This window comes from Doryrhamphus excisus, chromosome 14, assembly GCF_030265055.1.
Source record: "Doryrhamphus excisus isolate RoL2022-K1 chromosome 14, RoL_Dexc_1.0, whole genome shotgun sequence".
Taxonomy (NCBI): Eukaryota; Metazoa; Chordata; class Actinopteri; order Syngnathiformes; family Syngnathidae; genus Doryrhamphus; species Doryrhamphus excisus.
This window is the reverse complement of record NC_080479.1, coordinates 19,026,812-20,051,108: the sequence shown is the minus strand read 5'-3', so window position 1 is coordinate 20,051,108 and position 1,024,297 is coordinate 19,026,812. Positions and strand designations below refer to the sequence as shown.

Below are 1,024,297 nucleotides of genomic sequence, written 5' to 3'. Positions count from 1 at the left end.
CCAACATGGCCGCCACCACGACAGATTGAAAACATCTTAAAGAGAAATGTATCTTTTCTATAAACTAAGGCGGTTGAAGAGTGTGTCTGCGCTAAATGAAAGGTGGCGCACTTGAAAGGACCGTCATGGCGTCTGGGCCCTTCATGGGCCTGTCGCTATGGAAACGTGCTAATATTTCCTTTGCCTGTTTGGCTCTATTATTCCTCGCCGAGTGCTAAGTTTACACGAAGAGATGGAAACCCTGCAGAGGACGGGACCACCCCAGAGGAAACTTCTCATCAACTTCATTTGCTTATTGTTTGTCACGCCGATACTTTTTTCTAACATCTTTCTTTTTTCTAACATTTTATACACTTTTCATTTGTTTGGTAAGGTGACTGTCAAATAATTTTTTTTATGCTGCTTTAGGGTCACAGTAAAGCTGGAGCCTATCCCACCTTAACGACTGTATTTCACTTGATTTGCTTTAAATTCTCTCCATCCATCTTCTTACGCTCATCTGATGTCTGACCACCACCCAGAGGTACAGCCCCTGATGGAAAATGCCGCCGAGTCACGTCAATCTAGACCAGGGGTGGGCAAACCTTTTGACTCGCGGGCCGCATTGATATAACAAAATTTCCGGGGGGGCAGACTATATATTTTACACGTAACAGTCCACCTGGTATTATTGTATCTGTAAAATTGTCATGCAATCTGCTATTATTATTTATTATTTTATATTTATATTTAAATATTTTAAAAATAATAAAATATTATAATAATTAAAATAAAATTTTAATAATTATTATTATATTATTATTATGTAAAATATGCAAATATAACAATATTATTATATATAATTAATATAATAATTATCATTAATATAATAAATATAATAATCATAATAGTAATAATAATATAATAATTATTATTTTAATTATTATTATTATGATGTGCTTGTGTCCCTTTTTTCAGGAGCACTTTGTAAACAACAGACCATGTCAAACAACGAAATTGATACAACCATCAAAAGGTTGGCTCAGGCCATGATGCCAGGTTGTATGTTGACTTTAAATGAAATACTTTGGAAAGATTGGGCGGGCCGTATTCAAACACTTGGCGGGCCGGATGTGGCCCCCGGGCCGTAGTTTGCCCACCCCTGATCTAGACCCACCCCCCCAGAACTTCTTCCAAGCTGACGCTGGCTAAAGCTAAAGGCTATATTTCATTTGATTGTTTGACATCCGTTTCATTTACATTCCACTTATTATTCCCGTCGCTAGCCTTATTAATCCGCTGCTGGGGCTGGCGGGGAAGCTGGAACCTATCCCAGGCTCGGCTGTATTTGACCTGAGCCTGGGAAGGGAAAAGGAGGCGGGAGTGGGAGGCGTGTATGAATATCACATCTTCCCAGGAGCGGCAGTGTGCCTGCCTGCTTCACATCCCATCTGACTAGCCTCCTGTCTTCTGTCAGGTAAGATGCTGGAACCTTTTTTAGTCTTTCCTGGAGACTTGAGATACTTGAAGAATAACGGCGGCCGCTGGCCACCTTAGTAGCGACGGAAGGTTTGCACATTCCAGTACGCAGTCATAGAAATAGTCTTACTGCCTAAGAGGTCTTTGGTCAACGTTTTGCTGTCCGCTCTTCTCCGTTGCCACGCTCATGCAACTCAACATATGAGCAAGGTTTCTCAGCACGATGCATGTCAGCATGTTAGGAACACGCTAGCAACTTTTAGCACTGAGACCAAGAAGCAAGAAAGCGACTTGTCCTGCTTTTTTTTGGCAAAAGCCGCGCCTCTGACTTTTATTGCCCTATTTATAGTCTGCGTTGTAGTCATCTAAAAGATAAACACATTTTGCACAAAGCAAAGCTCCTACAAACAGGACGTCCCACTCGGATGATATTTAATCCACGTCAGCGATGTGACAGGTGGAGGTTCTTCTTCTGAGTACTGTACGCGGTGTTTAAAGTAACGCACAAGGTACTTGATGTTGTTTAAAGAGTCACATCCTTCCGGCCAGCACATCAAGATTGATGAGCAGCGTGTTTAGATTTCCCAGAATTCCTCACTCTGGATTGTCTCCTGCTGACATTGACCTCCGAGGTCACTCCTCGGTCATGTGCTTTTTGACATGGCCACAATAAGTTGCGCTGTTCTACATTTAACCACTGGGGGCGCTATTGGGGTCTAACGGGTACAGTACTGTATACTGCATTACTGTATACTGTACGAGTATATAAGTCTATTGAGAGTACGGTAGATATAATTCAACATAAAGCAAAGATAAGAACTATGAAAATTCATAATAATGTGACTCACATTCTACAGTTTTCCTATGTTGTTTCCGTCATTTGCCATGATGATGAAGGTACCGAATGGATCTGCCGCTCCATTTGGCCTCTGACACCCCCGTGACCTCTGACCCTGCTAACTGCAGCGGGTGGGGGGCGCCCTACCTGCACAAGGTAGCTCACCTGGACATGCAGCTGTACCGCGACTTCTACGCCGTGTGGGTCTCCCTCATGGTGAGGCCACGCAGGAAACCCTGAAAAGTGCGTACCTTGCGTAACGATGTGACCTCACAGGCGTGCAACAGCGTGATGCTCGTGCTGGGCGTGCTCCTCAACAGCCTGGCCCTGTACGTCTTCTGCGGCCGCCCCCGCTCGCAGTCGGCGTCGGTGGTCTACACGGTGAATTTAGCCGTGGCCGACCTGCTGGTGGCGCTGTCGCTGCCCGCTCGCATCGCCCTGTACCACAGCGGCGGACGGTGCGAGGCCTGCGCTTACGTGCACGCCTTCAGCTACTTTGTCAACATGTACTGCAGCATCCTCCTCCTCACCAGGTGGGTGGCACCTCGCTCCATCTCTCCGTCCATCCTTCTTCACGCTCGTCTCCCGGCAGCATCTGCATCGACCGCTACCTGGCTGTGGTGCACGCCTCCAGCACGCGCCATCCGTGGCGGAGCGCAGGTGCGGCCAGGTGCGTCAGTGTGGTCGTCTGGACTCTGGCGGTGGTGGTCACCTACTCTTTCCAGGTCAGTGCACACACACACACACACACACACACACAATAAATTACAAGAAATGTTAACCCTGTTACAGACCATTGCACTAGAGCTGAACACCTCCTGCGCCCTCCTTCCTGCCCTCTTGTACCTCACCATCCTGGAGTTCCTCCTCCCGCTGCTGGCCGTGGTGGGCTTCACCCTGCGTGTGGCCTGCTTCCTCTCATCCGGCGGGGGTTTGATGGCCCACCAGCACAGACGAGGGAGAAGGGCGCGCGCCGTCAGGCTGCTCACCGCCGTCCTCCTCATCTTCACCGTCTGCTTCACGCCCTTCCACGTCCGCCAGGTGCTGGTGTACTCCGGCGTCCACACGGGAGCGGGGGGTCGCCCCGGCACGGGTGACGTGCTGGCTTACCACGTCACCGTGACGCTGAGCAGCCTGAACAGCTGCCTGGATCCGGTGGTTTACTGCCTGGTGACGGACAGCTTCAAGAGGGTGTGGAGAACCCGCAGGAGAGGAGGGGAGGCGGGGCTCAACAAGAGCACCGGCGCTGCGTTGGCGATAGCTCACAGGGTGGCCACGCTCACGCTGACCACAGCGCCCACGTCTGCCGCCGTCGTGGAGCAGAAACATGGACACCAGTGAGGGAAGGAGAAGATCATCCCGATCAAACACTTCCGAGCAGGGGCACCGCACTGGGGGATTCATTTGAAGACGTCCAAGTCGTGTCTTTTGGTGAAAGCCAGTGGTTTCGTGTGATTTCTGAGTTGATTTCAAATGTATGAAGGTTTCATAGTTGGTCATAAATACGTTAAAAATGTACAGTAAAAATGGTTAAAAAGCTTTTTAAAGCCAAAACATTAAAAGTGGGACAACTTCAAAAAGAATTGTTTCAGTGACAGCAAGAGTGAGTGCTCCTCTCGCTATTAGACAATCTTTCACGTGTTTCCTCTCTCAGTGAAGCAAATATCCACCGGGGTCACCAACCTTTGGGGAACTGAGAGTTACTTCTTGGGTCCTGAATGCTAATGCTAAGGGCTACCAGTTTGATTCACACTTCTCAAATAATTAATAATTCCCAATTTGACTTTAACTATATATTATTGTGAATAATTAATGATACTCATCTCCTGTAATGCAATGCCTATAAAGCTAGCAGTTAACAACATAACATCTACGCTATAAGCAGTACACCAAACACACTGAAATAGCATTCTAACAATAGCATGAATTAGTGGCAATGGCTAACTCAGCCCAGCAGTTAGCAACATAACATCTCAGCTAAAAGCAGTACACCAAACACTGAAATAGCATGCTAACAATGGCATGAATTAGTGGCAATGGCTAACTTAGCTCAGCAGTTAGCAAAATAACATCTCAGCTATAAGCAGTACACCAAACACACTGAAATAGCATGCTAACAATAGCATGAATTAGTGGCAATAGCTAACTTAGCTCAGCAGTTAGCAACATAGCATCTACGCTATAAGCAGTACACCAAACACACTGAAATAGCATGCTAACAATAGCCGTGCCTGAATTATTTGTTATTTATTTGAGGGACAGACAAGAGAGACAAAATGACGCATACCTCTAGGCCAGGGGTGTCCAAACTTTTTCAACCGAGGGTCACATGCTAAAAAAAAACAAAACTGTTGGCCACTTTGATATTTTCATGTTTTTAAATTAAAAAAATAAGAAATGTCAGCTTTTTCACTTTATATGTTGCCTTTTGTGTCTTTTGCTGAGTTTTGCCCCCAGAAATGCTTTTCCTACAGCATACAGAATAAAAAATGAACTCTTCAATAGTATTTAATGTAATCACACCCCCCCCCCCCCAAAAAAATACTCGTATTATGAAATTACCTTGAAGCTCTTGTGGTTGAACCATATTGCCAGACCCAAACGTTTAAGACAAATTAAGTTAAAAAAATAAGAAAATACTAACTTTTCATAACACAACATAAGACAAAACCAATTAGACAAAGCCAATTGACAAGCTAGCGCTACAGCTAGCTAACGAAGCAAACTACAACACGGGGCATGAAGACAAAAATCGTTAATTACGTAAGTGTGAACCGACGTTAAATACTACCAACCATCATATTTTTCAAAGATACGTTATTTCAGTAGTTTACTATCTATTGTCCAAGCCTCAATGAGCTGTTCTGCAGTTGCTACTAAACGGCTAGCATAAGGAGAGCTATGCATAGGAATCCCGCGATTGGTGGAACGTTTGCCTAAGCCCCGCCTTTTATGGTATTGTCCAATCACACTGTGGTGTTTTCTTCCGGGGTCCAGCGACCAGCAAAGACGCGTTGCAGTGGTGTGGGACTTTTCTACGGTAAAATAAAAAGATTAACGTTTCAAATGTTATTCGGGTAGCCTGCATGTTATTCAGTCATACAGAAAGTATACAGCAGCGTAAGCAGCACTAAATAGAGGGTGTTCGATCATCAGACTGCTGTCTTTGATGCTAACTTTAGCTGCTGGTGTGGCTAACAACAATGCGCCCCACTCGTGTGCAGGGCTAAACGCTGTTATTATTTCGCGCATAAATAGAATCAATTATGAGATTAGATATCTGAGCAGTTGAATGAGATCGTATCCACTAAACTTGCTGTCGTTGTCCACTCTATTGAATACAGCAGTAAGTTTACATCGTCTTCATTTGGGTGAGATTTAGGTTATTTACTGTGTTTGTTGACAGAAAGTGCTGGAAATGGAGGCGAACGGAAGTCACTCTCTAAGTGGAAAAGCAGCTGTAACTGAAGCTAACCTGAGTAAGTACAAAGACGTGGATATTCCACTACAGAAATGACCTCGGCCTAATCAAGCCAGTGTTTGTGTTTTTCAGGAGACGAGTATTACTGGAAGCTGACAGCAGACTTCATTGGTCCTCAGTCGGGGGAAGGATTGGATCTCGATAAAGAAGTTTGCAAAAATAGAATATTAATTCAAGTCGGGCTGATGAAGGAGGACAATAACTTCCCATGGATTGCCGTCATTGATTGGCTGAAGAGGATCTTCCCAGCTCACCGGTCGGCTGACTTCCGGCGGCTAATTGAAAGAGGCAGTTCAGCGAACTTGAGTTTGGAAGGTGAGGCCAGGCTGACATTTCTGGAATCGCACGTCAACTTTAACTTTGTCGGCCCCATATGCGACAGCATCGGAGTGGAACGGGAACATCTTTTGAAAATGAAAGACTTTTCCCAACAGGCCAAGTCTATCCAAGTGACGAACGGCTTGATTCTGGAGTTGAGCAACTTTGTGACGAGGGAGAGGATTTCGCCCATCAACTTGGTCACTTGGCTTAGAAACTTCAACCCAGAATTTTGTAAAGATGGGAAAATTGTGAAAGCGTATAAAGTCCTGAAGAGTAAGATCAAAAAGTTAAAAATGTCCTACGTTAATACAGAAACGAGAAGCCACAGGAAGAACGCCACCATGGAAAATCTTCTCCAGAGTCCATTTGAACTGGTGAAGTCGAGAAGCAGCACCTTTGAATTGATGGCAAAGAAACGCATGAAAAGAGACCCGCATTTTGACCAAGTCGCCGTCAAGGAGGAATCTGAAGACTATGAAATTCCTCTCGGTGAGGAGTCCGTGAAGATGGCTTCAGTCCAATTTGTCAGCAAAGGCGCGCCTCATTGTGATGCAAGCGAGGATGGCATGGACGTGTCCGACAGCAGAGCGGACTCTGAAGACGAAGAGTCGCCGTCACTGCTCGACGTGGCGCTGCTGTCTGTTCAAAAGCTGTCCAGTGTGTGTCGCGGCCAAACGGAAGACTGCAAAGGCATTTCATTGGAGCTGCTGAAAAACCAGTACACGCTGACATGCAAGGAGCATCCAGCCATGGAAGACTTTGAGAAAGCGCTCAACGCGGTCAGCGAGAATGTCGCCCTGGCCCCCCCGCTGCTGTTTTTGTACCACAACGCCCATTTCCTGGTGGATTTGCACAGCACCGTGGAGCGGCACGTCATGGCATTTGAGGACGAGATCACTCGCTCGACGGGGCAGAAACTGGGCCGCGACACCAACCCGCTCTTCAAGAACATGGTCAACTTGTCTGAGAGCGCCACGTCTCGCTACATCCACATGGCTCATGACCTCCTGAACCCCGACAGCGCAGACAAGCCCAACTACAGGAAGCACTGGGTGGCGTTCTGCCAGGAGAAGAGCAACCCATCCAGGATCGGCAGGTCGTCGGCGGGTCGCTTCAGCAGCTACTTTGAGGTAGCAGCCGGCCTCACTCACCATCACAAGGAGGTGGGAATCTTCTTCCTGGACATGCTGTCGCTCAACAACGACAAATGCCCAAATGTCATTCTGGAGAGCGCCGCCGCCGACGCCAGCGATTCTGTCATCCAGAGCATCGTGTGTGCGCTCGCCATTGTCTACTGCAAAATCGTTGGCCCTTACCTTCAGCTCCTGACTAGCGCGGGAGAGTACTGCCTCTTCAGCCAGTACCTGCTTTGCCTCTACCAAAAGTTCCTGGATTGGTCCAAAGAGCCGTCCACTCTGCTGGAGCCCGACCACGTCGCCAATGTTTTTCTGCAATTCCCCGAGCAAGAAAAAACCTTCTCCGGCGTCTATCAGTTCTGCGGCGAGTGGCAAACTAACAGGGACCTCATTCGGGTTTTCTTAAAGAGGGTCATAAAGGTGATTGCCGGCGTCACCGAGGAGCACCTGAAGCTCTTCCTGCCGGGTGGTACTTATGCCAACGTCCCTTCGACTGACGTAAACCGGAAGCTGGTGTTCTGCAAGTTCTCCACTCTGGTTGCCGAGTATCCCTTCAGCAACCTGAAAGGCCAGCGCAAAGACTCGTCGCACAAGCAGACGTCATCGTCGTCGGAGAGCTCGGCGGATGACAACTTGAGCTCAGCCGAGTCAGACAACTCTTTCTGCTGGCAAGCTAGGAAGCAAGTCGACCGTAGGGAAAAGCCTGGAAAAGCCCAAGTCAGACGCGCTTCCAATAAGGAAGTCTACCCGGAGAACATGGATCTGGATTACATCACCGCCAACGTTCAGTCGAACGGCGGGCCATGCAGGTCCCAGCAGGACGTGGACAAGATGCTGCTGCGCTTGAACGACAAATCCAAACTGGTGAAGCGGGAAGCCATCCGTTGCGAGATCGTCTATCAGAGAGAGGTCCTCAACAACACGGACCCCAACTTGAGGCGCGTGTTTCGCAACAGCACCGACATGGTACTCAAGCTGAAGCTGGCGCTCCCTCGCATCAAGCCGGGATACTCGCTTGTTTGGGCCCCGATAAAGTCCAAAATGCCTAAGCCCGTGCAGCAGAACATGCAAGGCGCTGCCGCTAGCGTTCCAAGTGACAGCAGCCAGCCCAACTTGAATGGCATCTAATACAGTGTGAGACGTAAATAATCAGATCATGTTATCTCTACGAGTGTTTATTTAGTGACTATAAACCTTTGTACATGCATTTTCATTTTTTAAAAAGCGAATAATTCCCTTATCTTTATTTTTGTACCCATTATGTGTTTATGCTTTTGATATGGCACACTTTCCTGACATGTATGTTTCATTTTATAATGCATGTGTAAATGATTTGATCATGTGACGGTTATCGCCCGACAACTGAATAATTATGAGAGCTACAAAGACCATTAAATCAATTCTGTATATCTATTCATTCATTTTCTATTGCTTATCCTCACGAGGGTCGTGGTATAGACAGACAACCATTCACACTCACATTCATACCTATGGACAATTTGGAGTGGCCAATTAACCTAGCATGTTTTTGGAATGGGGGAGGAAACCAGAGTACCCGGAGAAAAGCCACACATGCACGGGGAGAACATGCAAACATGGGTGGAATCGAACTCATTGGCCATTGGCCTGCGCGCTTACCACTCGGGCGTTTCTGTATATATTATATTATTTTTGCATATTTTTGTCTGTTTGGTTTGAGCCTCATAACACATCTGTTGAGTATTTAAGCAAAGCAAGTCAATATTTTGCTGGTAGAACTCCAAGGTCAACACTTCGCAAACAGAAGCCAAGTCATGAGTTCATGCTTATAAAAGCATTTAGTGGGAGAGGCAAGCATTTTTGGGTCACTGTGCCAAATGATAATGCATTGTATTTAGAGGAGACAGAATAAGGGGAAAACATATTTTACACAGTAAGGCAAAAAGGTGTCAAATTCAGTTGACGTCATGTGTCAGATGAACGATGTTTGTGACTTTTAAGATGAATGAGGTTTATTGTCTAAATGCCGCCCTCCTTAGTTGTCATCTTTTTATAAAACGAACGTACACATTTTAGCCAACTGTTGCTCTCCGATGGTGATGCCTTCACGGCTGCCTTGAAACGGTAACACCTATTTTTCATGTCACGTTGAGCACGATTACAATATAATATGTACGTAATGTATACTTCCAAATCAAATAACAGAAGTAAAATTAGCCTGATTGCGGAAGCGAAAGGAACAGCGACAACATAATTTGTATTTTGCTTATTACGAAGAGTACGTGAACGCACCACAAGGGGCGGGAACTCCAGTCAAGTGTCCACCATTGTTAATATTCCATCTAACGTGGAGGGACAAAAGTTCACCCGCCGTTACCTAAAAAAAAAGTGTCCCCATACACTTACTTCCGTCTTCTTTCTGTCCGGGTCTGCGGCGTCATGTCGGCAAGCTGGTGGAGCAGCGCGGCGGTGACCCACTGCCTCATGGCTCTCTTCGCTATGGGGTCCTGGATTTCCGTCAACAGTCTGTGGGTCGAGCTCCCAGTGATCGTTGGAGATATGCCCGAAGGTCAGTGGCGTCCTCTTCTTGTTTGTCCTTCGATCCTCCAGCTTTGCTTTTGTCACCTAAACGTATTGTTTAATTCTCAGTAAACATCGCTAGTTTCACCGGATCATGCTAAGCTAGCATAGTAGCTAGCTAGTGGGGCACACTAACCTCAATATTGGCATTCTCTTAACAATATATATTTAAATTGATGACAATTTAATGAGTGAAGTGTAGCGGCAACTTTTATTTTATAACAACTTTCAGATGTACAATACAGTATAATAATACAATAATACAGTATAATAATACAGTTAGTGTCCTACTAACAAACAGCATCTAACATGTTTTTCCCCTCTGAATTAAACTTAGCGATCACTATCTTGTGCAAACTCCCACCTCAAAGCATACACTGTATATGCAAGTTGTAAGCTATGGAAATTCCAATATCTCGTAATATTAAGATTTCTGCTTCTTCCTGTTCCGCAGGTTGGAACTTACCCGCCTACCTGTCAGTGCTGATAGCCTTCGGGAACCTGGGTCCAATTGCCGTAACCATCACCCATCACTGCGCCCCAGGCCGTCTAAACGAGCGCCTGGTCATCCACTCCATCCAGGCGTTGGCGGTGGTGGCGTCCGCCCTGCTGGCCATCTTCTGGGCACACAAGGTGGTGGTGGCCGGGGAGGAGAGGTCCGTGCCCTTCCTCATTTTCACCTTTGTGCTGTCTCTTGTCTGCTGCACGTCCAACGTCACCTTTTTGCCCTTCATGTTCCGCTACCCGCCGCAGTACATTCGGACCTTCTTCATCGGGCAGGGCTTGAGCGCCCTGTTCCCGTGCGTGGTGGCGCTGGGGCAGGGCGTCGGCAAGCTGGAGTGTCAGAGTGTCAACGGCACCACGGAGCCGCATTATCTCAAAGAGCGTTTCCCGGCGCAGAACTTCTTCTGGTTCTTGTTTGTCATGCTGTGCGTTTCAGCTTTGAGTTTTCTGGCGTTGACGCGGCGGTTGGTGGATGTGTCGCAACAGGACGCTCCTCCCCCTTGTCCTGACGCTGTGTCCACTCCGGTTAAGAGTGTGGACGAGACCCACCCCCTGAGCAACGGAGGATCACAAGTGTCCGAGGAGCACGTGCAGCTGCAGGAGTCAGCACCCGCACGGACATTTTGGACAATGCACAACATCTACTTGCTGGCGTTGCTCGCCATCTCCAACGCTCTCACCAACGGCATCCTGCCGTCCGTCCAGAGCTACACCTGCTTGCCGTATGGCACCATGACCTTTCACCTCTCTGTGGTTCTGGGGAACATTGCCAACCCTCTGGCCTGCTTCATCGCCATGTTTGTGATCCTGAGGTAAAACACTGAGCAGTCACAGGCTCACTGTTCAAAGTGTGCGCTGCGATCTAAGGTTTGGTCTCTGCTTTGTCTTCCAGGTCCTCAGCAGGGCTGGGTTGCTTGTCTTTGGCTGGTGTAGTCTTTGCTGCCTACCTCATGGCTTTGGCGGTCAGCAGTCCGTGTCCTCCACTAATGAACGCTGCTGGGAGTGCGTTGGTGGTGAGTAGTCTTCCGAACAAATCCTCTTCTCTCATAGAAAGAAATGCATGTGATCTGGCGGCACCTGGTGTTCAAGTGGCGTATAACAGTCGCTTGTGTCATGTTGTATTCAGGACTCTATGATCACATTCAACATTCATGGATTCTTTTTTTTCACAAGCTTATCCGGCTAAATGCCTACCTCACTCTTGGTGCAACCAAAGATAACACATTGTTTTTGATCGACAGTATTGTGAAAATAATTTAGGCAGCCTTATTAAGAGGTCTGATTTCAGAGTTTTCCAGGAAAGTATAAACGGAAAGCAGCAGACAACAACTTGTTCTATTTTGGCCATTTAGATGTTTTCATTGTACCATTGTAGGTTTTCATACAGTATGTAGCATGTACAATGCCATATTACAGTAGCTTTAGGCACAAACCAAGGGTAATTGCAAGATCTAGGCTAGAATAAGAAAATCCAGATTTCGGCTCTGGGAGTGAGAGGAAAGAAGCAAAACACACAACTGAAGCTGTGGCGGTACCATATATTATAATGTGCAACAAACATAGAATACAAACGAGAGGGACAGAAGAAAAGGGACGGCTGCAAAGCCTCCTACCGGCCCGACCACAGCAGGTGGATGCCAGCTCCTCAGGTAAGAATCTGGGCTTCAAGCTTTAGGCGGGTTGCCTTCATGCAGAGTTGCTAGCTCGCCATCTAAACCTGGCCTATATAAAATAGGACCAGCATAAATTCATCTATGTGCACACACAAGCATTCTAATCACTACATATATACATACATACATATTGAAGGTACTTATATATATATATACACACACACATATACATACATAGTATATGCATACATATATAATACAAGTCGTATCATAACTTCAATATTGTACAATAAATATTTGCCATATTATTCATTGTAATAATCAAAAGTAGCCTTAATCTTGCAAATCAAACAACAGTGTATAGCAGACAAAATTTAGCAGCAATCAACTTAAAGTGCGTTAAGTTCCTCAGTAAAATGGTAGCAACTATTCCACAAAAGATGTCTTTAAAATGCCTCAGACCACAATAAGTTCGAGATAATTCCATGGAACATTGAGAGAACAGACTGATATCAAAAAGCTACTAATAAAACGCCGCTAATGCTGTTAGCAAGGAGATAGTTTGTTAGCAAACAAACACTCACCAATTCCGTAGTTCTAGTCAACCATTGCTCCTTTCAATGCAGCGTCCCGCCGACGGACGGCCCCTATACTATATACTATACTCCGACCATGCATTTATTATTATGTTTACACTTTTACATTGTAAACTGTAACGACGACAACTTTGACAAACCGGCAGCAACTCTTCCCATGTGTGTCCATCACCGCTTCCGGTGTGTAATCACTTCCGGACTATATACACGGCTCTGATTGGTGGCGCACCGTCACGTGGCCGAGTGACGTAGCACCGCCCAGACATGGTTTACGCATGGTAAATGTATATATATTTGTATATATATATATATATTTGTATATATTTTTATATGACTAATATTACTATAATAACAGCCATAAAAATAAAACGTAGTTTTCCATCTGGATTACAAGTAAGTAAGACATGTATATTTTAGTACATGTGCTGATTTACACTGTTTTCTCCAAAAGGCTGTCCAATGAATACAAACCTGTCACGTGATTTGATACAGTATTTACAATCTGTTGTTACTCAATGGAACGTGTGTGTTCCCTCCAGGTGCTCTCCTGGATCATCTTCACAGGCCTCTTCTCCTACCTGAAGGTGGTGATTGGCACGTTGCTGCACGAGGTGGGTCACGCCGCCCTGTTGTGGTGTGGCATCTCCATCCAGGCGGGCTCCCTGGTGGGCGCGCTCACCATGTTCCCGCTGGTCAACATCTACAGTGTCTTCAAAAGCTCACAGGACTGCAAGAACATGTGCTCTTAACGAGATAAGAACTTTCATTTTTCTATACGACACACACAGACAGATCCCACAGGAGCATCAGCTGTTTATTGATGCATGTTCCACGCCGTCTTGGCCTCAGGAGTTCCACCAAACTGGACCGCTTGTCTGATAATGGCAGCATTGTGTTCCTTCACACTGACCGAGGGGCTGCAACGTGCAGTAAAACCACGAGAATGAACCTGGGCCGACGAGGTTGCTCACTGTGGGGCCATGTGACATTATTTACTCAGGGACATAGCGCTACAAGCTGCACTTATTAATTCATACATTCATACATTAATACATTTGGTGCACGTTTTACAGAAGAAATTGCCTTAACTTGAAGGAAACTTGCTTGCTAACATTATTAATAATTTGTCAACGCTGGTCTATTGTTTGCCTTAGATTACATGATGTATGTCACATCAGATGACTAATATTATAGATGTGCTTTTTTCACCTTTGTATTTATTTCAATGAATAAGGCATTTAGGTAGCGTTTTTGTATATTGAATAATAATGATACTTCATTCAAAGGGGACCTATTATGCATATTTTTCGGACCCTTGTATTGAGTTGCGGACTATAGATCAGCTACACACAATAACCCGCACAGAAAGAATTCTAGATCTTCCAGAATCTGCACCTACTCCAGCTGCATTTCCTTGGATTTCCATTAAGGTCTGTTTTTCATTTATTCCGCCCATGTCCTGTCTACCGGCACAGGCAGTCTTCTATGATTGGTTACATTCCCAAAGACTTCCCGACTAAAACCCCACTTTCTAATTTTAGGAGTTCGGAATAGGAGTTGATAAAAAATGAATAAACCCCTTTGGAGCGCTACTTGAAACGTGGTTACTGGTAGTTTTTTGCGGGACTACCTGTGTTTAAAGAACTGGGGCGGACCACTGACTTGCGGTGGGAAAAGGCTATTAGCAACAAAAATACAACTTACCTAATAAGTGTCCACACTGCGGCTGTACCTAATGAAGTGACTAATGGCTGTGTGTTAAGTTAAAAGGTCCTATACTCTCCATAAGACAAAAAACCCTAAGGCACAATACAACATGTGATGCCCCTCAACGTCTCCCACAGTGGGGGTCTGTTTTTAAGGATAGAGACTGAGACTAGCACGTGTCATGGCTGCCTGAGTGTGCACGTTCACACGCCCACTATCGGCAAGGAGGGTCTAATCCTGGACTTTGGGCTGCGGTCGCTCGCCACAGAACTCCAAAGACTCCATCCGAGACGAGAGCATGTGAGTATTCCTGGATGCCAGGTCTTACAAATGTGTCATTCATTGATGCTCAAATGATGATCGGGAATGTCATGAATGCTATTCTGGGATTTTTTATCACCTTTTCCTGGAGCAAATGCTGGCAAGGTTTTGCTAATATGATTGAATATTGTATAAACGTCTTGATGGTTTAAGGGCTGGGATTCTTGGAGAACGTTGGCGTATTGGTGTTCACGGTGCCGTGGAGTGAAATAGACTTTGTGGAGGATGTTGTCCGGAGTCCTGCTGATGAAGTCTGCAGGGAGGCAGGAATGTCCGAAGTCCACCGTGGCCGAGTTTGATCCCCTCAGTCCTGTAAAGCCTTTCTTGGTCAACAAACAAGCCACTCAGTCGGATGTTTTCCCAAATGACGTAACGGCGCCACATGAGGTCTTTGCCGCTTTCGTTGCATGTGCAGCCTGGTGTTTTTCACCTAAAAATGTCACGTGACCAGAACTGGAGAAAGAAATATTAACCATCTACAAAAGTTACGGTAACTCATTAATCCCTGACTGTCTTTTGTGTTGTTGTCTATCCACGGATGCACGGTGGAATTGCACGGTGGAATTGCACGGTGGAATTGCACAGTAGATCAGACAATAGTAGCAACTTTGTGGGTGCAGAGTTTGAGCTGAGGGAAGCTCCTGGTGCAGATGGATTGGGGAGAACTTACCTCCATTGCAGCAACGACAAAAGTGGACAAAGGACAAGAGAAGTTTTGTTCTTGTGGCCGACTCTACTGATCCTCGTGGATCCTGGTTGTTGGGGTAGATACATCAAACCCTCCGTAAGAGAGGTTCACCAGGTCTCCTCAACTGGAAGAGCATGAGGATGGACCTTGGAAGGCAACCACAGATCTCCAGGGAGATTGTCGAAACATCATTCCAGATCACGCCAGACCTGGTATTGTGGTCCTGTTGGTGGAGCTCACCAAACCATGGGAGGAGAACCCAGAAGCAGTCCAGGATCAGAAGCATGCCAAATATGGAGACCAAGCATCAGAGTGCATGGAAGCCATGATGGAAAAACCATGACTTGGCCCTGTTGAGGTTCGGTGTAGGAGCTTTGTTGGAGCCTCCACGGCTCGCCTCCTCCGTGATGTGGAGTGGAAAGGAGTGGTGCATCGGAAAGCCATCAAAGAACCGTCTGAGGAGGCAGAGAAAGGCAAGGAACCAGGAGTTAGATAACACCTAGGGCATCAGACAGGGGGCGGTCGAGAAAGATCTCTACCATCGCTCCACCACCAGGAGATGTACTGTGGTTAAAGGACCTCGGTTGCTATGGTTACTTGATGGGCCTTGGTGGCCATCAGCCAGGACAGGGTACCTAAGGGAGACACAGATGATCCGTAGCAGAGCCAGGGAAGCCATACAGTTTTCCAAGCGTTCCACTGTTGATGGTACCTGCTTACGTACCTGAGATAAGACTTCGGTTCTCCATCAGTATCCTTTGCTGAAAGTTGAAACTGTGACCCTTGTTCCTTCCAGAAAGAAACCTCCATCATGTCCGTCCTCACCCACCTGCTGGCGTGCCTGTTCGGCATGGGCTCCTGGGTGTCCATCAACGGCCTGTGGGTGGAGCTGCCCCTGATTGTCCCTCACATTCCAGAGGGATGGTACCTTCCGTCCTACCTTTCGGTTCTCATCCAGATGGCCAACGTGGGTCCGCTATTGGTCACTCTGATGCACCGCTTCCGTCCGGAAGCCCTCAACGAGGCGGCCGTCATCTACGTCATCATCGCCCTGGGCACCGTGGCCAGCCTCCTGCTGGGGTTCTTCTGGAAGGAAACGGTGGTAGTGGCGGGCGCTCCTCACAGTGTTCCTCTGCTGGTGCTCACCTTCTTCCTCGCCACCGTCGACTGCACCTCCTCCGTCACCTTCCTGCCCTTCATGATGCGACTCCAGCCTCAGTACCTCACCACCTACTACATCGGCGAGGGCGTGAGCGGCCTGCTGCCCGCCCTGGTCGCACTCGTCCAGGGTGTGGGCGTGGTCCACTGCGTCAACGGTACTCAGCTTCTGAACCAGACCCTCAACGCCACCGGCTCCTTTCCCACGCTTGAACTCCAGGCTGAGCACCAACCTGCCAACTTCTCAGCTGAGGTGTTCTTCTTCTTCCTGAGCTCCATGATGCTGGTGTGCCTGCTGGCCTTCGTCCTGCTGAACCATCACCCGGCGGTGGCGAGGGAGACACCCAAAGGCCAGTACACCAACGGGGTGAAGGAGAAGAAGTGGGTGGAGAAGAGGCCCATGATGGACCCCTACGCACCCTCAAGCCAGAAGTGCGGCAGCAGTTTCGGCACCGGGACCTACAGCAGGATCCAGGTGGTCTACATCTTTGTGATCCTGGCGTGGACCAACGCTCTCACCAACGTGGTGCTGCCCTCGGTGCAGTCGTACTCCTGCCTGCCATACGGGAACAACGTCTACCATTTGTCCGCCGCTTTGGCGGCCGTGTCCAACCCTCTGGCCTGCTTCATCGCCGTGTTCTTCCAGAGAAGGTTGGTGAGCACACAGTCCAAAACAGAACCTCTCAGATGCTGACGTACTGTAAACCTTGTCACCAGGTCCTTGTGGCTGATGGGGGCGTTCACCTTACTCGGCAGCGGTGTGGGGGCCTTTATAGTCAGCATGGCCGCCCTGAGTCCGTGTCCCCTGCTGGTGAACAACATCTCAGGTGGCGTCATCATGGTGAGTGGATGAACATCAGTAGACCGGATACAAGATGGCAGACTAAACCTTCCCCCGTCCGCAGGTGCTGGCGTGGATAGTCTTCATCCTTACGCTCTCCTACGTCAAGGTCATAATCGGCATGATCCTGCGAGACGAAGGTCACAGCGCCCTCGTGTGGTGTGGCGCCGTGGTGCAGCTGGGGTCGCTGCTGGGGGCGGTGACCATGTTCCCCCTGGTGAGCGTCTACGGCCTGTTCGCTTCGGGCGACCCGTGCAACACCGCGTGTCCCTGAAGGAGGCGGGCTAGCTGCTCATGCTAACATTGCTAACATGACCATTAGAATGTACACGTGGTTACAAATATTGCTAGGAAGGACTTATTGGTCCTAATTAGTGGCATCTTTTGTTTATGACATATGTAAATATCAAAATATTATAGTTGCATTACTCAAGCGTTTTTATTTACATGTTGTCTTTTTTATTATGATTTACTTCTCCATTTCAAACAATCGGGAACCGTGTCGGAATTATACACAATAAATGAATCTTGAGTGAAAAGTTACACAATTATTATTTTTGGAAATCTATCCAGTCCAGATCTAGAAAATATATATATAGTACACACATACTACATAGTGTATACTTTGTCATCTCATGGGAACATCTCAGCTACCAAAGGTGCTCATCAAGCTAATACAAGCTGCTAAATGCTAAACATCGTATGCGTATAATTACAGTTGTCCCTTGCTATATCGCAGTTCCATTATCGCTCGTATTATTATCTCGTATTATTATCTCGTATTATTATCTCGTATTATTATCTCGTATTATTATCGTAATGAGGCTAAACATATTCAAATGTAAGTGATGGGTAGTACTGGGGGGTCACTGGGCAGCGGCCATGACACAAACATTGACACATTAGCTTCCGTGACATTACCTTAACACTGCTTAACAATGTTAGCCTCCCATTCTGTGTGGAAGTGGTATCTTTTTGGCTTCCAGTTCGATCCCACCCTCGGCCATCTCTGTGTGGAGTTTGCATGTTCTCCCCGTGCATGTGTGGCTTTTCTCCGGGTACTCCGGTTTCCTCCCACATTCCAAAAACATGCTAGGTTAATTAGCCACTCCAAATTGTCCATAGGTATGAATGTGAGTGTGAATGGTTGTTTGTCTATATGTGCCCTGTGATTGGCTGGCCACCAGTCCAGGGTGGACCCCTGCCTCTTGCCCCAAAACAGCTGGGATAGGCTCCAGCATCCCTGCGACCCTCGTGAGGATACGGGGCCCTAAAAATGGTTAAAAAACATTTTTAGAAAGTCCTAAATCGGTTTTCGTAAATATTAAATTTCTGACCACTGAACCGTGGAAAGGAATTGAACACAGCGGGTGTTGAGCGTGATAAACGAGGGACAACTGTAAAGGGCGGCGTCCTGCTTTGCATGAAAGGCTGCTAGTCCTTGCAGGCCCATAAGAGGCTGCATCAGCACAACAGTTTCCACTCGTGAAACCGTTGAGCGGGTGTTTGTAGATCTAATCCGGAGTTGGAAGCGCAGACAGGAAGTTCACTTGAGGTGGGTGCACAGGTAGAGGGCGGGGTGGACGATGCTGGCCAATGACAGCAGGCCGATGCTGAAGGTCTTGATGAGGCAGATGTCCAGGTGTTGGTCATTGCTGAAGTGAGTGAGGACGCTTACCGGGATGTAGCAGAGGGCGGCCACCGTGCTGGTCGCTCGCACGGTGACGAGGGCGCGCCTCTTGGAGGGGTGCAGCGTCGCCTGGCCCGGTCCGGCCTTCTGCAGGGTCAGGGCGATCCTGGCGCTGCACCGCTGCACCACCACTAACATGAGGACCATCAGGCTGAAGGGGAAGATCTTCTGGACGACCTTGTTGAAGGTGGCGGACCACCCCCGCCCCAAGGTGACGAAGAGGGCGGAGGGCAGCGAGGTGAGCCACGCCACGGCGGCGCTCACCTCCCTGCAGCGGTACCGCCGGAGGTGGCGGAAGGAGTTGGGGTGCACCACGGCCACGTAGCGCTCCACGCAGACCAGGCACAGGAACATGGGCCCGCCCGTTTGCGCGTAGACCATCAGGAAGCGGAGCACGGCCTTCTGCGCCTGCGGCCACGCCACCATGACGCACAGGTGCACGGCGGACATGACGTACTGGCAGTTGTGGAAGAGCGCCAGGTTCAGGTTGAGCACGTCCACGTGGGCGCGCCTCGCCGTCAGGATCAACCACAGCAGGCACGCCACCAGCGGCTGGCCCGTCAGCACCGTCACCGCGTCCAACACGCCCAGCCACACCATCCGAGACGTCTGGAGGTCACAGGTCACGTTGCTGATGGACGGCATCGCCTCCTCCGCACCTGAAACGCTACACGGAGGAGAGCGCTCCTGTCATGTGAAGGATCTTTGGCAAGGCAGCGGGTACTTAAAAACATAGAGGATCTTTGACTAGTGCTTTTGGAGAAAATCTTTAAACGGCAGAGTGCTCCTGTCATATTATGGATCTTTGACTAGCAATTTTGCAGTAGCTCCTTTGACGAGGTCCTTGAAAAACAGCAGAGTGCTCCTCTTATTTGAGGATCTTTGACTTGAGGACTTTTGCAATCAGTCCCTTAAAAGCCACACACTGCTCCAGTAATATTTAGAGAATCTCTGACAAGCAGCAGGGTTCCTCTGTCACATAGATGATCTTTGACAAGGCAGCGGTCCTTAAAAACATAGAGGATCTTTGACTAGTGCTTTTGGAGAAAATCCTTAAACGGCAGAGTGCTCCTGTAATATTATGGATCTTTGACTAGCAATTTTGGAGTAGCTCCTTTGACGAGGTCCTTGAAAAACAGCAGAGTGCTCCTCTTATTTGAGGATCTTTGACTTGAGGACTTTTGCAATCAGTCCCTTAAAAGCCACACACTACTCCTGTAATATATAGAGAATCTCTGACCAGCAGCAGGGTTCCTCTGTCACGTAGATGATCTTTGACAAGGCAGCGGTCCTTAAAAACATAGAGGATCTTTGACTAGTGCTTTTGGAGAAAATCTTTAAACGGCAGAGTGCTCCTGTCATATTATGGATCTTTGACTAGCAATTTTGCAGTAGCTCCTTTGACGAGGTCCTTGAAAAACAGCAGAGTGCTCCTCTTATTTGAGGATCTTTGACTTGAGGACTTTTGCAATCAGTCCCTTAAAAGCCACACACTGCTCCAGTAATATTTAGAGAATCTCTGACAAGCAGCAGGGTTCCTCTGTCACGTAGATGATCTTTGGCAAGGCAGCGGTCCTTAAAAACATAGAGGATCTTTGACTAGTGCTTTTGGAGAAAATCTTTAAACGGCAGAGTGCTCCTGTCATATTATGGATCTTTGACTAGCAATTTTGCATTAGCTCCTTTGACGAGGTCCTTGAAAAACAGCAAAGTGCTCCTCTTATTTGAGGATCTTTGACTTGAGGACTTTTGCAATCAGTCCCTTAAAAGCCACACACTACTCCTGTAATGTATAGAGAATCTCTGACCAGCAGCAGGGTTCCTCTGTCACGTAGATGATCTTTGACAAGGCAGCGGTCCTTAAAAAGAGAAGGAAGCTCATACTGTAGAGGATCTTTGACAAGCATTTTTCGAACAATCCTTAAAAGCAGCGGGGAAGCAAAGTGTTTCTGTTATATACACGATCTTTGTATCTCAGGCAGGAGGTCCTCGAAAATAGAAAAGTACTCCTGTCATTTAGAGGATCATTGACAAGTTTTTTTTTTTTTTTTTAAATAGATCCTTAAACAGCAGAGCTCTCCTGTCATATTTAGCATCTTTGACTGGAATTTTTGTAGCAGATTGCTAGAAACAGCTTGCTGGTCCTTTTAAACAGCAGAGTGTTTAATAGTTATTTAGAAATACTTCGTTTCAGTACAAAGGTACACGCAGAGCCCAGCCATAGTAAACAGTAAAACAGTAAAGTATACATTATCGGTATATTATTGTGCCTTTTTGTTCCATGTGTGATGTCTTACCGGCTGTTTCCGCAGCTGCAGCAGATGAGCGAGATGAGCGAGATGACATCCTCATCTCATCATCCTCATTTCCCTAAAGTGGCCAAAACAGGTGCGAGGCAGCCGAGCACAAAACAAAACAACTTAAGAGATTTTCATAAGGTTGGCGATGGCGGTCAGACTGCTAGGCCGACATTTGGCCACTGGGTGTCGCTCTTGTACACAGAACAATCAGGCGTTATTTACACTGCTAATAATATACGAATGTTTTATTCAACTTGTAGATGTTATGGATTAATTTTGCATAATCCCGCATTCGTTTTTATGCTAATTTGTCTTTATCGTGTTGAAACTTGAATCAGCTCGTATGTTTGATCTTAAAAATGCAAATTGAAGTGGCTTGTGAGAGATCAGTAAATAAAGTCAATGTATTGTCCTGCATGGTACCTTGTACATTTCCCTAATGGACAAACGCGACAAAAACAATCAAATAAATACAAATATATTAAAAAAAAGTATCTAAATATATTTGTATATATCATATAAAAAGTTTTATTTGTTTTAAAAACTTGTCATGTCCACATAAAAATACAATTTTACAACCCAAGAACCTGTTTTGGTAATTTTCTGAGATTATATTAACAAGTGGATGCTTCTTTGGCTGAAAGGCATTAAAAGCCATAAATACAAATAAATGCTGTGTATACATCTGCAATTAGAGGCTGCATGATAAACACGGATACACAAGCACATGCAAGCGGAATAAATAAAAAGAAAACATAAGACAAGGAAACGCTGGAATGTTCCTACTTCCGTTGCCTTTGGCTAAATTTGAGATGATTTTTTTCCTGGAATAAAAGATGAATTAGGATCGTTTAGACCAGGGGTGGGCAAAGTTTTTGACTCGCGGGCCGCATTGATTTAACAAAACGGGGGGGCAGACTATATATTTTACACGTAACAGTCCACCTGGTATTATTGTATCTGTAAAATTGTCATGCAATCTGCTATTGTTATTTATTATTTTATATTTATATTTAAATATTTTATATTTAAATATTTTTATTTAAATATTTTATATTTAAATATTTTATATTTAAATATTTAAAAATTTATTATTATTATTATTATGCTTGTGTCCCTTTTTTCAGGAGCACTTTGTAAACAACAGACCACATCAAATAACAAAATTGATACAACCATCAAAAGGTTGGCTCAAGCCATGATGCCAGCTTGTATGTTGAGTTTAAATGAAATACTTTGGAAAGAACGGACGGGCCGTATTCAAACACTTGGCGGGCCAGATGTGGCCCCCGGGCCGTAGTTTGCCCACCCCTGGTTTAGACGCATACAAACACACAAACATAAAACAAACTGTACATTAAGTGCATGGAAGCATAAGAGGAATGGTTAGCTTGACTTTGAACATCAACATATGTGTGTTGGTATACTACACATACGTACACACATATGGTACTTTTCCTATGTGTGTTGGTATATGTACACATACGTACACACATATGGTATTTTTCCTATGTGTGTTGGTATACATACACATACGTACACACATATGGTACTTTTTCCTAACAAAAGCTATTTTAAAGCCATGTTTTGCTTGTAAAGTTTAGCAAAAGCTACCTAAACTCTCCTATCGGCTTGTGGTCCAAAAGGCACTTTTGGCAGACTGGTTGGTTTCTAAAGTGCAGCGTCAGGAGAAGCAATGCATGCTGGGTCCTCTGCTTTTTGGGCGGTGGCCTCGTTTGCCGTTCAGATAAAAATGTCAAATAAGACTGAAAAACAACAGAGGCCCCTGTTGGTCCCCGGTGACCACCTTTGTGTCATTAAAGTGTTACTTTTTGCTTCCTGTGTCCCGGCGTGGGGGGTGGAGCTACGCGTGGCTGTGGACGGAGATGCTGGACAGGTCGTTCCTGATGATCTCGTTGACTGGGAAGGGAAACAAACAAAGAAAGGAGTGTTAGAAAGAAGTGTTTTCATATTTGGAACACATCACAGAAACACACCACAGCCACTTCCTTCCGCAAAGGAGCGCTCACTTCCTGTCTGCGAATGCGTCTCGCAGTCGGAATTCCAGCAGCAAAGACTAAACCTTGTCGGAATAACAATGCCTTGAAAAAGCGTGTGGAATGGAAGTGCTGAGAGATGATGTCACGACTAATCCCATTTCCGGCCACCGGAGGGCGCCGCTGTACCATCTGACGCTGTCGCCAATGACGTCATCAGCCAGTACGACCCTGGAGGTCACAAAGGGAACTCTTTGGCCCGTTTTGTGTTTGTGTTGTCGGTCGCCATGGCCTACTTTTCACCGTGCCGCCACATTCGATGCCGAGGATCTAATTGAAAAAAAAAGCCAATGTATTGATTGGCGGGCGTGTTTTACAACGGGGCGCTAAAAATAGTCCCTCCATGACACCCCAGGCAGGAGGAGGGTGTTGATGGAATACTCCAAACGGGGTCGACGGTTGCTTTTGGTTGGGTTGTGATGACGGCCGAGTTGTGGAGGGTATCGAACGCTCTGGCTTCCTGTTTGGGGTTACAATCTCAGTGGCGGGGTACCGAAAGGGGCGGGGCTAGACACACAAAGTGGCTTGATTGGTCCAAGTCCAACCCCTACACGTGTACACACAATATATAGTACTACGCCGTATCTAGTGTACTGTACACTTGGTAGTACTACATGGTGTACACTTGATGGTACGATGCACAAGGTAGTACATGCTTGGGCATCCTACAGACTTGTATACTTGGTAGTATGCACTATATAGTACACTACATAATAGTATGAGTTCTTTGTAACGTACTGTATACTTGGTAGTACTATACACTACGTAGTGAACACTTGGCGTTACTACACATAGGTCATGTACACTTGGTAGTACTACATGGTGTACACTTGATGGTACGATGCACAAGGTAGTACATGCTTGGGCATCCTACAGACTTGTATACTTGGTAGTATGCACTATATAGTATTCTACATAATAGTATTAGTTATATGTAATGTACTGTATACTTGGTAGTATGCACTACATAGTACACTACATAATAGTATGAGTTATATGTAACGTACTGTATACTTGGTAGTATGCACTACATAGTACACTACATAATAGTATGAGTTATATGTAACGTACTGTATACTTGGTAGTATGCACTACATAGTACACTACATAATAGTATGAGTTATATGTAACGTACTGTATACTTGGTAGTATGCACTATATAGTACACTACATAATAGTATGAGTTCTTTGTAACGTACCGTATACTTGGTAGTATGCACTACATAGTACACTACATAATAGTATGAGTTATATGTAACGTACTGTATACTTGGTAGTATGCACTACATAGTACACTACATAATAGTATGAGTTATATGTAACGTACTGTATACTTGGTAGTATGCACTATATAGTACACTACATAATAGTATGAGTTCTTTGTAACGTACTGTATACTTGGTAGTATGCACTACATAGTACACTACATAATAGTATGAGTTCTTTGTAACGTACTGTATACTTGGTAGTACTATACACTACGTAGTGAACACTTGGCGTTACTACACATAGGTCATGTACACTTGGTAGTACTACATGGTGTACACTTGATGGTATTATGCACAAGGTAGTACATGCTTGGGCATCCTACAGACTTGTATACTTGGTAGTATGCACTATATAGTACACTACATAATAGTATGAGTTATATGTAACGTACTGTATACTTGGTAGTATGCACTACATAGTACACTACATAATAGTATGAGTTATATGTAACGTACTGTATACTTGGTAGTATGCACTACATAGTACACTACATAATAGTATGAGTTATATGTAACGTACTGTATACTTGGTAGTATGCACTACATAGTACACTACATAATAGTATGAGTTCTTTGTAACGTACTGTATACTTGGTAGTATGCACTACATAGTACACTACATAATAGTATGAGTTCTTTGTAACGTACTGTATACTTGGTAGTATGCACTATATAGTACACTACATAATAGTATGAGTTCTTTGTAACGTACTGTATACTTGGTAGTATGCACTACATAGTACACTACATAATAGTATGAGTTCTTTGTAACGTACTGTATACTTGGTAGTATGCACTACATAGTACACTACATAATAGTATGAGTTCTTTGTAACGTACTGTATACTTGGTAGTATGCACTACATAGTACACTACATAATAGTATGAGTTATATGTAACGTACTGTATACTTGGTAGTATGCACTACATAGTACACTACATAATAGTATGAGTTCTTTGTAACGTACTGTATACTTGGTAGTACTATACACTATGTAGTGAACACTTGGCATTACTACACATAGGTCATGTACACTTGGTAGTACTACATGGTGTACACTTGATGGTATTATGCACAAGGTAGTACATGCTTGGGCATCCTACAGACTTGTATACTTGGTAGTATGCACTATATAGTATTCTACATAATAGTATTAGTTATATGTAACGTACTGTATACTTGGTAGTATGCACTACATAGTACACTACATAATAGTATGAGTTATATGTAACGTACTGTATACTTGGTAGTATGCACTACATAGTACACTACATAATAGTATGAGTTCTTTGTAAAGTACTGTATACTTGGTAGTATGCACTACATAGTACACTACATAATAGTATGAGTTATATGTAACGTACTGTATACTTGGTAGTATGCACTACATAGTACACTACATAATAGTATGAGTTCTTTGTAACGTACTGTATACTTGGTAGTATGCACTACATAGTACACTACATAATAGTATGAGTTATATGTAACGTACTGTATACTTGGTAGTATGCACTACATAGTACACTACATAATAGTATGAGTTATATGTAACGTACTGTATACTTGGTAGTATGCACTACATAGTACACTACATAATAGTATGAGTTATATGTAACGTACTGTATACTTGGTAGTATGCACTACATAGTACACTACATAATAGTATGAGTTATATGTAACGTACTGTATACTTGGTAGTACTATACACTACGTAGTGAACACTTGGCATTACTACACATAGGTCATGTACACTTGGTAGTACTACGCACTAGGTAGTGTACACTTGGTAGTATGCATGCTAATAAACTAGGTTTAAACTAAGTGTAGACAACTAATGTAATTCTAATCCTGATCCTAATCCTGATCCTAATCCTGATCCTAATCCTGACTGTAAAGTGTCCGGAAGGGAAAGTCCTCCATGGTTTAGGATGAGGACCTGCTGGTCTTGGATATCAGGCTCCCAAACACGGATAAAAGGTCCACTGTGATGCCTTCACGGTGCCTGCGGACTCTGACATGAAGTCATCCAGGAACCGGCTTCCTGTCCCGTGGAGGTCCACCACAGCTGGCGGCGCCTGATACGGGGGCGGGCGGGGCAGCCAGGAAGCCCCAGACGGACGAGGAACTCCCAAACAATTAGTGGGCCTCGCAGAAAAAAAAAGGGAGGGAAAAGCAAGAAGTTCCAAAGATGACCGCTGTGAAGACCAGAGAGAATAAAGTCTGGTGGGGGCAGAGGAGAACCCCCCCGTCCCCCCTGCCCCCTTCCCCCCCCCCACCTCCAAAGTTTACTGCCACGTTCAACAAGTCCAGACCACAAGCCACGAGATGTTCTTGGCCGGGCTGTCAGGATCCTACTGGGTTCCTGCACACGTTCCTTCTCTACTTGAGCAGCTAGAAAAAAAGAAGCGGCTAAAACGTCAACATAGCAACCATCCACGCTTGGCCACCGTAGGAGAAATTGGACCCCCGCCCTACAAATATTGTGGCAGCACGAGGCACCGTCTGCTGAGCAGCCTGGACGGCCGCACGTCCAAGACTTCCTCTAGTACATACGTACTACGTACTGATATCACACTACTACTACTACTATAGTACTACTGCTCATTTTGAAGTCTACGTACTATTTAGTAACTTCAACTGTGTAGCAGTTTACTACAGCATTCTGGGAATACATTGTACTACGACACTACTACACACTACATAGTGTACACTTAGTAGTATGCATGTACTTGGTGGTACTCTTGGTAGTACAATGCACAACATGGTGCATACGTTTGCTAGTACTACATACTATGTTGTGTACACTTGTCAATACAATGCACTGGTAGTGTACTCTTGGTAGTACTAGCTAGTACGCAGTCAACATAGTAGACATGTGGTACCCTTGGTAGTACACAACGCATAGAACTATACAGTGCCTAAAGTACTGTAAACTTGGTAGTACTACGCACTGCATAGTGTACTACCTAGCGCACTAAGGAGTATACACTTGCAGACTTGGTAGTATGCATGTACTTGGTGGTACTCTTGGTAGTACAATGCACAACATACGTTTGCTAGTACTACATACTATGTTGTGTACACTTGGCAATACAATGCACTGGTAGTGTACTCTTGGTAGTACTAGCTAGTACGCAGTCAACATAGTACGTAGACATGTGGTACCCTTGGTAGTACACAACGCATAGAACTATACAGTGCCTAATGTACTGTAAACTTGGTAGTACTGCACTGCACTTTGTGGTACTACGCACTGCATAGTGTACTACCTAGCGCACTAAGGAGTATATACTTGCAGACTTGGTAGTATGCATGTACTTGGTGGTACTCTTGGTAGTACAATGCACAACATGGTGCATACGTTTGCTAGTACTACATACTATGCTGTGTACACTTGGCAATACAATGCACTGGTAGTGTACTCTTGGTAGTACTAGCTAGTACGCAGTCAACAAAGCACTGCACTTTGTAGTACTACACACTGCATAGTGTACTACCTAGCGCAATAAGGAGTATACACTTGCAGACTTGGTAGTATGCATGTACTTGGTGGTACTCTTGGTAGTACAATGCACAACATACATTTGCTAGTACTACATACTATGTTGTGTACACTTGGCAATACAATGCACCGGTAGTGTACTCTTGGTAGTACTAGCTAGTACGCAGTACACATAGTAGACATGTGGTACCCTTGGTAGTACACAACACATTGAACTACACGGTGCCTAATGTACTGTAAACTTGGTAGTACTGCACTGCACTTTGTGGTACTACGCACTGCATAGTGTACTACCTAGCGCACTAAGGAGTATACACTTGCAGACTTGGTAGTATGCATGTACTTGGTGGTACTCTTGGTAGTACAATGCACAACATGGTGCATACGTTTGCTAGTACTACATACTATGTTGTGTACACTTGGCAATACAATGCACTGGTAGTGTACTCTTGGTAGTACTAGCTAGTACGCAGTCAACAAAGCACTGCACTTTGTAGTACTACGCACTGCATAGTGTACTACCTAGCGCACTAAGGAGTATACACTTGCAGACTTGGTAGTATGCATGTACTTGGTGGCACTCTTGGTAGTACAATGCACAACATACGTTTGCTAGTACTACATACTATGTTGTGTACACTTGGCAATACAATGCACTGGTAGTGTACCCTTGGTAGTACTAGCTAGTACGCAGTCAACATAGTAGACATGTGGTACCCTTGGTAGTACACAACACATAGAACTATACAGTGCCTAATGTACTGTAAAGTTGGTAGTACTGCACTGCACTTTGTGGTACTACGCACTGCATAGTGTACTACCTAGCGCACTAAGGAGTATATACTTGCAGACTTGGTAGTATGCATGTACTTGGTGGTATTCTTGGTAGTACAATGCACAACATACGTTTGCTAGTACTACATACTATGTTGTGTACACTTGGCAATACAATGCACCGGTAGTGTACCCTTGGTAGTACTAGCTAGTACGCAGTCAACATAGTAGACATGTGGTACCCTTGGTAGTACACAACACATTGAACTACACAGTGCCTAATGTACTGTAAACTTGGTAGTACTGCACTGCACTTTGTGGTACTACGCACTGCATAGTGTACTACCTAGCGCACTAAGGAGTATACACTTGCAGACTTGGTAGTATGCATGTACTTGGTGGCACTCTTGGTAGTACAATGCACAACATACGTTTGCTAGTACTACATACTATGTTGTGTACACTTGGCAATACAATGCACTGGTAGTGTACTCTTGGTAGTACTAGCTAGTACGCAGTCAACATAGTAGACATGTGGTACCCTTGGTAGTACACAACACATTGAACTACATAGTGCCTAATGTACTGTAAACTCGGTAGTACTGCACTGCACTTTGTGGTACTATGCACTGCATAGTGTACTACCTAGCGCACTAAGGAGTATACACTTGCAGACTTGGTAGTATGCATGTACTTGGTGGTACTCTTGGTAGTACAATGACCAACATGGTGCATACGTTTGCTAGTACTACATACTATGCTGTGTACACTTGGCAATACAATGCACTGGTAGTGTACTCTTGGTAGTACTAGCTAGTACGCAGTCAACATAGTACGTAGACATGTGGTACCCTTGGTAGTACACAACGCATAGAACTATACAGTGCCTAATGTACTGTAAACTCGGTAGTACTGCACTGCACTTTGTGGTACTACGCACTGCATAGTGTACTACCTAGCGCACTAAGGAGTATACACTTGCAGACTTGGTAGTATGCATGTACTTGTACTGTAACAAAGAGCAAAAACAGAGCGCTAACAAGGCGATGGGTGGCTCCAACAAAAGGTCAAATTGCGTACTCGTCGGCGTTGAAGCGGAATAAGAAAGTTTTCTGTTTGAAATGTCGTCTGCCTTCTTTTAACGACAGAAAGGTTCCACCTGAGGGGGGGGGGGGGGGGGGGGGGGGGGCGCCGGGGGGAGCGGGGCCCGCCACGCTTTAATGACGTGAGAAGCCACATGAGTCCGCTTGGTAAAAACAAGCGTGGCCCCCAGGCCCCATTATGGTTACGGCCGGGCACTAAAAGCCGCCTGTGGCGACGGCGTAATTGCACCTCGCCGCACAGCGAGGAGACGCGAGCGTGAACGCCAGACGTCACAGGAAGTGGCGTAAGAACGGTCTCTGCGGTACCACAATGGGGACTTGTTCCTTGCAAGTCATGATGTAGTTTGGGGTGCCTGGCATCGGGGTGCCTTAACTAAAGGTGACGCTCAGAAGGGATTGTAGACTCTGTTGGGGCCCCAGGCCAAAAATCCAAGGGGGCCCCTTTGAGTAGCACAACCTCTGTAGAGGGGGGCACCTGGGCTGGGGTCTCAAGGTGGCAAGCAAGCCCCCCTAGTGGGACTAGATGAGGAACAAGGTTTGGGAGCGTCCCAGGAAAACCTACTCACCATCATCAAGGTACATCTGGTCCAGTTCCTGCGGTTCCTGCTTGATGCTGACGCCCAGCGCTGGGGGGCTGCCATCCTCCTGCAGCACCCTCTCCGCCGCCTTCCCCTGCTGCTGGGCGCCTGGGCTACCGCCACCCCCGCCGGGGCTCATGCAGTGGCTCGGGGAGAAAGGCGCCTCTGGTCCGGAAGCGGGCGTGGAGGGCGGCGTGGAGACGCTGGGCCGGTAGAGGCCGGGCGGCTGGAATCGACCGGGAGTTTCCTGAATGATGGAAACGTGGGGCATCGAGAAGGGCGGCGGCGGGGGCGGCGGCGGCGGCGACAGGTCGTGTAGTTTGGGGCTGCTGCTCGGGGACGAAGCTGAGGAGGGATTGGTCGGCAATCTCTGCTGCGTGAAAGCCCCGCCCACCACACAGGGTCTCAGCTCGGGGGTCACCGGAGGGGGGAAGTACGGCTTGGGCGGCAAAGAGTGGCCGGTCCCGCGTGGGGCGCCCACCAGGGGGCCGTCGTAGTCGTCCCGCGGCTCCGTTTTAATGGTTGGGACTGAAGTGGGAGAAGAAGAAGAAGAAGATGCAGCACGTGAGTCAGCATGTGAGGGTTGGCGTGTTGCTAGTCCAGCCAAACAAACATCATCAATGAGACGTTTTGTGTGAAGATGATGACTCATCCATGGCGGAGACGGAGAACAAACGCCTCCATTTTGTTTGGAAGTTCTCCTGACGCTGGATGAGTCCAAATAAAGGAGGAAGGGTTGCTACGTGTTTAAATAGGAGCTGTCAATCACCACTCCGGTTTATTTGAAGAAAATCTTTGATGCTCTTTCATCACTTTGACCTTGTACTTCAGTGAAATACTCGCAGTACTGTTAGAGTATATAGTGTATACACAAACACAATGCTGCTGTGTTGGAGTCCGCCCCCACGTGCCCGGCCCCCACAGCCCTCGTGGACAAACAGGTATGGAAAATAACTTTTTGGTCATTTTTTCTGCGGATGGAATAATAGTGTTGCTTTGTTCCTCCCGCGCAAAACCACCAGACGCTCCAGCAGCTGAAAAGATGTCTAATAAGTCTGTGGAAAAGTTCCCACTTAACAATGTTTAGCACATGAAACACCAAAGGCTTCGGAAACACGGGCAAAGACGGGAAGGACGTCTCAGGAGGAAGCGCCAAGTCAGGGAGATTCCCGTCTGTGTTGTCATGGCGAGCAGTGCCAGCCTCGGATGGGGGGGGGCACATTCCCCATCACAGCAAATGTGGAAAAATATGCAGTCGTTTTACTAGAATAAAGTCAACAGGCTGGAGCCTATCCCAGCTGTCTTGGGGGAGAGGCGGGGTCCACCCTGTACATCACCCTATGGACAATTTGGAGTGGCTAATTAACCTAGCATGTTTTTGGAATGGGGGAGGAAAGCGGAGTACCCGGAGAAAAGCCACACATGCATGGGTGTAATCGAACTTGGGTCTCCTAGCTGTGTGGCCTGCGTGGTAACCACTTGGCCTCCGCGCAGCCCTAAAGTCAACATATTAGGAGAAAAAAGTCTGAATTGTTGAAAAGAAAAACGATGTAATATTAAGAACAAAAGTAGCATCATACTAGCATAAAGTCAAATATTAAAAAAAGAAAAACAAAGGAGGATTAAAGTTGTGTATAAGAAGTAAAGGAGCAGATACACAACTGTCATTTTACAAGAATAATAATAAATAATAATTAATATTAAAAGACGAGTTGTCGTCTGAGGAGAAAAAAAAAAGTGACATTTTATGACAATAAGGTTGCAATATTATGAGAAAAAATATCATTTAATTCAGAAATATTAAACAAAAAATATTGTACTTTTTAAAAAGTTGTTTTTTCATGAGAAATAAACTAAATAAAATCAAGTTAAGGAGAAAGTTGTAATATTATGGGAATAACGTAATATACCGGAATAATGCCAGAAGAAAATTCACAAAAATGATTTGAAAAGAAAGGAAAATATATAGAATAACTACAGTAAAAATAGAGGGAAGTTCATACTAATAATCATCTTTTTGACCAAAAGTCCATGAAATTCCAGGTGGATGCAGAATCAGGATACAATATGAAAAATGATGGTTTAACCAAAGTCTATATTTTTATGTTGCATGAAGTGATGCACATATTTGACTGACTGCTGAGAGATCCACGCTACAATACGGAAGCACCTGACCCTTCCGTATATTTGGTAAAAAAAAACAACCACCAACTTTATGACGGGACAGGAAGTGAAGCGTTCACCTGCAGACGGCACGTAGGTGAAGCGTTGGTATTGGCTTCGTTTCCTCTTGCCGTTGCAGACATAAAAGTTGACGTGCACGGGCAAGGCCAGTCGCTGGTTTCGATAGGGCGGGACTTCCACCAGGAGCACGTTCTGGAAGGAAGACGGAAGAGTAGGAACAGCTTGAGTGTGCGTACACTCGGCGTACACAACGCCACGTACGCAGCAAGGCACACGGCTGATCAAATATTACAAGAAAAAACAAAGAAAGTCTATTTTGGATGAGGGATGCGGATGAGAGCAGTCATAAAACGGCCATAAAGAGGCATTATGAATGATTATTATTATTATAAGACATGTGGTGGGCTGTTAGCATAGTGAATAACAATAATAATAATAAGGTCAGCAAAATATCACAAATGGCTCTTTCATAGAACGGCAATAATAAAGCATATTATGCTAGCTTTATTATCAAACGAAAACGAAACGCAATTGAATGAGATCTAATACAAAACAGCTAATATTGTGGTGAAGCTGCATCTGTTCCTAATATTTTGCCCCCACTTGGTGTGCCTACTAATGAGCAGGTGACGAGGCGTGACAGGGTTGCTATCTAAAACGGTTTCCGGTGCCGCTGTCACCGGTCTGGCTTTAAGTTATGTTGTAAAGAAGTCCTCCTGGTCCTTACATGCTTTGAGGCGTCTCGGTCCACTTTGGCCTCCGTCTCCCATAAGTGATGTCCATCTGCAGAAGACAAACACCAAGTGAGACCGAGTGGAGAAGTGGAAGGAGCGCTGCTATCATCATCACTGATAGAGAAAGCAGCAGGAGACGTCACAGCGTCTGACCTTCATGAGCTCATGTCCTCCGAGAGAAATCTGATGCAACCACTTCTCTCACACACACACACACACACACACACACACACACACACACACACACACACACACACACACACTCAAGAAAGCCCTGAGTCATTCCAACGGGATGAGCGACATCTCGTGTGGAGGCCTTGACTTGGGAGGCGGCGTGGAATCCCGAGAGCAGCTGGCCAGCTCGTTAGCAAACGCAAACGTCTGGAAAGCGACGAGGTGGCCTCCTCCTTTTGCAGAGCCCCCCCCCCTTCCCTCCCCAACTTCTACTTTGTAAAGTCACTACATAGTGACCAGTCAAAGATCCTCTATACTGCTGGTTGGTGGTTACAATCTGCCGCAACGATTCTGTTCAAAGATCCTCTATGTGACAGGAGGGCTCTGCTGTTGTTAGGAATCTGTTGCAAACATGCTAGTCAAAGATTGCCTACATGACAGGAGTGCTCTGTAGTTTTTAAGGAGTTTATACTATTCAAAGATGTTTTATACGATAGGAGGGCTGTGCTGGTTTTAGAAATTTATAGTCAAAGATTGGTTGGTCAAAGATCCTCTATAATATTGAGGATAATAGAGAGGATCACTCCAGTCATAGTGTCTATACGACTGGACTGCTCTGTTGCATTTAAGGACCTAAAGCTCGTCAAAGATCTTCTATACGGACAGGAGGACTCTGCTGTTTCCTAATAGCTTAATGCTTAATACAAAGATCTTCTACAAGACAGGACTGTGTGGTTTTAGGAATCTGCTCCAAAATAGCGAGTCAAAGATCTGCTATACATTTGAATATCCTGAAAAATATTAGCTAAGGATCTTCTAGATCTTTAAGGACTTGGTGTCCTAGCGACAAGGACGCCTGAGGACGCGGTGACGGAAACATCTTAGCAGTTTCAACGGAATAAAGTTCCTTAAAGTTCTTCCAGTCGGACTTGGAGGAAAGAGGAAGATCTGGAGGAGACGGAGAAGACGGAGGAGGGGATGAAGCTCCGCCACTGACAGCTTCTATTAGACCCGCGAGGACGAGCCGTTCCCGTTTACTTTCCGACCGCGGCTGGCAGACGGAGAGCGGACTTCCAGCTGCTGCCGCTCTCCAGGAAAGATGACCTCACTTGTGGAGCATCTCACCCACCCCACCCCCCCACCAAGAGAAGGGAAAGGACAACACATCGTCTTTGTCGTTGTCTCATCCATACATGGTCTACGACTCATGCTGGAGTCCATCCCAGACCAGACCAGACTTCACTCTGGATGGGGGGGACCAAGATCCCGAGGAGGTCGTCCCAGGACAAGTCCATGAGAACCCAAAGTCTACTAGTTCCATGAAGTCCTGATGGAAGGTGGCGCCAATATTCCCATGGTTTGTCCAAATCTGCGTGGAATGATGGTGAGCAGGTAGCGGCTGTGACGGGAGGAACCGCCTCTGTGGATTTCATCTGGACCTCACTGCACAGTGCGGTTAACCAAGACATCAAAGACCAACCAATGAGAGTCCTTCGGCGTTCTCCCGCTGAGGCCTGAACCTCGCCTCTCAGCCTCTCAGCCTCTCGGCGGCACGTCGTTATTCACGTAATTGATAACCGCAAACTAAGTCCGGTAGCCGCAGAATGTTCTGGACTCCGATAGCAACATCTGGGCTGTGCTTGTTCTGACCCCCCCCCCCCCCCCGACCACACTTCCTCCCGTCCTCGCACAATACGCTCTCTAGCCCACCGTGTTGGAACACATCCAATATTATCCCGAGTTCAACACCCCCCCCCCCTTCCAACATAAACCCGCTGCCCTTCAACGCGGCTCACCTTGGAGCGGGTCCAGACTCGTACGGTGCCGTCAGCGAACGCACAATACCATAACATGTCACGCCACTTTCATAAAGGGAAGTCAAACGGCGCCTTGTGCCCCCCTAATTGGGCCGAGCCGGGTGGGTGGGTGCGTGGGGAAGGGGGGGGTGACGTACAGTAAACATAAACACATGGCTGCCTCACAGAGCACCCTTGTTGTGTCCCTGGCTTCCAAAGTCCCGTCAAGGACTCTAGAACCACTTTGATCCATAACGATACCCCCCACGCTAGTCACATGACATATATTACATGTGTGGCGCCCCCTGTGGGTGACGCTATGGCATCCCCACAGCTTTATCACCATTACACAAATACTCAATAACGTATGGACTAAGAGTTGCCAAGTCCCGGTGCGAAGAAGTCCAATTGGCCCAAACGGTTCTGAAAGTCTCGGTTTTAGAAAAGACGGTGCAGTTCACCCGAGTGGGGGTTCGGTGGATGTAGAGACTCCCGCCTACGGAGACGCTAGCGCCGCTGACGGAACCGTCACGGCCCGTGGTGCTCACCCACGCCTTTTGGCGTGTTGATGATCCTGTGGCGGTTCAGGTTTCACCTCGGCAGATGGAAGAAGTCCAACAGTTTTTCTTGTAGTGCCACTAGGGGGCATTAGAAACGACGTCTGGATTGGATTGAATGACATACACAATCCCAATCCTATAATCCAGCACCAGGCTCCTATTCTGCTGCTAATCCCGTTCCTTTGCTTGTTTAGCACAAACACGGCAGAACCCGACACCGCCGAAAAGCAGAGGATTTATTTCCCAAATGGAAATGGCGGCGCTTTATCGGGCTTCGGCATCAGAAGGGCAGGCTGGGGAAAACAGTCAGTCACTTTTGGATTACGGGACCGTATCTGCGGTGGATGTAGCCAAAATCCCTCGCCGCCGCCACCGCCGCCGTGTGACCCGATGTTATCTGACTTGTTTGTGACGAGACGTGCAGGTGTGGACGAGCAGGTGAAAGAATAGAAAACAAAGCAATTAAAAAAAAGTCAAAGTAAAAAGCTACTACCGTTAGCAGCTATGATGCTTGCGTAATAAAATGCTAACGCCTTTTAAAAATACGTGCAAGTGGGGAGCGCTTCCGGACTGTTTTTATCTTTCCCTGGGAGGGAAGGGGGGGGAGCAGGGATTTCCTCCTGTGTGACTCACAGGACACACACACACACACACACACACACACAGAGAAGAAATGCCCAAAAACAGCCGCCCTCTTCCAAGCGTCATTGAGTTTGTCAGCAGAGTGGTTGAGATTGTTGGCCTCTCATGCAGAAAACTAAACAATTGAATGATTTCTTGTTGGCATCCCTTCTAGGCGGGTGAAGCCATCCTGCCTCTGTGTGTGTGATTACAGGGGAAACTCTGACACACACGTGTAGGAAGTACAGGATGCACACACACACACATGCACCCATGCACACGTGTTTGTAGCTCTGTGGGGAACAACAACAACAACAACAACAACAACGACGACGATGCTGGTCGTCCACCACGTCTGGCTTTACGACTTTGTTGAAACAAGCATTAGCGTCAACATCCCTTCTGCTCATTAAGCCTTGACTTGCATACACACAGCAGGGACGGACATGTGGAGGGATGGAAAGGATGGAGAAGGGGGGGCGAGGGGGTGTCATTGTTTGCAGTGGAAGCCTGGCTTTCGGGCGTTTCCATGGCAGGACTGGCCAGGAATTCCAGTCCGGTGCCAAACTTTGGGGAAACCCTTCACACAAACATGAGACACCCACGCCTACGCTGGTCCTACGCTTGGTCCTAAAGACAGTCGTGTTCACTCAGGGTTGTGTTATGCTAATTATATTCATATCAAATACATACAACACACTTGATGAAGTCCAGTCTATACCAAAGTATGATCAATATGCCATCATAAAAGTGAAATGTAAGATAATGCATATTTCGTAGCGAAAAACAATGTCCTCCATACCGGACTCCATTAAGAAAGTAACTATTCTTCACCCTGGCAGCTTCCTGCTTCCCATGCAACCCTGTCACTCCCGTCCATCACCTGCCTGACGTCTCTCCTGGTCATCGGCCACTTTATTAGGCACATTTATTCGTCTAAATATTAGGAATTACCACCATAATATTAAATACAACACAGCAACACCCTATTTAGCTAGAATTAGACATACTCTATGCATATAATGAAGACTAAATAGACACTTTATTAGGTACACCAGCAATGCATTTTTATCATACAAATGTTCCTTTAGGGTATTTGTACAATACTTTGATTGAATGAATGGCAGGCTAGCATAAAACTTGTGAAGTCCAAAAATTGTGGGCTTTTTTTTTCAATAGTTCTAAATGTATGCATATTGATGAAAAAACTGACTATCTTTGGAGAAAAAAACTAATTTGTAAGAATTTTTGGACCTTTTTGCAGATTTTGGAATATGCAAATTTACCGTGCCTGGGAAGCTGAATGATGAATGTGCACCAAGAAAGCTGCTTATTGCTTATTACAAAGCTCCTGTATTACTGTATATACTCTATTTACTCTATGCATGCTGCTTGTCTTTCTTTTTTCCTGCAATATGATGTCATCATCTCATGATGTCATATTTTTGGCCTCATTTCATGCAGGTCAGACGTACCTAATAAAGTGTCTGGCTAAATGTATATTTATGGCTTTTCTTTTCTTACATAAAATAGTATAAAGTATAAAAAACACAAGCTCCTACTCTGGGGATGACCCCCTGCCCCCTCCCACCGGTGGAACAATGAAGAGGCTTCCCTTGTTTTAGGAAGAGAGGAGTCACCGGGCTGATGGCATAACACGTGTGTGCCCCCCCCCCCCCTCCCTCCCCAACCCTGAAGGTCACGTTTGCTCCACTGAGGCCAATCAAGCAAATTGCTGTTTGTAAACTACGCTGCCCCCTCCCTCCTTTAAAACCCAAATGTCTCCAAGTAAGAGGCGCACGCACACACACACACACACACACACACACACGCGGCACTGAAAGAGGCAATGGAAAGTTGTGCAAATGTAAATGTGCTGGGTTAAAAATACAGCACATTAATGTGCACCACATGTGGCACTCTGGCAGCAACCAGGATATTTTGACGGCGGGGGGAGGGCGGGGGCGGGGGAGGAAGAGTCCTGGGGTTTCTCCAACAACGCGGTGAGGGAGACACACACACACACACACACACACACACACCTCCCTCACCTTGAGCCTTCTCCACAAACACCACCTTGGAGTCGGCCTGGAAGTTGTGTCCGTCCAGCAGCATCCTTTCTCCTCCGGGGGCGGGGCTTGTGTCCAAACTCTGCGTGTCCACCAGCGGCAGCTCCTGAGCCGACCTCTGGGCTGCACGGCGAGGCAAGGAGGCAAGGAGGCAAGGAGGGAAGGGTTGGAGTTAGCAGTGGAGCAGGCACCCACTCCCCATGCAGACCCGAGCATCCAGACGCTAGCATCCTTCTTTTTTAGCCGTCTTTCCCTGAATTTGATGAATACTTGCTCCTAAATATTTACTTTAGGAATATTTGCCCTCCGTATGACTCCACTCCTCTCCTTCTACCTGCCTCGTCAGGCCTCATGTTGGCCTCCCATTCCCTGTTCCTGCCCACTTCACTGCCTGTGTGGATTATTTTCAGTCATTCTTTGACAAGATGGCGGCTGCCATGAATGAACGGCGCGTGTTGACTTATATTTTTAAAATTTGACTCAAGTGTATTAAGTTTTGTTGAGCGCCTGGTGTACTATGAAGTCCGTCCAATATTTAAACAAAAGGTTCTAATCCCGCTGAATTCCCCAATAGTGGCGTCACTCAGGCGCTAACAGCGCCTCTTTTTTGTCGCTTTAAGTGCTCGCCTTTCATTTCACGGCTTCACGTCAGCGCCAAGCCCTCGTCATGTCGACGACGCCTCCTCGGTGCACCCAAAGGTCGAAACGGGCCAGATTGTTTTATTGGGCCGAAGGCTAAGGAGTCGTACTCGCCCTTTTCCCCATAAATAGCCACTGGAGATAGAGATGATGTCATGACCTCCTTTGCTTCCCAGTTTGCTACCAAAACAGCACTTTTCCCTTTGGAACCGAAGGAGGTGATGCGTTCAAGGCCTTCAAGGAAGCACGTACTTACAGCACTCGATGGGGTTGGATGCGGCCTGCAGGGATACGGTCCTGCCGCCCGCCTGGTTGACGTGCACGCGGAACACCATGCGTACGCGCGTGTTCTTGCGTCCGATGTCCGTCTCGCCCTTCCGGAGCTCGATGTCGGAGTTCCGCAGCTTCAGGATGCCGGCGCAGTCGATTCTGAAGGACAAGCGTACGATGGAGTACATATTTGGAGGAGAGTAACGCTTAGCGTGTACCGCGGTACTCACATGGCGCGCATGTTGTTTTCGGGCAGGAGCGGGATCTCCAGCACTTTGGTGTTGTTGTGCAGGGCTTCCATGCTGGGCGTGGACACGGTCTTCCCGGTGATGCGGTGGACCTGGTAGAAGGCGTGAGGCCTCAGCAGGCGGTCGTCTGCCGTGCCGATGAAAAGCTGCAGGGTCAGCGGCTCGTTGTCCACGTAGCCGTGCAGCTGTGCGGGGAGGGGTCGGGGTGAAAGACACTTGGCGTGAATCTCCCACCAAGAAGAAAAACACGACTTTGCTTGTAAAAACAAAATGGAGTTGTCGGCAACAAAGGACGCATTTAGTGAGGAGCAGCGTTTCATCTCCTTTACGAGCCAGCAGGGAAACCACCAACGGCGTCGGCCCTGCTCTGACGAGACGCATCCCTGTTTGAGTCAAGCGGAGGTCAGCTGGGGGAGACGGGTGGGGGGGCGCTCGGGGTCAGAGAGCAGCCTAAATGGTGGCGATGCTGCTCTGATGGTTATCAGCCACAGCTTCCCAGGAGGAACGGTGGCGTAATGCTAACGCTGCTTCCGCTTCTGCTTCCAAAGTACTGCTCTATAGTTGACACAAGACAACACCCCCAAACCCCCCAGCGGCAACCTACGCGCCACCCACCCCGCTAAAGGTGACCATGGATCCACTTGGAGGTCTGATATGGAAACATATGTACTCTGGATGTATTATTTTCAGATAGCATATGACTAAAATGCCAGTTTGTGTCATTGCTCAATAAATGATGACAGTAATACATGTATTTATATATTTATTAAATACATTGTATTTTTATAATGAAATTGTATCATGATGAATCATTTAGCAACGGCGCTACCTAGCATTCATTTCATTTTTTCAATCTGGAAAAACAAATGCATTATGTTATATTATTTTATATATATTTATCTTATTTATATAAAATATTTATTTTATTTATATTAATATTTTTTGATTTTATTACTATATTATTTACATTTTAAAATACATAAGCAAACCAATAACTACTGAATAAAATAAATTCCATATTTTGCAATGTTATTTTAACGTCATTATGCATTTAGCAACGATACCATCTAGAAGTTTTTTCATGTTCAATATGTCCTTTTTTTGACGTTTGATGACATGTTTTTTTCAAATTATTTCATTTATTTTGATCATCATTATTTATTTATTTATTATTTTAATAACGTTTTGTGCAATCTGGAAACAAATATATTTGTAATTTTTATTTGTTTTCAATTTTATCATCATTTATTTATCAATAATGCTCTTTTCATGTAATCTATATTAAAAACATATATATTTAGACATGAATTTTGTTAATTTTATCCTCATAAACCCAATTGGATAGTAAATAAATACGTTTAAAGGGGACAAATTTAAAGAATTTTCAATCCATGTCAATTCAATCAATGGACAGCAGTATGGCTAGCTCCGCCCCTTTAGAGATCTAAGCACGGTATTGGTTATTAAGATCTGAAAATAATAAACCTACCAAAGAGAAAGGACATTTCCTGTCGGACCGACAATGTTGCATCGATGCGTATCGGTAATAAAGCGCTGACACGGCACACCAGTTCATCCTGCAGCCACAATCGTAATCCAATCAGTCAACGTCTGAAATAGATCTCATGTGAAAGACGGCAGGAAGCGGCTTCAAAAAAAGAAAGAAAAAAAGAATGCGTGCAGCTCAGCAGAGTCGGAGCGTGCCGTCTAATTAAGAGGCGCTGCGGCCGAGGGACAGCTGCTAGCGTTTCACTGACATACGAGCGGCACTCCGGGTTGGAGAACCCGCACGGACAACGCCAAGGACCATCCCGGGCGAGGTTGGAGAGGCCGCTCGGCTCACTGGGCTGGTGTATATTTGTGGAAGGAAACGTGCCGCTGCACGGCCATGTTGTTTATTGAACGGGCGGGCGAGCGGGCGCCGTGTGGAGGGAGGTGGCACGCCAGGTAAATCCGTCAGTTGGATCGATTTCTTATGATGCATTTCTGGCCTTCTGGTTTTGACCAGGTTTTGGTTGTCCTTTCAGGAGTTTGGGGGGTTTCCGGACCATAGCCGCCCCATCCATCACGGCCGAGGACCACGTGATGCAAACTGTGTTCTGCCGAGGCGATTAAACGACTGCTAGAACTTTGTGTTTGACATCAGCTTGCATTATCACCCGCAAGAGGAATGCCCAGACCGCCCGGCAGCTCAAGGCACCGAAGGGGAGGGATATGGGGGAAGGGGGGGAGGGGCTCCCTGTTCATTCCAAACACACACACACAGCGATTGGTCAAGGGGTGAATCAGACCAAAACAATCCATCCTGTCACGCATGATATTTGTTGCTATCCAATGTGATCACATGCACAAAAACTAAACGTCCAAAAGAAAAAAAGGACTCGTGACTCCGACAAGATGAACGTTTGGCTCTTCAAACTAGTAACGGCGCCCGTCTCGTGTATAAGATGGCAGGAAGTGCCTCAAAAAAGAAAGAAAATGTAGAATCTCCACGTACGTTACTTTGAAGATGACAGATGGACCAAAACATGTACAGGTACAGAACATCAGCGTTGGTGGCGATGACGTTAGCTTGGACAACGCTTTACCAAAACATACCAAATCTTTGATATGATATGACGTAACACGCAGCTCCAGACGTTCTTCACTTTTAAAAATGGAGGCCAGCAATCGAAACTTGACTGCTAAGCAAACTTTGTTTTGGATCCAAACTAATTCCAAGACTGGATGAAGGAAAAACTGGCAATACGGAGTTTTGCCAAAAATTTAGGGAAGTTGGTATCACGTGATGTTGATGTTTACGTTTTACAGGGCATGCCCCGTTGACTATTCTGTTCATGTAGACAAGAGATTGGAATATTCCCAATTTTTGTACGTTGGCTTCCATGAAGAGTGTTTAAAAAGTATGATGTGTAGATTGAAGACTGATGGGTGAAATGACTTTAAGGTTGGCTAAAGTAGCACGTTAGCTTAGGTGAGTCATGGCAAGGTAGATGAAGACGTGCGTACGATGCCGTTCCTTCCCACAAACTGTTGCATAGAATTATTCATGTTGGCGTTCTCGGGTCCGTGATGGCGTAAGGGCGGTTGGCGTACGCGGTTGCGGCGATGGCATCAACAAAAAAAAAAGAAGCTGTAGCCGCCCGGTTGGATGCCGGAGAAGGGAACCACAGCGGAGCGGTAGAAGGTTCCAGAATAAACTCTGCTGAGTCTGTGCAGGGTTTTGAGTCACAGTGTAGGTTTTGAGGGTGGGGGCGGGGGGGTCAGCGGTGGCGTGTCTACTGTGTAATCAAACGGGGGCCGCCTTGTTTGAGGCTCCCTCCAACATGGCCGCCACAGCCTGCCAGAAACGTGTGTGGTTTCGCCGCCGCCGCCTCCTCTGCAACGAGCGATGATGTCAGCCGCGCACACGGGAACTTTCCTAAACAAAGAGCAGTCTGTGCGCTCGGGGCGGGAACTGGCGGAAAAGGAGGGGAGGGGTGGCGTTTTGGGTTTTTGAAGAGAAGAACACACGCTCTTTCAGAACCTCCTGCCCTTAAATCATTAGCACCTCCTCGCTGGAAGGAGCCTGAAACTTCACCTCATCTTGCAAACGATTCGCTTGCCCTTAAAGAGCGGCGCTCGCACGCTGCTTCCTGTCGGGCCCCCCTGCTCATTGACACATTATAACGGGACTGTCTGGGAATGCCACGCATACAGCAGACGCCATCGTCGTTCATTCTGCAACTCTGGTCTTAAAGGAGACGCCACACGAACTCAACACAAATTATTAGATGATGTAATATATATAATATGTAATCCAGTCGTCCAAACCACTGCCACGACTACATGGCAGTCCTGCGGACCCCGTTTCCTGCTTCCCGAATTTAGCCATACCGCTCTCGCCATGTAAGAGGATTCTAGCAGTGATGTAATATTAGTAATAAATATTCTATTTATTTGAAAACATTTATATTGTTCATATCATTTGTACAAATAATATAATTGAGGTTACATAAGTAAACACATAGTTAAATATGATTAAACAATTTTATATTATTTATATAATAAAAAGTCATACACTGAACTGTGATGTTACATGATGCTGATCATTTTCCACAATAATAATAATAATTTTAAACAATATTTTTATAATTTATACAATATGAATATAATAATAATTGATATAAAGAACTGATGTTATGATGCTACATGATTTTCCTTGATAACAATGAAAACAGTAAAAACTAATAACAAATATACATTATGTAGCTGATCTGTTGATTCATTGATCATACTGTTTATAATTTATATAATCTGCAATAACCACTTCACTGCAATACTGTACATATTACTGCTATTATATATTGTCATATCCATACTGTTTATAATCTGTATAATCTACAATAGCCATATTATAGTCATTTCCATACCCTAGTCACTCCATTGCAATACTGTATATATTACTGTTATTATATATTGTCATACCCATACTGTTTATAATCTGTATAATCTACAATAGCCATATTATAGTCATTTATATCCCTGTACATATCCTCACTGTATTATAGTCATAGCCTGTTATAGTTTTATTTACATAGATCTGTCCATACTAATGTACTTATAAAAATTGCACTTCTGGTTGGATGCTAACTGCATTTTGTTGCCCTGTACAAGTGACATGAGCAATAACAATAAAGTTGAATCTAATCTAATCTAATCTAATTTGAAGTACCAATAGTAATACGTATGCCAGTCTCCTAATTAGCCTGACGAGAGCGTTCCGGGAGAAAAAGTGGTTGTAGTAAAAGTGCGTGATGCGTGACGGCGGGTGTCGCAGGTCCAGGGTCGGGTTCTACCGAGACGTCAGACGTTTTCATCTGGATGCTTTTGTTTATTCCTGGTCTGACTTCATCAGATTGAAGCAGCAGATGTCTTGGGAAGCCACGCCTCCCCACGCTCCCCTTCTCCCCCCTCGGACCACCACTGGTAAAGTGACTAAGCTCTTACTGGACCGCGCTACGTCGCCGAGGCTGGTTAAGTGGGGGTGGGTTGGGTTTGGGGGACGCAATGGAAAAAAAGCGTGAGTCACCCCCGTCTGGACAGGAAGCGAGCGGCCTGCCCGGGAGCGTCGTCCATTCACAAATGGGACATCTTTAAATAGCACGCCGCCTCATTCTCACACATGAGTGAAAAGGTAAAACGTGGAGGTGAGAACGGGGCCAGGCGGAGCCCCGCCCACCTTCATGGCTGTGTGAGGGTGGCATCACCTTACAACCTCGGCCAAGACAGGATCCGCTATTCCGAGCAGAAAATAAAAAAGGACTGCGAGGAGGAGTCGTGTCAGCACACCTCCAACGGTGTTAGCGCCGTCACGTTAGCATCATCACATGCTAGCAGCTTGCTAACGGCAATCAAGAGACGCACCTGAACAACGGGGTGTCCTCCCGCCAGAGCCTTCACTGCCCCTCTGCTGCCTTCGGTCTCGTAGTGGGCTCGGTGGTGGGACTTGGGCTGCACCTCGATCTGCAGGCTGTAGGGTCCCGAGCTGGACGGCAGCTGCCAGTCCAGGGCGGGCAGGGACGGGCTGACGGGATGCCAAGAAGGTTACGTGGTTAGGACAGATCTTGACATGACAGGAAGTGGAGAGGCGGGTCTCTACCTGACATACTGCTTGGGCTTGGACCAGGAGTACTGATGCTGGGGGACGTCCAGGAACCCTCCGCAGTAGGCCTCCTTCTTCAGGGGCGGGCGGGGGGAGGGGTGCTCGTCGGGAGAGAGAACCTCACCTCCAGGTTCCAGCTTGAGACTGACAGTGGGGCTGTGCTCCAGGCTGGTCCTGCGGGCCTTCATGGGGACCCCCTCCCCGAGGTCGCTCACCCCGTCTGTGCTCAGGGCGTTGATGGCCGCCAAGATGGCCGAATTGGTGTATTGGTTGGTGTTGGGCAGCCACGTCTCCTCTGTGACGCTGAGGCGGGGCGAGGTCTGAGGGGACACCCCGGGGGAGGGGTGGGGGGAATGCTGGTAGTGCTTGTGCGCCGCCCCGCCCCCGTTGAAGCTGTACTTCCTTTTAGCGCCACAAGGGGAGTTGGGCCTGGAGCTTCCCCGGCTGATGAAGGCGTCGTCTGTCACGCTCGTGCGGGGGGAGGTGGAAGGGGAGTGTCGCGGGGAGACGGCGGGACCGTAGCCATCGCCCGGCAGGGCCAGGGTGGAGCCCTTGGGGGACACCGACGGGGACTGCCAGGGGGAATTCTGCGGCGAGTTGTCGTAGTTGTACGAGAAACCCGACTCGTAGGACGACGCCTCGGAGTGGCAGCTGCGGGACGAGACGCTGCTGGCCGGACTCAAGCAGCTGGGGTCCCGGTACCCGTCGCCACTGGGCAGGGTCAGCGTCACGATGGAGTTGCCCCGCTTGGCCACGGGGACTCGGTCCTCCTCCACTTGGTCCTCGGGAAACTGACCGTAGGCCGTGATCTCGATGCGAGGACTCTCCAGGGTGGGGGCACCATTGGGGCGGACGCTGGAGGGGTAGTAGGTGGCGGGGGGCACGCTCATGTCGTTGTGAGCCTCAAAGCTGTGAGCCTCTGAGACGGAGATGATGGGGCTGGACTGGAGGCTGAGGTACTGGGGGGCGAGCAAGGGGGTCCCCAGCGGGAGGGAAAGGCTGACGTTGGGGGTGTAGCCGTACGCATCTGGAAGGCAAACACAGTCTTTAGTGATGTAACACAATGGTACGTTCCAGACATGATGAACCTGATGAAACATACAAGGTAAACATTGGGTATCGATCTAGCGTCCATATGGCACGTGACGCCAGTCACGTTGGTTCTTGAACGCACCATATGAGACTTCTTAGTAACATGTGTGCTGTTGAATCCACACCCCCCAGACCATACACCCACCATAAGGTTCTTAGGACCCAACCATGTCTGCCACCCATGCAGTAAAAGTTCCTTCTGGCTCCTAATAACAATCATCATCATCATAAATAATCATTTAAAAAAAAAGGAAAAGTCTGTCAGCCTGTGCGGTGAGGTCAGGCAGGCCCAAGAGTTGGACAGAAGGGGGTGGGGGGGGGGGGGGGGGGGGGGGGCGTGGAAGCAGACATGAGACTGCTGTAATTTGAAATAAAGCTGAGTGACATCAGTCACTCAGAAAAAATAAAAAGGCTTTTCATTGCAGGATGCTAAAAATAGGTTGGAAGCCTTCATCCCAGGTAGATTTTTATGGGGGGGGCGGGGGGGGGGGGTAACCAGGTTCAGGTGGAACCCTCAACACTTTGGTACCACTTCTTGTTTTACAGTGTGTGTCATCGGACTAAGTACTACCATTACTGTTTTAATTGCAACATCATATTTTGGTCTGCTCATCTAAAGAGTTTTTTTTTAAAAATATATATAATAATTTACTTCCTTAATTACAGATAAAGTTTGTAAACATAAAATATGACCAATTTAAAGTGCTCTCTTTTGGGGCTAAAGTTCAACCTAGCATGAAAGTTGTGTCCTGTTCATATATTTATAATATATTTACGCCAGATTGATTTTTTTTTTTTTTACAAACTAATAAACGTCAAAGTAAAAAAGTTATAAATGTCTAAACTCACCCTCCTCTGCAGATTTCATGATCTCCTTGTGAAGAAACCTTCAAAGTGTCGCCAGGGATGCAAAGTGTGTCGGTTCCTGATCCATAAAGTGCTGATTGGTTACTTCCGTGAGTGTCCGGAACCAAAAGCAACCGAGTCCAAATATCTGGGGAGGTGGGGGATCCAAAGATTATTGTTTTTGCGGGGGTATCCTCCCGGTTCCGCTGGGTCTCCGTCCGTGAAAGTGACGACGACTCTCCGGCTCTCACGGCGGCGGTCCGGGGCGCTTTTAAACCCGGGGATCACCTCCCCGAGTCCCGCCCCCTCCGGGCCGTGACGCAGCTGCACGTCCGCCCGCCTTGTGGAGCCAGTGGACCCGGGCAGGATTTTCCAGCGCACCGGGAGTCCAAATTACTGAAGGACACGGCAAGGAATCCTGGAGGCTCCACGGAGAGGAAAAAAATGCTTAAGAATGGAGGAAATAAAAAAAATGAAGGCAATTAAATCATTTTAATGACGTTTGTTTGGAGAGTACTGTAACTTCCTGACTGACGATTGAGCATGCGCATTAGCTACACAAGCACGCGCGTTTATGAAAGATTTCTGACTTTTGTTATTTATTATAACGAAAATTACAAATAACACATTTTTACAATAAATGTTGCATAATTGATGCGAAAATTGACAAAATTTGAAAATGTTTTAATTAATTGTAGTAATATAAATTAATTTAAATGATTAAAAAAATGCTGGTTGCTTGGCTTTGGCGGCTTTATAGACTTGTTTATTGTATAGTACTACTAGTAATATTAAAATAACACGGGCCTTCACAAATAAGCATATAAAATACATTAAAATAAATGTGTTAAATAAGTATAACAACTGTTAGCATAGTAAATAAGTCTAGTTTGAGGCTCTTTTTGTTTTAGTTGGTGCCTTAAACACGTTTTTGTTTCATGAGATGAAATAAATGTCCATAAAATTTCCACGAAGAGCCCCTTAGACATCAATACGAAGCTTTTTAATTTTTATTTTAAGCAAACACAAATAATGACTCCTCCACTTCCTGGTGGTAAGAGGTTAGTCAGCCTGCGGGCCAGCAAACACATCATTATAGAGGAGCTATATATATAAATAAAAATTAGATATATAAAAAATGAGATACCCCATCATTTGACGTGCTGCATGCTCATCTTGTGGAAGTCTGGGGAGGACTGAAGGTGGATTCATGATCAGATGACAGGAACGTGGTGGGATTTGCTACAAAATCCAATCTTCTGTCATTCACCATCCGGTGTCCTGCAATATTTTGGTAGTTCAAGCCGTTAATAACCTTCTATATACAATTTTTAACATTATTAGAGCACTGTGGCATGAAATAACAGCCCTATAGTCACTTTTACACGACTATTACCTAATTTAGTGGCCAGGAAGTGACATCCAGGGTGATTTTTTTTTTGTTTTTTAGCTTGGCGTGAGTTATGGCCGCAAGAGTAGCCTGATGTTGTGAGATGATTCAAACCTGCAATAAAAGCCTGTTGTTTGCATGTTTCACTAAACGTTAGAGTGACATCACTGACCCCTAGTGACCAGTGTAGAATACTATGCATCATCGCAACATTTTTGAAGGACTTAATTTGTGTTTTCTTCATTTTTACATTTTAAAGCTTAAAAATAGTTTGTTTAGTTCTAAAATATCCATAACATTTGCTTCGGTATGCATATGTTGTGATTAATAAAGGGGCGTATTCAAACTTAAAAGCATGAGCTATGATTTTATATATTTGAGAAAACTGTGGAGGTAGCTTAGCACGTGTTAGCTCATGGTCGTCCCAGGTTAAAATCTTTGTCTGGGCTAAAAATGCACGTCAGTTGTTAAAGAGAGGCCCTTTGGGTTTTTGACCTCATGGAAATCCCATTTCGGGGCTAGACGTGGGGGTCTTTACGGGGGCCAGAGCGTGTTGCGTAAGCGCAACATGTGCTGCAGTAAACACGTCTTCGTAAATAGCTCTGGCACTCTTTGGGATGGGGTGGTGGGGGTGGGGGTAAGGGGTGGTCATTTGGTCGCTATGGTAACGGCCACCACAGACCACAAGGGTGCTCAGAGACACAAAACAATGAACACATGAACTCACCACAACCAAAACTCACCGTCTGTGGACCGTGGACCGAGTGGGGGTGTGGTTCGGTTGGACTCTGGAACAGGACGGAACATTCAGGAGCGAAGAAGAAGCGGAGCAGAAGTTCTGCTGCTGAGTCATCACCTGCTTGTCTTGGCAGCCGGAAGACCTTCATGAATGTTCTGTGTGTTTTGGGGGAATTCACCAGCACAGCAACGATACCAATGGAGGCCGGGACCATGTCCTCAGAAGACCCCCTTCCGCCAAACTCATCCATTTTTGGTATTTCCGGACCGAAGGAAACCCAAAGGGCTGACTTTGGCAAGCACAGTGGTTTTCTTGGCTGCCACAAATAGATTTGGCGTACACGTTGGCCCTTGCTTATAAATAAACTCATTATAACGGGACGGTCTGGGAATTTAGCTCGTCATTCCGGCTCCGTACAGTAGATGGCATTGCAACTCTGCTTTTTAACACACCTCATCCACACCGGGGCTGTGGGGGAATAAGAAGACGTTGCAGGAAAGATCCGTCTTGCCATCTTTTCCATTTTGCATCTGGTGGGCACAGTCTAAAAATACAAATAACAAACATGGAAAAGTCTGCGGCAATTTTGCAAGAATAAATAAAAAAATATGAAAACAAAAAAAGTCACATCAATACATTTTGTGATTCATGACAAAATAAATTGAAACACCGTAGTTGGAAAAATCTAACAATAAATAATATTAGAAGAAATATTAAGTGAAAAAGAGAAAATATTCTGAAGACACTTGGTGTCATTTTAGTAACAGAAAAATGAAATATTAAAATCAAAATTTAAATATAAAAATATGTCATTAAAAAAGTTGTAATATGAGAAAACTCACTGGTTATTTTTGGAAATAAATAATATTGTTAATATTATCATGATATTGTGATTTCTTTAAATAAAAATAATTTCAGAAGAAAATGTTAATATTTGGAAAATTAAAAAAAAATGGGAAAAGCAGCGATACATTTACGAGAATTATGTAAGAATATTCAGAGAAATAGTTGTATTGTAACAAGAAAAAAAGTCGCAATTTTACGGAAAATAAACTCCCGTCATCTTCTGTGTATAAGTTGCTTAATAAGTTACTTTTTTGAAATATTTTGAAAATTAAAAAATTAACAGCAGAAATGCTGTTAATTAACAAGTTAAGTTGGGGGACAAAAATGTAGAATTTGGAAAATTAAAAAAAAATACCATAAATGGGACAAAAACAGCCGTACATTTGAGAATAAAGTCAAAATATTGACAAACGTATTCTTATGAGAAAAAAGTTGCAACTTTACAAAAAATAAATGTGTAATATTTTGAAGGAAAAGGTGTCATTTTGGCAGAGTTCAAGCACTAATTAAAATATATCTTGTTTTGTTGAGAGGCTGTAATTTTTGGGAAAAAAGTTTTAATAGTAGACAAATAAAGTCGTAATATTGCAAAATAAAAATGTACAAAAATTATTAAAAAAAATAATTTTTCACAATGTGGCTGAAAAAATGTGTTTGTTTTGTTTTCTCCCTTTTTGTCTGCAAACATTGCGGCCACCTCCAGTTGTTTGGAGGTCTCAGTGGGATTTTTATTTAGCTCGGCGGTAAGAGCGGTGCCAACCCCGCCCCAATCCCCGCGCTTTTCCTGCACTCAGACTTCCTGTCTCCCATCAATGTTCTCCTTTTTCTCTCGCGCTCTCTCTCGGCCGCTATGACGGAATCCCCTGTTTCCTGTTGTGAAGGCCGTTGCCGGGTGACGGCCACGGGAGGAGCGGGAGGGGCGGAGCGAGGGAGCGTTTGTAGTTTGCAGAGTGGCCGGGAGGCTCCCTTATTTATTTATTTTCTCCCTCTCTCCCTCCCTCCCTCCCTCCCTCCCACAGAGTCGGGCATGTAGTCGAGGCGGGACAGAGGCCTCAGTGTCCAGTGCTTGCAAGGTCCCTGAATAAATGAAGCCCTCAGCGAGGAGCAGCAGCGACCACAAGCAAATGGTTAGCAGAGACGCTGGTGCCGTGACTCATTCCCGGGAAGGCCACTAAAAATCACCATCTTGCCACATTTGGAAGTTTGGATTGCACACTTTGCTTAAAAATAAAAAACTCAGCGACCGTTCAACAAACTTGAATATCAGATGAAATACACGTCATAGTTGAAAAGGCTTTAAAGGGGACTATTAATATTATTATTATTATTATGCTCGTTTTCTGCCCTTTGTAATAAGTTGTGGACTACTATAGAGCAGCTACACACAATAACCCGCACAGAAAGCTTTCCAGATCTTCCAGAATCTGCACTTATTCAGCTGGATTTCTTCCTAACGTATTCCACCCACGGCCCGCCTCCAGGCACGCCCACTCTGCTGTGGTTGGTCACACTCCCAAGTGCTCGGGAGGACTTCCGGTGTTGTGCTAGCTGCCAAGCCAATGTTATATGAGTTGATAAACGCTATAGGAGGTGATAATAAACGACGATTTATCTTTTTCAAATGTGGGCTTTGAACATCCAGCAGTTTGTGTTGGATCCCCAATCCGATCCGATCCGGAAGTATTACACAATATTTTAACAAATCAAGCCAAGTTACAATTGTCATAAATTATGATTGTTTAACTGACATAAAATACATATTAATTACAAATTTGATGAGTTTAAAAATGTGTGAAATATAGTATATATAGATGTAATGTTTATTAAAAATGTCTAAAAATAATTACAATTGTATACAATTTATTTGAAAAATTACAATACAGTTAATCCCCCCAAAATTATTATATTTTATTTGTTTAAATAAAAAGAATTGTATTAGTATATTTGTAATACTACATACCTTTTTATTTAATATTATAAATTACATTTTCTCCACGGTAAACACATCTTCCACCACAATGGATTATAATTTACACTCACCTTTACTGCAAATGTTGATCTGAAATCGGTGTAGAATGTTGACGTCAAGCTAGCGGGAGGGTTCAGTGGGGTGGTGGACATTTTTGGTCATTTGCTGGTGGTGCCAGAAAGTAACCCCTGAAGATATGGAGATCTACGGTTTGTAGAAAACGTAGGTGGTAAGCAGCAGTACGGCCTGGGCCAAAAGCAGCCATTTGGGGAACATCATCAGCAGGAACTTGATCTTTCTTGGTGTATTTTTCTGCCTGCAGACGTGGAAGCTGCTGCTTAGTAACCAGATAGCATAATGGCATAATGGCAGGGCTCCCTTTTGGCCAAGGCAAAACAATAATAATATGAAGCGGGCAAACATCAACAGATGTTCTGTGCATGTGAAGATTGTGCAGCGTCGGTACGTTTTACCTCCCCAGTTGTGACCCGCAGGGTGAAGGAAGAAGATTCTTTGGGAATGTCGAGCGTCAATTGTTTTAGGAAACAAACTTCTTCTTTTCCTCCCTCCTCCTGCTGATGCGCTGCTACAAAGGCAACATATTTTCAGACACGTTAAAGCCATCGGACCATCACATTCATCACAGGGTGGCTCGCCCTCCACGCATCCACAAACTACTTCCTCCTCCTCTTCAGCAGAAATTGATAACACATTGCACGGGTGTCCCACGGCTGCTTTAGATTGCACGCTAAACACATCTTGTTTTGTTTTCAGTATACATTAAATGGTTCTCTGAAAGGCACATGGTGTAATTACTGCAGTTAGCTTCATGTCAAACACGCTCATGTGCTTTATTTTTCAATTTGATGGGGAAGTTCAGATTTAAAGGGCAACTTTGCAGCCAGTATGTGTGATATTATATTATAACTATTTAAAAAACATATTTAATCACTGTTGAACAGGCTCAAGCAGTCACAAGCAGTCAGTGTGTGTCTCCATCTAGTGGCCAAATAATGGCCCTGCAGCTCAGGTCAGATGTATATTTAGTATTTCATACAAATAATTTGTATTCATATGTGGTAAATCCATAATCAATCAGTTTAAAACTTTCAAGCAGTCAATTCTTCACAATCCTCGGGCGGGTATGCTGGAGCCTATCCCAGCATTATTTTTTATGTTGGCAGTTTGAGTATAGAAAACCTGGTTACCACTTTTTAAATATACCGTTTACCATCATTAAAGCCCTCTACACATGAAATAACACCCCTATAGCGACTGGAAAGTGGGAAGAGAACATGTAAACTCCACACAGAGATGGCCGAGTGGAGATTTGAACCCATCTCCTGACTGTGCAGCCATTTGCATGATTATACTTATAATTGTACTTATAAACTATAATGATAGTTTAAAGCAGTCAACTCTGATTCATCCAAAATGGCCAAATGATGACCTTGTAGACGATATAATAAAATAGATGCTTTTTAAAGTGTCATTTTAATGAACCATCATCCTATGATTATACTTATTTTTTTCAACCACTGTTAATAGTGTCAAGCAAATCTTTGTCTCCATCTAGTGGCCAAATGACGACCGTGCAGGTCAAATAATAGGATGCAGGCTAATTAAAGTGTCATTTCTTCCTTTTTATTTATTTATTGGTGAATGAAAAAGAATGTCATAAAATAGCAGCTACACGTTTTGAGATTGCAGTGCAGGACATAAAAAAAAGCACGTGAACAAGACACAGGAATGAACCTTTTGACAACATTTCCACCAACTTTTCAAAATTACGATGGCTTCATAATATAACGTACAGACAGATGAACCGTCTCACACTGTTACTTCCAAAAAAGACCTTCATCCCACTTTAGTCGTCTCCCTTGTCAAAACACCTTGTGGGAATCATAAAACTCATCCCCGACGCAGCATACACAGCAAAGACGTGTGATTGTTAAACAACCAATGAGATATGTGGTAATGAGGCACAACGCCAGCATGCTTACACTGAGCACATTCATACTGATTTAACTGTACTTCAAAAATACTAATGAAATGTCTCAAAGACCTGCCAGTGTCAGGGAGCGTAAAAAAAAGCTATAAAAGTATAAAAATGACACTTGGAGGTTTGAATTGAAGTACATACTCACCAACGTCATATTTTCATGTGCTTGATGTGTTCAAGTAACCTCAGAGATTGGAAAAAAAAGTGTCTGTTTGCTCCAGTGGTTCACTGACCTTCATCCACGTCGCCCTCACCGGGGTCAGCGGCGACCGGGCGAAGGTTAAAAAAGTGCGCAAAAGAAGCCCCGCCGTTGTCTCACCTCAGGAGGCCAGTTTGGAGTAGCTGGAGGGGGAGAACTTGCGCTTCAGGTACTTGATGATGTAGAGAGGCAGGCAGCTGACCAGCGTGATGCACGACACCTTCCACAGGAAAGGCCAGGTGGTGATGAAGGACAAGTCTGGGAATCACACACACACACAGCAACCATTATTATATTATTATCTGAAAAGGGTGCTTCTGCATTCTAGATGCAACACTTACTATGTACTAAGAATAACCTAATAAAGGAGCAACCGATACTTGGCTTTTGTCGCCACCTAGTGGACAGACGTAATTCTTCACAAATGGATTGAAGTGTTCCCTGCAAATCTCCATACATTTCATTAAAAAAATAAATAAGACACAACAATAAAATAACAACTTTATGTATTCATACGCAATATTATATATTCATTATTTAGATTTTTATTATTATAGTTTTAATTTTTGACAGTATTGTGTCTTTAATTTTTTTTTTTTTTACAATTTAAAATATATTTTGGAATATTTTACAACAGTACAATGAATTGTGCGTGGCGCGTCAAACCCTAAAGAATCACGTCTGCCGTGTGGGACTTACCATCGGTTGTGACAGGGATGTAGAGTTTGCAGCCTGCAACATTCATTCATTCATTTTTATATATGCTGGAGCCTATCCCAGCTGTATTCGGGCGAGAGGCAAAACACGCCATGAAAAATATCTGGCCGAGGCAGCGCGTTAAATGTCCTAGTGGACATATGTAGTATTGCGTATACATGCTAAATTACAGTATTTTTATATTTTTATCAAATTTGAATGATTTTTTTTTTACAAATTTTATTTTCCCCATTATAATCAACAATTTCTTTCATATTTAGCATGTATAAACATTTGTAAAAAAAATAATAAAATAAAAAAATAAAATAAAAATTAATAATTCTATTAATATTTAATAATTCTTTTTGAAATGATATTTTTTTCTATTGTAATACATGTGTTAAATTGTAAATATATACTCTAGTGCAGGGGTCAGCAACCCGCGGCTCCAGAGCCGCATGTGGCTCTTCAGCCTCTTTGTTGTGGCTCCCTTTGCAATGCTTGAATATTTTTTAACACCACAGTGGGGAAAAAGCATGTCTTTGTAATGAGTTTAAAAAAATCCAACTTTATGTGAGTCCATGAATGCATCCTGACTGAGTTCTGACTGGTGATTGGATGAGTACAAGGATGAGCAGACAGGATGCTATTCAGTTCTCTCTCACAGGTAAATATTAAGGAAAATACTTTATAAATACTTTTCATACTTTCCCAAAGCTATTTGACAATTCTAAAAAATAAATTAGAGATCATATAAAACAGCGGCATTGGAACTTCAGGTATCAGGTAAGTTTACAGTAATTTACACATATATTTATGTAAGTTTATATTTAATATAATACTAGCAAGAGTACTCCAACTTGTTTTTTTCTTATCTGAACTACTTTGATAGCCCCAAATTCCCTCCAATTTTGTTTTAAACATACTATGTTTTGCGGCTCCAGGCTATTTTTCTTTAGTGAGCAAGGGGGTGAAATGGCTCTTTTCATAATAAAGGTTGCCGACCCCTGCTCTAGTGTAACGATCCTAAATGTATGTATTTGGTATAGATCATGTTTCTGCACAGGAAAGCAACAAATAACAGAGGAAGTTGCACTGATAGAAACATGACAACATGCGTGACGCTACTAGGATGAAATGAATGAATTCCATGCAAACGTCCTCCATGACGCAGACATGATGAGATGGGTGGACAGACTGGGACAACCTACCAAGAAAAGCTCCAAAGGACACTCTGCCTATGCCTGCGAGCCACACACAAGCAAGAAGACAGCAGTGGTGTTAGGGCGTTAGACACACACACACACACACACATACACACATACATACACAGACACACTACTAGCGTACAGCCAAATACTGCATGCATCTCACCAAAGTACTCGTTGAGGAAAGCCAGGGAGGCCAGGTAGCAGCCCAGGCTGAAGAACTCGGCCAGCACCATGAGCCAGTGCCACGTGCGCACCGTCAGCGCCACCATCAGCAGCTCGGTCAGGATGAGCGCCGTGAACGAGATGGCCACCACGTGCACGAACTCCGACTCGAAAAGGACCAGCGCGCCGTACATGAGGATGCCCCCTGGTGGCATGAGTGGGGGTAACAAATCAGGTGGGAGGAAGACGGAGCATTGAACATGTATTATTATTATTATTATTATTATTATTATTATTATTATTATTATTATTATTATTATTACTATTATTATTACTATTATTATTATTATTATTATTATTATTATTATTATTCATTCATTTTCTACCGCTTATCCTCGCGGGGGGTCGCGGGGGTGCTGGAGCCTATCCCAGCTGTCTTGGGGCAAGAGGCGGGGCACGCCCTGGACTGGTGGCCAGCCAATCACAGGGCACATATAGACAAACAACCATTCACACTCACATTCATACCTATGGACAATTTGGAGTGGCTAATTAACCTAGCATGTTTTTGGAATGGGGGAGGAAACCCGAGTTTTTTTTTTTTTGACCATTTCAAATGCCAAAAATGGTCTTAGCTGTTAAAGATTCCTTTCCTGGATCCAGACGGTGATCCGGATCATCAGTTCTTCCATCTCCCATTTCCCACAATCCAGAAAAAAAGTTATTTTGACCACAAACAAACAGAAGAATATAGTTTATACTATGAAAAACAGGTGCTTTCAAGAATGTATCTGCAGTATTTCAGTAGTATTTCATCTAAACCAGGGGTGCTCATTAAGTCGATCGCAATCTACTGGTCGATCGCGGAGGTGGTACTGGTCGATCGCTGGTCGATCGCGGCGTGACATTAAAAAAATATCATCCCAGCATCAATGCCGTCACTTGATTGACATACAGGGCAGCCATTCAGATGACAACTGAATGTTGCCCTTCGGGCGACCAATCAAATCAAACGACGTCTCTAAGTGCAGCAGAACTTACGATGTCAGCCTATCATCCATCCCCGTTACTTGATTGACATACAGGACAACCAGTCAGATGACAACTGAATTTTGACCTTTAGGTCACCGCTCATGCGTAAACAACGATGCAAAGTGCTAAGCTAGTCGGCGAATTGCGTCAGATTTCAAGTTTATGGTCACTAAAATGAGTGAAGGAGCTGGACCAAGTAAAAAGGCAAAAACTGGACCAAGTAAAAAGGCAAAAAACATATCACTTCCATACGGATATGGAATATTATACGGATATTATGATACGGATATTATCCATGACTGATAAACATTTGGAAGTGTGCTTGAGGCTGGCCATCAGCAGCTACTGTCCGGACTATGCATCCCTGGCTGGTTCAATTCAGTGCAAGTCATCAAAGTAAACTCAGGTAATTACAAAAAATGTTCATAGTTAATTATGTGTGTTTTGCAATATTGGCTCATTTGGTTATGTAAGGTACATCAACATACATTGTACGTACAAATAATCCTCAATACATTTGAAAATAAATAGATGTTTTGCATTTTTGTAGTGGCTAGATCATTTTGACTCGCTCATTTTAAAAGTAGCTCGCATGCTGAAAAAGTGTGAGCACCCCTGGTCTAGACAATTTGCTGATATCATCACCTTTCCACGTAGTACATTCCAGCTGTGTAATAAACTGGCCTCTACTGATCCCAAATATTTTGAGCCTCTTTCCTCTCATATCATCTTCAAATCCCGCCTCCCTCCTCCCCATCACCGGCTACTGGCCTTTAATTAAAAAAAAAAAAGGAAGTCATGCCTGAGCAGAATGGCAGACCTTTCCCACTGGCGGCATGGCTTAGCGGTTCCAGAACTATCCCTTTACACGCATTGTAAGAGCGGATGGCGGCTGGAAACTTAAGACACTGAGAAACGGGCTGGACGAGGGCGGCAGGCGGGGGCAGCGATGTGACGTTAACAACTCAACTCCAACTGTTCATAGATGAATAGATGCAGTACCTACCTTGATAGATGCTGATCAAAACCCAAATCAGGAAGGTCTTGAAGGACAGCGAGCGTCCCTGAGGGGCGGGAAGGGCATCAGTGAAGAAAACAAATGACATGAAATAAAAGCGGCGTACCTTGGTGAGGTCTTTGTAGAGCTCCGGGTAGAGCAGCGCCATCTCAGGCTTGACGTCCTGATCCAGCACCAAGGAAAAGACGGGGAACATGGTGTAGATGGTGGCGTAACTGCACACAGAGCAGGGTCAGGAGGTCACGCACAAGTCTGCTGTAGCCGCACACGTGCTACCAGTGGGGAGAAGATAATTACCCGACCATGAGGAATCCCTGGTACAAGGGAACTGAGGCAAAGTAGAATACGGAGGAGAAGACGGCCTGAGGGATGGTGGAAGACGTGTCAAATTAAACCTTCATTACATTTTTTTAAAAATAATTTCAAAATCAAAAGACCTTCACCACATGGAACTGAGATGCATCCAAAGCAGATCATGTACCTGCATGGCCGAGATGATCATGCCTCGGTGCATGACAAACTGACCCAAGGCCGCCGAGCGCTTGTAGCTGTTCCTGCCGTGCACCATGAGGAGACGCCCGATGTGCTTGAACTGCGTGATCGAGAAGTCGGCCGCCAACGACGCCTGCTTCCCTTCCTGGCGGAGAACAAAGTCCGTTTCTTAGCACAACTTGGCCGTCGTGAGACGCTTAAAGACGGGAAGCACGAGTCACCTTTCCTTCTATTCCGATACCGCAATCTGCAGCCTGGATCATGCTGACGTCATTCCCACCATCACCTGTAGCACACAAAATAGATAGTACAGTCATCTTCACTCTAACACAGGGGTGGGCAAACTACGGCCCGGGGGCCACATCCGGCCCGCCAAGTGTTTGAATACGGCCCGTCCGTTCTTTCCAAAGTATTTCATTTAAACTCAACATACGAACTGGCATCATGGCTTGAGCCAACCTTTTGATGGTTTTATCAATTTTGTTATTTGATGTGGTCTGTTGTTTACAAAGTGCTCCTGAAAAAAGGGACACAAGCATAATGATGATAATAATAATAATAATAATAATAATAATAATAATAATAATAATAATAATAATAATAATAATAATAATAATAATAATAATAATAATAAATTTTAAAATATTTAAATAAAAATATTTAAATATAAAATATTTAAATAAAAATATTTAAATATAAAATATTTAAATATAAATATAAAATAATAAATAATAATAGCAGATTGCATGACACTTTTACAGATACAATAATACCAGGTGGACTGTTACGTGTAAAATATATAGTCTGCCCCCCCCCCCCCCCCGTTTTGTTAAATCAATGCGGCCCGCGAGTCAAAAAGTTTGCCCACCCCTGGTCTAACATGAAGATACTCATAAATCATGGTGTCTGATGGTTGAGTACGGCTAATTATCAGTCATAAAATATGCACTTAGAAGCATAAAAATGCAGTCAGTTACAAAATAAGTCGTAAAAGTTTGTATGATTGGTGTTGATATCTAATCAATATCGGTACAGTATTGGAAGTGAGCCCTAGAACAGGAAATAAATGCATTAATATACTCCATCCATATACCGTATCCCAGCAGGAAGACATTTTTATGTAATCCAGATGATGTTTCAAGGAATGCTGGGATTCCCCGTGGGAGCCCCCCGCCCACCTATGGCACAGGTCCTGTTGGCGGTGTGCTGCTGGAGAAGCGTGACAATCTGGGCCTTCTGGGTGGGTGAGCAGCGACAGCAAACCACGGCCGGGCACTGGCAGGCCAGCTCCACAAATTCGTGCTCGTAGTAGCGCAGGCACACCTGCAACGGGAACCTCTCCGCTTAGATGCACCGTTACCAGACATCACGCTGCGTTCAAGTACCTCCAGGGAGTCTCCAGAGATGACCAGGGCACAGTCGTGCTTCCTCCTGAAGGCGTTGAGCTCCAGATGGGCTTCGCCTCTGTTCGACACCTTCAACGAGAAGCGGAGAGAATCCTAGTTAGCGGATGATTCTTCTTATAACGGCACAGCGGGAGTCAAAGCACGTACCGGTCGGAAAACATGGATGTCTTGGTTCCGGGAGACCAAGTGTGAGCTTTTGGCGATACACGTTGCAGTTTCCAGCTTATCTCCAGTCAACATCCAGATCTGAACACACATAAACAACAACATTGTTGTCGTCATCTCCGTTGCGAGCGGTGAACCAGCATGACATCATCTCCTCGACCTTGATGCCAGCGTTCCTGAGCAGCTCCAGCGTGGGCCTGACGTCTGCCTGAAGCTGGTCCTCCACACCGGTGAGACAGAGGAGCTCCATTTCCCTCTCCAGGCTCTCCACCACGGCCGCCACCTTCAGGGCTCGGTCGTGGATGCTCAGCTTGGCCTGGTTGTAGCGGTTCTGCACACAGGAAGGAAGTGGTCCAATCCTGTTTGTCTATGTCTGTTTGACACGGTCTGAACAGTACATTAAGGATTTGTTCCTCTTCTTGAAACGTGTACCTCAAAGTCCTGATAGTGCTCCTCGGACAGCGACTTCTTGGCCACCACCAATGTTCTCAGACCTTCTCTGGCCATGTTGCCACACTGGAAGGAACCGAAGCACAAAGTTGATTCAATCAAGAGAGACAATTGAGACCAACAGCGAGATGAATCGATGCAGAACAAATAAATAAAAAAGGCTTCCGGACAGACGGCGCTTTATTTTTTTTTGATATGAGGCTGATTGGTTATTGACGAGGGCGACAGCGGGACATCATTAGCACCGTTGTTTGAGAATATGACATACTGTAATTACTTATCTGGGTCACTAATTAAATCAAAAGCCGCCTCCGGTGGTGAACGACTCAATAATGCCAATATAATTATGAACATGCGCGTACGAGACCCTTCGACCAGCCAACCCGAGTTGACGCGGCCCGTTGATCTCCTGATGAATGTCCTGATTAGTAGAGGTTATTGACGGGAGGAAAAACAACAACTCTTCAAAAATGGATGCTTTGTCATCAGGCTGCGGATGCTCCGCCTTTTTATCCATTCACTTGTCTGTTGCTGTACTCTACTGTATTGTTACTCGGGATGTAAATTTGTAGATTTGTGGTAGACTATTTGATATGTATCTACATACACGAGTCATGATATGATTAAAAAACACTATCTTTAAAAAAAATACCACCATTAAAATTCCATTCCAAATTTAACATTTTTTGGCCTTTTCTCAGAAAATATGAATGATAAAACCAAAGCCTTTCTGTCACACGTTTAGTGGTTGTGTGAAGACATTTATTGAAAAAATATTTCTCCGATAAATGTCTTCACATAATCAATAACCATGAGTGACAGAAAGGTTTTTTGTGTTATCGTTCATGTTTTCTGAGAAAAGGTTGTGTGAAGACATTTATTGAAAAAAAAATTCAAAAATTAAAAAAAAAAAACAACAAATTTTCTCCAATAAATGTCTTCACATAATCAGTAACCATGAGTGACAGAAAGGTTTTTGTGTTATCGTTCATATTTTCTGAGAAAAAGTTGTGTGAAGACATTTATTGAAAAAAATTTTCAAAAAATCTTCTCCAATAAATGTCTTCACACAATCAGTAACCATGAGTGACAGAAAGGTTTTTTGTGTTATCGTTCATATTTTCTGAGAAAAGGTTGTGTGAAGACATTTATTAAAAAAAAAAAATTCAAAAATTTTCAAAAAAAAACCAACAAATTTTCTCCAATAAATGTCTTCACATAATCAGTAACCATGAGTGACTGAAAGGTTTTTGTGTTATCGTTCATATTTTCTGAGAAAAAGTTGTGTCAAGACATTTATTGAAAAAAAAATTCAAAAATTTTCAAAAAAAACCCAACAAATTTTCTCCAATAAATGTCTTCACATAAACAGTAACCATGAGTGACAGAAAGGTTTTTGTGTTATCGTTCATATTTTCTGAGAAAAGGTTGTGTCAAGACATTTATTGAAAAAAAATTCAAAAATGTTCAAAAAATCAAAACATTTTCTCCAATAAATGTCTTCACATAAACAGTAACCATGAGTGACAGAAAGGTTTTTGTGTTATCGTTCATATTTTCTGAGAAAAAGTTGTGTCAAGACATTTATTGAAAAAAAATTTCAAAAAATCTTCTCCAATAAATGTCTTCACACAATCAGTAACCATGAGTGACAGAAAGTTTTTTGTGTTATCGTTCATATTTTCTGAGAAAAGGTTGTGTCAAGACATTTATTGAAAAAAAATTCAAAAATTTTCAAAAAAAAACAACAAATTTTCTCCAATAAATGTCTTCACATAAACAGTAACCATGAGTGTCAAAAAGGTTTTTGTGTTATCGTTCATATTTTCTGAGAAAAAGTTGTGTGAAGACATTTATTGAAAAAAAATTTCAAAAAATCTTCTCCAATAAATGTCTTCACATAATCAGTAACCATGAGTGACAGAAAGGTTTTTGTGTTATCGTTCATATTTTCTGAGAAAAAGTTGTGTCAAGACATTTATTGAAAAAAAAATTCAAAAATTTTCAAAAAAAACCCAACAAATTTTCTCCAATAAATGTCTTCACATAAACAGTAACCATGAGTGACAGAAAGGTTTTTGTGTTATCGTTCATATTTTCTGAGAAAAGGTTGTGTCAAGACATTTATTGAAAAAAAATTTCAAAAAATCTTCTCCAATAAATGTCTTCACACAATCAGTAACCATGAGTGACAGAAAGTTTTTTGTGTTATCGTTCATATTTTCTGAGAAAAGGTTGTGTCAAGACATTTATTGAAAAAAAATTCAAAAATTTTCAAAAAAAAACAACAAATTTTCTCCAATAAATGTCTTCACATAAACAGTAACCATGAGTGTCAAAAAGGTTTTTGTGTTATCGTTCATATTTTCTGAGAAAAAGTTGTGTGAAGACATTTATTGAAAAAAAATTTCAAAAAATCTTCTCCAATAAATGTCTTCACATAATCAGTAACCATGAGTGACAGAAAGTTTTTTTGTGTTATCGTTCATATTTTCTGAGAAAAGGTTGTGTGAGGACATTTATTGAAAAAAAAAATCAAAAATTTTCAAAAAAAAACCAACAAATTTTCTCCAATAAATGTCTTCACAGAAACAGTAACCATGAGTGACAGAAAGGTTTTTGTGTTATCGTTCATATTTTCTGAGAAAAAGTTGTGTCAAGACATTTATTGAAAAAAAATTTCAAAAAATCTTCTCCAATAAATGTCTTCACACAATCAGTAACCATGAGTGACAGAAAGGTTTTTTGTGTTATCGTTCATACTTTCTGAGAAAAGGTTGTGTGAAGACATTTATTGAAAAAAAAATTCAAAAATTTAAAAAAACAACAACAAATTTTCTCCAATAAATGTCTTCACATAAACAGTAACCATGAGTGACAGAAAGGTTTTTGTGTTATTGTTCATATTTTCTGAGAAAAAGTTGTGTCAAGACATTTATTGAAAAAAAATTTCAAAAAATCTTCTCCAATAAATGTCTTCACATAATCAGTAACCATGAGTGACAGAAAGTTTTTTTGTGTTATCGTTCATATTTTCTGAGAAAAAGTTGTGTCAAGACATTTATTGAAAAAAAAATTCAAAAATTTTCAAAAAAAACCAACAAATTTTCTCCAATAAATGTCTTCACATAAACAGTAACCATGAGTGACAGAAAGGTTTTTGTGTTATTGTTCATATTTTCTAAGAACAGGCAAAAAAAATCTAACATTGTCCCATCCCATGATTTTTTTTTCTTGGTCCCAAATGCAAAGGTCTTGTTCCGGTCTTAGTTTTACATAAGACACAATACATAATAAATAGATACTGTAAATGAGATGTCTATGATGTAGGTATGTTTTGCCAATGTGATTAAAACCTTTCCTGTTGACTAGCTAGCAAGCTGCTAATTCGAGTGTTGCTGATGCTATTTCGATGCATTCACGTCTGCTGAGCTACAAAGCATGCGTGACAATGGTTTCCCTGGCACTGATGACGGCCTGTCAACCGCTTTCTAGTCCTGCGATACCCGCCGATGTCTCGAGTTCTTATGGATCATTTCTGCCAATCTTTACCTCCTCTTCCAGCCAATCATTGTACTGGACGATGCTTGCCATGGCGACATCGGCACCCTTCATGTAGAAAGTGATGTCTCCCGTCGACTCCTCCTGCATCACAACCCAAGCAGTGAAAGCCAAACACGCGTGGCGTCGTGCAGGCCAGGACGTGCGTCTCCACTCACCCTGACGATGATGCCCATGCGTTTGCTCTCGGAGGTGAAGGGGAAAATCTGCAGGATGTGGAAGGACAGGATCTGTCCGGAGGGAGTCTTCAGCTGCAGGGAGGTCAGGTCTCTGTTCACCAGGGTCAGGCCGACGCTCTCCGTCCAACGCACCAGCGCCACCTGTGCGTGCGCACACATGTTGAGCGGACCACCACTGCAATACTTTTTTAAAAAATGCTTTGTGTGTCCTTTTTGATGCACACAAGAGAAAACGCTATGTGAGAGTTATGGGACGCGGCGCTCCTCTCTCTCATTCAGCGCCAAATAAGTGCTTTCCTGTCCACCACAGCCCCCCCCCCCCCCCCCCCTCGCCAGGAACTGCGGACCCCCGAGCGAGCGTTCAGCTGCACACGACTCAGCTCTCAATGGCTTCATTTTCAATTTTGCTCATCAAAGGTTGTTATTATACTCTGACCTACAAATTGGAACTTCCTGTTAATATCCCGTCATCCCCCCTCCTCAGAGCTCTGGGATGGTGGTGCTTCCTACATCTGCTCAACACGCATCTGTGACTCATTATCCGGCGGGTGGTTGCACACACAGCATCTGCAAGCATCCTACAAAAGTAGTTATTGCAACTAATCTGCCACAGCGATCTGCAGATAAGATAGCATCTTAAACGCTACGTCTGGCTGACACTCACAAATACTTCACATCACAGTTCAATACTGGAAATCAGACTTCAATTCAATGTATTTGTCTCTGATCGATAGCACGTACAGGTAAGTGTAAAAAGCCATTGTCTAACACGAGTCCCTTTAAGAGTAGGAGAACATTTCAATCACACTTTAAATTGTGTTAGTAGCAATGTTGTGTTCAAAGACTTCATGCAATTTGAGGTCAAATTCTATTTTTGGCAGTGCAATTTCCAGCATACTTAAATGTAAGAAATTGTACATTCTTTTTGTTCACGTTTTGTTCAGCAAAATACACAATTAAACTTTTATTGCAAATGTTGAGCTGAAATCAGAGGAAAATATCAATATCAAGTAATCAGGAGCATTTGCAGAAGTGTGTTAAAAACAGACGTTAGCATTCACGCATCAGGGGGAGGACAGAGTATCACTCGCTCGCGATGCTGCATTCAATGACCACAGGCACACAGAAAGAACAACAAGAGGAGAGCGACAGACACTCACAGGCGTCACCTCTCAGAGAAAATGAAATATTGATCAATCCTAGTGAGTCAATGGATGTGATGTGGTGGGTGGGGGGAGGGGGGGGGGTGTAAATAAATATATACATCAGTCGCCACAAATGGAGGGAGATTAATCCATCATCACCCATTGATTATCTGCATCCTGAAGGCTGAAAGTCTTTAGCGCTAACGTGCTAGCATGAAGATAATTGTTCTAACAAATCCTCGTCTAAGAATGCTGTCATTGGATATGCTGTAAGCGTGTTTGAATCCCTCCTTTAAAGCGGAGCTACGTATTCACAAAGAGTCATAAAGAGCAACCGGTACAAATCCAGCTGTGCCGATTCCGCCTTCGGGGACCATAAATTCCCAGAAAGCCAAAGCAGGCATTTAAATAGCTTAACCCCCAAAAGGGGGTCACAGCCTTTGACGGTCCCCTCCAAACTAGTGTTATTTAGAGGCCCCGTGTTTACCTCATCGGGGCTGGAGGCCTGATAGGTACGGTTGTCATCGCTGAAGTCCCGGTCGGCCTCAGCGGACTCGGTCTCGCCGTTGACGCCGCCGTAGGTTTCGTAGACGGGCGTGACGTTGTGGCAAAGGGCAATGGCCTTCACCGCTTCGTGAATGCGGCTGCTGACGCTCTTGCGGACTTTTGGACCCGCCGACTTCTGGGATGCCGTGGCGCCGCCGGTGCCACCACCGGATGAGGTACCCTGGCAGGAAGTCAACAAGGGGTTGTTTGATGGGGGGGGGGTTTGTCACTATATAAGTCAGTATCGTGATTGGAGGACACTAACCTGAGCGTAGGACTGGACTATGAGGCTCTGGATCTCATCCATAGTGTCCGTACCGTAGGACACGGTTCCAAGGTGCAGGCGCTTGAAGATCATCTCATTTTGTGTCAAGGTGCCTGCAGGACGCAAGGGCAGTTGATCCAACTATGACAATTTTGATAATGTTATTAAATACTCAATTTATAGTTTTTATTAGCTGTAAGCTAATGATGAATTTTTTTATTGGCCCCTGGCACGTTCTAAAAATATAACTTCAAAAACAAAACAATAAAAGCAGAAAAGTCATTTTATACGAATTATATGAGTTATTATTTATATGAATTTATATGAAAAATGCCAATTGCCAAGAGGAAGAACTGATAAATGGATAAAACAAAAGTGTGGGGGGGGGGCACATCCATGATGCATCACATGACCCTTCTCATTGACCGTAATCTCCCTGCCAATACAGACTGCGTGTCCTTTGTAATTAACAGACAAAACCAAAACAACGGCAGCCAAAACCAGGACAATGGCGGCTGTCTAATGGATGCTGCTGCCAGAACGTGCGCTCCCAGAATGGAGCGCCGCTCACGTGGGGGGGGGGGGGCCACGGGCTTTTAACCAATTCCCGATTGATTGCGCTTCATTCTATTAACCATCAACCTGATGAATTAGCACTAAAGCCTAATCCATTCCTACCTAGATCAGCGGCTCGAGACGAAGCGTCCTGGAGTTTATCACCCCGACACGTTATAAAGAGCGGCCGTGGTGGCGAATCGTCAAGAGCGCCACAGGCCTTCAATTGTACAAATCTTGCCTGTTTTGTCCGTCAGCAGATAGACCAGCCGGCCCAGTTCCTCGGGAATGGTGCTGGTCCTCACCACAGTGCCGGGAATGTTTTCATCCTTCATGATCATCCAGCCGTAGGCGGCCTTCCCCATGTCCAGATTGACACGCAAGCTGCGTCGGGGAAAAGCAGTCAAACTGGTGTGAAAGAAATCGCTTTCTTTGAGCACTGTGAGGTTGTTACCTTATAGGGATGATGTACGAGAAGAGCACCACAAATCGGAAGAGATTGCGGAACCACAGACCCACAAATCCGTGCAGGACTTCCATGACGATGGACAGAACCACTTGGGCCAAGAACAGGGCCTTGGTGAGTCGGTTCAGCTCCAGGTCCAGCAGGCCAACCTGTGCAAAGATGAAGTTGGGGAAAAAAAAGGGACTAAATAATACACACGGTACACGCAGGTGTGTCCAACATGCGGACCTGGGGCCATTTCAAGCCCATATTTCTCAACCGATTCAAACCAATCCAACATCAAAATGTCTTCAGGACGTCCCACTGACAATGAATAGGCACTTTATTAGGCATTTCTCTAAGATTCTACCTATTCCATAGGTTGACATTGCTTGATAATGGTTGCTGGTTCAATCCTCGATACCACTGTCATCATTCACAACTATTGGTAGTAATTCATTTTACATTGTAACATTGTATTTAGTCTGTGCGCGGTAGCACAGCTCAGGTCGTAGAGCATCGACCAACTTGATGGTTGCAGGTTCGATTCTCATTTGTTGAATCGATGAACGCATCGATTACAGCGGTTTCAACCTTCATGACATTTCAGTTCGGTGGGTTAGCATGTAGGCCACACAGTCTGGAGATGGGGAAGACCTGGGTTTGAATCTCGGATCTCGCATGTTAGGATCATTGGCGTCTAAATTGTCCATATGTACAGTGATATGGGCATTCCTGATCATTTTCAAGGTTTTCCTTTATATAGCACTGGTTGTTGGGGTGAGAAATTCCAGTTAAATATATCATATAGCAGACCAACACAGTGATAGATGAAAAGTGATATGAAAGTGTGCAGTAATTATTGAAACAATTAAAAGTTTGCACCAGCGTACCCGTGACCCTGGTGAGGATAAGTGGCATCAAAAACTGATGGATGGATAATACGTATATTGCAAGATGGATCATTCATTCATTCATTCATTTTCTACCGCTTTTCCTCACGAGGGTCGCGGGGGGTGCTGGAGCCTATCCCAGCTGTCTTCGGGCGAGAGGCGGGGTACACCCTGGACTGGTCGCCAGCCAATCACAGGGCACATATAGACAAACAACCATTCACACTCACATTCATACCTATGGACAATTTGGAGTGGCTAATTAACCTAGCATGTTTTTGGAATGTGGGAGGAAACCGGAATACCCGGAGAAAACCCACGCATGCACGGGGAGAACATGCAAACTCCACACAGAGATGCCCGAGGGTGGGATTGAACCCTGATCTCCTAGCTGTGAGGTCTGCGCGCTAACCCCTAGACCACCGTGCCGCCCCAAGATGGATCAATGTTACACTAAAAAACTAAAAGCCTGGGTATTGTTATTTGTGTCTTTTGTTGCTTTGTATTATACTGCATTGTTGATGCCAATAAAGCATATTGAAAAAAATATATATACACTTGACTGTATCAAAATGGCCTCCCAGCATCCTTCAGCAGCGTCCCTGGCGGGAAGAAAAGCTCGGACACGCCCGCCCTCCACACGAAGGCTGGTTGTGTTTTTAATACTGTGATTGGTAAAAACATACGGAACTCATCATGGCAAGAGAGCACTCTTTGTTATGATCCCATCTGTTCCCAAAATGTTCAAACACGGCCCGTGAAAGACGGCGCTAACTGCAGGCTTTTGTCATGCAAAGCGTGTGTACGACACAAACACTGTTATTGCTGCCATTTTTTTTTTTTTTTTTTTTACGACATTGAATACTTGAATGCGAGTAGAGGGGTCAAAGGGGTTCCCATATTGAGATGGCGCTCTGGAGAAAGAGGGACAAAAAAAAGGGGGGGGGCGGGTGTTGGTGGGGGGTGTCCCAAAGTTGTCTTTTATTTTTCAAGTGCATCTTGCAGCCAATGGAGCATGTGGGAAAAAGATGTCAAATAAAGGAGCGCCCTACCCCTTTCTGGCAGGCTGGCAGCACAGGCCCGTACACAGAGGGCTTTCATGTGACAAAAAACCAGCAGAACCAACACAACATCTCCCTCCGCTGAAGGAGCTGCTCTGAATAGGAGTGCGTGTCGGGGGGAGGTGGAAGGGGGCGCGAGAAGGTGAATTCCTCCACTTTTACTGAACCCCCACCAAAACCCATTCCCCCTGAGGACCGTCCCGACCCGGGAGACCAGTGTAACTGATTTATCGGTGGATGGTAAAACTCCCAGTAGCAGAGTACAGGCAGGGGAGCTGGGTGGGCGGGTACCGCGTCCTCCCCACCACCCGGAGCCCTGCTACATGCTTCATGCTTGAGCTATTAAGGAAAATAGGGGTGGGGGCTGGGGGGGTGGATTAAAATGAAGAAAAATTAAGACAGAGAGCGCCGTGCATGGCTGAGAAGCAAAGGATCTCCTTCAAATGGGAACAATGGGCAGGCTACGTGTTCCAGGCCTTGCTGGGGATCGGATGAAGTCATTATTCGCCCCGTCAAGGGGTGGCTGGGGGGCATGGTGCTCAATTACCTCAACCTAAAGATGTTATCAGTGAATAAAAGAGCAGATTTTACTTCATTCGTCCCCACGCCATTAAAAGCAAAATGGCTGTGTGGAGACTGGTTTCATGTGCAGGTGAAAGCTGATGTTCACGTCAAGTCCAGTGGGCCCACGCATTCTCAGCCTCACAAATTCATGGATTTTGTTCATCAAAAAAAATTATTTTTTTTTTTGTCAAGATTTTTTTTCTGCAGAAATGGAAAATGTAAATCTAATATATAACAAAATCTAAATAATATGCATAACAAGATGATCCAAGGTCAGTATTGCGTGTCAATACTGAAAAGCTGAAAGGCTTTGATCAGGTGCCAACTTTGAAATTTAGAATGAGCACACTCGCCGCTCGGAAACTGAAACTGGACTGAAACGCTGTGGAAATACGCTAAAACGTAGCATGAAAGTAAGAGTAAATCGGTAGTTTGAACTCAAAATGGGAATTGAACCAACCATCTCTAGGTCTGGATCCAGGCACTCTCAGTTGCACTATCCAACTTTTCCTAATTTGCCACAATTGGGGTAGCAGTAGGGTACAAGTCTAGAGCTACAGTGAGATATGCCTTTATTAGTCCCACAAGGGGGCATTTCAGTGCAGTATCCCATCATGCTTTGCTGCAGTGCTCTTGAAATAGTTCTTAGTATTATGTATTTAGTTTTTTTTTTTTGTCATTCTGTGTACGCAAATATGAATTTGCATAACGTCCCTCACCATTGGGTGCAAAGTGCGGGTTTGGATGATTTCAAGGAAATAACTAATCATGGCAAGCGATACTACCCACTCATTTTTTTGTGCTCATTGATCAGCAATGTTAATCATTTATACCCAATTCCCAAGGGGAATGTCGGAAAAGCAGCAAAGAAAACAGATGGATGGATTCCAGGATGTTATATTGCTAAAAAACCAAAAACCCCGGAGGACACAGGAGTGATGTCCCGCAATGACAGTTTGAGAGACGGGAGAGGAGAGAGAATTGATAAAGTTTATCGTCTTTTTGACAAACGACATTGTTCGCTGTCCATGTCCAGCCTGTCCGACCGTCACACACAAAGAGACGATCCCACGTCCGGTGGCCCTGTCATTGTCCCGCCTCCATTATATGAGGCCAAAACGCTCTTGTGCGACTTTAGCAGCACTCTATCGACTTCTGGGCCCAATCTCCGCTTGCCATATCGGCACTTCTGACACCATTTCCTTGAAATATTGAATTCCTCTCAGCGAGCCAGTCTTACACAAAACACCCGTTCATCCACAACAACACTTTTATGTCACGAGCGACACAGAGACGCCTGATGACGGGGAGGACCAGACTGTGAGGTAGCACCAATTGATAAGAGGAGCATCTAAATGTACTGGTGGCAGGCCGCCACAAAGAAACAAATGGGGAAGACTGGTCCAGGACGAGGGTGCGGCTGTGGTACCTTAGCACGCTTAACATCATAAACACCAGAGCCAACACCTCCGTTAGCCGAGCTGAGCTTTTATGTTGAATCACATTTCATATCATCTCCTCGATTGGAGGACAAAACACTCTGGATTAACTTCTCGCCAACAGTGTTATTTAAATCCTTCGTTAGGTAATTTCCCTTTTGGGTAATTAGCAAGCACGGCTGACACCCATCCACAAGTCCAGCTTTTATCCGGAAAGTCAAGGGTAAAAAAAAAAACTTGCAGAATGGATTGATGCAGGGAAGGAAAAGAGGCACGGAAGGGTGTCCAAAATACGGCTCTGGGGGCAGGAAGACGATATCACAACAAAGCTGATATGTAGTAAAAATGCTGCTCACATTGCAATATATTCTTAGTCTCAATATTTCAACTTGATGCATTTTTTACTCTTTGTATTATAAAACAGATGAATATATCTCATATACATTTTAGATCAGGGGTGGCAAACTTTTTGACTCGCGGGCCGCATTGATATAACAAAATTTCCGGGGGGGGGGGGGGGGGGGGGGGCAGACTATATATTTTACACGTAACAGTCCACCTGGTATTATTGTATCTGTAAAATTGTCATGCAATCTGCTATTATTATTTATTATTTTATATTTAAATATTTTAAAAATAATAAAATATTATAATAATTAAAATAAAATTAAAATAATAATTATTATATTATTATTATGTAAAATATACAAATATAACAATATTATTATATATAATTAATATAATAATTAGCATTACTATAATAAATATAATAATCATAATAGTTATAATAATAATATAATTATTATTATTTTAATTGTTATTATTATTATGTGCTTGTGTCTCTTTTTTCAGGAGCACTTTGTAAACAACAGACCATGTCAAACAACGAAATTGATACAACCATCAAAAGGTTGGCTCAGGCCATGATGCCAGGTTGTATGTTGACTTTAAATGAAATACTTTGGAAAGATTGGGCGGGCCGTATTCAAACACTTGGCGGGCCGGATGTGGCCCCCGGGCCGTAGTTTGCCCACCCCTGTTTTAGATTATATAATTTTGTCTTTATTCTCATAAAATAAATGCTTTTTTTCTATTTTTGATGTTGCTTTTGTTTAAGCTGTCTTTTTTAGTCACAGTACCAAAAAAAAACAACAACCACAAACTGAAAATGGCCCCTAGGCCTCACTTTGGACACCCTTGCTGTCCAGTAAATAAAACTTGAATTTGGGTCTGATTTGTGTTATATTGTTTTGTTGTATGGACACTCCAATAGAAGCACTTTAACCAAAACCTATGGCCCATTTGAGGTAGCGTTCCATGGAAAACTCCCCCAAGACAACAAGGAGTCAGGGGCTATGACGGGACAGATGACCAGCCCCTGGAGGTGGGGAGTCAAGCCTAGCAAACGCAAAGAAGTACATGGGCCTGTTTTTCTCATACCTTCCAGTAATGTAGACTGATTTTTGCACATTAAATAATGAAACAGTGAAGAATACCAGTGCACTAAGTCTTAACTCCCACAACTCCAATGGTTCCTGTAGAGTTCCCCAAAAGACAAGCAAAGGACTTCACCTTGTTCTTGGCATAGGATGTATTGAGTACACTCCTGGTCTCTTTGCCCGTGTAGATCACCACGCCGATCACGGTGCCTGCCAAAAAGACAGAAATGATGCTGCTCATTAGACTCCACCGCGTTCCTAACACGCACACACACGGCCAAGTAAGACGAAGAGCATGCGAGGAAACACAATAACGCCGAGAGGAGCGGCGGTAGCGTCGTGTTGTCAGTCAAGCCGAGCGTTTAATACCTTCGGAACCTGTGGGCGCCCGATCGATACGCCACCATCTTTATTTGCCAATTCATTAAGGTGGCCTTATAAGAAAAGGATTAATGGGTCATTCATAATAAATGAGTCTGAAGGACCTTCATGCAGAGCCTTAAAAAAGGGCACAAAAAAAGTTTCAAAGGTAAGATGAGCAACAATTCTCAGACTTGTGATTGATGTAAATTAGGGCTATCAAAAATAACGCGTAAACGGCGGAAACTAACTAACTATCAAATGTGATCTGATCTTTGTCAAAATCACACACATGAAAAAACAGTGTCTGCTTTAACTAAAACCACCCAAACATTTATAGGTTTTCATATTTTAACGAGGATAGCATGCAAACGATGACAGAAGGGGAAGAATAAGTAACTCAACCATCGCATTTAATATTTTGTGGCCCCCCTTTGGCAATAATAAATTTAACCAGACGCTTCCTCTAGCTCAGGGGTGGGCAAACTTTTTGACTCGCGGGCCGCATTGATATGACAAAATTTACGGGGGGGGGGCAGACTATATATTTTACACGTAACAGTCCACCTGGTATTATTGTATCTGTAAAATTGTCATGCAATCTGCTATTATTATTTTATATTTATATTTAAATATTTTAAAAATAATAAAATATTATAATAATTACATTCATTCATTCATTTTCTACCGCTTTTTCCTCACGAGGGTCGCGGGGGGTGCTGGAGCCTATCCCAGCTGTCTTCGGGCGAGAGGCGGGGTACACCCTGGACTGGTGGCCAGCCAATCACAGGGCACATATAGACAAACAACCATTCACACTCGCATTCATACCTATGGACAATTTGGAGTGGCCAATTAACCTAGCATGTTTTTGGAATGTGGGAGGAAACCGGAGTACCCGGAGAAAACCCACGCATGCACGGGGAGAACATGCAAACTCCACACAGAGATGGCCGAGGGCGGGGACCGAACCCTGGTCTCCTAGCTGTGAGGTCTGCGACTAACCACCAGACCGCCGTGCCGCCATAATAATTACAATAACATTAAAATAATAATATTATATTATTATTATGTAAAATATGCAAATATAACAATAATATTATATATAATTAATATAATAATTAGCATTAATATAATAATTATAATATTCATAATAGTTCTAATAATAATTATAATAATCTAATAATAATAATTATTATTATTATTATGTGCTTGTGTCTCTTTTTTCAGGAGCACTTTGTAAACAACAGACCATGTCAAAAAACGAAATTGATACAACCATCAAAAGGTAGGCTCAGGCCATGATGCCAGGTTGTATGTTGAGTTTAAATGAAATACTTTGGAAAGATTGGGCGGGCCGTATTCAAACACTTGGCGGGCCGGATGTGGCCCCCGGGCCGTAGTTTGCCCACCCCTGCTCTAGCTGCAGATCAGTGTGGCACATGGATCAGGACTACTAAACTGTATGCATCTCCTACGCGAACGTCTCTAGTCCCTTCATCCTGGGAACGCCACTACCTCATTGTCATTACCAAAACGCCACATGCGTGTAGATAACCGGGAAGATAAAGACAAGGGCGCCCCCTTTTCCAGTCACAGCGGGAGCGTGAAGTGTGCCACACGCTGATGCGGGCCACTCCAAGGTGAGCATGAAGAAGAAGCTCTAGTGAGAACAACAATGACGTAAGTGTTTGCTCTCCTGGTCAAGGTCAGGGCATTGTCGGCCAGGGTGGAGTGGGGTTGCGGCGAGGGGCCGCCGACACCACAAATCAATGGCGGGGGGGTGCGGGCCATCGCTGGGAGTGTCGCAAATGCTCTCGACTGACATGCTGGGACTTTACGCAGGGGGAGGATCATCTCAGCTGCGAGGAAGAACAAATACTATGGAAAGGCGAAGGCACTGACCGGAGGCCACCACGGTGCTGGCCCACAGAGTGTTTTCGATGCTCAGGCTCTCATGGACTTGAGGGTCTGCGTCTTCCTGTTGGGGGAGGGGGGAGAAAATGGCAACATCATGAATATTAGTACATCTTTTACAATGCTGATAAAGAGGATTATGATAATAATCATAATAAATATGAATATGCACAGATAGCGATGACCTCCACCACGATGTGTGGCGTGTAGCAATACTGTAGCTCTTTCATCCACACCATTTTAAATGAAGAGAAGGATAAAAGAAAGCATAGCAAGGTCACAACGGTGAGATTTCACAGATAAAATAAGGCAACCCTTGTGAGGGGGCTCCTGTTTCACGCCCCCCCCCCCCCCCTTAAATAAAGGCCAACGCAGGAAAACGCTTTGAGTCAGGAGCACAGGAGTCGAGTCTCCGGTTTCGGCTCAAATGGCCCCCCGCCTGATATAATAATTATGATACCCAAGCAGCCACATCCTGTCAATGCGTGCAAAGCGGTGAAGAGGTGCATGAAAAATAAATGGCAGGGGTGCGGAACGCTTGACCGCTCTGACATTGTCACGCCGCCGCCGTGTCTCCATAAAGTCTGTCTCCAGGAAGACAAAGAACACTCACTCATAAATAGGTAAGTTCATTTGCTGAGGGGGTCTGTGGGAACCCGTCTTTTTTCTCCCCCCCCCCTCGCTCCCTCCATCCCGCTCTGACTCAAAGCACACGATATGCAAAGGAAGGCGGCGGAGGATGAATGAGCGGAGGAAGTGCTCGCTCACTAAGCCTGGTGTGTGGCCAAGAGTGAAGACAGACCACAAAGCCTCCCTTTGTAGCGCAGCCTCTCCTCTCCGTGGGGGCTGTGCTAATCTGCTATTAATAAAAAAGCGGGAGCAACAAGTACGACAGGATGGACGGAGCTAGCGGGACCCGTGTGTGTGTGATGTAAGAGGCGTGAACACAAGCGCCCCCATTGTGGCCTCTTGTCAACACGGCGCAGCTGATCCTCCGTGTCAACAATCTGCGTGCTGAAGATTTATTCGAGCAGGAAATGAAACGTGTCAACAAGCCCACGTACCCGCGTGAAGTTGCCCTCAAAACTGTGGATGTCCAGCTGAGGTGCCTGGGCGTAGACGTACGCGCTGATGGAGAACAGGTCCTGAGGAGAGATGAAGATGTAGAAGGTTCATACCGCTGACCGGATTTAAGTCTCACAAGCACTTTGAAGATCAAAGCTCTTCCGGCATGTCGTCATCTTCGGACGTTTCAAGTTGTGACATTTGGTTATGGCATAATATTTATAATAGTCACACGATATTTGGACTTTATTCTTGCAATATTACAACTTTTCCCCAACCTCACTTTCCTAAATTTACACCTTTATTCACTGTTTTGTTTCTCTTATTACCACTTTTTTTAATAAAGACACAAATTATGTAATATTTTAACTCTATGCTACTAAAATGACATTATTTTTCCTCTTAAAATTATGACTTAAAAAAAAAATGTATTACAATTTTCAAAATGTTTCAACTTTCTTCCATCTATACGATCCTGACTTTATTTCTGTAATTTTAGAAATCCACAAATGTTTTCATTTTGTTTTGTTCCATGTTAGAATTTTTTGCTTTAATATTTTAATATTAGTTGATGCTACTAAAATGACATTTATTCTCTTCGTATTATTCTCATCAAATGATGAATTTTGTTAGATTATAGTTTGACTTTATTGTTGCAAACTTACTTAATGTAATTTAATTTCTCTTTTAAAACACATTAAAATACATAGAAATTAATCATTATATTACAGTGAACAGGATTTTATTACAATACTCTATTTCCACAGTTTTTGAATGGTTAATGCGATTTGTGCTACTTTTTCAACAGTCATTGAACGCACCGACGCACCGTTCTCCGATGGGGTGAAACATCCGTGTGTTTTATCTACGGGTTGATGCACATATGCTTTGTTTACCATCCAAATGAACGTGCTAGAAGACCCAATAATAAAGTTTGGGGCCTCTGAGCCAATTGGGATTGCTGGCGTACCCCGACTGCCGGAAGCCGCTGCGTGCAGACGACGGCCACTTTCAGCTTCCAGTCCGTCTCTCCGTCCAGCTGGTCGGTCCTGATGAAGCACGCTCCTGGAAGATCACAAGACGGAAGGCGTTACATGTGCCTCTCCTTTCCCCAGCGCGCACTAACAGAGAGGCCTTGTTGCCTTGCGTGGACGTATCCCTTCATGCTAATAAAAGGAGCGCTCATAAAACACACACGGGGCCGGACAGGCAGCGTGCATGGCGGTGACCCGCATGGATGGGAGGTGATATTACACGCGAAACTGATGGATGTCAGCCGGCATGTGACAGGGAGGCGAGAGGGCAGCCATAACGCGTCCCCGGGGGGGTTAAGGATGATGGAAAACATGAACACCAGCAGGATGATTCATGCTCCTCAGCAGTGGGAAAGACAAATATGTGCTTATGCGCGCACGTGTCCGAGGCATAAAGACGTCCGCAACTCCCCGTGGAGATTAATGGGGACGACGTCCTCAGCAACATTTTCCCCTCGGACGCCCCCCCCACTCCGCCCCTCGCAAATCTGACGCGACTCATTGATAAATTGGAATTTGCTTCATCCGTCACTCCAACAATGTGACATAAATCATATCCGCCCGCAGGCGAGGTAAGTCGCATTTCTCGCCCAAATGATCTTGACACAGTTTGTTAGGAAAGTTCACCAGGACAGCATTCCTTCCGTGTCCCTGCGTTTATCTTTGCCTTGCATCTGATGGAATGACAGATTTAACGCAGACGTCCGGGTCAAGACGTCTTTGCTCGCTCACCGGTTTTCTCAGACGTTCTCAGGAATATCATGTCCGCGGGAATCCTTTGGTTCTACAAAAATGGGAAATAACAGTTTTGGTCACAAAAGTCTGATGAGTAATTCGAGGACAAGTGCACTTTTGGGGGAATTCTGCCCATCATCCCCAATCCTGAGGACATATCTTTGTCTTTTCTGTGCATATACAGTAAACGGCCAAAACAAGGCTGCTAACTAATGCATGTATGGGACGCACCTATTCCGCTTCCAAAGCCCACTATTAAACAAGTTTTATATCCAGGAACATTCATGATAACATGTAATACTTACGATATTTGACCCTATATTTGGCCGCATTGATATAACAAAATTGCCGGGGGGGGGGGGGGGGGGCAGACTATATATTTTACACGTAACAGTCCACCTGGTATTATTGTATCTGCAAAATTGTCATGCAATCTGCTATTATTATTCATTATTTTATATTTAAATATTTTAAAAATAATAAAATATTATAATATTTTATTATTTTATTTAATATTTATTTATTTAATATTTTATTATTAAATATTATAATAATTAAAATTGACTGCTGAATGCCAAATAAGCCTTACTTACATTATTATTATTTATTTTAATTATTTGGGCAATTTACTGTTCACGCTGCACTTTACATTATGTTGTTCATATTTGGTGTCTATTCTATCTATTTATTCTCCACATTATTATTATTATTATTATTTGTTTTTACTTATCTTCTTTTGTGTCTGTTGTTATATGGGAGCCAGGCAACGACATTTTGTTGGCAATTTCACTGCTGTGTTTTTGTGCAATGACAATAAAGGGAGTCTATCTATTATTATGTAAAATATGCAAATATAACAATATTATTATATATAATTAATATAATAATTAGCATTAATATAATAAATATAATAATCATAATAGTTATAATAATAATATAATAATTATTATTTTAATTTTTATTATTATTATGTGCTTGTGTCTCTTTTTTCAGGAGCACTTTGTAAACAACAGACCATGTCAAACAACGAAATTGATACAACCATCAAAAGGTTGGCTCAGGCCATGATGCCAGGTTGTATGTTGACTTTAAATTAAATACTTTGGAAAGATTGGGCGGGCCGTATTCAAACACTTGGCGGGCCGGATGTGGCCCCCGGGCCGTAGTTTGCCCACCCCTGCCCTATATTGATCATTTTAAGCATTAGCGGAACTCTGGCTACGTTGATTTCTCATAACAACTTAGAAAGGAACGTGACGCCAAACTCAAAAACCAAAACTCTGATGGGCAAGACTCCAAAAGTGCAGTTTTTTCTTAAAACCAGAGGTCATCACATGATTGGCAAAGAGCTTTACCTTCTCCACAATAATCAGGTCCCCGACTTGGATGTCTGAGCTCTTCACCTGAATTTTACCTGCGGAAGCAAACAAGACAATGATTGATGAAAAAAAAAAAAAAAATCCAAACCCCGTCTTGACTTTTAAGATACCTCGTTAACGCCAGCTATTGATGTGTGCGGCTCGCCATCTGAAGATGACACGGGCTCTTAAAAGCGTCAACAGGTGAGAGATTGATTCCCTGCATCCCGATGACGCAAGCGCCTCCTGTTTTCATGTTTATCACCTCAATATCCCCCTGCTAAGTCTTACAGCGCTTGGGGGCCCCGTCTAAAAGGTGTGATGGCGGCGTGGCTGCACGGATATCACATGAGGGAATTGAGGGAGACCATCTTCGCTCACACCGTCTCAGAGAGGTAGAAATCGATGCAATTACGGCGAGAGCTACGACTTGTGTTACAAGAGCCGGTCCGGTGGACTTGAGGGGGGGGGGGGTTGAGCGGTCGTAATTGCACGAGGGAGGGCTCGATTATACTGGAGAGTATCCGTTATCATAATGTCAGCAAACAGTCGCCGCAAAGTGCCAACGATGGCGCGATCCATCACTCACCGCGCACCGTCAGCTTGCTGTAGAGCTGGGAGTTCATCTCTTTGTCCCGCTGGTGGCGCCGCACCTCGTCCACCGCCTCGCGCACCATGGTGACGGCCAGCACGAAGCTCTGAAAGCAACACCACACAGGGATGTTTGGGCTTTTCCCTTTCCACATCCAGAGCGGTGTTCCCCACAGGACTGCAATCTATCTGTGGCGTATGACTCAATAAAATACTCAGAAATGAGAGTTTAAAAAAACATGAAAACCAAAACAAATATGCTGCCAACTTTCCAATAGTAACTCTCGCTTTTGTGTCAGTCTCCAAATACTGTATCTCTAAACTAGTCGCTGACTTGACAAATAGTATTCTAGCGGACTCTGCTTACTGGCTAAATAGGGCTGCAACTAATGATTATTACTCCATTAATCTGATTTGTCATAAAGGTGAAATAGCCAATTATTTTATCAACTTCAGTGGTTTTTCTTTCCATCCTTGCAGGTTTTTTTTTTTACAAATATTTTAACTTTTTTCTTAAATATTCTTTGTCAAATTTCTTCTATCATTAGTCCCATTACATTTTGACTTTACTGCCTTAATATTAAAAGTTTTCCCCTCAACCTAGTTTTCCAAAAATTACAATTATTTTGTTTTTTGTTTCCTGTAATTATTAGATTTAAAAAATAACTAATTTTTCTTTCATATTTAATTCCAAGTTTGTCATTTTTTAAAATTTCCATTATTTCCCTTTTTCCATTTCTGCTGTTATTTTTTTCTGATGTTGTAACAATATAATTTTTTAAATTAATATCATTTTTTTAAAGTTAATTTTTTATAATTAAAAAAACAATCAAATACCAAATTGATCACAGATTCATTAATTAATTGTGGCAGCGCTACCGCTAAATATGGCAACAAAGTGGATATGTTGGCAACAATATCCCTCCTGCTACGTCTTCTTATTATCTGGCAGACCAGGTGCGTTATGGTGTATTTTTGACTTCTTTATGCCTAAATTGTCATGAATGTAGGGGAAACATGAGTATTTTTATGATTGCGGTTTTTGTTAGCAGTAGTGTAGAAGTACATACAGGGAACCAACATGCTGGTACACGTGGGACATCAATCTCAGCGCACCATCACGTTTGCGAGTATTTACCAGCGGCGCCCAGTAGGTGTACAAATATCCGATCTTCAGTGAGGGCACAAACTGGGAGCAGGAGACCACCAGGAAGTAGAGATTGAGAAAGAACTTGAACTGCTGGTAGAGCACCTGAGGAGGACAGAAGACACCGACTCAGCAAGAACACGCTATATACACAATGAAAGCTATGCTAGGTCTATTACAATTTTTGCTGGTTTTTTTTTTTTTTTGCAGAATATTGCAAACTTTCTTCCCCAGTAAACTTTGACATTTTTCTCTCATAATATTATGAATGCATTCCTATAATATTTTCACTTTATTCCCATAATATTATAACTTTCCCAAACCTAATTTTGTAAAACTGACAACTTTGCTTGTTTGGCATAATATAAGGATTTTTAAAAAAAGTTCCCCTTTAATATTTCAACTCTACGCTACTAGAGTAAAAACTTAGAATATGACTACAAAAAATATATATATTTTCTGTATTATTTTCTATTTTCTGTAATACTTAGACTCCTAAAATTACAGGGGAAAATACTTCCCCAAATATTTTATTTTGTATTATTTCTACAATACTTCTCTTCTTCTTTTTCTCATAATCATAATAATTACAACTTTATTTACATAATATTTTAACCTTAATTCCATAATTTTAAAACTTTTCCTCAACCTGTCTTAGTTTTTTTCATAACATTACCATTTTTAATATTTTAAATTTTTATTTCCTAGTAATATTACATTATTATTTTCCCTCATAGAGTACTATTTTTTTCCCCATTTGCTAGTTGAATGACATATTTAGAATGCGCCACAGACCAGTTGATAAAAAAACAGCAGCGGGCCACACGTTGGACACTACTGATCTAAGGTCAGGTTTTGAATAATGCTTTTAATAATGAGAGTCTTGCGTCAGGCCAGATCAATAGGCGACTAAGCAAGCGAGCGTCCACGCTTAATGAACCCCCTGACCTTTAGGTGGCGGCGGCGGAAGAACGCACACCGCTAAACTCAATTTGTGCGTATTTAATAATTCAAAGTGGAGGGGGGGACGAACGGGACATTTGTTCTCCATCGCCGGGAATATCTACGTCTCGAACAGACAGTTGACATTTTACGGCTTGGGGAGTGAGTGACCCCCCTAATTACGGCGACATTCGCTTTTCTAATAAGTTGCTCTGATCTTTAATGCCCCCTAACGTACGCACCCTTAGTGATAAGACACTTAGCACATCGGCTATGGCGAGGCTGACGGCAGGGTCGGGAAGTTGAGCAGGAAAAGAAAAATCCAAATAAAAAGCCAAACACACCCCCGGCACGAAGGTGAAGACGTTGTACTTCTGGTTGTGGATGGAATTCTTGGGGAACTTCTCTTCGCATTTCTCCGGGCAGCCCAGCCAGACGGTGCGGGCCTTCAGCTCCTTCTTCCGCCGACACATGCGGGCCACCAGCTCGCAGCAGCTGCGGGGACACAGGACACGTTAGTGGCTGGGAATGCATGCGGAAAAGTTTGGTTTTAGAATGGAAAAAGGAGAAATTGGGGGAGAAATGAGAGGCCAACAAACACGTGTTCCCCAAAGGACTGCAATCTATGTGTGGTGATGCTAATTTGCACAAGTGTTTTATTTGCATGGTCCCTGTGGGAGCAAAACACATGAAAAGCAAAACAAATGGACGTGTTGTTGTTGTTGCTTCTTGTGGGGCAACCGCTGCTGGTTGAGAGGAGCAATACTACACAGTATTTACAGTACAAGTCTATTTTTGGGACTTGGTCATTTTCTAAGTAGCTAGCAGGCTGGAAAAAGTGCAAGCACCCCTTTACTTGTTTATGTATTTAGTCTAATTTACAATTATACAATACCACATTTTTAAATCAATTCCTTAACTTTTTTGCCAAAATTTCGACCAGTTTGACTGAAAATTCATACCTGGATACTGGATAGTACAAGTGAAGTTTCCTAGATACCCGAGATGTATCAGCGACACATTAATTATTCATGTAAACAAACAATTAATGGCAGAACCATTCACATTATTTGAATAAAGAGCAACAAACACTTCATGTTGAATTAACAAAGGATGAATTAAATCATGTCTGTGATTAATTCTATGTTCTATGCATGTAAAGAATAATTTGGGGAAATTTCTATCTATATCTGCATAAGATTATCAGGTGAATTGATATCCTACATACCTTTTACAGAATCTAGTCCTGAAGCATCCAAAAAGGTATACGAACAAAACGCCGCTTACTATTGTAACGTTCAACAGGCATGACTAATCAACTTCAGCCAAATCAAGTGTTACATGTGTAGCGTTGTAGGTCTTTACATGACGCCTGTCGTGCTTGGATCCAAAGCTTTATTTCCTACTATGGATTCCAGAGATGATTGCCTTTGAAACAATGTTACATGGACATCTTGTGTGTCATCCGGAATGGCAACTTGCTGAACACAGATCCATGTAGTTGGATCACAGGAATAGAAATCGATGTAGGGGATCAATTGTTACACCTCTAATATGAAATATATGAATTAGCTGTTATAATAAATAATAATAATAATGATGACACAAACAATATTGCACTTGACTGAAACTTCAACTACAATGTGACTGTACTGTACTTGTACTGAAACGTGGCCAATAGTGTTATTTACACATCTCAAGGGCTCCTTTTGACAAACATTTCTAAATAAGCTCTTTTTCAGAGGGCAGGGGGGGGTGAAAGGGGGGGGTGAAAAGGTTAGCATTTGGCCAAGAGGAAATGTTCACGGCTCAATTTTGTCCGTGAAGCCCGGGAGGAGCTTCACGGACAAAAACAGGCTCTGTGGTAACATCTCAAGACACATTTGTCCTTGTTGAGCAGTCGCTGACCATCGATAATATGCGGGCTCGCTTGAAGGGGGGGGGGTTGTTCACTCCCTTCACCCCCCCACCACAACCAACAAGCTTGATTTATTACAGTGACGCAAACAAAAGTGAACAAAGTTTGACTTTGCATCCACCTGCTAATGATGACAGCGAGGCTTATCCAGAGCATGAAGTACAAACAGTGTGTGTGTGTGTGTGTGTGTGTGTGTGTGTGTGATACAGATGGCTAAAGTGGTACCTGGGGGGTGGGGGGCGGTGTATACTGTCATGGTGATCGACTTGGCTTTTCCACCTTTTAAGCAAGTTGGCAAAACAGAAAAAGTGCATAAATCAACTTGGGCGGTGACAACTTTGCCGTTGTTTGCGTTGGCGGCGGCGGCGGCGGCGGCGGCACGCTCTGCCTCGGCACCCAGCGCTGCGTTCCGCGTCCAGATTCATAATAGAGATTATTTGAGCAAATGAATGCTATTTAAATAGCGGGGCCATTTGAATAGTGGGGGCTTATTGGGAGTGAATTATTTGCCTTTTATAATCCCACGCAAAGCACACACAAAATTACTGGAAAGCATCAAACTGCTCAGCTGTGAAAAATCCAATTTGTTCATTAACGAGGGGGGGGGGGCGGGGAGGACACGGGAGGGGGCGATCGATATACCAAATGACAATACGAGAAAGGAAACAGTCTTTAAAACTCCTTATGCTTTTGTATCTCTGCATTGGCGGGGGGGGGGGGGGCCTTTGGGGGCCGTCATATGCATCGTTAGCTGGATGAAGCTCACCGTTGTGTTTAACCACTGATGATGCGCATCGGGCGGCGAGAGACAAAAAAAAACAACACACACACACGACCTTATTTTGCGCTTCACGCATAACTACCGACGTGTTGGAAACCCAACGTGATCCACGCATGCCACAGCGTAAGGTATACACCACGCCAATGCTCACGGCAGGCCGTCCAAGCTCACGCCGCCGGGGCATAAAGACAGAAGAAATATGAAACATGGAACGCTGCAAATCCCTCGCCACTTCACGCTTCAAATTTCAAAACTTCACGTTTTTTGAAATATACAGACCCAACTGCTAGAATATTAATTTTGCACGTTTGGATCTTAATGAGGTTTTAAGTAGAACAAACGCAAAAAGGGGGAGTGGGACAAAAAACATTTGGAACTTCAACTTCAAAAAGAATCAACTGATATTGGAGGGGGGGTCCATCATGATCCGGGATGCTTTTTCCATTCAGTGGAACACCAGAGCTTCAGGTGGTGCGGGGTCGTCAAATGGCGTACGGGCAACCCTCATTTTGGAGGGCCCTGGTCCGTGTGGTAACAGCTGGGTTCTTCACCAGGACAACGCCGCAGTTCATGATGCCGGCTTACCCAAAGGACTTCTTCTTCTCTTTTGGACCATCCCTCATGTTCCCCTGATTGACATCCCATAGAGAACATTTGTGGATGAATGGCAAGGGAACTTGATCAAAATGGCCATCACTTCCAGACAGTAGATGACCTTGGTGAAGCCATCTTCCACTTGGACCAATGTTCCCAGTAGCCTCCTGGAAACACTCGTGCCCAAAGCCATTTTAGAAGTGGTTAAGAAGAACGATGGAGACATTTTTGTTTTCTGCTTTGGGGAGTTTTTTTTTGCCATTTTTGGAGCGATAGTCTTCAACTTTTGATGTGCTGATAACAGTCCAGTCCAGTCCAGTTGGATAGGCTCCAGCACCCCCCCCCCCCGCGACCCTCGTGAGGATAAGCGGTAGAAAATGAATGAATGATTTATTTGCTTTATTATTGATTTGTTTATTTATTTTTTCATTTTATTTTGTGTAGAAAAATAAAAATTAAGATATTTGAGAACAATGGAATGTTTTATCAGAGCTTTTCTTGTGGAAAACCAAAACCAAAGCACTGAAAAAGTGTACAGTATATCAAAATTTGTTGTTTTTTTTAAAAACCTGATGCGGCCCAGCCTCTCCCAGACCCAAGCTCCAGTGGCCCCCCAGGTAAAGTGAGTTTGAGACCCCTGCTTTAAATAATGATTGCACACTTTCAGATGTTTGAGGTGTCACTAAAACAAAAAATATGGTCACTTCTCTGTAGGAAAATCTGATTTTCAGTCAAAATCAGGTGTTCATGCTGAAACCATCCAGACCCACATAGTCTCAATGTAGTCCTAAACCTCAATATTCTGTGGGTCTTCAAAGTTCAGCAAAAATGCCCCAAAACTCTGGCAGTTTAGAACTCTCGTCTCTGAAAATGGCTGGCAGTGAATTACTAAATAATTCAAAATCAATATCATTTGAAGTCTTTTTAACAGCATTTGATGCATAATTAGATAGTAATATATATTTAAATAGGCTAACTATTTTGCTGTCTAAACAGAAGCATAAAGATTGAATAGAATGTCCATTTAGTGTCAGACATTTACCTTCTACGTACCTCCAGGCTGCCAAATCAAGCAGGTGACGACGTGACCTCCACATGTCAATAAAAACCTTGTCCACAGCACAATACACACATTTGACATACCTGCAACACAACACTTTCCAACCCCCGAGGAGGAACCAGCCGAGGCCTCTGCTGTGTCTGTGGTTGACTCTGGCCCGGGGCAGCGTCTGGTAGTCGCTCTCGTCGTTCTCGAAGCCTTCCTCGGACATCATCAGAGGCATTTCATCCAGATTGGATGGTTCATCATCTAGCGAGAATCTGGAAGGAGAGACATCACTTTAGAGTATGCTCTTAATGAACGTGGAGTCATATATCCTCCTAAATGAATACAATATACAACAACAGTATTCTGTCTTTATGCATGATGTTTTATTCCATAAACAAACTTCCTCATCACATTTGTGTGGTTTACCTTTATGACATGTTTTCAGCTTTCGGACGTTGATGCGTGTTTGACCCTAACGGCCACCGTAGATTGAATCATTTCTACTAAACAAATGTTGTTTATTGGTAGATGGCCTGCTTTACTTCCTGTCCTTGGTTTATAATCGCATTCTTACCAAGTGTGACAAAATAAGCCCTGTGAAAGAAATAATAATAATAATAACAATAACGACGCTGGTTCATTTAGCTGCAATGTGTCTTTAAATGTTCACAGTTGACGGAACAGGAACAAGGTTGGCGGCGCAGAGCTTAAACGGGTGGTTGGGCTCTAAAGCAGACACAACTACGCTACGTTACGTTTCTTGTTTAAATAGAGGTGAGATTTGTGAGATTTGAGGTTTTTGTACCGCCTAGCTGCCTGTCACCTGTCAAAACACAATAACGGGAAGGAAGGAAGCGACGCTAGCAAAACAAGCTAACATTCGCGCGAACACAAACACCAACACAAGCAAACTTGGGCGAGAGGAGAAGAAAACGTTAACGTTCCAACACTATTTCGTCAACTCGAACGCAGAAACGATGACGAATTGTGTCCAAATACCTTGACTGTCTGCTGGCGTTGTAGTAAGGGTTTCTCCTCGAGCTCTTCCGCATCGGAGCTAATGGGATGCTGTCAGCCATCTTGGCTGGGAGGGCCACAAGATGACGTCACGCCGGCCAATCGCCCCGAGGAGATTAATGCTGCATTCCAGGAACTTGTAGTCAGAATCTGACGAAGCGGTCTTCATCGGTTTTGTGAACAGTTTTGATCTCTGCGGTGTTCTCCCTCGTTGACTCGATACTACATGTATTTTAACAATTGATTAAAAAGGTATATATTTTAAACATAACTAGTCTGGTACGTTTGGAGGCCAATCTTTTGTGGAATGCAGAAAAGTTCCGACAATCCACGAAGGCACCACGCAGAAATCATTCATATGCATAGTGTAAATACAAATACAGATATTCAATTGATTGTACTGCTCTACTTATTTTGATTGATCTAATTGTGATATTGTGACATTTCGTTTACTTTTATTCTTTTACATTTTATTCTTCTATTGTAAGTGTTGCACTTTGAGATCATTTATTTGATACAAAGTGCGTTAAAAATAAAATTTACTATTATTATTATTTATTACTTTTGCATTTATGAGCTCATGAAGTCCCTAAGACCTGGCATTTATTTATTTGCGTCGAAAAGTACCACCACCAATCAAATGTATTGTAATTATTAGTACGCATTGGTATTGCTCATATGAATGCCGGGATAGGAGCTTCAGTTGGAATGGATATAGAGTGCTGATTACAGCAGAATGTTTAATATCAAAACAGCATTCAAAACTGGCATCAACAGTCCATTTTTGCGTGGGAACGCATGATCCGGAGAGGTAGAGCTTTTGGCAATTGAGGTAGTCAGCCGAGCATTTTGTTCTCCATTTTATTCTGCCCCAGTGTTGCTAACAAAAGACAATTTTCCAGCAACAACACAGACAAACAGAGCAGCATATGTTGTGCTTTGCACCAGCTAGCAGCATTGGGCAGCTGTCCAGAGGATGGAGCGCAGACTTTTTGCATTATTGATTTGAACATTCAGTATGTTCCCTTCTTCCGAGCAGCCATCCCTCTCAGCCATGAGTGGATTCCCAGGTAATTATTCAACAAAAACAAGAAAACAAAGCAAATACAGCAAACTGTGAATCCCCTACTAGCGTCTCTCCATGAACAAATCAAATAAATCTATTTGTGTGTATATACATATCAGAAGAAACAAGATGTTTTCCAACAATATTTTAATGTCCATAATAGATTGCATCAGTTGATTCCAATTTCTTTACTGTCATCAATCAGCATAGAAAAGTGCCTGCCGTTTCCCAGCTCCATGCCGTTCTTGGCCAGACTCGTCATTGGACTGGCTGTGCCGTTCACTCTGTCTATGCCCGCAGTCATCTGGTGAAGCGTGGAGATGCCTCCATTCTGAATCACAGAGATCTCGTTGTTCTTCATGGCCAGGCTGTTGGTGATGGCGCTGGCGTAGCGGCTCCAAAAGCCCGCATCCACGTTCATGGCGCGGGAGGCCAGGTCCTTCTGGAACATTTCTCCCAACTTCATGGCATCGCCACCCAGGAGGGCGATGGGGTTGTCCACCGATAGCCGCCTGCCTCTCCTGGCCGGCGTGTTGTTCCACATGTGAGTTCCCATATGAACCTGCGAGGGGAGACGGGAGGTTACGGATGCGTTCTAGCTGCAAAGTTAGCGTCAGTTAGCGTCAGTTAGCGTTAGCTGACCTTCAGATTGCCCTTGGTGGTGAAGGCTCGGCCGCAGACGGAGCAGACGAATGGTTTCTCGCCGGTGTGCGTGCGCTCGTGGATCTGCAGGGCGCTGGCCGAGGAGAAGTTCTTGCCGCACACGTTGCAGTTGTGCTGCTTGGGTGCGCGGCGAGGAGGCGCGGCGCCGAGCAGCGAGGTTATTCCCGGGCTGGTGACGACAGACGGGTAGGGCGCTGAAAGGTGCACACCGAAGGACGGGTGCTGGCCGTCGCTGTGGCCGTTTACCTCCATCTTTATCGATCTGGATGACGTGCTGGTCAGGTTGGGAAGACCTTGAGAGAAGATGAACAGCACATTTACATTTACACCGCATGTCGGCACCAAAATAATAACAATTATTAATACATTAATAACATTTACCCATTGGTCTGGGTTGGATGGCTGAACAATACATGGTCTCTTCTTTCACGCACACTTTATTAGGTTGCGTTCCTCTCAGTTCCAAGGGTGCAGAAGCAGGTGACTCCAGATGTTCTTTCTTTACCGAGGCCACAAAAAGTTCTCCAGAGTCCGTCCTCTGCGGCGGCGATAGAGGCGGTGTTGCAGGGGGGCTGTTTGCACCCAGGTTCTCCAGGCCTTTCTCCGTCAAAGAGCATTTAATCTGCAGCTGAGCGTAGTCGCCGTAGCCGTTTGTGAGGGGTTTACTCCCAAAGAAGGTGCTGAGGTTCATCATTTGGTTCTCAGGAGCAGGTGAGGATTTCGGGGAACTCAGAAGCGCCACGTTTTCTACGTCACGTCCTTCCTCCGTGTCGTCACCCTCCATGGAAACGTCATCACCGAGGTCTTGGTCGTTGCTGCTGGGGCTGTCGAAGCTCCTGTCATTCATATCTCCAGCCATCTCCAGCTGGGCGGACTCCGGGGTCTGACCCACCACGTGCATGCGGATGTGCTGCTGAAGGACCACGGCGTTGGTGAACTTCTTCTGGCAGATGGGACAGGAATGCTGCACCTGGACAGGCGGGTTCTCCCGGTGAACCCCGACGTGGGTCTTCAGGTTGCCCTTGGTGGTGAAGGCCCTGCCGCACACCTTGCACTTGTAGGGCCTCTCGCCCGTGTGGATGCGGTAGTGCATCTTCAGCGCGCTCTGACAGCTGAGGATGCGGTGGCAGAGGCCGCACTGGTTAGGGTCCGTCATCTTTTTGTCGATGTTCTCCACAAGCTGCTGGAGCTTTGAGGTTTCCGAGGTTTGCATAGAGTCCATGGGGTCGCTGGATGAGAGGGAGACCTCTTCTGAGTTTAGTGGGAGGGGGGAGGGGGAGCTGGAGACGGGCGATGCCGATGCTGCAGGTTCAGGCGTGGTGGCTACGGATCGTATCGTGGTGCCGGTCGCCGGAGTGCTTCTGGGTTTCTGGGGACAAGTTTGGGGCAGGTGAACCATCTCTAGATTCGAACCTTCTATCTCATGGTTGGACAGCGGAGTCTCTAAAAGCGGAGACGTGTGAGCGTCCCGGCCTCTCTGGCTCGGCGACACGCATTCAGCAGCAGCAGGCTGGTACAGGGGCGGAACAGATGGCGCTACACCCCCCACGCCGGTTCCAGTGGAGGAGAGTGGAAGACCCACGGAGGCTGGCAGGGTTGCCATGGCAGCTTTGGTATCCAACCATGACGAGACAGGTTTTTCCGGGGGAACAGACATTCCGTAGGGAATCCCTGAGGTGGTTGGCACATTGTCCAGATACTCGGGCACCGGGTAAGGGTTCATCTGGACCTGAGGGTACTTCTCCTTGTGCCTCTGGAAGTGCACCTTCAAGTTCCCCTTGGTGGAGAAGCGGTTGCCGCAGATGTTGCATTTAAAGGGCCGCTCCCCGGTGTGGGAGCGCAGGTGGATCTGCAGGGCGCTGTCGCTGCCAAACACTTTGGCACAGAAGCGACATTTGTGCTTGAAGAACGGCTCCTCGGGGGCGGGCTTGCTTTCAAACAAGGACGGTTGTTTCCCCTTCCTGTGCTTCATCAGGGCGGCCAGAGGGTCGAGTGCGTTGGCCGTGGCGGCGATGCTGGCCAAGGGATTGGGGAAGATGACGCCGCTGGGGGGGCTCTGAGGCAGGAAGGGGAGGCCGGCGGGGGAGCCCAGGAGACTGCTCTGCCCCAGCGGTCCGGGACTGGGACAGCTGAGGGTCTGGCGGCTGCCAATGGCGCTGGCGTGTGAGCCGCTGTACGGAGGCATCAAGGCAGAGATGCTGCTGCAGGTGGAGATGGACGGAGTTGAATTTCCGGAGGAACATACGGGATCCCTGAAGGCCGACCGCTTGCATACAGTTTCTGAGGGGAGACTTTGGGACTTTTCCGGCACGAGACCAGCACCCTGGTCGCTGACGTTTGACGGCGTACTTCCTGTCAGCGGCAGGATGGGATTAGTCGAAGCGAGGGTGTTGGCTGCAGTGGGCCGGGGCGCCGAGACCGGATTTGACGCCCCCCGGCTGGGCTGCTTATTCATGGTGGCTACCTGGCTGCAGATCTGCTCGATGAGCTGGAGCTGATGGACCTGCTGTTGCTGCAGCGCCAGCAGGTGCTCCAGAATTACGGGGATGGCGGCCGAAGCGGACCTCCCGGCGGTGCCGTTGCTGCCGACCGCCTGGGAGAATTGGGCCACGGCCACCCTGGTGCTGTGAAGGATCTCCAGGGTCACATTGGTGTCGGGTATGCTGTAGGCGGCTGAAACCAGCGGGGTCCCGGTAGAGTCAGGCGGCGGAGGGCTGGACGGGATTGCGTATTTGTCTCGGGGGTGGTGTTCGACCTCCATGGCTTCATCCAGCCCTTCCTCCGCGTTGTCCAGGCTGTCGTTGTCGGTCACGGGTGTCTCGCCCAGGTCGAAGCCGGCGTCCACCGCGGACGAGTCACTGGACACCACGCTGGGGACGGGAGAGGGAGATTCCCCGCCACCGTGCGCCCCTTCGCCGTTTTTCATGATGAACACCGAGCAGTCCTCCACGCAGGACTTGTGGTGCTCCTTCAGCTCAGCCCAAGTGAAGAACTCGGCGCAGCATTTGTTGCAAACGTGCGTGTCGTCGCGGCGGGGGGAACCTCCAGTCCCGCTGGTGTCCTCTCTCTCCCCGCTTTGCACTGAGCCTGGGAAAGATTCACATTATGGAATGAGTTGGATTACCGTGCTCCTGAGCGGAGAAGCTCATTGTCTACCTCAAACTGGAAAAATGCAAATAACTGCCGCATTATGGACTCCTGGTGTCTTTGTATTGTTTGCGTCCGCAGAGCGCAGCTGCACGAGAGCTCACCTTGATTAAGCGACGCCACTTTGAAATGAAACAGGTCACTTTAAAGCCGAGCCGCAAAGCTGCACACAAGCTGCTCTCGGATGTTAATAATCAGCCGGGAAAATCAATAAGATTATCTGACCTCTCCATTGTGCATTCAGACGCATAATGCCATATGTTGCATTGATTTTTTTATTGCCTGTTTATTTAATTCAACCCCATGCAAAAAAAAAACAAAAAAAAAAACATTTGACTTTGCTTTAACAATCCTTCTCGGCATTGATTTGGATCTCATTTGGGAATTCAAAGTGATGGGATGTCAGTCATAGCACAGCTAAATATGTGATATTGTATTGGATCTGATCGGGATTGGCTCCATTAAGGAGCCAAGTTTAACTCCTCCTTGTGTCCGTTTGCGTGGCACCAATTTGGCTTTGGGAATGAAAGCGGTCCTATAAATATGTCGGTTTGTGCCACAAGGGTACTTTTCTCCGCTTTAACGTAAAAACCATGATGTCTGCCACCTGTCGCTACGCGCTAATGACTGTTTAGCTCACATACATGCTGGATTTCTACTTCAAAGTAAGAACATTGAAATGTGCTTTTAGAGCGGTATCCACAGGTGTGCCGTCTGTGCAGTCGTAAATTAGTGTGTGTGTGTGTGTGTGTGTGTGTGTGTGTACCAGTTGTTACCAACTATGAAGGCATTGCAGCTTTTTCCACTGAGATCCATGTACATTCAAATTGAAGCATGCTTTATTAAAGGTATGCTATAAGCCATAGGCGTCCAAAGAGCAGCCCTTTTCAAAATACAATTAAAAAAGAAAAATAATTTGAAAAAGCACCAACAGCAAAAAAAATTAAATTTGTAATTTTCAATTAAAAAAATGATTAAATATGAGGAGAATAAAGTCATATTATTAAGAGAAAAAATAGTATATGGTTGAAAAATTGAAGTAGAAAGTAATGTTATGAGAACCAAAAGTTATAATTATATAATAATTTTTTTTCTAATTTAAAAATAATAAAATCTCATAAATATTAGGAGAATTGAGAAGAAAGTTGAAATATTGGAAAAGAGGAAAAACAAGCAAAATAGTGTAAAAAAATTATTATTATTAATTATATGAGATGAGATGCATCTCATAAATATAAAAATATCACATTATATCTACCGTACATAGGTTGGTTAAGAAAAAATATATATATAAAAGTGACCACTCATCATTTTTCAGTATGCGGCCCTCCCTGGAAAGTTTGGACACCCCTGCTATAAGCTAATGGACACACCATCCGAATCTTAGCGTTGAGCTACAGGTCACAAAGCTAATTACTGGTACAGAATGGAAGCCCTTTAAGGCCACGCCCCTCTGATTGACTGGCTCAAGTCGACATAAGCGAAACTAGCCTTTCCTAGTTTTGTTTGTCGACATGGTTCCCTCTATTTGTGCTTATTTTTATTTCAAATCTTGTCTCTTGTTGTTTTGTTTAGCTTATTTTGCACTGAACAGGAAGTCACTATGTGTACATTTTGATGCCGGACATTGACAGCGGTAATGACAAAGTTGACAATCCTACAACACGTCAACATAAACGACTCCTTTGGGTGGACAAAAGAACAACGTGGATTTTTACCTGTAAGACGAACACAGTGGGAACACTCTTTCATCGTTAATTTGTTCCAAAAGATGTGACAAATGCAAACGGCAATTTCAACGGGCTGCAGGATGGAAATGAGCCCCCGAGCCGTACTTTGGACACCCCAGCAGGAGCCGATGCATCCTCGTGCAAAAACAACGTTTACACTGGCTGACAAACCTTCAAGACGCCTTTCAACTTCCGAGCTGACAATGGAAGCGTGCAATTAGCGGAGCGAGGGAAATCTATGTGAAAAGTAGGGCCTGTCAGAGGTAAATAATCAGCTCACCAAGTGGGTGGTCCGAACACGGACGGGAGGGAAAAAACCCGCCTTCACTTTGTACAATTTACTTCCAGAGAAAACAAAGGCGAGGTCATTTTTTATCCCCAGCTTTAAATATTTGTCCAAATATAATAGGACGTATGAATGTATCTGACAATTTCCAGCGCTATAATTCTCCCTATCCATAATAACAGGAGCAGACAGCAGATTTATGTCTCTTTCTGGCTCTGTGGTTCCAGGGTGGGTGGAGGAAAAAAAAGAAGAGGAGAGAGAAAACATCATCAGACTAAAAGCAAACAGACTCTCAGCCCGCCGTCGTTGCCTCTTCCAGTGACCTTTGGCCCTGGGGGGGGGGGGGGGGGTTGACATGTACTAATTGTATTATGATGCGGGACTGTGGAGCTCCTCTGTGGCACTTTTCACAAGAATACGGACCACAAGCTAGTACTTCGATACTTCCAGGAGATGACGCTTGTTTCATTAGAGCGTATTAAGATTTGCATGGAGCCCGCTTGCCTTTGCATCTTTTTTTTATGATTTATTTATTTGTCTTAATTGAATCCTCGCATGATGAAATGGTTCAAATAACGTGCGCTCGTCCGCAGGAGGGAATATAATTATTGGTGCCATGAGAAAGAACGACAAGAGGAAGATGTGGTGTATGATAACATAGGATACAGGCGGATCCGGTTGCACTGATATCATGATGTGATATGTTGAGCATCCTTGGACTCAAACTATTTGGATTTTTTTATGTTATTTGAAGAAATATTTATGCGCAGCGCGTCATTGAAGAAACTTTTTTCTTTACTTTAAAAATGTTTTTATATGACATTCTCCATGTACGTTTTTCACTACACTATTTTCATTTTAATTTTAGTGGCAAACCATTTATACATGATTATTAATTGCACTAAGATTGTGCAACTTGATGTTTTCCCACATAATAATATATTTTTATTCTTAAAAAGTAAATAACTCCTAAGACCAAGATGAAACCCGAGCAGGATGGAATTGTGTAACTCTCATTAAAAGGCTAAAAATGATAATAAAAAGTCCTATAACGTATCAAATCTCCAACTAAAAGTCATAAAACATATCAAAACAAACGCTGTTAACTTTTCCCAACAAACTTCCAAGCGGGTACACATACCGTCATCTCGGAGGAGGGGGAGGCCGCCGCGACGCTCCTCCTGGCCGGCCCCGAGGTGCTGCGGCTTGGCTTGCTTGCGCCGGGACATGTTGCTCTCTGGACGCCGCCGCCTGGCCCTCCGTCCTCGGTTAGCAGCGACTGGGAGCCTCCGGTGGGAGAGCACCGAATGAAATAAGCGCCACGGAGGAGCGAGGCTGGTGTGGATGCCCGGCGGTGCCGATTGCGCATGTCAGTGCGGTGATGATGATGCTGATGATGATGATGATGATGGAAGGAAGGGGGTGGGGGTCTGGTGCTTTTAGGACCCTCGGTGTCCTCTGCGGTGGGGATTGGCTGCAACAAGATATGGAAATGAGGGACGGGGTTCAATAATAATAATAACAGCGATGACTTCACTTCCGGTGGTGCTTTTACGCACAGCCCAAAGTGAGTAAAGAGAAGGCGAAACGAGACGTCCGGTGGTCCTCTCTGGCATGTCGTCCTTAAAGTTTTCAGGCTTGCGCTTTTCCAGACTCGGGTTACTTGCTGAAACATCAGGGTGCAAAAAAAGGCCGGATTTCCCAGCCGAACTTTGCGCAGTGAAGACACGCTGGATGAGTCCTGAAGCTGCTCCTCCTCCTCCGGTCCTTGACGGGATGTCCTCCCAGCCTCGGTGCGCCCGGAGGGTGTCCCACTCGGTCCATTTCATGTCACCTCCCACCACTAAATACTGGATCAGGAGGAAGTAAGGATGAAGAACATCGAATTGAAGTTTATTCCTTTGGAGCAACACATTGTTTGGTTATGTAATTGTTTAACAAAATAAAATATCTATACCATCATAACACATCCCAAATATCTTCCTATATCATGTGAATGCTGAGAATGTTCATAATAGTACTGTTATGGCATCAAAAATAATACTTATTGTACATGCTAGGAAATAAACATTATCACATGAATTATTTTTTTAAGTTATCAATTTTAAATAATAATTATTATTAATCATATACTGTATACTGCACAGTGGGTATGAAAGGTGTAGTTCCATTATCCAGTGCATATAACAAATAAAATAGCTACAAATGCTAAGAAATAAGCATTTGCATATGAAAAATATTATTTTTCAGGTTGGGGCAGAAAAATATTATTTTTCATATGCATATTTTATTTTTGCATTTTTATTTTTTATTCATATTTTATTATTTGCACCCCCCCCCCACAAACCTCGTGAGACTATATATTTTACACGTAACAGTCCACCTGGTATTATTGTATCTGTAAAATTGTCATGCAATCTGCTATTATTATTTATTATTTTATATTTATATTTAAATATTTTAAAAATAATAAAATATTATAATAATTAAAATAATAATAATTATATTATTATTATGTAAAATATGCAAATATAACAATATTATTATATACAATTAATATAATAATTAGCATTAATATAATAAATATAATAATCATAATAGTTATAATAATAATATAATAATTATTATTTTAATTTTTATTATTATTATGTGCTTGTGTCTCTTTTTTCAGGAGCACTTTGTAAACAACAGACCATGTCAAAAAACGAAATTGATACAACCATCAAAAGGTTGGCTCAGGCCATGATGCCAGGTTGTATGTTGAATTTAAATTAAATACTTTTGAAAGATTGGGCGGGCCGTATTCAAACACTTGGCGGGCCGGATGTGGCCCCCGGGCCGTAGTTTGCCCACCCCTGCTGTAGACTATTGTTGCATCAAATAAAAACATTTTTCCTAGCTCTTAAAGGGGACCTATTGTGCTTTTTTTAAATTTTCAATGTAATTAGTTCAATGTAATTAGAATGTTGTATTCTGGTGTTAAACTAAGCCAAAGTTTTAGATAAGGAGGTTTGTGTATTTGGAAGTCAGTTTAGGATGGCTCAAAACGCTCGCTTTCAGAAGGCGTGGTAAAACTGTACCTTTGTGATGTCACAGAGGGGCGGACTTCCTTATATGGGTGAGGCCGTAAGCCACATAAGCTCTCCCCCAAGAGCTCCTTCTCTGTTTAGTTGCTAGCAATAGCTCATAAGGGGTATTGCTAGGATCCAAAGTCCATGAAAAATGTACATGTTCTACTTTTATTGGTTTATTTTGTATTTTGGCCTTTAGCTACAAGACGATCATGAAGAGAAAGGCCAAGATATGAGGTGATCGCAGAAGATCATAGCACTTCCAATGCATCCAATGGCCTACCCCACACATAGCCACTAGAGGGAGCAAGTGTTGAAATCCCCTTTGGGGGGAGTGGATTGACGTTTTCCAATATTGGACACTTCCATGACAGCAGACCGTCCACTCGACACCAACAAAGCTGTAATCCTTCTTTTGTCCTCAAACTTGTAATCATGTTCTGTGAAAAGATGCACTTTGGGTGGCGGGGTCGGGGGGAGGGGGGGGCTGAATCAGCTGTTGATAATTGCAAGTACTCCACAACAAGCCGCTATTGATCGCCGTGTCGTCTTCCATCGCGCTGCCGTGGGGAGATAAGGCGGCCTCCCCTCCTGCCCCCGAACATCATCTCTAAGGAACTATCAGGTTGGGGCAGACTTATGATGAATGGCCGCGCCGGCGGGGGCCGCTTATCTGGACACTCCAGCGTCCTTGATTCCATATCGATTCTTGGTCATCGGCGCCGTCACCGCCACGCAAAATCTAACGAGCGGCGACTTGACCATGAGTTGGCGTGCACGTGAGAGGCAAAGAGCCCTTGAAGGAAAGGAGTGGACTTCTGCGTGCATCTGTTGGAGCGCCGCTTCAAAACGCATCTGAAGCCGCCATCGTTGTATACGTCAGGAAATGACCAAGTGGGAGAGTCTTCTAATCCAATTATTACCCTGGACATTGAAGAAACGGTGTACACCAGGGTGTTCAAGGGTTCTCCAGGGAGGGGCACGTCGTGAAAATGAAAGGATGCAACTTTGATATTTAGCAAAGCAACACATTTTTAGCAATTTTAGCAATGCTAAAAAGTTTTATACATATTAGTATCAGCTTCCTTTTTTCCCTCGGTTTTTGCTGTTGTTTTTTTTACATTTTCCAAATATTTAAACTTTTTGTTTTTTATGGAAACCCGTTTTTGTGACAATCCCAATAGTGGGAAAAATGATGAGGTAAAAACTCATAATAGTGTAGTACCATGTGACGAGGCCTCCGCTGAAGAAGACGACACTGGAGCCTTCGTCACATCGCCGTTTCTATCACAGCATCTGTTTTTTTATTTTAATCTCGTAATCATGACTTTCTTATCTCGAAATTCTGACTTTTTCATTTTCTTTTCGTACTATCCATCCATTTTCTACCGCTTATCCTCACGAAAGTTGCGGGGATGCTGGAGCCTATCCCAGCTGTACACCCTGGACTCCCTGGACGCCCAAGCGGAGATTCAAACCCATGTCTTCCCGATATTGGGACTGTGTAAAATTTAAATACTATGCTACTAAAATTATAAATAAATCAAATGAAAATAATAAATAATTATAATAATAAATAAAAATACATAAATAAATCAAATATTAAAAATAAATAAAAATGCTACTAAAAAACATCTGAAAAAAGGTCATCATTTTGAGGAGTTCTTTCTTTTTTTCTTTTAAAATGATGACCTTTTTTCAGATGTTTTTTTTTCAACCTTATTGTATAATAATTTTCATCTTGTATTAGTTTATTGCTATAATATTTAGACCAGGGGTGGGCAAACTTTTGGACTCGTGGGCCGCACTGAGTTAACAAAACTGTGCGGGGGGCCAGAATGTATATTTTTATAACACACACATTATTTTACACTTATAATTCTAACAGTCCACCTTGAATTATTTGTCTAATTTTATTTATTTATTATATATTTTGATTAATTATATTATATATATTAATTGTATTATATATATTATATTTAATATATGATATTATATTTTTATTATTTATTTAATTATTTTATTTACTTATTTGTATATATTATTTGTATGTATTTGTATAACAGTCCACCTAGAATTATTTGTCTAATTTTATTTATTATATTATATTATATTATATTATATTACATATTTAATCTACATATTATATATATATATATAATTTATTATATATATTATAATTATATTATTATTAATTACATTATGTATCAATTATTATATTTTTATACATTTATTATTTATTTTATTTATGTACTTTTTTGTATAATTCTATCTGTAAACGTGTCAGATTATTAGCTATATGTTTTAAATATGTTCCATATATCCCTTTTTTCCAGAGCACTTTAAACATCAAACCACATCAAACTTGAATTTTACATGAAAAATAATTTTTTATTATTTTTATTGTTATTTTTTTTACTGAAGAAGACATCCGACTTGCAAGTCATGTCGCCAGCATGTATGTTAAAAGTTAGAAAGCAACTGGCGGGCCGGATTCAAACGCTTAGTGGGCCACATGTGGCCCCCGGGCCGTAGTTTGCCCACCCTTGATTTAGACTTTATCCTCGCAATGTAGAGAGAACATGGCTTTTTTTGGCTGAAAGAAAGAACCATAAGAAGGTGATATCAGCAATGGACGGGTCCCAAACAGAAGGCCTGAGGGCGTGTCCACACATTTCAGGCGAGTGGAGTCCCGCTGTCCTTGTGATTTACTTTTCAATGAAACTCACTCAATCATAACAATTTGTAGCATCCCGTGCCCGTTTATAAAGATCCCAAAGAATGACATTCACTCAGCCTCTGTTTGCTCATATAATCACACAAAAGGTGGCTGTTTTGTGTGTGAAAATGATCATAAATCACCAGAAAGGATCAATACAGCAGGACCGGGCTGCGGCGGCCTGATAACACCATCAATACTGGCTATTTGAATTTGACTTAATACGCGACAGCCGGCCGCTAAACGCTCAAATCCACGGTGGCAGGGTTTGGAGTATTTTGACCACGTACCTGTTCAGGTGTATCAACCGGCTCATCCCGTCGGGATCCCAGACCAGATGGATCGCTCCTTTAGGAATGGTAGCTGGCCCTTCATCCCTCAAACACAAAGCAGACAGAAGAAGAATGAAAACGCCAACAAAGGACTGATTGACAGCAGCACCGTTAGCTTGGATTTAGCACAGTTGTGTAGCGTAGCCTCTCTTTCCATCTTAACGCGGCGTCTCGCTATTGATTTCTTTATTTCGCTTTACCTCTTAGGCTTTGATAGTGCGAGTGAATGGAGAACTTTGCTGTCCATCAAGGCCTCTGCGTGTAAACACATTATAACAGGACTGTAGCTTGTCAGTGTGCTTTTTTCTGACCTATGAATGTGCTTAGAATGTTGGATTCTCAATGAAAGCAATGAAAAACTCTCTGAACGCTCGCTTTTTTAGAGATTTTTCTACAGTGAGCAAGACTTCTTTATATGGGCGTGCCCGGGTACAAGCTGAATGGACCAATGACAGCGGAGTAGGTGTGCCCGGAGGCGGCCCGTGGGTGGAATAAATTAAAACAGGCTGCTTTGGAAATTCAAGCAAATGTAGCTGGAATAGGTGCCGACATTGGAAGATCTAGAAAGCTTTCTGTGTGGGTGATTGTGTGTAGCTGCTCTATCGGAGTCCGCAACTCAACACAAAGGGCCAGAAATGAGCACAATCGGTCCCTTTTAAATAGAATTCAGAGGCCTTTTAATAAAAAGGTAATAAGGAAAGGAAGGCTACTTCAAGGCTAGCTCAGACCTCAGCAGGAAGTTGCACATTCTTGTAAAATGTCTAAAAAGCCGCAAAAATTCCGGCAAACAAATAAAAGGTGTAAACGTGTCTGCATACAACGAAAAAGGATCCAGAGGTTGTTGTTTTTTTTTTTTCAGGATGAAATGTTGACCGTGTGTCTGAACCAGCCACTTCCTGTGAGTCACAGTCTGAATACCGCAGCAAATCACCGCTATTTATCATAGCACATATCAGGAACGCTTTCCCAGGCCTGCCCTCAGCTGGGAGACTTGCTCCCAAAAAATATCCGACCCACATTTTGTTGGTACTGGGTTGTAAGAATTTTTGTTGTGGCTGTTTTTTTTTTAGGTTCATGGCGTTTGATTTGTAGTTTGTATGTTTTGAGTGAAAAGTTTCCGTGTCGCACCTCATTGTGCCAAAGTACACATATTTCTTTCCCTTGTCTGATTATTTTGTGTCGTGTTTTGTGAATAAATGTAGTTATTTTGTCATCAACATCTTTTTTCCCTGTGTTGTTTTTGTTTCATAGAAGTAAACAACTGTTGAGACATTTAAGATGTCACTAGAACAAAAAATATGGACGTCAGTCACCGTTCTGCTTGAATTTTCTCTGTCATTTGGTCAAAATCGGAAATTAGCACAATAGGTCCCCTTTAACTTTAGAATAAGTAAGCATGCTAGCTTGCTATGCTAGTGGCAGCAGTCTTTTGTCCCTGCAGTGATCCCATAGTCTGTCATGTGATGTAAACAAAGAATAATGGCGTAAAAATGAGTAAGGTTGCTACGTCATTTGTACATGCTAAAAAACATATTTACTCATAAACCAAGTCATAAACAGGTTTTCTATGCTCTAGCTACAAAAATATTTTGTTTATTAATATTTAATCCTGAAATTCACTTATCACGGTGGTACCTGGCACCAATTAACCGTGATGAACGAGGGATTACTGTAGTGTGCGGAATTTATTTTGAGCGCACATGAATATAAGCCGGGCTGCACGGCGGACGAGTGGTTAGTGCGCAGACCTCACAGCTAGGAGACCCGAGTTCAATCCCACCCTCGGCCATCTCTGTGTGGAGTTTGCATGTTCTCCCCGTGCATGCGTGGGTTTTTAACGGGTACTCCGGTTTGCTCCCGCATTCCAAAAACATGCTAGGTTAATTGGCCACTCCAAATTGTCCATAGGTACGAATGTGAGTGTGAATGGTTGTTTGTCTATATGTGCCTCTCGCCCAAAGACCATGAAACGGCTGCCACCATCCAAGCAGTCCAAGCCGAAGCTGTCGAATTCTACACTTGATCAAACCTACTTAAGATTTGTCAGATCAAAACACAATCGACACTTAAAACACTTGAAAACGTGATATTAGCATCCACTTCACTACTTCCTGAACGTGCACCCTAAGCATCATGGGAAAAAATAAAAAGGCATTAATTATGGACAAAATGTATGTTATTTTCCGGTATCGGTTAAGGCACAGTTTCAAAAGTACCGCTTTGGCAGTGGTATCAGCCAATATGGAAATGATGCTGATGTCTGTGGGAAAGCTCCGCTTCATCCTTGCTATCAGAAGCCCAGCGTAAGCAGAGTATTCCCAACAGCAAAGCTGCAAGGACGGGACATCTGTGAGTTTTGAAACAAAGCTTTGCTTGTCAGCCTCCATCATTTGCGCTCATGGAAGCGGACACTTGACTTAAGAAACATGTTTTCTTCTTCTTCTTCTTCTTCGGCCACCACTGAAGCCGCATCCTGGTATAAATTTGCAATACAGGCCCGATTGTGCGGCGCGGACGCGAGACGCATACAAATAGAACCCCTTGTGAGACGTCCCCTTCCGTGCACGGCTGGCTGACTCATGTACAATAAATCAACAAAAGGCGGCTTGATCCCATCCGGGAAGCTGTTATTTTATCTTTTTACTGTATTTAATTGGACCCCCCCGCTCCCCCCCCTCCGTGCCCCCCTCCGGTAACGTTACACCACCTCTTTCAAACAACCAAGAGGAGATTGATAAGAATTTCTCTTCTCTTCCTGCTTTCTTAAAAGTTTGTCCCCGGCCCTCCCGCCGCCTTTCAGGGGCTAGCGGGTTTTGGCCGAGGGGAGACTAAAGTTACAAGTGTGTGGCATTTAGCGGAGCGCGGATGTAATTGGAGGCTGCGGGGGACGGATAAGGACAGGCTGGGAAAGAGGGAAGTTGGCAATGGTAGCGGGTCAGCGCCGCGCCTCCGAGCCGAACCCGCTGCACCAGGTGTCCACTTAATTCAAATGATACTATTATTCATAGACAGAGGAAGAGCATTGAAGCCGCCCCCGCCCCTCTTCTTCTCCGCCGCCCCCCCCCCTCTTGGGTGATTTGCAAGTGAATGCAGATATAATCCTGGAAATATAAGTCTCCATTAAGGCTATCCCTTTTAGCAAACAAGGACGCCATTGTGCGTCATGTTGTGTTTATAAATGGAAGTCTGGGGGGGGGAGCAAATAAAGAGCAACATTCAAGCATGGGGGGGGGCAGAGGGGTTTGTCACCTGACAGTCAAGAGCGTGTTTAACTTTGAGATTTCACGGTGGCCGCTGAAACTCATTTCTCTCCACTTAAAACAGTCATGGCATTGTTGACTTTGGTACGGTCATATAGATCTCATATATCACACACTTTCTCTGGATGCGCTTGTGACAACACAATATTCATCCAGGGCGGCCTCCATCGCCCATCGTTTCATTGACTCGCTTACGACCTTAAAAGGGGAACTGCACTTTTGGGGGAATTTTGCCCATCATTCACAATCCATACGTGAAACATTAAAATGTTTCTTTCCCTTTTATGTGCATTCTAGACCAGGGGTGCTCACACTTTTTCAGCATGCGAGCTACTTTTAAAATGACCGAGTCAAAATGATCTACCCACTACAAAAATGCAAAACATCTACTTATTTTCAAATGTATTGAGGATTATTTGTACGTACAATGTATGTTGATGTACCTTACATAACCAAATGAGCCAATATTGCAAAACACACATAATTAACTATTAACATTTTTTGTAATTACCTGAGTTTACTTTGATGACTTGCACTGAATTGAACCAGCCAGGGATGCATAGTCCGGACAGTAGCTGCTGATAGCCAGCCTCAAGCACACTTCCAAATGTTTATCAGTCATGGATAATATCCGTATCATAATATCCGTATAATATTCCATATCCGTATGGAAGTGATATGTTTTTTGCCTTTTTACTTGGTCCAGTTTTTGCCTTTTTACTTGGTCCAGCTCCTTCACTCATTTTAGTGACCATAAACTTTAGCGAGGGCTTAAAATCTAACGCAATTCGCCGACTAGCTTAGCACTTTGCATCGTTGTTTACGCATGAGCGGTGACCTAAAGGTCAAAATTCAGTTGTCATCTGACTGGTTGTCCTGTATGTCAATCAAGTAACGGGGATGGATGATAGGCTGACATCGTAAGTTCTGCTGCACTTAGAGACGTTGTTTGATTTGATTGGTCGCCCGAAGGGCAACATTCAGTTGTCATCTGAATGGCTGCCCTGTATGTCAATCAAGTGACGGCATTGATGCTGGGATGATATTTTTTTAATGTCACGCCGCGATCGACCAGCGATCGACCAGTACCACCTCCGCGATCGACCGGTAGATCGCGATTGACTTAATGAGCACCCCTGGTCTAGAGCAAGAAAACAATTTAAGATGAGCTAGCTAACCATGTATTATGATGCTAAAGCGCTCACAAAAAAACCCTTCAAATAACAGCAAGTGTTCCATTTACATAACAGAGCTACAGCGGTATTATGAGAGTTGCAGCTAACACAGACGGAAGAGTGACTAAACAAGACGCAGACTCAACAGGATGCTCTTTGCTGTCAGCATTTTTTACCTGAGGACCGGAGCACGCGTCTTGTGCTGGAAGATACAGCCATCCCAAGGAGAGCGGACATCAAGTGTTGTCGCTGTATATCTACGCTGCTGGGCTATGATGTCATATCAATGCACCTATAGAAAAGACGTTTTGGTAAAGTTTTAAATCAAAATACGGCAAGATACTGGAAGTATTATTATTCATTCATTCATTTTCTTCGGGCGAGAGGTGAGGTACACCGTGGACTGGTCGCCAGCCAATCACAGGTAATTATTATTAATCATCATCAATGTACTTGCTCTTGAATGATCACAGCATGTACGTATATCAAACTTTGCAATGTTTTGGAGGGTTTTTTTTAGAGGGCTTTTTAGTCGAAATAGGTGTGTCCCAATGATGTACATTGTAAGCTAGCTCATATTAACTCCTTTTCTGGTGTGTTCATGTTTCACATAAGTTGCCCTTTAAATATTAAAAACCCCTTTCATTACAGTGGATCCCCCGCACCTTTACAATTCACCATTCATGTCCAGTCGGCAGATTTTCTGTAATTTTTTTTTAATCATTACATATTTTTTTAACTTTTTAATTATTTTTTTATGTATTTTCTTTATATTTATCTCTCATTTTACTCACTCATCTCATTCAAGTAGTGATTTATAAATATTATAACAAATTATTACAATTATTAAAAATAAGTTTTTGTTGTTTTTATGACTTTTCATGGGATTTCTGTCTCAGCAAAACAATCTAATCTGTCAATCTAAAATGACTGCTTTTTAATTATTTTTTAAATGTATTTTCTTTATATTTATCTCTCATTTTACTCACTCATCTCATTCAAGTAGTGATTTATAAATATTATAAAAAATTATTGCAATTATTAAAAATAAGTTTTTGTTGTTTTTATGACTTTTCATGGGATTTATGTCTCAGCAAAACAATCTAATCTGTCAATCTAAAATGACTGCTCGTTCTTTTATTTTTCAGGTTATATTTTTAACTTTTCTTGTTTAGTTGCATTTTAAAAATGTGTCAAGGTCTGCCCCCGGTCCTCATGTCGGACACCCTTGGAGAGACAGCGAGACAGCGGACACTTAGAGTACTTAAAGCAGGTTTATCCAAATCTTTTAGTCTAAACACTAAATTACACAACACAACAATGAACAGGTATTAGCGTTTGCTCTATCACATTAAGTACAGAGCATCCTTTATATGCTGTCAAAAGTGTCAGAGTTGGAAAATGTAGTCCTCAAAGCTAGAAAAAAAATCATAGTCATAAGTCAACTGGTCTACGTTCCAAAAGAGCCGTTTGTGTATTAGGATGCTTCACTTCATAACCATCAACTTTGCTGGTGCTCAGGAATTCCTCTTGCAGTCTATCCTTTTCACTGGTAATTTTTTTTTTTCCGGACCTGGCCCCCAAATCCCACCCCCACACCCCCCGGAGGCTTGTCTGCCAGCCGAAGTTCCCATGAGCCGTCACAATACAGTGATGATGTATGAAATAAAACCTTTGTCCTCCCACACTGGCTAATTATTTGACAGATTGGAGCTCTGTTGTGTGTGGATACTCTGTGTTGGGAAGGGGTGGGGGTTCCCTCGGTCTGCCCCCCCATCTCAATAAAGAGGCCACTTGCAAAAAACTAAAAAAAATTTCCCTATCGCCTCCCTTTTTCTATTCTTTGTAAGAAGATTACATTTTTTCACCACATTTTGGAATGACAAACTGTGTTTTTTCTGGGGGGGGGGGGCCCCGGGTGCTCAAGAGGGGCGGGGGTAAAGGGGTAGAGTGGGGTTGGCGGTGCAGGACAGCAGTCAGTGGCGCCCTAAAAAGACTTTCTCAAGCAGAAATATTTAATCTTCTCAGGGAAAATAAAAGCGGAGCGAGAAAAAAAAAGCTGAGGACAAAAAGAAGCTAATCATCCACATGCCCCCTTCCCCCCCCACCACTGACTCCCTCCCACCCTATAGTAATCTGTACTTAAAAAAAAAAAAAAACAAAAGCGAGAGAAAAAAGATGATGTAAGATTGACGGAATAAATCTGCATGCATAATTATGAGCGGTTCCCACGTAATAAGACGACTTTTCTGCGTATGCTCCTGTTTCCTGCAGTCTAGGCGGGACGTATGACCGGGTCGTATGTACGGGGGTGCCCTACAGCACCGGCCAGTGACAAGATAATCCTCACATCCCAAGACGCAAGCGCTAACGAGGAAATTTTGAAAAGTTACACAAAATATTAGCTTATGATGCTGCTTCATAGAAACAACTTTATTCAGCATTTCCTGTGTATCCACACATGGGCGGCCCGCAACAGATACATTGGGACAGCCACAAATACATTTGGTGATACCTGTCCACCCTTATCCTTACTTGCCTGTGTGTACAGTATTTGCGCTTCTGCTGAGTCGGTCCAGTGCGGGCGGCCCCCCTCCCCGCCCGCCCATTGAAATGAATCTGTGGACGTTTTGTTTGCGCTAATGGCCGATGTGTCGGCTCGTATGTCTGTGTCACGCCACGGGCCAAGATGGCATCCCCAGCCAGGTCTTTGCATGCCGTAACCATGGGGTCGGAGCTGGAGAGGTGGGGCGGCTTGAAAATGAGACCCATTCTTTCATCCCTCGGCGCCCCAAACCCGCCCCCCTCCCCCGACTGGCATATGGCTGGCCATTGTCCTCGGCTGCTGAGCCAGAAGTGATGCAATTTGTTGGCATGTCCTGTCATTTCGCAAACTAGCCGTCCCATTGAGGCCTCCGGGAAACAACAGTGCCCAACACGGAAGGGCGGCCAAAAGCGGCGCTAGTGCTCCGACCCGCTGCCAAGCCAGCTCCGGGGGGAAGCGATACGCCGCCACGCGGAACCCACGGCTGATATTGACACATCACCATTTCACTTATGACTTGCGTGGCATTGCTACTGGTATTAAAAGCTTATTCGGGGCAAGTGTGGTATTGCCCCACCAGGCTGTACAGAAGACGCTGTGGTGGTCATAAATATTACCCGGGGCAAACCCGGGGTTTGTGAGAGACTGGGATTCAGGAGTGTGAATGGTTGTTTGTCTATATGTGCCCTGTGATTGGCTGGCCACCGGTCCAGGGTGGACCCCGCCTCTCGCCTGAAGACAGCTGGGATAGGACACGGGAGTACCCGGAGAAAAGCCACGCATCCATGGGGAGAACATGCAAACTCAACACAGAGATAGCTGAGCGTGGAATCGAACTCGGGTCTCCTTGCTGTGAGGCCTCCACACAGCCCAGATTGCAACATATAATTAGGACTTATTTATGAAGAATAAATGCATAATTATGAATGATTGTGGCAATCAATAATAATAAACATAATGTAAAATGATCAAATGAATAAAACCAAATGGATACTAAATAATAACTAGTATTTCCCTGGTAACCTATTCCATGTGTAAAGGAGTACTTCCATGACTAATTCAATAACGCTTTGGTCATCTGTCGACTAATTCAGTAGTGTTTGATGTCACACGTGATTGTGCGTGACCAATTCTGCGTAGCAACAAGTGGACACGCAAACATGACGGCGGCGGGCGCAGGAGAGCCGTGTCACTTTCACGTAAATAGCTTGAGCTCCGCCGTGTTTTTAGCGTCGCAGCCAAAGTCAACGATTAGCCTCCGAAATCCTCGGCGTGATCAGATCATCCACGCCAGGCTTGACCCCCCCTGTTTTTAATTAACTCCACTGGGCCTGGGGGGGGGGGCACCATCAAAGAGCACCAGCGCGGCTTTCAGCAACGCCCGATCCGTCCTCCCAGATCCCCGTCGTGTGCGCACTTTGCTCATAGTTGACCTCACCTTCTGTCAGGACGTCCCACGGAAACATGGCGCTCTTCTCGGCGCGTCTGGACAAAGAGGATTTGACAGTGGGGGGCGCTGCTGCGTCTGTCGAGTGTCTGATCTCCTATTTGGACCAAGAACAACATCTTTTTATTCTCAATTTATTCTCAAAGTCTGTATACTTTACGTATCCAATAGGACCTGATAAAGCTGCAATTAATGCAATTAATCTGCAATTAATCTGGGGGCCGGTGGCTCTACTTTTTAAAACCAAAAAAACTTTATTACAATAATATAGTCAAAAGCGTAACAAAAAAAACTGATATTAAAAAAAAGTAATATTACAACAAAAAATAATAATAATTTAAGTAGCATAAACGAAAAATCGTAAAAAAAAATTTGAAATCTTGTTCGTCGTAAGAGAAACAAACAGAACCAATTAGAAAAGTTAGAATGTTATTCGAAAAAAATTCTAAATATTATGGGAATAAAGTCATAGTTAAAATATACAGTAGAAATGTTGAAATAGCTACACATTAAAAAACAGCAGAAATATTCTTATTTTACAAGAATAAAGTCAAAATATTATACGAAAAAAATATGAGCAAAAAGCCAACTCATAATATTACTGTATTAATATTACTGTAGCATGAAAAACAATTAAAATACAATAAAACTAAGTTTTTGTAGCATATAGTCAAAATATTCAAGAAAAAATAAAAAAGAAAATTATTTTAAATGAGAAACTAAGTTGTAATTTGGGATATATGTTATAATGTTCATGTTATAATATTATGGGAATAAAGTCAAAATATCACAAGAACATTTACAAAGATGATTTAAGAAGATATTTGGGGGGGGGGGACAAAAATTGGAAAAAAAAAAGAGTGTGAGGGGTGAAAAGTGCAACAAGTGAAGTGCCATCCATCCGTCCATCCGTCCATCCGTCCATCCAACCATCCGTCCATCCATCCATCCAACCGTCCATCCATCCGTCCATCCAACCATCCGTCCATCCTTCCAACCAACCGTCCATCCATCCGTCCATCCAACCATCCGTCCATCCTTCCAACCAACCGTCCATCCATCCGTCCATCCAACCATCCGTCCATCCTTCCAACCAACCGTCCATCCATCCGTCCATCCAACCATCCGTCCATCCTTCCAACCAACCGTCCATCCATCTATCCATTATCTCTGCCACCTCACTAGGGTCGTGCTGGAGGCTATGGAGCATATCTACATGTGTTCTATCCATCCTTTTTCTATGTCGCTTGTTCTCACCAGGGTGGCAGGGGTATGCTGGAGCCTATCCCAGATGACTTTGGGCGAGAGGAGAGGTATACAACCAATGCGTTGCTGTACCAACTCCCATATTCAGTATGTGTACCCGGTTTGGACACCCCCGATGGGCAGTACGTCCAGTACACAGCATCTATTCTCCAGCGTGTAGCATCCACTCCCACGTCTGCCACTCAATTAGGAAATGTGCCGGAGTAGTGATGATGTCACCGGAGCTAGCGGCAGTTTGCAAATCACATCCGAGGCGTAAATCATCTCGCAGATGTCGGCCTCATTCGATTAACACGGCGTCCATATGCTTCCCGTGTAGTATATCAATCAGCGCCGCCGCGCCAGGCCCGGCCTCTGCGGGGGTGGCTTTTCTTGCGGCGCCCGGCCACGGCGTCACGCTAGCAGACATCCACTGTGGTGTTTTATGTGTTGCCCGGGTTTTTTTTTTTTTTTTTTTTTTTTTTGAGCCGTTTGGCCGCCATCTTTCTCCACGCGTTTATTTGCATGTTGCTGTTAAGTGACGAGGTTCACTTCAAATGCAACACGTCCCTCTCTGCATATCAAACACCCACCATGCTCGCGTCGCATCGCCGCTGTTACATTTGTCCATGAACGCGGCGGAGAAATGATGCAGAAATAATTAGATATGAGGGCGCCCTCATGATTACGCCGTCATAAATGTATTCCAGCGCGTTTCAAGTTCCCTCCATTGATTCTCCCCTCTCTCCCGTCCCTCTTAATAACATTTCTTTTATGTCGCTCCCGCATATCCGTCTCATTTACATCCAGTGCCATAAATGACACCACGCAACCTTTGATGTAGGTGAATAGCCATTTTACTCTTTTTAGCCTCCTGTGTACGAGCGGCAGCGGGATGAAGGTCGGGACGGGCACTTACAGCCACCAATTTAAGACTCATCGCTTGGCCTTATCTTTCCAAAAACACTCTTTTATGAGGTGTCACGTTTGTCTGTTCGAATTTTGCGTGAGGATAAAAAAATGAAGAAACTAACAGATCTTTTATATGTTTGAAAGTTATACAAACAGCTAAAAGAGGCAGCGAGAAGGTACTGGGAGACATCTATTCCACCTATAAAGCCTTCTGAAAACTCCAAAACATTCATATGAATGTCTTTCATTCATTTTGGGCGGGGTACACCCTGGACTGGTGGCCAGCCAATCACAGGGCACATATAGACAAACAACCATTCACACTCACATTCATACCTATGGATAATTTGGAGTGGCCAATTAACCTAGCATGTTTTTGGAATGTGGGAGGAAACCGGAGTAACCGGAGTAACCGGAGTAACCGGAGAAACATGCAAACTCCACACAGAGATGGCCCAAATGTGGAATTGAACTCGGATCTTGTAGCTGTGTGGCCTGCGCGCTATGTGCGTGATGATGCAACTCCACAATAGAAGAGAGCATGTTGGTGCGGTGCTAAGATGAAAAAATGGCTACAAGGTAGCAGCAGTGCATTTTATAAGAACTTGGCCTGCATGTCCATTCATCCTTTTTCTATGGGAGCGGGGTATACTTTGAGCGAGGAGGGGGGGGGGGGTACACCCTAGACTGGTGGCCAGCCAATGGCAGGGCACATATAGACATAAATACATATTTAGCCAAAATATAAAATATATAAACAACTATGCCACAACATAAAAAGGGTTGTTTTACATGAAAATAACAAAAATATTTCAAAATGTAACACCACGATCTATTTACAATTTGCAAATCTGTACCTAAACTCAACATGCATACGGGCATGTATTAAAATTTTGGGCATTGGGTTTGAAAAAAAAACGTAATACGTCTTCAGTAGCGAATTAGTCAATTAAGAACAAGGCAAAGGTGCGATTAATCACGATTCATTGAGATTAATCACTAGCTGGCTTTGGGTGGGAGGCGGGATTGACCCAAGACTGGTCGCCAGCCAATCGCAGTGCCTTGCAGTATTTATGTGATTGCAATATTTGTAATTTACAGTAATTTAATCGTGATTAATCACAGCGTAACTGTGTAATTAACTTTATGAAACGTTGTAATCACTTGACAGCACTAAAAATAACAAACAAAAATAAGCAACAGAAGAAAGATTTGTATTTGTAAACATATTTGTTTTGCTTTTTGTGTTTTTTTTGCTGCCTTTTTGCAGCGTCATGGCCGCTTACGTAAACATACCTGTTGCACTTCAAAACCTACCTGATTTCCTGCCATGTAGTGATGTTCCGTCGCTCCGTTTGTTGGTGCAGCCGCCATTCTCCCGTGCCGTGATGTGGCTGGTGTCTGGCCTTGAAGGGCGGCGTGCACGCCTCATTGCGTATGCAGTGTTGTCTGGCGGGTGCTTGAACATGCATTAACCTACAAAAGGTGGAAAGGTCTCATGTAAAGGCTGTGAATGCCGCTAAGAGCCCCCCCCGCCCCCCCACTCCCCTCTCGCCCACCCCGTTTAGGAGCGTCTCCACTTCATCCTAATGCAGCTTTTAGATGATGCTAATAGATCAGCGGCCGCCATCAGACAAGGTAATGGACCTTTGTCACAGCTTGCTGAGTACGGCCTGAGGCCGACGTGCGTCGCCAACACACACACGTCCGCACGCACGCCGCCCTAATTGCTAACGATTAGCCCTCTTAGCCCAAACGTGTAAATGGAAGAATAAATATGGCTCTTTAAATGTGGATTTTTACAAGTGAGCTGAGACAATCTCCACTAATCGTTATCAAACGCCACGATTTGTCGTTATTACTCTGCCACGCGTGGAAAAGCCGATAAAATAAAGCCGGGCGAGTGTGTGCTCATCGTCAGGGTTCGGGAGCCAACAGGCCAAAATGGACAAACAATGTCACAGTATTTGATATTATTGTGTGAATATATACATATATAGCTATATAATATAATTTTGGTTACACATGCAGTCTCTTTAGCATTGCTTTATTTGGGACATGTCTGAAAAGGAGTCGGAAAAAGCAGATCTTACTGAACCCACCAAATTCGCCAAATGCAAATATGCAACACTCATCTGTCCTGTGAGTGTCACTGTCAATATTGAAAAGAAATATAATATTTTTACATATTCTGTATATGTTTATATTAGATATTTTACAGTAAAAATGTACAGTAAACCTCGGATATATCGGACTCGGATATATCGGAAATTGGCTCACAACGGACAGATAAAAAAGAACCAATTTTTCTGTAATGCATTTCCAATAAAAATTCATTGCATATATCGGATTTTTTATAACGGATTTCGCCTATTTCGGACAAAATCTCCAGTCCCGTTCCAATGCATTTCCATGAAATTTCCCTGGCATATATCGGATGGCCGCACCGTGGCGCTCCGATTCACCGAATCGCGACAGGCCGCTATACGACGTCATTTGCAGCGTTTCCTGCACGTCCAGGTACATTGGAAACATAGTCAAGGAAGTGCCTTTTTATAACGGATAAAATCCCATTTACGCATGTACCGGATATAAATCCGATATATGCGTAAAACGGACATTTTCCGGTATACGCATATAACGGATTTCGCTTATATCGGACAAAACCAGTGGGAACAATTGAATCCGATATATCCCAGGTTTACTGTATTTCACAGAGCAAATGTGTTTAGCATGTAAGGGCATTTAGATCAACAATACTATCTGCCCCAATGGCTGGTCGGGACACACAAAAAAAATTCAAATATTATATACATTCCTCGCTACATTGTGGAAAAAAAAAGTGTTATACGTTTATCCTTAAATAAATGTACGGGAAACACGTTTCATTTTTCCACTCAGAGCCGTCATACCAGTTTATAAAGAAGTTCTTCTTAACGGTGTAGCATTTTTAAATGTTTAGAAGAATATTCCAGAATAACTGTGGTGTATTTGAGAGAGGTCAGAGTGCAATGACTGCTTTTATAGGACTAATGCCTCAAACAAAGCAAGAACGCATTTCATTGTACTCGTGTCGGGACGTCAACCGTGCACACAGCATCATCTGACAAACGGGACGGCGAGTACTTTGGTGAGTATGGGGGGGGGGGTGTTTAAAAAAAACTAATGATCAGTCCTCTATGTAAATGGCAATTAAAGGACACTAAGTGCTGCAGGCGCTGTCCTTGCGTTTCACACTTTTGATAGCAGCAGAGTGGCACGGGCCTCTCGCTCTCATTTGTCAAATTGAGGCAGGGAGCCACTCCACAGTCAATCAATTAAGTGTAATGGAAATGGTGATTGGGGTGATTAGTGCATTGGCCCAACCTACTGGGCACGTATGCTGGATACAACAGAACCATCCGCGACGCTACAGATCCCGCTGACAAACGACGGAGACTGTGGGCAAACTGCTGAGACGTTGCTCTGAAATGAGCGTCATTCGTTTTACTTGAGCTTAAGGAGGCGAGTCGGGTCTAATCGAAGGGGAGGAACTCGCGTGACCTTCCTGCCCCCGGGGAAGGATCACACGTGAGAGATGGAGCCCACAGCGGGGGTCATACGGGGAAACGCTGCCACCTAGTGATGGCTTGCATGTAGAGACACAAAAAGGAAAGGATCTCCGCTATTTGCATGAAACGTGATCAATATTATATAATTTAATTAATGTATTCTTGCCCTTTATTGCAAAAAAATGAGACTTTGATATCGGTCCCATTGACTACCATTAGAACTACATGATTTGTTATATATTACATTTTATGTATGGGACCAAAGGGTACAAAGTAAAAGTTTTAAAAAAATCTTAAATCAGTTCAAGGCCCTAAAATAACCTAAAAATATCCCAGACTGCATATAATTGTGTGATATACTGTAAATGCAGTATTCTTACATTTATTTGGTAACATTTGGAAAAACCTTACTTAACATTACTTAATTTGTTTAAATAAATATAACTTGGATATAATCAAGTTATAATTACTTTACATATTCACAGATGTTACATTTTACAGTAAGTCAAATTTACTTCACACTGGCAAGTAATTATTACATTAAATTCTACTTGGATGGTTTGCCTGCAAAAATATTACATAAGGTTTTTTTCATTTTAACCATCAATCAATCCATTTTCTATACGGCTTATCTTCACTGGGTTCGTGGGGGTATGCTGGAGCCTATCCCAGCAGTCTTGGGGCGAGAGGCGGGGTCCACCCTGGACTGGTGGCCAGCCAATCACAGGGCACATATAGACAAACAACCATTCACACTCACATTCATACCTATGGACAATTTGGAGTCGCCGATTTTGGAATGTGTGAGGAAAACCCGGAGAAAACCCCCACACGCACAGGGAAAACAAGCAAACTTGGGCATCTTCCCGATTTCCTGACTGTGTGGCCAACATGCTAACCACTCGTCCACCATGCGGCCTTTTCAAGTAGGGTTAAAGAAAGCATAAAACAAATTGCAAATGATGGAATATTGACAGAAAAAGTATCGTCATTGCTACGATCCTTGCTCCAAAGCAGCGCGCCTGAGCGATTAGTCGACAAGGAACAATCCGACCTACGAGCGGCCTTGGGCAATAATTTCAAATCAATAGCCTCTGATTCACTTGAGTCGAGGTAATGGCGTCGGTTAATCTGGCCGCAAACAACAGTTGATTTCATTTCCCCGTGCTGGCGACAGATCTCAGCTGTTATCTCCCGGAATCGAGTGGCAGTCGCTTAAACGAGCCAAACTCTCATTGCAGTGCTGCGTTTGAAACCACTGACCCCTCCCCTCTGGACAAAATGATAGAAACAATCTCACCAGTGGAGATTGACACTTCATTTCAAGGATCAATATTTACAATTTCCTTCTTTCAAGGAGAAGGGCTCCTGTGCTATCCACCTCCCAAATAAGCTGATCATATCTCTGCAGGCCTCGGAATGAGATTCCCTCCCAAAATGTGTGCTGCTCTTTTTACCCACACCCCCACGCCGACTCCCGCTCGGAAATCTGCCCACTGATGGCAGTAAATCTTTATCTGCTACGGGCCGAGCGGCAACAAAGGCCAACGCAGAGAACTCCAAGAGATAGCCGGGGCTCTGATGTGCGGGGACGCCGTGCAGCGGGGTCATTAATCAAAGAGGGTGACAGGCAGGTGGGACGCTGTGGACATCTTCAGCCCGGAGTCGGTCGAACGCCGGTGTTATGTGCCACAAGCCGGCCCTGGGTCATTAGTTTAATCCATGTCAATTATGTTAGCATTACAGGAAGCACCGCGGCCTCACAGTAAACATACAGCATAACACATAACCAAACATCACTTCCTCTGCGTTGAAACAGTAATATTTACTATTGTATACTGATTTATGGAGCCACCCCACGCAGACCAAACAGTAATGAAGTAACCTGCTGGCCCCTTTCACATGAGAACGACTGGGCTAGTAATCTATTGTTAAAGAGCTTTTAGAGTGATGGATGGAAGTGCCTGTGACCTTCACACGATCAATTCATATCTAATTAACCCCTGTTATTTATGCCACTTTCAATAAGGACTTTCCCAAGGGATGGATGAATACCTCAGCTGTCACACAGGGAAAAGAAAAATGGGAATTATTGTGATGAAGTCTTGAGATTTGATTTGTACAAGCCTGACCTCTATTGGTCAAAATACGTCACAACAGTTCTAACATTTTTAGCCTGTATAAAATAAAATAAAATAAAATAAAATGCACACTTAATCACAAACTGTATCACTAATTTGACGCACAATAGCAGCGCAGGTTTTTGTTGTATATGGTATTTACTATTTACCATATACTACAGCACGGATCTGAACCTCTTAGTACACACATGCCTCTATAAGAATAAATTACTTCAATTTAATAACATTATGAGTTTAGAAATAGTTCTAGAACTACCTTAGTGCCGCTGAAAACAAAGCCCACAAATGTCCGTCATATTTGTTTACGTTTGTTCGCCTGCGGGCGCCGGCTGATGACGTTTCTCGTTCCTATGCGCATGCGTGAAAGTGAGTACGACTAAATGCTTCACGAAAACAGAAATCGGGTGTTTATGAGCTATTACAACATCGTATTTGGTAAAAACAAAAAATCTACTGCAACGTGTCACAATATCAGTCACTAATCTTTGCTTATTGCAAACTTTCTCTTTCAACTTGATCAAAACTGAACTGTTTCGCGTCGATGTTCCTCAAAGCCACCTGTTGCTTGGAGGCCTCCATATTGTGCAATTCCGCATACCAACAGCAGGGGGAGGGAAAGATCACTATTTCAATAACTCATCTCCAAACGTGCAAAATGGAACATTTTTGCCTGACTTCAGCTGTGATCGATTGAATGCCCTGAGAATACAATGACCTGGACGAATGACAATATTCACAGGCATTTAGTAAGGGGCAAACGTGCATCATTCTCTAAATACTACAAACATACTGTAAATGTCACATACATATTTGGCTTTTGTTTTGGCCTCTGCAGCATTTTCAATTTGCTGATTTTTCCCTTTGGATCATTTCTGTGTTAGGAGTGTTGTTGTTTTTTTTATCTCAGTGGTCACCCCTTTGCAGGGAGAAGAAACCCATTAGCGCAAACAAAGGCTGCAGTAGATGAGGTGACAACCGCTGGAATGTGACGACTCCCAAGTGCTGAATGAAAACAAACGTCTTGGGAAGGAATGAAAGAAAGTGAAAGGAAAGAAAGAAGTTGCATTCCAGCCATTTGTACCTCGTCTGAGCTGCCAACCAGAAAGAACATTATACACACACACACACATTCAGCTGCATGCAGGACAGACATCATCATATTCTATTTGAATATATAAATACAATTATAAATACTAATACATATAATATCAATTTCTACAATATAGTATTTTCAAATGCAAATACTGTAATAACCAGTTCCAACAATTGACTTTGTATTTACATAAGGTACATAAAGTCCAGCATTAATCTAATATTTTTTTAATAATTCTTAATTAAAATTAATATTAATTAAAACGTTATTATTTGTCAGTATTGGTCAAATTTAATAACTATTATACTAATTATAATACTGTATAATATAAATAATAAAATAACAATAATAATAACTTATCTTGGTATGCAAATGTATAATACTATATCAAAATTGCATCTCAAATAAAAATAATATAAAAACAAATACAATGGAAAAACATATAAGGCTATTTTTTTCATCAAACTTAACACCACAGTATTATTATTTATAAAATGATCATTTTAAAACACAGTAATATTACCATGTTCCTATAATGCCAGTTCTGCATGTGTGTCATATATAATATATGATCAATAATTATAAATATTACAATAAAGATTTGTCACATTTTATCTGCGCTGCGTTGCGTTCAATCATGGTTTTGTCTCGTGTTTTTCCTGTGTTTTCTTGTGTTTTTTTCACGGTGCACATGAATGAGGATCAGCGATGCAAATGCGGACGAGCATCAGCTTTGACGTGCAAATACTCGTGAAGCGCTGAGATGGCTCATTGGAATGCGAGGTCTTCGTGCCAGCGTGTAGTAGTTGGCCCATACTATAAAACACAACATGGACACTTCGGGTTGCAACAGGCCGATTGAAACGCACACAACACACACCTGGTGGTTGTTTAGCAATCAGCTGACTTTGTTGAATGCATGGATTGACTGACAGACGCACGCTTGAGCTCACGTACGGGTATATTTGTCAATAAGTCGTCTTTGGCTGGTGAGTGTGTATTACGATGTAGAATTAGTGTTGCTGGACACAGCTTGACGCGTTATCTTGAGGTTATCGTACATAATACAACACACAAGACTTCCATTTAAAAACTGCCTTCTTAAATGACGCTAATGCCTACTTTTGCTTAACACTGTCGAAGGTATTTATTCAACAAATGTATTGTGCTCGTGTTTGTGTTGAGCTGCGTCACATTGAGAGGTCTTTCTAAAATGTGGGTTGCAGTATTTAGCAACATAATAAAGTTATCGTTAAATGAGTACCGCTCGTCTTAAAATGGCTTTTTTTTTTTAATGGGACTCTTGTATTGGATCTCAGTCATTTGCATTTTCTCACTAATTGTGCACTTCAAGTCCTGAAGTGGTCCAAAGTTTTGGGATGGATGCATTGACGAGCGCCACCTTTGCTAAACGACCCATTTGAGTATCAAAGGCTCCCCATTAACCCCCCTGCTTTTGTCCCAGCAGGTCTTCTACTATAAAGCTGGGCCTACCTGCTCGGGGTCCGCATCACTCCTGATCTTCCATCCAGCAGCATGCACACCACCCACGGCAAGGTCAGGGCTCAGCTCCCTCCGGCTGGCGACGTGTTCAGGAGGAGCACCACCTACTTGGCCAGGATCGCCGTCGTCCTGCAGGACGCGCCGGACAAAATGCTCACCTTCGCACAGGTAGATACATACCTTGTCTCTTAAGACGCATGTTTTCCACATGAAAAATCCATCTGATGTCTTCATTTTTGTCGTGTAGTTGATGGACAGGCTGGGGCCGCTCATCAAGGAAGACAGGAAGTCTATCAAGAACAACATCAGAGTGTGTTTGTCCACCAGCAAATGTTTTGTCAAGGTAAGTGGATGTACTGGTCGCGTTCATGTTACAAAGGGCGTCCAAACCTTTTCCACCAAGGACCACACGGCTAAAAATGAAAGGGAATATCCTGGAGTAGCGGGAAAAGTCAACTTTGCTCTTTGAACTTTTTCCCTCACATTTTAGCATTTTTTTTAAATTTCACAATTATAGTTATTTCCCCACAGTGTTTGCTTAACATTCCCACAGCCTATTTTTTATTTTATTTTCTTTTATGACTAACAGAATAAATTTAATTTCATCTCTATGCCACTAAAATTACAAATTTCTTCAGAATAAAAAATATTTTTATATTGACTTTTCACAAATTTTTTTTTTTTCTGCCTTACTCTTTACTTTAATTACTCATAACTCTTTTGGTAATTATTTCTTTATTTCAATGTTTTGACCTTATTCTTTTAACTATTCAACACATTTTTTTTACTTTGTCGTTTTTTGTACAAAAAAAATTTATCCTAGCTAAACAACATTTTTCCTCGTTATTTTCATTAATTGACAATTCTTTCATGATGTGTTGATATTCAGACTTAAGTGACTTATAACTGATTTTTACATTTTTTTAATATAAAAAAAATCAGCAGGCCGCACTTTGGACACCCCTGCATTAATGTAACAGAATATGTGCAGAGACCACTGACATCTTCAGAAGAATTAGTTGCACCACCTAGTGGGGGATGTTGGTTATTGCATTTGTACTGCCTCATTATCTTTTGCTCTTGGCTGTAGAGAACCCCCAAATGTGTCCTTCTGACCCACACCAATGTCTCCCGCCCTCAGATTCCACTGTTTGGTAACTCTGTGGTCAGCAAAAGAAACTTCTGGAAACTGGACCTGAGTCAGCTCACCCATAAAATGGTGCGCCGTCACTTCAAGGACCTCCTGGACTTCTTCCCCGAGTTGACCTCCAGGGGGGAGGATGCCCAGAATGTGGGCGTCCTTCCCTCCTCCTCCAAGGCCAGCTCCTGTGACTCGGTTCAGATACGATGTGAGGTCAAGTTCAGCGGTCCGTTCTCCATCGAGTCCCTCCTGAAACGAGACAGCCCCGCCCCCAGAGCCTCGCCACGGTGCGGCATGCCCGCACTCGCCCATGAGCATCATTCAACGCCGCGGCCCCAGAAGAGGCGCCCCAGCTGGGACACAGAGGAGCTCCTCTGCATGCACTTTTCCACCGCAAGGGGCGGCACGCACCCTGCGGACAGCGCCACCAAGTTCAGCAAGAGGGTGCGGACCGACCCCGCCTTCCCTGTGTACTCCAGACTAGGGGGCGGGGCTTACTTCAGCAGCAGTTACACCCCTTACATGACCTTCACCCACGATGCTCACCGTTTTTCTTTGTGACCTTTTTTTTAAAAAAACAAAAACTTTTCTACGTTTCATGTTGTGGGACAAAGAATCCACACAGGACCTCATCAATGTGTCTCGTGCGTCAAAAAGGATTTTTGTTGAAGGCTCAGGATGAAAACGGTCCTGCATTGTTTTTATTTATTCTTGCAGGTTGAACGCCCTTCCAATGTTGTCGTGTAGCAGCTTGATATATATTTTTATTACCGGCCTGCCTTCATATTCCAAATGAAACTTCAACTTTCTTCAACGTGTTTTTGTCTTTTTATCCCCTCATTCGCACGTAGAGAAGTACAGGATGTTAATTATTAACTTGGTTTAATCGCGGACGTGTTGATCACATCAGCTCCTGGAGGAACATTAACTCCATCTGACCCTTTTCTTTTTTTTTTTACCGAGTCAACTAAAGCTAGCGTCTCACATGGCTGAGACGAGAGATACACAGTAAAAAGTAAATATTCCACAATTTAAATACTTTAAATTAGCTGTAAGTCACAAACTTTATACTTTTTCAATTGTTTGCTTCTTTCGACTTTTTCCTAAGTTATTGAACACTTTTCTAAATGGTCTCGGACACGATGATTTAATTTTAGTTTTTGATATAACAAGGCATTAAAAGCTAAAGTCCAGAGAAGGAGCAGGAAGAAGCAAAAGCCTAGCGTATCCTGCCAAAAAGTATGTACATCATGCTTAATACATAAATACATGATATATAGTAACTACTTGATTAATACTGTATGTCCTCACATGACCACAATCATACTGTATTTCATTATTTCACCAACATTTTATTTAAATTTTGCTTTTTTTTAACATCAAAAATGTTAGGTTTTTGTGATAGTCATCTCAATCTTAAAATATTTTACATTTTACATATGAATATAAGATATTAAAAGTAAATCTTATAAAAACTTACTTAAAAAAAACGAACAGACGTCCACCAAGCCCCGTAGTTCCCCCTTATTGTGATTTACAGCATAAATATTCGTCCTACATTTATTTTATCCACATATGTAGATTCCTGGGCCATGAAAATATACATCGGAAGGGTTTGAATGACTTAAAGAATGCTAGCAATGCTAACATGCTAATGTTTGCATGCTAATACCGAGCACAATAGTGCTGAAATGGGAGTATAATTATGCTAGCATATGCTAGCAAGTGTCTGCTTGAGTTCATATTCATGAATATCACAAAAAAAGATAATGTTAGCATGCTAACACCAAGCATATTTTTTTGTTTGTGTCTTTCGGCTTTTTCCTGATTACAGAATCTCCACAGCTGATCTTTTTTTTTTTAACGTCTACATATGAAAATGACTTGAAATGCTACTATGCTAATGTTAGCATGCTGGCAATAATGTAATATAATTTAAAAAATGTGCTAAACTAATTTGGATAATGGCTTGTTTTTTATTTGTTTTTAGAATATATACATTTTACATTGCATGACTAATATCAACTTAATGTGGCGAATGATGATGCCTGACGGGCATTTTCAACCAACCAATCAGAAGCCTGAAGAAAGTCTGCATTTCCTGGGCCCGCAAAGGCCAACAAGGACATGGATACGGGTTCAAAAATCCCCCAAACCGACACGCAACACATCGATACACACCATCCAAGTCTGCACTCGGGCGTGCTTAACGCATTCCAAGCTATAACATCTCGTCCTGTGTGATTCTCAACAAGCACAAACCGGCTCTTTGCGTGTCGTTTATGAAAAGACATACCCGATGACTCCTTTCCTCGGGCCTGACGTCAGGTAGCATTCTTGCACCTGAGCGACCTTATCAAGGGGTCACGCCGCTTTTTTCACTCCCATGATAGCGCATGAGTCCTGTCGTCAAGGCAACCTGAGGCAGGTTGGCGTCAGGCCCGTGTGTGTGTGTGAGGACGGATTACCGCCACCAGCGCTGCTGGACGACCCAGATTGAGAGTCGCCCCGCCATATTTTTATCTGACAGATTACAGGCAGGATTTAAAAATACTTTTTTTTTTTATTTCTTCTCCCTAATTGATCTGCGTCCGTCCTCCGGACTTAACTGGGAGGAATCAGACTTTTAGAGTAATCTTAGCAGTTCTGATAGTGACACAAAGAATACGCTAGTGTTGATGAGATTATGCTTAATTTCTTTCATGGGATTAATTGACTAGATGTGCCTAGAAGCAACAAAATGCGCCATCGTAATAATATCATGTCTAAAAGAGTAGCGCAGGGGTGCTCACACTTTTTCAGCATGCGAGCTACTTTTAAAATGAGCGAGTCAAAATGATCTACCCACTACAAAAATGCAAAACATCTATTTATTTTCAAATGTATTGAGGATTATTTGTACGTACAATGTATGTTGATGTACCTTACATAACCAAATGAGCCAATATTGCAAAACACACATAATTAACTATGAACATTTTTTGTAATTACCTGAGTTTACTTTGATGACTTGCACTGAATTGAACCAGCCAGGGATGCATAGTCCGGACAGTAGCTGCTGATAGCCAGCCTCAAGCACACTTCCAAATGTTTATCAGTCATGGATAATATCCGTATCATAATATCCGTATAATATTCCATATCCGTATGGAAGTGATATGTTTTTTGCCTTTTTACTTGGTCCAGTTTTTGCCTTTTTACTTGGTCCAGCTCCTTCACTCATTTTAGTGACCATAAACTTTAGCGAGGGCTTAAAATCTCGCAATTCGCCGACTAGCTTAGCACTTTGCATCGTTGTTTACGCATGAGCGGTGACCTAAAGGTCAAAATTCAGTTGTCATCTGACTGGTTGTCCTGTATGTCAATCAAGTAACGGGGATGGATGATAGGCTGACATCGTAAGTTCTGCTGCACTTAGAGACGTCGTTTGATTTGATTGGTCGCCCGAAGGGCAACATTCAGTTGTCATCCGAATGGCTGCCCTGTATATCAATCAAGTGACCGCATTGATGCTGGGATGACATTTTTTTTAAGTCACGCCGCGATCGACCAGCGATCGACCAGTACCACCTCCGCGATCGACCGGTAGCTCGCGATCGACTTAATGAGCACCCCTGGAGTAGCGTATAACATTACTCACTTACTTTATTTGCTGTTCCGACCCTGTACAGTAGATGGCATCGTAACTCTTCTGCTTCTGAACACACCCCGTACGCACCCGGTCTGCCAGAAAATAAGAAGACGTAGCAGGAGTGATCAATGTTGCCAATGAAAAACTTTGGCTGACTGGCTGAGTTTTAGACGATGGACTAAAGTAGTATCCGAAGGATACTACCCTAGTAGGTCCTGTGTTGGAACCCAGCGCTAGCCTGGCTAAAACAGGCGGGTTACACTTTGAGCATCTTCTACATAAACACATCCTGTTTCTATGTTCATACACGCAAATGTTTCATTTCTGCTGCTGGATTATGGTGATCTCCTTTTAATGAATGCATCTGAACATGTTTTTTTTTTTTAAAAGCTGGACACCATCTACCACTCTGCTTTATGCTTTGGTGTTCACTCTTGTACGTTTGATGCCCTGACATGCAGACTTTCTGCATGTTTTTCAGGTTGTCTTTGATTTTGAACATGCATTCTTGGGCTCCTTCCATGTTCCCTCCGCTCTTACACGCATCAACACCAACAACAGCATACTGATACTGGTTGGTGGAATCAGAACAAGGTTGGGTGAAGATGTCATTCCAGTTTGCTGCACCCGCGAATGACCTCCAAAATGACTTGAAACTTATCTGGCACGGTTACTTTAGGAGAAGTACAATCGAGTTTCAAGAAACAAGACATAAATCAACTGAGTCAATTGATTACCAAGTGCTGTGATTGGCTGGCGACCAGTCCGGGGTGTGCCCCGCCTGTCACCCGAGGACAGCTGGGATGGGCTCCAGCACCTCCTGTGACCCTGGTGAGGATAAACGGTAGAAAATGAATGAATGAATGAATAATTACCAAGTGTACTACGGACGACTTCCACCCCAAGTTAGGTATCCACATTTGAAAGCTGCTGGATGCTGTCCATCCATGGTACTTCACCTGTAGCTACTGCCATCTTGCAGTCTCGTGTTAATAAAAAATATTTCTAAAAAATCAGGACATTGCCTACAGCCACATCTGCTAATGCTAATATTTTCTGAAGTGACACTAATTAGACATCTCGGTGGTTATTTACTTTTAATGAAATAGAAGTGTTAATTGGAGCATTTACGGTAATCTAATCCGTCGTCACGCAAATCAACAAACACGACCTCCCCGGCTGAGGTAACACTAGGTCTGTGTTTTTGTTTACACGTCGATCTGTGTGGTGGATTAACTCCTGTGTCTACTGATCGCACAAACTGGCTCAAACCCTAATCCCTCACAGCGACTCCATGCCGTCTCCTCTGCGTATGACCCACATAGCAGACGTTACTGGTGGTTATTATTTACAGTTAAAGCCTCCGGTACTTTGTGAAAATGAGAAAACATCCCACGGGTCACACGGAGGATCATATCTGTGTCCCCTTAGTGGTAGTCCCAATTTGTGCCGCTTGTTTACATGAAGTACATGTGATATAGAAAGAGTGTGACCTCCTAACAAAGATCCTCTGTGTCACCCTGGACAGGATTTTTAGACACTTTAACATGAAATGAAGATATATTTGTGCTCTTTGTAGTTCTGGAGTCGCTACTATTAAACATTATAGACAATATGTGAGGAATGTGGCTTATTAGCCCTTCATGTGGCCAAAACATTAGGTACACCTGTTTATCGATTGAGAGAGCCAACATGAAAAATGAGTCTTTACAATGCTAGCTGTCATAAAGGGTAGTAACAGAATAATATGTTGATGGTTGTTGTTGTTTTAGACTGTGGTGAATTGTATGATATGTTTCTAAAATGTTGAACATCGTTTAGTAGAGCAGACAAGCAGCGTTATAGTTAATAAACGTCATGCTCTAAAAATCTGTCCACAGGGTGGCGCTACCGTAACTTATGACAGCAATAACCTTTTTTCTAACGTATACAAACAACAACAAATGAGTACAGGTAACAATATTACATATATATATATATATAGTATAACACAGTCTTAGCAACACACCTTATGAGTGGACATGCTAACTTCCGGTAGACGCACGAGGCGACACGCGCGCCTCGTCACGTCGCTCACGTCTTCCTCGTCCGTGCCACGCCCACTAAGAAAGCCACGCCCACTAGTTAGCTGTGTCAACAAACATGTCATATAAATTTCTGTACGTAATTGTGCTATATTATTTATTTACCATATGTATTTGTGGTATATGAGAGCTTAGTTTAAATAGATAAAAATGTATAATAAATATAAAGACCATCAGGCGGGGTACACCATGGACTGGTCGCCAGCCAATGGCAGGGCTCGTACCGACAAGCTAGTCAATGACTACCAAACTCCATACTTGATGGCTTCATCACAAAATGAAATAAAACAACCAATGTAAGACATTAAAAATTGATTGCAACAAAATATATTTAATACAAATTACGAAATAAAATTTAATAAAATATGTTAATATTTAATTTAATTTAATTAGCTAAGACACGGCCGTTTTACTCTAGTATTATATTTAGTATTAAATAAAAATTACGAAATAAAATGTAATAAAATATGTTAATATTAAATTAAATTAAATTAAATTAAATTAAATTAAATTAAATTAAATTAAATTAAATTAAATTAAATTAAATTAAATTAAATTAAATTAGCTAAGGCACGGCCGTTTTACTCTGGTAATTGGTACGGGACAGTCATACAACTGCTGTCAAAGGTAACGTAGAGTATGTGATTTCCTCACATAAGGGAGGTATTGTCATTTTTAATGACATGCGTAATATGGATCAGTGACCTTTGATTTACAGCATTTACACAACATGCTTTTTTAGGAGCGTGTGTTAATTGTTTACGAATATGACAAAGTTAATAAAGAGAAAGTGTGATTATATTTTCTTCAATCATTAGCGCCCGATATCATCTCTGTTTCGCCAGAGTTAATCAGCTGCAATTTTTCCACATTTGTGAGTGAATGTGTGACAAAGTGTTGTGTCTCGCCTCTCTCCTTCCATAACATCCAGCTCTGACTGGATTGTTATGAGACGATTCGACTGTTGTTTTCACATTGACATGACATCATGTTTCAGCGTCAGCCATGTTATCGTGGTCTTCCTTCCGTGCGTCACAAGACATGGAGCGCTCCTGGAACAAATCCAGGAAGAGGCCCACGACCGGGGGTGTGATATCTCACTGTGTTTTTATACAAAAGACAAAGATAACAGTATCAACCACTTGTCACTTATCCAGGTTGTAGAAACAATAAATAGTAACGCCACAAAACGAGCTTATATGAAAGGTAAAAGCCCCTAGAGCAGGGGTGGGCAAACTTTTTGACTCGCATTGATATGACAAAATTTTCGGGGGGCAGACTATATATTTTACACGTAACAGTCCACCTGGTATTATTGTATCTGTAAAATTGTCATGCAATCTGCTATTATTATTTATTATTTTATATTTATATTTAAATATTTTAAAAATAATAAAATATTATAATAATTACAATAAAATTAAAATAATAATTATTATATTATTATTATGTAAAATATGCAAATATAACAATAATATTATATATAATTAATATAATAATTAGCATTAATATAATAATTATAATAATCATAATAGTTCTAATAATAATTATAATAATCTAATAGTAATAATAATAATAATTATTATTATTATTATGTGCTTGTGTCCCTTTTTTCAGGAGCACTTTGTAAACAACAGACCATGTCAAAAAACGAAATTGATACAACCATCAAAAGGTTGGCTCAGGCCATGATGCCAGGTTGTATGTTGACTTTAAATTAAATACTTTGGAAAGATTGGGCGGGCCGTATTCAAACACTTGGCGGGCCGGATGTGGCCCCCGGGCCGTAGTTTGCCCACCCCTGCCCTAGAGTATGCTTATTATAGCAAAATACAGTCTTGTATTATTCATTAAGTTTTACCATTTCATTGGGACAAAAAGGTCAGATTGTTCTTGGACAAAAGTTTTGTTGCATACCAAAATAATCAACTTTAGAATTTCGATTTTTGTCCTCTGAAAACACAAAGGGTAACTTGTGGTACTCGCCGAACATTTTGCAATGTTTGTCGCAGAATTTGTTGAGGAGGTCGCCAGAGGAGTAAACAAACAGGAGTTAACATACTTTATTGTTCATAGTTCATATTGTGTCTGAACTACCCAGCATGTCTTGTGGTCATTTGGAAATAACGGCTTAAAGTTACATGTTTTGTTTATCGCTTACATGAATCACCCACGTAGTCGTACTCGTTGATTTATGTGATACGGTAGCTTGCTGTGGATATGTTGTGTTTTCGTTTTGTTGCACCGTGAACAAGTACTATGTTGTTCTGCTTGATGACCGCCTGTCATCCAACTCAAATGACAGCAGTTGAGGTAACAAAATGCAGGAAGACCAGCCGGTCCTGTCTCTTGTGGAGAGACTTCCTTGACTGCAAGTATTTATACGTATTAAACATCAGCTGCTAAAGTGGAATGTGTATCTCGCTTTTTTATGTAAAGGAGGCCGCACGCTGGAGAAGTGGTTAGTATGTTGGCCACACAGTCAGGAGATCGGGTTCGATTATCAGCTTGGGGCATCTCTGTGTGGAGTTAGCATGTTCTCCCCGTGCATGCGTGGATTTTCTACGGGTACTCCGGTTTCCTTCCACATTCCAAAAACATGCTAGGTTAATTAGCCACAGGTATGAATATGAGTGTGAATGGTTGTTTGTCTATATGTGCCCTGTGATTGGCTGGCCACCAGTCCAGGGTGTACCCCGCCTCTTAGCTGGAACCTGCTAACAAAAGAAACCCGTATTTAGCTTTTCATGAGTTTCTATTTGTGGATATTTCCTGTGATAGCACTGATGTAGCATAAAGCGTGAGCAATGCGAGCTAAATGAGAATCCGTGAGTGACATATCAGTCAGTCATGAGCCTCGGATCTTTCTTGGAAGTCCTTCCCGACGTGACCGCCACTCATTTCACAGCCTAGGCCGCTATGCTATCATTGTCATATATAAAACCACAGCGTTAGATTCATCTTTGGCCAGCAGCACAAAGAACTATAAGCCTTCTCTCATTGGTTGATGAGCGTCGTATACGCGCCCGGAGAGCCCGCCATGCAAGTCACTCAGTAACAGTTTTATCTGGACAAAAAGGAGGGCAGTCTTATCGCAACTTAATGAGACAATCAATATCCAGGTCAGGCAGTGGAGGACATTGTCGCTACTCGCCGCCGTACGAGCAAAAGGGCCGTGATAACGTCAACATATGAAAGCCGCAACGCTTTACCCCCTCGTGTCTATTAGCTTTAGCCACACAAAACCTTCCTTGAATGCAACAAAAAGAAGTTTGAACATTCAACGCCGTGTGTGGTCTCTGTTTGAAGGGCGTACGGCGGCCGTGAACTTAGCATAGAAGCGCTCTTGAACCCCTTGACCTCAGGCAAGCAGAGAAAGGCAACAAAGCCATCGGAAACATGTTTGGCTAACGCCGCAGAAGGACTCCATAACCTGATAGCTAACGTGTTAGCTATAAACGGCAGCCAAAAGTAGTTTCTATGGTACCCATCACAAGTTAATTCGACAATTAAAGAAGCACTATTTTAGTGCTAGCCAAAGATCCTCTAAGTAGGAAGAGCACACCACTTTTTTCAAGACCTACTATAAATGTCCTAGTCAAAGATCCTCTATATGAAAGGAGCCCACTGCTGTTTTTGAGGACCTACTGCAAAAAAACACTAGTCAACAATCTCTTATATAATGGAAAAATGCTGGTTATGGGTACCTGTTGCATAAATGCCGGTCAAAGATCCTCTATATGAAAGGAGCCCACTGCTGTTTTTGAGAACCTACTGCAAAAAACAATAGTCAACAATCTCTTATATGATGGAAAAATGCTGTTTTTGGGTACCTGTTGCATAAATGCCGGTCAAAGATCCTCTATATGAGAGGAGCTCTCTGCTGTTTTTGAGGACCTACTGTAAAAAACACTAGTCAACAATCTCTTATATGATGGAAAAATGCTGTTTTTGGGAACCTGTTGCATAAATGCCGGACAAAGATCCTCTATATGAGAGGAGCTCTCTGCTGTTTTTGAGAACCCACTGCAAAAACACTAGTCAACAATCTCTTATATGATGGAAAAATGCTGTTTTTGGGTACCTGTTGCATAAATGCCGGTCAAAGATCCTCTATATGAGAGGAGTTCTCTGCTGTTTTTGAGAACCTACTGCAAAAAAAACACTAGTCAACAATCTCTTATATGATGGAAAAATGCTGTTTTTGGGTACCTGTTGCATAAATGCCGGTCAAAGATCTTCTATATGAGAGGAGCTCTCTGCTGTTTTTGAGAACCCACTGCAAAAACACTAGTCAACAATCTCTTATATGATGGAAAACTGCTGTTTTGGGGTACCTGTTGCATAAATGCCAGTCAAAGATCCTCTATTTGAGAGGAGCTCTCTGCTGTTTTTGAGGACCTACTGCAAAAAACACTAGTCAACAATCTCTTATATAATGGAAAAATGCCATTTTTGGGTACCTGTTGCATAAATGCCGGTCAAAGATCCTCTATATGAGAGGAGCTCTCTGCTGTTTTTGAGAACCCACTGCAAAAACACTAGTCAACAATCTCTTATATGATGGAAAAATGCTGTTTTTGGGTACCTGTTGCATAAATGCCGGTCAAAGATCCTCTATATGAGAGGAGCTCTCTGCTGTTTTTGAGGACCTACTGCAAAAAACACTAGTCAACAATCTCTTATATGATGGAAAACTGCTGTTTTTGGGTACCTGTTGCATAAATGCCGGTCAAAGATCCTCTATATGAGAAGAGCTCTCAGCTGTTTTTGAAGACTGACTGCAAAAACCAAAATCCCGTTTAAGCTGCTTGAAAAGCTGCTGTTTTTAGGTGTGTATCAATAATGCCAGTCAAAGATCCTCTATATGACAGGAGAGTTCTGCTGTTTTTGAGGCCTTACTGCAACAATGCTAACCAAGGATCCTCTTTATCAGAGGAGTACTGTTGTTCTATTGCAAAAATGATCATCAAAGATCCTTTATATGACAGGAGCGCTCTGCTGTTTTTGAAAAAAAAAAAAAAAACAACTAGCCAACGATCCCCGATATGGGTGCAAAACTGCTGTTTTTAGGTACCAGTTGCAAAATGCTAGTCACAGATCTTCTATGTGACAGGAGCGCTGTGCTGTTTTTGAGGACCTACTTTAAAAAACACTCACCAAAGATCTGCTATAAGACAGAAGCTCTCTGCTATATTTAAAGGTTTACTGCAAAATGCTAGCAGCGCCACCAGAGGGCGTTTTATTATGTTTTTTATGAGCAGCAAATTTGCATCATAGACTTTGTAGTTTAATTTTAGAGTTTCCTTAGCTTGTGTCTTGTCTACTTCTCATACGTAATGGCGGAGAAGAATAGTAGGAATTGGCAAAAAGCGGGCGGGGCAACAAATAGATCACCCAAATGGACGCTTACACACTAACATACATGTAAAACAATACTATTACATAATAATATTAAACGTGCAACACATGCCGCTAAGCCCATGTGCACACTTACCCGACAGGAAGTGATCCATTAGTAATTAGTTTGTATAAAGCAGTATTGTTTTGGTTGTTTACGGGGTTCTACTGTACACCATTGCTTCAAACCATTACCATTACCATTACCATTACCATTACCATTACCATTACCATTACCATTACCTCAACCATACCAACAGGCCTTGGGATTAGTAGTAGCATTTAAGATAGCCCAGGTCTCCTAGCCTCATTCCGTCCCGTTCAGACAAACAAAAGCGTAATCTCACCGGTGAAAGTCCGCCGGCGTTTATCAACTATTGAGACACTCACTGTGACCCACTTTGGCATGCACGCTGGCTTTTTTTTATGCAAGATAACGTGTTTTAAAAAAAAAGAAAAAACATGTTGGCTTGCTGTGGAAATTAGCATGCTTCTTGTGTCTGTCGCCTCCAATGCCACCATTGTGTTCCCATTGGAGGCCTCACAGTACAAAGCACAGTGCCGCTATTGTGGCCTCCGACACACACACACACACACACACACACACAAGAGTGCAAGAGTCAGTTAGTCGTCTGCAGGTGTGGAAAATTCCATGAGGAGGCGTGAAAGCGAGAAGCATCAGCGTGGAATCGCTAAAGAGCACACTTATGAAACGCCGGCATGAGGAATCTGGGAGAACACGGAGCGGCACGGAGAAACCAGGCGTGTCGGGAGAAAGCTTTGATGCCGACTATCAAGGAATCATCAAGTGCGGCCGTCCGACAGCATTCCACGGAACCACGGAGGCTCGTCTGCTAATGCAAACATCACGCCCAGAGCCACGGGGGCCTCACGCCGCACTTTCAGCCTCCAATTGATTTGGGACTGCGTGGGGCACATGACGCTGTCGGGGCCGTCAGGGCCGTCAGATCCGTACCGAGGCCTCCTAGGAAAAAAAGCCAAGGCAGCTCCTGGGTCGTAGATTACATCATATTCCTTCTGCATATTGCCTTCATACTTCTCAGGAATGATGCCTGGACTTCACGTGGGTAGCAATACAGGAAATGGAATCAGATCCCCCTGACATATATTTTTATGGAGCGTAGTTTGAATTAAATAGTTGGTGAAAAATATATATTTGTATGGATACATGATATATTATTAAAGAGATGGTTTGGATACTTCATAGATATGAAATGCACACTGAATGACTACAATAGTGCAAAACTCAACAAATGTGGGATATATTACATTTATTAGACCCCCAGAACTTTAATTATAGCTACATTAATTAATTATTATTAATTATAGCTTTTTAAAAAATATACATTATATGTTTTTGTTTAAAAAAATCAACTAAATAGTTGTTTTGCACACATTACAACCAAAAAAAGTTTGACTTTTTTCTGTTCAGGAATGCAAACAAATCACTACAACTTCACATCTCAGTAAAAAACATAATGTACTATCCCCCCCCCCCCCAGAAACTCATTGGTAACAATAATAATTATATTCTAGCAATATCAACTCAAAACATTTTACATATTAGTGTATTACAGAAACACACAAAAAAATATGAATCCATCCATTTTCTATGCCGCTTATCCTCACCAGGGTGGAAAACTCCACCCAGCTACTCTGCTGGACTAGGCTGGAGCCTATCCCAGTTTATATGGTGCTGAGTGTGTGCAGTAGAACTGTACTTCTAAGGACAAATGTTGGCGATTTCAATCAAAGACAATTTTTTTGTATTGAAAAATGATTGAACCATAACACAAACGAATCAAAGCCAACTCAAAGCCAACATTTGCATATAAACATAAATAAAAATGACCAAACAGATTTTGCATACTGGTGTATTTCAAAAACATAATGAGTAATTATAATTATATTTATGGGCGTAAAACCTTACATGATCGTTAATTAACCGATTATTTGGACCCTTTGTATTGAGTTGTGGACTCCTATAGAGCAGCGACACACAATAACCCGCACAGAAAGCTTTCTAGTTCTTCCAGAATCTGCACCTATTCCAGATTTATTTCCTTGGATTTGTGCTTCCCCAGCCCAAACGGTCTGTTTTAATTTATTCCACCCACGGCCCGCCTCCGGGAAGACCCACTCCACTGTGATTGGTCAGAGTCCCAAAGTGCTTCGAGCCCCATTTTCCTAATATAGTTGGTATAGGAGTTATAATATATGAATAAAGCGTTGGGGGAGCTAATTAGGAGCTACTGGCAGCTGGAGACCAAAGCACAAGGAAGTCTGCCCCCTCTGTGATGTCACAAAGGGGCAGTTTAACCACGCCCTTTCAAACCAAGCATTTTGAGCCATTCCAAAATATTTTCAGGGCTCACTTTCAAATACACAAACCTCATGATGTGAAACTTGGGCATGGCAACACCACAATACAACATTCTAACTACTTTTATAGGACAGAAAAGGGGCAAAAGCATCAATTTATCAATAAAAATGTAACTTGAAGACATTTTAATGTATTTTTTTAAGTTTAATTTTGTCACAGACTGAAGACTAAGGCGAGAATAAAGCATCAAATAAATATTTGAGGCTAACAAAGTCAATCAGTAAGGTCAGTTCAAAGAGTTGGTGTCATTTCCGACTTTGCCGATGGGGTCATGAACGCCACACCTCAATACTGCGGTGTCATTGGGTGAGATCTCTTTTGGGGAAGGAGTGGGGGGGTGAGGGGGGGTGTCACAGCTGCACTCTTAATGTACTTTTAGCGCTTAAAAGGACGCATCTGAGCATTCTTAAATGCGGCTTGGACTTTGTCGTCTTTTCTCGCAATGTTGCACGATCACTCCCGGAGCAGATGTTGCCCAATCGGGGGAAAGTGGGCGGGACCTCCCGCCCCCTTTCCTCCACCCCCCCCCCCCCCCATCGCCACCCCAGGCTTTATAAAATTCCCTCATACATCCGCCTCCACGTTGTAAACAAAACGGCAGCCGTCCTTGCGTGCAAAACTTCTATGATATTTAATAACTGAAAAGAAAAAATAGTAACTTTTGTTGTGGACTTGTTGCCGTCCTTATCACCGCGGGACAATCTGATTGTGTAATCTGCAGGTAAGAGCATTTTTACCACCTTAAACACCCTCCCATGTGACTAAGGAAGTGCTTACTTTGGGTCCCGACGTGTTTGGACGTGCACAGCAATCTTGCAAGATTGCAATATGCAAGGGGGGGGGGGGCAAAATAAAAGTTGTGCATGTTAGATGAATCTCAGGTGTTATTATTCATGTGTTAAGGTATGAAGAGGGGTTCCTAAGCTGTGGTGTGGGGGACATAGACGGGCTGCAAGGCCGTTTGGGTTTGTATTGGCCTGTGGAATTTATTGAATTTGGTTGAAAAAAATATTATAAAAATGATAGTGATGAATAAAAAAAATTCTAAAAATGCAAAATATTATTTTACTTTATTACAAATCGAATTGACTTTTGAAAATAATTTGATATTTTTGGTATAATAATAATTATTATGATATTAAAGCATGAAAAATATAATCTAAAAGCAGAAACAAAAAGTGTGAATAATTTTTTGTATAAATATACTCCAGATGAATACATATTCCTTCATGCGGTGAAGTAAATAAGGCATGTATAGCATTGAGTACGCAAACTACACTAACTATACATACAGCGTGTTCATCGGAATACAGTATGATTATGCTAAACAACAAAAGTTTGTATAGATTCATATTTTTTGTGCACTTTATCCGTTTAATATGATGCAATATTATGTATTTGTATGTATGTTTTAAGATCAACATAATGTCACATGACCCCATCCTTGCATAACATGTCCAATTCCCATACTTAGCATCATACTTGTGGTTTGCTGCATCCTGCTGGTGGCGGCGGTGCGTTCAGGGCCCTGTCATGGTTTACGGTATATTGTGATATGTTGAAATGTAGGTCTGTGCCAGCTTAGCCTGCTGATATTTCACAAGCGGGTGGGGTGGAGGGATGGGGGGGGGGGGGGGGGGGGGATTTGACCGATTACGCGAGTTCCAAAGATTAGGGAAGCAATCATTGTTTCTGCAGATGGATGCGCGTGGATTTAAAGTCGGGGTTAGGTTAGCCCGGCCCGGCCCGGCCTGGATTCCGTGCTATCATGTTAGCTTTCATTTCATCCAAAGCAACAGTTTTTGGGGCCCATTCCGACCCGGCTGTCCCCCCTCCCACCCGAACCCATCCCCGCCCTCCTTCTGTTTCCTCTCCATGATTGCATAACAAGTCGGACTCGTGCCAGCGCCGAGGAGAAAAGAGAAAAGAGAAAAGGCAGAAAGAGAAGCGCAAGCACAGTTGGACCGGTTTGACGCGCGTCTCTTGTTGCCAGAGACGCCAAACTGCCAGGACCAGCAACCAGCACCGACAGACCCCCCCCCCGTGGTGTCCCTCCCATCCTTCGTCAGCCTTTTGGAGTCCCAGGTTGACCCTCACCCCCGGTTAACACTGTACGCATCAAGCCCCGCCCAAATGGGGTCGGGGCGTCGCCGAAAAGCGTCCCCCTCCCCTCCTGTCTTCCCTCCCTCCCTCGCCTCATGACTGAGGAATCTCAACACGGGGGCTGCTTCTTCCTCCAACAAAGATCCTGCAGTGCTGAGAACCCCCCCCCCCCCCACCATTTCCAAAAAATGGACGTGTTGTTTGATACTCCTCGTTGTTGTCAGATCCGGATGAGTCCGGTCTGGCTGTGAAGCGTGCGCGTACGAGCGTACGAGTGTTGTGTTCAAGGCGTATCGTGGCTGAAAGTATTTACCACTTCCTGTGCAAGAAGCCTCGCTTCCAGAGTGTCAGGTTGTCGGACGTGAATGGTCTACAAACAATATTAGGGTAAAGGTCCAGGTTGGAGTCAGGGTTAGGCTAAGGTTAAGGGCGGGGCCTCGTTTCCACGACAAGTAGCTAGCGCGGATGTGTCAGTGAAGTAGCACACATCGTCCATGCAAACAACTAGCATGTGTGCGTACACGCAAGTAGGCGACGTTGTCGAAACAACAAGTGGTTCTGGACTCAGATATAGCAAAACTAGCAAACACGTTAAACACGCTAAAGTCGTTTACGCCGAGAATGGCAAAAACATCGTAGCATAAGTAGCAAAAGTATACAAGCAGCCAAACAATAAGCTAACTTGTAAGCTAACATCGTGATACAAAGTAGTTTTCCTCCTAATAAACAGCAAACGTGTTGATGATGCAACTACTAGCTAGCAACGGTAGCCAATCAGAGCGGAGCAAACATGTTGAGTCAGCGAGAAGAGGAAATTACCCACAAAGCCTTGCTGGTGCTAAGCGGGTTTGATGTTCCGTGACTTTTGGTCTTTTAGAGTCGATGTGTGAACACAACACACACACACACACACACACTATGTGATCAACATCCACCATGTTGTTTCCTTCTGCTAGCGCTAACGAGCTAACCATTTGTCCCAGCAGGCTGTGCAGACCACCGACATGGAGGACATCCAGGGTGCTGAATCCAAACATCTGCTGGTGGACAAGGAACTGCCCGTATGTCAGATTATGATGCAATCAGCTGACTAATGATAGCCTTGTTAGCGATGTTAGCGATGTTAGCCTACCAGTGGGCCTCTGGCTATATATTGGAGTACAGGGGTGGGCAAATATTTTGACTTGTGGACCCCATTGAGTTAACAAATTTTTACGGGGGGGGGGGGCAGAACATATATTTAACACAATATTTTATACTTAGAATTTTACTTGATTTATTTGTCTAATTTTATCTGTAAAAGTATTATGCTATCTCTTTACTATCACTTTAAATATCAAACTATGTCATTTCATTTGACAGTTTTGTTTATTTATTTATTTTTACTAAATAAGACACCCTACTTGTCATGTTGCCAGTTTGTTTGTTAAAAGTTGAAATACTTAGAAAGCAACTGGCGGGCCAGATTCAAACGCTTGGCGGGCCACATGTGGCCCCCGGGTCGTAATTTGCCCACCCCTGCTGTAGTACATGTAAAAAAAAAAATGCATGCCATAATAATGGAAATCACGCCCATTAAACCATCAAGGAAAATAAAAAATAGTGAAAATATATGAATAATGCATTCTATATGTATTTGTATTACATGAAAAATTAAAATAAAAATACAATATATGAACACATATCTAAAATTACAATATTAGATCATAGATAATATACATATAATATATATTAAAATGTTTAAAAACAAATATATAAGTAAAAATATCTATGAAAATAGACATAAATAGAAATAATGTAGCATACAATACAATAAAATAATATAATATGGTCAAATAATAAAGATCATAGCACTTCCCTCCCACCCACCTAATGCTCTGCTGACCACAGCCACCAGGGGGAATATTTATCTGCATGGTACCCAGGTGGGTGTGTTTTGGCTGCTATGATAGGCTGTGATGTTCAACATGTCATGATAGTCCTTGATTCTTTCCTTTCCATTAGCATTGTAGCTTAGCCTCTTTTGGTGTTCACATAAAATACATTATGTTTGTTTGATACAATTGTTGACCTTTTAGCTGCCTTAGCTTAGCATGCAGACGTGGTCCAGTCATTAAAATGATCCAAACGTCCCCACTGGTGTTGTCCAGCATCATTTAGGGGGACGCCGCCCGCCGGATATTGGATTAGTTGGCTAATTGTGTTGCTGTTGTTGTAATAATGGTGTGTGTGTGTGTGTGTGTGTGTGTGTGTGTGGGTGCGTTGCAGGGCCTGAGGGAGGCGGTGCTGCAGCTGGTTATCAAGGTAGGTCATAGGTCAGCGCTCGTTCACTTTTTGGACATTGATTAGCCAGCCTGACGCTACGTTCACCTCGCGTGGCCGAGCGACTTTTGTCACCCGACCCAGTTAATGGGCGGCCATGGCGGCTTTAGCGCCACCTGGTGGTGTCAAGCGGTCTCGTCGTCGCCGTCGACCTCATCTGTCAGCGTGACCGCCTCCGTCCGCCGTGATGTCATTAGGAGGGAAATCTAATCGGGGGTCGGCTAATTATGTCTGCCTGCTGCTGCTGCTGCGTGTCCTCCGGTGTCTGACAAAAGGAGTACGAGCCTCACGTGTTCCATCTGGTCATGTGACCATACCACAGAACACGGATATGCTTTAGAGTAGTCTGTGTGAAGCAGTGTGATACTACTAGCGACACACAACCGTTATTGTGTAAATATACCACGAGTATCAATATCATTGATACTTGCGCATGGTGCATGAGTGCTGCCTGTACTGGTGAGCAGCGGTTCACTGAGGGGAGAGTTGAATTCCCGTGACGGTGTGAAGCAGAGCACGATCTTGGCGCCATGGTGTCATGTTGGAATTCATCTTATCTCTTAATAAAGCAGCAGCACTCGTGCAGCGTGCTTGGGCAAGACTCAGTGATATTGCTAACATGATCCAAGTTTACTCTGTGTGGTATTATGGAATCGAACTCGGGTCTGCTAGCTGCGTGGCTTGCACGCTAACCACTCCTCAGCCATGCAGCCGTAGTAGCATGTTGTCCTCAGCCAAACATAAACACAGAGGGATTAACATGGCCGCCGCCGCCGCCTACGTGCGGGCAGGTGTGTGAGTGTGTGAGCGGCACGGGCGGGGCCGATGATGACACACACACACACACACACTTCCTGTGTGTACAGACTCCTCTTGGCGTGTTTCTCTGGGGCACACCCCGTTGCCGAGCAAGTCTAAAAAAAAAATGGAGAAGAACCTTTGCCACACATCGATAGCGACATGCCCGTCAAGCGCAAACACAAACACGACTTGTGGAATGTCGTCTCACGGGTGTAAAATCCAAACCTCCCCGTCTTTTTTTGACGCGTGATTGGCCGGTCCAAACATGGATGACGTCATCATTTTTTACCTGCAGTTTCCATAAAAGCTCAAATTCAGGAAACTAAACAGCTAGCCAACAAGCGTGGTAGTAGCTCCCTCTCAGGAAACCACTGCCCCCTAGTGTTTGGATAGAGAATTCATCCATAAGTTCATGTAGTTCACCATTTTAACGCAGGGGTGTCAAACCCGCTCACAATATATGAATGACAGGAATGACGCGGACTTCTCCAGCGCCGCCCCGCCACAGACCCTCATCCCGACACTCCAAGCTGATCCAATTTAGAGATCTCTCCATCTGGAATTAGCTTGTTTTGACCAGGCTGCAAGGCACCATGGGAGGTCTTGGGCTTAGGCTTAGAGCTATAAAGGCGCTCAGACGCGCTCCTCCTCCACCAGCAGCATCGACATCGGCAGCGTTGCGGACCCTCGCAGGTTTACGATACAGTTTTTTGGTACCCGGCCGCTACTGCAGTCATGGTTCTGGAGGATTCTGACGTGGAGATGATCGTGACGGAGATTGAAGTTGCTGTGAGTCTGTCGTCTCTTGGTCTAGATCAGGGGTGGGCAAACTTTTTGACTCGCGGGTGCCGCTTTGAGTTAACAAAATTGTAAATACGCACTATTTTACGCTTATAATTCTGACAGTCCGCATTGAATTATTATTAATATTAGTCTAATTTTATCTGTAAAAGTGTCATACTATCAGCTGTCACTATCAGACCACAGCAAATTACGAAATTTAATTTTACAGTTTTTTTTTTTTCTGAATCATACATCCGACTTGACTTATGTTGCCAGCTGTTGTATGTCAAAATTTGAAATAATTAGAAGCAGTTGATGTTTGCGAAATAATCACTAATAAATACAATAAATCACTATATTGACAGTTACTATGGTACCCATTATGTCATGGTATGGTCATATCACCTCGTACTTCGGTACGTGACAAACAAAAAAACAAACAAAAAAAAACCTTAAACCATATTAGGAAAGCAGGAAGTGATCAAATTATTATGTCATTGTAGGGTCATATCACCTCGTACTTCGGTACGTGGTACATTATTAAAAAAAAAAAAAAAAAAAAAACCTTAAACTGTATTATGGAAAGCAGGAAGTGATCAAATTATTATGTCATTGTAGGGTCACATCACCTCGTACTTCGGTACGAGGTACATTATTTAAAAAAAAACAAAAAAAACCTTAAACTGTATTATGGAAAGCAGGAAGTGAACAAATTATTATGTCATTGTAGGGTCACATCACCTCGTACTTCGGTACGAGGTACATTATTTAAAAAAAAAAACAAAAAAAAACCTTAAACTGTATTATGGAAAGCAGGAAGTGATCAAATTATTATGTCATTGTAGGGTCACATCACCTCGTACTTCGGGACGAGGTACATTATTTAAAAAAAAAAACAAAAAAAAAACCTTAAACTGTATTATGGAAAGCAGGAAGTGAACAAATGTAAGAGTTACTGATTGTAAAAGTACCAGATGGAGGGGTAGGATTTAATAAGCTTTGCTTCTTCCTACTCCTTTTGGACATGTGGAACTGGGAACTGATTATGTGATGCATTCAATTGTAATCTGATGCATGTTCAAATGAAATTAAACCATGACCATTACTATAGAAAGCAACTGGCGGGTCGGATTCAAACGCTTAGTGGGCCGCATGTGGCCCCCGGGCCGTAGTTTGCCCACCCCTGGTCTAGATTGACGCGGGTTACAGTCCTAATGGCCGACGTTTTAACGAGCAAGGAAGTGGAATTAACGGTTCGTTTCCACACCTGCTAATTGGCGCGGCTATTTATCGCCGTTAGTTGTGGCGACTTAAAAAACATGGACGTCCTGTTTGGTGTTTTCATGCGCAGGGAACGGGAAAATTAGCATGTCTGGAAAATCCGTACTGATGATTCTGGTTTTGCTTTGGTTAAGAGCGCTAGCTACAAATAGCAGATAAGCTACTCAAGCTAGGAGTTGGTTCTGTTTTTTTTTAAATTTTGACTTTATCATTTGGATTTCATTTTAAAAAATTGTCCATATTTCATTCATTTATTCATTTTCTACCACTATGCCATCTGTCTTGGGGCGGGGTACACCCTGGACTGGTCCCCAGCCAATCCCAGGGTACATATAGACAAACAACCATTCACACTCACATTCATACCTATGGACAATTTGGAGTGGCTAATTAACCTAGCATGCAAACTCCACACAGAGATGACCGAGGTTGGAATCGAACTCGGGTCCCCTAGCTGTGAGACCCGCGTGCCAACCACTGAAATGTATAAAAGTTTGCCGCTGGTGTCCCTGCAGGAGCACGATGTGGAGACGCCTTTTGGAAGACTCCACTGCACCATGAAGGGGGTCCCCAAGGGGGAGCGCCCCGTCATTCTCACCTTCCACGACATCGGACTGAACCGTAAGCCCCGCCCTCTTATTCCCTGTATTTGTCCTTTGTGGGACAATCATGGGGAGGCTAACACGCCCTCGCTTCCTCTTCGTCCTCTTCCTCCTCCTCCAGACAAAACGTGCTGGGACTCGCTCTTCAGCCATGAGGACATGGCCGAGATCCTGCATCACTTTGCCGTGTGTCACGTGGACGCCCTCGGGCAGCATGAGGGAGCCAACACCTTTTCCACTGGGTGAGCCGCACACACACACACACACACACACACACACACACACACACACACACACGTGTGTCTGTGACCTTTGACCTGGCAGCCAGATCAGTGTGGATGTTCGTTAAGGCGACCTGATTTGTTGTTTGTCCAAGTGGGACCTTCTGCATCACGGGACTACCTTAGCTAGTTGCTATCATTTGGCATTGTGTAATTATTAGTGCTCATTTAGGAATGGAATATTTTCATAATATTAACATAACAAAATGAGTAATTTAAATAAATAATAATGAACAATAGAGAATCATTTCAAATAGTAAATACATCACATTTTAAAATATAGAAAATAAATATCATTAAAAACAAAATAATTTTGGATTTCTAAAATGAAAATATTAATAGTATTATGAATATTGCTTTACATTTCAATGTATTAATTTATTTGTTTTTCTCATTAAATTAAATGTAATTAATTATGGCTTTACCTGCACAAAAATGTTTCAAGCACTCATTTAGAAATTGAATAATTAATTTTAATTAAATAAATACAAATGTCTTCATAAAATTTATATAGATTAATAGTAGTAATAATAATAATTAGGAATTCATTTCTAAATGAATAAAATGAAAAGTTACATTTAAAATGACTTAAATAAAATGAATACATAAATAAAATAATCAATACATTTAATAATTTCATGCTATTTAAACAATTTTAATCTGAATTTATGACATTTTATTAGATTTAAACTAATTTTAATTAAATAAATACAATAGGTCTTCATAAAATTAATATAGATTAATAGTAATAATAATAATAAGGAATTCATTTCTAAATGAATAAAATGAAAAGTTACATTTAAAATGACTTAAAATGAATACATAAATAAAATCAATACATTTAATAATTTCATGCTATTTAAACAATTTTAATCTGAATTTATGACATTTTATTAGATTTAAACTAATTTTAATTAAATAAATACAATATGTCTTCATAAAATAATATAGATTAATAGTAATAATATTAGGAATTTATTTCTAAATGAATAAAATGAAAAGTTACATTTAAAATGACTTAACTAAAATGAATACATAAATAAAATAATCAATACATTTAATAATTTCATGCTATTTAAACAATTTTAATCTGAATTTATGACATTTTATTAGATTTAAACTAATTTTAATTAAATAAATACAATAGGTCTTCATAAAATTAATATAGATTAATAGTAATAATAATAATTAGGAATTAATTTCTAAATGAATAAAATGAAAAGTTACATTTAAAATGACTTAAACAAAATAAATACATAAATAAAATAATACATTTACTAATTTCATGCCATTTAAACAATTTTAATCTGAATTTCTGACATTTTATCAGATGTAAACAAAAGCTTGTAATAATATTTATGATTGCATTACCCGAAGAAGAAGCTGTCATTAAGCGCTCATTTCCCGCCTCCCTCCCCAGATACGAGTACCCGTCCATGGACGAGCTCTCCGAGACGCTGGCGCTGGTCCTCAAGCATTTTGGGTAGGAGGAGGAGGAGGAGGAGCGGCCTGGTCTCCTTTGGAGGAACGTTGTTGTTCTAACAGCTCCCGTGTCTGTTTGTGTGCGGCAGGCTGAAGAGCGTTATTGGATTAGGAATGGGAGCCGGAGCCTTCATGCTGACCAAATTCGCTGTAAGCCAACCCCCGCCCCCCCCCTCCCTCCCTCCGTCAGTCAGGCTTAATAATCATTTACTTGCAATCAACGGAGGATTACCAACCAGGATTTTCCTACTTTTTTTTGACGATTTTAGTGACACGACTCCTTTTTCTTTTCCCCAACGCTGCGGGACCCCCCGCTAGGAATCATACAAATGGGGACAGGGAAAAGACGGCAAACAAAATGGGGAAAAAAGCACGCCGACAGAATTTGTGTGTGGTACATGAAGCAAAGAAAGGACAGGGAGAGTTGGCACGATTAATTAAGATTAATCCCCCCTCCCCCCCCCAAAAAAAACTTGACTACAAGGATTATTAGGCAATTTAGAAGCAATAAAATGGCTGTATTATTTTTTTTCACTATAGCGCCATCTGTTGGACTTGATGGGGCAGTGCCAGAGTTGCCCCCGGTGTCAACTGCTTTAATGAGGCTATAAATAGCACAAAGCTGTATGGTGATAATGAGAATGGAGACGATGCCCGACTGCCCTGTCCATAAAAATGTAACGTCATGTCATCGGGGTTGTGTGTTGTGTCCTAGCTTGATTTCCCGCAAATGGTGGAAGGTCTGGTGCTCATCAACATCAACCCCTGTGCCGAGGGCTGGATGGACTGGGCTGCCCACAAGGTATAACCCCCCCCCCCCCCATATATATAAATACACAGCACCAGTCACAAATTTGGAGCCACTTTTATCGACATTTTTGTGACAAAGCGTCCCCAAACTGTGATTCCAGCTCAGCGGTTTGACCCACGACCTTCCCGACCTGGTCATCAGCCACCTCTTTGGAAAGGTTGGTGTTTTGTTTTGGAAAACTAATGTTTTGTTTTAGCGCTAACCGTGCTAATTGTCGCGGCAGGAAGAGATCAACCACAACCAGGACATGGTGGCCACGTTCCGCCACCACGTCTTGAAGGACATGAACCACTTCAACCTGCAGCTCTTCATCAAGGCCTACGAGAGGTCGGCCCGGTGCCTTTGCAGGCCCTGGGAATTCTGGATATTCAATAAATTGCCTTTTCTGTGTCTTTAAAGTCGGAGGGACCTGGAAATCGAGCGGCCCGTGCCAGGAAGCAACAACAGAACCCTCAAGTACGTCAAACCGTTATTTTAAAAAAAATGTAGGCAGGTGGTATTTCACTTGGATATATTTAGTAAAAAAAATAAACCATAGAAAATCATTTCATTTTTTAATGCTTTACCATCGAAAGAAAAAATACATACTATTCATGTCACATTTTCCTCTTGTTGCTAGGCAGAATTTGTGGGGCAGAGAAAGGGTAGTGAGAGTCGTACTTTTCTAAACTTGTTTATAAATGTTACGCTACATTTTTAATTTCATCTGTCATTGAGTAAAAAAATAGAAACGGGGTTAAAAAAAATAATAAAAAATACAATAAAATTTAACTTAATTTAAAAAAATGTTATACTAGTCATGGCACATTTTCCTCTTGTTGCTAGGCAGAATTTGTGGGTTAGAGAAAGGGCGGGGCGAGTGTTACTTTTTAAAGTTGATGATAAATATTGTATTATGAATTGGTTTCAACTGTTGAACTTTGACACATTTTAAGTTTAATCTTTTATCCAAAATATATCCAAATATAAACAAGGATTAAAAAAAATGCACTCAAAAATATTTACTTTTAAAAAACCATAGAAAATAATTTGTATCTAATCAAATTTTTTTTTAATATTTCACCATATTTTTATTAAAAAAAAGAAAAAGAAAGAAACTAGCACCCCATATTATTAGGTAAGGATAACATTGTGAACCTTCACCTTTGACCCCAGGTGCCATTGCCTGCTGGTGGTCGGTGACACCTCTCCCGCCGTGGACGCCGTGGTGAGTGGTGCCGCTTTCACTGACAATAGGAAATGACAGAAGTGAGCATTGTGGTCTAATTGTGCCTAATGAAGCGTTTCTTTGGCGCCCCGGCAGGTGGAGTGCAACACCAAACTGGACCCCACAAAAGCCACGCTGCTCAAGGTGAGGCCTAAGCTCCTCCCCCCCCCTCCCCTCCCCCTCCTCCCCCTCCAGGTGGTTGTGTTGTCGTGATGGAAAGACAGGGTGACACATTAACCAGCGCCGCTGCGCAATCTGCCGCGTCTGACCTACTTAGGGGTCACGGGGCGGCGGTTAAGCGGGTGGTTCAGCATGGCGGGGCGTTCAATGGCGCGCGGTCGCACACATGAACAAGCGTCACTCTTGTTAATGCTCCTTTATTACCCTCTTTGAATCATTAACATGTCTTTCTACACTTTATCAAACTTTGTTTCCCCACAGATGGCCGACTGTGGGGGCATGCCCCAGATTGACCAGGTGAGTACAGGAAGAAGATGAATGACATTTTCAGCTACACTCAAAAGTTTGAAAACACTTTTACATCGTATTTTATGAAAACATGTCTTCAAACTTTTGACCGCGACTGTCGGTCGTGCTTTATCATGTCTGTCTGTTGGGGTTTGGCGACCTCCTGTGGCCGAGCGGGGTACTACGTGTCAGACGATGAAGGCAGTTATTTTTAGCTAGTCAAGTGTCAAACTTTTTTTTTGAAGCTATGAAAAACTTTATCTGTAAAGAAACAAAAGGTCTGCTTTGAGACGGCAGATTTTGCATGAACAAATTGGAGAAAAATGCAATTTTAATTGTGCATCTATTAGGAAAACTCAATTGAAAATTTATAATACGGATATTTCTTGAAAAGCAAATCAAAACATAAAATAACAATCAATTGAAATAATTTTTCATAAATTAAAGCACTTTCCTCGACAACAGCTTATTAATAACAGACTGTATATACATAATGTATTAAATACTAACACTAGATGATTGTTATTGTTATTTTTTTAAAGAAAAAAATACCTCCTTTGAGATAAAAGATCAGGAAAAAAATTACAGAAGATATTGATTGTATATTTCCATCTAAAATAAATTATATTCAAATAATTTTAAAGCAGATTTTTCACCAATAGTCATTTTCAAGACATGAATGTGTGTGATTTTGCACAATTTACGCACCGCTTTTATTATATTGACAGTTGTGTATGTTTATGTATAGTTAATATAGTAATATGTACAGTTAATATTTTTTTATAACAACCTTACTAGTGCTAGTATACATTTAATAACAATAATAGTAAATAGTAGAACAAAAGCCGCAAAGACAAACGGATTATATCAATAATTATATGAATAATCAATTGTAGCTATAATAAGTGTATCATGAATATTGAATATTCATGTATTTATTTTCTCCCGTGCAGCCAGCCAAGCTGACCGAGGCATTCAAATACTTCATTCAGGGAATGGGATACAGTGAGTACTGCTCTTTTCCCCCAAGTGCTTCTTTCTGCTGCCCCCTTGTGGCCATGTGGATACCATCACGCTCTCCTTCCACCAGTGCCCTCCGCCAGCATGACCCGCCTCGTGCGCTCCCGCACGGCCTCTGGCTCCAGCGTGACGTCATTCGACGGCCCCCGCTCGCGCTCCCACACCACCGAGGGCAGCCGCTCGCGCTCGCACACCAACGAGGGCAGCCGCTCGCGCTCGCACACGGCCGAGCACCAGCGAGGGCGCTCCCACACGGCCGGCTCCACGGACGGCGGCGTCGACCAGGCCGGCCCCAAGGTCCCCGAGGTGTCCTGCTAAGGCGGGTGCCCCCGAATCCCACCCCGCCCCCTTTTTTTGTCGGTGTGTGCTTCTGGCACGGATCCGATGTTTTTTTTTTTTTTTTGACTTTTTAAACTTGGATGAGGAGGCTTAAAGTACTCGGGTACACTCGGGGCTTGTGATGGTGTAGGTAGTGGCGACACAGCGACGCTAGGGGGCGACAGAGCGGCCCTTCCTTCCTCCCCGTCCCTTTTTTACCAACCCGGTGGCTTTGTCACATTTATCCCACTTTCGAGTGTTCTCTCGCTGTCAACATTTGTTTCTTTGACGTTCTGCGATAGATGCTGTCTAACATAAGGGACATTTTTATTTGTGTGTGCCGCCGATAAAGTTCCATTAGATGGTTCCATGGAAGCTGTGGTTGCCGGTGGACATTTTTCGGTTCTTTTCCAACATTTCAATGACTCTTTTAACGCTTTGTGACCAATCGTGGAAAAAAAACGCTCTCTAAACTTAAAAGCTTTATTAACGCCTCCAGACAAAACCATGTAAACTCTTTTTATATGATTTCCTTTTCTATGCAATCAAGCACAACGGAACAAAGCGGTGCCGTGGTTGTTGACTGCGTGAGTCGACGTCAACAGTCGCCAACAGTCGCCAACTATCGCCATTCTATTACCGCTATGACTAACACGAGGACGGCCGTGGTACTTCCTAGCTGACGTCCTCTCCTCTCTCCTCTCTCCTCTCTCCTTTCCCACTTGCACTACGGCCACGTTTGCCGACAACGCGGCTTTGTAAAGATGCTGGCATTCAAATGGCATAACGGTTTGTATTTATTAAGGAAAGAAAACATTAAAAAAAAATAACTTGTAACTCACCCACAGCTGGCTGTGTCGTCTTTTAAATACCTCCACAGGAAGGTGCCGTGTGACACACTTCCGCTTTTCATGTTTAAATTTACCACTCACACCGGACCACAGGGACCACGTGACCCCTGCCAACCAATCAGCAAAGAGAGCTACGAGAAGCAGGAAAAGAAATCGGCAACGATAGGCTAAAATAGCTAACACAATGAAATAAAAATACAACTGTAAAAATACATTTAAAAAATAAGTCATTTGAATGTAATTAATTAAATATCAATGCATGATTAATATTAAATAAAATTAATAAAACATAATGTTATATTTTATTATATTTTACAACATTTAATAAAAATATATGTTCCACTATAATCAACTACATTTTAAACAAAATTCTACAGTAAAGTAAAATATTACATTTTGATGTATTTAATGTCATTAATTTAAAATATCAATAGAATGATATTATTTAATTGATATTAAATACAAATATTGGAAAAATTGAAGTAATTAAAATGTTTACCAGCTCATAATCAGTTTTAATAAGTAAAATTGAAACAAAAATGATACAATATTCAAATGAAGAAGATGACATTTAGATATCTATGTTTTGTATTTAATGTCACAATGTAAAATTAATGTAAAAGATACTCCACTATAATCTAGTAGAAGCCCATTTTAAACACAAATGATCAAATATTTTGATATCATCTATTCTAGGTCACATTTTGGACATGAAAAATATAAACTATATTATGTATAAATAATAATTTCATTAATCAAAGTATTATATAATAAAAAAGCAAATAAAAATAAGAAAAAAAATGTAAAAGAACATTTTCATAAAAACAATTGAAAAGAATATTCCGCAAATGTATTGGTATCATAAATATATATTTAAAAAAAAACACTCTTAAGATACAGAAAAAAACAGTTTTTTAAATATATAGAATATATATTTTGGAGGGTTATTTCCAAGTCCTGTAAAGGGTAAAAAAAAAAGAGTAAGGACACTTAGCATTTAGTCTTGATAAGTCCACGTGGAACCGGCTAAAGAAAAAAGGTGCAGAAGAGGAAAGGACGCACGGAGTAGAAGAATGAGGTCAGGGGTCAGTTGACGACCTCCGGGTAGCCGTAGTAACTCTCCAGCTCGGCAAAGATGTCGTTGGGGTTCCTGCAGCTGAGGTTGCAGAAGCAGGCCTGCACCCACATCATCTTCCAGGTGAGGGCCGAGCCGTCGGGGCACAGGAAGTCCACGTCCACCGTCTTGGACTTGTAGGGGATGCAGCAGCGCTCGTCCGTGCACACGCCGCAGAACTTGGGCCGGTACCGCTTCCTGCTGGTGCAGCCCGAGATGGTCAGGTTGGACGGCTGCTCCTGGCGGTAGATGTTCAAGCACTTCTTGCCGGGCTGCACGGACACACCGCCGGTGCGTTTTTTTTATACCAGGCTTAACGACGGACGCGTTCCTGATGGGTCCTACCTTGATGTGCTTGACGATGTCCACCTCGCACGGCCTCAGGTTGCACAGCCGCGACTCCTTGACCGGCTCGCAGCGCTCGTTGGCGTTGGAGACCCTCAGCGACAGGCCGCGCCCGCACGTCTTGGAGCAGGGGCTCCACGAGGTGGTCTGGCTCACGCAGTTCTTGTGCCAGCCGCTCAGCTCAGCCGGGGCGGCTTTGGAGACAGAGAGGAGGGACGCATGACTCCATATAGATCAAGGTTGATTGAAAGGTTGAAAGGTTGATTTGATGTAATGTACTGTAATTTAAAGGAAAAGCGGTAGAAAATGATTTGATTTAATTTAATTTAATTTAATTTAATTTAATTTAATTTAATTTAATTTAATTTAATTTAATTTAATTTAATTTAATTTAATTTAATTTAATTTAATTTAATTTAATTTAATTTAATTTAATTTAATTTAATTTAAAAAAGTTTTCGGGGATAATATAAAATTGGAAAATTAATTTCATTAAAAAAACAATGAATAAAGTTGTCATTTCTGGAAAATTCTGTTGCAGAAAAATAACGAATAACAATATTGTTACCATATTAAAGTCAAAACATTATGAGAATAAAGTAATCGTTACAAATAGATCGTTGACTTGAAAAAACTTGAAAAGGTTGGTGGAAAACTACTGTCATGCTACGAGAATAAAGTCAAAATATTAGGAGAAAAAGTAGTATTCTAATGAGAAAAAAACATTTTTTTAAAAATACATTTTTACGTAGTTTAAAAATACAGTAAAAACAAATAAATATTGTTATGAGAAAATGAAGAACATTTAGAGGAAGAAAGCTGAAGTAGCGTCCTACCTTCCACGGCGTGCCTCGGCGCCGTCTTGCGCCCCCTCCTGGGCTCGTCGCAGATCCACTGCTCGCAGCACCGGCCGCGTACCTTGACCCGGCGCGGGCTCTGGCACCAGACGCGAGGGGGCCGGGACTCGGTGCAGAGCGGCACGCAGCCGATGGCGCCGTTGACGCAAACGCACTGGTACTTGCAGCTGGGCTGGAAGCTCTGGCCGTTGCGGTAGATGACGCCGTCGTGCTCGCAACCCGTGCCCACCATGTCTGGACGCGGGAGGGGAGGGGGGGGGGGGGAGGGGGGGTTAGTGTCAGCAGAAAACACCAAACTTCCCACAACATGAAATCATCCAGCTTGTACATCACTATGGGTGATATTGCTGCAGTTCACTTTTGAGCCACAGGAGGGTGCTCGTTCGCTTTCCATTATCCACATTCCCAAACGCTATAAATATGTTTTATTTTGATTTATTTATTTGAAAATGTTCACCTTATATCTTCAAAATGTATTTGCATGTATAAGCATTCAAATACATAGACGTATGCATCATCATCATCATCATATGACTGACACTTGTGGGCATGCAGACCTCCGCCAAGGCTAAAGAAATGTTGTTTATTTCGCCGGCTAGTTTGTTGGTGAACTGGCAGCCATGACACTTTGGTGTGAAACAGTTTGGTCACCGCCGCTCGAGGAATGTGGTCATTTTGTAAACACGCAGCAGCAACAACAGTTCTTTCCTTGGCGGAGGTCAGTCAAAGTGTGTGAAGGTCATTTTGGCGGAGCAACACTTACATGCACACACTCCTTTTTCGTACCTCGGCTTGTCCGAGCTGTAGTCGCAGTACAGGCCCTTGTGGTGGTCGCACGTGTCCGCCTCGTTGCACGCCTCGCCCACCTGCCGGGCGCAGGCCTTGCAGCAGTCGCAGCCGTCCGTCAGGAGGCTAACGCCCGGCGGGCAGGCGGGGGGCCGAGCGGGACACTGGCAGGGCCACTTGCAGTACTGGGTGCGGTTGTACGGCTCCACCGACGGGGGCGGGGCCGTGGAGGCCGGCGCCATGGCAGTGGAATTCTGGGAGATGGCCTGCGGAGAGGAAGCGGGGAAATATGAAGCGCGTCACCGCGTTTATGATGAATGATGATTATTAATTATCAGGTGTTCTTAGAATAATGAATGCTGAGAGACGCTGCTGTCTATTAAAACATTTTTTCATGTTAATGCATGACAGCAATGCATCACAGCATATCATAGCAATCCAAGCTCCACGAGTCAATGTGCTTGGAATGTCACGGTGCCAGGCCGGTTCCTTATGAGGCGTTAAGAATATGCCATCTGCTGTACAAGCTCCACCCACAGACAGTCCCGTTATAATGTGTTCAAAAAGACATGTTGTTGTTTTTGTCAGGAATTAAAATGACATAATATCCTAAATGATACATGAGAAGTAGAAAAAATGCCTTAAAGTAGTTTGGCGCAGCTGCTAATAAAACAAGGTGAGAAGCGGCGAAGAGCGTCATGTCCGTGCATGTCTGACCCGCGGCTTCCTGTCGCCCTGTGGTCACATCCCATGATGGATGTGCTCGGGCACGGCGCTCCGACGTCTCCTTGGGGCAGCGATAAAGAGCTAAACGTCTGACTTTTTTTAGTGCTGATTTTATTTTTGATATGACATTTTGCTTCTTGCTTATTATCACTGTTAGCCATTAGAGACGCAGTACAAAGGACGGCCACTTGGGGTCGCCAAAGATGACCTTAAAAGACAGTCAATCTGCCACAGCCTGCTGCTAATAATACAGCAGTCATAGTTTCCCATTATATACATAGTATTACACAGATTATTTGACATTTCCGAGTATAAGCTACTCCATGAATAGAAACGTCGTCCAACCTGTCGAATCCCGACTGCAGTGAGAATCCACAAGAGGAGCCAACTCATCCCTGGTGAGCAGCCTCACGTGCGACAAGTCATCTGCTCCTCACATCCTCCGCATCGTCCTCCGCCGCCTGGCTGCAGCATCTCAGTCTGAGGCGACGACCTGTTCAGAGTCCACGATGACGTGGGCCCGCAAGGACACGCCCCTTCTGCTCCACTTTCACCGTGGCAGCTCCTCCTCCTGTCAGGCTGGCCTGTCCCTGCTCCTCCCATCCTGGCTCGCCTCCTCCAGGACCTGAAAGTCCAGTTCAAAGCTTCTTCACAAAGGCCGCACGTGATGGCTTTGAAAACATTCTCTTGATTTAAACTTTAAACTAAAAGAAAAAAAAGACACATGTAAGCCATTTTGTCCTCTGCAATTAGCTAACATGGCGAGTGGCCGCTATGCTCCACAGGGAAAATGTGTTTTTGGTTCATTTTGGCTCGTTATAAGTCGGAATTTTGGCAATAAAATGCAGAATACGAGAAAATAAATGCTTCTGTGACATCATTTGAAGGTCATGATCCGACAGGTCCTTCCATCCTCTGAGAGAAAGATGAATAATTTCCCCAGCAATAGCGCTGCACACGTGGACAACAACAATAAATGATGTCACCCACATCCAAGTCGAGGCTGCTATTCCCCGACGTCTCAGTTCCGCTGTCTTTGGACCGCTCCGGTCTCACATCCGCCAGACTTCTGGATGGAATTATCCTCAATGCTAATAGGCTAACTCTGTGAATAAAGTTGTCCAAACACGGACGCACACGGAACAACCTTTAAGCCATCCACGCAAACCCGTATAGCATAAGAACTTATGCTAATGCTACATGCTAAGGTGCCAAATAATCCAGTACCTTTTACACTGAAGGAAATGAAGAATATGAGCAGACTATTTTGGTCTCTAAAACGGAAAATCCCCTCATTAAAGCCCCAAATTCAAAACTCTGTGACTCCGTGGGAATGTTTGCGCTTCAAAGTCGAGCGGAGTCGGGAACATTAAGGAACGGCCAGAGGAGCCTGCAAGGGTGCCACATTCAAGGAAAGACTTCAGAACGGGGGAACTATTGATTGTGACTATTAATACAGAGCGACCCACTTCCTTTTGGGGCAGTAATGATTGAGCCCTGTGAATTCTGCCTAGCGACAGTCAGGAAAAAGAATGTACGTAGCAGTTAGAAAAAAGACAAATCAGGCAGTAAAAAAAAAAAGTACCAGGGTGTTTTCTCGTCTAACGTCTTCCACATTTCCTGGCATTTTTGGCTTCATTGTCTGATTCTTGGGATTTTAGAGAAGACGTAAGCTCACGCGAGTCCTCTGTGCTTCAGCTGCCTCGCTTATTTGAACGTATGTGTAGACCGATCCGCTAATTATAGACACTTTATATAGCTGCGGTCGACAGCTCATGAACACACACACACACACACACACACACACAAACACACGCAAAAAGAAAAGCAGCTAGCAGTTCTGGCCAGAGAAAGAATGCTTCAGCCTGGCGTGAACCCCCACAGCAGCTCAACACTGGGTCAGCTATGCAATGGTCAAAGATGGGCCGGCTATGAACGAGTCGTTACTGAATCGGGACTCGCGGCTACTCGTCTCCGTTAACTTGTTCACGCACTCACCCCGGCTACTGCTAGCTGAAATGTATTAATAAAAATGTCTGACTTATGGGTTGACGAAGGCTCAAGTTTTAGTGACTCACGGGTGCTCGACAAAGACTCAAGTTTCCCTCACTCACAGGTTGAGAAAGATTCGAGTTTCACTGATTCCAGAGTATTCGAAGAGGATTGGAGTTTCACTGACTCATGGGTACTTGACAAAGACTCCAGTTACACCGACTCATGGGTTGACACAGACTCTGGTTTCACTGAGCTCAGTACAATTCAGTTCCACTGACTCACAGAGACAAAGACAATAGCATCACTGACTCGCGAGTATTCAACAAAGACTCAATTTACACTGACTCATCGGTGCTGAACAAAGAATCCAATTTCGCTAACTCACCCAAAGACTCACCCCAAAGACTGCAGCTTCACTGACTCACAATTGCTTGACAAAGATTCGAGTCTCACTGACTTACGTGAGCACAATGAAGGCTCACGGGCACTCCAAAAAGACTCAGGATTTGACAAAGACACAAGTTTGAGTGATTCACAAGTCCTTGACGTAGACGAGAGTTTCACCAACTCACGAGTATTCAATGAAGACTTGAGTTTCACTGACTTACGAGTATTCAACGAAGACTTGAGTTTCACTGACTTACGAGTATTCAATGAAGACTTGAATTTCACCAACTCACAAGTATTCAATGAAGACTTGAGTTTCACTGACTTATGAGTATTCAATGAAGACTCGAGTTTCACCACCTCACGAGTATTCAATGAAGACTCAAGTTTCACCAACTCACGAGTATTCAATGAAGACTCGAGTTTCACCAACTCACGAGTATTCAATGAAGACTCAAGTTTCACCAACTCACAAGTATTCAATGAAGACTTGAGTTTCACTGACTTACGAGTATTCAATGAAGACTTGAATTTCACCAACTCACAAGTGTTCAATGAAGACTCGAGTTTGAATGACTTATGAGTATTCAATGAAGACTCGAGTTTCACCACCTCACGAGTATTCAATGAAGACTCGAGTTTCACCACCTCACGAGTATTCAATGAAGACTCGAGTTTCACCACCTCACGAGTATTCAATGAAGACTCGAGTTTCACCGACTCACAGGTATTCAATGAAGACTCGAGTTTCACCGACTCACAGGTATTCAATGAAGACTCGAGTTTCACCGACTCACGAGTATTCAATGAAGACTCGAGTTTCACCGACTCACAGGTATTCAATGAAGACTCGAGTTTCACCGACTCACGAGTATTCAATGAAGACTCGAGTTTCACCGACTCACGAGTATTCAATGAAGACTCGAGTTTCATTGACTCACAGGTACTTGACAAAAACTGAACCAATATGTGTCAAATGAATGTTAGCATCCGTCATTTTCTGTCTAACTCCAAAAGCCTCATTTAAATCCTGGTATTTACATCTAAACGAAGAAGATTCCAATCCCTTAAAGCATGTCGATGCGTGAAGATGTCGCACCGGTGACGGGGGCCCACACATGCCTGTCTCCATATCTGATCAAGGACTCAGAGAGCAGGCTCGGTGCTTCTCGGCGTACTAAACAAACACCGACGTTCCTTCGAGCAGGAAACAAACACTTTCTCAGTCTGTCTGGGATATAAATGGCTGACTTTTTGAGGTCTTGATTGTGCGAGCTCCGCCTACTGTAGGAATGCTTTGTCTTTGGAGTGTTTATCTTGGCTGGCTCGCCGTCAACCCACGCCTACCACTTCTGGGGTCATCATGTGTGCTTTCTAGCGTGTTGCTTTAGATGGTCTCATAAATCACAGCAATTCATAGTTGGAAGACAGATAGGCCCCCTAGTGGCTGACAAGAGCGCTAGTCATTAGTGACTTCTCAAGATAATGCGACCGGAGATGAACACCAAAGGTCAATGGGAAGGTGAGAGTCGTAGTGAAGTTGGAAAGTGGATTTAGTCAACCCATGATGCCGTGAAACTAGTCTTAGTCAACCCATGAAACTAGTCTTTGTCAACCCATGATGCCGTGAATCTAGTCTTTGTCAACCCATGATGCAGTGAACTAGTCTTAGTCAACCCATGATGCAGTGAACTAGTCTTTGTCAACCCATGATGCAGTGAATCTAGTCTTTGTCAACCCATGATGCCGTGAAACTAGTCTTTGTCAACCCATGATGCAGTGAATCTAGTCTTTGTCAACCCATGATGCAGTGAAACTAGTCTTTGTCAACCCATGATGCCGTGAATCTAGTCTTTGTCAACCCATGAAACTAGTCTTTGTCAACCCATGATGCAGTGAATCTAGTCTTTGTCAACCCATGATGCAGTGAATCTAGTCTTTGTCAACCCATGATGCAATGGAACTAGTCTTTGTCAACCCATGAAACTAGTCTTAGTCAACCCATGATGCAGTGAATCTAGTCTTTGTCAACCCATGATGCCGTGAAACTAGTCTTAGTCAACCCATGATGCAGTGAAACTAGTCTTTGTCAACCCATGATGTCGTAAAACTAGTCTTAGTCAACCCATGATGCAGTGAAACTAGTCTTTGTCAACCCATGATGCAGTGAATCTAGTCTTAGTCAACCCATGATGCAGTGCAACTAGTCTTAGTCAACCCATAATGCCGTGAAATTAGTCTTTGTCAACCCATGAAACTAGTCTTTGTCAACCCATGATGCAATGGAACTAGTCTTTGTCAACCCATGAAACTAGTCTTTGTCAACCCATGATGCAATGGAACTAGTCTTTGTCAACCCATGAAACTAGTCTTTGTCAACCCATGATGCAATGGAACTAGTCTTTGTCAACCCATGAAACTAGTCTTTGTCAACCCATGATGCAATGGAACTAGTCTTTGTCAACCCATGAAACTAGTCTTTGTCAACCCATGATGCAATGGAACTAGTCTTTGTCAACCCATGAAACTAGTCTTTGTCAACCCATGATGCAATGGAACTAGTCTTTGTCAACCCATGAAACTAGTCTTAGTCAACCCATGATGCCGTGAAACTAGTCTTTGTCAGTGAAGGTCAAGCAAATACTTGTGAGTGAGTGCGTCTAAAGTCTTTGCCAGTCTGTGAGTCACTGAAACTGAGTCCTTGTCAACTGAATTTGACATAAACTGGGTTTGACGGTATTTCCTTTGCCGGGATTGGAAAGGGTCCGGCAGAATCCGGGTACAAATGAGGCAGTTCTGTGTTTGCAAACACAAAGAGTAGCTCTGCCTGGCTTGGGATGACAGAGTGGAGAAATGCTGGCATTCCAGTGCGGAATGCTCCCGAGAAGGAGTCAAAAGATCCTCGAGGAAGTGCCAGCGGGACAGCAGGGAATCTGACAAGCAGCCAGTGGAAACGGACGCCTGGAATGAAGCCTTCCCTTCATTACGTAACAGATGATTGGCTTCAGCGGACCTGCGGTAGGTGCATCACGGGGGTAAGCCGGGGACTACCGAGCCCTCGCTCTCTGATGGCTTTAACATCACTCCAGAATGACGCTTCTGTGGTGAGGATGAGATGTTATCAGATGTGGCTCTGAGGCTTTACTGGCTTCCAAAAGAGGCGTGGCGGACTCGCCCTGGTCTTCCACAGGTGCACAGTGAAAACGCACGTCGTGAAAATAGCTGGCTGGCGTGTAATGACCGGGTAATAGATGATGACACAGCGATAAATGCTCCATCCCCATCTGGATGGCTGAAGGGAGCTCATTATGGGCTTGGCAGGGGCCCGGTTGGCAAGGTAACCCGTCGTTACCCGGCCCGGGTTGTAAAGGCTGGCATTATCCCTGCCTTGAGGGATAAAACGCACAGGTGGGGCCTCGCATCGAGGAAGACTTTCACTCTTTGGCAACATGAGTGGACTCTACCGCACCATGTCTCATCTATCCTGCAATAACCTCAGCAGCTAGCGGCGGCATTACGGCGGCAACACCACGCCGTGTGCCGGGTGACGGCGGACGTGGTTCCTGATGTCATGCGCATGAGTAACGCTTTCCGTCGCAAAGCTGACAAAACCAGCCGTTTCCTTATTTTTCTACTGGACTTAATGCCTCACGTCTGCGATTTCAATTAACATTTTTTACGTAACGTATTTTGGACACATTTCTGGGATCTTCCATATAAAATGTATTTTTTGTTAATATTTTTGGATTTCTGGAACAAATAAACTGGATTTTCATAATTTATTTAAAATTTGCCTCAGTTTTCATACGTTGCGGTTTTCAATTGCCCTTTGAGAAGAAAATGAATGCTGAAAATCAATGTTCCATCAACTAAACACATTCAATATATTGATATAATTTATGGGAAAATTTGCTTTGTTCATTGCCCAACTTTTGTTGCAGTAAATTGTAGTCAAATACCTAATTGAACAACTTTTTTTCCGTCTGCCTTTCAAACTTTTGGGACAAATGAATGCCGGAAACCGAGGTACACTTAATTTCACATTATTTTTTCGCATTATTTCCTAGTTTCTATAATTATTCATTCATTCATTCATTTTCTACCGCTTTTCCTCACGAGGGTCGCGGGGGTGCTGGAGCCTATCCCAGCTGTCTTCGGGCGTAAGGCGGGGTACACCCTGGACTGGTCGCCAGCCAATCACAGGGCACATATAGACAAACAACCATTCACACTCACATTCATACCTATGGACAATTTGGAGTGGCTAATTAACCTAGCATGTTTTTGGAATGTGGGAGGAAACCGGAGTACCCGGAGAAAACCCACGCATGCATGGGGAGAACATGCAAACTCCACACAGAGATGGCTGAGGGTGGGATTGAACCCTGGTCTCCTAGCTGTGAGGTGGTCTACCCCTAGACCACCGTGCCGCCCGTTTCTATAATTATTCTCTATAAAATGTGATTTTGTTAATATTTTGGGTGTCTACAACAGATGTGTTACATTTGTATTATTTCCTATGGGGAAAAAATGTCTTCAATTTCCGTACGATTTGGTTTTCATTGACCACAAAACCCTAAAGATTCAAGGTTTCCAGGGTACTTGGCAGCAACAGGAACACCAAAGAGGTCACGACGAACAGCAGCAACATCCATGTAGCGTAACATATCATCAGCATACAACAAAAGCACGGCATGTCTCCGTCTTTTGTGGTTTTTCCAGATCCAGTGAGGTCAGGCTGACTTATCCGCAGTCCCAGTCAGCGGCACTAACGACTAGTTAGCACGTGCGGTGCGTAAGGGGCGAAAAAGAACATTTGGGGAGAAAAAACCAGCACATCAGACCTATGGGCTCCTAGAAAAAAAAGCTGGCACATCTTTCCAGTTGGTAATTTAGTAATTTTAGACGCAGGGTGTGGAAGTGCGCCACAGAGGGAAAGCATCTGCCGTTATGAACCGCTTCCAAACCTTTCACCTTCTTTAAAATTGGTCATGACTTCCCCAACGTGCACTATAACAACCAACATCAATCAAGTTCTGAAGGTTCTGTAAGCCACCGGGAAGCCCCTGACAGCTAAATATTAGCTTTGAAGGAGATTTAACATCTGCAAGCACCTGCTGGAGAGACAGCTGTTAGGAGCACTTTGTGGATGAAGATGTCTATCCCCTAAAGACGCAGATGAATAGTAAATCTGGAGCGCTATTCAAGCTGTCCACGGACTACTAGGAGTACAATGGTAGCCAGTAAAGGCATTTTGGAGAAAGAGGCCTAAAGTCCTGGGGAAGACACTTGCTGACGGTGATGAGTTTGTACCAGGAACATGTCACAGAGGATTATTACTGTTGACGTCTTGAGATGGTCCCTCACTTTCTTTTTATATCGAGGTTGGGAGGCATTTAATCATGAAGTCGCTCATGAAAAGATGAAGTAGTCCAGAGTTTAGAAATGGATTTGAAGGTTCAGGTTGTTTTCAAGAAGTATGTTTTCTTGAGCTGAGCCAAACGGCGGCGGCTGGTCCTCTTCCTCATTTTGCGACAGGAAGTGTGTTGTCAGTCCCATGCAGACTCTTGACAAGTCATTACTCTTCTAGACGTCAGACATGAAAACACCGCGGTCGGTTTTACATGTCCCAGGACTACTGATGTCAACGTGTTTGGCTTGTACATGGCGAATTAAGTGAGATCAGCGACGAGCGTTAACCAGCAATCCCGAGCGTGGTCCGCGTGGAGGATGGGCAACGTGATGCGAAGCATGGGCAGCCGCCACAAAGACCACACAAGAGACCCCGGCGGCCCCCAGGAAGGTGAGACCTCAAAGAGCAAAACTGGACGTCCCGTTTGATGCTAACAGATGTCAACTGTCTGGTGTCTAGGGGCAGAGGACAACGTGGCGGTAGTACTCGCCGACTATCCGCCTCCAGAAGTCAGCGAGCCTATCTTCAAGATGGGGGAGAAGCTCAGCATCATCTCGCAGTACGGCCATCTACGTATCTGAATCTTTGGTCATGCTCTTGAGCAGAGAACCGCAGAGGCAAATGATTGTTCTTCCCTTTTGGTTGGCGCTCAGGGACGCCTACTGGTGGAAGGTGGGTTCCCTCCAGACAGGGAAGGAGAGCTACATCCCCAATAGCCTCGTGGCCAAAGTGTACCACGGGTAGGTACCTCTACAAATCCACCTCGCACAAAAACGGAGTCCATGGCGACTGATTTAAGAACCGATCCATCAGCTGGCTGTTCGAGGGGGTGACGAGGTGTGATGCTGAGAAGCTGCTTCTTCTACCCGGCAACAGGGTGGGCTCCTTTCTGGTGCGGGAGAACGCCACAGAGAGAGGTGAGGAACGTGACCTGAACTTCTTATCCGTCTGACATCCTTTCATGACTCAGTAAAAGTCTGCAGTGACTAAGCGTGTGAAGACGTTCGCAGGACGGCCAACTTCTGCTTTCCTTTTTAAACCCGCCACAACTTCCTCTGAATAACTCCCCCATTGTAAGCTCCTATGACTCTGTCTTCAGGTAAGTACGTGCTCTCGGTCAAGCACAACGCCATCAAGCACTATCGCATCTCCAGGCTGGACAACAACTGGTACTACATCTCGCCTCACCTCACCTTCCAGTGCCTGGAGCACATGATCAACCACTACTCCGGTGAGGGACGTGGCTAACAGTAGAAATGTTTCTTATCAGTGGCTGACTGCGTTGTCTGGCACTGGGTCAAACAGGAAGTGTGCATTTTTCCATGCAGACCACACATACACCGACCTAAGTGGCGGGACTTATTTCCGTTGATGTTTTCTAAACTCGAGGGCCACTTTTGCTTCATTTTAAAGACACCGCGGACGGCATGTGCTGCGTCTTGACCTCTCCGTGTTTGTCCAACCCGACGACTCCACCAGCAGGCGAGCCGCCAGTCGTCATGAGGTGCCACTTTGACTGGAATAAAATAGACAGGCGAGCTGGAAACAAACACAACCACAGACACCGCCGTCTCTTTTGGAACACCGCTCATTATGTTTAACGTCTTCCCGACCAGGATGCAGCTGACCAGCGCGGGCGACCACCACAACAACATGGTGAGCTACGGCGTCAGGAATAGCATGGCCGACTACCTGTCCTTTTCCGGATATCACCAGGAAGCCCAACGCGTGAAGGGGGAAAACAGGAAGAGGAAGAGCAAATCTGTTTACACATTGCCCAAAAACGGCCTGGCCAACATTGACTATGATGACCTCTAGGGTCCGATGAAAAGACTTCTCCTACACTAGCTGCTGGTTTTACACTTTAGCCTAAAGCCTGGTTTAAGCCACCAGTGTACGTTAGCCAGGCTTGCTTTAGCCCAGGGGTGGGCAAACCTTTTGACTCGCGGGCCGCATTAATTTAACAAAATTGACGGGGGGGATTATGTAGTATTTTACACGTAACAGTCCATTTTTACACCTATATTTTTACACATATTTTACATGTAAAAGTGTCATGCAATCTACTATATGTGCACTTTGAAATCATTTATTTGATGTAAAGTGTGTTTCTCAATGTATTATTATTATTATTATTTTTTTTTTTATTAGAATTATTATTATTATTAGTTATAGTAATGTTATTATATTATTATTATTATTTTGTTATAATAATAATATGACTACCATTATTCTATTAATATTATTAACAACAATATTAATATAATAGTAGTATTATTATCATTATTTGTATTACTATTATTGTGCTTGTGCTCCTTTTTCCAGGAGTATTTTGTAATATTACTACCATTATTATATTAATATTATTAACAACAATATTAATATAATAGTAGTATTATTATCATTATTGACAACATTATTATTATTATTATTATTATTATTATTATTATTATTATTATTATTATTATTATTATTATTATTATGTGCTTGTGTCCCTTTTTACAGGAGCATTTTGTAACAGACCACATCAAATAACGAAATTGATAAAGCAGCTACCTCAACCATCAAAAAATTGGCCCAAGCCATGATGCCAGGTTGTATGTTGAGTTCAAATGAAATATTTGGAAAAAACAGGCGGGCCATATTGAAACACTTGGCGGGCCGGATGTGGCCCCCGGGCCGTAGTTTGCCCACTCCTGCTTCAGCCTCTCTGACCACGACCCAGCATCCTTCATCAACAACATTCATTCACTTTGATAGACCGGTGTGACTTACATCACATAGTAAGTCACCAAAGCTGCCCCATCAAGTACATACGTATAGTACATACTGTATGTTCTGTACTGTGCAGCTATTGCACCAAAACACAACTGTGTTGGTCTTATTGTACGTTATTTCAGATTCAGTGATGAAAATCCTTTGTCGGCTATTTCCAAGTGTTGAATTTTCCCTCTGATGGCTGGCCTAGAAATTCTTTTAAGATGACAAACGGAGCTGTAAATATTTATCACCGCTGCAGCAGAACAGAAGACGGTTAGGAACCAAATGCGTCTTTTGCACTTCCTATACACATTATGACCACAAAACTAAGTGGACACGTCCAAATAAAGACGCCTGACGAGTGGTCGAGTATGATAAGCTGAGTGTGGCTGAGAATGTAAACACGAACGGGGGGGGAGTGGAAAGATGAGTCATTAGCGTTCAAACCAGAGACATCTCTTCGTTTAAAATGTCTCCATCGCTCATGGATGTGACATTTCTGGGAGTGAAGGTTCACTTTCTGGTGGAAAAAATAAAATGAAAGAAGGAGACAAGCACAGGTATCTACTTGGATGGTCTAGGAGAGTTCAGACTTCCTGCAAGGCCTGTGAAACACTTTCATCGATAACAACTTCCTGCATCTGGCAGAATTGCATCACCACGATTAGTGGAAGAAGAATCGTGTGCAGACAAATCTATAATTAGCATAATTATTTTTGGATTATTTCCCACACGTAGTAAAGCAATAATTCTGTCTGTTTTGTGGTGTCTTTCAATTATTTTCCAGAGATGTGGACTCGAGTTAAATTTGATTGACTTTTGCGTCTAATTAACAACATCATCATTTATGTGTCCCTATTCCCAGTATCCAACTAACATGATCGTTATGTCATTTCTAGCAAGACAACATCTTTTCCCGTTTCATGTCCCTCGCTGACTGCAGCTATTGGCGTCCAATCAGCTTTAAGAACAAACAGCAAAGGTGTGACTTACATATAGCCACATATATAATACCGGAAGTGAGGGTTCCTATGGTCGGTCTACGTGCAAAAAAAAAGAGTTGTTAATGTTCCAGTCATAGACTGGTCCTTTGTCATGTCAAACTAACTCTATAAGCGCTTTATTCAGGTTGCAAGATAAACTTTTTACATCTTTGTGCATTATCCGTATGTCCAACGTGTGTTTTTTGTACGCTTTGTTGGTGTCATATTTGGGCAAAATGTAATTTTTTTTCATAAGTGGCACATGTGTGTTGTGCACCACACGTTTACCCCATATATGTAATTGTTGCGGCTAAAGCACGTTCCCATATTTCGTACATCGTCCATGAGATTTGGGGAAAGACAAAACTTTTGTATTTTTTGTCATTTTCTGTGCCGTCTTACTTTATATAAAAAAATAAAACAATTCAAAATGCATTCATAGAATTCTTAAAATGAATTTTTTTCTGGGAGAAACAAACATTTCAAAGCTTATGACTTGGGAATTGACTTGACTTGGCTCCAGACTTATGACTTCAGTTATGTCCTACAGGAAAAATGGATTTGATTTTCCTCAGACCTTTTGGAATGACCAATAAACACGAGGCACCACTGTACACGTGAAAAAGGAAGGGGTGAATATCCAGCATTTTTATCATATATCGCCATATATCCGAAAACTTTTATCTTTTACAATCTCATTAGTTAGCTAGCTAGCTGCGAGAGCAGACAAGCTCAGCGTTTTGTTCTCAATTAAAAGACCAAATAATGCCTGGGGGAGTGGGGGGGAGGAGGAGGGGGGGGCGCCACGCACGAGTGCACCGGTGAGCGTATGTATATGCCGAGTCAGCAGAAAGCTGTAGGCGCTTTTCCACTGTCGTGTGCTTTTTTCTACATGTTCAAACCCGGCGATGGCAGCACTCGTGTAGCTAAATGAGGTCACCGCCTCCACACATTGCTGCATGAATACGTCCCTTTGTAAAGGCAGCTGTGCTGCGTTATATACTGCATATGCTACTTTGTCCTTATCCTGCTCTGTGCTGATTGGACGCACTCAGACCACACACACATCACACATAAACACAAACACACACGTCGCTGTGAACATTTTCGGCACGTTTGACCACACCTGAGGCTGTGTTCTGTATTTTTAGAGCAATATAGAATCTATCGTAGAGTCAGGCGACTTGGGGAGTCCTCACCGCAACTACAGTAAATGTATGCCGTCATTTGTACTGTAAAGTACTTCAAAGTTCAAGAACAGCATTTCTCCTTCTTGACCAGGTTGGAGACCGCTAGTACGCTGTCCTCCGTGCCAATCATCACACGAGAAGCAAACAAAGGCTTCCAGAAGAGCAGAGCAGCAGAGACGCATCAAAACTAACAAGAAGCCAGAAAAAACCTAATCCGCATCCGCTCAGCACGCGTACTTATTTTGGACGTACGTGAGACAGACACAAACAACCAAGAAGGTCCTGTTGGGACGTATTAACATAACAATCAGGGCCACACACCGAAATGATAACACTCAGTAGTTTGTAGTCTATAATAAACAAGTTGCGGGATGAAAATGGCCGCACTGTAGTTGGTGCAGGTGTGTTGGTCTAATGTTGGTCTAAAGTTGGTGTAATGTTGGTCTAAAGTCGGTGTAATGTTGGTCTAAAGTTGGTCTAAGGTCGCTCTAAAATCGGTCTAATGTTGGTCTAAACTCAGTGTAATGTTGGTTGAAAGTTGGTCTAATGTTGGTTGAAAGTTGGTCTAATGTTGGTCTAGTGTTGGTCTAGTGTTGGTCTAGTGTTGGTCTAGTGTTGGTCTAGTGTGGGTCTAGTGTGGGTCTAGTGTGGGTCTAATGTTGGTCTAAACTCAGTGTAATGTTGGTTGAAAGTTGGTCTAATGTTGGTTGAAAGTTGGTCTAGTGTTGGTCTAGTGTGGGTCTAGTGTGGGTCTAGTGTTGGTCTAGTGTGGGTCTAGTGTTGGTCTAATGTTGGTCTAATGTTGGTCTAATGTTGGTCTAATGTTGGTCTAAACTCGGTGTAATGTTGGTTGAAAGTTGGTCTAATGTTGGTCTAATGTTGGTCTAAACTCAGTGTAATGTTGGTTGAAAGTTGGTCTAATGTTGGTCTAGTGTTGGTCTAGTGTTGGTCTAATGTTGGTCTAATGTTGGTCTAATGTTGGTCTAATGTTGGTCTAAACTCGGTCTAGTGTTGGTCTAGTGTTGGTCTAATGTTGGTCTAATGTTGGTCTAATGTTGGTCTAAACTCGGTCTAGTGTTGGTCTAGTGTTGGTCTAGTGTTGGTCTAGTGTTGGTCTAGTGTTGGTCTAATGTTGGTCGAAAGTTGGTCTAGTGTTGGTCGAAAGTTGGTCTAGTGTTGGTCTAGTGTTGGTCTAGTGTTGGTCTAGTGTTGGTCTAGTGTTGGTCTAATGTTGGTCGAAAGTTGGTCGAAAGTTGGTCTAGTGTTGGTCTAGTGTTGGTCTAGTGTTGGTCTAGTGTTGGTCTAGTGTTGGTCTAATGTTGGTCTAATGTTGGTCTAATGTTGGTCTAATGTTGGTCTAATGTTGGTCGAAAGTTGGTCGAAAGTTGGTCGAAAGTTGGTCTAGTGTTGGTCTAGTGTTGGTCTAGTGTTGGTCTAATGTTGGTCTAATGTTGGTCTAATGTTGGTCGAAAGTTGGTCGAAAGTTGGTCTAGTGTTGGTCTAGTGTTGGTCTAGTGTTGGTCTAGTGTTGGTCTAGTGTTGGTCTAATGTTGGTCTAATGTTGGTCTAGTGTTGGTCTAGTGTTGGTCTAATGTTGGTCTAATGTTAGTCTAATGTTAGTCTAATGTTAGTCTAATGTTAGTCTAATGTTGGTCTAATGTTGGTCTAATGTTAGTCTAATGTTAGTCTAATGTTAGTCTAATGTTGGTCTAATGTTAGTCTAATGTTAGTCTAATGTTAGCCTAATGTTGCGTCTCCTACTTTCCAGCCTCAGGGATGAGAGAAAAGGACAAAGCGGAGGAAATGAACAACAATTCTCTACACCGAGTTCTTCTAATCTCTTCACTTCCTCCCTCACAGCTGTCCAAACGTCTGACTTCCCCGCCACGATGGATGCAACTTCTCTTGTTTGCTTTTAGTCCACCGCACATTTTCAACTTTTGGATAATTAGAAACGATCACATGGTAGCACTCGTGTACACTTTTCTGCCCCAGTATATTTACTTTCCCCTCAGGGGTCATATGAAGCAAGACTTACAGGAAGTGTGTGTTCACCTGGTGTTCACCTCCATTTAGAAAGTAAAGGAAGTCCTCGCCCTGAATTTGAGGCAGACCGCTTCCTTCTGCGTCGATTAAAATAAAATATTTCTTGAAAATGCATGCAAATGATACTACTCTCAAGAGAGGTGCCCAAATACCATGAAAAAGAATTGTGCAATCATGCGGGCTTCCATTGGTCACGGACATTTCATTACATTTCCATGATGCACAATCATGCTAAATAAATACTGTACTGTAGAGGAGGGAGTCTGGGGGCAATACAAAGAGAGACAACAACAACAACAGCATATATAACTGTAATAACTGTTGTTACTGTTATAACTGTAATAACTACAGTACAGTAAACCTCGGATATATCGGACTCGGATATATCGGAAATTCGCTCACAACGGACAGATAAAAAAGAACCGATTTTTCTGTAATGCATTTCCAATAAAAATTCATTGCATATATCGGATTTTTTATAACGGATTTCGCCTATTTGGGACAAAATCTCCAGTCCCGTTCCAATGCATTTCCATGAAATTTCCCTGGCATATATCGGATGGCCGCATCGTGGCGCTCCGATTGGCCGAATGGTGACAGGCCGCTATACGACGTCATTTGCAGCGTTTGCAGCGTTGCCTGCGCGTCCAGGTACATTGGAAACATAGTCAAGGAAGTGCCTTTTTATAACGGATAAAATCCCATTTACGCATATACCGGATATAAATCCCATATATGCGTAAAACGGACATTTTCCGGTATACGCATATAACGGATTTGGCTTATATCGGACAAAACCAGTGGGAACAATTGAATCCGATATATCCGAGGTTTACTGTATAATCTTATTAGAAAATCACCATCACTGTAATAAAAGCTGTATATTGAACTGAACTTTACAATAATATAATTATATTATACATTTATTACATTATACATACTTATTATTATAGTACACACACAATAAGTATTATATCCTATTTTCAAATACTTCATATTTATGTTTTTTTTGGTGTTAAGTAATGTGACAAGATCCAGTAATGGGCTGTAATGTCGCTAATAAAGGAGCCATTTAGCACCTTATTAGCAAGTCCGACAGCATGAGGTCAGACTTATAAAAAAAACAAACATTTTCACGTGGAAAGTCTGGGAGGCGGGACGTTCTGGAAAGTCTCCAGTTGAGTTCCCGCCCAGCAGGTCTTCTTCCATTTCCACATCAGGTGCCATGTCATACGGCAAAGTGTTAAAGAAGCTGGCTGCTGACTTTGTGTTTATTTCTGTTTATGAAGCCTCCACGGTGCGCCACAGTTACATTTTTACCGCGGCCAAAGGAGCGGGAAAGGCTCCAAAGCCGTGCGGAAATGGAGCTTTAATGACGGCGCGGGATGCTGCCAAGGCGCCATGATGAAGCTGTGATGTGGATCTCTGAAATGCTGCCTATGCTGGAGCTCCCTACAGGGCTGCGATCTAGCTGTGGTGCTGGATATTTCAATGTGTTTTGTCTTGCGTCTAACTATCATTTATACATTTGGTGTGGCAGGCTGTAAGCTTTAAATACCTGTATAAAAACACACACTGCATCCTTCCTGGCCGGGTTCTTTCCACTGTTCTTGGCTTCCGTTCAAGCTTCCCTGGAGCGGACAGATGTGGAGGAATTCATCACCCAGGTCTTGAAGGTCTAGGATATGGAATATGAAAGACAGGCTAGGTGATGAACGAGGTGGATGACGTCAAGACAGGAAATAAGTTCACTTTTGAATATTCCGAGAACAAGAACAATGTTCAATATCCTGTTAGCTCCAAGTAGCTGCCGCTAACAAGTAATACACAAATCAGGAATAAAGCTAACAAGCGGCATTGTGCAAAACTTTGGAGGAGGTCACCGCTAAGTGCATGTAGCGCTTCATTAAGAAATGTGTCACCATCATAAAGACGATTTACGCCGACTCGTATGCTAGCACGCACTTTTCTCACAGCCGGAGGGATCAGCGACTCTGGCAGAGTCGGCAGACAAGCTTCCCAATGATTGATTACATCTCCTTTTGGCACGTCCATTAGACCTGAGTACATTCATAATAATAATAATAATAATAAGCGGAATGTTTTTAAAGCTCACAAGTCCAAAGCTAGCTCTCGCCCTTTGCAAAAAGCACATTGGACAAGTCCTGGTGTGCGCCTCGTGTTTTAGGACTTTATCACCGCATTCCAGGACATTTGATATGGGAGTTCTCCACAATTTCATCTGCAAATGTGGCACATGTTGCTATCAGGCCACACCGGTGCAGCTAATTATTATAACTTGGATTTTTTAGGCTTTCAAGTTAGTGGTTAGAGCGCCACCTGTACACATCAACCTGTAAATTCACTTTTTTTTAAACCCTAAAATAATGGGCAAATTCATTTTCAAAAATTCCAGTTTCAAAAGTTTGGAGACCCCGTCTCATGCAATAAACCAAAGTGCCTCCAAACCTTTGACTGGTGGATCACGATGCCATTCTCATACAACAACATGAGAAAGTGTCTCCAGGTTGCTGTTCTCATATATCAACATGAAAGTGTCGACAAAATGTTGATTTTAGACATCATCATGATGCGTTCAAGTTCAAAAGTCCAAAGTTTGGAGACACTTTCTCATACAATAACACAACAAAGTGTCTCTAAACTTTTGTCTGGCAGTGTGGTCCCAGTCAGACGTACGGGAAGCTGCCCAAGACTGTTCCCGATTAGCCAAAACAACAACAAAACTCTCACAGTATTTTTTCCTCAATTTGCCATTATTGTTGTCATTGCGCCTTTTCCAGGAAACAACTTTCTTCCACTAAGGAAGACACTTTCGCATACAATAACATGACTATGTGTCCCCAAACGTTTGAAGGGGGGGGTGCAGTCACAGTCAGACCTATATTAAGACTGGTCCCTATTAGCTAAAAAAAACCTTCTTGCTGTAGTTTTCCTCAATTTGCCATTGTTGTTATTGCGCCTTTTCCAGGAAACGACTTTCTTCAGGCTTCATCTTAGCTAAAATGACCGTTTAGGGCAGGGGTGGGCAAACTTTTTGACTCGCGGGCCGCATTGATGTAACAATGGGGGGGGCAGACTATATATTTTACACGTAACAGTCCACCTGGTATTATTGTATCTGTAAAATTGTCATGCAATCTGCTATTATTATTTATTATTTTATATTTATATTTAAATATTTTAAAAATAATAAAATATAATAATAATTAAAATAAAATTAAAATAATAATTATTATATTATTATTATAAAATAAAAATTATTATAAAATATTATTATTATTATTATATTATTATAAAATAAATAAAATATGCAAATATAACAATATTATTATATATAATTAATATAATAATTAGCATTAATATAATAAATATAATAATCATAATAGTTATAATAATAATATAATAATTATTGTTTTAATTTTTATTATTATTATGTGCTTGTGTCCCTTTTTTCAGGAGCACTTTGTAAACAACAGACCATGTCAAACAACGAAATTGATACAACCATCAAAAGGTTGGCTCAGGCCATGATGCCAGGTTGTATGTTGAGTTTAAATTAAATACTTTGGAAAGATTGGGCGGGCCGTATTCAAACACTTGGCGGGCCGGATGTGGCCCCCGGGCCGTAGTTTGCCCACCCCTGGTTTAGGGGGATCGAATGCCACCTGTAAAAGTGATTTTTACACTTTTAGAAATTTGGAAGTTATAATAACAGAATGTTATTTTATCGCAAAGTCCGCCTTTTCCAGGAATTGCTTTCTTCAGGCCTCCATTCATCGAAAATGGCCTTTGTTAGGCTACAGCGCCACTTGTTGACTTGGCATGCACGTGGCAATGTATGCAAACGGGTTAAACCATTCCTGCAGTCCGCCTTTTCCGGGAAATTGACTTGACAGCTGACTACAAAGGCTTTAAAGTTGATCATTAGAACCCCCCCCCCCACTTGACAGCATGCAAATGTGTTTTAAATGTATTTTTTAACAACCACTGAGGGAGGGGGGGGGGGTGTAAACGACAAACAGACCTTTTCCGTCACTTTGTTGTGCCTTCCCCATGACTCCCCAGGACTCTAGTGGACTACGACGAGCTAAGATGGCGAGCTGGATGAGCTCCGTGTCGAGCGGAGCGTGCCAAAGAGGAAGCTGGCTGTGGTGCTTGGAGCTGACGTGGAGGTGTGTGAGTGTGTGTGTGCACGTGTGTGTTCACAAGCAGTAGCTTGTGCAGCTGCAGACACTCCAGAGATGACGGCCCCGCCAGTGAACACCCCCCCACCCCGACATGGAGACCCTTAGGGAGTCGCTGGAGCGTTCCAACAATAAGTAGTAAAATGCAGGGAATGTACACAGACTGACAGATACAAATAGACAGCAGCAGACTGATAAACACATGCAGAACTTGCAGGAAAAAAAGCAAAAACAGGAAAACTCATGAGGTTGTTCCACAAATAACAATCTCCAGTAATGTGGGATCTTTTATGGGTTCCTGGTAAGTGTTTGGACCTTTTCCAGGTTGAAAAAGGAACAGCCATGTTGTAAAAGCTGTAAACGCCCTGTGGTAAGAGGACAATGACGGATAAAAACATATTCCTTTTTAGCGCTTATTCATATTTGTGTATGAATTACAATGTATCCTAAAATCCTCGCAGGGCTGTCTGTGTTCCTGCCGACTGTCCCTGTCCTTTTTTTGCTGGGCGGTGCAGAATTCTGCCTAGCAACAAGTGGCTAGTGTTAGATATTATTTTTACACCGACACATTCAGTGAATTTTCAGTCTAAAAGTTTCTGGAAGGACACACTCACATAGCAAGAGTTGCACAACACATACATATGACTGGGCCATGCTAGCGATAGGCTAAAATAATGAAATATTTTGCCGTTTTGATGTGAAAATATTTCCGTGTGGATAGCTACTTCATTTTCACTCTCTGTTACCCAAATTATTGCTCTTATGGATCATTGACTACTTTTTCCAATAGTAATTCACCAGGAAGAAAGGCTAAAGGTGCAGCCATGTTGTTGCTAGCTGTCATTCATTATTTTTTTGTTGTCATTGTTGCCGAAAGAGTGACTCAGATGACCATGCACTTTGATTAAAAAGTGTGCGGTTACATCAGCGTTACTCTTCTCAGGCTGATGCAAGTTTCCCCTTTTGGTTCTGATCTATCATCTGCAGCCTTCCCCAAGAGAGTCATGGAAAAAGTCAGCAAAATCGCTCCTGACAGCAAAACTTTCCGTCCCGGCGGTGGCGCGCAGACAAGCCGATACACGGAAAAGTCATTTTACACTCGCTCTCTCTTTGTCTTAATTATGGAGACTTAAGATGAAATCATCATTACTCAGCCTGTCTGGTGTGCCTGTGTGTGGGGGGGGGGGGGTATCCATAATCCTTAGACATGCTCCCTCCAAATTCTAGTTATGATTGCTATGTCATTGATGGGGGCCAAACATTGTGGGGGACAAACTTAGTTTTAATACATTTTAGCACTGAAGTTGTGGACATTTGGAGTTGTTATGGTTGTCATGGAGTTGTCTGGTTTTTGCTGCCACCTAGTGAACAACGTGAGCAACTGTTCGGTGTGGGGGTATTGAAAGTAAAAACGTTTACCTAAATGATCTCCGTTTTGTGGAACAAAACACTGCAACAACCACTTTTATGTCCTTTACGTCCATCTCTTTATATATATATATATATTATTATATCTCTTTTATCGCTTTATAGCGCTGTAAGGCAACAAACACGTTAGCACAGCTAGCTAGGAACAAATTATTACTTCCCAAATCATTTGTAACGACGCGTCAAACTTTATATATTATATTAAACTTCATGTGAAGTTTAACTATATTAATATGTGCTTACCTGCTCAGGTGGGGCAAAGATGACAACCCTTCCACAGATTCCACTTCCGTTTAGCTGTCGTTTGGCTTCCTGAGTCAAAACACAATGAACATGTTAACATGTTAACAACTTATATACATTTATTACGCGTATTATTTTTAAGACAACAGTATAACAGTACAGTACTTTAACAGTAAATAACAATATATTTGCTAATTGGGTGTAGCTAAGCATAACCGGAAACATTTGCCCACGCGCACATCACACGGCTTTCTGTTAAGGGCGGACCATTTTGTGTTACACCGTTTGTCGTCCGACAAGAAAAAGTACGTGTTTATCGAGACACCGGCTGTTCCGATAAAACTTTTAATGGACGTCGAGGGCCAGATTGATGCCGAAAGGACAGCACCTTCGGTGATTGATCGTTACTACACACGATGGTACAAAGCTGGTAAATATGCTTTCAACGAAACTGAAAAGAAATGCCGCTTCCGTTAGCCTAGCTTAGCCTAGCCTGTCATAAGCAAGAGCACGAGACCCCTGTTTAGGCAACTATAAGGAGAAGAAGAATAAATGAATGTTTTCCAAGTGCATTTATTTATTATATGTATTTTCTTATGTAGATATGAAGGGTAACCCGTGTGAGGATCACTGCATTCTTCAGCATTCAAACAGGTAAGACAGTAACAGACTGTGGGTTTGTATGCACGGTATTGATTATTAATATGACATGATTTAAGATGCATTAATACACTTTCTCTGTTTTAGGATATGTGTTATCACCTTAGCCGAGACTCACCCTCTCCTTCAGAAAGGGCGAACCATCAAGAAAATCAATTATCAAATCAGTAATGGCTGCAGCCGCTTGAACAACAAAGTGTCGGGCAAGTCCAAGCGGGTACTTTTCACACAAAATGTGCTGATTTATCCTCCACATGTTTCACCATTTTTTTGTCTACTCCAGGGAGGCCAGTTTCTTACAGAATTTGCCCCTTTGTGTCGTATCACGTGCACGGATGAAGCAGAGTTCACCATCTACAGGTGAGCACTCTGGAGCGCAAAGTGGCGGCGGTGTGCACGAGCGCTGCAGTTCATGAAGTGAACTTTGTGTCATCTTGGCAGCTGCATTCGGGGTCGTCTGCTGGAGGTCAACGAGAACATCCTAGAAACACCTGCTCTCTTGCAAGAAAAGGTAAACGGGACACATTTGAAACACGTCCCGTGTCACTAACTCTAACTTGCGTATGCGTGCACAGCCGTCCACGGACGGCTACATCGCCGTCATTCTGCCCAAATTCGAGGAGAGCAAGAGCATCACCGAGAGCCTGTTGAGCAGAGATGACTTCGAGAAGCTAGTCGCTGGAAGAGACGGCGCGGAAGCGACAGCAAAGGTCTCCTGACGAAGACTTTATTCAAACTTTTTGTGGTTTGTGGAAGTGATGCACTGTGCCTTCCGATTATTAGATGCACCTCTTCAATCGGGACACGAGCTAACGTGGTCCACTACAGGGAAAAAAAAGATAACTCCGCCTATATATTCATCATGGTGCTTGTGCTAAAATGCACTGCGTCACACGGTCAGCTGGTTCTAACACGAGGGTCATGTTAGAAAAGCATGATAATAAACATAAAAATATATTTTTAATGATACTATTTTTGCAATAGGCCTAATTATGTTGTTAGATTAGATTGTACATAGAGAAAAACTTTTATTTATAATTTTTCATTTGAAACTGAAAAATCATGGCTATTAGATATTGCACTTTCTAGTAATATGTTAAAAAACAAAGACACATTTAATAAAAAATATTGTTTATTCATCATGTCATTTTTTTTTTAATTATCTCCTTTTGTCAAAAGAATAGATGGTCCAAAAACTAGATCTATGATTTCTTCACATCTCTCCTACCTCTCACTACATTACCCAGCATCCTTAGCTGCTGTCACGTGTAAAAAGCATGTACCTCCTTGATAACTCAAGTACCCTCACACGCTCATCAGTATGTCGCACAATAATCTTTTCCAGTACACTCAACATGGTTTGATAATGCTCATAAATCATTCATTAATGACACCTTTAGTATGATAAAATATGCTTATTTGGCAAGTAAGTCTTTCTTTAGCCCCGATATAGTATGGCACATATTAAAGCAAACTGGGACAAACAGACGCAGAACAAGTGTACGAGTGTTAGCACACCGACATGGGGGTCCGGAACACAAGCTGGCATCATGCACGCACTCTTTTAGGGTTTAGCTCAGGGGTGGGCAAACTTTTTGATTCGTGGGCCGTGTTGAGTTAACAAAATTGTCCGGGGGGGGGGGGGGGGGGGGGGTGGCCAGAATATATATTTCACACACATTATTTTACGCTTATAATTCTAACAGTCCACATTTGAATTTTATAGTTATAAGTCAGTTATATGTTCTCAATTCCCTTTTTTTTCAGGAGCACTTTAAACATCAAACATCAACAATTTGCCAAATTGAATTTTACATAAAAAAAAAAAATTTACTGAATAAGACAACCGACTTGCAAGTCATGTTGCCAGCTTGTATGTTAAAGGAATAATACTGGCGGGCCGGATTCAAACGCTTGGCGGGCCGCATGTGGCCCCCGGGCCGCAGTTTGCCCACCCCCGGTTTAGCTGGTGTGCAGCAACATCTTCACCACATTGTACACAAAAGACACAAACCAACACCAAAGCATGGCAGACGCCACCAGGCGGCGCTCGGAGTCTCCATGAATCCACAACGCTCAGGTTGGAGGATTTTTTTTTTTTTTTGGCAGATTGTCGCCTCCCAGTGGACAGAGCTGGGCGCGCAGGTTAGAAGCTACCTGGAAGAGGTAGCCTGAAGGGTGGGGGGGGGGGAAGAGGAGCAGGCCCAAGCAGGCTGGTTCTTAGTTGCTCTCCAGCAGGTTGAGGCTGGCCATCTGCTGCTCGAAGGGTTTGACAGCAAAGTCGCCGTCGTTGTTGTTGTTGTTGAGGACGCGGTCGCCATCTTGGATGGGCGTGGAGGCATCCTGGCGGTCTCGCCAGTCCTGCGGCGAACCCAGACTGCTCCTCTCGGACTTGTACTGCACCAGGAAGACCAAGATGTCAACATTTCATCCGGGTTTTTGTACTCAGTTTTCACTCGTCCGAACGTTATTTTTACCTTCCTGTTGAGCTTGTTGCAGACAGGAAGGAGGTTGAGCACGTGTGTCAACACCCCTCTGGTTTTCTGAATGGATGAGTCCACCTGGAGGCGAAAAACAACATGGAAGTCTCCACAAAGACGCCGAGGCGTGGACGTTGTGCACGTGGGTGTGGTTACAGTACCTTCTGGAAGGTGGCGGTCTTGCCCTGCACGGGGGTCCTGGCCCCCGTTTGCAGTTGCTGACACAACAGCGCCAGTTTCTCCACCTCCGACATCACTGTCGACTTCTCCTCTCCAAGCAGCTGAGGAGGAGACCAAAAGATGTGGAATACACATTAAGGCCCGTCATGTGACCTTTTCCAGGGATGCTCGAAACCAGGATTTTTGGACTATTTGACACAAACATGAATTTCATTTGTTGAATGTTTTGGAGGTTTGGAGGTTGGTGGTCTCCCATGTTTTTCTTTTTTTGTGAAAAGCTCCTTTTACAAAATGTAAATAGCCAAGAGCTACTAAATGTGTGACTTATTGTTATTATATGTTATATGTTATTATATGTTGTTATATTATATGTTATTTTCATGGCTTATTTTACTTTATATTTTAGTTTTACAAGAAAAGGAACAATAAACTCACATTTTGTTTTTTTTCCTGACATTTTCCTCACCTTATTAACTGAAAACCTGAATGAAAAGCAAGCTTGGGGGAGTGTAATTACATGGGAAATAAACAGTCCAATAATTATTTTTTTGTTCAAGATTTTAAAATAAATATTTAATTAAATTAAATAATTAAACATTTAAATTCATTAAATTTAAATTAATTAAATTAAACATTTAATTAAATAAATTTAATTAATAAAATTAAATTTAAATAGGGTATTTTTTAAAATATTAGTTGTATTTCTTTACATATTTTATTATTGCACATTAAAAAAATAAAAAACATATTTTATATTATATTAATATTATATTTATTCATTCATTCATTTTCTGCCGCTTTTTCCTCACGAGGGTCGCGGGGGTGCTGGAGCCTATCCCAGCTGTCTTCGGGCGTAAGGCGGGATACACCCTAGACTGGTGGCCAGCCAATCACAGGGCACATATAGACAAACAACCATTCACACTCACATTCATACCTATGGACAATTTGGAGTGGCTAATTAACCTAGCATGTTTTTGGAATGTGGGAGGAAACCGGAGTACCCGGAGAAAACCCACGCATGCACGGGGAGAACATGCAAACTCCACACAGAGATGGCCGAGGGTGGAATTGAACCCTGGTCTCCTAGCTGTGAGGTCTGTGCGCTAACCCCTAGACCACCGTGCCGCCCATTATATTTATATTAATATTATATTTATTCATTCATTCATTTTCTGCCGCTTTTCCTCACGAGGGTCGAGGGGGTGCTGGAGCCTATCCCAGCTGTCTTTGGGCAGGAGGCGGGGTACACCCTGGACTGGTGGCCAGCCAATCACAGGGCACATATAGACAAACAACCATTCACACTCACATTCATACCTATGGACAATTTGGAGTGGCTAATTAACCTAGCATGTTTTTGGAGTGTGGGAATATTATATTTTATTCAATTTTATCTTTCAAAATCTTAATTAGACTTTTTAATTATTCATTGTAATAATCCCATCCCAGATGTTTGAAGACATTTGACTGTTTCTGAAGGTTTGGACCCAGCTACCATATCGATTGTGAGGATCAATGGCGGCCGGGAGCTCCAGTCCATCGAGCTCATCAATAACCAGCAGGTTTGATCGAAACCCAGACTAGTCACTCTGGACCTCAGCGACCTCTAACGTCTTGTGCTGGATCATTCCAAAATCAATAATGTTCCCGCTTTAGCAACCGCACACTTTCGTCAAAGCCAACAGGGTTCTTGCTTGACTTTTACGGCGTGACCCTGAAGGGGGCGCTGGTTAAGTCCTACAGTACCTGAGTGAAGAAGACTTGTAGGGAAGAACTGAGCTGGAGTCCTTCTTCTGACAGAACCTTAGGAAGGAAAACAAGCGAGTCAATCCAGCGTTTTCTCCCGCTTCTTGAACTCATCTCCGGTGGCGGAATCAATCCCGCCTGACATTTGCCGACTCGTGCAAATGACCGCACGCCATCATGCCGTGTTTAAACAGGCAGGAAGAACGGACACAGACGCACCTCGGCTTGATGGAAAAGATCGAGTGTCGTCTTCAGCAGACCCTCCCCTCTGGGAAATCAATCGATAGGGAAGAAAACACAGAACATGAGGAAAGGAAGGAAGGAAGGAAGGAAGGAAGGAAACGAGAGTCAACCCAGCAACAAAAACACCAGTGAAGGACGCGTGTGCAGACCTGGTGAACAGGTACATGTTGTAGGCCATGCTGGCCAGGCTCTGGCTCTGCCGGACCAAGTCGTGCTCTGGCTCCTCCCACTTGTCCACCTCGGCGTCCACGTCCGATGACAGCAGGCGGAGCTCCAGGCCCAGTTTGGCCATGCTGGTCTGCTCCTGCGCGGGCAAACGCAAAGCATTGACAAAACCTCACTCAAAACCTCACACACCTGGTCTGACAGAGAATAAGAAGAGGTAGCAGGAGGGATCAGTCACGCTAGTCACCCCTCGAGATAGCCTTCTTTTGTAAGTGACTCTATAGCGGTGCATATTAGTCCTGGTGTCGGTCAGGCTGAAGCGTTTTTGTGTCCTTGTTAAAATGCATCCATATTTTCCCAACACAGTTAGCTTCTTCTACTCCAACTATTTCCACAGTTTTTGAATGGTTAATGCGATTTGCCTGACTTTTTCAACCAAACTACGGTGGGGGTCAAGGGTCAAACGGGAGGAGTGCACGTTCAAAATGTGCCGCCGTTAAAGGGATCGTCCGTTAAAGCGCCACTAACGCGTTAACGTTGACAGCCAGGACGCATGGACGCTCACCTCCGCGTCCAACTTGACAGCCTTGGCGGTCTTCAGGTTAGCCGAGTGTTTCTGCGGGAAGGGAGGGGGGCGGGGGTGTCATGATCAGGTGACGTCAAAGGAGGCGTGTCATTGGCGGATACTCACCCCCGGTCGAGGAAGTGACAAATACGGTCTTTTGTCTCCTGGGAGCAGAAAAAGGACGGTAAGGTGTTAGAGTCCGTATGGACCAAGGGGGGGGGGGGTCCAAACATACTAAAGGAGGTTATGTTAACATGCTAGGACAGGGGTGGGCAAACTACGGCCCGGGGGCCACATGCGGCCCACTAAGCGTTTGAATCCGGCCCGCCAGTTGCTTTCTATAGTAATGGTAATGGTTTAATTTCATTTGAACATGCATCAGATTACAATTGAATGCATCACATAATCAGTTCCCAGTTCCACATGTCCAAAAGGAGTAGGAAGAAGCAAAGCTTATTAAATCCTACCCCTCCATCTGGTACTTTTACAATCAGTAACTCTTACATTTGTTCACTTCCTGCTTTCCATAATACAGTTTAAGGGTTTTTTTTGTTTTTTTTTTAAATAATGTACCTCGTACCGAAGTACGAGGTGATGTGATCCTACAATGACATAATAATTTGATCACTTCCTGCTTTCCATAATACAGTTTAAGGTTTTTTTTTGTTTTTTTTTTAATAATGTACCTCGTACCGAAGTACGAGGTGATGTGATCCTACAATGACATAATAATTTGATCACTTCCTGCTTTCCATAATACAGTTTAAGGTTTTTTTTTTGTTTTTTTTTTTAAATAATGTACCTCGTACCGAAGTACGAGGTGATGTGACCCTACAATGACATAATAATTTGTTCACTTCCTGCTTTCCTAATATGGTTTAAGGTTTTTTTTTGTTTGTTTTTTTTTTTTGTCACGTACCGAAGCACGAGGTGATATGACCATACCATGACATAATGGGTACCATAGTAACTGTCAATATAGTGATTTATTTTATTTATTAGTGATTATTTAGCAAACATCAACTGCTTCTAATTATTTCAAATTTTAACAATTTTAACAACAGCTGGCAACATAAGTCAAGTCGGATGTATGATTCAGAAAAAAAACAAAACTGTAAAATTAAATTTCGTAATTTGCTGTGGTCTGATAGTGACAGCTGATAGTATGATTTACAGATCAAATTAGACTAATATTAATAATAATTCAATGCGGACTGTCAGAATTATAAGCGTAAAATAGTGTGTATTAAATATATATTCTGCCCCCCCCCCGGGACAATTTTGTTAAATCAAAGTGGCCCGCGAGTCAAAAACACCCTGTGCTAGGAGGTTATTTATGTTCTAGCTAAGGTAAGCTATAGCTGCACTTTGCCCCCCCCCCCCACCTCGCTTGCCCTCGAAGACGTCGTCGATCTCACGGACGAGCAGCGCCATGTCGCTCAGCTGGGACTCCCACGCCTCGCAGAACACCTCCAGGTTCTCCTTGGCGATCTTGCTGGACGGGTGCAGCGCCAAAGTTTGGGCCGCCGAGATGATCTGAAACGTTAAATTATTTTATAGCTTTGTGTCCCGCTATTAATAAACCTCAACGTACAGACTTTATCCACGCGTACGCCCCACGGAGCTTTATTTTGAAAAGCAGCCGGGGTGAAGCTCCGTAAAGGATGGGCCTATTTAAAGATTTTATTTGTCGTCCGTGACAGACCAACCCATCACACTGAAGGAAGGCTAATGACGGTGCTAATTTGTCCCGCAGGAAATGAGGATATTCCCTGCCGTGTTATACGTGATAGCCAATTAGCCCCCCCACTCCCACCCCCCCGGTTCCTCCTCATGCCGCTACGTTATCCATTTCCTGAACCCTGACCTCGGGAGCGGAGTCATTACCGAAGGGTCTGATGCCAACCCTGCAGGACGGGAAGATTCTGCGGTGCAGGATAATTGCTGGACACGGAGGAAACATGTGTAGGAAGAGGACAAAGTGTCTTCTCACGGCAGACGGCCCCCACCCTCACCCCCACCCCCAAACCCACCAACATCCAACATGATACCAAACGGCTTTACCTGCGGTCCGATGACGTGGAAGGTCTCCTCCGCGTGCGTGCACGTTATCTCCAGCGGCTCGGTTCCGGACACGTGACACAGCAGACGGCAATTCTGCCAACAAAGCCAAAGATGAACAAACCCACCAGTTAGCAAACCCTGCAAAGTTAGCGCCACCTGCTGGTGTGGAGGATTATTGCAGCCATACAACAAATTCCACACCCACGAGTTGGTGAGTTACCCGAGAGTTAGTAACACTCCAGTGTTCCAGTCAGTACCCGGGACTCGGTGAAATTCAAGTCTTCATTGATCAACCATGAGTCAGTAAAACCTGAGTCTTCGTCTTTTCAAGAGTCCGTGAAACTCGAGTCTTCGTCTTTTCATGAGTCAGTGAAACTCGAGTCTTCGTCTTTTCATGAGTCCGTGAAACTCGAGTCTTCGTCTTTTCATGAGTCAGTGAAACTCGAGTCTTCGTCTTTTCATGAGTCAGTGAAACTCGAGTCTTCGTCTTTTCATGAGTCAGTGAAACTCGAGTCTTTGTCTTTTCATGAGTTAGTGAAACCCGAGTCTTCGTCTTTTCATGAGTTAGTGAAACCCGAGTCTTTGTCTTTTCATGAGTTAGTGAAACCCGAGTCTTCGTCTTTTCATGAGTCAGTCAAACTCGAGTCTTCGTCTTTTCATGAGTCAGTGAAACTCGAGTCTTCGTCTTTTCGTGAGTCAGTGAAACTCGAGTCTTTGTCTTTTCATGACTCAGTGAAACTCGAGTCTTCGTCTTTTCATGAGTCAGTGAAACTCGAGTCTTCGTCTTTTCACGAGTCAGTGAAACTCGAGTCTTCGTCTTTTCACGAGTCAGTGAAACTCGAGTCTTCGTCTTTTCATGAGTCAGTAAAACTCGAGTCTTCGTCTTTTCATGAGTCAGTAAAACTCGAGTATTTGTCTTTTCATGAGTCAGTAAAACTCGAGTCTTTGTCTTTTCATGAGTCAACGAAACTCGAGTCTTTGTCTTTTCATGAGTCAGCGAAACTCGAGTCTTTGTCTTTTCATGAGTCAGTGAAACCCGAGTCTTTGTGTTTTCACGAGTCAGTGAAACTCGAGTCTTCGTCTTTTCATGAGTCAGTAAAACTTGAGTCTTCGTCTTTTCACGAGTCAGTGAAACTCGAGTCTTTGTCTTTTCACGAGTCAGTGAAACTCAAGTCTTTGCCCTTTCATGAGTCTGTGAAACTCGAGTCTTTGTCTTTTCATGAGTCCGTGAAACTCGAGTCTTCGTCTTTTCATGAGTCCGTGAAACTCGAGTCTTCGTCTTTTCATGAGTCAGTGAAACTCGAGTCTTCGCCTTTTCATGAGTCAGTGAAACTCGAGTCTTCGTCTTTTCATGAGTCAGTGAAACTCGAGTCTTCGTCTTTTCATGAGTCAGTCAAACTCGAGTCTTCGTCTTTTCACGAGTCAGTGAAACTCGAGTCTTCGTCTTTTCACGAGTCAGTGAAACTCGAGTCTTCGTCTTTTCACGAGTCAGTGAAACTCGAGTCTTCGTCTTTTCATGAGTCAGTGAAACTCGAGTCTTCGTCTTTTCATGAGTCAGTGAAACTCGAGTCTTCGTCTTTTCATGAGTCCGTGAAACCCGAGTCTTCGTCTTTTCATGAGTCCGTGAAACCCGAGTATTTGTCTTTTCATGAGTCAGTGAAACCCGAGTCTTTGTCTTTTAATGAGTCCGTGAAACTCGAGTCTTCGTCTTTTCATGAGTCAGTGAAACTCGAGTCTTCCTCGAGCACCAGGTACACAGCACAACTCATCTCTGCGAGTTAGTAAAACTCAAGTACCCGTGGCACAGGTAAGTACCCGTGAGTCAGCAAAATTTGATTCTTCGACCCGTGAGTCAGTCTCTGTTAAGTATTTGTGCGTCAACCCGAGAGTCAGGAAAACTAGAGTCTTCCCTGAGTACTCAAGTCAGAGAAACTCGGGTCTACTGTATCACGAGTCAGTGAGACGTCTTCTTGTGAGTTAGTCAAATTTGAGTCTTCATCAAGTATCCGTCAGTCAGAAACACTTGAGTGTCAGTGCGAGTCAGTGACATTCGAATCTTTGTCTTGCAGCCGTAAGTCAGTGAAAATCGAGTCTTCCTCGAGCACCCGTGAGTCAGTATAACTAAAGTCGGTGTCACCCCATGAGTTAGTAAAACTCGATTCTTTGAGTTTTCCTCTAGCACCCACGAGTCAGCAAAATGTAATTGTTTGCCGACCTGTCAGTCTTTGTCAAGGATTCGTGCGTCATCAAAAGTCAAGTCTACTCAAGTCAGAGAAAGTCAGGTATTCACTGCATCACGAGTTAGTCAAACTTGAGTCTTTGTGATGCAGTGAAACCTGATTCTTCGTCGACGTATGAGTCAGTCAAATTCGAGTCTTAATTGAGTATCACTCGAGTATTCCTCCAGTACCAGCCATGAGTCGGCGAATCTTGAGTCTTCATCACTTTGTGAGTCAGTGGAACTCAAGTCTTTTCGACTCTTCTTCCAAACGAGTCTTCCTCAAGCAACCGTGAGTCTTCATCGAATATTCCGTCAATAAAAGTCAACTTTACATCAACGGGTGAGTCAGTAAAACGCAAGTCTTCCCTAAGTAGAGTTAGACTAAGAGTTAGTCGTTGCCCAGTTTCCCTTTTTAACTAGCAGGAGTGAGTCATTGAACGGGTAAACGGAGACAAGTACACGTGAACCCCAAAGGTCTGTTTTGAACGACCGGATCATGACTCGGCCATCTCTAACCTCCACCAGTTGCTCCTTCTGCTCGGTCAGCGTTCGGGAGTATTGCGCCACCACCTCCAGGTTTCCCTCGCCGCCGGCCGCCTTGAGCGCACGCAGCGGCGAATGCTCCGCATGGACCCTCAGCATGTCCGAGGTGCGGCTGACCGCCACCTTGTGGAGCTGCGGGTCAAAGGTCAAAGGCGGTCAGTCCCCTCCAACTTGCCCCGTGGAGTTCCCAAGTCGGCTCACCTCGCGTCTGAGGTCGTTGACGCTCTGGCACGACTTGGCGATGGCCACCTCCAAGTCGTCGGTGGCGTCTTTGGCGTGGACAGACTGCTGCGGGGACGACATCACGGATTTAATCATTACAACTTCAAACCTCGGTATTCCAATTCAAAGGCGAGCTGAGCCTCTGTTGTTTTTTTCGCATCTTTGATGAAACTAGTGACTTGAGTGACATGGAATTGAGCCCGTGCCGTACCGCTTGGGTCCAGGCGTGCAGCAGCTGCTGGGCGTCCTGGCGGGCCAGCTGGCACAGGCCCAGGATGGCCTGGCGCTGCTCGTGGCCCGTGTAGGCCGAGTCGGTGAAGTCCTCGGTGCGCTCCACCAGCGCCTCCAGCTGGCGGCCGACGCTGTCTGGCGGCGAGGCGTACAGGTTGTCCCGCAGGCACTCCACGCTGGACTGATGGGGGATTTATTCATCAGTCGTGAAGTCATATTTTATCATATGCAGAGTTATGTAGACTTTGGGAAAAAATGGCATCAAATCTAACACATTTCAATAAAATGAACAAAAATGGAAAACAACCAAGAAGAACATTGAGAGAATTTAGTTGTAGTTTTTGTTGTTTGGAAAATAAAAATAAATAAAAAATAAAATAAGAAATATTATTGGTTCACAACAAAAATATCATTTCACAACTAAAAAGGGAGAAAAAGTTTTTTTGTGAAAAGATACGTTTCAAGCATAACTTTCACTTTGACGCAAATGTAATGAAAGGAGTAGGAAGAAGCAAAGCTTATTAAATCCTACCCCTCCATCTGGTACTTTTACAATCACTAACTGTTACATTTGTTCACTTCCTGCTTTCCTAATATCATTTACGTATTTTTTGTTACTTAATTTTATAAATTTTTATTTTATTTTTAATTTTAAATTTTTCAAGCGCTTACAAAATGCACTTCCGCCACCTTGTGGCCGTTTTTAAAACTTCACCACACGTGATCTCTTCTGTTGTGCAGTTGTGTCATCACCTCTTTTTGTTTAAAAAAAATGGAAAAAATAAAGTAAAAGTAAAAATAAAGTAAAAGTAAAAATAAAGTAAAAATAAAGTAAAAGTAAAAATAAAGTAAAAGTAAAAATAAAAGTAAAAGTAAAAAAATAAAATTAAATAAAAGTAAAAGTAAAAGTAAAAAAATAAAATTAAATAAAAGTAAAAGTAAAAGTAAAAGTAATAAAATAAAATAAAATAAAATAAAATAAAATAAAATAAAATAAAATAAAATAAAATAAAATAAAATAAAATAAAATAAAATAAAATAAAATAAAATAAAATAAAATAAAATAAAATAAAATAAAATAAAATAAAATAAAACAAAACACTTCCTGAGTGACGGCTGGGTTTCCTCGGTACCAAAGTGGTCAGCTGACCTTTTCATCCCGGTCCTGACGGCCCTGCGTACCTTGTAGTCTTTGATGCCGTTGTAAATGCTGGCGGGGAGGCTCTTGTTCTCCCCGCAGCTCCGTGCCTCCGTGACGATCTCGATGACCTGCTCCAAGGCGCAGCGCATCCTCTGGAAAACGGCGTCTTTGTTGATCCTTGCCGACTCGCAGTCCGGGTGCCTCAGGCAAGTCTGCAGGTAAAAAAAACAACAACCCAAAAAAAATAAAAAACACATTCCCTGCTTTCAGTCCACAAATAAATCAAAGCTGATTGCAGGATGCGGTCTTTGGTTTATTTAAGCTTTGGTTCACCTTGGAGGCTGTGAGGAGCATCATGGTGCATTTCTCCAACACGGCCCGAGCTGCTGCCATCCTGGCTTTTTTCTTCTCGTCCTTCAGGTCCTACAACACACACACACACACACACACACACCAGATGGTGAAAAAGTGGCTTTCCTCCAACTTGTGTCAACTCTTGGAGATGTCCAAAGGCAGCCATGGGAAATATCTTTCATGCCGAATGAAGGGACACTAAAGGGAACCGTCCAGAAATAGCAGTCACTCTTCTAAACAGCATTCTTCATAAAAATAGAGCATCACAGCGTGGACAATATGCTCCCTTCCAAAATAAAAGCAAATGGGCAGCCATGTCACCATGTCATTATCCATCATTGGCTCCAAAGATAAAGGCTGCAGCTTCTCTAAAGAGGCTGAGATGATGCTTTGAAAGCCACCATTAGCCAAGTACAGAGTCCATTCGACTACAAAGCCAGGTACGCTTCCAAAAGAGGGGCGATCCGTGCCCCGCCCCTCCCCATCTTTCATTTTTCGTGATGGCTACTGGCAAAACACTTGAGCTACACACATTTGTGTACATTGTGTACATACATAATGTATAGCAGGGGTGCAAGTATTTCAGGATGCAAGTTACATGTCAACGATATACCTCTTACCACTATATAACATATATTACTATAATCTAACCAGTAAACTACTAATACTAATGATTAGTATTTCACCTTCAACTTCAAAGTTTACAGGTAGTCAAAGTACTTTAATAATAGTTTTATTGATTTTGTATTAAGTGTTAAAAGTAGTAACTTTCACTCAATGGTGAAGAAGATGACAATATAAAATTCTATGTAAAAGAAATGGATTATTAATGAGCTCTATTATTAGATATTAGGATAAGCGGCATAGAAAAAGGATCAGTAACACAAAGCTGAGATGTTTTGTTCAGATAGTTTAGCGTATATTGACCTACATTGGATATTGCTTGTAGTATCTTTCATGTATAATGTATCAAAGTGCCCCCCCCCCCTTCCCGATCCTTAAATTTTCATACATACTGCAAACAAAACAAAAGAAACCATAGCTTCTCCACACAAAAGGTCAAGTAGTCATTGGCCAAGTTCAGTCAGCATCACTCCAAGCTCATGCTTTGGACCCAAAACCACCCCCCCCCACCCCTTTCGGAATGCTACTCACGTTCTGTCTGTCTCCGGTGAGGTGAGCAAACTCCACCATCTCGTTGCCAAACTGGCTGAAAATCTGCACAAATTCCTGGAAGGTGCTGACGCGCTCCAGATGGTCCAGGGTCACCAGGACCTGCAGAGAGATGGGGGGCGTGGTTGTTGTGGGTGTGGGGGGGGGTCCTCATATAGTGTTGCACTTGGCATACAAATAATAGCACACCTGTGTGTGTGTGTGTGTGTGTGTGTGTGAGGTGTCAACTGAATTTTGAAGGATTTTCCAGATTAGGAAGTCCCCGATGCTGCTGTTGCCTAGCAACCGTCCACTCCGGCCTCATCCGGATATTCTGTATGAAATATAAGCGAAAACACCAGGCCGGCATCGCTGCTCAATGCCGCCTCTTAACTTGGAAATAGTTACACGCAAAGTTACTCTTCAAAGGTCCAATGTTGGAGTTGGGCCGCGACATTGACACTCCGTACCAATAGGGGGCAGCATGGTACCAGAAAGACGCCTCCATCTGCAGGAAACCTCTTCGCAGAGCAGATTTATTTCTTCTTTTGTGTACAATAACTAAACGATAACACCAATTATTTTATCATATATTTTATTTATTATATAAATATATTATATTTTAATAAGAATAATTATTGTATAATATAAAATATTAATATAAATATTATACCACAATTATTAAAATACAATATTTTATTCAGCATTTTTTATAACATATAATGCTAATTATTATTAGATATTTATTTGTTTCTTGTTCATATTAAATATATAAAAATATACTAACTTCATTATATATTTTTTTCATTTTAAATTGTAACACATAAATCAAATTTTCAAACATAATAATAATATAGCATCAATGCTCCAATTCAATTCAGTTTCCTGGAGTTGCCAGATGACCGCCAAATAACCGCCGGGGTCTCTTATTAGCACCGAGTCAAAAACATTAACAGCTGTGGCTGTAGGCAACTGCCTTTTGCCATCTTTAAAATGAAATCATGAATGAGTGGTTGGCATCCATCACCTCCACTTTCTCATGCACTCCAGCTCATTATTAATTTCAATATGAACCACAATTATTAAAATATAATATTTAATTCAGAATTATTCAGTATATATAATGCTAATTATTAGATATTTAAAAAATGTTTCCTTTTTATTCTAATTAAAAATATACTAACTTCATTATATATTTTTTTCATTTTAAATGAAACACATAAGTCCATTTTTCAAACGTAATAATAATAATATAGCATCAATGCTCCAATTCAATTCGGCACAGAGTTTCCTGGAGTTGCCAGATGACTGCCAAATAACCACCGGGGTCTCTTATTAGCACCGAGTCAAAAACATTAACAGCTGTGGCTGTAGGCAACTGCCTTTTGCAATCTTTAAAATGAAATCATGAATGAGTGGTTGGCATACATCACCTCCACTTTCTCATGCACTCCAGCTCATTATTAATTTCAATATGAACCACAATTATTAAAATATAATATTTAATTCAGAATTTTTATAATATATAATGCTAATTATTAGATATTTAAAAAATGTTACCTTTTTATTCGAATTAAAAATATACTAACTTCATTATATATTTTTTTCATTTTAAATGAAACACATAAGTCAATTTTTCAAACATAATAATAATATAGCATCAATGCTCCAATTCAATTCAGCACAGAGTTTCCTGGAGTTGCCAGATGACTGCCAAATAACCGCCGGGGTCTCTTATTAGCACCGAGTCAAAAACATTAACAGCTGTGGCTGTAGGCAACTGCCTTTTGCCATCTTTAAAATTAAATCATGAATGAGTGGTTTGCATCCATCACCTCCACTTTCTCATGCACTCCAGCTCATTATTAATTTCAATATGAACCACAATTATTAAAATATAATATTTAATTCAGAATTTTTATAATATATAATGCTAATTATTAGATATTTAAAAAATGTTACCTTTTTATTCGAATTAAAAATATACTAACTTCATTATATATTTTTTTTCATTTTAAATGAAACACATAAGTCAATTTTTCAAACATAATAATAATATAGCATCAATGCTCCAATTCAATTCGGCACAGAGTTTCCTGGAGTTGCCAGATGACTGCCAAATAACCGCCGGGGTCTCTTATTAGCACCGAGTCAAAAACAGCTGTGGCTGTAGGCAACTGCCTTTTGCAATCTTTAAAATGAAATCATGAATGAGTGGTTGGCATCCCTTACCTCCACTTTCTCATGCACTCCAGCTCATTATTAATTTCAATATGAACCACAATTATTAAAATATAATATTTAATTCAGAATTTTTATAATATATAATGCTAATTATTATTAGATATTTAAAAAATGTTTCCTTTTTATTCTAATTAAAAATATACTAACTTCATTATATATTTTTTTCATTTTAAATGAAACACATAAGTCCATTTTTCAAACGTAATAATAATAATATAGCATCAATGCTCCAATTCAATTCAGCACAGAGTTTCCTGGAGTTGCCAGATGACTGCCAAATAACCGCCGGGGTCTCTTATTAGCACCGAGTCAAAAACATTAACAGCTGTGGCTGTAGGCAACTGCCTTTTGCCACCTTTAAAATGAAATCATGAATGAGTGGTTGGCATCCATCACCTCCACTTTCTCATGCACTCTAGCTCATTATTAAAAAAAAAATAACTGTTTCCAAAATGTGTAAAAATGTTGCGCTACTTCGGTAAGAGTTAGCCCACCATATTTGAATGATTGCGGATGCTGCTTTCACTATTGTCCCATCTTTGGTGAAAGCCGCCATCATTGGCCAACGAGACCCGACACGGACAATGAGAGGGAATCCGCCATGTTTGATTTTGCCAAATTGCCCAGCTGTTCCATTCAGATCCAGAAGTCGAGGACTCTGATGGAAGTGTGGGAGAAGATCCAGTAAAAAAATACGATGTGCGTGTTGTTAAATAGTAGAATAAAGCACCGTTTGGTTTATAATCCGTTCACGTATGGAATAATCTCACCTCCTCCTTATGCTTTGGGGAAGGAATATAAGTGGAACATTTACAAAAATCAGTTTTTCAACAAGATGAATCTTCCAAATGACCGAGAGGGCCTTGAGCCAGTGTGCTGTCCTTACATTCCCCAAAATAAAAGCTGCAAATGAAGCATCTCTGAGGTGCCGCCTTGTTTTTTTTTTTGTGTGCGTGAAGCTGCACAGTCAGAGAGCGTGCTCGCTAACGCAGCAGCTTTTCTGCACACGCCACACAACACAAAGAGAACGAGGAGGTCGGAGGAAGGATGTAATCGCGTTTGCTGCTAATGGAGGACAGATGGACGTCCACCGTCGGGCCCAAACCAGGCTTCCCGGTGGTGATTAATCTGCGTCCGCCTCGCACTGGCTGTCTTACTCAATTGTCTTTGTGCGAGCTTATCTCGCTGTTGACGGGAAAGCCGCAGGTCACTTTTTTTTTTCAAATGAATCAGTTTTGGATTTTCAAGCAACTTGCAGCTCTGAAGTTGATCGTAAAACTAATATGCATGATTGAAATCATTACATTTTTTATGAAGACGATCATGTCTGTAATGGCGTTTTTAGGAGTGAAAATGTATCATTTGTTGCCTCTAAGTTGTACTATTTTATTGTGTTGTATTTTTTTGCATGTTTGTGGTTTCACCTTGTTTCGCGACGTGACGATCTGCTTGATGACGATGCGGTCGGCCAGCACCAAAACTTTGGTGACCGACGACAGGAGCAAACGGGCGGCCTTCACCATGCCCGTGCGGTCGCTGAATACCGTGATGCGGGCGTCCGTCGCCGTGGGAACGGCCGCGGCCGGTCCTACATCCGTCAGCTGGGCGATGGCGTCCCCTGTACGGACAAGGCGGGACATGCTGGATGAACATATTTCTACAAAAATACATTATACTTACAAATGAATATGTTTTGAGGCAAAATATACCATTATGTGTAGTAAAGAAAGCCTTCGCACATATTTAATACAGAAACAACTCAATAAATACATTTAAATAAATTCCTTGAAATTTTTATGTGTGAGATTATATATATATTTACATACATATAAGTCAACAAATATCAATATAAAGTAACATTCAAATTTAAAATATATATATTTTTTTACATTCAGTACACAGAATTTTTATGTATTTTAAAAAATATATATATTTAAGACATTTTAGCCGTTATAATGTATCATTTTGTTATGTGTAAATAAATAAACTTTGCATGCCTGGTGAGCTCTCAGAAGATGAAAACGCCTGGCCCTTTAAATCGAGTGTCTCTCTCTCTGTCTGTCCGCACTGTCCTGATTGGCTGTAGACCACTGTCAGTCAGTCTCCTTGGCACCGCCCTGTCATGTCTCCTTTGCCATCGCTAGCTTGCTAGCTTGAAGTCTTGGTATGTTTGCAAGTTTTTCCCGGACAAAACCCTCAATGTCGACAAAATGTTGAATCCCAAAGTCTCTAAAATACTTCTTGTGTCCGAACTCGTTCATCAATATAATTTAAAAAGGAAAGTTTGAACTTTTTTGGGGGTGTTTAAACAAGATGTGATGAAATGCTAATAACAAAAGGTATCAAGTGTATGGTGAGGGGTTTTGCACCCTAAAAACATATGGAATAATTGTTAAAAAAATAAATTACATTTTAAAAAGTTGGCTACTTCACAGATATTATTATTAATATCTGCAATAGATATTATTGGGGGCTATTTTGGGAACCTATCCTCCATGATAAACGAGGGAACGCTGTATACAATTTTAAGAAACAACAAAAACAATACATAAATTGAAATAAATCTGTCTAAAATACTTCAAACCATAATATACCATAACCACTAACATATGTTCATATTGGTAATGTGGTTATTTGTGCTAAAGGGGGTGTTTTCAATATGTGTATACAATATCACGCCGCATGCGACGCAATTTCTACTCAACAACGTGATAATGGCGCAAAGCGCTGATTTGTAAAGACAGCCAACACAGAGACAGGAAGTGGAGACGTGTGACTCATTCTCTCAAGGGGGGGGGGGGGGGGGTGGGGGGGGACTATGAGTCCCGGATAAAAACACATACAAGTTCGTTTCTCTGAGGTGATGAAGACACTTAAGTGGTTTACAAGAGGTGATGATCTTTCACGCATCTTTCCCACGTATTAAAGCGTTCCACAGGAAGGAGGAAGTGGGAAGCATGGATGTGTGTAGCGTGCAGGTGAAAAGTTACAAAGTTCCGCATGGAAGGAACATTTTAGTGTGCGCACACATTTACGCACACCAAATGTGAAAAGAGTCCACGGTGGTATATTTGTAAATAAATGATTCTTCCTCTTTGGTTTTTGTTGGTTGGAGTGGCGCTGAAGACCGCTAGCTTGTTTTGTTGACTTTGGAAAAACAGCAGGCTTCGCTACACACCTTAAAAAGGGGGACAATGCAAATTAACGTCTCCTACCCGCTCTCCGGGCCTCGAAGCAGGCGTGTCCCATCTCATCTTTCAGCTCTTGGTTCTCGGCGGCGATGGCCTCCCCGACGGCGACGAAGCGTCCCACGGCCACGCTGACCGCCTGGCCCACGCGGTGGATGGCCGCTAGGGTGCGCTCAGACTTTTTGGGCCGCTCCTTGTGGTTGATGAGCGTGGTGATCTTCAAAAAGAAGAAAAAGAATTAAAATTGTTCCGGTGGGGGTGGGAGTGGGGGGGTCCCACAGTGGTCTTATGTATTATGTATGCCGGCAGCCAATTATCTTCCATTAATTATTGATCCCTTCCCCTCCCGCCTGCTGTTGGTGTAATTATTTAGTGCAGGAAGCAGCAGGTGGTGATATCTTCATCCTCCCCACAGTTACGCATCTAACATGCAGTTCTGCCAATCACGGCATTGATCCCGCCCACCAGCTCTGACCAAAACAAGATAACAACCCCCCCCAAAGAGCTCACAACCAGTATTTTTTTTTTCTCCCCACTTCCAAGAGTTGTGAGAGCTTCCCGCCAGCCTCTTGTTGACGTCTGACTCATGCGCACGGAGCCAGGCGCTCCCGACGCCGGCTGTCGGGACACGGAGCAGGCGAGCGGCGGGAATACGAGCACGCTGACACGCCATTCACGTCACGACTCGCTGTTAGCGCCTTCGCGTTGCGCAACAGACCTCCTTCCCTGGCGTCTGCTGGAACGACTGAACACACTCGCTGGCCGCTTCATTAGGTACACCTGCACTGTCCAAACCTCCCTTTAACGGCATATTAATATTAATGGTCACCAGACGTACTTCATCTCCATATTATGATGTTTTTAGTTTCGCAAACAGTATTGATGTGTTGATCATTGTATTGATGACGTAACCTTCCAACATGCCTAAACGGACATGAGGTATGCGTGTGTCATGTTTGTGGACGCTGTAGGAGACAAAAAGTTATTTAAAAAAAAATAAAACAAATACTTGCTTTTCAAAAATTTAAATTTTAAATTTTTTTTTTTTAAGTTTTTTAAAAAATAACAGCAAAAATGGAATAAAGTCACAATATAAAGAAAAAAATGTAACAAAATGTAATTATCATAATTTCACAACAATAATGTAATATAATAAGGAACAATACAATAATTATAGTAGCATAAAGTGGAAATATTATGGAAAAGTCGTAATATTTTGACCAGCAAATAAAACAAAGCGGAACATTTTAGAAAAAGAGGTTGTGGGAAAAACGTAAAAATATAAAATTATATTTACCAGATGAAGATTTACAAAAATAAAGTTGAAATAGTTGGGGGGAAAAAAAAATCAGAAAAATGCAAAAAATAGAATTCAACAAGAAAATCGCAAAATCAGCAATAATTTAAGAAAAAATATTATGAAAAAAGTTGCCTTCTCGTGATAAAAAAAGCTGTAATTTTATTTTAATTTTAGAATGTTGGAATAGTGTGAATATTACAAGGAGTATATTCATAATTATTTTCAAAGAAAACAAAAATGTGTGGAAAATATGACAAAAAACTGCAAAAATGGGGAAAAACTGAGCAGAGTGAAATTAATATCAACAGTAGTCTTTGACGAAGCTTTATTTTAAGATGTGTAGCGAAGCCTACATTTATGGGGTCATGACCTTCCAAAAAGTGAGTGTTTGAGCACCTCTTCTCTCAAAAGTGAAGCAAACCAGCGAGGGAGTCATAAACGGACTCTGGGGACAAATTTGACTGAACATTGAACACGACTTTGGCACAGTGGGGGGCCTTGAACGTGACAATGTTAATGCCTTTAACGACGTTCATCGTTGCGGCCGTACTTTGCTGCACACACACCTAACGAGGACGTCCACGGCGAATAGGAAAGGTTTTCGGAATAAGAAGTTTTTCCACCGCAGTCCACTCATTTAAAAGTTTCTCCTCTCGGCAGACTTTTGCTGTGCTCGTCGGTGAAGCGGTTGCGCTGGTGCACAGCAGGAATGCCAATGAGCGCATCCCGCTAAGGAGCCTCCAGCCCAGAAACCTCCAGAACACACCATCGTGTCAAAACACAATGTGTCCAGCTTTCCTATTAACAATGCCGTTTGTCTAGCAGACCACGCATCCCCGGCCAATCCCTCCAATCCCGTCTCATTGTGCTTAGTCATTAGCATCTCAATGACGCCGCTGTGAAACAAAACAAAAATGGCACACTGACGTGCAATCGCATTTCTAAATGATGACATTTGTTATTCTGCATTTCCAGCTGCATCACTAACAGACGACATCCCAAACAACAGCGAGCCTCGCCCGCCATGGCGACGTGCCTCCGCTGCCCTTCTTCCGCCCCAAAATTGTCCCACATAATCAAAATCTCAAGAAAAGTGTGACTGATTTCTAGAATCATACCTGCCAATATTTACATTTGTAAACTAGGAAAAATATCCAGAAAATAAGGCAAAATTTGGGAAATTCTACTGCCTGCTAGCATAAAATGTGTCAAATTAAATTAAATAAATAATAATTTAATGGTAATTATTTATTTCATGACCAAGATATTTATTTAGCAAGAAATGCATATACTTCATGGCACGTTGTAACATTTATATTTATTTTTTATACAGTATATAAAATATTATGTCTATTATATTAGGCTGTTAAATAAGTTATTATTATTATTTGTTTTTATATTTATTTTATTATTTATTTTATATTCATTTTATTATTATTTTATACAATTATTTCATAATTTTTATATTTATTTATTTTATATTATTATTATATTTATATATATATATATACACACATACATAGACACACACACACATATATATATATATATACACACACACACACACACATATACATATATATATATACACACACACATATATATATATATATATACACACACACATATACATATATATATATATATATATATATATATATATATATACACACACACATATACATATATATATATATATACACACACACATATACACACAGACACATACTGTATATTTTGTCAATTGACCCTACTGCTTTTATTTTGAAGGCCCGATGTGGTACGCTGATGTTGCCCGGGTGTTGCTGAGCAGACTGGAAGCCGTGCTGCCTTGGTAGTAGCAGATAGGAATTCTTTTTCCCATTGTGACAATTGGAGCCAGGTATGTGAGGGGGAAGGATGAATATGAGCCAGTCAGCAGGATCCCAAGTCCAGGCCTCGGTAAGCTACTGTAAATCAGACGGGAACAAAAGCTGGAAACGTATGCCTCCCGCCTCCCATGGATACGGACGGGAGTACCACTGGAAGAACACGGAAGCTCCCAGGAATCTCCTCGCCCTAAAGTCATGTGACCACAGCCGGAACTCAAGAGCGATGGAACGGGCGTCTTTGTCCACCGCGTCGCCACAGGCTGGGAATGCGCTCGCAGGCGACGTGAGAGATCACAAAAGGAGGCCACACAGCGGACATCAACGCACATGTCAACATTTTAGTGGCGCTAGCTACCACTGTTAGCACGGGGAACGTGTTTACGTGATACCAACCCACAATATATTATTATTATATAATAATAATAATGTGATTTCATAAGAAATTTATATATTTCATGGCCTACTGGTAAATATATGTCCTGCTCCTCCTTGCAGATCCCAAGGTGTTCCCAGGCCATAGTCCAGCCAAGGTTTCCCCAAGACCTACTACCGGACTGTCGGACGTGACCTTAACGCCCCCCAGGGAGGCGTCCGGGAGCCCCCTCATCTGGCTCCTGGTTCTGCTCAGTGCTTCCAGCCACACGACTGACAAAAGTTATTTCGGCTGCCTGTGCCCACAATCTCGTCTTTTCGGTTACTACGCAAAGTTCACGATCGTAGGCGAGGGTAGGAACAAAGATCGTCCATGAAATTGTAGTTAAAAAAATTAAATATTTGCTTTAAAAAATAATTTTTGTAAAAAAAAAAAAAAGCAAAAAAACAAACAATCCAATAGTTTTGGATCATACTGTTTTGTAAAATTAACATTAGGTACAAAGTTGTAATTTTCTTTTTTTTCTTGTTAAAAATAGTATATTTCAGCCCATAAATTACTATTATTAATTGGTATCAACAGTTTTATTTTATTTTTATCACATTCCACATTTTTGCTCTATTTTTTTATTTATGTATTCTTGTAAGATTGTTGACATTTGTTTAAAAAGTTTTTTATAATTAAAATTTTCTCCAAAAATGCTTCTTTTTTTTTTTTAAATAGGGGGAAAAAATATTTTTCAATATAATATTAGTAATGTATTAGTAAAAATAAAAACATGGCGTAGATTTGTATTATTAATTATTAGTAACAACAGTATCAACAGTTTTATTTTATTTTTATCACATTCCACATTTTTGCTCTATTTTTTTATTTCTGTATACTTGTAAGATTGATATTTGTTTAAAAAGTTTTTTAGTAAAATAATTTTTGTCCAAAAATGCTTTTTTTTAAAAAAAAAAAAAAAGGGGAAAAAATATTTTTCACTAAAATATTAGTAATGTTTTAGTAAAAATAAAAACAGGGCATATATTTGTATTAATAATTATTAGTAATTAAAATGTCAGCAATTTGTCTTAACATTCTGCATTTTTACTCTATTTTTCACATTTTTGTTGGTTTTTTTTGTTTTATTTTATATTGGGGTGACAATAAAACGACGGCCGGGGCTGCACTTTGGACACCCCTGCATTAGGGGCGGCCCAAGCGTCAATTCCACTCCCGTGTGCATCGATGGCTTGGCGTTCCAGCCGCCAAACAAAGTGGCGAAATTGAGAGCTCCGTCTTTGGCTCGGCTCCTTTTTCACCACAACTGACCGATGCGGAATCGGCATCACTGTGGATGAACAAGACCCCGACGCACTTCAACTCCTCCGCTTGGGGCAGGATCTCATACCCGACCCGGAGATGGCTTTCCACTTTGCCCGGGCGAGAACCATTGACATTGACTACAATGCTATGCTCCTAAAATTAATGCAGATTTTTGTTAAATAATATTTTGAAATGCTGCTGCTCATTGAGAAGAGCTATTGATGCTTTCCAAAAGTCACCGACAACCATGATCCCTCCTGCTACATCTTCTTATTCTCAGCCAAACCAGGGTACGGTCATTCTTACCCTGCATTTTGTCCCCCCCAGCACACCTCGTACCACCCGTTGCAGCCTGCTATTTTAACACCATTCCCGAACCATAACTCCTCTAAAGTCAATATGCTCATAAAGCATCTGGTACGAACGCCGCAAAAGCAAATTTGGCACACGTGTGAGTGACGGGGCCTTGAAGGAGGCAGCACAGATGCTCGTAAAGACCGCAGACTCCAGTGAAAACAATTCGAGCACTCCGCATGCATACACAAGGCGGATAATACCGACTGATTGCGGCTGAGAGGCGGATGGCGGATGGGGGTGGTGGTGGTGTTGGGGGGGCGTTTTCAGGAAGCCACGAGCCAGTTGGGCGAGCTGACAGCAGCATCCAAAGACCAGGGATCTTTGGTGGTTTCTTCTGCTGTAACTGCTAGGATTAGTAAAACCGTACAGGTCATCAGTTCTCCTTGTAGACATGGTGGAAGCCAAGTATGCGTCCATGTTGGCCTCTGCTAACACATGACGGACAGCTGAATGTCTACAGACTCAGGTGTCAGGTAGAAGTGGTTGGAGTTGATGATCCCGGACCAGCAAGAGAATCTGGGACTGTTTTGTGGACATGTTGCTGAAGTCTGCAACGTTTCCAACGTTTCTTAGTGATATTGAAGAGACCGAATCGAAGCTATAAGTAACGATTTCTAAGCGTCCCGTGTAAGGAAGCGGTGGTCTGTGTAGCACTACACAGCGTGCATACAGGGACCTGGATGCAAATTACAATCACCAATATCTGGAGTTGCTAATAGCCTTTTCCCGCCGCTAGTCCGTGGCCTACCTGCGACCCGCAAAAAACTACCAGTAGCTCCTCGGGTTTATTCATTTTTTTATCAACTCCTATCCCAACAAAATTCGGGAAGTGGGGTTCGGAAGTCTTTGGGAGTGTGACCAATCACAGTGGCGTGTGCACACCCAAATCTGGAAGATCTAGAAAGCTTCCTGTGTAGCTGTTGGATGAATTTGCGAGAAAGCTGTTATTTTTTATTCATTCATTTTTATGTCATTTTCCTGTTTTGTCGTCTCCCATTTTGGGAACGCCGATGCCGTAATGACATCACAACACACACAGCCAGCATTCAACAGGGCACAATGCGTCTTTTCATGACTTCCTGCTTGCTCTGTGCATGGAAGATGGAAGACGGAAGATGGAAGGCGGAACGTGGGAGGCAAGAAAGAAGTCAAGGAAGCAGCAGCTCTGCCAAGAAGAGCAGATGTGCCCTGAAGGCAACGTCACCGACGGGTCACACTCCCTCCGGCTGTGTGGGCTGCTCACCTGACCCGCCTCGGACTACAAGACTGGACCGAGGGAGGGGGTCGACATCGCATAGCGAGGGGCCCTGAGGGGGACGCTCACCTGCTCTGACAGTTGGCTCTAACCTTCACTCCAGGGACGGAGGAGTGCAGAGTTAGCATCTTTGTTAGCATCCTCTGGTGCAAAACAGGAGCAACAGCAAAGAGCAGAGTCAAGATGAGGACACGCCATCTTGCAACTCTTCTACTCTTCAACCGCTGCACACCAAAGGCTGAAACTTTGTCAAAAAGCGCACCCCTGCTGTGTTGCATGTGCTATTATTTTTCGGACTAATAAATCACACGATGGCGCTCTTATTGAGCTTGTAAGTCACACTGACTTGAAATTTCTCTACAAAACTAATCCGGTCGCAAGTTTAGGACGTTTAGTCGGATCAGCACAGAATTTGATAAGCACCTTTAAGATCTCTCTAATTTGGATTTTACAAAGTATTTTGATCACAACCCACTTTTATATATTCCCAAATAATAATTTGTTGAAAAAGTATCAATTATATAGTTAAAAAAATGAAATATTTTTAAAAAAATAATTTTTGTAAAAAAAAAAAAAAGCAAAAAAACAAACAATCCAATAGTTTTGGATCGTACTGTTTTGTAAAATTAACATTAGGCACAAAGTTGTAATATTTTTTTATATTATTATTTATATAATATAATTATATATAATTATATATATATATAATATAATTATATAATTATATAATTATTTTTACTTTTTTTTCTTGTTAAAAATAGTATATTTCAGCCCATAAATTACTATTATTAATTGGTATCATCATTTTTATTTTATTTTTATCACATTCCACATTTTTGCTCTATTTTTTTATTTATGTATTCTTGTAAGATTGTTGACATTTGTTTAAAAAGTTTTTTATAATTAAAATTTTGTCCAAAAATGCTTCTTTTTTTTTTTTTAAATAGGGGGAAAAAATATTTTTCAATATAATATTAGTAATGTATTAGTAAAAATAAAAACATGCCGTAGATTTGTATTATTAATTATTAGTAATTAAATGTCAGCAATTTGTCTTAACATTCTGCATTTTTGCTCTATTTGTCACGTTTTTGTTGGGTGTTTTTGTTTTATTTTATTACAAAAAAAAACACCCCCGGGACTGCACTTTGGACACCCCTGCATTAGGGGCGGCCCAAGCGTCAATTCCACTCCCGTGTGCATCGATGGCTTGGCGTTCCAGCCGCCAAACAAAGTGGCGAGCAGCAGAACGGAGTGTAAAGCCAGCAGTCAGCAGTCAAGCCAATAAAATGCTGCTCATGGCTTCCCGGGGAGCGTTTACTGTCAAATAAACCCACGGAATATTCCCCCTCGTGGCCTCGTACGACAGCCTGGCATCGATCCTTGGAGCCGTGCCGCCGCCGCTTTCCAAGCTGAGAGGGGCGTGAAAGGCAGCTGGAGGTTTTTTTCCATGTTCCCGGGGAGGAAGAAATACGCCTCCCTCGTTCAAACGTGGGTCGAGACGTTGAGGTGGCATCTACTCCATCATCGCTAAAAGGACATCCATCACGTCCTAAGCGGGTCCAGCAGGTGTGTCCATAACCAGACCTTCCACATTCAATTTAGCTCCCCTTGTTGAGTCTGAATGGGACGTATGAGAGGATTTATTGTATACAATCCTAATCTGGATCAGCGCCGATTAGTACGCCTTCATCTGCCCATGGTGGAATTTTAGACCGGAGATGGATGCATTAGTCCGGGAAAAATTCTCCAAGATCTCGCTCAACAAACCAAAAAACGGCAAAGAAATCCTACCTTAGCTGGCAATGCTCAATGGTAAACAACACCCGTTTAATATGCAAATCTATCATCTTACTAGATCAGGGGTGGGCAAACTACGGCCCGGGGGCCACCTCCGGCCCGCCAAGTGTTTCAATATGGCCCGCCTGTTCTTTCCAAAGTATTTTATTGAAACTCAACATACAACCTGGCATCATGGCTTGGGCCAACTTTTTGATGGTTGAGGTAGCTGCTTTATCAATTTCGTTATTTGATGTGGTCTGTTGTTTACAAAATGCTCCTGGAAAAAAAAACACAAGCACAATAGTAAAAATAATAAGAATAATAACAATAATAATGTCGTTGTTAATAATAATAGTACTATTATTATATTAATATTGTTGTTAATAATATTAATATAATAATAGTAATAATATTATTATTATTAATATATAATAATATATTATATAATAATATAAATAATAATTATAATATATTATATTATATAATGATAATAACATTACTATAACTAATAATAATAACAATACTAATTATAATAAAAATAATAATAATAACAATAATAATAATACATTTAATTTCTAATACACTTCACATCAAATAAATGATTTCAAAGTTCACATATAGCAGATTGCATGACACTTTTACATGTAAAATATGTGTAAAAATATAGGTGTAAAAATTGACTGTTACGTGTAAAATACTATATACCACCCCCCCCCCCCCCCCCCCCCCCGCCCCCTTCCCGGCAATTTTGTTAAATCAATGCGGCCCGCGAGTCAAAAAGTTTGCCCACCCCTGTACTAGATGCACCATCTTTGGGACATTTTGGACATTTTGGTTTAAAAAGCACCTTCACCAGGCTTCACTACACATCTGAAAATGCCATCGGCCAGGTAGACAAGTGAGAGCTGTAAGTTTGATTGTTAAAATATGAGCGTAACATTTTAGCATGTTAGCATCACTTTATTAGTGTTGCATCCCGCTCCTTGGTCCATGTACTAGGAGTGCAGAGTTGCAGTGTAAATAAATGAAATGCTAAAGCGCTAACTCATTAAAGCTCCAAACATCATCCCACACTGAGACGACAAGAGGTTTTTATCAGCGAGCGTTACGTATGACCTCTCTTAAAAGAATGAAGGACCAGAACTTTATCCGTCCTCCTGATATACTGCTGGGGAAGGCCAGAGAGGAACCAGCAGCAGCTGATAAGGAACAAGCGATAAAGCAAAGGGATAAGCGGATGGATGGCTGCCATGGCGAGATAACAGCGGAGGAAAAAAAAAAAAAAGACGACATGACCAAGTTTTGAGGTGGACCGCCTTTCAAACCCTCTCAGGGGGAGGGAAAAAAAATGACAGCTGGTTTGGATCGGAAGCCAAACGTGAAACGACGGCCGCGTCAACTGCAATCTGAGGTTCAGCGAGACGGGAGAAGGCGAGCGAGGGAATCGATCTCGCCGCTGTAACACAAACCGTCACGCCGCGATGTCTGCTATGGTCGGTCGCCATCGTCACTTCTGGACCAACTCAGTATGTCAAATAACCCACGGATGGTCTAGAACCCATCCTGCTGTGCAATGACTGCCTGCCACAGGACTGCCATCTATCTGTGGCAGGCTGAATGGTGGGGAAATTGGAATTTGCATCATTGTTTTTGTCCCGTGTGCAAAAACAGTTTAAAAGTAACCACCCCCCACACCTCAAAAGCTAAAATGGCGACAGTAGAACAAAAGGCACAACGTCAAGGCGAGAAGTGAAGTATTTATCCTAATAACTAATAATAAATCTCAGCTTTGTCGTCCCTCGTTTGTACGAATTTACATGTTAAATTAATTGCCGCAATATAAGATGTTAATAAATTAAATACTTTTGTAATATTTTTAACTTTCTAAATACAATTTAACATTACTAGAGCACTGTAAACATGAAGTAACACCCCTATAGTCACCTTTACACCCCTACTATTCATTGTTTACAAAGAACTGCACAGCTATTTGACTACAGAGACTCAAGATTAGCCACTCGCCACTAGCTAGCAAGCAAATAGAAGCCAAAAATGTACCACTTCCACATGAAATGGGAGGACGGACATGCAATGGCTGACTTTATGCAATGTTAAAATAATGTCATGTAAGCTAATGTCTCTATTTTTGTATAATTGCTATCGAACGCCTAGTGAGCAGAATACTTCATATCATTTGCATTTTGATATATTTTGACTAATAAAAGAGGAATAAAATACACATTAAGCAAAGTAAATGTACTTATTACCTTCCCAATGTGATTTATAACATTATTAGAGCCCTACAGTCATGAGATAACACCCCTATAGTCACTTTTAAACTCCTATTAGCAGATATCAAAGACAAAATAAGACATAAAAATAATACCAAGTGGAGGTGGGCAGACAGGAAGTGATGTCGTTTTATCTTGGCATAGGTTACAACTGCAACAATAGCCTGGTAGGCCTGATGTTGGCATGATGTTGGTAACCAGGCTTGTTGGGAGATCATTCAAACCTACAATAAAAGCCTGTTGTTCCAAACATGACTGACACCTAGTGGCCAGAGTAGAAGACTACAAATCACTAGGTCTTTGAATGCATCTTCTGAATGCCTTATGCTTGTATGTTACTTGATATAGATCTTTATTTTCATGCGAGGCCAACATTTGCATATCTTTAGAGACCGTATTCAGCCACAAAACAGCATGATTTATGAATGAGTATATTTTGAAATATTAGATAATGTGAAGCCACAAAAAGGGGGGGGGGGGTGATACTGATTCTGCATAACAACCCGACTCGGCAGCAGAAGACAATAACAGGCTTGAGGACCAGAGTCATTTACTCCTAATCTAGGTCGGGATCTGAGATCTGAGACCATCTGATGGGGGACGGGGGGACGGGGACGGGGGGGGTCCACCCCCCCTCTCTTTCTCTTGCGATGCTGCAGTTAAATTTCCTGTGCGACCTCACAAGAAAGCAAAAGGCGACCCAGAGGCATGCTTCCTCCCTCCCTCCCTCCCTCCCTGCCGCCTTCTCACACTTTTGTTGAAAAGTTCTCCCGAAACTCGATAGGAAGGCAGCCAGTCGTCGAGCGTGGACTCGGGCTATTGACCAGCCTCTCGGTAACCTCGGTAGGCTGCCAAAAAGACTGATGAGTCGCCGTGGCCAATTTTAAGAAGCGGAACGCCGTATAAGGACATCGGGATTCATCATACGCTGGTTCCCACAGGACTGTCATCTATCTGTGGCGCTGAAATGACATAATCTCATGTTCCCATCCAAAAAAAAAAAACCCAATGTCAGTCAGCGTCTTGCTTGCCAACTCCGGAACATTCCATCCGTCATCAACACGGCTAATTACAAGTCCCGCTCAAATAATAGCCGACATTGTGCCAAAGCTGCACTATTCCTCCCACAGCTATAGAATGTTCCGCTAAAGAAAGGTCGCACGCCACGAGCGAGGACGCCATCGCCGCTCAACACAAAAGACGACGGCTTCGTGTTTGCGGGAAAGAAGACGTCGGGTTCGTTTCTGAGACGCCCCCGAGCGTAAATCAAACTCAATATTCCCTTTCCAACCCCCACCCCCTCCCTCTTCAACAAAAGATGGCAGGTGAGGACAGAAAAGACAAATCATCCCACCCCAAAAAGGAAGAAAAAAAGACGAGAATGTTTGACACTTGAGAGGAAAAGTTAATGCCGACATGAATTAATCATAACAAACATCAAAAGATCTGGAACGCTTTGTGTGGTTATTGTGTGTAGCTGCTCTATAGGAGTCCACAACTCAATATAAAGCATCATAGGTCCCCTTTAAATATCCGGGATCCATCTTTAGGACCTTCCAGCTGGTAAAATACGCCTGGAAAGGTCGAGCGGTGAACTGGATCTTTATTTGTAGCGCGTCCAGTCTTTTGAGGTATCCCGGCCGACCCCTCCCCGCCTGCTGTCGCCCAGAAATAGCGACAAGGGGGGGGGGGAGCTTCGCGCCACGTTACGATAAAGCAGCGTGCCTCTCGGTGACTTGTCAAGGTTGGACGACGTCGACCAACGGTGTCCTACTACCGAGGAGATAAATACGCCACATGTTCTTCCCCAGGCGGCAAAGATCGCAAGACTGACATGACTGGCGGCTTTGTCCTTCTACTGCACGGCGTCGCTGTTGATGTCGTCTCGCCGTCTCCGCTTGCGGCCGTCTGGGCTTTGTGCGCTTACCTGCAGCCTTTGGCTCCCGTTTCACGGCCCCGCATGGCTAATAAGTTGATCCGGGCACACCAGACTCTCTGGAGAGATTAAGATTCAAAGTGAGAGGCCTAAGCGCTGTGAAGATAGGCAGGGACTGCAGAATGCTAAAACGTGTGAGGGGGAACTGGAATGAGGAAACAAGGCGGCAAAGGAAGGACGGAAGGCATACAAACGTTCCGACTCCGACTCAACTACAGCCCTCACGTTCCACAAGGCGTTTTATTCCCGCTTGTCCGGCCACAACACGACAGGAACTACATGGCACTGTTTCCGTTTTGTCATTATTTCTTGGCGGGCCATTAGTATATTAATACCACCATGTGTGTACTCTTTATTAATATGTTGGTATTTAATACTAATTGACTCATTAATACTAATCTGAATGAAACTAAAGTGATTATTTATTTACATTTTTATTTTATCTGGTGTACCTTTTCAGGCCTTAAGGGCAAAAAGTTTTTTTTTTTACTATTTTTAAAAAGTAATGATCACCTCATTGACTCCTGTTAGAATTGAAGTTTTTGACAAAATGAGAAAAAAAATCATATTACATTTTTATTATGCGTGGCACCTTAAGCACAAAGTTTTACAAATTTAATACAGTAAACCTGGGATATATCGGATTCAATTGTTCCCACTGGTTTTGTCCGATATAAGCGAAATCCGTTATATGCGTATACCGGAAAATGTCCGTTTTACGTATATATGGGATTTATATCCGGTATATGCGTAAATGGGATTTTATCCGTTATAAAAAGGCACTTCCTTGACTATGTTTCCAATGTACCTGGACGCGCAGGCAACGCTGCAAACGCTGCAAATGACGTCGTATAGCGGCCTGTCACCATTCGGCCAATCGGAGCGCCACGATGCGGCCATCCGATATATGCCAGGGAAATTTCATGGAAATGCATTGGAACGGGACTGGAGATTTTGTCCGAAATAGGCGAAATCTGTTATAAAAAAATCCGATATATGCAATGAATTTTTATTGGAAATGCATTACAGAAAAATTGGTTCTTTTTTATCTGTCCGTTGTGAGCCAATTTCCGATATATCCCAGTCCGATATATCCGAGGTTTACTGTAGTTTGGAAACGTTAACGCTAGGTATAGACGTTCTATACGTTTCTATATTGCTGTGGGAAATCAATGCCCCAAGTACTTTGAAGTTCCTATAATATTTCGAATGGCCAAAGTATTGTAGTATTACATGTTAGCATGATTGTACCTGTGTATAAACTATAAAACCATGTTTTAACGGCAGTCTTTGTAGGCGGCATAGTTGGATCTATTTTTAGCTGTTTTTATATCTTTATCACGCACAGGAAATAGAAAGACAGACCAAATTGAGTGTAATGGGGGATGATGTGTTACATTACTACATTTTTAAAAACTCATATTAATACGTTTTTTAAGCTTTTTTATTTGCATTTTAAATCGGGACACAAATGTATTTTATTGTGGATTTCTACATTGAATTTCCCGAGGACTGAAATGGCACCATAAGGGGTTCAAAAAAGGGAGTAAGAGGCGGGGTAATAATCGGCATCAGCGAAAGATCACCAACGGGACGTTTAGGGATTGACCCGATGGTAACATCACAGCTAAACATGGCGGTCACGATGCCAGCACACCGCGGGAGTCACATGAGAGCAGCCTCGCGGTCATGTGCTCACCCTTCCTCCCGCGTTGGCTGCGCTCCTGTGTTGGCATTTGCGTCTGGGATCCCTCGGAACTGGGCTAAAGGCCCCCCGGGGGTGGGGGGGCTTGCATGTGGGAAGCAACAGACCACACTTTTATCATCCTGGATGGGAAAGTCTATGTGGAAATTTATGGAGGACCAAAACTGCCAAAATAATAAATAAATAAATAAATAAAAAAAAGTGAAAATAAAAACAAAAATGAAAAAAAAAAATAAAAAAATTAAATACAAAAAAATTAATATAAATGGAAATAAAAACAAAAATAAAAAAATATATACATAAATAAATAAATAAAAGCAAAAATAAAAAACAAGATTCAAAAATTAAAAATAAATACAAAAATAAATGTAGAAATAAATATATAAATAGAATTACATATCAATAAATAAAAAAAGCACTCTATAATATTTTTTTATTTTTGTTTTTATTTCCATTTATATTTATTTTTGTGTATTTAATTTTTTTTTTCATTTTTGTTTTTATTTTCACTTTTATTTATTTATTTATTATTTTGGCAGTTTTGGTCCTCCATAGAAATTAGCTGTCATTTGTGCTGGCAGACTTGATCGCTGATGAGCGCACGAAGCGAAGCCGCCAAAAAAGCTCTGAGTCGACACGTTTGCCCCCCCCCCCCCACCCCCACGCCCCCCCAACTGTACCGCGGCAGAGGAAGCCTCGGGTTTGCCTTGTAAGTGTTAATTACTTTCCTGGAGCGCCTCTGAACGACTCCCTTTTTGCAGATAATGAGTTCTTTTAAGGAGATGAGCGTTAACACGACGGAACAAAGCGAGCGTGAAGGACACGGAGGAAGAGGAAGAGGAAGAGGAAGAGGAAGAGGAAGAGGAGAATGCCAAACATTTTCGCATCTGCGCCGAGTCGGAGGTGTCAAAGTTGCAAAAGGCAGAGTTTACCGCGTTGTACCAAACTTACCCCCCCTTGTTTACTCTTTGGGGGTTTAGCACAATAAGACTCTTGGCCGAGGCAAAGTGTTGGTGATGATGTCATCGTCTCATTTGCATAATTGGTCATGGCTGGAGATTGGAGGTTTTCCAAAACCCTGACTCAGCATTTATGCGAGGATGGGGACAACTGAGCTTTTTGGTTTGTCTTCAAATGTTTTTAAAGTTCTGTAATCCAACCATTTTCTATGCCGCTTATCGTCACTAGTGTCCGGGGGGTGCTGGAGCCTATCCCAGCTGTCTTCGGGACTGGTGGTCAGCCAATCCCAGGGCACATATAGACAAACAAGCATTCCCACCCACATTCATACCTGTGGCCAATTAGGGTGGCCGAGGGTGGGATTGAACTCGGGTCTCCTAGCTGTGAGGTCTGCGCGCTAACCACTTGTACACCGTGCAGCCTTATTTTTAGTTATATTGTTACAGTAAACCTCGGATATATCGGACTGGGATATATCGGAAATTCGCTCACAACGGACAGATAAAAAAGAACCAATTTTTCTGTAATGCATTTCCAATAAAAATTCATTGCATATATCGGATTTTTTATAACGGGATTTCGCCTATTTCGGACAAAATCTCCAGTCCCGTTCCAATGCATTTCCATGAAATTTCCCTGGCATATATCGGATGGCCGCATCGTGGCGCTCCGATTGGCCGAATGGTGACAGGCCGCTATACGACGTCATTTGCAGCGTTTGCAGCGTTGCCTGCGCGTCCAGGTACATTGGAAACATAGTCAAGGAAGTGCCTTTTTATAACGGATAAAATCCCATTTACGCATATACCGGATATAAATCCCATATATGCGTAAAACGGACATTTTCCGGTATACGCATATAACGGATTTCGCTTATATCGGACAAAACCAGTGGGAACAATTGAATCCGATATATCCCAGGTTTACTGTATAAATAAAAACATATGTACTTTTTATGTAGCGTGACGCTGACAACTAGATAAGGCTAGTACCTAGCTGGTACTGGTGTCCATGCGCCAGTAACGTAATTCGATCGTCGTAACACTGTTAATAATAACGATGGTGCCGTGAGGATTACATTTTGGGACAAACTAACAGATGGGAGTAGGATCACATGCTACCTGACTGGCAGACTGCAGTACCTGAAACTACCCATACTCTACTACCCAGCTCTACCATGTAAAGAAGTAGGCCGATGACACGGCCATCATGGGATGTATCGGGAAGATGCATCATCTGGTGCGATGCAAACCACCTGCAACTTGACGCCACCAAGACAGAGTAATGGTGGACTTTTGGAGAAACAGGACACGCCCAGAACCGATTCGCATGAACAGTGGTTCACACCTACCGACACCTGGGAGTGCGTCTGGATCAGGGGTGGGCAAACTTTTTGACTCGCGGGCCGCATTGATTTAATAAAATTGATGGGGGGGGGGGGGGGGGGGGGGGGCAGACTATATACTAATTTACACGTGACAGTCCATTTGTACACGTATATTTTTACACATATTTTACACGTAAAAGTGTCATGTAGTCTGCTATATGTGCACTTTGAGATCATTTATTTGATGTAAAGTGCGTTATGAATTTATTATTATTATTATTATTACGACCAGTCCAGGGTGTACCCCGCCTCTCGCCCCAAGAAGCTGGGATAGGCTCAGCACCCCCACGACCCTCGCGAGGAAAAGGGGTAGAAAATGAATGAATGAATGAAATTATTATTATTATTATTATTATTATTATTATTATTATTATTATTACGACCAGTCCAGGGTGTACTCCGCCTCGCGCCCAAAGACAACTGGCATAGGCTCCAGCACCCCCCGCGACCCTTGTGAGGATAAGCGGTAAAAATGAATGAATTATTATTAGTAGTATTATTATTATTATTATTATTATTATTACGACCAGTCCAGGGTGTACCCCGCCTCTCGCCCCAAGACAACTGGAATAGGCTCCAGCACCCCCGCGACCCTCGTGAGGATAAGCGGTAGAAAATGAATGTATTATTATTATTATTTTAATTATTATTATTACGTGCTTGTGTCCCTTTTTTCAGGAGCATTTTGTAAACATCAGACCACATCAAATAACGAAATTGATAAAACAGCTACTTCGACCATCAAAAGGTTGGCTCAAGCCATGATGCCAGGTTGTACGTTGAGTTTCAATGAAATATTTTGGAAAGAACAGGCGGGCCATATTCAAACACTTGGCGGGCCGGATGTGGCCCCCGGGCCGTAGTTTGCCCACCCCTGGTCTGGATGATAAACCGGACTGGACTATCAACATAGATTCTCAGCATCAGGGCATAGGACACTCAGGGAGCTCCTTTGCATCATCATGGACAACCAACATCATCCCATGGAGAGCATCGTCCAGCTGGCAGATTACTATCACTGTCCTGCTCCATGTTTGCAGAGCTGCTGGAAATGTGATTTTCTCTTGGAGATCAATAAAGTATCTCCATCAAATCTCATATTCTTGTCGTATTTGGACACTTTTATATGAAATATCTCACATAAGGATTGAGGATGATGGACAACATTCCAAAAACAAGTGTAGTTTTCCTTTAAGGGGTACAAAGTAGAAGAGCCCTGACCTCAACCCTCACGAAAACCACGTGGAAAAGAAACAACCTCACAAAATGTTCGTTAGAATGAATGGGACACAAATTCCCCACGGACTCTGAAGGCAGCGGGCATCCTAAAGCGCCCTCAATCCCAGCCATCAGTCACTGATAAGAGCATTGTAGGAGTACAAAGTGGGCCGTCCCACCCTGCGAGGATCTTTGTCCCGGCAATACTGAGCGTCGTACGTGTGTTCTTTCGGAGGGGCCACCATCAACACCCACGCGGCCTCGCTCTTCGCTTGGCGTCTTCATCCGTCTGACGGGCCTTTTTGTCTTCATCCGCTTCCATTGAAGCCGGACTCAAATGGAAAGAAAGGAAGGAGCATCACGCTACATTAGGCACCGCATCCTCGCTGATAGAGATCACTTCCTGTGTGTCAACACCCAGGACACTCTTCACAATCTGATGGCTGGACGACACAAAGGGGAGACAGGCTGGGGTTTGGATGTGGTGTTTGGTTTGTGCTCGGTTCGCCGTGACTCAACGCTCTCCACTTGAGAGCTGGATCGTATTGACATCTATTCACTGGATGGGGATCAACCAGCAATGGTCAGGGTGACCACTTTTAGACCCGCGCCATGCCGCCATGCCGCCATGCACACAATAAGCATCGTGTTACATGTAATGTTAAATGTATAATTCATTTCCTCCAACAGGGGGCGACAAAATGTCAATTCATTTTCAATGGTAAAAATAGAAAAATATAGAATTTCTTTTAAATATGTCCTGCTGGTTAACATAATCATCCTAAATGAGCTGATAAAAGAAGCAAAATTTGAAAAATATCAGAATGTAAAAATGGAGATGGATTGTTGAAATGTATAAATGTTTAAATGTTCGATTACGCAAGGACTGACAATCAAACCAGCAACTCCTCCGGTATATTAGGGCTGTCAAATGATTAAAATGTTTAATCAGATTAATCACGTTTTTCAAATTAATTAATCATGATTAATCAATTAATTATTGCTGTTTTTTTCTGCTGTTGCTTTTTTAAATATAAGAATCATTTTACAAAAATATTGCAACTTTATACTTGTAAAGTTTCTCATAACGTTCAAATTTTACTTGATATTTTGACTTTATTCTCATAATATTACAACTTTTTCCCCAACCAAAATATAAATTTCATTCATTGTTTTGTTTGTTTGTCATATTATGATTATTTTATTTTATTATATTATTTAATTTGTCAGCTTTACGCTACTAAAATTACACTTTTAAATTATTAATTTACAACTTATTACAATTTATATATTTTTTTGCTGTGCCGTTTATCTTTTTTTATGTTTTGACTTTATTCTTGTAAAATCACTACAGTTTTTACTAATTTTGCTGTTGTTTTTTTGTTTTGTTTCTTTAGTTAAATTATATTTTTAGACTGTGCCGTGGACCAATAGGCCCCTGGGCTGCACTTTGGACACCCCTGTTGCCGACTAAGCAGGAACGTTTTAGTAATGGAAAATGGAAAATGACTTAGCACCAGTAGGGAGCCCCAAATAAATTGCCCATTCATTTTCAATGGAAAAAATATCACAGAAAATATGAAATTACAGATTACAAATTATGTGGGATTTATAGAAAGAATCCTGCTACATATGAATGTTGCTCAGTTCCAGTGTTGTGTACAGACCTGCCCTCTCAGTAGTCCACCTCGTTAAGCAGCCGGAAAGGCAGTAAATCACTTCATTGTACTTCTTTCCACCGATATCCACCTCGCTGCGGCGGCGAGCGCTACAATGAAAAAAAAACCTTTTCTTTTCCCACACTGCGGCTGTCTGAAACAAATCCCAAAGGAAACGCCACATCGAGTCAGCCACTCGATACTTGACAAGGATCCTTCACTATTATTAGCCCGCGCCGGCTCTGGGGGCCCCGTTCACACAGAGGACACGGAGAACCAACGCTTCATGTACGGAGGAGACCTTATCTCATTCACGAGGAGGACTAATTTACCAAAGCGGGTGCAGGTACCACTTGGGGTTGCATGCATGCATCCATAAAGCCAACATGAGCTGGTAAGAGAGTAGATGATGCCACTTTGAGGTTCACTGATGCATCCAGCAGAAGGTGAGAGAAGCTCTTCTCACCCTGAAGTTAGCCTCGTTGCAGCGCCTTGGAAGAGTCAATGGAAGCACAAGTGAGAGGGAGTCTTTTATCAGCACTTAAACAGGGAATCGATGGCAGCGAGGGAGAGGAACACATTGGTCAGGTGTGATGAGCTGCACGCCATCAAACGATGTTTACGTGTATTTAAAAGACGCCTTTCAGTAAGCTTATTTTTGTGCTAATGGAAAAATGATCAAAAACTGCAAACCAATTCATGACAACCATCCGCTTCAGGGGTACCCAAGGCATAATTTAGACATCTTAATCAGCAGTAATTATTCAATTAAATCTGTTTAAGCATGTATTTAGATCAATAATACTATCTGCCCCAATGGCTGGAGAGGACCTAAAAAAATAGAAACACATCAGGGCTCTACGTTAAAAACAAAAATGACTTGCCCATGGGGAATCCTTAAGGCAGGGGTGCTCATTAAGTCGATCGCGATCTACCGGTCGATCGCGGAGGTGGTACTGGTCGATCGCGGCGTGACATTAAAAAAATATCATCCCAGCATCAATGCCGTCACTTGATTGACATACAGGGCAGCCATTCAGATGACAACTGAATGTTGCCCTTCGGGCGACCAATCAAATCAAACAACGTCTCTAAGTGCAGCAGAACTTACGATGTCAGCCTATCATCCATCCCCGTTACTTGATTGACATACAGGACAACCAGTCAGATGACAACTGAATTTTGACCTTTAGGTCACCGCTCATGCGTAAACAACGATGCAAAGTGCTAAGCTAGTCGGCGAATTGCGTCAGATTTTAAGCCCTCGCTAAAGTTTATGGTCACTAAAATGAGTGAAGGAGCTGGACCAAGTAAAAAGGCAAAAACTGGACCAAGTAAAAAGGCAAAAAACATATCACTTCCATACGGATATGGAATATTATACGGATATTATGATACGGATATTATCCATGACTGATAAACATTTGGAAGTGTGCTTGAGGCTGGCTATCAGCAGCTACTGTCCGGACTATGCATCCCTGGCTGGTTCAATTCAGTGCAAGTCATCAAAGTAAACTCAGGTAATTACAAAAAATGTTAATAGTTAATTATGTGTGTTTTGCAATATTGGCTCATTTGGTTATGTAAGGTACATCAACATACATTGTACGTACAAATAATCCTCAATACATTTGAAAATAAATAGATGTTTTGCATTTTTGTAGTGGGTAGATCATTTTGACTCGGTCATTTTAAAAGTAGCTCGCATGCTGAAAAAGTGTGAGCACCCCTGAATTAGACCATGTTGGCAGGCACGCCATGTTTTCCTAGTAAAACGATCGCTGATTGGTTGATCGCCAACAAGAACGGGTGTGGGTAAAACGCGGATTGTGGATTACGGACCGCGGTCTAAATAAACGATTCTGATTGGTCCATTTCAAGATTTGCAAGGATTGGTTTGCAAATTACCAGCGGAATTACGCAGTCCGTGTTTTACCAACACTCAAAAACTCTTAGCAGTACGGCATGCTAAAGTACACTTGCCCGACGGGAATATCACTGATTGGATTTACTTGCCCCAATTTTGTTTTAACTTGCCCCGGGCCATCGGTACATCGTTATTGTCGAGCCCTGCACATAAACATAAATTTTCTATGCTCTAAGTACCAAAATATTGCTTTCATAAATAAGGAATCCTCCTTTGCGGGAAATCAGTCGTGACTGCAACCAGTTCACCGCAATGAACAACAAATTCCTGTCATGTTTTTAGCCTGTCAGCACATCATTCCACCAGCAAGAAGAAGAGTCATTTGGCATGGAATGTTTTGCATTTCCACTCTCACATCAACCATACTGTACATACGGGACGGAGATGTCAACACTACAGTCCCACAGAAACGGGAAAAACCAAAGCATTCAGGTCAGACCAAGGGTTTCGCCATCACAACATCAGGACCTGAAGTCAACTACCTAGATGTAAACATGGCGCTTGGCGCCGACCGACTGGGCCAATGAGCTGCGATACTGACACATGACGCCGACGCCGCCGCACATCCCTGTAGTTTCTGTTGACTCCGAGCAAACAATCTCACATTCCACACACACACACACACACACACACACACACACACACACACAGTGTGAATGCATAAGACAGATTGAGCATTTTTCCTTTCGGACATATTTGGAAACAGCAACAAGAAAGCAGGCGTTGCTCCTCTCAACGAGCAGCAGCTCCCTGCTGTGACCTCCCATGTAAAAGTCGTGATTGTCATACAGTAAACCTCGGATATATCAGACTCGGATATATCGGAAATTCGCTCACAACGGACAGATAAAAAAGAACCCATTTTTCTGTAATGCATTTCCAATAAAAATTCATTGCATATATCGGATTTTTTATAACGGATTTCGCCTATTTCAGACAAAATCTCCAGTCCCGTTCCAATGCATTTCCATGAAATTTCCCTGGCATATATCGGATGGCCGCATCGTTATGCTAATCTTGTTGATGTCACTGGCTATTGTCTTTCTCCTGGCTCCAGATTTAGGACAAATCTAAAAGTGAGTGACGTCAATAATACTAGCACAGCAGTGAATGAGATCTTAACCTCACTATTGGAAATAACGTAGGCCTGACGGGCGTAACAGGGCCTAGCTTAATTAACAATTTGTTATGCTCAGAGCCCAATAAAGTTCAATTCTCATTACCTTACGTCTCTTTTCATTGCCCAGTCCAGGTACATTGGAAACATAGTCAAGGAAGTGCCTTTTTATAACGGATAAAATCCCATTTAAGCAATATAGAAACGTATAGAACGTCTATACCTAGCGTTAACGTTTCCAAACTACAGTAAACCTCGGATATATCGGACTCTGATATATCGGAAATTCGCTCACAACGGACAGATAAAAAAGAACCGATTTTTCTGTAATGCATTTCCAATAAAAATTCATTGCATATATCGGATTTTTTATAACGGATTTCGCCTATTTCGGACAAAATCTCCAGTCCCGTTCCAATGCATTTCCATGAAATTTCCCTGGCATATATCGGATGGCCGCATCGTGGCGCTCCGATTGGCCGAATCGTGACAGGCCGCTACACGACGTCATTTGCAGCGTTGCCTGCGCGTCCAGGTACATTGGAAACATAGTCAAGGAAGTGCCTTTTTATAACGGATAAAATCCCATTTACGCATATACCGGATATAAATCCGATATATGCGTAAAACGGACATTTTCCGGTATACGCATATAACGGATTTCGCTTATATCGGACAAAACCAGTGGGAACAATTGAATCCGATATATCCAAGGTTTACTGTATTTGTATTTGTAAACATTTTCAAGAGTCATAATTTACCCCACCACAGATAGATTGCAATACTGTGGGGAAATATTGGTGATTATTCCAAGAAATAATGAAACAGGAATATGTTGAATGCATTTTGGAAACACAACACGACATAAGAGGATGATTTCCGTGCTTACTCTGCACTTCCGAAGCGAAAAGCGTCTAATTCTCCGAGCAAATTGCATCCTTTCAAATGTGGCAGTGAGCTTTTTTGTTTGGGTGTAAAAATATGCAATAACATAAACAAGCAGCCTGGCAGAACACAAACCCCTGGAAGCTTGACTGAGCTAACAAACTTGGACGGGAGGGCCCAATTATTGCAGAAAATCCCTGCACAAAAAAAAACAAAAAAAAAAAATCCTGGCTTATCCGTGCAGGAAAAACAAGCGATTTAATCACGAGGCTTAAGTGTCAGAAGCGTTTAAAACGATCCGATCAAAGTGTGCACCTTTACGCAAGACTTTAGCGTTCCAAAGCTGGAAGACCACCGTGCTTTCTCCTCGTGTTCCACCAGCTCCAGATTAGCTCTAATTGGCCTGCAGGCGGCCAGGTAGACACGCTGGAACGTTCTTTCTCTCCACGTGGAGGCTTATTGCATCACAGCTGGTGCCCGCCATTGGTATGGAGATGTGGTGATGGGGGGGGAGAAGGGGGGGGGAGTCAAGCACATTAGCCACTTCCTCGCCCGAGGCGACGCTCCATAAAGGCCTCCTCGGTGTTGTAAATGAGATGAAGTGAAAAGTGGTCATGTGGTTCAGGGGAAGCCAGACAGGAAGTGCAAAAGGGGAAATGGAAAGAATCAATAAAAGTAGTGAACATGCTTGAATAGAACAGCGATGGGCGTGTTCATAATTACACCGCAGTGGGAGTGAGGCCGATAACGAGGCTCGGGAATATCAACACGGGATAGCAAAGCCCCGACATGAGCAGCGGCGGCTTTTCTCATTTCCTCTCAGATAGACATCTAATCATACACAACAACAACAAGCTTCTTTACCCCCCGTTTCCACCTTCAGAGGGATACCTTTAAGAATGGTGGAAACTGCTTTCTTCATTGGTACCTGAACACAACAGCAGTACAACTTCAACACTATATATGTACTGTATGCATCTCCAACTCACACGTCTCTAGTACATTCATACCGGGAACCGTCAAGCGTCAAGGTTCCTCCTTACAAGACAGCGAGATGCATTCAGGGACATGCCGATCGTCACAAAAACGGCTTTATAATGCGTATGAATGAGGAAGATAACGCAAACACAGAGAGGATATTCATATTCATATATCACTCGCTTTGTAACTCTTCATTGGGATGTACTATTTGCTACATTTAATGTATGTATGCTGGAAAACAAATACATTGACATTAAATGATTGACATATTCAGTTCATTTGGAGCCGTTAATACATACAAATATATATCATTTTGAACTGTCATCTAGCTTTCTCTTCATTAAATACAGTAAAAATTTGCATATTTCACACGTAGCTGCCAATGGTGATGGTTAATTCATTTAAAAGCTGATTAATCTGATTACAAATTTTAATCTTTTGACAGCCTTTGACAACCCGATATCGAGAATTTGGGGTAAAAGTCTGTTTGTTCCAACAGTTTGGGCAGAAAATTCACATACTGAATTTGATATATGTATATATATACATACATACATATATACATACATATATACATACATATATATATACACACATACATACATATATACATACATATATACATATATATATACATATACATACATATATACATATATATATACACATACATATATATATACATACATATATACATACATATATACATACATATATACATACATATATATATACATATATACACATATATATACATATATACATACATATATACATACATATATATATATATACATATATACATATATATATATACACATATACATATACATATATACACATATACATATACATATATACACATATACATATACACATATACATACATATATATACATATATATATACATATATACATATATATATATATACACATATACATATACACATATACATATACACATATATATGCACATATATACACATATACATATACACATATATATGCACATATATACACATATATATACACACACATACATATACATATATATACACATATACATATATATACACATACATATATATACACATACATACATATACACATACATATACACATACATACATATGCACATATATATACACATATATATACACATATATATACACACACATACATATACATATATATACACATATATACATATACATATATATACACATACATATATATACACATACATACATATACATATACATACACACATATATATACATATACATACACACACATATATATATATATATATATAAATATACATATATATACATATATATATAGTCTAATAAAATACACTTGTGTCAAATTGTAAAGCAGGTGTATTTATTGGTAACAATCTGGCTAACTGTTCTAATGGGATGTCGGCCTCTGCACACGTTGCTACTAAATCTTCAACCAACTGTAACGCCTGTGCTTGTTATTACGACAGTTATTACGATGTTTTGTGTAGGCGGACATTATTTTGAAGTTCCGTGTTTGTGGCGAATGCGTACTCACGGCTAAGACTAGCTAGTACTACGTTCAACGTACTTCTCGTATTTTTTGCACGTCTTCATTGTAACATTGTAAAACGTTCCTTCCATCAAAGCCTTAAAACACTCAAGGAAAATAAATATACTCATTGAGGCCGAGTCACGCACACACAACCGCTTAGCGTGCTAAACTAAGCTAACCCCTGCTAGCTTCCAATCACGTTCTATAAGCAAACATTTAGCCAACTTTCACCGGCATTTATCGCCATTTCAACCTGTTTAAGTCGGGAGGTCCGTCGAGTAAATACTTCCCTTCTCCTCATGATGACCGCGTATGATTAATCTTAATTAATTAACCATTAATCAGCTGTGCTTGTTTACATGTATCAGTTATACCAGTAAAACAAATCATTGGAAGAATCCATCCCAGTGTACCGGTACATAAAATATCACCCAACACCGATCCCTCTTGCTGCTTCTTTTTATTCTCACGCATGTTAAGAAGCAGCGTTAGCCCCATATTAATGGGACTCACGAGGTCAAACAGGCAATTTATTTGAGGCGGGCTTCCACAAATAAATGACCGTATGGTAAGAACACACGGTAGGCGGGTCTAAAGTCTACTTCAATCTCCCGACAGCAGCAAAAGGATGTGATGACATCACGGCAGCAAAGCAGGCCTTGAGAAATATTGTTTCTTTTCACCGTTGCAGAGCTCTGTTGCTATGGGAACGTGCTGACAGAAGGGGGGGGGGGAGTTACGGAAGAAAAAAACCCAGACTGTCCTTGATGCCTACTTCTCAACAGTGAATAAAATATATGATTAGATTTTAAAAGAGGCCCCCTACAGGTGGGAGGTGATAATACATCTTTAAGTAAAGTTTACAGAGGCCAGAAGCAACAAGCATTTTTTTGTGGGGGGGGTTTTTATAGCTCAGCAGCTGCTATGATTTTACCAGCGGGTAAATAGGATTAAAATAAAAGCAGATTTAACGCCTGCCTCTGCATGAACGGCAAGAAATTAATCTTCTTATGTTATTTAGCTCACAGGTAACACCTCACCTGACTTGCACCTTTTTACACTTTTGACCTGCAAAATGAGACCTGCAAGGGGGGTCGGGGGGTGGGTGGAATCTCCCAGTAGAATGGGGGCAGGGGGGGGCATTCACACTGGTCCCCTTTGGCCTCCCCGTGGCCTCCAGCACAACAAGGCCTGATTAGCATTTACAAGGCCCATCATATATGACATGCAAAAAAACTGGGCTTCCCACAGAGTCATTTGGACCGCCACAAATAGATTTGGAAATGCTAAAGCTACTTACCATTAAGAGACGGCTTCAAACTTCGGACCGCCGAGTCGGATTCGGGATCCAATACATTTTAAAAAGATAAATCGCTACTATCAGGTTAGCGGCACAAACCGGAAGTGTTTCTATGCACACAGGGGTGTGACCAATCACAGTGGAGTGGGTGTACCTGGAGGCGGGACCGTTGACAACAGACCATTTACACGGGAACCAAGAAATCCTAAGAAATCCAGCTTGAATAGGTGTTGAATGGGAGCGTGTGGTTCCACCTCCGTACAGCAGATGGCGTCGTTGCTCTGCTTCTTTAATTTAGTCTTATTTTGTTGCCTCTTTATTTTTTACTATTTATCATATTTTTTTGCTCACTTTTATAGTCTCAATGAATGCTTGGCATTTGTTTTGACTGGTGCAAATGCTCGATTCCCTGCATTCACATTTTTTTTCCACATAACACCGTCACGCATTAGCATTTGGCTAAATACTGTGACATGTGATATCTTAAGTGTGAACGATGGACTCGCAGCATAATAACACACAATAATAATAATATTAATCAAACCGCATCTGTGCTTTTTGAATGCTAATGATTGCTTTTATTTTGTTTATACAACAAATGCTACTCTTGTAGCATCCCCGCTGCAACAGCGTCAGGCCAATAACGTCCATTTTGAAGAACGCACAGAAAAGACAAAGATGTGTTTGTTTCGCTTAGCGTTAAAGTTGGGTAAAATAAAAATAAAAAATAAAAAGCTTTTAACCCTAAGGCTTCAAAGCATGACGGTTCCACTTGTAAATGCTTGAATCTCAGGTTTGTGATGCATGATGGCCCATGTTAATGTGAAGGTTTGATTCCCAGCATTCCCCGCTGACAGTGTGTCAACACACAATACTTCAGGGTAAAACGCCGCTTCTACTACTACTACTACACACTGTATTTTGTATAGAAATACATAGAAGTACCAGTACTGTACTGATAATACTGACATTTATATGCTGGAATCTCAGCAGTTGTAAACAAATATGGAGGAACAGATGGAATGGGAATGTTTGACTCTCAGTATGCACCCATTCATTCATTCCTTCATTCATTCATTCATTCATTCATGGAGATATTCCCACCCTAAAGAGTGTGAGCAAACTTTTAGGAAACTTTTGTCGCCGACACCAACACAAAGAGGGGTATACACCCAATACATGTGTCGTAAAGGTGGGGGGTGTTGATAAAAGCACACCGTGTTATGTAATCTTCCAGGTTCTGCCCAACAACAGCCAAACTAGCAACAAAAGTGTGCGGGGGGCAGCGGGGGGCAGCGGGGGTCCTGCCATTCCCAAGCTAATAAGTACCAACATGTGCGGAAAGTGTGCTAAAGTCAAAGAAAACCGACTAAAGAAAAGAAGCGGACTCACCTGCGACACCAGCGGGATCAGCGTCTGCTCCACCGAGCGAGTTTTGATTTCCAGGCCGGAGTCGAAGTTGCCGTGGCCGCACGGAGGTGAAGCCATGCCCGCCGAGCAGCGCCTCTCCGCCCGGCCCGAGTTCAAGCGCGACGCCGCCGACTTCGACTTCGCCCTGGAGCTCCGAGCCCGGTGCCGATGGTGTACGGACGGGGAGGACTCCCTGCTTCACCTCGCCGAGGCTCCGCTTAGCTTTTAGCCACGCCGAGTTTTACGGCGCCCGCTCCTTCTTCGACCCGGCGTGGAAGTTGACTGGAGCTCGGCGAGGCGGAGACGACGAGTTTATAGACCGCCGACCGCGGCGCACCACCCTGGGCAGGCGCGTGCATGCTCATGCATGCGCACGCACCCTGCAAGTGAATGTGGAGGCTGGGTGGGTGCGCGCCATGTTTGTGCTGCCTGACCGCAATGTTGGAAACCTCGGCGAGGACTTCAACCGCAACACATCCGTGGTGGTTTTTGTCACAAGTCTTTACGTTCGTGTTTTTACTCACATTTCATTCATGAAATAATAATGAAATATACTTGGAAAATCTTCCAAATAGGACATCATAGGAACATATGACATGAATCCGTTCCAGGGTCAAGCTGCGGCCACCATAGAACTGCTATAAAAGCCTTCCTAAACAATGTCTAAAGTCACATTTTAACATGCTTAGCTTGCATACCAGTGTCAAAAGAAGTCGTAAAACTGTTACCGCTTACTGGTCTCCACGGTAGTACAAGTAGAAGTAGTAGACGTAGTACTGCAGAAAAAGTCAAATTAACTGTTATACAAGCTAAAACATAAGTGGTAAAAAACAGCAAAAGATTATTTAAACTGTTTAAATGAAGAAAAAAAAACGCAAAATCTAAAAAGTACAACCAGAAATAATTTTTTTACAAGCGTAAAAATAAGAGGTAAAACCAGGAATGTATTCTAAGTGCGCGTAAAAGTAATAAAACCCAGTGTAAACCCAGAAAATTCTTAAAAAGTCGTACATAGTTTCTCCTTGAAGATGATAAAAGTTTTTATCTATTTACAAGTGGGGCAAAAAGTGGTAAAAAATAATAGTTTTTTTAATTGTGAAAAAAAAATAGTAAAGCGTAAATGAAGTAGAGAATACTACTAATAATAAAGAAGTAGAGAAAAGTAAGTTAAATGATTGTTTTAACTGTCATGTAAGTGTAAAAAGAAGTAGTAAACCAAGAAAAAGACATCCGGCGAGGGTTCACATATCTGTCGTCTGTTCCAGAGTCAAACAGTGCCCATCATTAAGGCTCCTGCACGCCAACCACTCGTCCACTGTGCAGCCCTGTTTGCAGGTTGTGAAGAAATCAACATACTTTGGCTTTTTAGCCTGTTTTTTCTGCACGGTGATTGAATGGTTAGCATACAGGCTTCACAGCTAGGAGACCCGTGGTCGATTCCAACCTCGGCCATCTATTCAACATACGTTTGGGTCGGTCCCATGCTTCTTACCGCTATTTATTTCAAAGCCTACAGCCATGTTTTAGTACAACTGCTTGCTTACATGTATCACACACACACGCACACACACACACACACACACACACACACACACACACACACACACACACACTGTAAGGGCATGCAAGGCATTTGGCTGCTTTGGGTGTTTTTTGTGCCACTTTGATGAAGAGATAATAATCTGCATGTTTCTCCTTCATCGCCCCTCAGGCTCTCTTTGGAGCGTCACCGTGATAACAAGCTCATTGTGCCGCGCACACTCGTGCCCCCCCCCCCAACACACACACACACACACACACTATAGACCATTCCATTCTGCTGGCGCTTGATAAGTTGTAGAGGCGAATGGAGATAACAGAAGGAGATGCTTGTGAATGTTAGCTGGGAAATAGTTAGGTTATCTAAAAAAACACAAAAGAAGCGTGCACAGTGCTGCAGTGCCCCCCCCCCCCCCCCAGCCTACCCTTCCCTGCACATACCCCCCCCCCCCCCTGCTGTGAAACAGGCTTGTTTTGCTAAACAGTGTCTCATTTGTTCCGGAATATTCAATATTTACCCAAGTGCCTCTAATCTCTTTTAGGCACGTTGCATTTTTTGACAACTTGCCTGCAAACTTCTGCAAGCAGTGTGTGTGTGTATGTGTGTGCTTGTGTGTGTGTGTGTGTGTGTGTGTGTGTGAGAAAGGTACAAGGGCACCACTGTTTAAGCTACAGTAGAATAGCCCTCAATAGCGAAGGCCTCCGCCAAGGCTGACCTGTTACGAAAAGTGAATTGTGCTTGTTCAATTGCATTTTGGCTAGTTACACTTTGTGCAATCAGCAGCACGCTCTGACAATAACCAGGCAGTGCGTGGCAATAAATGTCCAATTAGCTTATGGTGGAAGAGCAAATCATGTTATTATGAACAAAAGAAGACACAATTAACCATATTAAAGCCCAATTAACTTGCTAACAAATGATGATTACGAGGATGGGGGCTGTACCATTTTGATAAACGGGGGAAATGTCAAAAAGAGAAAAATAAACTTTTAACAAAAGTGAACTTTTTTGGTAAAAAAGACCACATAATATTCCATAACAAATGTCAAATCAGGAGTTAAGTCTCATATTTTGGAAGATTTCCTTGCCATCTGATAGCGAGTATGCTACTTCCTGTGACCTGTTGAATAACGAGGGTCGTTATGTTCACAAGAAGTGGACTTTATCATTTTTTTCGAATGTCAAAAAGACAAAAAATACAAGTCAAAACAATTGGAAAGTGCCGTTTTATGGTGATTTTGTGGTGATCTGATAGTTAGCATGCTACTTCCCGGTTCCTGGATACTGACATAAGATGTTAAACTGGACTATACCACTTTCCCATGACGGTTTACATTTTAAAACCATTTTTTAAATGAAAAGTAAAAACTATTGTAAAGTCATATTTAGGGGTGATTTTTCTGGTGATCTGATCGTTAGCATGCTACTTCCTGGTTCCTGGAGAATGCTAGGAAGACACAGTAAGGACCATACCACTTTTCCATTGTCACAAAGATCATACCACAGTGGCTAAAACACACGTGCCACATTTTCGGGGAGTGGGGGATAGTTTCAGATCATCTGATAGTTAGCATGCTACTTCCTGGATATTGACATAATATGTTAAACTGGACTATACCACTTTCCCAAGACGGCTTACATTTTAAAACCACTTTTTAAAATCCTCTATGAAAAGTAAAAACTATTGTAAAGTCATATTTAGGGGTGATTTTTTCTGGTGATCTGATAGTTAGCATGCTACTTCCTGGTTCCTGGAGAATGCTAGGAAGACACAGTAAGGACCATACCACTTTTCCATTGTCACAAAGATCATACCACAGTGGCTAAAACACACGTGCCACGTTTTCGGGGAGTGGGGGATAGTTTCAGATCATCTGATAGTTAGCATGCTACTTCCTGGATATTGACATAATATGTTAAACTGGACTATACCACTTTCCCAAGACGGCTTACATTTTAAAACCATTTTTTAAAAATCCTCTATGAAAAGTAAAAACCATTGTAAAGTCATATTTAGGGGTGATTTTTCTGGTGATCTGATCGTTAGCATGCTACTTCCTGGTTCCTGGAGAATGCTAGGAAGACACAGTAAGGACCATACCACTTTTCCATTGTCACAAAGATCATACCACAGTGGCTAAAACACACGTGCCACATTTTCGGGGAGTGGGGGATAGTTTCAGATCATCTGATAGTTAGCATGCTACTTCCTGGATATTGACATAATATGTTAAACTGGACTATACCACCTACCCATGACGGCTTACATTTTAAAACCATTTTTTAAAAATCCTCTATGAAAAGTAAAAACCATTGTAAAGTCATATTTAGGGGTGATTTTTCTGGTGATCTGATCGTTAGCATGCTACTTCCTGGTTCCTGGAGAATGCTAGGAAGACACAGTAAGGACCATACCACTTTTCCATTGTCACAAAGATCATACCACAGTGGCTAAAACACACGTGCCACATTTTCGGGGAATGGGGGATAGTTTCAGATCATCTGATAGTTAGCATGCTACTTCCTGGATATTGACATAATATGTTAAACTGGACTATACCACTTTCCCAAGACGGCTTACATTTTAAAACCATTTTTTAAAAATCCTCTATGAAAAGTAAAAACCATTGTAAAGTCATATTTAGGGGTGATTTTTCTGGTGATCTGATCGTTAGCATGCTACTTCCTGGTTCCTGGAGAATGCTAGGAAGACACAGTAAGGACCATACCACTTTTCCATTGTCACAAAGATCATACCACAGTGGCTAAAACACACGTGCCACATTTTCGGGGAATGGGGGATAGTTTCAGATCATCTGATAGTTAGCATGCTACTTCCTGGATATTGACATAATATGTTAAACTGGACTATACCACTTACCCATGACCATTTTAAAACCATTTTTTAAATCCTCTATGAAAAGTAAAAACCATTGTAAAGTCATATTTAGGGGTGATTTTTTTCTGGTGATCTGATCGTTAGCATGCTACTTCCTGGTTCCTGGAGAATGCTAGGAACACACAGTAAGGACCATACCACTTTTCCATTGTCACAAAGATCATACCACAGTGGCTAAAACACACGTGCCACATTTTCGGGGAATGGGGGATAGTTTCAGATCATCTGATAGTTAGCATGCTACTTCCTGGATATTGACATAATATGTTAAACTGGACTATACCACTTTCCCAAGACGGCTTACATTTTAAAACCATTTTTTAAAAATCCTCTATGAAAAGTAAAAACCATTGTAAAGTCATATTTAGGGGTGATTTTTCTGGTGATCTGATCGTTAGCATGCTACTTCCTGGTTCCTGGAGAATGCTAGGAAGACACAGTAAGGACCATACCACTTTTCCATTGTCACAAAGATCATACCACAGTGGCTAAAACACACGTGCCACATTTTGGGGATGTGGGGGATAGTTTCAGATCATCTGATAGTTAGCATGCTACTTCCTGGATATTGACATAATATGTTAAACTGGACTATACCACTTTCCCATGACGGCTTACATTTTAAAACCATTTTTTAAAAACCTCTATGAAAAGTAAAAACTATTGTAAAGTCATATTTAGGGGTGATTTTCCTGGTGATCTGATCGTTAGCATGCTACTTCCTGGTTCCTGGAGAATGCTAGGAAGACACAGTAAGGACCATACCACTTTTCCATTGTCACAAAGATCATACCACAGTGGCTAAAACACACGTGCCACATTTTCGGGGAATGGGGGATAGTTTCAGATCATCTGATAGTTAGCATGCTACTTCCTGGATATTGACATAATATGTTAAACTGGACTATACCACTTTCCCAAGACGGCTTACATTTTAAAACCATTTTTTAAAAACCCTCTATGAAAAGTAAAAACTATTGTAAAGTCATATTTAGGGGTGATTTTTTCTGGTGATCTGATAGTTAGCATGCTACTTCCTGGTTCCTGGAGAATGCTAGGAAGACACAGTAAGGACCATACCACTTTTCCATTGTCACAAAGATCATACCACAGTGGCTAAAACACACGTGCCACATTTTCGGGGAATGGGGGATAGTTTCAGATCATCTGATAGTTAGCATGCTACTTCCTGGATATTGACATAATATGTTAAACTGGACTATACCACTTTCCCAAGACGGCTTACATTTTAAAACCAATTTTTAAAATCCTCTATGAAAAGTAAAAACCATTGTAAAGTCATATTTAGGGGTGATTTTTTTCTGGTGATCTGATCGTTAGCATGCTACTTCCTGGTTCCTGGAGAATGCTAGGAAGACACAGTAAGGACCATACCACTTTTCCATTGTCACAAAGATCATACTATTCTCCAAAGTGGTGAAAACACACGTGCCACATTTTGGGGGAGTGGGGGATAGTTTCTGATCATCTGATAGTTAGCATGCTACTTCCTGGAGAATGCCTTGAGACATTAGAAACACAAGAACAATATTGTATCACTTTTCCATTCTGACTTAAATGTTAAAAAAAACATAAAAATCCTCTAAGAAATGTGGAAGCAAGCATGTTTTCTGCGTATCTGACAGCGAGCATGCTACTTCCTGGTTCATGCAGAATGATGTGAGATGTTCGAAATGCGTGCTCGGGAATGTTCTATACCTTTTCATTTAGATTAGGTTACATTTACGCGACAAAAACGTAGCAAAAAGTGGACATGATCAAAGCAACTCCTGTTGCTGAAACGACTCAAATGTAATACGCATGCCAGGCCACTAGGAGGTGCTGTGACTTACATGTAAGCTTGGCCATCGTTTCAGTTTGAACGATTCTGGCTCAGATTCTGCGTTACAATACCGATTCCTAAATAATTTCGATTGCGATGCATGTTTCTGTCTGCCTCAATGTTGGTGTAAGCTATTTTTTATTAATATTTGTTATCAATATGTTACACAAGTTGCATTGAGCTGGATGATCTTTTTTATGAAGTTAAACCAAACTTTTTGGCTTCTTCTTCGTTGGTGTTGGCGGCTATTTTGTCTGGTCGACTAAGTGGACATCGAAACTAGGAATCGAAATAAAAACATTTGGGCAATGTGAATCCCAACCCTACTTATACTGTATGTGATGCGTTCATGAAGACTTCGGTAAATATTATGACTCCATTAGATGAAGTGTTTTCTACCAGCTCACAGTCAGCACTCGTGCCCTCCAAAAAGCACTCATTTGCAGTTGGAACGTCTCATGGAGATCGGTTGTGTAATCCATTAAAAAAAAAAAACCAAAAACTGGTCCTCACAAGGTAGCAAAGGGAGCAAATGGCGTGTCGTCCCTAAGCGCTTCTCGCTTTTTGCAGGCTCTTTTGGGAAGTGCTGACTTTCACCCCCGCCTGTCCGCGTCAGTCCTTCGGGCAGATTGCGGGACAGCAACTGCTGAGCGCAGAAGACAAGGCTGTGATTCTTTTTTTTTTCTTTTTTTTAATTTCACCGGCACGTAGCGACATGTAAATTGAGCTCACGTCGACGGTTGAAACTGGGATTAGACAGGGAGGGTTGCCAGGGAAACGCACACCTTGCATCTCCCCGGCTTTAATAATTCCAGCATGAAACGCCGTGTTTCACATCCTATGCAAGAATATTTCATATCTTGGCTATCTTGTGTTTTGTTGCTGCTGGGGAAAAGCGGATTTGAACACTTGAGGCTTACCCGGTCCTGACAGGCACCTTCACGTGAACTTTACCTGGCTAACGTCAAACTGGCAACATCTCGTTCATGCACTTGTTTTTTTGGGGGTTTCTGTGTGCTTTTATTTTGGGTATTTAACTCATTTATTGTTTTGTTTTTGATCCGGCGGCGTTTATGCGATGGCAGCACGTGTTTTGTGGTATTTGGCTTTGGATGATTGCTGACTTTGGAGCGTTTAGACATGGCCGCGCGGTAGCCGCCGCAGCCAAATGTACAAACAACGAGCATGGCTAATGAGGAGCGGGTCATCTGTCTGCCAAGCAGTCGCCCTCGGGCAGCAGCAGGCTAATTGAACGACTCCGACACAAACACACGCAAAACAAAAGCAACAAAAGACGGCTCTTACATCATCACATTAGCCGCTTGCTTTTCATTATCTTTATGTGTGCATACGCAGTATAGTAAAACTACATGCAACAACTACATTCACTTCAAACTAAATGATATTATTTAATTTAAATTAGGGGGGTCCGATATCGATATTGTCCATCTCTGAATTTCTGATACAGATACCAGCCAACACCGACGTGTGTAACATGACATACCTCCTGTGTTGGAATGAACACATATGTCTTATATAGCATTTTAAAAATGATCGGGAAAAAAGCCGATACTGATATCAACTGATATCACATTCTTATGCTGATATCGTGGCAATAATTATCGTACAGTAAACCTCGGATATATCGGATTCAATTGTTCCCACTGGTTTTGTCCGATATAAGCGAAATCCGTTATATGCGTATACCGGGAAATGTCCGTTTTACGCATATATGGGATTTATATCCGGTATATGCGTAAATGGGATTTTATCCGTTATAAAAAGGCACTTCCTTGACTATGTTTCCAATGTACCTGGACGCGCAGGCAACGCTGCAAACGCTGCAAATGACGTCGTATAGCGGCCTGTCACCATTCGGTGAATCGGAGCGCCACGATGCGGCCATCCGATATATGCCAGGGAAATTTCATGGAAATGCATTGGAACGGGACTGGAGATTTTGTCCGAAATAGGCGAAATCCGTTATAAAAAATCCGATATATGCAATGAATTTTTATTGGAAATGCATTACAGAAAAATCGGTTCTTTTTTATCTGTCCGTTGTGAGCCAATTTCCGATATATCCGAGTCCGATATATCCGAGGTTTACTGTATATCTCTAAATTAAATCCTTCTATTCATCTTCTACCACTTATCGGAGATCGGGTCGCAGGGAAGCCCAGACATCCCTTTTCCCCAGCTACTCAGTCCAGCGCCTTCTGACGGATCCCGAGGCGTTCCCAGGCCAGTTGAGAGGGAAAGGGAGAATGCGAGCCCGGCTATCCTACAGAAAAACCTGAATTTCGGCCGCTTGTACTCGTAATCTTGTCCTTTCCGTCTCTACCTAAAGCCAAAAGTGAGGGTAGGAATGTAGATTGACACACCCGGAAACAGCACTCCACCCTTTTCCGGGCGGGAACCATGGACTTGGCCTTAGAGGTGATGATTCTCACCCTGGCCACTTCACGTTTGGCTGGGAAATTACTATTGTTTCACCCTGGACTGGTGGCCAGCCAATCACAGGGCACATATAGACAAACAACCATTCACACTCACATTCATACCGATGGACAATTTGGCGTTTTACACGGACACTTTACCTCAAGAGGTCGCCAAATGCATCATAGAGAGCGTCTTTCATGCTGACAGCTGTTTGGCGGCCATCCTCCCAACTCCAGGGCCACTCGTGCACGTGAGATCCCGCCTTACTCTGCCAGTTCCGTCCCGGCTGAGCCACGAGGGGGCGGACCCCCGACTGAGACGGCGGCAATCTATACACCCCGTGACGGCGTGTTGTCTTTGTCACGTGAACACAAGTCAACACAGATACAACCCTTCCTCGTCCTGCTCTCCATCGATTCCTCCACCCGCATCCCTCCACTCCTGTCCTTGTTGTCATCCTCCATCCTTCAGCTTAAGGCTTCCATGCACTCCATCTTCTCCTTGATCGCATCAAACGCTCGCCTGGCGAACACTTTGTGACAAAAGTGTCGCCTCAACACTTTGAAAAGACCCGGCGGCTTTATTTTGGAACAAGCTCAGCTGCCTGACTGGAAGATAGCTCAGCTGTGACCAATTATTCCCAGTCAACACTTGGAGAGGACTTAAAGGGAGTGTGACATGTCGATAGGAGGGGTTATCTTGTCTGGTGATGCAAACAAATATGACATTTAAATAAGTGGCATGCACATTTTTATTCCACCTGGCTCAGACGAGTTCTTAACGCGGTCTATGCTACTCAGGGGCTTTTAAAATGAGCCAAGTGGGGCATTATTGTTGGTTTTAAAAAAATGAAATTTCATAAATCTGTGCAGTGGCAAGAGCAAAAGAGCTTTAAGGTCTTTAGCTCCCCCGAAAAACCCCAAACCGTTGCTGCCATACTCCATTTTAGATACATAATTGTTATATCTGAAAAAATAAACACTTTTCATATTCATATTGCTGGCCAAATTCCCTTTTGGTTACATCGTTTAGGGGTGGTATACAAATGAAAGCAGGGATAGTTTAAAAACACACCAACCTCATGGTATCACACTTATTATTATGTACAACAAACATTTAAACATATTCATACGTATAAAAAGCTTTGAAAGTAGGATATGGCCCCTTTAAAGAAACCTGAAATTTACAGTATAGTAACAATGCTACACTTTTAATTGCTTTATCTTTTGTGAATGTATTTTGCCCCCTACTGGACATCTTTCCATGTTGCACCCCAGTGAAAGAAATTTAAACTAATTTAGATTAGGTTTAGATTACTACTATTACTAATGTTATTGCCAGTAATATTACTACACGATTATTAACAGTATTCCCAGTATTATTGGTAGTCTCGTGACTTGAACAGCAAGCTAAAAGGTGCGGAACGTTTGTTCTCCAACGAGTGTTTTACTACGATCGCCATCACTGTGACTCCATTTCAAGCTGTCGAGATGGCGGCGCACATAATCCAAACATGCCATGTCGCCTGCTCCGCTAACAGGACCCCTAATGTTGTTTCTTGGAGCCGCGGTGGGACCATCGCTTTCGGGACGTGCAACTCGGTGGCTTTGTACGACCCCCAGGTAGGGAATAATGGGATTTTTCATCGCTTTTTTTTGTCTTTTTCCACATCTCAATTACGTTTGGGGTAAACATTTTGTAGCTACGACAACAGACACGGGTCAGTTCCTTGAAACTGGCGTTTAATACATGAGCTTTTTTTCTCATACGTGTCACTAAATGACCCCGTCATATCAAACATATGCAAATTAAACTTAATATCGTGAAAGACTAATTAACAACTTGGAAAAATATACCTCGTTGGCTGCTGGTAGTAAAAAGAGGTCCTTAAAGTCATGGAAATCCACGTGACTGTTAGCTTCCCACTTAGACTGTACTACTTCCTCCTTGGTCCTTCAATTAATGCTGCCACTTAGCAGCACAAAACAACAATCTTTAGTTCCGCCGTGGCAACAACGAAAACATACACAATAAATTAACTTATTTGTCAGCTCGTTATAATAATGTGCAATCTTTTAACCCGTTTTTAAGCTTCAATTAAATACTTTATTAACTAAATTCATGAACTCATTTAAGAATTATGCTTAGTCGATTTCTGTAACTTACACGTTTTACCATGCTAAATGGATTATTTCTGTTTTTGTCGTAGGAAAGGAGGGTTGTTTGCATGCTGAATGGACACACACATCGAGTAAATGCAGTCCAGTGGGTCCATAGAGAGAATTCCGGTGAGTATGGTATTTATTTGGCATTTGGCATATATTTGGCAGCAGGATGTGGCGGTTAACGAGTAATACCGCAGCCTCCCACCAGGGGGCACTCATGCACCGCTGTTGTAGACCTCACCGCAAGATAAGATTGAGCCCATTAGAAATGTAACATATTCTATTGCGATTCAAACCGCAGCTCCTGAGAGCCACTTGGTCTCGGGAGGCTCAGACGGCCGTCTCCTCATCTGGGCGGCTAAAAATGGAAAGGTAAGGGTCTCTCGGGTCGCCGTTTCTTTGCCCTTAAGAGTTACTACTAAAGCCAAACTGTGCAGTTTGTGCAGCTGGTGGAATGTAAAGGCCACACGGGTCCAATTTGCGCCGTGGATGCGCTCTACACGCATGCGGACGCGCGCATCCTGGTGGTGTCGGCGGCATCAGACTCCACTGTCAGACTGTGGCGCTGCAGTGATGCCGAGCAGGGTATGAGATCCAGTGCCTTGCCGTATGTGTACACACTGTTCTGAAATGACACATTTTCAAGTGTAATGTTATTTCGGTGTCTTTCCTCCAGCTGAGTGCCTCCACACGCTGTCATTTGGCAGTGGCTTCGTGATGGATGTCTCCCTGGCCCTGCTGCCAGGCACCAAAGGTACTTTCCTCCATTGACGCTCATTATTTTTCCCTACTTGTCATCCATATCAACGTGCACCTGCACGACACGCCGGAGGGCCCTTGCACATTCCTCACAAGTCTTTTGTCGAGTGGGGGGGGGAGAACATGCGCCGCCTGCTGCAAGTCAAACTTCTTCCTCTCCCGCTCTGTCTCCTGCAGTTCCTGTGCTGGCCTGCGGGGGCGACGACTCCCGGGTTCACCTGTACGTGCAGTCCCGCGATCAGGTAAGCCGACTCGTTCATGCCGTAAAGCTCATAAACTGCATAGCAACGTTTTGATTTTTCCCACTGAAGCTGAGAAGAGTCATGACGCTACAAGGACACGAGGACTGGGTTCGAGGTGTCGCCTGGACGTCCGTAGGTGAGATTTTGACTCGTTTGTGTGAGTTTTACGCTCCAGACCGTTACAAACGCTGTGCGTTTGGGGTCAGCGCGCCCAAACAAACATTACATTCACGTGGTGACCACATCATAAAGACCTCCTCGCTCCATCTCGTGGCGGCAGTGAGGTGTTGCCAGTGTCAGTTTCCCCCCCCCCACCCCGTTGTTCGTCACATGTGGCCATCGCTCACGCTCGGAGACAGCGGCGCGTGTTTTTTGCTAACCACCGTCTGGAGTGTATTTATTACTGCAGTAACCAGGCAGCGTGTCACGTCCAAGTGTGAGCTCCTCGGTGGTTCCCATGCATTTATTTATTTGTGGCGGGCCACAACACTGCTGTTCATTTCGCTTTTACACAACATATGTGTCTCTCGTGCATCCCGGTGGGATACATTGTGGTCATCTACGAGCAAACGTGCGTCTGCGGCGGGTGCAGGTGGTGAGCTGCTGTTGGCCAGCTGCTCGCAGGACTGTCTCATCCGAGTGTGGCGGCTGTGCGCCAAGTCCGGGAAGGATGCCCGAACCTCCACCGAGGAGGAGGAGGACGAGGAGGAGGAGGATGCCGACAGCGTCATCAAAATGAAAGAGGACATTTTCCAAGTGGAGGATGAGGAGGAGAGAGGCGAGTGCAGAGCATCGTGATTAAGGCAAAGATGGCGGCGCTTTACTTTTGTCAACGTGTCCCCCGCCTCTGCTAACAGATGTGCCCTCCGTCTTCGCCGTGTCTCTGGAGACGGTCCTGGCAGGCCACGAGAACCGCGTCTACGGAGTCCACTGGCAGCCTCCATCTTACGCGGGTAACCCACGTTTGAATATGCAGCCGCTCGCTTACGAGACATGGACAACATCGAAACCTAATGAACGTGGACTTTGTCTTTTTGTCTCCCCCTGCAGGTGGCAAACTGCAACAGCCTCTCAGGCTTCTCTCAGCCTCCATGGACAAAACCATGATCGTCTGGGCTCCCGAGGAGGGGTCCGGGGTGTGGGTGGAGCAGGTGAGTCCATGCAGACACACGCCGGCTCTCCCTTTAGCGCCGTCCATGCGGCCGTGGAGGCACGCTCAGGTCGGCCTCCTCCATCATTCACTCACACTTATTAACAAACACATAAGGCCCAGGATGGGTCTGCCCCCCCCCACTGTCTTCCTCTCCAACGTCACCAGCCTTCCCCTCCTCCCGCCACCTCGTCTCTCCCAGCTCCCGACATCTGCTGCTGTGCCAGAACGGGGGGCTAAATTTAACACAAGCGTGGATGGCGACCAAAGTCTAGCTGTCCTCCCTGGCCGCCTGCCCCCACAGCATTAGCATTTTGATGCCAGTCTCACCCACAAGTGTCAAGGTGGACCTCATGCGAGACGGCTCAATTAAAACTTAGCTCAGCGTTTTTTTTTTTTTGTTGCATTTCTGCGCAAAATGAATTGAGAACTCAAACTCTGGTGGACATGAAGTTAGGCGAGGAACCACCCAGAACATAAACCCCCACACGGCAATGCGCTCGCTTGGAAGTTGAGGAGGAAATAGTAGACCAGGGGTGCTCACACTTTTTCAGCATGCGAGCTACTTTTAAAATGAGCGAGTCAAAATGATCTACCCACTACAAAAATGCAAAACATCTATTTATTTTCAAATGTATTGAGGATTATTTGTACGTACAATGTATGTTGATGTACCTTACATAACCAAATGAGCCAATATTGCAAAACACACATAATTAACTATTAACATTTTTTGTAATTACCTGAGTTTACTTTGATGACTTGCACTGAATTGAACCAGCCAGGGATGCATAGTCCGGACAGTAGCTGCTGATAGCCAGCCTCAAGCACACTTCCAAATGTTTATCAGTCATGGATAATATCCGTATCATAATATCCGTATAATATTCCATATCCGTATGGAAGTGATATGTTTTTTGCCTTTTTACTTGGTCCAGTTTTTGCCTTTTTACTTGGTCCAGCTCCTTCACTCATTTTAGTGACCATAAACTTTAGCGAGGGCTTAAAATCTAACGCAATTCGCCGACTAGCTTAGCACTTTGCATCGTTGTTTACGCATGAGCGGTGACCTAAAGGTCAAAATTCAGTTGTCATCTGACTGGTTGTCCTGTATGTCAATCAAGTAACGGGGATGGATGATAGGCTGACATCGTAAGTTCTGCTGCACTTAGAGACGTTGTTTGATTTGATTGGTCGCCCGAAGGGCAACATTCAGTTGTCATCTGAATGGCTGCCCTGTATGTCAATCAAGTGACGGCATTGATGCTGGGATGATATTTTTTTTAAGTCACGCCGCGATTGACCAGCGATCGACCGGTAGATCGCGATCGACTTAATGAGCACCCCTGTAGTAGAGGCTAGTTCAGAAGAGTTGACGGACCAAAAACTGTTGTTGGTCAGTCGCTACCGGAGACGAGCTAGAACACCGCTATCTGTATCTCTTCATCCATACCCGTAGTGGGTGGGGCATAAACCAGGAGACGATAACACATGACTGGATCAGAAGTTGCAATATTAATTATTCATCTTTCCTCTCTGTTTACTGCGTACGTGTGTGAGTGATCTGTAAGACGTCTGTGTGAGGTTGGTGATTCATGCCAACATCCAGCGACGGCAAAACGGGCAAATCATCCGTCAGCCTTTTTTTAGACGCAAACTGAAACGGAGGCGAGATGAGGAAGACCTAAGAAAGCGGAGGAGGCGGTGCACGACGCCACACAAGACATTTTTAAACTTGCCGGTTTCACCGCGTACGCGAACGAGGCACCGCTCGGCTTCTTGGGGGGGGCGGAGCAGGAAGAGCAAATAGACGATTACCGATCATGAAGAGATATACACGTTTTTTGTTCGTACATTATGGATTATATGTGCATTCATGACGAAGACGAGCTACATTAAAAAATAAACGCGCTTCTCGTATTTCTGTCACTCACGTGACCTCCACGTGGTCACCGGGCACTCAAACCTTCCTTACATCAAAGCCGTAAAATACAACCTGGTGGAAGTACACCTACGGAGCGAACACGCAACCACACAAGCTAACCCTGTTAGCTTCCACGCGGTTGTGGGTAAACACAGACCGCTGTTCCTTCAGATGCGCCCACAGTTCATTCACCTTCCATCTTCTCTGCTGTCATATTTTTCGGCCTGAAGGTCATATTCTGTCAACACACCACCGTAATGGACAACGCGGGTAAAAAAAACACAAGCTTGCTAAAAGCAATTACTATCGCCTAGCGCCATCCAGTGGTCGTAATTAGAACAGCAGCTAATTGTATCAAAAATTCAGCTTATTTTTATGCTTTACAACAGGGGTCGGGAACCTTTTTGGCTACAAGAGCCATGAAGACCAGATATTTTAAAATGTGTATCTGTGAGAGCCATATACATTTTTTTAAACATTGAATGCAATAAAATGTGTGCATTTTTATGTAAGACCAACAGTTTTAGATATAATGGGCTCTAATTACGTAGACCAGGAACACCACCCCACGCCAAGGGGGTGTGGCCAGCACACTTTCGTGAGCAGTGCAGTGTCTAATAATAAATCAAATACTTGCTGCCATTAATGCAACTTCTGCTGCTGCATGGTTTTGCACCGTACTCCGTATATTTAATTCTTTTGGCCATCTTTGCCAGAAGGCTTGGTTCTGCAGCTTTAGCTAGGCGACTATTTGACTAAAGGAGGAAAGTTTACATTTACATGTTTTTTTGACATCTTAATGACCGAGGTAGACTACCGCATTACCCAGTAATAATCGAGTTTTGGTGTTTGACCTGGAAAATATCATCAGGAAAGATGGATATGGTCGACCGTATTGCAGTAGAAAATAGATGGCCGGATTAAAATGCATAAGAAAGTTTTGATTTTTAATATTTTTAACAGTGATTTCTGTGATGTTTACTTTAAAATGTTAGCAAAAATACATTTTTATTGTGGTAAATGCTTGAGAGCCAGATACAGTCATCAAAAGAGCCCTACCTGGCTCCCGAGCCATAGGTTCCCTACCTCTGCTTTACAAAATCAAAATTTGTGGTCCTGATCTGGCCCGCGGGCCGCATGTTTGACACCCCCTGCTCTGTAGTCACCGGTACTTCGCGTCTAAGGCATGAAATCACCGCCGCCAAGCGCGGTAGCGATGGATGGGGGTCGACGGCGCTACGACAATTAGCCAACCCTCCCTCGCCATCGTGCTGAAGAGGAAGTTGTGCTTATTTTTTGTTTGTCCAATTAAACGTGAGTAGTAAGCCGCCGTGGCATCACACGAGGCCTTTCTGTCATTGTTAAGGCTCGCTGTCCTAATTTTCTGGCGAGCGGGTGGGTGGGTGGAACGCCGTTTCCTCTCTCGTGTTTGTGTTTCACGGCTACGGCAATCGCACCATGGGACACATTTCTCTGGCTTCCTCTTCTTCACTTTTAACGGGGCGGCAGTTGACCTTCCCGCAGGAGGGAGGTTGTGGTATCTGCAATCTCATCAATCTGGTTTGACTGATATTAGTATTGTTTATTAGGTTAATGAAGGACGGTGAGTTGGGGGGTGCGGGGGGGGGGGGGGGGGCGATAACATCTTTGTTTTTCTTACCACTGCTATCTGATATTTGGTAAATAGGGTTTTGTCTACTGGTGTGTCGTTGGCTATTTGGAATCGGTATGCAATTAGAAAATGGGCAGACAGAGTGTGGACTCCTATGCTACACATGCTAACTTTCTAGATCAGGGGTCGGCAACCTTTACTATCAAAAGAGCCATTTTACCCCCTCGCTCACTGAAGAAAAATAGAATGGAGCCGTGAAACATAATTTAACAGCAGAATATAGGGGCTGCATAGCGGTCGAGTGGTTAGCGCGCAGACCTCACAGCTAGGAGACCCGAGTTCAATCCCACCCTCGGCTATCTCTGTGTGGAGTTTGCATGTTCTCCCCGTGCAAGAAATGTGTAGCAACATGCTCACATCCAGAGCAAATTGCGAGTCTCCCAAGATTTTGATTGACTGCCAGATTTGAAGGGAATTTTGGGGTATCAAAGTAGTTCAGAGGAGAAAAAGCGGAGTTGATCAAGTACTCTTGCTAGTATACGGTCTCACAGAAAGTCCCATTTTTTTCAAAAGTAATTACAAAGATGCATATTTTCCTCATTTGGGTGTTAAAACAAATATTTGAGCATTGCAAAGGGAGCCACAACAAAGAGGCTGAAGAGCCACATGCGGCTCTGGAGCCGTAGGTTGCTGACCCCTGTTCTAGATCTTCCAGAATCTGCACCTATTCCAGCTATATTTCCAAGACGCTCCGTGTTAATTTATGACACCAGGGCCCGCCTTTGGGCAAACCCGCTGCACTGTGATTGGTCCCACTCCCAAGCGCTCCCGACGACTTCTGGACTATTGCCGAATCCCACATTCTAATTTAGTCGGACAATCTTGACACATGGGTAGTTGAAATACGGTCATGACAGGTTTGTCTGTGGGACTTCCCGCGTTTAGCAAACACTTGGGCAGATCCACCCACTGTGCTAGCTTACACCGGCTATTGCTGTACCGTACCCGAGCTCACACTCGCCGACACGGAAGGGTTTCAAAGTTTTTTTCGCCAACTTGGCAGATGTTTTTCGCTTGATGTCAAGGCGTATTTAGTTGGTTCGTGTTTGTGACGACACGCCGCTATCAATGAGCGGTCCTCACGTTGACGTTGCGCTTCGAGTGTTTCATTCCCACTATCAATTTCAGCGAGATATTCGGCATTTAACTGTGGATTCTGTTGTTATTGGCCAATTTGGTTAACGCAGAAATGATAGTTCCCTGCATTGGCGATGACGTCACTTTGTTTTGTTAAACACGTCCAATAATTCCCGTCAGTGTTTAAAAATTCACTAGAAAAATGATGACGGATAATTAGGTGAGATTTTCCAGAAATATGATGGGGAAGTAAGGCGACATTTTTTTTTGGAAAAATGAGCGAAAATAGGATACATTTTCCAGACAATGAAGGATTGTTTGTGGTAAACTTTGACAGGAGGGCGGACGTTTCTTGGGGCAAACAGTGTTGTCGGGTACGAATCCAACCATTCCAAGTGTACCAGCTCATTTGTTCGTGTATTTTAGGGCTATCTGACTGAATGCAGAAGAATAGTTCTTTAGAGTCTGAACCGGTGTGACTGAAACACAGGACCACAGGTGCTTTTCTGTGAAAATATATATTGTAAATGGGGGGGGGTAAGGTGAACAAAATGACAAACAAAAGCAAATATTCACAAAACAGAGGATCACAGCAATCTTTGTCAAGTAGCTGGTGTAACACTTTGATGAGTCTCTGGTGTAACGGTGGATTGAGGAACTCCACCGTGGAGGAATGCTCCTCATCCTCATCCTTTAGCCCCCTCCACCCTTTAGCCCACTACCCACTGAGAGTCAAAAGGAAAGACAGTCCTACCCGTTCGCTGCCACTTCTGAAGGCTTCCTTGTTTGGTTCCGAACCAAAGCCGTCTATAAAAAAAACCTGACCTGTACAGGCCAGAAACAGGCGTCAACATGTCAGTCAAGATCTACAAAATGTACCGGTAAACATTCCAAACAATTACATTTCAAATTTCATATTCCATACACATGTAGCGTCCGCAGACGTGGCTGGTAAAAGGAAAAGCTTACCGCAACGTTGCTTTCTTTAGGTTTGATTTCAAAAAAAGGGGTTGTGAGCATGGCGCTTGTTGATAGGGTACCCTTGCGGCAACCACAGCCAATCAGGAGGGGGCCTCACGTCAGCTGACCAAGTCATATGACCGCTCCTCATTAGAGGGTCGTGGCACGACGTGGGTGACATCACCGAGTGAGATGCTGGGCTGGTGGCGGTGCTTCGGTGAATTGCTTCTTAATTAGATTCATCTCATCAATGACATTTCTGCACCTTCGCCTACCCCGCCCAACCCCATCCTTGGCACGATGCACGATTAGCGCCCGAAGCCACGGCACCGCCGCCGCCGCCGCAACGTGTTATTCCCACAAAAGGTGGTCGACGGAGAGGAAAATGATTTTCCAGGCGTTTGAAGTTTAGTCAGGTGTGGGCCATCTTTCTGCTCCTCCGTGTGGGCTTCTTTTTAAAGCCATAGTGCGTCACACGCGCACACACACACGCCTCAAACGAGAGCCAAACGCTTTGAACCGACTGCTAGCTCATCTACACCGCGAGCTTAACCTCGCGCACACACACATGCACGCACACGGCGTGCATCAAAGACGTGCCAGCGAATTGAACTGGAATTAGCATTTTGTGTCTTTACAAGCAAAGGACGATGAAAGGCCTCGTCAGCGCTCTTCCTGGGTGTCCCCCCCCCCCCATCTCCCTCCCCACGCTTGAAAAAGAGGCCTTCAAGATTTTCAGCGGCGTTAAGCGATCCCGCCACTGTCCCGATGAGGACTCATGCCGATCAGATTGATTGGTTAACCTTGTCAGCGTCTTACTAACGAGACGTAATTAACATCTGGGGGAAGATGGGGACACACACACAAAAAATCCAAATCACCCCCCCCCCCCCCTTCCACCCTCCAAAGAATAATATACAACTTCCTGCTTGGTTCTTCCTGGCGCCGCCCACCATCCCATGTCCGTGTTGTTCTCCTCCTCGTAAACAAGACGTATGACACAGTTTGGCCCCCGTTGTTTTTGCCCCCCCCCCACCCCCGTGTGATTTACAGCCAGCCGCTATGTGCCGAACGTTAAAATCAATCTGCTTAATGTTGCGTCTCCCTCCAGGCCCCGCCTTGCACGCCCCCGACACGACCGCCGGAGAAGCGCCGCCATGGCAGTCATTAGTTTTTCCTGGAAGTCCTTCTTTTTTTTCCGCTTCATTTCCTGTCCATCGCTTGACTTTTAGATGGGGGCTTGTTTACATTAGTGGCGCCCCCTGTGGGTTTGGGTTTTATTAGCGGTTCAGAAGCGCTCTTGGACGTACGGACAGTTGGTTGCTAAGTCAGTAAGGTTTTGCTCACGTTAGCATTAAATTAGAGAATTTTTCCAGAAAATGGAAAAAAATCCACCCCCCCATATCTGAAAATGTAATAATTTTCAGGGACAGTAAGGGGAAAGAAGACACATTTTTCAGGAAAATGTGGGGACATTTTTTTTTTTAAGGGCCAGAAAACAAGGGAAATTTGTCAGAAAAAAATTGGCAAAATAAGAGAAAAATTTCCCAGGAAAAAAATTAAGGGAAAATTAAAAGGAAAATTCCCCCCCATTTAAAAAAAAAAAAAAAAAAAAAAAAATGGCAAAATGTTGGAAATTATTCAGAAAAAAATAGGGAAAATTAGGGAATGTCCTCCCTAAATGAGGGAAAAATAAGGAATACGAAGGAGGAAGTAAGGGTAGTTTTAGTTTAGTTTTCAGAGAAATCAAACAAAATAAGTTTCTTTTCCCCCCAAAATAAAAATAAAAAGTAAAATGTGTGAAATTTGGTGACGTTTATCAGATCAAATTTGGGCCACGGAGTAGGAGAGCACGTTTTGACACATTTCCGCCCAAATGATGTTTAAAAAATGAGGACATTTTTGGACGTAGAACGTCCGACTTGGATCACTTGCACCTCAACAAGATGCCGCCGCCGCGCGTCTTATCTTTGTGGACGTGAAATTGAGCTTTTATCTCCTTTCCTTGGCAGCCTGGCGTGTTCATAAGCTAATTAAAGATGGAGGAGATAACGCTGGTCCGTGGGCGGCGGGCCAAAGTTGCAAAGCGTAAATAGATCTGGCCTTGCGGGTGCAATTCACCTTAAGCGGCGATGTGCGAAACACCGACTGGTTTGTCCCTCAGGTACGCGTCGGCGAGGTGGGTGGCAACACTTTGGGCTTTTACGGTTGCCAGATGAGTCCGGACGGGTCCATGATCCTGGCTCATGCCTTCCATGGAGCGCTCCACCTCTGGTGCAGGGACCAGCAGGAACATGTGAGTACGCCAGACCATGAGTGTGTTCTATTGGGTTACCATGGTAACAGCAGCACACGAGATAAGGAATCCTTACAATGTTTTCCAGGGGGAGTGGAGGCCTGGCATCGTCCTGTCAGGTCACTTTGATGCGGTCCAGGACCTGAGCTGGGACCCCGAGGGGGAATTCCTCCTCAGCGTGGGCTCAGACCAGACCACCAGACTCTTCACTCGCTGGAGGAGGAAGGACAGCAAGACGGTAAGGAAGCAACGAGCAAAGAACGTGTGAGGAACATCTCCCATGAGATCTCACCAACTTCACACCGGCCCCCCCTGCAGGCCACCTGGCACGAGATCTCTCGTCCGCAGATCCACGGCTACGACATGCAGTGCCTGGCCATGGTCGGGAGGTTCCAGTTTGTGTCCGGCGCCGACGAGAAGGTCCTGCGGGTCTTCCAGGCGCCGCGGAACTTTGTGGAAAACTTTGCTAACATCTCCGGGAACTCCAAGGAGAAGCTGCTTGCATCGAGTGTGAGCCTGGGGGGGGCGGGGTGGTAGTCACATGACACGGTGTCAGTACACTGTTTTGAATGTTCTATGTTCACGTCAGAACTGTGCGGGTCTGCCTGAAGGGGCCAGCACCCCTGCTCTGGGTTTGTCCAACAAGGCGGTCTTTCAAGGTACAGAAGCTCTCGACTTTCAATCTTTCTTGTCACATTTGACGTGAATTCGCTTCTTAAAACGTCAGGTGACCTCGCGTCCAGGACCCAAGGAGACCAGGAGCGGATCAGCAGCGTCTCCGACCAATACCAGGAGTCCTACTTCCATCCCGTCAACATGACCGGTAGGTAAACATCACGCTTGAAACTACTGGAGCTGGTCTCTTTCCGTGTATTTGGTCGGCTCCTTATATGGTAGGGGGGTGGGGCTAAGTAAATGGCATGTGGACATGCAGGAGGCGGAGCTAAAAGGTCCTACATCAGGGGTGGGCAAACTTTTTGACTCGCGGGCCGCATTGATATAACAAAATTTCCGGGGGGGGGGGGCAGACTATATATTTTACACGTAACAGTCCACCTGGTATTATTGTATCTGTAAAATTGTCATGCAATCTGCTATTATTATTTATTATTTTATATTTATATTTAAATATTTAAAAAAAAATAATAAAATATTATAATAATTAAAATAAAATTAAAATAATAATTATTTTATTATTATGTTTAATATGCAAATATAACAATATTATTATATATAATTCATATAATAATTAGCTTTAATATAATAAATATAATAATCATAATAGTTATAATAATAATATAATAATAATTATTTTAATTTTTATTATTATTATGTGCCTGTGTCCCTTTTGAGTTGAGTTTAAATTAAATACTTTTGAAAGATTGGGCGGGCCGTATTCAAACACTTGGCGGGCCGGATGTGGCCCCCGGGCCGTAGTTTGCCCACCTCTGTCCTACATGATTCTATTGTACAGCGAGGACACAAACATTAGCATGCTGTAGCTATGTGATGCTAACATACTATTACCGATATGCAGAGCCTCCACCGGAAGACCACCTGCTCCAGAACACACTCTGGCCCGAGGTCCAGAAGCTGTGAGTATCCACGGAAACGTGATACTAATTTTATTGCCGTCAATGTGAACGTTTCAATTCAGGTTTCGATGCGCTTAAAAAAAAAAGCATAGCGGCGAAAGAACTCGAGGATGTCGTTACTGCTACACGGCCACAGATACATCCCGGTCCTGTCAAAACACCGCAGCGACTAGTACTGCTACTAGTAGTACTGCTATGTGTAGTAGCGGTGTAGCAGCTTTGCATCGGGCCACCTGGCGCTGCGCATTTAGCAACAACCTCCATGCGCCAAAAAAAAAAAAAAAACACACGGCAAATGTTTGTCTTTTAAGTAACGTTCTCTGAGGCCACATCAAAATGAATCAGGACTCTTTTTTTTTTTGTTTTTTTTTTCTTTCTCTCTCCCCCTTTTTAAAGGTTTCCAATGCGGCAAGATGGAATTGTTTGTTTGCTTTGGGCCCCGAGGCTTAATTGCTTGTGAAAATGATGCTCTTGCTTCCTTTTCATCATCCCACTTCCTGCCACTCTGCACACACACACACACACACACACACACACACACACACACATAATACGCGGAATATATTGCCTCCATTTTGGAGCCAATGTTAATTGTGTTTACAAGCCATTTTGCCGTAAACATGACATATTTGGACTCCAAAACTGCATCGAAAAAGGAGTTGATGTTACCTTAATAATGGCGTCCTTTTACCCTCATCGGTACCGCCTTCTTCTCCTCGTCCTCCAGGTACGGCCACGGCTTCGAGATGTTCTGCCTGGCGTCCGACAGCGCCAGGACGGTGGTGGCGTCGGCGTGCAAGGTGAGCCACGGAGCGAGCTTCCAGCGCGGCGATAAATCTCATCTCCCCGGTCTCCGTCTCGCAGGCGTCCAAGGCGGAGCACGCGTCCGTGCTGCTGTGGAGCGCCGCCACCTGGCGTCGGCTGCAGGCGCTGCCGTGCCACGCCCTCACCGTCACACAGATGTCCTTCTCCCCGGACTCGCGCTTCCTGCTCGCCGTCTCCAGAGACCGCACCTGGTCGCTGTGGCGGCGGGACCCCGCCTCCTCCGCGGGTGAGACGCCGTCACCGTGCGACCGCTACGCCCGCCGTGCTCGTTTTCACCGCCGCCATCTTTGTTCTCGTGCAGAGTTTTCCCTGCACGCCCACACCACCAAGGACACGGCCGTGCACACACGCATCATCTGGTCATGTGACTGGACTCACGACAGTCGCTACTTTGTCACGTCCAGTCGGGACAAGAAGGTGACGCCAGTTTGGCCTGCTAGTACTAGTAGTACTCGTAGTATTCATGTGTATGTATTTGTACAGGTGATAGTATGGGGACCGTGTACCACCGACCGCTCTGGGGATTCTCCTCACATGACGCCGTGTTCCTCCATCTTGGATGTGGGCGACTCCGCCACCGCCGTCGCTTTCTGCCCTCAACGCTGCTCCCATGACAGGTACTCTTTTTTTTTTTTTACAGTACTACACACAATACTACTACGACTACTTGTAGTACTACTAGTACTTTTGCTTCTGTGTCAGCAGCTGCTATTACCACCAACACGACTACTACTTCTAGCTACTACAGTATGGTAATACTACTATATCTACAAAAGCAACTACTAGTACTACTATAGCTTCAAAAGCAACTACTAGTACTACTATATCTACAAAAGCAACTACTAGTACTACTATAGCTTCAAAAGCAACTACTAGTACTACTATATCTACAAAAGCAACTACTAGTACTACTATAGCTTCAAAAGCAACTACTAGTACTACTATAGCTTCAAAAGCAACTACTAGTACTACTATATCTACAAAAGCAACTACTAGTACTACTATAGCTTCAAAAGCAACTACTAGTACTACTATATCTACAAAAGCAACTACTAGTACTACTATAGCTTCAAAAGCAACTACTAGTACTACTATATCTACAAAAGCAACTACTAGTACTACTATAGCTTCAAAAGCAACTACTAGTACTACTATATCTACAAAAGCAACTACTAGTACTACTATAGCTTCAAAAGCAACTACTAGTACTACTATATCTACAAAAGCAACTACTAGTACTACTATAGCTTCAAAAGCAACTACTAGTACTACTATATCTACAAAAGCAACTACTAGTACTACTATAGCTTCAAAAGCAACTACTAGTACTACTATATCTACAAAAGCAACTACTAGTACTACTATATCTACAAAAGCAACTACTAGTACTACTATATCTACAAAAGCAACTACTAGTACTACTATAGCTTCAAAAGTAACTACTAGTACAACTACTAATACTTCTGTGTGTAACTGTGATTGCTACTGCTATCACTACTAGTACTACATATGGTATACTACTACTGTTGCTATCCATTATTATCTTTTTTATTTACTATCAAATACTACTACTATGCCTACTCTAACAACTACAAATTCTAGTAGTACAACTGCTACTGCCACTTTTAGTGTGTCTCGTACTACTACTACAGCTAATCCCAATCGTACTACCAAAATGATACTGAATATATCTAATAGCACTACTACATCAATTACAACTAATAGTGGTAATACTTCCATCTGGTCCTGCAGTTATGATTGTGAGTACTACCACTGCTAATTCAGTCTTTCATTACGAGTACAACTACTGCTAATTGTAGTACTGCTGCTATCGTTGCTACCATTTGAACTGCTAATACAACTTGTACTGCCACCAGTACTACTTTTCTGCCTGTACTTTTTCCCAGCGTGTGGTTGTCATGTACTACACCAAATGCAGTAATAATGGGAATAGTTGTGATTCCTCTCTTGGTTGATGGTTTGGTTCCGTAGGTTGATGGTGGCAGTGGGTGTGGAGAGTGGGAAGGTACTCTTGTACGGGTGGACGCCTGGCGGACCGGCTGACGGGGGGCAGGACTGGATCCGCCTGGGAGAAACCGACGCATCGTATCCTTCTGGGAAGCTGCCGTGTTTACCTCAGGCCCCCTATTTGTACTTCCAACATGTAGTATGGATGTACAGTAGTAGTAGTAGTAGTAGTACTAGTAGTAGTGGACTTGACCTTGACCACATGGCGTCCGACAGACAAAGTCACACTCTGGCCGTCAAGAGGCTGCGATGGAGGCCGATAGCGGAGGACGAGGAGGCGACGTCCTGCGTCCAGCTGGCCAGCGCCGGCGCCGACCACGCCGTAAAGATCTTCAGCATCAAGGAAGACGCCCTCTAGCGCCACCTGCTGTCATCATCTAAAGGTGCAATCATGTCTTTTTTTTTTTAATTATGAGGACAATAAAGGACAAGTTTTCTATGGACTATCTTGTCCTGTCCTCCGCTGCTCAACTTTGTCTATGAAACTTGGGTGCGTTCATGAAACGCTGGGAAATTACAGCCTTTCTGCTGAAGGACGTTCTGCGGGAGTAGATCCACTGGCGCTTTGGCGGTTAATGTACGAGCGGGAGAGACTAACGGCTAACTGCCGCTCGTAACTCTTCGCTAAGCACGTCGGGGGAAGGGGGGGGGGGAGGGTGGGGACGGGGGCGCGCCTGACCACCTCCAGCTTTTGGGACGTTTGGACCGTATGTCAAAGAGATTTCCCGAGCAGGAGCGTAAAGCCATTATAAGGAATGGCCGCCATTTTTAAAAGTGGAGTGATGGTCCTCGCCTTCCGTCAACACGGTCGTGACCATCAGCATGCTAATGCTGTTGCTGTTGGGGGAGGGGGGCGGGGGGGGGGGCGTCCTTGGGCGGCGGTCTTGATGAGATGGGCTCAACGGGCGCTGAGGAAGGATTAGAAGACGTCTGAGAGGTCTTGGAGAGGCAGCGTTTTAATCTTTAATATGAAATCAGAGGAGAGTGTGTCCTGTTAGCACGCCCTACTCGGGCCTCCTGCTTGGTCACTTCATTAGGTACACTAGCCCAATTTCTATGACATTATATACAAAAATATAGTTCTCCAACACTGGTATTTGTGCTAGTACTTATCTGCTTGAAATATACTATCAAAACATTGGAGGCACTTGATGCAGTTGTATATTTTTGTCATTCAAGAGCATGACAAAGTGTCTAAGTACTAAGTATGTACCGTTCTCTAATACTAGCATGTTCTGGTATTTTATTTAAAAAAATATCCAGCCAAAAGTTTGGAGACACTTTGTCATTCAAGAGCATGTGAAAGTGTCTTTAAACTTTTGGCTGGATATTTTTTAAATAAAATACCAGAACTAAGTATGTACCGTTCTCTAGTACTGGCATATTTTAATATTTTATTTAAAAAATGTTTCAAAAGTTTGGAGACACTTTGTCATTCAAGAGCATGAGAAAGTGTCTCTAAACTTTTGACCGGTGTAAGTATGTACCGTTGTCTAGTACTGGCATATTTTTGTCAAAAGTTTGTAGACATGCTGTCATTCAAGAGCATGAGAAAGTGTCTCTAAACTTTTGACTGGACTAAGTACTAAGTATGTACCGTTCTCTAGTACTGGCATATTTTAATATTTTATTTAAAAAATATCCAGTCAAAAGTTTGGAGACACTTTGTCATTCAAGAGTGTCTCAAGTGTCTCTAAACTTTTGACTGGACGAAGTATGCACCGTTCTCTAGTACTGGCATATTTTTGTCAAAAGTTTGGAGACACGTTGTCATTCAAGAGCATGAGAAAGTGTCTAAGTACTAAGTATGTATCGTTCTCTAATACTAGCATGTTCTTGTATTTTATTAAAAAAATATCCAGGCAAAAGTTTGGAGACACTTTGTCATTCAAGAGCATGAGAAAGTGTCTCTAAACTTTCGACTGGACTAAGTACTGTATGTACCGTTCTTTGGTACTAGCATGTCGTCGTATTTTGTTTATATCCAGTCAAAAGTTTGGAGACACTTTCTCATGCTTTTGAATGACAACGTGCCTTCAATCTTTTGACTGGATATTTTTTAAACAAAATAAGATATATTTAGACAATATAAACTAAGTACGAAGTATGTACCGTTCTCTAGTACTAGCATGTTTTTGTCAAAAGTTTGGAGACACTTTGTCATTCAAGAGCATGAGAAAGTGTCTCTAAACTTTTGACTGGTCTAAGTACTAAGTATGTACCGTTCTCTAGTACTAGCATGTTTTTGTCAAAAGTTTGAAGACACATTGCCATTCGGGAGCATGGGAAAGTGTCTCTATACTTTTGACTGGAGCAAGTACTGTATGTGCCGTTCTCTAGTACAAGCATGTTTTTGTATTTTGTTTAAAAAATATCCAGTCAAAAGTGACTGGACTAAGTATGTACGTTCTCTAGTACTGGCATATTTTTTTATATCTTATTTAAAAATATATACAGTCAAAAGTTTGGAGACAGTTTGTCATTCAAGAGCATGAGAAAGTGTCTCTAAACTTTTGACTGGTCAAAGTACTAAGTATGTACCGTTCTCTGGTACTGGCATATTTTAATATTTAGTACTCTAGTACTAGCATGTTCTGGTATTTTATTTAAAAAATATCCAGCCAAAAGTTTGGAGACACTTTGTCATTCAAGAGCATGTGAAAGTGTCTCTATACTTTTGACTGGAGTAAGTACAGTATGTACCGTTCTCTAGTACTAGCATGTTTTTGGTATTGTCTGACAAAATATCCTGTCAAAAGTTTGCGGACACTTACTCATACTACTGGATGAGAAGGTGTCCTCAAACTTTTGACTGGATAAAAGTTTGGGGACACTTACTCATGCTATTGGATGAGAAGGTGTCCTCAAACTTTTGACAGGAGCAAATAATATGTTTTTGTACATTTTTAAGACGGGGAAATAAGCACCTCGTTGCTTTTCCATCAAACAAAATTCAATCGGATATTTTCCGGCTGGTTCACAGAATTGAAAAAAAAAAAAAAAGTGTCGTCTGAGAGCGTCTCACTTTCAGTCTCACTTTATTCAACGATGATGTGAAAAGTAAAGGCTGTCCAGGACATTCAGACAAGAAAAAGAATTAGGTTGTTGTTTTATTCCCCTCCCAAATCCCAGCAGGTAACAACTAATGGCTCCCAGAAAGACGCCGAGGTCATGTGATAGTTTATACAACGTCTCCACGGCTATACCTCATCATCTGTACATAACATCGTTACAGATACTGTAAAATTAATCGAGAATTAAAAAACCTCCAAGTATCCGTTTTTGTGTGAAATAAACATTAAAAAAAAGCATGAGAATGTTACTTAAAGATCTTTGACATATACATTTATATATATATCTATATATATTTATATTTATCTATATACTGCAGTTGACTCTTTCTGTGACCAGAAAACAAGTTATTGCCCCTCAGCTTGCATTTTGGTTTGTTGGACGTAAAAAGAGTGAAGCACAATCAAAGTGACGCTCGACTTGGCTGGAAAGTGGTTCGTTCCAAGGCTTAGAAAAAGAAAACCGTTCGTGCTTTTCCTCGATGACGCCAACTTTTATGAGCCCTTGACCCGCCCGTTTGCACCACTTGGGAAAGAAAAAGTCCAAAGAAAAACCAAATCACATTTTTCTTCTTCAGTGATCGGAGATAACGGAAAAGGGGATTGATCGTTTGCTTCTGCCTCAGTCTTAGTGTGTTACTTTGAGGTACAGCGGAACAGAAATAAATTTAAAAAAAAAATCAGGGTTTCCCAAAAATGATGGCCCCCAAATGTGTGCACATTTATTGACATCAGAAATATTGGCTACATTTTTTTTTCGTCTGAATTTCTGGAACTAAAAAACAAAAACCAGAGGAAGCATCCCAATCATCAATCAGGCACACGTAGTACTCTTTTGGCAAAATACTACTACAACGACCACAGTGAAACCTCGGTTTTCGTTCGCACCGACATATCGATTGTACTTTTCACAGTTTTTCATGACAATTTTCATTGGACTTTCGGCAAAGCCAAGAACATTCCCGCCTCGATGCGTTATGGCAGGGGTCGGGAACCTTTTTGGCTAAGAGAGCCATGAAGACCAGATATTTTAAAATGTGTATCTGTGAGAGCCATATACATTTTTTTAAACATTGAATGCAATAAAATGTGTGCATTTTTATGTAAGACCAACAGTTTTAGATATAATGGGCTCTAATTACGTAGACCAGGCACACTACCCCACGCCAATGGGGTGTGGCCAGCACACTTTCGTGAGCAGCGCAGTGTCTAATAATAAATCTAATACTTGCTGCCATTAATACAACTTCTGCTGCTGCATGGTTTTGAACCGTATTCAGTACACGTATTTCATTCTTTTGGCCATCTTTGCCAGAAGGCTTGGTTCTGCAGCTTTAGCTAGGTGACTATTTGACTAAAGGAGGAAAGTTTATATTTACATGTTGACATCTCAATGACCGAGGTAGACTACCGCATTATCCAGTAATAATCATGTTTTGGTGTTTGACCTGGAAAATATCATCAGGAAAGATAGATATGGTCGGCCGTATTGCAGTAGAAAATAGATGGACGAATTAAAATGCATAAGAAAGTTGTTGATTTTGAATATTATTTTTAACAATCATTTCTGTGATGTTTACTTTAAAATGTTAGCAAAAATACATTTTTATTGTGGTAAGAAATGCTTGAGAGCCAGATAGTGTCATCAAAAGAGCCCTACCTGGCTCCCGAGCCATAGGTTCCCTACCTCTGCGTTATAGCGTTATAGGACAGGCAAATCTCGTTTTTTTTGCCATACACTTTGTTTTGGTTAAACTACTTGTAGTAGTAGTAGTAGTAACAAAGTACTTGTAGTAGTCTGTAGTCCTGCCTATCATCTCACAAGAAAACATCTGAAAGTCTTCAAAAGGGTAAAAGTTATGTTCAATGTGCAGTTATACTTTCATCGTTTAGAAATGGTAGTCAATGTTTTGTGTCGGGGGGGGGTTCTGTAACAAATTAATTATATTTTCATAATTGGGAACAGATTACAAAAACGTGAGGTTTCACTGTGTTTGATTCTATGAAACAAATATTTGCCACTCCAGCCATTCCCGTCGACGGGAGATGTCAAACATCAACGCCAAGCCGTTCGGACGCACTCATCTTAAGGATCGAACTTGGCCAGAAAAGTTTGGGAAACCCTTTTGTGGACGCAGAGCGCAGGTGCAAAAACCCGCAAATACGCGTGAATGACACATTTGATTCCATGCCCCCCCCCCCCCGAAAAGGACCAAACTTATAAAAACAGCAACTTGTACACGATCACAATGAATGCCACCATAGAAAAATGGGAACGTCCCGCTCGGGTCGGACCGGTGCTAGCTTGTGTGGTTCTGCTGTGGTTTTGCGGCCCCCCGGGTGCTCCTGTGTGGGGTGGGCGGTGCCTAGCGGGGGCGGGGGCGGGGGGGGGGGGGGGGGGGGGGGGTCTGAGCTCTGAGCTCTCTCAGGAAGTGGCTCCGTTCAGCTGCTCCCTTTGGGTCCAGTTCCTCAGCTGTGACTTAGCGGTCCGGTTTCGTCCCACGCCGTCCCGTGCGTTGCGACGTCGGGCGTTTAAAGAAAAAGCCAAAAACGGGAATACGGGAATGTCGAGATGAGTGTTTGTGCCACGACGACAGGCACCAGCGCCTTTTACAAAAACTAAAAACCAAGACACCGATGGTGAAAAACAACAAACTCTTCATCCTCGTCCTCCTCAGTCTCTGCTGCTGCGTGAGGACAACAAAAAAAAAAAAAAACAACATTGCGTGTTGGGGCCGGCGTTGCGTTTCCATAGCAACGGGGGCTCGGTGTGGCGTGACGTCCAGTACAACCGACCAGTGTGGTGGAAGGGGGGGGGGGGGGGACGCTGCGTGTGCTTTAATGATCAATCCGAGAACCTCGCCACTTGTGGAAATTCAGGTCAAGTGCGGCTGTGGTCGACCTACATCCTTTCCGTCACCACTCTGGGATCAATATGATCAGTCCCGCCACGCCATGTTTGTGTACTTTGTGTGTATTTCTTGGCATACGCACACACACACACACACACACACACATAGTGAGGACGAGCGGCGGTGCAAAGTTAGCATCGTGGAAAAAAACAGAAATGGCCGCCACGTGCATTTGGAACGCTCCTACGTCGGTTAGCATCTTCGGCAAAGACGTGTGCTTTCATGGAACCTCGCCCCCCCCCCGCCCCCCCCCAAACAAACGGTCCACATCACATCCCGTACGACGCCAACGCCACGCCGACGTCCAGATGATATTTACATGTCTCACGTGCGGACGAATGGAAACGAAAAAAAAAAAAAGATACGACGACTGCAGGAGCGGCTAAGGCTTCATTGCTGCGGTGTTGTTGGATGCACACGTGCCTTGGCGGAGGTCGGCGCCGCCGAGCCAATCCGGGCTCCCCCCCAAAATCCCCCCTCCCCCCCACGCCTCCCTCCGCCGTGTCCTCCGTGTCGCTGATGCTGTCAGTCCGTCTCGGCGTAGAAAAAGCGACCGTGGAGGTCTCCGTCACGTGTGTGTTATCCAGGGAGCGGTGGGGGCGTGGTCGAGAGGGGCTCTGGGGGGGGGGAGGCGGGGCTCGTGACGCTCACAGGCCCGACACCATGACCCGGTAGGAGGGGGGCATGTGTCTGTGCCGCGGGCTGGAGCCGGGGCTGTCGTTGGGGCTGGTGCAGCTGGCGTCCACCCCCCCTATGGAGGGCAGGTAGGCGTGGTGCAGGATGGGCAGCTGCAGCGACAGGCGGCGCTGGATGCTGGGGGGGGGGGGACACAAAATATTATTATATTATTCTTATTCAATTATTAGCATTAAACACATAACATGTCTACTTTTTTATTGGAATATTATTTTACATTCATTATTCTGCTCATAGTTGGTTTTTTGTAGTATTATATAGTCATATGCTGGAGCCTATCCCAGCAGTCAATAATTACCAGTCATTTTAAATGACTATATTCATTATTCATTTTTTTATTATCCTCATTGGGTTGGTGGGCGTATGCTGGAGCCTATCCCAGCAGCCAATAATTACCAGTCATTTTAAATTACTATATTCATTATTCATATTTTTTTATTATCCTCACTGGGGTGGTGGGTGTATGCTGGAGCCTATCCCAGCAGTCAATTACCAGTAATTTTACATTACTATATTTATTATTTATATATTTTTTTATTATCCTCATTGGGGTGGTGGGTGTATGCTGGAGCCTACCCCAGCAGTCAATAATTACCAGTCATTTTAAATTACTATATTCATATTTTTTTATTATCCTCATTGGGGTGGTGGGCCTATGCTGGAGCCTACCCCAGCAGTCAATAATTACCAGTCATTTTAAATGACTATATTCATTATTCTTTTTTTAAATTATCATCATTGGGGTGGTGGGTGTATGCTGGAGCCTACCCCAGCAGTCAATAATTACCAGTCATTTTAAATTACTATATTCATATTTTTTATTATCCTCATTGGGGTGGTGGGTGTATGCTGGAGCCTATCCCAGCAGTCAATAATTACCAGTCATTTTAAATGACTATATTCATATTTTTTTATTATCCTCATTGGGGTGGTGGGCGTATGCTGGAGCCTATCCCAGCAGTCAATAATTACCAGTCATTTTAAATTTCTATATTCATTATTCATATTTGTTTTGTATTATCCTTGTTGGGGGGGGTGGGCGTATGCTGGAGCCTACCCCAGCAGTCAATAATTACCAGTCATTTTTAATTACAATGTGACAACTTTATTCTTGAAATATTCCTATTTATTTATTCTCATAAAATGACACTTTTTATTGTATTTTATTAATTCTTTTAATATTACATGATCCCTTACTCATTGTAATATTACTACTTTATTCAAATATTTTGACTTTATTCTTTGTTATGATATGTTAAACGCTAAAATATTTTAATATTTTTTCCACGCAAAAATTGACTATAATAAAAAAATGATGAGCTTATTCTCATAATTAATAAAGTCCTGTCAATCAAAGTGTTTGTCAAATGAGTGTGTCGATGTCGCGTCGTTCCCCCTGAAGGTTGCCGGCCACAGTTTGTTTTTGTGCGCTGTTGCGATGAAACATTCATGGGCGTCGGGAATAGCCAGCGTTCCTTCTGTTGGTTCCACATCTCCTCTTACGTAAGCTCCTCCTCATCTCGCCATCCTTCCCCGCCGTCACCCGGCCGTCTACCTGCCCGCCGCTCGCTCTCTTCGCCATCCAACTTGATCCAAAGCTCGTAAATGATGCATGATGACCCCCCCAATCCCCCCCCCCCCATCCACTTAGACAAAGTTCCTCAGCTTTGCTTGCTCATGAATAATAAGCGAACGCAGCGTTCCCGTGCGTGTCGCCTCCTTGTGACAACGCATCTATCACACCTCCAACATGGCGGCCGAGCACAAGCGTGGGCGAGAGATACGCAGGCTTCTGGTCGCCGTAGCAACCGCCCTGCAAATGCATGCCGGTGGCGGAGGTGTTTGTGACGTGAAGATGGCAAAACAAGGAGAGAGAACTCACTGCTCAGGAGAGTTGATGTCCTCCAGGGGACCCCGGGTTATCCGGGACGGGTCCATGGAGCCCCACTGGCCCTGAGGCTTCTGCTCCAGGTGGTTCTTCAGGAGGCTCCTGTCAGCGTCTGCGGGGGGGGGGGGGCATACAGTCAGTCTCCAACGGGACATTTTTTATCTTATTGGTATTCCTACTTTATTTTGGGATATTCTTGGAAAACATTCTTCTGGTTGATGATTAAAAAAAAAGTAATATTATTACTTTCTCATAAAAAAGTAATTTTCTGGGTAATATTACTACCCTATTTTTAAAAGATTTTAACTTCCACCTCACAAAATATTTATTTTTTCATTTTTTTTCAATTTTCATTAACACATTATTTTTGTCTTCTGGTAATATGACTCATAGAATAATCATTTTTAAATTGTCGCATTACTACATTATTGTTAAAATATTGCAATTTGAATCTTAAAATAAAAAAAAATATTTCTCATAAAATCTATACATTTTAAAATGTATTTTTTGTAATATTATGGCATTCTGCTAAAATGGTGAAACTACACCTTAAAGTAATAATTAATATGAATATATTTTATTCTTGAAATATTTTCGCTTCATTCACATAAAATAACATTTTAAAGTTGTACTACATTTTTCTAGAAATATTTCAGGTTAGGTTTCATAAAATAAAACAGTTTTTATTTTATTTTATTTCACACAAAAATGATGCACTAAATTATTTGTAAAAATTTGCAATTATATTGTAAATATTAGTTGGGTAATAATGCTCACTATTTGTGGATAATGGCTCTCACTCTGGTTGGCTGGAGTCCCAAAGCTTTAGAAATGGCTTTATAGATCTCAATTGTGTTTAAATGGGGGCAATCACTTTTTCCACACATGGCCATGGAGGTTTGGATTGTTTTCGTCCCTTTAATAATCAAAAGTTTGATTTCAAAACTGCATTTTGTGTTCATTTGAGTTGTTATTTATTCATATTTCTTTGATGATCTGAAACATTTCATTGTGACAAACGTGCAAAAAAAGTACAAAATCAGAAAGGGGGCAAAGCCTTTTCCTACCACTCTATATTTTTGTTGTGTGTGGGTTGTTTTTTTTTAAACGCCCCCCCCCCCCGCAGTTTTCTCTCCAGCCGTCCTAGATTCCTCAGTCAGCACTCGCTGACCTGCTTCACTGATCACAGCTTCCTGCCTCCATTGAACCTCAAATATTTTAGAAGAAAAAGAAAAAAGGCTAACCTTGTAGTTCTCACAGCTAAAAGCAGAAATATATTTATACTCCTCATTAAGTATGCAGGAATACTGTGTTCTCATCCGCCATAACTTCCAAACAACAGAAAATGGGCACATTTCACACGCTAAAAACTTCACCTGTGTTGTCAACAAGGAATCTCACCATCAGTGCAGGAAGAGAATGGATATGAAAAGCTAAACAATTCCAAATAAAATACAAGAAAATAAACACATATAGTCATATAGTACATATAGTTAGTATAGTATAGTATAGTTAGAGAATAGTACCAGCAATCAACTAACACACATGTATTTTAAAGAATCTATAGGAATTTGAATTCAATAGAAGTTCAATTAATTAAACAGAAATGTGATTGAATAATAACTATTTAATCATTATGGCAATTATTAAATACAAATATATAATTAATAATAACTATAAATAATTAATTTGATGAACTAGTTAAAATGTGAAATATGTGGGATTTATTCATTTATTTTGTGAGGTTTTTTATGCCAAATAAACGACACAAATCTGCACTTTTATTTTAAAGAATGTGTATGGAATTTTAAATAAATATATGAATATAAATAAATATTAAATGTATTAAATATAATATATATATATATATAATTTCAGTTATTTAATCATCACAAATGTGATTAAATGATAATTATTAAAAATGTTACTATAAAAATGTAATTATTGTAATTATGAAAAAAATTAAATTATATAATTCATAGTAACTTGTATTAATGAATATTTTATGAATTTTATTAAATTATTTGAAATGTGAAATATATGTTATATATGCTAGCCTGTCACTAGCATTAGCATTAACATGCTAGGCTAATGCAGCAAAAAATAAATAAATAAAATACCTTTGCCGTCGGTGAAGTTGCGTATGCTGAGGATGTTGTTGGCGTCCGGGTAGTGGTTCTGTTTGATGTACGGCGTCTTCTCCGGCGTATCCTGCAGCTGCATGGTCACCTCCTCCAGCTCCTTGTCCAGCTTTCATGGTCCACAAAAACAGCAAAACACACATCCACCCGTTAGCACAAAAAAACTACTTCTAAAAACCTATAAATGGTAACTGTACTAGCAAAGAATGCTAGTATTTTGCAGTAGGTCCTCAAAAACATCGGAACGCTTCTTCCTGTCGTGTGGTCTATCACTGGCTAGCGGATTCCTAAAAACAGAACAGTGCTTGTGTCACATCAAAGATGTTTGACAAGCGCTTTTGCACTCCATTCTTCAAAACATCACATCACACCTCTTGCACTCCTGTCATATAGAGGATCTTTGACTGGCATTTTATCAATAGGTCCTTAATAGAAAATACAAAAAATATTAAACATCTTTGACTAGTCTTTGCAGCAGATTCCTAAAAACAGCAAAGAGCTTCTGTCACATTGGAAATCTTTGAGTAGCACTTTTTGCAATATGTTCTCAAAAACAGCAACTGGTGGACTAGTGTTTTTTCTAGAAGCTTCTAGAAGCTCCTCAAAAACAGCAGAACACTCCAATCTTAGCGTAAAATATCTTCGGCTAATGTTTTCATAGCAAATTACTGCAGAGTGATCCTCTCATGAGCACAGCACTGCTGTCAAATAGAGGATCTTTGTAGAGCATATCCTCAGCAAATTCCTAAAAACAGCAGACCGCTCTCCTTTCAATATCTTTGACTCGTCTTTGCAGAAGATTCCTAAAAATGGCAGAGTGCTTCTGTCATTTTGAAGATTTTGACGATGCCTTTGATGATGCTTCTCAAAAACATCTTTGGACTAATGTTTTTGGCAGTAGCTTCTAAAAAACAGTCCGGTCGTATCGTGGATATTTGACTAGCATTTTCTCAGCAGGTGGTCAAAAACAGCTAAACGTCTTTACAGTAGAGCGTTTCTGGCATTTGAATGAGCATTTTTGCAGTTCTCAAAAACAGCAAAGCACTAATGTATTAAACAATAACTTTGACTGGTAGTCTTGCATCAGGTTCTCAAAAACAGCCCAATCACAGAAAACATCTTTGAATCAGCAGATTCCTAAAAACAGCAGCATGCTCGTCACACAAAGCGTCTTTAATTAGCATTTCTGCAATGAGTCCTCAAAAACAGCAAAGTGCTCCTGCCAAATAGAAGATCTTTGACTAATGTTTTGATACTTGACTTCCTGGTTGGGTACCTCAGTGATCCTCATGCGGAGGCGGTGGTTGTCGGTCTGAAGGCCGTCCAGTCTGGAGGTGTTGGCCTGGTTGACGCTGGTGACGGAGGTGGAGGTCTTGGAGTCCTCCTTCTTCTGGTTCTGGGTGAACTTCAGCCTGCGGTTCTGCGTGGCGGCGTCCGGGTTGGTCCTCATGGTGATGAACTGCAAGAGGCGCTCATTAAACATCACACACACACACGGACTATCAGCCGCCGGGGAGGGGGCGTCGCCCACCTTGGGGACGAAAACCAAGCAGAGCGTGATGGTGCTGCAGAAGATGATGACCAGCGCCACGATGCAGAACTGAACGTTGGGCTGGTCCCGGGTGAGGAAGGAGACGGCGGCGCCGATGATGCACATGATGCCGACGTTGTAGACGCTCATGCCGATGTACTTGCTGTCGTTGAGGGCCGGGATGCTGACGTTGCGCGTCTCCCAGGCCAGGAAGCAACCGAACAACTGCGAGGGACAAGAACGCAGGCGGTGAGGCGCCGGACGCCAAGCCGGGACGTGACGGAATGTGGCGTTCCCGCACCATCAGCAGGCCCTTGTAGGCATAGACGATGCCCAGCCAGATGGTCATGTGGGTGTTCTCACAGTGCTCCAGGAAGGGACGGATGGCGAGGTCCCGGTCGTGGGGGTCCGCCTGGTGGAAAGGAGCAGACGGACGCCATTATAAGTCGTTATAAGTCGCTCTGGAGTATAAGTGGCAGGAACGGCCAACCTATGAAAAAAAGTGAGACTTATAGACTTAAAATCCGCTAATTAACCAAAAAGCTAATGAATAAACACGTTCAACATAAAGAGACGGACACAAGCAGCTTCAAGGGAGGAGTTTTTGGAATATTTTGGGAAAAGTGCTTGGACTTTGCTAAAAGCGGTGGCTGAGGTAGCGAAGGACCAAAGTGGGCCAGCGGTGGATGACACGCAGGTAAACGTAAAAGCGTGCAGCCCTTCTGAGAGAAAATAGTCAATAATTCATAGCAAGTGTTTTCATACACTTTGACGTCAAATACTTCAGAAAAAACTGAGCGTCGACAGGCGACAGAGGCGAGGAAACACCTCAAACAGACTTTGGACACCCGTGTTCCATACGTGGAGCCGTAAGAGCCATAAGAGCCGCACGCTGATGTCAGCGGCGGCGTTTATCCCAATAAGGCGGCAAATGGTTTGTTTGTAGAATCTGAGCGTCACATGGAGAATGGCCGCCAACAACAACAACAACAACAACAACAACAACAACAACAACAACGAGAACGAGAACGAGAACGAGAACGAGAACAACACAGGAGAGGAAAAAACCGATAAGACAAAATGACTTATAATGCTCATTAGCTGCACGGCCCTATCGCGGCATAGCAGCAGGCGGGAGGGGGGGGGGGGGGGGGTGCGGGGTGGAGGTGGTTGCCAGGCAACAGGGCGCGAGGTGGCAGGCGGCCCGTCCGCTGTCATTTCTCACGGCATTAGGCCAGTGACGGGAGTGCTTGGAGAAAAGAGAGAGAGTGAGTGAGGAGGTAGATGAGCCTGAGGAGGAGTGATGGAGGATGGAGGATGGAGGATGGAGGATGCAGGAGAGGATGGAGGATGCAGGATGGAGGATGCAGGATGCAGGAGAGGATGGAGGATGCAGGATGGAGGATGCAGGATGGAGGATGCAGGATGCAGGATGGAGGAGAGGATGGAGGATGCAGGATGGAGGAGAGGATGGAGGATGCAGGATGGAGGAGAGGATGGAGGATGAAGGATGCAGGATGGAGGATGCAGGATGGAGGAGAGGATGGAGGATACAGGATGGAGGATGCAGGATGCAGGAGAGGATGGAGGCGAGGATGCAGGATGCAGGAGAGGATGGAGGCGAGGATGGAGGATACAGGATGGAGGAGAGGATGGAGGATGCAGGAGAGGATGGAGGAGAGGGTGGAGGATGCAGGATGGAGGAGAGGATGGAGGATACAGGATGGAGGATGCAGGAGAGGATGGAGGATGGAGGCGAGGATGGAGGATACAGGATGGAGGATGCAGGAGAGGATGGAGGAGAGGATGGAGGATACAGGATGGAGGATGCAGGATGGAGGATACAGGATGGAGGATGCAGGATGGAGGATGCAGGATGGAGGATACAGGATGGAGGATACAGGATGGAGGATACAGGATGGAGGATACAGGATGGAGGATGCAGGATGCAGGAGAGGATGGAGGATACAGGATGGAGGAGAGGATGGAGGATGGAGGATAGAGGATGCTCCACACAGAGATGCCCAAGCGGAGAATCCAACCCAGGTCTGACTGTGTGGCCCACATGCTAACCACTCGTCCACCGTGCAGCCTTGAAACAATACATTACATTTCTAGTCAAATTCAAAATTTCGAGCAAAGAAAAAATGAAACAATAAAAACAATCAGCTGCAATATTTTTTTAAATAAATAATTAAACCATAAAAAAAATAAAAAACAGATAAAATAAAAATTGTAGCAAAATAAAATTGAATGAAATAAAAATAATTCCTAGTAAAGGAATAATAAAACTATAAAATTAAATTAAATCAAATAAAATCTAAATAAACCAAAAATTACAATAATCAAAATAAAATAAGAAAGTGACATTTAAGTGATTTTTTTTTAATGACAATTAATAAAAATATATATAATCAACTGAAATGAGGGGATCCCAACACCAAAAGGTGAAAAGCACGGGATCAGGATGCCGTGTCCCCCCCCCCCCCCCCAGGCCCACGCTGACCTACATGCCACGGAGGGGCCACGATGGCAGGGCATCAAGACGCCCCCACCCCCGCCCATCTCGCCATGTGGACTATCTCCCCGGTACAAAGTCCAGGAAAAAGAATCTGGCTATTATTAAGAGAAGAAGACAAGAAAGTAAAAAGAAAGTAAGACATAAAACTGGTGTGGAAGATGAAATATTATAATACGGCACCCTCGGTGCTCGCTAATCTTTCAATCTTTTATCATCATTAGATGGTACTTGTGCAGACTCCATCCCTCTCAAGACGCCCCCCCCCCCTCACCCCGCCCCCCCTTGGTCTCCCCTTTACTGCTAATGATGATAAAAGCATCTCTTTGCTTAAATGGGAATATTTTAATATCTCTTCCTGCTTTTTCTCCTTCCTTTACTTCCACACCAGGCCCTAATCCCATTTGAGGAGTAATCCCTCTAATAGTAGCGTGGCCCGACGACCTTGAACGCAACACATCTTCCACTATTTTCATCTGGGTTTTCTTTTCATTGAAGCTTTCTTCTGATGACAAAAATGGCGGCGTCCTGCTAAACAACCAGAAAAACAGACGAGTGGCTCATGGCTGTTTTTGTGTTGTGGTTTTAGGTCTGGTTTTCGGTCGGCATAGCTGGACGATTTTCAACATTTTACTTCGCAAATTACAGCTTAGGACCTTTCATAACAACCTCTTCATATCCATAATTTAGTCGCCCAACTCACTCAAGCAGCAAATGCTGGAAGATATTTGTCGCCCGCCACACATACATTCGGACCGCCACAGATACATTTGGCGCTACCTGTTTTTTTTTTTAATTCTCCCACAAATATACTTCAAGTGGCGGCACGGTGGTCTAGGGGTTAGCGCGCAGACCTCACAGCTAGGAGACCAGGGTTCAATCCCACCCTCGGGCATCTCTTTGCATGTTCTCCCCGTGCATGCGTGGGTTTTCTCCGGGTACTCCGGTTTCCTCCCACATTCCAAAAACATGCTAGGTTAATTAGCCACTCCAAATTGTCCATAGGTATGAATGTGAGTGTGAATGGTTGTTTGTCTATATGTGCCCTGTGATTGGCTGGCCACCAGTCCAGGGTGTACACCGCCTTACGCCTGAAGACAGCTGGGATAGGCTCCAGCACCCCCCCCCCCGCGACCCTCATGAGGAAAAAGCGGTAGAAAATGAATGAATGAATATACTTCAAGTATCTGTTGTGAAATACTGCAAGACAAGAATGAACGTCAGAAAAAAAAATAATAAAAAAAATGAACGCCAGGAAGTCAAGTCGAGAGTCATCAGGATGGAAAACGTTTGGGTGTGATAGCGTGTCAAAACCACAAGATACACACAAATGACACAAGCGCATGCAACTAGTGCTACAGCTAACATACAAGTTGCTAAGTCATGGGAAAACGTGGGAAAACTGCAAACTTAGGAATTCCGAGAAAATTGCAGCCTTACGGCCCGTCCGCAAAGACACTAAGCTAAATCACGAGAAGTACACACACACACACACACACACACACACACACACACGGTGGTAGCGCATCTCCCAGGGCTCCAGCAGGGAAGTGCCTTAACTGATTTATTAGGCGCTAAACGCATCATTAGCGTAAGCGGCTAACCCTGAACACCGGGCTCATTAGAATATGCAAATGAACCACGGCAGCCGGCTCCTCGCTCGCTCGCCGACTCGGGCTTTTGTTATTGCAGACTCCGACTGCTTTTATGGCCGCCGTTCGTTAGCGCGCGGCGACTCCCCGTCACCGCTTTCCCAATCGTGCCGCGCTCCCATCTGCGCGCCGCCACGCTCGGGTCCGCCGTAAACGCCCGAGGCCGCCGAGGCCACCGTCGGGTCGCTGAGATTTTTTGTTGTTGTTGTTTCTGTGGAAGTTCTTGTGGAGTTTTTGCGGGCTAGGTGGTATTTCTTGTGAGGCGGTAAATGCCACTGGAGTGGGAATACTGCTAATGACTTCTTAAAGCTGCTGTTGGGAGATGTTGACGGTTAAATTCCAGCAGAGAAACAAAACCTTCTGCTTTTGCGTTTGTTTCTACGTGTCTCCTGTACTTTGGTTTATTTGTGGTTCTGGATTATGTTGGGGCCTGATGGCAAAATCCACAGGTGGCCTTCAAACCCCGACCACACCACTACTGGAGATGTTCGATGCTTTTCAGCTCAGGGGGCCCCCAACTAGGCTGGGCCCCAGGCAGGTCCATGGTTAGGGGTCAAAGGTAAGGATTAGGGGTTAGAATTAGGGTTCAGTTTGTTTCTAGGTTGGATTTCAGGGCAGGGGTTTTAGGATTCAGGGTTGGGGGTGGTTGGCTTTGGGATTAATGGCTTCTTTAGAGATTTAGGGTTTTAGGGACTTAGGTTTCGGATGTTACTGCTGGGGACTGTAAATGTCGGGGATTAGAGTCTGGGGTAGATGACAATGTTTAGCATTGGGGTTCAGGGTTGCTTCCAAGGCTTGGGGAGACGGATTTTAGACGGGATTTAGTGGTTAGAATTAGGGATGGTTAGGGTCTTAGGGTAAGGTTTAAGAATGTATGGTTTGGAAGTTAGCGCTATGGTCTAAGTGTTAGCGATTAGAGCCAAGGGGTAAAGGCTAATGGTGTGATCAGGGTGTTTAGCATTGGGGTTTATGTTTTTTTTTTTTTAGGACTGGTCTAAAGGATTGGGGAGATGGCTTGGTTAAGGTCTTAGAATTAGAGATCGTTAGGATTGTAGGGTCTAGGTGTCGGGGACAGTGGTATTGTTGGGGTTTGGAGTCGCATTCTGGAATGGTTCGGATTTTAGGTGCTATGGTCTAAGTGTTATTCATTAGAGCCAAGGGGTAGAGGCTAATGGCGTAATGCTAATTGCGTGATCAGGGTGATTAGCATTGGAGTTTATTTTTTGGGGATTTTTTTTGGGATTTGGTCGTAGAATTGTTAGGATTGTAGGGTCTAGGTGTCGGGGACAGTGGTATTGTTGGGGTTTGGAGTGATTAGCCTTGGACTTCGCATTCTGGGATGGTTCGGATTTTAGGTGCTATGGTCTAAGTGTTATTGATTAGGGCCAAGGGGTAGAGGCTAATGGCGTGGTTAGGGTGTTTAGCATTGGGGAGAAGGCTTGGTTTAGGTCTTAGAATTAGAGTTTGTTTGGATTGTAGGGTCTAGGTGTAGGGGACAGTGGTATTGTTGGGGTTTAAGGGTTTAAGGATTGCGGTTGTTTAGAGGTTGGGGTTAGGGTCATGGGATAATCATGGTCAGACCATTTGTTTTTGGTTGGGTTTTACAGACATCAAACTGCTGTTTAAGGGCCCTCAGCCCGCCAGCCTCAGGGTTGTTTAGCGTCGGGGTTTAGAGGTCAAGGCTATTGGTTTTAGAGGGACGGGTTCTTGCCTGCTTAGAGACTTCCAAACCGACGGCAATAAAAGCGGACACGTTCAAGGATGGGTGAAGATGAGAGCAGGTGTTTCCTCGGAAGAGCAGCCCTGCCATCTGATTTTGCGGTAACATTTCCCGTGAATGTGCTCCAGCGCTCCGCTGAAGGGCGGAAGATGACTCCACTGATGACCTTGAATTCCATGCTCCCATTTGCCGCACTTCTTTTGCCTCTTTTATTCTCTTGGCTTTGCTCGGGTGATTATGGACATCAAATCCATCATTTCTTAAGGCTAACCATTTTAGCATTTTCCTTTTCCCGTCAGCTCTTCTCAAACAAATGTAGGCCACAAACATCCTGGTGGTGGTGATGGTGGTGGTCCCCCCCCCCCTTGCCTTTTTACACCTCCTGCCAGCGAGCAAGGCCGCGCTATTGTCGTTCCCGGGAAATTAGCGTAAACGATCCGGCATGTAAGCATTAATTGAATGCACATTGTCAAAACACACAACCAGAGCGTGTGAACATTAGCTTCCATGATTGAATTCCCTGCCTCGTGGAGACATTACGCTCCGCTGGAACTCATAACACGGAACGCACCCGCAATTCCGCACAATTGGAACCTTGACCAACAAAGACACATTCCCGGAAAACGACCAACTTCAGAAACCTCGTAATCAAAGAGACAATTCCATTCCAGGAGGGAAGTGCGTGTGAAATGATTGGGAAAAGAATGTCAACATTTGAAATTGGGATGTTCCAAATGAGTTCAATGAATTTGATGTTGGAATGTGATGAGAAATATGTCACGTTCAAAGACATTTCGTGTTATGGGAAATGGCAGCATTTTTGGAATATGTATCATTTGTTACCGCTGGTGTCAGGAATAATGATGGAATGATTCATCTGTGGATAAGTGTGGAATTTGATAATATGCTCCATTCAATCCAATGGAAATTTCTGTGGCAGAAAATGTGGAATTAACTGGAATTTGGGAACTGTTGACAAAAGACAGCCGGAATGAGTTGGATGTTGAAGGATAAGAACTGGAAGAAGTGCAACTAGACAAGATCAAGGAGAATTTGTCTAAGGGAAAATGTGGAAACATGGAATAAGTGGGAAAGTCCTCCATTATTCAATCCAATGGGGATTTGGGGCTGGAAAAAGTGGAATTTCAGTGAGTGTCAATAAGAGACAAATAGCTTGAATAGTTGAATGTTTTGACGATGAAATAGTTTGAATGGCTCGGGAATGGAATGCCAAGCATTGGAATGCTTTAAAGGAATACAATAATCCAATGAAATGGTTGTGGTGCTGGAAGTTGACAAATTCAGAACTACATGGAAATGTTCTCTATTCACTGGAATTTTTTTTTTGGTGGTGGTGGGGGGGGGGGGCATAAAATGTGAAATTCTGGGAAAAAAATCAAAAACAGCCCGAATGTCGTGAATGTGCTGTATGTTTTAATGTCAGAATATTTGGGGATTTTTGGACCGTAAAATGTGGAATTCTGGGAAAATTGTTTTGAATGATTGAGACGTGTAGGGGCAGGATTTGTCAAAATTGAAAGAATTTTTTTTTGGAAAATATGGGAAATCCGTATCCTGGCGTTGGAATGGAATGAATCATTTGAAAAAATGTGGAACTTTTTGCCTATGGGAATGTTCACATGGAAATGTGGAATTCTGGGAAAATTGGTTTGAATGGTTGAGACATGTAAGTGCAGGATTTGTCAAAATTGAAAGGAATTGCACCAAGGATTTTTGGGAAAACTTTTGGAATATGGGAAATCAGTATCCCGGATTTCAAGTTTGCACTGAATGGCGTTGGAATGGAATGAATCATCTGAAAAATGTGGAACTTTTTGCCTATGGGAATGTTCACATGGAAATGTGGAATTCTGGGAAAATTGGTTTGAATGGTTGAGACATGTAAGTGCAGGATTTGTCAAAATTGAAAGGAATTGCACCAAGGATTTTTGGGAAAACTTTTGGAATATGGGAAATCGGTATCCCGGATTTCAAGTTTGCACTGAATGGCGTTGGAATGGAATGAATCATTTGAAAAATGTGGAACTTTTTGCCTATGGGAATGTTCACATGGAAATGTGGAATTCTGGGAAAATTGGTTTGAATGGTTGAGACATGTAAGTGCAGGATTTGTCAAAATTGAAAGGAATTGCACCAAGGATTTTTGGGAAAACTTTTGGAATATGGGAAATCGGTATCCCGGATTTCAAGTTTGCACTGAATGGTGTTGGAATGGAATGAATCATTTGAAAAATGTGGAACTTTTTGCCTATGGGAATGTTCACATGGAAATGTGGAATTCTGGGAAAATTGGTTTGAATGGTTGAGACATGTAAGTGCAGGATTTGTCAAAATTGAAAGGAATTGCACCAAGGATTTTTGGGAAAACTTTTGGAATATGGGAAATCGGTATCCCGGATTTCAAGTTTGCACTGAATGGCGTTGGAATGGAATGAATCATTTGAAAAATGTGGAACTTTTTGCCTATGGGAATGTTCACATGGAAATGTGGAATTCTGGGAAAATTGGTTTGAATGGTTGAGACATGTAAGTGCAGGATTTGTCAAAATTGAAAGGAATTGCACCAAGGATTTTTGGGAAAACTTTTGGAATATGGGAAATCGGTATCCCGGATTTCAAGTTTGCACTGAATGGTGTTGGAATGGAATGAATCATTTGAAAAATGTGGAACTTTTTGCCTATGGGAATGTTCACATGGAAATGTGGAATTCTGGGAAAATTGGTTTGAATGGTTGAGACATGTAAGTGCAGGATTTGTCAAAATTGAAAGGAATTGCACCAAGGATTTTTGGGAAAACTTTTGGAATATGGGAAATCGGTATCCCGGATTTCAAGTTTGCACTGAATGGCGTTGGAATGGAATGAATCATTTGAAAAATGTAGAACTTTTTGCCTATGGGAATGTTCACATGGAAATGTGGAATTCCGGGAAAATTGGTTTGAATGGTTGAGACATGTAAGTGCAGGATTTGTCAAAATTGAAAGGAATTGCACCAAGGATTTTTGGGAAAACTTTTGGAATATGGGAAATCGGTATCCCGGATTTCAAGTTTGCACTGAATGGCGTTGGAATGGAATGAATCATTAGAAAAATGTGGAACTTTTTGCCTATGGGAATGTTCACATGGAAATGTGGAATTCTGGGAAAATTGGTTTGAATGGTTGAGACATGTAAGTGCAGGATTTGTCAAAATTGAAAGGAATTGCACCAAGGATTTTTGGGAAAACTTTTGGAATATGGGAAATCGGTATCCCGGATTTCAAGTTTGCACTGAATGGTGTTGGAATGGAATGAATCATTTGAAAAATGTGGAACTTTTTGCCTATGGGAATGTTCACATGGAAATGTGGAATTCCAGGAACATTGGTTTGAATAGTTGACAAATGTAGGTGCAGGATTTGTCAAAATTGAAAGGAATTGCACCAAGGATTTTTGGGAAAACTTTTGGAATATGGGAAATCGGTATCCCGGATTTCAAGTTTGCACTGAATGGCGTTGGAATGGAATGAATCATTTGAAAAATGTGGAACTTTTTGCCTATGGGAATGTTCACATGGAAATGTGGAATTCCGGGAAAATTGGTTTGAATGGTTGAGACATGTAAGTGCATGATTTGTCAAAATTTAAAGGAATTGCACCAAGGATTTTTGGGAAAACTTTTGGAATATGGGAAATCGGTATTCCGGATTTCAAGTTTGCACTGAATGGCGTTGGAATGGAATGAATCATTAGAAAAATGTGGAACTTTTTGCCTATGGGAATGTTCACATGGAAATGTGGAATTCTGGGAAAATTGGTTTGAATGGTTGAGACATGTAAGTGCAGGATTTGTCAAAATTGAAAGGAATTGCACCAAGGATTTTTGGGAAAACTTTTGGAATATGGGAAATCGGTATCCCGGATTTCAAGTTTGCACTGAATGGCGTTGGAATGGAATGAATCATTTGAAAAATGTGGAACTTTTTGCCTATGGGAATGTTCACATGGAAATGTGGAATTCTGGGAAAATTGGTTTGAATGGTTGAGACATGTAAGTGCAGGATTTGTCAAAATTGAAAGGATTTTTTTTGGAAAATATGGGAAATCCAAGTTTGCACTGAATGGCGTTGGAATGGAATGAATCATTTGAAAAATGTGGAACTTTTTGCCTATGGGAATGTTCACATGGAATTGCATAAAAACGGGCTTCCCCCTTCAGCAGTCACGCAATGATTTGATCATTTTAGTTTGTCCTCCATCTTTATTCTGGACCCACTTTGGACGGGCGTATGCTTCTCCGCGTTCCGTCCCATCATTGGTGCGTATAATAAAAAGTGCTGCCATCATCATATTTGATTCCCCATAAGGATTTGTAGTTCTCCAGCACCGCCTCCATGGCTGTCATTCCCCCTTAGTCGGTGCTGACAAACAGGGCGGTAATTGAGTCCTGCGAGGGCCCCTGGTTGCCATGAGTCTGCCCTGCGTGGCGGCCCCTTAATTGGCTGTGCTCACCAGCCAGCACCGTAACGCTCGCGTATCGCCGCCTCGGCTGCCCCGAGGGACCGCACGAGGTGTTATAGCTTCAACTCCATTGTTTTTTTTTTTTTTTTACAAGGGGACGCGGCTGCAAAATTCGCCCACCAGCTTGTGCGCACGTGTCGGGGGGGGCCAAGTGGTGACAAAGACGGTGGCGCGCCGAGGCCGAGGAGGAGAGGAGTTAGGTGATAGGAGCATCAGTGGCTGCCCCGGGGAGCTGACACAACGAGTCCGACACCGGTGGCTGAATATGACAGCCTTGCCAACACCTCGCAGCCGAGGCGTGGAGGACGCACACTTGCATGGCTGACTCACACACACACGCGCACACACACACACACACACCTCCCCGGGCCATCTCAGCACCTAGCTAATGTTGGGCGCTGACAAACCCGACACCTTATGCTGGACTACTGGCGAGCCGACCAGGAGAAACAATAAAGGTTTAACTCACGCTGATTACGGTCCAATGAAAGCCGCTTTACAGGAAGCCAGTAAAAGTCAGTATTTACTAGGGGGAGGATCCATTATGGCTGCAAGGGGCGTGGCTACAGAATGATGGATCTGTGCAACACATCTCTTTTCCAGCTTGGTACTCCCAACGCATTTTGGGAAGTGTTTCCATTGACAAATGTTCCGCTCTGCACTGTGATAACACAACATTGACTGGTTAAGGGTTAGCATAGCTTTGGGTTTTAGGACTAGGGTTTGGGGGTAAGGGTAGGTTAGGGTAGTCATGCACACAATCTTTGACTCGGAGCTGAATGTTCTTCCAAACAGTACTGAGGTCCTGTCATATAGAGGATCTTTGACTTGTGTAAGTAATGTTTTACCTCAAACATCCTGGACTAAGGTTTGGTTAGCATTGTCATTAGCATTGGGAATTTAAAGGGTCGAGAGCACAACACTTTATTGACTGGTTAAGGGTTAGCATAGCTTTGGGTTTTAGGACTAGGGTTTGGGGGTAAGGGTAGGTTAGGGTAGTCATGCACGCAATCTTTGATTCTGAGCTGAATGTTCTTCCAAACAGTAGCGAGGTCCTGTCATATAGAGGATCTTTGACTTGTGTAAGTAATGTTTTACCTCAAACATCCTGGACTAAGGTCTGGTTACAGTTAGGATGAGGTTTAAGGGTCATTAGCATTGGGAATTTCTAGGGTCGAGAGCACAACACTTTATTTAGCGTGGCTTTGGGTTTTAGGACTAGGGTTTTAGGGGTAAGGGTAGGTTAGGGTAGTCACGCACACAATCTTTGACTAGTTTTTGCCATAGGTCCTTAAAAGGTACACACAATCTTTGACTCTGAGCTGAATGTTCTTCCAAACAGTACTGAGGTCCTGTCATATAGAGGATCTTTGACTTGTGTAAGTAATGTTTTACCTCATACATCCTGGACTAGGGTCTGGTTACGGTTAGGATGAGGTTTAAGGGTCATTAGCATTGGGAATTTCCAGGGTCGAGAGCACAACACTTTATTGACTGGTTAAGGGTTAGCGTTGCTTTGGGTTTTAGGATTAGGGTTTTAGGGGTAAGGGTAAGTTAGGGTAGTCACGCACGCAATCTTTGACTAGTTTTTGCCATAGGTCCTTAAAAGGTACACACGATCTTTGACTCTGAGCTGAATGTTCTTCCAAACAGTAGCGAGGTCCTGTCATATAGAGGATCTTTGACTTGTGTAAGTAAACACAGTGCTAGTGTTTTACCTAAAACATCCTGGACTAGGGTCTGGTTACGGTTAGGATGAGGTCATTAGCATTGGGAATTTCCAGGGTCGAGGTACAAGGATTAGTCAAAACACTCCAGAATCACAGGCTTCGGATCAGGATTTAGTTTTCCCATCGGCTGAACCGCATCGTTCAAACGTGGCTCACGTCTACTGGTTTAAGATCTGTTAGCTACCAAAAACCTTGCTGATCGATTCCCTACGTCTTCAACTTCCTCTCACACATACAAACGTCTCAAGCTAACATCAGACGTGTTTTCTGGCACCATGATAAAACAAGATGGCCGTGGTCTGTGGCGGATTCTGCCGGATCGTTCAAAACCAAATACCGCTGACTCATCTGCAAAGTTACAGCACAAATTCTCTTCCAAAGGGGTTCATCATCACAATCCAGCGTATCAGCACTCTGGCACCGTGTCGGTCACTGATGCTGACCTTGCCTCTGCTCCGTAACGAGGGGAAGAGGTTTTCGATAAAGAACCTTTTAGGGGGGGAGATCAAAGCCAGGTAGGGAAAAAGCCTCATTATGGGTCCATTTGAGCCAGAATCTATGCTATGGACCGTGTACTCAGAGTTTAACTGCAGTCTATACGCGCACACGCATCTTCATCCTCGGCCGTTTGGGAGTCATCGCCATGCCGGACGCCGCCATTATGGGATGCGTTAGCAGAGCAAAACGTCGATCACGTAGTCCTTTGAGTCCACGAGCACGCTAGGCACTTAGAGGTCTTTAGTTTTGCTGTCTATATGTGTCCTGGGATTGGATGGACACCTCTCGCCTGAAGGCAGCTGGGATAGGCTCCAGCACCCCCGCGAGGATAAGCGGTAGAAAATGAATGAATGAATGGTTAATTTAAAAAAATATCCGAAAATAAGCCAGTGTGGATTATGTATATGCATCTTGTAGAAACGCCTTCTCCGGCCTGCTAGCCGCTAGTGCTAGCCGCTAGTGCTAGCCGCTAGTGCTAGCCGCTAGTGCTAGCCGCTAGTGCTAGCCGCTAGTGCTAGCCGCTAGTGCTAGCCGCTAGTGCTAGCCGCTAGTGCTAGCCGCTAGTGCTAGCCGCTAGTGCTAGCCGCTAGTGCTAGCCTTATGACCAGGCTAAAGGCTACATCGTGACTCCGATGTCGTCTGGTCCATGATCTTCCATTAGCTTAAACCTGGATGGTGTCATGCGTGGCTAATGGGAATTGGAGAGTTTTCCGGAGCTGAATCAAAATCCATGCTGAAATGAAATTGAAGGACGAGAAAACCCAAACAATTCCAAGGACAAATAGATTGTGTCCACTGTCCTTCATGATCGAATCAGACAAAACGGGAACGCCACGGATCAGGCCAAAGATGAGAAAGCAACGGAGTCATTCCCAGCCTGGATCTGCGATGTCGGCGACATATGGAGTTGGCAGCGCGACACAGGGATTATTATTAACGTCAGCTGGTCAGATGGTGTTTGTTTTCATGGGGGGGGGCTCAGCTGCTTGACTTTGGCCATCGGGCTCGTCAGCAGGTGCTGCCCTCCCTGGGCCACCGGACGCAATGGGAGGACAGTTGGCGTGGGACCACACGGGATTTTCATCTTGAGTGAATCGTCGGCGAACGCTTAATTGGAGTCGCAGATCCGGTGCACGGAGTCCTGAGATGAGACGAAGATTAAACTTGTGGTGCACCTCAAGGCTTACACCTGAAACCCTTTTTATTCTCTATGCTACAGAAATGAAAGCAATGCATTGTTTTTTCACTAAAGAGTCCTGTGTGAAATGCCCTTGACGAATGAAAATGCATTTCTTTTTGGGAATTTAGGGAATCAGGAACTCCAAGCACTTGTTCCCGATGGTGGCGTCGTTAGGAATTGGAAAAAAACGTGGCTTTGCTAGCAAGTAAACAGAGTAGAAGTGCTTGGGGGAGGGCTTGTCTGCTTACAAACACGCCCATATAAGGAAGTCCGCCCCTCTGTGACATCACAAAGGTGCAGTTTTACCTCGCCTTTTGAAACAGAGCGTTTTGAGCCACCCTAAAATTCTTTCAGGGCTAACTTCCAAATACATAAACCTCATGATCGGAAACTTTGGCATGGTTTAACACCGGAATACAACATTCTAATTACATTTATAGGTCCAAAAAGTGGAATAAGCATCATAGGTCCGCTTTAAGAAACCATAAAATATGTAACATGTTAGAAAACTAATTAACAAAAAAGTTGAAAAAATTTAAGAATTTCAGAAAATGTCATTATTGACAGGAATTAACAGTTTTTATATAAAAGTATATAAAAGTACCGTATTTTCCGGATTATAAGTCGCACTTTTTTTCATAGGTTGCCCGTTCCTGCAACTTATACTCCAGAGCGACTTATAATTTGATAAAACTGCTTATGTTACATGAACACTGGACATTTTTTTTGTTCATATATAACGAATAATTAATAATAATAAATAATAATAAGCATTGTGTTAGCATATCTTACACCTATTCAGCCTGTTGTCTATTATTTTATTGTTACAATTTGCCTTCCAAGATGATGTAATGTCTGTTTTGGTCAAGTAGTTTGGAAAATAAAATACCCGCAAAAATGCGACTTATACTCCAGTGCGACTTATGTATGTTTTTTTTTTTTTTTTTTGTCTAATTATGCATTTTTGGCCTTGTGCGACTTAAACTCCGGAGCGACTTATAGTCCAGAAAATACGGTATATCAAATATTACGTCTGCATAGGAATGTTGCTTTTCTGATATGTAGTATTAGTATATGTACGTATTAGTAGTATACGTTCCAAACCTTGAAAAAAGTATGAGCTGTTTTGGGGGGGGGGACAACCCCCGGGTCACCGCCTCTTATTTCTCTCCTTTAATAGACCAAATGAAGATGAGCTCCCTTTGCCTCTCCTCCTTCCTATCGACCCCCCCCATCCAATCAGGTTGTTTCGGCTACGTGAATCTCATTGCGGGGACGCGGCTGAGCTTGAAAGGATGGCGATATGTCTCGGCACGAGGTGGCCCAACGTGCGCCCGTATTTACTGTATTTACTGTATGTATCTCCAACGATCTTGTACGCGCGTAAAAACAGTAAATACCATGAATCAAGCTTCGGAATTGAGGCGTGCCGGCGGCGTATAAATCCTAGGCGAGCGAGAGCCAAAACATAAACACAGCTGTCACCTATTAGCGGATTTACGTCTGCACTTTATTCTCTTCAGAGAAGGAGCAAACATATGCAGCTGTATGGATGGGATTTACACACTCATGCTGCCAAACCCAAGCCCACATCCCACTGCAGACGCCCGTCAAGGTTATACACCCAACAGCATCCATATATATACATAAATATATATAAATATATATAAATATACATGCAGCACACGTCCTTCCCAGAGGACCGTAAAGGAATATTCACCTTAAAAAAGTCGACTTGTAAAGGTGACTATAGGGGTGTTATTTCATGTCTAGAGGGCTCTAATAATGTTCTATTACTTCTTATGCTCACTTTTTATGTTTACTATGTGGGGTACTACGAGTTTAAAGGTGACTATAGGGGTGCTATTTCATGTCTAGAGGGCTCTAATATATTATTTCTCATGCTCGCTCTCTTTTTATGTCTACTATGTGAGGTAATATGAGTTTAAAGGTGACTATAGGGGTGTTATTTCATGTCTAGAGGGCTCTAATAATGTTGTATTACTTCTTATGTTCACTTTTTATGTTTACTATGTGGGGTAGTACGAGTTTAAAGGTGACTATAGGGGTGCTATTTCATGTCTAGAGGGCTCTAATAATGTTGTATTACTTCTTATGTTCACTTTTTATGTTTACTATGTGGGGTAGTACGAGTTTAAAGGTGACTATAGGGGTGCTATTTCATGTCTAGAGGGCTCTAATATATTATTTCTCATGCTCGCTCTCTTTTTATGTCTACTATGTGAGGTAATATGAGTGTAAAGGTGACTATAGGGGTGCTATTTCATGTCTAGAGGGCTCTAATAATGTTGTATTACTTCTTATGTTCACTTTTTATGTTTACTATGTGGGGTAGTACGAGTTTAAAGGTGACTATAGGGGTGCTATTTCATGTCTAGAGGGCTCTAATATATTATTTCTCATGCTCGCTCTCTTTTTATGTCTACTATGTGAGGTAATACGAGTTTAAAGGTGACTATAGGGGTGCTATTTCATGTCCAGAGGGCTTTAGTAACATACTAATTCTCATGTTCTATTATGTTTACTATGCGAGGTAATACGAGTTTAAAGGTGACTATAGGGGTGCTATTTCATGTCTAGAGGGCTCTAATAATGTTGTGTTACTTCTTATGTTCACTTTCTATGTTTACTATGTGGGGTACTACGAGTTTAAAGGTGACTATAGGGGTGCTATTTCATGTCTAGAGGGCTCTAATGATATATTATTCCTCATGCTCTCTTTTTATGTCTACTATGTGAGGTAGTACGAGTTTAAAGGTGACTATAGGGGTGCTATTTCATGTCCAGAGGGCTTTAGTAATATACTAATTCTCATGTTCTATTATGTTTACTATGCGAGGTAATACGAGTTTACAGGTGACTATAGGGGTGTTATTTCATGTCTAGAGGGCTCTAATAATATTGTATTACTTCTTATGTTCACTTTTTACGTCTACTATGTGAGGTAATACGAGTTTAAAGGTGACTATAGGGGTGCTATTTCATGTCTAGAGGGCTCTAATAATACATTATTTCTCATGCTCTCTTTTTATGTCTACTATGTGGGGTAGTACGAGTTTAAAGGTGACTATAGGGGTGTTATTTCATGTCTAGAGGGCTCTAATAATGTTGTATTACTTCTTATGTTCTCTTTTTATGTTTACTATGTGGGGTAGTACGAGTTTAAAGGTGACTATAGGGGTGCTATTTCATGTCTAGAGGGCTCTAATATATTATTTCTCATGCCCGCTCTTTTTTTATGTCTACTATGTGAGGTAATATGAGTTTAAAGGTGACTATAGGGGTGTTATTTCATGTCTAGAGGGCTCTAATAATGTTGTATTACTTCTTATGTTCACTTTTTATGTCTACTATGTGAGGTAATATGAGTTTAAAGGTGACTATAGGGGTGTTATTTCATGTCTAGAGGGCTCTAATAATGTTCTATTACTTCTTATGTTCACTTTTTATGTTTACTATGTGGGGTACTACGAGTTTAAAGGTGACTATAGGGGTGCTATTTCATGTCTAGAGGGCTCTAATAATATATTATTTCTCATGCTCTCTTTTTATGTCTACTATGTGAGGTGATACGAGTGTAAAGCTGACTATAGGGGTGCTATTTCATGTCCAGAGGGCTTTAATAATATACTAATTCTCATGTTCTATTATGTTTACTATGCGAGGTAATACGAGTTTAAAGGTGACTATAGGGGTGCTATTTCATGTCCAGAGGGCTTTAATAATATACTAATTCTCATGTTCTATTATGTTTACTATGCGAGGTAATACGAGTTTAAAGGTGACTATAGGGGTGTTATTTCATGTCTAGAGGGCTCTAATAATATTGTATTACTTCTTATGTTCACTTTTTATGTCTACTATGTGGGGTAGTACGAGTTTAAAGGTGACTATAGGGGTGCTATTTCATGTCTAGAGGGCTCTAATAATATATTATTTCTCATGCTCTCTTTTTATGTCTACTATGTGAGGTGATACGAGTTTAAAGGTGACTATAGGGGTGCTATTTCATGTCCAGAGGGCTTTAATAATATACTACTTCTCATGTTCTCATTTTATGTCTACTATGTGAGGTAGAAGCTGACATCTGACTGCAGAGGCCCGTGAAGGTTATACACGGAAGCGCATCCATATATATATATATATATAAATATATATAAATATACATGCAGCACACGTCCTTCCCAGAGGGCCATAAAGTGCAGGACATCCAGTCCAGAAAGGAATATTCACCTTAAAAAGTCGACTTTCCACGTGCTGGGTGAAAAAGTTCCCCAGGAAATCCATAGATTTTTGCACCTGAAAGCTGCGGAGCAGAAGAAGTGGGAAAGAAAGCCTCCAGCTTTGGGAAGAAAAGCACCTTTTAGCCTGGAGTAGCATGCTATCTTCATGCTATCTTCACACAGACTCGGCTTTGTTTTCCCTCTCATGCTCCACTTCTTTTTAGTGGCTCCAAGGCCCGCCTTCACGCTTGTCACGCTTGCTACGGTTAAAAGCTACTCTGGTGCGTCGGCTCTGCTCGTGCAGATCCTTTGTCCGGGGCGGACGCCATCACGCTGACCGTGGCGCTCACCGAACCAGCCGGCGTCCATACGGTCATGCCTCGCCACCTTTATTGACATGCGATTAACCCGTGCACGTCCTGTTTGACCCTCGGCTCACACCGTAGTTTGGGATGCAGCGGTGGGCGTGGACCCCGAGTCCAAACGAATATTGACAGGAAATGGCGAACAAAAGGGTATGAATGGTAAGTGTGGCTTCAAAGTTATTATTATATACTGTGGTATTGTGGTGAGGTACGTACGTGGACACGGTGAACAATGGCGCCATTTTAATACGGTGGTAGCTGGGCATATGAGTCCAGATGTGTATCCAATCGTTTACACCATGAGACAAAGATTTACATCCCTGCTTATTATGAATAAAAATGTCTTCCTATCTTTGATTAATTATGAGTTAACTATGGGCATAATGCCATTAATCATGATAGAAATATTCTCACCGACTAACAACTTTCATTTAAACAAGCATCCAAAAGTACACTGGTTACTTGGTGTCCCTTGATGAGAAAATAGCCACAACAGGAAGTAGAAAAAAAATCAAGAAGGAAGTCTCCCAATGCTAGCATTATGTCTTAAATTGGGAAATGGGAGTTTAATGGTGACTATAGGGGTGCTATTTCATGTCTGGAGGGCTTTAATAATGTTGTATTACTTCTTATGTTCTCTTACTATGTCTACTATGTGAGGTAATACAAGTTTAAAGGTGACTATAGGGGTGTTATTTCATGTCTAGAGGGCTCTAATAATGTTGTATTACGTATGTTCACTTTTTATGTCTACATTGTGGGGTAGTACGAGTTTAAAGGTGACTATAGGGGTGTTATTTCATGTCTAGAGGGCTCTAATAATGTTGTATTACTTCTGATGCTCTCTTATTATACCTACTATGTGAGGTAATACGAGTGTAAAGGTAACTATAGGGGTGTTATTTCATGTTTAGAGGGCTCTAATCATACATCACTTCTCATGCTCTCTTTTTATGTCTACTATGTGAGGTAATACGAGTGTAAAGGTGACTATAGGGGTGTTATTTCATGTCTAGAGGTCTCTAATAATGTTGTATTACTTCTGATGCTCTCTTATTATATCTACTATGTGAGGTAATACGAGTGTAAAGGTAATTATAGGGGTGTTATTTCATGTTTAGAGGGCTCTAATCATACATCACTTCTCATGCTCTCTTTTTATGTCTACTATGTGAGGTGATACGAGTGTAAAGGTGACTATAGGGGTGTTATTTCATGTCTAGAGGTCTCTGATAATGTTGTATTACTTCTGATGCTCTCTTTTTATGTGTACTATGTGAGGTAATACAAGTTTAAAGGTGACTATAGGGGTGCTATTTCAGGTCTAGAGGGCTCTAATGTTAAAAAGTGTATGTACAAGGTCAATATTCCATTTGTAAATCAGGAATCACTTATCACGGTGGGGGTTTGGAAACAATTAATAGTGAAAAACTATACATTACATTACTATAGATGCATTCCATTGTATGGCAGAAATAATAAATAACGATACCTCCACGTGTCACAATAAAAGTCCGAAGCAGAGAAGCACATTGAAAGGATCAAACAACAATGGCGACATCACCAATGCAAACTAGTGGCGAACCGGAAGTAGCCAAATAAGTTGGCGTGAGAGCGGTAGCAAAGCGCACCAAAGTGCTACCAAAAGTGCTACCAAAAGTGCGGCGTGGGATTGTTGTGAAGGTGCAGCAGCAGAGTTGGCCGCAAAGCGAAGAACAGAAGCGTCCATTTGGCTTTGAGGCCCAGCAAAGTGAGAAGCTGGCACTCCAGCACGCAAGGCGGCTCGTCCAATGGCGGCACCTGACAGATGGCCGTCATGGAGCGATGCTGTCGCCGGGCGGAGTGACACGCGGTAAAGGAGCCTTTACCGCTCCACCAACTAACACCATATGAAGATATGACACACACCGGCATCGACGCTTATATCTCCTCATCTTCCTCCTCGCTGCTCACATTTCACACTCAGGGCGCCAGGGCGCCATGGCGCCGAACTTTTACAACCGCCATTAAATCAAATCAGGGTGGCGGTAAATAACTCTGACGTGTAAGTTGGCTGGTTTTGGTGTTTTGGTGTCAACATGAAGATGTCACATGTCAATATTCCTTTTCAGTAGCAGTCCTAAGTGATAATGATGTGCCAAACGGAGAATTTACAAGACGGGTGTCCAAAAGACTGCTTGTGTTGGCCCAAGCACGCATTTAAAATATGCTGTTAAAAACAACAGCAAAAATCAGCTCTTATGGCAAAGGTGTGACCTGAAATTTGTAAATTAACAAGAAAAATAGGATCATCATCACACCAGAACAAGGGTGTAATATTTGGAGGAAAAATAATACTAGCATGAAGGTGAAATATTACAGAAAAAAATGATTAGAAACAAAGAAAACACAGAATAAAATTAGGAAAATTAGGTTGCGTAAAAAGTTATAATGTTACAACAATAAAGTTCTAATATTATGGTAATAAAGTCACATTTACGAGAGGAAAATTAACAAGAAATTTGAAATGTTTGAAAAATAAAAAAAACAGCTGAAGTGGGAAAAAGCAGCTGTAATTTTACATAAATTAAGTCAAAATATTGAGAAAAAAAAGAATAAACAGAAACCTGTAATATTATTAACCAAAATACTGTCATTTTAGTAGCATATTAAAGAACATTTATTTATTTTTAGTATTTTTAATATTATGAGAAGTTTGGGTGAAAGATTATAATATTGTAACAATAGTCATAATATTAGAAAAAAAAACATTTACCACGATTAAAGAAACAGCATATTAAAACCTGCACACAATCACTTCCTGTTCAGTGCAAAATAAGCATCAAATGCATTTTCCCTCACAATATTATGACTTTATTCTCATAAAATTACTATTTATTTCCCCATAAAATGAAGTTTATTCTCTCAATATTATGACTTTATTCTCCTAATATTATTAATTACTATTAATTATTAATTGGGGGGGTCAAATGACATACCCACTCAAACGTCGTGCTTTTACACTTTGAGTCGGCTAGGCGGGAAATGACAGGAAGCCATTTCACAGTTTGGACGAGGATGAGGATGATGATGATGAGGAGGGTTTGAACAGAGGTGACATCGACACAAGCATCACCTTCCCTTCCCAACATCCCGAAGACACGGTGCAGGATGTCTTATGATGGGCGAGGAGACACACGGAGGGCCACGGCGAAGGAAGCCAAACACTCACATTAAAGTCTGAGCTCATTTTATCGCCTGTCAGTCAGAAAGCGGGCTAATATTTACGCAACGCAGACAATTCATTAAAGGAAAGCAGGTAACGCCAGAAGTTTATGTCGAGCAGCTCATGCCACGGTGGCGGTGGCGGCGGCGTGGGAGCGATGTCACCACGGTGTCAGCTCGGGTTTAATTATGCCACCTGGCGCTAATCAATGTCGCCGGCCGTGATGATAAGTCGCCGCGACATCCCTCGCTTGACGCTCCTCACGTCTCGTCATGGCGCTTCATCTCCCATCTCAGCCTTCCGTCGCCTGGCTAGCTTTTCCCTTCATCATCTTAGACACTTTGGTTGCTAATTAAAGGGGGTCTCGGGATGGACGGGGGCACAAACAATCGCAATATTTGGTTCCCGTGTGGACCAATTTGGACTCGGTTGTCATGTTCCTCAGGACACGCGGGCTTTTTTTGGTTGGGTGGTCGATTGTAGATGTTTCCGCTTTTCGTTTTGTTGCGTTTGTTTCCTGTTTGGAGCGAATGGGTCACCTTTTCTGTGTACCTCTTAGCCTTCAGTGTTATTGTTTTTTTGTTGTTTTTTTTTACCTCTTTCCGTGTTGTGATGTTTGTTTATTGCCGTGTAAAAACCTTATTTATCCTACCTGCCACCATTTCTTTGCATCCTAAGATTACGTTAAATCACAGCTCAATTTGATTTTTTAAATTAATTTCTTTAGTTTTTACTTTTTTTTAAAATGTAGGGTTATCTTTTATTATTTTTAATATGATTTTAAAATATTTTACATGCATTTTAGATTTATTTTACTGTATTTAGATGATGTTAAAATGATGTAAAAATAAAACAATTGTTTAAAAAAAATCATAATTTAAAATAAATTATGGATTTGATGACAAAACAGGATTATACATTATTTGGTTTCACTGCTAGAAGTGACCATAACTTACACATGGCCCACGGTCTAAACCAGTTTGACGCCCCTGCGTTATATTATATATCAAATATTGGCAGCCATTTTCCTTAGCTTTTCTGAGTCCAGCTCAGTAGGGAAGTCCAGACTTGCTAGTCACAGCTTGCAGTTCCAAGGCTTTCCCAAAAACAGCATGCCCGGAACACCTCACCAGGGAGGCATCCGGTAGGCATCTGGACTCGAACTTGCAATCAGTATAATTGGGTACTAAAATACTACATCCTACCACGTTTCGACACCCTTGGTTGAGGAACCAAAAGGGTGAAGAATAGCCGATTCAACAGGAACCCAGGAGATGAAAAACCAAATGCAGGATCTGAAGGTAAAACCTGGGTGACTCCATGTTTATCCTCCTAACAAACACTCCGTGTCCTTGCTTGGCATTCCGTGCTGCCTTTCATCCTCTCCGGTCTCAGGGGTCCCCCCCATCCTTCCACTGCCTGTCTTTGAGGCGTACGTGACTTGCGGTGTGCACCAGGACCAAGGTCTGGTTTAAACAAGTCCGCTTATTTGCTATTTGCAGCCTCAAATTGCTGACGCAGCGTTTTGCTGCTCTCATCTGGTCATCATGGACCAACCTTGGAGGTCTCCTACACTCACCTCCAGGCGGCAGCAGTACGTGTTTACGTTTGTGATGAAGTACATCTTCTAATCATAAAGATGTCCTAATGTCCTAAGTCCGGGATCCTTTCACCGGACTTCTCAAATTCCATCATTGTCGTCCTCCCCGGCAGAGACACGCTCCATCAGGGAGAAGACACATCCATCAGGGTTGGCTCCCTGATGCTCGGCCCGGAGGATTCCATTACGGCTCAGCAGCTGACTCACTCGCCTCGCTCGCTTCACACTAAATTACACCCACTTAGGTTCATTCTGGACTGGCGGGCCACCACGTGCACCGTGACTGGGACCTGAACTCACTGGAACTAGACCCTTAAACCTACAGTAACTGGGCCCTGAACTCACTAGAACTAGACCCTGAAACCTACAGTAACTGGGCCCTGAACTCACTGGAACTAGACACTAAAACCTGCAATAACTGGGCCCTGAACTTACTGGAACAAGACCCTTAAACCTACAGTAACTGGACCCCGAACTTACTGAACTAGACCCTAAAACCTACAGTAACTGGACCCCGAACTTACTGAACTAGACCCTAAAACCTGCAGTAACTGGACCCCTGAACTCACTGGAACAAGACCCTTAAACCTACAGTAACTGGACCTAAACTTAGTGGAACTAGACCCTAAAACCGACAGTAACTGGGCCCTGAACTTACTGGAACAAGACCCTTAAACCTACAGTAACTGGACCTAAACTTAGTAGAACTAGACCCTAAAACCTACAATAACTGGACCCTGAACTTAATGGAACAAGACTCTGAATCCTAGAGTAACTGGACCCTAAACTTAGTGGAACTAGACCCTTAAACCTACAGTAACTGGACCTAAACTTAGTGGAACTAGACCCTAAAACCTTCAGTAACTGGACCTAAACTTAGTGGAACTAGACCTTTAAACCTACAGTAACTGGACCTAAACTTAGTGGAACTAGACCCTAAAACCGACAGTAACTGGGCCCTGAACTTACTGGAACAAGACCCTTAAACCTACAGTAACTGGACCTAAACTTAGTAGAACTAGACCCTAAAACCTACAATAACTGGACCCTGAACTTAATGGAACAAGACTCTGAATCCTAGAGTAACTGGACCCTAAACTTAGTGGAACTAGACCCTTAAACCTACAGTAACTGGACCTAAACTTAGTGGAACTAGACCCTAAAACCTTCAGTAACTGGACCTAAACTTAGTGGAACTAGACCTTTAAACCTACAGTAACTGGACCTAAACTTAGTGGAACTAGACCCTTAAACCTACAGTAACTGGACCTAAACTTAGTGGAACTAGGCCCTTAAACCTACAGTAACTGGACCTAAACTTAGTGGAACTAGGCCCTAAAACCTACAGTAACTGGACCCTGAACTTAATGGAACTAGACTCTGAATCCTAGAGTAACTGGACCCTAAATTTACTGGAACTAGACCTTAAAACCTACAGTAACTGGACACTAAATTTACTGGCACTAGACCCTGAAACCTACAGTAACTGGACCCTGAACTTACTGGACCTAGACCTTGAAACCTACAGTAACTGGACCCTGAACTTAATGCAACTAGACCCTGAAACCTACAGTAACTGGACCCTAAACTTACTAGACCTAGACCCTTAAACCTGCAGTAACTGGACCCTGAACTTACTGGACGTAGACCCTGAAACCTACAGTAACTGGACCCTGAACTTACTGGAACTAGACCCTGAAACCTACAGTAACTGGACCCTGAACTTACTGGAACTACTAGACCCTGAAACCTACAGTAACTGGACCCTGAACTTACTGGACCTAGACCCTTAAACCTGCAGTAACTGGACCCTGAACTTACTGGACCTAGACCCTGAAACCTGCAGTAACTGGACCCTGAACTTACTGGACCTAGACCCTGAAACCTACAGTAACTGGACCCTGAACTTACTGGACCTAGACCCTGAAACCTACAGTAACTGGACCCAAAAGCTAGCTCCAAGAACACCCAAAATCCTGCTGGAAATTCCCCATTAAACCCTAAGGTACCTGGACTCTAAAACATACCACATGGTACCATCCCTGTATTGACACATAACTGGACCTGGACTCACACCTGGACCTGAACCTTAACTCTACACTGTATTGCAACTGGCCTTGAAACCTGGAAGGTATACCCTTACTGAAACTGCACCCTAATCCTGGAAAAAAACTGGACACTGTAAGCGGCCCATAAACCTTACTGAACCTGGATCTGAAACCTGTCCACAACCTTGTTTGAAGCCGAAACCCAGTTTTGAGGTGAGGCGGGTACCAAGCAAGAAAAGACAAAGAAAACCGCATCTGAACATGAAATCCCAGTCCTTAGAGTAGATGTTGCGTTTGAGTACCCGTGGAATAAAAACCAGCAGGACGTTCGGTTCGGGCCGCTGCGCCGTGCCTTTAGCGTACGGCGTGCATACAAGCCCGGGGCTGCAACCGCAGGGACTCCGCTTACTGCTTTTCATTTGGACCACTTCTAATTGGTCAATCAGCTGTTGCCTAGCAACAGCAGTCTGGGGGAGCAGCGAGAGAGGCGCAAAGAAAGAAAGAAAGAAAGAGGGGAGCAGCAGGAGGATGAGGAGGAGGAGACGTGAAGGTGAGGAAGGAGACGGGCTGTCGGCTAATCTGCGGTTTTTGTGACAAAAGGCGACGCAACAAAACGATGGAAACCGATGGAAACCGATGGAAACCGATGGAACGACTTGACGCCGCACGGCAGATGGACGGGGGCAACATGAAAGCGGGTCACCCCGGATCCACTTGAACAGGCTCGGCCGCTCTGAGCCACGTGTCCAATTTAGCCGCTGGAGTGTCAACAAACGGCAAGTGCACCTTTGGAGTCCTTGGAGTGCCCCCTCCCCCCCGTTCCCCCCCTCCCCCTCTCGTGATGCGCTGATAACGCCGCTGTCGGCTTAACACACAAAACAACACGGAAGCCTGTGTCCTCGATATCCTACCCCCCCCCCCCCCCACACACTAAATAAGATGACAGATCGCAACTTCGGGATAGGCGGGATAAGGAGCAGTAGCGGAATGGAAAAACCCAGACCAGGACTGTGTTGGAAACCGCATACTTACCGACTACTCATGCTAACGTTTTAGTATGCGGTGTGTCTACACTGGCAGTATCCGAGTAGTTTCCGGATTCATACTGCATTCGCCAAAAATGTTGAGTATGTATCATCAGCTGACTACTCATACCCAAATTACCCAGGATGCAATGCAACGTCAACACGAAAAAAAAAAAAAAAACGTTGGATAGGATGGACCAAACGGCGATGTCGAGCAGGATATATTACGAGTTAGTTGCCTTCTTGTTTTCAAAGTAAAAGCAGTGATTTATTACTATGTTTTTTTTTGTATGAGAAAAAAAATAAAAATAACCGAAAGTGCGTTGCTCACTTCGGCTAGCTTAAATTTTTGCCGAATTCGTCCGAACTAAATTGTAAACGGTTGGTATTTGGACAAATAAACGGCACACTCCGGATCTAAATGGCCACTTTCTCGCCTGATTAAAACATTTTTTTATTTTTTTTTAAATATTATATATATATATATAAAATATATATATAATATATATTTATATCTAAAATTAATAATATTTTTTAAATATAAAAAAATGTCAATAAAGTGATGTATTTAAAGAGTTTAGAGCTAAAGTCAAATTAGCTTCAGCCTGTCGATTTCAGCTCGGGTAGAAGTGCAATGCATTGTGGGTTATTATATAGTACGCTGTAGTGTAAACGCTTTGCATACTGTCAACTAAAAACTAGACCATTGCACCCCTGTTGCCTGTTTTCTTGGAACTATTTAAACTCTATAAGTTTAGTTTGCCTTAGCAGTACGTGCTAGCTTTTGTGTGGAAGCTAATCTTTTGTTTATTCAATTATTCATGCTATCTGCTGACATGTTTATCTGTCTCACCTGGATATGTATTCAAAAAAGCAGATATACTTGATCGGATCCAGCCTGTTTAGAGAAAAACAACTAAAAACCAATAAACATCAGACAAAACATACTGATATTCATTGAAGACTAAACCTGTGGCGGACCTCAAGGCTTTGATCTAAGCCTCCTTTCATTGTCGGTTCTATGGCCTTTTTTCACAGACAATGTGACCATTTCATCTTTCTGTTGTTAAGTTGAAGTGTACATTATTCCAACTGGTAAGCCTCAACCCAACAATAAAATAAATGCAGCAATTCCGCCATATAACAGTAATGACAGTACTTTTAGTTTCAGTAGTACGCATCATGTCGTCATGTTGGTCTAGCATACACCCATTAAAATGCAACACACCACACAAAATGTTTTCGACATTCCAGCAAAGTGAAAAAAAGTGAAAAAAGTGAGAAAATGCACAGCTTTATCAAGTGCCCCTCAAAATATATTGGAGTTTCTCAATTTTTTTTAACACTATTAAAAAATGTAAAAAACTATTTTAAAAAATTCTCATTGACAACATATACAAATACAATGTTTTTGGGTGTACGACAAGGCTGTGGAAAAAGTGCAAAGACTGAGCTTTCCTCCAAAGAAGCACAAAAAGAAGCCAGAAGGACGTAGCCGCGCTCATGAAAATCCAGGAAACCGACTCCCCTCACTTGACACGGCGCTCGTGGCGTGCGATAGGAATAATATCGGGCTACACAAAACCTGCTTTTGGCATAATCTTCTTAAAAGTCTCAGAGTCGCAGCAAAGAAGGTGGCTGCTTTTACGGAAGCTCCATTTGGAGCAGCTTGCGAGTTGAAACCGGGACAATTTTCCCTCTTAATTACACGTTTTCGCCGGAGAGGAGTCGGAATGGTAAAGGATGTTTGGAAGAGTCCATATTCTGCCTTACCTTAACTTTTATATTTCACCAAATGTATGATTTAGTCCTTAGTAGTCATTCATGAAATCAGAAGAAATATGTTTATGCTAAAAATTATATATAAAGTGGAGTCATCTGCTGTTTTAGGAACCTTCTGCAAAACAAGTCAGTCAAAGATCCTCTATATGCGGAGGTGCTGTGCTGTTTTTAGGAATCTGCTGCAAAATTCCTTGTCAAAGATCCACTACATTAAAAATCCTCTATGTGAACCATAAGAACCTTCTTTAAAAAATAAAATAAAAATAATAATAATAAAAAAACTGCTAGTCAGAGATCCTCTATATTACAGGAGCGCTCTGTTGTTCTTAGGAACAAGCTGTAAAATTTCTTGTCAAAGATCCACCACATCAAAAATCATGTATATACGAACCATAAGAACCTTCTTTAAAAAAAAAAAAAAAAAAACGCGAGTCAGAGATCCTCTATTTTACTAGAGCGCTCTGTTGTTTTTAGGATTCTGCTACAAAAAAGCCAGTCAAAGCTCCTCAATATGACAGCAACACTTTTGTTAAGGACCGACTGCAAAAAACACTCCACTAGTCAAAGATCCTCTATATGAGAAGGTGCAATATTCCGTTTTTAAGCACCTTCTGTAAAAAAAAAAAAACTAGTCAAATATTCTCTATATGCAGTTTTCAGAATCTGTTTCAAATAAACAAGTCAAAGATCCTCTATATGAGGGATGCTTAATTTCAGAGGAGAAATCTGCTGTTTTTAAGGACCTTCTGCAAAAAAAAATTCAAAACAAGATTCTCACATTTTTTGGAATGCGGTGCAAATATGCTAGTCAAAGATCATCTATATGGCCTTAGTGCTCTGCTATTTTTAACAACCGACTGCAAAAAGATCCTCCACATGACAGGAATGGGCTTCTGGAATGATCCCGTGTTCTTAAAATAAACTTGCCTTGCCTTTTTTTATGCGCCTACTTAAAAAAAAACGCAAGTCAAAGATCCTCTATAAGAATACAGTCTTGAATTTTTTAGCAATCTGCTGCAACAGTCTTCATTTTCAAGTTTGATGTCTTTCAAATTTGGCTACGGGGTCGCCACTTGAATCCCCCAACAGCAAAATGGGATAAAGGGGAATACAATGGCTAATCCGGGGTTTTCCGTGTGCGGTTACGTAACGCTGCTTCCTGTGGCTGGAAGACACGCAAAGCAACACAAGTCCACCTAGCATGACACACTATCCTCACAAAGACAACAAGCGGCCCTCGCTGGCCGAGGAAGAGCGTGTGAGGTCTTTGCACGCCCCCCCGGTCCCCCCCCAGGAGGTGGTCAATGAGAGAGGGCCGAGGTGGGTGGCGGTTATCCCTTAATGACCCAGTTTGCTTTGAAAAGGCATTGATCTGAGCCGCTGTGCTTTATGTCCGGGCTAACAAAGCATCCTCGTCTTTGGCCGCGCCTTTAATGCCGCACGCTCCCCTCGTTGGACGCAACCAGCCGCGGCGACGCTCTGCTCCGCCGCTGAGCGGGATCAATCTGATGCGCGCTGATTAAACCCTACCTGAATGCCAGATAAAAGGAAGGAAGCCGGGGCAGGGACGGGGGCGAGCGCTGGGGGCGAGCGCTGGGGGCGAGCGCTGGGGATCTTATCCATTTTTCAATGTTGCATCAATGTTTCATTTCACATCCAGGCGCCATTTTTGGAAAGCACGAGGAAAAGCACAATTCTTCACCTATCGTGGGAAGGTCGTCCTCGGTTTATGTCGTAAAACCGGGGGCAGAACCGGGGGGGGGGCAGAATATATTTTTTAATAACACACACTATTTTACGCTTATAATTCTAACAGTCCACCTTGAATTATTTGTCTAATTGTATTTATTTATTATATTTAATCTATATATTAATTATATTATATAATATATTTATTATCTTTATATTTTTATATATTCATTATTTATATATTTTATTTATTTGTATATACGTATTCTATTTGTATATATGTATATGCTTATAATTCTAACAGTCCACCTTGAATTATGTGTCTAATTGTATTTATTTATTATATTTAATATATATTAATTATATTATATAATATATTTATTATCTTTATATTTTTATATATTCATTATTTATATATTTTATTTATTTGTATATATTCTATTTGTATATATGTATATGCTTATAATTCTAACAGTCCACCTTGAATTATTTGTCTAATTGTATTTATTTATTATATTTAATATATATTAATTATATTATATAATATATTTATTATCTTTATATTTTTATATATATTCATTATTTATATATTTTATTTATTTGTATATATTCTATTTGTATATATGTATATGCTTATAATTTTAACAGTCCACCTTGAATTATTTGTCAAATTTTATTTATTATATTATATTTAATCTATATATATTATAATTATATGATTATTATTAATTATATTATATATATCAATGATATTATATTTAATATATTATATTATATATTTCTTTATTTACCTATTTGTATAATTTTATGTGTAAAAGTGTCAGACTATTAGATATATGTTTTAAATATGTTCCATATATCCTTTTTTGGAGCATTTTAAACTTCAGACCACATCAAACTACAAACTAATTTTACATTTTTATTTTTTTTATTTTTATTAATATTTTTTTCACTGAATAAGACATCCGACTTGAAAGTCATGTTGCCAGCATGTACGTATGTTAAAAGTTAGAAAGCAACTGGCGGGCCGGATTCAAACGCTTGGTGGGCCGCATGTGGCCCCCGGGCCGTAGTTTGCCCACCCCTGGCTTAGCCAAATGGTTAAGGGTCCTTCACAGACCCTGTTAGCACACTTACCGACTGATGACACCAAAAAAAAAAAAAAAGAAAGGGAAAGTGAAAATCAGTGGGGACACACCCACCAAAATGGCCGGCTCTTTTGGTCTCAAACGTTCCAACGTCACGCCCATCGTTGAGGGTTAAGATGATTTCCTGCTCATAAACGAGAGCGTGGTCATGGATTCGGTGCACTGTTACATTTTGACTTAGCCACAAATCAGCGTTTGCCCAAAAAAACCATAATCAAGTAAAAAAAATACCACAACACAGGTCTTCCTGTCCGGGACAAGATGGCGTCCATCTAATGTGCCTGAAGATGATGTCATCGTCTGTCGGAGTAATAAGAGTTCACCTTCAAAACGGGCACAAAGAAGCCCCGCCCCTCTCCTGACGCGCTCCCCTTTGGCTAATTGCATCCAGGTGGGGGCGGCGGCGGCGACGGGCGAATCTGGGCTCACATGCGTCAGTGAATGCGATACACGTGTCCCTGTGTGGAATCATCACCACCACCATCATCATCATCATCATCATCCTCCTCTTCTTCCTCCCGCATGCCTGTTGCCATGCCGAAGCGGGAGGGAGTCCTAACCTGCTATTTTTGTCTGGCGGATCAACAGTGCCGACGCTCGGCGCGTTACGGATGTCAGAAACCGTGGCCGTTGCCATGGCGATGCCACACTGCGATATTCTTTTGCGGCGGCCGCCCGCTGAAGCTCGCGCAAGGAATGCGAGGACGGAGGCGGGAGGGGCGAGGGAGCGAGGAGGAGACAGAAGGAAGGGTGGAGGTGAGGTGCTGCAGGATCCGGCGGAATGCTAATCGTCCCTTCTTGACGCTTCGTCCTTCATTACGCAAGAGACCACACGTCCGGCGGCGTAAACTCACTCACGGGCATCAGGTGCAACCGACGTTCCCGCACACGCTCGGTGCACGTGTGCGGCGCGTCCATTAAAAGAGACACGCGTGCAGCCAGACAACTCCATCAGCATTCCTGGGATGGTCCCGGAGCAGCCGGAGTCATGCCGGCTCTCCCCGAGAACAACATTTGCGGCGAAAGGAAGCAGGTTGAAAGGAGTAGGGGTCAAGGTCACAAGTCATCATCATCTACATACGGTAATTACGGCGCCGGCGTTGAAGTGCGCCCATAAAATAAGACCCAAGGGTGGCCCTTGGACTTTTCCGTACGTCTCTGGCGGCTCCTTCGCTCCCAGCCCACTCCTTCCCGCCTTTCAGAGCTTTTATTTCCGTTCCTCCAGGATGGACTGTCAGCCTCTTTACGGTTCCAACTTCCTGTTCACGCTAATGCGAGACGGAGGCTGGGGGAGGGGAACTGGCTTGATGTTGGGGGCGCTCTCATTTTTGTTGTTGTTTTGTGCAAACGCTTGCTCATTAAGCGGAACCTGCTGGTTTGGGAGCAGCGGGTCCACCGTCCCGCGTGACAACGTCCACACGCCAACACCACGTAAGGATCTTTATTATTCCCACAAGTCTTCCACAAAGCAGGAGTCCCCCCCCCCTACCAAGGTCAAACAATCCTCACTTGGATTCCTGATAAATTGGCCACCAAGAACCCCCCCCCCAGGGAAGAAACTGTATATTTCTACACCACTAATTGACAACAGAAATTAGCCGCACTTCCAACTTTACACAAGGAAGGTGTGGAGCCATGCTCCTTATTCCTCAAAGATAACCGAAGAACCGAAGAACTTTGCCGACGGAGCCAAGGAAAACTCTCCAAGGACGAGACCTAGATTTCTTGTAGCGCTAATTGACAACAGAACTTAGACATACTGTATTAGGTCTAGAACCACGCTTGTCATATGTCAAGGAAATCCACAATGTGAAAGCACTTTGGCAACTGAGGCAAGGAAAAACTCCCTCAAAGGGAAGAAACCTGCTTTTCTTTTGAGGTCAGTTCACAAGTTACCTAAAGACACAGATGGCGTAGGAAGGTCTAGAGCTCTTCTACGTCAAACATTACCAACTAACAAAAAACTTTGGCAACTGAGGCAAGGAAAAACTCCCTCAAAGGGAAGAAACCTGCATTTCTTTTGAGGTCAGTTCACAAGTTACCTAAAGATAAAGATGGCATAGGAAGGTCTAGAGCTCTTCTACGTCAAACATAACCAACTAACAAAAAACTTTGGCGACAGAGCCAAGGAAAAACCATCTAAGGAGGACTTGTGTAGGACTAATTCACAACAGAAGTTCTCTGAAGACACAGATGGAGCAGGTCTAGAACCACATTTCTCATATGTCAAAGAAAAGCAGAACGTGTAAGCAATTTGGTGACAGAGGCAAGGAAAAACTCCCTGGTACTACAATATGAACCTAGATTTTTTCTTTATTACTGATTCTGAACAGACGCCTTACAGATACACCAAAGAAAACCATGATATGCAGTCACTTTGGCAACAGAGGCAAGGAAAAACTAAGGAAAAAAACTCCCTCAAAGGACAAAAACCAAAATAGACATATTTCAGGAGCGCTAATCTACGGCAAGCGTTACCTCACGACACAGATGAAGCAGGTTTAGAACCCCACTCCTCATACATCAAAGAAGACCAGAACATGCAAGCGTTTTGGAGAGAGAGGAAAGGAAAAACTCCATCTAAAGAAGAAACCTCTTGTTAAAGCATGTAGTGCTACATGAATCAGTTCTAAAAACCATGGTCCTTAAACGTCAAAGAAAAACAACATTTGCTAGCACTTTGGCGATAGAGGCAAGGAAAAACTCCCTCTAATTAACAACAGCGGTTATGTCAACACACCCAGAACAAATAGTGCCACACTAAGGTCTAGATCAGGTCTAGAACCATCTATCATATATCAAAGAAAACCATAACATGCAAGCACTATGGTGACGGAGGCAAGGAAAAAACATCCAACAGAGCCAAGACTGTACTTCCATGTCAACTATCCAACGCGTACATCATTGCAAACAATATTTATCAACAACATCTTGCAGGTTTCAGTCACCAAGAAAAACCATCCCAACCAAACGTTGGCTGAAGAACTGCATGTGAAGGACCAACAATTAGCGCCTAGTGGACTGTTGTGTAAAACCTCCATGTCATGTGGCGCACAAAGACCACGAGAACCCGGGGATGCAGGCGAGGCGTGAGAGTGTTAGCCTAGCATCATACGATGGAAGAGCTAACATAGCTAAGGCAACCAATGGTGCCAATTACTCTTTGTCGTTCCGAGAGGGGGTTCAGAGAACACTACTTATCAGGGAATTTAGATCACCTGTCCAGAATTCCACCAGGGACACGTCGCTTCCCAAGTGGAGCCTCGGAACGCTACAACTTTGTCAGGTTTACAGCCCAGGAATGTAGGTCTAGAAGCCACAGGGGGGGGGGACGCGGACTCCCACGCTGCATGGTTAGCATATTCTACGCTATCTACGGAGTCTGAGCATGCATGGGCGGCATCGACTAATGAATATGTTAAGCCGGGTTCAGCTTGACCCGCAGGGCAGACTTAAAGATGTTAGCCACTCCCGTCACAAAGGAAATACATCTTTGTCTGCATTTGCACACACAAGCTAAGTATAGCGCTTAGCGGAGAACGTAAACAAGACACACTGGACGCACCGAAATAAACCTCCTGGTGGACTTATCTGTTTATCACATCACAAGATACCCATTTCACTCAAGGAAGGCGCGCTAGTCCAAACTAGCTTCCAGTTAGCGATCCCCTACAGGAATGTTGGCAACAATCAACAAAAATGAAGTAAGATGAAAAGAATATAAAAAGGTACCATTAGACGGGGCTTTTACTGTGGAGACCGTCCAATAGGCTCTCAGAGGTCGTTAGGGAACCCCGCTAATGTCCACCGTCTCATTTAAGCTCAACGGAAGCTTGTTAGCCAAACGAGCTGACCAAACAAAACTAAATCTGCTTACTCTGGAATGGGAAACAAACTAACGTTGTTAGTGCTACATTGTTAGCTACAATGCTAGCTGCAGGTTTTCTGGTTCATATAATAAACATTTCGGGTTTGTCTATTGTCAAAATTTACAGAATTACAGAAGGATTACAGAAGGGTAATTATTTAGCTAAAAAGTAATATTTTGGAAAATTAGGCTACGTAGCCTCTCCTCCTTCATATCACCGCAGGGAAATCCCATTGCTCGGTGTAGCAAAGGGGTGCTCGAAGCTAACAGCTGCTCACAATGGAGAAAGCGGCAAGCTACAAACGTAACAAGATGAGCATTCATAGCTGCACACTTGCTTAAGGGGTCGCTATGGCATGAAAACAACAAGGAAGTAATAAAAAAAAAACACAATAAAACACTAAAAACGCAGCAGGACACATGGAGTCTAATATCCATCATGCTTGGTTTTGATATCATGCTTCAACGAAATATCAATATTTTAAAAATATTGATATGTGGCCCAGACTCAATTCAGAGCGAGTGAATACATTGTACACTATTGTTCACCAAGCCCCGCCCACCTCTCTGGCACTCCTTCATAGCGGACTTTCATCTCCATGCCATACTTCACTCTGTTCCATTCGATTGCGGCAGAGTCGGCAATCCTTAGCATTACAACACTGAACCATGGTGAAGAACACTGAACTCATCACACAACAACTTAACACTCAACTCAAAAGGTAGCTAAGGTTAACAAGCTTGTCATGAGTTTCCTCCCCTAGCTTGTGATTGACTTCTGCCAAAGAAAGAGCTACCGTTCCCTCATGGACTCGTCAGCGACACAGTATTTAAGCCATGAGAAGTAGTTCATAGTACTAGTAATCGTACAGTAACTTTAATAGTAACTTTTTGGAATATTAGGCTCCTCTAGAGTTGTATGAGTTCATATTTCATAGCCAAATTTTGCTCATTGGAAACAGATGAGGTGGCTCGGGCACCTGGTCAGGATGGCCCCCTGGACGCCTCCCTGGGGAGGGGTTCAGGCCGAGTCCAACCAGTAAGAGGCCTTGGGGAAGACCCTGGACACGTTACAGAGACCAGGTCTCTCACTGGCTGGGGAACGCTTCAGGATCCGTGGGAAGGAACTGGATGAAGTAGGCTACCGTTCCTGCAACCCAACCACGGATGAGCGGAAGGAGATGGATGGATTTTCAGGATTACCGGCGCTAACGCCAGCATTCCCCGCTTTCTTGCTAACTTGTGCCGCCAAGGCAATGTCAGCTTTTTAGCACGGTGATCAAGTTCACTCCCATTCTGTGCTCCTCATACAAGGAGAACAAGGCCGTGTGCGTCTTTGCCAGCAGGCTAGCTTGCCAACGACTTGTATCCAAGCTGGCAAATGTCCGGCTGGGGGATCAGCGCAGGAAGTAGCTGTGGCTCACATCCTTACCCAAAAATAATCAACACAAAAAGGCAGATGGTACCGTGGCCTGAGGCAGACATTTTGTTTGCTCGTGCTCCAATTGCAGAGCGTTTTTTTTTTTTGTTGTTGTTGGTATTTTGTGAGTGGCTCATATCACGGCGGAGGCAGAAAACACGGACGCGAGGAAGCAACATGGCGACGCGCACCCACCTCCAGGCTGTATTCCTCCACGGTCCTCTTCAACGGGTCCACGATCTGCCAGCAAATGAGGATGCACAAGTCGATGAGCAGCATCCCGCCAACGATGATCAACAGCTTCTGGTCCTTTATGATCTGCATAAGGGGGGACATGAAGACGCTTTTATTAGCGTTACACCTACTCGTGTTTGCCGGGTTGCAACATTCCTCTTTATGGACCCCATCAAACGCCGGTTCTCTTCGCCATCCAATCAGCTGCAATTAAGAGCCGACGAGGACCGGCGTGATAGCGCGGCTTTAAACGACACCCACCGATGCTCCTCTTTTGTAGCGTGAACTTTGCAGGGATGAAAGCCGTGGATGTTTGTGATCTTTATTTATAACGCCGTTTGACGGGATGGAACCGCAGTTCAAAGGAAAGGTCAGGCGGCCCGGGGAGAAGGTGGGAACGGGGGGGGTTGGAACGCGCTAGTGGTGTTGGGAAAAGGTGGCTGCGACCTGCAGAGGGGAACCAACACCCATGGATGTCGGTGATGTATGTGTCTCCAACATACCTTGGACCTCACTTGAATGTCTTGAACATATCTTTGATTTTTGGAGTCTTGGACATAGCGTTCATCTTGGTTGAATGGTCTTCAACATAGTTATGACCTTGGTTTAGTTGTCGCTTTCATCGTAACCGAGATGTCTTGAAGATGCTTTAGTCTTGAACATATCATTGTTCTTGGGTAAATAGTTGTGAACATATTGTTGATCTGTGCTGAATAGACTTGGATATATCTTTATCCATCATAGTCTTGAACGTATCACTGATCTTCGTTAAATGGTCGTGAACATAATTTTGATTTTTGGAGTCTTGGACGTAGCGTTCATCTTGGTTGAATGGTCTTCAACATAGTTTTGACCTTGGTTTAGTTGTCTTCAACATCGCTTTCATCATAACCGGATGTCTTGAAGACGCTTTAGTCTTGAACATATCATTGTTCTTGGGTAAATAGTCATGAACATATCATTGATCTTGGGTAAATAGTCATGAACATATCATTGTTCTTGGGTAAATAGTCATGAACATATCATTGTTCTTGGGTAAATAGTCATGAACATATCATTGTTCTTGGGTAAATAGTCATGAACATATCATTGTTCTTGGGTAAATAGTCATGAACATATCATTGTTCTTGGGTAAATAGTCGTGAACATATCATTGATCTGTGCTGAATAGACTTGGATATATCTTTGATCATCGTAGTCTTGAACGTATCACTGATCTTAGTTAAATGGTCGTGAGCATAATATTGATCTGGGTTGAATAGTCTTGAATAGACTTTGATCATCATAGTCTTGAACATTGATCTTCCTTGAATGTCTTGAACCTTGATTTTTAGAGTCTTGGACATAGCATTCATCTTGGTTGAATGGTCTTCAACGTAGTTTTGACCTTGGTTTAGTTGTCTTCAACATCGCTTTCATCATAACCGGATGTCTTGAAGACGCTTTAGTCTTGAACATATCATTGTTCTTGGGTAAATAGTCGTGAACATATCATTGATCTGTGTTGAATAGACTTGGATATATCTTTGATCATCATAGTCTTGAACATATCTTTGATCATAATAGTCTTGAACGTATCACTGATCTTAGTTAAATGGTCATGAGAATAACATTGACCTCGGTTGAATCGACTTGAATAGACTTTGATCATCATAGTCTTGAACATTGATTTTCCTTGAACGTCTTGAACATGTCTAACATTAATAGTCTTGGACATAGCGTTCATCTTGGTTGAATGGTCTTCAACATAGTTTTGACCTTGGTTTAGTTGTCTTCAACATCGCTTTCATCGTAACCGGATGTCTTGAAGACGCTTTAGTCTTGAACATATCATTGTTCTTGGGTAAATAGTCGTGAACATATCATTGATCTGGGTTGAATACACTTGGATATATCTTTGATCATCGTAGTCTTGAACGTATCACTGATCTTAGTTAAATGGTCGTGAGCATAATATTGATCTGGGTTGAATAGTCTTGAATAGACTTTGATCATCATAGTCTTGAACATTGATTTTCCTTGAACGTCTTGAACATGTCTGACATTAACAGACTTGAACGTAGCATTGACCCGGGTTGAATAGTCTCGAAGATATCTTTCATCTGGGTTGATTGTTCGTGGAACATCTCAGTTCCAGATCTTGTGTGGGATTCCTCATCACATATGCGCCACTTTGTCTTGCCGTGTGGCGTGGCTGCCTCCATGGGCTCCTTGGCCTTCTTCCTCCTTCTGTCACTTCGCCCTAAATCCTTCCAACTCTTTGATCCCTCCCTCTCATCCTGGCAGGCCACCCACACACTCGCTCCCGAATGCAGCATGAGTGGGAGGCAGCGAGACACGCGGGAAGAAGGATGGAGGGATGAAGGTTGCTTCTATAAATACAAAAAGGCCAAGAAGCGCCACGACCGTCTGCATCATTTTTACGTAACTCGGCCAATCAAAGAAATTGGATCTGTTGCTGAGAAGCAGTCCAAGTGTTTCACTGAAGACAAGTAAGACAAGTGTCAAGTAATACCGCTACGGTACAGCGCGTGGACCAAAGTAGTGACACCTAGCGGGAAGGTCCCAAATGGACAAATGAGAGTATTATGATATAATGTGTATACAGAATTTGGATAAAACAGCCTGGTATTGTACTCCGATGAAATTGTCTCGCGATAAACAGAAGCAAGTAAAGTACCATATTTGGGTCCGTCACCCAGCTAACTCAACTAAAAGCGTATGATAGTGTTTCGCCATAACGGAATGTGATTATACCATAATGTAGAATATTGAATGTACTCCCATCAAAACCTAAAGCACTTTATATAACAAGGAACCTTATTTGGTTACCCCACCCAGCTAAATTAGCTAAAAACAATCATGAAATAATGGAAAAAAGTCATCACGTTTCCTAAAATATATTAATTAATTAATCATGCTGTTTCGTTGTTGAAATCGACCTACCATACCAGAAAAAATTGCATATTTAAGCAACTTTTTTTTTTCAAAACAAAGTATTTTCAAGCATAAAAATGGTTAAATGAAGAAAAATACAAATATAAGGTATTCAGAAGATGCGTTCAAAGACACTGTGATGATATGTAGTACTCTACACTGATCACTAGGTGCCAGTAATGTTACATTGCTGAGACAATAGCCACCACAGGAAGTACCGTCCAGAAGAGGAAGTAAAAAAAAGCTTTCCCGATGCTAACGTGTGAGTCTATATTATGTCTTATTTTATTTTTGTCCACTATATTGGGTAATAGGAGTGTCAAGGTGACTATAGGGGTGTTATTTTATGTCAAGAGGACTCTAATGTTAATAACCGTATTAAAGAGATATTAGTACGGGTTTGAATGATCTCACAACAGGCGCAATCGTCCCTAACACAACAAGCTGAAACTCAACTCTGAACCTCAGACGTCACTTCCTGTCTGCCTCGCGAGACACAAAGTATGAAAACCCGTTTACGACTGATGAGAAATCCCACATTGTGGAACTTCACTCATCTATTACTGTAAAAACTGTAAATGCAAATGACCTTCTTCTTCATCTTGACATTCTTGAAGATGGCGTGCACCCTCCAGGTCTTGGCAAACATGGCGCCGAACGCCGTGGTGTAGCCGACAATGAGGATCCATGTCCGCACCTGTCAGGGACGATAGGCGTTTAAAACGAGGTGAAAAAAAGAAAAGAAAAGAACAAAGTACCTCCGATGTTAGCATTTTTCTGAAGATTCAAAAATAGCGTCCTTAAAAATAAAATAACGCTGTGAGGACGTGTGACGCGGCGGGCAGGCCACCGAGCGCTGTCACGCTCTTCTTGAGAGTAATTCGTCCTAATGGGAAATAAAAATGGACGTCTCGCTCTGATTTGGCACAAAGGACGGCGCTGATGTGTTTTAAGAGTTTGCTAAAATAGCCTAGCGAGCCTAATATAGCTACGCCGTGTCTTCGCATGCAACAGCACGCGTACTTTATTTGACACCTGCACCGTCCTGCCGACTGGCGAGGAAACGTCCCGACAGAGACGCCAAAGCCTGCGTGCTTTCATCGCATTTTAAGCTCTTTATCATATGCTCATGTGTCCTCATTAACGCGTACAATATGCCTTGCCTCCTTTCTCATTACACCAAGTATTTTTAATGTATTCAAATGTGGCTTTAGATAACAGTAATGTGATCTATTTAAATAGGACCAGTAATGCCAAGGCCTCATGGAGCAAGGATTGCGTTTCGAAAATAAAGAAAAATACAAATAGAAATAAAAATTTATTATTTTGATTTAATAGAATAATTATTAAAAATTAGGTAAAAAATATTGTTGTGATATACTCCAATTTAACATTTTAAAGCACTTTATAGGACGAGGAAAAATATTTGGTCACAGTGTGGTCACCACATCATACGTAAGTAAAAAGCCCCCCCCCCCCAAAAAAGTCAAAATATATTTAAATAGATTTTAATAAATAAATAAGTCCAGTCGCCCGAAGACAGCTGGGATAGGCTCCAGCACCCCCGCGACCCTCGTGAGGAAAAGCGGTAGAAAATGAATGAATGAAATAAAATAGAATTTAAATAAATAAATAAATACATTGTTGCAATATACTCCAATTTAAAACTTTAAAGCACTTTAAAGGACGCGGAAAAATATTTGGTCACCATGTGGTCGCCACATCAACGTAAGTAAAAAGTAAAAAAAAAAAAAGTCAAAATATATTTAAATACATTTTAATGAATAAATAAAATAGAATTTAAATAAATAAATAAATACATTAATTGTTGTGATATACTCCAATTTAAAACTTTAAAGCACTTTAAAGGACGAGGAAAAATATTTGGTGACCATGTGGTCACCACATCATACGTAAGTAAAAAGTCCCCCCCCCCAAAAAAAAGTCAAAATATATTTAAATAAATTTTAATCAATAAATAAAGTAGAATTTAAATAAATAAATAAATAAATTGTTGTGATATACTCCAATTTAAAACTTTAAAGCACTTTATAGGACGAGGAAAAATATTTGGTCACCATGTGGTCACCACATCAACGTAAGTAAAAAGTAAAAAAAAAAAAAAAGTCTAAATATATTTAAATAAATTTTAATAAATAAATAAAATTTAAATAAATAAAATTTAAATAAATAAATAAATAAATAAATAAATAAATTGTTGCGATATACTCCAATTTAAAACTTTAAAGCACTTTAAAGGACGAGGAAAAATATTTGGTCACCATGTGGTCGCCACGTCAACGTAAGTAAAAAGTAAAAAAAAAAAAGTCTAAATATATTTAAATAAATTTTAATAAATGAATAAAATTTAAATAAATAAATAAATAAATTGTTCCGATATCCTCCAATTTAAAACTTTAAAGCACTTTAAAGGACGAGGAAAAATATTTGGTCACCATGTGGTCACCGCATCATACGTAAGTAAAAAGTCATAAAATGTGTTTAAATACATTTTAATAAATAAATAAATCTAATTCAAATAAATAAACCAATTCCAAAAACATGCTAGGTTAATTAGCCACTCCAAATTGTCCATAGGTATGAATGTGAGTGTGAATGGTTGTTTGTCTATATGAGCCCTGTGATTGGCTGGCCACCAGTCCAGGGTGTACCCTGCCTCTCGCCCCAAGACAGCTGGGATAGGCTCCAGCATCCCCCGCAAACCTCGTGAGGATAAGCGGTAGAAAATGAAAGAATGAATGAACATAAGGGCCCATATTTCCAGAATTGATCATTGATAAGTTCCCCAGCGGTTGCACCGTGAGTGGGGAGGCCAGTAATGTAATACCAGTACTTCTATTTGAATAGTACATGAGTACGCTAGTAGTCATGATGCCCAAAGTAGTGGCGCATGAAGGAACTGACCGTGCAGAGCGTCTCAAACTCCTTGTCGGACACAAAGCCTCCGTCCAGGCCAAAAAGGAAGATGGAGGCGTAGGAGAGCATCCCGCCCAAGATGATGAGGTTGTTCATGTACGGACTGGACATCTTGATCAGTCTGTGCGGAGAAGACCACAGCGTCAGCCCACCTCCGCGTCTTGGCGTTGAGCACTTCCTGTGTGGTTTACCTGTGGTTGCGGTTCTTGATGTTGAAGAAGAGGAAGGCCCCCGCCATGAGCATTCCCAGGATGGTGATGGTGGACAGGATGCTGTAAAGCGGAACGTTGATGTGCCGCCGCTGCTTTCGAACGATCGTGCGATCTTTGGGCGGCTCCACACCTGAAGAAAAAGAATATTTTTTATTTTTTTTTTGTGGAAAGTGTTATCGCCTCAAAAGGTGAATCAGGCGCTACAGCAGGCATCCGGCAATCCGAGACCCCGTTTCCTGTTTCCTGCTCACTGCCGCATCATCCAAGTCAAGTTATTGCGGTCAAATCCTGCACTTTCTTATCTCCAGATTTTATTTCTCTCCTCTCTCGCCAATCGATGGCAGCGGGAATCGCCTTACACATCTCTGTGTACCGTGGAAACACTTTGGACCGCCCCCCCCCCAGCTTGTGGATGTGGGGGCAACGCAGACAGGATGGAGGTAACGTGAGTAAGATGAGTTAAAAATAACCCATAAGTCATCACACGTGATACTGGATCCCAGTGGGGGACCGTAGTAAGTTTCTTTTAATAAAGTCCTCCATTTATGGGCTATGTTAGAAACCTGGGTGGCCTCCTGGATGGTGCAGTACCGCTGGAAACCAAGGGGGGCAGTATGTAGCGCATACCAGGGAAATAAAGTAAGCGGGTGGCAGTAAAACCGCAAAAACTGACTTTTTTAACCTTTAGAAAATTAATATTTTGACTTTATTGTGATTGCATGCATTTATGCTGTTTTTTAAATCAAACTATTTAAGCTTAGAAATATTATAAATATTCTTCTCATAATATTATGACTTTATTTCTATATAATGACTTGATAAAATGACATTTTTTTACTTTACTTTTTTGACATATTTGTTGTTCTTTTAAAATTTTCTTTTTTCTGAAAAAATATATATTTTTTTATTTTATTATTATTTTATTATTTCCTTCTTGTAATATTATGGCATTATTGCTGTAATATTAATATTTTTTTCCAGCTTAATTTTCCAAAAATGACAACTTTAATTTGGTTTTTTTTCTCATAATATTACATCTTGAAAACAACTTTAATATTTCAACTTTACGTAACTAAAATGGCATCATAATATTACTGGTAATATGACTTTTTTTAACCTTTAGAAAATGAATATTTTGACTTTATTCTGATTGCATGCATTTATGCTGTTTTTAAAATCAAACTATTTAAGCTTAGAAATATTATAAATATTCTTCTCATAATATTATGACGTTATTTCTATATAATGACTTGATAAAATGACATTTTTTTACTTTACTTTTTTTGACATATTTGTTGTTCTTTTAAAATTTTCTTTTTTCTGAAAAAATATATATTTTTTTATTTTATTATTATTTTATTATTTCCTTCTTGTAATATTATGGCATTATTGCTGTAATATTAATATTTTTTCCAGCCTAATTTTCCAAAAATGACAACTTTAATTTGTTTTTTTTTCTCATAATATTACATCTTGAAAACAACTTTAATATTTCAACTTTACGTAACTAAAATGGCATCATAATATTACTGGTAATATGACTTTTTTTAACCTTTAGAAAATGAATATTTTGACTTTATTCTGATTGCATGCATTTATGCTGTTTTTTTTAAATCAAACTATTTAAGCTTAGAAATATTATAAATATTCTTCTCATAATATTATGACTACTTCTATATAATGACTTCATTCCCATAATATTAAAAAAAAATTTACCAGCCTAATTTTCCAAAAATTACAACATATATTTTTTTGTTTTTCATAACATTCACTACTACTGCTACTACGACTACTAAAATTATGTTATTTTTGGAATCCATGGGGGGAGGGGGGGGCAGTATGTAGCAGATACCAGGAAAAAATAGTTTGTCACATTTCTAAAAAAAAAAAGTATGATGTATTTGTGGCGGTCCCCCGACCGCCATAGATACATTAGAGTCCTGTGGAGAAACGCTTTCCCCAGAATGAATGTGGTGTGGGTGGAGGAAGCTACTCTACCTCCTAAGCCATTTTCGCCCTCCATTTGTCACATTTATAAAAATAAAAAAAAAGTATGATGTAATTGTGACGGTCCCCCGACCGCCATAGATACATTGGAGTCCTGTGGAGAAACGCTTTCCCCAGAACTAATGTGGTGTGGGTGGAGGAAGCTACTCTACCTCCTAAGCCATTTTCGCCCTCCATTTGTCACATTTCTAAAAATAAAAAAAAAGTATGATGTATATGTGACGGTGCCCTGACCGCCATAGATACATTAGAGTCCTGTGGAGAAACGCTTTCCCCAGAATGAATGTGGTGTGGGTGGAGGAAGCTACTCTACCGCCTAAGCCACTTCCGCCCTCCATTTGTCACATTTCTAAAAATAAAAAAAAAGTATGATGTATTTGTGACGGTCCCCCGACCGCCATAGATACATTAGAGTCCTGTGGAGAAACGCTTTGCCCAGAACTAATGTGGTGTGGGTGGAGGAAGCTACTCTACCGCCTAAGCCACTTCCGCCCTCCATTTGTCACATTTCTAAAAATAAAAAAAAAGTATGATGTATTTGTGACGGTCCCCCGACCGCCATAGATACATTACAGTCCTGTGGAGAAAGGCATGGTTTACCTTGGAAGCGGATGGAGTTGTTGATGAGGTCCAGCACGTCGGCGATGGCGTTGTACTCCCCCACCTTGACTTCCTGGCCGTCTGTTGCCACAAGAACAAACATTCCCGATTCATACGTGATAAACTCTTACGGACAGTGGCCATTTTGAGTAAACAAAGAAGTTATTCGGATTCAAAAGCCTGGAGGTGAAGCGTGAAACCTTGGGCCCATTAGCAAGACGCCAACGTCTCCATAACGGAGATAATAAAGCACTTGCTACGCGTATCACTTAAGGAAGATGCCGCGCTCTAATATGTTTTTTAATATGGTTTTCCTCTTTTATACGGTTTCAATTATCCCTTTATTTCACCTGGAGGAGAGCAGACGGCCAATAAAGAGCAGCTATCGCTATCGCTAGCGCGGAGGAAGGCGAAAACAAGCAAAGACGATAAATGCTAAACGCAACTTCTCGGAGCATTTTCATCAATCGGGTCCCGCCGGAATCGCTACGACCTTGTCAGACGAACGTGAGCGCAGAAGGCGGGCGGAGGACGGGGGAGGGATGTAGATTACGTTTACAAGCAAAAAGGCTGCGGTTCCCTGTAGAAGCCAACGCCGGCGTTCATTAGACGCCTCCTGCATCTTCGCCCTTGACTTCCTCCATCCGTGCTCTCGTCGGAGGATCGCCTCGTTTGATCTTCGGAGATTGCCGAGCAGAGCCCGGCCAAACGTTCTCCGGTCTTGTAAAATGATATGTGCATACGCGATGAGGATTTATGTTTCAGCTCTCGCCAAATGAGGATCAATGAGCGCATTAGCCTCCGCCACGTGCTCGCGTCGGGAGGCGAGCAGCCCAGCGGATTGCGTAGCGCTCTTCCGCGTCATTCCCAAAGGGAACGCTGATTGGGGAATAAGACACATTTTACCGTGGACACCCGCACATTCGACAGTCGACTTTTACACCATGGAAATTTGCACATTTTTTTATCAAAATTGGTATTTTTTGAATGAAAAAAAATGTCATTCCCCATAAGTCAATAATCCGTCATACAAATGTGATAATACAGATAAAATGCTTATTATTAATATCAACTTTTAGCATTAATAAAATGACATTTTTTACTTTACTTTTTTGACATATTTGTTGTTCTTTTAAAATTTTCTTTTTTCTGAAAAAATATTTGCAAATGTCCTTCTTGTAATATTATGGCATTATTCCTGTAATATTAATAATTTTTTTCCAGCTTAATTTTCCAAAAATGACAACTTTAATTTGTTTTTTTTCTCATAATATTATATCTTGAAAACAACTTTAATATTTCAACTTTACGTAACTAAAATGGCATCATAATATTACTGGTAATATGACTTTTTTTTAACCTTTAGAAAATGAATATTTTGACTTTATTCTGATTGCATGCATTTATGCTGTTTTTTAAATCAAACTATTTAAGCTTAGAAATATTATAAATATTCTTCTCATAATATTATGACTTTATTTCTATATAATTTGACTTAATTCCCCATATAAAAAAATCCCCAGCCTAATTTTCCAAAAATTACAACATATTTCTTTTTGTTTTTCATAACATTCACTACTACTGCTATTATTACTACTAAAATCTTTATACATTTTGACTTTATTCATATAAAATTACCGCACATCTTTCCAGTTTTGCTGTTTTTAATCATGCAAAATTTCTAAAATAAAACAGGAATTAAGCGTCCATGTTTCATAAATACTTGATGAATTTTGTATAGGATTTGTGACGTTCCTGCAGCGTTCCTGCATCATTCAAACATTCAATGGCATCTTCACAAAGTCTTCCAGTACTTTGACAACGCGTCCCCAAATCCTTTAGCCCCCATTTTCCACTCCAGGCATGTGAGCCTTTTTTCTCCGAGCCTACTTGGTGCCGATTCAAGCCGGTTGTGCATAACAGCCCCCCCCCTGCACCCCCTCATTTAAGCAAGTTACTGTAAGTGTAAGTGGTTTTTACGCGGGTAGTTCCGATTACCACGTGTTGAGCCGCGATTATTTGAACGCTTGTTGGAGCGCTTTAAGGATTAGTTGCACGTTTTTTTCCAGGACACCCAGAGAAGATGTGCTCATATATATATAATAAAAAATATTTTTTCACCTTGAAACTGGTTGAATTTGATGGTGCCCATGCGCTCTCCATTGCGGAACATTACCTGGCCCTGGAAGAAAGACAATACGCCATCAAACACTCAACATGGTGCTCAAAACAAAGCACAAACAGCCATTTGGTTGCACAAGTCCAGGTGAGCCAACAGTGTCGCCAAGAGGCCAAATGTTGCAACAAAAGACCAACACAGGCCTGACTTTTCCCTCTGGATGATAACAATAACTATAACAATAATATTTCACCACATTATTTGTGTGTATTTGTGGCCTAGTAGTTAGCATGCTGACCGCATAATGTGATGCTGATATATTGATGTTATTTACACAGTAGATATCCATCCCAGCATACCTTGTGGGTTATACACTTGTATAAAATACCCATCCATCCACCCATCCATCCACCCATCCATCCGCTGATCCATGCATCCACCCATCCATCCATCTACCAATCCATCCACTGATCCACCCATCCATCCATCTACCAATCCATCCATCCACTGATCCATCATCCATCTACCAATCCATCCATCCACTGATCCATCCATCTATCCATCCATCCACCCATCCAATCGATCCATCCATCCACCCACCCATTCACCCGTCAGTCCGTCCGTCCATCTATTCATCCATCAATCCACCCACCCAACCCATCCATCCATCAATCCACCCACCCAACCCATCCATCCATCCATCCATCCACTCACCCAACCCATCCATCCATCCATCCACTCACCCAACCCATCCATCCATCCATCCATCCATCCACTCACCCAACCCATCCATCCATCCACCCAACCCACCCACCCATTCAGTCCGTCCATCCATCCACCCACCCACCCACCCACCCACCTGTCAGTCCGTCCATCCGTCCATCCATCCATCCATCCACCCAACCCATCCATCCACCTGTCAGTCCGTCCGTCCGTCCATCCATCCATCCATCCACCCACTCATCCACCCGTCAGTCCATCTGTCCATCCATCCATCAATCCATCCCCCCACCTACCCACTCACCCGTCAGTCCGTCCGTCCATTCATCCATCGATCCACCCACCCACCCAACCCATCCATCCATCCATCCACCCAACCCACCCACCCATCCATCCACCTGTCAGTCCGTCCATCCATCCACCCACCCGTCAGTCCGTCAATCCATCCATCCATCCATCCATCCACCAACCCCATCCATCCACCTGTCAGTCCGTCCGTCCATCCATCCGTCCACCCACTCATCCACCCGTCAGTCCATCTGTCCATCCATCCATCAATCCATCCATCCACTGATCCACCCACCCACCCAACCCATCCAATCCATCCATGACATGGTGTGTCCCTCATGTGCCTGGGTTGCACCGTGAGCGAGTGGTTTGTGATGCGTGAGTAAGGGTGTAAATATCAAGCTGATGAAGAAGTCCTCCTCCAGCACGTCGACTACCTTCTGTGCATCTCACACTGTAGCAGGCTGGAGGGCAAATCCTCATAAACCTAAATATGTAACATATATAAATATAAAGCCTAAATATGAACATGAGCATCATGAATGGTGGTGTAACGTTTGGTGAAAGACCAGAGACCACGGGGGAATCGAGTGGTCGGCCATCAAAAGTCTTTGATTGACGCTCCAAAGGGAACAAGATAAGCGCTTTTAAGCCGCGGCGCCGACAAAGAAGACAAAAGCAATTCAGCTTTGCGGAATTATCGTCACATGTCGTCCAATCAATTTGGCCTCTGCGTCTCTATCTCTCCTCCGCCGACTCCCTCCGTCACACAGTCACGCCATCGCCGACCCCGCATGACACCGCCTACCAGGAAGCCGTAAAACAAACATAAGGAAGTCATGAGTGGGAGGGGGGGCTTCACAGTAGCAAGCGCTGCATAGCACAACATGCTAACACAACGACATGTCTGTCCATTCACATACTAACATCACATGCAGAGGACACAATATACCAACATCAGCATCTGTCTGTCCATTCATAGAATGTAAACAAACATGTTAACCTCTACCAGTCCATTCACGTATTCACGTAATTCACATCTGTATGTCCACACACACACACTTAGATATACTGTATAATACAAATATCTGTCTGTCCATTCACATACTAACATCACATGCAGAGGACACAATATACCAACACCAGCATCTGTCTGTCCATTCATAGAATGTATACAAACATGTTAACCTCTACCAGTCCATTCACGTAATTCACATCTGTATGTCCACACACACACACTTAGATATACTGTATAATACAAATATCTGTCTGTCCATTCATAGAATGTAAACAAACATGTTAACCTCTACCAGTCCATTCACGTAATTCACATCTGTATGTCCACACACACACTTAGATATACTGGATAATAGAAATATCTGTCTGTCCATTCACACACACTTAACATGCAAATCCGTCTCTCCGGTCATGTTATGCAAAGGCTTGTTTGTCCATTCGCATACATTCATTCCATTCAAATAATGCAAACATTTCTGTCCACACACATACACGTCTGTCCATTCACACACACTAATTGTGTTTTTCGCATACACATAATATGAACATTTGTTGGTCCATTCACATACACACCAATTCCCCCGTACATTCACGTATACCCCACGCCAACATCTGTATGTCCATTCACACACTTAACCTGCACATCTGTCTGTCCACTCATGTAATGCAAAGGTTTGTCTGTCCATTCGTATACACATGACAGTCCATTCACATAATGCAAACATTTCTCTGTTCACACACATACAGTACATACAGTACACACAGTACACACAGTACGTAGAGTACATACAGTACATACAGGCCATAATGGTCAGTTACACATTTGTCTGTCCATTCATATGATGCAAATGTTTGTCCATTCACATACACGTCAACATGCGCTAGTCCATTCACATAATGCAAACATCTCTCTCTGTCCACTTAGACACATATAATAGAAATGTCTGCCTGTCCATTCGCATAGATGTCAACTGATGTCTGTCCATTCACATACACGCATTATGGAAACCTTTGTTGGTGAATTCACAGACACGTAATTTAAATGCCTGTCTGTCCATTTTTATACACACAATGTAAACACCGCACTGTTCTTTCACATACAGTACAGATGTAGTTTCATTGTGTTGGTCCATTCACACACACACATATGTATGACCATTTGCATACCACAAAAACCAGTCTATCCATTCACAAAATACATGTGGTGTAAACAGCAGTTGGTCTTTTTATGTACATGAACACAAAATGTAAATGTGTGTCACTCCATTCACGTAATGCAAACATCTCTCTGTCCAATCATATAACCATAAAGTGGAAACATCCGTCTGCTCGTTCACATGCACCTTAAATACACATTAAGTCTGTTTGCACAATATTCACTAAATGGGAGTCGGTCCTTTCACATAGTGTGTCCATTCACGTAATCACATGCAGTCATGTAAATGTCAATCATTATGCAGGCGCTCATTAAACGCTACTTCCAGGTAAAACATGGCGGAAGTTGACTCCATGACTCAGCAATCAAGTTCTGGCCACCCCTTACACCCACACCCCTCCACCCCCCTTCATATCATCTACAAGGGCAGCACACCCCCATTTGAGCCCCCATCTCCACCCCCCCAATCCCTTCATTGTGTAGACTGGCTGTGTCGGCATCAAACAGAAGCGCTGACTCATACTTTCCTAATTAGAAGCAAATGGAATTTCATTAACCTCCTTTTGAGGAAGATTCCAACGCTGGTTGGTGACTTGTCATTGCTGGCTGGTACACTGACCTGTACGTGTGTGTGTGTGTGTGTGTGTGTGTGTGGGTGTGTGTGCGTGTGTGTGTACCAGTGACAAAAAAACAGGAAGCAATCAGTGTGTGCGTGTGCGACGCCTGCGGAGGTGAGAAAACTGCCGGCCAGCAGAGATGGAGTCAAATGTCGAGCAGTGATCTGCAAGTGTGACCCCCTCTGGGCTTTTTTTGGGTTAGAGGTGGGCGACACACACACACACACACACACACACACACACAAACACACACACACACAAAGAGAACTATCTGGTGTTGCGCCTCAGGCTGCGGTAGCGGCACGATGACCACCGACCACAAAAAGACACCCGTGTCACAAGTAATCCCCACCCTTCCCGAGTCCTGCGGTTCTGGCACGGTGGAGAAGCGGGGGCGAGGGTGTCTCTCTAACCCGATCGATACCGCAGAGACCTCCATGATGGCGAACATGGCCAAAGATCCACCAAAAGGGGGCTCTCCGATGGGGGGGGTTATGTGATGTCGCTATATTCATATTGGAATGCTCAAGAAAAAGCATGACAGTTGTGTAACAGCAGCATAAAAGATGCATGCAGCACGGTGGTGCTTATGGGGGGGGGGGGGGGTTATGTTGCCTTCCGTGCGTGGGTGGAACGCTTGCATGCACGGAATGCTTATTTAATCTCATTTCACGCCGTCTTTTAAAAGAAGGCTGATAATTGCCCTTAAAATCTTTGAAGCCATGATCCACTTCATTATTTTTCTTGTACTTTTCTTGTACCCCCCCCCTCCCTCCGCTCAGCACCACAGAAAAATGGCTGTCGGTCCATTCACGCAAAATTCATCCATGCACATCACATAACTGTCTATGCATTCGCACACCAACATGATGTCATAAATACAGTTTGACCCTGGAACGGATCATTGCTACTGGAGTCTACAGTATAAGGTAGCAAAATGTTGAGGAAGGGATTTTGTCCGATTTCAAGGTGTGTTGTGGTGTGTTGTAACACAACGCCATTCCCGACGTGTCGCCGGGAATCAGGACTCGGCGTGGACTCACCGTGACGCCAAAGAAGTTGGTCTCGTTCATGACGTCCAGCACCATCTTGCCCACCTCGTGGTCATCCACCGTGAAGTTGTGGTAGAGGTTTTGGCGCTGCTTGACCCGCAGCAGATCCATGACCCGGGTCAGGGTCTTGGCAATGACCCAGATGCCGTCGTAGGCGAAGCCGTGGAATTTGCTGGGCTCCACGCCTTTCTGCCGAAGCTCCCGACTGTACTCCCTCTCGTACTCCTTTGGCGTCTGGAACGGGAGGCCATGATGCTACTTTTACTTGACTTTTTTTTACTTTGAAGCATTTGGGCCTTCGGGGACCCAGATTGTGTATTAATAGACGCTGAGACCGTTTCAAGTAAAAATACATCACACAAAGCGAGCCACAAAAGAAATCAAATGTTAGCCCAGACAGAAAAAACTGCCAAAATATTTCACGGTTCAAGTCGCCGTGCTCTTTGCGGTCTTGCGGCCGTAATTATATCCAGCGTAAATACCAACAGGAGTCAAAGTTGGAGCCAAAATATCAATATGACGCTTCACTGCCTTTCTTATTTACTGCGTCTTTGCTACTTTTGGGTTTTTTTAGGGGAGCTGCAGGGCAGCACGTTCCTAAAAACTGTGGAACAGAGCCTGGGTTCCCAAAGTGGGGGCTACGTACCCCCAGGGATACACCAATTATCAACCATTTTATCTATATTATTATATTATATCTATATTATCAACTAATTATTAACTATTTTAATTTTATTTTTCAACTATTAGATAATTGGTCAAAATGTATTTTAAATGTATTAATTTTATGTATTATTTTATTTAATTTTTTGCTGTATTCTTTTAATATTCTTTTATTTATTTTTATTATTATTACTTTTTTAAATAATTGTAATCATATTTTTTTTCACTAAAATTAATTTTTTTCTCTCTACATATATTAAAATATTGTTTTTGACATTTATATTTTATATTTTGATTTTATTATTAATAATGTTTTATTTATTTTAAAAATCTTTAACAAATTTTAAAAATGTATGTTTATTATAATGTAAATGTAAAATGTCTTATGTACTTGAAATGTATGTATTTATAATAAATAATAAATAATAAATAATAAATAATAAATAATAAATAATAAATAATAAATAATAAATAATAAATAATAAATAATAAATAATAAATAATAAATAATAAATAATAAATAATAAATACATAATTATTGTTATTATTAAAATTTTATTTTGTTCTAAATACATTTTATTTTAAATTAAAATAAATACATTTTCATATATAGAATTTTTTTCATGCATCAATCCCTGGTGGTTATTTTATTACTATTTATCGTACTGTAACTTACTGTACAGCAATTTAAGAGCCTGAACTAATGAAAAAAAATGTCAAAAACCGGCGTCGTCCACCAAGTTGGGACACGCTGCTCACCCTGCCCGAGATGCCCTTAATCTGGCGGGCGCTGAGGGGCTCAAAGTCCACGCTGATGTAGCCCTCCATGGCGGTGAGCAGCTTCTTGGTGGTGCAGTTGGTGGTGTTGGCCTGCTCCCACCAGTTGCCCTGGTACCAGCCAGGAATGATCCACTGGTATTTGCTGCCAAACATGTTCAGGTTGTACGCCTGAGGAGAACCAAGAACATCAACTTGCTCATTTGGAAGGGAAACCAACACGGACACGCCCCGGACCTTTACACATACTGTACTTGTGTGTACTTTCTATGTACTATCTACATACTTGAGTGCAGAGAGGACTTACACAGCAGAAGACTTTGGAGGCCAGGTTCTCATCAAACTGGCCGATGATGATTCGTACGTCATTGTCCTGAAGAACAGAAGAACCAAAGATGAAGATGAGCATCATCTTGTAGCGTTAGAACAACATTGCTGCTTCCAACAACAAATATGGAATATTATACGGAATGGGTCGGCCCAACCCGATCCAGGAATGACATCCAGGAAATCCAGGATTCCAGGAAAGAGTCCTTTAAAAAAAACAGCAAGGCACTTTTGCAGCTGGTCTTCAAAAACAGCAGAATGTTCCGTGACATATGGACGAGGACCAACTTAACTCCTGTCCTATGTCCTATGGAGGAGGATCTTTGACTGGCGGTTTTGCAGTAGGTTCTTAAAAACAGCAAACTGTTCCTGTCCTCTACGGGACAGTTGACTCGAGTTTTTGAAGTAAGTCCTTAAAAACCAGCAGAGTGGTCCCGTCATATAGGGGATCTTTGACTAACCTTTTTTGCAGCACATTCCTGTCACATAAAGGATCTTGGACTTGTGTTTTTGCATTCAGTCCTTAAAAAGAGCAGAGCACTGAAATAGAGGATCTTTGACTAGCGGCTAGTGTAGAGTATGTGTGCATGCTAGTGGCTAGTGTACAGTATGCGTTGCGTGCATGCTAACGGCTAGTGTACAGTATGCGTTGCGTGCATGCTAACGGCTAGTGTACAGTATGCGTTGCGTGCATGCTAACGGCTAGTGTACAGTATGCGTTGCGTGCATGCTAATGGCTAGTGTACAGTATGCGTTGCGTGCATGCTAGCGGCTAGTGTAGAGCAGGGGTTGGCAACCTTTACTATGAAAAGAGCCATTTCACCCACTTGCCCACTAAAGAAAAATAGCCTGGAGCCGCAAAATGTTGTATGTTTAAAACAACATTGGAGGGGAAAAAAAAAGACGAGTTGGAGTACTCTTGCTAGTACTGGAGATAAACTTTTGTTTTTAAATGAGCTCTAATTTATTTTTTAGAATCGTCAAATAACTCATTAATAATAATTAATAACTCAAATAACTCAAAGTATTACTCATTTCCCTTCATGTTAACCTGTCAGAGAGAACTGGATAGCATCCTGTCTGCTCATTCAGTCACCAGTCAGAACTCAGTCAGGATGCATTCATGGTCTCACACAAAGTTGGATTTTTGTAAACTCATAACAAAGACGTGCATTTTCACCACACGGGTGCTAAAAAATATTAAAGCATTGCAAAGGGAGCCGCAACAAAGAGGCTGGAGAGCCACATGCGGCTCTGGAGCCGCGGGTTGCTGACCCCTGGTGTAGAGTATGCGTGCATGCTAGCGGCTAGTGTAGAGTATGCGTGCATGCTAGCGGCTAGTATAGAGTACGCGTGCATGCTAGTGGCTAGTGTAGAGTATGTGTGGACGCTAGCAGCTAGTGTAGCGTATGCGTGCATGCTAGCGGCTAGTGTAGAGTATGCATGCATGCTAGCGTGCATGCTAGTGTAGAGTATGCATGCATGCTAGCGGCTAGTGTAGAGTATGTGTGCACGCTAGCGGCTAGTGTAGAGTATGCGTGCATGCTAGCGGCTAGTGTAGAGTATGCGTGCATGCTAGCGGCTAGTGTAGAGTATGCATGCATGCTAGCGGCTAGTGTAGAGTATGCGGGCATGCTAGCGGCTCGTGTAGCGTACGCGTGCATGCTAGCGGCTAGTGTAGCGTACGCATGCATGTGTAGGCTCTTCCCTGCAGGAAAGACACTTAACCCAGACGACTATGGCCAAAGAGCAAAAAGCCTGGGTGGAACAATGCGTGTCCACACCATGTGGTTCCAGGCAAGGACAGTGGAGCGTACCATTCATAAAAAAAATTCAAAAATCCTGTAATAATTTGGATTTGTGTGGTGCAGCAACAATAAAAACTAATGGGAATATAATATGGGACTATAGAGTAATGACAAATATGTAAGCCATTAGTGTATCCATTACCAACGACGGGGGCCACCGGAGGTCACTGTGCACCCCCCCCCCCACTCCCGCGGCTGACTCATGACTCATTAGCGCCTATCACGGAGAGCTGCTGTCCACAGCACAGTCAAATTGGAGGACAATTCCCATGAATTATTCATCCCAGGGGATTTATTTCGGACAGCGCTAACCGGTGGTCGTCATTTATTCAACAATGCCGAGCAGAGAGAGGGGATCCCCACGGGGCGGGGGCGGGGGGCGCGGGTACCGTCACACAATAACGCATCAATAGCGGCCTCACCTTCAGCTTCTTGACGTTGACGCACGGGTCGTTGGAGAAACTTTCCGTGTCGGCAATCTGGATGTCGGCTTTTTCCAGCTCGCTAGTCAGGTCATTCCTCACCTGGGACAAGAACAGGAAGGAGGGAAGTCCGGGCTGTTAGCTTAGCTTAGCTTAGCTTGACTAAATTGATTATTATTATGTTATTAACATCAGGGGTGAAAGAAGCAAAATTTGATTCTGCAAATGATTAGTTATTATTAATTATTAATATTTATTATTATTATTATTATTATTATTATTATTATTATTATTATTATTATTATTATTATTATTATTATTATTATTATTATTATTATTATTATTATTATTATTATTAATTATGAAAGTAAACTAATAATAGAGCAAAGTAATTGTAATACTTTAATACTTTAATAATCCAGTGTGACTGATGCTTGTGTTGTTCCTGCTTGGCTTGCCAATAAAGTTGATTGCAAAATATTAGAAGTGTGTGTGTATTGTGTGCTAGCTTACTGTAGCTAGCTTACTTGGTTCATCGCAATTAAAGCACATTAGCGGCGTCCATCAGCAAAAGAGACCTGCGTTATAAATAGAAACGGCGGCTAGCTAGCTCTAGCTTCTAGGTTTTCGGTCTCTCGGGGAACGCCATGCATCGCCCGTGCGTGCGTGCGCGCGTGCTACGCGTGTCACCGGCTGCATCTTTAACAAGCGTTGCGTAACGCCGAGCTGGCATGGCGGCTCACAGCACAGCAGATCAGTGGGAGAGTGACAGAGGAAGAGGATGACAAATAGAAATGTGGCGCCACGAGTTGTCAACAACACTGACAGAGGAATATTCATTATTCATATTCACGATTACCGTCGCCACAGGAAAGTTAGAGCATGTGCAAAGTTGCGCTGCGGTCCGCGTATCACATGCATTCAAAAGGCCGACCTTTACTTGAAGGTGGACAATATATTTATAATAAAATAATATATAATATATAATAAAAAAATAACATAAATAAAATAATATAATTTTATTAATATATAATATATAATAATAAAATAATATGTACAAAAAACAAATCCAGACAGGCATGTATTACATTGGCAAAGTAGGGGCCGCTCTTTTGGGTAGCAAAGGGGTCCCAATGAGTATTATGGGGCATTATGATACATGATTATTATCATTTTTACTTTACATTGTTTTACCTACTTACATTGAAAGCGAAAACATTGGTAATAGTTATTGTATCATCCTTGTAATCATACTTGTATATTCATAAATACATTTTATTATTAATTTTGTAATAAACAAAAATGTATTACATTAATTTAATATTATTTTATTATTATTTATTTTTATTTTATTATTTTTTATTTATTTTATATTTTATATTTATATTAATTTAATTATATTAGTATATTATATTATATTAAACTTAAGTTCACACATTAAGGTTGTAAAATAATTACATTAATCACTCATTAATAAATCATATAAACAATCTAATATCAATATCAATATAATATAAATAAATATATATAAATCATTAAAATATGAACATATTTAAATAAGTAAAAAAATTATAATTATTTTTAATAATACTATTGAAAATAATAAAACAGAATATAACTACTGTAGATAAAAAAGTAAAAAATAAAAATAAAAGTGTGGTAAAACCTTCTACATCAGTGATTCCCAAAGTGTGGGCCGCGGCCCCCTGGTAGGCCGTAGTGGTACTGCAGGTGGGCCATAAAAGGTCATTAAAAATATGATAAATTTTTGCAAATATTGTTTTTTATAAAGTAATTAAATTAATTTCAATTAATATAAATTATTTTTATTGTAAAATATTTATTGCACGACGAAAAAAAATAAAAAAAAATTAGATTTTCAAGTGGGTCCTGAGTTGGTAAAGTTTGGGAACCCCTGTTCTACATACTCCACGTTGGTAGGTGCTGCTGTTTTGGGTAGCAACAGCGTATACGCAAAGTACTACAGAATAAAAAACAAAAAAAGAGAAATATTATGAAAGAAAACAATGGCAGAACAACTTGTTGACACTTTTTACGCATATAAAACTGCTGTTTTGGGTAGCAAAAGGGAAAATGATAATAAATGATGATTTATAAACTGAGCTAATGACTTTGACTCTTCGGTAAAAAACAGCGTACTATATGTTGAATCCATTTTTCCAGCGTGAATGCTTTTCATCAGTGGTTCATCCCGCCATCCACTTCCAAGTCCCTAAAAGTGGAAGTCGCCTGCGAACTTGTCAGAGGATTGTGCAAATAACGAAGCAACGCTTGCATATTTGTACACGAGGATTAGAGGACAATCTGGTGGCAGGTTGACTGAATCGGGCCTTCCGTCCTAAGCCCCCTTCGCCGCTTTCAGGAGAGGCGCGATAAAGGGATTTGAGCTCCGCCAGACTCCTTCTACACCCTCTCACGTGGAGACAGATACACCTCCAACCTCAGCAGATTGCACAATACCTTCCTCAAAGTCATCTTTGCTCCACTCCTGTCTCTTTTTTTCCAAGCTGTGATGTCCGCGTTTGTAAACCCTCAAAACGAGCTTTAAGACGGCCTAGCTGACAGACAGGTGAGGCTAGTTAGCTGGGTTAGCAATAGTCATTAGCCAGACGTTAGCTACGAGATGTGGTCTTGCATGTTTTTTCGAGGCAAAAGGAGTCTCAGAGTCTCAAGGACAGTTTACAATAGAATTCAAACAGGAGGAGATCGCAAACGTGAGGAAAATATTCCATTCCTAACGCGAATGAAAACCGAGGGAGGCCACGTACCTCCGAGAACCTCTGCACGTCCTGAGTGAGCGTGCCCACGCGGCTCCAGTTGTAGTAGTTGAGAAACTTGACCACGGCCGGGTTGACGGCGTTGTCCGACGGGACCGTGCGGAAGAAGTTGGGGTACTTTTTCTTGTCGGCCAAGACGGGCGTGGTCGCCGCGAAGGACAGCTGGGAGGACAAAAGACAGAGAACATTAGTACGTCATTAGTAACAACGTGTACCGCTTATCTTCACGAGGGTTACGGGGGGTGCTGGAGCCTATCCCAGCCGTCTTGGGGCGAGAGGCGGGGTCAACCCTGGCCTGGACTGGTGACCAGCCAATCACAGTCAACCATTCCCACTCACATTCCTAACTATGGACAATTTGGAGTGGCAAGGAGGAGAACATGCAAACTCCACATAGAGATGCCAAGTGGAGAATCAAACCCAGGTCTTTCCAAGCTACTGCGTGGTCTACATGCTAACCACTTGTCCACTGTGCAGCCGACTCTCATTTATACTCATAATATTATGAATACGTTTTTTTTTCCACATTATTGTAGAATACAACTTTTTTCTTTTCATATTTTCCTTTCATTCTTTCTTTTTTCGTTTGATTTTCCAACTTTCTTCTTGTAAAATGTTGTGTAACATAACTTTTTCCGCAACCCAATTTTCCAAAAATTATAGATTCCTTTGTTATTTTCTCATAATATTATGACTTTTATTTATCATTTTGTTATTTTTCCTCTTCACTCATTCAATCCCAGAAAGCCGTCCTTTTCGCTAGCGGCCATTTTGGATGATTTTGAGTATTTTCAAGGCACAAAGAATACATATAAAACAAAGATTAGACTCTCATCTTTCATTAGAAAAAAAATCATCTCCCTTTTTCCATTTTTTTTAGTAATCAGCAGTAGAACACGTATGTAAGAAAACTGCTTTTAGTGAAAAGATACGTCACTTTGACACAAATGTAGCTATATATATTTAGCCAAAATATCTAAACAACTTTACCACAACAGAAACAACACAAAATTGTTGTTTTACAGCACATGAAAATAATAATTTATGTACAAATATAACACTTTATTTGTGTGCGTACGCGTGAATTGCAAATATTTCATATTTCCCTTCAATGCGCAACCTGATGCACGCTACGCTGCTCCATGCTTTTTGACTTCCTGGTTGCTGTGGCGCGCTTTTCCATGGGAAAGACGCAAATGGGGGCTCTTCTAAAACGCATTTCTGCCATCTTGTGGCCATTCATACATCTTACAACCACACCAAACATGAGCTCTTCAATTGTGTAATTACATCATCATCTCATTTTGAATGAATATTGTTGTAAAATAATTTTCTTCTTGTTAGATGACAACATGTCAAAGAGTAACCCTAAATCAACATCCGCGTGGAAGTGATGTTGACCTTTGCAGGGGGACCTGGCTGGTCCTCCTTTAACCGTGTTAGAATGCCAGGATTTATTTTAGGACTACAAGAAGGATGCTTGTGGAGCCAACGTAATTACTCCGCTTGCCAGCTGCCTGTTTGCACGTTTGGTGTATTTTAAGTACACCTCCACAAAAAGGAGTTCTTATTTCCGAGTTCTTTTTCCCTTCATCCCTCATGGAACGCTCCCTCCCTCCCGTGCACACTCGCAGCGATAGGTCACCAACATTCCCCGGAGCCGCAAACAGCTGTAATTAATTTCTGCACCGAGATTAAACTCGCAGTCGGCACACAATGGAACATCCATCTTGTAGCAGAACAAAAGCTAACAACGTTATTATTTTCATTTGCTTGGAATTATTTTTCCACAAACTAGCAGCCGTCTCTTGGAATGTTGGTTTTTTTCGATAGTTTAGGAAGACAGAAAGAGCGGTACCAAGAGTCCCGATACTTATGCACCTAGACGTGAATAAGAAGAGCAGTGAGGGTCCCCAACTGTCTGATGAAGTATTGACAGATTGACGGATTGACGGATTGATCCCGTGACTTTGCCTGCCAGAGAACACGCCATAAAGGGGCGTGTCACAGGTCAGGACGAGAAGGAGCCGTGATGTTTTATTTAAGAAACAGTCAAGTCCTTATCTAACGTTTGCCAGGCCAAAAATAGCCCCGTGTGATGCAAAAGTGGGCCGGCCCGGGCCGAGATGCGCATCACGGCATCTCGCAGGCAGCGCACGTACACGCCAGGCGCTAGCGGGGCGGCACGACTCCCGGCCCTCGTTCGCCGGAGGTAATTAAAACCGCTGGCCCTCCCCGCCTGGTCTCGCTGCAAGGTCACGGACGGGGGTGGGGACGAGGGGGGGATCCGGGCGGGATGGAAGAATAGATCTGACTTGGCCTGCTGGGACGTTCCGGTATTAGGGAGGCTTGAGGTGAATGCTGATGTCACCGCTGTGATGCTACCTCAGAAGATCAAGAAGATGAAAGACATGACACTTTGGTTTTGAGAAAGACAACTAGTTCCGTGTGTGGTGGAAGGATACGTAGGTGGAAGACTATGTGAGGAAAGACTCCTGGACTGGTGTTTCCATGAAAACAATTACCCACAATAACCGTCCTAAATGAATTCATAAATGAATGATGTGGCTTTGTGGTGGACTATGGCGTAGTATTAGTCTAAAAATATTGAAATACAAAGACATATGTAGTATTCTTGCCAGTACATGTCAGGAATTACCGATTACCGTCACGCTGCAGGCCATGCGAGAGTGAAAAGAAGTTCCCCTCCCTTTATGTGTGGAAGTGGTAATTTTGGGCCTCTTTGTTTTTCTCCTCAGGCGGCACAGCGGTCTGGTGGTTAGTGCGCAGACCTCACAGCTAGGAGACCAGGGTTCGGTCCCCGCCCTCGGCCATCTCTGTGTGGAGTTTGCATGTTCTCCCTGTGCATGCGTGGGTTTTCTCCGGGTACTTCCTCCCACATTCCAAAAACATGCTAGGTTAATTGGCCACTCCAAATTGTTCATAGGTATGAATGTGAGTGTGAATGGTTGTTTGTCTATATGTGCCCTGTGATTGGCTAGCGACCAGTCCAGGGTGTACCCCGCCTCTCGCCCGAAGACAGCTGGGATAGGCTCCAGCACCCCCCGCGACCCTCGTGAGGAAAAAGCGGTAGAAAATGAATGAATGAATGAATGAATGTTTTTCTCCTCCACACTGTTAAAAACCCCTTGTTACGCTTAGGGTAGAGTATAATAATAATAATAATAAAAATAAATAAATAAACTGGAGGCTAACTACTTAGCTCGTTAGCTTGCTAACGGTCAAAGCCGTGGCTGTCTCTTAATCCCGTAATCTGCGGCATTACAGTTGAGCAATGCGGTATAAGAAAGAATAAAAGGGTGTAAAGTTGACTGAAGGGGTGCTATTTTATGTCTGCAGAGCTCTAATAACGGCAAGGATTGTATTTAGAAAGTCAACAAGTGTCCTTAGCGCTAATTAAGACACGCAGACAAGACTGAAAAGCACGTGTGGGGCCAAGTAAGGAAGACGCAGGAGTCACAAGTCCAGTCACGCTGATCATCGATCGCACCTCGCGGGCGCCGTTTCCTCCTCGGATCCGCCGGGGCTAATTGTGCGGTGGGCCTTTGAATAATGAAGAAGACATCATGGATAATAAATGAAGAGACGCTAACGACGGCCATGTTTACTACGGCACACGTGTCACATCAGCCGCTCACCTGTGGAGGCTCGTACCGCGGCGGCGATAACGGAGCCGAACGACAATTCCTCTGCTGGCGTTTAACGCTTTTCCAATAAGCACTTAGAAGAACAAGCTATGAATATCGATAAGACCTTAAGTGGGGGAGGGGGGGGTCGATGCAGCGACAACAAACGTCTTTAAAAACAACTTTGCCGCTTCCTTCTTCTTCCGGGTTCAATGAAAAGCTGTCGGCACGCCTCGTCAATGAGACACAACGTGATGGAGGATGTCCGACGCCGGAACATCCATCAACAGCAGTGGGTCAAGATGGGGGGGGGGGGGTTTGGGGCGGTTCTGGAAGACCTTCTACATGGTTATGGAGAGCAAGATCCAAGAACGAAGACTTGCAAGATGAAAGAGCTTTAGGATGGAGAAGTAAGAATCCACAACACAAGCTGGTCCATCCATCCATCCATCCATCCATCCTGTTGGAGACCCACTGGAGGCTTAGCCGCCTTGATCAGGAAGCACAGAGGTGGTCCCGCCCGGGCTTTATGCAATATTCAGTACAGGCATTTGGTGCACGGTGGGAGCACCCGGTTGGGGGGGGGGGGGGGGGGGGGGGGTATGCATTCACGCTGAGTAGAGAAAGGTAGAATATCACATGGATGCAGTACACTGTACCTTGTTATGGGACAACTTGGATATAAGTACTTCATTAGATTACATTAGATTAGATTAGATTGAACTGGTACAGGGCAACAAAATGCAGTTAGCATCCAACCACAAATTTATAAATAGCTTATTAGTAAGTATATGAAGAAATAGAATAGAACTGTAAATGGACAGATATATGTACAAACTATAACAGGCTATGACTATGATACAGTGTGGATATATACAGAGATATAAATGACTATAGTATGGTTATTGCAGATTATAAACAGTATGCACAGTATGAATATTATTATTTATTATTATACGGGAGCCAGGCAATGACATTTCGTTGGCAATTTCACTGCTGTGTTATTGCAATGACAATACATGTCTATGTCTAAGATATAATAACAGTAATATGTACAGTAGTGCAATGAAGTGACTATGATACAGTGTGGATATATATATATATAGGGATATAAATGACTATAATAGGGCTATTGCAGATTATACAGATTATAAACAGTATGAACAGTATGGATGTGACAAGATATACAGTAAACCTCGGATATATCGGACTCGGATATATCGGAAATTCGCTCACAACGGACAGATAAAAAAGAAGCGATTTTTCTGTAATGCATTTCCAATAAAAATTCATTGCATATATCGGATTTTTTATAACGGATTTCGCCTATTTCGGACAAAATCTCCAGTCCCGTTCCAATGCATTTCCATGAAATTTCCCTGGCATATATCGGATGGCCGCATCGTGGCGCTCCCGATTCGCCGAATGGTGACAGGCCGCTATACGACGTCATTTGCAGCGTTTGCAGCGTTGCCTGCGCGTCCAGGTACATTGGAAACATAGTCAAGGAAGTGCCTTTTTATAACGGATAAAATCCCATTTACGCATATACCGGATATAAATCCCATATATGCGTAAAACGGACATTTTCCGGTATACGCATATAACGGATTTCGCTTATATCGGACAAAACCAGTGGGAACAATTGAATCCGATATATCCCAGGTTTACTGTAATAACAGTAATATGTACAGTAGCGCAATGAAGTGACTATGATACAGTGTGGATATATATATATATATATACAGGGATATAAATGACTATAGTATGGCTATTGCAGATTATGAACAGTATGAATGCGACAAGATATAATAACAGTAATATGTACAGTAGTGCAATGAAGTGACATTTTACGTGTAGTACTGCAAACTTATGGTTAGGGCATAGCAATGTATACTGTATACTATCACAGCCATTATTGTCTCAATATCTGGCAACACAAGTGACTCGCAAGGAATACATTCTAGCAAGCTGCACGAGTGCTGCAGGTACAAGTGAGCTGCGGTTTCACCATGTGGGGGGAAAATAGATTCCGACATGTTCCGTGACATTGTGGAGTAGAAACTGGGTCGCAGGGCAGTTTTACAACACGATAAGGCCCGGCAGCACTCATGCGCACTACCAGCATTGTGATGGAATCAAGCACTTAGGCGGCTAAATGTCTTCCTGGCTATTCTGCCGAGTCTGACGTGACACCTGCCCGGGACATAAATCGGAGTAGCAGAAGTGGTCAGATGCCGCCTCCCTCATCACTCCCGCTGGCGGACATCTTTATCGCGCTCGGCCGTTCTTTGCACGGCCATCTGTCAACGCGTCGGCCGCCTTTCAAGGACGGAGATGAAACCGGCACACACTGCAAGCCGTTTTTCCCATTTTTTTTTTTTATCATCGATCCAAGCGTGTGGCAGATGGAAGAAGGGAAGGATGTAAAGGGCGGTTGATGGGGGGGGGGCACGGCAAGAGTCACGTTGGGGCCCACGTCATGCCGTCGTCAGGCGTGACTGCTCCACATCCAACAGCAACCTGTGAAGTTCCAGCAGGAGGGATGACTGATGGCATCCTGTCACCTGGCCCGGTCGCCGTGCTATTTATAAATTCAGATTTGATAGCGCACCCCCCACCCCCCCCCCCCCCATCCTCTCGTTTGCTGATGCATGATTAATGAGCAGATGCTCAGCCAGGGAGGCCATTACCGTCTTCTTCGCTCCAGCTGTGTGCGGCACTCGTGCTCCTTTCGTCTATCGCATCGTATCACGAGACGGGAGTTTCTTTGCAGAGCATAAACACGTCGTCAAGGCCAACAAGCCCCGCCCCCTCCTGCTACTGCATTTCAATCTATAATGCAAACGCTAAAAGTCAATGGTTTTCTTACATTTTATTGTTTTTTTTGTGTATAACTTTATTGATGATAAGTACAAAAGGATCATAATATAGAAAGATATTAAAAAGATGTATCACTTCATTATTATTACATTATTATTTAGTGAAAAATGAAACATCGTACTAAAGTATGATGAAATCTTATTAATTATATTATGAAAGTTTCATAACTTAATAATATATTAAATAAATATATACAATAAATATATTACATTAAAAAAAGAAAATGATTATCATTGTAGTATATTCTTAAAACATGATTTGAATGTATTTACTGATTATTACTTTTGGGCAAAATAAAATGTTTGTAGCAAAATAAAAAATTCAAAATATTTTATATATTAGAAATTAAAGTATTACAAAAATAAATAAAAATATTTTATATTATTAAAAATAAATATTTCATTATTACTTTTGGGCTATTTAAAAGGGTTGAGATAGATAAAAATATTCTAAATTTAAGCCATTATTAAATACTAACTAGAATTCTCCCTATACAATATAAAAAATAAAATAAAATAATTACAATTTTATTTTGATTTCACAAAAATATTTCACAGTAAAAACACTTCTCTTTATTTTATTTTAAAATATTTTTTGCATCCAACGGTACGGTATGTTTGCCGAGTAGAGTTGGTGAAATGGCGCTCATCTTTTCCTACCACTCCCGTTTCAGAGCATGTTTCATCTTCTGGCCTGAAAATACTAAATATGCTAATGAGAGAAAATAACTGAGGGGTAAAAAAAAAAAAAAACAACCCCCCCCCTTCCCCTGAGGACCAACCGACATGTTTACTGACACTGTGAAACGCGTTAAAATATTCAACAGAGCTGCCGATATCTCATGCAGACTGCAGTTGTTGTTTTTTTGCAGTTTATGTTTGGGAAGTGCAGGGAATGACAAACGAATGGAATTCTTGTTTTGGGTGGGGAAACTTTTTCCGATGATTTTGTGGTTACGCGTAGAGTCCCCTCCCAATGGTGAGGACGCCAACCTGACTCTCCTTCCAAGTGTGGCTTGTTTGCGGTGGGAAGGCCGGCTCCGATTGCCTGAACATCCTTGCAAAAGCTCCCCTCCAGTCAATATGACTCACGGCACCCGACCCCGCCCCGCCCCGCCGAGCCCAGCCCCGCCCCGTCGTTCACAAAAAGAAGGAAGACAATATAACCTAATCCTGAAGATTTATGGCCCGCCTCTCCTCTCCTTTCTCTCCTCACTTCTCTCCATTAGACGCCTAATTTGATTTGTAGCGTCCTCACTTAGAGGCCGGGAGACGCATGCTTTCACATGCAGCCGCTGCATTATCATTCATAGCGCACCTGATGGGGGAAAACACCTTTGCTGTTCCCATCGTCTGACCTGTCTCAGGGTTGGATGGCACGCTGATGCAGGGTTATTACCGTATAATACATAATAATACATATATATATATATACGCAAAGACAGCTCTTATCCTGGTTAACATGACTTGACTGTGATGAGTGAATTCACGCAAAGTCATTCGGCATTTTTATGCCTGAAAATGCTTCATTTAGGCCAACAGCTATTTGTTAAAATATGCATTTTTATTATATTTTTTATCAACAACAGGCCATATTCAAGCACCAAATAGCAATCATTTAATTCATTCATTCATTTTCTACCGCTTTTCCTCACGAGGGTCGCGGGGGTTGCTGGAGCCTATCCCAGCTGTCTTCAGGCGTGAGGCGGGGTACACCCTGGACTGGTGGCCAGCCAATCACAGGGCACATATAGACAAACAACCATTCACACTCACATTCATACCTATGGACAATTTGGAGTGGCTAATTAACCTAGCATGTTTTTGGAATGTGGGAGGAAACCGGAGTACCCGGAGAAAACCCACGCATGCACGGGGAGAACATGCAAACTCCACACAGAAATGGCCGAGGGTGGAATCGAACCCTCGTCTCACAGCTGTGAGGTCTGCGCGCTAACCACTAGACCGCCGTACCGCCCCAATCATTTAATAACTGACATATTTTTAAAAAAACATGAAAAAGCTGCAAAATTCAAAGCACAAAGTGGCTCTGTTTATATTTTATAAATGTAAAATAATATTTCAATATTTTTGTATTAACTCATTTATATTATACATTTTGATATTTTTATATTTATTTAATAAAAGAGAACAATATATAAATAGAACAAAATAAAAACACACATAATATTATATTCCAACAAGAATAGTTTGAACAATTAAACATGACAGGCCACACAGATAGGAGACTCGGGTTCGATTCCCCGCTCGGCCATCTCTGTGTGGAGTTTGCATGTTCTACCCGTGTGTTTCCTCCCCCATTCCAAAAACATGCTAGGTTAATTAGCCACTCCAAATTGTCCATAGGTATGAATGAGAGTGTGAATGGTTGTTTGTCTATATGTGCCCTGTGATTGGCTGGCCACCCGTCCAGGGTGGAGCCCGTGTTTTGCCCCAAGACAGCTGGGATAGGCTCCAGCGTGCCGGTGATCCTAGTGAGAATAAGCGTCAGAAAATGGATGGATGGAATAAATGGATGGATAAAAGATCAATGAATAGACGTGGAATGATGTGGAGTCCAGATAGTTGTAATAGCCCCCCCCCCTCACAGAAAGACCCATTTATACACCGGCGCATCGTTCCTAATCAAATCATCAGATTGTCCACAGCTGGACTGACCAAGGTCTCCGCCGTCCAATGAAAGCCCACCACAGCCAAGTCTTCATTGGCCAGCATGTGATCCTCCATGGACTGGCTGGATTATTAGTGCCAGATTATTCCCCCTGAGTCATGTCTAGCGGCGGGCGCTCGGGCGGGAGATGGAAATGAGGTCAAAAGGGCATTGGCGCTCGCCTGAGGTTTTGTCTCTGAAACGAGACGTACGTAGTATTTTGCGAAAAACCACCAAAAACAGCAAGCGTCCGTCAAGCAGCACCAAGATGGCCGCATGCGGCGTTCAATGAAGGGCTGCATTATGTTTATTACACCCAGCAATTACATAATACGCTTTGGCACGACTATTGGAACCGCAGAGGCTTTATTTTTGGCGACAGGAAGAACACACGTCCACTTCTCCCACTGATCATTCCCACCTCTTTTGGAATGCTCCCGCTGGGAAGCTAACGTGTACATTTTCATCATTTTATTTCTTATTTTTATTATTGTATTGATGATTTGATGACCCCCTTTTGTAAAAACATGAAAGCATAGAATGAGACAGATTTGCATACATGCCCACAGTCCGGCCCCTGGGGGCCAATTTGGTCCCATTGACTTCCTTTATAACCAAATATCTTTTATGGACTGAAATCCTGTATACATGTTGTAACGCTTCTACCGTGAAAAAAATGATCAAACCTTCAAAATAAAAGGAAAACAGTTTTTTGATTATACAACATAGTTTCTGTATCCCGTGTTGTTGCGCTGAAAGGTTCGAGTACACAAGTCGCCAGGTGAGACACAGCAAAGGTCTTGGCAAAGACAACTTGAGCACACATATTTACTTTGCGCATTGATCGGGTTTTTGGGTTCAACTCCCACCCCGCCACTCTTCACCCCCCCGCCATGTTTGAACTCAGTGACTCGGTCTATTGATCGGTCAGACAGTGCAACCAAATGGATATTTAATTTGGAGCAAAGGGGGGTTTATTCTGCTCAGGTAGACTTTTGTTTTGGTATTTCTTTCTCTTTGTCAGACCCCTGGCACCACACACACAAACAGTCGGACTAATCAGTCTAATTGGGATAATTACGGAGGAGGTGGTGAAGACATGCAGACTTTGTTTAGAAAGACCAGTGTTGGGCTTTTCTTCCAGTTTTGTTGCAAGGGAGGGGGAGACCACCATGAGACCACCATGAGACCACGACACTGTCTATTTCAGACCAGCAGATTGTGTCACATGTTCAAAGATGGCACCGTCACCCTTTGTGGTCACGTGGAAGCATTTTAGAATGTCTAATTTCACTTTGCTTTTCACTTCTTTGAATAGTCCGCCACACGCCTGGGAGACATAATGGAGGGAAAAAAATCAATAAGAACGAACAAAAGTGACAATGTCCTTTAAATGCGAGGCGGCCAGGGTACGTATTGTACCGCTGCACGCACGTGACCAATTCTCTTTCATTTTGTGCAACGTCAATAATGGATGGGAGACAACCCGGTGACACAACACGTCATAACGTCATTGTTGTCATTTTAAGTGCCATAATTTGAAACGTTGCAGTTTGCAACACGTAACCCAAAACAGCGTAACACAAAAACGGCATATCTCAAAACGCTGTACCACCAAACGTTACGACACACAACTTCACAACATGAAACGCTGTAACACAAGACAGTGGAAAATGCAACTTGCCATAACTTGAAACACTGTAACTTGAAATAGCGTAACCCAAACACAAAAACGACATTTCCCTAAACGGCATAGACACAATATGTCATAACATGAAACAGTGTAAAATTCAACTTAATAATGCAAAATGTTGTAAGATAAAATGCCATAACTTGAAACACTGTCACTTGAAATTGCTTAACCTCAAACAGCATACAACAAAAACGGAGTTTCCCTAAACGACATAGACACGAAATGTCATAACAAGAAATGCCGTAACACAAAACAGAGCAAAATTCAACTTAATAATGCAAAATGTTGTAAGATAAAATGCCATAACTTGAAACACTGTAACTTGAAAGAGCGTAACACAAAACAGCGTTTCCTTAAACGGCATAGACACAATATGTCATAACATGAAACAGTATAAAATTCAATTTAATAATGCAAAATATTGTAAGCTAAAATGCCATAACTTGAAACACTGTAACTTGAAATAGTGTAACCCAAAACAGCACAACACAAAAAAAACTGCGTTTCCCTAAACGACATAGACATGAAATGTCATAACATGAAAGGCTGTAACACAAAACAGAGCAAAATTCAACTTAATAATGCAAAATGTTGTAAGATAAAATGCCATAACTTGAAACACTGTAACTTGAAATAGCGCAACACAAAAACGGCGTTTCCCTAAACAACATAGACATGAAATGTCACAACATGAAATGCTGTAACACAAAAGAGTGTAAAATGCAACTTGGTAATGGAAATGTAAGATAAAATTTGCAAGATAAAATGCCATAACTTGAATCACTGTAACTTGAAATAGCGTAACCCAAACACAAAAACGGCATTTCCCTAAACGGCATAGACACAATATGTCATAACATGAAACAGTGTAAAATTCAACTTAATAATGCAAAATGTTGGAAGCTGAAATGCCATAACTTGAAACACTGTAACTTGAAATAGTGTAACCCAAAACAGCACAACACAAAAAAATCTGCGTTTCCCTAAACGACAAAGACATGAAATGTCATAACATGAAAGGCTGTAACACAAAACAGAGCAAAATTCAACTTAATAATGCAAAATGTTGCAAGATAAAATGCCATAACTTGAAACACTGTAACTTGAAATAGTGTAACCCAAACACAAAAACGGCATTTCCCTAAACGGCATAGACACAATATGTCATAACATGAAACAGTGTCAAATTCAATTTAATAATGCAAAATGTTGTAAGCTAAAATGCCATAAGTTGAAACACTGTAACTTGAAATTGCTTAACCTAAAACAGCACAACACAAAAAAAACAGCGTTTCCCTAAACGACATAGACACGAAATGTCATAACAAGAAATGCTGTAACACAAAACATAGCAAAATTCAACTTAATAATGCAAAATGTTCTAAGATAAAATGCCATAACTTGAAACACTGTAACTTGAAATAGCGTAACACAAAACGGCGTTTCCCTAAACAACAGACATGAAATGTCACAACATGAAATGCTGCAACAAAAGAGTGTAAAATGCAACTTGGTAATGCAAATGTAAGATAAAATTTGCAAGATAAAATGCCATAACTTGAAACACTGTAACTTGAAATAGCGTAACCCAAACACAAAAACGACATTTCCCTAAACGGCATAGACACAATATGTCATAACATGAAACAGTGTAAAATTCAACTTAATAATGCAAACTGTTGTAAGATAAAATGCCATAACTTGAAACACTGTCACTTGAAATTGCTTAACCTCAAAAGGCATACAACAAAAACGGCGTTTCCCTAAACGACATAGACACGAAATGTCATAACAAGAAATGCTGTAACACAAAACAGAGCAAAATTCAACTTGATAATGCAAAATGTTGTAAGATAAAATGCCATAACTTGAAACACTGTAACTTGAAATAGCGTAACACAAAACGGCGTTTCCCTAAACAACATAGACATGAAATGTCACAACATGAAATGCTGCAACAAAAGAGTGTAAAATGCAACTTGGTAATGCAAATGTAAGATCAAATTTGCAAGATAAAATGCCATAACTTGAATCACTGTAACTTGAAATAGCGTAACCCAAACACAAAAACGGCATTTCCCTAAACGGCATAGACACAATATGTCATAACATGAAACAGTGTAAAATTCAACTTAATAATGCAAAATGTTGGAAGCTGAAATGCCATAACTTGAAACACTGTAACTTGAAATAGTGTAACCCAAAACAGCACAACACAAAAAAATCTGCGTTTCCCTAAACGACAAAGACATGAAATGTCATAACATGAAAGGCTGTAACACAAAACAGAGCAAAATTCAACTTAATAATGCAAAATGTTGCAAGATAAAATGCCATAACTTGAAACACTGTAACTTGAAATAGCGTAACACAAAACGGCGTTTCCCTAATTACAAATAATTACAAATTTCCCCACTGAGGGACGAATAAAGGCATATCTTAATCTTAATCTTAATCTTAAACAACATAGACATGAAATGTCACAACATGAAATGCTGCAACAAAAGAGTGTAAAATGCAACTTGGTAATGCAAATGTAAGACAAAATTTGCAAGCTAAAATGCCATAAGTTGAAACACTGTAACTTGAAATTGCTTAACCTAAAACAGCACAACACAAAAAAAACTGCGTTTCCCTAAACGACATAGACATGAAATGTCATAACATGAAAGGCTGTAACACAAAACAGAGCAAAATTCAACTTAATAATGCAAAATGTTGTAAGCTAACATGCCATAACTTGAAACACTGTAACTTGAAATAGCGTAACCCAAAACAGCACAACACAAACAAAAAATGCAAAATGTTGTAAGCTAAAACGCCATAACTTGAAACACTGCAACACAGAACAACATAATCCAACAATCAGCAAAATAATAGAATTGATTGGATGAGACGAGCAGCTTTTCTTAATCAGTGGTTCCCCAAGAGTTCCCCATGTTTCTCACCAACCTGGAAGTTATAATCAGTATCGGCCAATTTCGGTATCGTATCGGAATCGGCAGCATGAAACCTCCATGGGCAGCATTCCTCGTCATAACATGAAATACCGTAACACAAAACAGTGCAAGATGAAACACGATGCAGGACGTTGTAAGATGAAATGCCACATAGCAGCGTATATAAAAACGGCCTATCAGCCAAAAGGCCAGCGGTGGAAGTACGCAATGGTGTGTTTGGGCCTCGGCGCCGGATGCGCATCCCGAGTGCCTGCATGCCAAGCTAAAGAGAAGAACCTCCACGACGTGTTGTATCGCCAGCAGCGGAGGAGGACGGCGTCTTACTTTAAAGGCGCGTCTCACATTGAGAGTCCTTGGAGCCCGTGTTCCTGGAGATGAGTCGCTGATAGATATGCGGCGCTCCCGGCGTTTTAACACCCGAGTCACGTCTGCGCTGCGCCGTATGTAGCGCTATAATCACAGTACAGGGTGCGGGGGGGGGGGGGGGCGAGGGGAGGAGAGGAGCCGAGAAGGAGCGGTAATTGCAGGCAATAATTGTTTGGAGCGCCTCCTCCCGGCGTTGAAAGCGGGGTTGGAGAGGCGCGGACGGTTGGAGATGTTTAATGGGCCCGCACCTCCAGCCACGCTTCGGGGAGGGCTTCCATTCAAACTCCATCAGTCAGAACCTCCAAAGGATGTTCTCTGTGGGGGGTTTGCGGATGAAAAAGAAACCTTCTTACCGTGCATGCAAAGCACGGCCACCGTGATGTCATTAGCGTCGCGCAGACACCAAATATCAGCAGCCATCAATAACGTATGATTGAACATGTTCATTTGAAGGAGTACACTTTGACCCGGCCGCCATAAATCCACGTTTCCCTGGATCAGCGTGAGCCGCGACTCTCTGAAAAGCTTCATTCCCGCTCCCGATGAGCAAAAAGCCTGGGAAAAAAAAGAAGTACTTTTTAAAAACAAAGCAATTTGCATGGCAAAGAGGTGTTCTGACAAGCAGGGAGGCTGCAGAGTTGTTGCCCAGAGGACTGGATGCTTGTTGAGCACAAGTGGAGAGGAGTCTGCTCTTTTCTTCTCCTCGGAAGCTCGCCTCCGGGACCAGGAGGACTTGCACCGGGATGCATTTTATGAATTTCAAATAAAGCTACTAATCCGGTCGGACAGCGCAGGGAAGGCTGGGAGGAGGAGACGTCGCCGAGATGGAAGCTGAGAAAGACGCAGAGTGAGCTCTAATTCATAAACGCGTCGTCAAGGCGCATCGGGGGCCCATTGCATTGGTAGGGAGCGGCGCGTCTGCATGCTAAGTACTGCTTTGCTTCTGGTTAGCACACAAACTGCATCCGCGGGGAATACAGGCCTTGCATTTGGCTAACATTTCATTCCATCTTGTCCTACGAGAGCGGTGCTTCTCCGCGGGTTTGGCTGCGGGACCACCGGCATCCCCCCCAAATGACAAGCGGCCACCCAAATTGAGGACATTTTTCAACTCAAACTTAAATGTATCTCATGTATCAAATATGGTATACTGAAAGGGGTTGCTAACTTTGAAAATGAGGTGAAAATAATGGCGACTAATAATAATAATAATGGTGCATGGCCATATCTGGGATATGAGGGGTGCACGTGACAGCCACCCCCAAGGTAGCGTTGGTCACGTATCGCCGACATGTAACGACATACAGTAACTAGTTTATCCCTAATCTGAATAGTTCATCATCAGTTCACCACTTCAACAGCAAATCAGGAAGGGAGCTTCATGTCAGCTGACTGGAAGTGTCACGGCCACCCCTGACCTACATCATCATTTTGTCGTTTTATCTCATAATTTTTAAGTCCTAATTATGATTTTTTTTAAACTCATAATTATGACTTACATTTGGGATAACTTTTTCTTTCAGTGGCGGAAACGGACGTCCATAAATATCAATATAAAGTATCAGAAGAAATTTTTCACTAAGCTTTATTTTGAAAAAAAATTAAACCGGAATCGCCCGTCTGCGAAGAAGAAAGACAAACCAAATGTAGACAAACGTATTAAAGTTCATTAGTTCATTAATGCATTTCTTGTTCAAAGACCTTAATGTCGACATTATGATATGACTGACTGTAAATTTTTGAATATATTATATATAGTCCGCCTCTCGTGCAGCCCACCACCACAGTTTCAAAAAATTCCTTGACGAAACTCTGGACTGTTTACAACACAACATGAGCTCTTCTCCGGCAGATATCTGCAGCTGTGTGCCATTATTGTATGGCTGGGACCATTCAAGCTTTGTGCTGCTGTTGCTGTGTATCATTGATAGTAATACTGCTATACTAGCTTTTTAAAAGTACTATATCCATGTTTATTTTCAATAGTAATGTCCCTCAACAGGACGCCTCCTCGGCGGGCCAGTGAAGTTGTTCAAAGCATGAAGATGTTCTTGGCAGTGGAGAGCCCCGAGTGTGAGTTTTAGCGCCAGGCCGGGTGTAACACAAAGTCGATACTGCTGCAAAGTGGCGTCTCGGGGTGGCCGCTGCTGCACAGCTCAGATCAATGATCGGTGGCGGCAAAGGACAAATCTTTTAAATGTGTCAGCTCTAACATGCCATCAGAAAGAAGACCGAGTCCGTCTGAGACCTGCAGGTTCTTTCAAAACCCCTTGGGTCCAAAACGGCCCATGTTACCTTGTGATACATATAGTAGATCCAATAAATGATACATCCATAAAAATGTCTCCAAACCTTCCTGATAGCTTGATGTTGATGTTCTCCGATTATACATTAACATTTGCAATAAAAATGACAGTTGCAATGATTGGATGGATTCCTCACACTTATTAAATGTATTAAAAATATGAACTGTATAGCCGCTCACCGCTAATAAATGATAATGCAAGTCATCTGTCATCTGTGGAATGGGCAGACTATGCATTTCCCAGCATGCTTTGCTAAAGTTAAACATTTTTGATTGTCTTATGCCTTTTTAATGTCTTGTTTTGTACATAGAGGGTGAAATAGATAATATGTTTTCTGTTTACAGTTCAATTATTTTGACTTTTGGTTTGAATCTGGCACCTTTATTACGAATGCTTGTGAATTTCATGCTTTATTTAAATTAGAAATTTATACATTTGTTTATAATGAATATTCCGGAATATTTTATTCCAGAGAAATTGCTCACTTACTCAGATCACTCTAAGCACTTTATTCCAAATAATTCCTGATCAGGTCTATCCAGGGGCTCAGAAGATGAGGATCCGGGAGATCATTGAATCTTGGATCAGTATGGTTTTGGTCGCGGTCATGGAACTGTGGACCAACTTGGGTCCTTGAGTTTGCCCAACCAGTCTACGTGTATTTTGTGGACTTGGAGAAGGCATTGGGCCATGTTCCTCAAGGAACTCCGGGAATGTGGGGTACCGGTCTACGTATTTTCATCGAGCCGTGAACCGGTTCTTGGCCGGGAAAGGGTGAATGTGTTTTATTTTTCAGTTATGTTTTATGTTTTGTTTCTATAATGTGCCGTCCGTGGGCCCGTGAAAAATGCGATCCACATTCGGACATCCCTGGTTTACATTTGACAGGGATAGGGGGAGTGATAATACAAAGCATTCTTTCATTTTCTACTATGTGGCACTCGCTGAAAAAACTTTGGACACCCCAGATGTACTCAGGGAAATATACTATTCCAAACCCAGAATTCCTGGGCGGGATGACGTTTGGCTTCCTGAGAAAGCCGTGTTAGAATCTGATTGGTGTGTTTCTTTGTGGCTTCAAAGGCCTGCCGACACTCCATGTGGTTTTCTTAGTGTCTTAATGACGCCGCAGTAAATGTCAGGATTATTACCGGCAAGGTATTAAGGGAGGTAATGTGTGGTTTAGTAAGGCTGTGTGTGTGTGTGTGTGTGTGTGTGTGTGTGTGTGTGTGTGTGTGTGCGTGTGTGTGTGCGCACGGAGGTTGAAAGAGGAAGAAGAAAGTGCCAGCGGTTACTTTCAATTATGTCCTTATTCATATTTAATGCTGTTTGTTGGAGCTAAAGGTCGGCGGCGGTGTGTTTGTGAGCGCTTCCCAACATGGCGGCAGACATCCTGCTGGGGAGTCTGCACCATCTTTTTAAAAATGCACCCCCCCACCCATGCCACCCACCACCGGCACCCTCTTCCTGTTAACCTATCAAGTGGTAAATATCAGATAACTCATCAAATCCCGAGCGGCGCATCCGCAACGCTTCCATGGCCATCCCGGAGGAGGAATGTTGCATTCAGGACTGCCGGCTAATCATGGAAATTCCAGCTTATGGCTCATTTGGTGTTTCTTGGGATGATTTATTGCAGGGCAAAACCTACACCAAGACTTGTTTTAGTCATGAATGTGGAATTTCACCGGGAAGACTGCGTTAGGGAAAATAGGAAAATGGTCACTATTAAAACAATAAGGGTATTTATGATTGAAAATATCATATAAGATGACGATGCGTTTGTGTGTCTTATAGGGGGATGGGTGTTTGAGACTTTGTGTACATTGTATGCTTCAGGAACATTCCCACATTGATCCCGTTTTCACAGCCTGTTGATTTGTCCCACACCGAAAAAATATCCTGGAACACATGTGTGCTCCCTGCGAGCACGCTACCATTGGACTAAATATGAACTAGCTATTTTTATATCTTGTAGTCATACAGTTATGATTTAGTATCTGTTATCCGTATCCGTCAAGTATCCGTTATTCCGGTGAAGATGTAAGAGCTGTAAGTTTGTTTTTTCCGAGACAAGTCTGACCTAGCATGACGTGTGAGTGCCATGGTAGCACTTTAGCATCAAATAGCTATGCTAGTGTTGCATATGTTATATGTGATATATGGTTGATATATATTATGTTGGGAAAGAGCAGAGTTCGAGTATATATGTCACGGATAAATACAAAGCTAAAGTGATAAAGTGCTAACTAGCCAGAGCTCATTAGCATTAGAGCCACACACACACAAAACACTTTTAAACTGTCTTTTAAATTGTGGAAAATTGCTGGAAAATCCGGCAATATGGAACCTTTAAAGTGTTCATGTAAAGAATATTGTATGTATGTGTGTGTGCGTCGGGAAGGCTCAAGGACAACGTTCACTCTCTGCTAATGAGTTCGCCGTGCCGTTCTCGGTCGGCTTTGTCTCCCCCGTCGTCTCCCGGGTCCTCCTCCTCCCCGCTCAAGAACCACTAAAAGGTTTGAATTAAAATTTTAAGCAGAGCTGTGCGGCGTTGCCAGGACTTTCAAACATAAACCCTGAATGAGTCATATCGGGAGTCACGTCAGAAAAGCGCCGTTATTCCGGGAAAAGACAATCACGTCGTCGCTACGTGTGTAGCATCTCATTTTTCAGTGCGGAGAATGATTTTTTTTTTAAAGATCAGAGTGTCAAACATCGTTCTATAAGCGGCAGCTGCCATGTTAATTAATATGTCACTCCGACTGTAAATATGCAAGCTGCATACAAATATGATGCAACTCCAAAATAAACAGCATTCACACAAACGTCATGACGTCAACATTTATGAAACTCATTTCCTCCAAGCATATGAATGATAAAAATACGAGACTTTCTCATGCTGGCTTCTAACAATTAGAGCTCATTTTCTGCTATGAAGCCTGGAGGACATTTCAGAGCGTTTGTCGCCAAATAAAACCGCTGTGAAGTGAGCGAATACTCGTGTAACGCATGTCATGCGTGCACGTACGGACACGTGCGCGTATCCATCTGAACAATTGTTTGCCCGATTGAGTCGCAGGCTGAACGACACATCTGTTCAAAAGATCTCACCAACTGCCGTCTCGTTTTCAAATGTGCTTTCCCTCGACATCTCACATTTCTACCGCACCTTCGTGATACGAACGAGCGTCTCTCAACACTTGCCAAATCATCTAATCCATCTAAAAAATGGGAATTTTTCAATTCAATTCAATTCTGACTGCAACAATCTGGCATCATGTGAAGCATAACCCACAAAACTCCACTAGAAGACCCCACAAAACTAACAATTTGGGTACACCACAAAGACTCAGGTGTCACTGGCCACGTTTACATGAGTTTTTCTCTTTCCGAATGACTTTTCCGAAAACAATGGTATCCATGGAAATGAATATTCCAATCTCTTGTCCGCTATAATTCAACAGATTAGTCAACAGAGCATGCCCAGTAAAACGTAAACATCAACATCACGTGATACCGACTTTCCCGAGTTTTTCTTCCACTTGTTGGAATAACTCCGTATTGCCAGTTTTTCCTTTGTCCAGTCTTGGAATTGAGTTTGGATCCAAAACCAACTTTGCTTAGTATACAGTGCCGATTGCTGGCCCCCATTTTTAAAAGTGAAGAACGTCTGAAGCTGCGTGTTACGTCATATCTGAGCATGCGCTGAAAGAACTGAAACAGGAAAAGTACAAGAAAATTCAATCTTGCTAATATTTTATCATGTTTTATATAGATATATATTTTCTTTTTATGAATAAAGTATAAAAGGGTTTAGATTCTGTTCCACAGGTGGCGCTGATGCACACCAAAGCTGCTTGCCAACCGCCAATAAACAACAGAAGAAGAAAAACACCACGAAGAACAACAAGATACCTCAATCGGATTGGGAAAAGGAATATTCCACCCCTGGGAATCCCGTTATATGTTAATTTTTCTTTGGGAATGAGGTGTATACAAAGGTTCCATTCTTTCCGTTTGAGGAAATAAAGCGAATGCAATTGGAATATTTGGGTCCATGTATACATGGCTAATGACCACTTGGACTCAACATCAAGAGTGTTTCAATGAAGACTTGAGTTTCATCGACTCACGAGTTAATAAAAACTTGACTTTTAATGACACAAGTTGACGAAGACTTGAACAACTTTCTCACGCACTCCACATGATTATTAAAGTTAAAAAAATTTACCTTTATTATGAGTTTTCAATGATTTTGGTAATGATCTGCTTCCAATGCACAATAAGAAGCCTCTTTCTGCTATAATTAGCCTTTTAGGCCAAGGATTAGGCCGTTAAAGGAACCTCATTTCCATTCAGATATGCAGTTTGTGTACTTGGTAGTAAGATGATGTGTTTGTGGCGTAAAAAAAAAAAAAGCCCATAAGCCAACCTTTGAGGAGCAAAGCAGCGAGAAGAGTGGAAAGCACTTTGTAATGATGATATCTTTCTATTTCCTGCCTCTCAGTAGGTTTGTCATCATCTGGGTGCTTTGCTCTCCCTCTCCGGCTCCCTCTGAGGGGGAGTTGATGTTTCAGATATTAGCCACTGTGTCAGACAGTTAAACTGCTCTTAATCGATCCTCCAAGCTTCAGTCTTTCCAAGCGGCCGTGATGCTCCTAATGGCTCCTAATGGAGCCCCGGCGCTCCTCGGGAGTCCGGCCGCTCGACCTTCTTTTCGGATTTCCTTTCAAATGCCAGACGGGGAGAGGACTTTTGGGTCAACCAATGTATCAGAACTACTTACCTGGATAATGTAACATTACAGCTCAACGTGGGACGCAAACGTTAGCGACACTAGATAAGCAATGTCCGCTACAGTGCTAACAGTACACTCAAGTTGCTAGGTTAGCTTAGAGCTAACATGCATTTTAAGATGTGCAAGGAAGCCGACCTTTTTACAAAGCTGGTGGAAGTAGTAGTCTTATAGTACATCAATTATTCATGAGGTATTTGTAAGTAAAGCCTTATAATATGTCTTTATATCACAGTACAGTACATCAAAAATCTGACGTTCGTATATATGGGAGTAGTGGTGGGCAAAAACGTTTATTTCAGTGAACCGGATCATTCCGTTCAGTAAAAAAGATCCGTTCATTTCGTTCAATTGGTGGTTAGCCTGTGATCCCCCTGTGCGTAAACCCGGTTAGCCGTGTCGAGTCAGTCCGTTCACTAATGTACACGTCCGGGCTGTGTTAAATCGATTAATCTAGAATATAGTTTTTCGATGCATCGATTAATCCCTGAAAGTCTCTAATTAGTCCCTGAAAACCTAAACCACAAACACGTGCACAGGTTAATAAACATATATATTTCTAAATGATCTGCCCATATCAATAAAGTATAATAAAGTGAATAATACTAATAATAATAATAGAAATAAAACTAACTATAGCATATTGTGTATTTGAGGAGTGTGTGAGGAATGTGTAGTTACGTGGTGCGGTTTGGATGAAAGACGAGGTTAATCATTGCAAACAAGGAAATAAAAAAAAAAGTTGAAAACTTACAGCGTCTTCTCCCGGGTGCTTCCTCAACAGGTGCTTGTGCATCGCAGTCGTGCATTTGTGATATTCCATCTCAATTTTGCATAGGTCACAAAGCACCGCATCATTACCTTTTGGCGTGAAGTATTCCCATTGATTCCGAGTAGCGGTAACGGGTCAAAAGAACTAGTTATTTTTTGCGAAGTATTGAACCGCCCCATAAAATACCCGTTCAGTCCGCCGGCCGTTTTGTTCATGACCGACACAGCACTAGTGTCGAGTCCTCACAAGGAAAAAGAATGACTCGGTTGTCCCTCCTTTCCAGACGGGAGCAGAAACAGACATTTTTCTTCTTCTGGGTCTTCCGGCGGGTTTGCTTAACCTGCAACGTGGTGCCGCTGTGGGCCGTTATGTTCAACAAACGGCGCTAATGAGCTAATTAACATGTTGGCTGTCAAATGGCGGGCGTTTGACACGGTGAATAGGTACAGCGACTGTGCAGGATTCATGACCTCCCCCTAATAAATCTAATTAATACATTACAGCGTGTCATTTGGGGGCACTTTCTCAATGAAAACCATTTCCTCACCAAAGACGCCTACTAGAACTAAGTTGATGGCGTACGTGGTCTTTTTGGTGCATTTATTAATCTGAATAAAGCCTGAATAATCATTGTATTCATCATTAAATTAACAATAATACAGCATCAGTTTGCATAATTATAGAGTTTGATTCCACAACGTTGAACTTGTTCAATAAAACAAGGGTGCCCAAATTGAGGCACCTTCCTACTTTTGTTTACATTATGATTGCCCAAGTTCATTTCCCTTCTCATCTATCACCGTCTTGGTCTGCTATAGGATATATTTACCTGGAATCATTTAGAAAGGAACACCCGGAAAATTACCAGGGGTGCCCAAACTTTTTCATACCACTGTATTTTTTTTTGTATTTTATTTTTTATCAACATTTTCTTTTATTGATCAAATTATTATTAACATGATGGGATTGCCTCTCTGTAAATGTTGTAAATTCCGCATTATGACGTTTTGTGGTTCCCATATATTATTATTTTTAATTTTTTAATATTACGCGTTATGATGTTTTGTGGTTCCCATTTATTATTATTGTAAAAAAAAATTTATATTCCGCGTTATGATGTTTTGTGGTTCCCATATATTATTATTTTTTAAATTTTTAATATTCCGCGTTATGACGGTTTGTGGTTCCCATATAATATTATTATTTTTTTAAAAATTTAATATTCCGCGTTGACGTTTTGTGGTTCCCATATATTATTATTATATTTAAAAAAAATTTATATTCAGCGTTATGACGTTTTGTCGTTCCCATATATTATTTTTTTATTTTTATTTTTTTAATATTCCGCGTTATGACCTTTTTGTGGTTCCCATATTTATTTATTTATTTTTTATATTCCGTGTTATGACGTTTTGGGGTTCCCATATATTAAACGTTAATCATTTTGGTCAGCAAACATGAGACTCGTTCAAGGACTACTTCTTCATCACTTCATCATAGGTTTTGCGCTACATTATGTCTTCCAAGGGCCGCACGGTGGATGAGTGGGTGGGTGGGAATGGTTGTTTGTCTACATGTGCCCTGGGATTGGCCGGCCACCAGTCCAGGGTGGACCCCGCCTAGAAAACGAATGGATGGATATGTCTCCCAAGTACGCCAGTAGAATAAGAAACCAAAAACGGCAACAAAGAAGGAACCTTTCCCGGCCGCCATCCTGCCACTTCCTGTTCTGATGTGCAAATGATGAGCTTGTTAAGTCACTGCGGGAAATCCAGGCCCATTCAAGTCTCGTTAGCACGTGTGCTGAGCTAAATGTCCGCCCGTCTCTTCCACACCTTGTCTCGCATTTTAGCAACCCCCGGAGTGAGCGAGACAAAGCGAAAGCACGTCCACACGCGCGGTGCTCGCTCACGTTAGTGGAAGCGTCCAGAAGATGAAGAGACATCAGCGTAGCAGACAGGCTAATCATCTGGCAGGCCCGAAGCACGGAGAGCAGCTGGATAAATACATGCTAACCAAACAGCAGGAACAGAGAGCTAGGGCTCGTTTGTGCAATTAAAATAAACACTTGGCAGGAAAGTGAAAGCTTGTGTTTTCCACGGCCCACAGGGTCCCTTAGCTGGGCTTTCTTTCTGACAAACACCGCTTTTGTTTGCATCCACGCTAGCTGCCATCGCTACGTCCAACACCTACAATCCCCAGCAGCCTTCTGGACGTGAGAGGACATTGGACAAAGATCAGCAGGATGCTCCTGTTGTATTCAGGATCTTTGATGAATGCTTTTTGGCTGGAGATCCTTAAAAACAACAGAGTGCCGTGTCATATATGTCATATAGAGTCGTACCCTCGGTTGCTGTCACTGTCAGGGGACATTCACCCAAAATGAGTTTTTTTTTTTTTTGGCTGTAGGTCAGAATGCTTTTGTCATATAAAGGATCTTTGACTAGTGTTTTTTTTTGCTGTAGATCAGAATGCTTTTGTCTAATAGAGGATCTTTGACTAGTGAGTTTTTTGGCTGTAGGTCAGAATGCTTTTGTCATATAGAGGATCTTTGACTTGTGGGTTTTTTTGCTGTAGGTGAGAATGCTTTTGTCATATAAAGGATCTTTGACTAGTGTTTTTTTTGCTGTAGGTCAGAATGCTTTTGTCATATAAAGGATCTTTGACTAGTGTTTTTTTTTTGCTGTAGGTCAGAATGCTTTTGTCTAATAGAGGATCTTTGACTTGTGGGTTTTTTTGCTGTAGGTCAGAATGCTTTTGTCATATAAAGGATCTTTGACTAGCTTTTGTCTAATAGAGGATCTTTGACTAGTGGGTTTTTTGGCTGTAGGTCAGAATGCTTTTGTCATATAAAGGATCTTTGACTAGTGTTTTTTTTGCTGTAGATCAGAATGCTTTTGTCTAATAGAGGATCTTTGACTAGTGAGTTTTTTGGCTGTAGGTCAGAATGCTTTTGTCATATAGAGGATCTTTGACTTGTGGGTTTTTTTGCTGTAGGTGAGAATGCTTTTGTCATATAAAGGATCTTTGACTAGTGTTTTTTTGCTGTAGGTCAGAATGCTTTTGTCATATAAAGGATCTTTGACTAGTGTTTTTTTTTTGCTGTAGGTCAGAATGCTTTTGTCTAATAGAGGATCTTTGACTTGTGGGTTTTTTGTGCTGTAGGTCAGAATGCTTTTGTCATATAAAGGATCTTTGACTAGTGTTTTTTTTTTGCTGTAGGTCAGAATGCTTTTGTCTAATAGAGGATCTTTGACTAGTGAGTTTTTTGGCTGTAGGTCAGAATGCTTTTTGTCTAATAGAGGATCTTTGACTAGTGTTTTTTTGGCTGTAGGTCAGAATGCTTTTGTCTAATAGAGGATCTTTGACTTGTGGGGTTTTTTTGCTGTAGGTCAGAATGCTTTTGTCATATAAAGGATCTTTGACTAGTGTTTTTTTTTGCTGTAGGTCAGAATGCTTTTGTCTAATAGAGGATCTTTGACTAGTGAGTTTTTTGGCTGTAGGTCAGAATGCTTTTGTCGTATAGAGGATCTTTGACTAGTGTTTTTTTTTTTTGCTGTAGGTCAGAATGCTTTTGTCTAATAGAGGATCTTTGACTAGTGAGTTTTTTGGCTGTAGGTCAGAATGCTTTTGTCATATAGAGGATCTTTGACTAGTGAGTTTTTTGGCTGTAGGTCAGAATGCTTTTGTCATATAGAGGATCTTTGACTTGTGGGGTTTTTTTTGCTGTAGGTCAGAATGCTTTTGTCATATAAAGGATCTTTGACTAGTGTTTTTTTTGCTGTAGGTCAGAATGCTTTTGTCATATAAAGGATCTTTGACTAGTGTTTTTTTTTTGCTGTAGGTCAGAATGCTTTTGTCTAATAGAGGATCTTTGACTTGTGGGTTTTTTTGGTGTAGGTCAGAATGCTTTTGTCTAATAGAGGATCTTTGGCTAGTGGGTTTTTTTGGCTATAGGTCAAAATGCTTTTGTCATATAAAGGATCTTTGACGAGTGGGTTTTTTTGGCTGTAGGTCAGAATGCTTTTGTCTAATAGAGGATCTTTGACTAGTGGGTTTATTTTAGCTGTAGGTCAGAATGCTTTTGTCTAATAGAGGATCTTTGACGAGCGGGTTTTTTTGGCTGTAGGTCAGAATGCTTTGGTCATATAGAGGATCTTTGACAAGCATTTTTTGCTCTTTGACTGTTGATTTATGGCAAAATGGAATACACTACTTGGCTCCACCAGCATCATTGATTCTGTCTACTAGATAATAATGACACTAAATAATAATAATAATCAGTGCTTGTTTTAATGAGGTATACACATTTTCCCCCGTTGTATGTTGGTAAATTACTCGTTTGTCCGGCACTTAAAAAGGTTACCTTGGCATCTTTGTCATGTTTACATTCATTAAACACGCATGGATTCTTCGGGGCTAATAGACCTTTCTCCGTTCAAGCGGAAAGAGCGTTTGGCTTCAGACGTGCATGAATCGGAGGGTTGAAGTCAAACGTATGCAAGGAGAGAGCGTGGCTGGCGGCTGCAGCACACAATGGGGGTCATCACTGCCAACACAACACAACACACATCAGGGAAGTAAGCCAAACGGGGGGGAAATGTGCAAAATTACAACGTAGTCTACTCAAATGTCGTCGAAGGAAGCGGCATCTTGAAGAAACCTCAAAGGTAAATAGAGAATTTCAGTTAACAAGCACTTGTTGCCGGGCGGAATAGGAAGCGCCAATGGAAATCAGGCGATACATTTGAACGTATGAACTTCCATAAGAACTTTCTATTCAATTTCCAAAACTTTATCATCCCTGAGGAGCAATATAAATACACAAAGTTCTGCAATTTCAAAGTGAAAATGTAAAAAAATCATAACTGAAATATCTGGACAGAGGGGTCAGAGTTCAAAAGTCGGATTGCCTTTGCGTCCTGCAGCTAGGTTGGCATGTCGGGGTCATGTGGTCCTGTTAAGATGGGGTTCTAACAGGGTGTCCAATAGTTTTGGGGCAAACTCTGGTAAAGCTAAATAAAGATATCTGATCCTCAATGTGAACTTTTTTGTTCGCTCCAAACAAATTCAGCTTCCTCCAAAGGTGGCGTCTCTGGGGGCACCTCAGAGGACCTCAGAAGACCATCAGAGATGGTGGCCAAGTACCTACACTCCCCAGTGGCTGTTGTCGTATTAAATAGAAGAGTTTTTCCTCTGATCTGGGCGATGTAAGTAGCACACAAACAATGCAAATGTCAAAAAAAAAGTATTTCTACCTTTTCCCTTGGAAAAATCCGACAAGAGGCAGCACATTCATGGTAATTGCGGGCGGAAAGAGCAAGATACCCGATACGACGCCGGGCTCTTGAATTTTGCTATCTGCTCGCAGCACGGTCTTCTGCCCTTATCTTATCTTCAGCCAATAACCTTTGGAGCGTTTTGTGGTAAGATGGAGCATTTATTCCCTCGTTGATATCCCGCCGCATGCAGGAATGCTTAACAGGGAATACACAACTGGAGTAGAATTGCATCAAAAGTACTTTGTACTTCCTGTGTGTGGGTTCCTGCGGGACGGTCAGTGAGAACAAAGCCAAGATTAGCGCAGCGGCAATTAGACACCGACGGCTGAAGAGGTTAAAAGCATGAAAAGCATGAAGCCGCGAGCCGGGACCTTCCTGTCCCGCCCGTAATAACGTGACAAGACATTTAGCGACTCGTCGCTGAAGCGTGCAGCTACGATGTGATAGCTCACTCTGCGCCGTAATCGCGAGGCCCGCACACAAGCTGCGCTGTTGTTTTTTTGTGACATATACACACAAGCCCCGCCTCCTACCTGCACCAGGTTCCAGCCCCCCAGGGACTCGGCGATGATGGAGGTGACGGAGGGGCACACCCCGCCGAAGATCATCAGGTGTTTGGGGCCGTAGCAGATGGCGTCGAAGAAGGCTCTCAGGCCCTTGGCGTTGTCACACTGTGGAGGGACCAAAAGAGGGTTGAATTTCATGTCCTTCTTTTAATGACGGACAGGATGGAGGGATGAAGGAGGATGTCATGCAAAGTGGGAGCCAGAAGTACAAGCGTTTAACAAATAAAAGAAAAAATATTTATGATAATATACATAAAGAAGTTTTATCCATTTTGTCCCTTTTTAAATCGAAAATGATGTCGTGTGGTGATGTTTTTAGGGATGTAGACCAGGGACGTGGAAGATGCTGTTCCTTTAAGATGCTATTCATACCTTTTTATGACACTGTCATAAAAATCAGTACGAGAGGTCTCACTCGCTCACATTTTGTATTTGCTGAACATTTGTAGGCGAGTTAAAGAGCTAATATGCTAATAATACAAAAAAATAGTAACAGGAAAATATGCTTGCTCACTGTATTGTTTTAAATAATGACCCATAGTTCCAAAAATATTATCCTTTTACATAAAAATTGACATAATTATCATTGCAGTTGCGCATGAATGAATGGTTTACCACAAAGAGTTACCCCCTACTTATTATAGATTAAAAAAAAAACTTTTCTATCTGTGATTAAATGTGATTAATTGTGAGTTAACAATGGATGTGATAAATCGTGATCAAAAATGTTAATCAATTGACAGCCCTAATTTTTAAATCCACTAAAAAAAGCATGTACAAGTAAATACATGGGATGTCTGTTTCTCTGGGAAAATGTATGAATACAATAACCAATAATAAACATATATATATGTTAACATAATATGTGTAATAATTCCTTTTTTTCTATACATTGGGTTAATTTTATTGAGTGCAACAAAAAGGATGCTACTCAATATACGTAGCTTTTCTCTTCAAGTCCCCATTGTAATTATTGTATTTTCCAAAATGACTTTCTTCAGTCTCCTGGCTGTTGTTGTTGTTGTTGTTTCCCCCAACTTTCTTCTAGCTTTGTGTCTTACATTGGTGTCTAAACCTCCATTAGCGTGGATTTCATAGTTAAAATCCCGCATGTGCATGCCACACGGCGCTTTTGTCACCACCTACAAGCCATCCACTGCTGCAGAAGGCATGTCGCCATGGCGACCGGAGAGGGAGACACGGCAGTCAGAAAGGAAGTAGAGACGAAGCAGGCTAACTAGTTCTTCTGCACGCTTGGTAATGATCTTGCTATCAGGCTCTGCTATTATTGCCACTCCATTCAGGAGCTTTGCAGCTGATAGAATGGCAGGTGTGCGTGTGCGCGCGTGTGTGTGTGTGTGTGTGTGTGTGAGGGAGAGACCATCTCATCTAGAGAGTCATTTGACCTTGTTAGCCATCAGCCAGCAAACTGAATGAGATTTCCTCCAGAACAACAGCACAGTGAACCTCGGAGTCGCAAGATTGAAAAAAAAAAAATAATCCAATCGGATGAAGCGACGTGATGGACTTTATTAAGAAGGAGCAAGTGTTTTTTGCCGACGGAATACGGTTATCTACGTGGGCGACCTGGTGTTGCTTGCATCACAACCCTAATCTTCAATATTTACTGAGTCGGTCAAACTCTAGTCTTAAGTCGAGTACCCGTGAGTCAGTGACTCTGGAGTCTTTATTGAGCACCGATGAGTCAGTGAGACCCATGAGACTTTAATATTCGTTCGGTACCTGTAAATCAGTCAAACTCGAGTCTTCGTCGAGTACCCGCGAGTCAGTGACACTCGAGTCTTCATTGAGCACCGATGAGTCAGTGAGACCCATGAGACTTGAGTTTAGTATTCGTTCAGTACCTGAACTGTAGCAGAACTGTATGTACTTTATTGATTACAGTCCTATTCCAACTGACCGGTTAACTAGTATGCCGTAATGAGTCTGGTTTGTGAAATAAATGAATAAATAAATCAGCACAAATACAGGTCACTAGCTTGAAACAGCACAGGCTAATCTACGCAACACATACACTGTATTTGGCTACGGAAAGGGCGGCAACAGGTTAGCTAGCATGTAAAAGAGTTTAGCATAACAAACGCGGGCACCCGACACAATGGGCGATATTCGCCGCCTAATTAGCATATGAATAACGATCGCGAACAGCCGTTAAAAGCCGTTAACAGCCCATTAGCTTACCTTTCTCATGAACGCAGACAGGTAATGGCGTATGGAAAGGGGAACAAGCCCACTGACTGCTAGGCTGTGGTCTTACAGAGGACCCCTTAGCTGCCCAGCAATTTGCCTGGCACAAACACGACCACAGTCTGCCCTGAACAGTGCCTGCACCAAACATCCAGTCACAATGAGGGAATTTACAACACGTTGAGCACCTGTAAGTCAGTCAAACTCAAGTCTTCATTGAGTATCACTGAATCAGTCAAAATGGAGTCTTTGAGTACACATGAGCCAGAAGTATAAGTATAAGTATTTGGGTCTTTGCAGAGTTATTGGTGGAGCAGCTGTGAGTCACTAAAACTGGATTCATTCATGAAATGCCCACGAGTCACCTCAGGTAGGAAGGGGAAAGAAGAGTTGATTTGAGGCAACATATGAACGAACAGTTCAGTAAAAAAAAAAAAAAAACGTGCACTACTTATTACTACTATTCATGATTTCTGGGTGATGTTTTGCACATGGACCAGGTCTATAAGCATCCACGTTATTGCCCCACATCAACCGCCATCTGAAATCATTCCTGGCATTTAGAGGCCATTTGTAGAGGATCGATGGGATTAACGTACGCTTGTTTTACGCCTGGTCCGGTATCGGAATATCGGCGGGCCCTTTGGTTGATTACACAGCAGGGGAAAACGTAAACGGCTTCCTTACTGATTGATCCTTCCATGATGACATTATGTTGTGTTCTTGTGACAAACGGGACTCAATTTTCTGAAATGGGAGCTAACAGCTGACGGATAATGTACGTTTATGAAATATTGAAATAGTACTACTATAGTAGGTGTCTTTAAAGGTCAGCCACATAAAGAGTCTTTGTGTAAGAGACTAAATCGTACTTGTTTGTGTGATGGAGGCCTGGATGTATGGAGGACCAAAACTGCCAAAATAATAAATAAATAAATAAATAAAAGTGGAAATAAAAACAAAAATGAAAAAAAAAATCAAAAAATTAAATACTAAAAAATTAATATAAATGGAAATAAAAACAAAAATAAAAAAATATATACATGAATACATAAATAAAAGCAAAAATAAATACAAAAATAAAAAACAAGATTCAAAAATTAAAAATAAATACAAAAATAAATGTAGAAATAAATACAAAAATAAATATATAAATAGAATTACATATCAATAAATAAATAAAAGCACTCTGCTCTCATATGTATTTATTTCATGCTGCAGACAATGTCAGCTTGAAATGCAGAAGGAAAAACTATTCAAATGAGGGGGCGGTCCTAAGTGTGTCTTGGGTTGAAGTGTTCGCCTATTGGTTGATCGACATGTGAGTGCGAAAATCGACTAGGTATGCCTGCAAACGGCCACAGCAAGAGGAAGTATACAGGGAGAAAAGTATACATTTACCGGGACAATAATGGCGGGGTCCACCAGGAAGTCGGTGTCCGAGCTGGAGATTGCGGCCATATTTACCGCCATTGAGAGTGGTGTGGTGACTTCCTCTTGCTGTGGCCGTTTGCAGGCATACCTAGTCGATTTTCGCACTCACATGTCGATCAACCAATAGGCGAACACTTCAACCCAAGACACACTTAGGACCGCCCCCTCATTTGAATAGTTTTTCCTTCTGCATTTCAAGCTGACATTGTCTGCAGCATGAAATAAATACATATGAGAGCAGAGTGCTTTTATTTATTTATTGATATGTAATTCTATTTATATATTTATTTTTGTATTTATTTCTACATTTATTTTTGTATTTATTTTTAATTTTTTAATCTTGTTTTTTATTTTTGTATTTATTTTTGCTTTTATATTTTATATATTTATTTATTATTTTGGCAGTTTTGGTCCTCCATATGGATGGAGTCATGTGTACGCAAACATACACCTATCCCCGTGTGTGTGTGTGTGTGTGTGTGTGTGTGTGTGTGAGCCAATGAGAACGCCCGGCTGGAGCTAACCATGATGAAATGCCTTGTTAGCGCCACAAACAGAGGCAGCTGTACTTGTCCTCCATCTGATAGCAAATTACTGCACTCAAATGGCAACCTGAGCCCCGCCGTATACATACCAATACCGTACGCCGTGCATCTATACGTCCATATATACGTAGTATGCACACGGCAACCTGAGCCCAGACACACATACCAATACCGTACGCCGTGCATCTATACGTCCATATAGGGACCTGCGTTTATTCATGCAAAGACTGGCGGCGTAAGTCAGCCTTTCTCAAACTTCCCCGCAGCAGTAAAATGCAATTTCATCGATTTCTGAGCAGGCAGACGGTTTTTACATCACGTTTGTTGGAATAAATGAATGTCTGTTGTCACGTTTTTACACAATTTATGAATATTATATTTGATATGGAGCCAATATGGTGCATGCATATGCTACATATGTGACCTGTGCAATTTTTTTTGGTTCGGATTTTATTCATGATTTTAAATATTTAAAAATACATTCATTTTCTACCGCTTTTTCCTCACGAGGGTCGCGGGGGGTGCTGGAGCCTATCCCAGCTGTCTTCGGGCGAGAGGCGGGGTACACCCTGGACTGGTGGCCAGCCAATCACAGGGCACATATAGACAAACAACCATTCACACTCACATTCATACCTATGGACAATTTGGAGTCGCTAATTAACCTAGCATGTTTTTGGAATGTGGGAGGAAACCGGAGTACCCGGAGAAAACCCACGCATGCACGGGGAGAACATGCAAACTCCACACAGAGATGGCCGAGGGCGGGGACCGAACCCTGGTCTCCTAGCTGTGAGGTCTGCGCACTAACCACCAGACCGCCGTGCCGCTTTAAAAATACATATTATACTTATTCAATATTGAATCTTCATCTTTTGCTGGTAGCTGTCATGATGGTGGTGGTGGATGGCAAACGTGTGGTGGGTGGGGGGGACGGGGTGGGGGGCGGTTGACTGAATGTAAATCCATTCCGGTCTCCGTTTGATTCAAGCCGGAGCACTTGTACTTGAAAGTAAAGGCTGACTGTAGCCCCCCCAGCCCACCCCCGCCACCCCTGCCACCAGCGCTCATTGGGGTCATTAATCACTTTTCACTCATCCTGACTGAAGAAGAAGAAGAAGAAGAAGAAGAAGAAGAAGAAGAAGAAGAAGAAGAAGAAGAAGAAGAAGAAGAAGAAGAAGAAGAAGAGGTGCTTTCATAGCTGACAGGTCATTCACAGCAACATCCAAAGCCTTAAGTGTTACTTGGAGGGGTGGGGGAAGGAATGGGGGAGGGGGGGCAGTGGGGGCTTTCAATATATGCAGGAGACGCCTGCTAACATTTAAACAAGCGCCTCTGGAGGATGACAGGAGAGTCCACATTGATCCCGTGGATCAAGTCCGATTGTGATGGAGTGGACTTTTGTCCGCCTTTCTTCCCCTGTGATGTCTCACGTCTGCTCGCTAGCGACAACAACACAGGAAGTCAACTCGTAGTGCTGTCCTGCGAGAACGCTGATGCTCAGACTCGGAAAACCCACAGCTCTACACAGGACGCATGTATTTAAATATTTATTAATATACTAATTGTTATATATGATCATTATTGATTAGGATTGTAGGATAAGCGGCATAGAAAAAGCATGAATGGATGGATGTTATGATCTTGGTCTTGTCTTGTCTCTCTGTTTTTCTTCACAAACCAGGAAGTAGCCTGCTAGCTTATATAAACATAGCAATTTTTATTGAAACCTTTATTTTTGTCATTTGGAGTCATAACGGAAGTGTTCCCCCCACCCTATAATGTAAATGGTACAGTCCTATCCCTCTGTCTTTCTCCACAAACCAGGAAGTAGCCTACTAGCTTATATAAATGTAGCAATTTTTATTGAAACCTTTGTTTTTGTCATTTGGAGTCATAATGGAAGTGTTCCCCCCACCCTATAATGTAAATGGTACAGTCCTGTCTCTCTTGTCTTTCTCCACAAACCAGGAAGTAGCCTGCTAGCTTATATAAACGTAGCAATTTTTATTGAAACCTTTATTTTTGTCATTTGGAGTCATAACAGAAGTGTTCGCCCCACCCTATAATGTAAATGGTACAGTCCTGTCTCTCTGTCTTGCTCCACAAACCAGGAAGTAGCATGCTAGCTTTATAAATGTGGCAATTTTTTATTGAAACCTTTGTTTTTGTCATTTGGAGTCATAATGGAAGTGTTCCCCCACCCTATAATGTAAATGGTACAGTCCTAGCTCTCTGTCTTTCTCCACAAACCAGGAAGTAGACTGCTAGCTTATATAAATTTAGCCATTTTGTATTGAAACCTTTATTTTTGTAATTTGGAGTCATAACGGAAGTGTTCGCCCCACCCTATAATGTAAATGGTACAGTCCTATCCCTCTGTCTTTCTCCACAAACCAGGAAGTAGCATGCTAGCTTTATAAATGTGGCAATGTTTTATTGAAACCTTTGTTTTTGTCATTTGTAGTCATAATGGAAGTGTTCCCCCCACCCTTTAATGTAAATGGTACAGTCCTGTCCCTCTGTCTTTCTCCATAAACCAGGAAGTAGCTTGCTAGCTTATATAAACATAGCAATTTTTATTGAAACCTTTATTTTTGTCATTTGGAGTCATAACAGAAGTTTCCCCCCCTCCCTATAATGTAAATGGTACAGTCCTATCCCTCTGTCTTTCTCCACAAACCAGGAAGTAGTCTGCTAGCTTATATAAATTTAGCAATTTGTATTGAAACCTTTGTTTTTGTCATTTGGAGTCATAACTGAAGTGTTCCCCCTGCCTTATAATGTAAATGGTACAGTCCTGTCTCTCTTGTCTTTCTCCACAAACCAGGAAGTAGACTGCTAGCTTATATAAACGTAACAATCTTTATTGAAACCTTTGTTTTTGTCATTTGGAGTCATAACAGAAGTGTTCCCCCTGCCTTATAATGTAAATGGTACAGTCCTGTCTCTCTTGTCTTTCTCCACAAACCAGGAAGTAGACTGCTAGCTTATATAAACGTAACAATTTTTATTGAAACCTTTGTTTTTGTCATTTGGAGTCATAACAGAAGTGTTCCCCCTGCCTTATAATGTAAATGGTACAGTCCTGTCTCTCTGCCTTGCTCCACAAACCAGGAAGTAGACTGCTAGCTTATATAAACGTAACAATTTTTATTGAAACCTTTGTTTTTGTCATTTGGAGTCATAACAGAAGTGTTCCCCCTGCCTTATAATGTAAATGGTACAGTCCTATCCCTCTGTCTTTCTCCACAAACAAATAACATAACAAATAAATAAAAAACATTTGTAAATTATTTTTTGAGAAAATCCATCCTTGTGCCAGCGTTACGTTTTACAGACACTGTTCTGCCCCCCCCCACCAACCCCCTCCCCCCCACACTTTGACTTTGTTATTGTATTATATGGAAGGACGACTAGACTACTATCATCTGTACACGAGTCACGTTTGTACGTGTGTGTGTGTGTGTGTGTGTGTGTGTGTGTGTGTGTGTGTGTGACATTATCACCAGTCCTCTCCTCACCATTGGTTATCTCATAAGAGCCATTTAGAGATGGCGGGAGGGCGCATAGGGGGGTGCAATGGAGGGGGGGGCGGGGCAGGCGTATATTGGTGCTGACCTTTTGGCAGGACTGAAAGGACGTCTGTGATAAGTTGACATATTTCTCCAAATGTATGAAAAGGCTGGAGCCTTTCTTAAAAACACATCTTGTGGAAAATGACGTGTGTGCGAGTGCATGTGTGTGTGTGTGCGCGTGTGTGTGTGTGTGTGTGTGTGCGTGCGAGCCTGCAGCTGTGGGATTCTACTGTCCACACACATCAATCTTGTTAGAGTGCAACGTAGCCTCCCAGGAATCCCGGCCGGCGGTCAACATTCACATCTCTGACATCCACTCTGGAAACCTCTTTCTAGTTCTTTTCCTATTCTTCCCGGCCGTTCCATTGCTTTCTTTCCTGTTCTTCCTGGTTCTTCCTCTCTTGCAAATTCCGTTATATGATCCATAGTGTTGGAACTTTCATCTATGTATTCCTCTCTCTTTTAGTGCACAAAACAACGTCCACAAAGATGACGAGCGGGGCCATCTTTCAGTGACCTCCGACCCCAAAAATCGGGAAAAAAAAATCCCAAGAACTCCAAAGTCTTCCCAGAAGTCATGTGACAAGTAACCGCCTCACACGATGCTCGGCATTCAATTCAATAACGAGTTCCAGCATAATGGCGGAAAACGTGACAGCGGCGGCGACGGCGGCGGCAATCGAACAATGGCGTCTCCGACAAACAGCTGACGTGCCGATGCTGCGTTGCTATGGCGACCCAGGAGAAGCAGCGGAGGAAGAGGCGGGTGACGACTCATGCGGGAAGGAGCGAGTCCGTGCAAAGGAAAAGTCGTTTTGTGTCCAAGGCCGTGTCGTCAGGAAAATGGCTTTTTATTCACCAAGCGTGGAAGGGAGCGGGAGCGGGAACGGGAACGGGAACGGGAGCGGCCATTGTTTGCTTTGTGTGTTTAGTCTTTGACTAAAGTCTTTCCGGCAGAACAGACTTAAAGGCTTAAAAAAAGATGCAAAAGCAGAGAAAACGTGATGACTTCTTGGACACGTGTAAAAGAGAGAGAGGGAGATTTGGCACTCGGTGACACGGCCAGTCGTCAGAATTCCACAGCTCTCTAAGTAGGTCACGCCGCCTTTTTGTGTGCGTGTGTGTGTGTGTGTGTTCCTCTACGCGTCGCATCAAAAATGTATAAATCTCTGCAACATTCTCCCAGCTCCACAGAAGAAGCATCTTTATCACGGCTAATCCCATCAAAGGTGCTCGTGCTGCGATGCGCCAAAGGTGGCCAATCAGGACGTACGAGTCCACTCCAAAGGACAAGAAGGACATCGTTTATTATCTTACGTCTTATCTTATTATTTTTTTGGAGCTATTAGCTTATCCAGCAGGTGAAAATATCATATAATTTAACAAGACAACAACAACAAAAAGCAAAACAATAACAGCAAAAATTGAGTGAAATGTAGAGACAAAATATTAAGAAAAAATGTAGTACAAAGTTATAATTTAGCAAAAATAATGCAGCAATATTTTGAAAAAAAATAAAATAAATTTTAATACCATAAACTTGGAATAATAAGAAAAAATTGTTTTTTTTTGGAAGTTTTAAAAATTTCAACTGAAGTTGTCATTTTTGTAGAATAAGGTTGCAATGTTACAAGGATAGAAATATTATTATTACATAATTATATATATTATAATATAATATAATATAATATAATATAATATAATATAATAATAATAATAATAATAATAATAATAATAATAATAATAATATAATAATAATAATAATAATAATAATAATAATAATAATAATAATAATAATAATAATAATAATAATAATAATATAATAATATAATATAATAATAATTATAATATATAATATAATAATAATATAATAATATTATATAACTATAATATATTATAATATAGAAATATTCTGGAAATTAAGTCAGAATTACGAGAAGAAAATTTACAAGAAGGAAGTCCAAATAGTAAAAAAAAATTGAAAACTGAAAAACTATTTAAAAAAAACTAACTTAAAAAATATATATATATTAAAAAAAATAAAATAAAAACTGAAAAAGTCATTATGAGACATTATGAGGAAACATAATTAAAATTTCAAAGTCATAAAATTATGAGAAGCAAAAAAACATGGTTGTATTTTGTACTACATAATTGAGCCAATAATGGCCGTTTCCATCCAATAGCTTGTGGATGTGATTGGCCGTAGGTCCCGTATTGTCCTGTGAGAAAGAAAGTACAGTCCGGCGCCTTTAAGACGAGAACATCCGCAGCGTTGGTCGGGATCCAAGAGTTTGGACCCCGGCCTGACCCCGCTGGATCAAATCTAAGGAAGTGGCGGCGACCCGGGAGCGCTTCCTTAAATCAAGCCGGTGCTGATTCACGTATCGCCAGCGCCCCGACGCTGAGGGGAGGAAGGCCAAGTCTTTTCAAAGTCAAATGGAAGAAAAAGAGTTTAAGAGAAAAAGACTATTTGGTTTAGTTTTATGACAGAATGCTGGGATGAAATATTGATGAGGACGTTGCCGATAAAGTGTTTAGTATGGTGGTTGTCTGTAGAGAACCACAATGTATCCCACTGGGCATTCTCTAGGTCATGGGTTCTCAAATGGTCTTGACCTTGGAATCGTGTTCTAGTGGTCACTAAATTACAACCCACTTTTATTGTTCTTTTTATTTTATTCACACTTTTAAGTAATTTCATTTTTATGTATTTTTGCTTTTTGGTTTTTATTAATTTTGACTTTTTTTCCCAGTCATATTTTTCAGTCATTTATTATATTTTTTTCTTTTCTTTTACACTTATGTCATTGTTCTTTTTATGTACTTATATTATTTAATTTGTATTTATTTCTTTGATTTTTATGCTTTATTTATGCTTTTTTATTTTTTTTTACATTTTTATTTAAGTCTTTATGCATCTTTATTTCTTTACACTTTTAAGGCATTTTGGATTTTTATTTATTTGAATGACTTTTTCACATTTTTGATTAAATTTGTATTCATATTTATTAATATTATGCTTTAATGTAAGTTATTATTATTTTTTATCAATTTTTTCTTACACATGGAAGTCATTTTTATTTTTAGCATTTTTATCAAAGTCATTCTATTTTATATTTATGCCTTCATATGTTTATTTATATGTCTTATTTTTAAGTCAAGCCACGCAAAATGGATTTGTTTTTTTAAAAGATTCAGTTTTTAAAAAAATACGTGTGCCTTTTGGAGGCGCAGCATGGCGCAGCATGACGCAGCATGGCGCAGCATGACGCAGCATGGCGCAGCATGGCGCAGCATGACGCAGCATGACGCAGCATGACGCAGCATGGCGCAGCATGGCAGAGCTGACTGGTAAAATGGTAATTTGGTGGAGCGCACCACCGTGAGACAACATCTCCCCCCTGCCTTATTTTGGCGGGTATGACATCCAAGGACGGGAATCTTTTCCCTTTTGGATCTTCCAAAGTTATCCCGGCATCTCAGCCCAAGTGCTGAGCTAGCGCTAAACACAAGCTAGCGTGCGCTTCCCTTCCTTACCTTGGTTGTTCGCCGCCCGTGGCCAAGCGAGAGCCTCTCACGCGCCACACGCGTGGCACAAAAGGACCAACATGGGAATAACTGCACCTCGGGGGCCCAAACGTCCCCCTTCCTGTGCCGCGTGCGTGTCTCCTGCACTTGCATGCAAAGGCGGCGCGGAGAGGAAACACTCAAACACTCAAACAGGAAGCGGCGGCCCTGAGAAGAGGAGGTCCAAGGGTCGGCTCTCCGAGGACGCCTCGTTGAGGACAAATTGACAAAACAGAAGGCGGGGGGGCGGGACACGGCGTCTTGCCAGGACGGTCGCATCTCCCATCGCAGTGATGCTATTTTGGGGTCGGCCTCGGGCGGCCGTGTGATGAGACAAAGTGACGTGGCGTGTTAACGCAACGTAAACGTCGCTACTGGAGGAAAACGCCAACAAGGAGGGGGGGGGGGGGGGGGGTGTACTTCCTGTACACCTGTGTCCCGGCCGGCACCAGGCGGCGCTGATGAATAAAATAGTAGATGGAAGACTAACCACCTTCCCAGCAGGAACGTCACGCTATGACACCGAGAGGACACATATGCACATAGGCGGGGTGTCCTAACATTTTCTCTTTACGTACATTTAAAAAAAATGCATCTCAGCTTTGCCATCCATAGATGAAAAAGTGTATTATTACTAGTATTATTACTTATTTACTTATAATTATTACTTATTTCTTACTTATATCAACTTCACCTTTTTTTTCCAAATTTTTGTTTTTTTGTAATTTTAAAAAACTTCAACTTTCTTTTTAAAATAATTTTCACAAATTTTCTATTCATATTATGACTTTATTCGCATAATTTTTTTTGCTTTTTTTTGCTTCATTCCCATATTTTAATACTCTTTTTACCCACCCTAATTTTCCCAAAAAAATTAATTAATTGAACTTTTTTTTGTTCTCAAAAAAGTTTGACTATTTTTTCCTAACATTTTTTAATTACATTTTTTTTGTAATTTTAAAAATACTTCAGCTTTCTTTTTAAAATAATTTTCGCTAATTTTCTATTCATATTTATGACTTTATTTGCATAATGTTTTTGCTTCATTTCCATATTTTAATACTCTTTTTTCCCCACCTTTATTTTCCCAAAAAATTTCATTGTTTTTGTTTATCTCTCATAAAAGTTTGACTTTTTTTTTCTAACATTTTTTAATTACAATTTTTTTGTAATTTTAAAAATACTTCAACTTTCTTTTTTAAAATAATTTTCGCAAATTTTCTATTCATATTATGACTTTATTCGCATAATGTTTTTGCTTCATTTCCATATTTTAATACTCTTTTTTCCCCACCTTTATTTTCCAAAAAAATTCATTGTTTTTGTTTATGTCTCATAAAAGTTTGACTATTTTTTTTCCTAACATTTTTTAATTAAATTTTTTTTGTAATTTTAAAAATACTTCAACTTTCTTTTTAAAATAATTTTCGCAAATTTTCTATTCATATTTATGACTTTATTTGCATAATGTTTTTGCTTCATTCCCATATTTTAATACTCTTTTTTCCCCACCCTAATTTTCGAAAAAATGTCATTGTTTTTGTTTATGTCTCATAAAATTTGGACTATTTTTTTTCCTAACATTTTTTTAATTACAATTTTTTTTTGTAATTTTAAAAATACTTCAACTTTCTTTTTTAAATAATTTTCGCAAATTTTCTATTCATATTATGACTTTATTCGCATAATGTTTTTGCTTCATTTCCATATTTTAATACTCTTTTTTCCCCACCTTAATTTTCCAAAAAATTCATTGTTTTTGTTTATGTCTCATAAAAGTTTGACTATTTTTTTCCTAACATTTTTTTAATTACAATTTTTTTTGTAATTTTAAAAATACTTCAACTTTCTTTTTAAAATAATTTTCGCAAATTTTCTATTCATATTATGACTTTATTCGCATAATGTTTTTGCTTCATTTCCATATTTTAATACTCTTTTTTTCCCGACCCTAATTTTCCCAAAAATGTCATCATTTTTATTTATCTCTCATAAAAGTTAGAAATTTTTTTTAATTACAAATTTTTTTTGTAATTTTAAAAATACTTAAACTTTCTTTTTAAAATGTTTTTCACAAATTTTCTAAAATTTCCAATAAATATATTAAGACTTTATTCGCATTATGTCTCTCATAAAAGTTTGACTATTTTTTTTGTAACATTTTTTTAAATTACAAATTTGGTTTGTTTTATTTGTTTCTCAAAATATTCCGACTTTTAAGGGGAACCATTGTGTGCTATTTTTAGTTGCACCGTGAGCGAGGGAGGCGTTTGCTTTGATGACCTCCTGTCGGTTTGTCCAATCGGTATTTTTATGGCTGCCTCAACTGTTCGGTTTGTCCCGGAACGTAATCCCACCGCAACGCTAGCATGGCTATGTTAGCTGTTGCGCTAACATTACACCCAACAGTTATGTCGCTCATTTTAAGCTAGCCTGTTCACTGAAGAAAACCAAAACAAACTAACTTCCAGCTCCCATGTTTGTCATTGGCTGACAGTTGGCACAGCTGAATTTTAAGATGTGTAGAGAAGCCTACTTTTCTGTGGTTTTCTATAAGAATGGCGTTAAAAATTCCCTTTAGCATGAAAGGGAGCCTTGAACTAAGCAGTTTAAGCCGTTCCTGACAGGAAGCTAAGGAAATCTGCCACTTTTCTCGCCCCAAAATGCTAATTAGCTGTTATTAGCAGGATGTTGTTTTTGTCCTGGTAAAAGCCACAGCATGCTAGCGCCAGCGTTGCCTTCTAATGAGCGGCTTTCCTGCAACACAATCAGACCACAAGTCCTGGAAAAAGGGAAGTCGGGTACGGACAAAGACGGAATCAAGGAGCCCGGATTGGAAAGCGGCGGCGGGAGGAAGGAGGAAACAAGCAAGCAGAAAAGTTTCCCGAGCGCTACGACGGCGTGGGCGGCGAGGCAGAGCGTGGGTGTGCGTTCGCAAGAGAGAGAGAGGGGGGGGGGGGGGGGGGGCAGTGGATCATGAGTCGGGCTGTCCGCTCGCCTGGCGCGCAATACAGGCCTGTCAATCAACCGTCCGCTTACAGCGCGTTTCGTCATTGCGAGAAAACAAAGAGCGACTGATGAAATTTTCACGCACGCGGAAACCTTTTTTTTTTTTTTTTTTGCACATCTTCGCCGGTCGCCAAGGAAATGGGGATTTTCTGCATCCCGTTGCCATGGAAACAGAAACCTGTTGAGCCGAGCAGGTGAACGTGGAACATGAATGATGATTAGATATTAGCATGCGTACTTGTCATGTTACCATGCGTACTATAATTGTCACTATAAACTAAACAGGCTTTGCTACACATCTTAAAATAAAACATGATGCTGTTATAATATACTTATATTAATATATATATTACTGCAATAATATGCAGTATTTGTGTAATGTAATACAGGAAGGCGAGCGATTAGACTGCGAGTCAAGACCGCTACGCTCTTTCCATAGTAGCTCGTAGGCGAGCCGGGAGCCTAAAATTAGCAACTATTTCAGCTGTCTGGGAATGTTTGCTATGCTAACGACTTCCACCGCATTAGTAGTAGTGGTATTATTACACAGACAATCAGAGCAATAATACTCTCACTGTAATATTTGCTCCACTTTTTCCATCACATGGACAAGTCTAGCATGTTTACGTCATGACTTCAAGCTAATACCACTTAGTAATCATTTGTACAAAAATAAAAGCACACGTTGGAATGGAAGGATTGAAAAACGTGGCGCATAAAAGCCAACCCACGCATGTTTTAACATATATTTATACTGTATATTATGAAATGCAAAAGCATAATAAAGTCATAAATACAAAAGTAAAAAAAAACAATTTGCATGAATAAAAACATATTCAAATATATAAATATTATTTAAAAAATCAAAATTATGTATCAAATAATTTATAATAATAAAACATAAAAATTAATAATTAAGTATAATTAAACATAATAATTATAAAAATATAAATAATAAAATAAATATATAATAGATTAACCATATATTTATACTGTATATTATGAAATGTTAAAGATGCATAATAAAGTCATAAATACAAATGTAAAAAAATAACAATTTGCATGAATAAAAACATATTCAAATATATAAATATTATTTAAAAAATCAAAATTATGTATCAAATGATTTAAAATAATAAAAAATTAAAATTAATAATTAAGTATAATTAAATATAATAATTATAAAATATAAATAATAAAATAAATATATAATAGATTAACCATATATTTATACTGTATATTATGAAATGTTAAAGACGCATAATAAAGTCATAAATACAAATGTGAAAAAATAACAATTTGCATGAATAAAAACATATTCAAATATATAAATATTATTTAAAAAATCAAAATAATGTATCAAATAATTTATAATAATAAAACATAAAAAGTAATAATTCAGTATAATTAAATATAATAATTATAAATATATAAATAATAAAATAAATATATTATAGATTAACCATATATTTATACTGTATATTATGAAATGTTAAAGATGCATAATAAAGTAATAAATACAAATGTAAAAAAACAATTTGCATGAATAAAACCATATTCAAATATATAAATATTATTTAAAAAAATTAAAAATCAAAATGATGTATCAAATCATTTATAATAATAAAATATAAAAAATAATCATTAAGTATAATTAAATATAATAATTATAAATATATAAATAATAAAATAAATATATAATAGATTAACCATATATTTATACTGTATATTATGAAATGTTAAAGATGCATAATAAAGTAATAAATACAAATGTAAAAAAACAATGTGCATGAATAAAACCATATTCAAATATATAAATATTATTAAAAAAAATTAAAATCAAAATGATGTATCAAATAATTTATAATAATAAAATACAAACATTAATAATTAAGTATAATTAAGATAATAATTATAAATATATAATTAATAAAAATAAATATAAAAAATATAATAATTAATTAATTAATAATGAGATTATATATACAACATATGTATATAAATGTATATAAATTTACATAACATTTGTATTTATATATTGTTATTTATACTATGTATTATTATTATTATTTGTATTTACTGTTACTGTGTACTATTTTTTACTCTCTTTCCATCCATAAGGTACTGTATGCAAATTAGACAAGTCGCCCCCCCCCCCCCCCCACCACCACCACCCCCGCCACAAATAGAACGTAGTCCTGTGGGAACCACTGAAGACGTCCTTTCACTACAACGATGGATCTCCACACAAATAACGACAACTGTAAACAAAGTGGTGATGTACAAAGGGTTCAAGGCGGAGCTAAGTTGTGCTTGCAGAGAGAAAGAGAGAGAGAGAGAGAGAGAGAGAGAGAGGTCATCTTATTGGAGGCTCCCTCCGAGCCCCGCAGGTTGAACAACATCTCGCATTAGCCGCGCCGCAGCGACGGAGAGAAGAAAAACCCTCGCCTTGTCTCCATAATTCATGTTTGCATGCAGCACATCGCGAGCAGGGTGGGGGGGGTGGCGTGGCTGTGTGTGGGGGGGGGTCTTCTAAAACACACACACAGCTTGAAGAAGGAAGATGGTGGGGGTGGGGTGGGGGAATCAAACCACGGCGCTGCTGGCCCGATGCGTCCACATGACCTTATTTGATAGCGCACGTGAAAGCAAGAGCCCAATTAGACACGGGCGCCGCTTTGGGGGAGGAGGGGGGCTGGGCGGCAGCTGGTCAGCCCCCCCCCCCCCCCCCCCCCCGTTCCCATTACAGACTTTGTCAGCATTAAGGCCTCCTATACTGTATTTATCTATTTGTTTTATTCTTCGGATGCTATATTTACTCCACTACGCCGCTAGCGCTGCTGAGTGCACACGCTAACAAAAGAGTGGAACGCCACCAAACGCGTGCATGAACTCAATCCGGGAACTCGATGCAAGAAGCAATCGAGTTGAAATGACGCAGGGATATAAACAAGAGGCATTGTCTTAGTTTCGGGGGTTTTGGGACCCCCTACTAATGCAAAAAGAATATTTATTTGAACTCTAAAAGCACAAAGAAGTCCAACTCTACTCATACAAAAACCAATAGGCTTCTTGATTTGAGCTAGGATAGCATAGCTTGACTTTGTCAAGGTGGATACGGCTAGCGGCTAGCTGACACAACATATAGCATCTTGCAAGCATCTTCGCTCTGATATCCTTTTCCAAAAAAATCTATTAAAATCGCCAGAGCGGGAAAACCCCCCCCCAAAAAATCTGCACCTTTTCCCAGATTTGCACCAAATAATTTGCATAAATGCTGTATGGAAGAGATACAGTTTTTGTTTTTTTTATTACATATTTTTTGTTATTAAAATGACTTTATGTTACCTCATAATATCCCGAGTTTATTTTCTCTTGTTAGATTACAATTTTTTTCTCCTAATATTTTGACTTTATTGTCATAACATTACAGTTTTTTTTTCACATTTCTCCTGTTATTTTCATTTTCCAACTATTTTAATTTTCAATTTGGGATTATTTATTACTATTTATTATTTATTTATTTATTTAATAATTTATTTTATAATTTATTTTATAATTTATTTTATAATTTATTTTATTTATTTTATTATTTATTATTTATTTTATATTTATTATTTAAAAATTAATTCATTATAATGAAAAATGTTTAATTATAAAAAAATAATGTAATTATAAATGTAATATTATAAAATTATAAATATAAATTAAATATACATTTAATTATAAATAATGTATTACCTATAACTTTTCCCACAACATCATTTTGCAAAAATGACAACTTCATTCATTGTTTTCTTTGTTTCTCATAATATTGATGACACTTTCTTATTTTTTCCTTTAATATTTCATGTTCTTTTTCCTCATAATTTTATGCTCTTTTTGTAATATTGCCCCTTTTTTTGTTACATTTTTGTTTGACTTTTTTTTTTTACTTTATGTCTAAAATCACCCCCAGCCAATAATCAACTGTGTTCTGAGCCCCCCCCCCCCCCATCTCCAATCCATCAAGTCATCATTGTCATTGCCGTCGCCTGGCTGTGTTGGCTCTCGCTGCGGTTCTAAACCGCAACCCCGGCTGTGTTGGCTCTCGCTGCGGTTCTAAACCGCAACCCCTTAATCTGGCCAAGAGCGGAATCAGCAGATTAGATATCAGCTGACTGGCACTCAGACTTTAGCCAACAGTTTCATCTTCTGTTCACACAAAGTCACAAGCACATTAAAAACCTCTTTTTTTTACACGTCTATTTAGCAGAGGAGGTGGGCGGGGCATGGGACAAGGACACTTTATTAGGTACAGCCACACAACATGTGTTGAATATACTTACTAAAATAGCATATATGTATATATACACAAATATTATTATTTTTTAAATATTTTATTTTTCATTTAATTTTTATTTTTTTCCAAAAAAATATCCTGTCCATGTTTATAGAAATGTATCTTAAAAAATTTATATAAAATATCCATGTACATAATGAGCTAATAAGCAGGGGTGTTCAAAGTGTGGCCCCGGGCCAATTATGGGATGTACATCATTTTTTTGTTTTTTTTTTGTTAGCCTGTGGGTCATTGTAAAAAAACAACTTAAAGACAAGAAAAAATTATCAAAAAAGGATTAAAAAAACTGAAATGTTGATATTATGAACCCAAAACCACATTCAACAAATTGATGGAAAAAGTTGAGGACTCCGCTGACGGAGACTCCAGAGTGACAGTGTTCCTAATGAAGTGTCTGATGTGTGTGCAGTGTGTAGACATATTCCTGTTTTTTTTTTTTTTTTTTTTAAGAAGCATCCCGTTCCCGTCGTGGATGAATATCGTTTAAATTCCCGTTTCATGGAGAGACAAATATTCCCAGCGCCGATGTCTCTAACCTCCGTGATGAAACGGCTCAGGGGTTAATCAATCTGTTACACAACAATCAGGGCACATGACAACACCCTGTGCCCCCCCCCCCCCCAGTGGCTGGACCACTCCAGGACCTTGACGTGCTTCCTACAGAGCCACCCCATGGTTGCCCGGGGCGATGTGTTTGGGATCTGGATCTGGGATTTGTGGTTACCGGACAAAATCTCACCGCACATGGTCCCCTCTTGTCCTCTTAATATGGACACATCATCATGTCCCCTTGATGCCTAATAGTGGCGATGGCGTCCTTGGGATGCAACACCCCCCCCCCCAAAAAAAACCATCCTGAAAAGTTCGATTTTGGTCTTTGGTCTTTGATTTTGGATTTTGGTCACATGACATTCTCTCCATCCTCTTCTGGATCATCCAGATGCTCTCTAGCTAGCGTTAGACAGTCCTGGTCCTGATGGGGGGGGGGGGGGGGGGGGACATTTTGGGGTCTACAGGATTTGAAGCCATTACGACGTAGTCTGTTACAAATAGCGACCTTTGTTACTGTGGTCCCAGTTCTTGGTCCCCAGACCGCTTCCTTGTATGCAGTTCTGGCCTGATCTCTCACCGTTCTCAAGATCATTTGTACCCCACCAGACCAGATTTTGCTTGGACCCCCCCAGGTCCAAAAAAGTTGTCGGTATTTCTTCCAATTTCCCAAAATTTCTCCAATTTGTAGATTGGTTCATCCCGTCCTTGTACAGGTCTACAATGTTGTTCCTGGTGTCCTTAACAGCTCTCTGGTCTTGGTTCTGGTGGAGGTTGGGGTCTGACTGAAGGGTGTGTATGGGGGTCTTTCATAAAGATAAGTCCCACTATATATGTATATACTTTATATATATGACATATAATGTTAAAAAATGGTACGGTGGGCGTTCCACAGGGACCAGTTCCAAATAATTTCTCGATGCAGTTTTTCCGCATCGTTGCAACAAAATCAATCGTACCGCTGAAAGGTTGTGCGCTCATTTTTTTTTCCTGATCACCCCCCCCCCCCGGGCCTTCCAATAATAAAAAAAAAAAAGACTGATTTTTTTTGTGACAATCCAAGCGCTTGATAGCTTCCATGCTGACACCGGGTCACGTGTGATCGATCGGATCGCCGTCAATATGACTCAATCAAGAACGCAAAAGATTTACGATCCACGCCCAAGATGGAGATCAGACGTGCGGTTGTAAAGACGACATACATCCACTCATTTCCTGCTATGATAATAATAATAATAATTATATATAATAATGCTATAGAATGATGCCGGAGTGACAAAGTCGTCTTTTGTCTGCTACGTTTCTTTTCTCCTCACGTTTTTTTTTTTTTTTTTTTCCCCTCTCGCCTCCGCAGATTGCGGCCTGCAAAGCCTCCGCCATCTGTCACAGCTTATTCCGCGCAGCATCACAGCGCGGCGGACCGTTCCTTTCCAGACGCGGCTGACATTTACATTTGCCCTCTATCAAACACAAAAGAACGGTCGTGACCCCCCGTGCGTTCCCTCGCCGCCACCGCCGCCGCCGCCGCCGCCGCCATCATGGTGACACGCCACGCCCCGGAGCGGGAGACCGGCAAACACGTCTTCCAGACGTAACGTTGTGGATGCGCCACAGGAAAGGCCATTTTAACCCCAAAGTAGCCGTCTACACGTGACGGCTATAGCGATACGCTAGCACAAAAGGAAGATATTTAAAATATGTTTATACTAAACAATAAATTTTTTTCCTTTCTTAGCAAGACAATATTTTGTCAGCTTAATCATTTATTATCCAAAAAGTATGTTTATTATAAATTATTTTATGTCTGCTAATGCTGCATTCTTCAATTTTATTTGACGTAAGAGAGTGAATATGCATTAGGGGCACTGCCCCACCATATCCCTTTGTCTTTGTTTTTAATATATACACTTTCATAGAAGATTTGTAATCATGAAAAATGTGCTTATTATGTATAATTTGTATAATTTGTATAATTTGGCGTTTTTCTGTTTTCAATATATACACGCTCATATCGCCTAGCGGTGAGTCCGTAGCAGGAAAAATACTAATAAAAATGTTTGCAAGACAACTTTAGCGATTTTTCAGATGACGAAAAACTGTAACATCTTTGGAAAATTTTAAAGATTTGTAATCATGAAAAATGTGCTTATTATGCATTATTTGAATTTGTGGCATTATTTTTCTGTTTTCAATATATACACACTCATATCGCCTAGCGGTGAGTCCGTAGCAGGAAAAATACAAATAAAAATGTTTGCAAGACAACTTTAGCGATTTTTCAGATGACGAAAAACTGTAACATCTTTGGAAAATTTAAAAGATTTGTAATCATGAAAAATTTTATTATTATGTATTATTTGAATTTGTGGCATTATTTTTCTGTTTTCAATATATACACATTCACATAGCCTAGCGGTGAGTCCGTAGCAGGAAAAATACTAATAAAAATGTTTGCATGACAACTTTAGCAATTTTTCAGATGACGAAAGACTGTAACATTTTTGGAAATTTTTAAAGATTTGTAATCATGAAAAATTTGCTTATTATGTATTATTTGAATTTGTGGCATTATTTTTCTGTTTTCAATATATACACACTCATATCGCCTAGCGGTGAGTCCGTAGCAGGAAAAATACAAATAAAAATGTTTGCAAGACAACTTTAGCGATTTTTCAGATGACGAAAGACTAACATTTTTGGAAAATGTAAAAGATTTGTAATCATGAAAAATTTGCTTATTATGTATTATTTGAATTTGTGGCATTATTTTTCTGTTTTCAATATATACACATTCATATCGCCTAGCGGTGAGTCCGTAGCAGGAAAAATACAAATAAAAATGTTTGCAAGACAACTTTAGCGATTTTTCAGATGACGAAAGACTGAACATCTTCGGAAATTTTTAAAGATTTGTAATCATGAAAAATTTGCTTATTATGTATTATTTGAATTTGCGGGTTGAACAAGCAGGTCTATCAATCTACTAGCTTACAGAGCTAAAAATATTCAGCTGTAAATTTTTCAAAAAAAAAGTTATGATTTTTTTGTTAAATTTTGTGTGCAATTTTTGTAAAATCACAGTGGGGTAAGAAAACGTAGTACAAGACTTGCTTCCACTAAACCGTACATAAGAACGTAAGCAAATGACCAACCTGTAAAAAGTGTACATTTTAATACTAGCAAAATCAGGAACAAAGGTGGAAAAATGTGATACTAATAATTTTTTTTTTATTTTTATTAATGACATTGGAAAATAAAGACAAAGCTAAATCGGCCCGCTACTGATTAATGAGTACACACTAATACGGAGGCAAATAACATAAGTGAACAGAATAAAATGAAATAAAAGATTAAAAAAAGGTAACATTTGGCACACGGAGATGAGAGACTCACTTGTGAAAATGTAATTCCAGTCAGCGTTCCCACGGATCAATAGGATCTCCCCAGCGTGTGTGCGTGTGCATATGTGTGTGTTTGTGTGTGTTTGTGTGTGTGCGTCCACGGCTAATATTTATGCGGAGGGAGGCGTCCGGCATGAATTATTCTGATTCATATCGCGTATGTGAGACACTGTGATGTGCCGCTCTTTGATTGGGTAAAAAGACGAGTCCAGGCGGCACCAAGAGGAGGATGCTTGTGTTAGCATCGCGCACAAAAACACAATTACAACAACAACATGCAAGTTCTAACTTGCCGGAATCCCACAATAGACTTTATATTGAATACAGAGCTAGGATATGAATACAAAATCAATGTTCACATCGGAATGTTTACAGTCTTTTGTTCTGTTTTGTTCTAGAATCCAATTCCACGTTGAGATCTACGCTGCTAGCTCGCTAGTTTAAAATCATGAAAATAGTTTAGCATTTTCATCCTTTTGGTCACTGCTAGCTAGGTCAGGAATAAAAAAAAAATCTACAATCTGTTAGCTAGTTTAAAATCATACAAATCATTACCTATCTTAGCGTTTTCGTTACCAGTCGCAGTAGTACGATACAAGCAACCTATTGCTAAGCTAGAAATCTGCTAGCTAACTACTTTTGTCTCAGCCAAAAAAAAAACATTTTCCATGTTCAGTAGTTTTTTGGTGTGTTTTTCGTTACACTTTTCAACACATTTTTGTCACATGTTTAAGGTAAGAAGAATCCAAAAGATTATTAACATTTTAACTTTATGCTGCTAGCTTGCTAGTTTAAATAATGGAAAACATTTTCACCATGTCCGGTATGCAGTTTTTGACATTTTGGCTAGCAGTCACAGTAGTATGCTAGGAGTGGCTAAACAAACAGGAAAAAAAATAAGACAAATTCTCGGAGCTAACGTGGCTAGCTAGATAGTTTTTAAGTCTCCAACAAAAACAATTGTTGGAACATTTTTAACAGAAAAAAGTTATTTTCCTTGTTTGATTGACTGTTGTTGACAACATGATTCGCCACAAAGCTACTAAGGAGCTAGCTAGCTGGTTTAAAATCATGGAAATCATTTTCAACAAGTACGGTATGCATTTTTTGACATTTTGGCTAGCAGTCACAGTAGTATGCTAGGAGTGGCTAAACGAACAGGAAAAAAAAAAGACAAATTCTCGGAGCTACGTGGCTAGCTAGATAGTTTTAAAGTCTCCAACAACAAAAAATTGTTGGAACATTTTTAACAGGAAAAAAATATTTTCCTTGTTTGATTGACTGTTGTTGACAATATGATTAGCCACAAAGCTACTAAGGAGCTAGCTAGCTGGTTTAAAATCATGGAAATCATTTTCAACAAGTCTGGTATGCATTTTTTGACATTTTCGCTAGCAGTTACAGTAGTATGCTACCAGTATGCTACGAGTGGCTAAACGGAGGAGAAAAAAATATGACAAATTCACAAAGCTACATGGCTAGCTAGATAGTTTAGAAGTCTCCAACAAAAAAAAAAAAAAAGATTTTTGTTTTCTTTGCAACGTTTGTTGTTGGCATATTTTTTAACTGAAAAAAAGTTTATTTTAGTTTTTTTTAATTTTAGTTTTTTTAGTTTATTTAAGAAATACGTTTATTTTTTCTTGTTTGGTAGGCCTTTGGGATGTTTTTGTTGTCTACCAGTCACATTATTCCAGTATGATTCAGCACAAAGCTACGAGGGAGCTAGCTAGCTAAAAAAAAAAACATTAAAAAAAATCATTTAAAATCATGAAAATAATTGTCACCGAGTTCGATTAGCATTCTTGGTACTTCTGTTACCAGTTGCTAAGTGGGAAAAATAATCAGACAAATTGTACGTTTACATCTATTTTTGAAGTGAAACTCGGAATTCAAACTCGGAATTTTTGTTATTTGTGACATTAGGTATTATTTTCAATGTTTTTCCCAGTTCGATTTTTCAGCTTTTTCAGCATTTTTAGACGTGGAGTCTCCCTATTTATGTCCCTGGGGGGTGGGGGTGTCCCCTGTGGGTGGTCAGACTCGTGTTCCAAAGCCTGGCGTGGCCACCAGAACTGGACCGCTGGGTGTAAAGGTGGCTAAATGTAACGTTCCACATGGAAAGTGGCTCTCGGGTGCAATTAGCAGGGATTTATGGGCCTCATGCATAAATGTACAAGGTGTGCGCTGGCTTCCTAAACGCCATTAACATGTGTAATGAGGCGCCGGGCGGCCATGTTTGTGTGCCGGGGGGGGCCAAAAAGGTGTTGCCGTGTAAAAAGTCAACTTTGGAATTCATTTTATTGTTGTTTTTTCCACGCCCCACGAGAAGGGGAGGGGGGGTCCTGATGGCTTTAATGGCCTTGCTAATTGGTGTTAGCATACAAAAATAACAACGACGACGGCAAACCGGAGCAACTTTGAGTCAACAAAAGGCCGCTTTGGAATTCTGTCCCGTTAAAAAAAAAAAAAACAATCCTCATTTGCGTCGGCATCAAACTGCGGCTAAGTAGCGCCTTGGCGGAGGTACTAAACGCCGTAACAAGCTCGGAGGTAATGTCTTGCATCCGTCCAGATGGCCGCTGGAATTCTCCACCCTCACGCGGGATAATGAAATCTCCCTCGCTATCCGCCGGCGCTCCATTGAATTAACGTGATAGGCAGCCTACTTCCTCCTCGCCGCTGCCGCCGCTCGCCGTGTCGCCCGCTGGTTGGCGACATCAATCAGCGGCAAGCGCGGTCGTAAAAAGCTTGTGAACGGCCGATAAACATCACGGAGCAGCGAGCGGGAATGCCGCATGACATCACGGAAATAACATTCCCCCGTGCCGACTTCACGGCGCCATGGCTGCCGTTTCACCTCACAGGCAGACGCAAAGATGGCTGACGCTGGGCGTTGACGCGGCCCGATGCTGCTTTTGCATCTTCTCAGACTTCTGGAAAAGTTCCAGTATATGATGGGAGCGCTCTGCTGTTTTTGAGAACTTCATGCTAGTCAATGATAACGGGAGCACGCTGCTGTTTTTGAGGACCGACTAGTAAAATGGTGGTCAAAGATCCTCTATTTGCAGGAGCAATCTGCTGTTTTTGAGAACTTCATGCTAGTCAATGATCCTCGCTGTATGAATGGTGTTCTGCTGTTTTTGAGGATTTACTGCAAAAAAATGTTAGTCAAAGATCCTCTACATAGCAGAATTGCTCTGCTGTTTTTGAGAACTTCATGCTGGTCCTCGATATGCATGGGCACTGGACTGTTTTTGAGGACCTGTTGCAAAAAAAACGCCAGTCAAAGATCTTGCATATACATAACAGGAGCACGCTGCTGTTTTTGAGGACCGACTAATAAAATGGTGGTCAAAGATCCTCCATATGCAGAAGTAATCTGCTGTTTTTGAGGATTTACTGCAAAAAAATGTTAGTCAAAGATCCTCTACATAGCAGGAGTGCTCTGCTGTTTTTGAGAACTTACTGCTGGTCCTCGATATGCATGGGCACTGGGCTGTTTTTGAGGACCTGGTGCAAAAAAAACGCCAGTCAAAGATCTTGCATATACATAACAGGAGCACGCTGCTGTTTTTGAGGACCGACTAATAAAATGGTGGTCAAAGATCCTCGATATGCAGAAGTAATCTGCTGTTTTTGAGGATTTACTGCAAAAAATGTTAGTCAAAGATCCTCTACATAGTAGGAGTGCTCTGCTGTTTTTGAGGATTTACTGCAAAAAATGTTAGTCAAAGATCCTCTACATAGTAGGAGTGCTCTGCTGTTTTTGAAAACTTTCTGCTGGTCCTTGACATGCAGGGGCACTGGGCTGTTTTTGAGGACCTGGTGCAAAAAAAACGCTAGTCAAAGATCTTGCATATACTTCACAGGAGCACGCTGCTGTTTTTGAGGACCGACTAGTAAAACGGTGGTCAAAGATCCTCTATATGCAGGAGCAATCTGCTGTTTTTGAGAACTTAATGCTAGTCAATGATCCTCTCTATATGAAGGGTGTTCTGCTGTTTTTGAGGATTTATTGCAAAAAATGTTAGTCAAAGATCCTCTACTTAACAGGAGTGCTCTGCTGTTTTTGAAACCTTACTGCTGGTCCTCGATATGCAGGGGCTGTTTTTGAGGACCTTGTACAAAAAAACGACAGTCAAAGATCTTGCATATAACATTAGCGCAATGCTGTTTTTGAGGACCGACTGGTAAAATGGTGATCATCTGTACGACAGGAGGACTGCAGTTTTTGAGGACCAAGTGCAGAAACTCCACTCTTTATAAAAGGAACAATTTGCAGTTTTTGGGAACCTACTGTTAGTCAAAAGTCTGCCCTGCTGTTTTTAAGTACCTAGACCTAGTGCCAAAACGCCAGTCAAAGATCCTCTATATATAACAGGAGTGTTGTTTTTAGGGACCTACAGTACATCTTGTCAAAGATCCTGTTTTGAGTGAAGATGCCGCAAAAGACAAGAAGACTTTCTTCTCGGTCTTGGTCCCGCCATGCAGCGGGTGTGCGACCATGTGACCGTGTGACCATGTGACCGTGTGACCATGTGACCAGCCGCATGCCGGACCTTTTTCTTTGCCGCTGCCACTTGGCTGATTGCTGAGGCTCGTTAGCAGACGACAGTTGGCCAGGTCTATTGTGTGCTAACAGCGATAGCCACCAACACACACACACACACACACGCACACACACGCACACACACACACACATGTGCGTCACGACGATAAGAGATCATTGGCGACCAAGCTCCATCCACACTAATCTTTGCATGTCCTTACGCCCGCTTGTCCGTGTGGGATTATGACGTACCGACAAGGATGAAATTCCACTATTCCACTATTCCACTATTTCACTAACCTCGGGCTTAAACAGGAAGCCAAGTCACGGCCAGAGGAGGAAAACATGGCCACTGACTTCATGGAACCGTTTCAAACCCCGGCAGGACTTTTTAATAAGTCATAAAACTTGGACGTGTGTTGAGAAAAGCAAGTTTAAGGCAAGCGCGCCAAGGAAAAGGAAAGCATCAACACAGAAGTTAATACTTTGCTCCATTTGGCAGGTCAGACGTCCGTTCTACTTCACCACAGAGATGTTCTTCATACCTTCATGGATGTTATTCTCTACATCAGGAACAGAAAGTGGTGTTCCTAATTATTCCTAAGAAAAGAATGTGGAGATGTGATACACAAGCAGCTGCACAGCGCAAACCGAGACAATGTCCTCCGGGAGGAGCACAAGGGGAAAAAATAAGACACGTCCTCCTAGACCGCAGCCAGGTGCGACCATGATGATGATGATGATGATAAAGAGGAATAGAACACGCGACCGAGCAATCGGCATCATTGCTCTTCCGTGGCAACCCGCCACCGTCCGCAAGTCCCAGCTGCGCCCATGACAACAAACATGTCCGCCCTCTGGGAACCGGCGTCAAGTGCCAGCAGGCCTCTGGGGGCGGGATGGCGGGGGGGGGGGGGGGGGGGGGGGGGGGTGATGAAGCACATGTGTCATGAGTGATACGAGGTCACATTCCAAAATAAAAAAATAAACTCCAACTGTGCTAATAAGGAGGCTAGCTTTTAATGGTTAGCATGTTTTGGTTAGCATGGTTAGCATGGGGGGGTGATGAAGCACATGTGTCATGAGTGATACGAGGTCACATTCCAAAAAAAAAAAATAAACTCCAACTGCGCTAAAGAGGAGGCTAGGTTTTAATGGTTAGCATGTTTTGGTTAGCATGGTTAGCATGGGGAGGGTGATGAAGCACATGTGTCATGAGTGATACGAGGTCACATTCCAAAATAAAAAATAAAATCCAACTGTGCTAATAAGGAGGCTAGCTTTTAATGGTTAGCATGTTTTGGTTAGCATGGTTAGCATGGGGGGGGGGGTGATGAAGCACATGTGTCATGAGTGATACGAGGTCACATTCCAAAATAAAAAAATAAACTCCAACTGTGCTAATAAGGAGGCTAGCTTTTAATGGTTAGCATGTTTTGGTTAGCATGGTTAGCATGGGGGGGGGGGTGATGAAGCACATGTGTCATGAGTGATACGAGGTCACATTCCAAAATAAAAAAATAAACTCCAACTGTGCTAAAGAGGAGGCTAGCTTTTAATGGTTAGCATGTTTTGGTTAGCATGGTTAGCATGGGGGGGGGTGATGAAGCTCATGTGTCATGAGTGATACGAGGTCACATTCCAAAATAAAAAAATAAACTCCAACTGTGCTAAAGAGGAGGCTAGCTTTTAATGGTTAGCATGTTTTGGTTAGCATGGTTAGCATGGGGGGGGTGATGAAGCACATGTGTCATGAGTGATACGAGGTCACATTCCAAAATAAAAAATAAACTCCAACTGTGCTAATAAGGAGGCTAGCTTTTAATGGTTAGCATGTTTTGGTTAGCATGGTTAGCATGGGGGGGGGTGATGAAGCACATGTGTCATGAGTGATACGAGGTCACATTCCAAAATAAAAAATAAACTCCAACTGTGCTAATAAGGAGGCTAGCTTTTAATGGTTAGCATGTTTTGGTTAGCATGGTTAGCATGGGGGGGTGGGGGGGTGATGAAGCACATGTGTCATGAGTGATACGAGGTCACATTCCAAAATAAAAAAATAAACTCCAACTGTGCTAATAAGGAGGCTAGCTTTTAATGGTTAGCATGTTTTGGTTAGCATGGTTAGCATGGGGGGGGGTGATGAAGCACATGTGTCATGAGTGATACGAGGTCACATTCCAAAATAAAAAAATAAACTCCAACTGTGCTAATAAGGAGGCTAGCTTTTAATGGTTAGCATGTTTTGGTTAGCATGGTTAGCATGGGGGGGGTGATGAAGCACATGTGTCATGAGTGATACGAGGTCACATTCCAAAATAAAAAAATAAACTCCAACTGCGCTAATAAGGAGGCTAGCTTTTAATGGTTAGCATGTTTTGGTTAGCATGGTTAGCATGGGGGGGTGATGAAGCACATGTGTCATGAGTGATACGAGGTCACATTCCAAAATAAAAAAATAAACTCCAACTGCGCTAATAAGGAGGCTAGCTTTTAATGGTTAGCATGTTTTGGTTAGCATGGTTAGCATGGGGGGGGGTGATGAAGCACATGTGTCATGAGTGATACGAGGTCACATTCCAAAATAAAAAAATAAACTCCAACTGTGCTAATAAGGAGGCTAGCTTTTAATGGTTAGCATGTTTTGGTTAGCATGGTTAGCATGGGGGGGGGGTGATGAAGCTCATGTGTCATGAGTGATACGAGGTCACATTCCAAAATAAAAAAATAAACTCCAACTGCGCTAATAAGGAGGCTAGCTTTTAATGGTTAGCATGTTTTGGTTAGCATGGTTAGCATGGGGGGGGGGTGATGAAGCACATGTGTCATGAGTGATAGGAGGTCACATTTCAAAATAAAAAAATAAACTCCTACTGTGCTAATAAGGAGGCTAGCTTTTAATGGTTAGCATGTTTTGGTTAGCATGGTTAGCATGGGGGGGTGATGAAGCACATGTGTCATGAGTGATACGAGGTCACATTCCAAAATAAAAAAAATAAACTCCAACTGTGCTAATAAGGAGGCTAGCTTTTAATGGTTAGCATGTTATGGTTAGCATGGTTAGCATGGGGGGGGGGTGAAGCACATGTGTCATGAGTGATACGAGGTCACATTCCAAAATAAAAAAATAAACTCCAACTGCGCTAATAAGGAGGCTAGCTTTTAATGGTTAGCATGTTTTGGTTAGCATGGTTAGCATGGGGGGGGTGATGAAGCACATGTGTCATGAGTGATACGAGGTCACATTCCAAAATAAAAAAATAAACTCCAACTGTGCTAATAAGGCTAATAAGGGGGCTAGGTTTTAATGGTTAGCATGTTTTGGTTAGCATGGTTAGCATGGGGGGGTGATGAAGCACATGTATCATGAGTGATACGAGGTCACATTCCAAAATAAAAAATAAAATCCAACTGTGCTAATAAGGAGGCTAGCTTTTAATGGTTAGCATGTTTTGGTTAGCATGGTTAGCATGGGGGGGGGTGATGAAGCACATGTGTCATGAGTGATACGAGGTCACATTCCAAAATAAAAAAATAAACTCCAACTGTGCTAATAAGGAAGCTAGCTTTTAATGGTTAGCATGTTTTGGTTAGCATGGTTAGCATGGGGGGGTGATGAAGCACATGTGTCATGAGTGATACGAGGTCACATTCCAAAATAAAAAAATAAACTCCAACTGTGCTAATAAGGAGGCTAGCTTTTAATGGTTAGCATGTTTTGCTACGTTCCTAAAGAGTGACGTGTGCCTCTTCCATAAGTTCCGGATCTGCCAAAGTCACGGAATGTCGATGGAATCATGTCCAACTAAGAAGGAACGTCAGACAACAACAATTTTGAGCGGTGTCTTTGCTCTGTATTAAACATAAAATGCACAGTCCCATGGAGTTACCCTCCAATATAAAAGTTGTGATGTTTTTCTTTGGCTTCTTCGGTTTAGCAGAAGGTCGGCGAGTGTCGTCTTAGCGTTTTATGGCAGCTGTCAAAATAACGACCTTCCTTCCTTCCTTCCTTCCTTCCTTCCCAACCCCGCCACGCTTTTTACGCTTTGCCCTTTGTTAAGTCGCGACAGCTTTTATTGTGAAAGGTGATAAGGCCTCGAGGCAGGCCTTGGGAGTCTGGAAGAAGATGGATCGGTAAAGCTCGGCGACTCGTGGGTCATAACATTAGGTACGCCGTCTTTGTGAAATGGTGCTGACGCGGCATCACGCTGGGTGCTAGCATAACAGCATAGCATAACAAACAAGATGAATCATAAACATTCATTCATTTTCTAACGTTAACGTTTCTAACAAAAAATAGTCAAAGATCCTTTGGAGGAGCGACGGCAAAATACGAGTCAAAGATCCTCCATATGACAGGAGCACTATGCGGTTTTCGAGGACCAAGTGCAAAAATCACTTGTCACATGTGACAGGGCTCTATATATCGAGAGATGGACAACAGCAAGGTGACAAGGTGACAAGGTGACAAGGTGACAAGGTGACAAGGTGACAAGGTGACAAGAACTGTTCCCAATATGTGGTAGAACAAGGTAACAAGGTAACATGGTAACAAGGTAACAAGGTAACAAGAACTGTTCCCAACATGTGGTAGAACAAGGTAACAAGGTAACAAGGTAACAAGAACTGTTCCCAACATGTGGTAGAACAAGGTAACAAGGTAACAAGGTGACGAGAACTGTTCCCAACATGTGGTAGAACAAGGTAACAAGGTAACAAGGTAACAAGAACTGTTCCCAACATGTGGTAGAACAAGGTAACAAGGTAACAAGGTAACAAGGTAACAAGGTAACAAGAACTGTTCCCAACATGTGGTAGAACAAGGTAACAAGGTAACATGGTAACAAGGTAACAAGGTAACAAGGTAACAAGAACTGTTCCCAACATGTGGTAGAACAAGGTAACAAGGTAACAAGGTAACAAGAACTGTTCCCAACATGTGGTAGAACAAGGTAACAAGGTAACAAGGTAACAAGGTAACAAGAACTGTTCCCAACATGTGGTAGAACAAGGTAACAAGGTAACAAGGTAACAAGAACTGTTCCCAACATGTGGTAGAACAAGGTAACAAGGTAACAAGAACTGTTCCCAACATGTGGTAGAACAAGGTAACAAGGTAACAAGAACTGTTCCCAACATGTGGTAGAACAAGGTAACAAGGTAACAAGGTAACAAGAACTGTTCCCAACATGTGGTAGAACAAGGTAACAAGGTAACAAGAACTGTTCCCAACATGTGGTAGAACAAGGTAACAAGGTAACAAGAACTGTTCCCAACATGTGGTAGAACAAGGTAACAAGGTAACAAGGTAACAAGAACTGTTCCCAACATGTGGTAGAACAAGGTAACAAGGTAACAAGGTATCAAGAACTGTTCCCAACATGTGGTAGAACAAGGTAACAAGATAACATGGTAACATGGTAACATGGTAACATGGTAACAAGGTAACAAGGTAACAAGGTAACAAGGTAACAAGAACTGTTCCCAACATGTGGTAGAACAAGGTAACAAGGTAACAAGGTAACAAGGTAACAAGGTAACAAGGTAACAAGGTAACAAGGTAACAAGAACTGTTCCCAACATGTGGTAGAACAAGGTAACAAGGTAACAAGGTAACAAGGTAACAAGGTAACAAGGTAACAAGAACTGTTCCCAACATGTGGTAGAACAAGGTAACAAGGTAACAAGGTAACAAGGTAACAAGGTAACAAGGTAACAAGAACTGTTCCCAACATGTGGTAGAACAAGGTAACAAGGTAACAAGGTAACAAGGTAACAAGAACTGTTCCCAACATGTGGTAGAACAAGGTAACAAGGTAACAAGGTAACAAGGTAACAAGAACTGTTCCCAACATGTGGTAGAACAAGGTAACAAGGTAACAAGGTAACATGGTAACAAGGTAACAAGGTAACATGGTAACAAGGTAACAAGGTATCAAGAACTGTTCCCAACATGTGGTAGAACAAGGTAACAAGGTAACAAGGTAACATGGTAACAAGGTAACAAGGTAACATGGTAACAAGGTAACAAGGTAACAAGGTAACAAGGTAACAAGAACTGTTCCCAACATGTGGTAGAACAAGGTAACAAGGTAACAAGGTAACAAGGTAACAAGAACTGTTCCCAACATGTGGTAGAACAAGGTAACAAGGTAACAAGGTAACAAGGTAACAAGAACTGTTCCCAACATGTGGTAGAACAAGGTAACAAGGTAACAAGGTAACAAGGTAACAAGAACTGTTCCCAACATGTGGTAGAACAAGGTAACAAGGTAACAAGGTAACAAGGTAACAAGAACTGTTCCCAACATGTGGTAGAACAAGGTAACAAGGTAACAAGGTGACGAGAACTGTTCCCAACATGTGGTAGAACAAGGTAACAAGGTAACAAGGTAACAAGAACTGTTCCCAACATGTGGTAGAACAAGGTAACAAGGTAACAAGGTAACAAGGTAACAAGGTAACAAGAACTGTTCCCAACATGTGGTAGAACAAGGTAACAAGGTAACATGGTAACAAGGTAACAAGGTAACAAGGTAACAAGAACTGTTCCCAACATGTGGTAGAACAAGGTAACAAGGTAACAAGGTAACAAGAACTGTTCCCAACATGTGGTAGAACAAGGTAACAAGGTAACAAGGTAACAAGGTAACAAGAACTGTTCCCAACATGTGGTAGAACAAGGTAACAAGGTAACAAGGTAACAAGAACTGTTCCCAACATGTGGTAGAACAAGGTAACAAGGTAACAAGAACTGTTCCCAACATGTGGTAGAACAAGGTAACAAGGTAACAAGAACTGTTCCCAACATGTGGTAGAACAAGGTAACAAGGTAACAAGGTAACAAGAACTGTTCCCAACATGTGGTAGAACAAGGTAACAAGGTAACAAGAACTGTTCCCAACATGTGGTAGAACAAGGTAACAAGGTAACAAGAACTGTTCCCAACATGTGGTAGAACAAGGTAACAAGGTAACAAGGTAACAAGAACTGTTCCCAACATGTGGTAGAACAAGGTAACAAGGTAACAAGGTATCAAGAACTGTTCCCAACATGTGGTAGAACAAGGTAACAAGATAACATGGTAACATGGTAACATGGTAACATGGTAACAAGGTAACAAGGTAACAAGGTAACAAGGTAACAAGAACTGTTCCCAACATGTGGTAGAACAAGGTAACAAGGTAACAAGGTAACAAGGTAACAAGGTAACAAGGTAACAAGGTAACAAGGTAACAAGAACTGTTCCCAACATGTGGTAGAACAAGGTAACAAGGTAACAAGGTAACAAGGTAACAAGGTAACAAGGTAACAAGAACTGTTCCCAACATGTGGTAGAACAAGGTAACAAGGTAACAAGGTAACAAGGTAACAAGGTAACAAGGTAACAAGAACTGTTCCCAACATGTGGTAGAACAAGGTAACAAGGTAACAAGGTAACAAGGTAACAAGAACTGTTCCCAACATGTGGTAGAACAAGGTAACAAGGTAACAAGGTAACAAGGTAACAAGAACTGTTCCCAACATGTGGTAGAACAAGGTAACAAGGTAACAAGGTAACATGGTAACAAGGTAACAAGGTAACATGGTAACAAGGTAACAAGGTATCAAGAACTGTTCCCAACATGTGGTAGAACAAGGTAACAAGGTAACAAGGTAACATGGTAACAAGGTAACAAGGTAACATGGTAACAAGGTAACAAGGTAACAAGGTAACAAGGTAACAAGAACTGTTCCCAACATGTGGTAGAACAAGGTAACAAGGTAACAAGGTAACAAGGTAACAAGAACTGTTCCCAACATGTGGTAGAACAAGGTAACAAGGTAACAAGGTAACAAGGTAACAAGAACTGTTCCCAACATGTGGTAGAACAAGGTAACAAGGTAACAAGGTAACAAGGTAACAAGAACTGTTCCCAACATGTGGTAGAACAAGGTAACAAGGTAACAAGGTAACAAGGTAACAAGAACTGTTCCCAACATGTGGTAGAACAAGGTAACAAGGTAACAAGGTAACAAGGTAACAAGAACTGTTCCCAACATGTGGTAGAACAAGGTAACAAGGTAACAAGGTAACAAGGTAACAAGAACTGTTCCCAACATGTGGTAGAAAGATAGTCCAACCAAAGCGTATTGGACTGTGACAGGGTGGTCTTTGCTGGTGCGAGGCGAGGGCGAGGGTTCGGTGTTTTGGGGTGGACGAGGGTGGGAATGCTAAACAATGCTAATTTGTGCACAAAACAATCTGGCGCCAAACGTGAGCTAACTAGCGAGCACATGGTTCCCGACCCCAGGCGGTGCCGCCGGGCGGCCTGTCCGCCAACCTGCGCCATATGTGATCGTCACGTGAACGCTCTTATGCGCTCGCTTCCTGTTTGCCCACAGAGGACGCGGCGCCACGACGGCCGAGGGTCTCGGACGTTGCTTTTGGGATAAATGGCTCCACGTTAGGAATGAAGAGGCGTCTTCCTGCGGAAAGATGATAGCACCCTATTTCGGGACTTCCATCTCGTACTCACTCTCTCTCTCACCGCTCTCTCCGTTTGTCCCCTGAGATCCTTCTCATTCCACGAGAAGGGCCGCTGCACATTGATCCCCGCTATCAGTGCCGGGTCAGCGCTGGCGTTGAGCCACGCTCAGCACTTTCTTTCCACGCCGCCGTAGTCGCTCTCTCCGAAGAGCACTTTCTTGACATTTACACGATAGCCCACGTTTACGTACGTGTTCTTCCCTGGATGTGCCGTTCAGATTTGACACCCCCCCCCCTAATAAATACGCCCCTAACGCCCCTTTTTCATACGAGCCACCGCATGGACTACAACTTGTGGAAGCTAACTCTTCGCCTGCTGACGCGCCGCCAACAAAAGGCTGACAACGTGTCACAACAACGCCTACTCTGCTTCCTGGGATGCTGGTTGGATGGTCAACGTATGGGAGATACTGTACATCACATGGTGGCGCTGTCAATCAAGCTCTCACACGGCCCGAGCACACCTGGCAACGTTTGACTTTCAAAATAAGGGGGAAAAAACTAGAGAAATTGCACTGAAAAAAAAGAACATTTTGGGAAAAATAATGGAAAATATGTTGGGAAGAAAAACTGTAAAAGAGGGAAAATACTAAGGCAAACTTCCCAGAAAAATAACAACTGAAAACGTGATTAATTTTCCAGAAAAAGAAAAGAAAACAAGGGAAAATATTGACTAAACATTCCCAGAAAGTAAGGGAAAATTAAAGAAAAATATGGGAAACTTTCCAGGAAAATAAAGAAAGAATAAGGGAAATTAGCAAGGACAACAAGTTTCAGGAAAATTTGGGGCAATAAGAAAAATTGGGGGAAAAAATTGAACAAATAAAATTGGAGGACATTTTCCAGAAAAATAATAAAATATTAGAAAAAAATATTTAAAAAATGTAGTAAAATAAGGGAAAATTTAAGAAAATTTTGAAAATAAACTTTCCAGATAAAATAAGGGAAAATGTAAGAAAAATTTGAAAATAAACTTTCCAAATAAAATAAGGGAAAATTTAAGAAAATTTTGAAAATAAACTTTCCAGATAAAATAAGGGGAAAATTTAAGAAAAATTTGAAAATAAACTTTCCAGATAAAATAAGGGAAAATTTAAGAAAATTTTGAAAATAAACTTTCCAGATAAAATAAGGGAAAATTTAAGAAAATTTTGAAAATAAACTTTCCAGATAAAATAAGGGAAAATTTAAGAAAAATTTGAAAATAAACTTTCCAGATAATGTGGGAAATTAGGATAAAAATAAGGAAAAATCACCAACACCGACTCCTAAACATAGAAAAATAAATAAATAAAAATACAATAATTATTAATTAGTTCTTTTTTGTGGTGGTCTCAATTTACGACCCCAAAAATGTGGTCATTTTTAGTTACATTTTTTAATATTGCATTAGTTTGCCGGTCCATGATGCTAAAACATGGAGTGTACATATATGTATTATATATTACATATTACATATGGATGTGAACGTGAATTCCAAAGCTTGATTGACCACCGCCCACTGGGGCGCCACCAATGTCATCGACCGAGCAGAGCCGCCATCAATCTGGGTGATGACACATTTGCAAAATATTAAGATATTAAAATATTAAGACCGAATAACCAGCACATCTCTAGGGCAAAAACATATGGGATTTTGTTTTGTTTTGTTTTTTTACTTCAGGGGAAAATAAGGTACATTTTCCAGAAAATAAAAAAACATTTTGAGATTTTCTGGAAAAATAAGGGAAAATTTAGGGAAATAACGAAAATGGATAACAAGGGAAAAATCATAAAATATTAAGACCAAATAACCAGCACATCTATAGGGCAAAAAATTATGGGAATTTTTTTTTAACTTCAGGGGAAAATAAGGTACATTTTCCAGAAAATAAAAAAAACATTTTGAGATTTTCTGGAAAAATAAGGGAAAATTTAGGGAAATAATGAAAATGGATAACAAGGGAAAAATCATAAAATATTAAGACCAAATAACCAGCACATCTCTAGGGCAAAAAATTATGGGAATTTTTTTTTAACTTCAGGGGAAAATAAGGTACATTTTCCAGAAAATAAAAAAAACATTTTGAGATTTTCTGGAAAAATAAGGGAAAATTTAGGGAAATAACGAAAATGGATAACAAGGGAAAAATCATAAAATATTAAGACCAAATAACCAGCACATCTCTAGGGCAAAAAATTATGGGAATTTTTTTTTAACTTCAGGGGAAAATAAGGTACATTTTCCAGAAAATAAAAAAAACATTTTGAGATTTTCTGGAAAAATAAGGGAAAATTTAGGGAAATAACGAAAATGGATAACAAGGGAAAAATCATAAAATATTAAGACCAAATAACCAGCACATCTCTAGGGCAAAAAATTATGGGAATTTTTTTTTAACTTCAGGGGAAAATAAGGTACATTTTCCAGAAAATAAAAAAAACATTTTGAGATTTTCTGGAAAAATAAGGGAAAATTTAGGGAAATAACGAAAATGGATAACAAGGGAAAAATCATAAAATATTAAGACCAAATAACCAGCACATCTCTAGGGCAAAAAATTATGGGAATTTTTTTTACTTCAGGGGAAAATAAGGTACATTTTCCAGAAAATAAAAAAAACATTTTGAGATTTTCTGGAAAAATAAGGGAAAATTTAGGGAAATAACGAAAATGGATAACAAAGGAAAAATCATAAAATATTAAGACCAAATAACCAGCACATCTCTAGGGCAAAAAATTATGGGAATTTTTTTTTAACTTCAGGGGAAAATAAGGTACATTTTCCAGAAAATAAAAAAAACATTTTGAGATTTTCTGGAAAAATAAGGGAAAATTTTGGGAAATAACGAAAATGGATAACAAGGGAAAAATCATAAAATATTAAGACCAAATAACCAGCACATCTCTAGGGCAAAAAATTATGGGAATTTTTTTTTAACTTCAGGGGAAAATAAGGTACATTTTCCAGAAAATAAAAAAAACATTTTGAGATTTTCTGGAAAAATAAGGGAAAATTTAGGGAAATAATGAAAATGGATAACAAGTGAAAATCATAAACGGGGTGACCTTCTCCGTCTTTGCATATGCAAGCAGCGCGTGGAATCGAACCAGCAATCAAGCCCATACTTCGAGTGTCTTTGCCTGAGTGGCTTCTCTAAGATGGCAAAGTAGCATCTCCTCCAGCTCGCCCCGCGGTCTCTCTCCATCTCCATCTCCAGCAAAGCCTTGATCCTCTAAGCCTGCCCGGCTACAGTATCGGTCCTGGTCTACGCTAAAATCCACACTCACACATCAAGAGCCACGACGGAGGAGCCGTGGCGGCGGCTCCCATCCTGAGCGCTAAGCTAAGCCCTCAGTTGATTTTTTTTTAATCCACCACATTCCTCTCTTCTCTACCTGTTTTTTTATTTCAAAAAGCTAAAAAACATTATCAGTTTTTTGTCCACGCCTTGTCGGGAATTCAATGCCTTGTGGTCCGAGCCCACATCCTTCCAACCGCCTCAGAACGCCATCATCATCAATATCATCAGCAGCAGCAGCAGCAGCACCAGCGGGCCGCCCAGCACCGGGGGAAAGACCGGGCCCCCGCTCGCTCGACCCCGTGGCTTCACCAACAGGGGATAAAGGGATAAAGAGCCTCTGCTCTGGGACTGATTACTTACATCTGCCTGGCTAAATCCCAGCAGCCACACATGCACGCACACACGCACGTGCACACTCTTTCAACCAATGCACGGAAACACCACAACAGCCCCACGCATGCTAACACGCTAACTTAGCATACTAACACCTGAGCCCCGCTCCGGCTGCTGCTGGCTCGCTTGTTGTCCGTGTAAATATTCAATAAGCTTCATATTCAAATGCGCCGCTTGCCCCCGGTCTCCGCTGTTGACTTTTAGCGCTCCAAGCTGTGCCGGATGATTACCGCAAGCTTGGAAATATTCTCTCACGCCCCAGAGACGCCTTTGTTTCCCTTTTTTTTTTTATCATATTCGTTTTTACCGATGAAATAATAAGACGCTTTTCATACCATGGCAAACCTCGGAGATCGGACATCTGACTTCTACGTATGACGACATCGACTGTATTACTTGGAAAGCAAGAACGCCGCTCTCAGGTTGAAATATTAGGACTGTACTGCTGATACTGCATGTGGCAACTACTCATGCCAATATAACGTATTTACAGTATACATGGCTTTTCCTGGCTGATGCAGTAATATACAACAGGGCTGTTGGATAAATAAGATCATGTCACACAAATATGAAGGGAAATCAGGGACAATAACAAACATATATATATATATATATTTTTTTTTTTATTTTTTTTTTTTTATTTTTTTACTTCAGGGGAAAATAAGGTGCATTTTCCAGAATTTTTTTTTTTTTTAGATTTTCTGGAAAAATAAGGGAAAATTTAGGAAAATAATGAAAATGGATAACAAGAAAATACATTTTTTTTAGATTTTCTGGAAAAATAAGGGAAAATTTAGGAAAATAATGAAAATGGATAACAAGGGAAAATCATATAATATTAAGACAGAATAACCAGCACATCCCTAGGGCAAAAAAATATGGGATTTTTTTTTTTTTTTTTTACTTAAGTGGAAAATAAGGTACATTTTCCAGAAAATAAAAAAAAAACATTTTGAGATTTTCTGGAAAAATAAGGGAAAATTTAGGGAAATTAAGAAAATGGATAACAAGGGAAAATCATAAAATATTAAGACTGAATAACCAGCACATCCCTAGGGCAAAAAATTATGGGATTAAAAAATAATAATAATAACTTCAGGGGAAAATAAGGTACATTTTCCAGAAAATAAAAAAACATTTTGAGATTTTCTGGAAAACTAAGGGAAAATTTAGGGAAATTATGAAAATGGATAACAAGGGAAAACCATAAAATATTAAGACTGAATAACCAGCACATCCCTAGGGCAAAAAAAAATATTTAGAAAATTATTTTTTTGAAACATTTCTTGGACTTTCTAGGACTTCAGTAGGGAATCTTCACAATAATTTAGTTCTCAGAGCCCGCCACAAATACATTTGGACCGCCACAGATAGATTTGCGGTACCCGTTTGCCGTTGCTCACAAACACATGACCACCATCTTGTGCTTCCAACTCCGTACAATAGATGGCTACAGTAGATTAATATAGTGTTATATTACATGTACATAATCTTTAATATCAGCCAGTTACAAACTACAAACTATACTAATAACAATAATTAAAAAATAATTCATGAAGGACATTTTAAATAAAGGGCTGAGTTTTTGAAAATACGGTATTCGCTCTGGTCAAACTTTTGCGTCATGACCAGTCACGCAAACTTGACAATGTTTACCCGCAACACAAAATGACACCCATATTTTTCCCGCCACAAAGCATGCTGGGTAAACTGCCATGTTTGTCGCATTTTTTTTTTTTTTGCCGTGTTTCTGCTTGAGTGCCAAACGCATGGAGGAAGCAAACTAAGATGAGACATTGAACACACCGTAGACATTTTCATGTGTCAGCGTTGCTTTTGTGGGAAAGTAACCGCGACGGAAATACGCCTAACTTTTTGTGAGTAGTGCACACGGACACATAATCCACGTATAGAATTATGTAACAAATAAAAATGGTTGCTGCTGTGAGTCACCAAAACAACATACGTGTTTATGGCGGCTGTCGGCCATGTTTTTTGTTTACGTTGAACTGGATGGCTTTAAGTGACCAATAATTCCGACTTCCCAACCAGGTAGACACCCGCATCCGGGTGCAAAATCTTTGACGCATGCAGGGGCCAACTGCAGACTGCAGACAGACCCCCCCCAACCCCACCCCCCGTCCCCCAATTGTAAATGATTGCAGCACATCCCGTAGGTAGCATGCCCCTTGTAAGGGGGCCCTGCTGATTGGCGCTTTGTCTGCAATGCAAGCATCACCAGGTGAGTCGACGCCCCCCCCCCTGTGCCCCCCCCACAGGTAAAAACAGGAGCACATCCAACACACCAAGAAGAAGCGTGACCATGAGAATGAGATGATTACCAGCAGCGACATGACAGATGGATGGACGGATGGACGGATGGATGGAAGCCACAGTTGAGTCCAACTGGCGCCTTCCTCCTGCGTTGGCATGGCAACCGATGCAGTCTTTTTTTGCCCTGTTTTTTTTTTTTTTTTTTTGCCCGGCAAAAAGCGTAAAAGAAGACTCCGCACACATTGCCGGAGTCCAGCTAATATGTTGAAGTAAGTCGTTGCTAACGTCGGCTATCGGGTCATCAATAATCATTAGCAGCTGTGGAATGCCGGCCGTGGATTGTCCAAGGCAAGGCAAGTGAAACCACGCCATCTGCCGGCGCCGGAGGGGAACAGCAGCCGCGCGGCGCCAATGAAAGCGAGAGGAAGGTTCGGAAGCAATTAAGGTGAGCTCAGTAATAAGGAAGAATGGCGTGCGATGACGTCACGACAGGCAGAATTTCCAAACGTCTTACCTCGGTGTCGTAGATTTTGGTGATGAGGGAGAACGAGTACTTCCTGGACTCCCTCATGTGCTGGATGGCGAGCTGCACGGCGGGTTCGATTCCCTGGCTGATGCCGCTCATGAGCGCCGACTCGTTCATGGGCATGAGCACCATGATGGGCAGATTCTCTCCGTCCCGGGCGAACCAGCTGTTGTCCTGGCCGCGCTTGGTGCGGTCGTTGCACACCTTGGCCAGCGCCGGCGGCGGCAGCAGCGCGGCGCCCAGGAGCAGGCAGCCCGCCGCCAGGAGGAGCATCCCCCGGCCGCTGCGCTCCCTCCGGGCTGGGGCCATGCTACGAGGATCCCGCCGCCGTGTCACAGGCCGGGCATCGCCGACTCGATCCGGGGTGGTCCCGCTCCGGGATGCTTCGCCGAGCCCTCCCCGCCCCCGCCCGCCCCCAGCTGACAAGGAGAGGGAGCAGGCGCTAAAATCCGCAGCAGCCCCCGCAGTGGGGAGACGATGACAATTCGGAGGAAAAAAAAAAACAACAAAAAACTGCAGGAGTGAGTAGAATATTCCAATCCGAGCGATGCTTCACCTTTGAAACACTCACAGCGACCGAGTGTGCCCCCTTGCCCACCCCTCCCGAAAAAAGCCCAAGAAGAACAGGATCGATGATGATGATGATGGTGATGATGATGATGATGACTCTCCAGCAAGTAAATTCCCAGCCAAGAGTGCGCAAATCCTCGCTGATCAAAAAGCACGCAGCGCACCGGCAGCGAACGCAACACAACGCGAAGGGGCGCGAAGGTGGGGGTGGGGGGGCGGATGTCGAGGGAGTCAGCCCGCAGGAGGGATGCTCATCCTCGGATGGTGCGTCAGAGAGGCACCGCTGATGCTGCTGGTGGTGTTGGTGGTGCGCACGGGAGGAGAGTGGAGGATGGAGAGGAGGAGAGAGAGAGAGGGAGGATGCGGAGGAGGGGAGGAGAGATAGAGAGGGATGGATGGATGGAGGGAGGAGGGGGGGGTGAGGGAGGGAGGGGGGGGGGGCTGCACAGGCTTTTGCAGGGCAGACTCATGACAGCCAAGAGGGATTTAACTGGGCTTTTATGTTACACTCTAAGCACAGCACTCTTCATCACGCTGCATGTTGATATACAGTATACCCTGTACTGTAATACTACATCTACGGTGTACTCGCGGCCATCGACGCGGTAATCACACTTCAGGTGAGCCCAAAGTCAAATCGGTTTCAATACGTCAACACATTCAGCTCATGCGGTGGAAGTACGTAACCACAAACCAACCATATCCAACGCAGAAAAGTATTGCTTTAAGAATGTGTACTACTGTACAATACTACTACTGTGCAGTACTACTGCAGACTGCAGCCGACAAAGAGCTGTTGCTATTATTTTGGTTACTGTATCGTCAGCAGCGACACGGCCACCTCAGGGGACCAGAAAGTCAGACGTTCAAAACACACACAGTACTAAACTAAGGGACGCTGAACAACAACAACAACAACGACGTAGAACAACAATCTCCTTCATTAACAGAACTCTTAAATGACGCATGCAGGGGAGAATGACTTTAGTACATATGTGTGTTTTTGTTATTTTCTTACAATGTTGATCACTCATCATAAGAAACGTTTACCCAAAAGGAGACTGAGGGCAGTGGTGAGTGGGGATTGTGTACACCGCAGCATGCACGGCGAGCTCAAATGAGCCTGTGTGCTTACAGTGGTCACTTTGGCCACAGAATCTCATATGTCACAATGTTGGCGACAGTCAGCAGGCCAAGGGGAGACTGAGGGCAGCACAGTGGAGTATAACATTTCCGTGTCCAACGTCAATCTAAGAGCTACTAATTCCTAAAAGCCAATTTCAAATGTCATCAATCAGAAAACTAATTTTATCCAAGAGGAGACTGTGGAGTATAACACTCAAGCATGCAAAGTGAAATAATGTTATTGTGTGTGTTTGTCGATCACAAATTTGACTCTAAAGGAGGAGGGCAGCCAAGTGAAGACTGTGGAGTGTGTTACTACGGCACCCAGGGTATGCTAATGCTAACATGTGTGTTTTTGTCTCTTTATAGCATCAAATATTACAATTTCATTTTACTCATTTTATCCAGGAGGAGACTGAGAGCGACAAAGTGGAGACTGTGGAGTCAGATACGAAAGCATGCAGAATAAGCTGATGTTACGTGTGTTCACTGTATTTTCAAATGTTACAATGTCGATTTTTAGTCGGCAGAGTAATTTTATCCAAGACGAGACTGAGGGCGACAAAGTAGAGACTGTGGAGTCAGATACAAAAGCATGCAGAGTAAGCTGATGTTACGTGTGTTCACTGTATTTTCAAATGTTACAATGTCGATTTTTAGTTGGCAGACTAATTTTATCCAAGACGAGACTGAGGGCGACAAAGTGGCGACTGTGGAGTATAATACTGCAGCATTTAGGGTAAGCTAAAGCGAACATGTTTTTTTCACTTTGTAGCATCATATGTTATAATCATCAATCAGAGACCAATTTTAACCAAGAGGAGACTGAGGGCGACAAAGTGGAGACTGTGGAGTCAAATACAAAAGCAAGAGTCAGATACGAAAGCATGCAGAGTAAGCTGATGTTAACATGTGTTAACTGTATTTTCAAACGCTACAATGTCGATTTTTAGTCGGCAGACTCATTTTATCTAAGAGGAGACTGAGGGCGACAAAGTGGAGACTGTGGAGCTTAAGCTTAAGCGAACATGTTTTTCACTTTATAGCATCATACGTCAATCATCAATCAGGGACCAATTTTATCCAAGACGAGACTGAGGGCGACAAAGTGGAGACTGTGGAGTATAATACTGCAGCTTTTAGGGTAAGCTAAAGCGAACGTGTTTTTTTCACTTTGTAGCACCATATGTTATAACGTCAATCATCGATCAGGGACCAATTTTATCCAAGATGAGACTGAGGGCCACAAAGTGGAGACTGTGGAGTCAGGTACAAAAGCATGCTGATGTTAACATGTGTTAACTGTATTTTCAAATGCTACAATGTCGATTTTTAGTTGGCAGACTCATTTTATCCAAGACGAGACTGAGGGCAACAAAGTGGAGACTGTGGAGTATAATACTGCAGCATTTAGGGTAAGCTAAAGCGAACATGTTTTTTTCACTTTGTAGCATCATATGTTATAATCATCTATCGGAGACCAATTTTAACCAAGAGGAGACTGAGGGCAACAAAGTGGAGACTGTGGAGTCAGATACAAAAGCATGCAGAGTAAGCTGATGTTAATGTGTGCTAACTGTATTTTCAAATGCTACAATGTAGATGTTTTAGTCGGCAGACTCATTTTATCCAAGAGGAGACTAAGGGCGGCAATCCGGAGTCAAATACTGAAGCATGCTGACAATTTTTTGTTACAATGTCAATCACTGCTTAGGAGACAAATTCTACCCAAGGAGACTGTGGAGTGGAATAAAAACGTTTGCATTTGTGCTTCCTTGTGTCATTTTGTGTCCACAAACGTTAGAGTCAGTCGGGGGACCAATTCCATCCAAGCGGAGACTGTGGCCGAAAAGGAGCCGGTGGTACCCGATAGCGGAGTGGGTACCATGCCTGTCTTCCACCGTGTCCTAAAGAGAGGTAAACGAGGGTGTCATCAACGGTTGTGGAGCAAAATGTGTACATTTGGACCCACTTGAGCTCACATGGAGCTGAGGAGAGTCCATTAGCTGCACTTCCTGTAGGTCGGAGCCTGGCCGAGTGCTTTTCTATTCATGTGTGAGGGGATTAACTTCCCCCGCAGCCCCCGCGTGCGCCGATAAAAAAAAAATACAATACAATCGCGGTATAATTCACAGGATTGTTAACCAGGCGTGGGAAGAGAGAGAGAGTGGAAGGGTGGGAGCCGGTGGGCTGTGGGGGGTAATGTGAGGAAAGCTTTCCGAACGCTAACGGCACGTTAGGAACGTTTGACCCGGCGTGATGCAAGCAAGCGCGGGGTCCTAGCAAAAGCAGCTAATAGCACGTGTGGAGCTACAGGCTAACGGGCGCTAGCGTGGAGAGGAGCTTCACTCGAGTGCTGCTTGATGCTAAAAATGATGAAGTGATCATTGATCGCGCTGTCGAGTATCCCACCTGCCAGCCGCTTCCTTTTCCACACACACAGCGCTCCCATTTTCCCTCCCGCTCCGCCAAAATATGAAGCCTGTTTTTCCCAAACTCCAAGCACAGGATTCTGCTTGTTTACCGTTCCTGATCCGAATGGGATCTGGTCATTTCCAGGAAGGACTAGCCAAAGAGGAAATGAGATGAAGAATTAGGTCAAGTGTTTGTCGCCATCTGTTTCTTTCCTTCATGCTTGCGCTGAAAGATAAATGCATTGTTTGGCCACCGGGGGGCGCAAACAATCATACTGATACAATCATACAAGAAGACGTATTTTAGCTACGTTTCTTTCACTCAAAAGAAGCTCAATGAATGTGTTAAAATATAAATAACGTTTGCGGTGAGAGACGTTTCATCCCTGCTAACGGCATCCATCTTGTGCGCAGCTACTTTTTAACGAAGCTCAGCTAGGTCAGCTAGCTGCAAAGCAAAGGAGACACGTTAATAGCCAGGTTGAGATGACTCATTTTATGGGCCTGCAAAAGCAAAGCCCATCCTATTATTCATCGTTGTTAATATGGGCCTGACAGCTAAGAGCCCATTCTGCGCAGCAACCTTTATAAATGTGGTCGGAGAATAAGAACACGTAGCAGGAAGGGTCGGTATCGCTATATTTAGGGGGTAATCAGACACCTCGTCCATCAACTCATTCAAAATAAAATAAAATAAAATAAAATAAAATAAAATAAAATAAAATAAAATAAAATAAAATAAAATAAAATAAAATAAAATTAAATTAAATTACCATTTTTATTTAGCCTGTCTTGGTTTTTTTGGCCACATTTTTTGCTAATGCATCACGGTCTACTCAACAATTTGTGATTACATCATACCACCACCCTAATTAAATTAAATTAAATTAAAATTTTTATTTAGCTTGTCTTGTTTTTTTTGGCCACATTTTTTGCTAATGCGTCACGGTCTATTCAACAATTCGTGATTACGTCATACCACCCCCCCCAAATTAAATTAAATTAAATTAAATTAAATTAAATTAAATTAAATTAAATTAAATTAAATTAAATTAAATTAAATTAAATTAAATTAAATTAAATTAAATTAAATTAAATTAAATTAAATTAAATTAAAATACCATTTTTATTTAGCTTGTCTTGTTTTTTTTGGCCCCTTTTTTGCTAATGTGTCACGGTCTATTCAACAATTCGTGATTACGTCATACCACCACCCTCACCCTCATTAAATTAAATAAAATCAAATAAAATTAAATAAAATTAAATAAAATTAAAATACTATTTTTATTTAGCTTGTCTTGTATTTTTGGCCACTTTTTTGCTAATGCGTCACGGTCTATTCAACAATTCGTGATTACGTCATACCACCCCCCTAATTAAATTAAATTAAATTAAATTTTTTATTTAGCTTGTCTTGTTTTTTTTGGTCACATTTTTTGCTAATGCGTCATGGTCTATTCAACAATTTGTGATTACGTCATACCACCACCCTAATTAAATTAGATTAAATTAGATTAAATTAGATTAAATTAGATTAAATTAGATTAAATTAGATTAAATTAGATTAAATTAATGAATGAATGAAATTAAATTACCATTTTTATTTAGCTTGTCTTGTTTTTTTGGCCACATTTTTTGCTAATGCGTCACGGTCTATTCAACAATTCGTGATTACATCATACCACCACCCTCATTAAATTAAATTAAATAGCTTGTCTTGTTTTTTTGGCCACATTTTTTGCTAATGCATCACGGCCTATTCAACAATAAGTGATTACGTCATTCGTGATTACGTCACCCTCACACAATAGTCTAGATAGAAAGAATCATGAAAAAAACAATCTCGAGGTGTCATTTTTATGGTCTCCTCCATCGCGTCTCTCCGGCATGCTAAGGTTAGCGACATCGCCCGCCCGGTTGGTTGACCTTAACGGCTTCCTCGTTCCATCTGTCGCCACCCGTTAATCAGATCCAAATGGTTAAGCGCCGTGCCATTTAATTGCTAGGCCACTTAAGGATAAAGACAGGCGGGCAATCAAGGATGCCGTTATTCTCTTAATGGCCAACATATCCTTAGAAGACTCGGAATACCACAGCAAACCGGGAATGGGTCACATGACTGAAAGTCAGCCGAGGCCGCTTGTTAATAATAATCTCCTAATTCCACCAACAATCAACACAGCCACGTCTAACTTGATAAAATAACCGTTGCGGATGCTGGCGTGCGTTTGGCTGGGCGTCATGAATCATTCATGGACCCTTCAATCAGCGCCCCGCGTGATGCCGGCCCTCCCTTAACGAGATGTCGAGCCGATACATTAGCGCTAATGATGGACACGCTGCAAAAAAAAAAAAAAAAAAAAAAAACACGCAGATGTTTGCACTTGAGCAATCAGGGGTGGAACGCTGCAGGATGGGTAGATTCGACGCATGGCGGCCATTTTGGGCGCAGGGATACAAACATCACGATAAGCGACTTTTAAGCGTCTGAGAGTCAAAGACGGAAAAGTCGGACGGATGGATGTTTTTTTTTTACTCGATATATTGACATTGGCTCACTGTCCGAGTACGGCTAATACCGGCTAACCCGTGAGAAACACGACTGAATTTAAAAAAAAGATGGCGTCCGCCTCAATGGTAGCTTCCATTAAGGAAATGAGTTATTCTATTGTTTTTTATAAACTACAATTATTCTCAATCAATCAAAGTATTTTTGGGTGTCCATCATGGATTAATTGGATTGACATGATTTCCTACGGGGAAAAAAGTCTCAGTTTTCGTACGTTTCGGTTTTCCGTTCACCTTTTGGAAGGAATAAGAAAAAGTACTGCTGTACCTCAAAGTATCAAACATCACCAAACAACCCGTCTAAGCACTACACCGTGTCTCCGTCTCGTCTCCGCCACGCTTGTCCCGGCGGTTACAGTGGCAGATATTTAAATAATTGCTTCCAGAATCCGGAGTCACAGACCCGCGAATTCTATGCATACCAACAAGTCGGGGAGCGATTCCTTGGTGGCAGGAGAGAACGCATGTTTGATGAGCTCGGAAAACAAGGAAACACAGTACACTAGTTTTTGTTGTTTTTTTTTTGTACCTGTCAGAAGATGACGAATGACCTCGTTGACCTTTGGAAGGAAGTTAAGAAAGAATATGGAGCGCTGGTCAGCTTCCCGACATCTTCCGATATTTTCGTAAAGAAGTGATTGGAAGTAACGCCGCCTGGAAACACGAAAATATGATATTTATTTGGATAATTAGACTTCAATATTAGTACAGACCAGCTAGCATAGCGCGCAGACCTCACAGCTAAGACACACGGGTTCAATTCCACCCTCGGGCATCTCTGTGTGGAGTTTGCATGTTCTCCCCGTGCATGCGTGGGTTTTCTCCGGGTACTCCGGTTTCCTCCCACATTCCAAAAACATGCTAGGTTAATTAGCCACTCCAAATTGTCCATAGGTATGAATGTGAGTGTGAATGGTTGTTTGTCTATATGTGCCCTGTGATTGGCTGGCGACCAGTCCAGTGTGGACCCCGCCTTTCGCCCCAAGACAGCTGGGATAGGCTCCAGCACCCCTAACTATTGTCTAGAAAATGTCTTTTTTGGGTGTCTGGAACGGATTAATTTTTATTTACTAATTTCATTATTATTATTATTATTTAAGTATTATTTTTTACTTGCTTTTGTTAGAGTACGTTTTGGTTTATGTCAGACTTTCAGGAACGGATTAATGAAGTTAAAAACCAAGGCACAACTGAATACTGTATATACAGTAGTGTGAAGAATTCAAGAGTTCAAGAGCTAATATGCTAATCATAAAAAAATAGTAATACAAAAATATGCTGAGTGACTGTAAAAAAAATTATGTAATTATCGTTGTAGTTGCACATTGAATCGTTTACCTCAAAGAGATTTCACCCACTTATTTAATTATAGATTAAAAAAAAACGTATTTCTATCTGCGATTAAATGTGATTAATTGTGAGTTAACTTTGGACAAAAATGATGATTATCTGTGCAATGCAATTTCCTGTAAGTCTCTTATGGGCGCCGAGTTCATGTCCTACAGAAGCAAATAAATGCCAGGGTCTTAATTGCCACTGAGCCAATTAGCTGTTAGCTGCCAGTTGGCTGCTTAACGCTAACTTTGCTTTAAACAGCTGTGGCTGTGGGAAACCTCCAAACACGGCTGCATTTGAAGCATTGTTTGTTGTCCGAGCTCCAAAATTGTTGTTAAACCGGCATCCAACGTGAGACTATGCCCCCCCCCCCCCCCCGCCCCATCGGGATTCCAAGCCAAGCCGTAAGAACACGAAGCGCAAGCAGAAGGAAGACGGTTTGCCGTTCAGGTGAAGCGCCTGCAAACATTTGTTCTGTTTGATTAAACCCGACCGGGCGCTCGCTCGCCATTGTGTCGGCGTGGCGGAGCGGGGAAAGCGGTGCTGAAGGACGTCCTCCAGCTCGGTGGTAGATAATCTTGAAAGGGTGGTGGAGGGGGGGGCGACGGCTGGGGGGGGGGCTACGCTACATTTGTCGTGGTCAGAGGAGGTTATCAGCGCTCTTCTTATTCCGGGCGCAAATTAAATCAAGAGAGTGTAAAATAAAATAGGCCGGTGGCTTCAAAGGGAGCTGGGCGGTGGGAGGACCCCGGTTTTGATCGGGAAGGAGAACCAACAGCGTCTTACGTAACTACTCTACACTAAACGCTCCCGACGTCACGGCCCACGTGGCCGTGGGTTTGATACCACACACATTTCCTCTGCCTGGGACGGGAAGCTAGCGGGGAATTGATCATTTTTTTCCACTGGGGACTGAAAATGGAAAAAAGCGGCGTATAAGCGGGTCAACTACGATATCGATATATCATCAGAGTACAATTTTCCTTTGTAGAATTTTGCTACCAAACAAATAATTCTTATTTTGTCTCTCATAGACAAAAAAAAATACGGTGAAACTTTGGTTATTAATTTTTTTTGACAATTTTTTTTCCTGTTTTTTGTACACCGTATCATTGGGGAGAACTAACAAACCTGTTTGTCCACGTACTGTACCGTTTTTGCGGAAATAGTTCAGTATCTGGAATCGATTAATTAAATTGACTTTATTTTTTTATGGGACAGATTGCTTTGTTTTGTAAATTTTGGTTTGTGTATGATCAGACAGATTACCATAATTCCAGTGTAAGACGCATCGGTGTTTAAACCGCACCCACAAAATTTTGAGAAAAAAAAAAAAAATTTTACATACTCGTATTGGTACATGTTTGTATATTTTTAGTTATGCATGTTAAGGTTCACCTATGACGCTTTTTCCCACTTTTCCGACCTATAAATGTAGTTAGAATGTTGTATGCTGGTGGTAAACTAAGCCAAAGTTCCAGATTAAACCAGCACGCCCCCAGTCCCCAGCCCCCGGGCCCCCAACCAGGATATTTATTGTGCCCCATCCCCAGCCTCCCCACCTTGCAAATTTTGTAATAAGGAAAGCAATCCCGATGTTCCGCAGATTTAATAGCCCAACACGTCTTTCCACAGTTGAAGTGGAAAAGCGTCCACTGTTATTCCGGATTGGATTAATCCCACCTGACACGGGGTCCAATAGGAATATTCATTCATTCATTCATTCATTTTCTACCGCTTTTCCTCACGAGGGTCGCGGGGGTGCTGGAGCCTATCCCAGCTGTCTTCGGGCGAGAGGCGGGGTCCACACTGGACTGGTGGCCAGCCAATCACAGGGCACATATAGACAAACAACCATTCACACTCACATTCATACCTATGGACAATTTGGAGTGGCTAATTAACCTAGCATGTTTTTGGAATGTGGGAGGAAACCGGAGTACCCGGAGAAAACCCATGCATGCACGGGGAGAACATGCAAACTCCACACAGAGATGCCCGAGGGTGGGACCGAACCCTGGTCTCCTAGCTGTGAGGTCTGCGCGCTAACCCCTAGACCACCGTGCCGCCCCCAATAGGAATATGTTACCCACAAATATGCTGTTTTGAAAAGCAACCTAACCTCCGGTTCCGATAAGTCGGAAGTGACAATATGTCAACGTGTCAGCTCGGGCGTTTGCGTGTCAGATCGCGGTCTTGATAATTAGAGCCCGGGGAGGCGCCAGAGCGGGCCGGCATCGGCGGGCCGCGGTCACGCTATTGCACATTAGCCCCAAACTATTAATAACGACTGTCACTCTAATTAGCGGGTATGGATACGACACACACACACACACACACACACAAGTGATGGCAGCCGCTAGTCTGGACCCAAAAGACTTGTGATGTTGGAGACACGCCCCCACCCCCCCACCCCGGCGGCGGGAAAGACAGACCGGAGTGGAGGACAAAGACGGGAAAGACGATGAGATGAAGAAGAGCAACCTCGGTGGCGTCCCAGCTGCATGAATTATACACACGCCGTCTCCGACATTCCCGGCAAGACACAAAGAGGCGAGCGCGCCGACCGCCGGGACCGCCCCGCCCTAAAGATGGCCGCCTTGTGTGTCTGTACACACGCACACGGAGAAGTGCGGCGTATTTTCTTTCTTCCTTAACTCCATTTTCCTTCGTTTACTTTCCTTTTTTCTTTCTTCTATTTTTATTTTTTGTTTTTTCTCTTTTCTTGTTTTCTTTTTTCTACTATTTTCTTCCTTTTGTTTACATTTTTTTCCTCTTCCTGCCATTTCGATTCCCACTCGGATTAGCTTTTCCTCCTTCCTTTCCTTTTGTCCTCTCCTATCCCTTGGTTCCTTGGGAACTGTATAGTTCCCTTGTCTCCCAGGCTCCCTGAGCTATGTATATGATTAGATGGAGTATTAGGCTAAGTTGCAAAGCTAAGCTAAGGCTAAGCTAAGGTCTTGTAAATACGTATCTGATTGAGCTCCATTAGTTTGGTGTTAGCATCTTTTATTTTGGAGTTGGGACGACTGTTACCACGGCATGGGAATTTCCTTCAAGGCCAATAAAGGAAGGAAGGAAAGGAAGAAAGAAAGAAAAGAAAGAAGAAAGGAAGGAAGGAAGGAAGGTAGGAAGGAAGGAAGGAAGGAAGGAAGGAAGGAAGGAAGGAAAAAGGAAAGTAGAGGGGGAGGAAGGAAGAAAGGAAAAAGGAAAGTAGGGGGAAGGTAGGAAGGAAGGTAGGAGGGAAGAAAGGAAGGAAGGTAGGAGGGAAGAAAGGAAGGAAGGTAGGAGGGAAGAAAGGAAGGAAGGTAGGAGGGAAGAAAGGAAGGAAGGATGGAAGGGAGAAAGAAAGGAACGATGGAAGGGAGAAAGAAAGGAAGGTAGGTGGGGGAAGGAAGGAAGGAGGGAAGGAAGGAAGGAGGACAGGAAGGAAGGAAGGAAGGAAGGAAGGAAAAAGGAAAGTAGAGGGGAAGGAAGGAAGAAAGGAAAAGGGAAAGTAGGGGGAAGGAAGGAAGGAAGGGAGGAAGGTAGGAGGGACGAAAGGAAGGAAGGAAGGAAGGAGGAAAGTAGAGGGGAAGGAAGGAAGAAAGGAAAAAGGAAAGTAGGGGGAAGGCAGGAAGGAAGGTAGGAGGGAAGAAAGGAAGGAAGGTAGGAGAGAAGAAAGGAAGGAAGGATGGAAGGGAGAAAGAAATGAAGGTCGGTAGGGGGGAAGGAAGGAAGGAGGACAGGAAGGAAGGAAGGAAGGAAGGAAAAAGGAAAGTAGAGGGGAAGGAAGGAAGAAAGGAAAAGGGAAAGTAGGGGGAAGGAAGGAAGGAAGGTAGGAGGGAAGAAAGGAAGGAAGGATGGGAGAAAGAAAGGAAGGTAGGTAGGGGGGAAGGAAGGAAGGAGGAAAGGAAGGAAGGAGGAAAGGAAGGAAGGAAGAAAGGAAGGAAGGCTCCCTGAGCTAGTATGTATATGATTAGATAGAGTATTAGGCTAAGTTGCAAAGCTAAGCTAAGGCTAAGCTAAGGTCTTGTAAATACGTATCTGATTGAGCTCCATTGGTTTGGTGTTAGCATCTTTTATTTTGGAGTTGGGACGACTGTTACCACGGCACGGGAATTTCCTTCAAGGCCAATAAAGCATCTCCCATCTATGGACGGATAGACGGATGGTTTTATGGATGGGATGGTTCAGTCCACGGATTTTAAAACGGCGATCGGTTTTATTTTTCACTCCAGACTTTTGAGGTTCTCTCACGCTAATATTTTATGCGGAGCCTTGCTGGGTTTTTTTTAGCTTGTTGTGATGGCAGGTTTGAATAATTGAACGTAGCACGCGGCTGAGAAAGAAGGTGGAACAGCGCGGCGGTGGATGGCACGGCGGATGGCGAAATGAGTCGGTGGCTTAAACGGGATGGATGGCGAAGTTTCATCATCGCTAATATTTCAGGCACTCCAACGTGTCGCAATGAGACGTGTTGATTTGTCTTGTTTCTCCAATCCAACATGGCGCCCGCATGCTGATGCCGCCGCCACCGCCGCCTCGCCACATTCCTCACAGAACAGAACGGGAACATCCAAAAATATTTTTGCAGTCAAAGCCCCCCCCCCCAACAAATGAACAGCATGAAAGATAGATGAGGAAGTGAGGCACTGCATTCATATTTGATGGCCGGCCTTCGGACGCATGCCAACACGCCGCGTGTAAAGCCGCTAACAGGTGGCACCGCATGGGAAACTCTACTTTATTCATCTACTTCCTGCAGGATGAACGGGTCAGGGGGGGGCGGGGCCTGGAGAGGTAACGTTGGATCCGGCTGACCTGAGAACTTTACTCTCAGGCGGTGAAGATATGAAAAAATGCTAATTCTGGAATATGAAATATAGAAAATAATGAGCCTGAAGGAGCATCTGGGATGGCAGAAGGGGGTGTGTGTGTGTGTGTGCACGTGTGTGTGTGTGTGTGTGTGTGTGTGTGTGTGTGTGTGAGCCAGCTACTGTCTATCTGCAACTTTTGGCTTTTAAGAAAAGCTGGGGAAGATCATCCGAGTGCAAAAAGTGGAAAAGGAAGGAAAGGAGAGAAGGGAAGGAAACAGGAAAGGAAACTAGAAGGGGAAAAAGTGACAAAGAAATCAAGAAAAAAGGAAAAAAGAAAATACAGGGAAGGAGGAAAAGGTGAAAAAGGGACGAAAAAGGAGAGAAGGGAAACAACAAGAGAAGGACATTTAAAAAGTGGCAATGAAATGAAGGAAAGAAGGAAGGAGGAAAAGGTGAAAAGAAAATGAAGAGAAAGAGTAAATTAGAAGGAAGGGAGGAAACACAAAACAACATAAAAAGGGAAAGAATGTCCGACAGCACCAGGAACATCTTTCCTACTTTTACAAGGCCAAGGAAGGAAAGGCCAATGAGAAGAGGCAAGGCAAGCAAAGGGAGAAGGAAAGGAAGGAAGGAAAGGAAGGAAGGAAAGAAGGAAAGGCCAATGAGAAGAGGCGAGGCAGGCAAAGGGAGAAGGAAAGGAAGGAAGGAAGGAAGAAAAGGAAGGAAAGGAAGGAAGGAAGGAAGGAAGGAAGGAAAGGAAGGAAAAAAGGAAAGAAGGAAGGAAGGAGGAAATGGGGGAAGGAAATAAGGAAGGGGCAAGGAAGGAAGGAAAGAAGGAAGGAAGAGGGGAAGGAAGGGAGGAAGGAAGGGAGGAAGGAAGGAAAGACTGAGGGTAGGAGGGAAGAACGAAAGGAAGGAAGGAAGGAAGGAAGGACGGAAGGAGGAAATGGGGGAAGGAAATAAGGAAGGGGAAAGGAAGGAAGGAAAGACTGAAGGTAGGAGGGAAGAATGAAAGGAAGGAAGGAAGGAAGGAAGGTAGGAGGGAAGAAAGGAAGGAAGGATGGAAGGGAGAAAGGAAGGAAGGAAGAAAGGAAAGGAGAGAAGGAAGGAAGGTAGGAAGAAAGGAAGGAAGGATGGAAGGGTGAAAGGAAGAAAGGAAGAAAACAAAGAAGAAAGGAAAGAAGAAAAGGAAGGAACGAAGGAAGGAAGGTAGGGGGGAAGGAAGGAAGGAAAGAAAGAAGGAAGGTAGGGGGGAAGAAGGAAGGGATGGAAGGAAGGAAGGAAGGAAGGAGGAAGGGATGGAAGGAAGGAAGGAAGGAAGGAAAGAAAGAAAGAAAGAAAGAAAGAAAGAAAGAAAGAAAGAAAGAAAGAAAGAAAGAAAGAAAGAAAGAAAGAAAGAAAGAAAGAAAGAAAGAAAGAAAGAAAGAAAGAAAGAAAGAAAGAAAGAAAGAAAGAAAGGTAGGGGGTAAGAAGGGGGGATGGAAGGAAGGAAGGAAGGAAGGAAGGAAGGAAGGAAGGAAAAGGAAGAAAAAGTGGAAAAGCGGAAAGGAAAGGAAGAAAGGAATGAAGAGCAAGAAGAATGAAGAGGGTAGAAAAGGAAGGAAGGAAGGAAGGAAAGGAAGGAACCTGTAGTGGAGCATGCTTCCTTTTCTTAATGTATGTGTGTGTGTGTTGGGCTCCTGGTGCCCATGCCCCCCCCCTTGCCCCCCATCTACCATCAGATGAGTTGTTGTGGCTGTATCGATCCCCCCACTACACACACACACACACACACACACACACATACGCGTACACGTCCACACGTCCACGTAGAGGGGGTGTGTTGTGTGTTGATGAGGAGTCTCGGGGGCCAGTCCACCTGCCCCACCTGCCCCACCTGTCACTCACCACTCACCCCGCCTCCACTTCATAGATTTAGTGTCTTTGTTTAGGTGATAGTTTAAGACTTTAAGGAAAAGAAAATAAAAGAAGGTGCCAGCCTGTGCGTGGGGCCCCCAGGGAGGGGGTGATGAAGACGTGACGGCCAATTAGGAGGCAGCATCTCCTGCTGTCCATCATTGCCAAGAAGTCAGCCATTGGTTGATATTTCTACAGGAAGCGGCCATAAATAATAGATTTCCTTCCCGCCCCCCAGTCACGGACCAGCGTGCCCACCGGCCAATGGAGGGTCCCCCCCACGCGGGCGGGACTGGATTAGACCACTGATACCCACCTGGGTGGGGGGGTGGGTGAGTGGGGGGGCTGTGCAGCGTCAATTAGCACATCCTGGCCTCCCGCTTCTCCATGTTTTCCGGAGCTCCGCCACACTGAGCCTCGTGGATGGCAAAGGTCACCCGCACACGCCCACTGCTGCGGCACAGCACATTAACCTGCAAAGACACCACATGGTGGCGCTGTTATTCACGTCTCACACCGCACAACATTTGCATTGGACAGGAAGGGAAACTTTACAGGCAAATAAAGGAAAATTAGAAAATCAGAAAAATAGGGGAGAATGACAAATCGGAAATTTTCAGGAAAACAAATGAAAATACAAAAAATTTGAAAACATTTCAAGAAATATAAGGGAGAATTAGGGAAAAAAAAGTGACAAATTTCAATAAAAATAAATAGACATTTTGCAGAAAATATAAGAAGAATACTAGGGAGAATAATGACAAAATTTCAGAAATTTCAGAGAAAAACTGAAAAAAAACAATATTTTCCAAAAAGAAATTAAGGAAATTTAGAAAAAAATATATGGAATTTCATTCATTCATTCTGGGATAGGCTCTAGCACACCCGCAAGCCTAGAAAAACAAAATAAAAAAAGGAAGAAAAAAAAGAGGATATTTTTTCAAATATCAGAAAAGATAAGAAAAAATTCCAGAAATATAAAAAAATGAGACAAACTAGGAGAAATTTCCCCAAAAATATGAAATTCTGCTCTGCACCACCAGCAGCCCCCAACGCAGTTTTTAAATAAATGTATTATTCATGTATTATTTTTTGGGATACTTGTAATTCAGCATTTCAAATTTCCATAATAATAATTGTGAGAAATCAAATGAACAGCATCCATGTACTGCTGCTTAGAAGTCCCACAATATTTATTCTTTATTTTTTTATACTTCATGGTGATCATGGTGTTGAGATTTCACGCTTTATTAGGCGGTCTTTGAACACACCACAGTCAAAAGTGATACTACAGTAAACCTCGGATATATCGGATTCAATTGTTCCCACTGGTTTTGTCCGATATAAGCGAAATCCGTTATATGCGTATACCGGAAAATGTCCGTTTTACGCATATATGGGATTTATATCCGGTATATGCGTAAATGGGATTTTATCCGTTATAAAAAGGCACTTCCTTGACTATGTTTCCAATGTACCTGGACGCGCAGGCAACGCTGCAAACGCTGCAAATGACGTCGTATAGCGATAGCCTGTCACGATTCAGCGAATCGGAGCGCCACGATGCGGCCATCCGATATATGCCAGGGAAATTTCATGGAAATGCATTGGAACGGGACTGGAGATTTTGTCCGAAATAGGCGAAATCCGTTATAAAAAATCCGATATATGCAATGAATTTTTATTGGAAATGCATTACAGAAAAATCGCTTCTTTTTTATCTGTCCGTTGTGAGCCAATTTCCGATATATCCGAGGTTTACTGTACGTATATATAACAATATCAAGTCTCAAAGCTTGCAGTGGGGGGGGATAGGGACATACATATATATTGATATTTTTTTTTATCATTTTTTAAAATCATTTTTGCCATTTGCTGGAACATAATCTCTGCAGGATTTAGCAAAAATAAGTTATGGTAATAAAAGGCTGCATGTAAGGGTAAAAAAAAAATGTAAATACAGAAAGCCCATGATGATTATTTCCTGGCATGGCTTGATGGAAAGATTTCACCCTGTCGGCAGAAAGTGTAGGAGGTGGATAATCATATCATAATATCATAAACATATTCTATCAAGTCGGGGGGAAAGGATCAAGCTCAATGACTTCCATGATTAAAAGTGTGTTAGCGCCCTACATCAATCTCGCCTCCACTTCTAAGCGAGGCTATTTGCTGTTTTGTCAGTCTGACCGAGCGTATCATCATCACATCAGTAAAGATTTATGCACAAGAAGGAAATATTTGTTGTTTTTTTTTGTACCACACACACACACACACAAAAACAGCCATAGTGGTGCCTGTCTTAAAACAACATTAGCAGCATGACGCACGGCCGTCCTTTCCTTTCTGCATCACCAGATGGGATTAATAGAGCACACTCATTCACTTGCTGGATGGAAAAGCATTCAAATGTTCTCAGCACTATTTTCACTGTTAGCCTCTCTGGAGGAGGAGGAGGAGGAGGAGGAGGAGGAGGAAGGCCTCTGCGGAGTGATGAGGCGTTTAATTCACGCGCTCAAGACGAGCGTTTGACCTGCATGGCTACACGTAGACGACTCGGGCCTCTCAAGAGGGGACGCCATTCAATTTGATCACACGGCGTGAAAAAGCGGAGTCAAAGTCCTCAGCGCGGCGAGTCCAGGTGCAAAGTGGAGATCCACGCGGTCCAACCCGTTTATGCTAATGAGCCGTGTCGGTAATCCAAGAAGCGATGCCGTATCTCACATAGCATAGCAACGTAACGTAGCGGTGTCGTTTTCCCAGCTTAGCCTATTCGCCTAAAATCCCAACACGAACACATTTCTTTCCCTGGTCGGTGGATTCTAACGACAGAAAGCAAGCTAGTATGAGCTAGCTAACAATGCACGTCATCGGGACCTACCTACCGACAACAAATCCCTCTAAAAAAAGTATGTTGCCGTAATTTTGATGATTTAAAACATGACCAGAACTAGCAACAACACTTCCAATGTCCGCTCTCTTTTGGGATGGCTGTATCTTCCAGCACACGACGTTTGCTCCAGTCCTCAGGTCAAAAATGCTGACAGCAAAGTAGCATCTTTTGGATCTTCGGAGCTAAATTGAGAGCTAAGTATCTGCTAAGTCTGTTTCAGAATGAATAATTATAACTTTGTATAATTTCCACAAGGGTTGAATGATATGGACGTTAGCATATATCGGGATATTTTTAGAGTGTATCACCACATAATGATATTAAAATATATAACATTGCGTTAGGAAACCTCCCAGTTTGAAGTAGAATCCTTGCATCCAAAAGGAATATATACAACCTAGAGCCGGGGTCTCAAACATGCGGCCCGCGGGCCAAATGTGACCCTCAGGACGCTAGTTAGTGCGGCCGGCAATTTTGATATGGATGCTGTATGGTATCATGTACCCGGAAAAAAATATTACGTTTGATTAATGTTCATGTTCAAGGTTAAATAACTGTTAATAGTTATCCTCCCTATCCGTGTGGAAGTGGTAAGTTTTTGGCTATTTAAGTTGAAAGGAAATAACTTGAAGGCTACCGTTTAGGTGGCTAGCTCTCTAGTTTGCGAGTTAGCATGTGTCTCAAGACCCTGCAGTTGCGCAATATGTTGTAAATAAAAAAAAAAGAGTATAAATGTGACTATAGTCGTGTTTTGTCATGTCTACAGGGCTCTAATAATGCTTTGTTCATTTTAATCTGGAACAAATAATTATTATTAAATTATTATTTGCCGTTTTATTATTATTATTATATTTATTTATTACTGATTGATTTTCTTGATTAGTTTTTTCTTGATTTATTTTTCAGAAAATCGGAACCAAAGCACTGAAAAAGTTTGTATATTTTTCTGTTTTTAATAAATGCGTTTTTTTTTTGTTTTTTTTTGGAAAACCTGATGCAGCCCAGCCTTGCCCAGACCCTAGCTCCAGTGGCCCCCAGGTAAATTGAGTTTGAGACCCCTAACCTAGTATATCCTGTGGGGGGGGGGGGGGGGGCATTTAGCACGCAATGAAGCTATCAGACGAAGTGAAATGAATGGAATGGTGATAGCTTGGCGGTTGGGGCCTCATCGCTTGAGGAAGCTTTTTATCGGCAAGGAACACATTAAAGAAAATGAGGGGGGGGGGGGGTGGGATTGTGAGTCATTGACAATATGGTGGAAGCATAAACAAATCAATACGTAATATCAACTTGAGTTCGCCAAGGCGGTCCCGCGGGAAGAGATAACGTGCAGCAGGCGACGGCTAAACGTCGCTAGAAAAACGGCGTCTTATCCAAACGCCATGAGAGGCGTGGAAAACGCACGCGGCCTCGCATGTTTACTGCACCGTCTCAAGCCCCCCCTTGAAAGTGAAAGTGTGTCATCTAATGTATGCAGCCAACAGCTCCTGAGCTGTTCTGGGTATTGGGGATTACATAAACTAAAGCGACATGCGGTGGAGAAATGGCCCATCGCTGTGTGTGTATATGTGTGTGTATGTGTGTGTGTGTGTATGTGTGTGTGTGTGCGTCGCCCTGACAACTGAAGCCTGAGCATTTCCAAAGATTGAACCCATGGGGAGTCTTGTTTTGCATTATCATTAAAGACACATGTGTGCTATGGGAGACGAGCGCGGCGTGTTATGCCACCCCGCATCAAACGCCAGGCCTTTCGGCTTGGCGTACGGATAGCACAGCAGCACACGCCGCCGCCGCCGTCATCGTCGATGTGGAAACGCGTTGACAGAAGTTTGACTTTTTTTTTTATTTTTTATTTTTCTATGCTGGCTACTTTGCGTTTCACATGGATGCGCCCAAAAGATTGTGAGGGGGAGGAGCCAACCACACTACTACACGCTACTAGCATGCGTTGGAAACTGTACATACATGTCAACATTCATTCATTTTCTACCGCAGGGGTGCTGGAGCCTATCCCAGCTGTCTTCAAGCGCGAGGCGGGGTCCACCCTGGACTGGTGGCCAGCCAATCACAGGGCACATATAGACAAACAACCATTCACACTCACATTCATACCTATGAACATTCATTAATTCATTCATTTTCTACCGCTTTTCCTCACGAGGGTCGCGGGGGTTGCTGGAGCCTATCCCAGCTGTCTTGGCACGAGTGGCGGGGTTCACCCTGGACTGGTCGCCCACCAATCACAGGGCACATATAGACAAACAACCATTCACACTCACATTCATACCTATGGACATTCATTCATTTTCTACCGCTTTTCCTCACGAGGGTCGCGGGGGGTGCTGGAGCCTATCCCAGCTGTCTTCGGACGAGAGGCGGGGTCCACCCTGTACTGGTGGCCAGCCAATCACAGGGCACATATAGACAAACAACCATTCACACTCACATTCATACCTATGGACATTCATTCATTCAGTCATTCATTTTCTACCGCTTTTCCTCACGAGGGTCGTGGGGGTGCTGGAGCCTATCCCAGCTGTCTTCAGGCGAGAGGCGGGGTCCACCCTGGACTGGTGGCCAGCCAATCACAGGGCACATATATAGACAAACAACCATTCACACTCACATTCATACCTATGGACATTCATTCATTTTCTACCGCTTTTCCTCACGAGGGTCGCGGGGGGTGCTGGAGCCTATCCCAGCTGTCTTCAAGCGAGAGGCGGGGTCCACCCCGGACTGGTGGCCAGCCAATCCCAGGGCACATATAGACAAACAACCATTCACACTCACATTCATACCTATGGACAATTTGGAGTGGCTAATTAACCTAGCATGTTTTTGGAATGTGGGAGGAAACCGGAGTACCCGGAGAAAACCCACGCATACATGTCAACATTTGCGGCGAAAAATAGGAAATATGGGAATTTTAGGGACAGAAAAGAAATGCAAAAAAAACAACTCACCACTCATGGGAAGACTGGGGAAACATAATGGGAAACTCCATAGACACTTTCTGGAAACATCACTGAAATATTAGGGGGGAAAAGCATGGACATATGGAAAGATCACCGGAAGATTAGGGATCAGTAGCGGAACAAGCATAAGAACATTGCAGGAACAAGAACCAAGCATGGAAAATGGATAGATAAATAATAGGGAAGCACTTACGGAACATTGTAGAAATGTTGGAAATCACATGGAAGCATCATGAGAAGATTAGGGAAATGTTGTAGAAGCCCTTAGGGAAAACATGATGGGATATTAGGAAAACTGGATGAGAAGATTTGGGCTATTTTGTGGAAAAAAAGAGGAAAGCAGCATGGAAAATTCTGCAAAAAAATGGAGGAAACTAAATGGAACATTCTGGGAACTACCACCAAACGAACACCCAGCGGAATGTTTACAATTATTTGGGAAAAAGAATGGAAATAGTAGGAAGCAATCCTAAAAGGACTGAAAGTTGTCGAAGTACAGGAAAATAACGTAAAGACGTAACAAGAAGAACATCACAGAAACAACCTGGAAGTCCAACGGGGAAATCTTTTTAGGAACTTTAGGAGAAAACGAAGGGAAGGCAGCGTGGACCATCCTGCAAAACCTGGAATATCAGTGGAATATTGGGGGAAAGGTCACAGAAGCAACATAGGTTAAGGTACTTTACTTCATTCATTCATTTTCTACTGCTTATCCTCACGAGGGTCGCAGGGGTGCTGGAGCCTATCCCAGCTGTCTTGGATTGAGAAGCGGTGTACTGGTGGCCAGCCAATCACAGGTCACATATAGACAAACAACCATTCACACTCACATTCATACCTATGGACAATTACGAGTGGCTAATTAACCTAGCATGTTTTTGGAATGTGGGAGGAAACCGGAGTACCGGGACTAAAAACGACGATGCCTTCATGGCGCCGTCCTTGGAAGAGCGGGGACGGTGAACATTTTTAGAAAAAAAAAATAGACGGCCAACCATCTGCTATTGGAACACTCCAGAGACGGCGTCGGCCTTCTTTCACAGAGCTTCCCCGGCACCCGCGGCATAGCCTGTGGGCTCCGGTCCCACCAGGGACCAGAGCCCAGAATGTGTTCTGGTGGAGAGGCGACACGCACACTTCTGGGCCGCTGTTTACCAATCAGGAACCTCAACATTACGGCGGAGCCTGAGTTTTGGCCGAGGTTCCGTTCCGGCCCCACCTAAGCCATGAGTGATTGAGACACACGACATGCCCCCCCCCCCACCCCTTCAATGACCACAATCCAGGTTTAATCCCTGAATATGCATCACTTATTAAACACGTCAAGTATAAAATGTATACAGCAGCTTCTCACCATTCATGGATGATAATGGAAGATCATCAAGATTATAGTTTGGACACCAAAAAAAAAAAAAAAATTATACAATATTTTATGTAATAAAAACAGCGTTGCTCAATCATTTTTGCACTAATGCCTGCAAGTAAAACCATGATAATTATCTTTTGTGAATATTTTTATGTATCTGTTTTTGTTAGGAATGGAATATTTTCCCTCCCCGTTCAAAGAGATCCATTGGAGTTTGTTAAACCTTGGTTGACCACTAATGCCCCCCCCAGCGTTAGCATTGCAATTGCTAATATTGAGTTTGAACTGCAAACTGTCCTCGAGAGGTCCAGGACTCGTTTCACAGCAATATAATATAAATATAATATCATAAATATTATACAATAAAAGGAGCTGGACGGTTCCAACAGTTTTCTTACTTTTCGGTGTCCGTCAGACTTTTCAGAACAAACAAACAGACAAAAACCGAGGTTCCACTGTGTAAGTTTCACTTTTTCACTTCAGAACAATACTATGTGGCATTCAGTGTGCGGAGTCTCACTGCTTGAGAAAAAAAAGTAGTAGTCAGCAGTCATTGGTCAGTAGTCATTGGTCAATAGTCATTGGTCAATAGTCATTGGTCAGTAGTCAGCAGTCATTGGTCAGTAGTCAGCAGTCATTGGTCAGTAGTCATTGGTCAGTAGTCAGTAGTCATTGGTCAGTAGTCAGCAGTCATTGGTCAGTAGTCAGCAGTCATTGGTCAGTAGTCATTGGTCAGTAGTCAGCAGTCATTGGTCAGTAGTCATTGGTCAGTAGTCATTGGTCAGTAGTCATTGGTCAGTAGTCAGCAGTCATTGGTCAATAGTCATTGGTCAGTAGTCATTGGTCAGTAGTCAGCGGTCATTGGTCAGCAGTCATTGGTCAGCAGTCATTGGTCAGTAGTCATTGGTCATTGGTCAGTAGTCATTGGTCAGTACTCAGTAGTCATTGGTCAGTAGTCATTGGTCAATAGTCATTGGTCAATAGTCATTGGTCAGTAGTCATTGGTCAGTAGTCATTGGTCAGTAGTCATTGGTCAGTAGTCAGCGGTCATTGGTCAGCAGTCATTGGTCAGCAGTCATTGGTCAGCAGTCATTGGTCAGTAGTCATTGGTCAGCAGTCATTGGTCAGTAGTCAGCAGTCATTGGTCAGTAGTCAGCAGTCATTGGTCAGTAGTCAGCAGTCATTGGTCAGTAGTCATTGGTCAGTAGTCAGCAGTCATTGGTCAGTAGTCATTGGTCAGTAGTCATTGGTCAGTAGTCATTGGTCAGTAGTCAGCAGTCATTGGTCAATAGTCATTGGTCAGTAGTCATTGGTCAGTAGTCAGCGGTCATTGGTCAGCAGTCATTGGTCAGCAGTCATTGGTCAGCAGTCATTGGTCAGTAGTCATTGGTCATTGGTCAGTAGTCATTGGTCAGTAGTCATTGGTCAGTACTCAGTAGTCATTGGTCAGTAGTCATTGGTCAATAGTCATTGGTCAATAGTCATTGGTCAGTAGTCATTGGTCAGTAGTCATTGGTCAGTAGTCATTGGTCAGTAGTCAGCGGTCATTGGTCAGCGGTCATTGGTCAGCAGTCATTGGTCAGCAGTCATTGGTCAGTAGTCATTGGTCAGTAGTCATTGGTCAGTAGTCATTGGTCAGTAGTCAGCAGTCATTGGTCAGTAGTCAGCAGTCATTGGTCAGTAGTCAGTGTAGTATACAGACATTCAGATTTGTGGGCAGGTCTGTGTATAGTGTACATTTGACCTGTATATTCATATATTTACAAATTATTACCAAACTTATGGTGAATTAAGTGTGTTTTCTACTGACAAAACTGCCCCTTTTCATAGGAAAAAACTGTAAAAATAAATTTTAATAAATACAAAATCATTTGGCTAAAAATCTGGGACGCAAATGCTGAAATGCAAGTCTGTCTTCTCATGGATGTGAGTCAAGCGTTAGTTAAAAAAAAAAAAAAAGGACGACAAAAGGAAGAATAAAAAAAGTAAGCAAAAACACGGCTTGTGTTGGTAGAAGTTCAAAAAAGGTTTTGCAGATTTGTGTGGGAGGGGCGTAAGGCGAGTGCAAGACCAGTTTTCCCTTATTTTCCCAGCCTCTGCTGCTGACGCGGGATGATGAAAATTCCCCCCAGAGATTCCCACCTTCAAGCTTCCTTTCAGGAGGCGCATGGGCTCCCTCTGCAGGCGTGAGCGCAAACAGCCCACTGAGTGTTGGGTCCACATGGAGGCGTACATTCCGGTGCAGGATGCAGCGAGCGAGCAGAGGAGGCGTGTCTTCTTCATCGAAAAACCTCATAAGGCTGCAAAGCATCCCATAATAAGAAGAACTAAATCCCCATCCAGCTGAGTTGAAAAGGTGCCGGGGGGGGCAAAGACAACATGTACCGTTACGTTTGCTCCTGAAAGAACCACTTTTGGTGCGGGCTGTCCGAGCAGGCCTGCAGGGACGGGAACTTGTCCCCCGCTTCCACGCACTTCCGGCTGACGCTGTGGAACAGGCTGCCGTCCTGGAAGAAAAGCAGCCGCTCAGCACCAAAGTCCCAGGAAAACCGAGAGGCGTCAGCGTGTTTGGTTACGTGTCGAAGGAGGAACTTCTGGTGGGCGAGTGCAGGCCCGTGTTTCCCGCACGCTTGGACCGTCAGGTAGGTGCTGACGACGTCGCCTTCCACGCAGCCGGGGGGGACTCTGGTGTTGTATCGGATCTCCCCCTCCGTGGTGTATTCAAAGAACTGTTGTGGAGGACATCAACACAACATTTAGGTAGTATTAGGTAGTATTTCATCCCTGCATGGTTCGGTAGAAAGATATGAAGAGTTATGATTGTTATGTTAGGTTTATCGCATCAAAATTTTTATTTATTCAGTATTGTCTTATTTTACTGAAAAACCTTCAAATATGTCAAAGTTGAGCTTAGTGCCTACTGGGTGACGGCAATTGACTATTTCCTCATTTAAAGAAAATATTGTTATTATTTTATGTTTTAATTATGTTTTTTTAATTATATTTATCACATAATATATTTTGCAATTAAAAATATATTTTATAGTTTTTAGGTTTTATGTCTTACTTCTTCTAGTTTGTTTAAAAAACTGTTTTTAATTTATTTTTAATTTATTATTTTGTTTTTCATTTATTTTTTTATATCTATTTTATACTTTTTGTCTATATAATTTATATATTTATTTTACAATCAAAAATATTTGCATAATTATGATTGTTTTATTTCTTACAGCTCCTTTTGAAAAAAAACATATATACCAATTTATTGTTAGTTTTGATTTTCTTTTTTTTAAATATGGATTTATTATATACTTAGATCCTATTTTGTTCATTCTTTATTAATTTATATACAGTTCTTATATTTTATATTATATTTATATAATTTGTATAATTTAAAATAATTTATAATATATATAATATTTATATACTTTGTGAAATTATTTTTTATATTTTATATATATAATTTATTTGGATTATTTTTACGTATTATTTCTTCAATTTCATATTACATCTATGTATTATATCATATTATATAGTATATATATTTGATAAAAATATGTATTTATTTGATACTTTTATGTGTTCATGATTTGTCTATTTGATATAATTGGACAGGGAATTAGGAGTACTCTCTTAAAGCGACAGGACCAATCAGTGTTGCTACGGTGACAAGGTGGTAAACTCAGCCAACCAGCAGCAGACGGAATGCTTACTGGTATTCCCCCAGAGGGAGTTTGCCATTGAAGTACCTGGTTCTGACCCAAGCCGTGACACCCGTACATGATGACTCTCTCTCCAAAGCAGTTGTTTTCATCTGAAGGATTGTAGTCCAAACAGTAGCCGGCCTTGCCCCGGTTCTTCAGCTGTAAAAGGATGCAAAGGTCGGCTGTTGCTAGCTGGGCGGTGCAACAAGAAGGTCTGATCGGCGCTCACCATTCCAAAGAAGCCCGGCCGGTCCTCTGGGACGTGGAGCTCTGGGTAAACGTTGTCCAGGTACCACTTGAAGTTTTTACAGCCCAGCCTCTCTCGCAGCATCAGTCGCTCGCTCACATTGCCGAACGGCTCCTGGGAGCACAAGAGCACGGATGAGAAGTTTGGGATGGTTGCTTTATCACAGCAACCCTGTAACCCCCCAAGGAAGACACAGCGGCCAAACAATGGAGGCCAAAGGACACGCTGCTGAGACAACAGCACCACCTAGTGTTGGAAGGGAACTCTGCAGGACAACACCAAGATGGAAACTGGATCCCAGCTTTGACATATCGGTGAAGAAGACTTATTAATATCAAATAATAACTCAAAAGGTTTTTCTTACATAATATTTACAAACTTTACTGTTATAATATTGTGATTTTATTTGCATAACAGTTTGACTTCTTCCGCAACTTAATTTTCCAAAAACAACAACTTCATTTTGTTTAGTTTTATTACTTTATATTATTTCCAAAAATAAAATACTTTGTCATATGTCAACTAAAATGACATTTTTCTTTTTAATATTGCAAGAGTATTCTCATTTAAAATATTGTTTGACATTATTCTCATATTTTTTTCCCATTTCTGTTTTCTTTTTCCCTATTCCGATGATTTCAACAATATTTATTCTTGTGAATTTACATTTATATACAACTTTGTTTTCTATCTGTAAATATTTCATAGATATTATTAAGTATATTTTCAATATACTTCATGCCCCTATTTTTTTTCCCTCATATTATCACCTCACTGTCATTTTTTTCTGTAAATATTTTGACTTTATGCTCCAAAAATGAAAGCTTTTTACTCATTTGTGTAGTTTTTTTTTAATTTTGTCAACAATTTCAACTTTCTTGCAGTAAATTTTCTTCTTGTCATGACTTTATTCTCGTATCATAAAATAATAACTTTTTCTGAAACCTCATTTTCCAAAAATTATGACTTTTTTCATAAAAATATGAAGTTTTTTATTCATATTTCACTGTATTTCTTGTAAAAAGTGTTTATCTTAACATATTTATACGTATTTTTTTTTTTGTGTGAGGTGATGATGATGCAACTCCTCGTGTCTGATGCAGTTTTACGCCACATGGTGGCAGAAGTGAGTTTTATAAGAACCTGCATTGCTTCCATGGAAGTACATGCTGCACAGCAACCAGGAAGAAGAAAAGGCATCTCACTGTATTGTGCAATGGAGGTTACACATGAAGGTACATTTTTTTGCACACGCTTCCAGTGGAGTGGCGTGCATGTAGTGCATGTGAGAGAAGACGTCTACGTGTGCGTGAAACCTCGCTAAAGGGGGGGGCAAAAGAGGTCTGAGCCAAGAGGACACGGCTAAATGACGTGTGCTACGTCCATGCCGGTAATCCCAAGAACAATCCATCTTTGGCCCGGAGACTGAGGATGGCCTGGGATTAGGCTCCTGAAGACAATTAAGCGTTTAAGGTTACAGATGAGGTTCACCCCCCAGCAGGTTAAATATCGCCGACACGTGCTACAAGAGACGGGAAGACATGAGAGGTGCGAGATGAGCGCCACCTGATCCGAGGGCTTAATTACACAAGCACCCTGCCCCTCCCCTGACCCCGCCGAGGCAAGGTGGGTGACACCTGTTGGCACACGGAGCCGAGCGCCACCTCGGTTGTCCCCTGCTCATGTATCTCCAGCGTCGCCTCATCAGCGCAGCGCAGCAGGAGAAGCGAAGAAAAGAGCGGCGGGACACGTGTGCGGACTCACCGCTCTGGCGTGGGGGTTGCGGTGATAGTAGATACGTTTCTGGTCGTCCATCCACACCTCGGCGGCGCGCACGCTGTTGGCCAGGGCGTGGCTGCGCGGGTACGGAGCCTTCTTTGGGAACACGTGGCCCACGTGAGAGCACGGGTGGATCTCCAGGCTGCCGCCACACTGCCAGATCTGCAAAGCAGCGGTTAGCAAGCATGTCACCTAGCAGGACGGTAGAGTGCTACCGCTAACCAGTCACACCTGAATGTAAAAACATGCACGCTCCGATGAAGTGCGGCCCAGAGGCCATCATGCTAAAAACATAATTCCATAAGAAAACTGAAAAAAGAATGAAATAATCTGCAGTAATTTACAAGCCTGTAAAGTCCAAATATTACTAAAAAGAAGTTGTACTATAATGAGAAAAGGCAATTTTACGACAGTAAACTCATATTATGGAGAAAATAACATCATTTTAGTAGCATAAAGTTTAAATATTAAAGAAAAGAGACACTATTTTTTGAAGTTGCAATAATACGAGAACCAAAACAAGACGAGGAATAAAGTTATAATTTTTTGAAAATGTTCTAAAAATTCTAAATATTATGGGAATGCAGTCATAATTATGAGAAGAAAATTTGCAAGATGAAAGCTGAAATAGTTGGAAAATAAAAAAAAAAAACAACGGCAGCAATGACAAAACTTAGAAAAGTCAAAATATTAAGAGAAAAAAATGTCATAGTAAAAAAAAAAAAAGTCATAATTTTACTAGAATAAACTTAAACAGCATAAAGTCGAAATATTAAAGAAAAAAATACGTTTTTGAAATTGTAATGTGAGAAATAAAATAAAGGTGGTAGTTTGGGGGATATTAGGGCACTAATAACAAAAAATAAATAATAATAATAATAGTAAAAAAACAGCAGAAATTGAAAACAAAACAGCTGTAATTTTAAGTCAAAATATCAGAAGAAAAAAAAGCAGTATTCTAAGGAAAAGTTGCAATTTTCCGAGCATACTCGTAATATTATAAGAGAAAACAATATAATTTAATAGCATAATATTTGAAATATCAAAGAAAAAATGTTATGGTTTAAATGTTGTAATATGAGAAAAACTAAACAAAATAAAATTTAGGTAATTAGGTTAGGTGAAAAGTGAATTTACAATACAGTAATAAATCCAAATATGATGGAAATAATGTCACAATATTGCGAGAAGAAATTTTACACAGAAATAAAAAACTAGCTAACGAATGCTAGCTAGTATAGCAATGAGAAGCGGCGTGACGTACTTGTACTTAGTTGTCTTTTCTTACCCTGAAGGAGAACTCCAGGTTCTCTCCTCCCCACACCTCCATCCCCGTGTCGTACGTCCCCAAGTGGGTGAAAAACTTCTTATTGATGGCAAACAAACCTCCAGCCATGGTTGGAGACCTGAGAGGGGGGGGAAGAACTCTCTCAGGTGGGCTCCAGAACCACTTTGAATGGTCAGATATAAAGACGTACCTGATGACGTCAGTGGGCGAGCGCCGCCGTTTCTTCTCACGCTCCGGGATCTGGTGCCATGTGAAAACCAGCCGCCAGTCAAACCCCCCGAGCTGAGGATCGGCGGGGTTGCCCAAATACTTAAAGGTGTTCCAGTCGATGGAGTCGATGACGGGGCACACCACGGCCGACGGCTCCTCCTGGATCCTGCCGGCAGGTAAAAAGCACAAAACTTTACCTGGAGCCCAGGCCCGAGGCCAGGGAGCCCTCTCACCTTCGGAGGAGGGGCTCCAGCCAGCCATCGTGACACTCGCAGTGGCAGTCCAGGAAGGTCAGCACGTCGCCGGTGGTGACGGACGCCCCGAGGAGGCGGGCTCGCACCAAGCCCTCCCTTTTGGTGGCCCGGATCAGACGCACCTTCCGCAACCCTGACAGGTACTCCTCCAGAGGCGCCTTCAGGTGATCTGCAGTCAGGAAGAGGAGACCAATATTTACGCTCGTACTTTTGACGGAGGAGCAATCGCACGTTCTAGTCTGCTGTTTGACTTTGATTTCTCTGACTTTGTGGAATATTCATAGCCTTATTTGCTGTTTGGTGCAAGGTTGCCGCTGTCAATCATTTAATAGAGGAGCAATCGCATTTGTAAAAATGACACCTTTCTGGTTTGCTGTTTGACTGCAATTTATCTGACTGGAATATTTAAAGGCGGACGCGAAATGTGATTTGTGATTGGTTGCCACTGTCATTACTCACTTGTGAGGAGCAATCGCATTCATGAAATGACATGCTCTAGTCTGCTGTTTTATGGCAATTGGTGGAATATTTCAAAGCTTGTCTTAAGTTGTTTTATATGGAGGACCAAAACTGCCAAAATAATAAATAAATAAATAAATAAATAAAAGTGAAAAAAAAAAAAAAAAACAAATCAAAAAATTAAATACAAAAAAATTAATATAAATGGAAATAAAAACAAAAATAAAAAAATAATACATAAATACATAAATAAAAGCAAAAATAAATACAAAAATAAAAAGCAAGATTCAAAAATTAAAAATAAATAAAAAAATAAATGTAGAAATAAATACAAAAATAAATGAATTACATATCAATAAATAAATAAAAGCACTCTGCTCTCATATGTATTTATTTCATGCAGCAGACAATGTCAGCTTGAAATGCAGAAGGAAAAACTATTCAAATGAGGGGGCGGTCCTAAGTGTGTCTTGGGTTGAACTGTTCGCCTATTGGTTGATTGACATGTGAGTGCGAAAATCGACTAGATATGCCTGCACATGTGTTTCATATCACTCACATAGCAATGTAAGATTAATGCTGTGACGCTTGCACATTTGGTGTATATCATGATTAGAGAAAACAGAACGTGACAGAACATTCTCTCAGCAGATAGTTTTATCATACCATAGCTGCACGAGTCAGAAGTAGATGTGACCTCAAAGAGTGTGTGTGTGTGTGTGTGTGTGTGTGTGTGTGAGAGTGTCTCCGGAAGATCACATGCCAAGGAGGAGATACCCACACCTTATGGATAACATGTTGTACGAAAGAACCGGTTTCAACTTGTTTAGTTAAACCCCCCTCCCCTTAGTAGTTGAAATCTAGTGTAACTAGGGCATCCCTAACTGAATAAAATGCGAGGAGAAAGGTGACTGTCTCGGAGTTGGTTGGGAGGATTGTAACAGTGCAGTCTCCATCACTCTCCTTGCAAGTAAAAAGAAACTCACCTCTCTGTGTCTTCCTTTGTACAGGCAGTGTTTTTTTTTTTTTTTTTACAAGTGTTGGGGTTTAAACCTGACATTTACCATCTTATTTGGAGTCGTTCTGACAATACATGTTGTGCAAGGTTGCCACTACGAATTATTTGTGGGAGGAGCAATCGCATTAATGACATGACACGGTCTAGCTGTTTTAATAGAATTTATCTGACTTTCGGAAAAACATGTAACATTCCAAAACTTATTTGGAGTCGTTCTGTTTGGTTTGTTCAACATGGCCGCTGTCGTGACTTACTTGTGAGAGGAGCGATCGCATGAACGAATCAACAATTTCTCTGAATTTGTGGATTATTTACGAGCTTATTCAGAGTACGTCTGATCGTTTGCGTTGTGCATGGCGGCCACTGTCGTTGTGTACTTGTGAGAGAAGCGATTGCAGTACTTAAATGGTACTTTCTAACCTGCTATACTGTATTGCTGCAATTTCTCTGACTTTGTGAAATATTGAAAACTTTATTTTTATTGTTTTGTGTATGGCCGCCACTGTCGTTACTTACTTGTGAGGAGCAATCACATGAATTACAACTTGTTCTCGCCTTCTGATTTATTGCTCCGACTGTGGAATATTTGCAGGATTATTATGTTCTGATTGGTTTGTTGTTTTGCAAGGTTGCCATGGTGAATTACTTAAGAGGAACGATCACATGTTGCTGTTTTACGGGTTTTACGGCAATAGAGAACCGTCTGACTAGACGGTCGTGTGAGACCACAGTGAGAGTTTATGCGTTATTGAACACAACACACCTCTGTCGCTGTAGTCATCCACCAGGACCAGCTCCTTGAGAAGGATGTCCGGAGACGTCTCCAGGACGCTGTGGACCGTCCTCAGCAGCGTGGACCGGGCCTCGTTGTAGAACGCGATCACCACCGAGGTGGTGGGCAAGGACGTGTAGTCGTAATCCAGGTCTCTGCAGCTGCAACGAGGGATGATGGCGTGGGGCGTTTACTGTACAAGGTCAGATACGGCACACACAGTACCACAGGGTACCAAAGGGTACCACAGGGTACCATAGGATACCAAATGGTACCAAAGGGCACAATAGGATACCAAAGGGTACCACAGGATACCAAAGGGTACCCACCGGATACCAAAGGGTACCCACAGGATACCAAAGGGTACCCACAGGATACCACAGGGTACCAAATGGTACCAAAGAGCACAATAGGATAGTAAAGGGGTACCATAGGATACCAAAGGGTACCCACCGGATACCAAAGGGTACCCACCGGATACCAAAGGGTACCCACAGGATACCAAAGGGTACCCACAGGATACCAAAGGGTACCACAGGGTACCAAAGGGTACCACAGGGTACCACAGGATACCAAAGGGTACCCACAGGATACCAAAGGGTACCCACAGGATACCAAAGGGTACCCACGGGATACCAAAGGGTACCACAGGGTAACAAGGATACCAAAGGGTAACAAGGATACCAAAGGGTACCACAGGATACCAAAGGGTACCACAGGGTACCAAAGGGTACCACAGGGTACCCACAGGATACCAAAGGGTACCACAGGATACCAAAGGGTACCACAGGATACCAAAGGGTACCCACAGGATACCAAAGGGTACCACAGGATACCAAAGGGTACCACAGGATACCAAAGGGTACCCACAGGATACCAAAGGGTACCCACAGGATACCAAAGGGTACCCACAGGATACCATAGGATACCAAAGGGTACCCACAGGATACCATAGGATACCAAAGGGTACCCACAGGATACCAAAGGGTACCACAGGATACCAAAGGGTACCCACAGGATACCAAAGGGTACCCCAGGATACCAAAGGGTACCCCAGGATACCAAAGGGTACCACAGGATACCAAAGGGTACCCACAGGATACCAAAGGGTACCCACAGGATACCAAAGGGTACCCACAGGATACCAAAGGGTACCCACAGGATACCAAAGGGTACCCACAGGATACCAAAGGGTACCACAGGGTACCACAGGATACCAAAGGGTACCATAGGATACCAAAGGGTACCACAGGATACCAAAGGGTATCCACAGGATACCAAAGGGTACCACAGGATACCAAAGGGTACCACAGGATACCACTGGGTACCATAGGGTACCACAGGATACCAAAGGGCACCACAGCACCAGACCCCCCGGAGATGTTACTCACAGCGGGTTCCACCTCTCCGGCAGCCGGCGGTGCAGGGAGATCTTGTCGCTGACATAAATGTTGATCTGATACTTTGAGATGCTCTCCTGCTCCTTCAGCTTCTCCTCCCCATCCAGGTCCAGCTGGACGCCTGCGCCCAGCTCCCCGGGGGCGCCCACATCCAGGGGGGGCTTCTCGTAGACCGGCCTCTTCAGCGTCCGCGGGTCATCGAGATCCGCCTTCCGTCGCTGGGTGACGCTCGCCTCCGAGGAGAAATCCCAGAAGTAGAAGACACACGCCAGCACGGCGGCTCCGGCGAGCAGAAGCCTAAAAGTGGAGCGGGACCGTCGCCATCTGATCGCCATGACTTCTTCCTGGTTGTGTCCTCAGATGTGTGAACTTCCTGACTTGGCCAACTAACTTCCCGCTCGCCCGACGTCGAACATCTCACTGCGGCCCCGGCGGCGTCACACAACCAATGTAGGACACTCCCCTTCCTGTCCTGTCCTCCATTCGACCAGGACAAGTATAAATGGATTAACCAACGCAGATTAATCACTGACCGGGATTAGCTACCCGAGGCTTGCTATAGCTAGTCATCGACTCCAACCAGCTATGTCCTTCTTGGTCATATCTAACCTCGCAGCGCCTTTTGCTTTACTTTACAGCTAGACGAAGACGACCAGAGACGGAGAGGACACTTTGCCCGCCGTGAAATGTCACTATTAGTTTGTTAAACAAACTTTGGATCCGCTACGTAAAGTTTGGACAACACCGGTTCATGGAAATGGACTCGCAAGCTAGCGTCGAAGGACCCGGGGCCTAACTTCCGCTTTGATTTCAAAATAAGACAACAGGAAATGCTTTTTAAATCGCAATATTATGTGACACTTATTATTTGAGTTGTTTGGTGAATAAAGTCATCATTGAAAAGTTTGCGACAAGCTTAAATATTATGAGAAGAATGAACGCCATTTTAGCAGCATAAGATTTAACAATATCAAATAAGAAAAAAAAGTGGTAATTGAGAAAAATGAAACAAAAGGTTTTAATTGTTGGAAAATTAGGTTGGGGAAGTTATAATATGGGATAATATTAAAGAAACATATTTTTATAATATTAAGTCACAATATGAAAAAAAACAAAAGTGTATTTTTTGGAAAAGTAGGATAATAAGAGAATAAAGTAATTGAAATAGTTGGAGAAAAAAGTGCAAAAATGAAAATAAATTGAGGGGAAATGCTGTACTCTAATGAGAAAAAGTTGCAGTATAAAGTCGTCATATGTGGAAAAATGTCATTTTAAATATAATGTATAAATATTAAAGTAAGAAAAGTTATTTTTGGAAAAATAGATTGGGAAAAGGGTATACTGAATTATGGGAATAAAGTCAAAATACTATTATATATATATTTTTCTTTCTCGTTATATTCTAACAAGAAAAATGTACAAAAATGAAGTGGTGGGTGTTATGATGACAAATGTCATTTTAGTAGCGTAAAGCTGAAATATTAAGGAAAAACATGTTATTTTTAAAGTCGTAACACAAAATTAAGTTGTCATTTTTGGAAAATTAGGTTGGAGGACAAGTTCTAATATTACGGGAAATAAAGTCATAATTACGATAAGAAAATGTACAAACATTAAGCTAAAAAAAACAGAAGAAATGAAAAAAAAACGGTTGTAATTAAAAAAAAATAAATTCAAAATATTACTTTACTAAGAGTAAATCCAAAAATAATGCCATTTTAGTTGCATGAAGTTGAACTATAAATTGATTTTCTAAAAGCTGTAATATTATGGGAAACAAACAAGTCAAAGTTGGGTGAGAAAGTTCAAATATTACGGGAATAAAGTCATAATTACAGGAAAACTGTAAAAAGTTTGGATCCCCAGCATTTATAATACTGTAATACGTCATTCTGCCACTAGAGGGCGTCCATTTATTACCAAGACAGGAAGCAAAGTAACACCGCAGGCATCAGGGTTCCTGTATGTTGTGTGTAGTATTCAAATGCATATGGTACACCATCCAAAAGTCCACAGATAAATCTTTAATTCATTTTCTTTCTTCAAATCAAGTAATCCCTGCATTGCATCAGTAGTTTCCATTCGGCCTCGGAGTTCTCTAAAGGTGCGGTTAGGACAGTTAGTCGGACTAATGGCACTTAGAATAAAAGCGGTCTCGTTTTGGACGGGATTCCCGCAGCACGCTTCCGAAGCAGCTGCTTTGGGTGCAAAAGGCTGCAGAACTTCACCTTCCTTCTTGTTGGCATTACATGCCTGGCGACTGGAACAATGGGGAGTGCAACAGGACTTCACGGCAATACCGATTCCTTCCTGGGGAGGCGCCAACGAGTCAGTTTAGGACGTTTGCCTTCAAGGTCAAACCCTATGGAAGACCGTTCCCGCCACTGAAAGATGAAAATATCCCACAGAGAAAATATTGAAATGATGAGACAAAAAGTTACTAAATTTTGACTTATCTTATTTTGACTTTTTATATAATTTGAACTTTTTATATTATAGTTGTGATTTTATATGTCAATTTTGAATTTTATTTTATAATTAAAAAATTTTAAACTCACAATTACTACTTTTTCTCTCATAATTTTAAGTTTTTATCTCAGGATTATTCATATACATATTTATTAATATTTCCTATTTTTGACTTTTTAGCCTCTAATTTCAATTGACTGATAATTTTGTATTTTAACTCATAATTATGACTTGTGTCATAATTTTGCCTTTATTTCAATTTCAACTTTTTTCTGCATAATTTAAATTTTTTATCTAATAATTATGACTTTTTATGTTGTAATTTACTTTCTCATAATTTTGACTTTTTTTATCTCAAGGTCAACTTAATTGACATAATTGAGATTTTTTTTAACGTCATAATTATTACTTGTGTCATAATTTAGCCTTTTTATTTCAATTTCAACTTTTTTTCCTGCATAATTTAAATTTTTTATCTAATAATTATGACTTTTTATGTTGTAATTTACTTTCTCATAATTTTGACTTTTTTATCTCAAGGTCAACTTAATTAATTGACATAATTGAGATTTTTTTTAACGTCATAATTATAACTGTCACAATTTTGCCTTTTTATTTCAATTTCAACTTTTTTTCCTGCATAATTTAATTTTTTTATCTAATAATTATGACTTTTTATGTTGTAATTTACTTTCTCATAATTTTGACTTTTTTTATCTCAAGGTCAACTTAATTAATTGACATAATTGAGATTTTTTTTAACGTCATAATTATAACTGTCACAATTATAACTGTCACAATTTTGCCTTTTTATTTCTATTTCAACTTTTTTCTGCACAATTTAAATTTTTTATCTAATAATTATGACTTTTTATCTTGTAATTTACTTTCTCATAATTTTGACTTTTTTATCTCAAGGTCAACTTAATTAATTGACATAATTGAGATTTTTTTTAACGGCATAATTATAACTGTCACAATTTTGCCTTGTTATTTCTATTTCAACTTTTTTCTGCATAATTTAAATTTTTTATCTAATAATTATGACTTTTTATCTTGTAATTTACTTTCTCATTATTTTGACGTTTTTATCTCGAGGTCAACTTAATTAATTGACATAATTGAGATTTTTTTTAACGTCATAATTATAACTGTCACAATTTTGCCTTTTTATTTCTATTTCAACTTTTTTCTGCATAATTTAAATTTTTTATCTAATAATTATGACTTTTTATCTTGTAATTTACTTTCTCATAATTTTGACTTTTTTTATCTCAAGGTCAACTTAATTAATTGACATAATTGAGATTTTTTTTAACATCATAATTATAACTTTATGTCATAATTTTGACTTTTTATCTCCCAGTTGTGACTTTCCATTAGGATATTTGGGTTCTTTCAGTGGTAGAAGCAGGCTTTCATTCAAATGGAGCCGACAGGCTGCCCCCTGCTGGTTGGGAGTGTGACAACAAGACACGCCGAGTCTGTCCAACAGGCACTTCCTGGTTTTCCTGCACTGGGAATAAAAAGGTAAAAAGTGAGTCTTCCCCATCGTTCTGCGACCACGCGAGTCCTCGTCTTTCTAGGACAGCCACTTTTCGTTCGCTTGTGTCTTCCCAGTAAAGGCACAGAGGGAGGGGGGAAGGTGGGTAGAAGTGGGCCACAGAAGAAGACCACTAAAATGTCAAAAGGAGGTCTCTCACGGTCTACCACTCAAACTTCCAGTACTGGTGTTTATCTCGCGGGATGCAGCGCTTCATGTGGACGTCCGTGCGGCCCTCCGGCTTGCGGTAGGCGGTCACACACGTGTTAGACTGCGGGTGGTAGATGGTCTTATCCTGGGCGGAGGACAGACGAGGGGTTACGGTGATGACGACGATAAAAATGGGGGGAAAAAAAATGGACAACATGGCCGCCACTTACGTCCCTAAACTCCCAAATGATGCTGGCCGGCTTGACTTCGCCGTCACGAGGGCAGTGGCGCATCCCGATGGACGACTGTCCTTCCAGCACCTCCGCACACAGCTCCGTCACCGAGTTGAAGCGGATTTCCTTCTGGGACGTGTACTCGAAGTACTGCACAATCACGGACATATTCGGTTCATATTTTCTGAAGATATGCTCAAAAGTCGAGAAACTGGGAGACATTTGATTGCAATCAAACTGATTTCTCGGAGCATGTGAATACGATCAGGAATCTCACCTGGTTGCCTCCCTGGCCGTGACAACCAAACAGGGAAAGCTGGGCGCCGGTGGGACTGTGATCCGGAGCGTTGTAGTCCAAACATTCCGAGTTTATTCCCGAGCTGCGCACCTGGTGGGAAGGAGGAGCAGGATTTTACATTTTGGAAATTCCCAGCGTAATATTACGGGAATAACGTCAGAATTACTACAGGAAAATTCACAAAAAGAAATTTGAAAGAGTTGGAAAAAAAACAGCAGAAAATAGAAAAAAATGTCATAATAATGTGTAATTTAACAAGAATAAATCCAAATATCAAAATTAAAAAAGCAGCATTATAATGGGAAAACAAGTTTTTACGAGAAAAATCCAGTCAAAAATATTAAAGAAAAACAAATGAGAAACAAACAAAAAAAAAAGTTTATAAAATTAGGTTGTGAAAAAAGTTTTAAATGTACGAAAATTAAGTCAAAATATTATAAAAATAAAGTCAAAATTACAAGAAGAGAATTTACAAGAAGAAATTTGAAAGAGTTGGAAAAAAAACAACAAACAGCAGAAATAGAAAAAAATGTATGTAATTTAACAAGAATAAAGTCCAAATATCAAAATTAAAAAAGCAGCATTATAATGAGAAAACAAGTTTTTACGAGAAAAAAACTATGATGAGAAAAATCCAGTAAAAAATATTAAAGAAAAACAAATGAGAAACAAACCAAAAAAAAAAGTTAGTAAAATTAGGTTGTGGAAAAAGTTTTAAATGTACGAGAATAAAGTCAAAATATTATAAAAATAAAGTCAAAATTACAAGAAGAGAATTTACAAGAAGTTGAAATAGTTAATAATATTAGAAAAAATTATTCCAACAATATTTTACAATAATAAACACTAAATATGAGGCAAAATAATGTTATTTTTAGTAGCGTACAGTTGAAACGTTAAAAAAAGTCGCAATATTATAAAAAGTCAAAATTACAAGAAGAGAATTTACAAGAAGAAATTTGAAAGAGTTGGAAAAAAAACAACAAACAGCAGAAATAGAAAAAAAATGTCTGTAATTTAACAAGAATAAAGTCCAAATATCAAAATTTAAAATAGCAGCATTCTAATGAGAAAACAAGTTTTTACGAGAAAAAACTATGCTGAGAAAAATCCAGTCAAAAATATTAAAGAAAAACAAATGAGAAACAAACAAAAAAAAAAAGTTTGTAAAATTAGGTTGTGAAAAAAGTTTTAAATGTACGAGAATAAAGTCAAAATATTATAAAAATAAAGTCAAAATTACAAGAAGAGAATTTACAAGAAGAAATGTGAAAGAGTTGGAAAAAAAAACAACAAACAGCAGAAATAGAAAAAAAATGTCTGTAATTTAACAAGAATAAAGTCCAAATATCAAAATTAAAAAAGCAGCATTCTAATGAGAAAACAAGTTTTTACGAGAAAAAACTATGATGAGAAAAATCAAGTAAAAAATATTAAAGAAAAACAAATGAGAAACAAACCAAAAAAAAGTTTGTAAAATTAGGTTGTGAAAAAAGTTTAAAATGTACGAGAATAAAGTCAAAATATTATAAAAATAAAGTCAAAATTACAAGAAGAGAATTTACAAGAAGTTGAAATAGTTGGCTAATATTAGAAAAAAAAATGTATTAAACAATATTTACATTTTACAATAATAAACACTTAATATGAGGCAAAATAATGTCATTTTTAGTAGCGTGCAGTTGAAGCGTTAAAAAAAAGTCACAATAAAATCACAAATAAAATCAAAAGTATGTTCTAAAAAAATCCAATAATAACTATTACTATTACCAGGGCTGTCAAACGATTGAAATGTTTAATCGGATTAATCACTGTTTTCAAATTAATCAATCATGATTAATCACCTTGTCTGAAATATGCCCATTTTTACCATATTTTTATTAAAAGAAAGACAAATTATAGGGCAGGAATATGTATATTTGTATGTATTAACCAAAACATTGACCTAACACTGCTTTATTTAATTCTTGCCTGAAGTCAGCTGGGATAGGCTCCAGCATACCCCGCCGACCTAGTGAGGATACGCAGCACAGAAGATGGATCCTTTAATAGCCGATTATTGGAATCAGACAAGAACTGTTTTATCATTAGCAGTGAGGAGTTGCGTTCAAAATCACCGCGTCATTTAAGATGGATGAATTATGAATTATAAGTGCATTTATGGGACTCCCCAGCATCATTAAAAGCAGTAATGTGTGAAGAAGTTCCCTATGCCGGGGTCGTGCCTGTAGAGGTTCTAATTGAACGCTTAGCATGGCTAAAAATGCTGGAGCCGCCCCTCGGGTGCGCCTGGTTTTTCCGGTTTCCCCAACAATGAGGCGGCGAGGTGATGAGCAGAGGAGGCGTGAATCAAAGATAAGACACTCACGGCGCCGTGCCAGCCCTCCCTGTCCTCGGGAATGTGGAGGTCGGGGTAGATGTTGTTCAGGTACCAGTGGAACGTGTTGCATTTCAGCCTCTCCCTCAGCAGCAGACGCTCAGAAATGTTGCCGTACGTCTCCTGGGACAGGAGTGCATTGATTATTACTCATCATCATCATCATCATCATCATGGCTACCACACACACACACACACACAGTGATAGGATGTTGGCTGCAACAAACCAACACAGCCTAAGGAACATATCAGAACATCCATCTTCCTGGTGTACAAGCGAGAGCAAATATTGAAGCGCCGTGTTTGCAAAGGTGCGCCACTCCCACCTTTAGCTCATAAAATCTAACGCGCGCACTCCACGCTTGGAGTGGAACTTTTGATATTGGCGTTTGAGGATCCACGCCCTTCTTCTTTTGTGTACGCACTCCAGGCACCAGGAAGTCAAAAGTCGCAACAATACAGGAAACCATTTATTGTTATGCTAGCTCTTTGCTGGATTTGAAATAATATTGTATTAAATAAATTAAATCTATCAAATTTTGTTAAAAATAATATAAAAGTCAAATTTGACTGTATTAATATTGAATGTTAAAAATAATATAAAAGTCAAATTTGACTGTATTAATATTGAACTACAATATCAAAAATATGTTATATTTATATTAATTTTTATATTTTTTATATTATTTTTTTAATTCATACAAAATAAATAGAATATATTGTTTCCCATATTTTCCCACATATGTATTTTACATTATATTAAATAAATTAACATTTCCATTATTTTATTTATATTTTCATATATGCATATTAAATTTTTAATATATTTTAAATATATGTAGAGTATATTTTATTATTTATATGCAATTAATATTTAATGTATTATAATATATTATAATATATTATAATATATTATAATTATTATAATATATTATATAATATATATAATATATAATAATAATATATATAATATATATTATAATACTTAAATTATATTATAGAACATTAATTACTATTTCAATAATTAAAATATTTGATGTATTAGTATAAAAGACAATGTACCTGTATCTTAAATTATATTATAGAACATTAATTACTATTTCAATAATTAAAATATTTGAATATATATTAACATTCAGCTATATCAAATATATATTGACAATATATTTATATTAATATAAAATATACAATTACATAAAAGTATATTAATAGTATTATATATTTTACATTATATTACATATTATTATTATTATTCATATTTAGCAAAATAAAAAATATTTAAAAATACAAATATTGAATATATATTAACTAGGCAACTTCGCCTGTCTAGTGAGAGTCTGCTGGTTAAAAGTTTCATGTTGTGGAAAGTGTTGGCTCAGAGATAATGATGTGTTTTGCTGTCATGAAAGCATCATGTCTTTGTGTTTGTGTAATTAGAGTCATTAGGAGTCATTAGGAACTTTATACAGCGCTTGGCAAACCTCTTCCTCAAGTCACAGCAGGAGAACTAAAACCACATCCAGGTCAGCCAAATTCCCACCCAGTGTAAAATAATCCGTGCGAGGTCGCCAGGAGGTCACGCAGCTGTCCCCGGCGCTCACGCGCTTCGCTCGTGTTTTCATTCGCCTGGTATCGTACCTTCCTGGCGGCCGGGTTCCTGTGGTAGAAGTGCTGCTTGTACGAGTCCATCCACACCTCGGCCGCTCGCACCGTGTTCTGCAGGAAGTTGGGCCGGGCGTAAGGGGCCTTCTTGGGGAAGACGTGACCCACGTGGGAGCAAGGGTGGATCTCCAGGCTGCCGCCGCACTGCCACACCTTCCGCACAAACACACACACTTTTAGCGAGTAGATTAAGCCATTAGCGACAAATCTGGCAACTTTTTCTCAAGGAAGCTACAGTAAACCTCGGATATATCAGACTCGGATATATCGGAAATTCGCTCACAACGGACAGATAAAAAAGAACCGATTTTTCTGTAATGCATTTCCAATAAAAATTCATTGCATATATCGGATTTTTTATAACGGATTTCGCCTATTTCGGACAAAATCTCCAGTCCCGTTCCAATGCATTTCCATGAAATTTCCCTGGCATATATCGGATGGCCGCATCGTGGCGCTCCGATTCGCCGAATCGTGACAGGCTATCGCTATACGACGTCATTTGCAGCGTTTGCAGCGTTGCCTGCGCGTCCAGGTACATTGGAAACATAGTCAAGGAAGTGCCTTTTTATAACGGATAAAATCCCATTTACGCATATACCGGATATAAATCCCATATATGCGTAAAACGGACATTTTCCGGTATACGCATATAACGGATTTCGCTTATATCGGACAAAACCAGTGGGAACAATTGAATCCGATATATCCGAGGTTTACTGTACAATGAAAAGCATGCATCGCTCTTCTCAACGAGCAGCGGGTCCTGCTGTGGACGTCCCACAACCTAAAAGCAAAAGTTATTAGTTAATATTAGGAGAAAAACAACTAATAAAGTTGTTTTTTGGTCAAGGAAAAATTGTAAAGTCAAATCATCATGGGAATAAAGTCATCATGAGCAAAACTATTACAGCAATTACAGAAAAACTAGCTGCAATTTTAGGAAAATAAAGTCAAATTCATAGAAAAAACGTTTTCTACAAGAAACTATGAGAAATTCTAACAAGAAAAATGTTGCTATTACGACAAAAGTTGTCATAATTTTATGGAAAACAATATAATAATATGAATATTCAAGAAAAAAAGTTACTGACTAAAATTACGAAAGTTACTAGTTTCTACCTTTTCCATTCTTTAGTAGAACTAAACAGGTACACGTCCACAAAATATTGCTGTTTTCCACCAAAACAACTTTTGATGGAAAGATACATTCCAAGCATAACTACTATATTTCTTCAGCCAAAAAATCTAAACAACTACGCCACAACATTAACGATTCAACGCCACACGGTGGATGAGTGGTTAGCACGCAGGCCACACAGCTAGGAGACATCAGTCCAGAGAAAACCCACCCATGCACGGGGACAACGTGCAAACTCCACACAGAGATGTCAAGTGAGGAATCAAAACCAGGGTCTTCCTGATCTCCTGACTGTGTGACCACTCATCATGCTAACCCAGGGGTGGGCAAACTACAGCCCGGGGGCCACATCCGGCCCGCCAAGTGTTTGAATACGGCCCGGGACACAAGCATAATGATGATAATAATAATAATAATAATAAATTTTAAAATATTTAAATATAAAATATTTAAGACCAGGGTTCAATCCCACCCTCGGGCATCTCTGTGTGGAGTTTGCATGTTCTCCCCGTGCATGCGTGGGTTTTCTCCGGGTACTCCGGTTTCCTCCCACATTCCAAAAACATGCTAGGTTAATTAGCCACTCCAAATTGTCCATAGGTATGAATGTGAGTGTGAATGGTTGTTTGTCTATATGTGCCCTGTGATTGGCTGGCCACCAGTCCAGGGTGTACCCCGCCTCTTGCCCGTAGACAGCTGGGATAGGCTCCAGCACCCCCCGCGACCCTCGTGAGGAAAAAGCGGTAGAAAATGAATGAATGAATGAATAAAATATTTAAATAAAAATATTTAAATATAAAATATTTAAATATAAATATAAAATAATAAATAATAATAGCAGATTGCATGACACTTTTACAGATACAATAATACCAGGTGGACTGTTACGTGTAAAATATATAGTCTGCCCCCCCCCCCGTTTTGTTAAATCAATGCGGCCCGCGAGTCAAAAAGTTTGCCCACCCCTGTGCTAACCGCTCACCCACTGTGCGGCCCTTGCTCTATTGTGACATCACCTCTTTTTGCCTCTCCATCCATGCATTTATTTTCTATACTATCCCCTTGCACAAAACAAAACAAGCAATGAAACATCCAACTGTACCCTGCATTGTTAGAGTCGGCAACAGGAGACCAGGAATCCTGAACTTAATCATTAACTTTAAGACAAGAAGTACATGAAACTGAACCTTTGTACACAAGCTTGGGTATTTATGGCTTTAAGAGTGCAGGAAATGACTTTAAAAACATAACCAAAATTCATGTTGAATAGTAATCATAATGCAAATGATAATAGTGTACATATGAATAAAAGCACTACTATATACTCTAAGCATACATGTTGTTAACTAAGCAAATAGCTATTAGTGTAATATTTGCTTTCTCTGCTTTTCAGTGCGGCCTTAATCCTTCTTAGTCATGATTGACAAAATGCCGGAGGCCATAAAAAGTCAAGCGTTGAGCCGCCACCGCCGCCGCCATCGCCCACACCTCCGATTTAGGACGACTTTTTCACTGATTTTATCTTGCCAAATGTGTGCCAGGAAAGGCCAAGACAAACTCACCCGAAAGGAGAGCTCCAGGTTTTCTCCGCCCCACACCTCCATGCCCATGTCGTAGGTGCCCAGGTGAGTGAAGTAGGCCTTGCTGACCGCAAACAACCCGCCTGCCATAGTCGGGGACCTGAAAATATGATAGGGGACTAAATGTATTCATTTATTATTTCAAGATACAGAACAGTTTCAGTTTTCTGGCACAGTGGTACCTCGGTTAATGTGGAACGGATAGCGCTTTTTTTCAGTTAACATCCAAAATGTATGCTCAAATTTGGGATGGAATTGGTTCTCCCAAGAGGGGCTGGACTTTAATCCATTCTGGCATTGCTCTCAATCTACCGGTTCCTACCCTAACCTATGGTCATGAGCTTTGGGTAATGGCTGAAAGGACAAGATCACGGGTACAAGCTAACGAAATTAGGTTTTCGAAGGGTGGATGGGTGAGAAGAATTGGCCATCATTTTTTATTTTTTATAATTTTTTTTTTTTTAATTGTGGTGGAGAAATAAATTGAGGAGAAATAATTCTGGAAAAGATTAATTGGATTTACACTATTTTATTTTCTATGGGAAAACTTGCCTTGGTTAGAGTTTGTTTTGGTTTGAGTCAGATCTCCTGCAACAAATTGATGCTAACCAAGGTGCCACAGTATTATCATATTTATTATTGACACTGTGAATGCTACCAATGATTTATCTCAGGGCTGTCCAAAGTGAGGTCTAGGGCCAGTGGCGGACCACACACACAGCCCACATAGATTGGCTCATCGCTTACAGAAAATAAGAAAAAAAAAGTTTTTAAATACATGAGGCACGCCTAATAAAGAACAGGACGTGGTTACACAATACAGCATGAGAGAAAAGGAGCAGGAAGAAACAGAGCTTATTTAAAGCATTCAAGTCACCTGAGGGGGTCGATGCGCAACTTGCGCCTCTTGCGTTCCACCTCGGGGACAGCGTGCCACTGGAAGGTGAGCCTCCAGTCGAAGCCGCCGATCATGGGCTCGTCCGTCTGCATGTAGAACTCAAAGCTGTTCCAGTCGATGGTGTCGATGACGGGGCACACGATGGTGCTGGGGCTCTCGCCGATCCTTAAAAAGAAAATGGCCACCGTGGCGCCGTGACGTGGAAATCCCTGCTACCTGTCGTTTTAACGTACGCGACGCCTCACCTCTCCAGCAGGGGTTCGATCCAGCCGGGGACGCACTCGCAGTGACAATCCAGGAAGGTCAGCACGTCGCCTGTGGCGTAGGAGGCGCCGATGAGGCGAGCCCGGACCAGGCCCTCGCGCTTTTTGGTGCGGATGAGCCGGACGCGCTGCAGGTTACTGACGTATTCCGCCAGCTGAGATTTCAGGTAGACTGCAGGAAAAAAAAAAAAAAACGCCGTCGTTAGACATCAAAGCAACGCCATCGCTTGAACATACGCCACAACAGATCGTTTGAGATCAGCGACTTTTCTAGAGAAGAAACATCTGAATTTATCTGTATTATAAACATCAGTATTTTTTTGTGCCATTAAAAAAAATAATGATTATCTGATTCGAGTGACTACTTACATATGTATACTTATGTGACTTTTAAAAAACAAATGTAATACATTAGCCTACATTTCCAAATATACATTATGTTTTAATGTAGTGATTATGGGGTGTTGAGTATAGAATTTTTTTTAAATTCCATTTTGTAATAAAGCTGCCAGATAAGAAAATGTGAACAATGTGATGCTTATACATGTGATAGCTTACTTTTTATTTTCCATAAATATGTATTCATGTTGCCATTTTAGAATAAAATCTGAAAAACGTGAATACTTAAGTACTGTTTAATTTTTAATACATTTGCAACCATTTTTATTAAACATTGTATTTATGTTGTTACCATGTAGTGCAATTTTTATATTTGAGTTTATTTTATTCCAGTTTGGAATAAGGCGGTCACATAACATGCATGAAAGGGAAGTGTTGTGAATACTTATGTACATGTGTTTTTGTTTTTTTTTTTACTTTTTTATACATTTTCAAATAATTCTGGAAAAAAAAGATTCATTTTGTAATTTTAGGGTGTATTTTTGTTATTTATTAATAAACCAACTTCTACTTTTTTGTCAACCTTTGAACCCTGCGGCTTATAAGAAGATCAGATGGTGCGCTACCGCTAGCAATGAGCTCTAGCTTTTGGCGTGAGATAGCATCGCCGTCTACGGCTGGATAAACTACGTTTTTGTTGAACAACTTAGACACACAGAGTGTTCTGAAGACAGTCCATCGTTATTAAAATGACAAGAACACAGCAAGATTGCTAAGTGACACACAAAAAGTAGGTTAGCATGAAAGGTTAGCTCGCCTGTGTTCTAGCTAGCCACCGCCAGAGAGGCGCTGCAAATGGCCGAAAAAAAACATCAGCGATCACACACCCTGGTATAGACGGGCTTCGTATGTCACAAGATGTCATCAAACGGCAACCAGTACAACCAGTCCAGGTTGTACGCCGCGTCTCGCCCAATGCTGGTTAAGCTAGAAAATGGCTGTATGGCTAATTGTGGCTAATATGTTTGTAAATAATAGTTCTATAATAGTTCTGTGTTGACAGGTTTAGTGCTGAGCCTCAGGGCATCCTCTTGCTCTTCACCTTTTGTCGTTTGAACCAATTAGCATTTAGCCAAACACAAAGGACCTAATTATCTTGGAGCGAACGTCAACACGGAGCCATGGAAATAGAGACTGGGCGCATGCATGAGAAACTGCCAGATTTCTGAAAAACTGAAGCGTTTGAGAGCCACTTTACTTGGACCTTTGCGCTGCTCCCACCTCGGTCGCTGTAGTCATCGATGAGGATGATCTCCTTCAGCAGGATGGCAGGCGTGCTCTCCAGGACGCTGTGGATGGTCCTGAGCAAGGTGGACCAGGCCTCGTTGTAGAAGGCGATGACCACGGAGGTGGTGGGCAGGCGGCGGTAGTCGAACGTCTTGCTTCGGCATCTGAGGGCAAGCAGCGGGTGGCATGATGTAGCCGCGTGGAAAAACGGGCTTTTGGGACGTCTTAATCCAGGTGGCAGCCATTAGGCTCGGCCATAAAAACCAAGAAGGGAGACGATTTGGGGAGGGAGGAGGGGGGGAGAATGCCGCTCCGAAGAGCAACATACCACAGCAACGCTCGGGGAGAATGGCGAGTAAACAAAAACGTCGACTTGGAGAGAGACAAACTGCATCAAAGTAAGAAGCTGGGGGGACAAAAAGGAGGCCCGCATTGCTGCATTACGAAAGTACTGAGCAAAGCTGTACTATGTACAGTATATGCTATTTTTTACTTTGATTTTTTTTACTTAATTTTTTTTATGTCATAGGCTTTGTCCACATCTACAAAGACACAACGCAGCTCCCTCGGACCTTCTCTGTACTTCTCTATTAACATTCTTAAAGCAAATACTACATATGTAGTACTCTGTCTTGGCATGAAACCATACTGCTGCTCACAAATACTGACTTCTGCCCTACTTACTGTTCAAACTAAAGTACAAGTCATCATAGACTTCTACTTTCACCTTAGCATTCATTTCTCTGTACTGCTTACTCTCTTCAGTCCTCTCCATGTCCCATGTCTTCTTAGCTAACCTTTTTTGCTGTAATGTTTAAGTCGGATGCACTTCCTGACGCAACCCTCTGTATTTATCCGGGCTTGGGACCGGCAAAACAAGGCACTAGATCAGGGGTGGGCAAACTTTTTGACTCGCGGCGGGCCGCATTGATTTAACAAAACGGGGGGGCAGGGGGGGGCCTGGGGGGGCCAGACTATATATATAACAGTCCACCTGGTATTATTGTATCTGTAAAAGTGTCACACAATCTGCTATTATTATTTATTATTTTATATTTATATTTAAATATTTTATATTTAAATATTTTATATTTAAATATTTTTAATTTTATTATTAATTATTATTATTATTAATTATTATTATTATTATTATTATTATTATTATTATTATTATTCATTCATTTTCTACCGCTTTTTCCTCACGAGGGTCACGGGGGTGCTGGAGCCTATCCCAGCTGTCTTCGGGCGAGAGGCGGGGTACACCCTGGACTGGTCGCCAGCCAATCACAGGGCACATATAGACAAACAACCATTCACACTCACATTCATACCTATGGACAATTTGGAGTGGCTAATTAACCTAGCATGTTTTTGGAATGTGGGAGGAAACCGGAGTACCCGGAGAAAACCCACGCATGCACGGGGAGAACATGCAAACTCCACACAGAGATGGCCGAAGGTGGAATTGAACCCTGGTCTCCTAGCTGTGAGGTCATTGGCTCAAGCCATGATGCCAGTTCGTATGTTGAGTTTAAATGAAATACTTTGGAAAGAACGGACGGGCCGTATTCAAACACTTGGCGGGCCGGATGTGGCCCCCGGGCCGTAGTTTGCCCACCCCTGCACTAGATTGTACCCCGTTGAGGCTCCATTTGAAAAATGTAAGTTTAAAAAGGAGAAATAATAAAAGTCACTACCAAAAACTCACTCGGGCATTCTGTTGTCTTTGATGTGTCGATGGAGAGAGATCTTGTCGCTGACAAAAATGTTGATGGCGTAGCGCTCCACGCTGTCCTCCTCCTGCTTCTTTTCTTCCGGACTGAGGTTAAGGTGCGCCGCCCGGCCCCACTCCCCCGGGGCGTTGTCGTCGGCAGGCGGTTTAGCGTACAGCGGCCTGGATAACGACCGGTCGTCGTCGTCGGCGTCGTCATCGACTTTTTCGGGATGCTCCGCCGCCGCGCGACGCTCGTGGTCCAGGCTTGGTGCGCCGTGGTCGGGGGCCGCGGAGGGGGAGTGCGCCAGCAGGAGGTATCCCAGCCACAGCAGCCACAGCAGGAGGAAAGCCTTGGCGAGCACACCTAGCTTGCGTGAGCAGCGTCCCCTCATGGCGGCGAGGACACGGGACTGGACGACACAAACCATAACACACATTTCCCCATTTTTAGTTATTCCAAAATATTTCATGTTTTTTCTTAAATAATATAATATAATATATATATATATATATATATATATATATATATATATATATATATATTCCAAAATATTTCATGTTTTTCTTAAATTATATATATATATATATAAAATAATATAATAATATATATATTCCAAAATATTTCATGTTTTTTCTTAAATAATATAATTATATATATATATATATATATATATATATATATATATATATATATATATATTCCAAAATATTTCATGTTTTTTCTTAAATATATATATATATATATATTCCAAAATATTTCATGTTTTTCTTAAATAATATAATATATATTATATATATATTCCAAAATATTTCATGTTTTTTCTTAAATAATATAAAAATAATATATATTCCAAAATATTTCATGTTTTTTCTTAAATAATATAAAAATAATATATATATTCCTAAATATTTCATGTTTTTTCTTAAATAATATAAAAATAATATATATATTCCTAAATATTTCATGTTTTTTCTTAAATAATATAATATATATATATTATATATATAATCCAAAATATTTCATGTTTTTTCTTAAATAATATAAAAATAATATATATATTCTAAAATATTTCATGTTTTTTCTTAAATAATATATATATATATATATATATAAAATCCAAAATATTTCATGTTTTTCTTAAATAATACATTTTCTTTATGTATCTTTACATAATATATCTTTCTTTCTTTTTATTATTACCATAATACTTTTGTTCATATTACAACTTTGTTCTTGTAAAATGTCTACTTTTTTCTCATTACAATACAACTTTTTTCTTGTGATATTTTCGCTTTTTTCTTTCTTTTCCATAAACTGAATTTAGACAAAAGTCAAAGTCAAATATATGTGCAAAGTTTTATTAAAATGTAAACCATTTTTCTTGATCATTTCAACACCATGTCACCAAAATGACATTATTTTGCCTCACATTATAAGCTTATTCTCGCAAAACTGAGACTTATTTTTCGTTTTGTCTTAATATTTTCAATTTTTGCTGGTTTTTTTTTGTTGTTGTTAAATTGTATTTTTGGAATATGCTGCGGGCCGCACTCTGGACACCCCCGTTTTATACCATTTCTTGCAATTTGGAGCGTGGGCAGATTATTCACAGGAAACTCCTGTTTCCACAAGCGGCCACCGAGGAAGCGGCCTGCCTGGACGTGGGCCAGAGGGCTCAGAGTGTCCTGAGGTTACAAAACGGGAGACGGCGTGAGGACAAAACCCCCCTTTGACCGGGCCGTCCGTCACACCTTCCAAACGCTCTACATCCGATAGCTCGGAGCTGCTGGGAAGCGAGGACTTCATGTGCATCTTAAAGCGTGCCATCGCTTCTTGGCAAGATGCGGCAGAAAAGGCGAGGAACAACATTCTGCTTCACGAGCTTTTAATTAGTGGCGAGCAGTCCAAACACTTGAAAAGATGAGGCTCAGAAATGGATGCAGAAGCTTGGGGCTTTTATAGATCACAGAAAACACTCTTTGGGGGATATTCCAGCTAAAGTCAATATCATTCTCCCCTCTGCTGACACTCCAAATTACAGTCACGTGACTCTGCATATTTTTATATTTTTATTCTGCACGTGGTCGACGCGGTCACGAGTTAAAACATGTTCTAACTGTGCTGATAATCTCATCTCGTCTCAAAGCCATCTCATTTCCCTTACTTGGTCTAAGGCGGCCCGCATGCAGGTTGCTACAACAGGAAGTTACCCGGCATGCCTTGCAGGTTATAAATGAGTATAAAATGGTACCGTTTTACACATGTACTAGCGTGTAAGTCAGGAGTGTCCGAACTCTTTCCAGCGAAAGCCACATAGAAAAAAAATGAAAGGAGGCAAAGGCCTCTTGGTAAAGTTAGGTTATACTGTATATCAGGGGTGCTCATTAAGTCGATCGCGGAGGTGGTACTGGTCGATCGCTGGTCGATCGCGGCGTGACATTAAAAAAATATCATCCCAGCATCAATGCCGTCACTTGATTGACATACAGGGCAGCCATTCAGATGACAACTGAATGTTGCCCTTCGGGCGACCAATCAAATCAAACAACGTCTCTAAGTGCAGCAGAACTTACGATGTCAGCCTATCATCCATCCCCGTTACTTGATTGACATACAGGACAACCAGTCAGATGACAACTGAATTTTGACCTTTAGGTCACCGCTCATGCGTAAACAACGATGTAAAGTGCTAAGCTAGTCGGCGAATTGCGTTAGATTTTAAGCCCTCGCTAAAGTTTATGGTCACTAAAATGAGTGAAGGAGCTGGACCAAGTAAAAAGGCAAAAACTGGACCAAGTAAAAAGGCAAAAAACATATCACTTCCATACGGATATGGAATATTATACGGATATTATGATACAGATATTATCCATGACTGATAAACATTTGGAAGTGTGCTTGAGGCTGGCTATCAGCAGCTACTGTCCGGACTATGCATCCCTGGCTGGTTCAATTCAGTGCAAGTCATCAAAGTAAACTCAGGTAATTACAAAAAATGTTAATAGTTAATTATGTGTGTTTTGCAATATTGGCTCATTTGGTTATGTAAGGTACATCAACATACATTGTACGTACAAATAATCCTCAATACATTTGAATATAAATAGATGTTTTGCATTTTTGTAGTGGGTAGATCATTTTGACTCGCTCATTTTAAAAGTAGCTCGCATGCTGAAAAAGTGTGAGCACCCCTGATGTATATACTTGATATACATGAAAAGGCCTATTATCAGTATCAACTTCAGTCCCCCCCCCCCTCCCCTCCCATTTTTGGCATTGTGTCTTTGTAGATCTGGAGAAAGCCTATGACAGAGAGTTCAAGGTGGAGGTGGGACCGCATCAGGGATCAACTCTGAGCCCCTTCTTGTTTGCTATGGTGATGTACAGGCTGACAGATGAGCTTAGACAAGAACCTCCATGGACTATGATGTTTGCAGATGACATTGGGATTTGTAGTGAGAGCAAGGAACGGGCGGAGAAGACGCTAGAAGAGTGGAGGTTTGCCCTGGAAAGGAGAGGAGTGAAGATTAGCCGCAGCAAGATGAAGTATATGTGTGGGAATGAGAGAATGAGAGGGACCCGAGTGGAAGAGTGAGGTTACAGGGAGAAGAGATACAGAAGGTGGAGAATTTGAAGTACTTGGGGTCAAACAGTCCAGAACAATGGAGATTGTGAAAAGGAGGTGAAGAAGCGTGTGCAGGCAGGATGGAACGGGATGAATAGGCCACCTCCTCCAGCTCCACCGGGAGGACCCCAAGGTGTTCCCAGGCCAGTATGTCCCAGGTCTGCCCCGGAGCCTTCTCCCGGCTGGGCATGCCCAGAACACCTCATCAGGGAGGCTCCGGGATTATTATGTTTTCCTTCCCAGAATATCTTTACTCCAATAAAATTAGAACTTTTCCCCCAAATACCTAATTTTATTTTGTTTCTTATAACTGTATGCTATTAAAATGATAATAAATATTTTTTCTCAGAATATTTCAAGCTAATTCTCATAAACTTGCACATTTTTTCTTGCAATATTTTTACTTTATTCTTGTAAAATTACAGCTGTTTTTTCCATTTTTGTCTTGTTCTAGTTTTCTTCTTGTCATATTTTGACTTTGACATTTAAACTGTATGTTACTAAAATAAAGCTATTTTTCCACATAATATTACAACATTATTGCAGTAAAATTAAAACTTTTTTCTCTGAATATTTGGACATTATTCTTGTAAAAATACTGCTATTTTCAATTGTAATTGTAAAAAAAAAAAAAAAAAAAAAAGACAGGTACTACAGTATTGGTAGTACCCGGTTAGACCGGGTCCCAGGTGTGCCGACCAGATACCACACAGCTGACGTCATTATTGGTCCAGCTGGTCATTATTATGAAAACAATATTTCCACATCTTCAAATAACAACAAGACACAAGCTAAAGTTAGCTTAGCTTTAAGACTGGACGCTAGGGACCTTGTTGTCAACAGCATGCTGTGAAGTAAACAAAAGAGCCTTGTTCGTTCTCCGCTGTTTGTTAGCGAGATAGCGTGTCGTGTTCAATGACGTATGTTTTTCACAGTTTTAACTCGTCTGAAGTTGAACTGAGTCAAACCGAGGAGCCGAGCAGTGGAACTCTAGCACTCGGTGTGTAATAGTGCAGATTGTGGCCACCACAGGACTGGAGTGGAACTATATCAACATGGATGTCCTGGTTTACCAAACAAACAAGCTTGATGAACACGTTTAGGCCTTGTTGGACGTCGAGGCTCCGTTGTAGAGGGACAGTCCCGTTTCTTTTACCCCGTTTCTGTAAAGGATGTTTGTAACGACATGACGTACACACACACACATGTGGACCCAGTGTGGTATTTGCATGTTTGTTTCCAGCTTTAAAAAGACACGGCACATTTCCTCATTCATTCCTCCAATGTGTGTGTGTGTGTGTGTGTGTGTGTGTGTGTTGCTACACAGCAGTGCAAACATGCACAATAAAGACCCTGCATGCCAGCTTCACTCCCCAAAAGCTACGAGGGCCACTGGAAGTACAACAAAACAGAACCAGCTCATGTCCTGCAATGGCCTAAAGATGCTTAACACACACCAGCACACCTGTCTTCCGGGTTCATGCATTTTTAAATGCAGTTCAAGAGACTTGACACACTTGCTCGTTTGCATTACAGGTGATGATGACGTAGGACGTCTGTACAATTTTTTTTTTAAACCCGGCATCAAAATGGCTGCTGATGATAATGATGATGATGAACTGAAACACTAATTAAACGTGTAACCTCTCTGAAGAGTCTTTTCATAACACTACCAACGTTTTTATTGACTACGGCGCCCTGACACAGAAACTGTGGAGTTCAAATAAAGTTAATTCAAATGACAACCGGCGCGAAGCAGAGGGAACAACCCGTTTCGACAAAAGTTACCTACCTTAGCGAGAAGTTACATGTCTCTTTGCGTCTGCGGACGTAGCTGTTTGTCAGCACGACTGCGGTCGCCCTCGGCTGGAAGCAGTGGTGTGCAGATGTCAGCACAGACACATCCTCCACTCCTCTGCCCCGCTCCACGTTACTACTTGCTACATTTCCGGCGCAGCCTTTCGTAATAAAACCTTGGGCAAAATTAGCCGTGTCGTAAGTAAACAATTTTGTTGCTATATTGGCTGTTTTGATTATTGTAAGCTGGTTTATTTATTTACTTGGCTACCTTAACATTCATTTAAGCTCCAACGTATTACAACAACGTGCAAAAAATTCGACTTCCGGGTACACTTTTTTCGGTATTGTTAGCTTCCTGTCATGTTAGCTTGACGTAGCACTGTGACTTGCTAGCAATCAAAATGATAAAGTTTTGACTGCAAAATATCGATTATAGGTTTCTGCGCAGAATATCAAACTTGTGCAGGAGCTTAAGTGCAAACCTTAAAAAAATATTTGTGTGTTTTTATAGCATCTAAGTTGGGCAAAATGCCATCAATTGGTACTGGTATGCTATGCACAATATGATAATGACGTGTTGCAAAAATGATAAAGCGTTGAAAAAATTTCCTAAAACATTTGCTACTCGTAATTATGAGTATTTTAACTTTATTCTTATAATATTATAACCTTTCTCTTAATCAATTCTTTTCAACAGAACAAAATAGTACTTTTTCATATCTGACAGTTTGGACTGCTCACAGACGTCATCAGGTTGGTCACGTGATGCCGGAAGCCTGCGAGCAAGCAGTCCAAATATGAAATATGAAATATTCAGATATGAAAAAGTACTATTTTAGTTTATTAAAAAGAATTGTTTAAGAGTATAGAATTTAAAAGAAAAAAATACAGCTTCATTTTGTTTTTTCCTTCATGTTATGTCTTTAAAATAAACATGAAATATATTTGATATTTTAACTTCATGATACTAAAATGACACTATATTACTATATTACTATGTTCATTATATTACTATTTTGTTGTTGTAAAATTGCATTTTTTCAATTTTTTTGTTTGTTTCCAAAGACATTTTTTTCTTTAATATTTCAGCTCTAAGCAACTGCAATTTAATAATTTTTCTGATAATATTACTGTTTTATTTTTGTTAAACTGCAACTGTTTTTTCATTATAACATTAGAACATATTAAAGTGGCAAAGTTGCATGCTTTTTACCCTCGCTGGAAAAACCTTAGGGCACTCCTGTCCTATTGGGTGTAGACTTTGGCATGGATTTCATCGTGGTGACATCATTGTAGCCTTTTTTAGCTCAGGATATAAATTCCTCAATAGATCTCTTTTTTTTTTTAAGGAAGACTGAACGATGTCTTTGTGTGCTGCATGAATAAACAATGCACCACACACACACACACACACACCCCGTACACACACAAATGTGTGTTTGCCATTCTGTGCTCGGTTTGCAGAATCCAGGTCCTGCTCAAGCCGGACCACGTTGTTAGGCGGACACCTGCACTGGTTGGTGCCTTGCCAATGTCTTTCTCTCCACTTGGCCTCATTCTGTTCTGTGGAAGACGTTTCCCCGTGCAGTGCTAGAGACGGCCTCTTTGTACTTTGTCATGGCATTTAACACATTTACACTTGAATATTACTTTATAGTCCATCATTGGGGCATGTTGTTGAAAAGCTAGTGTGCCTTCGGATTGAGCAACAAGCTGGATAAACATTCCATTCAACATGAAAATGGCTTGTCCTTCCTTAGAAACCGATCCAGTGACCTATGATCCAATGTTCACACTGACCTGAAACCTGGGTGTGTTTTTAGCTCAGCGTTGTCGTCGTTTGAGGGTTGTGAGGAACATGAGTCACAAAAGTGGGCTTGGACCATCCAGTGGTGCTGTGTTCATGAAGGCATCATCATGTATGCATGTAGTCAAGTGTAATAGTGCATCATTTTACAGCTATTTCGACCATTTCACATTAAAAGCTGAGAGTGGAAGAGTCCAATGATGCTCATTTGGTCTAACATATTTATATTATTATTATTATTTATTATAATTATATAATATATATATTATATTATTATTATTATATTATTATTTTGTATTATTTTTATATAAAAAATATTTTAAGAGACCAAGATAGTTCTTTTTTATACCTGACAGATTCCACCGCTTGCTGGCAGTCTTCATCAGAGTGGTCATGCGAGCGTGTTTACATTGCTAGCATTCTAACATTAGCCATTTTTTTATAGCTAGTCACGTATATAAACTCATAGCACCATTATGTTACATGTTAAAATGCTAACATGAACATGCTAACATTAGCATAGTAGCGTTCTTAGCCATTTTTATATTTACACATACACATCAATATGATACCAGGTGTTAGCATGCTAATGGTAGCATGTTAATATTGCTAGCATGCTAACATTAGTATAGTCATAACTAGACTCTTATATAAACACAACTAAACACAACTATTAATAATAATAATAATAATTTTATTTTTTATTTTATTTTATTTGTTTATTTGTACATTTTATTTGTATAGCGCTTTTCAAAATAACAATGGAGTTGAATAAAGCAAGTAAACAGAGTAGAAGACACACCAAAATACAACACTCATTGGTTAATACACAGTTGAGTAAAAGCGGGGCGGGGCACTATTATTATTATGCTATGCTATTATTATGCTATTACTATTATGCTAGGTGTAGCCATTTTTATAAGTAGACTATATCCTAGGTGTTTTCTAGTCATTATTATTGCTAGGTTGTACTCACGATGTATGTACGACATGTTTACAGTTGGACTCACTACATTGAAAAAAGTAATTATACGAATATGTAATAGTAACATAAGTAAGCGTCATAATAACAATAAAGAACTAGATGTCTCTTGATATGATTACATTTTCAATTGGTCTAATTTGTTAAAAAAAAAAAGTCATTTTCAATTTTAGCTTTCACAAGTTCGATGTAAGTGGCCGAATAAATTTGTGATGTCACAAATATTTCTGATTGTCACAAAACACTTGCTTGTTGTCTTGATAAATAAATAAAAATAATAAATGAATAATAATAAATCAACTTCAATCTGTAGGGAATTGTGGGTAATTCGTAGATTTCAAACATCCCTACATGCTGATTGGTTGATTTCTAATCCATGTCCACATACTTGTATCCTGTAATTAGCCTTACAAACAACAACAAATCTTAAATCTGTACTTACCCACTTCCATAAATGAGGCGTGTCAACTTTTGACTGGAAATATAAAAGAGGTCATTGTTCTGTTATACAACGGCGCTCTCTGTTGTACAAAGAGTGGTAGTACACGTACAGACGATAAGAGTGGCCTTTCTTCACTTTCATTTTTTAACCCCTGCTACCACTACAGATACATTTGTTTGGACAAATATAATGATGATTTCAACAAATAGTTCCTTATTATTATTATTATTATGAAATGGGTGTACAACAATGAATAATAGGTGTGTGAAGGTGACTATAGGGCTGTTATTTCATGTGTACAGGACTCTAATGTTATTAGAAATTCATACAGGTTTTGTATTCACATTGAATCCTTTACCTCGTTAAATGAATTTACCACGTTGGGTCTGCAAGCAATGAACTACTAAGTATAGGAACAGAACAAGGTGCCTGATAATAGAAGAAAATGTCTTGCTGGGATGAACAATTAAGATTCATGGTTGTCCCTCTGAGGGTGATTGTTGCCATGGAGACTTCCTTCCAGAACAAAAACAGACATAACAAGATTGAAAGTGTTTATTGTGTATATATTACAATATATCACAGTTTGTGACACCCTGTGTCATCTTTATTTCTTGGTCTATTGTAACCCCTTAATATACCCCCCCCCCCCCCCCCACCCTTCTTCTGCCTTCTACCCCCCAACTCCAACCCCCCAGCCGCCCTTTTAGCTTCCTCTTCACCCACTCACTCTGTCAAATGTCTTATCATTGCAGAGTTGCTGAAAATGGCATCCATCTCCTCTGTCAAGTCCCCTTGGGGTGCTGCCGCGCTGCGTTCAGGGTCCTTCAGGTAAAGGTGAAATTAATCTCCTTCGCCTGTGAGCCACACGTCACCGTTTCTTCCGCCAAGATCATTTTAATGAAGAGACACGACTGTTAAAGACTGATCACCGCCCCGAACGTGGCAACCATTCATTATCGGCGTACAAGCAGCTTGTTATTTATAGACGGTTTTTCTTTCATTTCGGAAAAGAACAGCCTTTCTTCTTTTGCCACCTGCTTCCAATCACCAACAATCAACCTCTTTGTGTTTTAGGGAAAGAAGCGCTCTGGCTATAATTACAGCATGAATGGTATCCTCTCACAGTCTTGTTATAGCAGGGGGGTTCAAATGTATCCGAGTAAGGACAGCTGATGATTCCAGGAAAAAAATGCATGTCTGATAAATATCAGTACCGATAATTATCGGCCCAGTATCAGCATAAAAATTTGATATCGGTATGTCTTTTTTTTTTTTAAATGTATGTCTGATAAATATCAGTACCGATAATTATCGGCCCAATATCAGCATAAAAATTCAATATCAGTTGATATCGGTATGTCTTTTTTTAATGTATTTTTTAAATGCATGTCTGATAAATATCAGTACTGATAATTATCGGCCCAGTATCAGCATAAAAATTTGATATCGGTATGTCTTTTTTTTTTTTAAATGTATGTCTGATAAATATCAGTACCGATAATTATCGGCCCAATATCAGCATAAAAATTCAATATCAGTTGATATCGGTATGTCTTTTTTTAATGTATTTTTTAAATGCATGTCTGATAAATATCAGTACTGATAATTATCGGCCCAATATCAGCATAAAAATTCGATATCAGTTGATATCGGTATGTCTTTTTTTTTTTTTTAAATGCATGTCTGATAAATATCAGTACCGATAATTATCGGCCCAATATCAGCATAAAAATTCGATATCGGTTGATATTGGTATGTCTTTTTTTTGTTTGTTTTTTTAATGCATGTCTGATAAATATCAGTATCGATAATTATGGACCCAATATCAGCATAAAAATTCGATATCGGTTGATATCGGTATGTCTTTTTTTTTAAGTGGATGTCTGATAAATATCAGTACCGATAATTATCGACCCAATATCAGCATAAAAATTAGATATCAGTTGATATCGGTATGTCTTTTTTTTTTTAAATGGATGTCTGATAAATATCAGTATCGATAATTATCGGCCCAATATCAGCATAAAAATTCGATATCGGTTGATATCGGTATGTCTTTTTTTTTTAAATGCATGTCTGATAAATATCAGTACCGATAATTATCAGCCCAATATCAGCATAAAAATTCGATATCAGTTGATATCGGTATGTCTTTTTTTTTTTTAAATGCATGTCTGATAAATATCAGTACCGATAATTATCGGCCCAATATCAGCATAAAAATTCGATATCGGTTGATATCGGTATGTCTTTTTTTTTAAATGGATGTCTGATAAATATCAGTATCGATAATTATCGGCCCAATATCAGCATAAAAATTCGATATCAGTTGATATCGGTATGTCTTCTTTTTTAAATGGATGTCTGATAAATATCAGTATCGATCATTATCGGCCCAATATCAGCATAAAAATTCGATATCGGTTGATATCGGTATGTCTTTTTTTTTTAATGCATGTCTGATAAATATCAGTACCGATAATTATCAGCCCAATATCAGCATAAAAATTCGATATCAGTTGATATCGGTATGTCTTTTTTTTTTTTTATGCATGTCTGATAAATATCAGTACCGATAATTATCGGCCCAATATCAGCATAAAAATTCGATATCGGTTGATATTGGTATGTCTTTTTTTTGTTTGTTTTTTTAATGCATGTCTGATAAATATCAGTATCGATAATTATGGACCCAATATCAGCATAAAAATTCGATATCGGTTGATATCGGTATGTCTTTTTTTTTAAATGGATGTCTGATAAATATCAGTACCGATAATTATCGGCCCAATATCAGCATAAAAATTCGATATCAGTTGATAACGGTATGTCTTCTTTTTTAAATGGATGTCTGATAAATATCAGTACCGATAATTATCAGCCCAATATCAGCATAAAAATTCGATATCAGTTGATATCGGTATGTCTTTTTTTTTTATGCATGTCTGATAAATATCAGTACCGATAATTATCGGCCCAATATCAGCATAAAAATTTGATATCGGTTGATATCGGTATGTCTTTTTTTAAATGCATGTCTGATAAATATCAGTACCGATATTTTCGGCCCAATATCAGCATAAAAATGAGATATCGGTATCGGATTTTGCTGTATACAGCACATATGTGTTCATTCCACCACAGCAGACAAGTCATGTTACACATATCAGTATCGGTATGGGCTGATTGCGGTATCAGAAATTGAAAGTTGTATGATATCGGCATATTGGACATCCCTAATCTCAACCAATATTTAATAAATGACGATGGATTATTATTAGTCACAGGTATACTCAGGTATCAGTAATTTTATGAGACATGCCAAGGCCGAGATCGAGTGGGAAAAGAGGTTCCGCTGTCATTCCTTGTGGAATTTTTTCCTAAATGATATTTTTGGAAGGTGCGGCGGGATGCAAGTGGGCCCTGCGGCATACGTAAAACAGGACAGCATTTTACCTTGGTGTCTATTTCTGACTCCGCATGTCACCATCACGCCGCAGTCTTCAACCTGGCAGCTTGACATGCCCCCCCTCCCCGGTCTAATGCAAAGTGACATGGCACCTGCCGCCATCTTGGCTCCATTGTTCTCCTTCCTGTGCTTCACCAAACCGATACTGACCGTGAGACATTGGCGTTTAAACAAACAGCTTCCCTTCACGTCTGACGTGCACGGGGTCGCGTCCTATCGTCCCTTGGCTGTCGGAACGCATTCATACTCATTTGAGTTGAACCGAAGTCCGCGTTTTATCTCCGCTTTTAACTCAAACATCAGGATGTCTAACATCTTCATCCGTCATCCTGGCGGGGCCCGGCTCGCATTAGCATTTAGAGCGGCTCACGGCGTTACCTTGACCGGCGGCAGCACAACAACAACATTCCCTCCTGTGAAAACTACACTGATGAAAGGCCGATTGAAGACGGCGTGTACTTGTGGACAAATGTGAACTGCTATTGCAAAAGTCAAGTGGGGGCTACACCTTGTCAGTGCTTTCCGCAGGACTGTCATGTCTTCATCAAAGTCAACAAATATGGATGTTTACAACTACAAATGAACCTTCTCCAAGACTGAGGCGGCGGTGGCTGCTCATTTGCTGTTTGTGTTTTACTATCTCGACATAACACTTCCTGTATTCGGACACCATTGGTTACTTTCCAGCCACCCACGTGGCCACCCCCACAGATTGGGTACAATCTGGACAAACGTAGCTCTGTGGTGCAGAACATTTGGTCAGCCTAACTGCCGTTTCCGCTTGGACGCATTTCACTGCGGCACACAACTTTCCGTGGGACAGAAGCGTGGAGGAGCTGTCAATAAATACGCGTCTTGCATGAATTGCATGCGGTAGCTTAGTTTTCCATGATTACTTTCCTGCTTCATGAGTGCAGCATGAGTGGACAAGGTGCAAAACTCCTGAAACCGAGGAGTCTAGAGTTAAAACAGGAGTGGAGCTGAGTTTTGAAAAGTTAGCGCTAGGTTATAAATCATGCCTCGCACGTGTATTGTATCGAAGGTTGATGCAATAAGCTTAAAAGTTGGTCAACTTTGACATTCTGTATGCTGTTGTTGACGGAAGTAGCGTTAGCTTCTATGGGCTTCTAGTATGTTTAAAATAAGGCAAAATACTTTCAAGGGGAACTGCACTTTTTCTGGAAATTTCCATCATTCCCAATCCTTATGTGAAACATGAACACATATTTCTTTCCCCTTTCTGTGCATTTTCACTCAAGAAAACAAGTTAATATGAGCTAGCTAACAATGGGCGTCATGGGAAATACTTATTTTGATGCAAAATGTGATGCCCTGGCGGCACGGCGGTCTGGTGGTTAGTGCGCAGACCTCACAGCTAGGAGACCAGGGTTCGGTCTCCGCCCTCGGCCATCTCTGTGTGGAGTTTGCATGTTCTCCCCGTGCATGCGTGGGTTTTCTCCGGGTACTCCGGTTTCCTCCCACATCCCAAAAACATGCTAGGTTAATTAGCCACTCCAAATTGTCCATAGGTATGAATGCGAGTGTGAATGGTTGTTTGTCTATATGTGCCCTGTGATTGGCTGGCGACCAGTCCAGGGTGTACCCCGCCTCTCGCCCAAAGACAGCTGGGATAGGCTCCAGCACCCCCCGCGACCCTCGTGAGGAAAAAGCGGTAGAAAATGAATGAATGAATGAATGTGATGCCCTCACAAATTTTACATACACATTTACATACCGGACTTGTATATAAACCAAGCTACAGTGATATTGTTATTGTAGTCGCTAACATGAAAAACTATTTTTTCATGTTTTGTTTTTTTCACTACTAACACGACGCCTCACTAAGCCGGAAGAGTGGATACTCAGATCTCAATTTGGCTACAAAGACCCAACAAGATGCTGGTTTACCGTCAGCATTTTTGACCTGAGGACTGGAGCACACGTCGTGTGCTGGAAGATACGGCCATCCCAAGTGTTGTCGCTGCTGTTGTTATTGAAGGAACTAGCATAAGTATGCGTATCGGTGCGTCTATGGGAAAGAGGTTTGGGTAGTGTTTTTAATCATCCGATTTGGATGGACTAATTGCAAGATACTGCAACTCGTCCATGTTATCATCAGTGTACGTGTTAATACATGATCACAGCATGGATATCAAACCATGCAACGTTGGAAGAGGGTTTTTTTTTAGAGGGCTTCATACTCGTATAGGTGTATCGCAATGACAGCATTGTAAGCTAGCTGGAATTAACTCATTTTCTCCTGTCATGATGCACGGAAAAGGAAAAGGAATATGTGTTCATGTTTTATATAAGGATTGTGGAAGATGAAAAATTCCCACAAAAGTGCAGTTTTTCTTTAAGTTCACAAGACACAGAGCTAATATGTCCTCTGTGCTTTCTTTGGACAATTTATCACAAAAAAAAAAGACGGTTCTTTGTTGCATATGTCAAGTATGTCATTAATAGCAACATTTATTTGTCGTACCTGCATGGACTTTATTTGTGTGGATAGTCTCCCACTTCTACCCCTCAGTACTTCCCCTTGGTCATATCCAAACCCCTTAAAACCGAGGACCAAGGGGAGGAGACAAGATAATTCAACTGTTCATCATAAATGTTTCTTTAACCATAAAGTGAGGTGCCTAGTACATTTACACATGATTTCAATGTTACTGTATATACAGCATTGCCTTTCCTCACAACACATTTTTTTAAAACAAATAAATAAAAACAACACATTTTCCAAACTTACATTTATTGTCCAACAACATGACAGGAAAACAGCTTTCCGGATAATTCCCACGTCCAATCTTATTTACGTCAAAGGAGAAGCAACAGGAGGATCCTCTGTTGGTGGATCTGCACGTCATCCACTCACCATCCGACCGAAGTAGGATGCAAAGTGGCGGATCCACTGGCTGCAACACAAGACACGAGCAGGGACGGCAAGCAGGACCCATGTCCTGTGTTGCAGCCCCCGGTCCAGCCATGTGGATATCTAACCTTCAGCGGCGGCCTGCAGCAAGGAAGACAGACCAACAGATTAACGATTAAGTGCATGGAAACAAGGAAAAGAGATGGAAAAATCAAAGAAATCCCAGCAGAGACGAGCAGGAGGATCTAGACAACGTATGGATCCAAAGTTTCCCAGTGGAAGCACATTAATGATCCAAAGTATCCCAGTGGAAGAACATTAACGACGATGCTAATGATCACTTAAACGTGTGCCACCTCTGTGCTGGCGCCTGGTTCATCACTGGAGAACATTTCCTTTTTAAAGAAGTAGCCTGCTCAGATGGAGAGAAATAAGTTCCTTCGGCCCAAATTGCCTGGAGGCCGAGAAAGTTAATGACTGCTGGTCCCAGGAGGAAACATCCAAAAATGGAAGGCAGAAGGCTAATGTGTGCCAACGTGCATCCAGGGAGGAGATGACAAGCAAACTATCCCAAAGACATCTGCAAACATCCGTCATGTCCCCCGTGGTCTTACTGTGGAGCACGTGAAAGATCTGAGCTTCAGGAAAAACAACATTTTGGAGAATCCTTTGACATTCCTTCCTTATTTCCCATCTGGACTGAGGACATCAGAGGACACTTGAAAGAAAGGAGAAGGACACAGGAACCAGAGAAAAGAACTGATGGAAGAGCTGGGAGTGAAGGGGTGGGAGGGGGCAACATCTACTGAACATCTTTTAGGTTGTAAAGCAGAACACAAAACACATCATGTGGGATTTGGAGTAGGATGAAAGATTTCTGAAGGAGAATGTCCGGCCATCTTGTTGGTGACCTCAAGCTGAAAGCAGGACAATGATCCAAAACACACCATCAAGTCCACCTCGGAATGGCTGGTTCCTGATTTGGTAGTTTTTTTGCATATTTGTCACACTCATATGTTCAATTCCAACCAAAATGACCTCACGACCGCAGCCACGACTCATCCAAGAGGTCACAAAAGACCCCGCAACAACATCCAAAGAAGTGCAGGCCACACTTGCCTCAGTAAAGGTCAGTGTTCATGACCCTACCACCCTACCATAAGAAAAACACTGGGCAAAATACGGTGGTGGTAGTGTGGTGGTCTGAGACTGTTTTGCTGCTTGCTGTGATAAATGGAAGCATGAATTGTGCTGAAGGAGAATGTCCGGCCATCTTGTTGGTGACCTCAAGCTGAAAGCAGGACAATGATCCAAAACACACCATCAAGTCCACCTCGGAATGGCTGGTTCCTGATTTGGTAGTTTTTTTGCATATTTGTCACACTCAAATGTTCACACCCAACCAAAATGACCTCACGACCGCAGCCACGACTCATCCAAGAGGTCACAAAAGACCCCGCAACAACATCCAAAGAAGTGCCGGCCCCACTTGCCTCAGTAAAGGTCAGTGTTCATGACCCTACCACCCTACCATAAGAAAAACACTGGGCAAAATACGGTGGTGGTAGTGTGATGGTCTGGGGCTGTTTTGCTGCTTGCTGTGATAAATGGAAGCATGAATTGTGCTGAAGGAGAATGTCCGGCCATCTTGTTGGTGACCTCAAGCTGAAAGCAATGATCCAAAACACACCATCAAGTCCACCTCGGAATGGCTGGTTCCTGATTTGGTAGTTTTTTTGCATATTTGTCACACTCAAATGTTCACATCCAACCAAAATGACCTCACGACCGCAGCCACGACTCATCCAAGAGGTCACAAAAGACCCCGCAACAACATCCAAAGAAGTGCAGGCCCCACTTGCCTCAGTAAAGGTCAGTGTTCATGACCCTACCACCCTACCATAAAGAAAAACACTGGGCAAAATACGGTGGTGGTAGTGTGATGGTCTGGGGCTGTTTTGCTGCTTGCTGTGATAAATGGAAGCATGAATTGTACTGAAGGAGAATGTCCGGCCATCTTGTTGGTGACCTCAAGCTGAAAGCAGGACAATGATCCAAAACACACCATCAAGTCCACCTCGGAATGGCTGGTTCCTGATTTGGTAGTTTTTTTTGCATATTTGTCACACTCATATGTTCAATTCCAACCAAAATGACCTCACGACCGCAGCCACGACTCATCCAAGAGGTCACAAAAGACCCCGCAACAACATCCAAAGAAGTGCAGGCCCCACTTGCCTCAGTTAAGGTCAGTGTTCATGACCGTACCATAAGAAAGACACTGGGCAAAATACGGTGGTGGTAGTGTGATGGTCTGGGGCTGTTTTGCTGCTTGCTGTGATAAATGGAAGCATAAATTATACTGAAGGAGAATGTCCGGCCATCTTGTTGGTGACCTCAAGCTGAAAGCAGGACAATGATCCAAAACACACCATCAAGTCCACCTCTGAATGGCTTTAGACTTTGGAGTGGTCTAGTCCAAGTCCTTGGAAAAGCTGGAAAAGCCTCCAATGTGGCCGAATGAATGACAACAATTCCTCCACAGCTGGAAGAGACTCATTGCAAGTTAGCACAAACACTTGATTGCAGTTGTTGCAGTGTGGTGCTCTATACTTCAAATGTACATTTTAAGAACTAGAAAAGTATATTGTTCTTGAGAAACACAAAGTTCTCAGTATTAGTTCATGCATCTCAAGCAAAAATCCTCCCCAAAAGTGCAGTTTTCCTTTAAGGAGCCACAGTGGGAGTGGCTATGATTGCTGACTCTCCAGCAGGGTTCATTTGCACAGACGCATGGATTCCTCCCTTTGTTGTTCCCTTATTCCCTTAACCTTTTACTGCAAAGAAGACCCTAGCGCCTCTTTTGTGAGGGCTGCTGAATGAGCCTCTGTTCTCTGGTGCTCCGGATGGTGCCGTCAAACAAACCCGGCGTGATTATGCAAACTAATCCCAATCGGACACTGGGAAAAAAAAACTCATGTCCACGCATGATTCTGCTACTTGAATGCAACTGGAATTATTGACTCTCAGACAGTCAGCAACATCATCTCCATCCATCCATCCATCCATCCATCCATCCTGCATGCTATATATGACAATGCTGCAGTGACCTTGCCCTTGTTCTTTGTTCAGGTCATCCATCCATCCATCCATCCATCCATCCGCCGTGTGACAGGAAGACTAATGTGTGGATCACAAGGCCTCACAACAACAAATACGATTCAAACCAAACTCCTGAAGGCTGTAGGAAACTCGATTCCTTCACTGACTCAAATTCTTATGAGTCACTCACTGAAGTGACTCAGGGACTCGATTCACTCAGTGAAACTCAGCCGTCGTCAAGAACCCTTGAGTCGGTGAAACTCGAGCCTTTGTGAAGCGGTCGTAAATTGGTGAAAGCGGAGTCAGTGAAATTCGAGTCTTTGTAACTATGAGTCAGTGAGTAAGTGAAACTTGAGTCTTCATTGGTGAGTCAGTGAAACATGAAGCACCCATGAGTCGATTAACTCGAGTCTTTTGCGAGGACCCTCTGAATCAGTGAAACGCAAGTCTTCATTGAACACCCTTGAGTCGGTGAAAGTCGAGTCTTTGTGGAGCACCCGCAGGTCGATTAACTTGGCACCCTTTGAGTCAGTGAAACGTGAGTAGTCATCAAGACCCGTGAGTCAGTGAAACTCGAATCTTTGGAGAGAACCAATGAGTCAGTGAAAGTTGAGTCTTTGTAGCAATGAGTCAGTCAAACTCAAGTCTTTGTTGAGCACCTGTGAGTAAGTGAAACTTGAGTCTTCATTGGTGAGTCAGTGAAACATGAAGCACCCATGAGTCGATTAACTCGAGTCTTTTGCGAGGACCCTCTGAGTCATGAAAATCAAGTCTTCATTGAACACCCTTGAGTCGGTGAAAGTCGAGTCTTTGTGGAGCACCCGTAGGTCGATTAACTTGGCACCCTTTGAGTCAGTGAAACGTGAGTAGTCAATCAGTGAAACTCGAATCTTTGGAGAGAACCAATGAGTCAGTGAAATTCGAGTCGTTGTAGCTATGAGTCAGTCAAACTCAAGTCTTTGTTGAGCACTCGTGAGTAAGTGAAACTCGAGTCTTCATTGGTGAATCAGTGACACGAATCTTCGTGGAGCACCCATGAGTCGATTAACTCGAGTCTTTTTCGAGGACCCTCTGAGTCAGTGAAACGCAAGTCTTCATTGAACACCCTTGAGTCGGTGATAGTCAAGTCTTTGTGGAGCACCCATAGGTCGATTAACTTGGCACCCTTTGAGTCAGTGAAACGTGACTAGTCATCAAGCACCATGAGTCAGTGAAACTCGAATCTTTGGAGAGAACCAATGAGTCAGTCAAACTCAAGTCTTTGTTGAGCACCTGTGAGCGAGTGAAACTTGAGTCTTCATTGGTGAGTCAGTGAAACATGAAGTACCCATGTGTCAATTAACTTGAGTCTTTTGTGAGGACCCTCTGAGTCAGTGAAACGCAAGTCTTCATTGAACACCCTTGAGTCGGTGAAAGTCGAATCTTTGTGGAGCACCCGTAGGTCGATTAACTTGGCACCCTTTGAGTCAGTGAAACGTGAGTAGTCATCAAGTCCCGTGAATCAGTGAAACTCGAATCTTTGGAGAGAACCAATGAGTCTGTGAAATTCGAGTCTTTGTAGCTATGAGTCGGTCAAACTCAAGTCTTTGTTGATCACCTGTGAGTAAGTGAAACTCGAGTCTTCATTGGTGAGTCAGTGAAACGCGAATCTTCGTGGAGCACCCATGAGTCGATTAACTCGAGTCTTTTGCGAGGACCCTCTGAGTCATGAAAATCAAGTCTTCATTGAACACCCTTGAGTCGGTGAAAGTCGAGTCTTTGTGGAGCACCCGTAGGTCGATTAACTTGGCACCCTTTGAGTCAGTGAAACGTGAGTCGTCATCAAGTCCCGTGAATCAGTGAAACCCGAATCTTTGGAGAGAACCAATGAGTCAGTGAAATTCGAGTCGTTGTAGCTATGAGTCAGTCAAACTCAAGTCTTTGTTGAGCACCTGTGAGGAAGTGAAACTCAAGTCTTCATTGGTGAGTCAGTGAAACATGAAGCACCCATGGGTTGATTAACTTGAGTCTTTTGCGAGGACCCTCTGAGTCAGTGAAACGCAAGTCTTCATTGAACACCCTTGAGTCGGTGATAGTCAAGTCTTTGTGGAGCACCCGTAGGTCGATTAACTTGGCACCCTTTGAGTCAGTGAAACGTGAGTAGTCATCAAGCCCCGTGAATCAGTGAAACTCGAATCTTTGGAGAGAACCAATGAGTCAGTGAAAGTTGAGTCTTTGGAGCTATGAGTCAGTCAAACTCATGTCTTTGTTGATCACCCGTGAGTAAGTGAAACTTGAGTCTTCATTGGTGAGTCAGTGAAACGCGAATCTTTGTGGAGCACCCATGAGTCGATTAACTCGAGTCTTTTGCGAGGACCCTCTGAGTCAGTGAAATTTGAGTCTTTGCAGCAATGAGTCAGTCAAACACAAGTCTTTGTTGAGCACCTGTGAGTAAGTGAAACTCAAGTCTTCATTGGTGAATCAGTGACACGAATCTTCATGGAGCACCCATGAGTCGATTAACTTGAGTCTTTTGCGAGGACCCTCTGAATCAGTGAAACGCAAATCTTCATTGAACACCCTTGAGTCGGTGAAAGTCGAGTCTTTGTGGAGCACCCATAGGTCGATTAACTTGGCACCCTTTGAGTCAGTGAAACGTGAGTAGTCATCAAGTCCCGTGAATCAGTGAAACTCGAATCTTTGGAGAGAACCAATGAGTCAGTGAAAGTCGAGTCTTTGTAGCTATGAGTCAGTCAAACTCAAGTCTTTGTTGATCACCTGTGAGTAAGTGAAACTCGAGTCTTCATTGGTGAGTCAGTGAAACGCGAATCTTCGTGGAGCACCCATGAGTCGATTAACTTGAGTCTTTTGCGAGGACCCTCTGAATCAGTGAAACGCAAGTCTTCATTGAACACCCTTGAGTCGGTGAAAGTCGAGTCTTTGTGGAGCACCCGTAGGTCGATTAACTTGGCACCCTTTGAGTCAGTGAAACGTGAGTAGTCAATCAGTGAAACTCGAATCTTTGGAGAGAACCAATGAGTCAGTGAAATTCGAGTCGTTGTAGCAATGAGTCAGTCAAACACAAGTCTTTGTTGAGCACCTGTGAGTAAGTGAAACTCAAGTCTTCATTGGTGAATCAGTGACACGAATCTTCGTGGAGCACCCATGAGTCGATTAACTTGAGTCTTTTGCGAGGACCCTCTGAATCAGTGAAACGCAAGTCTTCATTGAACACCCTTGAGTCGGTGAAAGTCGAGTCTTTGTGGAGCACTCGTAGGTCGATTAACTTGGCACCCTTTGAGTCAGTGAAACGTGAGTAGTCAATCAGTGAAACTCGAATCTTTGGAGAGAACCAATGAGTCAGTGAAATTCGAGTCGTTGTAGCTATGAGTCAGTCAAACTCAAGTCTTTGTTGAGCACTCGTGAGTAAGTGAAACTCGAGTCTTCATTGGTGAATCAGTGACACGAATCTTCGTGGAGCACCCATGAGTCGATTAAATCGAGTCTTTTGCGAGGACCCTCTGAGTCAGTGAAACGCAAGTCTTCATTGAACACCCTTGAGTCGGTGAAAGTCGAGTCTTTGTGGAGCACTCGTAGGTCGATTAACTTGGCACCCTTTGAGTCAGTGAAACGTGAGTAGTCATCAAGCCCCATGAGTCAGTGAAACTCGAATCTTTGGAGAGAACCAATGAGTCAGTGAAATTCGAGTCTTTGTAGCTATGAGTCAGTCAAACTCAAGTCTTTGTTGAGCACCTGTGAGGAAGTGAAACTTGAGTCTTCATTGGTGAGTCAGTGAAACATGAAGCACCCATGAGTCGATTAACTTGAATCTTTTGCGAGGACCCTCTGAGTCATGAAACGTCTTCATTGAACACCCTTGAGTCGGTGAAAGTCGAGTCTTTGTGGAGCACCCATGGGTCGATTAACTTGGCACCCTTTGAGTCAGTGAAACGTGAGTAGTCATCAAGCCCCGTGAGTCGGTGAAACTCGAATCTTTGGAGAGAACCAATGAGTCAGTGAAATTCGAGTCTCTGTAGCTATGAGTCGGTCAAACTCAAGTCTTTGTTGAGCACCCGTGAGTAAGTGAAACTCGAGTCTTCATTGGTGAGTCAGTGAAACTCAAATCTTTGTGGAGCACCCATGCGTCGATTAACTCGAGTCTTTTGCGAGGACCCTCTGAGTCAGTGAAACGCAAGTCTTCATCGAACACCCTTGAGTCGGTGAAAGTCAAGCTATCTGAACCAAACATTTGTGTTATAAAGTAAACGTGGTGATAAAGTAAACAAGTGTCACGTATGTCATTAATATCACGTAGCCAAGGAACCCAAGAGGCACATACGACCTATTATGACCTTACTGCTTATTAGTCATGAATCCAAGTGGGTGATCACACTCGCTGCAGGAGCGAGCTAATGTTTGACATCATCATCATCATCATCACCACCATGCTGGAAGAGGACATTGCATCCCAAAACGTACAAACGCGGGGCACAATCAGGAACGTATATCCAAACCAAGCAAGGAGTCAGAGTTGCATTTTTGGGAAGAGTGCTGACAGGACATGATGGGATACGTGAGACTGGCATTCCCAGGGAATAAAAGTGCAGCATCAGCATTTTGATGCGGGGAATAAAGACATGCATTACCTCCTAATCTCATTGCTTTTTATTCCTGCAGCAGCTGCTCTGCCTGACAGACTGGCTGACTCGGCCTCGGCGGGAAATCGGGAGTTCATTTAAGTCCTCTGGTGGAAATCCGTTTATCCGTGGACTGCACACACACACACACACACGCGTGCTCGTACCGTCTTTAGCGTGGACGCCAGCAGCCAGCCTGACAGCGACTGATAAAGATTTGGTCTGCAATAAAGTGAGGAGCGGGGAGATGTGGCGGCCGTGGACTGGTTAGGCTCCGACCATACCGGTGGCCATGTAGACAATTCAGGAAATGGAGTTATCGCCACCCCCGTGTGAGTAATGGTCTCACCTTGGCCACCCCCATGAAAAATGCTAAACATAAGGGGGTCAAAATGGCAAACTGCAATCACAATATTTGAAATGCGTTATTAGATTGTGCAGGTGTGTCTAATAAAGTGGCCAGTGTGTGTCATGAATGAGGAATACATGCAATGATAAACACAATTAGATGCCTCATTAAATAGAGAAACTTAAATAGTCTTCATTTGACAACAAAATAAACTTCTTGTTATGATATTTCTCAATTTAAAATATAAAATAAAATATAAACTATAATAACGTACCATTCGGATGTAGATGTCCTGGAACCGGTCCTGGTCCTGATAGATCAAGACAAGGGTGCCATTGTCACAATCACACACACACACACACACACTCACACACCAAACTCCATTCTCAAATCAAGCGCTTCTTTTGCCAACTTCATCTCGTCGTTTCAGCTGAAAGTCACAGGAGCAGCGATCGTGGCCGCCTTGCTGGGCTTCATGCTCGCATCTCGGCGGGGTTCACCTTCCTCCTCCTCCAAAGTGCAGCCTCAAAATAGCCGATGACACATTTTTTTTTCTCTCTCTCTCCCTGCAGCACTTCGGCATGAATCCACCGGGAGTCTTGATTCTGTACCAGAGCGACATCTCGAGTTGTGACACAGTTCTTACAGACCATAATAATCATCATTATTGAGGATCTTTAATGCATGTCCATATTTTTCTTTTTAGACTTGAAAAAATGTAACAGTTTATAAAATGTATTAATTTAAACATTTACCAACATATATAGTACTTTTGAAACAATTTCTATGTGATTCCGTAAGTGCAACGTTATATATTTTAATTATTTAAAGTAATGAAAACAACTCTGACCGTGTATTATGTACGATAACGCTTCAAAGCACTCCGGACTCCGATTCCCATAACGCACTGCACTCTCATGACGTCATCAGCTCGCGACCGCGCATGTGCGTCACTTCATAGGTTGAGCTTGTTTCGCCATTAACAAGCGCCTAAAGTCGTGTGTTTGGGTCAATACGTCGCATATAGTGCTTGGTTACCTAAAAAGAAGACACAACACGGAAAGACTAGTCTGCGTGGAGAGGGAAAACCGACTTATCCAACAAAGAAATGTCGGATAAGTTTCGGCTCAACGCGTCGCTGATGTTTGAAGAAAGCTGCCCAGAGGCGTCACGATTTTTCCTGTAAGAAACTCTTAATCTTCCTATCTGTATCTACATCATCACATTTAACCGTTGTCGACTAGCATTGTGTGTAGCAATAAATTGATTTTACTTTTACATATAAAGGCACTGCATCAACTATGCGTGTTTATGGCGCTCCCGGGTGGTCATTTCTTGTATTGCAGCCTTAGTCTTGTTGCCATGGATCAGGGGGTCTGCAACGTTTAGTATCAAAAGAGCCATTAAACAGCTTATAATCTTAAAATTCAACCTGTTACGACAATAATAATAATAATAATTTGTTGTTATTTTTTATGTGGAGAATAGGGTGCTGTGATAATATTATGATAATTATTATTTGAGTGTTGTGTGAATGGTTGTTTGTCTCTATCTACCCTGTGATTGGCTGGCGACCAGTCCAGGGTGTACACAGCTGGGATAGACTCCAGCATACCTTGCGACCCTCGTGTTTAGCAACCCTCTATTAGCAACTCTACCATTGCTAGCAAAGAGGGCAGAGAGCTTATATGGCTTACAGCCACGTCCATATAAGGAAGTAGCATCTCTGTGTGACATCACAAAGGGGCAGTTATACCACACCCTCTGAAACCGAACATTCAGAGCCATCACAAACTTTTTTCAGAGCTAACTTCTAAATACGCACACCTCATTATGTGAAACTTTGGCATGGTTTAACACCGGAATACAACATTTTTACGACTTTTATTCATTCTAACATATTTTATGTTGTCCTGGTTTTGTGCCTTGTTTCCAGGATTTGTATGAAATGTTAGTGGGGGGGAATGTCCTTCAGACGTCTTATGGAACATAATGAAATCTGAGGTTTTGACCTAAATTATGTGTTAATAAGCTTTCACTTTCAAAATAAGTTTTCCCTTTCAAGGCCCGGAACACGCTTTTTGCCAAAACCACCATGTCAGTGTTTCCATGCCTGCTTGTTTACATTGCATTGCGTTCGTAATAGCAGTAGAATGTTCACTATGCTGCACATAGCAGGAAAGTCATTAGACTCATCGTCGGATAAGCCCGCCACATGACGGCGTGGTCTTCCAGTACTGTGCTGATAGCATCACCCGCACTCGGCCCGCATGCGTATCATCTGTGCCCATCACCGACTGCTAAACGTGCACTTAAAAGGACATGCATGACAAGTATGTTAATAAGCAGCGGATGTGGGGGGGTCGCCAAGGAAAACAGAATTCCCACAGATTGTGGCCTCAGTTGATTTCATAGGTGCCGCATTACCTCCACCAAGGTTGTTATTTGACTATTTTATTTACTGACAAATGTTATACACACACAATGTGGAAGTGTCCCACAGGGCCGCATCTAGAAAAGTGTTTTTCCCGGTCAAACTGTGGTGAACGACCCCGTTAATCCCTCCACCGATGATTAAATTGGCAGGGATCAAAGCGTGAGTGGGTCAGATTCGTGGAAAAACTTGTCACGAATCTTCCTCCATCCCGATCGAGTGTCGTCCGTCGTGTGTCTTCTCACCTTCGTGGCTGCCGAGCATCAACACAAAGCTAGCTAGCAGCGGCGGGCCGCCAGCGGGTCATCGCCAGATTAACTCCGACCTCCAAACAACATCCAGGCCTGGCTGCACGTGCGGTTTAAAAAAAAGCTCCGCGTTGATTCAAGGCCGAAGCTAATTTTAGCGGGACTTAGTGGGGGCTTAGATCGATGAGAGCACAATATGTCAATGCTGGCGCTCGGTAAGCAGGAGGCGCTCTCGCTGTCACAAAGACAGTTGAGATATTTTTGGGGAATTGCCACGTATTGTTTGGCAGGGACTCGTTTGGCTCACGTTCTTTTTTTTATTTCAGACGCTTGTATCCGGGATCTTTGTCATCCTGGACACACGGCTTTGATTTCTAGTCGGCTTTGTCGTTCTTATTAACAACATGGCTGACTGCCCTTCCACCAAACCATTCACTCGACTCTTCTTAAGAGCCTACTGAAAAAAAAAAAAAAAAAAGATAAACAAAGATTCTCTATGTGACAGGAGCGCTCTGCTGTTTTTAAGGACCTGCGACATCAACACTTGTCAAAGATCATTTACGTGGCAAGACTGCTCTGCTGCTTTCAAGAAGCCACTGTTTAGTCAAAGATCCTTTACGACAGGAGCGCTCTTCTACGTTACAAGAATCTTTTGCAAAGATCATCTATAATGCAAGAGTGCACTGACGTTTTTGAAGGCGCTACTGCGAATCACAAATCCTCCGTATGAGCTGCTCTCGTCAAAGATCTTCTATATGACAAGAGGCTTTTGTTGTTTTTAATTAAGTAGCGTTAGTCAAAGATCCTCTATCTGACAGGAGCACTTTGCTGTTTTTAAGCACCTACAGCAAAAATGCTACTTCAGGATTCTCCACATGACAGGTGGACTGTGCTGTTTTTGAGGATCTGCTGCCAGTCAAAGATTCTCTATGTGACAGGAGTGCTCTGCTGTTTTTAGGGAGCTACTGCTAGTCAAAGATATTTTATATAACGAGAGTGTTTTGCTGTTTACTCTTTTTAATCATGCAAATATGCCCTATCTGACGGGAGCGCTCTGCTGTTTTTAAGGATTTACCGCTGGTACAAGATCTTCTACCTTACAAGAACATTTTGCTGTTTTTAAAGTTGTCTGCCTTTTGTTGTTTTTATTTTTAATTAAGTAGTGTTAGTCAAAGATCCTCTCTCTGACAGGAGCACTTTACTGTTTTTAAAGACCTACAGAAAAAAATGCTAGTCAAATATTGTCAATCTGACAGGAGGGTTGTGCTGTTTTTAAGATGCTATACCACTAGTCAAAGATCTTCTATTCGACAGCAGTGCTTTGCTTTTCTTAAGGATCTATTGCTTGTCAGAGATCTTCTAAACGACAGGAGTGCTCTGCTGTTTTTGAGGATTTACTGTTATTCAGTCCTAATCTGACAAGAGCAATCATGCTGTTTTTAAGGACTTGCTGCTTGTCAAAGATTGTCTATCTGATATGAGCGCTGTTTTTGAGGATCTAGGGCTAGTCCAAGATCCTCTAAATGACAGGAGTGCTCTGCTGTTTTTGAGGATTTACTGTTATTCAGGACGAGACAAAGTCCTAATCTCACAAGAGCAATCGTGCTGTTTTTAAGGACTTGCTGCTCGTCAAAGATTGTCTATCTGATATGAGCGCAGTTTTTGAGGATCTACAGCTAGTCCAAGATCCTCTAAATGACAGGAGTGCTCTGCTGTTTTTGAGGATTTACTGTTATTCAGGACGAGACAAAGTCCTAATCTGACAAGAGCAATCATGCTGTTTTTAAGGACTTGCTGCTCGTCAAAGATTGTCTATCTGATATGAGCGCAGTTTTTGAGGATCTATGGCTAGTCCAAGATCCATTAAATGACAGGAGTGCTCTGCTGTTTTTGAGGATTTACTGTTATTCAGTCCTAATCTGACAAGAGCAATCGTGCTGTTTTTAAGGACTTGCTGCTCGTCAAAGATTGTCTATCTGATATGAGCGCTGTTTTTGAGGATCTACGGCTAGTCCAAGATCCATTAAATGACAGGAGTGCTCTGCTGTTTTTGAGGATTTACTGTTATTTAGTCCTAATCTGACAAGAGCAATCATGCTGTTTTTAAGGACTTGCTGCTCGTCAAAGATTGTCTATCTGATATGAGCGCTGTTTTTGAGGATCTACGGCTAGTCCAAGATCCTCTAAATGACAGGAGTGCTCTGCTGTTTTTGAGGATTTACTGTTATTCAGTCCTAATCTGACAAGAGCAATCATGCTGTTTTTAAGGACTTGCTGCTCGTCAAAGATTGACTATCTGATATGAGCGCAGTTTTTGAGGATCTACGGCCAGTCCAAGATCCTCGACGGGAGTGCTGTGCTGTTTTTAAGGATTTACCGCTAGTACAAGATCTTCTACCTTACAAGAACATTTTGCTGTTTTTAAAGTTGTCTGCCTTTTGTTGTTTTTATTTTTAATTAAGTAGTGTTAGTCAAAGATCCTTTCTCTGACAGGAGCACAGCAAAAATGCTAGTCAAATATTCATATCCACCTGACAGGAGGGTTGTGCTGTTTTTAAGATGCCATACCACTAGTCAAAGATCTTCTATTCGACAGCAGTGCTTTGCTGTTCTATTGCTAGTCAGAGATCTTCTAAATGACAGGAGTGCTCTGCTGTTTTTGAGGATTTACTGTTATTCGGGACGAGACAAAGTCCTAATCTGACAAGAGCAATCGTGCTGTTTTTAAGGACTTGCTGCTCGTCAAAGATTGTCTATCTGATATCTGAGGATCTACGGCTAGTCCAAGATCCTCTAAACGACAGGAGTGCTCTGCTGTTTTTGAGGATTTACTGTTATTCGGGACGAGACGAAGTCCTAATCTGACAAGAGCAATCGTGCTGTTTTTAAGGACTTGCTGCTCGTCAAAGATTGTCTATCTGATATCTGAGGATCTACGGCTAGTCCAAGATCCTCTAAACGACAGGAGTGCTCTGCTGTTTTTGAGGATTTACTGTTTTTCGGGACGAGACAAAGTCCTAATCTGACAAGAGCAATCGTGCTGTTCGTCAAAGATTGTCTATCTGATATCTGAGGATCTACGGCTAGTCCAAGATCCTCTAAACGACAGGAGGGCTGTGCTGTTTTTAAGGACCCACTGCATAAATCCTAGTCAAAGATTCTCTACATGACAAGCATCTGCTCCATAAAAAGTTGAATGTTTGTGATTCTAATCTTTTTCTTTCTTGTCCTTTTCTCCGCAGCCAGCAGTATTTCACACGCTTGGGTAAGCCAAACATGTTTGAATCCTGCTCGAAGAGAAAGCCAGTGTTGATATCATGAGTGTTGCCTGAAAGGGTGACATGTTGTTACTGTTTTAGCTTGGCGATGTCAGCCATCTTGGAATGCTATCATTTGTTGCACGGGAAAAGCTACGTCGTTGCGTCACATTTCCTGTCTCCTCAGCGCCAGAAAAGGACGCCGCGTTGGACAAAACCGCCGTGTGCGATCACTGCTACCAGTGGCGGCGGCCCGGCAACCACCGGGTGAGGCTGCGCCCCAAGAGGCGGCCATCTTTGAGGGTGCAGAGGGTCCTACGCAGGAGAGCCAGGGGGAAAACGCTCAGCCTGGCCCAAAGACATCTGCTCAACCGCTTCCAGAAGTCCACCTCGGTCCTGGTAAGTCCAAGTCATTCCGCTGTTGCTAACGGAATCCCACTGCCAGACTCGGGCCTGTCTCCTGGTGTCTCTTCCACACTTTGGACAGTCCAAACATTTCTCCCGTCGCTTGTTTGTCAACACAACTCTGAGTGTTTTTGTCACGTGACTTCCTCGTAAGACGATACCCCCCCAGTCACCTCCTCGTCGGGTATTTTTAGCCTCCTTGGCAGACCGCCCGCCCGCCACAGCATGTTTGGGGGGCCAGCGACACCCCGTCCACCTGTGCCGGACTGCTGCTTGTCTTCCACGTCGAAGACTATGCTAACACGACAGGGCTCTCGTCTCCTCTTAAACGACGAGATGCGGGGGCTCTTAAACGGCTCGACGACGGAATCCGCTGCTGGCGGCGCTTCAGACCTCGCAACAGTTACATCGTAGACGCCATCACCTGGCACTCGTGGCAGCGCTTGACGTCATAACGCAAATTAGAATCACAACCTGATGGCGTTTCTCAATTACAGTATACAGTAAACCTGGGATATATCGGATTCAATTGTTCCCACTGGTTTTGTCCGATATAAGCGAAATCCGTTATATGCGTATACCGGAAAATGTCCGTTTTACGCATATATGGGATTTATATCCGGTATATGCGTAAATGGGATTTTATCCGTTATAAAAAGGCACTTCCTTGACTATGTTTCCAATGTACCTGGACGCGCAGGCAACGCTGCAAACGCTGCAAATGACGTCGTATAGCGGCCTGTCACCATTCGGCCAATCGGAGCGCCACGATGCGGCCATCCGATATATGCCAGGGAAATTTCATGGAAATGCATTGGAACGGGACTGGAGATTTTGTCCGAAATAGGCGAAATCCGTTATAAAAAATCCGATATATGCAATGAATTTTTATTGGAAATGCATTACAGAAAAATCGGTTCTTTTTTATCTGTCCGTTGTGAGCGAATTTCCGATATATCCCAGTCCGATATATCCGAGGTTTACTTTAGCACATTTTATAAACACAGTTTCCAAAGTGCTGCACAGATAATAATCCAAAACTAAAAGATCATTTAAGAAATAAAATAGTAAAAAGATATTAAAATATTAAAAACAAGAAGCAAAGCAATAAAAGTATAAAAAATAAAACCAATTAAAATAAAAAAAACTAAAAGACACAGGACCATACGACTCACTCCCGAGTTAAAATCCAGAGAATAAAAGTGGCTTTTAAGTTGAGACTTAAAGCTTTCGATGTTGGGGGGCCTTTTTTACTTGGGAGGGGAGAGCGTTCCATAGCTTGGGGGGGCCAACCACAAAAAAGGCTCGGTCTCCCCTGGTCTTAAGTCTCGTCTTGGGCACCACAAGTTGGAGCTGGCCCTCGGACCTCAGTGACCGCGCTGGAGAGTAAATTTGGATATATTTGGGGGGGCCAGCCCATTCAACGCCTTAAAAACAAACAATAAAATCTTAAAATCAATCCTAAAGCGAACAGGCCACCAATGCAGGGAGGCCAGAATCGGGGTGACGTGCGCCCCCTTTTTTATACTCTTTTATATTCACGTAAATAAAAGCAAAAAACAGGAGTGTAGTCCACTACTTGGCCAGCAGAGGCGCTGCTGATTCACTCAAAACTGGTGTGCTGTTGTAAGAAGCTAGCTCCGCGCTATAGCGCAACTCCTCCCGCTTTGAAATAGGAGTTCAGAACGTTCAGACCATGCATGACTCCCCCCATTTTGATGTCGTTTATCTTTTCTCTGCAACGGTTGCGGGTGAGATGATCCTGTAATAGCTGTGCTCGTTAGCCGAGTCAGAAACCGTAAATGGAAGCCGCCGCCGCCGCCGCCGCCGCCGCCGCCGCCGCCGCCGCCTCCTCCTCCTCGCCGCCGTCCTTGAGAGCTGGATTTATTCTTCCCAGCAGAGTTGTTTGTCACAGGAGAGACTACTCTTGCGTGTTGTCATGCAAATGGATGTTTATCGAAGGAGGCGCACGGACGTGGTGCGCCGCACAGGCTCAAAGCCAAGCGGAATAATGAAAAATGATCGTTTTCCCGGATGAGCCATTTCTTTCCTTTAAGCGACGTGAGGTCAATTTATGCCACCGCTTCTTCTTGACCTCACTCGCCACCGCCCCGCCCCGCCATTTACTCATTTTCCACCCCCTTCCCTCGCCATCTCATTCCGTAACACTTCACCGCAGCTCACCGTTGAATTCATCTTTACGATGCCGGGGGATGTCAACTCTGATGCTTGATCTCGGCCACGCGGGAACAAGAAAAGCAGCAGCCAAGGCTTTCGGCACCTCGGCGGTGGCGACAGGAAGACGAGTTGGGGGAACGAGTTGGGGAACAGCAGCGGTGGCCTCCTGCCTGCCTGCGTGTGTGTTTTTAGATAAAGAATAAGCGCCGGCACTCGCGTGCCAGCTATTCCCGGCATGTTATCGCTGCCACAAGTTGGTGCCAGCTGGGTCAGTCCCAGATCCCCTCAGGGATTCGCTCGAAGCCGCAGAACGTGCCGCTACGCCTCAGCAACCCTGCTAATAAAAGTCGCTTGGCCCTGCGGCGTTTGGCCGGAGATTAAGATTAACCGGGTGGGCAAGCCCATTTACAGCGCGTCCCCACGCTGTAACTGAACCTGTCAATACGAGGCACAGTCGTGGAATTATTCCATGAGACGGCAGGACCGCACGGGAGCACCCATCCGGATCTTAATTGTATGCGTTCGTCAGCGTTTCCTTTAATAGGACCGCTGCAGTTTTTGTTTATTAGTGAGGAGGATGCTGATTGGGACAAGGCGGAACCATCGTTACCATAGAAACCATACGCCTTGTGCTGTTTTGCTATACATTTTGACCATATTACTTAGATGAATGGTCATCAAATGTGGAGCTGGGTACCGTACATGACCTTCATCGTGTCAAAATATTTGGTTTAAAAAATGGACCTGACTTTTTTGGTCTTTTTACAATCAAGCTACAGTAAACCTCGGATATATCGGACTCGGATATATCGGAAATTGGCTCACAACGGACAGATAAAAAAGAACCGATTTTTCTGTAATGCATTTCCAATAAAAATTCATTGCATATATCGGATTTTTTATAACGGATTTCGCCTATTTCGGACAAAATCTCCAGTCCCGTTCCAATGCATTTCCATGAAATTTCCCTGGCATATATCGGATGGCCGCATCGTGGCGCTCCGATTGGCCGAATGGTGACAGGCCGCTATACGACGTCATTTGCAGCGTTTGCAGCGTTGCCTGCGCGTCCAGGTACATTGGAAACATAGTCAAGGAAGTGCCTTTTTATAACGGATAAAATCCCATTTACGCATATACCGGATATAAATCCCATATATGCGTAAAACGGACATTTTCCGGTATACGCATATAACGGATTTCGCTTATATCGGACAAAACCAGTGGGAACAATTGAATCCGATATATCCGAGGTTTACTGTATTTCAAAAATAACACATTTTAGAACGGTTATTATAAAACTGTCTGATATTTTTGCCCGAGGTTTATCATACGGTACAGGCTCACACCGTGACACACGCTGTGTTCGAAACCGCATACTAACTACTACATACTTCCGTGCCCATACTATCCACACTCCATATTGTGTACCCAATCCATCAGACAGTATGCAAAGCGTACTACAGTAAACCTGGGATATATCGGATTCAATTGTTCCCACTGGTTTTGTCCGATATAAGCGAAATCAGTTATATGCGTATACCGGAAAATGTCCGCCACATTCATTACACGGACGCGCAATGCCATGGGGGAACTTTCTTTGATCCATGTTCACAGCCAAAGCTGAAGATTATAACATCTGCCAAATGCCTTCTTGTTGCTATTAGGGAGGTTTAGAAACCAAACGATAAACGTAAACGCAAATGATAATGACGTCACAGGCTATTGACAAGTCGGCAAGTTCCCATACATTTCAATTTTGAGAAATTTTTTTTTTTCGTTGTACATGCTCATGTACATGTCTGTAATTCATACAAAGATGTTATAATCTTCAGCTTTGGCTGTGAACATGGATCAAAGATGGATCAAAGGCCACGATGCGGCCATCCGATATATGCGAGGGAAATTGGAACGGGACTGGAGATTTTGTCCGAAATAGGCGAAATCCGTTATAAAAAATCCGATATATGCAATGAATTTTTATTGGAAATGCATTACAGAAAAATCGGTTCTTTTTTATCTGTCCGTTGTGAGCGAATTTCCGATATATCCGAGTCCGATATATCCGAGGTTTACTGTACATGATGACCCACAATGCATTGCGCTCCTACCCGAGCCGAAATCGACAGTCTGAAGCTGATTTCACTTTAGCTCTAAACTCTTTAAATACATCACTTTATTGAGATTTTTTTTAATCAGGCAAGAAATGGCCGTTCAGATCCCGAGTGTGCCATTTATTTGTCCAAATACCAACCGTTTACAATTTCGTTCCGACCAATTCTGCTAATTTGAAGCTAGCCGAATTAAGCAACACACTTCTGGTTATTTTCACAAAATAAAACACCCCCATACTTTTCTCATACAAAAAAAACATAGTAATAAATCACTGCTTTTACTTTGAAAACAAGAAGCCAACCAACTTGTACTATATCCTGCTTGACACCGCCGTTTGGACTGATATCGTCCCGGTGACGTCACGTCGCGTTGCATCCTGGGTAATTTGGGTATGAGTAGTAAGCTGACGATACATACTCAACATTTATGGCGAAGGCAGTATGTTTTTCGCATACTCCAAAATGGCATACTCAGCCTCAGACTTTGCTAAACCCTCATTGGCTAATCGCTAATCCGTCTCTCCAGCGCTGGCATTGCAATCGCTTGAGTCAACTCTTGTTTGAATTCCATTGTAAACTGTCCTCGAGACTCCTTGACTCATTTCACGGCTGTTAGCATAAAACAATCTGGATCTCTTCAGACATGGATTGGACATCGCTAAACCTTGCGTTGCAAATGTTATCTACTCCTGTTTCCGTTCAATTGTAAACTGTCCTTGAGACAACTGTTAGGATAGCACAGGGGTGGGCAAACTACGGCCCGGGGGCCACATCCGGCCCGCCAAGTGTTTGAATACGGCCCGCCCAATCTTTCCAAAGTATTTAATTTAAACTCAACATACAACCTGGCATCATGGCCTGAGCCAACCTTTTGATGGTTGTATCAATTTCGTTGTTTGACATGGTCTGTTGTTTACAAAGTGCTCCTGAAAAAAGGGACACAAGCACATAATAATAATAAAAATTAAAATAATAATTATTATATTATTATTATAACTATTATGATTATTATATTTATTATATTAATGCTAAGTATTATATTAATTATATATAATAATATTGTTATATTTGCATATTTTATGTAATAATAATATAATAATTATTAATTATTATTTAATTTTATTTTAATTATTATAATTAAAATAAATAAATAATTTTATTATTAAATTAATTTAAAAAATTTAATAATAAATTATATATTTTTTTAATTTAAAAATTATAATAAATAATTTAATTATTATAATATTTTATTATTTTTAAAATATTTAAATATAAATATAAAATAATAAATAATAATAGCATATTGCATGACAATTTTACAGATACAATAATACCAGGTGGACTGTTACGTGTAAAATATTAATAAATTTTGTTATATCAATGCGGCCCGCGTGTCAAAAAGTTTGCCCACCCCTGGGATAGCATCATCTGGGAGGACTTTTGCCCCTTAAAATGCATACATGCAGTTTTTTTGGTGGAATTTTATTTCTACAATGTTCTGCGCACTTCGGACACCCTTGACTTGCATATTTACGATTTGCAGATTTTTGTCCAAATATTTTTTTATCTCTTTGATAAAAATATATAAATATGTAATAATACAACAAAACGACCTTGGTGGATTCAAGTTTGAACACCGCCTGGCTGGCGGTGCAAGACCACATTTTGGTCAGACTCGTATCGATCCGAGCCGACTCTTCATAGGCTCGTATCGATGTTGGCTCTAGAATAACTCCCGCCACACTTTTGAAAACGACACCGAGAAGAAACGGCTCTGACATGCGCCTAATTCTGTCAGCCACGCTACTCGTGTTGCCCCCAACCACCACCGTCCCCTCATGGGTGGTATCGTGCTGCCAAGGTCGGCGAACCAACCCGGCCGCTGACGTCCTGCTGTTTTGAAGGTTGAAGGACAGGACGGGAGCGGATGCTATAAATAGGCGCACCAATTGATGCCTGTTTGTGTACGTGTGTCAATCTTGGCCCTTTGCAGATTCTTGACAATTGTCGGAACCAGCGTTGGCGCGTGTGTGACCTCGAGGCTGGCATGTGACACGGTGGCAGGAAGTGTTTAAAAGAACGAAACAAAAAAATAACAAGCTTACTTCCTCTTTGTACTGTACCGTGATCATTTTTTTATGTTGCTCTAAAACGAAAAAATAGTTGGCAACAGAGATCTGCAAGACTCAAGGTTCACTCACTCTCTCACGGGTTGACAAAAATTCAAGATTCACTGACTCACAGGTACGCAACGTAGATTCCAGTATCACTGACTCACTGGTTCTTGACGAAGACTCAAGTTTCACCGACTCATGGGTACTCGATGAAGAATTGAGTTTCACTCAATCGCGGGTGCTCCGCTGTGACTCAGTCAACCCAGATTTGAGTTTAACTCACTCACGGGTTGACAAAGACTCTAGTTTCACTTCCCCAAGATTTGAGTATCACTAATTCCCCGATGCTTGACAAAGACTCAAGTTTCACAGACTCATGGGTACTCGAAGACTTGAGTTTCACCCACTTGCCGGTGCTCCGCTATAACTCACTAGTACTCAACCAAGATTTGAGTTTAACTCGCTCACGGGTTGACAAAGACTCAAGTTTCACTTCCCCACAGATTGATTACTCACCAAGATTTTGAGTATCACTGACTCACTGGTTCTTGACGAAGACTCAAGTTTCACCGACTCATGGGTACTCGATGAAGAATCGAGTTTCACTCACTCACGGGTTGCCCGCTGTGACTCGCATCGTCAACACAGATTTGAGGTTAACTCGCTCACGGGTTGACAAAGACTCGAGTTTCACTTCCCCACAGATTGATGAAGACTCGAGTTTCACGGACGCACCCAGTGCTTAACGAAGACTCAAATTTCCCTCAGTCCTGGGTGACACGGGTTGACAAAAATTCAAGTTTCACTGACTCACAGGTACGCAACGTAGATTTGAGTCACTGACTCCCTGCTGCTTGACGAAGACTCAAGTTTCACCGACTCATGGGTACTCGATGAAGAATTGAGTTTCACTCACTCGCGGGTTGACAAAGACTCAAAATTCACTTCCCCACAGATTGATTACTCACCAAGATTTGAGTATCACTGACTCCCTGATGCTTGACGAAGACTCAAGTTTCACCGACTCATTGGTACTTGATGAAGAATTGAGTTTCACTCACTCACGGGTGCTCCGCTATGACTCAATCAACCCAGATTTGAGTTTAACTCGCTCACGGGTTGACAAAGACTCAAGCTTCACTTACTCACAGATTGATGAGGACTCGAGTTTCACTGAACGAAGACTCCAATTTCACTCAGTCATGGGTGACACGAGTTGACAAAAATTCAAGCCTCACTGACTCACAGGTACGCAACGTAGATTTGAGTCACTGACTCCCTGATGCTTGACGAAGACTCAGGTTTCACCGACTCATGGGTACTCGATGAAGAATTGAGTTTCACTCAATCGCGGGTGCTCCGCTATGACTCAGTCAACCCAGATTTGAGTTTAACTCACTCACGGGTTGACAAAGACTCAAGTTTCACTTCCCCACAGATTGATTACTCACCAAGATTTGAGTATCACTGACTCACTGGTTCTCGACGAAGACTCAAGTTTCACCGACTCATGGGTACTCGATGAAGATTTGAGTTTAACTCGCTCACGGGTTGACAAAGACTCAAGTTTCACTTCCCCACAGATTGATTAGTCACCAAGATTTGAGTATCACTGACTCACTGGTTCTTGACGAAGACTCAAGTTTCACCGACTCATGGGTACTCGATGAAGAATTGAGTTTCACTCACTCGCGGGTGCTCCGCTGTGACTCGCATCGTCAACACAGATTTGAGTTTAACTCGCTCACGGGTTGACAAAGACTCAAGCTTCACTTACTCACAGATTGATGAAGACTCGAGTTTCACGGACGCACCCAGTTCTTAACGAAGACTCAAATTTCCCTCAGTCCTGGGTGACAAAAATTCAAGCTTCACTGACTCACGGGTACGCAACGTAGATTTGAGTCACTGACTCCCTGCTGCTTGACGAAGACTCAAGTTTCACCGACTCATGGGTACTCGATGAAGAATTGCGTTTCACTCACTCGCGGGTTGACAAAGACTCAAAATTCACTTCCCCACAGATTGATTACTCACCAAGATTTGAGTATCACTGACTCCCTGATGCTTGACGAAGACTCAAGTTTCACCGACTCATTGGTACTCGATGAAGAATTGAGTTTCACTCACTCGCGGGTGCTCCGCTCTGACTCAGTCAACCCAGATTTGAGTTTAACTCACTCACGGGTTGATAAAGACCCAAGTTTCACTTCCCCACAGATTGATTACTCACCAAGATTTGAGTATCACTGACTCCCTGATGCTTGACGGAGACTCAAGTTTCACCGACTCATGGGTGCTCGAAGACTTGAGTTTCACCCACTTGCCGGTGCTCCGCTATGACTCAGTAGTACTCAACCAAGATTTGACTTTCACTGACTCACGGGTTGACAAAGACTCAAGCTTCACTGACTCACGGGTTGACAAAGACTCACTGACATGTGGTTACTCAACCAAGATGGAAGTTTCATTGACTCACGGGTTGACAAAGACTCACTGACATGTGGTTACTCAACCAAGATGGAAGTTTCATTGACTCACGGGTTGACAAAGACTCAGGTTTCACTAACTCATGTGTACTCATTGAAGACGTAATCGATTCTCAACAGTACTCAACAAAGACTTGAGTTTCACAGGCTCACAGGTCCTCTACTAAGTCCTACCAGTACCATTCGTGGATACCGAAGGCCCCCGTTTCACCGACTCACAGTTTGACAAAGATTTGAGTTTCACTGACTGACGGTTACTTGATGCCGGACTACGACTCCCAGGCATTTACTGACTCGGGTCGACAACGACTCAAGTTTCACTCACCGGTGCAACTTATAGCACACGTGCGAGTGTTGTGCATGCATTTTGTTTACCTTTGAGTACCCGATTCAATTCGGGCAGTGACTCATAAGAACTGGAGTCGGTCAAGGGAATTGAGTTTGCCCGTGAGGAAGGAGGTTTTTCCTTCATGACGACATATTAAAAAAAACGTTAAAAATGAGCTTTCTATGTAAAATGGAGCAGGCTTGTGATGGAGATGATATATTTTCATGATGTGACATCATCATTAAAAAGTCACTCCGCCATCACAGACATGAAAAATTCCCGTTGCAGACGTCAGTTGTGCTCACCAACAAGTGCAAGCTGATGTTTTTATTGATCCATGTGGTTTTCCAGTCAGGAAGTCGGGAGTAGGTTCTGGATGATTCCGGTTTGGGCTGACAGCAACCACACTGTAGCAGCGTTCCCCCCCGTCAGTGCCGGGAATGTCGCTAATAAATCGACCCCTGTGACAGCGCCCTGGTCGGTTTATCCTCCAGGCCACACCCCCACCACTCCCTCGTGCACAAGAGTGGGCCGGCGGCCGGGTCGTTATAAAGTGGGCCGCGTCGTGCGATGTAGTAAACACTTGTCACGGTAGGAGAAACCCAAACGCCGCAGACGCGCACCTGTCACCACCCTTGAAATGGCTACTTTCGTGTCGGTGAGTTGTTTTGGTTTCGTTCCACCTCGTCGTCTCTGTGGATGTCGTGTTTGCTGACCTCCGCCGGGGTGGTCTTCTCTGACCCCATTTGGCTCTTGAGCGTGTGGATTTAAAGTTTGCCGTTTTTGTTTCTGTGCTTTCCGAGAATAAAAGGCAACTTGTTAGCTGAGCGAGCAGACGGAAAGACGTGCTGCGGCTCATCCTGCTCCCCGGGGGTCAGTCAGCTCGTTACTGAGATTATGAGATTGCCTCCAAATGATCTCTGCTTTATGTGCCGATGGGAGTTAATTAAATAGCAGCATTTGCCAAATGCTGCAAATTAGCTTGTAATCCCTTTTTTTGGGGGGGGGGGCATGCGACAACTTTTCTTTCTACTCGCTGCAGTTTTTTTTTTTTTTGCTCGGCGAAGCTTTTATTTGCTGGGGGGTCATCTGATGTTATAGGAGGACACTTTGAACCGGTTTACGGTTGAATTCTCAGCACATTTATGGAATAGCATTGCAGTTGAGGTTCATAGGGTTCACCCGGAAAAGCTGGCAGACACCCCCCCCCCTCCCTTCCACATACACCCCCCACCCCCCTTTCCAGCCCCCTTACATTACAGCATCCATACCATGAATAGGTGTCACTGCCCGGCAACAAGGCTGAATTGAAATGTATCCCCCGTCAAGCTAGCTTCCTGTCTGTGAAAACTTTATCAACTCAAACAAGCCATGAGAGACGGGGAGCGGGCGGGCGGGGGTGGGAGGGTGGGGGGGTGGGGGGGGATTTTTTAATGTTTTGAAGAAACAGTTGCTCAGCTGTTAAAAAATGACTTTGTGCAGCATTCCTCAGCTTCCCACATGGCAGCTCAGATGTTTCAGATATTTGTGGTTCTGCATCACAGGAACCTCAGTAGAAGCCCCCCCCCCTTTTTTTTTGGGGTCTCTTGTAAATATCACAACAAAGTAGAAATGTAATATGAATCATCTGGAAGTGTTTGATTACCGTATATTTAGGCTTGAAACCTGGATTGTGCTTCTTTGTATTTAGCCGCTAGCTTCCTTCATCGCGATTGAACAATGGCAATTAAAGGGAGAAGGGGGGGGGCTTCAGTAAAAAAATGGTTGGTAAACATGACAAAGTGTCCCCAATCTGTGGTCTACCTCGATCTAGATGGCCACCTGCCACGCTTGCAATAAGACGTCCATACACAGAGGAATGAACCGAGAGTTCTTGTCCACTTGGGCCAAGACCCACGGCACGCCGGGGAGCGCCGGCAAACACAAGACCCCCCCCTCGGCCAACAGAGCGGCCGCCACCGCCGCCACCACGCCCAAGACCCCCGGCAAAGACAAGACCCCCAGCCGCACGCCCAGGTCAGTTAAATTCCATCCTACACACACCCAAGCAGGCGAGGTCCTCTTCTTCTCTGACCTCTTCTTTCTTTCGGCTAGGTCGTCCATGTCCTCCAGCACGCCTGGATCAGCCTCCTCCTCCTCCAAGACCCCTTCCAAAGCCAAGAACTGGGTGGTCCAGCGTCTCGGTAAGATCCTCATGCGGGAGGACAAGCCCAGCGGCAAGAAGGGGAGTTTGAAGGATTTTCTCTCCTCGCTTTGAGTCGCATCCTTTGCATACGCGAGTAAGAGTTTACACGCGGGAACCTACTTTTGGGTTGTTGAGCCAGCACGGGACGGGCTTCATTGTGCCCACCATCAACACAGCAACCTCAGGTTTGTCTTCTGGCGGCCTCCTCTCCCACTCAGCTTGTACGCCCTTACAGGGAATGTGCATGTGGAATAGTGGAGGTATTGTTGAGGATTTATCCCAACATGCTAATTATGTATTTTTATTTCTTTCTTGACTTTTTGGCAGAGTTTTTTTTAAAGTTAGCATTGCTTGATATTTTTGTTTCATCATGCAGGTACTATCTACTTATGTTTGTGAAGACATAACATGTAATTGTGTTGTGTATATTTTTATATATTTGACATACAATGTGGAAATAAGTGTCACTTTAATGTTCATTTTTTATTGTCATTGTAAATGATACATTTCCCAAATGACTATGTTATTGAAAGATATAGTGTATATGAAAAGTAATGGAATGCTAAGGGCATTCCTTGTTATAACAAGCATTTTTTCCTTAAAGTTAGCTTCTTTTTGTGGGTTTGGCCAGTATTATTGCATGAACATGTCAATGATGTCCAATGGAGATGTTTGTCATTTGTCTACCTTTCTTTTAAAAATGTATTTTTGGTAAACAATCCAAATATATGTGCTGCTTTTTCTTTTTCTTGTCTTTTCTTCCTTGATTGCACAGTGATGTATCAATACCTCCAGATTTCTACTTTATGACTCTGAAATAAAACCTCTTGTGATAGTGAAACTGTCGGTTGCTGTCACTCACTGTCTTAAAATGAATTCATAAGTATACGTGTCGCCGCCACGCAGTGATTCAGTGCACACGCCGCCATCTTGTGTAGCACAACTTGGCAGCTCAGCGTGCGCAGTGTATAGGCATATATAGGTAGTTTACAGCCGCACATTAGAGCCTTGTCGCGTCCAGAGTGTCAGAAACCATAAGTAAAAACGTGGAAAGTCGCAAACGAACAAAGTAGTGCTACACAAGATGGCGGACTCGCAGCGACAAAAACGTACGGCTCGTGAGTTTTCTACGTAATGTAGTTCTGTGGGTGAAACCAGACTAGACCTTCCTCAACACTTCCTGGTTGTGTCACGTGGTCTCATGTTTACCCTGATGCTAAACCAGATATATTAAACAATTGTAATATTCATAGCTCATTTATTTAGTTATAGTTTAAAACTGTTATATGTAGATGTTGTGTTGTTTACAACGTTTATTGTGGACGTCTTTTGTGTTGACATCATTGAGAAAAAGTATGCTCTTTGAAAAGGGTTAGTGGCATGGCAGTGGCGATCGTTGTTTCGTTTCCGCCCCAATCCTGCAGGGGGCGCTAAGCTCCCACCAAACAGCAGATCCTCGCCGGAAATCGAGTGTATCAACACCAACGCAGTGTTTGCTAGTTAGCATCACATTAGCCACAGTCGATACTCGCCTCAATGTGACACCGAATTAGCGTCTATCGAGTTTATTTTGTCATCGTCTAGTCTTTGACAACATGTCGGGAAGGAAGAGAGAGCGGACGAGCGACAGAAATGACAGCAAGCGGGAGCACAAAAGAAGCAAATCGAGCAAAGAAGATGACGAAAAGATCAGGAGCCAGATGAAGAAACTCAACCAACAAGTGCAAAATCTCAAACACGTCGAGACATTGTAAGTGTTTGTTTCAATAGCAAGAGTAATATGTAAATAACCTAACGTTGGAGCAGTATAAATATAATATATAACACACACGTCCTCTTTATTTAGCTATGAAAAACCTCCACCAGGATACATTAAGGTAAAGCCCCTTTCTTTTACTTTACCACATTTTCATGGCAAAATTAAAAAAAAAATTAAATAAAAGAAGCTGCTTTCACCGACCCGCCCCTAGGATGTGTGATTGACAGCTACATGTGCCGTTGCAGGAGCACGAGGAGAAGCCAGAGGACTGCATACCCGCCGAACCCGGAAATGAAGAGGCCCGCAGCTTCCTGGCCAACGCGCCAACTCGGGGCCTGTGGATGCCGCTGGGGAAGGAAGTGAAGGTGATGCAATGTAAGGCTGGTGGCACATCCTCACATCACATGACACCATAGCAATCACTGGAGGTCGTTTTGCTACAGCGGCGCCTCGGTTAACATCATTCACATGTTGCCGAAGGTCCAACTTAAACCAAAGCAAGAAAATAATATAAATCTAACTAATCCATTCCAGACACCCAAAAATGTTAAAGGGACCTATTATGCTTTTTCCACTTTTCTGAGCCATAAATGCAGTTCGAATGTTGTATTCCAAAGAAGTTTGTAGTATAGTACAGTATAGTACAGTAAAGACAGTACAGTTCATGGCCTTTCTCTTTTGTGTGGTCCATGTATTTTGTGTTGGCATCTGCGGCCTACAATCACATGCCAGTATCGCAAGAGTTTATCTTGTGCGTGTGATCTAGTATGGCGGCATAAACATAAACAGGATGTTTTGATATTTTGAACATTTTCAAAAAAACTTACACTTATCCCTTAACCAGGGCGGATGTTAACCAAAATACCACTGTATATTATTATTTTAATATATTTTTTACATTTATTAATTTTTTGGGGGGGGTTAAATAGAGTTAAATTGTATTTTTGAATTGTATTGTATTGTAATATTTTATTTTTTAATGATTTTATTTAGTCCTTATCAGCCTCAAAGCAGAGCACGTCAAAGGAAAGCGCTAACCACAGGTGTCAAGCTCGATGGCTAGTGGCCACATTCACCCGTGATATTGTTTTATGTGGCCAGCAAAAGCCTGGAAATAATGCACACCAGAAAACATTTATTGTTTTATTTTATTATTTGAATATATATTTTGAATTTATTATTGAGATACGGCCGACCATTTATGTGATAATTACTTTTTTATTAATTAATTTTACTATTTTATTTTTTTATAGCTGTTGAATTTTGCTGTTACTACATTTATTTTTTTTAATGTTATTCTATTTTAATTTTTTATTTATTTTTTTTTAACTTTTTTTACCGTACTTAAAAAATAAATGTATAATATATTAAGTACGGAATAAATGAATCCACATAAATTCCCAAGTCCATAGTATTTGGCCTTCGCCGACTCGTGTAGAGAAGTTGACGTTCACCGTGATGACTAATAACGTGTGTCAATGAAGGCGTTCTATTCAGTCTTCATTCATTTTCATGCCGCATACACGCAAACCGCGGGGGTGGGGGGGGTGGGTTGCGTTGTGGCTGCCCATAAATTGGCATTTATTGTGTTGAATGCGAGTATGACTCCATCTGCTTCCTCCCCCGAGACCATGTTTGTTTGTTTGTTTGCATGCAAAAGCCTCCTCACTTGAACTCAATGGATGTTCTTTACTATGCGTCAGTTAGACAATGGCACCTCCATTCCTAATACTGTATGTGGTGGGTTTTTTGTCAGTAAATGGCGTAGAATGACATTTCTTTAGATGTGTAGCGTTTTTTTTTTTTTTTTTTTGAAGTCAGGAGATAACAGACTGCCGAGAAGTGGTAGCGTCTCAGACTGTCCGGGAAAACAAACGTACAGCTGGCGTCTCATTGTTCTGCAAACTGTTGTCAAAGCGCAACAAATGTTGGCGATGACTCATAATATTCTCCTCCTCAGCAGAGCTGAGAAACTTTTAGCACTTTTGTTGTGTCAAAGCAAAAGGGCCTTACATCGGAGGCCATTTGTAAGGAGGGGGAAGCTTTTTGGGGAACATGGAGCCAAGAAGCCACGTCTCCTTGTCGTCAAATGCACTAGAAGTTCATTTGTATCCTCCATCCATTCATTCTTATTTTTCTTATAGTTTTAAAGGGATGGGGATGAATATCCAAAACTTCCCTTAGTGTTGCTCATGGGCCTGTAATCTATTCATGGCACCGGGGGGGTATGATATTTTAGAATATATGCTAAGAAGTTATATACAGTAAACCTCGGATATATCGGAAATTCGCTCACAACGGACATATAAAAAAAACCCAATTTTTCTGTAATGCATTTCCAATAAAAATTCATTGCATATATCGGATTTTTTATAACGGATTTCGCCTATTTCGGACAAAATCTCCAGTCCCGTTCCAATGCATTTCCATGAAATTTCCCTGGCATATATCGGATGGCCGCATCGTGGCGCTCCGATTCGCCGAATGGTGACAGGCCGCTATACGACGTCATTTGCAGCGTTTGCAGCGTTGCCTGCGCGTCCAGGTACATTGGAAACATAGTCAAGGAAGTGCCTTTTTATAACGGATAAAATCCCATTTACGCATATACCGGATATAAATCCCATATATGCGTAAAACGGACATTTTCCGGTATACGCATATAACGGATTTCGCTTATATCGGACAAAACCAGTGGGAACAATTGAATCCGATATATCCCAGGTTTACTGTATATTTCAAGAAAAAACTGCATCTGTCATGTTTGTGAAGAAGCATATCATTTGTTTTCCACATTTTTCCTATAAGTGTTCAACCTTCTTCTGAATTAATGTAAATTTTTTAGTAAAATTGAGTCTATTCCCATAATATTTATACTTTTTCCTAACCTGTTTTGTTTAGTTTTTTACACACAATGTTATGACTTTTAAAAAATATTTAATATTTCAACTCTGTGCTACAAAAATTGCATTATTTGTCTTTACAATATTACAAATGTATTCTCATATAATTGCAACTTTTTTCCCCTTCAATACAATACAATTTTATTCTCTATAATTATATTAGATTCTTGTAAATGTTAGCATAAGGATAACTTTACTCCCATAATATTTGTATTATTGTAACATACAGTGATGTGAAAAGGTTTGGGCACCAATCAATTAATTGCACCAATCAATAAAGGACTGATTGATCCACGGTCGCTCCCTTTTATGCAGGCTGGAGGTGCAAGCGTTACGGGCATCGCACAGGAGACCGAGAGTGTCCCTTTTTCATCAAAGGCAACCAGAAGCTGGAGCAGTTCCGTGTGGTGAGTAGAGCAGGAGGACGGACGGATGGATGGATGGATGGATGGATGGATGGAGGTCCTTAGAGGACATTTTCCATCAAACGGAAGAATGGAGATCTGCAGGAGTACTCAGCTCTCTGATTACCATAAAAGCAACTCTATCATTTTTTTTTCCTGCCCGGAAACATGCTGACGAGATGACAAAAAAAAGTGTTGTGTTCCAGGCAGCTTTCTCTCTTCATGGATTTCTTTGCTCTTTTTATTCCTCATCCTTATGGACGTCCTCTCCTGTCCTCTCCTGACCTCTCCTGTCCTCTCCTGACCTGTCTGCCTCCTCCTAGGCTCACGAAGACCCCATGTATGACCTCATCCGTGAAAACGAAAGGAACGAAAAAGAGAGCAGGTAAATATGACTTATTATTATTATTATTATTATATTAGTATCACTCCGGCGGCACGGTGGTCTAGGGGTTAGCGCACAGACCTCACAGCTAGGAGACCAGGGTTCAATCCCACCCTCGGGCATCTCTGTGTGGAGATGTTCTCCCCGTGCATGCGTGGGTTTTCTCCGGGTACTCCGGTTTCCTCCCACATTCCAAAAACATGCTAGGTTAATTAGCCACTCCAAATTGTCCATAGGTATGAATGTGAGTGTGAATGGTTGTTTGTCTATATGTGCCCTGTGATTGGCTGGCGACCAGTCCAGGGTGTACCCCAAGACAGCTGGGATAGGCTCCAGCACCCCCCGCGACCCTCGTGAGGAAAAGCGGTAGAAAATGAATGAATGAATGAATAGTATCACTCCGATTATGAAATGCATGTGTGGTTGCACTTGAGGTGGATTCAGCGTACGTTACGAGAAGGTCATGGAAAGGCCGGCCGCGGTTTTGAAGCCTTTGTTTGTTCAATGCGACGTTTTCTCTGAAAAGGAGCAGAAAGAGAGTCCATTCCGTCTCCTTTTGAAGTGGTAATTAACATAATATTTAATTCATAAAGCAATGTGCTTCAGGAAAAGGGATGTGCTATGTGCCACACCGTGTAATCCAAAGGCAATGCTGGAACCTCAAGATCAGGCTTAGGCAAACCCTTTCCAGTTGAGGGAACCTTCCCAGTGAGGGCCACATCGTCACAAGTGAAAGGATACGGATACATACGGAACAAAAAAAGCCTCACAGCTAGGGGACCCGAGTTCAATTCCACACTCGGGTATCTCTGTGTGGAGTTTGCATGTTCTCCCCATACATGTGTGGGTTTTCTCCGGGTTTCCAAAAACATGCTAGGTTAATTAGCCACTCCAAATTGTCCATAGGTATGAATGTGAGTGTGAATGGTTGTTTGTCTATATGTGCCCTGGGATTGGCTGGCCACCACCTCTCGCCCGAAGACAGCTGGGATAGGCTCCAGCACCCCCCACGACCCTGGTGAGGATAAGCGGTAGAAAATGAATGAACTTCAAAAATGGCATAAAATGTCAGATTTTCAATTTGGTGATTTTTGGAAAAAAACGTAAAGGTATGTCGTTTTTTTCATTTTTTTCAACTTGCTTTTAAAGCACTTTTCTGGTCAAAAAAACAGGGGAGACCTCACACACACTCAACAGGGGACCCAGAAGCATCCAAAAATGGCATAAAATGCCAGATTTTGAATGTGGTGATTTTTGACAAAAAAAAAGGGGTTAGTATGTCGTTTTTTTTTTCATTTTTTTCAACTTGTTTTTAAAGCACTTTTCTGTCAAAAATAAAAGTGGAAACCTCACACACGCTCAACAGGGGGCCCAGAAGCATCCAAAAATGGCATAAAATGCCAGATTTTCAATTTGGTGATTTTTCGAAAAAAACGTGAGGGGTTAGTATGTCGTTTTTTTTTTCATTTTTTTCAACTTGCTTTTAAAGCACTTTTCTGGTAAAAAAAAAAAAAAAAAAAAACAGGGGAGACCTCACACACACTCAACAGGGGACCCAGAAGCATCCAAAAATGGCATAAAATGCCAGATTTTGAATGTGGTGATTTTTGACAAAAAACGTAAGGGGTTAGTATGTCGTTTTTTTCATTTTTTTTCAACTTGTTTTTAAAGCACTTTTCTGTCAAAAATAAAAGTGGAAACCTCACACACGCTCAACAGGGGCCCCAGAAGCACCCAAAAATGGCGTAAAACGCCAGAGTTTGACCGCGTTGATTTTTGACAAAAAACGTAAGGGGTTAGTATGTCGTTTTTTTTTTTCATTTTTTCAACTTGCTAACTTGCATTGTTAAATGTTCTTTTTGTCATATTATGACTTTTTGGAAGCTTTGCTTGTGAGAAAGCGACGTCCACTTGATGTGCAAGTTCATCCGCCGTTGGGTTGTGTTGACTCCTGCTTTCTAACCACATTTTATTTCCCCCCAATGGGCCAAAAAACACGATGCGTGTGCGAGATCGCAGCCAATAAAACACATTCCAAGCCTCGCTATGTATTTCGTCTTCCACTTAGCGGTTAGAAACCCTCGTAAATCAGCACGCTGCAGCCAGCCAGCTTTGATGATACCAAAAGAACGTTAGGCTGAAGCTGCGTTCGTGCGCGGCCGGCTGCAGCGCCTCGCGGTCACAAGTAGCAGCTAGGACAAAGGAAGGATGTGTCGCTATTAGGCCTCATCGCAACCTCTAACTCTGCCCCCCTTTCACCCCCCCACCCTAAGGATCCAGCAGCTGCAGCAACTTCTTCAGGACCCCACCTCCTCCTCATCATCATCTGACTCCGACAGCTCCTCATCCTCTGAGCGCCGCGGCAAGAAGAGGAAGAAGAAGGACAAGAAGAAAAAGGACAAGAAGAAAAGTAAAAAGAAGAAGAAGCACAAGCACAAGTCCGGCAAACGCGGCGGCGACTCCTCCGACTCCGACTGACCGCACCCGCTCGTCACACACGACCTGACGGAGGCGCTCTGGCGCCGCCTCGCGCAGGTTTGATGATTCCGCTCCACAGAGAAAGAAACTCCGATGTTTCACACCGTCGCATGTCAGCAAATAGAACGTGTCATTCACACTATTTTGGTCTCCGCGGCCATCTTTGATTCCTGTGAAAACACTCACGACTGTAAAGCCGTGGAAGGAAAACCGCCGCCGCAGCGCTCGCCGTGGATTCCGCACCAGAGTAAACCCTCGCGACTTCGCAGCATACTTGGGATGCTTTGAGGTCGGGGTTATTTGCTGTGGAAAAGGCGGCTCGGTCAGTGAGGAATGTACGTGGATGTTTCTCGTGTTCTGAGAATAAAGACAACTTTTTCTCCCCCCCCCCAACATGTTTACCAACGATAAATATGTTTCTCATTAGAGCGGCAAGCGACTCTTTGGAATGATGCAATTTTCTGGATTATCCATCCGTTGCCAATCGCTAGTCCCGGTTAGCTCCGTTTGGTCAGGAGGGAACCGGTAACATTTCTTTCTCTGCTTCCCAGTTTGCGTACACCGCTAAACATTGCGATTAACAAACTAGCCCAGGGGTGGGCAAACTACGGCCCGGGGGCCACATCCGGCCCGCCAAGTGTTTGAATACGGCCCGCCCAATCTTTCCAAAGTATTTCATTTAAACTCAACATACAACCTGGCATCATGGCCTGAGCCAACCTTTTGATGGTTGTATCAATTTCGTTGTTTGACATGGTCTGTTGTTTACAAAGTGCTCCTGAAAAAAGAAACACAAGCACATAATAATAATTAAAATAATAATAATGACATTATTATTATAACTATTATGATTATTATATTTATTGTATTAATGCTAATTATTATATTAATTATATATAATAATATTGTTATATTTGCATATTCTACATAATAATATAATAATTATTTTAATTTTATTTTAATTATTATAATATTTTATTATTTTTAAAATATTATTAAATATTATATAATATTAAATATAATATTATTTAAATATAAATATAAAATAATAAATAATAATAGCAGATTGCATGACAATTTTACAGATACAATAATACCAGGTGGACTGTTACGTGTAAAATATATAGTCTGCCCCCACCCCCGGAAATTTTTTTTATATATACTATATATAGACTATATATTTTACACGTAACAGTCCACCTGGTATTATTGTATCTGTGAAATTGTCATGCAATCTGCTATTATTATTTTATATTTAAATATTTTAAAAATAATAAAATATTATAATAATTAAAATAAAATTAAAATAATAATTATTATATTATTATTATGTAAAATATGCAAATATAACAATATTATTATATCTAATTAATATAATAATTAGCATTAATATAATAAATATAATAATCATAATAGTTATAATAATAATATAATGATTATTATTTTAATTTTTATTATTATTATGCTTGTGTCGCTTTTTTCAGGAGCACTTAATAGTTTGCCCACCCCTGGACTAAAGGTATTAAAAAGGTAAAAAGAGGCAGCTAATTATTAGGCAGCTATTAAAACACAACAAAAACAAGGTCCAACAAGGTTTTATGGTTCTATATCCATCCTGTACCAATGCTACATTCATGATAGTAATAATGTAATATAGTATTTTGTCCTATTATGGTCATTTTACACGTTAATGGAACTTCAACATTCCAAAACAAAACCTGTTTTTAGCTGTTTTTGTATCTTTATAACACACAGAAAAGATCATGCAGATGGTAGAACTCTGCACAGAGTCGCGGCGGAGATTCCTGGGTTGGTTTCTTTGGCAATGTCGACGTCCCCCGAGCGGCCCCATGAATCTCCCCGATGAGATTGGTGCTGGGGAGGGAACTTTAGTGCATCCATGGAGGATTTTATTGGAGCTCTTTGTCTTCTCGGGTCGCATGCGGCGCCAAGACCGTATAGGTAGCATTTCATCTGTGAGAGTAGCGCACTTAATGCAGGACCCGTCAACGTGGTCTCTCTCCGTTCCCCTCTCTCTCTCGCTCTGAGATCTTGGCCAGGGGACGTGTGAGGATCGGAGCGAGCGGCAGAGCTAATAAAGCCTGCGTCCTGTTCCTTTGCAGCTGCGTTCTGCGCACACTGACTCCGCCTTTTCACACCACACTGTGCCGCTTTTAAATTCAAATGCGGGGCCGCATAGAAGGATTACTGTGAGCTCGCCTCCAGTCAGAAACATAGCAGCCATTTACGGCCGGAGAGAAGCACTTTATTAGCTTCCAACAGCCCGATCGCATGCAACCTCCCCCGCTGGGGGGGGGGATCATCCACGGCATCTGCTGTGTCACACTCCTGTTTTTACAGGAAATGTTAAATCAGGAAAACTACACTGCTCTTCATCTTACTTTTGAAGATATCGTTTTCACATTTTGCCCTTTCAAGTGTAAAAATAAGTGAATCATGTACAACTTTAGATGACTAGTGTTGTTGTTTCTCCAACTTTTATACTAGTACCATTGTGAGTGTGAATGGTTGTTTGTCTATATGTGCCCTGTGATTGGCTGGTCACCAGTCCAGGGTGGACCCCGCCTCTCAGCTGGGATAGGCTCCAGCACTCCCCCCCCCCCCCCCGCGACCCTCGTGATAATAAGCGGTAGAAAATGAATGAATGAATAAGATTAGAGCACTCCAGACATGAAATAACACCCCTATGGTCATCTTTACAATCCTTTCATTCAGTATAGTAGATATAATAAGACAAAATAAGATATGATATAAAATTAGAGCTCTCTAGACATAAAATAACACCCCTACAGTAGCATTTATACTCCTATTACCCAATATTGTTGACATAATAAGAGAAAATAAGACATAAGCCATAAAACTGCTGTTTTTTATTTATTTTTTAACATTATTAGATTCCTACGGATGCCGCACAGTGGCGTAGTGGTTACATGGTACTTCGACTTCCTCCCACATCCCCACAAAATATGCATATTAGGTTCATTGGAGGCTCTAATTGTCCATAGGTATGAATGTGAATGGTTGTTTGTCTATATGGGCTGGCCACCAGTCCGGGGTGTACCCCGTCTCTCCCCCAAAGTCAGCTGGGATAGGCTCCAGCATACCCTTAATGAGGATAAGCGGCAGACCTTTATGCTCCTATTACCCAATATAGTAGATGTAATAATAGAAAATACGACAAAGGAAAGGAGTGTATGACCTTGTCAATGCAGTGTTAGAGCCCTCTAAACATGAAATAACACCCCTATAGTCACATTTTTTCTCCATTCCATGATTTTTTTTCATTTTAGTCATTCAGAAATGTTGTATTACTCCTTATCTCAACTATACGTCAACATTCCATCCATCCATTTTCTATACTGCTTATCCCCACTAGGGTGGCGGGGGTATGCCGGACCCTATCTCAGCTGACTTGGGCTGCTCAAGTGGGGATTCCAACCCAGGTCTTCTCGATCTATCGACTGTGTGGCCAACATGATAACCACTCATTCACCGTGCGGCCATACTTTTTTTTAATGGTAATGGTTTAATTTCATTTGAACATGCATCAGATTCCAATTGAGTGCATCCCATAATCAGTTCCCAGTTCCACATGTCCGAAAGGAGTAGGAAGAAGCAAAGCTTATTAAATCCTACCCCTCCATCTGGTACTTTTACAATCAGTAACTGTTACATTTGTTCACTTCCTGCTTTCCTAATATAGTATAAGTTGTTTTTTAATTTTTAAATTTAATTTTTATTTATTTTTATTTGTACCCCGGTTTCCTCCCACATTCTAAAAACATGCTATGTTAATTGGTAATGGTTTAATTTCATTTGAACATAATCAATTCCCAGTTCCACATGTCCGAAAGGAGTAGGAAGAAGCAAAGCTTATTAAATCCTACCCCTCCATCTGGTACTTTTACAATCACTAACTGTTACATTTGTTCACTTCCTGCTTTCCATAATACAGTTTAAGGTTTTTTTTTTTGTTTTTTTTTTATTTTAAATAATGTACCTCGGAATTTGTAAATAAAAAAAAGTTTTAAATATATTTGAAATCACACTTTGGTATGACCCATCTAAAAAATGTGGAAATATTGTCCAAGTCACACCTTTTTTTTTGGGGGGGGGCAAATTTCAGCTGTAATTTTTGTAATGTTATTGTTCATTTTGTCAATGTTTTTCTGTCCACGTGGTAGCAGCAGAAATGCCACGTGACTGTTTCATCGCGTATTTGCTCATTGTTTGCTAACAACTCCTGTTACTTAATGAGTCATTTTAGCTTGGGGAACATATACAAAAAAAACGAAACAAAATGGCCTGAAATGTGCCAAATACACGTCTGTGTATTATCATATTTAGGCTCGGGTAAAAAAAAAACACGAAATGTACGTTAATTGTCAGCCTTTTAAGCACCACAATGCAGTGTTGTGTTCCAGCCTCGAGAGGAACCGCACAGCTGCCGGGGGTGTCATGACGGCGGCGGCCAGCAGGGGGCGGAAGAGACGAGGAAGCGGAAACATCAGCATTATCTTCCACATCACAACACACACACATTCACACAGACGGTGAAAGAGAGAGAGTGACACACACACACACAGACACACGCACACTGGGCGACACACAAACTCCGGCAGTTGGAGAAGTGTCCTCGCTGCAGCAGGTATGTCAAAGCATTCTTATCTTTTGTCTTCTTTTTGCAATCCAATTCCTGCCGCCAAACGTCGCGCATCGTTTGCTGTTCGCTATGTGTGTGTGTGTGTGTGTGTGTATGTGTGGCGCGTTGTGTGTTTTTTGCTTTGCGGATCTTGTCCTCCCCCCCCCACGCCCCCCCACATCGTGCTTTCTTTCCGCGTCTGTCGTGTGACTTTTCCGGCATTTCAAAGTGACATGCCTTCATTTTAGTGCGCACGTCCACGCCACGGTGCAAGTTGTGTGTATGTGTGTGTGTTTTTTTGCTGCAGTGTGCCCGCGTACGTGCGTGTGTTGACGCCTGCTTGCTGCCTGCTGTATTTCTGTGCATTTAGCTCTAATTCAGAGCACTAAAAGTTGGGGCCGTGAATGAAAAGGCGTCCCCACGCACACACACACACACACACACACACACACAGGTGTCTCCGATGGCAATCATCGTCCCTCCTTCCGGTTGTAACTCATCAAACATCTCAACAGAGACATAAACGTCACATTTTCCGTTTCCTCTCTTTAAAAACCTTTATAATAATCACATCATATTGAGCCTCATTCATATTTTGTTCGCACTTCCTGTACGTGAAACGTGGTGCTGTAATTCCCACGTCCTTAGAAAAGTCCTTAGTTGTTATGTTTTATGTCTTATTTATTTACCAGGATGTCTGATTTAGCGCTTCTTCTTTGCAAAAGATCTACCGTAAATTAAAATATGGTGTTTTTAAAATGTTTAAAATGTTAAAATCTGTATCTGTCCACATGGAAATGGGATTGGGAATGCCAAGTGCATGCCAAAGCACCAGGAGGCGCTGTCGTCGCTAACAGACAGGCCGTTTTAGCAAATTAGAAGCTTGAAGAATGTTGTTTCTTGGAAAGTACTCAAATTGAGTATTTGGTTAAAAAAATGTGTTCACAGGAAGTCAGTTTTAGCACTTCCTGTTGATTGTTTTGTAAAGCCGATGCTCAAATGTTTTAGTAAAATGTCAACAACCAACAACAATGACATTTACAGCCTGTCGTGTGCATGCCAAAGCACCAGGAGGCGCTGTCGCCACTAACAGACAGGCCGTTTTAGCGAATTAGAAGCTTGAAGAAAGTCGTTTCTTGGGAAAAAAAACTCAATTTGAGTATTTGGTTAAGAAAAATGTGTTCACCGGAAGTCAAGTTTTAGCACTTCCTGTTGATTGTTTTGAAAAGCTGATTCTCAAATGTTTTAGTAAAATGTCAACAACCAATAACAATGACATTTGCAGGCTGTCATGTGCATGCCAAAGCACCAGGAGGCGCTATGGCGTCTGACAGTAAGGTGGTTTTAGCCAATGAGAAGCAGGTAGAAAGCCATTTCCTGGAGAAAATGTTTTTTCGGAATGAAATTTCCTTAAAAAATCCATTTGCATGCCAAAGCAACAGGTGGCGCCGTAGCCCCTAAAGCTCGGTCTAGTTTAAGGGATCAGAGTGTGAAGGAAGTCACTTCCTGGAAAAGGTAGCAAAAAGGTTTTTTTTTACCAAGCCCCAAGAAATGGAATCAGGATTGTGTTTTTTGGACGCCGTCCTTCTCCGCTTCCTCAGAGACCAAGTCGGGGATTTGAACAAAATGTTTTCACTGCGGCGTCTCGCAGGGCACGCCTGGCGTCCGCTAAATAAGAGATGTAGGGTACGGCGTTAAAGCGGCGAGTCTCCCGTGTTGACGCTTCAGCAATAAACATCGTCCCATAAAGTGCGGCTTTTCGCCGGTAGCTGAGCGCTTCATCTGGACCGTGCCGGCGCAGTAATAACACCCCCCCCCCTTCGCCCCCCCCCTCATGGGAGCCATACATCAAAAGGGGATGCAGACGCTTTTTATAAGCTACAGTCCAGATAAATATTGCATTTGTCGCCCCTCCCAAGTTAATATTTCACTGGAAATGCTGCAGTATGCATGCCAGTCCACTAGGGGGCGATATCAAACAATGCCTTTTCATACCAATACTCCGTCTATGTATGAATTTAAAAAAAAATTATAATGTTATCTTTCACAAATAAAAACATGCTTTTGAGTCACTTTTGAGTGACAAAGATGCTAATGTTGTGTTTTCTCATTAGCTGGTACGCCCACCGTCACTACCCCCACCGCCCCCACTCCCACAAGCCTGCACCCCCACCTGGTGGGTCGGCATCCTCGCTCCGTTCTGGTTCCCAGACGGAAAAGACTCCAATGGAAATTGTTTTTTCCCCCTCCTGATGCAAACCCGGCCTGCTATCTGTCCATCTTAATGAACTCGCATTACCCCCCCCCCCCCAATCGCACCCCCCCAAGCTCACTTTCGAGTACCAACGTGTTTGGGGGGGTAGGGGGTGGGGTGTCGGCAGTTTGAGGTGACATTCATTTGCGGCAGGCAACGAGATGAAGGTGGTGTTGCGTAATCACTTGTGGTGGGGAGCGGGTGAGAACGCCCCCCTGCCCCCCACCCCGTCGCCCCGTCGCCCCGTCGCCCCGTCCCTGACGGCCGCCTGAGGCCGAACGGAATGTTTTGGTGCCAAAGCGAAAGCGAAGGTGTGGGCTGGTAATGACCTGCCATAACGCCGCTGATGCATGACGGACAAGGATGTTTAGACGTCACTGCGAGGGGGGGGGGGGCGGGGGGCGGTTAGCCTGAAGTGACCCCGGAAAATTGATACGTCTCGCTGCATTCCAGCTCTGGCATTATGGAATTTCTTCTCGCATGTTTGTGGTACTTGGCATCGCCCAGCTGAGAACTCGATGGTCTACTTGACCCGGGTCGCTTACCAAGTCCCACAGTAGAACCGGTTCTTCAACACTCCAGCTGTGGGAGCACGCAGGGAGGGAGGGGGGCGGGGCGGGGCGCAATATGTGCTTTCATGTCCCCAAAAGTCAGTTGTGTCGCATAACGACCAAGTGTCGCCGTTGGAGACGCCGTTTTCCTGCGCTACTAACGTTTTTTTTTTTTTACGAGCGAGGGGCAATTCGCGGTGGGCCGCCAATGACCTTTTGGACGATGTCACGTGACCACCCAAATTTCTTCAGCGTTATCCTAAACAAACAAACACCTCCAGCTTCTTCACGGTGGAACCTCGCTTAGCGTCCGCCCTGGTTAGCAGAGAAAATGTATGGCTAAATTTTTCCTGGTGATATCCCATAATACTTTGTCTTTATTATTGTATTTATGTAATACAATATATATTTTCCTTCATCGCCACTTTATGCTACTAAAAGTTGTCCTTATGATTTTATTCTTATAAAATTGTGAATTTTTTTTTTGTTTTCTTGTTAGAATACGGCTTGACTTTATTCTTAAAATTCTTATTTAATTTAATTTTATTAAATTTTATTTAATTTTATTTAATTTAATTTAATTTTAGTTTAATTTAATTTAATTTAATTTAATTTAATTTAATTTAATTTAATTTAATTTAATTTAATTTAATTTAATTTAATTTAATTTAATTTAATTTAATTTAATTTAATTTAATTTAATTTAATTTAATTTAATTTAATTTAATTTAATTTTAGTTTAGTTTAAGTTAGTTTAATTTAGTTTAGTTTAATTTAGTTTAATTTAGTTTAATTTAATTTAGTTTAATTTAGTTTAATTGTATTTTATTTTATTTTATTTTATTTTATTTTATTTTACATATTCTAAAATTACTGGTGTTTTTTTTTCAACTATTTAAAGTTTCTTTTGGTAAATTTTCTTCTTGTAATTATGACTTTATTCCCATAATATTTTGACCATATTCTGATAATATTATTGCTTTTTCCACAACCTAATTTTCCCAAAATGACAACTTTAATTTGTAAAATTACTTTTGATTTTTCAATGTTTGCTTTAAAAAAAATTTAATTTTTTTTTTAAATTTTCTTGGTAAATTATATTTTGAGAATTTGCAGCGGGCCAATTAAAGAACAGCCACGGGCCGCAATTGGCCCCCGCCGTCCACACTGTGGCCCCCCCTGATTCAGGCTCCATTCACCTCCGTAGAAGTCGTGATTGCTGACATGAGCGTTCCCGGAGACAGGATGTGGCAGCGAGACGCCACACAGGCACCATCTTCCTGTTTTGTTTTCTTGAATTCGATTATTTCGTTTTTTGCCTTTTTGATAACCAAATGGGCGGCACGGCGGTCTAGTGGTTAGTGCGCAGACCTCACAGCTAGGAGACCAGGGTTCAATTCCACCCTCGGCCATCTCTGTGTGGAGTTTGCATGTTCTCCCCGTGCATGCGTGGGTTTTCTCCGGGTACTCCGGTTTCCTCCCACATTCCAAAAACATGCTAGGTTAATTAGCCACTCCAAATTGTCCACAGGTATGAATGTGAGTGTGAATGGTTGTTTGTCTATATGTGCCCTGTGATTGGCTGGCCACCAGTCCAGGGTGTACCCCGCCTCTCGCCCGAAGACAGCTGGGATAGGCTCCAGCACCCCCGCGACCCTTGTGAGGAAAAAGCGGTAGAAAATGAATGAATGAATGATATCCAAATGCTGGCACCTGAAACTTTCTGTGGGAAATTGGGTAATTTTTGGGTAACTGAGGTGAGGAACATTATTGAATTAAAGGAATAACTGATGGCGTAACAGGAAGCATGGGGTTCCTGTGGTGTCTCGCTGCCACATTGTGTCTTCGGGAACGTTCATGTTAAGAATTCCATCTTCAGTGAAGGCAAACGTAACGTAAACGTTTTGGATTTGACTCATGGCGCTTTCGTGAAGCAAGTGTCCTCATCCCAGCCCGGCGTTTTCCATCAGCCACTAAGAGTCAAGGCTGTGTGGGAAAGGGGAGGAGGAGGAGGAGGGGGAGGAGTCAGCCAAGGTCGTCTTTATGGATCACTCGGCCTTTTCACCGTCGATAAATCCCAACAGAGGAGGCCATGTTCATAGGTCATAACCTTTTAAAGTCATGTTAGCTGCTGTCGTTTGTTCCGCCATAAAAGTTCTACCTGTTCGCCCTAGATGGGAATTTTTATTAATTTTGGTGAAAATCTATTCATTGATAGCTCAAAAAATATTTCAAGCGTACCTATAATGCTCTTTTTTGGGCCCTTTGTATTGAGTTGTGGACTCCTATAGAGCAGCTACGCACTTCCAGAATCTGCACCTATTCAGTTGTATTTCTGAGGATTTTTTAGTTCCCGCCAAAACGGTCGATTTTAATATATTCCAGGCACGCCCACTCTGCTGAGTGCACAGAAAGAGTTCCAGTTCCACTTCCATATAAGGAATTCCCCCTTCTGTGACATCACAAAGGGACAGTTTTACCACGCCTTCTGAAAACGAGCGTTTTGAGCCATCCCGAACTTCTTTCAGGGCTAAGTTCGAAATGCCCCAAACTTTGTTATGTGAAACTTTGGGATGGTTTAACACCGGAATACAACATTTTAACTACTTTTATAGTCATGTTAGCTGCTGTCGTTTGTTCCGCCATAAAAGTTCTACGTGTTCGCCCTAGATGGGGATTTTAATTAATTTTTGGTGAAAATCTATTCATTGATAGCTCAAAAATATTTCAAGCGGACCTATAATGCTAATTTTTGGGCCCTTTGTATTGAGTTGTGGACTCCTATAGAGCAGCTACGCACTTCCAGAATCTGCACCTATTCAGTTGTATTTCTGAGGATTTTTTAGTTCCCGCCTAAACAGTCGGTTTTAATATATTCCAGGCACGCCCACTCTGCTGAGTGTACACAAAGAGTTCCAGTTCCACTTCCATATAAGGAATTCCCCCCTCTGTGACATCACAAAGGGACAGTTTTACCACGCCTTCTGAAAACGAGCGTTTTGAGCCATCCCGAACTTCTTTCAGGGCAAAGTTCTAAATGCCCAAACCTCGTTATCCGAAACTTTGGGATGGTTTAACACCGGAATCCAACATTCCAACTACTTTTATAGGTCAGAAAAGTGGAAAAGCATCCCATTTAAAAAGGAAAAAGTACTTTGCTTATACCGTAAGCGGCCAAACTGATGTATCGTTGTACTGACCGAATTCTGTCTGTACCAAAATACATCAACCCTGCAGTATTTTGGTACCTAAAGGCATCTTTGTGACTGAGGAAGTGAAAGGGTTGGCTATAGCTGGGTCACATGTGACTCCCGGTTGCAGGCTGTACTCGTTCAAGCAGTTGGAAAAACAAGCTAGTGACCAAAATATATACTTCATCTGTACATTATTTAAAAAACAAAACAAAACACGTAGTTCAGGTTATTTATGTCAAAGAACACTGCAGTGTTCCAAAAAAAAACTTGAATGTTGTTTTGTCCCTCCTGCTACATCTTCTTTTTCTCTGACGCAGCAGGGGCGTGTGAGGTGTGTTCAGAAGCAGACTTAGGATGCCATCTACTGTACGGAGTCGGAAATACGAGCTCCATTCAGTCCCATTATAATGTGTTTATGAGCCAGTGCCAAATCTATGAATAATGAAAGCAAAGGAAAGAAAGCTACGAGTTGAAATATGGCCACCTTATGTCGGGCGACATCGACTCTCAACTTGTTTGTTCGTTGTCATGAAAACGTTGTTGTTGTTGTTTCATTGATCGTTCACATATACAATCCTTTCCTGTTCTCCATTGGCGCCGCCCGAGCGCATCTGCAAAGCACCTGGACCGCCTGAGTGGTCGCCTGAGAGGCCGCCGGGCGGCCACGGCCGATGCAGAGAAGGGGAGGCATTGTGGCTTTGGTGTTGCCTTCAGGGCGTGTTTGCTGTGTCTGTTGTGTTGTTGTCCGGAAGGAGGAAGTTTGCCGCCACCTTCTCCCCCCCCCCCCCCCCTTGTGTTTGAATTATTGCGTGTGCGGAATTTGCTGGTTGCGTGCCAGAAGCACAGGAAGTGCAGAGGGTAGTTTCACATCACAAAGAAACGCATCAGGAAGTGGAAATTCGGGGTGAAGGTTCTTACATACGCCTGTTAATGAAATCCCATACAAGATCAGCACCGAAAATGTATCATTTAACAAATTATACCTTTTGAAATATTTTAGTGGGATTACTTTGCTCCATTATGGGTTCAGGTTTTTAGACGTATCATCCGGGGTGATGCGGCGCAGAAATAAACATATTTTGACATGTCTATCTATACCTTTTACCTTTCTGACGGAGCCAATCACAACACACATTGTCTTTTAAAATGGCTGAATTTCTGATGGAGGTCTTGCATTGTGTTTACTTGATGAAACATCCAGTTTTAAAAATACAAAGCCTTGAACGCGACTTACACATCGTGTCATTAAGTGACGCCTCCTCGCCGAACCGCTTCCTGTCACCGCCTTGACTCACTTCCTGTCGTCAGGGAGACGTTAAGTGAAAGGCGGCGGGCTTTTTTTTCGATGCAAAGGCAGGCTGAGTGAAGCGTGCGTTTGACATCCTCGCCATGACATCACAAACGGCCGCCCTAAGGAATGTCTTCCTCTTTCCCGCAACCTTCCGTCACCCACCCACCCACCCCCCCTCCCATCCTTTAACTTCCTCTTTTCCTGTTCTGTGCGTACGCATCCCGGGAAGCCATAAAGAGGCTGAAATGAACTCCTTGGAGTCCATAAATAACCCTGAACGTTCACCGCAGCAGGAGCAGCAGGAGGCCGCACCCGCTCGTCAGCGGTGCCAGGGCGGAGGCCCCCAGGCGGAGGCCCCCAGCCGGGCCCCCGGCCGGCAGCCTCAGCGTGTGGTTTGTTTGCCCGTAAAGGTTTGGGAGGTTCCTGGGCGGGGCTTGTGTTAAACTGTCGGGGGGGGGGGGGGCGGTGGATGAATGAATAAATAATAGAGAAGCAGTCTAAAGTTGGGAGGCTGCGGCTTCAGCAAATTGATGGCTTTAGCCACAGGATGGGCGTGGCGGCGACTACAGCCATTACTGTTACTGTCTTGTCAAGAGAGATAGAAAGTGTGTATGATTATACATATTTCATTTAAAAAAATATATTTTTAAGGTAATTAATCTTGAATTTCATCGATTTCATTTTATTATTTAATCTGAAAATTAATTAATTGTAATTATTTATTATGAATGCAGATTTTAATGCTACATTTTATTTTTGTAGTAAACTTGAAGTAGTTAGCGGTGGCTAGTTAGCTTCATCTCCTAGCACTAGGGTTAAGGACTGTAGTGCCAGTTTTGTCCTCAAGGGGCAACAATTGGGTTGCCCCCCCCCCCAACAACAACAACAACAACCATCCACGACTAGATTGCAGGCCTGTGTGGAAACATTAGCAGCCAATCATTGTTGTGTAAAAAATCTGGCAACACAAAGGCAGTCGAGCATCTGCATGAGTGCATGAGTGCCGAAAGCTGCGGTTCATAAGGGTCAAAGATGCGGGCCGGAAGCTGTAAGTTGGCTCCTCTTGTTTTTCTCCAGTGACTACGCTAACCTAGCATGATGTTGCTGTCAAAATCCGAGTGTAATGTTAGCATTTTAGCATCACATAGCTTTGCTAGTGTTGCTAACATTTACCAAGCTGTGTTGGGCATGTGTGCCGTCACAAAAACGCCAGAGTGCTAACTAGAGTGCTAACTAGCTATAGATGCGGGAGCTGTAAGTTGGCTCCTCTTGTTTTTCTTCAGTGATTACGCTAACCTAGCATGATGTTGCTGTCAAAATCAGAGTGTAATGTTAGCATTTTAGCATCACATAGCTTTGCTAGTGTTGCTAACATTTACCAAGTTGTGTTGGGCACGTGTGCCGTCACAAAAACGCCAGAGTGCTAACTAAAGTGCTAACTAGCTATAGATGCGGGAGCTGTAAGTCGGCTCCTCTTGTTTTTCTTCAGTGATTACGCTAACCTAGCATGATGTTGCTGTCAAAATCCGAGTGTAATGTTAGCATTTTAGCATCACATAGCTTTGCTAGTGTTGCTAACATTTACCAAGCTGTGTTGGGCACGTGTGCCGTCACAAAAACGCCAGAGTGCTAACTAGCTATAGATGCGGGAGCTGTAAGTTGGCTCCTCTTGTTTTTCTTCAGTGACTACGCTAACCTAGCATGATGTTGCTGTCGAAATCTGAGTGTAATGTTAGCATTTTATCATCACATAGCTTTGCTAGTGTTGCTAACATTTACCAAGCTGTGTTGGGCACGTGTGCCGTCACAAAAACGCCAGAGTGCTAACTAAAGTGCTAACTAGCTATAGATGCGGGAGCTGTAAGTTGGCTCCTCTTGTTTTTCTTCAGTGATTACGCTAACCTAGCATGATATTGCTGTCAAAATCAGAGTGTAATGTTAGCATTTTAGCATCACATAGCTTTGCTAGTGTTGCTAACGTTTACCAAGCTGTGTTGGGCACGTGTGCCGTCACAAAAACGCCAGAGTGCTAACTAAAGTGCTAACTAGCTATAGACGCGGGAGCTGTAAGTTGGCTCCTCTTGTTTTTCTTCAGTGATTACGCTAACCTAGCATGATGTTGCTGTCAAAATCCGAGTGTAATGTTAGCATTTTAGCATCACATAGCTTTGCTAGTGTTGCTAACATTTACCAAGCTGTGTTGGGCATGTGTGCCGTCACAAAAACGCCACAGTGCTAACTAAAGTGCTAACTAGCTATAGATGCGGGAGCTGTAAGTTGGCTCCTCTTGTTTTTCTTCAGTGATTACGCTAACCTAGCATGATGTTGCTGTCAAAATATGAGTGTAATGTTAGCATTTTAGCATCACATAGCTTTGCTAGTGTTGCTAACGTTTACCAAGCTGTGTTGGGCATGTGTGCCGTCACAAAAACGCCAGAGTGCTAACTAGAGTGCTAACTAGCTATAGATGCGGGAGCTGTAAGTCGGCTCCTCTTGTTTTTCTTCAGTGATTATGCTAACCTAGCATGATGTCGCTGTCAAAATATGAGTGTAATGTTAGCATTTTAGCATCACATAGCTTTGCTAGTGTTGCTAACGTTTACCAAGCTGTGTTGGGCACGTGTGCCGTCACAAAAACACCAGAGTGCTAACTAAAGTGCTAACTAGCTATAGATGCGGGAGCTGTAAGTTGGCTCCTCTTGTTTTTCTTCAGTGATTACGCTAACCTAGCATGATGTTGCTGTCAAAATATGAGTGTAATGTTAGCATTTTAGCATCACATAGCTTTGCTAGTGTTGCTAACGTTTACCAAGCTGTGTTGGGCACGTGTGCCGGCACAAAAACGCCAGAGTGCTAACTAAAGTGCTAACTAGCTAAATATGCGGGAGCTGTAAGTTGGCTCCTCTTGTTTTTCTTCAGTGATTACGCTAACCTAGCATGATGTTGCTGTCAAAATCCGAGTGTAATGTTAGCATTTTAGCATCACATAGCTTTGCTAGTGTTGCTAACATTTACCAAGCTGTGTTGGGCATGTGTGCCGTCACAAAAACGCCAGAGTGCTAACTAAAGTGCTAACTAGCTATCGATGCGGGAGCTGTAAGTTGGCTCCTCTTGTTTTTCTTCAGTGATTACGCTAACCTAGCATGATGTTGCTGTCAAAATCTGAGTGTAATGTTAGCATTTTAGCATCACATAGCTTTGCTAGTGTTGCTAACGTTTACCAAGCTGTGTTGGGCATGTGTGTCGTCACAAAAACGCCAGAGTGCTAACTAAAGTGCTAACTAGCTATAAATGCGGGAGCTGTAAGTCGGCTCCTCTTGTTTTTCTTCAGTGATTACGCTAACCTAGCATGATGTTGCTGTCAAAATATGAGTGTAATGTTAGCATTTTAGCATCACATAGCTTTGCTAGTGTTGCTAACATTTACCAAGCTGTGTTGGGCACGTGTGCCGTCACAAAAACGCCAAAGTGCTAACTAAAGTGCTAACTAGCTATAGATGCGGGAGCTGTAAGTTGGCTCCTCTTGTTTTTCTTCAGTGATTACGCTAACCTAGCATGATGTTGCTGTCAAAATATGAGTGTAATGTTAGCATTTTAGCATCACATAGCTTTGCTAGTGTTGCTAACGTTTACCAAGCTGTGTTGGGCACGTGTGCCGGCACAAAAACGCCAGAGTGCTAACTAAAGTGCTAACTAGCTAAATATGCGGGAGCTGTAAGTTGGCTCCTCTTGTTTTTCTTCAGTGATTACGCTAACCTAGCATGATGTCGCTGTCAAAATATGAGTGTAATGTTAGCATTTTAGCATCACATAGCTTTGCTAGTGTTGCTAACATTTACCAAGCTGTGTTGGGCATGTGTGCCGTCACAAAAACGCCAGAGTGCTAACTAAAGTGCTAACTAGCTATAGATGCGGGAGCTGTAAGTTGGCTCCTCTTGTTTTTCTCCAGTGACTACGCTAACCTAGCATGATGTTGCTGTCAAAATCCGAGTGTAATGTTAGCATTTTAGCATCACATAGCTTTGCTAGTGTTGCTAACATTTACCAAGCTGTGTTGGGCATGTGTGCCGTCACAAAAACGCCAGAGTGCTAACTAAAGTGCTAACTAGCTATCGATGCGGGAGCTGTAAGTTGGCTCCTCTTGTTTTTCTTCAGTGATTACGCTAACCTAGCATGATGTTGCTGTCAAAATCTGAGTGTAATGTTAGCATTTTAGCATCACATAGCTTTGCTAGTGTTGCTAACGTTTACCAAGCTGTGTTGGGCATGTGTGTCGTCACAAAAACGCCAGAGTGCTAACTAAAGTGCTAACTAGCTATAAATGCGGGAGCTGTAAGTCGGCTCCTCTTGTTTTTCTTCAGTGATTACGCTAACCTAGCATGATGTTGCTGTCAAAATATGAGTGTAATGTTAGCATTTTAGCATCACATAGCTTTGCTAGTGTTGCTAACATTTACCAAGCTGTGTTGGGCACGTGTGCCGTCACAAAAACGCCAAAGTGCTAACTAAAGTGCTAACTAGCTATAGATGCGGGAGCTGTAAGTTGGCTCCTCTTGTTTTTCTTCAGTGATTACGCTAACCTAGCATGATGTTGCTGTCAAAATATGAGTGTAATGTTAGCATTTTAGCATCACATAGCTTTGCTAGTATTGCTAACATTTACCAAGCTGTGTTGGGCACGTGTGCCGTCACAAAAACGCCAGAGTGCTAACTAAAGTGCTAACTAGCTATAGATGCGGGAGCTGTAAGTTGGCTCCTCTTGTTTTTCTTCAGTGATTACGCTAACCTAGCATGATGTTGCTGTCAAAATCCGAGTGTAATGTTAGCATTTTAGCATCACATAGCTTTGCTAGTGTTGCTAACATTTACCAAGCTGTGTTGGGCATGTGTGCCGTCACAAAAACGCCAGAGTGCTAACTAAAGTGCTAACTAGCTATAGATGCGGGAGCTGTAAGTTGGCTCCTCTTGTTTTTCTTCAGTGATTACGCTAACCTAGCATGATATTGCTGTCAAAATCCGAGTGTAATGTTAGCATTTTAGCATCACATAGCTTTGCTAGTGTTGCTAACGTTTACCAAGCTGTGTTGGGCATGTGTGCCGTCACAAAAACACCAGAGTGCTAACTAAAGTGCTAACTAGCTATAGATGCGGGAGCTGTAAGTTGGCTCCTCTTGTTTTTCTTCAGTGATTACGCTAACCTAGCATGGTATTGCTATCAAAATCAGAGTGTAATGTTAGCATTTTAGCATCACATAGCTTTGCTAGTGTTGCTAACATTTACCAAGCTGTGTTGGGCACGTGTGCCGTCACAAAAACGCCAGAGTGCTAACTAAAGTGCTAACTAGCTATAGATGCGGGAGCTGTAAGTTGGCTCCTCTTGTTTTTCTTCAGTGATTACGCTAACCTAGCATGATGTCGCTGTCAAAATATGAGTGTAATGTTAGCACTTGTTGCACATTACACAGTGTTGCTAACGTTGACCAAGTTGTGGTGGGCACGTGTACTGTCACAAAAAGCGCTAACGAATGCTAACTAATGGAGAGAGGCGTAGCCAAACATAGCCCGGAATCTTCTCAAGGGACGACACGACTGGAAGTAAAATATAGATGGTTGTTTTTTTGGAGGGCGGGGGTCACCACGTATTCTAGAGTGGGCCACAAATGGCACAGGGGCATGCTTTGGACACCCCTGACAAACTCACCAAAGAGCTGACTTGTGACAGTCACGGTGGTATGATCTCTGAGGAGACGCCAACCTTTAACACGTACTGTTATGATGAAGGTAGGTATGATTGTGGTCTTGGGGGGGGGGTCCTGGGGGGGGGGTGCTAGCGTTGTTAATGAGCCGCTGTTGCAGGCGCTCCTGAGTGATGCTTTAATAAGACCAGTAATCGTCCACCCTCGTCAAGAGCGGCGCCGTAAAAGGCGCTTTATCACGGCGCTAAGTCACCAGAGAAACACTTGCCTTTTATTAAACCGTGTCCATTGTGTGCCATCACGGGGGCCTTTTATTGCTGCCAGCACCCTATTGTTCACTTAATGCCTTCTCTGAAGTCTTCCCACAAAGTTGCAAGTCGGACCATTGTCTTTTTGGGAATCATATCTTCACAATATCAATATAAGACGTTTTGCTTGATGTGGTTGATTTTTATGTCGAATTGTATGAGAAATTTCAAGTAAATCCCACTCACGGGGGGTTAAATAACGGCACCACCATGGCAGAGCTTTATTTTAAGATGTGCAGTGAAGCCTACATATTTTGAAGTAGTCACCTTCCGCCTCCGAAAGCACCAGTTAGCACGTTAGCATTTTATAACATCACACGTAATCGATGCCATACAGTATATCACATACAACAATGTAACATTAAGGAGCGGGACAGGAGGACATAAACATTAGCAGTGCTAGCATAGCTATTTGAGACTAGCTAACATAACACTAACATTACACTTACATTTGTCGGGTTAGCATAATGGCTAATGCGATCAAACTTCTGGGTACCTCGTTTGACGCATTGGTTGGCAGAGCTTTATTTTAAGATGTGCAGTGAAGCCTACATATTTTGAATTAGTCATCTTCCGCCTCCGACAGCACCAGTTAGCACGTTAGCATTTTATAACATCACACGTAATCGATGCCATACAGTATATCACATACAACGATGTAACATTAAGGAGCGGGGACAGGAGGACATAAACATTAGCATTGCTAGCATAGCTATTTAAGACTAGCGTGCTAACATTACACTCACATTTGCCGGGTTAGCATAACGGCTAATGCGATCAAACTTCTGGGTCCCTCGTTTGTTTGACGCATGGTTGGCAGAGCTTTATTTTAAGATGTGCAGTGAAGCCTACATATTTTGAAGTAGTCCGAAAAAGTTTGTCCGAAAAGTAACATCCCATGCAACACATCAGGGGTGCACGTTGTGACACATTGTCACCCCCCTTTTTATGTGCAGTACTTCAGGAGTAGTAGTCCTCATTTATTCCCGAAGAGCGGCGTTCCTTACTTTAGCATTTTCCGAGGTTCAAGCAGCCTTTGGTCGCCGCCGACTTCTTCCTCTGCGAGCGTCTGAGCCATTTAGTTCAAGTAGGACAAGTAAAAATAGCCACAAATCAATCCCAAACGTTCCCGGCCTCTTTGTGCATCTCGATGCGGGCGTGTACGAGTCAGCGGGGGCTTTTTTTTGTGGGGGTGTGGGGGGGTCTGCAGCGTTCCAAAGGAAAAGCTTGACCACAATGATTGACAGTCATTGGCACTCATTCCAAAAAAGGAAGTAGAAACATAGGAGTGCTGGTGGTCCCACTTCTGGGTCGTGACACACTTTGGAAGCTATTAAAGAGGCAGCAGCGGCAGATTGTGATGATGATGATGATGATGATGATGATGATGATGATGATGATATGACCTTTGAGTTATTACACGCTTCGGTGCTAATCCTCTGAGCTACGGAATTTAGCAAAGTGGAGAGCGTGTTTGCAGGAAGCTAAGTGAGCACGCTTCAAATGAAAGGTGTTTTTAATTTTAATATGGTCTATGTTTATCGTCACCAAATGGAATCGTTTACTTCACTTTGGAAAACGGCGAAAAAAACCTAGGCTTCGCTACACATCTTAAAATAAAGCTCTGCCAACCAATGCGTCAAACAAACGAGGGACCCAGAAGTTTAATCGCATTAGCCAACCCCATATGCTAACCCGGCAAATGCGAGCGTAATGTTAGCACGCTAATCTCAAATAGCTATGCTAGCAATGCTAATGTTTGTGTCCTCCCATCCCACTCCTTAATGTTACATTGTTGTATGTGATATACTGCGTGGCATCGATTACGTGTGATGTTACAAAATGCTAACATGCTAACTGGTGCTGTCGGAGGCGGAGGATGACTACTTCAAAATATGTAGGCTTCACTGCACATCTTAAAATAAAGCTCTGCCAACCATGCGTCAAACAAACGAGGGACCCAGAAGTTTGATCGCATTAGCCGTTATGCTAACCCGGCGAACGTGAGTGTAATGTTAGCACGCTAGTCTCAAATAGCTATGCTAGCAATGCTAATGTTTATGTCCTCCTGTCCCCGCTCCTTAATGTTACATTGTTGTATATGATATACTGTATGGCATCGATTAAATGCTAACGTGCTAACTGGTGCTGTCTGAGATGGAGGATGACTACTTCAAAATATGTAGGCTTCACTGCACATCTTAAAATAAAGCTCTGCCAACCATGCGTCAAACAAACGAGGGACCCAGAAGTTTGATCGCATTAGCAGTTATGCTAACCCGGCAAACATGAGTGTAATGTTAGCACGCTAATCTCAAATAGCTATGCTAGCAATGCTAATGTTTATGTCCTCCTGTCCCACTCCTTAATGTTACATTGTTGTATGTGATATACTGTGTGGCATCGATTACGTGCGATGTTACAAAATGCTAACGTGCTAACTAGTGCTGTCGGAGACAGAGGATGACTACTTCAAAATATGTAGGCTTCACTGCACATCTTAAAATAAAGCTCTGCCAACCAATGCGTCAAACGAGGGACCCAGAAGTTTGATCGCATTAGCCGTTAAGCTAACCCGGCAAACGTGAGTGTAATGTTAGCATGCTAGTCTCAAATAGCTATGCTAGCACTGCTAATGTTTGTGTCCTCCTGTCCCCGCTCCTTAATGTTACATTGTTGTATGTGATATACTGCGTGGCATCGATTACGTGTGATGTTATAAAATGCTAACGTGCTAACTGGTGCTGTCGGAGACGGAGGATGACTACCTCCTACTGCGACGTTAGCTATAGACGCGGGAGCTGTAAGTTGGCTCCTCTTGTTTTTCTTCAGTGATTACGCTAACCTAGCATGATGTTGCTGTCAAAATATGAGTGTAATGTTGGCACTTTAGCTTCACATAGCCTTGCTAGTGTTGCTAACGTTTACCAAGCTGTGTTGGGCACATGTGCCGGCACAAAAACGCCACAGTGCTAACTAGGTGACAGCTTTGTAAATTAAGCTCCGTTAAGTGTGCGACCGTAAGCTAAAGACGCGGGAGCTGTAAGTTGGATCCTCTTGTTTTTCTTCAGTGATTACGCTAACCTAGCATGATGTTGCTGTCAAAATATGAGTGTAATGTTAGCACTTTAGCATCACATAGCTTTGCTAGTGTTGCTAACGTTTACCAAGCTGTGTTGGGCATGTGTGCCTTCACAAAAACGCCAAAGTGCTAACTAAAGTGCTAACTAGCTATAGATGCGGGAGCTGTAAGTTTGCTCCTCTTGTTTTTCTTCAGTGATTACGCTAACCTAGCATGATGTTGCTGTCAAAATATGAGTGTAATGTTAGCACTTGTTGCACATTACACAGTGTTGCTAACGTTTACCAAGTTGTGTTGGGCACGTGTGCCGTCACAAAAATGCTAAAGTGCTAACTGGAGCACAGCTTTGTAAATTATGCTCTGTTAACTATGCGACCGTTAGCTAAAGATGCGTATAGAAGCTGTAAGTTGATACTCTTGTTTTTCTTCAGTGATTACGCTAACGTAGCATGATGTCGCTGTCAAAATATGAGTGTAATGTTAGCACTTTAGCATCACATAGCTTTGCTAGTGTTGCTAACGTTTACCAAGTTGTGTTGGGCACGTGTGCCGTCACAAAAACTAGATGACAGCTTTGTAAATTAAGCTCCGTTAACTGTGCGACAGTTAGCTAAAGACGTGGGAGCCGTAAGTTGTTTTTTTTTTTTTCCAGTGATTACGCTAACCTAGCATGATGTTGCTGTCAAAATATGAGTGTAATGTTAGCACTTGTTGCACATTACACAGTGTTGCTAACGTTTACCAAGTTGTATTGGGCACGTGTGCCGTCACAAAAACGCTATAGTGCTAACTAATGCTAACTAATGGAGAGAGGCGTGGCCAAACATAGCTCATTAGCATTAAAGCTACTTTTTAAGTGGCTAACATACACTGTTTGAGCCTGGTAGATAGGATAAAGGGGTTAGCGTTTGAACTCATTATAGCGCTTAGCTAAATTAGCATCTAGCTATGTGGCTATTTTTGTTGTTTTTAGTTCAGGTGTGATTTCTATGGTTACAGTAGCATCCCTAACGTTGACGTGTGGACCTTGTCCTAGAATGCTCCACATCTTTTTTTCCTCGCCCGGCTGTGTCTGCTTTCTGGGGGCTCGGCTAGCATCTGCAGTGGAAATTCCCTGACCCGGGATGCCCCCATCCTTCACGTCCCATTTAACCAGACGGAGCGCATGCCAGCCCAGCCGGACACTTCCGAGCACACGGTGATACATCTTACATACTTCTTCTAGTCTTATTCGACGCTTTTGGAGACCAAAAGAGAACGTATCGCTTCAAAAAGCTAATTGTGGCTAATTATGCATGGCAGGCCACCAGTCCAGGGTGTACCCCGCCTCTCCCCCAAAGTCAGCTGGGATAGGCTCCAGCATCCCCCCTGGGAGCCTATTTAACTGAAACTGCAGTGGCCCAAGTTCACCACCAGGTTCCATTAAACTCCAAACTCCACGATACCACCGTGCAGTTTACTCCTACTAACTCGTCATAACTCATTTAGAACACGACGCAACAACATGAAAATCAGGTCAAAACAGCAAAATATCATAAAAATGTTGTGTGCACGTGTGCTCATGCAGAAGGAGGTGCGTGCACGTCGGCGCGTGCTGGAGGGCTAGCCATTCCGTGCAACGCTAGTCCAACGCTAGCCTTTAAGCGACAGCGCTGTTCTAGCATGACGGTGCTTGCTTGCTTGCTTCTATTCTGGAACTCGCACGCCGCCTCGTCGGGACGGCGCCTCGCTCTTGACGTGACGGCGTCATTTCCCGTGCCACCGCCCGCTGCCACCTCCCAATTAGCACGTACGCGTCGTCACGGCGGCGTGCGAATCCCACAGTTGGGGATCATCCAGCTCAAGGTTTGGGAGATGTTGGATTTGCACAGATATCCGTGTCTTCTCTGTAACATGCCAGAGAATAAGAAGACGTAGCAGGAGGGATCAGGTACTGTCGCTATATTTAGAGTTTTCAGACCTTTGTGAAAGCATGTATTGCTCTTCTCAACAAGCAGCTGGTGGGGGGGGGGGGGGTTATAATGAATACATATACAGCTACATATATAGCTAAATATATGCTAATTAAAAGTAAGAAATACATGGAAAATAATTGTAAATAAATAACATTTTGGAAGGGTGAAATATCAGGCAAATAAATACTTACTTCAATCAAATACTAAATGTACATAAATTATATAAAAATTTTAAAAACTTAATTTAAAAAATTAAAAAAATAATAAATTAAATGTAAAAACTTAAATTAATAAAATGCTAAAATAAAATAATAAATAAAATAAAGTAAAATAAAAAATAAAATAAAAATCTATTCAGATAAAATTCAGATAAAAAAAATCATACAAAAAAATAAAAAAAAATAAAATAAATGATAATAATAAATAACCTTTTAATAATGCAAATAAAAATGTAAAAAATAAATGAAAAAATGTCAACGCTTTCTGTACTGTGTGCAGTGGTGATTGACGCAAATGGCGCTGACGGCAGATGCAGGGGGCCCCCTTGCCCCCCCAAGGGGGTTTGCAATGTGGTTGTTTCATAATTGCATCGTAAATGCCCATTGTTGTTGTTTTTTGTGCAGTACATGTATGAGCATTTGGGGCACCCCTAGTGGGGGCCCCCTAAAACCCGGGGGCCCCAGACACGCCCCGCCTCTGACTGTGTGTGAACTTGGTACACTACGCCTCCCGTCCCCGATGTGCCCACCAAAAAATATGATGACCAACTGTAGCGTATCCCTGCCGTGCTTTTCTTTCTTTTCCTGCCGTCTACTTTTAGTTTTTAGGAAGTTGGCTTCCTGTTTCCTGGGCTTCCGACGTCTGGAACAATCCAGGCACCATTTCATCGCTTGGGGTCATGTGATTCATTTTGGTTTTGAAATAGTTTTAAGAGCGTAAAGCAGGCTAGCTTAGAGGCGCTATCCTTATTGATTGTACTCTGCACTCGCACGCTTTGATGAGTTACCCAATGCCGAAAGTAGAGCGAGTCATTCTGACCTTTTTTTTTTTTTTTTTTCCCTCAATGAAGCCCTGCTTCGCTGCAGCACACGTGTGTGTGTGTGTGTGTGTGTGTGTTAAAGTTAGTTCACGCCATTGTCGGCACCCACTCGGAGTGATGGTGGGGGTGTGAAAGATGTTGTTCTGCCGGAGTAGTCGTGGCGGCTTTGTGATGGTGGGGCTGACTTTTTTTTTTTTTTCTTTTTTGTTGTGAATGAAAAACACACACACACAAATACACACAAATGTCCTCAACAAAGACAAATGTCCCCACAATAAAGGTGGGATGTGGAGGGCGGGGCCTCATTAGCGGAAAAAGACAAGAACAAACACACAAAGTTAGACAATGGAACTATAGACGTGTTACCATGACTTCCTCCTCCGCCCAACCATTCATCTCTGACTCAGTCACGTGACCTGGATGGATTTTTTTTTTTTGTCCCAGCCCCTCCCCTCATCACACACACACACACACACACACACACATTACAGACGGATCCTGTGAACTTCTTTTTTCGGGGCGGCGTGTTCCTTGAAGCGTGGCCTCGGAGGCTCCCGTCATTGTCGCTCACGATGATCAGTGAGTGGAAAGAGCTGATGAATGGGGGGGGGGGGGGGGGGGTGGACTAGATGGGTTGGGGGCTCCCTGCTGGGAAAACTTTAATTAGTTTCTTCCCCCTCCTCCCTGCAAAAATGAAACGTTTAACTTCCGGTGTTTCGTTTTCAGCATCCGTTCTAGAAAAATGGACCAGCAGAAATTTAGAATTCGAAGCAATTTAGTGGCTTCCTGTGAGTGTTTGGTGTTGAAGAAAATCTAGTTTGTTGGGTTCATTAATTTTTTTAAAGTTTCTCCATCATCCATAATCCGTATGTGAAACAGGAGCACAGTCTTTCCCTTTTCTGTATGTCTATAGAGAGAGAAACAGTTAGCATGAGAGCTACAAACACATCATGGGACACACCTATTTGGACTATTAAACAAATTCACTGTTTCAGAGACATTTCGTACCAAACGACCCACGGCAGGGAAAAAACCATGAGCCACCTGAAACAGCAGCATCGCATTTGAAAAGTGCAAACAGTTTGCCAGCAACGTCTGTGACATCACACTGGGCGCTCGGAGCATGTGCCCGAATACAGGACACCTACTGGTGTCTTCCCTCTTTTAAGAAAAGAAAGTGCAACTCAGCTTTGTCATAGAAGTGAAAGAAGCCATTAATAGTAACTTGACTCGGCTCTTCTTTACCCCTTTGTTCTGTTTTTTTTTTCCTTAAACCATCTTTGTACATTTTTACCAATATTATGACTTTATTCAAATAATATTATAACTTTTTTTCACCAACCAAATTTTACAGTCATGACAACTTTATTTTGTTTTTTTAAATAGTTTAAGAAATCTGAAATATTTATTTAATATTTAAACGCTTTGCTGCTAAAATGACTTATTGTTATTTATTATTACATTATTTTTTCTCTGAATATTTTGACTTTATTCTCATAAAATTATAACTTTTTTTCACCAACCAAATTTTACAGTCATGACAACTTTATTTTGTTTTTGAAATCTAAAATATTTATTTAATATTTAAACTCTATGCTGCTAAAATGACTTATTATTATTATTATTTATTATTACATTATTTTTTTCTCTGAATATTTTGACTTTATTCTCATAAAATTACAACTTTTTTTCATCAACCAAATTTTAGTCATGACGACTTTATTTTGTTTTTTAGATAAAGTTTAAGAAATCTAAAATATTTATTTAATATTTAAACTCTTTGCTGCTAAAATGACTTTTTATTATTTATTACATAATTTTTTCTCTGAATATTTTGACTTTATTCTCATAAAATTATAACTTTTTTTCACCAACCAAATTTTACAGTCATGACAACTTTATTTTGTTTAAATAGTTTAAGAAATCTAAAATGTGTATTTAATATTTAAACTCTATGCTGCTAAAATTACTTATTGTTATTATTGATTATTACATTATTTTTTCTCTGAATATTTTGACTTTATTCTCATAAAATTAGATCTGTTTTCTTTATTTTTATCACCTATTTTCACCTATTCAACTTTCTTTATTATTATTGATTTAATTCTTGTAAATTAGATTTTTTTTACTTAACCTAATTTTCCAAAAATTACATTTTTTTACATTAGTCATTATTAGTCAAATAATTACAATATTTAAAAAAACTAATAATAATTTTGACTTGATGGTACTAAATTACCTCTTTTTCTTGTTGGATCACTTTTCTCTTCATGTTTAGACTTCATTTTTGTAAAATACCTTTTTTTCTTTTATTTGTCTTGTTAAATGCTATTTTTGGACTGTGCCATGGGCTGTGTCTGGCCCCCGCGCCGCAGTTTGGCCCTCTCTGCTTCAAGGTGTCACATGCAACAGCGGGTTAAAGTTTCTATTATTCATAAGCTTTGCTTCTGCTGGTCCAGATGACACGGCCCCGCTTGCCAGACGGCTCCAGCAGGACCTCATTGACACCCCTGCCCCACCCCCACCTCCAGCATGACTCAAACACCCCCCCCCCACCTTTTAAATTATTACACTCATTGTTGCCCCTTGAGGACAAAGCTGGCACTACAGTCCTTAAAGGTCAGGATTTTTTAAGTAGCCCTAGGGGACCTGTAAGGATGGGCGGGTGGTGGGGGTCACCTTAACAGCCCTAATTAGGGGGTCAGGACCCAAGCAGGGAGGAACGAACCCCTGATGTTTATTGTCGTTTTCTCACCTCTTTCATTGATTTATGGAACGATGGCTGCCACTTTTGGCCGCAACCCAGAGACATTTATCTCGGAAACGCACGCATCGTTAGGCGGGAACGTGCGTGGCGGCGGGGATTTGCCCACAGGAGCTCACAGGGGGGGGGGCGGGCGCTAATGCAGGCTAATGTCGATCAATAAGTGTGGAGGTGTTGGGGCCGCGTTGCAATGGCGCTGTTAGCATGATGTGCCTGTGGTTAGCCTGTTTACACGCTAATAGGCGCTAATGCACATTAGCTAATGGATGACAAATTCATCAATGAGTTAACGGTATTGTTCCGGGAAGACTGAGGTAATGTCGTATTTATATTATATTATATTATATTATATTATATTATATTATATTATATATGCCATTATATTATATATTATATATGCCATTATATTATATATTATATATGCCATTATATATTATATACACCATTATATTATATTATATTATATATGCCATTATATTATATATTATATACACCATTATATTATATGATATTATATTGTATTATATACGCCATTATATTATATTATATATGCCATTATATTGTATTATATACGCCATTATATTATATTGTATTATATATGCCATTATATTATATATTATATACACCATTATATTATATTATATTATATTACATTATATTGTATTATATACGCCATTATATTATATTATATATGCCATTATATTATATTATATATGCCATTATATTATATTGTATTATATATGCCATTATATTATATTGTATTATATACGCCATTATATTATATTGTATTATATACGCCATTATATTATATTGTATTATATACGCCATTATATTATATACACCATTATATTATATATTATATACGCCATCATATTATGTTATATTATATACGCCATTATATTTTATTGTATTATATACGCCATTATATTATATTGTATTATATACGCCATTAGATTATATTGTATATTATATACGCCATTATATTATTTTATATTATATTATATAAATAAATTTACTATTTATATAATAATATTGACTTCACTCTTAACACTTTGAACCCCCCCCCCCCCCCCCATTGGCGACAGGGGGTGGGAGTGCATGCCCTTCAAGTCGTGTGAACCCCGTGAGGGTGCAAGGACCCATTTAGCCTGCTTGCAACTTTAATTTGTCATTATTCCTATTTTACTGTTCATAATCCGCCGTCGCTGATGCCGATAATGACCTCTAGTGGCTGGAGGCCATCACTGCATGAAGGATAAAAGCTGTAACGAGACACAGGCAGCATAACAGGGAAGGGTCTTCTAATTTTTTGTGCTCCCGGAAAGAGGAAATATTGTGTGCGCTTGTTTGTGGCGTACGTGCCAGATTGCGAGAAAAAGCATGTTTGACCTTGATAGGCCGCTTCAGACGGGGCGGAGGAGCCAAGGCGCTGAAGCTGGCACCATCGGATGCCGATGTAGCCTCCAGCCTGACTCACACACACACACACACACACACACACACACACATGTTGTCCCTAACAATACGGAGAAAAGGCTTCCAGGGTAAACACCTAATTGTTGCCTTGTTTTTGTGTTTCCTCTCTCCGCTGACCTTGACGCCACGCTTGCATAACGGGGGAGGACAATGTGTTATTTTTAAAATGTGTTGTGAGACGCGTGTGTTGGGTTTTAGTCGGGGGGGGGGGGGGGACACAAACATGTGTCATGGTCACCTTATGTAACACACCTGAAGTGCAGTACACACATAACACGCACAGTAGTGATTAATGGTGTGTGTGTGTGTGTGTGTGTGATGTCCCAGATTAGATTTAATGACTATAGTTATCATGAGCACATGCTTTATTGCTGCCTAATGTCTTTTTTTTTTTTTTTTTTTTCAAATTTAAGCTCCACTTTGGCCACTTAGGAAACAGGAAGTGTGTGTCATGCATTCTAATCACTGTCGTCTTGTCTTGTGCGGCGTCTTTGTTGCTGAAATTTTCCACAAAAGTCATGTTTTGAATTACCGTAGTAGAAAAACTCACAATTTGATTTCAATTTTAAAAGGGACCTATGATGCTTTTTCAACTTTTCTGACCTATAAAAGTAGTTAAAATGTTGTATTTTGGTGTTAAACCATGCCAAAGTTTCACATCATGAGGTTTGTGTATTTGGAAGTGAGTCCTGAAAAAAGTTTGGGATGACTAAAAACGCTCTGTTTCAGAAGGCGTGGTAAAACTGTACCTTTGTGACATCACAGAGAGGCGGATTTCCTTATATGGACGTGGCTGTACTCCAGCTAAACTCTCTGCCCTAACCCCAAGCTCTGCTCCTCTGTTTACTTGCTAGCAAAGCCACATTTGTTTCCAATTCCTAAAGACGCCCCCCATCATATAAATATCAAAATAATCAAAATATTTGATTAATTTGATTTAATTCTTGTAAAATTGTTTTTTTTTCCCGCAACCTAATTTTCCAAAAATGACATTTTTAGTGGTTGTTTTACAAAATTTTACACTGGACTGTTTTTGTGTGCCTGTGTTAGAAATACACTGTGATACTTTCAGTGTGATACTTGTACTTTTACTTGGCGTTTTTGCATTTGTGTACTTAACTAGTATTTCTGCCACAATGACACAGTAGTTCATTCCTATTGTGTTCAAGCACAACCTAGCAAGACTAGCGGCTTCCTGCTCAACTGATTTTACGCGCCTGTTGTTTTTTTTTTACACGCTAGTACTCCTGCAAAAAATGTGTAATGACCACATTAGACGTTACCAATGCTGTCGAAAAGCTAACGCTAAAATGATGAAGCTACTTAGCATTGAGAGACATCTTGAAGTAACGTCTTTTCTTGAGAAACTGTCCAGTCTTTACTTCCGGATCGAAAAAATTACATCACTGTTTATTATCAGCTCCTATAGAGTCGGGTTTTTCAGTTAGCGACACAAACCGGAATTCCTTTTCAGCCCGGAGGCGGGCTGTGGATGGAATTTTTTTTTTTTTTAAACAGACAGTTTTCCTGGGAAGTACGAAATTCAAAGAAATACACCGGAATAGGTGCAGATTCTGAAAGCAATACAAAGCTTTCTGCCTTGGTTATTGTGTGTAGCTGCTCTACAGGAGTCCACAACTCAATACAAAGGGCCGAAAAATAATAATAGCGTAATAGGTCCCCATTAAAGATTTCAAAATAAAACATTTTAGAGCTGTAAAACCATGATATGGTTATGGATATGGCGGTCCTGTTATCATTATTGATATCAGTGTAGCTAACTGCTAGCATGTCGTTTGTGATTGTTCCTGAATGGTTAGCGAAGTCCTGCAGGTTAGATGTTTGTAACCCAATCATGCATTAGCGTTGATGCTTTGTGGTCCAGGATGTGATGCAATGACGTGGAGATGTTAATCCAACGCAGACTTCCTGTTCTGCTCTGCTTGGCTCCCGTAGTAAGCGTCCCGCGTTATCTCCGTGGATGCTGGAGGACCAGCGCAGGTAGATGATCGGGTTGACATTGTGTTGCTGGGAGAGGAACGTGTTGAGGTTTCACAACTTCATCAGCGATTCACGCCGGGATAATAAGCGGCGACTTGGAATATTATTCTTCACGGAGCGAGATTGCTTTGGACGGCAGCATTGAATAATAGATGTTCCCTGGAGGTGTTCCAGAAGATCCTTCGCCGTCCGACAAGCGCTCGTGGAGGGTTGAATGAAAGCGTAAGGAAAGAGGAAGTCACCTGTACCGTTCTTCGTGAGCAGCGGCGACGGTGGCGTCTAATTTGCATATTTACTGGAGATGCTAAACAACAATGGAGGACATGCGAGTGGCGGGAAATGGGATTTTTGTTTTCCCCCCGGTGCTGTCTAGCTCCGCCCCCTTAAGGGCACCCCAACAGAAGGGTGCCAAAAAGTCTTATTTATTTTAATTTGCATAATTGGACCTGGACAGTCCCATCATAATGTGTTGCAAACAGGAAATGCCAAAAAAAAAACAGCACCCATTGCATCTGTGGCGGTCCAAATGTAACTGTGGCGGGCCGCCAGGAACGAAACTGGCGTGCTCGCTGGGCTCGCCCTCGGCAGGACTTGTGACTCACGACTGCAGAGTTTGTGTTTATGAGGCTTGGCCAAAGCGGCGCTTGACCTCACGCGGGGGGCGGAGCAAGCGTGCGCATGTGATGTGCACAGAATGGCCTTTGAGAGGCAAGAAGTGTGTGTGACCCCCCCCCCCATGGTCTATGGCGGGGCGCTTGTGGGACATATTTGACTTGTGAGCTCAGCGGCGCGGACGTCTGATGTCCGGCTTCCTCTTGTCTGCTGGCTTTCTATTTTGCCGCCTTTGACGGACTTGGTTCCTCTTTTCTTGACAAACACCTACTTCCCCCCCCCTCTTTGCCCCCGCCCTCTTTAGCCTCGGGCGAGGTGCAGCACAAAGCGTCTTCTTGTGAAGAGGACATCTTTATTTGCTAGCAGGTCGGGGGGAACAGCAGCACCGCTGAGGTGAGTTTCTGCTGGGAGGTGTGTGTGTGTGTGTGTGTGTGTGTGTCCGCACATGTGTGTGTGTGTGTGTGTGTGTGACACCTTGATGTGCACGTACTTGCAGACTAGAGGAGAAGAAATATGTTGAGAAAGATGGAACTTGGAAAGTTTCTTCCTGGTAACGTCAGCCTTGCTATAAATGTCCCACTTTGTGTTTGTGTAATGGTTGGACTCCGGGTTGCCAGATGTACTAGTTAGTGGAATATTTCTGCTCTGCGTCGCGTCTCGTTGGTGGTTGCAGTGGAGCTCCACGGCTCGCTGCTACTCCGACTGGCTACTCATGCTAGGTGTCGACAGGATATCCTGCTTGCGGCATTACAGCCCAGCCCAGAGCGGCCTTGTGACACTGCCTTCACCTACAACACATGCATCTATACCGCATGCATCTACACCGCATGCATCTATACCGCATGCATCTATACCGCATGCATCTATACCACATGCATCTACTACAACACATGCATCTATACCACATGCATCTATACCACATGCATCTATACCACATGCATCTATACCACATGCATCTATACCGCATGCATCTATACCGCATGCATCTACACCGCATGCATCTACACCACATGCATCTACTATACCGCATGCATCTACACCGCATGCATCTACACCACATGCATCTACTACACCGCATGCATCTATACCACATGCATCTATACCACATGCATCTATACCGCATGCATCTATACCACATGCATCTACTACAACACATGCATCTACACCACATGCATCTATACCACATGCATCTACACCGCATGCATCTACACCACATGCATCTACACCGCATGCATCTATACCGCATGCATCTATATCACATGCATCTATACCGCATGCATCTACACCGCATGCATCTACACCGCATGCATCTACACCGCATGCATCTATACCACATGCATCTACACCGCATGCATCGTGCATGTGTGGGTTTTCTCCGGGTACTCCGGTTTCCTCCCCCATTCCAAAAACATGCTAGGTTAAATGCAATTAATTAATTAACTAATTAATATTAATTAAAATTACATTTAATTTTAATATTTCAACGATTTGCTACTAAAATAAAATGATTGTTCCTCATGATATATAATTTATTCTCATATAACTGTGACTTTTTTCATAATATTTTGTGATAAATGTTCATCTTGTAATTATGACTTTATGCCATAATATTTATACTTTATTCCCTTAATATAATGTAACTTTTTACCCAACCTAATTTTTCAAAAATCATAACTTTATTTAATTTAGTTTGTTTCTCATAGTATTAGCACTTTAAAAAAAACAGACCTAAAAACATATTTTGTTTAATATTTGAACTCTATGCTACTATCAATGACATTATTTTTCCTCATGATATTACCAGTTTATCGTAAAAATGTGACATTTTCTCGACTTTTTTTTCTCATATTTTGACTTAATTCTTGTAACATTACAGCAGTTTTTTTCAAACTATTTCAAACTATTTCAACTTTCGTAAATGTTCTTCCCATAATTCTGACTTTATTCCCATAATATTGAAACTTTTTTCTCAATCTGATCGTCAAAAAATTACAACTTTATTTTGTTTCTCATAATATTATGACTTTAAAAAATACAGATGAAAAAATGCTACTAATTTTTTTTTTTAATAAATGTAATTATTCATTATATCATTATTTTTTCTTCTAATTATTCAGCATTATTAAAAGTTTATTCTCTGTAAAATTGCAACTTTTTTCTTATTGGAATATTTTTACTTATTTTGGTAATATGTTGTTTTTATTTTTGTACAGCTATTTTTCCCATTTTTGCTGCTGTTATTTTTTATGTCCAATTATTGCAACTTTTTTCTTCCTATAAATTCCTTATGAAATATTTAAAAAAAATATTATTAAATAATTTTTTTTTATATAAAATATTACTTTTTCTGCAACTGAATTTTTTTTGGTTTCTCAAATAGTATTGGCTCTTAAAAGGTACGACCTCAGGTATTTTTCTTTAAAGGGGGCCTACTATGTTCATTTTTCGACACCTTGTATTTCATATTCATGTTCACAAAAACATGCAGCTGACAGATGAAAATATTAATATATAAATATTTTTCTCTTGCTGGGAATCTCCAAATATAATAACTTCTGCCTGAGCTTGTTTCGTAAACAGAGCATCAGAGCTTGGGAAGCAGATGGCAGAGAGTTTATATGGCTTACAACCACGCCCATATAAGGAAGTCTGCCCCTCTGTGACATCACAAAGTGGGCGCTTTACCACGCCTTTTGAAAACGAGCGTTTTGAGCCGCCCCAAAAGTTTTTCAGGGCTCATTTCCAAATGCTCAAACCTCGTGATGTGAAACTTTGGCACGGTTTAACACCGGAATATAAAATTTTTACTACTTTTATAGGTCAGAAAAGTGTAAAAGCATCATAGGTCCCTTTTAATATTTCATATTTCTTCTACAAAAAAGACGGTGTAAAGGTGTTAAGAAGTTGTTGTTGTGAGACGGACAGCTCCACATGGTGATTGAGCGACGGGTAGGACACCATCCTCCGGCGCTTTGTGTCCGCGTGTGTTGTTTGTTGTGTTGGCTTGAAAGCGTCTTCCAGCGCCTCGCACTTCCTGCGCCTCGTCCGCACGCTGGAGCTTTTTGCCTTTTGTCTTCCTCTTTTCTTTTCGTCAGGCTTTTGTGCGTCGGTGCCCGCCTCTTCCTGTGGGCTGGCGGCATCGGCGGCACGTTCGGATTCTTCCTCTCGGGTGTTGGTGTGTGTTTTTGTGTGTGTTTTTGTGTGTATTGCTTTCATGTGTGCGTCCCCATCCCCAAGGGGTAACACGAGCATCTTGCGGCCGCGGCGTCTGTGGAGGCGCAACTTTTGTCCTCTTGCACTTTTGTCTACGCTCTCTTCTCTTGAAAGCCCCCCCCCCCCCCCCCCCCCCCCCCACACACACACACACACGTAGATCCTTTGTAGAAGCATCAGATGAAGAGCGGGTCCCCCTTTCTGTTTCAAAGGTTGTGTGTAATGTGGACACGCCCACCCAGGAGGACACGCCCATGGAGGCTGTGTATCCTCACCACAAAGCTCAGTCCATTTATGCTCTGTTTGGCCGTGGTCAAAGGTTCAATTTTCATATAGTCACTGATTCCCAACCAGGGGTACGTGTACCTCATGTGGTACATGAGCAAATTGCAGATGCTACATTGAAACATGTTTTTTCCAAGCTAAGTAAAACTTTTTTTTAACATTCATTTCCTATGAATCCATACAGACAGTCCAATGGAACATGCGTGTGTTCCAGCTTGTTTCCCCGGGGACACAATAACCTGTGACACAGCTTCGCTGTCTTACATTCTGCTTTTGGAGAATTATCAACATGTAAGAGTGGGCGGGGGGGGACTCATGGTACGATAAAAAGCCTCTGGGACAAAATAGGTTAGGAAACAACGGCATACATCATCGTATAGACCATCTTTGATTAACAGCACAGCACTCCTGTCGTATAAAAGATCTTTGACGAGAACCCTTGTAGTACAACTTTAAAAACAGTAGTGATCCTGACATATAAAGGATCTTTGGCTACCATTGTTTTTGCAGTAGGTCCTTAAAAACGACGCAGCATTCCTGTCTTATAGAAGATCTTCGACTAGAACCCTCGTCGTATGACTTTAAAAACAGTAGTACTCCTGATATAGAGGATCTTTGGCTACCATTGTTTTTGCAGTAGATCCTTAAAAAAACGGCGGAGCATTCCTGTCTTATAGAAGATCTTCGACTAGAACCCTTGTAGGACAATTTTAAAAAACAGCAGTGCTCATGACATATAAAGGATCTTTGGCTACCATTGTTTTTGCAGTAGATCCTTAAAAACAGCACAGCACTCCTGTCTTCGAGAAGATCTTCGACTAGAACCCTTGTAGTACAACTTTAAAACCAGTAGTGATCCTGACATATAAAGGATCTTTGGCTACCATTGTTTTTGCAGTAGGTCCTTAAAAACGGCGCAGTGCTCCTGGTATAGAGGATCTTTGACGGGCATTTTTGTTGGCCGTGCCTAAAAAGAGCGATGCACTCCTGTCATATCAAGTGTTTGTGAGGATCTTTTCAGTATTGTTTTTGCCGTAGGTCCTTAAACCATGCGCTCCTGTCACATAGAGGATCTTTGACTAGCGTTTTTGCAACAGATCCTTAAAAACAGCGGTGTGCTACTGTTACGTCGAGCATCTTTGACTTTTTTGTAGTATATTCCAAAAAGCAGCGCAGCACTCCTGTCACATAGAGGATCTTTGGCTTAGTGTTTTTTTTATACCAGTACTATTTATCCTTAAAAACAGCAAGACACTCCTGCCATACAGAGCAGTGGTTTCAAAGAGGCTAGCTCTCTTGTTGAATAGAGGATCTTTGACTAGGGTATTAGTGTTTTGGATGAGGTTCTTAAAAAGCGTGGTGTTCTCGTGTTGAATAGAGGATCTCTGATGAATATATTCGTGTTTTGGATGAGGTTCTTAAAAAGAGTGTAGCTCTCTTGTTGAATAGAGGATCTTTGACTAGGGTATTAGTGTTTTGGATGAGGTTCTTAAAAAGAGTGTAGCTCTCTTGTTGAATAGAGGATCTTTGACTAGGGTATTAGTGTTTTGGATGAGGTTCTTAAAAAGAGTGTAGCTCTCTTGTTGAATAGAGGATCTTTGACTAGGGTATTAGTGTTTTGGATGAGGTTCTTAAAAAGAGTGTAGCTCTCTTGTTGAATAGAGGATCTTTGACTAGGGTATTAGTGTTTTGGATGAGGTTCTTAAAAAGCGTGGTGTTCTCGTGTTGAATAGAGGATCTCTGATGAATATATTCGTGTTTTGGATGAGGTTCTTAAAAAGAGTGTAGCTCTCTTGTTGAATAGAGGATCTTTGACTAGTGCATTAGCGTTTTGGTTGAAGTTCTTAAAAGGAGTGTAGCTCTCTTGTTGAATAGAGGATCTCTGACTAGTGCATTAGTGTTTTAGATGAGGTTCTTAAAAAAGAGTGGAGCTCTCGTGTTGAATAGAGGATCTTTGCAGAGTGCTTTGGTGAAGTAGAAGTTTAATGTTAGTGTCATGCATTGATCGTTTATCCAATACAGAAGTCTAACAACCCCAGACCCCCCCCCCCCCCCACATATCAGGTCAACATCACCCCCCCGGGTATTGGCTCTCCCCATGGAGGACGTGACCCTCAAATTACACGTCATGAATTATTGAGGTGAAAAGGCGGAGCCTGACAAATCTCAGCTCTTCTTCTGCGTGACCTTCTTTGTCCTCCGAGCCCTGGAAGGCAGATCACATGTCCGGCCCGGGGATGGGGGTGTAACGTGAGCCCCCACCCACCATCGCTTTGTTGTGGCTGAAGATGGACGACTTATGACCACTATGTGCGTGATGAGGCGTCACATGACACGCAGACGAGAGGTTGAGGACGCAGTTTTTTTGGCAACTATGTTTATAAATCTATTTTCTATGCTGCTTATCCTCAAGAGGTTCGCGGGAGTGCTGGAGCCTATCCCAGCTGACTTGGGGCGAGAGGCGGGGTACACCCTGGACTGGTGGCCAGCCAATCCCAGGGCACACATAGACAAACAACCATTCACACTCACATTCATACCTATGGACAATTTGGAGTGGCTAATTAACCTAGCATGTTTTTGGAATGGGGGAGGAACGCAGATAAATATGTTTAATTAATCTAATTAATATTAATTTAAATATTATTTAATTATTATTATTATTTATATAATATTTCAATGATTTACTACTAAAATAAAATGATTGTTCCTCATGATATATAATTTATTCTTATATAACTTTTTTCATAATAATAATATAATAATTATATAATAATATAATAATAATATAATAATAAATATAATAATAAATAATTTTTTTCATTCTTTTTTCATAATAACACAGATACGTATGTTTGAAAAATGACAAAAGTGTTCACGCAAGAATATAGTCAATTTAGGTTAAAAGTGTAATTAGTAAAAGTAGTTTAATTAGTTGAAAAAATAAATAAAAGTCACAATTTCTATGGTTATTTTTATTTTGAAAGTGTTTTTATTATTATTATTATTGTTATTATTATTATTATTATTATTATTATTATTATTATTATTATTATTATTATTATTATTATTGTTATTATTATTGTTCAGCGTTAGGAATGTGACCCCCCCCCCAAATTATGCCAATTATTTTTTTCAAAAATTTGTATAAATGTTGATGGAGGCCAACATGAAAGAAGACGATGACGAGATGAAAAAAAACAGATGCTAGCTCCACTTTACGTAGCATGTTAGCATGTTAGCATGTTAGCATGTTTGTTTAGTCCGATTGCTGTGCTTTGACCGCTTCTATGGAGTGTGTAGATGACGAACACGAGTCACACACACACACACACACAAGCTGTGTGTTTTTCCGTCCTCCGTCGAAGGAAATATTCCTCAATGAGCACATGCGTGTGAAGAGGGAGGGGCCAGTGAGTCACTTTTTAGGGCGGAGGGGTGTTATGACTGGCGTGGAAGGCCTCGGAAAGAAAGATGCACCCGCGTCTGCTCGGCTATTGATGCAGCGGCTGCCATGGCGACGCCTCCATGCGATAAAGGTTGTGTGGATTATTATGGGGTGACTCACTCTTAACGCCGGGGCCACCGTGGCGTCGTACGCTATCTTTAAACGTGCTAACATCACACACAACAGAAAAAAAATCAATATTCCCAGGAATTAGCCGCATCCTCATGCATTTTTGATGGAGAATAAATATGTACCCAGACCAAGATGATCCGATTGTTCCAGACGGGCGAGGGAGGCTAAATTATTGATGTCCTCCCCAGTTTGGGGAATATCCCGACCACGTTGGTCCCTCCTCGCTCACATCACAGCGGCTGTTTATGAGGCGGGAAGCGTGCAAATGGAAAGTGCTTCACTAGAAAGATGAAGATTATACTTATTGTTATTATTATTACTTGTTATCTTTTGCTGCAAAACATTTGTCAGGGCTGAAACCTATCTGTGGTGGGGGTTTGCAGGGACGGGTGGATCTCATTTGCATAATTGTTCATGCTGCATGTGCATGCCATGTTTATGGCACAACGAAAGAGGAAAGTGAAATAAATTAGATAATACAATGTTTAGTATATTTTAAAAATATGTAAAATAATAATAATAATAATAATAATAATAATGTCACAACCCCCAAAACTATTTAGTCAACTTTAAGTTTAAACCGTAATGAATAAAATTTGTGTAATTATTTTTTCTTAAAGTTGTGACAATTTCTATGATTATTTTATTATTAACAAATATTTAAATTTTAGGCAGTTATGTGTGTCTACTAAAAAAACACAAAATGTAATATGGGAATAATGTGAATATGGCATATTTTTTTTTACAAATTTTACGAGTAAAATTAGTGATTAGTATTAAAAAAAAGTGACTGTATACCATTATTTGTAGTTTTTAAATATAATTTTTTTAATTTTTTTTTTAAACTTTAATGTCAGAACCCCTGAAAGTTATTTCGATATTTAATACAATATACAATATGTTATATACATATGTACACATAATAGGATTCACAGTTTCAAAGGAGTCCCCCCCCATCCGTGTCATTTTGGCAGTCATGTTTTGTAAATAAATATGTTTATTAAAAATATTGTAATAATTGAATTTAGTTGATTTTCAGTTCAAATTGTAATTAAAAACATTTGTGCACTTGTTATAAAAAATAATAAAGAGGTTACAATTTGTACGGTGATTTTTATTTTTAAAAAGTAGCTTTTTATTATTCAGCATTATGCATGTCAACCCCCCCCCCCAAAAAAAAAAAATGATTTTGATGTTTGGCATGGCAATTATGTTTAGAAATACATTTAAAAAAATACTAAATCAATCTATAAAAATTATAGTTATTAAAATTAGTGTCATGAATTGTAAAAAATGACCGTTTCTACAGTGATTTTTTTTTATTGTATTGTATTTTTTAAATCATTTTCATTGCTATGGTTCGCTATGAATGTCCCAAACCTTTTATGCCACAAGCAAAATGGACGCGCTTGTGAGTTCTTTCGGATGGGGAGGGGGCACACTAAGACCTAAATAAGATGCTAAATAAGTTGGTACCACTGATCCCTCCTGCTACATCTTATTCTTCTCTGATAGAGCAGGTTTGTATGAGGTGTGCTAAGAAGCAGAGTTACTATGCCCCCTAGTGTACAGAGGTGGAAGGACACGCTAGCAGTCTTATTGTAATGTGTATGAGGGATGGCAAATAATCAGTACTAATAATCATTGTGACGCGGTTAGCTAAGTCGTGCTAACATTTCCTGTCGGCTGAATAAGCGGCGGAATAAAAGCTCGTTTTTTAGCTAGTGGAGACGTTTCTTTCCCTCATTAGCATAAAGTGGTCCGCTCTTAAGGTCAAGAGTGAAGCAAATGTTGCTGCAGGCGGCTAAACTCTTCTTCTCCTCTCTCCTGCTCCCGGACAGATTTGGATGACCCCCCGCCCCCATCCAGCAGGAGAAGGAGACCTCGCCGCCCCCCTGGACCCGCAGCCATGCCGCCGCCCGCGGACATCGTGAAGGTGGCCATCGAGTGGCCGGGGGCCTTCCCTAAACTCATGGAGATAGACCAGGTAGGACACGGGGCCGTGGGGGGGGGGTTGGTGTGCGGGATGCGGATGCGGCTACGCCTCGTCTAGCGCCTCCAGGAAGTCCACATGTTGAACAGGAACGTCAGCAACAACATCGTGATGGGGGGGGCCTTTAATCAAGCAGCCCACAAAAGCATCACGAGGCAGGAAAGTCATGGTTAGGCTTCATTAGAGAACATTCTTTCATAAAACCCATCAATACTTCATATTCATATACTTCATAATACTTCATATTGTACATCACAACATACTGCATATACCATACCTCCCTCTGTGTTTACACAATATTCTCTTTCTTCATAGGCACATTTACCTTTTATTATCTTTATTATTTATTACCTTTATTTATCTTTTATTGTGATAGTCAACATCAATTATTAAATCATAAAGCAATTTAAATTTGACAGTGGGGGGGAACTAAACTCAATAAGATATTTTATATATATATATATATATATATATATATATATATATATACACACACACTAGGGCTGTCAAACGCATTAACGGCGGTAACTAATTTATGAGGTGATTAATTATGATTAATTAATTTGAAAACCGTGATTAATCTGATGAAAATTATATATATATAACATACATATATATATTTAATATGACATTTGTAAATGTGTTAGCTATAAAGTGATGCAACATTAAAGGAAATATTTTATATTTTAAAATTTTATTTTAAAAATCAATAAATATATTTTGATATTATTCTATTGAGGCTGTCAAACGCGTTAATGGCAGTAACTAATTATGAGGTGATTAATTATTTTGAAACCCGTGATTAATCTGATTAAAATTATATGTATAACATACGTATATATATAATATGACATAAAAACATTAAAGGAAATATTTAATATTTTAAAATTTTATTTTAAAAATATTTAAAAAAATCAATAAATATATTTTATTGATATTATTCTTTTGAGGCTATCAAACACGTTAACGGCGGTAACTAATTTATGAGGTGATTAATTATGACATTTGTAAATGTGGTAACTATAAAGTGATGCAACATTAAAGGAAATATTTTATATTTTAAACTTTTATTTTAAAAATCAATAAATATATTTTATTGATATTATTCTGTTGAATGTTAGAATTGTAAATATATGGCATTGAGTATACTCCTAATTCAACTATGAAATAAACTAACATGATACAAAATTACATTTTACAAATATTTTATGAACTATTTTTATTAAAATTTAAAATAATATAAATGTCCCATTTTGTCATAAGAAAGTCTGATTGCTGCCGTTTGTAGGAAGAATTTATTCACGATGACCAACAAGCAAATAATAATGTAATATGGTAATAAGCGGCGTGTGTGTTTTGGGATGTGGGGGGTGTGGGGGGGGATAACACGGCTACACTAACGCCGGTGCGACGTCACCATGGCGACGGGCGCCACGCTCGGCCTGGGCGGATGAACCTCTGCGGATGTTTTGCGTCTTCCTGCCTCAGAGGCGCCGGGATGCGGCAGCGCGCTCTCCGCCCTCATCATCATCATCATCATCATCATCATCACACAGCTGCTCTTGCGTTGTTCTCCTCTTCGTTTTGGCGTGTCGTCGTCAACACACACACACGCACACACACACACACACTCCTTATCAGCTTGGTCATACAAAAGGCCCGTGGTGGCGTATGGCGCTGTGAGTCATGTGATAAGGACTTGCCGCTTCTTCTTCAATGAGTGTGTGGATTTACTTCAACTGTGTGTGTGTGTGTGTGTGTGTGTGTGCTATTTGTATGTGTGTCATTGCTGCAGAAAAGATGATTGGTCAGCATCTTTGCGCGAGTCGTTATGTGGTCACCTGTGTTGTTGACAGGAGTGATGCAGATTCGCATCATATCAGGCCATTAGTGATTCATTTGAACGACTCTTTTTACTGACTACACAACAAACCTGGCTATGGAAATCTCCCTGGTGGAGGTAATACTATCTACATATCAGTATGTTCCACGTCAACAAGACTTATTTGGGGACCGGTTCAAGCACCCAAAGACCAGTATGTCATGGCTCCTGTCCCCCATCCTATTAAAGTGCTGCTGATGTTGCGTTTGGACACCGGAAGGTTTAACCTTTAACCTTTGATGTCCCACTTTGTTATCCCGCAGAAAAAACCTCTGTCGGCCATCATTAAGGAAGTGTGTGAAGGGTAAGTGTTTTTCATGCTACATGCTAAGCATCGCTTAGTCTACAGCTACATGCTACATCTAAGCTGTAGTGTAACGCTACATCGACATGCTACATCTAAGCTGTAGTGTAACGCTACATGTACATGCTACATCTAAGCTGTAGTGTAACGCTACATGTACATGCTAAGCATAGCTTACTCTACAGCTACTACATGCTAAGCATAGCTTACTCTACAGCTACTACATGCTAAGCATAGCTTACTTTACAGCTACTACATGCTAAGCATACATGCTACATCAAAAATGTAGTGTAACGCTACATCTAAGGTGTAGTGTAACGCTACATGTACATGCTAAGCATAGCTTACGCAACATCTACATGCTACATCTAAGGTGTAGTGTAACGCTACATGTACATGCTAAGCATAGCTTACTCTACAGCTACTACATGCTAAGCATAGCTTACTCTACAGCTACTACATGCTAAGCATAGCTTACTTTACAGCTACTACATGCTAAGCATACATGCTACATCAAAAATGTAGTGCAACGCTACATCTAAGGTGTAGTGTAACGCTACATGTACGTGCTAAGCATAGCTTACGCAACATCTACATGCTACATCTAAGGTGTAGTGTAACGCTACATGTACATGCTACATCTAAGGTGTAGTGTAACGCTACATGTACATGCTAAGCATAGCTTACGCAACATCTACATGCTACATCTAAGGTGTAGTGTAACGCTACATGTACATGCTAAGCATAGCTTACTCTACAGCTACTACATGCTAAGCATAGCTTACTCTACAGCTACTACATGCTAAGCATAGCTTACTTTACAGCTACTACATGCTAAGCATACATGCTACATCAAAAATGTAGTGCAACGCTACATCTAAGGTGTAGTGTAACGCTACATGTACGTGCTAAGCATAGCTTACGCAACATCTACATGCTACATCTAAGGTGTAGTGTAACGCTACATGTACATGCTACATCTAAGGTGTAGTGTAACGCTACATGTACATGCTAAGCATAGCTTACGCAACATCTACATGCTACATCTAAGGTGTAGTGTAACGCTACATGTACATGCTAAGCATAGCTTACTCTACAGCTACTACATGCTAAGCATAGCTTACTCTACAGCTACTACATGCTAAGCATAGCTTACTTTACAGCTACTACATGCTAAGCATACATGCTACATCAAAAATGTAGTGTAACGCTACATCTAAGGTGTAGTGTAACGCTACATGTACATGCTGAGCATAGCTTACGCAACATCTACATGCTACATCTAAGGTGTAGTGTAACGCTACATGTACATGCTAAGCATAGCTTACTCTACAGGTACATGCTACAGCTAAACTGTAGTGTAACGCTACATTGACATGCTACATCTAAGATGTTGTGTAACGCTACATCTATGTGCTACATCTAAGCTGCAGTGTAACGCTACATGCTACATCTAAACTGCAGTGTAACGCTACATGCTACATCTAAACTGCAGTGTAACGCTACATCGACATGCTACATCTAAGGTGTAGTGTAACGCTACATGTACATGCTAAGCATAGCTTACTCTACAGGTACATGCTACAGCTAAACTGTAGTGTAACGCTACATCGACATGCTACATCTAAGATGTTGTGTAACGCTCTATGTGCTACATCTAAGCTGCATTGTAACGCTACATGCTACATCTAAGCTGCATTGTAACGCTACATGCTACATCTAAACTGCAGTGTAACGCTACATGCTACATCTAAGCTGCAGTGTAACGCTACATGCTACAGCTAAACTGTAGTGTAACGCTACATCGATGTGCTACATCTAAGCTGCAGTGTAACGCTACATCTATGTGCTACATCTAAGCTGCAGTGTAACGCTACATGCTACATCTAAGCTGCAGTGTAACGCTACATCGACATGCTACATCTAAACTGTAGTGTAATGCTACATCTACATGCTACATCTAAGGTGTAGTGTAACACTACATCGACATGCTAAGCATAGCTTACGCTACATCTACATGCTACATGCTACAGCTAAGGTGTAGTGTAACGCTACATCGACATGCTACATCTAAGATGTTGTGTAACGCTACATGTACATGCTACATGCTACATCTAAGCTACATCCTCCTTTTCTTCACCTTTTCCCTCTTTTCTTGTTTCTTAACTTTCTTTTTCTTCTTCTCTTTCTTTGCTTTCTTCTTTCCTCCTTTTTCTTCTTCTGCTGTTTTTATTCTCTTTCTACTTGTCTGTCTTCTCCTTATACATTCTTTCTCGTCCTTCTCTTTCTGTTTCTCCTCTTCCTTATTCTTTTTCTCCTTCTTTCCTTTCCTGCCTCTCCATCATTCTCTTCCTCCACTTGCTCCTCTTCTCCTTCTGGTAGCCAAGATGTGGTATTTAGATCAACGTTTGCCGTGTAAACAAACCAACGTCACGTCCTGCTTGATGTTTTATGATGCTGTCATGTTCCTGTCAAGGTGGTCGTTGGGGAACCATGAAAACTTTGCTCTGCAGATTGCCGACGCCACCAATTTCTACATCACCGAGAAGGTTTGCGTCCATGGTTAAAGTTGCATAAAAGTCAGCTCTAGCGTATTAAATTCTTCATTGATATCTTCTATCTGCCTCAGAACCGCAACGACATCAAGAACGGCTCCATCCTGCGCTTGACCACCTCCCCCGTGAGTTAGTTCCCCGGGAGAAGAACACCATCAGTCACCTTTTCCTCCCTTTAATGCTCCCCCCCCCCCGTCCCCCCTCGTCCCCTCGCCCCCGTCCAGTACCAGACGGCGGTGCAGCTGCACGAGCGCATCCAGTCGTCCAGCATGGACGCTAAGCTGGAGGCTCTGAAGGACCTGGCCAGCGCCTCGCGGGACATCACCTTCGCCATGGAGTTCATCAACCTGGACGGCATCTCCTTGCTGACGCAGATGGTGGAGAGCGGCACGGAGTAAGTGCTTAGCAAGTGCTAGCAGAGCTCCGTGTGCTAGCGTCACACTTTAACGGTAACGTCACGCCAAGGAAAAAAAAATCATCAATTGGCGGGGCTGCATTTTAAGATGTGTAGCGAAGCCTGCTTTATGTCATTGTAGACATTATGGTTAAATAAGCTTCTAAAATTGCTCGAAACATCCAACTTGCTAACTATGTTAGCATAGCCATGTAAGCTAAAGTGCTAACGTTACATTTTAACAGCAACATTATGCTAGGTTAGCATCTTCGCTGAAGGAAAACAACACATCATGTCCGTAGCTGGCTGCGGGATGGTTGTCAAAGCTGCGTTTTAAGACGTGTAGTGAAGCCTGCTTTATGTCATTGTAGACATTATGGTTAAATAAGCTTCTAAAATTGCTGGAAACATCCAACTTGCTAACTATGTTAGCATAGCCATGTAAGCTAAAGTGCTAACGTTACATTTCAACAGCAACATTATGCTAGGCTAGCATCTTCGCTGAAGGAAAACAACACATCATGTCCGTAGCTGGCTGCGGGATGGTTGTCAAAGCTGCGTTTTAAGACGTGTAGCGAAGCCTGCTTTATGTCATTGTAGACATTATGGTTAAACAAGCTTCTAAAATTGCTCGAAACATCCAACTTGCTAACTATGTTAGCATAGCCATGTAAGCTTAAGTGCTAAGATGACATTTTAACAGCAACATTATGCTAGGTTAGCGTCTTCGCTGAAGGAAAACAACACATCATGTCCGTAGCTGGCTGCGGGATGGTTGTCAAAGCTGCGTTTTAAGACATGTAGCGAAGCCTGCTTTATGTCATTGTAGACATTATGGTTAAATAAGCTTCTAAAATTGCTCGAAACATCCAACTTGCTAACTATGTTAGCGTAGCCATGTAAGCTAAAGTGCTAACGTTACATTTCAACAGCAACATTATGCTAGGTTAGCATCTTCGCTGAAGGAAAACAACACATCATGTCCGTAGCTGGCTGCGGGATGGTTGTCAAAGCTGCGTTTTAAGACGTGTAGTGAAGCCTGCTTTATGTCATTGTAGACATTATGGTTAAATAAGCTTCTAAAATTGCTCGAAACATCCAACTTGCTAACTATGTTAGCATAGCCATGTAAGCTAAAGTGCTAACGTTACATTTTAACAGCAACATTATGCTAGGTTAGCATCTTCGCTGAAGGAAAACAACACAACATGTCCGTAGCTGGCTGCGGGATGGTTGTCAAAGCTGCGTTTTAAGACGTGTAGCGAAGCCTGCTTTATGTCATTGTAGACATTATGGTTAAATAAGCTTCTAAAATTGCTCGAAACATCCAACTTGCTAACTATGTTAGCATAGCCATGTAAGCTAAAGTGCTAACGTTACATTTTAACAGCAACATTATGCTAGGTTAGCATCTTCGCTGAAGGAAAACAACACATCATGTCCGTAGCTGGCTGCGGGATGGTTGTCAAAGCTGCGTTTTAAGACGTGTAGCGAAGCCTGCTTTATGTCATTGTAGACATTATGGTTAAATAAGCTTCTAAAATTGCTCGAAACATCCAACTTGCTAACTATGTTAGCATAGCCATGTAAGCTAAAGTGCTAACGTTACATTTTAACAGCAACATTATGCTAGGTTAGCATCTTCGCTGAAGGAAAACAACACATCATGTCCGTAGCTGGCTGCGGGATGGTTGTCAAAGCTGCGTTTTAAGACGTGTAGTGAAGCCTGCTTTATGTCATTGTAGACATTATGGTTAAATAAGCTTCTAAAATTGCTCGAAACATCCAACTTGCTAACTATGTTAGCATAGCCATGTAAGCTAAAGTGCTAACATGACATTTTAACAGCAACATTATGCTAGGTTAGCATCTTCGCTGAAGGAAAACAACACAACATGTCCGTAGCTGGCTGCGGGATGGTTGTCGAAGCTGCGTTTTAAGACGTGTAGCGAAGCCTGCTTTATGTCATTGTAGACATTATGGTTAAATAAGCTTCTAAAATTGCTCGAAACATCCAACTTGCTAACTACGTTAGCATAGCCATGTAAGCTAAAGTGCTAACGTTACATTTTAACAGCAACATTATGCTAGGTTAGCATCTTCGCTGAAGGAAAACAACACATCATGTCCGTAGCTGGCTGCGGGATGGTTGTCAAAGCTGCGTTTTAAGACGTGTAGCGAAGCCTGCTTTATGTCATTGTAGACATTATGGTTAAATAAGCTTCTAAAATTGCTCGAAACATCCAACTTGCTAACTATGTTAGCATAGCCATGTAAGCTTAAGTGCTAAGATGACATTTTAACAGCAACATTATGCTAGGTTAGCATCTTCGCTGAAGGAAAACAACACATCATGTCCGTAGCTGGCTGCGGGATGGTTGTCAAAGCTGCGTTTTAAGACGTGTAGCGAAGCCTGCTTTATGTCATTGTAGACATTATGGTTAAATAAGCTTCTAAAATTGCTCGAAACATCCAACTTGCTAACTATGTTAGCATAGCCATGTAAGCTAAAGTGCTAACATGACATTTTAACAGCAACATTATGCTAGGTTAGCATATTCGCTGAAGGAAAACAACACATCATGTCCGTAGCTGGCTGCGGGATGGTTGTCAAAGCTGCGTTTTAAGACGTGTAGTGAAGCCTGCTTTATGTCATTGTAGACATTATGGTTAAATAAGCTTCTAAAATTGCTCGAAACATCCAACTTGCTAACTATGTTAGCATAGCCATGTAAGCTAAAGTGCTAACGTTACATTTTAACAGCAACATTATGCTAGGTTAGCATCTTCGCTGAAGGAAAACAACACATCATGTCCGTAGCTGGCTGCGGGATGGTTGTCAAAGCTGCGTTTTAAGACGTGTAGCGAAGCCTGCTTTATGTCATTGTAGACATTATGGTTAAATAAGCTTCTAAAATTGCTCGAAACATCCAACTTGCTAACTATGTTAGCATAGCCATGTAAGCTTAAGTGCTAACATGACATTTTAACAGCAACATTATGCTAGGTTAGCATATTCGCTGAAGGAAAACAACACATCATGTCCGTAGCTGGCTGCGGGATGGTTGTCAAAGCTGCGTTTTAAGACGTGTAGTGAAGCCTGCTTTATGTCGTTGTAGACATTATGGTTAAATAAGCTTCTAAAATTGCTCGAAACATCCAACTTGCTAACTATGTTAGCATAGCCATGTAAGCTAAAGTGCTAACGTTACATTTTAACAGCAACATTATGCTAGGTTAGCATCTTCGCTGAAGGAAAACAACACATCATGTCCGTAGCTGGCTGCGGGATGGTTGTCAAAGCTGCGTTTTAAGACGTGTAGTGAAGCCTGGGGGCGGATCTAGGGACACATTGTAATGTGAGAACGTGGTTAAAACGTTGTTATTGCATCATGGGGGATTTTTTCTACAGCGCCGAGGAAGTGATGTGGGCAAAAGTATTGGGACACATACAGGAAGTGAAAGGGGAAGAAAATGAGGAGCTTGAACTGGTCCGTTTGAGGTCATCTCTTGTCTTTGCTGGGGTGTTCTTTCACACCGGTGGAATCGAACCGAGCCCTGAACCACTTTGCGAAGACTCGTGCCACGTGTCCCGGTACTTTTGTCCATTTGTGTTGAGACCGGAGTGGATTGAATGTGAACGCCAGGTCGTGCTGTATGAGGGTATGCTGGAGCCTATCCCAACTGAAGTGCTGTGTCTGCATGGAGGACCCCCCCCCCTCCCATCCTCCCCCAGTTATGATGTGAATTACTTTTAAATAGTTTTCATTGTAATTGAAATTGGACTTGTTTTGGATTAAATCCATGTTTATGTTTATGCAGTTTATGCTCCTCCCCCTCGCCTGCAGTGATGGCTGCCGGCCCCCACGCTCACCTTGATGTCCCACACAGGAAGTTAATGCTTCCTGTTGATATTCCGTGTAGTGGACTGTCGTGATTCCACACCGGGAGAGTGATCTTGTCCACAGATGTTGCCTAGTGTTTATTGCAGTAGTCAAAGGCAGACAGCGCCCTCTAGTGGTAGCATCCTGAACTAGCTTCCTAATTAAAAAGTGTGCAGGATATTTTGACCTGCAGTGGTCTCCTCCCCCCTCACAGCAGACCTGTTTGTAGATTGTGTTATAATTAAAAAATATATAATAATATAATTATTATTATAATATAATTCTAATAATTATTATAATAATAATTTAATTATAATAATATAATTTAAAAAAATATATATATTCATTTTGTTGTCTCACAATGACGCGTTTGACGCCAAAGTTTCTCAAATCTTTGCAGGCGCTATCAGAAACTCCAGAAGATAATGAAGCCCTGGTAAGACCCCCCCCCCCCCCAACCCCCACCTGCTCCACCTTCCATTCCTCCTCCTCCTCTGCTTTTCCAGGCCGGGTGGACGCTTCTCTGCTCTAATCTAATCTAATCTGATCTGATCTGCTGCGGTCTGCATGATTAAAGACCAGCAATGCCTCATGGGAAATCACACACATCAGATTTTTATTTTTATTTTTTTTTTTGCATGTGTTTTTTTGGAAATGTTTTCTATCCTTCATCCGCTCCATTTCACTCTTTAAGTCTGGACCGCCACAAATACATTTACTCACTGTTGGCCCTCGCTCGGAAACACATGATGACGGGAATGTCCTTGAACACATCTTGGGTATAACAAGTCATGCACACGCGTCATGGCTGATGATTTAGAGTTAGAGGATGACATCGTCTACATCAGGGGTGTCCAAAGTCCCGCCCAGGGGCCATTTGTGGTACGCTTGACTGTGTGTTGGGTTTTTTTTAATTGACCCGCAGCACATTCCAAATATATTATTTAATTAAAAAAAACTATATATGAAGAGAAAAAGTTATAATATTAGGAGAATAAAGTCAAAATATTAGGGCAGGAAATAGCTACAGAAATCTAATTTAATAAATGCAGAAATGTGGAAAAATAGCTGTCATTTTCTGAGAATTAAGACAAAATATTATGAGCATAAACTTTGAAAAATAAGGTCATTTTAGAAAAAATATTGTAGAGATTTTTTTGTTGTTGTAATATATGAAACAAAATTAAATTGTACATTCGCTGTGGCGACTCCGCAGTCAGGAAACAGTCGAAAGAAAACAAATAAACTTATTTAATAAGAATTTAGTTTAGGGAAAAATTTGTAATATTTGGGAATAAAGACACTACTATGGGAATAAAGTACTAAGATTTACTTCTTGATGTTTGAATGGAAGCACGCATAATCCGTGGATGGATTAAATCTTGGAGGTGGTGTTATTTCCTATCCGGGTGGGGGGCATTTTGCTCTTTTGGGTTCATCCTTCATTAAACCTCATCCTCCATCTTGGTTTTTATTCTGTCATTTTTGTTTTTCATGACTTTTTGTTGATCAGCTGCCAGGATGATGGACACTTAGCAGGAGGGGGCGGGGTGGGGGTGGGTTTGTTCTCCTGTGTGTCATTTAGCTGCATCTACCACATTGTGCCGCTGGTGAGGCTGCAACGTGCAATTTGGCATTGGACCGCTAGAGGTCGCCATTGTAAAGCTTATCAATGAGAAGGGAAGCTAGGCTTTAAAATGTCAACATTTAAAACATTTCAACTTCATATTTCACACTCAAATTAAATAATCGATATTTGTATTTTCATGAAACTCAAAATACGTAAATTGTCTGTATCAGGTTGACATATGAAATATGGAATATAATAATTATACACTCTTGGTCTTAACATGAAAACGTTAAGACCAGTTGAAATCTTAAGGAGGTTCTCAGTAGAAGCTCAAAATAGAAAAAGAATAAATGGGAGTGAGACACAAAAAAGCAATTTATTGCAAAGAAGCCTTCATTTTCTGATCAGAAATCTGAGCCTTTAAAAGGCAAAATGTTGGCCTAAATATGTATTGAATGTTTGTTTCTTTCGGTTTTTCATTGCGGATCTATTTTCGATCCGCATACCGATTTTTGGTTTGAATCTTTGGCTTTTCACTTTTCGTCTTTTTGTATTTTGAAGCCCTACTTAGAACCTCCTTAAGATCCAACGGTGCAGAAGGTACATTCTTGGCATCTTTCAACTGGTCTTGACTTTTTTGATTATGTAAATAATAACAGTAATTGTATTTGTATCATTACACAAATAATGATTTGTTATTGTATTATTTTGAATGTGCGGCTTGTTATTGTGGCTTCTTCCTCTGCATGACCTTTGATGACTTTGCTTCCCGCCGCCGTGTTCCCGTCTCTTCCTCCCGCTTCTCTCCAGCAAGCGTGGTTGCAACGCAGAGCTTCGGCCGGCCGCTCGCTCGCTCGCTCGTGCTCGTCTTCCGAAGTGTCATGGCTGCACAACCACAATTTTATGTGTCTGTGTTATGTTGTCTTGTAGTTTCGGCGACCTGCTCTCCTTCACGCTCACGGCCTTCGTGGAGCTGATGGACCACGGCATCGTCTCCTGGGATACTTTCTCCGTGGCCTTCATCAAGAAGGTCAGTTTTTGGCCGCTAAAAATGGCCGCAAGGAGCTGAAATGTGGCACTTGTGCTGTTACTTTTATGACTTACACCACATGGGGGCGCTGTGATTAAACCCCACTTGCAATTTCTCACAAAACGCAATTGGAACTTTAAGGTTTTTGGTCCAATTAAGGTCAAATTTGACCTTGAAATGACTGCCAAGCATGTGTGTGTCCAAAGGTTTTTCCGGGGTAACCCTCCCCCCATTTTTTTGTTATATTATGACTTTATTTCCATAACATTTTGACTTTATTGTCACTTTTTCACAACATAATTTTGCAAAAATCGGCACTTGATTTTGATTGTTTTTCACATAATTTTTTTCTGTAATATCTCAAGTCCATGCTATTATAATGTAATTTTTCCTCAATATTCAATTTATTCTCATAAATGTACAGCTTTTTGCGCGCTAGAATATTTTTTGTAACATTTTGACTTTATTCTGAAAATATTCTTTATTTTTTCAATTGCTGCTGTTTCTAAATTGTCCGCTTTTCCAATTGGAACTTGAGGGTTTTTGGTCTAATTAAGGTCAAATTTGACCTTGAAAGGACTGCCAAGCACGTGTGTGTCCAAAGGTTTTTCCAGGGTAACCCTCCCCCCATTTTTTTGTTATATTATGACTTTATTTCCATAACATTTTGACTTTATTGTCACTTTTTCACAACATAATTTTGCAAAAATCGCCACTTGATTTTGAATTTGTTTCTCACATTATTTTTTTCTGTAATATATCAAGTCTATGCTATTAAAATTTAATTTTTTTTTATTCTCATAAATGTACAGTTTTTTTGCTCGTTAGAATATTACTTTTTTTTGTAACATTTTGACTTTATTCTGAAAATATTCTTTATTTTTTCAATTGCTGCTGTTTCTAAATTTTCCGCTTTTCCAATTTTTCAAATTTCTTCTTGTAATATTATGGGGAGGGGAAATTGTTTGTTCAAAAGTCGTAGCATATTTTTTCCTTTACTATTTCAACCCTGCGCTACTAAAATGAATGAACTAAATACAAATTTTTAAATTAAATAAAGATTTTTCGACTATGGTTTTATGAGTTTATTCTCATAAAAATGCAGCTATTGTCCGTAATATGACTTCATTTCCATAACATAACTTTCCCCCAACCTAATTATTCAAAAATTACAACTTTATTTGTTATTTTGTTTAAATGTTCAATGACACGCTAACATTTCTTCATGGAGTTGTCGGTTTATTTTCACGGTAATGCTATAATATGATAACTTTATTGACAACCTAATGATGCCAAAATGACCTTTTTCATTGTTGATTATTTTAATTTCCATAAAAACTACAAAACTAATTTTCCACCTTCATGCTACATGACTAAAATGCTATCCCGTGCCGTGTGACAGATCGCCAGCTACGTGAAGTCGGCGATGGACACGGCGGTGCTGCAGCGCTCGCTGGCCATCCTGGAGTCCATGGTGCTCAACAGCCAGGACCTTTACCACAAGGTGGCGCAGGAGATCACCATAGGACAGCTCATACCGCATCTCCAGGGGTGAGTGGGGGGGGTGTAGGCTCGTACGGGTCGGTTTCTGACCTGTGTCCTTCACCAGGACGGACCAGGACATCCAGACGTACACCATCGCCGTCATCAACGCCCTCTTTCTCAAAGCCCCCGAGGAGAGGAGACAAGTGAGCAGAAACCCTTCCTTGTTTGTGCATCCTGTTTCCTTCCACCCACCCCCTCCTTCCTCGCTCACCTGCTTTAGCCTGCTGGTCACATGACACCCCCCACCACCGCCCCCCCCCTCCCTCCTTGCATCAGCACCACAGTCCATCTGTGCGCTTTAATAATGTATGAAGCCCCGCCCCCACTTCCTCCTTGCAGACACGCCATGCAGGAATGCCGCATTGGAATGACATCACACTCCCCCCTCCTTTAAAAAAAAAAAAACAAATAAATAAATAATCCCACATGACACTTGGTCCCCCCCATCAGCCTTAATTCTTCTTTCTTTTCTTTTCTTTTCTTTTCCTCCACCTTCACTCACCTTGTTTGTCTTTCTGACTTTGTTTCCTCACGCTACACACGACACGCTAGTTTGACCAGCACATGCCGGACATCCTAAATTGTCCCCTGACAGTAAGTGGACCCTCCCCCCCGAGCACCCTTGCTAGTCCGCCCGCACCCCCACACGTAGGGGCGACGACCTTTGCGTCCAAAGCAACACCGCCCCAACCAAGGCGCAATAATAAAATCCATTTTATTTGATGTTGTTATTCCTCCATCTTTCACTAAATCACCAAACAGACATTTTTAGGAAAATAATGCTGGAATATTTCAATAATAAAATTGCAATTTTACAAGAAAAGAATGTCATATGACCAGAATAAAATCATTTTTAAATCTTATTGAAAGAATAATCAAATCTTAATATTGCAGGAAGAAATAAAAAGTTTTTATTTTAATTATTTTAATTTTAATTTTATTTTATTTGTGATTGTACAATGACACGTTTTACCACATTAACATATTTAAATGTCATGTTACCATTAAAATATATATATAAAAAATAATAATAATGTTATAATAAAATAATAATAATAATAATAAAAAATAATAATAAATAAAATTTTAATAAAACAATTAAAAAAAATAAAATAACAATAGAAGTTCTAAAGTTTTTAATCAGAATCATGTTTCAATATTACATAAATAAAACCATAATAAAACAAGAATAATATTTGTATTCCTTTCTCAAGAAAAAGCCCTAAAGGGGACCTATTATGCTCATTTTTGCCCCTTTGTATTGCATTGTGGACTCCTATAGAGCAGCTACACACGAAAGCTACAACGGCACACAAAGCTTTCTAGATCTTCCAGAATCTGCACCTATTCAACTGTATTGGATTTCTTCATTCCTGCGAAAACGGTCCGTTTTAATGTATTCCACCCACGGCCCCGTCTCCGGGCACGCCCCCTCCGCTGTGGTTGGTGGCACTCCCGAGTGCATGTAAAGACGCTAGTTAGTTGATAAACGATGACTTATCTTTTTAAAATGCGGGATTTTAACATCCAGCCGTATGTGTTGGATCCTGAATCCGATCCGGAATTAGAGACTGGACCAGGGGTGGGCAAACTACGGCCCGGGGGCCACATCCGGCCCGCCAAGTGTTTGAATACGGCCCGCCCAATCTTTACAACCTGGCATCATGGCCTGAGCCAACCTTTTGATGGTTGTATCAATTTCGTTGTTTGACATGGTCTGTTGTTTACAAAGTGCTCCTGAAAAAAGAGACACAAGCATAATAATAATAAAAATTAAAATAATAATTATTAGATTATTATTATAACTATTATGATTATTATATTTATTATATTAATGCTAATTATTATATTAATTATATATAATAATATTGTTATATTTGCATATTTTACATAATAATAATATAATGATTATTATTTTAATTTTATTTTAATTATTATAATATTTTATTATTTTTAAAATATTTAAATATAAATCTAAAATAATAAATAATAATAGCAGATTGCATGACAATTTTACAGATACAATAATACCAGGTGGACTGTTACGTGTACAATATATAGTCTGCCCCCCCCCCCCCGGAAATTTTGTTATATCAATGCGGCCCGCGACGCTTTAGCATTTTAGCATTAGGTTTCCTACAACGTCTCTAATGTGACCACTAATTGTGACGGGAAATGGCGGTTAGCGACCCCGCTCCCTGTATGCACACTCTATAATGCTACACAGACAATCACTTTTCTGTTCACTAAGCACTCCAGTGTGAAATGCCCTTAACGGATTAAAATACACTCCTTATCCGGCTTACAGCCACACCCATATAAGGAAGTCTGTCTGTCTGTGACATCACAGAGGGAGCAGTTTTACCACGCCTTTTGAAACCGACGGTTTTGACGGTTTTGACATCTTTCAGGACTCGGTTCCAAATGTTTTGGAAAAGCATAATAGGTCCCCTGAGGGAACGTAAAAGTACTAATAATTGAATAAAGGTTAAATTTTAGGATAATATAATATTACATGAATAAAACTGTCATGCAATCACAATAAAAGTGAATATTAGGAAATGTGAAATGGTATGACGCAAACAAACAAATAGTAATGTATGTTTTTTTTTGTGTGTAAATTAAATTTTAATGCTAAATTCATTTTTTTTGTTTATAAAATTTTGAATTTTGTTTACATAAGATGTCCTTATTGGCACTTATTATTATGATTATTTCTATGCTTTGTTGGCATCCACAGTGGTTACTTTGAATCCCTTTTCCAGCGTGTTTTTGGCGTGACCATGGCGTGTTTGTGTGTGCAGGAGATGGCCCACATCTTGGCCCAGAAACAACTCCGCTCCATCATTCTCAGTGTAAGCTTGACTCCGCCCACTTTGTGCCTCTCCCAGCCGTACCTCCGCCAAGGAGTTAGCCGGCATGTTTATGGTACTTCACTGATGACCACCAAGCACCCCCCCCCCCCCATCTTCCTCATCCTCCATCTTGGCTGCAGAACGTGATCCGGAGCCCCACGCCCATCAACGACGAGATGGCCCACCAGCTGTACGTGCTGCAAGTGTTGACCTTTAACTTGCTGGAGGACCGCATGATGACCAAGATGGACCCCCAGGACCAGGTGGGTTCGGTGCGGCGGGGGTGCCCCCCCCATAAGAATGACCTATAAAGTTGTGTTCACAGGCTCAGCGGGACATCATCTTTGAGCTGAGGAGGATCGCCTTCGACGTGGAGTGCGAGCCCAACCACAGCGGCGGCACGGAGAAACGCAAGTCCATGTACACGCGCGACTACAAGAAGCTGGGCTTCATCGTAAGACGTCCTTCACGTCCTTCACGTCCTTCACGCCCGGCAAAAACTTTGCTTTTGGAAACGTTTTGCCTTCTTTCCTGACGCGCAGAACCACGTCAACCCGGCTGTGGATTTCACCCAGATTCCTCCTGGAATGTTGGCGCTGGACAACATGCTCTACTTCGCCAGGCACCACCAGGACGCCTACGTCAGGGTGAACATCTTTCTCTTCCAGATGAGAAGCATAGGAGTTAGTTTTGTCCCTGAAGAAGACGACTAACGTGTTTTTTTTGTTGTTGTTGTTGTCGTTTCTTTCCCAGATCGTTCTGGAGAACAGCAGCCGGGAAGACAAGCACGAGTGTCCGTTTGGCCGCAGCAGCATCGAACTCACAAAGATGCTCTGTGAGATCCTCAAAGTGGGCGAGCTGCGTAAGTCTGACACACACACACACACACACACACACACACACACACACACACGGCTAAGCTAACAAAGTGTAAAGCAGCTCTCGATGTTACTACCATGGAGAGCGTAAAGAAGGAAGGAGTGTGAATGGATGCGGCCTTTTTCATTTGTCTTTTTCCTGCTCGAAGCTGCAGACTTGACCCCTGCTGCTCTCCATGGGGCGGGGGGTGGGGGGGGGGTGTATGACGCCTTTCACAGTTCACTTTGTGTGTGTGTGTGTGTGTTAAGTAACGTGGCCTTTCGTGCATGTAGCTAGCTCAGGGGTGGGCAAACTTTTTGACTCGCGGGCCGCATTAATTTAACAAAATTGACGGGGGGGGGCGGAGATTATGTAGTATTTTACACGTAACAGTCCATTTTTACACCTATATTTTTACACATATTTTACATGTAAAAGTGTCATGCAATCTGCTATATGTGCACTTTGAAATCATTTCTTTGATGTAAAGTGTGTTTCTCAATGTATTATTATTATTATTATTATTGTTATTTTTATTAGAATTATTATTATTATTAGTTATAGTAATGTTATTATATTATTATTATTATTATTTTGTTATAATAATAATATTACTACCATTATTATATTAATATTATTAACAACAATATTAATATAATAGTAGTATTATTATCATTATTTATATTACTATTATTGTGCTTGTGCTCCTTTTTCGAGGAGTATTTTGTAATATTACTACCATTATTATATTAATATTATTAACAACGATATTAATATAATAGTAGTATTATTGTCATTATTGACAACATTATTATTATTATTATTATTATTACGTTTTTTCAAAAATCAACACCCTCAAACTTTGGCATTTTATGCCATTTTTGGGCTCTTCTGGGCCCCCTGTTGAGTGTGTGTGAGGTTTCCGCTGTTTTTTTGACCAGAAAAGTGCATTTTCAGCAAGTTGAAAAAATTGAAAAAAACGACATACTAACCCCTTACGTTTTTTTCAAAAATCACAAAATTTAAATCTGGCATTTTATGCCATTTTTGGGTGCTTGTGGGGCCCCCTGTTGAGTGTGTGTGAGGTTTCCGCAGTTTTTTTTTTTACCAGAAAAGTGCATTTTCAGCAAGTTGCGATGCGGTGCACTTCCACGTCGTCTCGTCGTATCGTTTTTATGAATATCGGGTACTCTGATCAGTCTATACGAGCCCTGTGATTGGCCGGAAACCAGCTCAAAGACGGCTGGGATAGGCTCCAGCACGCCCGCGACCCTCGTGAGGATAAGCAGTCGAAAATGAGTGAATAATGAAGGTACTCTGATCCCATCTTTTGGCCTTCATCATGACTGGAGACACGAAGATGCTTAAACATATCAGTGTTTCCCACAGGACTACAATCTATCTGTGGTGACGGTCTTATATATATATATAAACAGCTGGGATAGGCTCCAGCATATGTAGCACGCTATGTAGCATATGAAGTGTTGCGTCAAACCACGACAGGAACAACCTGAAAATGAAAAGCCCCAAATGAAGACTAGTTTTTCCGATTCCGAGGTTCGAGGTTGCCGACGTTTTGTTGACAGCAGATGTTTTGCTCAATTTGTCGGCCTGCACATCTCCGTCCGCATCCATTTCACGCCCGCCTCCGTCTTATTTAGTTCTTTCTATATTGAGTTATTTAGTATCCTCTCCTCCATCTGCTGATGGGCCACTCCTCGGTCTCCATCTGTGCTGGCAGGCTGGCAACCACGCCGGCTCCAAATTTGGATCCCATTGTTGCCTTTGTGCAGCGTGTCTGGCTTTGTGTGGTGAAACTTTGTCGGGAATCTTTCCCTGCTTCCGTGGTGACAAGATATGAGAAACAATCGGAGTCTGAAGTCATTGGCGGCTGAGAATAAAAGCTAATTAGCTGATGAGATGATGAGAGCAGATCTTCCCACGCTGCTTCGGCGGCATCAACCTAGTTTTCTCCTCCTCCTTGGATTACACCGGATTGACGCCATTAATGTGCAGACCAGGAAGCCGTTAGTTAAACTCCCTTCTTCAGGCTTCACTACACATCTTAAAATGAAGGCTGGGAGAAGAGTAGTAAGCACTTTCCTGAGGGATTCATAGCTTTTTGTTTGCAAATTTTACATATATACATATGTATACACATATACATATAAATACATACCTACATATATATGTATATATATATATATACACACATGTATATACATACATACATATGTACATACATATACACATATGTACGTTTTTTGTCAAAAATCACCACCCTCAAACTGTGTGAGGTTTCCCCTGTTTTTTTTCACCAGAATAGTGCATTTTTTTCCAAGTTGAAAATACTGAAAAAAAACACATACTAACCCCTTATGTTTTTTTCAAAAATCACAAAATTTTTAACTGGCATTTTATGCCGTTTTTGGGTCCTTCTGGGGCCCCTGTTGAGTGTGTGTCAGGTTTCCCCTGTTTTTTTCACCAGAAAAGTGCATTTTTTTTAAGTTGAAAAAACTGAAAAAAACGACATACTAACCCCTTACTTTTTTTTGTCAAAAATCACAAAATTTAAAAATGTCATTTTATGCCCTTTTTGGGCTCTTCTGGGCCCCCTGTTGAGTGTGTGTGAGGTTTCCGCTGTTTTTTTTTTTTTACCAGAATAGTGCATTTTCAGCAAGTTGAAAAAATTGAAAAAAACGACATACTAACCCCTTACGGTTTTTTCAAAAATCACAAAATTTAAATCTGGCATTTTATGCCATTTTTGGGCTCTTCTGGGCCCCCTGTTGAGTGTGTGTGAGGTTTCCGCTGTTTTTTTGACCAGAAAAGTGCATTTTCAGCAAGTTGAAAAAATTGAAAAAAACGACATACTAACCCCTTACGTTTTTTTCAAAAATCACAAAATTTAAGTCTGGCATTTTATGCCGTTTTTTGGTCCTTCTGGGCCCCCTGTTGAGTGTGTGTGAGGTGTCCCCTGTTTTTTTCACCAGAAAAGTGCATTTTTTTCAAGTTGAAAAAACTGAAAAAAACGACATACTAACCCCTTACGTTTTTTTCAAAAATCACAAAATTTAAAAATGCCATTTTATGCCATTTTTGGGCTCTTCTGGGCCCCCTGTTGAGTGTGTGTGAGGTTTCCGCTGTTTTTTTCACCAGAAAAGTGCATTTTCAGCAAGTTGAAAAAATTGAAAAAAACGACATACTAACCCCTTACGTTTTTTTCAAAAATCACAAAATTTAAGTCTGGCATTTTATGCCGTTTTTTGGTCCTTCTGGGGCCACTGTTGAGTGTGTGTGAGGTGTCCCCTGTTTTTTTCACCAGAAAAGTGCATTTTTTTCAAGTTGAAAAAACTGAAAAAAACGACATACTAACCCCTTACGTTTTTTTCAAAAATCACAAAATTTAAAAATGCCATTTTATGCCATTTTTGGGCTCTTCTGGGCCCCCTGTTGAGTGTGTGTGAGGTTTCCGCTGTTTTTTTTCACCAGAAAAGTGCATTTTCAGCAAGTTGAAAAAATTGAAAAAAACGACATACTAACCCCTTACGTTTTTTTCAAAAATCACAAAATTTAAATCTGGCATTTTATGCCATTTTTGGGCTCTTCTGGGCCCCCTGTTGAGTGTGTGTGAGGTTTCCGCTGTTTTTTTGACCAGAAAAGTGCATTTTCAGCAAGTTGAAAAAATTGAAAAAAAAACGACATACTAACCCCTTACGTTTTTTTCAAAAATCACAAAATTTAAATCTGGCATTTTATGCCATTTTTGGGTGCTTGTGGGGCACCTGATGACTGTGTGTGAGGTTTCCGCTGTTTTTTTCACCAGAAAAGTGCATTTTTTTCAAGTTGAAAAAACTGAAAAAAACGACATACTAACCCCTTACGTTTTTTTCAAAAATCACAAAATTAAAAAATGCCATTTTATGCCCTTTTTGGGCTCTTCTGGGCCCCCTGTTGAGTGTGTGTGAGGTTTCCCCTGTTTTTTTCACCAGAAAAGTGCATTTTTTTCAAGTTGAAAAAATTGAAAAAAACGACATACTAACCCCTTACGTTTTTTTCAAAAATCACAAAATTTTAATCTGGCATTTTATGCCATTTTTGGGCTCTTCTGGGCCCCCTGTTGAGTGTGTGTGAGGTTTCCCCTGTTTTTTTCACCAGAAAAGTGCATTTTCAGCAAGTTGAAAAAACTGAAAAAAACGACATACTAACCCCTTACGTTTTTTTCAAAAATCACAAAATTTATATCTGGCATTTTATGCCATTTTTGGGCTCTTCTGGGCCCCCTGTTGAGTGTGTGTGAGGTTTACGCTGTTTTTTTCACCAGAAAAGTGCATTTTTTTCAAGTTGAAAAAACTGAAAAAAACGACATACTAACCCCTTACGTTTTTTTCAAAAATCACAAAATTTAAAAATGCCATTTTATGCCCTTTTTGGGCTCTTCTGGGCCCCCTGTTGAGTGTGTGTGAGGTTTCCGCTGTTTTTTTGACCAGAAAAGTGCATTTTCAGCAAGTTGACAAAATTGAAAAAAACGACATACTAACCCCTTACGTTTTTTTCAAAAATCACAAAATTTAAAACTGGCATTTTATGCCCTTTTTGGGTGCTTCTGGGCCCCCTGTTGAGTGTGTGTGAGGTTCCCCCTGTTTTTTTCACCAGAAAAGTGCATTTTCAGCAAGTTGAAAAAATTGAAAAAAACGACATACTAACCCCTTACGTTTTTTTCAAAAATCACAAAATTAAAAAATGCCATTTTATGCCTTTTTTGGGCTCTTCTGGGCCCCCTGTTGAGTGTGTGTGAGGTTTCCGCTGTTTTTTTGACCAGAAAAGTGTATTTTCAGCAAGTTGAAAAAATTGAAAAAAACGACATACTAACCCCTTACGTTTTTTTCAAAAATCACAAAATTTTAATCTGGCTTTTTATGCCATTTTTGGGCTCTTCTGGGCCCCCTGTTGAGTGTGTGTGAGGTTCCCCCTGTTTTTTTCACCAGAAAAGTGCATTTTCAGCAAGTTGAAAAAATTGAAAAAAACGACATACTAACCCCTTACGTTTTTTTCAAAAATCACAAAATTTAAAAATGCCATTTTATGCCCTTTTTGGGCTCTTCTGGGCACCCTGTTGAGTGTGTGTGAGGTTTCCGCTGTTTTTTTCACCAGAAAAGTGCATTTTCAGCAAGTTGAAAAAATTGAAAAAAACGACATACTAACCCCTTACGTTTTTTTCAAAAATCACAAAATTTAAATCTGGCATTTTATGCCATTTTTGGGCTCTTCTGGGCCCCCTGTTGAGTGTGTGTGAGGTTTCCGCTGTTTTTTTGACCAGAAAAGTGCATTTTCAGCAAGTTGACAAAATTGAAAAAAAACGACATACTAACCCCTTACGTTTTTTTCAAAAATCACAAAATTTAAAACTGGCATTTTATGCCCTTTTTGGGCTCTTCTGGGCCCCCTGTTGAGTGTGTGTGAGGTTCCCCCTGTTTTTTTCACCAGAAAAGTGCATTTTCAGCAAGTTGAAAAAATTGAAAAAAACGACATACTAACCCCTTACGTTTTTTTCAAAAATCACAAAATTTAAAAATGCCATTTTATGCCTTTTTTGGGCTCTTCTGGGCCCCCTGTTGAGTGTGTGTGAGGTTCCCCCTGTTTTTTTCACCAGAAAAGTGCATTTTCAGCAAGTTGAAAAAATTGAAAAAAACGACATACTAACCCCTTACGTTTTTTTCAAAAATCACAAAATTTAAAAATGCCATTTTATGCCTTTTTTGGGCTCTTCTGGGCCCCCTGTTGAGTGTGTGTGAGGTTTCCGCTGTTTTTTTTTACCAGAAAAGTGCATTTTCAGCAAGTTGAAAAAATTGAAAAAAACGACATACTAACCCCTTACGTTTTTTTCAAAAATCACAAAATTTAAGTCTGGCATTTTATGCCGTTTTTTGGTCCTTCTGGGCCCCCTGTTGAGTGTGTGTGAGGTGTCCCCTGTTTTTTTCACCAGAAAAGTGCATTTTTTTCAAGTTGAAAAAACTGAAAAAAACGACATACTAACCCCTTACGTTTTTTTCAAAAATCACAAAATTTAAAAATGCCATTTTATGCCATTTTTGGGCTCTTCTGGGCCCCCTGTTGAGTGTGTGTGAGGTTTCCGCTGTTTTTTTCACCAGAAAAGTGCATTTTCAGCAAGTTGAAAAAATTGAAAAAAACGACATACTAACCCCTTACGTTTTTTTCAAAAATCACAAAATTTAAGTCTGGCATTTTATGCTGTTTTTTGGTCCTTCTGGGGCCACTGTTGAGTGTGTGTGAGGTGTCCCCTGTTTTTTTCACCAGAAAAGTGCATTTTTTTCAAGTTGAAAAAACTGAAAAAAACGACATACTAACCCCTTACGTTTTTTTCAAAAATCACAAAATTTAAAAATGCCATTTTATGCCATTTTTGGGCTCTTCTGGGCCCCCTGTTGAGTGTGTGTGAGGTTTCCGCTGTTTTTTTTCACCAGAAAAGTGCGTTTTCAGCAAGTTGAAAAAATTGAAAAAAACGACATACTAACCCCTTACGTTTTTTTCAAAAATCACAAAATTTAAATCTGGCATTTTATGCCATTTTTGGGCTCTTCTGGGCCCCCTGTTGAGTGTGTGTGAGGTTTCCGCTGTTTTTTTGACCAGAAAAGTGCATTTTCAGCAAGTTGAAAAAATTGAAAAAAAAACGACATACTAACCCCTTACGTTTTTTTCAAAAATCACAAAATTTAAATCTGGCATTTTATGCCATTTTTGGGTGCTTGTGGGGCACCTGATGACTGTGTGTGAGGTTTCCGCTGTTTTTTTCACCAGAAAAGTGCATTTTTTTCAAGTTGAAAAAACTGAAAAAAACGACATACTAACCCCTTACGTTTTTTTCAAAAATCACAAAATTAAAAAATGCCATTTTATGCCCTTTTTGGGCTCTTCTGGGCCCCCTGTTGAGTGTGTGTGAGGTTTCCGCTGTTTTTTTGACCAGAAAAGTGCATTTTCAGCAAGTTGAAAAAATTGAAAAAAACGACATACTAACCCCTTACGTTTTTTTCAAAAATCACAAAATTTAAAAATGCCATTTTATGCCCTTTTTGGGCTCTTCTGGGCCCCCTGTTGAGTGTGTGTGAGGTTTCCGCTGTTTTTTTGACCAGAAAAGTGCATTTTCAGCAAGTTGAAAAAAATGAAAAAAACGACATACTAACCCCTTACGTTTTTTTCAAAAATCACAAAATTTAAAAATGCTATTTTATGCCTTTTTTGGGCTCTTCTGGGCCCCCTGTTGAGTGTGTGTGAGGTTTCCGCTGTTTTTTTTTACCAGAAAAGTGCATTTTCAGCAAGTTGAAAAAATTGAAAAAAACGACATACTAACCCCTTACGTTTTTTTCAAAAATCACAAAATTTTAATCTGGCATTTTATGCCATTTTTGGGCTCTTCTGGGCCCCCTGTTGAGTGTGTGTGAGGTTCCCCCTGTTTTTTTGACCAGAAAAGTGCATTTTCAGCAAGTTGAAAAAATTGAAAAAAACGACATACTAACCCCTTACGTTTTTTTCAAAAATCACAAAATTTAAAAATGCCATTTTATGCCCTTTTTGGGCTCTTCTGGGCCCCCTGTTGAGTGTGTGTGAGGTTTCCGCTGTTTTTTTGACCAGAAAAGTGCATTTTCAGCAAGTTGAAAAAATTGAAAAAAAACGACATACTTACGTTTTTTTCAAAAATCACAAAATTTAAATCTGGCATTTTATGCCATTTTTGGGCTCTTCTGGGCCCCCTGTTGAGTGTGTGTGAGGTTTCCGCTGTTTTTTTCACCAGAAAAGTGCATTTTTTTCAAGTTGAAAAAACTGAAAAAAACGACATACTAACCCCTTACGTTTTTTTCAAAAATCACTAAATTTTAATCTGGCATTTTATGCCATTTTTGGGCTCTTCTGGGCCCCCTGTTGAGTGTGTGTGAGGTTCCCCCTGTTTTTTTGACCAGAAAAGTGCATTTTCAGCAAGTTGAAAAAATTGAAAAAAACGACATACTAACCCCTTACATTTTTTTCAAAAATCACAAAATTTAAAAATGCCATTTTATGCCCTTTTTGGGCTCTTCTGGGCCCCCTGTTGAGTGTGTGTGATGTTTCCGCTGTTTTTTTGACCAGAAAAGTGCATTTTCAGCAAGTTGAAAAAATTGAAAAAAACGACATACCCTTACGTTTTTTTCAAAAATCACAAAATTTAAAAATGCCATTTTATGCCCTTTTTGGGCTCTTCTGGGCCCCCTGTTGAGTGTGTGTGAGGTTTCCGCTGTTTTTTTGACCAGAAAAGTGCATTTTCAGCAAGTTGAAAAAATTGAAAAAAAACGACATAATTACGTTTTTTTCAAAAATCACAAAATTTAAATCTGGCATTTTATGCCATTTTTGGGCTCTTCTGGGCCCCCTGTTGAGTGTGTGTGAGGTTTCCGCTGTTTTTTTCACCAGAAAAGTGCATTTTTTTCAAGTTGAAAAAACTGAAAAAAACGACATACTAACCCCTTACGTTTTTTTCAAAAATCACTAAATTTTAATCTGGCATTTTATGCCATTTTTGGGCTCTTCTGGGCCCCCTGTTGAGTGTGTGTGAGGTTCCCCCTGTTTTTTTGACCAGAAAAGTGCATTTTCAGCAAGTTGAAAAAATTGAAAAAAACGACATACTAACCCCTTACATTTTTTTCAAAAATCACAAAATTTAAAAATGCCATTTTATGCCCTTTTTGGGCTCTTCTGGGCCCCCTGTTGAGTGTGTGTGATGTTTCCGCTGTTTTTTTGACCAGAAAAGTGCATTTTCAGCAAGTTGAAAAAATTGAAAAAAACGACATACCCTTACGTTTTTTTCAAAAATCACAAAATTTAAAAATGCCATTTTATGCCTTTTTTGGGCTCTTCTGGGCCCCCTGTTGAGTGTGTGTGAGGTTTCCGCTGTTTTTTTGACCAGAAAAGTGCATTTTCAGCAAGTTGAAAAAATGGAAAAAAACGACATACTAACCCCTTACGTTTTTTTCAAAAATCACAAAATTTAAAACTGGCATTTTATGGCCTTTTTTGGTGCTTCTGGGGCCCCTGTTGAGTGTGTGTGAGGTTTCCGCTGTTTTTTTTTTACCAGAAAAGTGCATTTTCAGCAAGTTGAAAAAATTGAAAAAAACGACATACTAACCCCTTACATTTTTTTCAAAAATCACAAAATTTAAAAATGCCATTTCATGCCCTTTTTGGGCTCTTCTGGGCCCCCTGTTGAGTGTGTGTGAGGTTCCCCCTGTTTTTTTCACCAGAAAAGTGCATTTTCAGCAAGTTGAAAAAATTGAAAAAAACGACATACTAACCCCTTACGTTTTTTTCAAAAATCACAAAATTTAAAAATGCCATTTTATGCCCTTTTTGGGCTCTTCTGGGCCCCCTGTTGAGTGTGTGTGAGGTTTCCGCTGTTTTTTTGACCAGAAAAGTGCATTTTCAGCAAGTTGAAAAAATTGAAAAAAAACGACATACTTACGTTTTTTTCAAAAATCACAAAATTTAAATCTGGCATTTTATGCCATTTTTGGGCTCTTCTGGGCCCCCTGTTGAGTGTGTGTGAGGTTTCCGCTGTTTTTTTCACCAGAAAAGTGCATTTTTTTCAAGTTGAAAAAACTGAAAAAAACGACATACTAACCCCTTACGTTTTTTTCAAAAATCACCAAATTTTAATCTGGCATTTTATGCCATTTTTGGGCTCTTCTGGGCCCCCTGTTGAGTGTGTGTGAGGTTCCCCCTGTTTTTTTGACCAGAAAAGTGCATTTTCAGCAAGTTGAAAAAATTGAAAAAAACGACATACTAACCCCTTACGTTTTTTTCAAAAATCACAAAATTTAAAAATGCCATTTTATGCCCTTTTTGGGCTCTTCTGGGCCCCCTGTTGAGTGTGTGATGTTTCCGCTGTTTTTTTGACCAGAAAAGTGCATTTTCAGCAAGTTGAAAAAATTGAAAAAAACGACATACCCTTACGTTTTTTTCAAAAATCACAAAATTTAAAAATGCCATTTTATGCCTTTTTTGGGCTCTTCTGGGCCCCCTGTTGAGTGTGTGTGAGGTTTCCGCTGTTTTTTCACCAGAAAAGTGCATTTTCAGCAAGTTGAAAAAATTGAAAAAAACGACATACTAACCCCTTACGTTTTTTTCAAAAATCACAAAATTTAAAAATGCCATTTTATGCCTTTTTTGGGCTCTTCTGGGCCCCCTGTTGAGTGTGTGTGAGGTTTCCGCTGTTTTTTTGACCAGAAAAGTGCATTTTCAGCAAGTTGAAAAAACTGAAAAAAACGACATACTAACCCCTTACGTTTTTTTCAAAAATCACAAAATTTAAAACTGGCATTTTATGCCATTTTTGGGCTCTTCTGGGCCCCCTGTTGAGTGTGTGTGAGGTTCCCCCTGTTTTTTTCACCAGAAAAGTGCATTTTCAGCAAGTTGAAAAAATTGAAAAAAACGACATACTAACCCCTTACGTTTTTTTCAAAAATCACAAAATTTAAAAATGCCATTTTATGCTCTTTTTGGGCTCTTCTGGGCCCCCTGTTGAGTGTGTGTGAGGTTTCCGCTGTTTTTTTGACCAGAAAAGTGCATTTTCAGCAAGTTGAAAAAATTGAAAAAAACGACATACTAACCCCTTACGTTTTTTTCAAAAATCACAAAATTTAAATCTGGCATTTTATGCCATTTTTGGGCTCTTCTGGGCCCCCTGTTGAGTGTGTGTGAGGTTTCCGCTGTTTTTTTCACCAGAAAAGTGCATTTTTTTCAAGTTGAAAAAATTGAAAAAAACGACATACTAACCCCTTACGTTTTTTTCAAAAATCACAAAATTTAAAAATGCCATTTTATGCCCTTTTTGGGCTCTTCTGGGCCCCCTGTTGAGTGTGTGTGAGGTTTCCGCTGTTTTTTTGACCAGAAAAGTGCATTTTCAGCAAGTTGAAAAAATTGAAAAAAAACGACATACTTACGTTTTTTTCAAAAATCACAAAATTTAAATCTGGCATTTTATGCCATTTTTGGGCTCTTCTGGGCCCCCTGTTGAGTGTGTGTGATGTTTCCGCTGTTTTTTTGACCAGAAAAGTGCATTTTCAGCAAGTTGAAAAAATTGAAAAAAACGACATACCCTTACGTTTTTTTCAAAAATCACAAAATTTAAAAATGCCATTTTATGCCTTTTTTGGGCTCTTCTGGGCCCCCTGTTGAGTGTGTGTGAGGTTTCCGCTGTTTTTTCACCAGAAAAGTGCATTTTCAGCAAGTTGAAAAAATTGAAAAAAACGACATACTAACCCCTTACGTTTTTTTCAAAAATCACAAAATTTAAAAATGCCATTTTATGCCTTTTTTGGGCTCTTCTGGGCCCCCTGTTGAGTGTGTGTGAGGTTTCCGCTGTTTTTTTGACCAGAAAAGTGCATTTTCAGCAAGTTGAAAAAACTGAAAAAAACGACATACTAACCCCTTACGTTTTTTTCAAAAATCACAAAATTTAAAACTGGCATTTTATGCCATTTTTGGGCTCTTCTGGGCCCCCTGTTGAGTGTGTGTGAGGTTCCCCCTGTTTTTTTCACCAGAAAAGTGCATTTTCAGCAAGTTGAAAAAATTGAAAAAAACGACATACTAACCCCTTACGTTTTTTTCAAAAATCACAAAATTTAAAACTAGCATTTTATGCCCTTTTTGGGTGCTTCTGGGCCCCCTGTTGAGTGTGTGTGAGGTTCCCCCTGTTTTTTTCACCAGAAAAGTGCATTTTCAGCAAGTTGAAAAAATTGAAAAAAACGACATACTAACCCCTTACGTTTTTTTCAAAAATCACAAAATTTAAAACTGGCATTTTATGCCCTTTTTTGGTGCTTCTGGGGCCCCTGTTGAGTGTGTGTGAGGTTTCCGCTGTTTTTTTCACCAGAAAAGTGCATTTTCAGCAAGTTGAAAAAATTGAAAAAAACGACATACTAACCCCTTACGTTTTTTTCAAAAATCACCAAATTTTAATCTGGCATTTTATGCCATTTTTGGGCTCTTCTGGGCCCCCTGTTGAGTGTGTGTGAGGTTTCCGCTGTTTTTTTGACCAGAAAAGTGCATTTTCAGCAAGTTGAAAAAATTGAAAAAAACGACATACTAACCCCTTACGTTTTTTTTCAAAAATCACAAAATTTAAAACTGGCATTTTATGCCCTTTTTGGGTGCTTCTGGGCCCCCTGTTGAGTGTGTGTGAGGTTCCCCCTGTTTTTTTCACCAGAAAAGTGCATTTTCAGCAAGTTGAAAAAATTGAAAAAAACGACATACTAACCCCTTACGTTTTTTTCAAAAATCACAAAATTTAAAAATGCCATTTTATGCCTTTTTTGGGCTCTTCTGGGCCCCCTGTTGAGTGTGTGTGAGGTTCCCCCTGTTTTTTTCACCAGAAAAGTGCATTTTCAGCAAGTTGAAAAAATTGAAAAAAACGACATACTAACCCCTTACGTTTTTTTCAAAAATCACAAAATTTAAAACTGGCATTTTATGCCCTTTTTGGGCTCTTCTGGGCCCCCTGTTGAGTGTGTGTGAGGTTTCCGCTGTTTTTTTTACCAGAAAAGTGCATTTTCAGCAAGTTGAAAAAATTGAAAAAAACGACATACTAACCCCTTACGTTTTTTTCAAAAATCACAAAATTTAAAACTGGCATTTTATGCCCTTTTTGGGCTCTTCTGGGCCCCCTGTTGAGTGTGTGTGAGGTTTCCGCTGTTTTTTTTACCAGAAAAGTGCATTTTCAGCAAGTTGAAAAAATTGAAAAAAACGACATACTAACCCCTTACGTTTTTTTCAAAAATCACAAAATTTAAAACTGGCATTTTATGCCCTTTTTGGGCTCTTCTGGGCCCCCTGTTGAGTGTGTGTGAGGTTTCCGCTGTTTTTTTTGACCAGAAAAGTGCATTTTCAGCAAGTTGACAAAATTGAAAAAAACGACATACTAACCCCTTACGTTTTTTTCAAAAATCACCAAATTTAAATCTGGCATTTTATGCCATTTTTGGGCTCTTCTGGGCCCCCTGTTGAGTGTGTGTGAGGTTTCCGCTGTTTTTTTCACCAGAAAAGTGCATTTTTTTCAAGTTGAAAAAACTGAAAAAAACGACATACTAACCCCTTACGTTTTTTTCAAAAATCACAAAATTTAAAAATGCCATTTTATGCCCTTTTTGGGCTCTTCTGGGCCCCCTGTTGAGTGTGTGTGAGGTTTCCGCTGTTTTTTTCACCAGAAAAGTGCATTTTCAGCTAGTTGAAAAAATTGAAAAAAACGACATACTAACCCCTTACGTTTTTTTCAAAAATCACAAAATTTAAAACTGGCATTTTATGCCCTTTTTGGGCTCTTCTGGGCCCCCTGTTGAGTGTGTGTGAGGTTTCCGCTGTTTTTTTCACCAGAAAAGTGCATTTTCAGCAAGTTGAAAAAATTGAAAAAAACGACATACTAACCCCTTACGTTTTTTTCAAAAATCACCAAATTTTAATCTGGCATTTTATGCCATTTTTGGGCTCTTCTGGGCCCCCTGTTGAGTGTGTGTGAGGTTTCCGCTGTTTTTTTGACCAGAAAAGTGCATTTTCAGCAAGTTGAAAAAATTGAAAAAAACGACATACTAACCCCTTACGTTTTTTTCAAAAATCACAAAATTTAAAACTGGCATTTTATGCCCTTTTTGGGTGCTTCTGGGCCCCCTGTTGAGTGTGTGTGAGGTTCCCCCTGTTTTTTTCACCAGAAAAGTGCATTTTCAGCAAGTTGAAAAAATTGAAAAAAACGACATACTAACCCCTTACGTTTTTTTCAAAAATCACAAAATTTAAAAATGCCATTTTATGCCCTTTTTGGGCTCTTCTGGGCCCCCTGTTGAGTGTGTGTGAGGTTCCCCCTGTTTTTTTCACCAGAAAAGTGCATTTTCAGCAAGTTGAAAAAATTGAAAAAAACGACATACTAACCCCCTTACGTTTTTTTCAAAAATCACAAAATTTAAAACTGGCATTTTATGCCCTTTTTGGGCTCTTCTGGGCCCCCTGTTGAGTGTGTGTGAGGTTTCCGCTGTTTTTTTTACCAGAAAAGTGCATTTTCAGCAAGTTGAAAAAATTGAAAAAAACGACATACTAACCCCTTACGTTTTTTTCAAAAATCACAAAATTTAAAACTGGCATTTTATGCCCTTTTTGGGCTCTTCTGGGCCCCCTGTTGAGTGTGTGTGAGGTTTCCGCTGTTTTTTTTACCAGAAAAGTGCATTTTCAGCAAGTTGAAAAAATTGAAAAAAACGACATACTAACCCCTTACGTTTTTTTCAAAAATCACAAAATTTAAAACTGGCATTTTATGCCCTTTTTGGGCTCTTCTGGGCCCCCTGTTGAGTGTGTGTGAGGTTCCCCCTGTTTTTTTCACCAGAAAAGTGCATTTTCAGCAAGTTGAAAAAATTGAAAAAAACGACATACTAACCCCTTACGTTTTTTTCAAAAATCACAAAATTTAAAACTGGCATTTTATGCCCTTTTTGGGCTCTTCTGGGCCCCCTGTTGAGTGTGTGTGAGGTTCCCCCTGTTTTTTTCACCAGAAAAGTGCATTTTCAGCAAGTTGAAAAAATTGAAAAAAACGACATACTAACCCCTTACGTTTTTTTCAAAAATCACAAAATTTAAAAATGCCATTTTATGCCCTTTTTGGGCTCTTCTGGGCCCCCTGTTGAGTGTGTGTGAGGTTTCCGCTGTTTTTTTTGACCAGAAAAGTGCATTTTCAGCAAGTTGACAAAATTGAAAAAAACGACATACTAACCCCTTACGTTTTTTTCAAAAATCACCAAATTTAAATCTGGCATTTTATGCCATTTTTGGGCTCTTCTGGGCCCCCTGTTGAGTGTGTGTGAGGTTTCCGCTGTTTTTTTCACCAGAAAAGTGCATTTTTTTCAAGTTGAAAAAACTGAAAAAAACGACATACTAACCCCTTACGTTTTTTTCAAAAATCACAAAATTTAAAAATGCCATTTTATGCCCTTTTTGGGCTCTTCTGGGCCCCCTGTTGAGTGTGTGTGAGGTTTCCGCTGTTTTTTTCACCAGAAAAGTGCATTTTCAGCTAGTTGAAAAAATTGAAAAAAACGACATACTAACCCCTTACGTTTTTTTCAAAAATCACAAAATTTAAAACTGGCATTTTATGCCCTTTTTGGGCTCTTCTGGGCCCCCTGTTGAGTGTGTGTGAGGTTTCCGCTGTTTTTTTCACCAGAAAAGTGCATTTTCAGCAAGTTGAAAAAATTGAAAAAAACGACATACTAACCCCTTACGTTTTTTTCAAAAATCACAAAGTTTAAAAATGCTATTTTATGCCTTTTTTGGGCTCTTCTGGGCCCCCTGTTGAGTGTGTGTGAGGTTTCCGCTGTTTTTTTGACCAGAAAAGTGCATTTTCAGCAAGTTGAAAAAATTGAAAAAAACGACATACTAACCCCTTACGTTTTTTTCAAAAATCACAAAATTTTAATCTGGCATTTTATGCCATTTTTGGGCTCTTCTGGGCCCCCTGTTGAGTGTGTGTGAGGTTTCCGCTGTTTTTTTCACCAGAAAAGTGCATTTTTTTCAAGTTGAAAAAACTGAAAAAAAAATGACATACTAACCCCTTACGTTTTTTTCAAAAATCACAAAATTTAAAACTGGCATTTTATGCCCTTTTTGGGTGCTTCTGGGCCCCCTGTTGAGTGTGTGTGAGGTTCCCCCTGTGTTTTTCACCAGAAAAGTGCATTTTCAGCAAGTTGAAAAAATTGAAAAAAACGACATACTAACCCCTTACGTTTTTTTCAAAAATCACAAAATTTAAAAATGCCATTTTATGCCCTTTTTGGGCTCTTCTGGGCCCCCTGTTGAGTGTGTGTGAGGTTTCCGCTGTTTTTTTGACCAGAAAAGTGCATTTTCAGCAAGTTGAAAAAACTGAAAAAAACGACATACTAACCCCTTACGTTTTTTTCAAAAATCACAAAATTTAAAACTGGCATTTTATGCCATTTTTGGGCTCTTCTGGGCCCCCTGTTGAGTGTGTGTGAGGTTTCCGCTGTTTTTTTGACCAGAAAAGTGCATTTTCAGCAAGTTGAAAAAATTGAAAAAAACGACATACTAACCCCTTACGTTTTTTTCAAAAATCACAAAATTTAAAAATGCCATTTTATGCCCTTTTTGGGCTCTTCTGGGCCCCCTGTTGAGTGTGTGTGAGGTTTCCGCTGTTTTTTTCACCAGAAAAGTGCATTTTCAGCAAGTTGAAAAAATTGAAAAAAACGACATACTAACCCCTTACGTTTTTTTCAAAAATCACAAAATTTAAAAATGCTATTTTATGCCTTTTTTGGGCTCTTCTGGGCCCCCTGTTGAGTGTGTGTGAGGTTTCCGCTGTTTTTTTGACCAGAAAAGTGCATTTTCAGCAAGTTGAAAAAATTGAAAAAAACGACATACTAACCCCTTACGTTTTTTTCAAAAATCACAAAATTTAAAAATGCCATTTTATGCCCTTTTTGGGTGCTTCTGGGCCCCCTGTTGAGTGTGTGTGAGGTTTCCGCTGTTTTTTTTTTACCAGAAAAGTGCATTTTCAGCAAGTTGACAAAATTGAAAAAAACGACATACTAACCCCTTACGTTTTTTTCAAAAATCACAAAATTTAAATCTGGCATTTTATGCCATTTTTGGGCTCTTCTGGGCCCCCTGTTGAGTGTGTGTGAGGTTTCCGCTGTTTTTTTCACCAGAAAAGTGCATTTTTTTCAAGTTGAAAAAATTGAAAAAAAACGACATACTAACCCCTTACGTTTTTTTCAAAAATCACAAAATTTAAAAATGCCATTTTATGCCATTTTTGGGCTCTTCTGGGCCCCCTGTTGAGTGTGTGTGAGGTTTCCGCTGTTTTTTTGACCAGAAAAGTGCATTTTCAGCAAGTTGAAAAAATTGAAAAAAACGACATACTAACCCCTTACGTTTTTTTCAAAAATCACAAAATTTAAATCTGGCATTTTATGCCATTTTTGGGCTCTTCTGGGCCCCCTGTTGAGTGTGTGTGAGGTTTCCGCTGTTTTTTTCACCAGAAAAGTGCATTTTCAGCAAGTTGAAAAAATTGAAAAAAACGACATACTAACCCCTTACGTTTTTTTCAAAAATCACAAAATTTTAATCTGGCATTTTATGCCATTTTTGGGCTCTTCTGGGCCCCCTGTTGAGTGTGTGTGAGGTTTCCGCTGTTTTTTTCACCAGAAAAGTGCATTTTTTTCAAGTTGAAAAAACTGAAAAAAATGACATACTAACCCCTTACGTTTTTTTCAAAAATCACAAAATTTAAAACTAGCATTTTATGCCCTTTTTGGGTGCTTCTGGGCCCCCTGTTGAGTGTGTGTGAGGTTCCCCCTGTTTTTTTCACCAGAAAAGTGCATTTTCAGCAAGTTGAAAAAATTGAAAAAAACGACATACTAACCCCTTACGTTTTTTTCAAAAATCACAAAATTTAAAAATGCCATTTTATGCCCTTTTTGGGCTCTTCTGGGCCCCCTGTTGAGTGTGTGTGAGGTTCCCCCTGTTTTTTTCACCAGAAAAGTGCATTTTCAGCAAGTTGAAAAAATTGAAAAAAACGACATACTAACCCCTTACGTTTTTTTCAAAAATCACAAAATTTAAAACTGGCATTTTATGCCCTTTTTTGGTGCTTCTGGGGCCCCTGTTGAGTGTGTGTGAGGTTTCCGCTGTTTTTTTCACCAGAAAAGTGCATTTTCAGCAAGTTGAAAAAATAAAAAAAAACGACATACTAACCCCTTACGTTTTTTTCAAAAATCACAAAATTTAAAACTGGCATTTTATGCCCTTTTTTGGTGCTTCTGGGGCCCCTGTTGAGTGTGTGTGAGGTTTCCGCTGTTTTTTTTGACCAGAAAAGTGCATTTTCAGCAAGTTGACAAAATTGAAAAAAACGACATACTAACCCCATACGTTTTTTTCAAAAATCACAAAATTTAAATCTGGCATTTTATGCCATTTTTGGGCTCTTCTGGGCCCCCTGTTGAGTGTGTGTGAGGTTTCCGCTGTTTTTTTCACCAGAAAAGTGCATTTTTTTCAAGTTGAAAAAATTGAAAAAAAACGACATACTAACCCCTTACGTTTTTTTCAAAAATCACAAAATTTAAAAATGCCATTTTATGCCCTTTTTGGGCTCTTCTGGGCCCCCTGTTGAGTGTGTGTGAGGTTTCCGCTGTTTTTTTCACCAGAAAAGTGCATTTTCAGCAAGTTGAAAAAATTGAAAAAAACGACATACTAACCCCTTACGTTTTTTTCAAAAATCACAAAATTTAAAAATGCTATTTTATGCCTTTTTTGGGCTCTTCTGGGCCCCCTGTTGAGTGTGTGTGAGGTTTCCGCTGTTTTTTTGACCAGAAAAGTGCATTTTCAGCAAGTTGAAAAAATTGAAAAAAACGACATACTAACCCCTTACGTTTTTTTCAAAAATCACAAAATTTAAAAATGCTATTTTATGCCTTTTTTGGGCTCTTCTGGGCCCCCTGTTGAGTGTGTGTGAGGTTTCCGCTGTTTTTTTGACCAGAAAAGTGCATTTTCAGCAAGTTGAAAAAATTGAAAAAAACGACATACTAACCCCTTACGTTTTTTTCAAAAATCACAAAATTTTAATCTGGCATTTTATGCCATTTTTGGGCTCTTCTGGGCCCCCTGTTGAGTGTGTGTGAGGTTTCCGCTGTTTTTTTCACCAGAAAAGTGCATTTTTTTCAAGTTGAAAAAACTGAAAAAAATGACATACTAACCCCTTACGTTTTTTTCAAAAATCACAAAATTTAAAACTGGCATTTTATGCCCTTTTTGGGTGCTTCTGGGCCCCCTGTTGAGTGTGTGTGAGGTTCCCCCTGTGTTTTTCACCAGAAAAGTGCATTTTCAGCAAGTTGAAAAAATTGAAAAAAACGACATACTAACCCCTTACGTTTTTTTCAAAAATCACTAAATTTAAAAATGCCATTTTATGCCCTTTTTGGGCTCTTCTGGGCCCCCTGTTGAGTGTGTGTGAGGTTTCCGCTGTTTTTTTGACCAGAAAAGTGCATTTTCAGCAAGTTGAAAAAACTGAAAAAAACGACATACTAACCCCTTACGTTTTTTTCAAAAATCACAAAATTTAAAACTGGCATTTTATGCCATTTTTGGGCTCTTCTGGGCCCCCTGTTGAGTGTGTGTGAGGTTTCCGCTGTTTTTTTGACCAGAAAAGTGCATTTTCAGCAAGTTGAAAAAATTGAAAAAAACGACATACTAACCCCTTACGTTTTTTTAAAAAATCACAAAATTTAAAAATGCCATTTTATGCCCTTTTTGGGCTCTTCTGGGCCCCCTGTTGAGTGTGTGTGAGGTTTCCGCTGTTTTTTTGACCAGAAAAGTGCATTTTCAGCAAGTTGAAAAAATTGAAAAAAACGACATACTAACCCCTTACGTTTTTTTCAAAAATCACAAAATTTTAATCTGGCATTTTATGCCATTTTTGGGCTCTTCTGGGCCCCCTGTTGAGTGTGTGTGAGGTTTCCGCTGTTTTTTTCACCAGAAAAGTGCATTTTTTTCAAGTTGAAAAAACTGAAAAAAATGACATACTAACCCCTTACGTTTTTTTCAAAAATCACAAAATTTAAAACTAGCATTTTATGCCCTTTTTGGGTGCTTCTGGGCCCCCTGTTGAGTGTGTGTGAGGTTCCCCCTGTTTTTTTCACCAGAAAAGTGCATTTTCAGCAAGTTGAAAAAATTGAAAAAAACGACATACTAACCCCTTACGTTTTTTTCAAAAATCACAAAATTTAAAAATGCCATTTTATGCCCTTTTTGGGCTCTTCTGGGCCCCCTGTTGAGTGTGTGTGAGGTTCCCCCTGTTTTTTTCACCAGAAAAGTGCATTTTCAGCAAGTTGAAAAAATTGAAAAAAACGACATACTAACCCCTTACGTTTTTTTCAAAAATCACAAAATTTAAAACTGGCATTTTATGCCCTTTTTTGGTGCTTCTGGGGCCCCTGTTGAGTGTGTGTGAGGTTTCCGCTGTTTTTTTCACCAGAAAAGTGCATTTTCAGCAAGTTGAAAAAATTAAAAAAAACGACATACTAACCCCTTACGTTTTTTTCAAAAATCACAAAATTTAAAACTGGCATTTTATGCCCTTTTTTGGTGCTTCTGGGGCCCCTGTTGAGTGTGTGTGAGGTTTCCGCTGTTTTTTTTACCAGAAAAGTGCATTTTCAGCAAGTTGAAAAAATTGAAAAAAACGACATACTAACCCCTTACGTTTTTTTCAAAAATCACAAAATTTAAAACTGGCATTTTATGCCCTTTTTTGGTGCTTCTGGGGCCCCTGTTGAGTGTGTGTGAGGTTTCCGCTGTTTTTTTTGACCGGAAAAGTGCATTTTCAGCAAGTTGAAAAAATTGAAAAAAACGACATACTAACCCCTTACGTTTTTTTCAAAAATCACAAAATTTAAAACTGGCATTTTATGCCATTTTTGGGCTCTTCTGGGCCCCCTGTTGAGTGTGTGTGAGGTTTCCGCTGTTTTTTTGACCAGAAAAGTGCATTTTCAGCAAGTTGAAAAAATTGAAAAAAACGACATACTAACCCCTTACGTTTTTTTCAAAAATCACAAAATTTAAAAATGCCATTTTATGCCCTTTTTGGGTGCTTCTGGGCCCCCTGTTGAGTGTGTGTGAGGTTTCCGCTGTTTTTTTTGACCAGAAAAGTGCATTTTCAGCAAGTTGACAAAATTGAAAAAAACGACATACTAACCCCTTACGTTTTTTTCAAAAATCACAAAATTTAAATCTGGCATTTTATGCCATTTTTGGGCTCTTCTGGGCCCCCTGTTGAGTGTGTGTGAGGTTTCCGCTGTTTTTTTCACCAGAAAAGTGCATTTTTTTCAAGTTGAAAAAATTGAAAAAAACGACATACTAACCCCTTACGTTTTTTTCAAAAATCACAAAATTTAAAAATGCCATTTTATGCCCTTTTTGGGCTCTTCTGGGCCCCCTGTTGAGTGTGTGTGAGGTTTCCGCTGTTTTTTTCACCAGAAAAGTGCATTTTCAGCAAGTTGAAAAAACTGAAAAAAACGACATACTAACCCCTTACGTTGAAAAAACCCTTACGTATACATATACATACATACATTCATATATACACACATACATATATAGATATATATACAGACATACCTATATCTACCATATATGTATATATATATATATTCATGTATACATACACATACATACAAAAATATACATACATACATATGTTCATACAAATTATACATATTTACATACATAGAATAGATAACAGATGTATACATATATAGATATACATATAAAAACATACATATATTCACATATACATACATATACACACACATATGTACATGTATGTATGCATACAAATATATATATATATGTATACATATATACATACATACATATAGACATATATATACAAACATATATATATATATACATACATACATATATATTATTCACTTGAGGGCTGCAGAGAGCCTCTCAAACATGGCCACACACACACACACACACACACAGGACTGTAAAATGGTGCTGACGTTGCTGGCTGGACACACACACACACACACAGACACACACACACACACACACAGACACACACTTTCCCCTGGTCACAGTTGGACATGAGGGTTCTACAATTAGAGCGAGGATGACATCTTTCACTGTGGATTCATCATGTGGCATCGCTGCAAGGTGACTCTGCACACACACACACACACACACACACACACACACCTAAACACACACACACACACACACACAGAGTGGACTTTGGCAGATGTCAGGGATGGCGCCGGGCCCACTAAAGTCACCCCCCCCCCCACGCCCCTGCAGGCCTCATTTGCATGGTGGCCAGCCCGACTAATGAGCTCCTCTGCTGACGTCACTTCAAGTCCTCGGGGGTGGGGGTTGTAGGGGGTAGCGGTCGGCGGAGAGTAACCAACCACCCACCCTCCCCCCCCACCCCCGTTCTGCCTGACACCAAAATAGACATGCTCTGACTTGCAGTCGGACGATGACAGCTCGCCTCCTGACCTCAGCAGGCCATCACGCACATCCCATCATCCCAGGAGAGGGGGCGTCCTTTTTGGTCGGGACAACGAGAATATACACCGCCTTTAGAGTGGTCTGTGTACAGCTTGAATACCAAAGATATGATTTTTTTTTCTCCAATTGGAAGGGAATTTCCATAAAAATAGACATTTTTATGGGCGCATCAGTTTACGTTAACGTGTCGCGCTTATGAAACTTGGCGCCAAAGACGGCAACGCGGGTGTGACGTAACGCTGCTCCACACGCAAAGCTTTTAAGAAGAGGATGAAACATCGAGCTGAATTAAAGCGCACGAGATGTGATGGTTTGTGACATTCGCCGCGTTATTACGCCGCCGCCGCCGCCTCGAAGCGGTGAGCCGATGACGGCGACATGACTTTGCACTCGGAGATCTTCCCAGGCGTAAACGTCGCAGCGGCACGGCGGCTTCCGTGGTGACATTTGGTCAGGAAAGCAAAACGTGTTTGTCGCTACGGTGAAGCAGGGCGCCGCGTCGCTTAGATGAGCCCAAAATATCGACAATGTAGGCCGACGTGAAGGTTTGTGATGAAATATTCATGCGTACACAACCTGCAAACAAGATGTCTGTTTGGATGGTTTGCATAAACCTTGCAAGTCAACTACTTGCTGCTTTCGGGGGTGGCTCCACGTCTCGCATTGTGCTCGTCTTTGGCTCCGCCCCCAAACGTGACACCTAAAACGCTGGAAGAAAGGCCAAACTTTTAGCTCAACAGTTGCACACAAAAACGTTCACGCTAACCATCATCCACGTCCATCTGCTTGTCCGCAGCCGGTGAAAACTGCCACGACTTCCACCCCATGTTCTTCACGCACGACCGCTCCTTCGAGGAGTTCTTCTGCATCTGCATCCAGCTCCTCAACAAGACCTGGAAGGAGATGAGGGCCACCAGCGAGGACTTCAACAAGGTACGTCTAACTCTGCTCGCCGCCGACACTCGTGGGGAAGAATTTATTTTAGCTTGAGGTTAGGCTAGCCTTGTCGGCGGTACGACTATGGCTGGGGTTAAGCTTATGACCTGGATACTAAAAATATATATCAGTGGAAATGAATAATAAAATAAATAAAAAAATTAATAAAATAAAAAAAAAATAATAATAAATAATAGGATGGAAAAATCATTACCACATATTTTAATATATGTAAAATATAAAATAGAGAATAAATAAATATATTTAATAAATAATATTAATAAAATGTATTTAATTATAAATATATTTATATAAATATATATGTAAAATATAGACATGGAAACTAAAAACATAGACTAAAACATGAATTCATCTAAATCAAATATAAATACAGTAAACCTGGGATATATCGGACTCGGATATATCGGAAATTGGCTCACAACGGACAGATAAAAAAGAAGCGATTTTTCTGTAATGCATTTCCAATAAAAATTCATTGCATATATCGGATTTTTTATAACGGATTTCGCCTATTTCGGACAAAATCTCCAGTCCCGTTCCAATGCATTTCCATGAAATTTCCCTGGCATATATCGGATGGCCGCATCGTGGCGCTCCGATTGGCCGAATGGTGACAGGCCGCTATACGACGTCATTTGCAGCGTTTGCAGCGTTGCCTGCGCGTCCAGGTACATTGGAAACATAGTCAAGGAAGTGCCTTTTTATAACGGATAAAATCCCATTTACGCATATACCGGATAGAAATCCCATATATGCGTAAAACGGACATTTTCCGGTATACGCATATAACGGATTTCGCTTATATCGGACAAAACCAGTGGGAACAATTGAATCCGATATATCCGAGGTTTACTGTATATATTTAGACTATATACAGTATAAGTAAAGATATAAGTCAAATATAAATATTAATTATATATAATATTACACATATAAAAATATAACACACATAAAATATATAGCCAAAAAATCCATATAAAAAAAATTCCAATATAAAGTATATCTTATAACAATTAAATTGCATCATTTGAGGGTTGGTTAAAAAAAAAAAAAGGCCAGCATTGTTAGTCCAGTGAACGGCATCACGTCACGTCTATGACATGAACGTCTCCGGGCCCCCCCAATATGGCCAGGCGTATGGGATGTTCCCAAGCCGCAAACCAAAAAATCAAATATGAACAAAAAATTCCAATATAAAGTATATGCTATAACAATGAAATTGCATCATTTGAGGGTCGGTTGGGAAAAAAAAGGCCAGCATTGTTAGTCCAGTGAACGGCATCACGTCACATCTATGACATGAATGGCTAGGCATATGGGGTGTTCCCAAGCCGCAATCAGACACCCGCATGAACGCCACAACACCACAGGAGCCGTAGACCATAGGCCGTGTCCGGGACCAGACAGAGGTCCAGGTTAGGCCTTCAAAATAAATTTTTAAAAAGTCAAAAAATACAGTTTCAAACTTTTTGTTGACTGTCAGTGTATAACATATAATATATATAAACTCTTATATTACCTTTACTTAGTTCAGGATACTAAGCCTTATCCTAAACCCGAGGCCTAGCCTTAACTCCAGCCCTAGTCCTAGTCCTAACCCTGCGACATAAAATAATAAATACTACATTAAATATGAAATGAAAAATGTGCAGACTTTAGCTTTAGCATGAAACGGCTGCTGTTGATTAGCATATTCGTCATCGTGTCGGTGATGTCACTCCTTCATCTTTCTGCGTACGTCAACTCAGACGGCCGGGATAGAAACCCGATGGGAATATGGAAATATGGAAATATGGAAATAATAACGAGATCATCATCATCATCATCATCATCATCATCATTAGCATGTGTGAGTGCGCCTCCTCCTTAAAGATGTCAGCTGTAAAGCTGCGTGTCGTCTACAGAGTGAAGCGTGTGTTTGTAAGCGAGGCGAGGCCGATGCTGCTCCCGGGGCAACCGTTTCCTCCTGTTGCCATAGCAACCATCAACCAATTACGGGCTCACCGGGCCTGCACGGCCGTCCGTGTCTTTGGTGCTTCTCGGTCGCATGCGTTGTTTTTTGCGTTTGCGCGAGCGTCTTTATCCGCCTCCATCTCCTCTGTTGGGGGGGGGGGGGGACACTGATGTAGTGACTGCCTCCACCCCTCCCCCCGCCGTCTACATCCACACACACACACACAGTGTCATCACGTGATCCACTCGCTGCATCACAATTGGCGTTGGTGACGGTGGCGTGCATCCAATCAGGACGTAAGCTAGCAGATCAACATAAGCGAGGCTGCCTGATGCTCTCAGACTCGCAGAGGGAGGGAGCAAGGAGGCACGGGAGGGAAGGGTGGAGGACGCTAGCAAGGAAGCGGAATACACACAAAGCGTCAAATCCCCAGGATTAAACGGCCGAGCGGGAAGAGGAGCGGCGTTTTTTTTTGCCAGGAGGGACGCCGTGGCTGACGCTAACGCTAGCTGTCAGCCACCATCATCTAGACGGCCATCTGCCTCCTCCTCCTCGTCCTCGTCGTCCCCCCCCCTCCCACCACCACCACCCGCCACCCCCTCCCGGTGTGTCCCGCTAGGATTCAGTGAGCGTGGAGCATCGCAGTACGCGTGCAAGCATGGAGGTGACATGTAAGTACTCCACATGCATGAGGAGGAAAACGAGGAGGAGGTGTTGAGTGAGTGGGTGGGTGGCGATGGTGGGGGGGGGGGGGGTCACCTAGCGGAGGACGACCCCCATCTTGATATATAATCTACTGGATTAGACTAACCCTCCCTTTTCCTGCATCCCTATGTGTGTGTGTGTGTGTGTGTGAGTGACGGGGGGGGGGGCTTTGTTATCAACGGGATTACGTTCCCACCTCTGGAAAATTCTGTGATGTTTGTCGTCACGGGGGGGGTGGACGGATGGTAAACATGGGATTAACGGCAGACTTTCCGCTTCACTGGTTAGAGTATGGAAGTGTGTGGGACTACTAGCATCCTCATTAGATGTGCAGACCTTCAACCTGGACACGCCCCTCCGGGAGTCACATGGCGCTCATCTTCTCTGGGAGTCCTGGAGTAAATAATCTGCATGGATCGTCTCTTATTCCTCTTTTATTCCCGCATGGCAAGGGGCGGGGTTGTGGGGTAGGGGTAGGATGGGGGCTCGGGGTTAGGGTCAGGGATAGGGGTTAAGGTTGGAGGGTCAGGGATAGGGGTTAAGGTCGGAGGGTCAGGGATAGGGGTTAAGGTCGGAGGGTCAGGGATAGGGGTTAAGGTTGGAGGGTCAGGGATAGGGGTTAAGGTTGGAGGTTAGGGGGTCAGGGATAGGGGTTAAGGTTGGAGGGTCAGGGATAGGGGTTAAGGTTGGAGGGTCAGGGATAGGGGTTAAGGTTGGAGGGTCAGGGATAGGGGTTAAGGTTGGAGGGTCAGGGATAGGGGTTAAGGTTGGAGGTTAGGGGGTCAGGGATAGGGGTTAGGATGATGGTATAGGGGTTAAGGTGAGGAAGAGATGTTAAGGTCAGGGGCTAGAAACAGGGCTAGGGGTTAGGTAGTGAGGGTTAGGGGCTAGGGGTTAGGTACTGAGGGATAGGGATAAGGGATGGCGAGTTGGGGTGAGGGCCAAAATTTTAGGGGTGAGGAATTAGGGGCTAACGTTAGGAAGTGAGGGTTAGGGTTGAAGAACAGGGGCTAAGGGTTAGGTGGTGAGGGATAGGGGGTTGGGGTGAGGGCCAAGGTTAGGTGGTGAGGGTTAGGGGTGAGAGATCGGGGTTGGGTTCGGGGCTAAGGTTAGGTAGTGGGGGATAGGGATGGTTGGTTGGGGCTAAGGTTAGGTAGCGAGTTCGGGGTGATGGATAGGAGTTAAGGGTTAGGTAGTAAGGTTTAGGGGTGGGTGATAGGGGCTAGGGATGGGGGTTAGTGTGAGGGCTAAGGGTTAGGGGTGAGGGATGGGGATTGGGGTGAGGACTAGGGGTTAGGGATGAGGAATAGGGGCTAGAAGAGGTAGGGAAAGAAGAAAATATGGCGACCGTCTTTTCCAGTTAGTGTACAAGATTTGGGATAGCACCCCACGAAGCGTGTACCTGCTTATGTCGACAACCCGTCCATCAAGTCCTGGGCGGCCGACGTCCACACGCACACGTCGTCCCCCTAGGATTGAAATAGAAACATCCATCAATGGAGGAAAAGCAACCAAGTACCCATCATCCATCGTCCATCGTCCATCATCACTGCCGTCTTTGTGCGGAGATGTACAACCTGGACACGCCCTCCACCCCCACCCCAACCCCGGGTATCACATGGCGGTGCTGTGTTTTATTTTTTGCCGAGGCAGACGTCCATGCTGCACCACCGTGTGCAATCGGGACCAGCCCCTCCCACTAATAAAACGCCACCCTCCTCCTCCTCCTCCTCTTTTTGTGATTTGATGAGCTCTCGTAGCGTCTTTGTTTGCGTCTCCTATTTTACCCTCTCCTCGTCCCTCCACCCCTTCTCCTCCGTTCCTCCTTTTCTTTGGCTTCAGACGGGATATTTATGTCGTCCCGCACGCCTCACCTCCCACTCTTTTTTTTTTTAATGTATTTTTTGGCAAGCTAGGATGCTCGGTGCATGCCTTGGGTTCTTACGGGATGCAACTGCTTTGGTCTCTTAAAGCGACGGTGTTCTTTTGTCAACATGTTTACCATCATCACATATCAAGGACTAACTAGTACGTAAAACACCGTAAAAGTAACATATTTCAGTCACTTGGTGGGGGGGGGTTACAATAGCATGTCGGGCAGCTTTTCACAAGGGAACAAGCTGAGTGTGTGTATACAGCTTTAATGCTAATGCACCGTTTGTCCACACCCACATGTGTAGCGAAGCCTGAGGAAGGACGTTTTTCAAGAGTGAGGAACACTTCATCAACACAAATGACGGTTTTAAACGTTCCAAACGTTTACGAGCATTGAGAGAAAGGAGCCCACCAAGCAGGCCAACGTCCTAAAAGTGAAGCTAGTGATGAAGTTGGCCGAGTTTAGCACTTTAGCTTTTAATCCCCGCAATGTGTCGCTGCTAAGAATGTGTGGGTTTATTATTATTATTATTATTATTTTTTTTTTTTACAGAGTGAGACCTCCTGGGGGCTTTTCAGATCTACATTTAGAAACGCTTCAAATCCTTTCTTTGCCATCGCCAGACGAGGCGAACCGCCGCGTTTTTTTTTTTTTTCTAAACTTGACAAATTAAGAGGCCGCTTTAAGAAGATTACGACCGCTCGCTCGCGTCGTCTTCCGATTTTCCGCCACTTAGTCCAGATTAGTAGCGACTCCAGAGGCTTTGGAAGGTCGGCTGGCGGATTTCACTTTGGGTTTTTCGGCACCGTCACGCCCCGGAAAAGACGATTTAAGGAGGAAGGTTAGGGAGGGGAGGTCATCTCGGAAGGAGGAAGGATGTCTAATCTAATGGTCGACACCGATGTCCAACGGAAGTAGGTCATCTGTTTGACTTTGTGACCCCGCCCCCCTCCGCCCCCCCCCCTTCCTGTGTTGCAGGTCATGCAGGTGGTGAGGGAGCAGATCATGCGAGCGCTCACTCTCAAGCCTAATTCCCTGGACCATTTCAAGAGTCGCCTGCAGAACCTGAGCTACACCGAGATCCTCAAGATACGCCAGTCGGAGAGAATGAATCAGGAGGACTTCCAGTCCCGCCCCATCCTGTGAGTCAGCCAATCAGCTTTTATAGCAAAACTAAAGCATACTCAAGACCATGGGCGCTCGTGAAGCGCGCGTCTCTTTTTATGTCTCCTATTCAATCATCTTTGAGCGTCCTTTTAATGGCGCCGCCGTCCCCCGCTTTGTCTTTGCAGGGAGAAACGTGTCAAAATAAAAAAGTGTTAGCGTCCTCGCAGAGTGACTGAGTGATCACGCTAATGGACAGCGTGGTCCGGTCCCGCCCCCGTTTTATGCAGTAGCTCACACCTGTCGTCAAAATCCAGTCCTTTGCTGTCTCATTTGCATAATTTATGCGCGCAGTTGCATTGAATGCAGCAGTGGCTCGTCATGCGTGTGCATGAATACTTCATACATGGAGGATGACGTTGTATGAGCTGGTGTGTTTTTTTCCTTCCTGCAGGGAGCTGAGGGAGAAGATCCAGCCAGAGATCATGGAGTTGATCAAACAACAGAGGCTCAACAGATTATGTGAAGGAACCTGCTTCCGCAAGATCAGCAGTCGCAGGAGGCAAGGTGGGACCCAAGTCCTCTTTGATGCTCGCCATGCTTTTATGATTTATGATGCTCGTCAATTGGAAGTCATTGGCTGGCTCAGAAGAAAGGAACTGGAGTCGTGCTAGACACTCGCTCAGCATTTTGGGACTACGTACAGTACAGTATGTTCTTGTTTTGGGACTACGTACAGTATGTTCTTGTTTTGGGACTACATACAGTACAGTGTGTACTTGTTTTGGGACTACGTACAGTACAGTATGTACTTGTTTTGGGACTACGTACAGTACAGTATGTACTTTGGGACTACGTACAGTACAGTATGTACTTGTTTTGGGACTACGTACAGTACAGTATGTACTTGTTTTGGGACTACATACAGTACAGTATGTACTTGTTTTGGGACTACATACAGTATGTACTTGTTTTGGGACTACGTACAGTACAGTATGTACTTGTTTTGGGACTACGTACAGTACAGTATGTACTTGTTTTGGGACTACGTACAGTACAGTATGTACTTGTTTTGGGGCAACGTACAGTACAGTATGTACTTGTTTTGGGGCTACATACAGTACAGTATGTACTTGTTTTGGGACTACGTACAGTACAGTATGTACTTTGGGACTACGTACAGTACAGTATGTACTTTGGGGCTACGTACAGTACAGTATGTACTTGTTTTGGGACTACATACAGTACAGTATGTACTTGTTTTGGGGCAACGTACAGTACAGTATGTACTTGTTTTGGGGCAACGTACAGTACAGTATGTACTTGTTTTGGGGCAACGTACAGTACAGTATGTACTTGTTTTGGGACTACATACAGTACAGTATGTACTTGTTTTGGGACTACGTACAGTACAGTATGTACTTGTTTTGGGGCAACGTACAGTACAGTATGTACTTGTTTTGGGGCAACGTACAGTACAGTATGTACTTGTTTTGGGGCTACATACAGTACAGTGTGTACTTGTTTTGGGACTACGTACAGTACAGTATGTACTTGTTTTGGGACTACGTACAGTACAGTATGTACTTGTTTTGGGGCAACGTATAGTACAGTATGTACTTGGATGTACAGCTCATGGCATACACCTCTACACCTGCAGCTGGGGAGAAATGTCGTCAGCTCCAGAAGGAGGCTGGGGAGGAAGGAGGAAGGAGGCCAGTCAAGGAGGAAAGTTGAGGAGGAAGGAGGCCAGCTCAGGCAGAAAGCTGAGGAGGAAGGAGAAGGCCAGCAAGGAGGAAAGATGAGGAGTAAGGAGGCGGCCAGCTCAGGTGAAAAGTTGAAGGAGGAGGAGGAGGAAGGTCAGCTCATGAGGAAAGTTGAGGAGGAAGGAGGTCAGCTAAGGAGGAAAGTTGAGGAGGAAGGAGGAATGTTGAGGAGGAAGGTCATCTATGGAGGAAAATTGAGGAAGGTCAGCTAATGAGGAAAGTTGAGGAGGAAGGAGGTCAGCTCGGGAGTAAAGTTGAGGAGCAAGGAGTTCGGCTAAGGAGGAATGTTGAGGAGGAAGGTCAGCTGAGGAGGAAGGAAATCAGATAAGGAGGAAGGAGGTCAGATGAGGAAAGTTGAGGAGGAAGGAGGTCGGCTAAGGAGTAAAGTTAAGGAGGAAGGAGGTCAGCTAAGGAGAAATGTCGAGGAGGAAGGAGTTCAGGTAAGGAGGAAGGAGGTCAGCTGAGGAGGAATGTTGAGGTGGAAGGTCATCTAAGGAGGAAAGTTGAGGAGGAAGGAGGTCAGCTCAGGAGTAAAGTTAAGGAGGAAGGAGGTCAGCTAAGGAGGAATGTCGAGGAGGAAGGTCAGCTAAGGAGGAAGGAGGTCAGCTAAGGAGTAAAGATGTGAGGTCATTGAGCGTGTTGATAAGGTATGTCTGTATGCACACTAGATGACACCCACCTCACCGCCTCCATGGCTCCACCAAAAGGCTCCTATTTTGCCAGAGGAGCACCAGCTCCAAGCATCCTTCTCCCTTGCCTCCAACCCGCCAACCAGACAAAGCAAACATTCGGCTTCAATCTGTCGCTACTGTCAGGTTTCCGTAGACCATCACGGCCCGTCTGCTCCTCCTGGTTCTCCTCCAGCTCGGCTTAGATGCCACCGTGACTCAGCGGCCGCTGACTTCCTGTTTAAATCCATCTTTATCTTCCCTCCCCCCCGCAGACAAGTTCTGGTACTGCCGGCTGTCTCCCAACCACAAAGTCCTGCACTACGGAGACCTGGAGGAGAGCCCCCAGGGGGAGGTGCCCCACGACTCCCTGCAGGACAAACGTAGGTGGAGCCTAAGATGGCTGCTTCTTCTTTCATTCATTTCAAATCTATGGTCTTTTAATGTTCGTTTGAAACCAATTAGATTCTCATTTCAATTCTAATTAGCCTTCTGAATGTTTACATGGCAGAGGAAGCTAGCATAGTTAGCATCATTCTAAACTCTGCCCATGAAACATCAACATAGGACTTTTAGTGTGAAGGGGCTTTTATTTTGGAAGGCAACTTTACTACAGCAGTAGTACACTCGTCCTTCATTCCTGGCGGTTAATGGCTTCCAGACCCGACCCCGATATAGGATGGAATGTTCATGAATATAATATAAAAAAATAACTAGTTATGACTTTCTAAATGTTTTTTTAACATTATTGAAGTCCTGTAGACATGAAATAACACCCCTATAGTCAATTACACGTCTATTATTATGCGTTGTTTACACCGCTTGCACTAGTATGTGACAGGGCCTCTAGATGTGAGCGAACCAGTTAGCCTCAAATGTTCTCCTTACCACAGGGAAGGGCAAACTACGGCCCGGGGGCCACATCCGGCCCGCCAAGTGTTTGAATACGGCCCGCCCAATCTTTCCAAAGTATTTAATTTAAACTCAACATACAACCTGGCATCATGGCCTGAGCCAACCTTTTGATGGTTGTATCAATTTCGTTGTTTGACATGGTCTGTTGTTTACAAAGTGCTCCTGAAAAAAGAGACACAAGCACATAATAATTATAATAATTATAATAATAATAATTATATTATTATTATAACTATTATAATTATTATATTTATTATATTAATGCTAATTATTATATTAATTATATATAATAATATTGTTATATTTGCATATTTTACATTATAATATAATAATTATTATTTTTATTTTAATTATTATAATATTTTATTATTTTTAAAATATTTAAATATAAATATAAAATAATAAATAATAATAGCAGATTGCATGACAATTTTACAGATACAATAATACCAGGTGGACTGTTACGTGTAAAATATATAGTCTGCCCCCCCCCGGAAATTTTGTTATATCAATGCGGCCCGCGAGTCAAAAAGTTTGCCCACCCCTGCCTTACCACTTCCACACGGAATGGGAGGAGAACCTTTTTTTCATGCTGTTTTTTCATGTCTGGTGTCTACGTGGATGCAGGGCAGGGTAGTGTATTAAGGGCTCATAAATGCTACCTAGTGGCCAGAATGCTACATATCGCTGGTATTTGTTTTGCCTAGCAGACCACAGTCCACCACCAAACAGCCGCCATTCATTCTGATGACTGTAACAACCGTGTTTATAAGTACCTAAGTGTATAAGTACCTAAGTGTATAAGTACCAAAGTGTATAAGTACCAAAGTGTATAAGTACCAAATGGGACGGTGTGTGATGGAAGGTAAAATACTGACCTGCTTTCCTCCCCAGTGCCGGTGGCGGACATCAAGGCTGTCATCACGGGCAAAGACTGTCCTCACATGAAGGAGAAGGGCGCCCTCAAGCAGAACAAGGTGCGTCAGTGCATGACATGATCTACCGTCGTCCCTCCTTTATCACCGTCGGCTGCCTCCAGACCCGACCGCGATGGGTGAATTCCCGTAAAGTAGGAAACACGATTCGAGCCCAGTAGACATGAAATAACACCCCTGTAGTCACTTACATCACACTGCGCCGGCTTTGGGATCACTGATGGGATATAACATGGCCGCCGCCAGCATGGCAAGCCACTGCGCTAACGAGTTAGCCACCCTAATTCACTTATTCTACTGTGAACTTAAAGTGTTTCAGATGGACTGGGGAAGAAAGACAAAGAAGATAAACTTACCACTTCCACATGGAATGAGAGGAGATAACATTAACAAGAGTAACATTACTGATGCCTAGTAACTTCCATCCATTTTCTATTCCGCTTATCCTCCCTTATCGGGCAGCTGGGGTATGCTGGAGCCTATCCCAGCTGTCTTTGGGCAACAGGCCCATATAACTTGACTCACATAGAGTAACTTTGAATATTTTTGGACTAATACTAGGCCATAGTCAACCATGACTGATGTTCCTGATGTTCTCTGATTGAGTCGCTAACGTTCAGCAGGATAAGACAAGTCCTAACATGTTCTTCCACCCCTCATGTCTTCTCCAGGAGGTGCTGGAGCTGGCCTTCTCCATCCTCTACGAGTCGGATGAATATTTAAACTTTATCGCTCCGGACAAGCATGAGGTAAGACGTCTAACGTCTTATTTAGGGCTGCACCAATCTGGCTCCATTACAGTCTCTTAGTACAATTTTCAATAAGTAATGTTCTAATCTGGTCCTGATCATGGATCCACGATGATGCCATTGAAGATGCGAGCGAGTGGCTAATCGAGTTTTATGTGCGTAGTACTGCGTGTGGACGGACGGTCTGAACGCCCTGCTGGGCAAGGAGATGACCAGCAACGACACCAAATCCGACATGGACACACTGCTCTCCATGGAGATGAAGCTCCGCCTCTTGGACCTGGAGAACATCCAGATCCCGGAGGCCCCGCCCCCCATTCCCAAAGAGCCTAGTAACTATGACTTTGTTTACGATTGTAACTAGGCCCCGCCCCCTCCAAATCACCTGTGCTGTTCTCACTGGACCCCCCCACCACCACCCCCCACACCCCCACAACTGGATCGAAACTGTCCAAGATGGTTTGATGAACTGTGATGCCACCAAACAATACAAGAGCTGGTTACCATGGCGACGACTAACCAGCACGCGATTCCTTCTTCCTCGTTCGCTTTCTTATGATTTGTCCTCAGGGCTTTCAGTGGAGGGAGGGGATGGGGGCGGCCATCTTTGTTCGGTCCTCACTGCTATTGCTATTTCCTGTCACATGACACACAAACACAGATTTTCACAGTATTTGTGGCAGCTAAATGTTACCCGTCACACGGCTGAAGTACTTTTTTCAACGTAAACTCCCCGACACGTGATTTTTTTTCCTGTCCGCTGACGACTGTTACCACTTTTTTGTCGTCCCGCCTGCCTTCCTTCCTTCCTTCCCTCTTTTTAACGACTGCTGTACTCGACATTCCTGAGCAATATTTCCTTTCTATCATGTGGCGATTCCTTTCGGATTGTGGAGCTGTTACAATGACGTGTTCTTCTCACGCAAAGGGAAGCTTTCCAATTTGAAAGTTGATGTATTTTAGTAATTTAAAAACAGATCACGGTTATTTCTAGTATCATTTTTTTTATATATCTATATACAGTATTTACACGCTGCCCCCGTCCCCCCCTTTGCCTTCCTATTTAAAACATGTTTTGTCTTTTTTGTTCTCCAAAGCCCCACAAAAACTGCTGTTTACATTAAAGGTTGAAAGACTAAACACGACGCGAGTCTTCTCTTCTTTCGGCAACATGACAGCAAACACGAAGGTACGCCATTTTTAGAATAAAAAATACTTTTATCTTTGATTTAAAATATCATCTAAATTGCACGGAGGTGAGAGTGAGAAATGTGAATTATACTGTAATTATGTTCCATCACCGCAGGCGTGTCGTCAGGCTAACGTCACACGTTGTCCAGGTCGGAATGTTTGTGCCGAAATTCCCACTCCCGAACCTCTGAAGGCCTCATACCTGGAAACATTTAGTTACACACACACACACACACACATGGACTTTAGTGTGTTGTTGTTGGCGTGTGTGTGTGTGTGTGTGTGTGTGCGGCGCCACTCACAGCCTTGTGTATCTGCTCCAGTCGTCTGTGCTCAGAGATGGCCTGGTGACGTCCAGGGCGGCGTGCAGGTGAGCGTGACACAGCAGGAAGCTCGTCCGTCCGGAGACCGACCGGTCCCGTGCTCGCACCCCCTGCGCACGTCGTGTCAGTGAATGCGGCACGTGGAGTGGAAAGAGTCATGGATGACTACACGGGCTTACCTCGGATCGGCGGTGGTTGATCTTGATGTGACGGACGTCCTCTTGGAGGCGCTGCAGACGCTCGTCGCTCAGCTCCTCCAAGCCGCCACGGAGGGAGGACATGACGAGGGGGGGCAGCGTGGGAGCGAGAGCGTGTGCAGGGCGGTCATAGGTCAGCGAGGCGGGTTGAGCAAGGCGCTGCCAGAGAAGGAAACTGATTTAGCATTACCACTCAAATGTTTAGTTTGTTAGCTTAGCATCCTGCAGGTGTGTGCCATGTCCACACATGCAGAAGTCGTCCTACTCACCCCGTCTGCCGGTGGTGGATTCCCACACTCCGAGTCAAAGGAGCTTCCAAAGTAGAGCCTCCACAGACCGCTGCCATGATGTTGGTGCTGCTTGGAAGGTTCTGGACTCTCTCTTCCGGCGTCCCCCTCGTCCGCCGGCTCCTCGGAGCTGCTGCTGTGGTTGGGGAACAGCATGGAAGACAGGCTCAGGTCGCACGGCAGCCCGTCCTGAGATGGACACCAGAGGAGGAATGTGTTAGACCGGATCTGACAGCATTACCTCCACCAAGGCAATGTTTGTCCAGTATAATCATTACATAACGATTAGCATCCAAAGTCACTCTTGTACTTATTACATAATGATAATAATTAACATGCAAAAGAGGCACAAAAGCGAATCAGGAGGGGGGGGGGCTTCATGTCAGCTGATGGAGATCATATGAAATCTACAAAGTGACGTTTCTGATGTAGGTAACACATCGATATGTCCATTCATACAATGTATTAGCATAGTTGTCACATTTTTAAAAAATCATTGTCAAGGTGTGTGGGCTGTTACGTTGTCTTACGTGTGTTGCGGCGTCCGCATCCAGGCTGCTGTTTAGCGCCTCCAGCTGGCCGTTGTACAGCAGCGCCTTCAGGTCGGCTCCGGTGAAGCCTTCCGTGCGGGCAGCCAGCGCCTCCATGTCCACGTCGGCAGCCATGGGGACTCCCGCGCTCAGAACCTTCAGGATGGCCAGCCGGTCCTCCTGGGGGTCGACAGCACCATCAAGACGACAACATTGACGGCCCTGCTATGAAATTGATCATACCTGTTGGGGCGGGGGGCAGTACAGCGACTTGTCCAGGCGTCCAGGTCGCAGCAGGGCCGGGTCGATGAGGTCCGGTCGACTGGTGGCAGCGAGGACATAAACGCCTTGAAAAATAAAAGCATTAGCACCCATGTGACCCGACATACAAAAGGTACACATGGAACACCTTTTAATCCCTCGGCGCCGTCCAGTTGGGTCAGCAGCTGATTGACGACGCGGTCCGTCACGCCCGTGCTGTCGTGACCCCTCCTGGGCGCCAGAGAGTCAAACTCGTCAAAGAAGAGGACGCAAGGTTTGGCGGCCTGAGCCCTGCGTGACAACATAAACACAAACGATGTGGGCACGCAGGGAGACCACCACAATGTATCCCCCAATTGGGGAATCCAACTTGGATATCATTTAGTGTCATTGCTCTACAACCCTAGTGTGGATACGCGACATAGACTGCACGCTAACCACTAGTCCACCGTGCAACATGCCAATTCCAAAAAGTGCTGATTCCAGGCTGCGCTCTGTGGTTAATTTGTGAGACAGCGCCCTCTTGGGGACTCATAGCTATTAGCACTCGGCGCCATCAAAGCAGTTAAGATTTACAATTTTAAAAAACTATGTCAAACCGCAAAGAGGCGGGGATCAACTTCACTCCAATCTCACCTCTGGAAGACATCTCGGACCCCTTGCTCACTTGCTCCGATGTACTTGCTCAGAAGTTCTGGTCCCTGACGGAGACCAAGACGTATTGCTTCATTCCAGTCTGAGGCTCTGCAGGTTCTCCACAGCCAAGCTCACCTTAATGGCGATGAAGTTCATGCCGCTGTCTTTGGCCACGGCTCGGGCCAGCAGGGTCTTCCCCGTGCCCGGAGCGCCGTAGAGCAGGATTCCCGAGCGATGGCGGATGGGAAGGTTGGCAAAAAGGATGGGATACTGCAGCAAAAAAACAAAAAAAAAATCAACAAGTGAGCGACTATGACCTCCTCCGAGGATGTGCATGTACTCAACCTTGGCAGGGAGCAGAATGGTGTCCATGAGCTGCTGTCGCACCTCCGTCAGCCCCCCCACCGCCTCCAGCCCGCCTCCACTCGGCGTATGGAGGTCCACCCCCCAGAGGGAAGGAGGGGTGAACCCCGTAAGAGCCTGCTCAAAGTCCTGCTGAGATACACACACACCTGGAAAAACACACACCCGAGTCAACTACTGCTTCATGACGACATTTATGATGTCGGTTACCGTGGTGATGGCGTCCCCCTCGAGCAGCGTTGGCGTGGATGGCTCTCTCCAGCAGCACCACCAGATCCTGGGGCACGTAACCCTCCGTCTGCTTGGCAACGGCCTCCAGGTCGAAGGCGGTAGAGCTCTGGGGACACTTTGTTTGGATCAGACGATGCAAGATGTCTGCTCTCTGAGCCTGCACACACACACGCGTGGAGGTGCGGCATTGAACCCGTGGTCTTCTTACGTGTGTCCAGGTGAGGGGTGTCTTTGTGTGTGTGTGATTGTGTAGATAGTAGGGGTGTCACACCGTCTCAAGGCTAAAACACGTTAAGGTTCCTGGTTGAGGAAACCTGCCTTGTGGGCAACAAGCCCGGGATGATAATAAAAACATCCGTCACACAATAAATGAAACTTTTTTTTCAGTTAGAGAGTGGCTGTGTTGGAAACCGCATACTAACTACTACATACTGCCATACCCATATTATCCACACTCTGTACTGCATTTACACTACAGCGTACTACATAACCCACAATGCATTGCCCTCCTCCCCGAGCCGAAATCGACAGACTGAAGCTAATTTCACTTTAGCTCTAAACTCTTTAAATACATCATTTTATTGAGATTTTTTTTAATTCCGCGAGAAAGCGGCCGTTTAGATCCCGATTGTGTCATTTATTTGTCCAAATACCAACGGTTTACAATTTAGCTACGACGAATTCAGCAAAATTTAAGCTAGCCGAAGTGAGCAACGTACTTTCGGTTATTTTTACTTTTTTCACACTTGTCCAAATACCAACCGTTTACAATTTCGTTACGACGAATTCGGCAAAAAAAAATTAAGCTAGCCGAAGTGAGCAAAGCACTCTCGGTTATTTTTACTTTTCTCATACTTGTCCAAATACCAACTGTTTACAATTTCGTTACGACGAATTCGGCAAAATTTAAGCTAGCCTAAGTGAGCAACGCACTTTCGGTTATTTTTACTTTTCTCACACTTGTCCAAATACCAACCGTTTACAATTTCGTTACGACGAATTCGGCAAAATTTAAGCTAGCCGAAGCGAGCAAAGCACTTTCGGTTATTTTTACTTTTCTCATACAAAAAAACCCCATAAATCGCTGCTTTTACTTTGAAAACAAGAAGCCAACCAACTCGTAATATATCTAGGTAATTTAATTCGCATCCTAGGTAATTTGGGTATGAGTAGTAAGGTGATGATACATACTCGGATACTCCAAAATGGCATACTGCATACTCAAAGAGTTAGTATGAGTAGTAGGTAAGTATGCGGTTTCCATCACAGCCAGTCTGTTTGTCTGGGTGGGTGGAGGCGGGGCCGCTAGCATACACACAGTGTGCACAACAATGTAGCCTTGTGAGGGGCAATGCAAGGTACCAGGATAGACATTAAAGACTTCTCATTGTACTTGTCTCACAAAGAAGGTTCAAATCCCGTGTATCGTCTTGTCTGGTGATTTGGACAGAAGGAAAGAAACTCGAACCAACCTGGTCAGGCGGTTGCACGTGTGTGAATCCCTGGAAGAAGTGTGCGCCTCGCACACAGGTGAGTGTGTTGTGTAAGGACTGCTGAGTCACGCTGGTGACGATCAAACAGATGAGACTGTTGCTGTCCACCAGCTGGTCCACGATGTCCACCAGGCCTGAAAACACCAAGACTGGCTCCGCCATCTTACACGATATTTAAGATTACGTATGAATGTGTGTGTGTTGTGTACTTTGTGCCACATGCAGGTGAAGCTGCGCCTCGGGCCCGTGCTCGTGCTCCGGCGAGGTGGGCGCCCGGGTCACGTGGTCCAAGTCATCCAGTAGGACCGCGGAGGGCTGCTTCCACTGCGCCTGCGTGAAAACGTCCTGCAGCGTCTGCCGCACCGTCTCCGCCCTTTTTCCTGAGAGAAAACACACGCGTTGTCTTGTCGCATTAAACCCGCCATGCAGCACAAGCGTGTCGTGTCGTGTCGTCTCGCCACCTTGCAACTTCTTGCACTCCAACACCTCCACGTGTGCGTCCAGCTCATCTGCTGCTCTCCTGCAGAGGGCCCTAGAGAGCACGCTCTTTCCACTGCCCTGGGGGAGACAACGCACACCTTGATGAGGTAACACTCACAAACATACAGTGGGGTGAAAAGGTTTGGGCACCCCTGGTAATGTTCCAGACGTTCCTTTCTAAATGACTGCTTGTTGGGATCAGCCATTCCAGGTAAATATAGGTAAAACAGTGATAGATGAGAAGGGAAATGAACTTTATAGGATTTACAGAAAGTCTGCAATCATTATGTAAACAAAAGTAGCCAGGTGCATAAATGTGGGCACCCTTGTTGTTTTATTGATTTGAATACCTTTAGAACTGATTATTGGATCACTAAATGTGTTTGGTAAGCTCATTGAGCCTTTCTGTAAATCGGACGTTCTACAACAGGGGTCTCAAACTCAATTTACTTGGGGGCCACTGGAGCTAGGGTCTGGGCAAGACTGGGCCGCATCAGGTTTTCCCAAAAAAAAAAAAAAACGCATTTATGAAAAACAGAAAAATGAATAAACTTTGCTTTGGTTTCGATTTTCTACAATAAAAGCTCTGATAAAACATTCCACTGTTGTCAAATATCTTAATTTTTATTTTTCTGCACAAAATAAGATGAAAAATAAATAAACAAATCAAGAATAAAGAAAATCAATCAATCAGTAATAAATAAATATAATAATAATAATAAAACGGCAAATAATAAAAACTTAAGAAACCACATATAAGCATATAAGCGTTATTAGAGCCCTGTAGACATGACAAAACACGACTATAGTCACATTTATACTCTTTTTATTTACAACATATTGCGCAACTGCAGTGTCTTGAGACACATGCTAACTCGCAAACTAGAGAGCTAGCGACCTAAACGGTAGCTTTCAAGTTATTTCCTTTCAACTTAAATAGCCAAAAACTTACCACTTCCACACGGATAGGGAGGATAACTATTAACAGTTATTTAACCTTTAACATGAACATTAATCAAACGTCATAATTTTTTCTGGGTACACGATACCATACAGCATCCATATCAAACTTGCGCGGGGCCGCACTAACATTAAACTTTCATATCAAGGCGGGGGCCTCAAACTAGTGTCCTGCGGGCCACATTTGGCCCGCGGGCCGCATGTTTGGGACCGCTGTTCTACAAGATGTTAGAATGTCTGCCGAGATCTCTTCGACAGCAACTCCTCCAAACAAATCCAACATGTCTGCCGTGGCACGTAGTGTTGCCACATCCTCCCACATTCCAAAAACATGCTAGGTTAATTAGCCACTCCAAATTGTCCATAGGTATGAATGTGAGTGTGAATGGTTGTTTGTCTATATGTGCCCTGTGATTGGCTGGCCACCAGTCCAGGGTGTACAAGCCTCTCGCCCCAAGACAGCTGGGATAGGCTCCAGCATACCCTAATGAGGAGAAGCGGCATAGAAAATGGATGGATGGATGGTTTGGAGCTGTAATAGTGATGAAGGTTGGACACTCCATTTATTCTTTTATTTTGAAATATTGTCTAACCGGGGCCCAATTCCGCTCATCGTGAGTACATTGAAAATGCAGCCTTAATCCATGTGATGGGTATCCGACCATCTCACTCACGGATGATCGCTATCGGAATTCTTAGGCTAATTTTTGATGCAAACCATGGAAAGAGCTCTTGGAATGGAAACGTTGCCACAACCTAGAACCGGTTACCGATGTCTCACCTTGGCGCCGGTGATGAGCAGCGCTCCTCCTCTGAGGCCCCGTCCCGTCACTCCCAGCTCTCGGGACAACGGCGAAGCTAGCAGACTGTGGGAGATGAACTCAAAGCTTCTCCTGCTCGCCTCGTCGACACCGCTGAAGAAGAACCAAAGCGTTGTTACGGTGATAAACTCTTCTATGGAGACTGGAGACTCACCCTAGTGAAGCTAATGAGGGAAGTTCTTGCTTTGCTGTGTCGGGTTCCGTGTTGGGAGACGATGTGACGGCAGGCTCTCTGACTACCTGAACGTGGAGAACAACACGTGAACGTCAAAGCATCTCAATAGCAGATCCAATTCAACTAACATGTATATGTGTCTTCTGCAAGACGGAAGGCGTGAGCAGAAAGAGCTGGTCCGGCAGGTCAGTCTCTGGTTCCGGGTCTGGTTTCAGGACCGTCACAGTAAACTCTAACTTGGCTGGAAGAAAGAGACGAGAAAGCGCATCCAGGCTTTTGTCCGCGTGGCGTATTCCTGAGATTATGTAGCCGTGACTCACCGTCGGCGGCGTGTAGGAGGACGGAGCCGGTGCGCGGCGTCAAACATGCCAAGGGTTGGTGACACTGAGTGTGCAGCCAGCTGAGGAAGGCTGCCTGGATCTCCTCCTCTTCCTCCTCCGCCTGTGGAGACATTATCAAAAATAACAAAAGGAAAGAATGTGACGGATACGTCGAATGGAACTCAATAGCGTAGACGTTTGAGGAACACGAATCTTAATAAAGCACATGTTGAGTCATGCACATGCATTGACAAATGAAGGAAGAAAAATATGAGTAAAAGTGGGGATGAAAATTCCTGAAAATAGAACTGCATGGATTCGTTGCCCTGTCATGCGCCACTGTGCCACCAGAGGGCAGTAGAGTGGACAAACACCATAATAATGCTGTAAAGTCCATACAGTCAGTTAGAATGAACTTCAGTCAGTCATTTTTTAAAAGACCCCATCAGTAGCGGCCATTTTGGAGGATTTGGACTGATTTTTCAAGGCACACAGAATATTGTGTTCTATGGCAATATGCAAATGGAACCTACCAAAAGAAAGATTTATTTATTGTTTATTTTCTTTATTTTATTAAATTCATTCATTCATTCATTTTCTACCGCTTTTCCTCACAAGGGTCGCGGGGGGTGCTGGAGCCTACCCCAGCTGTCTTTGGGCGTAAGGCGGGGTACACCCTAGACTGGTCGCCAGCCAATCACAGAGCACATATAGACAAACAACCATTCACACTCACATTCATACCTATGGACAATTTGGAGTGGCTAATTAACCTAGCATGTTTTTGGAATGTGGGAGGAAACCGGAGTACCCGGAGAAAACCCACGCATGCACGGGGAGAACATGCAAACTCCACACAGAGATGCCCGAGGGTGGGATTGAACCCTGGTCTCCTAGCTGTGAGGTCTGCGCGCTAACCCCTAGACCACCGTGCCGCCTATTTTATTAATTATTAATTAATTAATTTTATAATTATTTATTGTTATTTATTCTAAATTATTTAAATTATTTGTACAAATTACTGTTTACGCTGTACATTGTTCGTATTTGATGTCATGTATTTATTCTCCACATTATTATTTATTATTTGTTATTCATTATTACACGGGAGCCACGCAACGTCATTTCGTTGGCAATTTCACAATTTTATTTGTGCAATGACAATAAAGAAAGTCTATGTCTCTATGTCTATTTGACTCTCGTCTTTGCCTGTTCTTTAGTAACCGACAGTGGAACACAGGCAGGTTTCAGTAAAATATCAGTTCCTGACTAAAAAAGGGAGAAAAACAACTTTTTGTGAAAAGATTTTGCTGTTTTTTTTTGGCTTTTGTAATAGCCTGAAATATTTCATGAACTATACCACAACACAAAGAACACAAAAAAGCCTTGTTTCACATCAAATAACAATTTATATACCAATATAACACCATGAACTATTTATACTTTTCATATTTGGAACTAAACTACATATGTGTGTGTCCATGTGTTAAAATGTCTCTACAATACGTTACGCTCCTCCATGCTCTTCCACTTCCTCTTTTTACAAGATCCAAGCTCCTCATAAATGTCCTGGGGGCGTTATAATGGCTTAAAACTGCTCTAAAAGGTCCCCCTTTTTGTTTTGAGTTTGTTTGAATTAATGTTGACGTTTTGTTTAAAATAAATAAATTAAAAATAAATATTTGAGGACTGAAATTGGATTGAATTCATGTTGATGTTTTGTTTTTAAAAAAAATGTTAAAAAATAAGGTTAAAAAAATGCTCCTAAGGTGACATCTTTTAGTGTGCGGCTGCCTTATTTGCAACGTCGATATTCAGCCTAAATATATCAGGATATGAGTTTTGGCCCATATCGCCCAGCCCAGGGGTGGGCAAACTACGGCCCGGGGGCCACATCCGGCCCGCCAAGTGTTTGAATTACGGCCCGCCCAATCTTTCCAAAGTATTTCATTTCAACTCAACATACAACCTGGCATCATGGCCTGAGCCAACCTTTTGATGGTTGTATCAATTTCGTTGTTTGACATGGTCTGTTGTTTACAAAGTGCTCCTGAAAAAAGAGACACAAGCACATAATAATAATAAAAATTAAAATAATAATTATTATATTATTATTATAACTATTATGATTATTATATTAATGCTAATTATTATATTAATTATATATAATAATATTGTTATATTTGCATATTTTACATAATAATAATATAATAATTATTATGTTTATTTTATTTTAATTATTATAATATTTTATTATTTTTAAAATATTTAAATATAAATATAAAATAATTAATAATAATAGCAGATTGCATGACAATTTTACAGATACAATAATACCAGGTGGACTGTTACGTGTAAAATATATAGTCTGCCCCCCCCGGAAATTTTGTTATATCAATGCGGCCCGCGAGTCAAAAAGTTTGCCCACCCCTGGCCCAGCCCTACAATAAAAAAAAAAACAACTTGATGATTTTGGTGCCGCAATAAATTGTTTGTTGGCGCTAGGGGTGTACACACAGAGCGCTGCTAGTGAGTGCGGTGAGGAGGAACTAGCAAAGAGTATTCAAAGTGACACTGATTCCAAATCAGAAATATCGATGGCATTTCAGTGCAATTTTTGCCAAAAATAACCATCCCACCATCTAGTGACCAACACTTGTTCACTGAGACACATCCGAGTCTTGGAACTCACCAGTGGATTTACAGGCTGGAGGCGAATGGCGGACGCTACCTTCACTGTCGATCTCACGGGTTTGAGTCTTACAGTGGAGTGTGGCGAGATGTTCATCCTGGTGGTCATCGGCGGTGGAATCTGGCGCAGACAAACAGGAAACTAAGCATGATGATGACTTTCATGGGAAAAGCGCGGACGTCTCACCCAGACTCTGCCGCAGTGGAGCGTTCCCTCGCTGGGCCTTCTTTGCGCCCCTGCTAGCTCATCAACGTCATGGCAGATCAAACGAACCGCCGTCACTTCCTCTGATGTCACATCCTTGTCTCTGTCTGCTTTGTCCTTCTTCTCTGCGGCCAGCTTGGCTCGGTCCTTGGCCTCTTTGGGGGACGGGACTGTGGAGAGCAGACCGTACGTCACAGCAGGCGGACCTCCGCCGATGCCTGAATCTGATCTCCAAGGAAAGACGTGAAGCACGCCTGGCGCCATGTGACTCATGGCGCTGGGGGACAGAGGAGCCGTGCCGCATACTCTGTAGAGGGAGTCCTCGAGAAGGGCGGGGACATCCGGGACAGAAGGGATCTCCTTGATTGGGTCACATGTGCCCGTTGTCATGAAGCCAAACAGACTTTTAAGGTCAGCGATGCCACCCCACTGCAGACCTTGAGGCACGGAAGAGGACATGGTTTGGGGCGGGGGGTCTGACAGGCAGTTTGGAGGCTGAGAGGGACCCTCGGGGCGGCCGGCGTGGTTCTTTGGGGACACGATGAGCTCTGTGAAGGGCTCCAGGCGACCATAAGGCACAGACGGCGACAACAGCGCTGCAGAACGTCAGTAATGAAATAGTACCCACGTTTGAAGGTTCAATCTTCAAGAATGGTGGTTACAAACATCACACCTATCTGGATGAAGATGACCGTGTGGTTGTCCACCCACACGGGAAAAACAGCATCTTGGAATACGACTCTAATCTGATCCAAAAGCTGCTGCTCCAGCATGCCGCTGTGGAGCTCCTGCAGGAGTCGGACACAGAAAAAGAATCATAATCAATCATCATAGCCATGACTTCAGTATGTCAATGTATGACATACCAAGATCTCCCAGTCATCAGACGACAGAGGCTCCACAAAGACACGATGCACAGACGAGACCTGCTGACAAGGTCTCAAGAAGCCCTGAAGGACACAAAACACTGCCTGTTGAGTCTGGAGGGTCATCATTAGTCTGACAAGGCATCCAAAAGACAAAAGCCTTACTTCCTCTCCATCCCGCAGGCCCAGCTTCTCACCCAGATGCCTGCACACCTCCACACGCTGGCTGTCAAAGCTGGAGGACGAGCTTCGGTTGAGAGTCCAGCTGAGGAACACTGAAGGTCCATGACTGCGGGACAACTCCAAGGCTTGATTCTATGAAAACAGTAGCATCGTGTTACTTTTACGCTAAAGTGGAACCTAAAACGCTCTCAAACATTAAAACAGTCAACTGCGTTATAACATATATAACGCTTAAAGCAGGGGAAATGTTATGCTAACTTCAACTACTGTCAGCCGTGTAGCCACGACGGCTAGCCCTAGCCATCTTACCTCGTTCAGTGACAGGTGGGAAATTAACTTCGATGAAAGATGAAGGAAGCAGTTTTTTGTGTTGCTGAGCACAACCGTAACGGGTTGAATACCGTGACTGCTAAACATATCTCACTCACGTTGGATTTGTTCACGTTGATATTTTTGCTACATGTCCAAAATACTCGTAATCAATCGATGCGCTCTGGTAGCGATTTTGCTACACGGATGTGCAAGTCGTTAGTTTTTCAAAATAAGAACATAAATGTTTTAGGCTTCAATGAATGCGCCGTTGTCCAGACAGAGCTGGCCTTTATTTTGAAGTGTAAACAGCAGGGAAGTAGTTTCAAGAAACATGGCGGCAAAAGTAAACATTTTCAAAATAAGAAGATAAATGCTTAGGTTTCAATGAATGCGCCGTTGTCCCGATAGGGCTGGCCTTTATTTTGAAGTGTAAACAGCAAGGAAGTAGTTACAAGAAACATGGCGTCAAAAGTAAACAGTTGTTTGGCTGCTCCTACAAAGCAGGATTCCTCATTGTGTGAATGCACATGGAGAACATGTGTTAAATTAATTTCTTACTAAATTATGTGTATTGTGTAAAATACATGATTAATGTAAAATATACTTGATATCAAATGTTTAGGATTGAAATCGATTTATTCAACGATTCAATGAGCAGCTACGAAAATATATATCATTCAATAATATATTTTCAAATACAAAAACAACGACCCATCTCAATAGACAAGGGGAAATTTATATATTTTTACAATCAAACACAACATTAACAAATTGAAATGATTTTCACTGTGAATTTAGATTTTTTTACAATATTTTTTAATTTTTAGATATTTTATTACAGGCATACAAAGCAAAGCCATTCTATTATTCTTCACACTTATTGTTCTATTGTTGTGTATAGTTTGGACCATTTTGTGTAACCATGGCGACATAACGGGCCACTTGATGAGGAACCCCTTTGAGTCCATACTGTGTAGAACCTCCACACGTTACATCACTGGATAGGTCCATTGCGGTCATAAGCTAAGCCACGCCAAGCTAAAGCTCAACTCTGATCTCATTTCCTGTCCGCCCCACACTCAGCTCCCTTAGCATGGGGTGGTATTCCCTGCCTGAGGGCTCTAAACTGATTAACCGCCATAAATGTTAATTGATCCACTTCAGAAATGATTCTGTTCAAAATACTGCATTCTGCATGATGTTAGAAAAATATTTTTATTTACACATTTTTCAGTGGAACACAAAGAGCCGTGGATGATATGTATAATAAAAGATTTGAGGGGGTGGAAGTCATCTGCGGTCTGACTTATCCTGAAATACACGCTGTTCAAACGCTTCAACCCTCTGGGAAATTCGGGAGAGAGAAAAGTTGAGCTTTAATGTCAAGTTTGCCGATCACGTTGTCAACGTCAAGAGTGAGCGTGACGTTACCGTGGCGCTGGGCAGGCAGGTCCCAAAAGCCTCCAGCACGATGTTCAACTCTTTGACTGACTTTTCGTAGTCGTCAAAGGACAGCTTCTCGTCGTTGTCGTGGTCCTGTCGAGGGAAACGTCATTATAGCATCATCAAGGGTTCATCGATCCCCGTCCACATCTCACCATCCTCTTGAGTGTGATCTCCACCAGGTCTTTGATCCCATCGAACGGGTCCTCCTCCCCGTGGAGGCGCAGGCAGTTCCTCGTCATCAGCAGCATCTCCTCCCTGGAGATGTGCTCGTCGCCGCTCAGGTCGTACACCTGAAAGCAGTCTGCAACAACAGGAACCAGAAAGGCGGCGTCAGCGGGAGGGGTGATCGCTGCAAGATTTAGCTTTTAGCTAACTCACATTTCATTTTCTCATCCAAGGAGCCACGAAGGAACACGCAAAGGCCCTCCACCCACTCTTTGACGCTGACAAAGCCGTCGTTGTCTTTGTCAAACTTCCTGAAGACTGGAAAACACAGCGGGCAGGTTATCACCGCAATAATGGGGCAAAATATCATTTTTGTGGGAGAAAATGGCTTTTTACACTGAAATATTGTTTTTCGGAAATAACGTGTGGAAAGCAGTCCATTTGTGTCCATTTGCATAATAGAAAAGTGAGTCAAAACACATAAAAAGGGCAAAAAATGTTTAGAACTACAAGCAACATGGCCGCCTGTGGGTGCTTTTGAGATGGGGTGAGGCCCGCAGCGGCACCCGTTGCTCGCTGTGAGAGGAGAACGGCACATGCCCACATTATTTTGACATGTTTATGTCTTTGCTTCGTTGATGTTTTTTCCATCAAGCGATAGCATTTTGCACTTTATTCAGCGGTCCTTGAACACACCGCACACATAAGTGAAAGCTATACATTGATCCGTCATCGATGGCGGTTAATTGGTTCCAGCGCTGACCGTAGGATCCCTTATTCATAAATGTTATATATTTTCATAATTAGGGCAAAAAAAAACTTGTTCACTAAATATGGATTTTAACATTATTAGAGCCCTGTAGACATGAAATAACACCCCTAAAGTCACATTTACACTCCCATTAGCCAACATAGTGCTGGTGTGTTGCAATAAATGTGTCCCGGCTGGTCCGTGTTTGTCTCACTAGGAAATTACTGACACCTAGTGGCCAATGTAGAATACTACATTCATCATTTGAATGCAGCTTCTTAATGGCTTATACAGTCGTCCCTCGTTTACCCCAGTTAATTGCTTCCAGACTCGACCGCGATAAGTTCATTTCCATGAAGTAGGATTCAATATTAATAAATGACATTGTCATATTTAGTTTATGACCTTCTGAATGTTTTTTAATATTTATTATATATATGAAATAACACCACTACAATCCTATTAATATAGTAAACATAAGACAATAAGACAACTCAAACGACAGCTGCCATGTCACAAGACGCTGGCTAGCCTCCGCTTTATTTACTCTAAACTTAAGCCAACCACCCAAAAAAAACATACCACTTCCACACAGAATGGGAGGAGAGCTTTTTTCACTGTGTTATGTCTCCATGTGGAGGTTAATGGAAGTAATGTCTCATCACTAGCATTACTGATGCCGAGTGACCACATGAATACATGTCTTTCAGTATTTTTTGACAAATTATTTACTAAAAAGTGTTATATATATATATATATAAGTGTTATATACGCAATATGGCGAGTCCGCAAAATTCAAACCGTGATGTGTCAAGGGACGACTGTACATGTACATAATGTTCTCCAACGCTGACAAATCTTAAAAGATCCACTAAAAAGAAGACAAATGACTTCTATACCTTTCATCAATCCCGGGGGGGGGGCGGTGTCACGGGACGAGGCGAAACACGAGATTGGGTCTACGAGAATGAGAGGAAACGAGATTTTAACTTTACGCATTCCAACTTCAATAATAAAAAAATATATATATATTGTAACCCCCTAATTTCATTTCTACTACGTTACCCTCGTCTGTACTTATGCTAGCAGCCCCGCCTCCACCCACCGAGACAAAGACTGTATGACTGACAAAAGGGCTCACGCCGTTCGTGCCGCTGTTCTATGGAACAAACGCAACCACTACGGCGCTAAAATCAATACAGAGTGAACCCTCTTCCTGCGTGTTTGGCCGTGGGTATGAACGGGAATAAATGTTTGATGGTGGTCAGAGAGGCCGTAGGCGCAAACCGGCGGCCATGTTTCCATTAAACCACTCCAGGGCAGCTGTGCCCCCGGATGTACATAACCACCGCCAGTGTGTGACTGAGCAGTGAATGAATAATGGGTTCGCTTTTTGGTGCCTTGAGAAGTGCTTTATAAAAGCTAAGCTAAGCCAGCCCAGGCTTTGTGTCCACAAGATGTTTTTTTCTTAACCGGAAATCTTCTCCAGTTTTTAATCTCGCAAGATCTTGAGGCACCAATCGCATCTCATTGCATATGATTGTTAAATATAACCCCTAAGACCAATCTTTCGTGCTACATCTTCTTATTCTTTGGAGACCAGGTGCGTGTGAGACGTGTTAACAAGCAGAGTTCCACACACAGTCCCATTCTAACGTTTTCTGAGCACTTGCGTAATGTAGCTTTTTTTTTTTTTTCAAACACAAGTTCTGACTTAGGGGCGGCACGGCGGTCTAGTGGTTAGCGCGCAGACCTCACAGCTAGGAGACCAGGGTTCAATTCCACCCTCGGCCATCTCTGTGTGGAGTTTGCATGTTCTCCCCGTGCATGCGTGGGTTTTCTCCGGGTACTCCGGTTTCCTCCCACATTCCAAAAACATGCTAGGTTAATTAGCCACTCCAAATTGTCCATAGGTATGAATGTGAGTGTGAATGGTTGTTTGTCTATATGTGCCCTGTGATTGGCTGGCCACCAGTCCAGGGTGTACCCCGCCTCTCGCCCAAAGACAGCTGGGATAGGCTCCAGCACGCCCGCGACCCTCGTGAGGAAAAAGCGGTAGAAAATGAATGAATGAATGAAGTTCTGACTTACGTCACAGCACCGGAACCTGCATGCAGACCGAAGACCTGCTGTATGTCAAGTGCGCGTGTGTCAAGTTGGTGTTACCTCGTTCCATGAGGATGTCGTTGGTGAGTCCAAATTCGTTCTTCAGAATGGCCTTGAACTTTCGTTCTTCCAAGTTGTTGTCGCTTTTCCCGGAGCTCGTCGGCTGTCCCAGCAAATTGTAAAACTCCCGAATGAGGCACTCGACCTCTGTTTGATTGACTTGACACGACAGGAGGGGTTAGCACGACCACATGGCCACCGCGTGGCTCACCACACGGCGTAAGGTACTCACAGTGGTGCACATGTTTATAGATGGCCTTGGTGAGGTTTTGGATCAACCTCTTGGACATGTTTGGCCGTCTCTACAGGGGACGACCTGGATGGGCCAGACAGGCAGAGGGCAAGCGAGGTTGATGTGGAGTTGCCTTAGCAAGCACCTAGCAAACAAGTGTGAGCACTAAAGAAAAACACGTTATGCGGAATATTCATCTACCTGAGTGCGGCACTTCATCGTTTAGCCTTTACATCCATCATCCATATCCCGATCATCATCTAACAACTAACAGCCTTGTTACCGTGGTAACAACGGTGGGGAGGGGAAGCTCCCAACAAGCCTGTTAGTCTCTCCTCAGTCAGTTGTTTTTATTTTATTACAATTAATACTTAATGAATACAGTAAATGTGCTAATGCTAGCACGCTTTCACGGGCCAGCTATTATGTCGTAGGGAGTAAACAGTAAACAGGAAGTGCGGTCGCGTCTCGTGGTCGTCGTCGTCGTCTCGCACGTGCTGTGCCAACAGGGCTTTGATGACGTCACCACATACGTCTGATGCGCTCTGCCAATGAGCTTTGTCTAACGACCGACTTTTGAAGTTGTCTATCCGTCCGTGTTCCCGCCGTAGACACCTTGTTGCCGGAAGTGACCCCGAGAGCTCACTTCTGCGCATGGGCGTTACTGTCTACAGCAATGGCGTCAAACTAATGCTATGGAGGGCCGAGACACGACAGGTTTTCTTTCCTTCCGGTCAGATATTATATTGTTACATTGTGTCATTTAGATATTCACAACTATGTAGATAAAAACTTTTTACCGGCTCCATATTTACGCTGTATCAGGTCACAGTCAAATTAATAGTACTATTAGTTGTATTAGAAGTAACCACACCGCCATCTAGTGGCCTAGCGTGAATGCTACAGTAATGTTTTTTTTCCCTTGTTTTAGATTTTAGTACTGCATGGTGTTTAGCATCTAAAAAGGGAACTTTTAGTTAAATTCATTTATTATTATATTTGCCAAAGATAACAGTGGCATACAGTGCTAGTCAAAAGTTTGGAGACACTTTAGCATCCTGTTGAATGGAGAGAAAGAGAGCACCAAGTGTCTCTAAACTTTTGACCGGTAGCGTATGCATTGTCACCATTGCATTTGTATCGGGCATGACCGCTCTTCTGCATTCCCAGCTCATCTGACTAAATGTGTCTGTTTAGTATAATATTTCCACCGAGCAGCCAACCTAGAAAACAGGTTTGTTATTTAATTACATAAGAAGGAAAACAAGGTCACAGCCGTCGCGCGAGATAAAAACTAGCAGGTTCTCTAACAGAAAGGTGATCCATTCGTCGACAAAGTCTATTTGGAGGGGAATTGTTAGAAAAAAAGTGAGCTAATGTAACAAGTTTTTCAGTCCCGGTCAATTGGAGGAGCGTTGCGTGAGGTTGGTTCTGATGGGCAGTGTGGTTTCGACCCAGTGGTTTGGGTTTTTGATCATGGAGGACCACACGGACACCTCCTCCTCCGTGGAGTCCATCCAGCCGACAGCGTCGCCGTAGCTCTGACCTGCACGCGAGGATGGCTTAAGCATGCTTGTTTTTTTTTTTTTTCCACGCAGTGCGGCCGTTGACGGCATCTGACCTGTTCCGCAGCTGAGGCGGACCCCGCCTATCATGTGCAATTTGAAGCCCTCGCGCTGCCACACGGTCAGCTCGGCACAGGCCTCCTCCAGGTCGCTGGTCTGGAAGCCGTCGTAGACCATGGTGTGGTTGTACGTGGGGCTGACGGCGCGTTTCACCACCTGCGTCTTCTGGCCGCTCTGACAGCCGGCGTCTGGCAGGATGTAACTAAGAGGTGGAGGGGGGGGTTAAAGTGGAACGTGTAAGCGTGGCGCTTCCTGATATGAGGTGACGACACGCAAACACAAACCTTCTCACAAACGAGTCAATAGCGCCTCCTTTTTTAGACAGCAGGCCTTGGGCCTCCTGCAGCCAGATGTGGAGCTCTCCCGTGAGCGGCAGGCCACCTTCTCAACACACACAACGCAAAAAGATGTCAGCCTTGTGGTCTTCAAGTAGAATTCCACTTGCTTCCTACCCTCGAAGCCTTCTGGGATGAACTTGATGGAGAAGAGGAGGCTCCCGCGGCTGCTGATGCTCTCCGGCGGCACGTAAAACTGGCACAAGGAGACACGGGACAGACGGTTACGTAAAAAACCTTCGTTGAAATTCACAGCGTGTCCGCATCTCGACACCGAAGACGAGACGCCGCCTCCCCTGCCCGCCTTCAAGCGAGGCTGCAAAGGCCTGGACTCAAAGTGGCTTTAAATGATGGCAGGATATCACGGTAGTAGTGGGGCACACCTCACTAAATGGCTCATCGTTAAAGCAACGTTCATTTATTGAATTGACTATTCAATTATTGAAATCAATCATTTCAAATGTAATCAATCACTGCACATTTCAATTAAAATTGTAATTTAAAGTCATACATGAAAACAATGTTTATGCTGCTTCAAAGATCCTCGAAATGACAGGAGCAGCTTTTGTTGAAGCACAGTGCTCCTGTCATATATAGAAGATCTTTGACAAGCAGTAGGAGAGAGCACTACTGCCATATAGTGGATCTTTGACTGGCATTTGTGTTGCACTTGGTCCTTAAAAACAAAAACAGCAAAGCACTCCTTTCAATAAATCTTTGGCTAGCATGTTTTGCACAGATTAGATGCACAGATGCTAGCCAAAGATTTATTGAAAGGAGTGCTTTGCTGTTTTTGTTTTTAAGGACCAACTGCAAAACAAATAGTAGTGCTCTCCTACTGCTTGTCAAAGATCTTCTATATCTGACAGGAGCACTGTGTTTCAGCAAAACCACGACGACGCAGTATTGGACGGTGTGGGTGTACCTAACGAAGTGGCTACTAACTTGACTCCCGCCCACCCGCGGCTGCAGGTCCTGCCAGAGGGGCTGCGTGCAGGTCCAGTCCCAGAGGCCCAGCGCCACCTCCACCTGGCCCAGGAACACGTTCCTCCCCAGGGGCTCGGCGTGCCACACCGACAGGTTCAAGGTGCGGCTCTTCATCTCGTTGGCTCGCAACTTGTACTGATGAAGAACATGTCAGGATCAAAGGTTGTCATGGCGACGACGACACGGGCCGGCGTTTATAGTATCAGATGCGTTTTATGATGTATGCATAGGATGTTTACTGGGCGTGGGCGTGGCCACCCGTGGCCAGGGTGTGATTGGCTTCCCTTCCGCAGGCGAAACCCAACAAAAAACACATTTTACTGACCGTAAACTAAATAAAGTTTGGCCAGAACCGCTGTCTCACTTTGAGAATTTGCTCGAAGACGGGATTCTGCGTCTTCCTCTTCACCGCCGTCTTCCTCTTGCCGCGACTGGATATGTCGGGCAGCAGGTAGGACTTGACGTATCTGCCAAGCACACACACACACACACACACACACAGTCATGGAGGGTGTGATGGCGTGATGTCTCAGCGGCGCCCCCCCCCCCCCGGCATCCACTCACGGGTCAGAGCGGTTGTTGCCCACGCAGGAGATGTCCTCGCAGCGGTGCACCTTGACACGCAGCTCCTCCTTGTGGCCGTCGAACGCCAGCGAGAACTGCATACGGCCTTTGACCTCCACCGCCCCGAAGACCCCCGAGCTGAAGAGACTCATGCCGCTGCCCAGCTACGACACGCATAGTCCTGCGTCAGCGCCCAGTGCGCCCGCTGAGTCATCACAAGTGTGTGTGTGTGTGTGTGTGTACCGCGGCGCTGGAGTGAAAGTTGTTGCTTTTCAAAGACGACGGCTCCGAGTCGCTGAGGATGCTGCACAGCGACACAGACTCCCTCTTGTACCGCTGGTACGCGTCCTAAAAGGACACACGGGACACGCGGGGGTGCTTACAAGAACAGCAGCTCACATGGATTACCGTACACGTCACTCGAGACACACTAATGCTCATCTTCCACCCACACGGTCGACATGTTATTGTAGTCAGGACACACGCCTGATTTATAGGATTATGAATATTAATAATGAGTTTTAAGCATAGACAGACCTTGGTTGTCGGACTTTTCCTGATGGCCGCAGATTCAAAACTGGCTTGACTCCTGAAATCACACACATCAAATTATTCAACTATAATTCTTTTTTTTTAAATCTTTTTAAGTGAATTTGAATTGTTTAAAGTAGTGCGCTAATCGCCACATTATTGCCATATTAATCATGCATCCATTTTCTATACTGCGTATCCTCGCTAGGGTTGCGGGTATGCTGGAGCCTATCTCTGCTGACTTTGGGCAAGAGGCGGGGTACACCCTAGACTGGACAAATGTATATGTATGATCTATTTAATAACTACAGTAAACCTGGGATATATCGGATTCAATTGTTCCCACTGGTTTTGTCCGATATAAGCGAAATCCGTTATATGCGTACACCGGAAAATGTCCGTTTTACGCATATATGGGATTTATATCCGGTATATGCGTAAATGGGATTTTATCCGTTATAAAAAGGCACTTCCTTGACTATGTTTCCAATGTACCTGGACGCGCAGGCAACGCTGCAAACGCTGCAAATGACGTCGTATAGCGGCCTGTCACCATTCGGCCAATCGGAGCGCCACGATGCGGCCATCCGATATATGCCAGGGAAATTTCATGGAAATGCATTGGAACGGGACTGGAGATTTTGTCCGAAATAGGCGAAATCCGTTATAAAAAATCCGATATATGCAATGAATTTTTATTGGAAATGCATTACAGAAAAATTGGTTCTTTTTTATCTGTCCGTTGTGAGCCAATTTCCGATATATCCGAGTCCGATATATCTGAGGTTTACTGTATAATTGAATAACTCATCTATTATATTAACATATTTACTTATTATAGTATACATATTTTAGCAATATATGAAAAAAAATACTACGGCTGTCACAAGATTAAACATTTTTATCAGATTAATCAGCTTTTTAACTAATCATGTTTAATCACCGTTCACAACTATGTCTTAAATATGCCCATTTTTACTGTATTTAATGAATATAAAGATAAATGATATATATTAGTATGGAGAGCTCCGAATGAACTGACTAGCTAAAATACAATACAAGTACAATACAAGAATCCCACTTTCAATGGTGTTATGATGAGCAATAAGTGGTGTTGTGTTCACAGACATCACGTCATTTAAGGGAAATTTCATTTCCAGCATGCTTAAAGGTACATAGCATGCATGTTTTTGGCATGTGGGAGGAAAACACCGGAGTACCCGGAGAACATACTCATACTCATACTCATACTAATACAAACTCCACACAGAGATGCCCCGCGGGTGGAATCGAGCTCAGGTCTCTTAGCTGTGTGTACGACCTCTGACCCCAGGCGTGCTTGCTCTCGTGTGCATGTGTTAATTACACTAAAAATTTAACTGCTGTTAAGGCGACAGCCCTAATTTTTACAAGTAATTTTAATAGCGCTTGCAAGGATAATATTCATTTAGTTCATGATACAAATACACGTTAGTAGCAATACATAGGTTTCATTTTAAAATGTTAATATAATTAATATATCATAATTAGTGTCATTTTTTAAATCAAACATTTAATAGTGTTTTTCATGATAGAACTAAAAATAAAAGGATGTTTTTTGAGTTCTTAACTGACTCTGCGCTCTCCTCCGTCGACTCCTTCAGTCGACTCTTCCCTTCGAGGGAGGGGCTTTTTGACGGCTGCTCCTCCTCCTCCTGCTCCTCCCGTCTCCCGTTGAACAGGTTGGTAATCGGCACATCTGTTACCGTGGTGACAAAAAGCAACATGGTCAACATGGTCAGGCATGACCTCTTGGTTCTGTTACTACATCATCGTCGCCAAGACCGACCGCTGCATTTTGACGTCTTGCGGCGTATGGTGGCGTGGACGAGGTCCGAGCCGGACATGCGGCTGCGGTGGCGCCTGCTGGACGCCTCGCTGAACCACGCCCCCGATAGGGTGCGCAGGAGCGTGGGGTCGGTCCTGGTCTGCTGCAGCATCCTGTGAGGTGATGTTGACACAAGGCATGGTTAGCAAACACGACGAGGACGCCCGTGGAGGACGTCATCGAAAGGATACTACAGTACACCTTGACCGCTCTGAACCACTTCCAGTTCTAGTTCTAGTTCCACATTATGATGCGTTTATTAGAGAGGGTGAACAAGTGTGGCGGAAGGAAATGATCCGTTCAAAGAAAGACGAGAAGATACACAGGTGTTTCCTGTTACACGTAATATACATTCCAGCAAGCAGCATTTAATTGCCATCTACGCATGACGTTTTACATACATTCACCAGTCACAACATTAGGTACACCTGTCATGACGTCAAACCCACGATAATCACGCTCAGTCCTTCAGCGCTGCTCACTATCAAATAGAGCGCGCCGCTGTACCTAATTGCCGAGTCTACCCGAATGACCGCCAGCCACCTCTGACCTTATGCGTCCCTCGTCGCGGCGCCGCAGGTCCATGTCTCGCAGCAAGACCTGCAGGATGCTGGACTGCTCCTCCTCCGTCAGGTGGCTCAGGTCCAGGGAGCCCTGTGCCTGCACCTCCACATCGGCCTCCATCCCTGTGCCAGGAAAAAAACTATCCTTTAGCTTAGTCCCACAGCACCTGAAGGCAACATTTGCAACTGATTAAGAGTGAGTGGAACGACAACAACCTTTTTATACTCTCTTTATGTCAACAACGAGGCGTGAAAACACACGTAATACGCACGCCAAGCCAGAAGATGGCGATGTGGTGCAGTCATGTGACTCCATTTTGGATCCATACTGGCAACACCACCACTTTGGTCCTCCATTTTTTAGCATTTTTATGAAAAGTTTTTCAGAAATGTAGACTTTTAAAACACTTCTAACACACGCGGAAATAAAAAAAAAGGCCAAACCTTCAAAGCCACCGTCGTTTTGCCACAAATCCGTGAATGTCTGAGACCTCGTGAGTGGCAGAGACTCTCGAAATGAGCCGAAGGTGACTCAGCAACTTCTCTCATCATGGTGACTTCGTGTGAAATACTTTTAAAAGTCACATGCTGTCAGGTGAGTTATTATACTTCCTGTTAAAAAACACACCGAAGCTAACGTGTGTGTGTGTGAAGGGGGGAGGTTGCCCGAGGCAGGCTTGTAAGCTTCGAGTTAATTGGCGCATGCGCAGTGGCCAGCCGTTGAGTCGTCCAACAGGAAGTGAGCCACCATCTACCGGGCTGGCTAGACCCGACACCTGTTGATGCCACGCAAAAGTACACTAGCGGCGGATACCGACGTCGACTTTGCTCGTCTTTAATTCCCCGAACGAGCTAGTTTTACTTTCTTATTGATCGTGATAAGCAGAGAGCGCGTGAGACGGGACACCTGTCGCCATGTTTCTTTTAAAGCGACAGTCGCACGTTCAAGCGAAGACAACAAACACAACACAAAAGTAGCTTACTTTACCTTCTTAATCGGCAGTCTCCGTGGGCTACATGCGTGGGAAGTGGTGTGCAAAGTTGCCTTGGGTGTTTGTGTGTGCGTGTAAAGTGGTGCTGTGTACACTGACTGACCACGCCCTCTGCTGGCTGCCAGTGTGGGAGGGGGCGTGGCTTTGTGTGCTAGTAACTGTTGAGACTCGTTCAACGCAAGCACAAGCACACACTTGTCCAAGTTGTGGCGACTATCCTGTTGACAAACGCAACTTAAAAATCCCACAGCACCTGAAGGCACCATTTGCAACTGATTAAGAGTGAGTGGAATGACAACGACCTTTTTATACTCTTTTTTTTGTGTCAACAAATTTGGACCGCTGCCATCGCCGGCTCAGTTCTGTGTGGGGACATTCATGCTTTTTGGTTTTGGTCCAGACGGGAAGTAGCATGTCCCGCCAAATGTCCCCTAAAAGGCCTCAAACGGGGGCTTCTTTCTGACAGCATGAAACGGAACTGCAAAGCCTTTTAGGCTCCCCGGCATGATTCATCAACTTTGCTTAAATGTATTGTTTTTTCAATCATTTTCTGTACTGCTGTACTACATAGGTAAGAATGGGAATGGCTGTTTGTCTATATGTGTCCTGTGATTGGCTGGTGACCAGCCCAGAGTGTACCCCGAAGACATGTGGAATAAATTAAAACAGACAGTTTTCACAGGAACCACAAAATCAAAACAAAAATACAGCGGAATAGGTGCAGATTCTGAAAGAACTAGAAAGCTCTGTGTGCTGGTTATTGTGTGTAGCTGCTCTATAGGAGTCCACAACTCAAAAATGAGCATAATCGGTCCCCTTTAATAAAGGTTTTATGATGGCCACAGAACATATTAATAAATAGTTTGTCAATTTCATATTACTATATTTTAATTTATATTCATTTTATTTACAAAATTATTTTAATGTAATGATTATGAATAACAATTAAAATTTTTACGTGAAATATTTTTCCAAAATCCAAAGAATAGTACTGTAAATGTGGAGTATAATTGTGATTGGTCAGAGTGAACACAAATCCAAATAATTGTAATCTATGAATGTTATGATGGTATAATGGTGCAGCGTTAGCACACGCAAATCACAGCATTAAGTGATTGAATCCACATAATCAAATATAATAAATCAATCCATAAAAGACTCTAGACTGCTCACAAGTCATCACATCAGAAAAGTAGTGCAAAAATCTGGAATAAAAACACCAACACTTGCACCCGTTACACTATGTAGCATTTGGAGACTGGGGGCCTGGGAGTGGGGGGTAGGGGGTGGTGGAGACCAATCAGAAGAGGGCCGTGGCTTGTCGTCACAATTCCATGAGTCATTCCCGTGTGGCGTCCTTCATCCTCGTCCTTCGTTTCACTGAGGCTGCTCTCTGCACACACACACAACAATGGCATCATGGACTTCCTGGCTGCTCACCAAAGTGTACATTTGTCTTAACATGTCCTGCTAGGGTGGATAATGAAGTCCCAGCAGTTGTCACTGGACCTGCACAGTTACTGTACTGCCGCTAGAGGCCGCTGTTTGACGCAGCCGCACTCACATGGGGTCGTAGGTGCTCTGCTCCTTGGATTTGAGGAAGCGCATGGCGAAGACTCCGGCCGCCTGCAGACACAGCACGAGCACCACGCCCCCGATGAAGCTGGACATGTTGAACTTGGCCTGAGAGAGCCGCGGCGTGGCCTCGGCCTTCCCGCCATCGCCTAGAGGAGGAGGAGGAAGCCAGCGTTGTGGTTATCCGTATTCGCGGTTCCGTGGTGAGGCTTTAGGGAATTACTCAGCGCTTATGGGAATAGAAAGGTCTTGACGCAAGCAAGAGCATGACCGGGGGTGGGGGGTTGGGGGGGGCAGTGACGGCAATAAGATTTACCTGAGTCACCTCCTCCTTCAGCCACCTTCTCCACCACTGGAGGAATAAATCACACACACACATACACATATACAGTTAGTGCACAATGTGTGTGTATGAAAGTATATTCATGTGTCATGTTTGGAAGCAATGGAGGCAGACTGGGTGCACTACTTGGCTGCAACCAGCAGAGGCGCTGTTGATCCATCTATAATCTAATATATGTATAAATTTCATCCATCCATTTTCTATGCTTATCCTCATTAGGGTTGTAAGGGTGTGCTGGAGCCTATCCCAGCTGACTTCAAGCGTGAGGGGGGTACACCCTGGATTGGTCGCCATCCAATCACAGAGCTTTATGTATAAATTAAGATAGACAATATTAAACAAATTGTTATATTATTAAATATTAAACAAAAATATTAACAAAAACTAAAAAAAAATGATAAATTTGATAAATTGATTTAAAAAATGTCTCATGGGGGGCACTGAGATTTTTTTCCCCCCCAAAAAATTGTATGAAAAAGTAAAAAAAAATTTTTACACCCCCCCATATTATTTAATATTAAACAAAAATATTAACAAAAACTAAAAAAAAATATAAATTTGATAAATTGATTAAAAAAATGTCTCATGGGGGGCACTGAGATTTTTTTCCCCCAAAAAAAATTGTATGAAAAAGTAAAAACATTTTTTTACACCCCCCCATATTATTTAATATTAAACAAAAATATTAACAAAAACTAAAAAAAATTATAAATTTGATAAATTGATTAAAAAAATGTCTCATGGGGGGCACTGAGATTTTTTTCCCCCCCAAAAAATTGTATGAAAAAGTAAAAAAAAAAATTTACACCCCCCCCCATATTATTAAATATTAAACAAAAATATTAACAAAAACTAAAAAAAATGATAAATTTGATAAATTGATTTAAAAAAATGTCTCATGGGGGGCACTGAGATTTTTTCCCCCCCAAAAAATTGTATGAAAAAGTAAAAACATTTTTTTACATCCCCCCATATTATTAAATATTAAACAAAAATATTAACAAAAACTAAAAAAAAATGATAAATTTGATAAATTGATTAAAAAAATGTCTCATGGGGGGCACTGAGATTTTTTTCCCCCCAAAAAAATTGTATGAAAAAGTAAAAACATTTTTTACACCCCCCCCATATTATTAAATATTAAACAACAATATTAACAAAAACTAAAAAAAATGATAAATTTGATGAATTGATTAAAAAAAATGTCTCATGGGGGGCACTGAGATTTTTTTCCCCCCCCAAAAAATTGTATGAAAAAGTAAAAACATTTTTTTACACCCCCCCCATATTATTAAATATTAAACAAAAATATTAACAAAAACAAAAAAAAAGATAAATTTGATAAATTGATTAAAAAAATGTCTCATGGGGGGCACTGAGATTTTTTTCCCCCCAAAAAAATTGTATGAAAAAGTAAAAACATTTTTTACACCCCCCCATATTATTAAATATTAAACAACAATATTAACAAAAACTAAAAAAAATGATAAATTTGATGAATTGATTAAAAAAAATGTCTCATGGGGGGCACTGAGATTTTTTTTCCCCCCCAAAAAATTGTATGAAAAAGTAAAAACATTTTTTTACACCCCCCCATATTATTAAATATTAAACAAAAATATTAACAAAAACAAAAAAAAAAGATAAATTTGATAAATTGATTAAAAAAATGTCTCATGGGGGGCACTGAGATTTTTTTTCCCCCCAAAAAAATTGTATGAAAAAGTAAAAACATTTTTTACACCCCCCCCATATTATTAAATATTAAACAAAAATATTAACAAAAACTAAAAAAATATGTAAATTTGATAAATTGATTAAAAAAATGTCTCATGGGGGGCACTGAGATTTTTTTCCCCCAAAAAAAAATTGTATGAAAAAGTAAAAACATTTTTTTACACCCCCCCATATTATTAAATATTAAACAAAAATATTAACAAAAACTAAAAAAAAATGATAAATTTGATAAATTGATTAAAAAAATGTCTCATGGGGGGCACTGAGATTTTTTTCCCCCAAAAAAAATTGTATGAAAAAGTAAAAACATTCTTTACACCCCCCCATATTATTAAATATTAAACAACAATATTAACAAAAACTAAAAAAATTGATAAATTTGATAAATTGATTAAAAAAATGTCTCATGGGGGGCACTGAGATTTTTTTCCCCCAAAAAAAATTGTATGAAAAAGTAAAAACATTTTTTTACACCCCCACATATTATTAAATATTCAACAAAAATATTAACAAAAACTAAAAAAAATTATAAATTTGATAAATTGATTAAAAAAATGTCTCATGGGGGGCACTGAGATTTTTTTCCCCCCCAAAAAATTTTATAAAAAAGTAAAAACATTCTTTTACACCCCCTCAAAAATAGTAAAAAGTCTCAGTAGGGAAACCCTGGCCACCTCCAGCGTGTCCTAGGTCTGCCCCGGGGCCTTCTCCCGGCTGGGCATGCCCAGAACAGGGCAAACTAGTTCAATGGCAAATAAATCACATTAAGAGCAAAAAAAAAAAAAACATTTCAACAAAACAAACCCTCCTTGATCATCCATCTTACCGCTTATCCTCACTAGCATGGTGGTATGCTGGAGCCTATCCCAGCTGTCTTCGGGCGAGAGGCGGGGCATACCCCTGGACTGGTGGCCAGCCAATCACAGGGCACATATAGACAAACAACCATTCACACTCACATTCATACCTATGGACAATTTGTAGTCGCCAATTAACCCAGCATGTTTTTTGGAATGGGGGAGGAAACCCGGAGAAAACCCACGCATGGCGTAACCACTTGTCGCTAGGCAGAGTTCATCATTAGGCAAAGAGAGGGGTAAAAAAAAAAAAACAGGTCAGCCACGCCCACTATGCTAATGATTGATTAAAAAGGAGCCAATATCAGCATATACAGCAGATACATAATAGATGTAGAAACAGCCCCATCTGGTGGCGCAGCGTCATACCTGTACACAGCTCCGACACTCGGGTCCAGCTGCAGTTTCCGGCGCTGTCCGCAACATTGCCCTCGTCGTACACGCACGTGCCGGTGTCGTTACCTGACACGGGAACCACAACAATGAGTGTGTGTGTTTGTGTGTGTGTGTGTGTGTGTGTGTGTGTTCCTGGCATACTAAATAATTCACACGCTACACACAGCTCATGTTGCTGCATCCATATGTTGCTTGAATTAGTGTGTGTGTGTGTGTGTGTCACCATCAGGACAAAGCCTCCAGACGCAGCCGGTCAGGTTGAGCATGGAGTCCCCGACACACAGGTCACATGACTGGGCCTGAGAACAGTCTGGAAGCAACGTAACATGTTCTAAATGTTATACTCTATGTTGTAGAACATATAAGAAACGTCACCTGGTTGCGGGCGCACGCAGGGCACCACCACCAGGACCAGGACCAGCATCGTGGTGCAGAAGACTTTCATCAGCAGCGTCTTCATACTGGATCCTTGGACCGAAGCGGATCTTCTTCGAGAGCTTCACGTTGGAATCCCAAATGTCGTCGTCCTCCTCCTGGGTCGGTCCTCCTGGGTCGGTCCTCAAGGGCGGCAATGGGAGCTATGAGGCAGAGACGCAGAGCAAGAGGAGGCGTAACATGAGCCGCAGCCAAACTTGGTTACCTGGCAACCGTAAGGCCCACCTCGGGTCACCTGAAACACACACACATGATATAAACGCAATAGAAACATTTTATCATTAAATGAAATCACCTAAGGTGTATGGAGGGCCAAAACTGCCAAAATAATAAATAAATAAAAGTGAAAATTAAAAAAATAAAAAAAAATTAAATACAAAAAAATAAATATAAATGGAAATAAAAACAAAAATAAATACAAAAATAAAAAACAAAATTCAAAAATTACAAATAAATACAAAAATAAATGTAGAAATAAATACAAAAATAAATATATAAATAGAATTACATATCAATAGATTACAGATCAATAGATCCATAAAGGTGAACATGAAGGAGAAATAACATTGTTTTTATTTATGGAATTTGATACTATAAGTGTGGGATGGGGGGGGGGGGCATGTGTTGCTGCCCCAGGGTCATTGTCATGTGTAGGTACGGCCCTGCTGATGATGCACGCTATAGGAAGGTGGGCTTTATTCCGTGCGTGGATCTCGTGAGTCATTCAAGTGTTGTATTGCGTACAACGACACGACAAGGAATACCCCCCCTAACCCCCCCCCCCCCATAAAAAATAATATATAAAATGCTGCATCTTTCTAGGAATCACATCGAATATCCGTATCATGTGCACAGCAGAGAAAAACACTAAAGACACTCACCCGCCACTCCATGACGTAGCCAGGCGGACAGGAAGTGCCCTAATATGGTGCCGACAGGACGAGATTCCCCTCTCGGCCCCGCCTCCTTCTCCTGCTGCTGATGCTGATGATGTTGGCGCTGCACCCACGCACGCCATTAACAGCAGGGGGGGAAGCCTTCTCAGCTGTTGTCCCTGCTTCATGTGTGTGCTGGGGTGGGGGGGGGGGGGGGGCAAACAGGCATTAATAAATACATTCAATATTATCATATTCAATAACATGTCATGCATATTTCCTGACACTGTATTCATTGAAATGACTCATTTCAGACATTAATAATTTCTCCCACATTCCAATGTGCTCTCACGTTACCTCACCTGGGATAGGCTCCAGCATACCCCCCAACCCTAATAATAAGCGGCATAGAAAAAGAATGGATGGATGCATAATTAATAACATTTCATGAACATTAAAAGGGAAAAACATGCAAAAACGGTTCATGAACTGATCACGTGTCTTTCCTTTAGGGGGCAGCAAAAAAGGTTGCATAACCTCCACTATATGAAGTGAATGGATGAAGTATATGTAATAAATATATGTAATAAATAACACTTACAGTGGCCACTTACAGTACAAACACAACACGTTTTAAATTTAAATTATAGGCATATTACAAATGCTAATAATGTTTGTTATTGTGGTTGTATTGTAATAACTGTATGGTTGTTTATCATAATTTGTATGAATAAAATATGTTAAATAACACCTCCAAGCAATGAATGGAAGATTATATTCGTTGCTTTGGTGTACCTAATGAATTGACTTGAGGACCTACCCCCCCCCCCCCCTTATGAGTCATGGCTGCGTTTCAGCACTATAGACAGCACCACCAGGACTAACGACCCCCCCCCCCCCCCCCCCAACACCAGGAACCGACATCCTTACAGGAAATGTATGGATGTGTATAAAGCGTGCTTGCTCGCGCGCGCGTAATTACAAGAAACGAGCACGAGTCAACCGCAGTGGGTGTGGCCAAAAAAAGATGCCGCATTTTTCTGAATGAAATTACTCCACACACATCCCCCCCCCCACCCTCATCCTTTACCGCCTGCATCCTCGCCTCCTGATTGGTGGATCGCCCCTGCCCGTGACGTCAGACAAGCCCTCTTGTGGTCTCGGAAGGCGCGCTCCAGCATCGGTTCCGCCAGTTTGGACCTGCAGCGACGACGGCGAGGACGCCGAACCATAGGACGTCAGGACGTTAGGACTGGATGAAGGACGAGCGCTCGTCGTGGAACGTCCCGTTTTTTGGTTTCATCCGGTACCGAACCCCGGAGGCTGCACCCCTTTGGATCTTTAAGAGGAGGAACCAAAGAAAGACATTTAAGCATATTTTTTAAAAGGTAATTATTCATCAATATATTAATTATGTAATATGCTGCAATGGAGGTGTACAGTATTATACAACATGCACCCCCCCCCCCCGGTCTGAAATCAACAACCCGCGCGTGTCGCTGTCTGACTTTAAAATACTCCCATTCAAAACGACGTTGAGGATTTGCACGAAATAGTGCGCGCTTGAGCGCTTGCATAAGCGCCGGAGCTCGGTGGAATGCAGCAGCTGTGCGTGGTACGAGGTGTCCACAGTGGGCCTCCGTGGGCCGAACGTCTTGTCTGGACATTAGCGGGAGGGGGGCACTCCCCGGTTGTTGTTCTTTTAATGCTTTGGTGATGAAGAGCTAAGGTGTCAGCTTTATTTATGAAAGTCTGGAAATGGAGGAGGGGAGCGAGGAGACAAAAATATGCCATAATGCTTCAGCAATGTTTTGAAAAAGGGGGGTGTATCTATTTATCATTTTCAATATTGTTTGCTAAGTGCAGACCCCCACCCGAGAGAACCAAACGATCCTTATTATTATTTACATAAATCTTCACTACATCCATAAACCTCCTTGGTCTTCATCTACGCCAGCATCCTTCTACCAACATATTCACTATATCTCCTCTGGACCCAACCATCTCCAAGGCCTCTAACATGTAATGTCTCTATAATGGATTCATTCCTGATCCTATCCATCTTGGTCACTCCCAATGACATGATAAGATGGTGTATTATATATAAATGTTTATATTTTCCAGGCGTGTGTAACCGCTGAGCAGCCATGACGGCAAACAACTCTGACCTGCCCTGGGACGAGTCTTCGGGCGCGGCGGACCCCTTCTCGGGAGCCGAGCAGCCGGGCAACTCGCCTCGGCAGGACGCCCCGCCGCTGACGGCGTGGGGCGTGGCCCTATGCGTGTCAGGGACGCTCATCGCCGCCGAGAACGCCGTGGTGGTGACCACCATCCTGGCCACGCCGTCGCTACGGGCTCCCGTGTTCCTGCTGCTGGCCAGCCTGGGCTTGGCCGACCTGCTGGCGGGCGTGGCTCTCATCATGCACTTCCTCTTCCTGTTCTGCCTGGAGCCCAGCGACTGGTCCGAGCTGGTGACGTCGGGACTGCTGGTGACGTCGCTGACCGCCTCGCTGTGTAGTCTGATGGGCGTGGCGTTGGACCGCTACCTCTCATTAAGCCACGCCCTTACGTACGGCTCGGGTCAGTCCCGCCGCCGCGCCGCGCTCCTGTTGCTGCTGGTGTGGCTGGGGGCGTGCTTCATGGGGGCGGGCCCGGCCATGGGGTGGCACTGTCTGGACAAGCCCGATTCCTGCTCGGTGGCGCGACCGCTCACCCGGACGTACCTGTCGCTGCTGTGCGGGGGCTTCCTGGTGGTGGTCCTGGTGACTCTGCAGCTCTACGCCGGAATCTGCCGCGTAGCCCGGCGCCACGCCCACGCCATCGCCACCCAAAGGCACTTCCTGCCTTCCAACCAGTCATATGCAAGCAAGCACGGCAGCGGGCGGGGCTTCTCCCGGCTGGTGGTGGTGCTGAGCGTCTTTGTGGGCTGCTGGATGCCGTTCTCGCTGTGGGGGCTCCTGGGCGACGCCTCCAGCCCGCCGCTTTACACCTACGCCACGCTGGCGCCGGCCGCGGGGAGCTCCCTGCTCAACCCGATCCTCTACAGCCTGAGGAACAAAGACATTCGCAAGGTGCTGCTTCACGCCTGCTGCCCCCGCAGGCACCGCTCGCACGCCACGCACATGCACCACCCCGTGGACGTGTAGGCCGCCGTGACAACCGCACCATGCCAGGCGATGCCGTTTGTGCCAAGAAAAAGTAGCGCGTCCGCCTCCCCCCTCCCCCTCCCCCGTCCGACTCGGGAGTGTGAAATCTTTTCAATACTCCCCCACGCACACGCCGCACTTTTCCAAGACACGAGGTCCTACTTTATCATCAGAACGTTCTGGACTGTCCTGGCAGGCGGCCATCTTGGACTGTCATGTTTGTGCCTGCAACCATCAGCCCCCGCTGTAGCGCCACTGGATCCTGCGGAGTGAGAACAATCAGGAAGGGGGGGGGGGGCAGCTGCTGATGAAGAAGTGGATTAAGTGACATTCATGTGGTTTGGAAGCAACCATGTACTTGAAACAGAACATTCTGGAGTTACTATTTTGCACATGCTCTCCTTCAAGGCACTTTCAAGCGATTCCGACCGTCCGTTCGCGTTGCACAACCTTTTTCAGATGACTAAATATTTTATACCGATGAATAATAAATATGCTTTTTTTTTTTCCTACTCCATGATGTCAGCATTCTTCCCTCGGCTGCTTTTAGCGGGCTTGCAGTCTTTGCCTGTTGGAGGCCTTCTAATCCTGATCTAAAAAAGCCAGTTAGCATTAACGCTCTGACTGCAAGCCTTGTTAAGGGGGGGGCGTTCTTGGGTGTGAGGACAGAGATTGTGTAATAAATATAGAAGGTAGCCGCACTTGGTTTTGGGGGGGGAAACTTGCATAACACACGTCATTCATTCAATCATCTTCTACCGCTTTTTCCTCACAAGGGTCGCGGCCAATCACAGGGCACATATAGACAAACAAGCATTGTGTAACTGTGTAAATTAGCAAAGATTTACAGTCAGCCGCTGGGATGCTAACAAGGACGTTTTATGCTAAAAATTACAAAAAACTTTTTTTAATTACATTAAGAATGCACCATATTGTAGACTAACTGGAAAAAGTGCGCAAACTGAAGCAACATTTTCGACGTTAACCAAAAAAAAACACAGTGTGTTGAAACTAGCAGGATGCTAACAAGGATGTTTTATGCTAAAAATTACAAAAAACTTTTTTTTAATTACATTAAGAACGCACCATATTGTAGACTAACTGGAAAAAGTGCGCAAACTGAAGCAACATTTTCGACGTTAACCAAAAAAACACAGTGTGTTGAAATGAGTAGGATGCTAACAAGGACGTTTTATGCTAAAAATTATAAAAAACGTTTTTTTAATTACATTAAGAACGCACCATATTGTAGACTAACTGGAAAAAGTGCGCAAACTGAAGCAACATTTTCGACGTTAACCAAAAAAAAACGTGTTGAAACTAGTAGGATGCTAACAAGGACGTTTTAGGCTAAAAATTACAAAAAACATTTTTTTTAATTACATTAAGAACGCACCATATTGTAGACTAACTGGAAAAAGTGCGCAAACTGAAGCAACATTTTCGACGTTAACCCAAAAAAACACAGTGTGTTGAAACTAGCAGGATGCTAACAAGGACATTTTATGCTAAAAATTACAAAAAACATTTTTTTAATTACGTTAAGAATGCACCATATTGTAGACTAACTGGAAAAAGTGTGCAAACTGAAGCAACATTTTCGACGTTAACCAAAAAAAAACTGTGTTGAAACTAGTAGGATGCTAACAAGGATGTTTTATGCTAAAAATTACAAAAAACTTTTTAATTACGTTAAGAATGCACCATATTGTAGACTAACTGGAAAAAGTGCGCAAACTGAAGCAACATTTTCGACATTAACCAAAAAAACACAGTGTGTTGAAACTAGCAGGATGCTAACAAGGATGTTATATGCTAAAAATTACAAAAAAACATTTTTTAATTACATTAAGAACGCATCATATTGTAGACTAACTGGAAAAAGTGCGCAAACTGAAGCAACATTTTCGACGTTAACCAAAAAAACACAGTGTGTTGAAACTAGTAGGATGCTAACAAGGACGTTTTATGCAAAAAATTACAAAAAACTTTTTTTAATTACATTAAGAACGCATCATATTGTAGACTAACTGGAAAAAGTGCGCAAACTGAAGCAACATTTTCGACGTTAACCAAAAAAAACTGTGTTGAAACTAGTAGGATGCTAACAAGGAGGTTTTGTGCTAAAAAAAAAAAAAAAAGTTTTTTAATTACATTAAGAATTAAGGTAAAGGGAAAGCATGTTTTTGGAATGTGGGAGGAAACCGGAGTACCCGGAGAAAACCCACGCATGCACGGGGAGAACATGCAAACTCCACACAGAGATGGCCGAGGGTGGAATTGAACTCTGGTCTCCTAGCTGTGAGGTCTGCGCGCTAAACACTCGACCGCCATGCCGCCACACACATGGCAGTTACGTAGAAATAAAAAAAAACATGAATATTTTGGTAGTTAGAGCATAGAAAACCTGTATGTAAATATACGTATGCACACTTTAACATGATTAAAGCCCTCTACACATAAAATAACACCCCTACAGTGACATTTACACTCCAAATATTGTAGACATTAGAAATCTCTTTTCTTTCCAGATACCAATAACGTTCTGCTTCGCTCACATACTCTTCAATAGTCAGTATTTTACCGTTCATATTGTATATCACGCATCCTTTATTTATAAAAACTAAGATTCCACCTTGCTCCCCCCTGATCTAGAACCATGTCAAATGATTAGTCTTATTTTTTCCCCAATTTGATCTTTTATTGGATGAGGAACCTGACTCTCAGGTTTGTTATAAAGCCAAACAATATTATTGGTCATGCGGTGTAATAAAATAGTACAGTTTATTATTATTTTTAATGCCTTCAATAGCTATTTTCATAACCGTATTCCATTCCACGTGTTTGTTACAAAAGCTTTAAAAAAAAAAAAGAAAAAAAAAGAGCGGTACTAGTCTTGCTTAATTAGCGAGACTATCAATAAAATGTCGATTGGGACATCCCGACATCGAACATATGAGTTGTTTCAAATTTCCATGTTCCCTGTTTTCATTTATTCTGTGGCAGCCCACCGCAAATAGAATTGGTGCTCCCTGTTCCCACTTACTCATAAACACACGATACCGCACATGGACCACCAGGGAATAAGACGTTGCAGGAGGGATCGGTGTGAGCAGCTTCATTAGTAGTTCTAAGTTCTTGTTTTTTTTTTTTAACTCTCTTTCTGCCAATGTGGCATGGCGAGTAATGCCACTGCATCGTTATTACCCCCCCCCCCCAAATGCCACGGACAACACACAGCAACACATTCGGCAAATTTATTACATTTTAACCCAGATAAAATAAATTTGTTTTGAGTCTTTGGGACTTAAGCGTTCACACAAGAAACGAGAAGCTGTTTTCATACAAATAATCATAAAAAGAACTTTGGCAAAGCTTTCTGCGTGCACTTTTAGCATAACTTTGCAATTTAATTCATCTTGAAAAAAAGCCACTAAATAGGAAGCGCGTCACACGTAAATGACATACGTGTCTCCTCCTGCACGTCTGCGTTATGGTACCGCTGCAACTTCCTGTTTCTTTTGCACCGAATACGAACATGTTCCCATGCTGACGCACGCACAGACAATAACTACTTAAAGACGTTAGAGGCGTTAATTAGCGAGGATGTGTGGCACTTATTCCCGCTCAATCATCCGCTGCCAGAAGGCACTAAAGCAGATTCAATCTGGCACTCGGCAGCAGCGGAGGAACAGGAAGGAACGATGAGAGAAGATGTCGGCAGAGAGACATGTTACACGTGTGAACGGAGCACAAAGTTTGTGCAGCGTTGTTGTTAAATAGAAGAAAGGAAGGAATGATTGTGCTAACCTGAGTGCTTGCTAGTGATTGAAAGGCGAAAAGAGAAAAAAAAAGAAAAGGCGGCCATGATCATCATTCAGACCAGTCGTCGTCGTCGAACTCCGACGAGTCGTCCTCGCTGTCGCTGCACTCCACAGCGATGCGTCGCGACAGGATGGCAGCCACGTCATTGCCAAAGTGGTCGCTCTTCTCCTGCTCCCGCTGGGCCTCCACCTTGCGCAGGTTGAAGCCTGGAGGAAGAGAAGAAGAAGGCGTGGTCGGTATTGAAGCCTCGGCCAGGAAGTGAAGGCGACTTCCTGTCATACCTTGTCGGATGGCCTGCAGCAGGTCGCTGCGGGCGTCGCCGGCAGGGGCGGGCACTGGCTGCGGCTTGGGGGCGCTGGTCGCCATCGCAGCAGAGGGAAGAGAGGGAGCGGGGGCGTCAAAGGACGGCGGAGGCGGGCCGGGGGGTGGGGGCGGCGGCGGAGGGGGTGGAGGGCCGCCTCCGGCGGCCATGGGAGGCGGCGGCGGAGGGGACATGGAGGACATGTTGGGAGGGGGAGGCGGAGCAGGCGGAGAGAGATAGGCGCCGGAGGGTGGGGGAGGAGGAGGAGGGCTGTCAAATCCAGGGGGAGGCGGGGGGACCCCAAATCCGGAGGGCGGCGGGGGAGGAGGTGCTGGAGGGGGCGAGATGTGAGGGCGAGAGTTGGACTGGGGCGAGGCCGGCGGGGGAGCAGGAGGTGGGTGGTTGGGGCTCAGCACGCTGACCCGCTTGTGGGTGGCACCACCATAGTGGCCGTCGTTGTACCTGAACGCAACAAAACACGTTGGGACGCTTTACTCGCCCCGCCCCTTCCATCGTGAGCGCCGCTGTACTTACCCCATGTCTGGAGGCGGGGGAGGCAGGAAGTCGTCGGGGCCGGGCGGTGAGGAACCCGGGTCGTAAGCGTAGGAACCCGTGCTCAAGTCCAGGCCCTCCGAGGTGAAGCCGTCGCCAGAACAGATACTTCCATTCAGACCCTCAGAGGAGTTCCTTGAACGCAACACGTCAAGTGTCAATTACTTGTCTCTAGTAACTACAGCTCATATTATACATTATTTTTCATATTAAATCACATGATTATTACCCAATATTATATTAACCTTAGACATTACATGCAGTTATTAACATAAAAACAGTAAAATTGGGGAAAATGGAGCAAAATGTAGATGAAATGTAGATACTAATAATTAGTATTAGTATTAAATATTCCTAAAACACATTTTAGGAGCAGGGCAATAGTCAAACATTTAGTCAAAATTGCTAATTTCTTTTTTAAAAAGTCATTAAAATACATAGATATTAATAATTATATTACAGAAAATATTATTTTGAATGATTAATGCGAGTTGTGATTTTTCCTACTTTGTTCGACGGTCCTTGAACGCACCATCTCATGTTGTTCAATGCACAGACAGATGTGTTTCGAATATATATGGCTGTATTTTGATGTAGTTTACCGCTTTTTATTTCTTTTTTTTTTTCTCATATTTTGCTCCCAAATGCTGATACTACGTGAGAATGCATCGAGGTGAGATTTAACGACTTTATCGAGCGCTAACGTGCATATTTGTGGTACACAACCGCTCACAAAACGTGAGGGATCGATAATGGAATCGTGACATTACGAGGTGATGACCATATTTCACCAATTAATTCATTATATAATATAAATAACGCAAACCTGAACCTGATTTTATTGCATTTAATTTTATACAAATGTATATATTTATTTTACATACAATACTTTGCATTTTTATATTGACTTTTGCTCTACTTTTCCCATTTTGCAGTTTTTTTCTCCAATAATTTTTTTTTCTACAATGCGCAGCAGGCGAAGAAAAAAAAACAAGCCATATACTGCAAATGTTTTTTGTTTTTTTTAAACCTTCAACATGAAAACTGTAGCTGGCAACATGCCTTGTAGTGCTACTGTGGCACGCTGGTGCGCACAGGAAATGGTCAAATGCAATCTGTTGCCGCAAGGCATGCTGGGTAGTTTACTGTACTCTCTCCTCCAACATGTCGAGTTTGTTGGATTTTTTTTTTTTCTTGATCGAAAAAAAACATTGAGGAGGACGTCAGGCAAGTAAACAAGGAGAGACTTTCACAAAGAGATCCATTTGCCAAATGACTACCCAGCATGCCTTGCGGGCACAGTTTAAGTTATGTTTATGTTGTTTATTGTTGATTTATGCGATACTTGCTGTGTATGTGTTGTTTTATTTCGTTGCACTGTGAGTAAGTACAGTAAACCTCGGATATATCGGATTCAATTGTTCCCACTGGTTTTGTCCGATATAAGCGAAATCCGTTATATGCGTATACCGGAAAATGTCCGTTTTACGCATATATGGGATTTATATCCGGTATATGCGTAAATGGGATTTTATCCGTTATAAAAAGGCACTTCCTTGACTATGTTTCCAATGTACCTGGACGCGCAGGCAACGCTGCAAACGCTGCAAATGACGTCGTATAGCGGCCTGTCACCATTCGGCCAATCGGAGCGCCACGATGCGGCCATCCGATATATGCCAGGGAAATTTCATGGAAATGCATTGGAACGGGACTGGAGATTTTGTGCGAAATAGGCGAAATCCGTTATAAAAAATCCGATATATGCAATGAATTTTTATTGGAAATGCATTACAGAAAAATTGGTTCTTTTTTATCTGTCCGTTGTGAGCGAATTTCCGATATATCCGAGTCCGATATATCCGAGGTTTACTGTACTACTACTGTTTAGTTTAAAGTATATGTGAGTTGTTGGCATAGCGGAAGGTTTGTTATAAAAAAATATTATATTGACCCTGTCTAGAAAAGAATGGCTATTTTTAGATGCTATTTTTTAATGTGCATCTTGTTTGAAACTTTATATATAATATAATATAAAAGAAATCCTTATACTAAGTATTTATTTCGTATTTATTTGAATAAAACAACTTGACACTCACACTTGGCTTTCATTTTGTCTAAACTCCCTTTGTGGAAAAATATCAGGATGTATGTCTTATATCGATATTCCACCTAAATATCTCGATTCAAATTTACTCTAGTAATGTAGTACTGTAGTACTTTACTTTGTTCACTTTGTATTGACTTATTTCAGCAGCAAAATGCTAACGATAGGGCTAAAAAATGTACTTTCATGAGGTTTGTTATAAAAATAATATTATATTGACCCTGTCTAGAAAAGAATGGCCCACTTTATTGTAGAGGCTATTTTTAGATGCTATTTTTTTATGTGCATCTTGTTTGAAACTTAATATAATATAATGTGAGCAAATTTCCGATATATCCGAGTCCGATACATCCGAGGTTTACTGTAGTACAAGTCGTTCTGTTTGATGACCACCTAAATATAGAGGGCCCCTCTGACAACGTGTTTTTTTTAAGCCAATGTGGTTCGCAAGTCAAAAAGTTTTCCCACCCCCATCTGAGTGGGTTATTGTAGTGAACTCTTGAGAGTTCTCATGTGTTTCAGTTGGAAGAGGACATTTTAAAAATGTCGCTCCTCATTCATGTTGGTAGCGTATTCTAAAGTGCCAAAACCCCACAGGGTGTCATTTAGAAGCCATTTTGTTGCAATGGCAGCCCCCAAACAGGACGTTCCACAGATTGGCTGATAATAGAAGAAGTGGGGGGAGGAGTCCACAAAGAGGAAGTGAAGCGTTACTTAAGCCGTTTCCAAAATAAATAAATGCACTCGGGTTCTTCTCCGGCGCATCTCACCGTCTCATCAACTTACAGTTCATTCTTGGGGACCACAAACTCCTCGCCCATCTTGCGGCGTTCCCACTCCTCCTTCCTGGTCTTGATCTTGCGGGGGTTGAGGGTGCGCTGGTTCAGGTGGTCTTTCTTCTCCTTCTGCTCAAGACAAGTTTGACTTGGGGAATAAAAGACAAAAACACAAAAAACACGAGATGTTAACGAGCAGCTCGCGTGGACTCACTCTGTGTTTTCGTTTCTCCTTCATGATGTCCTTGGTGTCCTGCAGCATCTTCTCCTTCCACAGGTCAAAGAAGTAGGAAGGATTGGTGTAAATATTGAGGGCCTCTCTTCCATCCTCGCTGTGGACAAAGATGAATTAAGCAATAACTATATGAGATATACTTTATGTGTACTGCAAAGCGTGTAATGAGGTGATTGATAAGGCTGCTCGTCATCTTGGAAAAAGCTAAGCAGGTTCCTTGAAAGCTCTTGAGTGGCTTTTATGGCTGAACTCGGCCTTTAATAATTTAAAAGCACTTAGTATAATGCGTAGCTGAGCCACAGTCTCCAGGCTGCCAGGTCCTACCGGTATGGGCTGAGGAGGTTGAGCGGCGGCGGTGGGTTGCACGTGGCGTAGGTGTCCTGCACGGGCATGGGCAGCGACGGCCTGGTGAAGAGCTGCTGGTCCTGAATCAGGTTGCTGCGGAAAGCCTTGCGAGTGGTGATGGCCTGAAGAGAGACTGAGGGACAAAACGCACAACTTTTTTTTTTTTTTTCTTTCTCGGCTTGCGCCTGCGCTAATGACAGCGTAGCCTGCTCAGTGTTTGTGTCAAAATGGACGCCGCCGTAAGAACCATGTGATTTCTCCCAGCCAATCAGCTAAGACAGAAGGGCTGTACAGTGTGACTAAAGGGAGCACTCATGAAAGTACTTTTTTTTTTTTTTTTTTTTAGCCCTATAATTAGCATTTTGCTGCTGAAATAAGTCAATACAACGTGAACAAAGTAAAGTACTACAGTACTACATTACTAGAGTCAATTTGATTGGAGATATTTAGGTGGAATATGGATACAAGACATACATCCTGATATTTTTCCACAAAGGGAGTTTAGACAAAATGAAATCCAAGTTGTTTTATTAAAATAAATACTAAATAAATACTTAGCATAAGGATTTATATTATATTATATTAAGTTTCAAACAAGATGCACATTAAAAAATAGCATCTAAAAATAGCCTCTACAATAAAGTGGGCCATTCTTTTCTAGACAGGGTCAATATAATATTATTTTTATAACAAACCTCATGAAAGTACATTTTTTTTAGTCCTATCGTTAGCATTTTGCTGCTGAAATAAGTCAATACAAAGTGAACAAATAGTAAAGTACTACAGTACTACATTACTAGAGTAAATTTGATTGGAGATATTTAGGTGGAATATCGATATAAGACATACATCCTGATATTTTTCCACAAAGGGAGTTTAGACAAAATGAAATCCAAGTGTGAGTGTCAAGTTGTTTTATTCAAATAAATACGAAATAAATACTTAGCATAAGGATTTCTTTTATATTATATTAAGTTTCAAACAAGATGCACATTAAAAATAGCATCTAAAAATAGCCATTCTTTTCTAGACAGGGTCAATATAATATTTTTTTTATAACAAACCTTCCGCTATGCCAACAACTCACATATACTTTAAACTAAACAGTAGTAGTACAGTAAACCTCGGATATATCGGACTCGGATATATCGGAAATTCGCTCACAACGGACAGATAAAAAAGAAGCGATTTTTCTGTAATGCATTTCCAATAAAAATTCATTGCATATATCGGATTTTTTATAACGGATTTCGCCTATTTCGGACAAAATCTCCAGTCCCGTTCCAATGCATTTCCATGAAATTTCCCTGGCATATATCGGATGGCCGCATCGTGGCGCTCCGATTGGCCGAATGGTGACAGGCCGCTATACGACGTCATTTGCAGCGTTTGCAGCGTTGCCTGCGCGTCCAGGTACATTGGAAACATAGTCAAGGAAGTGCCTTTTTATAATGGATAAAATCCCATTTACGCATATACCGGATATAAATCCCATATATGCGTAAAACGGACATTTTCCGGTATACGCATATAACGGATTTCGCTTATATCGGACAAAACCAGTGGGAACAATTGAATCCGATATATCCCAGGTTTACTGTAGTAGTATGTAAATATTTTAGAAGACACAAGCATGTCCTTATTTAGTGTCAGGAATACCAACGTGTCAACGGCATCAGACTTAGCAGCTGTCAGTTTAACTTCCTTCTACATTTGTGGTAGATGTTGTGGTAAATGTTGTGACTTTGCCAGTCATTGGTTTTCAGCAGTTCTTTGTAGCGTTTTTTCCCCCACTTGGACAATATACAGTATTAGCAATGTGACTGGTTGCTTTTCCTTTCATGAGGAACGCAACAAGAGTGCGGCAGACGTTCCTCATATTGGGGTTTGTGCCAAGTTTTAAGGTGGTGAAAAGAATTTATTTCATGTTCTGGATTGGAAGTGCCTCCATATTACCAAATTATGCTTATTCCTTGCCCACTTCTTCCACCACAGACACGCTAACCTGTTAGCTTCCGCTATGACTGCGGGCATCTGCTCCGCCCCTCCTCACTCCTTTTTGTAGGCATGAGGGAGATACAGCTCAAATCCCGTCGATATTGATATCAACGATATGGTTAGTTTTGATATCGTGCTTAAAGCAAATGTTAAATTTTTTTTTTTTAAATATCGATATATGACCCAGCTCTACTAGCTTGCAGCTAAGAGAATTCAGCAGTACACCTGAGAATTTACTAAAAAGTAAAAACATTTTTTGACATCCCGCAAAAAATTGTTAAGTCTCAATAGGGAAACCCAGCTAGCTCGCTCAGCTATGAGATGGATACTGCAGTGACACCTAAAGCCATGCAGGAAAGTAAGGATCGAGCGATACGCTTAAACTAGTGAGGCTAAGCCAGGGGTGGGCAAACTACGGCCCGGGGGCCACATCCGGCCCGCCAAGTGTTTGAATACGGCCCGCCCAATCTTTCCAAAGTATTTAATTTAAACTCAACATACAACCTGGCATCATGGCCTGAGCCAACCTTTTGATGGTTGTATCAATTTCGTTGTTTGACATGGTCTGTTGTTTACAAAGTGCTCCTGAAAAAAGGGACACAAGCACATAATAATAATAAAAATTAAAAATAATAATTATTATATCATTATTATAACTATTATGATTATTATATTTATTATATTAATGCTAATTATTATATTATTTATATATAATATTGTTATATTTGCATATTTTACATAATAATAATATAATAATAATTATTTTTATTTTATTTTAATTATTATAATATTTTATTATTTTTAAAATATTTAAATATAAATATAAAATAATTAATAGTAGCAGATTGCATGACAATTTTACAGATACAATAATACCAGGTGGACTGTTACGCTGTTACGTTAAAATATATAGTCTGCCCCCCCCCCCCGGAAATTTTGTTATATCAATGCGAGTCAAAAAGTTTGCCCACCCCTGGGCTAAGCGGTATAGAAAATGGATGGATGGTTTACTTTAATTTGTATATTTTATGCTATTTTTTCCTGTTAATATTATGACTTTTCTCTCTAAATATGTCAGCTTTATACTTGAAATGACTGTTCTTTTCTTCCATTTCTAGTGTTTTTCTTTTTTGTTTTGTTTTCTTCTGGGCAAATATGAAAAATATGGACAATTTGGAGTGGCCAATTAACCTAGCATGTTTTTGGAATGTGGGAGGAAACCGGAGTACCCGGAGAAAACTCACACACGCACGGGGAGAACATGCAAACACCACACTGAGGTGGAATCGAACTCAGGTCTCCCAGCTGTGTGGCCTGACGTATAAAAATCCTCTACATCAACGGTGAGGTTTCATGTGAGATGTGATTCCTTCATACAATATAAAGACTCCATAATAACGGTGAAGAAGAGCTAAGGTGGTGAAGATCCTTACCCTCCTCTTCTTTGGGGTCCAGCTGCGTGACTTTGACCTGCAGGCGGTCCACTCTATCCCCCAGCGAATCCACCCTGGTGGCAAAGTCTTCCGCCTGTTCGAACAGCGCCATGAACACGTCGGACGCATTCTTGCCTGCAGGCACACAAAAACACCAGAGAAGAAGAAGAAGATGAGTTGCAGACAAGATAAAACTCGGGACAAGATGGCCGATAGACTCACTGAGGCTGCCCAGCTGACGGATGATGTTGGCCAAGCTGTTGTTGGTGACGCATTCCAGCTCGCTGCGGATGCTGGTGGGGATGGACTGGCGGCACACGTGGCGCGGTTCGATGTTCCTGGTGACCAGAGGCATGGCGGGGCTCGGACGGGGGCGGCAAGGGGGCCAAACCCAGCTAAGAAGAGGAAGTAGGAACCATTGGTGAGTGCTGATGTGTACGACTGTCACCTGGGAACAGTTGCATGTGATCGCTGGTCACATGGGTATAAATAAAGACCAGAACAGACCAGACAGACGAAAGGAGAAGCAAAACTCAAGTTTCCTCCCGTTTCTGCGGTAAAGCACATTTGAGCTCAAAATGATACAATGCATGGCACGTCTCTTCAACGTTCCAACTATAGCGGGATCACACTCCTCAGCCTCCCTGGAAAAGTCTATTCCAGGGTGCTGGAGAGAAGGGTACGACCATTGGTCCAACCTTGGATGGATGGATGGATGGATGGATGATACAATGCAACAAATCATCATAATTATGAGACTTGATCATCATCCCGACTCTGACAAATTCAACATGGTAACAAATTAGGGCAGGGGTCTCAAACTCAATTTACTTGGGGGCCACTGGAGGTAGGGTCTGGGTGAGACTGGGTCGCATCAGGTTTTCTCCCCAAAAAAACAACGCATTTATTAAAAACAAAAAATTTTTTAAAACTTCGCATAGGTTCCAATTTTCTACAAGAAAAGCTCTGGGAAAAAAAATTCCACTCTTCTCAAATATCTTACTTTTTATTTTTCTACACAAAATAAGATGAAAAATAAATAAATCAAGAATAAAGAAAATCAATCAATCTGTAATAAATAAATTATAATAAAATTATAATAAAGATAATAAAGATTAAAATGAACAAAGCATTATTAGAGCCCTGTAGACATGACAAAACACGACTATAGTCACATTTATACTCTTTTTTTTTATTTACAACATATTGCGCAACTGCAGGGTCTTGAGACGCATGCTAACTCGCAAACTAGCGAGCTAGCGACCTAAACGGTAGCCTTCAAGTTATTTCCTTTCAACTTAAATCGCCAAAAACTTACCACTTCCACACGGATAGGGAGGATAACTATTAACAGTTATTTAACCTTTAACATGAACATGAATCAAACGTAATTATTTTTTCTGGGTACATGATACCATACAGCATGCGTATCAAACTTGCGCGGGCCGCACTGACATTAAACTAGTGTCCGTGTGTTTGAGACCGCTGAATTAGGACCTTCCGTCACGCATGCTCATCTCCCCCCTGCTGGCTTTAAGTACACCCTGCAATGCTTCCTATTCCCCATTTTCGCTTGCCTAATTATAGCTTTGTCATGCCGGAGCCACAGTGAGTCGAGCTGCAGTCATCGTTTTACAGCAACTTCTTGAAACTTTTCCCACACATGACATAGATAATGTTTTCCGTAAATCGATTCATGAAACAGATTCAGGCTTATAAACACATTATCATGACGGCATCCTAAATATGCATTTTAACACACTTCATGCTGACAACTTCTTGACTTTGACACAATATTTTGCCAGCATTCAGATCTTCTATACAATCATCCCGTGTTTATCAAGGTTAATTGGTTCCAGACACGACAGCGATAAGTGAATTTCCGTGACATAGAATTATAGCCATGTAGACATGAAATATAGTCACTTTTACACTCCTATAATTCTTTGTTTACATCACATTGCACAGGCTGTGGGATCATAGGACATAACAGACACCGCTAGATTAGCAAGCTAGCGAGCTAACTAATTAGCCTCTCCAAATATATTTACTCTAAACTTAATAAAAGAGCTTCAAACTTAATAAAAGTGCTTCAAACTGAATGGGATGAAGAGCAAATAAGTAAAAAATGTACCACTTCCACACGGAATGAGAGGAGAGGTTTTTTTTTCCATGGCATGTTTGCTGGGCTCCGCAGGCTCGGGAGGCAATTTCCATGCGTCGTGAAAGGTAATGTCATGTCGCATAACTTGACTGATGCCTAGTGACCATAGGACTACATATAACTTGTCTTTCTGTATGTTTTGACTAATAATAGGCCACAGGCCATATTTTCTCGTCATAATTTTTGCTCACTTTTTGTCTTCCACTTATAAAACATGGTTTAATTATGCAAATTTGATTATCTGCTCTACCGACTTACTGCCACAGATAACATTGCAGTCCTGTGGGAAACACTGATATGATAACCATAAAAAAAAATAAACACATAGAAAGGCGTCAAAACTAATTCACAATATCAAAGCCCACACTGCACTCTTTCTGATATTATGGACAGAGAAATTAAAAATTTTCAGCCACTCATTGTCTAAAAACACAGCAGGTGTGTTCCACCATCTGCGTTAATGAGGACACAACTCCCCCCACGGAGTTTATAGGTTTCTGAAAAGGACACTTGTCACTACTGGGCACTTTTTGCACATTTTTTTAACAGTTTTGGTGGGAAAATTGCCATTTTTTCATAACCCCAGATAAATCAGGCCATATTTTGCGGTGGAAAGGGAATAAAATGAGCTAAGTTAACTGACAATAAGTTGTATAATGAGAAATAAGGAAATGAGGATGCTAGGTGGTGTTACTCCCCACGCGCTTTGATGTCTCTAGCCGCGCCCCTGCAATTCTTTCAAGTCACGGCGGCTAACAATGTTTGGTCACGGTAGTCAAAATAACAGACACTTTTCTTAAAATTAAAATTCTTGTGCCTTCAGTCAGCTCTGGAATGTCTTTTTATTCGTCTATTCGGCTAATAAACCACACTGAGTGACCAGCAACATGAAGTTAGCTAAAAACTAGCCAAAATGTAACTTGGCTTCTTGGCCTTGTCAGAGCAGGAAGTAACTTGTAAGCGACTCTTGTTTCGAACAAAACACCATTTTGACTCTTCTTCAATGTCAAAAACCAGCATGCAGTGGTCTCATGTGTGCTTACCGTCCAAAGTGGAACCAGACTCCCTCTTTTGCTGTCTTGTTTGTCCAACTTCCAAAGTTTTCCACTCGAAAACGTTGAACGGTGTGACGGGCAAACGCGGACGTAGCGCGGCCGAACACTGTCCCGAGTTTTCGAGCTCCCGATTGGCGGAGCGGACGAGCGTCTCTAAGCTAATTGGCCGCTGCGGCTGTCACATACAGTCTCCGAGTGCGGAAAGTGGGTTTCACTGGCGTAAATACCGCAACTCCACCCGGATTTGTGGCGGACATATGTGCGCCATTTGCGTAAGGGAGGACATTCCAGTGTGCACTTAGAGCGAGTTGGAACGCGTCCCAAGAATGACAGGCATTAGCTTTCTTTAGGATATGATCGACTAGGTCAAGTTGTATTTCACGTAAACTAGTCAAAGCCCATGTTTGGGCTCATGACGCGTTCAAGTGCATTTGTAGTTTAGGCATTTGTAGTTTAGCAGTTGTAAAAACAAATATAATACTACTAATAATTTAAAAATAGAGACTTTATTGAAGTTTTCACAGGCTTTTCTCACACCCAGCAATGAATATTTTCCTCGGTGCAGTTATGGAAAAGTCCATAAAAACATTTGGATGGTGGAGATTTAAAACTCCAATTACATTCAAGGAACAGAAGAACAGGTCTTCTTAAAGGTGCTCCCTACGGCGTTTATGGCACAGCTTGATTGACAGTTCGAGTATCGGATTTCCACGGGTATGTTCTAGAAGAGGCGGGTCTAAACTTTGTATCCCCTTGTTTCGTATGTGTCATTAAATGCAGCAGTATTGCAGCATATGGAAGTCCATTAAAGTAGCACATCCTATCATCGCCACTAGATGGTGCTGTGGTTACGCAAGACACCCTCCGACAAGCAATGGTCTGCCCCACAGGAATATCAACGCTCACTTCTGATTGGTCAAAGGCTGACGTCAGTGTCTCATGTTGACCCAGCTGAGGGTGTAGCAGCTGCGTGCGTCCCTCACACTCCGGTTCAAGACACTCCGACCCTCTCCCTCGGAGCTGTGAACCAGCCGGAGCCCCGAGTCCCGGAGTCCCTGCAGGACGCTGAACCAATAGCGGAGCACCTGCTCGTCGCTCCCGCCCACCTCAAAGCCGGCCCACTGGAGGTGCACCTTGGCCACCAGGTGATGGACGCGCTGCGAGGTGCCCAGTTCGATCCAGTTCTGGAAGACACGCCACTCGGCACTGAGCAGGTCGGCGTACAGGAAGTGGACCTGGAGGGGGATAGTGCAAAGTACTACCACAATATTTTCATGTATTGTTAAATTAATGTATACAGTGATGTGATCAAACAACCATTCACACTCACATTCATACCTATGGTATACATACCATCACACTACCACCACCGTATTTTACTGTTGCTATCATCATTTTTCCGAAATGTGGTCTCGGGGATCATGAAGATGTTTTCTGGCAAAATTGACATGAGCCTCGATGTTGTTTTTGTTCAGTAGTGGTTTTGGTCTTGGAACTCGAGACCTGCACTTCTATGGATGTTGTTGCGGGGCCTTTTGTGACCTCCAGGGGTCATTTTGATTGGCTGGCCACTACTGAGAAGGTTCACCATCGTTCCACGCTTTCACTATTTGTGGGTAATGACTCTCGCTGTGGTTTGCTGGAGTCCCAAAGCTTTAGCAATGGCTTTATAACCTTTTCCACACTGATAGATCTTAATTTATCTCAGTTGTCAGTTTTTCACAGAAGGCCATGTAGGTTTAGATTTTTTTTCTCTGTCAATAATAAAAGGTTTCATAAAAAAACGACATTTTGTGTTCAGTTATGACTAATATTAATATTAGTTTGAGGGTCTGAAACATTTAAAGGTGACAAACGAGTAAAACATTTTTTCACACCACTGTTTATAAACAAGTGTATATACCTAATGAGAGTTTTTTTTAAATAATAAAGTAAATGTAATTTATGCTTTCTTTAAAAAAAAAAGGAATTATTATATTTCCATTCTGACTTGATGACGCTATAAAGGAGCAGAGTGGCTAATTAGGGCCCCCTTGTGGCGACAGGGTGTAACTGAGCATCAGATTGCTGTCTTAAACGGTTGCCATGGCAGCTCCAGATGGCTGCAGAGCTCTGTTGCTATAGGAACATACAAGTACGAGAGCTCCGGGTTTATGATGGGGTGTATCGTTTCCGTCTAACGTGTGCGCCTTACGACGGGATGTCCCAAGGCCGCCATGATGTCCGCCAGCGTTCGCGACACGCTCGCCTTGTGCCCGCGCCTCCTCGCCGCTCGCCACTCCAGCCACATCCTGTGCTGAGTGGTCGTGGTCGTGCCGCCATCGCCGTGGCGACCGGCCAAACCGTTGCCACGGCGACCACCAGATGCTGCAGCGTTGCTCGGATCAAAGCTGTGGACTTGGCAGCCCAGCCCAGACACCGTCTTTAGAAAGTCGGCGTCTCCCGCGTCCATGCTGCGCGACAAACAGTCAATTATCTGTAACGTTGTTCATTCGGAGGCTCGCGCACACACACACACACACACACACACACACACACACACACACCTGAAAGAGTATGCAACGCACGGCATGTCTGCAGCAGGAAGCAGCCACTCCTCGGCACACAGCAGCCAAGGGTGAGGCGAGGCTGCAGGGGGGTGGGACGCCTGAACTTGACCCGGGGAGAGGACCCTGGAGCAGTTCAACTGGAGGTGACGGCACAAAAAGATAAGAATAATGACACGACGGGCCGCTGCCTCATTAAAACGGCCTTTTTGGCGTGAAGAATCACTTTGAAAGTGAAACATGACCTTTTTTTTTACCCTTCGTGGACACCCTGAAGCTTAGAGGTGGACGCTGCTGTTCAGCCTAACGAGATCCACAACAAGACCCGGATCGTTTTGCCTTCCTTAGATAATAAGGCTGAGTTTGTGGGTGTTTATTTAACAATATTTATATTATTCATTCATTCATTCATCGCGGGGGTGCTGGAGCCTATCCCAGCTGTCTTCGGGCGAGAGGCGGGGTACACCCTGGACTGGTCGCCAGCCAATCACAGGGCACATATAGACAAACAACCATTCACACTCACATTCATACCTATGGACAATTTGGAGTCGCTAATTAACCTAGCATGTTTTTGGAATGTGGGAGGAAAGCGGAGTACCCGGAGAAAACCCACGCATGCACGGGGAGAACATGCAAACTCCACACAGAGATGGCCGAGCGTGGAATTGAACCCTGGTCCTCCTAGCTGTGAGGTCTGTGCGCTAACCACTAGACCGCCGTGCCGCCCTATTTTTATTATTGTTATTGTAATTTGACCTTCTACATATGCAGTGGAGTTCCACCTTTAAAATACATGTATTTGTGTCGGCCCACCAGGGGTACATTTGGACCGCCACAAAGCAATTTGACGCTACCTGTACATGAACACATTATAACGGGACTGTCTGCAAATGCGGCTCATCTTTCCATCGAAGTAGAATAGATGGCATCGTAACTCTGCTTCCTAACACACCTCATATGCACCCGGTCGGCCAGAGAAGAAGAAGAAGACGGAGCAAGAGGGATCAGTGTTGGCAAATTTGTCGCTATATTTATATGTTTGTTTATATATTGATATTCTGACAGACAATTTGATTCGCATCTCGATAAATGGGCTAGCATATGATTAAAAAACAATGTAGTGTACCTTGATGATAAAAAATAATCGAAAAATAACCATTTGAGTCACCCACACAGAAGACGAAGGAGGAAGCCGATGTTTGAAGGCTAAAATGCTAAAGCTACTTATCATTGAGAGACGTCTTGACTGTCCAGTCTCTACTCCCGGATCGGATTCTGGACCCAACACATATGGCTGAATGTTTATCAACTCATATGAAGTTGGGTTAGCAGCTAGCGGCACAACAAGTTCTTTTAAGCAGTCGGGAGCGTGACCAACCACAGCAGAGTGGGCGTGCCTGGAGGCGGGCCATGGATGGAATACATTAAAACAAACCGTTTTCAAAGGAAGCACAAAATCCAAAGAAATACCGCTGGAATAGGTGCAGATTCTGGAAGAACTAGAAAGCTTTATTTGCGGGTTATGGTGTGTAGCTGCTCTATAGGGGTCCATAATACAAAGGGCCAAAAAAAAGACCCCTTTAATTATGACTACTGTGGAGTGTGTGGCATTTGATCACCATGGTAACTTCATACGGGCTTTATTTCATCGGCAAGAGCACAGCGCTATGAGCTAGCGCAGGGGTGGGCAAACTACGGCCCGGGGGCCACATCCGGCCCGCCAAGTGTTTGAATACGGCCCGCCCAATCTTCCCAAAGTATTTCATTTAAACTCAACATACAACCTGGCATCATGGCCTGAGCCAACCTTTTGATGGTTGTATCAATTTCGTTTTTTGACATGGTCTGTTGTTTACAAAGTGCTCCTGAAAAAAGGGACACAAGCACATAATAATAATAATAATTATTATTATTAGATTATTATTCATTCATTCATTCATTTTCTATTCCTCACGAGGGTCGCGGGGGGTGCTGGAGCCTATCCCAGCTGTCTTCGGGCGAGAGGCGGGGTACACCCTGGACTGGTGGCCAGCCAATCACAGGGCACATATAGACAAACAACCATTCACACTCACATTCATACCTATGGACAATTTGGAGTGGCTAATTAACCTAGCATGTTTTTGGAATGTGGGAGGAAACCGGAGTACCCGGAGAAAACCCACGCATGCACGGGGAGAACATGCAAACTCCACACAGAGATGGCCGAGGACCGAACCCTGGTCTCCTAGCTGTGAGGTCTGCGCACTAACCACCAGACCGCCGTGCCGCCTATTAGATTATTAGATTATTATAATAATTATTAGAACTATTATGATTATTATAATTATTATATTAATGCTAATCATTATATTAATTATATATAATATTAGTGTTATATTTGCATATTTTACATAATAATAATATAATAATTATTATTTTAATTTTATTTTAATTATTATAATATTTTATTATTTTTTAAATATTTAAATATAAATATAAAATAATAAATAATAATAGCAGATTGCATGACAATTTTACAGATACAATAAAACCAGGTGGACATGTAAAATATATAGTCCGTTTCAGCTAATTAGGTAGCAATAGCAGTTAATACGTCACACCAGGAGATGGCCGCCATTTTTAATGCTGAACTACATTTGTAGGCGTGGTTTTATGCAACGTGTAGGCTTTGCTAGACTCGCGGCAGCGAGTCCGCCGTCACAAACGTGGTGAGTTGTCAAAAAAAAAAAAAAAAAACCTGCCTGAGAATACAATGACCTGGATGAATGATAATATTCACAGCAATAATAAATAGATTGATGATTTATATTTATATCTATATCTTTAAAAATAGTAAAGTCAAAACTAAAAAGATGAAAAATAAAAACATTTTAGCTCACTAATCAGTCAGTAGCTAGCTAATGTAGCAGACGATACTGTGTAATGGAACAAGGAAGTGCGCGTTTCACTGACTTACTTGACTTACATTTACTGTGTTCCACTACAGGAAGTAGTGATTTTTTTTTTTTTTTTAAAAAAGGTAATTATATAAAACTGTCAATCTTCCAGTATTTTTCAAATGTGTCCCCAAACACCAGGCTGCGGGAAACTAACATAAATTTGTGAATAATTACATATAATTTTATGTAAATTATGTAAATTTTGAAAATATGGGCCATTATTTTATTCAAAGAAATAATGTGCAGTTAGAAACCCCAGTTTTTCTAAAAAAACAAACAAAAAAAAACTCACATTTTTTACACGTTTATGTCTTTTTCCTAAAGTGTTGACATCTTGCGCTTGTTTCGGCGGTCCTTGAACGCACCATAATTGATGTGTGCTGGTTCAAAATCAGAGTAGAATGTCAAAATGAAGCCAACTGGGGGGTTTGTAAAAGGAAGTAGGGTTGGTAGTATTGGCGTATTCGCTGGTAGTACTGTGATACTAAAGTGGCCCCATTATCTTTTCATTAAGTGTGGTTGACTAACCCTGGTTGAAAGTATTAAAAATAGTCATTTTAGGGCTTTTTTACGGGCACATCCATGATGGCTAAGTAAGGTTAGCAACAGCAACATCTGTGGATTGCAAACGCTCCGTCACCTCATACGTCAGAGTACTACTGTCTTTGCAAAGGTACATTTTGTTGCTAGTTAGCCCGGTTGGCAAGGTGACGTGTTCTGCATTCTACGAAGCACACCTGCGGTCTGGTGATATGCAGGACGATGCGGCTGAGCTCTGCAGAGAAAGACGGCTGGTCTTGGGCCCAAGGCTGCAGCTCCAACGTCCTGGGTCCATCCTGGCGACACACAAAGACCAAATATATTCAAACAACGGCGTGGTAGTGGATGTCAACATGCACAGGAATGATGGCATGGGTGGGGTGGGGGGGGGGGGGGTTCAGGTCATAGGCCATAGCCTGAGATAAGGCACGCTCGCTTGAGGCGGTTTTGTGATATACTATCCCAATTAAAGCCCCCCACACACACACACTGCGGGTATGTGGTTACCATAGCAACTCAAGAGAGTTAGGGGGGGGGGCATGGTTTACTGGAATGAGTCAGAGTTTAGCCTTGAACATAAAAAGAAGTTTGAGGAGGGAGGAAGGAGGCATGGCCGGGGGGGCTTTGCTAGAGTTTTGTGTTTATTATTTAAATACGTTCAAATTTACATTTTCATCAACTTTTCATGACAATTTCCTTAGTTTTAAAAAAAAATCCACTATTTTGAAATGTAAATGTGAGGAGTCATTGCTAAAAACATCATTTAATAGTACTACTACCCCCCCCCCCAATAAAATAAAAATAAAACTAATGTTGACTAATAACATTACACTAATAAGCATGTGTAATTCTATACAATGAAAATACCTGCAACACTTAATCACGTGTTCTCTCGCGATACTGCCACATACCTGCCGTGAATTCATCTCGTTCTCGTCCTCGTAAGCTCGCGTGACCTCCTCCTCCTGTGGTGACTCCTCCGCAGGAACCGGCGTCCGTTCCCCGCGAGAACTCCTGCCCGGCTCGATGCTCATGACGGACAAAGCCACCTCCACCGCGGGCTCCTCCCCGCCGCCCGTGGCGCCTCCGCCGGGCAGCCGCGGTGCGAACACGCCGATCTGCAGCGCGAGCAGCAGCAGCAGCAGCGGCGGGACCAGGAGCAGAGCCGCGTCGGGCCGGAGCAGCGCGCGGACCCGCCGCATGGCTCCCGTGTGGCATCCCCGCTGCTGCCTGTGAGGGCTGGCTCCGGGAGACCTCCCCTCTCTCGTCTCCCCTCCCCCGGACGGAGCAAACCCCCCTGGGGCGAAAGAGTGTGATGACGAGGCACATTCCTGGAGCGGCAGGGGCTGCGTTTTGATTTGTTTACGACACAATACTCCGTGTGTGACGTCATCATGAGCTTCTCAAATGGGGGTACTTGGAAAATACACAGTATTTGTACAGTGGGAAAAAATTATTATTATGTAAATATAAAATGTAATCTTAATGGCATGTTATGCTAAAAAACAACAACATTGTATGCTAGTTTTATGTTGCTATGCTTACCTTGCAAAGAAATGACCAACAAGTGCTTATTCTGGCTGGGTGAACTAATACTGTTAGCATGGAGATTAAAGGTCATATGATGAACAAAACTAGTCATGTGTCTTTAAAGCACTTACCTACAAATGTCGTCACGTACCCCGCCTCTCCCCCACAAAAACAGCTGGGATAGGCTCCAGCACACCGGCGACCCTAGTGAGTATAAGCGGTAGAAAACGGATGGACTGAATGTGGGTAATGAACTAAACTAAACTCAATGGCCTTTCCTGTACTGCGTTTAAAAAAAGTATGATGTTCTCTTGTTCCTAAGCAACTCAGGAGCCGCAGTCAGACACATTAATATTAAAAGATGGAGTCAGGCCTGCAGGGTGGGGGGCTGCTGCACTAATATTTGTTTTTTTTTTTTTTAGTTACACTTCCACAACTTGTTTTTTGTGAGAATATTGTAGTCCATTGCAGGACTTTATTAGTAGCTTGTATTTACATTGGGACTATTGTTACTGAATTTAAATGAGTCACATTTCTTTACAGTGATTATTGACATAATTGGCGACCTTCTGTAAATTATTTTCCAAGTCGGACTTAAAAGCACATGTCGCTCCGCTCAACGAACAGCGGGTGCTTCCGTGGGGCCCTCCGCCCATCTAACAGGCAGCTCTGTTTTCTTTGTGAAATAAATAATAGGACCCCAGAAGTGACAGAATAAAGTTCATTTGTATTTATAAACAAATTAGTTGTATTTTTCATGTTTTTCTTTGCCCATGATGGAAATGCGTCATAGGCCAATTATGCAAATTCAAAGCCACCCGCGGCGTCTATTTGGACTTTAAATGGACCAAATAAAAGGGCTCCGGTTTACGGTGGCAGGGGTTGCTAAAGTAGCGTCTTTCCACCGTGTGGCATTGTTGACAGCAGCCCACCCCCCACCCCCCCCACCCTGACTGCCATGTCACAGCAAACACACGTCCTCCAGCCGTGTCTGAGTCTGTTTAGTCAGCCTGTTGACAAACTGCACTGCACACAATATGCAGCCAGTCAACTCCTCCGTCTGTCGGGTCAAGAGAGCGGTGGTGTTTATTTCAAGCGTCCCTAGCAAATGACTGTGCGTCTTAAAGGATAAATAGGTGATCTTTGTGTTTTGGTCTTTACGTATGCACTCCCGTGGGTGATTCATACTAGCAGTGTAGTGTTCTCATCATTGCTGGGTTTGTAAAAACTGACCCCTTCTAGCATGTGGAAACCATCCAAATATGTATTTTGGGAAACAGAATTTACTAAGATAATCCATCATAATGGGTTAAAAAGTTCAGGAAACAACCAAAAATGTCGCCGCCAAGTATGGACATGTTCCAGTTTAAGCGAGCATCAAGAAGGACAATTTATACGAAAATTAAAGTTGCAACTGGAAAATTGGAATGCAAAAATACTTGCCACCTGGAAGAATGTCCAGCGGTACTCCACAGCGAAGGCGGGGTCCAAGGGTTTCAGCTGAAACTTGGTGACGGAGCTCAAACTTTGCCAAACTGCAGCGAAACGATGAAGGACACATACACAAATGTACAGTATTCATGCAGACTGGTTTGGCGTAAGAACGCAAATAGACATGTTAGAGGCGTTATTGTCATAGAATGTACAGGATCCATGCAGACTGGTTTTGTATAAGAACGCAAATAGACATGTTAGCGGCGTTATTGTCATAGAATGTACACTATTCATGCAGACTGGTTTTGTATAAAAACGCAAATAGACATGTTAGAGACGTTATTGTCATGGAATGTACAGTCTTCATGCAAACTGGTTAGGCATAAGAACACAAATAGACATGTTAGAGGCGTTATTGTTGTAGAATGTACAGTATTCATGCAGACTGGTTTTGTATAAGAACATAAATAGACATGCTAGAGGCGTTATTGTCATAGAATGTACAGTATTCATGCAGACTGGTTTTGTATAAGAACGCAAATAGACATGTTAGAGGCGTTATTGTCATGGAATGTACAGTATTCATGCAGACTGGTTTGGTGTAAGAACATAAATAGACATGTTAGAGGCGTTATTGTCATAGAACGTACAACATTCATGCAGACTGGTTTTGTATAAGAACGCAAATAGACATGTTAGAGGCGTTATTGTCATAGAATGTACAGTATTCATGCAGACTGGTTTGGCGTAAGAACATACGTAAATAGACATGTTAGAGGCGTTATTATCATAGAACGTACAGTATTCATGCAGACTGGTTTGGCGTAAGAACGCAAATAGACATGTTAGAGGCGTTATTGTCATGGAATGTGCAGTCTTCATGCAAACTGGTTAGGCATAAGAACACAAATAGACATGTTAGAGGCGTTATTGTCATGGAATGTGCAGTCTTCATGCAAACTGGTTAGGCATAAGAACACAAATAGACATGTTAGAGGCGTTATTGTCATAGAACGTACAGTATTCATGCAGACTGGTTTTGTATAAGAACATAAATAGACATGTTAGAGGCGTTATTGTCATACAACGTACAGTATTCATGCAGACTAGTTTGGCGTGAGAACGAAATAGACATGTTAGAGGCGTTACTGTCATACAATGTACAGTATTCATGCAGACTAGTTTGGCGTGAGAACGAAATAGACATGTTAGAGGCGTTATTGTCATAGAACGTACAGTATTCATGCAGACTGATTATGCCCACCGGAAGTGACGTAAAGTGCCTTTAGGTCACATGGTTGAAACCCAGTAATTGAGACTTCCTTCTCCCGATAGGCCTCTCTCTCCCTCCTTTGCAACACCCCTTTCAGCGTGCAAGACAGCTCCAGTGATGAACAACATCTTCTACTGTAAGTCCTTCATGTGACTTAAGGGTGCATTTAGGTAGAAGTTCCCACTCGGGAACTCGTCTTTCGACATCCTGTATGCTTCCTTACTGAGGATGACGATTGTTTGTTTTTTTTAAGTAGCTCCTACTCTGATTTCCTTTCCAACACCCCCCACCCCCACCCTCGTGCCCCCCTTCTCCTAAGCAGCCATCCACCCCCCTCCTCTCCCTGCCGAATTGTGTCCTCGCCTGAACTCTGGTTCTCAGTCCCAGACAGCCTGAGTGAAAAAGCCCAGCACGCTCGCTTGCTCATGCACACACATGCGCACGCACACACACACACATACACACATCATAATCCCTCGTCGTCGTCGTCGGAGGAGGAGAATTAAACTAGAGACGGCGTTACCAATGGCAAGAACAGAATGTGTATTTAAATATTTTGCACCTGGGATACATACATACATACGTACATACATACATACATACATACATGATATGTAACCGACAGATATACAACATTTTTGTTTTTTAAACTTCGCGTCACAAAGAAACCACCAAACGACAACGAGACCACAGAACAGAAAAAAAAAAAAAGAAGGGAGTGAAAGAGAATGAGCTCCACTCTTTTGACCCCACACACACACACACGCACGCACACACACACACACACACACTTTTGCAGTCACGCGAGCAACATTCTCCTCTTCAGCACTCTCACGTCTCTTTGGGGTCCTTTTGGTGGAGTTCCAACAGCAAAGAACACAGGATGTAGCGTCTGGGTGACATTTAGAGCCAAGTGGGTCTGGATCTGGAGTGGCACGTATGTACAGATGCTGGTGTCTCAAAAGCAGGATTGTAACTGGTCCACCCCCACCCCACCCCCCACCTTTCCAACAAGAGGAGGCTGCGGATTGCGTTGAAAAGAGACGTGCAGGTGAGCACAGCGGCAAGAGGAAAGACACAGGAAGAAGAAAAAAAAAAAAAAAGACGGAAATAAAGCGCGTCTGGACTGTTTTTACTGCAAGAGGGCCACACAGGACCAGAGTTGTTTTGGGTTGCATGTGTGTGTGTGTGTGTGGGGAGGGCTCTGCTGTGCGTGACTCAGCCCCCGCCCCACCCCACCCCGATTTAGAGTCCAACTTGCATGCGTGTTTTGTGTGTGTGTTAGGGTGCATGCTTGTGTGTGGCGTGTTGCATGTTGATTTTGATTGTCAATGCTGGAGAATTAAAGCTTTACTGTCCCAAGCCGGCAGCTAAATTCTCACCCTTCATTCCACAGTCTGGCACAAAAAAAAAAAAAAGTTGACCGTACAAAAGCGAGAAAAAGAATCGTTTGCAAATCTGTTAAAAGCTTGGATCGATCGCACCTGGAGGAAGAAGAAGCAGAAGGAGAAAGACAAAGAAGAAGCCAAGTGTAAGACACGCCGCAATGCAATTGACATGAGCTTAAATCAGCAATTATTTCTATGGACTTTTGAATGGAGGGAGATATGTTCACTGACTGTAGGGTTTTGTGCGGTAGACCCTTAAAAACAGCAGCAGGCTTCAGTCAACGAGAGGATCTTTACTTGTTTTTGCAGCGTGTGAACAGCATGCTGCAAAAACAGCAGCGGGCTCCTGTCTAATAGAAGATCTTTGACTGGTGTTTTTGCAGTAGATGCTTAAAAACAGCAGCAGTTCAGCGAGTGTTTCCGCTGTTTCAATCTTATTGATGTTTTGTAATCATAGTGAAGGACAAAGTCCAACACCCCCCTGCTGTTATCTTTGTGAAAACGTGACCCTTGGAAGAATTGCGTGGACAATGCAATGACATGAGCTTAAATCAGCAATTATTTCTATGGACTTTTGAATGTAGCCTGCCCAAGACTTGGGAGATATGTTCTCTGACTGTTTTGTGCGGTAGACACTTAAAAACAGCAGCAGGCTTCAGTCAAAGAGAGGGTCTTTACTTGTTTTTGCAGCATGCTGTTCACATGCTGCAAAAACAGCAGCAGGCTCCTGTCTAATAGAAGATCTTTGACTGGTGTTTTTGCAGTAGATCCTTAAAAACAGCAGCAGTCACATAAAGATCTTCGGTGAGTTTCAAATACTTTAAAAAAGCAGAGTGCTCATGCTCTCATCAAATAGAAGATCTTTGACTTTTGCTGTTTTTGCAAACAGCAGAGCGCTCCTGTCACATAGAAGATCTTCAGATATGAAATATTCATAATTTATTCATGCCTACTTGGTCAGGTGTAGGTTTTAAGACCTGTCAGAGTCTGGCATTGATGTTCTGTATTCATAGTGAAGGACATAGTCCAACACCCCCTGCTGTTATCTTTGTGAAAACGTGACCCTTGGAAGAATTGCGTGGACAATGCAATGACATGAGCTTAAATCAGCAATTATTTCTATGGACTTTTGAATGTAGCCTGCCCAAGACTTGGGAGATATGTTCTCTGACTGTTTTGTGCGGTAGACCCTTAAAAACAGCAGCAGGCTTCAGTCTTTACTTGTTTTTGCAGCATGCTGTTCACATGCTGTAAAAACAGTAGCGGGCTCCTGTCTAATAGAAGATCTTTGACTGGTGTGAAGATCTTTGCAGTAGATCCTTAAAAACAGCAGCAGTCACACAAAGATCTTCGGTGAGTTTCAAATACTTTAAAAAAGCAGAGTGCTCATGTTCGCATCAAATAGAAGATCTTTGACCTTTGGTGTTTTTGCAAACAGCAGAGCGCTCCTGTCACATAGAAGATCTTTAGCTAGTGTTTTTGCAGTAGATCCTTAAAAAAGCGCAGTGCTATTGTTGCCATCAAGTGACCATATGAAATATTCATAATTTATTCATGCCTACTTGGTGAGGTGTAGGTTTTAAGACCTGTCAGAGTCTGGCATTGATGTTTTGTATTAATAGTGAAGGACATAGTCCAACACCCCCTGCTGTTATCTTTGTGAAAACGTGACCTTTGGAGGAATTTGGTGGACTGGCTCTGCTTTATCAGGCGGCTGCATCATTGTTTAGCGTGAAGAAATGTCGTGACGGCGAGTGGGAGGTTCTGACCTGCTGTTACAGGCTGGTCACGCTAAAGCTGTCATCGTGGGCCGGGTCCAGAAGCTGGCACAGAACCCCTCCTGCTCCCTGAGACACCTGCGAGGGGTAGCGGTGTCCCATCCCTTGACAGGAGAGCTGGGACAGGGCGTAGCCGCCGGGCTGCTCATGTGGGGGCAAAGGGTCCAGGGTGGCTTTCGTGTACAAGGGCGGGGGCGTCAGGAGACCCTGGCGGGAGCCCGTGGCGATGGCGTGCATGGTGAGCTCCTGCTTGTGGACGGCGGCGGTACTGCAGTCATCGTAGAGCGAGTGCGCGGCGTGGGCGTGATGGGGCTGATTGTTGGCGTGGGCGGGGTTAGCGGGGTAGGATTTGGCGTGGGAGCTCAGGCTGACGTGAGCGTTGTGATGCTGCGGGTCGTGGGGGGACGGGTTCACGTGTGCGTTTGGGCTGGCTAGCAGATTCCCGTGGGTGTTTGCGTGCGGGCTCGTGTGCGGGTGGGTGGACGTACTCGGGCTGGGGCTGCTGCTGTGTGACGTTTGTCCGTACCAGTAGGGGGAGCCGCAGTAACTGGGGGAGTCGTACTGCGAGAACTGCGCCTCTTTGGGTGGGGGGCGATGCGAGGGACTCGCCGAGCTGCAATGGGGTGTTACCCGTGGTAGAGGGGAGCACGAGGGGGAGAAGGTTCTGGACGGTACAAGATGGTAGGACTGGGCTTTGGGGGGGTAAGGGGGGGACGAGACGCTGGGCGAGAGGGAGGAGGAGGACTCTCCAGGGTACAAGGCTGGATAGCGCTCCTCAGAGGACGGCGTGGAGGGGTGGGCCGAGTAAGGGGAGGGGTACTCGCAGGGGTCCTGGAGGTAGCTGGAAGGGGGTGCGGGGTTGGGGGTGGCCAAGGGGGAGAGGCTGCTACTGTCCCCGCTGTAATAGTCCAGCCCCTCCTGGAACAGCCCGGATCCCTCCAGACCCGGAGCCGCCCCTGCTGTAGCAGATTTTCCCCTGCCTTTGGATCCCGAAAGACGCTCTCTCTGACACCCGGACAGCCCGCCTCTGGCTCCTCTGGACCCTCGTCCCCGTCCTCCAGCCCCTCCACGCTTAGGTCCAGGAGTGGGTGTCGGAGAGGGACTGGACGGGGAATCTGAGTGTAAAACAGAACCCCCTTCTTTGTCTGATTGTTCGGTCCGTTTCCTGCGACCGCGGCCCGGCTTGCTTGTCCCCCCTCCCTGGAAGAGCACATTCTGGCTCCAGCTATAGGAGGGCCCGGAGGCGCTCTCATGCCAGTCTATCATCAGCTTCTCCAGGCTAGACAGGCTGGACGGACCGCCGTCTCCACTCATGGTCTCCATCTGTTTGAAGACTCCGCCCATGGAGGAAGGAGGACCGCTCCCAGCGGCCGCCGAGCCGGGATGCGAGGAGTCCGAGGAGGATTCGGATAGGCTCTCTGGGAAAGGGGGTCTCTTGGCCTTCTGGGGGGTGTAGTTGGAGATGTCCAAGATGTCCTTTGATTCATTGCAGCCATATTCACTGTAAGCGTGAGGACCAAAGTTGTCTGCTGACCAGCCGCTGCAACCTTGTCTGCAAAATACATGACGACATGTGATCAAATATAAAAAATAAAAACAAAGAAATATACGACGTGTTCCTTTAAGAACATATAAGACTGATGACGTTACAGCTGGGGTCTCAAACACGCGGCCCGTGGGCCAAATGTGGCCCGCAGGACACTGGTTTGAGGCCCCCGCGCAAGTTTGATACGGATGCCGTATGGTATCATGTACCCAGAAAAAATTATTACGTTTGATTCATGTTCATGTTAAAGGTTAAATAACTGTTAATAGTTCTCCTCCCTATGCGTGTGGAAGTGGTAAGTTTTTGGCTATTTAAGTTTAAAGGAAATAACTTGGAGGCTACCGTTTAGGTTGCTAGCTCTCTAGTTTGCGAGTTAGCATGTGTCTCAAGACCCTGCAGTTGCGCAATATGTTGTAAATAAAAAGAGTATAAATGTGACTATAGTCGTGTTTTGTCATGTCTACAGGGCTCTAATAATGCTTTGTTCATTTTAATATGAAAAAAATAATTTGTCTACCCACCAACGATATGTGGTTTCTTAGGTTTTTATTATTTGCCGTTTTATTATTATTATTATTGTATTTATTTATTACTGATTAATTGATTTTCTTTATTCCTGATTTCGTTATTTATTTTTCAGAAAATCGGAACCAAAGCACTGAAAAAGTTTGTATATTTTTCTGTTTTTAATAAATACGTTTTTTTTTTTTTTAAAAAAACCTGATGCGGCCCAGCCTTGCCCAGACCCTAGCTCCAGTGGCCCCCAGGTAAATTGAGTTTGAGACCCCTGTGTTACAGCATAGCTCAGGGGTGGGCAAACTTTTTGACTCGCGGGCCGCATTGATATGACAAAATTTACGGGGGGGGGGGGGGGGGGGGGGGGGGGGGGAGACTATATATTTTACACGTAACAGTCCACCTGGTATTATTGTATCTGTAAAATTGTCATGCAATCTGCTATTATTATTTATTATTTTATATTTATATTTAAATATTTTAAAAATAATAAAATATTATAATAATAAACATAAAATTAAAATAATAATATTATATAATTATATTATTATTATGTAAAATATGCAAATATAACAATAATATTATATATAATTAATATAATAATTAGCATTAATATAATAATTAGCATTAATATAATAATTATAATAATCATAATAGTTCTAATAATAATTATAATAATCTAATAATAATAATTATTATTATAATAATAATAATTATTATTATGTGCTTGTGTCCCTTTTTTCAGGAGCACTTTGTAAACAACAGACCATGTCAAACAACGAAATTGATACAACCATCAAAAGGTTGGCTCAGGCCATGATGCCAGGTTGTATGTTGAGTTTAAATGAAATACTTTGGAAAGATTGGGCGGGCCGTATTCAAACACTTGGCGGGCCGGATGTGGCCCCCGGGCCGTAGTTTGCCCACCCCTGGCATAGCTAGTCATTATTATTACCAATGGCGCTCACAGCCACAAGGGGGCATAGCTGCACGATGGCAGGGGTGCTAGGATATCCACTAGGGATGGAAGAGCATAAATGGCTGGTACTATTGCATCATGCAGTCTGTAGAGACGGTCTTCCGCCCACTTTCCTTCACACTGTGCGGGCGCGCCAAACCAAAACAATCATGTCTGCCACGTGTGTACTTGTCGTTTGTGAGTGTTATACATTTTATACCCTGCAAAACATGCCATAAAAAAATATCTGGCCGGGGCAGCGCATTATTTTTTGCCCCCCCCCATTAAAATTGTCCTCTGCACGAAACCCCGATCGGAGCATCCCAAACGTTCGGCATATAAGACGTACCTGTAGGTCCATTGATTGCAGTTGTACTGTTTGTAACATTCTGGCGAGGAGGAGGAGCCGAAGGGGCTGCCTTTGGCCACCGACATAAACCCCGCCCCCGGTGATGCGGGCCCCGCCGTGGCACTTCCGCCGTAGGCCTTCCTGGTTGCTGCCTGGTAGCCGGAGTAGCCCATCTGACCGCGGTCCTGGGCCACGGTTTTGCTGTAGGAAAAACTGCAGTCTGAGGACCTTTGGGGCCCGACGCAAGAAGAGGAGGCGTAGGCGGGCGAGTAGTGGCCGTAGTTGGCGGGATGGGGGGAGCTCGGAGAGTGGGAGAGAGACGGAGGGGTGGATTTGTGGTAGGTGGAGGGGGTCGGGGACGTTTGCGTCTGCCCGCCGTAGCCGTAAGAGGAACTGTGAGTCTGCACGGATCCATCCGCCGCAGAGCTTGTCCCGTTGGCTCCCCATTTAGGGATGGCGGGTGACCACCTTTGGCCCGGGGCCGGGCTGGATGGTTCGTAACCGGGGGCAGACGCAGCTTTGCGAGCGTTTGACTGCGAGATGTCCAAAAGTTCAGACGAGTCATCGGAATCCAACAGGGAGCGAAAATACCCAGCAAAGAGACCCTGTGAGTCCTCCCCAGGGGGTCCGACCCCTCTGCCCCCGCCCGAGCGGCCGTAGCCGCCTCTCCTTCCGACCTCACAGGAGGAGAAGCCCCCCCTTGTGGCTCCACAGAGCTGATAGCCTCTCAAAGCTTTGTCCCCCCAGCCCCCGGACCCATTGGGCCAGTCCTGTCCCATGCCGTCCCCCTCCCCTTTAAATGTGCCGTTTTTCCTCACTCGCCTCTTCCTGATTGTTTTCTCCCCCGCAGGCTCGGTTCCCACCACCCCACCTCCTCGACCGACACCCCCGACTCCCTTGCCCCTCTTCCTGGGTAGGCCGTGCTCAGAGAGGGGGCTGAGCTTGCGCTTCTTGCCGATGGATTCAAAGAAGTCACTGAAGGTGCTCTTATTGTGCTCGCTTCCACCGGCGCCCCCTGCTGCACCGCCACCCCTCCCGGTGCCCCCTCTGCCGCCCCGAGGCCGCCTAAAGCCAGTGAGCCGGTGCAGCAGCGTGGACAGTCCTGGGTTTTCCAAGGGGGTGTGGAAGCTCTCCGGCTCACTGGGTGTCCAGCAGCGAGGAGGGGAGCATCGCCCCGTGGTGGGGGGCTGGCGGTTCAAAAAGGCCAGTTTGGACAGAACGTCCCCGTACTCGGTCTTCACATCATTGGTGTCATTCACGTATGATGGATAGGGACAAGGGAGTTTAGTCCGCCGCTTCCTTCTGGGCTTCTTGATCTGGTCTCCGTTCCCGCAGGCACTGGGGGGCTCCCCCGCCGCCACCGGCATGGCCTGTTTGGGCGGGCGCCCCCGCCTGCGTTTCAGAATGACCGGCAGCTCTCCGGGGGGGAACATGACCATCACGCTCTTGCCGTTGTTCTTCATGCGGAGCAGCGCCGTGGGCTCCTTGGCCACGTCGGAACCGTCCACGTTCCCATCGTTGCTCTTCTCTGTTCCCGTAACGGTCTCCACGTTGGAAATCTTGTAGCTCTTTTGTCGCCGGCCGAGGCTGACGGGAATGCGAGCCACCTTGACGACGATTCTCCTCACCTGGGCAGCGGAGAACAGGATTTGTCATGAAGGCTGTTTTTGCAAAATATATATGAGTAAATACCACTTTCTTATATTTACTGGAGATGTCCCGATCAGCATCTGTTGGCTTCCGATCCAAGTTTTTAGAGTCTTTCCGATCTGGAAAAACCATCCTCTTTTTATATAAGAAGTTTCGGTCAGGGCGGCACGGTGGTCTAGGGGTTAGCGCACAGACCTCACAGCTAGGAGACCAGGGTTCAATCCCACCCTCGGGCATGCGTGGGTTTTCTCCGGGTACTCCGGTTTCCTCCCACATTCCAAAAACATGCTAGGTTAATTAGCCACTCCAAATTGTCCATAGGTATGAATGTGAGTGTGAATGGTTGTTTGTCTATATGTGCCCTGTGATTGGCTGGCCACCAGTCTAGGGTGTACCCCGCCTTATGCCCGAAGACAGCTGGGATAGGCTCCAGCACCCCCCAGCGACCCTCGTGAGGAAAAGCGGTAGAAAATGAATGAATGAATGAAGTTTTGGTTACAAACATGAACTTGTGAAATTCAATATGGTGATTGACATTCAAAATTACGCAACCAAAGTATTTCTGAATATACTTTTTGTTACATAGAATGACCGACAGTATTTTTTGGATTTTGTAGTCTGGGTCCTCATCCAATAAACGATCTGATAAAAGTCCATCCAATAAAACATCAAATTGGAAAAAATGGGCATGCTAAATACTTTAACGGTAGAACTAATGAGTACTCTAGATGTGATTTACAATATACCGTATTTTCTGGACTATAAGTCACTCCGGAGTATAAGTCACACAATGCCAAAAATGCATAATTAGGTAGAAAAAAACATACATAAGTCGCACTGGAGTATAAGTCGCATTTTTTGCAGGTAATTTATTTTCCAGACTATTTGACCAAAATCGACATTACGTCCTCTTGGAAGGCAAGTCAATCATTCATTCATTCATTCGGAAGTTGCTGGAGCCTATCCCAGCTGTCTTGGACTGGTTGCCAGCCAATCACAGGGCACATATAGACAAACAACCATTCACACTCACATTCATACCTATGGACAATTTGGAGTGGCTAATTAACCTAGCATGTTTTTGGAATGTGGGAGGAAACCGGAGTACCCGGAGAAACCCCACGGGTGCATGCACGGGGAGAACATGCAAACTCCACACAGAGATGGCCCAGGGTGGAATTGAACCCTGCCGTTCAATCTCCGAGCTGTGAGGTCCGCGCGCTGGAAGGCAAGTTGTAACAATAAAAGAATAGAGAACAGACTGAATAGGTGTAAGATATGCTAACACAATGCTTATTAGCAACACTTTTTTCATTTATAAGTCACTCTGGAGTATAAGTCGCAGGAACAGCTAACCTATGAAAAAAAAAAGTGTGACTTATAGTCCGGAAAATACGGTATTACTTTTTTTTTTCCAAACAAACTTTCTTCAACACAATAGCAATTTATTGACGGTCGATAGTACAAAGAACCAGCAGCTACTGTGGCGATTCCTGTACGAGCTCCCCGCACGATGACACAGTAATCCAGGCACAGTGACGAAGAACGACTGCTGAGAAGCTAAGGAGCCAAATATCCAACATCTAAAGTGAAACTAACGTTGCTACGGTACAGTACGGACATGTTGACTTTGGCGGTGAGCATGTTGGAGTGTGCCCCAGAGTTAGGAACGTATACGGCAGGGGTGCTCACACTTTTTCAGCATGCGAGCTACTTTTAAAATGACCGAGTCAAAATGATCTACCCACTACAAAAATGCAAAACATCTATTTATTTTCAAATGTATTGAGGATTATTTGTACGTACAATGTATGTTGATGTACCTTACATAACCAAATGAGCCAATATTGCAAAACACACATAATTAAATATTAACATTTTTTGTAATTACCTGAGTTTACTTTGATGACTTGCACTGAATTGAACCAGCCAGGGATGCATAGTCCGGACAGTAGCTGCTGATAGCCAGCCTCAAGCACACTTCCAAATGTTTATCAGTCATGGATAATATCCGTATCATAATATCCGTATAATATTCCATATCCGTATGGAAGTGATATGTTTTTTGCCTTTTTACTTGGTCCAGTTTTTGCCTTTTTACTTACCAGCTCCTTCACTCATTTTAGTGACCATAAACTTTAGCGAGGGCTTTAAAATCTCGCAATTCGCCGACTAGCTTAGCACTTTGCATCGTTGTTTACGCATGAGCGGTGACCTAAAGGTCAAAATTCAGTTGTCATCTGACTGGTTGTCCTGTATGTCAATCAAGTAACGGGGATGGATGATAGGCTGACATCGTAAGTTCTGCTGCACTTAGAGACGTTGTTTGATTTGATTGGTCGCCCGAAAGGCAACATTCAGTTGTCATCTGAATGGCTGCCCTGTATGTCAATCAAGTGACGGCATTGATGCTGGGATGATATTTTTTTAATGTCACGCCGCGATCGACCAGTACCACCTCCGCGATCGACCGGTAGCTCGCGATCGACTTAATGAGCACCCCTGGTATACGGCAACCGGATTACATGATACTATCCAATCTACAGTAAACCTTGGATATATCGGACTCGGATATATCGGAAATTCGCTCACAACGGACAGATAAAAAAGAACCGATTTTTCTGTAATGCATTTCCAATAAAAATTCATTGCATATATCGGATTTTTTATAATGGATTTCGCCTATTTCGGACAAAATCTCCAGTCCCGTTCCAATGCATTTCCATTAAATTTCCCTGGCATATATCGGATGGCCGCATCGTGGCGCTCCGATTGGCCGAATGGTGACAGGCCGCTATACGACGTCATTTGCAGCGTTTGCAGCGTTGCCTGCGCGTCCAGGTACATTGGAAACATAGTCAAGGAAGTGCCTTTTTATAACGGATAAAATCCCATTTACGCATATACCAGATATAAATCCCATATATGCGTAAAACTGACATTTTCCGGTATACACATATAACGGATTTCGCTTATATCGTACAAAACCAGTGGGAACAATTGAATCCGATATATCCGAGGTTTACTGTATAATCTAATCCATCCCGAAGATGGGATCAGGACATCCGTGATATTTCCACGTACATTTATTTGTGTGTACAGTGTGTTCGTAACTCACTCCGACAAAGCGTCCACACCTCCTGCCGCTGGGGGACAAAATCTGCACCGCAACGGGCTCCTTCTTCACGTGCGGCGGCGGGCTGGCCGCCACGATGGCCGACGGGAGATGAGCGGCGCCGCAGTGAGCGACCGCCTGCTGAGCTGCCGCCAGACGCCGTCTCATGACACTTTTAGGACCGGGTTTCTGGACTGACTTGGGCCCGGGCCTCGACCTAGATTTAGGTCCGGGTCTGTGTCCGAGTCTGGGTGCTGGTTTCGGTGCGGCTTTGGGGACGACTTTGGGGACAGTCAGAGCAAGAGGAACGTCTGGAGGGCAGACAGCTGCGGGGGGAGGAGCCTCCACAGATGGTTGTTCCTGTTTCGGCATCACCGCTTCCCCCTTCTCCTCCTTAACCCTCCAGATCTTCTCCTCTGATGCTTTTACGTCCTCCTCATCAACTCGCTCCTTATCCGCTCTCCTCTCCCCGTCCTCGAGGGTGCGGCGGAGGCGGGAGGACTTGCGCACGTGACAGGGGAAACGAGAACGTCCGGAGCTGCGGAGCGCGTATTTCCTCTCGGCCTCCACGAGAAGAGGCGTGGCGCCTGTGTTCTGGTTCAGACTTGCAGGAACCGGACAAATATTTGAGGGTATGTCCATTTCTGCAGCGAGGGTCCGCACCGCCACCTGATCGGTGGAAGCGGGATGATTGCCAAGCGCTAATGACAAAGGCTGGGCCCCGGCGGAACCCGAGCGTGCGGGTCCACACGAATCCAAAGCGGTGCGAGGAAGCGTCTGTGCGTCTACGCGCGTTTGCATGTTTACCGGCGCCTCTGCGCCAGTCGTTACCGGTCGGCCCACCCCTTCGCTGTAGATGGAGGCCGTTAGCCAGCGTGGGGGCTGAGGGGGGGCGTGAGGTCGGCGGTCACCGACGCCAGGTCATCGCGAGCGGGAGCCGGGAGCCCCGTGGTCCAGAGCTCAGGCCCTTTCGCCAACACAACCGTTTTCCTCGGCGGATGAGCAGTTAGGCGTGAAGACAGTAGGACAGCAGGGAACGGGTTCCTCCTTTCTCGCCCTCTAAAGCTTCTCAAGAAGATTCAAGAACCTAAAGATGCAAAGAAATCATCAGCCGGCGTTTGTCACCATATCCTCCCAACACCTTTCCATAAACATGTCAGGTGCGTGTGCAAAAGGACACGGCTAGATTTGTTGTCAGGTCGGTGGTAAAGGTTAATAAAACACCACCGCCGTGCCGTGCCACAGTACGGTACGCCGTGCATAAACATACCGCGGCATCCGTAACACACTCCATCTATTTTATGAAGTGCGCCACCCACACAGCAGCACCCCGGCTCAGCAATTAGACGACACTTACCATTCATGTCCCGTGCCGACCGCTCGCCGGTGACTCGGATTCGGAGTTAAGCCTCGCTCCGTCTGCCTGGCTGAGTTCTGCAGGGGATCGTTGGGTCATCAATACTGCAGTGGGCCGCTCGCACGCTTCTCTCGCCGCTCCCCACTCTGCTCCTCTTGTTGGCCATGCCAGCTGTGGCGGCACAGAACGGCGGTCGGGACGGAGGGCTGAGACAAGATGAAGTACACGGGGAAGATGCATTAGCGGCCATGTTTAACTAATTCTACAAGCTTCGAGTCATGTGGACCTCTCGGGCGGCTACTTTTTGAGGCATAGCGTTTGCATCGTGCCCTTACAGCGGCGGCAACCACCTGGAGGGGCAATTAATTCTGGGTTAATCAATATGCTGCTTAGACGGGCTGCGGCAAATGTTACAACATCAAGACAAATGAGGGAGGTGAAGTTTGGGAACCATTTGCCATTGAAATTCATCAGTGGGACAGGGTCAACTGATGTGATGCCTAGACGGGCTGCGGTGGAATGGCAAAGTAAGCATGAATGGAGCGAGGTAAAGTGTGGAGAACATTTGAGACTAAAATCTATCAAGACAATCTCAGCTTAACATTGAGGGCCAATTAATTCGGAGTCAACCGATTTCCTGCCTTGATGGGCTGCAGTGGAAGTTAAAAAGTAAGCACCAAAGAGGATTTTCTACCGCTTGCTGGAGCCTATCCCGGTTTCAGACAAAAATGTATCAACCAACAGTTACTTGAATTTCTTATACAGGGGTAATTAATTCAGGGTTAACCAATTTGCTGCCTAGACGGGCTGTGGTGGAAGTTAAAAGTAAACACAAAGTGGGGAGGTGAGGTTTGGGCACCATTTCAGACTGAAAGTTGTCCAAAAAAGTCACCGTAATTTTTTACAACGGGACAATTAATTCAGAATCAACCGATTTGCTGCCTAGACGGGCTGTGGTTGGAAGTTAAAAGTAAACACAAAGTGGGGAGGTGAGGTTTGGGCACCATTTCAGACTGAAAGTTGTCCAAAAAAAGTCACTGTAATTTTTTACAACAGGACAATTAATTCAGGATCAACCAATTTGCTGCCTAGACGGGCTGTGGTGGAAGTTAAAGTAAACACAAAGTGGGGAGGTGAGGTTTGGGCACCATTTCAGAATGAAAGTTGTCCAAAAAAGTCACCGTAATTTTTTACAACGGGACAATTAATTCAGGATCAATTGATTTGCTGCCTAGACGGGTTGTGGTGGAAGTTAAAAGTAAACAGAAAGTGGGGAGGTGAGGTTTGGGCACCATTTCAGACTGAAAGTTGTCCAAAAAAAGTCACTGTAATTTTTTTTATAACGGGACAATTAATTCAGGATCAACCGATTTGCTGCCTAGACGGGCTGTGGTGGAAGTTAAAAGTAAACACAAAGTGAGGGGGTTATGTTTGGGCACCATTTCAGACTGAATGTTGTCCAAAAAAAGTCACTGTAATTTTTTTTATAACGGGACAATTAATTCAGAATCAACCGATTTGCTGCCTAGACGGGCTGTGGTGAAAGTTAAAAGTAAACACAAAGTATGGAGGTGAGGTTTGGGCACCATTTTAGACTGAAAATTGTCCAATGAAGTCACTGTAATTTTTTATAATCGGAAAATTAATTCAGGATCCACCGATTTGCTGCCTAGACGGGCTGCGGTGGAAGTTACAAAGTAAGCATGAAAGGGGGCGGGGTCAAACTTGGGGACCATTTCAGGCACTTATAGACAGACAATTAAGTCAGGGTCCACTGATTTGTTGATTAGACGGGCTGCGGCGGCCGTTAGAAAATAAACAAAGGATGCAAGGTGATGTTTCAAGACGAGTTCAGATGATTTCCTTCATTAATGAAGATGTCCCTTATTTTTTTTTATGTGTCCTGTGATGACTCAAAGTGGGCTGGGATAGGCTCCAGCTGAAGCGCAACCCAAATGCGGGCAATAAATAGAATTTGAGGAAAATGCACTGCAAAGTCTCGCAGGGGCGTGCGTGTGTGACTAAATGCAGCCAGCAGGGGGAGGCAGAGAAGTGATGAGGAGTGAGGAGCAAAGAGGATGGAGACATGAAGGTGACAGGAGGAATTAGAAGAGGAAGAGGAGATGCTGTCGAAGTAGGGGGGGGTGGGGGTGATAGGAGCAGGAAGTCCTCTCACGATCCGCAATCCTCAATCCGCGCCACATGTGCGGCGCACACGCTCAAACACGAGCGCTCCCAAGTCCGGTACACAACACAACATATGGCTGTGATTAGTGGGGAAGGGAGGACGCAGCCCAGCCTGGATGAGGGGGGTGGGGGGTGGGGGGGTGTATGCGTGAGTGCGTTTTAAGAAAATATGAGGCGGAAAAAGGCAGCAGGAGGAGAGGAGGGGGGAAAGGGGGGGGGGGGGGGAGGAAGATGTGACACAGACGGGGAAGGGATGGGAAGCGGATAAGATGAGCTGAGGCACGTTTGCCACACAAAAGGGAGGGAAAAGTTCCAGAAGGAGTGGGATGACACAACTGGGACACACACACAAGCGTGGAGGTGAACACACACACACACACACACACACACACTTTCCTCCAATCCTCCCGCGCTCCTTCTTCTAATTAACAGCGTTCATTAATTAAGCATCCGTCTGACCGACGTGTGTGTGTGTGTGTCTGTGTGTGTGTGTGTGAGGGCGACAAACACATGCTTTAATTAAACACCGCCGCACGTGCGTGCACACACACACACGCACGCTGTGAGTGACACACGGCGACACACACACACACGCACACACGTGCAAATATGCCGCAACAGCTTCATCCTCCCACACACTCAGCGCCTCCATTTGCACATAAAGACAAACGCACAACAAGGACACACACACACGCAAACACCCCTCCATTGCTACACTGCATGTGTGTGTGTGTGTGTGTGTGTGTGTAGTCCAATGCTCCCGCTCTGATTCATTGTTTAAACAAACACTTTCGGCATCAATCAGCCACGTTTCCGATAAATTCATCCTTGCACGCGGCACCTCCGTGAACGTGAGCGTGCACCAGAGTTCCCAGTTTGGCCAGCCGCCCCAGTAGAAACAACCTTTAAGCAGCATATCTGCGCTCATCGACAGGATCTCGCCGCCACGAGGGCTGCCAGACTCACAGGCCTGCCAGTTGAGGAACCTGTGTGTGTGTGTGTGTGTGTGTGTGTGAGTGTGTGTCTTCATGGGTGTGTTTGTAAAAGCACTCACAGAGCACTAACGGGTGTGCAGTTGTTGCTAAGAGACAGGCAGCAGCAAGGAAACAGCACAGGGAGGTGTAGAGGAGGGGGACGCGGGTAAAGGGGGTGGGGGGGTTTGGAGGCAGCAAGGCGGGGGTAGATGATGATGGTGGTGGTGGTGGTGGGGGGGGGGGTCTTAGCAGATAAGAAGATGGGGGGGGGGGGAACAGCGCACCGAGAGTAGATGCGAGGTCAGTGGGGATGGGGAGGGAGGAGAGGGATGTGGGTCAGATGGGTCCGCGGAGACCGAGTAACGCCGACGCGGCTCTCATCAGCGACGCAACCTGCAGCTCCGACGCCCGCGGAGCGGCGAGAACGTTCTCCCTGACAGACACACGGAACGTAAAGAACAATAACAAGCGATTGTTGATTATGATGTGCCGTCTTTTCCGGAAATGACTTTTCATCCAAGTTTTGATTGGCTAACAAACTCATACGTATGATGTGTTATTGCGTTATTGTCATGTTTGCTTGGAAACCACGCCGGCCTTATTATAGGTACACATCAGGGGTATCCAAATAAAAGGATCGTTTGTGCTGCCGACTCCCGTACCATCATCCATGAGTGATCCCATGGATTAACTCTACTGTAACTTCCATGAATTTATGATGAGCAGGCCGCCTAACCAACAATTCCAAGGGCACCTGACAACTAGGTAATGATTAAAAAATAAACTTTTGGACAAATTGTTTTTTTTTTTGTGTTTGATGATGAAACAAGCACACATAAATAGTGGAGGAATTGGAGGACAAGACATCATTAGTATGGTGACAACAACAGGACAACATGACACTTGATGAAGTTAATACGTATAAAAATATGATTGTTTGTGAAGTAAAATGTCATTGTGGTAAAAAGTCACATTCGGAATCCGAAGAGCGGCAGCTAGGAGGATAGCGCTAGCAAGCAAAGCTGGAGGCGTGGCTAGGCGAAGCATGGAAAGAGCGACGCAAGGACATTTGAACAGCACTAGGTTTTGATAAGGGACTGGCATGGACCGATGTAGTCCAGGGGTGTCCAAACCTTCTCCATCGAGGGTCCCGCACTGAAAAATGAAAGGATGGGGAGGAGGGGCGGCCTTTTATATAATTTTTAAACCAACCCTTGTAGATATTTTTTCCAGAAAAAAAGCCTGCATTTCAAATTTATTTATTTATCATTTATAATAATAAATAATAAATGTATAATTGTAATATTATAACTTTTCCCCAACCTTACTTTCAACTTTTTCCTTTCATAATTTTCAACTTCATGATAATTTGTTTGCTTAACTGATGACTCTACTTTGATTTTTATTTTTGTAAAATTACTGATCTTTCTTTCCGTTTGTTGTTGTTGTGTTGTTTTTTTTTACATTTTCTTATTTTAAGAATTTTTAGAAGTTTTGCAGTCATTTTTTTTCATACATTCCTTCATTGTCCGCCACAAATACATTTGGACCTCCACAGATACATTTGACGCTAATTGTTAATAGTTGTCGCAACCCATTTTTACTGAAGTCATTTTTCTATTTTCTATTTTTTCATTTATTTTATTTCATTTTTTCTATATTTTAGGTCAAACCAAGCAAATGTATTTGTTGTTTAAAATAGCCTCTGTCAACTATTGAAACATTAATACACAAAATGACATGCCCAAAGTGCATTCTGGAGGATTTTTTTTAAGTTATCCATCCATTTTCTGTACCGTTTATCCTCACAAAGGGAACGTTATGATGTATTAAAATTAAACTTAATAAAAACATTGCGAAGAAAAAAAAGGACCACAACCTCAAATTCACTTAAAATTGAAAAAAAAAACAAGTTAGTTGTATTTGGCATATCTTCATGTAACTTTTGACTGGCTGTCCGTGCCCCCCCCCAGAAGGGGTCCTGACCCACCAGTTGAGAGCTGCTGCACTAGAGGGCACTGCGACTCTAAACATACCTCCATACACACACCACAACTGACATGGGGGGGGGGGGGGTATTTCCTTCTCTCTTCAAGCAGCTGTATCACCATGGTAACTTAGCGTAAACTCAATGTGAAATATTAATAATTAGACCGATGTTAGCAGAAGTATATGTCACAGTCGTCCTTGCGTGAGTACTCAGCTTGCTAGTCGTCTTATATTTAAACATTTGCTGAAGGCATAAGCACTCATTGAGGCATCAATCAACTGGAAGAAAACATGTTTTGATAAATGGAAAGACTAGTCGGGTATAGTTAGCATAAAAAAAATCAGATATATGATAATATATCAATAATATGACGACGACAAAGCTGAGAAGTGGACTTGACAAAGTTAGTTGGTACGTGATAAAGCATGTTCAACATCCATACATCCATTTTCCATGCCGCTTATCATTACTAGGTCTGCATATGTTGCAACATTGGCACCTTGTATGACTTTTGCATCATGGCCGATTATGCAAATTAGATGATGACATCATCTAAGGGCAAGGGGGCGGCACATGTCATCCATGATTAGGAAGGATTTGGATTCAGTCGAGGCAAGGTGGGGGTGCACTACTTGGCTACGACCAGCGGAGGTGCTAATGATTCACAGTCGCAACTCATTTGCTGGCATTGAAAGAGGAGTTCAGAACATTCCGGAAAAAAAAAGAATGCATTGATTGTGAATTTTCCGGATTGTCTATGGAGGGAATTTACTCTACTCACCCCCATGACCTCCATCCATCCATCCATCCATCACCATTGCCCCCTCCCTGCCCCGAGGGGGGTGTTATCTGAGGGTAGGGGTTTTGTGGACAGGTGGCTCTAAACGTAAAGAACCCCACCCACATTTGACCGACTGTGTTGTTGTGTGCGAGAAGCTAGAGTAGAACATGCTGCAGTTATTTTAAGACATGGAGGACTGGATCCCCCCCCCCCACCCCCCACCCACCGCTCACCCCCCACCCCCACTCACCCCCTCCTCATCTTCAACTCAGCCTGACATTGCTCTCTCTCCTGCAGGCTGCTTCCTGATGGTTGCCCCCCAGTTGGGAGGTGGGGGTGGGAGTGGGCTTGTCACATGACCACAAGCGACCGAGAGTGCATTCGTACACACAAAAACACTTAAGCCCCTCCCACTTTGGAGTTCAGGTACAGTATGTGCGTACAAATGTCAGGCAATGCGAGAGAGGGGGGGGGGGGTGGGAATGACGGGGAGGGGGTTTCAGCTCGCCGCTACCCTGACTTCCTGACTCCTTGTCCTCTCACGCGGTTGCCGTGGGAGACGCTGCCGCAGCGCCCGTTGCCAAGGAGACAGCCGCCGGCTGTGCCAGCAACAATGGCGGCCTCGTGAGCGCTCCGGCTGCAGGTGCTGTCACCTCATCAGCGACGCGCACACGCTTTAGCACTTCCATCTTACCTGCATCACACACACACACACACACACACACACACGTGCAGTACACCCCCCCCACACCCCCCACCCCTTCTCCCCGACAACTCTCTGTCTTCCTCTCTTATCTCCACCTCCTCCTCCTCCCCCCTCTGACAACCTCCTGCTTCTACTCTCTCTCTCTCGCTCTTCATCCCTGCCTCGCTCACCCTCTCAGGAAGTGTGTGTTCTCACTTATACGCACACACACACACACACACACACACACACACATTGTATGCAAACACCTCAACTGGATCCTCTGGTCCCTTGGGGGCACACACTTCCTCTGAGAAGTCTTGGGGGTGGGTAGGTGGGGTGCGGGCAAAGTACAGAATAAAAGAGGAAGAGGAGGGGAAAGGTAAAAAAAATAAAAAATAAAAAAAATAAAAAAAAAAACATCAAGAAGCCCCCACCCCAGCCAACCCCCCACCCCCCACCCCCCGGTGCTCTGATTATCTCTTCACATTGATAATGACAGGCTGGCGAGAGTGTGTAGTGTTTTAAACACACACATGTGCAATCACGCTAAAAACTCTGACGCACAAAACATTTCTGAAAAGACAATCAAGACACACAAGTCCTTGCCGAGTGTGTGTGTGTGTGTGTGTGCGAGTGTGTGTGTGTGTGTGTGTGAGGCAGACGCCGCGTTGTGTTGAGTGTGCGTCTGCGTGTTTTCCCCATCTCTCAGTCCTCTTTAATAATTGAGCCGATTCTGTCCAGCTTGTTATGGAGGTACACAGCAGCCTCACACTCTCTCCTTTCCTCCCACCATCTCATTCATCACCCCTTTCCCTCCCTCACTCCCTCCCTCCCTGCCTCGCCCCCTCCCTCCCTCCCTCCGGCGCCCCTGTTCTTTGACCTCTGCATCGCCTCTCGCGGTTGCCTCCGCCTCCTCCTCCTCCGAACACCGCTGTGCCCTCCATCATCCTCTCGCCTCCCTCCCTCCATCCTCTGGAGGTGGGAGGTCAAAGCTGCTTCTGCACTGTCGGACTGGTGGCAACAGCCTTGAACTACCGTATGAGTTTGGGTGCGATGGGGGGGGGGGGGCTCACCATAAGGTAGCAGAAACATGTGACGTCTACCGGCCAATCAGCAAAGGCCTGCCTGCTCGCTGTCGCTTCTAAACACATTATAACGGGACTTTCTGTCAATGTAGCAATGATGGCATCGTAACCCAACACACTCATACGCACCAGAGAAATCGAACATTGCAGCAAAAAGCATCAGTGCTGCCAACTTAGCCACTTTGTTATTACATTTAGGACGTATTCAGAACATGCTAGCTTCTGCTAAAGCACATCTAGCAACTTTTCTAGGCGTGCCGCTCCCATCTAAGAACACTTGTCTTCTTTGTGACATTAAAAACCGACAAAAAGAAGCGAGAGAAGAGAGTTTGTTTTCACTTCTTAGGAAATTTCTTTAGCTTTTCATGTTTTTTTGCTCACTTTTTGTGAATGTGCCTGCTGGCCAATCAGAAACACACAAGAATATAAAGCAAACAAAAGCATAAAAATGTCCGCCGTCTTGTGTTGAATGGAGTTCTCCCACAAATCCAAGTGGATCTGCTACCAAAATGTTGACCAAAATTTACCCCACACACAAAGACCTTTGTGCTTAAAGGGGACCTGTTAAGCTTTTTTCCACTTTTCTTAGCTATAAATGCAGTTTTTATGTTGTATTATCATGTTAAACCACAATAATGAGTTTGCACATTTGGGATGGCTCGGAACGCTGGGTTTCAGAGAGTTTTCCCTAAAACCGGCTCCCTGTGACATCACAGCGTGCCGGACTTCCTTATATGGGTGTTGTTCATTCATTCATTTTCTACCGCTTTTTCCTCACGAGGGTCGCGGGGGTGCTGGAGCCTATCCCAGCTGTCGTCGGGCGAGAGGCGGGGTACACCCTGGACTGGTGGCCAGCCAATCACAGGGCACATATAGACAAACAACCATTCACACTCACATTCATACCTATGGACAATTTGGAGTGGCTAATTAACCTAGCATGTTTTTGGAATGTGGGAGGAAACCGGAGTACCCGGAGAAAACCCACGCAAGCACGGGGAGAACATGCAAACTCCACACAGAGATGGCCGAGGGTGGGAATTGAACCCTGGTCTCCTAGCTGTGAGGTCTGTGCGCTAACCACTAGACCGCCGTGCCGTATATGGGTGTTGTGAAATATATTATACACAAAGTGTGACCAAAGTGGGCGTGGAATGGGTGGAATAAATTAAAACAGGCCAAATTGGAAAGCTTCCTGTGCGGGTTATTGTGTGTAGCTGCTCTATAGGAGTCCACAAATAGGTCCCCTGCAGAACAGTCAGTAAAAGGCAGCAAATGTCCATAGAAGTCTGCTTTGGGAGTCTTGAATGAAGGTCCTAAAGTGGGTCTGCGTGAACTTCAGCGCATCGCATGAATGACTCTTCAACAGGTTGCAGCATCCTGAGCATGACTCACAACCTTCCTACCACCCCCCCCCCCCCCCCCCACCACCACCACCACCGCAAACATTAAAAAAAAAAAACACCAAGTTAGTCAACTCCCCCATTGATGAATATTCTTGTCGGGTCTTCGTACGACGGAGAGAACGTCTGGCTGCAGCGACCACACGCTGATCGGATGAGAGAGAGGTGATTGGCTGATAGATCGGCGGGCTCTATCTTTCCTGACACTGCGACACACACACACACACATGCTGTGGCATCAGCCCACACGCCTGAAAACTGCAGTAAGGCTCAAACAAAAGCCACTTACACACACACACACACACACACACACACACTCAGAGAGAGCTTGGAGACATTGTGTTAGGTGCACTGACCCTGCCAATGAGGACAGGAGCAACATCAACGGAGCTACAAGGCCGTTGCTATGACAACTAGCCTTGTTCACACAGGTAGCAAGCACAATGGGCCTAAGCTGTTATATGTTCACATTCTCTCTGTCTCTCACACACACACACACACACACACACGCACACACACACAAGGACATTCTCTCAAGACTGACAAGACAGCGGCCGCATGCCAAACTGAGGCCATTTCCTTTTCATTCCAGCATTCAGAGAATTATTCATCACGTCCAAGTGGATGTGCCAATAGGAGATCTCACTCTTCCACGAGCAGCTGAGGGTGAGACAGAATGAGTGTGAGACACACACGCACACACACACACGCACGCACACACACAGACATACAGACAAGACAGACAGAGCATCAGTCTGCATACTAACGGAAGCTGCAGCACAGCCAGTGCATGTCTCAGAGGGTCCTTAAATAACAAACTGTCACTGGCCAGACACTGACATTGACTTCTACCCCCCCCTCTCCCCCTTCCACAAACACCCCCACCACTCGTAACCCCCCCCCAAACCCCCACCCCTCCTTAACCACAGACAAGAGCTGATAATCACCACCGAGAGCGTCAGCAGCAGCCCTGTTGCCTCTGCAAGATGTGCTGCTGTTGTGTTCTAACAGCTGGGGGGGCGGGGGGTGGGGGGGTTAGGAGGGAGGAGGGTGATGAAAACTCCTGGATGATGATGATGATGAGGATGATGATGGTGACTGTCTGCATGGAAAAAGCATTGATGTGTGCTGATGTTTGACCCTGCCTGTCAATCCATCCTTTGCTGAAGTTCCCAACTAAACTGAGCCCCCAATGGTGTTGGGGGGCTGGCTACACGCACGGCACAACACATGGCGTGCGTGCGTGCGTGTCTTCAGTCAGGCTGCAGAAAAAGCCCACATGACTCGGCAGCACTGGCATGCATTGTCGACCCCCCCTTTTTGGTTCATACAAAACACTGAAAATGTACATATTACGCACAAATATGAATGTTGTTGTGTACACACATGCAAGGAGGTGGAAGGGGGGGGGGGGGTACTCACTGACAACCGAGGGTCCGTGCAGCCAGCGCTGAGTTGGGGTCGCTGTCAGCGGCGGAGCACCGCTGCTCTCCGCTCAAGGGTCGATGAGGAGCCGCTGCCCGGACTGCTGCAGCCGGGGACGCGAGTCATAACGCGGTCCGCGCTGTCACTCTCCGCAGCTCGAGTGGTTCGCAAGAATAACCGGACAGAAATGGAGGAATGAGGAGAAAACGCTCGCTCTTAGTGCTCTTCCGCTCGGGAGAGGTGCTGACATGTTCCGCGGTGGATGACAAGCGAGGGATCCCCAGTGCGGGTCCGGGGGAAGAGTCGACCGAGCGCCCGCCGCACGCCTCTGCAGTTGCAGCCGCTGCTTGTCTGGAGCGCTCAAGTCTGCGCCGTGCCTGTTGTCACAAGCCATCCGGGCACCCGTAGCAGTACGGCTTCGCATTCCGGGAGTGGGATTTTGGGAGTTGTAGTTGTACGATGCTCACGCGCGATAGAGGCACATTTCTTGTTGTGTTCAAGCTACAATGTTAATATTAATGTCGGAAAACACACTAATAGTTAAAATATTGATAAACCTATGAAAAGTTGGCACGTCTAGACGACAGCATGTTTTCTTGCGTTTCAAAGTTTAGAGCCTTCCGCTAGCTAGCGAGGTTAACTAGCTAGTTAGCAGTCGCGGTAGATCGATATTAGCCTATGTTAGCCTATGTATATATGTGTGTGCGTGTGTGTATATATAAGTATAAACATATATAATATGTTTATATAATTAGTAATTAACCAGTAAAGGTAGGCTTCACTAAGTTATAAAGAACTTATCGCACATCCACCAATTCAGTTTCTTGCTAGTCTTCGAAAATATCGCGATGTTTGGATGATATCTTGGTTGACAACCGGTCACGTGAAGTGTTTCCCGGAAGTGTGTTCTGAATATTACAGATTTTACAGATATTACAGAACAAATTTGGCATATTTGTTAAACACGGCAACCTAGAATTTTTTTTTTAATATATAACAATTTTTCAGTATTTTTATCAAACCTTTAAATTATTCAACCAAAATATACAAAATATAATAATATAAGAACTGCCTTAAATGAGCGTTTTTAATCGATTGAAAGTCGACAAACAGTTTGATATAATTGTAAAATTGTAAATCATTTTAATTTAACCTTACCTGGTGCTGTAGCTATGTACATTGTATTATTTTATTCATTTTATGTTGTTAATATGTCATCTAATCGTCCTGGAATTTGAGGAATATATTAAATTAAAAAAAAATCTGTTTGTATATTCCATTTTTGAGTAAAAAACCAAAACCAAATATATCTGATCTTTATTACAACAACAGTGATAGGGGCATCTCAACAAAAAAAGGGGGTACAGTATTGTTAAAAAAAACAAAAAAAGGTATGTATGTATTTCCCTTTTCATGCATGACCTTTCACTTTCACTCCCCCCCCCTCCCAATGAATGAATAAATGCTGACTTTGCTATAAAAGTCTTTGTGATGCACATACATGGAACATGTTAAATAATAAAAAACCTCTAAAGAGATGACTCATATGAAATATAACGTAGAAGACATTCCTCACCATCTCTATGACTCAGTGAAGGTAAATATATATTTTTTTAAGTGGGGAGGGGGGGGGGTGTAATGTGGCCAAAAGACAGCTCCTTTCTACACGGCGTCACCTGACAGGACGTTGGACGCCGATGTCGATCTTTGCCGAGCTGACAAAGGTAAAGATGCGTTCAAGTCGACGTAGATCCCGGTGAATGCGGCAAATGTCGCCGAGGCGCACGCACGTGCACACACGAGCATCACGACGTTCACCTTTCTGTTTGGAAAGACGCTCCGAACCTGTTGCGTCTCGGTCGGCGAACAAAAGGGGACGACGGAACGGAAAGGGTGGGAGAGGAACACGTATGGCGACGGAGGAAGAAGAGGATAATGTGCCAACTCGTCTCCCTCCTCCCAAACCATCTACATCTTCTTTCAGTTCCTTGTTGTCATGGTTACAGAGTAAAGCAACATCACTGCAGGGCCCCCGATCAGCAGAGGTCCAAGTGCGCTTTTCATCCGGGCTGATCTGTCCCGAAAGACGCAGGCGGTGGCGACAGGAAACGATTAAGGCGACAATATAGAAGGTTGATTGTGTGTGTATGTGTGTACTTGTGTGTGTGGTCACAGGTTCTCTCCAGGCTGGTACTGCGGCTCGGTGGCGGTGAAGTAATCCTCCAAGAAGGACTGCAGGTACTCGAAGGTGTGCCTTTCGTCGGCCTCCCGCCTCCAGCACTGCAGCATGAGTTCATGGAGCGAGGCGGGGCAGCCCGGGGCGCAGGCCATCCGGTAGCCTCTCTCCACCTGCTCCAACACCTCGCGGTTGTTCATGCCTTCAAGGGATGGAGGGGCGATGAAGAAAGGGTGGAGGGGGGGGGGCAAATGGTGAAGCGATGCGTGTCGCATACAGAGAAAGCGCCGGTGGCGAGGATGAGCACAACATTAGGTACACCTGCACCGTTGAATCAGAGCAGCCTTTGCCGAGCTAATGAATGCCGCCTACTTTGGGTCGACGGCGACTTTGTGATGAGCCCATTTTCTACTAAAAAAAAACTTCTGTCGTGTTTCGTAACGCCGCATGATCGTTTTTTTTTTTCCCGCGCACATTCGGCATGCCGACAAGCAACTTATTTATTCATCGTGTTCATTTAAAAAGGCATCGTTTTTCAAAACTTGCCACATTACCATTCATGCATTTCCAAAAAGTTCACGCCCCCTGCGGCAACACTCACACCGAGAGACACGTTTCTAATATTTTGGTTGGCGTATTGAACTCTGCAGGGTGGAAACGCCCCCGAGTGTCATCAAATTCATCCGCTCTTCTTATTCAACTTTCTCACGGTCTCATAACGCCTCGTTTATAGCGATTCCCCTGATACAAGATTCAATGTTAAAACCTGCGTCTAAATAAAGTTTTTAACTTTGATAAAGCTCTGAAGATGGGAAATAACACCCCTATATTCACCTTTACATTCCGATTTTTCATTCTTTACATCTCATTGCAACTTTTATGCTGCAGGGACTTCAGACGGGCGCTAGGCAGTTAGCCGCAAGTTCAGTTTTTCTTAACTGAAGAACACAAAAACATACCACTTCCACACAGAACGGGAGGATAACTTTCTTTCACTGTATCCTGTGGGATACGTCATGGATGACCTCATGCAGTGTTAAGGTCATGTGAGCTGTCTACGTGTTTCGTTACTGCCACCTAGTGACCACAACGCGACACGTCGCTAATAATAGATCGTAGTCAAAGTAGTAAAGTTGTCATTTTTTAAAAATTAGGTTGCAAAAAAGTTAAAATATTATGGCAATAACGTCAATGCTTTGAGAAGACAACTTAAAAAGTTACTCAATAGTTGGATCGTTAAAAAAACAGTAGAAATTGAAAAATAATCAGCTGTACTTTTAGGAGAAAATATTAGTCAAAATGTGACAAGAAAATCAAAGAGAAGAGAATAAAAACAGAATAAAGTTGTAATATTATCAGAAACATTTTTCATTTTAGTTGAATTTGAGTTCAAATATTTATATTTGATACATATGTATATATAAGAAAATTTGTATTTTTTGAAAAGTTGTAACACCAGGAAAGGAAAAAAAACTGCTGTTTATGAGAATAAAGTCAAAATATTCTGACAAAAAATTAAATAAAATTAAAAAAAAATTTACAAGAATTATATCCTTTTGATAGTGAATGGAATCAAACATTAAAGGAAAAAAAATATTTTTTAATTTTTTTTAAAAAATATAAAAAATATTTTTTAATATTTTTTTATATTTTATATTTTTAATATTAAGAGAATAAAGTGGAATATGAATGGAATAAAGCCACATTAATAGAAACAAAGATTATTTAATTAAAAAAAAACTTGAAATATTTGGAAAATGATGGTGTCATAAAAATAATTGGAAAAAATATATATATATTTAGTATAATAATTATATACTGTATATCTAACTACATGCTGCTTTACAAAATATCAAAGTTGCCTCCTTTAATTTTTCGCCATGTGGTCCATGCTGAAAAAGCTTTGGACAAAAAAATGTGAAAAATTGTCTTAAATATGGATATTTTTGGCTGATATTAAACTGGATTATTATTAATATTATTATTTGATTATTATTAATCAATATATTTTTGAAAAACCGAGCATGTGAAGCCACAAGATTTGAAGTGGGATTACTGCAATGTCCTTATGTCCCCCCCTTCCCCCCCAAAATAGATGACGGTCCCGTGGGACCCGCTGCGTCCTGCGAGTGTTCCTTCAAAGTTAAAGCCCTGCGAGGCGCACTGACAACGTGAGAAGTGGGGGGGTGGGGGTGGTACCTGGGTACGGCACGCGTCCCTTGGTGATGAGCTCGGTGAGCAGGATGCCGAAGCTCCACACGTCCGACTTGATGGTGAAGCGTCCGTACAGCGCCGCTTCCGGAGCCGTCCACTTGATGGGGAACTTGGCCCCTGAAACCATGGCAACGTGGGGACGTTACATAATGCCGTAAATTAGGATGGCTCATGTGTAAAAAATATCAAATATATATATATACATAAGCACGGAGGCAAGGCAGAGGCGCACTTAATCATCACGCGCTTCCGCCGCGACGCCGCCGTGTCTTGGACCGCTCACACACACACGCACACACACGTACACGTGCACACGCACGCCGACTTAATATCACATCCTGTTACCTTGTCTGGCCGTGTACTCGTTGTCCTCAATGAGCCGCGCCAGGCCAAAGTCGGCGATCTTACACACCAGATTGTCTCCGACGAGGATGTTGGCCGCCCGCAGGTCACGGTGGATGTAATTCATCCTCTCGATGTACGCCATGCCGGCAGCGATCTGCACACGCACAAACTTGCGTCCTTTAAAGTCTTCTAAATGTGACGGCTTCGGGACATTTGGAGTTCTTTTATTTTGGAAGTACACCTGATTCATTTTCATAAGAAAAAATAAAACTGATCCAAAAAGAATAAAAGTATTTATTCTATATGTCTTATATTAATATGCTTAGTTAGAATGTTGGATTCTGGTGCAGATTCTGGAAGATCTAGAAAGCTGGGTTATTGTGTGTGGCTGCTCTATAGGAGTCCACAACTCAATACATTCATTCATTCATTCATTCATTCATTTTCTACTGCTTTTTCCTCACGAGGGTCGCGGGGGTGCTGGAGCCTATCCCAGCTGTCTTTGGACGAGAGGCGGGGTACACCCTGGACTGGTGGCCAGCCAATCACAGGGCACATATAGACAAACAACCATTCACACTCACATTCATACCTATGGACAATTTGGAGTGGCTAATTAACCTAGCATGTTTTTGGAATGTGGGAGGAAACCGGAGTACCCGGAGAAAACCCGAGGAGAAAAACAGAGATGGCCGAGGGTGGAATCGAACCCTGGTCCTCTTAGCTGTGAGGTCTGCACGCTAACCACTCCAACTCAATACAAAGGGTCCAAAATTAGCATAATAGGCCCCCTTTAAAAAATGCTAAAAATCCAGTGGGTGGAATGTAGACCTTTTGGTGCCGCCCCCCCCCGCCACCCCCCCTGACAGGAAGGTGCTTATCATGAGCCATGCTTTAGTCACCTGTGCCGCCATGTCCACAAGCTGGGGCAGCTTCAGGTTCTGGCCCTCCCCGTCTTTAAGGAAGTCCAGCAAACTTCCTGAGAAAGAAAAAAAAGACAATTCCTGATTCTTGGAATTCCCTGGATTCAATATCTCACCCTGTCACCCTGTTTTTGGTTTGGTGTTGAATCTTTAGCAGCCTCCTGCATGGATAAGAATCAGCCATAAATCCTAAGATGAATGGATTGCGGAGACATGCACCAGGTATTACAAGCTAGCAAGCGTTTGACAATCCATCTCTTAAACAACACCAGACTGGGCTGCCGACGAAACTGTTGTTCAATATAACAGTCCGATGCAAGGTCTCAACTCACAAAGAACACTAAAGTTATCACACAGCAACTTAACACTGAAAAGGTATAGCTATAAGAACTATACAAACATGTACACGTTGAAAATGAAAATGTTTTTATCATTGGAGCACAATCGGCATAGAAAATGGATGGATGAATGGTGGTGCAATGCTATCTCTGTCCAACAGGGGGAGCCACAGGAGCCCAGAGGGAGGCTGACATCATTGCAGCGCCCCCGCAAACCACCAACGAATACTTTGCTCATATGCAATACATTATGGGAAAACTTTTAAAGTTGTTTTCATTTTAAACTAGTATCGGTACATGTTATGTACATTTACCTTTTGCGTGTTAAGTTGCTGTGTGATGAGTTTTGGTGTTTGTTGTAAGATGACACCGTGAGTCAGACCGTTTTGAGTGGCACAGCATTTAAACGATTAGCAGTAGTTCTGAAGTTTAAAAAAAAAAAAAGATGTCACAATGTTAGAAGTTAGCCATAAGTTAGCCGCACCGCTGTGGGGGCCAAACATGTAGGGTTCAAAGTTCAAGAGAAATGTAGCTTATACATAGGGAATTTAATTTGAACTTTTGGGTGGTCTTATCTAGATCAGGGGTCTCAAACATGCGGCCAGCGGGCCAAATGTGGCCCGCAGGACACTAGTTTGAGGCCCCCGCCTTGATATGAAAGTTTAATGTTAGTTTGATATGGATGCTGTATGGTATCATGTACCCAGAAAAAATTATGACGTTTGATTCATGTTCATGTTAAAGGTTAAATAACTGTTAGTAGTTATCCTCCCTATCCGTGTGGAAGTGGTAAGTTTTTGGCTATTCAAGTTTAAAGGAAATAACTTGGAGGCTACCGTTTAGGTGGCTAGCTCTCTAGTTTGCGAGTTAGCATGTGTCTCAAGACCCTGCAGTTGCGCAATATGTTGTAAATAAAAAGAGTATAAATGTGACTATAGTCGTGTTTTGTCATGTCTACAGGGCTCTAATAATGCTTTGTTCATTTTAATATGAAAAAAATAATTTGTCTACCCACCAACTATATGTGGTTTCTTAAGTTTTTATTATTTGCTGTTTTATTATTATTATTATATTTATTTATTACTGATTGATTGATTTTCTTTATTCTTGATTTGTTTATTGTTCATGTTATTTTGTGCAGAAAAATAAAAATTAAGTTATTTGAGAACAGTGGAATGTTTTATCAGAGCTTTTATTGTAGAAAATCGGAACCAATGCACTGAAAAAGTTTGTATATTTTTCTGTTTTTAATAAATGCGTTTTTTTGTTTTTTTTTATGGAAAAACTGATGTGGCCCAGTCTCACCCAGACCCTAGCTCCAGTGGCCCATATTAATATTGTTGTTAATAATATTAATATAATAATAGTAATAATAATATTATTATTAAAAATAATAATAAACAATATTATTGTTATTATTATTAATATGTAATAATATATTATATAATAATATAAATAATAATTATAATATATTATATTATATAATGATAATAACATTACTATAACTAATAATAATAACAATAGTAATTCTAATAAAAATAATAATAATAACAATAATAATAATACATTTAATTTCTAATACACTTTACATCAAATAAATGATTTCAAAGTTCACATTTAGCAGATTGCATGACACTTTTACATGTAAAATATGTGTAAAAATATAGGTGTAAAAATGGACTGTTACGTGTAAAATACTATATACCGCCAGAAAGTAACAGTAGTAATTCATACATGAATATATATTCATAATACATATGTCAATGATGGCATATAAAAATGGCAAATAGAAAACACAGCCAACGCAAACCAACTTTCTTCTGAGAGTGTGGGGGAGGGGGGGGTACCTTGGCTCATGAACTCCGTGATGATGTAGATGGGCTCCTCGGACACGACGGCGTAGAGCTGCACCAGCTTGTCATGGCGGAGTCTCTTCATGATCTGAGCCTCCTCCAGGAAGGCCTCGGGGGACATGGTTCCGGGCTTCAGCGTCTTCACCGCAACCTTGGTGGTGCCGTTCCACATGCCTTCCACGTAGACAACGGATATTAGCACACGTGAACACACATAATACACACAATACATACTGCACCTATAGGTAGTACACAGTACATGCCTGCAGCCTTTAAAGCAGGATGTGTTCCATGCATACAAACATGAGATGAGCCAATGTATGTAAGCATGGCTACGGTGGAGCATGCACAAAAAAAAAAAAAAACATGGCGGTGATGTGTGGAAAGCATGCATGACATGAAACCAACACCTACTGCTCTACTCATCTGCAGCACCTGAGCTACTGGGCCGGCTTGGGGGGGGGGGGACAAACCAGACACACAAAGTCACACACAACAACTTCATTTTTCACTTTTTCATACATCTTATGTTCATTTTTTTTTTTTTTTTTTAAATAAGAAATCCAGTACAAGTCTGGCTTACGATGCGCTAATGATGGATCCGCTATAGAACGACCTGATCCACATCTTCAAGATCGCTAGAATCTACCTTTTGTACATTTGGATCCTAATGAGCTTTTAAGTAGAGCTACAATATGCAAAAAAAGAAGAAAGGTGGGGGGGGGGGGGGGGGGGGGGGGGGGCAAAAAGTCATTTACTGAAAACGTGAAATATGCCGTTTATCTGCTGATCAAAAGTTGAAGACCGTCGCTCCAAAAATGACAAAAAAGCCCCCAAAGCAGAAGACAAAAATGTCTCAGTAGGACTCAGTAATGAGGATCTCCACCGTTCTTGTTAACCACTTCAAAAATGGCTTGATGTACGTAGATGTTTCCAGGAGGCAATTGGGAACGTTGGTGGAGATGGCTTCACCAAGGGCGTCAACTGTCTGGAACCGATGGACATTTTTATAAAAAAGCAATCCATCCACAAATGTTCTCCATGGGATGTCAATCAGAAGAACATGAGGGATGGTCCAAAAGAAGTCCTTGGTCAAGCCAGCATCATGAAATGCGGCGTTGTCCTGGTAAAGAACCCAGAAGAACCCAGGACCATCGGTTATGAGGGATACCTGCCGCAAGCGACCGCCGTTTGACGACCCTGCACCACCTGAAACTCCATGTTCCACTGAATGAAAAAGCACCCCGGATCATGATGGACCCCCAGCCACTATTCCAGGTAGAAAACATCTCAGGTGGGATCTCCTTGTCGTGTCAGTAACGTTGGAAGCCATCTGGACCGCCAAGGTTACATTTTTTCCACCTTTCAATGTCCCGTGTTTGATGCCCCCTTCCAAAGTCTAAACGTGGCGTTGAAGGAGACCAGGTCTTTGAATTCCTTTGAAAGCCTTTTTTTCCAGCAGATGGAGTCTGATGGTTATTGTGCTGCAGTCGGCCCCAGTAAGGGTCTTCATTCGGGTCCAGGACCGCCCCCGTGTCTTGACGGACAGCCCATCGGCAGCTCCGCCATCCCAAGCTTCTTAGCTTTAGCCATCAGGAGGGCATGACCGTGTCAATGCCTGACAGAAAATGACAATTTGGGGCAGATTTTGGCTTTTTCTTGAACTTTTGTTCAAGTTTATTTATTTTTCCAAATTTTTTTTGTCACTCCTCTTCTCTTTTTTTCCATATTTTATCTCTACTTAAAACGTCATTAATGTGCTAAATACATATTCTAGTATTTATCAACTGGTCTTATGATTTGGATCAGATATTTTTTAAAAATTACAACACTAAAATTATACAAATACAGAACAATAAAACACAAAACACAGCTGATATAGCTTACGTTATATATTTTATATCATATTGTATAAAATGAATAAAACACAAATGTAGAATAATTTATTTTTAACTATATTTATTATATTCCAAAAAATAAATCTTTTAATACTTGGCGGGGAATACACTAACCCAATCCTCTCTAAATGTTATATTTGTTATATTTATAATATATTTATTATATAAAATAAATATGACTAGAGTATTTTTTTAATTGAACCCAAATTATGAAAATTTTGGAATTTTTTTGATACATTTTAATATACAGTATCACCACGTTTGCATTATATTTATTTTAAAAAAATTAAAAATGTCATTAATTAAGTGAATCTAATTGATGAAGGAATGATTTTGTTTAAAAAAAAACTACAAAAAACTACAAATGGAAGTATCCTAGCAACAGGCTCACCCATCCACACGTCCCCGAAGCAGCCCTGGCCCAGCTTCCTTTGCAGGGCCAGCATGGACCGGGGCACCTCCCAGGCGTCCCGCCCCAGGCCCAATGTGAGCGGGGTGGTGTTGCAGCAGGGCTTGGTCAGGTAGTAACACAGCCCGTCGTTAGTGTCTGACGGCGGGATGGATGGGATGGGGGGGGGGTGGGGGTGGAAAGACGGATGACACGTAAGAGGGCGGGCGGGCGGGTGAGGGGGTCAGAAAGAGGTGGGGTGAGATGATGGTACATGCACATGCAACAACAAAAAAACGGCGGGGGAGGGGGTCCAATCTGTACACCTGACAAAAGTACCGGGACACACCCTACATGGGGAGGGGTGTCCCAATACATATGTCCATATAATGTATATCACTCCCAGACCGTACCTTATTACCCAGGTTTGCACCCACACTGTGACCCTCAAGGACCCCCTCGCCCCCCCCACTACATCAACCCCCCCATAAGTCCTACCCATCCAGACTTCTCCAAACTGGCCGTTGCCCAGTTTCTTAATCAGCTGCAGGGATTCGCGAGGAATCTCCCACATGTCCTTGGTCTTCACCGATAAGTCGGCCAGCTTCGGCATGCCCCGCTTGCAGCTGCCAATCAAGCGGCAGCACAGCCCCGCGGCTCTCTCTGAGCGAGAGAGAGTGGGGGGGGGGGGGCGCAGGAGGGGGGCGGAAAAAACACACATAGGCAAGGGGGGATAAAAAAAAATAAAAACAGGAAATAAAAGCAGGTGATACATTCAAGGAAACGTGTAAATAAAAGAACACGTAACACATGACGAACACACTCCGAGCCTTGTGCTTGTAATACAAACACCATCCACCAGGGGGAGATATAACATTCCCAGTACAGCATATTGTGGACCAAAGTCCACAATGTGGAGACCAGAGGAGTCAAAGAAGGAGAAAGCCGGTGCTACCTGTGTAGTGCTCCACCAGCTGCTGCACCGTGTCAAACTGGGAGCGGGTGGTGATGTAGTAGCCCCCGTTGTCCAGTTTGCGGATCTTATAGTGCTTCACGTGGTCGCCCTTGTTGTCGTCCCAGTCCCGGATGGACAGCGAGTAAGCTCCTGTGGCGGGACACAACATTAGGTACACCTGTGTCAGTCGGGTATGAAGAATATGAAGGAACATTCGGGCTGTAGTCAAACACTTCAAATAGCACATTCGAAAATGAAGAAAAATGTAGCATTTTTACAATTTTTTTTAAATAAAAATTGTCAAATTATTTCTAAAACTTAACATTTAAATTACATTAAATAAAGTTCATTACAAAGTCAAGTCAACGTTAACGTGTTCAATTTCCTGTGTATCAGATACTCTGATGTCCGTGAGGACCAGGTAGGCCTTTAAATTAACCTCAAAATGATTCACACTAAACTCATCACACAGCAACTTGACACTCAAAAGTTAGCTAAGAACTATACAAGTACCAACACCAGTTTAAAATCTATTAATTATCTATTTTTTAAGCTATTTGAACCTATCTTGTACATTTCTTAGATAACCTTTTGAGCGTGTAGTTGCTGTGTGATGAATTCAGTGTTCCTTGTAAAATGAGAAAAACATGAAAATGGAAGTGAAAGTGAATTCATGACAATAAAAACGCTTTTTCATCTGCGTTGTGAATTTTAAAGCAGCGGAGTGTGTGTGTGTGTGTGTGTGTGTGTGTGTGTGTGGTCAGTCAACCTTTGGTGGTCTCGCTCTCTCGTATGAGGAAAGTTCCCCTCTGGTTTCCGTGGCCCAGAAGCTGTCTCTCTGCATCCTTCCTCCCCATCTTTCCAAAATACCACCTGTCACCATGGGAACGCAGCTCAGGTCAGACGGGGCGGACCAAACATGTAAGTGGTAGCCACGTACCGCACATACGTGTGTGTGTGTATGTGTGTGTGTACTCACTCCTCAGCCTGTATGGAGTCAACAGGAGCTACGTAGTTGGATGGGATGTAACCAGCGTTCCCAGTATCTAATGAGCGAGCCTCCCACCAGTCGCCCTCTCTTTAAAAAAAAACCAAAAAAAAAACACAGCATATATTTTTTAGTGCCAACCAATCCCTCATTGATTTTACATTGATGACCAAAATGACTCAATATCGCCCCTTCAGGCATAAACTGGCATTACAAGCAATGATTAATGGCTTTGATGACATATGTCAACAACGTGAGATTTCCTTGGCCGAAAACAAATACAGTAAATTGAAAAGGACATTTAAAAAAAAGTTTGTTATATTTTTAAAATTTTTTAAATAAATTTAATTTTAAAAATAATTTTAAAAAATTTAATTAAAATAAAAACAAACATCCAATAATCAAAATAGCCTTTTTTCAATATTAAATGACATGCTTGTAACGCCGTGTAGATATTTAAACATAAATTACTAATACATTTAATTAAAAAAATAATTTAAAAAAAATTAATTAAAATAAAAACAAACATCCAATAATCAAAATAGCCTTTTTTTCAATATTAAATGACATGCTTGTAACGCCGTGTAGATATTTAAACATAAATTACTAATAAATTTAATTTAAAAAATAATTTTAAAAAATGTAATTAAAATAAAAACAAACATCCAATAATCAAAATAGCCTTTTTTCAATATTAAATGACATGCTTGTAACGCCGTGTAGATATTTAAACATAAATTACTAATAAATTTAATTTAAAAAATAATTTTAAAAAATTTAATTAAAATAAAAACAAACATCCAATAATCAAAATAGCCTTTTTTCAATATTAAATGACATGCTTGTAACGCCGTGTAGATATTTAAACATAAATTACTAATAAATTTAATTTAAAAAATAATTTTAAAAAATGTAATTAAAATAAAAACAAACATACAATAATCAAAATAGCCTTTTTTCAATATTAAATGACATGCTTGTAACGCCGTGTAGATATTTAAACATAAATTACTAATAAATTTAATTTAAAAAATAATTTTAAAAAATTTAATTAAAATAAAAACAAACATACAATAATCAAAATAGCCTTTTTTCAATATTAAATGACATGCTACTAATTGATCAGACTGATATAGTGTAGATGGTGAAATACTATAACATGTAAATAACTACACAAAAGTACCATATGGTTATTTGCTGTAGTTTCAAGCACATTATCCTAAAAGTATTTAGTATTTTTTTAGTATTTTACATCAAACAAATGTAAATATTAGTCAATGACAACATAACTCAACACAAAATTCATTTTTAAATTAATTTTTTTATGATGAAGGGAGAAAAAAATCGCAATGCTACATGGCTAATGTGTCCCCTAAACTCGTTAGCAGCAACAACTGCAGTAGAATCAGCAGAATTTTTCCATTTTTCCAATTTCTTCCTGGTCCTGAAGCAGCAAAACAGCCCCAGACCGTCGCACTACCACCACCGTATTTTACTGTTGATATCGTCTTTTTCTGAAATACGGTCTCAGGGATCATCAAGATGTTTTCTGGCAAAATCGAGACGTGGTTTTGGTCTTGGAACCCTGCCATGCAGGCCGTTTTTGCCCAGTGTCTTTCTTATGGTGGAGTCATGAAAACTGGCCTTAAAGGGGACCTATTTTTGCTCATTTTTGGCCCTTTGTATTGAGTTATGGACTCCTATAGAGCAGCTACACACAATAACCAGCACAGAAAGCTTTCTAGTTCTGCACCTATTCGGCTGTATTTGGATTTCTGAAACTACCACAATACAACATTCTAACTACATTTAGAGGTAGAGTGAGGCAAGTGAGACCTGCACTTCTTTGGATGCTGCTGTGGGGTCTTTTGTGACCTCTTGGATGAGTTGTGGCTGCGCTCTTAGGGGTCATTTTGGTGGGCCGGACACTCCAGGAAAGGTTCAGTACTGTTTCAGGTTTTCAAAAATTTGTGGATAATGGCTCTCGCTGTGGTTTGCTGGAGTCCCAAAGCTTTTTAAATGGCTTTTTAACATTTTTCGGTCGGCCCTCTTTTGTTTAATAGTAACATGGTGCCGCTCTGCGACATCATTCGCAAAAATACGATGAGTTTTCACTGTTTATTATTATTTATTTATTATTATTTATTTATTATTATTAATATTAATCATTGGATGTCCTGGAACTTTTTACTTCTCAGATGTTGATGATTGCAAACTGCGTGTTTTGTTCAGTTGTGTTGTCATTGACTGATTGTTACGATGATGACATCATGATGACATCAGCGCTCACGTGTTGTTGATGATCTGGAACTTCTCCCCTTTCTGGAAGGTGAGGTCATCATCGGTGCGAGCGTCGTAGTCGTAGAGGGCGATGAAGAGCGTGACGCCGGCGCCTGGCCAGCATGCGGAGGAGGAAGGAGTTGTCATATTTTGAGTGAACTCACAGTTTGGAAAAGCGGTAAGTGGGAAAGTGACACACGCGTGTGATATGCGCTAAATCCAAGCTAGCATGCTTTGCCTCGGCGGGAGGTGGAGCCTACTTGTGATGCCGCCAGCCCACTGCTGCGCGTTGGAGTTGGGGAAGATGGCGCTGGACGAGAAGCCCTTGTTGAAGTCGGGGATGGCCTGCGTGGGGTCGGGACAGTAGCGGCCCTGCACCAAGCCCGTCGACGAGCCGCCGTCCACGTCGCCAGGGGACAGCTCGGAGGCGTTGCCGCCGGCGATGGCTAACGTGGCGGCTTCCAACTTGGCGGACTTCTTCTGCTTACAGCAAGCACACCCCATAATAAGCAGCCGGGAGACGGACGGCGTCTGCTGACGTGAAGGCAAGGAGGGGTAGAAAAAACAAAAACAATTTTTTTTTTTTTAGGTACAAGACTGTTGACTACTAACAGCGCTTAGCTTCTTCTTACACTTGTTGGGCTGTTAGAAATGTTTAAAATGTTATGCTAACAGCAGTTAGCCTCTTTGTACACTTGAATGCATGCTAGCAGACATTACATTACATTACATAACATACATTACATTACATTATATTACATACATTACGTCTTGACTGGCCATATTGGAAAAATAAAGCTGAAAATAAATCAATATAAATCATAAATAATATAAATAAATAAATCTGCCGTCATTTAACAAGGAAAATGATCATTTTATAGGAATAATCTCTAATGTTTATGAGGAAAAATTATATTTTAGAGCAAAAACTTGAAATACTAACCAAAATACTATATTTTTTCAAAAGTTGTAGTATTATGAAAAACAACAATGTTGTGATTTTTGAGAAAACGGGGTCAAAAAATTTAGTCAAAATATCACAAGGAAATAGTCATAATTTTAAAAAAATGTATACGAGGAAAAATAACATTTTACCAATAAATTATGGAAAATTATGTGATTAAAAATTTTACAGGAATAATCTTTAATGTTTATGATGAAGAATTATATTTTAGAGCATAAACTTGAAATACTAACCAAAAGACAATATTTAAAAAAAATGTAGTATTATGAAAAACAACAAAGTTGTGATTTTTGAGAAAACAAGGTCAAAAAATTTAGTCAAAATATCACAAGGAAATAGTCGTAATTTTACAAAAATGTATACGAGGAAAAATAACATTTTACCAATAAATTATGGAAAATTATGTGAATAAAAATTTTACAGGAATAATCTTTAATGTTTATGATGAAGAATTATATTTTAGAGCATAAACTTGAAATACTAACCAAAAGACAATATTTTTTCAAAATTTGTAGTATTATGAAAAACAACAAAGTTGTGATTTTTGAGAAAACAAGGTCAAAAAAATTTAGTCAAAATATCACAAGGAAATAGTCATAATTTTACAAAAATATATGCGAGGAAAAATAACATTTTACCAATAAATTATGGAAAATTATGTGTATAAAAAATTTACAGGAATAATCTTTAATGTTTATGATGAAAAATTATATTTTAGAGCAAAAAGTTGAAATACTAACCAAAATACTATATATTTTTCAAAAGTTGTAGTATTATGAAAAACAACAAAGTTGTGATTTTTGAGAAAACAAGGTCAAAATTTTTAGTCAAAATATCACAAGGAAATAGTCATAATTTTACAAAAATGTATACGAGGAAAAATAACATTTTACCAATAAATTATGGAAAATTATGTGAATAAAAATTTTACAGGAATAATCTTTAATGTTTATGATGAAAAATTATATTTTGGAGCATAAACTTGAAATACTAACCAAAAGACAATATTTTAAAAAAAATTGTAGTATCATGAAAAACAACAAAGTTGTGATTTTTGAGAAAACAAGGTCGAAAAAAATTTAGTCAAAATATCACAAGGAAATAGTCGTAATTTTACAAAAATGTATACGAGGAAAAATAACATTTTACCAATAAATTATGGAAAATTATGTGAATAAAATAAAGATATTACAGGAATAATTATAAAAAAAATATTTGTAAGAAGAAAGAAATATATGATTATTTTTGAGAAGCTAAGCTAACTCGTGACACCCCAGCCACTCATCTGGAACTACGTTCTTCATCAGCGGAATCAGACTTGGGTGATGTCATAGAACTTACTAAACAGTGAAAATGGCCACAGTTTGACCCTGGAACTGATCATTTTGTATTTCCATGACTTTCTGTGGGTTGAAAGTTTTCCGAATCAACTTCAGAGGTCGGACTGCATGAGAAAGATGTCAGGCGTCCCTAATAAAGTGTCCAGCGGACACCAGGACGCCAGCATCACTCGTATCGACATGACGTTGATCCGCCTCAGGAAGTCCTGCCGGTTTAGAGAAGTTGTCTACACCACAAGAGGAACACACCGGCCGCACCAACGACACCAAAATCAACGGCGGATCGGGAAGAAAGTTGCTCTCACCTGATGTCTTCCTCTGTCAGATCACCTGTCAATCACCATCGCCACTGCAGGCAGGGGAGGGGGGGGGAGGGGAGGGGAGGGGAAGAGAAAGAGGAAGAAGCGTGAGGAGATCAGAAAGAGACGTGCGAGGTTTGCCACTTCCTCTTTTGGCTTCGCAGTTTCGAGAAGGACGAGTGTGTCATCCTCTCTGGTCAATACCTCTGTGTGTGTGTGTGTGTGTGTGTGTGTGTGTGTGTGTGTGTGTGTGTGGTGAAACAAACAGCCGTGTGTCATCATTGCAAACTGACACACGTTAAAAGTCAGCGTGCAGCTCAACTTCAATGTGTGTCCAACTGTTTTCTTTTTTTTGGGGGGGGGGGTGTTTTGCGGTGGGGGTGCTATTCTGGGAATGATGCTCTTCATTAGGTACACCTGCACATCATGCAAGCCATCCACCCATCCAGGAACAGGCATTCATTTATTGTGCTTCTATTCAAGGCAATTTAAGAACATTTGTTTGTAAATGTCTGGAAAAAAGGCTGGAAATTTACCGAAGTTGTACATTTTTTATAGAAAAAAATTTGGCAATTTACAGAAAAAAAACATAAATTTATGAGAAAAAATATGAATAAAAAAAATGTTGTAAATGTAATATATTTCTGAGAAAATATGACGGAATTGTATGAAATGTGCAACATTTTTCTAGTAAATTTACAACATTATTTCATTACATTTAGCACTTTTTTCAAATTTGTTTTTTATTCAAGAAAAATTAAAAATGTACAAATAAAAAATGAAATACATTTATGAAAAAAATGAATTTAAGAGAATAAAGTAGTAAATGTATGAGAAAAAATTTGTAAATTCATTAGATTAAAATGCTAATTTATGAGATTTAAAAAAATGTAAATTATAAAAATAAAAAATAAATTCATAGGAATAAATTCATAAATTTATGAGAAAAAGAAGACGTACAAAAAAAAATTGTAATATTATCTTTGCCCAAGGCCAAAGGTCACATACAAGTGCCCCCCCCCCTGTTGGTTGTTACCACAAAATATTCAAATAATCTGGCATTTCAAGAAATTTTGTGTCGTAAATTTATGAGAAAAAATATGAATGAAATAAAATGTTGTAAAGGTAATATATTTCTGAGAAAAAGATGACAGAAATGTATAAAATGTACAACATTTTTCTAGTAAATTTACATCATTATTCCATTACATTTAGCACTTTTTTCACATTCGTTAACTATATTTTTAATTTTAAAATAAATCATTTACAAATAAAAAATGAAATACATTTATGAAAAAAAATAATTTAAGAGAATAAAGTAGTAAATGTATGAGAAAAATGTTGTAAATTCATTAGATTAAAATGCTAATTTATGAGATTTTTTTAAAAAAAATGTAAATTTACAAAAATAAATTCATAGGAATAAATTCATAAATTTACAAGGAAAAAAAAGACGTACGAAAAAAGTTGTAATATTATCTTTGCCCAAGGCCAAAGGTCACATACAAGTCGCCCCCCCCCCCCCCTCCTGTTGGTTGTTACCACAAAGTATTCAAATAATCTCACATTTCAAGAAGTTTCATGTCATAAATTTATGACAAAAAATATGAATGAATGCCCGTGGAGGGGGGGGTGAACGTTATAAGGCTCGACATCTGTTTTGCTGCCACGTTACAAATTGTTTTTTATTGCTAATGGCTCATGAACCTTTGACCCCCCCCCCCTCCATTCCCTCGTTTGCCACCACCACAAATAGATGGCAGCCCTGCACAATAACAAAGATGGCGGTGGATGTGCCCTCACGGAGGAACAAACGTGGCCACAACACACACTCCTTCGCTATCAGGTGGACCATCAGGGGGCCGACAGGAAGTTAGCCCTGCTAGAGCTTCCTGTCCACCCCTCTGATGCCAGCCAACCCCCGCCCCCTTTCCTGAAAACGGGACAGCGGCGTCCACACACACACACACGATACACACACATGATACAAAACAGCTGCAGTGCCACATCCAACACCCTTGCCCCCCCCACCCCCCCGCCTCTTTTTTTTTTGTTTGCCTGGGTGATGAAACTTCTGTAAAAAAATCCCCCCCCCCCCCACACACACATTCTATTTGTTCTAGAAGCCACACAAGCTTCCATGAAAGGCAACACAACTCACTATACAACACCCTCATTCATCAATAGTCGTCTGTTCCAGGGTCAAACTGTCACCTAAATGTGCAATGACCTGTCATGCAAGTGTAAAAAGAAGTAGAGCACAATAAAACCCGACATTGTGGAGCTCCGTGTGGCACGTTTGGTGCTCATCAACACAAATTACTAAAAGCTCCAATGGTAGCTTCCATCGTGTCAGCAAACATCTGAGCGACACACCCTTTTCCTGCACGGAGATAAGCTTCTCCCGGTGGGGAATTCTACCACACACACACACACACACATACACACACACACATCAGATGTGCGGTGTTGTGTACTTTCACACCAGCGAGATCCTCTCTTCTTCTTCTCCTCTTCCTCTTTTCTCTCCTTTTACTTTTCTGTTTTAGCCTCACTCGTTCTCACATTGACAGGAAGCCCCGACAGGATGCCGGGTGCGAGTGTTCAGGATGATAGGACAATGGGAAGCGGGCTGTCTCACACACACACACACACACAGGTATGGGGGGGGTGGGGGGTGGAATGGTGGGGGGGGGGGGGGGGGTAGTGAAGGAAAAGGAAAAGTCCTGTTTCCCCACGATGTCGTCATATCCTCCTGATTTGAAGACATTCCTGTCTGTGTTCAGCACTGGAATGCTGATAGCCTGTTGCTATGGTAACCACACACACACACACAGCACTACTAGTGTGTGTGTGTGTGTGTGTGTGTGTGTGTGTGTGTGACGCAGGTGTGCGGCATCCACCTGACATCTGATCAACCTCGATGGAGGTTCTGGCGATCGAGAACGTCGGCCCGTGAAGCCACCGAAAAAAAACAGCTGACCCCGCCTCCTTCCTTCCTTCCTGCCTAACTAGCACCCACAGGCTCAAGGCAGGAAGTGACCTCATCAAGAAACAGGAAGTGATGGGAGTCGGTTTTCCGCCTTTTAAGAGAAATTCCACGGAAACAAGCTATGATGGATGTATGGATGGAAGCCTTGAAGGCCCGATTGCGGCTCGGATGCGGGTCTAAACGGGTCGGCAATGCGGAGAAGGATGCACACGGCCAAACCTTTTCCTCATGCAGCTTCCTGTGGGTGGGGGGGTGGGGGGGGGGGGGTTCCCAGATGAATCCGTGGACTCTACTTCTACTTTGACCCTTCGACTCCGCTCCTTCAATAAAGTTTCGGAGTTGGTTCCCAACTTCACGGCTCAAGTGACTCAACACGCCCCCCCCCCACCCCACGCACTACGTCCCAGTGAAGTATGGGGGGGGGGGGGGGGGGGGGAGACATCTGGGACCTTCTAAGTCATTTGAGGAGCACAACACCACACAACAACACAACGCGGCAGAAAGAACACAATTAGTCCCAGATCCACAACAGTCTTATGCAAGAGATTCCTGATCTGGGAATCTTTCTGGGAAATCACTTAGCTACACACACACACACACACACACACATTAAATCCCAAAACAAGTGTTTGGAATGACAAGAACAAGAATGGGAACTCACCAGTGGAGGCCGTCTTGTGTGTGAGGTGTCACGGCTCCTGGGGGGGGTGAGGGAAGCCGGCTGCCACTTGCTCAGTCAGCTGCGCAACTTTTCGGCGTGAGCGCGCTCCTGGACCGGAAGTACACTTGGCCCACCCCTGAGGAAGGAAGACAGACGCGCGCGCTAAAGAAGCAGAGGGGAGGGGAAAAAATGGGGGAGGTAATAAGGAGAGATGGCGCCACCGCATTCCACTTTTGCGTAACAGTAAAGATTAAGTCCGGTCGGGTGGTGACGTCACTGTACGTGCACGGACTGTTTCTATGAAGTGAGAAAAAGTTTCATACCCGGCGGCGGTAACAGTCAAGACAGTCAACGCGCTACGCTTGTCTTTGTCGACATCTAGCGGCGTATTAGCGCATTGCATCAAAAAATCACCCACCAGACCACTTTTTTTTTTTTCGCCATTTTGTAAAGTTTTTCTTTATTGTATAGAAAAATACAAGCTTTTCCTTTTCAATCTCTTTCAGTCTCAGCCGTCAGTGTGCGGAGGACGCTGACGGCCGAGTGAGTAGTCGTACGATGGGCTAAAATAGCAACATTCCCCCCTGATGGAGGCCGGTTGATATGCCGAGCCTTCACATCCTCACGTGGACTTTCAGTGCAAAATAAGTAACACATTTTAAATAGAAGGACACTGGCGCTGGCAATTTTTTTTTTTAACACTGGAACAAAAAAGGATATGCAAACACGAGCATTGACTGCATATGCGGGGAAAGGTTATTCTCTAAGGGAGGGGGTGCCGTGGTTACAACGGCAACACCGCTGGCTCAGCATCCGCGACGTTCGATCCCGTCCCGTCATCTCATGTAGTGGGTGATGGCTCGCAGGGTGTACAGCAGTGCCGCCTGCATGCGAGCCTCCATCACGATGAGGCTGGCGTGGACCTGACGTAAAGACGCACATGACATCATCACCGCATACGTACTCGAGGTCACGGCCAATGGAGCTACTCTGTTTAGATGTTCTTTCTCGTGATATGATGACATCTAAACGGGGTTTCTTTGTGTTATGGAAATAAAAATATATTTCAACTTTATGCTACGAAAATGACACTTTTATTCATCATCGAGGTTATGACTTTTCTCTTCATATTTTGACTTGATTCTCGTAAAATTAAAGCAGTTTTCAAGTCCATGCTACTAAAATGACTCATTTTACAACTTTATTTTGTTTTGTTTGTGTCCCATAATACTACAACTTTTTTTTTCTAAAGTATTTTTCTTTCATATTTCAACTCTATGCTACTGAAATGACATTTTGTCCTCATAATATTACAATGTTATGACTTTTTTCTTAATATTTAGATTCAGTTTTCTTAAAATTACAGCTTTTATTTCATATTTTTCCCCATTTTCCAACTAGTACTTCTTGTACATATTTATTATTACTTTATTTAGAAGTTTATTAGTATAGTAAGTTTAAAGTAGTAGTAAAGTAGTAAGTTTAAAGTATATTAGTTCAGACTAATTTTCCAAAAAATTAAACTTTATTTTGCCAGGTTTCTCATATCAAAACTTAATTTTTCAACAAAAAACATACATTTTTTTTGTTTAGATGTCAACTTTATCCTACTAAAATGATGTCATTTTTACAAGTTTATTGGCGTGAAATTGTGACTTTTTTCTCTTAATATTTTGAATTTATTCTCATAAAATGACAGCTGTTTTTTTCCCAATTTTCTGCACATTTTTATACTTTATTCCAATAATAATGCTGCTTTTTTCCCCAAAATGACAACTTTCTTTTATTTCATTTGTGTCACACAATATTGCAAAAATTTTTTCAAAGTCTCTTTTGTATTTCAACTATATTTTGTCCTCAAAATATTATGTTATGACTTTTCTCTTAGTATTTAGATTCAGTTTTCTTAAAATTACAGCTTTTATTTCATATTTTTCCCCATTTTCCAACTACTACTTCTTGTACATATTTATTATTTTTACTTTATTTTGTTTTGTTTTCTCCCTGACTAATTTTCCAAAAAATTAAACTTTATTTTGCCAGGTTTCTCATATCAAAACTTAATTAATTTTTTTTACTTTATCCTGCTAAAATGATGTCATTTTTCTTATAACATTACAAGTTTTTTGGTGTCAAATTGTGACTTTTTTCTCTTAATATTTTGAATTTATTCTCATAAAAATCTCATAAAAATTTTTCCCAATTTTCTGCATATTTTATACTTTATTCCAATAATAATGCTGCTTTTTCCCCAACCTGATTGTCCCAAAATGACAACTTTCTTTTATTTCATTTGTGTCACACAATATTGCAAATTTTTTTCAAAGTCTCTTTTGTATTTCAACTATATTTTGTCCTCAAAATATTATGTTATGATTTTTCTCTTAGTATTTAGATTCAGTTTTCTTAAAATTAGCTTTTATTTCATATTTTTCCCCATTTTCCAACTACTACATCTTGTACATATTTATTATTATTATTAAATGTCATTTTTCCTTATAACATTACAAGTTTATTGGCGTGAAATTGTGACTTTTTTCTCTTAATATTTTGAATTTATTCTCATAAAATGACAGCTGTTTTTTTCCCCAATTTTCTGCACATTTTTATACTTTATTCCAATAATAATGCTGCTTTTTCCCCAACATGATTGTCCCAAAATGACAACTTTCTTTTATTTCATTTGTGCCACTTTTTTTCAAAGTCTCTTTTGTATTTCAACTATATTTTGTCCTCAAAATATCATGTTATGACTTTTCTCTTAATATTTAGATTCAGTTTTCTTAAAATTACAGCTTTTATTTCACATTTTTCCCCATTTTCCAACTACTACTTCTTGTACATATTTATTATTATTACTTTATTTTGAAGTTTCTCCCTGAATAATTTTCCAAAAATTTAAACTTTATTTTGCCGTGTGTTTCATATCAAAACTTATTTCATTTTTTTACTTTATCTTGCTAAAATTATGTCATTTTTCCTTGCAACAAGTTTATTGGCATCAAATCGTGACTTTTTTCTCTTAATATTTTGAATTTATTCTCATAAAATGACAACTGTTTTTTATACATTTCTGTCATCTTTTTCTCAGAAAGATATTACATTTACAACATTTTATTTCATTCATATTTTTTCTCATAAATTTACGACACGAAACTTCTTGAAATGTCAGATTATTTGAATACTTTGTGGTCACAATCAACGGGGGGGGGGGACTTGTATGTGACCTTTGGCCTTGGGCAATGATAATATTACAACTTTTTTGTACGTTTTTTTTTCTCATAAATTTATGAATTTATTCCTATGAATTTATTTTTTATTTTTATAATTTATTTTTTTTTAAATATTTTAATAAAAAATTAATTAATTAAAAAATTAATAAATTATTTTATTATTTAAATAATAATAATTTTCAATTAAATAAAAATAATTTAAATTTTTTTAATCTAATGAATTTACAACATTTTTCTCATACATTTACTACTTTATTCTCTTAAATTCATTTTTTCATAAATGTATTTCATTTTTTATTTGTAAATGATTTATTTTTTCTTGAATAAAAAATATAGTAAACAAATGAGAAAAAAGTGCTAAATGGAATGTTTCTCTAAACTTCTTCTCTTACGTATTTTGACCTTCTTCTTGACGCTAATGAACAACATCTACCCGAGGATGCGTGAGGATGCGTGAGGAAGCGTGAGGAAGCGTGAGGAAGCGTGTGCGTACCTTCTCGGAGTGTCGGAAGTGTCTCCAGAAGGCATGGTAGACGCGTGCGGTGATTTGCTCGGGGTAGCAGGCCATGGTCTTGACAAACATCTTCAAGGAGCGCTCCAGCAACACGTTCACGCTGCCGTAGTCGTAGTCGTCGTATCTGAGAGCGATACAGGACCGGGGGTTGGGTAAACGGTGGCGGCGGCAGGAGGTGCGTAAAGGGGCGGAGCTTGGCTGACCGTATGCCGTAGAGGCAGTGGATGTAGTTCCACAGGGCCTTCCTCAGAGTGTGAGTGTCCACGCCCTCGTGCATGGCCATCCTGTGGTAGGTCAGGTTGCTCACCACCTGTAAAACATCCACACCTTCATTACCAGGAGTGGGATTCCAACATGTATAGCTGAAGGATGCACGGTGACACCATCTGCACCAAGATCATGTTGGAGGTCTTTGGAGCTGGTCTTCCATTTCAACGCTATGTTCCTCAGAGTGGAACCTCTCTCGGCTAGCTTTTGTATCCTTCCCCTAGACCATGATGTTGAACCATCTTTGCTCTCAGGTCATGTGACTGTTGTTTTGAGGTTACCGTGGTGCTACTCTTCAGAGAAGATGCTAATTGAAATTGGCCCCCTTAAATACGCTTTCTCGTGATTGGCTTCACTTGTGTATTCAGGTCAAAGGTCAATGAGTTCACCAAACACATTTTGTCTTCCAATAATTAGCATAATAATTAGCATTCAAGGTTGTTTGTCTATATGTGCCTTGTGATTGGCTGGCCACCAGTCCAGGGTGTACCCCGCCTCTCGCCCGAAGACAGCTGGGATAGGCTCCAGCACCCCCGCGACCCTCGTGAGGAAAAGCGGTAGAAAATGAATGAATAATTAGCATAATAATTAGTATTGAAGGTTGTTTGTCTATATGTGCCCTGTGATTGGCTGGCCACCAGTTCAGGGTGTGTGTACCCCGCCTCTTGCCCGAAGACAGCTGGGATAGGCTCCAGCACCACCCACGAAAATGAATGAATGAATAATTAGCATAGTAATTAGTATTCAAGGTTGTTTGTCTATATGTGCCCTGTGATTGGCTGGCGACCGGTCCAGGGTGTACCCCGCCTCTCGCCCGAAGACAGCTGGGATAGGCTCCAGCACCCCCCGCGACCCTGAATTAGTATTCAAATCAATAAAACAAGGGTGCCCAAATTGAGGCACCAGCCTACTTTTGTTGACATAATGATTGCCCCATTTCTGTAAATCTTATAAACTTCATTTCCCATCAAAACTTGAAATACCTGGAATTTCTCGTCCAGGAGTTGTCCCATGTCGGGCAGCAGCCTGTTGACCAGCGAGTAGCCGTGGTCTTCCCAGGAATAGTCCTGTAAACGTCCATCACATCCACATGAAGCATCACAGGGAATTCTACAGCAAGTCCTCAGGAAGAATCACAGTACCTGAGCTCTCATGGTGGGCGGGGCTTGCTCTCCTTTGGGGGCAAAGTCCTCGTACCTGTACTCGGGGTCCTCCAGAAGATGCAGCAGCGGCTCCGGCGGCGCCCCTCGCACCGCCACTGCAGAGAAGGCGGTGTCAGGCGAGTGTGACGAGCACGAGCGTGAATGTGAGCGTACCTGTCGGGATGCTCTCGCTTCGTTCCCTCTCGAAGCGGGTCACCATCTCCTCCTGCGTGCACTCCTCTTCCTGTTGCTGCAGCTCCACCATCCTCTTCATGAGCACCTCCACCTCCATGGCGCCGTCCGCCAGCTGCAGAAAAGGCGACGCAAGCGGAGGTCATGTTGCCGCGTTTGCACGTGAAGCATCAAATTCGGCTGACCTCTTGTCGGCCGTCCTCGTGGGCGGGGCTGTGCGGGCTGCCAGTCGGGTGTCCCGGCGAAGGCGGATGGAAGGTGTGGCCCGAGTCGTGGTCCGGCTCCGGGTTGATTCCGCAGCTCCACACGAAGGAGCAGAGCGAGTGGGCGTGCGCCATGAGGATGACGGCGTGAATGAGCTCGGCCAGCGACCAGCGAAGCTCGGCGCCGGGATACACCAGATCCTGCGGGGCGCATGGTTAGCCTCGGAACAACTTCCGGAGCGTTCCGGAGCGTATTGAGGGAAAGCGGGCTTGCGGCGTCACCTGGATGTGCAGCTGGGTGATGAGCCAGGGTCTGTGCGCCAGCAGCTTGTTGAGGGGGTGCAGGCTGCGTAGTTTGGCGGGGGCGTGCTGCAGGCCGCTCAGCCAGCTCTCGTCTCCGCCGGCCTCCAGGAAGCTGGTGCTGTGCTGCTGCACCACGTAGGGGCAATGGTGCCGGGCTGCCGCCTGGGAGACACGGAATTAAAAACATCCCGTGATGCTAAAGTTCATGTACGTCCCGAGAGCAGGGGAGTCCATTTTTGGAGAACGAGTTTGTATTTAAAGACAATTTGTCAGCGGTTCTCAACTGGTGGGTCACAACCCAAATGTGTTGCAGTAACTTTCCAGGTGGGTCGCAGACAGGGAGTCAAAAATTCCATGACTATATGCGATATGGGGACTCGTTTGCTCTGCTTATAGGCACCCAATACCCTGACTTTACAAGTTCATGATGACATAAGAGGAAAAAGTGCCTTCCTCAGGCTTCTCTACACATCTTAAAATGCATTCTAGAGCAGTCACCTAAAGACCTGGGTGCTCCAAGTTGGATCATTTCTTCGGCAAATAAGCTCACCTGGCATGATGTTGATTTTAAAATGCGAGTGTAAAGTTAGCATCTTTAGCATCACATAGCTAAACTAGTGTTTGTGTCCTCCTGTCCTGCTCCTTCATGTTAATACGTTGTATGCCATATATGGAGATATAAACATTAACGATATTAACTGGTGACAAATCTAGCGACAGTGACGTCGTTGGGGAGTTTTCTAGCCCGGTGACGGCACTTATTGGTGTCCATTTTGTTAAGGCAGCGGCGGAACAAAATGGCTCTCGGTCTCTTTGCTGGGGTGTCCGAGGTTCCCCTCTTCTTTTTGTTGTTTTGTCTTATGTAAGATTCTGTGATTATATGAGTGGAAAAAAATCACTTATTGAATTGATAATAAGTGATGAAAATTGATTGAAAATTAATAAGCTTTGCTTCTTCCTGCTCCTTTTCAGACATGTGTGGCAATGAGGTGTTGTGTATGTATGTATGTATGTGTGTGTATGTATATGTATGAATATGTGTATGTATGCTGCATATATATATATATATGTGTGTGTATATGTAAGTATATATAAATAGATATTGTAAGTGTATTGTATTGTGTATATGTGAGATACATACACATATATATATATATATATATATATATATATATACATATATACATATATATACACATATATACATATATATACACACATATATACATATATATATATATACACACATATATACATATATATATATACACACATATATACATATATATATATATACATACATACACATGTATACATATATATATATACACACATGTATACATATATATATATATACACACATGTATACATATATATATATATACACACATGTATACATATATATATACACACATGTATACATATATATATACACACACATATATACATATATATATACACACATATATACATATATATATACATATATATATACACACACATATATACATATATATATACATATATATATACATATATATATATATGTACATACACACACATACATATATATATATATACACACACACTATATATAATATTAGTATGCATGTCTGAAATAAATTAAGAAGAAGAAGATCTCCGACATTAAATATTACTATTCCATTTTGATGGAATGGTGGACAACAAACCATGAATCCAGATTGTAATTTTAAAACCGTTTTACTCATTTTGTTTCTCCTAACCAGATGATGTTTTATGCGACAGTATTTTATAACATCACAGGCAAATAATATGCAAACTAGACAACGATACGGATCATCTAGCGACTTCTAGCTACTGTTCTGACTGAAAAGTTGTCAACAGCGCGTCGCAGGCAGACATGCTGCCGCCGTACACGGGACACTTCATATGCTAATCTCGTTAACTTTGCATAACAACACAGCCACAAGTGTTGCTCATGTTAATGTTAGAGATGTCCTAGCAATAGCAACGACATAAAGCATTATATTTCTCTCCATGCCGTGATAAAATCAACAATGTTGCTTTTTGCTACTTTGCTGCTTAAAGCGTTAAGTTGTGGTGAAAAATGCAATACGACGACAACGTTGACGGTGTTTCCTCACCATGACGGCGATGTAGTGCCTCCAGTGACGGGGTAAGGGGCCGTCCAGCTCCAGCAAGGCATGCTGGGTCCTCAGGAAGCAGCTGAGGTAGGCAGGATGCAGCGCCATCACCATGGTGACATGGTCCACACGGCCCAGGGAGAGGAAGGATTCGATCAGAATGTCCTGGTCAGGCCTTTCTTTCAGTATCTGAAAAATAAAATCCATGCGTAAATATTTATTTTATTACATTACATCTATTTCTAGAACGTTTTGATCAGCATTTTGCCGTTTTGTGCTTGAAAAGAAACATTAGCCACAGCATTCTCTTTTTCGCTGTGAGTCAACCGATGAAGCTCTCCCACTCCGTCCTTTCGACAGAATAAGCGTGAAATCAGCGTTTTCTGTCATCCGATGACGCAACTCGACACTCCTCCGCCGTGACGCAACGGGCGCCGCAATATTGCAGCTCCTCGTTAATCAGACACAATCAAACATGGACTGCATCCGGGTGTCTTTGGTGGAGAAGTGACTCACATGTTTGGCCGGAATGAAGGCGCTGGGACCGGAGGCCAGGGCGCGAGGAACTTCAAGGCCTTGCTCCTGGCGAGGGGGGAGGGGGCACAAAGATGAGAGGTTACCTTCAGGTGGTCATGAAGGTATGGTGCAATGGTGCAAGGAGTACATGTTTAGGAACTTTGGTTCACATTTTTTGACATTATGCTTAAAGTTTCAGTGAAATTTGCATGGATCAAAATAAAAAAGGAAGTATGGTGGACTCATTCGCTGATTTTTGGTCACAAAATATATATTATTTTTTCCAACAAAAAAAGAGATTTTTTTTCCCACAAGAAACGCATCTTATTTACCATAAAACAGTAATTTTTTAACACTGGTCAGAGTCAAAAATAATCCTGTACCGTAATGGACACAATAATATGGGCTCTACTGTACAAAATGTTTTAAAATGCACTGGAAGTGGTCTGAATTTTAACTTGTTGTATTATAAAATTGTATTGTCGTCTCCACTGTGGAAAATTTGCACCTTAAAAAGTCACAAAAAGCTACTAAAGCTTAAGAAATGTAACTGATGAAGTCGTCACTTGATGGTGTCCTGTGCTAAAATGGAATCTGCATCAATAAAAAGATGAAAACTGTTATCTGATGAAACCCCGGTAAGTTTTAAGAAACATTTAAAAAGTACATTATGTAGTAAATAAAAATTAAAAACTCACCGACATTGTCACAAGGCTGAAAATTAACAAGTAAACTGCTTGATAGTCCCAGAACGAAAACTTGTTTTTTCTGACTTATAACAAGAGGGGGGCGTGGCTGCAGCCGGAGTGGGCGTGCAAAGTAGCGAAAGGGGCCGTGTTTGCTTCCGGGGTGGGCGTGTCATAGTCCCAGAACGAAAACTTGTTTTTTCTGACTTATAACAAGAGGGGGGCGTGGCTGCTAACCGGAGTGGGCGTGCAAAGTAGCGAAAGGGGCAGTGTTTGCTTCCGGGGTGGGCGTGTCTCCCGTGGCTTGTTTGTGCACACCTCGGAGTCTTGCATCACCTATTCGCACTTCGATGTCTGATGAAATAAGCAGCAATGGTCTCCACCTGACCCCCCCCCCCCCCCCTCACACCGCGATCACTTTATCGATCAGCGTCACAGTCAAATATCGATCCAAACGTTGGCGATAACAAAAGTTGAGTAATAAGCCATACGATGCTTTATGAACATGAAGCCAGCTGTTGGACTCACCTGAGCAGCCCGCAGCAGCTCCGTGGCTCTCACTCGCACCTCCGCTAACGGACAGGACGACGAGAGCCGGAGCAGATGCAGGAGCGTTTCCTTGCCCAAGCGCGTCGACCCGGGCCGGTCCAGTCCTAGACACACCAGAACCCCCTGGCTCAGCTCCTCCAGAGCCGCTGCCCTCTCCTCCTCGTCCCTGCTGCACAGCCGCGCCAGGCTCTTCATGGTGGGGGCACCGCCGTCCGTCTCGTCGGACTCGCACCGGAGGCGGCGAGTGTTACCGGAGCGGGACACCGGGCCCGATGCGCCGTCACGGTCGGGCCGGCAGGTGAAGCCGGTTTCGGTATGGCTGGCCATCTCTTCTCTGCTCGGAGTTGCGCTCGTTAGCTAGCCGCCGTTAGCCTCACCGTTACGTAGTTTATCTTGACCCCCCCGGGCTTCGCTGGTGGAGGTGTCCGCTGCTCACGTCGGTTCACTGCGCAGCCATCGGTTCAGTAAATGATTAACACCCGCGGATAACGTTCGCTGAAGCCGGATATTCGCCTTCTCATCCCGGGCGAATTGACAGCAGCCTTAGCAAGCTGGCTAAAATAAGCTAGGCTAACCGCTGTTAGCACTGCTAACTTAGCAGATGCTCCAAACTTCTTTACCGGCTCCCCGGTGAAAAATGTGTCGGTCCGGTGAACTGAACCGGGGCAGACCACTTCGAATGTGACACACAAAGACGGGAGCGGGAACCGGGCCGACGAGGAGAGACTCACAAACAAAGTTGGAAGTCGCCGGTTTCACTCAGCTGTCGCTTTCAAGCCTGGGCTGTGACGTCACTGTGACGTAGGCTGACGTTGCTACATTCAAGGATTCATTGTGAGGAAAAAGCGGTAGAAAATGAATGAATGAATGAATGATTGTTAGCCTTATTAAAAAGTCAAGAACTCGTATGTGGAAAGTAAAAAAAATGGCATAGGTAGTACAATTATTATTTAATGATGCAACAACCTTTATGAATTGAAGTGCAAAAAAAAAAACACTTGAAAATAAAACAGCGATTTTAAAAGTACATAAACACAAAAAAACCCTGTTGTAACGTTCATTCATTTTGGGGTTACATTTAAAATATAAAATGTACAAATCAAAGTATGAAATAGGAATGTTTTTGAAAAAATGTCATGTTTTCATCGGTGACACTAAAGTAACATTTCTGCAGGTCCCTGGGGTCCTTCCAGACCACCAAGTATGCCTGTTTAAAAAAAAAAAAAGCATCACAACTTTTAATGTACTTCCTGAAACACCTTTATTTAGCAAAATAAACAAACACTCTTCTAGTTAGACCTGTCTTATATTCACTTTCGCGTTGGTGTGGAGGGAAGAAGGGCCGACAGACAAAGGAAGACTGGGACCACCTCTGGGCTTTATTTCCACTGTTTCCCTATGAGGGAAGACTTTTATTAACAAAAACGCACACGCCGGCTGTGGAGGGTGACAATCACACTCAAGTCTCCACGGCAACCGGCGCTTTGTTTCCCAGGAGGCTGAGGGTGAGCGAGGACAAACGGAGGAGGAGCGGGAGGTGGTCTTCGGGGGCTACAAACGGGTCAGCGTACACACGCGCAGGTTCCTCTTCATACAAGAAGTAAATGGCGTGTGTAGGCGAGTGCGTCTTTATCGAGGGAGTCCTCAGACGATTTTGTTCTCCAACAAAGCGATCCTCTTGGACATATTCTCTAGTGAGACACCAGTTAAGGCCAACGAGAGGCAAGAAGATAAGAAAAACCAAAAACGCAACCCGTCACCTTTTGTAAAGGATATTTTTCCTGGTCAGCGCCTGCAGGGCTTCTTCTACTTTCTTTTGGAACTTAACCAGGGAGTCGCACTCGCATGGGTCCTCCTCTGTGGGGACGGGGACACAATAAAAGGTGAGATTTGACAGCGTGAGTGTGTGTGTGTGTGTGTTAAATGGGGGCGTTTCACCTTGACAGATGTTAATTTGCAGCTTCTTGGCGATCTGTGTCATCGCTTTGAAGTCGGCGGTGTAGAAGTAGTGCTCCCCGGTGGGCTCCGAGGCGATCTCCTTCAGCTCGTCCTCCACGGCGTTGCCCACGCCCACGGCGTACATCTTGAAACCTGCGACACACGCGCACACACATCTTAAAAACCACACAGGAGCTCATCTGGAGCAAGCCCAAAGGGATTAATTGCATGTTCAGTGTTTCCCCACAGGACTGAAACCTATCTGTGGCAATGGGTTAGGTCAGGGGTGGGCAAACTTTTTGACTCGCGGGCCGCATTGATATGACAAAATTTACGAGGGGGGGGGGGGGGGGGCAGACTATATATTTTACACGTAACAGTCCACCTGGTATTATTGTATCTGTAAAATTGTCATGCAATCTGCTATTATTATTTATTACTTTATATTTATATTTAAATATTTTAAAAATAATAAAATATTATAATAATTAAAATAAAATTAAAATAATAATAATTATTATTATTATGTAAAATATGCAAATATAACAATAATATTATATATAATTAATATAATAATTTGCATTAATATAATAATTATAATAATCATAATAGTTCTAATAATAATTATAATAATCTAATAATAATAATAATTATTATTATTATTATGTGCTTGTGTCTCTTTTTTCAGGAGCACTTTGTAAACAACAGACCATGTCAAACAACGAAATTGATACAACCATCAAAAGGTTGGCTCAGGCCATGATGCCAGGTTGTATGTTGAGTTTAAATGAAATACTTTGGAAAGATTGGGCGGGCCGTATTCAAACACTTGGCGGGCCGGATGTGGCCCCCGGGCCGTAGTTTGCCCACCCCTGGGTTAGGATGTCAAGTAGATAGCGTCATTGGATAATTTGCATAAATGCGGGAGACAAAAAGTGAGCAAAAACATGACAATATGTTCATTCCTTTTCTACCGCTTATCCTCACGAGGGTCGCGGAGGTGCTGGAGCCTATCCCAGCTGTCTTCGGACCGTCTACATAAACTAGGTGCAACGAAATGAAATCACATCAATCGACTACTGCTACTGCATAGCCAATAACCAACAACTAAGTGCTAAAGATAACTTGGAGCTCTAACTGCTATTTACAAGCGCCCACAAGGTATGCTGGGTAGTCCCGGGGCGAATGATGAAAGATTGCATCTCAGTGTGTGAACGTCTCTTCTTGTTTACTTACCCGACGTCCTCCCAACGTGTTTTGCAATCAAGACAAAAATGCAACAAAGACGGCGAGAGGAGAGAGTACCACAAACTACCCAGCATGCCTTGCGGCTACAGATTGTATCTGACTTTTTCCTGTCCCGTGTGCCACAGTAGCACTGCAAGTCATGTTGCTAGCTAGGTTTTTGACGTTAAAGGTTTAAAATCAAATAAAAAGTCCAGCTGGGATAGGCTCCAGCATACCTGTGACCCCAGTGAGGATAAGCGTGCCATGATGGACGCATTAAGCCACAAGCTCACCCATCTCCTTGGCCTTCCTGGCGGCGTCCCCGATGTAGTCCTGGCTGCGGCCGTCCGTGAAGACGATTCCCACCTTGGAGACCCCAGGCCGGGCCCCGTGACCGATGCTGAAGCTCTTGTCGGTCAGGTAGCGGAGGGCTTGTCCCGTCATGGTCCCCCTCTCCATGTAGGCCATCTTCTTCACCGCCTCCTTCAGGTCCCGCTTGTTGTTGTGGCGGCCCAGAGGGAACTCCTGGGGTCACGAAAAGGGGGCGGAGAGACCATATTAAAGAGAGGAAGTTCTTTTTTTAATTTGGAAACCACACCAAACTTGGATGGATTAAAAAAAAAAAGTTATTAAATTTAAAATAAAATGTAATTAAATTTAATTAAAATAAAAAAATATTAATTATACAAAAAATATTTTAAAAATTAAAAAATGTAGAAAAACGTAATGACACATGACACATTTTTTTTGCAGTGTGTGAACATGTATTGGTTTCTAGCATCCTGATTGGCTAAGAGAGAGCCCATGCATTGTGTTCAGCGTCCTGATTGGCAATCTCCTCCGTGCCTTCCTGTGTCGTCCAGAATGCATTGGGCTTTCCAAATTGATATAAATGTTCCATCGCTAGCAGTGTGACTACTAAGTGCTCTATGTTTGCAAGTGTTATCAACACCCAAATGTCGACAAAACGTTCTGGGCCCTCACACCCAAACGGGGTTGGAGGAATAAGAAGAAGAAGAAAGAGGAGAAAAATACAATGATAGGAGCAATAGGTTTTAACAAGGATATAAAAATGCTACAGTACAGTGGAACGGCAAAGAGGTCAGCGGAATGAAATACACTTGAGTGACTTTATTTGTGTCCAACCTCTTAGGTTAATCATTAAAATTCTAATGAAGCTTTGGCCCGGAGACAAATGTGAGAAAATGTTAATAAAGTGAAAATAAAACGCATGGTGAGGATTTTTACAGCCTTAAAAAACATATTCATTCATTCATTTTCTATCGCTTTTCTTCACGAGGGTCGCTGGAGCCTATCCCAGCTGTCTTCGGGCGAGAGGCGGGGTCCACCCTGGACTGGTGGCCAGCCAATCACAGGGCACATATACGTAGACAAACAACCATTCACACTCACATTCATACCTATGGACAATTTGGAGTGGCTAATTAACCTAGCATGTTTTTGGAATGTGGGAGGAAACCGGAGTACCCGGAGAAAACCCACGCAAACTCCACACAGAGATGGCCGAGGGTGGAATTGAACCGTGGTATCTTAGCTGTGAGGTCTGCATGCTAACCACTCGTCCGCCATGCAGCCTTAAAACATATTATTATAAAACAAATAAGTTAACTACTTCATGTGTTTCACTTATTGCGGGCTAAACGAGGGAACGCAGTAATACCGTAGCTACACAGTACAGAGCTGCAGGTACCTGTCGGACCAAGCTGGAGTACTGGACCAGTCCAACGTGGGCTTTGGTGTCCGAAACGTCCAGTTTGTCGACGATCTGGTTGATCCACTTCTTGACCAGTTCGAAATTCTCCGGACGCACGCTCTTGGAGCCGTCAATCAGGAAGACCACGTCTGTGGCCGAGTTGCTGCAAGCTGGTCTCACACACACGCACACACACACACACACACACAGACGTTACCCTTGTGGTTCATGCGCCGTGCTCGGATCATCATACACTCACCACTGCAGCTGCGACCATCGTCCAGGAGGGTAAAGCCTTCTTTGCAGGCGCACTTGTACGATCCGGGGGAGCTGACGCATACCTGCTGGCAGTCATGATCCCCAGTGGCGCACAGGTCCGACACTGTGTGTTTGCGTGTGGAGTTTGAGTGCGCACGCACACAAGCACACAGAAGAGGAGGAGGAGGAGGAGGAGGAGGGGAATGGGGGTTAGGAGAAACATAACAACTATGTCAGTGTGAGAATGGGAAGCTTGGATTTTAATGATCCACTGTGACCCTGCTGCCAGTCATCATCAAGGGAGCTATAAAAAGATGCTTGAATCCAGTGGATCCTTAAAACGAACCGGCTGCTGTGCTAGTTCAGAGGTGTCCAACTTTCCAGTATGAAATTGGCTTTTTGCTCATTTTTTCCTATTTTTGCTGTTTTTTTTTACATTTTCCCAGAATTTCTACAATCTTTGTAAATTTTCTTAGCATAATAATTTTATTTATTAATTTAATTATTTATTAATTTATATCATAATTATTTATACGCATTATAATAATTAATTATAATTTAATTAATTCAAAAATAATTATTAAAATAATAATAATAGTATTAATATAATTATTAATACTATACTCCCATAATAATTTGACTTTCATTCATTCATTCATTTTCTACCGCTTTTCCTCACGAGGGTCGCGGGGGGTGCTGGAGCCTATCCCAGCTGTCTTCGGGCGTAAGGCGGGGTACACCCTAGACTGGTGGCCAGCCAATCACAGGGCACATATATGTAGACAAACAACCATTCACACTCACATTCATACCTATGGACAATTTGGAGATAATTTGACTTTATTTCGTCAATATTCAAACTTTTCCCCCCAACCAGTTTTCCAAAAATGGCCATTTTATCTTTATAAAAAAGTCTTTATCATATCACCACTTTTGGTTTTTAAATCATTCGCTACCAAGGACGTATTTATACGTTTTATTCAACGCAAACGTCTAATCCCAAATACATTTTTTTTGGTAATGATGCAAGTTCCCAATAGAAGAGATCATCTCTGGTGATCTAGGCATGGCTCTTTTCCGTGTTCCAGGTATGACAGCGCTCCATGGCAAGGAGGAAGTGGAAAAGCATGGAGGAGGGGTAGCGTGCAGAAGGTTATGCATCGAAGGGAAATTGAACACGTGCACAAGCACAGTTCGGATCCAAATGTGAAAATGTTAAATGATGTTGTGGCATGATATTACTGCATAATCTCTTTATTGCCATATGACTACAACTATACTACAACTTTGTAGTATTTTGTTTGTCATAATTTTACTACTTTTAATATTTCAACTGTGTGCTATTAAAAGCGACATTACAAAATGACTACTTTTACTTGCTAGATTCCATTTTTTTAATTTAATATTTAGACTTTTGACTAAAATACCTGCAATTTTTTATTAATATTTTTAGTTGCAGGCTAATAAAAAACCAGACTTGGGACACCCCTGTACTAGTTGGTCCTGAGACCAGAGCCAAAGGGATTATGAACTAGAGGCGGACCGCCCTTGCAGCGGTGAATTTCATTCCAAGATGTTGCTCCTGTCCCCCAAGCCCTCATGCACGCTTTAATTAGCCGTGAGCCGAAGTACTAAAGGGCAGAGAGTGAAGGAGCAACACATTGCAATGAGAATAATTAAGACTAAACACCTTACCCTGTAGTCAAGGTGGAGCAGCGTGAAGCTCCACAAAGAAAAGCGAGCTAACGATGATGACACCAGCGAGCAACCAAAAATCATCATCTTACCGCAGAAGGCCTCCTGGAACTTCTTGGTCAGCTTCTCGATGACGCTGTAGCTCTCCACGTAGTCCACGTGATCGTCCAGGGGCTCGCTGGCCATCTGCTTCAGCGTGCTCATGTCCACGCGGCCCACGCCGATGGCGAAGATCTCGATGCCGGCGTCCCGGGCGCGCTGGGCGACGTCCTTCACGTTGTCTTGGGGACGCCCGTCGGTCACGATGATGGCCACCTGCCATCGGACATCAATAGACAAGTCATTATGTAGATGATGCTTCCATAGGACCGCGATCTATCTGTGGTGGCGGGTAGTGGGGGAGGTAGAGTTCCTATAGAACTGATATACTTTCAAGTAGTAACGGGGGGGGGGGGGGGGGGTGACCTTGCTGATGTCAGGAGATTTGACCCTGGCGCCCTCGCTCTCGCTGAAAGCCACATTGAGAGCAAACTGGATGGCCAGGCCTGTCATGGTCCCCGTGGAGAGGGGCTCCACTTTGGTCACGGCCTTGATGAGCCCCGCCTTGGTGCGATGAGTCTTCAGAGACACCTGAGGACCAAAAGGAAACATAAAGAAAAAAACTGAGGGCAAACAAGGCTGGATGAACTGGGAATCGTACCTCGTTCTTGACCCGACTGGCGTAGTTGACCACGCCCACGCGGGTGGCGTTGGGCCCCACGTCCAGGCCCTCGATGACCTTGGCGAGGAAGACTTTGACCTGCTCAAACTCGGAGGGGCGGACACTGCGGCTGCTGTCCACGATGAACACCAGGTCTGTGGGGCGGGTCTTGCACAGACCCGCCGCTGCAGGTAGGGGGCGACATGGAGGCCACTTGTCATGTATGCACACCTTCATAGCCAGAATGAAGGTGATGGAGGATAGTGGGAGGAGCTACAGTGCTTACCGGAATGTCGGAATGTACTTCAATTTATTTAAACTATATTAGGGAATTTTTTTATTTATTTATTTTATTATTTTATATTATTATTTTATTTTATTCCTGACACTTCTCCGTATAATAGAATAAAATGACACAATATAATAGAACATAACAATACATGGTAATACAAATAAAATACATTTAATATAATCAAAATGTAAATCAGTACTGTATAATGCAATTTAAAAACAAATATAAAATACTAATAAAATAATACATTTAAAAATACAAATTAAAAAATTAATTTAAATTTTTTTAAATATGTAAAAAAATATGTAAATATAGAAAGTACTGTACAATAATATTTTTAAAAATCTTAAATTTAAAATGAAATACAAATTTAGAAATAAATATAATACAAATGTTTAAATACTGGTACTGTATAATGCAAATTAAAAAAAATACAAATTTAACAGTAAATTAACAAATATAAAAATAAATTTTATAAATACAAAACTATAACATTAAGTGTAAGACAGAACGGGATGATAGTGCTATTTCAATAATTTCAAACAATGCAAATATAAAGAAATTTAAACATTAAACCTGAAATACAGTGTAAACTACATAAAAATACATGCCAAAAATATGTCTTTTGTGTTTTTTTTTTTAAAGCAAAATATGCCTAGGTAAGTTCTTCCTTCCAAATGTAGACATTTGTGAAACACCAGCAATCTCCCTGCTCACCCTTCACCTCTGTCCCTCCCTCAGCTTTCAGCGGACGCTCCACTACACCACCGATCACACAACACAAGCCGCTCCATCTGCATCCGTCAGCAAGCACGCACTTTACACTTTCCACAGTCCGACCCTGGTAGACTCATCCTTCCTGCTACTCACCCATGGCGGCGGCCGTGCGGAGGTCGACGGTGGCCCGGGCGCCGGTGAGGCCGAGCATCAGCACCAGGATCAGCGGCGGCGTGAGCGTCATGGCGGCAGGGATGACGGCGGTCGAGCAGACTGAAGCCAGCAGAAGGAAGGGAGAGACCGTGCAGGACCGAGGGAGTTCCTGGCGAGGGGTGACGGCCGCGGAGTGAGACTGAGGGACTCTGAGCTGAGGTTATCAATGCAAGTGCTTCACACACTCTGCCCACCGACACCCCCGCCAACACACACACACACACACACACACACACACACACACACACACACACCCTCTTTAGTTAACAGTGTTTGTGCCTTCCAGAGGGAAATACCTGCCCTGGGAGGACCTAAATGGCGGTTAAGGAAAGACAAACACACCAAGGATGGACAGGTACGTGTGTGTGTGTGTGTGTGTGTGTGTGTGTGAGACGGTACAGTATGTGTGTGTCTGACTGGGGGTACAGGAGTGGCTGGGGTTTCGGTGCAGCACCAGCTCGGATTCGGCCAAATAAACACCAACATGAATTCCTCTTTTCTCTGCACGCTCCCAAACACACATTTTTGGACGGAAGTTGGAGGAGAGACGCGGCACAGACCGCCACTGTGTGCTGCCGCCAGCCTACACCTCGGTACGTGTGTGTGTGTGTGTATGTGTGTGTGTGTGTCTTTAAAGCTTCACTATATTGAAACATACACTCGCAGGCCACTTCATTAGGTACACTTGGAATACCTGATGGGCTGTTGAGTTTGAATGAGATGATACATGACTGCTAGTACTGTCGCCCCCTATTGGTAGTGCTTTATAAGACAGGCTAGCATGCGGTCCTGATCAAAATGTTAAGAGCAGCTTAACAGCGTTGTTGACATTGTATATGTTCAGTGGTACAGGAGCGATAGGAGTAGACTCCGGAGTATAAGTTGCAGGACCAGCCAAACCATGAAAAAAAGCGAGACCAGAAAATACGGGACATTTTGCACCGTTGGATCTTAAAGGGGGTCTAAATCAGGGGTGGGCAAACTACGGCCCGGGGGCCACATGCGGCCCACCAAACGTTTGAATCCGGCCCGCCAGTTGCTTTTAAGTATTTCAACTTTTAACATACCAGCTGGCAACATGACTTTCAAGTCGGATGTCTTATTCAGTAAAAAAAAATAAATAAATAAATTCTAGTTTGATGTAGTCTGATGTTTAAAGTGCTCCTGAAAAAAGGAAACAAGAACATATAGGTGATAGTATGACAATTAAAATTAGACAAATAATTCAAGGCGTAAAATTATTAAAAATTATTAAAAATGATTAAAAATGATTAAAAATGATTAAAAATTATTAAAAATTATTAAAAATGATTAAAAATTATTTAAAAAATTATTAAAAATTATTAAAAATTATTTAAAAAATATTAGAAATTATTAAAAATTATTTAAAAATATTAAAAATATTAAAAATATTTAAATATATTAAACATCATTAAAATTATTAAAATTATTAAAATTATAAGCGTAAAATCATGTGTGTTAAATATATGTTCTGGCCCCCCGCACAATTTTGTTAACTCAATGCGGCCCATGAGTCAAAAAGTTTGCCCACCCCTGGTCTAAATACAGCCTGAAAATTAAAAAATATAAAATATGGGAGTGAGACAAAAAGTTATTTTGAGGAAGCAATTTACTGCAAACTCGCATTAAATTGAAATATCATCAACTGATCAAACGCATATCGTTATTAAGGTCACGGGGGTATGCTGGAGCCTATCCCAGCTGACTTGGGGTGAGAGGCGGGGTCCACCCTGGACTGGTGGCCAGCCAATCACAGGGCACATATAGACAAACAACCATTCACACTCACATTCATACCTATGGACAATTTGGAGTGGCTAATTAACCTAGCATGTTTTTGGAATGTGGGAGGAAAACCGGAGTACCCGGAGAAAACCCACGCATACCCGAGTGGAGACTTCAACCCAGGTCTTCCCGATCTTCTGGCATTTAAACATTTAATAGAACCTAAAATAGTAATAGAACGTATTAAAAAGGAGCGAGTAATGAGTAGATATTTTTGTTAATGAGATTGAAGTTTGGCTGCACGGTGATTGAGTGGTTAGCGTGCAGACCTCACAGCTAGGAGACCGGGGTTCAATTCCACCCTCGGCCATCTCTGTGTGGAGTTTGCATGTTCTCCCCGTGCATGCGTGGGTTTTTCTCCAGCCTATTTCACTACAATGACAAAAAAATAAACAAAAAAGTGACAAAAAAAAATTAAATTATATTAGGAAAGCAGGAAGTGAACAAATGTAACAGTTACTGATTGTAAAAGTAGCAGATGGAGGGGTAGGATTTAATAAGCTTTGCTTCTTCCTACTCCTTTTGGACATGTGGAACTGGGAACTGATTATGGGATGCACTCAATTGTAATCTGATGCATGTTCAAATGAAATGAAACCATTACCATTACCAATTAACATAGCATGTTTTTATAATGTGGGAGGAAACCGGGGTAAAAAAAAAAAAAAAAAACTTATACTATATTAAGAAAGCAGGAAGTGAACAAATGTAACAGTTAGTGATTGTAAAAGTAGCAGATGGAGGGGTAGGATTTAATAAGCTTTGCTTCTTCCTACTCCTTTTGGACATGTGGAACTGGGAACTGATTATGGGATGCACTCAATTGTAATCTGATGCATGTTCAAATGAAATTAAACCATTACCATTACCAATTAACATAGCATGTTTTTATAATGTGGGAGGAAACCGGGGTAAAAATAAAAAAACAAACAAACAAAAAAAAAACTTATACTATATTAAGAAAGCAGGAAGTGAACAAATGTAACAGTTAGTGATTGTAAAAGTACCAGATGGAGGGGTAGGATTTAATAAGCTTTGCTTCTTCCTACTCATTTGGACATGTGGAACTGGGAACTGATTATGGGATGCACTCAATTGGAATCTGATGCATGTTCAAATGAAATTAAACCATTACCATTTTTTAGTATTTTGAAGCTCTATTTAGAACCTCCTCAAGATCCAACCGTGAAAAATGTAAATTCTAGTCTTAACATTTTGATGTGAAGTGTAACGTAATGGACGTCCTCAACATTTTATCACCATTAGCCAAATAATGACCCAATGTTTTCTATCAATCCTGCTCAAATGTTACGCATATGTGCCAGTCACTTCAAAGTGTGTAGCAAATTTTGTGGCGATTCAATAATAATAATAAAACACACCAAAGTGACCCACAGTGGCTGTTTTGGGGAGCTGTGTGAGAAATTCCAAGTCAAGCCAACTTATGGAGGTTAACAACAGCACCACCGTGTGGTGTAGTTGTCATCAAAGTAATAGCACGGGCAACACCCTTTTGTGTGCAACACTTCAGGAGTAAAAGAGTGTGTTTTCTTTCGACGGTACAGGTGTACCCAATAAAGTGAATTCCTCTCACACTTTTAACGTCACCTGGCAAAAACACTTTGTGGAAATATATAAAAAAAAAGAAGCTCAAATCTCACGAAATGTAGCGTTCTGGTCAGGTGGCAGGTTGGCAGTCATCAGTGGGGGGGGGTGTGGGGGGGGTCCCCTGAAGGCGTAAACACGGCAAAAACACTTTCATCAATACACATCTAACATGTCTCAATAGGGGTTACACACACATGAAACAGAGATCCCTCTTTTTACCTAAAAACATCCACCCCACCCAAGCATGCCCCCAACCCCCCCCACACACCCCTTCCTCACACACACACACAGCCCCAACAAGCCGCAATTGAGAATGCAAGACCGGGAGGTGGGGGCCTCTACAGTATAAGTGGACTGACTGATTTCCTACTCAAGTGAACATACAGTAAAAGCAACATTTGTGTGTGTGTGTGTGTGTGTGTGTGTGTGTGTTACCGACAGGCCCGACATGAAACATCCACGGAGGTGTTATTCCTGGAAAAGGTGTCATCTCAGCGACGACCCTGTTTGGCTCAGAAGGGAGACACAACATATGTTTGCACACGTACGTACGGCACATAAACACACACATAAAAGTTGTGTTATGTAACCTAAACAGTGCACACACACACACACACACACACACACACACGTGCAAAAGGATGAGCATTTCCATCAAACAACACATACACAAGCACGTGGAAGGCGCCCCGACGCAGGAAAAACACCTACACATTCATGTAGTAAAAGTGGGGCGGAAAAGGAAGAAAAACTTTTAATCACCGGCTGATTTCCCTCGGGAATAGCGACGGAATTATTCTTAGAGACACTCGCCAATTTGGCATTTTTTGTCCCTTTGAATAAATCTGCTTACTCTTCAATGAGACCGATGTGTGACCATTTCTTCATTGGAAAAAAAAAAAAAAAAAGGAGAATAGAATAATACTCTTCCCTAGCCAATTATTTAGCAAAATTGTCTGCCATGCCAGCATAAATTGCTATCTTTTGCTACTAAAATACATACTTTTAATTCCACTGTCGTTACAAGCTAAAAGTGAGTCCATTATTATTTTTTTTAACACCCAAGAAAATCTACTTTGTAGTGTATTTTTTTGTAGAAAATCCTACTGAAATGCTGGAGGATATACATTCTTTAAAGCAACCCCGCATACATATGGAGATGTTTTTTATATTTAAAAAACAGCTTAGATTTGTGTTATCGTTGACAATGTGTATTATTATGAATGATTTTTTTAAATTATACTTTTACAAATGCAATCATCCCTCATTTATGGCCTTTAATTGGTTCCAGATTCAACTGTGATAAGTCAAGTCACTATTAATAAACTGAACATTTTCATAGTTAGAGCATGGAAAACCCATCCAGGACTTTCCAAATGTAATCTAACACTATTAGAGCCCTGTAGACATGAAGTAACACCCCTATAGTCATGTTTACACTCCTGTTATTCTTTGTTTACACCATTGCTCAAACTAATGCGGAACTAATTACTGTATTCTAAACTTAAGAAGGGGTTTACAACTAAGTGGGGAAGGAGGAAGCCAAAAAGTTTGAGTCAATTATGCAACTTAGTTATGTCACCCCCCCCCCTTCCCAAAGCCAACACCACAGATGGATTACAGTCCTGTGGGAAACACTGATATGTCACCTAATAGAGTGCAGACCCCAGTGAAAAATAAATAAAATAACTATTTAAATGGGGCGGCACGGTGGTCTAGGGGTTAGCGCGCAGACCTCACAGCTAGGAGACCAGGGTTCAATCCCACCCTCGGGCATCTCTGTGTGGAGTTTGCATGTTTGCATGGGTACTCCGGTTTCTTCCCACATTCCAAAAACATGCTAGGTTAATTGGCGACTCCAAATTGTCCATAGGTATGAATGTGAGTGTGAATGGTTGTTTGTCTATATGTCTATATATATAGATATATGTCTATATGTGCCCTGTGATTGGCTGGCGACCAGTCCAGGGTGTCCCTGCCTCTCGCCCGAAGACAGCTGGGATAGGCTCCAGCAACCCTTGTGAGGAAAAGCGGTAGAAAATGAATGAATGAATGAACTAAATGTTGGCAGGCAGCTGCACAGTGGACAAGTGGTTAGCATGTGGTTACATGTCAAGACTGTCTGGAAGATCTGGGTTCGAATCGCTGTTATTGACAGGTGGGTTTTCAGTGGGAACTCCGGATTTCCCCCACATTCCAAAGACATGCATGTTAGGTTAATTGGTGACCCCGTTACCGCATAGTCGGCTGGGATAGGCTCCAGCATACAAAAAATGGATTTTGGCAGGCGATTATTATTATAATAGAGTGCACCATTTGTGATTCTGGAGTTTTAGCTTGTGACTAAATGTAAAAAAAAAATACTTTTGTCTAATCTAATCCTGCAACAACAATCTGGGCAACCTGACATGTTTGATGAGTAAAAGTAAAAAGCACGTCAACACCACTGGATTATATCGCCTCCTTCATAATCTAAATACAAAGATGTGGTTGAATTGTTGCTTAACCGAAAAAAACCAACAAATATGGAGAGTTTCCTGTAAGCAACCCCCCTTGGCCGCCCAGTGTCGCCACGTTCAGCATCCAGAGAACATCAAACATAATAATAGTGTACTGCCAGACGCGTAGTACATGCAAACAAGCCTGAAAAACCAACTCACACGGCATGCATGAAGACCACATGCTGAATGTTTTTTTTATCCCGTTATATAGTCTTCTCTTTGTATTTCTTTTCCATAAAAGCGCATCTGTGTTTTTTTTCCATTTGCAGCATACCGACTCCCACCACAAGTCTATTTGTCAGATATTTCTGGAAAACAAGACCCTCAGCTTTGTTCCACATTGGACATTATTACCTCCGATGGCGTGTATCAACAACACTGGCCTCTACAGTGCCAACGAGCTCCATCATTCCAGGTACTGTACATGTGTGTGTGTGTGTGTGTGTGTGTGTAGCGATGCTGCTTTAGGAAAAGCCTGTTTGACCACAACCATAAATATTGAAACAAGTTTCCCTTTCTTCAAATCTCAGAGTCAATATTGACATAGCGGGATCAGGCAGGCAGGACTGAAGCATCCCATGCACGCCACACACACACACACACACACACATGCATACATTCTATACACTCTCTGTTCACACCAGAGGAAGTCTCAGGACACTTAATTGCAGACTGCTCAGTGTCCAACCCAGCACACACATGGCGAGCAGCACATATGCACATTGACTTGACGATAAGTCTGTTAAGTCAAATCCGAGACTGGGCATGGTGTGAATAGCGCTCTCACACTCGTGTAAAAAAAAAAAAAAATAAATAAAAAAAAGAAAGAGAAGAAAAAAAAATGAAGTCGTGGAGTGTTTCTCCCGTGCTCCTCCTGCCAACAGCAACAGCCCGGCGAGCCAGTGAGCAGGAAGAAGGGAGCTTCATTAAAAGTGCAGCAAAGTTACATAACTGACAGTTCTCCACACATACACACGGTACCCGACAAACTCCATCATCCTACCCATCCATCCATCCATCCGTCTTCCCCTCCCATGGCAACATCATCTCACCTTCTCATCAAACATTATAATAACTTCAACAACAACAAAAAAATGTTTCCATTATAAAGTGAGCAAGAAAAAAAAAAAACGGGAACGCTTCAGTTCCCGAGCTCGGGGAACATGCCTGCAGGCTGAGCTCCAAACATTAGTATGCCACACACCTTATCAACTTTCACCACCGCTCATGTCAAACTGTCACTGAGCAAAGGAATAGCGCCCTCTAGCAGCTACAAGACAATATGTCACCATCCACACCCATCCAGACTACTGGGAACCAGCCCAAAACCTCCTAAATCCACCTGGTGGATTTAAACACAGGTAGGAAGAGAACAAAACGCATTTATTGCTGCCTTTCTGGATGTGGCCAAACCAAAAACACTCATATTATATAATATCTACTATTATAGGACGCCACACAGACACACACGGTCAAAAGTGTATAGGAGAGAAGTCACAGTGGAAGTGGCTGTGAACCTCCCGTGGGCTGTCATACTCCATTTTTTCACCAGAGGGCACCAGAGGGCTGCCGGGACTGGCGTGTGAGGGGGGCAGCATGGGCGCCACCTTCGTCGCCCCGCTGTCCACCCGGAGGCGGGAAGGCTGGAGGGTGGACACGGGCGGGAGGACGGTCGTGGTGCCTCCCACGTGGGTCAGCGCCTGCGAGGGCAAAGGGTCTGCACGTTGGAAGCACAGGGGCAGAAGGTTGGCAGAAGAAGACGGCGCTTGGAAGTCCCGGCCTGCGGCGGCGGCGAAGCCGGTCGAGGAGTAGGTCGCAGGACGCTGGAGGCACTGGTGCGCCGCGGGCTGGCCGTACACGTTAGCCCACGGGTAGGACTTGTAGGCCGCCATGCCACCTGGATGCAAATGTGCATATCAGACCATGTGACCAAATGAGTCACATGATAGCAAAGGAACATTCAAATTCACATTGAAATGAAATCTGCTGCACGTTGACTTATCTAAAGTACATCCAGTATTATTATACTGTAATAAAGTTACATGTACTCAGGCAAAACTGAAAATACCACTAAACATCGAGGGAACCCTCAACCGTGCTGGATCTTGCCTCAGTGTTGTAGTCGGGGGGGCCACAGTGACTACTCACCGTGCTGGCCGGCGGCCTGAAGCAGAATCTGTCCCCCACTTTGGGAGTGCACATAGGCTTGCCCCCCGGTAGCGTATGCAACCCCGCCTGTCGAGCTCCCTGCGGGGCCGAAAGCAAAGTAGGAAGTGGAGATGGAATCGGGAGGATTGGGGGTGAGGTAAGGGGAGGGGGTGAGGAAGGCGATGCCGGGTAAAGACGTCTGGGCTTGGTGCTGCTGCGGAGCCTGGCTGGGGGGGTAGGTGGTCTGGAGCTGGAAGGACAGAGAGTTGTTCTGCTGGCTCGGCAGGAGGAAGTCCAGCTTGTCCCCAAAGTCAAACCGAGAACTGAAGACAACACAGATGAACGACATGATTGATGGGAACACATACACATTATTTTGCAGTCCTGTTATTTTTATTTCAATAAATAAAATACAAATGTTATAGATTTTTTAAAAATTGTGTTGAAATACTTTGTTGTATTTACTATTATATTCATATTAATCTAATTTACTTTGTATTTATTATACATATATACTGCAGTGTTTGGTGGCCCGCCACAAATTAATTTGCACTGTCACAAAGACATTTGATCTGATGTACTCCTTCCTGATCCTATCCATCCTGGTCACTCCCAATGAGAACCTCAGCATCCTCATCTCCGCTACCGCCACTTCTGATTCCTGTCTTTTTCTCATTGGCACTGTCTCTAGACTAAACAATAATAAATATGATATATAAATATGATAAATAAAATCATAATATTACAAAACAAAAAAAATATTTTAAAGCTGAAATATTTGGAAGAGCACACACTTGAGCGCGTCTTGTTTGCAACAGAAATATTTTTTTTTTAAGTTTTTTTACTCACTTTTTGCAAATGTGTTGTGGTCAATTATGCAAATTCAAGCATTCCATCTTTACGATTCCACCTCCCCACCCCCTGTAACCCACCATCACCACGAATAGATCACAGTCCTGTGGGAAACACTGGACTAGGAGGAACACCTGTGGGTATGATGCTGTGCTATCATGTCAATGTATATTTCAACTGCTAAAACATTGTGTGCTAAATCACATTAAACGGAGCAGGTGTACCTAATGAAGCGGCCATCTTAATAATGACATGAGCATATTAGCATGTGACATAGTTGTCTAATGCGGTGCTCTGCATTGCGCCGACCTGCCGTCCGTCTGCACAGGGTGGCAGTCGCGGTGGGCCAAGGAGGTTCCACCCTTCACGACATCCACAAAGAGAGGTGGGGTGGGTGCCGGCGTGTTGAGGATGGAGCCGTAGGTGGCGGCGGCGGCGACGGCGAGGAGGGGGAGGCTGGCTCTCCTCAGTGGGGGAGGGCTGTACATGGGGCGGGGGTGGAACTCAGGCTGGTGATGGCCCCCGTCTCTGGCTCTGGGCTGACCTTGGAGATAAAAAGGCAAAGATTAAACATGGAGATTGAAGACATGCGCCCCCCCCCCCCCCCCTACACAGCCTGCACCACTATCATGACGCCACGTGCACCAAGATGGGCTTCGTCACTAAACACAGAAACTAATTAGACCTTTTTTTGCGCTTTATGGGAAAATTGCTATCTGATACTGCATTGGAGCTTAAGTATATTTTATAAAAACAGACACTAAGTACACACAATTTGACATCTGGGAAATATAGGAAACTACTACTCCAAAAGTAATAGCAGTATAATAATAATAATAATAATACATTTTATTTGTATAGCGCTTTTCAAGATACTCAAAGACACTTTACAAAAGAATGAAGTTGAATAGAGCAAGTAAACAGAATAAAAGACACACCAAAATACAACATTCATTGGTTAGTACACAGTTAAAAAAAGCGGGGCGGGGCACAGCAGTCGGATACAGAAGGTTAGACATTAAAAACAGATTTAAAGAGGTGGGTTTTGAGTTGTTTTTTGAAGGTGGGAAGGTCAGGGCAAACACGGAGTGAGTGGGGGCAGCGATGGAGAAGGCTCTGTCTCCCCAGGTTCGGAGCTTGGTCTTACAGGGGAGTGCCAGGAGGTTTGAGTCTGAGGAGCGAAGGGGACGCGGGGGATTATGTGGATGGAGGAGGTCTGTGAGATATGGGGGGGTCAGATCGTGGAGGGCTTTGTAGGTGATGAGAGGAATTTTGCAGTGAATGCGTTGGGGGACGGGAAGCCAGTGGAGGTTTTGGAGGACAGGGGTAATGTGTTCACGGGAGCGGGTGGAGGTGAGGAGGCGGGCAGTGGAGTTCTGAATATATTGTAGTTTGTTGAGGGTTTTGGATGGTGTACCGTAGAGAATACTGTTGCAGTAGTCCATTCTGGAGGTGATGAATGCATGGATCAGGGATTCAGCGGCAGAGAATGGAAGTGATGGACGGAGTCGGGCTATGTTCTTAAGATGAAAGAATGCAGTCCGGGTTAACTGTTTGATGTGGGGTTCAAATGAAAGGGTGGGGTCTAGGAGGATACCAAGGTTGCGGATGAGCGGGGATGGAGTGAGGGTGGCGCTGTCAAATTGAAGATGGAAATTATGGGTGGGCGCTGTGGTATGTCAAAATATTATTAGAATCAAACACTATAATATACTGCCACTTGTAGGGCACATGTAATTAGTAATTAGTGCACATGTCCACTAAATAGTCCAAACTCTAAGTCCAAACAGAAGGTCAGAACAGAACCTGGGCTGCTGATGGTGGCCAGCAGGGTGCTGTATGAGGGCACGGTGTGCGTGGACAGGGTGGGGAAGGCCGGCGCTGCAGGCTCGGCCGGCGGCCTCTTGGCACCAAAGTGAGTGGAGAAGGCGGGCTCTACCTTGCTGGAAAGCCTGTCGTCAGAGATGAAATCCTGTTGATTCCGTGCTCCGTCAGGAGAACAACAATCCGGAATGGACTCACCCGTTGGCTGCCATGTTAGGCAACACGGGCTGCATGTGAGGGCGGGCGGGGAACTCAGGCTGGTGATGGCCCCCGTCTCTGGCTCTGGGCTGACCTTGGAGATAAAAAGGCAGAGATTAAACATGGAGATTGAAGACATGCGCCCCCCCCCCTACACAGCCTGCACCACTATCATGACGCCACGTGCACCAAGATGGGCTTCGTCACTAAACACAGAAACTAATTAGACCTTTTTTTGCGCTTTATGGGAAAATTGCTATCTGATACTGCATTGGAGCTTAAGTATATTTTATAAAAACAGACAAGATATGACACTAAGTACACACAATTTGACATCTGGGAAATATAGGAAACTACTACTCCAAAAGTAATAGCAGTATGTCAAAATATTATTAGAATCAAACACTATAATATACTGCCACTTGTAGGGCACATGTAATTAGTAATCAGTGCACATGTCCACTAAATAGTCCAAACTCTAAGTCAGGGGTGGGCAAATTACGGCCCGGGGGCCACATCCGGCCCGCCAAGTGTTTGAATATGGCCCGCCTGTTCTTTCCAAAGTATTTCATTTAAAGTCAACATACAACCTGGCATCATGGCTTGATCAATTTCGTTATTTGATGTGGTCTGTTGTTTACAAATGCTCCTGAAAAAATGGACACAAGCACATAATAATAATAATAATAATAATAATAAACCAGTCCAGGGTGTACCCCGCCTCTCGCCCGAAGACAGCTGGGATAGGCTCCAGCACCCCTGTGACCCTTGTGAGGATAAGCGGTAGAAAATGAATGAATGCATATTAGTACATGTTTGTATATTTCTCAGTTATATCTTTTCAATCGACTCTAAATTGTCCATAGGTATGAATGTGAGTGTGAATGGTTGTTTGTCTATATGTGCCCTGTGATTGGCTGGCCACCAGTCCAGGGTGTACCCCGCCTCTCGCCCGAAGACAGCTGGGATAGGCTCCAGCACCCCCGCGACCCTCGTTAGGAAAAAGCGGTAGAAAATGAATGAATGAATATCTTTTCAATGTTAGGTTGCTGTGTGATGAGTTTAGTGTTATTTGTAAGATGACAACGTGAGTCAGAGTGTTATATATAATGACCTAGATAGGTAGAAAATGAATGAATGAATAATAATAATAATAATTTTAATTTATAACGCACTTTACATCAAATAAATTATCTAAAAGTGCACATATAGCAGATTGCATGACACTTTTACGGGTAAATTATGTGTAAAAATATACGTGTACAAATGGACTGTTACGTGTAAAATACTATATAGTCCGGCCCCCCCATCAATTTTGTTAAATCAATGCGGCCCGCGAGTCAAAAAGTTTGCCCACCCCTGCTCTAAGTCCAAACAGAAGGCCAGAACAGAACCTGGGCTGCTGATGGTGGCCAGCAGGGTGCTGTATGAGGGCACGGTGTGCGTGGACAGGGTGGGGAAGGCCGGCGCTGCAGGCTCCGCCGGCGGCCTCTTGGCACCAAAGTGAGTGGAGAAGGCGGGCTCTACCTTGCTGGAAAGCCTGTCGTCAGAAATGAAATCCTGTTGATTCCGTGCTCCGTCAGGAGAACAACAATCCGGAATGGACTCACCCGTTGGCTGCCATGTTAGGCAACATGGGCTGCATGTGAGGGCGGGCGGGGCTCCACCCAACCCTGCTCTGCTGTGGCTCGACTTTGCCCGCCACCAAGCGCTCCACTTTCCTCCACTTGGCCCTGCGGTTCTGAAACCAGACCTGCAGCACACACGGTAGCGCATCACGACTGAGAGGTTAACGGCACGGATGAGAGCTTCAAGGAAGGAAATGATGGCCCGTGACGACGCATACGGGAGAGGTGAAATGAGGAGGAGAGGCGGTCTCACCATAATCCTCTGAGGCGTGACGCCGACTGACGCAGCGATGACTTTCCTCTTCTCCGCGTCGGGATAGTGGTCCTCCTGGAACAAGGCCTCCAAGTGCTCCAGCTGGTCTGCAGACACACCATGGACTTCACTTTGAAGCTTTTTATTGAAAAACCAAGCAGTACATATTTCACTTCTTTGATATTTGGTTTGGTGGAGGAGTGGTTAGTGCGCAGGCCTCACAGCTAGGAGTTCAATTCCACCCTCGGCCATGAAGTATGAATGCGAGTGTGAATGGTTGTTTGTCTATATGTGCCCTGTGATTGGCTGGCCACCAGTCCAGGGTGGACCCCGCCTCTCGTCCGAAGACAGCTGGGATAGGCTCCAGCAGCCCCCACGACACTCGTGAGTAAAAGTGGTAGAAAATGAATGAATAATATTTGGTTTGGTGGAGGAGTGGTTGGTGCGCAGGCCTCACAGCTAGGAGTTCAATTCCACCCTCGGCCATATATGAATGTGAGTGTGAATGGTTGTTTGTCTATATGTGCCCTGTGATTGGCTGGCCACCAGTCCAGGGTGGACCCCGCCTCTCGCCCGAAGACAGCTGGGATAGGCTCCAGCATCCCCCGCGACTCTTGTGGGGACAAGCGGTAGAAAATGAATGAATGAATGAATAATATTTGGTTTGGTGGAGGAGTGGTTAGTGCGCAGGCCTCACAGCTAGGAGTTCAATTCCACCCTCGCCCATAGGTATGAATGTGAGTGTGAATGGTTGTTTGTCTATTCGTATGTGACCTGTGATTGGCTGGCCACCAGTCCAGGGTGTACCCCGCCTCTCGCCTGAATACAGCTGGGATAGGCTCCAGCAGCCCCCACGACACTCGTGAGGAAAAGCGACAGAAAATGAATGAATGAATGAATGAATAATATTTGGTTTGGTGGAGGAGTGGTTAGTGCGCAGGCCTCACAACTAGGAGTTCAATTCCACCCTCGGCCATAGGTATGAATGTGAGTGTGAATGGTTGTTTGTCTATTCGTATGTGACCTGTGATTGGCTGGCCACCAGTCCAGGGTGGACCCCGCCTCTCGCCTGAAGACAGCTGGGATAGGCTCCAGCATCCCCCGCGACTCTTGTGGGGAAAAGCGGTAGAAAATGAATGAATGAATGAATAATATTTGGTTTGGTGGAGGAGTGGTTAGTGCGCAGGCCTCACAGCTAGGAGTTCAATTCCACCCTTGGCCATAGGCATGAATGTGAGTGTGAATGGTTGTTTGTCTATTCGTATGTGACCTGTGATTGGCTGGCCACCAGTCCAGGGTGTACCCCGCCTCTCGCCCGAAGACAGCTGGGATAGGCTCCAGCACCCCCCGTGACCCTCGTGAGGATAAGCGGTAGAAAATGAATGAATAATATTTGGTTTGGTGGAGGAGTGGTTAGTGCGCAGGCCTCACAGCTAGGAGTTCAATTCCACCCTCGGCCATGAAGTATGAATGTGAGTGTGAATGGTTGTTTGTCTATTCGTATGTGACCTGTGATTGGCTGGCCACCAGTCCAGGGTGTACCCCGCCTCTCGCCTGAAGACAGCTGGGATAGGCTCCAGCAGCCCCCACGACACTCGTGAGGAAAAGTGGTAGAAAATGAATGAATGAATGAATAATATTTGGTTTGGTGGAGGAGTGGTTAGTGCGCAGGCCTCACAGCTAGGAGTTCAATTCCACCCTCGGCCATAGGTATGAATGTGAGTGTGAATGGTTGTTTGTCTATTCGTATGTGACCTGTGATTGGCTGGCCACCAGTCCAGGGTGTACCCCGCCTCTCGTCCGAAGACAGCTGGGATAGGCTCCAGCACCCCCCGTGACCCTCGTGAGGATAAGCGGTAGAAAATGAATGAATAATATTTGGTTTGGTGGAGGAGTGGTTAGTGCGCAGGCCTCACAGCTAGGAGTTCAATTCCACCCTCGGCCATGAAGTATGAATGTGAGTGTGAATGGTTGTTTGTCTATTCGTATGTGACCTGTGATTGGCTGGCCACCAGTCCAGGGTGGACCCCGCCTCTTGCCCGAAGACAGCTGGGATAGGCTCCAGCACCCGTCGTGCGGTAGAAAGCGGTAGAAAATGAATGAATGAATAATATTTGGTAGTTGTGGAATATACCAAACTATGTCTCATGGGTATGATCATTTATTTAAAATTGTAGATCATCGTTAATGACGCATGAACTGAAGTTCCGTTTAACGGCGGCAATTTTTCGGCCCCCACCGTAGTTTGATTGGCGCACGGTAACTCTGTAGCCACAAGCTGGATCAAATATTGATGGGAAATAGAGAAAGAAAAGAGTATTTAGATCGGTAAAGTTAGCTCTTGTAGCAAGTTGCGGAACCTACACCGCAATGGCAAAAGAACACTATTCTGATGGAAACACGTCACATGACTCACCGGTGTTGTAGAGTGTCCGTGTCTTCTTCTTGGGCGCCGGTGGCAGGAGGCCGGTGTCCACGCTCTCCAGTCCGGCCATCACAGGGAAGCTGAGGACGCGGCCTCGACCCCGGGCGCTGTAGCGGATGGAGCGGCGGGTGGTGACCTGGGTGATCTCCATCTGGTGCCATCACGTATAAACATCGATTAAATGTTAAATTCTGCTCCTGGTACTAATTCTAGCACTGTGATAAAGACAGATAATAAAGTCACCTCCAGTGGTTCCAGGCCCGGCTGAGACACAGTGTGTGTTAAGAAGGGACTGGGGGGCCTCTTGGTCCCGTGTTGAGAGGGCGGTGCGGGTTGTATGGGGACAGGGTTCTGTGAAGAGTACAGCATTGGGACCTGAGGGGGGCAGTACAGACCCGAGCCGCCGCAGCCCAGGTAGAGGGGCTCGGCGAGGTCACAGGTGCTCATGAGTCTAGCGGGTGGCTCCATCAGAGCCGAGCTCTCCTCCGAGCTCATCCTCATCAATTTCTGTTTTTTCTCCTCCTCATCTTCTTCAGTGGCGTCCTTACGGAGATTCCTGTTCCTCATTCGCTCACTTGGCTTCTTTCCTCGGTTCCTTCTGCTCTTCTTCGGCTCGGTTTTCTCCTCAGGGCTCCCTTCTTCTTGACCTTCTGGTTTACTGCACACCGGCACTGTTTTGTCAGCCATCTTGGCATCCTCCACCTGACTACCTTTAGGCCTCTCATCATCCTGCGGTGCTTTTTGCTCCTCGTCTTCCTTCTCTCTATGCGCCACATCCTCTTCTCCTTTCTCACTCCTCCTCTCCTGTGTGTCTTCCGTTTCCAGGTCCTCCAGCTCCTCACAAAGTAGGCTCGGACAGCCTGGAAAAACAAACAAAGCGGGAAAATTCTCCGGCTTGGTCTTGTCACAATGCTCATGTTATTGTACTCACTCACTCCCAGTGCAACAAAAAATTACATTTGCCACTTATAGTATACACAGACTATGCAGGTATCAAAATACCTAAGTATGAAAACACTCACACATGAAAACAATACGATTTTATACTCATTTATAACCCATAGGGTATGCTGGGTAGCGTCCCATAGGTGAAGCATGTATGTGGGCTTCCCTGTAGACCTCATCCTTAGCACTACTAGTATTATGCCGTACTTTAAGTCATTTCATGAGCTTTCTGGTTGAATTACTTCTTTCATGTCTGACTTGGTGACGCTATGGCACAATTATGAGTACTCATATGCTTTTTGTCAACACTTTAAGGAATTTTACAACCTCTCTACTTAGCTATTTAATGTCCCACTGACGATAATAATAATAATGTTCCATGTATTTATCGACTTTTTGCACAAACACTGAATAAAGTGAAGGGTCTTCAGTCGAGACAAACATGATAAAGAATAGCTAAAACTGAACTAATTACAGCAAGGTGACTTTAATGAACTAATTAGTGTCCCAGGTGTGCTGCTTGTTAATTAGCTAGCTGCGGCTAAAGCTAGCCAACATGTCCCCCAAACACAAGGTCAGCGGAGTTAATAAGAGTTTTTGGCTTCTTAAAAGGTCTCATTGGGGTTGTTCAGCCGCCAGGCCTCCACAGGGAAAGGATTATAAACTTTGAAAAAGTGGTTTCAGAGTGTAAAGAAAATGACGTACAGGGAGGCAGGAAGTTAGCTAGCCAATGGGCGTAAGACGCTGATGAACAACAATTAACTCCAAGGAGCCTTACCGAAATCGTGTTGTTCGTCCATGAGGTCGCCAATAAATCAATAAATGTACGAGCAAAGCCTCGCTTGTCCATCCAGCGAGGCTTTGCTCGTCAAAGCAGGAGATGGTAATGATTGATTGATTGATGAGTTCGGCCTGCTGCGTCGGAGACAGAGGCAGCCAATCAGGGAGCAGAACAAGCCCAAGTCATTAATCGCAATGCTGCCAAATTTGGTCATTGTGTTTTTTTCTTGTATTCTACCGGAAACTGTATTGATTAAACGTGTGACACATTGTATCTTAAAAGTAATACAAAAGCACACAATATCACGCCAGACCGTGTAGAATGTGAACCTAATGCAAAAAAATATTAAATGTGTCATTTTACTTTGTCTTGATTTCAACATTGATGTTAATTGTTACACAAACAGTATCTGGAATGTTAAAACAATGCAGAAAAGTGCAATGTAATGCGTCATTTTGCATTGGTTTGATTGCTACATTACCGCTAATTGTTACACAAACACGATAATGAGCCTATAAAACACATTTCATGTCACACTGATTTCTTAATGAGGTGTTAGGGTGCAGCAGGTCCACTCTCGGCCACCAGATGGCGCACTCAGGGAGCTGAACGGGGGCTTACACACAACACAACACCCCCCGCCCCCCGGCTTCCTGTTTGTGCTTGGCATCGGCGCACCTTTTGGCCTCCGTGACTGAGTTCCTTCTTCGTCGAGAAGAAGCTGTCTTTCCCACACCCACGCTGACACTTTATCTAATCATTTTCCTAAATACATTTTAATGTGATGACTCAAGAACGTGTTGCTGCGTCTCACTGGCGGCGCCCACCATTTTTGACAAGTGGAAACATGCTGCAAAGAAAGGAAGCCGCCAGAAGGGCCGGATGTAAAGCCCAAATTAACAGTATTCTGTCACGTGACGGCATTTATGCTGCTATAAATGCTTGTTATCTTGTAAACATGGCTGGAAATGAACTCGGATTGGTAATATTGACAAAAAAAAAAGCCATTAGACTTTTTTTCCCAGAAGCTACTCGGGTCCCATTATGATGTAAAATCAACAGGGTTCTTGCTTCAGCATCAAAATAATAATTACTTTCTTTTGTTGCATGTTTTGCCAGTCAAAAATGAAGTCCAGCCAAAATTTATGATGAATATGTTTCTCATATTACGACTAAAGAATAAAATATCTAAAAGGATATTTTGCCTCATCATATTGAGAGTTTATTCTTGTAAAATTACAGCTGTTTTTTTTTCAATTTTTGATATTTTTTTTGGTTGTTTTGATGACGATTTCAAAATTTTTTCTTGTAAATTTTCTTCTCATTATACAGCATTTTACAACTTTTACATAATGTAATAAATACAAGCTAATTTTCTAAAAATATTTAGAATTAAAAAATAACATTTTTCATAACTTTCATTCAACCCCGCCTCTCGCCTGAAGAAAGCTGGGATAGGCTCCAGCACCCTTTGCGACCCTCGTGAGGAAAAGTGGTAGAAAATGAATGAATGAAAGGAATTATCGATGATTTCAACTTTTTTCTTGTAAATTTTCTTCTCATTATATGACATTTTACAACTTTTATATAACTTTTTCAACAAGCTAATTTTCTAAGAAATATTTAGAATTAAAAAATAACATTTTTCATAACTTTCATTCAACCCCGCCTCTTGCTTGAAGACAGCTGGGATAGGCTCCAGCACCCCCTGCGACCCTTGTGAGGATAAACGGAAGAAAATGAATGAATAACATTCATTTTTTGCCGCTTATCCTCATGACGGTTCCTGGTGTGCTGGAGCCTATCCCAGCTATCTTCAGGCAAGAGGCGGGGTACACCCTGGGACTGGTGGCCAGCCAATCACAGGACACATAATAATAATAATAATACATTTTATTTAAAAGCGCCTTTCAGGACACCCAAGGTCGCTGTACAGGAGATAAAAAACAAAAAACATATACTAGACAAACAACCATTCACACTCACATTCATACCTATGGACAATTTGGAGTGGCTAATTAACCTAGCATGTATTTGGAATGTGGGAGGAAACCGGAGTACCCGGAGAAAACCCACGCATGCACGGGGAGAACATGCAAACTCCACACAGAGATAGCCGAGGGTGGAATCGAACTCGGGTGTGGCCTGCGCGCTAACCACTCGTCGACTGTGCTGCCCCTTTCATAACTTATGTCAACTTTATTCTACTAAAATGAAGTTTTTCTTTGTATTAGAGGGTATTTTTCTGTCTTAACACATTTTCTCATTTTTTTCCAATCATACAATATCATTTATAATATTGCAAATATATAAAGTGTTATATTCAATTAAGATAAGTTGAAAATAAAAAAAAATTTGCGGCACGGTGGTCGAGTGGTTAGCACACAGACCTCACAGCTAGGAGACCAGAGTTCAATTCCACCCTCGGCCATCTCTGTGTGGAGTTTGCGTGGATTTTCTCCGGGTACTCCGGTTTCCTCCCACATTCCAAAAACATGCTAGGTTAATTAGCCACTCCAAATTGTCCATAGGTATGAATGTGAGTGTGAATGGTTGTTTGTCTATATGTGCCCTGTGATTGGCTGGCGACCAGTCTAGGGTGTACCCCGCCTTACGCCCGAAGACAGCTGGGATAGGCTCCAGCCCCCCCCCCCCGTGACCCTTGTGAGGAAAAAGCGGTAGAAAATGAATGAATGAATAAAAAACGCGCCGTAAATGCCTCCAGTGCCGCACATTGGAAACCCTTCCCAAACGTACTTTTAAAAAGCGGTCGGGACGTAAAATAAGAACAGGCGGAAATCAGGATGAGCCAATCAGGTCTTTTTATTTGGAACAGAGCGGCAGATTAGTGACAGGGCGGTGACGTGGAGGATCCGCCTCCTCTCACTCACGCAGCCAATGACAGAAAACTCAGCCTTTAAAAAAATGCAAATGTATAAAAAACAGGAATGAGAACAGCAAACATACAAGTGGTGTCGTCCACACTCTCACACACACACACACACACACACACTTTTCCAGTCTTTTTTTTTTTTTTTTGGCTTACATTTACACTCCAGACAGTCACTTTAGAAAAAAGACAACATGTGTTAACCTCATTCCTGCCTGTGCGGAAGCGGCGTGTCCGTTTGGAAAGACAAATGTCGGCATGTCTATGTGTGTGTGTGTGTGTGTGTGTGTGTGTGTGAGAGAGACATTCAACTCTGAGTGTAACAGATTAGCCAGCTAGCTTTAGCTGTGCGAGAGTACAATCGAGGAGACGTCGCTCCCCGACACCTCAGGAGCTGCGTCGGATGCTCGACTGGCATTCAGAGTCGTGTGGACGTGGACTAGCGCACACTAAACACACACACACACACACATGTGGAAGAGGTGCGTTACCTGTCTGTGGAAGAGCGTGCTGGAGGAGGTAAACACACACTCCACCACCGCGCACACACTATAATACACACCCAGACTAGTATAGTTTTGAGTCCCATGCATGTTTTTGTAGTTCTACAGTACCGAGTATAAGAAGAGACGCTACTAGCCCAGTCGCACTGGTGTGGTTATTATTATTATTATTATTATAATTTTTTTTTTTTAAATACATACAAGCCCCGCCCCCGACGTTACTTAAAAGAAAAAATGTGAGGTCTTTGAAGTCCGTCCTCATGACGTCTCACGTTTGACAAAAGTCATGCAAAACATGAGCGTGGGACCAAAACCCATAATTAATAAGCTGATCCATGACAGTATTGCTGTGTCGTGTGTGTGTGTGTTTATGTGTGTGTTTTTGTGTGTGTTTGTGTGAGACGAGAGCACAGCCCCTCTATAAAGTGATGACAGATAAATTGAAAAAAAAAAAAAAAAAAAAGTCATGCGGATGATTAGTGATGGTAAGAAAAGAATACGCAGATATTTACATATAAAGTTTTTTTTTGAACAGCTAAATACACATCCTCTTGTTTATTTAAGTATTATAATTATTATTATTATTATTATTAGGCTCCAAAACATTGATATATTATGGATTATTAGCGTCCCCCGCTTCTCATTGTACAGCAGACAGGCAAGACCAGGCTTGCTCTGTTGCCACGGCGACCGTCTCCCGCTTGGCCGAGCACAGAGCGAGAGGTCACAGCCACCTGTGTGTGTTTGTGTGTGTTTGTGTGTGTGTGTGTTTTTACGCAGAAGGACGGAAAGGCACCTTTCCTCTGAACTTTGACCTCCAGCTCTGTGCATGTTTGTGAAGGGGGGGCGGGGGGCACGGTTAAAGCTGCCCCTCCCTCACCTCTCCTCTTAATTTTGGCTCCATAAAAACAAAAAGGGGACTTTTTTTTTTTTTTTTGTTCAAATGTGTGTTTTGATGTTTTTTTTCTTAGAAAATAATCATATCACATACAGAACAAGAGAATATTCATAACAACATTTACTTCCAAAAAAATGTGTATGTGTTGTTTTTTTTTTTTTTGGAGAGAATATTTCGTTTTTCTTGTATTTTTTTTTTGTCCCTTTTTTCCACTTTTATGAAAAGAAGTCCGCAGAAAGGCGCTCCGGAGGAGAGAGAGGGGAGGGTGACGGAGGTGTTTAAGGTGGGGTTGGGTGGTGGGGGTCGTGGGAGCGATGCCGAGGAAAAGGAAGAGGCAGCCGTGTGGCGGAGTATCTTCCCGGCTGGTCCGGCGGTTACGCGTAAAACTCCTCCTGCTTGTCGGGCTTCTGGTAGGTGACGGTGGCCTGCTTGGGTTCCTCCAGCGTGTAGCTGCCCTCGTCCTTCTTCTTCATCCGGTACACCAGCAGCATCACCAGGAAGGCGGCGAAGAGGGCGCCCACCACGCCGCCCACGATGACCGCTGATGGAACACAAGAAGAAAACACAGCGGATATTTTATTTTTTTTGCGCTCGTCTGGACGTGTCATGTGACCTCACACACACACACACAGAACTAAGGAGGTGCATGTGGGACTCGAACGTGTGCTTATCTAATAGCAAGAGAAAGTACACGAAACTAAAAAGAAGGGAGCCTTTGTCCGCTCGCTCAGCGTGTGGGAGGTGTTTGTTCCATCATGGCGTCCACCAGCCGGGCGTTCCGCAAACTTTTGAGCCTTTTTATGACTTCTCGCCACACTTCTTACACTTCCATAAAACTCACGTTGGTTTAGAACAGTGCTCCTCAAATAGTGGGGCGGGCCCCCGGTCGGGGGGGCGCCTGAGAGGCCATCATTCAAAAATCAATGAATCATATCATAATGCTACATTATGCTACTGTTTGTAACGCTAACGGCGTTAGCATAATTTTGGTTATTATGCCCCCAATGTGACAATAACAATAGAAACCAGTGAACCCAGTGAACCCAGTAACCAACCACGTGACTACCACACGCTGACACATGAGGAGAAAACTCCTAACACACAATCTAGTCAGGTCTAGTCCAGGTGTCTCTAATCTACTGCAGTCTAGTCTAAAGTCTGCTGCCTCCTGCTCTTTACCAATGACCAGGAAATCAGCAAAAACCAAGGCCAGCAGTCCACCAATCAGAACGGCTGGAGGAGAGACAAAGAGGTCAGACCGGTTCCTCTTTTTGGGATGCGAGGGAGGAATGGGAGGCGGTTGGGGGGGGGGGCAAAGATGGGACTCAGGAACCCTAGAAGAGCTTGAAACTTCTACAAAGCTACTTTTCCATTTGGGAACGATCTGCTTGGAATGTGGGCTCAACTATAAGCATTGCATGTGGCTCCGCCCCTTTGGTACCAGCCGACTTTTTTACCCTAAGATAGCTACACTGATCCCTCCTGCTACATGTTCTTATTCTCAAACCGACCAGGTACAAATGCTACTTGTACAAATGTATGGGAAACAGCGCTAATGAAAGTCGGTTCCGTACTGGTTTAGAGGACAGGGGGGGGGGGACTCAGGAGGAAGGTCATTAGAAGGTCAAACAGACTAACCTATCAAGACTTCTTTCCTCTCCAGGATGTTCTTCTGCGGCAGCTGGGCGGCCGAGCTTCCTCCGTCCACCGTGTTGCCCGTCAGATCCGGGTCCTCCGGCGCCAGGCCTCGGCCCAGGTCGTTGCGCTGGTCTTCGCGGATCTCAAAGTCCCCGCTCGGCCCCACGGCGGCCAGCTCGTTGTTGCCTTCCTCGGCGCGGGACTGAGAAGGGAAAGAGGAAGTTTACGTTACGCCACCGAGGAACAAGCGGCGTCTTTGTGCAACATAATGCTGAGTCATCAAAGTCAGCGCCACTCCGTGGAAAAGCCGAGCTCAGGTTTCGCTTCTGGTACCGTATATGACAAAAGTCCCTGTTCGGTTTTTTGATTGGCAAAATAAGTCTTTGTTCTATTAATGGAACATTCTTGTGGTGACAACAAACACGTCTCATCCCGCGCCAAGCCATTAAAGAAATCAATCAGGGTTTGATTCCAGTGCGTGCGTGCGTCTAGTTAGCGCTCACAGCAGCATCCATTGTGCAACAAAGCGCTAACAACTCCACCGCACGGATGAAAGTCACTTTTTAAACGCTACCGGAGACCCTCAGAAGAGCACGACGCCAAAACAAAAAGGTGCCACTGTGCACTTTTGGGCCACGGCGAGTGTGCACAGCTGCTTTGGGTAATGACAGAGACGACTCCGTCACATCAAACTATATATTTGAGGTCTGCCGGGACCGGCCCAGGCCCAGAAAAAACCCAGACTTGCTTGGCTGCTTGCAGGGAAAATATGCTTATGTATCCACTTTCACAGGGTTAGCCTGCTGACATATTTATTACCATGGAGGCAATCCAGATTCGGTCGTTTTTTAAAATTTTTATTATTGCTAAAACAGGAGGGTTTTAGCAAGCCACACCTCCTTTGCTGTCAATCACCTTATTAGTCTCATTGATAAAGAACTGCAGGTTAGCAGCAAGAGTGGAGACCTCAACCCGGATGGCTGTCTACACTGTTCCAAAATGCGATCTGGATATGATCCGGATTGGCTCGACTTCTGCCGCTTCATACATTTTTGGTTAAAAAATGAAATAAAAAATCGAATTTAACAAACGTATGATTTGCAAATGGGGCGGCACGGTGGTCTAGGGGTTAGCGCGCAGACCTCACAGCTAGGAGACCAGAGTTCAATCCCACCCTCGGGCATCTCTGTGTGGAGTTTGCATGTTCTCCCCGTGCATGCGTGGGTTTTCTCCGGGTACTCCGGTTTCCTCCCACATTCCAAAAACATGCTAGGTTAATTAGCCACTCCAAATTGTCCATAGGTATGAATGTGAGTGTGAATGGTTGTTTGTCTATATGTGCCCTGTGATTGGCTGGCGACCAGTCCAGGGTGTACCCCGCCTTACGCCCGAAGACGGCTGGGATAGGCTCCAGCACCCACCGCGACCCTCGTGAGGAAAAGCGGTAGAAAATGAATGAATGAATGAATGATTTGCAAATGTTTTTAGAACTCAAAAAGTATTTTTTTTAATGTAATCAAATCTTCATTCTAAAAAAAAAAACTACCGATTGTTCTTTAAAAAAGTCCTAAAATATTATATATTAGATGATTATTTTTTATTTATTATTGTAATTGTTAATCCTCAAAATAAAATGTAAAATTGTAACGATATAAAGTAGCTTCCTTAAGGAAAGTTGCGCAATAAGCTGCAGTAACATCAGACAACATCCTTGGGGGAGGTAATTACCAAACCACCAGACTGATGTCAAGTTGCGGCCTGAAATGAACATTCCGTTGTGGAGGAATGACTTTATTTGAGGCCTCGTCTGGGACTTTGCTCCAAGTTGTGTTTAGTGGCAACATGTTGTGGCTCCTGAGAATGTTGGACAACAACGTGTCATGAGAAGGCAACAAAAGGTATGAGAACTTAGGAGTATGCATAAGTATGCATAAAACACATGGCCGTGTAGGAGTACGCATCAGAGTGTATGAGTACGCATGAGAATGTGTGACTACCCATGATAACGTACGAGTATGCATGAGAATGTATGACTACGCATGATAACGTACAAGTACACATGAGAATGTATGACTACGCATGTAGCGGTTGCATACGCCTGTATGGGTGCGCATGAGAACACAAGAATATACGAGTATGCCAGAACATTTAACACTAGTACACATGAGAACTTATGAGTATGCATGAGAACATGTGTAAGCATTAGAATGCATGAGTAAGCCAGAGAATATATGTGTATGAATCAGAATGCCTGAGAATGTATGATAACATGTATGCAACATATAAGTATGAGAATGTATGAGTGAGCATGAGAACAAATGGTTCAGCACGAGAGCGCATGAGTATGCATGATAATGTATAATTAGGCATGAGAACATATGAGTTAGCATGAGAACATATAAGATAGTGTATGATTACGCATGAGACCGCATGAGACCCCATGAGACCGCATGATCATGTATGATTAGGCATGAGAACATTTGAGTACGCATGAGACCGCATGAGAACATATAAGACTGCAAGATAGTGTATGATTACGCATGAGACCGCATGAGACCGCATGAGTATGCATGATAATGTATGATCAGGCATGAGAACATTTGATGTACGCATGAGTATGCATGATAATGTATGATTACACATGAGAACATATGAGTAAGCATGAGTATGCATGATAATGTATAATTAGGCATGAGAACATTTGAGTACGCATGAGTATGCATGATAATGTATAATTAGGCATGAGAACATATGAGTTAGCATGAGACCGCATGAGAACATATAAGACTGCAAGATAGTGTATGATTACGCATGAGACCGCATGAGACCACATGAGTATGCATGATAATGTATGATCAGGCATGAGAACATTTGAGTACGCATGAGACCGCATGAGTATGCATGATAATGTATGATCAGGCATGAGAACATTTGAGTACGCATGAGACCGCATGAGTATGCATGATAATGTATAATTAGGCATGAGAACATATGAGTTAGCATGAGACCGCATGAGAACATATATAAGACTGCAAGATAGTGTATGATTACGCATGAGACCGCATGAGTATGCATGATCATGTATGATCATGTATGAGAACATTTGAGTACACATGAGACCACATGAGAACATATGAGACTGCAAGATAGTGTATGATTACGCATGAGACCGCATGAGTATGCACGATCATGTATGATTATGTATGATTAGGCATGAGAACATTTGAGTATGCATGAGACCGCAAGAGTATGCATGATAATGTATGATTACGCATGAGAACATACGAGTAAGCATGAGATCGCATGAGTATGTATGATCATGTATGATCATATATGATCATGTATGATTAGGCATACGATCATATAAGCATGAGTCCGCATGATAGTGTATGATTCCGCCTGAGACCACATGAGTATGCATGATAAGGTACGAGTACACATGAGAATGATGTCTGTGCGTTCACCTGTGTCGTCGTCGTCGTCTGCGGTGGGCGGGTGCTTTTCTGCGGCGGTGGCCTGCGAGTGGTCGTCACAGGAACGCGGGGCCTGAAGGGGAACCTGGTCTTGGTGGTGGTGCTGGTGGTGGCGAGGGTGGTGGTGGTGGGCGGGGCGGTCGTGGGCTCCGGCGTGGGCTCGGCGGTAGTGATGGGCGTGTCCTCCTCTGTGGTGGCTTCCACATCGGGGTAACGGGACGTGGGTTCAGGCGACAGGTAGACATCCTCTTCTTCTTCTTGGGTGGAGCTCGGGTCATCCGTGCCGGCAGAGGGCGCCGCGCTCTCCTCCGGGAATGTCGTCACAGCAGGAAGTGCGGGTGAGGATCTCGGCGCGGCGGTGGTTTGGGCGGTGGCGGCGGCCCGTATCCGCTCCAGCTCTCGCTCTCGTTCCCGCTCTCGTTGCCTCTCGCGCTCACGTTCTCGTTCCCGCTCCCGCTCTCTCTCACGCTCCCTCTCGCGTTCCCGCTCCATCTCCCGGACCCGCTCCCTCTCGCGTTCCCGCTCCCGTTCCCGCTCCAGCTGCTTCTCCCGCTCTTTCTCCAGCTCCAGCTCCTTCTCCCAGAAGGCACCACTCTCGCCGTCCGTCTCGGTAAGCAGGAGCGCGGTGGTAGCGGCGGAGGTGGCGGCGGCGGCAGACGTGGCGGGGGTTGCAACGGTGGTGATGAGGGCGGCGGACGTGGGGTCCGGGTCGGGGTCGGGGCTCGGCTCGGCCGCGGGTGCGGCAGAGGGGGCGGGGCTGGTGGCCTGCGTGGTGGACAGTGGGACGGGCTCCTCCGTGGTGAAGGACACGCCCCCTGCCGTGGGCCTCATGCTGATCTCAGGAACTGCGGAGAAGATTTGAAAGGAAAAGCTCAACAGGTGAAGCTTCATTTTCTCCTTCCATCACGCCACCTTTCATGCTACGCGCTTGAAAGACGAGCAAATTGAACGCGGGATCGCCGCGGCGTGAAGGAGCGGGAGAGGATATTACAATATGGACGCCAACAATGGAGCCCGCTGAAAACCAGACGCCGCCTTCGCACAGATCCGTATCGCCGTATGAGGCCAAACAATTTTCCACACGGCTGTTTTGGACTGCACGGCGGCGCTTCGGCTGCTCGCTGTAATTATCTTCACCGTGGGGGGGGGGGGGGGGGGGGGTTGGATGGGGGGGGGTTGTCATGTGTGTTTCTATTTCTAATTCTTAGCAAAGTTGGGAAAAAAGTGGAATGAAAATTTGTGGATTATTCCTGGTTTTTTGAAGTGTATTCCGATTCTTGTATAACCGGCCTGAATGTTTGGGAATGCTAAAAATATCAAACGGCATCGGAAAGGTATTTGGACTGCATCCGGAATATTCTTAGAGTATTCCAACAGCATTCCAAATATTCATTCATTCATTTTCTATCGCCTATCCCAGCTGTCTTGGGGCGAGAGGCGGGGTACAATCACCAGCCAATCACAGGGCACATATAGACAAACAACCATTCACACTCACATTCATACCTATGGAAAATTTGGAGTGGCTAATTAACCTAGCATGTTTTTGGAATGTGGGAGGAAACCGGAGTACCCGGAGAAAACCCATGCATGCACGGGGAGAACATGCAAACTCCACAAAGAAGTAGCTGAGGGTGGAATCGAACTCGGGTCTCCTAGCTGTGAGGTCTGCGCGCTAACCACTCGACCGCCGTGCCGCCTATCATTCCAAATATTCTGATATTATATATATATTATTAAAAATTCCGTCGAAGGTGGAATCCAGTGTTGTCATGACTGGAGTGCAATACTTGGCCGCAACCAGAGGAGGTGCTGTTGAGTTAATTTGTGATGTTGGCTATGCATTATTGGTCCCACTCATCTTGACACGCCCACATATATATTATATTATATTATATTATATTATATTATATTATATTATATTATATTATATTATATTATATTATATTATATTATATTATATTATATTATATTATATTATATTATTATATTATGGAATCCAGTGTTGTCATGACTGGAATGCAATACTTGGCCGCAACCAGAGAAGGTGCTGTTGAGTTAATTTGTGATGTTGGCTATACATTATTGGTCCCAATCATCTTGACACGCCCACATATATATTATATTATATTATATTATATTATATTATATTATATTATATTATATTATATTATATTATATTATATTATATTATATTATATTATATTATATTATATTATATTATATTATATTATATATTATATTATATATTATATTATGGAATCCAGTGTTGTCATGACTGGAGTGCAATACTTAGCCGCAACCAGAGGAGGTGCTGTTGAGTTAATTTGTGATGTTGGCTATACATTATTGGTCCCACTCATCTTGACACACCCACATATATATTATATTATAATATATTATTATATATTATTATATATATATATATATATATATATATATATATATATATATATATATATATATATATATATATATATATATATATATATATATATATATATATATAATAAAACAAATGCAGCCAGCTGCTGCTGAAACGTCCCTATGACGTGTTGCCTTTGTCACATGATTTCATATGCCAAGGAAAAAAGGAGCCAGGGTAAGCCCACCAGTCCCCGTCGGCGTGGACGGTGCAGAGGTCATGAAACCAAACCCGCCCACTGAAACGTCACCATTGACGCCCAATTGGCCCATTCTCACCACATCATACCGCCAAGGAAAAAAGGAGCCAAATTTATTACGACTTTTTCATTCCGGCATGTTGTTCAGTGTGGTGGGGGCTTTAACCAAGATGGCGACAGCACGACGAGAACATCAGGCCCAATTACGTCCATGTGATCTGGGCTAAGCGGCTAATTGCTAGGCACGCCACACAAACGCTAGCTAGGTAGGAGCGCCCTGCGTGCGTGTGATGCTCTAATCTGTGTGGACTCTAATCTGATTACAGTAAATAAGATCTTTGAGGAGGGGGTCGGGCTCCTTGTTTGCGAGGGCGTGTTTTTGTGTTTGCGGGTGTTTTCCATAAATCTTCATGGCAACCTGATTGATGCGACGAGTAGCGTGTTTACACTGAGTGTGTGTGTGTGTGTGTGTGTGTGAAGAGTGCTTGGCAATGGAGTGGGGGCTGAGGTCTTTGGGGTCAACAGATTGAAAGCCAGCAGCTGTTGGCTTTTTAAGAAACGCACACACACACACACACACACACATACACACACTTACATCCAGATCCGGATCCCGAGTAGAGGTCCTCGTCATCGTAGAAGTCGTCTCCCGTCGAGCCCTCGTCATCGACAGGCGACCATGTCTGTCCCTGCGAGAGAACATACAAGAGAAGGTCATCTTCACGGCGGACAAAGGCTTCCGCAGAGGAAGCATCATGGCGGACGCCACATCTGGCTCTCCAGGAGGCCGCCAAGGAGACGCGTGGCTAATGAGATGATCTAACGGCGGGATTTTGGCGCCGGGACATCAAAGTGCTTAAGAAAAAGAGAGAAAGAGAGGAGCTTCCGTTTAGTCGGAAACAAGTGAAGCTCAGTCAGGGAGGAGACGACGTTACCTTTTGAACTCGGGGGGTATTTGCAAATTTGTCGTGCCCCCCCCCGCTTCATTTTTTTCAATGAAATGTACGAAAACTTGTGCTGCTTTATTTCCCAACAATTTTCCTAACCATGTCCAAAGTGTGGCCCGGGGGCCTGAAGCTAAAGCAATATGTATAATAACACAAAGCTAAGTTTGTTCGGTTAGCTCAACTTCCCATACATTCATTCATTTATTCGTGGAGGCCCACCACTAATTCATTTGGACCGCAACAGATAAATTGCTATTCATCATTCCCGATCCTTACATGAAACATGAACACATATTCCTTTTTCTGTGCATTATAACACGAGAAAACGAGCTAATGGCGCTAAAGCTAAAAACATGAATTTGGACTGCCACAGTGCTAATGCTAACATGCCACGCTAGGCTGTTTATTGTTTTTTTTTATGATGGCTGCCTGTCCTTCACCATCCCCGGCGTCCACACAACTAATCATTCCCCCTTAATCTACTTCACATAACAGTCCCCGCCCCCCCGGGGGACGGGGGCGGGGGGGTGTCAAGCCCAGAGATTTAGTCTGTGACGGTTCAAGGTTCGTCCCTCAGCGTCGGGGGTCGTCTCGCTCAGCTTGACTCGTCTTCATTCATCAAGTTCTTTCCCGTGACCCCCCCCCCCCCCCGCCCCCACATGTCGGCCATGTTCCCACTTCAGCAATACCAGCTATACGGATAATGCATGGTATTTGGTATTTAACTATTTCAAAAGGCGCAGGATCATTTATCAGAAATGTAGGAGATGATAATGAAACTACTGCCATTGGCTGTGACAGCTGGGATAGGCTCCAGCGTACCTGCCACCCTCGTTTGGACAAGCCATATAGAAACTGCATGGATGGAAATAATGTACAAAAGAACCTCAGAAGGAATTGTTATTTTTTTATTATTATTGAAAAATATTATTATTATTATTATATATAATATCTCAAATAACATGTGTTAATTATTTTATTTCAAATATGTTTTTAATAATTATTTTAACTTCTTTTGCACAACACTGTTTGTACCATTCAACATTAAATAATGTATAGCTGACGTCACAAATTAACTCAACAGCACCTCCTCTGGTTGCGGCCAAGTATTGCACGCCAGTCCTGACAACACTGGATTCAACGTTCGACAGAATCCTTCAAGGGGACCTATGACGCGTTTTACCCTTTTCTGACCTATAAAAATAGTTATAATGTTGTATTCTGGTGTTAAATCATGCCAAAGTTTCACATAATGAGGTTTGTACATTTGGAAGTGAGCCTTGAAAGAAGTTTGGAACGGCTCTGAATGCTAGCTTTCAGAGAATTGTTTGGGACTTCCTTATGTGGGCGTGTCAAGATGAGTAGGACCAATGACAGCGGAGTGAGCGTGCTTAAAGGCGGGACAGAAGTCCATAGCTATAACCTATGACGCGTTTTCCCCTTTTCTGACCTATAAAAATAGTTATAATGTTGTATTCTGGTGTTAAATCATGCCAAAGTTTCACATAATGAGGTTTGTACATTTGGAAGTGAGCCTTGAAAGAAGTTTGGGATGGCTCTGAATGCTAGTTTTCAGAGAATTGTTTGGGACTTCCTTATGTGGGCGTGTCACGATGAGTAGGACCAATCACAGCGGAGTGGGCGTGCCTAAAGGCGGAACAGAAGTCCATAGCTCAATACAAAGGGGCAAAAATGATCATAATAGCTTTGATTGAACTAATAGGACCATTACTGTTAAAAATGTTCAAATTATACTTTATAAATGTAGAGTAGCATTATTATTTTATTATTATTATAGGTAGAGCCTGCAGTAAACAATTAAGTGGAATAAAGTGGAAAAGCGCATTATTGTTAATGATTTAGACAGGGTGCGGACGAGGATTAATGAAAGCGCTTTTTTTGTGATCCGTTGCAGAACTGTCACTTAAGATGGCCTCTATGCACAATGTATCTGTTGTGGAGCTCCATATACACTAATTGGTGCAATGTTCCGCTGCCAAATAGACAAGGAAAAGCCCCCCCCACCCCCACCAAAAGAAGGGCTGAGCTTTCCTGCAGGTGCTGGAAAAGCGCCCAATGGCACCACTTTATCTCCCTGGAAAATCTAAATCCCTTCCTGGGGGGTGTAGCCATGGTGCTGATGGGGGGGGGGGGGGGGGGTGCTAGCTAGTGTGATGCTAATTGTGCAAAGCATGAAACAGAAGCTCCTCCTACTCCGGCTCCAGACGCAGGAAACACGATGCCTTTAAAAGCCAATAAAGTCATAATGGAATCTGGAAACCTGAGCGCCGCCGGTCCATCACAACCCCCCCACCCCACCCCGCCACCCCCACTCCCCGGTCTGAGAGGCTGTGTGCACCTTGAGTTGCCCATGAGTTGGTGGGAAGAGGTGTGCCTGTGTGTGTGTGTGTGTGTGTGTGTGTGTGTGCCATCCATGGGTTTCACAATGAAGGCAGTTGCTATGGGCAACCTTTGCCTTTTGTAAAGAATCCCATCTTTTTGGGGGGGTCGGTGGGGGGAACCAACCAGACACACACATACACACACATACACACACACCAGAGCTTTATAACGCCTTGCAAAAGGTGTTATGTAACGTCATAAAAACAACCTAAAAAAACATCAACTCGCCCCACCGCCCATTTCCACATATATGTGCCCCCCCCCTCCCCCAACAGTGTCCCAATCCTCGCCCCACTTTCCTTTCATCTTGCTTATCTAGACTCAGCGTGACTTTCAAAACACACACTCAAATAAACACACACATCCCACCCCCCTCCCTCCCTCCTAGGCCCCTTTAGGCAAGTCCAGAAGTCACCCCCTGGGGGGCCCCCTTTTTTTTCACGCCCCCCCCACACACACACACAGTTAGCACTCATCTAAATCCAGGCCATACGGCGGCTGAGAGTCTCCCGTTTGTCTATTTTCAGACTTGGATTCAGACTGTGTTTAAATGTGCAGCATGTAAACACACACACACACATATATATACACACACAATGTACACAACATATGGTCCCACAATCAAGGTGGGACGTCAAGAGTGGTGCGACACAAAGAGAGGACCGAGACACACAGGGTGCGACGAGGTGAAAGGAGGTCATTGGAACGTTTTCTTTGTACGGAGCGGTCAAAATGTCCCCAGAAAGACGATAAAAGGTGGGATGTCGGTGGGATTTGTGGTGCCACACGGACATGCATACACACTGTATGTATGTGGATACACTAAAAGGCCTAAGAGATGTATGGATTGCTCAAAATGTCCAATGGCGTGCAAACCGGTGTCATCATATTCCTATGTAGTGGATTTATTTGAACCTATCTTATTACAGGAAGTAAATGATCATGCAAGCGTAAAAAGAAAACAAGCATCCGGTGCAGGAGTTGAACATTATTATGCTGGATTTTACCATCCTTATACATTTTAACATAAAGTTCCAGAATGTCTTTAAAAGACCCAACCTGATTAACTTCTCCTTAGTGACGACGAAGGACTGCGTGCGGCTTGGTGGCGCCGCTTTTGGCGGCACGTAACGATTCCACGGCACAGATTGCGTGGAGGAATACTCGGAACAATGGGAACATCCAAGGAACACTAAGATTGAAAGAAAAAAAAATGGCAGATTTGCACTCATCCTGCCAAGAAGAGAGGTTAAATGTGTAATCAGAACTACGCCAGAAGTTTGCTGATGGCCACAAAATGGCGGTGAAACTAGCTAAGACGTTGAAGCACGTATTAGCGGGGGTGTACAGTAGCTTTGTATGTAGACGTTAGCCCAGAGTTGCATAATACTGTATCATTTTTTTTTTTTTAAACTGATACTAACAATGTCCTGCTTCCTGGTGTGGCCCAGCAAGGTGTACTGTATTTGGGCGCATGCTCCGAGCAGCCGGTGTGACGCCATGGAGGTCTTGCACTGTTCAAACGGGTTGTAGCGGTGTGGCGTTTTCGGGTGGCTGATTTTTTTTGTGGTGCATTTGGTATAACTAGAACACAACATGGAGCATTTTTTGTAACGATGAGTTCTAAGTACGTATCGACCGATATCAGGGTAAAGGGACTGTATCTGTAACTGTGTCTTTAAAACAGTAGTACAGTAAACCTCGGATATATCGGACTCGGATATATCGGAAATTTGCTCACAACGGACAGATAAAAAAGAACCGATTTTTCTGTAATGCATTTCCAATAAAAATTCATTGCATATATCGGATTTTTTATAACGGATTTCGCCTATTTGGGACAAAATCTCCAGTCCCGTTCCAATGCATTTCCATGAAATTTCCCTGGCATATATCGGATGGCCGCATCGTGGCGCTCCGATTCGCCGAGTCGTGACAGGCCGCTATACGACGTCATTTGCAGCGTTTGCAGCGTTGCCTGCGCGTCCAGGTACATTGGAAACATAGTCAAGGAAGTGCCTTTTTATAACGGATAAAATCCCATTTACGCATATACCGGATATAAATCCCATATATGCGTAAAACGGACATTTTCCGGTATACGCATATAACGGATTTCGCTTATATCGGACAAAACCAGTGGGAACAATTGAATCCGATATATCCGAGGTTTACTGTATATTTACACTTCATCGATGGGATCCCGATATTGGTATCGGTATCGGTCTATTTCACTCTTGAATTATCAGAATCGGTATCAGTATCGTGAAATCCTGACGTTCTAACCAATGGGCTCCTTACGGTCCTGAAAGAAATGGACCCTAAAGGGCGGTGCCGCCCAAAGATAGGCACAAGAAGCCCAGACGTTCCAAAAGTAGCGTGGTGTGTTCAAGCATGTAGGATTTATGAGCTGATACTGTGGTGAGCGTGCAGTGTGCCACACAGCAGTGCGTCACTGCATCTAATTACAGTGTGTGTGTGTGTGTGTGTGTGTGTGTGTGCTGCAGTGACTATAATCACAGGTTTTGATTGTGGCATGCGTGTGTGTGTATGTGTTACGTGATGTGATGAGGGGGGGAGAGGGGGGGGGGGGTAACTGGGACCAGCAGCAGCGCTGCGTTTTGCTGAGCTATAAACAGCCTGCGCCGCATAGCTAACCGGCCGCAACGAGACGCCGTCGGCTCTCCCACAGCGATAACTGAAAGGGAGGTAAAGTGGCGGGGTGGAAGGGGGGGGGGGGTCTTCCGAATCATCTCTGCTGCCCTCGATTTTGCTCCCTTAAGGTCATCAAAATATTAGGTACAGCTGGTAGTGGTAGTGTGCTATAAACACAGTATTTGCATTTTGCATATGGAAGTGTGTGTGTGTGTGTGGGGGGGGGGTTCTGGAAAACTTGGGAAAATGAGCCGGAATTTCCACCCGCCACAAGAAAATGTTTCACAAGCATGTTATTTTACCGGAGAGCTTCTTTTAATTTGAAGGTCAACTTTACTTCCTGATCCACTTCCTGTTCCACAACGGACCAGAAGACGAGCTGCTATAAAATACAATCAAAAAAAGGAAGGGTTAACAGGTATGAAATAATACCGGCTTGATATTAAAAAAAATGTTCTTAACTCCTGTTGCCATGAATGAGCACAGTAAGGCTGTCTGGAGGTGTGAAACAGCGCCTCCGCTGGTTGCAGCCTAGTAGTGCATGCCATCATTACAGTACATTGCCTTAAATTACACTTTTTAGGCAATAAAAAAATACAAAAAAATACAATAACAAAATAATTTTTTTCAATTTCAAAAACCACAATCCAGCCGTTTCCCCCGCCGTTTCCACAAAAATGGTACGGTCCCGTCGTTTATGCTAACAGACGTGCTAGCAGCAGGGTGCTACGCTACAGTGACGCACAGGTGTGTCCTCTGGGAAGGTTGGAAATGTGATACCAGGCTGACGGAGCGACACATGCCGGCCTCCGCGCCACCCGTGACGCCCCCCCCCGTCTCATTTTACACAAAGCGGCGGGACACCTCGGTTGCAGCACGTTAGAAACCCAACCGGATCTGATTTGTGACTCATCCTCGCTCATTCAGAGAAAGAGAGAGAGAGAGAGAGAGAGAGAGAGAGAGCACAAAGGCAGATCGACAAAGACCACAACGCAGCAGGATAGAAGCGAACACGAGGTACGCAGGTACAGTACACATACAGTACACAGTAGTACACATACAGTACACAGTAGCCGCGCCTTTATGAAATATTAATAAATGTAACCTTCACTGTCACCAAACTGTCTGTGTAACTCTGCTTCTTAACACCTCATATCCACCTGCTCTGGCAGGAACACGTAGCAGGAGGGATCGGTGCTGCCAACTTAGCCGCTATCCAGTATTTAGCCAGTACCCCCCCCCCCCCCCATGTTCTTTTTTCTGCATCTCGCAACCCATGACGGTGGTGCATTCAAGGACTAACCACAAACATGAACACATATTTCTTTTCCTTTTCTGTACATGATAAGATGAGAAAATGAGTAAATATGAGCTAGCTAACAACGGACGTCATGGGAAATACCTAAAGTTGGATCTGCCATATAGATGTTATTGCAATATGCAAAAAAATAACATGCATCTCAGTTTTGCCATATGGATGAAAAGAGCGTTTATTAAAATCGACTTCACCACTTTTCTCCATTTTTGCTGTTTTTCTTTAATTTTCTAAATATTTCTACTTTCTTATTGAAAATAAATCTTTCTTTTACTATTATTTCATAATATTATGACTTTATTCCCATAATTATCCCCTAATTTTCCAGACAACTGTATTTTTTCTTTAATTTTCCAAACATTTCTATTTTCTTTATTGAAAATAAATCTCTTTTACTATTATTTCATAATATTATGACTTTATTCCCATAATTATCCCTTAATTTTCCAGACAATTGTATTTTTCTTTAATTTTCCAAATATTTCTACTTTATTGAAAATAAATCTTTTACTATTATTTCATAATATTATGACTTTATTCCTATAATTATCCCCAAATTTTCCAGACAATTGTATTTTTTCTTTAATTTTCCAAATATTTCTACTTTCTTTTTTGAAAACAAATCTTTCGTTTACTATTATTTTATAATACTATGACTTTATTCCCATAATTATCCCCTCATTTTCCCAGACAATTGTATTTTTTCTTTAATTTTCCAAACATTTCTACTTTCTTTATTGAAAATAAATCTCTTTTACTATTATTTCATAATATTATGACTTTATTCCCATAATTATCCACTAATTTTCCAGACAATTGTATTTTTCTTAAAAATTTGGAATTTGACCAGCCTAGTTGTGTTACTCATTTTTTTTTTTGCCTTATTCCCCTACACACACAATTTAGCTATGGCCACCCCCACCATGAATGATTTGAACACACACAGACACACACACACACACACACAGCAAAGAAAAAATGTCTAATTGTGTGTTTTTTTTATGTGCAACATGTAATGAGAGTGTTCCAGACAGTGGTGGCATCTCTAAAAGTGGGGGTGGAGTGTGTGTGTGTGGGGGGGGTGGGGGCTACATTTGAATAGCCGCACCATCTGTGAGCCTCATCGCTAAATGGAGGGACAGACTCAAGGGGGGGGGGTGGGGGGGTTTAAATACAATTAAGAACAGCGAGGTCACAGCGAGGTCCACTGGGTGGCCTTTTTATATCCGTAGTATGTGGCGCTGTTGCTTTAAGAGGTGGAGGGATGACCCCGCCCCCATTTGCAGACTAAAGGAAGTACAGCAGCGATGAAGTGAAGCATTGTGGTGAGCAGGTGAGCGGTTACCGTAGTAACTGTTTCACTATCTGGCTTGGGGGGGTCTGAGGTGATATGTGTCATATTTTAGGATGTGTAGCGAAGCCTGAGGAAGGAGCCAGTGTTTGAGGTGATGGACCTCATAAACGCCCCAAAACACATTAGTGTAAAAACACGTGTGTGTACCGTTCCTCATATTGCGAGGCCGGGGCGTCGCTCCGGAGGTTGAAGTTGAGCTAGCATATTTGCTACGTGCCCACGCCTCGTAAAGCGGCTGCTGATTCACGCCAGCTGCTGCGTCGGCTCTTCTACACGGCAGACGGAGGCGTTCAGGTATACGGGGGGCGGAGCCTCTAAGAGGAACCAGAGGGGTGACACAACAGCCGACGGTGCCGCTCCGCGCCCTTCCTCCTCCTCCTCCTCCTCCTCCTGCAGTAAATCCCCGAGCCAATCAGCGATGACCTCCACTCTCCCTCCATCTTTGGCTTTTATACGCTCCATCTCACTCCGACCTGCTAACTAGCCAGGCGGCTTGGACGGCGGCCAGGGTGTGTGTGTGTGTGTGTGTGTGTGTGTGTGTGAGTAGGTTAGCAGGTGATGGCCTCGTTAAGACACCTGCCACCTTCAGCAGAGATTAGCACAGATAGCCTTGCTGCAACACACACACACACACACACACACACACACCTAGACAGGATATTTGGTCCAGGGGTGTCCAAGGGTTTCCCAGTGAGGTCCTCATACTGAATGAAAATAAAAGGCTGCAACTTTGACTCTTATTTTGTAGAGCAACACATGCAGACATGCTAACAAGGTCTATGCCAGGGGTCAGCAACCCGCGGCTCCAGAGCCGCATGTGGCTCTCCAGCCTCTTTGTTGCGGCTCCCTTTGCAATGCTTGAATATTTTTTAGCACCCGTGTGGTGAAAATGCACGTCTTTGTTATGAGTTTACAAAAATCCAACTTTGTGTGAGACCATGAATGCATCCTGACTGAGTTCTGACTGGTGACTGAATGAGCAGACAGGATGCTATCCAGTTCTCTCTGACAGGTTAACATGAAGGGAAATGAGTATACTTTGAGTTATTTGAGTTATTAATTATTATTAATGAGTTATTTGACGATTCTAAAAAATAAATTAGAGCTCATTTAAAAACAAAAGTTTATCTCCAGTACTAGCAAGAGTACTCCAACTCGTCTTTTTTTTTCCCTCCAATGTTGTTTTAAACATACAACGTTTTGCGGCTCCAGGCTATTTTTCTTTAGTGGGCAAGTGGGTGAAATGGCTCTTTTCATAGTAAAGGTTGCCGACCCCTGGTCTATGCATTTGAATGCAGCTCAGCTTTGTCACACGGCAAATTAGTAATATCAATATTAGTTTTTTTTATTTCACCTTTCTTCCGTCTATAATACACAATAAAATTAAATGAGAATTTTTTTTTAAGTTTTAAAGACTTTTAAAGAAAAAATAATTTTTAAAAATGTAAGAAACTATCATAACAAAATAAAGATTTCTGGAAAATTAGGTTGCAAAATAAAGAGAATAAAGTCAAAATAATATGAGGAAAAAGTGGAAAATAAAAACAAAAAACAACAGAAATTAAAAAAAAAATATATAAAATTTTTTACATGTAAAGAAAAATATCACAAATTTATGAGATTACTTATAATAATAATAATAATGCTAGGAAGAAAAAAAATAAATATTAAAGAAAAAAAATACATTTTTAAAGTAACCAATATAAAGTTGTCATTTTGAAGAAGTCTAATTATGATGGGAATAAAGTCATAAAATTATGAGTCTAAAGTTGCAATATTACAATTTTTTTCTAAAAGATTACAAAGAAAATGGAAATATTTGGAAAATGACAAAAACAACAGCAAAAATGACAAAAAAATAAAAAATAAAACAAAGTGAAAAAATGAAAAAAATGAAAAAAAAAATTATGAAAAAAAATCTCAATTTTTTTTTGGAAAGCAGGAAGTGAACAAATGTAACAGTTACTGATTTTGGACATGAAGTGCTATATACGTATATCACTATATCGATGGTTACTATGGTACCCGTTATGTCATTGTATGGTCATATCACCTTGTACTTCAGTATGAGGTACATTATTAAAAAAAAAAACACACACAACCTTAAATTGTATTATGGAAAGCAGGAAGTGAACAAATGTAACAGTTACTGATTGTAAAAGTACCAGACGGAGGGGTAGGATTTAATAAGCTTTGCTTCTTCCTACTCCTTTCGGACATGTGGAACTGGGAACTGATTATGGGATGCACTCAATTGGAATCTGATGCATGTTCAAATGAAATTAAACCATTAGCATTAGCATTAGCATTACCATAATGGGGTTAAGTTAATAATAGTTTCCACCTGCATTGAAATGCATAGAAGTTGTTAGCACAGCGGAAGCCACAAATGAGCTTGTTCTCCAACTCCATATGCGTGTCCTCAAATGGATCATCTCCACCATCATCCATCCAGGTGTGAGCGCCAAGCCACGAGGAACGCATGCGAGCTGTGGTGGGGGGGGGGGGGGGGGGGGTGCAGGAACGGAGGCGGCGGGGGTTCACCAGAGTGTGTTTGCTCCAGGAAACCCGCTGTGCAGTTTTACACTCATTAGCGCTCTTAAAAAATACCGCACGTTTCCAGAGGTCCCGAGCAGAAGAAGGAATATTCATATACGGAATATGTAAATATATACTTCTCACACTACAAGGGGAGAGGAAGTGTTAACGCTTGAGACTCAACGTTGCGTGTTTGTTTTCCAGCTCTTCACGCCGGAGGCTTCCAATGAACGTAAACAAGCTACAGCGCCAGGAAACGAATGAGACATTATTTATCTGTCAATCAAACGCAGCCCCGTGTGTGTAGCGCCCGCTCTTAACGCCGACACACAGTCCAATTCCCCCAAAGTGACGAGCGCCCACCACATACATACGTGACGTCCCGCCACGGTGGCGGCGAGCAGGTGCACCAAAGGGGGGGGGGGATGATCACCACTCCGGAAACCAGCTGGAGGTTCCAATCTGCCTCATTTACGCTGCGGGAAACCGAGTCAGGCTGGAACACGCTAACGTCCACGACAACATTAGCGGCTGGGTGAAGACACACAAGCACCAGACTTGTTTGGCCTGAACAAAAGGCTTTTATTGCAGCGTGGAAGGATCTCACAACAGCCACAATAATCCGTAACACAATCTTAGCTGTCCTATTTTCATTATTATGTCGACTATAGTATTGTAAAGGTGACTATAGGGATGTTATTTTGTGTCTAGAGGGCTCTAATAATAATAACAAACCCCCATTGCTAACATGTGAGTCTATATTTTCTATTCTTATGTCTATATTGAGTAATGGGAGTGTACATGTGACTGACTATAGGGGTGTTATTCCGTGTCTCGAGGGCTTTAATCAAACTTTCCCAATGCTAACATGTGTGAGTTTGTCTTATTTATGTCTTCAATGTCATATTTTAAATAGCTTTTTAACTATTTTATATGTTGTGTAAGAGTGTAGAGGTGCCTATAGGGGTGTTATTTCCTGTCTGGAGGGCTCTAATAATGTTGACAACTGTAAAGAAAGGAACTCTCCCAATGCTAACAAGTGTGAGTCTACGTATAGTATATATCTTGTATGTCCTATTTCGTCTCATTGTGTCCACTATAGTGACTAATAGGAGTGTAGGGGTGACTATAGGGGTGTTATTTCCTGTCTAGAGGGCTCTAATAATGTTGAAAACTGTAAAGAAAGGAACTCTCCCAATATCTTGTATGTCCTATTTCGTCTCATTGTGTCCACTATACTGAGTAATATGAGTGAAAGGGTGACTATAGGGGTGTTATTTCCTGTCAAGAGGGCTCTAATAGTGTTGAAAACTGTAAAGAAAGGAACTCTCCCAATGCTAACAAGTGTGAGTCTATATAGTAGTATATCTTGTATGTCCTATTTCGGCTTATTGTGTCCACTATAGTGACTAATAGGAGTGTAGGGGTGACTATAGGGGTGCTATTTCCTGTCTGGAGGGCTCTAATAATGTTTAAAACTGTAAATAAAGGAATTTTCACAATGCTAACTAGTGTGAGTCTATATAGTACATCTTGTATGTCCTATTTCATCTCATTGTGTCCACTATAGTGACTAATAGGAGTGTAGGTGTGACTATAGGGGTGTTATTTCCTGTCTGGAGGGCTCTAATAATGTTGACAACTGTAAAGAAAGGAACTCTCCCAATGCTAACAAGTGTGAGTCTACGTATATCTATCTTGTATGTCCTATTTCGTCTCATTGTGTCCACTATAGTGACTAATAGGAGTGTAGGGGTGACTATAGGGGTGTTATTTCCTGTCTAGAGGGCTCTAATAATGTTGAAAACTGTTAAGAAAGGAACTCTCCCAATATCTTGTATGTCCTATTTCGTCTCATTGTGTCCACTATACTGAGTAATATGAGTGAAAGGGTGACTATAGGGGTGTTATTTCCTGTCAAGAGGGCTCTAATAGTGTTGAAAACTGTAAAGAAAGGAACTCTCCCAATGCTAACAAGTGTGAGTCTATATAGTAGTATATGTTGTATGTCCTATTTCGGCTTATTGTGTCCACTATAGTGACTAATAGGAGTGTAGGGGTGACTATAGGGGTGCTATTTCCTGTCTGGAGGGCTCTAATAATGTTTAAAACTGTAAATAAAGGAATTTTCACAATGCTAACTAGTGTGAGTCTATATAGTACATCTTGTATGTCCTATTTCATCTCATTGTGTCCACTATAGTGACTAATAGGAGTGTAGGTGTGACTATAGGGGTGTTATTTCCTGTCTAGAGGGCTCTAATAGTGTTGAAAACTGTAAAGAAAGGAACTCTCCCAATGCTAACAAGTGTGAGTCTATATAGTAGTATATTTTATGTGTCCTATTTTGTCTCATTGTGTCCACTATAGTGAGTAAAAGGAGTGTAGAGGTGACTATAGGGGTGTTATTTCCTGTCTAGAGGGCTCTAATAATGTTGAAAACTGTAAAGAAAGGAACTCTCCCAATGCTAACAAGTGTGAGTCTACGTATATTTATCTTGTATGTCCTATTCTGTCTTATTGTGTTCACTATAGTGACGAATAGGAGTGTAGAGGTGACTATAGGGGTGTTATTTCCTGTCTAGAGGGCTCTACGAATGTTGAAAACTGTAAAGAAAGGAACTTTCCCAATGCTAACAAGTGTGAGTCTATATAGTAGTATATCTTATGTGTCCTATTTCGTCTTATTGTGTCCACTATAATGACAAATAGGAGTGTAGGGGTGACTATAGGGGTGCTATTTCCTGTCTAGAGGGCTCTACGAATGTTGAAAACTGTAAAGAAAGGAACTCTCCCAATGCTAACAAGTGTGAGTGTACGTATATTTATCTTGTATGTCCTATTCTGTCTTATTGTGTTCACTATAGTGACGAATAGTAGTGTAGAGGTGACTATAGGGGTGTTATTTCCCATCTAGAGGGCTCTAATAATGTTTAAAACTGTAAATAAAGGAACTTTCACAATGCTAACAAGTGTGAGTCTATATAGTATGTCTTGTATGTCCTATTTCGTTTCATTGTGTCCACTGTATTGAGTAATAGGAGTGTAGAGGTGACTATAGGGGTGCTATTTCCTGTCTAGAGGGCTCTACGAATGTTGAAAACTGTAAAGAAAGGAACTCTCCCAATGCTAACAAGTGTGAGTCTATATAGTAGTATATTTTATGTGTCCTATTTCGTCTTATTGTGTCCACTATAGTGACAAATAGGAGTGTAGGGGTGACTATAGGGGTGTTATTTACTGTCTAGAGGGCTCTACGAATGTTGAAAACTGTAAAGAAAGGAACTCTCCCAATGCTAACAAGTGTGAGTGTACGTATATTTATCTTGTATGTCCTATTCTGTCTTATTGTGTTCACTATAGTGACGAATAGTAGTGTAGAGGTGACTATAGGGGTGTTATTTCCCATCTAGAGGGCTCTAATAATGTTTAAAACTGTAAATAAAGGAACTTTCACAATGCTTACAAGTGTGAGTCTATATAGTAGTATATCTTATGTGTCCTATTTTGTCTCATTGTGTCCTCTATAGTGAGTTATAGGAGTGTAGAGGTGACTATAGGGGTGCTATTTCCTGTCTGGAGGGCTCTAATAATGTTGAAAACTGTAAAGAAAGGAACTCTCCCAATATCTTGTATGTCCTATTTCGTCTTTGTGTCCACTATACTGAGTAATATGAGTGAAAGGGTGACTATAGGGGTGTTATTTCCTGTCAAGAGGGCTCTAATGGTGTTGAAAACTGTAAAGAAAGGAACTCTCCCAATGCTAACAAGTGTGAGTCTACATATATATATCTTCTATGTCCTATTTCGTCTCATTGTGTCCACTATAGTGAGTAATAGGAGTGTAGAGGTCACTATAGGGGTGTTATTTCCTGTCTAGAGGGCTCTACGAATGTTGAAAACTGTAAAGAAAGGAACTCTCCCAATGCTAACAAGTGTGAGTCTATATAGTAGTATATCTTATGTGTCCTATTTTGTCTCATTGTGTCCACTATAGTGAGTTATAGGAGTGTAGAGGTGACTATAGGGGTGCTATTTCCTGTCTGGAGGGCTCTAATAGTGTTGAAAACTGTAAAGAAAGGAACTCTCCCAATGCTAACAAGTGTGAGTCTATATAGTAGTATATCTTGTATGTCCTATTTTGTCTCATTGTGTCCACTATAGTGAGTTATAGGAGTGTAGAGGTGACTATAGGGGTGCTATTTCCTGTCTGGAGGGCTCTAATAATGTTGAAAACTGTAAAGAAAGGAACTCTCCCAATATCTTGTATGTCCTATTTCGTCTCATTGTGTCCACTATACTGAGTAATATGAGTGAAAGGGTGACTATAGGGGTGTTATTTCCTGTCAAGAGGGCTCTAATGGTGTTGAAAACTGTAAAGAAAGGAACTCTCCCAATATCTTGTATGTCCTATTTCGGCTTATTGTGTCCACTATAGTGACTAATAGGAGTGTAGGGGTGACTATAGGGGTGCTATTTCCTGTCTGGAGGGCTCTAATAATGTTTAAAACTGTAAATAAAGGAATTTTCACAATGCTAACTAGTGTGAGTCTATATAGTACATCTTGTATGTCCTATTTCGTCTTATTGTGTCCACTATAGTGACAAATAGGAGTGTAGGTGTGACTATAGGGGTGTTATTTCCTGTCTAGAGGGCTCTAATAATGTTGAAAACTATAAAGACAGGAACTCTCCCAATGCTAACAAGTGTGAGTTTATATAGTATATCTTGTATGTCCTATTTCGTCTCATTGAGTCCACTATAGTGACTAATAGGAGTGTAGAGGTGACTATAGGGGTGCTATTTCCTGTCTAGAGGGCTCTACGAATGTTGAAAACTGTAAAGAAAGGAACTCTCCCAATGCTAACAAGTGTGAGTCTATATAGTATATCTTGTATGCCCTATTTCGTCTTATTGTGTCCACTATAGTGACTAATATGAGTGAAAGGGTGACTATAGGGGTGTTATTTCCTGTCTAGAGGGCTCTACGAATGTTGAAAACTGTAAAGAAAGGAACTCTCCCAATGCTAACAAGTGTGAGTCTATATAGTAGTATATTTTATGTGTCCTATTTCGTCTTATTGTGTCCACTATAGTGACAAATAGGAGTGTAGGGGTGACTATAGGGGTGTTATTTACTGTCTAGAGGGCTCTACGAATGTTGAAAACTGTAAAGAAAGGAACTCTCCCAATGCTAACAAGTGTGAGTGTACGTATATTTATCTTGTATGTCCTATTCTGTCTTATTGTGTTCACTATAGTGACGAATAGTAGTGTAGAGGTGACTATAGGGGTGTTATTTCCCATCTAGAGGGCTCTAATAATGTTTAAAACTGTAAATAAAGGAACTTTCACAATGCTAACAAGTGTGAGTCTATATAGTATATCTTGTATGTCCTATTTCATCTCATTGTGTCCACTATAGTGAGTAATAGGAGTGTAGAGGTGACTATAGGGGTGCTATTTCCTGTCTAGAGGAGTGTTTTTCAACCTTTTTTGAGCCAAGGCACATTTTTTCACATATAAAAAATGTAAAAATCTTGCGGCACACAACTAACTAAGCTACGTGTTGTCATATGGACGAATATTCCATTGCTCTGCCAGTCTTTACACCACAGACACTTGACAAAGACATAATATTTGTCATTATATAATAATTATAATAATAATAAATCACTGGTCTAGAAGGTTGTAATAATGTTAGGCATATTTCCAAGGTGGTAACCAGCTTTCCTATTCTCCAACTGCCAACATATTCCATGTATGACAAGGAATCCTCGTCGGTGGAACATCAAGCAAAACCACGGTGGACAGGTTCCAGTGTAAAAACATCAAACGTTCTTTTCAGCCGTCAGGAAGTCGTGCTGCAAAGCTGCTATTTTATTCCTGGTAAACCTGGTAAACATTTGACAGACACCTGCTGCTTGTTCAATCCCAACGTGACAGCTTCTTATTCCCAGCGACGTCTCCTCGCGGCTGTCAGCGCCTTCCTGCGTTTGCTCTCCAGCTTTTGTTGGGAAACCTGGGTCGGCTAGCAGCTGCTTAGCATGCACGGCTAGCCCTTTTGACACGGAGAGTGGAGGATAATAAATAGACACCTGCATCGTGCCGCCAGCTGCGTTTATGGCGTTTATGGCGAGCGCTGCATGGAATTATTGCAATGATTTTTTCATGTGGACACTTCCTGTTTGAGGTTTGTCTCGCCAAAGATTCCCGTCTGAAGCGTTAGCTCGGTAGTTCTACGGTGGAGAGAAGGGTCGCTCACACACGCCTTTTGAAGTTGGGGCTTTTCATGGCATCATGAAGGGGAAAAAAAACTGCCTTCCCCGGGCTTCGCTACACATCTTAAAGTACATCTAACTCGCTTTTTTGCGCCGCTGTTGAGAAAAAAAACATATTAAAAAGGCTTGTGTTTGAGGTTGTGTCTTTTTGTGATGGAGCGATGGGGAAAATGGAATTCTCAGGCTTCGCTACGCATCTGAAAACGCATCTAAGTCCACTTTGAAGAGGAAACGCTCATTTTTTTGAAGGGGAAAACATGTCTTCCTCAGGCTTTGCTACACATCTTAAAAATACAAAAATTGAAGTTGTTCTCAAACACCGCCCTTTTGAAGCTTTTCACGGTGCCATGATGAGGGGAAAAAAATAGCTTCCCTGGGCTTCGCTACACATCTGAAAATACATCTCATTCATTTGTTTGCTCCACTTTTGAAAGATGTGTTCAAATGCTTGCTCGTACATTTTCATGGCATCATACAAAGACCCCCGTAGGCTTCACTACACATCTGAAAACACAGCCGACCCTTCCTTAGTCAGGCTTCGCTACACATCTGAAAACACATCCGACCTTCCTAAGTCAGGCTTTGCTACACATCTGAAAACACATCCAACAGGCTTCGCTACACATCTCCAAACACACCCGACCCTTCCTTGGTCAGGCTTTGCTACACATCTGAAAACACACACCAGACCCTTCCTTAGTCAGGCTTCGCTACACATCTGAAAACGCATCAGACCCTTCCTTAGTCAGGCTTCGCTACACATCTGAAAACACATCCAACAGGCTTCGCTACACATCTGAAAACACAGCCGACCCTTCTTTAGTCAGGCTTCGCTGCACATCTGAAAACACATCCGACCTTCCTAAGTCAGGCTTCGCTACACATCTGAAAACACATCCAACAGGCTTCGCTACACATCTCCAAACACATTCGACCCTTCTTTGGTCAGGCTTTGCTACACATCTGAAAACACATCCGCCCCTTCCTTAGTCAGGCTTCGCTACACATCTGAAAACACATCCGACCCCTCCTTAGTCAGGCTTCGCTACACATTTGAAAACACACATCAGACCCTTCCTTAGTCAGGCTTTGCTACACATCTGAAAACACATCCGACCTTCCTAAGTCAGGCTTCGCTACACATCTGAAAACACATTCAACAGGCTTCGCTACACATCTCAAAACACATCCGACCCTTCCTTGGTCAGGCTTCGCTACACATCTGAAAACGCATCCGACCCTTCCTTGGTCAGGCTTCGCTACACATCTGAAAACACACATCAGACCCTTCCTTAGTCAGGCTTCGCTACACATCTGAAAACACATCAGACCCTTCCTTAGTCAGGCTTCGCTACACATCTGAAAACACATCCGACCCTTCCTTGGTCAGGCTTCGCTACACATCTGTATACGTGAGTGGAACGTTTGCGCTGTTCCGCCTTCACGGACGTTAGCTCATTAGCTCGCAATGTCGGAGCAGACAGCTGCCGACGGACCCCCGCGGGGCCGGGTCACATGACAAGTCTAGTGACACATCAGCTGGCTAGGAAGTGTGTAATGGACTGAAGCTGCGAGACGGCCTCACACACACACACACACACACACACACACACACACACACACACACACACACACACACACACAAAGCACGGTAGATGACATAGCCAGTCATCCATTGGCTGGACATTGAGCTATGATGGGAGGGGGGGTGCAGGGGGGGTCACACACAGCCGTGGAGGCAAAAAGATATATATCTGTACTCGCCAGCTGTTACACTAATCTGACAATCCAGCAGGATTAAACACGCACACACACACACACACACACACACACACACACACACACACACAGGGAATCTAACGTTACACTACACAAAGCCACAAGCCTCCTCCATTTGCTTGTTGTCCTCACGAGTGCCATAGACAGATCCGTGTCCCCCCCCCCACCCAGCAGGCCTCCGTGCATGGAAGGTATTCCATTATAGATGACCTTATGAAACATGCATCTCCACGTGCACGTGGATTCTATCTCGGCATGGCACATTTGCCACCTTTATTGTCTCTGGGTGGGACGTTCCCACGGCTCCACGCAGGAAAAATGATACACGTACCTTCTCACAAATATGATCATCATACATTTATTTTTACTGGCCGCATGCTGGAGAAGTGGTTAGCATGGTAGCATGTTAGCTACACTCCAAAAACATGTTAGCTTCATTGTTTGGCTATATGAGCACTGTGATTGGCTGACAACCGGTCCAGGGAAAAAGTCATTAAAAAAAATGTACAAGAAAAAAGTGGAAAAAAAAACACAAAAAACAGCAGAAAATGAAAAAATTAATAAAATTTGTTACAAGAATAATTAAAAAAAACCTAGCAAATTTATGACATTACTTATAATAATAATAATAATGTTAGGAGGAAAAATACATTTTAAATATTAAAGAAAAAAATACATTCTAATATGAGCAAAAAGTAACCAATATAAAGTTGTCATTTTGAATAATATTAATATTATAATAATATTAATATTATAATTATATATGATTATTATATAAAATATTTAAAAAAATCTAAAAGATTACAAAGAAAATGGAAATATTTGGAAAATGACAAAAAACAACAGCAAAAATGACAAAAAATAAAAAGTGACAAAAAATAATAATAAATAAAAAAAACAATAACTAAATAAAAATGACCACTTCCACACCAAATAAGAAGAGTTTTTCCACTCGATCTCAACCATGTCATGTGGGCTAAGCTCTGCTGGATCCGTATCCAGTCTCCATGCAATATAAAAGGTCGGAATTCTGACTTTATCCCCAAACCAGTTTTCCAAAAATGACAACTTTATTTTGTTTTGTTTCTCATATTATTACAACTTTAAAAAATACTTTTTTTTTTCTATTCGTACTTCAGCTCTATGCTAATATGCTAATCGGTTTGTGCTCAACTGCTGTTCATTCAACATTATCAATTTATTCTGATAAATATATGACTTTACTCTCGTTAATTTAACACTTTATTCTCTGATATTACCACTTATATTACCACAATTTTATTCTAAATTTACAATTTTTTTTCTTAAAAATGTATGACTTTATTGTCAGAAATTTAAAACTCATTTTATCATAAGTTTACCACTTTTTTCTAGTATATTACAACTTTTTTCTTATAAATTATTGAAAAAAAATTGTTAAAAAGTTAAAGTTTATGACTTTTTTTCTGATAAATTTACGACTTTTGCTCTCAAAATGTTTTTGTGGTATTTTTGTTTACTAAAAGTTTTGTGTTTAGCGTGAACTTAGCGTTTATTGGTTGTGTTTAGGGCACCATGATTGTAGTCCGTGTCGGCGATCACCTCTCAGTTAAAGGGCCACTTCCTGGACTTCCTAAGCTCAAGTACCCGAAGTAGGAGTTTCCCACGATATCCGTGGATTCGCTGGCTTTACGTGATTTCATGTGAGAAAGTGTTTTTGGCGTTTGGTACGCTTGAGTTTTCAGACGTTGAACAAAATTGGAGTTTTCACGACTGAAATCGTCGACGTTATGTTTTTGTGGCGTAGGGAGTGGCACAGTATGTATTGATGCTGCAGTTAGCCATGTATGCTAGCTGGCTTGCGGGTCAATGACTGTGTGTGTGTTTGTGTGTGTGTGTGTGAGATTGCAGCCTGGCTCAATGGGCTCATCCCCGCCAGGGCCAGCAGGAGGGCGTGGCGCCCGTGGCGCCCGTGGCGCCCGTGGCTGCAACTTTTCTCCCGTTTCTAAGGAACTTTTCAAAGGGTGCTCAGAAATGCGCCCCCGCGGACCACGATGCCTTTGTGCGTTAGAAGGGGGGGTGGGGTGGTGGGGGGGTAAGAGAGCTGAAGGAGCGGCTAATCAATGGCTTCTTCTGAGCCCTAAATGGAACACGAGCACGCAAATAGACGGCGAGGACTGATGAGAGTCACATTGAGGCCTCGTGCATCAACGTGAATCACAAGGCGGTGTGTAATTACCACGTGTGTAATTAAGCTAATGACAGTCATGCGACAGTCTTTCGCGGGAGGAGAAAACAGGAAGTCTGGAAGAAGAAGAAGAAGAAGAAGAAGAAGTGGAAATGAAAGTGGAGGCTCCAAGAAGGACCGTCTGACCTCGTTGCGGTCTCGCCGACCGGCAGCCTGCCCTCGTCGATATGATGACATTACCGTTTCACGCAAATTACAGGATGTTTTGGTTTGTGCGGCGACCGTGATCTGTCAACACTAGCCCCGCCCCTTCAGGAACCCCATCGCCGCTCCTCGCTTGTTTATTAAAACTGCAGAAAACATGTAAAAAATCGACAGTAATTTTCCAAGAATAACGTAAAAATTGTTTAACAAGAAAAATATGTTTATAATGAGAATGACATCATGACATTATAAGGAAAAAATGAATGAATGACAGGAAAGTTGGGTTGGGAAAAGTATGGGAATAAAGTAGGGATAACCCATATTGGCTTTTTTGACGAAAACCTAAAATCGATATTGTCTAACTTTCAATTTCTGATATGGATATGTGTAACATGACATATCTTCTGTGGAGGAATGGACACATATGATGTATACAGCATTTTTTTTTAATATCGCTTTTCATGATCAGGAAAATATCAGATTTTTATCCCGATATCGGTCATGATGATGATCACACATCCCGAGAATAAATCATTTATTCTGACAGGAAAAATCGGAAATAAAAAAACAGCTATCATTTCAGAATTAAGAGAAATTATTGAAATCATAAAAATCGCAATTTTACAAGAATAAACTGTATATTATCTATGGAATATTGTAATTGTATTATATGTAATACATTATGTAATGTGGTATGTAAAAATTATGTAAAATGTTTATTTAAATATTTGTCATATATGACAAAAATCTAAATAAAATTAAAATTTTATTTACATTTAAATTAAAAAAATATATTTTTTTTAAAATAATAAATTTAAATAATTTTAAAATAATTTAAAATTTTAAATAAACATTTTTTAGAAAAAAAAATAAAATTTCTGTCATATTACTATATAGTATGTAATAATATATATTATATATAGTATATATATTATATATAGTATGTATAATATATATTACATACTATATAGTATGTAATATGGCAAAAAATTGACAAAATGACAAAATATGACAAAAAACTATTAAATTTTTTTTTAATCATTTTTTTTCTAAAGAAACGTTTATTGTTATTAAAATATTTTATTAAAAAATGTTTATTTAAATTACATACTATATAGTATGTAATATGACAAAAATGTAAATAAAATTGTATTTTTAGATTTTTGGTAATATTATAATAATTATTATTATATTATATATTATAAACTATAATAAAATAAAAGATGTATTTTTTGGAAAATGAGGTTATGTAAAAAAAAAAGTATATTATGGGAATACAGGAAAGAACCATTTAAGAAGACTCATTTTTAATTTACTATTTTGTAAGATTTAATGAGAAAGTTGAAAAGAAAAAAAAGGGGAAAAAAGAATAAAGTCAAAATATAAAATTTTTTCAAGTTCATAATCCAAAGAGGAAATAATAGCAATTTTATGAGAATAAAAAATTTAATTTTGGTAGCATAGAGTTGAAATATTGAAGAAAAACATGCCTGGTGCGTTATCTCCAATTTTCCGTATCGACGCGCACGGACGACTTCCTGCATGCTTTCCACTTGGCCTCCCTCTTCCCAGATATGCCGAAGGCCCACTAAAGAATCCAAGAGTACTCGGCTGACGACAGGAAGTGGGGAGCGTACAAAGATGACTTTCCCGGCAGGTGCTGATGAATTTGTCGCTCCCGGCGACAGCGACGGCGGCGGCGTGAGCGAGCTAGCGAACGCGCGGACAGGATAACGTATGGGTTATGATAGCATCTTGCTCCCGCCTCGGCGCTCCGGCGTAATCCCGTCCAGGTTGTTCCGCGGGTTCAATCCGTCTCAGCCGTCCTAAGCTCTTTACGAGCCGGCGCTAACCACGCCGCCGTTGCTCCAGCTCGTCCGTTTCCTTTTCATTTTATGCCTTAACCCCCCCCGCCCCCCCGCCCCCGGCGTCAGCTCCTTTATGCTCACTTTCATTGGCGTTCCTCGCCGGTTCTCCCGAGGAGTCGGGTGGCTTTTCCTCCTTTGCGTATAGACGAGTCCCGCGCCCCCCCCCCAATCTCCCAATCTGCTTCTCCTCGGCGGGGCCGCAACCTCCTGCTTTCATATCGACAATTGCCTCTGACCTCAATCCCCTTTTATTCGCTTCAAATCTGCTCTCGCTCCGTCTCCGCCGCAAATGTAATCGCTCGCCGCGCACCTTGGCGCCTCCGACCGGCGATGGCCAAGCGGTGACTGAATCGCTCATGGAACCTCCACTTGACGCCAGGTGACACGTGAAGCTAAACAGCTGCTATTAAATGATACCGAGACGGAGACACGCAGCGTGAACATCCTCCAGGGACCTCCGACGCCGCAGACGTTCTACCACTTAGACCACACACCATCCACCCATCCGGGTCCGCGTACGGCGGCCGAGGTGTACCTGCGCCACAGTCTGAAATCCTAGTCTTGGCCGTAAAACGGACGTCTTGGTCAAGCACCTGTGGGTCGGTAAACTGCAGCGTTGGTCGAACACCAAAGAGTCAGTGAAACGAGTCTTTGCCAAACACTGATGAGTCGGTGAAACTCGAGGTTGTGCAGAGTACCCGTGAGTCATTGATACGTCAGTCTTCACTGAGCACCCGTGTGTGTGTAAAACTGAAGTCTTGGTCAAGTACCTGTGAGTCAGTGAAATGAGTCTTCGCCGAGCACCCGTGAGTCAGTGAAATGAGTCTTCGCCAAGCACCCATGAGTCATTGAAATGAGTCTTTGCCAAGCACCCAGGAGTCAGTGAAACTTGATTTTTGGTCAAACGTCAGTGAGTGAGACTCGATTCTCTGACGAGCACTCATGAGTCGGTGAAATGAGTCTTCTCTGAGCACCCATGAGTCAGTGAAACCTGATTTCTGGTTGAGCATCAGTGAGAGAGACTCGATTCTCTGACGAGCACTCGCGAGTCTGGAAAACGGACGTCTTTGTCGAGCACCCATGAGTCAGTGAAACTTGATTTCTGGTTGAGCATCAGTGAGTGAGACTCGATTCTCTGACGAGCACCTGTGAGTCTATAAAATCCGAGTGTTGGTCAAGTACCCATGAGTCAGTGAAACTCTATTGTTCAGTGAGTCAGTGAAGCTGGCATATTTGAGGGAAGGGGTCCATCCGTTATGACGTTACGTCCATACAAACGCAGTCAGGCAAACAGTTGCATAATGAACGACTATTCTACTCTAATGTAGCTAAAAAAGTGTCCATGTACGAAGGACTCGTTCATGAATTGCACATCTCCTCGGCCCACGTCACTAAAGAAAAAGACGGCTAAGGTAAAAAGGAAAGAAGGTGTTGAGCTTCCTAAGCAGCCGTGACAAAGCGACCCTAAGAAGCAATAATTAAGACCACCAAGACGCAAACAACTGTGATTCCTTAATTATCGTCATTAGTTTCCGCCCCTGCTAATTGTCGCCGCTAATAAATACGCCGCCATTGCACAGCCAATCAGTCACTGATTAAAAAGGAGGAACGAAGACGAGATGATCCAAAAAAAAAAAACGACTTTTGCTGGCGGCAGGTGAGCTCATATGCAAAGTCTTCATCGGTCCTTCGTCTTGCCTCATGCCCCCCCCCACGTACAATAGACACGCATGCTAGGCTAGGTGTCCGTCAGCCTTTGGGGCGGGCTGAGATTACAGCTAATCCACCACTGTTGGAATGAAAGATTGGCCAATCAATCACCAGCCACAAAAGGACGCGGGGGGTGGAGGGGGGGCGGGGGCTGCTGCAAACGCACAGAAATGTTGCAGCAGCCTGTCACCCCCCCCCCACACACACACACACACACAGCTCATTAGCTCGTTCACACTGCAGACGTCTTTGAAAAGGCCTTTCAAGAAGGAGAGTTCAAAGGTTGATTGTGAGAGAGACAGAGAGTGTGCACGTACACACACACACACACGTACACACACGTACACACACACACACATTAATTGGATCAATGGTCCTCCCTGGTGGCTGGCCAATCATTGAGAGGACGTGAGTAACATGTGGGAAGCCTGCTTTTACCAACTTCCTGTTTGTCAAGCAAGCAGCCAGCGCTGCCGTGGCGCCACACACCAGTCAATGGATGTACACATGAATGGATGGATGGATGTACACATGAATGGATGGATGGATGTACACATGAATGAATGGATGGATGTACACATGAATGAATGGATGGATGTACACATGAATGAATGGATGGATGTACACATGAATGGATGGATGGATGTACACATGAATGGATGGATGTACACATGAATGAATGGATGGATGTACACATGAATGAATGGATGGATGTACACATGAATGAATGGATGGATGTACACATGAATGGATGGATGTACACATGAATGAATGGATGGATGTACACATGAATGAATGGATGGATGTACACATGAATGGATGGATGGATGTACACATGAATGAATGGATGGATGTACACATGAATGGATGGATGGATGGACGAATGGATGAATGGATGGACACATGAATGGATGGATGGATGGACGAATGGATGAATGGATGTACACATGAATGGATGGATGGATGTACACATGAATGGATGGATGGATGGACGAATGGATGGCTGGATGTACCCATGAATGGATGGATGGATGGATGTACACATGAATGGATGGATGGATGGATGTAAACATGAACGGATGGATGGATGGATGGACGGATGGATGAATGGATGGATGTACACATGAACGGATGGATGTACACATGAATGAATGGATGGATGTACACATGAATGGATGGATGTACACATGAATGGATGGATGTACACATGAATGAATGGATGGATGTACACATGAATGGATGGATGGATGGATGTACACATGAATGGATGGATGTACACATGAATGGATGGATGGATGGATGTACACATGAATGGATGGATGTACACATGAATGAATGGATGGATGTACACATGAATGAATGGATGGATGTACACATGAATGGATGGATGTACACATGAATGGATGGATGGATGTACACATGAATGGCTGGATGTACACATGAATGGATGGATGTACACATGAATGGATGGATGGATGTACACATGAATGGATGGAGGGATGGATGATCATAGAACGATGCCTGGATGGAAATGACAGATGAACAGAGAGGATGGATGCTGGATGAATGAAAATACAGATGGATGATGGATGCAGGAATACATGGAAAAGTAAAAAAGATGGATGGATGCAGAGATAGGACACAGATGATGGATGGATGCAAGAAGAGGACAGATGGATGATGGATGGATGCAGATCCATAGAGTAACACGGATGTGAGGGGAGTATAGAGGATGGATGCAAAGGTTGGATGCATAGTCGTGGATGCATGATGCTGGATGGATGAAAGGAAAGGATGGAGAGATGGAGGATAGGACAGATGGATGATGGATGGATGCAGCTCCATAGAGATATATGGATGGATGGGAGGGAGGTATGGATGGATAATGGATGTATGATGCTGGATGGATGAAAGGAAAGGATGGAGAGATGGATAGGACAGATGGATGATGGATGGATGCAGATCCATAGAGATATATGGATGGATGGGAGGGAAGTATGGATGGATAATGGATGTATGAAAGGAAATTACTGAGGATTGGATGGATGGGATAACTTGGATACGGGCAGAATGGATGGATAATGTTTGGATGGAAGTATAGGCTGGATGAATGGCTGGATAATGAATAGATAGATGGATGGATGGATGGATAGAAGGGATGAATAGCGGGATAATGGATGGATGGAAGGATAAGATGGATGACTAGATGGAAGGACAAGACAGATAAATAGTTGGATGGGTGGATGGATACATGGTAGGACGGATGAATAGAAGATAAGATGGATGAATAGGATGGATGAATAGCTGATAATGGAAGGATGGAAGGATAAAATGGATGACTAGATGGAAGGATAAGACAGATGAATAGATGGATGGATGAATAGCTGGATAATGGATGGAAGGAAGGAAGGAAGGATAAGATGGATGGATTGATGGATGGAAGTATAGGACAGATGAATAGATGGATAATGGATGGATGGAAGGATGGATGGCATGGATGACTAGCTGGATAATGAATAGACGGATGGATGAAAGGATGGATGGAGAGATGCAGGGAGAGGATGGTTGGATGCAGGGAGATGTTAGAGCAGTGAGATGGTGACCTGGTTCACTCCTCCGTCTGCTAAATAATTCACACACACACACACACACGCGCACACACACACACACACACACACACACACACACACACACACAGCGTCTGTGCTTAAGTCACGTTTGGCGTGTAAAAAAAGAACACACCTGTACAAGAAAGCCTATCAGTCAGGAAGGAAGTGTACACACGGACTTCCTGTGTCCGTTCCGTCACCCCCCCCCCCCCCGACCCACAGTAGTGGCCACCCACACAGACAGGAAATACACAACCCTAACTACACACGTCCTGTATTGGTGTGGATGATGTCATTAATATCATCACAATTTCATCACTGGCTAAAGATAAAAGACTTCCTGTGTCCGAGCCAAAATGTCACGGCTCTTCCTGAATGTGTGTGTGCCCCCCCCGTCCCCGTCCCCCCCCAGGTACATGGTGTCTGTAACCCTGCTAAGACACAAAGCCAATAAAGACGACCTGCGAGGTGGCGGCCAACCTTCCAGCAGTCCTGACCTCGCCCGTCCGCCCCTTCGTTAACCTAATTATGCAGGTTAAAGCGGGAAAGCCCCAGAGGGGAGGAAGGAAGGGAGGGAGGGAGGGAGTGGGGGGAGTGGGGGGGGGCACTTTGAAGAGCAGCGTGGACACGCTGGTGGAGGTTTTAGATACACACACAAAGATTGGTGGGGAGGAAGGAAGCACTCCTTTTTGGCCTTTTATTTATAGCGCGCACACACACACACACTCACGTACACACACACACACACACACACACACTCATACACACACACACACACACACACTCACACACACACACACACGAGGTGTGTTTTTGTGTTGGACCAGATGGACAGGAGGCGAGGAGAAAGCGAGCGAGAGCGAGGGGAAGAAGGAGGGGATCCAGAGGAGCGGGGCGATAAGGCGGCGTCAACGGCGGCGATGGAGGCAGCCATGCTGGTTGTCATGGCGATGGCAGCGAGGAGAGCAGGTATAGAGGCCGCTCCCCCGGGAAGGAGCGGTGGAAGCCTCCCTCCCTCCATCCCTCCCCCATTCTTCCTCCTCTCCCGTCGTCTTTCCCCCCTTTCTTCCGTCCTCTCCTCGCCGTCCATCATGGCCGACCTCGCCATTAACTTAACCCCTTTTCCATCCTTACCTTCCTCAGCTCATTATCTCCTGCATCCTTTTTTCCACCCTCCCTCCCTCTCTTCTTTTCTTTTCTTCCACTGCCTCCATTTTCAACCCCCCCCCCCCCCCCCCCCCACGGAGAACGTGTGTGTGTGTGCGTAGTGCTTCCCAATTACTGCAGGGGGAGCCTGTGTGTGTTTAGGATCTGCTCAAGCTGCATTTCTCCACCAGTCTTGACCCACCTAAAAGAACATCCCCCCCCTTCGCCCCCCCAAGCGTTCTCCGTCTCCCTCTGACTCATGGTGTGGATTGAATGAAGTATTTAAGTGTGGCACGCCTAGCCGCGTGTCTTTGGGATCATGGGATAATAACCTAATGACCACCTTTGATGTGCGGCGTCACGGACGAGCCGGCGTGCCCGCACGGGCCATCACGGGCCATCATCATGACAGGGAGTGGGAAACCCCTGAGGGGGGAGGGGGAGGGGGGGGGGGGGGGCAGGGGGGCATTCCAGCGGTTTCAAAACTTTGCCGATGTTGTGACAGGCAGAGCAGCAACAAAAACAGAAACAGAAGAGTCAAATATTATAGTAGTACTAGTCAAATATTACATAGTAGTAGTAGTAGTCAAATATTATTTAATACTACTAGTCAAATATTACGTAGTAGTAGTCAAATATTATATAGTAGTAGTACTAGTCAAATATTATATAGTAGTAGTACTAGTCAAATATTACATAGTAGTAGTACTAGTCAAATATTATATAGTAGTAGTACTAGTCAAATATTACATAGTAGTAGTACTAGTCAAATATTATATAGTAGTACTAGTCAAATATTATATAGTAGTAGTAGTCAAATATTACATAGTAGTAGTAGTCAAATATTACATAGTAGTAGTAGTCAAATATTATATAGTAGTAGTAGTCAAATATTACATAGTAGTAGTAGTCAAATATTACATAGTAGTAGTAGTCAAATATTATATAGTAGTAGTAGTCAAATATTACATAGTAGTAGTAGTCAAATATTAGCCAAAAGCTGGAGATGGATCTTATTGGTCCAGGCCAGATCAAAGGCAAGCCTATGAAATATGATATCAACCATATTTATACATATAGAGGCACCAACACCACATGATATCAACCGTATTTCTACGAATAGATACCAATACCACACGATATCAACCATATTTATGCGTATAGACATCAACACCACATGATATCCACCGTATTTCTACGGATAGATACCAATACCACACGATATCAACCGTATTTCTACATATAGATACCAATAATACATGATATCAACCGTATTTATACGTATAGACATTAACACCACACGATATCAACCGTATTTCTACGAATAGATACCAATACTACATGATATCAACCATATTTATGCGTATAGACATCAACACCACACAATATCAACTGTATTTCTACGTATAGATACCAATACCACACGATATCAACCGTATTTCTGCATATAGACACCAATAGCACATGATATCAATCGTATTTATACATATAGATACCAATACTACACAATATCAACCGTATTTCTACGTATAGTCACCAACACCACATGATATCAACTGTATGTATGCGTATACGTACATACCTATACCACATGATATCAACCGTATTTATACGTATAGACATCAACAGCACATGATATCAACCGTATTTCTGCATATAGACATCAACACCACACGATATCAACCGTATTTCTATGTATAGATACCAATACCACATGATATCAACCATATTTATGCATATAGACACCATTAGCACATGATATCAACCGTATTTATGCGTATAGACATTAACACCACATGATATCAACCGTATTTATGCATATAGACACCAACAGCACATGATATCAACCGTATTTCTATGTATAGATACCAATACCACATGATATCAACCGTATTTATACGTATAGACATCAACACCACACTATATCAACTGTATTTCTACATATAGATACCAATACCACACGATATCAACCGTATTTCTACGTATAGATACCAATACTACATAATATCAACCGTATTTCTACGTATAGACATCAACGCCACATGATATCAACTGTATTTCTACGTATAGACACCAATAGCACATGATATCAACTGTATTTCTACGTATAGACACCAATACCGCATGATATCAACCGTATTTCTACGTATAGACATCAACACCACATGATATCAACCGTATTTATACGTATATACATCAACAACACACGATATCAACTGTATTTCTGCGTATAGACATCAACACCACACAATATCAACCGTATTTCTACGTATAGATACCAATACTACATAATATCAACCGTATTTCTAAGTATAGACACCAATACCACATGATATCAACTTTATTTCTGCGTATAGACACCAACAGCACATGATATCAACCATATTTATACGTATAGACATCAACACCACACGATATCGACTGTATACATGTGTATAAATACCTATACCACATGACATCAAATACCTACACCATAGGATATCAACAGTATATACTATATAAATACCTATACCACATGATATCAGCAGCATATACTGTATAAATATCTCTACCATAGGATATGAAGGGTATTTATGAGTCATCTCCTTGGCCTGGGGTGTCCAGGGTGAGGATTCCTGGAGTTTGACCTCCATCAGTGGACAATGTTTGAAGGTCCATTGCTTGAAGGTCCATCAGTGTTGATGTTCCCGGGCATGACGTGTACCCCCCCCCCCCGTTCCTCACCATAGCGTCCCTATTCCTCATCCCCAGCACACATAAATGATATTATGGTCAACATTTTGGAGGCCAAATGGTGTCAGGAAGTAAAGCATAATAAATAATGCAAGTGCAGTCTTTCAGACGCTTAGCGATATCGCCGTATCGCCGTATCGCCACAGCGTGAATGACTGGCTGGAATGTATTTTCATCTCCACCGGTTCAACCTTCAAGTGTTCCTCTCAAATGTAAACAAGAAAAAACATGGCCGCCGAGCATGATAAGCTGGTATCCGTTTGGCGTCTTCGTTAGCCTTGATAGCTTTAACTCAACTTGTTAGGAAATGGACTTCATTAGACCAGCGGTCAAAGATCCTTTATGTATAACCACAAAAACACCAGACAAAGATCCTCTATTTGACAGAATTGCTTTTAAAACACCGGCTGTCAAAGATCCTTTATATACAACCACAAAAACACCAGCCAAAGATCCTCTATTTGACAGAATTGCTTTTAAAACACCGGCTGTCAAAGATCCTTTATGTACAACCGCAAGCGCTCTGCCATTTTTGGGGGAACTACTGGAAAACTGCAACAAAACAAAAAAACATGCCAAAGATCCTCTATATTCTATATACAGGGACGCTGTTTTTAAGAACATACTTCAAAAACTCGAGACAAAGATCCTCTCTATGACAGAAGCACTCTGGTGTTTTTAAAGACTGACTGCAAAAACAGGTAGTCAAAGATCCTTTACACAACCAGGAGCACTCTGCTCTGTTTTAGGAACATACTGCAAAAAAAACACAAGCCAAAGATCCTTTATATGACAGAAGTGTTTTTAGAAGACAAGCTGTCAAAGATCCTTTATATTCAACCACAAGTGGTCTACCATTTTTTTGTGGAACTGCACACTGCAAAAACAAACAAACAAACAAACAAAAAATAAACAAAAAACTCAAGTCAAAGATCCTTTACACAACTAGGAGCACTCTGCTCTTTTTAGGAACATACTGCAAAAAAAAACACAAGACAAAGATCCTCTATATGACAGAAGTGTTTTTAGAAGACAAGCTGTCAAAGATCCTTTATACTGAAACACAAGTGGTCTACCATTTTTGTGGAACTACACACTGCAAAAAAACAAACAAACAAAAAAAAACTCAAGTCAAAGATCCTTTACACAATCAGGAGCACTCTGCTGTTTTTAGGAACATACTGCAAAAAACACACAAGCCAAAGATCCTCTATATGACAGAAGCATTTTTAAAAGATCCTTTATATTCAACCACAAGTGGTCTACCATTTTTTTGTGGAACTACACACACACAAAAAACAAACAAACAAAAAATAAACAAAAACTCAAGTCAAAGATCCTTTATATGACAGATGCACTCTGCTGTTTTTAAAGACTGAAAAAAAGAATGAAACGATTGAGGATGACAGAAAAGATGATCTTGGATTACGATCGTCGCATAATTGGCCAGGACGGGTGGACTTGAGCTCATTTATCTGTAGCGGTCCAAATGTAATGGTGGCGGGCCGCCACCAATGAATGAATGAATGAGAAACTCAATAATGAGAGTCATTCCCGGGGGAAGGATCTATGATCGGTCGTGATGAAAAGCTGAAATATGAAATAAATATTCCGCCAAACTCGTGATGAGTAACAGGAAATTCCCTCTCGGTCGCCGCCAAGGTCGTGAGAAGTAAAAAAAAAAAGTGTGAGACATTGATGACTTAATGTTGAAAGCCGTCATTATTCCCCTTCTTCATCCACGCTGACCTCAGGATATGAACTTTCATTTCCTCCCTGCACAGGAAGTTGACCCCCACCCATGTCTTCACACACACACCTGAAATACCGACGCCGCTTTCCCCCCGGGGTGTTTTTTACCTGCTAGCTACTGTGTGTATATATGTGTGCGATGGAGGGGGGGGGGTTTGTCCTCCAGGCCCCACTTCCTGCGTCAAATTGCCTCCCCGCATTCCACACTCCCCCCCCCCCCATCCGCCTCCTTCCTCAAGCTGCTCGGGATCTTTGCTGCTCCTTCTCGCTTTCTTGGCCTCTCTATGGGGGGCTTTGTCTGCCCTCCGAGGGGGCACACAACACAGATTCCATCTCGCGCCATCCGCGGGAACGCAACGCCTCCACGAATCGCCAAGAACACGATCTTGGCATGGGTGGGGAGACCCCCCCCCACGACACACACACACACACAGATGGACAATCAGTGCTCTCATGAAGGATGACACACACACACACAAACATGGCTATCCTTGGAACACAACAGATGTCTGTGGGAAAATGGTCGCCCGGATATGATATCAGAAGTTGGGATAGCAGGAAGTTGCCGCAAATACATCACACACACACACACACACACACACACACAATGCATGTGTTGTAAACACTTGAACACCTGCAACACACACCTGTCTCCATCTGCACCCCGGAAGACAGATTAGTTCAACTCAAGGCCAAAGCAAACGCTCACCAACTGACCCGCTAATGATCCCCGCGTGCGGCAACAGCGGACGACCCGTGACAAAACCTTTTAGCACTTCCACGGAGGTTGAACGCCAAAAACAGCACAAATTCCAACCCCTCCCCACTTTTTTTTATATTTCACGCTGTAGTACGCATCTTTCTGTTTGAACAATTCATTTCTATTCAGTAGAGCTAGCTAGTGTAGCTCATGCTAACGTGGCTAACATCAAAATGAACAGCTATTGGCGCTAACCGGAAGTGCTAAATTCAACAAACCTACAAAAAACCAACAAATAAGTGCTTAACTTCTTTGTGTTGTTTTTAATTTACGGTACTTTAAAGGATACTTAAGTAAAAGTATACTTCTACTTCCACTTCTGGTTAAAATACTGTACATGTTCACTTCATCAAATTCATTTCTATTCAGTAGAGCTAGCTAGTGTAGCTCATGCTAACGTGGCTAACATCAAAATGAACAGCTATGAGCGCTAACCGGAAGTGCTAAATTCAACAAACCTACAAAAAAACAACAAATAAGTGCTTAACTTCTTTGTGTTGTTTTTAATTTACGGTACTTTAAAGGATACTTAAGTAAAAGTATACTTCTACTTCCACTTCTGGTTAAAATACTGTACATGTTCACTTCATCAAATTCATTTCTATTCAGTAGAGCTAGCTAGTGTAGCTCATGCTAACGTGGCTAACATCAAAATAAACTGCTATTGGCGCTAACCGGAAGTGCTAAATTCAACAAACCTACAAAAAAACAACAAATAAGTGCTTAACTTCTTTGTGTTGTTTTTAATTTACGGTACTTTAAAGGATACTTAAGTAAAAGTATACTTCTACTTCCACTTCTGGTTAAAATACTGTACATGTTCACTTCATCAAATTCATTTCTATTCAGTAGAGCTAGCTAGTGTAGCTCATGCTAACGTGGCTAACATCAAAATAAACTGCTATTGGCGCTAACAGGAAGTGCTAAATTCAACAACGCTCAAAAACCAACAAATAAGTGCTTAACTTCTTTGTGTTGTTTTTAAATTTACGGTACTTTAAAGGATACTTAAGTAAAAGTATACTTCTACTTCCACTTCTGGTTAAAATACTGTACATGTTCACTTCATCAAATTCATTTCTATTCAGTAGAGCTAGCTAGTGTAGCTCATGCTAACGTGGCTAACATCAAAATGAACAGCTATGAGCGCTAACCGGAAGTGCTAAATTCAACAAACCTACAAAAAAACAACAAATAAGTGCTTAACTTCTTTGTGTTGTTTTTAATTTACGGTACTTTAAAGGATACTTAAGTAAAAGTATACTTCTACTTCCACTTCTGGTTAAAATACTGTACATGTTCACTTCATCAAATCATTTCTATTCAGTAGAGCTAGCTAGTGTAGCTCATGCTAACGTGGCTAACATCAAAATGAACAGCTATTGGCGCTAACCGGAAGTGCTAAATTCAACAAACCTACAAAAAAAACAACAAATAAGTGCTTAACTTCTTTGTGTTGTTTTTAAATTTACGGTACTTTAAAGGATACTTAAGTAAAAGTATACTTCTACTTCCACTTGTGGTTAAAATACTGTACATGTTCACTTCATCAAATTCATTTCTATTCAGTAGAGCTAGCTAGTGTAGCTCATGCTAACGTGGCTAACATCAAAATGAACAGCTGTTGGCGCTAACAGGAAGTGCTAAATTCAACAAACCTACAAAAAAAACAACAAATAAGTGCTTAACTTCTTTGTGTTGCTTTTAATTTACGGTACTTTAAAGGATACTTAAGTAAAAGTATACTTCTACTTCCACTTCTGGTTAAAATACTGTACATGTTCACTTCATCAAATTCATTTCTATTCAGTAGAGCTAGCTAGTGTAGCTCATGCTAACGTGGCTAACATCAAAATAAACTGCTATTGGCGCTAACAGGAAGTGCTAAATTCAACAACGCTCAAAAACCAACCAATAAGTGCTTAACTTCTTTGTGTTGTTTTTAATTTACGGTACTTTAAAGGATACTTAAGTAAAAGTATACTTCTACTTCCACTTCTGGTTAAAATACTGTACACTTGACAGTATGACAGATGTTCATCAAACTTTCATCATGGCCACAATTTCACCCAGCAGAACAGATTATTCCATAACTATTGTTCCCAAAATTGAAAGTGGGGGGATATCAGTGATGATTAAAACACAGGAAATAAAAATAGCTAAACGAGTGATGCACTAACGCTATGTTTAGACAGACACGTTCAGAACTCCATTTGAATTTTGTCTATTTTTGGTCATCGGCCTCCCATTCTCTCAATGGCTCACTCGTCCCTCCCCCCCAGCCTTCCTCCGCCTTCCTCTTCATCACCATAGGACGAATGTGGCTTCATCGGTAACGGAAGACGTGGGCGTGTTTTGATGGCGCTGGTGGGGGGGTGCGGGATGGGGGGGTTCAACTCGGAGTGGCTCCAGAGAGGAGGTGTGTGCATGATGGTGGTGATGGCGATGGCGGTGTCGGGGGTTGTTTCGCGTCTCCCGATGACATCATCCGTCCGTGCACGAGCCGCATTTAACTTGCACACTCTTCCACGCGTGGATGGAACGAGGCTGTGCCACCCGAACCCACCCATCTATCTATCTATCTGTCCACCCGCCAAGGCGCACTGCTGCACACACACACACACACACACACACACACACAAGCGTGTGAAAAAGCGGGTCCGGGGTTCGAGCCCCGCCACCACCCCACCGAATTAACAGCAGGATGCGAGCCGGTGACACAGACACCACAAACCACTGCAGCACACAAAAGGACCGTCATCAAGCTCAATTAGAGATTAGCCGCTAATTACCCACGCACGCGCCCCAACGTACGGAGGCACAAAGGCTAAAAATGCGCGTGCGTGAGAAGGGGGGGGGGGGGGGCAAACAGGTCTGATATGTAGGTCGAGTGCAGGATCTCCACAGCATTATCAATGATAGTTGGCGCACACACACAAGCACACGCACACACACACACAAAGAGATCCAACTCACCGCGGCGACGTGAGCGAGCAGCGCGGCCAGCAGCGCCAACAGCCCGGGTAGCCTCATGCTCGGTGGGGGTGCCACAGCCTCCGGTCCCGGTGCTGCTGCTGCCTACACGCGGTTCGAGCTGCGGGTGCTGGTGCCGGCGGTACAGGTCGCTCCGGGCGGCGAGGCGGTCCGGGTCCAAAACTTTACACGGATCCGGCGACCATACGGCGGTTTTAGAATCCTTCCCCCCCCCACCGGTCCGGGAAAAGAGGTGCTGTTTCTGCTGGTGCTTCTTCGGTCCTCCTCGCTGCCTTCGTCTTCCTGATAGATTTACTAGCGGGACACGCCAGTCTGTCTCCTCCCCCTCTCCGGTAAGGGCAGGATGTTCCGTATGGAGACGCTGCCTGGGAGTCTGGCGGCGGGAGGAGGGGTCGGCTGTGGGGGGGAGGAGAGATAGGGGGTTCCGCGGAAGAGGATTGCCCCCTGCAGCTCGTCGGTGGAAGACTTTTTTTTTTTTTTTAAGCGGGGGGTGGGTTGGATATATACACCTTAGCCTCTCGAGGGTCCACCCTCACCCTCACTCCGCCCCCACCCCTTCCCCCCACGACCCGTCCCGGTCAGGTGTGGCGAGCTCACGTGTCCATGTGCCGACTTGAACGGTCTCCTAGCAACCAGGTGGGTCACAGTTTCACACGCGAGGCAAAAACATTGAATTATGGTGCTTTTTTTATATTTCAATGTTACACTCGTGACTTTTTTTCCACAATATTAACACATTTTATCTTTTTCTCACTTTTTTTCTCTTTTTCTCTTTACCTTCATAACTTTATTTGAATATTTTGACTTTATTCTTGATTATTCGTGAATTATTGTTACAAGAAAGTCCAAATATTATAGAAGTAAAGTCATAATTACGAGAAGAAAATGTAAAAAAATTTTTTTTTTAAATGAAATATTTGGGCAAAAAAGCAGAAATGTAAAAGAAAAATAGATAGAAAAAAATAGAAAAAAATGTATTTCAATCAGAAAAAAAGGTTGCAATTTTACACAAATAAACTTGGAATAAGAGGGATGAAGTGTCATTTTAGTAGAGTTAAAATAAAGGAAACAAAAGTAAATTTTCATTTTTAGAAAATTGCAGAAAAAGTTGTTACATGAATAAAGCCATAATTACAAGAAGAAAATTTAAGTTGAAAGTTTGAAAAAAAAAACATAAGAAAAAACTGCAGTTATTTTACAAGTGAAAACACTGAGAAAATAATTACCATAAAACGAGGAAAAAAGTCACAAAAAAATGAGGGAAAATAATAATGTAATTTTAGGAGCATGGAGTTGAAATATTAAAGAAATAAAATAAAGGTGTGATTTTTGTAAAATACAGAAATAAAGTCACATGATGGGGAAAAAGTCATATTACAAAAAATTTACAAAAATTTAGAAGTCAAAAGTGAAATTGGTTGTTTTTCACCTGATCAAAAGTTCAAGACCACAGGCTAAAAAAGCCGAAAAAGAAAGGAATTCAAAGACCTGGTCTCCTTCAACGCCACAAAACTGGCCGTTTAGACTTTGGTAGGGAGCATCAAACACGGGACATTGAAAGGTGGAAAAATGTTTGATTCTACGAGGATGAAAAAAATGTAACCTTGGCGGTCCAGATGGCTTCCAATGTTACTGACATGACAAGGAGATCCCACCTGGCACAGTGAAGGGGAGGGGGGGTCCATCATGATCCAGGGTGCTTTTTCATTCAATGGAACGTGGAGTTTCAGGTGGTGCGGGGTCGTCAAACGGCGGTCGGTTGCAGCGGGCATGATGCTGGCTTGACCAAGGACTACTTCTTCTCTTTTGGACCATCCTGATTGACATCCCATGGAGAACATTTGAGGATGGATGACAAGGCAAGTTTTATAAAAATGGCCGCCGGTTCCAGACAGTTGATGCCCCTTTTGATCAGCAGATAAACGGCCTATTTCACTTGTATTGTTTTCAATGAATGACTCGTTCAAAGTGCTTTTTGCCCCCCCCCCCATCCCCCTTCTACCTTTTGCATATTAAAAGCTCACCAGGTGTGTATGTATTACCTATACTTAAAGCATGTAAAGAACTGCAATTAATTGCAATTAATTAACTGCATGTTAATACTATGTCACTTCTTAGCTCGTCTTTAAATACATCAAAGTGTCTTAAGTTGTATCTTTTCATTTTTCACTCTGTGGACCTGGCTGGAAAAAACGTTTTGCACACCCCCGGCCTCGCTGATTAGTCAATTAACCCAAAGAACAAGCTTGTGATTAATCAACTAAAGCAGCCTTAATAAAACCTGAATGAGTGATGAACTACTAAGAAGCGGCGAGATGATGCTAATTCAAATCAAGTCATGACGAGTTTTACTCACTGATTCAGCTTGAATTGTCGCCCCCCCCCGAATCTCCCACCCCTGCAGTATTGGTGTTTGCTCAGACGGCTGGAACCACAATGGCGGCGTCCGGTGCTCATAATCTTCTTGTCGCTCTGCAAAGAGAAACTTGCGTGCGACACAAAAAAAAAAAAAAAACAACACACACAGGACAGTGTTTTAAATTTTCAAAGTTTTTTTTTTTGTTTGTTTGTTGTTTTTGTTTGGTTTCAAAATAAAGATCACACAATTGTTTAGAGACAATCTACAACAGGAGTTACAAAAAATAGTTGCCCAGGCAATAAGCATACACAGGTTCTGTTAACTATACACATATGGTTACAAGGTGTGCTCGTAGTAAATATACACAAGGCTGCTCCAAATGTACACCGCGCCAGTGGCGGGATGCCTCTCACCCCCGAAAACAAATACATGAACAGTATGATACAGCACTTACAGCACTAGCGAAATGGCCGAAAAAACACAAGAACCCCCCCGCCCCACACACGTCTGTACAATTCACCCCCGTCGTCTGAAGCGTCACGGCAAAGTCAGCAAAAAACTTTTTTTTTTTGTTTCTTTTTTTTTTTTAAACACATGTGAGCACTTTCCACGAGGTGAAGCGTTCCTATAAAAAGATCTTTTAAAAAAAAAAAAAAAGGTGAAGAAAAGAAGACGGAAGCAACAGAAGTCAGTGGGAGGGGTTTAAGTTAAGCAGTGACACGATAAAAGCAAGCGTGGCCAACGTTTGTACAATATACTACGCCGCGGGCCGCGGACCGAGGTCAACCCCCCCCCCCCAAAAAAAAAAAAAAAAAAAAAGTCGATATTACAATTTACAATATACAACAACCAATAAGGTGAGAACATACACTGAAATGCACAGGGTGGCGGCGACGGTGGGTGGGTGGGTGTGGGGGGGTTGGGGTTAGGGGGTTCTAACTTTTTTTTTTTTTTTCCTTCTCCAGAATGAGCGCTTTTTCTTTTTTTTTTTTTTTCTCGTCATATACCAAAAAAGGGGTGGTAAAGCACTTTTACATTACAAGGGTTTACAAATGTACAAGTATACACAAGTATGTGGTCACTACTAGGATACAGTATAGATACAGAGTCAACATCAAAAAACCGGAAAAAACTACAAAGTTTTATATATATATTTATATATATATATGTATATATATATTTATGTATGTATGTATATGTATATGCAAAAGGTCTACACCAAGTATACACGTTATATTTATAGAAGCAAGACCAGAAAAGGAATCTCCCATGCTAAATGATCTGGAGGCTGGTTAGCGCTTGGCATGTGTGTTTTCCTCTACCATTCGCAAAAAATTAAATTATTATAGTGGTAAATAGGGAGGGGGGGGGGGGGCAGGGAGGGGGGTACGAGGACAGAGTGTGCAGCAGTAAAAGAAATTAAAAAAAAAAAAAAAAAAAAAAAAGGAAAGAAGGGGTGAAGCAGTAAGTGGAAGAGGTCTCACTACTCCTACCCCGAGAGTTCAGCAGGGCCGGCTTGGGTGGTGGGCGAGGGGGGGTAACGGGGGGGGGGGGGAGGTGTCTGAGGAACATTTCAACTCAAAGGCCGCCTCGAAACAGGCTCCTCCCAAAGTGTTGTCATGGAAACAGGGACAGGAGAAAGATTCCGGGTACGTCGGGCACCGTTCCTTCATGGGTCAGGGCTGCTTTACATGATGCCGTTGGGGGGGCCGCACAGGGGGCCCAGGTCCACGCCGTTCTTCATGTAGTACTTCTCCAGCTTGGCCAGGATGTGTTTGCCGTACGTGTACTTCCTCAGCGTGGAGATGTGGGGTCGGATCTGCCGAGGCACACAACACCCTCACATCAATCCACTAAAGAGCCTTCATCTGTCTGCAATAAACCATCTTTGTCTGCGTCAAAATAGGCACACTTCAGCCAATCGGGAGCAAGAGGAAAAATGCGTAATAAAGTCCGAGCCTACCTTAAAATGAGCCAGTGATATCATTTCTCTTTTTTTAATGTTCTCTGGCCTTATTTACATATCACTGAGCCCCTGCGTGGTTGCCTTGGAAACCCCTGACACCATTGCCCCTTAAGTGGATCTACAGCCTCTTGACTAGCAGCTAAATAAGACATTTTGTTTAACTTTCCATTTGACATCGAGGTCAGCGCTCCCGATATCGATGTTGCAGGCGATACGGTGATCAATAGAATCGGATATCAGCGCAAACCCTACGGTACTCGTGCTGTAGTTCTACTGCGATCTGCGGGCATTTCGGATGCTGCAGATTTGTTTTGATGGTTATGTGATGTGCAATGGGGGGGGGTTAGTCGTGCTAAACTTCCCCGGTTGTGTGCCCCCCACCCCCCCACGGCGGAGTTTGCACTGAGCTGCCGACTCGGAGGTCAGCTAGCACGCCGTTGTATAATCACGTGGACTCCAGTCTTGAATGGACTGCTTGTGTTGGTGTGTTGATATCAAACGTTTGACATGATCCAGGACTCATCGTCATGTCCATGCTGATATCGAATCAAGATCCGATATCGATATCAATACACCCCTACCGCTAAGTACTCTTGGGGAAATAAGCTAGCTAGAAATGTTAGTCTTGTGGGTTCTTGCAGGCTCTTCTCAACAAGCAGACTGTGCTGACCAATCAAGTGCGAGTACGTCGACGTGTGTGTAACACAACACAACACACACACACACACACACACACACACACAAACACACCTTGTGCATGACGATCTTGCGCTGGGTGGGCTCCGCCACGTCGATCATCTTCTGCACCACGTAGTTAGCGTACTGGTCCTTCATCATGGTGTATAAGGCACTGTGGGGGCCCTCCGTCAGGCTGCACACCTCGTCGATCAGCACCGCCCGCTCGGCGCGCGACGCATGCGTCACACACTTTTCCACCACATTGCTGTGGGGTTGGGGGGGGTACAAGACACTCCTATTACTCAATATCGTAGACACAAGAGACTTTTTATTTGTTGTTTTTGTTACATCTTAAAGCTGCGTGCACACCGGACACAATTGATGCTATTTTGCCCCGCCCATACACGAGCGATCTCGCCTGTTTGGCTTTTTCTCTCTCATCATCCATGACTGACATCGCCGCACTCCAACATTGCATCAGCAGCGACGCTACCGGCTGATGACGCTAGTCCCAAGATAAAGCAGCTCATCAAACGTGTGCTTAAAGTTACTGAACCGACTACGATGCTAACGTGCTAATTGGGTAAAATTATGAAGTTAATGATCATGTTCAAGGTTAAATAACTTAATACTGTTCATTTGAATTTGAAAATAAAATATTTCTATGCCCACCAACTATATGTGGTTTCTTACGACTTTCTTTTTTGCTGTTTTATTATTATTATTTTATTATTTTTCATTTATTACTTTACCGATTGTCTTTATTCTTGATTTGTTTATTTATTTTTTCCATCTTATTTTGTGTAGAAAAATCAAACGAGTACGATGCTAATGTGCTAATTGGGTAAAATTATGAAGTTAATGATCATGTTAAAGGTTAAATAACTTAATACTGTTCATTTGAATTTGAAAAAAATATATTTCTATGCCCACCAACTATATGTGGTTTCTTACGACTTTCTTTTTTGCTGTTTTATTATTATTATTTTATTATTATTTTTGATTGGTTACTGATTGATTTTCTTTGTTCTTGATTTGTTTATTTATTTTTTCCATCTTATTTTGTGTAGAAAAATCAAACGAGTACGATGCTAACGTTCTAATTGGGTAAAATTATGAAGTTAATGTTCGTGTTAAAAGGTTAAATAACTTAATACTGTTCATTTGAATTTGAAAAAAAAAAATCTCTACCCACCAACTATATGTGGTTTCTTACGTTTTTCTTATTTGCTGTTTTATTATTATTTTAGATTTATTACTGATTGATTTTTTTTTGTTCTTGATTTGTTTATTTTTTCCATCTTATTTTGTATAGAAAAATAAAACGAGTACAACGCTAACATTCTAATTGGGTAAAATTATGAAGTTAATGATCACGTTAAAGGTTAAATAACTTAATACTGTTCATTTGAATTTGAAAATAAAATATTTCTATGCCCACCAACTATATGTGGTTTCTTACGACTTTCTTTTTTGCTGTTTTATTATTATTATTTTATTATTTTTCATTTATTACTTTACCGATTTTCTTTATTCTTGATTTGTTTATTTATTTTTTCCATCTTATTTTGTGTAGAAAAATCAAACGAGTACGACGCTAACGTGCTAATTGGGTAAAATTATGAAGTTAATGATCATGTTAAAGGTTAAATAACTTAATACTGTTCATTTGAATTTGAAAAAAATATATATTTCTATGCCCACCAACTATATGTGGTTTCTTACGACTTTCTTTTTTGCTGTTTTATTATTATTATTTTATTATTATTTTTGATTATTACTGATTGTTATTGATTATTACTGATTGATTTTCTTTGTTCTTGATTTGTTTATTTATTTTTTCCATCTTATTTTGTGTAGAAAAATAAAACGAGTACGACGCTAACGTTCTAATTGGGTAAAATTATGAAGTTATTGATCATGTTAAAGGTTAAATAACTTAATACTGTTCATTTGAATTTGAAAAAAATATATTTCTATACCCACCAACTAGTATATGTGGTTTCTTACGATTTTCTTATTTGCCGTTTTATTAATATATTTTTTATTATTATTTTTGATTTATTACTGATTAATTTTCTTTATTCTTGATTTGTTTATTTTTTTTCCCCATCTTATTTTGTGTAGAAAAAAAAAAAAAAAGATATTTGAGAACAATGGAATGTTTTATCAGAGCTTTTCTTGTGGAAAACCGGAACAAACCGGAACCAAAACACTGCAAACGTGGAAGGTATAGCAGAAGCAAAAGCATTCAAGACAGGTTATTTTTATTTTTTTATAAATAAATAAATATTTATATATTATATTTATATATAAATAGTTTTGGTTTTTTTTTTTTTTCAACCTGATGCGGCCCAGCCTCACCCAGACCCTAGCTCCAGTGGCCCCCAAATAAATTGAGTTTGAGACCCCTGTTATAGAACTTCCTGCTTTGGCTACTGTCATGAATGTGACATTACTGACACCTGGTGACCAGTGTAGAACACTACATGTCATCACGTCTTTGAATCAGTCTTCTGAATGCCTTAGTATTTGGATTTGACTTCATTTGTTCATTGTCATGCTGAGAAGTGCTTGAGGCCAAAAGCCTTTAGACCAGTTCTAAGTAGACCTTCAAAATGCAAACCAAAAATACCCCCACCCCCACCGCAATTTATGGAAAACAAGCATTATATCAAATTTAAGTTTAAGACCCTGGAAGCCACCTAAATCCATACCTGGCGAACTTGTGTTGGCTGAGTCCCAGCACGTTTCCTCTGATCTCCGCCACGATCTTGCTCTTATCCTCAGCCCGCCCGTGCTCCAACACGTGCTGGATCACATAGTTGCCATACTGGTCCTGTGCACGCACGGCGACATGGACATAAGTTGGGCGGACATCTTTACGCAAGCGTGGTGCACTTGTACCTGCACGAGCTGCTCCGTGTGCTGGTGGAGCTCCTCCAGGATGGGCAGCGTCTGTTCGGGAAGGCAGTGCTCCAGGATGCGCTGGATGACTCTGCAGCCGTACGGGTGGGTGGAGAGGGCAAACACCTGCCAGACGTGGAACACGCTTACACACGTGCTAGCTAAAACAATGGCGTTTCCGATACGGTTTCCAGCAGGGGGAAATGGAAGGATGCAAGTACCCAGATATTCGGAAAATAATATTCAGAAGTCATTTACTACCAAAGATGTATTTATATATTCAACATGAACGCTCGCTCCCAAAGAGGTGATGATGCAACTGTACAATAAAAGATCATGTTAGTGCAGTTGTAATCCCTAAAAACGGCCACCAGGAGGCAGAAGTGTATGGTATAGGACAGGGGTGGGCAAACTTTTTGACTCGCGGGCCGCATTGATATAACAATGCCGGGGGGGCATAATTATAATAATAATAATAATAATAATAATAATAATTATTATTATTATTATTATTATTATTATAATAATAATTATTGTTATAATAATAATAATAATTGTTATAATAATAATAATAATAATTGTTATAATAATAATAATTATTATTATTATTATTATTGTTATAATAATAATAATAATAATTATTATTATTATTATTATTATTATAATAATAATAATAATTATTGTTATAATAATAATAATAATTGTTATAATAATAATAATAATAATAATAATAATAATTATTATTATTATTATTATAACAATAATAATAATAATTATTATTATTATTATTATTATTATTATTATTATTATAATAATAATAATAATTATTATTATTATTATTATGATAATTATTATTATTATTATTATTATTATAATATTTATTATAATAATAATAATTATTATAATGATTATTATTAGATTATTATAATAATTATTAGAACTATTATGGTTATTATAATTATTATAATAATAATAATTATTATTATTATAATTATTATAATATTTATTATAATAATAATAATTATTATAATGATTATTATTAGATTATTATAATTATTATTAGAACTATTATGGTTATTATAATTATTATATTAATGCTAATTATTATATTAATTATATATAATATTATTGTTATATTTGCATATTTTACAAAATAATAATATAATTATTATTTTAATTTTATTGTAATTATAATATTTTATTATTTTTAAAATATTTAAATATAAATATAAAATAATAAATAATAGATTGCATGACAATTTTACAGATACAATAATACCAGGTGGACTGTTACGTGTAAAATATATAGTCTGCCCCCCCCCCCCCCTCCCCCGTAAATTTTGTCATATCAATGCGGCCCGCGAGTCAAAAAGTTTGCCCACCCCTGGTCTAGGAGTCTCTAGGACAGTTTACAATTGAATTGGAAACACTCTGGTAGATAAGCAGGTTGGCCTTACTTTGTCTGGGAACAGAGTGGAAAATGTTCCATTCCTAACAACAGTAACATTACTGACACCGAGTGACCAGTGTAGAATATTACAAGGTATTTAAACGCATCTTCTATTTTGCCATCTGTATGCTTGAAAATGCTCCATTTAGGCAAAAATTTAAATTTAAATATTTAAATAAATAAAATTTAAATATGAAGGTTTTAAAAACAGTACACCAATTTATTAATTAATATATGAATTACTCGTGACAAGAGATCGGAAGTGGCGAGGGAGAACTCCCAAGTGAGACTTTTCCCCAAAACGAGGAAACGTCCTCTCGTGGAGCTGTGAGCAAACAGAATGTTCTCCTTCTAAAAAGGTGCGGCCACAAAGCAGGCCAGCTTATTTTGTTGGGTTCATCACAGGAACACTTTATGGAACGCGGCGGCCCCGCCCGCTGCCACAGGGAAGGTGAAAACAAATTCCTGGCGCGCTCGGCGCTACGCAAACAAACCCCAGACGCGCACTTGCACAACATGTGGGCAGACGTGCGAAGGAAGGCGGGGGGGGGGGGGGGGGGGGGGGGGCGTTTATCCGCACGGAGGCGCGAGCATAACACGCAGAATGTGTCTTTTAACACGTTATGCTAATGAAACATTTAGCAAGTGAATAGGAGATGGCGGGAGCCGGCGGGCTAGGGTTTCTGTTGCCATGGTGACAAGAGCACATCCCCATGCAGATGGTGGTGAACATCTGCCGTGACGCTTTGTAGCGTACAGGCAGACAAAAAAAAACAAAAAAAAAACAAGTAGGCCTTTGACATGAAGCGGACACATGTGAAAGTGAAAGTGAAAGTACCTGTCCCTTGAAGGCGTCTATGATGAAGTGTAGCGCGTGCGGCTGCACACACTCGATACACTTCTGCACCACATGGTTGCCGTTCTGGTCCTTCACGCACTTCAGCACATGGCCGTCCAGCTCGCGCACCATCTCGCTCTGCGGGCGGAGAAAGCGGAAGGAGGGGTCGGGGGGGGACAAGTCATCGTTTGTGAGAAATCAAATAGCGCCTCAAAGCATTATCCACAGCGTCCATTTTTTCACCGGGGGCTCGGCATGGCCAACAAATAACGCCGCTCGCTCAACAGTTGCCTTGGAGGAGAAGCTATTGAGCTCCATTAGGGAAAAGATGGATGCCACGCGCACGCTTCAGCCCTGTCTTCGCCCCGAAATCTCATCACTCACTCGAAGGAAACAGCATCCTGATGTTGATGTTTGTAAACAGACTCATGGTCAATATCCGCTAAAACCGCAAAAACACACTCAAAACACGACTAGAAGAGCCCCCCCCCCCCTGTTGGTATACAGTATTTCTCTTAGAAAATACATTTGATAATTTGAATACTTTTTATCAGGGGTGCTCATTAAGTCGATCGCGAGCTACCGGTCGATCGCGGAGGTGGTACTGGTCGATCGCGGCGTGACATTAAAAAAATATCATCCCAGCATCAATGCCGTCACTTGATTGATATACAGGGCAGCCATTCAGATGACAACTGAATGTTGCCCTTCGGGCGACCAATCAAATCAAACAACGTCTCTAAGTGCAGCAGAACTTACGATGTCAGCCTATCATCCATCCCCGTTACTTGATTGACATACAGGACAACCAGTCAGATGACAACTGAATTTTGACCTTTAGGTCACCGCTCATGCGTAAACAACGATGCAAAGTGCTAAGCTAGTCGGCGAATTGCGTCAGATTTTAAGCCCTCGCTAAAGTTTATGGTCACTAAAATGAGTGAAGGAGCTGGACCAAGTAAAAAGGCAAAAACTGGACCAAGTAAAAAGGCAAAAAATATATCACTTCCATACGGATATGGAATATTATACGGATATTATGATACGGATATTATTCATAACTGATAAACATTTGGAAGTGTGCTTGAGGCTGGCTATCAGCAGCTACTGTCCGGACTATGCATCCCTGGCTGGTTCAATTCAGTGCAAGTCATCAAAGTAAACTCAGGTAATTACAAAAAATGTTCATAGTTAATTATGTGTGTTTTGCAATATTGGCTCATTTGGTTATGTAAGGTACATCAACATACATTGTACGTACAAATAATCCTCAATACATTTGAAAATAAATAGATGTTTTGCATTTTTGTAGTGGGTAGATCATTTTGACTCGGCCATTTTAAAAGTAGCTCGCATGCTGAAAAAGTGTGAGCACCCCTGCTTTTTATGGATAGCACACATGAACATGAACATCGGCGAGTCCGGGAAGCATCCAGTTATTGAAGGCGTCCCTGAGGACGCCGCCGCAGCTCCATCAACAATTACGCCTTTAGAAAGATAATTATGTTGTTTCCATACACAATATGTTCATGATTGTGGTTTACGGTTCTAAGACGTGCTGCATCATGTCGAGCATCACAACTGGCAAAGCATACAGTAGCCGTGGAGAACTGTCTCATGTTCATCTCATTCTCATTTTCATCTTGGATTGTCTTATTCAACTTGCAAACATACAACTATTACATTCATTCATTTTCTACCGCTTTTTCCTCACAAGGGTCGCAGGGGGTGCTGGAGCCTATCCCAGCTGTCTTTGGGCGAGAGGCGGGGTACACCCTGGACTGGTGGCCAGCCAATCCCAGGGCACATACGTATAGACAAACAACCATTCACACTCACATTCATACCTATGGACAATTTGGAGTGGCTAATTAACCTAGCATGTTTTTGGAATGTGGGAGGAAACCGGAGAACCCGGAGAAAACCCACGCATGCACGGGGAGAACACGCAAACTCCACTCCACTGGAATTGAACCCTGGTCTCCTAGCTGTGAGGTCTGCGTGCTAACCACTCCAGCGCCGTGACGCGACAAATAACCATTCACACATTATTAATAAATCATACAAAATAATTTTAGATTTGTTTTCATATACTGTATTTCCGGACTATAAGTCACACTTTTTTTCATAGGTTGGCTGTTCCTGCGACGTATACTCCAGAGCGACTTATAAATGAAAAAACTGAACACCTTTTGTGTTCATGATTATTTTTTGTGTAGCGGAATAAGCATTGTGTTAGCATATCTTACACCTATTCAGCCTGTTCTCTATTATTTTATTATTGTTAGAACTTGCCTTCCAAGAGGACGTAACGTCTATTTCGGTCAAGTAGTTTGGAAAATAAATTATCCACAAAAATGCCACTTATACTCCAGTGCGACTTATGTATGTTTTTTTTATACCTAATTATGCATTTTTGGCCTTGTGCGACTTATAGTCCAGAAAATATGGTATATATAATACATTTAACAAGGAAGATTATTCGCTACCGAAGACGTATTTATACTTATATTTTATTATTTTTATATTTGTTCCAACCCAAACACCCGATCCCTAAGAAATATTTCTACGTCTTTTACATTTTTTTTGCACAACAGGGAAAAAAAGAGGTGATGATGCAACTGAACAATAGAAGGGATCATGTTTGGTGCAGGTTTAGGCTTTGTGTTGGTTATGTTGTGGTGTAGTTGTTGAGATATTTTGGATAAATATCCAAAAATAATAAAATATCCAAAATATATTTTGGATAAATATACAAAATATGGCTGAATTTGTGTCACTTATGCTTGAAACTTAACTTTTCACAAAAGCAGTTTCTCCCTTTTTGATTGAGTTTCTTTTCTTTTTTTTAAATCACGTAATATGATTAAAAAATATATTCAATAAGTTCCAAATTTTAATAACTACATCAAAGTTTAAAAAATCTAATAAATAAATAACAAAAACATAAGAATTTAACTGTCAAATTTAACAGTTCAATTAGCAAGAAAAATGATTAGCTTCACAAAATCTAAATGTATAAAATGTGTAATAAACTAGTAAAAACTAATATTTCTAATAATAAAAATGTGGATTTGACAACAAAAAATAACTTTAGTCAAACTTGACGATACATTGTGCAAAAGCGCAAGCAAACATTGTTGCACTTATTCATGCCCCATGTGGGCCGAGGGGGCGTCGGCGTACTCACAATGACCTGCTGATCCGAGGGGATGAACTCCAGCGCCTTCTGAATGACCCTGCAGCCGTACATCTGCAAGGCCAGGGAGAGCACGTGGCCTCGGATCCTCTCGGCCAGCGCCAGCTTCTGGTCCAGACTACCAAACTTGAAAATGACAACAATATAAAAAAAAAATCAACTCTCATCCTCCTTTTTCCACATACGCAAGACCCACAAAGTACACAACCACACTCGCACACCTCAAAAAACTTCTGGATGACGTAATTGCCAAAGACGTCCACCATGAGCTGGTAGGCCGCCTGCAGGATTTCACTGAAGACAAGCTGGCGCTCGGCCGGACTGGCTCGCTCCAACTTCAACTGGATAAACCTGCACAGGAGACACACACACACACACACACACACACACACACACACACACTGGGTTGGCACGGTTTGATCTTGGACTACACAGGCTGCTGTTGGCCTTCAAATCCATTCCGCTTCAAATTAAGACCAAAAGAGCGTTACAGCCAGAGCTTTTTATCCCGTAGGGGACGGAAAAAAACAAAAAGACAGCTGAGAGATGCATAAAGGCATGAATTTGGGCAAATGTATTGGGACACTACATGGATAAAGCCATCCAGTAGGAGACACCCGACTCACGAGATGAAACGATATACAAGATTGGGGCCCACGACAAGGAACCGATATGAAGTTTTAACATTAATTTGGAAAAAAAAGCACAATAAAAATACGTCTGAACAAACAAATGTATTTAATAAACACACAAAACAGTTAAGGTGTGTTAAGAAATGTTTACTGTCCCCCAAATTGACGTCGTCATATATGATTGTTGACATTTTTTGGGACCAAATTAATCCCTGTTATGATAATATGCAATTGTTTTGTGTGCTTGTCTTGTCTATTTACTCGACATGGCTGCTGTGCCACACTTTGGACACCCATTAGTGTTTTCGGGTGTATCCAAGCTCCGCCTTCTTGGCTCTACTGGTCAGAGGCCGGGTTGCGTTGTGGACGACTTTTTACAGCTGTCACACACGCATTGTACGGCGATACAGAGATGGATTGCCTGATCTGAGGATACGCCATTTTTTTATTGATCGCTTGTATTTAATCGGCTAATACAGTAAACCTCGGATATATCGGAAATTCGCTCACAACGGACAGATAAAAAAAGAAACGATTTTTCTGTAATGCATTTCCAATAAAAATTCATTGCATATATCGGATTTTTTATAACGGATTTCGCCTATTTCGGACAAAATCTCCAGTCCCGTTCCAATGCATTTCCATGAAATTTCCCTGGCATATATCGGATGGCCGCATCGTTATGCTAATCTTGTTGATGTCACTGGCTATTGTCTTTCTCCTGGCTCCAGATTTAGGACAAATATAAAAGTGAGTGACGTCAATAATACTAGCACAGCAGCGAATGAGATCTTAACCTCACTATTGGAAATAACGTAGGCCTGACGGGCGTAACGGGGCCTAGCCTAATTAACAATTTGTTATGCTCAGAGTCCAATAAAGTTCAATTCTCATTACCTTACGTCTCTTTTCATTGCCCAGTCCAGGTACATTGGAAACATAGTCAAGGAAGTGCCTTTTTATAACGGATAAAATCCCATTTACGCATATACCGGATATAAATCCCATATATGCGTAAAACGGACATTTTCCGGTATACGCATATAACGGATTTCGCTTATATCGGATAAAACCAGTGGGAACAATTGAATCAGATATATCTGAGGTTTGCTGTAAATGCATCGCACAAATAAACTCTGAACTGCGCACTCTTACTTGCTAAATACCGAGTTGATGCTAAGCCAAATGCAACGTGTGTCAATAGAAGCACTCGGTGATTACGGGTGGAAACAAGTCCAAACATCCACGTCGGTAGGTGAGGAACATCTTCAAGTAAAATGGATTACTACAGCTTCTGCTTGGACATCAACAAGTGACAAGCCGCTATTTTACTCTGATGAAAAAAAAAACACCCACACGTCCCGCGCTGACGCTGGCAACACCAAGGCAGGTTGGATTGCAAGGTGCACGTAAAACACTTCCATATCGCCATGCCATGGTTCCTATTCCCGTACTGTAAATCCGATCATGTTTTCATCCACCAAGGTGTACCTGCTGCCATGTTGGTCCTGGCTGAACTCCATGATGTGCCCGGCGATGTCCCGCAGCTGCAGGTTGGGGTAGCGGTTGTTCCTGAAGTCCTCCAGCAGGCGGCTACGGCCCGAAGGCATCACGTCCGATATGCCGTAGCGTAGCCGCGAAGACGGGAATAGCTGGCTGCTGGGCGAAAAGAGGGAGGAGCCCGAGCTGGCGGCGCTACGGTACTTTGCCTCGGCTCCCGGGGCGGCGGAGATGAAGCGTCCGCTGCCATTGGTCAAGCCTCCTGGGGGGGGGATAACAGAGTAAAAAAATATTAAATTTAACTTGACAACAATAGCTGGAAAATGTGCAATACCACAGAGAAACAGGTGATGGCAGCACTTGCCCAAATTAAACCAACCTCATCCTAAATGTGATTGAATGACAGGGATCACGGGTCCTTCACTTACCCAGATTGAGGTTGGATGAGGAGCTGTGATTGGACAGCGAGGGTGGGGGCGTGAGGGAATGAGAGGGGCCCTGGTTGGGAAGGGGCATGCCCACGGGGCCCGGAGAGGGACTGAAGCCCAGGGTGCCGTTGTAGAAGCCTCCGTGTCCGATGGGGGTGAGGCTGGAGGGTGTGCGTTTGTACAGCTCGTTGTTGCCTGTCAAGGAGTCCCGCCTGGAGCCGCTGCCTCCACTCGAGTTTGCCACTAGAGGGAGACAATGACAAGTAGAGGATATCAGTAGCTACTCACACATGGCCATGCCCACTTCAATGTTTTCCTTCATGCTATAAGGCCAGCGTCATGTCTACCTGCAGTACCGAAGCCTCCCAACGTGGCCCCCAGTGTGGCGCCGAGAGAGGAGGAAGCAGGCTGGCTGAAGCCCAAGGAAGCGGAACCGGGGCCGGGCTGGCCAGAACCTTGTGAGAAGAGAGAGGAGCTCTGGGAGGACGAGCTGAGGGAGGACGACCCGTAGAAGGAGCTCCCGCCCAGAGCGCCGCCGGGACCGCCCTGCTGCTGCGGTTGCTGGGACGTGATGGCACGGAACGGGCCGTTGGCCCCGCCGCCCAGGCCGCCGTTGGCGCCACCCGCTGACGCCGCTGCTGCAGCAACTAAAATGAAAGTGTCAAAGTACGCCATGGACGTCTACTTGCAGGTGGAAAAGAAAGTGAACGTGTACCAACCAGCTTGTGCTGCTGAAGGAGATATGATGACGGATGCAGGGGCCATGAGGCGGACGGGTCCACTGCGGGCTCCCGTGTTGACGACCAGGGCGCCTGTCTGGTCATAGTAGGCTGCAGGAGCCAGAACCGGATAACCTGAGAGGGAAGGACAATAACTACTGTGACCAAACCAGTGAACGCTGTGGCCAAACCTTTTTCGAGGGGCGAGGGGGGGCACATGATGGAAAATAAAAGGATGCCACTTTGATATTTTGTAATGAAACACATGCAGATATGCTAAGAAACGATATAAATATATATAAAAAATAATAATAATTATAATAATTTTGTTGTTTGTTTATATATAAACAAACAACAAAATTAAAAACATTTTGTTGAAAAAACAAACATTTTGTTGTTTGTTTGTGTATATATATATATATATATATACACAAACAAACAACAAAATTACAAAACATTATTTTTTTCTTTTATATATATATATATATAAACAAACTTTTTTATATATATATATATAAAAGAAAAAATGTTTTTATTAATAAAGAAAAACATTTTTTTCTGTAATGCTAAATGCTGTAATGTTAAAAGAAACAAACAAAATAAAAAACATTATTTTTTCTTTCATATAAATAAAATAAAAAATAATGTTTTTTATTAATAAATAAAAAACATTTTTTTCTGTAATGCTAAATGCTGTAATGTTAAAAGAAACAAACAAAATAAAAAACATTTTTCTTTCATATAAATAAAATTAAAAAAAATATTTTTATAAATTGTTTTTTATTAATAAATAAAAAACATTTTTTTCTTTTATTTATATATATAAAAAAGAAATAAATTATGTTTTTTTATTTTGTTTGTTTCTTTTAACATTACAGCATACATATACATATACATATATATATATATATATTTTAAAGAAGATATGTAAACTCTATGCTACGAAAATATTATTTTTCCTCATAATGTCAAATTTATTGTAAAGCTGCTACTTATTTCTCGTTAAAATAGGACATTTCTCTAAAAAAAAGAAAACTTTTTTTCTGAATTCTGCCCATCATCCATAATCCACAACACGTGTCTTTTCTCCGCATTCTAAAGATACAAAAACAGATAAAAAGAGGTAGATAAGGTAGATGCATAAAATGGAACACAACTATTCCTCCTGTAAAGCCTTCTGAAAAAACCTCCAAACCCAACCAACAATGCTCCATTTCTTCTTCTTCTTTCTTTTTTTTTTTTTTTTTTTTTTTTTTTTTTTAAAAACATACTCACCAGGCACTCCTGCTGCAAGTCCCTGCCCGAAGGCCAGGGCGGAGTTGACCGCAGCTGCCGCAACCAGCTGGTCATTCTGCTGCCCTTGCTGCCCCTGGCTGGGGGTGAGAGGTCGCTGGTTGCCTCCTGCACGCATCACCTGGTATGATATGTGATGATTGGCGTTATTATACAAGCGTCTCGTGATCAATGATAAACTGAGACCGCCGCTAACACGAACCTGCTGTTGGTTCTGCTGACCCTGACCCGCTGCCTGCTGATTGGCTGAGTTGTTGGCTGCAGCTGCCTGCTGCTGGAACAGATTGGCTGGGTAGACCCCCCAGGGGGTTACGCCGTAGTACTGAGGAGGCATCACTGCCGGCCCTACACACACACACACACATGAAAAACAATTGGTGAGACGCTGTAGTTTGTTTTCGTGCATCAAGTGACCACAAGGGTCTCACCGAGGGTTGCAGCCGCCGCTAGTCCAGCAGCGTACGGGTCCGTACCAGGCGGGGCGGCGCTGATGATGTACGGATTGGGCACAAATGCTGGGGCCAGACCTGATGAGCCGAAAACAGGTGAATTTTGCGCTATATAAACAGGAAATCTAGTTTTAATGCAATACATCTATGCTACATCTACGCTACATCTATACGTGCACAAAGAGACGGGCGCCTACCGATGTGCGGCTGCTGCGCCGCTGCCAAAGCGTACTGTTGCTGCTGGGCGGCGGTGAGCTGCTGCACCGCTAGAGCGTTGTTTCTCTGGAATAGCTGCCCGTGGCGAGCGAAGGGGCGTATTACGTTAGCACTTTTATTAGCTCTCGTGGATGTACATAAATGGGCTACGGCGCTGGAACGCACCTGCTGCTGGTTGGTGTAATCAAAGAGGCCCACTGTGGGCGCGGAGTCCATGGGCATCTGGGAGTTGTAGTCGAACTGAAGGGGCTCCATCACCGACTCCATGGGGTCCATGGCGACCCCGCCTTGATCCACACCAGAGAAGTCCTCGGGAGGCTTGGGGCCCCCGCCGCCTCCTAGAGGTGTCAGTCCATCTACTCCGACACCGCCGGGACCCCCAAGGAGGTCCCCCTCCGGGCCCTGGGGTGGCATGTTGCCTGGAGGGCGGCTACGAGAGAACGTAGGAAATTCGTTTTTTTTTTTTCGGAAACGTGCAGATCTTACGTCGGCGAGGTTTACCCAAACTCTTTGACATCCACATCGAGGCCGTTCTGCACTGGCAGCCCGTTGGGGTTGATGACATCATTGATGACGTCGGCATCGCTCTCTGTCAGCTCTTTCAACTTCTCCCCCTCAAATGTCGCTTTTGGCTTCTCCCGCTTCTCCTCCTCCACCTCGCCATCCCGCTGTCCCTGTACCATGAGAAGGAAAACACGTCCACATGACATGACATCCACACGCGGATGGCCACCTCAGACAGGAAGTTGCACGCGAGAGAGCCTCACATAAGGTCCTTTCCGAAGGCAGGAGTCCAGTTTGTCTGCCGGCGACGAGGACAGGACGTACTCCACCATGCTCACGCCGAGACCGCCGCTCTCGGACCGCGGGGACATGACGGAGCCCACCCCGACTTCGCCGCCGCCGTGGAAGCCCTGTCCTGGCCGACGGGACACCATGATCGGCTGCGACACAGAGTGATCTGCGGCAAGAAAGGACAGTTAAAGAAGATTTGTGGTGGCCTGCCACTATTAGACTGAAGGATTTATTTTATTTTTGGAGATCTGGTAGGATCTGTCCACCCTTGACGGCATCATAACGCTGCAGAGCCAGAAGCATTTCAGCTTGCATGAAGAAGCGGTCCTTTCATTTGTAAACAATAGCCAACAACTAGCTTGACGGCATTCTTTGTCGCAATAACAACCAACACGTTCCGAACAGTAACAGACAAATACAATTAAAGAGAACGCTGGAATAAACCAACAACAAACTGCAAAAATCTGCAGAAATTTTACAAATATAAAGTCAAAATATTGAGAGAAAAAGAGCTGCAATCTAGAGACAAAAAGGCTATAATCTTACAAGAATAGTCTGATTATTATGAGGAAAAATGGCGTGATTTTAGTAGCATAAAGCTTAAATATTCAAGAAAAAATACTTTTATGACAAACATGTTATAATATTTGAAAAATTAGGTTGGGATATGGGAATAAGGTCAAAATATTATGACAATAAAGTCATATTACAAAAACTAAATTTACAATAAGATGAAATAGTTGGAAAAAAAGAGCAGGTAAAAATATGAGAAAAAAAGTCACTAAAAGAAAAAAACTATTTCAATTTTATGAAAATAAACAATTTTTGAAATATAAAAAATGTTTTAAGTCGAAAAAATTGAAACAAATTATTAAATATTAATATTTAAAATAATTTTAAATATTAAATATTAATATTTAAAATATTTTTTGAACTATTAAATATTTTGAATATGTTTGAACTATTTAAATATTAATATTTAAAATAATTTTAAATATTTAATATTAATATTTAAAATAATTTAAAATATTTAAATTTAAAATTTATGGGAATAAAGATTATCTAAGAAGAAAGTTGAAATATTTGGAAAGTTAAAAAGTAAGCAAAGACCCAAGTTCATGCAAAGCCACTTCCACCAACATCACAAAGCTGAGATGGAGTTTATTCTAGTAATATAACTTCTTAGCATATCTACAAAATATCAAAGTTGCATCCCATCACTCATCACAATGTGGCCCTCGCTGGAAAAACCGGGAAACAACAGAAATGCTCATGTTCCTGTGTTAAACAGGGATCACAAACACGACACAACGCCACATTTCCAGAGTTGAATGGACATGGAGATGACGGAGCACTCCGGTCATGCCACCAGAAAGGCCTGACATTTCCAAAACGGCACATTAAACGACACGCCGGAAACCTCAAATACCATCGGGAAAACCATCGGGATGATCTCACGTTGACATCAGGCTTTTCTTGCCACATCTATAAATAAGACTTTCTTGTTTGTGGAGTTTTGAAAAGGCTCCTTTGAGACCACGTTATCACACGCTGACAGTACCTGAAGCCCCCCACGCGCTGTCCCTCCACTGGTCCAAGAAGATCCCCTTTGGCCCGTCCTTCCCGGAGTCGTCCGTCTCCCAGAACTTCTTCCCCGTGAGGAGCTGCTGCAGGGACACAGACGGCACAACCGGCGGAAAAGGTCACATCTGATACGGATGATATGGAGGTGACAGGACCATCGCTAAACGCTTTTTGATGGTATCACAAAGCTTTTATTCTTCTGCCTGGCGCCGTATGTGTGTCGAGCACCGCTGGGATAAGCACGCACGCTGATTTCAGACATTTCTTTAAAAGCGCTTTGACCCTTAACGACATGCAAAACAAGAGGACGCGTCTCCTCTTAGCGGTCGAGAGAGGCCAAAATAAAAAAGGGCACAATTAGAGACAAGGCCAAAAGCAGCTCGTTAGTTTTCAAGGGGGAACACGTCATTAGCTCCTCGCATTGCAACTCACAGGCCACAACTTTAGGCTCAATTTGTGATACCGGAGCTCATTACATTGTTTGGGTGGGTTGGGTTTTGTTTTGCTCACACAATCACAAGACTTGGCAGGTTTCTGCAGCTCTTTAGTGCAACATTAAAACATGTCCAAAATAAAAAAAAATATGAGCAGCATAGACAGTGTAGAAAAAAAGCCAAAACCAAAAGTATCAACACTGCTCAGCCATCCAATTTGACGGGAACATTGCTGCTGTTAATGAGAGTTAAAGACACATCATAAGACACATCTGCTGTTTTTAGGAATCTACTGGAAAAACACTAGCCCAATGGAACACCGCCTTTTACCGCCTTTCTGCATCACAACACAACTCTGCCGTTTTTAAAAATCTGCTGGGAAAAACGCTAGTCAGCGATCCTCCATGACTGTTTTTTTACAAAGGGCCAAATAAAAACCCTGCTGTTTTTAGGAATCTGTTGGAAAAACACTAGTCAGCTATCCTCGATGACCGGAAAATTGCCGTTTTTAAAAGGACCTCCAAAATAATGCCAACCACATATGAACAGGAGAACCCTGCTGTTTTTAGGAATATGTTGGAAAAACACTAGTCAGCTATCCTCGATGACCGGAAAATTGCTGTTTTTAAAAGGACCTCCAAAATAATGCCAACCACATATGAACAGGAGAACCCTGCTGTTTTTAGGAATATGTTGGAAAAACACTAGTCAGCTATCCTCAATGACAGGAATGTTGCCATTTTTAAAAAGGGCCTCCAAAAATAATGCTAGCCATATATGAACAGGAGAACCCTGCTGTTTTTAGGAATCTGTTGGAAAAACAGTAGTCAGCCATCCTCAATGACAGGAACATTGCTGTTTTTAAGGATGTACTAAATCCTCTATTGCTGGGGAACTCTTTAGGAATATGTTGGAAAAACATGAGTCAGCGATCCTCCATGACAGGAACGTTGCAGTTTTTAAAAAGGGCCTCCAAAAATAATGCTAGCCATATATGAACAGGAGAACCCTGCTGTTTTTAGGAATCTACTAAACCCTCTATTGCTGGGGAACTCTTTAGGAATACTTTGAAAAAACAGTAGTCGGCAATCCTCCATGACAGGAACATTGCTGTTTTTAAGGATGTACTAAATCTTCTATTGCTGGGAACTCTTTAGGAATATGATGGAAAAACACTAGTCAGCTATCCTCGATGACAGGAACGTTGCCTTTTTTAAAAAGGACCTCCAAAATAATTCTAGCCACATATGAACAGGAGAACTCTGCTGTTTTTAGGAACCTGTTGGAAAAACACTAGTCAGCAATCCTCTATGACAGGAACATTGCTGTTTTTAAGGATCTACTAAACCCTCTATTACTGGGAACTCTTTAGGAATATGTTGGAAAAACACTAGTCAACAATCCTCTGACAGGAACATTGCTGTTTTTAAGGATCTACTCAATCCTCTATTGCTGGGAACTCTTTAGGAATATGTTGGAAAAACACTAGTCTGCGATCCTCGATGACATGAACGTTGCCGTTTTTAAAAAATCTGCTGGGAAAAACGCTAGTCAGCGATCCTCCATGACTGTTTTTTTACAAAGGGCCAAATAAAAACCCTGCTGTTTTTAGGAATCTGTTGGAAAAACACTAGTCAGCTATCCTCGATGACCGGAAAATTGCTGTTTTTAAAAGGACCTCCAAAATAATGCTAACCACATATGAACAGGAGAACTGTTTTTAGGAATCTGTTGGAAAAACAGTAGTCAGCAATCCTCCATGACAGGAACATTGCTGTTTTTAAGGACCTACTAAACCCTCTATTGCTGGGGAACTCTTTAGGAATACTTTGAAAAAACATTAGTCAGCAATCCTCTATGACAGGAACATTGCTGTTTTTAAGGATCTACTAAATCCTCTATTGCTGGGAACTCTTTAGGAATATGTTGGAAAAACACTTGTCTGCGATCCTCGATGACAGGTACGTTGCCGTTTTTTTTTTTTTTTTTTAAATATAACTAACCACATATGAACAGGAGAACTCTGCTGTTTTTAGGAATCTGTTGGAAAAACACGAATCAGCAATCCTCTATGACAGGAACGTTGCTGTGTTTAAGGACTAAATCATGCTAACCAAAGATCCTGTGTATGACAGTAGGGTTTGTGTTTTTAGGAATCTGACGTAAAAAATAAAAAATAAAGTTTGCTGCTCCCAAGTTTGAACTTATGGGCCGGTCAGATTTGGTACTCGGGCCACCAGTTCAACAGCACTGCTTTCCATTTTCCACTTAGCAAACCAGTCCGTTTTATTTCCTTGGAAATCCTGTTCGTCAAGTGGGTGGCTGAGCCACTGTGTGTGTGTGTGTGTGTGTGTGTGTGTGTGTGTGTGTGTGTGTGTGAGAGTGTGTGTGTGTGTGCTGCCAGGGCCTCCATTAAAACCAATTGACATTTAACAGGATTTTCAAGTGAAGCGCTGACATTGGGGGTAATCAAAGCTGGTCACAACCCTAATCTAAATGTACGCTGTCTCACCTCCCCCATGGCACGTCCCTCCAGGGCCAGGGCCTGGAAGTCATGGTTCAGCTCGTCCATTGACCGCACCTGAAGGCAACGACAAGTTAGTACGTCTTACGCTCATCAGTGCCACTAAAAACAGTTTTTTAAAAGGGAAACAAACATGTCCATTTTGTGGAAAAGCTGTGTAATACTTTCCTTGTGGAGATTTGTGTGTGACTTTCTGCTCCCAAACTGCAGGGGGCAGTGTATGGAAGACACACGTGTACCACGGTACTCAACTAGAGCGGAGGAAGTTTTCCATTTTTTACTCGACTTCCAACATGACAACATTTGCGCGTCTACTTTTCGAAGAACAGGAATTGTTTTGTATTTATTTGCTGCTGCGACAGAAAAGGAAGAGAAGGCGGTCCACTTGTTCTTTGAATAGGAAGAGCGCTGCAATGGCAGCTCGTCATTCTTCCCACCGCAGGGACTTGAACCCTGGCAGCTGACAAAAGGCATGTGGAACACGGCAAAATAAAAGGAAAATCAAATAACTTGACTTAAAACACTCGTTTCAGTGTTTCTATACTGTGGGTCTCACGAAAGCGTCCGCGCGGTGGACGCACAGCTAGGAGACCCGAGTTCAATTCCACCCTCGGACTCCAGGGACTGCGGTTTCCTCCCACATTCCAAAAACATGCTAGCTTAATTGCCGACTCCAAATTGCCCATAGGTACGAATGTGAGTGTGAATGGTTGTTTGTCTATATGTGCCCTGGGATTGGCTGGCCACCAGTCCAGGGTGGACCCCGCCTCTCGTCCAAAAAAAAAGCTGGGATAGGCTCCAGCACTGAAGTTGGACTACCTGTTTGCACTGGCTTGTGTTAAATGGCGCTTCAAGGAACCATGTTAGCATTTACCATGTTAGCGCCTGATGACGCAGCATCAGGCGCAACTGGGAGTTCGGTATCTTGCCCAAGGACACTTTGACGTGATGGATCGAACCAGCAACCTTTAGGCTTTTTTTATGACTACTCAGCCCACCTGAAATATCCTTTCTTGTCATGTATTTCTCCATGTAAACGTGTTCTTAGCACACCTGGCTGTCGTGGATGTTGTCTCCGGTGGGCCAGCGATGTTTTCCGGGCTGCTCGCCGTGCTGCCGCTGGAAGAAGTAGTCGACCATGGCGTCATCCTGGGAACGTCCGGCACCTGCTACACCCTGAGACAGATGGAGGATGGTTCGTAGCTGTGGAGAGAACGTGACCTTCTGGGAGATGCCGTAATTAAGGCTCTACCTGCTGGCTGGGGGGTGTGGAATGGGGGGTCTGCCCGGTGGGAGGGGCGTGTCCTCCGCTGCTCAGCACCACAGGCATGATGGGGGGTGTGGTTCTATGGTGGGGGCTGAAGGAATCCTGCCAGAGCACTGCTTTCCTCTTCAACACACACTGCTCATTCCACCACAGCCTGCACACGAGAAATAAAGCATCGGGACCGTTTTATTACTCCGGTTAAGTACAGTCCGACCCCCCCGGATTGCTTTACTCACATCCACATAAGCAATTGTCGACAAAAGCCAAAATAGTCCTGATAATGGCCGATAATAAAGGATGGCAGCATTTTTTTTAGCTTCTTTAGTTTTTTGTTTTTTACTTTTTCGATGGTTAACAAGCTAATAAAGTAAATATGGCGGCGCTTTTTAAATTTAAACTACACACCCGACTTTTCACCGCGTTTCGGACGGGCTACGGCGAGACTTCTTTCAACCAATCAGGTAAGCACAACAATACATGACGTGTATTGGTTGGATCTTAAGCCAACCTCGGCGCAACAAACAAATCATACCTTATCCTAGGAATAGGGTGGCCAATTAAAACCTAGTAACGTACTGCTGTGTACTTTACTACACATAGTCGTTTTAAAAAGGAGGAGTTGGGAGGAGGAGGAGGAGAAAAGGTGTAAAGTCCATTCTTCTGCAGCAGGTGGCGGCCATATTGACAATGAATGAGCACAAATCACTGAAAAGTCTGAAAAAGAAGCTTCTTACGGCCAAACGATTCGTGATATTGACACCACAAGATGACCGTGAGTGGGCCAAGGGTCGGGGCTTCGCATACATCTGCTCGTTTTGCAAATCGGTAGAGAACTGACCGCAAGAGAACGAGTCGAAAACATAGAAAATTGAAGAGTTGGTGAAAAAAAGACAGCACCTTTAACATGGGAGTCAATGGGAGAATTTTTAGGCTTTTGTCGCTTCTAGGGGCCCACAGAAGGCAATCCGTACATTTCTCAGACATAAAAGTGACATTTTTGGCAAGGGGGCGAAGATTCCTACGTTTTCACCAAAATAAATCAAGCTAGCTAAAACGGTGTAGCCATGAGGAGGAGTTGTTTGCAAAAATAAAGTTATTTTTCAGTCTCTGATGCTCTGGTGCTAGAGTGAGAGACTAGGTGGATTTTGGCCCTGCGCACACCTTCTTCTGACGAAGATAGAGCCAAAACTAAATATCCAACGAAAAACAAATTAGCCACAAAGAAAGTTGAGAAGTTTGTCAAAAAAATGAGCCTTTAATGAAGTTTCCATGTGACCGTATGGCTGAGCTACAAGGCTGTGAAAAGTCTGTAAACACTCATTTTTCTCTGGCATGTACTGTTCTAAAAATAGATTTGGGTGTACCTAATCTAGAGGCCCATTTTTTAACATTTTTGTTAATAGCATCGCCATCGTTACACAAATCTTTCCAAAGAATAAATAGCGACCAAGTCCCGAGCGTCACAATTCCGGCGGTGTAACATGTTTTAGGGGTCCTTCCTGCGGTTTTGGCTGCATTAAGTATGAAAAAATGGGAGGATTAAGATATAATAATATTAATAGCTAAATATTTTCTGGGAGAAATAATGGTCTGCTTGGCACTGCAGAGCCCCCATTGACTGCTGTCAGTGGGGCCCTGCATTGCAATGCATGCCCATAAAATTAGCTTAACATTGACTGCTGCTTGGCCGCTGTCAGTGGGGGCCTGCATTGCAATGCATGCCCATAAAAATAGTGAAACATTGACTGCTGCTTGGCTGCTGTCAGTGGGTGCCTGCATTGCAATGCATGCCCATAAAATTAGCTTAACATTGACTGCTGCTTGGCCGCTGTCAGTGGGGCCCTGCATTGCAATGCATGCCCATAAAATTAGCTTAACATTGACTGCTGCTTGGCCGCTGTCAGTGGGTGCCTGCATTGCAATGCATGCCCATAAAATTAGCTAAACACTGACTGCTGCTTGGCCGCTGTCAGTGGGGGCCTGCATTGCAGTGCATGCCCATAATAAATACAGAGCAGGTTACGTCCAATTTGTAGTGCAATAATACATAATAAGGTAATAAGTTCAGTCTTATTTGTATTCTTATTTCTGTCTACTGGTAAATTCCGACAAATCAAACTTTGCTTGGTTCATTCTTACCTCAAACAACATTTAAATCTAATTTTGAAAATAATACCAGCTATAAAAAGTTATCAGGTATTGTTTGGAGAAGCAGGAAGTTATCAGTATTGGCATACTGTATTGGCAGTACTGGCTACAACACAAGCTGGTCGTTTGTTGAACTTCATTTTGCTCAATGACTACATGACTCGCCAATTGTGCACTTTGTTGTGATAATTTGGACAATATATGGTATATTACTAAGTTATAAGTATTGTTTTATTGAAGCATTTAAATGGCTAAACACCTGACATTTTGCTTTTCTTTGTTGTATATATATGGGTACCTGACAAAAGCATCAGATTACTGTCAGGGCCGCCAGAGAGGTTTGACAGAAACAAACCGGTCCGGGGGCTCAAAAAAAAGGCTGCTTGGGTGGTGAGCAGGTAAATATTTAATATGCATGGGTCAATCTGTGACCCACCTGATTCCACAGTAAGCTTTAATATACCAACAAAAATCACTAGTTTTACATTAGTGTCTCTATACAAACATAAAATGCTGAGCCATATTGTTTCATTAGCTTTAGCAAAAAGTCATGTTAGCCATTTTTGGGTGCAAACACACCCCCCTTTTAACAAAGACGAGGCCTGTCTGTCTGATTGTGGTACCAACACAATAAAGAAGCAGACATTGTTTAGCAGTCAGGTAAGACAAATACCCGGAAATCTACAACACAGCCACCGACATGACGCGCAGGCGGTTTGTTATGCTTCCAACACCCGGAAACGAGCGCTCGTCGCCGGGCAAAACATCACCGACAACCGAGATCGACACTGACGGGTGTCACAATGCACGAATTAGCCGGGGGATGAGGTAAGATGCCCCGGTAGTGAACCCTCTCGCTCTCCATGGCAGACATGACACAACAAAACCCAAGACAGACTGCGCACCCGTAGTGACAATTGTTTATCGGATGTCCGTGGAACATCGCACTATGGCCGGGTTTGTCAGGCGGACGCTTCCCTGGGTGTCTAGCAACAATAACACGGCCTCCTGACTCCACCACACCGCCCGGTGAACCGGTGAGCAAACATGGTCGCCACAAACAGTGTTTTGTAACAGCGACAGCCGTGTTTTAACAACGCCGTGTTACTGTCAAGCCGGGAGGAGGCTCACTCTGCCCGTACGTCGAGCCCGCAGCCCCCCGCAAGTATTCGGGTGCTAACAAAGGCCCCTGAGCTGTCTGGAGCGGAAGACTGACACAACGAGAGGAAGGGGGGGCAGGCTATATAGCTCGGGAAGCGAGTCGGCTCAGTCTGACAAAAACACACCGCTTTAGCCCGGATCATGGCCGCCATAGCCACAATATCCGCACCCGGAGGTGGCTAAGAAGCACTCGGAGGTGTCCCCGCCGGTACGCGGGTCTTACTCACCGGCGGAGAGGGTGGATGGTCGCGGATTTCGGCCCCAGCTTCTCTCTGACACCCCAGGATTTCACTCCGACAACATGGCGGCTTGATGGAAGAGTCGGCGCGAGCGCTGCATGATGGGAAGCATGGTGGTTCATTGCGCCAAGCCGGGAGGAGGAGGAGGAGGAGGAGGGGGGCGGAGGCCCGAGCCCGCTCCTTTGTTATGCTGCGTGTTGCGTTTAAGGACCCCCATTCACACTATTTGTCAATGGAGGTGTGCATACAAGTGAGAACACCGTTAATTTGCACTCCATACTTAAAAAAAACATAAAGCTAATTTAAATAAACTGATAATCGGGACAGCGCGTGCTTTGTCTCCATGGCAACTTGCTATTGCCACACCCCCTCAAAAAAAAAAAAAAAAAGAAAAACAGCCCAAAACAAAACAGAACCTTGCCTCCAGCCAGTTGGATCTGGGCCGGTTTCCCTGGGGGGTCCAGACCGGACGAGGAAGCGCGATAGCCAAGCGTGTGGGGATGACGTAATGCAGACTGTCGCCATGGCAACAGAGTAGCCTACTTACCACACACACACACACATAAGAAAAGTTTATAAACACTAGCAAGGCTTATTGACAATTACTTACTATATATGTGGTTATTAATCTGATGTCATTTTATTTTTATTTTATTCTTATTCCGCCTCACTACTCCAGGTACAGTAGTAGTTGTTCTGGAATGGTTTTCATACAATATATACATGTTGTGTACAATAAAGTCATCCACGGTAACTAATATGGTTGTGTCTTTTCAACTCATGCAGTCATGTCCAAAGGTCTACATGGGGGCTGTTATTTTTTAAAATAAATTACACAATAAAAAAAATATCAACTATAATTGGTTATGAAAAAAAACCTTGAGGCATTGTTATAATAAAAATAACGGATTACATTTTATATTGTGCTTTTTTAGGCAGTCAAAACGCTTCACAACATGAACCCTTTATTCATTCCCTCCATCGTCACACACTGGTGGTGTTCTACATCCGTAGCTACAGCTGCGCAGGGACACAACGGCAGTTATAAAAGCTTGTTATTTAATGTTTATGTTTATGTTTACCTAGTGTATGTGTACACAAAATGGGTGAAGAATTTCCAAAGCCTCATTTGTCATGTAGAAAGTGTGTTTTTATTATTTCAAACTGTACCTTACACCCCAAAAGGAGGTGCCGGCCTCATACCTGCCCCCCCCCCTCCCGAACTCCCGCTCTCACACGATGTATGATGTTTGGTACGTGAGAGAAGACTCAACAAGAGACACAGGTATGAAGAAAAGAACAAAAACTGACCCCTAATGCAACCCCCCCCCTTCTCTTTGTTCCTAAATCAGTCATTGGCAGGTTATTTACATGCACAGTATCCCCAATGCCCCCCCCTCCCTACCCGCCCCCACCCCGTAGACACACTAATGCTTGATCCCAAAGCCATCTGCATCCTTGAACACTCAAGTTGAGTTTCCCTCCTGTGATTCCATGTTCCTTCATTGTCATTCAGTAACACAAATACCTTTCCATCCAAACAGGAAATGGAGGAAATAGGAGTCCAAAACGAGCTCAATCACTCCCAATAAAAGTGAAGCATCCGTCGGGACATTAGGGGGAGATGGCTTTGGGAGCAGGGATCTGAAGACTGCTCTAGTTCTGACATCACATTTCTAAAATGACAACGAGTCGTGCCTTTTTGTTTCGTGTTTTGTTCTGGGTTGTTGTTGTTGTTGTTGTTGTTTTTTTTTAAATCATGTGACCCACCCACGCCCCCCTTCCACAATAACAAGAGTGCTGCAAGGTGGTGCACCGGCGGCGGTTGGTCCTGTGACAGTCACGCACAAATACTGTATGACACACACACACACACACGTTTGTGTAGCTGGTAGTTACGTAAAGAAGTGGTGATTTGACAAGAGGTGTGTGTGTGTGTGTGTGTGTGCTCCGTCCCGCCCCCTTCCCTATGTCGCCATCCCAAAACCTGCCACCCGACACGCTGGTTCATCCCTGAGCTCAGTACATTCCTTTCAGGGATGTTAATCTTCCTCAGGCTTACTGTCTATCTCACATACACACACACACACACACACAAGTCCATCCTCAGAGTCCAATCAGGGTGACCATCTCCGTCCATCCACAGTGGCACTGTCAGGGTGTGGCCTGAAGGGGGCGCAAGCATCCATTAACCAGCCCTGGAGCACAGGAAACAATGAATTAGTACTAAAAGTGGACATAAAATGAGCATAAAGATGCGGTAACTCACGTGTAAAGAGGCTGAAGCTGCAGATGAGAGGACTTCTGAGGAGGTTGGTACCCGTAAGAGTCAAACCCGCCGATGAAATCGACTTCAAAAAAAAAAAAAAAAAAAAAAAAGAAGACGGGTTGATTATTTCATTTTTTGACATGCCGTGAAATGTCGACACGGCTGTCGTGAGCTTTGAATAATACAGGCAACTCTGCTTAGTATGTACAATAATAGCCATCACTGAAGCGCACACACAGGCTGTCACTTCCTGTGGCGTGACGCACACACACACACACACACACACACACACACACACACAGATGGCAGCCACAAGCTGACAGACAGGGATTCCCATAACTATAACACACTCCAACAATCAAGAGGGAATCCTCTCAATTAAAACCAACATTGCAGACACTCAGCCATGCGAACCAGGACACGCGAGGACAAAAAACACTCACAGCTGTCCTCGTCGTCCTGGAAGACTTTGCTGACGTAGCAGGCGTACACGAAGCCAAAGAGCTGGTACACAAAAAAATACAAAATAAGAGTTAGACTCCACATTCATATTTTGGAATAAAATGCATATAGACAACCATTAATACCTATGGACAATTTGGAGTGGCTAATTAACCTAGCATGTTTTTGGAATGTGGGAGGAAAGCGGAGTACCCGGAAAAAACCCACGCATGCACGGGGAGAACATGCAAACTCCACACAGAGATGGCCGAGTGGATATTCAAACTAGTTCAAGTTTATTCTAATAAAATTGTGACTTTTCCCAATAGAATGTGACTTTTTCTTTATATTTTGACTTTATTCTCGTCAAACGACAGCTGTCTTTTCATTGATGCTAATATTTTTGACTTGTGTCTTTATTCCAAAATTATTTGTCTTCATTTTTGCAACCACATTATCAACTTTAATTGTTTTATTTGTTTTTGATGATTTCTAAAAAAAAATAACAACATTCTTTAATATTTAAACTTTAGAATACTACTACTAATTGATGTAATGTTTCCTCATAATATGACAGCATTATTCTTATAAAATTATGACTTTTCTTGTTAGATTCCAACTTTTCTCTTTGTATTTTGACTTAAAATTACTTTCTGACAATATTTACCCCGTGCCCAAATATTTTAATTTTCTTCAACATTTTTTTGTTGGGTTTTCACTCCGTCCTGTTACCCTAACACATAAGCCCATCTGAAAAATGTGAAATATTAATATTAATGGTAAAGGTTTAATTTCATTTGAACATGCATCAGATTCCAATTGAGTGCATCCCATAATCAGTTCCCAGTTCCACATGTCCAAAAGGAGTAGGAAGAAGCAAAGCTTATTAAATCCTACCCCTCCATCTGGTACTTTTACAATCACTAACTGTTACATTTGTTCACTTCCTGCTTTCCATAATACAGTTTAAGTTTTTTTTTGACAGTTAGATCGATTAATAGTAGCAAAGGGAGGCCAAAATAAGTTCAAATCATATATTTGAACTTCGGCATAGTCCTGTTATTTTTAAAAAATTCTTTGAAAAATTATTTTTTTTTTGATGAGTCACTGTAATGTGCTTAGTGTCAAATGCGCTAATGCACTAAGCATAATTGACATGTGGCTACATTTCATGTAACTATTTTGCTAACTAACTTTTTGCAGTTGTTTGTTTACATTTCTTGTTTCGTGGTATTTTTACAATTTGCCGCAGCCGCACTTTGGACACCCCCCCCCTTCGGTGTAACGTGCGGTGTATACGTACGGCCAGCAGGATCTGAACGGCCGAACTCAGCACCTCCATATACTGGTAGTCCAGGAGACACCCGGACACGGTGATGACGTGGTGGTCGTCGGGCGCCATGTGCGAGTCCAGCACGGGTGTCACGAGGCACCCGGGGCCGTGCTCCATCCACCACGAACGATGAAGGGATGTGTTGAACGTCATGAGAAAATCCCTGTCCTGGTGTGACGCACAAACACAAATATCATCTTAGAAATCAAAGCATGTCCGCACATGTTCGATATTCAAAACGTACATTTTCTTTTATGCGCTTTGCATCCAATGTGCCTTTTAGATTCGTTGACATACACTAATTGCTCCAATTAACGCCTCTATTGGGCCTCCCCTTTAGTCATCGGGTGTGTGGTCTACAAAAGCAAGTAACCAGCGGCGTCGCTAATTAGCGCTAGGTCTGAAACATTAACAGCTGTGGCTGTAGGCAACCTGCTAACTCCACAATATCATCAAAGGATCTCTCTAATTTGGCCATGTAGGAATGCTGGTGGAAAACAAGTAAGATGTTTGGATTAGCCTGCTGCTGTGTTTAATGTAACTGTTAGGAACAGATGACGTGTCCACCAGGTGGCGTACGTGGTGCATGACGGCCATGATGGCTTCCCTCTTTGCCACTTGTGCCGGTGGGAGGGACGGGGGCGTGGGTGCGCCGCGCTGTGCATGACTGCGCTGCTCACGAAAATTGCAGTGTGCGCTCGGGTCTACATGAGCGGTTAGCTCCTTAGGACTACTACAACATTGGTTCTATTGCGGATGTGTTGTAAATACAGTAAACCTCGGATATATCGGATTCAATTGTTCCCACTGGTTTTGTCCGATATAAGCGAAATCCGTTATATGCGTATACCGGAAAATGTCCGTTTTACGCATATATGGGATTTATATCCGGTATATGCGTAAATGGGATTTTATCCGTTATAAAAAGGCACTTCCTTGACTATGTTTCCAATGTACCTGGACGCGCAGGCAACGCTGCAAACGACGTCGTATAGCGGCCTGTCACGATTCGGCCAATCGGAGCGCCACGATGCGGCCATCCGATATATGCGAGGGAAATTTCATGGAAATGCATTGGAACGGGACTGGAGATTTTGTCCGAAATAGGCGAAATCCGTTATAAAAAATTCCAATATATGCAATGAATTTTTATTGGAAATGCATTACAGAAAAATTGGTTCTTTTTTATCTGTCCGTTGTGAGCGAATTTCCGATATATCCGAGTCCGATATATCCGAGGTTTACTGTATACTTTGTCATAAGTGACCATGCGGTCAAAGAGTTTCCTTTCCACTTTCTCATGCACTCCCGGTTATTAAAATAAAATAATTAGCTTGTTGTATAGCATGACTTTGAAAATAATCCCTCCAATCATTGCCTTATTGCATTTCATCCTCGTCTATGCAGGCTCTAATTTAAGCTAACCATGGATACACAAAAGTCATGAATATCAATTAGACATGAGCGCATTTTTTTCCAGAAAAAAAAACATAAATTTCAGACCACTAAAAAAAGGTTCCTCGGTTTGTTTACTTGTTAAACATTGCACTTGCACCTATTTGTTTAGTTTTACTCGACTCGGTTTTATTTTAACTAAGTCTCTTGTTGCTAAAATGTAAAAAAAAAAAAAGACCCAAAATCTAGGCTATGTTTTTCTTTCGTACAAAAGAGGGCAAAACGTCTCTTTCGACAGTAAAGGTTGCCGACCCCCGGGTTAGGGGTTATAGCGCCACCTTTGGCAAGCACTTACACGGCTGGGGAGATTGAATAATGTTGTTTTGCGAAATACAAAGCCCTCCTTTGTTCCAGTTCTGCTGTGGATGAATAGCGTACTCGTCTTCTCAATAGAATGTCAGTAAATTATGGAAATGGCGGCGCTTAGTAACGTAACAGACCGCACTTCATTTCTAGAAACGATACACATCATCACAGCGTCCTCCGGTATTGGCTTCAAATATACGTTAGGACCCCCTCGGACAGATCTTCACTACTTGAGCTTGTCACAATGTGATGTAACGTGGGTGCAAAACCACCATGCAAGTCAGCGCCTTGCTCCATTCTGGTCTAGTGGGGGAACTTTCAAAAGGAACAAAAAAAAACAGGCTTTGCGGTGGTCTCGAAAACAGCCAGCGTGCACATTAAAAAATCCCCCAAAAAGACGAGGGATGTGCCTTCAGGGATGCCAAGAGAGTTGAAGGGGGTGGGACACTTTGCGGCTGGTGGAACGGTCCAGCACTCTCAACCAGCCCACAGACCACCGAGGAGGGGAGGGAGTAGTGAGGAAGCTGCCGGCGTTCCGTGTTCTTATTTTTCCCCCTCCCCCTGTTGTCTCCGGAGATCTCAAAGCAATACTCTTATTTTCCAATCCAAGAGAGAGAGAGATCTGATTCTGTCACCAACTTCCTTTGCGTACACTTAACGTCTTTAAAAGAACAAGGAAGACGCAGAACGCTTGAAACGACCACAATGTCCATAATTGCAAATTAAAAGTGCTTTCTTGTGCTGTTATTTAACGCCATTGATGAAGTCTTCCTCAGAAATATGGATGCAAATATTCAGCCAAAGTCCCTCATTGGCCACAATACTACATTTTCTATGCCGCTTATCCTCACTAGGGTCATAGCTGGAGCCTATCCCAGCTGTCTTCGGGCGAGAGGCGGCGGCGTCCAATCACAGGGCACATACAAACCTATACTAATATCTCTTTTTACACTTCACTGTATCATACTGATGTTTTTAATAATGCTTAATATGGATTTATCCGGCGGCACGGTGGTCTAGGGGTTAGCGCGCAGACCTCACAGCTAGGAGACCAGGGTTCAATTCCACCCTCGGGCATCTCTGTGTGGAGTTTGCATGTTCTCCCCGTGCATGCGTGGGTTTTCTCCGGGTACTCCGGTTTCCTCCCACATTCCAAAAACATGCTAGGTTAATTAGCCACTCCAAATTGTCCATAGGTATGAATGTGAGTGTGAATGGTTGTTTGTCTATATGTGCCCTGTGATTGGCTGGCCACCAGTCCAGGGTGTACCCCGCCTTACGCCCGAAGACAGCTGGGATAGGCTCCGGCACCCCCCGCCACCCTCGTGAGGAAAAGCGGTAGAAAATGAATGAATGAATGAATGGATTTATCCGCCATTTTGGCAGTTTTCCATCAAAAACATTCATTCATTTTCTACCGCTTTTTCCACACGAGGGTCGCGGGGGGTGCTGGAGCCTATCCCAGCTGTCTTTGTGCGAGAGGCGGGGTACACCCTGGACCCTGGACTGGTCGCCAGCCAATCACATGGCACATATATAGACAAACAACCATTCACACTCACATTCATACCTATGGACAATTTGGAGTGGCTAATTAACCTAGCATGTTTTTGGAATGTGGGAGGAAAGCGGAGTACCCGGAAAAGAAAACCCACGCATGCACGGGGAGAACATGCAAACTCCACACAGAGATGCCCGAGGGTGTGATTGGACGCTGGTCTCGTAGCTGTGAGGTCTGTGCGCTAACCACTAGACCGCCGTGCAGCCCCCATCAAAAACATGTGATCAGCATATGATAATAAATACTTGTGGCGGCAAACCCTGCCCGTGTGCCATGTCATGTAGGGTTGCCAACACCCGTATTGAGTCGACAAGGGACGCATTTTGCCCCGTATTGCCCCGTATTGCCCCAAGAATCAAAACCCGTGTTTGAAACCTCTAAGGCTTCCGTTTGACAGCTTGACACAAACTACACCTCCCTTATCATACCAACTGCCATTCCACGTTCCGTCCATCATTGTTTACACACTTTGCCTAGCTGTTACTTGTGGCAGCTAGCTAGCTAGCTAGCGTCATCCATCAAGCTACCCGTCTTTGGATTCCATATGCGCCTTACCACAATGCACGCAATACCATGGTGACATTTGGTTTTAAAAACAAACAAGCAATGCTTTTAGTGTGTAGCTCGTTTTTGCCCCACATTCATGGGGTATGTACTAACTTTTTCAAATGTCACTGAACATTTTTTCTCTGTTGTTGTCATGATGCTAATGAAAAAGTCTTGTCCTCCAACTACTATTTGTGTATGTTTAATGAACATAAACGCATCGTGTGTCCAGGTTTAGGACGGAGATACCATCACAAGGGTTCTCCTAGCTCGCCAGCTCATTTGGAGTCGCTCACCAAATTAAGGGTCAAAGAATATTTGCTTTGACTCTTAGTAGTTTTTTTTTTAATTACAAGAATATAATTCAGACTTTGTGGTTTTATATAATGACAAATTAGCACAAATTAGCATAAGGACCATGGCCACACTGTTTGAGTGGAGATGTGCGTTGATGAATGTTGGACACTCCATTTATTATCTTTTAACTTAAACAGGACATATTTCTATTTAATGAAGATATTTATTTGTATCGGGGCAGCACGGCGGTCGAGTGGTTAGCGCGCAGACCTCACAGCTAGGAGACCAGGGTTCAAGTCCACCCTCGGCCATCTCTGTGTGGAGTTTGCATGTTCTCCCCGTGCATGCGTGGGTTTTCTCCGGGTACTCCGGTTTCCTCCCACATTCCAAAAACATGCTAGGTTAATTAGCCACTCCAAATTGTCCATAGGTATGAATGTGAGTGTGAATGGTTGTTTGTCTATATGTGCCCTGGGATTGGCTGGCCACCAGTCCAGGGTGTACCCCGCCTCTCGCCCGAAGACAGCTGGGATAGGCTCCAGCACCCCCCGCGACCCTCGTGAGGAAAAGCGGTAGAAAATGAATGAATGAATGAATTTATGGATGGCTTTTACACTGCCTGAACATCACAACAACGTCTTTATTATACGTACGTGTGTCAATAAACAGAAATAACGATAAGAAAGAAACGATAAGCGGGTATTCTTAGCATTTACTTTGTAACTCAAAAGTAGAATTGCGTGACTTCAACTTGGTGTCTTTGAACGCAACACAGTTAAAAGTCTACTATCAAACAAAACTAGCGACACGCCATCTTTTAGCTTGACTACAATTTCATTCATTTGTAGCTCATTCATTCATTCATTCATTTTCTACCGCTTTTTCCTCACGAGGGTCGCGGGGGGTGCTGGAGCCTATCCCAGCTGTCTTCGGGCGAGAGGCGGGGTACACCCTGGACTGGTGGCCAGCCAATCACAGGGCACATATAGACAAACAACCATTCACACTCACATTCATACCTATGGACAATTTGGAGTGGCTAATTAACCTAGCATGTTTTTGGAATGTGGGAGGAAACCGGAGTACCCGGAGAAAACCCACGCATGCACGGGGAGAACATGCAAACTCCACACAGAGATGGCCGAGGGCGGGGACCGAACCCTGGTCTCCTAGCTGTGAGGTCTGCGCGCTAACCACCAGACCGCCGTGCCTCATTTGTAGCTGTTAATACATAATTCATAGTTATTACATGTCTTCCAATAAAACAGCCATATTTCAGACATAGATTAATTCATTTGAAAACTGTAATTAATCTGCTTTAACAACGTACCCATTTGACAGCCCTAATTAGAACCAAGATTAAAGGCTTTACTAATTACTCGACATGCTAGCATGACAGAATATTCCACAGTGTTGACGCAACACTGGAGCTTACCTGAGACAGGTTGCCCACCTCCAGGTAAAAGCAGATGATGAAGGAGTTCCAGCCCACCCACAGCACCAGCCACACCGCGTACTGCACACACACACACACACGGCACGATGCATTCAATGCTCCTCAGGAATGGGAAAACTATCGACATTTGGAACTTTTGTACTCACAAAGATGAGGTATCGGAAGCGGAACTGCACCGTGCCAAACATGCCCAGGATGACGGCCATGATGTGCAGGAAGTTGGCCAGGATGGGCGCCCACTGGTAGCCCAGGAAGTCAAACACCTGTCTCTGCAGGGCGGCCACCTGCACGGAGGGGTTGGGGGGGGGGGGGGTGAAGAGGTAAGAACCTGAATGTGGATGTGGACACACGAGGACAGTGACAGGGACACACACACACATAGGTCCCATGCATACGGGCCTGCTGCAGCTGTTGCCATGGTAACTGTCTGGCGCACTATCCAGCCCCGTTAGAGGAAAAAGAAAAAAAAGAGGCGCCCCCAAACTAATGAGGATGTATGCTCTGAACCCCAGTGGTGCACAACAACTCATCAGAGTGGCAAACAATGGCCTCCACACACACACACACACACACACACACACAAAAACACACACACACACACAGGATCGCATTACACACTTATTACATTTGAAGTCCAAAAGCTATTTATAGACACGGCTAAGTTTAACTCCAGAATGGACACCAGATGGTGAGCGAGGGCCTCCTTCTACTTCTTCTTCTTCTTCTTCTCCTGCCACCCCTCATTCAAAACACGACACCCCTCTTCTCGGTCCCACCACACACACACACACACACACACACACAGCTGCAACTCAAAGCTTTGACTGTACTAGCCAAAAAAATGTCGGATTAATCACACTGCACTAATTATACCTCCAAGCTACACACACACACACACACACACACACACACACACAGTATTGTTCATTTATCAGTGTGATATCTTTATCTGAAACAGTTTATCAGATGTTATTTTACTGTTGGTTATGAATATATTTATCATCAGGCATCTGCAACTAGACCTCCACATCCATCAAAAGAGCCTGAAAGGGTAACGTGTGTGTGTTGTCGTCATCAAGGTGTCTTCACTAAAGTGCAGAGAGGCGCTGGCGTTCACTCACCAGCTGCAAGGAGCATATGACCAGCAGCGTGCATCTTCCGTCGCACTTCCCCATCTTGGAGGGCTCGGGACGCGGCTTGGCGCCACGCAGGCTCCGGGGGAAGGACGGGTCCCCGGTTAGATCCAGACTTGCCTGGCCGTGTCAGCTCACACCATTCCCGGGTGAGGAGACCTCCTTCTCCTCCTCCTGTGAAGCTGCTCTGAAGCTTCTCTTAGAGTTGGTGACCCATTTTTTTTAACTGAGGAAATGATTTGTCTTCCAGGAGGGATGGGGGGGGTGGAGGACGGCTGGGATCCACTTCTGCGGTCACACCACCACGGACAACCGGATCACCTCGGCCACACCTTCTGGAGGGGCTACAGGGAGGGGGGGGAGGGCGCGCACACACACACACAAAGACACAAAGAGAGGCGGAAAACTGTCATGATGGGCCCCCGGCTGCGGTAAGAAATGAGCATCATATGATACCGGATCACACGGCGGGGCCGAGGCGGGCAGAAGGCGGCCGAGCCCGCAGTGCTGCTTCACCGCCGGCCGACACAAAGCAGCTCGTTGTGACTCACCGCCTTCAAGCAGCCGAACAACGAGAAGAAGAAGACGGAGCTCCTCCATGCGCCACCTCCCTGCTCGGTCGCATCCACCCGCTCGCAGCCGAGAGGAACCGGCTAGATCCGTTTAGAGGTTCCGGGGTCCGGTGTGGAAGAAAACGGGGGGCCCCCTCGCCTCGCCTCGCCGTCTTTTGTCAACAATCGGTGCCGGGGCGTGAGAAGGAGGAGCCGAAGGAGGGAGGGGGGGAGCGGCGGGGGGGTTGGTGGGCTGGCCGAGGCGACCCCCCACCCCCTCGAGGTGGAGCTGCAGGGGAGAAGGAAGAACATCATCATCGTCATCGTCGTCACGCAAACACAGCAGCGTGGATGGTTGCTGGCCCCCACAATAGCGCACCCATGGCCGGCGGACATCCGCGTCTCCCCGGCCTCTCATCACCCAGGAGATCCGCTTCATCGACCACCAACACGGGGGAAATCCCTGCCGATGCACCGGTGTCCTCGCAGACCATCACCGAAGGATACGGGACATTTACAGGCGACTATTCAGCGGGAGGGGGGGGGCATGAAAGAACACGGGTGGGGGGGGGGGGGGTGTTATTATATTATATCTTATATCTTATTATATCTTAGAGATTTTAATTATTATATCTCTAAGAAGTTTATATATTTCAGATAGTGATGTGAGGATCGATACTGAAGTATTGTTGCTTCCGATACCAGCTCTGAAATCGATACTCAAATCAGATATCGATACTTTTGATACTTTTGCCAGTTGAAACGATGTCAATTCAATAAATAATTTATAATTATTTATATCGGGATGCTCCAATCAGGGTTTCATGCTGCCGATTCTGATCATACATGAGTGATATCGGCCGATACCGATCACGTGTATTAATTGTACGTTTTTCAACATATTTATGATGACTACCGGTTCGCCATAAGACAATTCCAAAGGGCCCTGGCACATAGGTAATTATTAAAAAGTAAAGTTTTTGTTTTTTGTACTATTTGACACAAACCTGAACTTATTTTCATGCATGATTTGTATGATTTCATACAAATAAGACATAAATTGTTGACTAAAATTGACTTTTTAGTTCAGGATAACAAAATGAACAAAATAAAATAATCCAAATAAATCAATGAACTTGCTATAGCGTTTACCCTCACAAGGGTTAAAAATCATTTAGAGGCACCACTTCACCTAATAAGCATGTTTTGGGGACTGTCTAGCCAACATGCTAACCACTCGTCCACCGTGCGGCCCAATACAAATAAATAGAAATACCTTCTGTTTAAAGGGCACCTGTGATGCTTATTCCACTTTTCTGACCTATAAAAGTAGTTAGAATGTTGGATTCCGGTGCCAAAATTTCACATCATGAGGTTTGTGCATTTGGAAGTGAACCATAAAAGAAGTTTGGGATGGTTCAAAATGCAAAACGATGCAAACAAGCACTATATTGAGACATATAAATATAAAAATTTATGAAAAACGGAGGCGGGCCGTGCGTGGAAGAAATTAAAACTGCTAAAACGTTTGGCTGAATGCACAAATCCAAGGAAATCCAGCTGGAATAGGTGCAGATTCTGAACGATCTAGAAAGTTTTCTGTGCAGGTTATTGTGTGTAGCTGCTCTATGAGACCACAACTCAATACAAAGGGTAAAAAAATGAGCAAATAGTCCCCTTTAAGAAGAAAAAAAGCAACAGAAATCGTGTAAAGTTCACATGAATACATTTTAGCACCTGTATGAGTTTTTTCTTGAAATACAGTTGTGTTAAATAAAAATATTTAGCAAGTTTGCCATTTCATCTTGTTTATCATCACAGGAGTTGTAAATTAGACAAATGTACCTTAAATCTCAACAATATTTTTTGTAATATATGAACAAATATCCTTTCTGTGACTTATTCGCCTCGTTAGTACTAAGTAAAAGACCCTTTGGCAATAATAATGTCCTTCAGACATGACATAAGTTTCTTGCAGCGATCTACAGGAATCATCGCCCAATGCTAACAAGCAAAAGTGGACACTTATAGCTTCATACTTGCTCATTTGAACTTTATTACCAACTTCTGCCGGTGGTACAATCAATACAATGCACTAGCCCAGCTCCATTTCCGTATTGTGTCACACCTAAAACGTCCCCAGTGCAACATGTGCCAACTCGAAATATTGACATCACAGTATCCTATTGTACCAAAGTTTAGCTACAAACGTTAGCTTTCATAATAACAAAGCATACAACTTGTTTAGTTATGATGTAGGTAATTTACCATATAGTTATGGTGCAAAAGCAGTGCTTGGAAATGTTACTCACAGGTTCCACAGGAAGATGGCAACCATCGCGTCGTTTTTAAATCCTCGTTCTTGAAGATGTCGCCACCGTTCAAACGTAACTCCAATACTCTGGTGGTTTTACTTCTTGTGTTGTCTAGCAGTCTTTCTCGAATGGGCTGAAAGTTCACAGCCATGACACCTGTCAACTTGTTGCTTTTATTCTTCTGTTGCTTTCATGGCGGCTTGCAGCCATTACTGCAGCCAAGGAGCACAACGCCACCTGCTGTATCGGAGTATGCATAACAGGCTTTATAACCTACTTTACATTAGATAAAATCTAACAAAACCCTAGATTTTAATATGTTATAATAGCGTGTGTTCTATTGTTCATGGAACAAAGATGCAATGTATGATAATATATGGTAATTTATGGATATGTATTGGAATAATATGGCACCGTTACTACAACTACAACTATTAGTAGTACTGTTATTGAATGTATAATGACCTCATGTCGCCTTTTTAAAGTGAGATCGGGACATGAAAATAACAATTTAGGTAAGTATCACATTGACAAAAACATTTCATGTGCAGTTGTTTTCTCAAAGAATACAAAATTTTATTTAAAAAAAAAAAAAACAATTGGACTAACATCCTGAGGTTCTGATGCACGTGATTGCAAACATACTCTTAAACTCCGCCCACTTCCTACACATTCTCTCTCTCTCACACACAGACACACACTGCCTACTGGATTTCCCCCATGTAGAGTCGTTTATCACTGCCGCCCGACAGAACTGTGGATACAAAGATGGCAGACGATTAGACCATGTAGGATATGAAAACCCTTAATGTGGACCACCTCATCAAGTCCTGGTCCACCGTGTTCTTATTAGGATTAAAAAGTACCCGTGAAAAGTGAGACCCACATGTGCTGCGGACATAAACATATTTGTTTTGCCTTTCAGCATTTTTGATCACTTTTTGTCTCCCGCAGCGTCCGTAAAATAATAATAATGATAATGACATGACGTAATACACCACCACGCATACATTGCTGTCCTGTGGAAATCACTGAGCGGATAGTTTCATTCATTCATTCATTCATTCATTTTCTACCGCTTTTCCTCACGAGGGTCGCGGGGGTGCTGGAGCCTATCCCAGCTGTCTTCGGGCGTAAGGCGGGGTACACCCTGGACTGGTCGCCAGCCAATCGCAGGGCACATATAGACAAACAACCATTCACACTCACATTCATACCTATGGACAATTTGGAGTGGCTAATTAACCTAGCATGTTTTTGGAATGTGGGAGGAAACCGGAGTACCCGGAGAAAACCCACGCATGCACGGGGAGAACATGCAAACTCCACACAGAGATGCCCGAGGGTGGGATTGAACCCTGGTCTCCTAGCTGTGAGGGCGGATAGTTTCAGTTAAAGTTAAATTAAAGTTTGCCAACTCACCGACGGGTTCCTCCGGATGAAAGACGACCTCGTTCACAGAGCCGGCGTGGCCTGGCAGCTTGTACAAGATCCTGCGTGATGTCGTGTCCCAAATGTAGACAAACCTGAAAACAAAGACATGAGGAAAGTGGGACCCCCAAATCCCTACCCAGCTTGAGTGTGTGTGTGTGTGTGTGTGTGCTTTCCTCACCTGTCTGCTGAGCCTGCTGCTATTTTGCTCCCATCAGTGGACCAGGAGCATCTCATCAGGTTCTGAAAGACCAAATAACCAGTGGATTCAGCCTACATAAACACCATCTTTACACACAAAAACAATTAACTACAATACAAGATAAAACAAAACTAACAAAAATTAATTAGCATTATTATCAATTTCAAGGCAGAATGGGTTAAAATATGTTAATGCCTGATCACAGCATGGATATCAAACCATGGAACGTTGTTTACAAATTTCCCCACTGAGGGACGAATAAAGGCATATCTTACAACTATTTTTTTCATAGTCGAAATAGCATTGTAAGCTAGCTGAAATTGACTAGTTTTCTCACGTTATAATGCACAGAAAAAGGCAAGAAATGTGTGTTCATGTTTCACATAAGGATTGGGAATGATGGGCAAAATTCCCCAAAAAGTGCAGTTCCCCTTTAAAGTGAATGTTTGTTTACAAGTCAGCTCAGGGAAATTAATACAGGCTGCTAACGTCACGGGTGGAAGGAAAAAAAAAGAAAAAAGGAACGCTTGATTTGCTCACCCGCACTCATTGGAGCCTTTTTTTCTTTTTAATGATTGTTATCAGAGCTATTTTTTTAATGTTATCGGATTAATCATTATGACAGCATAATATTGATGATATTGGCACCATAATGATCATTGTCACGTACTAAGGTAAGATAAGATAAGCTTTGATTCGTCCCTCAGTGGGGAAATTTGCATTGCACAGCAGCAAGAGTACAGAATCAGTTAAGCAGTACAAAATACACAATATAAAAAATAAACAATATAAACAATCAAAGTATTAACAAATTAGCAATTTTAGAGTTATATACAATACAGTTTGCAAGATAATATGAAATATATGGCCAGTCTATACACTATGAGATCTTGCTAGTGAGTTATTATGAGGCATTATAAAAATACTGCACTTTGAACTTAATATACTGCACTTAGAGCTTAATATTGCACAGTGAACGGAGTACTAAATACCTTTTCAAAATTGTGTACGTTGCCTTGGAAAATCTTCACGCATCTTTCCTTGGGCGCGAACGGTCGGACGTCCCAAATACGCACTTAAAGCAACAACACACAAAACGTAAAAAAAAAAAAAGGGCACAGAAGACACAGAAATGTGCTTTTTCTTCTACGCTCAAAAAAGAACTCTACCAGTGTTGTCCATGGAGTTGGAGAGCAGGTACGAGCCCTCCGAGCTGAGACTGAGCCCGGTCACGGAGTCGCCGTGTCCGTGCATGTTGTAGATCAGCTTGTTCTGCCTCAGGTCCCATACCTGCACCGCACAACACGCATTACACTATACGCTATACATTTTTTATTACTCTTAATTTCTATATTAATAGACCGTGTGATGCACAAACTATGACATCTATGCAAACATGGGCATTATATTTATTGCTGCATCATTCCGCTCTATGGTCTATAATCATGAGGTATGCGCGTGGATCTTACCTTGATGTCATTGTCGATGCCTCCGGACAGAATCTGATCGCTCGTGTCGTTGAAGGTGACGGCCAGCACCTGGTACGTGTTCTGGAAGGTGTGAATGGCTCCCTTCTTGCGCACGTCCCACAACTGCCGCAATAGCAGCAACAACAACAACAACAGCCGAGTCAGTCAATCAGGAACAACTTTTGCCTTGAATGTCAACCCGTAAGACGCAAGAAGCGCTACACCAATCTTTCACCTTGACCGTCCCGTCGTCGCTGCCCGTGCACACCAGCTGGGGTCCTCGGCGGGCCGGGTAGCAGGTATTGACGAAGGAGGTGTGGCCCTTCAGGCGTTTGACCCGCTCGCCCGTCTCGCTGTCCCACACTCCGACTGTCTTGTCTGTGCTTGCCGAGAACAGCAAGCTGAGGAAAAAATCACACAGTATTTCTCTGTCAAAATATTCAAATATAACCAAGGAACATGGGAAAAAATTAACTTAAAACTTTTTTTTTGGTACCTTCCATCCGTGTTGTAGTGCAGCTCCATCACTGCTCCACTGTGGCCCTTCAGCGTAGCAAAGTTCTCACACTCACCATACACGTTCCACATCACTACGGCACAGGAAAAAAAAAACACGTTTTACAATATTTACGGTCATTTTTGGGTTTTTAAGGATTACGCTTACATATGAGCCTGTCAAATCCTGAGGAGGCCAGCGTGGATCCGTTGGGGTGAAACTTGCAGCAGTAGACCTCACCCTCATGGCCGGACATCAGCATGATGGGGGCCTGAAGGCTGGACGTCCTGGGGGGACCCTGAAGGAGACAATTTGCAGAGGTGTATTTCCTATTTGTTTAACATCAACCGTACTACAGTGTAATGTACTAACAGGCTCTCACCACAATGGCTGCATTGCGTTTAATATAAATAAACTCACATAAATTAAATATTTAAGATTTACCAGGTAATATACTTCAAGTGAATAAAGTCACTACTCCATACATACCGCGGCCATGAGCTGCTGAGACTGGGCCGCCGCCACCAGCTCCGTCCGGGGTCGCTTCACTTCGAGTGGCACCACCGCCATGTCCGCCACTCTCTTCTTGGGTTCAATCATGTCTGGTTATTCGACAAAGCTCCCAAAATGGCACAATGGTGACGTTTTAATTCAAAAAAGAATGTTAAGCCGCCTCACAGTGAGCAGCATCGAGCGGTAAGGTATCGGTGAAGAATAAAGGGACTACTTCCGTTTCCTGTGCGTTCTGATTGGTGAGGAATGATCTCGGCTATGGTGATTGGTTGCTTGGCGTGTTGTTGCAAATTGTGACCCGGAAGCGGAATTGAAACCATCTGTATTGTGTCTGATTGGCCGAAGATTTCAAGCGCGTTCGATGATTGGCTACGAGGCCTGTCGTGAGACTGTTTTTTTTTGTTTTTTTGTCGCGAGACTGCTTTGCACCGGAAATGAAAGCGAAGCTAGCGGACAACGTAAGTGTGGTTTCTTGTCTTTGAATAATGCGACCATTGTCTGAAATATATGTGCATACTTTGCAACATTTTAACCGCAATTAATGCACGTACTATCATTTTTTGCTGGTATTGTACTGGGTTACGATCAAATTAGCCAGTCCGGAGACGGCTTCATTTGTGTTTACGTTAGCCTTGCCGTTAATATAAATACTTCATTGACGTTATTTACACTTTCTGGACCTTCAGATTGAAGATAAAATGTCCGGCAACGATGGGCCAGCACCGGAGCCGTCTGGACTGGACGGTCTGCCGCCACTTTACAGCATTTCCAAGGGAGAAGTGGTGTCAGTGCAGACTTATGGAGCTTTTGTCCGCCTGCCAGGATATAAGAAGGAAGGTAAGATGCATGCAGCATTAAATACACTATTTTATTTTCCGTAAAAGGTAAGAAATTAGTGGTGCAGAGGTGCAGGAAATGTTTGTTTGTGTTGTTTGCGTGCAGGTTTGGTGCATGTCAGTGAAATGTCGGCCACGCGTGTGGAGAGCGCCTCGGAGATTGTGGACGTGGGAGAAAAGGTGTGGATTAAAGTCATCGGTAGAGAGGTAACGACTCACACACACGCAAAGAAACAAGGCTTTATGTCATCAGTGATGTCACGCCAAGATTATTGCTTGTAGATTCAAGGAGACAAGATCAAGCTATCCTTCTCCATGAAAGCTGTCAATCAGGGCACGGGGCGGGACTTGGACCCCAACAACGTCATGGCAGAGTATGTCCTTTGTTTTCCTGTCAGTCTTTGCGATGTGTTTGTAACATCTTCTTGTAACATCCAGGCAGGAAGCCAGGCGGCGAAGGCAATTCCGAGACCACACGGGCAACAGGATCACCCTGGAGGCGGTGCTAAACACCACGTGCACCAAGTGTGGTTGCAAAGGTACAAACGACACACAAAAAAAAAAAAAAACACATTTTAGCTGCTCCTTCATTGTGCCGTCACTCGTTGTAGGTCATTTTACAAAGGACTGCTACTCTGCACCGGGATTGCAGTACTCACTAGTGCCGGAAGAGGGCGACGAGGAGCCACGACAACAACAACAACAACAACTAACACCCACAGCTGCACCCAGAAAGGACAAAGACAGGAAGAAGAAGAAAAAGAAGGTTAATGTGCATTCAATATGATGATGATGTCATGTTTGATGTGTGTTGAAACTGCTGTTTGACTTCCCTCAGGAGAAGAAAACGAAGAAGAAGAGGAAGCGGGAGAGGAAGGCATCGGATAGCGACGACGGCAGCAGCAGCAGCGACGGCGGCGAGTGCAAACCCAAACGGCGATGCCGTGAGCACACCCGGGAGCGGGAGGAGAAGCAGCAGAAGAAGAAACACAAGAAGCACAAATCTCACAAACACAGCTGAGAGGTCAGAACTGTTTTTTTCATTTTTTTTTTTTTTTTTTAAACCAAGATCTGCCCCCCACCCCCCCCCCAAAAAAAAACACGTCCTCCATTTTGTCTCTGACATGACCTTCAGCTGCACATGTGACGTAAACACCTTCTGCCTCCCTGCTTTCATTAAATCATCAGACAGGAAGTAGTAAAGACACAAACAGGAAGTCTAGTGCGACAAATCGGTGTAACAGGAACCCGATACCCCAGGTGACTTGTTTGTCTTCACGCGCGCACACACACACACACACACACGTGCACACCACACACACACACTTCCTCCATGTTAACGGTTACGGCCATTAAAATATTTTTGAATCAAAAAGGTTTTTTTTGGCCTTTTTCTCCTGCGTCATGCATGCGTATATTATATCCAGATGTGAGCTGTGGTCCACCTAAATATTATTATTTTTTGTGGGCTGGAAAAAGCGTCTGGATGCATAATCAAACTTAAAATTGATTAAATGTTTTGTGCATCTATGCCAGGGGTGTCCAAAGTGTGCCCGGGGACGGGGGTGGAGGAGTGGTGTTCACGGCCCTGCCACATTCTAAACTTATAATAATAAGATAACTTATAAAAAAACAAAAATGGAAATATCAGCAGTAATTTTACCAAAATAATGTTTACATTTAGACAAAAAAAAGATGTAATTGAATGTGTTAAAAGTTGTAATTTGAGAAATTACATTAATTTAATGAAATGAAATTTAAAGAATTTTTTTTAAGAATAATAATTTTAGAAAAATTAGGCTGTGGTTAAAGTAGTAATGTTACAATAATAAAGTCAAAATGTTATGGCAATAAAGTCAAAAAGTTGGAAAATAATCTAAAAAAGCATCAGCAGAAATGGGAAAAATCAGCTGATAAAAGTAAACAAAGTTGTAGTTTTTGGAAAATTATGTTGGGGGAAAAGTCCAAAAATTCTGTGTATGATATTACCAAAAGAAAATTGAATATTATTGAAGATGAAAGTTTAAAAACAGCAAAAATGTATTTCTTTGCAAAATACTCAAGTAGCAAAATTGCGTCCTTTTGATTTTTCAGGATGTGTCCTGCTGGGACAACTTTGGACAGCCCCGGTCCACACTGGCTATGTGTTCTTTAGCAGAGTTAGCTTAGCATGGAGCAAGGAACTCAGCCAGGAAGTGGATTCCCTGAACGTCCATGAGGAATGTGTGGAAAAGACAAATGTCTCTCTTGGTTTTTTTGGGAATGCGGCGTTTGGAATGACGGCAGGAGAAGGTCTGCATGCTTTCCACGGATGGATGTGCACGTGTTTTTCTCTTCCGAGTTGCTGCGGGTGAGGATGGACATGTGATAAGTTGTTTGCAAACATGTACGATATACCCCGGTCATCAATAAAACCTTTCTTCCATGGCCGTGCCGCCACTTTCACTTCCGCTATTTCCTATTTGTGTGGCAACGCAAAGCTTGAAGCATGACATCACGCGCATTTACGTTTTTACGGAAGTAAAAGTTTGCCGCGCTGTGTGCTCCCTTTAAAGGGGATTAGCCGATTAGGCTCGTTTTTCAGCCTTTTCTATTGAGTTGTGGACTCCTATAGAGCAGCTACACACAATAACCAGCACAGAAAGTGTTGTAGAGCTTCCAGAATCTGCACCTTTTCAGGATTAGCCACGTAAACGCAGAAGCAGAGTTTGGGGGAGGGCAGAGAGCGTGTGTTGCTTACAGCCACGCCCTTGCTAAAATGCTAAAATTCCTGTTCTTGAGAATCTTGGGACTGTCCAGTTTCTACTTCCGGATCAAATTCGGGATCCAATACATATCACTGTTTATTATCTACTCCTATAAAGTTGGACCGGAAGTCTTTCTAAGCACAAGTCTGACCAACCACAGCCGAGTGGGCGTGGCTTAAGGCGGGGCAGGGGTGGAATAAATTAAAACAGTTTACAGGAATCACAAAATCCAAAGAAATCAACTAAATAGGTGCAGATTCTGGAAGAACTAGAAAGATTTCTATGCCGGTTATTGCGTGTAGCTGCTCTATAGGAGTCCAATACAAAGTACCCAAACAAGGGGAATAACAGGTCCCCTTTAAGATGTTGATGAGTGCCAAGTGAACTTAGGTTGTCTGTGGATTATCTGGGTAAAAAGGCGAAGCGGTGGGTTAAAAATAAACGCACAATAGCCCGCCCGCCACCCTCACGTCCAGTTGGCAGCTGAAGGGAATGATCGAGATGCGGAGACTAGAGTGCAGGAACACCTGGAAACTTTCCCTTCACCTAGCCAACCCACACACACCCCCACACACACACACACAGGGCTATATATATTGTGTATATCTTGGCTTGTGTTAACTAGTGTGTGACAGTGACGCCTGTGTGTTATTTTTGTCGCCTGCGTCCCAAACTTGAAATTCCGTTCTCCACGCTCGTCTTTGGGTGACAAGGACGCGCCAAAATACACTCAGAAGTTTTCTCCACAATCCTTTTATTCAATTCCATAAAGGACATTTTGGGAACCCAACAGCAACAACAAAAAAAAACAATTCATTGGAATTTACTCAGTGTTTTTTGTTTTTTTTTTACAGTAGAGGTGTGGGGCATGGGGGTGGGGGGGTCCACAGGTAAGCTAATACTGCCTCCTCCAGTATGAAGGGAACTTGATGGCTTGGGGTGTTTTTATTCACGCCGCCCTCTCGTAGGAGCGCGTGCAAACCACGTCGCCCAACGTCAGCGTCTGTTTGAAAAGCAAACCAATCAAATAGACGTCCCTGAGGGGTGGGGCGAGGGTAAGGGGTGGCGGTCACTCACCAGCGTGAGAGCGTTCTCGTTGACCTCTCGGACCAGGCTGGTCTCTTTGCCGTCCCACCGCTGTATGTGCACCATCTTGCCCCCGTCGATGGTGACGATGGACTGCAGGGAGGAAGAGTCCAGAAGGAATTGGTTGGTTCCGGAATAAACCATAGAACATCTCCGACTCCTCCATAGTGGCATGGAGATGAGGCCGGGACTTTTGCATAACGTACATAACCTTTATACTGACTTTGATACCCCGTGACCTTTGTGAGGATAAGCAGCATAGAAAATGGATGGATAGCTATAGCATTGATATGTCCTTATACGGCTAGCTATAGCATTGTAATGTCCTTACACGGCTAGCTATAGCATTGTAATGTCCTTACACGACTAGCTATAGCATTGTAATGTCCTTACACGGCTAGCTATAGCATTGTAATGTCCTTACACGGCTAGCTATAGCATTGTAATGTCCTTACACGGCTAGCTATAGCATTGATATGTCCTTATATGGCTAGCTATAGCATTGTAATGTCCTTACACGGCTAGCTATAGCATTGATATGTCCTTAACACTGATAGCTATAGCATTGTAATGTCCTTATATGGCTAGCTATAGCATTGTAATGTCCTTACACGGCTAGCTATAGCATTGTAATGTCCTTACACGGCTAGCTATAGCATTGTATTGTCCTTACACGGATAGCTATAGCATTGTATTGTACCTACATGGCTAGCTATAGCGTTGTATCATCCTTACATGGCTAGCTATAGCGTTGTACTGTCCTTACACGGCTAGCTATAGCATTGTACTGTCCTTACACGGATAGCTATAGCATTGTTATCGTCCTTACATGGCTAGCTATAGCATTGTATCATCCTTACACGTATAACTATAGCAATGTATCATCCTTACACGGATAGCTATAGCATTGTATCGTCCTTACACGGCTAGCTATAGCATGGTTATCGTCCTTACACGGCTAGCTATAGCATTGTATCATCCTTACACGTATAACTATAGCAATGTATCATCCTTACACGGATAGCTATAGCATTGTATCGTCCTTACATGGCTAGCTATAGCATTGCATGGATAGCTATAGCATTGTATTGTCCTTACACGGATAGCTATAGCATTGTATTGTACCTACACGGCTAGCTATAGCATTGTATTGTACCTACACGGCTAGCTATAGCATTGCATGGATAGCTATAGCATTGTACTGTCCTTACATGGATAGCTATAGCATAGTAGCATCCTTACATGGATAGCTATAGCATAGTAGCATCCTTACATGGATAGCTATAGCATAGTAGCATCCTTACATGGATAGCTATAGCATAGTAGCATCCTTACATGGATAGCTATAGCATTGTAGCATCCTTACATGGCTAGCTATAGCATTGTAGCATCCTTACATGGATAGCTATAGCATATAGCTATAGCAAACCGTGCTTGTAGGCACTCCATGTTGTCGTGTTTATTGTATTCCTCCGGTACCAACATATCCCAATAGCGGTACCAGCCATTACAAGTACCAATCACTTGAAGAAACAAGGCAGTTTTGATCATCCCCGTGTACTGTCAAGTACCGGTGGCGGGTCGTTACCAGCGCCGAAGCGCAAACAAAGACGTTGATTATCCGCCGTGCCGGTGTTGTCGTCATGATGTTGTCGGGTTATTACGTGAGCGTATTTATGTTCCCTGTGATTGGCTGGCCACCAGTTGGGATAGGCTTCTGTACGCCTAAATATGCTAAATATGCTAAATATGCTAAATATGGCTACATGGTCGTCCTAAACGTCTTCCCTGTAAGGATTATGGAGGCCACTGTGCTCTTAGGAGCCTTGAGTGCCACAGAAATTATTTTCCCGCAGAAAACTTTCTAGATCTTCCAGAATCTGCACCTATTCCAGCTGGATTTCCTTGGAACGCATTGTTTTACTTTGGTCCTCAGGTAAAAATGCTGACGGCAAACCAACATCTTGTTGATGAAATTGAGAGCTAGGTATCCGCTCGAGCAGACGAGCAGCTAGCAAGGCGTCATGTTAGCCCGCCAGATAAATATAATATTTTGGTGTTAGCTGTTACAATAATAATAATATGGCTTATTGTAGCTTGGCTAATATACAAGTCACTTATGTAAATTGTAAATTGCCAACATTGTTGCCATTTTTATTAGTTTTTTTTTTGTTTGTGAGGGCTTTAGCGTGAAAATATGTACCTCCCATGACAGCAGTTGTTAGTTAGCTTATATTAACTAGTTTTCTCACACTAGAATGCACAGAAAAGGGAAATAAATATGTTTCATATTAGGATGAAACAACAATGTTGAGACCATCCACAGGCCGTGATGCGTTTAAGTGCATTTTGCTGTCAAAGGGTGGTGGGGGGGCGGGGGTGGTCGTGGTCGTGACCTCACCTTGACCTTCCTGTCGTCGGCGGTGGTTTCGTCAAACTCCTGGCCCAGCTTGAAGGTGAGCTCGGTGTTCTTGATGGTGCTCTGCGTCTTCACCGTCACCGTGTCTCCTTCCACGGAGATGATGGTGGTGGGCTTGGTCAGGTTGCCCACCTTGCGGGTGGCGAAGCCGACGCCTGCGGGGGGAAAAAAAACGGCAAGGTGAGCGTTTCATGAGCCGTTCAGATGTCCTTCATGACACCAAAGTCAACAAAAGTCAACTGGCAACTTGTCTATTTGTACTGGCATGGTTTGCCCGCACCTGAACGCACCACGAGGGCTTTACTTGACTGACTTAGCCCAACCTGCCGTTCTTTGTGTTTCAAATGGCTCATTGATCAGAGGACCTGGGAAAAAAGGGTGAAAGGTTGCCTGTTGCTATGGCGACCAGAGGTCAACGGCCATTAATCTTCTTTCTCAACCCCCGCTGCCCCCCCCCCAATGTATACACACAACCTGAAAAAAAGTTTAGTGTTACTTTGCACCTGCCCCCATCTCACACACATTTTAATCTATATTTATGTTAGTTGATATTATTAAAAATACAATGAAATAATAAAAATAATGTAATTGCATGTTTTTTTCTATTAATATTAAAATGCTTTAAAATAAATGTAATACTTTATTGAAGATTAATAGTATAGAAATATAAAGTATCCATTGAATTGGATAGTTGCATTAGTTTATATTGATGGGAATATTAAACAAATCATGTCTTGAGATGATTTGCATATTATTTGTATTAGTTTGCATTTATTGTAATAAACATACAATTCTTATGTGTATTAGTTTATATATATATATTTTTTTTTAATGTTAGACATGACAATTAAATACAATACAATTCTTTAAATTGAAAAAAATATTAAATTTCTAAAATAAAAAAAAATAATAAAATAAATAAATTTAATAATAATAATTTTAAAAATATATTAAAGAATATTTGGTATTCTATTATTTTTACACCAATGAAATATTGTGTGTTATTAACAATATTAATATGAAATATCTGTCCCAAGTGGCTGGGTGTTGATGCCTCCATTTTAAAATGCAAGCCCCCCCCCCCCCCTCCCATGTGACCAACAATGGACGGCTTTCAAATGCAAGTGTGTGTCTGTGTGTTGACCACTGTTGTGAGTTTGCCTCACAGTGGGGTGGATTCCATCCACTGGAGGAGAAGGAGAGGCCTCGGGGAGGGCGCCCGGGCCCCTCCCAGCCCCAGCCGCCCTGCTCTTGAGACCATGTGGTCGCTCCCTCTCCATGCTCCTCTTTTCCACCCTTACTCCTCGCCGCTCTCCATCTTGGAGTCTCCGTTATTTTGTCCCGTTTATCCATACAAACACACACTTGTGCAGAACACCTCCTCACACACACACACACACACAATGCATCATCACTTGCACACACACACACACACACACACACACACACACAATAATAATGGAAGACTCACCCAGAATCTTCATGTACTCGTCAAAGTTCTCGCTGGATTTGAGGTTCCAGGTGCCAACGAAAGCCTCGGCCATGTCTGCAGTGGAGCAGCAGCAAAGAGAAGGAGAAGGAGAAGGAGAAGAAGAAGGAGAGTGAGGGTGTGTGTGTGAGTGCAAGAGGAGAAGAAGGGGGGAGGAGAGTCAAACCAGTCAGCAGCACCAAAAGCTGAGCTGCCGTCCTACTGGCTGATTTTATACCGGCTGTTTCTTACGTCATCAGCCTGTGCACAAAGAGGAGGAGGAGGAGGAGGAAGAGGAGTGGGGCGTCTGCTCGCTCATAGATGTTCTTTGAGTCATGTCATTAAAAAAAAAACAAATGCAAACGATGCAAGCTGGAAAAAATGGAAAAGTGTAAAAAGTAGTAGTGAAGTACTAATACATATGTACATATGGAGCACTATTTGGCTTTACTTCAGTTTTTATAGTCAATGGATATTATTATTTGCCATAATTTAAGGTTTTCTTCTTATGCCAATATGGAGTGGCCGGACCGGAGCAGGAGGGGATAGAAAAGAAAACAGATTTATTATATAATGGAATTTTTTTATGGATTAAAAGTTTGTAATATAATCAATTACATTTGTTTTTTTAATATAGTAGGAATGTTTTTATTTTATGGATTAAAATATGTAATAAAAAAGATTCAACACTTTCATTTATTTTATTATAAAGTAGGATTTTTTTGAAAATTTATATATATATATATATATATATATATATATATATATATATATTTAAATTGTCTTATTTTCTTTATTGGACTGTAGAAAATTAACATTATGGATTAGAAATATTACATTTTAAATTCTATAGAATTCTATTTTTAAATTCTTTTTTTAATATACAAAAGGAACTTTGTTATGGATAATAATAATAGATTTTTATTATATAGTAGTAAATCTAAACTTGTAGTTTGTATACTTGTATTGTTATCTTAGTTTTCTTCTATAAATATGATATTGCATAGATTTTATTTATTTTATTATAAACCTATTATAAACATACATTTAAATTGTCTTATTTTCTTTATTCTACTGTAAAAAATTAACATTACGGATTAGAAATATGACATTTTGACTTTTTAAAATTCTATTTTATTATACAAAAAGGAAATTAAACTTTATATTATGGATAATATTAATAATAATAATAAAACTGGATTTTATTGTATAGTAGAAAATTAAAACTTGTAGATAAAAATATAAAATAGATATTTAATATAGGTTTGTGTCAATCTGATTTGTTAAAGAAAGAGTTGTCTTCATTTTTGTCATAGTTTGTATTTATTGTATTGTTATGTTAGTTTTTCTTCTATAAATATGATATTGCATAGATTTTCTTTGTAAGCATTTGACTTGTAATGACCTCTATAGGAGCACATAAAAGGCGGGGCACACCCACGGTCGTAAGATGTCATGTGACCAGCCTGCCTCCGGTCTAACCGGATACACGCTGAACCAACGCCAAAAAGGTTCAATGCCCTCCACAAGCAAGACACCGTGTGTGTGTGTGTGTGTGTGTGTGTGTGTGTGTGTGTATACATTCCTCCATAATAAATGATGAGCTAGCATACGGCTAGCGTGGGCCTGTTCACTCCTGAATGGTAGCCATCATTTTAACCCTGGGGGTCTCCTAAAAAACCTGTCATAAAAATGGAACACCAGGTTTTTCCCCACTTTCACGACATGAAATATTTACTTCAAAGCTTCGTTTTTCCACTGGGAAAACCCACGGTGCACAATATTTTACAAAAATAAGGTGGAATATTTAGGCCGGACATTTCTCCTTCAGCACAATTCATGCTTCTATTTATCACAGCAAGTCTTTCAGGTCCTGAAGCAGCAAAACAGCCCCAGACCGTCACACTACCACCACCGTATTTTACTGTTGATATCGTCTTTTTCTGAAATTCGATCTCGGGGATAATCAAGATGTTTTCTGGCAAAATTGAGACGAGCCTTAATGTTGTTTTTGGTCTTCGAATAGGCCGTTTTTACCCAGTGTCTTTCTTATGGTGGGGTCATGAACAATGGCCTTAACTGGGGCAAGTGGATGTTGTTGTGGGGTCTTTTGTGACCTCTTGGATGAGTCGTGGCTGCCATATTTGTTTTTTTTCTGCCTTAATAATAATAAGTTTCATTCAAAAACTGCATTTTGTGTCGAGTTGTGTTGACATTGATTACCATTTTGATTTGGTTGATGATCTGACGTGTCACATGTTAAAAAAATAAGAAATCAGGAAGGGGGCAAACTTTTGTAAGTCTTTGAAAGGCGTGAACTGGCGTGACTTGGATAACACAAACACATAAGTGTATATAACAGACAATAAAGCAGGGGTCTCAAACTCGCGGCCCGCGGGCAAAATGCGGCCCACGGGACGCGAGTTTGGAGGCCCCCACCTTGATATGAAAGCTTAACCGCGTGAGTTTGAATTTGTCAATTGACGCGATTTTGCAAGCTACGACGCTGCGCCCAGATGTCACAATGCTAATTTGCTAATTGGGTAAAATGGTTAAGTTTCATGAATGTTCATGTTAAAGGTTAAATAAGAGTAATTTAGTTAGTAATTAGTAGTTAGTTTAGTTAGTTATTTAGTTAGTTAATTTGACTCTGGAAAAAAATAATTTCTCTACCAACCAACTATTTGTGCTTTCTTATGTTTTTCTTATTTTCTGTTTTATTATTATTTTATTTATTTATTTATTACTGATTATTTATTTTCGTTATTTTGATTTATTTATTTTTTCATCATTTTATCGAGTTTTTATTTTTATGTTTTCATATTATTATGTTTATTATTATTATGTTTAATGTTTTTAATAAATGAATGAATAAAAAATATATAAATGTATAATATAAATAAAAAATAATATAAAAATAAATTAAAAAAAACATTTTTTTAAACCTTATGCGGCCCAGCCTCACCCAGACCTTTGCTCCAGTGGCCCCCAGGTAAATTGAGTTTGTGACCCCTGCAATAAAGTAACCATACTTTTTGTATACACACACACACACACACACACACACACACTATCAAAACAAAAATGATGATTTATTTAAAACTGGACTCAATAGGACCAAATGGGTCCCTAAAGAGTGAAGACACATGCAAATTTTGCACGTTGCAAAAGAGTTTTTCAAGAATATTTTCTTAGAAAAAACGATGACTAAAAGCAAATCCTGGCCAAGTATTGCGCAATCAGCTATGTAGCCAACATGCAGAAGAGCACACAGAAAAGCCAAATTGTGCTAAAGATAACGTGGTGTTTGCATGTCTGCAGATGGGACATTGTGCAACTTTAAAACACCCCCCCCTCCTAAAAAAAAAAAAAGGAAGAGGTTCTCTCAGGACAAAAAGCGCTCTGTCAGACCACCTGACACACCCTGTCCCGCCGCCCTTGTCCCACAGCGACACAGCCCACCCTCCCCGCTCAGACCACGCTAACATGTGTTGGACATAAACAGCTGCGAGAACACACGCGGGAGGGGGGGGGGGAGGCAGCGAGGTGAAAGGTCAACACCTTCAAACGGAGGCCGCGAGAACGTCACTTGTAGCCGTGTCAAACGTGTACATGTGTTATGCAATCATGGGATATAAGCCAGGGGACTTTTATCGGTCATAGCTTCGCATTCGTTTAGCTTTTATTTGAAAAAAAAAAAAAAAAACACAAAACGCAAAGAAACTGCGTCCATTAAATGTTGGCGCAGAGCGGCCAAGTGTTCATAGTCGTAAAGGTGAGGAATGCTGATGTAGCTTCCAGCTCTTTTCACGTGCGTCTGTTCACATTACGAGCACACCGGCTGGTGTTAAAATGGTTCCTTTGTCTTAAAGTCATGCATCCATTCAGTCGTTCATTCATTTATTTAGTGTCCTTCCTGCGTGGTGACTCCTACGTGACACCCTCACAGATTGAACGTGTAAAAAATAAATGACAATATATTCATAAAGTTGTATTTTCCCCTTGAATAACTGTACAGTTTCTATTTTCCAAGACAAACGTAAATGTACTAATAACTAGTTTCAAATCACAAAGCGTCAATTTACCCTTTATTAAAATACCGTCTTCTGCCAAAGGGGGCGATAATGTGTCACAGAGCACTCAGGTCCTACCTCATGTGCGTCACGTGAGCACGAATAAGTAGCCAAAGCGGAAGCTAAGCGGTTTACTGGGATTCTGCGTTTATTTAATAGCCAACAAAGCTGTAATATCAATATTCAAGTCATATCCGCATTTGGATACTTTGTCACAATTGCAATTTGCGATAAAACGCTTACTTATTCGTCCATAAAGTCTTTTGAGCGAGAAAAAAAGACCGCTGAAACAGTTCTTTGGTACACTTCCCCCCTCTGCTGGACAAACAGAAGCTCTGCAACTGTCTAAACTCGGTGTTAAAATGTGTACGAGTTTGATATTTCGGCTGCAAAAATTTAATTATTCAAATACATTCGAAACAATAGCCATACATAGGATCATTCACAATACATAAACAGACTCAAAAGCTCAAAATGAGAGATTAAGTTATGTCTGAATGGTAATAAAGAACAGGATATAGATCCGGGAGGTCGGCTTCTGTCTTGCTAATCCAATATTAGCAGTTTCCCAGGAGACAGAACCATGGGGGCGAGCTTAATAAAGGACTTTAATAAAGGTGTTTCATTCTGAGCAGTTGAAAATGATACACTGGTGTTAGGGGCCAAGCTACACTTCCGGTGGTGGGTTCAAAATAAAAGTTCGCGTAAAATAATCGCTTCGTAAAGGCGATGTATAAAACCACAAAAGTCGAAACTAGATCCTCGTTGAACACACAAACCAAATCGATTGGTACGAAACGTCATTATTGCGACCTGAAAGCGAAACTCTTCTCTGTTACTTTACTTTGAAAATAATTGAACCACACTTCAACAGCCGCCATTTTAACTTGATAAATAACTATGGCAACCATCATACGCCGGCTAGTGTGTGTGTGTGTGTGTGTGTGTGATGTTATTCAAGGACACGTTGAGCTAGAAAGCAGCCACTTGTTCCCACATTAAACTTTTTAAAAAAAAAAACGCAATAAAACAAAAAGTCTCACTTGTTCCGGTATTGGCGTTGTGAACAAAGATGGCTCCCCCTCAGAAGGCTCGGTTGGGATGCGAAGTGGCGAGGAAATGGAAAGCAACAGGTGAGTCCGACATCTGATTCACTTCTGGAAAAAGAAGATGAAAACACTTAAAAGATGAATAGCACAACTAAACAATTACAGCTGAATATTAATAACAATTGCTTACACTTGTTAGCTCATACATGGACAAGACTATTAAACAAGTACAAATGTGTCTGTAGTGTTTTTGTTTATTGGGGGTTCTGCATCCAGAATAAGCATTTGGATGGACAGAAGTCTTTTGTCCGAGTTCCAGAAAGTGAAACATGTGCCTCATTAATCATGCAGTCTCCACTGAGCCTTATCCAGGTCAAGAAGCTTTTATTGACGTGTGTGAGTGAGTTGCAAGGCCTAAGGAAACCTAAATAATTCATCCGTCAAGACTCTCAAATGACACTTGCACTCCGTGCGATGGAAACCTTTCCAAATCTGAGCTAGCGTTACGAATGTGTTATATATTTGTTGTTGCTTCAGCTGCACCCGGCACCGCCTACAAGCGTGCCGGCGTGGCGCCCGCACCGCCCTGGCCCGGACACCCCCGCCGCATGGGGCAGATTTGGAGGGCCGAGTGTCCTCCCCGTTCGCTTCCTCACCTGCCTGTCTTCCACGGCCGCCACGCGGAGGAGAGCGCCGAGCGTCCCCACCTGGTCACCATCATACGGCCCGGTCAGAGTGCATTGCGGAAGGTGAGGTTGTGACCGAATAGGCCCATAAGAATCCTAGCATCAAGTCTTAGTCGTGTATTGGAAGCGTCTTTGTCTTGACTGTTTGTTTGACTTTTGCTGTTTTGTGTGTCTGTAGCTTTAATGCTAATGAGCTGTGTTTGCCCATGCTAGCTTAATCTATTACACGGAAGGACAAAAACCAGACAGGAAGTAAATCGAAAACCACAAAGTGTGATTTCTGCCCAGGTCAGCGTGCTTTTGAACCGGAGGGGCGTGGTCTCTTTCGAGCAGCTGCTATTGGACATCTCCGAGGCGCTGGGCTTCCCTCGCTGGCACAGATCTCGAGTGACACGACTCTTCACCACCTTCGCCTGGGAGGTCAGGTCACTTTTGCGGCCGATGCAGCTGCTGATGCTAATGCTAACGCTAATGCTAACAAAGCGTCCATTGGCTTCAGGTGAAGAGCATTAGCGACTTCTTCCGTGGCGATGCGGCCTTCCTGGCGCTGGGCAAAGCTCGACCGGAGCTGAGCAGCCTGCAGGAAGCGCTGGAGGAGCTGTTCCCTGAGAATTCCCGTTACCAAGCCGAGGCGCTGCTGGTCTGGGAGAAGAAACTCCGACCGGCGTTGGATAAAGCCGTTAAAGCGGACAGCGGGTACAGCGAGGGGATGAACCGGAACAAGAACCGTGGTCCAGATGCAAGAGACACGGCTCCGTTTGGGAATGGAGACACGGAGAAGTTAAAGATGGCTGCTTCCAGGAAAGCCGCTCACCTGCCCAACCATCTACAGAGGCTGCGTGTGAGGGGCGGGTTCTGCGAGGCACCGCCACCTCTCATTGGTCGATTCAAGCAGGAACTGGAGCGCGAGAACGGAGACAAACACTTCACTTCTCTGTGTGAGGGCTGCTTATCAAGAAGACCCGAACGTCCCAGTCCGGAATGGGTGGACCCGCTTTCGGGAAGGGTCCCTCTTCCTCCAGTGTCCAGGAAGCAAAGAGGACGTTCACCACAGACACAGGAAGTGAGGTGGAGTCCTCCACCTCCAGGACTAGAAAAAGCCTCGGGTCCTCCCTCAGAGGGCAGCGAGGTCTCCCAGGCGGACATCGAGCGCCTGTACGACATCGGTTGCCAGGTCGGGGACGGCAACTTCGCCGTGGTGCACGAGTGCCGCCGCCGCATCGACGGGCAGACTTTGGCCGTGAAGATCGTGGAGCGCTCGCGGCTGGTGGGCCGAGAGCACATGCTCCAGAACGAACTGTGCCTGCTGGGCAGCCTGCGCCACCCCCGCATCGTGCGGCTGCTGGCCCACCATCACACGCCGGCCCGCACCTACCTGGTCATGGAGCTGGCCGGCGGCGGTGACCTCTTTGAGACCATCAGCCAGCGAGGGAGCTTCCCTGAGGCCGAGGCCGGACTGATGGTGTCGGACGTGAGCGAGGCGCTCAAGTACATCCACCGTAGGAGCGTCGTGCACCGGGACCTCAAACCAGAGAACCTGCTGGTGAGTCACTAAAGCTTCCTTTTTAGCCAGGAGTTTTTCGAAGTCTAACATCCGTTGTTGTGCTGCGAGTCTTCCCCCTGAGGACTCTAAGTGGGTTTCGAATAGAGGATAAGGGAATCTTAAAGAACCAAATTATAGATCCTGACAACAATACCTAATACAGACGTCCGGGATTATCTGCAGTCCCTGTATGCCTACAAGTAAGCGGGTCTTATTACAGCGCAGCTGCAAAAAAGCACCCTAGGAGTCATCTAACAGTCGGGGGGAACTAGTTTTCGATGTCTGATTGTTTGTACTCACCGCCAGCTTTCCACCCCAGTGTTGCCTTTCAACAACAAGCTAACAAGCTAACCGGACCGTCTCCCTTACAGGTTGTCCACGCCGCCGCCGGCATCACCAGACTCAAGCTGGCAGACTTTGGTCTCGCCATGATCGTGACCGAGCCCGTCTTCACCATATGTGGGACGCCGACTTACGTCGCGCCAGAGATTCTCTCGGAGACAGGTTAGCCCTAACAGAACAGCCCGAGAAAGAACTGAATGGGATGATGACACCCTGACCCCCCCACCCCCGCCCCCGACAGGTTACGGTGTCGAGGTGGACATGTGGGCTCTCGGCGTCATCCTCTACATTCTCTTGTGCGGCTTCGCCCCGTTTCGAAGTCGAGATCGGGACCAAGAGGAGCTGTTTCAGATCATCAAACAAGCGCAGCTCCACTTCCTGTCCCCGTATTGGGACACCGTTTCACCAGGTGAGAACACACGTCAGGTGACACAAACTGACAGCGTTTTAATCCTTCTCACACACGCCGCAGAAGCCAAAGATCTCGTCTCCGGACTTCTCCAGTCTGACCCCGCAGCCAGGATGACCGCTGAGCAGAGCCTGCAGCACCCTTGGCTGAGGGCCATGGCGTCGTGTTGCCAGCAGAGGGCGCTACGCTGCAAAGATGACAGGAGCCCAGACTGTCCAGAAGAAGAATGCAGCCGACACACCAAAGCAGCACACAAGAGTCCACGGGACTATCTGACACGGCACCCAACAGAGACCCAGTCACCTGGGAGGCAGGCTTCTCAGGCCGGTGCTGTCCACGCCCACTGCAGCGACCACCCGCCAATCAAAAAAAACAATCAGCCCAACGACAGGTAATGCAGGGTTTGGTCCACATTCATCTTCTGGAACTTTCACGTTCTTGTTACCATTGATACTCAGTCAAATACTGCATGCATGTCATCCCTACACACACACTGTAGATACTGTATAGTAGTACTGTATAGTATTTAGGCCGAGTAGAGCTTATTTAATCCTACTCCTTCTGTGTTTTTTTAACAATAAAATAGTATGTGTATTTGTGGGATTGTCACTGAGAATGTATGAAAGGTGACAGGGGTCCTACCGCCCAGCGTGTCCTGCCCCCCCCACAGCCAGGACGAGTCCCCATCTCCAGAGAGCCGGTCCCCCATGACAGTGGATCCACACCTTACTCTTCCGCTCTGCATGTCAAATGAAAAAATATACAGTGGTGTGAAAAGAGTTTGATACCCAGCCCCCGAGAGGACATAGACCAGGGGTCTCAAAGTCAATTTACCTGGGGGCCACTGGAGCTAGGGTCTGGGCGAGGCTGGGCCGCATCAGGTTTTACAAAAAAAAACAAAAAAAAAACGCATTTATTAAAAACAGAAAAATGAATAAACTTTGCTTTGGTTCCGATTTTCTACAAGAAAAGCTCTGATAAAACATTCCACAAATAAACAAATCAAGAATAAAGAAAATCAATCAATCAGTAATAAATAAATATAATAATAATAATAAAACGCCAAATAATAAAAACTTAAGAAACCACATATAGTTGGTGGGTAGACAAATTATTTTTTTCAGATTAAAATTACCAAAGCATTATTAGAGCCCTGTAGACATGACAAAACACGACTATAGTCACATTTATACTCTTTTTATTTACAACATATTGCGCAACTGCAGGGTCTTGAGACACATGCTAACTCGCAAACTAGAGAGCTAGCGATCTAAACGGTAGCCTCCAAGTTATTTCCTTTAAACTTAAAAAGCCAAAAAATTACCACTTCCACACGGATAGGGAGGATAACTACTAACAGTTATTTAACCTTTAACATGAACATTAATCAAACGTAATAATTTTTTCTGGGTTCATGATACCATACAGCATCCATATCAAACTAACATTAAACTTTCATATCAAGGCGGGGGGCCTCAAACTAGTGTCCTGCGGGCCACATTTGGCACCCCTGGTGCCACAACACAACTTCCTGGTCAGTCCAAGTAAGGAAGAGTCCAGTGTGTGTGGTTCCTGTCCCTCCTTATTCCAGACAGCTGAGATCTTTTCCTGTCCCCCCTCCACATTCCCCTGCTAACTGCTAATATTTATAATGAAGCATTCTTTTGTTCACTCACCTTCAAGTAGTACTTGAATCATGGACCCCCCCCCCCCAAAAAAAAGAAAACTGCACCCCCAATGCACAAATGACATATGTTCAGAGTGTTTGTACTCACCACAGACATGTTGTCATTAAAAAGGTCCGTCGTGCGTCCACGCAGCCCAACGACGTGCAAAAAAACCAAGGGGCGGCGTCCTTTGATGTACGGCTTTAAAATCGGTCACCTGACACATTTTGGTCACCTTTCAAGCGCTCTGCCTCGTAGGTAGGCAGTGCGCATGCGCCCTGGACAACTCTTTAAATACCCCAAGTCATCTGGCACAACAAAACATTCCGCTGTCAGCTCTCAGCTGTAAATGTCCATCCCGGCGGAAGCAATACGGCTCTTATACATTTGTATACTTTGATATAGTTTGTGAAAAGAACATTTTTTTAGCCGTAAAGGCCGAGAGTTGTGGAGTAAAAAAAAAAAAAAAAGAATCGAGCAGGTCGAGCTCGGGGGGGAGAAAAACAAAGATGGTGGAAGTGTAGCCACAGAGACGAGTTCCAACACAAACCGCCTCCAACATCTCCGGACAACCGGCTACCTGAGCAAATACGGGAGACGGACAGCCGAGCCGAGGAGAACCGGGCCGCCGGTGCGCACCTGGTACCGAGCGCTGTCACGGCGACTAACGGCGTCGAGAAGCCGAGACAGCTGAGAGTTGTTTTTGTTCCCACTGGAGCTCTCTTGTTTGTCAGCTAGCTAGCTAGCTAACCTGCTAAGCTCTGTAAGTCCACAAAACTGCTTGTTTTTCCGGCATAAACTGTCGCTACTTGCTTATCTAACATCGCGTTCACTAAAGTAATTGCGTCCATCTTTAATCGTAATAATAATAATAGTAGTAGTAATAATAATAATAAACAGGGGAGCTAGCATCCCTGTTAGCGTTTGCGCAAGTGTTAGCTAAATAGCTGTCAGCTGACAGTTAGCCTGGCGGCTAGCGACCTAGCACCCAAGCTAACGTGACAAAATATCCCGGAAAGTTCTAGACCACCGCCGCCATGTCCGCCATGGACGACGGGGACGTGGGCGTCGCACCCGCGCCCGGCTCCTCCTCGGCCGGCCTGGGTATCGGCATCGGTGCCGGGGGGGCGGCGGCGGAGGCGGCGGCCGAGGCCATGCAGGAGGAGGTTGGGACGCGGCGACAGGCGGACGGGCCCGACGCCGACTCGGAAGAGCCGCCCAAGAAGAGGTCCAAAGTCCCCGAGGGGGAGTCCGGCAAGCTGGAGGAGAGACTGTACTCTGTGCTGTGCTGCACCGTGTGCCTAGACTTGCCCAAGGCGTCAGTGTACCAGGTAAATGTACCACAAACATGGCCGCTCCCCCTCCGTTACCCCCCCCAAAACACACCTGTTACATTCTGCACTGAAGGCCCCTCGCCCGCAATGTGCCCCCACTCAAAAAACCCCCAAAACAATCAGGTACCAACCTGTTGCTGCATGTATTTGTAGTGATGAGCAGCAGGCCTCGGAGTGAAGCCACACCCAGATGCTCCTGTGCGGCCATCTTAACTGGACTTCCCTTATACCCAATACCACTACCAGTTGGCCCAGTTGACCTGGCATAATGGAACGGCCCGTGACTAGCTTGTACCAATCCCTCTCCCACACCATGCACATGCATCATGGCCAATTATGCAAATTAGACCACATGATCCGGCCCCACCCACAATTCATAGCCACAAATAGATTGTAGTCCTAGTCATATTTGTTCATAGTCTCTCTCTCTGAGGGCAACTTTGACACCCAAATGAACCCAAAAATCCTCATTTTGATGTCATGAGTGATGATGTCATCATCACATAGACACCCTGCCTGCACACGTTCATTAATAACCACGTGTTCAAGCACAAGCATGACCAATAACACAATAGCCACACTTTTTAACCTTACAATTAAAATATTGTCATTTATAATAATTCTATTATAAAAACTGTACACATCACAGCCTAAATTTGTGTCAAACCAGATTTGATTCTGATTTCATAATGATGATTTGTATGTTTCATTTTCAATCAAAATAATTATATTTGATTGACATACAGACAACATTAAATCATAAGATCATCATAAATCATAACAATTAGCTATACAAGTCATACAAATTATTTCATTGTAGACATGATTGAATTTTAAAAAAAAAATATATATATATATGAATAAATAATTCATAAATTAAAAGAAAATTTAAAAACATACTGTTTTTTCTTAGTGTACCAACGGGCACCTGATGTGCGCCGGCTGCTTCATCCACCTGCTGGCTGACTCTCGGCTGAAGGAGGAGCAGGCCACGTGTCCAAACTGCAGGTAGGCGACACCCGGTGGCACCCGCTGGCACCCCGGTACTGACGAAGCGTGCTTTTGCCCCATCAGGTGCGAGATCAGCAAGAACCTTTGCTGCAGGAACCTGGCCGTGGAGAAGGCGGTGAGCGAGCTGCCCACAGAGTGCACCTTCTGCCTTAAACAATTCCCTCGATCCAGCCTGGAGAGACACCAGAAAGAAGAGTGCCAGGACAGGTCAGACACACACCTATACGGTATAAACACGACACACTACGTAGTATATAAACACACCATAACAACATGGAGCTTCAACCAAAAACAATCTTCCAACAGAATCTTCTTCATCTGACCCCTTAATTAACTCATTAACTAATAAAACACATGCAATATGTTTGTGCTTGTCAAAGATCATCTATTTAACAAGTGCACTGTTTGTAGGAATTTGCCGCACAGCCACAAGTCAAAGATCCTCTGAATGACAGGAAAACGAGTCAAAGATCCTCTATATAAACAGGAGGGCTGTGCTGTTTTTAATGAACCACTGCGAAAACGCTTGTCAAAGACCTTTTAGATAACAGGAACAACGCAGGTCAAAGATAATCTATGTGACAGGATGCTCTGCTGTTTTGAAGGAGCTACTGCTAGTCAAAGATCTTCTACATGACAGGAGTACGCCGCTGTTTTTGAGACCAAAAATCCTTTACATGGCAGGAATGCAAGTCAAAGATCCTTTACGTAACGAGTGTGCCAAAGTTTTTAGGATTTTTCTTTTAAGTCCAAGATCTTTGATGCTTTTGAGGACCGACTGCCAATGCGGCATCAAAGATCCTCTATATAGCAGCAGAACTGTGCTGGGAAACCAATACTAGTCCAGGATTCCTTAGATGAGAAACAATGCTAGGCAAAGATCTTCTATATGACAGGAGCTCTCTGTTGTTTTTATGGACCAATGTCCAAAAAAAAAAAAAACGCTAGTCAAAGATCCTCTATATCAGTGCTCCTACAAAAAGGCAAAAATCCTTTACATGGCTGGATTGTGAGTCAAAGATCCTTTACATAACGAGTGTGCCAAAGTTTTTAGGTTTTTTTTTTTAGAAAGTCCAAGATCCACTATATGACAGGAGGGTTTTGCTGTTTTTGAGGACCTACTGCCAAAGGGGCATCAAAGATCCTCTATATAGCAGCAGAACTGTACTGGGAACCCAATAATAGTCCCAAGATTCCTTAGATGAGGAACAATGCTAGGCAAAGATCCTCTGTGTGACAGGAAAACGAGTCAAAGATCCTCTATATACCAGGAGGGCTGTGCTGTTTTTAATGAACTTCTGCGAAAACGCTCGTCAAAGACGCGTTAGATAACAGGAACAACGCGAGTTGAAGATAATCTATGTGACAGGATGCTCTGCTGTTTTGAAAGAGCTACTGCTAGTCAAAGATCTTCTACATGACGATCGTCTACATGAGTACGTTGCTGTTTTTGAGGACCTAGGGGCAAAAGGGCAAAAATCCTTTACATGGCAGGAATGCGAGTCAAAGATCCTTTACGTAACGAGTGTGCCAAAGTTTTTAGGATTTTTTTTTTTTTTTTTTTTTTTTTAGAAAGTCCAAGATCTTTGATGTTTTTGAGGACCGACTGCCAAAGCGGCATCAAAGATCCTCTATATAGCAGCAGAACTGTATTGGGAACCCAATACTAGTCCAAGATTCCTTAGATGAGGAACAATACTAGGCAAAGATCCTCTATATGACAGGAACTCTCAGTTGTTTTTATGGACCTTGTACGAAAAAAACGCTAGTCAAAGATCCTCTATATCAGTGCTCCTGCAAAAAGGCAAAAATCCTTTACATGGCTGGAATGCGAGTCAAAGATCCTTTATGTAACGAGTGTGCCAAAGTTTTTAGGATTTTTTTTTTTTAGAAAGTCCAAGATCTGCCAAAGCGGCATCAAAGATCCTCTATATAGCAGCAGAACTGTATTGGGAACCCAATACTAGTCCAAGATTCCTTAGATGAGGAACAATGCTAGGCAAAGATCCTCTGTTTTTATGGACCTTGTACAAAAAAAAACGCTAGTCAAAGATCCTCTATTTAAGTGCTCTGCTGTTTGGGGCAAAAATTAGCTGCAAAAAGACAAATCAAAGATTTTCTGGAGCACAGTTGTTTATAGGATGTGAAGATGGTTCACACTTGAGGAGAACTCACCAAAGATCCTGCAAAGATGACAGCAGTGCTTTGCTGTTTTTAAGGACCTGCTGCAAGAATTCTAGTCAAAGAGCCTGTATGTGTTGTTATTGGTGGTGTGTTGGTTGTTAGCACCTCCTTTGTTCCAGTAACACACACACACACACCAGGTGTAATTGTGTTTATATGCTAATGCTAATTATGCTAATGTGTGTCTCCAGGGTGACGCAGTGCAAGTACAAGAGGATCGGGTGTCCGTGGCAGGGTCCCTTCCACGAGCTGCCGGCCCACGAGGGCGAGTGCTCGCATCCCACCAAGACGGGCACGGAGCTGATGGGCATCCTGGGCGAGATGGACCAGAGCCATCGGCGTGACATGCAGCTCTACAACAGCATCTTCAGCCTGCTCTGCTACGAGAAGATCGGCTTCACAGGTAATGCTAACGCTAACCCCGCTAGCGTAGCTTCCGTGTCTTAAGGAAGTGACTCAACCCTTGCCCCCCACACCCCCTTACCCCTGTCAGAGGTGCAGTTCAGGCCGTACCGCACGGATGACTTCATCACGCGGCTGTACTACGAGACGCCGCGCTTCACCGTGCTCAACCAGACGTGGGTCCTGAAGGCCCGCGTCAACGACTCGGAGCGTAACCCCAACCTGTCCTGCAAGCGCACGCTCTCCTTCCAGCTCATCCTCAAGAGCAAGGTGAGCGCACACCCATCGCCCTTCCGAGGGGGGGGCTAACGTGGCGGAAAAGTCGGAAGTCGGGCGGTGGGATTCTAACACGGTTAGCCAAGCATCAGTGGGCAGACGTTTGGAGGAAGGACACGTTGCCCAACAACACCTTTTTTTTCCATCTTTGTGACCGTTCTCTCTACACCAATCAGCACGCGGCAATGCGTGTTTAGCTCCACCCCTTTTGTACACTTTTACTCATTAGAAATGAAAACTCAACTTATGAATATACTATACTGTACATACAGTATATACCCTATATATATATTTAAAAAATGTAATTAAAAAATTAAAAACATTAAAAAAATTTTAAAAGAATTTTAAAAAAATTTAAAAGAATTTTAAAACAATTTAGAAAATTAAAAAAATTAATACATTAAAAAATAAAATATATATAAATGATAAATTTAAAAAAACTTAAATTGTAAAATTGTATTATGGAAAGCAGGAAGTGAACAAATGTAACAGTTAGTGATTGTAAAAGTACCAGATGGGGTGGTAGGATTTAATAAGCTTTGCTTCTTCCTACTCCTTTTGGACATGTGGAACTGGGAACTTATTATGGGATGCACTCAATGTCTCAATAATCTGATGCATGTTCAAATGAAATATAGCCTATACTGTATGTACGGTAAATACCCTATACTGTACTGACCAGACAGATCCAGCAGAGGGCGCTACAGCGACTGTGTTGCAGTAAATGCACAATACTGCCTCCTGCTGGAGCAGAGTGGTGGTACTTGAATGAATATTGTTATCTTTTAAAAGTGATGCTTTTTAATGCACGGCACAAATACGCCATACTTGGTTTCATGAGTGGTGATCATAAGGAACTTCATGTACACGTGTGGCCTTCATACATACACACGTGTGCCCTTCATACGTACACACGTGTGTGTGTTGCCAGGTGAACTCGGCCCTGGAGTGCTCCTTCCTGCTGCTGAAGGGCCCGTACGACGACGTGCGCATCAAGCCCGTCATCCACCACTACGCGTTCACCAACGACGCCAACGAGACGGACTACGTGCCGCTGCCCATCTCCGACTCGGTGGAGTGCAACAAACTGCTGGCCGCCAAAAACATCAACCTGCGCCTCTTCATCTTCCAAGTCCAAAAATAACAAGGAAACCCTTCAGAATAAGAGCCAAGGAGACGAGGAGGAGGAGGGGGAGGAGGAGGTGTGATGGAAGGAAAGATTGAAGATGAAAGAACCACTGATACCTCTTAACACACACACACACACACACACACGACTAACTCCACTTACCTCCGTGAGTGAGACCCCCCACCTTGTGAGTTGCTATGGAGACAAGCGGGTGGGCATTGACATCACTTGGGGGGGGGGGGGGGGGTCATGATGTTTGATGTCTTGACACCTTCCTGAAACAAACACACACACACACACACACAGCCAAAAGTAGCACACACACACACACACACACGCACACACACACCAGAGTGCTACCCAAATGTGAAATAAGCGTTTAACTCTGCTCAGCTGTGACGTCTGATTGGATGCTGTGAATGTGTGTAGTCTCCGCCCCCCTTTGTTTGCCCCGCCCCCCTCCATTTTATTTAATCATAATTTGAACACTTTTCTAATGAAGAAAATATTAAGCTAATTTTGATGATTTGTTGATTTTAATCCTGCACACATGCTTTTATTTCTAACCATTTACCCCCCCCCCCCCCTCCCCTTTTTCCCCCCCCACCAAAGTGAAATTGTCATGAACTGGGAGAAGCGGTAGAAGATGGATGGACGGAAGATGGAAAATAGTAGCATGTTGCCATGTTTGTATGAAATGATTGAGTACATTTTTTTATTTTTCCTGGCTCAAATGTTTTTATCAAAGCACCAAAACCCGGAAGGAAAGTTCCACCTTTACTTGTTCTTCACACACTTTATGTCCTCCAAAGTTTGTGGAACAAGGAGACTTGGATATGTGTGTGTGTGTGTGTGTGTGTGTACGAGAGAGAGAGAGAGAAAGGAGGGGTGTAGGGGGGGCCTATACCTAAAGGATGTTGGACTTACTTGAAGGAGAAGATGTTACAAGAATAGATTCTACTGTAAAGCAGATAGAAGATGTCTCTCCTCCTGACCTCTGCTGTATTTTTTGGGTGTTTTCAAAAAAAAAAAAAAAAAAAAGACAAAAAGCTTCCGTCTCTGCCGGTGGACTCGCTCATCTCACTATGGCTGTACATGTGCCTTTTATTATTATTAATATTAAAGATCATCAACCTGCAGCTCTGCTCATGTACATGACTCTCACTCTGTGTGTGTGTGTGTGTGTGTGTGTGTGTGTGAGGAAGTCAAACAGGACAAAAATAGGAGCGGGCTTTATGAAAGCCGCCGCGCAGCTTCAATTATTCATCCGGCGGCACAGTTATGAAATCCAAATTTAATTTCCAAGTTGGGCAAGGATGATGGATACGTTTCATTGGCTTTGATGTTACCAAATGCGAATCAGCTCCACTTCAAAAATGAATTATCTCCCTCTCACACACACACACACACACACACACACACACGTTGGAGTGGAGGTGATTACAGGTGTCAAGGAGAAAGGGCACTGAAGTCATCTGTGGACTTTCACGTTTCTCCTTTAAACATTCCAGGAGTACATTCTCATGACAAATGGAGTCAGGAAGTACATATTCATACATTCGAATTTATTGCAATATGATAGCCAGTGTTGGGGGTAATGGCAATAAAAGTAGAGCTTTTCCAGTTTGGGGTAATCTAATGAGAGTCTTTCTAACCTTACCAACGCCATTAATTGTGGTTCCTCACTGCCCACTAGCGTTTGGGTGTAGAACTGCAAGCCACAAGCTCGGCCTTTAGCCTTAACCTCATGAAACGACACTCCAACACAAAGGTCAATGCCAATTCGTTCACATATTTTTCATTCCTTTTACATTTCTTTATGAAGGAGTAATATCATTAATGATCAATTCTGATTGCTTTTTATCACTAATTATAGTTGACTTTGTGTCCATATTTTACTATGCACCACTTCGTGATCATCCTTTTTGCCATCTTAAAACAACAACTTTTCAAAAACAACTTTTTCCCATCGACTATGCAATTACAGTAGCAGTGGTTCAATAATTACTGCTGTAAAAAATACAGTACAGCAACAGCAAAGTTAAAGTGACACTTTCAACAGTGGAATCAATGTTTGTTTATATTCCTGTCTGCTCAACATACTGCTAATATGAATGAGCTAGCAGCTAGGCTAATACAGTTGTGAGGAGCAGAAAGTGGAAAACTTTTAAAATTGTTTCACAATTGAGGAAGAAGCCAACTGCTCTGCTGGGGGGGGGGGCACTTGTTGGGACGGACAAATAGCTCCTGGACAATTAGGAAAGCAGCTGAAGATCCACTGACCTGATTTGCTTGGTTCTTCCGGTGTCCGACGAGGAACTAGACGGGGTGGGGGGGTGCGGTAGACTTGTCCGTGTTGGGGTGCCCCCTTTTCAGGGGAGAGGGGGGGGGGGGGGTTAAATCAAGAAAGTTCCTCGCTGCTCCTTGCTACGAACGTCCATGCTGTTTTACTCGTAGTTGTATGTGCCTCACGGCTTCCGTCCGTATTCAATACAAAACGCCAAATAACGATGGTGCATTCATGGCACCTGGGGAACAGCATATGGGGTGGAGTTGAACATTAATAAATCGGCGCTTGAATCGTGATTTTCCGTTATCCACAAACGCATCACGATGAATCTAGATTTCACCCGTCAATTGCATCCATACTCAGTGAATGAGCCAACGCATTCGCATCGATGTATCGGTGAATATTATTATTGTGATTATAATGCGCTCCTGATGATGGGGAGAACAAGTGGTTGCAGATGCAGCCTTTGGCCAGTAGGGGTCTCTGATGAGTCGGACATCCCAGCTGCGGGTCTATTTGTAGAAATAGGAATGAATCTTCTTGTGGAGTCGAGTGCAAAGAGCCGAACGGCGTTGACAGGCAAACGTGACCTCGTCGAGGCCGCCATGTCTGTTTATTGGATATTCACACAGTGCATTTGCTGTCAATCACAATATATATATATATGTATATACTATATGTATATATATCATTTCATATCAATATAAAACTCCATTTGTGTGTAGAAACTATGCATTCAATACAGCAGCTTTGATAAATATATGAATATATGGACTTGGAAGCTTTGGTACAGTGCGTTATAAAGTGGGCGTGGTTTGTGCGAACATGTGGGCACAGAGGGGAGAAAGACACGTGGGGTGAGGGTGGGGGGGAAGGGGGGGTGTAGACGCTAAATCAGTGCTGTGTGATGACTTCATCCACATCAAGTGCTATGCGGTCCAGGCGGGCCCGCTGAGACTGCTGGCAGGGTGGGCACAGTGTGGGGGCGGCGGGGGCACCATGCAGCAGTAGGCCGCCTCCCCAACTTTACTTTGTGGATAGGGGATGGACACGCCCCCCTGCGGAGAGGGGAAGAAGGTGAAAAAAAGACTTGCTTCAGGTTGCGTGGACCTTTTTGGCTTTGTTATGGATTACCTGAACCATGCTACAGTGGTGGGGGGCCATTGGCGTGTAGCCCCCCAGCACCGGCTGCTGCACCCCCACCACGGGGGCGTAACCTGCCACACAGAAGAGATGGTGACCAGAGGAACCTTCAGGAAGGAACACTGCGGCGTGACGGCGGTGATGGAGGAGAAGCAGCAGGAAAAGAGACCGGTTCACTGTGAGACCCTCAAGACTTCATCTCTGACAGTGTAACGGCCCCCTCCCCTGCTGCCGTGGTCCGCCCCGGGTCTGCGCGTGTGTGTGCGTGGGAGGGGTGTGGTTACCTGCGGGGTTGCAGCTGGGGGAGGCGGCTTTGACGGGGTTCTGAGGCGAGGTAGGATACTGGCCGTAGTAGAAGGCAGGCACCTGGAACACAACCTAAGCGGTCATTGGCCTGTCAACTGCAGAGAGTACCAGACCTCCACTGTCTCCACAGGTGATGTGTACCTGCGGTGAAGGCTGGCAGTAGCTGTGGGGGTTGGCGGCGGCGGGGGGAGGAGGAGGAGGAGGGGGAGGAGCTGCATAGACGAAGCTCTGTGCGCTTGGGTAAAGGGGCGGGGCTTCCCCTGATGACTGACAGCTGACGGTCACGTGTGCAAACTGTGAGGACAGCTCATCCACCTGCGGAGGCCAACTGTTAGCGTGCAAACAGGAAGTCGGCAACCAAACAGGAAGTGTGGACACGTACGGCGGGGAATGGCTGCGAGGGAGCGACGGTTAGCATCTGTGGGGCCGTGTAGGAGACGGACGAGTACACCTGAGGCACACGTGGAGATAAAGTGTGTCACGCTAATTAGGAGCGTGTGTGTGTGTGTGTGTGTGTGTGTGTGTGTGTGTTACCTGTGGTGGCGGCTGCTGCGACGGAGCGCCTTGCATCTGGCTCCTGATTGGCTGCTGGCCAGCAGGTGGGTTGTACACCACGGGGGTTCCATCAGGGTTCAGGAAAGGCTGCCCTGAGAGGTCATTTCAAGGTCATGGCAGCACGCCGTGTGTGTGTGTGTGTGTGCGTGTGTGTGTGCGTGTACCAGTGTGAGGGTTGACAAGGATGCTTCCCGGCGGGATCCCGTTCTCCAGGATGTAGGCGGGGTTTGCGGCGGGCTCGGCCATGGCGGTGGGGGAGGAGGGGTGGGGGCAGGCGGAGGAGACTCTGAAGAGCGAGATGGAGCCTGAGGGAGGATGAGAGGGAGGTGAGAGGCGATCACAGCACATCATAGCATGAACAAGACGCGAGGACGAGTGGAGGCGTGACAGTCGGCATCTGAGGTGTGAAGTTAGCTGCTGGTGGCGTCCATCACGTGCTCGCAAGTCCTTCTTGACTTCTACTCTACGTTCGAGCGTTCGAGAACACGGCATGGCGGCGAGCAGACGTCCAAAGAGTTACCTGCTGCGCCTCGCCCGTCCCAGCCGTGACTGGCGGCCTGGTGAGGCTTGGGGGCGGGGCTGGTCCACTGGTAGGAGGAATCCGAGTCGGTGCTGCTCCACGGCGGGGGCTCGTTGCCGTAGCGACAGTCCGTGTCCGTGCTGCTCTGCCTGCTGCTCCCCGTCCAGCTGGAGCCCGAGCTGTCATGGCTCCCCCTGCCAGACGGGCACGCCCACAATTACCCTGTGACCTCCGTAGGGGAGGCGGCCAACGAGCCACGTAGTACGCTCTACGAAGTACGCTCTAACGCCACGCGTTACGTGCATGTCAGCAAAACACGAAATAGTCCACGACAAAGGTGAACTCACTCGAGCCAATCACACGCCTGAAAAAAGACACAATACTATACTAATACTAATACTACTGAAAATAATAATAATGAATGTAGGTAAGTACATAATAACATGTATATGGTATACACTGTACAATATGTAATATATTCTATTATTATGCTATACAGTATATATAAAATACATAGAAATATAACATTTTATTAGCTGATTTCAAGTCAAATCCTTTTCAATGAATTTGAAAATGTGATTATTGTTGCGTTCATGGCCCGCGTTGCCAGTTGGAGACGCTGCCTTCAATGTGTTGCAAATGGTGACAATGGTGAGCGTCGTACCTGAAGAGCTGCCTTCTCCTCTGGGTCTCGGCGTACGGGTTGCACTCCTCCGCAGTCCTGCACGAACGCACACACACACACTCATTGGTGTCCCGCTGTAGGGTGAGAGGGGACACGGGGTCACGGGGCCACGGCGGGCGAGGTTACCTGCTTTCTGCTTGGCCGCCCTCCTGCGTGCACGGAGGCTGCGTTCAAAGAAAGAAGAACACCACAGAAGAAGAAACATTAAAGCATCTCCTTCGGAGCCAACGTGGGTGTAAAAAAAATCCAATAAAAATCATCATGGCGTCACTTGATGGATGTACAGTGGATCCACATGGAGGAGAATGATTGTCGTTTATTGGATCAGTTATTGATTGATTGATTGATTGATTGATTTCAGGCAGAAACGCACCTCCTTCACCCTCGGTTGGTAATGATATCAGGTCAACTGTACTTCACTCATCATGTCATTAAGTGTTTTGGCACATTTGGCACTGTATCTACAGTCCTTGAACGCACCACAGGTGTGTGATCATTATTGCATGGTAAGTAGCGATACATTAGAATAATTATTCAGGGATTAAACCTTATAGTGTGTGTGGTGAGTAAACAATTGCAATTGAAGAGAGAAGTGGACAGACCTGGAGCTGAATTTTATCTAATAAAACTCACTTTTATTGTAAATGCTGATCCAAAATCATAACATGGAGCTACAGGAAGGGGGTGGGGGGTGAGCCATGTGTCCAAAATCGGCTAGCATTGGCATTCCGGTGTAAAGCAATCATTTCTTACCTCTTGGCTGAAGATTCTATCCCGCACTCGTTGGTATTCCTCCTCCCTCTCCTCCACAGACTTGCTTTGCTTCTCGCGTAAGGCGTAGCGTCGCGTCTGCCGGGGAGGACAAAAGCCATGGATGGGCGTTCCAGGAAGCCACGCGGCTCGGCCTTACAAATGAAGAGCACAGACCTGCTCATCGGCGCTGTTGTCCCGCTTCAAGATGCTTTTCCAGTGATGGATCTCTGTGGCTTTGTCCTCGTGCACCTGATCCAGGAAACGCTGCTCTGGTCTGAGGAAACAAATACTTTTCTTATTCCAATGTAAGCAAATCTACACGTTTCCCACAGGACTGAAATCTATTTGCCCCCCCGCAGTGAGTCGCTTTTCTAGAGGTCTGACTGGAGGGGTCTGAATACTGGCTAGATTTAGTGACAAAGTGGCGACGCTGATCTCTCCTGCTCCGTGTTCTTATTCCCTGGCGGAGCAGGTGTGTATGAGGTGTATTGAGAAGCATGCGTTTATTTATGAGCGAGGGCCAACAGGTAGCGCCAAATCTATTTGCGGCGGTCCAACTTTATCAGTGGCGGGCCGGTGTGGTAAACACGGCGTTTTGCTCACATGCGAGTGCTGCTGGTCCGGTTGATGATGACAGACTTGCCCGTCTGGTCCACGTTGTGCTCCATGCCAAAGTAGGCCGCCACCCTGTGGACCAGCATGCGGTGGTAGGACGACATGTGGGGGAACTTTTTGAAGGGGCTGCAGGGAGGAGAGCAGGGAAAGGAGTGAGAAGGGATTCATCCTCACCACCTTCACGTGAAACAGGATCCGACGGCAAAGCCATAAATTAGCCTATTCCATCTTTAATGGGACTTAGCATGAATAATTATGTTCATCCAAGCTGCTGGTGGCTCCATGAGGAGACAAGGACGTGTTCTCCTTCACACGCACACCCGCACCTATCGCTGGTGATGAAGTCCATCATGTCCTGCTCCAGCTTGAGCAGCATCATGCGGTCCCTGGGGTTACTGTTCAGGGTGTCCACGATGAAGCGCTGCAGGTCGATGCCGGTGGAGTCGGTGTACTCCAGGCTGGACTCTGCCAAAGAGAGAGAGAGAGAGAGAGAGAGAGAGAGAGAGAGAGAGAGAGAGAGAGAGAGAGAGAGAGAGTGACGTGTTAACACGTCCAGCTGATGCCAATCATTCCATCCCGACGCGCACCTTTGGAGAGTTTTTTCTTTCCGTCGGCTTCCTGCTCTTCTTCCTCCTGGCGGGAAGTGGCGTCTTCCTCGCTGCGGGCGGGCGAGACGACGGATGTGGTCTGCGGGGGGGGAAGGGGCGAGAGTGATGAGCTGCGGTGGCGAGGGGGGGGGGGGGGGGGGGAGTACGAGGGGGCGTTACCTGGTTGTCTTCCTGCGAGTCCTCGCACACGGCCATGCTGCGCACCAGCTTGCCTTTGGCCTGAACAACAAATCACGCGGCTCGGATGCGTCCGTGTTCCGCGGCTGATGAATGTGAGGCGGGAATATTTCAGCTTACCTTGACTTTTTTCTTTGGCTGCACGTGCTTGCCGAGGGTCTGCGAGCGACAACAATATGAATGTGACGTGTGTGTGTGTGTGTGTGTGTGTGTGTGTGTGTTGTACATTATTAATGCACTACACAGGGAGCCGTGGCGTACCTGCTGCTCCGGCTTCCTGTCCTCGTCCTCTTTCGGAGTGCTGCAGAGGGAGGGCACAAAGGGGGGAGGCGGGGTGCGGCCGATGACATCACAAGGCCCCGCTTGGTGGGCGTCGTCACCCTCGACCGCTGCGTCCATCATACGTCTGCACTGCACACGAACCCTCAGCTTGGTTTGATCGGTGTGTGTGTGTGTATGTGTGTGTGTGTGTGTGTGTGTACCTGTGTGGGGTTGTTCAGTGGAGAGCCTCGCAGGTGAATGATGAGGTCATATATCCCATGTTCCCACGGGGCAGCCAGAAACGCAATTATCCTCTTTCGCCTCGCTCCTCTTCCTCTCTTTGCTTTAGCGTTCTCTGGGCAGGGGAAAAAAAATGCCTGAAGAGATTGAAATAAAAAAATGTTATTGGTTGGTTATTGTACATCAAAAAATACACACACACACACACACACACACACTCCTACCCAACAGCTGCTGCAACACAAAGGCATAGCTGCTGGGGATGACATCAAGTCGCACAGCTTAAGTGTGTGTGTGTGTGTGTGTGTGTGTGTTGTCCTCCATCCAAGCTTTCCAAACGCCCTCCTGGCCTGACAGCTAATTGCTACTTAAAGCCTATTACTGGAAGTGTGTGTGTGTCTCTATAGGCCTCTACTTGCATGTGGCTTTTGTGCATTCACATATATGTACGTGTGTGTGTGTGTGTGTGTGCTCGTGTGTTTGAACGTGTCCGAGAGCTTTTCTTAGAAGCGGCAGCTGTGCGGAGCATCATCCGATACGCCAGTGCAAGATATTCCCGGAATAGCGGACCCCGCTGTCTGATCCCAAAGATGCACACTCCGTGCAGGAGGAGGGAGACGGCGATTCAAAAGGGCCGCCGCATTCCGCTGGAACACAGCGCTCCGGGGGACGTTTACCCCTGCAGACGCAATAATGAGCTGCGAGGATGCGAGGAGTCCCAAAACGTTGCGATTGAACCCCCCCCCCCCCGGCGAGGAAAACGCCGGGCTAAAGTGGTGTAATGGATGCCAACTGGTGCAGCTGTGGGAGAGCAAGTTGGTCAACCTCACGACCTTCTCGCTCCTCAGGAGTCCCGCTGGACATCCAGTTGGCAGCTAGGGCTTTTAGCTCAGTGTTGTTGTCCACTCTGGTGGTGTGGGTCTCGCTCCGGGCGTATGTCGCTGGCATGTTGGTCAACCCCACTCCTTGGAGTCGGCGGCGCAGGCTTTTAGCTCAACGGCTGTAGAGCTCTCCACTCTTGATCTGTGGTACGAGGCCTGTGAGGTCTATGGTGGCATCCCGTATCTCACACTGGACACACAGTTGGCAGATCTGGGATTTAGCGCAATAGCTAGCGCTCTCGGCTCTCATTGTGCAGGGCAATCGGTGGGGCGCCTTTTCTACACAACAGGAACAAATTAGCTTTTTGGGTGTTCTCCGTGTTGGACGCTATGAAATGGTGGAATGTTCCGTCTTTGCATGTGACCCTCACAGAGGTGGGCTGGATGGAGGGCGTGCTAGAACATCATGGATATGTAAAGCAGGATGCGACTAAGACGCTGCAGATGCATGCAGAGGACGAGGATCCTCAGGGGGGGGCTTTTGGAGGTGAAGAAAGGTGACGAAAAGAAGAAGAACGGGATGTAGGCTACAGCGTTATGGGGAGGGGAGGTGTGGACTCCGGCCCCATTTTTGAGCCGCATAAGCGTCCGGGGGCTGCCCGGGGAGGAGGTGTGACACGATCATTAGAGCGTGACGGATGGCGGCGGGGCGGCGAGGAGCGCCAGCTTCGCCGACATCATCATCCATCTGCTGCCTTGGAGGCGCTTACTCGCCAGGACGCCTTTCTTGTGCCGCCAAAAGCTGCCTGGCGCCGCAACACGGACATGCGGCCCCCGCTGGGAAGCGGTCCAGAAGCTACTTAAGGCGGCCATTGTCCGGCCAAACAACCTGCGCCGAGCGCTTTACAAGCCTGTTAGAAGAAGAGCAGTGTGTGTGTGCGCCTTCCAGCATCTTTAGCGGAATAAAGGGCTCCGGTGGAGATTGTTTGTGTTTTGCCGCTGCTTGAGGAGGAGGAGGATGATGTTTACTCGCTCTGCTCACAGCTCATTATGGAATCATTCCACCAGCCTACAAAGCACGTCTCTTGTTTGAAATGCTGATTTCGGCTTTTTGTTTGTTTGTTTGTTTTTTTTTGCCGAGCCGTCCTCCATCATAACAGCATGTCTGTGTGTGTTTGAGACATGACGCCCGTGCATCCTATAGCACCCGTGAAGTTGAGCAAAGAGAAAGTAAAAATGTAGGTTGCATTGTTCTGACGGCACCTGTGCAGCCGCAGACAGCTGCGTCAAAACTGAGGTGGGGAAAAAAAATTACCCACATTTTATCATCTTGCAGCCGGTTGTATTTTTTTTTTTGTCTGTAAAAACTTTTTTTAATCTATATAATCCACCCTTCTTATGATCATGACACATGTGGGTGGGTGGGGGCTCACGTTGTGGGCAAAGTTACAAAACAGGTGTCATGTTCAACGCGCCAGTGACCCATATTAACAAAAGCCACCAAGAACCTCTCGGGTCCACTTTTCCTGGACCGGACCCCCCCGATGTGTCGCATTACCGTTGACCCGGGCCTGGCTTGACAACGCCGGCTATTTTTACTCGGAAGCGGCGGGGGTTGGGGTTGGGTGGGGGGGCGCGGACCTGCTGCTGCGGGGCTTCAGCCGGCTGTCAACGAACGCTCCGGTTATGCTAAAATACGTTCAGAGAAACTTATTTAAAAATAAAGATACGATCAATCGAACATATTTGCAAAAAGTAGATGATAAAAAATCTTCACGCACGTTGAAAAAATATGTCGTTACTACGCGCGTGCTGTCAGGACTTCGGATGCTAAGTTAGCCAACAGCGATTCATAAAAAAAAAACAAAAAAAAAACGTTAATCCGACAAACATCTCGACGTTTATGTCGCATTATGTCCGTCCCGAGAGACAATCGTGACGGCGGTGTTGTTGATTCCGCCCCGGGGGCGAGTGAGTGCGAGGACGCCGGTGGTCTTACCGTCAGAAGATGGAGGTCTGCTGCCGGTGTGAAGCTCCTCGCGGTGGGGTGATTGTGAGGTAAGGCGCTCCTCCTCCGCCGTCTTTTGCTCGACTCTGCCGGCACGAGGAAGGAGGAGGGGGGCGAAGTCGAAGCCACGCGACCCCACTCACCTGGCCCCGCCCCTTTACTGTAACATAACACAACAACACAAATAATATGACAACACACTGCAGGAGCACAACACGGGACAGGAAATACAGGCATCAACACATATCATAGCAACCCAGCTGAAGGACAAAATATGGTGCATTCACAATTTATTTATTTTTAAAAATCCTTTCTCAAAAAAAAAATAAAAAAATAAATAATAATTATTTCCATATTTGAAAGCAGAAAGATCTCCAAGGAGCTCCTTTCCTGCCGGCTGACAGTTGTCTAGGTGCGATGCCGCCTCTTTGACGTGTTAATTGTTTCTTAGCATCCAGCAGCGGCACGTTATTATTATTAATATTAGCGCCGACGCTAATTAGCACATACGAAGGAAGCTCCGCTTTCTTCTCCCCGCACTTCCGACGAGAGCAAAGCACTCGGCCTTACAAGCACTTCCCAAAACTTCATGCAACTGGGTCAGCTCCTATTAATCGTAGTCTCATTCAAGAGCACATTCATTCATTCACGGCGGCCATTATTCAAAGAGGCAATTAGCCGTCATGTGACCTGCCAGCACACCAATAAGTAATAAATGCAGCCTCAAGGAGAAGGGGAGAAACGGCAGGAAAATGAGAGCAAAATTCATCTCAACATAGTCTTTGTTTCATTGTGTCCTAAACAATATTTCATCCTGTGTAGTAATACTGCACTACAAGGGGGTGGTACTGTCTATTACAGACTACACAGTCTTTGTTTCATTGTCTCCTAAACAATATTTCATCCTGTGTAGTAATACTGCACTACAAGGGGGTGGTACTGTCTATTACAGACTACACAGTCTTTGTTTCATTGTCTCCTAAACAATATTTCATCCTGTGTAGTAATACTGCACTACAAGGGGGTGGTACTGTCTATTACAGACTACACAGTCTTTGTTTCATTGTCTCCTAAACAATATTTCATCCTGTGTAGTAATACTGCACTACAAGGGGGTGGTACTGTCTATTACAGACTACATAGTCTTTGTTTCATTGTCTTCCAAATAATACTTCATCCTGTATAGTAATACTGCATTACAAGGGGGTGGTACTGTCTATTACAGACTACACAGTCTTTGTTTCATTGTCTCCAGAACAATACTTCATCCTGTATAGTAATACTGCACTACAAGGGGGTGGTACTGTCTATTATAGACTGTCTTTGTTTCATTGTCTTCTAAACAATACTTCATCCGGTATAATAATACTGCACTACAAGGGGGTAGTACTGTCTATTACAGACTACAGTCTTTGTTTCATTGTGTCCTAAACAATATTTCATCCTGTATAGTAATACTGCATTACAAGGGGGTAGTACTGTCTATTATAGACTACACAGTCTTTGTTTCATTGTGTCCTAAACAATACTTCATCCTGTATAGTAATACTGCACTATCACTTTGTGATGTAGGTGAAAAACATGAAATCTTTGCCCCCCCCCCATTTTTTTCTCCTAACATATCAACTTTTTTTTACTTCATAGAATCTCTTTTCGTATTATGTACTTTCACTTTATTACCGGAGTGATACTTTTTCTGCAAGCTAATATCCCCAAAATAGCAACTTTTTTTGTTTTTTCTCTCATATTGATTTTAATATTTAAACTTATGCTTCTAAAATGACAATATTTTCCTTTAAAATATTGTATTATTCTTGTAAAATTATTACTATTTTCTCTTAACACTTTGTGACTTTATTCTGCTAAAATAACTGCTGAATTTTCCGATTCTAAAAGTGATTAATGTTCTGTGAAAACACAAAAGAACCAACTACAAAGATGAATTTGGTGTGGACGGGTTGGTGTGTGGGGAATGTGTGTGACGTAAAAGCGCTACACACACACACACACACACACACACACACACACAGGCACACCTGTTGTGGTCAGTATGGCAGGCATGCGTGCACAGCGGAGACACATAGACCCGTTGGCGCTGCATTTCCTGCGTCGGCCTGTGGTTAGTTACATAAACACACTTCATTAAGAGGGTGCACAGCTGAGGGGGGGGTATTTCGGAGCGGGTGTCACACTACTTACGTCAGTTCCAGAGCCTCGCCGAAGTGCAGGGACGTCCGCTTACCGGCACCTCCATCACAGCCGGCTTTGCTTTTCAGAGCGGGACGCACGGCGACTTCCAGGCAGCGTCCGAGCCCGTCACTGTTGAAAAGAATCCGTAGGAAGCGTCATTTGAAATGTCATGTTATCATTTTAAGTCTGTTTAGTTCAGGGGTGGGCAAACTACGGCCCGGGGGCCACATCCGGCCCGCCAAGTGTTTGAATACGGCCCATCTTTCCAAAGTATTTCATTTAAACTCAACATACAACCTGGCATCATGGCCTGAGACAACCTTTTGATGGTTTTATCAATTTCGTTTTTTGACATGGTCTGTTGTTTACAAAGTGCTCCTGAAAAAAGGGACACAAGCACATAATAATAATAATAATAATAATAATTATTATTAGATTATTAAATTTATTATATTAATGCTAATTATTTTATTAATTAAATATTATTATATTTATTGTTATATTTGCATATTTTACATAATAATAATATAATAATTATTATTTTAATTTTATTGTAATTATTATAATATTTTATTATTTTTAAAATATTTAAATATAAATATAAAATAATAAATAATAATAGCAGATTGCATGACAATTTTACAGATACAATAATACCAGGTGGACTGTTACGTGTAAAATATATAGTCTGCCCCCCCCTCGTAAATTTTGTCATATCAATGCAAATATCAATGCGAGTCAAAAAGTTTGCCCACCCCTGGTTTAGTTGCTCGCTAGGCCGGGGTACAGCAGTCCCGTTATAATGTGTTTATTACAACAGTTATGTTATTTGTTTCCAGCAGGACATGCATCAGCGGGGTGCGCACGGCGTGCACGTGAACGCAACTAACCGCCCCAATCATCATCCGGCGTGTCAAAGAGATGGAATGACACCTCAACAAGTGAGGCTCATAAATATTAACGGCGGCCTCATGCATATTCAGCGGGGTTGCTATGAATATTTAAAGTATGATGGAGCGTGCGGCCGGCCGGGCAGACAGCCTCAGACAAGAAACAGACAAATAGTCCTTCCTCCCTCCTCCTTCACGCGGCGACATCCATTCTAATTAGCATGACATCATTTCTATGATTGGGTTTGCGTGTGAGATATGGCTTGGCGTAAGAAAAATGGCTTCCGTAATACAATCCACGGTCGCTCTGCCGCACACAAACACGAAAGGCTCCAAACAAAAGGATGCAAAGTGTGCACAACAGAAGGACAAGCGTGGAAAAATATACTGTAAACAAAGAATGTCACACATGTATTAGCATAGGGAGTAAATAAAGTCGCAAGTTTTACTAAAAAGTATTACTCCTTCTTTAGGGGGTAATTTTACATCCATTGGGGGCGCTATTGTGTCTCAGTCTGTCGTCATAACAGAAAGATGACACGGTAAATATTTGAAAGTAATTAACCTTCCTCTTGTGTTAGCATTATGCTATCATCTCTTATGTTAACGGGTGGGTTTTGACCCAGGTATTGAATCAGCTATAAAATACACTAAAAACAATAAGTTACCATCAAAACAATAAGCTAGTCATCTCTTGGTTACCTTCTTAGGCTTCCTCATCCATGAAAATATTGGTTTTAATACTTTTGGTGTGGGCATGTAAAAAAAAAAAAAATGGTAAAATGAACCTCAAAAGAATCATATCAATAAATTGAAGGTTCTGAGGGCTATAGAACATATCTTAATATATATACATATTAATCAATTAGTTTTATTTATTTTCTAAATTTTAGTATTAATCACTAAAGAAACATCTATGGCATAATAAATAAATAAATATAATAATAATAATAAAAAACGGCAAATAATAAAAACCTAAGAAACCACATATAGTTGGCGGGTAGACAAATTATTTTTTTTCACATTAAAATGAACAAAGCATTATTAGAGCCCTGTAGACATGACAAAACACGACTATAGTCACATTTATACTCTTTTTGTTTACAACATATTGCGCAACTGCAGGGTCTTGAGACACGTGCTAACTCGCAAAACTAGAGCGCTAGCGACCTCAACGGTAGCCTTCAAGTTATTTCCTTTAAACTTAAATAGCCCAAAACTTACCACTTCCACACGGATAGGGAGGATAACTATTAACAGTTATTTAACCTTTAACATGAACATTAATCAAATGTAATAATTTTTTCTGGGTACATGATACCATACAGCATCCATATCAAACTTGCGCGGGCCGCACTAACATTGAACTTTCATATCAAGGCGGGGGCCTCAAACTAGTGTCCTGCGCCGCATGTTTGAGACCCCTGATCTATGGTGTTCGGGTCGATTTTGACCCATATATATTTTAATGTCAAGAAGAGGTAGAAAAAGCAACAAAATGAGAATCCCCTGAAGCTTCCATGATGAGAAGAGGAGCTGGTTGCTAATTGTACACTTATGATTTCAGTTTCGGCTCAAAATATTGCTTTGTAGTCATATTATTATAACCGACCTTAACAATACAGTGGTCATAATTTCAACCAGACCATTTTAAAATGTAGTAAAAATTATTTTTTTGGTTTTATTTTGTTGAAATAGAGTTTCCTGACTAAGTCAAAAAGCCTTAATGTAATAAACATTTGTGATGTGATTCTTTTTATGCATTAAAATGTAAAACAAGAGGAGGGTTATTGAAATGAATCAATTACCACTGATAAAGATTCTTTTTTTGACATATGATATTGTAGCGACTGGAGTACTACGTGTGGCTCATTTTATTTTATATTAAAATTACACATTTTGGTGAGTTTTCATGCACGTTAAGCCCCTCAATAATGCAAGAAAAGTCCCAGAGACTAGTTGGAAAATTGCAGAAATGTATCATTTGCACTGTTGGATCTTAAGGAGGTTCTAAGTAGAGCTTCAAAATGAAAAAAATAATTAATGTGAGTTTATATCGCAAACAAACATTGAAGTGAAAGATGCTGTTTATCAACGAGTCGCTGAAAAATGGCTTTGTGCTTGATGCCAGTGTTTCCAGGAGGTGGTGAAGATGGCTTCATGGAGGGCATCCACTGTCTGGAACTGAGGTCCATTTTTGTCAACTTCCCTTGCCATCCACCCTTAAATGTTCTTCATTGGATTAGAACGAGGGGAAGACGCAGGATGCCATTCATGATGGAAGCCCGTGTGGAAAACATCTCAGGTGGGATCTCCTCATCATTCCAGTAACGTTGGAAGCCATCAGGAGCGTCAAGGGAGAAAAAAAACTTTCTTCCACTTTTGAATGTCCCATGTGTGGCGCTCTCCTGGAAATTCCAAACATCAATTTTTGCGGCCTTAAGAAGAAGACGAGGCCTTTGAAGATGTTTTTATCCTTCTTAAAAGCCTTCTCCGGCAGATGGTGTCTGATTGGTCTTTATTGGACTCCACTCGGCACCAGTAACAACCTCCATTTGGGTCTTGACGGACAGCCAATGGCTTCACGGTTTTTCAGGTCTACCAAGTGACGTTTTATCCCATGAGCTTCAGGATGTTTTCCAGAAGTTTGAGATGACTCGACAATGTCTTACGGCGTCCGACGTCAGCAGCAATGGAGCACCGTAGAGGTCTACACGGCTGTGCTTTTCCTTGGCTGCCCCGCCCCACAGCCGTGGTGAGATTTGAGTGGCCAGTCGTCAGCCGGCCGAAAAAAGCGCAAAAATTAAATGACCTCTTTTGAGCTCAAGATAGTATAAATTGTGTGAAAAAGATAATATAAGGAGACGTTAGTGTTGACACCAACTAAGACATTTGTGAAGAACTATCGCGGAAAGCAAAAAGTCTCGAGTTTTCCATAGCCGTGGCCATGTTCTTGAGATTTCTTCAGCCCGCCCCGCCCCGTTAGCCGAGGAGTACGGCCAGCCGTGGGGCCAGCCGCTCCGTGTAGACCTCTAGTGCGCCGCCAGAGGCCTCGCTTATGCAGCTCAACCATCCCATAGCCTTCGGAGAGAGAAAGCTTTTTTTGCCTTTGCCACCAAGAGACCGTGACCTTGTGAATACCTGACACTAGATCACATTCAATACACCAGGGGTGGGCAAACTTTTTGACTCATGGGCCGCATTGAGTTAACAAAATTGTGCGGGGGGCCAGAACATATATTTAACACACATGATTTTAAGCTTATAATTTTAATAATTTTAATGATTTTTAATATATTTAAATATTTTTTAAATATTTTTTAATATTTTAAAATAATTTTTAATAATTTTTTAAATTTTTTAAATAATTTTTTAAATTTTTTAAATAATTTTTAATAATTTTACGCCTTGAATTATTTGTCTAATTTTAATTGTCATACTATCAGCTATATGTTCTTGTTTCCTTTTTTCAGGAGCACTTTAAACATCAGACCACATCAAACTAGGATTTATTTTTTTAACTGAATAAGACATCCGACTTGAAAGTCATGTTGCCAGCTGGTATGTTAAAAGTTTAAATACTTAAAAGCAACTGGCGGGCCGGATTCAAACGTTTGGTGGGCCGCATGTGGCCCCCGGGCCGTAGTTTGCCCACCCCTGCAATACACATTTTGGCCAACATTTTGCCTTTTAAAGACTTTTCAATGCTTCTTTAGGTTGCTGACTCAAAATGTTCTTTGTCCACTCCCATTTCATATTTTTGTATTTTAAAGCTCTACTTAGAAGATCCATTCTTAAAATGTTTCAGGAGCAGTATATTGGAGAAATTTCAAGATGGCCCCACTGACTGCACAGGAAACACAGCACGCCTTATGCGTTACTTGCGGGACATTGACTAGGACAGGGGTGGGCAAACTACGGCCCGGGGGCCACATCTGGCCCGCCAAGTGTTTGAATACGGCGCGCCTGTTCTTTCCAAAATATTTCATTGAAACTCAACGTACAACCTGGCATCATGGCTTGAGCCAACCTTTTGATGGTCGAAGTAGCTGTTTTATCAATTTCGTTAATTGATGTGGTCTGATGTTTACAAAATGCTCCTGAAAAAAGGGACACAAGCACATAATAATAATAATAATTAAAATAATAATAATAATAATAATACATTCATTTTCTACCGCTTATCCTCACGAGGGTCGCGGGGGTGCTGGAGCCTATCATAGCTGTCTTGGGGGGAGAGGCGGGGTACACCCTGGACTGGTCGTAATAATAATAACAATAATAATAATAATAATAATGATTAATTTATAACGCACTTTACATCAAATAAATGATTTCAAAGTGCACATATAGCAGACTACATGACACTTTTACGTGTAAAATATGTGTAAAAATATACGTGTACAAATGGACTGTCACGTGTAAAATACTATACAGTCTGCCCCCCCCCGTCAATTTTATTAAATCAATGCGGCCCGCGAGTCAAAAAGTTTGCCCACCCCTGGACTAGGACATTAAATGCACCTTTGTCCGCATTTACACCAAAATCACGTTAAATGTGTTTGCTCCACACCTCCAGCTGGTCTTAGTAGATCAACTTCAACGTGGACCAAGTTTGAAGCGAACGAAACGAACGAAAAGGCGTGATGCATGTGCCATTTCGGGAAAGTGCGCCATGGTTTTTAGATGCGTCAGCGGCGGTCGGTGTTACAAAACCGACGAGTGCAAAGGCAGGACCGGGTGTGGGCGGATGGGTTTTTGCAGGGCAAGGATTTTTTATTTTGTGATCAATGACGACTGACTCACAAGCGGGAGCAAAGGGGGGCTGGGGATTGGACTCCAACCCACCCAGGGACCGCCCACTAGGAGATGTGCAGGAAGTGCACCTGTTCGGCAGAAGAAGAGAGACGGCTGTGTGGGCTCACGGTGGTCTCTTGACGGATGCTCGACAGGATGCTGAGCTACCACACACACACACACACACACACACACACACACACACACACACAATCATCTCACCTCTTGGTGGTGGGTGTAAACTCCCTCCTCATGTTCTTCTTCTTCTTCTCCTTCTTAAAAGCCATCCCTCCATCATCTTCCTTGCTGATTGTGAGCTTGACGGCTCTTCACAGGCGCGCAAATCTAACGCACCCCTCCCTCGGGCGGCCCACACTGGTGGGAAGCTCAGGCGGCGTCTTCATCAGGGTTGGCTTGTTTGTTCCTGCCTTGGAAACACAACACAAGCGTTTGAAGAACAGAGACACCCTCTGACAGCTTTTAAATGGAAATGTTCATTTGTATCTGGTGGGGGCGGGGGGGGGGGGGGGGGGGGGGGGGGGTCGGGGGGGGTTCATTAACCCAGCATATTGCCTGAGAGGCCATCGTGGATCTCTGATGTGCGTGCTCAAAGTGGGACCATCGCATAACAATCGATTGCTGCGCAGAATTCATCCCATCAGTAGTCATGAAATTAGGAATGATCTGTTCCAGGGTCAAACTGCGGACCTTTGAGGTTTGAGATATTGATCAAGTCTTGTGTGCAGCACACCTGAGAGGGTCCACGCTGGTGATGAAGGGGATTTTTATTTTTATTTTTTTATTCCCACCATCTTTCTTTTCCTGCTCCCATCTGTGTCATCCCCACTTGGCTGCTGTGGATGCTTCCTTCCTTTGCCACCCACATGCCATCTTTTTCTTCCTCCGCAGCTCCTGTAACGCTAAAAAAAAAGAGAAATAGCAAAACAATGTAAAGGCAAAAAAAATTGAACAATACACGCATTTACGGGCTCGTTATTGAGCGCTGTAAAACATTACAAACACCTCCTGTCACACTGACCTGCAAGCCCCACCCCCTCCTCTCCACTCCACTCCGCTCCGCTCTCCCTCGGCAACGGGCATCATGGCCTTAAGCTGCGTGGCACGGCTATTTATATTTGTTCCTAATGAGGCAAAGAGTTCTCTGCCAGCCATAGCAACCGTCTCTATGGATACCCTGCACTTGGATACCAGATCCCATCCTGCTTTAAATGTCCTATTATGGGCTGCGCCTTCCCCTGTGTATGCTAGCCTAATTAATTCTGAATTATCGCCCCCTTCGCGGTGTGAGCGGCGTGGGGATGGGCGAAGCGCGGTGGAGAGCTGGAGGTGCAGCCTGCAGCATCCTCCCCCCCCAAAAAAAAACAAAAAAAAACACTTTTTTTGTGTTCCCAGCATCAAAATGGTGGTAGAACTGGAGCAACATTTTACCATCAATTATTCCACAATAAAGAGCAGCCGACGAATATACACAGGAGGCCATGTGACCACAGCGGTTGGTCGACTTCTTTTTACACTTGTGTCATATCAAAATATGTTAGCAAGTTATTAAAAGTACAGCATTTGTTTACCTTCTTTTTACACTTATTTACGTAAAAAAGTTGACATGGTATCAAAAGTATCATGGTGTTTTAAAAAATATATATATTTTACAGTTTTTACACTTGTGTTACTTATGTCCAAAAAATGTTAGCAAATTTTTATTAGCATGTTTTTATTTTTAAAGGGACCTATATTATGCTCATTGTGGCCCCTTTGTATCGACTTATGGACTCCTAAAGAGCAGCTCCGCCCCTTAACCCGCACCGAGAGCTTTCTAGATCTTCCAGATTCTGCACCTCTTTCTGCAGTGTTTTCATGGACTTCCTGCAATTGACCAAAAAAAATCTGTTTAATTTACTCCACCCAGGTACGGCCACATCGCTGAGATTGGCCACACTCCCAAGCGTTCCTGAGGACTTCTGGACAGCTGTCAGGCTCATTTACTTACACAAAATACACACAGTTAGGACACAGTTAAATTGTTACTTACGGCTCGCTCTTCAGACGCTTCAACACGACCGAGTAATGCCGGAAAGGCGTCTGGTTTCAGCAACAGGTGGATGGTCCTGCTTCATCAAGTCCAGCTTTGTTCCTGTTCCTGTGTGCTGCTTTGGAATCACAACCTCCAACCACTTGATGCTTGCGTCTTTAAGAAAGCAAAACAAAATGATGTTTCCGTTACACTGGAACATTTGCTGCGTGCCATTGCTAACATGGTGAACAGAGCTAAGCAAAGATGGAGGACATATGGAGATATAAGGAAGTCCGGGCTGCACCGAGGTCAGTAGAACTCATTAGGAAAAAACTCATTAGGAAAAATTTATGGAAAATAAAGTTAGCAAGTAATAAAAACTTGGGTGTTAACTTCTTTTTACACTAAAGTTAGCAATACCAATTTTCCAGGACTGAAATCCGATACTGACCACATGGATGAATTATTTTCCAATGTATTGATGATGAATTGGCATGGGGGGGGGGCCGTATAAAGAGGGAAATCAGGACAAATCCAAGGTCCTTTGACTGCCCCCCTTTCCCCAAAAAGATAATTACTACTAGAATGAGTAAATTAATCTGAGGATTAATAGGGGATGGCAAGGTAATGTGATTTTTACGAGATCCAGAATCCGACTTATGATATGAAAAGAGTATATGAAAATATGTTTTTTAGATAAAAACATATTTGAATTACTTTTGGAAGAGAGCTTCCAGAGGATGAGATGGCTTCTTTAAGGGGACTTTGCAGGAGAGAGTACATTGGTGGAGCTCCAGCAGGACTTCCAGGTGAGTGAGAGAGCACTTGGCAAACCCGATGTCTAACACCGCTGAGAAAGGCTGCTCATCTCGTACGATGAATTCAATCATTTTTTAGGTTATTAGGTTATTATTTTACAGTGGGTAACCTATTTTCATTGGCAATTCCAAATTGTTGAATGTGAGTGTGAATGGTTGTTTGTCTATATGTGCCCTGTGATTGGCTGGCCACCAGTCCAGGGTGTACCCTGCCTGTCTCCCAAAGACAGCTGGGATAGGCTCCAGCACGCCCGCCATCCTCATGAGGGTAAGCAGTATTAAAAATGGATGATTTTTAACCTATTTTTACATGTGTTATTCATGTCAACAAAAGTTTCAGGGTGAAATCGTCACACAAATATGGTCGTTTTTTTGTAGGTTTGGCAAGGCTGGCACATCCACTTAATAAAAAGGTGAAATAATCATAGCCACAGTTTAACCCTGGAACGGAGGATTCATGTTTGTATTATCTCCATTGGGAAATATCACTTTGGTGGCCACCGAAAGTTTATAAAAAAAAAAAAAAACTTTATTAGCACAGAAGTGCTGCTTTTTCCAGACACCTCCTGCCACAAAGTGAGACAGCCAATCCATCCTTTTTTTTTTGTTTTACAAGGACACACACACACACACACACACACACAAACTGAAAAAGACAGCGGTGGTGTCTTTGTATTTCCAGTGATGCTTGGTAGAAATGTTTCCTTGCAGGTGACAGCTGAAAGCACAGGTAGTCCCGTGCACACACACACACACACACACACACACACACACACACACACACACACACACACACACACACACACACACACACGCACACACACAGGAAGAGGCCCTGACAGGTGCTGCATTGTTATGGCATGTCCAACTCTGCCAGCTTGTTTGCCTCAGACCTCTCACCCTGTGATGACTCACTGAAGATGAGATGAGACGAGACGAGGGGGTGGGGGGTGAGAGTGGGGTGGGGTGAGAGTGGGGTGGGTGGGGGAATGGTGGCTTAGACTGTGACGCTGACATAGTTGGCGTGCTAAGAAGGTTAAGTCAATCATATCATTAATGCTATGTTGGGAGGTTGCCCTCTGCTTTGGTGTGTCCGTGTGTGTGTCCGTGTGTGTGTGTGTGTGTGTGTGTGTCTGGCCTGAGTCCCGGCAGAGCAGGTGGCAGCAATGACGTCCGACAACTTCCCAGCACAAACACACTTTCACTCTCCAGCAAGGTGTGCTCATCATCATCCAGTGTGTGTTCTTACACAACCACCTGAGTGCAAATACAATCAAAACAAAGAGGACAAAATGACAGGTAAAACCAAAAAGACAAACATACGTACATAAAAAGACAAAATGAGGAAAAAAAAACAAAGAAGGCTGCACATACATGTAATATAGAGTGGTTAGCACATAGCGAGGACACCCGAGTTTGATTCCACCCTCGGCCATCTCTGTGTGGAGTTTGCATGTTCTCCCCGTGCATGCGTGGGTTTTCCCCGGGTACTCCGGTTTCCTCCCACATTCCAAAAAGATGCTAGAATGTGGGTGGGAATGGTTGATTGGCTGGCGACACTTGTCCACCGTGCAGCCTGTATGTAAAACAACATGAAAAAAGTGAGGTGTATATAAACAAAAGAGAAAAGTGTAAATAAAACAAAAACTACAAAAAAGGGTACACAGTAGTACGAAAAAGTGTTTTAAACCTTCCTGATTAGGTTTTTTTTTTGCACGTTTGTCACAAAAACAAATGTAACACAAAATGCACTTTTTAAATGAATTATTAAGTGATCAAATATATCTATGTGAAATAGTGATCACCCCCGTTAAAACATGACATCCACAAGTGTGGAACAAGTTATAAAACAATTTCTAAAGCCGTTATCCACAAATGGTGAAAACATGGAACAGTGGTGAACGTTCCCAGGAGTGGCCGGCCAACCAAAATGACCCCAAGAGACCAGCGAAAACTCATCCAAGAGGTCACAAAAGGCCCCAGGGGTGGGCAAACTTTTTGACTCGCGGGCCGCATTGGGGGGGGGGCAGACTATATATTTTACACGTAACAGTCCACCTGGTATTATTGTATATGTAAAATTGTCATGCAATCTGCAATTATTATTTTATATTTATATTTAAATATTTTTAAAATAATAAAATATAATAATTAAAATAAAATTAAAATAATAATTATTATATTACTATGTAAAATATGCAAATATAACAATATTATTATATATAATTAATATAATACTTAGCATTAATATAATAAATATAATAATCATAATAGTTATAATAATAATATAATAATAATTATTTTAATTTTTATTATTATTATGTGCTTGTGTCTCTTTTTTCAGGAGCACTTTGTAAACAACAGACCATGTCAAACAACGAAATTGATACAACTATCAAAAGGTTGGCTCAGGCCATGATGCCAGGTTGTATGTTGAGTTTAAATTAAATACTTTTGAAAGATTGGGCGGGCCGTATTCAAACACTTGGCGGGCCGGATGTGGCCCCCCGGCCGTAGTTTGCCCACCCCTGTCTTAGACAGAAAGACACTGGGCAAAAATGGCCTGCATGGCAGAGTTTCGAGACCAAAACCACTACTGAACAAAAACAACATTGAGGTTCATCTCAATCTCAAAAATGTGAAGCACATAAACAAAATGAGAAAAAACATGAGAAGCTCAAATTTAAAAACTAAAAAAAAATAATGGTGTCTAAAAGTGGATATAAAAACAACAAAAAAGGAAAAAACAAACAAACCGCGTGTCCATAAACCACCAAAAAGAGAAGAGAAGAAGAGGAGTGTGTAATAGAGGTTTATTTTTCTATGTTGTTGTGCAAGTCGAGGTTTCATGTCCTACAGAGGTCACGTGCAATGGATGCTGCAACACAAACATCTCAGGAATATTGCAGTCTTCATCATCACTTTCCTTCCTACACTCCCACACATCTTTGTGGTGGGGGTGAAAAGGAGAGCTGCTGCAAGAAAATAAAAAAGGAAGAAGAGGTGGTGGTGGTGGTGGTGGTGGAGGGTGAGCGAAAGAGAGAGAGAGAGCGAGAGAGCCAGGAGGTAGTTGTTATAGTAACTGCATCTCCATACCTGTCAATCACAGCTATTTCAAGCATCTCCGCTCCTATGGGTTGGGTGGTGGTGGTGCAGGGCTGGAGAGATGCTCTAGCTGAGGAGGAATCATCAGCCAAGCAATGATATCCTGGCACACTTGTCAAATTAACACCCATCAACGCGCCGCGCCTCGCTTTTCCCTCTCTCTCGCTCACATTTCTCACTTTGTGGCGTCAAACGCACAAAGAAAGTCGCACTCTGCAGATTTGCTCGAAAACGCTGTGAGATGATGTCCATGAGTTGCTAAAAAAAAGAAAAGAAAAAACGAACAGTATTTTTAATTTATGTGAAAATTGCTTCAGGATGCGACGGCAAATGATTGATTCATTTTATTTTATACAAGAAAAACTATAATGAAACCAGTAAAATAAATGATTAAGAAAGTCTATGTATAAGAATGGAAACTTTCTTCACAATTATGTCATATTACCAAGCAAACGTTTCAAAAATAGTATCAGTACTTTGATATTAGGATTTCAGAATTAATTTTAAAGCTAAAGAGCACATCAGGAGTAAAAAGCCACCTCAAAATACCATCACAACTGATGCATGATGCTGCACAGGAAGTTACGTGAGCTAAACCGGAAGACACCAAGCTGATTAACTTCTTTGTATGCTTGCCCCATAGCATCCAATCGATCGAGATTACAAAAAAATAAAATTCATAACTTCCATATGTGCCGATTGACAAAAATAGACACATATAAATTAGACCTTAAATGACACTAGTCACTTTTGTACACATTTCACGGTCTTCTTACAAAACCTAAACTAATTTATTGTAAGTTTGAACACTTAAAATGAAGAAACAGGTTAATAGGTCTTGCTAACTTTTTTTAAATCCTGTATTTAACTCACCTTGGTTGTGAATAAAGCATCAAAATTAAAAGGTACTTGTGTAAATTGTCCCAAATGACTTCACGCCGTCGTGTACGCCGACCAAAAACAAAACAGGGGGCGGCCATTGTTGCAGCCATCTTAGTCGAGGGGTGACACTTTGCCGTTTGTCCGCAATGTAAACGGAGCAAATATTTAAAGTAAATATTATTTTTTTTAACTCACCTTAGTTGTGATTAAAGCAGCATAACTAAAAGGTCCTCTTGAGTAAACTGTCCCAAAAGTGATTATACAACCGCCGTTTAAGGCGGCCATTTCCGCCATCTTGAAACGTCACATTTGGGAGCGCGAAAAAAAGAGCTAGCAGCCATTATTACTAACTAGCTTAGCCGCCAAGCAACACATTGCTGTTGTCTGAAATTAAAGTAATATAACAATTAATATTTAAAGCTTTAGTTTAACTCACCTTAGTTGTCCCTAAAGCGTAATTTAAAGGACTTCTTGAGTAAACTTTCCCAAATTATTAATACTGCTGTTGTTTATGGCAGGCGGAATTATTGCTAGCTAGCTAGCTTAGCCATGAGACAACACATTGCAGTTTGTCAACAAAGTAAAAATTTCAATATTTACATTTAATATTTATAATTTTATTCACATTTAAGTTGAATTAAGCCACATGCTTACTTCTTGTTGTGGCTCGCTAGCTCCGCTCCTAGCATGTTGATGCGAATCTACTGCAGTGCTTCTGGTATAGTCTACATATTTTTATTCAGGATTTCCTAAATAAAAACGTCGATCAGCCAACTCGCTATGAAAAGAAACATCACGGCTGGAAAACTTAAAAAAAAAAAAGAATACAGCCAAGCGTTGCTTTTGGGATCCATTAGGCATAAGGTAATTAATACCTGTCAGCGCCGTGCCGCGTTCTGCGCCTTTATTCGCTTTGCAGACCAATTAAAATGTGACACTCCTCAGCTGGTGAACGTCTTGTTAAAATTATGCGCCATGAGACACTTTCCATAAACACGCCACGGGCTACGATTGGCTTTGACAACAACACGATGCTGTAGCGTACCGTGGATGTGTGTTGTGTCACTTCCACGATGACATGCGGCCTGTTAGATTAGATTCCACGTAGACACACACACACACACACACACACACACACACACACACACACACGTACAGGAGAGTGATGTGATGTTAGGAGACGTTTATGAACCAGGAGAGACTGACCGCTCAAGACAACTCAGCTGTCAACAAACCGAGACAAAGAAGCGACGGGAGGGGTGGCCGAAAGATGCTGCGTGGATGAAATATGGCGGCCACTTTGCGACAGATTAGACGTGGCGCAGGAGAAAGAAGGGGGGGAAAAAACGGAAGAGGTGCAAGTGATGGATGCAGGCAGGCGACCAGCAGCTCCCTGCCAACATCTCCCATGCATCCATCCAGACGTCACACTGCGCTGCCATCTGCCTCTCTCCACCACCACACACACACAAAATCATTAGCGTCTCTTGACACTGAATATCTGGGGATGGAATCCGCCTGCGGTAGGAATCACCTACAGGGACGGGGCGACGAGATGAGATGAGGAGACCTCGCAGGGACGCAATTTGCATGTCATTTAAAACGGGTTGCGCCCACCCTTGGGCGCTGGGAAGGTCAAGAGGCGTCCGATTAAGCGGCCTGTTGCAACACTGCCACCTTGTGGTGGTGTTAGATATATCTCCACTGAGCCATGAGGACAGATAGGATTGTTTTATACATATATTATTTATAATATACTTGTACAGCCTGTGATTGGGACACGGTTGATAGGTCAGACATTCCCAGGAAGAGGAGAGCAGAGACAGGAACAGTCACCTCAGTTAGAAAAGAACCATTAAGCCATCCATTTTTTTTTCTAAATGTTTGTACATCTGCGAGGCTTGTTAATTACAAAAATAGCTGATAAGACGAAAGGGGGGCGGGGTGGGCAGCAGTCCAGCCTGGGATATTCTGGAGGGTAAAATACAGCAATTTATAAGAAAAGAGGAGGGAAAAAAAAGTCGAATGGTTTGTGGAAAAGTGCTTTGAAGAGAGGACAAATATAAAAGTGGAAGTAGTGAAAAACTAAGTGTTATTGCTGGGAAACAGCAGGGTGTTGTCGTCGTGTGATTTGGTATTGTACACGTGTGTTTATTGCTGAGGGTAGTACGGCTGCTGCTGTTGCTGCTGGGAGGGTTGTGCGGGGTAGCCGGGGTAGCCCTGTGCGGGCGGGGGAGCGCCCGGGTAGCCCGCCTGGCCCGGAGTGGCCTGGTAGGGCATGTAGGGCACGTTGTACTGGCCGTAGGCATACGGGTTGTAGCCCATGGGCATCTGGAAGTACCTGCATGGACAGAGGACGGGCGGCGTGGTGGTTAGACTCCATGGTGGAACGTCATGAGGGTACCAGGATGGATTGACTAGATAAATGTTTTTAATTGGCTAAAGCCTTAAAGGGGCGGAGCTAGGCATATTTAAACAGCAACATCGCTGTGATGTCACATTCTTTACCGCATTCCATGCCACATTTAACGACGTAATGCAAAGTCCACTCACTGTGGGTACCCCTGGTACGTCGGGTAAGGGGGTCCCTGGGCCTGAGAGGGTGGGGCCACTGCCGGCGGGTTGTTGGTGGGTGTGCCTGCAGGCGGGGTCGGGGAGGCGGCCTGTGGCGTGAAGGTGGGTGGAGGGGGCCTGGCCGGGGGCTGGGACTTTGCTTGGGTCTGCTGGGGCATCTGCTGAGGGGGCTGGGTCTGCAAAAACAACACAGACGAGAGCGATGAACCAAAGCGGGCATGTCAGGGTGTCTTCAACTGGGTTTTGCTTACAAATACGGTCCTGGGGGCCGGAGTGGGGCCGCCCGGGGGTACGGCGGGGGTACTCTGATAAGCAGGGATGTTAAAAGAGGGGGCGCTTGGCTCTCGGGCGATACTCTGCTGTAGCTCCCTGTGATAAAACACATCACATAGTGAACCTCCAGACAGGAACCTTCACAGAACAGTTTCTTAACTCACTTCAGAAGCTCATCCCGCTCGGTTTTGCGAGCAAAAACGATGTCGCAGCATTTGTTCTGGAACTTGAGCAGGATCTCAGTCAGGTCGTTGTAGAACTGAAGGAGAAGACGACAAAGAATAAAGCAGCAGGCCCGCAACCCGACTAGGCACGCACGCAAAAAAAGATAGGCAGAACCTTGGTGCCCTCACGCAGGTTGCTGCTGATCTCCACGTAGCTGTCATGGGCCGAGGCCAGCTTCTTCAGGACCTCCTCCCTCTGGTTGGCTTCTGTGTTGGACTGCTTCAGGCTGCTGAACTCCTGATGGGACGTCTGCAAGAAGGATGCGCATTCAACCACCGAAATCTCTTTTCACGCGCCATAAAGCCACAAAGTGTATATTGGGCTGACGTTTATGCCAAACGATGAAAGATGAGCTGATGAGATGCAGTGTCTCAAAGATCTTGTTGTAGCAACGCTACACTACACTACAAAGAGACCGGCGAATCTCATACAGTGGCGCCCTACTAATTCATCAAAATCACTGAATTTTGGTCCAAAACTATTGGGAAAAAGTTTTTTTTTTTACTTCAAGGATAGTCATTTTTTTTCCTAAGTCAGTAATAATTTATATGTGATAATACCGGGTCATAAGTACATCACACACGTACCAATGGTTAACCCGCCCTTGAATGATAAGCACGGGCCAGAATGATAACCTTGTGCAAAAAATATCACGGTACTGCAATTACAGCTCTGTTATTTTCAAATATTTATACATAAAACAAAAACAAACAAAAAAAAGTAATTTTTAAGCGGAATTTTTTATAAATAATAAATATGCAGTCTCCTGTGGTTAATCCTGCAAGTCAAGTCACAATTCGTATTTTCTTTGTAAAAAAAAATAAATAAAACAAACAAAATGCAGAGGCACGGCGGTCGAGAGACCAGGGTTCAATTCCACCCTCGGCCATCTCTGTGTGGAGTTTGCATGTTCTCCCCCGTGCATGCGTGGGTTTTCTTTTCCGGGTAATCCGGTTTCCTCCCACATTCCAAAAACATGCTAGGTTAATTAGCCACTCCAAATTGTCCATAGGTATGAATGTGAGTGTGAATGGTTGTTTGTCTATATGTGCCTTGTGGTTGGCTGGCCACTAGTCCAGGGTATACCCCGCCTCTCGACCGAAGAGAGCTGGGATAGGCTCCAGCATACTCCGCGACCCTCGTGAGGATAAGCGGTAGAAAATGAATGAAACAAAATGCAAATAAATGCAAATGAGTGACATGGGAAGGTCACAATAAATATATATATTTTTTAATATGTTACATCATGTGTGGCCCCGCTTTTACTCTTGTTGTAGCTGTGTATTAACGAATGAATGTTGTATTTTATTGTATCTTTTACTCGGTTTACTTGCTTTTATTCAACTCCATTCTTCTGTAAAGCGTCTTTGAGTATTTTGAAAAGCGCTATACAAATAAAATGTATTATTATTATTATTATTATATTATTATTATTGTTATTATTATTATTGTTATTATTATTATTATATAGTGGCAGGTCACACCTTTCCATAAACTCGTATTTTAGGATTCTGTGATTGTTGTTAGCAACTGAGACGGTAACCCAGCGACCGCACTGGATCTGTCTTACCGCCAAAGTGTCACTCAGAAACCGATTCATTCATTTCCCACAGGTGGGAACCAATGGAACCAATGAACTGGGATAAACCATTGATTTCTGTACATGCATAATGATCTGGAGAGAAGAAAGGTCGGAATCGGCCCTTCCGTGGTTTGCTATGATATGGTAGCCGTGCAACATGCGACGCCATCCTGCGGTTACCTGAATCTGCCCCAGTAGCTCCTCCTGCTTGCGGAGGCTGGCCTGCACCCTCTGGTTGTGTTCGCCGTAGAGCTGGTCCAGCTGCGATACCGACAGCTGCTCCTCGTTGATGGCGCCGTCCTTGGCGAGCGCCGTCAGGAAGGTGGCGGACATGTCAAAGACCACCCCCTTGATCTCCGCTTCCAGCGCCTCGCGCTCCGTCTTCACGTCGTCCAGCTGCGTCAGCTGAGAGCGCAGCACGTTCACGACCTGCGGTGCGGAACGACAACCGTTAACAGGGTGGAGCCCACGTTGGCGTCCCCGACGACATGACCCCCCATACAGACCTCGCTGCCCTGTAGCGTCTTGGTGGGGTTGGCGGAGGGCAGGGCGGCGGACAGCTCACTCTCGGGTTTGCACAGCAGGGCGATCATGTCGCAGTGGGTGTTGTAGCGGTCTTTCACTACCTGGTCCGCCTGCACCGCCTTGTCCAGGACGTTGCGGAAGTTGGCGCCCTCTAAGAGAGGATGCGGAGGTGAGACCTACAAGTCCTAACAAGGCAGAAGAAGGCGGTCCATAAAGCAAAGAGCACCTGCACGGAGAGGTTTGTACAGGTCTCCAGAGGGGGTCCTGTTCCAGCGCTGGTTGAATTTGGCTCTTAGCTCGTTGTCCGTCGTCTCTTCATCATCCAGCATCTTCAGCGCCTTTAAAGCAAACAAACATTTTTTAACAATTCAACCGAAATCAAGAGTTTTTTTTTTTCCCACTTGGTTTTTCCACTACAATCTTCAAACCATCACGACTCGCAGTTTTGTACCAATTCTGCCCGGCAACTTGGCTGGCGGCTTCAGCGTTTCCCGTTCTCCCGATGACAGAGGGGCTTTTTGTCTTCTTACATCAATAACTACTTTTTTTTTTTTTTTTTTTTTTTGGTGTGCGTATGGAGCTTTTCCAGTTTGCTAACAAACTTGGAAGCGTGATGCGTTTCATGTCTTTTCCTGCCGTCTGCCCGCGTGTTTATCAGCAAGATGTTGGAATAACGGTTTGGCTGACGAGAGCGGACGCACAGTCCTTGGCCCGAAGATTAGAGGATTAGCTGTTTAATGAAGATCCTGATCCGGGATTCCAGCCATTAAGAATTATTAGGAGTTTTTCCATATTTTTTGCATTCCAAACACCCAAGCGAGCTCGCTTCGTAAATGGCGTTACATGCACCTTTGTCATGACAACATGTGTGCTAGTACCATCATAAAAAAACTACATCTGACTCTCACCTCATCCAGGATCTCTCTGTTGCGGGTCAGCAGCTCAGGTAAATCTTTGATCAGCTGCTCGATGCTCTGCAGCCCCCCCTGCTGCACGATGGATCTGGCTTTCTCGGCGATGGACTGCGGGACGGCGTCTCCGGATAGATCCTCCAGAGCCGCGGGCAGGTTGAGGGACGCCAATACGCTGGTGTGGAAACCGTGAGAATAAAACCTCACTTGTGATCATTAAAACAAACGTGCGGTTGACGTGAGAAGAGATGGCGGCGTTGGGTTACCCGTTGCAGAGATTGGTGGCCTCCCTCATGGTGCCCACCAGTCTGTTGACCGTGTCTGCCTTCCGCTGGCCGTACACGCCCATGGACTGCTGCACCGCCATGGGAACCATCTTCTCAAACACATCTGAAGCACGGAGAGAAAGGCGTTTGCATTAAAACACCATCCACACATAGATCGCAGTCCTGTGGAAACTTTCTCCATTTATTTCACAAATTTGCTGCTAATGTATGAAGGTGAATTTATTTATTAGCCAAGACTTTTATAGACACCAAATTTAGGTTATTTTATTAATGGTTTTTTGCACATTTACAGGGCACATATACTAGACAAACAACCATTCACACTCACACATATACCTTGCCAATTAACCTAGCATGTTTTTGGAATGTGGGAGGACGGCGGAGTATCCCGAGAAAACCCACGCATGCACAGCGAGAACATACACACAGAGATGGCAGAGGGTGGAATTGAACTCGGGTTTCCTAGCTGTGAGGCCTGAATGCCAACCACTTATCGGCCGTGCAGCTTTTCCTTAATAAATAAGTAAATTAATTATGACTGTTTTATAGTTGGGGCGGCACAGCAGTCGAGTGGTTAGCGCATAGACCTCACAGCTAGAAGGACCAGGGTTCGATTCCACCCTCGGCCATCTCTGTGTGGAGTTTGCATGTTCTCCCCCGTGCATGCGTGGGTTTTCTCCGGGTACTCCGGTTTCCTCCCACATTCCAAAAACATGCTAGGTTAATTAGCCACTCCAAATTGTCCATAGGTATGAATGTGAGTGTGAATGGTTGTTTGTCTATATGTGCCCTGTGATTGGCTGGCCACCAGTCCAGGGTGTACCCCGCCTCTCGCCCGACGAAGACAGCTGGGATAGGCTCCAGCACCCCTGCGACCCTCGTGAGGAAAAAGTGGTAGAAAATGAATGAATGAATGTTTTATAGTTGAAAGCGGCTTATTTTTATTAAGAAAAAAATGCACTTTTAAGAAAATTGTCCTTATTCTAGGCATAAATTAAGCATTTTTTTCCATACAGAAGAAGCAATACTGTATTCTACTTTGGCAAGGAGGAGTTTTATTTTCGTCTTACACTGATTATTTACGAAAAAACAAAAAAAAACAAACAAGGAGCTGCTAACCTGCGAGCCAAAGGTATGTTATTTATAAGGTCGAAAAACGTGATGAGATTTATTGTTTGTAGAAAAGCTGCATCTTGAACACAGGGCAGCCAGAAGCCAATCAGATTGTAAACCAGAGGTAGGGAACCTATGGCTCGGGAGCCAGGTAGGGCTCTTTTGATGACTGTATCTGGCTCTCAAGCATTTCTTACCACAATAAAAAAATTATTTTTGCTAACATTTTAAAGTAAACCATCACAGAAATTACTGTTAAAAATAATATTCAAAATTAACAACTTTCTTATGCATTTTAATCGATCCATCTATTTTCTACTGCAATACGGCTGACCATATCCATCTTTCTTGAAGATATTTTCCAGGTCAAACACCAAAACTCGATTACTGGGTAATGCGGTAGTCTACCTCGGTCATTGAGATGTCAACATGTAAATATAGACTTTCCTCCTTTAGTCAAATAGTCACCTAGCTAAATCTGCAGAACCAAACCTTCTGGCAAAGATGGCCAAAAGAATGAAATATACTGAGTATGGTGCAAAATTATGCAGCAGCAGAAGTTGTATTAATGGCAGCAAGTATTTGATTTATTGTTGGACACTGCGCTGCTCACGAAAGTGTGCTGGCCACACCCCATTGGCGTGGGGTAGTGTGCCTGGTCTACATAATTGGAGCCCATTATATCTAAAACTGTTGGTCTTACATAAAAATGCACACATTTTATTGCATTCAATGTTTAAAAACATTTATATGGCTCTCACAGATACACATTTTAAAATATCTGGCCTTCATGGCTCTCTTAGCCAAAAAGGTTCCCGACCCCTGTTGTAAACAATGGCATGGCTACAATGAATAATAATACAGTAAATATGGAAATGGAAGTGTGCAAGGCATTATTGTTATTAAGTGCTGTTGGCACACCTGGCAATCCAACATACAGGTTGGCAATTTAGCAACACGGTTGATGCATTTAACATGTAAGGGTGTAAATGTAATGTGAGCGGGAAATAAAGTTTTTCAAAATGGGACGACTTATCTCCTGCGTCATACCTGAGAACTTCTGGCTGAGCGGCGGCGTGATGGCGGTGGCCTTGACCAGCGCTGCCTTCCCGATGTGCTCCAGGTCTTTGACCTCGGGAACGCGGTCGTGGTAGATGAAGTCGTTATCCTTCTTGGCGGCGGTGAGGGCTCGGTTGATTTTGTCCGTCAGGTCTTTGACGCTCACGTACTCGTCGTAGCGCGTCGCCACCGTCTTCACCAGCTCTGCTGCATGCTGAGAGAAGGAAAGTGGAAGGAGGATACAGGTTCACCTCTCTCCAATATATTCAAAATCCATTTTTACAGTTTTCAAAAAACAATTAGTTACTAAATGATGGCTGCTTTGGCCTGTAATTAGTCAAAATAATATTTAATTTATAGTATTGTGCTCACTAGGCATCAGTAATGTCACCGAGACCGAGTGAGAGAAAAAAGGTTCTCCTCTCATTCTGTGTGGAAGTGCCAAGTTTTTGTCTTCTTTGTCAAGGGCTGGGCAAAATATCAATAATTTTTTTCATCCATTTTCCTCCGCTTATCCGGGTCCGGTTCGCGGGGGCAGCAGTCTTAGTAGGGAAACCCAGACTTCCCGATCCCCGGCCACCTCCTCCAGCTCCACCGGGAGGACACCAAGGCGTTCCCAGGCCAGCTGTGAGACATAGTCCCTCCAGCGTGTCCTAGGTCTGCCCCGGGGCCTTTTCCCGGCTGGGCATGCCCGGAACACCTCACCAGGGAGGCGTCCGGGAGGCATCCGGACTAGATGCCCGAGCCACCTCAATAAATATATAAAATATAAATATATTTTTTTACCTCGCAATGATCCAGCGCAATGTGATGGATATAAATAAAGGATAATAGGAGTGACTACCGAGGTGTCATTTCATGTCTACAAGCTCCAATCATGTTAAAAACCAGGGTTCATGAACAGGTCTTCTCTGCTATAACTACAAAATATTGCGTTTATTAACATTGAATGCTACTTTGGGGAAATCGGCTCCGTAACCAATTAACCGCGTTAAATGAGAGACAACTAGAAATAAATGTAATTAGATTATCATTTATGTATTTATTAGTAATTTCTTCTCTCTTATTTTGCATCGGTGTGTAAAGTGCGGCACGGCACCTGCAGGCGGGCGATCTCCTCCCCGAAGCGCTTCTTCTGCTTGGCGATGATGCTCTGGTGCAACTCGGCGTTGGCCTGCATGATGCAGTGCTTGGCCGCCAGCACCGGCAGCACTTCCTGAAAATAAAAATACTGACCAGGGAGAGGCAACCACAAAGCAGACGCACAACAAACACGTGTACACACACACACACACACGCATGATAGCAAGGCAGTCCGCCCCCAAAAAAAAAAAAAAAAAAAGACAAGACACCAGCCAGTCAAGTCACGAATGGCAAATGAAAGCAGCCAGCGGGGTGCAAAAAAAAAAAGAATAAAAACACCAAAAAAGAGGGAGGAAAACAGGTGAGCACACACCACCACCAGGGATGCACAAAGGAAGGAAGACAACGAGAGAGAAAACAGAACAGGCCGTGAGTGTTCAACCCTTCAGCAGGAGGGGGCAAATACTTCACCCAAAACCTCCACACGCACCCGTGTTAGCCGGAGGAAGCGTACCTAATCATGTGGCCCACACGCTATATATTTTTATTTTCATTTGGACCAATGTGGCGCTACCTGAAGAACTTCTAACAGTGTAAATCATAGTTGGACTTAGCCAAATGCTAACCAACTAATCGGAGGAGCAGCCCAGGATGAGAACGGACCAATGAGGACACAGAGAGACGTGGACAGTCCCACAAACCAGAGTGCCCCCCCCCCACCAAACCATCTTGTGAGGGATGGGACGCTGCTCTGTCACTGGCAGTTTAGGATGACTTCAAAAGTTGTCCAATATTGTTGTTGTCTCAGTTATCAAATTATTATTATTATTATTATTATTATTATTATTATACAGTCATTCCTCATTTATAGCGGGAAATTGCTTCCAGACTTGACAGAGGTACATTTCTTTGATATAGGATTCAATGTTAATAAATGGGATGGATTTTCATAGTATAGAAAACCTGTAAATCCACTTTAACATTATTAGAGCCCTGTAGACATGAAATAACACCCCTATTTTACACTGCTATTACTGGTATGGTAATAGCACATTCCAACCTCTTATGCTGCAGGATAAGCGGTATAGAAAATGGATGGATGGACTCGAGACAGCTGCCAGGTAGCAAGATAGCGAGCTAACGTTACACTTGTTCACTTCCTGCTTTCCTAATATAGTTTGAGTTGTTTTTTTTGTTTGGTTTTTGTTTGATTTTTAAAATTTTATTTTTACTACTACTTTTATTTTTATTTGTACTCCGGTTTCCTCCCACGCTCCAAAAAAAAAAAGGTAATGGTTTAATTTCATTTGAACATGCATCAGATTCCAATTGAGTGCATCCCATAATCGGTTCCCAGTTCCACATGTCCAAAAGGAGTAGGAAGAAGCAAAGCTTATTAAATCCTACCCCTCCATCTGGTACTTTTACAATCAGTAACTGTTACATTTGTTCACTTCCTGCTTTCCATAATACAGTTTGAGTTGTTTTTTTTCGTTTGTTTTTTGTTTTATTATTTTTTTTTTTTACTACTATTTTTATTTTTATTTGTACTCCGGTTTGCTCCCACGTTCCAAAAAAAAAAAAAAAAATTGGTAATTGTTTAATTTCATTTGAACATGCATCAGATTACAATTGAGTGCATCCTAATAATCAGTTCCCAGTTCCACATGTCCAAAAGGAGTAGGAAGAAGCAAAGCTTATTAAATCCTACCCCTCCATCTGGTACTTTTACAATCACTAACTGTTACATTTGTTCACTTCCTGCTTTCCTAATATAGTTTAAAATGTTTTTTTTTATATTTTTTTATTTTGTTAAATTCTTTGTCACGTACCGAAGTCGGAGGTGATATGAGCATCCAATGACATAATGTGTACCATAGTAAGTGTCAATATATATATGATATATATAGCACATCATGTTCAAGACTCTTCATCCTTGTATTTAGCAAACATCAACTGCTTGTATTGTTTCTTGAATTGGCTCATCGTTGTGCATTGTTTGAGGGTCTTACGCAATCCATGACTTCATGTCATGCAATGTAAAATGTCACCTAGTGACCAAAATACTACACATCACTTGAGTATCTCAGTGTTTTTACTAGTAATAGACCATCGTTCAGCGATAACAGAACGGCGATATAGCGAGGGATGACTGTAATTACACTGCCTGGGATAAATACTGTTTTATTCATTTGCTAAGTGAATAGTTGAACACGTATTTAAGTAGAAAAACACTTTCATTGCCAAGAGATCCTAATATAATACTATATCATGACACCAGTGACAGAAAGGCGCCCCCACATAAACATACATAGTGTGCACGTGCACACACACACACACAGACACACACCCGGTCAGTGTTGTTGTGATGGAGGCACATCTATGTATAAACATGGAAGATAACAGCAGACTCGTCATGCAAGAAGGAAAAGAGCGAGAGAAGGTTCAAACGCTTATCATCGTCCTTTGGTCTAAACGAGGGACGTCAATGTCAAAGACAGACGCGTCACGTACCCGAGCCGAGCGATCGTTGAGTGTGTCGTTAGCGCTTAGCGGAGTGTGTAAGTGCGCGTCCTTGCTCGGCATACCTTGGGCAGGTTGTCTTTGTACTGACACTGCTTGAAGGCGTCGCCGTAGAACTCGGCGGCCTGATTGGACAGCTTGGCGATGACGGCGTCCTTCATCCTGTCTGGAGAAGCCAACGTTTGTTTGGTTAGAAGGGGGGGAGACAGAAGTGGGACGCCGGCTGGGTCTGAACTGCTTCCTGCCGGGGATCGTTCTAAATGCTGCGCGTGAGCCAAGGTCGGCCATGTTGCGTATGTCCGCGTGTGGCTAACTTCTGGTGCTCCTTCTCAAGTCTTTGCAAACTTTTTACTCTGTCTGTCCCCTCTTCAAGTCACAACTGGCCTGCCTTTGGGATGCATTTTTGCCCTTTCCTATTTGATCTCTTCCGGTCCCTTCTAAGTAGAACATGTTATTGTTGCTTATTGCAGTATGGCCCCTATTTTATCTTTGTATGTCCCCTATTAAAGTGACACCTAGCCTGTTATTGATGCTAGTTGCAGTCTGTTCTCCTGTTTGTCTTTGTCCGTTATTATTATTAAGAAGTCTATTGTTGCTTTTTGTACTTGGTATCCGTCTGTCCCTTTTTAGTGGACCTATCCTGTGCTGCCGCTGCATTTTGCACACTTTTGTTGTCCCCTCTTAAAGTGAAAACTAGCCTGTTATTGTCTGTTGCAGTATGGTGTCCTTTCTCTACATCTGCCCCCTCTTAAAGTGTGGACTAGCCTGTTATTGTTGCTTCATGTAGGCTGCCCTCCCCACCCCCCTGCTGCCTTTTTTGTTTGTCCCCTCTTAAAAGTGAAAACTAGCCTGTTATTGTTGCTTCCTGTAGGTTGCCCCCCACCCCCAGCAATGAGAACTGCCCTGTGCTTCAACTGCATTTCACACACTGCTGCCTTTTTTATTTTTGTTGGTCCCCTCTTAAAAGTGAAAACTAGCCTGTTATTGTTACTTCCTGTAGGTTGCCCCCCCAGTAGTGAGAACTGCCCTGTGCTTCAACTGCATTTCACATACTGCTGCCTTTTTTATTTTTGTTCATCCCCTCTTAAAAGTGAAAACTAGCCTGTTATTGTCTGTTGCTGTATGATGTCTTTTCTCTCCATCTGCCCCCTCTTAAAGTGTGGACAAGCCTGTTATTGTTGCTTCCTGTAGGTCCCCCCCCCAGTAGTGAGAACTGCCCTGTGCTTCAACTACATTTCACACACTGCTGCCTTTTTATTTTGTTCGTCCCCTCTTAAAAGTGAAACCTAGCCTGTTATTGTTGCTTCCTGTAGGTTGCCCCCCCCAGTAGTGAGAACTGCCCTGTGCTTCAACTGCATTTCACATACTGCTGCCTTTTTTATTTTTGTTTGTCCCCTCTTAAAAGTGAAAACTAGCCCGTTATTGTTGCTTCCTGTAGGTTGCCCCCCACCCCCAGCAGTGAGAACTGCCCTGTGCTTCAACTGCATTTCACACACTGCTGCCTATTTTATTTTGTTTGTCCCCTCTTAAAAGTGAAGACTAGCCTGTTATTGTCTGTTGCTGTATGGTGTCTTTTCTCTCTGTCTGCCCCCTCTTAAAGTGTGGACTAGCCTGTTATTGTTGCTTCCTGTAGGCTGCCCCCCCCAGTAGTGAGAACTGCCCCGTGCAACTGCATTTCACACACTGCTGCCTTATTTTATTTAGTTTGTCCCCTCTTAAAGTGAAAACTAGCCTGTGATCCTTGGCTAGCAGAGCAGGGACGGATATGTCTCGATACTAAATGTTTAATGCAAACAGGAAAGGTTACAAATAATAATATAAATAATAAATATAAATACTGATAAAACAAGTAATAATAAATCACAGCAAAGCTTAACTCCAGCTTTTTTTCGGAAGGTTGTGGGTGGTTGAATACCTGAGGTGGCTTTGAGGAAGAAGACCTCCTGGGCCTGGGCCAGCATGATGATGCTGAGGGTGCCCACCGTTTCGGGGGCGATGTCCATGGTGGGCTCCCTGTTGAGCGCCGACAGCACCGTGTCCTTGATGTGGCCGAAGGCGCCGCTGGCCAGCTGCGTGACAACACAAGCTCTCAAAAACTTTTATTTTCACGTCTGGTCATTAGAGTCTGCTTGCATTGGGGCCAAGTGATGCGGTGGCACGCAAGACCAGACAGATTGGTTTCAGTTTGGTGAGCAATTTGTTATTTGTGCTATGCCGCCACCCACAGGGCTTCAGTGGGACTGTTAGTGCGTGTCGGTAGAGTCACCTGATAGTATTTGGCGGCGTTTTTCAGCCCCTCGTCGTTGTCCAGGTTCTGCTCGGAGGCGATCTGACTGGCGAGAGCCGCGGCATTGAACAGCACACACGTCTTCTCATAGCCCAGACTGGCCAAAGCTGCCACGACACACATAGAACACACACGGGTCAAAGGTCAGAAGGTGGGCCTTGGTGGAGATCTGCTCTCTCTCAATCCTTTCTGTTTTCTTCCCCTTTGATGAAATTGTCCTTCACATATAAACACATCTTTCTTTATCTTTCTACACAATACCAAACCTCGTCAGACCAGTTTTGCAATATAAGGGGTCTCAAACACGCGGCCCGACACTAATTTGAGGCCCCCGCCTTGATATGAAAGTTTAATGTTAGTGCAGCCCGCGCAAATTTGATATGGATGCTGTATGGTATCATGTACCCAGAAAAAATTATTACGTTTGATTCATGTTCATGTTAAAGGTTAAATAACTGTTAAGTTATCCTCCCTATCCGTGTGGAAGTGGTAAGTTTTTGGCTATTTAAGTTTAAAGGAAATAACTTGAAGGCTACCGTTTAGGTTGCTAGCTCTCTAGTTTGCGAGTTAGCATGTGTCTCAAGACCCTGCAGTTGCGCAATATGTTGTAAATAAAAAGAGTATAAATGTGACTATAGTCGTGTTTTGTCATGTCTACAGGGCTCTAATAATGCTTTGTTTATTTTAATCTGAAAAAAATAATTTGTCTACCCACCAACTATATGTGCTTTCTTACGTTTTTATTATTTGCCGTTTTATTATTATATTTATTTATTTATTACTGATTGATTTTCTTTATTATTGATTTGTTTATTTATTTTTCATCTTATTTTGTGTAGAAAAATAAAAAGTAAGATATTTGAGAACAGTGGAATGTTTTATCAGAGCTTTTATTGTAGAAAATCGGAACCAAAGCGAAGTTTTTTAAAAAAAATTTGTTTTTAATAAATGCGTTTTTGTTTTTTTTTTTTAAACCTGATGCGGCCCAGTCTCACCCAGACCCGAGCTCCAGTGGCCCCCAAGTAAATTGAGTTTGAGACCCCTGATTTACAGTGTAGGACATCTTCAGCAGTACAACAACTCTTGAATTCATCACACAGGGGGAATAACGGATTTGCCAGAACCTGAGTCCTGTCTTTACAATACATAGCAAACACACAAAAGTCCATTTACCCAGTTTGACGGAGCCGCCAAAGAGCGAGCCTTTATCGAAGGCGTCCTTCCATGTGAAGGTTAAGCACAGCTGCAAGACACAAAGACACACTTTGTTGTGAACACGTCAGAAAAGCACATCTTCTGCATGCCGGGTGTAATCCATTACCTGGTTTTCACTGAAGGGAAACTTGGGCTCCACGGCACACAGTTGGTCATAATATCTGCAGACAGGGAGACGTTTTATTTTGGATAAAAATGGCAGCTTTAGAGCATCATGGTCTCGACATTTTACAATGGTCGTTCAGTCACCATCCACTCGTTTACCATTTTTAAAGTCATTTCAACTTATTATTTTTACACTTAATAATAATAATAAATCCTCCATACATGTTTTTGGAATGTGGGAACACACGGGCAGAACATGCCAACTTCACACAGAGATGTCCAAGCGGAGAATCGAACCCAGGCTTTCCCAATCTCCTGGGGGGTGTGGCCTACATGCTAACCACTCACTACCATGCATTACCTAGGTAAGTCATTTACATTTTTATTTATTCTATTATTTACTGTCCCGAGAAACACATTTCCTGAGTCCAGACAATACATGAGATATTTTTTTTAAAATAAAAAGTACAATGAAAAAATGTTTAAAAATACATGGCAATATATTGCAATTATTTTTATTTCACTCTTATTTTGAAGGACGTCATTGAAGTATGTTCTGTTTGTGGAGAATGTGGGCTTGTTTACGTTTATTATTATTTCTATCGGTAAAAGTAATTTTCTTATCATTGGAAGAATCTATACCGGTATAAAAGGTACATAAAATATATCATTCTGCCCTAATTTTAATGATTTAAATAAGTGTCAGTAATTAAAAAAAGGCTTGTGCAAAACTGTAAAAATAAATACAAAAGAAAAATGATTTAAGTGTAAAATATGACTTCAATAAAAGTAAAAATAAATACAAATAAAAATGACTTAAGTGGGGAAAAAATAATTTTAATGATTGAAATAGATGTCAGTAATTTAAAAAAAGACTTGTACAAAACTGTAAAAATAAATACAAAAGAAAAATGATTTAAGTGTAAAATATGACTTCAATAAAAGTAAAAAATAAATGCAAATAAAAATGACTTAAGTGGGGAAAAATAATTTTAATGATTGAAATAAGTGCCAGTAATTAAAAAAAAAAGACTTGTACAAAACTGTAAAAATAAATACAAGAAAAATGATTTAAGTGTAAAATATGACTTCAATAAAAATAAAAATAAATGCAAATAAAAATGACTTAAGTGGGGAAAAAATAATTTTAATGATTGAAATAGGTGTCAGTAATTAAAAAAAAGACTTGTACAAAACTGTAAAAATAAATACAAAATAAAAATTATTTAAGTGTAAAATATGACTTCAATAAAAGTAAAAATAAATACAAATAAAAATGACTTAAGTGGGGAAAAAATAATTTTAATGATTGAAATAAGTGTCAGTAATTAAAAAAAAAAAAGACTTGTACAAAACTGTAAAAATAAATACAAAAAAAAATGATTTAAGTGTAAAATATGACTTCAATAAAAGTAAAAAAAAATACAAAAAAAATGACTTACGTGGGGAAAAAAACGAAAAATATAAGTGTAAATAACAATATAGTAAAAAATATATATTGTGATTTATTGACTACAAATATTGCCACAAATAGATTACAGTCCTGTGTGTTAACACTACATAGCGTTGGTCATTAACTGGGTTAGCATGCTTCCTTTTACATCGATGACATCCTGTAAATGCGTGAGATGTGATGAAGTCACATGACACTTGATAAGAAGTGAAAAACAGCACACAATAGCAGCTTTCTCTCAGCTTATCGTCCATTCTCATATTCTCAGAAAGCCGAGATGAGGTGTGTGTCATCTGGTTCAAGTAAATAACACCTGCGGGAAACAATGGCTGCCATGGTGATGTACACAAAAAGCTCAGCCAGCCCCGCCTCCGCCTCCGCCTCCCCATTCCGCACTGCCTTGCTAACGACGCGAGTAAAACAAACAAAAAAAGGGGGCTAAAGTGTCTTCAAGTGGACGCGGGTGAGTCAGGTTGAGAAAGCCTGGCATAGCTGACACGTCACGTCAGCTGGGCGACGCTTGGAGTGACGTGTCACCTATGAACCCACTCCGACAAGTTAAGCAACAATGCCGAGAGGGCTTTACTTATGTAACAATGACAGACTGCTATTTCTGTCATATTCCTGCCATGGACGACATACTAATACAACATACAAGTGGGAAGGGAAATAAATGGTTCCTGACCACAAATCATTTCTACCCTGTTTACTGCTGATGAGTGTTTTATTAAATGGAAATATGCGGAACAAAACATCTATTCTCTAAATTGGAAATATTAAAATTCACTTATATGGCACATTTCAACAACAACAACAAAAAAAACACTAAATCCTTCTCCTTGCTAAAGCAAACCAACATGAGGGAGAATAACACTAAAAACATTTAGCATAGCAATATGTGGAGTGAAATGATGGGAGGTGGAAAAGCCTATTATTAGTAGCCCCCCCCCCCACACACACACAGTTTTATGGATTTTTCCAAATACAATCTTCAGAAACTTTGATAATAATATTTTACTTTATTCTCATTATAATAAAACATTTTGCCCAATCAAATTTTTTAAAAATTACATTATTTTGTTGTTTCTCATAATATTAGTCCTTTAATAAATAATTACAAAAAATATATTTATACAAAAATAACATTATTTTTCAATTTATTCTCATAAAATTCCAATATTCCTCTTGTTGGAATACTACAATAACATAAAATAATAGGAATTTCAAACTATTTCAGCTTTCTTTTTGTAAATTTCCTTCTCTGAATATTTTCCAATTTATTTTCATAACTTTTGCCACAACCTTTTTGTTTGTTTCTCATAATAAAATAAAATAAAATAAAAAAAACTAATTTGGAAAACAATTGTACATGAACATGGAGCAGATGTAGGCTTTGAGCACAATTTGAGCTGCCTGGGGTAAATTTATTCAATATATGCAATGGTGGGAATATAGTAGAACCCTGCGTTACAGCTCCATCAGAGAATGGCGAAAATCATAAGAATATTACTGATTTATGATTAATTAGATGTCTTTTCTGAGCGAAAAAACGGCCTGTTTTCCATTTTAAATAAGTAAACAGCCCTGCCTCCCTTTGCAATGTTGTGGAAAAGCATCATGTGATGTGATGATCTTCAACAAGACTTTTTGCTAATATGTTATGGTCACGTGATTGGAAGATAACGTTTGCTTCCAGTTGGTGCTAATCATCACAGACAAGCTAATCATGCTAGCATGTCATACAAAGCTAATTACAGTTTCATAAACACACACACACGACTAACGTCAACATTTAACGCGTCTGCCGGTTGAGTTGGGCAAGTTTTGACAGGCCCCGACATGTTTGAAGGCGTAATGAGACACTTCCTAGCTTGTTGACTTCATTAGCTTCTAGCGTTAGCATAACGGCTAAGCTAACACATCTGGGGTGCGGCGGAATCTAACGAGGCGCTGAACCGGCGACGCAGGTCGCGTTCGCCGGGTAGTGAGTGAATACCACCCGGCCGGTTGACGTGTGCGATAAAGACTTCGGGATTTACCTGAGCAGGATCTCCAGGGCGCTTTCATGTTTGTCCAGCGGCCTCCCCACGGCGTTCCTGCGGAGCTTGTTCAACTCCTCCACGGCGCGGATGTACTCCGCCTGCTCGTCGCCCGCCGGGTAGGTGGACGTCACGTATTTGGACAGCGGCTTGACCAGGTCCACTTCGGAGGACTTCTTCAGCGGGACAGAAATGAACGTCGCCATTGTTGGGAGGGGGACCGCCGTATACAAACAGCGAGAGCTATCACTTCCTGGATTGTTTTTTTTTGGCCTGTCAAATGACGTCACAAAGACGAGGGGCTCACACTGCGCAGACTCAGTCTGGAGCGGCGCTAAAAGCCACAGGCGGATCTAAGGGTTCCCATATGATTTATGGACGCCCCTTTAGCTGAGTCATTTATTTAGTTGTCTTTTTGAAAATTTTGAAATTACGTTACTTTATTTAAAAAAAAGTAAAATTCTTGGATAATTCCCCCCAACGTATCAAAAAAGGAAATGTTTATCGCAAAAAAGCTAAAATCGGTCATTCCTAATTTTATTCTTCACTATTTCAACTTTATCCTACTTTTATCTAAATATGACTTTATTGTCATTTTTTAAAAATAATTCTATTCCTGACTCGTTTCCCCACAAATTACGTTACTTTATTAAAAAAAAAAAAGTTCCGAAAAAAAAAATCCTGGGTAATTTCCCCCCAGGTATCAAACAAGGAAATGTTTATCGGCAAAAAATTAAAATCGGATATTCCTAATTTTATCCGTCACAATTTCAACTTTATGCTACTTTTATCTAAATATTACTTTGTCATGTTTAAAAATTATTCTATTCCTGACTCGTTTCCCCACAAATTACGTTATTTTAAAAAAAAAGTAAAATTCCTGGGTAATTCCCCCAACGTATCAAACAAGGAAATGTTTATCGGCAAAAAAGCTAAAATCGGACATTTCTAATTTTATTCTTCACTATTTCAACTTTATGCTACTTTTATCTAAATATGACTTCATTGTCATTTTTTAAAATAATTCTATTCCTGACTCGTTACCCCACAAATTACGTTATTTATTTAAAACAAAAAAAGTAAAATTCCTGGGTAATTCCCCCCACGTATCGAACAAGGAAATGTATTTCCAGTAAAATCTTAGCAATGAAACACAGCTAAACTTAAAAGAATTGTTTATCCTCAGTCATTCAATGAATGACTTATATGTGCAATTTACTGTTTGCACTGTACAAGAATAAATAATAATAAAAAAAAATATTATAAAAGAATAAAGAATGCTCTGTGACGTCAGGCAAAGTTATGAAATCATTTATTCCCAGCACGTGTTGGTGTGCACGTGCAGCAACACCGCAGGCAGAATCACTGACGTTTGGTTGGACACCAAGAGTGGTTACCCTCTCATTCGTCTGGACACCAAGAGTGGTTACCCTCTCATTCGTCTGGACGCCAAGAGTGGTTACCCTCTCATTTGTCTGGACGCCAAGAGTGGTTACCCTCTCATTCGTCTGGACACCAAGAGTGGTTACCCTCTCATTCGCACACCGTGAAGCCGACTAGTTTTGCCCATACGCTCACTCTGTGTCTGGGGGTCCGATTTGGAAAGGGGGGGTGGGGGGTCTGGGTTCTGCTGTGCGGCTGTAGGACGACCGACTACATGGAGGTTGGATTTTTATTGTTTTTTTTTTTTTTAAATCAGTGCAGGCTTGGTCTCATCTCCATAGATTATGGTGTTACCATACCCCCCCCCCCAACCAACCAACCAACCAACACTTGCCACACATGCTTGACTCTACAACAAGCTAACGAATCTATTAGCATCAATCAAGTCTTTGCAAAAACAAAACAAACAAAGAACACACATGCACATTCACACCTTGACACTTAAGAGGCAGACAGCACGTTTAGGAGGGGTTGACTAAACCTACACAGGTGTGTGTGTGTGTGTGTGTGTGTGAAGCTAATCATGTGACCTTGCTCAGCTACATAATGAAAAAACACCAGAGTCCGACAGACGGATGGATGAATGAATGAATGGATGGATGGATGGATGTGAAGCTGCCATGATTCCCAAGTCCGTAGGATGAGACGCCGTTTGGTCCACGTTCATTAGGACGGCTGTCCTCGAAGTAGCAAAGCTCGGAGGGCGGTGGCGGCGGCGGCGGCGCTGTCCAAGATGTCTTCTGCTTTCGGTGTGACAGCGAGTGAAAGGCTCACACGGCGCCGGAAAGAAGCAAAGACGTCAACAGTAACAGGCGGATAGCGGGACGCTAAATCCAGGAAATATGGATGTTTGTGAGAAGAGCTGGTCAATAATTATTATTATTATTATCATTGTCATTATTAAGCCAACCCCCCCCCCGCCGCCCCTTTCATATATGGCGAGCAACACAAGGTCATCGAATACTGGCCCTCACGCCGCTTTTTGAACAACCCCACGCTTAAAAAGAAAAAAAAAAAAAAAACCTCCCCTTGCACCCCCTCGTCTTTCTGTTAGTGTTTTCAATATGAAACAGTGGACACCCCCCCTGCATGTCAGATTCTAACATTTACACGCCTCCTCGCTGTCCGTCAACCAATCCAGAGGGAGAGCAGGGCGGGAGGGGCTGGAGGAAAGAGCGGCCGAAGAGAGGGACGCGGGCGGGGTCGATGGCGTCGTCGTTTGTCCTCGCCTACTTCAGGATGAGATGGAGTCCTTCGCCGTGCTCGTCTGTGGAGGAGAGGACAGGAAACGGGCGAAATGAGCGGGCGGGGGGGGGTCGCGTCGCTTCGGTGCGACGACAGAAGCGTCGGCCTCACCTTTGACGGTGCCGATGACGAAGCAGCTCTCGTCGGTCAAGTTGTAAACCATCTGCGGCGCGTGGAGGAGAGGGGAAGAGTCAAGGACACGGGACTTGCCGTTTCGCACCAGGTACACGCGGTCGTACGGCGATGCAACGCTCCGGTTAGCATTAGCCTGCTAGCTCGCCACCACTCCAAAGCTCTAACGTTGGTCCGTGTCATAGTGATGTAGTAATAGCTAGCATGGTTTGCCACTGATGAATAGATACGCTATTGTCCTAATTGTGTCCCCAGGGGTTACGTGATGCACCTGAATGCACCATTTTAGAAAAAGCTGGGAGCAGCACTGACAGCGGTTTGCTAGTTTTGATCCTACTCGAGTATAAAGTGTTATTATTATTATTATTATTATTATTATAAAGTGTCCGTGATCTGACTGGAATCTTTCCGTGGTGTCCCAACTCTAAAAAGAAGCCTGTTAATAAATAGTATCTGAAATTAAAAAAAATACACGCAACCAAATTTTCTAAATTTGACAAAAATGACAATTAGATTTTTTCTTTAGAATATTATGACTACAAAACATATTTTTCATGAATATTTTAACTTATTTTTCCTTGTCATAATATTATGAGTTTATTCTCATAAAAAGACAAATTCATTCATTCATTCATTTTCTATGCTGCTTATCCTCATGAAGTTCACGAGGGGTGCTGGAGCCTATCCCAGCTGTTTTGGGACGAGAGGCGGGGTACACCCTGGACTGGTGGCCAGCCAATCCCAGGGCACATATAGACAAACAACCATTCACACTCACATTCATACCTATGGACAATTTGGAGTGGCTAATTAACCTAGCATGTTTTTGGAATGTGGGAGGAAACCGGAGTACCCGGAGAAAACCCACGGGCGCATGCGCGGGGAGAACATGCAAACTCCACACAGAGATGGCCGAGAGTGGAATCGAACCATCGTGAAGGGTTATTTCATATTTTTAATAGTGAGGTAGTTTCTATGGCCGTCATGGTGGTGGTCTGCACCACCACGAGGGCCTCCAGTCCAGGACATGACCACTAGGTGTCAGCAGAGTGGCTTCGTGTTTGTCGCGGGTGACTCGGGAGGGGCTTACCTGGTCGCTAAGCAGGATGTGTATCCCCGTGGGACCTTGTCTGTACACCTGGTTGATGTTCCCCAGCGGGAGGCTGCACACGCTCGCCATCTTACGGATCAATTCGGCGGCCGTCAGCTCCTCCAGGTAGAGCGCGTGGTAGACTGCGTAGTGAGCGAGAAAGGGAGAGTTGGCGCTTGCGTCTTTCGAGAGATCGGAGGCGGCGGCAAAGACGCTTCCCCTCACCGTGTAAACTGGGCGAGGCGCCCTGCTCCCCGTTTTCGTTGGCGGCGTGTCTCTCCAGCAGGGGGCTGTCCTGAGGCGACTCCTGACAAACGTACAACGTCAACCTGGGACGCACGGATCTGCACACATGAGCACAGAGACGTGCTGGCATCCGAGGAGCATCCAAACCTTGGCAGCGGGGGCCACACGGTGAACAATAAAGGGAGGCCATTTTGGTTATTGTATACTCTATCTTTAAAATGACGCATCTCAGCTTTGTCATCCATAACAGAAAAATATTATTCATTTCATTCTTTCTCCATTTCTGCTACATTTTCTAAATATTTCAACTTTTGACATTTATTTTATTCCCATCATTTCTAACTTTTTCCTCAATTTTCCAAAAACTACTACTTTGTTTTGTTTCTAGTACAACTTAATATTTGTACTCTGTGCTAATAAAATGACAAAATTGCCAGATTATTCTCATGCAATATTGGGATTTTATTTCTGTAATATTTTTTATTTTATTATCATAATTTTATAACTTTGTCAACATAATTTACCCCCCAAAATATGTTTTTAGTTTGCTTCTCATAATATTAAGACTTAGGAAAATTACATACTCCATACATATGCCACTAAAATAATAATTATTTTAGGTTTTATTCTCATAAAATGACAGCCCCCCCCCACCCAATTTCTGATGTTTTTATTTTAAAAAAAATTACAATTATATGTAAATTTTGTTCTCATAATTATGACTTTATTGCCATAATATTTTGATTTTGTTTTCATGTTGGAACTTTTTCCCCAACCTACTTTTCATAAAAATATTACTCTAATCATATTTGTTTGATTATTCTTGTAAAACAGCATCTTAAAAAAAAATGAAAATATTTTTATATAAATTTTTTATATTTTTATATTTTTTTAATTACAGCGTTACTCCCCCATTTATTTCTTCTTACATATTTTTATTCTTGTAATTATGACTTTATTCCCATAATGATTAAGCACCATTTTTCTATGCCGCTTATCCTCACTAGTGTCACAGGGTATGCTGGAGCCTATCCCAGCTGTCTTTGGGCGAGAGGCGGGGTACACCCTGGACTGGTGGCCAGCCAATCAAAACCAAAAACATGCTCGGCTAATTGGCCAATCGAAATTGTCCATAGGTATGAACGTGAGTGTGAATGGTTGTTTGTCTATATGTGCCCTGTGATTGGCTGGCCACCATTCCGGGGTGCACCAAGTCAGCTGGGATAGGCTCCAGCATGACCCTAGTAGAATAAGCGGCAAAATGGATGGATGAATAAAATGACAGCTGTTTTTTATCTTTTTAAAAAAAATGTATTTTCAACTTTATGCTACTAAAATGATATTACTGGTAATATTATAGTTTAATAATAAAATAAAATAATAATTAATAATACATAAAAATTATTAATAATAATAATTAATAATAATTAATAATAATTAATAATAATTAATAATAATTAATAATAATTAATAATAATTAATAATAATTAATAATAATTAATAATAATTAATAATAATTAATAATAATATTTTTAATTTATTAATATAATAAATTATTAATTTAATTTGTTATAATTTAATAATAATTGAATTTTGTCTTAATAGTTTGACTTTACTCCCGAAATATGATGTTTTTCATGTTAAATGCTAATTTTCGGCTGTGCTGAGGGGCCAGTAAACATGGCGCCGCATACGGGCGGCTGGACGGACACCACAAAGAGCCACACACTTTGATTTGAGTGCATTGAAGAGTCGGATCCCGTCCGGCGGACCACAAATCTGGACCAGGTCGTCCCGGGTTAACTTCAGCAAATCAGAACCTGCGCAAGGAGGGAAAGAAGTGGCGTCATACGTCATACGTTCCCGTCGGGCCGCGTCGCTGCTTGTGGACGGAGCGTGTGCGTCACCTGAGAAGTGGGAGAAGAGTCGAGCGTAGGAGTTGAATCGGTTTTTCAGCAGCCACTTTTGCGTGTCCTGAATGGACGCGGCGGGACTCAACTGCTGCGAGGGAGACATGGCGTCAACGCCCGAGCACGCACACACTTTCTTCTTCTTCTTCTTCTTCTACGCTGGACCTACCTCTGTGCTGCCGTGGCCGCCAGGTTCTGCCTGGTGATTGGGCGAGGACGAGTCGCTGCCGGAACGACATTGATGAGTTTAAGAGGAAATGGTTCAACGCCGGCGCTGCTTGTGTGGTTGCCAGGTTACCTGTCGGGTAGCGATGAGGTGGTGTAGGTGGACAGGGGGGTGGAGGTGAAGGAGGGCGTAGCTGCCTGGTTGGGGCTGACGTAGGCGTTGTCCGGCCAGGGGGAGCACTGGTGGGGGGGGGCAATCAGGTCAGAATAAAAACACTGCAACACACTTCACCAAATCTTCCTATAGCCGCCAGGCCTACATAAGCAAATACTTACAGTCAGTCTCTATCTAAGAGGGCGGGGCTCGCCGCACTTTGGAAAAATAACGGGAAAACTTATGGGAAAAAAAAAACTGTAAAAATGGCAAAAAAAATGGTAGCAGTTGAAATTTTACATGTTATGTTTTGGTTTGGGCTGCACGGTGGACGAGTGGTTAGCGCGCAGACCTCACAGCTAGGAGACCAGGGTTCAATCCCACCCTCGACCATCTCTGTGTGGAGTTTGCGTGGGTTTTCCCCGGGTACTCCGGTTTCCTCCCACATTCCAAAAACATGCTAGGTTAATTAGCCACTCCAAATTGTCCATAGGTATGAATGTGAGTGTGAATGGTTGTTTGTCTATATGTGCCCTGTGATTGGCTGGCCACCAGTCCAGGGTGTACCCCGCCTTTCGCCCGAAGACAGCTGGGATAGGCTCCAGCACCCCCCGCCACCCTCGTGAGGAAAAAGCGGTAGAAAATGAATGAATGAATGTTTTGATTTGGGCTGCACGGTGGTCGAGTGGTTAGCGCGCAGCCCTCACAGCTAGGAGACCAGGGTTTGATTCCACCCTTGGCCATCTGTGTGGAGTTTGCATGTTCTCCCCGTGCATCTGTGGGTTTTCTCCGAGTACTCCGGTTTCCTCCCACATTCCAAAAACATGCTAGGTTAATTAGCCACTCCAAATTGTCCATAGGTATGAATGTGAGTGTGAATGGTTGTTTGTCTATATGTGCCCTGTGATTGGCTGGCCACCAGTCCAGGGTGTACCCCGCCTCTTGCCCGAAGACAGCTGGGATAGGCTCCAGCACCCCCCGTGACCCTTGTGAGGAAAAAGCGGTAATGAATGAATGAATGTTTTGGTTTGGGCTACACGGTGTCGAGTGGTTAGCGCGCAGACATCACAGCTAGGAGACCAGGGTTCAATCCCACCATCGGCCATCTCTGTGTGGAGTTTGCATGTTCTCCCCGTGCATGCGTGGGTGGGTTTTCTCCGGGTACTCCGGTTTCCTCCCACATTCCAAAAACATGCTAGGTTAATTAGCCACTCCACATTGTCCATAGGTATGAATGTGAGTGTGAATGGTTGTTTGTCTATATGTGCCCTGTGATTGGCTAGCCACCAGCCTCTCGCCCGAAGACAGCTGGGATAGGCTCCAGCACCCCCCGCGACCCTTGTGAGGAAATAGCGGTAGAAAATGAATGAATGATAAAGTTAAATATTGGAAAATATGGGGGGAGGGGGGGTCAACAGCAGAAATTGACTCGGTTCGATTCCACAGTCTGGCCATCTCAGTGTGGAGTTTTCTGTGTCCGGTTTCCTAATTGGCCACAGGTATGAATGTGAGTGTGAATGGTTGTTTGTCTATATGTGCCCTGTGATTGGCTGGCCACCAGTCCAGGGTGTACCCCCGCCCCCCTCGCCTCAACTAGCCCAACAGAGTCTTGATTTGCTAGCTTACGCTGCCTCTCTTGGCCAGGGAGTCTCCACAGTCAGCAGGAAGTGTCCGCTTGCTGGACTTCTTCAGCTCGTGGTCACCCCCTTCCTCGATGATGGGCTCAAGTCTGGTCTGTAAACGCGCACACACGGAAAAGTTTAGGCGGGGGCTAAAAGACGAGCTGGCGTCGCCGGGACCGACCTCAGACAGGATAGTGGTGTCGTAGGAAGGCTGGTACTTCTCCTTCTCTTGAGGGGTTCTTTTCTCCATCTTCTCCCTGTCCGTCTTCTGCTTGCGGTCCGCCCCCTTTGGCTGGGGAGGGAGGGGGGGGGGGCAGGAGAGGGAAAGACGTGACGACCGCCTGTGTCGTAAAAAGGCCACAAGAGGGCGACGGCGTACCTTGAAGACTTTAATTTGGCAGGAGGCCGAGTGCAGGTGCTCGGCGTATTCGCCGCCGTCTCCCTGAGCGAACGTGTCAATCTGGATCCTGAAGGGGACGCCCTTCTCGCCGCCGTGCTTCCTGGGCGTGAACTCTGTGCTGATGCAGTGCACCTGCGGAGGGAGTGGGGGGGGGTCGGCGGGGGTGTGTTTGATGTGGTGAGCGGACGACGGGTGCGCTACCTGCACAAAGACAGACGCTCTTTTGTTCAAGTCCCACAGGAACTCGGCGGCGTTCAGCTGGGAGGGGTGGGTCTTGGGCTCCACGATGCCCACCGACATGGGAATATCTGCACACACACATCGGTACACACATCGGTACACTCAAAAGGCTTTAGCGGAATAATGGTCGTCCGCCATTACCGATATCAAGTAGACGGTCGCCGGGACGATTCCACTTCCAGCCTTCCAGCTGCTGGTGCTCCGTGTACTGCAGCCGCCGGTCGTGAAACACCACTCGCACGATGCTCTACACACACACACACACACACACACACACACACACACACACACGTCATGTACTTTGTCCCAGTGGGACGCCGTGATTGTCGCGTGTCAAGTGGAGACCCCCCACCTTCACCATCTTGTTGTTGAGCTCCGGCAACTCGCCAGGCTTCCTGTTGTCCAACATGCGTACCTCGTAAGACTGGCCTGAGACGACAGGAAGCAGCACAGCGTCAAAACGACATCGTACCTCCACCAGAGAGACGCTATTTATTCATTTATTATACATTACATTATTTGACATTATAATATTACACATATGTCTGTGCTGCTTTGTTTGTGTGCAACTGAGCAAAACCTCTTCCTGTTCTTCTCCCAACGGACAAACATTACAAAATAAATTTGTTAAAAAAAATGTGTTTTTTTTTTAAATTAAATAAATCAGTACATTATAAAAAATATTACATTAAATTCTATTATAAACATGCTCAAAATAAATAAATGAAACAAACCAAGCCAAATAAACGTTAAAATTAATCAATATACATTTAAAAACAATCCAAATAAGCGATGAACATTCATTTTTCTGATAAATTATAAAAAATAAAAATTATTTAAAAAAAAAAAAACAAAACTCAAAACCAAATAAAAGTGGAATAACTATGTATGGAGAACTCAAGTGACATTTTTTTCTGATTAAAACAAAACAAAGATTACATTGTTAAATACAAATCAAAAAATAATAAACAATGTTATTTCTACAAAACTAAAAAAATATTAAAGAAATGTTAAAATAAAAAAATAAAATTGTAATTATAAAAATCTATCAAAAAATATATTAAAAACAGAAATAAATATTTAAAAGAAAAAAATTCATGTTAAATAATAAAACCAAAAATGGTAAAATGAATAAAATAGAAATGTAAAACCTGTCTAACAGTTTATTCTATTATTAAAAGAAATTAAAGTAAAAAATGAATAAATAGAATGGATGACAAATTTATTTAAATTATTTATTCAATTAAAAAATGTATAAACCAAGCCAAATAAATATTAAAAAGAAAACATTTTTTTTAATTAAAAAGAAAAATAAGATAAAGATAAATAAAATCATCATTTTCTAATTACAGGGGTAATTAGGGGTAATTGATGCTTTCACTGGCGAGGACGGCGCTCACCTTGGTTGAGGTATGTCAGCGTCTCGTCGTGCAACTTGACGGCCGGCGAGGTGGCGGTGCACAGCACGTACTGGAATGGGGGGTTTTTGGTCTCGTTTTCTGGGGGGAGGCTGGAGTCCTCCTGCTTGAAGATGGGCAGGGCGAGCACATCGCTGCGAGCGAGAGAGAGATAGAGAGAGAGATAGAGAGAGAGAGAGAGAGAGGATACGATGAGGAAGTAGCGTGCGCTCACACCTCGGCCACAAATAAAAAGATGGAGATGATCCAATGATGGAAAGTTCATGACCGACACATCCAGTTGCTGCTTCTTACAGGAAGTAGGACCACATGTAAAAAAAAAAACGGATACCGCCATTTTTAGGAGACGCGAGCGACAAAGGCTGGCAATCCATCCTCGCACGCTTCCCTGTCGGGACATTATATATGCATGAGCCCACAGTGGGATAAATGAACAAAAGCCTGCAGAGATAGCATGAACATGAACACACACACACACACACACACACAAACACACACTTGGCAGCCAGTGCAGACGAGCCGTCCTCAGCTCACCCCGACACAAAACACCGCAGGAGTGTCAAAGGGTTCACTGTTCCCTTATCAGTTTGGGAGGTTAGCTCGATTGCGTAACCCCCAACATTCACCGATCCTGTTCCGGAGAAAATCCTTACTGGCGACGAGGGAGGGAAACCGGGAAAAGGGCGGCAAATAAAGCGACCACCTGCTGTACGCGGAAAGACGACGATGCGGGGAGGTGTTGCCGACGTAGCCACTCGGTTGCTATAGCTAGCGCAGGGGTGGCCAAACGCATTCGCAAGATTGGTGTGTTCGGGATTACGGCGTCTGTTGTGATGTCACCCGCAATAAAAGTCTGGTGCTTGTGTGTCTCAGCTAAGAGTACAGTAATATTACTGACACCTGGCGACCAGTACAGAATACTACACAACATCACAGCAGTGCCTTGTTTGAATTTGACGGCATTTATATACATATAGTACATACATAGTACATATAGTACTTCATATTTCTACAATTTCAATGGAGTGAGGTTCCCAGGGCTAGCAAAGTTAGCATGCTATTAAATTAAAAATTGTCACAGTCAAGATGATTTAGCTGGTGTCTCATTGGGGTGGGGTGGGGTGGGGGGGGGCATAGCTCGGTTTAGTCGGGCTTCCTTGGAAAACCGCAACGGCTTCCTGAAATACAAGAGGACGACGGTCAAAGGGGACCGAGACATTCTGTTCCTGACAGACTCAGACCGTAGACCCCCCCCCCCCTGTCAGGCGTGAGGCGACCCCTTGACACCGGGTTGGCGTGCGTACAAATACACTGATAAAGGTTGCAAGCAGGCAGATGCAAGCGAGGGGCCGGAGTGGGGGGCGGCCATATGATAAGAACACGTGCATGCGTCAACACAAGTCACGAAGACGCCTCATCGGGGCGCCCGGGCCTTTGCCTCAACGCATCCAATCATGGCGGCCTTCCGGCATCGAGTACGAGGAATAAACGCAGGAACCAGGAAGTGAAAATAAAAGCAAAAACACCATCACCAACTACCACCATCAACTCGTCACTTTATGTACCATGTATATTGACATACTGCATATGTAGTATCTACTTTATGTACCATGTATATTGACATACTGCATATGTAGTATCTACTTTATGTACCATGTATATTGACATACTGCATATGTAGTATCTACTTTATGTACCATGTATATTGACATACTGCATATGTAGTATCTACTTTATGTACCATGTATATTGACATACTGCATATGTAGTATCTACTTTATGTACCATGTATATTGACATACTGCATATGTAGTATCTACTTTATGTACCATGTATATTGACATACTGCATATGTAGTATCTACTTTATGTACCATTGATAATGACATACTGCATATGTAGTATCTACTTTATGTACCATGCATATTGACATACTGCATATGTAGTATATACTTTATGTACCATGTATATTGACATACTGCATATGTAGTATCTACTTTATGTACCATGTATATTGACATACTGCATATGTAGTATCTACTTTATGTACCATTGATATAGACATACTGCATATGTAGTATCTACTTTATGTACCATGTATATTGACATACTGCATATGTAGTATCTACTTTATGTACCATGTATATTGACATACTGCATATGTAGTATCTACTTTACGTACCATTGATATTGACATACTGCATATGTAGTATCTACTTTATGTACCATGTATATTGACATACTGCATATGTAGTATCTACTTTATGTACCATGTATATTGACATGCTGCATATGTAGTATCTACTTTATGTACCATGTATATTGACATACTGCATATGTAGTATCTACTTTATGTACCATGTATATTGACATACTGCATATGTAGTATCTACTTTATGTACCATTGATATTGACATACTGCATATGTAGTATATACTTTATGTACCACACATTAAAACAGACCATTTTGGCGGGAAACACGAGATCCAAAGAAATGAATAGGTGCAGATTCTGGAAGATCTATAACTATTTCTGTGTAGCTGTTCTATACAAAAAGGGACAAAAACAAAAAAAAAAGTATAATAGGTCCCATTTTATATTTTTATTCCTGCTGCTTTCCAAATATTTTCACTTTATTAATATTTTTCTTCTTGTAATATTATGACTATTCCGTAATACTGTACCCCCCCATTTCTCTCAAAATTACATTCATTGTTTTGTTTCCCATATTAGAACTTAAAGTCTAATATTTCAACTTTAAGTTACTAAATTTTTTTAATTTTTTTTTTTAAATAGTGAAATTATCACATTCCATTCAATATTTTGGCTTTATCCTTGGAAAATTACTGATTTTTAATTTTTTTTATCCCTGTTACAAATCAGAAACTAAGATCTACTACATGTAGTAAAAAATGACCTCGTCATTTTCTTTACCTCGTCAGTTGTTTTGATCTGCACAGATGTGTTTGTGTTGTGCACGGTTTCCTGTCTTGTGTTTTTCACTTCCTGTCAACCTGGATTTATTTATTTATTTATTAATGAGGGGGGGAAAAAAGCTAGCTAGATGTATGTTTGTGTAATAATAATAATAATAATAATAAAAGACTCACCATAATTTCACTTCTGCTACAATCATATAGAGCAGTGGTGGGCAAACTACGGCCCGGGGGCCACATACGGCCCACCAAGCGTTTGAATCCGGCCCGCCAGTTGCTTTCTAAGTATTTAAACTTTTAATATACAAACTGGCAACATAACTTGTTAAGTCGGATGTCTTGTTTAGTAAAAAATAAAAAATGAAGTAAAATGAAATTTCATAGTTTGAAGTTGTCTGATGTTTAAAGTGCTCCTGAAAAAAGGGACATGAGAATATACTGCTGATAGAATAACACTTTTACAGATAAAAATTAGACATAATTCAAGGAAAAACAAGCATAAAATTGTGTGTGTGTTAAATATATGTTCGCCCCCCCCCCCCCGGACAATTTTGTTAACTCAATGCGGCCCATCAGTCCAAATATTTGCCCACCCCTGATATAGAGTATATCAAAACAATGTAGCAATTCCTAAATAAATATAATTAATATCCGATAATTAGCCTAAAATATTATGGTGATTTACATGTTTTTGTGCAGAATGGAGTAGCCCATTTTAGTTGCAGGGTGGCTTTGATTTATTACGTTTCATGTTACAGCACACTCCCATTATTTACTAATATCACGTTCTACCATGCACTCATTTCTTTATTTATTAAAGATTTGGCGCTACCAAGCTTCTAAACAACACACATAATAGTAAATAATAATAATAAACGTAGCTTGCTATTCCTACGCTGTACATTAGATGGCAGCGTAACTTCTTAGCACAGCAGGGGGGATCAGTATTTCCGACTTGGACATTTTTATGCCATTTTTATGGAGTAATTAGACAATTTAATCAATTTTTCAAAACGTTTTCCTAAACTTTGAGACTAACATGAAAAGCAGGGACTGCTCTTCTCAACGAGCAGCGGGTTCATTTCCATGAAGTTACCCCCCCCCCCCAACCAAGCCTTGTTTATGTGTTGCAGAATGAAAGCAGTGTCTGATTATGGCACACTGGGCAGAGCCCAAATCCCAAAACAAAGAACACAACTGGGGGGGGTCGCAAGGCCACCAAGCCGCCCACCCGCACCCACGACACGGCCCCCCGGAGGTCTAACCTCATGCTGTAGGCTCCAGCCCCCAGCTCCTGCCCGATGCCGGAGAGGCTGGCATCGAAGTCGTGCACCAGCCCGGACTCGATGGTAGCGTCGTCGATCTTGAGCACCCAGGCCATGGGCCCCAGCTCCTTGTCGTCGGTTTCCACTTGGGGGGCCGCCAGTTTGCTGGCTTGAAAGAGGAGGACGGGCCGGGTGAGGAAGTCCGCAGCCTTCTCCGACAAGACGCCGCGCCAGGAAACTTAGGCTGCCCGCTTGCTAGCCGCTGCTTGGGCAAGCGAGCCTGGAGAATCGGTAGCTTTCCTCACAGACGGGACGGATCTCCATATCCGCACTGGGGGGCTACATTAGCACCGAAACACGGCACTGGTCCGAACGCCACCGTGAAGTTTGTGTTCCAGTGAAGGCGAGAAAAAAAGATGGTCGTGACTCCAACAGGGGAGCTGGCTCTCACATGCTAACGGTGGCTAGCAAGCTAGCTAGCTTTGGACAACCATGTACGGGTAACTACTCCGGACTCGAACACTTCCTGTCACTCCTAAATCGTTTTCGAGTTGTTCGCGTCAATGTTAAATGATTAAAAACAAGCCGAAAATGGGTACAATGTGGGGGTTATTCCGTGGGGTGCATCCCACGCAGCGTCCGCACAGCTGTTGCTACCTAGCTACCAAGCTAACTCGCATCAACTTCCCTTTGCCTGGCTGTGTGATGATGATGATGTCCGGGGAAGGGTGTTGGAGGGGGAGGGGGGGGGGTCCTACTAACGGATCAGACGTCCCTCCAGTGCTCCCGGTACCGCCCCGGCTCGTCCCCCTCTTCTCATAGCGCTGTCCGGTCCACCACGTCGGCTTGCCGCGGTCCTCCAAGCGTCCAGAGAGACACAAGAGCGAGCATCAACATGGCTCCCACCGCCTGCCCCCCCACCACCCAGCCTGCATTATCTTAGGTTGCCGAGGACGGGCGGCCAATCACGAGGCGCTTTCTGTGCCCATCAGCCAATCGAATGCCTCCTTTGCTTCCGTCAGTCATACTTGCCCCGCCTCTCTTGTAACGACGTGAGCAGAAGTTGACAGTTTGCAGCAAGCTTATTATTTCGCAACAAAACTGTCCCAAATGTTCAAATAAACTCATATAATTACACCAATAGCATAGGAAGCACAAACAGAATAAAAAAAATAAATATTCAGTACCGTCTGTGACTGCCGCCGCCGCCGTCGTGTCTCTCCAGCGGAGTCCGAAAGTTCTCCGTGCACGCCTGCCAAAACAACATCGTGTCCCACGGCAGCGGCCTCAGTCCCGCTGCAGGTACACGCAACCCGGGCCGGTACTCCGATCCAAACATGAGCTCATGGCCGCATCGGTGGGGGTGCCGGTGGTACTCCGTGGCTTCCGGTCCAAGCTGGTCAATGATTTATCCCTGCAAGCGGACCCTGGACGGGGAGGACTGTCAAAGTGTCCCTGCGGAGTCGGGTCCATGCTATTTTGGCAGAGAGAGGGGGGGGGGGGGACCCGCCTCATTGCATAAGTAATACCCTGCAAAGGTGGAATATCAGGAATATTATTTATGTATAAATGTGTACTTCATAGTGCAGAAGAAGAATTCATGATCTGTACAAGTTCTTTATTGTAAGCACATTCTGTAAATACACAGGAGGGGGGGGCGGGGGGGGGTAGAACACAACAGTGAAAACTAAAATATTACATGAAGGAAACAAAAGACACAAGCGAGTAGTAGTAGTAGTAGTAGTAGTAGTAGGAGAGTACTAGTTTAGAAGTAGTAGAGAGCGGGGGGGGGACATTTTTGTTTCCAGAGCTGTAAAAGAATAAATTGTATTTCTCATCCGGGGGGGCGGGGGTTAAGGGGTGGCGAGAGACAAATAAAACCAACGATGGACACCCCCCCCCCCCAGGAGTACTTTCCTAAATGACATACTCCATTTTAATACCATATATTGTAATAATTATTTGGGGGTTGGGGGGTGGGTGGGTGGGGGGGTGTTCCTGAAAGGGGCGGACAATTTATTTTCCCGACTTAAATGTAGAAGCGCGTTCACGTTCTTACGACTGGTGACGCGACTCAAATAAAATAAAGAATAAAAAAAAAAAAATGGTCATGCATCACCAAGAACTAATCTGCTTCTGTACCATAAGTACTGGAAAGAAGGCCACACCCACTTTTGGGTGCAGGGGCGGGGAGCGGCGGTCGTGTGGGAATAAAAGAAAGTGGCCCAAATGAAACCCGGTTAGCTACTCTTCAACGAGGAGGGGGGTGGGCAAGACGCAAACAAGGTGGGGGGGGGGGGGGGGGGGCAAAGAGGACGGCCATTTCTTTATCTTCATGATCCATGAGTGACAACAGGTGAAGGGGTGGAGGATGTCATGTATCCCATCTTGAGGGGGGAGGGCGGCGGGGGGGGGGGGGGGGGGGGGTTTAATGTGTCACTCTCAAGTCCAGACTCAAGTCCACAAGTGTGCAGATGTGTTTTTGTTCTTGGCGTGTGTGTGTGCGTGTGCGTGTGTGTGCTAATGTTTTGCAAAACAGGCAGCGTAGCAGTTCCGCGGTCGGCCCCCCCTCCACCCACAAGAGGGCGCTGTTCCCCCTATAGGCCCTCAGACGCCGGGTCGCCGCCGCTGGAACCAGACTGGGCGCGCTTGATGTAGAGGTTCAGAAGCTTCAGCTGCAGCGGGGAGGAAGAGCAAACAGGAAGGGGGGGGTTAGCTCATGAAAGGCCGCCAAGTGGTGCGTCTTGGTTTGACTTTGGGGTCCGTGTTCCCGCCCCACCTTGCCGCTGGAGAGCTGGCTGAGGTGCGGCTTGAGGTCCTCCCCGATCACGGCGTAGATGGCCACCAAGCAGAAGACGCAGGCTTTCCTCACGCTGCTCTCCGAGTTGTCGTAACCCTGCGTGTCAGCACAATGCCGGGATTAGAAACCTTCAGATGAAACCCTTCGGGGGATGGGAGGGGCGTCCGTTGCTGGGCGGCAATATTTGGAGCAAGGCTGTTCATTCCCAACTGATGTACAACAAGTTAGTTTGATTGGAGTCAATGATTTGGAGTGCATGAGAAAGTGTAAAGGAAAACCAGTAAGGGCCTCATACCCGCCAATTTGTAGCCAAAAATGAAAGCTTGGAACTTTGACATTTTTATATTTTGTAAAGATATGCTAAGATTTTATGTACATTTCAAGAAAAAAAACTGCATCTCCGCTTTGTCATACAGGTGAAAAAGCTGGGAACTGATTATGGGATGCACTCAATTGGAATCTGATGCATGTTCAAATGAAATTAAACCATTACCTTTTTTTTTTTTTTGGAGCGTGGGAGGAAACCGGAGTACAAATAAAAATAAATGAAAATAGTAGTAAAAATGAAAATAAAATAAAAAATAAATAAAACAAAAAACAACAAAAAAAAACAAACAAAAAAAACCAAAAAAAACCCAAACTTATACTATATTAGGAAAGCAGGAAGTGAACAAATGTAACAGTTACTGATTGTAAAAGTACCAGATGGAGGGGTAGGATTTAATAAGCTTTGCTTCTTCCTACTCCTTTTGGACATGTGGAACTGGGAACTGATTATGGGATGCACTCAATTGTAATCTGATGCATGTTCAAATGAAATTAAACCATTACCAATTAACATAGCATGTTTTTGGAATGTGGGAGGAAACCGGAGTACAAAAAAAAAAAAAAAAAAAAAAAAATGTACCCCCCCCCAAAAAAACCAACTTATACTATATTAGGAAAGCAGGAAGTGAACAAATGTAACAGTTAGTGATTGTAAAAGTACCAGATGGAGGGGTAGGATTTAATAAGCTTTGCTTCTTCCTACTCCTTTTGGACATGTGGAACTGGGAACTGATTATGGGATGCATTCAATTGTAATCTGATGCATGTTCAAATGAAATAAAATCAAAACCAATATTTCAACTCAGTACTAGTAAAAAGGCAGTATTTTTTCTCATAATATTAGCAGTTTATTCTAGTAAAATTCCTGTGAGGTATGATTTTTTTTCTCTAAATATTTTGGATTTGTTCTTGTAAAATTGTATTTTTATTTTTATAATTTTGCTGCTGCTGCTTTTTAAAAATGTAATATTTTTTTTTTCTTGTACAATATTTGGATTTCATTCTTGTTACATAACCCACAATGAAATGTTGTCATTTTCCTAGTTTTCTATAATACTATGACTATTTTAAAATATATATATTTATTTCCACATTATGTAAATAAAGTGTCGTCCAACATTATCCTTGTAAAGTTAGGATTTTTTCCTTGTATGACGAAGGAAGCATAACTGGTTTTGCCATACAGGTCCGGGTGTAACGTAGACCTGCACGGCTTCGTCTTTGAGACAAGAACATGGAGAAATATTCATCATGTCATACGTTGAAATGATTTAGTGGGACTCCACGGCGCTTGTCCGGCGTCCGTTACCTGGATGAGCCCCGGCACCACCTCGGGCAGAAGTCCCGCCAGGCTGTCTCGAGGGATCCTCTCCACCACCTTGGTCTGCATCTTGATGGCGGCCAGGTTGATGGGGTAGTCTGCGGACTGGATGATGGGACACAGCACTTTGATGCACTGGTCGGGGGAGATGGACAGCGCCAACATGGCCGCCGTCTCCTCTGCCGCTCGTACCACCTGAAAAGAAAGCATGTGAGTGGATACGCGGGACCCGATGGATGGACGAAGGGGGGCGTTACCTCCTTGTGGGGGTCCTTGTGTGCTTCCAGGGCCTTCATGATGGTCAACTCGGCGTAGTTCTTGAACCTCCAGGGCTGCTTGCCGAGGATCTCCCGCAAAACCCGCAGCGCCAGGGTCCGGATGACGTGCTGGGAAAGACGCAACGGATGCGGTCGTCCACGTTTGTAGTTTAGCGATGAGATGTTCGGGTGTACCTCTCTGTCGCCCATGGTCTCCAGCAGCAGCAGCAGGATGGTCTTGAAATGCTCGTCCCACACCTGCAGGGTGTTTTCGTGGATCAGCTTGAGCAGCTCGCTCAGCGCCGCCTTCCGCTCCTCGATGCGCTCGTTGTGATTGGACAGCTCCTTCAGCAGCTCGGCCATCAGCTCCGATTGGTCCAGGCCGCTGTCTGCTCGAGACGGAGGGGATGAGAAAGCCAGAAAAAGAAAAAGTTTGGTGGTTTTTCCGGTTTTACCGTCCATGAGCTGCTCCGAGTCGTCCAGGCTGCTGTCCTTGCGGCTCAGTTTAAACGGCGAGTCCATCAGGAGCCTGCGGTCCCCTAGCGGGCTGGAGGACAGCAGGGGCGTGTTGAGGAGGGACGTCTTGTTGTCCAGCGCCATGCGGCCCCCGTCCATGGATTCCGGGCCTCTGCCGTCCACGCCGCTGCCCCCCTGCACCACACGGTTACGGTAGGCGTCAAACACGTCCTGATGAATCCGCCTTCCTCGATGTCCTCTCACCTCGTCTCCGTCGCGGCGCTGAAGCGGGTCGTTCATGTCCTCTTGGCTGCGGACGCTGAAGTTCTGAATGGCCTCGGTGACGCCTTTCAGCGAGCTGTAGATGTCCTCGGAGTTCATGTTCTCGGTGTCGTAGTCGAATGCACTGGAATGAAACCACCATGTTGCGACGTCGTCAGTCTTTACGATATCTTCCATTTTCATTGCAGAGTGGAAATGGATTCAAATTAGGGACAGTCATGGTTACGACGTCGCCCCCTCACTCTATCACTATCACGGGTTCCCAAAAAGCTAAAATAATGTAGCTTATTATTTGTCAAAAGCAGCATATTTATGGTAAGCAAAGTGTACATAAGTTTGGCACAAATTAAGCATTTTCAAGCATACGATAAAAATGTGGGACATTAAGACCACCATTCCACTGTGGCTGCTTTTTATTGGCTCATGGCACATGATAAAAACAGCTAAACTAAACTAATATGAACAAAAAAAATCTACATGGAAAAATCTGCAGAAGAATTTTTCACAAGAATAAAGGCAAAATATTCATTCATTCATTTTCTACTGCTTTTTCCTCACGAGGGTCACGGGGGTGGTGCTGGAGCCTATCCCAGCTGTCTTCGGGCGAGAGGCGGGGTACACCCTGGACTGGTGGCCAGCCAATCCCAGGGCACATATAGACAAACAACCATTCACACTCACATTCATACCTATGGACAATTTGGAGTGGCTAATTAACCTAGCATGTTTTTGGAATGTGGGAGGAAACCGGAGTACCCGGAGAACATGCAAACTCCACACAGAGATGTCCGAGGGTGGAATTGAACCCTGGTCTCCTAGCTGTGAGGTCTGCGCGCTAACCACTAGACCACCGTGCCGTCCCAGGCAAAATATTAAGAGGGAAAAAATGCAATCCAGCAAGAAAAAGTGGTAATTTTACAAGAATAATGTGATAATATTATGAGGAAAAATAATGTCATTTTTGTGGCATAAACTTGAGATATTAAAATAAAGAATTTTTTAAAAAGTTTACAATATTATGAGGCGGCACAGTGGTCTAGGGGTTAGCGACCTCACAGCTAGGAGACCAGGGTTCAATTCCACCCTCGGCCATCTCTGTGTGGAGTTTGCATGTTCTCCCCGTGCATGCGTGGGTTTTCTCCGGGTACTCCGGTTTCCTCCCACATTCCAAAAACATGCTAGGTTAATTAGCCACTCCAAATTGTCCATAGGTATGAATGTGAGTGTGAATGGTTGTTTGTCTATATGTGCCATGTGATTGGCTGGCCACCAGTCCAGGGTGTACCCCGCCTCTAGCCCGAAGACAGCTGGGATAGGCTCCAGCACCCCCCGCAACCCTCGTGAGGAAAAGCGGTAGAAAATGAATGAATGAATGAACAATATTATGAGAAAAATAATATAATAAAATCAAAATATTGACAGACTAACAAGAAAAAAAGTTACAATTTTACATGAATAAACTCGTAATATTATGAGGAATTTTTTTTTTTCATTTTAGTGCCATAAAGTCGAGATATAAAATAAAAATTTAGCATTTTTGAAAAGATGTAATATTATGAGAGATGATCTGACCCTTAATGTTGGATTTTTGGCGGCTGGAAGAAGAATATTTCGGGCATACGGAGAGTCGGCTTTACATGGAGATGACTTATTAATGGTCATTAAATAAGTCATAAATGGTTATTAATGGTCAATTCTCAGGATATAAACTTCAATAAATAAATAAAATTTAAATGAAAAAATTCAATAAATGTGACATTTTATCCATCAACAATGGCGTGCTGGCTACGCGGCGTTTAAGCTACATAAAGGAAACTTGACTTTGACCCCCACGAGTAGTAAATGACAGCCGCCAACCGGCGCGTGGTACCTTGGTGAGGGGGTGTTCTGCGAGGTGTTGGTGGGGGAGGTCACCGGGCTTGGCCAGCTGGCTGGAGAGCGGGGGGTGTGGCGTGCCAGAGGGCTGCCCATAGATGCCTTGGGGGGGGTCAGAGGACAACATTAAGCTTTTACGATACAACCAGCGTTAGCGAGAGAGCGGGTGGTCGGCGCCTCACCTGTGCAGCGTTGCCCGTGTTCTTCAGGTGGTTCTGAAGCAGCTTGGTGGCGCCGTCCTGGAAGGTTTTGGGCAGCGCCGCCAGCAGCATGGTGAACTCGGGGGTGTTGAGCTGGAAGAGGGCGATCAGCACCGACTGGGCCGCCTGTTGCACGACAAAACACGTGAAAGCTAGCGTTTTTTTTTGCGGGTACGAAACCCGGCAGCGCGTCTTTTATGGACGTTCGCGGACCTTTCGGACATCCGAGCTCTTGGGTTCGGTCGTCCAGGTGATGATGCGGGAGACGGCCAGCCGAGTCTCGCTGGAGTTGACAAAGTCGGGGGCTTCCATCTGCAGCGTCAGCGTCTCGATGTACCTCAGGATGGCCACCTTCACCTGCCACAAACAACACGGGCGCACCTTTAGCTTCGTCTGCGCTTCTCCTTCGTCATCAACAAGACACGGACAATGGAGCACTGAAAATGGAAGCCCAACAAATGCGAGCGAAGGCCATGCTGTGCCGTGCGGGGCAAAAATGGAAGCCATCAAACAAAACGAAAGTGATGCAACAAACGGCTGCAACTGCTTTTTTTTTTTTTTTTTTTTAATTGTTCTCAACTTCCTCCTAATCACGCCGCTGTGCGTTGGGTGCTCCCCCCCGGAGCGCACTGACCTGGCAGGAGCGGCTCCAGGCTGCGGCCTGCTCGTCTAGTGAGCAGGCGTGACGCCGCGCTCTGGGGGGGAGCAATTTTACCCCGGGCGCCCCCCTGCCTCGCCCGCAACATGAGCTCCGCACAGGCTTCAGAGAGAGAGAGGAGAAGCACTGCGTCAAGTCAAGGGAGTGTGTGTGTGTGTGTGTGTGGTGGTGGGGGGGGGGTGAGGTGGATAGAAGCAGGCTTTAAAGGAAGAGGACACTTTTTTTGGGGGGGGGGGGGGGGGACTTCATCCATCATTCACAATCCTTATGTGAGACACAAACACACGCTTCTCTTTTCTGTGTTTGAAAAACAGACAATCACTACTAATGGGACCTAAGCCGCAGACACCCCCTCCAACCCAGGCATACCTAGTCGATTTTCGCACTCACATGTCGATCAACCAATAGGCGAACAGTTCAACCCAAGACACACTTAGGACCGCCCCCTCATTTGAATAGTTTTTCCTTCTGCATTTCGAGGACCAAAACTGCCAAAATAATAAATAAATAAATAAATAAAAGGGAAAATAAACAAAAATGAAAAAAAAAAAATCAAAAAATTAAATACAAAAAAATAAATATAAATGGAAATAAAAACAAAAATAAAAAAATATTTATGTATATATTTTTTTATTTTTGTTTTTATTTCCATTTATATTTATTTTTTTGTATTTAATTTTTTGATTTTTTTTTTAATAAATAAAAGGGAAAATAAACAAAAATGAAAAAAAAATAATCAAAAAATTAAATACAAAAAAATAAATATAAATGGAAATAAAAACAAAAATAAAAAAATATTTATGTATATATTTTTTATTTTTGTTTTTATTTATAAATAAAAAAATATTTATGTATATATTTTTTTATTTTTGTTTTTATTTCCATTTATATTTATTTTTTTGTATTTAATTTTTTGATTTTTTTTTTTTCATTTTTGTTTATTTTCCCTTTTATTTATTTATTTATTTATTATTTTGGCAGTTTTGGTCCTTGAAATGCAGAAGGAAAAACTATTCAAATGAGGGGGCGGTCCTAAGTGTGTCTTGGGTTGAACTGTTCCCCTATTGGTTGATCGACATGTGAGTGCGAAAATCGACTAGGTATGCCTGGGTTGGAGGGGGTGTCTCCACCCCATTATGTATATATGTATATATATATACATAAATATTTATACATAAATATATACATATATATACATAAATACATAAATATTTTTTTATTTTTGTTTTTATTTCCATTTATATTTATTTTTTTGTATTTAATTTTTAAAAAAAATATATACATAAATATTTTTTTATTTTTGTTTTTATTTCCATTTATTTTTTATTTTGGCAGTTTTTGTCCTCCATAGAACCCTTTATAGGGCAAGTAACCATATATGGTAACTTAAAAAAAAAAAAAACAGGGTTTCCCCATGTCTCAGCAAAGGCAACAGAGTCATGTGACTTTTCTCATGCCAATCAGCCAAGATCAGACAATGTCACAGGAAGTGACATCACGGTCTGTGATCAATCAGGAGTGAGCCAGAGAGTATCAAACTTTTTTCTTCATCTTGCAATTTTCAACATAAAAACTAACCATGATTGGTTGATGACAGTCACTCTAACTACAGTACCTCTGTGCAGTTTGACCCGCCCCTTTTCCATACCCTAAATGGGCAAGGAACCGTATATAGTAACTTCTCTGATCTTGATTTGCACCCAAAACCTGATACTTTTTTAAAAAGTAAAAAGAGAAAAACTGTCTTCTTATAGCCCCCAATAACACTGAACGATTGAATTTTTAAATTAAAAGTATTTCACTGAGTGCCGTATAAAGGGTTAATCATGATTAATTCACTTTCCAACTGTGATTAATTAGATTAATCAGCCCTACTTTTTGGTAGTGACGTGCTGCAGGCGAGTCTGTGCTGAAGCTAGTCGCTAGCCGTCTAGCAGCTAGCTGGTGTGGATTGCTTTTATGCAGATGACATTATGGAAATGGAGTGCTGATGGCGCTGTTGGAGGTTTTATCAGAAGGCTTTGTCGGCGGAGTAAGTGGTTCCCATACATGCAGTAATGAGCTGCATCTATTTATCTATTTGGATATCTTTATAACGCACAGGAGAGAGAAAGACATACGAGTTCAGGATTGTGGATGAAGGGCAAAGTTCCAAAAAAAAAAGTGCAGTTTTCCTTTAAGACCAGTGAGACGGTCGTTAAAGGATGCTCGGAAAAGGAGGCGGGGATGGAGTGATGCTAGGAAGACACAAGCGCTTCCCTCCACTGAGGAATTCTGCATGCTGGGGCTTTGCAAGGAGCGTGTTCAAAACCGTCCCCCCCCCCCCCCCCCCCCCATACCCACTCCTTGACACACTCGGCCCCGATTCCAACCCAACTGAGAAGGAAGTCCTTGTCTACCTTGAGGTTGGGAGTCTGCGTTTGGTCCACGGTGAACCTCATGAGGATGGTGAACTGGAGGTCATTGGGGAAGGACTCGCTGCAGAGACAAAAGAGAGCTTCCACTCAACCAAACAGACATGGCCGCCCCACGCCCCGAGCCCCACAACACCAGCACTTCAAGCGCTGCTCACCGCGTAACGTCCAGCGCCTTCTGAACTTTGGCCTGCACGGAGCCCAGCAGGTCTGCTCCCATCTTCTTCAGCAGCTGCGTGAGCAGGACAAACAGCCAGTCCTGCAGGTCGTCCTTGTGGACCTGGATGAAATCCACCAGGGTCTCCAGGAACATACTGAACACCTAACACACACACACACTTTCACTTTATCTGCTTTATCTTCACCTTGCAGAAACGTTAACAACAACGCTACATTTCTTTCAGCAAGTCTGGGATTCGGTTTTGCCTTAATTAAGCTTTTGCTGAATCCAATTAAGTCGAGGTTCAGTTCACGGAAACGACTTTTGTATTTGTTGCATCACCCTGCCAACGGTCGAAGAAAATAAAGTGTTCCCAAATAGGGGCGGGTACCAAAACTCAACCAGAACCAATAACTCCTTTTGGGGATTTAACCAATTCAAGAAATATTGTGGTAATACTTTGTTCAGGACTGCGGAGACTGTTGATATTTAAAAAAAAAAAAAGATTAAAGACATCTTTTTAATCAGGATTTTAACTCATATTTTTAAACTTTTCTTATGTTTTTATCTTTTTAGTCCTATTTTATGCTTTTAGTTTTTAGCTTTTAATTCCAGTATTTCCTCAGGGAGGGGTCCTCCACATTGGGGGCTGTGTCGGGTCTCCTTGGGTCCCTTCGACCCGGCCGGCTGGGGGTTCCTCCCTTTATAATGTGGGGGTCCGCTCGTCTGTCGGAGTCGGGGGGCCCGGGTGCCGGTCCCCCGATGGCACGACCTGCGGCTCCTCCCAGTGTGGACGGCCCCAAAGGTGGCGTTTCCTTGATCTCCCTACTGTGTGTGTGTGTGATTGTGTGTGTGTGTGTGTCCAGTATGGAGGGTGGGAGGGAGGGGCTATCTTAGTATTTGTTTTTTTTACTTTTAATTGTGGTAATTGTTTTTTTTTTATTCTGTAAAGCACTTTGTGACGCATGTTTTTTGCAGGAAAAGTGCTATACAAATAAAGTTGATTTGATTTGATCACGGCGGTTAATTGGTTCCACACCTGACGGCCGTGATAAGTGAATTTCCACAAAGTAGAACGGAATACTTTGGAGTTAAGAGCATAGAAAACCTGTCTAGAACCTTCTCAATACAAATACGTCTTTATGCATAACTAGAGCCCTTTCGACGTGACGTAACACCCCTACAGTCACCTTTACACTTCAGTTTTTTTTTTTAGTTGAATGACAACTCATGTTATTATTGGGCCTGTTGCTAGATAATTCAAACCCGCAATAAATGCCTGTTGCTTTGGCAATCAGTTCTACATCCCGTCTCCATTCCAACCACTTAGCTTTTCATGGCAACATAGCAGGACAACAAAGTCAAACTTACTCTCTATGGAGGTCCAGGCGACAGCGGCGTGGAGAAGACAGCGAGAGGAAGAGAGAGAGAGAGAGAGAGACTGATTAGACTTGAGGTAGACACTCCATCCAGGATGGAGATACTTTCTAGGTGAGGTTTGTGCAGGAGACATGAAGGAACAAAAGATGATATGGGCGAGAAAGAGAGAGAGATAGAGAGAGAAAGACAGTTTCTTTGTGGTGAGATGCAATACCTTGAAGGAGGCTGAGCTTATACCGGATTCTGCCGTGCCGTACACCCTGCCGGAGTCTCGCTGAAATTCATTGAAATCATCAAAATGTCAAAAAAAAAAAAAGAAAAAAAAAAAAACGTGTGTGCGAGGCGACGGTGAGGCACAGTTGGCGTGTTAGATGGCGCGCAGGGCAGCTCGTTAGTCAGAGAGAAGGGCTGTGTGCACGTGTGTGTGTGTGTGTGTGTGTGTGTGCACGTGTGTGTGTGTGTGTACACTAGGGGTGTCACCAGACCAGACGGTGACCGTGACAAAACATGAGTGGACAAACAACCTCCTTTATTTCCCAAAACAATCCAGGTTGAGTTTTAACATGCTGATTCTGCCACAAATTGACTCCCATTCTTTAAGGACCAAAAAAATCCCTCGTGGGGGAATGCTGGAGCCTATCCCAGTGGACTTTAAAAGAGAGGCAGAGTACTGGCAGGTCATACTGTATAATTATCATAATCATAATAAACCTTCCAATCCATCTTCTATGCTGCTTATCCTTATGAGGGACGCTGGGGTATGCTGGAGCCTACACCAGCTGTCTTCAAGCGAGAGAGAAACCCCAAACAGAGATGTCCAACAGAGATTCAAACCCAGATCTTCCGGCTGTATGGCCAACAACGTGCTAACCACTCATGCACCGTGCTGACCCTTTGATATATACGTATAATAATAACAACAAATATAAAAAACTAACATGGCTGCACGGTGTAGCAGTGGTTAGCGCACAGACCTAACAGCTAGGAGACACCGGTTCAATCCCACCCTCGGCCATCTCTGTGTGGAGTTTGCATGTTCTCCCCCGTGCATGTGTGGGTTTTCTCCGGGTACTCCGGGTTTCCTATCACATTCCAAAAACATGCTAGGTTAATTAGCCACTCCAAACTGCACAGCGGGGGTGAACAGCAGAAAAGACGGTATAAACCGGAATGTGAGACCTCTCCCCAACACGATGGGGAAAAATATTGGAAAACTATTCCTACGTCCCAGCCCTAGCATGAGGTGTATAATGAAACGGGTGCTTGAAACTGATGCTAACGCAATTAGCGTCGATAGTACAACTGATCGCAGAGTATGTAGAATTACTACAGATTCAACAAGTAGCCAACAGCTGGTTCGCCGACGCCGTGAACACCAAGGTGGGTTGGATTGCAAGGTGTTCGTCAAGCACTTGGTGGTGTGCTCTTCCATATGAATATCGTCATTCACAGCATCCAGGCCATACTTGACTCTGATTGGCGTCTGGCTGCCTGTTCTCAGCACGCAGACAGCTTTTCTCCAAACAAGACCTTGCGACACCCCTAGCGTATACGTGTGCGTGTCGTTTTGGGTGCCATTCAGGAAGTGGCAGCAAACGCGGCGAGCACGCCTTCAAGAGTGACAGTCCTAAAAAGGTCAAAAGTGAAATGCGGCGTGGCATGCCGTTAGAAAAAATAAAACCCACTCGTCATGCCTGCATGTGTGTGTTTTGTGTCATGCATCCAGGCGTGCTGGTGTGTCTTTAACGTGGTCATTTAGTCCCCGGGGGGGGGGGCAGAATCCGGTACAGTGAGGAATGATGGGATATGGTGTAAACCAAGGCAAAGTGGGTGCGTCGTGCCCCTCCATGCAGCCGTACTGTACCTTGCTGTGCGGGTCGGCAAACATTCGAGTGAAGATCTCGCACAGCCTCTTCAGCTCCACGCGGCTGCACGTGGAAAAGAAGACCAGGTGAAGGAAGGTGAGGTGCAAAGTGAAAGGCCCGGGGCCTGTCGTGGCGCGGACGAGGAGCCCGCCCTACCTGAGGGTGCGCTGGTTCTTCAACAGGGCCTGGAGACCCAACAGGCCCTCTTTCCTCTCAGACCAGTTGGCGCTGGCGCAGCGATTCAGCACCTGGACGGGTATTTGGTGGTGAAGGAAGAATATGGTTTACGGTTTTAGCAAAAAAAGAGGAAGGGTGTGCGGCTGCTCTCGCTGACCTCTGCTACGTCCTCCGTCTGCCTCATGTAGGTCGGGATGGAGCCCCCGTTACGGGAGCTGTAGGATCTTTCCGAGCAGGCGCTGGAGGCGTCGCTGTTGGCGTCGTCGTCAGAGTACATGCTGTAGTTTTCGTACCGCCGCCGTGCTGGCTTCTTCTGTCAGGGAAACAAACGTGGATGGAGACCAGGGAAATTAGGCATGGTATTAAAATAATAATAATAATAATAATAAAATTAAGGTGCTACATTATGTCAGTCAGGCACGGACGGGGAAGACGGGGTGCATTTTGACTTCCTTCCTTCCTTCCTTCCTTCCTTGCCAAAGAAGGTTTAAGCGACCTGAGATCGTGTCGCATATTCTTTTTTTGAATTTTAGAAAATATTTTTATTTCAAGTTATGCACCCAACACAAACAGACATCGTATATGCGTGGAGCTACCTATAGCAGGGGTGTCCAACGTTGTTCCAAAGAGTGCCACATCCGGAAAAATCCAAGGATAAAACTCCTGCTAACAAGTTCTACATATTTCATCTTAGCTTTGCCATAAAGCTGAAAGAGACTATTCATATTAACATTATAATATCATTAATAATATTAATGGTAATGGTAATGAAATCCAAATATTATGGGAATAAAGTCAGAAGAAGAAAATGTACAAGAATTTTTTTTTAATTTAAACATTTTTAAAAAGCAGCAGCAGCAGAATTATAAAAATACATTTTACGAGAAAAAATTCAAAATATTTAGAGAAAAAAAATATCTCACAGGAATTTTACAAGAATAAACTACCAATATTATGAGGAGAAATACTGCCGTTGAAATGTTGGTTTTGGTTTAATTTCATTTGAACATGCATCAGATTACAATTGAATGCATCCCATAATCAGTTCCCAGTTCCACATGTCCGAAAGGAGTAGGAAGAAGCAAAGCTTATTAAATCCTACCCCTCCATCTGGTACTTTTACAATCAGTATAACTGTTATATTTGTTCACTTCCTGAATTTCTAAGATATTTGAAATTTTTATTAATTTTTTTTATTTTTTATTTTTGTATTTTATTATTTTTATTTTATTTTATAATTATTTGTTTTTTTTTTCTTTCTGCTTTTTCCTGATTTTTGTAATCTGATTGATACTGATTTTTGGCTTGAGCCCTTTATATTCCGGATGCTTACGATTACAACTTTATTGTAATATGATGACTTTATCCCCAAAATATTAAATATATTCACTTTATTTCATTATTATTTATTTTAACTTTTTTGGCAACCTAATTTTACAAACAGCGTTTTTTCAATAAACTTTATTTGTTGGTTTGTTTGTTTTTCATGAGATGACGACTTCCAAAAAATATATATATTTAAAAAAAATTTTTTTTTACGTTTTTCTGTAATATTTCAAAATATTTCACATTTCTCCTGTGTTATTCTCAAAGTTACAAACTTTTCTTGAACAACTAGAACTTGTTTTCTGGTACTATTTGGACTTTGTTCTTGTAAAATGGCTGCTGATGTATCCATATTTGCTATTTTCATGTTCAATGACATCTTTGGCTCTTTGGACACCCCCGCCTCAGCGACTACGGGGGTCAAAATGCACCACTGGTATTCTTCCAAGCGCTAAACAACACATTCCAAGGGGAAAGGTGGGGAAAAGAGGCTGACCTTAGATCGCATGTCTCCCAACAGCTGACAGCATCGAACAGAGGTAGAAGCAGGGTTAGTTTATACACATGCGCACACGCACAACCTGCAGGAAGTGTGGCAAACACGCACTGACAGTTGAACAATTACAAAAAAAAAATCCAAATAAAAATACCAGCGCATCTGCGAGAGCCTCTTCTACATCGGAGCCGGTGTTGAGGACCCTCATGGCGCTGACTGAGGACGACAGGCGGCCGGACTGGCCGATGCCAAAAGCCGACCCTGCGGGATAGACGGAAGTTAGAGAAGACGAAAGAAGACGAGGACGAGTGGATGAAACATGCTGTGGAAAATAGAAAAAAAAATAAAAAACACACTTCCATCCATACTTAACGCACGCATACGAGTGTAAGTCCGTGTTATGGCTTGTTAGGACATTTCAGCAGGAAACATGGCTGAAACCAAACAGCTTTAACATAATGGGGGGGGGGGGACATGCGATTCCACGGCAGGGGTCGGCCTCCTGGAGCTAAATGCAGAAAATAAAGAAATGGATCAATCAAAATATTTTTAAAAAAGGCAAAGGAAAGACAGAAAAAGGATGCAAGGCGCTAAAAAAAAAGAGCAGAAATGACGGCAGAGTGGGTTGGTGGGCGGGTGGGTGGGTGGGTGGGTGGTTGAGGTACGAAGAAGTAGATGTACTCAGCCTTCACCTGCAGCCCCAAAAGCGTCAGGTGTGTGGAGAGCTCCAGTGGAGCGAGAGTAGCTCCGCGTGGCTGCAACCGACATTAAGACACACACACACACAATTTATGGGGAAACCACCATGCTGCTCCACGGCAGGATGTGAGTGGAGACGGGAAAGGCCCCCCCCAAAAAAACATGCAAGTGATTGAGATTCTCTCATTTCATTTGGCGGAAAAAAACAGGCCTCATAAATGGCTACACTGCTATCATCATCATCATCATCATCATCATCATCATCCCTGCAGGGAGGCGGGGCCGCAGCTGCTACTCACCGAGGGGTGCGAAGGAGCGTACGGGGCTGGTGTCCCGGCTGCTTTCCCTGCTGGCCTCGCGGCTGCAGCCCTGACTCATACTGGGCCGAGGAATACGACTGCCCCGAGCTGACGCCAGCCGGGGGGGGTGGGGGGGGGGGGACGAGGTGTGGGCGGAACGAGGAACGAGGTTTTCAAGAGGGAAAGACGAGGAGGAGACGGAGGAGAAGGAAGAACATCGGTCGTGAGAAGAGCGACGTGGAGCGTGAAAGAGAGAGCGGGACACAAAAGAGAAAAGGACAAACGTGAGCGATGACGTGAAAAGGAGCGGGAAAGGACATGAGTGTGAAAGGGAATACGAGCACAGGTCAACTTGCATCGGGGGGGGGGGGGCATCGTCCGGCTCAAAGCACCGATTTTCAACATGCAGATCACATCTATTGCACTCCTTTTTGGCCACGCCCACACAAACAGGGCGTGGACACCTGGCCGGGGTAGCCAACCAATTCCTTTGTCTGACTGGGACCCTTTTCCGTGGATGATGGGAGCATCCGTGGGAAACTATTCCTTCAGGAAAACTATTCCTTGAGGGAATCAGTCTGCGTTGGCTGTGCTCACGTTTAACGCCAGTGGGATATTTCCACTCATCAGTCACAAAAAAGGACAAAGGAATTTTCTTTGTCCGGAATCAGGCATGGGGTGCCACGGAAGTGGGGATGGGGGTGGGGGGGGTCTGCATTCGCAATCAAGTTCCCGTCTTAATTGCACTCTTCATCACCTCAGCAGCCAATCAGGGTTAATCACAGCCCTTATCAAGAGGGTGGAACCCTGCGAGACGTTCACGGTCCACCGGGGGGCGTGTTAGTGCAGACACGGGAGGACATCGGACATCGGGTACGGCGTGAAGTTGGGATGCAGGAAAGATCGGAAGAATCCCAAAAGGGACCACAGACAGATTTGGAGATTTGGAGTATTTAGGGGGCGGGGGTGGGCGGTCTAGTCGGTTTAGAGGCGGGGCCTTACCTCCTCTGCTGGCGCCGTTGTAGACGGAGCTAATGCTGGAGGGAGCTGGAGGGCAGGATGCAGGGGGGGGGGGGGCAAGAGAAGGACAGTGAGAGCAGGAGGTTTGAGTTCCGAGGAGAACACATTTCACGGTTCTGTTTGTGCTAAAAGAATCCGGAAGCAGCGTCCCGCTTCTCACCGACGGAAAGGCGGGTGGGCGAGGAGTCTCGGGAGCAGCCCTGGCTGCGAGGGATGCGGCTTCGCCTGCGGCCGTCCACGGTGGTCCCCGACAGCACCCGGTGGGCCCCCGAGCTCATGGTGCTCAGCGTGGTGGTGGTCAGCACGCGGCCGGGCGAGCCACTGCGACTGCCCGCTTGATAGAGAGAGAGAGAGAAAGAATATATATCATCATCATCATCATCATCATCATCATCATCATCATGTTCCTGGTGACCCCCCGCATCCGATCACCATCATGTGTGTATGTAATCGGTTTCCCGCAGCTTGGAGACCAAACGATGTGGACAAGTTATGCTAACAACACGCACACCATTGTGGGCACATTTGTATGCTAACCGCACAGCTAAGCGCTAAGCGCTAACCGCTAAGCGCTAACCGCTAACCGCTAAGCTACATATATTCATGTGGCGTTCACAGGCATGGCACGGTGCTTGTGACTACATCATCCAATCCCGATATTTACATTTTTTCTGACAAGAGCTGGAAAATGCATAAGGAAAAAATGGGAATGAGACAAAAAAACATTCCGTGGAAAAAGGCTCTCGGTCAGCTGATTAAAAGTTTGTGACCACGGCCTTGAAACGGCAAAATCCTTGCTAAAGTAGGGACTGAATGGGATTTAGTGCCAGGTTTTTGGTCCAAGGAAAAGTGCATTTTTGGGGAATTTTGGCCATCATCCACAATCCTTAATCCCAAAACATGAACTTCCTTGTTCAGTGTGTTTTTAAAGAGAGAAAACAAATTAGTGTGAGCCAGCTAACAATGCACGTCATTGCGACTATTTTGACTATGAAGCCCTTTACTATAACGTGTAACGTTTTATCATTTGTTACACTACTGTAAATTCTATGATCATGCAGTAACAAGTACATTGATGATCAAATGTAATACATACATACAGTATCTTACCGTATATTAATGGTTTAAAACATTACTGAAACTTGTCCACAACATTGCCCACAGGAGGCTATTTCCGTCATACACGGGAACGGCGATGACACTTCCGATGTCTGTATCTTCCAGCACAAGACGCGCGCTCTAGCCTAGATAACGAGCATCTTCGAGAGCGAGGTATCCACTCTTCTGTGGCGTTGCCGTTTGTCAATAAAGTTTTTGGTGTTAGCTGCTACAATGATAATACGGCGATAGCTTGGTTAGCTTGGAAGTCACGTTAGCATGAAAATAGTCACCTCCCACGACGTCCGTTGTTAGCTCGCATATAAAAACTCATTTTCTTTGGTTAAAATGCACAGAAAAGAGAACGAAATATGTGCTCGTGTTTCATATATGAATTGTGAATGATCCCAAAAATTCCAAAATTCCCAAAAAAGGCAGTTTTCCTTTAATGCTGTTAGCAATACATTGCCTATTCCATTTTTTCTCCGCCTTTTGAAGTTCTTAGAAACTCCTTAAGATTCAACATTTTTCATGTGGTCTTGGAATCTTGATCAGGAGCAGTTAATGCTAGGTGGTAGACAACCTCCGGGTATCCCCCTGGGCATTTCGGAGTGTACGTATATATAAAATATGTCCATGTTTCCACGTTTCCAACCCAGATTGGAGCACCTTTAAAGTGCAGCAATAGGAGGCTCTCAAAACAGTGCAGGGCCCAAACACAAGAGAAACCATCAGAGTGCTCCTACAAGCGCCCAGCATGCATTAGCCGGGGTGGGTGGGTGGAGCTTGAAGTGAGCACCGGTGTTGTCAAGTGAGGGAGGCGTGGTTCGGTGGTTCGGTGGAGGCGTCAAGGCAATACAAATAAAAAAAGGAGCGTTGGACTCTTACCACCGGCTTGGTTAGCGGACTGCGATCCTGAGCCGTGGAGCCCAGTGAGAGCACCGGCGAGGTGGTGTTGGTGGTGGGGGAGGGGGGGGAGAACAGCAAATTAAACTACTTCAATTATGGTATGTCACGTGGACAAAGCGCTGTGGCGGGGACCAGAACATAAGGGGGGCACTGATCCACTTGTGGGTTTAATCATCACAAGAAGGCGACACTGAGCAATGACTTGAGCTTGTGCATGGAAGCCTGGGAAAGCAGTGCATGTTGGGACATGGCGGCGTACGTATGAAGCCAAGCCGGACCGCAAAACACAATGAAGAAAAAAAACAAAAAAAAACACTCAATGGAGGCAACTGGACTCTAAAAATGTTAGGTGTGGAGTTGTCCTGTTTATGTCCCTGGTGGGTGGTCCCTACAGGGCATGACTGGGGACCGACTGTCCTGCATAACAATAAGTCGTTTGTTTATTCGTGAGTGGCCACTCTGCCCATGGAATGAGACAATCTTTGGGGGGAAAGATGTCGAGAAGACATCAAGGGAATGGACCACAACAACAACAACAAGGACCCCCCCACGGGACGCACCAACCAGGGACACATATAGGGAGACGTCACGCCTACAATTTTCAAACGGAAGACCACTTTTTCAGACAAAATGTCTTCCACAAAGAAAACCGGTCCAGTTGCCAGGATTCAACGCTTACAGAATCACACTCTTCTTTCAAGGCCTCTGATCAGCTGCCCTTTTTCACGTTTTTGTCATCTTATTGAACGAGCTGGTGCCGAGTGACGCCGCGTTTAGTATCGACTGTCGGCGCTTTAATCGCCAAGCGAGGTTGTTTTTCGGTTATCTGGAAAAAGCGTTACACTCGGGAAGTGTTTGGGTACGCATAAAGTGCGCCGGGATGCTAAAACACGCCGACGCTGGCGATGAAAACACAGCATGCAGAGGGAAAAAACACAGTGGAACCTCTGAAACGGGAACGCTGCAAGGTTCGGATAAGTCGGATCGGAACTCCCGCTGACGTTTAGCTCCCAAGCCCGAGACAAAGTACGACTCCAACGCCATCCTTCAAGCGGTTTATCGTGGTTAACTTAGCGAAAAAAAACAAATAATGTAACCTATGTCAAAATGGTATTTTAACACAATAAAAAAAGCCACTAAAATAAAAAAATGATACTTAATTACTTAAATAAGGAAAACTTGATTGACATTTGACGCAGGGCTCCATTTACGAGAAGATCATTCGGGTTTCGCAACATCTGGTTTGCTTCGGACTTTGTGATTCGTGATGTTCGATACCACTGGTTTATTTTCCGATTCAAATTCAGACTCGTATCGGCGACATCCATGTGATAGCACGGCTCATGAAATAAAATAAGATAAGATTATTTTTTTTATTATTATTATTTTAAACAATTGCATGTTATTTCATATGATCTTAGATTACTGCTTTATCACCATTTTTATCACATTATTATGATTTATTTAAATTATTTGGGCAATTTACTGTTCACGCTGCACTTTACATTATGTTGTTCATATTTGGGGTGTCTATTCTATCTATTTATTCTCCACATTATTATTATTATTATTATTTCTTATCTTCTTTTGTGTCTGTTATTATATGGGAGCCAGGCAACGACATTTCGTTGGCAATTTCACTACTGTTTTTTGTGCAATGACAATAAAGGGAGTCTGTCTATCTATCTATCTATCTATCTATCTATCTATCTATCAATCAAACTGTTGAAATGCTAGCCTGGCTTGTCCACCGATTATAACGACAAAAATGTATTTTGTACATATTCAACCTCAGGAGGTTCCACTGTCTTTACAAAATACAAATAAAAATACTTCTCTTTGCACACAAAAAAACACACACACACACACACACACAAAAAAAACCACCTGACTCAAAGATGAGAGCAATAGCGTGTGGGCCGCCCCCCCCACACAGTGAAACACAAAACACACACACACACACGTTGACAAATCTGACACACACTCCCATAGAATACCTGGTGTGCAATCGGATTCTTCTGAACCTGAAGGCACAAAAACACGGAGCTTATGGATGCCGTGAAGGCAACAGGAAACAGAAACCCCAAAAAGGACGACTCTTATGCTCGCCAATACACACACGCACACATTCGTTACACATTCGTTACACATTCGTTACACATTCGTTACACATACTACGTTACATACGTTGTGACTGGGAGACCATCTTGGTTCGACTCCGCCCTCTGGAATCCACCTGGTTGGACATGCTGCTGGGGGTGGACAGGGGCTGCTTGGTGCGCACGCGGCCTGTGGAAGAGGGGAGGGGCGGGGAGGCGAGTCAGTGTCACACGCAGACGCACAAAAAAAAAAAAAAAAAACTCCCGAAACATGCACAACTAGCCCGAATCTGTAGTCTGACACCAACGCTGGACAAAACCTAGCGTGGGGGCTGCGAGTTAAAAAACACCCACCGAGGAGGTATGGGGGTTAGAAAACACACATATTGCGATTATATTGCGATTAATCGCATTAAAGATGGAGCATTCCAGCCTTAATTGCAGACCATCTGAAGCCATGCCCGTCAAAATACAGAGCGACAGACAGCATGGATGTTGATTAGCAACCGCCGCTAACATGTTCTCCCCCCCTTTACCCTTTGTCTGACCCCGGACAGACACAGCGGGGGTGGGGGGGGGACGGAAATATCAGCTTCCATGTCGAATATTTAAGCGCTGGATGCTCCATAAGCATAAGCGTCATTGCATCAGTGTTTCCCTTTGGTTACATTTATTTGTGGCGGGGGGGCTGCATGTTTGCCCATGCTCATAACAGAGAAAGGCAGAGAATAAGAAAACGAAGCAGGAGGGATTGATTGAAGGACCGGCATGGGCAACTTAGCAAATAAGTGACGTGGGACTCCTATAGAACATCCACACACAATAATAACCCACACAGAAAACTGTATTACTACTTTGGGTGAGCAGTGGGCGCTGCTGTGGGTCCCTCCCCCATTTCAAAGCAGTCACAGGCAGCTCCTGCCAAAAGCTACACAATTAATTTGTAAGTTTAAATATTTTTGATTTTTATGTCTTGGATTTTTTTTTTTTTTTGCAAATTATGGTAATTCATTCAAATAATTCATGAGGTCACCCCCCCCCCCCACAAACAGATTGCAATCCCGTGGGAAACACCGTGCCATCTATTGTTTTATTGCACATGAAGCCAATGCATGATCATGTTTACATGTGGAAAACCGTGGTGACGTGAATCAGGATGTAATGTGACAAAGTGACGGCAGGGGGCGCTGTGACCACACAGTGCGGCAGAGCAGAGTTAAAAGTGGGTGAGGTCAGGGAGGACAGAGGGAAAGCGGAGATTGGAGAGAAGGGAAGGGAAGGGAAGGGGGGAGGAGGCTTGCGACGGCGAAGCAGAGTGAGATGATCTTACCATCCGTTTTATCAGAGGCATCATCTTTGGGGCGAGGAGGAAGAGGAGGAGGAGGAGGAAGGAGAATGGGAAGGAAACAAAATGATTGAAAAGAGGGAAAAGGAAGCGAGGGAAGGCCAGAATAATGAAAATGAAAGAAGAGAAAGGAGAAGAGTGTGTGTTAGTATCTGTCGAGCAGAGACATTCCACGGCTACACGACATTCCATGTAGACTGGCAAGCAAAGCGCAGGCGCCGGGAACGTGGAAGGAAAAATGAAGAGAGCGTGTTTCTGTCTCACGCCGGCGTCTGTCTCTGATTGGCCCGACGCCGCGTTGACTGACAGGGCCCTTACCCAGTGAGGAGTAGGAGCCAGGGGGCATGCGGGAAGCTGCCTTGGCCTGCACGACGTGCCGCTGCTTAGCGACCGCGGCGGCGTTTACGTCCACGTCGCTGCGGGAACGCTGCAGGGAGGCGGACGGCGCCGCGCTCTTTGAACCCATGAGGACTGATGGGATAGATGGAGATGGGAGGGGTGTGTTGGAAAAGGGGCGGGGCGATGAAGGGATATATATATACACACATGACAAAAAACACATGCAGGCAAACACGACACAGTTGGATCAACTATAGAATAACGTAAATGAAATCATATGGGGCAAATGTGACCAAGCGTGACAGGAGAGGATGACGCGTGTCGTGGCGTCCTTGGCGTGTGCGCCCGACTCACCTCGGCCCGGAGCTGCTGACCACTTGGACGACAGAGGGCGACTGAAAGAGCAAAGCAGCGAGCGTGTAATTTTTTTTGTTCCGGGAAAAAAAGTGAGGCGGCAAACGTCTTACTTGAGGCTCTCCTGCGACGACGACGACGACCGGTCGCTCTGAGGAAGCGAAGCCACGCTGCCAGAGCTCTTCAGGCAGGACTGAAGCGTCCTCTGGTAGGACGACTCCAGGGAGTTGTAGAGGGCGTCTGCCTCGGCGGGGAAGTGGTTCCTCAGGCCCCAGTAAGCCCTGGAGGAGGACGATGGATGCAAAACAAAAACAAAAAATGAGAAGACCGTCAGGAGGAGGAGATGGAAAATGTATTTTTCATTTTGTAGAAATTATTTTTTTTGAGGCTTACTTGCGGGCTTCCACTCTGGCCTCAGAGTCTGCATCTCGAATGCCCTTCTTGATGCTGTCCACCAAAACGGCTGTGTGCCTGGGAGGGAGAGGGGATTCATTGCTACACTGCTGGTCTGCCACTGGATACATGAATACACATATCTATATCTGTAGGAGCCATTTATTGGTGTGTTCCTAGGTTTATGATATCTGCTGATTTATTTTTTGTTGTTGTTGTTTTGTTTGGATTACTTGATAATACTTTCTTGTTAAGTTATTTATTTATTTGTTTATCTATCATATTTTGTTGGGGTTAATTAGTAGTTAATTTCTGGGTTTATTTCATTGGATAACACCCTGGGCACTTGCAATATATTTAGGTAGGCAGTGCTCACAGGACCAGGATGCACCGGGGTGGGCCTATGGTTTTTGTACCAGAGCAAAAGAGGCAACAGGAAAAGGCCCTTGTTCCTTTTTTGTTTGTTTGCTTTTCGTTATTTCGTTATTTGATGTGGTCTGTTGTTTACAAAAATGCTCCTGGAAAAAGGAGCACAAGCACAATAATAGTAATAATAATAATAATAGTAATAATAATAATAGTAATAATAATAATAATAATAATAATAATAATGTCAATAATGACAATAATACTATTATATTAATATGGTTGTTAATAATATTAATATAAGTAATACAAATAATAATAATAATAATAATAATGTTGTTGTCAACAATGATAATAATACTACTATTATATTAATATTGTTGTTAATAATATTAATATAATAATTTTAGTAATATTATTATTATTAATATAATAATAATAATGTTGTCAATAATGACAATAATACTAATATATTAATATTGTTGTTAATAATATTAATATAAGTAATACAAATAATAATAATAATAATAATAATAATGTTGTCAACAATGATAATAATACTACTATTATATTAATATTGTTGTTAATAATATTAATATAATAATTTTAGTAATATTATTATTATTAACATAATAATAATACTAATATTATTATTATTATTATTATTATTAACAAAATAATAATAATAATATAATAACATTACTATAACTAATAATAATAATTCTAATAAAAATAACAATAATAATACATTGAGAAACACACTTTACATCAAATAAATGATTTCTAAGTGCACATATAGCAGATTGCATGACACTTTTACATGTCAAATATGTGTAAAAATATAGGTGTAAAAATGGACTGTTACGTGTAAAATACTACATAACCCCCCCCCCCCCCCCCCCCCCCCGTCAATTTTGTTAAATTAATGCGGCCCGCGAGTCAAAAAGTTTGCCCTCCCCTGGCATAGAGCGTAGGGAGCCACCTGCTGTGGCCACCGCGGTGCACTGTAGTCAGACACCTGCCCCGAGTAGACCGGGTGCTGTGGTATTAATATGTGATGAGGCGTCTTCCTCACCTCTCCAGAGAATGGGTGTGCCACTCCTGTAGTAGGAGGTCCAAGAAGTCGTAGCAGCGCCTGGAGAAGATCCATGATATTATTAATGGTGATGTCAGCAGCAGAACCGCCAGCAGCTTCATCCTGGTGGTTTGCTCTCACCTTCTCACAGCCACAGACTTGGAGGTGCAGTTGCTGGTTATCAAGGGGATGAGTCGCGGGACATGCGTGTGCTACAAAAGGAAGATGAGATGACCATCACAATGTATCCCACGAGGCACATCCAATGATCAGGTTTCACTCGTACCCGTATGATGATGCGGATGGCAGACACGCCGGAGGTGGCCATGACTTTGGCACAGTTGGGGATGAGGTTGAAGAGGACCGGTACGATGGCTTCGGCCCCGTGGTCGAATTTGTTCCCCAGCACGGAAGAAAGATGGCTGCACAGAAGGACGCGGAGGCACATCTAAGAATGATCCAAGTGAAGAGATCACGCACACGTCTGTCGGCGCCACTCACGCCACGGTGATGCAGGCCTCTCGGACCACTTGGGAGCGCAGGTCTTTCGCGGAAAGCTTGAAGGCTCCATCCAGGAGGCGGAGGTGCTGGTAGAAGCAGTCGTAGCCGGTGGCGCCGGCCACCAGCAGGGATCGGATCTTTTTCAGCTGGAAGGAGACGCGGAACATTCACCCACAACGCTTGGAAGGTAGCAAGGAAACGGTTCGGGATGGGTTCCACTCACGGCATTTGCTCGCTGGTCCCAGTCGTGTTTGTCATCGGAGCAGATCTCCCTGATCTTGTTCAGGTTGTCCTCGAGATCCCTGGACGAGTAGATCTGTGGGGGAGATGGGAAGAGTCGGTGATAAGAACAAAGACGGCATGAGAAGCTGATGGTCTACCTGGACAGCGGGAACGTCTGTGAAGGCTTTGACAAAGTCGTCTTCATCCACGGCCCCCGCACTCTCCTTGGACCCTGGAACGCCATAAGCAGACGTTATAGCGTTATTCTTGCTGTTGTTGATGTTTCAATATTGAACAAAGCTAAATTTGTTCTCAATCGGAAATCGCTCCACTCTTTATTGCTCTCCTGTTCCACCATATCTTACCTATTATGTGGAAATATGGGATAATAACTATAAAAGCAACTTCACTGACTAAAGGATAATCCATAATGTTGCCTATAGAGAACATACTAACTCCTTATTTCTATGCTAATGGTTTAATTTCATTTGAACATGCATCAGATTCCAATTGAATGCATCCCATAATCAGTTCCCAGTTCCACATGTCCAAAAGGAGTAGGAAGAAGCAAAGCTTATTAAATCCTACCCCTCCATCTGGTACTTTTACAATCACTAACTGTTACATTTGTTCACTTCCTGCTTTCCATAATACAATTTAAGTTTTTTTTTTTAAAATAATGTACCTCGTACCGAAGTTCTAAAATCGCTAATACTTCAACTCGCTGATATAGTTCATCTTCAAACAGCTAAAATAATGCATCAAGCTAACAATAACCAATTAGCTAAAAATGTCATCCAATATTTCGCTACAAGAGAGGAGAAATATGATCTCAGGGAAGAACTTCCATGCAAGGACAACGTTACAAAGCCACAGCATCTCAGTATGTGGAATCAAACTATGAAAGGGGTTGCGTGAGGACCTCAAGCGATGTACAAGGATGAGAATTCAAGAAACAATACAAGCAGTTGATGTTTGCTAAATACAAGGATGAAGAGTCTTGAACCAGTCATGATGTGCTATATATATATCACTACAGTAAACCTCGGATATATCGGATTCAATTGTTCCCACTGGTTTTGTCCGATATAAATGAAATCCGTTATATGCGTATACCGGAAAATGTCAGTTTTACGCATATATGGGATTTATATCCGGTATATGTGTAAATGGGATTTTATCCGTTATAAAAAGGCACTTCCTTGACTATGTTTCCAATGTACCTGGACGCGCAGGCAACGCTGCAAACGCTGCCGTATAGCGGCCTGTCACGATTCGGCGAATCGGAGCGCCACGATGCGGCCATCCGATATATGCGAGGGAAATTTCATGGAAATGCATTGGAACGGGACTGGAGATTTTGTCCGAAATAGGCGAAATCCGTTATAAAAAATCCGATATATGCAACGAATTTTTATTGGAAATGCATTACAGAAAAATCGGTTCTTTTTTATCTGTCCGTTGTGAGCGAATTTCCGATATATCCGAGTCCGATATATCCGAGGTTTACTGTATATTGACACTTACTATGGTACCCATTATGGCATTGGATGCTCATATCATCTCCTACTTTGGTATGAGGTACATTATTAAAAAAAAACAACAAAAAAAAAACCCTAAACTGTATTATGGAAAGCAGGAAGTGAACAAATGTAACAGTTACTGATTGTAAAATTACTAGATGGAGGGGTAGGATTTAATAAGCTTTGCTTCTTCCTACTCCTTTTGGACATGTGGAACTGGGAACTGATTATGGGATGCACTCAATTGGAATCTGATGCATGTTCAAATGAAATTAAACCATTCTAGACTTGGAACCGTGGACCCACTTGAAGATCCCGACCAAGCTGCTGAGAAAAACTGTGGTACATCATCTCAGCGGTTCCATACATCCGTTTATTGGTGGCAACCTGCCACAGTTCGAGTCCCATTACCGGCGTGTTTGCCTTCGCAAGTCAGTAACTTCACGTCGTGTTGTTCAATAAGCTATAAAAACCTGACACAAAGCAAAGCGCTCAGTTTCCACACCCCCCCGTCCACACGGCACGACGGAGAACTGAAGTGGTGGCGGTGGATGAGAAACGATGAGCACGATGAGATCGATACACAGAGAAAAAGGAGCTCTCGACGGGAAGGCTGCTAAAGTGTTTCCACGGCAGCGGCGATGCGGTGGATAAGAGGAACAATAAAAGCATGGCATTTCTAAAAGGAGCGCCGTGCGTACGACGTCGGCGGACTCAAGTCTCTATGTGACCGTAACGCTGTTCACACATTTAAAAGAAAAAAAAAAAACGGGGGTGGGTGACTCTACCTAGCTTAGCGCTGGTCGCACTGGGCCTGCGTGCGGACGAAGACTCCACCGCCTTCTTGGGAACTTTGGGGACCTTGAATGCAGAGGAGGAGCGATTGCCATCCACGCTGTCGTCATCATCGAAACTACGATCTGTAGAAAAATGAGAGGGTGGACAAAGAATTATGAAAATGTCAATCATCATTTTCATATTCAGGACCATGGGAAGCTAAGAATGTAGAAGTCAATCAATAAATCCTAAAAACAGAATCAACAACCCCAACTTTACCGATCCATAATCCGAGTCCCTAACAGTGGCAACATTATGGCCCCCCGACAGCCGACGCGCTCCTGAAATCACGTGACCCACACGTGCACACTCCACTCCAGAGGTGAGCGCGTCACCTTAAAAACAACCACGCAACGCCCAAAGTCCGCCTCCCACACTCACAGTCACAGATGCGCTGGCAGATAAGGCGCCTCATGCTTCGGGGAGGGCGTGCCCGGTGGGGTGCCCCCGCTCCTCTGGGCCGCCGCGCATGGACGTCGCTTCACAGACGCCTCACCGCGGGGGTTAACGTCGCCTTTCCACTCAAAAAGGCCTCCGCCCGTGCGAATGCCGGCATTTTCTTTCACTCCTCTCCCGAGCTCCAGTCCCCTCCCTCTGCCTTCCTCTCTCCCGGCGCCTCTCGGCCAATCGGATGAGAGATGACATCATGCTGTTGCAGCCAGTGCGGAGGCAGGAGCGGGATTTTGTGTGTGTGTGTGTGTGTGTGTGTGTGTGTTGAGGGTGAAAGGGAGAGTGTATCACTCACTCACACAGAGGGAATAATAAGTGTGTACATGGACGAGCAGCTAAGCTAACCTGATTAGCATTGACAACACAAACAGACAACCACTGCACGCGCACTTTTTGCACCATTTATGCAATAAGCAGACAAAAACTAAGACTGATGGAAGGGTACCAGGAGGGGGGTAAATATGAGGGTGGTGAGGTGGTGGGGGGGGAGAAAGCCACACCCCTCCATCTGAGGCATTAGGAACATTTGATGCGATGCTGTTGGTCTAAAGTGTTTACAAAAAAATATTTTTGATGGACAAACATTCTCGAATAGTGTCAAAATTATTTTTGAGACTATGGGCTCTAATTTCATCGATGGCGCCCCCGGCCTTGCGCCACGCCAACTTGCTCACAAAAATTTTGTGAGCAGCGCAGTCTGGCGCAGCGCACCCACGCCTCCATCCCTCTCACCAGTGGCAAATAGGGAAGAGAAAAGGCGTTAGAGTGTAATCTTAACCAATCAAATGAACGCCTCTCATTGCCTTTAAATGCGCAGGACTGGACTGCGCATCAGTGACATTAAAGACAGCAGCAGGCTAATCCAGGCATCTTACTTGTTTGTTTTTTTTCCACTGAAATGAGCGCGACACATCTGCCTGTAAGGTTTTGGTGACTTGTCTGCACTGTGCGCCTGCCAGACGATTTACCATTACGAAGGCTGCGCTTCGCTTGCGCCCCGAATAGACCAGGCCGGCGGTGGCAAGCTTTTTCCGCACCTTTGGCGCGCTGTTTTATCACAAAATTGCCACTGCACGCCCATCTCGGCGCAGTCCAGTCTACCAAATCACCAAATCGGCTGCACACGGTGGTGCGCTGGACAAAATTACCACTGCATGAGCTGCGCCTCGCTCCGCCACAAAATTAGAGCCCCATGTTTTCATTCATGCAATGATAGTATATAGCCCAATAATGCATATAGGCTATATCAGGGGTGGGCAAACTACGGCCCGGGGGCCACATCCGGCCCGCCAAGTGTTTCAATATGGCCCGCCTGTTTTTTCCAAATATTTCATTTGAACTCAACATACAACCTGGCATCGTGGCTTGGGCCAATTTTTTGATGGTTGAGGTAGCTGCTTTATCAATTTCGTTACTTGATGTGGTCTGTTACAAAATGCTCCTGGAAAAAGGGACACAAGCACATAATAATAATAATAATAATAATAATAATAATAATAATAATAATAATACTATTATATTAATATTGTTGTTAATGATATTAATATAATAATGGTAGTAATATTACAAAATACTCCTGGAAAAAGGAGCACAAGCACAATAATAGTAATACAAATAATGATAATAATACTACTATTATATTAATATTGTTGTTAATAATATTAATATAATAATGGTAGTATATATTTATTTATATTTATTTATATATATATTTATATATTATTATAACAAAATAATAATAATAATAATATAATAACATTACTATAACTAATAATAATAATAATAATTCTAATAAAAATAACAACAATAATAATAATAATAATAATAATACATTGAGAAACACACTTTACATCAAATAAATGATTTCAAAGTGCACATATAGCAGATTGCATGACACTTTTACATGTAAAATATGTGTAAAAATATAGGTGTAAAAATGGACTGTTATGTGTAAAATACTACATAATCCCCCCCCCGTCAATTTTGTTAAATTAATGCGGCCCGCGAGTCAAAAAGTTTGCCCACCCCTGGGCTATATGCTTTTCAATAAAATAAACACACACCAAAACAATACTTCTCAAAGTGTATTGATTCGAAAAAACTGATGTTAAAAAAAACAAATCTACGCCACGTCTCTGATTTAGAATCAGTGTCACTTTTGATATTGTGTGAATATTGCCAAAAACGGAGAAATAACCGCTAACTAGTCTGAGGTGGACATTGTGCGTTAATGCAGTCATGCAGTTAATGCCATGTTGACTTTTAGCAACATTGGTTGTGGTTTAGCCGGCTACCACGGGGTGCAAGGCTTGGTCAAAGTAGGCGTCTTGAATGCAGCAAAATGTGCTGTTTTTATTTTCTTGGTCTTTGCCAAAAACTTTTTCATGTCACAAAAAGGCTGAAATTGACATCAGATTGGGTTTTTTTGTTGTTGTTTTTAAGAGGTTTTTTTAGAGCGGAGCAAAACAGTGACTTTATAAGCAATCCTGGAAGTCAAGCAGTACATTTAATAATAAGTGACACAATCAATCAATCAAAAGATTAGCACGTTTGGCATTTTGACAGATTTGGTGTTTGCGGGTGAAGACATGAGAGAGATGAGATGAAATGAGATGAGGGGGAGGCCAAGATGAGCACAGACCAGACAGCGACACACACACACACACACACACACACATATACGTACTGTCACCATGGCAACATGTGCAGGCCAGCATCCAATGATTAGAGCACAAAGGCGTGCGATTGTAGCACAAATACTACAATTAACATTTAGTTTATTCTTCATGCATGGACAGTGAAAGCTTTCAATCCTATGCCATATATTACTAATATGACTACTACTATCTTAGACATGCTATGACGTGCCAGAGCTGTGTTGCCATGGTTACTCAACAACCTTTCAGGAAAGGAGAGAAAGAATTAAGAACAAAATGAAAACCGCACCACTTTGCATCACTCGTGGCTTGCCCCTGACTTAAAATTAGTCGGGCAGAATGACTAGAAATCAGTGTTTCTGGCGGACCGCCACAAATACATTTGGAGTGCCGCAGACAGATTTAGCGCTACCTGTTCATCCTGGCTTATAAAACACATTATGACGGGACCGTCTGTGAATGCAGCTTGTTATTCCAACTCCGCCCAGTAGATGGCAGTGTAACACAGCACATATGCACCTGCCACACGTGTTGTGGTGCATTGCAATGTATATGCTCATCGATATATATAGTGAGATACAGTATGTACAACGATATGTACGTTAACGTGCATGAAACATTACTCACGTGTGTTATAAAACCTACGTCTGCATGAAATCAAACACCCCCGAGTCAATAAGTTGTTCTGTTAAAACGGGTGAGTCCGGCGCTTGTTTTTTTTTGGCCAGCGTAACATTCTAAAAATAATTTTTTATAAGAAAACTTATAAAAACGTATAAAAAAAAAAAACTCAGCAAACATAGAAAAATCATCAGCAGTCATTTGAGAAGAATGAATTATGAATTATTATGAATTAGGGATCAATAACGCCATTTTAGTAGCATATAGTTGTATTATTAACTATTAAAAGGACACATTTTGAGAAACACAAAAAGTTTTTAGGGACGGTTAGGTAAAAATTAATACAATGAGAATATAGAATTCATATAGGATACTAGTATAGTCTAGTATATAGTATCAAATGATTAGGTGAAATAAATGTACAAATATTATTTAAGGCTGAGACGGACGGACGTGCCCCGGCTGAGTCGGACGGACGTGCCACGGCCGAGTCGGACGGACGTGCCACGGCCGAGTCGGACGGACGTGCCACGGCCGAGACGGACGGACGTGCCACGGCCGAGTCGGACGGACGTGCCACGGCCGAGTCGGACGGACGTGCCACGGCCGAGTCGGACGGACGTGCCACGGCCGAGTCGGACGGACGTGCCACGGCCGAGACGGACGGACGTGCCACGGCCGAGACGGACGGACGTGCCACGGCCGAGACGGACGGACGTGCCACGGCCGAGACGGACGGACGTGCCACGGCCGAGACGGACGGACGTGCCACGGCTGAGACGGACGGACGTGCCACGGCTGAGTCCGACATGCCACGGCTGAGTCCGACATGCCACGGTTGAGTCCGACATGCCACGGCTGAGTCCGACATGCCACGGCTGAGTCCGACATGCCACGGCTGAGTCCGACATGCCATGGCTGAGTCCGACATGCCACGGCTGAGTCCGACATGCCACGGCTGAGTCCGACATGCCACGGCCGAGTCCGACATGCCACGGCCGAGTCCGACATGCCACGGCTGCATTCTGACCATCCCAACCATTGAAAGATGCAAGAGCGTGACGGGAGGCCTGGACTGAGAGCGTGGAGTTGACTGACAGACAAGTATAAGTTTAGATCCCAAGTGAGGGGGGATAAACCGTCATATTGAGAGCACAGATTTCCCCTGGCAACCAGCCGAGCCTCGGAAACGGGGTCACGGTTTCCTTTTGCAAAGCTGCAAAGGCAGCGAAGCAGAAAGTGCGTGCTGGTCTTTGTCCATCGCGAAAGGATGCAAGCAATGAGAGATGCTACTTGTGGTCACTTTGCAATTCAGCAGACGCGTCCGGCATGTCGGAAACCTTTGTGCCGGCGTGTGGATTGACTTTTATATTCCAGCGTGACTAAGCAGGAGTAGCAACGCTTCCTCCACCACAAATTACTTCAAAACTTCATTTACGTACTGCATAAGGGCAGTCATGGACGTTTAAATAAATACTAATACACAATATAGTCTGGTAAAGTTACTTTAACACAATTTTACATCTGCAGTCTATTCCACCTGATTCGGCGACTTTGTGATCGGTAGGCGGGGTCTATTTAAGGAAGCCGCATACGCAAAGTCATGGCTTGGGCTTGTGCAACCAATGAAGCCTGTACGCTGTTGCTTTGGGTTGGTTGAGCTCAGCTTAGTCATTTATCCTAGATTTCTGAAATCCTAGTTTTGGGCAACAGGCCCTTAGTATGTTGTGGAAAAAGAAGACGTAGCAGGGTGGATCCGTGTTCATCTATCTATCATGTATTTCTGCTAGTTGGTTGCAGACACTTTGCTCCAGAATACCTGCAACACTAATGAAGATAAGCGGTATAAAAAAAATAAATGGATGGAAGGTTCCAGACCCGACTGTGCTAAGTGAATTTCCGCAAAAAATGATTCAGTATTAATAAACAGAATATATTGGTTGTTGCATCATTACTCATTTCTAAATATAGATTTTAACATTATTAGATCCCTTTAGACATGAAATAACAGCGAGTGTGGCGGCAACGAGTGTTTAAACCAACTAGCAGAATATACAGTAAACCTCGGATATATCGGACTCGGATATATCGGAAATTCGCTCACAACGGACAGATAAAAAAGAACCAATTTTTCTGTAATGCATTTCCAATAAAAATTCATTGCATATATCAGATTTTTTATAACGGATTTCGCCTATTTCGGACAAAATCTCCAGTCCCGTTCCAATGCATTTCCATGAAATTTCCCTGGCATATATCGGATGGCCGCATCGTGGCGCTCCGATTGGCCGAATCGTGACAGGCCGCTATACGACGTCATTTGCAGCGTTTGCAGCGTTGCCTGCGCGTCCAGGTACATTGGAAACATAGTCAAGGAAGTGCCTTTTTATAACGGATAAAACCCGATTTACGCATATACCGGATATAAATTCGATATATGCGTAAAACGGACATTTTTCGGTATATGCATATAACGGATTTCGCTTATATCGGACAAAACCAGTGGGAACAATTGAATCCGATATATCCGAGGTTTACTGTATATATACACAGTCAGCGACTAAACTTGTTTACGTTTTATCATTTCGATCGGTATAAATCATTTTATTATCATTGTACTAGTATACAGGTACATAAAATATATCACCCAACCATAATCGATATATACAAATCATATACAAAGTAGGAATAATAATAACTAGTAGGGGTGGTATGCTCATCAAAAGGATTTATGCTTGTATCAGATGTGTAAACGCAAGCGGTCTTGATGACCCCAAACAAAAGAAGTGCATGTAAACAAACAGAGCGGTCCCAGCATGCGGGGTGAAAGTGCCACAGAGATTATAAGCTGATTTCCCTCTAAAACCCCACGAAGACAATCTTTTGTCCGTATGCCAGCGTACACGGCAATACACAGGATTAAACACTCGCTGCCGCCATCTTCCCAAAATGCCACGGCCACGTGTGCGCCCTTGTCCTTCTCGTGTGCGTGTCCGTCGCGATGAATTGGGGCGAAGCGGCGACAGGCGCAGCGATCTGGCGACTGACGGGATCTCGGTCAACTTCCTTCCTTTTCTCAATCCCTTTTTGCCCTGCTTGCCCCTGTCCCCCACGGCCCTTTCTGCAACAGCTGCCTGGAAGCCCTCCCTGCATAACATCATGCTAATCTTGCAGATAAGATTATGATTAGTAATGACATAAATGTATAATAATGCATATAAACTATAAACCTTCTGTTAACTCTATTTGTCCGTGTTTTCCAATGTCACAAAATGACCTGAGCTAAAACTACAGGAAACATCGATGACGGCCTGAACGGACGGACGTGCCATGGCCGAGTCGGACGGACGTGCCATGGCCGAGTCGGACAGACGTGCCATGGCCGAGTCGGACAGACGTGCCATGGCCGAGTCGGACAGACGTGCCATGGCCGAGTCGGACGGACGTGCCATGGCCGGGTCGGACGGACGTGCCATGGCCGGGTCGGACGGACGTGCCATGGCCGAGTCGGACGGACGTGCCATGGCCGAGTCGGACAGACGTGCCATGGCCGAGTCGGACAGACGTGCCATGGCCGAGTCGGATAGACGTGCCATGGCCGAGTCGGATAGACGTGCCATGGCCGAGACGGACGTGCCATGGCCGAGTCGGACGTGCCATGGCCGAGTCCGACGTGCCATGGCCGAGTCCGACGTGCCATGGCCGAGTCCGACGTGCCATGGCCGAGTCCGACGTGCCATGGCCGAGTCCGACGTGCCATGGCCGAGTCCGACGTGCCATGGCCGAGTCCGACGTGCCATGGCCGAGAAAAATGTTGCCCACACTTGCAAGTACAGCAGGTTGGGACCTGGGCTTTATAGCGGCTGCCTGCCAAGCGCTTGCCCTCCCACGCCCACAAATGCAGCACCGATGTGAAGCTTATAAAAGCACCACCACGGTGAGACATTTTTTTAGGCACGTGTGCAAAACGTCTATCACTCTCCCAAAGACAGGAAGTCCCACACATGGCAGACATGTTTGTTGTGGATGCAGCAGGGGCTGATCGGCGGAGGGAATCGTTATGAAGTAAGTATTTTAAATATGGGCTTTGCATACATTTTGTAACCAATTAACCGTGATAAAGGAGGGACGGCTGTATCTGGAATGAAATTATTTGACAATCTGCAAAGTGTGAATTTTGGGGGAATTGAATGGAAATTGTGAATTTTTGTAAGGTGTCAATAGGCTACAGGTGCACCGATGTCCCCCTGTGGAGATCCCGCCACCCAAGCCGGTTAATACCAGAGCCAATGTGCAGCCGTGCAGCTGCCGGAGCCGAGTTAAAAGTAAACACGCCCGCCAGGACCCCTCGGTTGCCACCAGAGACGGTATCATCAAAAACACCCGCACACCCAGCCACATGTCGCTGTCTGTGTGTCTCTGCCAGTCAACAAGCGCCTCCGGCGACTGCTGATGTCATCGTTGCGGGAGAGATATGGTGACACGGCGGCCTAAAGATACACGACAGCTAATGGCGGTCGCGAGCGTGTCGGGCTAATGGCAGGAATAACACGAATACAATGCCATTGGATTAGATTCAGCATGGACTTCAGAGAAATGATATATGAATCACAAGTGCATGCTGGGAGAATTTACATTTCATCATCAAATGAATGAAGTTCCCAATAGAGTTGCGCTACCTGGTACCTGGTACCAAGTGGGCGGACACATCTAAAGTCACAGGTAAGCTAGCACCCAACAACAACCAGCTACCTTTCTACGTGGCTAACAACAACTAAGCTACCAGCTGTTATTTTGGGGCCAGCAAAGCATGCTGGGTACAGAAGTAGCGACACCCTCAATGCTACAATAGCCCACACTTACATGGAGCTCAGGAAACGTCATGAATTTTATTTTATTTTTTTAAACATTGTCATGTTATAAGGCGCATGTTCGGCCAGGTTGCCTTTATTCTATAAATAAATAAATATAAAAATATACACAGTATATATATATATATATATATATATATATATATATATATATATATATATATATACACACACACACAGTATATACAGGACAGTTTCCTAGACTATATATTCTACAGACTATATATTTTACACGTAACAGTCCACCTGGTATTATTGTATCTGTAAAATTGTCATGCAATCTGCTATTATTATTTTATATTTAAATATTTTAAAAATAAAATATTATAATAATTAAAATAAAATTAAAATAATAATTATTATATTATTATTATGTAAAATATGCAAATATAACAATATTATTATATATAATTAATATAATAATTAGCATTAATATAATAAATATAATAATCATAATAGTTATAATAATAATATAATTATTATTTTAATTTTTATTATTATTATGTGCTTGTGTCTTTTTTCAGGAGCACTTTGTAAACAACAGACCATGTCAAACAACGAAATTGATACAACCATCAAAAGGTTGGCTCAGGCCATGATGCCAGGTTGTATGTTGAGTTTAAATTAAATACTTTTGAAGGTTTGGGCGGGCCGTATTCAAACACTTGGCGGGCCGGATGTGGCCCCCGGGCCGTAGTTTGCCCACCCCTGCTCTATACCATGGTTCCCGTGACCTCGGCCGACCACAGTGCACCTTGCTGGGCCATGTGTTCCATGTTTCATCCACAAGGATCCATACGGCAATGACAGCACGACTTTTCCGATGGGCTACCGTTCCTTTAATCTGTGGGTGTACTAAATATCCCAACATGGAATCTTGGAATCTATCGACACATCAGTTTTTCTCTTGAAATTTAGTGAGTGTGGCTTCAATACACACGCTTGTATTGGAAATTGTCAATAAGATGAGTTACACAGTTAAACAGCAGTGCTTTTGTCGTCCATTTTAATCTGAAAGTCTGGACATGTAGATAATATACTACTTTATTTCAGCGGTCCTGTAAGATTGTTTACATTTTAATCTAACTTTGCACGCCTATTTGGCTTTGAATTCTGTCTAAACTCACTTTATGAAAAAAAAATAGGGGGCTATATATCGTAGTATGTGGATATTCAACCTAAATATATCGGAAATTATTTTCGGTCCATATCGCCCAGCCCTGTAAGTACCCCAGCCACCCACCACCACCGTGCAAAAATCTCCACTGTGGCTGGAGTGTACCAAAAGCTACATTTGCATGTGGACGAGAGGACAAAACCTTTATAAAAAATATAAGTTTTTTAAAACATCCCTGTGTATATATTCATGTTCGATTACTGTTATTTCTACATTTCTTCTTTTTTTTCCCCAATTTTTGCTGGTTTACAACCTCTAAAACAGGGGTGCTCACACTTTTTCAGCATGCGAGCTACTTTTAAAATGAGCGAGTCAAAATGATCTACCCACTACAAAAATGCAAAACATCTATTTATTGTCAAATGTATTGAGGATTATTTGTACGTACAATGTATGTTGATGTACCTTACATAACCAAATGAGCCAATATTGCAAAACACACATAATTAACTATTAACATTTTTTGTAATTACCTGAGTTTACTTTGATGACTTGCACTGAATTGAACCAGCCAGGGATGCATAGTCCAGACAGTAGCTGCTGATAGCCAGCCTCAAGCACACTTCCAAATGTTTATCAGTCATGGATAATATCCGTATCATAATATCCGTATAATATTCCATATCCGTATGGAAGTGATATGTTTTTTGCCTTTTTACTTGGTCCAGTTTTTGCCTTTTTACTTGGTCCAGCTCCTTCACTCATTTTAGTGACCATAAACTTTAGCGAGGGCTTTAAAATCTAACGCAATTCGCCGACTAGCTTAGCACTTTGCATCGCTGTTTACGCATGAGCGGTGACCTAAAGGTCAAAATTCAGTTGTCATCTGACTGGTTGTCCTGTATGTCAATCAAGTAACGGGGATGGATGATAGGCTGACATCGTAAGTTCTGCTGCACTTAGAGACGTTGTTTGATTTGATTGGTCGCCCGAATGGCAACATTCAGTTGTCATCTGAATGGCTGCCCTGTATATCAATCAAGTGACGGCATTGATGCTGGGATGATATTTTAATGTCACGCCGCGATCGACCAGTGATCGACCAGTACCACCTCCGCGATCAACCGGTAGCTCGCGATCGACTTAATGAGCACCCCTGCTCTAAAACAAACAAGCTGTGGGATGCCGCACCTTGGACACCCATTCCTTAGTATGTTACCGAACTCTGAACACTTGCACTTGGGTTCGGGGTTCAGATCACCTGGTCCTTATCAAACGATGAAACCATCAATGAGCGACATGAAGTATTTTCCATGTGTATTTTTGTCCAATGCCGTGTGACAACAGGCTATAAATAGTGACAGACAATAGACCGTCCACTGGTGGACATGTACTAGTAAAGCATTAATCCCGTTAGGTCCAGTTACTGCAGGCCCTGGCAACCGAGTGACACAATCATCAGAGCACACAGTGGTCAAGCCGCAACACACACACAAGAGCAAAATGTGGATGTGGATGAGGTGGGAGGGGGGGGGGGGCGTCAGAGCAAAGTAAATAAGAGAAAGACACTGACCGTGACTCGGGCTGAGAGCCATGTTGCCTGAATTCAAAGCTTCATCAAAGCGGGCGAATATGGTCTGTAACCTGGGGAGATAAAAAAAAAGAAGACAAATCAATCACCACAATTGATGCTTCTGGTGTTTTGATGTCGCGTGTGGCGTTGATGCACCGGCGGCGAGCATGGACCGTCTCACCGGGTGGGTGTGTCAACCACAACACAATAACCGCCATCCTGCGCCCCCCACGTACACACAAACACAAACGCTCAACCCTTGCTGTGATTTGTGCGTAATATGTCACAACCTCTTATGACCTCAAGGCAAAATAAGGACAACATATAGACGTCGCCTACGGCCGCAGACTCGCGTGGTCATACGAACCTTCCTCGCTGCTTGTGCTGCGATGCAAAACAGCCGTTAAATGACGACTAATGCAACAACTGTGCATCCGTGCAGAGTCTTCCGGCGGATCCCTTCCCTTCATTTGCATATTAAAACGCGTTCCATGGGGGGCCGGTTCAGCGCCTTCGTTCCCAGATTAGCCGTAAAATGTGCCGCGTGCGTATGTGGCGCTCGGGAGCCCGGTGACGGCGCGCTGCTCCTCAGCTCTTTGTATCCAACATGGTGCAGTGGATCTCTGAGGCGATGAGGACGGAGAGGGAGAGGGAGGAAGGGAGCGAGAAAAGGAGGGAGGGGAGGGGCGTGAGGCAAAGAGCAAAGCATGCGACGTACACACAACAAAGCTCCGCCTACTGTTCCACATACGTATTGGATGTCAATCGCACGCTGGGAAAACCACACAGAGGCTTTTGAGTGCGTGTGATAAGCAGGGAGCAGATCTAGTTACCCTTTACATAACCTCCCTCCACACACACACACACACACACACACACACACACTGTACACACACACACACACACACATTTTGGACAAAAGGGGAGGGGCTGTAGCGGCAGACAAACCATAAACAGCTCCTCCCCCCTTCCATGTCTCTCTCCCTCTCACCCCATTTGCCGTCTCCGTCTCCTCATGTTTTCTAATCTCATCAACAACATGACAGTTGGCAGGTACCGAAACACAGCAGGGGTGTCCAAAGTGCAGCCGGGGGCCATTGGCAGCGCAGGCATATTAGAAAAATAGAAGAACTGAAGATTCATTCATTCATTTTCTACCGCTTTTTCCTCACAAGGGTCGCGGGGGGTGCTGGAGCCTATCCCAGCTGTCTTCAGGCAAGCGGGGGTGTGCCAGCCAATCACAGGGCACATATAGACAAACAACCATTCACACTCACATTCATTACCGATGGACAATTTGGAGTGGCCAATTAACCTAGCATGTTTTTGGAATGTGGGAGGAAACCGGAATACCCGGAGAAAACCCACAGGCGCATGCACGGGGAGAACATGCAAACTCCACGCAGAGATGGCCGAGTGTGGGGAAGGACAAAATAAGAAGCCAAAAAGTTACCACTTCCACACAAAATAGGAGGAGAACTCATTCATCATTCATTTTCTACCGCTTATCGTCACGAGGGTCGCGGGGGTGCTGGAGCCTATCCCAGCTGTCTTCAGGCGAGAGGCGGGGTACACCCTGGATTAGTGGCCAGCCAATCACAGGGCACATATAGACAAACAACCATTCACACTCACATTCATACCTATGGACAATTTGGAGTGGCTAATTAACCTAGCATGTTTTTGGAATGTGGGAGGAAACCGGAGTACCCGGAGAAAACCCACGCATGCAGAGGGAGAACATGCAAACTCCACACAGAGATGGCCGAGGGTGGGGAAGGACAAAATAAGAAGCCAAAAAGTTACCACTTCCACACAAAATAGGAGGAGAACTCATTCATTCATTCATTTTCTACCGCTTATCGTCACAAGGGTCGCGGGGGGTGCCGGAGCCTATCCCAGCTGTCTTCAGGCGAGAGGTGGGGTACACCCTGGACTGGTGGCCAGCCAATCACAGGGCACATATAGACAAACAACCATTCACACTCACATTCATTACCGATGGACAATTTGGAGTGGCCAATTAACCTAGCATGTTTTTGGAATGTGGGAGGAAACCGGAGTACCCGGAGAAAACCCACGGGTGCATGCACGGGGAGAACATGCAAACTCCACACAGAGATGGCCGAGGGTGGGGAAGGACAAAATAAGAAGCCAAAAAGTTACCACTTCCACACAAAATAGGAGGAGAACTCATTCATTTTCTACCGCTTATCGTCACAAGGGTCGCGGGGGGTGCTGGAGCCTATCCCAGCTGTCTTCAGGCGAGAGGCGGGGTACACCCTGGACTGGTGGCCAGCCAATCACAGAGCACATATAGTAGACAAACAACCATTCACACTCACATTCATACCTATGGACAATTTGGAGTGGCTAATTAACCTAGCATGTTTTTGGAATGTGGGAGGAAACCGGAGTACCCGGATAAAACCCACGGGCGCATGCACAAGGAGAACATGCAAACTCCACACAAAGATGGCCGAGGGTGGAATTGAACCCTGGTCTCCTAGCTGTGAGGTTTGCGCGCTAACCACTCGACCACCGTGCTGCTGTTATTTAAGCCAAACCAAGCAACTCCACACAGAGATGGCCGAGGGTGGAAGAACTGAAGAATAGCAGCAAAAATGGAAAAAAATCAGGCTTAATTCTAAAGTATAAAGCCATGAAACAAGACTACTGTAACATTATTTAACCAATAAACCTTATTAACCTTAAATTAAACAAGAGTGACCTGGCCGAGACAGCAGAATAAAGGTTTCTAACAAGTCATCCAATCCAACATTGACAGTCAATCAACAGTTCCAACAATTAAAAAACAATTACATTGGCCAAGGCTCCTTTAAAATAGATTTCTATTGACTTCAATTCAGTCATTTTGCTGATGATTCCATGCAAAGTGAGCAAGCAGCGTATTGGAATGCTGCCTTAGCTAACTCTGTTCCGACTCTAGGAACCGCCATCAGAGCACAGAGCTTACTCTTCTTGGTATTTATGACTGTATGTATGTACTATGTACAAAGGTAAGGTGGTAGGAGCCAAGGATACATTTATAGATGAAAGCCCACCTGCCAACATAACAGGGATGGAAAGTCAGCTGCAGCATACAACGTACAATGGTGGTACAATGGTGACCACCGACGCCGCGGCAAGTCGTGAAGCGTAAAGCGGCGTGGTAAACGGTGTCAAGCTTTTTTTTTTTTTTTAAAGATCTGACGTACTCGTGAAAAGGAGGTCACCATAACCCCGAGAGAATCCAACTGGCTGCTTTTATCAAAAGGACAACCTGGAATCCAACCAAATTTCATGTATGCTAGCATGACCCTCAAAAGCAGTTCCAACACAAAATGGGGGCAACTTCTCATTTTCTTCACGTCAACTGTGTCTTGACTGTTGGGCGCCATCATGACACCACCCAGAGGCCGGGTCTTGGGGTCTGATCGGTTGATGCGAGCTCATTTTAGCAAATGTGGTATAGATAGTAGGCTGCACGGTGGTTGAGTGTTTAGCGCGCAGACCTCACAGCTAGGAGACCCAAGTTCGATTCCACCCTCGGCGATCTCTGTGTGGAGTTTGCACATTCTCCGGGTACTCCGATTTCCTCCCACATTCCAAAAACATGCTAGGTTAATTAGCCACTCCAAAATATCCATAGGTATGAATGTGAGTGTGAATGGTTGTTTGTCTATATGTGCTATATATTATTGTCTATATTGGCTGACGACCAGTCCAGGGTGTACCCCGCCTCTCGTCCGAAGACAGCTGGGATAGGCTCCAGCACCCCCGACCCTCGTGAGTAGAAAATGAATGAAAGTTTGAGAGCAGAGTTGTGACATGCTAGCTAACCAGCTAACAAAATGCAGATAGAATGAAAACTTCTGGTTCTGTTGTACTACTAACATGTACCTGGTTGCAGATGTTTGATTTGCGGAACCAGAGCACCTTTAAAATGCAATTCATGCTGGAATCAGTCCGGTGGAACCACTTTCAGGTGGTTCAGTTTTTTGTTCTCAGTCTTTGTCTTTGGTCTCTTGTTCTCTTTAATCTGATGCAAACTCTCCGGAGTCGATATTCGATATGGTCAGCGAGGCCGCGGCTCCGAAAACCAACAACAGGCTGTAGACCAGAGGTCTCAAACACGCAGCCCGCGGGCCAAATGTGGCCCGCAGGACACTAGTTTGAGGCCCCCGCCTTGATATGAAAGTTTAATGTTAGTTTGATATGGATGCTGTATGGTATCATGTACCCGGAAAAAATTATTACGTTTGATTCATGTTCATGTTAAAGGTTAAATAACTGTTAATAGTTATCCTCCCTATCCGTGTGGAAGTGGTAAGTTTTTGGCTATTTAAGTTTAAAGGGAATAACTTGAAGGCTACCGTTTAGGTCGCTAGCTCTCTAGTTTGCGAGTTAGCATGTGTCTCAAGACCCTGCAGTTGCGCAAGATGTTGTAAATAAAAAGAGTATAAATGTGACTATAGTCGTGTTTTGTCATGTCTACAGGGCTCTAATAATGCTTTGTTATCTTAAGTTTTTATTATTTGCCGTTTTATTATTATTATTATATTTATTTATTACTCATTGATTGATTTTCTTTATTCTTGATTTGTTTATTTTTCATCTTATTTTGTGCAGAAAAATAAAAATTAAGATATTCGAGAACAGTGGAATGTTTTATCAGCGCTTTTATTGTAGCCAGCCTTGCCCAGACCCTAGCTCCAATGGCCCCCAGGTAACTGCACACACACACACACACACGTACACCTTCACAATGAGTGCAGGTTGAGGACCTGCTGGGAATGGCGTCTCCAGACAAGACGGGGGGGGGGGTGTTTACACTGATGACCCAGCGTGCCTCGGCCAGCATTCGCAGACGCACGACTCATCGGCAGCAGTCAGCGGCACTTCTCAGACGGGAAGCGGCGAGCTTATAATAATAATAATAATAATAACCTTCAACGCCGCTCATGTAACCAGGGCAACACAAGGACATCTACACATGACATGGACACACACACACACACACACACTTGCTCACAATCTTTTGCATTTTCAGCTCCCCCCCCCGGTGCACCCCCCCACGCCACCCCACCCCACATCACCACCCCAACCAGCACCAGTCAGCATTGTACCCGGGATAAAAAGTGTCTCTGTGTGCGTGAAGGGCAGAGTGGTGCATGGCGTGGCCTGGGACTGACTGGACGGTGTGTGTGTGTGTGTGTGTGTGTGTGTGTAGTCATACAAAAGCCACTTACCGTGCAGCAGGCAGTCCTCTCTTTGCCAAGTCGGCCCGAACCCTCTCGCCAACGTGTCTGTAAATGTCCACTATTGTGGTTATGGAGGCCTCTCGTACCTGCAGGACACATCAACACATGGACTGTTAGGTGCACATTTGCAGCTTTTCAAAGCACCTCGCATGGCTGGTCAACGGGATAATATCCTAATTTAATAATCCTAATCGTACAAATGGCTGCATGGCGGTAAAAATAGTAATTCCCATCTTCTATTGCCACTACGTTGGTTACGATTTAAACCGGGGTTGTCCTGCACCGTTTATTGGCCGGCGTCACTTACTACAAATATCACTGAAATGAAAAATAAGCAGTAATTTTACAAGAATAAAGTCAAAATATTAAGAGAAAAAGTTGCAATCTAACAAGAAAAGGTTGGAATTTATGGGAATAAGGTCATTGAAATATTGAAAAGCCATTTTTTTAAAAGTCAAATAAAGTTATACTTTTGGAACTTTAGATTGCAGAAAAAAATGTTACTTAAATAAAGTCTACATGTTTTTGGAATAGTCATAAAGTCAAAGAAAATCTCAAGAAAAAAGTTTTTAAAAGTTGGAAAATTAAAAAAAAAAAACACGGAAAAAAAAATAAAACAGCTGTAATTTTATGACAAAGTCAAAATATGAAGAGAAAACGTTGAAATAAATTAATAACTAAATCAATAAATGTATGACTAAAATTAATAATTGTTATTTTTTGTTTTTAATATTATGAGAAGCAATATGAAAAAAGTAGCCAAGTTAGGTTGGCACGTAATCTCTTGGACGCTACAAGACGCTTTTCACTTCCTGGTTGCTGTGCTGCATGGATTTCTATGGCAAAGTTGCAGGCAGAGTTCTTATAAAATGCACTTCTGTCACCTTGTGGCCGTTTTCTGTCTTAAAACTGCACCAAATATGCTCTCGTATATTGTGGAGTTGCATCATCTTTTTGCCTCAAGCACAAAACAAAAACAAACAAACAATGTATAAATACATATGTGGGAGCCTGTGGTTGGGTTAAAAAAAACATAAATATGTCTTTGGTAGCGAATGAGTGAAGAAAGTTGAAATATTTGAAAAATGTAAAAAAATATATATCTTCAGGTTGCGGGTATGCTGGAGCCTATCCCAGCTGATTCTATCCCAGAGAAACGGGGTGCACCCTGGACTGGCGGCTAACATGTTTGTGGAATGCGGGAGGAAACTAGAGAAAACTAGAGCATGCAAACTCCACACAGAGATTCCCCAGTGGAGAATCGAACCCAGGTCTTCCTCTGCGTGGCCTACATGCTAACTTCCCGAAGAACAGTTGCCATCATTGCAGGCATTAAGAGGAAGCGCATTAAGCTAATACTGCTTTTGTGTTGCAGGCTGGAACTTTGGACGTGCGTTGGGGTGCCGCAGCAAATGAGGGTGGGCAGCCCGGTTCAGGACGCTGATTGGTAGGGACGGCGTGTGGGTGGTGGTGGATAATCACCGGGTAGACCAGCTTTGGGGTGGAGGAGGATGAAGACTTGACACACACACGCACACACACACAGCATGTCCCGGCTAATAACAGTAATAACGAGATGTCACTCGGGGTGATGACGCCATTTCTGTTTCGGTCAAAGTGGTCTTACCTGAGGGTTTTGGTCTCCGGTCAGAGTGCAGAGATGAGGAACTATTTTACTGAGGCTCAATGACTGAGATCCATACCTGCAAGACACACAATCAGGAGTGTTAGCCTGGGGGTGCGGGGGTATTCGATTCCCATTAAACATTTGACACATACTCTACACCGCATCAGCGTTTTTAGGTTAACCTGACGTGTAAATCGGCGCCGGTGTCCAAATCCTTTGATTTACCGTCAGGTTCTCGCTCCGTAATTTGCACCACGGTGCCATCCATTAGCAGAAAGATGGTAAATGAAACAGCTGCAAAGCATTTGGGAGCATTGAAATCAGAGGCGTGTCTAAGATCAATGTTTTCTATGCTTTCACTTATTGGTAGTGGACCGCCACGCCTACATTTGCAGGGCTCGACAATAACGTTGTACCGATGGCCCGGGGCAAGTTAAAACAAAATTGGGGCAAGTAAATCCAATCATTAATATTCCCGTCGGGCAAGTGCACTTTAGCATGCCGTACTGCCAAGAGTTTTTTTTTTTAAGCGGTTCTTGTTGGGTGTTGGTAAAACACGGACTGCGTAATTCCGGTGGTAATTTGCAAAGCAATCCTTGCAAATCTTGAAATGGACAGAATCAGAATCGTTTATTTAGACCGCGGTCCGTAATCCACAATCCGTGTTTTACCCACACCCGTTCTTGTTCGCGATCAACCAATCAGCGATCTTTTTACTAGGAAAACATCTATCATGGCGTCCCTGCAAACATCGTCTAATTCAGGGGTGCTCACACTTTTTCAGCATGCGAGCTACTTTTAAAATGACCGAGTCAAAATGATCTACCCACTACAAAAATGCAAAACATCTATTTATTTTCAAATGTATTGAGGATTATTTGTACGTACAATGTATGTTGATGTACCTTACATAACCAAATGAGCCAATATTGCAAAACACACATAATTAACTATGAACATTTTTTGTAATTACCTGAGTTTACTTTGATGACTTGCACTGAATTGAACCAGCCAGGGATGCATAGTCCGGACAGTAGCTGCTGATAGCCAGCCTCAAGCACACTTCCAAATGTTTATCAGTCATGGATAATATCCGTATCATAATATCCGTATAATATTCCATATCCGTATGGAAGTGATATGTTTTTTGCCTTTTTACTTGGTCCAGTTTTTGCCTTTTTACTTGGTCCAGTTTTTGCCTTTTTACTTGGTCCAGCTCCTTCACTCATTTTAGTGACCATAAACTTTAGCGAGGGCTTTAAAATCTCGCAATTCGCCGACTAGCTTAGCACTTTGCATCGTTGTTTACGCATGAGCGGTGACCTAAAGGTCAAAATTCAGTTGTCATCTGACTGGTTGTCCTGTATGTCAATCAAGTAACGGGGATGGATGATAGGCTGACATCGTAAGTTCTGCTGCTCTTAGAGACGTTGTTTGATTTGATTGGTCGCCCGAACGGCAACATTCAGTTGTCATCTGAATGGCTGCCCTGTATATCAATCAAGTGACGGCATTGATGCTGGGATGATATTTTTTTAATGTCACGCCGCGATCGACCAGCGATCGACCAGTACCACCTCCGCGATCGACCGGTAGCTCGCGATCGACTTAATGAGCACCCCTGGTCTAATTCTTCTCGTCTAACAACTTGTGAAGGAAAACAGCAAAAAGTGATGAACCAGTGCCTCCTAAACAAGTATTTTATTAGCGGCAGCAAATGAAATGATGGCACAGGTGAGTGAATCACGTTGCTGTGACAATTTGAAGTGGTCACAATGAAACACCACCCATTAGATCCAATACCAAGTGCTGATTTTGCACAAGCTACAAAACCTAGCGGTTTCATTTCTCGGTGTATTTTTCTCACCTTTGCTTCACAAATTATTGTTTGACCATTGAGTATTTTTTTCTGGATTAAAAACACTTTACTAGTACACAAAACACAAATGTGTCAAATGTTTCATTGTGGTGCACAACTTCTAAATATCACTGCTTACTACGACTACCATGTGTAAGGTAGCATGGCTTGCCATGTTAACATACATCTCCACACATTTTCAGACATTCCTCCAAATACAATGCATCAGTACTATTATCTGATGAATTATCAGCATATATTGATATATGATATCATTATGGCAGTCTTTTCATTTTACATGGGGCAAGTTCGGGCAAGTAGTTCTCACCTTAAGGATTCCCCATGGGCAAGTCATTTTGGTTTTTAACGTAGAGCCCTGATTTGGCATACCTGATAGCTCCCGCTCTTAGACACATTATAACGGGACTTTCTGTGAGTGCTTTTTAACGCGCCTCGTATGCACTTGGTCTGCACGGCCAACTTAGCTACTTTGTCGCTAGGCTTAGTAGAAGTATTCCAACCCATCTCGGTTCTCCTTTTCAAAAGGAATCTAGGAATTGGCCAATAAACATGGAATTTACTGTTTAAACGCAGAATCTCGATAAATGTCGACAAATGCCTTTTAGAGCCGACCGCAAAAACCGATCGGCATTCAATGGCGAGATGACAGTATGGGAGAAGTTCCCGATTGTATACTGCATTCGCCAGAAATATCGAGTATGTATCGTCAGCTTACTACTCATACCCAAATTACCCAGGATGCAACGCCACGTGACGTCACCGCGGAAAAAAAAAAACGTTGACTGACCAATGAGCAGCAAGATAGACCAAACAAACGGTGGTGTCAAGCAGGATATATTACGAGTTGGTTGGCTTCTTGTTTTTCAAAGTAAAAGCAGTTTTTTTCACTATGTTTTTTTGTGTATGAGAAAAGTAAAAATAACCAAAAGCACGTTGCTCACTTCGGCTAGCTTAAATTTTGCCAAATTCGCCCGAACGAAATTGTAAACGGTTGGTATTTGTACAAATAAATGGCATAATCAGTATCGAAATGTCCGCTTTCTTGCCTGATTTAAAAAACATCTTAATAAAGTTATGTATTTAAAGAGGTAGGAGCTAAAGTGAAATAAACTTCAGCCTGTCCATCGGCTCGGGTAAAAGCACAATGCATTGTGGGTTATCATGTAGTACGCTGTAGTGACAACGCTTTGCATACTGTCTGATGGATTGGCTACGCAGTATGGCGTGTGGATAGTACATGCATGGAAGTATCTAGTACAGTATACCTCGGATATATCGGATTCAATTGTTCCCACTGGTTTTGTCCGATATAAGCGAAATCCGTTATATGCGTATACCGGAAAATGTCCGTTTTACGCATATATGGGATTTATATCCGGTATATGCGTAAATGGGATTTTATCCGTTATAAAAAGGCACTTCCTTGACTATGTTTCCAATGTACCTGGACGCGCAGGCAACGCTGCAAACGCTGCAAATGACGTCGTATAGCGGCCTGTCACGATTCGGCGAATCGGAGCGCCACGATGCGGCCATCCGATATATGCCAGGGAAATTTCATGGAAATGCATTGGAACGGGACTGGAGATTTTGTCCCAAATAGGCGAAATCCGTTATAAAAAATCCGATATATGCAATGAATTTTTATTGGAAATGCATTACAGAAAAATCGGTTCTTTTTTATCTGTCCGTTGTGAGAGAATTTCCGATATATCCGAGTCCGATATATCTGAGGTTTACTGTAGTTAGTATGCGGTTTCCGACACAGCCTGATAGTCTTATTGAATCAAGACTGGTCTGTAAAACCTCAATGGCCACAGTGTGACAGCCTGACACAGACTATACCAATCCATACCAGAGTGTTTATCAAACCTATTGCTTCTTTAAGCGCTTTGCCTAGCTAGAGTTACACCACTAGCTTCCGGTCTTCGGACTTGAACTGTGACTTTTGTGTGACAGTTTTACCAATTTTTTTTAAAACCATCAAGCAATGCAGTTAGTTGGGATCTCATTTTTGTCCCACGGGGAAGTGTACTGACTTTTTCAAGTGTAACTTTGCTGTGTTGTTGTCATGATGCTAATGATGCTAATGTCCTCCAAGCAATATTTGTTTTTTATTTAAACTTCAGTCTATTTTGCGTCATGCTGCCGGGAAAAAATGCGACCTGAGAGGAGCACCAAGCGACACGGCGAGATGGTGTTGGTGTGTTGGTGTTGCTTTACAACGCAAACAAGCGAGAGAGATAAATGTGGCCGTGAAATTGTGCGAATACATTGCCTCAGCACATTTTTTTTTTCTTCCATTTTACTTTCTCAGATGGAATCTCTGAGAAGAGAGACTGTGGTTATGGGGTGCAAGGGGGGGGGGTCGTCTACAAATGGGGCATGTGTGGGGGGGGATGTGCTGTGTTTGGCAGCGTGATTTAAGAAAGTAAAACATTGTAGGAGATCATGTGAGGACTCCAAGTAGTAATTGAGACCAGACTTGTCAGGCTGATGACAGAAAAAAAAAAGAAAAAAAAAAGCGTGCAGTCCTCATGGAGTTAAGGTCATGTGACGTGCAGCACATGTGCCACCTTAACAGACGCTTTAAGAAGATTAATCCCAGAAACTAAGGCTGCGTGTGGATTTTTAACCCCTTGCTGTGCCAATGTTGTCATGTTTTGTGTTGTTATACATCGTTGGAAAGCTCTTTTTGCCAAGATTGGGATGGTGTACGCCAGGGGTGCTCATTAAGTCGATCGCGATCTACCGGTCGATCGCGGAGGTGGTACTGGTCGATCGCGGCGTGACATTAAAAAAATATCCCAGCATCAATGGCGTCACTTGATTGATATACAGGGCAGCCATTCAGATGACAACTGAATGTTGCCCTTCGGGCGACCAATCAAATCAAACAACGTCTCTAAGTGCAGCAGAACTTACGATGTCAGCCTATCATCCATCCCCGTTACTTGATTGACATACAGGACAACCAGTCAGATGACAACTGAATTTTGACCTTTAGGTCACCGCTCATGCGTAAACAACGATGCAAAGTGCTAAGCTAGTCGGCGAATTGCGTTAGATTTTAAGCCCTCGCTAAAGTTTATGGTCACTAAAATGAGTGAAGGAGCTGGACCAAGTAAAAAGGCAAAAACTGGACCAAGTAAAAAGGCAAAAAACATATCACTTCCATACGGATATGGAATATTATACGGATATTATGATACGGATATTATCCATGACTGATAAACATTTGGAAGTGTGCTTGAGGCTGGCTATCAGCAGCTACTGTCCGGACTATGCATCCCTGGCTGGTTCAATTCAGTGCAAGTCATCAAAGTAAACTCAGGTAATTACAAAAAATGTTCATAGTTAATTATGTGTGTTTTGCAATATTGGCTCATTTGGTTATGTAAGGTACATCAACATACATTGTACGTACAAATAATCCTCAATACATTTGAAAATAAATAGATGTTTTGCATTTTTGTAGTGGGTAGATCATTTTGACTCGCTCATTTTAAAAGTAGCTCGCATGCTGAAAAAGTGTGAGCACCCCTGGTGTACGCCATCCCGGGATATAATTAACACCGCGGGCTCCGTGAACGCAAGTTTCGGACATAAACGTGAATGAATCCCAACAGTATGAATTTTTAAATGACGACGGTGAGCCGGTCAAAGTAAATGCAGTCGTCCCTCGTTTATTACCGTTTATCGACTCTAGACCCGACCGTGATGAGTGAAGTAGGATTGTAATGTTAAACTGAATGTTTTTGTAGTTAGACCATAGAAAACATGTTCTAAATATGTTTTCTTACCATTATTAGAGACATGTAGGCGTGAAATAACACCCCTATAGTCACATGTAGTTCTCTATTTTTGGACTAATAATGCGTAGGCGTGATGTGACAATGCACGAAATTGGGCTCACGAGATTGAGATGAGACAACTTAAATTCAAACTTTAATTATAATTCAAACAAATTCAGCGTATTACAGTAAACCTCGGATATATCGGACTCGGATATATCGGAAATTCGCTCACAACGGACAGATAAAAAAGAAGCGAATTTTCTGTAATGCATTTCCAATAAAAATTCATTGCATATATCGGATTTTTTATAACGGATTTCGCCTATTTCGGACAAAATTTCATTAGCATCATGACAACAACACAGCAAAGTTACACTTGAAAAAGTTAGTACGGCGCATATGCACTTCCCCGTGGGACAAAAATGAGATCCCAACTAACTGCATTGCTTGGTTTTAAAAACAGAGGTAAAAATGTCACACAAAAGTCGCAGTTCGAGTCCGAAGACCAGAAGCTAGTGGTGTAACTCTAGCTAGGCAAAGCGCTTAAAGAAGCAATAGGTTTGATAAACACTCTGGTATGGATTGGTATAGTCTGTGTCTATACCAATCTGCTGTCACTGTGGCCATTGAGGTTTTACAGACCAGTCTTGATTCAATAAGACTATAAGGCTGTGTCGGAAACCGCATACTAACTACAGTAAACCTCAGATATATCGGACTCGGATATATCGGAAATTCGCTCACAACAGACAGATAAAAAAGAACCGATTTTTCTGTAATGCATTTCCAATAAAAATTCATTGCATATATCGGATTTTTTATAACGGATTTCGCCTATTTGGGACAAAATCTCCAGTCCCGTTCCAATGCATTTCCATGAAATTTCCCTGGCATATATCGGATGGCCGCATCGTGGCGCTCCGATTCGCCGAATCGTGACAGGCCGCTATACGACGTCGTTTGCAGCGTTGCCTGCGCGTCCAGGTACATTGGAAACATAGTCAAGGAAGTGCCTTTTTATAACGGATAAAATCCCATTTACGCATATACCGGATAGAAATCCCATATATGCGTAAAACGGACATTTTCCGGTATACGTATATAACGGATTTCGCTTATATCGGACAAAACCAGTGGGAACAATTGAATCCGATATATCCGAGGTTTACTGTAGCTCGTTTGTGTTGATGGGCTCACTTTGCTCATTTTTAAGCCTTAAAGGGGAACTGCACTCTTTGTGAAATTTTGCCCTTCAAAAAAAAAAAAAAAAACGGCAACAATGTTCCTTTTCCGTAACAGACTTCTATATGAACCAAGCTACAGCAATATTGTCATAGTACAGTAAACCTCGGATATATCGGACTCGGATATATCGGAAATTCGCTCACAACGGACAGATAAAAAAGAACCGATTTTTCTGTAATGCATTTCCAATAAAAATTCATTGCATATATCGGATTTTTTATAACGGATTTCGCCTATTTGGGACAAAATCTCCAGTCCCGTTCCAATGCATTTCCATGAAATTTCCCTCGCATATATCGGATGGCCGCATCGTGGCGCTCCGATTCGCCGAATCGTGACAGGCCGCTATACGACGTCGTTTGCAGCGTTTGCAGCGTTGCCTGCGCGTCCAGGTACATTGGAAACATAGTCAAGGAAGTGCCTTTTTATAACGGATAAAATCCCATTTACGCATATACCGGATATAAATCCCATATATGCGTAAAACGGACATTTTCCGGTATACGCATATAACGGATTTCGCTTATATCGGACAAAACCAGTGGGAACAATTGAATCCGATATATCCCAGGTTTACTGTAACTCGTTTGTGTTGATGGGCTCACTTTGCTCATTTTTAACCCTTAAAGGGGAATTGCACTGTTTGTGAAATTTTGCCCATCAAAAAAAATAAACTAAAAAAACGTCAACAATGTTCCTACAGCAATATTGTCATTGTAGCAGCTAACACGAACACTATACCTGTGGATAAGAGTGGATACTTAGCTCTCGATTTGGCTAAGAACACTCAACAACATGCTGGTTTGCAGTCAGCATTTTTGACCTGAAGACTGGAGCACACGTCTCGTGCTGGAAGACACAGCCATAACCAAGGACAGCGGACATCGTAAGCGTTGTCGCCGTATACTATGCTGCTGTTTGACGGAAACAGCGTAAGCTAAATGCTCAATGTGACATCAATGCACGAGGAAAGAAGTTTCGGTCATGCTGTAAATCATGAAAATACGGCAAAGTACTGGAGGTATCACATCGATGTACTTCTTGCATGATCACACCATGTACAGTATATCAAACAATAAAATGCAGTTTTTTTTTTGAGGACTTCAGGTGCGTCCCAATGACATGCATTGTTAGCTAGCTCATATTAACTTGTTTTCTGTTGTTATAATGCACAGAAAAGTGAAAACAATATGGGTTCATGTTTCACATAAGGATTGGGAATGATGGCCAAAATTCCCAAAAAGTGCAGTTCCCCTTCAAGTCCTAAAATTGGGACAAGCAACATTGCCGAATACAACAAGACATTTCATACTTTAACCCAGGAGATGGCGGACATCTGCAACTTGAATCTAAACGCCATTTGTGGGCGTGGTTTCATGTCAAGCGTAGGCGTTCATACACGTTCAGCCGCAGCGAGTCCACCTCCACGGTACACGAGCAGCATTTACTTTTGCCAATGCCGTGCTCGGCCATGTTTGAGGTGGCGTGTTTGGCTAGCAAGGAAGCATGAGCCACGTAGCTCGTGGACTTGCGTGCTCTTAATTATTGGACCCCGTTACCCCCACATGAGCCCGGCGGTAACCTGAGATACTCAAGCGAGACCCAGCTGGCGGTCCCTCGGTCTAGCTAAGGTCTCCAGCCAACTCTCCTCTCAGGACCAAGGTTCCAGTAGGGACCAGACGAGCAGATTGCATCAAATCTTGAAGTGGGCGACCCCCACCTATTCATTCATCTTTTACCTTTGATGCTCTTGAGCGTACTTGGTGCTTTTAATCAAAGAGCTGCATGCAGTAAATAAAGTTTGTTGGAGAGCCACGCCTCCGCTCCAAATGCTCCAAATGCTTCAATGACAACTTGACATTTTTCTTTCTTTGCCATTTTAGCAAGCATGAAAGGAAAAATGGAGCTAGCTTGTGGAAGTAACATGAAATGCAAATATTATCCGCCGTGCATGAAGTCAATTGTGTTATATGGTATAAATAAAGTTTGCATTTGAAAAGAGGGTATAAGCAATGGATGCCTTACCCAGGAAGTAGCAGAGTTGCTAATAAAAAGACGCCGTACTTACAATCTGAGCGTGGCACTGAGGCAGAGGCAGAGTCCTTCTCGGCTGCGGAAGTTCTTGTGTTTAAAACTTGGAAGGAGTCGTTCCCAAACATACTGTGGAAGGGGGGGTCGGGGGGGATAGAGAGAGAGAGAGAGAGAGAGAGAGGGGCGAAGCGTGAGTGGGAATGAGCGCACAGGAAGATCACAGCAAGACACTTGACAGCCGCTGAGAAGATTACAGAGCAGCGTGTCGCTTTACAATCAGTGGAGATGCTTGAGCTGGGGGGCGGGGGAGTTGGGGGCGGGTGGCCGGAAGAGAGTCCTGTTGGTTCCACAAGAGGGTGCCCATAAGGCCCATAGATGGAACTATATAATGGCGTGAACCCCACCCTCCCCCTCCTTTTTTTGTATGTTTTCCTCCCAACGATTTAAACTTTCTTGTTGGGAATTTACATCTCGTAATTATGATTTTATTTATTTGCATAATATATGGGCTTTATTCTCATAACATAACTTTTTCCACAACCCAATTTTCAAACAATTATAACTTGTTTCTGATATTGCGACTTCAAAAAAAAAAAAGTATTTTTCTTATTTAATTATGCAACTGAAACATTCTTCTTCATTATATTAAGATGTTATTCTCATAAAAATATGACTTGTTCTTATTATAGGGCTTAAAGTAAAAAAAAAAAAAAATCCAGAGCCTGAACTTTTTTCCGCCCGCAAAATATATAATAAAAAAAATATTTATTATTTATATTTATTATTTAAGCACAGTGCTTATAATATACCAATGAGGGGTTTTTTTGTGGATCATATTGAAATGCTGGAGATCCGGCCCGGTGCTGGAATACTTTAAGCCCTGTTATTATTAATGGAAACATTTTTCCATTCATATTTTTACTTTATTCTTGTAAAATTACTACTCATTTTTTTCATTTTTCTGCATATATATATATATATTCTGCATATATAAGTATTGTATATTTCTCTTTTGGTATTGATCCTATTGATTTGTGTTTTAACGTTGACAGCTGCTCTGCTTGGCTAACAAATCCCAACAAAATTCAAGTGAGTGAGTGAGTGGGCGAACGGGCGGGCGAGCGGTGCGTCTGAGAGCGTCACCATGGGCGAGGCCGTCTGCTCCATGCAGTGGAGGATGAGCATTTGGCTGTTCTCCCGGACCTGGTCCTTCCCATCTCCCAGTCGGTCCACCAAGGCTGGCAGGACTACATGTGGAGAAAAGAAAAGAAGGAGAGGTGAGGGAGGGAGGTGATGACAGACATGCGTGATAAATACTATAATATATCCACTATATATATATATATATATATATATATATATAAATAATACTATAATATATCCAGTCTTTTGAATAAATTATTAAAGAGACTGGCTCTCCCACCAACAATAACAATAACTGCTGCCCTCATGTGGCCAGCTTTCAAATGACATGGTGATGAGTCAGTGGGTGTGTGTGTGTGTGTCAATTACATTACAACATTTTTTATTCATAGTTAAGTTTTTTTAAAAAAGGGATCAGCTTTAATTAGGGAGGAGTTTGAACAATTCCAGTCAGGAACTTGAATAAAACTCCGTTCTTCAGCATAATAACAAGCACACACCTGCCAGGGAAGCAAAGACTATGTCACGTGATACCCAAAAAGCAAGTTGTCATGGCAACAAGGTAAAAACTCTATTTCTTTTTTCTTATTTTAAAAGAGAGGATGTTAGAGAGGCAGTGAGATACACAACACACACACACACACATGTCTCAAAGCGAGATCAATAGCAAGAACTTAGTTTGACTAAATGACATCATCCCCTCCCAGCATGTTTCTCTCGGTATTTGGGAGCGGTTGCGAGGAGACACACAAATCAAGTGAAAATAAAAAAAGTGAGTCAGACGAACACAGCTGACTGCGCGTGTAGACGAGTACGACTGTTTGTGACAGGGACCAATGTGGCCGACACAGACAGCTGGGACACCTTGACGGCACACACACACACACACGTGTGCACACACACACACACACACACACACACACATGCACAGGGAAGTCAAAGCTAACTAGCGTGGCAGTGGAAGTGGGAACAAAATCTGTTCCCGTTTATGTCCTGGTTTTAGGCCACATTTTTTTCAGTTTTGAAATGATCTGTTTTTGTGTAAAATACCTCTTTTACTCCTAAAAGTGTGAAAGTGTCTGAAAAATACGCACCCCGACTGCGTATTTTCTACAAACGCACCACAAGGGGCGCTGTTGTTAAAACCCCGTGAATCAGATTCACTTGAAATTTCTCACACAACTGAATTCGCGACAGACAAAAACACCGCCTGTAACGTTTTTGCGTCTTTGGCGCAATCACCATAAAATATGTTACACATGTTTCAATAAAATGTATTAAACAAAACATTGTCGCTTTTGATTTAGTGTTGCGGACTGCACGGTGGTCGAGTGGTTAGACCGCAGACCTCACAGCTGGGAGTCCCAGGTTCAATTCCACCCTCGGCCATCTCCGTGTGGAGTTTGCATGTTCTCCCCGTGCATGCGTGGGTTTTCTCCGGGTACTCCGGTTTCCTCCCACATTCCAAAAACATGCTAGGTTAATTGGCTAATTCCAAATTGTCCATAGGTATGAATGTGAGTGTGAATGGTTGTTTGTCTATATGTGCCCTGTGATTGGCTGGCCACCAGTCCAGGGTGTACCCCGCCTCTCGCCCAAAGACAGCTGGGATAGGCTCCAGCACCCCCCGCGACCCTAATGAGGAAAAGCGGTAGAAAATAAATGAATGAATTCAGTGTTGCTTTTGTTACTGTTTGAATACTGACAAAAAAGGGGTAAATAACCAGGAAATGGTGTGTGTGGAATACGGCATTGACGTCTAATGGGGTGTAATGGTTTGTGGGAGTAATGTTTCAAACCAGTACCAGTGGGCTGAAAGTGACATCTGATGGTGTTTTATATCCAACAGGCACCACAGGAAAGTATTCAACATGTTTGCAGTATATTTTCCCACGGCTATGGCTTCCAATCACGGCCCTCCAAGTACCCTGGAGTAGTACTGGAGTAGACCTGTCAATACTCTCATTGGCTGGCAGCCCTTTGGAGACCATCACCCATTTGCGTTTGCTAGCTTATTGTTCCTCACTAGCAGCACTCTGTATGCACAGTCGCTAGCGCCAAAGAAACCTGCGTGCATGTGAGTAAAAGGCACTCTCACCTGTGCCCAGGTACCCTCTGAAGCGCTCTCCCATGCGGTCCACAAACGCAGTGCAGATGTCGATTCCCAACAGCGCCACCTAACAAAAGCAGAAAGACACATCAGTGACATTTTGCCCATGGTGAATAATTCTTATGCGAGAAACAAACACTTTGTCTTTCTTTTTCTGTGCGTTGTAAAGATATGAAAGCAGCTTAATAAGAGGCAGCATTCATGCACATAATGGGAGACGATCTATACCCGCTATTAAAAACCTCCAACAAGGGTTTATGGTTTTAGATCCATGCTGAGCATGCAGGACCAGGGACATTCATGATAACATTCATTCATTCATTTTCTACCGCTTATCCTCACAAGGGTCGCGGGGGGTGCTGGAGCCTATCCCAGCTGTCTTGGGACGAGAGGCGGGGTACACCCTGGACTGGTGGCCAGCCAATCACAGGGCACATATAGACAAACAACCATTCACACTCACATTCATACCTATGGACAATTTGGAGTGGCTAATTAACCTAGCATGTTTTTGGAATGTGGGAGGAAACCGCGGTACCCGGAGAAAACCCACGCATGCACGGGGAGAACATGCAAACTCCACACAGAGATGGCCGAGGGTGGAATTGAACCCTGGGTCTCCTAGCTGTGAGGTCTGCGCGCTAACCACTCGACCACCGTGCAGCCCGCAATACTGATCAAAAGCAGAAATATTGTGATTAACTATGATTCATTATTTAACTGCAATTTTGCTGTTATGATGTTTTGTTTAATACATTTTATTGAAAGATGTGTTACATACTTTATGGTGATTGTGCCAAAGACGCAAAAACGTTACAGGCGGTGTTTTTGTCTAACCACTCGACCGCCGTGCAGCCTCATGATAGCGTGTAGTTGATCATTTCAGCAGCGGTGTGGCTTTCGTTGGTGTGTGGAGATGCTAGCTAGCAGCTGGCCGGTGTGATGTGGCAAGGTGTCACTACGCCAGTAAAGTAGTTCTTGGGCTAATTAATAAGTTAATAAGAATAATAAGATATGTTGGCAGTTGCTATGTCCCCCATAGCATCCCCATAATATTGGACGGTGACATAAGCTTGACTAACAAATCCCGGCTTGATGTATTTTTCACGAGATGTGCACAAGTTGCGTGTTTTTCCCCCCCTCGCAGTGCTCACATATGATATGCTCCCAATATGGCCGACATATGAAGACTGGGGCTGCTTTGTGTCTGGTGCCGTGGAGTTTTTCCACTGCTCGCTTCTGATCAGGATCCCATCCCACACGGCGCTGCTGCTGCTGCGCCGATGGAATGCTTGTCTTGGCAGAACAGCGGCAAGACCCGCAGCGATCCAAGAAGGAAATCTATTAAAACATGACTCTGGCCCCGATACCGGCTGGAGGGTCCGACTGACTGCAATCCTTGCCTATTTTAGTCAAAAATGCAGCACAGGCAGGTAAAGTATTTCTGGACTATTCTATTGGAGCGAAGGAGAAGATGTTGGTTCTTCTGGCAGGCCTCTACAAGCCTACAGTGATAGTCCCAACACACACACACACACACACACACTGCATCAGAACACCTCAGAGTTCTTTCAAAACAACATCAGGCTGACGGAGGAATGCTGGAGCAAATACTGTAAAATATCCAGATCTGAATCAATGGTCCTTTGTGAGGTGGGGGTGGGGGGTACGTATGCCGGCTCAGTCTGCTAATTGCACACCCTGTACAGGATTTACTCAGGAGGCTTACCGGAGTCCGCAAAGAATGTCCTCAGAGTTGGGATGATGGGCTTTTCCAACCATTACACCGAGCCGTTAATCCGCTCGGCTAATATGAATATGAATATTTGCCAAATGGTGTAATCCTTGAAACTTTGGACATGTCATTATATGTCATTATTTCAAAATACTTTTGCCTGGTTTTACTTAAATAAAAGTATACAAAATATACACAAACATATCAAGGCATAAACAAATCAATATCAAATTAAATTCTTAAAAAGGCTACTTTTTTTTAATAATGACAAAAATAATAATATGCTAATTTTTCAAGCTTTTGTATTGAGTTCTGGGCACCTATAGAGCAGCTACACACAATAACCCACACAAAAAAACTTTTAGATCTTCCAGAATCTGTACCTATTCCAGTTGGATTTCCTTTACAGTTGAGGTGGCTCGGGCATCTAGCCCGGATGCCTCCCGGACGCCTCCCTGGTGAGGTGTTCCGGGCATGCCCAGCCGGGAGAAGGCCCCGGGGCAGACCTAGGACACGCTGGAGGGACTATGTTTCACAGCTGGCCTGGGAACGCCTTGGTGTCCTCCCGGTGGAGCTGGAGGAGGTGGCCGGGGACCAGGAAGTCTGGGCTTCCCTACTAAGACTGCTGCCCCCCGCGACCCGGACCCGGATAAGCGGAGGAAAATGGATGGATGGATTTCCTTACATTTGTGCTAACGAATGTAGCACAAATTTGATTTACACAAATAATAATTTATTCCAACCACGGCCCGCCTCCGGGCATGCCCACTCAGCCCAAAGTGCTACCTGACTATGAACCATATAAGGAAGCCCGTCCCTCTGTGATGTCACAAAGGAGCAGTTTTACCACGCCTTTTGAAACGGAGCGTTTTGAGCCAAACCAAACTTCTTTCAGGGCTCACTTCCAAATGCGCAAACCTCATTATCTGGAACTTTGGTATGGTCTAAAGAGGAACTGCACTTTTTTTTTTTTTTATTTTGCCCATCATTCATAATCTTTATGTGAAACATGAATACATTTCTTTTCTGTGCATTAAACAGCAAGTTAAAACGAGCTATCCAACAATGCACTTCATTGGGATACAGCTATACTTACGCCCTAACAAAAAAACTCCCAAAGAAACAGTGTTCCATTCCTATAACTGACCTATATATTAACCTAGCTACACCCCTATTGTTATTGTAGCAGCTAACACGGAGTACTATACTTCCGTGGTAGTTGTAAGTTTTGAACGCCAGGTTATGCGTCATGCCTCACACGTGTATTATGGAAGGTTGCGGCAATAAGCCAGGTAGTTTGGTCAACTTTGAGATTCCACAAAATACCCACAATGCAACGGGATAGACTAAAACTAAGACCTGACAACACTGCTGTTTGGAGCGTTTTTTGTTTTACCCGAGTATTAGTTTGATTAAAATATAATAATGCAAAGTATTATGCAAAGTACGCAATGATGTCATATCCCACCACTGCCACAACTTTAGAGTTAAAGGAAAATTTTGGGAAAATCCATGAAAATCCGCACAAAGCAGAGGTGGAACATCATCCTGGAAGGGCCTGTGTTCAATCTGAGAGGTTGCGTGTCACATGAGAGCATCTGCTGACAGCAGAAGCGTGGACAGGGTGACCTTGCAGCATCCCCTCTCTTAAATCAATGGCGGAAGAGTCCAAACATCTGCTCCTGCTGTCTGTGGAACCATCACGCCATCTTGGACGGCCGACGTTTGCCCTCGTGAAACTTGCATGAGTCACAGTGAAGGGGCTCCGTCATGGTCGTCTTTCTGTGTCGCCTCCGACACATCCTTCGCATTAAACCTCTTTTCAGCCCCCCTCCTTCCCCCCCGTCTAACCCCGTTTTAACGATACGCTGACTCAGCGTGAAGGCCCCGCCACACAAACGCACTTTCTGTCATCTAACATCTCCTGTTACTGTGGGGCCGTGTTTTCAGCCATCAAAAGCCTGACGGCATACGACTGTACAACAAGTACACGTGTTTTTTTCAAAGCACCCCACCCCGCCGGACCCCCAGGCTGAGTTGTCATTCCCTCCCCCTGACACAAAAATATGAAATAAAAATCCTACCAAAAGTGAGAATAACACCACTACCTTTCCCACGTGAAAAATGGCGACCATATAAATACGTCCTCAACACATAACGGCTCATTTCTGGTCCGTTGAGGACATCGGGGAAGCTACTACACGGTACAACGCGGGGGAGCACATGACCACGACAACCTACTTTGTGCGTTTTCCCAAAGAATGCCGAGCGTGTTTGCTCGGCACGGATGGTTAGCAAACTTAAAAAGGTGGCTTTGTGCCATTTCCTAGACTTTATTTAAATCTTCTCTGGTTTTCCAAGACTTCCGGGGGCTATCCACATGGAAACGGTTCCAGGTCCATCCATGGACTCTTAGATAGAGATTTTTTTTTTTAAAACAACTTAAAACAAAAAAAAATATCAGGCTTGTTGCTTTCATAGAGACCTTTTCATGTTAATGGCCAGAAAAGGGAAATAAATATGTGTTCATGTTTCACATCAGGATTGGGAATGATGGCCAAAATGAAAAAATTAAAAAAAAAGTGCAGTTCCCCTTTAAAGAAGGCGTCTGAACAATTTTTTGTCTAAATTGCATGCTTCCCTTTTCATATCATATAGTTCATATACAGTAAGCCTCAGATATATCGGATTCAATTGTTCCCACTGGTTTTGTCCGATATAAGCGAAATCCGTTATATGCGTATACCGGAAAATGTCCGTTTTACGCATATATGGGATTTATATATCGGTATATGCGTAAATGGGATTTTATCCGTTCTAAAAAGGCACTTCCTTGACTATGTTTCCAATGTACCTGGACTGGGCAATGAAAAGAGACGTAAGGTAATGAGAATTGAACTTTATTGGACTCTGAGCATAACAAATTGTTAATTAAGCTAGGCCCTGTTACGCCCGTCAGGCCTACGTTATTTCCAATAGTGAGGTTAAGATCTCATTCACTGCTGTGCTAGTATTATTGACGTCACTCACTTTTATATTTGTCCTAAATCTGGAGCCAGGAGAAAGACAATAGCCAGTGACATCAACAAGATTAGCATAACGATGCGGCCATCCGATATATGCCAGGGAAATTTCATGGAAATGCATTGGAACGGGACTGGAGATTTTGTCAGAAATGGGCGAAATATGTAAATATATATAAATGCAATGAATTTTTATTGGAAATGCATTACAGAAAAATCGGTTCTTTTTTATCTGTCCGTTGTGAGCGAATTTCCGATATATCCGAGTCCGATATATCCGAGGTTTACTGTAGTTAATCTTCAAACAGCTAAAATAATGCATAAGCTTAAAAATAACCAATTAGCTAAAAATGTCATCCAGTACTTCTCTACAAGAGAGGAGAAATATGATCTCAGGGAAGAACTAAATCTGAAACACTTCTATGCTAGGACTACGTTAGCGTTAGCATAGCATTTCAGTATGTGGAATCAAACTATGGAATGGATTGAGTAAGGAAATCAAACAATGCACAACGATGAGCCAATTCCAGAAACAATACAAGCAGTTGATGTTTGCTAAATACAAGGATGAAGAGTCTTGAACCAGTCATGATGTGCTGTATATATCACTATATTGACACGCACTATGGTACACATTATGGCATTGGATGCTCATATCACCTTGTACTTACTTTGGTATGTGACAAAAAATAAGATTTTTTTTGTTTATAAAAAAAATTACAAAAATTTATAAAATTAATTTATAAATTAATAAATAAAATTAATTTGCTAAATACAAGGATAAAGAGTCTTGAACCAGTCATGATGTGCTATATATATCACTATATTGACACTTACTATGGTACCCATTATGGCATTGGATGCTCATATCACCTAGTACTTACTTTGGTATGTGACAAAAAATAAGAAATTATTTTTTTAACTATAAAAAAAATTACAAAAATTTATCAAATTAATTTATAAATTAATTTAAAAAAAATAATTTGCTAAATACAAGGATAAAGAGTCTTGAACCAGTCATGATGTGCTATATATATCACTATATTGACACTTACTATGGTACCCATTATGGCATTGGATGCTCATATCACCTCCTACTTAGGTATAAAAAAAACAACCTTAAACCCTATTATGGAAAGCAGGAAGTGAACAAATATAACAGTTACTGATTGTAAAAGTACCAGATGGAGGGGTAGGATTTAATAAGCTTTGCTTCTTCCTACTCCTTTTGGACATGTGGAACTGGGAACTGATTATGGGATGCACTCAATTGGAATCCGATGCATGTTCAAATGAAATTAAACCATTACCATATCATATAGGTCAAGGGTCATCGATGGTGCGTGTCGGAAAAACACAGCAGCTGCCGATACTCACAGTGTGTCATGCACACGCACACACTAATCGATGCAGACAGCACAAATGATGCAAAGGAAGATGAGAAGAATCCGATTTCACAACTGAATGGGAGGAAATGCTTAGCCCGGAAATACGGCCGGGAGTATCGGTTTGATGTTGGGAATGACACACACACACACACACACACAGATGGATGGGTGAAGACCTCCAATACATAAATAGGATGAGAGAGGCCATGATGGATGGATGCTCCTCTGACCCTCCCCCCATCCTCGACAGTGCCTCTCCAGTCGTCTACAGTCCTGACAATGGTTCCCCCGCCAGACAACAATGTATAACCCCCCCCCACCAGCAAGCCAAGATCCATGCTCGGAAATAATCAGCATCCATGACAGCACCACACCAAGAAAAGTCCACACCGTCCTCACCTTGAAGTTGCTGGAGTTCACCCATCCAGTCAGCTCATCCACAGTTTTATCCAGCCGGGGTTTGTCTTGCTCCACGTCAGGGGACCGACTAGCGTCCCTCAGATAGTCGATAAGATCCTGGCCGACCTGCAGCCTGCGGGTGACATCCTTCTGCAACACCTGCTGGTAGAAATAGTCCATGTTGTCATGGTCCTCCATTGGACACACTGGGCCGTGTGGCCAGCAGACAAGAGGACGGGGAAGTGGGGGTACTAGACCCAGCGATGTGTTAGCGCAATCCTGTGAGTCTGCGGAGGCCTCTGGAAAGTCTGGACCGGGTTTCACAGATGTCGGATCATCAACTAGTCCGCCGTGACCACAATGTGAGAACTTGACTCACAAGTCATCCCCCCGCCGAATGAAAAGCTCTCATCAGCGCTCAGAAACCCCCTCTTGCTAGTTCCTCAATTGACTTTATTAGCAAAGAAAACCACTAAAAACTCTCACAAAGTCAATAAATCGTAAGATTGTAGTGGTTAGTCGGCTGTTTCCTTACAAAAATATATAAACGAAAGCGCAAAATTAGCCTCTGTGGTGGGACCTGTGCTAGCAAAAATAGCAGCCGGCTAGTTAGCAAACAATGCTAGCTTAGGGCCTTCAGCGTCTGGACGTCCAACTCCAACGGGTTTCTTATTCCATTCCCGCCAGGCTGAAAAGTCTCCAAAGCGGCCAGTTTGGGGAGTCCGGCGGGGAACTCGCGTCTATTTATTCCAGAAATACGAGAGCTGCGTAGAAGCGATAAAAGCTTCAGCGTTGCCGGGGAAGGAGCGCGTTTGTGCCGAGCTTCGGTCTTATCAACGGCTCTCTTGACTGGGGTCCTCAGCCACCGCACAGCTGCCCAAGCATAACGCCGGACTTAAAAATAAAAACAAAAACAAAAAGAAAAAACGATCAAACCGACCCGAGACGTTTGTAGGCAAACCGACACATTAAACACGTAGAAATAATTTAAATGAAAATAATATGTAATGTAATATTACAGCAATCAGTTTCATGTGGGCGTGTCTGTAGTCTACATGGATCTTTACTGCCACCTGTCGGTCTCTGGATGACATTGCATAGACTCAACAGTGTAATATGTAAATAGAAGCTATATCATGACAATGTTAATCAGTTTTTAACTTAATTTCCTTAATTTCACCTATTTCTATACAGATTATATGTATTAGTAGAAATGGTGACACAGATACATGTGTGCAGACAAAATGACGTTTTTTTTCTTTATTTTATTTATCCATCTTTAATTTTCCCATTTATTTTCTCAAACATAAAACTGTTAGAAGAGCTGTCAAGGAGGGGGGCGTTAGCGAGTCAGTCAGCTCAGCTGTCAATCATCTTTTTTCTACTTCTGTCTGTCCATCATCCTCCTGGAAGTCTCTTGGCACTACATAGTAGTCTGTTGTCCAGGGCAAGAAGATGAAAAGATCAAAGCATGACATCAAAGTCTGTTACGGTTTTCTTGTAGGGCTTGTCCAGATACTTAACATTTTTTTTCCAAATCGTATGAATTTGTGTGATTGTCAAAAAAAAAAAAAAGTGCAACACAGTGCCCTGATTGGCGTCTAATGCACATTAAATTTGAAATAACGATCCAATGAAATGATTCCTACTGGACTCATCACGTGTGGGGAAGGCAGACTAAAAAAAAAAAAAAAATGTAAACATGTTTGTGTTGTGGTGCTAAGCTAATCCAGGATGTAAACAAACGCTCAAATGGGAGCTAGTGCACGGGGCTACTGCCAGGATTGGATAAGAGTCTTAGCCGGGAAAAGCCCTGATAATACTTTGAAAACATTGTGGCTCTTAATTACACCATCTTTTTTATTTCCTGTCAAACGGCGAGGGTCCTCTGCAATTTTCACAATGCCAACCCAAGCAGGAAGTGGACCGGCACGGGTGCTCCTCGGGTATGAACACACTCCCGTAGATTCATTAATAACTTCCCTTACAGTGGCGTGAAAAAGTCTTGGTCCCTTCCGAAGTTCCTACTTTTTGAAGGTTTGTAACACTGAAATGTTTCAGACCGTCAAAACAATGTCATTTTTAGTCAGTGACAACACAACACGAGCTGTTTTTAGTGTGGAAGTGGTCGGGCCCGTCTTTGCAGCAACAAGTGCAATCAAGCGTTTGTGCTAACTTGCAATGAGTCTCTTGCAGCTGTGGAGGAATTGTTGTCATTCGACCACATTGGAGATGCCAAAGCATCTCAATAGGATTCAGATCAGGACTTGGACTAGACCAACTCCAAAGTCTTCAGCCATTCAGAGGTGGACTTGCTGGTGTGTTTTGGACCATTTTCAGCACAATGCATGCTTATTTATCACAGCAAGTTTTTCAGGTCCTGAAGCAGCAAAACAGCCTGAGACCGTCGCACTACCACCACCGTATTTTACTGTTAATATCATCCTTTTCTGAAATGCGGTCTCGGGGATCATCAAGATTTTTTCTGGCAAAATTGAGATGAGCCTCAATGTTGTTTTTGGTCTTGGAACTCTACCATGCAGGCCGTTTTTGTCCAGGGTCATGAACACTGACCTTAACTGAGTCAAGTGGAGCCTGCACTTCTTTGGATGTTGTTGCGGGGTCTTTTGTGACCTCTTGGATGAGTCGTGGCTGCACTCTCGGTTTTCACCATGTGTGCATAACGGCTCTCACTGTGTTTGGCTTGAGTCCCAAAGCAATCACTTTTTCCACACAGGGCCATGTTGCCCCCCCCCCCCCCCCCCCCTTAATAATAAAAGTGTCATTTTGTGTTGGGTTGCGTAATCATTGACTAATATTTTTAATTTGATGATCTGTGTGTTAGAAAAACGTGTTACAAAAAAATAAGACATCGGGAAGAGTGCAAACACTTTTTCACGCCACCGTATTTGTTAACTTTTTGGACTTCATGTCTTGAAGTGCGGCAAGGAAAAGGAAAGCCATCGCTTTTAGTGTTGTGACGTAATTCGCATATTATGAATTTATTCCTGTGATATTATGATCACTGGATGACTTGTTTTTTTGTTTGTTTCCCATAATATTGCATCTTAAAAACGTAAAATATTCAAATTTTATGCTAACATTTTTAATAATGATAATAATAATAATATTATTTTATATTTAATATAATAAAATATTTTATTTAATAATTTAATATTTTATATTTAATATAATATTTTTTCACAATATTGTGAAATATTTTCACAATATTATATTGACGACTTCTTTTTTCTAAACCCTATTTTTCGAATGTGCTGAGCTTTGGACAGCCCTGCGTGATTTAGGAATTAACGTGAACTGGACGCGTACGTCACATGCTAGGTAGCAGCGGCAGTGGTTGCTAACCCGAGGACCACCTGTACAACAAGAAAGGAAAAAAAAAAGTCATAAAACATTTTTTTTGTTGGCCTACCTCCATGAAGTGTCTTTTTTGTCCTCATTGCAAAAACTGTACAAACATCTGAGATGTACAACTATGTCACATGGTCTGTTGATCTACTTCCTGTTTTCTTGCTGATCTCGATGGGCTCCAGATTCCCCCACGCCGGTCTGGTCCACGTGCGTGTCCGTAGCTGGAAGCGGGATGAATGACAGGATGGTCACGTGATGTCAGGCCCACAGGATCAAGTCTCCTTCCTCGACTCGGGAAACGGCACGCTGCAGTCGGACTGCGAGGAGTGGAACGGCGGCTTTTGTCCAAACGGAAAAGAGCAGATGATGATGAAGCGTCCTCGTCGTCCCTCCATGCTGATGTCCTGGCGGATGAGGAAGAGGGGGGGCCGGGTGGAGCCGACAGGGGGACCGGCGGCGATGCGTCCGTGTCGTTATGGTTATGTGACCAGGAGCGGTCGAGTGGGTCCAGCCCCTCCTCCTCCTCCTCCCCCCCCGATCGGGTCCTCCCCCACTTGCTGCCGCCACCGTCCCGGTCTCAGAGCAGCAGCACCTGCAGGCAGAGGTGGCCCCCCCTGGCCCTCCACTGTCAGAGGATGATGCAGCAGCGGCACAGACGCTGCCCGCCTCCGTGCACAGAGGGAGGGGGCGTGACCGGGGCAAAGTAGGCATGGACCTTGATCTCTGGAAGATGGGCCTGTCAAAGCGAAGAGACAGGAGTCACACTGGGGGACCAAAAGAGCAAACAAGCGTCCCCGTGAGTCCCGGTGTGTCCCTTCAATGACATGCAGCTCCAGCGGAGCCTGGGACGGCCACAATGTATCCCACTGGGCATTTTGGAATTGTTACGCATACTCAGTGTTTACTGTATGCTCATTTATTTGGGGGGGGCCGCCCCCATCATTACCTTTGGACACCACAGGGAATGTGGCACTACCTTTTGTTTAAAAAATACATTATTTATTTTTATTCATTTTTAACATTATTAATTAGATTTAATTAATACTATTTTCATACTTTTATAATAATTATTATAATAATTATTATATTAATTATTATAATTCTATCATAATTATTATTATAATAATGGGACACTCCAGCATAGCCATTTAGTTTATTAATGTGCTTTTTGTTTATACATTTCAGTATTTATTTTATTAGTTTATGAATTTATTGTATTCATTATTATTATTGCATTATAGTTATTTTTATTTATTATTAATATAATGGGAGATTCTAGAGTAGTCTTTTCATTAAATGTATTTTATTTATTATTATATTGTATATATACGTATATAGATATGTATTTTGTAAATGTTTATTAATTAGATTAATTATTGAATTTAATTATGAATTTTATTGTATTTATTATTATTATTACAACAATAGGACACTTGCCTGTTGTTTCTGCCCAGTAAGTATAATTATAATAATTATAATAATTATAATAATTATAATAATTATAATAATTATAATAATTATAATAATTATAATAATTAGAATTATTAGAATTATTATAATTATTATAATTATTAAATTATAATAATATAATAATTAGAATGATTAGAATTATTCATGATTATATTTAACGCTGCATAGTCAGAGGTAAACAAAGCAAACAAAGGAACCAGGGAAAATGCTCTATCAAACATCTATAACCGTCAAAGCGCCCACAAAGCATGCTGGGTACTAGAGTGGCATACTCCCCCAATATAGCAAGTTATGAGATGTGCAATGGTGCTGGTTATGTTTACAGTCAGCGGAGAGTCATGCGTCTCATTTGTGGCTTTGTTGCTGTGTTGTGTATTATACTTGTTCTTGAGCTGTGTTTTCATCTCCGCTTTCTCATGCACTCCACATGATTAAAAATATGATACCACACGCTCACCCGGATCCGCTTGATGCCGGCCCGGGTGACCTGCTGGCAGTCGTAGAGCTCGATGCGCTCCAGCCGGTGGCAGCTCTTCAGGTGCTCCAGGGTCACGTCGGTGATGAGGGGGCAGTTGTCCAGCTCCACCACCGTGAGGCGCTCCTGGCCGCAGGCGCTGCCGCTCAGCGCCCGGATGCCGTCATCCGTGATCAGCTCACAGTGAGACAGGGACTGCGAGGAGGAGGAGGACGGCGACGACGACACGCGGTGAGGGCAGAAGGAGGCGGGAAAAGAAGCCATGTTGGAGGTGATGCTTACCAATGCTTGCAGGCGAGGGCAATGGATGGACAGTTGAACCAGGGTGTTGTCCGTCACCTGGGAGAGGACAATCTTTCATCAAGGACACGTCTGAAGACTCCGGTGGGCAAGTGAGTGGGAACGGACTTCAAAGAATTGGGCACAGTTTCAATCCTCTTACCAAAATACATTCTTCTAAGTCCATTTTTTCAAGCTCGTGGCAGTTCTGTCAGGGAAAAATGCAGACGGAGCGTGTAAGATGGCCATCTGCTTCCATAGGAAGACGGACAGCGTGGGAAAACTCACCCTGGCCAGCACGGTGAACCCAGCGTCTGTCACATGGGAGCAGCGGGCCGCTTCAAGGATCCTGAGAACAGGAAGGGTAGAATAGTATCGCATGAAGCGTAGAATAGTATCACATGAAGCGTACAATAGTATCACAAAATTGTTTAAACATTGTTTATGCCTTATATGTATTATTTTCTGTTATGTTTACTATAAATGTGTGTAAAAGTGACTATAGGGGTGTTATTTCACGTCGAGAGGTCTCTAATAATGTTCATTCATTTTCTACCGCTTATCCTCACGAGGGTGGCGGGGGTGCTGGAGCCTATCCCAGCTGTCTTCGGGGCGGGAGGCGGGGTACACCCTGGACTGGTGGCCAGCCAATCCCAGGGCACATATAGACAAACAACCATTCACACTCACATTCATACCTATGGACAATTTGGAGTCGTCACTTAACCTAGCATGTTTTTGGAATGTGGGAGGAAACCAGAGTACCCGGAGAACATGCAAACTCCACACAGAGATGCCCGAGGGTGGAATTGAACCCTGGTCTCCTAGCTGTGAGGTCTGCGCGCTAACCACCGCTAACCCGTTTTGACTTTATTCTTGTAAAATATCATTCTTCCCAAGATATTTGGACTTTTTCCTCCAAGCGAATGTATAATTTGTGTGTTGTTCTTGCTTACTTGAGTCGGGGACAGTTGAGTCCCAGTGCAGTGAGGGAGGCGTCGGTGATGTTGCTGCAGCCAGACACACACAGGATCTGCAGCTTGTGGCATCCCCGGCACAGACTCACCAGGCCGTCGTCCGTTATTTGCTGCAGACACAAACAGGACCATAAACACGTTTGTTGGAAATGACCGGCGGCCATTTTTTTTTCTCTCACCACGCAAGACTGCATATTTATGGTGGTGAGCTCTTGGCAGTGCTTCTGAAGGTGCTTCAAGGCGCCGTCGTCCAGCTGCACGACAATAACACAAATCATAAAGCTCTTTATTAAGCGCATGCATCATTACTATCATGGGCGACTACAGTCTGGAGACGCAGTGCGTGGGATAACGGAGCGCGACCAGCGTACCTGCGTGCAGCCTCGGAGGAACAGCGCTCGTAAACCTGCGCAGCCTCGAGCCAGAGCGTCTATGCCGTCGCGTGTGATCTGGTCACACCAGGACAGATTCAACATCTCCAGCATTCTGCAGCCGTCACTACACAGCGACACACAAACACGCACAATTCATATGCTAATGCTAATCTTGTATGATTGGGCAATTACTAGTGTGAACAAATAATGTGCTTCTATTAGTGATCACTATTATTGGGCAACTATTAGTATGTACAAACAATGTGCAAGTATTTGTGTTCCGGAAAATAAAAATAAAAATAAAAATAAAAATAAAAATAAAAATAAAAATAAAAATAAAAATAAAAATAAAAATAAAAATAAAAATAAAAATAAAAATAAAAATAAAAATAAAAATAAAAATAAAAATAAAAATAAAAATAAAAATAAAAATAAAAATAAAAATAAAAATAAAAATAAAAATAAATTAATAATATAATTTATATAATATTTATATAAAAATGGTGTGCACACCATTATTGTTATATAACTATTAGTGTGCACAATTCATATGCAACTATTAATCTCCACCTGATCATGATAATTTTTTTGGGCAACATTGGGCAATTACTAGTACATACAATATTTATATAATTATAAAATAAAAATAAAAATAAAAATAAAATAAATTAATAATATAATTTATATAATATTTATATAATAATGGTGTGCACACCATTATTGCTATATAACTATTAGTGTGCATAAAAATAAAAATTAATAATATAATTTATTAATTAAGCAATTAAGAGTACATACAATATTTGTATAATTTATAAAATAAAAATAAAAATAAATTAATAATATAATTTATATAATATTTATATAATAATGGTGTGCACACCATTATTGCTATATAACTATTAGTGTGCATAAAAATAAAAATTAATAATATAATTTATATAATATTTATATAATAATGGTGTGCACATCATTATTGCTATATAACTATTAGTGTGCACAATTCATATGCAACTATTAATCTCCACCTGATAATGATCATTTTTTTGGCCAACATTGGGCAATTAAGAGTACATACAATATTTATATAATTTATAAAATAAAAATAATATAATAATGGTGTGCACACCATTCTTGAGCAACTATTAGTGTGCTCAATTCATATGCAACTATTAATCTCCACCGAGTTGCGCCCACAATTCATGTGCAACTCTGAGTTTGGGCACCAATTAGTGGAAGCGAGGAGGCGGCGTCTACCTGAGAGCCTTGAGGGAATGGTTGCTGATGGAAACGCAGGAGGTGAGATCGAGGTGCTTGAGCTTGGAGCAGAACTTGCTGAGGCTGAGGCAGGTGCTGTCCGTGATCTTGGTGCAGCCGTTCAGGTTCAGCACTTCGATGTTTCGACAGTTCTGCGCAAATGTCCTGAGGAGGACCAGCAGTTACTGTTTATCGTGCAGGCAGGAGAGAGCAATGATGACGACGGCGATAATGCGCGACAGTGACTTGAGAGGGAAGTGGGGTGGGGGGGGGGGGGGGGGGGGGGGGGTCTTACTTCATGGAGGCGTCCCCCACGCTGAGGCAGCCTCTGAGGCTCAGCTGCCTCAGGAAGCCTCCGCAACGCTTGGAAATGTTCTCCACCACGCGGCCCTGAGGGACGCACAAACAAACAGAGACAGAGGAGAGTCACAAGGGAAGAGGATCAGCTGTGACGTCACCGTCGGCACCGAAGCCTACTGACCCAGCACTAAGCCCCGGGAGGGGGGGGGGGGGGCCGGATCAGGCTACTCGACACACACCGACCGCAATTTGGACACCACAGAGCTCACCTCGATGTCCGTTTGGAAGTTGAAAAGGTCGATCTTCTGCCAGTTGCTGCCGTCCAGGGCCAGAACGTTCCATGCCTGTCAGATGGAGGAGATCATCATCATCAGCTCTACTGTGCAGACGGTGTTGCTGATGCTGGCTAAAAAGGCTTCATCGTTCACAGCGGCGCTGCCCGATATGCACAACAGAGGGCGCTACGCTGCAATGCTGGCATTTGACCAAAACAATAGCCACGTAAACATGGACCCGAATATTCCATTCATTCATTCATTTTCTACCGCTTTTTCCTCACGAGGGTCGAGGGGGGTGCTGGAGCCTATCCCAGCTGTCTTCGGGCGAGAGGCGGGGTACACCCCGGACTGGTCGCCAGCCAATCACAGGGCACATATAGACAAACAACCATTCACACTCACATTTATACCTATGGACAATTTGGAGTCGCTAATTAACCTAGCATGTTTTTGGAATGTGGGAGAAAACCCACGCGTGCACGGGGAGAACATGCAAACTCCACACAGAGATGGCCGAGGGTGGAATTGAACCCTGGTCTCCTAGCTGTGAGGTCTGCGCGCTAACTACTCGACCACCGTGCCGCCCCGAATATTCCAATTCCGGATTCATTCATTCATTCATTCATTTTCTACCGCTTTTTCCTCACAAGGGTCGCGGGGGTGCTGGAGCCTATCCCAGCTGTCTTCGGGCGAGAGGCGGGGTACACCCTGGACTGGTCGCCAGCCAATCACAGGACACATATAGACAAACAACCATTCACACTCACATTTATACCTATGGACAATGTGGAGTCGCTAATTAACCTAGCATGTTTTTGGAATGTGGGAGGAAACCGGAATACCCGGAGAAAACCCACGCATGCACGGGGAGAACATGCAAACTCCACACAGAGATGGCCGAGAGTGGAATTGAACCCTGGTCTCCTAGCTGTGAGGTCTGCGCGCTAACCACTCGACCGCCGTGCCGCCCCGAATATTCCAATTCCGGATTATTTACTCAAATTGAAAGAATGTAACCTTTGTATACACCTCATTCCGAAAGAAAAGTGCCAATCCCAATGAACATATAATGGGATTCCCGGGGATAGAATATTCCTTTCCCGAATCCGATTGAGGTATCTTGTACCCGCTCAAACAGAAAGTTCTTATTTGTGGTGTTTTTTCTTCTTCTCTTGTTTATTGGCGGTTGGCAAGCAGCTTTGGTGTGCATTAGCGCCACCTGTGGAACAGAATCTAAACCCTCCTATACTTTATTCATAAAAAGAAAATATATATCGATATAAAACATGACCCGGGTTTAACGATAAAATATTAGCAAGATTGAATTTGATCTTTTCCTGTTTTAAGTTCTTTCAGGGCATGCTCAGATATGACGTAACACGCAGCTCCAGATGTTCTTCACTTTTAAAAAATGGAGGCCAGCAATCGGGCACTGGACTGCTAAGCAAAGTTTGTTTTGGATCCAAACTAAATTCCAAGACCGGACGAAGGAAAAACTGGCAATACCGAGTTAAAAAACTCGGGGAAGTCGGTATCACATGATGTTGATGTTTACGTTTTACTGGGCATGCCCCGTTGACTATTCTGTTGGATTATAGCGCCGCATGTAAACAAGAGATTGGAATATTCCTTTCCATGGATACCATTGTTTTTGGAAAGGTCATTCGGAAAGAGAAAAACTCCTCATGTAAACGTGGCTAGTGTTAGTGTTATGGTGGGCGGGGCTTACCTTGGATACCTGGGCACACCTACAGAGTGTAACCACATCCAGATAGGAGAATATCCTACAGGGAGTTGCAAAGGGAGAAAGAATAGGATTAATAAATGGACAACATTAAATCATAAAAGGTCCACAATGATGCAAAAACAACTTTTTCATGATGTTGTACGAGAGAGCGCTCGCTTTTCATCAAGAAAAAAACTCTTTTTCCCAGGCTTCACCGCACATCTTAAAAATGCCAAACACCAACAATCCATCAGTCGGCTAGGGATGTAGGAGCTCATGATGGTGTGTTTTGTTTTTTTTCAATGTCTGCGCTAACCTAGCATGATGTTGTGGTTAAAATGTGAATGTAATGTTAGCACCTTAGCATCGGATAGCCATGCTACTATTGCTAACCTCTGTGTCCTCCTGTCCCATTCCTCAATGTGAGGTGTGTTTGTATTGGGCTGTGGTCTCCTATAGAGCAACTACCAACAATAACCATGATGTTGCGGTTAAAATGTGAATGTAATGTTAGCACCTTAGCATCGGATAGCCATGCTACTATTGCTAACCTCTGTGTCCTCCTGTCCCATTCCTCAATGTGAGGTGTGTTTGTATTGGGCTGTGGTCTCCTATAGAGCAACTACCAACAATAACCATGATGTTGCGGTTAAAATGTGAATGTAATGTTAGCACTTTAGCATCAGATAACCATGCTACTATTGCTAACCTCTGTGTCCTCCTGTCCCATTCCTCAATGTGAGGTGTGTTTGTATTGGGCTGTGGTCTCCTATAGAGCAACTACCAACAATAACCATGATGTTGCGGTTAAAATGTATAACGTTAGCACTTTAGCATCAGATAGCCATGCTACTATTGCTAACCTCTGTGTCCTCCTGTCCCATTCCTCAATGTGAGGTGTGTTTGTATTGGGCTGTGGTCTCCTATAGAGCAACTACCAACAATAACCATGATGTTGCGGTTAAAATGTGAATGTAACGTTAGCACTTTAGCATCAGATAGCCATGCTACTATTGCTAACCTCTGTGTCCTCCTGTCCCATTCCTCAATGTGAGGTGTGTTTGTATTGAGCTGTGGTCTCCTATAGAGCAACTACCAACAATAACCATGATGTTGCGGTTAAAATGTATAACGTTAGCACTTTAGCATCAGATAGCCATGCTACTATTGCTAACCTCTGTGTCCTCCTGTCCCATTCCTCAATGTGAGTGAGTAACCATGATGTTGCGGTTAAAATGTGAATGTAACGTTAGCACCTTAGCATCAGATAGCCATGCTACTATTGCTAACCTCTGTGTCCTCCTGTCCCATTCCTCAATGTGAGGTGTGTTTGTATTGAGCTGTGGTCTCCTATAGAGCAACTACCAACAATAACCATGATGTTGCGGTTAAAATGTGAATGTAACGTTAGCACCTTAGCATCAGATAGCCATGCTACTATTGCTAATCTCTGTGTCCTCCTGTCCCATTCCTCAATGTGAGGTGTGTTTGTATTGGGCTGTGGTCTCCTATAGAGCAACTACCAACAATAACCATGTCAGGAAATACGCCCCTCTGTGACATCACAAAGGTACGGTTTTACCGCACCTTTTTGAAAGTGAGCGTTTTGATCCTTGTGTGTGTGCAAACCTCATGATCTCAAACTTTGTCATGGTTTAACACTAGAGAACGGGCGGGCCGTATTCAAACACGTGACGGGCAGGATGTGGCCCCTGTGCCATACTTTGCCCACCCCTGCTCTAGAGCACATGCACATGATTTTCCAGCATGAAGGCCAGACTTTGACCAACACGCTATTGTGGGCTCTCTGAGACTTAGTAAAATAATAGTAAAAAAAGACTACAATATGGGATTTCTATCAGGGAAGAAAGAGTACAAGTGGCATTGTTTATTGGGTGCAGCAGAGGCCCTCACACCGCAGCAGGCTTCTGGGTCAGCTCAATCCATTAATCTGCCAATGAGTAATCTCTGCCACTGAGGGAGACGAGGCCACGAGGGGACACATACATTAATGCAAGGACACACACACACACACACACACACACACACACAGGTAGACTATTGGGAGCCCATATGGAGAATATTAAAGGACTCGTGACCCAAGCTTAGAGCGCAATGCGATGTCTCTTAGATGCTGAGGCTGGGGGTAGAGTGGGGGGTTACGCTAGGACATGCTAGCATTGCCTATTTGTGACGTGGATGGACAGAACGCCATACAAAGAAAGAGAGAGAGGAGACTTCCTGACCACTGAGTGATGTAATGTTGACGAGATCTTTTTTTCTCAATTTGTGGGTGTCTGAGTGTGCAACCCCCAACCCCAACCCCCAAAACGCACTCAGCCATACCGCCTATACAGACCGATGTTAAAAAAAATTGTAAAAAATGTGTAAAAGTTCATTTTCTTCCGTAATATCATTCAAATTATGCAGCCTTTTATTCTAGCTTCAACTAATTAGCATATTTTCCGGACTGTAAGTCGCGGTCCCGCGGGATTGTTAGCAATTCCGGTCGGTAGTTGTCACTGTGGTTCGCCCCAGACGCGGTCCGCGGTCAAACACCAAACATCATCTCTTCTACTCTGCAGTTATAACCGCTTTTTGACTGTTGCGCAAAAAATGTAAAATACATATAAATATGTATATATTGTATATGTAAATATTGGGTGTTGGGGTTAAAAAAACAACTTTGGTCGGTTAGGTGATTGCTTCTTTTGGTTACCATAACCTCATTTTCCAAAAATGACTTTATTGTTTTTTGTTGATATTGTAACTTTAAAATAAATATTTTCTTCGATATTTCTACTTCATGCCACTACAATGTGGCAGAAAGTTCACAACACTTTTCATTCATTCATTTTCTACCGCTTTTTCCTCACGAGGGTCGCGGGGGTGCTGGAGCCTATCCCAGCTGTCTTCGGGCGAGAGGCGGGGTACACCCTGGACTGGTGGCCAGCCAATCACAGGGCACATATAGACAAACAACCATTCACACTCACATTCATACCTATGGACAATTTGGAGTGGCTAATTAACCTAGCATGTTTTTGGAATGTGGGAGGAAACCGGAGTACCCGGAGGAAACCCACGCATGCATGACCGAGGGTGGAATTGAACCCGGTCTCCTAGCTGTGAGGTCTGCGCGCTAACCACTCGACCGCCGTGCCGCCCATACCATATCTTCCTTTCATTTATTCATTTATTCTTTCATTCATTTTCTATCGCTTTTTCCTCACAAGGGTCGTGGGGGGTGCTGGAGCCGATCCCAGCTGTCTTCTTCGGGCGAGAGGCGGGGTACACCCTGGACTGGTGGCCTGCCAATCACAGGGCACATATAGACAAACAACCATTCACACTCACATTCATACCTATGGACAATTTGGAGTGGCTAATTAACCTAGCATGTTTTTGGAATGTGGGAGGAAATCGGAGTACCCGGAGAAAACCCACGCATGCACGGGGAGAACATGCAAACTCCAAACAGAGATAGCTGAGGGTGGAATTGAACCCTGGTCTCCTAGCTGTGAGGTCTGCCAACACTTTTCAATGATATATATATATATAATGATAATAATTTGACTTCATTCTTCCATTTTTGCTGTCATATTTTGTGGTAGTTTTCTTGTTAAAATGCTATCCATCTGTCCACTGAAATGTAAAGGTAAATAACTGGTAACCGCATGGTAAGATGTTGATCAGAAGTCATGCTATATGATGAAGATGACATGCTTTTATTATCACCGCCATCATTTTGTGCTGGCTAGCGTCACACAAGTCTCTGGGAATGAAAAGCAGGTGGACTACTCCCCCTAGAAGCCTGCGGGCTCCGTGTCCCACGTGAGCCTGTACTGTATTTATAAATATTTTATGATCTAACTATTTCTGTCAATTCTTGAACATCCTGTCTTTTAGTTTTACATGGACTTACGTGCACTTAAGACCTGGGTTGGAATCTCCGTTCGGGAGTTTGCATGTTCTCCCCGTGCATGCGTGGGTTTTTTCCGGGTACTCCGGTTTCCTCCCACATTCCAAAAACATGCTAGGTTAATTGGCCACTCCAAATTGTCCATAGTTATGAATGTGAGTGTGAATGGTTGTTTGTCTATATGTGCCCTGTGATTGGCTGGCCACCAGTCCGGGGTGTACCCCGCCTCTCGCCCGAAGACAGCTGGGATAGGTTGATCTTATTTCAAAAGAATCCCAACTTTGGTGCATATGATGCCTGGTGACATACGTGGTGGTTGTCTATGACAGCACATTTCTTTTGTATCAGTCCCCAGCTGATAAAACAGCTTTGACATTTAAAATAGTCTAGCTTGGAAGTAGCGACCACCCCACAAAGACACTGTGCAACAGTATTATAAGTATATATAAGTACACTTATATGCTAGGACTACGTTAAAAAGCCATAGAATTTCAGTATGTGGAATCAAACTATGGGATGGATTGAGTAAGGACCTCAAACAATGCCCAACGATGAGCCAATTCATCAATTCAAACAATACAAGCGTACCCATTATGTCATTGTATGGTCATATCACCTTGTACTTCGGTACGTGACAAAAAATAATTAAAAAAATAAAATAAATTAAAAAAATTTAAACATATTTATAATTAATTTATTATAATTTATAATATAATTTAATATAATAATATAATTTAATATAATACAATTATAATAAAATAAAGTAAAAAAATATAAATAAAAAATAACTTAAATTGTATTAGGAAAGCAGGAAGTGAACAAATATAACAGTTACTGATTGTAAAAGTACCAGATGGAGGGGTAGGATTTAATAAGCTTTGCTTCTTCCTACTCCTTTTGGACATGTGGAACTGGGAACTGATTATGGGATGCACTCAATTGTAATCTGATGGATGTTCACATGAAATTAAACCATTACCATTACCATTACCAGTGCTGTATTGTTTACATTACATTCGGTTTTAAAGTACCGTATAAGTAAAGTCCACCAACACAGGAATAAGACCCCAAAAGCTAAAAGCCATCAAATCCTGCACCGTTTCCGTTCCCAGCATGGTGCATGATGAGATTTTAATGGAGCATGCTCACACTTGTTGACAAACACCTGTCCCTTCAAGCCTGGCTGGATCGCTCTCGTCGTTAAGTCCCGGCCCGGTTGCTATGGCAACTCGGGCCTGACGTGAATTTGGGTGGCGATGCAGGCTGCTGAGTCGGGGCTTATGCGAGTAAAAAGAAGCCCAAACGCACCAGTGCTCATTTGTCAACGCGTTACGGCTGTTCCCACAGGACTGTAATCTATTTGTGGCTGCTGCAGGGTTTCTGTTTTTTTGTAATTGGCTATGACGCATTTGCAAAAAGTGACACGGGGTGTTCAAAAGTGCTGCTCGGCGGCAAATATACACTGCTGGTCAAAGGTTTGACAACATTCCAATTTCTCAGGAGGTAAAAGCTACAAAACAAATGCTTTCTGCAGTACAGCGATGTTGAAGTGATGTTGACAAGGTTTTACTGCAGTACCGAGGAGGGACTAAGTACTACAGTAGTAGGGATTACTACAGCTGTTAAGGCTTGTCCTTTTTTTTTTTTTTTTACATCTGGCACTTCGCCACCTACCTTTGTTCCATTTCAAGCCATTCATTGGACTTGTACAACTTCAATAAATAACTGGAAAACTTTTAAAAAACGTTTTAAAACTTTTGACCGGTAGTGTAATTCAACAAAAAAAATGCAGTAAGTTCTTTTTTTTTTTTTTAATTAAGATTTAAGTTTTTCAAAGCCGTCATTTGAGGAGAAATAAAACAATTAATGCATTTGTAATTTGGGGGGAAATCAGGTTGCAAAATAAGTTATTGTATAGTCGAAATATTACGGGAAAACAGTCATAATTAATTTAAAAGCTGTGATGTTATGAAAAAGAAATCAAGATCTAAAATCAAAGTTGTAATTGGGAAATGAGGTTGTGGGAAAAGCTAGAATATTATGGGAATGTCGTGAGAATAATGGGGGGGGGGAAGCGCCCGGCAGCACCGACTGTCAGAGTCTCGTTTCTTCTTCACTCGATTTGTCACTCGCCGCTTTTTATATCCAGAGCGCTGTAAATACTCGCTATAACACCATCTATAATATAGCAACACAAAAATCACTACGTTGATCAATCCTTCCTACTACGTGTTCTTTATCTCCTGCAGAGCAAGTGCGTAAGAATGATGCCCGCTACTGTACGGAGTTGGAATGACTAGCGGCATTTACAGACAGTCCCGTTATAGTGTGTTTATGAGCAAGGGTCAACAGGAAGTGCCAAATCTACGTGTGGCGGTCAACACTGGGCTGGATTAGTGGTGAAAGATTACGTATGGAAGCTTTTATGCGGATAAAACAATATTTATAGAATCTCCTTAGAATAGCCTTTTATAACCTTTCATCAGATCAGACAAACATCTTGTGACGATGTCGCTCCTCGGGGGGGGGGACCGACTTGACTGCGACTAGAGGCCGTGATCACAAGACGGCGTTGCTATCTAAGACGTGTTTGTGTAAAAAAAGCCAGACATGGTGACGCTGTCGTGTGACTTTAACAAACAGGAATATGCGTTGTGTAACATAGCAGCATTGTCCCCCCCCCCCCGCTGAGGGTGCGTTGGTGTCAGTGGGTGCACCGGAGAGTCTCGGGCGGGTCGCAGCTGGAGCGACGCAGCGGCACTGCGGACTTCCCCACCAGCTAAGACAAGCTATTTATAGCGCGCACACACACACACACACATACGGAGACATTCGGTGTTCGTTGTTGCAATTGTAATAACCTACACAATCTATGCCTAATTTTTTTTACCGTGGTAAATATGTTCAGCGAGCCAGGGTTACTAACACATCGGAAGATAAAATAACATTTTCTCCCCAGTCTTGAGCAACCACTTGTTGCTAGGCAGAATTCACGATGCATTTGTGCCTAAATATCAATGAAAAAAGGGGCAAATGCAAGCCATGCCTATTCATTCATTCATTTTCTACCGGGGGTGCTGGAGCCTATCCCAGCTGTCTTCGGGCGAGAGGCGGGGTACACCCTGGACTGGTGGCCAGCCAATCACAGGGCAAATATAGACAAACAACCATTCACATTCATACCTATGGGCAATTTGGAGTGGCTAATTAACCTAGCATGTTTTTGGAATGTGGGAGAAAACCGGAGTACCCGGAGAAAACCCACGCATGCACGGGGAGAACATGCAAACTCCACACAGAGATGGCCGAGGGTGGGATTGAACTCGGGTCTCCGAGCTGTGAGGCCAGCGTGATGACCACTTGACCAGAAATATATGGATATTTTTAGGAATTAGCAGGAATTCAGCAAAATGTTTCCAGTCATTCATCCCAGTCTTCCAAGGGGTTGTCTTCCAAGATGTTCCGCCTCTCATACGAGCAGACTTCATGAGTTTGTGCTCAAAGACTAGATAGAACAGCTCTAGTCTAACTAGATCAGAGCTCTAATCTAGCTGGAGCCAGACTAGAGCTGCCCTATCTGGTCTTTGGAGCACGAACTCATTATGCCCAATCTCCAATCTGACAAATGCGAGACTGGAGCTGTCCTATCTAGTCATCTTCTATCAGACAGCTAGTCTTGGAGGACGTTTCGCCTCTCATCTGAGCTAGCTTCATCGGTTCCTGCTCAAATCAAGATCTAGCCTGACTAAAGCTATCCTATCTAGTTTTTGACCATAAACTGATGAAGCCTAATCTGACTAGTGATTGGCTGGTGACCAGTCCAGGGTGTGCCCCGCCTCTCGCCCGAAGACAGCTGGGATAGGCTCCAGCACCCCCGCGACCCTCGTGAGGAAATTACAATGAATGAATGAATAAATGAAAGGAAGATATGGGCGGCACGGCGGTCAAGTGGTTAGCGCGCAGACCTCACAGCTAGGAGACCAGGGTTCAATTCCACCCTCGGTCGTGCATGTGTGGGTTTTCTCCGGGTACTCCGGTTTTCCTCCCACATTCCAAAAACATGCTAGGTTAATTAGCCACTCCAAATTGTCCATAGGTATGAATGTGAGTGTGAATGGTTGTTTGTCTATATGTGCCCTGTGATTGGCTGGCCACCAGTCCAGGGTGTACCCCGCCTCTCGCCCGAAGAAGACAGCTGGGATAGGCTCCAGCACCCCCCGTGACCCTTGTGAGGAAATTAAAATGAATGAATGAATAAATGAAAGGAAGATATGGTATGGGCGGCACGGTGGTCGAGTGGTTAGCACGCAGACCTCACAGCTAGGAGACCAGGGTTCAATTACACCCTCGGGCATCTCTGTGTGGAGTTTGCATGTTCTCCCCGTGCATGCGTGGGTTTTCTCCGGGTACTCCGGTTTCCTCCCACATTCCAAAAACATGCTAGGTTAATTAGCCACTCCAAATTGTCCATAGGTATGAATGTGAGTGTGAATGGTTGTTTGTCTATATGTGCCCTGTGATTGGCTGGCCACCAGTCCAGGGTGTACCCCGCCTCTCGCCTGAAGACAGCTGAAATGAATGAATGAAAGATATGGTATTCAAAAAGGAAATCCTCAGCTGAACTTTACATAAAGTTTTGACAACCTCACAACTGCTTAGCGCGCAGAAAAAAAATGTTTAATGCCGCTAAAGCCCGCCCTCAAGGTTGTGTGCTATTGTGTGTGTTTTTTTTTTTTTTGCACGTATTTCATCTTACCTAAGAAGCAGCTCTTTGGGGAGCTTCTTGTTAATGGGGGCTTCATCGCTGTTTGAGAACACCTGCACACAACAAACACAACAGCAGCGTTATGTTGAGCTGACGCAGCCAAACGCACACACACACACACACACACACACACACACACGATCATCCTCGCCAAATACACCGGCAACAGCAAGTCAGAGTGTGTGGAATACAAATGTGATTCTTGCACGCTGCTGCGCTGTCATTGGCTCCCACTTCTTACAAGCTTAGTAATAATTGCTTCATCCAGGTCTGCTTATCTCATTTAGTCTGCTTGCTCGCTGCACGTCTGGCCATCTGCCGTGCATCACATGTACACACACACACACACACACATGTACACACACGCACACACACACACACACCAAGCCAGACCTCTGTCTGTGTGTGCAGAACGATCAGGCGGGCTTGCGTTCAGCCGTGAATTTCAACGACACGGGTGACAGCGCTCCGCAAAGAGGAGACGAGCGTGTGCGGTGGGGGGTTGGGTTTGGGTTGGGGTGGGGTGAACGACTCCCTGCCGTTTCGCACCGGCGCTAAAATGTATAAACACAGCCCGATGGGGAAGGAGACACAAAAACAAGCTACACATGTCCCGCCGCGTCACGTGCAACAGATGAACTCCGTACGCTCGTGCGGGGAAAACAAGACTCCATTCTACTCCTGACGCACGCAAAAAGAGTGAAAATGCGTCAAGAATGTGAACCGCCATTTGTTTATTTACAAACACACCACACGGAGGCGCTGTTATTCAACATCTAAAGTTTGATTGAAATTTCTCACACAGCTCAATCGGACGATTTTCCCTCAGGAATACAATCTATTGGCAGTGGTGGTGACTTGGTTGAAAAACATGGCCGCCATCAAGAACAATGTGGGCGGGACTTGAGTCATTGAGTGTGTAGTGAGGCTAATCCACTTTGTCGTTTTCTTCTTTTCAGTAGCTAACATAGCTTCTTGTCAACGTGGCCTTCACTTCTTCTTCTCCAGTGTTGTGGATTGAATGAAGTGAAAGTAAATTGACCGTAATTTGACCGCAGAGGAGTGAGGAAGAGTCCGGCGGGCAGATAAGTGGCCGCCAAATGTCTCTCCAAAGCCAGGACTAAATTTAGACCCGATAACGTAACCTTTGACCTCCTTCTCCAGAAACACGCAGGGATCGGAGTCATTAAAAAAAAAAAGCTTTGGCGAAGAATATTAACTTTCATAAGGTCATAAAATTTGGTGGTAGTTGATTTCATTGCTGCTTTCATTTGGCGAGGCAATTAATCAAGCAGTGACGAGTTTAACTGAGCGCTCATTTGGATTTATTTCAATATAAAACCTAATTGCAATCTTCTCCCTTCATATGGTGAGAATACAAGAGCAAACATTTGCACATATTGTCAATTACTGACAGACTTAATGGTGCATAGAACAGGAAATATTCTTGGACCACACTGTGCTATTTAAAAAGGACCTACAGCAAAATAAAGTCAGTCAAAGATCCTCTATACGACCGCACTATATTGTACAAAAGAGATTCTCTATATGACAGGACCACATTTTCTTATTAAAAAAAATGCAAAAATGCTAGTCAAAGATCCTCTATTTGACAGGATATGCTGTTTTTGAGAACCAACAGTTAAAAACACCGGTCAAAGATCCGCTATATGACAGGATATGCTGTTTTTTAGAACCAACAGTAAAAAAACACCGGTTAAAGATCCTCTATATGACAGGATATACTGTTTTTGAGAACCAACAGTAAAAAAAACACCGGTCAAAGATCCTCTATATGACAGGATATGCTGTTTGTGTAAACCAACAGTGAAAAACACTATTCAAAGATCCTATATATGAAGAAGGGCTCTGCTGTTTTTAAGGGTCTACTGCAAAAATGCTAGTCAAAGATCATCTATGATACAAGAGTGCTTTCCTGTTTTAATGACCAACTGCAAAAATGCTCGTCAGAGATCCCCTATATGACAGGACAGGAGGTCTCTGCTGTTTTTAAGAATCTGTGATAATAACGTGAGTCAAAGATCCTCTATATTTACACAGTACAGGGCCACATTGTGGTACTTAAAAAGGACCTACTGCAAAAATATTAGTCAAAGATCCTCTATGTGCCAGGATACGGTGTTTTTGAGAACCAATAGTAAAAAGCACCAGTCAAAGATCCTTTAGATGACAAGATATGCTGTTTGTGTAAACCAACAGTGAAAAACGCTAATCAAAGATCCTATATATGAAGAGGGGCTCTGCTGTTTTTAAGGATCTACTACAAAAACACGAGGTAAAGATCCTCTAAATGACAGGCCCACATTGAGGTATTCAAAAATGATCTATTGCAAAAATGCTAGCCAAAGATCCCCAATATGACAGGAGGTCTCTGCTGTTTATAAGGATCTGTGGTAATAACATGAGTCAAAGATCCTCTATTTTTACAGAGTACATGGCCACATTGTGGTCCTTAAAAAGGACCAGCTGCAAAATTGCAAGTCAAAGATCCTCCATATTGGACAGGAGGTATCTGTTGTTTCTAAGCACCTACTGTGATGGCGCTAGTCAAAGATCCTCTACTTGACTCGCATTAAACAAGTAACAGGAAAGGACTGCAGTCATCCCAAGGCTTTCCGTTCCAGGTGTGTGACATGTCGTCCAATGCAACCCGTTCTTTAAAAAAAGATATGGCTCCAGCGCCGTGGCGCTCCGCTTCCTTGCGCCAGCCGAGCGACATTCCCAAGCAGGGAGTTCCTCCGTGCTGTCACGCTCCCTTTTCTGTTTCCTCGACAGTGCGCCCACTCCTGCGCACTGAAACGCCATCATCTCAGGTGGTCCGCCCCCACCTTCTCCAGACTTAAGGTGAAGGTCAAGCACACAATGATCACTCTTAGAAGAATCTCAGCAACGTGGAATCCAAGGTGGAATCCAGTGGCCAAACAATGTCCACTGACGACAGCGAGAGCGGAGTGTTACAAATGAAGGCATACGGTTAGCATCACAACAGTATGATGCAGTGCAGCGTAGCAACAATACAATAATAAACATAGCTGCTAGCCCGGTTATTGAGTTATTACGCCATACAAGGTACAAATTGATGATTGGCTCATCGATTTTATAGAACAGCGTCTGTCCAAACGCTTCATTGCAAGATCAATGCAATGTGGTGCAGCTTGTGTTGACATCACAACTCGATATACTGCCCACCTACGAAGACGTACATCCCATAATGCCCATAATCTACACCCTAATCTGGTGTTTATTATGTCATACAGGTTGGCCCCCCACTGCTCATAAAGGTTAGACTGGGTCATGTGACACAATTAGCATTTGTCAACAATACATCATGTGTTGACAAGATTTGCCTTGACTGTCATCTCATGAAGCAAAATGTCCGTCAGTGTGTCTGCGAGAGAAAAGAGATCCAAACGCAGCTTGTGTTGACGGTACGACTCTCGATATGCACCCCACCTCCGCCCTCCCCACTGGGAGCCGGTCACCTGAGGCGACCGTGGCCGCCAGCCTGCCCCCCCTCCCCCGTCCTGACATGCATGTTGTCGGAATCGTAAATAAAGAACCGAATCCCGTGGTATATATGTATATATAATGTAGATAAATATGTGTACAAACACTGTCAGAGACCCGCCTACGAACACCCAGCGCGTCGCTTATGCAAGCCCCACTCCTCCCACGTCTGGCCGCCGAGGAGCGATCAGTTCGGCGGCTGTCCTACCTCGAAGCGGCCCTTGGTGATGCCGTTCATGTCTGCGGCGTCCCTGCTCGCGAGCCGCGTCGACCCCGGCCGAGCCGCTCGGCGCAGCTGTCTCTGTCGCCGTTTTATTTTCGCTCCGGTTTAGGCGGTGGTGGTGGCTGTGGTGCGGGAGCCGAGCAGTGCCGAGTCGAGCCGAGCCAGGGTCCTCCTCCGCCTCGTTTCCTTCTCCTCCTGCCAGCCGCAAGCGAGGCTCCCGTCGCCCGGGCGCTGTGCGAGGGCGCTGTGGGTGCTCCGGGAAGGCTGTGCACGTAGCTCTTTTCGTAGGCCGGCGGCTCCCCAGCTCGCCGTCTCATCGCAGGACTAACAAAACAACAATAATAACATGGACGCTCTGTCGTGTGACTTCACTTCCGCCTCCACCGTCCACATCGTGACGGTGAAGGTGAGCTTTAAAAGGCGAACTTCGCTCTTTAAGTGGACATAAAAAGACACAAAGCGGAGCCCGACTGTCGACCACCACAAAGCGTCCTCTTCGTTTGTCACTCGTCGGGAGAATGAAACCACAAAGCCAGTCGACGTTTTTTCTGTTTACTTGCAGTCCAGGAAGAAGGGGGCGGAGCTATGTGACGTCATCGCAGAGGGACGAGCCCTCGTGGTGGATTTGTTTTGATTGCTGCGTTTGGTATTTTCTTTCAAGTTCGACTCTCATTTACTATATTTCATGTTTTTTGACCAATTTCTACCTTTGATGTATTCATTTTGTGCTGTGTACCAATTTTTACAATAGACTTTTATATTTTGTCTTCTTTTTGTCAGTTTTTTATCAATTTTCCACCCTTGATTTTAACTTTTTATTATTTCTTTTCTCATTTCTACATTTGATAGCTACACCAACTTCTACTGCTGATGTGCGGATCGATACTGAAATATCGATATTTCTGATACCAGGCCTAAAATTGATTCTCAAATCAAAATATCGATACATTCCAGGTAATGTTGGTCTGAAACGTTTGTTGAAACGGTGACAATGGAGCCATGTGTGACTTGTGAATAAAGTTTAAATTCTTATAGTAGTAGTAATCATTTTTGTTTGTTTCTAGCGCGCACGGCGGCCACACAGCTAGGAGACCCGAGTTTGATTCCACCCTCGGCTATCTCTGTGTGGAGTTTGCACGTTCTCCCCGTGCATGCGTGGGTTTACTCCGGTTTCCTCCCCCATTCCAAAAACATGCTAGGTTAATTAGCCACTCCAAATTGTCCATAGGTATGAATGTGAGTGTGAATGGTTGTTTGTCTATATGTGCCCTGTGATTGGCTGGTAGAAAATGAATGAATGAATAATGAATGCACAGCCAGCACCAAATAGGGGTTCCAAATCCATACTCACTGAACAACATGTGGAGCATTTACCCAATTCCAAGCAAGACAAGTTTCGGACTACACAGCGTATTACATAAACGGTACCTTACTCAATTTTAATTGAACACCCCTGTGCTGTAGACTATAAACAAAGCTTCTTCACTCAGCTGACACGGCATGTTGCAAATGCGTCCAGCAGGGGGCAGCATGACCCTCGCTACATCCAGTATTTCATGTCTTCTCTTCATGACCCTCAGAGCATGTCACAAGGCCTCAAGAGTCACAAGAGCGCTAGAAAATAATGTCCGGTTTCCTATTTTGGGCGCCACGTAGGTGCCAAACATACTCTCCAGCTGACCATTTGCTGAGGTCATCGCGGTGCGTTCGGGTGACACTTTTGGGGCTGAAAGACGCAGCTTTCACACGTCCGTGTTTGTCCCGACCCGCTTCCGCCCGACCACTTTAAGGTTTCATGTGGGGTGTTACCGTGGAAACCATGCCTCGCTTCCTACCTTGCTGACCCGCGTTGCTATATTGCGAGCTTCCTGTGAGTCAATCACACACACCCGGACGCCACCTCGGGCCGCGCTCTCGTGGTTGACAGCGCGGAGTGTGTGAGATTACACACGTGTGTGATGTTTTAGTGTGCATAAGACCAGCAACGCCCGTCAACAAAGCTCACGCTGCAAACATCCTTCTCAGCACCGCCCGCCCCAGAAGCTCCCCAAATCACTTCTAAATAAACATTTCACATGTAACAGTGCTGGTATGGACCCTGAACACACCACCGCTACCCGCATGGAACATTATCTTCCCCCTGATCCCCCCTGCGGCAGAACAATGGCCGCCATCAACGCCATGGTCACATGTGGTTATCTCTGTTTCCATACTGGAACACACACACACACACATACACACCCAGAGGAGGAAGAGAAGGTTTGATCAACGTAAAGTGGACATCTTCATTAAGCTTATTCTCCTAAGGATTAGCTTCATTTGATGGCAACCAATCAAGACTCGTCTTCATTTGACTTGTGGCCCTTTGGTGATATTTACTTATGGGGGGGGGGGCTCATTACTAACATGATTTATGCCAGCCAATTAGCAAACGAGAACAACGCATCATGAAATATTACACAATATTATCATAAAGGCATGGAACAAAATGACGTTTCTTCATCTTCTTCTTCTTCATTTGAATGCCTGGCACAACTTTATTTGGACAAACGGAATCATGACAAACACAAATTTTTGGTCAGTACGATGCTACAGCTATCGATGTAAGAACTTCAATGATATGGGTCGAAATCATGGAAGTTGCCAGATGAGCTATTTTTTGTTATGATCATGATATCTGTCCAAACTAATGTACCTTTAGTTATAGCAGTCGGTCAAATGGATCGATAAACTGAAGAAACATCATTTTTTTACATGATTGTATAAATAAATATACTGGAATATTTCATGATGCAATATCGGCCGCCATAAATCATCATAAATAATCAGGTGTGGACCATATTAGGACTGGATTAATGGATGTCAACATGGCGTCCTTCTCTTTGGATGCACGGTTACACTCTCACAATCATTCCCCCGTCCCTCACAGGATGCTACCTTATCTCTGATTCGTTGTTCAATATCGTGGAGATCTTGTAGTGGTGCCCCCAGGTCGCTTCTGGCCCCACAGGAAAGAGTCCAGCGGTGTCAAATCAGGCGACATCCGGACCGTGACACCTGGAGATTCAAAGCAATAACATGGTCACCACTACGGTCCCCATAAAAGACGAAAACACGGCATTGCTCTGAGAGTACAAACGACATGCTCATTCCATATTCCCAGATGATCATCATGGTTGATGTTGTGGAAAAAATACAGTCCAACAATGAAACCGTTTCAAGACCAATCTTGGCAGAATAATCCCAGAGTAGAAGAACAAAACTTTTTGGAACACTTTAATATTTTGGAGACACCCATTGACGGGGTCATGCCCTCCTGATGGCTAAAGCTAAGGAGCTTTCTCTTCTTCAACGTGGTGAGATGGTGGAGCTGCCTAGGTTGGACACAGTAAGACGCTCATTCTTCATTTTTGGAAGAATCCTCAGCATTATGGAACAAAAAAGTCAAGTGGTAGACCCCCAAAAAATGACACTGATCCGATGGGCTGTCCGTCAAGACACGAAGTGGTCCTGGACCTGAATGAAGACCCTTAGTGGTGCAGACTGCAGCACAATAACCAATAATCAGATGCCACTCAAAGACTTGGTGTCCTTCAATGCCACAAAACTGCCCGTTCAGGCTTTGGAAGGGACATTCAAAGGTGATGAGAAAAAAATGTAACCTTGGCGGTCCAGATTGCTTCCAATGTTACTGACATGATAAGGAGATCCCAGTTTTGTCAGGGGGTGTCGGTGGAGTTGGGAATGCTTCGTCATTAAAGGTGAAAACTTTTACTTTTGTGACAGCAGTTCACCTCGTGTGGACGTTCCAAATTGTCTTGCTCAAGGGTGCTTCTGCATGCAGCAACCTCACATTTTTTTCGGTAATAATGTTCCAGTCCAAGAGCAGGAAGAGGAGGAGGGATTGAGCGGCCTCCTCCTTCTCCTCCTCCTCCTCCTCCTCCCACCGGGACTTGAAGCCGTGACGTGTTGGACTCACGGCAACATGCAACTTTTCACACCGGCTCTCCATCTGCTGGCCAGGGCGACTATTTGATGGGGCGGACGCGTCCCGCTTCCTTTGCCTCATCATCACCGTCATCACCACCACCAGCATCATCATCATCATCATCATCATCACCACTCCTCCCTGCCCAGTCTCACCTCTGCAGCCTCTGGAGGAACGTCTCGTCCTTCTGAAGCCTGAGAGATTGACTTCCAGGATACGGCTCTCACTCTTTGGACGCTTTCTTTTCGGAACTTGGGACAAAGGTGACGTTTATTGAGGGTGAAAGGATGCTGGGCCTCTTTGGATGCTTTTCTTGCCTTTTCTTGGCTTCTGTTGTACATGCGGACGGTGAGTACAGCAAGAAAATGTGATAAATTATGGCAGAAATCATCTTCAGTAGCTTTTAAGTGAAGAATGACATGCAATCTAACATCTTTTTGGTGACTGTGCTATCAAAGACAAACATCTTTGATCTTTTGCATATATGTATTTCTTTATATTTCTATAAAGACCAGTGCAGTCACCCCTGTGTGTGTTTGGCACATCCTTAATGACGTGTAAATGAGGTGCTAATTACCGGGGAAATGCAGTAAATGGCATCTAATGAACAAATTAACAATAATTCACTTCATTTTGGATGATAATTTGTGGTTAAATATGAGAGGCGCATTTGGACACATATTAGTTTAGTGTAGGTTTAATACAAGAATTAAGTGTATTTTAGAAAAAAAGGCATTTTTTTATATTTGGGACGTGACACATTTGGGAATGTAATGTTTTTAAAAAGTAAGTAATTGTATTTAATCAATGTATTATTTATTTTTATAATCACTTTATTGAAAAAAAATTGGAATGTGAGAATTTGGGAAAATAATATTTTTTAAATGGTAAACAATATTATTATAGAGATTATTAAATAATTAAAAATAAATATTAATGTATTATTTATTATTTTTGAAATTAATTGTAATTCGATTGTAATAAAATAGATGTATTTTTAATGTAAAAAATTTTAAAAATATTTGAGATGTGAGACATTTGGGAATTGTCCGTTTTTAAAAGGTTTCATTTGTTTTATTTAATTGTTATATTTCATAATCTATACAAAAAATATGTTAATAAAGGTAAATGCTAAACTATTTTCACTATTTACCATGAATCTCTCATCTGAAAGAATTGTTGTGGGTTTTTTTTGTACATGTCACAGATAATTTTGTCTATTAAAAAGTGCAATAAATAAATAAAATGTTTTTTCCTTCTCTTTTTCTCTGGAGGCCGAGTGTTCGTGGTGGAGCTCAGCAATTCCTCCAGCTTTCTGGGTTTCAGGGAGGCCGAGCGGGCGTGCGCCTCTCAGCAGGCCCGCTTGGCGTCAGCCGCCGATCTCCGCCACGCCGTCATGGAGTGCTTCTTCTCACTGTGCACCCGAGGGTGGCTGCACGGTGGCACCGTGGGGTAAGAAACCCCACACACACACACACCTTGCTCTGTGAAGAGGAGCGCCATGTTAGCAGGCTTCCAGAGAAGTCAAAGGTCGTGTGTGTGTGTTTGTGTGTGTGTGTGTGTGATGAATGAAGTTGAAAGGAGGCAAAGGTGGCCGTTAGAAAGAGGACAAGCGTAACAAAGCGGTGAAGGGAGGTAAAAAGGAGCGAGGAAGGCAGGGAGAAAAGGCTCCTCTGTTCCTTCCTGGAAGGGGCGGGGGTCTGAGAGGGGGAAGATTCTGAGGCGGGGTGTCATGTCGACAAGCGCCTCCATCACCGCGGTAACGTGACATGTCTTAGCATCACAAGCAGACAGGAAGGAAGGACGTTCAACAGGATCATATTCTTTATGCTTTTACTAACACTGCATTGTGTGTAGCTTTAATGCTAATGAGCTGTGATTGTCTCTAAGAAGTACTATCTTGTACTTTATCCACTTCACTCTGCACTTGTCTAACGTCATGGACGCCATACATCACATATATCACATATATCACATACAAGGACTTTCCAATAAGGGCCGTCCTACCAATACGTTAGTGTATGCTGCTAGCAGCCAGCCAACCAATATAAAAATAACTCTGTCCAAAAGTCTTACTTTTCTTGCTTTAGTGAAGCTTTCTTTACCATGCAGGTAGCTGTAAGGTAGCTGTAACATACAAAATATACAATTACTATCCATAAATGTACATGAAATATGCTAAAGAAGTAGCTAGCCAAAACACAAGCTAGCTAACAGCTACAGTACATCACACCATCCACTTGACAAACACATTCAAAATAATAATTCAGGACTATTTGAGATGGCTATTTGAAGTGTTTTTGATACAGATACTCACAAAGACGAAAGTTTCCCAAGTTTTAGAACAAACAGAGCTTATTTATGAGCTTTTCAAACTTCATTTCTACCTTTGCTAGCTTGGGCTTCACCGAGAGAAGAAAAAACGTCAAAGATTGTCTCGACACGAGAAGAGCACTCACTGTTGCTGTCACTGAAATGATTGTTTTGGGTGAAGACGTCTCACTTTTAACAATAGCTTTTTAATCAGTTGTACAATACATTTTAACATATTTATTACCAACTATGAACCAATTTATACATTTTAAAACAACTCAGAATTCACATGAAAAAGTAACATTGCCAATTTCTTGTGTTGTATTGCATATTTGATGCATATTTCAAGAAAAAACTGCATTTCAGCTTTGTAATGTAGGTGAAATGCCACTAAAATGATATTGTTTTTCACTTTATTCTGATCGTTTTTGTTTCAATTTTCCAACTACGTCACTTCATTATTTTCGCTTGCAAATTTTCTTCTTGTAATTATAAATGTATTCACATAATATTTTGACTTTATTCTAATATTCTAACTTTCCCCCAACCTAATTTTCCAAAAATTCCAGATTTCTCTTGTTTTGTTTGCTTCTCATAATAATAATATTATTTTCTCTCATTAACATTTCAACACAATGCTACTTTAATTTCCTCATAATATTATTCTTCTAAAAGTGAGATTTCATATCATTACAATGTTATGAATGCGGACTAATAAGATAAAATTACTGTTGATTTTCCTATTTTATTTACCATATTATTTATTTTAATATTTGTATGTGTGTGTATATACGTATATATATATATATATATATATATATATATATATATATATATATATATATATATATATATATATATTAAAATATAACACATATATATATATAATTTATACATATATATATATACATACAAATATAAAAATAAATAACGTAATAATAAATAAATAATTATATATATACACATATATATACATATATACATATATATGTATATGTATATATATATAGACACTATATGCATAAATACTGTATATATACATATATAATATATTTATATATATATATATACAACAAATATAAAATTAAATAATAAATAATATGGGAAATAAAATGGGACAATCAGCAGTAATTTTATGCACAACTTTTTTTTTTATATGGCCGGGTCTTTTTTTTTTTTTTTTACAATTTTTATACAATTAGCCTCAAAATCTTTTTTTAAAGATGTGTAGCGAAGCCTGTTTTTTTAACAAAGTGGTGGGGCGGGCTCATCTTACTAGGGGCGGTATGATACGCATTTCCATGTCCATTTCCCTTCCCTCTTCATCAGAGCTCCAGGTTTTCTTTTAAGATGTGTAGTGAAGCCTAAGGAAGGCAGTTTTACTGCAACTTCAGATTTGTCAGCTGTGTTTTTACCAACATTAGCAAGGAGGATTAGCAATGTCTCTTTGAGCTTGTCTAATAAAGAAAAATGGAGAAATAGCAAGTCGATTATTGTCCATGATGGAAGTCGAAGTTAGCACACGGCCTCAAAATGGCGACGGGTATGCTTCTTCCCGGCAGCCACACCCGCCTTCCCACCCGGCTGGGATTGTTTCACACATCCTCACCACGTTTCTCACCGCGTCACCCATCCGTCTTGTCCGAGATCTCCACCTCTTTTCCACCCGTCCCTCATCGGCGTCTCTGTGGGATGTGAAAATGGAGGTGATGGAAGGGCTCGCTCAGAGGAACGTTATCGCTCTTATTCTTTCTCGGCTTCTCGTCGTACCTTGGAAGACTGAATTCCTCTTCTGCTGCAACCATTTCCCAACGGGAATCACGCTGCTAAGTGCTAATAAGACGTAGACACCTATAGGAAGTGAAAATGAAAGGAAACAAACCAGCTATGAAGGCGTTTTTTGTGTGGCCTTGCGTCTCCGTTTCAGGTTCGATTGCTTCTTCCACACCAAACTCATCCGAGCAAGCCTTTTGAGGACTTGGCTCTGGAACGACAAACAATCCTGGTGGGATTCATCATGGTGCTTTCATGAGCTGGCAGGAGCTCATCAAATGTTCTGCTTCTAAATGTGGAATGTATTTTGAGTCATGTGACCGTAACCAATGACATCACCCTCCACAAACCAGGAAGTAGCCTCAACATGTAGCTTACTGTACATGTTCCTGCGGCCTCAACATCCGTGTCTGAACTGTCAATCATGATGTGGCTGTTGCTAGGGCAACCAAACAAGTGTTAGCTTAGTGAGGTCGCACACACACACACACACACACACACACACACACACACACACACACACACACAATGTGATTCCTGTGGAAAAGTCGTGCATATTGTCCTGCTTTTTTTTGTTGTCGTCTGTGTTTTCACTTGGTGCCCGCGTTAGCGACGCTGGCGTGTCCACGTTTTGCCCTTATAAGCTGATGTTGCTGCCGCAGGAAGGCGTGCGTACGTACGTACGCTGTGACTCACAAGCGTTTCTCACACTCTCACCGCCTTGCCGCTCACATTCCTAACAATAACACACAGGAACCATGCTTGGATACTTAGGACTTTCTTTCAGCATTTTCACCACCAGAGTTGAGAACTTTTGGCTTTTGGATTCATAAAAATATACTTTTCAACTGAAGCGAATCAACGCCAGATATCAGAAGACGACACGCAGGCAGGAAGGGACCTGATTGGTTGGACACAACAGGGATAGGGCGTGGCTTGTTCATAATAGCTTGATGATGATCTGCTGTTTTTAAGAACCGAATGCACAAAGAACACTACTCAAAGATCCTCTATATGACAGGAGCGATCGGCTGTTTTTAGAACCTACTGCGAAAACGGTGGTCAAAGATCCTCTATATTAGAGGAGTGATCTGCTGTTTTTAGAACCTACTGCGAAAACAGTAGTCAAAGATCCTCTATATGACAGGAGTGATCTGCTGTTTTTAGAACCTACTGCGGAAACAGTAGTCAAAGATCCTTTACATAACAGGAGTGATCTGCTGTTTTTAGAACCTATTGAGAAAACTGTCGTCAAAGATCCTCTATATTACAGGAGTGATCTGCTGTTTTTAGAACTTACTGCGAAAATAGTAGTCAAAGATCCTCTATATTACAGGAGTGATCTGCTGCTTTTAGCACCTACTGCGATAACAGTAGTCAAAGATCCTCTATATGACAGGAGTGATCTGCTGTTTCTAGAACCTACTGCGAAAACAGTAGTCAAAGATCCTCTGCATAACAGGAGGGATATGCTGTTTTTAAGGACCTACTGCGAAAACAGTAGTCAAAGATCCTCGATATGACAGGAGGGCTCAGCTGTTTTTAGAACCTACTGCAAAAACAGTAGTCCAAGATCCTCTGTATGACAGGAGGGCTCTGCTCTCTGCTGTTTTTAAGGACCTACTGCGAAAACAGTACTCAAAGATCCTCTATATTACAGGAGTGATCTGCTGTTTTTAGACCCTACTGCGAAAACAGTAGTCAAAGATCCTCTATATGACAGGAGTGATCTGCTGTTTTTAGAACCTACTGCGGAAACAGTAGTCAAAGATCCTTTACATAACAGGAGTGATCTGCTGTTTTTGGAACCTACTGCGAAAACAGTAGTCAAAGATCCTCTGTATGACAGGAGGGCTCTGCTCTCTGCTGTTTTTAAGGACCTACTGCGAAAACAGTACTCAAAGATCCTCTATATTACAGGAGTGATCTGCTGTTTTTAGAACCTACTGCGGAAACAGTAGTCAAAGATCCTTTACATAACAGGAGTGATCTGCTGTTTTTAGAACCTATTGAGAAAACTGTCGTCAAAGATCCTTTATATTACAGGAGTGATCTGCTGTTTTTAGAACCTACTGCGGAAACAGTAGTCAAAGATCCTTTACATAACAGGAGTGATCTGCTGTTTTTAGAACCTATTGAGAAAACTGTCGTCAAAGATCCTCTATATTACAGGAGTGATCTGCTGTTTTTAGAACCTACTGCGAAAACAGTAGTCAAAGATCCTTTACATAACAGGAGTGATCTGCTGTTTTTAGAACCTACTACAAAAATAGTAGTCAAAGATCCTCTATATTACAGGAGTGATCTGCTGTTTTTAGAACCTACTGCGAAAACAGTAGTCAAAGATCCTCTATATGACAGGAGTGATCTGCTGTTTTTAGAACCTACTGCAAAAACAGTAGTCAAAGATCCTCTATATTACAGGAATGATCTGCTGTTTTTAGAACCTACTGCGAAAACAGTAGTCAAAGATCCTCTATATGACAGGAGCGATCTGCTGTTTTTAGAACCTACTGCGAAAACAGTAGTCAAAGATCCTCTATATGACAGGAAGGCTTTGCTGTTTTTAGAACCTACTGTGAAAACAGTAGTCAAAGATCCTCTATATGACAGGAGTGATCTTCTGTTTTTAGAACCTACTGCGGAAACAGTAGTCAAAGATCCTTTACATAACAGGAGTGATCTGCTGTTTTTAGAACCTATTGAGAAAACTGTCGTCAAAGATCCTTTATATTACAGGAGTGATCTGCTGTTTTTAGAACTTACTGCGAAAATAGTACTCAAAGATCCTCTATATTACAGGAGTGATCTGCTGCTTTTAGCACCTACTGCGATAACAGTAGTCAAAGATCCTCTATATGACAGGAGTGATCTGCTGTTTCTAGAACCTACTGCGAAAACAGTAGTCAAAGATCCTCTGCATAACAGGAGGGATATGCTGTTTTTAAGGACCTACTGCGAAAACAGTAGTCAAAGATCCTCGATATGACAGGAGGGCTCTGCTGTTTTTAGAACCTACTGCGAAAACAGTAGTCCAAGATCCTCTATATGACAGGAGGGCTCTGCTCTCTGCTGTTTTTAAGGACCTACTGCGAAAACAGTAGTCAAAGATCCTCTATATGACAGGAGTGATCTGCTGTTTTTAGAACCGACTGCGAAAACAGTAGTCAAAGATCCTCTATATGACAGGAGGGCTCTGCTGTTTTTAGAACCGACTGTGAAAACAGTAGTCAAAGATCCTCTATATGACAGGAGGGCTCTGCTGTTTTTAAGGACCTACTGTGAAAATACTGATCAAAGATCCTCTATATGATAGGACCACATTGTGGTACTTTAAAAACCTGTGAAAACACTAGTGGCTGCATGGCGGCCACACAGCTAGGAGAAGACACAAGTTCGATTCCACCTTCGGCCATCTCTGTGTGGAGTTTGCATGTTCTTCCCGTGCATGCGTGGGTTTTCTCCGGGTACTCCGGTTTCCTCCCACATTCCAAAAAATAACATGAGGGCTGTATTGTTTTTAAGAACCAACTGTGGATTTGTCCCGCGTGTCGCCAGTCCAATATGACTGCAGTGTGGGATGCCGAGTGATATTTTCCATGCGTGTGTTGGTCTGCATGGGAAGCAGGAATGCGATAAAGTGTTGCCGCGTCTGCTTCTGATACGCTGCAACAATATTTGAACCAGGAGCTGAAGAATAAACGCCGGGTGTTACTTAAACCAGTCGAGAATAAGTGATGACCCTTTTGAATTCTGCCTAGCAACAAGCAACATGTAACAAGGTACCAGAAAAACAATACAAAAGGGTGAAAATGTGTCCAAACAGGCACCGATACTGTATTACCCGGGCACCATCAATCATCAGAAATTTGGTTCATAGCTTTCGGGGACTGATAAGCAGATGTGTGTAAAATATGAGCAAGATTGGTTGAAAAACATGGTCAACATTAAGCACAATGTAGGCGGGACTTAGGGAATAATCGCCCGAAGTCATTAATCATGGAGCATTTGTAATGGTAATGGTAATGGTTTCATTTCATTTGAACATGCATCAGATTCCAATTGAGTGCATCCCATAATCAGTTCCCAGTTCCACATGTCCAAAAGGAGTAGGAAGAAGCAAAGCTTATTAAATCCTACCCCTCCATCTGGTACTTTTACAATCAGGAACTGTTACATTTGTTCACTTCCTGCTTTCCTAATATAATTTAAGTTATTTTTTTTTACTTTATTTTATTATAATAAATTAAATTATTTAATTAAATAAATTAAATAAATTATTGTATTATATATAATATATTATATTATATTTTAAATTTATTTTTTGTGATATTTTTTTTGATATGACCATACAATGACATAATGGGTATGCTTGTATTGTTTCTTGAATTGGCTCATCGTTGTGCATTGTTTGAGGTCCTTACTCAATCCATTCCATAGTTTGATTCCACATACTGAAATACTATGGCTAGCATAACGTAGTCCTAGCATAGAAGTGTTTCAAATTCATAGTTCTTCCCTGAGATTATAGTAAGTATGGATGTATTGGATTGCCATTTTTAAGTAATTGGTTATTTTTAGCCTTATGCATTATTTTAGCTGTTTGAAGGTGAACTATATCAGCAAGTTTAAGTATTTGTGATTTATAAGGAGTTAGTATGTTCTCTGAATTATCCTTACTGACCTTTTTTGCAGTACATTTAGCGAAAAAGGTCAGTAAGGATAATTCATAATTTGTCTAAGAATGATAAACATTATGATACTGTATGTGTATGACATTTATGCTAACATGTCTCACTAAGCATTTTCAACACAATTCATGCTATCTTTATGACTATAAACATAGTGTATATTTATATTATCTCCCTATAGGACCACTGTGTGTAATTACGTAAGCGGTTCGCTGAAAGCCGTGGACATCAGAACAGAAAACGCAACAAGCGACTCAACGCAGTTGAATGGCTTCTGTATCAAAGACAAAGGTGAGCAACCACACACGGAGAGAACCAACCATGGAGAACCATCTTCATGTCGTTGCTACCAAAAGCTGCCGTCCAACATACGGAGATACTTGCTTTGTTTTGTTGTGACACCATCTTTGTTGCCCAACAGGCGTGCCGTGCGGCGACCCTCCGTCTTTCCCCAACGCCCGCCTGCAGGGTCACAGCGGCTTCGAGTTGGGCGACGAGCTGCTGTACTCGTGCGTGCCGGGCTACGTCATGCCCAACGGGCACAGCGCCTTCAGTCTGCTGTGCGATAGCTGCGGGGAGTGGTACGGACTGGTGCAGATGTGTGTCAAAGGTACAATTTTTTTTTTTTTTTGGGGGGGGGGGGGGCGTTATGACGCGGACTGGAGGTTAACTTTGCGCTGTTAGCGCTGAGTGTTGACTGGTCTTTGCAAAACAATGTCCCGCTTGTGAGTCGGGACCAAAATGGCTGCAATGGCACCTGGGTGCAACATGCCATCGTGTGGCCCGATGTGCGGCGAAGGTAGAAGGGCGCAAGAAGTCGTCTGAAGGCCAAAGGCTGTCTTGGTGCGGGGGTAGGTCGCGCAGATGTTAGTCACCGTTGTGTTCCCAAGAGGGCGTCTCGGGATCGAACAAATGATGCAACCAGTACCGTTTGGATCTAGATTGTTAACTTGATTGTAGACTAGATTGTAGACTTGATTATTAGCACTACGGACACAGAAGAACCCGTGTAACACCACCAGAACCACGTTCCACCTGGGTCCAAACCGGAGTCCGCAATGTTGAGAGCGCTAGCCATCGAGCAAAATGGAGTAATTAGTAAAATATCAGGGAGTAAGATTTATCACCACATTGACTGATGACTTGATGATGTACGTACCCCCAGCCCACAGTTTGGACAACCCAAATCAGATCTTTCTATTTGACTCTCCTCGTGATCCAAAACAGACATGGTCCTCACAAACCTTCATTGTTCGGAACTGATCTCTGTCTTTGCATCCACGCAGATTCCACAGAAGGTCACATGGACTACGAAGACAAGTTCACGTATGCTGAAGAAGAGCACCACCAGAGCGAGGATGACGGGCGCGTGGAGGCTCATGGAGGACCCCAATCAGAGGAACCTTGGGGTCAAGAGCTGCAAGACATGAGCTTCAGCATCAAAGAAAAGCAGCCAGAAGACCGCGGTCAGCAAGAAGTGGAAGATGTAGACCATACGGAGGAACAGGCCCTGGAGGACTCTGCGGGGCACCCCGGTTGGGACGAGGACAGACGTGAGGTAACGACAATCCCCACAGAAGCACCCGTCTCTCTTCTTTCCCAGAAACATCGCTTTTGGTTCCCGTCGGAGACCTTCCAGCAGCAGGAGGAACATCTCGTGTCCGTGGATCCAATCACTCAAGATCCACAGAGGCCCTCCGGGGGCCAATCGGAGGAGAGCAAGGAGCAGGACGGGAGGACGCATCACCAGGACCAAGACAGTGTCGAACACCATGAAGATGAAGACCACCACCAGGGTCAAATAGAACAACACATTACAGATGAGGAACTGGAGGACCGGAGCCGCTACGAAGACCACCCTGATGACCATTACGATATGGGCGAGCATGAGGAGGAACGCGTTCGTTACGATAACCGGCACGATAGCTTCGAGGAACATGAGGACGACGTCACTCACGATGGCGACGATCATCAAGAGCGTCCAGATGGTTCTGAGGAGCGTCTAGACCGAGACGACCATGATGACAATAAGGAGGACCATTTGAGCCATGTGGATCACGAGGACCATACAGACCATGAAGATCAGGACATTCCTGAGGATCATAATGACCACGAGGACCGTCATGACCAGGATGATCATGATGACCACGAGGAAGATCATAGCGACCATCATGACCATTTGGACCATGTGGATCACGTCCACCATAAGGACCATACAGACCATTATGAAGACACCAACGCCAACGACGACTTCGATGATGGAAGGAGAGATGACAATGACAGCTACGAAAACCACAACAGCAACGAAGACCATCACGATGACAACGGTCACCAACGTGTCGTCTTCTCCGTAACAAGCGAGCGAACGCAGAACATCACCCAGGAGGAACCGGGACAGGCGGCCACCACTGATGACTCCTGGCTGGACGGGCACCCGGTGGCAGTCAATGAAGATGTGGTGAGGGAGACGGTTGCCAAGGCGACCGACAACCCCAACGAGGTGGAAAAGAACATGCCTGAAGAATGGGAGACCCCCGCACCAGACAATCACGCATCATCCTCAGATTCAGCATCCTCCCAGGAGTACGACACCCAGCAGGTGGTACCCACCCACTCCTGGCGGCTGGACCTCACCCAGCACCCCGTGTTGCATCACGGCCCGGGGCGCGACGACGCCGTGGTGGAACACACGCTGCACGACCTTCCCGGCGAAACCGGTGAGAGGGGCAAAGTGGAGGGAGAAGCCGGGGAGACCATTTGCGTCGGGGAGAGCTGCCCACCACCGGGTTCCGGTAGTCGGGGTCCCACCGTGGCGGCCGTCATCGCGGCGGTGTGCTTGGTGGTGGCGGCCGCCGTGGTCACGGTGTGGTGTTACCGTCAGCGACAGCAGAAGAGCTCGGTGTACGAAATGAACGGGAAGGGACAGAGCAGCCAGCAGATGGAGATGCAGCAGAAGGTCTAAGAAGGACGAAGGGAGGGACGGGGGCAGAGACATTTGGGAGGAAGCCACCCCCTCGGGAGAAAATGAGACGGACTGCGACAGAAATAGAAAAACAATGATCCTCGGAAGTTGAGCACGGTCTGTTAGGTTTGGATTTGGTAGATCCTATTAGTGTAGCTGGGAAAAAATCCGTCAATGGGAAAAAACACAAACACATAAGTTTTCCCCGAGTTTGGAATGTCACTGATTCCACTGGAAGAGGGTACGCAAATCTCCCAAAACAAGTAAACAAACATTCCCTTCCTGTTATGAAATTCTTCAAATTATCAGGATCTACCATATGTTCTAAATTGTAACTTTTTTGTCTTATTTTTTGTTTTCAATGTTAGCTGCCTGGCTAACAAACGGGACTACAACCCTCACAAGTATTTTCAATACTAAAACAGCACCGTTGGATATACTTTGACATAGTTAGCTTGCATTAGCATTAGCAATTAACAGTATAGAATATACCAAACACAACAATCAAAGTATATAGCAGACATAATATAGAAAATAAGACGTTAAAGTGCCGAATAACTGGAGTCTGAGGGCGGGGTGTCGAACTCGGAATCGAACTTTATTCTTTTACAGAACAACAACTCACACTACTTACTCCGTGAGACTTAACATGACACTGAATAACAACAACAACAACAACAGAGCCCCTTTCCCTCGCGCTCACCCCTCCGGGTGGCAATTTCTCCCCCGTCAATAGTTCCGGGGTGAATTATGTTCCGGCAAGTTAGCACTACAACATTATAGAGACCATCAAAATAGTTATTTTGCCTTATTTTGTTCCATTAAAAAAACAATTATAAAAAATTGCCGATATAGACTCACAAAATTCGTTGTTGTTCATTTGTTTCTTTAATTCCGGGATTTTTTGCGGTGGATATAACCACATTCATACCTACGGACAATTTGGAGTTATTAGCCAATGAAGCTAACATGAAACCGTAGTACCCAAGAACAAGCGGAGAATCGAACCCAGGTATGTGTGGCCTATATGCTAACCACTCTTTCACTGTGCGACCTAGTCATCTTTAGACTCCTATTACCCGGTGTTAATATAGTGGACATAATAATAGAAACTAAGACATGATACAGACTCACATATGTTAGCATTGGCAGAGTTCCTTCCTGTTGTTTTTTTTTTTACTTCCGGGATTTCTTGCAGCGGCTACTGACACCTAACGACCAGGCGGGAATACTGCATATCAACTTGTCTATGTTTCTATTTTAGTTCATTTAGTAATTATAATGCTTGACTTAGGCCACAAATATGTCAAATAATAAGTCACAGTTGGAAAATAATATATTTATATTAATATAGTTTGACATTTTAAGCGCAACGTACTTGTCTGGTTTAAAGCCAAGTATGGTGCACGAGTGCTGCCGCCACTGGGTTAGCTGTGGTTCATTGAGGGGTGAAAATGAATGATGTTCGAATGGTGGGATGTCAGAGTTCATGTTTTACCTCAGTGAACCGCAGCGGTGGCAGCACTCATGTATCCCCAGGCCATGAAGCTACCGCCACCAGATATTTCGCCAAACAATGGCTGACTATTCTACTAATAAAATGCTCACTGTACTCACTTTTGTAGCGTAACTCGGGAAGTATTTGCTCCGACGTTGCAACCTCGGAAAGCCGAGCGGGAAGAAGCGAGGAGAAGTGGAGATGCTAACCTCCTAAAATACGTTGTGGTATTTCCTCGCTGATGTTCGTTTTGACGTCATTTTGTTGCCATGGCGACACAACAAGCCGGAGGAGAGAAACATTGAAAGTATATAGGTCACATGCTGTGTGCATATATACTATATATGTATGCAAACATGGTGCTGCCATGGCAACCAGGCCCAAACATTCTGTGTTTTACCTTCAATTGAACACTTTGGAAACGTGATTCAATGTTTTTTTTTTTGTTGTGATTATTATTAATAGTGGCGCTCTAACACGTAGATCCTAATGAAATGTGCCGCCATGATGATGAATGTAGCAACTGATGATATTTACTTTGTTGTTGTGTGGGAATTATTATTATTATTCACCATATGCTGTGTGTGTGTGTGTGTGTGTGTGGTAGCATTTTGCTAACATATCACTGCTTGGTGTTTGTTGTTGTTTTGCATTTGAAGTGTTATTAATTGTAATTGGCTGGAGAGAAAATTATGGGTTTTTTCCCAAATTGGTGCGACATTCCTGCTGACGGTGCACAATTAAAAAGCGCGGGAATGTCGTTAAAAATACAGTGGACCGTATAGTCGCCGCTAGGGATGTAAATCTCGTTGTTTCGTAGACAAAGCGATACACATCCTGATACACGGGTTGAGATACAATTCAATAAAGCATATATTTTAAAAACAGGTCCTTGAACGCACCTTCTAGCTTTACTATACTGTATTTTCAGCCTTTTTCTTTCAGCTTTTCAGTTTATACCAGGGGTCTCAAACCCCAGGGGGCCACTGGAGCTAGGGTCTGTGCAAAGGCTGGTTTTCAAAAAAAAAAAAAAAAAAAAAAAACGCATTTATTAAAAACAGAAAAATATACAAGCTTTGGTTCCGATTTTCTACAATAAAAGCTCTGATAAAACATTCCACTGTTATCTTAATTTTTATTTTTCTGCACAAAATAAGATGAAAAATAAATAAACAAATCAAGAATAAAGAAAAACAATCAATCAGTAATAAATAAATATAATAATAATAATAATAAAAGGGCAAATAATAAAAACTTAAGAAACCACATATAGTTGGTGGGTAGACAAATGATTTTCTTCTGATTAAAATGACCAAAGCATTATTAGAACCCTGTAGACATGACAAAACACGACTATAGTCACATTTATACTCTTTTTATTTACAACATATTGCGCAACTGCGGGGTCTTGAGACACATGCTAACTCGCAAACTAGACAGCTAGCGACCTAAACGGTAGCCTTCAAGTTATTTCCTTTAAACTTAAATCGTCAAAAACTTACCACTTCCACACGGATAGGGAGGATAACTACTAACAGTTATTTAACCTTTAACATGAACATTAATCAAACGTAATAATTTTTTCCGGGTACATGATACCATACAGCATCCATATCAAACTTGCGCGGGCCGCACTAACATTAAACTTTCATATCAAGGCGGGGGCCTCAAAGTAGTGTCCTGCGGACCACATTTGGCCCGCGGGCCGTGTGTTTGAGACCCCTGGCTTATACTATGTAAAGATCCAATGACGTTACTAGTGCTAATATTAGTGCGGTGCACCTCTCCGAAAGACCAACTCCAGGCTAGTACTGGTTGATGATGAGTCTTTATTCATTTAGTGCTTTTAATTTGAAGTTGTTCCTGTCTTGAGTTTTACACAAAACTTTTTTTCGGAATAGAAGCTAATATAGTACATGCGGAACAAAAGTATTATATACTAAAAGGTACGCTAGTAAGCACAGGTGTGCATTTCACCAAAAAAAGGAAGCTGCCCAGCATGCTTTGCGGGTTACAAATGGCATGTACATGAGTTTAATGCTTGCATCGTCGGCGTGGTCCAGTTACTAAACGGTATGCTAGTAAGCCCAGGTGTGCATTTCACCCCAAAAAAAAGGAAGCTGCCCAGCATGCTTTGCGGGTTATAAATGACATGTACAGGAGATTAATGCTTGCATCGTCGGCGTGGTCCAGTTACTAAACGGTATGCTAGTAAGCCCGGGTGTGCATTTCACCCAAAAAAGGAAGCTGCCCAGCATGCTTTGCGGGTTATAAATGACATGTACGTATATGAGTTTAATGCTTGCATCGTCGGCGTGGTCCAGTTACTAAATGGTATGCTAGTAAGCCCAGGTGTGCAATTCACCCAAAAAAAGGAAGCTGCCCAGCATGCTTTGCGGGTTATAAATGACATGTACAGGAGATTAATGCTTGCATCGTCGGCGTGGTCCAGTTACTAAACGGTATGCTAGTAAGCCCGGGTGTGCATTTCACCCAAAAAAAGGAAGCTGCCCAGCATGCTTTGCGGGTTATAAATGACATGTACGTATATGAGTTTAATGCTTGCATCGTCAGCGTGGTCCAGTTACTAAACGGTATGCTAGTAAGCCCGGGTGTGCATTTCACCCAAAAAAAGGAAGCTGCCCAGCATGCTTTGCGGGTTATAAATGCCATGTACATGAGATTAATGCTTGCATCGTCGGCGTGGTCCAGTTACTAAACGGTATGCTAGTAAGCCCAGGTGTGCATTTCACCCAAAAAAGGAAGCTGCCCAGCATGCTTTGCGGGTTATAAATGACATGTACGTATATGAGTTTAATGCTTGCATCGTCGGCGTGGTCCAGTTACTAAACGGTATGCTAGTAAGCCCGGGTGTGCATTTCACCCAAAAAAGGAAGCCGCCCAGCATGCTTTGCGGGTTATAAATGACATGTACGTATATGAGTTTAATGCTTGCATCGTCGGCGTGGTCCAGTTACTAAACGGTATGCTAGTAAGCCCAGGTGTGCAATTCACCCAAAAAAAGGAAGCTGCCCAGCATGCTTTGCGGGTTATAAATGACATGTACGTATATGAGTTTAATGCTTGCATCGTCGGCGTGGTCCAGTTACTAAACGGTATGCTAGTAAGCCCAGGTGTGCATTTCACCCAAAAAAAAGGAAGCTGCCCAGCATGCTTTGCGGGTTACAAATGGCATGTACGTGAGTTTAATGCTTGCATCGTCGGCGTGGTCCAGTTACTAAACGGTATGCTAGTAAGCCCAGGTGTGCATTTCACCCAAAAAAAGGAAGCTGCCCAGCATGCTTTGCGGGTTATAAATGACATGTACGTATATGAGTTTAATGCTTGCATCGTCGGCGTGGTCCAGTTACTAAACGGTATGCTAGTAAGCCCGGGTGTGCATTTCACCCAAAAAAAGGAAGCTGCCCAGCATGCTTTGCGGGTTATAAATGGCATGTACGTGAGTTTAATGCTTGCATCGTCGGCGTGGTCCAGTTACTAAACGGTATGCTAGTAAGCCCGGGTGTGCATTTCACCCAAAAAAAAGGAAGCTGCCCAGCATGCTTTGCGGGTTACAAATGGCATGTACGTGAGTGTAATTCTTGCATCATCGGCGTGGTCCAGTTACATTGTTACATGATGTTTGTTTGTGTGTTCATGTCAAATGAGTCGTTTTTATGAGTGTCTCATTTAGTCGTTACGCGTGTATTTTTACGTTTTCAGCATTCTCGGGTGGTCTGACAACAAAATTCCCATACATAGCAGGAATCTAATGTTTTTATGTCGGAAAAGTGGAGTGTAGGATTCCTCCATGGGTGAATTTGACGTGTAGAAGAGCAGCGATGTGGTTTTACTTGCATGACTGTACTGTTACTGTAACAGGAAGTGGAAGGAGCCACGATCCGTGCTTACATAAGCTGCTGTCAAATACTCGAGATTTGATTGGCTCATTTTATTCAGTAGAGTCGGCGTATGGGTGTCAAAATGTGTCCAGACTCAAGTCCAGTTCTGGACTCCCGCAGCCGGGTGTGAAACGACCTGTTCCGGGGTTCCGATTAGGCGGAACCCGAAGGATGAAAGGAGGAAATACGACCCAACATTTGATGACATCTGCTGTGTGTTGCTATTGGTTGGATGAACCAATGGAAGCGTGTACAGTTCTGTGTTGTGTAGGCCTAAATAAACTCCTAAACATGCGACTATGGCTTATTCATGCATCTTCAGGAAATTAAATCAAATCCCTGTTCGATTCCACGGCTTTCATAGACATGCACCTTTATCATAAACTTGCATTTTATAATCATTCATTCATTCATTTTCTACCGCTTTTCCTCACGAGGGTCGCGGGGGGTGCTGGAGCCTATCCCAGCTGTCTTCGGGCGTAAGGCGGGGTACACCCTGGACTGGTGGCCAGCCAATCACAGGGCACATATAGACAAACAACCATTCACACTCACATTCATGCCTATGGACAATTTGGAGCGGCCAATTAACCTAGCATGTTTTTGGAATGTGGGAGGAAACCGAAGTACCCGGAGAAAACCCACGCATGCACGGGGAGAACATGCAAACTCCACACAGAGATGCCCGAGGGTGGAATTGAACCCTGGTCTCCTAGCTGTGAGGTCTGTGCGCTAACCCCTAGACCACCGTGCTGCCCCCATTTTATAATCATTCTCTGGGAATTTGAAGAAAAAAAACATGAAAGATGGCTGCACGGTGGACGAGTGGTTAGCACGTAGACCTCACAGCTACGAGACCCCGAGTTCAATCCCACCCAGTTTGCATGTTCTCACTGTGTACGGTTTCCTCCCACATTCAAAAAAACATGCTAGCCACTCAAAACTGTCCATAGGTATAAATGTGAGTGTGAATGGTTGTTTGTCTATATGTGCCCTGTGATTGGCTGGCCATCAGTCCTCCCGCCCAAAGACAGCTGGGATAGGCTCCAGCACATCCCCCTCGCGACCCTTGTGAGGATAAGCGGTAGAAAATGAATGAACGAACATGAAAGATGCCCCATTTGCGACGATTCACCAGATCTGCACCAGAATTTGATGAAATCTAACTTGGCCCCCGCCCCGCCCCTACACAAACTTCCACAGCGTTGATTTAAAGATGTTTTTGCTTCATCCCGCTGACTAAAAAACAAACGGCTACAATGTTATGACAATTTTCCTCTCGGTTGTGACGTTGTGGTACGGTACGAGTCGATGAGTGGTCCATAAGACTCGCTTTTTGTCATAGACGTTGTCTGCTTCTTGTTTCCAAATTAACGCCAGCAGGGATGAAAAGGCATAACAAAGAGATGGCGGCAACACACACACACACACACACACACAGGGAATTTTCCCCACCGGTGGACATTTTAACGTCTTTGTGCGACAAACTGCACAGACGCTCAATGTTCAAACATGATTCCTCAAGTGTGTGTCTTCTCTGGCCATCAGCCGCCATCCACCGCCGCCGCCATCCAGCCGCTCCTTTTATTTCGTTGAGCTCATGACTTTATTGTAAAAAAAACAATTCACAGCTGACACATTATTTCATTGAACAGAGTACAAATATTCATTTTTTTCCGTCACCTGCACATTATTATTATTTTTTTTTAACCATCAAATAAAAAAAAAAAAAAAAAAAAGGACGGAAAATATTGTTTGGTATTTTAAAATTCAATAAATACAAGCTGGTGTGTGTTTCAGTGTTTGTCTTGTTAATCCAGAAACTCATCTATAAACTCCACCACGTCACCCTGCGGACAACAAATATGAGACAATCAATTATTATTTTAGCATAGATATGTTAGTTAAATGTTGTTAGATATTGTCAGTTTCATCACTTTTTTTTACATTTAGTATATTAATTTTATTATCACATAAAGTCAATTTATATTATGAACATTTTTACGCAAGGTGGATTTTTTTGCTTATTTTTCGATTAACTGTTTGGATTAAATTAATTGGATTTAAGTAAATTAAATGATTACACTATTGTTTCATGATACAAATTGAGCTATACTATGCTACCCCCTGGTGGACACTTAGGATACTGCAGCCAAATGAATGAATGAGTGGTTTCTTGCCCAAAAGTGACTTGTAAAAATTAGCGATTAATTAATTATTTCTAAGAGTGCTTATGTTCTCACGATTAAAGCCAAAAGAACTGGACCGACCTCGTCGTCGCTGGCCAGGTGCCGTCTGGAGAACTCCAGCATCTCCAGCTGCATGGTGGTCTGGTTGTAGTAGCGCACGGCCTCCTGTGGAACACATGAGAACATAAGACCAGTTGTGAAATTAGCATGTGATGTTTTCAAAATGTTCCTTACTGATCTCGGGAGGAAGTCCTCGTCCGTCAGCCCCCACTGGTCCTTATGGAACTTGTAATACGCCAGGTTGTTCTTCATCACCTCATCCGAGGGGTCGAAGAGCATGTAGCTGGCCGCGCACGGCACCGCGTTCTTCAGGTCCTTCACTGCAAAACGTTAGACTTCATCACAACCTGAGCAGACGTCAAATAGCAGGAAGAAGAAAATGTGCTCCTCACGCTTGTAGTAAGCGAACTGGAGGTAGTGGTACATGGTGGCCACAAACTTCTCCACCACGAAGCCGCCCACCACGGGCGTCAGGTCGCTCTCGCACGTCACCTTCCTCTCCAGGACCTCTGTGTAGTGGTCTGCAAGGGGGGGGGGGGGGGGGGGGGGCAGGAGTTAAAAATAGTATCTACAAAAGTATTGGGACATCACTCCACTTGATGGAGTGATGAAAGTTCAAGTTCCCCGATGTTACAAGGCGTTCTTCAGGGAGAAGAACATCTCTCTTTTGGACCATCGCTCATCTTCCCCTGATTGACATCCCATGGAGAACATTTGGGGATGGACGGCAAGGGAAGTTCATCAAAATGGCCACCAGTTCCAGAGAGTTGACGCCCTCGGTGAAGCCATCTCTACTACTTGGACTAGGGGTCAGCAAGCTGCGGCTCCAAAGCCGCATGTGGCTCTTCAGCCTCCTTGTTGTGGCTCCCTTTGCAATGCTCAAATATTTTTTTTAACACCCGAGTGGGGAAATGAGTTCAAAAATTGTAATGAGTTTAAAAAATCCAACTTTGTGTGAGACCATGAAGGCATCCTGGACAAAAGTCATACATTCCAAGAGCTGTTTGATATTAGAGATCATTTTAAAAACAGCGGCATTGGAAGTTGGTTTTGCCAGAGTAAACAAATCAGGTATGTTTACAGTAATTTACATATACATTTATTTATGTAAGTTTATCATCAATACTAGAAATTTTCTTATCTGAACTACTTTGATACCCCAAAATTCCTTCCAAATTAGACGGGACAAAACTGTGGAATTTCTTCAGGCAATTTTATAAAGATTTTGTTTTAAATATATTTCGAGAAAATGTGAATTATTTACTGTATTTTTTTTAAATAATATTTGTAATATTACCACTTTCCCCCCCAATTTTCATTTTCTAAGAATTACAACTTTGTTTTAATTTGCTTCATTCTCACAGTATTGTGACTTTTTAAAAAAATAACATATTTATTATTTTAATATTTCATTCCAATTCTACTAAAATTACATTTTACAGTTTATTCTCGCAAAATCGCATTTTTTTCCACTTGATATCATATAATTTATATATATTTATATATTTTTTTCTTTTCTTTTTTCACTTGATGTCATATAATTCATATATATATATATATTATATATATATTTTTTAATATATACGTATATACTTGTAAACTTGTCAATTTTCTTCTCATAATTATCATTATAATTTTTCCGACAACCTAATTTTCCCTAAAATTTTAATTTAATTTTTTTCAAATTAAAAATTATTTCAAAATATTACTACTTGAAATATTAGCATTTTCACTTAATTTTTGTAAAATTACTGCTGATTTGATATTTTTTTAAGTGGGGGGGGGGGTATTTAAGTGTTATGTATAGAATGTGCTGTGGGCCAATAAAGCTGCAGGCCACAAATGGCCCCCAGGTCGCACTTTGGATACCCCTGCACTACATGGACAAAAATATTGGGACAGCAACAGGCCTGAGTGGTGAAGATGATTGCATAAGGAGGCCATCTTTGATTACATTCTCCAACCAGCAATATTGCATCTGAAGTATTGGGACCGGGGGGTCGGGGTTGGGGGGGTGGGGGCTGATGTTGGACCCGTGTGTGAACTTTACCAACCCGCTATGGAGGCGTAGAAGTCCTTAAAGTCCTTAACGTCCCTCGGGCCCTCCGAGGCGGCCAGACACTCGTCGTAGACCTTGAAGAAGTCCCGCAGCGCCAGCTCCATGTCGGACACCGACGTGCGGAAGTTGTCGCCATTGTACGCCCGCACCGCGCGCACGAACAGCGTCTAAGAAGAAAGAACGCACACATCCGGATTAATACAAAAAAAATCCGTATTTGCACGCTTGGCAGGAAATACCTCGTAGGATTTGGTCTCCAGATCTTTGAGGTGCTCCTCGGCCCCCGGAAGGCTCTTGTAGTAGGCCATGTTCTTCTGCATCATCTCGTCGTCTGGGTGCTTGAGGAGGAAGGTGTGGGCGGCCGACACCGCCTTGGCTAGCTTGTCGGACTGACGACACACACAAAAAAAATATGTGTGGCGCCCCCTATTGGTTATTTAAAGTTTTAGCTACTTACGGACAATTAGTCGCTATGGAAGTAAGATGTTTTGATTGATGGCGGCCATGTTTTTCAACCAATCGTGCTCAGATTTCACACACATGTGATCGCCGGTCCCGTAAAGGTGTGTACCAAATTTTGTGCCAATTCGTCAAAACACAATAAAGTTACAGCGGGTTTTGTGTAGAGCTGTGCGAGAAAATTCAAGTCAATGCGACATGTGGTTTATGAAGAACCGCCACCATTTTTAGTACAGGACTGCATCCGTGGCACGCATATGACGTCATGACGTATATCGCGTCGGCACGCGCACAACAACAGGTCATTTCAAAACTAGGTATAGGATACTTTGACAACATGTCCATCGCGCATGCGCACCCCAACTCACCTTAAAGTAGGCATACTGCAAGTACCGGTAGGGCTCCCTCCTCTCGAACTCCTCCAGGGTCTCCCTGCTGGGCAGGGCCTGCCTGAAGGCGGGGAGGCCCTGCTTGCACCGCTTCAGGCACTGGGCCCGCTGGAGGACGTTCCCGAAGGCTCTGAGCTCCGGGAAGTCCGCGAACTTGTCCTCGTCGTGGCGGCGCACGGAGCTGCAGTTGAGGTTGCAGAAGGCCTCGCTGTCCCGCAGCAGCCGGTAGAGACGCAGGGACACCTCCATGTACTCCACCGAGTCCCCCCACTTCTCCCCGGTGTACTGGTCCAGCGCGTACTTGTAGGCCGACTCCAGCGGCATGAGTTCGTGTCTGGGGAAGCTCCGGAAGCTGTACTTCTCGTACTGGCACAGAACCGAACCCAGGAAGAAGAGGACCAGGGCCGAGGTCCGGACGAGCCGAGGTGGAAGGGTCGAGGGTTCCATGTTGTTGTTGGAGGACTTGCGTCCGGACCAAGATTCTCCGGGGTTATGGGGTGGATCGATCCAAATATCGATCCCATCGATACCATGATTTGTATGGTATCAATATATTGATATTGTTACATTGATAATCAATAGTGTTTTGCTTAAAAAAGTATATTGCAGTATTGACGTTATTTTGGTGAATTAATTGTATGTAATTTAATGTAATCATCGTTGATATTTGTGTTGCATTACATTGTTCACAAACAACATTGTTTATTTGTTAGCCTTTTAATTTTTTTTTCGTTTTTAATTTTAATTCAAACCGATAAATTCCAAGAAAAAAGTTCTACTGCAGTTCTACTACTTGTAGTTCAACTGAACTACGGTTCTACTTCCTTGGTATCGAATCGATACCAGAATAAGCAGTATAGCCCATCCCCACGAGCGTAGGGGTGCTGGAGCTCCTCCCACGCTGAAATCACTGCTTCTTAGTTATTTAAACTTCCACAGTCCGATACTACAACACAACAAGACACAAATGAAGTCATTAAAGTGGAATAAGTTGTTCGAAAACTGAATAAAAGGCAGCAAGTTAGCTCTTGGTGGCTAATTCGCACCCCCCTCACAGCGAGATGTTCGCCCCGCCCACTGCCACGTAGAGACATTCCTGCCCATACAACCCCCCCTCATCACTCCCCCCAATCAAAAATCTCCAAAGTAATCCCCAAACTTTACTTTAGTGACGATAAATATTGGACTATTATATCGTCAAAGCGTGTAAATATTACACAAGTTTAGCTTTGACATGTGCACGCGAGCGAGGCTAAACCCGGAAGTCAGTAGGGGGTGTGTGCGCGCGACGTGGAGACCCCTACCACGTTGACACTTCGCCGAGGCTCCACTGCGCATGAGCAAAAACGTGGTAACCCAAGTAAAAAAAACACTCCATTGAAGCCTGTTGGACGTGTCAAGTCCACGTGACGCGAAGATAACATAATACCGGAAACTGTACTTTTTGTTTCACAATAAGAGATATGTAATATCGCTTTAGTTTATCTTTGTTTGTGTTTGTCAGCCACGATTAGTTTATTAATGATGACTCCATGATTCTTATCATTTATTACGCACATTAAGGCGTGTTAAATAGAACGATGAGTTCTTTTGTATTCGTCGCTCAACCGGATGTGGTGTTAATCCATGCAGCTTTACAGGATGTCTTTCAAGAACTAGGACCGGGAAGGCAGGACGTCGGTCCTACTTAGCGTAGACTTTGAGGAAACCACCCGGGACACACACACACACACTCCGCCACCATAGTAACTTTGTACCCCTCCTCAAAGTCTACCCCCGGTCTAAAAATGTTGCGGGGGGTGCACAGGGTGGCGTGTCTGTCGGTTCTGGTGGCCTTAGCCGCCTGCAGCGCTCCCCTGGTTCCGTTAGACGACATCCTGATCGAGAAGACGTTCGAGCCCGAGCAGTGCGTCCGCGCCGTCAAGGTGGGCGACTATGTCCGGTACCACTACAACGGCATGTTCCCGGACGGCAAGAAGTTCGACTCCAGGTAAGACCTCCGCGAGGGTTCTGGTTGGAGGGCGCTGAGAGCCACGCAGGCACACTGAGCTGTGGGGACACTCGAGCTGAAGCGGTTTCAGATTTGGGTCCACTTTGGTCCGTTTTAACAGTCTAAATGCATCAAAATGAGCCAAATCAGTTTGTTAAAGTCGTTGAAACCAAGTGGCTCAGGTTCACTTGGCCTTGTTGGAACTGTAGGATCCGAGGCCCGTTCAGACCAGAAGGAGAACCGGGTCCTCTTTAAAGCTGACGTGCAATGTGAACACTGATTCAAATTGAATCTGCTTTCTGTTGAGTGATTTTTCACATTCAGTCCTTTCGGTACTAAAATGAATCAAAAAAGGATTCATCCTTCTCACGCTCAAATTGGAACTTCATTTCAAAGTGGTTCCAGGTGTCCCGCTGGACCACTTTGGCTCTGGGTTGGACACCACAGTTCATGAAAAGGCAAAGTAAAGCCAATATCTTTGTGTTCACATTGCACACCAAATGTTGACTTGTTACTCCACTTTGAAAGGATTTAGTTCAGAATGTCTAAACAGTCCTAAAGTGGACCAGAGTAAGACGAGAACCAGCAGAAAAAGGTTTGACTTGCTCTCACGGTTCCTGTAAGTGACACCAGAAAGTCAAGTGAACCGGAACCACTTTGTGTTCACATTGTTCAAGTTAAACACACCCAATGTTGACCTTTTTATTTCACTTTGAAATGACTTAGTTCAGAACATCTAAACAGTCCTAAAGTGGACCAGAGTAAGACGGGAACCAGCAGAAAAAGGTTTGACTTGCTCTCACGGTTCCTGTAAGTGACACCAGAAAGTCAAGTGAACCGGAACCACTTTGTGTTCACATTGTTCAGATTAAACACACCAAATGTTGACCTTTTTATTTCACTTAGAAGGGAATGAGTTCAAAATGTCAAGACTGTTTCCACAAAAGTGGACTGCAGTAGCTTGGGAACAAGAGGAAACGGTGACCCCCAAGGGGGCCCCAGGGTTCATGTAGAGTGGCGCCAGAAACCTGAATCACATTTGTTCACCATTTGTAAACCATTTAGAGTCAATGGGAACACAGAATCAAATTGAATCCACTTTCTGTTGAGTGTTTTCACACATACAATCTTTGGTATTGGTCAAAAATTGAACTCAATCCTTCTCACGTTCACATTGTGACTTCATTTCCAGTTCCAGTTCTCCCTCTGTACCACTTTGGGGTGTGGAGGCACAGTTCTTAAAAAAGCCAAGTAAACCCGAACCGCTTTGTGTTCACATCGCTCAAAATGTTGACATTTCAGTCCACTTTGTAAGGATTGCGTTCACACTGTTTAACAGTTTCACAAATGTGGACTGGAGTAGCTTGGGAACAAGAGAAAAAGTTGACAAGGGGGCCCCAAGGTTCATGTAGAGTGGCACCAGAAACCTGAATCACATTTGTTCACCATTTGGAAACCATTTAAAGTCAATGTGAACACTGAATCAAATTGAATCCACTTTCTGTTGAGTGTTTTCACACATACAATCTTTGGTATCGGCACCAAAATTGAACCAACAGTGAAAGGAACTCAATCCTTCTCGCGTTTACATTGTTCCAGTTCTCCCTCCGTACCACTTTGGGTGAGTTCTTAAAAAAGCCAAGTAAACCTGAACCGCTTTGTGTTCACATCGCTCCAAATGTCAACAACATTTCAGTCCCACTTTCAGTCCACTTTGTAAGGACTGAGTTCACATTGTTTAACAGTTTCACAAATGGGCCCAAAAAGTGGACCGGAGTCACTCAGGAAGCAAGTGAAAAAGATCTGACTGAAACGGTTCTTGTAAACCGCATTGTGTTCACATCGCACCGACGGGGTGAACCACTTGGGAACAGGTGTGATTCCAGGTGTGACTTCAGGTGTGATTGGAACCGCTTTGTGTTCACATCGCTCCAAATGTCAACAACATTTCAGTCCACTTTGTAAGGGTTGAGTTCACATTGTTTAACAGTTTCGCAAATGTGCCCAAAAGTGGACCGGAGTCACTCAGGAAGCAACTGAAAAAGATCTGACTGAAACGGTTCTTGTAAACCGCATTGTGTTCACATTGCACCGACGGGGTGAACCACTTGGGAACAGGTGTGATTCCAGGTGTGACTTCAGGTGTGATTGGAACCGCTTTGTGTTCACATCGCTCCAAATGTCAACAACATTTCAGTCCCACTTTCAGCCCACTTTGTAAGGGTTGAGTTCACATTGTTTAACAGTTTCACAAATGGGCCCAAAAAGTGGACCGGAGTCACTCAGGAAGCAACTGAAAAAGATCTGACTGAAACGGTTCTTATAAACCGCATTGTGTTCACATCGCACCGACGGGGTGAACCACTTGGGAACAGGTGTGATTCCAGGTGTGACTTCAGGTGTGATTGGAACCGCTTTGTGTTCACATCGCTCCAAATGTCAACAACATTTCAGTCCACTTTCTAAGGGTTGAGTTCACACTGTTTAACAATTTCGCAAATGGGCCCAAAAAGTGGACCGGAGTCACTCAGGAAGCAACTGAAAAAGATCTGACTGAAACGGTTCTTGTAAACCGCATTGTGTTCACATCGCACCGACGGGGTGAACCACTTGGGAACAGGTGTGACTTCGGGTGTGATTGGAACCGCTTTGTGTTCACATCGCTCCAAATGTCAACAACATTTCAGTCCCACTTTCAGTCCACTTTGTAAGGACTGAGTTCACATTGTTTAACAGTTTCACAAATGGGCCCAAAAAGTGGACCGGAGTCACTCAGGAAGCAACTGAAAAAGATCTGACTGAAACGGTTCTTGTAAACCGCATTGTGTTCACATTGCACCGATGGGTTGAACCACTTGGGAACAGGTGTGACTTCCGGTGTGATTGGAACCGCTTTGTGTTCACATCGCTCCAAATGTCAACAACATTTCAGTCCACTTTCAGTCCACTTTGTAAGGGTTGAGTTCACATTGTTTAACAGTTTCGCAAATGGGCCCAAAAAGTGGACCGGAGTCACTCAGGAAGCAAGTGAAAAAGATCTGACTGAAACGGTTCTTGTAAACCGCATTGTGTTCACATCGCACCGACGGGGTGAACCACTTGGGAACAGGTGTGATTCCAGGTGTGACTTCAGGTGTGATTGGAACCGCTTTGTGTTCACATCGCTCCAAATGTCAACAACATTTCAGTCCCACTTTCAGTCCACTTTGTAAGGACTGAGTTCACACTGTTTAACAGTTTCACAAATGGGCCCAAAAGTGGACCGGAGTCACTCAGGAAGCAACTGAACAAGATCTGACTGAAACGGTTCTTGTAAACCGCATTGTGTTCACATTGCACCGACGGGGTGAACCACTTGGGAACAGGTGTGATTCCAGGTGTGATTCCAGGTGTGATTGAGACGGTTTGCGTTCCAGCTACGACCGAGGGAGCAGCTACAACGTGTTTGTGGGAAAAGGGCAGCTGATCCAAGGCATGGACAAAGCTCTGGTGGGAATGTGCGTCAACGAGAGGAGGCTGGTGAAGATCCCGCCACACCTGGCCTACGGGAAGCAAGGATACGGTGCGTAGCCTTCGTGGCGGCTGTGGACACGGCGTGTAGGGGTTCCGGTCTTGGGACTAAATGTGGTTTTGTGGCTTGATTGGTGTCATTTGGGGACTGGGGGTCCAAAGGTTGTTCCAAAAATTCATTGAAATAGTTGAAGTTTCTTATTAAAGGGGACCTATTATCCTATTATGCTCATTTCTAGACCCTTTGCATTGAGTTGTGGACTCCTATAGAGCAGCTACACACAATAACCCAGCTTTCAAGATCTTCCAGAATCTGCCCCTATTCCAGCTGGATTTCCAAAACGCTCTGTGGCCACGCCCACTCAGCTTCTACAGCTAACAGCTTGTATCTGGGCACGCCCTTATCAGGAAGGCACACCCTCTGAAAGCATACAAAAGAAAGAGTGCAACATTCTTCAATCTTTGTCAATTTTCTTCTCATAATAAAATAACTTTATTATTATAAATTTAAAGATTGCATTTTAATTTTTTTTATAATTTTATATATTTGTAAAAATATTTTTTAAATCTTTTAACAAATAAATATATTATAGATACATATTTCTTTAATATTTTAACTATGCACTACTAAAATATAGTTTATTCTTGTTAAAATAGCAATTTTTGTTAGAATATGACTTTTTTTCTGTTCATATTTTGCCATTATTCTCGTAAATAATTTTAGTGGCAGAAAGTTGAAATTCATGAAATACTTTTTTATGAAATACTTTTAAAAAATTAAAAAATATAAAATAAAAAAAAAATAAAAAATATATTTAAAAAATAAATAAATATATATATATATATGCAAATATTTCCTCATATGATTCTGACATTATTGTCATTCATGAAATACTTTTTTATGAAATACTTAAAAAAATAAAAAATATATAAAAATAAATAAAAAATATATTTAAAATGATTCTGACATTATTGTCATAAAGGGGTGCCCTATCAATATCCGATCAATATCGGCCGATATCAGTGAAAAAGCCCGTTATTGATATCAGCGGATACTTTAAATCGCTTTGGATTATCGGTATCAGGATCAGGTATCAGGATCGGCAGCATCAAACACTGACGGGAACATCCCAACTTTCCTTTTTCCTTTGGATATCTATTTATTCTAGTCAAATTACAACTTCTATTTTTAGAAATTGTCATGGCTCAATGAAAAAAAAAACAAGCTCGGGCCACAAACGGTCCCCCGGCCGCACTTTGGACACCCCTTTCTCCTCAAAGAAAAGTGCTTAGCTTGGGTTGATTACGTTCAGGGTTCTAACCGCCCCGCTGGCGTCCCCGCTCTTGGCCTTTCAGGCGACATCATCCCGGCGGACGCCATCCTCCATTTTGACGTCCTCCTGCTGGACGTGTGGAACCCCGAGGACGGCGTGAAGGTGGACACCTACCACACCCCCGCCACCTGCTCCAGGAAGGTGGAGGTGTCCGACTACGTACGCTACCACTACAACGGGACGCTGCTGGACGGAACGCTCTTTGACTCCAGGTAGAGCTGACACACGTCCATGTTTGTTTTATGGGTGATACCGTATAATACAGTTTTATTCAAGGGCCCTGAATGCACCTTTTTCCCTCCTTTATGTTGCGCTTTTTTGTTACAATTATTTCAACTTTTTTTCTTGTTCTCCTTATGACTTTATTCTCATAATGTTTTCCATATTATTATTATTATATTCAACTTTTACTTTACTTTTATTTCACTTTTACATTTCCTAAAATTTGATTTTATTTTTTACATTTGTACTCTTGAACATTTGAATTTTTATATTATTTTTTTTCTATATTCTTACATCTCTTTATTCTCCTGAAATGAGTGCACATTTCCCCCCCCCCCCATTTTGCTGCTATTTTTACTTATTTTTATTTTTTACAATTGTACAAATATTTAAATTTAATTGTAAAAATATTGAAATATATTTAAATATTTCTTCTTGTAAATGTTCTCCCTTAAAATTATGTTTTTTTATAATTATATAATAATATAATAATTATATATTTTTTATTATTATATTATATTTATTATTTATTATATATATATAATATAATAAATAATAAGAATAATAAAATAAAAAAATATATAATAATAATTATTATTATTAGTCTCATAATAATGTGATTTTATTATTGTAATCTTATAACTTTACCAACAACTTACGTTTTTTTAAATGTAATGTTTTTCATAAAATTATTTTATTTTTCTTATTTATATTAATATTTAATATGTAATTTTTTTGCATTTTTCCCTCATTTCATTTTAATATTTTGTCCTTATTGTCATAAAATGACTGCTTGTTTTTTTTATTTTTTGCTTGAACAAATAGTTTTGTAAATATTTGTATTTGTAAATATTAAGTTCCTTGTCTTTTTTCTCTTAATATTATGTGTACATTTTTATAGTATTTTGACTTTACTATTGTAATATTAGAAGAATATTATAAGTTTGATTTCCAAGATTCTGTTTGAAATGAAAACATTTTGAAGGGCCGTACTTTGGGCATCCATGTATGGCTAAAGTTTGGAGACACTTTATCATTGTGCTGAATGAGATAATGTCCCTAAACCTTTGACCGGCAACAACACAACACAATCCATTTGAGGAATGGTCTCCGCTTTGTGTTCCAGCCACACCCGCATGCGGACGTACGACACCTACGTGGGCATCGGGTGGCTGATCGCCGGCATGGATCAGGGCCTGCTGGGCATGTGCGTGGGCGAGAGGCGCATCGTCACCATGCCTCCGTCCCTCGGATACGGCGAAAACGGAGACGGTGAGCGATCTGCCGAACGTGACTAGCCTTGCTCCTGATTGCTTCGATGCGCCCCCTGGTGGATGGCGGAAGTGCTTTGATGTTCCGGTGATCATGTGGCGTCCGTCGTTGCTTTGGCGCTGAAAGCAATTCAATTATAATTATTATTTTTATGATTATTAATATATAATAATTCTATAATGTATAAGACAAATGAAATATAATTTAAATTAAAATTAAATTAAAATTTAATTTAATTTAATAAAAAAAAAATTAAAATTAAAATTAAAATTAAAATTAAAATTAAAATTTAAATTTAAATTTAAATTTAAATTAAAATTAAAATTAAAATTAAAATTTAAATTTAAATTTAAATTTAAATTTAAATTTAAATTTAAATTTAAAATTAAATTAAAATTAAATTAAAATTAAATTAAAATTAAATTAAAATTAAGAATAAAATTTAATAAAAAATAAATAAAATACAAATTTAATAAAAAATAAATAAAATACAAATTTAATAAAAAATAAATAAAATACAAATTTAATAAAAAATAAATAAAATACAAATTTAATAAAAAATAAATAAAATACAAATTTAATAAAAAATAAATAAAATACAAATAAAATACAAATAAAATAAAATACAAATAAAATACAAATAAAATAAAATACAACGTAAAATACAAATAAAATACAAAAATTTAAAAACATTTAAAAAATTAAAAATAAATGAAATAAAATAAAACAAATAAATATTAAATAATAAATGGACTAATGAATAAGAAATAAAGATAATACTATACTAATAAAAAATGTAGGATTCTTTACAGCAATATATTATATTACATACAGATAAAGAGAAATATTAGCAAATATTTCAATGTCATTATTACATTTAATTTTTTGACATTTTTACAACTTATAATAATATCATATAATATATTACTAATTACAGCAATAGTATTTTTGAGACCCAAAAAACCCGACCTTTGGATTCAGAAACGTCCAAAATGAAATTAAAATTAAAATGAATGAAAATATCCAAAAGTGTGTAACATTGATTCCAAGTGTTCCAGACTATAAATAAACACACCAAACCAAAGAGCGGATGTGTTTTTCCAGGTAGCGACATTCCCGGCCAGGCGTCTCTGGTGTTCGACGTGGTCCTGCTGGACCTCCACAACCCCCGAGACGGCATCGCCGTGACCAACCAGCAGGTCCCCGAGTCATGCGGTCGCAAGACGGTGGAAGGAGACTTCGTGCGCTACCACTACAACGGTAGCCTCCTGGACGGAACCTTTTTTGACTCCAGGTCAGTGAGGGCGCGTGAGGGGTGTTGCCTTAAAAAGCTTCCGCGCGCCATTCCGCTTGTTGGCCGCAAGGTGGCAGCACTCGTATGGGTCTTCAATTCGGCCTTCTGGGATCTGGGATCTGGATGAGGAAGCGCTTGGGGGAGAAGACAAAAAAAAAAACACTTTCAATTTCTATTCATTTGATTTTTTAAAGACTAATTAGTGACTAATTGGACTAATTGGTAACTGCATCATAAGTAAGTGCTACCTAATGATGAGTTGACTCCACAGTTGGTGGAGTTCATGTGTGGGTGAGGGTGTGAAAAAACAAGCTTTCAAGGTCGTCTGGGAAGGAATGTGTGTGGGGGGGGCTGCAGGGGGTGCAGCTGTAAAGATACGGGACAATATAACAAGATGTGGTCTTATGGATGGTGGGACTGGGTGAGAAGAAGACTGGACCAGCAACAAAGTCCTCAGTATCAGGATTTTCATTACCAGCACGACCTTGAAATGTCTGTTTAATATTTAAATTAAATTAAATTAAATTAAATTAAATTAAATTAAATTAAATTAAATTAAATTAAATTAAATTAAATTAAATTAAATTAAATTAAATTAAATTAAATTAAATTAAATTACAATAAATTAAAATAAATTACAATAAATTAAAATAAATTAAAATAAAATAAAATAAAATAAAATAAATTAAAATAAAATAAATTAAAATAAAATAAATATACATCAATATACATCAATATACATCAATATACATCAATATACATCAATATAAATAAATATAAATAAATATAAATAAATATAAATAAATATAAATAAATATAAATATTATGAGACCCTAACAAAACAACACATGATGGGGAAAATGACATTGTTAAAAGATAATACAACAATATAATGTAAGATAATACTACAATATTAATACAAATAAATGACAAGAAGAATATCTACAGGAAGTAAGAATCATTGGAAAATTTTTAAAAAAATAAACTGCAGCAGGAATGAAAAAATCTGCTGTAATTTTACAAGAATGAAGTTGGAATATCGCAAGAAAAATATTGTCATATACAACAGCAATATTTGTAACGTTACGAGGAAAAATAATGTCATTTTAGTAGCATAGCTGTGAAATAGTATTTTTCAAAGCCGTAATATGAGAAAAAAATGGAATCATAAGTTACAATAAGGTGATATGATATTGTGAAGAAAAATAACATTTTGGTATCCTACAGCTGGATTATTAAAGGAAGATGTTTTTATCATAAGAAACAGAACCACTTTTAGAAAATGAGTTATGTTAGCAATGTGGTCAAAATATGATGGGAATAAAGTCATAATTCTGGGAGGAGGAAGAACAAAATGAAAGTTTTAAATATTTTGAAAAAAATCTGAAATAAGAACATAGTCAAAATGAAAAAAAAAGAGAAAAAAGTTGTCATTTTGCAGAATTAATGTTGTAATATTATGTCATTTTAATAGCATACATATTATTATTATTATTATAATGACATATTAAAGAAAAAATTTTCTACCGCTTATCCTCATGAGGGTCGCGGGGGTGCTGGAGCCTATCCTAGCTGTCTTTGGGGAGAGGCGGGGTCCACCCTGGACTGTTGGCCAGCCAATCACAGGGCACATATAGACAAACAACCATTCACACTCACATTCATACCTATGGACAATTTGGAGTGGCTAATTAACCTAGCATGTTTTTGGAATGTGGGAGGAAACCGGAGTACCCGGAGAAAACCCACGCGTGCACAAGGAGAACATGTATGTATAGTATTTTATTTTGAAATAAATTTTTTTGCAGCTATTCTCGTAACCGCACATACGACACCTACGTGGGGCGGGGCTACGTGATCGCCGGCATGGACGAAGGACTGATTGGCGTGTGCACGGGGGAGCGGCGCACCATCACCATCCCTCCTCATCTCGCCTACGGAGAGGAAGGCACAGGTTGGCGTGACCAAAAAGACCATTTGGAGTAAGCGGAAGACGTGAGGTCGCCTACAGCCGCTTTTCTCGCTTCTTTCCAGGTTCCAAGATCCCCGGCTCGGCCGTGCTGGTGTTCGACGTGCACATCATCGACTTCCACAACCCGGCCGACACGACGGAGATGACGGTCACGCTCAAGCCGGACGTGTGCGAGAAGACGAGCAAGAAGGGCGACTTCGTCAAGTACCACTACAACGCCTCGCTGATGGACGGCAGCGCCCTGGACTCCACGTCAGCCCGCATTCTTTCATCCTGCCGCCGACGCCGCTTGGCTTCATCGCTCATGGGATTCGTCGTTTCTTCTCTTTCAGCTACAACTACGAGAAGACGTACAACATTGTCCTGGGAGCCAACCAGGTGGTCCCCGGCATGGAGGAGGGGCTCATTGGAATGTGCGTGGGCGAGCGGAGGCACCTGGTCATCCCTCCTCACCTCGGCTACGGCGAGGGAGGCGTCAGTAAGTGCGGCGCCCAACAACTCGCTCATGACCTTCACACGCCACATCGCCCGATGCGGTGAACACAATCCGACACAACCCAAAAGTAGAATCGGGAAAAATACAACATGGATTATTTTTATTTGGTATTATTTATTATTATAGACTTATTTTATTATGTATTTAATATATTTTGATTTTCTTTAATTTCCTAATTTTTTGATACATATTTTATTAATGTTTAGAATTTTAGGTATTTTTTTATTTTCTATTATTATTATTATATATTTATTTTATTAAGTATTTAATATATTTAAATTTTTTTCAATTTCCCAATTTTTTATACATATTTTTTAATGTATAGATTTTTAGGTATTTTTTTATTTTGTATTATTTATTACTATATATTTATTTTATTATGTATTTAATATAGTTAGATTTTATTTAATTTCCTAATTTTTTAATACATTTTTTTATGTTTAGATTTGTAGGTATTTTTTTTATTTTGTATTATTTATTATTATATATTTATTTTATCATGTATTTTATATATTTTGATTTTATTTAATTTAATTTTTTTATATTTAGATTTTAGGTATTTCTTTATTTTGTATTATTTATTATTATATATTTATTTTATTATTATGTATTTTATATATTTTGATTTTATTTAATTACCAATTTTTTTTATACGTATTTTTTAATGTTTAGATTTTTGTTCGAATCTTTTTAAATTTGCCGTCAATGGTTGCATACATAATTAATAGAGTAATAATAAATCGATAAAGACATTTTAAAAATGAACATTTTGGCCCCCAGCATCCTTTCATTTTTAAAATGTCTTTATCGATTTATTATTACTCTATTAATATCAAATTATTTTATATTTTTTACATTTTGTATATTATATAATTTATTATTTTTTATTTTGTAATGTATCTGTTTTTTTTAAATATTTTTGTTTGTATTTTTTATTGTGCGTGTTTTGGTTTTCGACGAGTTAAAGAGGTGTATAAATGTTTACATAAAATGATACATTTGATAATATTTATTTTTTTACATTATTATTATTATTGATTCATATTTTAACTATGTTATATTTTATTATTTTCTATATATTTATATATGGTTATATATATTTGCATATGCAAATAACACTAAGGCAGCAATGGGAAGGTTTCCGTTTTGTTTCCGGGGAGCTAAAGACCGACCTTATAGCGACTGCTCCTCTGGTCTCTGAGCTGTCCATCAAACCTCGACCAATCAGCAGCTGATTGTTTTGTTTGCGTGCAGCCGGTGAGGTGCCGGGCAGCGCCGTGCTGGTGTTTGACGTGGAGCTGGTGGACATGGAGGAGGGACTTCCTGAAGGCTACATGTTCATCTGGAACCAGGACGTGTCGGCGGACCTCTTCACCGAGATGGACAAGGACAAGAACGAGCAGGTGGAACCTTCTGAGGTACGGAGACCCTCCTGACACTTTATCAACCCTCACGTGTGTAACGTCAGGAATATATTTATCTCATAAATCATAAATCATACTGCCAAGTACTTGACTACATCCTTTATTAGTATTTTAATTATGCATATTTTTACCTCAATGAAACAAAACAAATGCTTAAATGGAGTAACACGGAAACATAAGGAAGGTATATTTGGTCACTAGGTGGCAGTAGCGTTACATTCAGACAATTGCCACCGCAGGAAGCACTGTACACAAACAGGAAGTACAAACAAACCGACAAAAAAAGGCCATGTTATGTCTTATTTATGTCTTAAATGTATTATTGTCTCTTATCACTTCTACTATACTAGCTACTAAAGTGTAAAAGTGACTATAGGGGTGTTATTTTGTGTCAAGAGGGCTCTAATAATATTCAAAGCATATTTAGAAGGTGGTAAACGTGTTCTCTACGCTCCCAAAATATGGCTACCTTTACACACACAAGGGAGCAGATTCGGAGGAAGAAGATCGCCAATTAGCATACGCGTGCTAACTCATCCTTGCTACGTGTAGCAGCCGCTGGAGGAACGTACCCGGTCGTCATATCGATGACTTTGACGCCCCGCACAGCCGGGTCGCAACATTTTAAAGCGCATGCAGAGCTACAAAGGGATAAGACGCAGGATGTCGCCTACAGCCACAACGGTTAATGGCAAAGTTTTTTTATTTACGACCTCAATTGAGACCCCGGAGCTTTTTAGCTCCCGTCGACCACGCCCCTCTGCGACTCCCGGGAGACGAGCCAGTAAAGAATGGATGACTTAGTTGTCGTTTTTTTTGTGTCTTGGCTAGTTCACCGACTACATCATGAGGCAGGTGAGCGAGGGCAAAGGTCGCCTGGCCCCCGGCTTCGACCCCTACCGCATCATCGACAACATGTTCAACAACCAGGACCGCAACGGCGACGGCCAGATCACGGCGGCCGAGTTCCGGCTCAAAGCGGACGAAGCCGCCGCCCACGACGAGCTATGACGGGGCTTTGGACCCAGGGTCTTCGTCTAAAGGTTGGGGGGAGGGTGGGGCGGGGATTCAGAGTAAGGGGGTTGTACTTTTTTTTTTTTTTTTTTAACCAATAGACATTTTTTTGTTGTACTACTTTAAAGACTGGCAGGATACTCAAATGAGCCAAATGAGTCTGGACATTTTACTATGTTTTTTTTATTTTATTTTATGTGTACAAACGTCGCTCCTTTTCCAGTACACGCATTTCCAGTACACGCTACCTAGTACCTGCATCTCCTAAAGACAGTACAGGTGAGGAAACCCACTGCTTT

General features: G+C 42.6%; 47 protein-coding genes and 2 long non-coding RNA genes across 97 annotated transcripts; 20 read left to right on the top strand and 29 right to left on the bottom strand.

Annotated features, from left to right (window-relative positions):
• The first annotated feature begins 1,754 nt into the window (after positions 1-1,754).
• On the top strand, positions 1,755-4,000 carry LOC131102425 (G-protein coupled receptor 20-like). Its single transcript, XM_058048094.1, has 4 exons — positions 1,755-2,512; positions 2,573-2,829; positions 2,889-3,021; positions 3,089-4,000. Exons 1-4 carry the CDS (start codon positions 2,363-2,365, stop codon positions 3,635-3,637), a joined length of 1,089 nt encoding a protein of 362 aa, XP_057904077.1. The 5' UTR covers positions 1,755-2,362; the 3' UTR covers positions 3,638-4,000.
• A 1,195-nt stretch (positions 4,001-5,195) lies between these two features.
• On the top strand, positions 5,196-8,689 carry LOC131102418 (uncharacterized). 4 transcript variants are annotated; one of them, XM_058048082.1, is made up of 3 exons: positions 5,196-5,336; positions 5,703-5,775; positions 5,850-8,688. In XM_058048082.1, the coding sequence occupies exons 2-3, from the start codon at positions 5,715-5,717 to the stop codon at positions 8,360-8,362; spliced, it is 2,574 nt and encodes an 857-aa protein (XP_057904065.1). In that variant the 5' UTR covers positions 5,196-5,336; positions 5,703-5,714; the 3' UTR covers positions 8,363-8,688. The 4 variants fall into 4 exon arrangements, with proteins under 4 accessions (XP_057904065.1, XP_057904066.1, XP_057904064.1 ...); XM_058048083.1 differs by having other exon boundaries at positions 5,281-5,336; positions 5,707-5,775; positions 5,850-8,689; XM_058048081.1 differs by lacking the exon at positions 5,196-5,336 and adding an exon at positions 5,407-5,642 and having other exon boundaries at positions 5,707-5,775.
• Positions 8,690-9,330: 641 nt separating this feature from the next.
• On the top strand, positions 9,331-14,312 carry slc52a2 (solute carrier family 52 member 2). The gene is made up of 4 exons (XM_058048091.1): positions 9,331-9,782; positions 10,248-11,109; positions 11,190-11,310; positions 13,046-14,312. Exons 1-4 carry the CDS (start codon positions 9,653-9,655, stop codon positions 13,253-13,255), a joined length of 1,323 nt encoding a protein of 440 aa, XP_057904074.1. The 5' UTR covers positions 9,331-9,652; the 3' UTR covers positions 13,256-14,312.
• A 10-nt stretch (positions 14,313-14,322) lies between these two features.
• On the top strand, positions 14,323-18,420 carry si:ch73-196l6.5 (riboflavin transporter 2). Its single transcript, XM_058048090.1, has 4 exons — positions 14,323-14,513; positions 16,019-17,031; positions 17,098-17,221; positions 17,286-18,420. Exons 1-4 carry the CDS (start codon positions 14,328-14,330, stop codon positions 17,493-17,495), a joined length of 1,533 nt encoding a protein of 510 aa, XP_057904073.1. The 5' UTR covers positions 14,323-14,327; the 3' UTR covers positions 17,496-18,420.
• A 3,175-nt stretch (positions 18,421-21,595) lies between these two features.
• nfatc1 (nuclear factor of activated T cells 1) lies at positions 21,596-48,113 on the bottom strand. The gene is made up of 10 exons (XM_058046708.1): positions 47,375-48,113; positions 45,431-46,460; positions 45,196-45,355; positions 39,772-39,974; positions 39,528-39,700; positions 38,615-38,755; positions 33,406-33,461; positions 32,738-32,870; positions 30,483-31,022; positions 21,596-23,131 (listed from the first exon to the last, which is right to left on the bottom strand). Exons 1-10 carry the CDS (start codon positions 47,391-47,393, stop codon positions 23,076-23,078), a joined length of 2,511 nt encoding a protein of 836 aa, XP_057902691.1. The 5' UTR covers positions 47,394-48,113; the 3' UTR covers positions 21,596-23,075.
• Positions 48,114-52,945: 4,832 nt separating this feature from the next.
• Positions 52,946-87,827, bottom strand: atp9b (ATPase phospholipid transporting 9B). 2 transcript variants are annotated; one of them, XM_058046705.1, is made up of 30 exons: positions 87,730-87,827; positions 86,826-87,002; positions 82,734-82,884; positions 81,439-81,552; positions 80,299-80,407; positions 79,707-79,765; positions 78,349-78,400; positions 77,553-77,647; positions 76,582-76,662; positions 75,506-75,581; positions 73,374-73,450; positions 67,854-68,014; positions 67,641-67,783; positions 66,845-66,957; positions 66,521-66,760; positions 64,868-65,029; positions 64,701-64,793; positions 61,131-61,214; positions 60,859-61,029; positions 60,681-60,779; positions 60,513-60,602; positions 60,306-60,450; positions 59,349-59,413; positions 59,117-59,272; positions 58,933-58,997; positions 58,742-58,850; positions 58,624-58,681; positions 56,587-56,790; positions 56,424-56,456; positions 52,946-54,774 (listed from the first exon to the last, which is right to left on the bottom strand). In XM_058046705.1, the coding sequence occupies exons 1-30, from the start codon at positions 87,807-87,809 to the stop codon at positions 54,638-54,640; spliced, it is 3,399 nt and encodes a 1,132-aa protein (XP_057902688.1). In that variant the 5' UTR covers positions 87,810-87,827; the 3' UTR covers positions 52,946-54,637. The 2 variants fall into 2 exon arrangements, with proteins under 2 accessions (XP_057902688.1, XP_057902689.1); XM_058046706.1 differs by lacking the exon at positions 56,424-56,456 and having other exon boundaries at positions 52,947-54,774.
• Positions 87,828-88,525: 698 nt separating this feature from the next.
• LOC131101420 (sal-like protein 3) lies at positions 88,526-126,498 on the bottom strand. 6 transcript variants are annotated; one of them, XM_058046545.1, is made up of 14 exons: positions 126,414-126,498; positions 125,143-125,233; positions 124,419-124,497; positions 120,843-123,193; positions 119,625-119,923; positions 112,663-112,821; positions 109,180-109,285; positions 105,373-105,488; positions 100,720-100,806; positions 96,199-96,489; positions 95,781-96,113; positions 89,858-92,563; positions 89,456-89,769; positions 88,526-89,375 (listed from the first exon to the last, which is right to left on the bottom strand). In XM_058046545.1, exons 11-14 carry the CDS (start codon positions 95,866-95,868, stop codon positions 88,983-88,985), a joined length of 3,501 nt encoding a protein of 1,166 aa, XP_057902528.1. In that variant the 5' UTR covers positions 95,869-96,113; positions 96,199-96,489; positions 100,720-100,806; positions 105,373-105,488; positions 109,180-109,285; positions 112,663-112,821; positions 119,625-119,923; positions 120,843-123,193; positions 124,419-124,497; positions 125,143-125,233; positions 126,414-126,498; the 3' UTR covers positions 88,526-88,982. The 6 variants fall into 6 exon arrangements, with proteins under 6 accessions (XP_057902528.1, XP_057902527.1, XP_057902529.1 ...); XM_058046544.1 differs by having other exon boundaries at positions 100,720-100,798; positions 120,843-124,497; XM_058046546.1 differs by lacking the exon at positions 126,414-126,498 and adding an exon at positions 125,365-125,786 and having other exon boundaries at positions 120,843-124,497.
• LOC131101423 (forkhead box protein H1-like) lies at positions 118,962-121,583 on the top strand. Its single transcript, XM_058046553.1, has 4 exons — positions 118,962-119,119; positions 119,599-119,801; positions 119,881-119,976; positions 120,775-121,583. The coding sequence occupies exons 2-4, from the start codon at positions 119,667-119,669 to the stop codon at positions 121,333-121,335; spliced, it is 792 nt and encodes a 263-aa protein (XP_057902536.1). The 5' UTR covers positions 118,962-119,119; positions 119,599-119,666; the 3' UTR covers positions 121,336-121,583.
• Positions 126,499-134,868: 8,370 nt separating the features above from the next.
• Positions 134,869-148,613, top strand: LOC131101421 (protein NDRG1-like). 3 transcript variants are annotated; one of them, XM_058046550.1, is made up of 16 exons: positions 134,869-135,014; positions 137,383-137,457; positions 138,665-138,700; positions 142,099-142,204; positions 142,307-142,427; positions 143,887-143,949; positions 144,038-144,098; positions 144,664-144,750; positions 144,860-144,916; positions 144,983-145,086; positions 145,159-145,215; positions 145,915-145,966; positions 146,063-146,110; positions 146,408-146,443; positions 147,388-147,439; positions 147,525-148,613. In XM_058046550.1, exons 2-16 carry the CDS (start codon positions 137,401-137,403, stop codon positions 147,770-147,772), a joined length of 1,185 nt encoding a protein of 394 aa, XP_057902533.1. In that variant the 5' UTR covers positions 134,869-135,014; positions 137,383-137,400; the 3' UTR covers positions 147,773-148,613. The 3 variants fall into 3 exon arrangements, with proteins under 3 accessions (XP_057902533.1, XP_057902534.1, XP_057902535.1); XM_058046551.1 differs by having other exon boundaries at positions 134,872-135,014; positions 137,380-137,457; XM_058046552.1 differs by lacking the exons at positions 134,869-135,014; positions 137,383-137,457; positions 138,665-138,700 and adding an exon at positions 138,729-140,308.
• Positions 148,614-149,148: 535 nt separating this feature from the next.
• Positions 149,149-173,521, bottom strand: LOC131101621 (CCN family member 4-like). The gene is made up of 7 exons (XM_058046924.1): positions 173,102-173,521; positions 168,784-168,903; positions 152,797-153,076; positions 151,703-151,991; positions 150,919-151,173; positions 150,083-150,276; positions 149,149-150,009 (listed from the first exon to the last, which is right to left on the bottom strand). Exons 3-7 carry the CDS (start codon positions 152,842-152,844, stop codon positions 149,710-149,712), a joined length of 1,086 nt encoding a protein of 361 aa, XP_057902907.1. The 5' UTR covers positions 152,845-153,076; positions 168,784-168,903; positions 173,102-173,521; the 3' UTR covers positions 149,149-149,709.
• Positions 160,349-162,299, top strand: LOC131101622 (src-like-adapter). Of its 2 annotated transcripts, XM_058046925.1 has the most exons (7): positions 160,349-160,636; positions 160,706-160,805; positions 160,900-160,986; positions 161,060-161,163; positions 161,346-161,477; positions 161,660-161,780; positions 161,863-162,299. In XM_058046925.1, exons 1-7 carry the CDS (start codon positions 160,564-160,566, stop codon positions 162,062-162,064), a joined length of 819 nt encoding a protein of 272 aa, XP_057902908.1. In that variant the 5' UTR covers positions 160,349-160,563; the 3' UTR covers positions 162,065-162,299. The 2 variants fall into 2 exon arrangements, with proteins under 2 accessions (XP_057902908.1, XP_057902909.1); XM_058046926.1 differs by lacking the exon at positions 161,346-161,477.
• Positions 173,363-174,889, top strand: LOC131101623 (protein Abitram-like). Of its 2 annotated transcripts, none has more exons than XM_058046927.1 (6): positions 173,363-173,531; positions 173,704-173,755; positions 173,849-173,978; positions 174,045-174,121; positions 174,203-174,272; positions 174,337-174,887. In XM_058046927.1, exons 1-6 carry the CDS (start codon positions 173,450-173,452, stop codon positions 174,478-174,480), a joined length of 555 nt encoding a protein of 184 aa, XP_057902910.1. In that variant the 5' UTR covers positions 173,363-173,449; the 3' UTR covers positions 174,481-174,887. The 2 variants fall into 2 exon arrangements, with proteins under 2 accessions (XP_057902910.1, XP_057902911.1); XM_058046928.1 differs by having other exon boundaries at positions 173,366-173,520; positions 174,337-174,889.
• LOC131101619 (alpha-catulin-like) lies at positions 174,876-221,420 on the bottom strand. 3 transcript variants are annotated; one of them, XM_058046921.1, is made up of 19 exons: positions 221,068-221,420; positions 192,531-192,720; positions 190,740-190,933; positions 187,075-187,194; positions 185,899-185,988; positions 185,607-185,777; positions 184,405-184,605; positions 184,173-184,259; positions 183,945-184,103; positions 181,208-181,300; positions 180,529-180,679; positions 179,270-179,307; positions 179,144-179,194; positions 178,563-178,717; positions 178,390-178,438; positions 178,171-178,227; positions 176,403-176,522; positions 176,239-176,322; positions 174,876-176,158 (listed from the first exon to the last, which is right to left on the bottom strand). In XM_058046921.1, exons 1-19 carry the CDS (start codon positions 221,161-221,163, stop codon positions 175,982-175,984), a joined length of 2,283 nt encoding a protein of 760 aa, XP_057902904.1. In that variant the 5' UTR covers positions 221,164-221,420; the 3' UTR covers positions 174,876-175,981. The 3 variants fall into 3 exon arrangements, with proteins under 3 accessions (XP_057902904.1, XP_057902906.1, XP_057902905.1); XM_058046923.1 differs by having other exon boundaries at positions 180,538-180,679; XM_058046922.1 differs by having other exon boundaries at positions 184,173-184,256.
• A 9,874-nt stretch (positions 221,421-231,294) lies between these two features.
• LOC131101915 (elongator complex protein 2-like) lies at positions 231,295-247,136 on the top strand. Its single transcript, XM_058047322.1, has 22 exons — positions 231,295-231,431; positions 232,019-232,097; positions 232,276-232,346; positions 232,412-232,559; positions 232,651-232,728; positions 232,911-232,975; positions 233,045-233,111; positions 233,568-233,753; positions 233,833-233,928; positions 234,026-234,126; positions 241,923-242,054; positions 242,143-242,292; positions 242,373-242,564; positions 242,644-242,713; positions 242,782-242,877; positions 243,592-243,649; positions 244,377-244,449; positions 244,514-244,700; positions 244,776-244,891; positions 244,958-245,091; positions 246,467-246,580; positions 246,719-247,136. Exons 1-22 carry the CDS (start codon positions 231,300-231,302, stop codon positions 246,858-246,860), a joined length of 2,487 nt encoding a protein of 828 aa, XP_057903305.1. The 5' UTR covers positions 231,295-231,299; the 3' UTR covers positions 246,861-247,136.
• Positions 247,137-252,152: 5,016 nt separating this feature from the next.
• LOC131101914 (gamma-aminobutyric acid type B receptor subunit 2-like) lies at positions 252,153-388,682 on the bottom strand. Of its 2 annotated transcripts, none has more exons than XM_058047320.1 (19): positions 387,771-388,682; positions 345,557-345,694; positions 317,638-317,808; positions 314,849-314,950; positions 312,599-312,664; positions 312,274-312,462; positions 310,843-311,085; positions 306,004-306,064; positions 303,883-303,963; positions 301,255-301,405; positions 301,052-301,184; positions 298,716-298,823; positions 295,151-295,273; positions 259,043-259,153; positions 258,742-258,966; positions 258,487-258,669; positions 257,190-257,319; positions 255,064-255,181; positions 252,153-253,298 (listed from the first exon to the last, which is right to left on the bottom strand). In XM_058047320.1, exons 1-19 carry the CDS (start codon positions 388,089-388,091, stop codon positions 253,133-253,135), a joined length of 2,820 nt encoding a protein of 939 aa, XP_057903303.1. In that variant the 5' UTR covers positions 388,092-388,682; the 3' UTR covers positions 252,153-253,132. The 2 variants fall into 2 exon arrangements, with proteins under 2 accessions (XP_057903303.1, XP_057903304.1); XM_058047321.1 differs by lacking the exon at positions 387,771-388,682 and adding an exon at positions 347,792-347,947.
• A 13,824-nt stretch (positions 388,683-402,506) lies between these two features.
• On the bottom strand, positions 402,507-421,615 carry LOC131102126 (polypeptide N-acetylgalactosaminyltransferase 12-like). 3 transcript variants are annotated; one of them, XM_058047622.1, is made up of 12 exons: positions 420,849-421,615; positions 419,449-419,618; positions 417,188-417,377; positions 416,935-417,120; positions 416,745-416,862; positions 415,442-415,618; positions 413,660-413,791; positions 413,476-413,589; positions 412,303-412,455; positions 412,118-412,233; positions 411,869-412,026; positions 402,507-402,962 (listed from the first exon to the last, which is right to left on the bottom strand). In XM_058047622.1, exons 1-12 carry the CDS (start codon positions 421,190-421,192, stop codon positions 402,958-402,960), a joined length of 1,863 nt encoding a protein of 620 aa, XP_057903605.1. In that variant the 5' UTR covers positions 421,193-421,615; the 3' UTR covers positions 402,507-402,957. The 3 variants fall into 3 exon arrangements, with proteins under 3 accessions (XP_057903605.1, XP_057903604.1, XP_057903606.1); XM_058047621.1 differs by lacking the exon at positions 402,507-402,962 and having other exon boundaries at positions 409,774-412,026; XM_058047623.1 differs by lacking the exon at positions 402,507-402,962 and having other exon boundaries at positions 411,881-412,026; positions 412,112-412,233.
• Positions 421,616-422,760: 1,145 nt separating this feature from the next.
• LOC131101958 (polypeptide N-acetylgalactosaminyltransferase 4-like) lies at positions 422,761-442,474 on the bottom strand. 2 transcript variants are annotated; one of them, XM_058047374.1, is made up of 11 exons: positions 442,230-442,474; positions 436,806-437,221; positions 435,092-435,261; positions 433,454-433,643; positions 433,188-433,373; positions 432,293-432,410; positions 429,566-429,742; positions 427,919-428,050; positions 425,530-425,640; positions 425,250-425,402; positions 422,762-425,164 (listed from the first exon to the last, which is right to left on the bottom strand). In XM_058047374.1, exons 2-11 carry the CDS (start codon positions 437,201-437,203, stop codon positions 425,033-425,035), a joined length of 1,767 nt encoding a protein of 588 aa, XP_057903357.1. In that variant the 5' UTR covers positions 437,204-437,221; positions 442,230-442,474; the 3' UTR covers positions 422,762-425,032. The 2 variants fall into 2 exon arrangements, with proteins under 2 accessions (XP_057903358.1, XP_057903357.1); XM_058047375.1 differs by lacking the exon at positions 442,230-442,474 and having other exon boundaries at positions 422,761-425,164; positions 436,806-437,217.
• LOC131101959 (uncharacterized) lies at positions 442,172-460,572 on the top strand. The gene is made up of 3 exons (XR_009119364.1): positions 442,172-442,432; positions 446,224-446,299; positions 460,455-460,572. It is a non-coding gene; the product is annotated as an uncharacterized LOC131101959 (long non-coding RNA).
• A 261-nt stretch (positions 460,573-460,833) lies between these two features.
• On the top strand, positions 460,834-478,462 carry LOC131102150 (UPF0711 protein C18orf21 homolog). The gene is made up of 5 exons (XM_058047650.1): positions 460,834-461,064; positions 465,807-465,829; positions 466,009-466,220; positions 477,263-477,465; positions 477,544-478,462. The coding sequence occupies exons 1-5, from the start codon at positions 460,991-460,993 to the stop codon at positions 477,704-477,706; spliced, it is 675 nt and encodes a 224-aa protein (XP_057903633.1). The 5' UTR covers positions 460,834-460,990; the 3' UTR covers positions 477,707-478,462.
• A 604-nt stretch (positions 478,463-479,066) lies between these two features.
• Positions 479,067-486,388, top strand: LOC131101686 (retinitis pigmentosa 9 protein homolog). Of its 2 annotated transcripts, none has more exons than XM_058047016.1 (6): positions 479,067-479,384; positions 479,481-479,511; positions 479,639-479,758; positions 482,612-482,703; positions 483,024-483,085; positions 485,359-486,388. In XM_058047016.1, the coding sequence occupies exons 1-6, from the start codon at positions 479,230-479,232 to the stop codon at positions 485,589-485,591; spliced, it is 693 nt and encodes a 230-aa protein (XP_057902999.1). In that variant the 5' UTR covers positions 479,067-479,229; the 3' UTR covers positions 485,592-486,388. The 2 variants fall into 2 exon arrangements, with proteins under 2 accessions (XP_057902999.1, XP_057903000.1); XM_058047017.1 differs by having other exon boundaries at positions 479,070-479,384; positions 479,639-479,768; positions 485,359-486,385.
• Positions 486,389-490,063: 3,675 nt separating this feature from the next.
• Positions 490,064-577,270, top strand: LOC131102345 (engulfment and cell motility protein 1). 4 transcript variants are annotated; one of them, XM_058047935.1, is made up of 22 exons: positions 490,064-490,232; positions 525,369-525,514; positions 527,666-527,706; positions 530,183-530,255; positions 530,336-530,386; positions 530,486-530,655; positions 534,940-534,975; positions 537,040-537,139; positions 538,542-538,690; positions 538,749-538,827; positions 541,489-541,539; positions 541,680-541,802; positions 541,865-541,993; positions 542,082-542,186; positions 542,293-542,401; positions 565,298-565,434; positions 570,972-571,135; positions 571,552-571,664; positions 573,807-573,914; positions 575,341-575,423; positions 576,053-576,130; positions 576,294-577,270. In XM_058047935.1, exons 2-22 carry the CDS (start codon positions 525,437-525,439, stop codon positions 576,492-576,494), a joined length of 2,178 nt encoding a protein of 725 aa, XP_057903918.1. In that variant the 5' UTR covers positions 490,064-490,232; positions 525,369-525,436; the 3' UTR covers positions 576,495-577,270. The 4 variants fall into 4 exon arrangements, with proteins under 4 accessions (XP_057903918.1, XP_057903920.1, XP_057903919.1 ...); XM_058047936.1 differs by lacking the exon at positions 490,064-490,232 and adding an exon at positions 516,711-516,842; XM_058047937.1 differs by lacking the exon at positions 534,940-534,975.
• On the bottom strand, positions 576,565-594,490 carry LOC131102343 (peroxisomal ATPase PEX1-like). Of its 5 annotated transcripts, none has more exons than XM_058047932.1 (31): positions 593,617-594,490; positions 593,416-593,560; positions 593,184-593,342; positions 591,917-591,976; positions 590,480-590,584; positions 590,254-590,402; positions 590,087-590,191; positions 588,326-588,475; positions 588,161-588,244; positions 587,968-588,082; positions 587,277-587,890; positions 587,091-587,210; positions 584,399-584,519; positions 584,207-584,319; positions 584,058-584,143; positions 583,864-583,996; positions 582,104-582,200; positions 581,852-582,022; positions 581,622-581,776; positions 580,129-580,306; positions 579,901-580,067; positions 579,691-579,825; positions 579,556-579,620; positions 579,068-579,210; positions 578,902-579,005; positions 578,659-578,838; positions 578,111-578,317; positions 577,824-578,000; positions 577,624-577,754; positions 577,413-577,523; positions 576,565-576,767 (listed from the first exon to the last, which is right to left on the bottom strand). In XM_058047932.1, exons 2-30 carry the CDS (start codon positions 593,471-593,473, stop codon positions 577,445-577,447), a joined length of 4,161 nt encoding a protein of 1,386 aa, XP_057903915.1. In that variant the 5' UTR covers positions 593,474-593,560; positions 593,617-594,490; the 3' UTR covers positions 576,565-576,767; positions 577,413-577,444. The 5 variants fall into 5 exon arrangements, with proteins under 5 accessions (XP_057903915.1, XP_057903914.1, XP_057903913.1 ...); XM_058047931.1 differs by having other exon boundaries at positions 593,416-593,499; XM_058047930.1 differs by having other exon boundaries at positions 593,416-594,490.
• On the top strand, positions 580,661-582,112 carry LOC131102352 (uncharacterized). The gene is made up of 3 exons (XR_009119424.1): positions 580,661-581,507; positions 581,600-581,679; positions 581,868-582,112. It is a non-coding gene; the product is annotated as an uncharacterized LOC131102352 (long non-coding RNA).
• Positions 594,491-594,639: 149 nt separating the features above from the next.
• LOC131102346 (synaptotagmin-like protein 2) lies at positions 594,640-601,029 on the bottom strand. Of its 4 annotated transcripts, none has more exons than XM_058047940.1 (13): positions 600,876-601,029; positions 599,875-600,010; positions 599,286-599,437; positions 599,072-599,195; positions 597,464-597,515; positions 597,170-597,274; positions 596,927-597,090; positions 596,727-596,829; positions 596,321-596,497; positions 595,493-595,571; positions 595,325-595,421; positions 595,037-595,242; positions 594,640-594,961 (listed from the first exon to the last, which is right to left on the bottom strand). In XM_058047940.1, exons 2-13 carry the CDS (start codon positions 600,006-600,008, stop codon positions 594,816-594,818), a joined length of 1,539 nt encoding a protein of 512 aa, XP_057903923.1. In that variant the 5' UTR covers positions 600,009-600,010; positions 600,876-601,029; the 3' UTR covers positions 594,640-594,815. The 4 variants fall into 4 exon arrangements, with proteins under 4 accessions (XP_057903923.1, XP_057903925.1, XP_057903922.1 ...); XM_058047942.1 differs by lacking the exon at positions 600,876-601,029 and adding an exon at positions 600,332-600,834 and having other exon boundaries at positions 596,336-596,497; XM_058047939.1 differs by lacking the exon at positions 600,876-601,029 and adding an exon at positions 600,332-600,833.
• A 783-nt stretch (positions 601,030-601,812) lies between these two features.
• On the bottom strand, positions 601,813-613,325 carry LOC131102351 (CD164 sialomucin-like 2 protein). 2 transcript variants are annotated; one of them, XM_058047948.1, is made up of 9 exons: positions 608,188-613,325; positions 607,104-607,292; positions 606,428-606,457; positions 606,163-606,365; positions 606,011-606,097; positions 605,761-605,853; positions 602,771-602,806; positions 602,444-602,603; positions 601,813-602,272 (listed from the first exon to the last, which is right to left on the bottom strand). In XM_058047948.1, the coding sequence occupies exons 4-9, from the start codon at positions 606,245-606,247 to the stop codon at positions 602,257-602,259; spliced, it is 477 nt and encodes a 158-aa protein (XP_057903931.1). In that variant the 5' UTR covers positions 606,248-606,365; positions 606,428-606,457; positions 607,104-607,292; positions 608,188-613,325; the 3' UTR covers positions 601,813-602,256. The 2 variants fall into 2 exon arrangements, with proteins under 2 accessions (XP_057903931.1, XP_057903930.1); XM_058047947.1 differs by lacking the exon at positions 606,428-606,457 and having other exon boundaries at positions 601,814-602,272.
• LOC131102350 (G-protein coupled receptor 3-like) lies at positions 608,258-610,939 on the top strand. Its single transcript, XM_058047946.1, has 2 exons — positions 608,258-608,485; positions 609,222-610,939. Exon 2 carries the CDS (start codon positions 609,245-609,247, stop codon positions 610,241-610,243), a length of 999 nt encoding a protein of 332 aa, XP_057903929.1. The 5' UTR covers positions 608,258-608,485; positions 609,222-609,244; the 3' UTR covers positions 610,244-610,939.
• A 161-nt stretch (positions 613,326-613,486) lies between the features above and the next one.
• On the bottom strand, positions 613,487-625,182 carry LOC131102347 (actin-binding protein WASF2-like). Its single transcript, XM_058047943.1, has 9 exons — positions 625,023-625,182; positions 622,038-622,210; positions 621,816-621,950; positions 618,364-618,517; positions 618,019-618,136; positions 617,815-617,933; positions 614,904-615,056; positions 614,350-614,831; positions 613,487-614,274 (listed from the first exon to the last, which is right to left on the bottom strand). Exons 2-9 carry the CDS (start codon positions 622,168-622,170, stop codon positions 614,117-614,119), a joined length of 1,452 nt encoding a protein of 483 aa, XP_057903926.1. The 5' UTR covers positions 622,171-622,210; positions 625,023-625,182; the 3' UTR covers positions 613,487-614,116.
• A 277-nt stretch (positions 625,183-625,459) lies between these two features.
• On the bottom strand, positions 625,460-633,509 carry LOC131102349 (probable methyltransferase-like protein 24). Of its 2 annotated transcripts, XM_058047944.1 has the most exons (7): positions 632,727-633,509; positions 632,611-632,660; positions 631,977-632,481; positions 631,263-631,361; positions 627,581-627,720; positions 627,229-627,487; positions 625,460-626,269 (listed from the first exon to the last, which is right to left on the bottom strand). In XM_058047944.1, exons 3-7 carry the CDS (start codon positions 632,265-632,267, stop codon positions 625,964-625,966), a joined length of 1,095 nt encoding a protein of 364 aa, XP_057903927.1. In that variant the 5' UTR covers positions 632,268-632,481; positions 632,611-632,660; positions 632,727-633,509; the 3' UTR covers positions 625,460-625,963. The 2 variants fall into 2 exon arrangements, with proteins under 2 accessions (XP_057903927.1, XP_057903928.1); XM_058047945.1 differs by having other exon boundaries at positions 627,602-627,720; positions 631,977-633,509.
• Positions 633,510-636,640: 3,131 nt separating this feature from the next.
• LOC131102123 (transcription factor Gibbin-like) lies at positions 636,641-659,358 on the bottom strand. 2 transcript variants are annotated; one of them, XM_058047618.1, is made up of 6 exons: positions 658,490-659,358; positions 647,960-648,165; positions 646,606-647,689; positions 641,838-643,465; positions 638,460-640,020; positions 636,641-636,786 (listed from the first exon to the last, which is right to left on the bottom strand). In XM_058047618.1, exons 3-5 carry the CDS (start codon positions 647,401-647,403, stop codon positions 638,466-638,468), a joined length of 3,981 nt encoding a protein of 1,326 aa, XP_057903601.1. In that variant the 5' UTR covers positions 647,404-647,689; positions 647,960-648,165; positions 658,490-659,358; the 3' UTR covers positions 636,641-636,786; positions 638,460-638,465. The 2 variants fall into 2 exon arrangements, with proteins under 2 accessions (XP_057903601.1, XP_057903602.1); XM_058047619.1 differs by lacking the exon at positions 658,490-659,358 and having other exon boundaries at positions 647,960-649,325.
• A 451-nt stretch (positions 659,359-659,809) lies between these two features.
• LOC131101579 (proto-oncogene tyrosine-protein kinase Yrk-like) lies at positions 659,810-679,213 on the bottom strand. 4 transcript variants are annotated; one of them, XM_058046855.1, is made up of 13 exons: positions 679,107-679,213; positions 675,460-675,503; positions 673,111-673,381; positions 672,861-672,963; positions 670,562-670,660; positions 670,352-670,455; positions 669,583-669,732; positions 669,126-669,290; positions 666,336-666,515; positions 664,130-664,206; positions 663,228-663,381; positions 662,868-662,999; positions 659,810-660,870 (listed from the first exon to the last, which is right to left on the bottom strand). In XM_058046855.1, the coding sequence occupies exons 3-13, from the start codon at positions 673,352-673,354 to the stop codon at positions 660,662-660,664; spliced, it is 1,617 nt and encodes a 538-aa protein (XP_057902838.1). In that variant the 5' UTR covers positions 673,355-673,381; positions 675,460-675,503; positions 679,107-679,213; the 3' UTR covers positions 659,810-660,661. The 4 variants fall into 4 exon arrangements, with proteins under 4 accessions (XP_057902838.1, XP_057902840.1, XP_057902839.1 ...); XM_058046857.1 differs by lacking the exon at positions 669,126-669,290 and adding an exon at positions 668,631-668,786; XM_058046856.1 differs by having other exon boundaries at positions 673,111-673,384; positions 679,107-679,210.
• Positions 679,214-679,291: 78 nt separating this feature from the next.
• Positions 679,292-689,651, bottom strand: LOC131101578 (sestrin-2-like). 2 transcript variants are annotated; one of them, XM_058046854.1, is made up of 11 exons: positions 688,301-688,392; positions 687,603-687,668; positions 687,087-687,275; positions 684,940-685,122; positions 684,640-684,858; positions 684,437-684,569; positions 684,263-684,378; positions 684,104-684,187; positions 683,057-683,163; positions 682,833-682,977; positions 679,292-680,029 (listed from the first exon to the last, which is right to left on the bottom strand). In XM_058046854.1, exons 1-11 carry the CDS (start codon positions 688,304-688,306, stop codon positions 679,943-679,945), a joined length of 1,335 nt encoding a protein of 444 aa, XP_057902837.1. In that variant the 5' UTR covers positions 688,307-688,392; the 3' UTR covers positions 679,292-679,942. The 2 variants fall into 2 exon arrangements, with proteins under 2 accessions (XP_057902837.1, XP_057902836.1); XM_058046853.1 differs by lacking the exon at positions 688,301-688,392 and adding an exon at positions 688,817-689,651 and having other exon boundaries at positions 679,293-680,029.
• Positions 689,652-690,092: 441 nt separating this feature from the next.
• LOC131101581 (cartilage matrix protein-like) lies at positions 690,093-697,712 on the bottom strand. Its single transcript, XM_058046859.1, has 10 exons — positions 697,532-697,712; positions 696,370-696,554; positions 696,135-696,299; positions 695,762-695,984; positions 693,976-694,098; positions 693,714-693,886; positions 692,296-692,527; positions 690,776-690,928; positions 690,614-690,694; positions 690,093-690,531 (listed from the first exon to the last, which is right to left on the bottom strand). The coding sequence occupies exons 1-10, from the start codon at positions 697,620-697,622 to the stop codon at positions 690,482-690,484; spliced, it is 1,476 nt and encodes a 491-aa protein (XP_057902842.1). The 5' UTR covers positions 697,623-697,712; the 3' UTR covers positions 690,093-690,481.
• A 7,156-nt stretch (positions 697,713-704,868) lies between these two features.
• LOC131101774 (uncharacterized) lies at positions 704,869-714,709 on the bottom strand. The gene is made up of 11 exons (XM_058047122.1): positions 714,558-714,709; positions 713,078-713,694; positions 712,826-712,985; positions 710,410-710,516; positions 710,139-710,281; positions 709,923-710,068; positions 708,529-708,622; positions 708,313-708,458; positions 706,816-707,050; positions 705,655-705,977; positions 704,869-705,403 (listed from the first exon to the last, which is right to left on the bottom strand). The coding sequence occupies exons 1-11, from the start codon at positions 714,577-714,579 to the stop codon at positions 704,979-704,981; spliced, it is 2,418 nt and encodes an 805-aa protein (XP_057903105.1). The 5' UTR covers positions 714,580-714,709; the 3' UTR covers positions 704,869-704,978.
• A 2,659-nt stretch (positions 714,710-717,368) lies between these two features.
• On the bottom strand, positions 717,369-764,234 carry LOC131101932 (syndecan-3-like). Its single transcript, XM_058047345.1, has 5 exons — positions 763,785-764,234; positions 727,185-727,275; positions 723,954-724,807; positions 720,490-720,691; positions 717,369-719,392 (listed from the first exon to the last, which is right to left on the bottom strand). The coding sequence occupies exons 1-5, from the start codon at positions 763,839-763,841 to the stop codon at positions 719,226-719,228; spliced, it is 1,371 nt and encodes a 456-aa protein (XP_057903328.1). The 5' UTR covers positions 763,842-764,234; the 3' UTR covers positions 717,369-719,225.
• Positions 764,235-766,321: 2,087 nt separating this feature from the next.
• LOC131102110 (pumilio homolog 1-like) lies at positions 766,322-792,727 on the bottom strand. Its single transcript, XM_058047601.1, has 23 exons — positions 792,577-792,727; positions 789,026-789,194; positions 788,827-788,949; positions 787,762-787,830; positions 784,793-784,898; positions 783,204-783,397; positions 782,938-783,110; positions 782,602-782,866; positions 782,418-782,511; positions 782,200-782,298; positions 781,974-782,116; positions 781,754-781,892; positions 780,479-780,613; positions 780,107-780,406; positions 779,760-780,002; positions 779,323-779,593; positions 777,421-777,550; positions 777,191-777,325; positions 774,001-774,138; positions 771,713-771,838; positions 771,523-771,644; positions 768,878-769,070; positions 766,322-767,980 (listed from the first exon to the last, which is right to left on the bottom strand). Exons 1-23 carry the CDS (start codon positions 792,708-792,710, stop codon positions 767,849-767,851), a joined length of 3,633 nt encoding a protein of 1,210 aa, XP_057903584.1. The 5' UTR covers positions 792,711-792,727; the 3' UTR covers positions 766,322-767,848.
• Positions 792,728-793,989: 1,262 nt separating this feature from the next.
• Positions 793,990-806,455, bottom strand: LOC131102117 (sodium/potassium-transporting ATPase subunit beta-1-interacting protein 1). 2 transcript variants are annotated; one of them, XM_058047610.1, is made up of 10 exons: positions 806,249-806,455; positions 804,316-804,460; positions 803,937-804,225; positions 803,374-803,729; positions 802,399-802,536; positions 802,232-802,312; positions 796,602-796,799; positions 795,301-795,361; positions 794,858-794,939; positions 793,990-794,786 (listed from the first exon to the last, which is right to left on the bottom strand). In XM_058047610.1, exons 4-10 carry the CDS (start codon positions 803,425-803,427, stop codon positions 794,777-794,779), a joined length of 624 nt encoding a protein of 207 aa, XP_057903593.1. In that variant the 5' UTR covers positions 803,428-803,729; positions 803,937-804,225; positions 804,316-804,460; positions 806,249-806,455; the 3' UTR covers positions 793,990-794,776. The 2 variants fall into 2 exon arrangements, with proteins under 2 accessions (XP_057903593.1, XP_057903594.1); XM_058047611.1 differs by having other exon boundaries at positions 803,937-804,460.
• A 342-nt stretch (positions 806,456-806,797) lies between these two features.
• On the bottom strand, positions 806,798-810,588 carry LOC131102115 (U5 small nuclear ribonucleoprotein 40 kDa protein). The gene is made up of 10 exons (XM_058047607.1): positions 810,339-810,588; positions 810,018-810,147; positions 809,850-809,943; positions 809,589-809,754; positions 809,354-809,476; positions 809,054-809,174; positions 808,877-808,959; positions 807,864-807,925; positions 807,674-807,777; positions 806,798-807,005 (listed from the first exon to the last, which is right to left on the bottom strand). Exons 1-10 carry the CDS (start codon positions 810,447-810,449, stop codon positions 806,956-806,958), a joined length of 1,044 nt encoding a protein of 347 aa, XP_057903590.1. The 5' UTR covers positions 810,450-810,588; the 3' UTR covers positions 806,798-806,955.
• Positions 810,589-810,671: 83 nt separating this feature from the next.
• On the top strand, positions 810,672-813,654 carry LOC131102116 (zinc finger CCHC domain-containing protein 17-like). 2 transcript variants are annotated; one of them, XM_058047608.1, is made up of 8 exons: positions 810,672-810,820; positions 811,049-811,199; positions 811,305-811,405; positions 811,481-811,572; positions 811,637-811,737; positions 811,810-811,964; positions 812,037-812,222; positions 813,293-813,654. In XM_058047608.1, the coding sequence occupies exons 1-7, from the start codon at positions 810,797-810,799 to the stop codon at positions 812,217-812,219; spliced, it is 807 nt and encodes a 268-aa protein (XP_057903591.1). In that variant the 5' UTR covers positions 810,672-810,796; the 3' UTR covers positions 812,220-812,222; positions 813,293-813,654. The 2 variants fall into 2 exon arrangements, with proteins under 2 accessions (XP_057903591.1, XP_057903592.1); XM_058047609.1 differs by lacking the exon at positions 813,293-813,654 and having other exon boundaries at positions 812,037-812,282.
• Positions 813,655-814,682: 1,028 nt separating this feature from the next.
• LOC131102119 (fatty acid-binding protein, heart-like) lies at positions 814,683-827,759 on the bottom strand. Of its 3 annotated transcripts, XM_058047613.1 has the most exons (6): positions 827,663-827,759; positions 824,035-824,148; positions 818,922-818,996; positions 817,433-817,605; positions 815,023-815,124; positions 814,683-814,948 (listed from the first exon to the last, which is right to left on the bottom strand). In XM_058047613.1, the coding sequence occupies exons 3-6, from the start codon at positions 818,992-818,994 to the stop codon at positions 814,895-814,897; spliced, it is 402 nt and encodes a 133-aa protein (XP_057903596.1). In that variant the 5' UTR covers positions 818,995-818,996; positions 824,035-824,148; positions 827,663-827,759; the 3' UTR covers positions 814,683-814,894. The 3 variants fall into 3 exon arrangements, with proteins under 3 accessions (XP_057903596.1, XP_057903595.1, XP_057903597.1); XM_058047612.1 differs by lacking the exons at positions 824,035-824,148; positions 827,663-827,759 and having other exon boundaries at positions 818,922-819,134; XM_058047614.1 differs by lacking the exons at positions 818,922-818,996; positions 824,035-824,148; positions 827,663-827,759 and adding an exon at positions 817,731-817,871.
• Positions 824,064-827,614, top strand: LOC131102194 (serine/threonine-protein kinase DCLK3-like). The gene is made up of 7 exons (XM_058047699.1): positions 824,064-824,124; positions 824,578-824,789; positions 825,015-825,146; positions 825,226-826,269; positions 826,641-826,773; positions 826,853-827,020; positions 827,084-827,614. The coding sequence occupies exons 1-7, from the start codon at positions 824,064-824,066 to the stop codon at positions 827,413-827,415; spliced, it is 2,082 nt and encodes a 693-aa protein (XP_057903682.1). The 3' UTR covers positions 827,416-827,614.
• A 1,209-nt stretch (positions 827,760-828,968) lies between the features above and the next one.
• Positions 828,969-836,246, top strand: LOC131102113 (zinc finger TRAF-type-containing protein 1-like). 2 transcript variants are annotated; one of them, XM_058047606.1, is made up of 7 exons: positions 828,969-829,450; positions 829,707-830,018; positions 830,935-831,029; positions 831,096-831,239; positions 833,408-833,619; positions 833,710-833,888; positions 834,826-836,246. In XM_058047606.1, the coding sequence occupies exons 2-7, from the start codon at positions 829,725-829,727 to the stop codon at positions 835,036-835,038; spliced, it is 1,137 nt and encodes a 378-aa protein (XP_057903589.1). In that variant the 5' UTR covers positions 828,969-829,450; positions 829,707-829,724; the 3' UTR covers positions 835,039-836,246. The 2 variants fall into 2 exon arrangements, with proteins under 2 accessions (XP_057903589.1, XP_057903588.1); XM_058047605.1 differs by having other exon boundaries at positions 828,970-830,018; positions 834,826-836,245.
• Positions 836,246-854,678, bottom strand: LOC131102112 (cAMP-regulated phosphoprotein 21-like). Its single transcript, XM_058047604.1, is given in 24 exon segments — positions 836,246-838,371; positions 838,448-838,530; positions 838,741-838,822; positions 838,904-839,132; positions 839,134-839,213; positions 839,297-839,409; positions 839,482-839,622; positions 839,838-840,031; positions 840,502-840,558; positions 840,649-840,686; positions 841,276-841,371; positions 841,450-841,549; positions 841,879-842,016; positions 842,217-842,355; positions 842,478-842,577; positions 842,658-842,717; positions 842,796-842,834; positions 842,937-843,086; positions 843,158-843,313; positions 845,997-846,165; positions 848,042-848,119; positions 848,205-848,324; positions 854,105-854,310; positions 854,634-854,678. Coding segments are annotated over 23 exon segments (2,556 nt in total). The 5' UTR covers positions 854,170-854,310; positions 854,634-854,678; the 3' UTR covers positions 836,246-838,242.
• A 7,757-nt stretch (positions 854,679-862,435) lies between these two features.
• On the bottom strand, positions 862,436-880,269 carry LOC131102111 (programmed cell death 6-interacting protein-like). 2 transcript variants are annotated; one of them, XM_058047602.1, is made up of 18 exons: positions 879,974-880,269; positions 876,483-876,537; positions 876,335-876,404; positions 875,141-875,268; positions 874,790-874,943; positions 872,940-873,040; positions 870,368-870,499; positions 869,260-869,482; positions 867,076-867,199; positions 866,807-866,984; positions 866,125-866,236; positions 865,880-866,049; positions 865,554-865,802; positions 863,906-864,040; positions 863,731-863,825; positions 863,545-863,662; positions 863,273-863,469; positions 862,436-863,060 (listed from the first exon to the last, which is right to left on the bottom strand). In XM_058047602.1, exons 1-18 carry the CDS (start codon positions 880,177-880,179, stop codon positions 862,871-862,873), a joined length of 2,637 nt encoding a protein of 878 aa, XP_057903585.1. In that variant the 5' UTR covers positions 880,180-880,269; the 3' UTR covers positions 862,436-862,870. The 2 variants fall into 2 exon arrangements, with proteins under 2 accessions (XP_057903585.1, XP_057903586.1); XM_058047603.1 differs by having other exon boundaries at positions 870,368-870,484.
• Positions 880,270-881,269: 1,000 nt separating this feature from the next.
• LOC131101314 (upstream-binding protein 1-like) lies at positions 881,270-895,675 on the bottom strand. Of its 3 annotated transcripts, none has more exons than XM_058046261.1 (16): positions 895,426-895,675; positions 890,021-890,172; positions 888,973-889,049; positions 888,762-888,867; positions 888,582-888,688; positions 888,360-888,512; positions 888,162-888,272; positions 887,985-888,092; positions 886,338-886,444; positions 886,209-886,263; positions 886,037-886,127; positions 885,859-885,949; positions 884,109-884,227; positions 883,884-884,026; positions 882,773-882,824; positions 881,270-882,683 (listed from the first exon to the last, which is right to left on the bottom strand). In XM_058046261.1, the coding sequence occupies exons 1-16, from the start codon at positions 895,575-895,577 to the stop codon at positions 882,646-882,648; spliced, it is 1,662 nt and encodes a 553-aa protein (XP_057902244.1). In that variant the 5' UTR covers positions 895,578-895,675; the 3' UTR covers positions 881,270-882,645. The 3 variants fall into 3 exon arrangements, with proteins under 3 accessions (XP_057902244.1, XP_057902243.1, XP_057902245.1); XM_058046260.1 differs by having other exon boundaries at positions 886,037-886,130; positions 895,426-895,671; XM_058046262.1 differs by lacking the exon at positions 895,426-895,675 and adding an exon at positions 894,239-895,183 and having other exon boundaries at positions 886,037-886,130.
• A 183-nt stretch (positions 895,676-895,858) lies between these two features.
• On the bottom strand, positions 895,859-961,095 carry LOC131101315 (CLIP-associating protein 2-like). The gene is made up of 45 exons (XM_058046263.1): positions 960,242-961,095; positions 953,685-953,763; positions 951,587-951,690; positions 950,481-950,572; positions 941,492-941,567; positions 939,853-939,950; positions 934,601-934,671; positions 923,263-923,394; positions 921,110-921,183; positions 920,953-921,045; positions 920,730-920,875; positions 920,515-920,650; positions 920,370-920,440; positions 920,229-920,288; positions 918,788-918,865; positions 918,508-918,675; positions 918,395-918,435; positions 918,020-918,172; positions 917,687-917,710; positions 916,445-916,546; positions 916,255-916,281; positions 914,237-914,263; positions 912,411-912,584; positions 912,233-912,277; positions 911,231-911,338; positions 910,925-910,987; positions 910,387-910,493; positions 910,233-910,256; positions 908,568-908,723; positions 908,390-908,481; positions 908,233-908,296; positions 906,583-906,642; positions 906,360-906,362; positions 904,987-905,150; positions 904,814-904,892; positions 901,970-902,113; positions 901,739-901,882; positions 901,552-901,658; positions 899,664-899,805; positions 899,399-899,594; positions 899,139-899,332; positions 898,944-899,072; positions 898,675-898,881; positions 897,018-897,134; positions 895,859-896,913 (listed from the first exon to the last, which is right to left on the bottom strand). Exons 1-45 carry the CDS (start codon positions 960,437-960,439, stop codon positions 896,836-896,838), a joined length of 4,647 nt encoding a protein of 1,548 aa, XP_057902246.1. The 5' UTR covers positions 960,440-961,095; the 3' UTR covers positions 895,859-896,835.
• Positions 961,096-963,022: 1,927 nt separating this feature from the next.
• fbxl2 (F-box and leucine-rich repeat protein 2) lies at positions 963,023-989,600 on the bottom strand. 4 transcript variants are annotated; one of them, XM_058047311.1, is made up of 17 exons: positions 989,563-989,600; positions 989,252-989,302; positions 987,331-988,659; positions 986,125-986,244; positions 983,173-983,511; positions 979,428-979,489; positions 970,753-970,807; positions 969,015-969,089; positions 968,741-968,835; positions 968,446-968,610; positions 967,186-967,312; positions 966,994-967,068; positions 966,794-966,924; positions 966,126-966,186; positions 966,001-966,045; positions 965,541-965,897; positions 963,023-964,349 (listed from the first exon to the last, which is right to left on the bottom strand). In XM_058047311.1, exons 5-17 carry the CDS (start codon positions 983,200-983,202, stop codon positions 964,242-964,244), a joined length of 1,386 nt encoding a protein of 461 aa, XP_057903294.1. In that variant the 5' UTR covers positions 983,203-983,511; positions 986,125-986,244; positions 987,331-988,659; positions 989,252-989,302; positions 989,563-989,600; the 3' UTR covers positions 963,023-964,241. The 4 variants fall into 4 exon arrangements, with proteins under 4 accessions (XP_057903294.1, XP_057903293.1, XP_057903295.1 ...); XM_058047310.1 differs by having other exon boundaries at positions 989,493-989,596; XM_058047312.1 differs by lacking the exons at positions 989,252-989,302; positions 989,563-989,600 and adding an exon at positions 989,493-989,507.
• On the top strand, positions 987,346-1,000,092 carry LOC131101905 (sushi domain-containing protein 5-like). Its single transcript, XM_058047309.1, has 5 exons — positions 987,346-987,523; positions 988,450-988,627; positions 996,134-996,243; positions 996,374-996,562; positions 997,239-1,000,092. Exons 1-5 carry the CDS (start codon positions 987,463-987,465, stop codon positions 998,912-998,914), a joined length of 2,214 nt encoding a protein of 737 aa, XP_057903292.1. The 5' UTR covers positions 987,346-987,462; the 3' UTR covers positions 998,915-1,000,092.
• Positions 1,000,093-1,005,687: 5,595 nt separating this feature from the next.
• On the bottom strand, positions 1,005,688-1,010,005 carry LOC131101762 (cartilage-associated protein-like). Its single transcript, XM_058047108.1, has 7 exons — positions 1,009,450-1,010,005; positions 1,008,862-1,009,011; positions 1,008,618-1,008,789; positions 1,006,956-1,007,084; positions 1,006,738-1,006,883; positions 1,006,585-1,006,668; positions 1,005,688-1,006,164 (listed from the first exon to the last, which is right to left on the bottom strand). Exons 1-7 carry the CDS (start codon positions 1,009,915-1,009,917, stop codon positions 1,006,126-1,006,128), a joined length of 1,188 nt encoding a protein of 395 aa, XP_057903091.1. The 5' UTR covers positions 1,009,918-1,010,005; the 3' UTR covers positions 1,005,688-1,006,125.
• A 1,123-nt stretch (positions 1,010,006-1,011,128) lies between these two features.
• Positions 1,011,129-1,024,027, top strand: LOC131101750 (peptidyl-prolyl cis-trans isomerase FKBP9-like). Its single transcript, XM_058047096.1, has 10 exons — positions 1,011,129-1,011,460; positions 1,014,877-1,015,022; positions 1,016,327-1,016,516; positions 1,017,653-1,017,798; positions 1,018,903-1,019,092; positions 1,020,901-1,021,046; positions 1,021,127-1,021,316; positions 1,021,397-1,021,542; positions 1,022,815-1,022,978; positions 1,023,816-1,024,027. Exons 1-10 carry the CDS (start codon positions 1,011,258-1,011,260, stop codon positions 1,023,993-1,023,995), a joined length of 1,701 nt encoding a protein of 566 aa, XP_057903079.1. The 5' UTR covers positions 1,011,129-1,011,257; the 3' UTR covers positions 1,023,996-1,024,027.
• The last annotated feature ends 270 nt before the right edge of the window (positions 1,024,028-1,024,297 follow it).

Excerpts from the sequence above, each read along its gene's own strand:
- LOC131102343 (XM_058047930.1), bottom strand. The coding sequence starts at position 593,473 with ATGTCCAAGAGGTTGATCCAAAACCTCACCAAGGCCATCTATAAACAT. Across the intron at positions 590,585-591,916 it reads CCCCCCGGGATTGATGAAAG|TCTTCAGGAAGTTTGACAAA; the intron begins GTATAGAAGTCA and ends TGTGTTTTCCAG. Across the intron at positions 581,777-581,851 it reads TCACCTGCATGTGGCACAAA|GCCTGGTGGACATCGTGGAC; the intron begins GTACACAACACA and ends TGGTGTTTTCAG.
- LOC131102425 (XM_058048094.1), top strand. The coding sequence starts at position 2,363 with ATGGATCTGCCGCTCCATTTGGCCTCTGACACCCCCGTGACCTCTGAC. Across the intron at positions 2,513-2,572 it reads CCGTGTGGGTCTCCCTCATG|GCGTGCAACAGCGTGATGCT; the intron begins GTGAGGCCACGC and ends GTGACCTCACAG. Across the intron at positions 3,022-3,088 it reads TGGTCACCTACTCTTTCCAG|ACCATTGCACTAGAGCTGAA; the intron begins GTCAGTGCACAC and ends ACCCTGTTACAG.
- LOC131101314 (XM_058046260.1), bottom strand. The coding sequence starts at position 895,577 with ATGTTTGGATCGGAGTACCGGCCCGGGTTGCGTGTACCTGCAGCGGGA. Across the intron at positions 888,513-888,581 it reads GAGCGTCTGTCTTTGTGCAG|GTGCACTGCATCAGCACAGA; the intron begins GTAGCGCACCCG and ends CTCCCTCCGCAG. Across the intron at positions 886,264-886,337 it reads ACCTCATCGCTACCCGACAG|CGACTCGTCCTCGCCCAATC; the intron begins GTAACCTGGCAA and ends TCGTTCCGGCAG.
- atp9b (XM_058046705.1), bottom strand. The coding sequence starts at position 87,809 with ATGGCTGACAGCATCCCATTAGCTCCGATGCGGAAGAGCTCGAGGAGA. Across the intron at positions 73,451-75,505 it reads CAGCACCGTGGTGGCCTCCG|GCACCGTGATCGGCGTGGTG; the intron begins GTCAGTGCCTTC and ends TCTTTTTGGCAG. Across the intron at positions 67,784-67,853 it reads TCGTACATCATCCCTATAAG|CTTGCGTGTCAATCTGGACA; the intron begins GTAACAACCTCA and ends TCCCCGACGCAG.
- LOC131101905 (XM_058047309.1), top strand. The coding sequence starts at position 987,463 with ATGCTGGGCCTCTTTGGATGCTTTTCTTGCCTTTTCTTGGCTTCTGTT. Across the intron at positions 987,524-988,449 it reads TTCTGTTGTACATGCGGACG|GCCGAGTGTTCGTGGTGGAG; the intron begins GTGAGTACAGCA and ends TTTTCTCTGGAG. Across the intron at positions 996,563-997,238 it reads GGTGCAGATGTGTGTCAAAG|ATTCCACAGAAGGTCACATG; the intron begins GTACAATTTTTT and ends GCATCCACGCAG.
- LOC131101581 (XM_058046859.1), bottom strand. The coding sequence starts at position 697,622 with ATGACGCTCACGCCGCCGCTGATCCTGGTGCTGATGCTCGGCCTCACC. Across the intron at positions 696,555-697,531 it reads CCGCACGGCCGCCGCCATGG|CGGCGGGTCTGTGCAAGACC; the intron begins GTGAGTAGCAGG and ends CCCTACCTGCAG. Across the intron at positions 690,695-690,775 it reads GCAAATTAACATCTGTCAAG|AGGAGGACCCATGCGAGTGC; the intron begins GTGAAACGCCCC and ends CCGTCCCCACAG.
- LOC131101774 (XM_058047122.1), bottom strand. The coding sequence starts at position 714,579 with ATGGACGAACAACACGATTTCG. Across the intron at positions 710,282-710,409 it reads TCACGCCTCAGAGGATTATG|GTCTGGTTTCAGAACCGCAG; the intron begins GTGAGACCGCCT and ends TGTGTGCTGCAG. Across the intron at positions 708,459-708,528 it reads CCTAACATGGCAGCCAACGG|GCTTTCCAGCAAGGTAGAGC; the intron begins GTGAGTCCATTC and ends CTCTGACGACAG.
- LOC131102111 (XM_058047602.1), bottom strand. The coding sequence starts at position 880,179 with ATGGCGACGTTCATTTCTGTCCCGCTGAAGAAGTCCTCCGAAGTGGAC. Across the intron at positions 866,050-866,124 it reads GTACAAACCTCTCCGTGCAG|AGGGCGCCAACTTCCGCAAC; the intron begins GTGCTCTTTGCT and ends ATCCTCTCTTAG. Across the intron at positions 864,041-865,553 it reads AGCTACTGGGGCAGATTCAG|ACGTCCCATCAGGAGTTCAG; the intron begins GTAACCGCAGGA and ends TCCTTCTTGCAG.
- LOC131102115 (XM_058047607.1), bottom strand. The coding sequence starts at position 810,449 with ATGATTGAACCCAAGAAGAGAGTGGCGGACATGGCGGTGGTGCCACTC. Across the intron at positions 809,477-809,588 it reads GCGACGACGGGACGGTCAAG|TTGTGGGACGTGCGCAAGAA; the intron begins GTGAAAGATTGG and ends CTATTGCGGCAG. Across the intron at positions 808,960-809,053 it reads CAACTCCATGGACAACACTG|TGCGTATTTGGGACGTCCGA; the intron begins GTAGAGTTCTTT and ends TGTTGCTTTAAG.
- LOC131102418 (XM_058048080.1), top strand. The coding sequence starts at position 5,589 with ATGAGATCGTATCCACTAAACTTGCTGTCGTTGTCCACTCTATTGAAT. Across the intron at positions 5,643-5,702 it reads CCACTCTATTGAATACAGCA|AAAGTGCTGGAAATGGAGGC; the intron begins GTAAGTTTACAT and ends GTTTGTTGACAG. Across the intron at positions 5,776-5,849 it reads TGTAACTGAAGCTAACCTGA|GAGACGAGTATTACTGGAAG; the intron begins GTAAGTACAAAG and ends TGTGTTTTTCAG.
- slc52a2 (XM_058048091.1), top strand. The coding sequence starts at position 9,653 with ATGTCGGCAAGCTGGTGGAGCAGCGCGGCGGTGACCCACTGCCTCATG. Across the intron at positions 11,110-11,189 it reads GCCATGTTTGTGATCCTGAG|GTCCTCAGCAGGGCTGGGTT; the intron begins GTAAAACACTGA and ends TTTGTCTTCCAG. Across the intron at positions 11,311-13,045 it reads CTGCTGGGAGTGCGTTGGTG|GTGCTCTCCTGGATCATCTT; the intron begins GTGAGTAGTCTT and ends TGTTCCCTCCAG.
- LOC131101932 (XM_058047345.1), bottom strand. The coding sequence starts at position 763,841 with ATGAGGCTACCCGGGCTGTTGGCGCTGCTGGCCGCGCTGCTCGCTCAC. Across the intron at positions 727,276-763,784 it reads TGCTCGCTCACGTCGCCGCG|GGACAGACATGGTCGCCTGT; the intron begins GTGAGTTGGATC and ends GTTCTCTCGCAG. Across the intron at positions 724,808-727,184 it reads CTCGGGATCCGGATCTGGAT|TTCCTGAGATCAGCATGAGG; the intron begins GTAAGTGTGTGT and ends TCTTCTCCGCAG.
- LOC131101423 (XM_058046553.1), top strand. The coding sequence starts at position 119,667 with ATGCACACCACCCACGGCAAGGTCAGGGCTCAGCTCCCTCCGGCTGGC. Across the intron at positions 119,802-119,880 it reads AAATGCTCACCTTCGCACAG|TTGATGGACAGGCTGGGGCC; the intron begins GTAGATACATAC and ends TTTGTCGTGTAG. Across the intron at positions 119,977-120,774 it reads CCAGCAAATGTTTTGTCAAG|ATTCCACTGTTTGGTAACTC; the intron begins GTAAGTGGATGT and ends TCCCGCCCTCAG.
- LOC131102350 (XM_058047946.1), top strand. The coding sequence starts at position 609,245 with ATGACGGCAAACAACTCTGACCTGCCCTGGGACGAGTCTTCGGGCGCG.
- LOC131101621 (XM_058046924.1), bottom strand. The coding sequence starts at position 152,844 with ATGAGTTGGCTCCTCTTGTGGATTCTCACTGCAGTCGGGATTCGACAG. Across the intron at positions 151,992-152,796 it reads CTGCAGTCGGGATTCGACAG|GCCATCTCCCAGAATTCCAC; the intron begins GTTGGACGACGT and ends TCCTCTCCGCAG. Across the intron at positions 151,174-151,702 it reads CGAAAAAGGAGTGTGTGCAT|ACATGGTGGGCACGGGTTGC; the intron begins GTAAGTGTTGCT and ends TCCCGCGTCCAG.
- LOC131102116 (XM_058047608.1), top strand. The coding sequence starts at position 810,797 with ATGAAAGCGAAGCTAGCGGACAAC. Across the intron at positions 810,821-811,048 it reads AAGCGAAGCTAGCGGACAAC|ATTGAAGATAAAATGTCCGG; the intron begins GTAAGTGTGGTT and ends CTGGACCTTCAG. Across the intron at positions 811,200-811,304 it reads GCCAGGATATAAGAAGGAAG|GTTTGGTGCATGTCAGTGAA; the intron begins GTAAGATGCATG and ends GTTTGCGTGCAG.
- LOC131101623 (XM_058046927.1), top strand. The coding sequence starts at position 173,450 with ATGGACGTCGAGGGCCAGATTGATGCCGAAAGGACAGCACCTTCGGTG. Across the intron at positions 173,979-174,044 it reads TGTCGGGCAAGTCCAAGCGG|GGAGGCCAGTTTCTTACAGA; the intron begins GTACTTTTCACA and ends TGTCTACTCCAG. Across the intron at positions 174,273-174,336 it reads CTGCTCTCTTGCAAGAAAAG|CCGTCCACGGACGGCTACAT; the intron begins GTAAACGGGACA and ends ATGCGTGCACAG.
- LOC131102150 (XM_058047650.1), top strand. The coding sequence starts at position 460,991 with ATGTCGGATAAGTTTCGGCTCAACGCGTCGCTGATGTTTGAAGAAAGC. Across the intron at positions 461,065-465,806 it reads GAGGCGTCACGATTTTTCCT|CCAGCAGTATTTCACACGCT; the intron begins GTAAGAAACTCT and ends TTTTCTCCGCAG. Across the intron at positions 465,830-466,008 it reads GCAGTATTTCACACGCTTGG|CGCCAGAAAAGGACGCCGCG; the intron begins GTAAGCCAAACA and ends CTGTCTCCTCAG.
- fbxl2 (XM_058047311.1), bottom strand. The coding sequence starts at position 983,202 with ATGAACGGCATCACCAAGGGCCGCTTCGAG. Across the intron at positions 968,836-969,014 it reads ACTTCCAAACGGACATCGAG|GGCCGCGTGGTGGAGAACAT; the intron begins GTGAGCTCTGTG and ends TGCGTCCCTCAG. Across the intron at positions 965,898-966,000 it reads ACTTAGAAGAATGTATTTTG|GTGACGGACAACACCCTGGT; the intron begins GTAAGAGGATTG and ends GTCCTCTCCCAG.
- LOC131102126 (XM_058047621.1), bottom strand. The coding sequence starts at position 421,192 with ATGGCGATCAGATGGCGACGGTCCCGCTCCACTTTTAGGCTTCTGCTC. Across the intron at positions 413,590-413,659 it reads GGCCGGGCTTCTTTGGAATG|CTGAAGAACCGGGGCAAGGC; the intron begins GTGAGCGCCGAT and ends ATCCTTTTACAG. Across the intron at positions 412,456-413,475 it reads ACGGCTTGGGTCAGAACCAG|TTCTTTGAATACACCACGGA; the intron begins GTACTTCAATGG and ends CCTCCACAACAG.
- LOC131101686 (XM_058047016.1), top strand. The coding sequence starts at position 479,230 with ATGTCGGGAAGGAAGAGAGAGCGGACGAGCGACAGAAATGACAGCAAG. Across the intron at positions 479,512-479,638 it reads CTCCACCAGGATACATTAAG|GAGCACGAGGAGAAGCCAGA; the intron begins GTAAAGCCCCTT and ends GTGCCGTTGCAG. Across the intron at positions 482,704-483,023 it reads AGCTGGAGCAGTTCCGTGTG|GCTCACGAAGACCCCATGTA; the intron begins GTGAGTAGAGCA and ends GCCTCCTCCTAG.
- LOC131101762 (XM_058047108.1), bottom strand. The coding sequence starts at position 1,009,917 with ATGGAACCCTCGACCCTTCCACCTCGGCTCGTCCGGACCTCGGCCCTG. Across the intron at positions 1,006,884-1,006,955 it reads CCAGTTCGCTTACTACAAGC|TGAAGGACCTGAAGAACGCG; the intron begins GTGAGGAGCACA and ends AACGTTTTGCAG. Across the intron at positions 1,006,669-1,006,737 it reads AGGACTTCCTCCCGAGATCA|GAGGCCGTGCGCTACTACAA; the intron begins GTAAGGAACATT and ends TGTGTTCCACAG.
- LOC131102123 (XM_058047618.1), bottom strand. The coding sequence starts at position 647,403 with ATGCAAACGCGCGTAGACGCACAGACGCTTCCTCGCACCGCTTTGGAT. Across the intron at positions 643,466-646,605 it reads GGTGTGGACGCTTTGTCGGA|GTGAGGAGAATCGTCGTCAA; the intron begins GTGAGTTACGAA and ends TCCGCTGCCCAG. Across the intron at positions 640,021-641,837 it reads TGCAATCAATGGACCTACAG|ACAAGGTTGCAGCGGCTGGT; the intron begins GTACGTCTTATA and ends TGTATTTTGCAG.
- LOC131102110 (XM_058047601.1), bottom strand. The coding sequence starts at position 792,710 with ATGAACCACCATGCTTCCCATCATGCAGCGCTCGCGCCGACTCTTCCA. Across the intron at positions 780,407-780,478 it reads TCCTTCAGCAGCACAAGCTG|TTGCTGCAGCAGCGGCGTCA; the intron begins GTTGGTACACGT and ends CTTTCATTTTAG. Across the intron at positions 774,139-777,190 it reads CCTCGGATCAGCAGGTCATT|AGCGAGATGGTGCGCGAGCT; the intron begins GTGAGTACGCCG and ends CTCCGCCCGCAG.
- LOC131102117 (XM_058047611.1), bottom strand. The coding sequence starts at position 803,427 with ATGGGGAAGTGCGACGGAAGATGCACGCTGCTGGTCATATGCTCCTTG. Across the intron at positions 796,800-802,231 it reads AGGTGGGCAACCTGTCTCAG|GACAGGGATTTTCTCATGAC; the intron begins GTAAGCTCCAGT and ends GCGTCACACCAG. Across the intron at positions 795,362-796,601 it reads CCGTTCAGATCCTGCTGGCC|CTCTTTGGCTTCGTGTACGC; the intron begins GTACGTATACAC and ends TTTGTGTACCAG.
- si:ch73-196l6.5 (XM_058048090.1), top strand. The coding sequence starts at position 14,328 with ATGCCCCTCAACGTCTCCCACAGTGGGGGTCTGTTTTTAAGGATAGAG. Across the intron at positions 17,032-17,097 it reads GCCGTGTTCTTCCAGAGAAG|GTCCTTGTGGCTGATGGGGG; the intron begins GTTGGTGAGCAC and ends CCTTGTCACCAG. Across the intron at positions 17,222-17,285 it reads TCTCAGGTGGCGTCATCATG|GTGCTGGCGTGGATAGTCTT; the intron begins GTGAGTGGATGA and ends CCCCGTCCGCAG.
- LOC131101914 (XM_058047320.1), bottom strand. The coding sequence starts at position 388,091 with ATGGCCCCAGCCCGGAGGGAGCGCAGCGGCCGGGGGATGCTCCTCCTG. Across the intron at positions 312,463-312,598 it reads CCTCCAAAGTCTTCTGCTGT|GCGTACAACCTGAACATGTT; the intron begins GTAAGTCCTCTC and ends GGTTCTCCTCAG. Across the intron at positions 295,274-298,715 it reads ATGTCAAGATGAAGAAGAAG|ATCATAAAGGACCAGAAGCT; the intron begins GTCATTTGCATT and ends CCCCTTATGCAG.
- LOC131102119 (XM_058047613.1), bottom strand. The coding sequence starts at position 818,994 with ATGGCCGAGGCTTTCGTTGGCACCTGGAACCTCAAATCCAGCGAGAAC. Across the intron at positions 817,606-818,921 it reads CGAGTACATGAAGATTCTGG|GCGTCGGCTTCGCCACCCGC; the intron begins GTGAGTCTTCCA and ends TTCCCCCCGCAG. Across the intron at positions 814,949-815,022 it reads ACGAGAACGCTCTCACGCTG|ACGCTGACGTTGGGCGACGT; the intron begins GTGAGTGACCGC and ends CTTTTCAAACAG.
- LOC131101622 (XM_058046925.1), top strand. The coding sequence starts at position 160,564 with ATGGGCAACGTGATGCGAAGCATGGGCAGCCGCCACAAAGACCACACA. Across the intron at positions 160,987-161,059 it reads GTGGCCAAAGTGTACCACGG|CTGGCTGTTCGAGGGGGTGA; the intron begins GTAGGTACCTCT and ends CCGATCCATCAG. Across the intron at positions 161,164-161,345 it reads GGAGAACGCCACAGAGAGAG|GTAAGTACGTGCTCTCGGTC; the intron begins GTGAGGAACGTG and ends CTCTGTCTTCAG.
- nfatc1 (XM_058046708.1), bottom strand. Across the intron at positions 32,871-33,405 it reads ACCGAGACGCCTCAAAGCAT|AACGTGCTCCTGGTGGAAGT; the intron begins GTAAGGACCAGG and ends TCTTCCTTCCAG. Across the intron at positions 23,132-30,482 it reads CCAGATGTACCTTGATGATG|TCAACGAGATCATCAGGAAC; the intron begins GTGAGTAGGTTT and ends TTCCCTTCCCAG.
- LOC131102347 (XM_058047943.1), bottom strand. The coding sequence starts at position 622,170 with ATGCCTCTGGTCACCAGGAACATCGAACCGCGCCACGTGTGCCGCCAG. Across the intron at positions 614,832-614,903 it reads CCCCCGCCTCCAGACATGGG|GTACAACGACGGCCACTATG; the intron begins GTAAGTACAGCG and ends TGTTGCGTTCAG. Across the intron at positions 614,275-614,349 it reads GCTGCAGGCCATCCGACAAG|GCTTCAACCTGCGCAAGGTG; the intron begins GTATGACAGGAA and ends CTCTTCCTCCAG.
- LOC131101420 (XM_058046544.1), bottom strand. The coding sequence starts at position 95,868 with ATGTCCCGGCGCAAGCAAGCCAAGCCGCAGCACCTCGGGGCCGGCCAG. Across the intron at positions 92,564-95,780 it reads CCCCCTCCTCCGAGATGACG|GCTCAGTGCAAAGCGGGGAG; the intron begins GTATGTGTACCC and ends AATCTTTCCCAG. Across the intron at positions 89,376-89,455 it reads CCACCAAGGGCAATCTGAAG|GTTCATATGGGAACTCACAT; the intron begins GTCAGCTAACGC and ends CTCCCCTCGCAG.
- LOC131102349 (XM_058047944.1), bottom strand. The coding sequence starts at position 632,267 with ATGCGGCGGGTCCGCGCGCTGCTCCGGCCCGACGCGGCTCTGCTCCTG. Across the intron at positions 627,721-631,262 it reads TGCATATCACCAGACCGCAG|TTGAACTGCTCCAGGGTCCT; the intron begins GTGTGCTTCGTA and ends CGTCACCTCCAG. Across the intron at positions 626,270-627,228 it reads CGGCCTTGGGACATCCCGTC|GTCCACTTCCTGTACGCCGA; the intron begins GTAAGGCGCACA and ends ATCCCCCTCCAG.
- LOC131101578 (XM_058046853.1), bottom strand. The coding sequence starts at position 689,164 with ATGGCCAGCCATACCGAAACCGGCTTCACCTGCCGGCCCGACCGTGAC. Across the intron at positions 687,276-687,602 it reads CCTTCATTCCGGCCAAACAT|ATACTGAAAGAAAGGCCTGA; the intron begins GTGAGTCACTTC and ends TTTATTTTTCAG. Across the intron at positions 683,164-684,103 it reads TCCTGGACGAGAAATTCCAG|GTGGTGAGCAACCTGACCTA; the intron begins GTATTTCAAGTT and ends GATGTTTTACAG.
- LOC131101958 (XM_058047374.1), bottom strand. The coding sequence starts at position 437,203 with ATGAGGGGACGCTGCTCACGCAAGCTAGGTGTGCTCGCCAAGGCTTTC. Across the intron at positions 433,644-435,091 it reads CGATGACTACAGCGACCGAG|TCTACCTGAAATCTCAGCTG; the intron begins GTGGGAGCAGCG and ends TTTTTCCTGCAG. Across the intron at positions 433,374-433,453 it reads ATCGAACCCCTGCTGGAGAG|GATCGGCGAGAGCCCCAGCA; the intron begins GTGAGGCGTCGC and ends TTTCTTTTTAAG.
- LOC131101915 (XM_058047322.1), top strand. The coding sequence starts at position 231,300 with ATGGCGGCGCACATAATCCAAACATGCCATGTCGCCTGCTCCGCTAAC. Across the intron at positions 232,098-232,275 it reads GGTCCATAGAGAGAATTCCG|CTCCTGAGAGCCACTTGGTC; the intron begins GTGAGTATGGTA and ends TTCAAACCGCAG. Across the intron at positions 242,565-242,643 it reads AGAAGCTGCTTGCATCGAGT|AACTGTGCGGGTCTGCCTGA; the intron begins GTGAGCCTGGGG and ends TGTTCACGTCAG.
- LOC131101421 (XM_058046550.1), top strand. The coding sequence starts at position 137,401 with ATGGAGGACATCCAGGGTGCTGAATCCAAACATCTGCTGGTGGACAAG. Across the intron at positions 145,216-145,914 it reads AGCAACAACAGAACCCTCAA|GTGCCATTGCCTGCTGGTGG; the intron begins GTACGTCAAACC and ends CTTTGACCCCAG. Across the intron at positions 146,444-147,387 it reads GCATGCCCCAGATTGACCAG|CCAGCCAAGCTGACCGAGGC; the intron begins GTGAGTACAGGA and ends TCTCCCGTGCAG.
- LOC131102194 (XM_058047699.1), top strand. The coding sequence starts at position 824,064 with ATGGCTCCCCCTCAGAAGGCTCGGTTGGGATGCGAAGTGGCGAGGAAA. Across the intron at positions 826,270-826,640 it reads TCAAACCAGAGAACCTGCTG|GTTGTCCACGCCGCCGCCGG; the intron begins GTGAGTCACTAA and ends TCTCCCTTACAG. Across the intron at positions 827,021-827,083 it reads TTGGGACACCGTTTCACCAG|AAGCCAAAGATCTCGTCTCC; the intron begins GTGAGAACACAC and ends CACACGCCGCAG.
- LOC131101619 (XM_058046921.1), bottom strand. The coding sequence starts at position 221,163 with ATGGCTTCACCTCCGTGCGGCCACGGCAACTTCGACTCCGGCCTGGAA. Across the intron at positions 190,934-192,530 it reads CTTCGAGGCCCGGAGAGCGG|GGGACGCCATCGCCCAGCTG; the intron begins GTAGGAGACGTT and ends TTGTCCGTACAG. Across the intron at positions 179,308-180,528 it reads CGTCTTCGAGGGCAAGCGAG|GAGACAAAAGACCGTATTTG; the intron begins GTGGGGGGGGGG and ends TTCTGCTCCCAG.
- LOC131102345 (XM_058047935.1), top strand. The coding sequence starts at position 525,437 with ATGCCGCCGCCCGCGGACATCGTGAAGGTGGCCATCGAGTGGCCGGGG. Across the intron at positions 541,994-542,081 it reads ACAAGAAGCTGGGCTTCATC|AACCACGTCAACCCGGCTGT; the intron begins GTAAGACGTCCT and ends CCTGACGCGCAG. Across the intron at positions 573,915-575,340 it reads CGACTCCCTGCAGGACAAAC|TGCCGGTGGCGGACATCAAG; the intron begins GTAGGTGGAGCC and ends TTTCCTCCCCAG.
- LOC131101579 (XM_058046855.1), bottom strand. The coding sequence starts at position 673,354 with ATGGGGTGTGCTTGCTGTAAGCAGAAGAAGTCCGCCAAGTTGGAAGCC. Across the intron at positions 666,516-669,125 it reads GTTTGGAGAAGTCTGGATGG|GCATGTGGAACGGCACCACC; the intron begins GTAGGACTTATG and ends TCTACGTGGAAG. Across the intron at positions 660,871-662,867 it reads GGGACGCGTGCCGTACCCAG|GCATGAACAACCGCGAGGTG; the intron begins GTACCACCCCCA and ends CATCCCTTGAAG.
- LOC131102113 (XM_058047606.1), top strand. The coding sequence starts at position 829,725 with ATGTCCGCCATGGACGACGGGGACGTGGGCGTCGCACCCGCGCCCGGC. Across the intron at positions 831,030-831,095 it reads GCCACGTGTCCAAACTGCAG|GTGCGAGATCAGCAAGAACC; the intron begins GTAGGCGACACC and ends TTGCCCCATCAG. Across the intron at positions 831,240-833,407 it reads AAAGAAGAGTGCCAGGACAG|GGTGACGCAGTGCAAGTACA; the intron begins GTCAGACACACA and ends GTGTGTCTCCAG.
- LOC131102351 (XM_058047948.1), bottom strand. The coding sequence starts at position 606,247 with ATGAAGACGCTGCTGATGAAAGTCTTCTGCACCACGATGCTGGTCCTG. Across the intron at positions 606,098-606,162 it reads CTGCGTGCGCCCGCAACCAG|ACTGTTCTCAGGCCCAGTCA; the intron begins GTGACGTTTCTT and ends CGTTGCTTCCAG. Across the intron at positions 602,807-605,760 it reads AGTGTCGGAGCTGTGTACAG|TGGTGGAGAAGGTGGCTGAA; the intron begins GTATGACGCTGC and ends TTATTCCTCCAG.
- LOC131101315 (XM_058046263.1), bottom strand. The coding sequence starts at position 960,439 with ATGGAGGACCATGACAACATGGACTATTTCTACCAGCAGGTGTTGCAG. Across the intron at positions 921,184-923,262 it reads TGCGACCAGCGCTAAGCTAG|GGTCCAAGGAGAGTGCGGGG; the intron begins GTAGAGTCACCC and ends ATGGCGTTCCAG. Across the intron at positions 904,893-904,986 it reads AAGGCGCTGGACGTTACGCG|CGAGTCCTTCCCCAATGACC; the intron begins GTGAGCAGCGCT and ends TTGTCTCTGCAG.
- LOC131102346 (XM_058047940.1), bottom strand. The coding sequence starts at position 600,008 with ATGGAGGCCGATGTGGAGGTGCAGGCACAGGGCTCCCTGGACCTGAGC. Across the intron at positions 599,438-599,874 it reads CGCGACGAGGGACGCATAAG|GATGCTGCAGCAGACCAGGA; the intron begins GTCAGAGGTGGC and ends ATCACCTCACAG. Across the intron at positions 597,516-599,071 it reads TCGACGGAGGAGAGCGCAGA|GAGTCAAGCCAGTTTTGAAT; the intron begins GTCAGTTAAGAA and ends GTGTGATTTCAG.
- LOC131101750 (XM_058047096.1), top strand. The coding sequence starts at position 1,011,258 with ATGTTGCGGGGGGTGCACAGGGTGGCGTGTCTGTCGGTTCTGGTGGCC. Across the intron at positions 1,015,023-1,016,326 it reads CTACGGGAAGCAAGGATACG|GCGACATCATCCCGGCGGAC; the intron begins GTGCGTAGCCTT and ends TTGGCCTTTCAG. Across the intron at positions 1,021,317-1,021,396 it reads GGCAGCGCCCTGGACTCCAC|CTACAACTACGAGAAGACGT; the intron begins GTCAGCCCGCAT and ends CTTCTCTTTCAG.